The sequence below is a fragment of the Carettochelys insculpta genome, chromosome 1, assembly GCF_033958435.1.
Source record: "Carettochelys insculpta isolate YL-2023 chromosome 1, ASM3395843v1, whole genome shotgun sequence".
NCBI classification, from domain to species: Eukaryota; Metazoa; Chordata; order Testudines; family Carettochelyidae; genus Carettochelys; species Carettochelys insculpta.
Genome location: NC_134137.1, coordinates 339,301,160 through 340,427,411, shown reverse-complemented (window position 1 = coordinate 340,427,411; position 1,126,252 = coordinate 339,301,160). Strand labels below are relative to the sequence as shown.

Genomic DNA, 1,126,252 nt, shown 5'->3' with positions numbered 1-1,126,252 from the left:
TCTACACTATGAGATAAAATCAATTTTATTAAAATCGATTTCTTAACACTGGGTTTTATCCATTCGCTTTTGAGCATCTTCACCTTCCCACATGCTCCCCACAAAATGGACTTGCTGCTGCCACACACAAGTAGCTTAAATCGAGTGCTGCTGCAGTGTATTGTGGGAACCTATCCCGCAGTTCCCTGAGCCGCATTGCATTCTATCCCCACAAGGAGATGTGTGTGTATGAGGCCATCTTCCCACATTTCGTTCCCCTCTTTCCCCTGCTTTATAACGCTCCATGTTTTAAAAGCATTTCCCCCACCATGTTAAATATGTTTAAGTAGACATGGGTGATCCACTGAAACAGTGTGCCTAGGCTTTATTTTGGGCTTGCATATTGTTTTACACCTCCTCAGAAAGAGGACTCTAAGTAGACACGGTTGTTACTGTGAAACTCAAATGAATTATCAGTAATGGCCCAGGGCAGCTAAAAGACAGTACACATCTGACAGCCACGAAAATCGTGACTGTCCATGGAGGCCCTTTCAGGAACTTGAATCTGGATTTAGGCCACCTGGGAAAGAAGACCCTTGTGTTTAGGTGGACATGCTTGTTACACTGAAACTTCAATAAGTCATCAGTAATGGCCCAGCAGAGCTAAAAGACAGCACACTCATCCCTCGTTAAACAAGTACTTCACTTATGAGTACTCACTTAAACAAGGGACACATTTAATTAACGTAGTTCACTCTACGAGTGAACTCCACCCACTAATACGAGGCTAATCCCCTCCCCCTGGTTCCAACCTTCCCTAGTCTAACAATCCACCCCCGGCCAGCCCCGCAGCCCCTACCCATGGCAGCCAGACCCCCCCCACTTCCACCAGCCTGCAGAAGCTTGACCCCCCGCCCCGCTGGTCCTGCAGCAGCCTGACCCCCTGCTGGCCCCACAGTGTCTACCCATGGCAGCCTGACCCTCTCCCTGCTGGCCCCATGGCAGCCTGACTCCCTGTCTCTGCCAGCCCCACAGCAGCCTGACCCCCCTCTCCTGCTGGCCCCGTGGCAGCCTGACCACCCCCACCACTGACCCCTTGGCAGCCTGACCCCCGCCCTCTGCCAACCTCACAGCAACCTGACCCGCCTCCCTTGCTGGCCCTGCACCAGCCTGACCCCCCTCCTCTGCTGGCCCCACAGCAGCCTGACCGCCCCCAACTGCTGGCCCCTCAGCAGCCTGACCCCCGCCCTCTGCCAGCCCTGTGGCAGCCTGACCCCCCTCCCCAGCTGCCAGCCCTGCAGACCAGCCCCGCAGAAGTCTGATCCCTGTGCTGGCCCCACGACCCCAACCCACAACAGTCTTAACCTCCACCCGCCAGCCCCACTGACTGGCCCCATGGCAGCCTGCCCCCTGCCTCCCCACCCCCGCTGGACCACACACCCAACCTTCAGCAGCCTGAATCCCCCACCCACCCCATGAACCCAACCGACCACCAGGTTTTAACCCTCCCTCCCACTCATGGCCCTAAACTGCCCCCAGCCTTTAAACTCCCTTCCCCCTTAAAACCTAAGGTTCACTTATCTTCCAAAAACAGAGCCACATGCTGCCACTCCTTCGCAAACTCTAGGAACCAGTCAGAGACTTGTACATGTATTCTAATGAGAATTTAGTGTCCCTCTTACCAGTTTTTGCCTATGAGCACAAAGTTGGGAACCAATTGTGCTCGTAGAGTGAGGGATGAGTGTGCATTTTTGACAGCCATGAAAATGGTGACCGCCAATGAAGGCCCTGTCAGGAATTTTTATCTGGATTTAGGCCTCCTACCAAAGGAGACCCTTATGTCAAAGCAGGCTTGGTTGCTACACGGAAACTCGAATGATGCAAAAGGCTAAAAGACCACAGACTACAGCCAGGTTTGCACCTGGAAAAGAAGACCCTACGGACAAGAATATTCCCCACTGCAAGCCTTACTTCAACAACTGTGGTAATTTTATAGCTAATACATTGCCTTCATTGAAACATGTATAGCTCAGGGTGGCTAAAGTACCTGGCTACAACCAGCTCCCAAAAATCGTTACTGCTGAAAGAGAAGTCCCCCGGGCTACTAAAAGAACCCAGGCTAAAGCCAGCCCCCAAAAATGGAGACTGCCGAGGGAGACATCCCCTGGCTGGATAAAAGACCCCCTGCTACAGCCAAGCCCCCAAAATCATCACTGCTGAGAGAGACGTCCACAAGGCAGCTAAAAGACCCCCCTGCTAAATCCAGCCCTGAAAATCACGACCGCCCAGGGAGACGTCCATTGGGTGGCTAAAAGACCCCCAGCTACAGCCAAGCCCTGAAGATCGTGACTGCTGAGGGAAACATCCCCTGGGCAGCTAAAAGAACCCTTGCTAAAGCCAGACCCCCAAAAATCGTGACCGCTGAGGGAGATGTCCCCCAGATAGCTAAAAAACCCAGCTACAGCCAGCCCGTGAAAATCATGACCCTTACCATGTGCGAGCTGGCTGGCACCTTGTGCAGCACATCCTTTTATTGGTTTGGAGTCAAGCCATTTGATGAGGCTGAGTGGGAATGTTTCAGACTGTGTGGCACCTCCGGGGAAGAGAAGGAAGGGAATGTGGGGGTTGGAACAACATGTAAATGGCTGAAAAGAAGTTCCTCATACTACAAGCTAAGCACGACCCCACCCCCAGCCTCCCTGACACATGGTACGGGGGGCCAGCAGCTGGGGCCAGGCACTGCAATAAAAAATGCAGCTAGCAGGGGTACACACAGAACCATATACCCCACAGCTGTGCTCCTCACGAAGAAAAAGAGATTTTTTTCAGCCTCTCATGACCCTACAGCTACGGACTGCCAGGTGCTGAATTATAATGGTCTCCCTGTTGCCTAATTCCTCTGCACTTGAGAGCAGTGGAGATGGAAGAAGCCAGAGTGGAGAACTGTGGTGCATTGTGGGGCACATATGAGACATCTGTGGTGGCTAATGAATTCAACGTAAAGACATGCTGCATCCTCACTACCCTTCATTTCAGAATTTTAAATTTGAATTGAACGTTACACCTGTTGGGTTACTTTGATTTTAGGATTTCAATATCATGTCAATTGTAGTGGTCCCTAAATTGAGCTAAATGGTATTTACAGTGAGGACAGGCATTGGGAAAAATTGGGCTAACTGACTTAAAAGGATTTTATCTCGTAGTGTAGATGCAGGCAAAGTGCGTTGTGTGTGGTCTCTACCCACAGCCACTAACGCATTGGTCAGCCTAATCACTGCAAGATGTAGGCACAGGTGATGTTTTAAGAATTGTATATCAATACTGCTATACTCTATATGCTTATGTTGCTTGAGCTTATCTTCATGAATTTAGAATTTTTTACCACTAACTTTCCTTACTGAAAGAGGAAACTTACTGTGTTTACTGTAAAGGTCAACCAAAACATGGGGTCTTATGGACTGTTTCTCTTAGGAAGAGAAGTTGGTGATGGAGTCTGGTTTTCATTTGGCACAATGCTGTTACTTTACAAAGAAAGCACAAAGTCCTATTTCCCTGAACACAGTAGGAACCAAACAACAGGAGATGGTTTCTTTGCTCACATTTCCGAGCCCCTTTGAGCCACCAATCAGTCCAAAAAGGTATTTTTCTCTGGGCTTATCTTCAGTCCTTGTTCAGGCTGTTCCTTTTGCTCTTCTGCCCCTGCTGTCTTCCTTCTAAGCTTTTCCGCAAAACAAAGCAAGCAGTCCTGTAACACCTGTGGCAGGGCCAGGCCAGAGGGCCTCTTCAGAGGGAGTCCAAACAAGCAGAAGGGCTTGCGGAGCACCAGCAGGTCAATCACAGGCAGCTGGGCAGGAGATGGCTCAGACTAACTCGGGCCAACTGACTCCATGACTAGAGTAATAAGAGGCCCTTAAAAGTTTTTCACAGGGGGAAACAGGAGGGAGAAATTGTGAGAGGAGAGAGGTCAGGTGACTGGACTGGACTGGATTGGACTGGAGCAGGAGCAGGTTTGAGAAGAAAGGACCAGGAACACCAGAAACCACAGAGGGAGAGTGAGGTGCTTCAGCAGATCAAGAAGACGGCCTTGCTATTGCTGCAGTCCAGGGAAGGTACTAGGGGGAAGAGTTGCTGTGCCCAGGGCAAAGGGAGTATGCCCTTCCCATTAGTAGCCACATAGGGTCCCTAGGCTGGAACTTGGCATGAGTGGGTGGGGACTTGGGTCCCACCAGACCGCCCCTCACCCCAGTGAGGACAACTGAGCTCTTAAGTGAGACCAGTGGACTGAATCAAGGCCAGAAGCCCAGGAACAAGATTGGCTTTGTCACACCTTAAATAATAACTTTATTTATTAAATAACTTTTGTTAGCCTGTAAGGTGTTACAGGACTGCTTGCTTTGTTTTGTGAAGGCATAGACTAACAGGGCCAACATTTCAGCTTCTCTGGGTCTTTCTACCTCTTTCACAGATGTACAAAAGCGATAGTCAGCAGACGCTCCTGGTCTTACAGGCTTTGTGCATGTGCTCTTGTTTTGGGTGGTGATGTACATATATTAATATATACCAAGTCCTCAACTCAAAAGGAAATTTGTGGGAAGTGTTTCTTAGAGACACCAGAGCTGGGCAAGTACTGAGACTAGGAGAAGGTTGTAAAAATACTAGGAAGGGCTGGGGATAGCATGTGTGTGACTTGTAAGTGTTTCATTCCTCTGGAGTGTTAGCCCTTTACCAGCCTTTCTTCAGAGGGGTTTTCAAATCCCTTTCGATCTGTTAGTACAGAAAAATCACAGAGAGGAGTCCGGCTGCTTCATCTTTATTAATGAAGTACAGATTACATTGCATTAGCAGAATACACATTTCTCTTTTGTAGTCCTGGGCTTTCTTTTAGTATTGCTGTTACCCCTCCCTTTTTCTATGATTTCAGTTGATGGAAAAGTTTAATAAACAACATTACAAATTAAATTGTTTTGCTTTTTATTTTCCTTGGAGAAAAGGTTCCTCTGTGATACTGTGAAGAATACTTTTTTTTTGTCCTCAGTCTGTGCTTTTGTTCTCTTTGTTTCAAGGGTGTCCAGATCCCGGCCCACCACTATATTCAGCAGTACTGTTGAACTATTCTTACAGTGAGCTTTCTGCACACTGGCTACAACGGAGTGTAACAGCTCACTGTGCCACCACTTGCAACCATCTGCCCCTGATCCCACGAGTTAAAAGGGAACAGAGGCAGCAGATGGGCAAGCGCAAACCGGAAAGAGTGGAACATGGGAAATAGCAAGAGAATTGTGAGTGAGAAACAGAGGGCTGTGAAGAGGCAAATAAGGCCTCCTTTCAGAATGCCTGATTGAAATCTTACTGTGCCTCAGACAATGACTGGCATATTATCTAAGATGTGCTATCTGGCCAATTGCAGTGGGTAGTTATCTTTGTCAGCTGTTCAGCTACTTAAAAAAAATAAAATCTACCAATGAGCCCCCTCAGCAAACATCATCCTGAAGCTGAAGAGCAGAATTTGTGCCCTACAGATTCTTCTCACAGAACGGGCTAGTGTAATCTTGGGAGAGATGTCATTGGCTGGAATATTGTGCCCTTTCTTTACTCCTCTGTTGCTTGTCTGTCTCGCGAGCATGTCTGCTCTCCTCCAAAGTGAGCTGTGGCTTGAGTTGTGGTGTGGCATTGCTGTGTTCTGTTCCATGCTGAGTCCTCCCAGTTTCTTTGGCTGATACCTACCTTTTTAAGGTGAGCATTCATAAAACAATTCAAAGTGTGTGGTTGTACTAGATACCTGAATGCCTCTAGCATTTTTTTGATTTCTGATAACCTAGAAGTGTTGGTGTTCTGCATTTCTGCAAATAGTGATTGTCATTAAGAAATTGTCATTTGCCAACCACAGCCATTTCTTTTTCTATGCATAAAAAGAAAAATAACTTAACAAAGGCTGGCTACCTTTTTAGTAGTTGCCACTGTACAGCAATGTGTGCTATTAGTCATCTAGCAATTCTTAACCTTATGGACGACTGGAGCGTGTTTGTCTTTGTTACTCAGTGGCTGCGTCTACACGTGCACGCTACTTCGAAGTAGCGGCACCAACTTCGAAATAGCGCCCGTCGCGTCTACACGCGTCGGGCGCTATTTCTAAGTTAACTTCGACGTTAGGCGGCGAGACGTCGAAGTCGCTAACCTCATGAGGGGATCGGAATAGCGCCCTACTTCGATGTTCAACGTCGAAGTAGGGACCGTGTAGACGATCCGCGTCCCGCAACGTCGAAATTGCTGGGTCCTCCATGGCGGCCATCAGCTGGGGGGTTGAGAGATGCTCTCTCTCCAGCCCCTGCGGGGCTCTATGGTCACCGTGGGCAGCAGCCCTTAGCCCAGGGCTTCTGGCTGCTTCTGCAGCAGCTGGGGATCTATGCTGCAGGCACAGGGTCTGCAACCAGTTGTCAGCTCTGTGTATCTTGTGTTGTTTAGTGCAACTGTGTCTGGGAGGGGCCCTTTAAGGGAGCGGCTGGCTGTTGAGTCCGCCCTGTGACCCTGTCTGCAGCTGTGCCTGGCATCCCTATTTCGATGTGTGCTACTTTGACGTGTAGACGTTCCTTCGCTGCGCCTATTTCGATGTTGGGCTGAGCAACGTCGAAGTTGAACATCGACGTTGCCGGCCCTGGAGGACGTGTAGACGTTATTCATCGAAACAGACTATTTCGATGTTGGCTGCACGTGTAGACGTAGCCAGTGAATCTCAAATACTGCGGGGGTAGGGACTAGTGGAAAGGAGTTTAGGGCTGGATGTGGAATAGTAGGAGGCAGTATCAGCAGATATGAGATTTTGTTATAACTGGGAACTGTAAAGGGTTGCCAGTTTTGGCCTGACATTTTCCTGGAAATGTCATCACATGACAACCTTTAGTAACAGAAAGCTGTGCTAGTCTAGATACTACCAAAACAAAAAAGCAGTCAAGGAGCACTTTAAAGACTAACAAAATAATTTATTAGGTGAGCTTTCGTGGGACAGACCCACTTCTTCAGCCCATAGCCAGACCAGAACAGACTCTCTATTTAAGGCACAGAGAACCAAAAATAGAAATCAAGGCTGACAAATCAGGAAAAAAGAATGATCAAGGTGAGCAAATCAGAGAGTAGAGGGTCGGCGGTGGTGGGGGAGTCAAGAATTAGATTAAGCCAAGTTGGAAAAAGAGTCCCTATAATGACCCAGAAAATTCACATCCCGGTTCAAACCACGTGTTAATGGCTATGTCTACACTGGGACGCCTCATTGAAATAGCTTATTTTGATGTGGAGAAATTGAAATAAGCTATTTTGATGGATAGCGTCCACACATCCTCTAGGGCTGGTGCCATGGACGTTCAGTGTCAATGTAGGAAAGCACGAAATCGAAAGGGGCCCCACAGGGGAGCGTCTACACACAAAAGTAGCCCCTGTTGGAATAAGGGGGCTAGGAAAGCCTATGGACAGGGTGGACTAGACCTGCTGGGGCAACAGCAAGCCGGTCCCTTAAAGGGCCCCTTCCAGGCACCCTCAGCCTGCACAGCACAGGTCTGCAGAGCCGACAACCGCTTGCAGACCCCGTGCATGCAGCATGGACCCCCAGCAGCAGCCAGAAGCCCACACAGCTGCCTCTGAGGCAGTGGCCGCCCCGCACCTCCTAGAAGATGAGCTGTCCTCCTTGGGGGATGAAGGAGCCACCCCAGACCACCATGTAGCCCTCCTGGCCTCCCCCTGCCAGGCGCACCACCAGCTATGGAGGTACCTCAACAGCACAGAGTGGTGGGAGTGGCTGGTGCTTGAGTGGGACGATGACTGCTAGCTCCAGAATGTCTGGATGAGCTGGCAGACATTCCTCGAGCTCTGCCAGTGGCTCACCCCTGCCCTGTGGCACCAGGACACCCCCATGCGGCGTACTCTCACCGACAAGAAAAGGGTCGGCATCGCTGTCTGGAAGCTGGCCACTCCAGACAGCTACTGATCCACAGGACAGCAGTTCGCTGTGGGCAAGGCCTTCACATTGGGGCTGTCGTCATGGAGGTAAGGGGACCCTGGGGGGAGGGCCAGGCACACCCTGCACATCCCTCACGGGTGCTCATGTCCTCCCCCCCGCAGGTGGTCCGCACGCTGGACACTCTACTGCTTCACAGGCTCGTGTGGCTCGGGGACCAGGATGTGGCCATCGCGGGGTTTGCCAGCATGGGGTTCCCTAATTGCTGCGGGGCACTGGATGGAACCCACATCCCTATCAACGCCCCGGAGCACAGCGGAGGACGCTTCCTGAACAGGAAGGGCTACCACTTGGTGGTCCTCCAGGCCATGGTGGACAGCTGGGACTGCTTCCTGGACATATATGTTGGCTGGCCTGGCAGCACTCGTGACGCCTGGGTTTTTAGGAACTCGGGCCTGTGCCGCCATCTGGAGACAGGGACCTACATCCCCCAGAGGGATGTGCCACTCTGCCCCTCTGCCTCATGGCGGATGTGGCCTACCCCCTCCAGCCCTGGCTCATGTGCCCCTACACAGGCCACTTCAGCGCCAGGCAGGTGCGGTTCAACACCTGCCTGAACCATGCCCGCCAGGTGGTCAAGCAGACTTTTGGCTGCCTCAAAGGCCGCTGGAGGTGCCTCCTCACCCGCCTGGACAGGGTGCTCCCCAACATCCACCAGCTTGTGGGTGTGTGCTGCACATTCCACAACCTGGTGGAGAGCAAGGGGCAGGCCTTTGTGTAGGGCTGGGCTATGGAGGCTGGCATGGCCTACCCGCAGCCAGCCGCCCCCCCCAATCTGCCAAGCTGACCACGAGGGGATCCGGGTCCAGGAGGCCCTGTGGCCCATTGCAACCAGGCTGCAGGGTGAGCGCTGGTGGACCTCCCACCCACAACACACTACACTGCCCCCACGCACACACTACCCACCCGGAGAGCACACAACAAATGTTTGCTTTGTTTTAAATAAACTGAACATTCTTGAAACCCAACAAAAACAATGAACTTTTCTAAACATGAATGGGGAACTAATACATTGGGGGGGGCAGCTACTAAACGGGGAGTGGGACAAGGACTATTTACAATAATGGGGGGGACTATGTACAAAGGGGGGCCCTGGGTAGTCCAGTCCTTGGCCCCCTTCCCCCCTACTGTCCAGCGCCCGGCATGGGGCGGGGGGCATGACCCACTTCTGGGCTGGAGGCCCCCTCACGGCTGGGTGGGGGACGGGAGCACTGGCAGGTGTGGCCAGGCTGGCCCCTGAGCCCCATGGTCCTTCTGGGCAGGTGTAGGGTGGCTGGGAGGGACAGCGGCCGGAGGGGCGGGGGGGTGCCATCTGCTCAGTGATGCACTCGAAGGTCCTCATGAAAGACCCTCAGGCCTCTTGGTGCCAGGCCAGCGCTCTCTCCTGCAAGTGGAGCTGGCGCTCCTCCACTTGCAGGTGGCACTCTGGCACCTCCACATGACGTGGGAGGGTGGCGAGGAGCTGGGGGTCAGTGGCCACCCCCGGCTGGCTCCAGCGGTGGTGGGCTCGACTCAGGTCTGGTCCCTGCTCTGCGGCCTGCCTGCCACGGTGTGACATCCCCGCTGGGCTGTCCGGCACGACGGATGTGGAGCCTGTGCTGTCATGGCCCTCAGATGGTGCAGCTGCGGAATAGAGGGGCGAAGAGTGAAGACAGCCGTTAGTGTGGGCCCTCCCCTGTGGCCCTCACCCCTCCACTGCTGGGTCCCCCTCCCCTGTCCCCCAGAGATGATGATGGGTGTGGTGTCCCCCCCATGCGTGACCCCCTTCTGGGGTTCTGCTCCCCACTATTGCCAGGGATGGGGCGTGGTGCCACCCGGGGGGGGCAGGTGCTGACAGGCTCTGAGGGACATGCCACTGCTGTCCCGGGGCCATGGTCTGGCTGGGCCATGGTGGGCCGGGGTCAGCTGGGTGCGTGGAGGGCCTTGGGCATGTCCCTTGCCCCTGCCCCTGCCCCTGAACCCAGGGGTGTGCACCTGGGGTACATACCTGACAGTCCACTCCCATGGTTGGGGGACACCCAGAGGGCGGATGCCCTGCTGGAGCTGTGGGAGGGGAGGTCAATCAGGAGCCCCCTGTCACTGGAGCCCTCCTCCTCCTCCTCCGCTGTCCCAGGGGTGGGCCCCTCTGGGAGCCCGTGGGGTTCAGGGCTGGCCTGCAGGATGGCCTCTGGGGCCTGCTGGGGCTCGTTGGCCAAGGTGTCAAGGGTGGCCAGGGGGAGGAGGCATACTGGGGGCCCAGGATCTCCCTGAGCTCCCTGTAAAAGGGGCAAGCGGCAGGCGTGCCCCCAGACCTACCGGCCCTGTCCTGGGCCCAGGCATAACCCTGCCAAAGCTCCTTGACCTTACTGCTACCATGGTCAGGAGTGTGGACAGGGTGACCCCAGGAAGCCAGGCCCTCGGCCAGCCGGGCGAACGCATCTGCGTTGTGCCGCTTGCTCCCCATTACCTGGAGCACCTCCTCCTCGCCCCAAAGCCCCAGCAGGTCCCGCATCTCGGCGTCCGACCAAGAGGGGCCCTGCCACCTCTTCCCCCCCAGCTGGACTGCTGGGAGTCCTGGGTCCCCTGCAGGGGGGTGCCCTGGGGGTGCTTGGGGGCTGGCTGGCTGCCATGGGTGCTGGGTAGGGGATTGGGGCATCTGGAGGGTGTGCAGGCTACGCATGTGTCTGTGCTGCTGCCTGCACGCTCTCAGCTTCCTGCCACAGGAAATCAGGGAGTGGGGAGCTTTAAGGGGCTGCTGCACATGGCGACCATAGAGCCCAGGGGCTGGACAGAGCATCTGTCAATCCCTCAGCTGATGGCCGCCATGCAGGACCCCGCTATTTTGACGTAGTGGGACGCGGATCGTCTACACATGCCCTACTTCCACGTTGGACGTTGAAATAGGGTGCTATTTCCATCTTCTGATGGGGATAGCGATTTCGACATCTCACTGTCTTACGTCGATTTCAACTTAGAAATAGATCCCGATGTGTATAGACGGGCCAGGCGCTATTTCAAAGTTGGGCTGGCTATTTCGATATAGCCAGCTTGTAGACGTAGCTAATGTGTCGAATTTGAATCCAGACATTATAATCAAACCAGCTGACAAAGGGGGTGCTGTTGTCATCATGAATAAGTCAGACTATGAACAGGAGGCAGCCAGACAACTCTCCAACACCACATTTTACAGACCTCTCTCCTCTGATCCCACTTTGGAATTCCAAAAGAAATAACAACTACTTAAGGAACTCCCTGCTGCTACTTGGGACCTTATTCACTCAGACACACCATCTGAGCCCCAGCCTGGATTATTCTATTTACTTCCCAAAATCCACAAACCTGGGAACCCTGGACAGCCTATCATTTCAGGTATTGGCACCCTTACCACTGGACTATCCAGTTATGTGGACTCTCTCCTCAAACCCTATGCCACCCACACTCCCAGCTATCTGTGAGATACCACCGACTTCCTGAGCAAACTACAAAACATCAGAAAAGTTCCTGACAACACCATCCTTGCCACCATGGATGTAGAGGCTCTGTACACTAGTATTCCACACGAAGACAGATTACAAGCGACCAGGAATATCATCGCTGATGTCACCACAGCCAATCTGGTGTCTGACCTCTGTAACTTTGTTCTCACCCACAATTACTTCCAATTTGGGGACAATTTATACCTCCAGATTAGTGGAGCTGCTATGGGCACCTGCATGGCCCCACAATATGGTAAAATATGGGAATATATTTATGGCCTGGAAATTCCTCAGCTCTTGTCCCCTATTACCCCCTCCTCTACTTAAGACACATTGATGACATCTTTGTGATTTGGACCCATGGTATAGAGACTCTAGAAGAATTCCACAGAGACTTTAACAATCTGCACCCCACCATCAACTTATGACTTGATTATTCCACGTGAGAGATACATTTCCTGGACACTATGGTACAAATCAAGGATGGCCTGATCGGTACCACACTATACCAGAAACCCACTGATCATTATACTTACCCACACCCTTCTAGCTTCCATCCTGCATGCATAACTAGATCCATTATTTACAGTCAAGCCCTTAGGTACAATCACATTTGCTCTGATCCTACTGACAGACCAAAACCTACTGGATCTTTACCAAATATTCATAAACCTGAATTACCCACCAGGAGAAGTAAAAAAACAAATTGACAGGGCCAGACAAATACACAGAGACCAGCTACTCCAAGGTAGGCCCAAACAAGCCAAGAACAGAACGCAACTGGTCATTATCTCCAGCCCGCAACTCAAACCACTGCAACAAATTATTAAAGACCTACAAACTATCCTTAATCAGGATGCTACCCTCCAGAAGGCCCTAAGTGACAGGCCTGTTCTCTGCTACAGACAACCTCCCAACCTTATGAGGATTCTCACCAACAGCCACAGTCTATATCACAGGAACACCAGTCTTGGGACTTTTCCTTGCAACAAAGCCCACTACCAGCTTTGTCCACATATCTATTCTGGGGATACCATCACTGGACCTAACCAGGTTACTCACAGAATCACAGGCACATTCCCATGTTCCTCAACCTACATCATCTATGCCATCATGTGCCAACAATGCCCAGATGCTTTGTATATTGGACAGACTTCAAACTGTCTTAGACAAAGACTTAATGGGCACAAAACAGGCATAAAAACATTCCTGATCCACAAACCTGTCAGTGACATTTTAATGGAGTGGGCCATTCTGTTAATGACTTTAGAGTTTGCGTGTTACTGAAGAGGAATTTTCACGCTACTTTGTAAAGAGAGACTGCTGACCTCTTTTTTGTATTCAAATTCGACACATTAACGTGGTTTGAACTGGGATGTAAATTTTCTGGGTCATTATTGGGGCTCTTTTGCAAACTTGCCTTACTCTAATTCTTGACTCCCCCCTCCCCGCCCCTCTCTGATTTGCTCACCTTGATAATTGTTTTTCTGATTTGTCAACCTTGATTACTATTTTTGGTTCTCTGTGCCTTAAATATTGAGTCTGTTCTGGTATGGCTATGGTCTGAAGAAGTGAGTCTGTCCCATGAAAGCTCACCTAATAAACTATTTTGTTAGTCTTTAAAGTGCTACTTTACTGCTTTTTTTAATTTAGTTCATGGAGACTCCAGGACAATCCTGGAGGGTTGGCAACCCTTGATCTGCATGGTATTTAAAATGGCCACCACTATCTGGTGTAATGATGGATTTTAAGGGTGGAAGACTCAGGTTTAGTATTTCAGAGACTGATTACACAGCATATTTTAAAGGGGTGGGTTTTTTTTAAGTTATAAAATAGTTTCAAGTCCTACACCTGTTCCAGAATATCTTGTCAATTTTTTGTGACTACAATCATACTTTTCTATTTTTTAATTGGTTTTAATCCCTTCTTGCTGTGTGAAAGCCTGTGCCCTTTATGTGGGTCTATCTGCTCCCGAGCCAATTGCACAGGAAAACTGACTTGAAAAAAGTGCTGTCAAATAAAGCACCATAATGAAAAAAATAAAGAAATATTTCTCTGATCATTTAATGTTGCTTTGAGCATTATTTGCAAAATAAAACTTCTCGTTCTTAAAATATTATACTCCTTTATGGATTTATAATTCTTTGACTCAATATTTTGTTCTCTGGCTGGTAACCAAACAGAGTAAGGCCATGGTCTTGAAAACACGTGCTTAACTTTAAATACGTTGTCAGCCTAAATTGGTGTACTCTGTACGTCTGACTATACACATGTGTAAATGTTGGCAGGGTTGGGCCCCATGAGTCTACTTTTGCTACTAGCAGATGGAGTTATTCCTTCAACTCAAGTGATGGAGGCCTGTGCTCTCATTATTAAAGCTTTAATAGTCCCCAGGAGTCAGCAAACCCCGGCACGGGTGCCAAGAGCAGCATACAAGCCGATTTTCATGGGCACACAAGGCAGGCGTTCAGTCACACCTCTCCTCCTCTATGCAGCCAGGAGCTTGCTCAAAGCTATGCCACCTGTAGATTAACAAAAGACCAGCTAATGCTACCAACCACCACCTAAACGAAGATGCAGAGCTTTACCGTTTATTAATGAAGCTGTTGTAATTCGGACTATTAGTGACTTTAAAAAATTTCACCAGCACTTGGATCACACATAGAGGTAAAATTTCGGCACACCCCCCCCGAAAAGGTGGCTGACCCCAGAGCCACATCAACAACTGAGTAGTAAAATTGTTCAACTTCACTGGAATGTGAAGATCCTTTAAATGGCAGACGAATACTTTGCCTTGGCTTTCGTTGCCGAGGATGTGAGGGAGATTCCCACATCTGAGCCATTCTGTTCAGGGGCTAGAGCGGAGGTTCTGTCCCAGCCTGAGGCTGTATCTACACTGTGAGACATTCAAATTTCAGGCAGTTAGCTCGATATTACCAGGTGACCGTCTCCACTGAAAATACCTTTAGCTTGATTTAGGGTGCAGTAATCTTGGGATCACAGAATTGCAGAGACGTGACAGTGGCGCTGAGCTTGAATTCAGAAGTTCAATTAAAGGCCAGCGTGGAAGTGCCATGTCCTAAAATGGACTTTATTACCCTTCAGAGGTGTCCCCTATCGATAGCACACAGTTGCGTGTGCTGCATCTGGCTCCCAGCTCCCTGCTACTAGCGGGAGCTAGGACACTGACCAGGATGCTGCATTCCTGTGGCAGTGGATGGCACCCTGTGGCTGGGCTGCTTGAGCCACATGCAAGGCTAGGCACCCCATGGCTGGGCTCCTTGAGCCAGCTCAGGGCTAGGCACCTTGTGGCTGGGCTGCTGGAGCTGCACGCAGGGCCAGGCACCCTACCGCTGGGCTGCTGGAGATGCATGCAGGACAGGCACCCCGCCGCCTGGCTGCTGGAGGCACAAACAGGGCCAGGCACCCTGCCACTGGGCTGCTCAAGCTGGCACAGGGCCAGGCACCCCAGGGCCGGGCAAGCTTAAGGTGCATGTGGGGCCAGGCACCCTGCTGCCGGGCTGCTGAAGCCACGTGCGGGACCATGCACTCTGCCATGGGGCTGCTGGAGCTGCAAGTGGGGCCAGGAACCCCACCTCCAGCTGCGCGACCAGGTGCCCCCAGCCAGCAGGCTCCAGCAGCTTTTCCACCAGAGTCGGTGAGTGGGAGGGGGTTGGGTTTTTTTTTTTTTTTCGCTTCTGAAGCATTTTTTTGCGGGGGGGGGCGTGTTTTGGGTATTTTTGGAGGGGGTTGTTTTAGGGAGTGTTTTTTTGGGGGGGGAGGTTGGTGTGGGACTGGGGCAGGGGGAGTCTGTGGGGAGGGGGAGTAAATGCTCACTTTTAAGGGGCTATGGGGAAGAATGGACAGTCCTATTAGTCCATTGGAGGGTTTACTGTATTAGTGGGAGCCAGGAAATTGACCAGGGCTGCTGCGCTACCAGTTTCCTGGGTCCCTCAAGCTGCTGGACCCAGGAAACTGACAGTGCTGCTGGTCCTGGCTCAGAAAGTGGGACCGAGGGAACTGGATAGGTTCCCACAATGCACTGCTGCAGCAGTCAATGTTTGGTGATTTCAGTGTGGAAACAATGTGTTGAATTTGTTGGGAGCCTGTGGAAAGCGAAGATACTCAAAATCAAATTTAGAAAAACCAGCATTATAAAAATTTAGTGTTGATAAATGCAAAGTAATGCACATTGGACAATGTAATCCTATCTATACATACAGTATTAGCTGCTGCCTCTCAAGAAAAAGATCATGGAGTCACTGTGGATAGTTTTCTGAGACCATCCCCTCAATATACAGCAAGAGTTGTAAACAACATTAGGAAAGGGATAGATACTAGAGTAGATATCATAAAACTACAACATAAATCAATGGTATATCCACATAGTGAAATTACATGCAGTTCTGGTCACCCTATTTCAGAAAATATATATTATAATTAGACAAAGTATAGAGAAGGACAACAACAAAAACCTCAAAACAGCTTCCATAGGAGGAGAGATTAAAAAGACTGAACTGGGGGGATGAGAGTCTATAAATTCATGTCCAGTATCGAAAGGGTGAAAAAAGAAGTGTTATTTACTCTTTCAAATTACACAACAAGCAAGGGGTCACTGAATTAATAGGCAGCAGGTTTAAAACAAATGGAGGGAAGTACTTTTTTGCACAATGCACAGTCATACTGTAGACCTCAATACCATGGGGTATTGTGAAAACCAGAAGTACAACTGGGTTCACAAACAAATTAGATAAGTTCATGGTGGTCCATGAATAACTATTAGCCAATATGATCACAGATGGAACCTTCTGCACTTAGTGTTCTTAACCTCTGACTCTCTGAAGCTGTGTGTGTACAAGAGGAGATGAATCAGTTGATAGCTGCTCTATTCTGTTAATTCTTTCAGAAAAACCTGATGTGGTCCAGAGAGGATAATGGGCTAGATGCAGCATTGCTCTGAGCCAGTATGCCAGTTCTTATGTTCTTCAGTGTGTAAGGCAGCACGTGACCAGGACTCATTGCCGCGCAAAAATGTCTGATACTAAGTCACATAAAGAAATGCAAAATATGGTGAAAGAAAAACATTTTTAAGCAGTGAAGGCATCCATTACAATATATTTTTCAGAGCTAGCAGTAAATGTTTAGCAACCTCTTATACCCAATCAAAACAAAAAGCGGTCAAGTAGCACTTTAAACACTAGCAAAATAGTTTATTAGGTGAGCTTCCATGGGACAGACCCACTTTTTCAGACCATAGCCATATCAGAACAGACTCAATATTTAAGACACAGAGAACCAAAAACACCTATAGTGACTCAGAAAGTTCCCATCACGATTTAAACCATGTGTTAATGTTCCAAATTTGAATATAACAGTAATCAAGGAGGACAATTCAGAAAAAAATGATCAAGGTGAGCAAATCAGCGAGTGGAGGGGTGTGGGGGGAAGTTCAAGAATTAGATTAAGCCAAGTATGCAGACCAGCCCGTATAGTGACTCAGAAAGTTCCCATCCTGGTTTAAACCACATGTTAATGTGCTGAATTTGAATATAAAAGCCAGCTTGGCTGTTTCTCTTTGAAGAGTGGTGCTAAAGTTTTTTTTCAGTAACACACATACCTTTAGGTCATTGACAGAATGCCCCATTCCATTAAAATGTTGACTAACTGGTTTGTGGATCTGGAGTGTTCTGATGTCTGTTTTGTGCCCATTAACCCTTTGTCTAAGGGAGTTAGAAGTCTGTCCAATATACAAGCTTCTGGGCGTTGCTGGCACATGATGGCATATATGATGTTAGTAGAGGAGCATGAGAAAGTGCCCGTGATTCTGTGAGTAACCTGGTTGGGTCCACTGACGGTATTTCCAGAGGAGATATGTGGACAAAGCTGGCAGTGGGCTTTGTTCCAAGGAAAGGTTCCAGGACTGGTATTCCTGGGGTATAGACTGTGGCTGTTTGTGAGGATTCTCATGAGGTTGGGAGGTTGTCTGTAGGAGAGAACAGGCCTGTCACCCAGGGCCTTCTGGAGTGTGGCATCCTGAATAATGTCCACAGAAAGGGAAAGGATGTTTCTCTCTTCCCAGCAGGAAAATTGCCCCCTCATGTTCCTCTAAGGCAGTGTGGGAAGAATAGAGAGGAAATAAGCGCTGCTTCTTTCACATAATTTTGTTCCTTTCTTCACCCGTGAGCTGGCCAATGAAAGCAGCTGATGATCTTGCTGGCTAGTCTTCGTGCATCAAGCGGAGAGGGATAGCAGCTTGCCGCAAATGAAAGAAGCAGAAATCACTCAAATTTTCTTATCCCAGCCCTAGAGAATCAAGCAAAGGAACAACAGCTGGACACAGTGTGTGACATGCTGGCAATAGACCAGAGCAGAGGTAAAACGATTGAGTGCAGCAGCCTCCATCTGTAATCAATACATGACCCAGATTTGTCTGGCCACCTCATCATTAGTTAAATATTCACACCTGAGGCAAAATAGAAACTCAAGGCTCTAGGTAAACTTTTTTTTTTTTGCTGGCGGGTGCGGGGGACAACCAAAGGGAAAGTATTTTTTCTTTTCTCACTGGGATATCTGTCCATTAGACGAGTCGTTTCACTTCACAAGATTGCTTTTGCATGGTACTCATTAGTAGTCACTTTCAATCTCCGGTAAAATGGTCCGAAATAAAAACATTTGATCACAATTTTATCCCTCTGGTACCAAACTTCTGCATGAAATGGAAACTGGATCAAAAGCATACTTGTGTGTGAGTCTGCAATGTTAAACCATAGCCTTCTCTAGCCTTTAAGGCCTGACTTGTATTGGTTTCACTGGACTTTGGATCAGGCTCTAGCTTTTAGGTTGGATTCAAAGCAGAGACACAGAAGAAAGAAACTATTTATTACCAGTCCCCTGAGGCAGCCATTTAACCACAGTCTGATTATCTACAGAACCAAAATGTAGTTAGACTACTCTGTATTCCCTAACACATACATTAGGAGAAAAATCAATGGTGACAAGAGAATTTAGCTCAGAGGTGAGCTCTGGTATAATAAAAATACTGGGGCAATGCTGCGAGCATCTGCCAGTATTGTCATTCATTAACCAATAATCCTTCCCCTGTCATCCTCAAAGCGCATTCATTTCAGTCCGGATGTTTAAATACTAAAGCCATCAACTGTGCAGAGATATTGGCAGTCCATTTAGTTAACAGTGCTCCCTTCTTAAAAGGCAGCATTGTACAAAAGCTGCAAGAGAAGTCTGTTAAACTCCAGAAGAAAGGTCTCATTCCTGTATGTTTGATTCGGCTCTTCTCAAAAATCGAAAGGCATGGGATTGTGATGGGGGTATAAACCTCACACTGGAACTGAAATGATTTAGAAGCAGTTCTGGGACCAGATGATTCTGTGACATGTGGAAACTGCAGGGAGAGGCCAATTCTTTCTAGGAGGAGCAACGAGGGGCAAGAGGGAATGACTGGGGGAGTGTGACTTGAGTTGTTCCAGAGCGTGCTCCCCTGTACTAGCAGCAGGGATGGGTCATCACTCCTGTAATTATAAATATTCTTGCTCACATGGGTGTCCTAAGGAAAATACTGACTGACCAGGGAACCCGCCTCATTTCAGTAGCCAATGAAGGAATTATGCAGTCTGTTGAAAATCAAAGTCTTAAAGATATTGGTTTACCACCCTCAGACAAACAGGCTGGTGGGTATGATACTGAAAGAGATGCTAAGGAGGTTTGTGGCCTCCAATCCACATCACTGGGACCAGCCGCTCCCACTCCGCCTGCTTGCCATCTGTGAAGTGCTACAGGCATCTACAGCTTTCCCTCCATTCATGCTGTGGTATGGGAGCTAGCCACCTGGAATCCCCAAAACCAATCAGTGTGCTGAAATACACGATCCATTTGTAGGAAAATTTGGAGATGCCAGGGGCTTTTGCAAGGGACAAAGACCCACTGAAGTTGCAACAAAGCCAGGAATGGGCTTACGATACAGGGGCCAGTAGGTGAGAATTCAAGCCCAGGGACAGGGAATTATTGCTATCATTTCCTCATCTGCAGACTGAGGGGGTAACAATACTGCCTCCCCTTATCCACACTGCGTGTGATATAATGGGGACTATAAAAATCCTAGACCGGGGTTGGCAACCACAATAGCAAGAAGAGCCATTTTTTGAATTTGGTTAAAAACTCAATAATTCAAATGCCACCATGCATGTGAATAAGAGATGGTCCTTAATAACTAACATCAGGCCGTACTTTTTTGTAACCCCTATTTTAAGAACAGCTCATGCATAATGATTTATAATGCGATACCTGCTTACTACTTTTTGTAGGTTCTGTTTCCTCATGCTTTACATGTGTGCGCTTGTACAACTATCTTCCTGACTTTCACTCCCAAACCCACTTTAATTATGCCAATTTGACTTCACATTTAATTTCAGTTTTCTTTTTTAAAATGTGTGTTGCCCTTCACAGCAGGGATGCTGCAAGCTTCCTTTTCCTTTTCAAAATCAAGACTTTAATAGCAACATGATCAAAACACAGATACAGTATCATATTCCACAATGCACTACATATATTAAAGGGGGAGTTATCCAACATTTTGAGATCACATATTGTTTGCTATTCAGATATGAGTTGTTCGTTGTTGGGCTTTTAGACATTCACTGTTTACTGAAAATAATAAGGAGGGATTTTTGTTTTTGTTTTTTATTGTTGTTTTTATTTTTTTAATTTTCAATTAGAGTGTTGGGAGCCACAAAAAAGTCCTTAAAAGCCACATGTGGCTCTGGAGTCACAGGTTGCAGACCCCTGCCCCAGACAGAAGATTATTTAATGTTGCCGCGGAAACACGTGGGAACAGAGACTGTGAGTGGTTGGCCCATTAAAAAACAGTTTCTCTGCTCTTGATGTTCACACCCCCACATTAGCAACTGACCATGCGCCACATCCCCTCCCCACCCAATGAACTGACTTGTTTTCTCCTCTCTTGATGTTCGCAGCTCCACATTAACTGCCGATAATGGGACATTTCCACCCTGACTGACTAGACCTTGTCAGCTCTGGCCCTCCCCTTTACTAAACCCCCCTGTTTAAATCCCCCTCTGAAACTCCCCCAATCATGCATCTGATGAAGTGGGTCTTTGCCCATGAAAGCTTATGCTCCAAAATATCTGTTAGTCTATAAGGTGCCACACGACTTCTTGTTGCTGTGGGAACTAGAATCTTTTACACTTCTGATTATTGCAGCCTGTCATGAATGAGTGCAGGGAACGGGTTAATTGCTTCCTGAAGTAACTTGAGCCCAGGTGATCCAATGAGAGTGGAGTGACTTTTTTGAACTGAGAACAATTGCAGTTTTATGAGTCTTTTGTCTGCTGGGGCAGAGACAGGACAAAGGGAGAGGATGTCTCCCAGGCAGATGGAATGAATCCCATAAATATCCTGACAGTCTCCAAATCAGCCCTAGCGAGGTAAGTAGAAGGGAAATGTCTAGTAAGATGCAATCAGATTAGGGCTATTTTAAGTGTGGTTTGGACTGGATCTACTTTTCTCTTAATTATTTTGATTATTGACTTGGTTCTTTTCCACTGCAAGTTTTAAGCTAAATCACAGAGGGGGAAATATCTCTGTGTGGAAAGTCTCAGCTTTAGTCTCCTCTGGCTTTCTAAATAAAGCACACTTTTGGTTTCAGAGACTGTCCTATTCCCTGTGTCATCTGTGAGGCCTGTCTATCTACGGGTCTCCCCCAGATCATTATCAGTTTACAGCTCTTTTTCTCAAAAGCTGGGTTTTTTTTCCTTCCCTCACTCCTCAGGGAGGCATTCCCCAGCGTGTCTCCCTGGGTTAAAGGGGGTCTCCAAGGACTGGGGTGGTGGCAGCATACCTTCCAGGGTCCAGGGAATCTGTGGCCTTTGGCAAGCCCCCACTTTCTGCACTTGAAGTGCCAGTGGGGAAAGAGCCCTGGGGTAGCCTAATAGTCTCAATCTCAGCTTTCACTAACACTGAGAAATAGTCACAGAATTAAAAGCAAGTATAATTGTCAACATCTTCCTCTTTCAATCACCCCCACAACTGGTGCATATCTTCACAGAAACTTCCTCTCTCTGTCTAGACATGAACTGTAGCCCACAGACCATCACAAACACCGGCTATTTTCTCCTCTGTGGCTCAGGAGAAATAATACAAACAATTGGATTTGTGACTATTGATTCCCAATGGTTTGACAACACGGCCATGACATTTCTGTTTTTCATTCCTATAGCTGCCCTATTGGGGCTTAACAGCGAAATCCTGCTGTCTGTATAAAGCCCATGCTCTGAAGAACTGCACTATTCACCTCTTACTTTACAGTGTAAATAAAATGGGAGCTCTTGGCAATTCAAAACAGATTTGTGTATGCTTTGCTCCTTGCCAGCAATGTCGCCTGTAACACAGGAGGGGTGTACGTGGGTCTCTCCAGAAAAGACTGTTGTTCTATTAGTTTATAAATTTTACTAGTGATTGCTTCACCTATAGGCTCCCTTCCCTCAACATCTACAGCCCTATTCTGCAAGGTGCTGTCTCCCATCAAATGTTGAGCCCCTTTAGCTCCCACTGATCTGAGATGTGTCATGTATATTTCACAGAAGGCACCTCACAGAATCCATCCCTCCATGTTTTGCCTCCTCAGTGTTCCCTGTTAATTCAGGACCTGAATCTGACCCTCGACATGGGGTTATTATCCTAGTCTCCCTGCCTAATAGTATCACCATCCCTACAAAGACATTCTGAATGATGTCAGTATATACAGCTCATGATTAGATTTTGTATGCCCCTTTAAAGAAGTTGCCTAGTGATGACTGATATACACATTTCATAATTAAAGTGATTTGCCTTGCCGCATAGCTCTTCCCTAGGATGGAATGAGTCAGATGAATCTCTTAAGTGGAGACTGACTCTTTAGGCTTGGTCTCAAGAGAGGAACTTCAGTAGTGATATAATTGCTTTATATCACTGGAGCTGACATGTAAAGTAAGTAATAATTCTACCACTGCAGACAATTTTTATTTCAAGGATTACCTAATAGAAGCTAGAAATTCAAGGATTACTGAAAATAAACTAAAGAATCTTGAAGTATTTTGTCAGATTAACAAATCAAATATACTGATAATCTGCAAGGGAAAGAATTTTAATTTGCTTATACAGAACATGAAATACTGTAAAATCCAAAATATGCAAACCGCAGTCAGAAAAGTTTCACTTCCTTAGAGTGTCAGTTTTTCTTCATTCTATCAGGGAAAATTTATCTATAATGAGCCGTTATATGCTTCGGACAGAATACTTGAACAAAGGTGGTTATGGGGTTTAAATTTCATGAAATCCTGTCTGCAAAGATAACCAGGCCATAAAATCAAATTGCCAATCATATTTACATTGCATAACAGTGCCAATTTGAAAAAGTAGGTGCACTGTGTGTAAGTTTCGTGTGGAGAAGACAAATCACTAGGGATCGGATACGTAAGGTATTTGGGAACCAGCTGCCATTGGAAGGTCGGTTCCTACATCCTGTTATGAACTGGGTGAAACTTTGCTATGAGATGGGTTAAACCCCACTGAAGGTGATGTAATGTAATCCAACCCGAAGCTTTGGGGCTGAGTGTTGTGGTGGAAAGTGCATGTGGTGTCTGAGAGAACATGCACAGCTTGAGAAAGAAAGGGACAGGCTGAAGGAGGGTAACCCACACTCTATCTGTGGTTAACTGTCCCATGTAGTGGTACCTAGACCATTCACAGAGAAAGAATAAGTGTCCTCTACAGCTGAAGCTGAGGCTATCAGGGCTTTTAGCTCAAGCTGTAGAGGTACCTGCCCTAAACTCTAGGGGTCCCAGGTGTGAGTCTACCTGAGAGTAATTACAGGAGCAGCTTGAAGCCTGTGCCTGACCCTAGAAAAAACCCAGGGAAAAGATTTCTGGGTTGGGGTGGGGTGCAGGATGGAAAGGCTGTGTGAGCAGAAGCTGCTTCTTGTGTTGTGTGTCCTGGGACAGGACTTGCCACAGTTTCTGTAAATAAACAAAACGGCATCAGAGAAATACCTACCATTGATTCCTGCTCCTAACTGGCACACCTATTGGGCTCTTTCAGGTTGGAAAGGGGAAGCAGTTCTGGCATGCTCTGGGTTTCAACCCAGACCACTAAAGGGTTTTGTCACCACTTGCTCCATAACTCTGGTTACTTCAGTTCTGTGTAGCTTTGACACCAACAGCATTCTCACAATCCAACCACCTCCCCATGGCTTCCCACTGCCTGAATACACCTTGCAGGGCGATACCAACACCCTCCCAGTTCTGAGTTCTCCCCAACACTCTTTTCCTCTGCAGTGCTCAGTCTTAGCCCCCTCACTTCAGCAATTACAAAACCCTGTCAAGTTTGCTTTTCCTTTAAGGAGCACCAGCCTGTTATCTGGGCAGAGGACTTTATTCTTCAGTTTGGAATGCTGCACTGAGAGGGTCATGCAGAAAAACAAGTTGAGTTTTGTCGACAAAGACCAGACAGGTAAGTAATACCAGATAGACATAATTGTTGCAAATAAACAGAAGTAAAAAAATACATCTACGACTAAAACCTAATTTCAGAAAGTCATAATTAGGGCCAGAGACAATGTGTGGGGATGCACAGAAGGGTCACATGCACCTCCCCCAGGTGTTGGGACTACCTTGCACTCACCTTCAGCACCATGTCTCCTCTGGTGCATGTGGGGGGCATTCTATCCTCTACCCTGGAGTGGTGCAGCTGAAGGGCAACATGAGATTTCCTGGGCGGGGCCAAAGATGGGGAGAGTGGGGCACTGGCTGAGCGGGGGAAGGAAGAAAGTGGGGGATGGGCAGGGCTGTGGTAGGCAGGGAGCATGTGGCCGATGCCCCTCCCATGAATCTCTTCACTAGGTGTCTTTGATCAGCCCACAGGTGGGGTGCAGAGGCTGGTACAACCCCTCCTCTGCCACAGGCCTTGCCCTTACCCTTCCTCTTCCCCTCCTGCTCTGCCCACGCTGCCCCATTGTACCCCTTCCTTCAAGCCACATGACCCAGGGGATGATGGGGGAGCCTGGAGCCGGCAACCGGGGTTGGTGCCCCCTCACATTCACCTTGGTGTCAGGCAGTAGAGCATCATGGCCCCAGCCCTTTCTGCTCCCCTGAGTCCAGCTCCCAGCTGCACTGCTCTGGAGAGAGGAGCAGGCTGGGGCCAGGCCACGGCCATCCTTATACTTTATGGGGCCCTACACAACTGTGGTGCCTCCTGCCATGTGACTTTTGCCAGGGGCTTAAGACATCCCTTCCCCTAAAACTCCCTGTGCAGCTTCTGCCTGGGGCTCAGGGTTCTCCCTCCCCCAGTCCCACCTCGTGTGGCTTCTGCTGGGGGCCTGGGACTCAGGGCTTCCCCCCACCCAACATGTATTCTGCCTGGGGCTGGGGCTGGGGCTGGGGCTGGGGCTGGGGCTTCCTCTTCCCTCCCCTGCAGGGATTCTACCTGGGCCTGGGGGGCTTCTTGGGGCTGAAACAGAGCAATAGAGGATGAGAGCTGCTTTCCGTCCCCACCTGGCAGCAGGGAGCCCTTAGTAGTGGCTGGAAGCTGCTGAATGGACCATGTGGAGTGGGGGAGGGGGAAGAGAGAAGGCAGCCCTGCTGCTGCTAGCAGGAGAGAGTGGCAGGGGTAGCAGGGAAAAGAACTAGGCAGGCTGCAGTGCAGCAGCAGAGGATGGGCCGCAGAACCTGGTCACACAGGGCCACATGGCCAGAAAGTCCTTCTGGGAGCCCAGCCAGGCCGTAAAGGGACCCCGCTACGCCAACATTCCTTGCCCATGCTGAGGCTTGCCCACCTCGTTGAGGGAGAGCATAGCTACTGCATGGCTCGGATGCTTTCTCTGAGAATTTGTGCTTTCCAGATACCCACAGTGCCAGAGCATCCCCTGGACTTGCGCTGGAACCTCACACAGCTGCTTGAGCTGCTGCTCACCCCGATTATGGCCGTCCTCCACCTCCTCTGGGGATGAGCTCGAGCCCAGTAATAAGGAGAATGCTGTGGCTGCTGCACAGGCCCAGCTGCTCCCCCTCATCAGGTGACCAGGCGGGTGTGGATGTAGGCCACCAGTTCCAGCTGGTGGGACCGGCTGGTCATGGGGCAGTGGGATGACCAGGAGCGGATCTAGAACTTCTGCATGTGGAAGGACACCTTCCTGGAGCTCTGTGTCTGGCTTGCCCCCCACCCCAGAAGAAGCAGTTTGCCATCGCCCTCTGGAAGCTCACCACTGCAGACAGCTACTGCTCCATGTGGAACCAGTTCAGTGTGGGGAAGTTCACTGTCGAGGCCATTGTCATGCAGGTACATCCTGCACAGGGAAGGGAGGGGGTCCCATCCAAGGGGGACCCTCATGGAGTAGGGTGGGAGTGTGAGGGGTGGGGTCAGGGGAGGGAGGCCCCATGCCTGGGGGACCATGCCATCCCACCCTCACACAGACCTGCTGCTGGGGGTCTGGCCTCATGGGGAAGGGTCCCAGAAACTTCAGGAGGGAGCAGGAAAGCAGGGGACAGGGGAGTCCCTTGTGGTTGAAGGACTGAATCCCTCAGTCCCAGATGTGTGCGTTTGGTCCCCTCCCCACCTTTGCAGATCATGAAGGCCATCAACACATTCCTGCCGTGGAGGGTCATCCATCTCACAGACGTGGATGTGGTTGTGGCTGGATTTACTGCCCTGGGTGTTCCCAATTGTTTTGGGGCCATCAATGGGACCAACATCCCCATCTGTATCCCGGACCAGAGTGATGCCCAGTACATAAACCGCAAGGGATATCACTCCATGGTGCTGCAGGCCCTGGTCGATCACCAGGGACAGTTCCTCATTGTGTATATTGGGTGGTTGGCCCAGTCACACAATGCTTGTGTATTCTGCAACTCCAGCCTGAGGATGGAGGTGGGTACCTATGTCCCCTGCTGGGAGCTGGCAGTCAGGGACATGAACATGCCATTGTACATGGTGGGGGGATGCATCCTAACCCCTCACGCTCTGGCTTATGAGGCCCTACACCAGCCACCTGGACCCAAGCCAGGAACTGTTTAATGCCCAGCTCATCTGGGCATGGACCCAGGTCCAGTGTGCGTTCAGCCACCCAAAGGTAAGTTTTAGATGCCTCCTGACCCGGCTGTCGTGGCAGGAGCAAAATGTAAAGGCTAGAAATGTACTTTTCAATGAAAGCTGAGATATATTTTATCAAAAATACAAAAGTAAAATTTAAGAAACATTAATAATTTAAACCCAAAGCTCAATATTTTGATTTTAGCTGAACCAAGTGTTGTGACTGACCCAAAGTGATTTTTGGAGGAAACTTTGTTTTGTGAGAAATGTCAAGTTTGTGCTCGGACTAGGAATGTTCCTTCTCATCACTTGAAGTTATTTTCCTGCAGAATTTCACATCTAGTGAAAAGTGATGGGGATATTTATATCCAGTTCATTTCTTGAGCCTTGAGAAGCGACACAGAAGCAGTGAGCTTCAGGCTGTTCCTTTGATAGAAGTCCCAGTGTGGTATGAAAAGAAAGAAAAACATTTGCAAAGCCTCATTTTATTGCTATTTACAGCACGGACAGCTACTTTTTCATGAGAAATATTGTGACACATTAACAGAGGCAATGGCAAACTATTTCAAGCGCTCATCTCGGGAATGTGAAAAGCATCCCATTAGGCACCCCTTTGTTTCCCAGACCTCCAGCTCCCATTTGCACCACTTGTGAAACTGCCAGTCCATGCTGTGCACTCCAGCATCTGCTGTGAGAAATCATGGATGCCACACTTCTATTCTGTGTTGTGTGCCCCGTTGCCCAGCACAGGAAGCACTGGGTCTCCCCTGTAGAATAGTGGACCCAATATGACGCTCCCTCGAAGGGCACCAAGAAGGACCCATTCAGTGCCACTCCATCACGCGCCGCTGGTGGCACTTGAAGCTGCACCTGCTGGAAGAATGACATCGTGTGATGGAGGGCTGGATCCTGGCTGCCCAGTGGGAGGGGGCTGATGATGGAGATCAGCCTGCCCAGGGTGGAGAGGGCAGGCAACAGGGCAGAGTTGGGAAGGAAGGGTAAGATGGAGGTGAGGACCACCCTCAGCCCCAGATCTTCAAGCAGCTCCAGGGGCCCATAGACCTGCCCCACCAGTATGCCTCTCTCCATCACCTCCAGGGCGGTGGCCTCCCAGGCAAGGAAGAACACTACCTTGCCATACATCTTGGAGGCCACCATGATGGCCGCAGAGCTCACCACCCTCACCAGGTGGGATGGTGGCAGAGCTGGTGAGGGGACAGCAGGGGAAAACTGGGCCATGGATGGGGGAGCCATAACCATGAGGGGCTTGGGCAGTCAGACTGGACCCTTGCCTTTTTTCTTCCTCTGACCCTTTCCCATAACCAAGGGAGGGGCTCCCCCCAAGGTGAACAGGGCAGCAGCCATGGCAGTGGCAGAGTTTGGGCTGGGGGCCAAGAGGTCATCCATGGGTGTCTTGGGAGGGGTGGTGTGGGGGGTGTTGGGGGACCAATGGGGGTGGGAGCAGGGTTGGGGGCAGGAGCGTCCACCATCATGGGAGGGGCAGCGGGGTCCAGGGGTAGAGTTATTCCTCCCTGCCATCAAACAGCTGGCAGAGAAGGAGGGTGTCAAACAGGTAGAAGGGATGGGGTTACAGGGGAAGGGGAGGGGGCTCACCACTCCTCCCTGCCTAGTGGTGTGCAGAGAAGGAGGGCACCAGGAGGAGAGGCAGGAAGGCCAGGGGGTGGGGGGAGGGGAACCACGTCCTCTCAGAGGGGAAGGAGGGCACTCGAGGGGAGGGCAGGGAACTGAAAGTGGGGGAAAGGGGAACCACTTTCCCCTGCTGAAACAGGCCAGAGGGGGCAACCACTCCTCCCTGCTAGGCTGGAGGCGGAGGAGGCGGGTGCTGGTAAGACAAGGGAAGGACTGGGCAACCTCACGGAGGGTGCAGGGCAGGGGGCTGGCTCCTCCGGCTGCATTGGGGTGGAGGAGTCACACAAATGTCGGGGGGGGTACAGTGATTGGGGGGCAACTCAAAGGGGAGGGCAGGAGGCACGAGTGCTTCAGGGACGGACCCGGGACATACAGGACATGGGGCTGGGGAGAAGGGGACAGCAGAAATGGGAGGAAACAAATGGAGTAGGGGGGCTTGGGTGGGATGGCCAACTGCAGGGCAGGGTAACAAACTCAAAACCAGGGGCTGACCAGGTAACCAGGTGGTAGGGCAGGGCAAGGAGCAAACTTGCAGGGTGTGGGCGGGGATGGTCAGAGACAAACTCTGGGACGGGGGATGGCAGAGAGTGTGGGGGGCCCATCCAAGTATAGCCAGGGCACAGGGGCCAAGTCCAGAGGGGTGCGTCCTCAAGTGCTCATGGTATAATCCCTGACACGCTGCTCCCAACACAGTCCCAGATGGAGCCAGCACGGCAGCTGGCCCCCGTGAGGACCGAAGAGGCAGTCCAGATGGTAAGGTGGGTGGTGGTGGAGGGGGTGTTGGGGATGGTGGTGGCTCTGGTGGACAGGTAGGGGGGCAGCAGGGCTGGGGGAAGGTCCCCCTCCCTCTCCCCCACCCCTCAGCAGATGAACTCCCTACCACCTCCCCAGAAGCAGACGCAGTCACTGACCCCCTCCACAGTCTAAGGGCAAGATCCGCTTCGGCCCCTCAGTGGGCGGTGGGGGCGCAGGTGGTGTAGTGCAGCAGCAGTGGGAGGATGGCGGCCGGGCAGCCGGGGGCACCCCAGGGCAGTGCTGATAAGAGTGGAGGTGGTGGGGTCCTCTGTCCTCTTTTCTCTCTCACTCCCTTTGGGGTTGGGCAGCCGGCTAGTCCCCTGCTTTAAGCAGAAGTAGCAGCAGCAGGCAGTGGTGGTTATGGTGGTGCAGCAGTCCAGGGGAAGAGGGTCAGGAGCAGCGCAATAGTCCAGCTAGACAGGCAGCCGGTGGCAGGGGTGAGGGTCTCCTCTGGGGCAGCAGCAGGAGGAGAAGCACATTGTCCTGTAGTGGGGCGTAGCAGCCATGCCACTAACCCAGAAGTGGGAGGAACCCCACCAGGAGCCATTTTGTGACTGAGCCTGACCCCTCCCAGTCACCTGACTGGCAGTCAGGAGACGGGGCCAGGACAATAAAGCCCGGCCAGAGTCATGTTGTACATACAACCCTGAAACACAGATGCTAATAGTTCCTGGTCAATTTCAAAGAGAGAGCATCATAGTCTCTTATTAACACACCCATTTATTGCACAAACGCACTGTATGCTACAGTATAAAATACTGTAAATACTATTGCTATATGATGAATAAAATTTGCCCCTTTTTCCATGTCACAAAACATTCAAATATATTAAAGGGTTTAATGTGACATATTTTATACTTTATCACACTTTTTGCTCTTATTTTCTCTCAGTTTTATAGTGAGTCTGTGTGTCAGAGAGAAGAGAGCGAGAGACACCAAGATACATTAGAGTTTCAGACATGAGAGAATCTCAGTCCTTCCAAGCATGTCAGAACCTTTTCAGCAGGGTCTGGGGATCTCCACAGCTAGCAGCATTCCTACCCAGAGGTTAAGAGGTGACTGAGTTGCTGGCAAAACAGAACAAAGCTGGCACAGCCAGGGATGGGATTAGCATATAAACTGTCAATTCCCTGTATCTTTAAGCAAGCCCCCCACACCAACACTTCGCCTCTTCTGTGGGGAAATATCTTAAAAACCAAGCTAAGACAAACAAGAATTAAAACAAAAAAGCAGTCCAGTAGCACTTTAAAGACTAACAGAATAATTTATTAGGTGATGAGCTTTCGTGGGACAGACCCACTTCTTCAGACCATAGCCATACCAGAACAGACTCAATATTTAAGGTACAGAGAACCAAAAACAGTAATCAAGGTTGATAAATCAGAAAAAATATTACCAAGGTCAGCAAATCAGAAAGTAGAGGGGCAGAAGCAGGGGAGGGGAGTCAAGAATTAGATTAAGCCAAGTATGCAAAAGAGCCCCTATAATGACCTAAAAAATCCCCATCCTGGTTCAAACCACGTGTTAATGCGTTGAATTTGAATATAAAAGAGAGTTCAGCAGCCTCTCTTTCCAAAGTGGTGTGAAAATTCCTCTTCAGTAAGATGCAGACCTTCAGGTCATTAACCGAATTGCCCACTCCATTAAAATGTTGGCTGACCGGTTTGTGGATTAGGAGTGTTTTATGTCTGTTTTATGCCCATTAATTCTTTCTCTAAGAGAGTTTGAAGTTTGTCCAATATACAAAGCATCTGGGCATTGTTGGCACATGATGGCATATATGATGTTTGCTGAGGAACATGGGAATGTGCCCTTGATTCTGTGAATATGCTGGTTAGGTCCAGCGATGGTATCTCCAGAATAGATATGTGAACAAAGCTGGCAGCAGGCTCTGTTGCAAGGAAAAGTTCCAGGACTGGTGTTCCTGCGGCATAAACTGTGGTTGTGCGTGAGAATCCTCATAAGGTTGGGAGGTTGTCTGTAGAAGAGAACAGGCCTGTCACCTAGGGCCTTCTGGAGTGTGGCATCCTGATTAAGGATAGGTTGTAGGTCTTTAATAATGCTTTGCAGTGGTTTGAGTTGGGGGCTGTGGGTAATGACTAGTGGTGTTCTGTTCTTGCCCCTCTACTTTCTGATTTGCTCACCTTGACAATATTTTTCTGATTTGTCAACCTTGATTACTATTTTTAGTTCTCTGTGCCTTAAATATTGAGTCTGTTCTGGTCTGGCTATAGTCTGAAGGAGCGGGTGTGTCCCATGAAAGCTCATCACCTAATAAATTATTTTGTTAGTCGTTAAAGTGCTACTGGACTGCTTTTTTGTTTCGATAGTATATAGACTAGCACGGCTTCCTCTCTGTTACTATTTAAGAATTAAAACCCTCATCTCACTAGGTACTGCCCCATTCTCTCTTTCGCAGGGATGGAATCCCAGCCTGGAGCAGTAAGAAAGATGGCTAATGTTAAGCTGGCTAATCACAGGATCTGCAGCAACTAGACGTGACAAATGTTACCCTTTCTTCTTTTGCCCTGCTCCACAAACCACGCCATAGTGGACCAAATGCAATACTAATAGCAGGCTTCTCTAGTGAGTAAAGTGGAAACAGCACTAACTGTAAATGAAAATGAATAGGGGTTGGGGCCCAACCTGCACAGCAGACACATCTCTTGGTCTTGTGTTGATCAGCTGTTGAGTCCACATTTCTGCGTGAAACATCTGTGTTTATAACCTTCCTCTCTGTATTCTGATGGGCTCAGCTCTCAGAATGTGTCTCGGTGAAGCAGGTTGCCCAGAATGAAAAATTTTACACTGCCTCAGAAACAACTGCTGATAGCTGTCTAGTAAATGCCTCACCCTATTTCTGGAAGTTTCTGTGTCCTTCCAACTGAGCTGTCCTACGCTGCTCTATGCCGATGTGCAAAGACACAGAGTATCCAGCTAAATCTATTTTCCCTTCCCCGGAGAAACAAAGTCAAATGCTGCATTATAAGACACATGAATTACATTTCTACTGAAGGTAATTGGTTAAGGTGTATGTATTAAACCTAATAGATGATTTCTGTTTAATGGCCTACCAGGAGGGACATCATTTGCTATGGACCAAGGAGCCAATCAACCCTTAGGCTTTTCATAGATCGATATACTCCATTAAGTCTTCCATTTTTCCTCCCCACCCTACGCTGATCTTGCAGGATACAATATTATCATTTATAATGTCGTACATTATTACACAACTTCAACCCATTACCTGAATTTTTTGGAATGATGCCTCTGACTACAGAAAATCAAAATTCTCCTAATGTTTCTGACAACAGGCTGCAAGGAAAACATTTATACTTGACTCTAAATTTGATTATTCGATTAACTCAGTCCATGTAAGCAAAAAATGCCATAAAATATTTTATATCATTGGGGTTGTTTCCTAGGTGAACTTTGTCTCTAATCTACTACCCAAAGAAGGGCTGTTATTTAATTATAAAATTTGAAAGAAGAAACCAGTTGCACATCCATGAATCCACGATGAATCCAAGTGATGAATCCATCCCCTGGTCTCCAACACGTGGTGTGTCTGAACTGTTGTCTGTGTTTGCTTTAGACAGCAATGTTGTCTGGGTCCATCTTCTAGGCAATTATGAACATGCAGCCAGTACTCAGCAAGTAATAAATACAAGTAGTATTCAATAGCTGGCCAGTTCTCTCTTGAATTCCAGTGTGATAATTTCCTGTGCTAGATGAGATGTGCCAAAACAGCCTTCCAGGAGATCTTTGGCCTTGTAGGCATGTTGCTGCTTCTGGGCGGCTAGTAACATTCCAAATAAACTCCTTCCTTCAAGCATCACTGGTCAGCTGAATGCAAGGGCTGACCTGCTCAGGTGCCCCACCAGTGGGCTCTTGGTCAAGTCTCTCTGCCTGTTCAGTTTCACATATCACAACAATCCCACTCCTGTAGTCAGGCTGCTTCCACTTAGACGCCAGATTTCTCCCTTTCTGTTCTTTGCTCTGCCTGTTTTCCAACAGAAGGTTATAATCCCCACTTCCTTCCTCTACCTTCTCTAGTTCCTCATCTTATCTCTGCTCCTGGTCCCTCTGTCTTCAATGGATCAATACTCCCATTACACCTTCTTCACACTATTCTCTCCTCCAACCTTCTTTCAGAGGTACTCTGATTAAGAGCCTTCCATCAAATTATTACCCGCCTGGTCATCTTACCTGGTAACCATTCTCATTTGCCTCACAATTTTATTCTTCTTCCTCACAAAATTCCCAGACAAAGAGGAATGAAGGTGTTAATCTGTTTTCCCTCATTCATTTCCAGTTGGGTCCATGGTGTCTTCAGTTGTGTTTTCTAATACAGTAGAGTCTCAATATTTGTGAACCTACAGTTCGCGGATTCAATTATTCGTTAGCGGCTGGCTGTGGCTGTTTCCCCCAGGGCCGTGCTCCCCTGTATTCACGAAATTCAACATTTGTGAGGGGTTCTCAACACGGAGCCCTCACGAATGTTGAGACCCTCCTGTAAATGTTCTTCTAATGCTTATTCTGACCCATCTGCACTCCCATAAAATATTTTCATTTCAGCTGTTAATCACCTGCCAAAAGCTGTCTTGAATAATTTTCAGACATTAATATAATTCCTGAAAAACAACTTTCCGGTCTCTTCCACTTGAGTGGTCTTTTCTCCTATGTGAATAAATTGTGCTGTCAATATAAAAATGATCCATTGGGATGGCATTTTTGGCAAGAAATAGAAGCATGTAATAAGAGAGACACCAGTCTGGGAGAACAGGCAGCCCTTATCTGGGAAATATTGAAGGCAGAAAAAGAGAAGACAAAGAAATTGCTATATTTTGGCTAGTTAAGCAAGAAGTATGGCTGAATTGTATTCTGTATTCAAACAAGTTCATGAAAATGATAATAGCTTTCAAGTATCTAAAAGGATGTTACAAGGAGGAGGGAAAAATATTTTTCTTAATCTCTAATGATAGGATTAGAAGCAATGGGCTTAAATTACAGCAAAGGAGGCTTATGATGGACATTAGGAAAAACTTCTCTCAGGATGGTTAAGGACTGGAATAAATTGCCTAGGGAGGTTGTGGAATCTCTGTCGGTGGAAGTTTTAAAAAGCAAGTAAGCCAAACCTCTGAGAGATGGAGATGGTGCTTGATCCTGCCATGAGTCCAGGGGACTGGATTTGGTGACCTCTAAGGTTCCTTCCAGGTCTACTATTCTATGATTATATGAAATTTAACAGCACCCTCCACAATAGTTATACTCCATGGCTCATTCCATCCTCAAGTATGCATTGCATTTAGTCACTAACATATTTAACTGTAATCAGAAACAAGAGATAAGAACGCACCAGAAAAAGGTAAAATAAAAGAGCAATGTTAGTAAGAGATCTGATTTTGCCAAACATAGAACCATCTGAAAACTTCTGAAAAACTTAGAATGTCTGAGGTTCGAATTCTGTTTGGCTTGGGAAAAAATATGAGTTCTCGGCGCAATTGTAGTTTTTGATTTTTGCTAGGAGTGGAAGAAGAACTTATTTGAAACCAGCTTTGATTTGCTTTGAATTGCAAGGTTTGGTTTTTTTTAAATAATTTGGTACTGTGGTAAGGGGCACTACAGAAAAACCTAAATATTGCCCCCAGGGAAAGTTGTGGTTTAAATTAAGGTGGAATATATATTTATATTGGGAAATACCAAACATAAAAAGCAAACTTTTCACATATTCTAAAATTCTAGCAGATTCACTCATTCATGGGCTCATGTGAGACAGTTATTAAGGTAGAAAAGACAGAAGGAAACATGAATAAATTACATCAAAGTGTATTTCCTATTTTTATTTTTCCACTAACACAATAAGCCATCAATCCTTACCCCAGCCTCAGGTCAGAAAGTTTACATCTTTACTCAGGCAAAATTTCCATTGAAGCCAACAAAAGGCATTGAAAATTTTGCTGGAGTAAGACTCTCTGGCACTGTGTTCTTGAAAGATTTTTCACGTTTTATATCACAATAAAGATTCTCCATTTTCTTGTATGCTAGTGTAAATCCCATTGAAATCAACGACGATGCTGTTGCAAGGGCGAAGAGAAGCAAGACTATTGTATCTTGGAATAGCATAGTAAATAAATCACTATAACATGCCCTTGGTAGGCTTGGATGAGCACAACATTCAGCAACAAGTAAAATGAGATCGTTGATGATGGATTTTAGTATGAGAAAATAAAAGTTCAAATGCAGTATGAGGATTTACTTTTTTTCCCTGCTCTCCATAACCACAGAAAGGCAACGTTTTCTGGTGAGCTGACTTACTGCCCTCATGCACAAGTATCTACATGTGGCTGAGAGATGAAACCTCAGAGCCTTGCACATGAGAAGTGTTTTAGTTGTGTTTATAGCACCTAGATATTATTAGGGGCCTTAGTGTACACCATGGAAACAGAAACACTAACCCAGGAACCAATCCCTGCAACAAACCCATTGTCAGTTCTGTCCAAATCCACCATAGTGACGCCATCATAGGACCTCATCACATCAGGGGCTTGGTCATCTGCACATCTACTAATGGGACGTCTGGCAGCAATGCCCCTCTGCCATGTACATTGGCTAGGGTGACCGTATTGTCCAAAGGGAAATACAGGACACTCGCCTATGGAGATGCTTTCCAATGTTAGGGCTCCTTGGTGAGGGAGGCTGCTGCCCCACTGTCAGGGACTGGGAATGGGGGCTTCACAACCTCCCGATGAGGGGGAGCAGAAGATGGGGAATCAGCAACCTCTTGGTGGCGGCGGGGTGGGGAGTGCTGAGAAAAGGGGCTTTACAGCCTCCCAGTGGGGGAGGTCCAGGGAATAGGGCAGCTACCCCATGGAGGAGCTTCCCCATAGCAGGAGCTGCCTCATGAAGGCACAGGGTGCCAGGGAATTAGGCAGCTGGCCCATGGCAGAACTTGCTGGCAGCAGGAGCTGACACCACGAGGTACCAGGGAATGGGGTAGCTTCCCCATGGAGGAGCTACTCTGCAGCAGGAGCTGCTGCCCCAGGGCACCAGGCACCAGGGCAGCCTCCACACAGAGGAGCTTCCTGGCAATGGGGGTGCTGCCACAAGGCACAGGGTGCCAGGGAATAGATAGTTGCTCTGCAGTGGGGCTCTCTGGCAGCAGAGGCTGCCACCCTGGGACATTGGCGGTCAGGGAACAGAGCCCCACAAAATGGGGAAGAATTTGCCCATTTTCTTAAAAAAGTCGGGACGCCTGTGGGACAGCTTAAATAAGGGACTGTGCTGGAAAAAAGGGGATGGATGGTCACTTTAACATTGTCCAAACTGGACTGTCTCTATGTGCGATGGGGCATACCAGGCCTGCACTTGCACAGAGCAGGTCAAATGCACTCTGTGGCTTGAGAAAGCCATGCCCATAGGGCCCTGCTGGGCATACTCCATCTGGAGAGCACCTATAAAAGGCAGTAACCCAGATCATTTGGGGAGAGGGGCTGGAGAGGAAGGGATCACAGACAGAAGCTGCTGCTGTGAAACTGCAGGCACCAGGTTGGGAGGACCCTGTTGGCCTACAGAACCCAGAGAGGCCTGGAGGCTCTGCTTTATGGACAAATCCAGCGACTCCAGCAGCCCAAAAATGCTGACCTCAGGACCCAGGGTAGAAAGGGGCCTACAGGTAGGGTGGGAGTGGTATCTCTCACCTGGTTTGACTCAGTGAGGTTGGATTCTCTGCTGAACTGGTGGTGGCGGGTGGCACCCCTCTGCCAGTAAGGCTCCAGGGTCAGCAGACATCACTGCCTTGACTAGAGGGGCAGTTTGTATGGGATCCCAGAGATGGGAGTGGGACCATGGGGCACACAAGCCTGTATCCTTATGATGAACACAGATCAGACACCAAGAATGGCAACGTTCAAAAACCAGTAGGAAAACACATCATCCTCCATGGACAATCAGTAACAGACCGGAAAGTTGCCATATTTTAGCAGAAAAAACTTCAAAACCAGACTGCAGCATAAAACTGCAGAGCCAAAGTTCATGTGCAAACTTGACACCATCAGACTTGGCCTAAATAAGGACTGGGAATGGCTAGCTCACGCCAGATATGAAGTAGTGGGTCTGCCCCAGGAAAGCTCATCACCTAATAAATCATTTTGTTAGTCTTTAAGCTGCTACATGACTGCTGGTTTGTTTTGTTAGAATAAAGACTAACACGGCTCCCTCTCTGTGACTATTCACTACATAAAGTAATTTTCACCCGTTTGTACTCTCACCTTCTGATCAAGTGTTGGGAGTGGGCCACATCCACCCTGATTGAATTAGCCTTGTTATTGCTGATCCTCTGCATAGTAATGTAATCCTCCCATTTTTGTATGTATAAATCTCTACCACACTGAAGCTTCTACTTCATACATCTAATGAAGTGGGCTGAAGCCCGTGAAAGGTAATGCCCAAATAAATTTGTTAGTCTTTAAGGTGCCATAGGACTGATCTTGTTTTTGTTGAAACAGATGAATACAGCTTTCTGTTCAAATTCATAAAGTAAAGGAACTGGAAATATACAAAAAAATAAAGAAAGCAAGAAAAAGAACACTCTTCTTTTCCAGTTGTTGCAATCTTGCTGGTAACAACAGTAACTACAACATTGCAAGATAGAGATGTGGCTTTCAAATTGGTGGTGTTCTTGTTGAGCTGTACTTTTTTCTGGTGCCCTTTAAGTTCACTAAAGGGGGCTTTTAAAAAGGTATTTCTCAACTGTGGTGTGCACATTCAGCATTTCTTGAATCTGATGAAGTCAATAAAGTAGATTCTTTACTAGCCTATAGATTCCTTACATTTTTTGTATCCCATGTTTCTGTAAATAAATAGTAAAATGTTATTAATAATACAGTGAAGATCACTGAGGTTCGCACATCATCTAGCAGGGGAATCAGCTCTGACATTCTCTGGCATCAAAGCAAATGTTTTAAAATATGCATGCACTGTGCTAATTATCTGTCTATATAAACTACAAATCAGTATCTGGTGTAATCAAAGCATTTCAGATGCAACAATTAAAAATGATCTTCTTTGCAGGAAAAAGGGTGTAAGAGATGCTCTCAGAAATCTTGGGCTGCATTTACTGCATTGTCAGATAAACATACAGAAATGGGCTCAATGTATTATGATGTTTTGTTTATAAACAAAATATAGTCCAATTTTACACTTTCATCTCACTGGCATCTTTTGCTACAGGGGTAGGGAAAAACAGCTCCCAGGAAAAGAGGTAAAGTCACAGTCAGAAAATATGAAGGCTAAAAGTTTTGGAAAAGTGGCAAGTGTAGTAAGTCCAGATGCAACTAGAAAAGACATTCTGCCTTCCCCAGCCCTCTTGAGACTCTTAAGCTGTTTCTACACGTGCACGCTACTTCAAAGTAGCGGCACTAACTTCGAAATAGCGCCCGTCATGGCTACACGTGTTGGGCGCTATTTCGATGTTAACATCGCCATTAAGCGGCGAGACGTCGAAGCCGCTAACCCCATGAGGGGATAGGAATAGCGCCCTACTTCGACGTTCAACGTCGAAGTAGGGACTGTGTAGTCGTTGCGTGTCCCGCAACATCGAAATTGCGGGGTCCTCCATGGCGGCCATCAGCTGAGGGGTTGAGAGACGCTCTCTCTCCAGCCCCTGCGGGGCTCTATGGTCACCGGGTGCAGCAGCCCTTAGCCCAGGGCTTCTGGCTGCTGCTGCTGCATCTGTGGATCCATGCTGCATGCACAGGGTCTGCAACCAGTTGTCGGCTCTGTGGATCTTGTGTTGTTTAGTGCAACTGTGTCTGGGAGGGGCCCTTTAAGGGAGCGGCTTGCTGTTGAGTCCGCCCTGTGACCCTGTCTGCAGCTGTTCCTGGCACCCTTATTTCGATGTGTGCTACTGTGGCATGTAGACGTTCCCTCGCAGCGCCTATTTCGATGTGGTGCTGCGCAACGTCGATGTTGAACGTCGACGTTGCCAGCCCTGGAGGACGTGTAGACGTTATTCATCGAAATAGCCTATTTCGATGTCACTACATCGAAATAAGCTATTTCGATGTAGCGTTCACGTGTAGACGTAGCCTTACTGAAGGGAATAATTTCCACAACATAACAGGGTCATTAACAGCTCTGCAGCGTCATCTAGGCAGCTTTTGATTATTTCTGCAAAGTCGGGCTTCATGTCATATCAAGTCATGGAAGAGATAACATGTTAGATACTGATCTCGCATGAGCAAGAGTCTAAGTATCCTTATCAATGGATGACCTCGGTTGATGAGAGGAGACAGTGAGCCTATGCTTTACAAAAAAGCTTTGAGCTGTGTTTCCTTGTCCTGCATATCATGACAGGGATTGAAGGACATGACTTTACATATAAACTAACTTGACTTAGCTTCACAAATAGTGAGCAGTCTGCTTGTTATTTCTGAAGCTACAGACTAACACAGCTGCCCCTCTGAGACTATGACTTAGAGCACGTGTGCAAGAGAGGTGGGTTAGTGCTTTTGTGAATATGTGTACAGTCTGTGAAATGGTGTCATTTTAGTAGTAAATGCTTAAGCTATGAATGTGCTCTCATCACTTTGGCTTGGTCTACAGTGAGAGGTAAAATCGATTTTAGACATGTAAATTCACCATAGCTGCTGTTGACTTCCCTTACTTCTTGTGACTGCCTGGAGTACTGGGGTCCACATTGGCCCCATGACAGTTCAATTTTGTGCTTCCCCATTAGGCGCACTAAATCAAATTCCAGAAGTTCAACCACCAGCACATTGATTTTTCCCATAAGTGTAGGCTTACCAAAAGAAAGAGTGAGGTTGGTACTTAGGCCTGGTCTACATGAGGGATCAAAGTTGATCCCCGATATGAAAATCTAGCCACACCACTAGCATAGCTAGAATCAACATGTCAGTATTGACTTTGTACCCTGGTGTAGATCAGGGCCCTTCGGGCTTGCAGCGATATCTCTTACTCCACGCTGTAGTGAGGAGTACTAGGGTCAAGAGCTGAGCCCAGAGAGATCAATTTTGCCATGTCTTCACTGACACGACAAAATCAAACTCTGTTAGATTGGTTGCAGTGCGTCAAACCCTCAATTACTCTCGACATACCCCCAGCAAGTTGCAAGACTGAGTTTTGGGTCAGATGGTGTCTGAGTAATGGGTAATCTGTCTGATGTAATAAGCTGGCCATGAGTGTATCTGGCATTCCCAGCTAATTACCCAACTCGTTGCCATTCTGGAAAATAACAGTTTTGTTCAGCTTCTTTGGCTTTTACAACTGCATTAGTAAACATGGAGAGACAACTTCAAGCTGTTTGCCCAGAATAGCCAAATGGTCGACCTAATGGTGTCTGTCACATTAGCAAGGAAATATTGCATTATCTCATTGAGTTACCATTTCAGATAATGAAATCTACCCTGTGTACAGAAAACAACAGTAACAACAGGAAGAAAATTGGCACCAACACATTTAAAGGAATCACCGTGTGATTATCTAAATAAAGGGAACTGACATTAGAGAACAGTACAAGATATACAGTTAGCCAGGCTCATGAAAATGTGACTAACGTAATCAAATCTAGTTCAAATGTCTAGAAGCAGCCACAGAAGATGAAATGATCAGACCAGCTTTAGCATTCTGAAAAAAGATGATGGTGACCTGAAGCAAAGCTGTCCCCATGAGATGGGCGGTTACAGAATGTGAATGAAAATGTGATCAGTCAATGCCTCCATAAATTCTCCTTTATTACCTGTGAAATGAGACTCCCTCAACCAGTTTGGAAATAGAAGAATCACTGTTATCACTGTCTGGAAATAGAAGAATCAACAAGAAGCAAAATGCAGATTTCTTTCTAACAGGCGATACAAGCGCTTGGAGAGAGTGAAAAGTGTCAAAAGAAAGTGTAACTATGCTTAGAGAGAAAAATAATGAAGAAATTAAGGGAAACATTTGCTTATGAACTTAGGAGGTATGAACTGTGAATAAAAATAATTGACAGAACTCCTTTTTTAGACTCTGTGGCTGAATAACAAAACAGGAACTAAATTTTTTTTTTTGTGAAATGTTTGGTCTGCTTCAGCTCCCAAAGAGTGGAGAAGGGACAAATGTGTGAAATTTAGAATAGAAAGGAGAGCAGATTGCAAATAATAGCATGTCAGGAGTTCAGGTAACAGCAGGAATCTTCAAAATTGTGTTAAAACACAAGATAAATGTTAACTAAGAATACCAGGAGGTAAGATACTTGAGGGGGAGGGTGTTTTATGAGGAATAAAAGTGAAAGCCTGCTCTAGTCTGTAACCACATTGGGGGAAGTCTAATGAAAGGATAGTGGTTTGTAAAGCTTCTAATTTCTTTCCCATTTTTGGTTCTTTCCTTGCTCTTCTGTGAAGTACATCTCCTGCTGTGATGCTTTCTTATTTACATAAACAGGTAAGAAGAAGTGTCCAAAATGCATAGAAGGGATAGCAGTAGAATAGAAGAGTTCCCACTGTTCTTGGGCTACTTATGTAGCCCCATAGCTGTAATACCTTGAGTTCCTCACACCACATTTATCAGTGAGGTGGAAAAGTGCTGTTATTCCCCTTGTGCGGTTGGGGCCCTACAGGACACATACACTACAGACCAGATTTTCAAAGGTGTGTTGGCACTCAGCGGGATTTTTAACGGCAAAAAGCCAAAGCCCTCTCTTCCGATACACAAAACAAGCTGTTGCATGAGATGTCCACTATTATTGTCCATCATCACATTATTTCCAAGCCAATCTCATGATTTTTGGTGAGCCTGCTTGACTTTTGACCTTTTGGGGTTAGCATTATTATGAATGTGACTTGAAAGTGTCACCTTAAATAAAAATACATTATTTTGTTAATTTAAGGTGCCACTGGATTGCTTTTTTGTTTTGTGAAGCTACACACTAACAGCTAACCATGCCCCATGAAAGCTCATTACCAAATAAATCATTTTGTTAGTCTTTAAAGTGCTACATTTCTGCTGTTTTGTTTTGTTACAGCTACCTCTCTGTGGCTGTTTCTACACAGGCCACTTTCTTCGAAAGTGGCATGGTAATACATGGCTGGAAATATGCTAATGAGGCATGGATGCAAATTCCCCACGCCTTATTAGCATACGGTCATGTGATTTGGAGTCTCGAAGACCATTCTTCCGCACTCCAAAATGCCGTTTAGAAGCGTGGCCCCCGGGTTGATCAAAGATATTTCAGGCCATGTATTACCATGTAGAAACAGCCTGTGACTGTTGACAACATCAGTTTCACTCCTCTTTAAAGACAGTGTGACTGGGCCCCCAGGCAGCAGGGTGACTTACAGGTTACGTTCCAGTGTTAATCAAGAGCCTGGAGGGTAGAACCTCTGGCTGCTTACAAAAGAGTGTTCCTTCAGTTTGGGGCATGGGCCCAGGAGTTAGGGTGACCATCTTACACTGTCCCAAATACGAGACAGGGAAATATGGGAGGGAGAAGCGGCTCTTCCAAGCTCCAGGGGAGCCAGGAAGGAGGTGGCAGCTGTCTGGGAGCCTGGGGAAGCAGCAGCTGCTCACGTTCTCCCTGCTTCCCCAAGACTGGGGGTGGGGGCCCAAATATAGGACAATTCATCCCTTTTAAAAAAAAAACAACAACTCAGGATGCCTTTTTGGCATCCCAAATATGGTACCACCCTGCCCAATATGGGACAGATAGTCACCCTACCAGGAGCCCACTTTCCCCCTCCTCAGTGAAGCATTCCTTCTGGTTCTTCCCAGCAGACAGGTCCTACAAACAGCAGAACCAGCTCCTGTCTCCTCACTAATCAGCCCCTAACTAAGCTAGTAACGAAGGGTCCTGTGGCACCTTATAGACTAACAGAAAAGTTTTGAGCATGAGCTTTCATGAGCACAGACTCACTTCATCAGATGCTGGTCTTGGAAATCTGCAGGGCCAGGTATAAATAAGCCAGAGCAAGGCTGGGGATAACAAGGTTAGCTCAGTCAGCAAGGGTGAGGCTTACTACCAGCAGTTGATCTGGAGGTGCGAACACCAAGGGAGGGGAAGCTGCTTTTGTATTTAGCCAGCCATTCACAGGCTTTGTTTAAGACTGAGCTGAGGGCGTCGAATTTGCAGATGAATTGTAGCTCAGAAGTTTCTCTTTGGAGTCTGGTCCTGAAATTTCTTTGCTGTAGGGTAGCTACTTTTAAGTCTGCTACTGTGTGGCCTGGGAGATTGAAGTGCTCTCCTATGGGTTTTTGTATATTGCCATTTTTGATATCTGATTTGTGTGCATTTATTCTTTTACGTAGAGACTGTCCAGTTTGTCCAATGTATACAGCAGAGGGGCATTGCTGGCACATGATGGCATAAATTATATTGGTAGATGTGCAGCTGAATGAACCCACGATGGTGTGGCTGATGTGGTTAGGTCCTGTAATGGTGTTGCTGGTGTAGATATGTGGGCAGAGCTGGCAACGAGGTTTGTTGCTTGGATGGGTCCCTGAGTTAGAGTGACTGTGGTGCGGTGTATAGTTGCTGGTTAGGATTTGCTTCAGGTTGGCAGGTTGTCTGTGGGAAAGGACTGGTCTGCCTCCCAAGGCCTGTGAAAGTGGGGGATCATTGTCCAGGATGGGTTGTAAATCCCTGATGATGCGCTGTAGAGGTTTTAGCTGAGGACTGTAGGTGATGGCTATTGGTGTTCTGTTAGTTTCTCTCTTGGGCTTGTCCTGTACTAAGAAGCTTCGTGGCACACGTCTGGCTCTGTTGATCTATTTTTTCACTTCCTCAGGTGGGTATTGCAGTTTCAAGAATGCTTGGTAGAGATCCTGTAGGTGTTTGTCTCTGTCGGAGGGGTTGGAGCAAATGCGGTTATATCTTAGTGCTTGGCTGTAGACAATGGATCATGTGGTGTGTCTGGGATGGAAGCTGGAGGCATGAAGGTAGGCGTAGCGGTCAGTGGGTTTACGGTAGAGGGTGGTATTGATGTGGCCATCGTGTATTAGCACCGTGGTGTCCAGGAAGTGGATCTCCTGTGTGGACTGTTCCAGGCTGAGGGTGATGTTGGGGTGAAAGTTGTTGAAGTCCTGGTGGAATTCCTCCAGAGTCTCCTTCCCATGGGTCCAGATGATGAAGATGTCATCAATGTAGCGTAAGTAGAGATGGGGTGGTAGTGGACAAGAGCTAAGGAAGCGCTGTTCCAGGTCAGCCTTGAAAATATTGGCATATTGAGGGGCCATCCGGGTACCCATAGCTGTGCCGCTGATTTGCAGGTATATATCGTCACCAAATCTGAAATAGTTGTGTGTGAGGATAAAGTTACAGAGCTCAGCCATCAGATGTGCTGTAGCATTATCAGGGATACTGTTCCGGACCAATACTTAACTGAGCTAGGTTTCCTCCTTTTATTTTCCCTCCAGGCCTGGCATTAGCTGCAGGTGAAATAGGGTGGGGCTAATTGGGCAAGAAGGCCTTGTTTAGCCCTTGAAGTGCCAGGCCCTCCTCTCATTCCCTCAGTCAGTTTCAAGGCTCTTATTTGTATTGGACTTACACCAGTAGCGCCTCAGGCAGGTGCACAATAAATGTACAGGACCTTGCCCTATTGGAATGTTTCCAAAAGTTAAAGGCTCTGTTCCAAGCTTGATGAACTGCAGAAAAGTGATAGAAAGTAATCTAGATTTTTCCACAATTGTCTGAATTTTGTATTCAGGAGTTAGTAACAAGGTAAGAATATACATTGCAATTTGAAATGTAACCAGCGTCCTTTAAGTGAATTGAGACAAGATGTCAGAACATGTATTAGAGCTGAGGGGGTTAAATATTTATTTATTTCTCTTTCTATATGTAAGAATTAGAAAATGTGCCTCTGAGTACAGGTCTCTGTAGGCTGTGAACCTGGCATCTGGGCTTACACTATGACCATTACCTTCACGGCTGAAAGGATTTGTGGGATGGGGATTGGTAGGGGAGTCTCTGCCAGTCCAGACTTTGGCCAAGAACCCTGCAGGAGACAATATCGAATACCAAGGAGCTCTTCAGAGCTGCCTTCCAGGGCCTCTTCCTCTACCATTAATCTAGTCAGTCCAGGGCTTGGTCAGAAATCATCACAGATGATGTAAGAGATAATGGGTCAAAGGGTTCCAGGGCTAAGGAAAGTCTGGTTCCTCCTCTAGGGACTGGGATAGCTGCAGCATTCAGACTTCCAGTGGGGCCCTTACTCAGAAGTTTTCTGTCCTCCAATCCTGACCACCCTTTTGTGAGCCATTTGTCTCTTTCAAGCCCTTCCAACTGAAGTAGGCTCTGCAGATACAGCTGGGTGGAAGCAGAGCTGTACCCTAAACCCTTCTGTCCCAGAGTAGGCTTTATATACTCCATACAGGAAGGAACAGCATGGGCCCACCAACCTCATTTCTAGGGCTGGCCACAAAACAATTCCACTTCGAGGTTTTGACAAAACATCATTTTTTCTCCAATGGAAATATGGTCAAGTTTTTTGACTTCTGTTAATTCTGTTATGGGCTTGCGATACACTGAATCAGAATTTCCTGAGGTATGGCTAGCATGGGGGGAAGTGATTAGGCCACACAGTTCCTTATTTATAGTGGAGCTGAAACTGTGGCTTCTGCTTTGAAAAGTGACTGGAGAAAAACAAGCTTACACAACAGACCCCCTCCTTGTTTGAGCTTAGAGCTAGATCAGCTGACTGCAGTGGAAAAAAAAGCAATTTAAAAAAATTAAAAAAAGTAATTATTTTTAACTGTAAGCAACCCTGCAATGTCTGGGAGAGTGAAACATATTCTTTTCCAGCTCATGCATCAATAGAAGTAAATTCCTGTGGAAGGGCCCACATATGTCCCTCTTGTCTTCCAGTTATACCCTCAGCTATACTCTTACTATCTCACGGAAGGAGTTTGATTACACTGATGCATATGGGAAAAATGATTTGACCTGTAAAATGTCACCACACCTGATGATGGTCAGGCCAGAAGCTATCTAGACATTTATCAGACTTATTACTATAATGTCAGAAGAAGTCAGCTTACCAACACTAAGCCCAGGGACTGAGAACAGAGCTGGAGATTCCCCATGAACTCACTCATCTTTTACTTGCAAACAGACCAAATTTGATATGAAAAAAATCACTAACACAATAAATGTAGGATCTGATACCATTATTTTTACAAAGTGGCTTAAACACCTATGTAAGAATTTAAAACATATCTAAAGTGGATTGCTTTCAGCCATGAAATTTTAAAGACTTCTACATGTGCATAATGTAACAACAGGCCAGCAGACAAAATATTCTGTCAGTGCACAAACTATATCAAATGGAAATTTCCAAGAATCTCTGAACTCTAAAATCTTCCTGATTAAAGCATGGATCTGTCCAGAAGAGTGAGTATGGAAAGATGGTACCTGCTTATGCAATAAATCTGTTTGTGTCAGTGATAAAGCTTTCACAATAACTGTGCTGTACCTCAGAGCCAACTCAGCTACGGAAGAATGACTTAGATTTTATTCTGGGTCCTATTTCATCAGAATTGTTAATTAACCTCCAAATCTGGGGCTATGTGCTGCCCTCAGCTGTTGCTGCTGCCATTTATTTGTACTGTAGTGGCAGCTAGAGGCCTTAAATAAGCATCAGGGCTCTATTGTGCTAGTCCCATGCCTGAAATACTCAAAGTATAAACAGACAGTTGAGAAAAAGAGTGGGAAGTGAAACAGTCACAGCCTGATCAAATGATTTGCCCAGAGTCACACAGCAATTCAATTGCACAGCTAGCACAGTAAGTCAAGTCCCCTGCACTATTCACTGCACACTCTGCCTGATGCTTATGTGTCATAAAAAGTTAGTATTTCTGCCCCAAACTGATTAGTCTGAAGGCTTGTACACGGGAAGTGGGTAAAACAGGCAAAGGAAGGCAATGTCTCTCCTGGGTCTTAGTGCTCAACTGGTCCGCAATTCCTATCCCATTCTGTCCAGGCCTGAAGGCTTCCACAGCAGGAGGTTGCAATTTACAGATTGGTGACTCTTCCCCCCAAAACAGATCTGCTAACTTAAAAGTGAAAAGCCTTCCATCTTGCCAGCCCTGTTAGCATCACAGTGAACCTTTGAAAGAGCCATTTAGTGGTAATGAAACCATTTAACAGGCATGTGCCAACCCTGAATTTACTGACAAACCCAATTGTGCAGTACTATGCGTACAGGACTTAAGTTTCAAATTTGCTTTAAATATTCCATTAGTTTGCTGCTGAAGATCACATCTATAAAAATCCTTGCACTGATAAGGATTGATTTATTCAGCTTTAGCCTTAAATGACTGAATCTTGATACAGTTTATTTAAACAAATTCTTCAAAGGACAACCCCTCTCTAAAATGAACATTTCAATTTTAATTACTACAGTACAAAAACTTGTTTTCAAAGTCTTCTTGTCATTTCTATCCATTCTTTCCCTCCTTTCACCTGCCCTGTTGAAGAGAGTCCTTAAGGGACAACATTCCTTTCCTTCCAGCTACAATAATCCCCCAAAATGTGCAATTTTGAGTTGCGCTTAGCCCGCATTAACACCAGGTAAGTGCAACTCAAAATCTTGCTCTCTGTGATCCTGACTCAACCCCCGCAGGCCCTGCGTGGCCTTGGTTCAAGCCCCCCAATGTGGCCCTGGTTCAAACACTCCCCCGCCCCAGTTCAAACCCCGGCTTCAGCTCACCCCCACCCCCGTGCGGCCCTGCTCACCACCCTCTGTACGCCTGGCTCTGGCTCACCCCTACCATGCCTGGCTCCAGCTCACCACCCCCCGCATGTGGCTTTAGCTCAACCCCCCCATGCCCTGGTTCAACGAGCCCCCCTGCGTGCAGCCCCAGCTCAACTCTGCCCGCCCCCAGCCCTAACCCACCCCAGGTTTAACCCCCTCTGCCTTCCTCCCATGGCCCCAGCCCACCACCAGGCTTAACCTTCCCCAACTGCCCACTCCAAGCCCCAGGACTTACCTTTCCAAAGGAGGTCCAGGTACTCCTGCTGCTTCCCTGGCTGCAGAAAGTGTGTTCCGCCAAGGAAAAAAGCCACCCCCCCCGCACTTATGCACAATTTGAGTTACATGAGGGTGCATGGGAACACAATCCTTGCATAAGTCAAGGGACAAATGAGTTTGCCTTTTATTTCTGGCAATTTGATAAACTAGTTTTAATAAAATCCTCCACCAAAATCAGTACCTCACTAAGGTATTAAATTCTTTGATACACTCAAAAATCTCTGGAAACATATTTTTAACATAAACTTATAGTGACTTTTCATAAACATGTCTTGTTAGGAAAATCACACAAAATAAATTAGTGTTCCCTTTTTTTAAAGGCAGTGACCCTTGTTATGAACACAGTAAGCCTCCCTGACTGATTAATTTAAAATAATGTCTGTTTCAGTGAGCTGAAATAAGTAGTAATCTAGAACGATTCCTTTAGGCAGGCTTAAGAGTCTATTTAAAATATAAAATCAGTTTAAAAATATTGACAAAGAAAATGTAACACAGAGAAGGCTGCATGAAGCATTCCATAATATTTAATGTTGTATTCTGCAGGGCAACTGACTTGCCGTTATTATAAAGCTTTTTTGCAAACAAATCTCTGACAAACTTCAGGGTATATCATAAAACTTGTGACTGGCATTTTTTTTTATTCCCAAATTTAGTGCTTTTAATTAGGTACCTTCTGTGTGCCCAGTCTTCACAACCTGACATGCCGTGGCAAATATTTTCTTTAGAAAAACATTTTAGAAGAGTGGCTCCCCCATCCTCCTGCTAATGTTTGCTCTATAATTGGATTCAGAGATTTAGCTGGAAGAGGTGAGGAGAGATAAGGGGGAGTCCCGCCAGGGCAGAGCTGGAATGGAGTATGGGCAGGGCTGCAGGCTGGGCAGCTTGCCTCCCCGAGCAGCAGTTTCACCTACAGCCCATGGGCTTGTATACACTGGCCTGTTACTGCACCGTAACCCTCAAGGGTGTGAAAAAACAACCCTTTGATTGCAGCAAGTTACAGCCCTGTATAGCACCAGTGTAAACAGGTTCCCAGTGGTGGGAATGTGGCTCCTGGTGCTGTTAACTACTCCCCTTATGGAGGAGGTTTAGTGCTGGGAGACCTCTCTCCTGGCCCTGGTGCCATGACCACATTGGCAACACTTTAAACTTAGAAATGTAGATAACGCCTCAAGGAGAAAAAAGGTGGAGTCAGAGTAGATAAGAGATTAGTGACACAATTGTTTCGGTGGTGGCACACTCATTGCCTAGTCATTGGTATGTAGTGGAGACAATTGGGCTGCAGAAGTGAAAGGCTTCCCTTCACTGTCACAGGACCGCTCCAGATACACCCAGATCCCTTGCACCCTGCAGCCCAGACCTGCCCCCACCCCGCTTCTGCGCACTCTTCCCACCCAGGCCCCTCACCTCCATTTTCACCCCACTCCTGCACCTTCACTTCTGCCCAGACCTTGCACCCCCAATCCCAGCCCACTCCCTAGCAGACAGGGGACCCCCAGTGTCCTGCTCTTCCCACTCGCTGTCAGCACCTTACTGCTTACAGTGAGTGTGAGGGGCAGTCCTGCCCTCCCCTGGAGCAGCGATGCTCTTGGGCTGCATCACTCCAAGGGAGAGGGGGGACAGTTCTCACCCTCACCAGAAGCAGTGCAGCGGTCCTGGGGCTGGAGCTTGAGGGTTGTGAAGTGAGAGTCTTTGTTCCTTCTTCTCATTTGGGAGTTACCTCTGGGAGGATTTATCTTTTTCTCCTTCTGACCTGGTGGCCAGGTCACTGAGGGTTGTTAGGATTTTTGGGTTTTTTTTGTTTGTTTGTTTTGCATTTGTGGGTAGCCCTTGACTGATTTTTCTGTGAGTCAGTGGCCCCTAACCCAGAAAAGATTCCCCACCCTCTGTGGCAAAGCGAGCATGTCGAATCTGGAAGCCACTTTACTGCAACTGGACCTCACAATACCATTTTTACTGTCACTTTTAGGTATTCTGCACACCCCTAAAGATGTGACCAGTGGCTGGTCCAGAGAAATGTCTATATTGCTCTTATCTTCAGGTTTAACATGATGCTTAAAGCCAGAGTATAAATTGGGCAGCTGAGAAAGCAAATGGGATGTTTACTTGAAATGACAAACTATGTGGCAAATGAAGAAATGGTCTTTTTATAAAGAAGGAAAAAAGTGTCAAACCAGAAAGCACCCAATGCTTACAAAAATCTTATAGAATCATAGAATCACAGTATTGAGTGTTGGCAATGAATAAGTCCATCTTGCTTTTGGAAAGCTATTTCCTGATCATTCAAGAGAATGGGAGGTTAAAATAAAATAAAAATTTAACAACAAAAACAATTAAAAAACTAACATGACTGTGGAGAGAGAATTTAGGGGAGAGGGACAAGTTTAAAATTCCGTGTCAGGAAAATCTGCTAACAAAGGAGGAAGGAGTCCATGCATTTTGGCAAATATGCATCTTATGAAGAGTCTGTGGCCACCTAGGAGAATGAAAAAGGTGAAAACCTGGATAATAAACTGGATTTGTTCTTGTTTGCTGTATCATTAGTGGTGAAAACAACATAGCAGCTTTCACAGCATAAGGCACAATTTTTCCGTATGAGGAAGTCACTCTACCTGCTTACACTGTTTCTCTTTCTTCAGTCTTTTGACTGGATATGTTCCTGTATATTTTTCAGAGCATCAGGCTCTGTATTAACTCAATATTGACAGACCCAATAGATCTGTGATGTTCTCATAAACTCTGCGCATTCCCAATGATTCTCAATGATAAAGACATTCCCTATGCACTTCAACACTTCCCTGGGTCTCTTCATCCAGAAGGAAAAAGACTCCATTTATGAGTCAGAAGGGTAGCCTGGTCCCACTAGTAGCCCCTACTAGTAACAGGTAATCTTTTTTTTTCCCCTGAGGAAGTGGGTTTTACCCATGAAAGCTCATGACCTGATAAATTTGTTAGTCTCTTTAGCTGCGTCTACACGTGCACGCTACTTCGAAGTAGCGGCAGTAACTTCGAAATAGCGCCCGTCACGTCTACACGTGTTGGGCGCTATTTCGAAGTTGAAATCGACGTTAGGCGGCGAGACGTCGAAGTCGCTAACCCCATGAGGGGATGGGAATAGCGCCCTACTTCGACGTTCAACATCGAAGTAGGGACATGTAGACGATCCGCGTCCCGCAACATCGAAATAGTGGGGTCCTCCATGGCGGCCATCAGCTGGGGGGTTGAGAGATACTCTCTCTCCAGCCCTTGCGGGGCTCTGTGGTCACCGTGGGCAGCAGCCCTTAGCCCAGGGCTTCTGGCTGCTGCTGCTGCAGCTGGGGGTCCGTGCTGCATATACAGGGTCTGCAACTAGTTGTTGGCTCTGTGTATCTTGCACTGTTTAATGAAAGTGTGTCTGGGAGGGGCCCTTTAAGGGAGCGACTTGCTGTTGAGTCCGCCCCGTGACCCTGTCTGCAGCTGTGCCTGGCTCCCTTATTTCGATGTGTGCTACTTTGGCGTGTAGACGTTCCCTCGCTGTGCCTATTTCGATGTTGGGCTGAGCAACGTCGAAGTTGAACATCGACGTTGCCGGCCCTGGAGGACGTGTAGACGTTATTCATCGAAATAGCCTATTTCGATGTCGCAACATCGAAATAAGCTATTTCGAAGTTGGGTGCACGTGTAGACGTAGCCTTTGGTACTACAGGATTGCTATCTATTTATGCATATTCACATTCCTCAAATAAATTCCCAGTTCTATACACCCTCTGACAAGGTTGGACCCAACAGTTAAGAGTGGTAGAAAGCAGATACAGTAAATGCTTGCTATAATGCCCTTCACAATAACACACTTTGGGCTGTATTGAATACGGTCCCTGGATCCCACCTCCAACCCTGCCCACTGTAATGGGGACCTGAGATTTCCTCCAACCCCAAGACTCTGGCAGAAGGTGAAAGTCCTTCAGCCCTGAGATACAAAGTGGAAGCCCTGACAACTCCTCCAGCCCAGTGATGTGTCAGGGGGCAGAGTGGTTCTCCAGCTCTGGGGTGGTAGCTTCCCAAAAGCTCTGTGAAGTACTTGTTGCTCTTGTGCACAGCCAATTAGAGCAAAAAGCAAAAGAGTAAAGCCTGTCTCTTGCAACCGTCTTGAGCACTGAGTAATTACTGAGCACGACACCTCTGACTGGGGTGGGCTAAGGTTGCATGTTTGTCAGCAATGTCTGACCAGCTGTGAGCAATGATTCATAATTGAATGGAGACTGATTAGTGTTCATTAAATAAAAAAAACACAACTCACCAAAAATGCCCCTTAACTCTAGGCTTTGGCCGGCTTACAGGCCCAGCAGACTGTTTCCCTAAATTCTCTTGTTGCTATGGTGCCTCCTACTGGAGAGTGTGCTACACCAAGTGGGGCACTGTGGCTGTTACACACCAGGATGCTACAACTTCTGCACTGCAACTGCAGCAGCTGTGGTTGGCACACAGGAGCAGAGACATACTTATTACACTTTCACTTTATTCTTCTGTTCCAGTTGGAATAGAAGCCCCCCTGGCCCTAGACCAACAGTAATAAAACTCCTTAACTTTCACCTAGTTAAAATGTAGTCTCATAAAATATAAAGTAAATAGCATATGCTTGAGCCTGGGAAGGACAAAAAGGAGATATTAGTTGGTAGCTAAATGGGGGACTTTTCTGGCAACACACAGGGTAGTCAATACGCTGACTCGAGCATTTACACAGGTTAGATTGTACAATTTGGCTTGAAATGTGAAAAAGCCTGGCGGGGTGGAGAAGAGAAAGAGGGGGTGGAGGATCTATGCAGGGAAGTGGGAGTGAATCAAATGGTGTGAACATGATGGAGCTATAGGAATAGCATAGTGGAATAATCTGTGAAGAGAGAGTATGGACATGTGTCAGAGCTCTCTCTGCTTTGAGAGGAAGAAGGTCAAGGTGGTGTGGCGAGGCACCTCCCTGTCTTTGTCAGCCTCAGTGTTGCTCCCTTTGGTTCTGGGGGATCAGGAGCAAGTCAGTTGTACTCTGGAGGCTGTTTTAATTCTTAGTTTGGTTTTATTTTTCAATATTTGCAAGGTGGGCCCATGAGCCAGGAGTCCTCTTAAGCAAAAACAAACTCACAGTCTTAAGGGATGAGTAGGGGGACAGGCACTGACTTGAGCACCCAAGAAAAAAAATGCAATGTGCTTAGCACCCACCACAACCAGCTTCCTCCCTTTCCTCTTTTTTCTTCTGTTGCTGGCATCCCTGCTGCTCAGCTTCTCCCTTTCCCTCCCAGAGCCTTCTGCCTACAGCAGTCAGCTGTTTTGCAACATGCAGGAAGCTCTGGGCGGGAGGGGCAAGCGCGGGGAAGGGGCACATTCAGGGAGAAGGGATAGGAAGAGGTGGGGAAGCAGTGGGAGATGGAGGGGCAGTGTGGGGACTTAGGAGAAGGGGTGGGGGTGAGGCCTGGGGTGGAGTTGGGGCAGAAAGAGGTGGGATGGAGGTGGAGGCTTGTGGGAAGGGTCTGGGTGGGGGCAGGACCTAGGGTGAAGCAGGGGTTTGAGCACTCCCCTAGCCTGGAGACCACCAGTGCCTATGCACTGAGTGGGAGTGAAGGGGAAGGTTATGCAGGACCAAGCGCCTCACAAGATTTCTGCTTGGCCTGCTTGGAGGGGATGGACATGGGCCTTCCTGAAGTATAGTTGTTCTCTTTCCTCTTCATATACTGGAGCTCACTCCTTGCTACTGTGATGTTTACTGTTCATGGCCTACTACTGCACAGAATGATGTATGGGTTGCTTCTTGCCTCTGCAGCTCTGTACTGACAACTCAAGCCCTCTGGGGAATCAGTGGGAGTCCCTTTTTATCATAACCATGACAGGGATGCAATGGAGGTCTCCATGCTTCTTGTGTAACAGGACATCTCAATTTTCTCTTCTTTACCAAACCTTCTTCCCAAAGGTACCCAGCATCTGTCCCTCTCTCTCTCTCTCTCACCAAGGAATCTGGGCCAGAAAGAGAGCCTAACAGTGAGTGTTAGACTTTGCAGAAAGGTTCCACAGTCAGATTCCTAGATGACTTTGCAAGACATCCCAGATCTGCTTGACTCAAGCCTCCAAGTAAATATTTCATCACACACTTCAAAGGATTTTTATAAAGTCATAGGTACATCAGAAATCTTTTCTAGTTGCAGTCTCAGGCTATTGACCAAAACAAAAAAGTTTTAAACCAGATTGTTTTACTAAGACTTCCTAGCTTCAGGTCTGATGTGATCAATTTAACTTGAAATGTTCTTGCTTAATGTAGCTGGCAGCACATATCTGCAAAGAATCAATAAGCACTAACACAGAGCAGTGCCATCCTGTTGGGTGTTGTGTCAGGCAGATAGGAGCCTATTGTGTTTGCAGATCAGAATCCTGGGGATAAAAGAGAAAAGAAAGAGGAATTAGGGTTATTGACTTTGCTCCTCTGACTCATTCACTGGGCATGAATGCTTCATTTTGCCCTACGCACTAGGCTAACCATGCATGCCTGTGCCACAGTACAAATGCTGCTCAAATTTTCATTCCTGCAGTGTGAACTCATCAACATGCTGTTCTCAGGGACTAGCTACCTAGTCAAAGGCCTATTCGAGAACACGTTTCCTCAGTGAGGACCATTCCCACAACAAATGTAAACTTTTGATTCTCAGCTGCTGCAGGACCAAACCTGTTCTATTATCAGACAGAAGATTTTTTTAAAAATTTCTTTCAGTTCCACTGTTCTGTTTCAAAACCGCTAACTGATTTTTGCTGAAACTTAAAATACATGCATGTATCTTCAGGCAGGTCACTGCTCCCAAGCTGGAAAATGTGAGCCCTAAAAGGTAAGATTTTCAGAATGTTATAAGTATTGAATACAAGGGTTGGAATAGAAACACATAAGCAAACCTCTAAGAGTGGTGGAAGCAGACTTGATATGGTCAAAAGAAAAGGGAAAAAAATTGCCCCATAAAATAATGTTGATATTTTGAAAAAGAGGACAGTTGGGAGAAGAGTGGCACAAAGAAATAGAATCATGATTTGTCTGATCACTGTACAGCAGCAGATCATTAAAATATGCAGACAAAATGCCAAGCTCTTACTTTTTCAAATTGTTCTGGTAAAGCTTTTAGTATTATAAGCAGCACTCACATCTGGATAATAAACCAGAGGTTTTCCAGCTTACTGTGTCATGAGGAGCAATGCTGCAGGAAAAAAATAAAAGTCCATTTCAGGTCACAGAGACACAAAAGAGGATCTTGCCAGCAGCGTGAGGAAGAGACTCAAAGACCCCCAGGTTCTCAGCTGCATCTGAGGAGCACACAGAACATTTTATGGGACGTCTTTAAATGTGGGCAGTGGCGACTAGTCCAGGAGTTCTAGGCGTGTGGGGGTGGGGTGCACTGGAGATTTGGCCATGCCCCTCTCTTCCCTAACCATGGCTTGCCTTCTCCCCACACTTGCTCTGCCACTCCCCCTGCTCTGCCCCCACCCAATTCTTCCTGCAGAAACACAGTGCCATGAGGGGCTGGGCAGTCCCTCCCTCCTCCAGAGTGGTGTGGCCGGAGAGCAGCAAGAGTTAGATAGTTTGTCGAGTTGATGTTGAGTGAGGTGGGGCAATGCTGAGGGGTGCATGTGACCCCTGTGCACCCCCACCTCCACCTGTCACCTCTGAGTGTGGAGCAAGTCACTGGAGCCAATGGCCTTGTCTAGGCTACGATTTCAAGAGTGATGATGGCATAAGTTAGCTGACCTATGGTAACATAGGCCCTGTGAAACTCACCCTTGACTAAAGAAGAATTTGACACTAAAGCTAATATGATGATATGTTTCTGAGTAAGACCATTCAAGACCTTATCAGCTAAATGAAAGGGTATTCCAGTGATCTCGAGACCAGTGTGGCATATGCCCCAGAAATAGGACAACCATATCTTCCTGTCCCAAGTATGGGACAAGGAGTTATGCAGAGGGAGGGGCTAACACCAAGACCTGGGGAGCTGGCAATCCCTGCCCCCCACAGCCCCAGGGAAGTGGCAACTGCGGGAGCTCCCGGCCTGGAGCCCTGGTAAGTGGCAGCTGTGGGCACTCCCGCCCCCACCCCCTGCCCCCAAGGGCCTAAACATGGGACAATTCGTCCCTTTTAAAAAATAAGTCGGGGTGCCTTTTTGGCATCCCAAATATGGGACCATCTCGCCCAATATGGTACGGTTGGTCACCCTACCCATGAAGCACATAACAATGGATTGTTTTCAAATGACATAGGTACCCCTGTATTTTTAGTATTCTCTCAATTAACCCAGTTTTTCTAAGTTTCTGCACAGACAGGGGTTTATCTACCCACATGAGAGCTAAAAAAAAGTTCCATTCCATAATTTTGCAAAGCTGACTCATATCACAGTTATAATTCTAGGTCACTGTTTATTCTCTTCTCTTTTTTATCTTTTGAAGTCTAACCAAGTACCACAACAAGAAAGGCTTCTTTACAGAGTGGTGCTGCTGAATCAGCAGAAAGAAAACAGGATTTTTCTTTTTGTTAAAAGTTAACAGTCATCAGAAACATTTTGACAGAAAACACAGCATTTAGTTCAAATTTAAATCCTCATTTTCCTAGAAAAAGTCTTCCTGTCATATTGGGCAAAGACAGGCTTTTAATTTAGTACAATATTTTTTATTTACTAATTCTATTTATTTTCCTTTCTCCAGCTTGGTAAAAGGTGTTGGAATCTGTCAGAGTACAGGTGAGGTTCATTAAACTCCACTCTTCATATACAGGAAGTGAGAATAGTTTTCTGAAGAGGAAGTTAGGATTTGTGATGCAAAGGTCGTAAGGGACAAACTCCAGAGGAGGTGACTTAGGCTGGAATTTATTATCTGTTTGAGTTACATTTGATCATCCATCCCCACTTTTAACCCTCTAAGTGTATGTATGTTTCTGAAGCAGCAAGATAGGCACACTGAAATGATAAGCATGATCTAAAACCAGTTTAAATCAATGAGAGCTTTTTACGGACTTCAGCAGGTTTTGGATCAGGCTTATGGGGCATTCCATATGAATTACCAGCAGTGAAAGACTTGCAAATTCTTGTGTAAAATATTTTTATTTGTTACGCCATTGTAGTAACCTGTCCCAAAACAACCTTTCAGTTCCATAAGCTCAATGGGATAAAAAAAGCAATTCTTCTAGCTTCCCACTCTTTCTAGTCTTTAATTAGGGAATATATTTCCACATGTACAGAGCAAAGCTTCCCACGCTGAAATCAAATAGTTAAATAGGAGCACAGTTGCATCCACAACCTTTTAAATTCTACTGTTGCAAATCATGTGGTGGATCTATGATATCCCAATGCACTATAGGCAGTGTTGTAGAGGAGGGCTCATGAAATACAGTCCATATTTAGTGCTTTTGGAAGAAAATAAGACTACTACACATTTTTGACAGCTGTGGATGCTGCTCAGAAATGTGGAATGTGCTGTGGTGATCTGGAGATAAGGCTGTCAGTACAGGTTGAACCTCTCTGGTCAGGCACCCTCAGGCCCTGACCAGTGCTGAACAAGAGAATTTGCTGGATCACGGGAGGTCAATATTTGCTGGAGCAAGGGAGGTTTAGGTTGGACATTAAGAAAATGTTCCTAACTGACAGGGTGGTCAAACACCAGAATAAATTGCCAAGGGAGGTTGTGGAATCTCTATCTCTGGAGATACTTAAGAATAGGTTAGATAAATATCCATCAGGGATGGTTTAGACAGTATTTGGTCCTGCCATGAGGGCAGGGGGCTGGACTCGATGACCTCTTGAGGTCCCTTCCAGTCCTAGTATTCTGTGATTCTATGACTATGATTATCTAGCTCATTGCCAACACTTTAACTGCTTACTGGGCTCTCAGAAGACACTTAGGGGTAAATTACAGCTTAACAGTAGCACAGGACGCTGAGGCTGTGGCCACACTACCCCCTCCTTTCAGAGGGGGCATGGTAATGAGGCACTTTGGCTGATGCTAATGAGGCACTGCCATAAATATGCAGCCCCTTATTAGCATAATGGCAGCCATGCGTACTTTCAAAGTGCCAGTTTCAAAATGCACACTGCCTGTGTGGCTGTGGGCCTTTCGAAACAACCCCCCTGATTTTCAAAGTTCCCAAAACCAAATAGTGGAGCTCGTTTCGAAACCAGCACTTTCAAAGCGTTCACAGCCACCATTATGCTAATGAGGTGCTGCATATTCATGGTAGCACCTCATTAGCATCTGCCAAAGTGCCTCATTACCATGTACCCTCGGAAAGGTGCGGGTAGCGTGGACACAGCTTGAGAGCCAGAACCTATGGCTATAAACAAACCTTGAGGGACCACAGGAAACTTGGCCACACCCATGTTGTGTTCATCCAACTAATTAAAATCATGCCAGATTATACATGTTTCTGGATGAGAGAGTGTTGGGCTAGAGAGGTTCAACCTGAAGATAGATTCCATTCTGTTTTAATACAACTTCATCTCAGAAAAAATAAGCCAGTAAAACTTCTGGCTGCAGCTTTGAGAAAAAGTCAAATCTTGTGCTCTCATTGCAGAGTGAGGACAACAACTGTAATCCAACTCCTAGAACTCATTCTTCAAACAAAACATATATCTATTAGCAGCCTATTCTGCTTCCCAAGAGGACTGCCCCAGGCTGTGGGAGAACTCTTACTTATCAATTGTTTTTTTCACTGGTTTATAATCAAGCAAGCATGCTTGTAGCAAAATTGATCAGCTCCAGGCTCTCAGAGCATCTTTGTGGGGTTTCTGAATGCAGCAATCTGATTTTAATTTTAAGATGTTGAGGTCAAATGTCCTCAGTCCCAGCTGGAAGACATTATTTCTGATAGATTTTTGGAAATCCATTTGGTACATTTTTATGTCTGAAATTGTTGCTGGCTCATAAACAGGAGAAGGCTAGGTCTACACATGGCAATTTCCTAGGCCATTCAACTGACTGGCTGGAGATGTGGGCAGTGGCACCACAAATCTTCATATGCATTCAACATAATGTGCAATATACCCACTCCTAAAATTGCTACTTCAGTTCTGGTTACAGTTACCAATCCCCCACAAAAGGAAACCGATTCCAACCCCTCACAGTTGGAGATTTACTCTCCAACTATTTCTGCATTTTGCAGTTGCAGTTATAGCCTAGATTCCTTTGTTTCTGAAAGAAAAACACCAAGCTGTCTGTTGGCAGGAAGCATGTGGCAAGATGAGGAGACAGAACAAAAAGCTGACCACGTCTCCTCTACGTCTGAAGCTCTGGGAGGAGGAATAAGCTTTCTAATACAGATGCTGACTGACAAAGCAAGTGAGACATTACCTCAGCCATCTTGTTTCTCTAATACCCTGGGACACACATGGCTACAACTACACTGCACACAACAGATGCTGACTGTCTTTCAGCAAAAACTGGTGAAGCATAAATAGGGTTACCATATAAAAAAGAGGACACCCCTGAAAGAGAGTCTGTCTGTATCAGTATCTACCAACTCACGTTAAAATAACATGTTATAGTATATCTAGTACATTAATACAATGTCCCTGTGTCTACACGTGCCCCTTCCTTTCGAAAGGGGCATGTTAATGAGCGGGTTCGAAAGATGCTAATGAGGTGCTGCAATGAATATGCAGTGCCTCATTAGCATAATGGTGGCCGCGGCGATTCGAAAGTGCAGCTTTTCGAATCGCCCACCTCCTGTGGAGATGGAACCTTCCAAAAGGACCCCCCCTCAGTTTTTGAAAGCCCTTTTTCCAATCACCAGATAGGAAGAAGGGCTTTCGAAAACTTGGGGGTCCTTTCGGAAGGTCCCATCTCCACAGGAGGCGGGAAATTCAAAAAGCTGCACTTTCGAATCGCTGCGGCCACCATTATGCTAATGAGGCTCTTCATATTCATTGCAGTGCCTCATTAGCATCTTTCAAACCCACTCATTAACATGTCCCTTTTGCAAGAAAGGGGCATATGTAGACCCAGCCTGTGAGTTGGTAGATACTGATACAGATACACTCCTTCTCAGGGGTCTCGTCTTTTTTGAATGGTCAAGAATGGTAACCCGAGTTATAAATAGCTTCTGCTACATATTGTGGGATCTCAAGATTTCAAGCACAGGTATAAGGATTTCTAAAGTGATGGGAAAAGAAAGATCACCCTCTGTAGAGCTGCCATGTTCTTGAGAGCCTGAGAACCACAAAGCACTCTATTCATCATATAGACTAGACCAGCAGTTGGCAACCAAAATAACAAGAGCCATTTTTTTTAATTTAGTAAAAAACTCAATAATTCAAGAGCCACAATGCATGTGAATATGTGATGGTCCTTAAATAATGTCAAATCCTACTTTCTGTAACCCCCATTTTAAGAACAGCGCACACACAATGATTTGTAATACCATATGTTTACTGCAGGACATTCACAAACTTTTTACAGATTCTATTTCCTCACATTTTACATGTGTATGTTTGTACTACTATCTTCCTGATTTTTCACTCTGAAACCTACTTTAATTATGCTAATTTACTTCATTTTTAATTTCAGTTTTCTTTCTTAAAGGTGTGTTGCCCTTCACAGCAGGAATGCCACAAGCTTCCTTTTCCTTTTCAAAATCAAGACTTTATTAGCATCACAATTAAAACACAGATAAGTATCATATCCCACAATGCACTGCGCATATTAAAGGGGAGTTATCCAATGTTATGAGATCACACATGATGCGAGTTGTTCATTGTTTGGCTTTTAGATGTTCACTGTTTATTGAAAATAATCAGGAGGGTTTTTTTTTACTTGGCCGTTATAGTGTTGGGAGCCACAAAGAAGTCCTTATAGAACCTCATGTGGCTTTGGAACTGCAGGTTGCAGACCCCTGGACTAGACTGTAATCTTTGATGAAGGCAAGGCAGAGAGAAAGGACAGGGGCCTTATGTTGACTCTTAACAGTTCTTTAGAATCTTATTTTTGATGCAAATGTGAATCCATGCTGAAAAAATGTGTGTTGGGAACTGAACCTAGTGAGCATGTAGCAATGCTCAGTTCTTAATGACTATGAGGCCTGATCTGAACAGGAATAACTTTCTTTCCTGCCAATTAATGACCTAACAGAAGCAGCAGTAAACACTATTTAAAAACCATTTTGTCATGTACATCTGCTGCCAGCCAAGGAACGTTAACACCAGTAAATAGGTTTTTTCTCTCCTCATGCTAAGTGAAATTCAGTGGTTACACAGCTCAAACTTCATAGCTAGGGTTGCATAGATAAATAGGAGGGGTATCCTAAACAGACTACAAACGTCCACAGTTGGGCCCAGGAGCTCTGCTCCCAACATCAATCTGATCTGCAGCCTGGTGAGATGCCAAAGTTTGTAGCACATACAAGGAAGTGTTAACATAGCAACAGAAATGTAACAAAGACACGCCTATCTGTTCAGCAATGCTTTTTTTTGAGTGGGGGGAAATGGAAAAATAGTAGGCACTATATTAATGGTGACAGAAGAGGAAGATAATACACTGATAGAATTTCAAACGGTGGTCTGGATTTGGTTTGAATAAATATTTAAGCATTATAGATGCTTATCTAAATGTATACCATTAGAGGTTTCCCTCCTCATCCCAAACAGAACCTAAGATTCTAGTTCTTAAACTATTCTAGCTTTTATGGTTGTAAAGAAAACCTGAACATGTGAAACAAAAGCAACTGATTCAGTGATATCAGAATTTGAAGACAGTGTCTGAAAAAATAACAGAGACATAATCTACCTAACGTAACCTAGTTGTGCAGTCATATCACACTTTTCATTGTGGTGTCCATGCATCTTAAAATTTCTAAAAGAAATAAATTGTCCCTAGTATTTTCTTCCCCCATTCACCAGGCCTATGCAGGTTTTTTCTGCTTTCATTTCTTCTTTTGGTTCTGTTGTGGGAAGGTTTACCACAGATCTCAGTATAATTTGAGGTGCTGAGGTTTGTGGTCATCCCAAGAATTGGTTGCTGAGAAAGCTTAGTTGCTTGAGGACACCAGTCTTACTTCTGAAGTTGACATCTCTGGTTTCAGGTGAACATGACTGTTTTACAAGGTCATGATCTTGATGAGAGGGCAGCTCACAGGTAGCCTGAATCAATCTCGGGGAGATCTGAATGGAAGAAGTGAAGCCTAAAACTGGACTTAATTCCCTGAAGAGCCAATACAAGGGCATTACAATAGACTATGTCCTTTTAGCTCTACTTAAATGGCAAAACAGTAGAGAATCAGGCTCAGTGAGTCTCTTTTTTATAGTGTTGGTACCCAAATTCTTACCTGTTTGACTTTGATCAAGTTTCACTCAGCAGCTGAAATATGCCGTTGTACTTCCTTCTACTTTCCACTGAGAATATCTTGAATACTGAAATGCTTCAGGTTAAATAACACAAAGTCTTATAAACTTAAGGCAATAGGCAAGTTTTCCTCTGTCACTGTAAGTGGCCCAAGCTGACAGCATGACTGGAAAAAAATGGGAACAACCAAGGGTCCTTAGTATAATTTTATTTTGTTAAATTAAAAACAAATGCTTTAAAATATTGAAAAAATGTATGGGTGGTGATTGCAATTCAGGACAACTGTATCTATATTCCTCCTCTGTAATCCATGAAGAGCAGCCACTGTAGGTTTCCAGCTCTCTCTCTCTCCTGACTGGGGTAAGGCTGCACTGTTTCATTCCTACCCTGTGATTTTCCCGGCTAGCCAGGCTGCCGAAGCAGGTCAGTGCCTGTGTTTTGCTCTCTTTCAGAAAGTTGTAGCAGCTCTATCAAAGCAAGCACCTTTATTCTGAAGATAAAATAATAACAGAGGAAACATAATATAGACATTAAAAGAGTCTAGACATACTAAAAAGCCTACCAGAGGTCACCCCATCTCCAGCCTCTGGCTCTGATAGGACTGGGTTCCTCCCTTTGACATAGAGTCCTGTCCATTTCTTGGTTGAGAAAGAAAGCCCAGATTCAGTTTAAAGTCAGGATTTTTAAGTTAAAAGTCCTTGGTTTTCTTGTATCTGGAAACCCACTTTTAACCAACGTATGGGAACCTCCATAGGGGGTGATATCTCACAAGAGGTGTTTACAATGTAAGTTATTCACCCTAATTACCAGGCTCCCATCACACCCACACTGTTTTTAGTTCCTGAAGGAGCCGTAGTAACCCTCACCACTGAAACTGCACCAATCCCTGACCTACAGTGATACACAAACCACTGAGAAACTTCATACCACATTGTCCCCAGAGATACTTTATGCAGTTGGACTGCCATATCTCTCCACCCTGAATGTAACTAGGATGCTTGACTATCAAGCAAGAGGAATCCACAGGTTTATTCCTTGAGTGATGTGGCAATAAATCCTTTGTACAGCTTCAGATTATAGCAGTTCACATAATAAAAATTCTTCCTCGCAGCCCAATTCCTTTCTGTCCCACATCCTTGGAGGTCAGTGCCTGAGGATCTCTGTGGCAGAAACCTTGGCATCTCTGAGGGGAGGAGACAGAATACTGAATTCCCTCACCACAGACACAGGTGGTCTTTCCCCACTCACGCACCGTATCAAGGTGAGAAGCAGTTCCTCTCTCATCCTGCTCAGCATGCCTCATGCTTTACATTTTCACAGACCGGTGGGTAGTTATACTGTGGCATAGGGAGAAGTTACCCTTCTTTTTGGACTCTTTCAAGTATTGGTTTTGTTGTTCCCTGCATGGCAGACTCTATTTGCATTGTGGTTGACACCTCCCTCTGCACATCCAGAGTCCACTCATCAGTCTGATTCACCCTTTCCACCTCTCTCTGAGGCGGAAAAAGACCCACCTTCCATTTGGTTGAAAAGCCCCAATTTCGTTTCTATAAATAACACATCACAAAACATAGGGTGCGTCTACATTAGGAACTAACTTCAAAGTTAGGCACTACATAGAAGTAGCCAGCAGAGAGTCTACACACATTTTCCCCTTACTTCGAAGTTAAATTCGAAGTAGGGAGCCCAACTTTGAAGTCCTTACTCCATTCCCGGGAAATAAGTAGTGCTCTACTTTGAAGTTTAACTTTGAAGTAGGGTGTGTGCAGACGCTCTACATCAAAGTTGTTTACTTCGAAGTTGTACTTCAAAGTAAGCAACTTCAAAGTTATTTTTGTAGCATAGGCACAGCCAAAGATCCCCATAATCAGGCTTCCAGAACCTCGTCTGATGTCCATATAGACTCATGCTGGCCACAGGCAGATTGCAGGGGCACATCGCATCCATGCTCAGGCACTGACTCTGTGTGTGTTCTGGCACTCACGCACTCACCAGAAAAATAGGGGGTGCTCAGCTTCCACCAGCCACAGTGGTTCTGCGTCCCTGGGGGCTGGCTGCCAATCAGGGAGTGGCTGGCTGGAGGTGCTTGATGGAATGGTGAGGTGGCAAGGAGTAAGTGGTGGGCAGGGGAGTTTCAGAGCAGAGGGTAGAGCTGTGATGAGAAGAGTCAGAGCAAGGACAAGGTCTCATGATGGAGCATGTGTGAAGCACTTTTTGGTTAAAAGAAACGTCATCACCTGTGTGACCCAGGCCTTTCTGCTTGCGAGTCCTTAATTAGGTACACCTCGCATCTGTTCTCTAGGGTCCATTGGCAACATCTCCTGTTTTAGCCTGCAGCCTTTGTCTTGGATAAGTGAGCTTGTTTTGCTTTAGTGATATTTCCAGCTCCATCTCTCTCTCTTGCATAAGCAGCATTTTCACTCCACATCTCTAGACCTCTAGTTATCACCTCTACCTCTGCTGGACTGCGTGTGGCACTGTTTCCTAGGTTCCTTATACACCCTGGAAAATAGTAACAGAGAGGAAGCCGTGGTAGTCTATACACTATCAAAACAAAAAGCAGTCAAGTAGCACTTTAAAGACTAGCAAAATAGTTTATTAGGTGAGCTTTCGCGGGACAGACCCACTTCTTCAGACCATAGCCAGACCAGAACAGACTCAATATTTAAGGCACAGAGAACCAAAAACAGTAAGCAAGGAGGACAAATCAGAAAAAGATAATCAAGGTGAGCAAATCAGAGAGTGGAGGGATGGGGGGGAAGGTCAAGAATTAGATTGAGCCAAGTATGCAGACGAGCCCCTATAGTGACTCAGAAAGTTCCCGTCACGATTTAAACCATGCGTTAATGTGCCAAATTTGAATATAAAAGCCGGCTCGGCTGTTTCCCTTTCCAGAACGGTGCGATAATTCTTCTTCGGTAACACACGTACCTTCAGGTCATTGACAGAATGCCCCATTCCATTAAAATGTTGACTAACTGCTTTGTGGATCTGGAGTGTTTTGATGTCTGTTTTGTGCCCATTGACTCTTTGTCTAAGGGAGTTAGAAGTCTTCTGTCCAAGACTTCTAACTCCCTCAGACAAAGGGTCAATGGGCACAAAACAGACATCAAAACACTCCAGATCCACAAAGCAGTTAGTCAACATTTTAATGGAATGGGGCATTCTGTCAATGACCTAAAGGTATGTGTGTTACCGAAGAAGAATTATCGCACCGTTCTGGAAAGGGAAACAGCCGAGCCGGCTTTTATATTCAAATTTGGCACATTAAGGCATGGTTTAAATCGTGACGGGAACTTTCTGAGTCACTATAGGGGCTCGTCTGCATACTTGGCTAAATCTAATTCTTGACCTTCCCCCCCACCCCTCCACTCTCTGATTTGCTCACCTTGATTATCTTCTTCTGATTTGTCCTCCTTGCTTACTGTTTTTGGTTCTCTGTGCCTTAAATATTGAGTCTGTTCTGGTCTGGCTATGGTCTGAAGAAGTGGGTCTGTCCCATGAAAGCTCACCTAATAAACTATTTTGCTAGTCTTTAAAGTGCTACTTGACTGCTTTTTGTTTTGACCCTGGAAAATGGAGCTCTCCTGCCACCCTTTTAGGATGGGGTGCTCCATCCTGTCTCAGACCAGGCAGAGCACAACTCACCACCTCCAACCTCTTCAGATTAGCAGTGCTCAGACAAGTTCAACAGCTGCTACTTCTTAGGCTGTTCCTAATTCCTGTTCATGTCTCTTTCCAAGAAAAAAAAAGCCTAACCCTATAAGACACGTTATTTTTCTCAGTGCTTTTTCCTTCTATAGTGCTTGTTTTCACTACTGTTGGCACTTACATCAATTCACTATTGTCACAGGTCCCATCATAAATGTCATGACATGTGTATGGGATTATTTATTTTAAAATAGCTTTCACATATCATCGTAGAGAAGTAACTTTTGTTGACTTAAAGTAAGTTTCTTTCTTTCTTTCTTTCTTTCTTTCTTTCTTCAGATAATAAATGTAAACTCTGGTGCCCAAAGGAGCTTTGCTTTTAACTTGGGAACACAGTGGTTTTACATCATGGTTTTACAGTTGAAAACTAAACTTTTGGGTGGATCTCAATGATTATAGCTTGTCAGAAGTATTGGATAGCCTGCAATTTACTCTTTCATAAAGATACAGCCAGCCTATGCCAAATGCAAAATCCCAGATCCTCTATTACAGCCTGCACTAGTTTCAGGAGGTGATGTGAAGAGCTACCTTCTTCCTGGCATTTTCAGAGGGCGATAAATTAATTCACAGAAGAGTAATAGTGGGAGGGACCAGAGCAGGTCATCTGGTTCAGTTCCCTACATGCAAGGCAGGATCAGCTCCATTATCCTATAATACTTTGGAGGTCTGACTCCCTCCCATCAACATCACCAACCAAACCACTTCTTACCAGGTCAAGAAAAGCCTCCTTTGATTCTTTCAGAGTAGACCTCATTTTCTCTACCTCTTCAGGGGTCAGCCAGCCAGCCTCTTCCTGTTTTTTCTTGCAGCTAGGGCTTTCAGGTCCATTTTGTGCCACATTCAGGTGGCCTGAGCCCCATAATCTAGTCTAGGGAGATTGCTAGAAATACTGCAAGGATGGGCTTTCTTCAAATATGATGGATCTTCTAGGTACAGTCCTGCCTGAAAACCAGAAGCAAAGAGAACTTATCTCTATCTTTCAGGGCCTCTCAGAAAAGTTCCATTGAATATTCAGTTCTTATATTGATTGAAAGCTCAGGGTAGAGGTGGCACCATGGAAGTGGGTTTCCTTATTTTAGCTAAATCAGTTTTCCCAATTCTAGCCTATGCAACTGCAACAGACTCAATACAATTGGCTGTGCCATAGCAGCACTTGTTTGTCTCAGGGATAAAGGCATTCTGAAACTGGAATGAGGCATAGGTGCCAGCTTAGTGGGTGTTCCAGGTTCAAGCACCCACTGAACAAAAATAGAAGGTGCTCAACAGTACACAGAGCCATATTAATCTTTTGTGGGTCCCAATGCCCAGAAGGTTGTCCCACTCTGACAGCACTTAGCTTCTGCAAGGCCTCTTCCTCCTGAGGCCCTGCCCATCACTATGCCTTGAGGCCCCACGTGTTGCTGTGTGGGGGCCACACATTGATAGATTTACTCCCCCAGTAGTCATAGAGATTAGCACACAGGTTGCTAGCAGATCCATCTCTCCCAAGCTTTCACTTTTACATCAGTATCCAAGAAGAAGTGAGAGGAACAGATAGCTCAGGTAAATGGCGTTGTAACATTATCTGCATATTTTCAGTCTGGGCTCCAAAAGGCGCGGTAACATACTGCAGTGTGAGCAAACCTGCAAGAAACCATGGTATGTCTGGGACCATTTCCTGCTCTGGTATAACCTGGCATAGATCCATATACTTCAATGGAGATGGAGGAGCTAGCTTCTCAAACTCCTGCTTAATGGCACTGGATCAGATTGCTGGCATTTACTGCACAGATTGGATGGGAATGAGTCTAAGTCAGAACAACTGTTTTCTTTTTTCTTTTTCTTTTCTTTTCTTTTCTTTTTTAAATTATGCTTTGTTTGTTTGCACATGGTGGAATGCTAGTGGGACCAGTTTGGGGATGAGCTGATTAATGGTGGATCAGTGTGTTTCAGGGCCTTGGATGGTGTTTGCAGCAAGAGATAAGAAAAACAGAAAGGCAGAAAGAGCAGCAGGGGCCCAGGCAAGCTACTCAAAGATGCCACTGATTTTTCTGCCATTATTTTAAGAGCTAACTGCTCCTGAGTGATACTGTCACTGGCACTGGGCTAGCTTTGCTCTGGGCAGCAAGTCTTGTAGCTAGAGGGTGGTGCTTGGAAGTATAAGACTTCCAAACTCTCCTCTGCCAGGGAGCCACAAGGATCCAGAGAAGTCTGAAGAGTGGAGTGTTGCAGCATAGAAATGCATAGCAAGAGAGGGTGGAGAAGGTATTACTTCAGTGCATCCCTTCATAAACTGTCATCGGCATCAGAGACAAAACAAGTATTGCCTTCCCCTGACGGTGGTGGAAGAAGGTCCTCAGCAGTGAGCCCCTCCTCTCCGGATAGTTTGGCCTGTCTCGCTAGTATCACAAGCAGCAGTTCCTAACCCAGCACCAGATGGTATATTTCAGCTTGAGAAATGAATGCCAGGATTAATCTGAACCTCCTGGGTGCAGTTCCTTTGCCCATATGCCTCAGGTTAAATATCAAGGGATACTATTTGGTGAGGACCCTGAGAAGACCACATACAGGGTGCACAGGGCTCCTGTGTTAGGACACAGATTTCTTTCAGGTCCTTTCGTCTGCCCTAGCTCTGGATGCTGAATTTCTGGCTGTGTCAGTTACTTGGAAGTGTGTCACCGTGGCTGATAAGATGCAGATGGTAGCCACATGAGTGTCGTGTTAATCTCTAGAAACACTGAACTACAGCAGAAAGGAGAATTCAAAGTGTTCCTGTCTTTCACATAACTTCTATTAATGCCAGAGGTTACTGCACTGTAGCCCCTTTGAGTGGTAGCAGATTCTCCTTAGAAGAGAAACTCGTGACACAGGGTCTTGGTATTCCATTAGCACAACTTGTTTTCTTACTTTGTATATTGCAGTCTCTGAACAAAGGTGGTTACAAATATCACTCAGGCAAACCATCTCAGGAATCTCAGTTCAATAGCTAGTTTCCACGAAACAACTGTACTTTAAAAACTGACTCCAGTTAGAAAGATTGAATGAAACAGCAAACTTCCTGTTTGCAAGAGCCTTGCTGAAGAAAGTGAATCATAAACCAAACCACAGAACAGCATTATTTCAGACTGTACACTGACCACATGGTAAGAAAAAGAACTTTCAAAGATGATGTGTAATGCCACCATCTGCTTATTCCAGCTATAATAGCATTTTCTGGTGGTGTTTAAGGATAAAACATTGATTCAGTTGAGTGTTCTAGTTGAGAACTTGCAGTCTGGGGAGAATGCATGGGTTTTTTTTCAGTTCCCCAGCTACTACTAAGTCTTCTTACTAGGCAGAAGTTTAGGATCACCTGTGATGGTGGCTCTGTTTCTTCCCTCCCACACACAGCTATAGGTTGCAGTCAGTGGAGAGAAACCATAGTAAAAGCAACAAGAAGTTTGCCCACAAAAGCTTATGCTCCAAAATATCTGTTAGCCTATAAGGTGCCACAGGACTTCTTGTTGTTCTCAAAGATACAGGCTAACACGGCTACCTCTCTGGTACATGGTAAAAGTGGGAGAGTGGAAGGAGAGTGGGGCCAATAGCGCTGAAGCATCCTTGGTCTAGGCCAGGTTTACACTATGGATCTTAGAGTGCCACAGCTGTAGCAGTACAGCTACGCCACTGTAAAGTCTCCGGAGGAGCTGCTCTTTTTTAGCAGGAGAGAGTTCTCCGGCCAGCATAATTAAACCACCCTCAACGAGCAGCATTATTTATGTTGGCCACAGAGCCTCTCCTGCTAAGAGCTCTGTGCACTTCAGCACTTCCATCAGAGAAACTTATTTTTCAGTCAGGGGATCTATTTTTTTCATACCTCTGATCAACAAATGTTTTACCAACAAAAGTGATAGTGCAGACAAAGCCTAATATTTACTACAGTGGGGTTCTTTAGGCATTAAACATTTTCCTGTTCCTAGTGTTGTGGAGTCATCACATATTTGGAATGAGTTCCGTTTCAGGCAATTCCTGACCCTGCATATGGCTCCAGAGTAGATTACATTGTCTTCCCCTTTAAACAATATTTCATAACCTGGGTCAGCATCTACCTCAAATATTCTGGCTTACCTAAATTTTAGATTCCCTATCCCTGAGGTAATGCAAAAGGCAAGAGAATGCCTTTGTACTGATACGTGACATTCAGCATATCCAAGTTTAACTGCACTGCTTCTTGGGAGCATCAGACCATGGTTGCTCTGTGAGTCATAAATGAAACTAGCTGAGCTTTATATACAGGAAACAGGTGTTGCTGAGTTTTGCACATTTGATATACATTAGAGTCATAAGAGTTTACATTGGTTTCTACATATGGACTGGGGATGTGGGAGGCAGTGGGACAGAAGGGAGACAATATGCAGAGAGGGATGTAGATGTAGACTTTTCAGACAGGAGTAGGAATGATTCCCACTTAATGTCCAATTTTTTTTCCATAATATTGTTGTCATTTTAAGGGAAAAGAGGTCATGCAGAATTAAATTCGCTGCATCTAACAGATTTCCTGGGAGTTCAGTAAGGTGTCTTTTAATCCTAATACTTTTCTGATCAGGAAGCTTGAAAATGTACATTTTATTAAACAACCTTTGACAAAGTGTTCATTATTTAATCTTTACACGATTTTTAATATTACATGTTCTAATGATTTTGCCTCCTTTCCAAATTTTTGCCCTCTGGGAATTTTCCTTAGAAACTTATCCTGAATATTAATTTTGATATGATTTTAAATGATAAGATTTATTATTAAAAAAGCAATCAAAGAACAGAGTTCCCATGTAGCACTGGAAAGGCTGTCTGGAATTCTTTTCCTGTTTCCACACTGCCATCTTGTGGAAGTATATTAAATGACACTTACTAAAAATCATGGAATCATAGAATCATAGTACACTAGGACTGGAAGGATCGGAGGGGTAGCCGTGTTAGTCTGGATCTGGAACAGCAACGAAGGGTCCTGTGGCACCTTATAGACTAACAGAAAAGTTTTGAGCATGAGCTTTCGTGAGCACAGACTCACTTCATCAGATGCATCTGAAGAAGTGAGTCTGTGCTCACGAAAGCTCATGCTCAAAACTTTTCTGTTAGTCTATAAGGTGCCACAGGACCCTTCGTTGCTGTTAGGACTGGAAGGGACCTCGAGAGGCCATCGAGTCCAGCCCCCTGCCCCAGTGGCAGGACCAAGTACTATCTAAACCACCCCTGACAGACATCTATCTAACCTGTTCTTATGTCTCCAGCGATGGAGATTCCACAACCTCCCTTGGCAATTTATTCCACTGTTTGACCACCCTGACAGTTAGGAACTTTTTCCTAATGTCCAACCTAAACCTCCCTTGCTGAAGTTTAAGTCCATTGCCACTTATTCTATCCTCAGAGGCCAAGAACAACAAGTTTTCCCCTTCCTCCTTATGACTCCCTTTTAGATACCTGAAAACCGCTATCATGTCTCCCCTCAATCATCTCTTTTCCAAACTAAACAAGCCCAATTCTTTCAGCCTTTCTTCATAGGTCACATTCTCTAGACCTTTAATCATTCTTGTCGCTCCTTTCTGGACCCTCTCCAGTTTCTCCACATCTTTTTTGAACTGCGGTGCCCAGAACTGGACACAATACTCCAGCTGAGGCCTCACCAGCGCAGAGTAGCGCGGAAGAATGACTTCTCATGTCTTGTTCACAACACACCTGTTAATGCATCCCAGAATCATGTTTGTTTTTTTTGCAACAGCATCACACTACTGACTCATATTTAGCTTGTGGTCCACTATAATCCCTAGATCCCTTTCTGCTGTAGTCGTTCCTAGACAGCCTCTCCCCATTCTGTATGTGTGACACTGATTGTTCCTTCCCAAGTGTACCACTTTGCATTTGTCCTTATTAAACTTCATCCTGTTTACCTCAGACCATTTCTCCAATTTATCCAGATCATTTTGAATTATGACCCTATCCTCCAAAGCAGTTGCAATCCCTCCCAACTTGGTATCATCTGCAAACTTAATAAGCGTACTTTCTATGCCAATATCTAAATCATTGATGAAGACATTGAACAGAACCGGTCCTAACACAGACCCTGCGGAACCCCACTTGTTATACTTTTCCAGCAGGATTGAGAACCATTAAGAACTACTCTCTGGGTACGTAACAGCAACGAAGAGTCCTGTGGCACCTTATAGACTAACAGAAAAGTTTTGAGCATGAGCTTTCGTGAGCACAGACTCACTTCATGAGAGTCTGTGCTCACGAAAGCTCATGCTCAAACTTTTCTGTTAGTCTATAAGGTGCCACAGGACCCTTCGTTGCTGTTACAGATCCAGACTAACACGGCTACCCCTCTGATCTCTGGGTGCGGTTATCCAGCCAGTTATGCACCCACCTTATAGTAGCCTCATCTAAATTGTATTTGCCTAGTTTTTTGATAAGAATATCATGAGAGACTGTATCAAAGGCTTTCCTAAAGTCTAGGTATACCACATCTACCGCTTCTCCCCTATGCACAAGGCTCGTTATCCTGTCAAAGAAAGCTATCAGATTAGTTTGACAAGATTTATTCTTTACAAACCCATGCTGGCTGTTTCCTATTACCTTACCACCTTCCAAGTGCTTGCAGATGATTTCTTTAATTACCTGCTCCATTATCTTTCCTGGCACTGAAGTTAAGCTGACTGGCCTGTAGTTTCCTGGGTTATTCTTATTCCCCTTTTTATAGATATGCACTATATTTGCCCTTTTCCAGTCTTCTGGAAACTCTTCTGTCTCCCATAATTTTCCAAAGATGATAACTAAAGGTTCAGATACCTCCTCTATGAGCTCCTTGAGTATTCTAGGGTGCATTTCATCAGGCCCTGGTAACTTGCAGACATCTAATTTTCCTAAGTGATTTTTAACTTGTTCTTTTTTTATTTCAACTTCTAACCCTACCCCTTTCCCACTAGCATTCACTATGTTGGTCATTCCTTCATCAGACTTCTCAGTGAAGACCGAAACAAAGAAGTCATTAAGCATCTCTGCCATTTCCAAGTTCCCTGTTACTGTTTCTCCCTCCTCACTGAGCAATAGCCCTACTCTGTCCCTGGTCTTCCTCTTGTTTCTAATATATTTATAAAAAGCCTTCTTGTTTCCCTTTATGCCTGTAGCTAGTTTAAGCTCATTTTGTGCCTTAGCCTTTCTAATCTTTCTCCTGCATTCTGTTGTTGTTTGCCTATTTACATCCTTTGTAATTATTCCTTGTTTCCATTTTTTATACAATTCCTTTTTTATTTTGAGATCATGCAAGATCTCCTGGTTAAGCCAAGGCAGTCTTTTTCCATATTTTCTATCTTTCCTACACAGAGGGATAGCTTGATTTTGGGCCCTTAATAATGTCCCTTTGAAAAACTTCCAACTCTCCTCAGCTGTTTTTCCCCTCAGTTTTGCTTCCCATGGGACCTTACCTACCAGCTCTCTGATTTTACCAAAATCTGCCCTCCTGAAATCCATTATCTCTATTTTGCTGTTTTCTGTTCTACCCCTCCTTAGGAGTGTGAACTCTGATTTCGTGATCACTTTCACCCACGCTGCCTTCCACCTTCAAATTCTCTAGCAATTCCTCCCTATTTGTTAATATCAAATCTAAAACAGCTTCCCCCCAGTAGCTTTTTCAACCTTTTGGAATAAAAAATTGTCTCCAATACAATCCAAGAACTTACTGGATAGTCTGTGCCCTGCTGTATTAGTTTCCCAACATATATCTGGGTAGTTGAAGTCCCCCATCACCACCAAATCCGGGGCCCTGCATGACTTTGTTAGTTGTTTAAAAAAAGCCTCATCCACCTCTTCCACCTGGCTAGGCGGCCTGTAGTAGACGCATAGCAGGACATCACCCTTGTTTCTTACCCCTCTTAGTCTAACCCAGAGACTCTCAACACATCCATCTCCTACGTCCATCTCCACCTCCGTCCAAGTGTGTACATTTTTAATATATAAGGCAACACCTCCCCACGTTCTTCCCTGTCTATCCTTCCTAAGCAGGCTGTACCCTTCAATACCAACATACCAATCATGTGTATTATCCCACCAAGTTTCTGTGATACCAACGATGTCATAGTTATATTTATTTATTAGCACTGCCAGTTCTTCCTGCTTATTACCCATACTTCTTGCATTTGTATACAGGCATCTAAGATATTGATTTGGTCTTGCCTCCCTGTTTTGCCCTGACCCTCTTTTTATTCTGACATTGTTGCCCATACTGCCTCCCATTTCTGACCCATCACCCAGGTTTCCATGTTCTTTGTCCCCAGTTCTTTAGTGTTGTATGTACCCAGAATAGTTATTTTATATTTGAAAAAAGTAGCACATTTTACGCACAGGTGTAAATGATCACAAAATATATAGGATGCAGGGAATCCATCCATTTATTATTATTTTTCAAATACCGCAGCAAACTGATGCTGAACAGATAGAAATCTGATCTTCAGAGGGTGACTACTCTTAATGCACATGAATAATAATAGCATGTAACGTGCTTTTTGTGGAGACTAGACATCATTGGTTAATTGCTAAGCTGAATTTCAATTGGTTTTGAAGGGCTTATACTGATTTACGCCAGATGATTTGGCTCTATAAGAACTCCTACGTTTTGTCAGACACTTGTAATGAAAATTCTTAAACTATTGGCCTAAAATAAAAAGTTCTAATTGTGACAAATGTTTTTCACCAGACACCAGCAAAATATTTGAGATGAAACCATGACGTGTGACCTTAGGCCCCCCTGTGTTCACACCCTCCTGCAGTTATATTTATACCAAATATTTCTTGTGAGGTACCATGTGAAAGCTAACAATATGCTGGTTATTGATACGATTGTAAAATGCATGTAAACCTTATATGTGAAGTGCTGACTTCACTCTGTGTAATGTTGCTAGGACATGCTTAAAAGAAAGACAGCTTCCAGATAAAAGAAGATACCAAGCCCTACCCTGGACAAAATGTGGGGTAGCCTCAGTTTACATATTAGCCATAAATAAAGCCATCAAGCCAAATCAATGGAGTTCTCCTGAATCTGAATTCCAGCGCCAGAAAATTAACATGGGCTCCTGCATCCCAGGGAGATATAGGAGGCTGAGTCTCCAAGTAGCCTTCCTGACTTACAAGACAAAGATGATCCTTTTGGAAAGTAGGGAAGGAAGAGAGACTCCATCTTTATCTTTCACAGTAGGCAGATTAAAAAACAAAACAAAACAAAACAGAAACCAACAAGAGATCAACCAGTAACCAGCTAGAAGGATGACAATGGGTTAGAAAAGCCATCTTGAACAAAGATTTTCTTTCTTGATTAAGTTCCAGACCTTTTCTTGCAGGGGCTTTCACTTATATTTGTTTGTAACCATTCCTGACTTTATCCTTTATATTTGAACTCATTGAAAAACCTCTCTTTTTAATTAAATAAGCTTGTTTCACTTTTATTCTATGTCAACCTACTACTGTTTTTGACTTGACTATTACTCAGGCTGCCATGCTTTTGTCTCTTTAAAGGAGCAGAGCACCAAAGAGTCTTTGGCTCGGGCCTGTACTCAGGCTATGCAGACAAATAATTAAATAGCCCAGGCTCTTGATTAGGAAAGGGACAGTAGAGAGTTTGCAGACTCAGGCCTGCACTAGGATAAGCAGCAAGTGTCAGGTCTCCTAGCTTTGGCAGTGGGCTGACAAGCACAGGCTTCTTGCCTAAGAGATGGGGAGACTGCCAATCATAAATTGGGGTGGCATGGGGGCACATAGGCTCCCCCACTCTGCTGCATCCTGGTCCCTACCAGGGCAGAGCAGTCTACTGGTGGCCCAGCTGGGATCCTGACAGCAACATGCTGACTTACTCACTGCCTGTATTGCAGCCAGACAGAAGTTGGCTACCCCTGCGCCACTTCCCATCTCTTCCCTGGGGAGTACCTGGCTCTGTAGAGGGCCATTTTGGTCATCAGGGAAGAAAATCTCCCTCAGGGCTTGCAGCTCTTTCAGGCTTGGGTCTGTAAATGGCCCTGGTGGTCCTTATCAGTTCTCAGCTCCTTCAGTTTCTGCAGCAGCCTTTCTGCTCAGGAGCTCAAAGGAGGCACCTGGCCTCTCCAGTGGCTGGCCTCCAAATGAGTTCTCTGACACATCTTTTGTAATTCCCATCCCACCCACTGACTTCCAGCAGAAAGGTAGATTGTGGCATAACTCCACCCAGAAGGGAACAACGAAAGGCTTCTCCTCGCCTAGGTCTGTGGGTGGCCAATCCACCTCACTGCAAGTAATAAAAGCCATTCTGCAGAACCGGTGTGAATTGTGACACAGCACTGGAAAGAAGCATTGTCCTGATGTGGCTGACTGGACTCTTGGGACAGACAAACTCCTCAGGAAGCTTTACAATTTTAACAGTCAGTCGGGGAGAAGATACCTCTCGTATTCCACAATAAAACTCTCTGGGTTCTTTTTAGTCTTGCTTTCGAACTGTACAGTGTCAAATGAGATTAATGTGTATTTAATAAGCATCTAGTCACATCAGGACAGATCTGACTATGACTGCAGAATTAAGTCATGCTTTACCCAAAAAAAAGTTCTGTACCACTCAGATATGAGAACTGTGTTAGGTGATACACATGTGTGCACATGTGTAGAGCTATATTTCAAAGAACTCAGCCTTTACTGGGGCACCTAATGAAGCTGCCAGCTTTTCAAATATGCTGCTCACCCAGTAGCTTCCAGTCCTCCAGTAGATGCAGAGCACTTAGGAAAATCTGGAAGCTTTGTACAAATCCATAATGCAAATTAGTGTGGAGAGAGCACTCTTGAAAAATCTAGCCCCAAATTTCCAGAGATAATCCTCAGTCAGTGACTTTTCCTCATTGATTTACTGAAACCACTGCCTGCCATGCTGGCCGGTATTGTTTCATCATTTCCTTGTACTCACCTGCCAGCCTATCTGAGTCCATCTGCTGTTTCTAGTCTTATACTTAGATTGAAAGCCCTTTGCAGCCGGGACGATATTTTTGTTCTGTGTTTGCATAGCCCATAGCATAATAAGGTCCTCATCCATGCTGAGGTCTCCTACGTGCCACCAGACTACAAAAAATTAATTATCTCACATGTACACTTAAGAAAAAAAGTTTACCAAAGGAAAAAATAAGCAACAGCTAGAACATTGAAACATGTGACACCATGCATATGTAGGGCCTCATTCTCATCTCCCTCTGTCTGGTTTTACACTGCTGTTAACACCAGTGAGTTTTGAAGAGTTGCTCTACATTTATATCAGTGTCATTTAGTTTTCATTCAGCTTCTCATACCACACCCCTCTCCATGTTATCTGAGCATCTGGTCTGCCAAGTTTTAATATTGCTCATTTTGTTGCTGCTCAGCCATAAATGATTCAGTAACTCAATTGGGAGAGAGTCAGGACATATTCCTTCTTCACTGAGTTCACCTGCCAGACTGATTACACAGCAAAGAACATCCTCTCCCTCCCCGCTATCCATGGATTTACACTGGGACTTGGCTGAACTGTTGTATGCAGTGGTCAGACTTACACACAGAAGGAAAACATGGTGGGGAGAGTCTCCGGCCAGATCTCATACATTACAGTGTGTACACAATTCCTTAAAGGTCTAGTTGAGCCAGACAGGAAGAGCAGAAATGTAGCCGTGTGCAGGGTGGTATTCCACAGGGAAGGCAGAACACAGCCATCTTGGAGTCATAGCTGTGATGGTTCTTGAGGTACCAGGACTGACAGTCACCTTGTCACCCCTTTCAGTTAAAGGGAGACCTGCTTGAGCTTAAATGGGTGTCAGCTCCTTGAAACCTCTAGTCTGTTAGCCCATGGGAGACTGTTTGAGTGGCTGTGCCACTCTTACCTATGTCTTGCAGGTTAACAATTGGTATATGCCAGTCCCAGAGTCCCTTTGAAGACCCTTCTCCACTGAAGAGTCACAGAAAAACCCAAGGGAACAGCGTACACACTAGCTTGCATGTGTAAGGCGCTGTGATGTAGGCAGTCTGGCCTACTGGTCACAGCTAGACTGAGGCCTGCTCCCAAGGGCCAAGAATCATGGGACAGGAATTGGTGGAATCACAAGGCCATGTCCTGTAGACCAGAGTCATGGTATGGGTCAGAGTCAAGATGGGGTCAAACACCAGACGTTAGAATTGAAAGAGTGGGAGTCAGGCTGAAGTCAGAGACAACGTTTGGCTCAGCAGCAGACCAAAGTCTGTGTGATTTCTCAGCAGACTTCCAGAGCCCACCCTTGGGATTAAGTAAGGGCACTTGGCCAGTCCTAGGCTGCAGGGTATTGACATGCAGTTTCATGGATGGCACTTTCTAAGGCATCTACTCTCCACAGTGCTCCCTGGCTGAACCTCTGCATGGCCTCCTGGTGGCCCTGTGGGTATATTAGCTGTCCCTCGGCTCTGCAGACGTGGGTTCTTACATTAGAATTCTACTCAGGATCGGCACCTTGCTTAATATCACAAAACTGAGACCTGTGTAGTGAAAACAACAATATGTTTATTATCCAAGATTCAAGAAAAAGCTAGCGAATGGAATGGGAAAAAAAAGGGTTACCTAAACAGCAAAATAGCAACATACTTTCTGGACACCAAACTTAATATTCCAGGCTAAAGAAATTTATCTCGCTCCCATTGTCCTCTGCAGTGTAGCAACCAAGGCTGGTTGCCTGTAGTCTTGAGCCTTCAGTCTTTAGTAACCCCTCCTTTTTGCTTGGGAGACACTTGTTCCCCAAACAGGGGAGATTACCCTGTGTGTTCAGTTGGTCCATCTTGCTAATCCCACTCCTTCCTGCTCCTCCATGTCTATATCCATTCCGTTTCATCCCAACCTGCTCACCTTCCTCTGCTACATGTCCAAACCCACATCCCACCTCAGTTTGGCCCTCAACCCAAACTCCATATGAGAAGTGACTGGCTTCACCAATACCCCATCAGAGGCTCTTCCCTTATCACAGTGCTGCTTGCTGCACCCAGGGCCTCTATCTTTTCTCTGGCACCGCAAACCAGTGTCCTCTGCCACTGCCATGCCTGACACTTCCTCCATCACTCACATCAGCATCTACTGACAGGTCTCATGACTCAATCTCCACTGCCAGTATTGAGAGAAAGGAGGCTGGTTTGTGCCCCGTCCTCCCATACTCCCTAGCTCTACCTGGTCCTCTTGCTTGGGCTCCTCTCATACCACAATGGACTCTGCTACACTCACCATGCTGAATGATGCCTCCCCAGTCCTGCGGCTGTTAGTGCTCTGCAGCTCTTTGCCTTCTCCTGGGTCTTTTCACCCAACCTCCCCAAACTACTGGCAATGTCCTCCCCTTTCTGCTCACTGCTCTCAAAAGTCATCTTCTTTACTGGCCTAAGAACTCCTCCTGGTGGGGCAGGCTCTACAGAGAAGCCATTTTTGCTGCTCCCAGGCTTGGGAGACAGCCCCTTCTCTCCTGCCCCAGCCTTTCTGGACTGTTCCAAACTACTCTTCATTACCTGCTCCACTACTGCAGCCCCTCTGAGTGCCTCCTTCTGTCCTCCGCTTCCTTTCTGTCACCTTCCCTTGAATGAGAGCCTTGAAAAAGAACATAAGAACATAAGAATGGCCATACTGGGTCAGACCAAAGGTCCATCCAGCCCAGCATCCCATCTGCCGACGGTGGCCAATGCCAGGTGCCCCACAGAAGGAGAACAGAAGACAATGATCAAGTGATTTATCTCCTGCCATCCATCTCCTGCCCTTGTTCTGAAGGCTAGGGCACCATACTTTATGCCTGGCTAATAGCCATTTATGGACCTAACCTGCAAAAATTTATCAAGCTCTTTTTTAAACCCTAATAGAGTCCTGGCCTTCACAGCCTCCTCGGGCAAGGAGTTCCACAGGTTGACTGTGCGCTGTGTGAAGAAAAATTTCCTTTTATTAGTTTTGAACCTACTACCCATCAATTTCATTTGGTGTCCCCTAGTTCTTGTATTATGGGAAAAGGTAAATAATTTTTCTATATTCACTTTCTCCACACCATTCATGATTTTATATACCTCTATCATATCGCCCCTCAATCGCCTCTTTTCCAAACTGAAAAGTCCCAGTCTCTCTAGCCTCTCCCCATTTGGGACCCGTTCCAAGCCCCTAATCATCTTAGTCGCCCTTTTCTGAACCTTTTCTAATGCCAATATATCTTTTTTGAGGTGAGGAGACCACATCTGCACGCAGTACTCAAGATGTGGGCGTACCATAGTTTTATATAGGGGAAGTATGATATCTTTTGTCTTATTATCGATCCCTTTTTTAATAATTCCTAACATCCTATTTGCCTTACTAACTGCCGCTGCACACTGCGTGGATGTCTTCAGAGAACTATCCACTATAACTCCAAGATCCCTTTCCTAATCTGTCGTAGCTAAATTTGACCCCATCATGTAGTACGTGTAATTTGGGTTATTTTTTCCAACACGCATTACCTTACACTTACCCACATTAAATTTCATTTGCCATTTTGCTGCCCAATCACTCAGTTTGCTGAGATCTTTTTGTAGTTCTTCACAATCCCTTTTGGTTTTGACTGTCCTGAACAACTTGGTGTCATCTGCAAACTTGGCCACCTCACTGCTTACCTCATTTTCTAGATCATTGATGAACAAGTTGAACAGGATCGGTCCCAGGACTGACCCCTGGGGAACACCACTAGTTACCCTCCTCCACTGTGAAAATTTACCATTTATTCCCACCCTTTGTTTTCTGTCTTTTAACCAATTCCCGATCCATGAAAGGATCTTTCCTCCTATCCCATGACCACCTAATTTACATAAAAGCCTTTGGTGTGGGACCGTGTCAAAGGCTTTCTGGAAATCTAGGTATATTATGTCCACTGGGTGCCCCTTGTCCGCATGTTTATTAACCCCTTCAAAGAATTCTAATAGATTAGTTAGACACGACTTCCCTCTGCAGAAACCATGCTGACTTTTGCCCAACCATTCATGCTCTTCTACATGCCTTGCAATTTTATTCTTTACTAGTGTTTCTACTAATTTGCCTGGTACTGATGTTAAACTTATCGGTCTATAATTGCCAGGGTCTCCTCTAGAGCCTTTTTTAAATATTGGTGTTATATTGGCCGTCTTCCAGTCATTTGGTACCAAAGTGGATTTAAAGGATAGGTTACAAACCACTGTTAATAACTCCGCAATTTCACATTTGAGTTCTTTCAGAACCCTTGGGTGAATGCCGTCTGGTCCTGGAGACTTGTTACTATTCAGCTTATCAATTAACTCCAAAACCTCCTCTAATGTCACTTCAATCTGAGTGAGTTCCTCAGATTTGTCACCTAAAAAGGCTGGCTCAGATTTAGGAACCTCTGTAACATCCTCAGCCGTGAAGACTAAAGCAAAGAAATCATTTAATCGCTCCGCAATGGCACTGTCTTCCTTGATCGCTCCTTTTATATCTTTATCGTCCAAGGGCCCCACTGCTTTTTTAGCGGGCTTCGTGCTTCTAATGTATTTAAAAAACATTTTACTATCGATTTTTGAATTTTTGGCTAGCTGTTCCTCAAAATCTTTTTTGGCTTTTCTTATTACATTATGGCTACGTCTACACATGAAGCCTACATCGAAATAGCTTATTTCGATGTAGCAACATTCGATGAATAACGTCTACACGTCCTCCAGGGCTGGCAATGTCGATGTTCAACTTCGACGTTGTGCGGCACCACATGGAAATAGGCGCTGCGAGGGAACGTCTACATGCCAAAGTAGCACACATCGAAATAAGGGTGCCAGGCACAGCTGCAGACAGGGTCACAGGGCGGACTCAACAGCAAGCCGCTCCCTTAAAGGGCCCCTCCCAGACACAGTTGCACTATACAACACAAGATACACAGAGCCTACAACTGGTTGCAGACCCTGTGCCTGCAGCATGGATCCCCAGCTGCCGCAGCAGCAGTGTTAGCCCGTGGCCAGGTAATGTGCGGTGAGGTACTCCCCTGGGTCCTAAGCAACCCAGTTTTTTACTGTTAGAGCAGGCAGCTCCTAGCACACTCACCCACGGCCAGGCTGTAGTAACCAAACGGTTAAAGTTCTTTTGTTGTGCCGGCTGTGTTGCAGTGACAAAAGGGTTAACAAAATAGTTAGGCTTGGATCTTAACTAGTTACAAGTTTATTAAGCTACAGTTATAAGCGTGCGGTTACAAAAGGCTATTGTTTACTTCTTATATGCTAGCAAAGTACAGGTGTTAACAAGTTACGTTACAATCCAATACAAAGATATCTGTTACCATCTAACACAATGATATCTTGGCACAATGACATCTAGTTACAGAGCTCTAATTCTTTAGCTGTGCACAAAAAAAGTCAGAGACCTAGCATGGGTGTATCTTACCCTCTCTGCGTCTCTCGATACCAGCGTAGCCAAGCCGGATCGGTCACTCAATTCCGCGGAAAGACGAATACGAGGTTGGGCGTCCCCAGCTGTGGACCTCGGGAGGCAATCACCTGACCCGACCAGCAGGAAGTTGGTTGAATGCACTCAAAGTTAGAGTTCTGCTGAACCCATCTTTTATACCCCTTTTGGGTTATGTATTCTCTTTCTTATCTATGGTGCCAGATCATACTGGTCTGTCTTTGTGACACCAGTTTGTTACAAGGGCATTTCTACTTAGTTTGCACTTGTAAGACAAGAGATAAACAATTTAGGAGTACAGGACATTCTTTTGTGCGGGCGGGGCACGTCCCCTTCTGAGTGATTGTGTGTGTGCATCATATTGATCAATGCCAGCTGGGGTGATTTCTGAGGGTCCCCCCCCGCTCTCATGTTGACAGTCTGGCCTGTTAGCCTTCTAGCTGTACTTTCTGCTTCTCAGGGTCACGATAAGCCAGCATATCTGGGCCTCAATGAGGGCATCAAAGACTGTGCTGTCAGCAGCCATTTCCGTGCCCTGTGTGCTCCTCAGTGGGGGGGGGGGGGGCAACGAGCAAGCTGGCTTGTAAGGGGGAGACTTTGTCTGGCTACAAGCAGCCAGAAGCCCTAGGCTAAGGGCTGCTGCCCACGGTGACCATAGAGCCCCGCAGGGGCTGGAGAGAGAGCATCTCTCAACCCCCCAGCTGATGGCCGCCATGGAGGACCCGGCAATTTCGACGTTGCGGGACGCGGATCGTCTACACGGTCCCTACTTCGACGTTGAACGTCGAAGTAGGGCGCTATTTCGATCCCCTCATGAGGTTAGCGACTTCGACGTCTCGCCGCCTAACATCGAAGTTAACTTCGAAATAGCGCCCGATGCGTGTAGCCGTGACGGGCGCTATTTCGAAGTTAGTGCCGCTACTTTGAAGTAGCATGCACGTGTAGACACAGCTTATGACACTTAATTTGGGAGTGTTTATGTTCTTTTCTATTTTCTTCACTAGGATTTGACTTCCACTTTTTAAAAGCTGCCCTTTTCTCTCTCACTGCCTTTTTAACATGGCTGTTTAGCCATGGTGGTTCTTTGTTAGGTCTCTTACTGTGTTTTTTTATTTGGGGTATACATTTAAGTTGGGCCTCTAGTATGGTGTCTTTAAACAGTTTCCATGCAGCTTCCAGGGATTTTAGTTTAATTACTCTACCTTTTAGTTTCTGTTTAACTAGCTTCCTCATTTTAGTGTAATTCCCGTTTTTGAAATTAAATGCCGGAGTGTTTGACCGCTGCGGTGTTCTTCCCAACACAGGAATATTAAAAGTTATTATATTGTGGTCACTATTTCCAAGCGGTCCAGTAACAGTTACCTCTTGGACCAGATCCTGCGTTCCAGTCAAGACTAGATCAAGAATTGACTCTCCCCTTGTGGGTTCCTGTACTAGCTGCTCCAAGAAGCAGTCATTTAAGGCATCAAGAAATTTAATCTCTGAATCCCGTCCTGAGGTGACATGCACCCAATCAATATGAGGATAATTGAAATCTCCTATTATTACTGTGTTTTTTATTTTGATAGCCTCTCTAATCTCCCTTAACATTTCAGCATCACTATCACTGTCCTGGTTAGGTGGTCGGTAATATATTCCTAATGCCATATTCATATTAGAGGAATTAATTGTTATCCATAATGATTCTATGGAACATTTTGATTCCTTTAGGATTTTTGCTTCATTTGATTCTATATTATCCTTCACATATAGTACCACTCTGCCACCCGCAAGACCTGTTCTGTCTTTCCGATATAATTTATATCCCGGTATGATAGTGTCCCACTGATTGTCCTCATTCCACCATGTTTCTGAGATGCCTATTATGTCAACTTCCTCCTTTGATATGAGGTACTCCAGTTCACCCATCTTATTAGACAGACTCCTAGCATTTGTGTAAAAGCACGTTAAAAAACTACCACTATTTATATGTCCGCCTTTCACAGATGCGTTGGATTTTTTTATATGCGATTGTTTCACATCTGATCTTGCCCATATATTATTTACCACGTTCCCTATCTGACTAACTTCTAGGGAATCCCTATCTATGGAGCCTCGTGTAAGAGAAGTCTCCGTCCGATCCAGGTGCTCCCCCGCACCAATCGGCTTTCCCCCATCTCTTAGTTTAAAAACTGCTCTACGACCTTTTTAATGTTTAATGCCAGCAGTCTGGATCCACCTTGATTTAGGTGGAGCCCATCATTCCTGTATAGGCTCCCCCTACCCCAAAAGTGTCCCCAGTTCCTAATAAATCTAAACCCCTCTTCCCTACACCATCGTCTCATCCACGCATTGAGACTCTGAAGTTCTGCCTGTCTATCTGGCCCTGCGTGTGGAACTGGAAGCATTTCAGAGAATGCCACCATGAATGTTCTGGATTTCAGTCTCTTTCCTAGTAACCTAAATTTGGCCTCCAGAACATCTCTTCTACCCTTCCCTATGTCATTGGTACCAACATGTACCACGACGACCGGCTGCTCCCCAGCATTGCCCATAAGTCTGTCTAGATGCCTCGAGAGATCCGCAACCTTCGCACCAGGCAGGCAAGTCACCATACGGTTCTCCCGGTCATCACAAATCCAAATATCTATATTTCTAATGATCGAATCCCCCACTACTAAAACCTGCTTCTTCCTAACAGCTGGTGCTCCCTCCCCCAGAGAAGTATTCTCGGCACGAGAGGATACAATAGCACCCTCTGGAAGGAGGGTCCCAACTATGGGATGGTTTCCCTCTGCTCCCATTGACTGCTCTCCTTCCCTGAGCCTTTCATCCTCCGTAACAGCATCAGGACTGTCAGATTGGAGGTGGGACAGCCCTATTATATCCCGGAAAGTCTCATCAACAAACACCTCTGCCTTCCTTAGCTCCTCCAGTTCAGCCACCCTGGCCTCCAAAGCATGCACTCGGTCTCTGAGGGCCAGGAGCTCCTTGCATCGAGCACACACATACGCCACCCACCCACAGGGTAGGTAGTCATACATACTGCACTCGACACAATAAACAGGATAGCCCCCACTCTGCTGCTGGGCTTCTGCCTCCATTTCCTACTCTAATTATATATGAGGGGTTAATTAAATGTTTCAGAATGAGGTTGTTATAAAGGATTTAAGTTTAAGGGTAATAGAAGTCACTGGCTCCCTCCAAGCTCCCTCTCAAAACTCCCTCCTGTTAGCACGCACCCTGTTCGCGAGCACCCGGTCGCAAAGCTCTCTGGTCGCTTACTATCGGGGTTTAAGTGCTCGGCCTCCCTGATAGCTCCTCCCTCTGCCTACAGCTCAGCCAGTCAGCACACGGTGTTTCAATTCAAACCTAATCAAGACTCACAGCTTCCAACTGCCTGGCTGAGCACACGGCCTTTCAAACAAACACTCAGCTCAGCACTCCAAACTCCAAACAAACAAACAAACAAACAAACAAACACAAGCCCCAAACCCCCAAATATAAGCAGCCACTTACCCCAAGGTGCTTTAGTTTGCTCCTCCTTCTCCTCCTCCAGGAGAGCCTCTCAAAACTCCCTCCTGTTAGCACGCACCCTGTTTGCGAGCACCTGGTCGCAAAGCTCCCTAGAAAATCAGACCTTCCTTACAAATCTCCTATGTCTCTACCCTGGAGCTGCAGTGTACTTGCAGGCTTTCTTATCTCATTAATCATCTTGCTCATCAACCAGCATATCACCTAAGCAGAGCTGCCAACTCTGCCAGATTGGATGGGCTGGATGCTACTTGCCTCAGTAGCATTCAACATGTCAGGTCCAACCTAGTTGGTAGTCTAGCTAGTTTTCTTAGGGTGCCAAGGGCACAACCTACTTCCGATGACTTCACAAGGGAGAATGGTGCAACTCAGGTTCACCTGGGTCTAATTAACTCCATGAGTAACTGGGAGACACTTAATTAGGCAGGGAAGCACCCATGATAAAAGGAAACTGGGCTACAGAAGAAAAGCTTGTGGATGAGAGGGGCTCTGAAATGCAGGAGGTATGAATGGCTATTTTTGATGTAACCCAACCTGAAGGGAAGGACTTCTCCAAGTAGCAGCAGAAGCCCCAGACAACAGGAATTTTATGCTGCCCTGAGGAAGGGTGTTTACAGTTTGTCATCTGGGGAGGGGAGACCTTGAACCAGGAGGAAACACCTTTTTCCAGTTGATGACAAGAGGCTCTGGCTCCAGAAGAGAGTTCTGGGCCTAGAAGGCCTTGCTGGCAAGGTAGCTGGATATATGTGAACATACCTGGGCATGAGGTTAACTCAGACCCCTTCTCCTCCAGTTAGAGATGCTGGAATGGAAGTATATTTGTATGTTTCACATCTGAGCATGCGCTCCAGGTGGCAGGTATCACAGGCCAAGCAAAGTTAAGCTTCCCCAAACAGCCAGTTGCAGGCCAGTCCATGCTCCACCTCAAGGTACCCTCCTTTCTCCTGCTCTTGCTTTGTGGTCCAAGCCCAGGTTGCTCCTCTTTTCTATAATAGTCAGGGGCAGAGGCTGGGGATATGGCAGCCTTGCCTGGTAGCCTGGGACTTGGAGCAGCTTGGCCCAGCACTCAGGCCTCCCAGTGTTCCAGAGCTAAGGGCACTTGGACAGGCTGACCAGGGCAGCCTGCATGGGATGGGATGGGAAGAGACAAGTGATGGTCAGGGTTGGGACTCAGGGTGGCTGGGACAGGGCACCTTTTGCTGCAATGGGGGAGTTTAGGGCTTTAGAGGAGAAGAAGGTTGGGAGGGATCAGAGAGGGGTGGAGTCTCAGAAGAAGGGGCAGGGTTAGGGGTTAGTTTCTAAGAACTGGTGGTTCACATACCACCTATGGATCGGAATTTAATCAGCTAGACCCCCCTAAGGAAGTTGCTCAATACACAATATTGAAGTCCACTAGGGGAAATGGAGGTAGATGTGTAATTCCAAAGCTACTTCTGGCTCCCAGGGGATGCTCCAGAATCCCAGTAATTTAAGAGACCTTAGCACTAGATGACAAGATTGGCTTTGTCCAAATGTGCACAACAGATTAAGCAGCCCTTACAGGAAGAAGCTTCATAAACAGAGAAGAAGGGGGTGATGGAACCGAAGACAAATCCTATTAGGGCTAATTTACCCTTGGGAGATGCTGGCTTCTTGCTTCTGCAAGTTAAAACCAGGGTACCGGGCTCTGTTTGGCAGAAAAACTCCCCTGGGGAGATGGTACTGGGAAGCACAAGTGAACAGAGACCTCTTTCTACCTTGGACCAACAGATTTGGTCCAGCCTGCAAAGAACTACCTTGCGATGCACTAGGCAGGGCTGGACTAATCATATAGTCAAAGGAAGCGGTCACCTAGAGCATCACGCTTTAAGGGGTGCAGATTAGATGGAAGCATTTTTTCTCTATTTAAAAATATATTAATATGAAAGTATCAAATATTGTACTTGTAAAACAGTTCCATCATTGCCATGTCAGAATTGCCATATTATTTATTTCACCTTGTGGTGCACGGCTGTGTATGGAAACACAATTAAATGTGACATGACATAGCTTCAGAAGAGTGCCGCTTGGGTTTGCTGCCCGCAGATGGAGTCTGGTAGTTCAGTCGTTTTCAGTACCTGCGTTGGCCAGTCATACAGTTGAGTCAGTGTTGCTTGCTACTTAGTGAAGGCTGGTCATTGACTCTTCTGCCGTATTATGAGCTGTGATCCCGAAGATGCTGTGCCCACGAAGAATCTGTATTGTGTTGGATCTGAAAAGTTTGGTCAGAGGTTTTAACAAGATTGTAAAAGGAGAATCGTGAGTACAGAAAAGCTGTATTATCCAGCACCCAGGTAACTGTAGGGTGCCCAAGTGCCCTGTATTAGGCGGGATGGTCCTGTATTTGGGATGCCAAAAAGGCGCCCTGACTTATTTTTTAAAAGGGACCTATTGTCTTGTATTTAGGCCCTCGGGGGCTGGGGCTGGGCAGCCACCGCTTCCCTGGGTTTCCAGGCTGGGAGCATCCGTGGACACTCCTTTCCTGGGGCTCCAGGCCAGGAATGCCTGCAGCCGCCGCTTTCCCAGGGCTGAGGGGCTGGGAAGCACTGGCTCCCTGGCATTTGGTGCAGCCGGGAGGAGCCACCCCCTCTCCCCATAGCTCCCTGTCCTGTATTTGTGACAGGGAGATGTGGTCACCCTAGGTAACTGCCACATTCTCTTAACCAGCCTTCAGGGCTGGCTGACCTCTGGGGCCAGCTGCTGAGGGTCTGGCTTCCTTGCTGTCCCCAGCAAGCTGCCCCAGGGCTGGCCTTCCAGCTTGGACTGGCTGCAGCGGGGTGGCCCCCTGGCTGGGACCAGCTCAGTGGGGCCAGCTGCCTTGCGGGTGCTGTCTGAGTGGGTCCAGCTTCCTGGCTGGGTCTGGCAGAGCAGGGCTGGCTGTGCTGCTGGGGCTGGGGGCAGTGTGGCAGCAGGGCTGACACACACCCCACCACCAGTGCAGGCTCAGTGGCCCCACTTGACTAACTGGACAATTTGATTATCCAGAAAACCCTGTTCCTCAAGGGATGGTGGATAATCAAGCCTCTACTGTACCTGAAAGATTAAGATTGTGTCTTTATTGTGGACTATTACTGTTCAAGTCACAGAAAAACCCTGCAAAAGAGTTACAACTCAAAAGCAGATTTCATTCAGAATGAAGGAATAACGATATTCATAGCTTCCCAGAAAACAGTTCCTTTGGAAGGAGGACAGTCATCAAATAAAATGCAACTGTTTATGGCACTGACCGGAAACACTCTTTACAACTCGAGAAGATGAAAGTGTCAGCTACTGGGTGGTTTACCCTATACAGTATAATTGTGTAGAATTAATGAAAAATAGGAAAATCAATAAGACATTTATTATACTTAGCTCATTTTAAATGCCAGGTAAAATAGAGGTAAAATTTCATTTCAGACTTCTCATTTTTCTCTATATTGAATGTGTGTGTGGGGAGATGCCAAAGTCATAGTTTGCCTAGAGCACCAAAAACCCTTGGGTGGGCCTTGGCACTAGGATGTGAACGCCCTTCAGGGACAAGTAGCTGCAGATGAAACACAGATCCTACTGATCTCTGAATCCTGCTGACTAGCCAGGGGCCCACATTGTTTCTCAGATATATCAGAAGAGTCTCCTGACTTCAGAGCAATCCCACCGGGGGGGAAAGAGCAGAGCTAGGGAATTCAGGCTGCTGAACAGCGATTCTGTTACTCCTGTGTTCCACTCAGCATGCTAATGTGATATAACTTGCATGGCATGGTTTAAAGCGTGTGGTATTGCATTGCCTGGCAGCATGCTTTGCAAATGAAAATTGAACAGCAAAACCACAAACCATGAAGTAAGAAGACTAAACATAGAGGCAACTGGCTTAACTCAGTCTTTATATAGAGTGAAAAAGTATGATGGGGAGGTTGGCAAGGCCAGGGTGAAAACAGCCCTGAGAGAGGGTTGTCCTGAAGGCCAATTGGAAGAGGGCTAGTGACAGCAATCCGGGCCCAACTAGACTCTTATAAGAAGGTCTCCAGGACTGCCCTGACCCTGGAAGCACAGGCAAGCTGGCTCAAGTAGTAGGGCTGAAGCAGTGAAGGACAAACGAAGGCTCAAGTCAAAGGAGCATGTTTTGAATGTCATGAAGAGGTCCACATAAAAGGGCACGGTCCCCTCAGGGGAGGGCAGCTGAAGAAGAAGGTGCCTAGGGACCCAGAGGAGTCGAAGACAAGTATGGTGGATTGGATGCTGGGTAATGTCAGAGTACTGGCTCAGGAACCATCAATGGATGATGATAGACATAGGGACTGGGGCAAAGAGAACCCAGCAGGAGGTAGGCACTCATGTCAGCATGGGAAAGGCCATGGTCAGGACCCAGACACTGAAAGCAGATGGCCTGGGGGACTCTGACCTGTGCACATATCTAGTGGCAGCTGAGCAAGGTAGAGGCAGACCTGGCCTGGATGAGAGCAGAGTTTGAGAAGCTCTGCAAGAAGAAGGAAGATCTGCGAGTGTGGTGGGAGGAGATGAAGCAGAGGCAAGCATGCCTGGAGTGGCCCCTCCAGGCTGCACAGGGCAGATGATCTCCACACCCACGGGGAGGGATTTTGTTGGTGAGGGGGCAGTTGCCACACACCAGCAAGGTCAGGGTTAGAACAGCCCTGAGAGAGGGTTGTCCTGAGGACCAGTCATAAGAGAACCAGTGACACCAATTGGGGGCTGGCTAGGCCCTTTTAAGAAGGACTCTGAGACAGGAGGAGCCCTTTTGCTTGCTTTGGAATGAGATGAACCTAGATGTCTGCTTTTAGGGGATTTCTTGGAGTAGCACTAGGGTAACGCAGGGTGAGCCAGGGGAGCTCAGGTTTTCCCATTGCCACAGTGCCTTCTACAGGTCAATCTGGGAATTAGCTCTTCCAGGTTTTGAGCACCCTCTTCTGGTCAGTGTCTCATCTGAGAGCTAATTCCCAGATTGACCTGTAGGAGGCTTGGTAGCAGTGGGAAAACCTGTCACAGTGATGTTCTGCTGCAGCCTCCAACGGATGGGCTACAATGAAGACCCTTATGAGGGCTGCCTCCCCACTCTGACACACCAAGTACAGAAAGTGGGGGCCTGGGGAAAAAAAACCTTCAAAATATCTTGCCTTTAAAGACTCTGCTTAGGAAAGCTCCCCAAGGTCAAAGCTTCTCTGTATCCTGGCGGGTAATCGCCATCACTACCAAAGTGAGAAAAAAACCCTTTACCCCAGGAAGACACGCTTGGAACATCTCCCTGTGGGGTAAACCCAAGCTCTTAACCCTTCCTTAGGAGAAAGCTTGGAAACAAAGAGCTGTAATTTGATAGCTGACCTTTCAGTCTAAGGCATGAATATACACAGACCCTTCTCTGGGACACAGGAATCAAATCATTGCCTGAAAATAGGAATTTATTCACAAAATGAGAGAAAATATTTAAAACATTCCAGATGCAGCAGAGAGAATTACTGCCCTGGGATTCAGCTTAGAAGTTACTGAGTACAGGGGGGAAAAAATCAACCCAGCCCAAGAGTTCACCAGTTCTAAAATAATCATAACCTGATCATGTCTAACTAAACATTTCCTTTCTACTTACATATTCACGTGCTGATTATGAAACAGACAGGAGATTTACTGGATTAATTCAAGCATTTTTGGTCTCTCACTGCTCCAGTTGCAGACCCAGACAGAGACCCCGCTCAGACTGCTGTGGTTCTCAGTTTAAAAGAATCTCTCCTGCTCCCATTGGCTTACCTGGTGGCCCCCTGCAGAGAGCGTTCTATAAAGGTTAATGCTTTACTGGCATTCACTGATGACAATCCTTATAGAAATTAATGCTTCCATTCCCTGCTGGAAGGGGGCAGCATTGGAAACACAGTTTGACCTGGCTCAGGATTGCCCTCCCCATGGATTTAGTTGTGCAATGGGTTTGCAGAAGGCAATACACTAACATCAAGTAAACATTTCTTTCCCGTTTCCATACCTCTGCCTACACATTTCTGCTGTGGTAGAAATGAGAGGTTAGCTGTTTCAGGGCTTTGTATAATATATATCAAAGTGAAATCTGAGAGGAGAGTGCCACAACATTTCTAAAGGCAAATGTTTACTAAATCTCTATGAATATTTAGCAGTTTACTTATAGCCCTCGAGACCATGGTGAATATTGCCAATAACTCTTTTAAAGACAATATCTTCCTTTCTATTACAACTTCAAGCCATATAATTATGCAGGCACACTTACAAACACTCCCCTAGGGCTAGTCAGTTGGCAGATTTATGCTTCTCAGGCTATGAATCGATTGCAGGGTTCTGTTGGGAGACAGATCTCCTGACAGAAGTCTGCCATGTTGGGAGATTTCTGCCGACATCCTGTAGAACGAGGAAGAAGGAATGTGTCAGCAGAGGGTTTTTTCCTGACATTTGGGCCTGTGTGGATGGGCCAAATGTCAGGAAAGCCTCTCAAGACAGAACTGTCCTGTAGGAGATATGCAAATGTGTTGCACAATTTGCGTATCTTTTGCCGACAATTCTCGGCAATCTAGACATAACCTTATTTTCTGTGGAATGGTGTCCAAGTCCTAGATGTAGGGCACATGAGTTTCTTAAAGTCTAGGAAAGAGTGACACTCCTCCAGTCTCTTTCAAAGTGCCTTTGGGTCTCTGCAGTGATTGAAGCCTGCAGTAAGTCTAGTTCTTTTCCAGTGGGGTGAGGGAGCCTGCAGTCAAAGTCAACAACTGGTAACATCCCTGCAACACAATCACTAGAGGAAATCCTTCCAGTCCTTGCACTGGCCTCCCATTAATGGACCTCCTCTAGTATGGTAAGAACATAAGAATGGCCATACTGAGTCAGACCAAAGGTCCATCCAGCCCAGTATCCTGTCTGCCAACAGTGGATAATGCCACATGCCCCAGAGGGAGTGAACTGAATAGATAATGATCAAGCCATCTCTCTTGCCATCCATCTCCAACATCTGACAAGCAGAGGCAAGGGACACCATTGTTACTCATCCTGGGTAGTAGCCATCAATGAACCTAACCTCCATGAATTTATCTAGCTCTTTTTAAAACCCTGTTATAGTCCTAGCCTTCACACTTCTACTTATAAATTCCTCTCGCTCCCCTTCAGTTTCTAATGGTTCTACTGTCAGGTTATGGCTGGACTGCAGGCTTTTCTCGACAGAAACTTTTGTCAGAAGATATCTTCCGACAAAACTTCTGTTGACAGAGCGCATCCAGACACCAAAGGGCATGGGAAGAGTGATCTGTTCTCCTGACAGAGAATGGCCAGACAGCCTGGGTGCTCTCTTGGCAAAACGGCCACACAGAACCACGTCAGCCAGCGTTGCAGGTCATCAGTTCCTTCTGAGAGCCGGTGCCAGAGCTCTGTGGAGAGGTGTGCTTAAAGGGACCCCTCCAGACAGCCATTCCTTGCCCCTGTTGTGGGCTTGCCTACCCCACGAGGGACAGCAAAGCTCTTGCAGTGCTTGCTGTGCTTGCCCTGTGTTAGCAGGCAACATAACTAGTCCCTGGGTCCCATGCAGCTGGAACAGCCCTTGGGATTGCGATGGCCCCGCGCGGACATGCTGCAGCTTGTGCTGAATTTTCTGTGCAGGAGCTACACAACTGCAACTGCACTGCATGGTGGACAGGCAGCTTTGGAAGCATCACACCAGTTTGGACTGGTGGGACCAGCTGGTCATGGAGTGGTGGAATGACCAGCAGTGTTTACAAAACTTCTGCAAGCAGAAGGACACCTTCTTGGAGCTCAGTGCCTGGCTTGCCTCTGTCCTCTGGAGATGTGACACCCCACTGTGGCCCACCATCCCTGTGGAAATGTGGGTCACAATCACCCTCTGGAAGTCACCAGCCCTGATGGGACCTTTGATCTCTGCCCCGGACCACTATGCGGCACGTCTCTTTGAGCCCGGGGAGGATCCTGGGACCCCTGGGGCTGCTCCCTCAAGGGCCCAGGGGAGTCTTGGGGTGCCTGTGACTCTGCCATGTGGGCTCTGGGTGCAGCTGTGAGGTCACTGGAGACAGCTGTGTGCCACACAGCAGCTCTCATGTTCTCAGATTCCTGACATGGGGTTTCCTGAGTTTCCTGCAGTTTTAAGAAGGCCCAGAGACAGAAACCATAGAGCCCTGATTGCTGTGGACAGGGGGGCCCACTGGGGCACCTGCATGGCTTCCTGGAAGCCTCTTCTGTCAACAGATCTCTCTCAACAGAGGCGTTCTTCCTCGTGGTGAGCGGCGTAGGCTGTCGACAAATCGCTATGTTCTGTCTACTTACTGTTGACCGAACACACTTTGCAATCTGGCCACTCCCCAGTTTTGTCAACAAAATGGCCATTTTGTTGATAAAACCCTACAGTCTAGAGCTAGCCTCTGAGACTGACATCCTGCTAGGCTACTTGCGTACAATGGAAGAAGCCTAAATAGCTTCAAACATCTAATAAGCAGGGCTAGGTTTAGGGACAGGTGACCCAGGTAACTGCCTGGAGTGTAGGGTTTTGGGGGCACGAGGCTCAGGGTGCTCTTTTTGTTGTTAGAAACAGAAGGGAAGATAGAATGTTTACAGGACCAGGGGTCAGGCATTCTGTATGTGGATTCATTTTTCACTAATTTCGGAGAATGTTTTTCCCCAAAGAAAATAAAAGATGTCCCCAGAAACCCTTCAGGAGCTTAGTATAGGAAGCAAAAAAACCCAGTTACAATGTAGTTTGCCTGAAAGCTGAAATTTGTTGGAAAAAATATCTGAAACAGAACAACACAGATTACACTTTAGGCAGTAGCTATTTTCCCCATTCAGAAGAAACTGAGGAGTGAAGTGTAAATGAGGAAAGTCCTACTACTGAGATACTAGCAGATTTTCTTGAAGAGAAGGAGTGGAAATGTGAGAAAAGCGATGGTGAATTGTCCAGTTCTCCTGTGGCATAAAGGAGAGTGAAACAGATTAGATCTCTATAGCCTGGACTTCGGCAGTCCAGCAGCATCGGTGGTCCAGCATCTCCATGGGCATGTGCACTGATGGGGGAGAAGTTGTCCCCTAGGCCTGGCCTTTCACAGGTGCTTGGAGGTCCAGCCGCCACTGCTGCCAAATTGCAGCTCCAGCGCCACTTGACTGGGAGGAAGAAGAGGGAGGGCAGCACCATGTTTCTGGCAGGAGTGAGGGCCAACTACCCGACACTCCACCCATTCCTCCATGGGTCCTTTGTCTTCTGGGGTGTGGAACCAGGCCTCCCTCTTCACCCTGGGACCCACAGTGGCTCTCAGCAGCTCTGCCCATGGATACTGCCGGGCTGGAGCACTCACCCCTTGTCCTTCCAGAGTTTCCAGAGAGCTGCAAATTGCTCATTTAGGGCACACAAGCTCAGGGACAGAGTGGGGAGGAGCGGGGAATGGGGACACTTGGGGAAACAGTTAGGGAGGCTGCAGAACTCCAAGGCTGGGGGCCAGGAATGCAGTCCTGCAACCAGTGAAGGGGGCATGGAGTGCAGCCTTGTAGATGTGGGGCTCAGAGCCCACCCATGGGACTGTGATCCTGATCCCCTCCTGTGAGGTTCCACAGCCAACCTGCCTCTTCCCCTGAATGTGCCCCTTCCAGTTCCCACTCCGTTCTGCTCCCTGTGCTAACATTGGAGCAGAGCCCCAGAGCCAGGGGCAGCAGAGGGGTTGGCATTGACCTCATTTGGTCCTGCATATTCCCTGATTTCAGACTGGCCAGTTCCCAAGAGTGTTGGTACAACCTGTAATCAGACATGTGGCTTCCATGAAAAGGAGAGTACCAACAAAGAAAAATCTGGTTTCCATGAAAAGGAGTGAAGCACGGAGGAAGCATCAACCTCACTTGATGACAGCAACAGCAGTGAGACAAACTGCACACCACTAATTCGTACATCAGGTCCTGCTTTATAGCTGCTGATCCTAAACTCAGCTGATATTGATTGCACAGTTTGGAATGGGCCAGGCAAAACTGAGGATAGGACATTTCTCGAAAGTGAGCAGAAGTGACATTTCTCAAAGTCACCCTGTGAAAGACAAAGTGAGTTACTGCTTGCAAAAGTGTATGCTCTCATCAAATTGTTAGTCTTTTAAGGTGCCACTGGACTCCTTGATGGTTTTGCTGAAACAGTCTAACATGGCTAGGTCTTGGAACCTTCGCGTTGGCAAGTTTACTCAAAATCCAATGACAGAGTGTTCTGTTGCAAAATATGTAAAAAGAATGCCAGATAACTGCTTGTGCTTTCTGGATGCAATTATTGGCATAACTTAGTTGATGTTCTGAAGCAGCTTGAAAAGTCACCTGGCGATTTTACAGCCTACTCCAAATGAATGGAGGCTCAACCTGAACAACTGTTTATATAACCTTTTTATTAATGGCAGGTGACTGCCAGAAGGGCCAGGTTCAATTCCTAGGGGATTCCATCAATAATGCAACCAAACCAGCATGAGCCCTCACCAGTAACCTGGGACAATCTCACCCTATCAGCTGGGTGCCTGTAAAGTCAGTTCTTCTCCTCTCACAAGCACAGAATCTGAGATAGACACAGCTTGTTTAATAACAGTAGCCCAACATAAATTTACATGGCAACACATGCAGTATTCCCAAACCAAGGAAAGGAAAACCCCACTAAATGAGGCACTGTCCCCAGAGTCTGCTGAGCCAAGTCCCTTGCTTAGAGCTCTTTCTCTGCACTTATAGAGTGTACCTCTGCCTCAGCTCTCCACTTACAGTGCAGTCTGGTCTGTACCAGCCCAGAGTTCACACGAACCACAGCAGTTAGACTTGTCACACCGGAGCAGGATCACCTGCTGGCTGCCTGCAGCTCCTGCCTGGTGCTCCTGCCAGCCACCACTTGCTGGCTGATTGCCCACTGCTCTCCACTGGCTGCCCCATGCCAACTGCTTGTCTGCTGCTCTCTGCCAGCTGCCCCTTGCCAGCAGCTTGCCCCCAGCTCTCCACCAGCCACCCCTTGCCTGCTGATTCATGGTTTTGGCTCTGGGAAAAACCTTGTGATTTCAGCTCTCCATGGCTTCAACTTCCAGTGATTTCAGCTCTTAGAGGCTTCAGCTCTGGGCCTAGCCACAAGAATCTCAGTATCCACCATGGTGGATTCTCACAGCACAACTACAGATCCCAGCATTGGTCTGGGCTTTAGTTCTGTCTTTGAACTGTGTTCGGGAGGACTAGTCAAACCAGACTTATTGCTACAAGGTCAGAAGGCTCACAGCTGGTTCAACCACTACCCAATCCCTCCTTCCACTCCACTGTGCTCTGCTGAGGGGAGCCTTGTGTGATCCCCATCTTACACCACGATGATGACTACCCTATATCCCCACAACAATTTCAAGCACTGGTGATATTCCACAATTCCTACACTGGGTGATAACATGAGCTGTGACTTTATGACAAGTTGTTTACAACAGGTGAAACACCACTGCTTCATCTGCTACCCAGCAAGTCTTGCAAACAACACAATTGTTTACACAGAAACACCCTGAAACTCTTCCCATTTCCTGCTAAATGATCTGTAAAGAACACATTCATCAGATTCTGCTTCCACGTTCCTTACACGCAGATGCAGAAAACAGAGCAGTATTAACGTAGGAACACAGCATTGGAGGAATGTGCTTGAATGCCTGATCTCAATTACCCTCTTCTTTGCAAAGAATAATTTGGCTTCCTGGGCTCATCAGATAAGTTTTTCACTGAACATAATTGTGATTTCCTTGGTTTGGTGGGGCTCTTTGGCGATATGATGATGTCAGCCATGAACACCTATGCTGAGTAGTTGGTAATGAAGCTATGGACCAGTATTGCAGCAAAGCAATACAGAATGAACTGATTGACCTTATGGCAAAGAAGATGCTTGGTAACATATTGATTCAGCTTGACAAAGCGAAGTATTACAGCATAATAACGGACTGCACTCCTGACTGTAATCGTAGTGCAAACAGGTCTGTATGGGGAGGATGGGTGTAGGAGGGATGCAAATGCAGGCTCTCCAATGGGTCACCTCACCCCTTCCCAGCTCTGCTTCCACCCTGACTCCCAGCCCTCACCATTATAGGCACATGCCTGGGCCTGCTGGCCCTCTGCGTCACAAGGACTCTCCCATGAACTATGGTTTATTTGCTGCCCCACTCTGAACCAGGGCTTGGACCTAGCAATTCTACACTGAACTGTGTTATTTGTTTATCGCCCCACGTAGCACCAGGGTGTGGACCTAGCAAGGCCCACGTGCTGTCCCAAGCCCCAGAACTAAGCCTTTGCTGTGTGACAGCCCCGAGCACTGTCCTGAGCCCCAGGACTAAGCTTTGGTGTCCCACAGACCACATCTGTCACATTTTGCCTCATGGGAATATCTCCAATTTATTCACAATGCAGAGCTGAAGGACACTTTTCCTAATGTGTGGATAGCTCTGAGGCTCCACACTGCCCAACGCAGTCATGAGTGGAGGGTTCAGGTTTCTGAAGTTCAGGCTCATTTAAGTGTATCTTATACCAGCATTGGTTGAGGAGAGACTGACATTGTTTGCTATTTTATTGCTTGAAAATGCCCTAGGCCAATCTTTGGACCTCTCTGATGCTCACAATTTCAGCTCACAAGTGCAAAGGGGAGAAAAGCAGCCTTTTGACTTAAAGGACTAGGGTTAACATTCTAAGGCCGTGTCTACACGTGCATGCTACTTCAAAGTAGCGGCGCCAACTTCGAAATAGCGCCGGTCACGGCTATGTGTGTTGGGCGCTATTTCGAAGTTGAAATTGACGTTAGGCGGCGAGACGTTGAAGTCGCTAACCCCATGAGGGGATGGGAATAGCGCCCTACTTTGAAGTTGAACGTCGAAGTAGGGCAGGTGTAGACGATCCGCGTCCCACAACATCGAAATAGCGGGGTCCACCATGGCAGCCATCAGCTGAGGGGTTGAGAGACGCTCTCTCTCCAGCCCCTGTGGGGCTCTATGGTCACCGTGTGCAGCAGCCCTTAGCCCAGGGCTTCTGGCTGCTGCTGCTGTAGCTGGGGATCCATGCTGCATGCACAGGGTCTGCAACCAGTTGTTGGCTCTGTGGATCTTGTGTTGTTTAGTGCAACTGTGTCTGGGAGGGGCCCTTTAAGGGAGCGACTTGCTGTTGAGTCCGCTCTGTGACCCTGTCTGCAGCTGTTCGTGGCACCCTTATTTCGATGTGCACTACTTTGGCACGTAGACGTTCCCTCGCAGTGCCTATTTCGATGTGGTGCTGCCCAACGTCGAAGTTGAACGTCGACATTGCCAGCCCTGGAGGACGTGTAGACGTTATTCATCGAAATAGACTATTTCAATGTCGCTACATCGAAATAAGCTATTTCGATGTAGCGTGCACATGTAGACGTAGCCTAAGGTTGCCACCTACAGTAGCATTAGTTCATACTGGTCCACCCAGCATGGCTGTACAGTCCAGATTATTGACATTAGTACTTCAGTTATTCTAAAATGAAAGTTTTTATGAGCTTAGGGGAAACGAGGCTCTCTCTATTTTCTTTTATATGTGATGAATAATTTCAGAGTTACAAATCCAAGCATGCACATTTATTTTCTTATACAACAGGGATAAATCATGCATTGAAAGCTTTCCTCAAAGTCATGAAATGGGCCACAAATGCAATAAAAATAAGGTGTTCCAAGTTTAACACATGGAGCAGGTAGCACTGAAGATGCTACTCACCTGAGGCACCATTTGATCTAAGGCCAGCCCACTAGTGAGCATACCTACTACCCAGAAGACCCAATTTGTGGATCATTCTGACACATGTAGCAGAGTCTCACTGCCTGCTCTGACAAGCCCAGAGGCACGCCGAATCCTCCAGTACAAACCCAGGAAATATCTATTCTCCTCTCTTTTTCCCTTCCCTTATGTACACTACTAAATACTGCAGCGGAGGCAGGTGGCTTACACTTGCATTAGGTGCAATTACAGACCTGAAAATGCAGATGGAAGTTAGAAGGCTGTTACAATTACCTATAATTTTTGCCTACCTGGAAACTGACTATGAAAATTAGATTGTTTTCAATAAGTAAACAAGTGCAAGAAGATCAGACAAAGAGGCTGGATTAGTCCAAACAATAAGGACTTTTTGATATAGCTCAAGGGCTTTTGAAGTCATGCTTGGTAAAAACAGAAGATGTGGAACCAGCAGTGTAAAAAAAAATCAATATTGTATTGATGGATATTAGGTCCTGTGAAGTTCAGAAAAGGAAGGAGATAAACTATGCTTCCCATTGCCCCTTCATTAAGTTTCTTAAAAATAAACTGTGGGAGAAAAAGTATCTCTTCTCTCTCATCCTACCTGGCATCTAGACTCCTCTCCTCTTCCCTGACTCCAAGATTGGATCAGGCCAGACCAAAGACTTTCTTTCAGGAGGAAGGTCAGCTGGCCTGGCTTTATTTAAGGAACAACAGATTCACCTGAAGGTGGTGAAAATCACTATGGCATCCAGTCCTGAGAATTGTCAGCCCCACAGAGACATATCAGATCCTCTTTTGTCTCCCTTCGTTGTTGTGTTATTTTCTGCCCATCTGTTTTCTTTTCTCCTCTCTATCATGCAGGACCACTTGGAGAAAGACAAGAAGTCTTGTGGCACCTTATAGACTAACAGATATTTTGGAGCATAAGCTTTCGTGGGCAAAGACCTGCTTCATCAGATGCATGAGTGGGGGGGTGGCTTCAGAGGGGCATTTAAAGAGGGGGGTCCCAGAAAAAGGGAGGTCCAGAGCTGACAAGGTCTATTCAGCAAGGTGGAAATGGCCCACTATCAATAGTACTTATCAAAAGAGGAAAAGACAAGTTAGATCAGACAGGGGAATGTGAGCCTTTGTCAGAGTCTAATGGGAAGATCTTAATAACCAGGGCAGAGAAGCTGCCTTTGTAAAAGTTGCGAGCCACTCCCAGTCTCTGTTTAATTCTTGGTTAATGGAGTCAAATTTGCAAATAAATTGCAGCTCAGAGACTTCTCTCTCCATTTGATTTTTGAAATGTCTTTATTTCAGAACTGTCACCCTTAAATCTGCCACTGTGTGTCCAGGGAGATTGAAGTGTTCCCCCACAGGCCTCTGTACATTACCGTTCCTGATGTCTGATTTATGTCCATTTATTCTTTTATGGAGAGACCGTCCAGTTTGGCCAGTGTAAATTGCAGTGGGGCATTGCTGTCATATGATGGCATATATTATATTAGTAGATGTGCAGGTAAAGGAGCCCCTGATGATATGGTTGATGTTAGGTCCTGTGATGATGTCAGAGAGAAATCTCTGAGCTGCAATTCATTTGCAAATTTGACTCCATTAACCAAGTATTAAACAGAGACTGGAAGTGGTTTGCAGCTTACAAAACCAGCTTCTCTGCCCTAGGCATTATCTCCCCATTAGACTCTGACAAGGCTCACATCCCCCTGTCTGATCTAACTTGTTTTTTCCTCTTTTGATAAGTACTATTGATACTGGGCCATTTCCACCTTGCTGAATAGACCTTGTCAGCTCTGGCCTTCCCTTTTACTGGGATCCCACTCTTTAAATACCCCTCTGAAGCCCCCCCCCACTCATGCATCTGATGAAGTGGGTCTATGCCCACAAAAGCTTATGCTCCAAAATATCTGTGAGTCTACAAGGTCCCACAAGACTTCTTGTTGTTCTCGAAGCTACAGACTAACATGGCTACTTCTCTGATATTTGCAGAAAGGTTCTATTTTAAACAAATATTGGAGAATATTTGTGGAATTTTTTGACTCAAACATAAGAATTTGCAACAAAGCCCTGAGGTATGGCTTATTTTCATCCAGTCTAGTAAAAAAATTATTCATTGTGCTCCCATAACACACACGCCCACTTTGAGAAATGCAATACTTTAGATATTCCATTCTGTATTGTTCATCAGCAACCACAAGGTGGTACTGTTATGCTTCCTTTCTAACCCAGCCAGAGCAAAATACCAGACTAATCCTTCTCAGCCAAGCTATTCCAAGAGTGACCCTCAAGCTAGCTCCAAGATGCAGCCTACTGAATATTTACCTTAGGCTACACAGAGGCTATCTTATTTCGAAATAACATGGCTACACACAAAATGTAGTTCAAAATAGCACCCAGCTATTTTATAATAGCATTCTGGATACATAGAGCCTATTTTGAAATAGTGCCATTGGATGCCAGTATGGTTTATTTTGAAATAGTGCTATTTTGACCTATTTCAAAAAAGCTGTTATTTCTCCTGAAATGAGGTTAACCAATTTTGGAATAATGCACATACTCTTTCAAATTTATGTCAAAATAGCATGAGCGTAGTGTAGTCAACAGCAAAGTTAGTTAGAAATAACAATTGTTGTTCTGAAATAACTCTGTAGTGTAGACATAGCCTATGAGATTAGGTTGAATTTAGGTGTCCTGGCGAAAATTTCTAAGGAATCATGCCACGCTACAGGGACCATTCCATTGACTTTAAGGACTCCTATGGTTGACCTTTATATGCCTGCTTTTCATGAGGAGTAATGCCAAATTCAACCTTGCCTGGTTGACCTTAGGGTAGTGCAGACAGATAATTGTGAAATTCAACATTCTTGGACTCCTAGAAGTGTTCCATGTGCCCCAGTGTGACCACTCTGTCCACCACATTCAGTTCTACTGCTCTCCAGATGTGCAGGAATCAGCCTCGGAAAATTTTGACTAGTGTGGTGAGCAGAAAAGACAGCACACCTCATGTGCACATCTGCACATGAATTCTCAGGGTGCAGATGAGTGCCAGCATGAAGCATGCAGGAGATCCAGGACCTCATTGCTGTGTGTGGGGATGAATTTGTGCTGGGAAAACTATGAAGCAGTAAGAGAAATGCAAACATATACATCAAGATCTCACAGGGCATGGTGGAAAAAGAATACTGGGCATGAAAATAAAAGAGCTCATAAAACAAAAGAAGCCAATGTATATTTTGGGTCATCACCCAACCTGCTGCTTATATGAGCATCTGCATGGAATTCTAGGGAGTGATCCAGCCACTGTCCTCAAACAGTGTGTGGATACCTCCAAAGAGATTGCTCAGGAAGCCTCTGGCAACAGCAAGGAGGACATGGTGGATGAGAAAGAAAAGGAGGATGACAGTGATCAGCAGGAGAATGGTACAGCTGATCTTGCTCACAGCCAGGAACTTTTTTTAACACAGTATCTCATACCCTCTTCCCAGGGCATTTTGTAGCTGGATCCTGCTGGTTGGGAGGGCTCCTCTGGTGAGTTCTCCTTTCTAATCATGCTACAAGTGGACTAAAGCAATTTGGTGTGATCTGTGGTAGCTGCTAGGGGAAGAGAAATTTTCACTGTCCCAGCCAAGGGAGTGAGGGGTTGGGAGACCACGTGGTGATCGAGAGAGACAGGCACATGCAGTGACCACCACTGCCCCATCCCCTATGACTCCCACCCACTTGCAGCATGTACAACTGCAGAAACTGCTTTTGCAAGCTCAGGCTTGAAAGCATGCCCCAAATCTGTGCCTTACTATGGCTGGAAGTGAACCATGTCAAGCATGCCCCTCAAGATCTCTGTGCAGTATCTCTTGTACAGAGGACACTTAAAAGCCAAAATTTGTCCTTGCAGGAAATACATCCATCTTGCCTTTCAAAGAGATTCATTCATGAGATTCCTTTGTGCGTTGTTAAACTTATCCATGGTAAATGTATCTTCTTCGCTTATGTTTTGTTGCAGCGTGCTCAAAAGTGGTCTCTGTCATCTATGCACTCCCCCTGCCCCTCCAGCAGTTAGACTGGCACAGACCACAGGAGCAAACGAACATGGGAGGATATGTTCATAGAGCACATGGAAGCCTCCTGCATGGAGAGGGCACAGTTAAATGCTATCGAGAGCCATGCTGGAGGAAAGATGGACTGATTGGGAAAAAAGGAGAACAGTCCGTGAGGTGAGGAGAGAGCACAGATAGAGGGAATTGGAGCTCCAGAGGGAGGTGTTGCAGCTGATGAGACAGCAAACAGAGCTTCTGCAGTCCCTGCTACAGAAGCACAGAGCCCCACTGCATCCCATGATGAACCACATGATGTCCTCACCATGTTACCTAACCTCACACCCTCAGCACCCCACAATGCAGGGCTGGGGAGAAACTCAAGGTCAGCCTTCCATTCCATTCCCAGGGATGTTACCTACAGCAGAAGGCTGATATTCCCCCATCTGTGATGGCAAAATGTCCTTGCTTGCTCAGCCTTGAAGCCCCTGCCATGAACTCCTTTACTGTCACATGAATAAAAATGATTAAGCTAAAAAGAGCAGTGTTTTTATTGCATGTGTTGCTTGGGGCACAGATTACATGCTTTAAAGGCAAGCATTCGTCATTCAGGGGAGGACCTCATTAAGAGCAACAGACTTGACTGTCATGTCACTGTCTGGTCATTCATGAAACTGTTTTTCAAAGCCTCCATGATTAGCAGTGTTCTCCTTATTACCCTGGTGTCTGGCTGCTCATAATTACTGGCTAGTGATCTGCCTTTGCCCTCCAGCCTGGCACGAAAATTTTTCCCTTGCTCTTACATAAATCATGAAGCACACAGCTGGCTGCCACTACAAGGGGGCCGTTGCTTTCACTGAGTTCTAAGCAAGTCAGGAGGCTCCTGAACCTGGCTTTTAAATGGCCAAATGCACATTCTATTCTCATTTTGTAGTTGCACTGCTTTTACTGTAGTTCAAGCTGCCCATGTATAGCTTCATGAGCCAAGGAAGCAAGGGGGTAAGCTGAGTCACCCAGAATCACTTTTGGCATCTCCATGGCTCCAAAGGTGATTTTCTGGTCTGGGAACAAAGTTCCATTCTGCAGCTTTCTAAACTGAGCAGAGTTCCTGAAGATGTGCATGTCATGTACCTTTCCCAACCATCCCACATTCACAGCATCATAGAATCATAGACTACTAGGACTGGAAGGGACCTTGCGAGGCCATCAAGTCCAGGCCTGTGCCCCAATGGCAGGACCAAGTACTGTCTAAACAATCCCTGATAGACGTCTATCTAACCTGTTCTTAAATATCTCTAGTGATAGGGATTCCACAACCTCCCTTGGCAATTTATTCCACTGTTTGACCACCCTGACAGTTAGGAACTTTTTCCTAATGTCCAACCTAAACCTCCCTTGCTGCAGTTTAAGTCCATTGCCTCTTGTTCTATCCTCAGAGGCCAAAATGAACAAGTTTTCTCCCTCCTCCTTATGACACCCTTTTAGATACCTGAAAACTGCTATCATGTCACCCCTCAGTCTTCTCTTTTCCAAACTAAACAAGCCCAATTCTTTTAGCCTTTCTTCATAGGTCACATTCTCTCGACCTTTAATAATTCTTGTTGCTCTTTTCTGTACCCTCTCTAATTTCACCACATCTTTCTTGAACTGCGATGCCCAGAACTGGACACAATACTCCAGCTGAGGCCTAACCAGTGCAGAGTAGAGAGAGAGAATGACTTTTCATGTCTTGTTCACAGCACACCTGTTAAAGCATCCCAGAATCATGTTTGTTTTTTTTGCAACAGCATCACACTGTTGACTCATATTTAGCTTGTGGTCCACTATAACCACTAGATCCCTTTCTGCTGTAGACATTCCTAGACATTGATGTCAGTGAAATGACCCTTGTGATCTACTAATGCTGGCAACACTGTGGAGAAGTACCCTTTCCAATTTATATACTCTGTAGCAAGCTGGTCCAATGCCAAGACAGAGACGTGCATTCCATCCATCTCCCTGCCACAGCTAAGGAATCCCATTGCAGCAAAACGATCTACTATGTCCCGCACGTTTCCCAGAATACAGTCTTTTGTAGCAGAAGGATATTGATTGCCTTGACTACCTGAATGACAGCAGCCCCCACTGTAGATTTGCCATTTCAAATTGATTGCTGTCTGGTGCAGCAAGCTTCCACAGAGCAACTGCCACATGCTTCTGAACTGTCAGAGCAGGTCTGATTTTGCTAAAGCAATTTGCAAAGTTCCATGAAAGTGACCTTATGCATGCAGAAGTTTTGTAGCCACTGCTGATCATCCCATACCTGCAAAATGATGCGGCTTCACCAGTCTGAGTGGGTTTCATGACACTAGAACTGGCGCGACACTGTGTAGAAAGCATTGAGTGCAGCCGATGTAAGGATGTGCCAGCAGGGTCTCAATACTGCTGAAGAATTTGGGGAATGTGTCCTTTAGAGATCATTTTCATGAAAGTACAAAGGTGTGCATATGTAATACCTTGTATACAAAGCCTGATGGGTAGCAGTTTAAGCAATGAATTTTTGTCTATTGTAAACAACATGTTGTTGTAAAGTCACAATTTATGCTATCACCCAGTGTAAGAATTGTGGAGTCTCACCAATGCTTGAAGTTGTTGTGGGGTGCAGGGCAGTCATCACTGCATGTAAGATATGGATCGCACAGGGCTCCCTCCATCTAAACTTTGTGAGGTGGAAGTGGGGGAGGGATAGAGGTTGAACCAGCTGCCTGGGAGCCTTTTGGACATACAGCTGTAAGACTGGTTTGACTAGCTCCTTCCCTCCCTCCCTCCATACTGTTCAAAGATAGATCTAAATCTGGGTCTATAATTATTTTGCGAGAATCCTTCTTGGTGAATACCGAGATGCTGTAGCTAGGCCCAGAGCTGAAGCTACTACGAGCTGAAATCACTGAGCGCTGAAGCACTAGGAGCTGCAATCACAGGGTTTTGCCTACTGTAAAACCAACAAGAAAGCAGGCAAACGGCTGGCAGAGCAAAGTGGACAGGCAGCTGGCAGGAGCATGCAGTGATTGGTCAATAGGAGAAGCAGCAGGTGGCCAGCAGGGTGGCTGGCAGGTGCAACTGACAGGTGGCCGGTGGGGCAGCTGGCAGAAGCAAGTGGAATGCCAGACCAGCACAAAGGTGGCATTGCCTCAGGCTTAATGAGGGAATGCATCAGGGTGATGTGTCAGGACCCGCATGGACTGGCAGAGCCGTAAGTGGGGCATTTGAAAGGGTGTACGGAGAAAGTTTGGGTATGTCAATGGGACCCTTACAGTATTGGACAGGTGAACCTGAGAGGCAAAGGACACTGCTCAATCCATTTGAGCTAGGATGGTTACTTGGGGGTTAGTTATGAACCCTGGGTGTGGTATTTCCCCAAGCTAATGCCATGTGACTTCTCTGTCTCGTTCATTATAAGTTTCTTTTCTACACTCAGACTCTGCTTGCAAGTGGGGAAGCATTGCCTCTACAAAGTGTGTGAATTTCCCAGGCTACTGGGTGGGAACTTGAGCCAGTTCTAGGTGAGATGGATGAAAAGGAACCTCTAGATATTGAACCCAGCCCTGGTTGCTGGCAACTCTTTCCAGCAGAAGGGTTACACCAACATCTCCCTGTTCCTCCTGTCCACTGTCTCACATTTATATATATCCATGTCCTCCTCAGAGTCTTTATCGCTCTCATGGCAGTTTAGGCTCTATGTACACTGCAGCACAGTGCATGAGGTACTCATAATAGTTGCCACAACAGTGTGAAGCTCTACAGGTTCCATGCTAGGCTTGCAATGTCACCTTCATAGATATGAAAGAGGGGCCCCAAAACACTTTTTGCCATTGCTTTCCAATGGGAGGGGAAGGAGAGAAGTTCACTGTTAGATGCTGACAACACACCCCCACAATCACCCGCTGTGTACTCTCTACCGCCTACCTCAGGTAATATTCTGTGAGTGGCAGAGGGTGTAGTGAAGATATCTGATATGGTTTTTTCATGAACCAGGAATGAATAAGGGCAGAGGTGGCAGGTTTGTATAATTTTTGTGGATGCCCAGAGCAGGTCCAAGTCCTGTCTCTCCTTAAGTTCCTTGCAAGGGTGTGGGGGACTGAGGACTCTGGCTTGGGGTGGAGCTAGGCCTGAGGGGTATGGGGAGTGGAAGGTGCTCAGGGGTGGGGCAGAGATTTGTGGAGCAGGCTGTATGGTGCAAATGAAGGGTTTAGGGTATGGAAGGACTCAGGGCTGGGACAGAGGTTTATGGTCAGGGGTTCAAGCTCTAGGTTGCGAAGGAAGTGTTTGGGGTGTGGGGGGAGGCTCAGGGCTGGGGCAGGGGACTGGGATGTAAGCTCTAAGATGTGGATGAAGGGCTTGGGGTGGGGAGGGGCTGAGGCTAGGGGCTCTATGCCCTCTTCTCTTGTCCTATCCTTTCCTTTCCACCCTCCTCTACCAGCACCACACACTCACCCAAGCCATGGGCAGGAAGGACTCCACTGGCAACTACCTGGGAGGTGGGGGGGAAGGGATGCCATGTGCCTCCTCCCCTTCTTCCTCAGCAGATGCTGCAGTCAGACTGTTGCCAGGGCTGCTCCCTATAGTCAGGCTGCAGCAGAACTGGCCAGCAAGAGAGAGCACTCCCAGCAGAGCTGCTTGCTGCTTGAAGGCCAGGGTACAGAGTGGGTTTCTCAGGTTAGGCAGCCTGTGGTGATGCTGAGGGATGGTATGTGGGGACCAGCAGGAGGGTGAAGGGGAAAGACTCAGCCTGCCATTGGTGGAGCGGGGCTCCCAGGACCCTCACATTGGCCCCATGGGCCCATACCACTCACTAACTATAAATAAGAGCCAGTGAGTGGTGACCATGACTCCACTCCTTCTGTAGCTAGGCCCTTCTGCAGTTTCTCACAACTTCCCCAATTCTCCACTAATTTACATAATTTTGTGCCATCCCTACACTTTGCAACTGTATCTCCATAATGCATTGCCCTTAGAAAGGGTATTTATTTTATCCCACATTAATCCCCATCCATGCTGATGACGGATATAGGAGCTTCCTCTCCTAGCTTGAAGTTTCCATCTTTCCAGGTAGTAGTACCCCAGTTGTGTCCATGCTGTAATGTTACATAAGAAAGGTATACTGAGCTGGCTGCTTGATGTAGCCATACGGCACTCTTGTCAGAGGGCACATCAGCAGACTATCTCTGGACACCCATCCTAATCCAGACGTTTCCAGTCCTTAATGTCAAGGAAGGCTATGTCTGCACTAGAGGGTTTTGTTGACAAAATCCAGGGAGCATGTAGATTCCCAAGGCATTCTGTCGACTGTAAATCAACAGAACACAGCACTTTTATCTACAGCCTTGTCCCACTCCCCATGAGGTGCATGCCTCTGTTGACAGAGATCTGTTGACAGAAAGTCAGTCTGGACATTCTGGGTCTGGGCATTCTGGAAGGCCCTCTGTCGACAGACAAGGCTTCCGGGACACTGGGCAGCCCTGCCTGCTGTGCTTCCAGTTGGATGTTTTGTTGAGGTGGAGTGGCCAGGCAATTCAGATGCTCTCTGTCAACAGAGTGGATCACTCTTATGATCTGCTTGGCAGTTTGGCCCTGAACTGTCAACAGAAGTTTTGTTGGAAGACATCTTCCAACAAAATCTTCTGTCAACAAATCCTTATAATCTAGACTTAGCCTAAGTGTGTACATCTATATTGTGATGTGTGTGTGTGTGTGTGTGTGTGTGTGTGTGTGTGCGTGCGCCTGTTCCACTGCTGAAACATGGCTAATTTTATGCAATGGTGTAATAGAATTACTTTGTCATGGAAAGCCTATCTAGTTGTGGATCTGCCATGAGTTAACGTGGTTTGGTCTTTGTCTCTGGCAGGCCTTAGACTGTGGTGAGTGATCAGCAGTCATCTAGTCAGCGTAAAATACCTTGGCAAGAACATTGGCAAATGGCGATAACTCTGATTTTGCCATCGTATGGTGTCCTCTCTGCTCATGTGCAAATCATTTCACAGCTTGTGTCTATTTTAAGATGAGGTCTGATGTACAGCTGTCAGGTGGTGCCTTGTCACAGAAATGGGAATAAACAAGGACACCATCAATACATTTAAATGACCCCTTTGAAATATTTGCATTAATTTCTTTTAGCTTTATGACTGTCTCTAGGGTGGAGGGTGGGCAATAGTTCTTGATGGGGGGGGAGGGGTCACGCCAAGATTTGGGAAGTGGTCAGAAGCTGCCCACGCCAATGTAGGGTGACCGTATGGCCTGTCTTGAGCAGGAAAGTCCTTTTTTAGGTCCTGTTCTGGCTGCCTGAGTTTTTTGACAAAACTGCTTTTTGCGAACTGACCAAATGGAACAAATGCCTAGTTTTGTCAAGAAAATGGGATTCCCTAGTGGGGTGTGGAGGGATGTGTGGGGATGTGGATGGGGAGAGGCAATGTCAACCCCCGTGTTGGAGAGAGGAGTAGGAAGCCTAGCTCAGGCTGGCTGGCCTGCCCTGTATTCAGGGGGAAGAGGAGGATCTCAGACAGCTTTGTGTGTGTGGTGGGGGGTTTGTAGCACTAGCTTCACATGTGAGCAGGGGGCAGTGGGGTTTGGAGGACCAGCCCAGTGTGTGGGGAGAGGGGAACTATGCTTGGACAGTGTACGTGTATCTTGGACTGACCCTGGACACCAGTGGGGAGGGGGACCTCAGGCTTCTCTGCATGGGCTGGAAGCAGAGAGGGCTCAGGTGGTCAGCCCTGGAGGTGGGGGAGACCTCAGGCTGGCCCTATGCCAGTGGGAGGCAGGGAGGGCTTGACACTCCCTGGGGTGGGGGGTGAGGGAGGGCATCAGGCAAGCACAGGATTATTTCATTTTGTCTGGGAAAATAGTTACCCTTAGGTTAAGGCTACTTAATATTTCAAGATATGAAATTGGCTTTCTTTCTGACCTGAAAAATATAACAACAAACTAAGAGTAAAACAAAATCTCAGGTGGGTGAGACACAACAGTTCAAAGCCCTTTGCTGTACTTCAGGCAGGTGCTGAAGAAAATTAACTCTCATTGGGGCCTAGCCTGAAGTCTGGGCAACATCAGGCCCACAGTCTTAGAAGACCCCCAGCCCTAGCTCCGGACAAGACAACAAACCCAGAGTGTTAGAAAGCCCCTGGCCCTAGCTCAGGGTGGGGTGGCAAACCCACAGTCTCAGAAGGCCCCATCTGAGGGCAGGGCGGCAAACATCCACAAGGGAGCCCAAGCCCTGGAGCAAGGTGGGGCAGCAAACAAACAGTCTTAGGACCCCAGGCCCTAGCTCAGGGTGGGGTGGTAAACATTTGAAAGAGCCCAAGCCCTGGAGCAAGGTGGGGCAGGCCCAGCCCCTGGTGCAGGGTGCGGCAACAAACACAAACAGTTCGGGCAGCCCCCAGCCCTAGCTCAGGGCAGGGCAACACAACAGTCTCACAGAGGCCCAGGTCCTAGTTCAGGGTGGGGTGGCAAACAGCCAAACAAGAGCCCACACGCTGGTGCAAGGCGGGGTAGGCCCAAACCGTGGTGCTGGGTGGGGCAACAAACACAAACAGTCTTTAGGTGGTATCCCGGCCTTAGCTCAGGGTGAGGTGGCACTCATCAAAAAGAGCCCAAGCCCTGGAGCAAGGCAGGGCAGGCCCAGCCCCTGATGCAGTGCGGGGCAACAAACAAACACAAGAGTTCACAGTTCCCACCAGGCACAGACACTTCGCCTGTGCTGGCTGGTGAAGGGGGAGACTGCCACCCATCAAGTGGGTGGTAGGGGGGATGCAGGGCCACCTGCTCCACCGTGTCCCAACCCAGGGGCCCTGGTCGCAGCAGCATGTTCTGCTGCGTGGTTCAGCAGGGAATCCTGTAAGTTCAGCAGACTTGACTCATTTTTGTTGACTGGAGTAATTATCTACTCTCTTGCCAAGTTCCTCATCGTCAGATGGAAAGTAATCCTGGAGTTGCTTTTTAAGCTCAAGCATACGCTCAATTCTCATGTTTTTTAGTTGTTTAATGCTCACATGCTTGACATTGACAATCCGTTCCACGAACGTGGACACTCAGAGGAAATGAAGCTTCCACTCTGATGCCAAGCAGACCAGGCTTCAAGTTATTTCCAAAGACTCTTACTTGTTTCCTACCAAAATTATGTTTTCGTGCCAGCCTTAAATTCAACTCATTTGGAAGACTGAAGACGTCATAATGGGCCACTGAATGATTTAGCAAAAGGAGACCTTTGATCCTATAGGAACATAAGTTCCTCAGCTTGTAATCAAAAAAAAATCTGCTTAACATTTTTCCTTTTGTGAACCACCTCACTTAGGTGTGCAAAACAAGACTTTTCTAAAGTGCTTTCATGTCATCACATCAAACTGCAAACATACAAGACAGGTGAGCTTTTATGAAACTCAAACTTTTACAGACTTCTCAAGTGCCTGAAGTGACTCAGAAGGCATTCCTGTTTAAGAATAAGAAGCAATGGGTCCAAATTTTATGTGGCATAATGGCTTTTAATCTTGCAACAAGTGTTTTTTCTGCCTTGGTACATCACAACATAGAACAGTATCTTTTTGTCAATTGGTTTTAAATTATTCAGTAGCTTCAATGAACGTGCTAGGCAGACATTCACCAGTGGTGTGGCTACGCAGTGTGGTACAGAAGACCATGTTTTCCTCAGTAGAAACATTTGAATTATACTGAAAAAAACTAAGAACTGTGCTGAGTCTGACACACTTTTCTAACTTTTCTTTCAACTGCTTATGAATGTCATCAGTGATTTAATTAATACACCTCGAAAGAGTATCATTTGATAAAGGAATAGTGTTAAGCTTCTTAGCTTCCCCAAAGCCACTCATGCTGTTAACCATGTTTAGTGCCATATGACATATGGGTGTCTCAGCTATTGTATGTGTCTTACATGTTTGGGCAATAAAAAGTGACATGAGATATGAAGCTTCAAGGGCATTCTCACTGAAGTTACTTGTATTCCACATCAGTGTGTGTTGGCTATTCAAACTGTTCAGTTTTCTCTCAAAGCGCTCAAGAGGCTTGTTCTTTAATTGTGGATGTTTGCTTTCCAAATGCTGAATTTGGTCTGCAAGTTTGATGCACTTACCACTTCACCACACACAACTCAACGAGTTTTATTTTCAGTTGCTGCAAAACCACCCATCAAAGAGCTGCAATTGCGTGTTCTGCCCTTCACCTTCTTCACCTCTTCAATCTGTGAAGTACCTAATTGGGCTTTCTTTAAAAATGTATCTACTGCACAAGAAGAGCTTGTTAATAAGTGTGCCTCCCTTTTTACTTGATAACTGCAAAGAACAACAGTGCTGTCTGGACAGAAAGCAGCAGTGAGCTTTGGGGGTTCTGGGAAGTCATGTACCCGCCAGAAGCAGGAGCAGCTTTAGATTCACTGGGACCCCACAGAAGGCGCATCTTTAGAAATGAACCCAGTGCTGGGTGCTAAGGTGTTTTGAGCTGAATGGGCCACTGAGGTGATTCGATGCTGGAGATGGTGCTCCCTCACTGAGCCCACTACTTGTAACTAAAGCCCTGCGACTGGGGCTGAAGCCCAAGCCTGAGCCCCACTGTGGTCGGTGGGTGGGTGAGTGGACGGGGTTGTGCTGCCACAGTGCTTCAAAGGGACCCAGAGCTCCAGGATCTTCCAGAGACCTTCTTTAAGCCAGTAAGCTGGAGTGAGCAATAAGCAGCCCACAGGCCAGGTGTGATTTGCCTGGGTTAGCCACTACCAGGCTGCTGGCACTGTGTTCACTTGCACATCCTTGGGTATGGGTGATTGCAGCTCCTGTTAGCTCTGGATTGCCATTCCCAGTAAATTGGAGTGGTGGGAAGTGATATCTCACTCCAGACAGCTTCCCACAGCTCCCATTGGCTAGGAGTGGTGATCTGCAGCCAATGGGAGCTGCAAGCAGCTGTACCTGTGGATGCACAGGTAAATAAAGTGCCAGCAGCCCATCAAGGGCTAACCCTGGGGAACTGCCTCCTGCTTACCACCCATCCCTCCAGGCAGAAGTGCTCCAGTTAGTTTCTAAGACCGTAGTTTTGCCAAACTTTTTGCACAAGAGGAACTTTACTACAGTTAATAGCCCCAGCAGCAATGTTCACTCTAATCTTTTCCATCCATGTGCAAAATAAATTTTTTTATGTGCACCGAGGCATAGTGCTCTGCTAATGAGCCAGACAGCATTTGAATCTCCCTCGAGTGGTCACACTAGTACGCAGCTGATCGGGAATACTGCCCAGCAGATTGTAATAAGCGTACACATATTAATAAGAGTTTGCAGGACCAGGGCCATCTTCTGTAGGAATTAAACACACCAAAAGGTCCTGAATTTTATATTTCATAGATGTAAACCACTTTTACTGTTGTGTTCTTTAGTGCTCTGGCTCTTCTAGTAATTCATGAACCCTTTGACTGAGGAACAATCCGAACAAATGTTTATTGAAATGATTGTATTTTATACTTACTTTAACCAAAACAGCAGCCTCTAAGGTGAGGGTTTTTTAAAAACTGTATTTTGTAAAAAAATCTGCAGAGATCTGACAGCCATGAGAATGGTAATTGCAGGGTACAGATAGGTCATGTGAAGGGACATACATATTTATTTCAATGAGTCCTTATAGATTTTTTTAAACTCTATAGCCAGCCTACATACATGCACAGTGATGCATCCCTGACTGCAAGTGTGTCTTTTGTTTCTCACAGTAATGACAATAGATCAAAAATGAAAGTGTTTAAATTTTACATGTACTCTTTTCTCTGTCTCCAACATCCCACGCACAAAGTAACTTTGTTATAACTCATACAGAGAAGCCAGGGCCAGCAAGGGTGTTACAAAAATTTATGCATTAAATACGGTTAAATATTCTACATGTAATTTCAAGGCTGTTTTTTATTGTATGAGCTATTTAATAGCAATTCTTCACTGGAAAATGGAATGTAGGGTCTCAAAAGATTAATAAAACACAAAGCACTGATTTTATGAAGTGAAAAATATCGGAGAGTATCACTTAACCTTACTCAGTAATGCTTAAAAAGCCACAGATTGGTTGGGAATGGCTAACTAAAACTTTAGCCACATCTTTGTGACAGCCAATAACTTTAATACTTGCTACAGCTGCTCAGTGTCCAGCAGGTCTCTCCCAGACTGATGTGTCCATTAGGAGACAATTGCACATATTGCTTCATACATTCAGTTCCTCTACCTTTGTGTGGCAGTCCTTCCCTCTGCAAAATGTTCTGGGTGCACAAAAGCAGCTGCTGAAAAAAAAACAAAAACAGCTCTGGAGTGTGAGTAAGAGAACCAAGGGCAGCACCACTGAGCAACCTCCAGTAGAGACAGAGACGGATAACTGTGCTCAGACATCCAAAGGAGCTTCTGTAAGAAACAAAAACACCAGCTTGACTCACCTCAGCTTTATTCCTACTTCCAGATCCCCAGGTGAGACTAGAAAACTACTAGAGCTGATTTGGCTGTAGAAATATGGGCAGACATTGTGCTTGAGAGGGTTCACCTTGATCTTTGAAAAAGGTTATTTTATAAAAATGATGACAGCACCCTTTTTTCCCTTCGTTGTACTGAATATTTCTTTCACTGTGTAGTGGCTAAAATATGCCCAGGTGGAGTGTAGGGGGACTTACACATACTTGAAACATTGTTGAAAATTGCAGTTAATTCAGTAAAAACCCCAGTGCGAAGAGACTTCAGAAATGTCTATAGCTGGCTAGGTAACCCATGCAATGCATCAAACTGCCTCTTGTAAACAGTGGCAGAAAGCCAAATGTGCACACACTGATGCTTGCTACTTAGTTTCTGAGTCTGTTTTTAAATATATTTCATTCTAATCATTTGCAGTAGGTGCTTTAGGCTGGAAGAGCTCCAAAGACTCCATATGAGCCATGCAAAGTTATCTCTGTGCTCAAGCTTCATTTCAGGTTTTGTTTTTTTTTGCACTGCTCTTGCCATGCACAGATCTGTAAAGGGAACCTACTCTGATACAGTTTGAAAAGTGCATTATGTACTTGGCTCTCCCTTTGATCGAATTAATCTGGGCTTTTTTGTAGTCCTAAATGAGGCCTATGGGCTGACAATGTAGCTGTTTAAAGGGGATTTTAGGGGATAATAGCCAATGCAAATAGTGCCATGAGAATGGCAACTTGCTTTTGCACTCTCAATCACATAATAACAGCAAAGAAAGCTTTTAAAATGAATTGAAATTTTGTGGCATGCCATCTGGGATTATTTGGGGAAACAGTTCTGAAGCCTGTGGCTGTGTAAAAGAATGGTACTATGGGCCACTGTTAAGCTGACATGTTTCAGATGGCAACCTTATGCTAACTGTTGCAGAGTTGGCTAGCATTTTTTTTATTATTTTCTTTCTCTTGGATTATCTGCAAAAAATTCTCTTTACTGGTATTTGGGCCTGAAAAACTTTTCTATTGTTAAAGAATTCAATTCAATCCCCTTGCAGCTGCTGATCCTTTTATTGTTCCAATCGTTATGTATACGCGTCTCAGATGAATGTAGCCAAGCCTTTTAGTGCCTTAATAGGTGTCTGTATAAAGGTCATTTATTCTGTAGTACTTGTTTTAACAAAAGTTTATACACAAACAACAACTACAGCTAAAACATTCACATTAATCAATGCTCCTTGCACTGCAAAATGCACAAGGGGGAAAAAAACGCCTAGAGGAAGTAGCTCCGAAACATGAGAAATATATTTTCTTTGAAATATTCTGAAGCAACAAATACTTTTAAGACATCTTCGTCAAAAGGTGTATGAAAATTATTTTCTAGCTGTTTCTAGGGCAGATGATTGCAGAGCTTTCTCAGTGCAAGTGCAACATTGATTGGGTTGCTGGAAGGTTTAATAAACAAAAATGGACAAAAACTATAAATCAATGATTTCTCTAGGTTCTCTTTCTGCCCCCCTTAGTTTTGGACCTGGGTGGTATGGTAGAAAGCACCTTGATTGTTTGGTTGACATAATTGCCTTCTCCCCTTCCTTTTATTCCCAGGTCCACCTGATTCACCATTACAAACACTTGTTGAGAAATTAGAATTTATTGAAGTCAGATTTTGAGTTGTGAGGGCTTGGATAAACCCATCTAGTAAGACAAACTCTACTTTTTAAAAGAAATCTTAATTTTCCCCCAACCCCTACAAAACTAAGCCAATCCATGAAGTATTTAAAAAGAAGCAATAAATTGAAGAACTATGACCTAATTCTAATCTTGGTTCTGTCTGTGTAAAGCTAAAGTAATTCTATTGACACTGGTGGAGTTACCCCTATTTACACACATTACTGAGCTCAGAATTCGGCATTCTAATAATAAATACTAGCTCAGCAGAAAACAAGTCCAAGAGAAGCCAGAGGGGCCCAATGCTACTTATCAGCAATGCGGGGAATGAGGTTTGTCAAGAACAGGGAATGTTATGTGGGAACTACAATGAGGCAATTTGGGGAGGAGTCCCAGGGGACCTGCCACTTGCTCAACTTCTAATAGAAAAGCAAAGACATGCAAAGCAGGCTGTGCTTGTTCATTTGCCGGTTAATATTATTGCCAGTAGCAGCTCCTTCTCTTAGCCCTAAATGTTGTCTAGGTTATAATAATGAAGCTATTACTAATGTTGCTCAGGGCATTTTACCACATTGACTCTTACACCTAAGTTAAGCTGTATACATTGGTGATAACTGCCTTGCATATAAAGTCCAACAATCAATTAGTGTAACAAAGGTCTGAAAAAATTGATGTGCATTCCACTGTGTCCTCATGTTCATCAGACTTGAGCTCCGTTAGATTAGGAGGAAGTTCCACTAAGGAGACCTCCACTGAGAATGCCCTGTCATTGGGTTGTTAGCAGGAGCAATGCAGTTATGTGAGAGTTGGAGAGGCAGTCTTTCTCCAGCAGGCAGGACTTTACAGAGCAATGATAACCCCAGTCACCCATAGAAAATGGAAAAGCAGTCAAGTAGCACTTTAAAGACTAGCAAAATAGTTTATTAGGTGAGCTTTCGTGGGACAGACCCACTTCTTCAGACCATAGCCAGACCAGAACAGACTCAATATTTAAGGCACAGAGAACCAAAAACAGTAAGCAAGGAGGACAAATCAGAAGAAGATAATCAAGGTGAGCAAATCAGAGAGTGGAGGGGTGGGGGGGACTTGGCTCAGTCTAATTCTTGACCTTCCCCCCACAGATTAAATAAAAGAAAAATCCTTATCCACATCTGACAGACAGGAAAATTGAAATGCAGACCTTGCTATGTCAACAAAAAGCTACTGCTTCTTGCAGAGGTAGATTAAGTACACTGAACAGAGATGCTCTCCCATTGGCATAGCAGTGCCGTCTTTGGACAGCTGTGGCATTTTAAGCATAGACCTGCCCTGAGTGAGATTCCCAGACCTGAATAAGAGCTCTCTATGTAAGCTGAAAAACTTGTCTCTAGCACTAACAGAAGTTGATTTGGTAAAAGATATTACCTCACCTACTTTGTCTCTCATTTTATTGCAAGTGAGAAGGATACTTAATCAGCATTGCCAGCTTTACAAATCCAGTTCCTAGATTTTATTGAATATCTAAACAGCTGTTGAGCATCTCCTAACAAATGGCTTTCACAATGCACCTACAGCCAACTATTTTTATAAAACAAATAGTTTTTTAAATATTATTCTTTTTCATATTTTACATCAATGTGAAAATTATTTACAAAAATTAAGTCTTTTTCAAAGTTCTTTTTACCTCTGAATTCATTAGTACTAATTTTTAATATTTTCACAAATGCAAATTAACCTTTTGTGCAAGCACAATATACCTCTTTTTTATAGTGCCCAGGCGTCACCTGCCTGTTATTTGTTTCACTGCCCTGAAAATCAAATTCAGCTGTAGATGGCTGTGCAACAGGCCAAAGAACATTAAACTTAATTATATATTTTGAAACACTGAATCAAAAGTAAATCTAGGCGAACACAATAGTTCAGAACAGACTTGGGACACAAAGATTGGTGAAATGAAAAAAAATTCAAATAAGTAAGGGTAAAAATGCAAATAAACATTCAGCAATGCTATGATTTCCTGATCTGTGACAAATCTTTAATTTCCTGTATTATTGTTTTAAAACATGTTGTATTCTTTTGCATTAACTCATCTAATAAGAATACTTTTTGAGGACATTATTTTTTGATTAGTGTACTGAGGCTGGTAATTATAATATGTAAAAATAGCTAAATAACAAGGTAGATATAATTATTGTGTCACTCATAAATCAATGATTTTTGGTGAGTATGATGTATGCCCCTCACAGAATATATTTACTTTAGGGAAAAGTAGCAACAGAAATATAAGTTGAAAACATTATGTAAAAGACTGAAATTTAATAATCGTAGAATCTGGAGGCAGGAGGATGACTCAGAGGACTAACAATCGATTTTAAATTTATATTACACAAACGCCAAGAGGCTCCAATCAGGACCATAGACACATTGTGCTAGACACTTCTGAAATATGTGGGAATAAGTAGTCCTTACCCTGACGTGCTTCTGAGGCAGCTACAGGTAGCAGAGTTCTTCTTTTGTCCCAGCAGGTTAGCAAGGTAAAAGCAGCACACAGGCAGCCCTGCCAGGCAGATCCTAACTGATTTTTGATGCTTCATTGTGACATGTGAAGATTATGAATGGTGTTCTGAACATAAGGAATGTAGGAGTGCTTCTCTGAACAGAGGGGACGAGGGTCCAGCACAGAGAAAACTTTCCAGGGGATACTTAGATTCAGCCAGGTATGAGACATACCTTGGGTTGAAGTTTACATTGTGTTATTGTTCTGGGTTATGAGTCGTCAGTCCCCCAAAGGAGGTACTTTTGGACTAAACATAATGGACTGATTCTGGCTCCTGCTCTGGACTGTGTATGCCATCACCCTGGTGTAAAAGGGCCATAAAAGCACCTCAAAAGACTAAAGTGAATTCCTTTGGTACTGGAGATACGTGGGGTTGGTGTAAATACCTCTACTCTGTTTCGTTTCAGAAGCCATGGCACATGGAGTGTGTTGGGGCAAAGTGGACCAGTAAGCTGAGGGGTGATGGGAGGAGCCATTCTTATGTCACCGTAGGGACCCCAAGGGGCTGAGCAGTTCATAGTTAGACCTGGCAAGGTGGATATAGTTAGAATGGCTTTAGGTGGCTCTAACTTTGACCAAGTTTACTTCTTCCCCTGTAGTCTTCCAGAATTTTGCCAACTTTGTTCTCTTTTGTCTTGTGCCGACCGCTCAGATAATTGAGCAGAGAATCTATCCCACTGTGTGTAATTTCAATGCAGAGTAAGTTGGGAATGCCACCTCTTTACAGAGCCTTAGGTTTTACTGGATCTAACATCTGGTGATGAGGCTGAGGGCCAAATTTATTGTCCTTCATGATTTAGGCCAGATTTTATGCACTGGCACAAGAAGATATATTAGTTTATTCATCTACTTGGTCATGCAATCTAACAACATTAAATATCAATCTATTGTATACTGTAATTCACAAAACATACTCCACGGCAATAAAAGTGGCCATGGGTACACAGCCTGGGTCCATCAGCTCCGCTGCTGGCTGAGCCATGCTAAGCAGGTTTCTGGAAATTGCAAATGGCTTGCTATTTGCATACTCATGTGGCTAATTAGCATAGGCACAGGAGATTTTGCTCTCGGCAGAGGCGTCTGCCAGCAGGAAAGAGGCCGTGTAAACGTGCCTCTGCCAGCTAAACCCCCCTCTGTCGTCCGTCCCTTCTGCCTGAAAGTTCATCTTCCAGTTCTTTACTTTCGGTGCTCTATCCTCCACCCCGGACAAGCAATGGAAGCAAGACTGATACAACTTCAGTACAGCCATTGGCTCCCACATGCCTGCAGCTTTCTGTGACTCTGTGCAATCCAAATCACAGAGCACAAAATGAAGCACTGCTGCTCTGGTCAATCTCAGTTTATGTGGCAGTTATTAACGTAACCCATTGGCTAAAAGAATTTTGGCCCCTTCTTGGAGGATCGTCTTGAAGTGGGGTTGAACATGGGATCATTAGCTCCAAGATCATAGGTCACTACTCTGTGAGTAATTCTAGTAGTAGTAGTAGTAACAGTGGTAGGGTTTTATCTTTCATCTGTCCTGGACACTGCACAGGGAACATGGCACATTATTATGCCAGGAGAACTTGCTGCACAGAGTGGCATTGGACTTCTGTCTGGTGATGTTCCCCAATTTCTTAAGTTACTCTTAAAGAGTTCACTTGTAGGAACTAGCTGCTGAAGTATATGATGGGAGGAATATCACTGTATGTGTCTTTATTCTTTGTATCGGAGGGGTAGCCGTGTTAGTCTGGATCTGTAACAGAAACGAAGGGTCCTGTGGCACCTTATAGACTAACAGAAAAGTTTTGAGCATGAGCTTTGGTGAGCACAGACTCACTTCATCAGATGCATCTGATGAAGTGAGTCTGTGCTCACCAAAGCTCATGCTCAAAACTTTTCTGTTAGTCTATAAGGTGCCACAGGACCATTTATTCTTTGTGTATCCCAGCTAACCCATTTGTACTCTGCTTCTGCAAGTTTGTCCCTATGCAGGCTGGAAAGTAGAGAAAAAATCACGGCACCAGGTGCATGCCCAGGAATAAACATTTGGCTGTTTTTGGAGGGGCACTTTCTGTGCCCCTCAAGGCCAGAGGTACTGGCTGTCCCTGCCCTGGCCCTTGAGGATTTCTGTGCCTCTCACTGACTGGGGGGCTCATGCTGCTGCTTGACCCTTGACCCTTGTGCACGTCCTGCTGATATTCTGTTAAACAATTGTCACTACTGTTGACCTAAGCAGCAATGTTTTATTTTCACTTTCTACCTTATGGTTATAAAGGAAGTCTAAAGGTATATTTAAGTCACAATGGTCACCCCTGTCATGTAACCAGCGAATTTTGCCATTTATTTCAGCTCTTCTGTGACAGTTGTGACCTTTCATGATTTTGTGAATTTTGCCATTTATAAGGATTCTACTCCTGCACATTAACAGTTTGGACTAGACCAAAGTGAAACATACAGTATTAAAGTGGACAAGATAAAATTGAATTAATCAGTTGTTAATCCATGGCAGAAGAGGTCACACTGGTGCTCTAACCATAGCATGAAATTATTATTTTTTTCTTGTTGAACTATGACTGTGGTATGAATTAGGTATAGTTTTGCTTTGAGAAAAATGTGTCTGTACTGATGGGAATGCTTTCAGAATGTGTGTCAGTGTTTTGCTGGTTAAGGCCCTAGTGCTATCAAATGCTAAATTAAATAACTCTAACAACAAATAGTCACCGTGAGTGACATATGCTCTGATTTGCTTTTGCTGGGTATAGACCTTTGTTACAAAGCTTAGATAAGGATCTAAATCTTCCTGAAAGTTCAGGTGATCCAGTGTCCTGATTTTGGTTTGTATCTTAGCTTTCTCTGAAAATGAAAAATGACTCCAATGTGGAGATCTAGGTATTAATTTTAGGCTGAGGTAGTTGTGTTTTAAATGTTAGAAGCAGAATTTAAAGCAACTGTTACAACTCAGCATACTTCTAACCAACAGGTGTCAGCCTTGCCGTAAATTTTTAATTTTTAGCATTTGATCCTTTTGTGCCTTGCTGTACATTTTTGCTTTATGTTAGTAACTATTACAAAACACACACAAATAAATTAGAATTAAAGCATTCCACTGCTGGAGAATTTCCTGCAACTAGAGAACATTTTTTCTTGTGAGCTTGGAGATGAAATAAATTAGAATCATCATTCAGAACTATAACCCTCTGCAAACTGCAAAATGAAACAAAGCTCATCTCCAGCAGCCGATAAGGAAAGTGGTGCAGAATAGAAAGAAAGAATATAAAGTAATGATGGAAAACTCTTTAGCTACTAACCCTGATACTTTGTGTTTTCATTCTTCTTCTTTTTCTCTCTTTTAAAAGACTAGCCTGTTTTTTTATAGGGCAGGATAGTGGCTATATAACTGCATTCATATTTGTGTTTATTAGATTTTTAAACTAAAATATTTTATTGATAAATGCTTATTTTCAATATATATATATATATATATCAAAGTAGTATGGCATGTAAAACAAATTTTTGGCCAGAATTTTACTAACCACTCCAAAATATCAAGGTCAAAAATTTCGAAACCTAAGTGAATAAAATTAGGCTTTTCAGTCCATAACTTCGGTTCCTACACAAAAATAGCCTATTTTTTTTTAAATACAAATGAGACCCTCCAGCTCTATTTCAACAGGAATTATATTGCTCAACACATCTAAAGGTCAGGCCAATTTAATTAAAATGCTTACATGTGGATTTATTAGCCTAATTTTAGGTGCCCAGGTTTGAAAAGTTTGGCTTAGATCCCTTTTCTTAACTTGACTTTAACACTGACAAATATAAGCTTTGTCTATCTTGACATAATATATTACAGATGGTGCTTGTACCTCTGCCTACAGCTATAGTTGCCCAACACTACTTCTTATAAGACATTGCTTTCAGTTACTTATATATTTATCAAATTTTAATTTTTCCATGACAGATGTCGACCTCAGATGCATTTTTTTTTAGCTTCAGCAAAAGTGGTTGACTTGTTTCCAAGAATGAGTTGAATGAAAAAATATCAGGGCATGTAATCCCACCATTATTACAATGTGCTCTTTGCCATCACTGTGAAAAACCACCCACATTTACCCAGGTTATAAGCCTTTGAAAAATCTCAGTTTGCACATGTTCCATTGAGACTTGTTATCTTCTGGCAACTCAGTTCTCCAAAGATTCTGACTGCACTGAGTATGCTTCAGCCTCTGGCTGCAGAAGCTGACCAAAAGGTTCCCTGAAGATGCTTCTTCCAGTACTTGCATGTCACTGAAGTGTCAGGGATCTGAGCTGAGAGCAACAAGGCTTCTCTTGTATGATCTCAGTGCTTCCTTTGCTGACACCAGCAGTATAGAGGAAGATGCTTGCTGGCTTGAATACAGGTTGGTCAAGATTTGGATCTGGAGGGAGGAGGCAGTGGAAGGAATTCAATAGACTGAGACAAAGAGTCTGGATCAGGATAAGACGTGGACTGGCTGCTAGAGAGATGGGGAGAATTAGACTAGCTAGGTGAGGAGACTGGGACGGGGAGAAGAAACTGGGGAAGAGACAGAATTATAATGGGGAGGTGATAGGAAGGGAAACTTTGGGAGGAACAAAAACAGAAGCACAGAGCTTTGCTCACCAATGCCATTTTCTGGAGGCCTAACTTGGATCAGGAAAGGGCCTAGCTTCTCAAGTCCACCCCAGCTCTTATCTCTCCCCCCACTGCCTTTAAAACAGTTCTGGCAGCTGCTGTCCCACCTCCTGCTTCCTTGGTAGCAGCATAAGTACAGCATGTAGGAACGTGAGGTCCCTAGTTGCTGGTTTAACATGCTGCTAACATTTTCTTCAGGAATGCGAGGGAAAGGGTGAATTTTAATAGCTGCTCTCTAAGCAAAAGTGAATGGCATTTCATGGGAGAAGGAAAAGGAACTTCGCTTGCCCAAGGGCATTCTCGCTGCCAAATATCACTGTTCTGCTACTGACCATGTAGGTGTTAAATGGAGCACATGTCACAAGACTACTTAATAATGGAAACTGTTAGTCAGTCTAACTACAAGGAGAGATATTAGGGGTCCCTGTCACGACTGGCCTTGGGAAAATGGCAACCTGTGTGTACTTGCCCTTTGGTGCCCCGGGCCCTTGTGGGTGTGATGTTCTCATTAACCTGGACCCCTAATCCCTGCAACCCCTAATCCCTGCACCCTTTCACGCCTAACCCTTGCAGCCCCATCCTACAGCCATGTGGGGAAACTGAGCTGGATGCACGAAACACGTTGACATGAATTTAACTCAGTGTAATTTCACTTTTGTTTTTTTAAACAAGAACACTGGAACGTGAATCAACTCTTGCAACAGGTACTACAGTAAAAGCCGTGTTATATGGTGTTCGGATAACCAGGACTTTCAAATAACCGGCATCTGTTCCGCCACTGGCTGCCTGGAGGAGCAGAGCTGGCTGCTGCAAGGCTGGCAGGGCAGGGCCAATAGCCCTGCTCAACTGTCTGGAAATTTGATTAACTAGCAACCCCTGTTCTCCAAGGTTTAATCACATCACATCTTTTAGAGCTGGATGGGACCTCGGGAGGTCATCGAGTCCAGTCCCCTACCCTCTTGGCAGGACCAAGCACCATCCCCATTTTTTTTTAAACTCTTTGTCCCAGATCCCTAAATGGCCCACTCAAGGACTGAGCTCCCAATCCAGGAGTTAGCAGGCTAATGCTCAACCACTGAGCTGTAGGTTGTCAGATAATCAAGGGTCTAATGTATATTAGTTTTTTGGTTTACTGATTGCTTCTGACTGATCCATAAGAATAAATCAAATTCATGTTATGGCCCAGAGTTACACATATACCTCACAGGAACATATAATTTAATTAAACATATTACTCTGAAAAGAGGATTATTCCATCAGAAGTCTATGCTTTTCACAGTTAATATTTCCAGTCCAATTTATATATTAATACTAATAATCATACTAATCTATCTAAATATTTGTATGTCTTTGGCTACAGTAGTGTCTGAATATTATAAATACCATTTCCAAATACAATGTTTTGTAAAAAATGTACATTTCAGCAAAAATATGAATACATATATGCATGTTATTGTTCTAAAGACATCAAATTCAACAAATTACACCAGAGATGAGTCTAATCTATCCTCTTCCTAAAGTGATATATTCTTGGGAACACCGGCAAGGTTGTCAGGCTTAAAATGCAATCTCACCTAGTCTCCAGTTCAGAAAAGCATCTTTAATAAGAAAAATTTTTAACTGTGAGATTTTACAACATGCTTTAAGTTAAGCATGTGTTTGACTGCTTTCCTCAGTGGAGGCCCTAATGCTTTTGTTACACCCCTCCATGCTACAAAATTGTTCTGCTTCAATCATACTTAGCACAGTTTAGAGAAAGTGGTTTACATCTATAGCACTGTCCAAATATTAACAAATGACTCTTATTGAAATAAAGGCTGTAGTACTGTGAAAACCCCATTGCGACCACAACTATAGCACTGTGGAAGCAATGAAAAATGTGTTTTATTGAAGAAATTGAAATTGGATGCCATTGGTGTAACTTTTCTGGCTACATTCTGTGAATATGCTAGAAGGAGAGGTTACTGGCAGGAACCTAGAGAGAGAACTTAAAGTGTGTATTGCAGAATACAGCAGTCCCACATACCCTCACGTAACTTGAATTCCGCATAAGTTGGGGGAGGCTTTTTCCCCAGCGGAACACACGTTCTGCATCCGGAGAAGCAGCAGGAGCACCTGGAGCTCCTTTTGAAAGGTAAGTCCTAGAGTTGGCGGGGGGGTGTGTGCAGTTGGAGAGGATTAAGCCTGGGGGTTGGTTAGGGCTGCGGGCGGGGTCAGGGCAGTGGAGTTGAGCTGGGGTTGCGTGTCCCTATGAGAGGTTGAGCAGGAACTGGGCATGGTGAGGTGGTGAGCCAGAGCCACGCACGGTGGTAGAACTGGGGCACCGGGGGCTGAACCGGGGCTGGGGGTGTTTGAACCAGGACTGCACAGGGCTGGGGGGAGCAGGATTTTAAGTTGCTCTTAAAACTAGTTTTAATGAGAGGTAAGCGCAACTTGAAATCCAGGACTTGGAGAGATTATTATATTAATAGAAAGTGAAAGTCAAATCTGTATTTGCAAGTTACAAGTAGGAAACCTGGTTCTAGGAGTTATTCAGTTAGGAAAGAGAAATGTTCCGTGAGACCTAAGTCTTACAGTGCAAATATCAAAACAAAAAAGCAGTCCAGTGGCACTTTAAAGACTAACAAAATAATTTATTAGGTGATGAGCTTTCGTGGGACAGACCCACTTCTTCAGATCACAGCCACACCAGAACAGACTGAGAGTCACGAAAGCTCATCACCTAATAAATTATTTTGGTAGTCTTTAAAGTGCTACTGGACTGCTTTTTTGTTTTGTTAGTACATAGACTAGCACGGCTCCCTCTCTGTTACTATTCAAATATCAAATGGTCTCCATGCGTAAGTAGAAATTAGTAGAAATAATTCAGCAAGTAATTTTGAACAACAAATCAAAGAACATTGTGAGCTGATCTCCCATGGTTTGTGAACCAAAACAAGAGAAATAATCAAATTATGTGCCCACTTATTTGTGTGGCTCTGTGAAAGTTGTAGTTTTGGAGGAAAAAAAGATACTTTCCCTTTAAGTGACAGAATAATCAAGGAGTCCCTGCCTTGCCTTTAGGCTGAGTGGTATAAACATAAACAGGAAGAGGAAGCAGAGAAGGGGACGGGAGAAGCATTTAGGCAGGCTGTACTAGATGGAAGTTACTCTTTGGCACCTAGGGACAAGCTTGGTCCGATTCAGAGACTTTGCATGTGGCCTCTACATGTTGTGAGCCCTAAACCAGGGTCCTTGTGTGTTGTTACAATGAGGCATGCAATGAAATCTGACTGATGGGGAGAATGGCATGTTGTAATAGTGTGTTAGCTTATCTTAGCTCTGTGTGGTTAAAGTGGTGTCTGCTCCCCTTAGGAAAATTAATGTGCCACATGCGGTTGCTACGGTTTGCTAAAGATCTGACTGCACCTTTGTAGACCCATTCTCACAAACAACTAGATCACTGCATTAGTTGTTCTTTCTGCCTGTTCCATACTGTTGACTCTGCCAGACATTGATTGATGGGGTTATGCAAAGCAGAGGCTTATTGTGGCTGATATTATTGGTTGTATGACTAGTAAACACGGAGATTAGCATGGCTTTGGGAGAGCTTCTAATCCAACATAGCCCTTTGGAGATCAATACAAATTCTGCTCAAACCATATTCTCACATCTGATCCATGTCAATTCATATCATACTTGCTTGTAATAGGGTTCAAGATCTTTGTTTAAAGGGTCTGTAGTTGGGCCAATCAGCCAGGGAGCTGAACTTCAAACTCTGTGGCAGCTCTCATTTTGGAAGGCTGATTGTTCCCTTCCTTTTGGAAACACTTTTCAAAAATCACGGGGAGATACCTTACAGCCTTATCAGTCACAGTGTCTCTTTAACAGGATTTCCATCTTAAATGGTCATCACTGAGCCATCGAGGTGTCTTTCATTCATTGCCCAGTTTTTAGGTATGGCATTTTAAGTGGCACACTGTGGCCGTGTCTACCCGTGCCCCAAACTTCGAAATGGCCACGCAAATGGCCATTTCGAAGTTTACTAATGAAGCACTGAAATGCATATTCAGTGCTTCATTAGCATGCGGGTGGCCGCGGCACTTTGAAATTGACGCACCTCGCCGCCGCGCGTCTCGTCCAGATGGGGCTCCTGTTCGAAAGGACCCCGCCTACTTCGAAGTCCCCTTATTCCCATTTGCATGGCCATTTTTCCCTTACTTCAAAGTTAACTTTGAACTAGGGAGCCCAGCTTCAAAGTCCTTACTCTATTCCCGGGAACGGAGTAGTGCCCTACTTCGAAGTTTAACTTTGAAGCAGGGTGTGTGTAGACTTCGAAGTTATATTTGTAGTGTAGACAAAGTCTCTGTGTAGAAAAGAACGTGTGCCCTCTGAGCAAACATTTATTGAAGTAGAAAAAAAAGCACATTTACTTTTTTATCAATACCCAGTATTAGGGCACAATGTTTCTAAAAGAGATAAAACAGAAGACTAAATGTTTTCACCAAGACTTTTGAAATTCAGTGCACATGTAATTTTCATAAGCTAGGGGCTGTTAATTATTCCAGCATATTTGCAGTTGCCTTTTTATTACTTGCCCTAGAATATGAATGCATTATGAGGAACCTAACTTGTTATTTGTCAAACGTGGTTTTTGTCTGTGTTAAAACTCATTTGCCCCTTAGATTACTCACAGTTTGTACTAAATATTACAACTAGGTTTGCTCTATTAATGCAACATTTCTTCATATTTTTCTAGCGCTACGTTCAAGATTAAATTGTTCAAATGAAAAAGTGAGAAAAAATACAATATGAAAATGAAGTATTAATAGAGCAATTTACCATAATGAATGCCTGCTCTATGAAACAACAGAACACAATCACTATCCCAAGATAAATTACATATTTTGTTTTTTTCAGTGACTGTATTTACATTAATATAAGGAAATATTGTGACACATCTTTATTAAGTTAGTAGATGCTTTTCCTTTGGGTTTTTGTTACTCTTTTTTCTAAAAAAAACAAAAACATAGCTTACAACTAACCACCATCATAAAAATATTTTAATCTGTTATGTTTTCATTTTGATACACTTAAATTATTTAGAAATAGAAGGAATTGAATAAACCATTATTATTGTTAATTGGGATTTATTACACACTTCCATCCAGAGATTAAAAATATTATGCAAGTTGTGTTCATGTACACACACAAATCTACAGGAATGATCACTTTATTTATCATAGAATGGATTATTTCTAGGATGAAGGCATAGAAGCCCTGTACACTAACCCTCTCTTGAATAGAAAAGAATGCTTATCTATGTGAAACAACAGCATTTCACTGAGTGGCCATAAGTGCAATTGTTCATCTGCAACTTTGCAAAAATACTATTACTATTCTTGGGAACTGTATTGTAGACCTCTTCCAAGAGAACTGTTTTATGACAGTTTGATGTGCTGGGCTTCAGCCTACTCTCCTTGAAATTGGTGGAAGATTTAGCACTGAATCCAACCAGAGGTGAAACAGACTCCCTGTCTGCAAGTGAGCTTCTTAACACCCTCCCATGCTAGTGTACAGTGTTGCTTGCTGAACCACAGAGACCGCTTTCTGTAGTGTCTTTTTTTCTTGCTCGCCTATCCAGGAAGTGATCATCCTGGTGCTGCTTTGGTTAAGAGTTTTAACAAGATCACTGCTTGAAGGTGATATATTTGCAGGCTCTCAGATGCCAGAAATGATTTACATGCTTGTCATTTATCTCCAAATGGTAATGCAGCACAGCTCTTTTTTGCCTCTTGAACCAACACAGAATTCATGGATTTATATTTTGAACTGAAATAGAATGTAAAACAACAGTTTCTCCAGTCTGCATTGATGGGCTAGTATTTATAACATACAACACAACTATGTTAAAAACATTATGAAGTTTGCTAAGTCAAGCACTCAAAGTTGGTAGATGTGAGATTAAGGGTTTCCCAGGTAACCTTAGTTCTCACTCCTGTGTCCATCCTCCTTGCTGACTGATGCAGAAATCGCATGGAAGAAATGAGCTATTGGACTATCTAACAGTAGGAGAACCAAGGAGAGAGCACATTGGAGCAATTTTTAAAGCGTGGTGTTGAGGTAGGCATCCTTCAGTCTGCATAGACTATGGATCGTGCCCTTTATAGTTTCAATTGAGGACTTCATTTACAGCGTCTACTGTGACTATGAAGACCCACACGAGAGTGACAGTCCTTGCTGCATCTCTTGCAGATGTGGTGGGTGTCTGGCAAGTCCTTAGTGTGCTTTCTGTGCGCTCGCTTCTCCTCTGCTAGCTGTCTGATCCTCATCCCGCCCTTCTGAAGGCCCTTGTGTAACCCCTGCCTCCATCTGCTGCAGTCGTCTGCTAGTTCTTCCCAGTTGTCCAGCTCGATGTCTACCTCTCTGAGGTCTCTCTTGCAGACATCTTTGTAGCGCAACTGGGGGCGTCCGGGAGGTCTTTTGCCAGAGGCTAGCTCACCACACAGGATGTCTTTTGGAATCCTCCCATCATTCATCCTGTGGACGTGGCCAAGCCAGCGGAGCCGACGCTGTCTGAGGAGGGTGTGCATGGTTGGGATTCCAGCTTGCTCAAGGATGGCGGTGTTGGTCACTCTGTCCTTCCATGATATTCCAAGGATGCACCTGAGGCAGCGCAAGTGGAAGACATTCAGCCTCTTTTCCTGGCAGGCATACAGGGTCCAAGTCTCGCTGCCATAAAGGAGGGTGCTGAGGATGCAGGCTCTGTAGACTTGCATTTTGGTGTGAGCGTACATCTTGTTGTTATTCCACACTCTCTTGCTGAGTCTGGACAGAGTTGTGGATGCTTTTCCAATCCTCCTATTTAGCTCGGTGTCCAATGACAGGGTGTCAGTGATGGTGGACCCGAGGTACACGAACTTGTGGACGACCTCTAATGTATAGTTGTCAGTGCTGATTGATGGGGATTCAGCAACATCCTGACCGAGTACGTTTGTCTTCTTTAGGCTGATGGTAAGCCCAAAGTCTTTGCACGCTTTGGAGAACTGATCCAGCAGTTTTTGAAGCTGGTCTTCTGTGTGAGACACTAAGCAGCATCGTCTGCGAACAGCATGTCTCTGATGAGGACTTCCCGCACCTTAGACTTAGCTTTCAGCCTTGCAAGGTTAAACAGTTTCCCATCAGATCTTGTGTGTGGCAAGATGCCCTCTGTTGAAGATTCAAAGGCGTGCTTCAGGAGGAGTGTGAAGAAGATCCCGAACAATGTCGGAGCAAGCACACATCCTTGTTTGACGCCACTCCTGATTCTGAAAGCATCTGATAATGCGCCATGTAAGAGTCCTGAGACGCCCAGCCCTTGGCCTAAGGCGGGCGGCACCCGCAAAGGGGTCAGAACACCAGCCCCGCACTCAGTTCGGGGCGGTCAGCAGTTCACAGTCACAACACACGTCCGGCCCAGCCCTCAGTCCAGGGCGGGGCAGCAGTTCACGATAGCAATATAGTATAGGCCCAGCCCTCAGTTCAGGGCGGGACAGCAGTTCTCAGTTGCAACAAAATCCCGGCCTGGCCCTCTGTCCAGGGTGGGGCAGCAACACAAGGGTTTAGCACAGGCCCAGCCCTCAGTTTGGGGCAAGGCAACAGCACAAGGGTTTAGCACAGGCCCAGCGCAGGCTGGCGCTGTCAAGGAGGGGGTAGGGGGTCGCAGGCCCTCCCACTCCACTGCGACCCGGCCCGGGGCCCTGGGGGTCGCTCACACACAACCACGGCAGTTGGGATCCAGGCCGCAACACACTGCCATGGGTTCGGGAGCATCGTTCCCCGGGCCACTTCCTACCTCTACCTCCACTGGCAGAAGGTCCCAGTCCATCTGGTCAGGGGGTCCCTCTGGGTTGGTCTCCTCCAGATTGTCCACCTTCGGGGGCTCCGGCCAGTCGCTCATCTCAATGTCATTGGGATAGTCGGGCGGCAGTAGCACGGGGGACCCGAGGCGATCCTGGGCCTGAGGGCTGTAGGGATCCGCCGGGACTCTGGGGCAGACTGCTCCTGGGGCTTCTTCCATGGCGGGGGGTCTCCACCAGCATGAGGGTCCTGGCAGGTCTGGGAAGTCCGGGTAGTCCCCCTGGCGCATCTGGCTCTAGGGTTGTTCAGAGCTGCTGGGGGCTTGCTCCTCCGGCCCGGCCGGGCAGCGAGAGGCCCTCTGCCCTTGGCGCTGGGGAGCTCATGGAGGCGCGTCCTCCCTGCCCAGAGGCCCAGGCTTTAATGGGTCCCGAGCCCTGCCCTTGGCCTTTCTAGCCCTGGGCCCTGCCCTCTGAGGGGTGGGCCTCTGGTGTTCTGGCTCCGGACCCGCCCACCAGGGCCTCTGTGCAGCCTCCTCTGCCTCTGAGTCAGCAGGAGGCCATACTGACTCACTACATGGCGTCATATTGGATGGTTCTTTTCATGTCTTCGTGGAACGACTGGATCATCTTCAGTAACCGTGGAGGACAGCCTATCTTGTGGAGCAGTTTGAACGGACCATCCCTGCTGACCAAGTCAAAGGCCTTGGTCAGGTCGATGAAGGAAAGTGTGGTGTTAAACGCCATTGAACAAAATTGTACATCCTGTCTATGATGGAAAGTACTTGAAGCCAGAGAGTGCTGCTCACGTGCAGCTCCTGGAGTTCCAGCCTACCTTCAAGGAGAATGTGTTGCCAGCCCCAGTGTCTGGTTTCAAACAGGTGGATGGAAGCACTTCACCCAGCCTGGCTCTCCCTCTTCCCCCACTGCTGCCCTGCAAGTGGGAGAAGGAGGACTCCAGCCTAGGTGCTGTTCTAGATGGGCTGTTGGGGCAATGTTCTGCATCCTGGGGGTGGGGTGAGTGTAGCCCGGGATGGATTTGCCCTGGATCTTTCTCATCTCATGCCTGCCACTACAGCTTCCGGGCCTTTCTGGTGTAGCATGTGCTGCTGTTCTTTGGCAGTGGCTGTTGGCCAAGCTATTTAGAAAGTTCATGTTCAGTTACTAAGTTGGCATGCTGCACGTTTGGCTGAGGTATGTGAGTAAAACAAGGGAAGTGGCAATTTTCAGGAGTTGATATCTTTGCTAAATCTGAGTGGAATTTTATGGCACTAAGAAAAGGCACTTTTCTGCATCCCGGCTGAATTTTCAATGCCTCCTGCAGGCAAGAATATTTTACAAGGGAAAGTGATAGGGAAATTAAATGCATGGTTGCTATCAAGTTCCCCAATAATATAACACTGACCACCTGGGAATCTGAGTACAACATTATCAGCATTAAACAATCAAGCCAAAGGACTGCAGTCCTTCCACTTGACTCACACGGTAGACCTGGTCCATAGCCCACTGAAATCAAAGAGAGATTTTAATTTACTTCACCTGGTATTGGACTGGGCTTTGAGTTTGTAGTTAAGGTTGTCAGTATTTGGAGAGGTGTTAAATTCCTCTTAACAACCAGAGATATTATTGTAGGAAAAGTAACATAAATAGGTAGCTCATTCTTGTACTGTGTAGAAGAGGTCTGTAATCATGTTCCAAAGAGCTCGTTTCATGCACTTGTGAGCAGAGCTGTTTCTGACAGGGATATTTGCAGGCTGCACAGTTCCCTGCCTTCACTGTGTATTTTCCAGCACAGGTTGCCCAAGGATACCTGCTTGTTTTTGCCTCAGAGGCAGTTAACAGGTGTAATTGCGACAGTTACGAGCATTGCACAGGACTTTCTGTACAAGCCCATTGTACTGTTAAAGTAAAAAGTATTACAGAAAAGAAAACATATTAAATTAACAAATGAAGCTACATGCATGCTAATAAGTTGGACTAATCCAAGCCTAAAATGGATTCCGGCTGGTCCAGTCCTTCAGTCTCTTCACCTAAGGGAAATCTTTGTAGTTACCAGTTCATCACAGCTTCAGCTCAAAACAATCACCTGTTCTTAGCAGGCCCCAGTACACCCAGTCCTACCAACCATACACTAAGGACTTATGGGCCCTATCCATTTGCTGGATCAGGAGAAAAGCTCAGAGCCAGTTTTAAATCCGGGTAGTTATCCTCAATCCCTCGCTTTGTCTGTCAGCCATGGAGAATCCAGCTGAAGTTAATCTATGTGGACCTCAACAGCAGTATTCCCTGTAAACTGCATGCTTGCTCGGTGCCTCAGGAGAGATTCAAATGTCGCCTAGCTGATTAGCAGAGTGCCCACAGCTAGGTTTGTGATTCTGTTGGTGGTGCACATCAGCAAATGCCTCAGTGCACATAAAAATGTGTTACATCCCTGGATGGAATAAATTCACGTATAGGTGTGTAAGGTCAGACCTAGGCCATTGACAGGAGGGAATGAACCTGTGGGTTTAGTGGTTACAGCCATGTGCTCTACCGTGTGAGCTAAAAGCCAGCTGGTGCCCAGCCGAGGCTCTGCCTTCGTAGGGGCCTCAGTGGATTTACATATGTCCCTGAGCTGAGGAAGCACATCCCAAGCTTTGGAGACCTTCCAGCTGTTCATCTCAAACAAGCTTCCCACTGTTAATCTCGTGGACCTGGGACATGGCAGGAGGGAATGAAGCCATGTACTCTACTGCAGGAGCTAAAAGCCTGGCTCTCAGGCTAGGCTGTAGAGCAGAGGCTTCACACTCCCTTGTTAGTGGTCTCCGTGCCTGTGGGGCTACAGATGGAAATGATAGAGTGAGCATTTCACAACAGGGAGTGGCTTCCACAACTTAAATGAACTGACCTAACTGCCCTCTGCCATCGTCTCATTTACCTTTCCCATGGAAGTTCCTGTAATTCCACAGTAACATGCACAATTGTCATTTTAACACATTGGAACCCAAAAATGTTAAAACTTTTTAATCAGGTTTAACTGAATTCAAAAATGTTCAAGATTCAAGTGCAGTGACCCAAAGGTTGGTACTAGGGCTGGATTTGTTCACCATCTGTATTAATCACCGGGGTGGGGGGATGGATTGCACCTCAGCAAGTTTGCAGCTGACGCTAAGATACGGGAAGATATAGATACATTGGAGGGTGGGGATAGGGTCCAGAGTGACCTAAATAAATCAGAGCATTGGGCCAAAAGAAATCTGATGAGGTTCATCAAGGACAAGTGCATAGATGGAAGAATCCCAAGCATTGTTACAAGCTGGGAAGTGATGGATAAGTAGCAGTTCTGCAGAAAAGGGCCTGGGGATTACAGAGGATGGGAAACTGGATATGAGTCAACAGCGTGTCCTTGTAGCCAAGCAGGCTAGTAGCATATTGGGATACATTTGGAGGAGCATTCCAGCAGATCTAGAAAAGTTATTATTCCCCTCTATTCGGCACTGGTGAGGCTACATTTGGAGTGTGTCCAGTTCTGGGCCCCCTACTACAGAAAGGATTTGGATGAATTAGAGAGGGTCCAGTGGTGGGCAGTGAAAGTTATTGGGGAGGTGAAGTACAAGACCTACAAGGAAAGGCTGAGGGATTTGGGCTTGTTTAATCTAGGGAAGAGACAAACGAGGGGGGATTTGATAGCGGCCTTTAATTACCTGAAGGCAGGTTTGGAGAGAGGCTGTTCTCAATAGTAACAGATGGCAGAACAAGGAGTGATGTTCTCAAGTTTCAGTGTGGGAAGTCTAGGTTGGATATTAGGAAGAACTATTTCATTAGGAGCGTGGTGAAGCTCTGGAATGGGTTACCTAGGGAACTGGTGGAATCTCTGTCCCTAGAGGTTTTTAAGTCTCAGCTGGACAAGTCCTGGCTGGGTGATTTAGTTAGGGCTGGTCCTGCTTTGCATGGGGGCTGGACTTGATCACCTCCTGAGGTCTCTTCCAGCCCTAGGTTTCTATGAAATCTGATCATTCAAATTTTTAATGTTAGATATTCTTTTATACTCAGCTCTGAGTGCTCAGTATCTTCATTAACCTATTAAAAGGGTCATGTAGAACTTCCATTAAAGTAATACATTTTCTGTTACACCCATTTTTCTGAAATCAGTTTCTATAACGAGCAAGCAGTTTATACTATCTTCAGAACAAAAATTGTTCTTCTGAATTCTCCAGTGAGTATCTCTGAATGACCAATGCACTCAAGTAAACAGCCACAATTCTTGAAAAGAAAGAAAGAAAGAAAGAAAGAAAGAAAGAAACCTATTATAAAGTAGCCATTCTTCTACAAAAGAATTTTACCACAGGATTGCAGAGAGAGGCCTTTGAATTGGAATTCATTTACAAATTTGGCACATTTAACCTTGGCCTGAACAAGAGATCTTAGCATTACAAGGGCAATTCCCCCACCTTTGATATTCACATCCTACTTAATTTGTTTCATTAACTGGTCCTACTAGTGACAAGTAATCTCTTTTTTCCCTTTCTTCCCCACCACTCCCTGCTATAGAAACCCTGGATTCTGATTTTCACCTCCATTCTTTCATCTTAGGAATTGGGTTTGTCAGAGCTGCCTCCCCACTCTGACACACTGAGTGCAGAAAGTGGGGGCCCACCAAACCTTAAAAATTACCTTACCTATAAAAGGCTTTGCTTAAAAACCTTGCCAAAGTCACAGATTCCCTGACCCTGTGGGGTAGCTGCCACCATGCAAGTGAAAAAAAACCCCTCTACCTCAGGAAGACACACTTGGGTATGCCTCCCTGTGGGATAAGCCTCCAGGTCTGATCCTTTTGTTAGGAGAGAGCTTGGGAACAAAGAGCTGTAATTTGATAGCTGACCTTTCAGTCTAAGGCATGAATATATACAGACCTTCTCAGGACACAGGAATGAGGTAATTTGTTAAAGAAAAAAGTGATTAATTCACAAAACAAGATAAAATAACTCAATCGTGCCGATTGCAGCACAGAGAATTACTTCTCTGGAATTCAGCTTAGACGTAACAGAATACAGGGGAAAGAATCAAGTCATTAACCAGAGCCCCCAAAGAAAAAAAAATGCATGCCAAGTTCAAAATAACCATACCTGATTGCATCTGACTACACATTTCCCTTCTACTTACCTATCTATGGCTGATTTTGAGATGGCCAGGATATTTACTGGATTCATTCCAGCTACTCAGGAGAAACTATCTTTCTCTGTCCTCCTCTGCAGCCACACAGACAAAAACCCCTCAGACTGCAGTTGTTCTCTGTTCAAAAAAGTTTCTCTTCCTCTCATTGGCTTGCCTGACCATACCTTGCTGACAGCCCTCCGTTAGGGTTAACCCTTTCCCTGCATTCATTCATGACAGCATTTTACCCACGAAACCTCATAACCTAATAAGTTTGTTAGTCTCTTAGATACCACAGAACTGCTAGTTATTCTTGGTGTGTTATTAAGAAATAAAACAAGGTGAGGGCCATTTAGCTCCCAGAAGTTGATCTGCATGGCCTCTTCCCTGCAGCCAGACAGATCCACTAGAAGATGTTAGCACTTATGATGCCTGGATTATGCTCCTGCTTTGTCATAGCTTTCTTCTCAATCCCTTTAAAACTCCTAGTCCTACAGGTTCCCCTTCTGAACCGTTCCACTATTCGTAAGTCAGCATTCTGGCATGAGGGTATTCACTCTTACATATATTCTTCCCCTTGTGGCACACATCCTGGCCCACAGGGAATGAAGTCCCTTACCTATTTACTTTCTTCAAGACATCATACATCAGTCACTTCTCATCCATTTTCTCGGTTATCATGGTACCAAGCATGGTATCCCCAAACTGTATACATTTCAATTTTGTGAGGGTAATCGCTTTAACTGTTCCCACTGTATTGTGGCCTGTGCATAAAAGCACAAGGTACTTGACGAGATAGAGAACCTCTTCATATTAAGAAGCCAAAAGAAGTTAATTTTATGCAGAATATTCTGTCAAATATACCAATTAGATTTATAATTAGATGCCCTGTGTTGGCAAAAGTGATTCTTTAACTAGCTAAAGGTCAATAACATTTAAAAAGATGTATAATAGTATAAGAAAAGCAACATATACTTTTATTTAGCTGGCATTTTTCTCTGGCTTTGTCTACATTAGCCTCCTTCTTCACAGGGGGCATGGTAATCAGCCAGATTGCATAATACTAATGAGGTGCTGTGATAAATAGGTAGCACCTCATTAGGCTTATTCTCACTGCGGCAACTTCAAAGTTGCCAACTTCGAAGTGCTGGCGTGAGAGGGCACTTCAAAGTTGCACAGGTACTTTGAAGTGCCTGCAGCTATATGGCATGCTGGCGCTTTGAAGTTGGCAACTTAGAAGTTGCTGCGGCAAGAATTAGGCTAACGAGGTGCTGCCTATCATTGCAGCACCTCATTAGCCTCCTTTGATTGGGCTGATTACCAAACCCCCTTCGAAGAAGGGGTTAATGTGGACGCAGCCTCTAAGTAATATAAAATGCAGGGCTCCCGATGGGAGGAGGGAAAGAAGGAAGGTCCCCAGGGCCCAGCAATATAAAAGGGCCCAAGGCTCTGGGCTGGTGAAGCCACTATTGTGACAACAGATAGAGTTCCTGGCTCTCTAAATTACTGCCAGAACCCCACGTGTCATGGTCTGGGTGGCACTAAAGGCTGGCTGGGGGGGTGCACAGGACAGACCAAGGGGTGCTGAGGGCTGTCTGGCGCTAGACCTGCCCTGTAGGCCTGAGGACCCGCCCCTTCCTGGGTCCCAGAGCCAAGGCTTCTCCCACATTGCCCAGGGCCTGGCCATGTCTTTCGCTGGCCCCAACAAAATGGAAATACATTACAAATCTCTAAGAATAAATTTGCATTGAGTTACATAGTTGGGTGACAGACTGATTTGTGCAGCTCTTCCGTTTGTCTCCTCAAGTAGAGTGTGGTCTGTAGCATTCTTTCCCTTTGGTTGGTTAGTTGGAAAGTAATGGTATTTGTAGGGATGTGAGTAGTAAAAGCCCAGGAAATTTGAACAATGGTAATGCTGAGGATTCCCCTTTGCTTGGCCGTGTAAGGTAAGCATTTGAAATATTTCTTCAGTGATATAAATACACAAGAAACAAGGAAATGTCATTCCACTATATAATCCATATATCCTCTCCCTCTTGGAAGTCACAGCATGGGGTTTAGTATGTGCCACTGAGGAGAAGCTTCCACATTGAAAACGTATGGGCGATGTCAACAATATCAAGGAGTGTGAAGAAATCCCTTGCTTTCACGATGAACAGGAAGAAGCAGGAAACGAGGGTCCAGGTCCAAATCCTTTAACCCTGAGTACTGATTCTAGACTGTTTTGAGACCTGCTGACATAGGGCTGAATCCTGAGGTAGGTGATCTTTTTTATCTGTACAAATTTTTAGTTTTGATCTTTGTAATTCTTGATCTCTATTTCTACTTCTGTTTCAGAACTACTATAAAACAAAGAAGATGCACGGTGAACAAGCAACCCAGGCAGTGTCCAGGACGTAGTCTGACGAGAAGTAGGCACATTAAGGAGGAGAGGCAGAAAAGACTTTTTAGACCAAGAAATGTTAAACTGAGACAATCTTACACAGCAAACTCATGTGAAAATTTACTGTAATAAAATCTTTTAAAAGAACACCTTTCTTATATACTGCGTTATTGTGGAGAGAATAGTAGGTTTGTGTGCGGTGGATAAATTACTCCCACCAAAACAGATATTCTTTACAATGTGGTTATTCTTTAGTATAAGAACTAGGAGTCACCAAAGGAAATTAATGAGTAGCAGATTTAAAACTAACAAAAGGAAATTTTTCTTCACACAGGCCATGTCTACACGAGTGACTTTTCCCAGCAAAACCTGGCTTTTGTTGGAAAAAAACAGCAGAGCATCTACACAGTAAATGAACTTTGTTGACAGTTTGTTGACAAAACCGGCACATCCTGTACATATATATTTGCCACTGTGGTGATCTGAGAACATCTTGTGGGAGAGTCTCAGCCTTATTTTGAGGTCTTTGCTTTTTTTTGTTTAAATTATTCCTAGTAGATCAGCCTGAGAGCAACCAACTTTCCCTGGAAGTGAAGGCTATCAAAATGACATTGGATGGAAAAGTTCAGTCCTTTTTAATGTCAGCAAAACTAGTAACTTTCCACTCTCAGAAACAAAACTGTGAAGACTACTTAAAAGCTTTCCAATAAAGCATTCAATTTTTTGTTCCTGATATCAAATAAAGATTAGACACCAGCTCCGTTATTGCTACTGGAATTGCCATATAACAAAGGTCACAGGTGAAAAAATAAATTAGCTACACTGAAGCTTCAGTCACTTTGGTGATAGGTTTGTGCATTAATTCACTAGACATCTCTTACCTATTTTAAAGTACCTAGCTGCTGTAATTTACATTGTAAGTACAGATTTTGTTGGAAGATTTACAGTTTACAACAGTTTCTATCAGTGTTCTCTCTAATTTTTCCATCCATGGGCAGAATAAATTTTCTTATATGCACCAAGGGGTGTGTGGATGTGCACCATCAACAGAAACACATGCTGCCAGCTGTGAGCTGCTGTGGATGCTCTGCTAATCATCTGGGAAGCACCTGAATCTCTCCTGGGCAGCCCCCAAGTGCTCAGCTTACAGGGAACACTGATTTTGGGGCATATAATGAAGAAGTGATGGTTTTATTTTATGGTTTTGATGATTATGGGTGCCGTTCAAGGAAGGTACTTCAGCATATATGTAAACTTGAGTGCATAAATAGTCTTGCTTAACTCAGAGGGACTGCTCATATAAATATTAATACTTAAGCGCCTTTTCCTGAACTAGGGCCTTCTTCAGCTCATTTGTGTTTGACTTGTGACTTTCTGGCTGTTTCCGGCTGTGACTTATTATTATATTTGAGTTGCAGCAGCAAAGCTTTGAGTAAAATAGTGCTTTCCTTCCGAGCCTTTGTTTTCAGTAGTTTAACTCTGCCTTCCAAAAGGACTAGTTAAGAGGAAATGTCTCTTATTTGTTCCCTCCAATGTGAACCTTTTTGAAACATTTAAAGGAAATCAATTCAGGCATTCTTGAATTACCTGAATATCACAGGAACCTTTTCATTCTTTCAGAGAATTGTTTAAATTTTATTTGACTACGGTAACTCAAAACTGGTTTCGTTTTGGCAATTCAGACTCAGCATGTACATAATTATTGAGTAGATAGATAGGTTTTATTAAGTTTAAATAAGAATGGCAAATAACTAAAGCTGTGAATAAGAGGAAGTCACATACTGCACATTCCCAGTATGCAATTTTTGAGCAATTTCAGGATTTAATCACACATTGACTTAAGTAAGTTAGCTGTCTAAGTCTTTGCAGGATTGGGTCATAATTGTGCATGAAAAGGCACATAGGATCTGGCCCGGGGAAAATCACAGGCAGGAGGATCTGCCATTCACAAGTCACAGGCTATGTCTACTCTAGAGAGTTTTGTCGACAGAAGTGGGGTTTTGCCGACAAAACTTGCAGAGCGTCTATGCACAAAATGCGAGTTGTCAACAGGCTATCGACAAAACTCGGCATTTCCGCTGACAGCATTCTGCCTCTCCACAATGAGGGTAATGAGAAAAATTCTGTAGACCAAAAAGCTGTGTAGATGCTCCGGGGGGCCCTCTGTTGACAGACAAGGCTTCCAGTTCAGCAAACAGCCCTGTTTGCTGAGTTTCCGGTTGGCCATTTTGCTGGGAGAGCAGCTGGGCAGTCTGGCTGCTCTCTGTTGACCGAACGAATTGGTCTTTGAATCCACTTTTGTGTGTGGCTATGATCTGTCACCAGAAGTTTTGCTGCAAGATCTCTTCTGATGGTAACTTCCGTCAACGGATTGCTGTAATATAGATGTAGCCACAGTGTTCTGCAAAATTCTCCCTCAGACAGTTCTTAAGTCTCCCAGTCACAATCGACTCTGCTGGTTTGTTATCTGGCTTCTAAGTGGCATGAACATATAAACCTCTCAGTGTTATATGAACTAGGGAGGAAAGTTTTAGCTGATTTAAGCTATAAGAAAGCTGTCAGATACGTTTCCAAAATTCAACTCAGATTCTTTTAATGGAATAACAGACACTGCATGCACTGAAAGTTCCGTTCTCCTTTGTATCTTCCCCCTTATTTTGACCATTTGTAGAAAAACGTGAACTCTCCAAATATTGTTACCCAGAAAATGAAAAGAGCTTGTATATACCTAGATATACATTTCCTGTGACCTACAAAAGAAAGTTTTCTGGTGTGTTTAAGGGGCTGGGGGGAGAGACAAACCATCATCTCAGAAAATTTGGAAAGTAATTTCCTTACATGAGTCATATGTGGGATGCGATTTTTTTGTAACTGAGTTGATTACAGGATATTAGAGAGACAAGTTGGTCCAATAAATGATATTACCTCACCCATCTTGTCTCACATCTGGAAACATATCTGAAATTGACACAGAGGACTTGCTCCAGAGAAACTGTATCCACAGTAACAACAAGTCTTGTGACACCTTATAGACTAACAGATATTTTGGAGCATAAGCTTTCGTGGGCAAAGACCCGCTTCATCAGATGCATGAGTGGGAGGGTGGTTTCAGAGGAGTATTTAAAGAGTGGGGTCCCAGTAAGAGGGAGGTCCAGAACTGACAAGGTTTATTCAGCAAGGTGGAAATGGCCCATTATCAACAGTACTTATCGAAAGAGGAAGAAACAAGTCAGATCAGACAGGGGGATGTGAGCCTTATGCATCTGATGAAGCACGAAAGCTTGTGCTCCAAAATATCTGTTAGTCTATAAGGTGCCACAAGACTTCTTGTTGTTCTCGAAGCTACAGACTAACACAACTACCTCTCCGATACGTTATGAACAAAAATTTGTTTCTGTTGCTGAATAGTTGGCCATCTGATCTTGTTTTCTGTTAATGTATCCAGGGCTGCTGCAAGGGGGAAACAAAGGGGGCAACTGCCCTAGGGTCTGACAATTTCAAAAGAACCAGGGCTCTGGGCTGCCACTGCTGTGGCACCTGAGACCTTTTAAGTTCCTGCCACATGATGAGGTCTGGGCAGTGCTCAAGGCTGGGTGGGGGAGGCTATCTTACCCCACCCGGTCTACCTGAGGCCACCCGCCTTTCCAGTGGGCCCCGAGTAGAGTCTTTCCACCACCTTGCCCAGTGCCTGGTGAAGTCTGTCACCAGCCCTGAATGTATCTATTTGCAAAATAGCGAATGGAGCTATTTTTTAGGCTATGGCCTATTTATAATCAGAGAGACAAACCATCCTCTCAGAAAATTCATAAAGTAATTTCCTTACATGAGTCATATGTAGAATACAACTCTGAACGCTCGCTTAACTTACATTCTTGTGTCTGTGCCATGACTTCAGCATCTTCATTACTCTAGGAGAGCGAATACCAAATACCCATGGTGGTGTACGACTCCAGTAAACTTATGAAGAACAGTTTCGTCCCAAACACTGGTGTCATGCAAATCGATTTGTGTGGAAGCTTACGAATAATGAATAATAGGGGGCATTGAATGGTAAATCCCTCCCCCTCAAAATGTTTGACATTCCAATGACGGCTCATGAACTCAGTGTGGTGTCACACAAGTGACTCAGGCCAAGGAACAACAGACACTGGGTTCATGCTCATTAGTGCTAATTACAGTTTTATGGTACTAATGGGCTCTAATCTCTTGACATGAGCATGTAATCCATTTAATACAAATAAACTGCACGCTCCAATCTAACACCCCTGTAACTTAATTCATATTATGTTCCTCTGCCATCTCCTTGTGGATGTAGGTTTGCCAACTTTCAAACTGCAAAAGTCTGAACACTCTTGTCCCGCCCTGCCCATGTCTTGAGGCCTCACCCCTGTCCTGCCCCTTCTCTGAGGCCCCCTTCCCCAACTCACTCCAGCCCCCTTCCTCTGTAGCTCTCTCTTCCACCTTCATTCACTTTCATTGGGCTGGGACAGAGTGTTGGGATGAACGAGAGTGTGAGAATTCCATCTGCAGGTGCAGCCTGAGGGGTGCGGCCAGAAAGGAGGGGTTCAGGAGGTGGGAGGGGGCTTTGGACTAAGCAGGGGTGGGGAGGGGTGAGGGTTATGTCTGGGAGTGTGTGCTTTGGGGTGGGTCTGGGGATGAGCAATTTGAGTGCAGAATGGGGCTCTGGGCTGGGGCTAAGGGGTTTAGTGCAGCAGGGGGTGCGGGCTCTGGGAGCTCCAATGAGAGCTGTGGAGATGGAACCTCCTGGCAAGGGCAGTGCAGTGACAGACCTTCCCAGTACTCACTGAGGTGGGGACCTAGCTGGGAGGAGGGACAGTAGTGCATGGAGTTGCCATGGCTGGAGGAGCGGCGCACTCCTTCAGCTCCAGCAGAGAGCTGCCCCAGCTGGGGAAAAGGGCCTCGCCTCCTGCCACGGCAGCTCTGTGCACAGCAACCCTGAGCTTCTGTACAGAGCTCCTAAGGCAGGGGCATGGCTGCACACTTTAGTGGAAACCCTGACACTGACTAATACTTGAACCATTCTACTGATCTGGCCTCTCCTTTCCTGGAAGCCTCTGACAAATTTTTGGTGCAATTTTTAATGTTCACAAAACAGTGGCTCAAAATTCTTCTAAAACTGAGGCCAAAAGCAGAGCTGTGAAGAGTGCCAACCAAGAACTGGAAAACATTCACCATCTGTCGCTGGCAAGGCTTCCAACAAAATGAAAAATATTCCTAAGCCAAGATTTGCCCACGGAGCTATTAGCAAAAATAAAACACAAACAAATCCTTAAAAATAAAAACGTAAATTCAGGATGACTTCTTCCAATTTATGATGAAATGCCTCCACTAAGGAGGAAGTCAATGGAGTACAATGGGACTAGCTGAATGCCAGGACCCGATAGCTACTAGAGCTGCCCTTTGCCTGATTTCAAACTCAAAGATCTGCGTCCTTTTGTGATTTTTGGTTCTTCAGTCTTCACTGTGTGTGAGCAGAACTGAGTTCCTTTATTATGACTACTATTACTTGGCTTGTCCATACATGGCTCTCCTTCTAGCCAAGGATCTCAGAGCACTTTACAAACATTAATAAATTAACAACATGTATAGCTAGCCAAGGCCATCCTTAAGACTTTTGGTGCCCTATACAAGCCTGAGCACCAGCCCCCTCCCTCCTCTGCAGGGAAGGGGCAGCCAATTCATGAGGTGGGCTGTGCTCTGGGCTGTGGGAGCTGGAGATGTCAGAGGCTGGGAGGGAGGAGCCCTGGAAGGCTCATGGGAGAGCAGGCAGACTGAGCAGCACAGCCAGCTGGAACTATAGGCTGACAGGTAGGGGGGTAGTGGAGGATTGGGACAGAGTGACTGGGGGCTGGAGGATTGAAGCCAACAGTACTGGGAGGTGAAGCAGGAGGTGGGGGTGGACGATCGGGGCTGGGAGGCAAAGTGGGGGCAGACGGTTGGGTCTGACAGAACTGGGAGGTGGAGCAAGGGGCGGGGTCCAGAGGATTGGGCTTGACCGAGCTGGTGCTGCCCATGTCCGGTGGTGGCCTTGTGCATATGCAGCCTAGGGCACTACTAAATTTAGTGTTGCCCTATGCAGGACGGCACTATGTATAGGTGGTATATAGGTGGTATTATTATCCCTTCCCACCCCTAGGGGAACTAAATTGACTTGCCTAAGGTGATGCAGGAAATCTGCACCAGAACCAAGACTAGAATCCATCACTTGTTATAACTAGAAGACCATTTTCCCTTTCTTTCTCTGAGAATGCAAATTCCTTTAGCAAATGGCTTGCAAAAAAGAGGAGAAAAATAAATGAATTCAAAGGAACATCTCTTTACTTCCAACATGGCTTGACAACAATTATCTCCATTGTGATGAATGCAGGGCAGTCTTTACCCAGACACAGAATATGTGGATGCATAGGGAACCCAAAATTTGGGGCACCACTGGGTCTTAATGTCCATCTATCTACCTCTTTCTGTCCCTGTTCTGTGGCTCTGCTTCCTCTGAAAAAGATCTGGTTAAGCTGGAGGTGGAAAAGCTGCCAGACCTATGAGCAGAACACTGAACTTAGGAAAGAAACGTTGAAGTGGTCACAAAACCATTTAATAGGCATTAATTTGCCAAATCCAAGAATACAGTTTCAGTTTTTGAATTTAGCGTGTTAGTCTGTAGGACCTTCGTTTAAAAATGTCATTAGTGTGTTGCTGAAGATGATAAAAACCACATCTCTAAAAATCTCATCCTCCCCCTCAACTGGGCTGCTGTCGGTCAGAGGGGCACCAGTTTAATAGCACTGAGTAAGGCTCCATAAATCCTAAGAACATCCCTGCATGAGGAGAAAAATAAAAAAAAAAAACTAACCTTACTACTTGTGTATCCCTGACTATCCGAAGACCTGATCCATTGGTCCTAATTTAGAAAAAAACTTCACTCGTGAAATGATTGTTGCTGCAGCATCTGCTCACGCCGTATCTGGTCAATAGGCTAAATGAGTCAACAGTGTGAATGAGAAAACAATACAAATTCCAGTAAAACGATGGCCATCCACAGTACAAGAAGCAGTCCCTTAATCTGAAGTTTTTATTAATAAACTATTTCTTCTCTTTGGGTTCTTAAAATATCAAGAACGTTTCAACTGATACAAACCCCGCCCCTCAAGTGACCTACTTAGGCATTTCCCTGTGTGTACATGGTAATATTCCTAGACGAGGATGGTTTTGAGGATTTGTTTTTCAGAAAATCAGGCTACTCTTAAAATTTGGAGTTAGAGTTGGAAAGTTCAAACACACTTAAGTGACTTAGGAACACAAGGACCATTTTAACTGGGGAGACTTGTGCCCCTAAGTAAGCAGAGCAGTGGTGAGATTCAGAAATCTTGGATTCTATTGCAAATTAAATAGAGTTTGCAGAGCAGTCAATACTATAATGATGTCCTTAGGTGGAAATAAGCAATTTTGTCATCAGATCAACATCTGAATACAGTAGTGTGCAAAAAATAAGGGAAAAACAAAATATAGAAGCTCTGTGCATAAAATATCCATCCTGTGCACTGAATGAGCTCTTGACTTTGCATCTGGAATAATGTTCTTTACATACACTATGGCTATGTCTACACTAGCCCCAAACTTTGAAATGGCCATGTAAATGGCCATTTCGAAGTTTACTAATGAAGCGCTGAAATACATATTCAGCTCCTCATTAGCATGCGGGTGGCTGCGGCACTTAGAAATTGATGCGGCTCGCTGCCGCGCGGCTCGTCTTCAAAACGACCCTGCTTACTTCAAAGTCCCCTTATTCCCATCTGCTCATAGGAATAAGGGGACTTCGAAGTAGACGGGGTCCTTTCAAAAACGAGCCCCGTTGGGACGAGCTGCGTGGCGGCGAGCCGCGTCAATTTCGAAGTACCGCGGCCGCCCGCATGCTAATGAGGTTCTGAATATCTATTTCTGCGCTTCATTAGTAAACTTCGAAATGGCCATTTACATGGCCATTTCGAAGTTTGGGTCTAGTGTACACACGGCCTATGTGTGCATGATAGCATCTAATACCCTTTTGAGGGAGTTACAACAGGATGAATCATGCTAAATTTTAGTCATGTTTCTGGAATAATGATATGATGATAATGTTTTGACACAACATTTTTTAAAATGGTAGAATAGAAAAGAATAATCTGCCAACATTATAAAAGTTAATTCCATAATGTGGACGACAGTGTAAAGCCTGATGACTTCTTTACCGACACTACTGCAAGGACCTGCTTAACTAAAGTTTGTGAATTCCCACAGCTATCACCCCCACCACTTCTCTTTTACTATTGCATCACTAGTTACAATTAATTCAGAGCAATTGTTTTGGAGAGAACAGGACACTCTCAAACCCTCAAACTCAACTGGGGAATAATTAATAATTCAGGGTAATCATAGACATTTTTAGCATAAGCAATTAACATTGGGGGATACGATCAGATTTCAGGCTACAGGAACTTCTGGATAATTGAGGTCCTGCTGGCAGAGAATGGCATATATATCACGTGTTTACCAGAGTAAATTCAAAGCAGGTGAGGTAATATTTTTCATTGGACCAACTTCTGTTCGTGAGAGACCAGCTTTTGAGCTCACAGAAGAAGAGCTTGAAAGCTTGTCTCTCTCAACAGCAGAAGTTGATTCAACAAAAAGTTACCTCACCTACTTTGTCTCTTTAATATACTGGCTACATGGCTACCACAATACCACACATAGGAAATTCAAAGTCAAAATTGAGGGGGAATATTTCCTCTCTTTTCTGGTACCTGATAGTGAATGGAGATCAAAAAACTCTTTTTGTAAATGTACTTGTGTAGGGTAGTATGATTTCAGCTGTTCAGGGAATGTGGACAAGAGCTGGCTAATATTTATGTGTACATTATAGTGTATTTGGTGAAGCCAGTGGATTATCTTAGAACATTCAGAACACATATTTTTAGGCTGGCTAGTCTAATTGTTAGAGTTGTCCAGGAATCCAGAACTGCACCTTTAAGACCACAGAAGGCTCATTTCTTTGGTTTTAATTGCAAATTATCCCCATCATAACCTGTCCTAGAGATGACAGAGCTGACACCTGAAGACAGAAAGGTGTAACAGGCTATCATGGCTGTAGGTCTATTATGTTTCAGGTTTCAAGCCCAATACTGAATTTGATGGTACTAGAAATGCCTCTCTAATTTGAATTAAATCCCAAACCTTAGAGTTTTAATTATTAAGGGCATGTCTATACTTATGGGAAGATCGTTGCCCTGCAATTGATCTTGTGGAGTTTGATTTGCCATGTGTGTGAAGACGTGGCAAAATTAACAGCCATTGACCCTGGTTCTCCATGCTATTGCATGGAGCAAGAGATTTTGGTGCAAGTCCAAAAAGCCCCGATCTACACAAGGGCAGAAAGCCTATTCTGATAAGCTGATTCTGGCTACGTTAATGGCGTGGCTAGAATTGCGTATCTGGGATCAACTTTGTTCCATACTGTAGACCAGGCCTAAGATGTGCATGTATTTATCTTAAGACTGTCTACACTTAGATTTTCTTCTACTTATCCAATGGATTTTAAAACATGAAAAGCTCCTCACGTGCTATTAAATAAACAAAATAACTCAGCTTTCTTGGTGCGGTGGCACCCAAGCAAAGTGACACCATCCCAATCCCTATCTAGCATAGGGAACACTCTGACACAGTTCCTGGCTACAGGTGACTACAAATTTTACTTTCCTTGTGCAGGTAGGGAGCTCTTGTGCTGTAACCCTAGGGACTCATTCCCAAGGTGTGGAAGGGAACGTTTTCACTAACTTCCTTCCCTAAAAATGTTCAGCTGGGAGGAAGCAGCTTGAATGTAGCCCAGGGTTCCATATACGATTTGTTGCCTATCAGATGCACTAGGATGTCTATGTCACATCTCTTGCCATATACCACCACCCACTTTTGAAGCTGACAGCAGCAGGCCTCCCAACAGATTGGGTGCTGTCATCACTGGAATTAGCCAAAGCCTAGTTGCTAATGTTGGCCCCTTATCCTCCTGCAAATTATTTAGAGAGAGGCTGGCAATATCCAAGGTGAGTCAAACCCCTGCTAGCACCCACAAGCTCTGTCCCGAGTTCCACTGGCATTCCTCATGGCCTTTAATTTACCATCCTTTTTCTGTGTCCTCTCTACAAAACTCCAGTGTCCCTGATTTTAACCGTTTTCTTTAAAAAAGGGACTTCAGTTGAAGAAACTAATAAATGGCCCACTACAAGGCATCTACCAAGCCTGTTTTTAACTAAGCTAATAGATCAGGCTAACATGTCTTAACACTGAGCTACAGGCCAGGCTCAGGTTTTGTGCTGGTGAGTGTATCTTTTACCCGTTGCACATGTGAAACTGTTCAGCTGCATGTAAAAGTGACCAATATAGGGATGCATCAGTGGAAGTGATTGCAAAATGTAGCTCAGCACAAACAAAAGGATTATACAAAAGGTATAAATACATTGCAAGATACTAAAAGCATAAGCAGACGTTTTAAGCTCACGATGCAGAATAAGGAAGAGTTCTACAATGGAGTCATCCTGCTCACAGCAATAAGTCCCTGATTTTTTTTTTTAACCGCAGCATCCAGACCTCTATTTTGCAAAGGAGCAATGGGACTCATTTCTAATCTTGCTTTCTTGCTGTCTCACTTGTTTTCTTTCACACTCGCTTTCTTGCTTTCAGGTTTCTTTTGTGCTTTCTTTATTGCTTTCATACTTTCACAGACAGAGCAAAAGACCATGGAGCAGAATTTACACATATAAAAATGTAGATCAGGAGGGTCTGTGTCTAGACATGGCCTCTCGTTTCGGAGGAGGCATGTTAATGAGGCAGTTTGGAAGATGCTAATGAGGCACTGACATGAATATGCAGCACCTTATTAGCATAATAGCAGTCACTTGTGATTCAAAAGTGCTGCTTTCAGAATGCATGCTGCCCATGTAGATGGGGGCCTTTTGAAAGGAACCCTCTGATTTCAAAAGCCCCTTCTTCCTAAAACCAAATAGGAATAAATTTTGAAGTTAGGGCTTATTTCGAAATTCAGCGCAGAGCATCTACACATGCTATATGTTATTTTGAAATCGCTATCGAGCTAAGGGGACCCACCTTTAAAGTCCTTATTCCATTCCCGGGACAGTAATAGCACCTATTTTGATGTGCAGCTTTAAAATAGGAAGTGCGTAGATGCTCTGCAACCTGCTATTTCTAAATATCAGGTCCACTATGGCGGTGTCCCTCTATGGGGGCTCCATGGTCACTGGCGGCCACACATAAAGATGTAGCTACCCAGCAACAGCAGGCCAGAAGCTGAGAGCATGCTAGAAGCAGGGGATCACGAACTCCCTGCAGCACACTTGCCTCCTGATGACACCACGGTGACAGCCAACCCCAGACAGCCATATGGGCCAGCCAGGATCCCTGTGCCCCACCAGAGCTCACTGGTGAGCCCAGACAAGGATTCCAGCAGCCCAGCCAGTGCTGGCACAAAAGAGGCACCTATTGGATGGAGGATGAAGTGAAGGACCTCCTCCCACTGTGGAGGGAAGAGGAGGTCCTGCTACAGACCAGGCTGCAGTGTTGCAATGTGGATGCGTTTGACTGGCTGGCCAAGGGCCTCGCTGCCTGGGACCACCCCAGCAGGAGTGGGCAGCATGTGTGCTCCAAAGTCAAGGAGCTCCAGCAGGCCTATTGCCAAGCCAGGGATGCCACCAGCCATTCAGAGGCATGACTCACCCAGTGCCCCCAGTACAAGGAGCTCCACTGCCTCCTGGGGGCCGCAGGAGGTGCAATCCCTGGCAGCTCCTGGACACTGCTGCCCACCCCATGGAGACTGAGGAGGATCCAGAGGCTGGCACGGAGGAGGAGCTAGGACCCTCAGGTGCCACCAGCACCCCCCCGACAGGGCACAGGGGACCTGGGGACCAGGGCCAGGAGCAAGAACGAGGGTTCCAGCCATGGCACCCTCATCATTGCCATGCCCTCTGGGACATCAAGCCGGGACACCTCCAGCCGTGCGTCTCCTGAGTTCATGGAGGTACCAGCCGGAAGGTACAGGACATTCAGGATGCCTCAGGGCCTGGGGAGGGGGCCCCTGGCCCCTGCCATGGGTGACAGGGGGCTACATGCTCACAAGACACTCAGCACCTGCCCCTGCATAGCTCCACAATCCACACACTCAGGGAAGGGGGGGCACCAAAACTGGGCTGACCCTCACTATGCAGGAACCCCTCTGGACCCAGGATCCTATGGGGCACCCTGGGACATCGGACAACAGAGGGGCAGCAGGGCCAGCAGAGCAGCAGCCCCAGCTCCCAGGGTCAGGACACAGGAGTCATGGGCTGTTCCCCTGTCCCCTTCTGTCTCCACAAGTCTGCCATCCAGGAGCCGCTCCAGCCCCGTCCAGGACCAGCCTGCAGCCATGGAGGGTCAGGAGTCTGCCACACCATGTGACTCTGCTTTGCTGCAGGATTGCCAACAGGCTGGGTGCCACGAGTAGGGGGATGAGGAAGCGGACACTAACAGGGTTGTCATGTGGGAGGTGACCGCTGTGCTCTGGGACTGGCTGGTGACACAGCAGAAGCTGTGGGTGCAGGTGGCAGACAGCTTGGAAACCCTCACCCAGGCTGTGGCCACCTGCCTTGCTCAACCTCCTGCTCCCTCACCAGCCCACTCTGCAGCACCCACCACTGCTCCTGGTGCAGCCACCAACCTTGGGGTCCTGCTTCTGCCAGCCCTCCCACCCTCCACCTACTTGGCACTTGGGCAGTGGATTGTGGCCATTGCTACTCTGGGCAAGCAGACCCCTCTTCCCCACCAGCTCCCCTGTCCCCCATGCTTCCTGTCGACCCCAGTGCCACCATACCTTCCCAACGCCTCTACCTGCCCATTGTCCCGGCCCCAACCCAGCCCTGACGGGGTCCCTAGACCCGGGGTGACAGGGGCTCCCACAGACATTGCAGCTCCTGGCCCTCCACCCTGGTGGATGAATGAGTCCTCACCCACCCTACCCCCCTCCCCCAAGTTGGCTCCCTCTCCCAAAGCCACCGCTCAATCCCTCTTGTATATAGTTCTCCCTCTTGTACATAGTTGTCGGCACTCATTTTGTTTTGAGGTTTATAAACATGCAACCTTTATTTACAACAGTAAAGTTCAAGTTCCACCCCTACTCCCATATCCTTATTGTGTGGTGGGGGTTGGTGAGAGATGGGGGTGTGGGGGTGTGTGTGGTTGGGAGTTGGCTGGAGGATGGTCACTGAGGGCCCCAGGTGAAGGCCTCTTGCAGGGGACATGCACCCCATCCTTGTGCTCCTGGCAGCATGGGGCTGTGGGTGGTTGCTCATACTGGCAGTGGGCTTGGCGGCACAGCCCCGGGAGAAGGACTCCCCTTTGCTCTTCAAAATATTGTGGAGTGCACAGCAGGCCGCAACCACTATGGGCACGTTCAGGAGGCTGATCTCCAATCTCATGAGGCATCTAAATCGCCCTTTCATCCATCCAAATGCCTGCTCCACAGCGTTCCTGGCATGGTTGAGGCACATATTGAAACAGTCCTGGGATGCGTCAGTGCATTTGGTGAAGGGCCAAATGAGACACAGGTGCAGGGGGGCGTGGTGATGTCTCCCACCAGAGGTCCCACAGCAGAGAGTTAGGTCCCCTCCTGCATCCTGTGGCCAAGCCATGAGTTCCATCACACCCAGGCATCATAGGTCCTGCCTACCCATTGCACACACACGTCCATGAACTGGCCGTTAGCATCCACGAGCGCCTGGAGGACCATGGAGTGGTTCTCCTTTCTGTTTACAAAGACACCAGCGCTGTGATCTGGGGCCCGGATGGCAATGTGCATGCCATCCAGTGCACCAAAACAGTTGGGGAAGCCGAGGTCTGTAAAGGCAGCAAGAGCAATGTCCAGGCCCCCGATAGTGATGACCCGGCAGAGGAGAAGGGTGTTGATTACCCAGATGACCTGCATGGGTTGCAAGACACGTGTCCATGACTGCCTGGCTGGGTGGTGCCCATCTCCATGCAGGGCTCCCCTCCCTACCCTATGCAGGGCCACGCCTTGCTTGGGTGCCTCTTCAAGTGGGTGCATGGCCCTGGCCTAGCTTACCTCCATCAGGACTGCCCCAACATCTGTCCGATGGAGTGGTGGCTGTCTGGGGTGGCCAGTTTCCATAAGGCAATGGCTACCCTGTTGCAGAGGGGGAGTGCGGGCTATGTCCTGGTGTCCTGGTGGTGGAGGGCTGGGGCGAGCCAGTGGCAGAGCTCCTCGAAGGTCTGCCTGGCCATATGGAAATTGCGCAGCCCCCAGTTGCCATCCCAGTCTCCCAGCACAAGGCAGTCCCACCAGTCAGTGCTGGTGGGAAGGCGCCAGCATCACCAGTTCACCAGTGTGGGGCGCAGCCACTGCCTTTGGCAGAGGACCTGCAGGAGGAGGCCTATGTGGCTGGCCCTGTGGTGCTGCTGGAGGATGGCTTGTCAGCCATGAGACCTCAGTCCGTAACATTTACTGGCCTCTGATTTCGAAATAGGGGCCGTGGGTGTGTAGATGCTTCCTTTCAAAGTGTCGAGCCGCTACTTTGAAATAGTGAATGGTGATTTTGATTGGTTTTGTCTGTGTGGAAGTGAAATTTCAAAGGCCATTATTTCAAGGGCGGCTTTCAAAATAAGCTGTTTCAAAATGGTGTAGTGGAGACACTGCCGGAGTGTCACCTTCATATTAGTGGACCTCTGCCAACTTATATTATGAAGAACTGGCTCAGAATAGTTGAGATAAAAGAATCTTTTACCTGTTCTACATGTTCCTTAAAGCTAATCTGCAAAGGGAAAAATTGGACCAGGTTCATATTCATTTCTTTATGATTGCTAAAGAAAGCCTGAAATGTCTTTCCAGCATTGTCTTTGTTAATTTTTTTTTTAACATTTCTGCTTACACCATCTGTAGCTGGTAAGCCCTCTAGAACCTAGTGATCAAGCAAAGTTATACTGAGCAGCTGAGGCTGAAAACTGAGCAGCTGAGGTTGCGGGGAAAGGATTTTTAATTAGACTATTTAAATCTCTGTTTTTAATTACCACATAGTGACTTATCTCCACCGATGTATGATCATTTTGGATAAAGCTGTAGGACAGCCAACCCTTCAAGTAGAGTTTGACAATCTGAAATGCACAGGAGACTCCTTGGACATAACCAAGCAACTTGAACAGTCTGTTCAAGTTGCATAATAGGACTGACAGCCACTGCAGGCACCTGGGGAACGTGTGTGTAGGGCGGAGCTGGGGGCAGATGTGGGCTGTTGGGTTCCCCCTCCCAGGATCTCAGAGATGCACAGAGCACCGAGTGCCATGTTCCAGCTGTGATTTAAAGTTGCCAGAGGCTCTGGCCTGCAGTAGTTGGGGGTCCTGGTCCTCTTTGACTCGATGGGCCCTGGGGCAATTGTAGGGCGTCCATACCTCCCTGTCCCAAATACAGGACAGGGCGATATGGGGGGAGGGGTGACTCCTCCCAACTCTGTCAAGCCCCAGGGAGCTGGGAAGGCTGCAGCAGCTGCTGTTGCTCCCCGGGAAAGTGGCAATCCCCAGCCCTGCCCCAGAGCCTCGGAGAAGCTGCAGCTGCCAGTGCTTCCCAGGAGCCTAGGGAAGCAGCAGCCACCCATGCTCTCCCTGTTACCCTGAGGCTTGGGGAAGTGACTTCTGCCAGCAGCTGTGCCTGTGCAGCTGCTGGCAGAAAATGTGGTGGTGGGGAGGGCCCAAATACGGGACAATTCGTCCCTTTTAAAAAACAAGTAGGGATGCCTTTTTGGGGTTGCAAATATGGGACCGTCCTGCCCAGTATGGAACGGAGGGTCACCCTCGGCAATTGCCCCCTTTCTCTCTCTCCCCCTCTCAATCAGCGGGCCTGTATTTGCATGTTAAAAGCAAGCTTCATTTAAAAAACAAAATACCTCTCAAGACTACTTTAACACGCTGTAGTAAAAGAATTAGGGAACCAAACACAATTTAAAAAACATTTTTGTATGTCACCTTTTAGGTTGCGATGTCAAGCTATGAAATCATTTGAAGAGAAGCAGAGTAAATCACTATTATTTGCTAGCTATTTGATTTATTTTTGGCTAGCTGAGTATAGTTCTCGTTTACATGAACATAGAATAAGGTCATTACAGACAGTTGCAAAGGGTCAATTCTTCAAGAAAACTATCTTCTGAAATCAGTGAAATGGTCTAGTACAGCATGTCAAGAAGAGATGCCATTAAATGCCAAGAGACATCTAAAGGAAACTTTTTTGTTTTTGAAGGATGAAAACAATAGTGCTAAATAAACCACATTTACCAGAATCAAAGAGAAGAGAATCAAAGACCTTGATCTTAGCTGGCTGCAACAAGGAGTGAATTACTAAAACATTAAACCTTTTTTGGCACAACAATATCACTGCCAATCATCAAAATGGAGTAACAGCACATGCAATCAAGGACCATTAAGCATAGCAAAGGATTAGTTATATTGAGAGGTAGGATTAAAAAGCAGTCCATCTGATTCTCAAGTGTATTTTTCACTAGAGCGTTAAAAGATTCAAACTTGGCCTGTTCATTTACGATTCTGATAAAGTCAGCCTTGACTTGTCTCAGTCTATTCCATCAGCCATGAATGATTCTCCCCCGATCTATTCTGCACTTCTCTGACATGTTGGCTTACTTTAAAAAGGAGGAAAGAACTGGCACACTCCCTTGTCCAATCCTATTTTGATTTAACATGGTTGCTGCAGATGTCGCTGCTCTCCTTCCTTGGTGAAAGAAGAGCTTGCCCACAACCCCTTTGTCCGTTGGACTGAGGATGGGTGCAAAATGTGAAGTAAGCCAAGAGGCATTGCATAAGGAGGTGCTGAAGCACCTTGAAACCTTTCTCTGGTTAAGAAAACTGGAATGTGTGATATTAGAATGAATCTACTCAGAGTGGAATGCCAATTTGTAATGCCAACGTTAATTATTTAGTCGTCCGATGCTGCAAAGCACTCTGTGTCTACATTGGCACAAATCTTTGAAATAGCCATGCTAATGGCCATTTTGAAGATTACTAATGAGGCGCTGAATCGAATATTCAGCATCTCATTAGCATTAGGATGCTTCTGGCTGGGCGCTTTGAAAGCACCGCTTTTGAATGCCCACAGCTTGGCGTGGCTACATAGAATCATAGAACACTAGGACTGGAAGGGACCTCGAGAGGCCATCGAGTCCAGCCCTCTGCCCCAATGGCAGGACCAAGTACTATCTAAACCATCCCTGACAGACATCTATCTAACCTGTTCTTAAATATCTCCAGCGATGGAGATTCCACAACCTCCCTTGGCAATTTATTCCACTGTTTGACCGCCCTGACAGTTAGGAAATTTTTCCTAATGTCCAATCCTAATATACATGGGGCTCCTTTTCGAAAGGACCCCGCCAACTTCGAAGTCCCCTTATTCCTATGAGCAGGTGGGAATAAGGGGACTTCGAAGTAGGCAGGGTCCTTTCGAAAAGGAGCCCCATCTGGACGAGCCATGCGGCGGCGAGCCGCGTCAATTTTGAAGTGCCAAGGCCGCCCTCATGCTAATGGGTTGCTGAATATTTATTTCAGAGCTTCATTAGTAAACTTTGAAATGGCCATTTGCATGGCCATTGCGAAGTTTTGGGCTAGTGTAGACATGGCCTAAGAGGGCTGGGGTGTGGAGCCTGTTCTCATATGTTTTAAAAGAGCAGCACTCCAATGCAGAAACTATAGAACGCAAACCACGAAGAAAGAAAATCAATCTTCCACTGGTGGCATCTGACTCAGATGATGAAAATGAACAAGCATTGGTCTGCTCTGCTTGGATCATTGTTGAGCAGAATTTGTCATCAGCCTGGATGCATGTCCTCTGGAATGGTGGTTGAAGCATAAAGGAACACATGTAGAGTGACATATTTTCTTAAGCACAGTACAGGACACCTGGTAAAATTACTCACATTCAAACAAGTTCAACAGGAGTCAATCAAAACTATGCAGTATAAACATTCAAATAAAAAAAGTTGATTGAACCCATTAAAAATACTGTGGAGTAAGATCTTTCTCTTTAAGAGTTTATGGTTCACATGCGGAGGGTGACACCCATCACCTTCATCCTCCCCTACATACACACAGGAAGAGGTGACACACACTCCCATCCTCTTGTACACCAATCTAACACAGAGGGAGAGGGGTGCTGAGGTAAACAAATGACCCAACCTTACCTGCCTGGCACTGTCTACTAGCTATTCCTATCTGGCCCCTGGGGAAAGACCAATCTCTCTTGGTACCTGGTGCTGCAGGTTCCTAAGGCAACATTGGGAGGAGGACATATAGGATCACATCTTCACTGGTTCTGGGGCTGGTTTGTTCAACATCTTTATTAATGTAATGGGTTACCTAGGAAGGCGGTAGAATCTCCTTCCCTAGCTCCTGGCTGAATCACTTTTTTATGAAGCAAACATTTCAATTTGCTTCCTCAGGGAAGGGTGGTGGGACATCTTCTGTCCCTGCAGTATTGTAGAGAACACCTTTGAAGTGCACCTCAAGATAAGGTTCTCTTTCTCCACTACACTGTTTTCTTCTTCCTGTTATTTTTCTCCTTTTGGGACTTTACAGTCCTTCACTGATACTCAGTTGAGGCTGGTGATAGGAGACCCAGTATGAACTGTACAATACTTAATTTACATGTAAAAACCCAGCTAGATAAACACTCAGGCTATGTCTACACAGCAGCGTTATTCCTGAACAAGCTATTCCAGAAACGGTATTCTGGAATATCTTATTCTGAAATGGTGCAACTACACACAAAATCGTAGAATCATAGGGCTGGAAGGGACCTCAGGAGGTCATCCAGTCCAGCCCCCTGCTTCAAGCAGGATCAACCCCCACTAAGTCATCCCAGCCAGGAACTTGTCAAGCCGGGACTTAAAAACCTCTAGAGACGGAGAATCCACATCCTCTCTAGGCAATGCATTCCAGTGCTTCAACACCCTCCTGGTGAAGTAGTTTTTCCTAATATCCAACCTACTCCTCTCTTTCTGTAACTTCGGACCATTACTCCTTGTTCTGCTATCTTTCACCACTGAACTGAGCCTTGTGGCACCAGAACCGAGCCTTGCGGCACTAGAACCGAGCCTTGCGGCACTCCGCTTGAAAACAACCGCCAAACAAATAATGAGCCATTGATCACTACCCATTTGGCCTGGACACCAAGCCAGACTTTTATATATCTTATAGTCCATGGATCCAATACTTCCTTAATAATACTTCCTTAACTTATGGGCAAGAATGTTGTGGGAGACTGTATCAAAAGCTTTGCTAAAGTCAAGGTATATCACATCCACTGACTTCCCCATGTCCACAGAGCCTGTTACCTCATCATAGAAGCTAATCAGATTGGTCAGGCACGACTTGCCCTTGGTGAATCCATGTTGACTACTATAGATCACCTTCCCCTCTTCCAAGTGCTCCAAAATGGATTCCTGGAAGATCCCCTCCATTATTTTCCCAGGAATTGAGGTAAAACGGACCAGTCTATAGCTCCCCGAATTGTCCTTCTCTCCTTTTTTGAAGATGGGCACTACATTTGCCTTTTTCCAGTCATCCAGGATCTCTCCCAATCTCTAAGAGTTTTCAAAGATAATGGCCAAAGGCTCAGCAATGACATCTGCCAATTCCCTCAGTACCCTTGGGTGCATTAAATCCAGACCCATGGATTTGTGTACATCTAGTTTCTCTAGTTAGCTCTTAACTCGTTCCTTCCCCACTGATGGCTGCCCTCCACCTTCCCATACTGTAGTGTAGGAGCTGTCCTTGTCTGTGAAGACTGATGCAATAAAAACACTGAGTACTTCAACTTTTCTCACATCATCTGTCACTAAGTTACCTTTTTCATCCAGTAACAGCCTCACATCTTCCCTGATAACCCTTTTATTGTTAAAATGCCTGTAGAAACTTTTCTTGTTAAGCTTCACATCCCTTGCCAGCTGCAGTTCCAATTGTGCTTTCACTTTCCTGATTACTACCTGGCATTCTCCAGCTATATATTTATACTTCTCCTTAGTCAACTGTCCATATTTCCATTTTTTATACACATCCTTTTTGAGTTGAAGCTGATCAAGGATTTTCCTGTTAAGCCAAGCTGGTGGCCTGCCATATTTGCATTTCTTACTATGCAGTGGGATGGTTTGTTCCTGTGCCTTCAGTAAGACTTCTTTAAAATACTGCCGTTTCTCCCAAACTCTTTTTCCCTTCATCTTCATTTCCCAAGGGATCCTGCCCAGCAGTTGTCTCAGGGAGTCAAAGTCTGCTCTTTTGAAATCAAGGGTCTGTATATTACTGCGCACCTTTCTTCCTTTTGTCAGGATCTACCATCTCCTGGTCGCTGCAGCCCAGGTTGCCACCCACTTCTATTTCTCCTACGAATTCTTCCCTGTTTGTGAGCAGCAGGTCAAGTTGAACAGGGCCCCTGGTTGGTTCCTTCAGCACTTGTATCAAGAAGCTATCTTCAACATTCTCCAAAAACTTCCTGGATTGTCTGTGTGCTGCTGTATTGGTCTCCCAACAAATGTCCGGATGATTAAAGTCTCCCATGAGAACCAGGGTCTGTGATTTGGAAGCGTCTCTTAGTTGTCTGAAGAAGTCCTCATCCACCTCATCTCCCTGATCTGGCAGTCAATAGCAGACACCAGCTACAACATCACTCTGTTGTTTCAGCCTCTAAGCTTAACCCCAAGACAATCAAGTGTTTTTTCTCTGTCCTTATACTGGAGCTCTGAGCTATCATACTGTTCCCTTACATAGAGCACAACTCCTCCTCCTTTTCTACCCTGTCTGTCCTTCCTAAACAATTTATAACCTTCCATGACCGTGCTCCAGTTATGTGAATCATTCCACCAAGTCTCCGTTATTCCAACCAACTCATACTTCTTTGACTGTGCCAGGGCCTCTAATTCTTCCTGTTTGTTCCCCAGGCTTCTTGCATGTGTGTTCAAACAACTTAGAGAAGTGACTGACTGGCCCACTTTCTCTTCTTCACCCGGGAAACCTGCTTTATTTATCCTTACTCCTTTCCCAGTTATCTCAGGGCTTGTGTCACCTTCCCCGATGAACCTAGTTTAAAGCCCTCCTCACTAGGTTGCAGGCCTGCTTGCAAAGATGCTCTTTCCTCTCTTCGTTAGGTGGATCCCATCTCTTCCCAGCAATCCCTGTTCACAAAATAGAATTCCATGGTCAAAGAAACCAAATCCTTTCCTGTGACACCACCTATGCAACCATGCATTTAGCTCTGCGATTCAACAATCCCTGCCCGGACCTCTTCCTACCACAGGGAAGATGGATGAGAGCAGCACGTGTGCTCCATATTCCTTGATGCTATTGCAAAATAGAGCCATTGGATGGACTATGGCTGATTTCGAAACAAGCTCTATTACCTGTCTGCACAGCCCCTATTTTGAAATACCTATTTCAAAATAGGTGCTATTCCCTGTACTACAAGGTTTACCAATTTCAAAATAAGGTAGCTGCTATTTTGAAATTATTTCAAAGTTGTGTAGATGCTTGAATAGTTATTTTGAAAAAGCAGCTGCTATTTCAAAATAGCTTTGCTGTGTAGACATATCCTTACTGTCTGAAACAAAACTTGTTTTCACCTTTGCTGGTGATGACTCCCTCGCCACAGCTGTTAAGTAGATATTTTCAGTATACATGCTGTTCCTTATTTAATGCCTGCACATGCATTCCACAATGAGAATGGTGACCAGTGTGGCATAAACTTTTACTAAGCACCTCATAGGACATACCACACTCTGGAGATTTCTGTAACCCTGGAGCAGTCCACTCCCCCCTGCACTCCTTGCCAGTTGTCACTACAAGATTCCTTGGTCACAATCATAAAATGTGATAGGTGAAAAAAAAAAAACTATTAAGTGCAAGTTTGTGACGTGACCACTGTCGTGAGATAATCTGCTAGTCTGTATCAAACATGCCATGTACCACAGTATACTGCGTTCCAGAGGCAAATCTAATTTTTCATCACAGTTTTAACCAATTTGCTTGATGCCTGATCACCTCTGCAGCCTTTTTTATTAAATAGAGATTATATTAGCTGCACTTCTATTACCTGGTACAGAAGCTGATTTGAGTGATAAGTTCCGTACTGCAGTAGTAGTTCTTTAGTTTTGTAGGGAAAATCTTTTAACACTCTTGAGTGAATACCGTCTGGTCTTGGTGACTTTTTACAGTTTAATTTATCATTTTGTTCCAAATCACACTTCAAACTGGGACAATTCCTTTGATGCGTCACCTAAAACAGATGATATAGGTGTGGAGGTCTTCCCCACATCCTCTGCAGTGAAAAGTGAGACAAAGAATTAAATTAGCTTTGCTTCATCAGCATTATCTCTCCCAAGTGTACCTGGATCATTCAGTGGTCCCACTGAGCATTTGCCAGGCTTTGTGCTTCTGATGGACTTAATGTTTTGGTTTTTTTGGTTAGTATTTTTGTCCTTAGCAAATTCCTCTTTCTTGGGCTGACTTATACTTCCACACTTGACTTGCCAGTGTTAAGCTCCTTTTATTTTCCTCTCTCACATTTGCCTTTTACTACCTCTTTTATTCTGTTGGTTAGGCACCCTAGCTTTTTTTTTAAATTTTTAACCCCCCCCATTTGGCACATGTATTTAATTTTAGCCTCTCTGATGGAGTTTTAAAATAGTTTGTGTGTTTTCTAGATTCCTCCTATTTGTGTAGTTCTTTTAGAAGTTAAATACTATGGTGGTGGGTTTCACTGGCATTTTTCTCTCTATAAGGATCTTAAATTTAATTACATTATGGTCAGCATCACACTGGGAGGGGATGACCTAGAAGATGTGGAGCCGTTCACCTACTTGGGAAGTATTATGGGCAGAAAAGGAGGAGCAGACAAGAATATCAATGCCAGGGTAGGGGAAGCAACAGTTGCATTCAAGACTCCTCATCCCATATGGAGTTCACAAATAATATCTGCGAAGACAAAACTGCAGCTCTTCAACATAAATGTGAAGAGTGCACTCTTGCATGGATGTGAGACCTGGTGTACTAAAAAGTCTTCCAATCACAAGCTACAGATATTCATAAACAGATGCTTGAGGTACATCCTTAGCATCAAACGGCAAGACTTTGTCATAGCTGAGAAGCTTAGGGACAGAGCAGTATAAGAACCACTTGACGTTCAAATCAAGAGAAGAAATGGGGATGGCTAGGGCACACTCTCAGAAAACCATCATCCAGCAAAGTCCATCAAGCTCTCACAGGGAACCTGCAAGGAAAACGTGAAAGAGGAAGACCTCAGACAACATTGGAGAAGGTCTACTGAGACTGAAGGACAACAACTGGGCTATTCCTGGAGTCAGCTAGAAGTTTTGTCCCAAGACAGAGTGAAGTGAAGGAGACTTACAGATAACTTATGCTGTACTTGGAGTACAAGGATTTAAGACAAGTCAAATCACTATTGCCAAGAGATTCAGCTACATTCACTACTTGGAGCAGATCCTGTGTCCCACTGAGGACTAAATCAATAAATACTTCTCACTTTTAAGTTCTAGGACAAGATTTCACAAGAAACGGTTCTTGATGGTATCTAGACATTCTATTTCTGTATCCCTGCCTTGGACTCAATCAATATGGTGGCTGTTGAAATAGTCCCATATTATTGCATTTTCTGCCATTGTACCTTTCTAATTTCTCTGAATATTTCATGGTCACTGTTATCGTCTTGATCAGTATTATAGTCCTATTGCCACATTCTTATTGTTCTTCATGGAATTTCTATCCACAGAGATTCTGTGATAAAATTTGATTCATTTAAGATTTTTACTTTATTTGCCTCTATGCTTCTTCCACATAGACACACTCCTGCATCCGCACATCCTACTCTGTCATTCCTATATATTTTGCAACCTAGTATTACCTTATCTCATTGATTATCCTCATTCCACCAAGTTTCTACAATGCCTATTATATAAATATCCTCATTTATTGTCAGTCTATTTTACCCAGTCATTCCATGCCTCGCTTGCCCCATCTGTAAAATGGGGATAAGGATACTGCTATCCTTTGTAAAGCAATCTAAATCCACTGACAAAAAGTGCTATAGATGAGTTAGACATTATTATGGTGTCTTTTTGGTCACTATTTTATATCAAATATATAATAAAAATCAGTTTTGAGAACCTGAATTCAAACAGTATTTTTCTATATTCACTGTGACAGGCTAGATCACAGAGGTACTGTGGAGGCTTCACCCCCATAGGTTGATCAAATGACTGAGCCTCTCTGAGTACCTGCCTTCAGGGGCTCCCCATCCCCTTTTCATACTGGGCCAGAAGGTGTGATCTCCATTAGCAAAGGCACAGAGTTGGTGTAACAGCCCTGCAGCAGAGTAATACAGCCACTGATAACAGCTCATCTTTGTGTGGGTTTAGTTACAGGGACTTGCCAACACCAAGAAGCCCAGCCCTAAAAGGGACTAAACCCCCAGATAAATTTGTCTTACTCTGTAAGAAAGTTTTAGAGAGCAAAAGCTCCTCTACTTTGTTCTCTTAATCAGCTGTTGTCCCCATCCTCCCTGGTAACCATTATGGACACTGGGCTTAATAATCAAAGTGATTTTATTAAGTATAAAAAGTAGGATTAATTGGTAGCAAGTTAGGACAAAACACACCAGCTAAGCCCAATATATGAAGAGGAATTGTTACAAATTGTAATTTTTCACCCTCCTCCTTATTTCCCATGAAGTTCTTCAGCCAGTACTGATCTTATTTTTCTGGCGTGGATCTAACAGCTTTTCTCTTCATTGCAGTTCTTTTCTTTCCAGGTCCTTTCATGTGACCTTTTGAGGTGGGGAGCAGTCTATGAAGCCAGATGAAGACAATCATTGTTTGCTTCCCAGTCCTTAAATAGAATTTCCCCAGAACGGGAATGCTTTGTTCCATTCTCCCCATCCCAGTGGAAAAATACCAAATTCAAGATGGATTCCAGCACCAGGTGGCATAGTCACATGACTTTGTAGTCCCAATCATAGTTTAGACTTACAGGAGAAACAAGACCATTCACAGATCAGTGACTTGAGCACCAGGTTATTACATTCCTTAAGTAACTTGAATGTCTTTTAGTAGAAAAACTAGATTAATAAATAGGTTTATATTATATATTTCTAACTTCAAAGGCAAGAATGATAACTTCATACAAATAGAATATACACATGCTGGAGGTTACAAGCTCTTGAATAATAGGTTACTTGCCTCCACTTTGCATAAAGCATATTTAAGGTACGCATATTTGCATTCAAAAATATTTTCAGAAAAATATAGAGGCATAGTGTCAAATTCATTTTGTAGGTGGAATATACAGGAAGAAAAAACTCTCTGAATACTGAACTGAACAACACCTGAATGCTGTAAAAAGATGATTTACAATGTTGTAAGTATCTTTAATTGTTACTCAAAGCATTTTGATTTTCCACGCAGATATTGTAGGCAGTTTGACTGTAAATAATATATCTGTACAAATTAATCCTGATAAGTCTTTTTGTTAAACCAAGGCGGGCAATGGGGGAATATAGTCAAAAGAGAAAAATATTTATGTGGAAGATTGTTTTTTTAAGAGGAAATTATGTAAAAGAAGATTATTTTAAGTGGCAAGTTATGATCTGTATGGTAGGCATTCAATAAGAAATAGCGCAAATGTTTCACTATGTAAAGTTTGAGATGAACATATTCTTCCAATTGATGCATGGCTGAGACCTGACGGCAGCCTTTGGAGCCAAGACTCTAATTACAAGCTGAAATTTAGGATTATCAGTTGATGTCCAGAATTCAACTGCAGGGCTGAAATGGAGAACCAGCAGCTGAAGCCACTGATTTTCATCCATAATCATCCTCCCCTCTCAGACTGAGGAACATCAGGAGTAGCTCCACTAAATCAAAGGAGCCAAACTACTGTGAAACGCACGTGAAAAAATGTGTACAATTATTATTATTGTATTGATGGGGTAGTGGAAAGCAACAGAAGGCTTAATTACATGGGGATAGGGAAACAAGACAATCCTGGCTCCCATTACATGGTTTATGTGGAGATAACAAACAGCTAAATTCTGGGGTGCAATCATATGGTTTATTGGGTAAGAAGAAGCTGAAGATTTGGTTCTTCTTTCAGATAGTCACCTGTATAGTAAAGAACATTGTGATCACCTCATAGGAACAAGCTAGTGCAGTGGGAAGTTTCTCTAAGCATATGGTGATGCTTGCTATTATATCTGAAATTAAATGAACCTAAAAAACCAAAGAATTAAATATGCAGGGTATTAGAGGGATAAGGTACACAACCTCTTGTCTTTTATTAGATCAAGTTCTGTTAGAGAGAGACAAGCTATCCAGTTTACACAGAGCTCATCTTGTCATTCTCACCAACAGAAGGCAGCCTAATTAATGATACCATATCAGCCATGCTCAGTTAAAAAAAAAAGTCAGAAAAAGAACTGGAACTAATGCTGACACTGTGCACAAAATTATCCTAAAATGAAGTTCATTTATCCTAAATTTGTCTAACACTTAACTCTGCAGCATCTGAGGGTTTGTCAGGGTAATTATGTCAGCACAATGAGATCTTAGTCTTATTTTCAGCTCTTCACTGGTTAAGGAATACTCTGCTTAGGTTCTATTTCTTCTCATGTGTAAATCTCATTCTAGTTATTGTTGAAAAAGAAGTTCTTGCAGCACGTCTTGAGCTTCTTAGCAAGCTGCATTTTTTCCCATAGGCATTTTGTAAACAGCGTGGCACTGCCCATTTTGCTGTGTAGTGGTCAGACAGGATTTTCTAGCTCTTCCCTCCTGAATAGAGGTACAAGGGCTTGGACTGTGAATAATCAAGATCCACTCCTGCAGGCCTCTTACTTCAGAGGAAGACCTCCATCACTATGTTATGCTATCTGTTGGTGGGACAGGGGAGCCCACACCCACCCTCTCCGATTGCCAGACCAGGATCCAGCAGCAGGCAGCTATAATTGTCCCTCAGGGAGGCCTCCATCCTTCCTGGACCATGTCCTAACCCAGCCCCTGCCAACTCCATCAGCACAAAGCCATGCTTTTGACTATCTGACCTACACACCCTATCACTGGTGCCTTCCGTACATTTTTGTTGGGCCTCTGCAGTGGGACCTCAAACAATGTGCCCCTAAGTTAATGCTGGGCCCTCAAAACCACCATCTGTTCCCTTCCATTGCTTACCCATCTTGTGAGCTGCTCTTCTCCCTTTTTAAAGCCCTGCTTGCAGGTGTGGCTGATTGGAGATGAATGACCTAAGAGCTGCTCTGTAATTTCCTCCTCTCGCACATGTAATTTGTAAACCCCATCACACATTTACTTACTGTCACATGTCAGTGATGGAGTTAAACAGGACTGCTTAGGCTCCTGCACTTTAACAAACTGGGTAGTGGAGGAGGGTTGATGCCTTTGATGGAAGACAAGTACCAGAGGGGCTGCTATGTAAGTCTGTATCCACAAAAACAACAGGAAGTCCTGTGGCACCTTATAGACTAACAGATGTTTTGGAAAAATAAACCAGCAATCATGTAGTACTTTAAAGACTTTTTAAAGATTTTTTGGAGTGTACGATGCATCTGACAAAGTGGGTCTTTGCCCACGAAAGCTTATGCTCCAAAAATCTGTTAGTCTATAAGTGACACAAGACTTCTCATTGTTTTTGATGGAAGGGCAGGACAGTATCCCAGATAGTTCTCAAAAGCATTTTTTCCCTTCTAATGAGTACCACTTTAGTTAGGTTGTATTGAATTTAAATCATCTGCTCTTCATCACGGATCTGATCTTCTGCATGCAACTGGACATCTTAGCAGTAATGTTGCATCTATGGAAAATGAGAGAGAGCTTGTAATAATGCTGTATCATTATCTTGCCAAATAGGAATTCACTGGTTCTGGTTGGAAAGGAATTGTGAGTGATGTGCTACCAAATACCGCTATATTTATGTCCCAAAGTGGATTTACTTCCTTCTTGAGTATCATTAGTTTGTAACATCAGTATTAATTTGTTTGAAGTTATTTCAGAACTTCAGCAGAGAGGCACTGGTACAATAAGGTATTTAATAGTATAATCCTCTGGTGTGGGGATTGAAAATTGGCTGACTATAAAAAAGGTTTATTTAAACTGATTGAAATATCATAAACCAGGGATTATAATAAATTGGCAACTGGAATGTAATCAGAAGTTTTGTTAAAAGGCAAAATATCAGATTGAGTGACTATCGGAAGGCAGAATATCTGCATTCATGAGGTAGGAAAGAGAGTAAACAGAACATTAATAAAACTCAGAGAGTCTATAAATTAGGAGGAGTTGCAAATATCCGTGAAGACAGAGAAATAATATTTCCCCACTCCAGATACATTAGGAATAGAGGCCTAAAATTCATTTTGTATAGTTATTCTAGAGCAACCACTGGATGGGAAGAAAGTGGTTTTGCCTGCACTGCAGATTGTGGCTTCAAAGCAAAACTGAATCTGTTAGCTTTAATTATAATTATAAGGTATTAATATCCATATAGGGTATAGTTAATGATGTCTAACAGTGTCCATTATAAACCCTTTCAGGCACTTATCACTTTGCCAAAACTTGAACTGTTGGGACCAAATTTTTTCCTGCTTGCTGTTTGCTTCAGGCTGAAATCATAAGGAATGTTTCATTTATTACAATTAAGCCATTTCAGAAACCAGGGAAAGATGCATAATTTTGTCAATCTTAAATTTTATCCTAAACATTTCAGGTGAGAGCTCTAATGTTACTGGGTTTTTGAACAGAAGAGTCATATAGCTTAAGGGATCTGATCTGACCTCCTATATGTCACAGACCACAACATGTCACCCAATAACCCCGTACTGAGCCTAGTAACTTCTATTGGTTTTTGGCTCATGCATATCTTCCAGAAAGGCATGCAGGCTGTGTCTACACTATGAGATAAACTGGACTTTAATTCAGTTAGCTCGAATTTACCATGTGACTGTCTTCACTGTAAAGACCATTAGCTCAATTTTGGGTGCACTAATTGCAAAATTGCAGCTACCTGATGGGTGTAGTGTCAAGCTCGAATTCAGAAGTTCGATTAAAGCCCGGTATGGAAAACGCCATGTCTTAAAACCAATGTCCTGTATGTAACCCATAATGCCCCTCTCAGTGCTCCGCTTTGGCTGTGGCTCTCCAGTAACAGGAAGAGCCTGGATTTCCAAGCAGAAGCAGTGAGCCTTTAGCTGTGGGCTAATTTTAGTATGAAAGCCTGAGAAATGGCTTCTTTCGTTCTGTGCTATTAGTTGTGTGAGTGCATCTACCCATTCAAATAGCCCCTGCAGGGAGTTCGCGGCTCTGTCTGTACACTTGGTATTTTTTTCTGTGCTGTGTGGTGCCAGCCCATGCCCCGCTGTACCACACATCAACAAGGCTGTGCTGGGGTCGTGCTTGCAACACACCGAGAAACTTCTTCTCAGCGTTGACATTTGTATGCGAACCCCCTTCTTCCCCACAGGTGCCACACAGTCTGGGTCTTTCCCGCACTCAGCCACATCACCTGGAAGTCCCAACCCAACCCAACCCAATAAAAGAGTGTGCCTGTCACTCTGGACGCTACTCCTACCCTCCATTGTATCTACCTCATCCCCTCGCTTAATGTCATCTGCAAATTTGCTGAGGTTGCAATCCATCTTTATTAATGACCTGTAGGAGTGGATGGATTGCAACCTCAGCAAATTTGCAGATGACATTAAGCGAGGGGGTCAGGTAGATACAATGGAGGGTAGGAATAGGGTCCAGAGTGACCTAGACAAATTGGAGGATTGGGCCAAAAGAATTTGAGGTTCAACAAGGAGAAGTGCAGGGTCCTGGACCTGGGATGGAAGAATCCCAAGCACTGTTACAGGCTGGAGACTGACTGGCTAAGTAGCAGTGCAGCAGAAAAGGACCTGGGGATAACAGTGGATGAGAGTCTGGATATGGGTCAACAGTGTTCCCTTGTGGCCAAGACAGCTAATGGCATATTTGGGGTGCACTAGGAGAAGCATTTCCAGCAGATCTAGAGAAATTATTATTCCCCTCTACTGGGCATTGGTGAGACCACCTCTAGAGTATTGTGTCCAGTTCTGGGACCCCCACTATAGAAAGGATGTGGATGTATCAGAGAGGGCTCAGCAGAGGGCAACAAAAATGATTAGGGGTCTGGAGCACATAACCTATGAAGAGAGGCTGAGATATTTGGGCTTATTTAGTTTGCAGAAGAGAAGACTGAGTGGCAATTTGATAGCAGCCTTCAACTTCCTGAAAGGGGGCTCTAAAGAGGATGGAGAGAGACTGTTTTCAATGGTGACAGATGGCAGAACAAGGAGAAATGGTCTGAAGTTACAGAGGAAGAGGTGTAGGTTGGATATTAGGAAAAACCATTTCACCAGGAGGGTGATGAAGCACTGGAATGTGTTACCCAGAGAGGCGGTGGAATCTCCATCCCTAGAGGTTTTTAAGTCCCAGCTTGACAAAGTCCTGGCTGGGATGATTTAGTTTGGGTTGATCCTGCATTAGGCAGGGGGCTGGACCAGATGATCTCCTGAGGTCCCTTCCAGCTCTAGAATTCTATGATTCTATGACATCCCCTATGTAGACCAGTGTTTCTGGCATAGGGTTACAAACACAGACTGATAGGCCCACGTTGTCTTGCAGACTTGGGATGACGAGCAATGAGTCCAGAACATTTGCATGAAGGAAGCAACATTTTTGGTGCTTTGTGAGTTGACAGTGAGGGGTCTGGGTGGGAGGGGGTACAGGAGTGAGCTGTGGGTGGCAGATCTGAGCAAGAGGAGGGTGCAGGAGCAAGCTGCGGGTGTGGGTCTAAGTGGGAGGAAGAGTACAGGAGGGATCGGGGTGTGTGGTCTGTAAGGGAGGGATCAGAGTAGGGGTGAGGGGTCTGGGAGGGAGAGGGCAGGAGCAGGGGGTGGGTAGGGGAGCTGGGTGGGAAAGAGGTAGAGGGCTTTGGGTGCATGATCTTGGATGCAGGGGTCTGTGAGGGAGGAAGAGGATGGGAATGGGTGGTCTGGATGGGAGGGGGTGCAGGAGCAGTTAAGCAGAACAGGGTCTGGGTGATAGGGGTGCACTTACTTGCTTATCCCCCAGACACACATGGCTCTGTGCTCCCTCCTTCCCTTCCCAGGCAGTGCCCTCTGCTGATCTGATTGGCCAGAATTCTGGTATGAAGTCTCCAGGCATTACTGCTGAGGCCTCTTCTGCCCCTACTTTTCCCCTCAGCTGGGAGAATAGCTGTGAATGGCAGCAGCACTGAATGGTGCCACTTCCTGCTCTCCCACTCCCTGGCAAAGCTTGTGAACTGGCTCAGACCCTGGCTTGCCTGATTCATCCCACAAGGTTTGGGGCTCCAAACCTTCTACCCCACCGCAGGCTGGATGCTATAGAGGGGAGCCGCAAGCCTGATCTAGACAAGTTGCAGTTCGGATCTGGACTCTGGGCTGGGGGTCTCCCACCCCTAGTATAATGAACTGGGGGGAGGAAGGGAGAAGGATGGACGAATCATAGTGTGGGTTCTTACAAAGAAGTGTAGATTTCTGTACCTACTTGCATAGAGCAATAGTGTTTGTTTACTTATGTATAATTCCTGATCATATTTTTGGCTTCATGCTTTCAGGTCATGATTGTATGATTTGATACTCAGATAGCAATAAACTTTCTTGATGACATAAAAGACTTTATTTGTAAACTTGTTCAAGCAGTACTACAGTCACCCATTGCTAAGCAGACAAGCAGCCATTATGAGACCTCAAAAGATTTCCAAAACCAACCAACCAATAAATAAATACATAAATAAAAGTGCAGGAACTAGTATAAATGTGACACAGCCCCCCTACCACTGCATCCCCCCTGGCCCTCACATTCTCCTTTCCCTTCTTTCACCATTTTCCATACACTTGGGCTGTGTCTACACTTGCATTCCTCTTTCAAAAGAGGCATGCAAATGAGAGAAATAGAAAATGCAAATGAGGTGCAGATTTGTGTATCTGGCACCTTATTTGCATATTCATCTTTCAAAAGAGCACCTTTTGGAAGAAGAAAAGCGGTGTAGATTCAGTTCTTTCAAAAGTAGTCCCCATCGTCGAAAGAACCCTTCTTCCATTTTTTTTTTAGAAAGAAGGGTTCTTTCAAAGATGAAGGATTACTTTCAAAAGAGCTGCACCTACATTCCTTTTCTTCTTTCGAAAGGATATGCAAATGAGGTGCCAGATATGTAAATTTGTGCCTCACTTGCATTTTCAATTTCCTTCATTTGCATGCCTTTGCATGCCTTCATTTGACCTATCCCACAGTTACCTCATTGCTGTAGCATTCTGGGTATTTTTGCAGGCACAGCATAGGACAAAATGCCCCACAAGTGGTTGTGGGTATGTGATGTCACCTTCTCACATTGCATTGCTCTTATTCCCCTCCCATGGAAAGCAAATGACCATTTTTTCAGGAAGAAGGAAGGAAAAGTAGGGTATCAACAAAGATTGCCAAATTAACTGAAATCTCTTGCTTCTACAACTGAATTGTTTTTTATAACTGTAGCTGTAACTGAATTGTCAAAGATTTTACAAAAAGCAGCAGGTGTCTGAGTCTTCTCAACTGGCCCTCCACCCACTGTCTCCCCTCGCTTTATTACATATGATCCCTAAAAATAACTCAGGAACAATGCAAAGCTTGAAGAAGAGTAGGATAGTAAAGGTTTTGAAAAAAGAGATTTTGTCTGTGTCTACACTAGCCCAAAACTTCGAAAGGGCCATGTAACTTCGAAATCCCCTTATTCCTATCTACTGTTAGGAATAAGGGGATTTCAAAGTTGGTGGGGTCCTTTTGAAAAGGAGCCCCATCTGGATGAGCCATGTGGCTGTAAGCCGCGTCAATTTCAAAGTGCCGCAGCTGCCGGCATTCTAATGAGGCGCTGAATATGTATTTCAGCACTTCATTAATAAACTTCGAAATGGCCATTTGCATGGCTATTTCAAAGTTTTGGGTTAGTGTAGAAATAGCCTTTGTGAGGCAGGGTTTTTGGCTTCCCAGTCCATTACATAGCTTCTGTGACCCGGGAGCACCCAGCAGTCTGTGTCTTCTCAACTGGTCCTCCACTCACTCTTCCTTGTGGTAAGGGGACCAAAGCTTGAAGAAAGAGGATAGGAAAGGTTAGGAAAAAAATGTTGGGCTTCCCACTACACTACACAGAGCTGTATAACACAGGGGATAAGGCTCACCAAATTCCAACAAGCAGCGGTGCTCAGGTGCAGGGGCCAGCACTGATTGACTGTCAGGGTGCCAGACCCCCTCATCTGATTTGGTGGGGGGAGTGGGGGACATTGGGTGGATCAGAGCATGAAGGGCCAGTTGATGTGGACCCTGAAAATCTTTTTGAGTGGGGGGTGTGAGGTCTGTGGCTCGAGAGCCAGTTGAAATGTCCCCCTACTGGCTGCAAGCCCCTGAAAATCTTAGCTAACAGGGGAGACTTTCCCCCAGGGGCAGCAAGCCCCCAAAAATCTTAGCCACTGGGGGAGACTTCCCCTGGTAGCAGCAAGCCTTCAAAAATCTTAGCAACTGGGGGAGACTTCCCCCAAGTGGCAGCAAGACCCCGAAAATCTTAGCCACCGGTGCCAAATTCAAATTTGTGGGCTTCTTGTTGGCTAATTCCTGCACATCTGGGCTACGTCTACACGTGCAGCCAACATCGAAATAGTCTATTTCGATGAATAACGTCTACACGTCCTCCAGGGCCGGCAACGTCGATGTTCAACTTCGACGTTGCTCAGCCCAACATCGAAATAGGCGCAGCGAGGGAACGTCTACACGTCAAAGTAGCACACATCGAAATAGGGATGCCAGGCACAGCTGCAGACAGGGTCACAGGGCGGACTCAACAGCCAGCCGCTCCCTTAAAGGGCCCCTCCCATACACAGTTGCACTAAACAACACAAGATACACAGAGCTGACAACTGGTTGCAGACCCTGTGCCTGCAGCATAGATCCCCAGCTGCCGCAGAAGCAGCCAGAAGCCCTGGGCTAAGGGCTGCTGCCCACGGTGACCATAGAGCCCCGCAGGGGCTGGAGAGAGAGCATCTCTCAACCCCCCAGCTGATGGCCGCCATGGAGGACCCAGCAATTTCGACGTTGCGGGACGCGGATCGTCTACACGGTCCCCACTTTGACGTTGAACGTCGAAGTAGGGCGCTATTCCTATCTCCTCATGAGGTTAGCGACTTCGACGTCTCGCCGCCTAACGTCGAAGTTAACTTCGAAATAGCGCCCGACGCGTGTAGACGCGACGGGCGCTATTTCGAAGTTGGTGCCGCTACTTCGAAGTAGCGTGCACGTGTAGACGCAGCTCTGGAGAGCAGTGGAGATAAAAGTGGCCAGAGTGGAGGACTGTGGGCATTGTGGGATGCATACGTGACACCTCTGGAGGCTAAAGAATTCGATTCAAAGACACGGCACTTCCACACTAGCCTTCATTTGAACTTCTAAATTCAAACTTGATGTTACACCCACATGCTTTTGACAATGTTAGATCGGTACTAGTGCTCCCTAAAATCTAGCTAGTGGTATTTACAGTGAAGACGGTGAGAATGTAAAAGCAAAATAACTGCCTTAAATTTGACTTTATCATGTACTGTAGACATAACCTTAGTTTCTACTAGGCAAAGTAAGTTGACCACAGACACGTAGTTCTAGATATGGCAATTGCATAGCTGAAATTGACCTATCTGCAAGCAGCTAACTTGGCTGTCTATACCAGGGAAGGTGGATGGGAAAGTTTCTAAGCAGGTTAATAAGGCACTAACGTGCATATTCAGCACCTCATTAGCATAACGGCAACCATGCAAACAGACTTCGACTGACAGAGAAGATGGGAGCAGCTTCAAAAAAAGTGCTCCACTTCGACATTCCCTTACTCCCATAAAACTAGATTGGAGTAAGGGAATGTCAAAGTGGGGCACTTATTTCAAAGCTGCCCTCATCTTCACTGTCAATCTGCAGTCAAAGTCTGTTTGCATGGCTGCCATTATGCTAACGAGGAGCTGAATATGCACGTTAGTAGCTCATTAGCCTGCTTCAAATTGCCTCATGACCATAGCATGTCTGATGGAAGAATGGTAGTGTAGCAGCAGCCTTAGTGAAATGTGAGGGCCTGGAGCTGTAAAGAATGGGATCTTGGACATGTGAAAAGCAGAAAGAAGGCCAAGGTAGAATACACATGGAACATACAAGTCCAGATTCCCAGTCACTTTTGCAAATCCTAATAAAATTTGTTGAAATAATAATTTGGAGAAAAAGCAATATTAGATTTCTAAAAGCAGAATGTAGTTGTATAAAATATATTGTCCAGAGATGGATATGAGCTGTTTACTATTCCATCCATTTCCTTCTGACTGCAGCGGGGGCCATCTTTCCTGTAGCGCAGATGGGCCCCAGCAGAAGCCTCAAACTCTGTAAGGGGAGTCATTTTCTTATCAGTGCTTGCCCCACTGAATAGTAGTAGTATCAGCCTGACAATGGTGCATTTACCATTTCCTTACTCGTGTGGACGCAGGATTAGAAATACCAGCTGTCAGACAACTTTCACTCTCCCCACGTTTCTTGCACAGATGGGATTGCTTCTGGTCGTCACATAAGAATGGGAGAATTTCAGCCAATAGTCAACAAGGCAAGGCTCAGAACTGGAGAGATTTGGGATATGGTAGAAGAAGGGCTCTTCTTGGCTCTCTTACAGGAGAGGCTGGTCCACCATTTTTTCTGCTTATGGAATGCAGACCACTGTGAGGCAGGTGTAAGGTGACTATCTATCCCATTTTTCCTGGAACAGTCCCTTACTTAAGTTGTCTTACAGGTGTTCCAATTTTTTAAAGAAAATGGGTAAATTATCCCATATTTTGTGGGGCTCCTGTTTCCTGGCACTTGGTGGCCAGAGACGACAGCCCCCACTGCCAGGGGCTCCACTTGGAGGCTGCCCCATTCCCCAACCCACATGAAGGAAGCACCCACAGCTGCTGAGCTCTTCCCTGGGGCAGATACCTCATGCCCTGGTGCTCCCTTGCTGTGAGGTTGTGGAGCCCCCAGCCTCCACTCCCCCCCATTAGGAGGCTGCAAGTTTCCACCCCTCGTGCCTCACTGTGGGGCTGCTGCCCCATCACTGTGGAGCTCTGACGTGGAATAGCAGCCCCCCTCCCCCACCTCCAGAGGCTGGTGTGCCATATTTGCCATAGGGCAATGTGGTCACCCTCGGCAGATGGCAACGGAAGAAGCGGGGCTGCCACAGCTGCTACATCGGATTTTGCAGAGGACACCTCGGGAACTCCTCAGTCTCGTTGCTGCTGTCCACAGTCAACGAGGCTCTGTGCCACAGCCTGTGTGTAGGTTGCATTGCAACAGCGCAGGAGGCTGTGGGACAGGCGTGCGGCGTGTCCCACGCGTGCACATGGTCGTGCTCTGGGCGGCTTGCCCCGTTGCGACTGTGCACTTGGTGCCTCCAGCCAGCGCTGCGCCCAGCGCGGTCTTTACTCACATTGCGCAGGCAGCGGGCTGCGCTCGGGCTCGGCCACGGCGCGAGAAGCTGCGATGATGCAGCCGTGCCAGTGGCGCGCGCGGGACGGCGAGGAGGCCGCTCGCGCCTTGCCACACGTGGGCGGCTACCCAGCTACCCGCCCGGCCGCCTTCCTCCTACCAGCTCCAGCTCCAGCGCTGCCCGCGCGCCCTGCAAGCACCTGTGCGTGTGGGCGGGGCAAGGGGAAGCCGGGTGCGGCGCCTGCGCAGTGCGCTGCCGCGAGCCGCCGCGGCCGCAGTCACTTCCTGCCCCTGTGCCCATCCGGCTCCGGGGTCAGTGGCCGTCGCTCCCGCTGCGCCGGCGGGACACGGGACAGTGAAGTTCAGTTCGGAGCGGGACGGGGAGAGCGAAGGAGAGTCCGGTCAGCGGCAACTCCGCGCGCGGGCGCTGCGTCCCGCCCCGCCCCCTGCTTCCGGCCACCGCGCCGCTTTGGCGCCCGCTGTCACCTGCCGGCTCTGCGCGGGACCCGCTCGGCTCAGCCCCGGCCGCCGCCCGCTCCCTGCGGGGCTCGTGGTGCGCCGCGCCGCCCGGGACTGGAGCTGGCGGCTGCCGCGCATCCAGTCCCCGGGAGCCTCCGTAAGTGCAGCCCGGCTGGCCGGAGCCCTACCCCCGCGGGGCTGCTGCCGCTGCCGCCGCAGCCCGGAGCGCGGGGAAGCGCCGCAGCCCCTGTGCCGGGCGGGCTCTGCCAGCTCAGGCGCCCGGCTGGCCCGCTCTCCCGCGGGCTGGGCGCTGCTGTAGTCCTGGCGGCGGGGCAGGGCCGGGTTCCTGGGGGCAGCGCCGCGGGGACAGGGGGCGCTGCGGGGCGGGGAGCTCAGGGCACGGTTCCTGTTGTTGTTGGGTCGGGGGGTGGGGCAGGTTCTGGGGGCTGATTCAGGGCAGGTTTCTCTGTCCCTAGTATGGAAGTGAAGAGTCCGTGATGGGGCCGTTCCTGAAGTAACACGCAGCATATGGGGCCTCAGTCCCCCTTCAGCACCCAGCGCAGAGCCGCCAGGCAGTTTCACTTTGGTTTTCACAGCTGTGTCTGTGCTTGGTAATATTGGAGGAGTCAGAAGATTCTAGGTGGGTTTTAACAGCGGTAGAGGCTATGGCAGGACAAACCGTAGTAAGTGAAATACGGGTTAAATCACTACAGCCAAGCAAGGGGGTGTTGAAACGCAGAAGGACTGTCGAAAACTTGGATCTGTGCGCTTTCTGCCTTCTGTTTAACGCATGCCTATAACATTCGTTCTTGTAGGAGACAGGGATTGAAATGTTAATTATTTAATAATTTACTGTAGGGATATGAGTGGGTTTTGGTAGGAAGGAGGGTTTCCTTGATTCCGTAACTGTTGAAGCTTTTGACCTTCATTGAAACGCACTGAAGTAAACATTTATTTATTTATTTATTTATTTATTTTAAGATTTGAAAATGCTTGTTAAACTGTATAGGCTTTCCATCCTAAAAAAGACACAGTTGATCTCTCAGTGTGTTTGGTGCTCTTTTAATCTTTAGGAAATGGGGGTAGGTTGTTAATATTGTTTAAGTCTTTAGTGTAGGAGGTGACAGAGAATTTGCTTATTTTAGCAGAAACAAGCTGCTGGATGTAGAAGGAAAGTAGGTGGTGCACACAGAAAATGCCTCTAAGGGATAAGTGTTGTCAGACTGACCATCATCACCATGGATGCTGTGAACCAGGTATAGTGCAATGTGATGTGTTTTTTTTTTTTTAATTGATTCTCTCCTCTGAGAAGCTTTCAGAAACTGGTTGTGACATCAGAAATGTGAAGTAATAATGAAGCTGTTACACTGGCAAATACAAAGTTCCCCAATTTCAGTTTTTTAAAATATAATTATATATCCTAAAACTGTCACAATAAATTACTTCAAGAAGATCAGTTTCTCAGATCTTGAAGGGTGCATATTAACCTCCAAGCTCACATGGACATTTTGTGGACTGAGCTGAGGGGAAGGCAAGATAATAAGAGTAGTCACACTGTGTCTGCATTTTTTTTTTAAAAAATCGTGTTCTGATTTTTTCCCTAGTCTGTAAGTTTTCGTTGAGACTTTGTATTATTGTTGTACTTAATAGCTATAGTTGGAAGTCTCTATCAGAATATTGTTTTGTTGTGATAGGAATATGTATAAGGAGGTGTCCTCTTTCTTTTCTCCCCTACCACACCCCTTTTTAAAAGTGTCAATATGGCATGAATTTTTGGGACTCGTAAAGGGAAATTGTCTACCAACTTTGAGTGTGCACCCATAGCTTAGCTGAAGGTAGTTTGAGAAATAAATTGAATAGTTTCAAATATAAACCTTTCCATCTAAATAGAAACGTGAATTACTGTCATTTTTAAAAATAGTGAATATACAATGCTTCCCTTGCAGCCAATGCATTTTGTCCACTTCATGTTGCTGTCAAGTGGACATCAGAGGCAGTACATAGCCCAAAAGTGTGTGTGGTGTTTTTTTTTTGAGGAAAGCAAGTAAATTAGTAGGGTGTGTGTTTCAACAATGTTTAGGGTATGAGCATAGTTGGATAGAATAAGAAGTCTGCCATTCTTAGGCTATTTTCCTAAAGTAATCTTTGCAGTTTCAATTTGTTTGTAACTGCTTTTGTTCTGAGCAGTATTTCCCTTTATCTTTAAAATTTCTCTAATTTTTCAGCTATTCAAAAATAACATTATCCTATGCATTGACACATGGGTGGCAGGTGAAGCTGCTGCTCAGAAAGGCAAGTTTTCCAGCCTATGGTATCGCCCATAATGCACCCCTACTCTGACCAGGCCCTGCTACCTTCCCACTTCTCCTTTTTCTCTTCCCTCCCTCTCTCTCCTTATTGCTTCCAGCTAAATCTCAGAATCTAGATGTATCAAGTGACACTTGGAAAAAAAATTCTCCTTCTTGTTCTTTCTAAAGAAAACGGAACATGTTTTCAACTACATGCCAGATTATGAAGACCGGACATGTGGAAGATACTCAATTAAAAGCACTAAATTTGGGAATAAAAATGTTAGTCACAGTTTTTTTTCAGTATACCCTGAAGTTTGTCAGAGATTTATTTGCAAAAAACTTGTACTAAGGGAACATCAGCTGTCCTGCTGAATACAACATTAAACATTATGGAATACGTGATGCAGCTCTTCCATTTTTTACATTTTCATGAATATTTCTAAGCTGACATTATAGTTTAAACATTCTCTTAAGCCTTCATAATGTAACCATTCCTGATTAATACACTGAAACAGAGATGTTTAGTTTGTTCATAACAAAGTTAATTGCTTTTTAGAAAAAGAGAACACTAATATATTTTGTGATCGTCATAAAAATAGACAGGTTTATGAAATTTCACCAGGTTTGTTCAAAATATTTTTCCAAGGATTTTAAATATAACAAAGGATTTTATATCTTAGTGAAGTACTGATTTTGCTGGAGGGTTCTCTTAAAAACTAGTTAATCAAATTGTCAGAAGTAAAGAAAGAGAGACTCATTTGTTCAGGTATCTGGAAGAGAGGGAATATTTTCCCTTTAAGGGTGCTTTTCCACAGGATGAAATGAGTGTAGGGGTGGGCAGAAAGACTTTAGAAGTAAGTTTTTGTACTACAGTAATTTAAAATAAAAAAAAAAAAAATTGATAATTGTTGTCTTTGAAGTACTTACGTTAAAAAACTCGAAATCCAAGCATTTACTTCAAATTGTGCTGTAAAAATCTATAAGAGTTTTTTAGAGATGTGCCTTCATAATTTTTGGCAACAGACTAACGAAATATTTAAAGCTAGTTTTAAGCTCAGGTCCTGTAGATATAGTACTGCCCGACGGTTTTTGCCAGTAAATTCAGAAACTGACAGTTTATATTCTTCCTGTCAGCACATGCCTATTAAATGGTTTTATTACCACTTAATGTCTTTTTCACAAGTTTGATGCTATGCGAATAAGTCTGGCAAACTGGAAGGCTTTTAACTTTTAAGTTAACAGATCCCCTGCATAGAGGAGTTCCCCAGTCTCTCACAGCAACAACCTTCTATGGGAACCTACAGGTGCAGTCAGGAAAGGGACAGGAATATGTGAGGGGTTGAGTACTAAGACTCACTGGAGGCATCACCTCCCCTTGCCTCTTACACCTGCCGTCCATACCTTGATCTCTTGAATAAAAATATATGTGGTTTAATTGCAGTGTAGATCTTTCGGGACCCTTCCACCTCACTGGGTTCTAGAGCTCAGCTGCAACCCTGAGCCCAGACAATATTTCATTTAATCTGCCTGAGCACTGCAGGTTTTCAGTCTGCTAGCATACACCAGGTACGAGTGTACAATTGCAGTGTATACCAATGGCTCCCAACCTTGTCAGTAACATGACATGCTCCAGTGAGACAAACAATTCCATGGCACACCCACTTCTTCCAGCTGAATCAATTGTTCATAAATGCAGAGCCACAGGAGAGAGGATTGATGACACTGTGTCAGGTGGGGGATCAAGCAGCAAGACTGCTTGATCCAGCTGGTAGGGGTTTGGCAGCCTTGTAAAGCCTCTGCAAAGGGAAATTGACCAGCCAGCCCAGGGTTGGTCAATTTCCCCTCCCCTCAGCTCTTTGTAGAGCCATGGGGGCCAGGGGAGGGGGATGATGGGGAATTGACAACCCCAAGCCAGCGGGGGCTCAAACAGCAAGGCTGCCTGATTACCAGATGGCATGGGTTGGGTCAATTTTCCCTCACAGAGCCTTTGCAAGGTGGCTTTGGGAGGGAAATTGACAACCCCATGCCAGCTGGGACTCAGGCAGCCTTGTGCTTGAGCCCCCAGGTGGCTTGGGGTTGTCAGTTCCTTGCCATCCCCCTCCACTGCCCCCATGGCTCTACAAAGAGCTGAGGGGAGGGGAAATTGATGAAATTTCTACCGCACATCTAGTTCTCGCAGTACACTGGTGCGCTGTGGCATGTGATTGGAAACCACTGGTGTAGACATAGAGTTGTAGAAGTGGAAGGAACCTTGAGAGGTCATCAAGTCCAGTCCCCTGCACTCATATGTGGACCAAGCACCATCTAGACCATGTGTCACAGGTGTTTAGAGATTTTTAAGAGCAGGTTAGACAATGATGGCAATTCCACAGCCTCCCTAGGAAATTTATTTTAGCACTTCACTATCCTAACAGAACAGACTTTAGGAGATCCGAGCCCTGTGTTTGTAGGCACTTACCTGTTTAAAGTTATGAATTTGAGTAGCCTCATTCAGTTAAATGGGGCTATTCCTGTGTATAAAATGAATTCTGGCCAATAAAATGATTTATCTGTGTGTTTATATATATGGGATATAGTGATGTATATCTTGATCACTAGGTATACCTGAGTTTTCTAGTTACATGTCACTAAAGTTTATACATATATTTTTTATTCACAAAAAATGGGAGATGAATTTTAATCAAATTTAGAAAGTGTCTTTTTGGATACAATATTTCTAAAGTTGGCTTGATTTTAAAAATGCTTGACTATTATTGCAGTGTATAGCTTGCAGTAAACATTAACTAGATATGTTCATGCTTTTTACTACATCGGTGCAACAACAGAGTCAGTTCCTGATTATAAATCTGCACTTTTGATAAAAATCACTGGGATCTGCCCATAAGCTGCAGATGCTAAATTTGGTACTTTAGATTTTTTTTTTTCTTTTTGTTTTCACATACCTATAATTTTTTTGCTTGTTCCAAAAAATGAGATGGAAAATTTTATGAAAGCACAATGTGTTTTGAGTAATGCCAATCTAACAGGCAATTCTGTGTTGGCAGAGACCACTGGGTTATCTATGGTTCTTTTCTGTTTTAGAGTATGTACATATTCATATCCATTTATGAAAAGCACACAGGACTGTTATCTGAGGGGTAGCCATGTTAGTCTGTATCTGCAAAAACAATGAGAAGTCCTATTGCACCTTTATAGACTAACAGATTTTTTTTTTTTTTGGAGATTAAGCTTGTGTGGGCCAAGACCCACTTTGTCAGATGCATGTTTAGGCTCCAAAAAATCTGTTAGTAAGGTGACACAGGACTATATAAACAAACAGTTTAAAAAAACTAATCTGAATAATAACATATTGCCTGAAGTAAGCAGCTTTGATAAGGAAAAAAAAACTCTCATTCTTTAAATTTAGTTTTAATTGCAAAGAGGGGAAGAGTGCAAAATTCTGAATGCCTTGCCTAAGCCATCCTTTTTTATAAAGAATAGAGCTAGCCACCTTTATTAGCTCTCAAATTCAATGAAAAGGGATCACATTTCTTGCTTACTTTGTCCTGTATTTGAGTCAGCTTCAATTATTTGGGTGTCTCTCTCTCTCTCTCTCCTCCCCCCTCCTCTAACTGTCATCCTTGATGCTTTGCAGTTTATTTGTTGGAACCTGGTGATCCTCCTTTGCTGCAGCAACCTCTGCAGATGTCAAAGTCTGGTATTCAACAGATTATTGAGTGTTTTCGATCAGGTAAGAGTATTTGTTTTCTTTTTGATTATTTCTTGCCTTTAAATGCGTGAGAGTAAGTGTGTGTCAGTAAGGTTACTTATACCATAGAACCTTCTACACATAACTGCAAATTGTTTGGCTGAGATTTAAAATCTTTTCTTGTGAGATCACCAGATCCTCTAGCAGTATTTTCATGCAAGATGATGAGGGGACAGTCCCAACTACATTATGCTATCTTCTTAAAACATCTGTATTTTTAAAGTTGCAAGGAGTTTTGATTTTGTGGCACAGTTGTCATAATGCCAGTTATAATTTCTGTTAAGGATCTATGTCTATCACCTTTTTTTGATGTTTTCCCTCAAAATTTGAAAATAGAATAAAAATACCTGGTGTCTGTCTTGTGGTGATATATAGATAGCAGAACTTTCTTCTCCTGTGCTGTTGTGGCTTGGCTGTATATTTTGGGCCAGCAACATCTCCTAATGATGACATGCTGAAGAATAACACCTAGCAGCAAGATTCCAAGGGTTGATTTCCCTAAAAGTTATGGTTTAGGGTAGTGTCACCCACTGGTGAGAATGCAAAGGCTCATTGCTTAGTTGAATAGCTCAGGATAGTGTCACCTAATGGTGAGAGCTCAAAGGCTACTTTGTCTAGTGCAGTGATTGTCACCCTGTGGCCTATGGGCAGGTGTGGTGCAATTAACACGCAGATATGGGCCAGTTGTGTGCTAAAATAATTGAAAGTTTGCCTCTTGCATCTTGACTGGGATGGGGCAGCGGCATGGCTGGCTGAGGGGGAAGATGGTGTTGCAAACTCTGCTGGCGTGCTCCTTGTCAACAGGGAAGGCAAAGCAAGCCTCAAGGACACACTGTAGGATTGCCAGGGTAATGAGAAGTGTTGGGTCATCAACACATGGGTGTAGTTTTGGGAGGGGTGGCATTTCACCTCCATGGCCCCCACCCTGATTTCTACAAGTGCTGAGAAGGGCTTGCCTTGCTAGATGGAGGGGGCAGGGTGATGGGGTAGAGGAAGAAGAGAAAAGGACAGGAAATAAGGAGTGGAATGCAGCAGAAGAGAGTGGGAAGGAAAGGATATGGGGCAGTGGAGCAGGGAAAGGAAAAGTGCCACTACCAGGAGAGTGCTGCCTCCTTGCTTTCGATCATCCATGTCCGAGGCATCCTTAGAAAGTGGGGTGAGGGGTACATGTCTGCTCCACTAGCTACAGCTGTGTGTCATGGCTGGGTGGGAGGAGCAGGAATGTGCAGGCTGTAGTGCTCCCTGGACTGCCTGCAGCAGATAGTGCCCATCTGCCTGTCCTCTGCTGGACATGTTCATACCTGAAGCTCACAGAGCAGGAGACTGTCCTGTACGTTGCATCTCCATGGGGGAGAGCTGGTGCAGGGTGGAATTGTGTCCCATGGGCAGCTTTTCAGCTAGGGTCATCCATGGCTGGGTGGGTGGGGTCACCCTTGTCCCTGACGGTCTGGAGTATGTGCCTGGCTGGGTAGTCGCAGCAAACAGTGTGGTGTGTATATATATATATATATTGCATGGATGTGGCACACTTAAACGAATTGTGGGCTGTGTATGTAGCTCTGTGTGGTAAATAAGTTGAGAACTGCTGGTGTGGTGGCTATTTTTCAGGGTCATGTTGCCCACTGATCGAGACTGGGTAGGGGAGCCTGGGTCAACCTTATTCCACTGGGTTCTGATCTTCAAAACATTGGCCCTTGCTCAAGGCCTGATCCCTCTAAGTGTACTCCCTCAGTCACTTCCTAGTCTTGTTTCAGTCCTGCTGACATTATCACTGCTTTCAGTAGTCTTCCAGTGGCTTGGCTATCAGACTCAGTCCTGGCAGTGTAGAGCTCCAGTGGCTTTTCAGCACGAGGCTGCTGCACCTGACTGCTCTTCTCCTCAGTCACCCCAGACTAAGCTGAGTCATCCCTCCCTCCACTGTGATTATGCCCAGTGGAGGGAACTGGGTGTAGTCTCTTGGACCTAGAGCAACTCTTCAACCCTCCCCTCACCAGTATGGGGTTGGTACACTCCATCACAAGTGCCAATACATGACAATGAATGTATGTATCTGACAGTAAATGCTGAATTTTGGTTGAGAATGCTCAAGGTAAGTAATGTTAGAAGACTTTAACCCATTACAAGGGCAGACCCCTTTGAAATATACTAAAACATATTTTTATTTCCACAGTTCACAGGATAAAAACACAGAGATTCAATGCCAGTGTTAGAGCATTAAGAGTTTTCTTTAATCCTAAAATCTAAATTTATGTAAAGATTTTTCTTTTAGATTTGTAGCAACACATCTTGGTGTGTGAAGGACTTGTGAATCATGTCTGTTACTATGTAATTACCAAGAAATATGGCTGTCCTAGCTCCTGTAGATCTATGTGATCATTGTTGGCAATCCTCGTTATGAGAAGGATGTTTGCCAGGGGATAGAACTCTTTGATCAGACTTCCATTATTCTCTCTTCATTTCCATTTAAGAAACATATAATAGTGACCAGGGGGAAAATAGGATGTGAAATGGATCATCTGTGGTCTTTTATAAGAAGATGGAACATTTGGATGGAATTGCCTAAGGCCTCAAATTTGTGTGTGCTCCTCTCTCACCTGAAGCGGATTAGGTGGAGTCTCCTTGGGTAGCAGAGTGACCTAATTTCAAGTAATTTGTCCCTAGGCCATTCCAGAATATCTGTATTTGGACATGGCATAAATTCATGGTTTACTTCCCTCTCTTTTCTCATTTGCATCAAGAGAGTTGGTCAGAAGAAAAAACAGCTTTTGACTGGGATTTTAATATTACCACTTTCAGATAAATGACATTTCATTGTGAAAGAAACCTTTGTTTCAGTAAGTTTTTAAGTGAGGAGAATGTGTTTACCCTCAATAAGAAGTTCTAATAGAGGTTTTTTCCAATCTGGTTATGTTACCCATGAAAAATACACATGGCTTTAATCCTCATTGTTTAGGGGGTATGCATGCTATTATACCACAAGAAAACAAATTGCTGCAGTTTTGAAAAACAAAATTACATACGTGACACAGTAGTATTGTGATTCGTATGACAACTGAATGCTTCCTTTCAGTGGGTATCTACAGTAGTTGAAGTCCTGCACGAGTCTTCTGTTGCCTTCATGATGAGCTAATTACAGAGTCGTGAAAATTACTGGGACTTGAGAAGCTGTCAGCTGCCTCTTAGCCAGAAATAAGTATAAAAGATGGAGAAGCTTCAGTGGATTTAAGAGGCTGCATCCTCTTGAAGTTCACTGAATTCATCCACATTTCCTATAAACCTGAATGAAATCTTTTGTTGTCCTCTTTCCCTGCAGTGTACACATAACAGTAAGGAAGGTTGCCTCTCTTCTGCTGACAGTCAATTTGAAAATAACTGTAAAGTTTTGGGACTCTTACATGGGCAGCAGATTAGTTCCTTGTAAATTTCATTCCACTGCTGCTACTGTTAGAGAGGCCTGCTGTCTGGTAAGAAGATCTTTTGTCAGGTGCTATTAGCAAATTGGAGACCTTCCTCCGACACTAATTAGTGCTCTTACTGGAATTTTGTCTGTAGGATATCATCAAATGAGCTTAAGTGTGTGTTCCTCAGTAGTTTCCCCTTGGGTAAGACAAACTGTTTCTGGAGGAGATGCCCTCAGAAGGCATTCTTTGCACATTTTTCTCAATATGAAGTTGCTATACCACTCTCCCTTACCTTCCACACCCCTCCCCAAAATGCTAAAGTGATGACAGAAAAAAATCATTGCTATTATTAATATAGGTATACCAAAAATATACATTCTTCTCAAGTGTATAAGGTCTTTCTTCATGTCATAGTCCGTTGGATTAAGAAGAACCTTGGAATGCACAAAAGTAGAGGAGAAGCTAGTTTTAGCTCAGGATATTTGAGGATTGGTCACTTCCACTTATTTCAGCAGCTCTTTGAAAAATGCAAGGAATGCAATGAACCAAAGTGTCTTGCATTTTTTGGCTACAAAAAAAACATTCAACTTGGTGACGATTAATGTCGTACTCAACAAAATCTGGATCGACCCAAGGCACATTGACCTTCTGGAAGAAATCAACAGGAATCATTTGACAGAGATATTATTCAATGTCCCATTCCCTGTTATACGTACAGGAGCCAGACAAGGTGACATAATTTTCACTGAAGCTATTTGCAGCAGTGCTCGATACTCTGTTCAAGCAGTTGAACTGGGAGAAAGGATCAGAGATTGATGGAGAACAGTTAACGTGTTTTTTCTTTGCTGTGTAATACTAGTAAAGGACTAAATAGAACTGGAGAACAAATTGCAGCATTTTCAACCCTTCACAGGATATCAGGTGGGAAGGGAAAATGTCAAAGACAATGTTGTGGGCTGAGCATTGTGGAACAAGAATAATTAATGTAAATGGGAAAGTAATCAAGGAGTTTGACAAATATATGTACTATGGTCAGCAGCTGAACAGAGACAGCTCATTCGAAGGGGACTGCAGTAGGAAGAGAAAGGAAGGTTGGGCATGTTTCTTTAAAATAAAGATGTCTCTAACGGATGATGAATTGCCTGTGAAGAAAAGCAAAGGATGGTTTAACTCCACTATTTTGCCAGTGGTGCCACATGGACCAGAACGCTGGTCAACAATGAAAGCAGAGGAAATAAAATTTGCTGTCACCCAGAGAGCCATGGAAAGGTGAATGTGTAAGATACTGCTCCATGATTACCTATAGACTGATGAGATTAGAAGGCATAGAGAGGTGACCGATGTCATGCAAGGGATGTATGACAGACAGTGAAGAGGGCTCGGTCATGTAGTCTGCAGGCAAGCCAATAGGTGGACAACCCATATTAGTGACTGGATCCCCAGAGACCACAAACAACTTGCTGGGCAGAGGCAGACTGAAAATGTGCTGGGCACATGACAAAACTCTTTGGCCAGAAATGGAAAGAATGTGCTGGTAACAATGCCAAACTATTTCATTTTGTCTTGTATTCATGGTGGGATGGATGAGGATAAGCCAAGAACAAAGGTCATTTCAAAAATAAATACATGAAAAAAATGTGATTCGAGGGGTTCTAAATTAGAATTTTTATTTAAAGGGAATCCTTCGGCAAAGTGTTGCAGTGGACCCTGACTCTTTTGGCATACGATCTCTACTTGGAAAATATTTTGATGTTAACCAATATGGTGGCAACACGGGTCTGATCACAGTAATATTTTAGACTCAGGAGTCTGAAATTTTCTTTAGCATATAAATTTTAATATATTGCATAATATGATGAATGACCCTGAAGAATGCTGCTTTTCTACACCAACAGTTAGAGTAAACTTGTGTCCCATCCCTCCCCACACTAGGCATTTAATATGAGCTGTTTACTTGTCGGTAAAGTGTGGCATCTTAGGTGATTGTTTGGCCTTGGTACCAGAGTCTTGGGGAGGTAAATGTATTTTTAAAAGTGTGAAATGCTCCAGCAACTGTGCAAGATAAGAAATGGATCACTTAAATTTTACTTTGTTCCATTCATTCCCTCTGGGGCACCTGCCATTGAGCTACAGATGGACCTCTCATCTGACTCATGCTTATGTATTGTGGGGAACTCTGTCACAGAGAAATTAACTGATTTGCTCAGCAGCATGCAAGTTCTGGTGAGGCAGAGAATTGAACTCTGGTCTTCTGCATCGCAGGCTAGTGCACTAATTCGTGGGCCAGCGTTGCCTACTGTCAAAGATCAAAAAAACCCTCCAGATAATTCACTATGGAGCTAATATAGTAATTAGTGCTGTGAAGTAATTAAAATGATGAATTGGGTAATCAATCTCACTGTTAAACAACAAAATACCATTTATTTAAATAGTAAGGATGTTTTCCAGATTTTCAAATATTTTAACTTCAGTTACAACAAAGAATACAAAGTACACAGTGGTCACTTTGTGTTTACTGTTTATTACAATATTTGGGCTGGAAAGAGCAAAAGTATTATTTTTTCAATTCACCTAATTCAAGTTTTGTAGTATTGAAGTTGAACTAACAAATGTAGAAGTATATACCACAAAATTCATTCATTCAAATATAAAACAGCGTAAAACTTCAGAGTCTATATGTGCCCTCAGTCTTACCTCTTGTTTACATTTCCAGGAAATAATATTACTTGCTTCTTGTTTACAGTGTCACTTGAAAATGAAAACAGGTGTTTGCATGGCACTGTTGTAGCCAGCAACACAAAATATTTATCAGTACTTGAATGAGCTACACTGAAAAATACTATTTATTTTATCGTTTTTACAGTTCAAATATATGTAATAAAATAAAGTGAGCACTAGATACTTGGTATCTTGTGGTGTTATTGAAAGTGTAGGAAAACAGCCAAACTATTTAATAAATTTGAATTTTATTCTGTTGTTTAGCAATAGGATTAAATCTGTGATTAATTGCAGTTATTTCTCTAGAGTTAATTATGTGAGTTAACAGTGATTAATCTATAGCTCTACTACAGATATTTAATAAAGAGTCTCTGGTTGGGTGGAGGTTTTTTTAAAAAATTGTATTTTTAAAAGTATCTGAGTAGGTTACCGGAATAGGTAGATCTGAATTTCTTCAATTTCTGTAAAGTTGTTAATACTTTATAAAAATGTCTAAAATCACTTGCACAGTCTTGAAAGATTCTGTTCATTTGACAACTGTCTATTTAAAAGAAAACATCACGATTGATAGTTTGTCTTATACTCTCAAAGCTAATATATCTTGAAATAATGCTGCCATTTATAATTTGCCCTGTGTTAACTAGTTGAGGTGTTATTCAGAAGCCTGCAGCATGGCATCGTTAGCCAGTTTCTACAAATAGCATTGCTACCTGCTTGATATGTTTCAAAGTCAGACGGGGACAAAACGTTTGAAAGACCAATGAAGAAAAAATGGCAGAACTGCAAACAGTGCATACCTGAAACAGAAAAAGACTTCCAGCTTTTCACTGCAGATGAAATGGAAGGTATTACTGAAACACTTAAAATGCATTCTGAAGCCCCCAGGTTTTACATCCCCCCCTGAATTTTTGAAGAACTTTGGGTCAAAAAACTAGCAGGTAGTGGCTTAGCTGCGTGTCTCTGTAGTCATCCAGGAGAATAAAACATCTCATCTCTCACAGAGCAAAAGTAATAGCCTTGCTAAAACATGAGACTATTGCAACAGGTTAGCTTCCCATCTCTTTGCTAAGACTGTGCAAATCACTTGAAAGGATTATCCTTCAGAGAATTTCCCTAACTATTGATGAAGCTCCTGTGTAGCTCAGGCAAGTTTTCAGACCAAACACAGTACTTGTGATTAAGAGAAATAAAAAAACCAATCCAGTAGCACAAAGACTAACAAAATAATTTATTAGGTGGTGAGCTTTCCTGGGACAGGCCCACTTCTTCAGACCGTAGCCATACCAGAAGAGACTCAATATTTAAGGCACAGAGAACCAAAAAAGTAATCAAGGTTGACAAATGAGAAAAATATTATCAAGGTGAGCAATCAGAGCATAGCGGGGCGGGGGGGCGGAGTCAAGAATTAGAGTAAGACAAGTACGCAGAAGAGCTTAAAAGTATGAATACTTGGCTCAGTCTAATTCTTGACTCCCCTCCCCCTGCCCCTCTACTCTCTGATTGCTCACCTTGATAATTTTTTTTCTGATTTGTCAACCTTGATTACTTTTTTGGTTCTCTGTGCCTTAAATATTGAGTCTCTTCTGGTATGGCTATGGTCTGAAGAAGTGGGCCTGTCCCATGAAAGCTCACGACCTAATAAATTATTTTGTTAGTCTTTGAAGTGCTACTGGACTGCTTTGTTTTGTTTTGATAGTATATAGACTAGCACAGCTTTCTTTCTGTTACGGTGATTAAGAACTGGCTCTTGCTACCTACATTGAGAGTGGTTCCTAGGCTAGGCAGAAGACAGACACAAGTACAGTACAGCCCTGGTTATCCAACCCTCCATTATGCAGATCTCCTCATTAGCTGACCAACAAGTGGACACAGTCCAGAAATTGGTGATCTCTTCTGTGGCCGCTAGATGGTGCTGCGACCTCTCTCGTTCCTGTTCTCCAGATTGTCCAAATCTTTGGTTGTTCGTACTGGTCTGTGCCCTTGTTAGTTTGAATAAATAGGGTTCTGCTTTATTCCTATTTTCATGCTTCATATGTTGCTAACGCTTACGACAAATTCAACTGGACGGCATCTTGCTCTTGCTCTTTTACGCCATCTAGGGTAAAGCTCAATTGTCTCAGTAATGGAAAGGTCAAATGTGCTGCTGGTAATTATAATTAGGTGCCTTTGACTCCCTGCTTTGAAATCAGCAGTTAAAAAATTTAAACAGCATACTTGCAAGTTGAACCGCTGGATAAGAACTGTTTCTTTTTGCTCCATGCCCTTCCGTTGTATGTTAATGCATATAGGTTAACTTGAGCAATTTAGCAGTCTACATAGATGCAGCTGCATTGTATATGTATAATGTTGACTGGGGATGTCAGCAATGAGTGACACATGCATTTCATGTGAACTGCAATGTGTGGGCAGAAGTGATTTCCAGATAAAATGTTGACCTTGATGATGTTTACATAGTTTAACGTTGAAAACAAAAGTTTAATGTCAATACTAAGTAACTCAAATTCCTAGTGTAAAATTAATAATTTATGTAGATAGTGCCAGGTCCAGAAGCTCTGAGGGTCAATGAGAGCCTTTCCTTTCAGTTTGAGCTCTGAGTTAGGATCATGTAGTTTTTCATTTGAATTCTCAAAAGCACTGTCTCATAATATCTATCTACTTTTGACTTCTGGTAAGAATATCTTAAAAATCTAGGGTCAGAATACTGACAGGATACAGTTTGCCTTTTTAAAAATAAACACTTGCTATTTTTATTAAATATGGTAAAATTTAAAAATCAACAACTATAAATATCCCACTTCACCATTTAAATGATTTGTTTTCTGTGTTTGACTCAAGTTGGATATTTTGGATTTACAGTGTTGCAAAAGAATCTTTCAGTAAAAGTACTTTGGGATATTTTCTGTCCGTTAATTTGTATTTCTGAGAAATTGTGGGATTATAGCAAGTTTTGTTTCTAGTTCCATAATTGTGTAAAAAGACATGCAAGTCACATAAAACTTTGTATATTGTCTTATGAACTGTTTTTAATTTTATAGATAGCAGAAATAATTTGAGTTTAATACATCTGGAGGAAATACTGTTAAGCTTTTGACTTCCACTGTGGAAAGGAAGGTTTAAATTTGATTTTAAATATGTGTAGAAAAATTAGTCTTTCAGTGACACTTATAGGTTTCATTTTTTGTGCTTATGGCAGCTATCTTATTTTAGCTCAGCTTCTCAAGGCTGCTATAGATACTAATTTGTCTGTATCTGATCTCTGTATCTTCTGTATAAATTAATGCTAAATTGTATTGTCAGATGAGATGGTTATAGCTACACCTCTATTTGTTTTTAACAGAAGGACTCCTGCATAAGTGAGGTAAAATATTAATGTGCAATCCAACATTTCAAAATACATTAAAAATGGGCAGGCATATTTATGTTGGACTAGATGGCTCAAATGTTCAATAAGTTACATACTTTTAATTTCTTCAAATCTAATTTTAAAATCTGCATTTTTCTTCAGTGAGGAAGACAATTGTTATAAATATATGTCCACATTCTGTTCTGTAATAAAAGTGAAGGTTTATTGATCTTGGCAACCCTCATGTAACAGTCTATAATTTATCTACAATTCTCTTTTCATTTTATAGTATTCTATGCATTTCCCCCCCCTGCTTCCCCCTATGTTTGACAATCTTTTTGAATGAGAGTTTTGTTGTACATCCTGAGGATCTTGGAAAGGTGCTAAATTCTGATTTAAATGGGTAGGTGGCTGTTCTTTCCTTCCACCTGCTAATCAATTATAACTCATTAACCAAAAACTCCCTTTCTGAATTTAGCTATTGATTTTAATATTTAAACTTGTACTCCTTTTGCTTTTCATACGATATGTAATCTTGATTTTTTTTTTTTTTCAGCCTACTCTTTTTGTAGTAATCCAGAATGTTTACAGTTGATTTACAAGTGAAATGGATAATGACATTTTGTTTTGCATAATTTCCTGTTTTAGCAGGGAAATTTGTTTTGAAAATGTTTGTTTTAATAGCGGGAGTTTTAAATAAGTGCCTTGTTTTAAGTGAATACTTCTTTTGTTCCAGGAACTAAACAACTTAAACATATCTTGTTAAAAGACGTGGACACCATTTTTGAATGTAAAATATGCCGCAGTCTCTTCAGAGGATTACCAAATTTAATTACTCATAAAAAGTTCTATTGTCCTCCAAGTCTCCAGATGGATGACAGTAAGTTTTATTCACTGAAATATTTAATCAAATGAGTGCGTTTACCCTTCCATACTGTACGTCAAAACACCATCAGAAATCAGATGAAACTAAAGTAACAGCTAAATTGGAGGTACAGTGAAACAATGAAGCACTTCACTTTTATTAGTTTATCACTTCAGCTCATTCTTTCGCATTCTCTGAAACTTCTTTTGTGTCAAATAGACGGTTTCTATGCAGAACATGAAGGTGAATGATGCACCAAAGACATTAATTTAGTCTTTCTTCTGCAAAGGATGTGTGTAAGTTTACATGAGTTTTTTTTTTTTTTTTTTTTTTTTTTGCAGAATCAGGATCCAAGCTATTCAATTCAGTATGGTTGAAAAGTAACCGTTTCTTCCTGTGGAAACATAGGAATGAGAAAATATAAATGAAGTTAGGTCTTGCAAGAGATGATTTTTTGAAGATTTTTCTGTTAGAGATTTAGTGGCTGGGCATTGTGATGTGCCATACATTAGGTAATTTTTAGCCAATACCAAGCTAAGATCTAGCTCTAATATCTGGACACAGCATTTCTGAGTAAAAGTAAGCTTTAAATCACTGTAAGTGCCTTGCAGGGGAAGGAAAATTATCAATATTTTAAAAAAAAAACCTTCTAGATAGAAATAGCAATAATGTGTACAGTAAAATTCCTTTAATTTAGCCTCTGATGGTTAGGAAATCCTAATGGTCCAGCATACAGTAGTCCCCCGACATATACGTGGGTTGTGTTGCATGCAACTCTTCATACCTCTAAATTCGCATAAGTCAGGGGGCTTGGGTGGTGGGTTAAGGCTGTGGGAGGGGGGCAGCTGGGTTACACCTGGGGTAGGTTAGGGCTGCAGGGAGACGTGGGGGTGGAGTTGAGCCAGGACGTGTGGGGGTTGGAGCTGGGACATGCAGCGATGGTGAAACGGGAGACACGTGGGGGTGAAGAAGTGGGAAGAGCACAGGGGTGGTGAAGCAATAGGGCGACCAAATCTCCCTTTCCCAAATACGAGACAGGGAGGTATGGATGGGAGGGTCGGCTGCTCCTGACTTCACCAAGCTCCAGGGAACTGGTGCTCCCCCTTCTCCCCAGGAGCCCTGGGAAAATGGCAGCCACGGGCGCTCCCGGCCCTGAGTGCCTAAGTACAGGACAATTCATCCCTTTTAAAAAAAAAACAAGTAGGGATGCCTTTTTGGCGTTCCAAAAATGGGATCATCTTTCCCAATATGGGACGGTTGGTCACCTTATGAAGCTGGAGGAGCACGGGGGTGGTGAGCTGCATCTGGGCACAGGGGTGGTGAAGAAGCTGGGGGTGAACGGGGTGGTGACGTCCAGTAGTCTAGAAAATTTGCTAATCCGGTCCCGGGTGTGCTGGATTGAAGGAATTTTACTATATGGAAGTAGCAACTGAGGTCTGAGCTGAGCTCAGAGCATTGTTTTGTAGCACCTGGAACACCTGAATCCAAGAGATATTGATCTAAATAGCCCAGACAGACAAAGCATGGAGGGAGCAATGAAGGCACAGAGAAATAAATTGCCAGGCCTGGTGTTATACCACAGGTCAGTGATAGATGGGATTAGAACCCAGGTTTTATAACAATAGGTCTTACACGTAACATGTTGCTGCGAAGCAGCTGTAGTGCTTCAGTGTAGATGCTATCTGTACAAGTGAGGGCTTCTCCCCTTGTTGTACATAATCTACTTCCCTAAAAAGCATAGCTAGGTTGATGGAAGAATTTTTCCACTGAGCTAAGGCTGGTCTACACCAAGACTTAGGTCAGCATAGCTTCATCTCTCAGTATGTGGATTTATTGATTTTTTTTTTTTTTTTTTTCTTTTCCCATTTCTGAGAGAAGTAATTATACCTAAGTAAGTTCCTAGTGTAAGCAAGGCCTAAGTCTTTGTCTTATGCCCTACCCATTGACTTATGGAGCATTTTTGACTGACTAATGGTATAGTTCCTCATTCTCATCTTACTTTAAAGCTATGCTCCTGCACAGAAGTTTGACTTATGCCTGCTGCTCCATTAAAGTAACAAAAATTCTAATAAATTTCATTTAGCAGTTGAAGATGGTGGGTAAAGTAGCTCTGTTATTACTGAGCAAGAGTATGGCCGTGACTTTTTCTCTTGCACTTTCTATACTGAACTGGAAAAAAATAGAAAAAAGTAGAGAGAAGAGTGAAAAGTATAGGAAATAATACATTTTGGGCTCTCCTGTAAATTTTGTACTCGGTGAAATTTTTACCCATTTATATGAAAATGAGCTATTAAATTTTTGCAGCTCACATGTCTAAAAGTTTTTATTAAGAGCTTCTATTAAAATCTTTTTGGGAAAGGAACACATCTATGCTATTTACAGCAATGAACATGTTGGTAAAAACATTTTATAAACTGTCAATCATGTTTTTAAACCATATTATCAAGGGTTTATGATTTCAAATTGAAAACATATTGAGCAAATGCCATTGACAGCATTCCTGAATTAAAATATTCTTTCTTTGCACTTGTGCTTTTTGATGAATTAGTAATAGGCACATATTTTGTAGATATTTAAATTTTAGAGTATAACATTAGATGTACTCAGATTTGAGCATTCTTGAGCCATGAAACTGACCAGAAAGGCAGTCACCTACAGCCCATCTGTCTTCTGCCCCAGCTGAGCTGAGTGTGCCCTGCTCCCTGTGCAGGGAGATGAAAAGCTGCTCTCCACTCCTGAAGATGAGAGCCCAGGAGGCAGCTGAGCTGGTAGAGAGCTGGGTGTAACTCTGACCCACCTCACCCCTCACACACGGAGTCTCTACTTAGCAGTGACTCCTCTTACTCAAATGAGGATTCACATCAGTGACCAAAGGTAATCCTTCACTTTTGGAATTAGTGTGATGGTGATAAGCTGACCTGACAAGGTTGACTTAAGGGCATGATAATACTCCAGACTGAAGGATTGCTTTTCTGTTGCTCTTCAGTATTTTCCTGTGCAAGGTTGGATGCTTCAAAAATGTTGATATTTGAAAATATTATTCAAAACTTAGAATCCTCTGCCAGTAGCCAATGGTCTCTTTTATGCTAGTTTGTCACAACCCGTACTTGACTGTATGAGACAGTGAGAAGTTGGGTCTCCCTTACAAGTTTCTGTTCAGATTGGGGCTGAGTGTGTTAGAGAGTTTGTAGTGACTATTTATCCAGTACTCCCCCCCACAAGGAGAGGTGAGACACGTGAACACTCTTAGCTCCTACTCTTAAATTATTGGGCAAGGTAGCTGTTCAATCATATGGGATGAATAAGCTTTTCCATGACAAAAGGATGAAGTAACTTCCTTCCTACTCTGAGCTGGAGAGAAATTGTGACCCTGAGTCACTATTAATTTTCGGGTCTGTTCTGAGATGCAGCTCTTGACCACCCTTTATTCAGGGTAGATTGTAAAGCTGTAGTCTAGCTTTTGGTATCTTGTCCGCTATTTAACTGGAAGGTGTAGAGGCAGTTAGTTGTGACATCTATTCTGTTCTGTGAACAAAGGCATATTAAAGATCCGTATTGTACACCAACTAAAAATATTTTGTCATAATGCAGAAAATAATTTCGCAATGTTTGGACAGCGTCTACAGTGTTAAATTCTTATCAACAGATCTTCATAAATGGACTATTTTCTTCATGCATTCTTGCACGCAAGTAAAAATATGTGAGAAAATATGGGGGAAAAAAGTATACAGAAGTAAGTGAGATTATTTTGAATTGACTCTTGGCTCACCCTTACAGAAGAAGTCAGCCCATAAGATTTTTGTGATTGCATTGAGTTTAGCATTAGAAAAGTATAAATCAGTCAAACTAACTTAAATTTTATCCCTGCTATATTATCTACAACTGTCATTCCACTAAAACAAAACCAGCTGCTCAAGCAAAAGACTTCAACATTTCCTGTCCAAAGGAAAGCAGGCTTTTTTTGTTGAGTGCATTTAACTATATTAAATGGATTGAGTCCCTGTTTCATTTTATAGGTATACATACGAACAGCCTCCGTTTTTAAACAAACTTTAAAAAGCTACTATCATGGGAAATAATGAAGGTATAATACAAATAGAAAGCATCTGTGATCCTTCAACCAGCTACTTTTTAAAAACTATTCATTTACAAAGTTTTAACAAGTTTATAAATCCTTGTCATGTAAATATCTGAAACAAACAAAAAAATTACAATGGTTAGCTTTAGCTTAAAGATCATTTGATAATTTTATTTACCAGGGTGTTACGATATTACAGAGGTAGCATCGTTCCAGCACCTAAACGATGATTGTGACTTGATTGAACTGACTGAAATCTATGTACATGTATAACAGACTAGGCTTATCTAACAAATATTAAAAAAATTGTGCAGGAGTGCTATTTCTTTTTTCTTTTGGTAGGTGAATGTACTATGAATGTTCAATAAAATGTAAGGAAATATCCATCTGTCTTCTCTTTTGATGAGTGCATAATTGGTGTGTTAACTTTTTGGTAAACACAACATCACTTTTTTTTTTTTTAAAACCCTTCCTCTGTGGTTGAACTACTTTTATTTTTTCCAATAAGAGACTAGAAATAGCTAAGCAGTCTTCATCATCTTTGTGACTATTTTCACTAGAAAGCCCTAGGAGGATTACCAAAGGATTATTTCCTAATAAGTATCTAATTCTTCATGATATTTAGTTATGCATAGGGTCTACCAAATTTGCAGCTGTGAAAATTGTGTCACAGACTCTGAAATCTGGTCTCCTCCTTAATCTCATTTCTGGCAGCCCAGCTCTGAGGGAAGGGCAACCTGCCAGCAACAGGGGAAGAAGTAAGGTTGGTAATAATATGACCAGTGCTGCTAGCTTGAAAAATGTTGCACATAAGTCACATGTTTTTCATGTGTGGGTCTGGCGTAAATAGTAAATTTTACAGGTGTGTTTTATTTAGGCCATGTCAGACATATGGAAATTGTGTGATTTCCCTGATTTAAGTAGACCCTAGTTATGGCTTACATCCCAATACTTGCTATTTGTTCCCTGGGTAAAAAGGAGAATGTGTTAAGTGTAAGCAGTGCAAGAGGATGATGTACAGCCTGGTGCAAAAATGAAACATCATAAGGAAAACTGCTTATTGGAAGAAAATAATGTGGATGAAGATGTGGATATGGCTGAGTGGATCAACTGGTTAAGATGCATCATAAGATGCCTTATTCTTGCAAAAGGTCTGGTAGTGAATCCACATTAATGTTGAATTGATTTTGCACCAGTGTCTAAGCAGGATGATCTAAGGTGGCACCTGGAAAATGGTGTATGAAATCCTCAGCAAGGCAGTCCAGAAGAGACATAATTTTGTTCTTTTGATCCAGGTAATGCTGATCAAGATCTTCCTTTTCAGCTAGGTGTTGGAGGTGAGGAAGTGATGAAAAGTTTCCAGCTTTAAGTTGACATTTCTAAAGCTGATTTTTTTTTTTTTTTTTTTCTCCATGAAGCTTCTTATAGTGTTGTAGCGGGCAATGTTTGCATTTCTTCCTTGCAGCTTCAAGTTGAGGTTGTTGATAGCCTCAAAAATATCCAACAGATATGCCAGTGAAAGCTGAAAGCACCATATAATTTTTTTTGTTTGACTTTGGAGAAAAAATTCCACTTCATTCTTGAGTTCATAGAGTCGGCTTAGCATATTTCCTTTCAAGAGCCAGCAGACTCAGGAGAGCTTTATGATCAGCTCCCAAATCTGCACAAAGAGCTGCAAAAAGCCTAATATTTCATATGCTCCTCTTCACAAAATTGACATCTTTGACTGCCAAATTCAGCGAAATATGCAGGTCATCTGGAAGGGTCTTAGCAGCCAAGGTTTGGCTGTGGTGATGCAATGAGTCTCAGTTACAGCTGGATTCTTTTCTTCGATCGAGGTTATGAATTCAAAGCGAGAGCAGACGCCAACTATCTTTTGCCTTGAAAGACCATTTTCTTGGCTGGGCGGGGGGTGTGGCTGGCAGAAAGTGAAATTACTGCCAAAACGTTGGAAGCCTTTGTGGTCTCCATTGCTTTTGAGAAAAAAGTTTTTCTTTTTTCACAGATCCATCATCCACAAATTGAGAATGGAGAAGCAACTGACAGTATAGAGCTTCATCAGCGGTAGTGTCTCACTGAATTGCAAAAAAAAAACCAAAACCCAATGCTTTTATGTTTTTTTCCAAAACTTGTCTTTTTATATCCTCTATAAGTCCACCAATGTGATGCTTCACTGTGTTATCAGAAAATTCTCTCTTAACTTTTTTGGCTTTTGGAGCCAAGCACAATATTTACAGTGTTCAACAAGAACACTTTCACAAGTCTCTCTCCAATCATGTGAGCTTTCTTTGCTTTGGCAATGCGTAGTGACAGCTTGTAAGACGCTTTCACCAGTTTGGCCTTTTCCTGATGAAAAGCTCCAGTAGTGTCCAGCTTCCTACATTTCCAGCATTGAAATTTGGCAACAAAAAAACTTTTTTTGCCTATCTTTCAATGCCTTATGGTATGTCTCAGGGCATTGTTGCTGAAGAAGCACAGCATGTGATCCACTGAAAGAGGTCAGTCCCACTTTTTCAGTGATGGTGAAGCCAGACTTGCTATACTTTTCATCATACTGCCTTTTTGTCATTGACGTTTCTACAAAAAAATAAGATGATTTCTTTCGGCCTTTAATATATCAGAAAAATTTCAGCCCCTCAACTAACAAATTGAATAAAATACTATTAAAATGGCTTTAAAAATTCTGTAATTAACAAGACCTCTCTCTCCCCATATATAATATAAAGAATTAATAGTCATTTTTTTTGTAATATAAACTTGGATGCCAAATGTAATGAATATCTGATTAACTAAAAGTTATAAATGATCTGAAAAGCTTTATACACATATGGATATAGGTAACTATTATAAGCTTACAATCACTATTTAAAAGAGTAGAATTTACCTTCTGCTAGAAGAAATAACAAATAACACAGATGCTATCCTGACAATGAATATTGGCAAACTTAGCAGAACATGTGGCTTTAAGAGGATGTGAATGATTTTCCGAGAGAGCAATTGAAAAGTGGAGAACATTGGCGTTTGTAGAAATACATACGATAAAAAGAAGATAGCTTTACATGCTTTGCCCCCCGCCCCTATGTTAAACATAATTCATCTGTTAAGTTCCCCCACAGATGTTGCACTGTGCTTTTTATTTGGTGATGAATAATGCCAACAGATGTTAAAATGTAACCATTCTAATTTTTTAATAATTGGAACAGATTAACAATTCTGAAGGATGCTTACAGAAGAGATGATTAAATGCAGCTATAAAAATTATTTCAAATGAATTAGACTTTAAAAATAGATTTTTTTTTTTTTGGCTCATGGCCCCTCCTCCCTCTTTGGAAACATTGTGCTAGGTCAGTAAGACACACTCGTGCCAACATAGCTTCCACATCTTATTTGAGGCTTAAAAAAAGTAATTACTTTGATGGGAGAATGGTCCCGTCGACGTAGCATGTTTTCGCAGCCATGGTGCACTGGCATCATGCCGGCAGGGTGGAGAAGACGAGCCCTCACATCAGAGAATTTTAACAGTGCTTATCTGGGTTGTGCATACGCTCACCTGTTTCACAGTGTTGTTAGTTGTGTGTGACTAAATCTTCTTCAGGTCCTTTTCAACCATCCTCCACCTCACAGTGACCTGTCAGCAGATGAAAAACCTATAGCTTTATCTAGTGTTTCCAATAGTTTTTATGATAGTCTTATTATACTAGTTAGATCTACATACCCTTTTACTTTCCCTATTTATTTTTTTCATTAAAAATACATTTTCTGCCCCTTTAGAATAGTTCATGTTCACCCTTGAAGCTGAAACTAAGGCAGTTCAGCCATGCCTGATTCACTGGGTTTCAAGTACTCTCTTTGCTGCTGGGAGGCAATCCCATTTCAGATGGGTACTCTGAATGCATTCAATGCTAAGGGGAGACCTGTATCCCACACAAATACTTTCCCTACAGCAACTTAAAGGTTTGTGCCAGGCATCCATCTACACAGAGGAAGGCTCACTCTTATGTAAAGATAGCTAGGAAAAGAACTTCATCCCACACCTGTAAAGAGCTACCAAAAAAGAAAGGTTCTTTGGTCTATTCTGTATCCTCAGTACTAACCGCAATTAAATACATACAGGGCACTGGGTGAAAGTCAGTGACCCAAGTGAGTGGGCTTAGAGTCAAGAGGCAAACAGAAGCCCATCTCCTTCGCTATGAACCAGTGGAGCCATCTGAATATGCAGGGTCAGATGTTGGCAGTGATGCCCGCAACTTCAACAGTGTTGGCACCACTTTGGCACTGAAGCCTTTGGCACTGAAACCATTGGCACTGCCCCATTTCCTCCAATATGGAGATATTCTTATTTCATTGATGTTGGAATCACCGCACTTTGGTAACTGATGCACCTCCAGTATGCGTGGGTGTTTTGCCAACCTGCTTCACCTCTGGCCACTCTGCTTTCTAATGAGGAGAGTGTTTTTTTTTTTTTAATCTCATTTCTCCTTTGCTGTCCAAACTACTGCAACTTGTATTAATTCTCCTCAACATCTCCAGTACCTTCCCCTTTCCCTTACCCTAAATCAACAAGTAAACTAGCCCCACATGTAAACTGAGCTGCATTTTCCCTGTGAACACTTGGGCTGCTTCTCTGGAACCAGCAAGCTGAGAACTGCAGCCAAGGAAAGACACTACAGCATAGAGCTGGGAGCAGCTGAGAATGGCCGCTGCTTTTGATGCTGCTTCTCTTCACAGAGCTAAAGCAGCAGCTCTCAGCTGTTTGCTTCGCTTTTCTAAGCGGAGTGAACACTTGAGAGCTATAGGGAGAGGATGTAGAGGGTAAGGGTGTGTTTGCCTGGAGGAAGAGAGGCCCTGACTCAAGCTGTTAAGTTTATGTGTTGGGGTTGAGGGGACATTTAAGTCGCAGTTGGCAACTCTCAGCAGACGTGGCATCTCAAGCAGAAGCCTCATGCTCTACCCTTGGTCTGTTAGCTGAAGAATAGGTATGTGTGAGGGGGAACTCTAAGTTGCACTTGAACTATAAAAAAAGCCACATGTGGCACATGAGCTGTGGTTTGTGCTTTAAAAACGTAGAATATGGCTATTTCTGATTATCCCAATTAAAACATATTTCAGATATTTTCTTTGAAATGTTAACATGGTTCAATTGGTATTCTTGGTAACTCCCAAGAAACCTCTTTTGGTTAGTGTTTAGGTTACTAATATTTATATTTTCCTTCCAGTTTCACTTCTGCCTTTGTCAGTATGATCTTTAGAGTCTGTTACATGTTTTTGTTTTTTTGTTCCCCCCTGTGTTTTACTGTTTGCCAAGAGGTTTTCAGTGGCTTATTTGTAGTTACTACTTCTGGATAGTTGTGTTGTACAGCTGGGATATGGATTTTTATCCCAAGCATCTTGAATGTACTTTCTCCTTGTTTATAGTCTTTCTGCGTAATACTGATTTTGAAAGCTAACTAGGAATCACCTTTTGCACTGGATCTTTGCCTTCTTGAGTGCTGCTATAATTTCCCTAGTGCTTTTTGGTTGTGTGTGGTTTGTTTGTTTTTTTTTTAAGAGCAGAGAGGTTATAGCCGTTTGAGTTTGGAATGCTTTGATTTTTTTTCATAATTATTTTTTCTGCTGATTGCTCTTTTTATATACTCTTGGCGGCGGGGAGATAGCGTCTTGTGTGCTTTCTCCAACTTTTTCTTACAGACAGATCAGCTATAATGCTATAATTAAACTTTACTTACAGATTGGGTTTCCTCCTTCAGCATTTTCAAGCAGTTCCTTAATTTTGCTGATGTTTCTTCTCGCTCTCTTTTCTATGTAATCCAGTGTAAGTAGAATCACACTCTGCTCAACCAGTGCTATGCAGCTCTGCATGTCTGTTTTTCTCGGTATGTCTACTGCATTTAGACATGGGTGGCTGGCCTACAACAGCTGATTTGTGCTTGTGGGGCTCTGGGACCTTCCCACCTTGCAGGGTCCTAGAGCCCAAGGTCTGGAAATCTACACTGCAATTAAACAGCCCCTCAATTTGAGTGAGCTTGCACAGGCCAGCCATGTCTGTTTAATTGAAGTGTTGACATACCTTACTTGCTTCTCTTAGGCCAGTCTCTAGCATACAACTCACTATTCCAAGTCAACAACTTTCTTCTTGATGGCAAGAAGAAGCTTTTCTCTCCTGGAATGTTAGGCAGAGATCCCCTCCAGCATGCCTGCTTTGGAAACCATTTGATTTTCTTCAGCCCTGATATTTTTGTCTGATTTGGCTACCATGTGTTCACTTGGAATCAGAGAAGTCCTTCCACACTGCCAGCCTGTAACACTCTTCTGAACGAGGTTTGTCTAAAAATTATCAGATTCTCTTGGACAATCCATCCTGTGCAGCTTTGTGCTTGGTTTTTGTGGGGAGCTTAGTAGGTTTTGCATTGTAATCTTGTCATGGTGGGTGGGGCGCGGCGCGGCTTGTGTGTTTCAATGAACCCGAGAGCGATCCTGCTGTGAGCACTAGACTCCCTGCAGTGTCACTCATGGTGGTGAGATCAAGGGGGGAGAGTCCAGACAAAGAATGATCTTAAAATGATCTCAACGCAGAACGGGCAGAGGATAGCAAGGGTTATGCTACAATGGCTGTGAAGACAGATGAAGGCTGCAGTGGACAGGAGGCTCCCAGTTGTCATGGATTCCAGGCTATTGGACCTGAGTTTTCTATCCATCAAGAACTACGTGATGGCTGCAGTGCAACAGTCCCCCAACACTAAAAGGAGTCACTCACAGGCATCTTCCTCTGTGTAATACTCTCCGGGACCACTATCCCAAGGAGAAGCTCCTTGCATACCATGCAGTGTTTGTTCCAGCGCTGCTATGTGCGTGTGAAACCTGGACAACATACAAACGTCTTTTGAAGGCACTTGAACAGTATCATCAATGCTGCCTCAGGAAAATCCTAAATATCTCTTGGGAGGTTAGGTGCATGAGCACTGTGTCCTGGAAGAGTCGAACATGACCATCATTGAAGCCATTATCTTTCATCAACAACTTTGTTGGACTGGTCATGTGCTTTGGATGTTTGATCAGTGCCTCCCAAAACAGATTGTTTTCCAAACTGGAGGAAGGACAGAGGAGCATTGGGGGCCAGTGGAAGCAATATAAGGACATGCTGAAAGCACACATGAAACAGTGCAGCGTTGGTGTTGACACTTGGGAGGGGAGAACCTTGCCTAAGACTGTCCCCATTGGAGAAGGGTAATCTCTGAGAGGGTAGAGCAATTTGAGAGGTCCTGCCACAGTGTAGATGATGAGAATTGGAGAAGAAGAAAAGAGTGGTAAAAACTGCCACGCACCCCTCCAACAGCTATTAACACCTGCCTCTGCTGTGATAAGATCTGCGGTTCCAGAATTGGGCTGATCAGCCATCAATGGACTCACAAATAGGAGGGTGACATGAAGACGTCCTAATCATTGAGTGACTGCCAAGAGAGTAGGTTTTGGGAATTGAGGGAGAAAGGTTGTTTAGATATTACGTCAGAGCATGAGTTTCAGACAGCCATTTTATTTTGGTCTCCTAAACCAGCTATTTTAGTAAACTTGATTGACTGATCTAATGATTGCTTTTAGGGAAAAGTGTTAGCTAGTCATTGGAGTTGAGAGAGACTGAGAAACCTAATATTGGTTTAATGTTCACATTCTGAATCATACACAGTAACTTGCATCTTGCATGGGTGACCTAATGGGGCCAATTAACTGTAAGTTTAGTCTGATACTGTCACATGCAGGTATTAATATATTCTGGAAATAAGGGCATTGCATGGAAATTGTGCCCCATTCATATATTTGATTTAGTGATTCAGTAAGCCTCTCAGGATAGGGCATCCTGAGTGTTGTATTAAGGAATAGTTTGAGTGACTGTTTCAGGACTCATTATAAATTGAATGCATTTGCACTTGGAGAAGAGGATCAGTAAGTATCCTTTTTAGTCCATGTTAGAGATATGTGCAAGCAAAATCTCATCTGAGTTTAAACACCTTACTTTGCCTTGACCTTTCTGTTGCGAGTTATTTTAATATTAATATCACTGTTCAAAATGGAAACTTACAAAATAGATTTGTTTACACAGATTTAGATGTTCTGAATTCTAAGGTTATTTTGAAAAATACTGATTGAGTGTTTTATGTATATCTGTTTTAATTTACCAAGCACTCTAGGCACTTCCCATTTTATAAAAACCTCTTTCTGCCAGTGAAACGTCTAATCTGCTGCAAATGAAATTCTTCTTTTGTCCTTTCATCCTATTTATGATGTTCCCTATGGAAATCTTGCAATTGTATAGGTCTTGTAGGCTGTGGCTACGCTGCCCTTCCCTTTTGGAAGGGGTATGTAAATACAGCCATTCAAAAATGCCAATGAGGCACAGTTTTAAATTTCTCATGCCTCATTAGCATACTCCCACGGGATCTCGCTTTTGAAGGGCAAATAACCATGTAGTTGGAGTTCCCTCGAAGGAAACTCTGATTTCAAAAGCATTCTTCTTCCCAATTTTTAGGAGCCCCATCCATAGTGTTTTCTAACAGTCAGTAATTCTGGGATCTGATAGACAAAGTTGGGAGGTGGAGGGATGCGGGGAGAAGTAACCTGTAGAGTTGCAAGTCCTTCATTGAGACTGCTCTGCCTCTAGCCCCAGGACAATCTCCCCCCTCATGGTTGTACATTAGGTAATACTCATGAAGGTCAGGTGTTACATCTCGATAATTTTGTCTTTAGCCAGTAGAAATTAATTTCCTACACGAAGGACATGTTAAACTGAGGGCTACCAGTCCAGATGTGCCAGAAAATGTTCATCTCTGAAGTAAACCCAGGTCTCTAAGAACATTGATAATAATGTAATTAAAATATTTGTTGTTTATCCAGAGAAACTCCTCTACTGGAAATAAGAACTAGTTCAGTTTACAGATTAATCAAGATTTTTCCTTTTTAGCTTGGCTGAAGTTATAAGAAAGTATTTAAAAAAAAACTGAGTTAACAACAAAATTTGTGGGCACCATAAATCAGTGTTTAGGCAAATCTGAAATAAACTGAGATTTCTAGATTAAACAATATATTTTTATTTTTACAGACCTCCCAGATGTAAATGATAAACAAAGCCAAGCCGTAAATAATCTTCTGGAAGCTATTTATCCACGAGTGGACAAACAAGAATATATAATTAAGCTAGAACCTATAGAAACAAATCAGAATGCTGTGTTTCAGTACGTCTCAAGAACTGACAACCCAGAAGAAAACAATGAGATCAACAGCACTCCTGTTCAAGCTCCATTACAAATACAGGAACCTACCACTGAGCAGCCCAAAATTGTTTCAACTCCAGCTGCAGAAACTTTAGAGTCACCACCTGCTAATGCTGTAATAAATGTAATACCTACTCCTGAGGAACAACCTCCAGCATTAAATCCTGAATTGGACTCTTCCGATAATTCTGATTTTGGCCATCAGTTGATTTGTTGTTTGTGTCGAAAAGAATTTCACTCCAGACGTAGTGTACGTCGGCACATTAGAAAAGTACACAAAAAAAAGATGGAAGAACTAAAGAAGTACATAGAAACAAAAAAGAAACCAAATCAGCGCTCTGCAAAAGGACGAAATAAGAATGTGCTTATAACATTAGGTAGAAGTTGTCCTGTATGTTATAAATCATTTGCTACAAAAGCCAACGTAAGGAGGCATTTTGATGAAGTTCATAGGGGGTTAAGAAGGGATTCCATTACTCCTGATATAGCTACAAAGCCTGGGCAACCTTTGTTCCTGGATACAGTTTCTGCCAAAAAATCTTTTAAGACCCGAAAACAAAGGTCTTCCTCAAAGCCTGAATACAACTTAACTGCGTGCAAATGCCTTCTGTGCAAGAGAAAATACAGTTCACAAATAATGCTTAAAAAGCACATGCAAATTGTTCACAAGATAACGCTTTCCATAAAGAACTCTAAAAGAGAGAAAGGACCCAATAATACTGCCAATGGCACAGAAATAAAAGTAAAAGTTGAACCAGCAGATTCTGTAGAATCTTCAATCCCTTCCATCACGCTTTCTCCACAGAATGAATTAAAAGGAACAAGTCATTCAAGTGAGAAAAAGAACACACCGGCAGCACAGAAAAATAAAGTTAAACGAGACCATGAAACCCCTAAATCAACAAATCCATCTGCTGCAGGTGGCCAGCAAAAAACAAGAAAGCCAAAACTTTCAGCTGGCTTTGACTTCAAGCAGCTTTACTGTAAACTGTGTAAACGCCAATTTACTTCTAAGCAGAACTTGACAAAACACATTGAGTTGCACACAGATGGAAATAACATTTATGTAAAATTTTACAGGTGTCCTCTCTGCACTTATGAAACACGTCGCAAACGTGATGTGATAAGGCATATAACAGTAGTTCATAAAAAGTCATCACGCTACCTTGGTAAAATAACTGCAAGTTTAGAAATCAGAGCAATAAAAAAGCCTATTGATTTTGTTTTAAATAAGGTGGCAAAAAGAGGCCCTCAGAGGGATGAAGCAAGACAGATTGGTTCAAAACAGGATGTCGCCTCTAACTCACCCAGTAAAAAGTTTGAAGGAGCTGATGTTGGCATTGAAGTAAAAGTCACAAAAAACTTTTCTCTTCACAGATGCAATAAATGTGGAAAGGCATTTGCCAAAAAGACTTTTTTAGAACACCACAAGAAAACTCACAAGGCAAATGCATCTCATTCACCAGAAGAAACCAAAACCAAAGGCAGAAGTACAAGATCAAAAGCTCTTGTCTGGTGAGAAACTAGTGTTTTGCCTCTATTTAAAAACAAACAAGCCACACCCCTTCTAAATCTGCTATGATTTTTATTGTCTGAAGAGATACTTTCCGATAGACTTGTTGGTGTGGGAAGTGCAAAAATAATACAGTTATCACATTTGCTTCTCCAGTAAAATGTTTTCAGTGGCTCAAGTCAATTTCTAAACTTTTTTCCTTCTGCAGGAAGTTGCAACATAATACATTCAGGCTGTACAGGTCTTCTAAACTGTTTTAATATTATAAAAATCAATTTATATTGGCTTATGTTTACAGTAGATATTTTAAAATTTAGTTTTGCACTTGTTCCTTGTTCACATGGTTTATCCTGCTAATGTATACTATTTGTAGGATAGTTACAAAAATATTGTGGTACTTCTATAATGAATTACAGCAGAGAAAATAAATCTCTACTTCTAACTTGGAATGATCAACCAGCTTTAAACTTGATTATCATTCTTTTAACTTATTCTATGAAGGTTCCCTCACTTTCCCAGCATAATAGCATATTCCTCAAAAAATATCTCTTTTCATGACAGAATTTCCAGGATAGGGCCTTAAATGTGGGTATTTTTTTCTTTATCATAATTACTGTTTTTCCACAGTCATGTTTGACAGGCAAAATTATGGCACAGGTAGTTTTCTAAATATAAAATATTATTTTCTTGTTAAACAGAAATAACTTATAAATGGCCATTTTCAGTTTCAGAATTATTACAGTTTGTACTTGAATGGTTTTTGGATATTGCAGACATCTGTAATAAAAGCAGGTGCATGTGAGGGAGGGCTCGGGTGGGGAGGGACAGCAGTGAATATTTAAATTATTACATTGGCACGCTCTTGATAATAAATACTTGTTAAGTGAAAATATGGCTGAATACGTATGCCCTGTCCTGTAGCTACTGACTTCAACTCAGAAGTGCTCTCTTCCTGAAGGCAACTCTGTCTTGGTTTACCTTCAGTGGAATACCAGTTGGGTATACGTGGGTGGGTTTTTAGTGGTTTGGTAACCACTCACTGCAAAGAAAATGCAACTTAAACATGAGTTGGGTTATCTTAAAATTATGGTAATCTTGTCTGACAGGAAGAGAGGGATTTTAAGATTTTTGTTGTAAATCTTAGTACCACCTTACATTTAAAAATGATTTAACTGTTGTATTACTTATAAACAAATTGTACTGGTAAACTCAAAATATTAATTTATTCCCATTTCTCCTCAGATAACTTCAAGTGATCGGAAAGTTTGGAGTTCATTTGAGTGGAAAGACTTTAATTTGGTGTTAGAACCACTAATATCTTGAAAATGGTACCATAAGAAAAATGAGAATATTTTCATAAATTATAGATTTCTTACTAAATTAATAGCCATTCTGATGGCTTGATATAGGACAATGCCTCTTCTGAACACTGTCAAGTGACTGACTTGCAATGCACAACACGCATCTAAAGCAGTTAACTACCCTTGTGTCTATGCAGTTCAGCAAAGTTGTTATAATAGAAAATGAACTTTCTGTGATTTAAAAACATAAAAACCTACTTTTACAAAACACATTTTTAGAAAGGAAAGTTATTTTCACTGAAGAAATCAGCTTGAGCAGTTACTGTAGGTACTGGCCTTAGTACTGCTAATGCACCAATTCTGCGATTCCTTGTGGTATTCTATTTGACTGTCAAACTTTTGCTTTATGTACTGTTTTAAATTTATTACAAATGAATGTATAAGAGCAAACAGCATATTAATGTTTGTTGGCTGAATTGTTCTAATTTTTAGTATTTGCTGTAAGTTCAGTTCAGTTTGATTTATTTTCCAACTTTTGGATATCATGAATTTCACTGAACTGAAGTTGCTTTTGAGATACTGCCGATACTTCCCATGCAAGGTTCAAAGGACAGCCTTTCATTTGTAAACATTTAGGAAGTTTACAAAAACACACATTCCCTTATTCTTTAATTTTGTGTTTAAATATTATACACAAGCACTTTAATGATAGTTGCAGTTAATTTTTCAGTTACTGTTTTAAAAGAACACCACACTAATGTTAATATGAAGGTAGTGAATATTTTCTGTTATTTTATAGACAGACAATCCATGCACAACCACTTCTTATTATGCTAGTTTTATTTCTTTAACTGTTAAGAAAAGGGAGGCTAGTGTGAAAGAAACTCAGAATATTTTTTTCTTGCAAGGTTTTAAATGACCACTTTAGTTAGCACTTGATGTTATTGTAGGATTTGTAAAATGCTTTTACTGATCCTTTTGTTTATTTTATAATCAAGATTTTAGCAAAACAGCAGCACACCTACCATTATGAAAATCTTGGCAGGTTTCTGTGCATCAACTTTTTTTTTTAACTTTTTAGAAGATATTTTGTTTAGTGATTTGTGTCAAATTGCCAAAATTTGAAAGGTACTTTACATCAGAAGAAATACCATGTTTTATAGAGGTTCGCTCTCTTTCTTAGGGAGGTGCCTTGTGTCATATATACTTTTTGTATTAAAAAAAAAATCTAAAAATGTTGATCACAAGGTCATGAGTAAAAAAAAAATATATGCTTTTATGGATAGAAAAATGTTTGGCCTTTTAGTGCATAGCACTAAAAATAAAATACACTGTGAATGGGAACTGAACTGTAACTGTTGCTGGAAATGTTCTGTATTGAATGTACATGCTCTTGTTTGGATAAATGTACTGTATTTGACGGAAATAAATCAGACTGGAAGTTACTTTTAAAAAAGTGTGTTCAGACAAAAAGGTGTATTGTAGTGAAACTAGAATACCTTTCCCCAGTCATAAACCAACTCAATTTCTATCAGCTGCTACACTTTAACATTTGCATTTCTATAAACTTTATTTCTCTATCATTGGGTCTAGTTTGTATTATTCCATTATCATTAAAAATGCTTTTTGCCTGATGAGAAAGTCAGCAGATGGAGCAAACCCCTTTCTTCTACTTACGACCTCCATTATGTAATTAAAAAATCATTGGCTACATCTACCCTGGAGAGTTTTATAGACAAAACTGGTGTTTTGTTGACAAAACGTGCAGAGCATCTACACATGAAATGCATTTTGTTGACAGAAACTGTTGACAAAAAAGCTGTGTACGTGCTCCAGGGGCCCTTCTGTTGACAGAGCAGGTCAAAAGCGGATCTGCTTTTATGTGTAGACATGAACTGTCGACAGAAGTTTTGTTGGAATATCTCTTCCGACAGTAACTTCTGTAGACAGATGCTTCTAATGTAGACATAGGCATAGTTAATTTTAAGTTTTTACACTTGGCAAACAGGTGTCTTTATTGAGTTGTACAAAGGTTAATTTTTTGGTCCTTGTTAATAGTGTTGTGAATCAAACATTGGATGCATAGGAAGATTGAATATAGATTTTTATAAGAAAGGTGGGAACCTTATTTTTACATTAAAGAAGCAGAGGGTTTTGTTACACATTTTCGTGTGGCTAGAATATGCACAGAGAACCCCTAGTGTTTTGCTTATGATTTTAATAGGCTGCCTTTACATGTCCAGTTCTGTAACACTATTTCTGAAAGTCTTTGGGTGGAGATTAGAAAAATAAAATGTAGGGGTGGTGGCAGAGTGACTGCAAATTACTCAACTCGTTTTAGGTTTTTTGTTGACTCCATCTTGAGTAACGTTAAAATCTGTTGCTGAGATACTTGAAGGTGTAATTAAGCTTTTGCTAAAGGTAATCTTCATGTAACAGAACTCCACTTTTGGGTCCATGTGTATAGTTGGTTAAAATGGGCCTACGTCATTGGTGATGCTACTTACTGCTGAAGTATAATAGCCCATTACTGCATTAACGGTTGGTTTTTATCTTGTGAAGGGGTGAGATCTCTTTGGCTCTTTCAGAAGCTCAAGTCTCCTTTTCCTTCTGATACCATAGAGGGATTTCTGTGGTTTTCTTTGTTTCCCCCTCCTTTATTTCAAACAAAATAAACAAGTATGCATAGGTGTATGTTGTTGCACTTACTGAATCTTGGATTTTATAATGCCACTCAAGCTTTGGTGACATATGGATTTCTATTTGTCAACCCTTAGCATATGGCGTTTCTTATAATAACACTAGCAAAATTAACTGGTATTGTTCAGGAGAGTGAGGAGGCCAGGGCTTAGATGTGTTCCTGCATTCCAGTTGGAGCTTGGCATGGAGCAGGGTGCCTTCCTTGGTGTGGGGTATGGGTGTCTGGGGTAAGATGCCTTCCCTGGCCCCAGTCTGAACTTTTGTGGGGTAAGGGATAGCTGGAGCTGGGACTCATTCTCTGGCCCCAGCCTGAGCTCCAGGAGAGGGGTGGGATCAGGATGCCTTCACTGGCCTTACCTGTGGGAGTGGGACTAGGCTAGGATTGTGGCCCTGGTGTGTGTGCGCACGTGTGTGTGTGTTGTGGATGATTAGCCCCAGGGCACACTTTGGTCACCCACTAGGGCACCCCTTGTCCAGCACTGCAGCGGTGGGCAAGGGTGGAGGGCTTGGCGCAGGGGGCTCTTACCCTGTCCACTGACCAGCAGGGTTGAGAGCCCTCTGCCCAGGTGGCCATTGTTTTCCAGATAGAGCTGATCCTAGTAGTCACTCTGCAGTATCGCTGTCGCCTGCACTTACTGCCCGCAGTGGTCCATCTAAAGTATATCGCCCCTCCTCTCCATGTTCTGGAAAACCATCAGATTCCAGGCACTTCCTGTTTTCCTGGCACAACCAGACTCTGACCTTGCTTTAAGTTAGGGTAAGAGGAAGCTTCATACCAAATTAGCTCTTAGGTTTTAGAAGGAGTTCTTGAACAAATGGACTCGACACTCTAAAAATATGTATAGACTAGGCTTATTGCAGTGTAACAAATGAATACTGTATGCATGTGTATAAAACAGCATTACAACATAACATTAAAGACATATTAAGATTACCGTTACATGAGTGGTGGCCATATGGTGACAAAACAGGTAGGGTGAATCACACTCAAACCAGACATTTACAGTAAACTCTTTTTTTATATCCTTCAGCCCTGGGACTAGGAGGTTGGTGGATATTCACATATTCTGGGTAATAGATATGCCTAGCCATGCATAACACTAAAGAAAAGCAAGATTAGATATTAAGAAACAAACAAATGTATGCAGAGTACATTATTTACAAACAGCAGTAGTATTGTACACTGTAAACTTGCACTGTATTTACTTGTGTTTACTTTCACTGCATTGTACTTAGTTATGTTTTCCCTAAAATATGTTTATGGTTAAAATGCTGGTTATTTGAGAGTTCCAGGTAATAGAATGCTGGATATGAAAGAGTTTTATTTATGGGCATACTCAGTTTTTTTTCCAAGAATTATCTTAAAAAATCACTTGCACACTTTAGACAATTCCTGTGAATCATCTAGCAATCTTCTGGTTTGTCAAGTATATTACTGCTTGTGATCTTTTTCCTTCTGTTGCTTCTGCTTTTCTTTTCTGGCCTTCTTCATTCTCTCACACCCACAGCAAATATACTTCTGGTCAGACTTGTATTCAGATTCCGGCCTTCTCTGAATGGTAGACTTTTCAAGATGAGCTATCCCTGCATGAGTGGCAACTAACTGTTCAGTCAAACAGCCATACCCTGAAACTTCCTGACTCCTGCCTGCAGACACTTTGGAGTGAGTTGAGTACTCACTTCCTAAATTTTGTTCAATCTTTGTTTCTTGCTTGTAATTGTCAAAACAAAAAGCAGTCAAGTAGCACTTTAAAGACTAGCAAAATAGTTTATTAGGTGAGCTTTTGTGGGACAGACCCACTTCTTCAGACCATAGCCAGACCAGAACAGACTCAATATTTAAGACACAGAGAACCAAAAACAGTAAGCAAGGAGGACAAATCAGAAAAAGATGATCAAGGTGAGCAAATCAGAGAGTGGAGGGGTGTGGGGGAAGATCAAGAATTAGATTGAGCCAAGTATGCAGACGAGCCCCTATAGTGAGTCAGAAAGTTCCCATCACGATTTAAACCATGTGTTACTGTGCCGAATTTGAATATAAAAGTCAGCTCGTCCACTTCTCTTTCCAAAACAGTGCGATAATTCCTTTTCAGTAACACACATACCTTTAGGTCATTGACAGAATGCCCCATTCCATTAAAATGTTGACTAACTGGTTTGTGGATCTGGAGTGTTTTGATGTCTGTTTTGTGCCCATTGACCCTTTGTCTAAGGGAGTTAGAAGTCTGTCTACCGCTTCTCCCCTATCCACAAGGCTCGTTATCCTATCAAAGAAAGCTATCAGATTAATTTGACATGATTTGTCCTTTACAAATTCATGCTGGATGTTTCTATCACCTGATCACCTGATCACCTTCCAAGTGCTTGCAGATGATTTCTTTAATTACCTGCTCCATTATCTTTCCTGGCACTGAAGTTAAGCTGACTGGCCTGTAGTTTCCTGAGTTATTCTTATTCTCCTTTTTATAGATGGGCACTATATTTGCCCTTTTCCAGTCTTCTGGAATCTCTCCTGTCTCTCATGATTTTCCAGTGATGATAGATAAAGGCTCAGATACCTCCTTGATCAGCTCCTTGAGTATACTAGGATGCATTTCATCAGGCCCCGGTGACTTGCAGACATCTAATTTTCCTACTAGAGTCAAATTCATAGCTATTTGACAGTACTACTTAATTTTAGCTTTTGAAAAAAGTATTCATACATGTATACTCAGAATATTACTTTTGATCATCAGTTTCTTGCCAGGTGCAATTGTATTGAAGAGTGTAATTGCTCTTCCCCCAATTCCCTTGTCCTCTATTGAGCTTTGGATTTCATTGAGAGAGATCTGGAAAGTTGCAACAACATGGTGTCACAAATTTGTGTCGCTTTTAAAAGAAATAAGGGAGTTAACTCAGGATTTTCCAGTGTATATTTCTTTGAAACTATTTTAAGTATGCACGTATAAAGGCTATGGATTTAAACATTACAGGAACTGGCCAGCATGCAATGCAGAACTTAGCATCATTGACATTAAAATAACTTAAAACTCAAACATAGAGAAACAAAACAAAAAAGCAGTCATGTAGCACTTGAAAGACTAACAAAAATAATTCATTAGGTGATGAACTTTCATGGAACAGACGGACTTCAGATCTGGAGATAGTGCTGTACTGGAAATGTACATTTCATCACCTAATAAATTGTTTTTTTCGTCTTCAAAGTGCTACATGACTGCTTTTTTGGTTTTATGAAGATACAGACTAACACGGCTATCTCTCGATTACTATTCAATAGAGAAACAAATTTGGTTTTATATTTTGGAGCCAATTTTATAATCTCAGAATATAAGAGAATGAAATACGAAGTTGGAGTTTGGGCCAGGTTCAGAAAATGGCAACAAAAATGATTAGGTGTGTGAAATGGATTCCATATGAGGAGAGGTTGAGACGGAAAGTATTGAGCTTGAAAAATAGACCAAAGGGTGTGATGGGGAATGGGCCCCGACGCCTCCTGCTGGAGGCTCTTGGCCTTGCCACACTCTGTGCCATGATCACAGAGAAGTCCTCCAAGGGAGGCTAGGTGATAGCTGGAGGAACTGGTCATTTGGGGCTATGAAGACCGTATATGAAGAGTGGAAGGACCAGAGCCAGCTCAGTGTGGCACGAATTCTCCAGGAGAGAGGACCTCCAACTGCACTGGCTACTGGAAGTTAAGCAGCACCATGGAGAGCTCCGTGGTAAAAGGTTGCAAGAGAGAGGACTATCAATATACTACCAGACGGTGTTAGGGCCAGAGGTAAGAACAAAGGCAAGATAGGCCCATGGGGATGTGGCCCAGGGAAGCAGAAGCTGTAAAATTGGACTTAGCATGCAGCTGCTATCTATAGGGTTGCTGGAACTAGAAGGGCTTGAGATGAGCCAAATACTGTCTCCAGGAAGGGAGTCCTGGGGACATCACTTCAGTAGAGTGGGGAACGAACTGAAAACTGGCGAACAGAGTTATGGCACTGAACTAGAGGCCAGGATCTGCAATCAGAGAGTCTATGGAGTGGGTTCTGAGGCCCTGTTAAATATGTACCCTGGAAGGGGTTTGATGGCTCCTGAAATGACTCTTCTAGGCTACGTCTACACGTGCCCCAAACTTCGAAATGGCCATGCAAATGGCCATTTCGAAGTTTACTAATGAAGCGCTGAAATGCATATTCAGCGCTTCATTAGCATGCGGGCGGTAGCGGCGCTTCGAAATTGACGCGCCTTGCCGCCGCGCAGCGCGTCCAGACGGGGCTCCTTTTCGAAAGGACGCCACCTTCTTTGAAGTCCCCTTATTCCTATGAGCTCATGGGAATAAGGGGACTTCGAAGTAGGCGGGGCCCTTTCGAAAAGGAGCCCCGTCTGGACGCGCTACGCGGCGGCAAGGCGCGTCAATTTCGAAGCGCCGCTGCCGCCCGCATGCTAATGAAGCGCTGAATATGCATTTCAGCGCTTCATTAGTAAACTTCGAAATGGCCATTTGCATGGCCATTTCGAAGTTTGGGGCACGTGTAGACACGGCGAGCTGGAGTGCCTAAAAGGGCAGAAAACTGAGCGAGTGCAGGCAAACGCACTTGACTGGCCAGGGGCACTTGTGGGAGGTGAGTGCCACTCCATTACAGGAGGAGATGACTGAGGGCTAGAAAATCATGGCTGGTGTAGAGAAAGTAGATAAGTGCTGTTTACTCCTCATGACACAAAAGCTAGGGGACACCAAATGAAATGAATAGAATGCAGATTTAAAACAAAAGAAAACATTCCTTCACAAAATTGACAGTCAGCCTCTGGAATTCCTCACCCGAGGATCCTGTGAAGGACAATATTTTAACAGAGTTCAAAAAAGAGCTAGATAAGTTCATGGAGGATAGGCTCATCAATGGCAAATAGCTAGGATAGGCAGGGAGGGTGTGCCTAGCCTGTGTCTATCAGAAGCTGGGAATGAGTGACAGGGAATGGATTGTTTGATGGTTATCTGTTCTGTTCATTCAATCTGGGGCACGTGGCCAGTCTTAAAAGACAAGATACTGGGCTAAATGGAACTTTAGAATGAGCCAGTATAGCCATTCTTATGTTCTTACCTTCTAAGTGGAAGCCATGTTTCAGCATTGGGTGACCTATGGATAAGTTACAAACCCCGAGAAATATGAAGCTATAATAGAAGTACTCACTGTCCTTTACTATAATGTAGCTATATTAAACCACTGATCTGTATTCCTCATTTCAGTTGAAAGTATCTTTCAAAAACTTCTAGTTAAGATTTTTCAAAAAAGTTTCGTTTGCCAAGTTTTTATGGTTTTCAGTTTTAAATTAGTTATGAATTTAAATGTGAGCTATTAGTGCATAATAACAAAAAAGCTATAATAAGCTCTAAAAGTAAAAATCTTGTTTTGCTGTGAGATTAAACACACAGCTTTCAGCTGGCGAATGAGCTTTTTGAAAAATTGAAATATTTTTGGGCATAATTTCCACTAAAGTATTGCAATTGTACAGAGCAAATGTACAATTTTTGTGTTTTTTTCACAATTCCCAAGAGTTGAGTTATTTAACAATATTACTGTGACAGATTTTGAGTTATTCTGTAATTTATAAATACTGTATGTTGGCCTGTCCATTAGGGTGTTTTCTGTATGGCTATAGCAGGCTAACTCATCAAGACTGAGTCTGGGAAAAACAGAAAGGTAGAGAGTGCTGAAAGATGATGTCTTCAAACACTTAAGCTTTGGGATAATGCTGCAACTACATTCTGTCAAATCAGCTTACAAATTGGTTTGGACTGGAACATGAAAAGACATGGAAACACAGAAGAAAAGAACTCCCATGAGCTTAAAAGGGACCCCGAGAGTAGTTGTCCCCTGAACTCCACGGGTGTTCCTGGAGAAATTAGGCCTGCGTAAGCCATCATCAAAGATGGGTAGCGTAAGGTAGACAGATCTATAAACTTTTCAGCAGTAGAAACAAAGGTTTTTGAGAAATAATGTTATATTTTATCTTATCCTTCTACATGACTCTGTAAAGAAATACCTTTAAAAAGATACCTTAGGTATTTTTAATTGCCAAAAGCTGGGTGGATAACTTAATGGTACCAGTAAAAACTCAGGTACAGTGTGCTTAATGCACAGTAATTTATTTGAGAGAGAATCATGCAAGCAGTAAAAGTTACATAACACATGCTTCTTAATAAGCCTCGATTCCCCAAGCATAAGCTCTCAGTAACTGTGACAGTCTTACCCAGCATCCTCATTGGGAAACAAAGCATGCATAGCTACCCATTCTAGATGGAGACTTCTTTTCACTCTCACATATTTGGTCTGTCAAATGTCCCTCGGAGTAGGGTCTTGGTTAACCTTAGACCTACTTTTTCACAGTGTAAGGGACCTGTTAAACTGTTAATGGGGAAATTAGCTAATTTACTTTGCTTTGTGTGTGTGTGTATCTATCTATCTATCTATCTATCTATCTATCTATCTATAAAAAGGAGTCATAGATCCCAGAAATATGTCTTGTGGGTATTCATAGCTGTTTTCCCCTCATTAATAAAAAGGAAGGTGGGGTGGAGGCATTGTGGCAGAACAGACACAGACCAAAACCCAGTGTTTACCCTCATTCACTTAGACTATGATTACACCAGCAAGTTTTGCTGACAAAACCCTGGTTTTGTCAACAAAATCGGTGGAATGTCCACACGCAAAATGCTTTTTGGTGACTATATCGACAAAAGTTGGCACTTCTGCTGACAACCTTCCGCCTCTCCCTAATGAGGAAAAGCGTCTTTTGTCGACAGGATCTGTCAACAAAAAAGCTGTCTGGATGCTCTGGGGGACCTTCTCGTAAAATGGAGTTCTGGCAAGGGGTAGCACTGTCTGCTGTACTTCTGGGCGCCTCTTTTACTAATGTTTTGTCAAGAACGTGGCCAGGCAGTCTGGCCACTCTGTCAACAGAACAGAGCACTCTTCTGAATGGCTTTTGTATGTGGCTGCACGCTGAACAGAAGTTCTGTTGGGAAATCTCTTCCAACAGTGACTTCTGTTGACAGATTGCTGTTGTGTAACTAGCCTTAAACTCTTAGCGTGCTTCCATTCAGAAAGCTTAGTTTTGCCTAGATTAGCCTGTACCAAGCCCACTGATTGCATGGTTCTGCAACTTCTTTCCTGTGGCGAGCTGGTTCCCCCAGCTGCTATGTTCTCAAGCTTAAGCCTTTATTAACCAAATCAAGTCTTTATTAACCAATCAAGTGTACTTTCAGCGCGTCCAGTAATTTCCACATAAGAGGTGTAATGCTAGTGGAATCCCACTCTCAGAATCCTCTAGCAGATTAGGACCTACCATGCTGTACCAAACTCATGCTTACCACATTCATTCATATCACTCTCAACAATTCATAATTTGCCCAATCTGGGACCTGCAGTATAAGAACTACAGTGTAAGTAATGCAATAGGAGAATTTTAAAGTGAGATAATCTGAACACCAAGAAGACATTAGATCTTGGAGCTAGTGTGCAGGAAAAGTGTCAAGATTTAGAAGTGGTCTGGATGTGGAATTGAAAGAGGCCTGAGTCAAAGATGAAGCCAATAGCATGGGCTTGAGTGACAATGAGACATGGCCGAGAGAACCTCCGAAGATAGCTATGCCGTAAATTTCTATAGTAGTCTTCTATACAAATTAACATGTCACACTTTTACACATCCAAAAGATGGCAACTCTCTTCATTTTTATCACATATATGTAATTCCTATAGATTTTTTTCCTAATCTGTGTTTTTAACATAGCTGGCCTTACCTTAAACATGTTCTTAAAAGTAAGGTTAGCAACCTAAAATGGAAGAGAACTTACTCTAGAAGGTCAATGGTGCTTGAGTCTGACGAATAGCATAGTGTATTAATAAGCTTATAGAAAACATTTTCTAGTTTTTTGGCATTTAAAATTTATGACTAACATCACTCCAAAAATCAAGAATTTTGGTATGGGATGTTTGGCCACTTTAGCAACATTCATTCTGTCGTAAGTGCTGTCAGATATTCAGGAGTAATGCAGTATTACGCTGTTAGGTGTCATCTTCTTGGATGCCTACTTGAAATTGGCACGTCATGTACCTTTGTTGTTCAGCTTAAGAGAGATGCTGTGTAATTCCTTAGTGAAAAACAGCATTTGAACTGCATGGTATGAATGTCTGCTAGCACCTCCAAGCTTCATTCAGCTTTTTTCTCTGCATTTTAAAATAGCAAAATATTTAGGGTAGAGTTACATGCAAAGTTATTTAGAAATAAGTCATTATTTCAAAATAACTATCCTAGCTTCTACATAATGCAACTGCTATTTTGAAATAGCAGTTGGCTTATTTTGAAATTAGTAAACCTCATTCTCCAAGAAATGCCAACTATTTTGAAATAAGTGCTGTTAAGACACAGAGTAGAACCTATTTTGCAATACTCCATATGCATCCAATGGCTCTATTTTGAAATAGGCTGTATCTGTGTAGATACTGAATTTTGAAATAGCTGAGTGCTATTTCCAAATGCATTTTTGTGTGTAGCAGACTTCTTTCGAAATAAGCTATTTTGGAATAGCTTATTTCAAAATAAGGCTGCTGTGGAGACATGCCCTTTGTGACAGCAAAATTATACCCCTCTTTAAAAATGCAAAAGTTTTTCCTTTTGGTGACAGAAAAAAAATGATCTCAATTAAGAAATTACCATTTTGCTGCCCTAATACACAGCCTGAGGTGTTCTACACATAAGTATGTCTGTTTCCCAGCCACATGCAGTAGAGGAACTAGTGCTTCCTTTCACCCCTTCTGCCTGTGACTAGCTAGTACCCATCTGCCCCAGAGACCTAGGTCAGATCTAGAACCTCCTCTTCTCTTCCAGTCCAGTTGTTCATTTTCAGTAGTCAAATGCAGGGTTCTGCTCAGTTGCAGTTAGATGCGTCTCACAGTAAGAAGCAGTGCTTATTTTGTAATGAAAGAGGTGCGGGAGCTCAAGCAATTGTTTTGTTTTTTGTTACTTTCATAACTGATGAGGCAAGCCCAGAGGCACTGAGGCTATGAACTGCCAAGCCTAGAAGTGCTGGGTCTCAGCCTTGGCACAAATTAAGCACTGATAAGGAGTATATAGATGTATGCAAACAGCAATTTACCTCTTTGGGGGCTACGTCTACACTACAGTGCTCTTCCAAAAGAAGATCTTCTGGAAGATGGATCCACTCTTTCGAAAGATCACTCCACTCTTTCAAAAGAGACTGGCCACACAGCCCTGGCCACTCTTTTGAAAGAACCAGGCAGGAAGCCCCACAGATGAGGTCACAAGGCTGCCAAACCCTTCTGGGACCCTTGACCAGCTGCTCCCAACTATCCCCTCCCTGAACATGCTTCTGAAGCCTGTTGAGCTGATCACAGCAGGTCAGACAGGTGCATGGACCACAAGCCCCCTGGAGAGGCTAATGGATCCCTAGCAGCTCCCTGACATGGACCTCCTCAATGCTGTGCTTGGCCTGCTGGCCATCGTGGTCATGGCTGCCTACCACCTCCTCTGAGAGGTGATCCCTCTGCCCCCAGGTTGTGCAGGCCTCCCTGGAGCCCCAGTCTCACACTTCCCCAGTGCTCCAGCACCTATAGAGCCATCCCAGCAGCTTCAAGTGGTGGGACTGACTTGTCACGGGCGAGTGGATGATGCCTGCTGGCTTCAGAAATTCAGGATGGCCAAGCAGACATTCTTGGAGCTCTGCAACTGGCTCGCCCCCAGCCTCCAATGCCAGAACACCTGCATGCGACTCGTTCTCCCACTCAAGAAGTGGGTCACCATCATGGTGTGGAAACTGGCCACCCCAGACAACTACTGGTCCATGAGACATCAGTGTGGGGTGGGCAAGGCAACCACTGGGGCTGTCCTCATGGAGATAAGGCATGCTTGAGTCATACACCTATCATGGGGAGGAGACAGGAGCTCCCAGACAAGCGAGACCCTCGGGCGGCAGGGGAAGAGGGGGCTGAGCACACCCCATCACACACTCATGAGTGTGTGGGCTCTCCATTCCATGCAGGTTGTCAAGAACATAAATGCCATGCTGCTTCAGAGGGTCATCCATGTTGGGGAAGTGCACACAGCTGTGCAGGATTCACTGTGCTCAGACTCCCCAACTATGGTGTCCTGGATGGAACCCATAGTGCCATCCATGATCTGGCCCACATTGGGGCCAGGTCATAAATCAGTAGGGCTACCACTGTGTAGTGCTGCAGGTTCCAGTGGACCATAATGGACAATTTATGAAAGATTTATGGACATCTGCTTGGGCTGGTCAGGTCAGGCCCATGACGTGTGGGTGTCCAGACCTCCAGCCTTTGCTGAAGGATGGAGGAGGAGACCTATATTCCCCAGTGGGAGCTCCAGGTTGGGGATGTCACCATGTCCTGTGTATGGTGGTGGCTGCGGCCTACCCCCCTGCAGCCCTGGCTCATGTGGCCTTACACCAGCCACCTGGACCCCACATATGAGCTGTTTAACAGCTGGCTCAAATGGGCCTGCAATGCAGTGAAGTGTTCATTTAGGTGCCTGAAGGGCTGTTTCAGGTGCGTCCTTGTGTTCCTGGAGGTTGGCCTGCACAATGTGGTGGTGGAGGTGTGCTGTGTCCTTCACAATGTGGTGGAGAGAAAGAGCAAGACCTTGGTCTGGGGGTAGGCGACTGAGGCCAGCTTTGGCTATGAACATCTGGCTGCTGTCCCCAGTTGCCAGGCCCACCATCATGGGGTACAAATCAGGGAGGCCCTTCAGGAGAGGTTCACCCATGGGCCCCAGTGATCCTCTCCCATGTACTCCTATAGACTCCTCCCGCCCATTCACTCATCACCGCTCCCCCACCATGACCCCTCCTGCCCATCCACTCCTCACTGCTCCACCAACAATGAAGGACATGGCGGGGGGGTGGAAAAATTTTTTACTTAATCTGAGAAATCTTGTGGCAATTGAAAATGTTGCAAACAAGTAGATACAGTGTGGAATGCGGGGGATAACTATATACATTGGGGGGCTCAGAACAGGAGATGGGAGCATCTCAACCTGGAGGGGAGGCTCAAGACAGGGGTGGGGGACCTTAATCCTCTGAAGGGGTGGAAGGTAGCAAGCAGCGGCTACTGTGGCTGTGGGAGCCCCTACTGCCCTGGGTCCAGGGTCTCCACTGGGTCTGGAACCACGGGTAGGTAGAGGCATAGAAGGGGTGCAGCAGGCTCAGGCTCAGCAGGGAGGTTAAGACAGCGGGAGGAGCAGATGGGGGGCAGGAAGCTGGGCCAGCCGGTTCGTGATGGCCCAGCTGATGTGGTGTAGCACTACCGCCACCTTGTCCCAGTCCCCCTCCTGCCAGGCCGGGTTGGCCTGCTGTAGTACCAGCCACTCCTTTAGGAGGGCATTTTGCCAGCAGAGGGCAGCTGTGTAGGCAGTGGCCTCATCATCTCACCCATGGTAACGTGCCCTTTGGCCACAGGCCCACTCTGGCGTCAGTGGTGGGAGCTCCCCAGCCCTCTCCACTGCCACAGCTGGACTTCCTGGCTCCTGGACAGGACTTACCTGGCCCTCAGATGTTGCAGCTGTAAGGATGGAAGGGGAGAGAGAGAGATGACACATCAGTCCCGGGGCCATGTTCCCTCTACCCCCTGTGGCCAGCAGACCCACCACCCCCTGTCTGATGACCCAGTGACCCTGGGGGATCCTGGGCACGAAGGGAGCCCCTGCATGGGTGGAGCACATGTGGGGTGCAGTCTGCCCCCCCACCCCATGCATGCAGCTTGTGGTGCTGTCCATGGGAGCAGGTGCAGAGAGTTGCCTGTGGCTGTTGCCTGTGGCTTCCACAGGCTGGAAGACACGGCGCTCCAGGCTTTGTCCAGCCTGTGGCTGGTGGCCATGTGGCTTGCCCACTGCCAGCTGTGGTGGAGGCAGGCACCACCTCCCCATTCCCCAGAGTGTGTGATGCATCAGGTACTTACCGGAGGGTCCCTTGGGAAGATCTGGGGAAGCCCTGGTTGAGGGTGCCTGGCTGGAGGAACCCGATTGGATGGCAATGACCAGTGCCCTGTCACTGGATCCCTTCCTGTCCAAGGATGGCAATGGGCTCCAGCTCCATGAGGGGGATCCTGGTGGAGGGTCTGGGCTGCTCCTCCGCCTCCAGCTTGGGTGCCGTGGTGTCCAGTACCAATGGGCAGGGTGATGTGTACTTGGCCACAAGGAGATTGTTGAGTGGGGGCAGCTGGCACATCCTGCCCCTGAATTGTGTCCTTGGCCCAGGTGTAGGCCTGTTGCATCTTCTTTGCTTTGGAGCTTGCCTGCTCCTGGTTGTGGGAGGGTGCCCCTAGGCAGGCAAGCCAGTCAGACAAAGGCAGGGGCATTCTGGCGCTTGCCAGTGGTCTCACGCAGGACCTCCTCATCCCACCAGAGCCCAAGGAGGTCCCAGAGCCCCAGCTCCATCCAGGGTAGGACCCTCTTCTTGGAGGCCTGGCCAGGCTCCTGTGAGCCCTTAGCTGGCTTACTGGAGGGGGTCCTGACAGTCATGGAGCTGCTGGCCATTGATCATGCTGAGTCAGGCTGTCAGCTCCAGGGATGGCTCCGAGGGCGTGGTGCTGATCAGCTCGTGTGCTTGCTCCAGCCATGCTCTCAGCTTCCTGTCATGGGATTTCTGTATCCCTGTAGCTTTAAATGCAGCTCAATTAACGCTGACCAACTGGCCAGCACCACAGTGGACCCCTCCTTTGAAAGAGCAGCCAGCGGAGCATCTACACACGTTTTCTTTCAAAAGGAGGTGCTCTTCCTGATCCGAGACCAGAAAAGTGCCTCTGAAAAAAGTGCCGCATTCTTCCGATTTCCTTTTGAAGGTGTGCATTTTGTGTGTAGATGCTCCGTGGCAGCTTTCGAAAGAGCCCTGGCTTTTGGGACCCCAGAAGCTTTCTGGCTGTCAACGTTAACAACTTTTTTCTAAGAGCACTTGAAGTGGATGGCATTGAGGAAGCCAGCTGACTTTCTCCACCCCAATAGCTGTCTTGTAGAAGGGAGATTAGTCTCAGAGGGGTAAGTAGTCATATTAGGCTGTACCTTCACAAAAAACAAGAAGTCCCTTAAAAAGCACCTTAAAATTAGCAAATTTAGCTTTCATGGGCAAGATCTACTTCTTCATATTGGAGCAGATAATAAGAATCCAGGGTTTATATAGCAGGGACAGGGAGAAGGAAGGAAGGAGGACGAGGAGAAGAAAAGAAAGGGGGAGGGGAAGTCACCTATCATTAATAGGATCAGTGGAGAAAGTAAGTTATGTGGGATGTGTGCCATTCCTGTGAATAGCAAAGGTGGGGAAATTGCCCTAGTAATGCAACCGGTAATTGAGATCCCTGTTAAGTCTAAGGTTAAATGTATCAAACTTGCAAATGAATTCCAATTCAAGTGTCTCCCTCCCTCATATAGCCTGGGTATCGTTTTCACCTATCTTTTTGTTTCATTTTTGTGATAAAATCCGGACATAGTTCTGAAGCACAAATAGAAATGTAAGCAGAAAATTCACAAAAACAGATTCAGCTGCATGATTGTGAGAGGCCTTGAGATACTGGAACAACCAAAGCCTCATTGCCATCTGTTGTACACCTCTAGGTTAAGTGGAGATGTATTTATGGTGGTAGTCATTGAGAAAATGATACTTGCCAAAAATACTAGGCACTTATAACAGCTGTTTGCTGTTTTAAGGATGTGGTATCTAGGCTATTGGGAAATGCTTGCATTTTTATGGTGAGCACTTTAACTGCAGTGTAGAAAAGCTGTGTTCAGAGCTAGCCATGTGATTATCTCCTACCCTCTAAGCCAGCAATTGTCAAACGGTGTAACAACCCCCTTTTAATGGGGTCAATATGGCTGGTGATAAACTGGCTGGAGGCTGGGACCAAAGTTTAAGGACCACTGTCCAGGATTGAAACCCAAACCTCACTGCCCAGGGCCAAGGCCTGAGCCTTATCACCCTGGGCTCAGGCTTTGGCTTCAGCCCTGGTTGGTGGGACTCAGGTTGCAGTCTCCTTGTCTGAGGATGAATACTTCAGGTGCTGGTCCCTTCCCTCTCCCCATGATGGTGGAGCTGAGGTTTGGTTTTGGCCCCTTGCCTGGGGCAGCCGGACTCAGGCAAGTTCAGGCTTTGATTCCCTCTCTGGGGCTGTTAGTAATAGTCAGAAGCGGGGTCAAAGTGCAATGAAGTTTGAGAATCCCTGTGCTAACCTATCAAAAATATAGTTCACCTTTTAACATATACTGAAGTACAGATTTCATATAGCCTGGGTATCGTTTTCACCTACCTTTTTGTTTCATTTTGTCTACCTTCTATTTTGAGTACACCTTCTAAGGTTTAATTGAAGTGGGAAGATACGTTTAAAAACTGAAGTAAACAATTTATATATTACAAGTTGGTGATATTCAGTGGGAAAATGTTGAAACCACATGGTCTTTTCCTCATATTTTGACTGGCTTTCTGTCTGCTCTGTTTTTTCCACCTCATTCTCTTCCTACTCTGTCTGCCAAGGCTCTGACTCAACTTGCCCCTGGGGCAGCTATATCAGTCCACAGCTCAGGTGAAGTACCAGTACAACTGACTGTCTAATAATTTACTGGGAAATTAGGCCAGTGGAAACCTAGTTATTTATTGCTGTGGTTGTGGTTAATTTAGGGGCTTTCATTAGTGTACATTTATGCTTCCCTAATGTAATCAAGCCCTCTTTTTCTTCCTGTACACTGGCTTCATGCTTTCAAATCTTCTGGGCTTGTCCGCATGTGAGATGCTGCAGTGATACATCTGCTGCAGTGCTTTACTGTAGACACTATCTATGCTGCTGAGTGGGCTTCTCCCATAGGTGTAGGTAATCCACCTCCCCAAGTGGTAGCGGCTAGGTTGACAGAAGAATTTTAGTGCTGTGTTTTTGGAGTTTTCATACCTCTGAGCAACTTAGTTAAGCCAACCTAATTTTCTAGTGTGGACCAGGCCTGAGTTTTTCGCTTTATACTGCATACAGGTATTTACTTCCTTCTCTCTGCGCTTAGCAGCAGTCCTCTTTCCAATTACCAGCTCTGTTTTATTACCCAAGCAAGCTGCTTCTGAGTTCATGGTGATGGAACTTCTTTGCTGTTTGGTTGTAACATGACAACTTTTGAATGCTGCAACCAGTCACTGCCCAAAATTGAGGCAATGTTCTTGGCATGCCTCGTCAACACCTATAGCCATAAAAATAACCCCATCTAAGCCCTGCTCATCACTCCCCTGGAGTTTACCACATTGATGCAGTGAATGATAATCTCCCAGACAGAAAGAGAAGAAATACTGGGGGAAAAATGAACGGAACTGGAGGGCAATACAGAGCCCTTGGCAGGAAGGGGAAAGGGAGTTGGTTGTACAGACCTTGGAAGGGAAACAAGGGGGCTCTCAGTCTGGGTAAAGGCTGGAGTGGAGGATACAGCTCCTGGCATGGGGGTAAGATGAGGAAAGGGGTACACTGACTCCCTTGGGTATAGGTGGAGGAGAGGATGGAGAAGGGTACATGAAGCCCCTGGTATATTTGTCAATTGAGGGGAAGGAAATAGCTTTGAATGGGAGAGTTCTACAGGATCCTGGAAATAAAGTGAGATGGGAGTTCAGCCCACAGAGAGCTTGTGGGGTAGAAAGGCGGCACACGTATGCAAAGTGCTCAGCTGACAGATGCTACAAAATGTCTGACCCCCTAGGTCTATCATGGTAACATAACTCTTTTGCTTTTCATAGCGTTATCACCATGTCTTGCTGTATGCCTTTCTTTGATGTTAACTTCTGGTGTCCCCTCCCATAGTCCAGAAAGGACCTTTATGATTATCCTAGTCCTCCATAACAAAGGCAAATAATTTCACCAAGTGATTCCTGCTTGAAATCCATAGATTTTGGTTGAAACAGAAACATGTTTTTCAGAAAGATATCTGACCTGGGTTAAGAGACTAATCTTTCCATTCTTCGAATTTTCCAGCTCTATAACATTCTTTTCTCCTCTCTCCTGCCTCTTTGATCACTTTCTATCATCCGCTATCCTTTAATTCATTTAATCTTCAGTTAATTACTTTGCCGTCCTTATAAGCGCTGAAGCTTTTTTTTAAGTGTGGAAAAAAGACTGTGTGTTTGGCTCAGTGTATTTTTTAGAGAGAAAACATCCATTATTTTCTGTATTGGGACTTTAAGAATCCTGCATTTAAGATATATTATATGTCAAGCTCACAGGAAGTTGTTATAAACCACTGTTAGCCGGTGGCCGGGTAATGTGCGGTGAGGTACCAACTATGCCCTTGTTACCATCCAACTCTTTAACTGCGAGAGCACGGAGCTCATTGCTGTGGGCAGCTGGGCCAGGCTGATGGATTCCCCTGGGTCCTAAACAACCCAGTTTTTTATTGCTAGAGCAGGAAGCTCCTAGCACTCTCACCTATGGCCAGGCTGTGGTAAGCAAATGGTTAAGGTTCTTTTTATTGTGCCGGCTGTTTTGCAGTGACAAAGAGTAACAGCAATCAGGCTCAGATCTTAACTAGTTGCAAGTTTATTAAGCTACAGTTATAAGCGTGCGGTTACCAAAGGCTATTGTCTACTTCTTATATGCTAGCAGAGTACAGGCGTTAACAGGTTACGGTACAATCCAATACAAAGATATCTGTTACCATCTAACACAATGATATCTTAATACAACAACATCTAGTTACAGAGCTCTAATTCTTTATCTGTGTACACCAAAAAGGAGACCTTAATGTGGGTGTATCTTACCCTCCTTGCATCTCTTGATACCCGCATAGCCAAGCCAGGATCGGTCACTCAATTCCACGGAAAGACGAATATGAGGTTGGGCGTACCCAGTTGCGGACCTCGGGAGGCAATCACTTGACCCAACCAGCAGGTAGTTGGTGGGAATGCACTCAGAGTCAGAGTGCTGCTGGGCCCATCTTTATACCCCTTGGGTCACGCATTCTCTTTCTTATCTGTGGTGCCAGATCGTACTGGTCTGTCTTTTGTGACACCAGTTTTTACAAGGGCAATTCTTACTTAATTTGCACTTGTAAGACGGGAGATAAGCAATTTGGGAGTACAGGACATTCTTTAACAAGGGCAGAGATTTCCCTTCTGGGATGGCTGTGTGGGTGCATCAAATCCATCAATGTCAGCTGGGGTAATTTCCTGAGGCCCCCCTGTTAACAGTTAGCCTGCTACCCTCTATCTGTGTTTTCTGTTTCTCAGGGTCACGATGAGCCAGCACATCTGGGCCCCTTTAGGAAGGCATCAAAGACTGTGCTGTTTAACTGCTGTTCAGTGCCCTGTGTGCTCTGAGGCACCTTAGAGGGGAGGCAAAAGCCGGTCTGCAGTGGGGACATTTTGTCTGGCTACAACCACAATCCCATGAAAATTATTTTCCATATCAGGCAGTAGCCCTCCATTAGAAGTGGAAAAATAAAGGCTGGTGGCCTAGTATGAAGACTGTTCTTTGCAAGAAACATGACTTTGATTTCCTGCTACTCTAATAGTACCTATTGTCCCTACCCACTCAAAATTTAAAATAAATGCAAGTAGAATTGTTGAAGTGGTTGGAATTTGTTAAATTATTTAGTGGTGTGGTATGTACATTTTGAATTATATGTGCTGCTTCTAAAATATTTTAAAGGTTTGTAAGTAATAGATCACCTAGGGTTCCATGCTTTATGGATGCTAAGTGGACCAAAGGGGGTTAGAAAACAAAACAAAACTAATCCTGTAAATGATAATTGGTGACAGATCTTGTAAGTAAACTATTTTCAGATATTGAAAAGGTGATGTTAGCTCATGCTTTCCCATACCAAGCTGATTAATTTCTGTCAGGCAGACTGGTTCTTTTGAAGTTTATATCATCACTCTTGAGCAGCAGCATGAAAAACATCTGTTGTCTGTCACCCACAGAACAGTAAGCTATCATGGTAGAACACGACTCACCACATGGGTTTCTTTATAGCATTAAAGCAGTTGTGGGCAAACTTACTGGCCTGAAGGCCAAATCAGTGTGTGGAAATAGTATGGAGGGCCATGAATGCTCACAAAATTGGAGCTGGAGTGTGGGAGGGGGTGAGGGCTCAGGTGGGAGCATAGGCTCAGAGATAGGGCCAGAAATGTGGAGTTCAGGTGTGGGCGAGGGCTCTAGACCAGGGCAGGGGGATGGAGTGTGGAGTGTGTGGTGATGGCTGAGGTATGGGCTCTTGGGGGGCCTGAGGTAAGGGGCTTAGAGTGCAGGAGGGGCCCCAGATCTGTGGCAGAGGATTGGAGTATGGGGGACGGGTAAGGGCTCTGGCTGGAGGTACAGGCTCTGGGATGGGGATGAGGGGATTGAGATGCAACATGGGGTACTCAGGGCTGGGACTGAGAGGTTCAGAGGGTCGGAGTGGGATCAAGATGGGGGCAGGGGGTTCTAGTGAAGGGGAGATCGGGGTGCAGACTCTGGGATGCACTTATTTCTTCAAGTAGCTCCTGGAAGCAGCAGCCATCTGGCCAGCTCCTATATGGAGGCACAGCCAGGCAGCTCTGTGCATTACTCCCATCCTTGTCTGCAGGTGCTGCCCCTGAAGTTCCCACTGGCTGTGGTTCCCAGCCAATGGGAGTTGTGGGGGTGGTGCTTGGGGAAGGAGCAGTACAGAGCCATTTAGCTGCCCTATGCATTGGAGCTGGAGCCTGGGACATGCTGTTGCTTCCAAGACCCACGTGCAGGAAACAGGGCCATCTCCATAGCCTGCTGCCCAGTGGGAGTTTGAGGGCCAGATTAAAATGGCTGATGGGCCAGATATGGCTCGTGGGCCACAGTTTGCCCACCCTGTATAAGTGTCTTGCAACTGTAACTGTACGGAGGGTGGTGAAGGACTGGAATGCATTACCTAGACAGGTGGTGGCACAAAAGCCAATCCCTGAGTTTCCACATGATGGTGGGCAAGAGGTTCGCTGGGAGGAGGGTGTTGAGGGCCTCAGTGGTATCGTGGAGGGTGGGAGCAGCTGGGAGGCCAGGTGCAGGAGGCTGGAGGAGCAGCTCAGCAAGTGCCCTGCACTCTGTGTGGAGCATGCCCACTGCCGCCCCTCATTTCCTGCCGCCAGACCAGGTCTGCCTTGTCCAGGGACAGCTGCCTCTCTGCAAGGGTGTTTTGGTGCCAGAGGGCGGCTGAATAGGCTGTGGCCTCCTCACTGTGGCCCCAGTGCTGGGCCCTCCAGGTGCAGGCTCGCACTGCTGTGGCTGCTCCAGGCCTGGCTCTGGGACTCAGAGGCCCTCTGGCCTGGATGAGGCTGGCGGGCCCTGGGCTCATCCTGAGGCTCTTCCAGCCCTCACATGGTGCTGCTGTAAGACGTATGGCAGGGGGAGAGAGGGCCAGGTGTTCAGTCCCCCATTCTGGCCCTGGTTGCCATGACCCCCGCCCCCCCATGGGCAGCTGCCCCCACCCCTGATCTGAGCGACAGGCATGTCCTGGGGCTGTCCCTGTAGCAGTGGCCCATGTTCCCTGCATGGTGGCCCATGCTACTCATAGCTTCTGTGACACCTTCTGGATAGTGCTGGCCATGGTGGGGCCCCCTGTCCCCCCCACCCTGGAGGAGGGGCTAGCAGATGGCAGGGCATTTGTGCATGTAGGAATCCTTGCTCAATGGTTGGGAGGGCTGGGTGTGGCCTGGCACTCCGAGGTCCTCCAGCACATGCTTGCGGCTTGCAGGGCTCTCCGCAGGGGAAAGTGCTGAGTATCAACTGTGGGCATACCCATGGCCCTGGGCATGCTGCAGGGTGGGATATCTGGGGTTGGCCCATTGTGTGTGTGCCCAGGTGAGCCCCTCCCCAGGGTCTGAGCTACTGTGTGTGCTTACTGGAGGGGCCCTTGAAGAGGTCAGGGGACGCATGGCTGCAGATGGCCTGACTGGAGGAGGCAGAGGGCACCTCTATAATGAGGGAGTCCTCTGAGAACTTGTCCCTGGATGTGAACTCTGGCACTGGAGGGCTGGCCTGGCTGAATGGTCTAGGCTGTTCCTTGCTGGGACCTACCTCCCCCTCTGGGGCGGCAGGGGGCTCCGGCACTGCCTTCTCTATGGTGGTGCGGGGTGGGGAGATGTCATCACCTGCCAGGAGGTTGTGGAGCTCCCTGAAGAAGGGGCATGTTGCTGGAGCCCTCCCCGACCATCTGGTGCTGTCCCGGGCCCTCATGTACCACTGCCTCAGCTCCTTGACCTTCACCAGACCTGTTCAGGTTTCCGGGCAGGGTGACGGGTGGACAGGCCAGTGGTAAGGCTAGTGAAGGCAGGGGCATTCCTCCAGTGGCCGGTCATGTCCCTCAGCACCTCCTCATCTTTCCAGAGCTCCAGAAGGTCCTGGAGCTCTGGTTCCATCCAGGCTGGGGCCCTCCTTTTTGTGGCCTGGTCGGGGTCTTGGCTGCCCTTGGCTGGCTCCCTGGAGGTATCCTTGGGAGTGCAGGGTGCCTGGCTGCTGGCCATCGTGGGGTCAGTGGTTGCTGCAGAGGTGTCGGAGAGATGTGTGTGCTGCAGCACTGCACATGCTGCCTGCCTCCACCCTCTCACTTCCTGCTGTGGGATATCTGGGTCTTCACAGCTTTAAAAGTGGCTAGAGACAGAGACCACAGAGCCCTGCTGGTGCTGGCAAGGGTGTCTCTGCACTCCAATTGGCCACTGCCATGGTGGACTGTTCTTTCAGAAGAAGGGGTCGTGGAGCGCCTACACATCTTTTCTTCCAGAAGACGCTTCTGGAAGAAGGTGCTCTTCCTTGTTTGGGAGCAGAGTACAGAATCTGAAAGAAGTGTCACATTCCTCTGGATCCCTTCCAGAAGAGTGCCTTTTACATGTAGACGCTCTCAGGATCTTCCAGAAGAATGCTGGCCTCTTCTGAAACAGCTTGAATGTGCAGACTCAGCCTGAGGGTATATCTTCACTACATTGGGGATTATCCTATCAGGGATTGATCCATCAGGTGTCGATTTATTTCATCATTGAAGACACAGTAAATCGATCTCCGAACATGTTCCCATCGATGCTGGTACTCCAAGAAAGCGAGTAGCTGGCATTGATGTGAGAACAGCTGCTGTTGACCTTACTGTGTAGAAGACACCACAGTAAATATGTTAAATTCAGCTATGCAATTCGCGTAGCTGAAGTTGACCAACAGTAAAGGTAAGTGTAAACAAGGCCTCAATGAGCTCAAGAAACAATTCGTCTAAATCCATGAGGAAGCCCAAATTGTTCTCACAGCTTTTGTTATGAGATGCTGAGAAACCCTTTGAACTGAGAAACGCAGTTCAGAAATGTGGTTCAGTAAAACTTTCCTAAGGACATGGGAGCTTTAAAATTAGTTGACTATAATTTGAAGAAATGGATTAGACTAATACTTCTAACTTCCTGAAGTGATCTTGGAAAGACTGTCCACTATCATTTTATGGTGCTTGAGCAACTGGCAGGTATAGGGGGAAAAAAAAGGCTACATAAGGGAGGCAGCACGGATGAATTCTTAGAGCATGGACCAAAGCCAGGACACCTGCACTCAAATTCCAATAATTTTACAGGCTTGTGTGACCTTTCTGTTTCTCTACCTGAATAACAAAGCATAACGCTTCTGTCTTAGGAAAGATGCTACTCCTCAGAGGGCCCTGTAGCAGAATACTATATTAAAAGTATGCCTATGCCCTTAAAAGAGGGTTCTCACCTTTAACAGCTTGGGTATCCCTGATCTGAAGTAAAAATTGTCTCCTCCACAATTTACTACACATGGTAATTGTATAATCTGTGTCTACTTTGAGAAATTGACAAAGAATACTAGATCTTGAAGGGCAGAGGAGTGAGGCTGATACAAAGGATTTTGACCTGCTCTATTTTGTTTCTTATGCACAGTCATGAAAAAATATTGCTCTGTCACCATTAACTGAACAGAGGGGAAAAATGAAGTAAAGTTAATTTAGTGGATAGGAAATGAAGTGGCAGCAGTACATTATAACACTAAGGTGCACAAGTTAACAATTAAGCATATGCAAAAGAAATAAGATGATGATTTATAGTTTAAAAGTCATGTGTGCACACTTACATTACTGTTGGCACACAGCTAAGCATGGTGAGATGGTAGTTTTAAGCAGTTTAATGTGTGGCCAGTGTGTTGGTACGCAGAATGTAAACTGAGGTTAGGAAAAGGTCGCTCCAAAAGCTGCAGGAGGGGCCAGGCAAGCATATTCAGTCCACAGCTAGGTGAGGTCAACATCGTGTAATAGTAAACACCCCAGAATACTAAAACTTTTGTGCAACAGCCTTGATTGACAGATTTAGCAGTTGCGATTGTTCCATAAGAGACCAATCAGCTTAGGACAAAAAGTGAATGGAGGATAGCAATGCTAATGCTAGGGATATAAAATAAGTCAATCAGAACAGACCAAAAACTGTACAGTAGACCCCCCAACTTATGTGGAGGTTGCATTCTTGGCAGCCCTGCATACGTTGAATTTTTGGGTAACTTGCGGAGTTATCCTTGAGCTGGGAACCAGGCGGCAGCCTGGCTCCTAGTTCCCCTCCACTTGCAGGACCCAGGAAACTGACCAGTGATGTGCTGGTCATTTTCCTGACTCCCACAGTGAGGTGGAGATCTGGGACCTGGGAAACTGACCAATGACGTGCTGGTCAGTTTCCCAGATCCCACCAGCGACAGAAGCCAGAAGCCAGGCTGCCGCTTGGTTCCTAGCTCCCTGCCACTTCTGGGGAGAGGGAAACCATTCCTGTCAGGGGCGGCAGTCAAGAGTCAATCTGCCACCACTGTCCGAGCCAGTAGTCATGTTAACCCAAGACATGCACAACTCAGTTGCGCTCATCTCAGGGGTTTACTGGATATAAGGTAGAGAACAAACAGATAAAAGTCAGTCAAGTTAGGAGCAGGAGAAGAAGGAGCTGCTGCTATGTAGCTGGACGGGGTTCATTCAGTTATGTGAGACTTACAGCTTTCATTTCTTTAAAGTAAGTCTATAGCCTTCATGTTTTCAGAGAAAAGCTTGTAAAAGTACTCTGTTTATCTAAAAGACTCAGCAAACAGTTGGCAAACAAAATTAACTCAGTTTTTTTTTTCAAATCTTCATAATTCTAAAGCCTATCATGATTTTTGACTAACCATGGCTGGCAATTCTGAAACTGACCCACGCATGGAAAATTTTACTGGGTACTGGATGTGGAAAATGATGGTCTAAACAAATCATGCCAGTTTCAGTTTAGTTCTTCAGCCTTCTGAGATATCCCACCCAACTTGAGTACTATAACATTTGTGGGTGTTTTAACTAAAATGTTACAAATAAGTAAGATCCTTTCTTCTCTGTGGGAACATTCTGATAATTTTCAGAACAAGTGGTCCTCAGACCAAGTTTTCCCTTTCCCTACGTTTTTGTACACCATGCTGGGTTAATACCTCCATATGCCCCAAAGCCACCTATATTATGCATAGGTGTTTTGACATGAAAGATAATGTGGTGTCTAGGAATAGGATTAGTTGCCTGGCGTTTTGACAATAGCTGCTGATTGTAACTACATTTTTATTGCTAAAAAGATCAGTAACATTCCTGTAGCCGTTATCACAGCAAGCATTGCCATCAGATGAAAACATGGTATTCTCCCAAAGTGGTCTCTAAAAGAAGGCATTAATAAATGTGAATATAAGACAGAACTTATTTTGCAGTTTTAATTAGTTGCATATAGTCTAAATATTAATTCAAGACATTACTATATGGGATTTTTATGAAAAGTCTTTAAGCAAACATGATCTGCATGAGGAAAAAAGTCTGGCTATATTAGCCATAGATTGAATCAAAAAATTAAAATGGGCTCCACCAAATACAGATTTTCCAAAATTATTCAAATTAACCCAAGCAGCTTATTTTTAGTAACTTTAATATGAGTTATAATGGGCATATTTTTAAGACAACAGTCAAATTCAATTAATGGCTGTTTAGAAATATTTTTTAAAATATCAAATTTGCTTTCATTTAATCATTGTGTTTCATGGTCCACGTGACATGATTATAAGTAGTACTTCTTGGAAATACAAGTGTATCAGAGTCCCTATTTTAATATTCTGATGAAAAATTTTACTGTAATGTTAGAGATTAAAACCCTGTCTACCCAAGTAGTGATTCATGGGACATACCGGAGAAAGCCCATGCTTTGTGTCTGAAAAAATGGGCTTGTTTAAGCAGGAGAAAAATCTTCCCTCATAAGTCATGTTTTCTAGAGCTTTAATTATTTTTGTTGCTCTTCTTTAAACTTTTTCCAATTTGTCCACATCTTTCCTGAAATGTGGCACCCAGAACTGGACACAATATTCCAAATGAAGCCTAATCAGTGCAAAATACAGTGGAAGAATTACTTCTCGTGTCTTGATTAGAACACTCCTGCTAATACATCCTGTCATGTAATACACCAGCAGGCCTCAGAGAGCAAAAGTGGAAACTTCCAGTCCTGTAGTACAAAGAAGTTCCCATCCCTATGTTACAGCCTGTTACCAGCCTTAAGCCCTGCAAACATACACACCAGATAGTCATATGAGCCCTGATACCTGCATTTGAGCTGGGAACCTAGGAAACCAGTAAACAGGGCAATCTTGGCTTCAGCCTCGTGAGAATGCCAGAAGTGGCATTAAGCCAGCCAGTGTGTGCACACCCAGTAAGCAGCTAAGGGATAAAAACTCAGGAAACCTTCCCCCTAGCTGAGTTCCACCAGGGACTTCTAGCCTCAGAGGTGCCTCAGAGTCCTCCAACTGGACCACATCTGCTGCAGCCCTGATGTGAGGCGCTTTGGCACCAGGATGCACTGTAGCAGAAAAGGATGTAAGTATTCCAAAGAGCCTCTTATCCTGTTGAGTACATTGTCCTGTTGTGCTTTTTGCTTGCAGATGTGTACCTTGTGCGACTGTAGTAGCTTGAAGTAGTTAAGTTAAATAAAGTACATTATCCCTAATCAGCTCTGTGCTGAAGCGAATTCCATAATCCTCTCCATCCTTAGCCTTGTGAATTGACACATCCCAAAATAATGCTCACTTTTTTGCAAGTCTTACACTCTTTACTCTAGTAACATAGAGGCAGCCATAGTAACAGAGAGGTATCCATGTTAGTCTGTACTCCAACAAAACAAAGCAGCAGAAATATAGCACTTTAAAGACTAACAAAATGATTTATTCAGTGATGAGCTTTTGTGGAACAGACTCACAAAGCATCTGTCATGTAGCACTTTAACGACTAACAAAATAATTTATTAGGTGATGAGCTTTCAAATTTATCACCTAATAAATTATTTTGTTAGTCTTTAAAGTGCTACATGACTGCTGGTTTGTTTTGTTACTCTTTGTCGCTTGTGATCCACAATGACCACCCAATCCCTTTCCACAGTACTCCTTCGTTGGTAGTCATGATCCATATAACATCCAGACCAATTAGATTCAAGGAATATAGATGTGAGTAGCCAACGATGTGGATGAGAGGGGCAAAAGGGGGCAGTTGCCCTAGGGCTTGGTGATTTAAAAGGAGGCGGGGCTCCCATCTGCCACTTTTCCTACCATGGCAGAGGCCATAGAATCACTGAAGGGCTGAAGTTTACTGCGTAAATTGCTGTCAGGGTCCAAAGAGGCAATGGCCAGGGAGCCTTAGCCCTACCTAAGAACCAACCTCCACCTTGTCCAGGGGGCCAGCAGTTCTGTTGGCAGCCCTGTCAGTAGCTAAGAAAAATGTATACACTCTGGGCTTGTCTACACTGGCTCCCTACTTCGAAGGGATCATGGTAAGTAATGTGTCGGGCGATTATTAATGAAGTACTGCGCTGCATTTGCAGCACTTCATTAAGCTAATTCTCACCTACGGCAACTTCGAAGTGTTAAACTTCGATGTTCTGGCTCGCGTGTAGCCATGGCTAACCCGCTGGTACTTCAAAGTGCCTGGGCAACTTTGAAGTCCCTTTACTCTTCAAAATAGGAATAAAGGGACTTCGAAGATGCCCAGGCACATCAAAGTACCAGCGAGTTGGCAGTGGCTACATGCGAGCTAGAACGTTGAAGTTGCAGCGGGGTAGAATTAGCTTAAGGAAGTGCTGCATATACAGTGCGACGCTTCATTACTAATCTGCCAACACTTTACTTACCATGCTCCCTTCGAAGTAGGGAGCTAGTGTAGACAAGCCCTCTGTGTAGCATGTGATGTGATGTGAAATTGTGGTATCAGCCTGTACCTTAATGCCCTGTATTTGAGCCAGCCCAGCTTAGGTATAGTGTGGCTGTTTGCCAAATAAAGGTACCCCAGTGAAAAATTACAGACTGAAACCATGTAAGTGGGAGGAGGAAGAGATAAGCCCTTTAGTAAACAGGATTCAAGGTGGCATTTTAGTGTAAGTGCAGCAAACCGTTGATATAGCGGACCCCATTTTACCGGATATCGATAATAATGGACATGCACTATCCTGCCCCCAAAGAAAATAGGGTCACCGCAGCTGCAGGGTCCCTGGCCATGGCTGGGACTGCCACAGCTCTGGGGTCTCTGGCTACAGCTGGGAGAGCTGCCACTGCCTCCCACCCCCTGTTCCTGGGATTGCCACAGCCCTGGGATCCCTGGCCATAGCTGGGAGAGCTGGTGGCAGGTCCCCTTCTCCCTGGCAGCTGGGACTGACGCAGCTGTGGGATCTCTGGCCATGACTGGGAGAGCTGCTACTGTCTGGTTTTTCCCCCAACCCCCTGTGGCTGGGATTGCCATAGCCACGGGATCCCTGGATGCAGCTGGGAAAGCTGCCACTGGGTCCCCTGCCCCCCCACATCTGGGATCACTGCAGCTGCAAGGTCCCTGGCTGCAGCTGGGGGAACTGCTGCTGGCGGGTCTCCTGGGTCTCCCCACCCCCATGCCTGGGATCGGAGCCCAACGAGCTCCCATGTTTCACCCTGAGCGCGGGTGGCTCAGAGCCTGCAGGAGCAGCCGCTTTCAGAGCAAATCCTCGGCTGTAACAGACTTACTGGTTTAACGGACACCCCTCCCCGCATTAGTCCGTTATATCGAGGGTTTACTGTATGTGTTTGTTTTGAAGGGGACTTCTAGCTGCACCCTAAATGTCAACAATAGTGAATGCTGCTCTGCCTTCTGCTTCAGTGGGACTCTTGTCTATTCAGACACTGATTAACGTGTCGGTGAGTCTTTCAGCCAAATGAACGACGCTGATGGGCTGATTGGATACACATCACTAGAACATGAATATTCATTGTATCATATGCCTTAGACATTTGTATGGGTTCCCTTACCATAGTGGAGTGTCTCACAACAACCCTGTGAGCCAGGAAACTGCAGCTAGCTTCATTGTGGCTGGGTCTATACAGATCTGTAGTGCCAGCAGCTTCATGGAAATGCAGTCTGGCAATTGCAAATGTCTGCTCATTAGCATAATCCCACAGCTAATTAGCATAGCAGTGCGACATCTCCCTGCTGGCAGAGGCTGCTGCCGGCAGTAAACTGGCTGTGTAGGTGTGCCTCTGCTGGCAAAGTCCCCCCCATGTCACCAGACCCTTATACCTGAAAAATAAAGTGCACACAAATCAAAAATTCAGGCAGGGACCCATTTTGACAATTCAGGAAGACTTGGTGACCCAAGGCAATTCAAAAATGGGGGTGGTGGGGGAGAACAGTGCTGTAACTAGCTACTTTTGCACCTGAGGCAAGCATATAAAATTGCACCCCCTCGTGTTTATATATTCATAGTAGTTATTTCATAGAAAAAAGGAGAATACATTAATAACAATAAAATAACACAACATATATTATAGTTAATTATTATTCTATTATTATAGTTGATCAGAGTTGTGGTGGGGGAAAGACCCTCATCCCCAAATCATTTCCCTCCCCCACTTTTCCCAGCTTAAACCCCACACTGAGAGGTTGGAGGAGCAGCAGGAGTCACACTCAGGGTCGGGGGGTCACACTCAAGGCCTTAGGTTGCTGGGGTTTGCGGGGCTGAGGGAGTCACACTCAAGGGCAGAGGGATTGTGGGGAGTCACACTCGGGCTGGGGTAGTCACACCTGAGGGCTGGGGTCACACTAAGAGCCTGAGGGAGTCACATTCAGGGTTGTAGGGCAGGGAGGTCACACTCAGAGGCTGTGGGAGATACAAACAAACAAATGAAAACTGACAAATCAGCTACATAGGACAAAAGAGGGGGCGAAAGGGGGGAAGGAGGAGTGGGAGCAAAAATTGCTTGCTGCAAGAGTCTATTAAGCAGCTTACCTACAAATATCAAAGGTCTTTTAATGCATAATTGCTTCTCTATTGATAAAGATAGGACTGGATGTGGCAGCGTGAAGGAGCTGCAAATGGCTCCTCTAAGAGCCACATGCACCTGCTGCTGGTGGGCCTTAACAAATCTGATGGGGACAAATCTAATTGTTGGGAATCCCTGCTGTAGACCCAGCCCTTATATTTATCTTTCCTGAGGTCACAGAGCACAGGAACAGAAGCCTAGTTTTCCAGTCTCATGCTTTGCATTCCTACCCCTGAACCATTCTTCAGTGTCACCTTGAAACCACTTTAGACATTTCTGACCATTCTTGGAGACTTCAATCTGCTTGCTAACTCAAAGAAATAAGTTAATGTCTTACCAATAAATTTATTTCTGACCAGCAATCTGATAACGTTCTTGTGAATTGCTCTTTCAGTATCATTATAATGTTCGCTGTCATTTGTACAGGAAATAAGCAGATTAAATAACATGCCAAGCAGAATATGAACATGGAACCAGTCATTTCCATGCAGCCATACTACTGATCCGGTAGTGAGCAGCATGTGAGTGCACAGGGCTGCCCATACAAAGCTCCTTACTGGCTCAGGCTGGTAATTCCTCTTTCCCCCATTTATGCTCTAGTGTATAATTGGTTAGTTGCATGTTTTCATTATCACCTTTTAGGTACAGATGGTTCAGCACCTTTGAGTCCTACTCTTATGGCATATCAGCTATGTCTACACGTGAATGCGACATCGAAATAAGCTATTTTGATGAATAACGTCTACACGTCCTCCAGGGCTGGCGCCGTCGACATTCAACGTCGACGGTGGGCAGCACTACATCGAAGTAGGCGCTGCAGGGGAGCGTCTCACACCAAAGCGTCCCACATCGAAATAAGCGTGCCAGGCACAGCTGCAGACAGGGTCACAGGGCGGACTCAACAGCAAGCCGCTCCCTTAAAGGGCCCCTCCCAGACACACTTGCACTAAACAGCACAAGATCTACAGAGTCGACAACTGGTTGCAGACCCTGTGCATGCAGCATGGATCCCCAGCTGCAGCAGCAGCAGCAGCCAGAAGCCCTGGGCTAAGGGCTGCTGCACACGGTGACCATAGAGCCCCGCAGGGGCTGGAGAGAGCGTCTCTCAACCCCTCAGCTGATGGCCTCCATGGCGGACCCCGCTATTTCGATGTTGTGGGACGCAGATCGGCTACACGTGCCCTACTTCGACGTTCAACTTCGAAGTAGGGCGCTATTCCCATCCCCTCATGAGGATAGCAACTTCGACGTCTCGCCGCCTTGTGTCGATTTCAACTTCGAAATAGTGCTCGGCGCATGTAGACGTGGCGGGCGCTATTTCGAAGTTGGTGCGGCTACTTCTAAGTAGCCGGCACGTGTAGATGCGGCTATCAGCTCCTGCAAACCAGGGTTTTAGAACACTTTCTTGGAAGAGATGGGATCTGATTGAGCGAGAGCCTGTGGCTGGACATCAGCATACAGCCTGCTGGGGAAGCTCTCTGTGCTCTCAGAGTGTGTGTGGGGAGGGGGAGTGGCTTTGGAAGGGGAATGCTGGAAGATACCAGTGCACATGGGGCATGAGAGCTCAGTGGCCTGAGCACTGGTTTTATAAACCCAGGGTTGTGAGCTCAGTCCTTGGGGGGGATCTTCAAGAGTCTGGAGCAGATTAGGTTTAAAATAAAAAAAAGTCTCCCAGAGATGATAATAGGTACTGCTGTGAGTGCAGGTGACTGGACTTGATGACCTAGCAAGGTCCCTTCCAGTTCTATGAGACAGGTGTATATAGCTCCATTATCGCAGGAGGCAGAGATTGAGGAGGACCAGAGCTAGGCAAGAGGTTGAGAGGAAGCTGTGGGGAAAAAGGGTTTTGTGAGAGAACTAGGGGAGGAATCATTCCTGAAATGAAGTAGGAGAGAGAAGCAAAGATGACTGCTCCCATGGGTGAAGCCTGGAGTCAAGGGAAAGATTGGGTTACCTATTTGCAATCATGAACCTTGTCCTGGGAAGAGGGAAACTTATTTTCCCACTATCCTGGAGTCTATTGGTTGAGTGGCAGCCGTGTAAGTACTGGTCAAACCTTTAATTGTAAAATGTTGACCCCCGACAAAAAATTAAAAGGAAGAAAATGCGGACTTCTTCCTTTCTCATGCACCCCTTGATTAGCTGAGCAAGTGTACTGAGCAGGAAGTAGGAACATCAGGAGTGTTATTACATGCTCTTGCTGGCCTCCAGCACTGCCTCTAGAAGTTCTATGTTCCTCCGGTATGAGCACCCATAAGCCAGTTCTGGAAAAAGCATTAAGAGGCATTCCCATGGTTATGCTTCAGTCTCTTCTTCCTCTTCAGCTGGAGTCAAACTAGGCTGGCTGATGGCACTCCAGTAAATTGTTTTTAGGGATGGATGTGGGGGAGCAGGAAGAGGCTACCCATTTGTGCTCTAGAGTCTTAGCACTTGCATTTCAAACAAGTCTGTTGCTCTATTTGCTAGTCCTTAGTATAGCATTGATAACCTTCAGAATGTATGTGAAGTGGAAACTGATGCAGGGTTGCCTTTCACCCATGAGTTGGACAGTTGCCTTTCATCCATGAGTTGGATAGATACAAATGGGGATTTTGAGGGAGGTCCTGCTAAAATTATTCCTCATGGTGAGATAATATTGTGATAAATATGTTTTCTGATGGGCAAGAATAAAGAGCACACAAATCAATTCTTTACTCAATGGATTGATCACTGATTCCTGCTCTCAGTTAGCTGCATTAGTTGTAAGGCAGGTCTAATTTTCTGCATGGTATTTGGTTCTCTTCTCATTTCACGAAGAGTAAAAAATTAATGAACTATTTCAATCCAAACTTCATTAAAAATGTCAATGCTGGAAAATACAAAGCATTCAATAAAATATTTGTTCAAAAATGTAATTCCCCTCTAATCATCTACTCCAGATATGACTGCTCAAGTAGAGTTGCTGGTTAATGTTACGACCCATTTGATTAAATTCAGTGTTCTTTGGCTTCGGATATACCTATATGAATTAGAAGTCTGCATATTTTTGAGCATTTCAAAGATCTTTCAGCCATTTCAAAAGAACTTTTTAAGGGAGGAAACCTTTCAGATGAGTACAAAATTGTTCATTTTTCTAAGGATCCTCCACCTTGCTTCTTGGGTCCGAGTGGATGGTCTACTACTTGGAATTATTTCTGTTATCATGTTAATGAACACTTCACCCAAGGGGTTTTCCTTGTTTCCTAAATATTATTTTGAACACTAAAGTACAAAGAAAATATATAAATCTAACGTACTGCCGCATCTGATACAGTTCATATCAAACAGTAACATACGAACCTTCAGCTGTAAAGTGTCCCATTAAGATGACAGATGAAGTAGTAGTTAATAATTATTAATGTTTCCACCACAGAAGAGTTCCTATTCAGTAAATAGCTGGTGCTGTCTTTAATTATACTATTGGTGATTACCATTTTTAGCCCAGACTTAAGCAATGAAACACAATAAGGCAAGAATCATTAGTCCTAATACCAACCACAAGACTGAGTGGCTTTTAAATGTCCTCAATGACTTTGTTAGAAGAAAAAACTGCCTGCATTGGAGCAATTTATTACAATTGGTCATTGATTGTTTTGTATTTAAAACAAAGTTTAAGTACAAAACAACCAACTTAATGAATTCACAATATCGTTACAAGTGAGAGTAATTGAAGTGTTTGGATTCAGAGCATAAACTGAATGGGGAACAGTTTTGTGACTCTGTAATAAGCCTTGCCTCATTATGGATCTGCTCCTACTTCCACCAAGTCCTAGATAAAACTTCTATTTATTTCAATAGCGCAAGAGCAAATCACTCAGGGGAGTGTGTGTATAAGCATTTTCAAATCAACAGTAAATGTTGAGTGTGACAATAAACAAGTGAAGTGAATGTCTCACATGACTGGAACAAAGAAGGATTAAGCTAGGATGGGGTCATGCTATCCCTTCAGTAGTAATAATATGTAGCTCTCTTATCACATCCTTCATTCATAGATCTCAAAGTGATTTGGAAAAGACAGAGGCATCATTATTCCCATTCTTCAGATGGGAAACAGAAGTACAGAGGGGTAAAGTGACTTGCCCAAGGTCACCCAGCAGATAGTCAGTGGCAGAGCAGGGAGTAGAAAGCAGGACTTGAGTCCCAGTCCTGTGCTCCACTAGGCTCTGTAGCTTCTCTTTATGTAGATGTTACACAGGAAAAACTACACTCTTTGTTTGAAGAAAAGAGGTTTCAATTGACACATGACTCTCCTTTTCTCCTGAAGGTAGAACAAGAATAATTATCACTGAGGATCCGTGTTCCAGTAAGCTGTGTGCTTGTGTGGCCACTCAGGAGAGATTCAAATAACACCCAGCTGATTAGCACAGCACCCAGAGTTAGGTTTTTTTGTTTCTGCTAGTGGTGCACATTTGCACATACCTTAGTGCACATAAAAGTTTATTCCACACATGGATGGAAAAAAAATCTACACATGGATGGAAACGATTAGAAGGAACATTGGTGAGGATGCTTTATATAGACCTTTCTAGGTCATTGGAAAAGACTTTAAAAGGTTATCCCTGAGCAGGTGCCTCTGAACGGAGAAAAAAATGTTAGCCTAAAATTGTTTGCTCTCTTTGTAGAGACTGTGGAGACTGGAAATGGGACTGACTTGAGGTTGAGATGATTCCCAGTTAAGTAGGGGAATTCTGAGTTTAGGAGAGAGATGGTGAAAGTCAGTGTTCTGGAGTTTCAAGGAACAGGGAACAAACGGTTGAAACTCACACGCCTCAAAGAGCCATTTGTTTTTCAGAGAGACAAGTAGATGAGGTAACCTGCCATAAATTCTGACGTACTGAGGGACAATTGCCACTCACTGATATATTTGCTTTCCACAAGCAACTTTTCACAAAATTACCTCCGAGTGATGTGCCCAAAGATTTAAATTCGCATACCTAAATTTGGGTTGCTGATTGTGTACTATGTGTACCATATGACTTTTAAACCAAACTTTTATCTGTAGACAATCCAAGCATGACTCCCAAATGTACAGAATCTCTGGTTCTTTACCCAGTGTACTATGTAACTATTTTTAATATTAGTTTAAAATGAAAACTTTTCAATCTGTTCTCTGGACCAATTTTGGTTAGTGAGAGACAAACTTTTGAGCTTACACAGAGCTCCTACTCAGGTCTGGGAAATAAACTCAGAGTGTCCCAGCTAATACATGATCAACCAGATTGTTTAGCATAGTAGTTAATATGGCTTGTTAACATCTCTCCAGTCACAGTGGGAAATGAGGAGGGAAAAAAACTTGAGGAAGGGGTGTGTGTGTATGTGAGGATTAGTAGGTTACTGAGGCTATATCTAGATTGAAGAGATCTTCTGGCAAAGGATACACAAATTGCACAATGCATTTGCATATTTCCTGCTGCCAGTTCTGTTGGGAGAGGCTTTCTTAACATTTGGCCCATCCACATGAGGCCAAATGTTGGGAACACCCCCTCAGCCAACACATCCCTTCTTCCTTGTGTTACGAGGATGACCAGGATATCGGCAGAAAGCTCCTGGAGTGGCAGACTGCAGTATATACACAGCCAGAATGTTGTAGCAAACCAAAAACTTACTGTCCCTATTCAGTCCATGCTTTTTATTGTCTAGCAAAGATTTTTATTTCGCAAGTAATTTGGACCATAGGAAGACTAGTTTTTGCTGTAGCTGCAGGTCATTGTGGACTGGTCAGTTCCAATTGGAGTCTGTCTGTACATTTACACAAATGTTTTTTCAAAGATTTTTCTTTTTCAATACCTAACACTATTACCCCAGATAAAATGTTCTGATGTTGAGTTTAGACACAAATATTATAAAGTTTAATGTGGGGTGGGACTAAACGAAACAAGATGATATGAAAAGAAAAGAGGACAACGTGGTGAACTCTGCTTCTTGGAGAATGTCTTCCAGTGGCCTCCTATGATGACACCCAGTTGAGTAGGAAGTCTGGAGGGGTCTCAACTGTCCTCAGTCACTGAAGCTCTCCATCATCCATCTGGAGGCATGTCTTTCCTTTTGTGGCAGGATACGTGTCGTCTCCTTGGATTTGTGGCATTGCTGCAAGAAATAACTTTCCCTTCTTAAAAAAAAAAAAAAAAAAGAACAAAACACCTCTACCTTCAACATATACAGCTGCCCAAGCACTAACTGTATTTAGTCAAATTACAATAATGCCTGTTCTCCCACTTCTGGTCAGCTGTTTTTACAGATCCTCTGCATGAAAGATGAAGAGTCAGTGACCGAAACGTGCCTTGGGTGTGACCCAAATATGATGTCCTGCCACCTCTCCTACTATGGATTGGCTATGGAAGACCTTGCTAAGTTATAAAGAAAAGGTATTGAACTTCAAGAGACTAAAGCTAAAAAGATAGCAAGACTCTATTACTTACAGCTGGAGAATTTTAGAAACAACCAAAGATTTGAGATTCTTCTAGCCTATGCCAGGATCTAGGCTGGTTTCTGGTTAGCCTCACAGTCCCAAGATGTAAAGAAGGTGTAAATATAGCAATTCAGCAATAGTCCAGGATCAGGGCCAATGTCGCAAATCAACCTAAATTTTTCCACCTATGCACATTCCCAGTTAAGCAATATGTGTAGCTGTGAAAAAGTATCTAAGTTGTAAATATATATATCTCCCCGCTAAGGGATTGGGTACACATGACATGTTCCTGCCACACAGCTGCAGTGCTTCAGTGAAGACATTAATTACTCCAATGAGAGGGATTCTCCCATCCGCATAGGTACTCTACTTTCTTGAGAGTTGGTAGTTGAGTAGACAGGATAATTCTCCTGCTTACCTAGTGCTGTGTCTACACCAGGGTTAACTGTGTTGCTAAGATATGTGGATTTTTTCATACCCCTCAGCAACGTAGTTATAGTGACCTAATATCCTACTGCAGGCCAGGCCTAAGGCTTGGTCTACACTAGGAGATTAGGTCAAACTTAGCTGATTCCACACTACTGGGTCCATTCCGCCAACTTAAAGGGCTCCTAAGGTCGACTTATATACTACCGCTTTTCACAAGAAGCAACAAAATCAACCTTGCATGGTCGATTTTAGGGTAGTGCAGACAGAGTGCTGGGAAATTCAACATTCTTTGCATCCGACAGTGCCCCAAGGTGACCATTCTGGCCACCACTTTCAGCTCCACTCCTCTCCAAATGTGCAGGAAATGGACCAGGATAGTTTGAATTTCATTTCAAGTGTGGTGAATGGAGCAGTCATCACACCTCACCAAAACATCTGGCCATGAATTCCAAGGGTCACAGATGAGCTCCAACGTGAAGCCTGCAGGAGATACAGGACCTCATTGCTGTTGGGGAGAGGGCTGAAGCTGAGCTGACAGAACTATGAAGCATCAAAAGAAACAAACATCTATGCCGAGATCTCACAGGGAATGGTGGAAAAAGGATACACTAGGGATGCCCAGAAGTGCTGTATGAAAATAAAGGAGCTCAGGCAGGCGTACCATAAAACAAAGGAAGCAAACAGACGTTGTGGGTCATTGCTGCAAATACGCCACTTCTATGTCCCACCTGCTGTCCCCAAAAAGTCTATGGATACCTCCCAAAAGATTCCTCAGGAGCCTCTGGCAACAGCAGAAAAGACATGGAGGACAAGGAAGAGGATGAGGGCGATAATAGTGAATAGAGCAGTTGATATCCATGACAGCCAGAAACTTTTTTTAAACTTTGGATCTCGTGTCTCGATGTTTTGCAGCTGGACTCTGATGGTGGAGAGGGCGTATCAGGTGAGTTCTCATTTTTAATCATGCTACAAGTGGATTAAGCTAATTGGGTGTGATCTGCGGCAGGTGCTGTACACAGCCCTGGAACAACTTCTTAACGTGTCTGGGGATGGAACAATGATCCTCATGGTACCTCTCCCTAACACTCTCAGACAAGCGCTCTTTAATCTTTCTGATCAGGTTTTTGGGGAGCCCTGTCTTGTTCCAACCTCCGTGATAGGAGACCTTTCCTCATCAAGCCACCATTAAGTAATCTGGCGTCACTGCATCAGAGCAGTGCAGCATACTGTGATGGAGTTGGGGGAGTGCATGTGTGAGTCAGGCTGGATGTGAGAGGCAAGCAGAACAGCTCCCAGTGGCTAAGGATGACCCTGGGGCTACAACTGGCAGGTAACACCTCTGCCCTGAACAAAGAGGAGAGAGGAGCTGAGCTGGGTTTTTGAATCCGGGAACGGCAGTTAGAGGCTAGGGGAAGAGAGAGCTGGAAGGCAGCCAGCCTGAGCAGGGGGAAAGCTACACCCCTGAGGGGCACCCCTCGGGGTCTTCTCCCCAGGACGGGTTGGAAGGACTGCCTCTGGCTGCTGTAGTGTCGCTTCTGTGAGAAACTGGGCATCTGTTGCCTAATAAACCTCCTGTTGTACCTGCTGAGTGAGAGTCACTCCTGCCAGCGGACGGGGTGCAGTGCAGGGGGACCCCTGAACCCCATCACACATACCGACCAGCCATATGCCCACACTGGCTGTGTTTACACATGGTCCTCCCTTTCAGAAGAGGCATTTAAATGAGGCGCTTTGGAAAAGGTTAATGAGACGCTGACATGCATAATCAGCACCTCATTAGCATAATGGTGGCCAATCGTGCTTAGAAAGTGTTGCTTTCAAAACGCAGACCAGTTGTATAGACATGGGCACTTCAAAATAAACTCCCGACTTCAAAAATTCCCACACAAACTGGGAATAAAGGAATTTTGAAGTGTGGGGTTTATTTCAAAGCACCTGTGTCTATACAGCCAGTCTTCATTTTGAAGGCAGCATTTCTGAAGTGTGACTGGCCACCATTATGCTAACGAGATGCTGATTATGCATGTCAGTGTATCATTAATCTGTTCCGAGATGCCTCATTAACATGCCCCTTCCAAAAGGGAGGGGCATGTGTAGACACGGCCATTCAATCTGAAACCGTTCCTTATCACTGTTTGTTATTCTAAGCAGGCTGGTATCTTGCATTGCAACCTAGAGGAAGTAGGAGAAGGAGCATTAAGCTATGATGCCACCAGCTGCTCCAACATGCTTGGACCTCCTCACTCCTCTCCCTCCTGCTGGCCTCCTGGGGGAAGAGAAACTTTCACTGTCCCACAGAGTGGGGAAGAGAAGCATGCAGAGAACACAAGAGGAACGCAGCCCTGATAGCAAAAGCTACACTGCCACGCCCTGCCCCCACTCCACCCACAAAGGTCCAGGGGGAAGGGAAAACTCAATGCTCCCGCAAAATGGGGAGGGGAAGCATGTGATGACAGCCCATGCCACAGCCCTGAAAGCCATTGTGTCCCCTCCCACACTTGCAACATGAAAGCTGAAGAAACTGCTTTTGCAAGCACATAACTGGAAGCAAACCGAGTCAAACAGGTCCCTTAAGACCTCTGTGTACTACCTGCTCAGAGGATGCTTAAAAGGCAAAAATTGCCCTTATGCATAACACATGCTTGTTAGCCACAGAGAACTCGTGCATGAAATTCCTTTGTGTTGTGTCCACCTCGGAGTCTTTTTTGCTCTGAAGGCCACCCAGTCTCTGCACATACCTCAGCATAACCTATGAGGTGCTCATAATACAACAGTTTGAAGCTGGAGGGGTACCATGCTGGCCTTGCAGTGGTGTCTGCATGGATATGAAAAAAGGATGTGAAAACACTTTTTGGTGTTGCTTTCCAAAGGGAGGTGAAGGAGAGACATGCACTATGAGAGGCTGACAACACACATCCAGAAACACCTGTGGCTCATTTTTGTCCTATCAGACACTGCGACCTTCACCCACAATGCAAGGCGTCAGCAGGAACCTTGAGATAGGTGCCCACAGTGCATTACTGGAAAAGTAGAAGCTGCCCACCCTAATGGCGACATGCTCCAGCAACGTCATGTGCTAGTGTAGATATGCACCCTGGACTTTACAAAGCCAGGTGCTTAAATTTGACTTAATTTTCTAGTGTAGATGTATCTTAAGAAGCCAAGAGACGTTCACACCTGAATACAGTTGTGATCTGACTGGGACCTACACTGTTTAAGTAAAAAAAAATCACTTAATCTACAGGATTTTATTGCTCTAAGTGTAGTCTGAATTCCTAAATTTGAATGATACCTGAAGTTACAGTTCTACTGCTTCTGTGAAAATCCTTGAAGACCCAGTGGTTTTGTAGCTTTGTTGGTCCCAGGATATTAGAGAGGCAAGGTGGGTGAGGTAATATCTTTTTATTGGACCACCTTCTGCTGGTGAGAGAGACAAGCTTTTGAGCTTACTGTAAGCTGGTCCAATAAAAGATATTACCTCACCCACCTAAGCCATGAAAAGTAATGTTTGGTTTTGCAGTGTAGTGCATCGAACTGTACTTGACAGATTTATGTTAGATTTCTTGCCATTGAATAGGCAGCAATAAAAGTAGAACCTAGTTTATCTCACACTGAGATAAGTACACTTTCCATTTTGAAAGAACATGGTATTTTGTGCAGTTAAGGTAGCAAACAATCTTTTGATAAATTCGGCTATGTGCATGACTTACAAGAATGTTAGGTGGTTTCATGCCCTCACAGGCCAAATCCTGCTCCTAGCCTCAGTGGGCATACTAAGGCAAATGAGCCAAGCCGAGGTCATAGCCTAAGTGGCAGCTGGAGCCACTCAAGGTCAGTAACTTACAGGCAGCATTTGGTGGGAGGGGGGAGTCTCATGAGCTCAGCTGAAGCATGTTAGGTGAAAAAATCAGTGAAGGGTGACAGTGTACAGTAGCTTTCCATTGGGCCCGTAATAGAGTGCTGCTCACCTAATGCCATTTGATAGGGAAGGTTAAACTCCATGTGGGAAAAATAAAGTGCCTTTATTCTCTGATTTATAAACTGTTGTTGTGTCTAACCTCAGAGATAGCTACATTTCAATGTGAAGTGAAAGCCTCTCTAGTTTTATATCATTTTGTGATGTGCTCAGGGTGAAAATGAGTATATCAGCATGATTTCCTTTTTTCAATTGCATAAAACAACATTGGAGACTGTTTTCGGAGCTACAGAAGTTGGTATAGGTTGAACTGCTCTAATCCGGAACTCTCTCATCCTGCAGCGTCTGTAATCTGGCATGATTTTAGTTAGCCCGATGACCACTTATTATGGGTGTGATCAAGTTTCCTTGGTCCCATAAAGTTTGTTTGCAGCCACCAGTCCTGACTCACAGTGTTCTGTGCTGTTATTCAGCTGTACTTTACCCCCTAAATGTTTTCTAAGAACCCAGTAAGCAGTGGAAGTGCTGAAAATATTGCTAGAAAATATTGACTTCCTGTTGTCTGGCAAATACTCTCGCCTGGCACTGGTCAGGTCCCAAGGGTACTGGATGGGAGAGGTTCAACCAGTACATACATGGAAAAGTTACCAAATGCATATAAAGCCTCACTGGCAGCAGCCTAGAGGGAGCTGGACTAGAGAGTCATTGTGAAATAGGTATAATATGTGTGACCATACATGGGTTTTGTGATGCTAAATTAACAAGGACTGGTTTCCGATCTTCTCACTGAACACCACCCTACACTACAGGTGTTTAAGACCTCTTGCTTTCTGATTCCCCACATCCAGCAATGTACGATAAAAATTCAATGGTTCACCTGTATAACAACAGTTGTTTTTCTGCATATGCAGTAAATAAATTAAAAAAAATAACAGGGCTGGAAGTAGAGGGTTGCAAGTAGGACACCTGTGCAGGTCCCCACACCACATGGTGGCCCCATGAGACTAAGTGGCTCTGACATTGGCTTCAACTCCAGGAGGGAGTGTAGCCAGACAGAATCCCCCTGCTCTACTCCACCTTGCCCCTCTTAGGTGCCTCAGAGCACAAAGGAAACAGCACAGTCTTTGATGCCTGAGAACACAGATGTGCTGATCTCAGGCACGGTCTTTGATGCCTCTGAGCACAGATGTGCTGGCCCATCATGACTCTGGATAATGGAAGAACACAGATCAGAGGGCTAACAAGCCAGCTGATGACCACAGGGCCTTAAATTGTCCTTGGCTTGTACTGATAATTGAAGTGCCTATACATCGTCCCAGGAGAGGAATCTCGCACCCCTATGAAAAGAATATCCTGCCTTAATGATTTAGTTACCTCTATCTTACAAGTGTAAATTAAGTTGCAACTCCCTTGTAAGAACTGGCGTCACAAAGGTGAACCAACATAATTGGCATCTAACAGATAAGGAAGAGTGTGCGTGACCCGAGGGGTATAAAGATGGGCCCGGCAGCCTACTCTAACTGAGCTCCAATTACCTACACCTGCCGGTCGGGTAAAATCTTTGCCTCCCGAGGTCCCAGGGGATGCCCTCCTCGCACTTCTTCTTCCTGAGGGATTGAGTGATAGACACTGGCTACACCGGAGTCGAAGGACGCAGGGGTGAGAATTATACCTGTAATGTACTTTGTGCACATTTAATAGCAAGAGCTCTGTAAACTGAGGCGCTTTGTCCTCAAATGTGTAACTTTCATTTGTAATCTAAGTGGTATACCATATGTATCATCCTACTAGTAGTTAAGAAGATAGAGCAATAACCTTGTAACCACTAAGATTCTTATTTCTGCCTTTTAATAAATAGTAACCATTTAAGCTTTCAGCCTGACTCCTTCCAGTTACTGTAACTCGGCCGAACACAAAACAAAGAACCTTAGCCGTTTGACTATATCAGCCTGGTCAGTGGTAAGGTGCAGTAAAAGCTGAGCACTGAGTTGTGTCGCCTCCACGGGACAGACTCCTGGAGCCCCCGTCAGCCTCCCTGGCTGCCCTCTGTGAAGGGACAGTCTGTCCTAGCAGTTAAAGACCCGGGTGAAAAAAGCTCTCTGCACGAACATTTGGGGCACCTGTCAGCCACACTGGCTGCCTGCTGCGAAGAGACTGTCAGTCCTAGCAGTTAAAGACTCGAGTGAATCTCTGGGGCATCCGTCAGCCATTCTGGCTGCCTGCTGCGAAGGGACTGTCGGTCCTAGCAGTCAAAGACTCGGATGTAACTAGGCTCACAGACCACTCATTACCCAGCCATCAGCTAACAGGGAGTCTGGGGCTTTGGTAGGGGAATTAGCTCAAACAGAAGCATGCTTGCTTTGCATGCAAGAGGCAGGGGGATCAATGCCCCCATTCTCCAGTAGAAGTGGTGCCTTTATTGTGAAGGGTAGGACTATAACAGGTGTAAAAAGAAGTAGGTAAATTCATGGAAGTGAGGTCCATTAATGGCTACTGGTAAGGAAGGGTTTGCCAGATATTGGAGATAGGTGGCAAAAGAGAGATCATTCAATTGTCACCTGTTCAGTTCACTCCCTTTGGGGCAGCTGGTATTGACTACCATCAGCAGACAGGATACTGGGCTGGACAGACCTTTGGTTTCACCCAGTGTGACCATTATTATGGGCCACAGCTCTCTAGTTTATTTTCTTAGAGACCCTGAAACCTGCTTGTGGTCCCTAAGAAGGCCACAGACCGCAGCCCTCACCCACATGACCACTTACAGAGGAAGATAGTAGTTAAGAAAAATAACAGCAAAAATTTTCGCTGTTATTTATCCTTATTTTAACCCCTATAATTATCAATGAAATGACAGTGCAGAGTTCTGGCTTTTGTTGGAGAGGCTTAACTGGTTCATGACAGTCCCATTTTTGGGAAGGACCAGATTTAATCCATAAACTTCACGTGTTTTTCTATTGAATTCATATGAGCCCACTGTATTCTACTTCTGGAGGGGTCGCTCCTTCAGCTTTAAGCCATATGAAGAAGCATATGTTTTAAATCCTCACTTTTGTAGAAAGAAAATGCACCAAGTTCTGTCACAATGCTCAAGATGGCAAGTCTGACTCTAACGATGTACATTTGAAACAAACAAACCAAAGCCCAGAGATGTGGGCATACAGCTATGCCAGTATACATCAGAGTGTTTACTGAATGGTGGTCCTGAGAATATTTTTGCTTTTTTTTTCCCTAATAGATGAAACCTTTAAAAAGCTGTGGATTATAGGCAGTTCAAGTTTGAGAGTTAGGTACTAAAACTATTCTGTTTCATTAAAGTATCTTGATTCAGCTAGGATCTCAATCACTTTTGAAAAGAATATCTGCCATAGAAGCCATGATCAAGGTTTTCTAAACATAGAATCTATCCTAGTCGTGCTTCCTTTGTTTCTAGGTATCAGACTCTGGATACCATTCATTTTCCTCTTCTTTTTCACTTTAAAATTCTTAAACATTTTTAATGTTATGCTTCATTCCATAGAAAAATTTAATTGGATACAACACGTAGTATACAAGTGTTGATCTTGCAAATGTTGAGATCTCACTACTCGCATAATGATGTCTAGTTGAAAAAATCAGTCTCATGAAAGATACTCAAGGGGAGGTTAATATCAGTGAGCACAATTTAGTTTGTAAAAATCAGCCATAATAATAAGGCTTGAGTTCCTTATAATAATGGTTTATAAATATGACTAGATCAACCTTATCAGTACCACTAGTATGTAAGTAGGCAAACTACCTATTTTACAGAAGGGGAAAGTAAGGCACAAAGTAACTAAGGACATTCTTGGAGCTAAATGTGCTCAAAAGGAATGCTTAAGTGGAACATAAGCCTCATGCTGCTCATTAATTCAGGAATGGAGTTCACCAAGCTATGCAGACAACTTACCCTGGATAGAATAGTTTAATTCCCTGTGCTAATAATTAAAACTGGGCATATACTTGATTCTTCAGTTTAACCAACAATGTGAAAAATCAGTCTAAATATTGTTTCAGTTCTGAAAGCATTTGGAATATCATCAAATCAGAAAGTTCAGCCGTTAAAAGGTTTAGAATGGGTCTCTGTCTATTGGAATATATATTTCAGGCTTCAGAAAACCATGTCTCCAGTCTTCTGTTTATTACAGCCTTTGTTAGTGCGGTTAGGGCTCCAGCCTGAGGTGTAAAAAACCCAGGTTTGAATACCTACTGTTGCGTGCGGATACAAATTCAGATCTACCCAATTCCAGATGAATAGTTTATAAAACAGACCTTTATAGGCTAGTCTGAGGTGGTTTGCTGTTAGAGTAGTGTGATGCTATTTGGATTTTTCAAATAATTAAGAAACCATTTCTGTGATCAGTGTACTACATTTGCACCAAAACTTGTGCCAGGTGGGCCAAGTGAGGTGTCTAATGAAAGCTGGTAATGCCCTGAATCTGGTTATGCTACTTATACATCCGTGCCTTATTTGTCTGTAAAGTTATAGCTATTGGCTTTATACCTGTATTAGAAATGTTTTAGTACTGAGATACAAAATAGGAGGTGTGATCACTTCCCCGGTTAGGTGACATGGGCTAAACAAAAGGGACAGATGCTCAGACATGGATTCCACATTTCATGGAAATGGACTGGGATGTGCTGGCTGACCCAGTGACCAATTGCAGAATGCCACAACAGCTCACCTGGTCAGGTGACCCTCTTCTGCCTATGGAAGAAGAAAGGAATTTTTTCCTCCACATGGTAAGCTATAAGATGTCCCTGTCAGTGACCATCTTTATCTCCAGTCCTCGTGAACTAAGCCTATGTGGACTGGGGTCCCACCCCCCATGATGTGTATTTTGAGAGACTTTCAAGAAATCAGCATATAACATCACTGTATCTTGCATCAATAGCTTTAATTGATGTATGTAAGGTACCACTTTAACAATTTTTCTTATTCACTATTATTTCTCTCCCAATAAACCTTTAGAATTTAGATTCTAAAGGATTGGCACAGTGTGCTGTTTTGGGTAAGATCTAAGTATATATATTGACCAGGGAATGTGGCTGGTCCCTTTGGGGGCTGGTAGACTCTGTGGATTTGGTGAAATAGATTTTCATAGTCTCTCACATGAGCAAGGAGGGTTGCTGGTTTGGGCATTAAGCGCAGCTGGAGAATCTGTGGGTGTGCTTGTACAGTTTCTGGCTGGCCAGTGGGGCTGGCAGAAGTATTGCTGTGGCTGGCTTGGTTTCCCTTACTGAGAAGGAAATCCCAGCCTGCACTGTAAGTGGCCTGGTTTTAAGCAACTTGCCCAGGACTGGTTCTCTGAGCTCGGCCCAGAAATCCTCGTAATATTACAGGTATGTCTACACTATATGCACTTCAGTGGCAATGCTGCAGCTATGATGCTGCAGTGTGGTTACTTGCTATTGCAATGGAAAGGTGTTTTCCATTAATTTAGTAAATCTATCCCCTTGATAAGTGATAGATAATGTAATTCTTCTGACCACCTACTAGTTGCTATTCCAGAGGGTCGTTCAGTTTAACTGTCTCAGGCATGTGATTTTTTCACACTCCTGCACAATTTAGCTAGGTTGACTGTGTTTTAAGTTTAGATGAGGTCTTAGTCTCTCCTGCTGAAACTGCTGAAACTGGAGGGAAGTCAACAAGAATGTGGACAAGGGGGGAATCCAATGAATATAGTGTGCTTAAATTTTCAGAAAGTTGTGGACATGGTCCCTCATCAAAGGCTCTTAAGCAAAGTAAGCCACCACAGGATAAGAGGGGACATCCTCTCATAGACAAGCAACTGATTAAAACATAGGAAACACAGGTTATGAATAGTATCAGAGAGATAGCCTTGTTAATATGTATCTTCGAGAACAACAAGAAGTCCTGTGGCACCTTATAGACTACCAGATATTTTGGAGCATAAGCTTTCATGGGTGAAGACCCACTTCATCAGATGCATGAGTTTGGAGGGTGAGTTTCCAGAGACGTATTTAAAGAGTGGGGTCCCAGTAAAAGGGAGGGCCAGAGCTGACAAGGTCCATTCAGCAAGGTGGAAATGGCCCATTATCAGTAGTATGTATCAAAAGAGGAAAAAACAAGTCAGATCAGACAGGGGGATGTGGGCCCATTGTTAGAGTCTAATGGGGAGATATTAACACCTAGGGCAGAGAAGCTGCTTTTGTAAGGGGTGAGCCACCCCCAGTCTCTGTTGCATAACAGACCAGTTTTCAGAATAGAGAGAAGTAAATAGTGGCACTCCCACAGTGAGATATAATGAGACCCTTACTGTTCAACATAGTCATAACCTGATGTAGAAAAAGAGATAAACAGTGACATGGCAAAATTTTCCAATGATACAAAACTACTCAAGATAGTTAATTTCAAAACAGACTGCAAAGAGTTAAGAAGTTGCAATACTGGGTGACTGGACAACAAAACAGCAGATGAAATTCAGTGGTGGTAAGTGTAAAGTCATGCACACTGGAAAATATAACCCCAGGTATACATATAAAATGATGCGGTCTAAATTAGCTGTTAACACTCAATAAAGAGATTTTGAAATCTCTGAAAATATCCATTCAATGTACAGTGGCAGTCGAAAATACTAACAAAATTTTGGGACTCATTAGGTCAAGAATAGATAATGAGACAGAAAATATCATATTGCCTCTATATAAACCCATGATACACTCACTTCTTGAATATTTTGTGCAGAGCTGGTTGCCCCATCTCAAAAAAAAAAAAAGTACAGGAACTGGAACAGATATGGAAAAGGGGAAAATGTTTAGACCTCTGGGACCAGCTTACATATGAGGAGAGAATAATAAGACTTGGACTTTTCTGTCACTTTGTGGATTTGGGCCAGAGTGTCGATGAGTTCAGATACAGGTCAGACCTGTATTAGAGACAGGTAATTCATGTATGGATTACAGCTGGGACTCAGGCAAAACCAGCATTGATTGCAAGGGAAATTCTACACATATAAAAGACAGGACTGCAGTGATTAGCCAGCCTGCAACATTGCACCCCCTACCCCCAAAAAAGTGCTGACCCCTCCATACCATGCCACCCCTTTCCTCTACGCTGCTTCTGCTGGTGGCAGCTCTGCCTGAAGAGCAGGACTCCTGGTCAACAGCTCTAAGAGCAGTCCTGCTACCAGCAGTAGCACAGAATTAAGGGTGGCAATACTACAACCCTTATATAATAGCCTCCGTGACTCTTTTGGGACAAGACCACCAGTTTGGGAAAGACTTGTTTAATGTCCCATATTTCTCACATCTGGCATCACGAATAGAAGCTAACCCAGGTTCCTGATTGTCTTATGATTAGCAAAGGATGAACACCCTCCCCAAAACCCAAACCTCAACAGCCTGGCACACGGCAGGTTCACAGTATGTGAAGTTTCATAGAAATAGTTCTTCCTAATATCCAACCTTCACCTCCCCCACTGTAACTTGAGACCATTGCTCCTTGTTGTGCCACCCGTCACTACGGAGAACAGCCTCTCTCCATCCCCTTTACAGCCCCCCTCAGAAAGTTGAAATCTGTTATCAAATCACCCGGCAGTCTTCTCTTCTGCAAACTAAATATGCCCAAATCCCTCCATGGTCTCCAGCCCCCTAATCGTTTTGGTTCCCTTCCCCTGGCTCCTCTCCAATTCAGCCACATCCTTTCTATACTGGGAGGCCCAGTGCTGACAGTCGTGAACCAGTTCAGGATAGCAATAACAGGCCCACAAGACCCAGCAAGGGCTGGTAGTGCATTCCAGCTTGCCTAGGGCAGGCAAGTACTGCACAAAGCCCAGCAACAACCGACAACTAAACCCACGCCAGTACAGCCCATCACATCTCCCCCTCTCCCCAGCACCAGGAGGCACGGAGCGCATGACCATGCAGGCACTGAGCCCGGCCCCTTTCCCCGGCAAAGATTTCCTGCTCCTCCCGTGAGCCCGGACGCCTGAGAAAGATCCCTCTGAGGGGGCGGGACTAAGCCCACCAGCCACCCGCGGCCCTGTGTCCTCCTGTCCCCTCGCCACACCTCCCCATCTGCCCCCCCTTCGCGGGAATTTCCCCGCTGCTGCCTTCCCGCTCGGAACCCGCCTCTGCCCCAGCGCCTGGCGCGGCCCCTCGGGCTCGGCTGCGGGGGCTGGAGTGGGGGCGGGCAGGGCTGTTCCGCGCGTTCTCATTCGGCCAGCTGGCCCCGGGGCGCGCAGTTACCAGCAGCTGCCTCCAGATGGAGCCTGTTCACCAAGGCAGGCTCGCGCGCTCCGCGGGAGAACCCCGGGCGGCCCGCCGCCGTACGGGGGCCGGCGGACGCGGGCCTGCCAGCGGGCACCTCCGTGTAGCCCGACAGGCGGGGGCGGGAGCGGTTTTTATAGCGCGACTGCCGGGGGTTGCAAACCCTGCGTCCGGCGGAAACCACTTCAAGGCAAGCGGTGCTGCAGCGCCCCCGCCCCCTCCTTCCAGCACCTGTGCGGACCACCCCCCGGCCCAGGCAGCCCCGAAATCCCATCGGCGGACGAAAGCACAGCTCGGGGGGTCCCGCTACTGTCCCTCCCCACCCCCAGGGCATAAGCCGCTGGGGCGGCGATGCAAGCTGCAGACCTCCTTGCCCCCGCACTGCCCTGCCTGTCCACCTGGGGCCGCCCCCCCCGCTGGCTAAGGCGGTGCCGCGGGGAAGCCCCCGAGCCTCTGGGTGCGCCCTGAGGAGGGCCCCACGGCCTCTGCAAACTTCGCCGAGCAACTGGCGCCGCTCGGCCGGTTGCGGTTAATTTCCACGTGCTCCCCGCTGGCCGAGTGATCATTCAGTATTGATCCCCGACCGGCGCCCGCCCCGCCCAGAGGGTTCCCCGGCTCGCTCGCTCGCGCGGGGCATGACTTCACAGCGGGAGCTGACCTCCACGCTCCCGGGGAGCCCCGATGGCCTCGCGCCTTATCTCCCGCCGACCCTTGGCAGCCCTTGTTTACCTGCACGTTGCGGTCTCGGACCGCCGCCCCGGGGCAGGGGGATTAACTGCAGTGTGTGCAAAAGGAGGCGTAAGCTTGTAAAACACGGGAGGCGGGGTACCCGACTCTGAGCCTTCGCAGCCACAGCCAGGGGGCTTCCTACCAGCGGCTTTGGCTCGTTCTGCATCCAGCTGCGATTTGTTTGGCGCTGAACGGCGGGAGGGGGGGATTAGCCCGCGAGTTCCCGAGGAGGGGAAGCTCCCTGTGCCCCCGGCCAGGCTGAGTGCCTGATAAGAGGTGGATTAGGAGGCGAGCTAGACAGACCAATAGCTGCTGCCGGTGGGTGGATTTGTTATTCGCATGGAAGAGACTTCGCGTCGGGCTCTGGAATCGCTGCCTCTTTCAGCACCAAGAGCAGCTACAAGTGCTGCTCCCCGCCAGCCCCGCGCATCGGGATGCACTGAGATGGGGCTGCGAGCCCCCGAGCCGACACCTCCCCGGCAGCGTCTTCCGGAGCCAGGGTAAGAGCGGGCGGCGTGTGCGCGGCCCGAGAGCCAGAGCCGCCGGTGTGCTGAGAGCGCGGGGGCTGCAGCTAAGTCGAAGCGCTGGGTGCATCAAGTTGGCCCGTTCTTAGAGTTTGGTGCTTTGATTTAGTGTGGGGGGGAGGTATTGGTGCATCCAGTGTGTGTGGGCGGCAGGGGGGAAGAGCCATGTTCCTTGGCTGAGGTTTATTTTCAGATGCCGAGAGGTGGCAACCCAGAGCTCTGCCCTTGCCGGGCGAAAGGCAGAGCAGGGGGCTAAGAGCTCAGCACCGAGGGCTGAGCTCTAAGCGCCTCCCAAAAGTTTTTCCCCGTGGATGTTTTGGTGGGCGAGGAGACAATCGGGCGGGCTTAGCCTTGTGCAGCAGCTCTCCTTGCTACCTGTCTGGGGCTGAGCTCCCGCCCCCGCCCCCCAGCTGACGTTCCCGGGGAAGAGCTCAAAGACGCAGAGTAGAGAGAAATTACTGACGGCTATTTCCGAAGGGGAGGGTAGGATAGGGCAGCTTTGATCCAGTCCCGGGACTTCAGCCACCCTTTGTCGACAATACGGATGTGCGACTGTTTTTGATCGATTGGCGGCTCAAGGTATTTTCATCATTTTTAGGGTGGTGGGAGGGGAGAGCTGGTGGAGAGAGGCGAGTCAACAAACAAGTGCAAGTTTTGCACTAGTTAATATCTTCTGCTGGAGAGCCTATCTGCCCGATTCCTGCGGCTTGGAACAGCCGGGGCTTGCCTGGCCAATTTCCCCCTGCAACCAGCTCGAATTAAACGGCACGTGAAGAAGACAACGAGCAGAGAGCCATCAAAACAAGGACATTTGGCAACCCCCCTTTAAATGGTTCCTGTTATAAGGGAGGGGCAATTTCCCCCGAGCAGCACCCGAGTTTTCTCACGCCTTATTTGCTTTGGGCTCTGCGCACTGGGCGAACACAAGCGCATTATGTATTTAACCTAATTATTAAATGCGCAGTAATGAGCCCGGGGGGAGTGTGGGAAGCTGCCGCCACAAACTTTTACGGTAGCAGCTCGGGAATAGCCAGGACCGGGTCAGGGCACCAAGGCTTTGATTTTCAGTGGCATTTTTAAATCAGGCTGATTTCCCCCCACCCCTTTCTCGAGGGTTAGGTAATAGGGACGCCAAGGAAGGGCCGGGCGCACGGCTCGGTAAACTCCCGAAAGCCCTCTTAGCCACACCGAGCTTCAATCCCTCTGCTCCGCCAAGCAGCGCCGGGCTCCCGCGCAGCGGGGCCGGAGCGGGTGAAAATCCCGACTAGAATCCGGGGAGCAGCTGGCTGGCTGCCACGTGCCGGCTCGTGTCAATGGAAGGGAGCGGGGCTCACCAGCCACCAAGATGCGCAAGACCCCCCCCTCCCGCAGTTTCCCCCAGAGCCAGTTTAGTTCAATCCGGGTTTGCTGGGTGCGGGAGGGTAGATGGATTGAAGGCTGGGCGGGAGGGGGGAGGGGGAGGGAATCCCTCTGCTTCCTTGAGCTTCTTTACAATGATCAACCCCAAACAAGGCTGTGAACGAGAGGAGTCCGTGCCTCCCCGAAGTAATCTCACCTCGGTGCGGGAGGTGTTAGCTTGCCCACGGGCTGATGCGTCTTTTCACAGCATCGGGCATGTGGTTCAGGAGAGAGTCACAAGGGCTGCGTGGATAACACATTAACACCCGCCCCAGCAAAATCTATTACAGACCCCGGTTGCATGCAGCCCCAGCACGCACGGATACTTGCTTTGGAAACCTTCTGACCTTCGGGACTTCGGGGGGAGGGGTCCTTCAAAGAAGATTTATTTCCCCTTCTATAAGAGCTCATTACAAGTGACCACTTCAGGAGGAAAGGAAATCAGTCGCCTGCAGCTGGGCACATGTCTAACCATATGGCGGAACCTTTGCTTATTTCACCTGAGGTCTTTTGTTTTTTAAATGACCTGCAATGAACAACGGCAGCATTGGGTTCCAGTCTGGTTATCTGCATAACTACCTTGCCCAGGACTAGTAACAGAGAGGTAGCGGTGCTAGTCTGTACAGTATTCTACTCTTTAGGTTGAGGGAGATTGCTTGGTAGTAAAACAGTTAAAACTGTACAGCTGCTAATGATAATGAAAGACGCCTGGAGCAGTGGGGATAGCTCAGCTTAGTGTTTTAATAGAATTCCTCAATAACAGAAGCAAATCCGTGTGAGGATGCAAAGCTAAAAATGGCTTAGTTAAGTAAAAGTAGAGAACAGTAGAGGGCTCCCTGCTAGGAAGGCTCACACCCTAGATTATGGTTGGGTTTTGTGTGGTTTAGCAGCAGGAAGAAAGATGGTGAAAAGCAGGTTATCCCGTTTCACTGATGAAATGATTAGTGGAGCTTACCACTCTGCTGTAGAGGAGCTTTCCAAGTGGAACACGTCTAAAAGACCGACAATGTTAGAGCACTTGGAGGCACTGGGATGAGAAAGGCTATAGAAGTACAGGGCATCTTTATTAATTTAAAGACATCCAGGAAAGACGAAGGAAAGGAAAGATCTGCCACAAAGGAGGCAAATGAGAAAGCTGAATGTTTCTCCTGAGATGGTGTATGTGAGAGTTAAAACTGCCGAGAATCAGCTTTGACGGTGCATTGGCACTTACACAGCCAGTAACCCAATCTGACAATGACCTTGGCAGTATTAGGATGATAATCTTTAGGTTGGGATGAAATTACTCCTGAGCAATTATGACAGTGTATTAGGTGCAAGCATATTTTTCTTTAAATATTAATTTTCCTGTGCCACCTAATTATTTCACTCTAGAACTTTTTTTTTTAAAATTAACTGTAATGAATAACAGGAGCACTGGGTTCTAATCTGGGCATTTGCATAACTGCCTTGCACAGGACTATTTCCATTGGGTAAGATTGGTTGATAGTAAAATAATTAAAATAACAGAGGTGCTAATGACAATTAACCATTGCAAAGAGAATCCTATTCTGCACTTTACCTTTGAGTTCCCCACTGTCCCAATAAAGGTGTGCCAGGTCCTGAATGAATCAGAGAATCTGGCTCCTAAATACAGCTACAGAAGGTGGCCAGAGATTTGAACTCTCATTTGAAGCATCACCTCTAGTCTGACCTGGAAAATTCTCTCTGCTCTTCTTCCCTGTTAGACCACAGGTAAAAAATCAAGTCTGAAACATTTGCATATTGATAGAATTTATTCAGTTACAAGATGAGTCAGGGACATATAGAAGTGCTTCATATACTTTTCCTCTGCAAGATTTATCTACGAGCATTAAGCCTTTATTAGGTCAACAATTGGAGAGGGTTTGTTTTGCCTTTTAAAGATAGCTTGTTTAAAATAGGGAGGTTCACAGGGTAGGATGTTTAGGCAGAAGCTCTTAAAGTTGATACTTGACGTTGTCTTGAAAATAGTCTGAACAGGCAGGCCTGACACTTTTCTCTCATGTTGTATAATGAAGAAATAGCTGATGAGGACTGGATGTTGATGGAGACTTGCCTTGTTTTTTTATTGTGTTAAGGATTCACTCAGGAGGAAAAATGTGGTAGAATCCTGACCATAGAATTGAAGTTCCTGGGACTACTTCTGTAGACAAGGGGTACTCCTCATAGAGGTGCTGCGTCAATTTTTATGGGCTGAGAACCCTTGAACTGAACTATCAACCCTATGTGTGGTGGAAACCATTTGAAATCAGGGTCTATAGCTGCACACCTAATTCTAGCATCAGTATTCTTTCAAGTTAAGGTTTTCAGAGACAGGTTTTAAGACTTCCACAGTCTGCTATATTTGATTCTTTGTAACAATATAGTTTGCTTCCATATGAAATTCAAATTACGTTCAACTGGCAATACAAGAATATGAGCTATAATCCTCTTCACGTATTTTCTCATCACTGAATATAGCACAGACAAAAAGAAAATATTTCCCAGGAAAATAGGAATGTCAGGAAGCTACTAATCTGTTACTCTGAATATCTTACTTTCATACTATAAAGAGGAATGTCCAAAATATTGGGAGTATCCTCTTCCCAATTTTGAAATAGAATTTTTTTTACGTTTTTACTTGAGAAAACCAAGTAATTTTATTGGGTTGCCATTTGAAAAGAAGAAAAGTTTGAATAAATATAGTATCTTTTTCTCAAAAAAATATAATTCTTTAAAACCCACAATTTTTATATTTAAATTTTAATCTGAAATAGATCAAGCTTCCTATTAAGCTATGCAAAATTCTATATCATTTAGTGAAAACCTCAACAATTCTTCAAAACGCAGAGAAAAGTGAAATTGTAGAAATATGCAATGGCCTCAAATATAATTGCTTAGATTTTTTAATAGAAAGAATTTGCTCTTTTCACACAGCCCCAGTAAAGAGTCCTGCCTGTTAAACTGTCAAACAGGACATTGAGATAGAGCTGGATGAAACTAGAGGAAACACATTTCTGTGTTTTGTAAAGCAAAGAGTGCCACTTGAAATCCCAGTGTCTGTGAGCAGATATTATTTTAAGACTATTTTAATGGGAGGGTTTCATCAGACTTGTATTCCTTTTAGCTGACAATACTGTAAATAAAGGGTCACTCTTTTAGTAGTTCTGTTAAGCAAATAAATGCACTGCCTAACTCCTTTAATTATTTATCATTTCATCTCATTATGTAGAGCTCATTCATATAAAGAACTCCAGTAATGAGATTGACTGCTGTAGAAATAGTGAGTTTGTGATCAGAACAGTGAACGCTCCTGTTACTGGGATGCATATGTGTGCACACGGTCATTGCTGTATTCATGAGACAGAACTCCAACATTGAGCCTCAAACTTCTCTAAGCATGTTGCCAAACAATAAATAGTAATTGTCTTGAAGATGTGGGTGACTGCTGAAGGAAATACTTTAAGAAGCTAAAAATTATCCTAGTTCCATTATAAAAGCTTCCATGTCCCTCTCTGACCGAAAACCAGCCATTCATGAATGTATATGATAATCAATGGAAATTTGTAGTGTCAACTTTGCTTTAAAAAGGACTTACATTCAACTACTGCCAGATACAATTTAAAGGAATTAAGAATGAGCAACCTGCAGTCTTTTATGTTGACTCGCAGTAAAGCTCTGTGATGTGCTTTTTCTTGAGTCTGTATGCTCAGTGCTGAGGAGATGTGTACATTTCTTTTCTGAAGTTATTTCCCAGTCAGTACAGACTACCACTATAGAAAACCTAGCAAATTGGGAACCCATATGGATTAATCCAGACTTATGATCAGACAGAAAGGGATTATATTGTACTTTGAATGGAAATTCTGAACATGAAACACAGTTGTCTGGATTCATAATACTATAGGTCAATGTTTTTCATTTAACTAAAACTCATTGATAAAAATGAAATGAATTTAGATAAAACTTTCTACTCAGCTACGTGGTGTAACAAAAACACAGTGGTACATGTGATGTAGCAAACGTGATGTGACACAAATATTTAGGCAGTATAATAAAAGTTTTGATTTTGCAGATGACCTAAAATGAGACTAAATTTATTAAAATTTAAAATTTTTGTTGATAAACAATTTCCCATCCACTTTATAGGCAAATATAGCCATTCATATCACTAAACACACAAATTTTCTGTTTGAAAATTAAACAAGAAGTCCTGCGGCATCTTACAGACTAACAGATATTTTGGAGCATGAGCTTTCACAGGCAAAGATATGTGTCATCAGATGCATCTGACAAAGTGGGTCTTTGCCCACGAAATCTTATGCTCCAAAATATCTGTTAGTCTACAAGGTGCCACAGGACTTCTTGTTTTTGAAAATACGGACTAACTCAGCTGCCCCTCTGATTACAAAATGCTTATATGAGATATTTTTAACCTTACAATCATTCTCAATTTACTCATCCTAGATAAGCTTGGACTTACTTGTACTCCCAAAGTCCCTGAGAAGTCAACCCACTATGTTTGACTTACCACTGTATGGGTGTGTTAGGATAGATATCTATTTTCCAGACTTCAATTTCTGAGAATAGTCTTCTTCACTAGAAACAGACTTTAGTCTAAGCATGCAGTCAAATGGCAAATGGAAGAGAAATGTGTTTTTTCATCAGTAGTCTGAGACAATTTAAATTATCTAAACTTGTCTCCAAAATCTCAGCATATTGTTAAATATGAGCGGTTTTAAATTTTGTTAATTAAAAGAACTGATTCTGAAATCCTTGAAAAGTGTTGCTAATATGTATTGCCGAAGGACTTGACTGCTCATAATGAACAAAGGATCAGGAAAGAAGTGTTTCTGTTGATTACTTTAGATGTAGATAAGCTTTTTCGCCATTGAATGGTAAAGATGGTGTTCAGTTCTGATTGATTAATGGTGCGTTGGTACTCATTAATGTATTTTGGGCCAAATTCTGCTCTCAGTTACTCTAACAAATTATGATTAACTCAGCAGATGAGAGTGGAGTTAATATAGATTTGTACTCAGGGCATCTCAGAACAAACTTTGCTCCACTGTCTTTAAAGTTGGAAGTAAACTTGTTGGGCTGGAAAACCTGCACTCACTTATGCCCTGTATGTTTACAGAGAGGCCTGTGAAATTGTATCAACCATCACAGATTTTGTTCCATTTAGATTCAATCCCCCAACTAAATATTTAGAGGCATTGGAAGTCTTGTGCTTCATACACTCTGACGCTTCTGTATGCCCAAGAGCAGGGCTGTTATTTGACCAGTGCTACATGGTTTAATTTAAAATCTTTGTTTTTTTACCAGATAGATCACAGTGAGATACTTATGCAGAGATTACATACAGGGCTGCCCTTAGGATTTATGGGGCCCTATGTGGTACTATTAAACTGGTAACCCTATGCTCAATGGCAGCTCCTGGGGAGAATGATGATTTTTAGAGATGTGGTTTTATACTCTTCAGCAACACACTAATGAAATATTTTTAAAACAAATGTTAAACTAAGGTCATGCAGACTAACACAGTAAATTCAGAAACTGACAGGAGGCGACAAATTCCTGTTAAATGGTTCCATTACTGCTTGAATGGCTCTTTCAAAGATTTTGGAATAGTTCTGTCAGACTTTTCTCTTCTAGGTTAACTAGATTCTCCCTCCAGAGGAAGCAGAGCCACAGAACAGGGACGGGAAGAGTCAGGTGGCTGGACATTAAGACCCAGCAGTGCCCCAAATTTTCAGTTGCCCTATACAACTGCACATGATTCGTATGGGTAACAACCCCTCTAATCACATGCCATAACAAATCCTTGTCACAGGTCTTCAAGTAGCAACTATTTTAGAATTCTTAAGTAGCTTCTGTCATTTGAGTTAAACTTGTTTTCAGAAAACTGGGGAACAAAATAATATTTAGTGGAAGATGATCAGGTAAAGGATTATTGAATCACATGAATTGTAACTTAATAGGTCAAATGAAAACAAAAGGGGCTTAATTTTCCCTTAATTTCCCCCCATCATAGAATACTAGAACTGAAAGAGACCTTGAGAGGTCAGCAAGTCTAGTCCCCTGCACTTATGGCAGAAGTAGGCACCATCAAAATCATCCCTGACGTATGTTTGTCAGACCTTCTCTTAAATATCTCCAATGATGGAGATTCCACAGCGTTCCTGGACAATTTATTCCAGTGCTTAAGCACCCTGACATTTAGGGAGATTTTTCCAAATGTCCAACCTAAATCTTTCATGCTGCAATTTAACATCCTTGTATCCTTGGTACTTGTAACAGAAAGCATTTGGAGCTAAATGTTTTAAAATACGGGTTCAAATTAGATAATTTAAATGTCTAAATGCATGCCTTTTAATGTAACAGTTATTGTTGCTGAGATACCAAGATGATAGGTGTCTTAGAAATATTTAAGATAGTTTCACTCCCATTTTTAGCTGGAGGGTGAATTCCTAGCCAAATTCAAATCAACTAGAGTTTTTCCAATGATGTTAGCAAAGGAAGACTTTCACCCTGATTTTTGCATTCTCAAGCGCAAAGCAGAGGAGCTGCTAATGTTGTGCCTCAGGTAAAATAAAATATAAGTGAAAATGTATACCTTATCTGGTGAAACTTTTACTTGGCAATGCTCTTTTCCCCATTAAATGACTCCAAAAATTGAAATTACTATTATTTCTGGAGCATTATAGCTGTATGTGGAACAGAACAGAAAGTAAGTTGTTCAGGAGAAGTAACACCTTTATTATCAAGTGATGCAAAACTCAAGTGTATGTTTAACTTTATTCACATTAGTAGTCCCTCTGAAGTCAAAGAGATTAGTAAGTGTAAATCTTTGCAGGGCAAGAGCCATAGACAGTAATAGGATGAATGGTCCAATACAATATATTATGAGATTTAATGTATTGCAGAACAGAACCGAAAGTGGTATATGTAGCTGAATGTTTCATGCAGAGCAATCATAAATAAAAACTACTCATCTGACTCTGAGCACTAGGCTAGGTTTTGTTACCTCAGTGTTGCTTCTGCTTTGCTGGTATCATCAATCTCTCACTTTTCAGTACAATGCAGCCAGGTGTTCAAATTCACAGAGGGCCAAGAATTAGTCCCTTACAGAATGTGAAAAGTAAAAGCTAGGCAATGTAACTCCTATTCTAAAGTAAATACTCTATTGCCGAGTACAAACCTGCTGAACTAAATATTTTTCACTGATTTTTCAGGAGTACCTCAGCTACAAGGAACAATACAAGGACATGAGTTGTTGACTTCTTCCCAGCATCAGAACCACAGAAACTAATCAATCAACACCAGTCTACAATAGCCGAAAACACTCACCACGAAACAAATAACTCATGGTACTGATGGACATTTTTTGTAAAACGTATTTTAAGAACTTTTATTGAGATCTATTTTGTACTTGTGGCACAATTCTATATTGTTACTTACTGGGCACTGATGCTAGCTTTCAGAAGGTGCTGCTTCAAATGGTCCATCTACTCTTTTAGCAAAAAGGAACTTCAGGTCTTGAATAGCAACCACATCTTCAGGAAAAATGGTATACGAAAGAAAGCGACTTGTCTCCTGCCATTGTTTCTTCCTATTAACAGCCAAATTCTACTGGATACTCACTATGATGGAAAGAACTCATGGCCAGGAATATGCCCACTCTATTCGACTGGATGGGGACATCATCTTGGGAGGACTCTTCCCTGTCCATGCAAAAGGGGATAGAGGGGTGCCTTGTGGGGAGCTGAAGAAGGAGAAGGGGATCCACAGACTAGAGGCAATGCTATATGCAATAGATCAGATCAATAAGGACCCTGATCTTCTTGCCAATATCACTTTAGGTGTCCGGATCCTAGATACTTGTTCTAGGGACACTTATGCATTGGAGCAGTCTTTAACATTTGTTCAAGCTTTGATAGAGAAAGATGGTTCAGATGTGAAATGTGCTAATGGAGACCCACCTATTTTTACCAAGCCAGACAAGATATCAGGTGTAATAGGTGCTGCTGCAAGTTCTGTATCCATCATGGTTGCTAATATTTTAAGACTTTTTAAGGTAGGTGAAGTTTTCTACTCTTCATTTAAATACCAATTAGGAAAATAACTAATAGGGCTATGGTATTTTCATTTTCATAAATAAAAGGCCAAGTTCTTGCTTAGCTCTTTCTCAAACAAAATATTGAGCAGTGATGGAAGGCACTATTCTCTCAGATGCTCAGTGCCTCTTCGGAAGTACTGAGACCCCTCAGCTCTCACTGGCTGTGCTAGGCTTTGTGAATTCTCAGCATCTTGCAGGGTTCATTCAGTACATCAGCCCTCTGAGATTTCACCCCAGCTATGTAATTGTTAATGTAATGACTGCCTTACTCTGTAGTCCAGGGGACAGATCACATGTTTAGCACAACTGATGGCAATAGAGTGAAAGGAGCTGTTTGTGTCTGAGATGCCCAGGATTTGACTCCAGGTTGTCAATGTTTCCTTTATAAGATAGCATTTTCAAGGGTTTAGAACTCAGTAGCGAACTTTCATGTCAGGGAAACTGTTTTCTTAGAAGGGAAAATTCTGCCATGAGTTACACCCATACGTAGAGTCTCATGTAATTAACACATTTAGGTCATATATTTAAGAACATTCCTTTCTAGAAGAAAACAGAGCGGTCCATTTAAGAATATTTTCTGTCCATGGGTAAGTATCTGGCAAGGAACTAGATCTTAATTTAGGCTAATCATCAGAGAACTTAAAGGTGTAACAAGGAGTCCCTGGGATATTCTCACATTTTAGTGTTTTGTATTGGTTATGTACCTGTTCCACCTCGGGACTGATGGAGCCTCATTTACAAAGGGCATTGACAAAATAGGGGACAAATGTATGTTGCCCAGGTAGTTGAGAATCCACCATTAAAAGCTTGGGATAAATGCTAGGCCAGTTCATTTGAAGCTCTGATCACCCAGATCCTTACAATAAATGTTGCATGTCTTCTATCTGCAAATACGTACTTGTTAAAGTAAAGGTCCTAATGGAAACACAAGTAGCTTCAGTCAAAAATGTGAGACACACTTGGCATATACTCTTGAATACTTAAGTTCCACATAGTGTTTTGGCAAGCAGTCTGTGAGAACTATATTCACATCTCATGCTATGATATTTAAAGTGATGTGGTACTGTTTATTAAAATCTTCTGTGACCAAAATTCCAAATGGAAGAAGCATCTCTTCTCATATCTATATCTATATCTCTATCTCTATCTCTATCTATCTATCTATCTATCTATCTATCTATATATATATATATATATAACAATGAGGTATGCACTAAGGGCTGATTCAGAAAAACACTGGAAATGATTAAGGACTGAAGTTTTATTAACATTAATGGTACTTAAGCATATGCTTAAAGTATTAGTGAATACATAGAAGAGTATTTACACTTTAGCATGTGCCTCTTAGCTTCAATGACATACCGAATGTCAGGGATAAAGTGACCCCTTCTCACATGAAGCCTGTTCCAAAGCCTACTGATGTCATCAACTTGTGAAATTTCACAGCTGTTGCATGGACATAAAAGTTGAACTCATTAACTAGTTTAAAAACGCTACTGTTCAGATTCTGTCTTTCTTTAACTTCCTTGACTTTAATGGAATTATATCATGGATGATATCAACTCACAATGTCTGAAAGTATAATGGAGGTTATATAGTGTTCATGCAAAATGATCTGCTTCCATGGATTTCAGGGCATTTGGGTCAGGCCAAATATGCAAAAAGAGCATATATCTTCACTTAATGGGATACGTTAGCCTTTGTAAAAATATTTTCAGTTTGGGCTTAGTGAAAAAAGGAGGTTAAACATAAAATAACATTCAGTTTATCCTTGTGTCATTATGCATGTATGTGCAAAGTTGTTTAAAATGCTACTATTCTGATGTGGTGCCTCATTGCATTCACTCTGCATATGTATACATGTCATATATCACAGAAGTAGCCGTGTTAGTCTGTAGCTTCGAGAACACCAAGAAGTCTTGTGGCACCTTATAGACTAACAGATATTTTGGAGCATAAGCTTTCATGGGCAAAGACCTGCTTCATCAGATGCATGAGTGAGGGGGTGGCTGTTTCCCTTTCCAGAACGGTGCGATAATTGTTCTTTAGTAACACACATACCTTTAGGTCATTGACAGAATGCCCCATTCCATTAAAATGTTGACTAACTGGTTTGTGGATCTGGAGAGGAATGATGGAAAGGGGCATTCTGTCAATGACCTCAAGGTATGTGTGTTACTGAAGAGAAATTATCGCACCGTTTTAGAAAGAGAAGTGGATGAGCTGACTTTTATATTCAAATTTGGCACATTAACACATGGTTTAAATCGTGATGGGAACTTTCTGAGTCACTATAGGGGCTCGTCTGCATACTTGGCTCAATCTAATTCTTGATCTCCTCCCCCCACCTCTCCACTCTCTGATTTGCTCACCTTGATTATCTTTTTCTGATTTGTCTTCCTTGCTTACTGTTTTTGGTTCTCTGTGTCTTAAATATTGAGTCTGTTCTGGTCTGGCTATGGTCTGAAGAAGTGGGTCTGTCCCACGAAAGCTCACCTAATAAACTATTTTGCTAGTCTTTAAAGTGCTACTTGACTGCTTTTTGTTTTGATAGTGTATAGACTAGCACGGCTTACTCTCTGTTACTATTCAGATGGGGGATGTGAGCCTTTGTCAGAGTCTAATGGGGAGATATTAGCACCCAGAGCAGAGAAACTGCCTTTGTAAGCTGCAAGCCACTCCAGTCTCTGTTTAATCCGTGGTTAATGGAGTCAAATTTGCAAATAAATTGCAGTTCAGAGATTTCTCTCTCCATATGATTTTTGAAATTTTTTTGTTTCAGAACTGTCACCCTTAAATCTGCCACTGAGCGTCCAGGGAGATTAACGTGTTCACCCACAGGCTTCTGTACATTACCATTCCTGATGTCTGATTTATGTCCATTAATTCTTTTACGGAGAGACTGTCCAGTTTGGCCAATGTAAATTGCAGTGGGGCATTGCTGGCACATGGTGGCATATATAATATTAGTAGATGTGCAGGTAAAGGAGCCCCGATTGCATAGTTGGTGTTAGGTCTTGTGATGATATCATTGGTGTAGATATGTAAGCAGAGTTGGCAGTGAGGACTGTTGCAGGGGCTGGTTCAAGGTCTAGAGTCACTGGTTTGTGATTTGTAGTGGATGGTGAGGATTTGTTTAAGGTTGGCAGGCTGTCTATAGGCAAGGACATAGGACATTTATACATATATGTATAAATGAGTACACAGAGTTGCAAGGCAACAGACATAAGGCTCCTGATGTCATAATGTGATGAGCACACTCAAAACATTACAAGTAGTACTTTGCCAATAGATTGATTTTGGTTGAAAAATAGACTGCCAGAATGAGGAGATCATGGGATGTTGACCATACATTTTATTTTATTATTTTTGTAGTCATTGTTAACCTTTTTCTATATTTTAATTGTACTTTTTTCATTACTGGGTTGGACCCACTATGCATATTTCCAAGATAGGCAAATGAAAGGGTTAAATATGAATCCATTTGAAGGAGGACCAGATGATTTGTCTAAATGGGAAAATATGCTTGTAATAAACATTGATTTGCATGTGTAGTCAAATGAAGTGTAGCATACCTTCATCTATTCCTGTGAAATCTGAACCAGCTCCATTGCTGATATTTTTTCCATACAGACTAGTTACCACTTTTGGCAGATCACTTCAGTGCAAGAGTTATTGACATACTATTCTTTGTGTTCATTGTGCCTTTATTAAATTCTGCATTATGAATAGTTGAAAGGTTTGCCTGCCATGTCTACGCTTGTCATTTTGGATCTACAGATGAATGAATTCTAATCCATAAACTCAGATGGAACTGCTTGGGCAGCTAACATTTAATTTTGAATCCTGCTTGATGGTAAATAAATAGTAGTAACTTGCATACTAAATGCTTTCAGTACACAAAATGGCTGTAGCTTCTCCTTGAAACTGTTACCATTCCATTTCCTTTTAAAATTAATGCTGACTCTAATTCTATTAAAAAGTTTTCATTTCCATACAACTTGTTTAGGTTTCAAAGGGTAACACGCTAGATTCAGTAGTGAAGGAATGGGCACTTGACTATTATCAGAATTACTGATCTCAAATGACCACACTGCAAATATAGAGCCCTGCAGCCAGCTGACCTGGGCCTGTATGGATGTCCTGCTGGTCTTTTGTTGCACCACAGGCATGCTCAGAGTGTCATAGGACTATAAAATTGCAGTGTAAACATTCAGGAGCTGGAGCCTGGGCTCTAGGGCTCTCCCCATGTTGAATACCTTTCCCAGACCCAAAGAACTCTATATAGGGCGTCTCTCTCTCTCACAAACAGAAGTTGGTCCAATAAAAATGTGACCTCACCCACTTGTCTCTCTAATATCCTTGGGCCAATGTGGCTACAACAGCTTGATTAGTATAACAGTTTTGAAAATTATCCTTTTCCTTGTTATTAGTTCTGGTGCAAGCTTGACAGTTGAGGAAAAAAATAAGAAAGGAGGGAATTTGAGTAGAACTTAAGGTGACCAGTTAGCAAGTGTGAAAAATCAGGTCACGGACTGGGGGGGGGAGGGGGGCTGCAGGGGGTGCGGTTATAGGCACCTGTATAAGAGAGAGCTCCAAATATTGGGAGTGTCCCTCAAAGATTGGGATATCTGATCGTCCTAGTACAAATTGGTTGTGTTTGTGAGGTGCTGTCAAGTTGGAGTGGAAATATGTTTTCAATTATTGAAAGGAGGATTTATTTTGGTCCTTTTTGTGGCTTTATACTTCTTGTAGCTCATGCATTGGAGACTTAACATCTTGAGCTATAGCCAACAGGTTGATCTCGGGCCAGTTACTGTGAAAACTTGAAAGCGGGAGTCTTGTAGCAGTCAAATTATTTGCTAGCAATGAACGTCAAGGTACACAAAAAGCAAATGAGATTTTAAATGTTCTACATTGATAGCAGTCATTTATTCTTATGTGTTATGCCTGGTTGAATCCTTGTCTTTACTTATCCTAATCACACTGGTGGCTGAATGTATCTCATTTTAATTGATGCCCTTTTTGAAGCTGTTAACCTATTAAATAATGCATAGCTCTGAAATAATGGTCACTTCAATGCCGTTCTTAATGCAGAGTCACCTAGATTACCACTTCCACTCTTTTTGTTGCTGTAAGACAGTGCAGGAGACTTAAGGTTTGTAAGACATGCATTAGCTGTGAATTGAGAAAAGCAAGCAAGAAGAAAGCCTATGCATTGTCTCAGATGCCAGTAATTTGTCTTCTGAAGCCATGACAGCTGACTCCTGATTTTCATTATGCAATAAGATTGCAAATAACGTTCCGCTGCAGTCTTAATCAATATAGCGTCACATTGCACCCCTCTGGGGAAAGCTCCTGTTTACCCATTTAATTGCTGTAACACAGTTGCTGGTGAAAGAAGGAGACATCTCTCTTACATTTAATTATAGACCCTGCACAAGTGCCCTTAATGTACAAATTACATATGAGGCTTTTTAATGTTTGTGTGTGTTGGACTGGACTAAAAGATCTAATTCTGCAAGCCTTATATGAGTATAGCTCCATTGAAATGAATACAACAACTTGCTTGATTAAAAGTTTCAGGATCAGATCCTATTTAAGTGCTATTTTAGGAACTATTACCAGTAATTTTATGGAAGTAGAATAGAAAAAATAGTAATAATTAGCATTTATCATTAATATAACTCCATAGAGGTTCACAAGACTTTACAGGAAGTCACGAGGTTAGATCCAGCTAGCTCTAGAGCCGACGATAAGGTCTATAGTTCTTGCCTCAAGATGTTTTCAGCTTCCTGAATTCAGAAGACTAAATTTGTAGAGACAACATAGAAAGGATTTTAGTTAGGATGTAAAACAATTCTGAGAGCTGAACACACAACAACCATAAAAAGGTTAATATTTATTAACATGCTCTTTGGATCTTATTATACATTCATTTTGTAGTTTAAAGTCTATTATCAAATATTTTTTTCCACAGGTAGGTGCTTACAGAATATGATCAAGTCATCCCATTACCTCCTCTTTGTTATGCTAAGTAGATTGTGCTTCTTGGGTCTATCATTATAAGGCACATGTCCTAATCCTTTAGTCATTCTCTTAGTTCTTGTCTGAAACTCCTCCAATATATCATCAGCTTTCTTAGCCCACAGTTAATTATCTATTTATTATTTTTCAATTCCTGAAAATGACTGGTGATTTCACAGTACAAATATGTAAGAGGGTGAGATTCTAAATTGCACCTTGGAGTGGTACAACACAAAATTCACATCCAAGGAGGAGGTTACATAAGCCACCTTTATACTCTGCATGTTGTAGATTGTTCTGGTTCTTTTTTATTCCATATAAAGTGTCTGGAGTTGTGATGAATTTCTCACCATGGTTCCTGCCCCAAAGAGCTTGCAATCTTATTCTGGACATGATATAACAAAGTGGGATAACCAGCATTAAGTAGGATTTTTTGATGGGGGAGAGGAAGGGTGGATTATAACTCAGCTGAAGCTGCCACCAGAACGCCTGCATCCCTAGAAGAACTGTTTTGCCGCTCCCATGGGTAGTGGCTATGGAAACTGAGGAAAAGAGATGAGATCAGAGTCCATCCATCGTTCTGATGGGTCAGCAGTTCCCTATGGCTCCTGAGTGAAGGCTGGGACACAGCATACATTTGTTCTATTTTTTTATTCCAAAGTTTATGGTTTTTTGTTGTAAGGGGGAGGCAGTTATTACTGTCTACAGGTATAAGGCAGGCACTTCTAGAATCCCCTATGCCTCCAACACAGAGAGAGTGGGTTCTGCATTTCTGATTGAGTGTCTGAGGATTTTGGATGTGCGGTCTCTGGGTGTCAGCTCAGTTTTTATATTGAGGATGAGAATGTTCTCCTTATGAACACAATGGTGAAAGAAGATAACTTGTTAGGGAAAATAGCATACATAAGCTCTGCAGTTACCTTCTGCTACATGGCTCCCATTGCAGGTGTTCCCCAGCTGTGGCTGCCACCAGAGCTCCTGCAGTCCTAGGAGAACTGCTTTGCCTCTCCCATGGAGCCTGGCTATGGAAACTGCAGAAAAGAGATGAGACCAGGGTCCCTCCATTGTTCTGATGGATCAGATTTTCCCCAGATTAATGGGAGGAGATATCTTTGGGACCATTGTTTCTTCTAGGGCAAACTCTCAATTTCTCAGCTGTCTGCCATAGAGGCTTTTGTTCATTCTGTAAAGATCATTTAGCATCTACCTCTCTCCTGAGCTGACTGCCAGTTAGTTGGGGGTACTCTGCTTTTGTTGGAACATCTGGAAGAAACAGCTTATGTTCAATGCCTCTCCTGACTTTGTATGTCTTAGAGCTTGGCTGCACAAACGGCGCTCAGGCTGTGCAGAGTCAAGGCCTCTGACTCTGTAAGCATAACATGGAAACAGCTTTTGTTCCTTAAGCTACACTCACTCTCCTAGGACTGGGTTCAGAGGAAGCAATAGGCTTAATCTTTCAGTTCAGCTCACCTCCTTGTGCTCTCATGCATTTAAGACTTGTACACTAGACCACCCAAACTACACAAAGGTTGTGTTCCTGGGCAACCTTGCGTAACTCAAATTTCTTGTAAGTTGGAGGAGTCAGGAACCAGCTGGCAGCCTGGCTCACAGATCCTCTGAACTTGCAGGAGCCGGGAATCTGACTAATGTTGGTGTGCTGGTCAGCTTCCAGGCTCTCAGAGTGGTGGGGAGCCAGGAACCAGTGGCAGCCTGGCTCCCAGCTCTTCTCCACTTATGGGAGCTGCGAAACAGACCAACGATGTGCTGGTTTTCCCGCTCCTGTCAGGGATAGCAGCTGCTCCTGTCAGGGGCGGCAGCCGAGAGTTGTACTCTCAGCTGCTGCCTTGATAGGAGCTGGGAAACTGACCAGCGCAGCAGCTGGTTAGTTTCCCTGCTCCTCTGAGTGGCTGGGAGCTGGCGCCTGGCAGCCCAGAGCCAGGCAGCAGCTCCCCACCATTCAAAGTCACATTAACCTGGGACAGTGCAGGATGAGTGTGTGTATCTCAGGTTTCTACTGTATTCTTTAAAATGTCCAACTCCATATCAAATGGTTAAGACCTGTCAGAAAATAGACATTTGCCTACAGTGGTTTTTCTCCTATCTAAAAATCTCAGGCTATCCGTTGTCTCCCCAGCACCACTCCACCTGTCATTTTCACGTGTCCTAGTCACAGTCACCATGTTTGCACGTGAATCAAGATGGGTGGACGGTATGGCTAAAGAGCTGAGGTGATAAGCATTCTGGTTTTGCCAGACTGTATCTTTAAATATTTTTATGTAAACATTGGAAGCTTTATTTACTCTAGCCAGATTTTCCTTATTACACCAATGCAAATTGGCTTTGGCTGCCTCCTGTATGAGGAAAATTTGGCTCATAATACTTACCTTGTTCATGTTCACTTTATGTGGATTTATATGTATAAATAAAATGCAGGTGATCTTCAGAAGCTTTTGTTTTGATTTTACATCTAATTGCCCTGAAATTCAGGGATTTCTTTTCTTTTCTTTTCTTTTCTTTTCTTTTCAGATAAACACAAAGCTTGGAATTATAGTTCTTCAAGCATGTTCTGGCAATTTTTTTGCCTTGTATTTTATATGGCTACCCTCAGCTGTCAGCCATGTGCTGCTCAGACAGTGACATTGATTAAGACATGCATGATACATCAGTGTGTGTGTATTTAAAGGACTCATTTGTGATATTTTGCCACTTTCCTGCATGGGCACATAGCTGCAGTGGGAACAATAATCAGGTCAGTGTCTCAATCCCTCCCAGATCTCTCAGCCAGGCAGCCCAATGAATGATAGGAAGGGGCTGTCACAGAACTAAATGGAGCACAGAAATTACACGTGCGTAGAGCCTTGCTCAATATTGCCCCCATATCAATACTTGCAAACATATCTTGTGTGTATGATCTCCATGATCAAAAGTTAGTTTGAGGAAAATGTGTGCTCTTTGGTGGAAATTTGAATTACTCGGGCTCTCCTGATGAATCATGTGGAAGTTATGTGTCCTTGTGCAGTCTCATTTATAGAATCCATATACGTGGCAAGCCCATCCAAACCTGACAGCAAGATGAAGGCCATGGTTTCTGAAATTTTGTAAAGTCCTACTCCTCTTTTCAGTGCATGTTTGGCCATAAATTTGTTGAGGGTAAGAGCATGCTCTAGAAATGTAGCCACGATGTTGGCATACTCACCAAAATGTAGTGACGAAATCATGCTAGTGTTCAGTTTACAGTATCATCTTGTATTTGTCAGTAATAATTTTCTGCATTGGGATGGCTCAAATAATTAGATATTTAAAATTAATTAGTACAATATTATTTTTCCTGCCTGCAGTTGAAACCAAGATGAAAAAATCTCATCTTAGATATGAGAAAAACTATCCTTATTTCCTCCATTAAAAAAAAAAATTAAAATTAAACTTTTTAAGATGAGCAGATTTGCTTTTCGTTTTCTGGATATTTTCAGCTCCTGAAACTATTTAATCATAAAAGGAAGCCATTGCCAACGCTTCTTGTTTATTTTTACTGTATTTTTGTTATTTTATTAGAAGTCTGTATCTATGTAGTGCCCAAACATATTGGCTATTATTGGTTAGAACATGCCATTGAAAACTATTTGACTATTTTCCCCAATCATGTCTACGTGGCCCTTTAGCCCAGCACTGCTGCTGGCAGCATTATGCTAATGACAGTTCTAAAAATTGCAAATGGAGGTCAATTTGTAAACTTGTGCAGCTAATAAGCATAGCTGTGCCAGATTTCGCTGTAGGCAGAGGGGTGTGCTGGTGGCACAGAGGCTGTGTGGACATGCCTCGGCTGGCTAACTCCCCTTCTGTTGCCAGTCCCTTATGCCTGAATCAGTGCTGTGCTAAAGGGCTGTGTAGACATGGCTCCCTTGTTTTTGACAGTTTTGTTGCCATTAGATAAAACAACTTTTATATCTTTGTTTCTGTGATCATAAATACTTGTGTTACCTTAAAAAACTCCAGGATTTAACTGTGATTATGCTGTCAGTCATAGGCTTCTAATTTGCTGCAGGGATACTCCACTGCCACTCAGACCCAGGCATTGCTGCCACTTCACCCCTTCTCCTAAGCTTCCACCCCTGCTCCCCTCTTTCTGTCCATGCTCCACTCTTTTCCTGCCTCTTCTCCACCTCTTTCCTCCCACCTTCCAAAGTGTGCCTTGTCCCCAGTCCTCCACCTCCTTCCTAATGCCTCCTGCATCTTTTGGAATTGCTGTTGTGCAGTATTCAGGAGTGCTGTGAGGGAGCAGGAGGAGTTGATGGCTGGGGGTTGCTGTCAGATGGGAGTTGAGTGGGAGGGAAGGAGGGAAGGGAGCTTGGCTGCTGGTGGATGTAAAACACCTGCTAATTTTTCCGGAGCCCCTATGATGTCAGTGACAAGTTAAGTGTCATGGGTGAAAAAGCAATCACAATACGAATAACTGTACAAACAATGTACAGCAAATACTTGACAACTATCAATACAATGAAGTAGTTTTGGAAATATTTTAACTGCAGCCAGAGGAAGTAGTGGATTTCCAGATTCCATGACAACTGTTCAGAGTGATTAGCATCAATTTTGATTTTCCACTTACTTGCCCTGAGCATTGTAGTACAAATTAATCTGATACATCAAATGTTTTGCAGTATATTAGTAATTTAAGTTTGTTCCCAAAATTCCAATGCTGACTACCTGTAGCTGAAGCTGGTAATGATTAGTGGTGAGAGGAAAGGCCTAGCAGTCAGGAATTGTGTGTTCTTTTACCACTCTTATGTGACCTTGAGAAAATTAATCTATTCCTTTGTCTCTCACTTTCCTGATTTTTGTAATAGTTAATAATACAGAAAGGTCATGGATGTCTCAATTAATTTTTGTAGCAAGGTTTTATTGTTGTAAATAACTCTAAGCTGTTCAGGTTTGTATATCACTTAATAACCTTTGTATTTGAGCATCTTACAAAGAGGTTGTAAGGAAAGGCTGATAGATTAATTTCTTTCCAGCTCCCATTGGGCAAATGGGACAATATAGTTTTGTTTTTTCTTTTCTCAGATGAAGGGAACTCCATGGGTTGAAAGCATTCTTTTACCCTGTGACAGGGTGGACTATGCCCAAAGCCCCGCCCCCCTGCTGGTGGCCTCAAGGTCCTTCCACATCCAGCCAGGAAGGGAACAGTGGAGAGGTCCTCCAAAGGGAATAGAGTGACTGTAGGGGGGAAACAGCCAATCAGAGAGAGTCTCATAGGCTCAGATGAAAAAAGCTGCAGGGCCGGAGTGAGTTCAGTCTGTTTGCAGGGACTTGGGAAGCAAGAGGTGCTCCTGGCTGGCTGTGGGAGTTGAACAGGCTGGGTAGATCAGTTTGCTAGCAGGGACTGAGGGAGCAAGATGTGCTTCTGGCTGGCTGCATAGCCCAAGTCAGGTGATTGCCAGCAGGGACCAATGAATTGAGGGAATAGTTTCTGATGCGATCCTAGGACTGAATTAAGATGGGCTACAGGTTAGTGGCCAAGGGAAAATCAGTGAGTTAAAGGGACATGGAATGTGCCTGCTACTTAGAGTGTTCCTTGACTGGAACCCAGAGTAGTGAGTGACCCTTCACCACCAACAGTCTTTAGGGAAATAGCTGTGTCTGAGAGAAGGGAGTTTAGACAGGCCCAGGGAAGGGACTGTACGTGGACCTCTTACCTCCCTGGAAGGGGGCTGAACCAAGACTCACCTACATGGGGTTAGAAGATTAGAGAATAGGTAAGAAAACTCCAGAGAGGAAGCCCTGTGGGCTGCTGTTCCACCCCAGAGCAGGAACCTTGACATATCCTAATGGTCAGCTTTAGGATCACAGTCTGAGGAGAGCTAGAGACATGATCAACAGAGGCATCCCAGTATGGGCCCAGTTGGACTGTGAAAGGATTGAGCCCAGGAAGGGATGAGACGTTTTGGACGGTGTACTCTAGGAGGGGTTTGTTTAATTTGTGTGCACATGGACTGTGAGTGCCTTGGCTGCAGTCACAAAAGACCAGCTGACAAGTGCAGTGACCAACAAGGAGCATGGTGAGCCAAGAAACTTAGAAAACTGTGGCCATTCATATGGCTGACTGGGGGCAGGGCAGTTGTAAGAGGTGAGCGCTACTCCATTTGGTATCCTTTCAAAGCAGATTTCTCCTCTGAGGTCCTGTCTAAGATAATACAAATACATAGGTAAAGCATAAGCCACTGAATTATTTCCCTGGGCACTTGTATTTGCTTTAGCAGTATGAATAAATGTGAGTTTCACAAAGAGTTCCAAAAACAAGGCCTAAAGGCTAAGGTGCAGAGTCCACTAAGGGCCATCTTCTGAGCTGGAACACAAATCTCATGGTGGAAGCTTCTAAAGAGACTTTGTCAATAGAATACTCAGTTTTTTAGGATAGAGGTCTCCTGCTGCTATATAAATGTGAGGTGAAGCCAATACATTTATTTTCCAAGGAGACATTGATCCTGTGACAGTGTTTTTAGTGCAATGATTTTATTTTTATTAGCTCAAATGATAGATATAGATGAAGCCTTATTTTTCTGAAGAATGTCTGCTGTAATAGAGTGACAGTTGTACAATATTATTACTGACCTCCTGCGTTCTTGCAGTCACTGGAGAACAAGCAGTACTGTGTGCTATAGCCAACTAGCAAAATAACTGAAGATTTTGTTTGTTCAAGTATATCATGCTTTTAGATAGGAATAATTAAAAAGGCATAGAGAATAAGACAGAGAATATCTGATTCCCTCTATATAAATCCATAGTATGCCCATATATTGAATACTGCTTACAGGTGTGGTCACCTTATCTTGGTATTGGAAGAAGTTTAGAAAAGGGCAATGAAAATGATTAGGGTGTTGGAATGGGCACCATGCGAAGACAGATTAAAAAGACTGGGACTTTTTGTCTTAGAAAAGAGGAGACTAAGTGGGGCGGGATGTGATAGAGGTCTGTAAAATCATGAGAGGTATGGAGAAACTGAATGAGGAAAATTATTCACTTGTTCCTATAACATAAGAATTAGGGAGTGTCAAATGAAAGTAGCAGGTTTAAAACAAACAGAGGGAAGTATTTCTTCATGCAGCACAGAATCAGCCTCCAGAGCTACTTGTCAGCGGATGTTTTGAAGAACAGGACTTAAATAGGTAAAAAAGAACTAGATAAATTCATGGAGGATAGGTTCATCAATACTTAGTATCCAGGATGGGTAGGTATGGTGTCCCTCGCCTGTTTGTCAGAGGCTGGAAATAGTTGGCAGGAGACCTCATTTGATGATTATCTTTTCTGTTTACTCCCTCTGAGGCATTGGCCACTGTCAGAAGACAGCATACTGGGCTAGAGGGACCTTTGATCTGACTCAGCTTGGCTGTTATGTTGTTAGGAATAAACTGGCTTCCAACTAGCTAAACATTTCTTCTTTTTGTAACATTTGTCAAAGAACAATAGTTCATTGTACAAAAGTCTTATTGAAAGGCACAATTTCTACTTGGTTTTATTAAACAATGAACCTTAAAATGCTTCTTTGGGCTGTGATCTGTGTAGGGCAAGGTTACCATATAAAAAAGAGGACACCCCTGAGAGGGAGTGAATCTGTATCAGTATCTACCATCTCACATTATATTAAAGTGTTATAGTGCATCTAGTACATTAATACAAAGTGACTTGATGGATAGTAATACAGATACACTCCTTCTCAGGAGCGTCCTCTTTTTTGAGAGGTCAAACCTGGTAACCCTAGTGTCTGGACTCTGACCAGAAAAACTTGGTACTGTGTCTGAGAGAATTGATGTTTCTTCTGTTTACTCCCATCAGGAAAGGCAAAGGTCTTAGGTCCGGAAGGTTTTGTATTGATATGGGGTGTTGGTGCCTCTTTCTTCATCCAGCCTCCATTTCCTCCACCAGAAGATTCCTGTTGGTCCTTCTTCTATCATCTTCCTATTCTTTTTTTTAAAACAAAATTATACTTTATCAACACCATTTGTAGCCCCTCCATGACAGAATACTCCAGTCAATGGCCCTGCTCTAATAAATTTGTGAGGCTCTACCTGGGCTCATCTTGCAGAGGTAATCAGGTGCTAATCTCAGAAGGAGGCACTGGCATTGCCATTGGGGACTGGCAGCAGAGTGTACTGGGAAGGCAGTCTCATGGTGGGTCAGGGAAAATGGTAATGCTTGTTGAGGGGATAAACTATTTGCACTGAGGCCTGCCTTGAACAGTTGGGTCAGAATGATACTGCTAATAGGCAGATAAAGCCACTTTAGGTGTGTACTTTATAGTGATGCTTACCAGAAGAGAATTACTTTTTAGTTGGGACTTCTGAGATAGGTTAATAGCCCTTAATTCCACTGTCTCATGAACTATCTCTTACTTCTTAATCCAGAATGGTGGAATAGAAGCATGCGGCTATGTCTACACTGTAGGGTTTTTCAGAAATAACTTATTTCTAATGTTAAAATAAGTTATTTCTCAAAAGAATGTTCACAATGAAAAAGCATTTCAAAATTGAGCATTCACACTAGACAGCTCAGTTTTGAAATAAGAGCAATGATGGGGGACGTCTCGGGAGGCCGATTGAATTGTAAATACCTCTGCCTAGTACACACTGAGTCAATTTTGAAATTGAAAAGGGGGTGGGGCGGTGAAAGTCATTCATTTTGGTGGAGTTACTATTTTGAGTTAAATGCCCTGTTATTCCAGAATAGCAAACTTTGCAGTGTGGACACAACTTTTTCTTTCTTTTGTTTTCTGGAAAAAAGGAGTATTTCCACCAAAAAAAAATTCCCAAAAAATCGAATGTAGACAAGCCTGCAGAACAGACTTCATTTTACAGGAGGAGCAGTCAGCCAGGGGGTAGGGGTAATAAGTCTTTCTTCTTCCTGTCTGCTGTCAAACTTCTCTCCTGAGCTGCCAATCCAGACTTCCACCACAAGAGAGGCACTTCAACAGAGTAGCTGGATTGCAGCAGCAGGGCAGCTGGCACAAAAATCTCAGCTCCTCCTTGGCTGGATAGAACAGTAATTTCATAAACTCTAGTCTCCTGTCAATCAGGAGTAACCCCAAGGAAGCCAATGGAATTATACTGATGTAAAATTGGATTTGAGAAAGAAGTCAGGGTAACTGAGTCAATTTGTATAACTCTGAGAAATTGCACTCATCTTCTCCTGCTTTCAGTGGGACTTCTAGCATAGTCAGGATCTGCTCTGTGTGAGGAAGTGTAGTAATAGCAGAAATAGGTCCTTAGTCATTTCCTCATGCTATGATCTAATAATCCATCTTTTATCTTAGGCTGAAAGAGAAACTAATGTCTCCGTTGGGACCAAATGACGATTGATTCCTGAAGGTCCTGTAACAGTACTATGTGACTAGTATATACTTCAAGGACATATCACCTCAGAAATGCTTTTGTACTACTGGCTAGATAGAAGATGTGTGGCCTGTATTCTGACCTCATTTATTTCACAGGGAGCTCCATCTGTGTTTGAGAGAGAAAATTGAGCTCTCATCGTTCTAATTGTGTGTGAGGTCTCAGTCTCTCTTTCTCCAGCTATGTCTAGACTTGAGAGTTTTGTCCACAAAACTCATGGAGAGTCCACAAGAAAAATGCATTCTGTCCACATAACTCGGCACTTCTGTTCACATTCTTTCACCTCTCCCCCATGAGGCAGAATGCCTTTCTTGACAGAATCTGTCAACAAATAAACCATGTGGGCATGCCGGGGGGCCCTTTGTCAACAGACAGGGCTTACATGTCACCGGGCAGCCCTCTTTGCTGTGCTGTTGATGGAGTGATCCACTTCAATGAGGTTGCAGAAGTGTGGCTGCAATCTGTGTACAGAAGTTTTGTTGGAAGAGATCTTCCAATAGTAACTTCTGTTGACAGATAGCTGTAGTGTAGACATAGCCAGTGTATGTTTGCATATTTGAATGGAATAATCCCCAAAAGGAAGAAGAATTAGCATAGAATATAGGAGGGACTAGGAGTAAACTGCACGAGTTAAGAAAGAAGAATTTGGGGCTGAATATCAGGAAAAAGTATCAGGATGTTTGATATTGTACATTGCCATGTGCTTTGCTCTTTTGCAATAGGTTGTTGGGAGGTCTCAACTCTACTGTTGTGAAGAGACAGTAATCAATTTGCTTAGAATCTTTAAATTTAGACTAGGAAGAAGCACCAAAGTGCCAAATAGGGAACATTTTTGCATTGACAGGAAAATGGAGTAGGTGAGTTCCTAGTTGTCTCAGCTCCTAGCTTGGATTCTGAAAGAGATTGTTTGTTTGCATAAGAAAGCCCAGGACTTAAAAGTTACCAGCTGCAATATTTACTTGCCTAAGTCTGAAGGCAATACATATTGTCTGGAGGATTAAAGGACTGATTCTACTTGTTGTCTGTTGAGGCAGAACTGAAATGTTTATAATGAAAGTAAAAGCTATTATAAAACTTGAAAGAAGAAACCAATCTGCAAATTCTTTTTGCTGGATGAAATGCGATAGTGGCTTTTGAACATTTAAGTGTAGATATTGTTAATCAGATCAATGATTTTTATTTTTCTACATTTTACTAACAAGAGCTATAGTCTTCTTTCAGTTACACCTCTGCAACCTCATTGAAGCTAATGGTGTTGGATCAGCCTACTGGGAATAATTGGTCAACTAGATATAGAAATATCTGATATGGACACTGTAGTTAGCATTAACTGGACAACAGATGAAAAACAGATAAGATGCAAGACAAATTGAATAATAACCTAGGGGGAAATGTGATTCAGAATGTGTGTGTAATGGGAAGATTTTTCAGTATTTTGTGCTGGAAGTTACACCTGGGGCTGCTCTTGGTAAATGTCCGAATATAACTAGAACTGTCATTAGAGTACAGAGGGGATGGCTAATCGTAGACCTTGGGGGTGGGGAGAGGTAGAATCACAAAAGACTTGCCTATCTGGAATGTGTCATAAAAATGGCCTGAAATCAAGGCATTATTCTGTGAGCATATAACCAATTGTAAAGGGTGATATAACATTTACTGTCAGTAACAGACATACTCTTTGACTATAAGCATCTGAAACCACAGTTTGAGCTTTCTTATTTCCTCATAATTTTGTTGCTGAAAACCATTGTATCTGGCAATGCAGAAATGATTGGGAAGGGGGTGGGAAGCCCATAAGGAAACATAAGGCTGTCCTGCTGGTGTTGTGCTTGGAGCAGAAAGGGGACACGGGTGGTAGTCTAGGACTCAAAACTCAGTTTCAATTCCTTCTTTCACCACACAGTCACCCACTCTCTCTCTCCTCCTCTGCTTCAGTTTCCCATCTGTAAAAGAGGTAATATTTCCCAGCCTGACAATGGAGTTGTGAACATGAGTACATTGAAGAACGTTGGGTGCTCAGATAACTACAGTGATGGATGCCATATAAGCACCTAGGATAGAAAGAGATTGATAAGAGACTTCTAACTGAGATTCCTACTCCACAGCCCACTGGCATGGGCTTTCCTGTGGGAAGGGATGATCTGACTCACCATAGGGGTTTAATGTGAAAATTATCAGTTGCAAAAAGCAAATTTTGAAATCCTGCCTGAGCTGTAATTACAGATTGTATATCCCCATGAGAAAAGCATGATAGTCAAAAAGAGCTCAACTGTCAGGAAAAAATATTCAGATTACTGTCCCTGTAAAATTAAACCTGTAAAGACTCAGTGCTGAAATCTGTGTTAAAGTCACTGGAAGAACAAATGGCTGTCATTACTACAACAAAGCATTATATTAAATACCATGTGATAAAAAAAGATTAAGATAGGTGTATTAGAATTCACATTAGTTCTACCTAACCAAGTGGATTATTTTTTTTTTCTTAAATGCTTGGGGAAAAAATTGACAGCTAAATCGGATTTGAAAATGACTTGCATGACAATTATTCAGGTTTGCTCTTGTGCCTTAGGAGACATATTAAAAACAGATATTTTGTTTTCTGAAAAGTTCGTTTGCTTTTGTCTGCCTGGGAAATGAATTCCTGTAGGGCATAGTGCCTGGATGTTCAATGACTGACTGATCTGTTCAGAATGGAATTCGTCAGTAACTAAGGCCTGGTCTACATGAGGAAATTAGGTCAATAAAACTACGTTGCTTGGCAGTGAAAAATCTACCTCCCTCACTGACACGGGTAACCTGACCTAATTTCTAGTGTAGATAACACTAGGTTGTCAGGGCAATTCTCCAGCAACCTAGCTACCATCTGTTGGGAAGGTGGAATATCTATGCCAATGCAGGCTCACAATGGGGGAGGTGGGGAAATAGCCCTGAGACCAGGTTATTCAAAGGGACCCAGAGCTCCAGGCCACCACTGCTGCTGCTGCAGCAGCCATAGCCCTGGGCCTTCTAAATTGCTGCTGGAGTGCCACTCTGCACGCTCCATGCAGTGCTGAGGGTGTGAGGAGTTCAGTGACACGGTTCAAGTGTCTCTGAAGGCTTCCTGTACCTGGCCCTGCCCCTTCTGCCTGAGGCCCCACCTCTTCTGGGGGCATGAAGCAGACTGCCCCCACACGTTGCCTGCAGGCCAGCAGAAGATGTTGGCCCTGCTGCTGTTGGCATAAGCCACATCTTCACTTAAGAGCAATAGCAGCACAGATGCCCCATGGCAGTGTTTTAAGTGTAGACCAAACCCTGACACCAGCTCTGGTACATTCTAGACACTGTAGTTTCATATATATGCTTTTCTGCTAGTTCTATTTTTACCAGTAATTAAAAAACCATGAATGCAATGTTATGAGGAGATCTGAGGTACAGTTCTTTCTTGTCACTTACTCGAGTGTGATGCGCCAGTGGTAGAGCACAATCGACCTCAAGCTATTCAACATAAATATGTTTCCACTGAAATGGTGAGTGGAGAGTCTTCCAAAAATAACTGTTAACACTGTGTGGCAAAAGACATAATAATCCAAAACTGCTGTATGCTCAATGCCAGATTCACTATATCGATCTTTCAGCAATTAATTATATGTTTGGGAAAGTATTGTACAGCAATGAAGGAACAGTTCAGAGCTTGTTTAAAATTGGGTTTCATGTTAGTGTCTAGAGCAGAGCCTTGTGCCTATTCTTACAGCTAATTATATGGTGAACTGGTAGAACTGAAGGGCAGTTACACAGTATGGTGGATGACAAGAAAATCTGTTTTAGGGTCCGATTAGAAGCTCAGTGAGGCTATCAGAGGCTAGTCTATATCTGCAAAAACAAAACGTGACAAAGTGGGTCTTTGCCCATGAAAGCTTATGCTCCAAAATATCTATTAGGCTATAAGGTGTCACAGGACTTCAGTGAGGCTTTTCATTTGATTTGGCTTAATGCCTTTGGATGAGGCCTGCAGAAGTCTAGTGAGTTCAGAGTAAAGCCAGCTCCTCCACCATTGCAAAAGCCAGAGTTCAGATTGTTTCACAATTTCCCTCCCTCTTCTGAACTGTTGAATGTCTGTAGCTTTTGGAAAAATGTGGGTGGAAATTAATGGGACAGTAGTTTGAAAAAGTTCTGAATTAAACAAATTTCAGCAAAATTTCAAAATTCAGGAAGTGTTCACGTGCTCTGATCAGGCCACTCAGTGGGAATCCTTAAACATTACCAGAACCATGGGAAACTTTTGCATCCACAAAACTAGATTAGAAGAACCCTGAGAATAATCTTTCTTCATTTTTGTTCCTTGGTTTGACAGACCTGAGGCCAGTAATGATATAAAGTGATGGAGAACACCGTTGCAAAATTTGTCAGAAATCTCAAAGAAAAAAAATCCACTTAGGAACTGAATTTTGTACAAAGGTTTTGCTCAGCTGTTGAACATGATTATTCAACCTACCTCCAAAGTGGAATGTTTAAAAGCAGCTGGTGCAGTTCAGAAGAGCTAGTGTCAGCCTTTCCTTCAATTTCAATTGATGGAATTTGCACCTCATGCATTTTGTTTAGAGTTTGAGGTTTAAATGCAACCAGAAACTCAAAATGAAACTCTCTTGAAAATGCAGAGTTTCCTTCATATTTAGGTGGTAAATATTAGTTGGCCTAATTTCACTCAAAAGATTGGAGGTCCATTTTAAACATTTGAGACCAAACCCTAAATGGAAATTGCCATCCTATGCCCATTTATACCATCAGAAAATGTGGTTCTTAGATTAAAATAGGTGTTTTAGGGAAATCTTTAAGGAAATGTGAAATCAGGTAAGTGTAGCCAGGTTTCAAGCCTCATAACAAAATTCCAGCATGTTAATTCTTTTTTCCCTACATATGATCTCATTATCACACAAGTCTTCTGCGTGGAGAATGTTCATTGAAACAGATGGGAGTTCTGCAATTGGAGCATCTCAAGATCAGGCCCTTAATCATAAACTATTCAGAGAAAGAAAACTGGGAAACAGCTTTCAAAAGAGCAGGTGCACAACTTTAAAGCTGCTGTATGTGTTGCTATTGACAGGTGAGGGGGCTCTTTACAATGATGAATGCTGATTGTCAGTATGCTTTCAGGATCTGAACGATATACTCTCTCCATTCGGTAGAACAATATGAATGCTTTCCTTAGAAAAATAAACGCCTCATGATTATTTTTTCTTGTTTTCACCATTTATAAATATCTTACTGGATCTGTCCCATGCCAATTAAACTTTAACTAGAAAATCTAATAACTGACACAAGGAACCATTGGCTGTCACAAATGTTTTAAGTAGGGCTACTGGGGTGAATTGAGATCTGGAATAAGTGTGTTCAATTCCATTGACTTCAGTTACCCAAGATTTCCTCCTTAGGGCTCCAGATAAGTATTTTAGCAGAATCATTGTGCATATACCATGATCCACCATATCCTGACTCACTTGAGGAGGCCAGAGACGTTGTCAGAATTATTTATGTCCAGTACCTGCATTCCCCAGATTCACTATAATTTGTTTCTGAGTGTGACCCTAAAGAGGAGGAAGACTTTCACATGATCAACCAGAATCTGTTCCTAGGATCATAGCCATCTCATGGTTTCAGCATAACTGAACCTGTATTCATCATTTGTGGTCCCTTAAGGGCACCCACTTATGATTCCTGGCTCCAAGCTATCACCTTTTGTGGAGGGAGATCTGCTTGTGCCTCAGATTGGTCAGGCAAGACTTGCCCTGGTTAATCCATGTTGGCTACTTTTGGTCACTCTCACCTTTTCCAAGTGCTCCTAAATGGATCCCTTGAAGATCCCCTCCATTATTTTCCTGGAGATTGAGGTAAGGCTGACTGGTCTATAGTTCCTTGGATGTCCTTCTTTCCTTTTTTCAAGATGGGCACTAAGTTTGCCTTTTTGTTGTCATCTGGGGTCTCTCCCAATCTCCAAGAGTCTTTAAAGATAATGGCCAAAGGTTCAGCAATGACGTCTGCCAGTTCCCTCAGGACCCTTGGGTGCATTAAATCCAGACCCATGGATTTGTGTACATCTAATTTTTCTAGATAACTCAGAACATTTTCCTTCCCTACAGATGGCTGCCCGCCACCTTCACATACTGCATAGTCTAGGACCGTTGTGTGGGAGTTGACTTTGTCCATGAGGACTGAGGCAAAAAAAAAATTAAGTACTTCAGCTTTTCCTACATCATCTGTCACTAGGTTACTTCTCTCATCCGGTAATGGTCCCACACTTTCTCCCATAACCCGTTTATTGTTAACATGTGTGTAAAAACATAAGAATGGCCATACTGGGTCAGACCAAAGGTCCATCCAGCCCAGCATCCCATCTGCCGACGGTGGCCAATGCCAGGTGCCCCAGAGAAGGAGAACAGAAGACAATGATCAAGTGATTTATCTCCTGCCATCCATCTCTTGCCCTTGTTCTGAAGGCTAGGGGCACCATACTTTATCCCTGGCTAATAGCCATTTATGGACCTAACCTGCAAAAATTTATCAAGCTCTTTTTTAAACCCTAATAGAGTCCTGGCCTTCACAGCCTCCTCGGGCAAGGAGTTCCACAGGTTGACTGTGCGCTGTGTGAAGAAAAATTTCCTTTTATTAGTTTTGAACCTACTACCCATCAATTTCATTTGGTGTCCCCTAGTTCTTGTATTATGGGAAAAGGTAAATAATTTTTCTATATTCACTTTCTCCACACCATTCATGATTTTATATACCTCTATCATATCGCCCCTCAATCGCCTCTTTTCCAAACTGAAAAGTCCCAGTCTCTCTAGCCTCTCCCCATATGGGACCCGTTCCAAGCCCCTAATCATCTTAGTCGCCCTTTTCTGAACCTTTTCTAATGCCAATATATCTTTTTTGAGGTGAGGAGACCACATCTGCACGCAGTACTCAAGATGTGGGCGTACCATAGTTTTATATAGGGGAAGTATGATATCTTTTGTCTTATTATCGATCCCTTTTTTAATAATTCCTAACATCCTATTTGCCTTACTAACTGCCGCTGCACACTGCGTGGATGTCTTCAGAGAACTATCCACTATAACTCCAAGATCCCTTTCCTGATCTGTCGTAGCTAAATTTGACCCCATCATGTAGTACGTGTAATTTGGGTTATTTTTTCCAACATGCATTACCTTACACTTACCCACATTAAATTTCATTTGCCATTTTGCTGCCCAATCACTCAGTTTGCTGAGATCTTTTTGTAGTTCTTCACAATCCCTTTTGCTTTTGACTGTCCTGAACAACTTGGTGTCATCTGCAAACTTTGCCACCTCACTGCTTACCTCATTTTCTAGATCATTGATGAACAAGTTGAACAGGATCGGTCCCAGGACTGACCCCTGGGGAACACCACTAGTTACCCTCCTCCATTGTGAAAATTTACCATTTATTCCCACCCTTTGTCTTCTGTCTTTTAACCAATTCCCGATCCATGAAAGGATCTTTCCTCCTATCCCATGACCACCTAATTTACATAAAAGCCTTTGGTGTGGGACCGTGTCAAAGGCTTTCTGGAAATCTAGGTATATTATGTCCACTGGGTGCCCCTTGTCCGCATGTTTATTAACCCCTTCAAAGAATTCTAATAGATTAGTTAGACACGACTTCCCTCTGCAGAAACCATGCTGACTTTTGCCCAACAATTCGTGCTCTTCTACGTGCCTTGCAATTTTATTCTTTACTAGTGTTTCTACTAATTTGCCTGGTACTGATGTTAAACTTATCGGTCTATAATTGCCAGGGTCTCCTCTAGAGCCTTTTTTAAATATTGGTGTTATATTGGCCGTCTTCCAGTCATTTGGTACCAAAGTGGATTTAAAGGATAGGTTACAAACCACTGTTAATAACTCCGCAATTTCACATTTGAGTTCTTTCAGAACCCTTGGGTGAATGCCGTCCGGTCCTGGAGACTTGTTACTATTCAGCTTATCAATTAACTCCAAAACCTCCTCTAATGTCACTTCAATCTGAGTGAGTTCCTCAGATTTGTCACCTAAAAAGACTGGCTCAAATTTAGGAACCTCTGTAACATCCTCAGCCGTGAAGACTGAAGCAAAGAAATCATTTAATCGCTCCGCAATGGCACTGTCTTCCTTGATCGCTCCTTTTATATCTTTATCGTCCAAGGGCCCCACTGCTTTTTTAGCGGGCTTCCTGCTTCTAATGTATTTAAAAAACATTTTACTATCGTTTTTTGAATTTTTGGCTAGCTGTTCCTCAAAATCTTTTTTGGCTTTTCTTACTACATTATGGCTACGTCTACACGTGCAGCCAACATCGAAATAGCTTATTTCGATGTTGCGACATCGAAATAGTCTATTTCGATGAATAACGTCTACACGTCCTCCAGGGCCGGCAACGTCGATGTTCAACTTCGACGTTGCTCAGCCCAACATCGAAATAGGCGCAGCGAGGGAACGTCTACACATCAAAGTAGCACACATCGAAATAGGGATGCCAGGCACAGCTGCAGACAGGGTCACAGGGCGGAGTCAACAGCCAGCCGCTCCCTTAAAGGGCCCCTCCCAGACACAGTTGCACTAAACAACACAAGATACACAGAGCTGACAACTGGTTGCAGACCCTGTGCCTGCAGCATAGATCCCCAGCTGCCGCAGAAGCAGCCAGAAGCCCTGGGCTAAGGGCTGCTGCCCACGGTGACCATAGAGCCCCGCAGGGGCTGGAGAGAGAGCATCTCTCAACCCCCCAGCTGATGGCCGCCATGGAGGACCCGGCAATTTCGACGTTGCGGGACGCGGATCGTCTACACGGTCCCTACTTCGACGTTGAACGTCGAAGTAGGGCGCTATTCCTATCTCCCCATGAGGTTAGCGACTTCGACGTCTCGCCGCCTAACGTCGAAGTTAACTTCGAAATAGCGCCCGACGCGTGTAGATGCGATGGGCGCTATTTCGAAGTTGGTGCCGCTACTTCGAAGTAGCGTGCACGTGTAGACGCAGCTTATGACACTTAATTTGGGAGTGTTTATGTTCCTTTCTATTTTCCTCACTAGGATTTGACTTCAACTTTTTAAAAGCTGCCCTTTTCTCTCTCACTGCCTTTTTAACATGGCTGTTTAGCCATGGTGGTTCTTTGTTAGGTCTCTTACTGTGTTTTTTTATTTGGGGTATACATTTAAGTTGGGCCTCTAGTATGGTGTCTTTAAACAGTTTCCATGCAGCTTCCAGGGATTTTAGTTTAATTACTCTACCTTTTAGTTTCTGTTTAACTAGCTTCCTCATTTTAGTGTAATTCCCCTTTTTGAAATTAAATGCCAGAGTGTTTGACCGCTGCAGTGTTCTTCCCAACACAGGAATATTAAAAGTTATTATATTGTGGTCACTATTTCCAAGCGGTCCAGTAACAGTTACCTCTTGGACCAGATCCTGCGTTCCAGTCAAGACTAGATTGAGAATTGACTCTCCCCTTGTGGGTTCCTGTACTAGCTGCTCCAAGAAGCAGTTATTTAAGGCATCAAGAAATTTAATCTCTGAATCCCGTCCTGAGGTGACATGCACCCAATCAATATGGGGATAATTGAAATCTCCTATTATTACTGTGTTTTTTATTTTGATAGCCTCTCTAAGCTCCCTTAACATTTCAGCATCACTATCACTGTCCTGGTTAGGTGGTCGGTAATATATTCCTAATGCCATATTCATATTAGAGGAACCCTTCTTGTTACTCTTCACATCCCTTGCCAGCTGCAGTTACAATTGTGCTTTCGCTTTCTAATTAGTCTCTGGCATTCTCCAGTATGTTTATATTCTTCCTCAGTCAACTGTCCACGTTTCCATTTCTTGTACGCATCCTTTTTGAGTTTAAGCTGACTAAGGATTTCCCTGTTAAGCCAAGCTGGTTGCCTACCATGTCTGCATTTCTTACTATGCAGTGGGATGGTTTGTTCTTGTGCCTTCAGTAAGACCTTTAAAATACTGCCAGTTCTCTTGAACTCTTTTCTCCTTCATCTTCATTTCCCAAGGGATCCTGTTTATCAGTTTTCTCAGGGAATTGGTCTGCTCTTTTGAAATCAAGGGTCTGTATGTTACTGCTCACCCTCCTTCCTTTTGAAAGGATCCTGAAATCTACAGTCTCATGATCACTGCAGCCCAGGTTTCCACCCACTTCTATTTCTCCTACTAGTTCTTTCCTGTTTGTGAGCAGCAGGTTAAGTTGCACATGGCCTCTGGTTGGTTCCTTCAGCACTTGTACCAAGAAGTTATCCCCAACATTCTCCAGAAACTTCCTGGATTGTCTGTGTGCTGCTGTATTGGTCTCCCAACAAATGTCTGAATGATTAAAATCCCCCATGAGAACCATGACCTGTGATTTGGAAGCTTCTGTTAGTTGTTTGGAGGAAGTCCTCATCTACCTCATCTCCCTGATCTGGTGGTCTATAGCAGACACGAACTACAACATCACCTCTGTTACTTCCACCTCTAAGCTTAACCCAAAGACACTCAAGTGGATTTTCTCCCTCCTTATACTGGCGCTCTGACCAATCATAGTGGTCCCTCACATAGAGCACAACTCTTCCTCCTTTTTTTCCCATCTGTCCTTCCTAAACAGCTTATAACCTTCCATGATTGTGCTCCAGTTATGCGAATCGTCCCACCAAGTCTCCGTTATTCCAACCACCTCATACTTGGACTGTGCCAGGGCCTCTAATTCTTCTTGTTTGTTCCCTAGGCTTTGGCATTTGTGTACAAGCATCTTAGAGAAATGGCTGATTGGCCCACTTTCTTCTCTTTGCCCAGGAAACCTTCTTGAATTTTCCCTCCTCCTTCCCCACTTACCTCAGGGCTTGTGTCACTGTCCCATGAGGAACCTAGTTTAAAGCCCTCCTCACTAGGTTTGCAAGCCTGTCTGCAAAATTGCTCTTTCCTCTCTTTGTTAGGTGGATCCCATCTCTTCCCAGCAATCCCTGTACACGAAAGAGAATCCCATGGTCAAGTAAACCAAATCCTTCCCTGCTACACCACCGACGCAACCACACATTTACCTGTGTGATTTGACGATCCCACCCTGGACCCCTTCCTTCCACAGGGAGAATAGACGAGAACACCACTCGTCCTCTGCATTCCTTGATCTTCCTTCCTAGGGTTTCTAGAGATGTTTGGATGGGTCCTGTGGTGCACTATCCACGCTGGTCAGAAAGAAAATGAATTCAAATTCCTGGTTGACAGAATGCAGCACTTTTGTTGATAACTGTACTCTGCTTGCCATGAGGAAGAAGGCCTCTGTTAACAGAGATCTGTTGACAAAAAGCCAGTCTAGACGTTCCAGGGGCCCTTTTGTCAACAGAAAGGGCTTCCAGGACACTGTGCAACCCCGTCTGCTGTGCTTCCCATTGGCCGTTTTGCCAATAGAGTGGCTGGGCAGTCTGTCCACTCTCTGTTGATAGAGTGGATCGCTCTTTTGATCCACTTTGGCAGTCTGGCTGTGATCTGTTGACAGAACTTTTGTCATAAGATATCTTCCGACACAAACGTCTGCTGACAAATCCCTCTAGTCTAGACATAGCCTAAGTGGTTGCAGTGCCGCCTGGGGGGACTGAGCACCACATCCTGGGGTGGCATGGGTTACAAAGGCCCCTTCCACACAAGACTTTGCCCCTTCCAGGAGTGCGGAGTTGTCCTCCCTGCCTTGCTCAGGGGCTTGGCAATTATTGGACACCTCTAGTCATGAAATTCTCTTGCGAGTAAAGAGTTGAAAAGTAGACAGTAACAATAGCTCCATACATCTCTGACCACTTTACCAAGCAACATATGTTTGTCCCTTATCTGAAAGCATTATACTAAATGATCATTGAATTGTAGCCATCTATCATGGAGTTCACTCCGTAGAATGCACAAGTTTAATACTCAGAATGATGAGGGTAATTACTTGTTCCTGAAACATATGCCATAATTTATGAATATTAAGCAACATAAGCAAGAGATCAGATCCTGGTGTGAACAGACATCCAAGCAATCATCTTGACGTTTATTCTGTTAGAACCTTTCGTTCATGAAGACAGTGAGAATATACTTATGTAACCATATAAATCAATGCTGCAAGAGACATATGTTGATAGAGATCAGTTATTATACATTTGCAAAGCAAAGAAATAGGTATGTACATGCAATTTGTGCACTTGGATTTCAATTACATTTTGCAAATGTAATGAGGCAGGGAGGGGTGTATCATGCTCTTTTATTACTCACCAGAGAGGAATACTTGGAACATAAATAACAAGGCTCCTTTTCCCCTATCATTTATGCCCTCACATTTCAATGTTCAGTGTAATTTAGTTGAGAAAACTCTGTCCTGTGACTTAAACTTCAGAAAGCTGGTGTTCTGTCACCCTGCAATATTTTGACCCAGTTTCTTTCTAATACTAGCATCCAGTCAGTGCAGGAACAGAGGGGAGGGTAGTGTCTGTTGTGGTTCCCTGAGCTTGTGGATTGATCTCTGCTAGCCATTCAGCTCTAACTCAGGCAAATTGGTTGTAATCTCCAAAATAACCATGCACTAGTGGGAAATTTCCAGAGTATAGCCTGTCCAGGTTGTACCACTTTTGTGCCTCTCCTCATGCTGCCTACATGTGGGGTGGAGGAGAAGGGAGCAGGCTGCACTGGCTCTATTGTCATTTAAGAGTCCTTCATGTGTAATGCCAACAGACCCTGGTCATCTATGGGCTGAATGGAACCTAGGACCCCTGACGCTCAGATCACACCCCCCTAGTGCATGAGCCAAAAGCCAACTGTCTGTTAGCTGAGGCTGTACAACAGATTCATTAGTCTCTCTGTACGTGGTCTCAGTGCCACTGGCTGGGACAGTGAGCCGCAGCCAGAGGACGTGCGGGTTCCACTAGCTGAAAGACTTTCTAATGGGGAGTTTGAGGAGCTTTCCCTCTTTTTACGATGCAGGTGTGGTGAAGAGGGTCAGAGTCAGGCACTACTCAGTAATTCTGTGTAGTTTATGGAATTTTTTTGACTCCTCATTGTCTATTACCCACCAAGGACCTGAAACAGCCTCTTTTACTCTGGCTGAGTATTAGCTTACTTTGGAAATGATTCAGCTGAAGTCAGACATCTGGAAGAAAGCCAGTATATAGGCATTGTAAAAGGAATGACTTAGATACAGATAAGCTTGTTAGCTTGACATGAATTCTGGACAAAATAATGGAATGGATGACATAAGATGCTCTCAATAGAGAGGTAAAAGATGGGAATTTAATGAATGCTGGCCAAAGTGGATGTATGGAATGTAGTTCTTGTTAAATTAACTTAGTGTTGGTTTTTTGAGGAAATTATATTTCTGGTTGTAAAAGTGTTGATGTGAAACACTTAGACTTCTCTAAGGCATTGTTAGACCCACATAGCATTCTGTGAAGTGCTGAGCTAATCTTAACCCTTGCTGCCTTAAGGACTCTCAGCACCTGGCTGAAAACCCGTAATGACTGGTATTTTATACAGTTTTTAGCAATGGCATCAGTAATGGCTTTAGGATTTAGCTGAATAAACTTCTGCTTCTGGGGCCACACTGCAAAATGCCCTGCTCTGAATTTCTGCTGTTATTGCTCTTATATTAATATCCACGTGAACGTTAACAGGAAGATACCTCCCCGATCTGAAAGACTCACAGGGTTGATTTTTGGCCTGTCTGGATGTCATTCCCCAATATTGATGACAGCTGGTGTTTGGGGTTTGAGATTGTCAGAGTTCTTTGCAATTGTCTAACTTACCTAGTGTAGATTTTTCAGAGTTACTTATCACCTTGCTACATGAACCAGGGAGATTACAGGAAAAAAATTGCAGGGGCAGGCAGTGGGGCCTGTGTGTAGCTGTCTGCTGCAAGGAGCCCTTTCCATGGATGTGAGCCTGCAGTAAATGATCTACTTTAGCCAAACTATCCTCTAAACTCTCCTGGAATGTGTCCTTGGGAGACTGAAACAAGGGAGGCAACTGGTGTGGGACTGAGTGCTGAAAGAGACTGATACCTAGCTTGAAAATGCAATGTGTGTTCTGAGAGCAAGAGCGAGAGAGAGAGAGAGAATGAATATGTTTTGGGAGAGACAGAGGAAACTAGGGGAGACTAGAGAAAATAAGAGAGAGAAGATATGTGGGGGAAAAAATCTCTCATTACTGTAGACAAGTTACAAGCAGTTTTTAATTACATAAGCTGTAAAATGCAGGAAAAAGAGTAGCAGTGGCTCTAACAAAACCAATCCAGTTCTGCTGAAGATGGTGAGGAGCAAAACGAATTTTGAAAAAACATAAAAAATTAATAATAAGTCAAATATTCCAGTTCCCCCACTGTGAACAGGAGGAATAAATTAGTGGTATCTTTTTGGTGATCTGCACTATTATAATTTGTGGAACACATAGCTAACCTATGAATGCTCCAGAGTCATGCATTTCATTTCAAATATAAGCATGACAATTCGTTAAAAAGTGCTCATTTTCTTTCTCATGCAATCTATGCAACCAGCTCTGAAAAGTGCATATTAGCTAAGGGCATCATCTGTCAGTGTCACTGTCTGCCTAAACTTTAATGAAGAAATTACACACATGGCAAATTTGGAACTGATAGAATATTATTTTTTTAACATATTGTCATTATAAGTTTTTAAAATCTATCTATCTATCTATCTATCATTTTTTTCTCCTCTGTCCCTGAAGTCAGGTATTGTTTTTTACCCTTTTATTTCATGTTGAGTCTTTCTTTTGGGTTTGTTATAAAACCCATACACAATATTTTCTTCAATCTGAAACGCTTCTTCTTGGCGGAACCCTTAGGCACTTGCGTTGGCATTCTGCTGTTGCTTGAGGTTGGACCATGTGGTTAAGCTGTAGACTTACTGTCTGAACTGCCTCATCCTCTATTCAACTCGCTGTTAATGGAAAAATGTGTTCTGCTGCTTATTTTTTATATGCTTATGTCTGATACTTGGTATCATCATTGGAAGCTGTTCCCCAATATTTATGAATTTATTGTCTCCGAAGCTCAAGTCCAGTGGACCGAGTTTTCTGAATTTAAAAAGTGAAACACCCCTGCCTATATGAGCTAACGGGATTTATAAGCAGAGAATATCAATGCTATGCCATTGTGGGGATGTATATGCAGCAGAATGTAGTACTGTATAAAGACCTAACTATCTTACTTATATTTAAATAAATTGATCAAGCTAAAACAGGCTTTATGGGAAGGATAGTTCTCAAATTGTCCTCTAGTGAGTTCATCCAAAAACCGTGATTGGCTATCAAGAGATTAGGAGATTATCCACTACTTAGTTAATGCTTTGACCCTAAAGGTCAATAGAAAATACAAGGTTGGGGAAGAATAATCAGACAGTAGATCTGGTACTTGTGTTTCAAGAACATTTTCTATGGAGGAAGGGAGCAGAGAGAGAAGGTTGGCATGGTGAAAGTTGCTATTAGCACTGTTTGAAGAGGAGGGTGAAATTACAATTTTAAATGTCCTATTAAAGACAAATCTGTTTTCAATCAGGATACATAACATGACCTTATCGAACCTCAGTATCATAATAATTGTGTCATGCAGGTTTCCAATCCATAGCTCCTCTTAGAGGATTACTTGGCCATAATACGTTTGTTACCTGAAATCCTACCTCTGCTGTCTTGACTCTTGGACTGATAAAACTTGTCTTTCTTGACTCTTGAAATGTCTCAGAAAAGGCTTTTCAGAATGGGAGAACTGAATTTCCAGACCTGCACTGAGGCCTTGCTTATTTATTGAGAAACAATAATATTATGAAAAACCACATAGAATGGATAGATATGAGCATATACACTTAATGTTTCCAGTAAACACTGTGCATGTTCCATTTCTGACAGATGTATTACTTCACTGAAAATTAGTTGCCTTGAATTTATGCATTACTGGAAGAATCAATAATATCTTCTGAGGTGTTATTTTTATTGCTATACACTTGGGAGATTTTGGGGACATACATTACAAACTAACAATGGGGATTAAATCACTTCTGGTTAATAGAGCCCCCCATGGGATATTTTACAAGGATTGGGGTATTATTAATGGCACTGTTCTAGCCCATTTTCAGACCAGGTAATTATTTAGAGTCCAATCTAGCACCCAGTGGAGTCAAACAACCCTTACAAATTTATAGCCATAGCTTTAATGGAAAGTATTTAATGGAAAGTATTTATCCTTCTTAATTTACTCTCCTAAACGCTGTTGTGTTGTAAAGCACCATGGACCACTCCAGAGGCAGTTGCATATCGCAGGAGGCTGAAGCAACCAGCAGGCACATTCATTACTTTCTAAAGCACTTTGGGATCCTGCTGGAAGACAGATACAATGTGCATACAATATTTGTTAAGATTATTTATTATTTTTAGTATAAGCACAAGGCAAACCCTAGACTCATTTAGACATACCAATAACACCTATGGAGAAGGAGCTCATGACATAGTGATCTTATTTAGAAAGTCTCTGAGGGGTAGCTGTGTTAATCTGCACTTTGTAAATAACAAGACCTGGTACATTTATTAGGTCATGTGCTTTCATAGTTAAAATCCTATTAAATTTATTAGTCTCTAAGGATCCACAGGACTGCTTGTTATTTGTTCAAAAAGCGACCTTACGTTTCAGCAGCTCCACTGGCCCTTGTTCTTGATAAAGTCTGAAATTTCCCCTGGCTCACTGGCAACAATTTTGACATTGTTTTATATTGCACTTCATTGTGAGCCTTAATGGACTCAGTGACACTCATGATACATAGTGAACCTGCCAAGTGAAAAGCTGATAGGTCACAGATGAAAGCTCATGAGCTCTTAGGGCCCAGTTTTGCTGCAGTTAGTATCAGCTCTGGAATCAGAGAAGAAGAAAAAATGAACACATAAAACTCTAAGACACCTAACTTGTTATATCAGCTTTGCAAGGTAGGAGAGTTAGGGGTGAGATTTAAATGAAACTCCAGTTCTCTAAATGCACTTTGTCAACCATTCAAAATAATGTTCCATAATTTTCCTCTTTTGTGTTTTGGTGCTATGTAACTCTATTTAGGATGCAGAAAATGACACTTCACAGGTATGTATTGTGTGGTCCAGGTAGCATTTCCAAATCTGGGTCAGCTGTACAGCTTTCTACATTGCTTAATGTGTGTGGTAATGCCAAGAGTACTGGGTAAATAGTCATTGCTTTAAAGTTTGTCTTAAAATAATCCAAATTAACTATTTATTTCATCAGTTTGTTGAAAATTTTAACATGGATGAAAAAGTAGAAATTTTAGTATATGTGACACTAATAAATCAGCAGCTTGAAGTCCGTAGAGAAATGGAAAATTACAGCCTTAAATCAATTTTACATGAGGACAAACCAAAACAACAAATTGTTGGGGGTTCTGAAGGAAACCACCTTTCACTAGTAATACATGGTTGTCAGTATCACTTAACAACACATTCTTTGTCAAGTTTATAGCGAGAATACCTGACAGAGGCAAGGGAGGAATGAGTTTTAAGAATGATGTCTTTTCAGTAGCTCATGCTTAGAATTATATTATTTATATTAACTGGAAGATAGCTGGGAAGCACACACACAATTACCTCAGTTTTGAGTTTAGTGCTCTGCTCATAAATCTGTGTAATGATGGCATCTCTATTATGTGACTATATTAACTTATTGGTTGTGGTAATTGTATTGAGACAAGTAAATATCCACCATGACATTAAGGTTCCTGGGTTATGATATTTGCAGTACGTTATTGGTTAAAGTATAAAAAGGGAGAAAGGTGATTCTTCAATTGATTGTGCAGCTAGCTACAGTTTCATCCTTTTTATTACATATGTTTATGTTTTCTCAGAGTACATGGTCTCAAGAAGACTAAGGGGATAGGAAATTTAAATTCTCCATTTGATCACATGTTTATTCCCCTCTTTACCCCACAGTAAAATCCCTGTTTAAAGTAATCAAATGAGATGAAACTAGATGTGGAGAGGTCTCCCGTTTTGTTTGGTCAGAAGAGATTTGTTTTTTCCTGGATACCTTAATCTGAACTTTCCTCCTAAATAAATCTAAATGTATGATTATCTTTCTGGGGGCTAGGGTTTGGTAATTTCCAACACTATATATTCACAGCTTAAGGCTAGACTTAAATTACAGCCCCTGCTCAAATACATAGTGCTTCATCCAAAAAGACAATGTAGTATTTTCACAGAAAACAGTTAAAAATGGGCTTTCAATTCCCATTTACTCGAGTGATATAAGAAAACCTAATATAATTTCAAATATTCTTTTATCCATCAAGAAGGATTAAATGTAGCCTGCACTATATTAAGAGTTCATTAAAACAAGTTGCAAATATATTTTCCCCTTTAGCAAGCCCCAAAGTTGATTTTAATGTGTTACTCTTGGCCTGGCACATTTGAAACAGATGCAGTGAAAGAAAAATAGCTTCTAAGATGGACACTTGTTAGAAGAAATTACTGATTTGGAGAGTTTACTTGACCTCCTCAGCCCCTGTAAAAATTCACTTCACTGTTGTCTGTCCAAAGTGGTTTACTATCTGACAGCAACTGTGTGTGCAGGGCTGTCAGCAGGAGTTAAAAGAACATAGTAGGACAATTAGAAAAACATCCATTGTAGGGCATTTGACACACTATTCATGTACACAAATCACTGCAGAATGAAGCAACAGAATCAGACTTGCCAGAAGAAGGAGACAAGACAGACTGTCATAGACCTTCCTTATTGATTTGAAAATAATGATGCCCCCCCCACCTCTGGGCTGGTTCTAAATGGAGCAATTTTGGTGCAATGAGAGGAATCGTCATGTGCACAGATCTGGCACTGAGAATTACTGTTGTTTATGGAGCAGATCACCAGCTGCTAGGGTTTGGAGTCCCTTGCAGTTAATAAACTAACCAGTCTGAAGGGATGAGTCAGCCAGAATATATCCCCTACTTGCTGATGTTTGTAGGTACCTTTAAAATGCCGTTGCTGAAGCCCCTGTTTTGGGATGTTGCAAGAAAGTATTACTTTCAAGTATGATGCCATAAAGGCAACTAGCATTCCTGGAAGTGCCATGTCATTCCCAAGTCTGATGCTACAGACATTGGCAATTTGGGAAATGAGATAGGAATGTGGTGATTCAGCTCATGTAAAAGGAGTTAAAAAGTGCTTGCTTTCAGCCACTTTCAACCTTAACGGATGATTTAAGAAATGGCACAAGTCAAAGACAGCTTGCCTCTTTAGAGACATGGGAATACTTAGGGCTTTTAGTTGTTGGAGGAATAGAGTGTTGAAATCCTAGCTGTTACAGATTTACTTGCTGAGTAGCACCTGGCAGGGAAGGGCGACTGTCACAAGACCTGCCCTTAGGGTTTTGATGGGTACTTTCTTGGCATGGTAGATAGAAATAAATAGGATGAGGTGGGGAGTGGGGGTGAGAAGATGGAAAATGGTGAGATAAGATGCTGGAGTAAAAAAAAGAGAGTGATTTCCAGTCTACAAAATAAGAAAAATAAGGTTAATTCTGGTTTACTTCTTTCTGATAATAATAATAATAATAATAGTAATAATAATAATAATAATAAAAAGGATAATTTTAGCATTCTGAAATCAAAGGTAGGAGAGTTGCTTTGATCCTTCAGCTAGATATGGAACACAAGTTAGAAATTAAAATTACTGACTGCTGTGACACAAATATATTTTTCCCTTAAAAATATCTTTCTGAAAATAGATTTGTCTCTGCTAAGCAGAAAGCAGATGAAATGTACCAAAGCATTCAGGAGAGACTGTGCTATAATAATAGCATGTATCATTTCATCATGAAATGTTATTCACTGAACTGTCTGAGCCTCTTTTTGTCAAAAGACTTTCTCTAGGAACTGTGTTACTCCACACTCTTTGCTATACATAATGGCTGGTTCACTCTCTGATTTCTGTCTCTCTCAGATAAAGCAGTTATATTTATCTCTCTAATTATTTAAAAAAGGTCTTCGTGAACTTTTCTAACAGATCCCTGCCCATAAAACTCTCATGGTAGCCCCAAAACTACATATTACTCAGATGTCTGGGTTTGGGGCCACGTTACTGCATACTTTTCCAGTACTTCTGACATTACCTGATCTGTCTGGAGTCTGCAGATCTGATGTACTTTCTTCATTTGTGATTCTCTTTGGGTTTTTCCTTAAACATGTATATTTAGCATTAATTTATGTGTATAAGGTCTGGCCAAAGCTGACTGAAAATAATGGAAGAACTCCCATAGACTCCAGTGGAATTTGGATCAGGTTAATATGCTGTATATATAGGGGAATACCTATTGTGTATTTTATTTGATGCTGCTGATGTATCATCATTAAACATCACCCAACAAGCATTTGATCAGATAAAATATATGCTTTTTTTTTCCCCAGCAACAGTTGCACTTTTGTAGTGTGACTCACACGGGGGAGAAGGGAGAGAAAGAATGTTGTAACAAGACCTGAACCCCTCATCACCCTGATCGTGATGCTCATATATGACCCCCTTTCCCTGGACCATCATCGAGCCAAGGCAATTCTGCAGCTCCTTCACTTGTAGAAATAACTAATAGACCCCAGATTGTTAACTTTCTCACCTTAGGCTCACTGAGTGCCTGGAAGGATCAAGTGTCTGCAGCCACATCTGCTCAGTCTTCAGGCAGCCAAAAAGCAGCTGTGTCACAGCAGAACCACTTAAATGGCTAAGGCACACAAGTGGCTTGCTCCCCCAGAGGGCCATTGGTTACTCAATGTGCACACCTGTGGATTGTGCATCTTGCTGTGTTTGCTTCACTCCAAACCCTGCCCCCAGTCTTGTTCCTGCCCCACGTCCAGTTTAGATCCTGCTTCTAGGTCATTTGTTTCTGATCCTCAGCTCTGATTCCTGGCTATGGCTTTTGGACTCTGATTTCAGCTCTGATCTTTGACTCTGAGCCTCTGCTCTGGCTCTACTTCAACCTTGGGCTCTGGCATTTGGATTCAAGTGCCTAGACTGGGCTCCTGCTTTACCCAAGTCTCTTGACAATGGGGGAGAGAATGTATGCCACTCATCCCCTCAGCTGACCCAGTTTGCACTGTTCTCATCTGGCATGCTCTGTGGGGTTGTGGAGGGGTAGGTGCGAACCACTGGTTTGGATCCATACTACAAAAACTGCACATTTTCAACAGTTTTCCTGGCATTTCCTGACCCACCATATTTTAGAGCTTCGTATTACAGAACCACAGCCCCATTTTTCCATATGCTGTACAGGGTTCTCAGAAGTAATGCTGTCACGGGTGACAACGCACATTGGCTGTTTGTGCTAAGGGAGCTCCTGAGCTGATGAGAATTGCATGTGCGAAAATTCCATCAGTAATGTTAAAGCAGGCATTCTTTTTACATTGATTTGGCTGGGCTTAATTAGCAAGATCCAGATCTCTCTTCCCAGCTCCCTCCTCACCAAGATCACGCCACAGACACATGGTCTGCACCTACCCCCCCAGTCTTTACAGTTCTACCACTTTAGATTGTCAGATAAGCGTGGCCTTTTTTTCTTAGTTACCAAGTCACCTAGGGCATGAGGTGGACAGGAAGTGGAAAACTCTTCTTAGCATAAGAGGCATCATGAATGACATGAAACCAAGACACAGGAACTGAGATAGGACACAGTATGGAGAAAGCATTGGCGCTTGTCAAATGGCTGAAGGGTGGAAAGTGTAAAGGAAACCATTGAAACAGTGATTGGGCTGAAGGAAAAGAAAGTAGGACTGAAGGCATGAGAGGTGTGGGGAAGAGGGGGGAAGAAAATGTTTGCTGGATAGTATTGATGTCTTTGGACTTTGCTGGAGAAAAGGGCGGATGTGAGAGAGGAGACTGAGAGGGATTGTGAGAGACTTAGAGGTGGAGAAGACAGTGCAAGAATCAACCATTGGAACTGATAGAGTCATAAAGGTATTCAAGGAAAAGAAGGTAATTAGAAAACATAATATTAGCTAAATGCGGTAGCACAGATCAGGTGGGGAGAAAGGAGGCCTAATGATAAAGTTAGGCTATTAATACATGAGGATGCAATTAATGATGACTCAAAAATAACCAAGACATGTAACCCTTCTTCTAAATCTGCCATAAAGAAAGATAAAGAAAAGAGGTTTAGATCAGTGTTCCCAGTAAGCTGAGTGCTTGGACGGCCACCCAGGAGAGACTCAGGTGCCACCCAGCTGATTACCAGAGCACCCACAATAGTAGCATGTGTTTCTGTGGAGGTGCGCATTTTCACATTTTCCAGGGATGGAAAAAATTAGAGGGAACACTGGTTTAGTTTAGAAATAATGAAGACATTGTGAAATAGCTATTGTTAAAAGGCAGGGAAACAAATACATATAAATTTAAACATGCAAACCAGTCACTCCTGGTTACATGACTGTAGTGAATTTGCAAATAGACTTGCTGAACTCCTGACCTTTTTGAAAAGTCACCCAGAATGGGGTCAGCTTAGAGATGGAAAAACATTACCCGCCTTTAAGACCAAGAAGAATGACAATGGTAATTATTGCCCAAGAAGAACAGCTAATTATACAGAAGTTCGCATTCTGATAAAACAGCTGAAAAAGACTCATGTGATTCTTTCCTGCATGCAAAATCTTTATACTACACAGCAAGAAGATAACCATTCTTGTGTCTGTACGTGTCTATAATTATTCGTACATCTCTTGTTCAGCATATCAGAGATATTGAAAAAAACCGGAGGGGAATAAAGAACAACACAAATGCTCAAAGGTTTAGAGGGACGGACTTCCAAGGAAAGATTTAAAAGAGCTAAACATGTATACTTTGTTTAAGCAATGACTAAGTGAGATATATGCAATATGTGACCATGTATTTTAAAGATATGAAAACAAAAGAGAAAGAGGACATGCATAGAATGAAATACTGGCTGAGATGTCATTTCCAAGGGGAAGTGAAGAAATCTCCATTGTTTGGTACTCATTAGGCTAGAGAAAGCACCAAAAATAAATGTGTTCTTTTAACTTTCTGCACTGATATGGAGACGGACAGGATAATCCCAAAGGTCTTTTCCAATTCTAATTTCTATGGTCTTGATTCACTTCTCAGTTACTCCAGTTTTACAAGCATGCAACATAATTGATTTCAGAAGAGTCACAAGTGGATAAGAAAATGGTGGACAAGACTCCTTTGACTCTGTCTCATGGAAAATATTGGAACATATTAGCTGTGTCTACACGTGCACGCTACTTCGAAGTAGCGGCACTAACTTCGAAATAGCGCCCGTCGCGGCTACACACGTCGGGCGCTATTTTGAAGTTAACTTCGACGTTAGGCGGCGAGACGTCGAAGTCGCTAACCTCATGAGGGGATCGGAATAGCGCCCTACTTCGACGTTCAACGTCGAAGTAGGGACCGTGTAGACGATCCGCGTCCCGCAACGTCGAAATTGCCGGGTCCTCCATGGTGGCCATCAGCTGGGGGGTTGAGAGATGCTCTCTCTCCAGCCCCTGCGGGGCTCTATGGTCACCGTGGGCAGCAGCCCTTAGCCCAGGGCTTCTGGCTGCTGCTGCGCCAACTGGGGATCCATGCTGCAGGCACAGGGTCTGCAACCAGTTGTCAGCTCTGTGTATCTTGTGTTGTTTAGTGCAACTGTGTCTGGGAGGGGCCCTTTAAGGGAGCGGCTTGCTGTTGAGTCCGCCCTGTGACCCTGTCTGCAGCTGTGCCTGGCACCCTTATTTCGATGTGTGCTACTTTGGCGTGTAGACGTACCCTCGCAGCGCCTATTTCGATGTGGTGCCGCGCAACGTCGAAGTTGAACATCGACGTTGCCAGCCCTGGAGGACGTGTAGACGTTATTCATCGAAATAGCCTATTTCGATGTTGGCGCGTGTAGACGTAGCCATTAAGAGACTAAATTTCTAAAGCCCAAATCCTGTTTCCAGTTTTGGAGCCTAAGAAGGTCCTAGACTAGCAGAACCATCAGGGCTATTGTGGTACTAATCCAAAGGAATTGTATTCAGTCACACACACAACATGGATGCTGATTTCAACACTCATTCAAATCTTACTTCCAAAGCAAATTCAGGTTGGTTTGAAGTCATCATGTGAACTGGCATGTAGACTTGTATGCTGTACCATAAGCAAGAGGCAACAATAACTGGCAATGGAATGAGTTAAGGTGAATTGTCTACCAAAATGCCACAGGGAATGATATTAAACCCAGTTTTTGTAACATTTACATCAACGTCTAGAAGAGTGGATGAAAAGCAAGCTAACATTTTCAGATGATGCTTATAAAGTACCCTGTTTAAAAAAAATTATAAGTACCCCCAGTCTTCTTTCACATACCCTTAAGTGCACACATATCACCAGCTGAGAAACATGGTCTTAAAGTAATCCAAGGTCTTGAAACAAGTGTTATTCAACCTTTCCAGATTACTGTACCCTTTTCAGGAGTAAGATTTGTTTTGCATACTGAGTTACAACTCACTTAAAAACTACTTACTAACAAAAACATGCAAAAATATCACAGAAGACTACCACTGAAAACTTGCTGACTTTCTAATTATCAAATAAATGAATTGAAATAGAAATACTGTACATACATTTAAGCATAAGGCATATGAAGCAGTAGAAACAAGTCATTGTTTGAATTAACTTTTAGATTGTACCTACTTTGCTAGTGTTTTTATGTAACTTGTTGTACAACTAGGCAAATAGCTAGATGAGTTGATGTACCCGCTGGAAGATGTACCCGCTGGAAGACCTACATATACCCCTGTTTGAGAAACACTGATGTAAGGGACAAGAGGACAGAGAAAGAGGTGCAGAAATAGGAAAATGTAGAGAAGAGAGTATTTCACAGCTGGGTTGTGGGCAGGCAGACTGGTATTCAGAGTCTGAGTCCTCAGTCACAACTCAGGAGTCAGTGGGTCAGGGCCAGGGTCAGGGCCAGAGTCAGGAGACAAACAGTATGTCAGAAACATAATTCAGATGTCAAGTATCATACAGGGCCTGGATGCCAGAAAATCAAGGATGGGGAGCATGATTCAGAAGCACACAGTCCATAAATGGGTAGATCTCAGTTTTCCAGGCAGCTTCCTGTTCCTGCTGGCATAAATATGTCTCTGCCAGTAGGATTGCAGAGTGGAACCTCAAATGAGTTGGGTTTCATGGGTTCCAGGTGAGCAAGCTGCCAGATAGAGGATTAAAGGAAGATTGTTCTTACAGACCTATGTTTGAGTCCTGTGGGGCATGCCACAAAGATGGAAATAAAAACTTAAAAACAAAACAAGAAATCCAACTGGAACTAGGTAGGAGAATTATGCCACAGACAAGTCTGGAACTGGGAAGCATGAAGATATCACAATAATTTTCACACTAATGAATTCCAACATCCAGATAAGAATTAAAAATGGCTGACAAATACTATTTTTCCAATAAAAGAGTGGACAAAACCTTGACTTTTTTTTTACAATGAAAACAGACATTTTTTCATGAATGTTCCTATTTAATCAGAAAATCCATTTTCTGTCAAAGTGATAAACAAGTTTTGATTGGAACTTCTTAACAAACACTAAAGGTAGTTTTCCAAACATCACTGGTGATCGAGAAATAAGGCAAACGGACCTAAAAAGTCTAGATTTAATTGATGAAAATGAAGTATGAGTCATTTGTTTAAAAGAACGAATTAGCCTATTTCAGAGAATGTGCTCAAATGCAGAATATTCTACAGAATCATAGAATCATAGACTCATAGGGCTGGGAGGGACCTCCAGAGGTCTTCTAGTCCAGCCCCCTGCTTCAAGCAGGATCAACCCCAACTAAGTCATCCCAGCCAGGACCTTGTCAAGCCGGGACTTAAAAACCTCTAGGGATGGAGAATCCACCACCTCTGTAGGCAACACATTCCAGTGCTTCACCACCCTCCTGCTGAAGTAGTTTTTCCTAATATCCAGCCTACACCTCTCCTTCTGTAACTTCAGACCATTGCTCCTTGTTCTGCTATCTGACACCACTGAGAACAGTTTGTCATCATCCTCTTTAGAGCTCCCCTTCAAGAAGTTGAAGGCTGCTATTAAATCACCCCTCAGTCTTCTCTTCTGCAAACTGAACAAGCCAAATCCCTCAGCCTCTCCTCATAAGACATGTGCTCCAGCCCCCTAATAATTTTGTTGCCTTCTGCTGAACCTGTTCCAGCACCTCCACATCCTTTTTATACTGGGGGCCCCAAAACGACGCAATATTCCAGATTTGGCCTCACCAGTACTGACTAGAGGGGAACAACCACTTGTCTAGATCTGCTTGAAATGCTCCTCATAATGTACCCTAATATGCTGTTAGCCTTCTTGGCTGCAAGGGAACACTGGTTACTCATATCCAGCCTTTCCTCCACCATAACCCCTAGGTCCCTTTCCATCATACTGCTGCTGAGCCAGTTGGTCCCTAGCCTATAACAATGCTTGGGATTCTTCCGTCCCAAGTGCAGGGCTCTACACTTGTCCTTGTTGAACCACATCAGATTTCTTTTAGCTCAATTCTCCAATTTATCTAGGTCATTCTGGATCCTATCTCTACCTTCCAACTTATCTATCTCTCCCCCTAGTTTTGTGTCATCTGCAAACTTGCTGAGGGTGCAATCCAGTCCCTCATCTGGGTCATTAATAAAGATGTTGAACAACACTCATCCCAGAACTGAGCCTTGCTGCAGTCCCTTTGAAACCGATCGCCATCCAGATATTGAGCCATTGACCACTACTCATTGGGCCCAACCATTAAGTCAGCTTTTTATCCACCTTATAGTCGAAGGATCCAATCCATACTTCCTTAACTTATGGGCAAGAGTGTTGTGGGAGACTGTATCAAAAGCTTTACTGAAGTCAAGGTATATCACATCCACTGACTTCCCCATGTTCACAGAACCTGTTACCTCACCATAGAAGCTAATCAGATTAGTCAGGCACAACTTAGCCTTGGTGAAATCTAAAATATTTTAAAGGGGAAAAGACCCATGATGACAGTGGAAAGCAAATTTGAAGTTAATTTGTGATGAGGTAAAGAAGGAAAAAAAGGCCAGTGTAGTTTGAGGGCTTAATTTGCAGAGACGCCAAGCCAGACAGCAGGGAATAAAAATTTCATTTCTATACTGTGTTGCTACTGTAAATGCATTTTGGGGCACCTCAGACCCAAAAGATATTTACAGATAAGGAACAATTCAGAAAAGAGTGGCAGAATTTTTTTAAAAAAAAGATTAGAACTTAATGGCCCCACTTCACTCCTGGTATGTGCTATTCAACTGCACAGAAGAAAAGTGTGGTATGCCAATGCAGAACTTAGCTCATTATCCATAGTTTGCCACAGTGATAACTGGAGAAATCTAAGAGTGGATGGCAGTCTAATATTTGAAAGGTATAAACAAAGGGGTGAGGGGGAAAAGAAAAGCTTTGTTTAAAGTTAATTAGCGAATGAGATATTGGATAAAATCCTGGCCTCACTGAGGGCAATGGTAATGGCCTTATAATGAAATGACATTCAGAAAGGGAATATTAACCTAGAACTTCTAATAAAATATTTTAATACTATGATGTTATTGGGGGAAAACTAGTTTCCCAAAGAGCATGGAAATCCCATCTCTCTTGAGACATCTACAGCTACACTGTATGAAGCATTAGAAGTTGTACTATGGGGAATAATCCTATGTTGGCAAGGGGGGTGCACTGAATAGTTATAACACAGGTTAAACCTCTATTGTCCAGCACCTTTGGGATGTGACCTGTGCCAAACAAGAGAATTTGCTGGACCATGGGAGGTCAATATAGTCTATCACATTAGCAACACTTTCACTGCTTACTGGGCTCTTGGAAGACATTTAGATATAAATTACAGCTAAATAAGAGCACAGAACACTGAGAACCAGTCCTGGTGGCTATAAACAAACTTCATGGTACTGCAGGAAACTTGACCACACCCATGTTAAAATCATGCCAATTACAGAGTTTGCTGGATGAGAAAGTAGAGAGGTTCTATCTGTGCTACTTATTATTTTATTATTAATAATGCCTGATCTGCTTATTAGAGAGGACCTGCTGAATCTTTCTCATCTTTAATTTCTATGTCCTGGATTTTACAATTCAAGATGACAATTCTGTTGAAGTCACAGGGGACTGTTCCCGCAGATGAGGATGGAATCAGCTCCTTGGATTCTGTGTTGCTTCCCTCATTCAGTTCAGGCACGTTTCCTCAGTATTCAGGGTGTTTACACTCAATCATGCTTAAGCACATCCTTTTCATCTTGTATGTAAACAATTTCAAGTCTTGAGGGTTAGACTCAAAAGGGAAAAGCTTGTGAATCAGCTCCCAGCATGGAAAATGTCTCTACAGGAAATGAAAATGAGCTAAACTTTCAGATTTTCAATGGAAATAAACCACTTCTTTTTAAAATGCTTTTTGCTGACTGCCTCCGCATCGGAAAACAGCACAAGGGCTAATTTATTTGTAATTTGAGATCCTTCAGATTTGTCGTGGACTCTTGTTCATGCTATAGGCTCCCAGCATGCATGCAGTAGTTTGTTATAGAAGGTATATGCATGTGAGTAATAGATTAGAAAAGAGACTGTTGACACTGCACTTCTGTTTATTTCATGAGCCAGCGTACAGAGCTGTGGATGGAACATAAAGAATGGAAGACTACTATTGTTGATCAGCTTTGCTGTAAGTTTGTTCACCTTCCTAACAAAACAGAGATTTTATCAGAGATTAATTATATAGCATCATATATTTATTAAATAAAATCTCTATTTAATGAAGAGATAAAATCTGATAAAGTCTCTATTTAATGAAGGAGACAAGAAGGTATTGCTGGATAGATTGCTGGATAATTCACATTTTGATTTGTGCTGATTTTTTTAAACAGAGGATGCACTGATTTGAGTTGTTGGGGTAGTATTACAGCAGAGAGGCTCTAAATTTATATGGTCTTAAGAAGTTAAACCTTAAGAAGTTAATACCTGAGCCTTTTAAGTTTCCTAATCTGAGCGGCTTGAGGCTCTACATACAAGACAGAAGCTAATGAAAAAAAAGGGATATGACTAGAAGCATTTCTGTTCATCATAACAGTTTCCAAAAAAAAGAGAAAGGGAAGGAATTCCAACTTTGTTGTTCAGACAGTCTTACTCTACAACTTTCTGAATGCTGGCCTCTAAGTAGGAGTATCCCCTCTGAGAATTAAGACAGACTGTAGTCATGTATAAAAGCAGGGTATATATTTCCTTCTAAAAGAAAACATATTCCACATCCAATACGGGTTTGTTTTTGTGTGGAGCTGCAAACCTAGGCAAAAGTTGAATTTTCTTCCTGTTCAAGTCACTGAGTTCAGATACAAACCATCGCATTGCTCAGTGGCTGTAACTGAAGGCCTAGAAAACCTTCAGCTTAGGGAGTGGAAACGTCACCTCATTTGACCTCTTCTGTACTAAGTGATATAACAGTACTCTGTTTCCTCGACTCAGGAGTGGGGGCATTTGGTCAGACTGCAGGAAGAATGTATTGTCCCTGGAAATGCTATGTGCATGAGGGAGGAGAAAAATGCTTTCCCTCTGCCACATCAGATCAGGAGCTTGTGGTGGGTTGGCCCAAGAAAAGGGATCTGCTGTTTCCGCAAGGGAGATATGGGGAAGTAGATAGTACTTGCAGAAGTCACCCTGCTCCTTAGATAGCAGTGCACCTCATTGACCAGACAAGAGTGAAGGATGGTAGATGACTGGCTCCCATGGTCTTTCTCCCCCACTTCCACCAGTAATTTTTTTCTTGTGCTGTTCCAGCCTTTTTAGCTGCCCTGTTGTCCCTCCCCTAGTGAGGCAGCGAGCTGTGTTTCCAGGAATCTGTGGGCTTGACAGATCAGCAGTTTTGCAAGATCAGGAAGGATATTCCCATTGGGTCAATTTGACTGAAGTCTGCTGGGTTTTTGTGACTTCCTTGGAGCATAGCAGAGGTGCCACTTTGATAAAGAAGAATAGGATTTAGAAATGTAATATGAGAAAATACAGGAATATTTAGTTTGTCACAACCTGCCACCAGTGCTGAGTGTAGATAATGGCTAAAAGAACCAACTTGCAGAGATAAACCAGACCTGGGATTTTCATTGGTGAATTTTGTGCACATAAGGGGAGCCCTGAAGTCTTTGTGAATCAGAGCCTCCCTAGGTACTCTCTGCTCACCTGGTGTGAGGGGCAGAACTAGAGGGCTCAGAAGTGAGCTAAATTCTGGGGAGGTAAACTGGTGAGAGTCTAGTCTGAGATATTGATTATAGGGTAACGGTCCAGTAAACCTTTACTGGAACCAGTGGAATGCCTGTTAAGTGAGAGGGGTGAGCCTGTACCCCATTTGCCCAGCAGTAAGTTAGTAAAGTTGTTGCTTGCTGCTTTAAATCTGTGCCAGTGCCTGACTGTCTTTTACCTGCATGTTCTGAGAAAGTACTTCTATGAACCATGTTCCTTCAGTGACATCAGATGTAGCTGGTCCATCCCTATGAAATGCACTTAAAACCTCAGAGCTGCTGCTGCAGAGACACGTGACAATTTATGCAGCTAAAAGGCTCTGGATTGCTTGCATTGGCTAAATTCACAGCTTGTTGGCTGAAAAACAGTCTTACTGGGAAGTCCATAAGTTAAGGAAATATGGATTGGATCCTTGGACTATAAGATGGATTGAAAGCTGGCTTGACGGTAGGGCCCAATGGGTAGTGGTCAATGGCTTAATATCTGGATGGTGGTTGGTTTCAAGTGGAGTGCCGCAAGGCTCAGTTCTGGGGCTGGTGTCATTGAACATCTTTATTAATGACCTGGATGAGGGACTTGATTGCACCCTCAGCAAGTTTGCAGATGACACAAAAGTAGGGGGAAAGGTAGATATGTTGAAGGGTAGGGAGAGAATCCAGAGTGACCTGGATAAATTGGAGGATTGGGCCAAAAGAAATCTGATGCTGTTCAACAAGGAGAAATGTAGAGTCCTGCACCTGGGGTGGAAGAATCCCAAACATTGTTATAGGCTGGGGACTGACTGGCTCAGCAGCAGTACGATGGAAAGGGACCTATGGGTTATGGTGGATGAAAGGCTGAATAGCTGCGTCTACACGTGCACGCTACTTCGAAGTAGCGGCACCAACTTCGAAATAGCGCCCGTCGCGTCTACACGCGTCGGGCGCTATTTCAAAGTTAACTTCGACGTTAGGCGGCGAGACGTCGAAGTCACTAACCTCATGAGGAGATAGGAATAGCGCCCTACTTCGACGTTCAACGTCGAAGTAGGGACCGTGTAGACGATCCGCGTCCCGCAACGTCGAAATTGGTGGGTCCTCCATGGCAGCCATCAGCTGGGGGGTTGAGAGATGCTCTCTCTCCAGCCCCTGCGGGGCTCTATGGTCACCGTGGGCAGCAGCCCTTAGCCCAGGGCTTCTGGCTGCTTCTGCGGCAGCTGGGGATCTATGCTGCAGGCACAGGGTCTGCAACCAGTTGTCAGCTCTGTGTATCTTGTGTTGTTTAGTGCAACTGTGTATGGGAGGGGCCCTTTAAGGGAGCGGCTGGCTGTTGAGTCCACCCTGTGACCCTGTCTGCAGCTGTGCTTGGCATCCCTATTTCGATGTGTGCTACTTTGACGTGTAGACGTTCCCTCGCTGCGCCTATTTCGATGTTGGGCTGAGCAACGTCGAAGTTGAACATCGACGTTGCTGGCCCTGGAGGACGTGTAGACGTTATTCATCGAAATAGACTATTTCGATGTCGCAACATCGAAATATGCTATTTCGATATTGGCTGCACGTGTAGACGTAGCCAATATGAATAACCAGTGTGCCCTTGTAGTCAAGAAGGCTAATGGCATATTAGGGTGCATTAGGAGGGGCATTTCAAGCAGATCTAGAGAAGTGGTGGTTCCCCTCTATTTGGCACTGGTGAGGCCACATCTGTCCAGTTTTGGGCCCCCTGGTATAAAAAGGATGTGGATGTGCTGGAACAGGTTCAGCAGAGGGCAACAAAAATGATTAAGGGGCTGGAGCACAAGACCTATGAGGATAGGCTGAGGGATTTGGGCTTGTTTAGTTTACCGAGGAGAAGACTTAGGTATGGTTTAATAGCAGCCTTCAACTTCCTGAAGGGGAGCTCTAAAGAGGAGCATGAGAAACAGTTCTCAGTGGTGTCAGATGGTACAACAAGGAATAATGGTCTGAAATTGAAGAGGGAGAGGTGTAGGCTGGATATTAGGAAAAACTACTTAAAGGGGAGGGTGGTGAAGCATTGTAATGCGTTGCCTAAAGAGGTGGTGGATTCTCCATCCCTAGAGGTTTTTAAATCGTGTCTTGACAACGTCCTGGCTGGGATGACTTAATGGGGGTTGATCCTGCTTGAAGCAGGGGGCTGCACTAGATGACCTCCTGAGGTCCCTTCTAGCCCTATGATTCTATGATTCTAAGTCCTTGTTTGACATTTTGAACAAAACTTCTTTTAAAAGAAGAACATGTTACAATTGGGAGTAACCTAAATACCTGTTTGTAATGAAGGCTCTATCTATACTACAATGATCTGTCAACAGAAGTTTTTTTGGAAGATACCTTCCAACAGATTGTGGCTACATAGGAAAGCGGATCACTCTGTTGATCTGCTCTGTTGACAGAGACTGGCCAGATTGCCCACCCGCTCTCTTGACAGAATGGCCAACTTGAAGCACAACAGACAGGGCTGCCTGGTGACCCTGTCGACAGAGGGTTCCCCCGACCATCCACATGGCTTTTTTGTCAACAGATTCTGGCGAGAAAGGTGTTCTTCCTCATGAGGGAGAGGCAGAAGGCTGCTGACAAAAGTGCCGAGTGCTGTTGTCAGTATGTCGACAGAACGCATTCTTAGTGTGGATGCTCCATGGGTTTGGTCGACAAAATACGATTTTTGTCAACAAAACCTTCTTGTGTTGATGTAGTCAAAGGGTATCTAAGAAAACACGTCCAAACTGTGGTGTCAGCGTTATGCACCTGCTAAACCACACAACTGCAGTACAACATGCAAAGGGCAACTACCTATTAGCATAACTCTTAAGGACTTAGTCAAAGTGCCACCCCTGTGTTATCTGCAAGTGCCATCTGATGTGGCCTGCACAGATCCCAGCTGGAGTCTCAGCTACAGTAGTGCACCAGACCCTTGTTTAAAAGCCTAATGTTGCCCTTGCTATTCCAGTGAAGTTTCATTTTAATGGGAGGTTTGTCTGAGGAAGGGCTTAGTGTGTTTGGTCACTGAATGCTATAGTTCAAGTTCCCTGTACCACATCATTGTGTTGCTTTTCAAGAAGGATGCATCTTCATTCAAAGCAGGTGAGAGTAGGTAACTCCAGCAATAATTTCAGAGGAAGCTCTCAGACCACAACTTCAAGAGATTCTACTGGAGACTGCAAGCTTTTCAGGGCAGAAAGTGGCTCTTTTCTGTATTTGTACAGTACCAAGAACAGTGAGCTTCTGACTCTGATTGGAGCCTTGGGTGGGGCTACCATAATATATTAAGATTTGCATGGGTGGGCTCATTAGGTAAGTCCTCTTAATCAAAGAAAGGGAGATATGCACAATGGTCGCCCTCCCCAGCTAGTAACTGTTTACACTAGACTTGATTATGAACAAAATAGGTTTTATTTATTACTTCTGCAACCTACTCATGCAAGGGTCTGGTACAAAGCAGAGTGAAGTCAATTTGAGTGTTTTTCAAAGTGAAGATGCTTTGGATCAAGCCAGAAATGAGGAAAGCTTTTATACGGGGATGTAAAAAATATTTGAGGGTGACTGTGTGCAGGTATCTTTCAGAAGGGCAATCTCCCAAAAGTGACTTCTGGGTACACCTGCTGTGTTTAAGGAAAATGTCATCTCCACTTTGTCAGGAAGAGTACAGATTTAAGGTTTTTTTTTTGTATCTGCTACTCCCCCTTTTTCTAAATTTGAGGGAAAATTATTTATTGCAGGGGGGAGATACTGATTTAAAATCTACACCAGAGCTCAGTAAAGACACTTTTTGGACATTTTGGCTACGTCTACACGGCTACGTCTACACGTGCACCCAACTTCGAAATAGCTTATTTCGATGTTGCGACATCGAAATAGGCTATTTCGATGAATAACGTCTACACGTCCTCCAGGGCTGGCAACGTCGATGTTCAACTTCGACGTTGCACGGCACCACATCGAAATAGGCGCTGCGAGGGAACGTCTACACGCCAAAGTAGCACACATCGAAATAAGGGTGCCAGGCACAGCTGCAGACAGGGTCACAGGGCGAACTCAACAGCAAGCCACTCCCTTAAAGGGCCCCTCCCAGACACAGTTGCACTAAACAACACAAGATACACAGAGCTGACAACTGGTTGCAGACCCTGTGCCTGCAGCATGGATCCCCAGCTGCCGCAGAAGCAGCCAGAAGCCCTGGGCTAAGGGCTGCTGCCCACGGTGACCATAGAGGCCCGCAGGGGCTGGAGAGAGAGCATCTGTCAACCCCCCCAGCTGATGGCCGCCATGGAGGACCCAGCAATTTCGACGTTGCAGGACGCGGATCGTCTACACGGTCCCTACTTTGACGTTGAACGTCGAAGTAGGGCGCTATTCCGATCCCCTCATGAGGTTAGCGACTTCGACGTCTCGCCGCCTAACGTCGAAGTTAACTTCGAAATAGCGCCCGATGCGTGTAGCCGCGACGGGCGCTATTTCGAAGTTAGTGCCGCTACTTCGAAGTAGCGTGCATGTGTAGACACAGCTTTTGAGAGCCATTAATATTAATACAGACATTTAAAAAATTTCTATTAATTGAGCCAAATCCTAATGTCCTTTCTATATTTTTTTAACCCATTGGAGTTTCATCTGAACAGACTGAACAAATACAAAGAGCCTCATTGGAATCATAGAATCCAAGGGCTGGAAGAGACCTCAGAACGTCAAGTCCAGACCCAATTGTATTGTATCGTATTACCATTGTATTACCACATAGCAGTACCCTCGCTCCCAACAAGTAGTACCTTACATCCCATGTGGTCTCACTGAGGTCCCTGGAGCAGCTTATGAAATAAGATACTTAATGTAACTAGGGTAGCTGTATCTGGCCCAGAGTAAAGACTTTAGGATTTGATTTAAAAATTTAAATTAAAAACAGAATATTTATACTTTTTTCTGCAAAGGATATATTGAAACTACAATAGGGGTCTCTATTCCTAAAGTGAAATGTAAAAATAAAGAACCCTTCTAAACAAAGGAAGATTTATTAGTATCAAGTGAAACAAAATTACTTGTGAATAAATACAAAGTCTTCTGGTTTTGAATTCATAGAATGTGATAACAAATTTCTGCAAGATTCAAGACATGACTGCTACAAAGAGCTCCTGAATTCAGCAGACTCAAAGTTCTCAAAATATATTCAATGTTTCCATGGGTTTAATTCTGCCTCCACTGAACTCAATGGAAAATTTGGCTTTGTCTTTGGGTTGATCCCAAGAAAGTATTATAAAATACCCAAGTTTCTATGCCTTGACTGTGGAATCATCTCTTATACACCAGAATAAAGAGAGGACCATTTGAAGTAACTAGTATTGAATTGTTCCATCATATGGGAACCAGTTTTTAGCCACAAAAATGATCTATATACTTTATTATATCTACTATTTATTTAGGTTATCAGTCTGTCTATTCCATTTGTATTAATTCAGGGTTTCTGCTTTGGTTAATAGAACAGTAGAAGCAGGATGGCAGAGTTTAATTTCTAGAATACAAGAATGAGTTACGTACATGAATGTTTATTTTTATTGTCACAGCTCATGCTTTCAGTCTGCTGTGTGGTATTAAGTGCTTTGCAGGCATAGTTACAGTATATCCTTTTTGCTGGAATGACAGAAGAAAATAATTTAGGTCATACAGTGGTAAGATACTAACTGCATTTCAAAGTGAAATGAAGTTATTCCTCTAACCTAATGAATGTCACAGAAAGATGACAATTACAATATTTTACCCAATGCTCAGCTGATTGCAAAATCATTCATTTATTATGGACGCTGAAAGATCACAAAATATTCCTACTCTCACTGTCATTCTGCTTTTACTCTTCTGCTATTCGTGGCTCTTTTAAATAGTTATTACATCCAGAGTTACACAATGCTGATTTCAAATATTTTTCATGCACAGAAATTCATGGGCTAGATCTCTATCTGGTATAACTTATGTATTAGTTATTGATCTATACCAGCTGAGGATCTTGGATCCAAGTGAAATAAAAACAAACAGTTCATCTATTTAGTGAAAAATCAGTCATGTTTAAAAAGTTTAGTGATTCAAATGGAAATAAAATAAAAAAAACAGTAGGGATCAACATGCAATTCATTCCTGCAAACCTTTATTAAAACAACATTCCCACAGAGCCATTCAGCTACTTTGGAGAATAAGCACCGAGGTTGGAGGATAGACATTTAGGCTTGTTCTATACTAGGCAAGTAAGTCAACTGCATATACACAATTCTAGCTACGGTAATTGCATAGCTAGAATTGACTTATCTGCAGTTGACTTACCTGATCCACACAGAAGGAGATGGATAGGAGAAACTCTCCCATTGACCTCCCTTATGCCTCATAATAATAAGGAGTACAGGGTCAATTGCTAATACCACACATAGTTTGATTTCATGATGCTCAAAATCAAAGTTTGATTCCAGATTCCAGACACTCAAGATCAAACTTCGGAAGGGTGACCCTGAATATGTCCATCTTCCCTCTAGTATAGACAAGCCCTTAGTTTCTCATGGAAAAGGGAGGTTCTATATCAGTCAAAGTAGACTGCTGCAGTTGGTAGCTTGGAACAGAGCCCTAATTTTCTCTTGCTTAATTTAAGCTTTGAAATAGCTAACCGTGTTTGAACACAGGCCCTTTTCTAGCTGTCCCCATTTTTCCATGTCCGAATTATAGTTTGTTTGAATAGGATTTTTTATCTTACAAAATGTTTCTGTCATTTATATTATTTGTTTAAAATAAAGGTAAGGATCTGTGATTGCAAGGATGGGGAAAAAGTAAGAGAATGCAATAAAATGACAACATCCAAAGTGTCAGAGTTGTATGTCTAAAATCAGGCTCCAGGTAAATCCTATTTAGGTCCACGAATAAAGTGAATAAAACTAAATACTGGCCACAGAGTTCATTGAGCTAGAGTTTAGCTAACTCTTCAAGCACAGCCCTGTAACATGGAAGAACAGAGGTCCACTGACCCAGCAGGAACTATTGGAGGCTCTGCATCTGAATTAAACACAGTGGACCTGATCCAAAGTCCAGTGGAAACACTTCCAAAGACTTAAGCTGGCTTTTGGTTAACCCTAGGCCTGCCTCTGTGAGCTCTGGGGAACACATGATGGACAGTGGCTGCCGTTTTCACAAGAGCACTGTCTGTTTCTTGCCTACGAATAGCAAGGAGAAACTCCGTTTTCCAGTATGGGGATGGGAGGTGGGGATGGTTCCACACCCAGTCCCTATGGAAAGACGAATCCCTCTTTTCTACAGCAGTTTGCTGAAGACAGAGATAACTTGTTTGTACAAAGGCCTGCGCACAGAACAATACAGAACACCACCACCCATCAGCCAGCCTGAAGACACCATTTCTCTCAAGAGGCACAGCCTTTCTTGGAGCTTCTCAGTACAGCTGTGTGAATAATTATTATTGTTTTGCAACTAATGGAGATCCAAAAATAAAGTTACACACATGGGCCATGTCTTCACTAGCAAGTTCTTTCAAAAGATTTTTTGAAAAAAGGGGGCTTTTTTGAAAGATCCTGCAGAGTGGCTATGCGCAAAAAGTGCTCTTTCAAAAGTAAATTGAAAGAACGTGGTGTAACTTTCAAAAATTCTCTTCCACTCCCATTTCAGGAAGAGCTCCTTCTTTGAAAAGAAAGCATATGCAGATGCTCCGTGGGGCCCTTCTTTCAAAAGAGGAGTCCTCATGGTGCAGGATTTTCGATTCCTGGCTCATTATTTCGAAAGAGCAGGGGCTGCGTGGATGCTCTCTATCGAAAGAGTGGATCAATCTTTCACTCCGCTTTTTTGTGTGTGAGCACACTGTTTTGAAAGGAGTTTTTTCAGAAGTTCTGGAAGAACTTCTTTCAAAGGATCTATGCATGCGCTTGCGTAACATGCGCTGTTCAGCTGGATTTGAACTATAGAGCCCTCCATCTGTCTCAGTCACATGGGTGCCACCCCTATATTGTACTAATGAGAGCTGCATGCATGTAATTGATGGCAAAATTAGGGCAAATATCTTTGAAATATAATAAGCTTAGCCATTGGTGGGTTGCCAGACAGTTTATTTACCTGTGCGTCTGCAGGCATAATGCCCCACAGCTCCCATTGGGCAGAAATGGTGAACCATGGCCCATGGAAGCTGTGGAACTCTTTGCCTGTGGATGCTCAGCTAAACAGTCCGGCAGCCCACTGGTGGCTAATTCTGATGAACTGCATGCAGCTGCTGAACCAGAGGTTCATCCCCACCCTGCCGTTTTAGGGCTTTTTAATGGAAGATAGACACTTTCACCTCTGAGTTCAAATTCAGCTCATTTCAGTTGTGAATTAAAGTTCTCAGCCTTTAGCCATTTGGTGGCATATATGAGACAAGTGTGATGATCTCATTCCAATTTTCAATGGACGGATGTCCACACCACAAAACTACCCACAACTGGCACCCTTGTTGACTGTCTCAGCAGCAGTGAAATTCACATTAAAACATTTGGGGGTGGAGAAAAGAAAATACAACTTTTAAATAAAAACATAGAAGGATTAGGACACATATTCCCTAGATAACTAGATTATACAAGGAGAATTAGGCACTATTCACAAAATACAGTGGAATACCCAATACCCCAGTGGATAGTGCACTTCCTGGGATGGAACTAAAAGGAAAGTTTAGAAAAGAATTATTAATCTACTATATATTTGAGAGAGTTTGTGTGTTTGATCAAAAGATCCTCCTAAACAGTAAAAGCTAGGACCAGCAAATTTGAAAGTTTCCTCTTAACATAATTCATAGCAATGTAGGAAGGGTTTAATTATGCCAGGAAAATGGGATGTCCCCAGAATAGAATTGCTTCTCCATAAACCTTACATAAAGGTCATAAAGTGGAGAAATTTGGAGTAGTGCTCTGTTTTGCCACAGCTAAATCAAAGCTTAAGGTATGAAAACTAGAAAAAATATTATTGGAAACCAAATGGACAGTAGCCATATTTTGTTAAAACATAGCCAATGACAAGAATTTATAGGCAGGAAGGAAAATACACTTGATATAATTCCCTTTTAAAAAAATTACTGAAAAATTAAAATGGAAAAATTTAACAATCCCATTTTTAAAAAATCTGAAAGAAAAATAACTTCATAAATATAAAACTGTATTTTTGAAAAATACAATAATTTAAATAAAGCATGTGTATTTTCCTTTTATTTAAAAACGAGTTAAGGACTTGAGCAACACGCGGTAAGTTTGCTTGTTTACTTACAAATAGAGCACACAAAATGATTCTTATGTGTGATATCTGAATCAATGTGTACTAAGTTTCAGTGGCTATAGTATTCAGTGTAATGTACCAGATGACCTATTTCAGTAAACTTTTTGATATCTGGCATTCTATCATCTGGAACTCTCAGATAACCGGCATTTTAACCATGAGTAAATTTCGGTAAGTTTTTTATAAGTATAGTGAAAATAAATATACAAATACAGCAAATACAGAATGGCTTTGGCCACACTTGGCCAAAACTTCAAAATGGCCATGCTAATGGCCAAATCGATGAATACTAATGAGGCACCAAACTGAATATTCAATACCTTATTAGCATTAGGACGCTTCTGGCTGTGGCGCTTCAAAAGCGCCGCTTTCAAATGCGTGCGGCTCAGGGCGGCTGCACAGAGGTCCTTTTTGAAAGGACCCTGCACATTTCAAAATCCCCCTCAGCTGAGGGGAATAAGGGGATTTCGAAATGCATGGTGTCCTTTCAAAAAGAACCCCATGTAGCCACGCTGAGCCACAAGCGTTCAAAAGAGGCACTTTCAAAGTGCTGCGTCTGGAAGCGTCCTAGTGCTGATGAGGCGCTGAATATTCAGTTCAGCGCCTCATTAGTATTCTTGGATTTGGCTATTAGCACGGCCATTTCAAAGTTTTGGCCAAGTGTAGCCACAGCCTATAAGTTTACAGTGTACAGTGCTACTGTTGTTGGAAAATAAAGTACTCTGCCTACATTTTTGTTTGTTTCTTAATATCTAAACTTGTTTTTCTTTAGTGTTATGCATTGCTTGGTATACCTCTCTATTATCCAGAATATCTGAATATCTGGTAACCTCCCGGTTCCAGGGCTTCCAGATATTAAAGTGTTTATTGTACTTCATTTTTCAAACTTAAGTTTGAAGGGCTACTATGTCTCAGTTGAAACTCTATCAGGAGTGCATTAGGAATTATACAAGAAAACAAAACAAAGATAAGATCTGTCTTGTAAGCAAATCACACTCTGGCATTAAGATTTAGGAGACAAGCTGGCACAGAAAAGTATCTCACAAATGCACTCTTAGAAATAGCAGTGAAAAACTATGGTCAGCAGATTTGTAACCTTCCCAGAGATTTTAAAGTATTTTGAACAAAATCTAGATCAAAGAAAAACATACTCAGAAAACATACTTGACCCATGGTTTTATCCTGTCTTATGCATCCTGGTCTGATTTGTCAGAGGCACTGAGAGCACACAGCTCCTATTGAAGAGTTAGGTGCTCAGCATCCATGAAAATCAGGTCAAGTTGTCATAAATGAAATGCACATACTGATGTCACCATGCAACAGCATCAGGAAGACTCATGAATGGACAGTCACATGGCCCTTCTTGCCTTCTGCCTATGGGCTTAAGGTTAATGTGTTTCATTTATGATATGCTGCTATTTCAGCTGGACCTATGCTAAGCCTGCCACTGAAAAACATTTTGGAGTGAAGGAAGTTCATCAGCTAAACATAAGCTCCTACTGCACTGCATGACCAAAAAAATGTAATGTGATCTTTGCAAGGGACTCTTGACAAGTAGAAGAGAAGTTATTTTACCTCTATTTTTGGCACTTTGGTGACTGTGGCTGGAATACTGTGTTCAGTTTTGGTGTTCAAATTGAAGAAGGTTTTGATAAATTGGAGAGGATTCAGAAAAGAACCACAAGAATGATTAAAGGCTTAGAAAACCTTCCTTACAGGGATAGATTCTAGGAGCTCAATCTGTTTAATTTAACAAAGATAGGGTTAAGATATGGCCATCAGAGTTCATAGAGGCTTAAATGGGGAAGAACTATTTGATAATGATCTTTTCTGACTTAATGAAGAAAGATATAACATATTCCAATAGCTAGAAGCTATAGCTAGACTGATCCAGACTGGAAATGAGATGTTACTTTTTCACAGTGAGAGTAATTAATCAAGGGTGGTGGTGATTCTCCAGTGATTCTCCGTCACTGGTATTTCTAAATCAAGACTGGCTGTATATCTAAAGTAAACGCTCTAGGAATTATTTTGGGGAGGTTCAATGTGCTTTAGAGGGGGTCAGACTACGTCATAGAATACTAGAACTGGAAGGAACCTTGAAGATCATGATGTCCATTTCCCTGCACTTGTGGTAGGACCAACAAAAGCTACACTATCTCTGACAGGTATTTATTTAATCTGTTCTTCAAAATCTTCAAACATGGAGATTCCACAACTTCCCTAGGCAATTTATTCCAGCGCTTAACGCCTCTGAGAGTTAAGAAGTTTTTCCTAATGTCCAACCTAAACCTCCCTTGCTGCAATTTAAGATCATTGCTTCTTATTTTGTGATCAGAGATTAAAGAGAATAATTTTTCTCCTTCCTTCTTGCAACATCTTATAAGTACTTGAAAGCTGCTGCCATGTCCCCTCTCAGTCTTCTCTTTTCCAGACTGAATCTGGACTCTGAACTTTCTCCAATTTGTCTACATTTTTCCTGAAATGTGGCACCCAGAACTGGACTCTATTCCAGCTGAGATTAATCAGTGCAGAGGTGAATGGAAGAATTACTTCTCATGTCTTGCTTACAACATTCCTGTTAATACATCCCAGAGTGATACAGGTTGCACCTCCCTCATCTGGCACTCTCAGTACCTGACTGGTTCTGGATGAGGGAGTTTGCAGGATGAAGGGAGGTCCCTTGCCTCCAGCCACCCAGTCTGCTGCTCCTCTCTACTGCTGCTTTCATTTTTGACCTCCCTTTCCCATCTCCAGTGCTGTGGTCCCCTTAACTCATGCTCAGACCTCAGGCTGACACCGGCCACCCATGCCTGTAGAGGTGGGCTCCAGTCCTCGCCAAGCTGGTGAACATGGCATGCAGGTGCTGCTGCTAGCTCCAGCCCTGATCGCATGACTGCCTGATGCAGATGTAGCCACGGCTCTGGCTCTGGCTCTGGCCTTACAGGTTCTGGCTATGGCTGGGCTCCAGCCCTAACCAGTCTGCTGGTACAGCCCCAGTCCCACGGCTGCCATCTGTGTAGCCCCAGCCATAGTCCTGTGAAAGCTGGCTCCAGCCTTTCCCGGGGCACTGGAAGCTGGCTGTGACCTTCGCTGTACTTCCAACACAAGGCACAACCCCAGCCCAATGGGCACCAGGGTCAGCTCTGGACAAGCAGCTGGTGTGGCCCCAGTCCTCCAGAAACAGGTTCCCGCTGGAGACAAAAACCCTGCTGGGCTCTTCTGCACAGGGTGACCAGGCTTCCTTATCATTGGGCTCCAGCTGGCCCTCCCTCTAAGGCCTCCCAACCTGGGTCTTTGGTCCAGTAACATCCATGGTCATGTGGGATAACTGATATTGCCGTATGAGAGAATTCCAGTTTTGGGACATTGAACCTATATTAGCTTTTTGCAGCAATGTCACATTTTTGACTCATATTTAGTTTACTTCCACTATGACCCCAAGATCATGTTCTGCAGTACTTCTTCCTAGATGGTCATTTCCCATTTTTTTATGTATGCAACTCATTATTCTTCCCTAGTGGTCTCTTCTGGCCTTAGAATCTATGAATTTACTTGACTGGGGTTACAATATAACATCACGTTTGAAATATTTAGCCTCTCTGGTGCCAAAAGTTGAAATGTTTGCAACTTTGGTTCATTCTTTCATCTGGGGGAGAGAGAGAGAGAGAGAGCGAGCGAGCATGAGGCCTGTGGAAGTGCCGCAAGCCCTGCAGACACAGTGCCTGCACGAATGGACATGGAGCAGCAGTAGCTCGACACCCTGCTGGCTGCTACAAGTGGAGCGACACCCTAGTGGCCACAGCATGGTTGGCTGCCCTGCAGCTCCTGGCAGGGCCCCCCCAAGGGGCAGAAGGGGATGTCCCAGGCCATGGGGTCCTCCACCCCACTCCTGGGCACTCTGCTGGCTCTGGAGCTACCCCACCAGCTCCAAGTGATGGGAGTAACTGGTCATGGGGGAGTGGGACGACAACCAGTGTCTCCAGACTTTCCGGATGCAGCGGCAGACCTTCCTGGAGCTGTGCCAGTGGCTGTCCCTGGCCCTGAGACACCAGGACACTGGGATGCAGAGCACCCACCCCGTGGAGAAGAGGGTTGCTATAGCTGTCTGGAAACTGTCCACTCCAGACAGCTACCGCTCTGTGGGACACCAATTTGTTGTGGGCACGGCCACAGTTGGAGCCACCATAATGGAGGTAAGGAGGGCCGGACATGCAACTACTGGGAGGTGGGGGGCCCAGAGGGGTTTGGTGTGGGTCCAGAGTGGGGTATGGGGGGCTGGGCACACCCTGCACACTCTTAGGGGTGCCTGTGTCCCTCCCCCCACAGGTGGTCTGCACTCTAAATGCTATGCTCCTCCAGAGGGTCCTCTGCATCAGGGATATGGACACAACCATTGCAGGCTTCACCACACTAGGGTTACCAAATTGCTTTGGAGCCCTTTACAGGACCCACTTATCTATCCACACGCTGGAGCACAGCAGACAACAATTCATAAATAGGAAGGGCTACCATTTTGTGGTTCTGCAGGCCATGGTGGACAGCTGGGGCTGGTTACAGGACATATACTGGACTTATAGCTGGTCTGGCTGCACCCGCAATGCACAGGTCTTCCAGAACTCGGGCCTATGGTGCCAGCTGGAGGCACAGATCTACATCCGTCAGAGGGAGATCCTGCTGGGGGACACCACTATGCCCCTCTCCCTGGTGGCAGAGGCGGCATACCCACTCCAGCCAGGGCTCATGCGGCCCTATATGGGCCACCCCATCCCCAGCCAGAAGCACTTCAAGAGCCAGCTCAACCGTGCCTGCCAGGTGGTTGAGTGCACCTTCGGCCACTTAAAGGGGCAGTGGCGCTGCCTCCTTGCCCACCTGGATGTGGCCATCATCAATGTCCCCCAGGTCGTGGGCTCCTGCCGCACACTCCACTATATTGTGGAGAGTAATGGGGAGGCCTTTGTGCAGGGGTGGGCACCCACGGCTGGCATGGGCTACCTCCAGCCAGCCACTGCCCCTAGCCACCAGGCCCACCAGGATGGGATCCACGTTGCGGAGGCCCTGCACCAGTATTTTGACTAGGGGACCCAGTGAGTGGTGTCCTGTCCACTCCTGGCGGGCCTCCCACACACTCCTGCCCAACTCCTGTGCACAATCCCCCACTGAGCACACAGCATACAGGGGTTTTTGAAAAAAAAAGAGTATATTGGTAACTGCAAAAACTGTGTGTGTAATACTTATAGATAAACATAATGGTACATCTAACTATTTACAGGAGCGGGGGCTAACTATTTACAGAAGGAGGGGGACCTAGGTGGCCCTCCCAGTAGGCCATCATACTGGGGCAGGGGTAGAGAGGCATGACCTGCACCGGCCCCAGGTCTCATGCTACCCTCTTGTGTGGGGTCCCCACTGGGGCTGCAAGGGGGTGGGAAGGACAGGGAGGTAGGGCTGGGGATCAGCCTCGTGCTGGTGGTCCGGGCCAGCTGGGTCCTCTCCCGGGACACTGGCAGGTGGGGCCATGGTGGGAGGGGGAGCGGGAGGGGGCAGCCAGGCCAGGAGTTCCCGGTAGGAGGCCATAACATCTTAGAACATGGCCAGGAACTCCTCCCAGGCTGCCAACTGCCAGGTGGTCCCCCCCCACCAAAATGGAGCCACTGCTTGGCCAGCTCCACCTGGCAGTGGATGGAGGCGGTGAGGTGGGGATCCTCCACCGGCCGTCTCTGGCTCCACTGCAACCAGGCCCATCCTGGCACTGATGGTGGCTCCAGCTGGTCGCCGTCCCTCACCTCCAGGGGGCTGTCCAGTGCCACAGACAGAGTGAGGTTCTCCCAGCCCTCAGATGGCACAGCTGCAGAAAGGGGGGAAGAGAGGAACAGGCTATGAGTACCGACCCCTGCCCTGTGGCCTATGCCCTCCCTCCTCCTGTGGGCAGACGCTTTGTGTGGTCCATCCGCCCCCCCAGGGGCAGGGCATGGTGCTGTCACTGGGAGCAGGTGCTGATGGGCATTGGCGGTCGTGCCACCATCCCAGGGCCATGTCCAGCTGGGCCCTGGGAAGCCAAGGTCTTCTGGGGTCTGGGGGGCCCCCAGTCTTGTATAGTGCCCCCATCTCATGATCTGGGGTGTGTGCCTGTTGGGTACATACCTGAGGATCCACCGCCAAGGTCGGGGGATGTCCGTCTGGCCGATGCCTGGCTGGACGTGTGAGAGGGGAGGTCTATGACCAGCTCTCCCTCCTCAATGGACCAGTCCCTGGCCAGCTGGCTCCGTCTCCGGCAGTGGTGGTGTGGGGCTGGCCGCTTGGTCCCACTTCCTGCTCGTATCCTGGCTGGGGCTCCTCAGCTGAAGTGTCCAGGAGGGCTGGTGGGGAGGAGGTGTCCTGGTGGCCCGGGATGCTCCTGAGCTCCCTGTAATAGGGGCAGGAAGTGGGGTTGGTGCCCAACTGGCTGGCCGAGTCCTGAGCCTGGGTGTAACACTGCCACAGCTCCTTCAACTTACTCCTGACCTAGTCAGGAGTGCAGGCAGGGTGACCCTGGGTGGTCAGGCCCTCAGCCAGCTGGATGAAGGTGACCATGTTGCAGCGCTTGCTCCTCATGACCCAGAGCACCTCCTCCTCCTGCCAGTGCCCCAGCAGATTCTGATAGCTCATGCTTGCTCCAGGAGGGGGTGTGCTTTTTGCCCCCCTGGCTGGACCCTTGGGAGCCCTGGGTGCACTCGGAGAGGGGGGCCCTGGGGCTCCTTGCATGTCTGGTTTGTGGGCATCACTCTTTGGGGGCTGCTGGGGGTTGCTCTGAGGCATTCAGGGGCACCATGTGTGAAGGCTGCTGCCTGCATGTTCTCAGCTTCCTGCCACAGGGTTTCCTGGTCCCTGTAGCTTTAAGAGCTGCTGCTTGCCTAAATCATAGAGCCCTGCAGGGACTGGGCAGCATATCTCTGCCTAACAGCTGATCGCTGCCAGGGTGGACCCCGCTCTTTCGAAAAAGCAGGACGTGGAGCGTCTGCACACATCCTTTTTCAAAAAAAGACATAGAAAGAGTGGCCTCTTCCTATTTTCTGTTTGGAAGAATGGTTTTGATTCCTGCAGCACCTAACGTCGATTTCATCTTCGAAAGAGCGCATGGCATGTGTAGACGTGCCATGTGCTACTTTGAAGTGGGACCTGCTGTTTCGAAAGAACGGGTTGGTGTAGATGTGGCTTTTATGTTTAGTCTCTTTTACAAGCCAGGATAAATGGACAGATTTAATTGACATCTGTTTGCAGTACTCAGCAATTTTCTATTACCTATGGACATGAATATTATTCTTGCTCTGATTTTGGCATATCAGTCACATTGCACATAATTTTGTGCCAGTGGCTTGCATGAAAGATCTTTGATGTTATTGCAGACAAACCTTTTGCTATGATTGTAAATAAAGCATTAGATTAATGCTATACTTAATAAATGAATGAAATGGGAAACCCGTGACTGATTTTTGAAATATTGTCCTAATATTAGCCTAAGTGCACAGTTTTTTCTATTCAGGTCTAATCTGTTGTCTTTATGTAAAACACATTTTAATAAGTTACTTTTGATCTTGTGATTATTGTAGTTTGATGGGCACAGTGGGAAAATGCTTTCTCAAGTGAACTAATCCCCATGCCTTTTTTAACAAAAATTATAAGGGGAGAGTTTATTAGTTTGTGAGCTATTAAATTGACTGTCTGATTAGTTAGTTATAACAAGCTGGTATTCTAGAGTGAAATTGCCTGCATTTTAATTTTGATTGACAAACGATCCCTTTGCATTAGCAATATTTTAAAAAAGAATATCATGTCAACAGTAGGCTATCAGCAACTGATGTAGAGATATTTATATGCACATGTCTGAAAGTCTTCAATGTCAGGAATTTTCCTAAAGGGTCTTTTAGTTGTGCTCAGCTGTCATCACTGTATTTCTAACTGAACAGATTTCTGTGCTTATAATTTGTGCCTCTGTAACCCTAGACCCACAACAGAACTGCACAGCATAAAACAACAAACAAAGAGTCAAACTCCCTAATTCCATCTGTCATTTGTAGGAGCAATGCTCTTTGTAATTGTACCGGAAATATAATTGTTCAAAACTCGATGCATAAAAATATTAAAGGGTATTGCACCAGGAAAGTAAGAATGTTTTCAAAGATATAAACCTTTGGAAGGAAGAAAGAAGCATCTGAATGAGATCTGGTTGCATTTTTTTTTTATTAGAAAAAAATGAACTCTTCAAACCACTGAACATTTCTGTGGGAAGAACTTTCCATTTTACTACCAGCTCTAATTTGAATATAGAAGCCTCTATTAAGTATAATATGGAGGTAAATCCGATATATTACTCAACTGAAATTGAGTCTCTTTATCTAAGTAGAATGTCAGGGTACTTAATTGTTACTATCCCACTTATTTCAAATTTCTGCAATGTCTGAAAATCTGACTGGCTGAGGAGGTTTGATTTTCGGAAGTAATGACTAAATGGTATTTTCTGAACAGCTATAGAGTGCATATACTCCTGTACTCAGAACTCCTTGCTCACCTGCCCATGATAAACATGGCTCTTTCCAGCTTCAGACTTCCTCTCCACTCTAGCTATGTCTACCATACAGCACCCTTCTGAAAGAAGAGCTTCCAGAAGATATCCACTGGAAGATTGTCTTTTGAAAGAGTACATCCACGCAGCTACAGCTGCTCTTTTGAAAGAATGGAGCAGGAAACACTGCAGATGGGGTTGTGTGGCTGACAAGCCTTTCTGGAAGCTGCAGACAGCTGCTCCCTTAAAGGACCCCTCCCAAATACCCCTGCTCTACACACACTGAGGCCTGATGTGGTCCCCCAAGCAAAACAGAGCCTGTGCAGGCACCAGACAGCCAGTGCAATGTGCGATGGAGCCCCAGGCAGCTACTTGCACTCCTAGGCCTGTCCATCCTGGACATCGTGGTTGGCCTACTGGCCACAGTAGTCGCAGCTGCCCTCTGCCTCCTCTGGTGGGCATGCCCTGACTGGTGGGATAGGCTGGTGATGGAGGACTGGGATGGCTCCAGAATTTCTGTATGAGCACTCAGACCATACTGCAGCTCTGCCACTGGCTCACCCCCACCTTCAGACATCAGAACACCTGCATGTGGCCCGCCCTGCCCCTTGAGAAACGGGTCACCATTGCCATAGGAGGGCATGAGGCTTGTGGCTTGAGCCTTTGCCACCAGCACACATTGAGCTTCCTGCCGTAGGGTTTCTGTGAAGTTTTAAAGGCGTCCGGATGCAGGGAGCATAGAGCTCTTCAGCTATTGGCCAGAGCGTCTCCGTGCCACAGTTGGCTGGTGCCATGGAGGACTTGTCTTTTGAAAGAGTGGCCCAAGGATAATCTACACACCTTTTCTTTCGAAAGAGGGCGCTTTTCCTACTATGGGACCAGAGGAGCACTTTTGAAAGCAGCACCACATTCTTCTGATTTCCTTTCAAAAGAGCACATTTTGCATCTAGACACTCCGCACTGTCTTTTGAAAGAGGGCCACATTTTCCGAATGCACTTGCTAGTGTAGATGTGACATTTGTGTTCTTATCTAACCCCAGATATTATGTATTGCTTGAATTTAGAAAGAAATTATTCTTAGGCTTGTGTTGTTTTGTTTTTGCAAGAGACATAGTAGGGCAGGAGGGAAGCAGTGCGAGAAGACTGACTGGTGGAGACTGAACTGAGGTAAACACGTTTGTTGTGGGGCATCTCAATTGTAATTCTGAGGCTCGTACAGAGATTAGTAGGCATATTTATGATAACATGAATGCATTTCAGTGCAAGAGTAACTAGGATTTATCCAGTCTACTTAACTTTACAGTGTAATAGTAGTGTCTCAACCAGTCAGTGCCCAAGGTTAATTTATACTTACTGGAGCATAATGATATTTTTTGTCACCTATGCAAATCCCTGCAGGCAGATTGGAGGAAATGATTTGATTTGCGTAATTATTGCATGATTATTTCTCAATAACTCTACGGTATGTAAATCCCTTAATTCTGATAGTTTTCCACCATTATTAGCCAATCAGAGCCCAGTATTTGCATAATCACTTTAGGGTTATTTCTGAATAACTGTAGTAAGACTATGGAAATGGCTTGATTGGCTTCTGTAATCATAGCATCAGGCTAGTCACCAATGATTATAGTAGTTGTCTGAGTCTGTTTTTGATTTGTTGGGCCCCTGTGAGATGGTGTAATAGGACGACATTGTTCAATGATGGGCTGTTGGGATTTGCTTGCAATGATGAAAGGCTTACCCCAAGAGGTCACGGAAAGCTAGCACAGGTTTTCCCTCAGAAGCATTTTACTAAGAGTGTTTAGCTAGAGGCATTTTGCTTAGCAGGAGATTTGTCTAGGGAGGCATTCCATAGAAGCATCTTCTCTTCCAGGGGGTTGTCTGTATTCTCCTGAGGCTTTCTTTCCTAGCAGGGACTTATTTATTACATAATATTTTTGATATTTTCAAAATATATTCTGTTTTTGTATGATTTGTGTCATGCTTTTCTGCCAGAAAAATGCTGCAGCACAGAAGTTTTATCCTGAAAGGCTTTGTCTACACTTGCACTCCTCTTTTGAAAGAGGAATGCAAATGAGGGAAATTGAAAATGCAAGTGAGACACTGATTTACATATCTCATGCTTCATTTGCATAATCTCTTTGGCCGTGGCCACACTATCCCCTCCTTTCAGAAGGGCTATGGTAATGTGGCACTTCAGAATATTCTAATGAAGCACTACCAGGAGTATGCAGTACCTCGTTAGCATAATGGTGGCTGTCTGTGCTCTGAAACCGCTGGTTTTGAAATGCATCTGGTTTTGGGAAGAAGCGGTTTTGAAATCAGGGGGGTTGTTTTGAAAGGCCCCTGGCTACAAGGGCAGTGTGCGTTTCAAAACTGGCAGTTCCAAAATATGCGTGGTGGCCATTATGCTCACAAGGCACTGCATATTCATGGCAGCGCCTCATTAGCATATTCTGAAGTGCCACATTACCATAGCCCTTCTGAAAGGAGGGGCTAGTGTGGTCATGGCATTTTTGGAAGAGAATCTTTTGAAAGAAAAAAAGCAGTGTAGACACAGCTCTTTCGAAAAATAAACCCCGTCTTCGAAAGAACTCTTTCCTATTTTGTTTCCGATCTGAAATCATTTTTTTTTCACCTGCATAGTTGTTGTTGGGAGCATTTAGTGCACTGGAGGAGGTACTCCATGCATTGTGATAAGCATATGTAGGACCCAGAGATCTTGGAAGGTGCATGGTGGGAGGAGTGTTGATCATTGTAGCAGTGGAGGTATGTCTGCAGGTTTTTCATCTGGCAGGGTCTGGTGCAGCTTTGATTGCTGTGTCCTTGTCAGTGGGGGCGCTTGATTCTAGTGTTGTGCTCAGAGAAGTTAGGGGATTGGTTGAAGGCCAAGACGATAGGGCTCAGGGAAGATGTATTTCTGGAAATGGTCTCTGTTGAGTATGGGTTGTTGTTTGACTTTCTGTATGGGCTCCAGTGTGGGGCAGTAGGTGTGTAGTGAAACAAGAAGAGCCCATGTATAAGCCCAACAGCTTGTTTCTGTCACCACAGAAGTTGGTCCAATAAAAGATATTATCTCATCTACTTTGTCTCCTCTACGTAGGATTTTTTAGGATGTACCACAAACAAAAATGGTCATGTCAGTTCATCAGTTCCTTCAACTGAAGCAGAAAAGCCCCTTCCAAGCAGCATAGATTTTATGTGTGCAGTATTTAATCACTTCCCCCCCGAGCATATATGTATCATTCTCATTACCGCTAATGGGAGTTGCACATATAATCAAGGGAGTAGTATAGCACCATATATTTGGCTCTTTCATCCAGGGGAACACAAACAAGATGAATGTTCCCCCTTCTTGGCTTCATATTTCTTCAGTGCTAGCTAGGAAAACGCTCAATTACATTTTAAAGTGTTTCTAAATTTAAGTTAGTAATTGTTTAGTGTTCTGCTTTGCTTCTAGCTTTCGGTACTGTCCAGAAAAATTGCACCATTTATTGACAACTCTTATTAACCAAACCACGTGAGTGAACGGGTTCCTGCTGCTCTTCCTCCCATATTGGGCTTACCTCCCTTAGCTTCAGTAGAGCACTTTGGCTGTGCCACACTAGCAAGTGACGTCGAAAGGGGTAATCCTGATCTGTCACTTTGAAGTGAGTCTCTTGGAAATGAAGCGAGTACACACAAGATATGGATCGATGTTGTGATCCACAACATTGAAGAGACCCTCTGTCCTTTCGAAAGAGAGCGGCTACACAGCCCAGAGCCTCCTTTCGAAATAACAGGGCAGGAAATGGTGAGGGAAGAGTCAAATGGCCAGCAAGCCCTTCCTTGAGCATGGACCAGCTGCCCCCTTAAGAGGCCCTTCCCAAATACTCCCCCCGTTCATAGGCTGATAGCTTAGGCTACTTGCGGCACGTGAACTATAGTTCAGCACTGGTGGAGCCTTGCTCAGCCCCAGCACCTCAGCCCAGCATGGACCCACAGCACTTCCTGGACGTGGAAGTCCTGGACATCATGTTCAGCCTGATGGCCATCCTGGCAGCATGCCTGTTCAGGCTCTGTGCTGCCCACCATGTGGCCAGCCTCCTGCAGGCTCCCCTTATGGTGCATCCGGAGCACCCCCTTTCCTGGGCCTGCCATCACCTCTGATGGTACCCCACCAGCGGGGAATGGTGGGACACCATTGTCCTGGAGGACTGAGATGACGAGTGGTGGCTCCACAATTTTAGGATGACCCAGGCCCCTTCATGGAGCTGTGCCAATGGCTGGCACCAGCATTACACCACCAGGACACCTGCACTCCTCCTGGAGAAAAGGGTGGCCATTGCTGTGTGGAAACTAGCCACCCCAGACAGCAACCACTTGGTTGGTCACCAATTTGGGGTGGGGAAGGCCACCATTGGGGTTGTTCTTCTAGAGGTAAGGCAGCTGGAGTCATGCACCCGTGACAGGGCCCAGGAAGGGGCTTCTGGGGAGGGGGTTGCAGGGAGGGGGTCCCCCTGCATGTAGCCACACACTCATGGGCACCCGTGACTTCCACCCCGTGCAGATTGTGGACACCATCAACCGGATCCTCCTGCGCTGGCTCATCCACTTGGGGAACATGGACGCTGCCATGGTCAGGTTCAAGTGGCTGGGTTTCCCCAACTGCATTGGTGCATTGGACAGCAGCCAAGTCACCATCCAGTCCCCAACACACAGACATGGACAGTACATAAATTGGAAGAACTACCATTCTGTCATCCTCCAGGCCTTTGTGGATGCCCGAGGACAGTTTACAGGCATTTGCGTGAGGTCAGGCACAGGATGGCTGAGGTCACCTATGAGCCCCATGGGAGCTCCCAGTGGGGGACCTGACCATGCCCCCATGCATTGTTGCCAATGCAGCCTACCCTGTCCTGGCCTGACTAATGTGCCCCTACATGGGCTGCACCAACAAGAGCCAAGACCGCTACGAGGCCTGGCTCAACCAAGCTAGGAATACAATGGAGAGGGCGTTTGGGTGTCTGAAGGTGCACTTCAGGTGCCTGCTGACATTCCTGGAGGTGGGACTCCCAAGCGTGTCTGCTGTCGTGGGCATGTGCTGTGCTCTCCACAACCTCGTGGAGAGCAAGCATGAGCTGTTTATATTATGCTGGGCAGCCGAGTCTGTGCTGTGGTATGACCAGCCAGGTGTGATCCCATGCTGCCAGTCACACTGGGACAGGGTGCATGTGTGGGAGGCCCTCCAGGAGGTTTTTGCCTGGGTGCCCCCATGACCTGGCCTTGGCCTGCCCCACACAATTACCCCTGCACTCCCGCCCCACCTCCACCCCACCAGCACCTCTGCTCACATGCATATCCCTCACCAACCCCCTCCAGTTCACAACATGGACACTGTCCAATAAAGTTAACAGTTAATTGTTCAAAACCAAACGAGTCTCCAACTATTTACAAAGGGGGTGAAGCCATGGCCAGGCCAGGCGTGCCCACCCACAGTCACTGTGCAAGCTCCTCCCTCTCATCCATCAGCATGCTGGGTGAGAGCAGGGAGATGAGTGCAGGGGATATGGGAGGGGTGGTGGGAGGGGCAGGAGGCAGGGGCAGGGCCCACGGGAAAAGCCATCTATGGAGTGGGTGGCTGGGCCAGGTGGTTGGTGATGGCCTGGGTCAGGCTACTGAGGTACCCTGAGACCTGGTCCCAGGCTGCCTGCTCCATGGAGAGCCATTCCCGCAGCAGGCAGTTTTGCTCCCACCACACAGCTGTGTGGGTTGCTGCTAAGTCATTGGCGTGGCTGTGGCAGTGGGCCCACCTGGCATGGTGCCTGATCCTGGGGGGGCATTGCTCCCTGGTACATCAAGGGGCTGGGGTGGCCCATGGATCTCGAGGCTGTGAAGAGATAAGGGGAGAGGGTGGCGCTCTGTCAGTCGTGCGACTGGCTGGGTACCATGGGCCAGTGGCCATGTCCCCCGTGCCATCCCTCCCTGCCTGTTGGGGAGTGGGCCCTGGGGCAGCCTGGTTGCTCTGGGGTCTGTCCACACTGGGCTGTTGGTGGGGTTGGTTTGGCTCCCCCTGCCTTCCCCAGGCACGTGCCCCATGTGGCTTTCCATGGCTCTGTTTGGGATCCCCTCCCTGATGGCAATCATGGCAGTCCCTGGGGCCACTGGCTATGTGCCCAGGCCTGGGCCAACAGCATCAGGGACCACCCCCCGCGCATGCCTGCGGTGCCCAGGAGGTTTGGGGGAGGTCTGGGTATGGGTGGCCCAGCTTGTGCCCCCCGATGGCATGGCGATGTGTAAGGTCCCCTCACTCCTGCCCACTCCATCGGTGTCACCGTTGCTGGCCGGTGGCTCCGGGCCTGGGGTCGGTCGTGCAGTAGAGGGTCCCAGCTCTGGCTCCTTTTTCTGCCCCTCTGGCTCAGCTGTGTTGAGGGTCTCCTCTGAAGGTCCAGCCTCCTGGGGCTGAGGATCTGGTGCAGATCTGGTGCAGATCTCCCGACCACCTGGATGGGTCCTTCATCTTCGCATACCCTTGGCGCAGCTCCTTGACTTTTGATTGCACCTGATCAATGGTCTGGGGGCTGGAGGGGGTGGCCCTTTGTGGCCAGGGCCTCGGCCAGCCAGGTTAAGGCGGCTGCATTCTGCTTCCAGCTCTCCATCCTCAGCAGGATGTCCTCATCCCCCCAGAGGGCCAGAAGGTCCTGTACCTCAGCCCCCAGCCACAGGGTGCCTCTCCTCTTCGCGGGCTGCCCGGAGTCTTGGGAGCCCTGCCGCCCAGTGCCTTGGGATCCCTGGGGCACCTGGGGGTCTTGTCTGCTGGCCATGGCCCCAGCTGGATCCCTTTCTGCCCTTCTGGGGGGAGCTGGAGAGTATGCTGCTGAGAGCACATGTTCCTGTGGCTGCCAGCACGCTCTCAGCTTCCTGCATGGGGTTTCTGCGTCTCAGCAGCTTTAAGGCAGTCAGAGCTGACAGCCATAGAGCCCTGGCTGCTGGCCAGGGCATCTCTATGCTCTGGGAAGGGGCCGACTCCGAGGAGGACTTGCGATTCCGAAACGGCGGCCAGGGGAGCAGCTACACGTTTCCTTTCGAAATCGACATTGAACTGGGGCGTTGTTCCCGAGACGGGGGTGGAACAGCACTTTTGAAAAGGTTGCCTTTTTATCCCCATGTTGATTCCAAAACCAGCAATTTGTTTATAGTCGCTCTGCTCCTTGTTTCAAAATCGTCCCTCCTTTCAAAATGGCTTTTGAAAGTATTTGCTAGTGCGGCCACAGCCTGTGTGATTTAAAGCAGTATGAACGGAGAATCAAGCGAAAGCCTGTAGAACTACAAAACTGGTGCAGCCACACACGTTTGCTGGCTAACTCAAGTGTCTTTTAAGCCTTGCCTCAGGAAAGGATTTAGGCATGGGAAGTCAAGGGCATTACTTATGTGCTTTACAGAAATGGGACCTTAGGGAATGTCTACACAGCAAAGTTATCTCAGAATAACACATGTTATTTAGAAATAACTTTGCTAGTGTCTACACAAAGCAACCGCTATTTTGAAATAGTTTTGAAGCAGAGGTTGGCTTGTTTCAAAATAGGTAAACCTCATTCCGCAAGGAACAGTACCTATTTTGAAATAGGGTTTGTGTAGATAGGGAATAGAGCCTATTTTGAAATAAGCCATAGTGAGTCCAATGGCTCTATTTCAAAATAGGCTCCATTGTGCGTAGCTACTGTATTTTGAAATGCATTTTAGCTGTGTCTACACATGCTCCCCCTTTCTGAGGGGAGATATTAATAAGGCACTTCAGAAGATGCTAATGAGGCACTGACAGATCACACAGAATCACAGAATCACAGGGCTGGAAGGGACCTCAGGAGGTCATCTAGTCCAGCCCCCTGCTTCAAGCAGGATCAACCCCTACTAAGTCATCCCAGCCAGGACCTTGTCCAGCCGGGACTTAAAAACCTCAAGGGATGGAGAATCCACCACCTCTCTAAGCAACGCATGATTCGAAAGTGCCATGTTCCGAACACTGCCGTCCATGGAGTCAGGGGCCTTTTCAAAGGACCCCCCTGACTTTGAAAGCTCCTTCTTCCTATTTGGTTTTAGCTATTGTGTGTAACAGTGTTATTTCGAAATAAGTCATTTTGAAATAGCTCTTCTGGAATAGCTTATTCCACAACAACCCTGCCATGTAGATATACCCTTAAAGAGCATATTTGCTGCTCTTAAGACGCCACCTGGAAGTAACGCTTTTATTAAGGGATAGAGTAAAATCAAAACCAGGGAATTTAACAAATATGTTCAATGAGTGTTGAGTTTCAGACAGCTGCATGCTTCATTACTGCTATCACACTTACTACAGTCTCTTTTAGGATTCACTTGGCCTATTTTCTGAATTTGGCCTTGAAGTACTACTGATTTTCTGAGGCCTCAAATACTGTGTGATATGAATATAATTGCCTAGATGTTTGCATTGTCCTGTTAGTATGACCGTACAGCTGTTCACCAATTACTTACTATGGAGACAAACAGAAACGACAGACCTGAGAAGCAGCTCATAGAAAGTTTGGTAATTCGTAAAACCTGATCTAAAATGCAACTCAAATGCTACAAATATGGAAATATTATCTGTGAAGGTTGTGCTGGTTTTAAATGTCATTGTTCTTGAAAGTAATATCTACATGGCTAGCATTGAAGTCAGCAGTGTTTTTTCCAGTAGAGAAAATTAATTTAAAGTGTCAGTGGTTTAATTATTGTTTGTTATGCCTAATTACAAATGGTAATTTATTAGCTTTATTCGTAACGTACTTAATATGTTGATTTATGGAAAAAATACCGGAAATTTGTTTTCTAATGTCAAAGTTTTAGGAGTTCTTTAACCATCTCTTACAAAGTATCTGTACTGTGGGTCAAATTGGAGCCTTTGGGGCAACATGTGTGATGGCAGGACAGACCTATTGTTCCTAAGGGATGTGCAAAGGGGGATGAGGTATTATGTCTGCACAGTAAGGGCTGCTGGCATGCAGAATGGTGAGTATTAGCTCTAGTGCACCTTTAAGGAGACATAGTGGCCTGTGCCACACAGGGCAGACCTGCCAGTGCCTGCTAGTGTTCAGGGTGGAGGGATCACAGTAGAGCCTCTGTTGCAGCAAGATATTCTTATTGAGCTAGTAAGTGCTGGTGGCAGAGGTAACTCAACTCCCTTTGCACTACTCAGAGTATATGGCCAAGTCATGGGGCCCACTCCAGAGCACCTGGGCAAAATCAGTCATCATGTACTCCCTTAAGTGTCCATTAGAATGAACACATTTCTAACTAGAGAGGATTTGGAAGGCTTTAGATGCACATCTAGAGTATCTGTCGATGGCTCTGACATGTGGCTTGAATGCCTCGATGGATGGAAATGGACCAATATTTGTTATAGAACAGTAACAACAGATGCTGCTATTAGGAAGCAGAATAAACCTTAAAAATAAATATTTAGTCTTCATTAGGAGCAGAATGCTAATGAAAGTTAATCAAATGCAAAAAGTTCTCCGAAAGCTGTTTAATGTTGCTGTATTCAGAAAAGAAATTGATGAGAAGAGATGGACTTTGTGAAAAGCAGCTGTCTTCAGAAAAGCTGGAGGAAAGGGCAGAAATGCAGATAAGGTGTTTCATCATTCTCTGCTGAAGTGACATTGACCTTTTTAGCTATTTAATAGAACTGATGTGTACTTTAGATACTTCACCTGGTGCTTTCTGAGGCTGGAGTAATGAGAATAGAATGAATAAATTCATTATATATAGACAAAACTGATGATATCTTTGTAGATTTTGACACTTTTTTATTTATTTACTTATTTATTTAGGCATCTTAGATTTCACTCCAGTTATAGGTACGAACAAGAAGTGAGATGAGATGGGAGAATAGATGCAATTTTGTGTTTTGATTCATTGTGGCTTTGTTTCCTGTGAACCTGAGAGACTGTTATTCAAAGTAAAAATAAGTAAACAAAACAAAGAAAATACTTGCAAATTCAGCTTTTACACCTATTGTGACTGAATTAGAAGATCAAATTTCTCAAGGATCTGTTGGATTCTGAGCCTTCCAGTGTTCTATGAAGGTGAAGACTTCAGGGAGCCCGTTGACTTCACTCGTGCTTTTCACTTTTGTCTGTCCTCATATAATATCTTACAGGATGCGGGTCTTGGACCTTCTGTTTTTTAAATGTTCAGGCAATGTGATGAGAATTTACGTGACATAAGGAAGATGATGCTTAAACTCAATGAAGTGACTGTAGAATCATAGAAGATTAGGGTTTGAAGAGACCTCAGAAGGTCATCTAGTCCAATCCTGTGCTCAAAGCAGGACCAACCCCCAACTAAATCATCTCAGCCAGGTCTTTATCGAAACCTGTTTTAAAGATCTCTGAGGATGGAGGTTCCCAATGTAACCCATTCTAATGCTTTATCATCTCCCTAATAAAATAGTTTTTTTCCTAATATACAACCTAAACTTCCCCCACTGCAACTTGAGACCATTGCTCTTTCTTCTGTCATCTGCCACCATTGAGAACAGCCTGGCTGTAACCTCTTTGGAATGTACGTTCAGGTAGTTGAAAGTTAATTAAATTTGCTCTAATTTTTCACTTCCGTGGACATAGTAAGCCCAGTTCCCTCAGCTTCTCTTCATAAGTCATGTGCCTTAGTCCCATAATCATTTTCATTGCTCTCTGATGGACTCCAATTTGTCCACATCCTTTCGGTAGTGAGAGGCCCAAAACTAGATGCCGTACTCCAGGTATGGCCAAATAGAGGGGAATAATCACTTCTCTCGATATGCTGGCAGTGCTCCTACTAATGGAGCTCAATATGCCATTAGCCTTCTTGAAAACAAAGATGCACTATTGACACATATCCAGCTTCTCATCTACTGTCATTCTCAAGTTCTTTTCTACATAACTGCCACTTAACCAGTCAGTATCCAGCCTATATCAGTACATGGTACTCTTCAATTGTAAGACCAGGATATTGCATTATACTTGTTAAAGCTCAACAGATTTCTTGTGGCCCAATCCTTCAGTTAGTCTATTTCACTCTGGACCCTATCACTTCCATCCATCATACCTACCTCTCCCCACCGAGCTTAGGGGGGAACTTGCTGAGGGTGCAATCCATTTAATCATCCAGACCATTAATGAAGATATTGAGCAAAACCAGCCCCAAGACCAGACCCTGCAGCACGTCACTGAATACCAGCTGCCAACTAGGCATCAAGTCATTGATCACTACCCTTTGATCCCAATGATCTCTATCAAACCTATAGCCCATTAATCCAGGCCATATGTCTTAAACTTGCTGGCAAGAATAATGTGGGAAAGTGTATCAAAAGCTTTGCTTAAGTCAAGATAGATTAAATCCATCACTTTCCCCATATCCACAGAGCCAGTTATGTCATTATAGAAGGCAATTAGGTTGGTCAGCCATGCCCTGGGTGAATCTATGAGGACTGTTTCTGGTCACCTTCCTCATCTCCAGTTGTTTCATAATGGATTTCTTGAGCACTTTCTCCATGATTTTCCCAGGCAGCGTGGGGAGGTTGGCCAGTTCCGTGGTTTCTCCTTCTTCCCTGTTTAAAAAGATGGGAACTATATTTGCCTTTTTGCTGATCAGTCTGAGACCTTCCCCAATCACCATGCATTTTCAAAGATAATGGCCAATGGCTCTGCAATCACATCAGCCAACTCTCTCATCTCCTTCAGATGTGTTAGATTTGGACATATGGGCTTGTGCATGTCCAGCTTCTTTAAATAGTCCATAACCTGATTTTTCACCAGTGAGGTCTGCTCATCTTCTTTTCATACTGTGCAGCCCAGTGCAGTAATATGGGACCTGAGCTTGTTTGTGAAGACCAAGGCAAAAAAAAAGCATTGAGTACTTCAGCTTTTTTCCACATCTGTCAGTGGGTTGCCTTCCACATTCATTAAGGGCCCCACACTTTCCCTGACCGCCTTCTTGTTGTTCACACACCTGTAGAAACCCTTCTTGTTATCTTTCACCTCCCCTGCTAGCTCAAATTCCAACTGCATTTTGGCTTTCCTGATTACTCTTCTGCATGTTCAAGTAATATTTTTATATTCCTTTCTAGTCATCTGTCCAAGTTTCCACTTCTTGTAAACTTATTTTTGTGCTTAAAATTACCAAAGATTTCACTGTTGAACAAAGCTGGTTACCTGCCATATTTGCTATTTTTCTTCACATTAAGACATTTTGTTCCTGAGCTGTCAGTCAGGCTTCTTTAAAATACAGTCAGATTTCCTGGACTCCTTTCTCCCTCATATTAGCTTCCCAGGCAACCCTGCCTATCAATTTGATAAGGGATTCATAGTTTGCTTTTCTAAAGTTCAGGGTCCATATTCTGCTGCTCTCCTTTTTTTCCTCTTTGTCAGGATCCTGAACTCATGGTTGTCTACCTACTTCTACTTCCCCTATCAATTGTCCCCTATTTGCAAGCAGCAGCTCAAGAGGAAATGGCCCCTAACTGGTCCCACTAGCATTTGCACCAGGAAGTTGTCCTCAAAAATCTCAAATAGCTTCCTGGATTGTCTGTGCATTGCTTTGTTGCTCCCCAAGCAGACATCAGGAAGAGTGAAGTCCCCCATGGGAACCAGGGCCTGTGATCTGGAAACTTCTGTTAGTTGTCCAAAGAAAGCCTTGACTGCTTCATTTTCCTTGTCTGGTGTGCTATAGCAGATGCCCACCATGATATCATGATTGTTGCTCTCACTTCTAATCTTAACCCAAAGACTCTTGAAAGGCTTTTATTCCTTTTCATACTGGAGCTCTGAGCAATGGTACTGCTCTCTTACCTACAGTGCAACTCCTCTACCGTTTCTTCACACTGCTCCTTTCTAAACAGTTTATACCCATCCACGACAGAGCTACAGTCATGAGAGTTATCCCCACCAAGTCTCTGCTATTCAATCACATCATGGTTCCTTGACTGTCAGGACTTTCAATTCTTCTTGTGATGATGGCATATAACCCAAATATTAGCCAAGAATTTCCTTTTTATCCATCTCTCTTCCACCTGTTGCCTGATCTTGCAATTGTGTGTATGTGTAAACTACTTTAATATAAATCTACTATAACCTATTATAAGAAACATATAATCAAAAGCACAAAGAAATAGATCTGTAAGACTGTGTGTGTGTGTTGGTGAAGATGATGATGATGATGATGATGATGATGTTTACCTTGAGATCCTTCTGCCTTTTGGTGAAATCCTGCCCCTCCGGAAATCATTGCAAAACTTTGGTTGGTTTCAGTGGAGCCAGGATTAATCACCCTTTATGATCTGCTCAGAGGAGGATTATTGTTTCAAAGATTGAGCAGAATATAGTCAAGGAGTATAAGATGAGTGTGGTGGGGGAACAGTCCCATGTCACTATAAAATCATTTTTTTGACAGTCGAGTGCTGAAATTGCTATAGTTAAAATTTAGCATTGAAACAGCTTCGGTTGATGGGGAGGGATCTCAAGGGTTCCTGCTTTCTTTTGATTTAGTTAAGATCTGTAGAAGAGAATATTGTATTCTGTGTACATATCCAAGAAGAGCCACATTGCACATGCGCTGTGGCTACCTTAGATGCACAGGGAAAAGTTCAGTGAATGTAGCCCTGCATGGATACAAATTTATGTCTGCGGCTGCAGATATCCACAGATATATGATATTATCCACAGAACTGCAGGGCTCTCCTGAGAGCTGCAGCAGCCAAAGGTGCAGAATGTGGGGCCATTACTCCAGTGCAGCTGTACTGTCCCCAGCCCTGCCCATTGGGATGGGAACGAGGCTGTGGCAGCTGTCCCTGGTCATGCTCTTGGGGTCAACCTGCATACACAGCCCCAGACAGGAGATGCAGAAAGCTGCTTCATGGGAGGTTGGGAGCAGGGCTTGGGGAGGTACAGCTACACTGGAGGAGCTGCTGATGTAGGGGGCTAGCTGCTGGGAACAGCAACTCCATATTTTGCTCCTTTCACTGCTGCAGTTCCCAGGAGAGCCCTGTGGTTGTGCGGATATTGATTTATGTTATATATATTATATAAATAAACGAACAGATCTTTAGCTAGACTTTTCTGACAGTATGGGTCTGTATCTGCAAGAGAAAATTGAGAGCTATGTTAAAATATATGTCAGTGCAAAGAGAGTGTGTCATAATCATAATGCCAACACATTCAAAAACCTGGAAGGGATAAGTTAGGATCTTAAACCCACAATTATGTGACTAAATACAAGTGATTTGATTTTCAAACCTTCTCACTGCTTGCAGCTCTCAATGATTTATGTGAGATTTATGGAGATTTTAAAATTTGGCCTAGGTCAATAAAGATACTTTGCACCAGTAAAAATAACATAAATACAAAAGAATGAAAAAAGATGCTAAACATATGACTCTAAGGTAGTAGAAAAGAATTATATGAAGCTCTATTGTAGTATATGACAAATGTGGTCAGGTAATTAAAAACGATGACACAACATTTATAAACTTGCTCAGTGTGCAATTCACCTATCCACAGCGCTAACAAGAGAGCTGTGTAGAATCAAGATTGCATTGGCAACTTAAACTTGGTAAATTTCTGATACTTAAAGTGCACAGATATGTAGTCTTTACATTCTTTTGTCATAATTGTTTTCATATAGAATTAAATACCAATTTTTTGGGGAAAAGTATATATTTTGTATTCTTAATAAATGCTTATGAATACAGTAGAACCCCGAGATATGCACACTTGAGTTCCACATGTCTCGGGTTAATGCAACTCTGAGTGGCGTGAAGGTGAGGCCTGGCTCTGGGCTGCCCTCCACTCCAGGAAGTCAGGAAACTGATCAGCATTGCTGCACTGGTCAGTTTCCTCACTCCCCTGAGTTATGTGAAATTTGACTTCTGTGGAGTTGCGCAAGGATGCAACCTCCATGTAAGTCAGGGGTCTACTGTACATGTAGATGTTAAAGTAAAAAACAAAACAAAACAAAGCAAACACTCAAATTTCCTCTACCAAAAAAAAGAAGAAAAGAAACCCCCCCCCCACAAAACCAAACCAAACCCCTGTGACAGAAATCTAGTTAAAGAGCTTTTTCAAGAGCTGGGGGGAAATTGGAATCACAATGCTATGTGGAGACAATTAAATATAGGGAAATGTATTTTAAATATGTATATCACAGAGTAGCATTCATATTTTGGAGACAATTTAGTGTAGCAAGCAATTGACTGAATGAAATGAGATTATTGCTTCACAGCCTTGATTTTATACTCATAACTGGCACACAGCCTTCATCTTTTAAACTCAATTCTAAGAGTATGTCTGAGGCAAGCTAGTTTTTTTGTTCGTATCCAACTGTTTTGACATCTGCCTCTATAAAGCCAACATTTTCATCTTTCCTGAGTAATTTTATTGTTAATAGTTGTTTCAGTATACTGCAGCCAAATTAAGTAATTTGAAGAATATGTATTATGGAACGTGAAAAGGCTTCCATCAGCAGTATCATGCGTTCATAAGGACTGAAAGAAGCAGCAGAGTATGGAAAACAACTTTATTTGTGAATGGCCATGCTTGCTAATATATGTTGATAACTAGCGTTGATTGACTGGAGCTAGAATTCCTTTCTGAAATAAATTCTGATCTTTTGAAGTTTCCTTTGGTCCTGAGTCGGAACAAAAGCAACAACAAAAAATAACATTTTGAAACTTCCTGTGAAATGAAAATTCAAACGTGTTTCATTTCAAATATACTAAAGAGACCTTATTGAACTGTTTGGTTTTCATAAGGTTGAAGTGCATTACTGAGATTTTTCTCTTATAATTTACAAAATAAAAATCAAACAAAGTCAAAATGAAGCACACCATTTTTTAAACTAAATCCGTATATTCCTGCAAACAATTTTGATCTTTTCTGATGGAAAACTTTCTTCAGAAAATTTTGAAACAGCTTTGTGGTGACCACTGTGAAATTGACATGCAAATGCAGTCAGGCTAATTTACATTAACAAGTGAAAATCAAATTGTTTGTGCATCAACACAGGTTGTCTTGGTATCACTAACTTGACTTGTGCCTCAGAAGCTACCACTTGGGTTTTTGATGATTCCAATATTTATTCAATGTACTTGGCATTTTAAAATTTAGTTTAGCGTAATCTTGTTTATTATGAGTTAGCATATGTAGCCACAGACTGAAGGAAATGCAATTCAAAATAAAAGATGTTCATTCATTAAAATCTGCTGTGGTATTCGGAAATGATACGATATGGAGTCCTCTAATACAAATCAAATATGCACTGTGTACAGAAATACTTCTTTAGTGAAATGCAGATTGTTGGCACAGTGTATCTACTAGCAAAGTCAGATATAAACTGCCCTGTGTGAGAATGCTGATAAACTTGTTTTTAGAAATGTAAATGCTCTTCATACATGAAAATCTTTAGTAGGTTATTAAAGCATGTTGTAGCCTCCTACATGTTTAAATTGTGACAGGGCTAGAGCAACTCTTGATTCCACTAAGAGGAAAGGAATTCCATGCAGTTTAGTGTGGATATTCTGAGCCCAGTCTCAAACAACGAGGTTCCGTCTGCTCTGAGGCTGAGTCTACAATGTAGCCATAGCTCAAAATAATTGTTTCAAGCTACTTCATTTTGAGATTTCCACAAGGAGGGGTAGCAGAAACAGCATACCGTGCTCAGCCCTGAAGTTGCAATTTCGGGATACATTTGTATCCCGAAATAACAACGATTGTCTAGACATAGCCTGAGTGATCAGGAAAATTCTAATGATACCTTTTTATTGGGTTGGGAGTTTGTGTGGAGGTCCCTAACCAGCATTCCTCTGGCTCCTCCAATATTCTGTACTACATGTTCTTATCACATGCTATGAATTTCATTCCTAAAAATGGGTTGCGTTTCAGAGACACAATTTCCTTTTATATGTGGTTTACAGCACTCTTGGGATCCCCTTGGATGAAAGATAAAATGGGACATATGTCTCTATCTTGTCTAAGAAGACTGGAGGGAGGTAAGACATGCCAACTTCTATGCTCAAAAGCAGGCAGAGAAGATTGGACTAACTATTCCTTCACAGTGAAGGACATTCAGGTTATCACAATGAGTAGTGCCCATGGCTACTGGAACACACTTGCATACAAGCTTCAGAAGTACTGCTTTGTGCTTTCCAGCAAAGCCAGACCGGCAGGATCAGGCTAACCCGGCAAAATCTTTAAAGACGCTCTCAAAATTCATTGGAATCAATAACCCGACAGCTACTTTTGGTGTATGTGCATTCACACTCATAGGTATATGGTAGTCACAGCTAAAGAGGAAACCTTCAGCTCACTGCTCAGGCTGGGCCTCGCCTTCAAGCAGATTTCTGTTTCAAGGGTCAGAAGTGTAAGTTGACTTTGGTTTAAGCTGGTTGGGAATTCTTTGAATGAAATTAGGGGAAAGGAGAAATTTACAGGTATGCCATCAGTTGGTTCTGAACATGTGGTGCTACTTACTTTCAGCACTGTGTATTGCTCTTTCTGGGATCGTGAAGGCACTCCCAATTTAGGTCAGCAGCAAGAGCATGTGTGCAGGGCAGAGCTGCTTTAGCCAGAAGTCCATTGTAGGGTGGCCCTGTCCAGGCTTATTTGGAGCAGCAGCACAGCAGTATTCCTCTGATTTTTCTTGCTGGTCCCAGTGAAAACACTAAGCAATAGTGAATGGGGAGATGGAAGCAGAGAAGCACACACCAGGCCTCCAGCACCTCAGCACTATCACTATGCTTAATTACTTCAACCTTTTGTGACTGAGAAAGAAGGAACTGAGGAGAGCGATGAAGGGTTGGGAGACCAAGGCTATGTCTACACCAGCCAAAAACTTCAAAATTGCCATGCAAATGGCCATTTCGAAGTTTACTAATGAAGCGCTGAAATACATATTCAGCGCTTCATTAGCATGCGGGCGGCCGCAGCACTTTGAAATTGACGCGGCTCGCTGCCGTGTGGCTCGTCCAGGTGAGGCTCCTTTTCGAAAGGACCCCGGCTACTTCGAAGTCCCCTTATTCCTATGAGCGGATGGGAATAAGGGAATTTCGAAGTAGGTGGGGTCCTTTCAAAAAGGAGCCCCATCTGGATGAGCTGCATCAATTTTGAAGTGCCGCGGCCGCCCGCATGCTAATGAAGCACTGAATATGTATTTCAGCACTTCATTAGTAAACTTCGAAATGGCCATTTGCATGGCCATTTTGAAGTTTTTGGCTAGTGTAGACGTGGCCCAAGTGTCAGAAATGGAGGAAAAAGTTAAGAGAGATAGAAAATAGAGGGTAGGATGGAAGAAAAAGTATATATCTCATAACAGTTTGCAAAGTTGAATTCAGATCTTGGCACAGGTGGATACTAAGCCTGTCAGAGACAAGGTACATTCATTCTACATCCAACATTCTGGTACAAACAGGCAATGGCTTCTCCGACTGTGATAAGAAAGCAACAAACTGTTACAGGAAAACCTGAGACAAAACTGATTGGTGGGCTTATCTTTGAGTGACATATAGCATGTTTTCTAACTTGTAATCACAACCAAGCTTTATATACAGCTAGTTCTGAATACATAAGTGAGGAGACTCTGCTATCCTCCCTCTTTCCTTTAGGGCACAGTGAATTCAAATTGTGTGTGAAGTGCTGCTGGTCTTATTTGGTGGTAGTTTTGTGTTTTGTTTTTATTTGCTGCTTACTTCTTGCTGGTAAAATGTAGGGATTTTTCAAAGGGGAAAAAGCTTTGTAAAAGTTTTGAATAACACACAAGAAACAAAACTTTTCAATTTTTGTGTGTGATATATTAACTTGTTTGGCTCTGCTACCGTGTGCTACAGCTCCCAGTTAAAGGACTTGAAGGTAGAGTTACATAGACATCTAGGAACCTGAAAATAGGCATGTGTGAAAAATTCACCTATGCATTTGATAGTCGCAGAGAGGTAGCTGAGTTAGTCTGTACCTTCACAAAACAAAATAAGGAGTCCTGTAGCACCTTAAAGACTAACAATATTATATATTAGGTGGTGAGTTTTTGTGGGGCAGACCCACTTCTTCAGATCTGGAGAATAACTGATAACTGAGAGAAAAAGAACTGATAGAAAACAATTATAGAAAATAATGAAAGGAAAAAGGCTGACAAATCAGCTAGATTTGGGAGGGGGTGGGGAAGAATGGGGGAGGGGAGAAAAAAAACTCTCTGTAAGTGTCTATTAAGTTAAAGCTGCTATCACTGTGAATATCAAAGTTGGGGAAATTGTCCTTACACCCTGTGTCTACACGAGCCCCTTCCTTTCAAAAGGGGCATGTTAGTGAGCACGTTCGAAAGATGTTCATGAGGCGCTGCAATGAATATGCAGTGCCTCATTAGCATAAAGGTTGCCGTGGCAATTCAAAAGTGTGGCTTTTTGAATTGCGTGCCACCATAGAGACGGGACCTTCCGAAAAGACCCCCCCCCAGTTTTTGAAAGCCCTTCTTCCAATCACCAGATAGAAAGAAGGGCTTTCGAAAACTGGGGGGGTTGTGTCGGAAGGTCCCGTCTCCATGGCAGCACACAATTCAAAAAGCTGCACTTTTGAATTGCCGCAGCCGCCATTATGCTAGTGCAGAACCTCATTAGCATCTTTCGAACCCGCTCATTAACGTGCCCCTTTTGAAAGGAAGGGGCAGGTGTAGACCCAGCCATAATGTGTAAGATAACTGAGATCTTTGTTGAGTCCATGGTGATACGTATCAAACTTGAAAATAAGTTCCAATTCAGATGTCTCCCTTTGTAGTCTCATGTTAAAATCATTGTGTTTTAAAACACACTATAAAGTCATCAGTAGTGTATCCTGCCAAGTTGAAATGCCCATTTACCCGCTTATGTGTATTCAGATTCCTAACATCTGATCTGGGTCCATTCATTCTCTGGAGAAGTGATTGTCCAGTTTGTCCAATGTACATGGCACAGTGGCATTGCTGGCCAATGATGGTATATATCACATTAGTGGAACCGCAGGACTATGAGCCCCTGATAGTGTGACTGTCGTGTTTAGGTTCTGTGAAGGTGTCTTCTGTGTAAATATGTGGAGAGAGTTGACAGCAGAGTTAGTTGCAAGGAAAGATTCCAAGAGTAGTATTTCTGTGGTATGGCATGTGGTTGCTAGTGAGAATTTTCTTGTGGTTGGGTGGCTGTCTGTAGGAAAGAACAGGCCTGTCACCTAGGGCCTGTGAGAGTGATGCATCATGTTCCGGTATAGGTTGTATATTGTCAATAACGTGTTGGAGTGGTTTGAGTTGAGACCTATAGGTGATGACAAGTGGTGCTCTGTTATTAACCCTCTTGGGCCTACCTAGATGGCTTCTGGGTATTCATCTGGCCCAGTCAATCTGTTTCTTTACTTCTTCCCATGCGTAATTAAGTTTTATGAATTCCTGGTAGGGATCTTGACATTTTTTTCTTTGTCAGTAGGATTGGAGCAAATGTGGTTGTGTCTCACGGCTTGTCTACAAACGATATATTGTATGATATGCCCTGGATGGAAGCTGGAGGCATGTAAATAAGAGTAGCGGTCAGTGGGTTTCCAGTATAGAGTTGGATCCTACCATTAATCTCAGCTTTGACCATTCCACACGAGAGATCTATTTCCTGGATGCCACAGTACAGTCACTGATGATCAAATCAATAGCACTCTATACCAAAAACCCACTGACTGCTACTCTTACCTACATGATTGGGGAAGAAAAAGGACAAACTTCCTAATGGTTAACTCCAGAAATCTTTCATTCTCTGGGGACGTGGTAGTAGCAAGAGGGGCCATGCAAAAACTCACTGGTGTAAGAGGGTACAACTTCTGCTGACTTCAGTGGAGAGTCTTACTTGCTACATCAGAGCTGAATTTGGCCCCTAGTGAGCAGAACCACTGAAGCAGCTAATTTTCTTGGGCTATTCCATTATTTCAGAATAAGGTATTCTGGAAGGCTGTTTCTACACATGCAACTCGTTCCAAAAGCAGCATGCTAATGAGCAGCCTGGAAAATGCAGATGTAAATTTCCAGTGCCTCATATGGTCACATGATTTGGAGTCTGACAGAAGCTCTCCCGAACTCCAAAACAGCGTGTAGAAGCATGGCCTCCAGGGGAATCTCCCAGAAGGAAATCCTCCTTCCAGAAGCCCCTTACAGAAGTGCAGTGTAGACACTTCTATTGACAGAGAGGACTTCTGGTTGCTGGGCAGCCCTCTTTGCAGAGCTGCCATTCCGCTTTCTGGCACCAGAAGGCAGTGCAGTCTGGCAGTTCTCTGTCGACAGGGTAAGTTGTGTGTAGATACAATCTGTCGACAGAGGGTCTGTTGAGATTTCTCTGTTGACGGTAACGTCTGTCAACATATGCTTCTAGTGTAGACAGCCAAAAGATTTTCCGGAATAGCTTCTTTTGAAATATCATGTCTACACACAAAACGCGTATCTAAATAGTGCTGATCTATTTTGAAATAGGGTGGCCACACTGATTGGCCAGCAGCACACCCTGGGTGGGGCTGGAGGCCCCCATTTAAAAAATAGCCGCTATTCCCTGTCTATACAGCCCCTCTTCTGAATGAGCTTTATAGAAATCAAAATAAGCCATCCGGTATTTTCAAATTATTTCAAAGTAGCTATTTTGCTGTGTAGAGGCTTGCAAGGTTATTTTGGAATAGCGGCCGTTATTCAGAAATAACTTTGCTATGTACATACACCTCTATGGACTAAAAGAAACAGAACTTCCTGTAAAGCAAGGGATTTCCTGCTTCCTCATGATGCTGTCTCAAGGCAATAGGTTAACTGCTGATATGAGATCCTAAATCCCTTAAATTATCAGCTGTATCATGCAAGGGGGAGGGATAGCTCATTGGCTTGAGCAGTAGCTTGCCAAGCCCAGGGTTATGAGCTCAGTCCTTGAGACAGCGCTTTAGAGATCGAGCGCAAATAGATTAGAAACGGGATAGTACTTGGTCCTGCTAAGAGGACTGGACTCGATGAGCTTCCAACTCTATGAAGTTTGTATCTCCATATTTTTTTTATATCTATATAGTATCAATTAATTTGAAAAGGGAGATCCAACTGGAGCAGAATCCAGTTTTCCAGCTACCACGTAACTTTATTGTCATTAAATTAAAAAAGCAGCTGTGGTAGTTCAGCCTGAGACTGATCTCTCTTTGGATATTCTCATAATTCATCACACGCAATTACACTTCTCAAAAAAGTGGGTAACTTGACAGCCCTTAATGAAGTAAATGCAGCTGAGGGCTTTGAAATATCAGAACTCTTGCTGAGCTCAAAGTTCTGAGCAAGATGAACAAACTGATACACATAATTAAGTCTGCCTTTCCCCCCCGATAAGTAGGAAAGGAATTTTAATAGGTTAAGAAGTCCCTAAGGCCATCTGGCCATTCTTAGTTTCCTGTTTGATCTATTGATTGGAGAATGTGTGAAATGGCAACAGAACTAAGTCATTCCCAAGCTGAAATCTTCCCATGTGCCCCAACTTCTGCATGAATATTATCCATTTGATCTACAGCTTCTTCATATCAGCATACAGAGTCTGGGTTTAAACCTCAGCTGGGTTTAAAACACTTAGAAAGTTGCTTACAGATGGTGGGATAATTTAATGTAGCCAGTTTTCTAAGATGCAAGAGACATGGTGTAAATTGATGTGAATATATTGAAGTGGAGCTCCCTTACTGGGAAAATGCCACTATTAAACATTATCAATAGATTTTGTTGCATAGGAAACTGACAGTTCAAGCTGTCCTTAGATAGATTTTTATCCTCATGGAGTTCCCTAGCAGAGCACAGAGTGACAAGATTTGCTTCAGATGTAAAAATGTGCATAATGCATAAGTACCTCTTTAATATTTCCCCCTTAAGTGCATCACAGTGCACAGAGACATCTATTTTTCAGGCCTGGTTGATTTGTTTTGTGGATGCTGTATCTTACAAGATTCTGGTATCAAATTATGCTCTGTGGTAGTATCCCTTGTGTGCGGTTGCAAATAATGACTTCTAATGAGTCCCTGACCTACTTCAGATTACTAGAAACAAGCTATTTCCTAAAATTTTAACACTTCATATTTTGCAAGACAACCTACTGGGTTATATCCTGTTATACCATTTTGGCATATGCTTTGCCATACAATTATTTATTATAATTTCCTACTAAAAGGTATTTTCTGGCTAATAGAACTCAGATGGTGCTAGGTATCTTAGATGTTTCTGCCACCCACAGTTGGCAAAACAATTGCCCATATTAAATTCAGTAAGTTTATCTTCATTTTATTAAGAGCCTGGTGCTGAAGACTCTTACTCATTTGAGTAAACCAAATGATGTGAGTAAGGATTTGGATGACTGGCCTGATGCAGTGTCCCTTTTTCCTGTGGTGTGCCATTGACAACTATAGAAATAATCAGTGTTTTTTTTTGTAAAGAAAAACAAATGAGGAGCTAGTACTGAGCAGGCTCCCCATCCACTTCCTGGCCAATCCCACGGATGGAGCTGCCAAGGTAATCGTACTCAGTACTGGCAAGTGCCAGCACAAAAAACACACTGGAAATAATATTGTTACCAGCAAACAACTCTTAAGTATGGTAAGTCTACTCTGTGCTCATGAAAACAGCAATGTTGCATCTAGAAGCTGACTCCTGCTGAGGGTCAGGAACAGTTGAGGTTAGCCACTAGTCAAGGCTGACAGAGAGAGTAGATAATGGAAAGGAGTATAGTAATAATATAATGTCCCACATAAAAATATATAAGATGTAAGAGAACATGGTGTACCTCTTTGTGGTGCCATTACAAATGATGTCAGTAAAGATATCTCTATCTATATACATGCTCAGAAAAATCTGTCCCACCACACTATCCAGGAACACTTGTTCTTTTTTTTTTTTTTTTTTTGTGTCACCTATGTCCTGATGCTCAGGGGGCTAACACAGTAGGAAAGCACAATTCAACATGGTAAGGGTACAGAAACAGGAGCTTATAGGACATGATAAAGGAGGATGGCAACAGAGCCATAAGAAGAGGCTAATGTATAATTAATGACACTGAGAGCAAGGTATAATATACGAGTCAGGAAAGAGGGTGAGGTCCTTCCATGGAAATTTTTCAGGCAGGAACCTCATTGCCTTCTGTGAACTGTTAGGTACCTACCACATATTTTAAATTGTTTTTCTTTTTAAATTGTTCTTCTCTTATGAAGGTGTCCAAGCACAAACTGACAAGTTTTGTTGGTGTTTATAAACAAACTGCTATGAATCATATCCTCATTTTTTCATAAAAATATTTGTGTTCTACTGAGAAAGGGCAAAGGCTTTGTTGCCTGACATTCTGTGGTAGTGTAAATGTTATCTTTACATAGCAATATGCATAGAGACCTTCCAGAAGACTTGATCATATCTAGCCCAGGGGTCTTCAGACTTCATTGCACCACAGTTTGCTTCTGGAAACAAAAATTACCACATGACCCCAGGGTGGACTGAAGGCTGAGCTCACCTGAGCCGCACACTGGGGGAAGAGGGAGGCCAAAACTTAAGCCTTCAGCACAAGGGAGGGGCCTGTTACCTGAGCCCCACTGACCAGGGATGGAGCCTTTGGGCTTTGGCCTTAGATGGTGTGGCTTGGGCTTTGGCTTCAGTATAGGTCCCAAAAAGTCTAAGCCAGCCCTGATATTCCCATTAAAAAAGGGCTGTGTGACCCACTTTAGGGTCCTGACCCATACTTTGAGAAGTGCTGATCTAACCGTTACCTGCTGACCGTTAGCCCACTCTAGACTACGGTAAGCAAGACATAGATGATCTCTGTGACAGGAGGTAGTTCTCAGGATTACACACACAGTATTCTAGCAGCAGAATTTTATTATAGTGGTGGGAGTTTACAAGTTAAACACATGAGCTACTCTTTGCACACGGGTGAGATTGCTCTGATCGATTACATAAGTGTGACTTGCATGTAAGATTACATCTGTGGTTTACATCTATGCTTTATCTATGCCTAGTAAACACCATGCTCCCTCCTGGGAACTCGAGGAGTTGAAAAGCTGCTCCACTCTGCTGGTGGTGAGAAGGGGAGGAGAGTGGTGTAATAGTTGAGGGAACTCTAAAGATTTAAAGAAAATGAGACTAGTTCTAGTTGATGAGATAAAGGATTTTGGAGAGCTTTTTAGAGAATCTCTTAGAAAACGCTTGGAGAACTGCCCCCTTCAGTACTTGCCATGGGGTGTTATAGGCCTCCTTGCCTCACTTTGGCCCAGCCTCCCAATTCCAAATTAGGCATGTGTACTCTAGGATTTTTCAGGGTACACATGTTTGGTGGAATTAAGCTAAGACACCTTTCTGAATATGCATGAGGTGTGATGTTGCAGCCTCATGGACAAATTCCAAGAATGGGCACCAGCAGTAATACCTAGAAATACCACTTAATATCCTTTGTCGCTACGTTTGTGTAAACAGGGTAATCAATGCACCTGGGCTGTGATATTTTTTGGCACCTGTTGATGCGCCACAAGATAACTGTCACCTTTTATGTTAGCATGCGGTTAGAAAAGCGAAGCTGGAACATCAGACATGGATATTGTAAGCCCTTCTTGCAGAATATTTATATACTTACTTTGACAACATATTCATAAACATTTACCTATAATACTAACACTTACCTAAAATGGAAAAAAGAACTGCTAAAGCCAGCCTCTTACAGAGTGTGGGCTCTGTAGGTTCTTTGCATTACTGCTAAATAAGACAAAGAAAAAAACACAATAAAACAGAAAAAACTGGGGCAACTAGGAAAAGAGGCCAACTATGTATAGGCTTACAAGCTAGAAAGCCAATAAATGTACCCTTTTAGGTTACAGATCGTCATTGATCAGAGCACTAACTCCACACTTTGGCTGCTGTAAAAGGTATGAGATCCCCACCCCCTAAAATAGACTTCACATATATCTGTCATTCATAGGTGGGTGGTCTGGTTGAATGGTTCAACCAGACTGTGAAGACTTTGTAGCTGAGGACCTTGTCATTGAGCTCAACTGATCACTCCCCTGTGGGCTATTTAACAAGTCCCCTGGCCAATCATCTACTGGATGCTCCCTGTTTGATCTCTTATATTGGTGACAACCCTGTGTTATTTCTGGCTTGGTCTGTGAGATGTGGGAGGGACACTTTCTATAATGAAGAATAGTTTACAATATGCAGTGAAAAACTGGGAGAGACCTGAAAAACCTAGGGGCCTTTGTCAAAGAAAACATTCTCACTGTTCAATGGACTTAGGAGGGACCCTATAACAAAGGGGTGAGAATGCTCAATTTAAACCAGGCAAATGTACTTGGGAGCAAAAGAAGTGCTTGAGTACATATTAATCACTAAAGCTGTGTCTACACTACAGACTTCTGTTGACAGAAGTCACTGTCAACAGATACTTCCCAAGAGAACCTCTGTCTGCAGAACACATTCACACCTGATAGGGGCTCCCCCTGTCGACTACCTCTGTCAAGACAGAATGGCCAAACTGCCCAGCCTTCTAATGAGAGAATAGCTAACTGGATGCTCTGCAAACAGGGCTTCCTGGTGAACCAGAAGCTCTTTATGTTGACGGAGGCTCCCTGGCACATCTACACTATTTTTCTATTGATAGGATCTATCTACAAAGGCACTATGCATCAAACTTTCAAGAGAGAATTCTGCCAGGAAAAAGGTTGTGTTCTGTCGATAGATTCTGGGCAGAACACATTTGTAGTGTGGATGCTCCCTAGTTTTGCCAACAGAAGACCTCTTCTGTTGACAAAACTTTGTAGCATAGACACAGCTTTAAAGACAAGCACCATATGTAGTAACAAGCCAAATCTGGCCAGTTAGCTATGAAATCAGGCAGCCTGCCAAGCAGCAACTTACCCTGGTCTACCATGGTACCCTCCTGAGCCTAAAAAGAGATGCCCCAAATGCCCATCTCATTGCACCTAAACCCTATGCATATGAGGGAGGCACCTTCATCGAGGACTGAGGTGCACATGAGAAACATAGTAGGAGCCTTCTTGACAGTGTTTTGTCTCCCAGTCTTGGCAAGCTCCTCTTGTGCACTACCATATTCACATGAAAAGTGGACAACTAATCCTGCAGAATCCCAGCCACTCGCCCCTTCTCCCCGCCCCAGAATCAATAAGCAGTATCCAGGCAAGAAGTCCAGGTGATACTGCAGTGAGGAGGAATCTTGCAACAAATGGTGAAGCCCAATTTTATTGATCCCAATTTCAATCATGCTCTCCATTTTTTCTTGGTCTTCAAACAGATCAGTGCTTTTTCCTGATTTGAAGTTTACCCCATACCCTGAGTTACATATACAGTCATCCCTCGTTTAATGAGTACTTTACTTAAGACTACTCGCTAAAACGAGGGGGACACACACTTATCATTGTTCACTATGCGAGTGAACTTCCCCTGCTTATATGAGCCAGCTTGCGGGTCCCTGGCTGGGGTCAGGGAGACCCACAGCCCCGTGGCTGAGCTGAGCCAGTCATGGGGTCCCTGTTCAGGGTGCGGGGAGACCTACAGCCACGTGGCTGGCTCAGCTCCAGCTGTGGGGCCCCTGGCCAGGGTGCGGGGAGACCTGCAGCCCTGCGGCTGGAACAGACCCAGCCATGGGGTCTCTGGCTGGGGGGGTTGGGGAGATCCGCAGGCCCAACCAGCCCGCTCCCAAGACTCCCCCTGTGGCAACTCCCTGTGCATCTCCCCACCCCGCCCGGCCCCGCCCCACCCAATCTCAACATTCCCCCAGCCCACAGCTCCCCGCACAACTCCCCACAGCCCTCTCCCAACACCCACCCCCTCCTGTTCTGAACCCCCCAGCCCCCCGCACCTACACTCCCGGTACCTCTGCTGCAGCCAGGAGGAACAAGCTGCCACTTCCTCCACCGGAGCTGCCTGCATATTTTAACCCTCCCTCCCGCTCATGGCCCCAAACTGCCCCCAGCCTTTAATGCCCCCCAACGCAAGGTTCACTTACCATTCAAAAGCAGCACCACCTGCTGCCACTCCTTCCCCAACTTAGGAGCACTAGGAACCAATCAGAGACTTTTACATGTATTTTAATGGTAATTTAATGTCCCTCTTAAGAGTTTTTGCCTGTGAGCAGAAAATTGGGAACCAATTGTGCTCGTATAGCGAGGGATGAGTGTGCTCCTGTACAAGCTGGTAAGATTTGGTATATCATCATGTTAAACCTAAGAAAGGGATAGTAGCATATCCTGCACTGTCACTGGAATCACAGGATAAAAACCACCTTTGGTATGTCATCTGGGCTTTCACAGTTTAGACATATGCCCTTTGGGGTTCATAGTGCCCAAGCCACGTTCCAATAGTTCCTGGATCAAGTTCTTCAACTTCATGATGCATACAGTAGCCTATTTAGATGATGCAGTCATCCACAGTCGACATTGGGAAAGAAAACTAGCAGAATTCGCTGCTGTACCTTGATATCTAAAAGGGACTGGGCTAACCGCGCACCCAGTCAAGTGCAAGACTGGGAAAAAGACCACCTCTCTTGGCTATATTTGGAGGGAAGAGCCACATCTTCCCTCTGTGGACAAAATCAAGGCTCTCAAGGCGTGTCCACCCGCAGTCATGAAAAAAGCTAGTCTGAAGGTCTTGGAGGCTCATGAGCTGATACTGCTGATTTGTGCCTGGGTTTTCAACAAGAGAGGTCCCTTTCACAGACCTAATTAAGGATGGAGCCTTGAAAGGAGGCACTGGTCATAGCCTGTGGAAAGGCCTTTCAGATGTTGAAAAACTTCTTACATAAAGAGTCTGTCCTATTCAGGTTTGATTCCTGAAGAGTTCATTTTACGAGCTGATGACTCACAAGTGCTCAGCTGACCCCTTCACTAGTGGGTAAGGATTGCCTTCTTGTCCTTTCACCAAGGTACAGCAGCGAGTGAGAGGACCATGTTGCAGCTGGGCATGGATACTGGGTTTAGTACAGAGCAGGTAGGCTGTCCTCTGTTGAATCACTAATAAACTTACTACATCTCCAAAACTTTGATTTGAGATCATTAATCAAAGTAATAAAACAATACACAACCATGTTTACTCTGTTTGGTCACAGCATGAGGTGGTATTAAGGCAGATCAAACACTCGAGTCTTGTTTATCCAGACCAAGTGAATTTAACACTATCATGGACACAAACTTTTATTCAGTGATGGCAGACTAACATGATGCTCTGACAGATGGCAATTTGCAGATATGAGTAATAGCTTGAAGACAGTGACCTTGACTCTCATCCAGGTCATTTTTTTGGCCCTAAGGACCTATTTCACTTTTGTGAGCCTTTTGTGCTCACAAAGAACTCTTTACTACAGAAGAGGGGATGATACTTTTGAGAAGACAAGGCTTCTAATGATTAAGGATAGACATAAGGCAAGAGAAATCACCAACATGAAAATGAATATTCAAACTTCTTTCTAAGCATTTATACTCCTTAGCAAAATGGGTCTGTTTATTAGTAGATGGCAAAATACCAGTTGAAATTGAACCATTGCCAACTACATTAGTTGTAATAAACCCTTCTGTGAATGTAGGGGGCTGGACTTGATGACCTCTTGAGGTTCCTTCCAGCTCTATGAGATATGTATGGCTCCATGTTTCAACATGTTTAATATCACTGTTTATATATGGGGGACAGGATGGAAGTCATCTGCATCAGTGTAACCTCTCATCCACAACATTTAAGATTCTTGGCTGGCTGGCTGTTTATAGGATCATTCTATCTCAACTCACATCCTTGTATCTGGTGAAGTCTCTTTGTCTGAAAGGATATAGTCAGATTTCACATGAACCTCTGGCTAATATTTGAAATTGACAAAGGTAGGAGGTGATAACCCACTGAATATTTGTTCAGCTTGAACTGAACAGGGGCAGAAGGGAAGGACTTTTAGGAGCAGTGTGCCCATTGGACACTTGAGCTGCGTCTACACGTGCACGCTACTTCGAAGTAGCGGCACCAACTTTGAAATAGCGCCTGTCGCGTCTACACGCGTCAGGCGCTATTTCGAAGTTAACTTCGACGTTAGGCGGCGAGACGTCGAAGTCGCTAACCTCATGAGGAGATAGGAATAGCGCCCTACTTCGACGTTCAACGTCGAAGTAGGGACCGTGTAGACGATCCGCGTCCCGCAACGTCGAAATTGCTGGGTCCTCCATGGCGGCCATCAGCTGGGGGGTTGAGAGATGCTCTCTCTCCAGCCCCTGCGGGGCTCTATGGTCACCGTGGGCAGCAGCCCTTAGCCCAGGGCTTCTGGCTGCTTCTGCGGCAGCTGGGGATCTATGCTGCAGGCACAGGGTCTGCAACCAGTTGTCAGCTCTGTGTATCTTGTGTTGTTTAGTGCAACTGTGTCTTGGAGGGGCCCTTTAAGGGAGCGGCTGGCTGTTGAGTCCGCCCTGTGACCCTGTCTGCAGCTGTGCCTGGCATCCCTATTTCGATGTGTGCTACTTTGACGTGTAGACGTTCCCTCGCTGCGCCTATTTCGATGTTGGGCTGAGCAACGTCAAAGTTGAACATCGACGTTGCCGGCCCTGGAGGACGTGTAGACGTTATTCATCGAAATAGACTATTTCGATGTTGGCTGCACGTGTAGACGTAGCCTTGCATTGGGGAATTAAGGGCCATGCCGTTTTTCCTACTATTCTTCTGTAGTCTAGACATCCCTTAGGTTTGTCTAGACCATGGTTTCCTAAACTGGGTGGTGTGACCCCCTGGGAGGGGCATGAAGAAATTCGGGGGGGGGCACAATGTGACCCCCCTATTCTTTCCCCCACCCCAAGAAAGAGCCAGCCCTTGCTTCCAGCTCTCAGCTCCTGCCATTTCATGTGGGTGACCCAGCACAACCGCGTTATAAAGCAGGCAGCCAGTGAAGGCCCATGTGGAGCTATCTGCCTCCAGCAAAGGTGAGTGAGTGTGGGTTGGGGTGGGAAGGAGGAGGATGGGGTTAGATGGGGGCTGGGGGTGCCTAGATTTGGGGAGGGGAGGGAAGGGGAGGGGCTTGGGCTGGTGGCTCACAGGCAGCTGTCCCGTGGCTTGGGCAGGCAGCTTTTGGGCAGCTTGGTCGGCTGGCCCCAGCAGTGCCAGGACTTGGGCAGCTGGCCCCAGAAGCACTGGGGCTTGGGGAGGTGGCTTGGGTGGCTGGCTCTGGGAGCGCAGGGGCTCGAGTGGCCAGTTTGCCATGACAGTGCAGGGGCTCGGGCGGGGCTCTCCATCAGTGCAGGGCTCGGGTGGGGGACTCCGGCAGCACAGGGCTTGGGCAGGGGTCCCGGCAGCACAGGGCTTGGGCGAGGGTCCCCAGCAGCACAGGGCTCAGGCAGGCAGGCGCCTGGCACAGGGCTCAGGCAGATGACCAGCTTGGGCTGTGCCAGGCACCCACAAGGTGTGGCCTGTGCTGTTAGCCTGGATGGTCCATAGTTGGTCTCCTAGGATTTCCCAACTTACGAAGAAAATGCATCATGTTTCATATTAATTTCATTTGTTTCTGACGTTTCTACTCTTACATTTTTGGGCCAAGAAAAACTATTTGTGATTATTTTAAATTTTAAATAACTTTTTATATCAAGATTTTGTGTTTATTTTAAAATAAGAATTGATTTGTTTGTTAACTGGGGGGTTGGATGATGGTAAAGAAGAGGTCGGGGGATGTGAAGGTTTCTCAAAAATCAATAGGGGAGTGTGATGCCTAAAAATTTGGGAACCCATGGTCTAGACCCTGTTCTGGGAATACCAGCATAAATCTATTAGAAAAATCTCTTACAGTATGGTCCCTGGATCAGAAAGTGGTGAATAGTCTTTCTAAGGAGGCCATGAAGCATGGATCAGCACTGGTCTAATGCTCCTGCCACTGAGAACAGGCTTCTTTTTTACACCTGCTTTTTTTGTCTAATTGGATAATACTTTCCACCGGTATCTCTTATAGCTGCCTGAGGCAGATGTGGTTTCCAGTGCTGGAGTAGTCAATTGCGTCTTGCGGACAGTTAATTCTAAAATTAGATGTTGCTCCATCACCACCCAAGAACTAGCTATCAGAAAGGGGAGTTCTCCAGAAGCAGCTTTTAAATCATCCGAGCTTGTCTAGAGGGGTCTTACCAGAAGGGTGCATCCTTTTAAGTAGGCAGATCTGCTGATGTGTGCAAAAAGTGTCCTGCTACTCCTCACTTGAAAAAAATGATACCCCACTTGACTGCTGATTTGTTGACATGAGTCTAGCTTGATGATGAACTTCATCAATCTTTATTTAGCAACAATTATGGTCAGTCTCCCAGCAGCTGAAGGTAGATAGCTGCAGCTCCTTGTCTTTAGATTAATACATATTTGAACCTTCTTCTTGTTAAACAGCTACCTGTCCTGTAGACATTACTGATGTGCTGTCTATGCTGATGTGTGGGAAGTTGGTACTTTCAGGAAGAGAAGCTCATAATCTTGCAGGATAAAGACCTAAGACCGTACATATTAAAACCGGTGGGTCTTTCAAACTTGCATGCCATAGATTTATGTGACTAAGTACAAAAGAATGAACACAGAAATATATATAGTTAAACAACTTTTAGGTTGTGGCTTAAAACACCCCAAGCTAACTTTTTGTAATCCTGCCCCGTGTGTGTCTCCTTCTTTCAGAGGGCTCAGTCCTGCCACTATGAAGCGCATTGAACATTTCCTCGTTCCTCAAGTAAAAGCAGTGGTTTTTGTGCTGGTACTTGCCGGTACTTAGTACCGGCACTTCGGCAGCCCCAGCCATGGGATTGGCTCAAGGGAGGGGGTGTGGAGCTGGCTGAGTACCTGCACCTCTTTTTTTTGCAAAAAAGTCACTGAGTAAAAGCAATCGTGTCTGACTCATTGTGAATTGGATGGGGCAGGAAGATATTGGGTATGTGTGGGAGAAATCACATGAATTAGGATGGCAGCATGAAACTTCATGTTAAAATGTGTAGCTTTTGGCAGTTTGTTTAACAGCTTACAGTTGACTTCAACAAAATTAGGCAGTCCTTTTATTAATTTTTTTCTTGAGAGCAACGGAAAAACAAACCACAGCCTCACAATCATCAGGGCTACATATTGTATGAATAGCATATGGATATTATTACTTGTATTTGTGTATAAGTTTAAAGAATAATAAAGGAAAAATATAAGAAAAAGTAGCCATAGGACTCTTTCAAAACCCAGTTTTTCCCCAGTTGTCAGTAGGATCTATAGTATAGATCAGCAGTTCCAAGACTGTAGATTGGGACCTCACAGTGTGTCACACTCTCCTTTAATGGGGTCACTGGTGCTAAACTGACTGGAGCCTGGAGCCAAAGTTTGAGCCTCACAGCCCAGGGCCAAAGCCTGAGCCCTACCACTTGAGCCCAGGCTTTGGCCCTAGACCTGGATGGTGGGGCTCAGGTTACAGGCCCCCTACCTGGGGATGAAGATTTGGGCTTTGCCCCCACCCCTCTGCCCAGGTTGGTGGGGCTTGGACTTTAGTTTTGGTACTACACCTGGGGCAGCAGGAATTGGGTGGGCTCAGGCTTCGGGTCATCCACCAGGGGTCGTGTAGTAACTTTTGCAATCAGAAGGAGGTCATGGTACAATGAAGTCTGAGAACCCTGGTGTAGATACAGACCATATTTAGGGAGTTTTGAAAATACACATTACTGAACTGATAGACCATAGTAACTCCTTCGCATTGGAAGCATTATATTCTGTTATGTAAAAAATGTACTCAGGAACAAGTAAAATATGGTTTATTAAATCTACAGTCCATAACCAAAGTTGCTACCATTAAAATATAAATTCTTAGTTCATGCTTTATTGATCCAGTGCATTATAATAACTTGCCTGTGTGCCAAACATTCTTTTGAATTTTACTGAAAAAGAGCTAGTATGTCGCTTTTGCTACACTTTTTCTCTTTTAACATCCCCTAAACCTCAGACCGTTTAACCCTGTGTTTGAGAGCATACCAGATGACTAGCCCACATTCATGGATCTCCTACATCTAAAAGTTCAGGTTACAAGAAACAATGAATTTGTTTCCTTTGGAAAATAGAAGTGTGAAACTACACATTTAATATTTCTTCCTGGCAATGTCAAAATAGATTTTTATAAAGGAAAATCTACATTGTACTTCTGGATAGACATAAACTTGTAGAGGGAAAAATTGACTAAGAACTTTCTTCAGGAACTCCATTCTGAGAGGTTCATAGAAAAAGAAAGAGGGGAAACACTGAAAGTTTAAAGAAAAGGGGTTTAAGAGTATTATTTAAGTATTCTTGACTTCTAAGGCTGGTTTTCGTCTGCATGGGTAAGTGGCTAGCATGGGCCTACTTCTCCCCTGGCTTTGAGCTCTCATAAATCACTTACATCTGTGGAAAACTGGCATTAAAACACTGCCAAATCAAAATGGTGGCATTTTACATTCACTTTGCACCGAACAAAATGGGCACACCCAACGTGAGTGCAGTAAGCCTTTCTGTTGTTACAACTATGCCCTTCTGTATCAGTTAGCTGATGAACACAAGGCCCAATTACATGGAATGGTTTCTGTTGACTTCAGCAAATATTCAGTCAGGCTCGTCATGGCCAGAGTATATTCATTTCAGTTCATTATTCATCTATGTTTTCTCTACGGTCTCATTGTTTTCAGAATCTAGTCCCTTTTCTAAAATACATTCTGTTTGGTGTTGAAAAAATGGTTTGTTCTTTTGGCTCTTCCAGAAACTCAACATGGCTTTCACAAAGCATACCTCTCTTGTCCTGGCAGAAATGGCATGTCATTGTGTGGAACCATCCATCAACTGCCAAATAAATATGTTGTTAGGAGTTGTCACTGGCCTTGTATCAGAAGACAAACAACTAATAATTAATGGTAGTCCATCGATCCGACGATGACAAATCTGTGCAGATCATCTATTATTGGTCTCATGGTGTGCTCTCTGGTGACTGTATAAGCCAATTCTAGAGGTGCACATTTTGCCGCAGGTAGTGCATGGGAAGTTTGCAATCTGTTGTGCATTGCTGATGCTCTGTGATGTTGTTCGCATGCCTCTTGTAGATGTCGGCAGCAGTCTTCCTCAAAGGCAATGCAGGTATTTCTGACTGTTGCACGCCACTGTGTTCTGTCACTGGCGGCGTCCTCAAGGTCCCTAGGTTTGATACTGCTGTACTGCAGATTGGCTTTGATGGTATCCTTGTAGCGTTTCCGTGGATGACCTATACGCTGGATGTCCTGGGAGAGTTCACCATACAGAAGCTGGCGAGGGATTCTGTTGGCATCCGTGCGGTTGACATGACCGGTCCAACGTAGTTATGACTTCATGATCATCATTTCGATGCTTGTCATCTGGGCTCTCTCGAGGACTTCAAGGTTGGGCCCTTTGTCTTGCCAGCAGATCTTCATGATGTTACGGAGGCAGTGCATGTGGAATGCTTTGAGCTGCTTGATGTGATGCCTATATAGTGTCCATGTTTCGCACCCATGCAAAAGAGATGAGAGAACAACAGCTCTGTACACAAGCAGTTTTGTTGACATCCAGATGTTATGGTGGTTTAGAACTTTGACATGCAGACAGCCAAGTGCCTGGCTTGCTTTGGATATTTGTGCGTTGATCCCATTTTCCAGTGATCCTTCACTGGATATGACACTACCCAGGTATTTAAAGTTCTCCACTACTTTAAGCTGAGTGCCGTCAATGGAGATACTCGGGACAGGAGCATTTGATCCAGGTGCAGGTTGATGGAGAACTTCAGTCTTTCCGAGGCTGATAGTCCGAAAAGTTGCGAGGCCTCAGCAAATTTGTTGACAATGTGCTGAAGATCGTTTTCAGTGTGAGCCACAAGGGCACAGTTGTCGGCAAAGAGTACCTCAGAAAGGAGTTTCTGCACTGTCTTCGTTTTTGCATTCAGGTAACGGAGGTCAAAAAGTGAACCATCATGCTGGTATTTCAAGTATATACCTCAGTCCAGATCTTTCATTGCATGGTTAAGGACGCATGCAAAGAACAGGTTAAATAGGAGAGGAGCGAGAACACATCCTTGTTTCATGCCGTTGGTGATGTTGAAGGGGGCTGATGTGGCTCCATCAGACAGTACTTCACCTGTCATGTCGTCATGGAAAAGGCGTATAATCTGGACAAATTTTCTTGAGCAGCCAAGTCATATTAGAATGGTTCAAAGGGCTTCCCTGTTGACAGTATCAAATGCCTTTGTCAGATCTATGAAGACAGCATACAGGTGCATGTTCTATTCAATGCACTTCTCTTGTATTTGTCTGACAGCAAACACCACATCGGCTGTGCTCCGGTCAGGTCAAAAACCGCATTGACTTTCAGGTAGATTTGCCATGGAAATACTGGCTATTAGGCGGTTCAAGATGATGCGGGCAATGATCTTCCCTCCAACAGAGAGGAGGGATATACCTCTGTTGTTTCCACATTCTGCTTTGCTGCCTTTATTCTTGAAAAGGGAGACAATAATAGCATTGCGGAGGTCCTGTGGTATATTTTCATCCTCCCAGATACTGATGATCATGCTATGGAACGCTGCTAGTGCTGCTGGACTTGCCGCTTTACATATCTCTGCTGGTATCCCATCTTTTCCAGGAGCTTTTCCTGAACTCATCTGACTAACAGCTCTCTTAATCTCACCTATAGTGGGCGGAAAGTCAAGATCTGTCAGGATGGGTTGTTGAGGATGTTATTATTCACGGTCGATGGTCTGTTAAGGAGGTTGCTAAAGTGTTCTCGCCATCTTTCATTGATGCCCTCTTTGTCTTTGATCAGCATTGTGTTGTCTGATGACAGCAGTGGGGTAGTCCTTGGTTGAGAAGGTCCATAGACAGTCTTAATAGCACTAAAGAACATCTTTGAGTTGTGGGTCTCAGCATAGTGCTCAATTTCTTTGGCTTTGCTCTCCCACCAGCTGTCTTGTATCTGACAGAGGTCTTTCTGTGTTTTGCACTGAAGGTGCTTGAAATGGTCCCGTTTGGAGGCTGAGGAGGGGTCATTCTGCCATTCAGTAAAGGCTTTTCTCTTTACTTCCAGTGCTGAACATATTTCTTCTTGGTTCTCATCGAACCAATCCTGACATATTCTTTTCTTTGGTCCAAGCGATGTTATTGCTGTCAGTCACTATCTGCTTGAACTGATCCCACTTTTCGGTTACAGTACCAATCAGTTGACTGTGGGATGTTAATTTGTCATCGAGACTCTTCTGAAAATTGTTGAAACATTGGGCATCGTTCAGTTTGGCTATGTTAAAAGCAGGTTGCACGTGCTTAAGGGAGCGATGTAAAGTTGAAGAGACATCCTGACTAATCTGTGATCTATCCAGCACTCTGCGCCTTGCATTACTCTGGTGATCAGTATGTCTCAGATGTCTCACCTTTTGACAATGGTATGATCTATCAGATGCCACTGTTTAGACCTAGGGTGCATCCATGTCGTTTTGTATTTATCCGCTTGTCAGAACAGAGTGTTGGTAATAGTCAGGTCATTTTCAGAACAAAGGCTCAAAAGGAGTAGTCCATTGCTGTTCATCTTGCCTACGCCATGTGGCCCGGTTACTCCTTTCCAGTTCTCGTTGTCAGCCCTGACTCGGGCATTGAAATCTCCAAGTAGGAGTAGTTTGTCTGTTGCAGGTGTGGCCTTGATCAGTCTTTCAAGATCTTCATAGAATTGTTCCTTTGAGTTGTCAGGGCATGTTAGATTGGGTGCATATGCACTGATAATGGTGGCATGACGTTTGGCATTTAGTGGGAAGTGTAGTTTCAGCAATCTTTCATTGATACCCACTGGAAGGTCTGGGAGTTGACGCATCAATGAGGTTTCTGTTGCCAGACTGACTCCATGTATTCTATCCTCTGTCTCAGTCTTACCCTTCCAAAGAAGGTATAACCACTTCCTGGTTCACTCAAGAAACCTTCCTCAGCCAATCTTGTTTCACTTAATGCTGCTATATCGATGTTATAGCGGGCTAGTTCATGAGCAATGAGAGCTGTCCTTCTCTCAGGTCTTGCAACAGCTTCTCGATCCATGAGAGTGCGAACATTCCATACACCAACGGTAAGTTTTCTCAAATTTTTCTTTTGGTTTTGACTGCAAGTAGGGTTGAACTGCCAGCCGCGGCTTGCTGGCCAGTTGTTGTAGGGTAGGCAATTTTTAGGTCCCCTTTTCTAGGCCCCTCCCTTACTAGGGTGAGCAGTGCTGTCCTAAAGAGGACTGCTCAGATGCCTGGGATGCTGCCGGGCATCTCTGCTGCCCCAGGTACAGAGCTGGACGACCACTTGTCCACAGGCCACCTACGTGCGGGATTGGGACTATGACTCCCAGTGGTAACCTCAACCTGTTGCTTTGCCTCTCCCCCATCACCGCAGGACTTGGGTGATGTGATGATATGATGATTTGCACAGGACCTGTGCGTGAAAGCTTTTTAAGTGGCAGAGCTGTTGCACGGGAGCAATCCCACTCTCTCGACCTTGGAAGCCAGACACCGGTGGTATGTAGAATCGTCACGACTGGTAACTTCTTTGGTTGCAGTGGATGGGGTGTACAGGGAGGGGTAGTACCTCTGTTGGAGGGACTTGTCGTACCCCTTCAGGGGTAGTCCGTCCACTTAGGTCCCCACCTGTCACTCAGCTCTCACTTGTGGCTCCAAGTAGCTGCAGCATGCACAGCGGCCACACCCCGGGCAACGGCTTCGACAGGCTGGCCAAACCAGGTGAGTGTAACCGATGGGGCTCAAACCTTCGGTGAATTTTCAGATGTGCCTACCCAGCATGTGATGTCAGTTCTGGCGGAGTGGGCGGAAGAGATCTTTTAGATCCTACGGCCAAGAATGCGGTTCTGCAATGCTTTGTGGAAAGTGAAGGGCTGTAAATGGTAAGGGTCCTGCTCCCAGGATCTGTCACAACAAAGCCACCACTAGGTTAAATTGTTAGTTGTTACTGTTGTTGATGCCATGGTGACTACCACTGAGTAACTGTTCAATGAAGAAACTTCACCTTAGGATTTGCAAAGGTGACATTCTGAGAACCAATATGAGAAAACCAGTCATAAAGACTGTATGCCCCCTTCCCCTCCATGGATAAATCCAGCTTCTCACAGAGCAAAATGATGAATACATGTTTATAAGCTCGCATCTGCCTATTGCTTTTTTAAGTGCTAAAAATATTTCAGAACATCGCATAAAGGAATTTGTATTTCTTTTTAGCTGATGGAGATTTACTTTATTGATAGCCTCATTTTCTTTGGGAGTTCATTCATATCAGATTTCTGAGATTTTTGTCCTTATTCCCTTCTTCTAAATTAATTTGTTCTCCCTCAGCCAACTAATACTTGTAACCCTGTCTTTGAGATTAGACTAAAAGTAGCAGAAAGAAGGGATGGTGACCTTATGAAGTTATTTACAACTTGCTCAAAAGTTACATAAAGTCTTCAACAGAGCTGGGATAAGAAACCAGATTTCCTAAATTCCATTCCTTTTGCTTTGTCATAAATCATCCTTCCTTCCATATGTTAATGACACAATATTTCATTGGTCACCAGACAATAATTTTGGGATACTTAGCTGGCATTCCATATTCCCAATCTAAGTAATATGACTAGTTAGTGACTATATAAAGGATGTCCCATACCTTTTATGAACCAGGGTGGACAAATACCATCCCTGGTGGGGCCCCACCTCTGTAGTTACCTGTGCATCTCGGGAGGCATCAGGTAATCATAGCTGTCATTGGCAGTGGATTGCTATTTGCAGCCAATGGGCGCAGCAGGAAGTGATGCAGACCACAACAGCACTTCCTGCCACTCCTGTTGGCTGCAAGTGGCAATCCGTGGCCGAGGTGCAGGTAAATATAGCCACAAGGCCCACCACTTTTTTATTGCCTACCATTGTTATAAACTGTCATCAACATTGCATAAAGTCTTTCAATGAGAAGTATTTATCCAAAAGCATTGGCAATAAATATTACTTCTAGGCAATAACTTCTTTAACCCTTACAAGCTTTATATTTTTAGAAAGCAAAATTATGACTGACCCCTATTGAGTTACTTATTTTTAGGCTTTTCTAGATGCATAAAAGCAATGCAGATGATTTTTAAATATTTTATTTACTCCTCAGAAATAACATAACCATATTGTTTTGCAATTATTTAAAATCACTTCTGTCTGCATGCAAAATAATTGTGATGACAAGCTGTATAAAATCACTAAAGTACTAATTTTTCATATATAGGTATACTGCTAATATCTTTTTAAAAGATCTTCCTGCACAACCCAATTGCTTAGGTTTTATATTCACAGAATCAGAGAATCATAGGGCTGGAAGGGACCTCAGGAGATCATCTAGTCCAGCCCCCTGCTTCAAGCAGGATCAACCCCCACAAAGTCATCCCAGCCAGGACCTTGTCCAGCCAGGACTTAAAAACCTCAAGGGATGGAGAATCCACCAGCTCTCCAGGCAATGCATTCCAATGCTTCACCACCCTTCTGGTGAAGTAGTTTTTCCTAATATTTAACCTTCACCTCTGCCTCTTCAACTTCAGACCATTACTCCTTCTTCTGCCATCCGACACCACTGAGACAGTGTCTCACTCTCCTCTTTAGAGTTCCCCTTCAGTAAGTTGAAGGCTGCTATTAAATCACCCCTAAGCCTTCTCTTCTGTAAACTAAACAAGCTCAAATCCCTCAGCCTATCCTCATAGGTCTTGTGCTCCAGACCCTTAATCATTTTTGTTGCCCTTCGCTGAACCTGCTCCACCAAATCCACACCTGGACACAATATTCAAGATGTGGGCTCACCAGTGCCGAATAGAGGGGAATAACTGTGTGTTGCTGTGCATGATATTCCTGTATTCCTGTGTGTTGCAATGCATGATACGCTATTAAACCGTAAAAAATCAAAACAAACTGTGAACCAGAAAAATCTTATGAAATAGGAAAACAATCTGAATTTTCTTCCAACTACTGTGCAAAAGTAACATCGAAACATTTAGCTCCTGAAAGATCTGACCTTTTTGTCTTTATTTGTGAGTGGTACAAGCCCTCCTTTCTGTCTTCACATTTGCATCAGTTCTGAGTCTGGCTAGAGTGGGGAAAAAATGTTGTTCTGGGATGTCATGACTCAGAACAACACCTGGGGAACAGCAGAAGTCATTATACGCTGATGGGGGAGGGGGAAATTGTGCAATGAAACTTAACTGAGATTTTACAATATATGAAATGGTTTCTGATTAGTTGGTGTAATTATAACAAGATATTCGGTTCTGTGCTACTCCTGTGCATAATCTATTTTAAACTGAAAATTATTTTAGATTGGCTTGAATTGCTTGTCATTTTGTTTGCAGATACCTCAAATCAGCTATGCATCTACAGCTCCAGAGCTAAGTGACAACACCAGATATGACTTTTTCTCTCGAGTGGTTCCACCTGATTCATATCAAGCCCAAGCCATGGTCGATATTGTGACAGCACTTGGATGGAATTATGTGTCAACACTGGCTTCTGAGGGAAACTATGGAGAGAGTGGTGTGGAAGCATTTACTCAGATCTCAAGGGAAATTGGTAAGTGTCTCTTTGTCAGATTTTGTATTTTAGCTGACAGGTTACCAAAGTCTGAGCTTCACTAAACACTGTCTGTTTAGGGTTAGCGGCAATTAGAGCTCCTACAGATGCATGACCTCGACGATAATTTGGAGACAACTGGAGTATATTCTGAATAACTTTGCTGTTCATGAGTCTATCAAGGTGACACTTTGGTGCTTATTTAGAAAAGAGAGTGCCTCCCAAAGTCAAGAAGTTCAAAAAGATCCCACCCATTTTAGAAAGGAACAGCTCTTTGACAAATTGGAGACTTTATGGATTTGATAAAAGCCATAAAATATGGTCATTTAGATTGAAACTTAACACTAGCCAATTGTCATCCATTTTTAAAAAAAGGTGGTTGGACTGTAGCCAGAGTGCTTATGATCAAGTTGTTTTAAGAAAACCCTTATCTTGTGACTCCAAAGTCCTGGAAAATCTTTCTCACTCTAGTTCATGGAGTTTTTAATCTCGCTGCTCTAAAAATTCTATAAAGTGCAAAGACATACCCCGATTGTTTTTATTTCAGCGTGAAATGTGTTATGTAAACATTGGCTTATTATGCAGAGTATTTTTAAGCTCTGTTTCATCTTTTCTCAGTGCGGTAGTATTTCTGGCCTGAAAAATTGGCTGTTTTTCAGGAACAATGGATTTTAGATTTCAATGAGGGGAGTAACAAGTAATATGTAATATTAACAAGTAACAAGTAATAAGTAATATGAAGGAGAGAGGAATAAATGTCAGATATTAATATTTCACCAACTAAATCAGTGTTAACCAACACCAGTAACATCCCCACTGTACAAAAACCTCAAACAGGCTTTACTATTGATCTCCATATACCATGGAATATTTTATCGGACTTGCAGCATGGCCTCGAAGGTCAACAAATGGATTTTGTTAGGACAAGTTGTGAGGGAAAGGAAGAAGAAAGAAGGAAGAATAATTGTAAATGCAGGAACTACAGTTTATCTCCAACTTCCACATATAGCTCTAGAGCCCATCAGCTTGACTGTCTGAGCTCCCTAGAGAAGGCACAAAGGAGGAAGCATTTCCTAAACACCGAGAGCTAAAACTATAGAGGGCCTTATGGACCAACAACCTGAAACATGCTGGGTCCATGCATTCTATGCACTACATAATTTTTCATGTGAGAATCCTCAGTAAATAACTATACTGCTTTCACTCAGTATACTCTGTAGTTTCCAAGTGTTCCTCATATATAAGCCCAAATAATGTACCTTCCAATTATTTGATCAAGAAGGGACCAAGGTATGTCTGACTTTGGTGACGTCTGTTTTCAAAAGACAGTATAGCGGCTAAACAACAATATTTGAACTTCCTTTGCAACCACTGTAAGGTGGACTTCCATTAGCAGCTGTAAACGCAGAAGGATTCCCACGTGAGAGCCCTTGCAGCTCATAATCACTAAATATTTCCTATTGTAAAGAATAGTACAGTGACTCAAGCATTATTGTGTATCTGTCCACCCCAAATGTAACTCTACCACCACAGAGGCTAACAAATCATTCCTTGTCCAGAATATCATGTTTGCACAGTATGCAGAAATCTATTGCTGATGAACATGTCTTTATGCTCAAGTGACGATAACTCAGATTCACCAACCTGTTTGCTATTTATTACATTTCTGGTTGATCAAGACTTCCAGGATGCTGTGATGGACAAGGAATCATTCTTGGTTTCCAGCATAGCCACAGGACAATAAATCAAAAATTGTCAAAATGTTTTCAACTTGAAATAGAAAAATTTCCTGGAGCTAATAAAAAATTTTTCCAGTGGAACTTTTTTCTGTCAGAAAATGCTGATTGTACAAAATCTAAACACTTCATGGAAATGTGTTAATTTTTGTCAGAATTTTCAATGAGAAATCATGGAAATGTTTTCATTTTATAAACTTGACACATTTTGTTTTGATTTGTTATAGTTCGAATTACAGTATTCAAAATGATCTGTGTCATCATGAAATGTTTAAATAGGGTCAGTGAAATGTATCAAATATTTTATTTTCTGACTAGTCATATGATTTAAAAAAGTTTAAATGTTGTAATTCCAATAGGGTAGAAATACCCTCTCCCTTTGACACCTTTCCTTCTGCTACTACATTGACTTTTCTCCATAACCATAAAACTCTTTTGTCTAAATGAAAGCACAGCTCCTCACTTAATCACTGGGCTCCAGGACCTTGGGCCAGAAGAAAATTACTAAGTATGAGAATTTCCATGTAACAATGAGGGTTGGCAACACCAGTGCTTTTTTTGTGCTGGTATTGCTGGTACTGAGCACCAGCACCTTGGCAGCCCCAGCCATGGGACTGGCTGGGGGTGAGGGGTGGGAAATCATTGGACCAGTCATCAGAGGTGGAAGAAGTACCCCAAAAACTGAGTAAAAGTACAGCTCTGTGTGTATGTGTGGAGGGGGGTTTATGTACTTAACTACAAGTTAATGGCATCCCTCCGAAAAACTACTTGAGTAAAAGTACATATACCCATATCATGTTTTGACTGTGCTCAAGTATCCAGAAGTGAAAGCAGTTGCACTTTTGCACAAGTAACTTTTTGGATACTTTTTCCACCTCTGCCAGTCAGCACTGTTAAATTAGCCCTGCACAAATACCCCTGTGCAGAATGTGGGACTTAAGAGAAAGAAAGCCCACCAGCTAAGAGCTGTATAGAAGCAGGTAAAGGATTTCTTAAGTAAAAGAACTATGCAGGTCAGAACAGGGATATCCGACTCTAGTATATAAACATTCACAAATGTCACTTCGCTGCAGAGTGCCATCAGCCCTACTTTATTCAATGTACTGATAAATGATTCTCCAAAAAGGATCAGTGCAGAAATAGGCTTTTCCTTGTCTGCAGAAGAATGTGATGTAGGGACTAAAACAGGAACCAGAAGTAACCAAAAAGTAAATTAATGAAGCACTTAGGGAAAGGGAGGAACGGGGAAACAGGAGGACATTTACATTTTCAGTACACAAAACAAATGATATCCAGTAAAAAGAAAATTAAAAGGGATTGGAAACTTTGTCTCTATGGATAACAATTAGGTATAGTTAAAAGCTACAAAATTCCTGGGTGTGACATATGATAGCAACTCACACGAAAGGATCACACTGAAAATATTGTAGATAAATGTAGAAGTAAACTCAGTCTGCTTAACAGTGTTTCTGAAATTACCTGGGGCACTGATCAGAAAGCAGTGGTAGTGCTTTATAAGCATCAATAAGACCAATGTTGAGTGTAGATGGCACCTGTTTGGGGCTATCAAATTTTGTAACCAGCAGGGTGGCCAAAGAGGCAAGAATAATGTTGACATTATACGGGATACTAGATGTGCCACCTGATCCCAGCTCTCATAGGTTCACTATTAGGACTACTGGCTATGAAGAATGGGATTCAGATACTAGAAATGATGTTACTAATAGGGCTTTTCAAAAGGAGACCTTCTTTCAAAGTTATATTTGAAATAAATTGCCAGTGTAGACACAGTCTAAGAGATCTTGCACAGATAGGCATAAATATTTAAGAAGCATGGAGCCTATCACATGTTGGGATAGCAGTAGAGAACCTGGCTGAAAAAGTAGCAACAATGCTGTAAAATGCAAAATTTGACAGATGTTATTCTAAGTAAACACACAACTAAAATATCTAACTAAAAGGAGCAAAGTGAGGAGTGACAGAGAACATGGCTAAAGGAAACAAGGTGGGGAAAGATGTCATGAAGTATGCCTTAAAGTTAATGCCCTGACATATCTAAGAGGAAGAATGAGACAGCTTTACTCTGAGTCATTACCGGACACTGACTTAAACGTAACTTGGACTTAATTAACAGATACAGTGGTAGGTTATATGAAACATATAAGGACAAAGAAGTAGACATACAAGGCCTCTGGGGTTATAATGAGTGCAGTAGTGATGGAGGAACTTGTATGGGAAATTCAAATACAGCATGAGAGGAGAGAGATTGCAACAAAATATCATGAAATCCAGCACTGGAGGGCCATGGAATGTGAGTCTGCTACACCATTAATTTTAAGAAGTAGTATTAGAGGAAGAAGCTGAACTCTGGCTGGGGAGAATAAACATGCTACTCATGCTTTGGGGCAAAAAGCCTGGTTGAGGGCCAGGAACTGTCTGAGGACTGTGGCTGTCCAGAGCCCTAAAGTAGGAGAGTAAGCCTAGACTGGATTGGTTGACTAGATCACAGATACCTGTAATGGGCATTATAAAAGGCAATTGCCTCTGGGGGCTGGATGCGGAGCCTGACTGGACTGAAGAATGTTTTGGCTTTGAGCTTTTGTTGGATTTCATTTAGAGGACTACATTGATCCTGAAGGAATGGCACTCCTTTAGTTGGCTTGTCCGGAGGGGTGAAGTCATCTTTAGGGATGGAGTTGGCTGAAAACTGTGCAGAGGATGTTGATGCAGAGCAGCAGCAATGCCAAACTGTGCTGCAAGAGGACATTCTGGGATAGTGGCTCTTGTACAGAACATTTGTTTTGGGTGATGTATGAATTCAGAAAGCTATGTCTACACAGCAGCACTATTCCTGAATAAATGATTCTGGAAGAGGTATTCCGGAATAGCCTATTCTGAAATAGTGCAGCTACAACAAAACACATTTTGAAATAGTGCTCAGCTCTTTTGAAATAGCGTGTCTATGCACAATAGGGCCTATTTTGAAATAGGGCCTATGGCTTATTTCAAAATAGGCTCTATTCCCTGTCTACACAGCCCCTGTTTTGAAATAGCTATAGTATGAGGGTACAATGAGGTTGATCAGTTTCAGAAGAAGGCATCCGCTATTTTGAAACCATTTCAAAATAGTGGTTGTGTTGTGTAGATGGTTGCATGGTTATTTCGAAATCGCAGCTGCCAAAGACAAAGACAGATGCCAAAAGCAGGTAAGGGTTACTGACAGCCGGAGGCAAAGTGGACATAAGAACAAGAAGAATAATAATAGCAATGAAACTACTAGGCAGTAGTGCAAAATTATTAATTTGTGGAAAGAATATGAGACAAATTGTTGTTTCCATTACTGCGCTGGTCAGTTTCCTGGCTCCCCCAAGTAATGCGAAATTTGACTTACACGGGGTTGTGCAGGAACACAACCTCTGCATAAGTCAGGGGTCTACTGTACTCCCCATAGTCACTCATTTTCCCTTGCTCATCCAGTCTATTAGCCATGCTGAAATCTCAAAAATGGCCTGTCTAGCTGTTTTAGCAATGAACATAACAATTCATATTCCAGTTGCTGGCAGTGATGTGGGCATGTTGCTGAGCTCCAGGCTACCAAAAATCTTGCCCTCCTACACCTAGTTTATTTTTTTAATTTTCTAATTTGATTGGCTGTCCATTCTGCTCCATATTTAACAACTTGCACAGACAGGGAGTAATGGCCTCTCAGTTGAAATTAAGAATACTAAAAATGTCACAGTGGTACCACATTAATATACTACAGAATATAGTAAGCATCAAATGCGCTCTCATTTTAATGAGAAATATCATATCTGGTACAAAACATAGCTGAAAATTAAATATTTTACATGACAATGAGTGGAATGGGAAATGGTAGTAATTCCAACTCTCGTAGTGTACTTTGACATCTGAAAGCAATATATTAGATTTTTATTATTTGGTTCTTTTATTACAAAATTTCACAACAATATTACCTTTTAGGAATTGAGTTCAGTTCACGTTAGTATATTTTCCCCAAGAATAAACTGATATAAAATGTAATGCTTAAGAAATCACTGACAAGCTCAAGGCAACTTCACAAAAGCAAACATATTTCACCAAATTCCCTTTCAGCTGTCAGGCACAGTGCTTCTTTATGTATTTCTTTTCCCATCAGAATGGATGGCTTCCTTCTCTCTGGTAAAGCTTCCTCTCTCTGTTGCATTCAGTCAGGCATCGTGTACTCCTTGTCAGATCACAAATTCACCACCAGGGAGGCAACTGGGAGTGAGGCCCACTTTCATTTTCCAGGGTGTGGCGGCACACTATGGAGATGGATTAAAGAAAATCTCTTTAAGTCAGGCTTCCTGCTTGGTTTAGCTATTACTCTGTTCATATGACAAAACCTCCTCACATGCCTTAATGGGATGTGCAATGTTGGAGGGCATATTTGTCCCCACTAGTGGCCACTGAAGCATCAGTATGCATCCTGATAGGGAATGGCTGTCTCTTAAAGGAGATGATAAAAATGATGAAAGACAAACACTGTTGCTTATTAGGGAAAGATGAGAATATTTAGCATTTTCCCCCCTTTGCTCGGAAGTCAGCGAAATAGCATGTAAGCCTTGCCAGGAGGTGAGGGTAGAGAAGAAGATTGCATAGAGAAGAGGGAAAAAGAGACAGAGAAGTATAGGGCTAAACATGACAATGTGTGACTCTTCTGTTTGGGGAAGCTGGGCATGCCCTGACTGTGGCCCCCTGAGGGGTCTACCTCCACTCAACCTCCTTCTGCTGAAGCGCTGCACATGCTTCAACCCCTGCCCTGCTCAGTCCTATCCCACAGTGTCTGCCTCTCTACCTCACGCTTCTTCCCTTGTAGAACACCCCTCCCCCACTGCTCATCCCTCTGCTCCATCACCCACCTGCTAGTCATTCAACTGGCCACTCACCACTCACACCTCTTCACTTCCTCCCTCAGGCTAACACTACTTGACTGCTGGCTAGACAGCTGCACATCGGTTGTGTTATGGGAAGGAGTAATTAACTTTTCTTTGCTCACTTTCTCCAAGCCAGTCATGACTTTCTATACCACTATCATATCCCCTCTTGAGCATGGATGAGACCACAGATGGGGTGCTCTTTTGATGGTGACACTTTCCAATGCCAGTGGGCCAGCTGTCTGGGGAGGGCTTAGCCTCCCTCGGCATCTCACACCCACCATCCATGGGACCAAATCCTCTGCTGGGGTAAATAGATGTAGCTCCACTCAACGGATTGCAACTATTTTGTTGTGTTCAGTTGAGTGAAGCTACGTCTATTGGTAATACTGAATTTCAATGCAAACCATAATACTAACACAATGTAATTTTCAACAAAAGCTTGTAATATTCAGAAAACTGGAAAATTAGGCTGTAAGTGCATTAATATTGCAGAATCTTTAAATTTTTAATAATTTTTAATAATTTCACATAATTTTTACAGAACTTGATAAAATAAAGCATAATTTTCAAGGTCTTATGATCCAAGTCTCATTTTAATTGCTCACCTTTGCCAGCACTAATCAATACAATGTGTTTTTTTTCTCTTAAATCACATTTCTGGGCATATAATGTCTCTATTAAAATGATATACAGGGCATTTTTCTGTTCAATTCTATTGGATTTCTGTCTATATTATATGACTATTATGTTACACCTAAGATTTTAGAAGTTACCTAAGGGATTTCGAAACCCATGTACCATTAATGTGGGAAGCACTGATTCTTATGCTAAGTGTGTTTTCCTTATGATCCAGTTCCAGGAAAAATTGTGTATACTGTCCAGTCAAAATATATATTTTTTGCTCATGTGATGAGTTTTGGTGTGATAAATGCAGACAAGAAGAATCTATGCTGAAAGCAGTTGATGTAGTGCTCTCATTAATTACAGTTGAAGTTGCTAGACTGTTTTATACCTCCCCCACAAAAAAATGTGCATTGTTTTGTACTGATATATGCAACATAAGCAGCCCTGCACATCTCCGTTCCCCAGCCCCGGGTAAACAAAAAGCACAAAATGAAAGCTCTGGGACATAGTCACAAGACTGAGAGAATTATGTTTGGTTTAAAGTGCTTAATTGTTTCCAACCAATGTAATACATTTCCATTTAAGCAGCAATACCTGTTTTGTGGAGATTTCAGAAGAAGAAGATAGATGATTCGCCTGGAACAAAACTCCAAAGATCCTGGTTTTACAAGTTAATTGATTACAGGGTTTCTCCTGGGCTCTTTACCTAAGGAAAACATAGTATCATGACATATTTTAAAACTGGTATATAAATTTTTTTCCATTGTTTGGTGTTATCCTCCGTCTTCTCCTTGGTACAACACCATAAGGATGTTCTTCCAAGTGGCACTCTAAATATAATACTGTTAGAGTGAATTCAGTGGTGATAAAAGTTGCCAGAATGGGCACCTTGGAGAATGTAGTCCTCACAGAATATGTACAGCAGAGGAATCAGCAGTACAATGTTCCTGGCTTCCTATCACCGGCTTTCATTCCTATTCATTTGAGGGGAAAAATGGTAATTGAGACTCTGCTTCAGGAAGCCATCTCTGTTCAAGAAAGCACTTAAACACGTTTACAATAGGATTTCAGCATGTACTTAAGACCTTTTCTGAATTTTGTCCCCTTGTCATATGTATTTAATCATTGGCCTGCCCTGCCCACATGGGCTACGTCTACACGTGCAGCCAACATCGAAATAGCTTATTTCGATGTTGCGACATCGAAATAGTCTATTTCGATGAATAACGTCTACACGTCCTCCAGGGCCGGCAACGTCGATGTTCAACTTCGACGTTGCTCAGCCCAACATCGAAATAGGCGCAGCGAGGGAACGTCTACACGTCAAAGCAGCACACATCGAAATAGGGATGCCAGGCACAGCTGCAGACAGGGTCACAGGGCGGACTCAACAGCAAGCCGCTCCCTTAAAGGGCCCCCTCCCAGACACAGTTGCACTAAACAACACAAGATACACAGAGCTGACAACTGGTTGCAGACCCTGTGCCTGCAGCATAGATCCGCAGCTGCCGCAGAAGCAGCCAGAAGCCCTGGGCTAAGGGCTGCTGCCCACGGTGACCATAGAGCCCCGCAGGGGCTGGAGAGAGAGCATCTCTCAACCCCCCAGCTGATGGCCGCCATGGAGGACCCAGCAATTTCGACGTTGCAGGACGCGGATCGTCTACACGGTCCCTACTTCGACGTTGAACGTCGAAGTAGGGCGCTATTCCTATCTCCTCATGAGGTTAGTGACTTCGACGTCTCGCCACCTAACGTCGAAGTTAACTTCGAAATAGCACCCGACGCGTGTAGACGTGACGGGCGCTATTTCGAAGTTGGTGCCGCTACTTCGAAGTAGCGTGCACGTGTAGACGCAGCTATGGATAACAGCTGTGATGTGGATAGTAGTCAAATCTGAGACCACAAACTAATTTCACATTGGCCCTCTGAATAGGTTACCATATTTGACCTTTCAAAAACAGGACACCGTATCTACCAGCTCACATCATATTAATCCACTGTATGTACTTTTACAACTCCTCCATGAAGCCACTGAGAGCTCCATGCCAGTCCCAAGCCTGGATGAAGGAGGAGGGTTGGTCAGAAGTGTGTCGATGTGCTGACTGTCAAACAACAATACGAATGAAGTCTGATGCCAGTACAACCAAATGTTAAATAATGCTGGATCGGACATCGCCTGGATAAACAAGGTCCGCGATACCAATCGAGCGATTAGGGTTTGGTCAATAAGTTGTTTACCAAAAGAAAATTACACCTAACACATATGCTATCCATTGGAACATGGAACATCCAAACACTGTGGGCAACTGGAAAATTAGAGCTGTTTTGGAAGGAAATGGAGAGATATTGATGTGATATACTTGGACTGGCAGAGCTGCGTTGGACGGGATTAGGAGAGATATGCGGTTGCAAAGTCATTTGGTCAGGAAACGAAATGAAGCATGAAGCAGGAGTTGGATTCCTTCTTAGCAAAACAGCTAGAAGAGCATTATTAGGATACAAACTGGTGAGTACAAGAGTGATGGTTGTGCAATTTGAAGCAAAACCGTTCAACATCTGAGTCATTCAGGTGAATTCACCCATGCTGGACAGTATGGAGGAAGAGATTAAGCTATTTTATAAAGACTTGACAAAGACAGTAGAGGATATACCAAAGGAAGATGTGTTGATCATTGGAGGAGATTGGAATGCAAAGGTTGGAACAGAATAATGAAGGTTGGGAGAGAGTCATAGGAAGGTTTGGATATGGAGAAAGAAACGAACGAGGTGAGAAATTGTTAGAGTTTGCTGCAGAGCATGAGATGGTGATTTGCAACACAAGATTCCAACAAAAGGACTGTAGGAAGTTGACATAGCGATCAAATGATGGGAAGTCCAAGAACATGATATATATGATTTTGATAAGAAGAAGATGGATAACATCAATACAGCAGTGCTGAACTTTCCAAGGAGCGGATATAGACTCAGACCACAGTCTAGTGACTGCAAACATCAAGATAAAACTCAAAAGAAAATGGAAAACACAGTTTAAGAAAAGAAGAGATGTGGCAAGGCTATGTGAGGAAGAAACAGGGAATGCATACAGAACAGCGCTCAAAGAGAAGATTAAGAGTATCACCACAGAGAAAGACCTAGATAAGAGAGTAGCAGGGATAGTCATTGCTATAGAAGACGCAATTGAGCAGACTGTTCCACAAGAAGAAAAGATCAATAAGAAGTGGATTACCCAGAAGACACTGAAGTTGGTTCAAGAGAAAAGAATGTTGAAGATCAGAAGAGATGTTTCTGAGATGGCAGAACAGCAATATAGGATGAAATGCAATGAGGTAAGGAAAGCAGCCAGAAAGGATAAGGAGAAATGGTTAGAGGAGCAATGTGAAGATATTGAGAGGTATTACAGCGAATGTAACACTAGGGAGGTGTATAAGACAATTAGGAATTTTAATAGGAAATGGCAACCGAAGCAGATGGCGATCAAAGATAAGAACAAAGAAGTGCTCATGAGCAGGGAGAAGACTGTGCAGCAATGAACGAGATATTGCACTGATCTATACAAAGCACAGTTGGACCCGAGTGTCTCAGAGAGACTGATTGAAGAATTGAAAGAGATATATCCACCGAGCATCGAGAGTGAGAACAATATTTCAAAGGAAGAAGTAGAAAAAGCAGTGAAACGACTAAAGAACAACAAGAGCCCTGGAAATGATAAGATCATGGGAGAGATAATCAAATATGGTGGAGAAAGCATGATTCAGGAAATACACCGATTATGTAATATAGCATGGAAAGAAGGGAAGACAGCTAAGTAATGGACAAGATCTGTGCTAGTGACAATACCCAAGAAAGGAAGTACATTGGAGTGCAAGAACTACAGAACAATTGCCCTAACAAGTCATCTAGGTAAGGCGATGATGATGATACTGACTGAAAGATTAAGATTACAGATAGAAGAACATATAGCAGATGAGCAAGCAGGGTTCAGAAAAGATAGAAGTACCATACAGCAGATATTGGCACTAACACTGATAGCGGAGAAGGCTCGACGAAAGAACAAAACCGTATACACTTGCTTTGTCGATTTTCAAAAGGCATGTGACAGTATAGATCAGAAAGTGACTTGGGCGGTGTTGGAATCATACGGAGTGGATAGCAGACTAATACGGTTGTTGAAAGGTATCAATGATAATGCGGAGGCAGCGGTGAGAACATGCGGGGAGTTGGGAAGTTGGTGTAAAACAAGTAGAGGTACTAGACAAGAAGATCCAATATTGCCAAGTATCTTCATCGCACATCTGGAGAGAGCACTGGACAAAATCAAGGAAGAGGTAGAAGGGATATCTGTGCACGGGAAAAGAATTAACAACTTGAGGTTCCCGTATGATATAGTTATCATTGAGGAAGATGAGGAGAAGCCAGTGAAAACAGTGTGGGTGTTATGGACTGATTATGAACATCGATAAAACAAAAACAATGGTATTTGAAGATAAGGAAATAGGAAGGAAGATCAGTGTGGATGGTATTGAACAAGAAAATGTAGGGAAGTTCACATATTTGAGGAGCAGCATAATGTATGATCTAGACTGTAAGAAGGAAATAGCGACTAGAATAGTGAAAGCAAGAGCGAGTTTGAAGGCAAAGGATAAGGTCTGGAAAAGCAAAGCAATTAGCTTAAGAACGAAGCTGGGTGTCTTGAAAATGTGTGTATTCAGCAGCATGTTCTACGGATGTGAGACATGGGTGATAATGAAAGATTTGAAAAGAAAAATATTGGCGTTCGAAAGGAGTTGTTATAGAAAGCTTCTGAGAATAGGATGGGTGCAGAAGGTCACCAATGAGGAATTATATCAGAAGATACAGCCAAAAGAGAACCTGCTGCAGAAGGTTATAAAACGGAAGCTACAACTATTTGGACATGTTTTCAGAATGAACAAGGAACAAAAAATCAAAACCTTAGTATTCAGCCTAATGGACAGTTCGAATAGGAGAGGCAGACCCCACAGAGAATGGATAGAAGATATAGTAGATCGGTGTGGAGCTAGTCTACAGAAACTAAGCCAGCATGCACTGGACAGGGAAAGATGGAAGGAAATAGTGAGAGAGGCATCAGACACCAACAGGCGCTGAGCCCATGGTAATTGATGATGATGATGATGATGATGATGACGATGTACTATAACACATTAATACAACGTGAGTTGGTAGATCCTGATACGATACACTTTCTCTCAAGGGTGTCCTTTTTTTTATTTGGCTACCTCAGTGCTTTTTTTCTAGAAAAAAGGGTGCTGGAACTCAAATCCTGCTGGCAGCCTCAGCCATGGGATCCCCAGCTTAGGGAGGGAGTGGTGGGGAGAAAGTGCCAAAACTCCATTCCGGTGCATTCCACCAGAAATAAAGCCCTGGGTAACCTTAACCCTGAACAACCAGCAGATGGAACTGACTTCCCATTTCTTCTGTATTTGTATTTGCACAATGAAGTCCAACTTAGTTGTGCCCTTTTTGTAGCTCCCACAATATAAATATTAAATAGTCTCAGAGGGTAGCTGTATTTGTCTCTGTCTTCGCAAAACAAAGCAAGCAGGTCTTACCTATGAAAGCTAGTCACCTAATAAATAAAATCATTAGTCCTTAAGGTGCTAGGGGATTGCTTGCTTTGTTTTGTGAATTTAAATGTTAGATGGTGATGATGATGCAATATAGGTCCCCACTCCTGCAAAAATTTATGCATGTGTTTTTTAATTTGACTAATCTGAGTAGACCTGTGGCTGCAGCCATTCATAGGAGTAACTTAAGCATGTAGGTGTTTTTACAGGATAGTGGCAATAGTTTTTCTTTTTAATTCACTTGAACATCAGATGGTCCAATGCCAACTTAACAGACAGGTCAAGCAGAAAGAAAGCAAATATCTGTTTTAGCAGTACATTAACTGCAATATCTTGTTGGTACAGCATTACAATTTATCTGTTAAATAGTTCAAAATCCTTAATCTTAACTTCACTAAATTAACCGTGTATTAATGCTAATTCTAAGCAAACCGTGCCATTAGATTAAAAGTGTGGTTTAGTTGAAATACAGTGTGTGGGTATTTATTACTTAATATGTTCGTAGACTGTTTTTTAAAATGAAGGGCTCTTTTATCTAATAGACAGAGAACTGAGATTACAAGATATAATGCCTGTAGGTTGAAGTCAACATTCAAACTGGAAGGAAGATATACATTTATAACATTTAGGGTAACTGCCTCTGGAACAAATTATTAAGATGTGTGATTTATCAGTTGCTTGCAGTCTTTAAATCAAGATATGAGCTCTTTCCAAAATATATGCTCTGGTTTAGTAGAAAATGTTGGGCAAAATGCAGGACTCATTGGCGAAATTCTGTAGCATGTGTTACACGTGAGATCACATTCGATGATCAGAATGGTTCCTCCTGTTTTAAAATATCTTATAATGTCAGGTCTTAATCATAATAGAAATTAAAATTCCTACAACGTTGTTTTTTTAGTTTGGAGTAGATTTGGGTAAATAACTGATTTTGTTTTAGGTTAATTGTCAGTTACAAACAATTAAAGAAAAGAGAAATTAAAAAAAAGTGATTCTAAAGTAAAAGATAAATTTCATTTTGAGTTGAGTGAAAATGCCTTTTCCTGCAAATAAATTATTTGTGCAAACGTGTTTGCCCCACTCTCGGTAGACGCCCCTAAGTGATTGAGTAAATGTCATTCTTATAGGTGACTATGGACAAACTACATCTTAAAAATGAAAGCCAGTCAGGTCTCTGGATAGCCACGTTGATCTCAGGGTATACTCCCATCACAAGTCAAGAGACTCACAGGGATAACACTGCAGAGCAAAGTGTCAAGGGATATTAATATTATACAGGTTGAAGCTCTCTGGTTCAGCACTCTCATGATCTGGATGTTGCTGGACCAGAAAGCCCCTGGACCAGAGAGGCCCAGGGATGGCGAGTGGGCTGGGAGTGGAGCCCAGCTGGTGGCCTTGTAGTAGGGAGGCCCTCTAAGGGAAAGAAGCTTCACAGCTGAGAGCCAATGGGCTGAGAACAGGAAGCCCCACTAGGCAGGTGGGCATGGAGCTCTGCCGGCAGTCCCACAGTGGGGACCCCAGCTGGTGGGCAGGGAGTGAAGCTCCCTCCACTGGCAGCACTGCAGTGGAGAGCAGAACTGTCAGGCAAAGAGTGGAGTGCCCCTGCCGGCAGGCCCCGCAGGGGAAAGCTCTGCCAGGAGCGGATCCTCCTCTCCCCTTCCAGCAGCCTAGGGGCAAGGAGCCTCCACAATGATGGTGGGTTGTTCAGAAGTTCCAGATATGACTAGTTCCAACAGCTCCACAGACCTGTATTACTTCCTAAGTGAGATTTGTTTGTTTCCCTTCATTAAGGGCTTGCAAAGAACTCCTTTGATTTTTTCCCAACAAGTTTCAACATGGTACTCTTTGTATTGTACAAGTATGACTGATCGCTGAAGTGGTACATCTTAAAGGAGGGATCAGATATGCAACCCAATGCCACCTTATTCAGACTCAGTGTGATTGAACTTTTCCAATATAGTCTCTAATGTGTTAGTTTTCATAGCATGTAAGTCTTTGTCAGGTGCGCCTGTGGTTAAGTGCATTGTCAGAGCATAGACAACAAGAAGGACCATAAGGGCCATGTCTACACTAGCTCCAAACTTCGAAATGGCCATGCAAATGGCCATTTCGAAGTTTACTAATGAAGTGCTGAAATGCATATTCAGCACCTCATTAGCATGCGGGCGGCCGCGGTGCTTCGAAATTGACGCGCCTCGCCGCCGCGTGGCTCGTCCCAACGGGGCTCCTTTTCAAAAGGACCCCGCCTACTTTGAAGTCCCCTTATTCCTATGAGCAGATGGGAATAAGGGGACTTCGAAGTAGGTGGGGTCCTTTCGAAAAGGAGCCCCATCGGGATGAGCCGTGCGGCGGCGAGCCGTGTCAATTTGGAAATGCTGCAGCCACCCCGCATGCTAATGAAGCGCTGAATATGCATTTCAGCGCTTCATTAGTAAACTTCAAAATGGCCATTTGCGTGGCCATTTCAAAGTTTGGGGCTAGTGTAGACATGGCCTAAGACGCTCATTTGGTCTGCACTTACATTGTATCTTTTGTTAACTCCTCAGAGGGTTCCAAATATTACAATATCAACTAGATTCCATGAGTCCTGTGCCTGCGGGTTGGTAACAAAAAAAAACCTCATCTGTGGATAAACTTATGAAATGTCACACCTTTTGATCCATGCGGGACGCTTATGCTCTTGGTTAAAAAGAGAAAAGAAAAGGAAGAGAGAACAAAAAATAGAAGGCCAGTGTTGTGCTTAGTAGTTTTAGAATTCTGCTTTTTATACTATGTCATTATCAAATCAGGTAAACACCTGCTTTCATACACTATAATCAAGACAAGATTTCTTGGATAGAGTATAACTATGAAATAATGTGTTGCTGCTCATTCCATTGTTGTTATCAATAGGTACATTCCACAGCTATATCCTTGGGGTGTGGGAATTAACAGACTGAACTACATCAGCTAGATGAGTGTCTTGTCTCCAGTGATGGCCACAATCTAAATGCAAAGAGGAAAGTGCAAATCTCAATAATGGACAAGTAAAGAATGACCTGTCCATAGTGCTTGATTAATATATTTCCTGAAGCATAAGAGTTTATAGCCCTGACATATTTTTATCTACTCTAGCAAAAGTGTGGAAGTTCATTTTAATCACATATTTGTCTAGCATCTCTGAAATCTTCAGCAATGATACCATAGGTTAATTATGCAGTATCCACCAAAGTATTTCCTCTAATTAGTTTCAGATATAATCATCTTTCTGTTTCATTGACTGTCTCTTTGTTCTGGTATTAGAAAAGGTTACTTTGGAATGCCCATTTATCTTCGCTGTAATATTTCTTCCTATATGCTTCCATTCCAGAGTAAAGACTCCCAACATTTTCAGTCTCTCCACAGACAATATGTTTTCCCAGACCTCTAACACCCCATCTGTTTTTCAGCTCTCTTTTTTAAGATGAAGTAACTGGACATGTACACAGTACTCAAATTGAGGCCGTGCCATTGATTTATGTAATGCTATTGTAATCTCACTTTTATTTTTCCATTCTCTTTTTTATATATGTTAAGACTTTGCTAGCTTTTTGCTGACTGCTGAGCACTGGGCAAAGAGTTTCACTGAGCTGTTTGCAATGGCACTCATATTTTTGCTGAATGCCTACAGATAATTTTGTAACTAGTGGTGAGCATGAATAGTTCTGTTTTCCTTCAGATGTGTACCACAACATATTTATCAGTGGTGAGTTTTATCTGACACTGTGTGCCTATTCACCTAGTCTGTGAATGCCCTTTAGAGTTCTCATTCTGCTCTAATCAGAAGTCCTAGATAATCTTGTACACTCTGTAGCGAGGTGGTCGAATCTGCACTGTTCTTGATCATCAGTGAATTAAACAGCACTGGTCACAGCGTGGATCTCTGGGACATTGTTAACCACCTTCCATGTTAAAAATGCACCATTTCTTCCTATGCTCTGTTTTCCAACTTCTACATTTGGCGGGTGCGGAAGTGGAAGGACGGGAAATTCCATTTCTTAAGGACAACCTCACTTACTTGTATCTTCTGCGGAAATGCTGATTACATAATTTACAGCTGAATTTAATTCATTTCTATTCTAATTCAAAAGAACTTGCATCATGTATCTTCCTTTTAAGATTATATGGCACCATAACCACAGTATCTGAGCACTTTACAGATTTAAGCACTTGTCACTATTCCCCCATGAGGCGGGAAGTGCTGTTAATTTATCCCCCCAAAACTGTGACTAACCCTAACTACTGGACCATCCTTCTTGTCTGAGTGGTCCTAAACAAAGGAGTTTACTAGAGCAGGGGAAATCAGGCCTCCAGGGCCAGCAGCCTACTGGCCAAGCTGCTGTCCTGGCCACTAGCCTACTTCCTGCCCCCATGCTGCCAGAGGGGTTGGGCTCTGCTCCTGCCCAGGCTTTACACCGTGGGGTTACTGGGGAGTAGCTCCATTCCCTGCCCACCATCCTGGCTCCCTGACACAGGAATGCCAGTGGGGGTGGGGGAGAGGGGCTCCATTTCCTGCTCCCAGCCTACCAGCTCCCAGCTGTGAGGCTCCATGCTGCCAATGGGGCTCCCTACCACAAGCCCATCTGCTGAGCTACACTCCCAGCCTGCTCAGTGTCCCCGGGGTTCTCTGCTCCAGTAGCTTTCTGGTCCAGCAACATCCATGGTCCTGCTGAACCTGCTGGACCACAGCTATGGCCACACCAGAGAGTGCTGGACCAGAGACCTTCCACCTGTATTTGTAGAATGATGAATAAATCTGGTGTATGGCTCTAGCAGGTCATTCCCTCTTCAATACAAAACTATTAGTCTTAAGAGCTCGGAAGCCATTAATTCAGATAATTATTTATCCTCAAGAGGCAATTGGAACAAAAAAAAATGTACCCCGGTAGGTTAGTTGCATAATAACATGACGTGGCACATGCTGTGCTGTGACATATGGTGATGCCTTCTTTAGCAGACTGTACCATAGCCAAACTGCTGCAGCAGACAGTGTCTGAGTTGCTTGGCAGCTGCGTCAAGATTCACTGATTCTACTGGCACATGCCCAACTTCGTGTCCTGATTAGTTCATTAGTGTTCTTTAATCCAACAGATAAGGACTGATAGTGTAAATAAAAACAAAACAAAACTACCCTGTGACCTAGCAAAAGGACATAACAGTCTCTGCTTTGCTTTAATGTACTGATAAAGGCTTATAATGTTGTGAGCCTTCTCACTGGCATCTTCACTTCTAGTTTTACAGAACTTAATTTGTCTCTTTGTGGCTTTCTGTACCCCTTGGACATGCTCTCTCTCTCTCGCGCACACACACACGCACACAGAAGAGATGAGAATCTAGGGTCTGTAGAAATTAACACACATTTATCATTAAGTATTATTTTTAATATTTCATGTGAATAAAACACACTTCAGTTTTGCTCATCTGCTTGATACAGAACAGCTGACTGAGTTGAACACTGCCACTAATGCTGTGAAATTACAAGATTAGAGTGTTTGATTTGAAATGTCAAAACAACATTGTTTCCTCTTTCATTTGGTGTATTTTCTTATGGTGCAAGAGGCCAACTTCTCCTTTGGGTCAGACTCGGCGCAAATCTGCCATTGAAGACTATGGGAGCTACTCCCTTCCATTAATAGAGGTGCTGTTTTTATGCCAGTACCTGCTGGTATTGAGTACCGGCACCTTGGCAGCCACAGCCACAGGATTGGCTGGGAAGTGGGGCCAGGGAACCAACTGTATATGGTCTTCTCTTTTTTTTTTTTACAAAAAAAAACAAACCCCAAAAGCAGTGAATAGAAGTATTCAGTTGTGTGTATGGTTGTGGGGCAGGACTGTCTGACTAGCAAGTCCAAGTGGCTGGGGCCTGCTGCCACAGTTCTGTGTGGCTGGACTCTTCTGAACAGGGTTCAGCTGGAACAGTTTACTTGTTGACAACTCACTCTTCTTCTCCATCCCAGGGATCTGTGTATGGCAGTCTGGGGTAGGTATGGGAATCTGGGCATGGGCACCATTGGGGGAGGGCCCAGGGGCTCCACGGCACCCCTCCAATGAATTTTGTACCAGAGTTCTACTCACCCTAGCTTCAGCTGCAATGCAGAGTGAGTGTTTAATTAGGAAGCTGGGAGAAGCACAGCCTTTGTGGCAGGGAGTGTGTTTACAAACAGAGGCAGGGTGACTAAGATAATGAACGGCTTGTTGTTAAATAAACTGAGGCTGAACCTGAAAGTATTGTCAGGCACTACAGCAAAAGACTGGAAATAAAAGGTGGGCCAAAGTGAATTTTTGAGGGGGTTTAGAGGCAGAGTTTGGAGGCACAGGGGTTAGATACACTTAACATTCTTCAAACTTCTTTCAACTAAATCCAACGCCAGCTGGTTTAAAAAAAAATCACAAAGGGACTAAGCTCTAAGAATAAAAAAAGAATGCAGGCTGAAGCCCAGCAACAGAGTTGGCGATATCCAGTTCGTTGCACCCAACGTAGCATGTAGATTACCTGCCCTTTGGGCAAGATGTGTATGAGCTCATTTGTTTTAAGGCACTTCTGTCTGTCAGAGACCATGTACAAGTTTTGGAGACCAGGGCGGCTGAAATGGAGAAGCTAAGAGATGTAGAGAAGTATACAGTTGAGACTTTCCAGGACACTGTAGAATGCTCCCACCTCCAATGAGTTAGCCTCTATGGTGTTGAAGAGGGTGAAAGTACCAGGGAAGGAGAACATCCAACTAGAGCAGAAGGAAATGATTCTATAGTTGGGATCCCCCTTCCAAATAATGTCGTGGTATCCTTTAACCCTGGAGATACTTCTTGAGGCAAGGGAAGTCCAGTTATTAGGAGGAGACAGGTATTAGTAACTGAGGATTCGATCATTAGAGAAACTTGCCGATCTCTTGAGACATCTATATAGTCTTCTGTGTAGTGCTGGGGAGGAGCCAGTGGTCATTGTACATGTAGGTACCAATGACATAAGGAAGGATAGATTGGTGAGAGGTCCTGGAGGTCATATTTAGGCTGCTAGGTAAGAGACTGAAATCCAGGACCTCCATGGTAACATTCTCTGAAATGTGTCTAGTTCTATGCACAGGGCCAGGTATACAGACAGAACTGCAGGGTTTCAATACATGGATGAAATGATGTTGTAGGGGTTTACATTTATTAGGAGCTGGGGATACTTTTGGGAAAGGGGAGCCTATACAGGAAGAATGGGCTTCACCAAAACCAAAGTAGAATCAGATAGCTGGCACTTAAAATTAGAAGGGTTATAGAGCAGTTATAAAACTAAGGGCTGGGAAAAAGCTGACTGGTGAGGAGGAGACATGGCTCAGGTAGAGCTATCCCTTAGGGGAGGCTCTATTAACGAAGATTCTCTAAGTCCTAGTAAAGAGGAGAGCATGGAAAATAAGATCTGATGAGAAACAGTCAAATGTAAGAGTCCCATTCAATCACATCGTGTAATGGCAGACAGCTAAAAAGTGACAAGTTTTTAAAGTGCTTACATTCGAACGCTAGAAATCTAAATAATAAGATGGGTGAACTAGAGTGCCTTTTCTATTATTAAAAGAGGATATTAATATAATAGACATCACAGCAATTTGGCAGAATGAGGATAATCAAAGAGACACTGTAATAACAGGCTATAAAATAGAATAAATTGTACTGCTGGGGGAGTGGCCCTACATGTGAAAGAAAGCATAGAATAAAAAGGAAGTAAAATCTTAAATAAACCAAATTGTACCGTAGAATCTATGTAGATTGTAGTTCCATATTCGAAAAATGAGAATATTGCAGTACAGATATATGACCAACCCCTGACCAGAATGATGATAGTGATTGTGACATGCTAAGGGAGATGAGAGCAGCTTTAAAAATATCAATAAAAAACTTGGGGATTTCAACTGTCCTCATATTGACTTTGTACATATCACCTCAGGACGGGATGCAGAGATAATGTTTCTTGACACTTTAAATGACTGCTTCTTGGGGGTAGCTGGTTCTGGAAGAGGAGAGGCAATTCTTGAATTAGGGTCAAGCGGAGCAGAAGAGGTCCAAGAGGTGAATATAGTTGGACTTCTTGGAAATAGTGACCATAATATAAGTAAATTTAATATCCTTGTGGCAGGCTAAACACCACAACAGCTCAACACTGTGACATTTTATTTCAGAAAGGGGAGCTATACAAAAATGAAGAGGTAAATTAAATAGAAATTTAATAGTGTTGTGCCAAAAGTGAAATTCCTGAAAGTTGCATGGAAACTTTTCAGACACCATAATAGAAATTCAACTTAAATGTGCACTCCCAAATAAAATAAAAAAGGAGAGAACCAAAAAAGTGCCACCGTAGCTTTACAGCCAAGTAGAAAAAAGCACTGTGAGATATAAAGGGATCATATTAAAATGGAAGTTAAATCTTAGTAAGAAAAATAGAAAGGAGCACAAACCAGTCAGTCTCTGTGCCAAAGGATGAAATGGACATAAATCCAACATCAGGAACATCCAACACACACAAACCTGTAGGGGAACACTTTAATCTCCCTGGACAATAATGGATTTAAAAGTAGCCATTCTCTACAAAAGAATGTGACCACAAGATTACAGAAGAAGGCATCTGAACTGGAATTAATTTACAAATTTGACATGTTTAACTTTGGCCTGAACAGAGACTTTAACTATCTTATGCTTTACAAGAGTTCCCCACCTATGATATTTCCAGGAATGGGACACACCATACTTAATTTGCTTCATTAACTGGTCCTACTAGTGACAGGCAACTCTTTTTTAACCCTTTCTTCCTCTCCCAACCCACCCACTCAGTAATACCTGGACTCTGTTTCTCCACTCCATTCATCGAAGGCAGGGGGTTTTACCCACAAAAGCACTAACTAACTTACTTACTAACTAAAACAAAAGCACTAACTTAAGCACTAGCTTACCCACTAACAAATTTATTAGTTTCTAAGGTGCCACAGGACTGCTTGCTAACTATGATATGTAACTTATCCTTTAAATCAACTTTAGAACAAAGAAAGAGGGTACTTCACACAACACGTAGTTAACTCATGGAACTCCTTGTCAGAGGATGTTGTGAAGGCCAAGATTAGAACAGGATTCAAAAGAGAATTAGATACATTCACGGACAATAAGTTCATCAATGGCTGTTAGTCAGGATGGGCAGGCATAATGTCCCAAGTCTCTGTCAGAACCTGGGAAGGGGCATCAGGAGGTGGGTCATTTCCTCTGGGGCACCTGGCACTGGCTGCTCTCAGAAGACAGAATGCTGTGCTAGATGGACTTTTTATCTGGCCCAGTATGGCCATTCATATATAATAAATGTTGAGACCAGAGAGAAGTAAATAGTAATTCCCCCAAGGGTGTGTGCTGAGACCCATGCTGTTCAACACATTCGTAAACGATCTGGAAAAAACAGTAAGCATTGAGCTGGCAAAATGTGCATATGATACAAAATTTATTCAAGATGGTTAATCCCAGAGAAGACTGCAAAGAGTTACAAAGCGATTTCTCAAAACTGTGTGACTGGGTAACACAATGGCAAAGGAAACTCAATGTCGATAAATTCAGAGTAATGCACATGACAAAATATCGTCCTAAATATACATATAAAATGATAAGGGGATCTAAATTACCTGAACACATAAAGAGATTTTGAAGTCATTGTGGATAGCTGTCTGAAAAATATCTGTTCCATGTCTAATGACAATTAAAAAACCCAAAACCGTAACACAATATTGGGACTCATTAGGAGAGGGATAGATAACACAGAAACTATCATATTGGTTTTATATAAATTCATAGCATGCCCAACTTTTGAACACTGTAACCACCCTATCACAAAAAAAAAAGATATATTGGATTTGGAAAAGATTCAGAGAAAGGCAACAGAAATTATTAGGCACACTGAACACATTGCATATGAGAAGAGATCCATATGAGAAGAGATTAAAAAAGCTGGACTTTTCAGTTTAGAAAAGAGATGGTTAAGGGGAGATATGATAGAAGTTTATAAAATCATGAATGATGTGGAAAAATTGAATAAGGAAGTATTATTTACTCCTTCAGATAACAGAAGAACTAGGAGTCATCCGGTGACATTAATAGGCAGCAGATTTAACACAAATAAAATAAAGTATATCTTCACAGTCAGCCTGTGGATATTGCGAAAGTCAAGACCATAATAGCAAGGAGTCCAGTGGCACCTTATAGACTAACAGATATTTTGGAGCATAACCTTTTGTGGGCAAAGACCTGCTCCATCCCTAAGGATGTCTTGTTGTTTTTGGAGATACAGACTAACATGGCCACCCCTCCGATACAAGACCACAACAGAATTCAGAAGAGAGCTAGATAAGTTCCTGTATAATAAGTCCCTCAGTGGCTATTAGCCAATATGGACAAATGTCCAACACCATGTTCTGTACGTCCCTCACCTCTGTTTGCCAGAAGCTGGGAATGGGTGATGGGATGAATCACTCCATGATTGCCTGTTGTGTTCATTACCTTTGATGCATTTGGCATTTGCTACTGTCAGAAGATGGGATACTGGGCTAGATGGATGTTTGGTCTGACCCAGTCTGGCCATTCTGATGTTTTTACATGGAACCCAGATGTATCTGCCTCTTCTGAAACACATAAGACCCCACTCCTCTCCCAGAGCTGAGTTACAAACCAGAACTTCTGATAAGGTCTCTCTCTCTCTGCAGAGTTAGTAACAAAGTAAGAACATATATTAAAATTTTAAACCTGATGGGCTGTGTCTACACTACAAAACTAACTTTGAAGATGCTTGCAACTTATAAGTAAGCAACTTCAAAGTAGAGCATCTACACATATCCTACTAAGAAGTTAAACTTCGAAGTAGGGGACGACTCCATTCCTGGGAATGGAGAAAAGACTTTGAAGTTGGGCTTCCTATGGGAAAATGTGTGTAGATCCTCTGCTGGCTATTTCGATGTGGTGCCTAACTTTGAAGTTAACTTGGAAGTTAGTTCCTAGTGTAGATGCACCAATGGTGTCCCTTATTTAACTTTCCACAAGATGTCAGAACATGTTATTATTAGAGCTGGGTGGGACGAATATTTGTTTTTCTTTTATATAGGAATTAGATACAGGGCTTCTGCCTGCTAACAGCTAAATTATCCAGTAGAAAAGAGTTTTCCAGTGCCCTAATAGCCCCAGGAATTATGGTTAAAGTTGCCCACCCAGACCAAAAACTGAAATTATGCCACTGGATTGGGCCCTCCACCTCCACCGGATCCTGAAAGAGTAACAGCATAGAATGGCCTATCTCTGAGGTCAGCAACCTTTCCGAGGCAGAGTGCCACAGTTTGACCTTTTCACCTCTATGTACGGTCTGAGTGCCTGTGATACTTTTTAAAGTCACTAATAGTCCTATTTACAACAGCTTCATTAATAAATAAATTAAGATGCAGAGCTTTACTGGTTAGGTGGTCGTTGCTAGAATTACCTGGACTTCTGTTAGTTCAGAGGAGGCATGGCTTTGAGAAAGCTCTTAGCTGCAGGGGGGGAAGAAGGGTGGGGCTTAGCTCCTGCCTCATGTGCCGATGAAAATTGCCTCATGTGCCACTTTGGGCACCCTTGCTGGAGGTTGCTAACCCCTGGCCTATCTCTTGCTCATCTTCCCCTACATCATTTCCTACCCAATCCAGGCCTCAGTTTAAAAGTTGCTGCTGTTCAAATAGGGTCCTTGGCTCCAAATGCCCACAGTCTCAGGACTGAAGCAGGTGGTACTCTCGTGCCCCAGACATAGTTCTTCTCACCCTTGGATGGTATCTCCAAGAGGGAGGAGAGGTAATCAAAGCCAAGCCTTCTCCTGGAATGGCTTCTTTCCTTCCTCCGCTTGATCTGGTGGAGCTGTCCTTAGACTGCTCCTTTCCCCAGGAGCATGGTCACTAGTGCCTGAAGAGCAGAGCTTCTTGGATTTAGTACTGCTCCAGCCTTTCCCCTGCCTTGGCCTTATTGTGGGGCTTATAAACACTGCTGCTTGCTCTCTAGGTCTCTTTGAGGGTGTTATTCATGAGAGAGAGAATTGACATAACCTATTTATTTACCCACAAGATGTCCCTTAAATTTCCATTAGTTAGTGAATTGTACATGTCATGTCAGAGAATTATGGCTAATTCTAAAATAATTGCATCACTTATCATTACGCATTCAAGAAAAATGGGCCATTGCGTGTGCTTCAGTAATATTTGGAAACACTGCTACACCTATTTTTTTAAAGATGCCTGATTTAAATGCAAATTACAAGCTGTGATACCATCACTATAAATTGGGATGGCAGCAGTATGCATATTTTGTAAGACTTAAAAAAAAGAGCAAGGGAGCTTTTATCCCTTGCTAGGACACAAATTAGTTAAAAATCCTCTCTCTTTTAGTCTTCCTGCTCTGGTCATTCTATTTGTTCGTTCTCTTTAGTTTCTCATTTATATGGAATAATTAGTGACTTCTGATTTCTATTTAAAAGAAACTCAATTGGAACAGAAATTCTACCAAAAATATTGCCCTCTGTCTTTTACATTCAATAACCCAAACATGGCCTTTGGGCTGTAGAATTAATTAATCAAGAAGTGGAATTACAAAATAATAACCATGAAGAGCAGTGGTTGTTATCCAGCGAAGTCTCTGTGCATTACTGGAGCATGTGCATGTTGAAAACATCCTAGTATACATTAATTTTCTATAACAAATAGAGTATGCTTCAGTGATTTTGTATTACTGCAGCTCCATGGCTCCCTTACAAAAATAAGATGTGTCCCGTGAGGCTGAGCAAATTTTAAGTACATAAATGATGGAATTGAGGAAATTGCTTATTTCTAAAGTGAGACAGTTCACTGAATTTCCCATGAAGAGGCAGACTATGTAATGAAAGCAAATAGAAAAACAGATGCCCAGTCACTTCCAGAAATGAAGACTAAGGCCCTCACCTTCAAAAACTTGTGTTTGCTTTCACATGTGAACATTTTCATTTAGGTCAATGTGCTTAAAGTTAAGCACATGCATATGTGTTTGTAGGACCAAATTCTAAGTAAGATCAGACCCAACTTAAAGACAATGAGCTAATTACTTTCCACAGAAACCTGTGGTATCATTAGGATTAGAAAAACAGCCCTTTATTGCCCACCCACCAAAACAATAGAACATGAGCCTGCCATTATAAAGAGCCCATATTTAACACTATGGCTGTGTCTATACTTGGCCAAAATTTCAAAAGGGCCATGCTCATGGCCAAATGGGAGAATACTAATGAGGGACTGAAATGAATATTCATTGCCTCATTAGCATGCTGCTGGTCACGGCACTTCAAAAGTGCTGCATTTTGATCATGCACAGCTCATCTACACGGGGTCTTTTTTGAAAGGACCCTGCAAATGTCGAAACCCCTTATTCCTATCCGCTGATGATGTTTGTGGAGTCCTTTTGAAAAGGGCCCCATGTAGATGAGCTGCGCGCAATCAGAATGCGGCACTTTTGAAGTGCCACAGCCGGCAGCAAGCTAATTAGGTGCTGAATATTCGTTTAAGCACCTCATTGGTATTCTCCAATTTGGCCATTAGGATGGCCCTTTCAAAAATTTGGCCAAGTGTAGACACAGCCATATATCTGTTTAAATAGCTGTGTTATCCCTGCTAGTTGGCATTATATTTTTTCTGCTCAGGTATTTCTGTCACCCTGTCTTTCTACCCTTTATTCACTATCTTAATATTGCTCTATCAAAACAAAAAAGCAGTCATGCAGTACTTTAAAGACTAATTAAATAATTTCTTAGGTGAAGAGCTTTCATGGGACATACCCGCTTCTTCAGAAAGATTCACTATATTAATATTGCTCTTTCAAAACAAACCAACATTCATGTAGCACTTTAAAGACTAACAAAATAATTTATTAGGTGATGAGCTGAAGAAGTGGGTTTGTCCCACAAAAACTCATCATCTATTAAATTATTTTGTTAGTCTTATAAAGTGCTACATGGCTGCTTCTTTGTTTAGACAAATACAGACTAGCACAGCTATCTCTCTGTTAATATTTCTCTGGCGCTCTGCTTGCTCCCTTCATCATTTTCTCTTTAATTCATCACTGATTTTGTAAGTCTCCTATAAGCAACATGTGAACCCACTAACCTCTGAAATAGTCAAACTTCCATATATGTGATGTTTATGAAAACTAAATTCAAACTCTGTTCCTTCTGAGGTTCACCCATCACTACTTGAGTTGCTGAGAAACGTACAATGGTAATCTTCCTGCAAAGATCCCTGAAGCACAAAAGAGGAGGATATTTTGAGGTCCAAAGCCATGAAAAGCCTCAGTTTTATTAAACTCAGAACTTAGATGTCACATGGATACTGTGAACCAAGAAAACCTTGCTGTGCAATATGGGATTCTAGATAAAGTAACAGCTTCACAGCTTCTAGGTCTTCAGAGTCTTTGCTCTTGCAAGTGATGGCTATTAGGTCTACCCAGAAATATCAGGGATAGAATATGAATCTCTGTCATTCAAAACCACAAGAGCCTAGCAATTGAGAAGTTCTGATTCTAGCCATTAAAGGAAAAAACTTTCTAATGAGCAGATTCTAGCAGGGTTATTTTAATAACTTTTTCTTGGCATAGGCAATCTCTAATCAGATGCATTTCAGCACTTGTTAAATCATGTATGTTGATATGGTATTAAGAGTTTTTACCCGGCATGTTAATGCACTCCATGAGGTGCAAGTATTTCTAGAGCTCAACTGGCTGGGTTTGCCAAACCTATAATTTTACTTCCATTGTGGTTTGAACCATTTGTTGCATTAATTCAGTTTTGCTCCCACCTAAGGGAATGGTGGTGGGGAATATAACAACTTTAAGTGTGTTTCTTTCATCCATTTAATTTTGTTGGTTTCCTGAGTGTATTTCATTTCGCATCTCTTTCACAGTGCTGGGAGCTTAGTAGCAGAAGCCTTGAGCTGTAGCAGGATCACTTTGTATAAGGGGCTGTACAGACAGCTAGCAAAGACAATCCCTGCCCCATGCCAGATGTGGATGAAAAATAAAAACCAAGAAGGCAAAGATGAGTTGACAATAAAACAGACAGCTTGCCAGATTACCAGAATTCACTGCTCGACCAGCCAGTGCCAGATGACATGGAATAGTAGGCATACTAGTAGAAGGTTTGAGGAGGAAGGATAAGGTAGTGACATGAATGTAAAAAGAAGTTTTTCCCATGTTTTGAGGGCTGTTTGGGAGAAAGTGTGGAAGTGCTGAAGAAGTGAACAGGTAGAAGGCTAAGGCACAGAAGAATAAGAGAATCCACATCTCAGTAAGCCAATAGATATGGTGGGGTTTGTTACTCTGAATTGTTCAAAAGGCATCATTTCCTACAATAAAAATATATTAACAGAAAGTGTTTCAAGTGTTCAGTTAAAAAATGCAAACAGCAAATCTGTACATCATTATGATCTGACTTCCGATATCAGCAACTTGTGCAGAGAGAAAGGAGGAGATTTTCAGAGTCTTAACCAGGATACTTATCCATATATGTGCTATTGAAAGTAATGAGAGTTGCCTCATGGTGTATCCAGTAGACAGATCACAGGACTGGGATCAGGAGACCTTTTTTCTATTTCCAGGTCTGCCAATGGCCTGTTGAGTCACCTTAGGCAAGTTTCTTCACCTCAGTGTTTCCATTTCCCTGTTTGTAACATAATGGCTACGTCTGCACTAGCCAAAAACTTCAAAATGGCCATGGAAATGGCCATTTCAAAGTTTACCAATGAAGCGCTGAAATACACATTCAGCGCCTTATTAGCATGCGGACAGCTGCGGCACTTCGAAATTGAGGCGGCTTGCTGCCGCACGGCTCATCCAGATGGGGCTCCTTTTCGAAAGGACCCCGCCTACTTCAAAGTCCTAGGAATAAAGGGACTTCGAAGTAGGCAGGGTCCTTTCGAAAAGGAGCCCTGTCTGGACGAGCCGCGTGGTGGCAAGCCGTGTCAATTTCGAAGTGCTGCGGCCGCCCACATGCTAATGAGGTGCTGAATATGTATTTCTGCGCTTCATTGGTAAACTTCGAAATGGCCATTTGCATGTCCATTTCGAAGGTTTTGGCTAGAGTAGACATGCCCAATGATAATGATCCCTCCTTTGTAAGGGGTTTGAAATCTATTGATGAAAAATGCTATATAGGAGGTAGTTCAAACTTTTCTATAATCCATTCCTTTCTTAACGATTCCCAACATTTTGTTAGCTTTTTTGACTGCCACTGCACATTGAGTGGATGTTTTCAGAGAACTATCTACAATGACTCCAAGATCTCTTCTTTGAGTGGTAACAGCTAATTCAGACCCCATCATTTTCTATGTATAGTTGGTATTATTTTTTCCAATGTGCATTATTTTGCATTTATCAACATTGAATTTCATCTGCCATTTTGTTTCCCAACCACTCAATTTATTAAGATCCTTTTGTAGCTCTTCACAATCTGCTTGGGACTTAACTATTTTAAGTAGTTTTGTGTCATCTGCAAATTTTGCCACCTCACTGTTTATCGCTTTTTCCAGATCATTTATAAAGCTGTTGAATAGGAGTTGTCCCAGTAGAGACCCCTGAGGGACACCACTATTTACCTCTCTCCATTCTGAAAACTGTCAGTTTATTCCTACCCTTTGTTTCTGATCTTTTAACCAGTTACCAGTCCAAGAGAAGATGTTCCCTCTTATCCCATGACAGTTAAATTTGCTGAAGAGCCTTTGGTGAGGGACCTTGCCAAAGGCTTTCAAAAAATCTAAGTACACCATATCCACAGGATCCCCCTTGTCCACATGCTTGTTGATCCTTTCAAAAAAATTCTAATAGATTGGTGAGGCACGACTTCCCTTTACAAAAGCAGTGTTCACTCTTCCCCAACAAATTATGTTCACCAATGTGTCTGACAGTTCTGTTCTTTACTAGAGTTTCAACCAGTTTGTCCAGTACTGAAGTCAGACTGACTGACCTGTAGTTTCCAGGATCACCTCTGGAGCCCTTTTTAAAGATTGGCGTCACATTAGCTATCCTATCCAGTCATCTGGAACAGAAGCCGATTTAAATGACAGGTTACAAAGTACAGTTAATAGTTCTGCAGTTTCACATTTGAGTTCCTTCAGAACTCTTGGGTGAATGCCATCTTGTACTGGTGACTTATTACTATTTAGTTTGTCAGTTTGTTCCAAAACCTCTTCTAATGACACCTCAATTTGAGACAGTTCATCAGATTTGTTACTTGAAAAGAATTTCTCAGGTTTGGGAATCTCTCTCACATCCTCAGCTATGAACACCGATGCAAAGAAATCATTTAGTTTCTCTGCAATGGCCTTTTCATCCTTGAGTGCTCCTTTAGCATCTCCATCATCCAGTGCTCCCAACACTTGTTTAGCAGGCTTTCTGCTTCTGATGTACTTAGATAATTTTTCTGCTATTGCTTTTTGACTCTTTGGCTAGCTGTTCTTCAAATTCTTTTCTGGCCTTTCTAATTATATTTTTACACTTCACTTGGCAGAGTTTATGTTCCTTTCTATTTTCCTCACTAGGATTTAACTTCCATTTTTTAAAGGATGCCTTTTTGTCTCTCACTGCCTCTTTTACTTCATTGTTTAAGCATGGTGACCCTTTTTTGGTTCTCCTAAATTGGAGTATACATTTGAGCTTTTATTATTATTTATCTTTAAAAAGTTTCCGTACAGCTGGCAGGGATTTTACTTTAAGTACTGTACCTTTTAATTTGTATTTAACTGACTTTGTCATTTTTGTGTAGTCCTTCTTTCTGAAATTAAATATCACAGTCTTGGGCCACCGTAGTATTTTCCCAGCCACAGGGATTTTAAATTTAATTATATTATGGTCACTATTATCCAGAGGTCCAGACACATTCATTTCTTGGACCAGATCCTGTGCTCCATTTAGGAATAAATCAAGAATTGCCTCTCCTCTTGTGGGTTCCAGGACTAGCTGCTCCAAGAAGTAGTCATTTAAGGTGTCAAGAAATTTTATCTCAGCTTCCCGTCCAGAGGTGACGTGTACCCAGTCTATTTGGGGAGAGTTGAAATCTCCCATTATTATTATTTTTCTTATTTTGATAGCCTCTCTAATTTCCCTGAGCATTCCACGTTACTATCACCATCCTGGTCAGGTGGTCAGTAATATATCCTTACCATTCTATTATTATTATTCAAGCACGGTATTACTATCCAGAGAGATTCTATGGTACAGTTTGGTTCATTTATGATTTTGACTTCATTTGATTCTACACTTTCTTTAATGTATAGTGCCACCCCTCACTCCAGCATGACCTGTTCTGTCCTTCCAGTAAATTTTGTACCTTGGTGTTACTGTGTCCCATTGATTATCCTCATTTCAGCAAGTTTCTGTGATGCCTATTATATCAATATCTTCATTTAATATGAGGCACTCTAGCTCACCCACCTTATTATTTAGACTTCTAGTGTTTGTATATAGCCACTTATAAAACTTGTCACTCTTTAGCTGCCTGTCATTACGTGATGTAATTGAAAGGGACTCTGTTCCTCATCAGATACTACCTGTGTTTTACCATATTTATCATGTTTCATCCTCTCCTCCTTACTAGCACATAGAGAATCTCCCATGAGATACTGCCCGAAGGGATGCCGCCGTCCGAACCACGTGCGCCTCCACACCTGTCGGTTTTCCCCCAGCCCTTAGTTTAAAAACTGCTCTACGACCTTTTTAATTTTATGTGCCAGCAATCTGGTTTTGGTTTAGGTGGAGCCCATCCTTCCTGTATAGGCTCCCCCTTTCCCAAAAGTTTCCCCAATTCCTTATAAATCTAAACCCCTCCCTCCTATACCATCATCTCATCCACTCATTGAGACCCTGCAGTTCTGCCTGTCAAACTGGCCCTGCACGTAGAAGTGGAAGCATTTCAGAGAATGCTACCACATAGATCCTGGACTCCAGTCTCCTACCTAACAGCCTAAATATGGCCTCCAGGACCTCCTTCCTGTCCTTCCCTATGTCGTTGGTACCAACACGTACCACAACCACCAGCTCCTCACCAGCACTACACATAGGTATAAACTGACAAAACAGCTACATAGAACAGAAGTGGGGGGCAACGGGTGGGGAAGAGACGGAAGAAAATTACTTACTGCATGTGTCTATTAAGTTAAGGGAGTTGGCTGAGGTCACTATGCATATCAGGTGAGTTGGCTGAGGTCCCTACACATGTCCTTGTACAGTGTAAGGTAAATGCTATCTCTGTTGGGCTGTAGGCACAGAGTGTCAAGCTTAAGAATAAACTCCAGTTCAGATATCTCTTTGTAATCTGGTGTTAAAGTCTCTTTGTTTTAGGATTCAGATTTTCGAAAAAAATTAGGAAGAAGGGTGGTTTCGAAAGCGGGGCTTCCTTTTGAAGGAACCTCACCTACACAGGTAGGTTGTATTTCAAAAGCAGCACTTCTGACATGGCGAGGGGCTTCCATTATGCAAATGAGGCACTGAATATTCATAGAAGTGCCTCATTAACATTTTCACTGTGCAGCATTTACATGCCCCTTCCAAAAGGGAGGGGCAGTGTAGATGCAGCCCTAGTGTCTTATAAAATAAAGAGGAAGCATTAAACTATACGAACTTCTGAAAGGTAAAGCATAAAGCTGACATATTGTACTCATGCATCAAGGCAGTCTTCTGAAAGGAGACTGGAAAAGAACAGTTCAGACTGCAGAATTTTTATATAGCAAGCTAATTGTTGAATGGGCTTCTCCAGCATTCAGAACTACTGTAATGTTTTATTATAGCATCCTCTGCTACGTATTCTAAGCACCAAGTAACTCGATTTTTTATAGTTTAAGACACTTTCAATTAATGATGTAGGTGCATTATCACTATTGAAGAAATCATTCAAATAAGTGTGGGCAGAGGTGGGGAATGGCACCTCTTGAGATGAAATGCACTGCTCATAATGCCATGAATGATGAAAAAACACCTGGTGAAATTGCAGTGCCATTGATGGTGTGTAATACTGCCTACCATTAGGTTCTTGTGAGAAATTAAAGCTTTTGTTGCTGAGAGCTGCATTTATTGAATTATTTCAGGGAAAATGAAGAGGGGTGTGATGGTCACAGCAAGGAGAGAGGAATAAAGACAAAAGAGAAAAAAATAGATGATTTAGGATAAGAAGCCATATAACCCCCAGGCTAGAATTAGAAATTTTGATGATAGTCCTTCCTTACAAAACAAACCAGCAGTCATGTAACACAGCTATCTCCAGGTCTGAAGTAGTGGGTCTGCCCCACAAAAGCTCATCACCTAATAAATTATTTTGTTAGTCTTTGAAGTGCTACATGACAACTCTTTTGTTTTGTTAGAATACAGATTAACATGGCTACCTCTCTGTTACTAGTCCTTCCTTAGGAACTATAGCTGAATCCACTGAAAAAAAAGATAATTTAATATCATAAATAATATTGTTTTAAAAGTAAAGTGATGCTAAATACCTAAGCTATTGTTGGATACAATTATAGAATATGTTTGAAAGAGATGTAAGTGAAAGATCATTCTGATTAGAACAATCGTCAGGTGTTTTCACTGGCTCCTGACACAGAGCAGATAAATGGCTTGGGGTCTACTAAATGTCTGATTTCTATGTTTAAACATTAAAGAAAAGCCAATTAATGTAATCAATGTGTGCAAAGGACAGTGTCAAAATCCAATTTGCCATGCTAAATGAACAGCCCTTTTATAATCTGTTTTCTCCCCCCAAGTCAAAACTATTTGGTAGAATATGAAAGATTGATTTGAAATTGTCACTGCTTTTTTCCCCCTTGTAAGTCAAGCTTGAAATGGGGAAGAAAGAGAGACTAATTTCTCTTCCTTAACAGATGAAGGACAGAGGAACCTAATTTAGGACTTGACAATAATGAATTATGCACCATGTATACCCTGAGCTGCATTACAATCATATTTAGAACACTGTAATATTTTCCTTTCCCTTGGTATTTGTGGTGTTTCCTACAATCAGAATGGGGCATATTGTTAAGTACCACAGTAACTTAATCTACTGCGTGTGGCAAATGTCAAGTTTTAATTGCATCCCAAATATCATGGATTTTCTATAGCTCCTCTGAAAAAGGCAACTCCTCAAGTAGTTACAGGATGAGGGGATTCATCGACATAGTTTGCCTGATGCTAATCAATGAATGAAGCAGTTAGTATGTAGCATTGGGATCTGCAACAAGGAATATAGGATAGAGAACAAGGGAAAAAAACAATGATAAATGGTTTTGTGTGGTAACATCAGTCTTGTATGTAGAGAGATACAATAACAATATAATTGAATAGATTGTCGTTGCTGCAGAATAATTTGAAATATGATTTCTCCTTGATTATGCTAAAGTCCTCAGGATACAAGTATAATGTTTTTATAAAAGTGTTTTTCAAAGAATGCAAAAGAGTGGAATTTGGACCAGGACAGACTTGACTGACTCTTCCAGTACCAGTTCTAATTTAAGCAGCATCATTTATATGGAAGCTAGAGGTAGCACATCTTAGAGAAATGGGACACATTGTTCATGTGGAGGACACAGCCCTGGGACAATTGCAGCAATGTGTTAAGCACAACTTGGGTGCCCTTCCCCACTGAGAAACTGGGATTCACTTTTGTTTGTATTAGTGTTTACTTCCTTCCTATTGCTGAGCAGGGTGTTGTTGAAAAATCAGAATTGTCTTCCTTTTAGATCATTTTTGTAGGGCTGCTTTCCCACTTCCATTTAATTCTTCAGTGTCACTGGGAAAAACTGTGTTTCCACAGCACTGATAAGCCCATTTCCAAAACTGCACTTCATATCTTCTTCACTTCCCTTCTCTGTTCCTGAGTTCAGGGGTACACACTGCATAATCTCGCCCTTTTCCCCTCTGCTTACCATCTGCCTGTTCAATGTAAATCCCAAAGGCAAGATGTAGCCAAATTGTTTTATTTACTTCTGTTTCACCACATGAGATAGTATAATGAGCTGCTGCTATTTTTGCAACTGTCTGACCCTTATACTTTCACAAGATATGGCATTGCACAAGCCAATAAACACAATTGAGTAGTATTGCCTTCCACATGCCATGAAGACACATACTGGCCTTAGTGAAGTAGCAGCAATTTTCCTGGGCAAGCATGACAGATTTGGTCAGCTATTCCAGCTTCATTAGAATTTCTCAAGAGAAGTCTGTTTGTTTCAGGTGAGTCAAAGAAATATTGATTACCTCAATCAGTTTTCTCAAACAAACATTTTAAAGAGGTTTTTGTCCCTGTTTTAAATTATGTTATTACTACTTTTGCACATTAGCTAATTGTATTATTTGTTATCTAACCACATTTGGGAAAATATACTGAGATTTAAAAATAGATAAAAATAACCAGCTCCACCAGGTGTTATAGATTAATAATATGTTTTGTGGTATAATGAGGAAGATGTGTGTTTCCTTTTAAGTTATATCAGAACGTGGCCAGCCTCTGTTCCTGGTTGAAGAGGGTGTTTGTGTCTTTGGCCAGTTAAATGTAAGCCTCAGAGCTAGAAGGTTTTAAAGGAAGAGAAACTTTACACTCTATGTAGGAAGAAAGAAAGCGGGTAGGTTTCATTTATATGAATTAAAATTGTGCTGTAATGCATTTTTGAACTGTGTCTTGCTGCATAGTTAGTGGAGCTGGTTGAAATTTGGAATTTAAAATTTTCAGGAAATTCTGAAGCTTTGAAAAGATTTTTTCATTCTGATTTGGAAAAAAAACTTGAAAATGTGAAATAGGCTTCAGGAAGGAAATGCTGGAAAAAACATTTTGGAAGAGTCAAAAGGTTTTCAATTTTTTTTTCCAAAATGAAAAGGAGCAGGAGGCTGTCCCCACTCCCAGGGAGTATCCAGGACCCAGAGAGAGTCCTTCACTGCAGATCAGGGAGCATCAAAGTCCGAAGAATCCCAGGTTCAGCTGGGGTTCACAAGGCTTTCTATCTTCTGAGAACCCGGTACTGGTCCTTAAAGCCCTGGGGTCCCAAGCCCCAGGACAATCTGCATACCATGACTTCCCCAGTGCCATTGACCTGGAAACCTGGGTTCCTCAGTAGCCAGCCAAGTGAGCTGCTAGGGAACTTGGCCAGTGTTTCGGTGGAAGTCCCTTAAAACCAAAAGGTCACCACAAGACATAGCAGTTTCAACGAATGTGTATTTTCTACCTAAAACCCCATTTTGTCAGAACTTTGCCATCCAGTTCTAATGGCTAGGAGTGATGTTGTCTGATTTTGGAGATCAGTGATATGTGGCAAGTATGAGGTTGCTTTTAGCTGACAGGCAGTGAACTCAGATTGGCTGGGAAATTCATACTGAACAGCAAGGCCTCTCTGTTGCAAAAACTAGTGCTTCTGTTCAGGGTCTGGTGCTGCTCTGGATTTTCCATCCAGAGACTGAGTACTGTGTACAGCTGCCTCAGAAGGACCAGACTAGGCCAATGGCAGAGCTGATTTTGCAAGACCAGACCAGTGGTGGCAAAAATGACACCATGGAACCAAAGTAAATTGGGCAGCAGGTGACCTGGAGGACATGGGCCAAGTAGCCATGGATTTCCAAGAGGATCTGGAGGAGTGGGCTTCCCTGATGTGGAGTAGACATACAGTGGGACCTGCCCACTTGACTACCACTGTGTTAGATTCTTCAATGAGATTTTAGAGGAGTGGGGATTGTCTTGTGAATAAGAATTCTGTGCCTCAAACAAGCCAGGTGGTTAATAATCAGGACCATGATGTGAGCCATCCCCTAGACACCCTTTTGCAGTTTCTGACCTCTGGTTCTATGTAGAAGTGCTGTTCATAAGTGTGCTCTGCCCGGTACATCTGCCAGCATTGTGCTTGTAGGCCATAGCCAATGTTGCTCCTATTCTTTCCTTCCATGGCTCAGACTCACCAGGCTTGGTTATCCACTGAGGCCACATCTATATGAGTGGCTTTTCCTGGCAAAACTAGACTTTTGCCGGAAAAAAACATGGAACATCTACATGGGGAATGCGCTTTGTCAACAGTTTGTCGACAAAATCTGACACATCTTCTGGCAGCATTATACCTCTCCCTGTTCAGGTGTAATGCCTCTCTCAACAGTGTTGTGTCAACAAAACAGCCATGTAGAGGCTCTGGGGCCCTTTTGTCAACAGACAGGGCTTCCACGTCACTGGGCAGCCCTGTTTGTAGTGCTTCCGATCAGCTGTTCTGCTGAGAGAGGGCCAGGCACTCTGGCTGCTCTCAGTCAACAGAGCAGATTGCTCTTTTGATCTGCTTTTATGTGTAGATGTGATCTGTCTACAGTAGTTTTGCCAGGAAGTCCTTTCTGACAGTGACTTCTGTTGACAGAGGCTTCTTGTGTAGATGTGGCCTTACTGTGTAGTGTGGAGGAAGATGGTGGTAACTCTTGAAATAGTTTGTGAGCCTGGTAATGGTGTTTATTGTGTTCTGTGCTTTAGCAGCTGCGAAAAACAGTTATAGCAGCAGTATATAGGAAGTTAGGCCTTGCATGATTGGGACTCAGCTGTGCCAATGTAGTGTCTTCATATCTGCACCAAAATGAAGAGTTCTACCGAGAAGGCAGGAGAGGTCATTCTGAACCAGCTAGTGAGAATAAAAATCCCAAGAAGTTTTGGAATATAGGTTGAACCTCTCTCGTCCGGCACTCTTGGGACCTGACTGGTGCTGGATGACAGAATTTGCTGGACTACAGGAGATCAATATTGTCTAGCAGCATTACCAACGCTTCCACTGCTTACTGAGCTCTTAGAAGACTTTTAGGGATAAATTACAGCTAAATAACAGCACAGAACACTGAGAGCCAGGACTGGTGGCTGTAAATAATCTTTATGGAACCACGGGAAATTTGGCCACACCCATGATAAATGGTTATCTGGTTAAATAAAATCATGCTGGATTATGGATGTTGCTGGATGAAAGAGTGCCAAATTAGAGAGGTTCCACCTGTACTTCATGACTAGTGCCATGCATACCTTTAAGGTAAGACAGTCCCATCACAGCTTCTCAGATGCAATGGAAAAGAAGCGAGCAAGGACATAATTTAACTTGGCCAAAAAGCGGGGTTATGATATTAATTTTCTCTACCTTTGATATGCATATCCAAATGCAAATTGGAGAATTGCTTTATTTTCGAATACAGTGTCTTGATGACAGGAAGAATGACATGAAAGATTGTTCACTAAAGGGAAGGAGTTATCACATATTTAAAATGGGCCATTTTGGAAATATTTGATCTCAAAGAGCATTGAACAATCTGCCCATTCTGTCTGCATGTTGAAATCCTGGTGTTCTGCAACTTGCAGTGAATGGCGGAGGAGCAAGTCATCCCTTGAGAATTATTCACAGAGAACAACTGGGTACCTAATTTTGAACAATAAGTCAGTGAATTGCAATGGTGTCGTTATTCAAACGTAAAAAAGACAAAATTCAGTGAATAAATGACTCCTTATAATTATTTAGATTGTGGTAGCATTCACAATGCAGTTGGGATTTTCTAAACACAGAAGAAGATACAGTCTCTGTCCTCAAGAGTATTGTAGTGAGGTGCAGTGGCCTTCCCCAGACTCTGAGGCAGAAGAAGCCTCTCAGAAACCCTGGTGGGCAGGCCCAGAGCACCTGTGCCCCTCCCCACAGTGAGCAGCACCTGGGGCCCGAAGTGCTGAAGGCGGAGCCTAGGACTCATTAAAAGGCTGGCCTCTGAGGCGAGCAGAGGCTTCTGGCTGGGCTCCTGTCAGCAGGAGTCAAAATGTGTCTGCCAGCTGGCCAGACTTGTGAGACCAACTGGCCAGCCACCCTAGCCAAGCTCTGGAACCACTGCTGAGCCTGCCTATGGCCCAGTATCCAAAATTCTTGGGCCTACGTGGACCTGCTGGCCCACGGCGAGTGCTGCATCCTGAGGACCAACCCGAGCAGGTGAACCTGCCTGCTGCCGGCTACCCCGAGGGCCCAAACGTACCCATGCCAGTGAGTCTCCATGCTGGTGGCTACCCCGAGGACCAAGGCTGGCCCAAACCTGGGAGCTGACCAGCACCAGCAATTCTGAGCCCTCAGACTTGCCAGAGCCCATTGTCCTGCCTCCAGTTGACTACCCTAATGACGTAGAGATGCCTGAATGGCTGGACCTGGCCAAGGCCACCTACCCTGAGGATGCCTGCTGTCCTTAGGCCTCCGAGTGGAGACCGACCCTCATAGAAGTAGAGGGAAGGAAGCGGCTCAGGGAACACTCCACCTTAGCCCATGTCCGCGTGTGACTGTCTGGATCCCAATGGACCCTCTCCTGGTGGGAACAGTTGTTAGGGCCCTGTGCCAAAGTGTAGTGGAGTGGGAGGGCCTGTCCCCCCCACCCCCCCATAGAGGCCACCCCTCATCTTTCCCCAATTCACACTGCTCTGGTTGTATGGCTATTGCCCTGCTCCTTGCTAGGGTAAACCCCTGTGGTACTGTTCGAACTTCCAAGCCCTGCAAAGGGGAGCTGGGCCTCCTTGACTGCTGCCCTGTCCTGTCCCAGGGCCAGGGCTTATAAACTGTGGGCCCAGGTTTGCAAACTACAGTGCTCATCCCTGTTGAAAAGTGGTGAGCTCCTTGACTGCTGCCTCACCCTGTCCCTGGGCCAGGGCTTCTAAATGGAGCTGATTAACTGTTGCCATGCCCTGCCCCAGGGCCAGGGCTTACCACGTACATTACTCAGCCCTGCTGAAAGGGGTTGTGCTCATCAACAGTTGCCCTGCCCTACCCCAGGGCCAGGGCTGATAAACTGAGTTTGTTAACTGTTGCCCTGCCCTGCTCCAGGGCCAGAGCTGGTAAGCTATGAGGCAGCCCTGCCAGAAGGAACTGGGCTTGCCAGCCCACGGGACTCTAGCGGGGTGTTGTGACTGTTCCCACTCAAATGGGGCAGACACCTAGGCATTGAACTCTACAAGCATCCAGTGTAAAAACTGAAAAAGATAGGGGTATAATCCACAGGCAACAAAAGCAGGATGATAGGCATGTGCTTTATTTGCTACACACTTGCTGTTAGGTAGCTTTTACAGCTGAATTCACTCAGTTCTCCTTCCACGCACTTCCTGACCTTCTTACTTTGTTTCCTTACATCAGTGCCCAGCATTGGTCACCTCTGGTGTTCTTGCACTCCTCCTTCCCACATTCACAGACATGGGCAGTTCATCTACAGGATAAATAAATGCACAGTGTAAGCTAGCTTCTTGTTGGTGTGGCAGAAGAAAATCAATTTTCAGGAATTAAGTTATTCAAGAGTTATCTGTCCAGCTCTGCTGATGGACATAATGTTAGGATGCAGTTATCACAACATGCTGTCAGAATACTGATTTGATTATTTTGTGGCTTCTTGAGGATTAATTCAATGACACGTACTGTGACTATTACAGTTTCAGTACCATTTCTACAGCTCCTGCTGTGGGGGCACACCAAATTAGTTAAATTCTAGGTTTTGTGAGACAATATTATTCCAAAACAGAGAGCTGCAGAGCTGCAGAACTAAATAAATTGCAAAATCCAGCCATTTCATTGCATTTAATGCTTCTGTCACTCATACAAATGGCCAATTATAGAAATTGCAAATTTGTGCCATTTCTTAGCATTTATTCTTTTTGTGGGCAATTACAGCAGTCAGCATACATTTTGCCTTCGTGTGTAGCAGCTGTCATATGGAGTCACGGAGGACAAATTCTCTTTCAACTGTAGAGCATGAACTGGGGCTAAATTTATATGTGGAGCTGAAACAGAATCTGGAATAGTAAAAACTCTGATAAATTGACACTTCTTGGCATTCAGACGAATAGCACATCTCTCAATACCCGGTGTTGATGATGTAAGCACAAACACGAAAGCTTTGGGCAGGTGCGATGTTCACTTTTATTGCTGTGATTATAGAGATGCCTAGAACAGTGTTTCTTAAACTTTTTTTGTCAAAAGAAAAAGAAACAACAACAGCAACAAATACAACAACAAATACAGCAAAACCAAAATGAAGTAATTTACTCAAGTGTCGTAGCAATGAAGAAAGAACATTGTATCTGGCTTAAATAAAGTAAAATATCTACCATCAGTGTATGGTATCAAAAAAGTGTCTGACACTCGCAGCACACCTGTGAGTTGTTCACGAAACATCAGTGTTCTGCAGAACATAGTTCAAGAAACACTGCCCTAAAAACACCTGTCAGGGATTAAGACTGCAGTTGTGCTAACTATTAGAGAAACAGCCTCCTGCCCCAAAAACCTATAATGCTGATCCTGAGTTAAAACGATGCAGTTTAGATGCAAAGAAGAAAGTGGAGGTGATGATTAGAAAGTCTTGATTGGGACTAACTTATAACTGAGCCGTAAAAAATTTGTGTATAAGATTGTGTGATCAAGAACTATGTGTTCTGTTGAGTATTAAAGATCCAATTAAATCTTTGTCTGAGCCTATTCTTATATTGAGCTGTTGATTCTTGTGGAAGTGGGTCAATTCCAAGTGCAAGCTGTTAGAATGGAACTAAAGGGACTACTTTAAAGCACACTAGAGTAGAGTCTCGACATTGCTGGGTGCCACATTCATAAATTCAGTAATTCGTGAGTGGTCTTGCTTCCCTGGGGCTCCAGGGCAGATAGCACTGGTGGCTGCCAAAGCTTCCCCAGGGCTCTGGTGCTGGGAACGCTGGCAGCTGCCATGGCTTCCCCAGGGCCCTAGGCAGGAGCGCCGGCAACTGCCTCTTCCCTGAGGCTCCAGGGCCAGAGTGCCAGTGGCTGCCGCTTTGCCGGGACACCAGGCAGGGAGTGCCGGTGGCTGCCACTTCCCCGGGGCTCTGAGCAGGGAGCGCTGGCAGCTGCCACTTCCTGGGGCTCCGAGGCAGGGAGAACCCACTCTGTCACTTTCCCAGGCTCAGAGCCGCCCCCCATTCACAAAAATCAACATTTGTGAGGGTTCTGAACACAGAATGCTCACGAATTTTGAGACCTTACTTCATTATTGTAGAAATTGGCCTGATCTGAGCTCAACTGAGATCCAGGTTTGCGCCTGCAACTTAGATATTGAGTCAAACCCTCACACAGAATCTGAACTCACAGAAATATAAGAGAGTTAAAATTCAGGTCTTGATTTGAAAAAACCAAGCTCATATTTAGGGGCTGTGATTCTGCCCACTATCAACAGTTCTGAGGCATCTGTATGTGCAGTATCTATATGCTGTTACATGACAAGAACCAGATTCTGACTAACGTGGAACCAAAATTCTCTACCTATCCATTGTTTGGTTTACTAGTTACCGTGATGAGCTCTTTAGTCTCTATGTTATTGGGGAATGTTGTTGAAAAGCAACCAGAATAGCAATTCATGCATCCAAGGCAGATATTACGTTGCAGGCATTAACACTCTGTTATTGGTGTAACTTACCCTTAGTTTTGTGGCAAGATGTGGCTCTTCTGTGCAAATAAAGTTATTCCTCTCTTGAGCGGTAGAGAAATATTCTGCACGACTGCTTGTATTGGCTGATGGTTAGAGAAGTGATAGAGGAAAAATTCCTTTGTTCCCATCTAGTACATCTGGCAGGGTGGCAGGGTATCATATGATTTCTGTGACTGCTTTTTTGTGCCCCTGTACTGCCCTGGATCGGCTATTGAGCAAAATAAGGGCACATTGAAATTGTTGGGAGTTTTTCCTTTGTCTTCCATGGAAGCCGGGGTTTCATACTTTGGGATTACATAGTTCCCAAAGTTTCTAGAAGCATAAGTGGATGTATTTTTTGTCATGATAAATTACAAATAATTCCATTTGTTGAATGGAGATTTCTAAGAGAAAAATGGTGGTGAGGAAGTCTCTTGCATTTGAAAAAGATGCTTTCTCCATTTCCTTGAAAAGTCTCTGGAGGACAGACTGCCTGTTTGTTATTACTCTATCCCCCCGATGGGGTGAGATCTGAAGAAAGCAACACAAAAATAAATGGTCTGGACCGGCAATCTGCAGTGCTTTGAAACTTAATGCAATTAATAATTAACTGAGATTGCTTCCCTAAACAAGGCCTAACTTACGCAACAATGCTCTTGTTTAAACCTAACATAACTTTTGCTGTTTGACAATCTCCACTAACTTTATTTATGCACTTTTTCTAAAAATATATTTGAGAACACAAACCATATAATTCCCATTCTCATGATGTATTATTAGTTCCCTTCACTATCACCAACACCACTGTAAACAAGAAAGCTATTAAAGTAGACAGCCAGACAATGAATAAGGGCTAGAAAGACTGTATCAGATGTGTACAGAAAACCCAGGGTGACAAAGCAATTTCTTGTTTTGCATGTAAGTAATATTATATTAAAGTCACATGGGGGTTAAAAGTGAGTAACAAAGTTGTACCGTTTTTGGTGGGTGATATGACATAGTTTTAATTAAAAATGGACTTGGCATATCAAAATATTTGGACATCCCTAAAAGTAACTTTGCCTGTGTTGATAAAGTGGGGTGGGGAAACCTTTTTTGGTTGAGGGCCATTAACCACAGAGATATCAGTCAGGGGCTACATACATGTGAAAAAAAAGTATCACTGACCTGGCCCCCAAGTAACAAGGGCTGTTTCTACACATGCCACTTTCCTTTGAAAGTGGCATGCTAATGAACAGCCGGAAATATACTAATGAGTTATGGATGCAAATTCCTGGTACCTCATTAGCATAAACTCATGTGATGTTCTTCTGGACTCCAAAACAATGTGTAGAAGTGTGGCCCCTGGGGGGGCCTTCCAGAAGGAAGTCCTTTTTCTGGAGGCCCCTTCTTCTTGAAAATTTGCAGGAAGAAGGAGCCTCTGGAAGAAGGACTTCCTTCCGGAAGAACCCCCCCACCCCCCGGGGGCTGTGCTTCTACACGTCATTTTGGAGTCCGGAAGAGCGTCTTCTGGACTCCAAATCACATGACCTTATGCTAATGAGGCACGGGGAATTTGCATCCGCACCTCATTAGCATATTTTGTGCTGTTTATTTATGTGTAGAAACAGCCCCTTTGTTTCTACTCAGAAGTAAGAAAAGCCAAGTAACAAGCTTTTTAAAGGGTTTCTTTCTTGTTGGTCATGAATACGTGGTGGTTCTCTAGCTGTCTTAGATGACTATTGTTACAAACAGTGACAGCATACGGAAGCACTACCAACATGTGACTGATACATTGAACACTTACCGACTTAGTAAACTGCCGTGCAATGTGAGTGGAAGATGATGGTCCAAGGGGCTTTTTGGATGCTGATATTTTAGATATGCAGGTTATTCCAAATGCCACTGAACTGGATCCAAAAAAAAAGAAGCAACATAATATACAACCCTTCTGTGCATGGGGTTTCTACATGCTACAATAGTACAAATAAATAATAATTCCTTTCCGTGCCATATATAACTACCACTCTCTTCCCTGGTTACTTAGAGGGACACTTGACCACGAGCATTTGCAGAAGTAAAGCTCACATCTGTTGCATATACAAATAGGCTACACCAGATGTGTGCCGCTGATGGCAGGGTCATGCAAATGAGGGCACTCAACAATGCAAATGAGGCACTTGTTTACAAATTGTGTACTTCATTTGCATATTCTCACATGATTGCTGTCCTGGTGGAGGCTTCAGTCACCACAAAACAAGCTTTGTAGATGGGGGTCTGTCAACCAAAACCCCCCACGTCAACAGCCCCTTAGCCCTCATTTTTTTCAGAGATAAGGGGCTGTCGACAAGGGGGAGGGGTTTGGTCAACAGAATCCCATCTACACATCTTGTTTTTGGCAACAGAAGGTCTGGGTGTACCAGGGAACCCTCTGTCAGCAGACAGGGCTTCCAGGATGCTGGACAGCCTTGTCTGCTGTGCTTGCAGTTTGCCATTTTGCTGATAGAGCAGCCAGGCAGTCCTTCCGCTCTCTGTTGACAGAGCAGATCACTCTTGCAATCCGCTTGAAAGTCCGGCCATGATCTGTCACCAGAAGTTTTGTCGGAAGATACCTTCTGACAAAAACTTCTGTTGACAAATCTTGTAATCTAGACCTAGCCCATGACTCTACAGCTATGTCTACAGTAGATGACTGGGGCATGGTTCCCCACTCAAGTACACATACTAAGCGAGAGCTAGTTTGTGTATAGCATGGGCTGCAGTAGCATGGCTTAGCTTGGCCAAATACACACCCAGCAGAACCACATGGATATGCACAGAGCGTGCCTTCACAGCCCATGTTTCCAGCAGCTGTGCTACTCTTCAGGCCGCTGCTAGTTTGAGAACGTATACGTGAGCTTGGAATCACTCCTCTTGCTCATAGTTTAGAGGTAGCTTTGAGCTCTCACTCCTGAGTTAGTGTGACATGGGAACTGACTTAGGCTCATCATCCAGATAAAGCTTCTTTGAATGATGCATCCTCCAGGCAATAGACCTCTGTTACTATGTAATGAAAAACATATTTCTTCCTGTAGTGGAGTCTAGAGAGCAAAACTGTAAGCACTTTTTAAAAAAGAAATAGACCTTTTAAAACATACTTAGAAACAATGAATTACAGGTGAAATAGTTTTTGCCTAGTGGTCTCTGTTGTGAAATTTTAAAAGTAATCATTTTTATGGACAGTATTGCCTGGTGGATGGAAAAGAGTGGATGAGAGGCTACATATACCTCTGTAGTTTAAAATACATATTTTCAAAAGATGTTGCCAGACCTGGCTGCAGCTGTAGATTCTGCGAAAGGATACAGGGATAAAACTCCCGACCTATAACATTTTGTCACTTGAGTTATGTCAGTGGAAGTTGCAGGTGCCCACCAGGCTGCAATTCAGGTCCTGTGTGTACCATAATTGTCAGCCATATTTTTGTATGACCACCTTCTTTGAACAGCTACTGTGACAGGGGTCTGTGTAAGGTACAGCAGTGGCTCAGTTGCAGCAAGAGTCAGTTATTTAAAACTCCAAGACATTGATGTGGCCTTGCACATTCCCAGAATAGTGGCTGTTATTCCTAGCTTATGCTAGACAATCAAGGCCATCTGGTAGCCTTGTTACTCCAGAACATTCAGTGAATGTTCTGCAACATCTGATTTTGTATGGTCATATAAGATCATGTCTCCATTGACATTTTGACAAACACCCCTAATTGACAGGGGTTGTTGTGTTTAGGAGGTCACAACTGAAGATCTGATTGTCCGTTGTCTTTCATGTCTATCATGCTATGATACACCTACAATAATTCCTATGATTTTAACATAATTACTTGAAGAACAAGGATCATTTGCTGAGAGTAAGGATGGCACAATACGCCCCCAAATCAGTCAGTTACCTCAATTATTCCTGTTGCAAGAGCTAATCATCTTTATTTTTTATGCAAAGAACTCAATAATAATATTTGTAAACAGCAGTAGCTTGGGCAATGAGAATGTGGAGTGGTCATGTAGAACAATGCATACAGTGTTTCACATTATTTTATGCACTCTGAGAGAGTCTTTGAAATACGGGCAGGAGATAAAATTAGATTGATCGTAACGGGAGAAAAATAATCCAAAATACACATATTTAACTGGAAGAAGATGGATGGAAATGAATAATGTGGAAGAAAGACCTGTAGGCAATAACAGAAAATTAGATATAAGTTTGCTATGTAATATAGCAGCAAAAAAGCCAAGGCTGGATATAGAAGCAGCATATTTAGAAGACTACATTTTAGAAAAAGGAGATGTTAATGCCCTTTCTGTGTGTTAGTGCTAAAACTATTCATAATAAAACATGTTGAATCTTGGGTATCTTTATACCAAACATATGACGCCAAAATAGGTTCAAAGGGGAGAGGGAGAAAAAAGGAGGTACTTAAGGGAACGGCTGAGGAAGGAAAAATAAATAACCAAATTCACCTATAGTTAGAGCTGGTCCAAATGTTTTTCACAGAATGGGTTTCCATCGCACAATGTAGCTGTGTTGAAAAATGAAATATTTCATGGAAATGTGCCAATATTGGTGAAAAAGTCTCAAGACTGAAATAGAGTATCTTCCTACTTTCTGGTTTCATTTTTTTGGCTTCCTTATTTAGTATTTTGTTTAGATTGTTATATTACTGTATTAATTTTAAAATATATGCATATATTCTGTTATAATGTTTAAACACTCTCTAGAGTAGATGTTTTGACAAGATTATTTCCCACACAGACTTTTTTTTCAGAATTTACATTCCTTGAGACATTGGAATTTACTGTGGGATGGAAATTCCATTTTTCAGCCATTTCTATCTATGAGGCCAAAATTCTAAGTATTTTAAAACAAGGGTGGGGGGCCTGTGAGAAATGTAATGATATGCCCTAAAAGGGTAAACTAAAAAGCACTCAGGTGACACAACAAAGGAGAATCTAGGTTGACTGTTAGGGAAACATTTCATAGAGTCGGGCCTCTTATATTAGATAATCAAATTTAGTCTTAATGGAACTTGTAGAAGAAGCCATCATTTGAATCTTTTAAATTTATCCACAATACACAGTGCTAAAAGGAAAAAAAATAATACTCACAGGTAAAATAGCTAAGATCACAACTTTTTTCTGTTTGGTATGATTTGAGAGGTTGGTATAAAAGATGACATGCTCAAATGTGATAGCCTTCCTTCTTTAGAGACCCACATTTAATACCTATATAGATCACATGTGCAAATGAATTTGTATTCCCATTCTGGTGTCGTTAGCCTGATATTGTGCATAATTTGAAGTGGTTGCTGAAAACTGATTGAAATTGGGGTTGACCTACCAAGGGTTAGGGGTGTAATTTGGATTAGGATTTGTGCACACTGAAAAAAAATTTAGGGGTATTTTGAATAACATCTATCAACATTTTTTCTGTATCTTTATTCCTGTGAGTTGCTACTAGTCTTCATTGGCATGAACAAAAATTGCAAACATAAATAACAAAATATCTTGGAAGCATTTGAAATGTGAAATTTCATAAAACGTTTGTCAAAAATGACATTGAAGAGTCTTTAGATTGTACAACTGAGCACTAAAAACTCAGGACATATCTTCTTAAAGTAGCATGTGAAGCCTTAACTCAGTGCTCTTGTTTATATGCATTACTATAAAGTCTCCAATTACACAATCACATGCTGTTCCTGAAATAGTGAAAAAACAACTTACTTTTTAAAGCTTTAGATACCAAAGTGCAGCATTTTTTGCTATTTCACCCCCCTCCTCCATGTGAGCCAAACAGTATTTTTCTACAGAAGATGGACTGTCAGTGTGGTAGAGTTCATGTATACAATGTAAACCATACAACATGTATATTCAACAGGGTAGGGCTCCACAGGAATATGCAGAGTGAACTATATTAAAGTGCAGTTTAAAACTTCATCTCAGGGGGTGCGTCTATGCTAGCCAGCTATTGCAAAGTAGCTGGCACAACGTCGAAATAGCACTCATCACGTCTACACGAGCCGTGCTCTATTTTGAGGTTGAAATTGACGTTAGGCGGCGAGACGTCAAACTTGCTATTCCTATCCAAAGATGGGAATAGCGCCCTACTTCGACATTCAGTGTTGAAGTAGGGTGTGTGTAAACAATCCGCGTCCCACTACATCGAAATAGCGGGGTCCTCCATGGTGGCCATCAGCTGAGGGATTGAGAGATGCTCTGTCCAGCCCCTACAGGGCTCTATGGTTGCCACGTGCAGCAGCCCTTCGCCCAGGGCTTCTGGCTGCTGCTGCTGCAGCTGGGGGTCCATGCTGTGTGCACGGAGTCTGCAAGTGGTTGTCGGCTCTGTGGACCTCGTGCTGTGCAGTCCGAGTGTGTCTGGGAGGGGCCCTTTAAGGGAGCGGCTTGCTGTTGCCCCAGAAGGGCTAGTCCAGCCTGTGACCCCATCCGCAGGCTTTGCTGGCCCCTTATTTCGATGGAGAGTGCTTGTGTGTGTGGATGCTCCGCATTTCCTTCTGGGGCAGCTGCTTTCGACATTCCCCATCGCTACTGCGACGTTGAACGTTGACGGCACCAGCCCTGGAGGACGTGTAGACAATATGCGTTGAAGTAACCTATTTCAATGTTCTTACGTCAAAATAGGCTACTTCGACGTAGTGTGCTAGTGTAGATGTAGCCAGGAAGTTATTCCATCTTGCATTGTACTGTTGCCAAGCTTAAATATAAATACACGATCTGATACATACTTACATGTGCAGAGGGGGCTTGATCCAAAACTGAATTACTAATGCATGCGGTCTGATTTTGATTTCTGACCAATCACAGACCATTTTTGCTGGAACAGTATTAACATGGCACCCATCTTTCAAAAGGGGAAAAAGGAGGTATTGGGGAACTATAGACCAGTCAGCCTGGCTTTGAATGTTTTATACATTGCTCTACTTGCTGCTCAGGTATCAATTTGTGAAAATCTGGAAGATGAGGGAGGTTATCAATAGAAGCTGGTATGGATTTATCAAAAACAAATCATGCCAAACCAGGGCTGATTTTTTTTCTTTGTCAGGGTAACAGGTTTGGTGGATAGAGGGAATGCTGTAGATATAATATACCTGGACTTCACCAAGGCTTTTGTCACAGTCCCACGTGATATTCTGATACATAAACTGGAGAAATATGAGCTTGACAGAACTACCATTAAATTGACACATAATTGGTTAAACAACCACAAAGAGTAACTATTAGTGGAGTGATGTCAGATGAGAGGGAGGTTGCAAGTGAGGTTCCACAAGAATCTTTTCTGGATCTAGTGTTTAATATATTTGTTAATCATTTACATCTAGGAATAAGGAGCACATACTGATCACAAAGTAGGGGGCTGGGGCAGTTCCCAACATGTTTGAGGGTAGAACTAACATTCAGAAGGATCTTAACAAGTTGGAGGACTATAGACAAGAGAATGAAATTCAGGAAAGACAAATGTAAGCTGCTATATTTAGAAAATGCACAAATAGAGAATGGGGTAAAACTGGCTCGAGAGCAGCATGATGAGAAGAATCTGGGTGTTGTGGTGGACCACATTTTGAGCCTGAATCAGCAATGCAGTGCCGTTGGAAAAAAAGGCAAAAGCAAGTTTAGGTTGGATTAATAAAGGAATACTGGAGGTGATAGTACCTTTCCACAAGGTGCTGGTTAGGCCTCAGCTGGTACTGTGTCCAGTTTTGGTCATCAGTGTATAGAAGAATGTAGTAGGGTGTACAGGAGCCAGAGGTGAGTGACAAAAAGGGAGCAGCGTGCAGGTATGCGAGGCATATGAGAATAGGCTGATGGAACTGGGCATTACAGTTTGGAAAAGAGGAGAGGAAGTTGGGGTGGCGGGGTGATAGCAGTTTTCAAGTACTTGAAAGGCTGTCATAAAAAGATGGAAAAAAGTTGCTCTCGTTTCCTACAGAAGTGGAATAAGGGAAAATAAGTTCACATTACAGGACAGCAAATTTTGTTTAAAACTTCCTGACTGTAAGAACAGTGGGACAATGGAACAGAATGCCCAAGGTGGTTGTGTGGAAGTGCCCTTTTTACTATAAGAGCCTCTGAGCTTTACTGGGAGGATCATGTGTGCTTCACCATAGCCCTCAAGACTACAACTCCCACAATGCTTTGGAATAAAACCAGTGCATCTGTTCTCATCCAGGAATGCCAGGTGGTGGGCTCCATTTTGGAGAGGATCCAGATTGCTCTTGTGGAGCTGTGTCCTGACCGGGAGTTAATCCTGGAAACTAGAGCCTGTTGGGGCTTTCATCAAGCAGGGAGCTTCACTGTTGGTGATTTTCCCTGAAGGGGAGAGAATCTTGCTCTGCCTGGTGCTGACTGAGAAAGGTCTGAAGGGAATGAATAGTGACTAACTGTGACTCTTGTTTGGGAAAGTGCTTGGAAAGCAGGGGCACAGCAGAGGGATTGACTCTAAGTCTCAAGAAAGGAAAACTGATTTGTCCAGTGAGTCTGGACCAAAAAGTGCTGGCAATTGGTGGAACCAGCTCCTATTTCAGAGGGGTTGTACAGTTTGCTGCCTTTTTTCAACTGATTCACAGAACCAGAGGCTGCTGCCAGCAGGAAACAAGCAGTGTAGATGTGGTTCTGGCAGTGGAAACCCACTTTGTTAGTAGCCCCTTGTCCCTGATTTTTGACATTTGCAATTTCGTGAGCCCTCCTTTGCATCAAGCTGCCAGGAGCAGCTTGTAGTCTAGACACAGCCACAATGTTTAGCAGAAATCAAACTTTGAAAAACTGAGCTCCGTTGATCAATCTTTTGGCAGTTACGTAGTGAACCTTTATCATAATGCACATGAACAAGAGACCAGAGTTAAGTGCTCAGTTGAGCAATCTGAAGAATCTTTCATGTCACTTTTTGATGAATCAGTAAGCCTGATGACTGATTCACAGCATAAAAGCCAGTATTTCTGTCTAGATAGAAGTCAAAACACACACCTCATGGTCTTAACATATTTCTAACATCCTAACAATGCCAGAAGATTGTACCTTCCTTTTCAAAATACTGTATTAAGTTATCCCAGGCATCAGTAAAGGGGTTTTCAATTCTCTGAGATTATATAATGTATCCAGATTAGTTGAGAGTTGTTTGGAGTTATTGTTTTTCAGCAAAACAACTGAGTACTTTCTCTCACTATGAATCACAGCTCAGAAATGTGTAGAATTGCCTACATTGCAAACTTGTCAATTAAAAAGACTAGCTTCATTGAAAAAACCTGGACAACCTCAAAGGAAAACATATATTGAAAATGGAGTAAGATATAGTGAGCCAAATTGTCTTTATATATTTGCTTAAATTTCTTAGGTTCATACATACTTAAAGACCTGGGCCACTTATCTGTAATGGGAATTAAGATTGTTATTGATTTTCTTAAGTACCCAAAATTAAAGTACTAAATGAACATTAACAGCATATAAGGGTTAATTGTCTTTAAAGTACTAAAATAGCCAGATTATAAAAGTGGCTTTAGCCCACGTAATGTATATGCAATGCGTTATTTGTATGCCAAATGACTCACACACCTGGTGGAGCGTTTGGTGAAAGTGGGACAGTCCCAGAAGCAAGAGAGGGAGATGTGGGCTAAGGACAATAGATAACTTCTTCCTGTAGGAATCTCTGGCACTTATTGACCAGATGGGGGAGAATAGCGTTGATTGGTCAGCATTCTCCTGTTTCAAGGATTTAGTCCAATGTGAGGGCTATGAGGAGCCTCTTTTGGCTCTGTTCTAGCACACCATTTGAATTAGGAATAGGAATCCCGACTGAAAATGATGGGGGTCTAGCTGATTAGTGGGTTAGGAAGGAATTTTTCATCTCATTCTCCAGCTGGCAGAAGACAAGGTACTTTTTTTACTTTCCTCTCAATATCTTCAACCTACTAAGGGTTAAGTAGGAACAAGCTTAGTACCTAACTGAGGTCTTGGGATGGTAGTGTTTATTTGTTGTTATTTGTGGCCAGTTTCAAGTGTGTTTAAGATAACAAAAGGAAAGTGTCTTTAAATACAGGGCTTTTGCAAATCCTCGTAGTTGGGGGCAAAAGTTTAAATTGATTAAGAAAGCAGCAAGATTAGGGATGAAGCATTTTAGTCCATTCCTCCTCATGGGCTATTCCTTGTCTGGTGAGGTGGCTTGTGTGTCTCAAGAACCGAGAGGGCTATGCCAGCAGGAGCTACAGCTCTTGGCAGGGTCACCCAACCTGGACAGGTCAAAGGGTAGAGACCAGACAAATTTGGATAACGTCTCCCCATGGTAAAAGGGGTTGGCTTAGGGTTAACAGCCTTATCCATAAAAAAAAAAATCACAGAAAGATCTACAAAGAAACCTATTGCTGCACAAGTCTTGGGAGGAGTTGGCAATCTACTCAGATTGAGTATGAAGTGTAGCAGGGAAAGTGAAAAAGAAGTTGCACCTTCTCTCACTGGACAACCGTCCACTTTGGTGTGTGGGATGTTCAGACCATGCATCAAGCAGGGAAGACAGCACATATTGCAGCAGAGATGAAAGAGTACAAGTGTGCAGTTTTGGGCTTGTATGAGACAAGATGGACAGAATCTGGGCAGCTACACCTGGCAACGGGTGAAACCTTCATCTGCTCAAGACATGAAGAAGAGGGCACACAGAAGGTGTGGCATTAATGTTATCAAGAGAGGCGTCTGGTGGTTTAATGGAGTGGCTTTCAGTAGCATCACGGATCATCACAGCCAGATTCTACACCAAAGTGTGGAAGGTACTAATTGTGCAATGTTGTACACCAACCAACAAAGCAGCTAAGGAATGTACAAGAGACTTATATGAGAAGCTACAAAGTGTTGTAAATTGAAAACAAAGAAGGATATCTTGATTTTGATGGACAACTTTAGTTCCAAAATTGGAAGCATAAATACAAGCAGAGAACAGACCATGAGAAAAGAAGGGGTTGGCAACATGAACGAAAGTGGAGAGCTTCAGTGACTTTTGTTTCTTCAATAGTTTGATGATAGGTGGTAGTGTTTTTCCACACGAAAGGAACCATAAGGCCTCTTGGGTTTCACAGGACCACCAGTCAGAAAACCAGATCGATCACCTTTGTATCAGCAGTTCTTTTGGAAGATTGATGCAGAATGTCCACACTAGAGGAGGAGCAGATGCAGGTTCAGACAACCATTTTGTCATGATAAAACTCAAGTTCAAGTTCAAGTTCAAGAGATGTGCCACAAAAGCAACCAAACCAGGACCGAGATTTGACATGGAGCAGCTCAATGATATAGAAACATGAGCTGGTTTCCAAGTGGAGCTGTCCAACAGATAAACACTTCTGGCAAACCTCATCCTGAAAGATTCTACCATGGAACAAATTTGGGATCACACCAAAACAGCCTGGAAAGAGACCTGCAATAAAACAATGGGGGCAAAAACAAGATGTCACAAAGAATGGATCACTGCAGAAACTCTGAGGCTATGTCTACACGGTGCTCGACCCAGTGCTGCTGATGGCAGAGCTATGCAAATTGAGCTTCTCGGGAGTGCAAATGCTCCTGAAGCTCATTACCATAGTCCTGTGAGTGTTGGGGGTTGGCAGAAGAGGGTAGCAGCACTGCAGAGGCCATGTGGACATGCCCCTGCCAGCAAAAAGCCCCTCTGTTGCCAGACCCTTATGCCTGAAAAAATTCAGGCATAAGAGTCCAGCAACAGACGGGCTTTTTGCTGGCAGGGGCACATCCACATGGCCTCTTTGCTGCCAGCACACCCCTTTGCCGAGACCGAGCTCTCATGTGTCTATGCTGATGAGCTGTGGGACCATGCTAATGAGCAGCCATTTGCAATTTCAAGGCTACTCGTGAGCATGGACCTGCCAGGAAAGCCACGCTGTGCAGACCCAGACTGAGAAAAGTGAAGGAACAAAATGACAGAAAAGCAGCAGTCAACAACAGCAAACCAAGAGCAGCCAACGTGGAAACTCAGACACTGTATTCAGAAGCCAATAAAGAAGTTAAAAGGGCTGTAAAATGGGACAAGAAGAACTTGGTGGAAAACCTTGCACAGCAAGTGGAACAAGCTGCAGGATAGAGAAACTTGAAAGAGCTGTATGACATCATCACACAGAAGCTAGCTGGGTCACAGCCTACAGTGGATCGGCCAGTACAGGATAAGGAGGGGCATGTGCTAAAAAACCCAAGTGAGCAACTCCTAGTAGACAGAAGGAACACTTTGAAGAGCTACTAAACTGCTCTGCCTACATGGACCCCCACCATCCCCCTGGAGTTACCTCCTGCAAATACACCTCTGCAAGCTAATAGCAACAGACCTTCAGAAGAAGAAATCAGTAAAGCCGTTGCCCATCTGAGAAGCAGAAAAGTACCTGGTCCAGAAAATATCCCCACAGAAGCAATCAAGACAGGTAGTGAGATATCAGTCAACATGATGTATAATCTATTTGGGACACTGAGGAGATCCCACAAGACTGGAAACATGGCTACCTTATCAAGCTTCCAAAGAAAGGCAACCTGAAAGAATACAAGAACTGGAGGGGTATCACGTTACTGTCTATTCCAGGAAAAGCATTTAATAGGATTCTCTTGGAGAGAATGAAGACAGAAATTGATAGACAGCTCAGGGGAAAAAAAGACAGCTTCTGAAGCAAGAGATCTTGTGCTGATCAAGTGGCAACTCTTAGTCTTCATAGAACAGTTGCTTGAGTGGATCTTCCTGCTGTACATAACCTTCATAGACTTTGAAAAAGCCTTTGGCAGTGTGGAAACTGCTGCAACACCATGACATCCAATCCAAAATTATTAACCTGATCCATTCAATGTACGAACTCTCGACATTCCAAGTTGTTCACTATGATGACTTGACACAGTCCTTAAGCCTGCTCTCAGGAGTGTGACCAAGGTGTCTGTTGTCACTTTTCCTGTTTTTGATCACAGTGGACTAGATTATGAGCAGGACAAGAGATGACCATCAATGGGGCATTCAGTGGACCCTTTTCAAACAGCTAGAGGACATCGATTTTGCTGACAGTGTCACCCTTCTTTCATGCCGACATGAAAGCATGGAAGAAAAGGTTGCAACACTAGACAAAAGTGCCTCAGTGACTGGACTGAGCATTAACAAGGGAAAGACCAAGACAATGAGGATCAACCAATCCAACAAAAACACTGTCACACTGGGGCGGGGGATGACATGGAAGATGTGGAGCAGTTCACCTACTTGGGGAATATTATGGGCAGAGATGGCGGAACAAATAGGGATATCAATGCCAGAATAGTGAAAGCAGTAGCTGCATTCAAAACTCTTCTTCTCATGTGGAGTTCACAAATAATATCTGTGAACACAAAACTGCAGATCTTCAATACAAATGTCAAGACTGTGCCTTTGTTTGGATGCCAGACCTGGCATACTCAAATGTCCTCAAATCACAAGCTACAGACATTCATGAACAAATGCCTGAGGTACATCCTTCACATCAAATGACAAGCCTTTGTCACAAATGAGGAGCTTTGGAAAAGAGCAGGACAAGAACCATTTGATACTGAAATCAAGAGAAGAAAGTAGTGATGGCTAGGCCACACTCTCAGAACCATCATCCAGCATAGTCCATCAAGCTCTCAAATGGAACCCATAAGGAAAAAGTAAAAGACCTTGGACAAGGTGGAGAAGATCTACTGAGACTGAAGGACAACAACTGAGGTACTGCTGGAGTCAGCTAGAAGTTTTGTCCCAGGACAGAGTGAAGTGGAGGAGACTTGGAGATGACCTATGCTCCACTTGGAATACAAGAGTTTATGTCCTTGAATGTACTGGTGTTTTATTTTTTTAGAAGTGGTACTTAGAAGAATGTGTAAGTGAATAAAACTTAGATTTTTTGTGTCAAGCAAAGTTAGTTTTTATATATTCAGAAGTTTTACCCCAGAAAAGTATCATTTCCACCTTTTCTGATTATTTTTGGTTCTATATTTCTATTTACAGTTGTGTTCAGTTTGTTAGTTTTGTATATCCATACTAGAAGCTGTCTGGGAGACAGGGCCCAATCCTAAAAGATGCTGAGTGCTTCTGTCAAAGTGATGAACGTCGTCAACTCCTATTGACTTCAGTGAGGGTTGAGGATGTTTATCAGCTTACAGGAGGTGTTTGGCCCCTTGCAGGATTGAGCTTTCATACTGCAATTGCTCTCTAGAACCTGAATTGCTTTGATGAGGGAAGCTGGCAGGCTGTTTAAATTCACAGGTGTTTTCAGAAATGCCTTTATTTTAGAAAACTACATAAATGTTTAATAAATGCAGTGCTCCATTTTCAACCCTTTCACACTTAGCTCTGAATCAGCTCTTGTTTTGAAAAACAATTTCCAGTGTTCTGCTAGGGCCTACAAAAATAAAATCTTCCCTGGGTTTACTCTGCTGCCTGTTCAGCAACACATAAGCAATACACACAGAGCTGGAAAAAAATAGTGCGAGTAATGAGTAGTAGATATGGAATCAGTTGATGGCCAGCACGAGTAATAGATATGGAATCATTTGATGGCCAACCAGATTATCTGATCTCTCTCTTCCTCAATTCAATTTAAGTTTTTCACTTGATGAAATAATCAGAGCTGGTGGCTGCTGAGCTGAAATTGCTTTGAAATGATAAATTAATAATTTGAAACTTAAAGGGTTCAAGGATTTGGCTTTAGACTGCAGATATGGCCACTTGTCTGATGTGCCTGATGGTAAAAGTCCCTTGATACCAAATAGCTAGAGGAGTTTTTTGTTTTTTGTTTTGTTTTGTTTTTTTAAATCTACCACGCTAGTGCAAAGCTTTTCTTTTAGAATAGCAGTTGAAGACTGAACTTGCACTTGTCAGTCAGATGACATGCACACTGGATTCAAAGAATGTTTTGGCTCAGGAGTGAGCACAAAAATGTGTCCAGGTTTACACAAACTCTACAGATCATATGTGGGATGTAGCCACCTGCCAGTGTTGGGCTGGGCAGTGGAGGATTGCACAGACCCAGGGAGTCCTAGCTCCTCAGAAAGCACACAAAGAGCACAGAGCCTGCATTTCCCTTGGAATGGAGACTGCAGCTGCGGCAGCCCTATGTAAAAGCCCTACAAGAGGAGGGATGTTGGTTTCAAGCTTCTCTCCTTCCTCCCTCCAACCCCGTTGCCCTTCCATTTCCTTGGAGGGGAACTTCTTGCTTCTAGTGCTGTGCATAAAACCAGCCCATCATTGCAATGCTCAGCTCATAAACAGCCTAGCTGTTAGGTTTCTTCCTTTCCCCATGGCCTCTGGCTGGGCCGGCACCTTGGGAAAGTGCAGCATCCTGTGGCCCAGGGCACTGTCCTGGAGGAGCCAAGCCCTGCATCTGCCAAAGCTTGGCACAGGACAAGCATAACTAAAATGAATATATGAAGATGCACATTTCATGGGACTGGAAGGTCATGAAGTCCAATTGCCTGCCCAGGACCAAGCACCATCCTTAACAGTTTTTTTTAAAACCAATTTGCCCTAGGATCCTACATGGCCCCTTTAAAGGTCAGACTCACAACCCTGCATTTAGTTGGCTAATGTGCAAACCACGGCGCTGTCCCTGCCCTTCTAGGGAAGGCCTAATCCTCACTTAAGCTCTGGAGTGAGAGGAGTGATGCACTTCCCGGTCTGTTCATACCTCCAACCTGCAGACTCCACAGCAGCCCCTCTAGCAGGCGTTTAGCACCATCTTTCACCTGCACCTCCGCTCTCCCCACCCTGGGGTCTGCCTCCAAGGAGTGAGGGACTGCTCCATCCACTAGGCACCCTCCGCTGCTGAGCCACCCCTCTGGCTGGGTTCACTGAAGCCCCTGCAATGACATTCCTTGGGCCCTGGTGGGCTTAACCCCTGGGCCTTGGGGCTTAACCCCTTCCTGCTTGTGCTGCTACAATGGGACAGGAGATGAGTGAATTATTTAGTGCCCAGAAACAGCCTGGAGATATTAGCTGCTTTCAGCCACATCAGAGTGTCGAATGGGAGAGGAGCTCTGCAAAGACATGGGGAAGGTCATCCCTCCCCTACAGCTGGAAGCAGCTCCTATCCCTTCCCTTCCACACAGTGTTAAAAGGCTGCTGCTGGCCACATTCTGATGTGAGCCTGGCAGAAGTTGGTGGGAGGAGCATGTAATGCTGCATCCCCCCTTCCCCATGTTTTGTCTTGGAAAGATGCAGTGCCAGGTCCCACGAGAAGTGGGTCTGTCTCAGGGCCAAAGCCAGCATGCAGGGTGGAGAGTGCTGAGAAGGAGGATTGGGTCAGTCAGTCACCCCACCTTCCCACCTTAGAGAGATGTACGGGAGATGTGTGTCACCTGTCCTCCTGTGTGTATGGGGAGGTAGTGGAGTGTATATCATCCCTCTCTATGTGAACCCTTATGTCTTAAATATAAGAAAGTAAATAAAAGAATCCAAGTACAGAGCCTTTCTTTCCAATGGGGCTCAGTCATCATGATGTTAATTTGAATGATTGATTGCTGTTGAATTTGCTTGAATACAAGTAATTTTACCACATGTCCTATATTCACTATATGGAAATACAGTCACCCCATACATGTGTGACCTTGCATTTAGCTAATTAAAATGCACATCACACTTGTGGGATGAAGGGCTGTATCAAATAAATCAGTAACTCTGAAAAGGACTTTGTAGTCGTGGTAAGTGATCGACTGAATGTGAGCTGTGAATGAGCTGCTGAGGTTAAAGGGGCTAATGTGATCTTTGTATGTATACACAATGTAACACTAGGTAGGAACAACAAGGTGGTATTAATTCTACATACAGCACTGATGAGACAATGCCAGAAATTTTGTGTTCAGATTTTGTGTCCGCAGTTTAAAAACACATATTGAAAAACTGAGGTGAATTCAGAGGGGAGAAAGATTTAAGGCAGAGGTGGACAATAAGTGGACCATGAGCTGGATGTGCTTTGCCAGTGTTAGCCCCTGAAAGGCCACCAGGTGCTTTATTTACCTGCTTGTCCGCAGGTGTGTCTGCTTGCAGCTCCCTCTGGCCACGGTTTACTGTTCCCAGTCACTGGGAAGCTCCGTGAAGCATCAAGGGCTGGGTCATCATTTGATGGACAAATAATCTAATCTGGTTGACCGGGACAGAAAAAAATAAAGTACTAGAACTAATCCTCAGATGCTATTCATTCTCATAGCTCCATAGAAATAAATGGAGCTGTGACAACTTATATCAGCTCAAGATCTGCTCCATACTCTCTTCAATTAGTACTGTGTGGGACCACTTTACATATGAAACAAAGGTGGGAGATTCTGTCTTCTTGCCACATTTTCAAGAAGCCTGAATAAAATTCACTTTTTACTGATGGAGTTTCGCTTGTCTTCACTGGCAGTTTTTGCAAACACTGTGTCTGCAGTTGCTATCTGCATCACTTTGTAATTGATCCAGTCTCTTCATCTTGGCTCCTACCTGACACTTATCTTCTCTTTCATTATGATGAACAGGGTTCTGCTTAAATATTTATGCAGTTTTGGAGCATGCTGGATGCTAGAAAGTTCTTCTCTTCTGTGGTATCGAACGCCCAAGAACAACGCTGATAATACTAAATTATTGTAAGGATGGGGAAATTTTCCATCATGCCTTTCTGCTTCCTATGCTCACATTGTGCATGTACAAACTTGCACTAGCTATAAGTTCTAACTCTATGCTTGCCATCCTAACTGACGTTACACCTGTATCAGAGAAACTATTAGAACTTGCACCTGCAAAACCACTTAGGTCCGTAATAGGTATAGCAATGGGAATGATGTCACTGAACAAAAACAGGCAAGTTTAATAGTAGCATACCAATGTTAGTGTATGCAGGTGTTTGCAACATGCATGTGCATGTTTGCATATATGTAATGCACTGAAAAAGCTGGCCCTCCATATTTTACCTTATGAAGTGAAATGGTAAAACTGAGAAAATTTTGGGTAAGTCTGCACCACAGACTGAAACCCACTTTTCACCTGCACCAGCTTAATGGGCTTGTGGAGCTTGGGCTGTGGGCTTGCTTCACTACAGTGTAGACTTCTGGGTTTGGGCTAGAGTCTGAGCTCTAAGACCTGTGGCTGTTCTGAGCCTATATGACTGAACAGCTCTGATTCCACCATGAATCAGCTGGTACGGGCCGACAGTAACTAAGGTTTAGTGCCCTAATAGGAATGCTGGAGGCGCTATTACAGAAATGTATGAAGACAGTGAGTAGAATGCTGGGAAATATCGTGAGGTGGTAAAAGGATACAGTAAGTGTCCCAATTATCTCTTTTTAGTTACCTCCTTTTTCCCCCTAAATATACTAAAGAAGTTCATATAATCTTCATGGAGAGAATTGTATTTTTGTGGCTAAGGCACAAGACTAACAGTCAGGTGACTTGGGTTATAGTCATTCCAAGCTATGCACAGACTTCTTGTGTGACCCTATATTAAGTCATTAAATTATGACATAAGCAGGTTCTGAATGAAGTCCTCTGACAGCTAGCTGTGAGTGGGAGAGATTTCAGGCACAAACTGTATTTATATGAACACACATAGTCTGCGTAGATATCCAGCAGATAGGCCTGTGTTGCTCAAAGTGACTTATGTTGGGACAATCACTGTGAGTGGGGCATAGTGAAGGAGCAGAGAGTGACACAGTAAAGGAACATTTGGTTGTAAAATTCAAGAACATGAGGCAGTATCCTCTGTTATTCATGCATCACTAGTCCAGTCTTCAATGTTGTAATAGTCTATGGTGTTATAAATGATCAGTTAGGGAAGATGAAGACAATGAGTAAGTCATCTGATCCGCTAAGGTGAACATAAGAATGGGTTCAGACCAAAGGTCCTTATAGCCAAGTATTCTGTCTTTTGAGAGTGGCCAATGGCAGGTGCCCCAGAGGGAATGATCAGAACAGGTAATCTTCAAGTGACCCATCCCCTGTCACCCATTCTCAGCTTCTTACAAACAGAGGCTAGGGATACCATGCCTGACCATCCTGGCGAAGAGCCATTGATGGAATTATCCTCCATGAAGTCATCTTGATCTTTTTTGAACCCTGGTATAGTCTTGGCCTTCACAACAAGGACTCCTCTGGCAAGGAGTTCCACAGGCTGACTGTGTTGTGTGGGGAAGTACTTCCCTTTGTTTATTTTAAACCTAATACCCATTAATTTCATTTGGTGAGCCCTACTTCTTGTTTTCTGGGAAGGAATAAATATCTCATCTTTATTTACTTTCTCCACATCAGGCATGATCTTATATTCATCTATTATTTTCCCACTTGACTGTCTCTTGTCCAGGCTGACAAGTCCTAGTCTTATTAATCTCTCAACACATGGCAGCCATTCCACACCTACCATTTTTGTTGCTTGTTTCTGAACTTTTTCCAATGCCAATATATCTTTTTTTGAGACGAGGCAACTGCATCTGCACACAGTATTCAAGATGTGGCAGTACCACAGATTTATATAGAAGCAATAAGGTATTCTCTATCTTACCCTCTAGCTCTTTCTTAATGATTTGCAACACTCTGTTTAATTTTTTGACTGCCACTGCACATGGAGTGGATGTTTTCAGAGAACTAGCCACAACAACTCCAAGATCTCTCCCGAGGGCTGAATGCGTCTTGGAATATAGTGAGTGTCTTCATCTTCTGTGGAAACTAATGAGAACTGGGATACATTTCTAGAATGTTCTTAGCACAATCAGACCCTCCAACAGCAAACCACTCTGCAAAGCCCCCAGTACAATTTGACAATAAATTAATGCTGTACTTGGGTTTTAGTCATTTATTTCCTAGTCAGGAAAAAAATCAGTACCATTAAGTGCTGCTTTAATATGCTGCCAAGTACTAATTGCTCAAACAGCAGTGCATAGAATTTGACCATATATTGTGTCATCAGCATTCATTCCTACTACAGTAAACTGAAGGGAAAAAAACAGACACTAAGAAAGGAGACGCATGGAACAAGAGAACAATGAATAAATACATGCTGAATATGCTACTGGTCTTGATCCTATTTTCACTTATGCCTGTAGGTGGTTGAAATATTTTGCATGTATTGTTTATTTGCTAAAAATGCAGTCTTGTCCAGCCAAAACTAGTTATAAATTTGCCAATTACATGAGATATTCATGGTTACAGTGGGGGAGGTCTAGGTTGGATATAAGGAAAAACCATTTCACTAGGAGGGTGATGAAGCACTGGAATGTATTACCCGGAGAGGTGGTAGAATCTCCATCCCTAGAGATTTTTAAGTCCCAGCTTGACAAAGTCCTGGCTGGGATGATTTAGTTATGGTTGGTCCTGCTTTGAGCCAGGGACTGGACTCTATGACCTCCTGAGATCTCTTCCAGCCCTAGGACGCTATGATCTAATGGAGGAGGCTGCTTTGTTTGATAATACGAGAGACTTTGAACTTGGGTCCCCTACATTGTAAGTGAGTGCCCTAGCTCAGTCTCTCTTATTAAATCTATTCCATTTTATAGAAATACTTGAATAGTCACTCAGACTCAGAGAAGGGCAGTTACCTAAGATGTGGCAGGGTCTAGTCCCCATTCTTGATGAATAGTTTATTATCTTCATAAAGTGAAACAGCTTTAACAGAAGAAATTTGCCCCAGACTATTTTATAGCCTACTGTTTAGGGTGCACTTCTGCTAGGGCAGTTTAGCAGCACCCTTGTCTTTAGCAGACAGAAGAGAGAACTGAACCTAGGTTTCCCACAATGCAGCTGAATGCCCTACTCCTGGGCTAAGGATCATCAAGGCAGAACTAGCTCCTTTTCCAAACATTCTGTGAATCTAGGCTTTTAAAAATGCCAAGAACAAAATGTTTTCGGTAGAATGATGTGTTTCATTTGGTTTGCAATGGGCTTTTTTGGTTTGCAGACAGATTTTTGATTATTCAGAGCTATAAGAGAATAAAAAAATTCAGTGGCATTACACTTTATGAGAACTTAAGTGAAAGGAGAATCCAAGCTTCTCTAGTCTCTAGTGAATCTCTATCACAGCATCTGAAATGGGAATCAGCAGTGACACAAACAGGATCCCTGTGCATAAATGGGACATGGATGATTGGTATTAGTTTTGCCATCTTTCCAGCAGTCATATATTTAGTTGTCAGTGGCAGGCTGGGGAAAATCAGCTCTAAATGTTGCCTAAAGAGTATCTGTAACAGAACTCACAGCATAGATAATCATGTGCTCCGTATTTCCATGTGTAACACTTGCTATATATTTTAGTGCTTTTTTAATCTTAACATATCTTTATCATTCACTCATTTTTGCTTAGCTGAGGAAAAGGGTTGAGGACCAATAAGCTCTTGGTTATCTCAGATTATCAATGGGCCATGCATTTTTATGGGCTGTTATATCTCTAGATGTCGTGCTCATAGATGGCACTTCTAGATGCATGCACAAGGATTGCAGATCTTCTTTTCTTTTTCAAAAATTGCCTGTTTCGAATGTTTTCAAAAGTCAGAGGCTGCTATGAATAATACAGGCACTTTTACTGATGTGTGTAACACAGCTGCATGCATCCTTCTCTTTGATGCTAAGGAACATGCTTTGTAATTTTCTTCACATGCAGCTCTGCATGGTGACCTCACTTGGAAGGCTTAGTATTCAAGTTGTCAGTCTTCTCTGACTAGGACCTGACAGCAATTATGGCAATTGTTATTGCGATCACTTAGGGTGGTCACCAAATTGGGTAACAGGAATTTCAGAAGGATTGAAAGACTAGTGATGAAAAGGCCTCTAAATAATAGAACAAATTAGGCATAAGGTTGTAACTTCCCCTAGGTGCCCACACAAGGGAGCAAGGGAATGTCTCATGTGTAGCCACAGAAAGCAAAGAACCTCTACAGGTCTGCTGTATCCCATCATGTGGAAGTGACCAGGACTGGGGTGAGTAGGGATAAGGAATGGGTAGAGCCTTGGCTTACTCCCATCCTCACCATTCAAAGCACAGGCCACATCAACCGTGCAAGGGTAGAAGGAAAGATCATTTGCCCCAGTGTAGAAGTAATAAAGTTATCACCACCAATTCCCAAGAGCAAGGGGGGGTGTCTATGGAATAATTCATAACTCTGTGTCACGGACTGGATCCTAGTCTATTTCAGGTGCGGAGTAGCAACCTGTCTCACCTTACTTCATAGTAATAGCAAATTGAGCCTTAAGGGTGTTAAGAAATAGTTTGACATTCAAATACAGGCTGATGGGATATAAACTGTATCACACTCATCAGGAAAGGCAGTTATAGATCAGGGTAAATAGCTCCCTGAATATTACTCCGCACCAGTTAGGCATGGCTGGTGAGAATGGGATGCTCCAGCAGTAGAGCTGGTTGCATAAAAATTGTCGCACTGTAAAATTATTTGAAAAAATATTGAGATAGTCATTAAACAATTGGACACATTTGTATCATGGCTTGCCTGGTTTAAAGAGCTGTCTGAGTAATTGATGAATATTTATGAGCATGTAGGGGGTTTAAGAAATGTTTTCCATAAAACATTTGTGAATAACATTTTTAGTATTTGTCCAGAGATACTGATGGTTGGACATTGCAGAATATAGCAGGGGATGCTGCCAGTTGCCACTGGCAATACCTGCTGGAGCTGGAACTGCTCCAGAATCCACAGGCTGCAGGGAAGGGAGAGGTTGGTGTTTTGACTCTCAAAATGGCCAGTTCTAGAATCCCCCTCTCAGAGTCAGAGCAAGGCTTCTTGCCCCGAGTCTCATGCTGCCCGAGCAAGTGAGACAGTGCAGATGAGTCTCATTTAGACTAAAGCCTCTTTTACTTTGTGCTGGAAATGCCTTCAGTGCACCGTTAAACCAGGCTCTTACCCAAGTTTTAGTCCAAGCTTACCTGCCCTCCCAAAACCTCTGTCTCAGTTTGGGAGGTGCTTTAAACCCAGGCTAGATTACTAGCTAGGCTTATAGATTAGAGCCCATGCTCCAGTTTAATTCGGGCTGCAACATGCCCACTTTAGCTGTAAAGATATAAACTAAATCACTTGAATGTTGGCAGTCCTCCAATGGTTTTCTCACAATTCCCCTTAAGGGACAGACACGTTTTTCCATGACTGTCGCAGTTGGCTCTAACCCTTGAGCGTTTTAGCAGCCAGAGCCATAGAATATGCACTCAGACATCCACAGCTGAGTGCAGAAACAGTGAAGACATGGTAAGGTAGGAAGGGATTTGCTGAGGCATGCCCACACCCATGCTAGTTTCCCCTAGTGTTCAGACCTGGGTTCTGATCACCCTGGTTAGCTGCATAGTGAGTACATAGCCAAAATGACTCTATGGTAGGTAGAGTATAGACTACATTTATATCTAAAGACAGCGTTGTCAGCCTTACTGAAAATGAAAATAAAGCCTTCTCATTGCACAAAGGGCACTTCAGAAAGTTCAGAGGCCAAGAATGATGGTTAAATTTCAGGTCAGGTTTATATAGGAGGACAGACTGAAAAGATTTAGGTCATTTAGTTTTGAAAGGGTAATAAAAGGTGACATGATAAAAATAGTTTAAGAACTTAGTAAAGACTGATTACTTATTCTTTTTCATTCAGTCTTATACTGGTGGACATTCTTTGTCATTGATTTGTAGCAAATTTAGCACAGACAAACTTAGAAAAGATACTTTACACAACATAATTAATGGGTGGAATTCACTTCCCTGTGTAAATAGAATCAAATATTTTAATAGGAGCCAGATGGATGTGTGAATTACTACAGCATAAGCAGTTAAACCAAGACCCTGGGTTAGTTCACCATGATAATGGAGCACAACCATTGTGCTTTAGGGCTTCAGATGATGACATGAAGGTGATGGGAAAGACTTTCTCCTCCAGATAATATCAGTTGATTAAGTTCAGTCATGGCATTTTCTTCCTTCTAGAAATCAAAGAAAGGACACTGTGGCTAGGTCTACACTAGCCAAAAACTTCGAAATGGCCATGCAAATGGCCATTTCGAAGTTCACTAATGAAGCGCTGAAATACATATTCAGCACCTCATTAGCATGCAGGCAGCCGCAGCACTTCGAAATTGACGCGGCTCGTCGCCACGCGGCTCGTCCAGACGGGGCTCCTTTTCGAAAGGACCCCGGCTACTTCAAAGTCCTCTTATTCCTATGAGCAGATCTGTGCAGATCTGTGAAGATCTGCTCATAGGAATAAGGAGATTTTGAAGTAGCCGGGGTCCTTTCGAAAAGGAGCCCCGTCTGGACGAGCCGCGGGGCGGCGAGGCGCGTCAATTTCGAAGTGCCGCGGCCGCCCACATGCTAATGAGGTGCTGAATATGTATTTCAGCGCTTCATTAGTGAACTTCGAAATGGTCATTTGCATGGCCATTTCGAAGTTTTTGGCTAGTGTAGACACGGCCTGTAGGTAGCATATTTAGCTAGAAGTGCCATAGATTCCTAAGGGTCAAATATACAACATAAGAATGGCCATTCTGGGTCAGACCAAAGGTCCATCTAGCCCAGTAGCCTGTCTTCGGAAACTGTATCTGCACTGCACAGTTGTGTTCACAGAAGAGGCTTTTTGTCAACAAAACTAGGGAGCATCCACACTACAAATGGTAGGATGGTAATTCCAAAGAATTCCACCTGGTCTCAATAGGCCATTTAGTCTGTAATGGGGTCCAGTAATGGAGTTGCACTCTCCTTTCTGGCAAATGTGCACTGCTGATGAAGGTTGGCAGTATCTTGGACCACTCAGCCACAGGCCATGTCATGTAGGTACACAGCAAAAATCCCCTCCCGGGTGGCCATTTGACAGGAACCCATTGCAGGGCCCTCACTAAAGTCACACCACCGCTCATTCCCCACGTGAGCAGGGAGTGCTGCCTCCAGAGCTTCCCCTCCAGGAGGCAGAGTCCTCACCCTCAGATTAGGGTTCTACCATCAGTCCATCAAAATTTATCAGTTGCACTGTAGTTTCTCAACATCTGTCCACAGTGAACTCTCTGAGGTACTACTTCGGCTCAACCAGTCCTCTAGGTCCTCTCCTCTGAAGGACTTCCACCATACTGAGCTGGCTTTTGTGCTTCAGCTCTTCTTATAGGGCCTTCCTATTCCGTGATTGACCGCTTCCTTCAGCTGACTCTCTAGCCTCCCTTGGAGGACTCCTCTATGACTACTGGGATGGGGTGTGGTAAAGCCTGAGCCCCCACAAATCATGTCTACCCAGATGGAGAGGCCAAAGCCAAAACTTAAACCCCAGGACCATGGATGAAAAGGGCCAAAGTCAAAGTCCAAGGGCTTCAGCCGCAGGCAGGGGGCCTAAAGCCTGGGTCCTGTCACCCAGGTCTTTAGGCTTCAGGCATTGATTTTGGCTCTGGGCAGTGTGCCTTGTGCTTCAGTGTTGGCTCCAACTGTCAGGGTTCAGATCTCAGCCCTGCTTTCCTGCCAGACTAATTTGGGCTCTGGAAACCCCATCAAAAGGGGGTTGCAACCCACTTTGGGGTCCCAAACACAGTTTGAGAACCTCTGCAAAAGGATATTTGCAATAGTAGAAACTATATACAAGTGTCCCTTCCTGGTTATTAATTAAAATAAAAAACCAGAAAACATAACCCAGTAATTGTCAGAACATGGTTTACACAACACACTTCCAGGATGGTTGCATAGTGCTTCTTTCACATATCAGTCTTCAAGCTGTGATGCTGCCTGTCAGTTCAAAACTAACGTAGGTTTTTCAGTCTCCCCCAGATCAGTTCAACCTGCATGACTGATGCATGTCTATCTTTGTTTCTAACTGTTCATTCAGCTGGGTTAACCCCTCTATTTTTGTTCTTATCACACACACTTACCAGCACGGAGGAGATAATGGTGAAACATTCCATGTGCTTTCTGTATGTAGCAGAGCACATAAAAGAAACACAAGATGCATATGCATACACAGACATCAGCAATACTAAATCATTCAAACGTGTCCCAATTAAGCTGGGTTACTGTCCCCATTAAGAAGCAGTCATTGCCAATAAGTATCATTGATCTTAAATTGTTTGCTGAGAGACATCCTGAGTTAAGCAGATTTCCTAATTAAGTGCATCTTGATCAAATGGTGTGTCAAATACCAGACAGATGTTTATAGCAGGTCACTAACTTAATTGCAATATAGTCTACATTCCCACTCAGTTATAATCTTGAAATTTGATATACTAATCCCTCGAAATGCACAATTTTGAGTTGCGCTTGTCTGGTATTAACACAAGTTAAGTGCAACTCAAAATCCTACTCCTGCCCCCAGCCCTGCTTAATCCTCCCAGCCCTGCTTAATTCTTCAAGCCCTGCATGGCCTTGGTTCAAACACCCCCTCACACGTGGCTCAAGTTCAACACTCCCCACCCCAGCTCAACCCCCCACCACATGTGACTCCAGTTCAACCTCCCCCCACCCCGTGCAGTCCTGGTTCAAACACCCCCTGCCCTGGTTCAACCCTCTGCAGTCCTGGCTCACCCCCCAGGCCCCCACTGTGCAGCTCCTCCAACCCCCCCCCCAGCCCTAACCCACCCCAGGCTTAGCCCCTCTGCCGCCTCCAACAGTCCCAATCCACCACCAGGCTTAACCCTCCCCAACTGCCACCCCTCCCCAGTCCCAGGACTTACTTTTCAAAAGGAGCTCCAGGGGCTCCTGCTGTTTCCCTGGCTGCAGAACGTGCTTTCTGCCAGGGAAAAAAGCCACCCTCCCCCAGCTTATACGAAATTCAGGTTACACGGGGGCGTGTGAGAACGCAACCGTTGCATAACTCGGGGGACTATTGTGCATGGAGTATTTCTACTGTCCAGATACTGTACTGGCAGAGTTAGGGAACAGTAGCTATGCTGGCATACCCTCATGGAAGAAAGTCTGCACCAATGGAATGTGGTTTTGGTCACTCTAGGAACACCATACCCTTAAATCACTCTGTCTAGATTGATGGAAGCATCCTATCAACCTAGCTGCATTTACACTGGGGAGCCGGGGGTAGGTCACTATACAATCGAAGCACAGACCTTGTAGTTTTTTTCATTCCAGATTTAAAAGTTTGACATTTCAAGTGGATGTCATGATGTTTTATTAGTTTTAAGCCATTCAAGTACCTTTGTATGGGAATTAGGAAGCAGGAGATCTCCAGACTGAAGACAAAAAGTTGAACAGAGGCCACTTTCTCTGTTTCCTGGACGCATGTCAAATAAAATTGCTGATGTGCTGCTGGTATCTAGTTTGCCCAAGGGGTGGGACTCCTCTTACTTTCAGTGGTGCTGGAACAATTTTTAAGATGGGGGTCCTGAGTTGAACTGCTGCTTTAACCTGTTTTATGCCCCTCCAATGGTTGCCATTTCTCCCAGACCAGACACCTTTCATGATAATGGCATCCAGTCCATATGATGTGGGAAAGTTAGCAACTCTAGCTCCTCACCACTCACAGAGGAGCCGTGCTAGGGAGCAACTGCTGAGCCTCAGGATGAGGCCAGCAACTGAGCCCAGAGCCAGCAGTTGGACCCCTGGAGGGAACAGAACTTCTATGGTAGGTGACCATCATGGCTGGTGGACTGTGGGTTCCATGGGTGTGAGGTCATTGGGCAATGGAACCCTGAGGGCTGGGGAAGCCAGTGGGGCCAGTTGGACCATAGAGGCCTGGTGGGACCCCACAGAGGCCATCCAGAGGCCAGGATCTGAGGCTAACAAAGCTGCTGGTGGGTCAACAGTGTGGCTGGTCCCTTGGGGTGCAGGGAAGCTGGATGAAAAATGTGAGGTTGCTGCAGCACCCCCACTCCCCTACTTCCAGTGCCCATGAGTGCTACATATTGCTGCAGCATTTATGTATTAAACACACCAAGTAAGGCAATTGTTTCAATTATTTAGGTTATAGCAAATAGTATAACTGTAAAATCTCACAAAAGAGGCAGATTAATGAACAATAGTCTTGAAAAACTAGGGGATTATACTGTAATATTCAGTATTTATATCAACTGTCTTTTTCCAGCAGTTATTTTCAACACTTTTTAGCTGTCTTCTCTCTATGACATGGGGTTGGTACTTTGGATAATCCTGGATGAGAAGAAAAGGAGAACACAGCATTGTAGGAAAAAGGAGATGGGACTGCAAGAGAAGACAGCAGTTCCAACTCGATTCTTTTATCCCTTTTTTATTTTGCAACAATGACATATTCTGGGTTTTAAGCATCTCCCAGCTGGAAACAGTGGGTTTTGGGTGTGGGTTTTGTGGAATGAACTTGACTTTGAATTAAAGAGGAATGTTTAAGTAAGGAAACGAACAAAAGTTGAACTGACGTGGTGGTGGTGGGGGTAAAAAAGAGACAAAGGTGGGGAAGGAAAGAGTCAAAGAATACAAGAGTGTATGCATTCTGAGCCTCTGTACTAAGTCCAATTTATAGGTTTTTTTTCCTCTGTGGTAACTGGGGTGTGTGTGCTGAAATGGATAAAATCCTCACCTCATAACCTGTACATTATACTCACGCAACTAACTACTACAGGGTATGGGGGGGAATACGGGGCATGGCTGGCTGCACTTTTGTTGGCATTGGTCTCTGCATGAAAGAACCCATGGGCCATGACCCCTTCCACAATCTCATGTCTAAATTTTTTTCCTGCTTTATGGCAAGCTGCATATATCTCCATTGTGTACAAAAGAGTGAAGGCTCCACTGCATGGGATCTTAGTTGTTTCAACACCACCACCCCATCCACCCGTCACACAGTTTTTCAAGCTTCCACAAGCTTGACAAGCCCCTCAGGATTTGATATTCCAATAGCAATAATGCAAGTAAATGTTTATTTTTAATAGGCATAACTCTGTAGGCTTCTGGATGTTGAATAAAATTCATAATGACACGGGAAATTTCTAAAAGGCAAGAATGCTCAATACCCAATGATGAATTTAAGAGACAGATGGGAAGGTAAAGAGGAAAAGAAAATGCACTGTATGGTATATGATTTCAGCGCACAACAAGCTGCTGCCACATAATAGAGGCTTTTACCATTTAATTTTTACCATTTGAACATCTGCCGCATAGCTGTTTTTACCTCCCAAGATTCACAATTCTCAGTTTCAGTGGGGATTTATGGTCTACTGTTACTTTAACATTTTTCCTTGAAAGAACCATAAAAAAATGTTTGAGAACGCAAGTTGTGCCATTTTGTAGAACGTAGTAGCCACTACTATGGTCCAGCAGATTATTTTTGATTACTCATGTACCAGGTATTTCTGAAAACAGTCTTTTCAGCATTTGCCTGCACATACAGACACACATTTCCCTTTTAAGAAACAATATCTGACAAATTAGAGCTGGAAAACTTAAAACAAATATGGTCTCCATAACTTCTTGTACATCTTTGCCTGAACAACACTTTTGGGTGCATTTTCAATATACTCACTACGTATATGACAAAGGGGAAGTATTTGCATTACACAAATGGAGACTAAGTCAAGATCACTTGAATACTTTTACAGGATCATGTCCATTTCTCACCCATTTCAAGTCTCCTTTATTTCATGCAGTGTCCAACAGCTCAAGACATGCTGCTTCTGGTAATTCTCTCAGGAGACCATTCCACATTGTATTATCTCCCTGTGTTATGAAATATTTCCTGACATTTCTTTGAATGTTAACCAATTACTCCATGTTTAGACCATCTAGAATAATGTCTGTTGGTATTTCTCCATTAACTTGCTACTAGATGGTTATATCCCTTCCTGCTAAATTTTTCTAAATTCTATGTAGTTATACCGCACCCTGAATTCCTTAGTAATGTTTGGGAAAACTTTGTTTTTTTTTTTAAAGTAAATTCCCTCAAAATTCACTAAAAAAGTGGGGCTGGCTTATGTATTAGGTTTCATATATTAAACTAATTAATAGCTTTTGGGGTTGGAATTTGATGCCTAACGTACATCTATCATTCAGGTTTAAGTTCTATTTCTTTTGGATCAGATCCTCAATTCATAGACAAAGTGGATTCAGATCCAAGGATGTGTTTCTGAGCTTTCCAAACTTTGATGCCACTAAGATCTGGTGTTCCTGTTTTACCTCATCCCTAATTAAAGTCTGAAAGGTAAATTCTGCAACTCTTACGTACATTCAGTTTGTTTATTCAAAGAAATAATTCCATTAAACTTCAATTGAACCCTAACATCAGGTCCAAAGTGAATCAAATGAACAGCTTTTTGTGGTGCCATTTCAAACAAAACAAAACAAAACAAAACAAAACACCGGAGGAAAACTGGAATAGGTGTGAATTGATTTCTCTCAGTTGCTCTTGACTGGGTTAAGAATATGAGCAAGCAAATTATTTAGCTTTTGGTCAAATCTATCATATAACGGTGATAGAAAAATATTTTTCAAAGGTATACCAGTTACTCAGTTAAGCTAAGAATGTCGATGTGGTATTTGAAAAAATGCTGTACAGACAATGCCTGTTCCAATTCCCACCAATTAGGTAAGATACATATTTAGTTCTTTTGTGGAGCTAAAGTTCTGTCAACATTGAATATGTTTTCAAATAAAGAGCATTCCTCATAACCTACTCTGTACAACGTATTATTGTACAGATGCTTAGATAAATCAAAACAGGAATGCTGTCGTATTCTGAGCATGTCCTTTTAAAAACAATCCTGCATTACCCCTGCATATATTAGTGGGAAGACATTGCACACCATTGGCAATGAATTTGTTGACACACAAGGATGACATAAGCCACTGAGCAGAGACACAGCACAAACCCAATGCTCCACATAGGCACTGTTTTGATAACTTAAGTGGGGCTTGATTGTACCTAGACTTTGCACTAATTCTCTGCACAGGAATAAATGTCATCCCCAAATATTTAAGTAAATACATTGGTAAAGGTATGGGTTAAACCATAGGCCCCAGGCGCATATATATGGGCATATAATTTGATCCTGCCATGAGTGTTTGGACCTGCTCTGAGTGCAGGGGACCAGGCTTGACGATCTCTTGAGGTTCCTCCCAGTGCTAGTATTCTATGAGTCTGTGAATTAGACTGGTGAAAATTCAAAGGACACTATTTGACTTTTACTGCTCTTATACCTTGCAGACATCAGCAGAACACTTTTGCTATGTTCTTTGCAGTTGTAAAGCAGATGAAATGGCCCTGAGCAATCTTCACAGAAGAAAATTAGTAGCCCCAATCTTTCATAAACTTTGTAACATTTTCCAGATTATGTCCAGTCTGAAAACAGAATGAGAATTCCCCCATGACAAAGCAGAGTTTTTAAGATGGCAGAAGTTAAGCATAAGTTGGAGGACTAAAAGAATAGAATCAAATAGAATCAAAAACAGAAGAAGGTAGGATGGAAATATAAAGATGACTCATTTCAGTGGGGATGAAAGTTGATATTAGTAAAAAGGGAAAAAGTTGCAAGAAACAAAGTATAAAACAATCAAAAGTATTATGTTAAGGTGTATTTTATAGGAGTGTTTCCTCTACAGGGAATGAAAAAGGCAGCCTTCCCATGTTAGTAGAGACAGTGCAAGATAAAATATTCCTGGCGTAGAAAGTTACTTCAGTACAGTAGCCTCATATCTACGGGCATGAAATATAGAAAGTTTCTTCTTACTTTGTTTATTTCATGTTTTTTTGATAACAAAGCTCTTAGCTAAAAGTATGAAGAAGATTACCAGAGCGGATCAAACTGAATGCAGAAGAAAAAGATGAATTTAGTGTCAGTTGTAGCACATGATTTATCTTTTCTCCTCCTTATAGAGGTATTAATTCCTTGGTGCGTGCTTTTGACTAAAAGGCATTCAGAGAATTAAACCAGGAACATGCAAGTGATGGAATTCAAATAATACATCAGATAATAGAATAATCCATTTTCTATCCCACAGGTTGAACATGACACTGTTCTTGCCACCTTGACATAAATGTGCATATAAGATCTTTGTGACTGCGTTAATTTCCCTTATGTTACTCATTTTTGTGGATAAGTAGAGATATACACACTTTTTAAGTATGTCTAATTAGAAACAAGACAATTATTGACTTAAAAGTAAAACAAACAAATGAAACCGGTAGGGAAAGTGCTTGCTAAAATCGATCTTATAAGGGCCATTTCATTTTTGGGGAAGTCAGTGGAAGTGAAAACTTCAGTTTCTGTCTTTCAGAAGTCTGGCTGGTAATGCAGATGATCAAAAACACCTTACAATGGGCTGATTTTTTCCCACATTTTACTGGTATAAATCTGTGTAGGTGCACCGAAGTCAAGAACATCATAATGTGGTCTGTTACTACAACAGAGAAATAAATGAATGCTGAAAAACCGCAGTCGACACTCGATTATATGTGTATAAGTAGATATGAAGTAATAATCCTCTTTTAAAGTTAGATATAAAAAATCAAAATAAAAAAAAACTTAGAATATGGTAAATTATAAGTGAAAGAAATTTTGAATTTTCTCTATCTGGAAGATTTTGAGAATATTCTTATAGCTCCCTTAGCACCACTGAGTCATTTCAATTCAGTTTCTTTTGGAGCAGAACTAGTTATCGCGTCACATTTCCTTCACTTTTTAGCAGACATCGCAGGTTGTATTTATACTGTCAATTATTTTAACAATATATTCCAGAGAAAATCACCTAAATTAAAAATAATTTTTCTCCCAGACCTCATTTTGTTTGTTTTTAAAGCTGCATGGAATATTGGGAATGGTGCTGAGAAAATGTTTCTAGAAGCTACAATTCTGTCGTATTGGTATGAGCAGTACAGCTTGGGCCTTAACAGAGTAAGGGCCATAATAGAGTAAACTCCCCCACCTTGGAGACGCCCTTTCTAGAGAAGAAAGTAGGATTTCAGGCTATGTTTACACTGCGTGCAGGGGTGATGCAGGGGAGCGAATTGCTGTGTGTGCTATATGGACGCTGCTGGTGGGAACTGAAAGGTACCTAGCTCACATTAATATAGTCCTATTCATGTGAATGAGCTACTTTTAAGTTTTCACTTCAGTCTACATGAGGCACAGCACTGTGGTGCATGTCGCAGTTCATGCCCCTGTAGACAGAACTGCAGGGCCATGTTGACGAGCCATGGCTATTTATACCCATTTGGCAGTTATTCTGCCCAGTGAGAAAACTAGCAAGGATGCTATAATGTCCAAAACAGGACAGGAAACAGGATCGAGGTTCATGAGTGAAAAGAAAGCACCCGATGCTAAGGCTAGTTGAAAAACATTTATTTCAGGCAATCAGCACTCAGCAGCCCAATGTAAATTTCCCAAGTCTATATGGCAAGAAGCATTGATCTTAGGCCCCTTCAGCAGTTGGGGACCCTGGAATGACTACATACAGCCCCAAGGAAGTTGCTTGGCACCGGCACCTTGTCCAACGGAGAAGTCCAATTTGCTGCTGAGCAGTGTGGTTTTTATAGGTTCCCTAACTTGTTGAGTCATGACTATATAACTGTTCAATTAGTAGGCTGGATTTTTCCCTTATCTGTTCATGTGCTGCTTAAGTTACCTATCAGGCATTGTTCACATGCACAGGGCAGCTAGGCTACTCTCCCTGGGTCACAACATCATAAGGGAACAGAGAGACAGCTGTGCTGGTCTATATTCTGTCAAAACAAAAAGGCAGTCCAGTAGCACTTTAACTACTAACAAAATAATTTATTAGGTGGTGAGCTTTGTCGCATGAAAGCTCACCACCTAATAAATTATTTTGCTAGTCTTTAAAATGCTACTGCACTGCTTTTTTGTTTTAACATCGTAAGGGGACTCTGCTTCCACCCCTAGATCAGTGCGTACAATATTCTTCCACTTTGGTCCCTTACAGTTGCTTCTCTTCCCACTTAGTCAATCCCTTCCTGACTAAAGCTACCCCAGCCAAACACATAATTATTGAACTGTTCAAGACATTTGCCATCATCCTATCATTCACCCTGCTTGCATTCTATCTCACCCTATGGCTATGTTTACACTAGCCAAAAACTTCAAAATGACCATGCAAATGACCATTTCGAAGTTTACTAATGAAGTGCTGAAATACATATTCAGCGCTTCATTAGCAAGCAGGAGGCCACGGCACTTTGAAATTGACGTGGCTCGCCGCCACGCGGCTCGTCCAGACAGGTCTCTTTTTCAAAAGGACCCCGCCTACTTCGAAGTCCCCTTATTCCTATGAGCAGATAGGAATAAGGAGACTTCGAAGTAGGTGGGGTCCTTTCGAAAAGGAGCCTTGTCTGGATGAGCAGCGCGGTGGCGAGCTGCATCAATTTCAAAGTGCCGTGGCCTTCCACATGCTAATGAGGTGCTGAATATGTATTTCAGTGCTTCATTAGTAAACTTCAAAATGGCCATTTGCATGGCCATTTCGAAGTTTTTGGCTAGTGTAAACATGGCCTCTGTCTGTATTGTTTATTTAAACTGCAAGCTCTTTGGAGTATGAATTGTCCCTTATCCTGTGTTTGTATGATGGCTAACACAATAGGGTCTGTTCTTGGTTGACCCCTAGACACAGCCATAAATATAATTAATAATAGTGATGGTGGGGGTTTTGCATGGAGTGATGTGTTCAAGAAGCCCTAAATTGGAATACCAACTCATTTTACACAGTCATCAAATGGCAATTGCTTTCAGACACTACAAATCAGGACTGGATCTGAGACAGTGATCGAAAGCTGAGTGGTCCCTTTTTCTCAGTTATACTCTCATTATCTGCTTCTTGATGGCAACACTGCTTACTGTCATCTAGATCAGCTTTACCTAAATCTGTCAGTTCCTTACTCCTCCATCACAGTAGTTGGTCTTCTTGGAAAAAAGACTGTTGTTTCTCTTATCTGTAAGGAATGAAACTAATGAAATTAGGTCAACAGGAGCAAGTTGGAAAGGGAAAAGTTTGTCACTTTTGCTCTGGGTGCAAGACAGGATTTAAGGAAATATCATGAGCCACTTAAGGGAAAAAGTATAGAAAAATTCAGTGATGGAGTAATCTCATTAGTCATACCCATTGGTTGAGGTATAATAGAGATTCTGAGACCCTCTTCTGTTCTGTTAAACTGTTGTGCAGCTCAAGGTTGAAAGGCTGTTCATTAAATAGCACTATTCCATTATTGCCTCAGGATTGGTAGGTTGCAAGCTGCTGTATTTGTGATCTCTCTCATACGCTTTCACAGCAATTTCCTGTGAAGGCTGAAAATAGTCTGTGAAAGTTTTTTTTTTCCTTTTGCACAGTTTCTGAATTTTCTGCTGACGTGACATACTGCTTTTGACGTCCCTCGCTACATAAATAACATCCTAATGTCATGGGCATTGACTTCACGTTGCAGACAAAATGTGGAAGTTTGCAATTGTTTCCTTGCTGTGGGTATTGGATGGAAAATCTAGGCTGGGGTAATTCACTCCGTGAGCTGTGGCTCACTTTAATCTGAAATGCTATATGTAGCTCTGCTGGCAGCACTTCAGTCCAGAGAGAGTCAGGCTTCCCTAGTTTGAAATTAAGTTAATTTATGAAAAGATAAGATGAGGAACTGAAGTAACCTTCAGGAACAGGGTTTTGATAAGCATTTTCTAGGGTGGTGGACAGGAAACCCTCAACCAAATTGTTGAAGCCTCACTTTATAAAATCGACGTGGGAGCTCTCACCTTAAGAAAGGTGCTGAAATCAGTATCTGTGAACATTGTGGGAATTTTTCTGCTGTGCAGCCCTGTTCTAATACAGTGCTGACAAATGTGTTCATATTTCCATACTGTCCTATATTTAGTGATTCTCCATAGTATTTGCAGCCAATTGAGCTGCTGTACAGAAAAGAAAGGAAACTATGTAAGTCATAAACCTTGAGAGAAAAAGAAACCTCATTATTTCAAAGCGGAATTTGTTAATTATGGAACATTCCAATTTTATACCATCACTGAAGCAAATAAGGCTGTAGTACAGTAAGATACTCCTATCCTTAGTGATTCCCTCTTCCCCCACCTTGCCTTACCACTGAGCTAAACCCTCCTTCTAGATATGTTTTCCATTTTAATTAATAAAGCTAGTAACTGAATACTATTTAAAGATCTCTTACTGTGCCCCTTGGGTTTCAGTTCCCTGCCCTGGTGGATCAGCATGTGTAGAAACATTTCTGACTCTGATAAGCATTGTCATTTGAGATAATGCTGATTCAGCAGGATCCAAGGTAGGAAGCCTCGCAGCCTCAGCAGGGAGTCATTCACATCCAAATCCAATATTTCCAGATGCACTGAGTTACTGTAATGACTTGGATATTTGGCAAAACTGCTTCCCATCTAAAATGCAAAGGCTAAATGTGAATTCCGTACATCCATCCGTCCAAACCCAGACATTGATACGGCTTGTGGCATCCAAATGTGTGTGATGACTCTGTCTTCAAAGTAAAGGTATACGCTCTAAGTATTTTAAAAATCAATATGTTTTGTTAGTGTATTAAGAAGAGAAAAGTGGATGCTCTGAAAAAATCACAAGGGTGTTGCTGATATTGACCAGGACTTTGTTAATGTAAAAATCAATGGGTATAAAAGAGCAGATTAATAAAAACATGAAAAATGTATCGACATGTTGATAACAGTGATAATTAAGATTATTCTTCAGCACTGAAAGGACTCCTCACATTCCTGTAGCTCAATGAATCCACTCTAGGCTTCTGATGTACAAGTTCAAAAGAGTGCAAGCTGCTAAAAATAAGACGATTGTATTTCCTAGGAGCAGAGAATCATAGAAATCTAGGCCTGAAAGGGACCTCAAGAAGTTATCTAGTCCCATCTGCCTGTCGTCTTCTCAGTCGGGGTGAGCAAACTTTTTACGTTGGGCCCCACTTTTCATCCCTGCGATTAACAGGGCCTTCCCCCGCCCATCTAATGGAATCCAACACAGTGGGAATTTTGGTTGTGCTCACATGAAAAAAAACCAAAAGCCTTTAGGCACGTGTAAGAAACTAAGTCTGTAGGAAGTAAAAACTATTAGTTGGTATATAAGTGTGAACACACATCCATAAAAACAGTAACATATTTCAGCATTCTAATGAGATGGATGAGCCTAAGACCCAGCAGCCGATTGTGCTGTGTCCTCATACAAAATTTCATGCTCCCCCGCCACTTTGTGGACCCATGTAAAATGATAAATCGACCTGATGACTCTGTTATGTGGCATGTACTAAAGCCAGCCCTCATTGCTACAGACTCAGCTTGGCAGAAGGATGACAACTGATTTAAATGTGAATGGAAATAATCAGCAACACTTGCTGTTTCAGTAGAGAGATTGTGATTTACATGGGAAGTAGAATGGCCTTGGTGGGTGGGAATCAGAAGAAAAACACACGATTAGTCAAGCTACAACTAAACTTGTTTGTGAGTTTTCTGCTTTTGTTCATGAGCAGAGTAATTTAGCAGAAAAAGCCCTTTGTTTATATTCATGCAGGAGAGAGAAGGTGGAAGAGGCACTGGAGAGACAGGGAAATTTATTGCAAAAGATTCCAAAAAGTGTGTTATCAGCTGTAGGAGCTAAAATTAGTGTAGCCATATTCCCCATTTACATTATTATCCCGTCTGTTTCCAACAACTGTGTACCAGCCCAAAGATGAGATACAATAGGTGACAACCTATTCATGGATGAAATTCCGCCAGCTATGTTTTGAGTAATGCTGAACAAGAGACCTATACAGGCTTCAAATGATCTTCTGCAATGATACAGAATAATGAAGAAGAGGTACTTTTTTCTGACATCCACAGTAGGAATCTTGCAGAAAACCTAGGTAGTATCCTGACACCTTATCAGGATGCCACAGAAAGTGCAAAATGACAAACCTGGTTTTGTACGAAACACCTCTCATTTTGCTGAAAAGATGACACATCACCATGCAGCTTTACGTTGTCTGCTGCATTTGGTTGGCGGTGGGGTTTTACCTGACCATTTAATTTTCAGCCTGTTAGTTTGCAGACCTCCTGGCATGTGAATGGGTGAGAAAGATTAATTTTATTATCTTGTATTTCTGTGTGATTTGTTATTTCCGTCACTTCTCAAAATATTTTACTTTCTTTAAAAAACAAAACCACCCTATTGGTGAGTATGATTTTCCAGGGTACTTGAGGTGTGTGTATATGAACTCAGCAGGTGGAACTCTGCACGTGTATATTCACTTGGTCTAGCTCTAATGAAGGTCAGTGAAAATAGCATAGTCACAGTGGCACAAGAGTGGCATGGGATACAAACCTGAGCACAGTCCTTCTTGGGTATATACTTGGGTGGCCAACTCCTGCTGTTATGGCATAGTTGCTATATTTAGTGAGCTGGTTTGATCAAAGTTAGCTTGGGTACACCTATCCTGAATCAATCACACCTCCTGATTACAGTGTGAACTTATCTTTAGTCTTACCCTAACTGCTTCCAGTGAAGTCCATGGGAATTTTACCTTGCACTGCAGTGGGAGTAGAATATGGGTATTTGTGAAAATCCCTTCTGAGACCTTTCTTTGCTGTTCTTTAACTTCTCTTCTATCATTTTGCCCAATCTGTTTCATCTCCTGCCTCTCTGTTGCATCCACACAATAGTGTCTGATCACCAAAACAAATAATTGACTTGTCTATGTGGATAAAAGGCTCTGCTCCCTAGTGTGAGGAACTGGGGATGGGCAGTCAGTTCCAGTGAGTAAAGCTGATCAGGCCTGAGGGCTTGAGCCAGAATTAGTGACTGGTGGCAAGAATCAATATCCAGAAGCCAGAGGGCAGGGCAAGGAGGCAGTGGGGGTCCATGCAGGTGACCTGCCCGCTTAGTTTTCATTGAAGTGTTGAGGTCACAACATTTAGTTAAGCTTTCAAATGAACTTGAGGTAGGTGCTTTGAGAGCCAGTTAAAATATGATCTAGATCACAGATGGGTAAGATATGGCCCACAGTCCAGATCCAGCCTGCAGAACTTTTTAATCCATGCCACGGGCCACTGCAGCTGCACAGCAGAAGAGCTGTGCATGCTGCTGATGTCAGCAAAATCTCTCAGCTTCTACTGTCCAGAAATTACCTAAAGGGAGCTAAGAGATTTTGCTGGGAGCAGAGAGGGTGTGCGAAGCCCTGCCCCCAGAGGAGAGAGCCACATGGAACAGCCGGTGGGCTGAGGCTGCTGGCAGGCAGGGAAGCGTGCCAGAGAGTTCTGCTGGCCAGGAGATGCTTTGGTAAGAACCTGCCATTCAGAGCCTGCCTGTGGCACTGCACACCAACTCCTTCCCAGACCTTGCACCCCCTCCTCCTTGACTCCCTCAGGCCAGAATCCTCTCCTGCACTCATATCCTTTCCCAGGCCTTGCACCCAGATCACAACCCCCTCCTTCTTCCAACTCCCTCTCAGACCCCACACCCTGTCCTGAGCCCAGTCCCATACGCTGAGCTCCCTTCTGCACCCAACCTCCATCCCAGACAAATGTGGCTCTGAACCACTTACCAAAATCATGGAGTGGCCCCCCAGCAAAATTATTGCCCACTCGTTATCTAGATACTCTCAGTGGGTGAATGGGAACTTGAGATGTGATGGAAGCTTTGGAAGGATGGTGCTGATACTGTAGGACAGATCTTATGGTCCAGTCTTTTGCACCTAGAGAGGCTTGGGATAAGGCAAATGCAAGCCACCTTTGCTCTGTCCTGATGTTCAGGTTTTTGGACATTTCTTCTTTAGCATAATATAAAGCCTGAAAGACCTGTTTGGTCACCACAGAGCAACAGTCACATTCCTTTTCCTCTAGCCATGCTTTCTCCAGCATTCACACCGTCTGAGTCCTTAAACACTTTGACTTAAGGCTTCTTTATATGAGTGGAACCACATAAAGCAACTTAGCAGTGCTGAGGACCTGGCTCTCGGAATCTGGAGTTGGGTCAGAACTAACTCCCAGATACAAATCACCCTAAACTCTGAGTCAGTTCTGACATAGATGTGGAACCCCACAGTGGTCTCCTCTGTCTACAATAGACTGGCTCAGAATTCTGTACACAGATACTTATGTTCTGGGGATGTTTGAATCTGAAGCTCTGTGGGCTGATTTTCCACTGCCTTGACCTGGTGCAGTCCTGCACTCCTGTGCAAAGTGTAAACTGCAAAATGCTGCCATTCTGATTCGTACTCATTTTGCACAGGCACAACTAGGCGATGCGCAAGGCCGTAGAGAGACAGGCCACAGTGATGCAGCTGTGTAAAGCCTTGCGTGCTTTACGAGCTTTACGTGATTGTTTCGCTTAAAGGAAGACAACAAGGACCAATTTTTTATATGGGTACTTTAATAGGCCCTGAGTATTCTACATTTGGAAACTCAGCCTGGCACGTCAGTTCTGGAAGCTATAAGTATCAGTTGTAACACTGAAATATCAGCTTTGAATGTTCTGTTAAGGGTTCATCTCTGACAACTGAGCTGATTATGAGTAACATAATAATATTCTCAGTGGCAAAGGGCACTGGAAGTTACAACACCAGGCTGAGAAGAACTTGAGAGCAATCCTTATGGTAACTCTGCACTTTGATGAATTCTTTGAATTCAAAATCTGCCTTTGGATGCATGTCTGACTCATCTGCTGACTTCAGTGGCAGACAATATCTGATGAAAAAAAGAGATGAGTGGTGATTATGGAAAGACTCCAGCCCAGTCCCCATCTTTTAGTCCACCTTATCAAAATGGTCAGGCCATCTCATTGTTCATCACCCAAACATTGGCAGATTAAATGTACACCTGAGACCTTGGTTTAAGGTTTCTTTAAACCAAACAGACTATGCAATGCAGTTCTAGCAGGCCTGAGGCTCTATCTCTGTGAATGTGGAGTTAGGCTGGTGCTGAAATCCCTAACATAAATACCCGTGAACTCTAAGGAAGTTTTGACAAAGATCAAGAACATCACCAGGGTCTCCTGTGTCTATAATGGACTGGATCATCTCTGTAAGACCCCTTGAGCATGCACAAATTCCCATTCAGAAAACATTGTGGCCGCCTCTACACTACAGCCCCCTTTCAAAAGGATGGCTTTTGAAGCAGAACGTCGAAAGCCGTCCCTTCGAAAGAGAGAATCCACACAGACAAACAGAGACCGAAGGTGCGATCCGCTCTTTCGAAAGTCCCGGAGTGCAATTTTGAAAATGAGCGTCCACACTATGCAGGGTGCTCTTTTGAAAGTATAGGCGCAGGAAGTCTCGCAGGCAGGGTCGCATGGCGGACGAGCCCTTCCAGGACTGTGGTCTGCCATCCCCTTAAAGGGCCCCCCATCCCATACCTTGGCCTGCACACATTGAGGGCCAGCCACCTGACCCTGGGCTTGCATGCTGAGGAGATCAGAGGAGGCACCCCAGGCCCCCATTGGAACCTGAGCAGTCCACCGTCCCCATCGAGGCCATGGCCAGTGCACAGGCCGTGGTCCTGGCTGTCGCGCAGCAGCGGCTGTGGGCAGCCAGCTGACTAGCCACCCTCCTGGAATTCATCCTGAGGGCATGACATCCCCAGCCGGTCTCCCCAGGCGTCCGCCACCTGTGGAGCTTCCCCAAAAGCAGCGACTTGTGGGACCGGCTGGTGCTGGAGGACTGGGGTGATGACCGGTGGCTACAGAACTTCCAGATGACCAAGGGAACATTCCTAGAGCTGTGCCACTGGCTCACCCCAGCTCTCCAGCACCAGGACACCCGCATGAGGCAAGTGCTCCTGCTTCAGAAAAGGGTAGCCATCGCCCTCTGGAAACTGGCCACCCTGGACAGTCACCGATCCAATGGCCATCAGTTCGGGGTGGGCAGGGCCTCCATTGGGCCTGTCCTCAAGGAAGTAAGCCATATGCATGTGCGGGGCCAAGGGATGGGGGCACTGCAGCATGGGGCATCATCGAGGACCACAGGGCAGCCCTCACCGGGGACGGGACAGTGACGGGTTCAGGGGCACCAGGGAGGCCTGCTCTGCAGGGGACAGGAATGGTCGGACACACTACACCCCACCCCATGCTCATGAGTGCATCCTCCTCCTGCTCCCTGCAGGTCATCCAGGCCACCAACAGCGTCCTCCTACTCCAGCTGGTCTGTGTCAGGGACCTGGACAATGCCATCCAGGGCTTCGAGGAGTTGGGCTTCCCGAACTGCTTCAGGGCCCTGGATGGCACACACATTGCCATCCGGGCCCCAGAGCACAGTGGCAAGGCTTTCATAAACTGTAAGGGCTACCACTCTGTGGTCCTGCCAGCACTCATTGATGCCAATGGTCAGTTCCAGGACATCTGTGTGGGCTGGTCTGGCTGTGCCCATGATGCCAAGGTGTTCCGGAACTCAGGGCTGGGCCACTACATGGCCGAGGGGACCTTCATACCCCAGCGGGCACTCCCCACTGGGGACACCACAATGCCACCCTGCATCATGGTGGACACGGCCTATCCCCTGCGAGCCTGGCCATGAGACCATACACAGGACATGCACAGCCCAGCCAGGATGTTTTTAATGAGTGGCTGACATGGGCCCGCAACACGGTGGCGCAGGCATTTGGCTGCTTGAAAGGGCCTTTAGATGCCTCCTCACGAGGCTGGAGGTGGGCCTCCCCAGTGTTCCGGCAGTGGCTGGGGCCTGCTGTGCCCTGCACAACCTCATGGAGGCAAAGCACAAGCCATTCATGCACGCGTGGGCTGTAGAAGTAGGGCACGGATACGAGCAGCCCTTTGCTGCCCCATGCCACCAGGCCCAGTGGACGGGGTGTGGGTACGGGAGGCCCTGCACCAGGCCTTTGAGCGGGGACCGCAGTAACCACCCCACCCCACACACGCACACACACCCCACCCCCACCCCCATGCACACACACCCCACCACCCCCACACATGCACAGGGGACCCAGATGGATCCACAAAATAAACACTTTACTTAACCACTATTGCTGCTTTGTCTAAGTACAGGGAGGGGTATCACAGAAAAGGGGGGCTGGGGGGAACTATATACAGGGAGTATCACAAAAAGGGGCACTGGGGGGACGATATACAGGGGTATCAGAAAAAGGGGCACTGGGGGGACTCTATACAGGGGCGTTGTGGCCCTAGGTGGTCACCCTCTGGGCCCCGGGAGGGCTGAGGGTAAGGGCAGAAGGCCCTAATCATTTATGGGGGGTCGAGGGATGGGATCCCTGTTGCCCACGTCCGCCCCTTCCCCCTGGGGTCTGGGTGGTCCATTGTGGCTGGGCTTGGGCGGGTGGCACGGGGAGGTAGGGGCACTGCTGGGGTGGGGCCCTTGTGGGCTCCCTGGGGGATGGCCTCACCCTGGCCAGCCCTGGCCATCAACTTATGGGCCAGCTGCCTGAGGGCGGCCAGGGGCAGGTGGGTTGGGACAAGGGCAGAGGGGTCGGGCTTGTGGGGGGGGGTTGCTGCAGGGGGTGGGGTGGGGAGGAGACCAAGGGGGTGGGGGACATTGGGGGTGGGGAGGCTGACCAGGGGACTGGGGAGGTAGTCGAAGTTGAGGGTGGGGAGGCTGACTGGGGGACCGGGGAGGTGGGGGAGGTCAGAGAGGGGGAGGTGGGGGGACAGCTGGGTGATGGGGAGATAAGGGATGGTGGGGTGGGGGCAGGGGGGCGGGTGCAGGAGTGGCTTGCGATGGGGTGGTGGCTGGGTCTAGGTGGCTGACCACGGCCTGGGTCAGGGCATCCATGTTTGCTGCGACCTGGTCTTAGGCCTGCCACTCCATAGCAAGCCACTCCCACAGCACGCCAGTAAGGTCTCGCAAAGCTGCATGGTGGGCAGCATCCCCTGCCTCCTTGTTGCCGCTCTGGTGGCATTGGCAGATGGCCTGACGGCGGCCCCGTGCAGTCTCTGCTCGGGATGTGGGCCACTCCCCCTCGCCCTTTGTGGTGGAGCTGGTCTGGCTGCAGGCTGCAGGAGCTGTGGAGACAGAAGGGGAGGGGAGAATGGGCCATTAGTCCCAGGTGCAGAGCCCTGTGTCCTGCTCACTCCCCCTCACAGGGCCCATGTCCCTGGGTGCCCCGCAGGGGTACCGAGGATGCCCCCCCACACACACCCGCTGTTCTCTGGTCCCTCTAAGTCTGACCAGCCCGTGGTGCTGTCACATCTATGTGGTGCTGAGTACCAGCCGTTGTCCCCCTGAGCCCAGGGAGCATAGCCATCCAGGGTCCACATGCACCTGGACTGTGGCCGTGTGGGATGCCTGTGGCCACCCCACGTGAGACCTGACACTCCCTCCCCAAGCACTAGGGAGGCTGGTGTGCACACCACCTACCTACGGGTCCCTCCAGGAAGGCAGACGAGGCACGGTTGGACGGGGCCTGGCTGGATGGCCTGACCGGGATGTCGATGATGAGGGCCCCCTTGCTTAAGCCCTCATCATTGCTAGTGGGGTCGAGTTGCCATGCTGTCCACAGTCTCCTGGAGCTGGCTGATGGTCCCGGGTGCTCCTTGCCCTCTGTGGCCATCTCCGGCTCAGTGTCAGCCACGGATGTGTCGAGGAGGATGGTGGGGGCCCCATCTCCTTCAGCCCCAGGAGACAGTGGAGCTCCTTGTGTTAGGGGCAGCTTGTGGGAACTGCCCCTGACACCTGGCTGCATCCCAGGCCCTGAAATACCCCTGCCGCAGTTTTTTGACCTTTGACCAGACCTGGTCTGGTGTGCTGGTGGGGTGGCTGGAGCTGAGCAGCCCCTTTGCCGGCCACTTGAAGGGCTACTGTATTGCAGCGACGGACCCCCATTTGTTGGAGGACCTCCTCATCCTCCCAGAGGGAGAGGAAGTCCTGGATCTCGACCTCTATCCAGGAGGGGGCTCGACACTTCGGGGCCTGGCCTGCCTCCTGGGGTGACTCCCCATTGTCTTTGGAGGGTCCCTGGGGTGGGCAGAGGTCTGGGCGGCTGGCCATGGGTCCGGATGGTGTAAGGGACTGGCTGGCTGTTGCAGTGGCTGGTGAGCTGGAGAGCAGTGTGGCCTCATTGCTGCCTGCATGCTCTCACCTTCCTGCCTGAGGGTTTCTGGGAGCCTGTGTCCTTAAGTGCGGCTGGACGCTGGGGCCATAGAGCTCCATCTGTGCTGCGAGTGGCGCCGCTGCCTGCCAGCTGATCGCCACCATGGAGGACTCCCTCTTTCGAAAGAGTGGGCCACAGAGCGTCTACACTTGCTCTCTTTCGAAATTTTCTTTCGAAGAAGGGCGTTCTTCCCAGCCTGGGAATGGAGGACTGACTTTGAAAGAATGTGGGAGTTCTTTCAAAGTTACTTTTGAAAGAGCGCAGTGTGTGCGGACGCTCCGCGGGCTCTTTTGAAAGAGCTCAGTCTTCCGATCTGGATTTCGAATGTGTTTGCAAGTGTAGATGTAGCCTATGACATTATGGAAGCGAAAAGAAGCTTTTACTTGATAAGGCTTGGCATTGCTCTGATTCATGGTCCCTAGTCCAGTCTTAGAGGTGAGGGCCATAATTGTAGGTGCTGAGCATAAAATTGTATTGCAATTTTTAAGTAAACACTACAAGGCAGTGTTCTCGGTGGGGAGCTGGATCAGCCGGCCGTGTGCAGTGTGAGCGGGGCACGCAGCAGGGCAGGGGGTAATGAGAGCCACCGGGGCTGCAGGGAGCAGGTGGGGGTTAACTCTTCGGGGGTGTAGAAGGGCAGGTTCTCTTCCCCCCAAAAGGCCATGCAAGGCCCGGCCAATGTGCAGTGGGAGATCCGCTCAGGGGCGGCGGGGAAGGGGCAGTAGCAGACACCGGGCAGCAGGAGCCTGCCTGTGGCTCCCAAAGCCCCCGGGCCCTGCTCACAGCCGTGGCTCTCCCACAGCCCCTCCCGTGCTGAAATTGCAGCAACTGGAGGCCAGGCCTGCCTGAGGGGTGAGCCAGCTCCTAGCCACATGGGTAGAGCAAGCCGGTGGCGCCCTGCTGCCTGGGAGTCAGGGCACTTTGCGTTCACACGGGTCTTTCCCTGCTTGTCCCGCCCTGCTAGGGAGTGCTCCTGGGAGTGGGAGGGCAGGGGATCAGGCACGGGATGTCAGTGCCTGAATCCCAGTGTCGGAGGCTGGGGGACGCTGCCCTTGGTGTGCTGCACTGGAGGGCCCTGCACCTGCAGGGGTCTCTCAACCTTGTCTCGCAGGGGTCCAGCCGATGGTTTCCTCCTTAGTCCTGGTGTCCGCGCCTGGGATGCTAGAAGAGCTTGGAGTTCACAACCCCTGGAGAGGCACGGGGGAATTCTCTCCCTTACTTTCTAATGCTGGCTGTACACTCAGGCATGCCCCACTGCATTGGATTACAGATACGTGGCTACACCTCCATATTTAAGAACAAGTTAGATAGATGTCTATCAGGGGCGGTTTAGACAGTACTTGGTCCTGCCATTGGGGCAGGGGGCTGGACACGATGGCCTCTCGAGGTCCCTTCCAGTGCTAGTGTTCTATGATTCTATGATTAAATTCTTCTCTTCAAAACATACATGGCTCCCAAAGGTTCCAGTAGTAGCCTAGTGATCCTATGATAGCTGAATTTAGCCTCTCTCTCTCTGTAAATAAAACACCCTGCTCATGCAGGCCCTGATTTTCAAAAGGATATGTGTACAAGTTTGTTAATGTGCTTTTTTACCCACAGACATCTTAGATCCATGTACATCACCCTGGGTTGGGCAGACACATTGTCATGCTATCCGGAGTGGCTCACAATTGTGAGTGCCAATCGATCAGAAAAAAATAGGACAGGCACCTCAAACTGGTGGTATAGTCTACAATTAGATTTCAGTTGCAAAGGTGAGCTCCTGGATCACTATACTAGTCTTGCCATTGATTCACAGACAGTCCCTTAAGATTTCCCAGTTTATTTTGCTAATTGGATGTTTTGGGTTTAGTGGTAAAGGGTTATATAAATAAATAAATAAATAAATCTCACCATGTCACACTCCAAATCCCAAAGAAACAGTCACTCACCCCAGATCAATTTGGTACTCTCGATCTCACATCAAAGACAATGCTGGCAGCCAAACCTCTAGTAAATTAAGTATAGGTTTCTTTGCTAATGAAAAAGAATGAGAGTTATTGTGAGGTTAAGGTAGGTAGAATATAACAACAGGTGAGTCAGAGTTTGTAAATCTAAAATGACAGCATTTGATATTGTACAGTGATAGATTTCCCAAAAGTCTTTTCAGGGAAACCACACATTTCTGGGGATCTCCATTTTGCTCTTAGTATTTTCCCTGCAAGTGTCCCAACAGTCAGAGATGAAGGATCTTCCTTTGAATCAGTACTTACAGCTCCTCCAGACAACAATCTGAAAGTGTTTTACTCACACAGTGGTCAATTGGTTGGAAGTTAGCACTCTTCTTCATTTGCATTTCAATGTTTGTAATTGATGGATAATTTTAATTACAGGAATACACAATCCATGCTTATTAGGCTTCTGCTGGAGAATTTTGTACAGTTCTGGGTTCTACATTTCAGGGAAGACATGGAAAAAGTTGAGACAAGTGCAACAAAAATTATTTAAAATTCTTGAAAACGTGGTCTATGAGGGAAGATTGAAAGAACTGGGTTTGTTTAGCTGTGGAAAGAGAAGGCGGAGAAGGGACATGATAACAGCTTTCAAGTACCTAAAAAGGCTGTTACAAGGAAGAGGGAGAAAAATTATTTTCCTTAACCTCTGATAAGAAAAGATGCAATGGGCTTTAATTTCAGTAAGGGAAATTTAGGTTGGATATTTGGAAAAAATTCCTAATTGCCAGCGTGATTAAGCTCTGTAATACATTACCTAGAGAGGTTGTGGGATCTTCATCACTGGAAATTTTCAAGAGCAAGTTAGGCAAACACCCAGATGGTCTAGATGGTGCTTGTCCCTGCCATGAGTGGAGGGTACTAGACTTGATGATATCTCAAGGTTCCTTCCAAATCTACGATTGTGTGATTCTAATGGAAAAGGAAATGTAATAGCAAACAAGAATCCTTCATTTGTTTTCACGAAAGTCTAACATCTTGTATATTCTTATCTTAACACTAATGCACACTTTTGATCTAGGGTTAACTAGTTACAGGGATACAGATAATGTAATGTGATACAAATCAACAGATTCACAAGTGAAGACAATACCATTAACATTTTCAACTAAAAAAAACCCCATAACTGAATTGACCTTGAATTCTGTTAACAGACAAATAAATTAGTCTGAATGCCCTCTAATACATTTAACACTACTTTGATATTTATATACAAGTGAACTGGCCTATGTCTTTGGCTTGAGCTGGTCTGTTAGGCTGCTGCTACACCACCATTTTCCTGTTGGAGGTGCCATGCTAACAAGGCAATTCAAAGCAGGCTAATAAGGTGCTGACATGTATAGTCAGTGCCTCATTAGTATAATGGTGGCCGCACGAACGGTCTTAGAATTGCAGATTGACAGTGATGATGGGGCAGCTTTGAAATAAGCACCCCACTTCACCATACCCTTAGATCCACAGAACTAGGTTGAACTAAGGGAATGTCAAAGTGGGGCACTTATTTCGAAGCTGCCCCCATCTTCACTGTCAATCTACAATTTGAAGTCTGTTTGCGCGGCCGCCATTACGCTAATGAAGTGTTGAGTATGTATGTCAGTGTCTCATTAGCCTGCTTTCGATTGCCTCATTACCATGGTACCTCTGGTGGGACAATGGTAGTGTGGCAGCAGCCTCAGTGTCTTAACATCTTAATAAGTCCGGTTTGAATGTGCACTAAGAAACATGCAATGAAGTCAGGTTGACGTTGTATCACAGGCCAATGCCAACAAAAACACTAGAATAACAAGGAAAAAAAGTGTGTGTCTGACCACGAAAGCTTATGTGCCAAAATATCTGTTAGTCTATAAGGTGCCACAGAACTTCTTGTTGCTAAGTCAAAAATACATTCTCAGAATAATAAACATGACCTCTAAAGTATGTTTGCTGGCCTGGTTAGATGTTGATGATGGAATCTCAAGATTTTCAAGTTTGGGCTGAGTTTAGGTGACCTCAGAAACAGTGGGTGATCATCTTATCTATTAAACTTTTAGACCCTCTATGATTGGGCTGAATACCCTATGAAGAGCGACTTTCTCATGATGTTTTCAGCATGTCTGCTCTAGTCATGGGCAAAACTACAATGATAATAAGTTGTTCATGTAGTATTTCATTTCCTCTGGCTCTGTCCTTGGCAGGCAGTCAGAACTGGAAGGAAAAAATAACACAAACTCTTAACTAAATATTTCAGACTCTTATAAAAAGTTTAGTTTGATTTTGCTTCTACAAATAACAGAAGTTCAGTGTGGGTGACTTGATTTTTTAAAAAAATGATTCTCCTACCTGTACGTAAATGCAGCTCACTCAGGCGGAGCATGATAATTGCAAATGTGTCAGAGTGAAGGGCAAAACTTTAACAGAGTAAGGAATTGTTGGTGCTCAATTTCTCCCCAGCTTCGAGCTTGCTTATGATAAGTTTCAGTTAGAAAGTAGAGTCTTTTACAAACACGTTTGTCTTTCTTGCTTGGACTTTTGTATGCCAAGGAGGTCTGTTCTAACTTTCATTCAGTTTCATCAGAACAAAGAGATTCAAGCAAGTGCCTGTTTAGTCTGGTATATGAAATTGGAATAAGGCAAAAAACCTGTCAAAACAAAAAATGTTGATACATATCTCCGAAGAATGAAGAAATTCAGAGAGCAAAAAAGCTGTTGTAAAGAGTTATAATGAATATCTGATGCATAATGTGCTTATTCTTCTGCTTAATTTAAAATACAACAATTGTCCATTAGAGCTACAAAATAAGATTTTAGATATATAGATTTAAAATATTTGCCTGAAGTTTTATGCAAAATAATGGAGGCTATTTATCTGCATAATGAACTGAATTTTACACATTAGCTGCTAAGTGCACTTAAAAGTTAGATAATCTTGACTATATTTTTACATTTCTTTCACTGATGCATGGAACTGCTTTTGTAAACCACTCAGGCATTATATATTAGTAATAGCTAATAAGAGGTATAAGATGGAACCTATGAAGGTTTTTCGATAGCTGTCTTACATGTTGTCATACTCAGGTGACAGTACATTTGCTAGGTTGACTGTACTTTTGGTTGCTTAATAATGACTAAAATTGCAGTTGCTCAAAATGTGTTTTAATTATGGTTCCCAGCAGGTCAAACTTCAGTATCAAAATATAGCAGGCTTTCATGTTTTTGTATAATGAGCAGAGGCAAAGTCTTTAGCACAAATGGATTACAATTCCCAATACTGGCTTAGAATGCTTTAGAACTGCAGTATGCTTTCTTTTGTTTGACAACCTCTTGACCTTAGTGTTTTTCTAATCCTTTTAATTCCCTTTCTTCAGAAGTACAGACTACAGTATCTGTATCCCTGAGAGGACAGGACCAACTGACAAGATCACTGGCTGCATTATGCTGTGTTGAGGGATTGTTTCAATCCTACATTTTAATGCAGATGGCAATAAACAGTTTCTGAACAAAAGCTGATTAAAGAATTTAGTCAGAATTTTAGAGCACAAAGAAATTGCTTATTTAAGCAGAATAAAAAAGTTGATAGAGTTCACATGATTATGGGAAAAAGTTACAAATTCTTCAGTGTATTCTACTTGTTAGCAAGGAGGTTTTGCATGCTCTGCACAGGCACCTCTCAGGAGGCGAGCGGCACTTAACAAAACTGGGCCCAGGGTAAATGACTTTTGATTCCAATGTGGTAGCAAAGTCTTATTGTGAGAATGACTCTAGCAAACTACAAAGGGGCACACTTTTCCAAAATAACCATCACACAAGTGATTATGGAAATATTTGTTGCCTGTATTGACCACTATGTACACTCTTAAATTCTGATGCTAATTGGAAATGGGCTCAAACCAAAGCCCTCTAGATCCTTGAAATTTTGTGAACAGGGAGGGGAGTTTGGAATTCAGATCTAGGAATTTTCAACTGACTTCGGTTTCTTTGATTGATCTATGAAATCCAGATCCAGCTATGGATCGGGAACCTTTCTAATCTGAATAATTACCTATTGTATATAGCATTGTATAAGTGCACATTCTTCCATTCTGTTCTGCAGACTATTGAAACACATTATATTCTTCCTTCCTTCCCCATGGCCTTTCCTCGCTTGCCAGTCACCACAATCTATAACCTCCCTTAAAAAAAAGAACTTGGCCTTTAAAATTGCACTTGTGTAATTTAGAGCTAGCCTTTGAACTATCCCCATGCTTCTTCCACAATAAACCAAAAATTGAGCCTACTGTTAAAAGAGTAAGTTTAACACGGGAGGCATTCCATAAATTTAAGCTAACAAGCTAGATATACAATATTCTCAATGAAATATAAAAATAAAGAAAAATGACCTATAGAAAAAAAGAGAGGGATAGGAACTACTAAACATGGAAATAAAACTACTATTTAAACCTTACTTGTTGGTCAATATTTATTTTATACCCAAGAAGTAAAACAAAATCCACTAACAGTTTTCTTCAATAAGCCTTGTATTGATCACAATTTTATTGTTTTAGTTATGGTGCCATTCATCCCAAACCACCCACTGCTAGGTAACACGACTGACATTTAACAACATACAGTAGAATTAGCTAATGTTTTGGAAGGAAGTCAAGAAGAATATAGCACCTAACCATGAAGCTACAAAAGGACTGGAGGTGAAGTAGAGTATTAACTATCAAAATAGGAATTTGGTCAGGATAGTTGAGAATTAGAAAAGGCCATCAGAGCTTTAATGACGTTAGGACTTTAGCTTTGTAGCTACTCGGCTGATGCAATATGGGACTTGTATCTAAGGTATTTATATGCCTCCCCACTGCCCCAGTGTCTGAATACCTCACAATCTTCAATACATTTATCCTCACAACACCTCATGAGGTAGGGAGGTCTATTTACTATTTTACAGAGGAACTGAGGTACAGAGACACATTGGTTGCAAAGGAAGCATCTTGTAGAGTTTCTCAAGTCTCAAGCTAGCCCCTTTTAAGCACCTCGTCAGCATTCCTCGCATACCTCCACATGCAACATCAAACAGCTTCCTCTGTCTAAGGGAGGTGGTGGGTATCACTGATTCTTAGTATTACATTGATCAAATTCTGGCACTCCAAGAAGTTCTGGTGACCTTAATGGAATTGATTTCATGATGTTCAGTTTGGTGAGAATTAGAGCCTGAGCATTTTTGGAGATATATTCTCTTCAAAGCACTCTGCAAGCATTCATTAATCTTCACCACACCCCTGGGCTACCTACTCCAGGACATAGCTCTTCCTCACCCCACACTTCCCACCTTCAGCATTCACAAGTTCCAGAAAGATTCTCTCCAAAGTTGACCCCTATGGATCCTCCTTCTTTCTGAGATGTAACACAATTGTGGCAGGAGGTGACTTGGATGCAAGATTTGAAGACAGTTTGGCCATGGCCACACTAGCCCCTCCTTTCAGAAGGGTCATGGTAATATGGCACTTCGGAATATGCTAATAAGGCACTACCATGAATATGCAGCACTCCATTGGCATAATTGCAGCTGTGTGCGCTTCAAAACTGCCAATTTCAAAACGGTCACCACCTGTGTAGACAGAGGCCTTTCAAAATGACCTCTCTGATTTTGAAAGCCCCTTCTTCCCAAAACCAGATGGGAAGAAGGGGCTTTGAAAATTGGGGGCCATTAGTGATAGCCCCACACTAATACTCTGAAGAGACTGTAAAGCCAATGTCTAAGACTGTAAGAAGATGCTAGTGATACTGGATGCCTCAGTTTTCAAGTCTTATTTGAGGTACCTCAAGATAAAGCAAGAAAGGTACTACAGAATGTTAGTCGCTTCTGAAAATCATGACCAATACAAGCCGCTCAGTAGCTTTAAAAAAATCCTGAGACAGAGCCTCCTGAAGTAATATAGCTGTGTTACCTTAAGGACAACTATGCTGATTTATACAAGCTGAGGTTCTGGCCTTTCAGCTTCTAAGAAAATAAAATCTCATCAAGGGGAATTTTGCTTGATGTTTACATCCTTTTTATGCTTGGAGTCAGAGAATTCCATCACAGTACCCTTTCTGTGCAGCTGATCTGCAGAAAGCACTGTTATCAAAGGGTTAACAGGAGACATTGAATATTTTGCAGCCATCTTTTTCTTGGCTCTGATACCAGCGTCAAATCTTTAGATCTTTTTTAGCCACCCATTAATAACTAAAATGTGTTTATCCTGACACAAAATGTTTGACTGTCAAAAAACAAATATGGTAGGGAAAAGGGGAGCATAACACAAAGATTTCTAATCTGCTTTGGGCAATGAACATATTCAATGGTGCTGAGATCTTATACCTTGCACCACCTGCTGCTGGAAGGGGTGATTTTCAATTTAATAAGTACTGCTGGAAAAAATAAAGATGATAAAAATGATTTTTATAGACACAGCTATAATAGCTGTACTGTCCAGAAGATTTATTGTGAATACATGATACAAAACTATAAAGCCAGAATAATTTACAAGGTATTTTCCCTGAGAACTATGTTCCCCTGATTATAATTTATTCGTTTAACTCTCTGGATGTTGGCATCGAGATAATTTAATTCAGAAGAGAGTGATATAATGCAAGCAGTACTGTTAGATCCCACATATGCCTTGCGGTGCCTAAGAAGCTGAAGCGGTTGATCTGATGAGGCAGTGTAATGACTGCCTATCTTAAATTATGCAGTGCTAGTATTCACTCTCTGAGGATTTTGTGTGCTTTTCAAGTAACCTGCAAACTGTGCAAAAGGAGAATGGGGGATTGAGGCAGGGTGAGTGGGAATAAAACACATTCAAAAGGTGCTGAAGAAAAGGTGGAGAGAAGAGGAAAGTGGGCGGTAAAAATAAATCTGAAATACTGAGAAAAACCGATGTGCAAATTGACCATTGTGGAGACTTTTGCAGGTGCGCAGCCACCACTGAGTGAGGTGATGACCGCACTCCAAATTCTGTCACAAAAGAGAGAGCTTTGCATTCATAGGATGAGTGATAGTTCCCTAAACCTTATCATTTTGGCCCTCAACAGTCATTTCTTATGGCAAGGCTGGTTTTGACTAAGTCTCTGGTTAATCAGGAAACCAATATTTCTATTTAGCTCTGATCACATGTCTTTCTGACCTTTTTAACACAATTAAGGATAATGTAAGCAAAAAAACTATTGGCCTGGTTGTGTTTCCTTCCCTCTCAAAGCATCCAAGAGCTGTAATAATGGAGAGCATAATCTGACTTGTCATTTCTGTCTTCTTTTGGGATTATTGCCCTTTGTGATTACTGGAGTGGTTGTGGACGTTGTCTAGGGTAAGTTCTTTTCTTTTGGTGGAAGGAAGGCGGATTATCCTCCAGGCGGGAGTATCCTATTTCCCAAGAATATTGACTATGACTGCAGCACAGCATATAAAGCCAACAGCTTGTCAGAATCAGAAGTGGCTGCTTCAGGAGCATTGGAATCTGCAGGCTGTGCTAAGACACATCTCCTGTGAATCCCACAGGTTCGCGAATGCTTTTTCATGTGTCACAGATCGCAGTGGGTGTCCCTCCCTGGCTGCTCACTAGGACTGCTCTGAGAGGAGCCTTTATACTTGGATCCCTGGAGTTTCAAGCTCCTGGAATCCAAATGGAGTCCAGACGTTGCCCCGGTGTCAGGCTCCTTCGGCACATTTCCAGAGTGCAGACCTTTCATCTGGTACCCCGCTCTGAGCGTTGGACACTGCTATTCAGCTGCTCAGCCTCTTCGGTCAAAGCACTGAGCCTTCGGATTCACCAGTACTTAAACACACCCCTCTTCCAGAACTCTGCCAGAGGCGTGAAGCTTCTGGTTTGCAGCTTTCTTTCTCAAGGATACACAGCATTTGTGAAGCAGACAACACATTCTCTCTTGCTTTGCATAATCTAACAACTTTATGCTCTTTATTGAGCACATAAAGCACAACAGAGTACAGGTGCTATGTGGCCAGGTCCCAGGTGGCTGGGCAGCTTAGTGGTTAGATCACTGAGTAGGTGGGTCAACTGGGGGTGGGTTTGCTGGCTCCCTGCCCTCTGTGGTCCTGGCCCAGGGACCCTGAACCACTCTCTTTCTGCTCCTTAATTATGAGGCATGTCCCCAACAGACCAAATTCCCCCTTAGTTGTGGTCTCTAAGGGGGTTCCCCCCTTTTCCCAGAGAGGGAGGGTGGAGCTTATGTGCTCTGGTGGCTGCTAAGCCAACAGACTGTGGTTCCTCCACTGAACCTCCTCCTGTCTCCCTGTAAATCAGCCCCAAATGGAGCCATTCTCCTTGCTTTTCTCCTCCCTCCAGCCCTGGCATTGGTTGCAAGTAAAGTGGGATGGAGCTAGCTGGTCCCAGACACTTTCTTTAATCCCTTGGATGCCAGGCCCTCCTTTCTGCACTCTCCCACATCATACAAAATGGTTAGGTGTCTTATGAGCAACATACCTCACTAACTCCCTCTTCCCTTGAGAGTCTTTGTGAACCATCTGGATCCAGGAAATAGCAGGCAAGGTCTCCATGCTTCATGCAGGCTGTTGCATGCTAATTGGTCTCTGTCCCTCATGGACACCCTTAGCTAGCTTTGTAATGGTGATGCGTCCTGCCTCACACATCCTGTCCCCATCCCTGTGTGTTCCTTTAAGTCCCTCATAATCACCTCTTTTGTTCTTCACTTGGTGGATTTCCATTATTCCTGAAAAAAACCCCTCCTCCAGGCAAGGAGAGGGAAGGTTTTCTCCTAGCTAAAGCAAACCTATAATCCCAAGGATAGACAATCATTGAGTTCTGATCACCCACTGTTGTCTCTGACCTGGCAGAGACATGACATAAGCCTGTAAAGTCACAGCGCTATAGACTTTCCATGACATTAATTTCATTAGATAAATCAGTTCAGAAGTGATGCAGACAACCTCGAGTTCATCACAGTCTGGCATCCCCATAAAATGCTCCTTCCTATGGCACAAGCATTATATGATCTAAAAGGTGTCACCAGTATTCCTATACAAAATAGCAGTTTGGAACAGTTCCCTCAAAACTAACATAGAGCATGAGGATGCCATCCTGCTCCCTTTGAAATCCTTGGCAAAGCTTGTACAGGTTGAACCTACCTGGTCTGGCACCCTTGGGATCTGACCAGTCCCAAACCAAGGAATTTGCTATATTGGGGTGGTCTGCAGCAGAGGAGCCAGCATTGGCAGAGCAGGGACAAGGAGGGGAGCTTGGAGGAAGAGGCAGGATGGCTGCAGAGCCCTGCAGCTAGGGGTCAGGAGTGCAGTCTGGGGGCTGGGAGCACAGACTTTCAGGTGCACTGCAGTCTCTCTGCCTTCTCCCTTGAGTGCTCCTCTCTCCCAGCTCCTCCATTCTGCTCTTTGAGCTTGAATGCTGTCAATGAGTTATTTGTAGTGCTCAGAGGGGAGCTCTGGGAGGCTGAAGGAAGTGTTGCTGAGCGCTCCCCCATACCATTTTTTCCTTGTCCATGCTCCAGCCCTGGAGCACACACAGATGCCATAAGCTGGATGTTCCTGGATGGAAGAAGTCCAGATTATAGAGGCCCAACCTGGACTGAGCCCTGCTGGGAGCTGATCAGGTCTGTGTGATGTCAATTTCTCCTCAGTGTGGCTCTTTGCAGAGCCACTGTGTATGGAAGGGAAATTAACAGACCCTGAACCAGCTGGGGCTCAAGCAGCAGTACTGCCTGAGTCCCAGCTGGCCCGGGGTTTGTCAATTTTCCTTCCGCTGTAGCTCCTTGCAGAGCCATGGTGAGGGGAAATGCTGACCCACAGGACCCTTTCATGCTGGGAGGCAGCTGAAATGTTGCTTCCTAGCCCAAATGAGCTGGCAGGCAGCCTGCCCCCACTCCTTGCTGTGGCAAAGGGGAGGGGGATAGGGCAGAACCTGTTGGAGCTGGGACATGGTTTAAATGCTGCATGCTGGCTGACGAGGAGGGGATCCCGCTTTTAGTGGTTACTTGTTTACTCAGCATCCCAGGATTGTGCTGAGATGATTTTGAAAATGTGTCTGTGCTTGCTGTCTAAAACAGAGTGTTCTGTGGTGGAGTAGAAACATTTATGCATTTGATCCTTGTTTAGCTTGTTGTATGCACTACTGTGTTGCAAATCTCTCTAGCAAGACTGTAACCGTAGTAAATGTAAATAAATACGATATTTATGAGCAATCAGTTCAGCTGAAAAAAAGTGGGTGTGCCTTGGAAATGTTTGTCTCATTGAAGCGTGCCGTGTAACTGAAAAGGTTGGGAACCACTCAGATACAGGGTCTTTACTCTGCATTTTGCAGTGCAGTTTATATGAGCGTTACATGCTGCAAACTAAAAAGTTAAAAGAAATAAAGCAGAGAGTCACAGAGGAAATTGAAATTTGAGAAGAGACAGCAAGTTAACGTGGTTTGGCGACAAGACAGCTGTTAAACCTGGCAGAAATATGAGAAGCACTTATTCCCCAAAGTATGAAGACTGTGTGAAGGGGCAGAGAGAAGGCCTGTGCTTGCCAAGCAGAGGAACTGTCAGGGAATTAGTGATACTTTGGCTAAATTCTCTCTGGGGTTATGCAAGCACAGCTCCATTGAAATCAAGGGTCCGGATTCGCTGGTAGGCTTTGCACTGTTCAGGTGACACAAACAGCCATCAACCTGGTTCATCCAATCGATTTATTTAGTGACTCAAAGCAGCTGCAACATAGTGGTTGGCCTAGGCAAAAATCTGCAGAGCAGACTGGAGAAAACATGTGAAGGATTTTAAAAAACATTGCAGCCAGTTTGAAACTGAATCCTTATATTCATTTTTCTGTTTTAGATCTTCATACCTATAGCATCAAAATTGATACATATTTTAAGGCATCACCTTCCATATTACTTCTGTGAGGTCATAAATACATATGATATAAATGCATTTGATATATTTAGGAGGATGTGTAAAGAGGGGCCGAATTCAAGTTCTATAATCATGCCAGCATTATGGACAATAGAAGTCAATATGAATCTGAGCAGCTAAGGGTGAAAAAGTCAATGGAGAATGCCTTTATTGTGTGTTTTGGACATTCTTCATGTAGAATACTTTATAACCACTTGTGTAAAGAACACAACTGCCTTTCCTTGCCTGCCAAATCCATGAGGAGGGATAGAGGAGCTACACATGGTTTACATAAGGATATGTACTGTAGGGCTGAGCTCAGCAGTTTACAGTAGATGACAAGATTTCTCCTAATGACATGCATTCAAAAATAAGAGTTCTGAGAAATCACTTACTAAAGTAGACTTGGTTGCATTAGAATTTTTTGAGTTATTAAACACCATGGCTATGTCAACACAGCGTGGTGCTGCTGGCTGGGTCATGCAAATGAGGCCACTCTACAATGCAAATGGCTGCTCATTTGCATAGGCATGTGCCCCATTTGCATACTTTTACAAGATCACCGTCCTGGCAGAGGCTTCTGTCGTCACAAACAACCCATGTAGAAGGGGCTCTGTTGACCAAAACCCTCTTTGTCGACAGCCCGTTATTCCTCATTTTTTTTCAGGAATAAGGGGCTGCCAACAAGGGGCAGTTTGGTCCACAGAACCCTGTCTACATGGCTGATTTTGTGATGATGGAAGCATCTGATGAAGTGGGTCTTTGCCCACAAAAGCTTATGCTCCAAAATATCTGGTAGTCTATAAGGTGCCACAGGACTTCTTCTTGTTCTTGAAGATACAGACTAACACGGCTACTTCTGTGATACACTTCATGTATTATGACACTGTAAAACTTAACAATTAAATCTAGGGGTTGGTCTACTCAGCAAAGTTATTTCCAAATAACTATCTTAGCATCTACAAAATGCAATATCTATTTTGACATAATTTCAAAACAGCAGTTGGCGTAATTTCAAACTTGGTAAACCTCATTCTACAAGAAATAGTACTTTGAAATAGCCATTTTGAAATGGGTGCTGTTAAGACAGGGAATAGGGTCTATTTCGAAATATGTCATAGTGCATCCAATGGCTCTATTTTAAAATAGTCTCTATGGCTCTGTCTACACTTGCATTCCTCTTTTGAAAGAAACAAAATAGGGAGAAGGGTTCTTTTGAGGATGGGGTTTATTTTCGAAAGAGCCCCGTCTACACTGCTTTTTTGTTTCAAAAGAATCATTTCTGAAAACATATTATGCAAATGAAACACAAGATATGTAAATCAGTGCCTCATTTGCACTTTTGATTTTCCTCATTTGCATTCCTCTTTTGAAAGGGGAATACAAGTGTAGGCACAGCCCAAGTATGTAGACACTCTGTTTTGAAATAGCTAAATGCTATTTGGAAATGCATTTATATGTGTAGCAGTGCTATTTTGAACTAGGCTAGTCTGGAATAGCTTTCATTATTTCAAAATAAGGCTGCTTATACCCTGGGTTATATTTGGTTCCAAAAATTATATTATTTGCCATGGAACAAATTTTGAGATACATGGATTGTGAATCAATATCCTTTTTGAACTGAAGTCTAAATTTATTTATTAAGATCTTTCTCTGTTTGCACTGTACGTTTCCTAGAATTGTGACTATTGGGGAATAAAATGAGTTTGCAAACTTGCATAATTTTTCTTGCTGTGATTTGTAAGATGAATCAAAGTTAACTTTGATTCAAATGGCATGTCTGTACCCGCCTACGTGTGTCTGGGAGGAATAGAGAAATCATCTTGTTTCTGCCTGCAAAACACAGCACAAGTAATATAATCTTTAATAAAATAAAGGTGGTTGTGGTAATTATATACAATGACTGTTTTTGGGATAGTGGTACATTGGATTTAAGGGTTTAATACCAGTGCTGTTGGTATGTTAAAGAAAATACAGGGGGGAAGGACTTCAATGAGCCCTTCCTTACACCAAGAAAGGGATAAAAAATAATTTAATTTACTACCATCTTTCTCATTCACATAACTTAATTAGGACTGCATAGCCTTCTCTAGTTTTAAAAACCTTAATTTTTATCATCTTCAAATTTTGCTTGCACGCTGTAGCTACGTCTACACGTGAACCCTACATCGAAGTAGCTTATTTCAATGCAGCGACATTGAAATAGTCTATTTCGATGAATAACGTCTACACGTCCTCCAGGGCTGGCAACGTCGACGTTCAACGTCAACGTTGCGCAGCACCACATCGAAGTAGGCGCTGCGAGGGAACGTCAACACACCAAAGTAGCACACATCGAAATAAGGGTGCCAGGCACAGCTGCAGACAGTGTCACAGGGCGGACTAGCGCTTCCGGGGCAACAGCTAGCCGCTCCCTTAAAGGTCCCCTCCCAGACACACTCAGCCTGCACAGCACGGGGTCTGCAGAGCCATAGGCATGCACACGTCGAGTGACGCAGTCATGATGGACCCCCAGCAGCAGCAGCAGCAGCAGCAGCAGCAGCAGCCAGAGGTCCACCCAGCCACCCCTGCAGGAGCAGTGCTCGCCCTGCTCCATTCCATGCAGGAGGCAGCTGAGCACCTCCTTGCCACAGAGGAGGAGCTGCCCGTAGGGGAGGAGGACGCAACCCCCAACCCTGCAGCATCCCCCCTCCCGCCTCATACGCCACTGGCTGTGGAGCTACCCCACGAGCACCGACTGGTGGGAGCGGCTGGTGCTCGGAGAGTGGGACGATGACCACTGGCTCCAGAACTTTCGCATGAGCCGGCAGACATTTCTGGAGCTATGCCAGTGGCTCACCCCTGCACTCAGGCACCAGGACACTGCCATGCGGCGTGCCCTCAGTGTGGAGAAACGGGTCGGCATCGCTGTCTGGAAGCTGGCCACTCCAGACAGCTACCGATCCGTGGGCCAGCAGTTTGGCGTCGGCAAGGCCACCGTCGGGGCTGTCCTCATGGAGGTAAGAGGACCCACGGGGGGAGGCGGGGAGGCAACCCTGGCAGGGGAGGGCAGGGGAGGGGAGGGGGGCCCTCGTAGGGGAGGGGAGGGAGGCCCTGGCAGGGGAGGGCCACACACACCCTGCTCACCCCTCATTGGTGCTCTCCCATGTGCTTCCCCTGCAGGTCGTCCGCGCCATCAACGCCGTGCTCCTCCACAGGCTCATGAGGCTTGGGGACCTGGATGCTGCCATCGCGGGCTTTGCCACCCTGGACTTCCCCAATTGCTTCGGGGCTCTGGATGGGACTCACATCCCCATCTGCGCCCCGGAGCACAGTGGAGGACGCTACATAAACAGGAAGGGCTACCACTCAGTGGTCCTCCAGGCCTTGGTGGACAGCCGGGGCCGTTTCCTGGACATTTATGTGGGCTGGCCTGGCAGCACCCACGACGCTCGGGTATTCTGGAACTCGGGCCTGTGCCGCCGGCTGGAGGCGGGGACCTACATACCCCAGCGGGAGATCCCTGTGGGGGACACCACCATGCCCCTCTGCGTCATCGCAGATGCGGCATACCCCCTCCGGCCCTGGCTCATGCACCTGTACACGGGCCATCTCTCTGCCAGCCAGGAGCGCTTCAACCAGCGCCTGAACCACGCGCGCCAGGTGGTGGAGCGCTCATTTGGCCGCCTCAAAGGGCGCTGGAGGTGTCTCCTCACCCACCTGGATGCGGGCCCCACCAACATCCCCCAGATTGTGGGTGTGTGCAGCGCCCTACACAACTTGGTGGAGAGCAAGGGGGAGGCCTTCTTTCACAGCTGGGCTGTGGAGGCTGGCAGGGCCGATGTGCAGCCACCCGCTGCCCCCAGTCGCCAGTTGGACCCCAAAGGGACCCGGGTCTGGGAGGCACTGCGGGCCCAGTTCGACGAGGCCTCAGGGTGAACGCTGGCAGGCCCCCCACTGCCCCCCACATCCTCCACAACACTCCCTGCCCCTACGCCCACACCACAGAGCACCCAAGAGCACACCCCTCCCCACTTTTCTTGTAAAAATATAAGCAGACAGTTGTTTGTCAAATCAAACATCTTTTGAACTGTTATTAATTATGGAAATTCTAACATATATATGTATATATTATAAAAACAGGGATAACAAGGAAGGGAAGAACTATTTACATGGGGGGGTAAGGATCAGCGATGGAAAACGGGGGTCACAAATAAATACAAACTATTTACAGCAAAAAAACAATGTAAAAGTGGGGGGAATATATACAAAGGGGGGGGCCACGTCCTGGGCCCCACGCCCCTACAGTCCAGCACTGGGGGTGGGCGTCCGGGATCCCCGCCTTGGCCGCAGCCGTGGCCGGGGCTGGCTGGGGGCCGGGCGGACCAGGAGATACGGCTGGCGAGTGTCAGCTGGCCCCAGGTCCCCCTCGGTGGAATGGTCCTCGGTGGCGGGTGGCGGTGTGACGGCAGACGGCGTGGCGGCTGGAGCAGCGGGTGGCACAGCGGGTGGAGCAGGCAGGGTGGGCGCAGCGGCGTCCAGTGCAGCATGGGGGGGCCATGTAGTCCGCTATGCGGTTAAAGGTCTCCATGTAGGCCCCCCATGCCTCCTGGCGCCAGGCCAGCACCCGCTCCTGCAGGTGGAGGCGGCGTTGCTCCACCCGCAGCCGCTGCTCAGCGACCTCCACCTGCCAGCGGTGGAGGGCCAGCAGCTGGGGGTCCATCGCCGGCGGCGGCTGCTGCTGCTGGGTCCGCCGTCTTGCCCGCTGTGGGGCCGGTCGGTCCTCCGCCGAGGGGCTGGCCTGGAGTGATGGCCCTGGAGGGCTTTCCGGGACCACTGACGCCTCGCCGGCGCTCTCCGGTCCTTCCGATGGTGCAGCTGTGAACACAGGAAGGGGGGAAGAAGAGTGGAGACAGCCGTTAGTGTGGGCCCTGAGCCGTGGCCCTTGTCCCCCCACCCCTCTGCTGCAGGTTCCCCATCCCCGTCCCCAGGAGATGCTGCTGTGATGGGGTTCTGGGGTCCCCTTGCACTGCACCCCATCCGCTGGCAGGAGTGACTCTCACTCAGCAGGTAGAACAGGAGGTTTCTTAGGCAACAGATGCCCAGTTTCTCCCAGAAGCGACAGTACAGCAGTCAGAGACGGTCCTTCCAACCCGTCCTGGGGAGAAGACCCCGAGGGGTGCCCCTCTGGGGTGTAGCTTTCCCCCTCCTCAGGCTGGCTGCCTTCTAGCTCTCCCTTCCCTTAGCCTCTAACTGCTGCCCCCGATTCAAACCCAGCTCGGCTCCTCCCTCCTCTTTGTTCAGGGCAGAGGTGTAACCTGCCAGTTGTAGCCCCAGGATCATCCTTTGCCCCTGGGAGCTATTCAGCTTGTTTCTCATATGTAGCCTGAGTCTCGCATTTGCACTCCCCCCACTCCATCACATGCTGCTGCTGGGTGTCCGACCCCCTCCCCCCGGGGGACCCTAGAGGTTCCGCTACCCCCTGCCCCGGGGATGGGGCATGGCACTGTCATGCTCGGGGGGGCAGGGGTTGATGGACTCTTCTGAGGGACATGCCACTGCTGTCCTTGGGGCCATGGTCATCTGGGCATGTGGAGGGCCCTGGTCATATCTATTACACCTGCCCCTCAAGCCCAGGGGTCTGCACTGGGGGGGTACATACCTGACGGTCCACTCCCACGCTCGGGGGACACTCGGGGGGCGGATGCCCAGCTGGAGGTCCGGGACGGCATCAGTATTTGGAGCCCGATGTCACTGGAGGAGGAGTCCCCCTCCCCCACCTCCTGCTCCGGTGCCCCGGGGGTGGGCTCCTGGGGGGGCCCCCGGGGTGCAGGGTTTGCCTCCGGGGCGGACTCCACCTCCGGGGCCTGCTGGGTCTCCTCAGCCGAGGTGTCAAGAGTGGCCAGAGGGGAGGAGGTGTGCCTGGGGCCCAGGATGTCCCTGAGCTCCTTGTAAAAGGGGCAAATGACGGGGGCAGCCCCAGATTGGCCGGCCGCATCCCGGGCCTGGGCGTAACCCTGCCGCAGCTCCTTCACTTTACTGCGGACATGATCCGGAGTGCAGGCAGGGTGACCACGGGCGGCCAGGCCCTCGGCCAGCTGAGCGAAAGCATCTGCGTTCCGCCTCTTGCTCCCCATTACCTAGAGCACCTCCTACTCCCTCCAGAGCCCCAGCAGGTCCCGAAGCTCGGCCTCCGTTCAGGAGGGGCCCCACTGCCGCTTCGCCACCTGGCTCCCCTTAGGGGGGGTCCCCTGGGGACGCTGGGGGGGCTGCTGGGCGGCCATCGCATCAGGTGGGGGTGTGGGTGGCTGCGGAGGAGTGTGCAGGCTAGCCGCGTGTTACTGCTGGTGCCTGCACGCTCTCTCAGCTTCCTGCACAGGAAGGGAGGGGGCGGGGACCTTTAAGGGGCCGCTCCACGCGGCCACCATTGAGCTCAGGGGCTGGAGAGAGCGTCTCTCAACCCCTCAGCTGATGGACGCCTTGGAGGACCCCGCAATTTCGATGTTGCTGGACGCACAACAACTACACGTTCCCTACTTCGACGTTCAACGTCGAAGTAGGGCGCTATTCCCATCCCCTCATGGGGTTAGCGGCTTTGACGTCTTGCTGCCTAACGTCGATGTTAACTTTAAAATAGCGCCCAACACGTGTAGCTGTGACGGGCGCTATTTTGAAGTTAGTGCCGCTACTTTGAAGTAGCGTGCACGTGTAGACGCGGCTTGTGTGTCCCCATTCCCTCATATCTCCATTCCCTCTTATCTGACTGATCTTAGTGAAGATCTTTGGGATAACTTGCTAAAAAGCTCTGATATACCTCTCTGTAACTATGGACTGGTCAAGGACAAGGTACTTCTCCGTGCAAAGAAAAGTGGTAGAATGAAGCCTTAAATAACCAGACCTATGGCTGTGGGTTGTATATGCTGTGACTGTGGGTAGGTACTCACAAATACAGTGAAGATCCACATCAGGGTCACTGGGCTGTCAGAACTAACGTATTTCCAGAACTGGAACATGTTGGTCAGCACCACAGGCACAGACTGCTCCTGTCGCCAAAGGAATTAAATCCAAGTTCTATCTGAGCAATTTTTTTTTCTCTCTCAGGCTACGTCTACACGTGAAGCCAACATCGAAATAGGCTATTTCGATGAGTAACGTCTACACATCCTCCAGGGCTGGCAACGTCGATGTTCAACTTCGATGTTGCGCGGCACCACATCGAAATAGGCGCTGCGAGGGAACGTCTACACGCCAAAGTAGCACACATCGAAATAAGGGTGCCAGGCACAGCTGCAGACAGGGTCACAGGGCGGACTCAACAGCAAGCCGCTCCCTTAAAGGGCTCCTCCCAGACACAGTTGCACTAAACAACACAAGATACACAGAGCCTACAACTGGTTGCAGACCCTGTGCCTGCAGCATGGATCCCCAGCTGCCGCAGCAGCAGCCAGAAGCCCTGGGCTAAGGGCTGCTGCCCACGGTGACCATAGAGCCCCGCAGGGGCTGGAGAGAGAGCATCTCTCAACCCCTCAGCTGATGGCCGCCATGGCGGACCCCGCTATTTCGAAGTTGCGGGACGCGCAACGACTACACGGTCCCTACTTCGACGTTGAACGTTGAAGTAGGGTGCTATTCCTATCCCCTCATGGGGTTAGCGACTTCGACGTCTCGCCGCCTAACGTCGAAGTTAACTTCGAAATAGCGCCCGGCGCGTGTAGCCGTGACGGGCGCTATTTCGAAGTTAGTGCCGCTACTTCGAAGTAGCGTGCACGTGTAGACACGGCTTCAGCAAGACAGGCAGAACGTCCATGAATGGCACAGCCATCTCTGTATTTAAGCATTAGTGAGCAGTTTATGCTTTGGGCCCCTTAAAGTTGTCTCCTCGCTTTTTCTTTTCCCATCCCAGTGGAGAGAGAGCATTGGTTGAAGGGGCGGTAGGATGAAGCAGGAGGCTGAAAAAAGCTATCAACCCTGCTCTCTCTGCTTCCTCCAGAGTGTTCTGCTGTATTGTTCTTTTACTCATGGCCTCTTCCCCAATCTCTCACTTAGCGTGGTTTGTCTGGGAGAAATGGGAGGAACAACAGGCTCCAATAGCAAATGGTGCCACTTTTCAGCGAGTACAGAGGACTTCCCTTCAACTCAGGATCTGAATGGTGCCGGTGAAGAGCTCTCATCTTACTGTTGTGTGCAGTCAGCAAAGATTCATGTTAATGTCTGAGGGCTGCTCTCTATCTAGGGGTCTATTCAGTTCTTATTCCATGCTCATCACCGGAGCAGGAGTGCTCCCATCTGTGTGGTGTCTCTCCCCCAGAAGTGAGACACATTCAAAGGGAATTGACTTAGGAAATTAATAAGGCAGCAGTGGATCATGGCCTCATTTTAATGGGGTCACCAGAATGGGCATTAGAGGTGTTGGGGCCTGAGATTGATTCTGAAGCCTGGGTCCCACTGCCCAGGACCAAAGCCAAAACCCAAGGGCTTCAGCTGTGAATGGCAGAGCTCAGGTTACAGGCTCCCCAGTTGGGGCTGATACCCTTGGGGTCTATCTGTCCCAAATCCTGCCGAAGACACTGGGGGTCATGCTTGGCTTTGGCCACCCTACCTGGCGTGGCAGAGCTTGGGCAGGTTCAGTCTTCATTCTGCCTTGTGGGGTCATGCGGCAAGTTTGTGGTCAGCAGGAGGTCACAGTGTAAGGAAGTTTGAGAACTCCTGCAACAGAGAATCTTCCAGTCTCCTGCAGCAGAGGGCCCAAGCAGTCATCCTGACCCTGCAGAATTGGGAGCTAGAGAGTCAGAGACCCTGGATATTCACATACTTTGCCTCTCCCTCCCCTGCAACTGGAAGGTTGAGGGCTTTGGCTGTTGGCTTCACCACTCCTAAAGCCAGACATCCAGGAAGGCTTTTATTTTTTTTTTGTCAGTTTTACTGGCAGAAAGTGAAATGCCCAAGAGTATTCCAAGCAAGCAGCCACTGAGTCACCAGTATGATTTTTTTTGCAACGGAAAATTGGTGGGTTTTTTCAGCAGAAGTTTGACATGGAAAACTTTGATTTTGCAAATTGGGCATTTTTGTTAGACTATCATGTTTATGGAAAGAATTGCAATCAGCTCTAGTTACTAGCTCAATAAATTTGGTAATTTACCTGTATAATTACCTGGTACTTACATAGGAAACCAGTTTCTCTTTTTTGTAGTTGATGGTTACGGAGGAGGTCTCCTCCAGTGGAGAAGAATACCAAAAACGTGTCCTCTGACAATTGTCTGTTTAAACAGCACAGTTGTTGCAGATATATAAAGAAAAGTTGATCTTTTCAGGAACTAGATAAATGTTTGTAAAGTTAATAGTAATCAAAGGAAATAGAAAAAGGCTTGTGTCTCTGTCATTAGCATTACTGACCCTGAGATGGGTTACCCTTAATAAATTAGTAACAGAGAGGGAGCCGTGCTAGTCTATATACTTTTTGCTTTGTTAATAAATTAGGTAGAATAGCTCTGAATCCATTCTAAGATTGCTATTTTCAAGCATCTGTATAAACACAGTTCTTCTATAGTGCTTTGCTTATGCTCCAAACTCCCCAATTTCCACGTTAGATCACTCCCTTTGTGCTGTCCAAAAGACTGCAAAGGCCGGTGTTCTAAAAGGACTTCTATTCAGCCTTTAAACCTTAATCATACCATTGTGCTTAAATTTTTCCTTGTGCTATTTTTCATGGCCAGGTTTTTTGGATTTTTTTTTGTGGGGGGGGCATGAAAAGCTGTGCATAAACACACATCACAACATTGCCAACAATATGGGTAGGCAGTGAAGGTCTATAGTGCTGATGGTCTATGGCCACAGGTTAATCGTGTGCAACCTCCCCTAGTCCTGACCGGGCAATGTCCGCTCCTGACTTCAAGTCTGATCATCAGGGCTCAATGCATGGGGATTTTGTTTCTGAGTTGTGCAGCGTGAATGAAAAGGGCCAGCCCATGGCAGCCAATGATGGCTCCAGTCCTGTCAGAGCCTGTTCTTAATGATAGATTCCTCCCCCTGCATTACTGATAGTCAAACTGTCCAGTACTTGCTGCTGAAAATGTGTATATAATACCTGCAGCCTCCCGATATCTTGTTTAAGCTGTGTCTGTGTTTCAGAGAGACATAAAGATTGGATGTACAACCATTTGACAAATCTGTACTTTTGCTTATAGTTCTTTTGGCATCAGATCCTACACAGGTCCTTCATGGCTGAAGCGCCTAAGCCAGTTCCCTCCTGGATGCTCCAATCTGATGACCATTTAAGGCTTAGTAGATAAAGTCATTCACTATTTTGACAGTTTGTTTGGAACCACAGACATTTTGTATCACAACTTTTGTGCCAAAACATTGAACTTTTGTGTTTTGTACAATAAACTATAAATCCAAGGGCAGCTTCTTCACACTGGAAACTCTCAAGCCACCTTTGAGATCATTTGCATGCTGACCAAAGAAGACACTATTATCTATATAATCCATCTTGGTAAAAGAGGCTGAACAGACAATTATAACAATGTTTGCAGAGACATGCTCAAAGACACAAGCCATTGTACAGGAGAACAGGGATGAGGCCAGGATAGATTTATGCTTCAACGCAGATCTGGTGGGAAACCAGTCAGACCTATGTGTCTCCCAATGTACCCATGACCCTGAATCATTCTGTAGATCTTGAATTTATCCCAAGAAGACCTTGGGCATGCTGATACTTCACAGAACATTCCGCAAGGCAGCTTTATCAAGAGAATCAAAAGCTGCCTGTAAATCTACTTATGTTGCTATCAAAGGCTGGTTAAATTCACAGTGGATCTCACATACAAGCCAAAGAGAGCAAGCAGGATATGTTAGAAGACTTTCAAGCAACAGAAAGGAGTTATTGGCCTATAGCTACTGCAGTTCAGTGCCTGGACCTTTCCCTTTAGAGCAGGATTATGGTTGCTTCCTTCAACTCCGTTGCCACCTTCTGAGTAGTCCACACCTGGACAAAAAGTTGGGAGTAACACCACAGTTACAGGCTCTGTGGAGCAATTCAGCAGTTTGGATATTGTGCCGTTGGGCATGGCTGCACCCTCAGTTCACAGATGCTTTATGACAGTGAACCTTTTCCACTGTAGGTTCATCTGTACAATTTTGGATCATGTATTGCATCTAATTCTAAAGCCTCCAGACCTAGATGTGGAGTCGCTTCAGACTGGTTAAGTGTGGACTCATAATATTCTTTCGATCTTTGCAGGAATTCTTGGTCAAGCCTATTTTACCATCAGCCTCATTTTTTTGACATAGACATTATGCAAAATCCAGTTTTGGATCAAAGTGATTGAAGAGTGTTAAATCCAAGTACAGGAATAATTTATTCGATTTTCTGCCAACTACCCAATGTTCTTAAAAATGGGTGCACAAAATTGTGCTTTACTTTTGAGACCTACTCGGTTACGTTGATGAGGCAATCCATAGAAATGCTTCAAAATATGTACCCGTTGCAGATATAATCTGTATAGAAATATATGTAATATGTATACACAGGGTGCATGGGTTACCTTCTTTGTTACAAGAGAGCTGAAAGCTGTCTGCCAAAATTGACAGACCTGATCACTGACTGAGCAGAGTTAAACAGTGACTGACAGCTGCGGAGCAAAAAACTGTAATGAGCCAGTAGAAAATATATCTTTTAAACCTGTCTGATTTAGCATTTTTGTGATGTGGAAAGAAAACTGGAGTGTTTTGAAACATTCAAGTCTGGAGCTTCCCTGTCAGACTGGAGTGGAGTTTTGTCAGGAAGATTGAACCAAACTGACATCAGACACAGAACTGTTGGACTCAAATGTGTTACAACAACCAATCCGAGTGGAAACACGTTGCCAAATCCCTATGATGGGCCTCAACAAGTAAACAGACATTGATTACACAGAAAAGCTGCCAACTTCTGAAAGACGCCGCATGTGAAGAGAGTCGCTAGTGAGGGAACAGAAATCTGTCCTCGGTGGTCTTAGTCGTGGACTTTTAACAGAAGGGAAAAATTTTCAGTGTTCAGGCTTTTACCAAGAATGACTTAGAAGCTGTGGTTCCATGCCATAGGAGGGCAAACAATTTGCTACAAATAACATATTGAGTGAATTTATCCTTATTTTTCTGTGCTCGAATAGATATTGCTGTTTCAAACAGGTATGCCTGCCAGGCCACCTGCAGTGGGGAGTGGTTGAGTTTCATTAGAATGAATGGCTCTTTGAAGTAGCTGAATGCCAAATCATATGTTTAGCAGTGACAGAAGAGGGGTCAAAGGAGGAGTTGAACATAGTTGGACTGATAACTTTGTAGGCCAAAATGTGAATCTTGGTGGAAACCTGCCAGCAGTTATTTAATTTACACTGGGTTACATCTCTCCTGTGCAGAGGCCATCACAAGCTTTAATGCATTTATGCCTTCAGAAAAAGGAATTGAATGGGAGTAAAGTTGTGTGTAGGCCTGATGTTCACTCTTTGCACAAGGGTGAAATCACCCAAAGAGGATCTAAGCTGCTTTTCTTCTAGAAACCATATTTTTGTGTTTAGTTGCACAGTAATTAGATCCCTCTCTGTGTATGATCTTAAAAAAGAAATGCGGGTGAGAATAATCTGATCTCCCCACTGCTTTTGTTCATTTTTACCCTGGGAAAAAATGCTATGGCGTAGTCCTCTGGGACAGCCTCATTCTTCCTTTGCCCATCCATCTTCCAACCCACAAGGAGCTCTCCAAATGGCTACAAGAACACTTCAGAAGAGACATTATTATAATATTATTTCACTAGAGTACTTGTAAATGTTCCAGTGTTGGTGAGTACCCTGGCACGTTGAGCTGATTTGAAAACTGGCTGGGTTTCAAGGAAAATTTTCTATAGTCCAAACACTTCCAACACTACTTTGATCTGAGAACACAAGACATTTCTAATTCAAATGTTCCTGAGTAAGGATGCAAACAAAAATAGGCACAAATATCTACCAAATGATAAGGTAAATTTTAGCTGCCAGTATATTGGTGAATAACCTTGGCAAGTACTCACTTTTCTCTGTTCTGCATTAAAGAAATTTGTTGGCGTTATGATAATAAACTAGTGAAACCAGCAGTGGGAGAAAGTTGTGTAGAATTTTTTGAGAACAATATGACTCAGTCCAACTAATACTTTTTTCAGTTCAAAATCTTACCGTAAAGGTTAATGAATTGCAAACAAATGCAAAGTCTTTCAAATAGTAATATTTTAATTTGGAATGCTAAGCATTTGGTGAAGGTTTTATTTTAGCGCCCGTGCTTTATGTGTGCATTATTCAGAACATTGAAAGCTCTAGTTGTTTTTATTTCTTTTATCTTTATTTTTTTCTATCTCCGTACCCTAACTTCACCTAATAAAGTTGGATAGACTTTTATTATTGTTTGCAGCGTGGATCTTCTTTCTTATGAATCCACTATGTTAACCATATTTCTTTATTCTATGTATTATCCATGGCAAATTGAACTGTTTTATTTTTATTCCATTGCTCTATGCCAAGTTTGAATGGATAATATTTTTGTAGCATTAATAGTGCTGAAAACATGCACATGTCTGCAGGGTTCTGGAATAACTCACATAGTGGGAGTGCTGAGAGCCATTGAATCAGACTGTAAACCCTGGAGGCGGTAAAAATCACTTTAAGCCAGGGCTGCGATAGCACCAGAAACACCCATAGTTCGAGCACCTATGTACAACTGCAGTTTTTTGCCTTGATAATAAATAGAATGTGACTGTTTCATGTACAATATACTTCTTTGTGGTATAATTTTGACAGATTTTCTTTTAAATTAGATTGCTTAGCAAATGTTACATATAATAGAAAAGAAGATGTCAAATACGTCAAATTATTGTACACAGCTAAGTAGCCTGACGTGGATGGAGAATAGTCTAGCCATCAGATGATGAGTATAAAAGAAGTGAGTAGCTGGTTAAAGATCTACATGGAGATTAGATTTCACAGTAAAATAGGCTTTTCTTTCAGCCTGAGTTACAGGAAAAATTATGTTCTCTAATTCACAGTGTTTGCATTCTCTTCTTAAAGTTATTGTATAGATAGTGATTGAAGGCATTTCAGGGCCTTCATTCTTCTCACGCTTTATTGTCCACAGAGGAGGCTGGGTCTGGCTAGCAGTTTGATAAATGCAGTAGAACTACAGAAGTCTTCGGCCAATCACTGATCACACCAAGATTCTTTGCTGTCATACTACTGATGCTTCTCCAGCCCACAGCTTACCCAAACCAGCCACACAAACTGCTGTCTTGCTCTCTTCCTGCTGATAGATGTGCCTTCTAGCATAACCATCATTTGCATGGAGGGAACAGGGCATCTGCAACTCTCTTGCCTGTCTCTAAGTCTAACAAATTAAAATCCATCCAAAAATAAAAATGGGAGACAATTTCAGACTATAGGACAAGCAGCCATGGGCTTAAACTGCAGCAAAGGAGGCTTAGGTTGAACATTAGGAAAAGCTTCCTAACTGTCAGGTTGGTTAAACACTGGAATAAACTACCTAGGGAGGCTGTGGAATCTCCATCACTGGAGAGATTTACGAGCAGGTTTAATAGACATCTATCGGGGATGGTCTAGATGGTGCTTGGTCCTGTTGTGAGGGCAGGGGACTGAACTTGATGACCTCTTGAGGTCCTTTCCAGTTCTAGTGTTCTATGATTCTGTGATTCAATCACACCTCTCCTGTATTAGCAAAATGTTCTCATGCATTTAAAAGCCTCATCAATTATATTTTCACAATTAAAATAATACCACTGAGCTAAATTCTGCTTGCAGTTCCTCAGAGCTTGTCTACACTAGCTTTACTTTTTCTGGAAAAAAAAAACCCCAAAGCCCCAAAGCATTCACACAGCCAAGCAAGATAATATGAGATAAGCTGGCTTTTACCTTGAAATAATTGCTGCAGTTCTGCAAATGACTTTTGCTGATCCCCTACCCCTATTTCAGGGTTGTAAAAGAATGTGTGTGAACAAAACACACTAACTCAGCCAGCAATATAATTCAACTGTCTAGCTACACACTCAGCTCAGCAGAAGAGTCTGCTCTTTCTCGGGGACTCTCTTTTTGCCCCACCACCCGCACAAACACAATACAGTTCTGCGGTGATCTAGAAGCCTAATTTCACCGTCTCAGACTCAAAGAATATTTCAACACAACACTGACCAGCACACCATTCCACAGACACCCTCCCAGCAGCACAAGAGGAATAACTCCACGTGGACTCCTCTTGAGGGTAGAAATAACAGTCTGGACCTATATATAGAATGCTTCCGCTGACGCGCACAGGCAGAAATTGTGGAGAGACAACATCGTTTGCCTCACAACCTTAGTCGAGCGGAACGCAATGCCATCCACAGCCTCAGAAACAACCCTGACATTATAATCAAAGAGGCAGATAAAGGAGGAGCTACTGTCATCATGAACAGGTCTGACTACCAGAAGGAGGCTTCCAGACAACTCTCCAACACCAAAGTTTACAGGCTACTTTCCTCAGATCCCACCAAGGAATACACTAAGAAACTACACCATCTGCTCAGGACACTCCCTACACAAGCACAAGAACAGATTTATACCAACACACCTCTAGAGCCCCGTCCAGGGCTATTCTACCTACCACCCAAGATCCACAAACCTGGAAATCCTGGATGCCCCATCATCTCGGGCATTGGCACTCTCACTGAAGCACTGTCTGGTTATGTGGACCCTCTCCTCAGACCCTATGCCACCAGCACTCCCAGCTATCTCCAAGACATCACCGACTTCCTGAGAAAACTACAATACATTGATGACCCACCAGAAAACACTATCCTAGCCACCATGGATGTAGAGGCTCTCTATACCAAGATCCCAAACAAAGATGGAATAAATGCTGTCCGGAACAGTATCCCTGATGATGCTACAGCACGTCTGATGGCTGAGCTCCGTAACTTTATCCTCACACACAACTATTTCAGATTTGGTGATGATATATACCTTCAAATCAGCGGCACAGCTATGGGTACCCTCATGGCCCCTCAATATGCCAATATTTTCATGGCTGACCTGGACCAGCACTTCCTTAGCTCTCATCCACTAACACCCCGTTTCTACTTACGCTACATTGATGACATCTTCGTCATCTGGACCCATGGGAAGGAGACTCTGGAGGACCGCCACCGGGACTTCAACAACTTTCACCCCAACATCAACCTCAGCCTGGAACAGTCCACACAGGAGATCCACTTTCTGGACACCACGGTGCTAATACACGATGGCCACATCAATACCTCCCTGTACCGTAAACCCACTGACCGCTATGCCTACCTTCATGCCTCCAGCTTCCATCCCAGACACACCACACGATCCATTGTCTACAGCCAAGCACTAAGATATAACTGCATTTGCTCCAACCCCTCCGACAGAGACAAACACCTACAGGATCTCTACCAAGCATTCTTGAAACTGCAATACCCACCTGAGGAAGTGAAAAAACAGATCAACAGAGCCAGATGTGTGCCACGAAGCCTCTTACTACAGGACAAGCCCAAGAGAGAAACCAACAGAACACCAATAGCCATCACCTACAGTCCTCAGCTAAAACCTCTACAGTGCATCATCAGGGATTTACAGCCCATCCTGGACAATGATCCTCCACTTTCACAGGCCTTGGGAAGCAGACCAGTCCTTGCCCACAGACAACCTGCCAACCTGAAGCAAATCCTACCCAGCAACTATACACCGCACCACAGTCACTCTAACTCAGGGACCCATCCATGCAACAAACCTCGTTGCCAGCTCTGCCCACATATCTACACCAGCAACACCATTACAGGACCTAACCACATCAGCCACACCATCGTGGGTTCATTCAGCTGCACATCTACCAATATAATTTATGCCATCATGTGCCAGCAATGCCCCTCTGCTATATACATTGGACAAACTGGACAGTCTCTACGTAAAAGAATAAATGCACACAAATCAGATATCAGAAATGGCAATATACAAAAAGCTGTAGGAGAGCACTTCAATCTCCCAGGCCACGCAGTAGCAGACTTAAAAGTAGCTATCCTACAGCAAAGGAATTTCAGGACCAGACTCCAAAGAGAAATTTCTGAGCTACAATTCATCTGCAAATTCGACGCCCTCAGCTCAGGCTTAAACAAAGACTGTGAATGGCTGGCTAAATACAAAAGCAGATTCCCCTCCCTTGGTGTTCACACTTCCAGATCAACTGCTGGTAGTAAGCCCCACCCTTGCTGACTGAACTAACCTTGTTATCCCCACCCTCGCTCTGGCTTATTTATACCTGGCCCTCCAGATTTCCAAGACCAGCATCTGATGAAGTGAGTCTGTGCTCATGAAAGCTCATGCTCAAAACTTTTCTGTTAGTCTATAAGGTGCCACAGGACCCTTCGTTGCGGCTATTATCAGGTCATCCTAAGGCTCCTTTTGCTGTGCTGTGGCTGTGAGCTGTGGCTGTACATGAGAACGCTCCCTTTCACAATGCCGTGGCTGTGTGAATGCAATTTTCCAACAATATTTATTTAGATATTAGAACATCAAAATAAGTAACGTTGAAAAAACCTGCAGTGTAGCCATAGCCTCACGTTCAGTTGAGGCACTGAACTGGTTTGACAGGATTCCCCTGAGATCAGGGCATTCCTGCTAAACCGACCACTGTCCGCGTAGGTTCATAACCAGCAGTTTGGCCTAGCTGGGTAGAAACTTGTCTTTCCTCCTTCCCTCTAGCTATACTTGCAGGTCACCCCCCCTTTACCTTCATTATCTTCTCAGGGAGAAAGTGTGAGTCCACTCCTGTAATCTTGTGGGTCTAGGTTGTTGCCTTCTCAATGTCTTCCTAGGTGGCAAGTGGCAAATTCTCCCCACACCCTCATTCCTTGGGGTTGGAGTTTGTACCATGTAGAGATGCTGCTGCCTGTAGCATTTAATTACCTAGACACACTGGTATATTTAAGAACAGAAGCTGAAGAACAGTTTTACCTGAGTAAGCACTGTTATATTTTCACCATTTTGTTTGCACGTTTAGAGGTTGGCCCAGATTCACAAAAGTATTCAGGCTACTATCTTCCCTTGATTTTGGATCTGGGCCTCACAGTGCTTTTCATCCAGGGACAGGGATGATTAAAAAGACTTCATGAGAAAACTTGATCTAAACCTTTATTTTTTTAAAATGGCACTTCATGGCTTAAAGCACATTGCACACGTGACCACGAGACTGCCAGCTCTCTCTCAGATACCATGCTTAGAGCCCCTGAACACTTCTCTCTTCATGCATTTGCCTCTAAATCACAGTGGTCTTCCAAAACACATTTCCACATTCACCATATTTCAACTAATGCATCCAACCCTGAGGGCTTTATTAATTAAGCTAATCATTCATCCCAACAAGACACCATTAAGTCTTATTAGTGGATCTGCTCACTTCTAAACTTCTCTAGGGATATTTTAGCACCTCATTTTAAACATATAGAGCTTTTCTACTCTACCCTGCAGTTTGGACTACCAGGGTTTGAATAGCAGCGCATAACAAAAGTCTGCACTGTCACTGCTGTGGGCAGGAATGAAAAGGTTCCTAGTTCACGTTAATGTATTACTCTTCAGGCAGGACTACATTCATGCAAAGTAGGAACCTATTAGTTTGCAGTCCCAGTGTCTACACAGGGAAGCTACAATCATCATCAATAACTGTGGTCTCAGTGCCCATTGGTGTCTGATGCCTTTCTCACTATTTCCTTCCATCTTTCCCTGTCCAGTGCAGAGTGGCTTTGTTTCTGCAGACTAGCTCCTCACCAATATACTATGTCATCTATCCATTCTCTGTGGGGTCTGCCTCTCCTATTCGAATAGTCCATTATGCCTAATACCAGGGTTTTGATTTTTCGTTCCTCTTTCATTCTGCAAATTTGCCCAAATAGTTGTAGCTTCTGTTTTATAACCTTCTGCAACAGGTTCTCTTTTGGCTGTATCTTTCTATATAATTCTTAATTGGTGACCTTCTGCATCCATCCTATTCTTGGAATCTTTCCATAGCACCTCCTTTCAAATGCCAATATTCTTCTTTTCGAATCTTCCGTTATCACCCATGTCTCACATCCGTACAACATACTGCTGAATACACACATTTTCAAGATGCTCAGCTTAGTTCTTAAGCTAATTGCTTTGCTTTTCCAGATCTTATCCATCACCTTCAAACTCGCTCTTGCTTTAGCTATTCTAGTTGCTATTTCCTTCTTACAATCTAGATCATACATTATTTTGCTCCCCAGATATGTGAACTTCTCTACATTTTCTAGTTCAGTACCATTGACAATGATCTTTCTTCCTATTTCCTTATTTCCAAATACCATTGTTTTTGTTTTATCGATGTTCATAATCAGTTTGTACTACTTCCCTTCTTTGTTTAACACCTGCACCATTTTCACTAGCTTCTCCTCATCTTCCTCAGGGATAACTATATCATCCACGAACCTCAAACTGTTAATTCTTTTCCTGTGCAGATATCCCTTCTACCTCTTCCTTGATCTTGTCCATCGCTCTCTCCAGATGTGCGATGAAGATACTTGGTGATATTGGATCTCCTTGTCTCATACCTCTGCTTGTTTTAAACCAACTTCCCAACTCCCTGCATGTTCTCACTGCTCTCTCCGCACTATCAATGATATCCTTTAACAACTGTATCAGTCTGCTATCCACTCCGTATGATTCCAACACCGCCCAAGTCACTTTCTGATCTATACTGTCAAATGCCTTTTGAAAATCGATGAAGCAAGTGTATACATTCTTGTTCTTTTGTCAAGCTTTCTCCGCTATCAGTCTTAGTGCCAATATCTGCTGTATGGTACTTCTATCTTTTCTGAACACCCATTGCTCATCTCCTATATGTTCTTCTATCTGTGATCTTAGTCTCTCAGTATCATCATCAGCACCTTACCTAGATGATTCGTTAGGGCAATTGTTCTGTAGTTCTTGCACTCCAATGTACTTTCTTTCTTGGGTATTGTCACTAGCACAGATCTTATCTATTCCTTAGGCGCCTTCCCTTCTTTCCATGCTATATTACATAGTTGGTGTATTTTCTGAATCATGCTTTCTCCACCATATTTGATCATCTCTCCCATGATCTTATCATTTCCAGGGCTCCTGTTGTTTAGTTGTTTCACTGCTTTTTCTACTTCTTCCTTTGAAATATCGGTCTCACGCTCAATGTTCAGTGAAGATCTCTCTTTCAGTTCTTCAGTCAGTCTCTCTGAGACACTCAGGTCCAACTGTGCTTTTCATAGATTGTTGCAATATCTCCTCCATTGCTGCACAATCTTCTCCCTGTTCATGAGCTCTCTTCTCTTGAACCAACTTCAGTGTCTCCTGCGTAATCCACTTCTTATTGATCTTTTCTTCTTGTGGAACAGTCTGCTCAGTTGCTTCTTCTATACCGACGGCTATCCCTGCTACTCTCTTTTCTAGGTCTTTCTCTGTGGGGATATTCTTAATCTTCTCTTGGAGCACTGTTCTGTATGCATTCCCTGTTTCTTCCTCACATAGCCTCACCATGTCTCTTCTTTTCTTAAACTGTGTCTTACATTTTCTTTTGAGTTTTATCTTGATGTTTGAGATCACTAGGCTGTGGTCCGAGTCTATATCCGCTCCTTGGAAAGTTTGGCACTGCTGTACTGATGTTATCCATCTTCTTCTTATCAAAATTGTATCTATCATGTTCTTGGACTTCCCGTCATTCGATTGTCACATCCACTCCCTACAGTCTTTTTGTTGGAATCTCATGTTGCAGATCACCATCTCATGCTCTTTAGCAAACTCTAGCAGTTCCTCACCTCGTTTGTTTCTTTCTCCATATCCAAACCTTCCCATGACTCTCTCCCAACCTTTGTTATCTGCTCCAACCTTCGCAATCCAATCTCCTCCAATGATTAACACATCTTTCTTCGGTATCTCCTCCACCATCTTTGTCAAGTCTTTGTAAAATAGCCCATACTCTTCCTCCGTACTGTCCAACGTGGGTGCATATACCTGAATGACTGATATGCTGAATGGTTTTGCTTCAAATCTCACTACCATCATTCTTGCACTCACTGGTTTGGCTTTTCACACCTCTGTGATCTGAGCTGCAGGGCAGTGTAGAGATAGCTTAGAGAAACAAAACCCCGTGCCCAAACTTCATTCTCTCAGTCAAATACATAACGGCTACGTCTACACGTGAAGCCTACATCGAAATAGCTTATTTCGATGTAGCAACATCAAAATAGGCTATTTCGATGAATAACGTCTACACGTCCTCCAGGGCTGGCAATGTCGATGTTCAACTTCGACGTTGCGCGTCACCACATCGAAATAGGCGCTGCGAGGGAACATCTACACGCCAAAGTAGCACACATCGAAATAAGGGTGCTAGGCACAGCTGCAGACAGGGTCACAGGGCGGACTCAACAGCAAGCCGCTCCCTTAAAGGGCCCCTCCCAGACACAGTTGCACTATACAACACAAGATACACAGAGCCTACAACTGGTTGCAGACCCTGTGCCTGCAGCATGGATCCCCAGCTGCCGCAGCAGCAGCCAGAAGCCCTGGGCTAACGGCTGCTGCCCACTGTGACCATAGAGCCCCGCAGGGGCTGGAGAGAGAGCATCTCTCAACCCCCCAGCTGATGGCCGCCATGGAGGACCCGGCAATTTCGACGTTGCGGGACGCGGATCGTCTACACAGTCCCTACTTCGACGTTGAACGTCGAAGTAGGGCGCTATTCCGATCCCCTCATGAGGTTAGCGACTTCGACGTCTCGCCGCCTAACGTCGAAGTTAACTTCGAAGTAGCGTGCACGTGTAGACACAGCTAACAAAGTCCTGCAGGTAGCTCTTAAAACGGCAATTTTGATGAAGTCTGCTCCAATTTGATAATGGGTTTTTTTTTTTTTTGGAAATTATGTTAGCTTCGATAGTATTATTTAGGTGAAAGGGTACTGAATCCTCTCTTACCCACTCAGTTACTCATTCCTCTCTTGTTATGGAAGAAGAATTTCTCTTTCTTAATGTCATTAAATTCTCAGCTGATTCCTAGAAATATGAAGGAATGAAGCAATACCCAAGATTTAGTTTTATTCTCTTCACATTTTATAACTGACGAAGGGAAGAAGTGGGCCAATAAAAATGCACCAACCCATTTAGATCTGGGTTATTCTTTACCCAATTTTTCAGCTCCCATAGCCCAGTGCTCATACATCAAAAATTGAAAGGAATTCAGAGAAGACCTTAAAGAATGAGTTGAAGGCTGGAAAGCCTGCTTTACATCGAGCAAAGAAATAAACGTAATCCATTGCGTTTATCCAAGAAAAAGCAAAGAAGTGACAGTGGCAAGTAACTACCTGCGTAACAGCTTTCTGTAATCTAGAACTGAAAGGTATAATGAGATCCAGTGGTGGAACCTGAAGGTAGAAAAAAAAATCAAGCTAGAAATAAGGACAATTTTTAACAGCATAGGTTATTTACCATTGTAATGTTTTAGGTAGGAATGTGGTGGACTTTCTGTCGCTTGAAATTTTTATCATGCCAGGTGTTTTTTCAAACTATATGCTTATGAATCAAATCACAGTTATGGGTTTAAAAACGGAAGTTTTTGGGTGACATTTTTACTTTGTGCTGTTTTATCGGGCCAGTTGGAAAACAGCATTTCCAGTGTACAGAGAATTCTGATGTTACAGAATAGAATTGGTCCAAATCACGATGAAAAACTATTTAAAAAAATTGGTGAAATGAACATTTTTGCAAAATGTCACCTGGGACATTTGAAATATTTTGTTTAAAAAATCACCCAATCATTTAATGTTGCTAATATCAAAATAAGAACATAATAATGGACATTCTGGGTCCACCTAGCCTAGAATCCTTTCTTCCAACAGTAGCCAGTGCCAGGTGCTGCAGAGGGAATGAACAGAACAGGTTAATCACTAAGTGATCCGTTCCTTGTTGCACATTCTCAGTTTCAGACAAACAGAGGCTAGGGATACCATCCCTGCCCACACTTCCTAATAGCCACTGATGGATCTATCCTCCATGAATTTATCTAGTTCTTTTCCGAACCCTGCTATAGTCTTGGCCTTTCCAACACACTCTTCTGTCAAAGAATTCCACAGTTGACTGAGTTGTGTGAAGAAATACTTCCCTTTCTTTGTTTTAAACCTGCTGCTTATTAATTTCATTTGATGCCCGCTAGTTCTTGTATTATGAAAGGAATAAACAACGTTCCTTTTCTCCTCTTTCTGAACCAGTCATGATTTTATAGACCTCAATCATATCCCCCTTTGGTCTCTTTTCCAAGCTGAAAAGACTCAGTCGTGGTTTCCTACCCGTGTTTATTTTGTTGCCCTTTTCTGAACCTTTTCCAATTCCAAAAAGTGCTTTTTTTTTTAAAAAATGAGCAAAAAAATCTGTATTCAGTATTCAAGATGTGGGCATACCATGGATTTATGTAGAGACAAAATGAAATGTCTATTTTTGATAATTTTGAAAAATAATATAATACAAAATATATTGATATTTAATTTAATATAAAAGTCTAAACAAAATCAGTCAAAATAATGAAGACAAAGTGAAACATTTTTACCTCAGAAAAGCATTTCAGCATTGTTGAAATAAAACAAGAAACTAAAAATATGTTTTTGCCTTTTGCCTGTGGCTTTTCTAAATATCCAGACTTTTTCATTATATATTTAATTAACAGTTAAACTGCATTTATGGGGAAAAATTTATGTTGAAAACTCTTCAGCCAGCTCTAGTTGTGCAAGGGGTTAGGTTATGCGATCACAGTACTCCCTTCTGGTCTTAAAATATGTGAATTTATTAATCTAATAAGTGAACAGAGCACTACGCTTATGGCTTAAAGGTCAGCACTGCTGGAGATAAATATGGCATGGAAAAGCAGTTATGGTTTGATCGTGTCTGACAATAACACCAGTGGAAGCAGATTGGATCCTTTGGGTACAAGCTTGTAAGTGAGTGTACTAGGAATGTTACTTGGAGAAAGAATATGCTGGCAGCAGTGAGCCCTAAGTGAAGTATGTCACAGCAGACTTTGCAACTATGGGAACTTTGTCTCACTGGTAACAGGTTTTGTTAGAAATCCAAATCAAATCCAGGATTGTGAAAGGATTTTATAATCACTTGTGGGCCTTCTTGATGATTAAGTCTGATGAGTTGGAGTCAAAATCATGTGAAGTTGTGTTTTTGTATGATTTTGACAGGAAACCAGATGAAACTCAATAGTTTTCACCAAGTTTTACTTTGAATTTTGGAATGTGACTTGAACTGCAAATATAACTCAGCAGTGCGAATACAAACCTCTACTTACTAAAATGAAAGGAAGGAAATGTTTATGTGCCCAAAACAAAACGATCTATTTTAAGCAAATTCAAATACTGACGACACAAGAAGCATCTTAGACAGAATCAGTCCTTGCTTGGACCATTTTTTAAATGACTTGCTGAGATTGAACTGCTTGGATAAGAACAGACATAAAGAAAATCCTTGCCAGTAAGTAGCCGGGAAGGTGATAAAGGGTGGAAGAGATATTTTGAAATATTCCAATATATCAATGTTTTCTTTTAATATTTCACTGCTAGTGACTTCAGTAATGCACGCTCTGAAACCAGAGAGAGACAAATGGTCTGATCTTGGTTTTTTGCATGCCTGAAATGACTAATTGGGAACTGGACACGGTAAGTGAGAGATGGGCCATTTTGCTATACTTTAAATCCACTATAAGCAATGCACCTGTTAGAATCCTAGTACTGTAGTCCCACAGGATACTTGAGGGGTGTGATGCATGCAACCTTCACATATCCTGAATTTTGGGTAAGTCAGTGGGGGGGCTTGGGTGGTGGGTTGAGGCCGAGGAGCTAAGCGTGGGGTGGGTTAGGGCTGCAGGGAGGGCAGGAGGGTGGAGCTGAGCTGAGGCATGCGGGGGTTGGAGCTGGGTCTGTGGAGGTTGGAGCAGGGTCCGTGGGGGTGGTGGGGCAGGGGGCTGGAGCCTGAGCCCTGTGTGCTGTGCTGCAGACTGGAGCCTGAGCCCCAGGTGAGGCTGTAGTGTGCCAGTGGCAGGTAGCCCCATGTGCAGGTTGGGGCTGGGAGCCCCCAGCATGGTGAGGTGAGTTGAGGCTGTGGGGGAGGTCTGATCCTGGGGGGAGCAAGTGGATTTTAGCCCCCACCAGCTGCCTGAAGCAGTGAGCAGCTTGGTGGGGCTAAAACCTGTCTGCCTATCTTCCCAGAGTGGGGCTACTGTCAGCTCGACAGCAGCGCTGCTCTGGGAAGGGGGTTTTAGCCTGCCTGGCTGCCCGTAGTAACAGGCAGCTAGGCAGGCTAAAAGCCTTCCCCCTACCTTCCCAGAGTGGTGCCTCCGGGAAGCTAGGCAGGCTGACAGCCATGTATCCTCAAGTTTTGTGAAACTTGTGTTGAAGATGTGTGAAGCAAGGCTTTACTGTATTTTGGTAAGGGGAGAAGCAAGGCCACAAGGTCTGAATGCTCAGTACTTAGAGTCCCTAGTGGTTGTTTCCCGAAGGAAGTCCCAAGCTGAGAAAAACAAGCCAAACCGACCCAAATAACAAGGAAGTCCTTTTTATTAAAAGAGTTAGAAATAAAATAGGCCCGGGTGATTGAAAAAAATACAGCTTGGAGGGAAAAATGGGTCACCAAAGAACCATTGATAGCATATCGTCCGGTAATTTTAGAAAGCAACAAATCCCTTAGCTGTAAATGTGTGGGTGTGATGTCACCTGAGGTGCTTAGGTACCATTGAGTCCCTCTTCTCTGCTAGCTTGGGATCCCTTTAGCTTGGTCTTGCTGAGCCAGGCTCTCCAGCCTCCCCTAGCAAAACTTACAGGCAAAGCCGCATTCACCTGCAGTTACAGACATTGAGATCAGCTCTGGGAGGACTCATCTTCTGGGATTTATTCCAGCACTCAGATTTCCCTAGGATGACCATCTGTCCCGTTTTGAGTGGGTCAGCCCCACATTTCGGGCGCCATCTTGGTGTCCTGATTTATTTTGCCAAAGGGGCTAATTGCCATGTATTCCACTTCTTTACTAATGCAGGTGGCTGCCACCCGACTTCCCCAAGCTCGGGGGACCCGGGAGCCAGACCCACATGGCAGCACAGCTGCCCCCAGACTTCCCCCATCTGAGGGGGTGCTGTAAGCTGAAACCGTGTGTCGGCATGGCTGCCACCCAACTTCACCCAGCTGAGGGGAGCCAGGAGCATTGCTGGCAGGGCGGCAGCCTAGTTCCCGGTGCCCTAAATCATGGGGCAGCCATGAGCTGCAGCTGCTCCCTGCACCCTCCCTCCAAGGGAGCAGTCCCCACAGGGCAGCCACTACCTGACTCCCAGGTAGGGTGCCATCTGTCCCATTTTGGTTGGCATGGCATCATGCCCCTGTGTCCCATATTTTGTCGAAGGAGATATGGTCACTCTAGATGTACCTCCCCTGCCCGCAACTGCTTGGAGTACAAACCCAAAGTTATATGAAGGTCCCTTCCTCAATGTAAAGGAAGTTATACACAGCTTCTCACAGCTCGTGGGCAGGGGGCGGGGTGGGGAGGTGAAGGGAGGGTGACAGATTCCTTAGGCTCCTGGACAAGGTGTATATGTGTACGGGAACCTTGTTCTGTGCCCCCAGAAGGGGTGGGCTGAGGGTGGAAGGCGCGAGACTGAGGGCAGCCACCTCTCAGAGCTGCATGGAGTGATGCCGTGGCAGCCCCAGGCCCCTTTGAATTGCTGAGCCTCAGGGTAATTGCCCCTTTTGTCCCCCTGTTTGTGGGCCTGGTCACAGCCCCCCTCCCCACAGTTAGAAATTACGTAAACTGTGCTATAAACAAGGTAAGTTTATTAACTAAAACAAGAATGTAGGTTTTAAGGGGTTATAAGAGGTAACAAACTGAAGAAAGATCAATTCAGTAAGCAAACAGAACACACTTGCTATCCTCAGTACAGTATAGAAATTGGCTACAACTAACATTTTTCACCCTAAATATTGTTCCAGGCAGATACTTTCACTAGCGTGACAAATATTTGCAGCTTAAGGCAGCAATGGTTCCCTCCCTTAGTCCAGTCTTTGGTTTTCAACTATCTGTTTGAAGACAGTTCGGTATTCTGCCTTATATAAAATGCTGTAAGGTGGGAAGTTTTGTGTGATTCTCTGCCCCTCTGTGGAAAAGTGTAGAATTCAAGATGGATTTCAGTATCAGGTAACATGGCCAGAGATCTGCTGCACAGCAGTAGTAGTAGTAGTAGGCATCCTTCAGTCTGCATAGACTATGGATCGCATCCTTTATAGTTTCAATTGAGGACTTCATTTACAGCGTCTACTGTGGCTGTGAAGACCCACACGAGAGTGACAGTCCTTGCTGCATCTCTTGCAGATGTGGTGGGTGTCTGGCAAGTCCTTATTGTGCTTTCTGTGCACTCGCTTCTCCTCTGCTAGCTGTCTGATCCTCATCTCGCCCTTCTGAAGGCCCTTGTGTAACCTCTGCCTCAATCTGCTGTGGTTGTCTGCTAGTTCTTCCCAGTTGTCCCGCTCGATTTCTACCTCTCTGAGGTCTCTCCACCTGTAGCCATTTTTCACAGACTGACCCAAGGCTTTGCAGGAAGACTAACTCTTACAGTCCATTGTTTCTTGCTAATGGGCCATCAGCACTGTTCAGCTTTCTTATTGTTGTACTTGAAGGGCAGGTAGTAGGCTTCACCCAGCGTGAAGACCTTGGTAATAAAAATCAACAGACTTGATTCCTAACTCCAGAAGCAGAAGTGATATGTGCATACAAATGGGATAGTTAAATTCCGTAATCTATAACCTTTCCAATGTTATCTCAAATGAGCTATCTTACATAAAATATACCTCAATTCTGATATTTGTATCAGAAACATATTTTCATAAAGTGTATGGAATGCCATGTCACTATGGCTGCGTCCACACTACTGAGTTCTTTCAGAAGCTTTGTTGAAAGGAGGGGCTCTTCCGAAAGATCCCGCAGAGCTTCTACACCCAAAATGTGCTCTTTCAATCTGAAATCGAAAAAAAGCAGCTCTTCTTCTGGAAGCCGTATTCCCTTCCCGGAGCAATAAGAGTGTTTTTTCCAAAAGATTCTTTTAGAAAAAAGCATGTGTACGTGCTCCCCGGTCCCTTTTTTGAAAAAGCTATCCTGATGGTGCCAGATTTTTCGATCCCTGGCCTGTTCTTTCAAAAGAGCGGGGGCTGTGTGGATGCCTTCTATTGAAAGAGCAGATGGATCTTTTGATCTGCTTCTTTGTGTGTGGGTGTGCTTTTTTGAAAGAAGATCTTCCGGAAGAGCTCTTTCAGAAGATCATCTTTTGAAAGTTCACTGCAGCGTAGACATGGCAAATGGGAATTCACTTTTACAAAATGTTAATCCAAAGATTCCTGCAGGGGATGGATTAGCCTAGAGGAGGGAAGAGGTACATTTTTATAACTAAAGGCTTTGGGCAAAATCCAGCCATGTGCAGAGAGCTCTAACAACCAAAACCACACGCAAATTGCTCTAGGAATGCTAGAAGCCCCTTTTTTCAGGCCTGTGATACAAATGTGTATATCTATTAACCTGAGGCCTGTCAAGCCCCACTCGTCAGTTAATTTGTATGCTTAGGAATATACCATAGCCCAAGAAGTTGATAGAATACTGACCCCATGTGACAGGAGTATATTCACCTAGTACAACCTAGTCCCATGTCATGTGACTAGGCCCAGATAATAAATAAACATATCAGACATAGATGAAATTTTTGAGAAAATGGAGCATGTGGAGCCACCTGCTCTGATTGCCACATATACTTGGAGGTGATTTGTTTTCGAACAGCCTTGGAAATGAGTTTTCCCCTCTCCTTTACCGTATTCTTTGTAACCAGTTAAATTCAAGCTCTGGATCTGACTTCCCTGAAACACTGGGGAAGTTTGGTTCCAGAACTGATTTTTATAACTTATCTACATCTCTTCTACTACTCTTCAGGGTAAGGGTAGGGGAGGGGAGTGAAAGCAGCCTGACCTGATTTTTACACAGGTGAACAATGATTGAAATAAAGAGGCTTTGTAGATTTCAAAAGGCCTTATTTTGCTCTGATTTGATTATACCAGCTTTGAGCCCAATATGTTTTGCAAAACAAATTTAGGGGAATTAAAATTCCCAACTGCCCAGAACTTCCCTACCCCTAAAACAAATGAAATAAATTACATTCTCCCTTCTTCACTAAAAAAGTTACCGATGTCTATGTAGAAAGTGGGACCACAAATAGTAGTATTGTCCCTTTATTTACACACTTTATTCAAGTACAACACATTCACCAATTTCCAAATCTACTACAGGTTGGACCTCTCTAGTGCAGCATCCTTGGGACCTGACCGGTGTAAAATGAGAGAATTTGCTGAGTCATGGGAGGTCTATATTGTCTAGCAGCATTCCCAACACTTCCACTGCTTACTGGGCTCTTAGAAGACATTTAGGGGTAAATAACAGCACGGAACACTGAGAACCAGGACTGGTGGCTAAAAACAAACCTTATCCACCATGGGAAGCTTGGTCACACCCACAATAAGTGGTTATTTGGCTAACTAAAATCATGCTGGATTACGGATGTTGTCAGATAAGAGTGTGCTGAACTAGACAGGTTCACTCCACAGCAGTAGAAGGTGCCTCATAGATTTATATCATCTATGGTGTCTACAAAAAACAACATGACTCATAAAGATTGCAACCAAAGAATAGCAATTGTAATTGAAAATAAGTTGCAATTAGAAACTATTGGGCACAGACAATTCCTGAGTTTGGCATAGCAGCCTGTGTCCACTGTAGTCCAGCTGTGTAGGTGTTGCAGACCCAGACTCATAGCTATTGGAGAATTCCATATCCACAAGCTTACAACTCTTTGAAAAACCCATTAATTTAATCTTTTGGTATGTTATGTGATATTCACCCATTCATAAATATTCCTACTACAGATGAGGTCTTTTCTCAGCCTCTCACTTCCAGGACTGCAAAAGCTGGCTTTCATCTTCACAAATAGCAGTGAATACTCAAAGCAAGAATGAAAAACGTGTTGCTTTTTTTGCTAACCTGCAAAAATGAGATTTTTCATTACTTTCACTTGGAGTGATAAAATCCCTTGAAGATATTTCTCTTCTGATACAGGGGTGGCTGATGCTGCTGGTCACACTTTTCGATACTGCTGCTGCAGAAACTTTTGCTATTCTAAATATATATATGAAGTAAAAGATTTCCCGTTTTCCCATGTTATCTTGGAGCTTGATTCTGTTAATTCAAGTCAATGGTAAATTTTATTCTATGGGAGCAAGGTTGAGCCTTTATTTTTTCCCCTTCTTTCTTTAAATTGTACATTTGAAACTGGTTCTGCTTATTATTTTATTACTATATAGAAAATAGATATAGATAGATAGCTACAGCTATAGTCATCTGGGTTTCTGGTTTCTTATTCACTGCTATTTTGATGACCACATGCAATTTAAGCAAATACATTTTGAAACATTTTCCAATACTTGAAATCAGTGTTTCTCAACCTTTTTTTAAAAAAGTAAAGTACCCCTTTATCAAAAAAAAAAGTGCCCCCTTGTACCTAAAATTTTCAGACACTCACATATTTTTTTCTATCATTGCAATACATTTGTTTAAACAACTTAATTGCAACTGGTTGGTTGGAAGAAATTGCCTATAGGCAATACACTTGTTCAAAAAGGACAAAAAAAATTAACATAAAATAAGTCCAATTTTTAGTTTGTAGAAAAGGTTAAGAAACAGTAAGTTAGTGTACTCTCTAGAAGACTTCTTCATAACCCCAGGGGTATACATACCCCTGACTGAGAACGATTTCCATAAATTGTACAATAGTATGGAAAAGCCGATAAGTCATGTACTGAAACAGAGAGCAACTGACCCCAGCTTTGACCTCTGTGGTGTTGTTAGCCATGAGTAGGGGAGCTAATGGCAACATACATATTGAACACACTAGCAGTCAGCAACCAAAACTTCTGCAAAAGAATACGTGTTTTTACTAAATCCCAGCAATGTGATGTTGATCAAAACGTGCCCCCCTTTCTGGCTTCTGATAGATCTCACCAAAATCTCATCCATCAAAACACAATGTGTTTTAGTATATTTGACACTGAGTGCTGCTTGAAGCTTTCAAAGCAATGTATTATAAATTATTAAATGCTTTTCTTTCTTTTACCTACATCAAAGAACTTTGCCATGATCAACTGCAGAATCAGCAAATGGCATAGCTGTCTGCTGCATCGTGTGCAGCATTTTGTGGGAATGATAAACCACAAAATTTATTAGAAAAACAAGCCTGTGAATTTTAATCTTTAGTTTGTAAATTCACTAAGCTAGACTTCAAAATCTCCATATTTAAATTACAATAGCAAATGGTTGTGGTTTGTGAAGCTAGATACAAACAACTCATTTTTAACCAGGAGATTGCAACTTAAATGACCATAAGAAGGTAGTCTGCCCTGTCAGCAGTAAAAATAGGGTAAGAGGTGTTATCCTGAAATGTCAGTTGCCTGCTCTCTTTCCAGTATTCAGATTACAAGCATTCTCACCATTCAAGGTCTGAAAGTCCTGGTTAAACTGAAGGCCTTAAAGGTGCCATGAAATTCAAGATCATTTCATAGGCTAACACTGAGCCTTGCCATAACAGGTTCGGTGTTCCTGCAGGTCTGACCTGCTTGACTAAAATATAGGAACACATGTAATTTTGAAGGGAAGTGGATTGAGTCCATTTCTCTGCACCAAAAGGGCTGTATTAGAAGTTGTTAAAATGAAAAATAACCACATATGTTAAAATTATGTTTTTTTAAATAGAAATTAAGTCAACACCCTGCCCAGTAGTTTAAATCCCAAGAGCAATGTGGTCTCTACTGTGAAGGGAAACCACCACGGCAGCAGTTAAGCACTGATCCACCTTTCATACCCCTCCTGCAAATCAGTTCTCAATCCAGCTTGTACTCCTCAGAACTGAGAAGATCTTGGTTAAGTTGTAGGCTCTGCTGTGGACTTCTCATCTGACTGCGGGAGAATCATCAATTTCTGTGTCATCATTCATCTTTTGGATAGGAGATATGATAATCCTCTTCTCCCACCCTTTTTTGCCTCTGTAAGTCATCATCTTGTTACCTCTCTGTGGCCATACTCTGTGCCTGTGTGCAATCCTGTTGACTTCATTTTGCCCCAAATATTTACCAATCAATGAAGTCTAGTGAAAAAAATCCAGTCTGGGGGACCAATTGTCTCAGAAAAAGGTGCCTGGCTGAGGCCTATTCTAAGTTTCTTCTGCCAGTTCCCGAGATTGGAAGAAAGGACTTTTGAAATTTGACTTCATATATTATGAACAGATCCCTGGAAACTATCCATAAATATGTATTTAGAATGTATTGCCTTCTTTTGCCTACTCTGTGATCTATAAATTATTTTGGTAAGAAAAAGGAGAAAGAGAGCAACCAGGATGACCATACAAGGTCAGCATCACCCTTAATCATGCTTTTGGTATTTTCTAGTGAGTCTCAAAGAAACAATATGTATTACTACCAAGCTGTTGTGAAAAAAAAAAAGATAAAAAGACTGTGAGCCCTTAGTGGTGATTGAGGGATGAGAAAATGCCTCAATTTTCTGATAAAAGAGGTTATGTCAAAGCTAGTCCAGACATTGATCTATGCTTTTTCATTTGTACAGTGTTACTGCTGACTCTCTAAATGGGAAAGTAAAATAGTTTAAAATGCATAATATTTCTGAGCTGTATGGTTGCGATCCCCAAAATGAATAAGCTTGCACTTCAGGACTACAGTTACACTGACCCGAACTGCCGGCAGCAGTATGCAAACTAGAGGTTTAAAAAATGCAAATAGCTGTTAATTTGCATATTTGCTTGCCCACAGAGGCTGATGCTGGCAGGAAAAAAGCAGTGTAAATGTGGTTCTGTCAGCAGCACCCCACCTTTGTCAGCAGCCTCTTATGCTTGATTTTTTCAGGCATAAGAGGCTACCAACAAAAATTGGGGGGGGTTCATTGGCAGAACTATATTTAGACTGCTTTTTTCCTGCCAGCAGCAGCTTCTGCCGGTGAGTGAATATGCAAAAGGCTGTTCATTTGCATTTTTGAGACCGCCCATTTGCATACTGCTGCTGGCAATTAGGGTCAGTGTAATCCTAGCCTGGGGCTTTATCCTACCACCCTCACCTGGCGCAATAGCTTACTCCTATGGGACCCAAGGATGTTGGTCTAAAATGTACAGTGCTTAGGTAGCAGATTGTGGTTGTAGTTTAGATAGTAGATCATGGCTTAAATAGCAGATAATCGTTCAGCTTGTGGCCTGTTCATTATGGGGGCCATTTACTGTGATAAGTTTACAACAGTGTATACTATTATTTTCTAAATATCCATTTAGTATCATTTCACTTATTTCTTCTTGAATATTTGTTTACAGCAAAAATTCCACCTTGTAAAATATCCATGAGAGGTAAATGCGCATTTACTGTTCTAACATGTCATAAGATTAACCTCCAAAATGACAGAGGTGCTGTATTATTATTTTATTAGAGTTTTGCTCTTGTTTTGTCAGTATTGTAGAATCACAAAAGAAGGCAAAAGCTATTGAACCTATGTACTAGTGTTATCTTCTTAAATCTCCCATACTCAAAATATCACATAAACATGCATTGTCGGTTTGATATCCTCTTTCCCAGAGCTGTTATACATAGTGCTTGTAAGCCGGCCAAGTGTGGCACTGAACAATTTGTTTTGGACATAATTTTTAATTACAACAAGCAAAAAACAAAATGCATTGTCTGTAAACCCAGGTCTAACTGTATCCTTTGTTTAAAAGCACACAGATTATTAGGTGTTAAGTGGAAGACAAAATGAGACAGTAATTATCACTTACATAGCACAGGTCAAACATTAACCAGCTATAATCTTCACAACTAGAGTTGGTGGGAAATTGTCCAACACAACTGTTTATAGAACTTAAAATGTTTTATGAACAATTTGGGCTAAACAGTCCCTGAGAGGAACAGTAGAGAGGCGATGTGGCCTCCTTCTGACTCAGACGGGGAGAAACCACTTTCTCTGGAAGTCAGGCATACTGGAATTATGCAACCAGGATGGAAGTTATAAAGGGTGGTGCCTCCCCTTCCCTTGGAGCAGGGACCACGAGGAAGGCAGACACATCCTGTTCACTTCTGGCTGCTGAACTTGCAGCTGAGTCTAGCAACACCCTGCCCGTAGGAGAACTTTTTTTTGCCATCCATCCAAAAAAGCTGGAAGATGCCCCACTGACTTAGGTAAACTCTTGAGATGTAGGGAGGAAGTGGCTTGGAGTAGCTGATCTTAGTCTGACTACAGCCATTCCTGAGGCATGGTCAGTATGTTGTGATTGGGGGTGCCTGCTGATTCAGTGCAGAACATCTTCGCCGCTATTAGGATCCTAGGTTGGGGTCTGGTGGAGTAGGGTGTGCTCAATAGTGGCCTGTAACCCCCCTGGGGTGGCAGCCTCCCCTGGCCAGGTGCAGTGGAATTTGCTCTGGTTCTGCAACCAGAGTCCAGAGCCGATTGATTGTGCTCTGCTTCTGCAACTAGAGGCAAGAGCTAACTGCCTTTTGGCTTTGCCCCACCCCATCATGAAGAAACAAGAGCTGATTGCCTACTGCCTTTGCCTGTCCACACATTAAGGGGTCAGGGCTTCCCTGTGTTCATGTCAAGAGACCAGATTCAATTAAGCATGGTGTTTGCACAGGCCATGCTTAAAGAGCCTAAAGGCTATAGACTTTTGCCTGTTTTACCTCCCACAGCCTTGGGGTGAGACATTGGCTCCTGTCTCAGGGCCAAAGTTAATTTCTTATTGGGGAATTCAACACCATTATATCAGTCAGAATATTAACCTCTTAATACTAATTCCCTGATGGCATAGTGAGGTGGCGTGGCCCCTCTCTGACCTGGAGAAGAGATGACCACTACCCAACTACAGCATCCCTGCTGGGTTTCCTGGCACGTCATTCGGCAGACTAATGAACTGCCTAGGCTTCTAGAGTCATTGGCTCCAGGGCAGTCCTGTCTTACCATGTCAGTTTCATTCTTCCCCCACTTCTCAGGAGCAGTGGTGCATCTTCCCCCAGAAATCCAGGGGAATATTTTCTGTTTCTGAAAACTCACATTTTGGTGTTTCTGAAATGAACCGTTTTGGAATATCCATTTTGCAGGAAATTTCAATTTTGAAAAAATATTGCTGAAAGTAAAAAATCAAAATTTCCCATGAACTGAAAATTCTGAGTTTCACCCAGCTTTAATGGCAACAATCTCCCCGGGTAGTTAAGTATTATCCCCATTTTACAGGTGGGACTACTGAGAAAGAGGGAGTACATGGATGGATAGAGGAATATCTTCCCTTTCTTTAAGGGAGCACATAATGCACCAAGGATGAGTCACAGTTTCTCCTGTAGAAACTGTATGCAGCTGTACATCAGGTCAACCCTACATAAAGCTTTCTTGTATAGCATCTTAACTGATGATTTTTAACAACACTGGTATTACAACCAGAAGATGATTAGAAGATGAGAAATGTTCAATTATTAAATGTAAAATTTTAGTGCTCATTATTTAGAAATGGAATATTCTGACCATAATATATATTGTTTGTCTGTTATGTATTAATATTATGAAAGTCAAGAAGGACTTTAACAGGTGTGTTGTGAACAAGACATGAGAAGTCATTCTCCCGCTCTACTCTGCGCTGGTTAGGCCTCAGCTGAAGTATTGTGTCCAGTTCTGGGCACCACAGTTCAGGAAGGATGTGAAGAAATTGGAGAGGGTCCAGAGGAGAGCAACGAGAATGATCAAAGGTCTAGAGAACATGACCTATAAAGAAAGGCTGAAAGAATTGGGCTTATTTAGTTTGGAAAAGAGAAGATTGAGGGGGGAACATGATAGCAGTTTTCAGGTATCTAAAAGGGTGTCATAAGGCAGAGGGAGGGAACTTGTTCTTCCTTGCCTCTGAGGATAGAACAAGAGGCAATGGACTGAAATTGCAGCAGAGGAGGTTCAGGTTGGACATTAGGAAAAAGTTCCTAACTGTCAGGGTGATCAAACACTGGAACGAATTGCCGAGGGAAGTGGTAGAATCTCCATCACTGGAGATATTTAAGAAGAGGTTAGATAGATGGCTTTCAGGGATGGTCTAGAAAGTGCTTGGTCCTGCCATGAGGGCAGGGGGCTGGACTCGATGGCCTCTTGAGGTCCCTTCCAGTCCTACTCTTCTATGATTCTATGATTCTAAGGAGATCTCACTGGTATTGTTTTAGAAAATTTTATGCTCTAGCTGAACTGTGACTTGTATCCAGGGCCCTGGTTGTGCAAACACTTGCACAGTTACTTAATTTCAAACACTCAAGAAACCCTATGGACTTGAATTTAATGTACACTGGAGTGCAGTCAAGCATATGTGCCAGTGGTTGCAGGATGGAGGAGTACATTTGTGTGAACAAGTTTACTGATAGAATTGAGTAAAAATTACTGCTTGCGATTTTTTTGTCAGCATAAATATGTGTGCAGTGATGCCAACATTTTTTTCAGATTTGAGTTGCTTTGCTGAATTGTCATTTTGGGGGGAAAAGGCAAATTCTGAAAAAGCATATGTTTCAGCATATTTGAAATGAAAGCTTTCTATTTTTCAGTTCAGAAAACTTTTCATTTCTAAATTTTCTAAAATTGATAAATATAAATATATGCGTACCATATGTTAAAACATGTTCAAAATTCAAATAAGAAGATCCAAAATAATATTTTTAACATTTTAAGTCACAAAACATTTTGAAAAAAATTGTTTTTGATTTAACCTTGAACATTTTTTCCAGAATTACCAACAAACCAAAATCTGTTATGCACCTAGCAGTATTTTCAACCAACTACAGTATATCACGAGGCATCACAGTTTTGTTCTAAGAAAACCATTATCAGGGACATATTGTAAATCATGTTTGTCATAGTATGTTGTAAATTTAATTAAAATACAGCTCCATCTCTTCCTAGAGAGGAGAGAATTTCTGTGCAGGAGGAATTCTTGAGGAAAGGCAGTGCCTTTAACATTAAGATGTATAAGTAATTAATCAGCCTATGTCATGAAAGGAAGCTTATTTGTATGCCTTGTGTAAAGGCCTTGTCCTTGTGTTCCAGGCAGTAATTGTAACTGTTCAATGTTTCTTTACAAATGATAATTCTCATAGGCTGTAGTTTAGCATTTATTAACTTATCAATACTGCACTGAGAACCATTAGGGTGATTTCATTGACTTCATTGGAGTGCTGCTTGGATCCCCCTGTGTGGTTCTCATTCCAAGATTTAAGCTTAAACATGTATATCTGAAATGACTCCTTGTTTTAGATAATTAGTTCCTTCAGCTTTTTCCACAATAATAGCAGGGTGTTGTTTCTGCCTGGCAACTATTAGTTCGGAAAAAGTGAGACTTGTGAGTTTTAAAAATTATAGTTAGAATTCTTGTCCAGGGCACATGCAGGCCTCAGTGCATTCTTTTGCCATTGTGAGCAGGTGCTCATTTAAGACGAAGGCTATATCTACACTACATGATAAACTCAACGTTAGGGCAGTTAGCTCAATTTTACAGCGTCACTGTCTTCACTGTAAATAACATTAGGTCAATTTTAAAACAAAAAGCAGTCAAGTAGCACTTTAAAGACTAGCAAAATAGTTTATTAGGTGAGCTTTCGTGGGACAGACCCACTTCTTCAGACCATAGCCAGACCAGAACAGACTCAATATTTAAGACACAGAGAACCAAAAACAGTAAGCAAGGAGGACAAATCAGAAAAAGATAATCAAGGTGAGCAAATCAGAGAGTGGAGGGGTGTGGGGGAAGATCAAGAATTAGATTGAGTCAAGTATGCAGACAAGCCCCTATAGTGACTCAGAAAGTTTCCATCACGATTTAAACCATGTGTTAATGTTCCAAATTTGAATATAAATGTCAGTTCATCCACTTCTCTTTCTGAAACGGAGCGATAATGTCTCTTCAGTAACACACATACCTTGAGGTCATTGACAGAATGCCCCATTCCATTAAAATGTTGACTAACTGGTTTGTGGATCTGGAGTGTTCTCTGTTACTAGGTCAACTTTAGGGAGTGCTAAGGTCGATATTATAACACTGTTGAATGCAACTGGGCATAGCATCAAGTTAGAATTTAAATGTTTGAATTAAAAACTAGTATGGAAGCGCCATGTCTTTAAATCGATTTCATTAGCCTCCGGAGGTGTTCCGTATGTATCCCACAATGCCCCATGGTTGTCCACTCTGGCTGCTTCCATCTCCACTGCTCTCCAGGTGTGAAGGAATTAGGTGACAGGAAGCCAGTGAATTTGAATTCTGCCCCAGAAAGCTCATGGCGGCTCAGCTGTGGGGTCAGGTTTGTATGAGAGGCTGAGGAACTTCCTTCTTTATTACCTACGCTTTACAAACAGCCCCAACACGGACTGTTGGCTTCTTCTCTGCACAGGCTATAGAGGAGAGGCCAAGATTTTTTTTTTCAGAGTTGGCACCAGCCGCTGCCCCACCGCACCATGTGGTGGCTAGGCTATGGGGAGGGGGGTCATGCTTGTATGACAGGCCCAAAACTTTATTTTCTGCAGTTCACATTTGTACAGGGTCAGCCTCCACCTCTTCCCCACAGGCACCATGCAGTCGGCATCTTTCCCGCACCTAACCACATCACAGGGCTAGCCCCTGACTCGGTAAAAGCATGTGCTTGCAGCACAGTGCAGCCTATGCTGCCAGACAGCACCATATCCTGGCTTGCACATGGTGAGGGGTACCAAAAGTGGGAAAGACTTTTAGGGGCTTGTTGTCGCCAGGGAGGAAGAGACCATTTCAACTGGACCTTCAACTGATTACCCCCCATTCCACAACACCCCTAATAGAATGTGGGGGAGCTGGCCCACACAGTCACAGTCAATTGGTGCTGGCCCTCCCCACCCGAGCAACACACTGAAAGGACCTTCTCAACTGCCCTTCAACCGATAACCTCCTACCCCTCAATACCCCTTATAGGATGTTAGGGGGCTGGATATGGCAGTCCCATGCATGGAGTGCAAGTTGGCTTATCAGGTAGGTGCCATGCCTGTCTGCCCAGGCTGCTGTGTTTTCAAGGGGGGTGCAAGTGCCTGGAGGGCCGGATGAGGTGACACAGGCACCTGGTTGATCTCAGGGCACAGAGTCATTCTGGTACATGGACATTTGGTGAGCTCCATGCCCCGTGTTGGACACATCTGTGTAATGAAGTGGGAAGCCAAAAATACTGCACCACAAATTGCCATCTTTGCCTGAGGGAGTTGGCTTTAGTTGTTATGGTTTGCACTTTCCTCAGCTTTACTGTCCTTCCCTTTCTTCAAGCTCTGCTCTGTTCCTGTAATATTTTCTGGGAGGGAGTTTTTGTATTCAAGATGGGGAAAAGTGGCTGGAGGGCCAGTAGAGATGATACAGACACATGGCTGATTCCAGGGCAGTATTCCCTAGTTTTCCTTCTTTCACTCTGAAAAAAAATGGTTGTTTGCTTTCTATGGTAGGGGAATGAGGGCAATGCAATGTGGGAAGATGACATCACAAATCCACAACCACTTCCAGGGCATTTTTTCCCCATATTGCACCAGCAAAAATACCAGAATGCTATGGGGCTGAGGGAACTGTGGGATCGGTTCCCACAATGCACTGCTGTAACAGTTGATCTTTGGCGATTTAGTGTTGCAGCAATAAGTCGACTTTGTGGGGAGGTGAGGATAGTCAAATTCAAATTAACAATACCCAGCATTACAAAATTGATTTTAATAAAATTGAATTTACATTGTAGTGTAAATGCAATGTAGAGTAATCAGATTTTCATTTGATGTCAGTGGAACTTGTGAGAACTCAATGCAGAAATCACCCCAAGATTCTGGCAATTTACCCATTATGAGTTTGATATTTTCATAATTAAAATATATTAAAAATAATAAAATATAAGAAATATATTTAAAATACTGCTAGATCCAATATTGTTTTGGAGCTAAATCTATGAAGTGTGAATTTTAGGATGAAATCTGCAATGCCCATACATGACTGGATGTCTCCTTAACGTCATTCTGTTATTCTTTAGGAATTGGAAATTTGATCATTAATTGTAAATTTATATGCTGTTTCTTTTTTGTTACAATAGTATAAGTAAAATATAAAATATGGATCTACACAAAATGTTTATGTCAGAAGAGAGCTTGCTGAAATCATTATGAACGTAACAATAAGGCTGAAGTGCATTTTGTTTTGTTCCTAATAAAGCTTCAATATAGAGTTGTTAAGTTGCACAGTGCAGTCAAGATTGAATTTAATGTTATAATGATGGAAAGGTGTTTCTACTACACCATTTGGACTCTCAGAAAATAACTTTTCAGCTGCTGTAGTTTTTCATTTGTTGATAACCATTCCAGGTAGATGGCAATATATAGTCGATAATATATATGCATTTATATATTTGAAGTTGCATTTTATATAGAGAGAATGTTATTTTTGTAAGAGTCACTGCATGAGTAGAAATGGTTCAAAATTATACTTAAGAAAAGTATGAAGTAATAAATTATTGTTGTATGACATTTTTCATTCCCATTCCTCGGTGACATCAGTTACTTTTGAGAGCTTAATGTTCTTTTTAAGCCTTTTTTTAAAATCAGAGCACTGTTATTATGTAAATGACAAAATGTACAGTATATCTGTTAAATATTTCTTTCAGTAATCATTGCCATGTGTACAGCCCTATTAACTCAGAAGTAGCTTTGAATGAAGGACTATTTTCTGACTGTATGTCAGTATACGTTGAGTAATTTTTAGGAATATTTCCAAATATTTTCATAGCATCTAGTCATTTATATAACCATTAGATCGTCATAAATACCTGACAGATATCAGGTTTACCTAATATTTGATTGCACTTGTTGTTACTGACAAAATACAAGTCTTTTTTGGACAATCGGGTGCTTGATACAGTTATGAGACAAACAAAACAAAACAAAACAAAACAAAACAAAACAATTTTGCCAGCAAAAATGGTAACATCACACTGGAAACAAATAGAATAAATTATAAATTATTACATCTTTACTCTCCTTATAGAAGGAAAACAAAACCAACCCCTCTAAACCTATATCCGACACATTGTTTTTGCAGCAAAATTGTCACTTGCAAAGATATTTTTTGTTTTCACATGAAATCAAGAGAAATTGAAGGTAAAATATGGTGTCTACTTTCAACAAACTGAGGAAATTATAATTGTTGTCATAAAAATGTCCATGACCAGTGACTTTTTTTTTCTGGACCAAATTCCTTGATTACCATGACAGCTTTAATAAGACTATAATATTTAATGATAATTGATATTTTCATGTTGTTTCACACTGGGTTAGCTACTAGTGACTTGCTTAAATCCTGATCTGGCACCATGATATGCATGAGTGGAAAGCAATTGAGGTCACTGGATTGTGCCCAGTATCGTGGTATGTGGTCCAAATACAAACCTGGATCCTATATTTCAGCAAAAAAATCAGATCAGATGCTATTTTTAAAGTTCAAAAATTATTCTTTAAAAATCCCAAACACGAGAAAACTGGTGTAACTGTTGGGATCCTGGACCTCTTTAGGTTCCATTACTACTGGACTGTATCATCTTCACATTAAAGATCTTGAGAAGATCTAATTTTAGACTGATGGCTGTTAGGGAGCTAGTTCTTCAGGAGAAAATAATTATGGTAAATAATATTTACCTGAACAAAACTCGAAAGTCTAAAAACACTGAGGTACAATATTTTGCTTCCCTAAGGTTGTGTCTAAACTACAAAAATAACTTCGAGGTTGAGCATCTACACACATCCTACTTCAAAGTTTAACTTTGAAGTAGGGCACTATTCCATTCCTGGGAGTGGAGTAAGGACTACAAAGTTGGGCTCCCAAGTAACTTTGAAGTAAGGAAAACGTATGTAGACTCTCTGCTGGCTACTTCTATATAGTGCCTAACTTTGAAGTTAACTTTGAAGTTAGTTCCTAGTGTAGACGCACCCTAATGCTGTGTCTACACTAGCTCCCAACTTCAAAGGCAACATGGTAAATAGGGTCTTGGGAGATTACTAATGAAGTGCTGAAGTGCATATGCAGCACTTCATTAGGCTGATTCTCCCCCATGGCAATTTCGAAGTGGCAAACTTCGACGTGCTGGCTTGCGTATATCTGTGACTGAACTGCAGGAACGTCAAAGTGCCCGGGCTACTCTGAAGCCTCTTTACTTCTCAAAATTTTCAGGAGTAAAGGGACTTCGAAGTAGTCTGGGCACTTCAAAGTACCCGCGGGTTAGCCGCGGCTACACCCAAGCCAGCACTTCAAAGTTTGCCACTTCGAAGTTTCTGTAGGGGAGAATTAGCTTAATGAAGTGCTGCATATGCACCGCAGCACTTCATTAGTAATCTCCTGACACCATGCTCTACTTACCATGCTCCGTTCAAAGTTGGGCGCTAGTGTAGACACGGCCTAAGCATGCTACAAGACCAATTCTCAATTTCTTGCCCAGTAGTCTCAACATTTATATAACCACGGTATCTTAAAGTTCCATCTGTGCTGCAGAGAGTTTCCAAAATGGCAGGATTTATTGAACTGGATAACACTGAGTTTAAGGATCCTTTCCTGAAGAAGAGTTAAAATATTAAGGTTCTAATTAACAGCAATTCCTGCTTCTGTGAGGAAAAGACCATAAATATTGCCTCTGAGTGTGTGTTCATTCAGTGATTAGTAATTTAGATTTTTTATTGACAACACAGATGGTTAAATAATTAAGTCAACTTAATTAAAATGCTTTAATAGCAATGAGAAAAATTCAGTATCTGCTTTCCATGATCACAAGTTTGCTATCTCGTTCCTCTAACCTTAATATTTACTGTAAATCTTTGTCCCGCTTAATAAGCAGAGATATGTTGCAGCACCCACCCTTAGAAAAGAAGTTCTCAATGCAAGATAATTGTCAACTCACAGGTATTTTCCTAGATTAAATGCAATCTTGTGACAAAATGCTGAGTCAGATTCTCAACAGGCATAAGCCACTGCTATGCCAATTTGCCCAAATTGAGGATCTGGCCCAATTTTTTCTTTCCGGTTTTGCGTCTATCGAATGACAAACACATTGGAAACTTGTACCAGATGTCATCATGTTTAAGCTTTCAGTTGAGTGTAATCATTGGCGATTTTTGCAAGAGGTTAGAGGAGTTAGACTCTCCCAGTGGGCAAGATAGTTTTTTTGGTTGAGCTGTCTCCTCCAATCAAACTAATGTCTTGCTTTCCTTGTCTATTTTGCCCTGGGTTTATGAAGTCAAGTTCAGAGTTTCCCCTCAATTAATTAGCTTTGCTTTTTTTATATGTGTGTGTGTGAGCAGGTGGCGTTTGCATCGCTCAGTCGCTAAAAATCCCCCGTGAACCAAGACCGGGAGAATTTGACAAGATCATCAAGCGCTTGTTGGAAACTCCTAATGCTCGAGCGGTGATCATGTTTGCAAACGAGGATGATATTAGGTGCTTGTTTTCTTAAGTTTTATGTTGAAGAAGTTGCCCCTTTGCAGAAAGTCCCTTTCCAATATCTTGTCTTTGATTTCCTGACAGATTTCAGGTTTCAATCCTAAATGTTCTGGGCAACCAGGTTGCCATTATAGAGTTCACAAGGCCACTGCTCCACAGATCCCCCAAAACTTCCTCGTTCTTAATAATTATAACACTACATATTGCAACATGAGGCCTGAAAGAAATGAAACAAACAGGAAGGATAGACAGAATATGCTGTTTAAGGGTAAGGATGAGGCAAATTAATATTTATAGTACTGTTGCCTTAGTCCTGAACTCTGTGTTTTTTGAGAAATATGCTTTAGACTGTCAGAACAATTGACTAATTGGTTAAAGACCCGCCTATTTATTAGGTTGACCATCTGTCACCTTTTTCCCGGCACAGTCCCTTATTAAGCTGTCTCACAGGTGTCCTGTCTTTTTAAGGAAAATGGGCAAATTGTCAAATATTTTGCGTGTCTCCTGTTCCCTGGCACCCCTTGTCAGGGCAGCTGCCAGAGAGCTCCTCTGCAGGGTGGTTGCCCTGCTCCTGGGTGCCCTATGCTTTGGGGCAGCAGCTCCTGCTGCAGTGAAGCTCATCTGCAAGGTAGCTTCCCCGTTGCCTGGCATGCCAGGGACTCCTGCCACAGTGTGGCTGCCACATTCTCCAGCTCCACCCCCTTCCCCCTTTGGGAGGCTGCAAAGCAACTATTCTCATGCACCCCCATCAGGAGGTTGTGGAACTCCCATTCTCCACTCCCCCTCATCAGGAGGCTGCAGAGCCCTCATTCTCAGTACCTCACCGTGGGGCAGAAGCCCCCATCACTGAGGAGCCCAAACACAGGACAACAACCCCCCCCCCAGCTCCAGAGGCTAATGTCCCATATTTACCATGGGGCAATGTGGTCACCGTACTTTTTATGTATAGCCATTACCAACACTGCTGGAAGATTTCTTGGTAATGTTTCTTAGTAAATACATTATATCTAATTGACTGTTTTTTTCTTTACAGACGAATATTAGAAGCAGCCAGAAAAACTAATCAAACTGGACATTTTCTGTGGATTGGCTCAGACAGTTGGGGGTCAAAAATTTCACCTGTTTACCAACAGGAGGAGATTGCAGAAGGAGCAGTCACCATTCTGCCCAAAAGAGCTTCCATTGATGGTAAGCACATAAGACACATTGCAAGGCTTATATTTAGTTGATGATAGTCTCACATCTATTTCAGTAGGTATTGAATGCAATGCAGACCTCCAGGGGAATTGAGGGTACCTGGCAACTTTTGAGATTGGATTTTGAATTGGAGAGTTTACTGACTACCTGCACTGCATTTTCTTCAGTTATAGTATTTCGTGGAATCATTATCAAATAGGTTTCATCAAATAATTGTTACAGCCATTTCAAGAACATTTTTTCTAAAACAATTATTAGTAGATATTAAGAGCAAATGTAGCTATTTTTATTTTTCAAATACCAATTTATTCTTTAAAAAATCTGCATTCAGGAAGTTTATATCTCTGCACAATGGAGAAATGTATTGAATTCTTCTTATACAACCCACACAGATCTGCCAAAGATGGCTAAATATATTCTTCTGCCCCCAGTGTCATATTTTTATGTTTTTTTTTCTTCTTTGTTAAATTTAGGATTTGATAGATATTTTCGGAGCCGTACTCTTGCTAATAATCGAAGAAATGTGTGGTTTGCAGAATTTTGGGAGGAGAATTTTGGATGCAAGTTAGGATCACATGGAAAAAGAAACAGCAATATCAAGAAATGCACAGGTAACATCCTAGCATAAACTTTTTTTTTTTTTTTGAAACAAGACAGATTGGTGAGGAACTGGCTTGGTCCATTGAGTGGTTGCTTACAACATATTTAATTGTGTTCTTATACAAAGCTCTTTCCACCTCAAAATATAAATGTTGATATTTTTAACACTAATATCTTCTTGTCTATTTTGGAGAGTGCAAACCTTACCAGCGAGTTGCATTGATTACATGTTTGTTAGCCAGCCTTAGGCTATGTCTACACGAGAGAGTTTTGTTGACAAAACTCGTGGAGCAGCTACACACAAATGTATTTTGTTGACAGTCTGTCAACAAAACTTGGCACTTCCGCCAACAGCATTTTGCCTGTCTGCGATTAGGAATAGCACGTTTGTTGACAGTTTCTTTTGACAAGAAAGCCATGTACATGCTCCAGGGGGCCCTCTGTTGACAGACAGGGCTTCCCGTTCATCAGGCAGTCCTGTTTGCTGAGCTTTCAGTTGGCCGGTCTTTTGAGATAGCAGTCGGGCAGTCTGGCTGCTCTGTGTTGACAGAGTGGATTGCTCTTTTGATCTGCTTTTGTGTGAGGACATGATCTGTCAGCAGAAGTTTTGCCAGGAGATATCTTCCGACAGTAATGTCTGTCAACAGATCGCTGTAGTGTAGACGTAGCCTTACAGTTTATCTCACTTTAGGAGGACACCATATCTTTTAACCCTGTGGGACTTAGAAGATTTGAAGACTGAGCCTTTAGAGACTGCTCTACCTGCAAAGAAAAGGTGATGAATGTCAGAAAAAAAAGGAAGCTTGTTGAGAACAATGGGGTATTTACTTTATCACATCTAAATTCGATATTGGGTAAATGGCTAAATATTTGGACTGTAGTTCAGGATGGTTCTTATTTTTCACTGAACTTCTGTTCTTATATATGTGTGTGTGTATATATATGTATATATATATATGCTCATAACGAAAATGAAGACAACAGTGATGTTCTTTTTACTCTTCAAAAAGAATGAGAAGTCCTGTGGCACCTTATAGACTAACAGATTTTTTGGAGCATAAGTTTTCGTGGTCAAAGACCTGCTTTGTTAGATGCATATAGTGGAGATTCACGTAGTGGAGGCAGATCTAAATATACAGGCTCTTGAAAGCGAGGAAATAGTAATAAAGAAGAAGGCCAGAGTTGATGAGGTTAGTTCAGTCAGGGAGGATGTAGCCCTCTTCGAGCAGCTGATGTGAAGGTCTGAACACCAAGAGAGGAGAAACTGCTTTTGTAGTTGGCCAGCCATTCCCAGTCTTTGTTCAGTCCTTGATTGATGGTGTCAAGTTTGCAAATGAATTGTAGCTCTGCAGTTTCTCTTTGGAGTCTTTTTACTCTTGACACCTAAAAGCGATGAGTGAGATTACTTTTTTTTTGCTCTTGGTCTGATGCTGAAATTTTTACTCCGTTTGTATACATATATATATATGTCTGGTCTGGCTATGGTCTGAAGAAGTGGGTCTGTCCCATGAAAGCTCACCTAATAAACTATTTTGCTAGTCTTTAAAGTGCTACTTGACTGCTTTTTGTTTTGATGGTTTATATACAGTGTTTAAGAACTGAGTAAAAGGCTCTGTGGGTGAAGAAAATACTCATTCTCTGATATACTGTTTGTTAAAACTGAAAAAAAGCTTGGTGCAGTTAGTGCGTAAGTCTAATTTTAACCAGGGACTCATCTAAGGTGTCAGCTCATCACCTCTATGAATTTGAAGCACTGCAATTTGGTCTCTGAGGTGCACAGGTTACAAGCTATACATGTTTTTATAAATCCCAATCAACGCTTTGAATTGTAAATGGAGACAAACTGGGAGGCCATATAATCTCTGGAGTACAAATATAATATGCACTATCTGTAAGTTATTGCTACAGAACCTCACACTAGGAATGCTGAATGACCAGTTCATCTGGATCTGATGAATCACAGAACAGCTTTGTGATGTCTTGGAAGCCCACACTATTTCATTCTCTCTCGGTCTCCCTTGCACAATGCAAAAGAAGCATGACAGAGCAGAATCTTTTGTTACGCCCTGTAAGAGAGCCCTTGAGGCAGACAAGGCATTGCATGTTACTGTATTTTAGGTCCTCTTGGAAACTGAAAAACAGCGTCCCTGAAGCATGACTTCATCCAGGTCTTTTTAGGCCCAAAGATGTATTAACAATACCTCATGGTCAAGTGTGTTCTGATACAATGGTGGTAAACTTTAAAGTGGGTAAAAGCAGCTATTGTCCTAAACCAAGTTTTATTACAGAATCAGAATATCAAAGGAAAATGTATGTACGCAGCTTTTTTTAAAAAAATCAAACTTCAACTTTAACAATTTTAGGAGAGCTTTCACCTAGACCCCTTGTCCCTGCCTCCCCCAAATTAGGTTTTCATTTTCTTCCTTTTGAACTAATTGTGTTGATTGGTTGGGCCCCCCAGCGGTGGGAGGCACTGGTGAGAGGGAGAGGAGATGATTGGAGGGGGGCTATCAATGATGCTGAGCACACAGCTTGTATTTCTATGAGTGATCCTGCCCTGGAGCACCCACAGAGCTAGCACCTGTACCTCTAGAGTGAGTGAAACTGGATGGATTTCAAATGAGGCTTCAGATTTATAGCAGATTGGCAGAGGCTTTAGTAGCTGACCCATTACAAATCCAAGTTGTTTGATTCATGATGTTAACAGAAATGACTTCAGAGTAAAAAAGCTCAAAGAAAATCCTGACAAAGACAAACTGAATTGACTAGGTTCCTGCAGCTGGAACACTTCTGCTATTTAGGATTTTCCCTTTGCCACAATTGTGGCATGTAGAGCTGGGTGACATTTTTCAGACAAATAGTTTATTCACAAAAATACAGTTTGGGCTGATTTCAGTGCAACAAGTTTGCACACATGCACTGTATAGTCTCAGCCAAATTGTTTTGGGAGGCATCAATTCACAAAGCGAGTTAGGTACCATTCATAAAATGCAATGAAGAGGGGGAGAAGGAGATAAAATGCCCTGCACCTATAAAGTTTAGCTCCCTGGTTCAGGTACTCCATTGGACATGAGACACAGGTTTGAATCACTGCTCCAGTAACTTTAATTATTAATACGAAATAGAGCCACTGCAGCAGGAGAGATTAAGAAACCTGTTCTAGAATAGTTAATTGCTGAATGGTTCAGGCACTTCCCCCTCCCACAGAAAAGGAGGATACTGTAGAGTAGGGATTTGGAGCTGGGTGTCTTATTTCCTAGGTGAGCATCCCAATTACTGTGTTACACATACGTGACTTGTGATAGTAGCATGCCCCTGCTAGAATGTTAATTGTTAAATGGGGTGCTCCCACATAGTCCCTCCCTGTTCCTCTGAGAGGTCCTCCCTTCACCTATAGTGCTGCAGGTTGAAAGAAGGTGAATGTGTCAGCACCTTCTCCACCACCAGTTCTCCTATTTTGTGAATTAAATGCCTGGGAACAAAACCTGTTTTGTTTGACCTCAAATTAACTTTTTAAACTTTTTCCAGTGGCTGAATAGTCTCCAAAATTGTATTCACGTCAGTTTGGAAACAGTTAATCTGGATTTTTTCAGAACTGTCAGCAAACTGAAAAATCACATGTCCAGTCACAGTTAGAGAGACTAAATACTACTCAAGTGCTTCCTGCTTCCCTCAGGCCTCTAACAATATTAATGATCCATATTAATAATTGTTATCGTTTATTATAGTTTACTGTTTAATTACAATGCATTTTTATAAGTTATCTTCGTTTTCAAGGACACTTCACTGTTTTACATTTTATTATTCCTTTCTTACCTTTTAAACATTTTGGCTGCATCTGCACTACCCTTCCCTTTCAGAAGAAGCATGTAAATGCATCCAATCAAAAATGCAAATGAGGTACAGATTAAATACCTTGTGCCTCATTTGCATACTCCCATGGGATCTTGCTTCCGAAAGGGGCTGCTTTCAAAACACAAACAGCCGTGTAGACACGGTTCCTTTAAAAGTAAATCCTGCTTTTGAAAGCACCCTTCTTCCCCCCATGTTGTTCATGTTTGTCTGAAAATGATCTTCTACAAGATAATGGAGAGGCTGATACTTAAGTCAATTAATAGAGATTTAAAGCAGGGTAATAATTAACAGCCACCAGCATAGATTTAGAGAAAACACATTCTATCAAACTAACTTGATATCTTTTTTTTTATATGTACATTTTTGAAAGGCATTTGACTTGGTACCAAATGACATTTTGATTATAAACCTGGAAAGATAGAAAGTTAACATGTGACACATTAAATGGATTAAAATCTGGCTAACTGATAGATCTTAAAATGTAACTGTAAATGGGTTATCTTTGTTTAGGGCAGAGAGGTTTTGGATCCTCCTCTCAATCACGTTCTTCAAAAGGACACCTTTGTGTCTGTACACAACAATTATAGGAAGTGGAAGAGGTAATAGACCCCACATTTGAATCCTACAGTCTGGAGCTTTTCTAATTGAAATAGCTGGAAGGCTACCATTTTACAGAGAAGTCCCCAGTATTTCAAGTCTTAGAACAGACTGTGAGCAATGTGTATTGTGAGGTATCTGTTGTTGCCAGAATAATGGTAAGTGTCAGAACATTGGCAATATTGCTTAAAATCCCACCTCCTAGAGTCACATTATCACTTGAAAATCTCAGCTTTCATGTTTTAAGTAAGTTTCAAACAGCATGGTGGATAATGAATTTCAATGACCCGAATCCAGATGGCAATAAAAAGACCAAAATTTTATTATTTTTAATCTTACCATTTTAAATCCCATTCTATGATATCGGAGGACCCCGCCTTATTGCTTCTGTCTGCTGAGGCTTGGCTATAGCTCAGTGTTTGAGTGTTGGCCTCCTAAACTGATAGTTGTGAGCTCAGTTCTTGAGGGGGCCATTTAAGGATCTAGGGCAAAGAGTTAAAAAAAAAGGGGGGAGGAGGGTGCTTGGTCCTGCCAAGAGTAGAGGGGACTGGACTTGATGACCTCCTGAGGTCCCTTCCAGTTCTATGAGATGTGATGTGGTGTTTGCTCTGGTATATGATGTTGACAAGTTATAATAGCTATCCTGGGAATCATTAATGTGGACAATGCAAAGTGCAACAGCAGAGGGTAAAATCCAACCATGAAAAGTACAAAGGGCTGAGATAAAGGTTTTTGGTTAACTTACACTGATAGTTAGGCTTGATTCAGTAGTAGGGTTGGATAAAAGTTTACAAGGTTATTTCTTTAGCTGAAACCATTAGTACAAAATATTCAGAAATTTAATGTAGGTTAATGTAAAGGGCAGTATATAATGTTTCAATGGGCAGACATATAAAGCCAAATTAATACATGCCATAAAATGTTGCAATTCCGTTGAGACTGGGTCTGAATTTTTCCCTGCATATAACATAGTACTTTATCTTCGTAAACAGGTAAATTTTGTTCTTTAACACAAAACTCAACAGTAGTGTTTATTAAAAGGGTTCTTTCATGAATAACTTCTGCTGTTAGAGGAGAAGTTTCTTTCTATTTCTCTATGGTTTGCATTTTGTTTAACTGTTCCACAAACCTAATCAACCTTTAAATGCCTATAATAACTGAATGCACTGCTAAAAATAGAGATGGGAGAGAAGATTCCAGAAGCACATAGAAACCTGTGCAAATTAGGCAAATCTGAGTTTGTTCTATCAAACTGGGTTATTTGTTTCACTGAAAATTCAAAGTGCAGTAGAAGAAATTTTAAATCTATTTAGTGCACAGTTGTCAACTTTAGACATGCATTAGTTAAATCCTCCTTGCTCTTAACGAATTTCTTTTTGAATGAAATTGTGACCTGAAAATATTAATGGAAAGGAAATGGATTTTCTCATTGGTATCACAGTCCTGACCTGTGATCTGAGAAATTTATAAGGACAAATTAGAAAGTTCACAAACAGGATGTAAACCTTCTTACGACACAGTTGCTGCCTATTGAACTTGGGTAATAGTCCCAATCCTATTTAATGTACCTTTCTTAAATATGCTTTGTGATGGAATGCAAAGCACCCAGAACGTGAAAAGCACTATATAGTTGCTCAATGAGGACTAAATTGTGTGTAACTTGTGCAATGGCCTTGCTCAAGAGTCATTGTGGCTCAGGAGGTTCTTCCTCTCAGCTCTCTGGCCTACAGAAGGATGAAACACAGGCTTCCCTGCTTTGCCTGACTCAGCCTGATGTGCCTGATATAATTATTTTTTGTATCTGCCCATACTTCTCCTCCTCCTCTGTCATTCTCTTGGGGATTATGTTTGACGTTCAGATTAGGAGTTCTTTGTAGAGAGGATCTCCCTTTCTGTATTCCTCTGCAAGATGGCTATTGCACTTCTGTGTGCTGTGATGTAATACTAAATAATAGTTGTCGTATCTCTAACAAGTGCTTTTTTGTACCAGTAACTCGGCAGCTCCAGCCATGGGATTGGCTTGGGGAGGGGAGGGGGAGGAGGGAGGTCTGGCCAAGTACTGGATCCTCAGAAAAGGCACTGGCTATAACAGTGTTACAATCAGCAGGATTTTGGGGAGGGGGGGGCGTTATGTGGGCTATCTGTCAGATATATCTGAACTGCCTACTACTATTGTGATATTATCTCAGACTTTTTTAAAAAATAGGTGTTAGACAGAGGCACTTAAAGTGCAGAGGTCCCAGGCTGCCTAATGAAACACTAAATTGAACAACTAATATAAAATGTGTGATTAAGTAATGTATAGAGCTGGAGAGCATTTAGCTTTGCCTTTTCAACAACAGATTATGTCCCTGGTGCCCTTGCCAACCCTTCTGATAGTCTAATTACAGTCTAAACTGTTCGGTGCATTATATTTTGGGTCATAAATTCACCAGGTTGGCAGATGTTGCCTGGCTTCCAATTTGAAAAGCCTGATCAGTAAACTCTAGATGAAAAGTTGCTGTCCAGCAGTGGAGACTGACATTTAAGAGCATGGTGTTCTTTAAAATACAAAAAAAAAAAAAAAAAAAGGATTGAATTTCGGATTCCCCTCTGCCCCATTTCAGATCAAACTGTTTTTAACTCACATTCTTTTGTCAGAGTGGGAGTTCAACAGTGAAATTCAGATGCATAAGTTTTTGCTCTCCATCTTCTGTAAAAGCCTGAGTAGAACAAAATATGTCGAAATATGTCACATTAAATGAGAACATACTTGTTCCACAGTAAGGCATACTTGACACCAGTCACAAACAGTACACCATCAAATCCTCTGCTCTGGGTACCAAATCCTGAGCATGACTGAGCAAACCTTACACATGTTCAGTAGTATTAAATACCAGGGACAGCTGGCGTGATTTAAGCACCACATGCTGCCCTGAGAAAGATTGAACATTTACAGCTTCCAGTGACATCACCTCTCAGTATTCAGCCAACACTTTACTGACCTCCTTTTCTGGCACTCTAGTGCACGGGGCTATTTGGAAAAAGGTGGCTTAGTCTGAATCCTATATATATTAATTGTAAGGCAGTACAATTGTAAGGCAGTACAGTGTTCAAGCCTGAGGTTTAGCTGCAAATGATAATGTTTAAAAAAGGTGCTTATTCTAATATGTTAAAACAAAGTGTTGCTGTTTGTCCCTGGGCAATCTGTGTTAAGGACCTGAGAAGTGTTGTAATTTAGACACATCTCACAGTGACTCCCTTAGTTATCCTGGTTCTAGGGTGCAAGTAGTAAATTGCTCCCTCACTTCTAGCATACTGTCAGGTGCTCTAATTGAAGGGAAGGGCCCTCTGCCCCAAACCATTCCCAACCATCTTCATGCGCTTTCTACTCTCCTCACTGAAATAACTGCAATTTACTCCTGCGTGCCTGGACCCAAGGTTCAAATAGTCCACACAGGGTATGTCTAGACTGCAGTAAAGCACCTTTGACTGGCCTGTCAGATGACTCAGGTTCATGGGTCTGGGGCTGAGGGGCCATAAAATTTCAGTGTAGGTCTTGAGGCCCGGATTCTAGTATGAACCTGGACATCTGTGCTGCAATATTATCTCCCTACAACCTGAGCCTCTGTGAGCCGGAATCAGCTGCCCTGGGCTAGCCAAGGTGTGTTTTTGCAGAGCAGACATACTGTTATCCCAGAATTTGACATTTTTGCATATACCTCAGAATTTGAAAGTACTGTAGTCTGCCATTTTGTATGTTCAGCCATTGCCAGCTGAAAACCCAAACATCACGTAACTAGGGAAATCTTAGGACTTTGAGAGACAAGATGACATGAGGGCTTAAGGATTGCCAGGCTTTTAGCCATATAGGGGCTCCACCTCTGCTCTCCCAGAAAGGGTAGAGTCTTGAGTGGAAGGGACAAGACTGCTGCTAGTCTGTCTGCCACCAGTCCTTCCATGATAACCCTGGCTCTGGAGCATGGTGTGCAGGGCTCTGGCAGTGATTTAAGGGGCCCAGAGCTCTTGCCATCAATGCTGCTGCAGTGGTGACTGGAAGCCCCAGTTCCTTTTGACTCATTAGCTTCCTTTCCCCCCTCAACTTGCAACTGTTGGCAGGCCCAGAGAGTTGCATACTTGCAGTTTATAAATTAGAATAGAAGGATGGGTCAGAAAGTTAGCAAGTATTAAAGACAGTGTGTGAAGAGATGACTTGATTTTAAGTGTCCCTGACATGTTATGACTAGAAAGCTTTGATGTTTAGCCATAAGTAGTTTTGCTAAAATCAGGAGAATCAGGGATCCAATTGGTGGCTAAATTATAGGTTGTGTTCTTAGTTTCAATTTATCTATAAAAGGTTAGGTGAGAGAATATCCTTTGGACCAGCCTGAGAAAACTGTCTTTGGACAAGAATTTGACAGCTAATTCCCCAGTGACTAGTCAGAAAACAGGACCTCCAGAAACCTTCATGCCGATCCCAAAGAACCATTTCTTAACTTTGGGAAACTATAAAAATTTTGAAATTCTCTAACACAACTGTAATAGCAGGTGTGTGCATGTGCACTTGAGCTCTAATAAGAACACACTTTTTGATGAAAGCACGTCTGTTTATCAATTATTTATGAGGCAGAAGAGCTATGTCCCCTATTGATTTGCTCCTGATGCTGTCTGGAAAAAAAAAAGAAAAAACAACAACCTAAATTACCACTGCTTTGGGTTCTGAGAAACCCAAGGCAACAACATATGTACATCTAAGGAGACTTCTTACTTTTTATTTGTCATATGTGGAGATATGTAGTTACGTGAGCAGAACTGGTAAAGTGTTATAATATTTAGTTATATATTTATATGCAGTTGGCTGAACAGCCTGCATTGACCCAGGGCTAAGGTGGGGTGGGGGGCAGCTTTGTGACCTGAAAGGGGTGGGGGTAAGGGCAGTCAGCCCTCACTACCGCTCAGACTACAGTGCTGGGACCTCCAGCTTCCTTAGAGATGCGTGGAGCAGCAGAACAGCACTGCTGTGGCATTTCAAAGGGGCCCAGAGCTCCGGCCAGCACCATGGCTGAATCTCTGGCCCCATTAAAACATGTATGAGAGGAAGGGACCTTATTCATCTGGTCCCATCCCCTGCACTGAGGAGGAATAAGTATTATCTAGACCGTTCATTAGAGGTGTTTATCAAACCTGTTCGTAAAACACACAGTGATGGCAATTCAAAAACCTCCCTAGATAATTTGTTCCAGTGCTTAACCACTCTTAGAGTTAGGAAGTTTTTCCTGATGTCTAATCTAAACCTCCCTACCTGCAATTGAATCCCATTCCATCTTGTCCTGTTGTCAGTGGTTAAAGAGGATAATGTGTCACCCTCCTCTTTGTAGCAAGCTTTTATGTACATGAAGACACCATTTCCTCAGTTTTCTCGTCACCACACTAACTCATTTTTTCAAACTCTCTTCATGGATCATGTTTGTAAGACCTTTAATAATTTTTGTTCTCCTCCTTTGGACTTTCTATGATTTATCTACATGTGCCCTGAGGTGTGGTGCTCAGAACTGCACACAGTATTTCAGCAGAGTCCTTATTGTTGGAGAATAGTGTAAAACAATTATTTCTCATGTCTTTCTTACAAAACTCCCACTATTACACCCCAGAGGGATGTTTTTTTGCTACTGTCAAATTATTGACTGATATTTAATTTGTGATCCATTATGACTCCCAGATCCTTTTCTGCCGTACTCATTCTTAAGCAGTTATTTCCCATTTTGTATTTGTGCAGAAGACTCTTCCTCCATATAGAGCTTTGCATTTGTCCTTATTGAATTTATTAGTATTTATTTTAGGTAATTTATCCAGTTTGTCCAGTTCATTTTGAATTCTAATTCTGCCTTCCAAAGTGTTTGCAACCCCTCCAAGCTTGTTATTATCCACAGACCTTATCAGTGTCATTATCCAAATCACTTATGAAATTATATAAAAAAAAATAAGTAGACCCCGGACATATCCCTTTGGGATCTCACTCAATACACTCTTCCAACTTGAATGGGAACTGATTTTCAGACCAGTTGTTCACCCACCTTTTAGTAGATCCATCTAAACTATTTTCCCTATTTTTTGTTTCTGATATAGTCATGTGAAACGGTATCACAACTCTAAAAGTAAGACATGCTACCATGCTGCGGAACATGAGACGGTGTTGGAATTTGGCCCTTAATGGTTCACCAGTAAATTATTCTTCAATATTTCAAAAATTGTTCAGAATACTATCTGAATCAAATACTTGGAACAGGCAAAATATTAAGCTCTTAAATTACTTAGCAACTGAGACATGATAGAAGAGTGTCAGTAGAAAAGCTCACATTGGAAGTTTCTGCATGCCCTCAAGTCAGAGTCCACGGAAAATAAAAAGACATTCCAGTAGCACTTTAAAGAATAATAAAATAATTCATTAGGTGGTGAGCTTTCGTGGGACAGACCCACTCCTTGGGTCTGTCCCACGAAAGCTCACCACCTAATGAATTATTTTGTTATTCTTTAAAGTGGTACTGGACTGCCTTTTTGTTTTGATAGAATATAGACTAACACGGCTATTTCTCTGTTACTATTCCATGGAAGAGGTGTGAGATGTCAACTCATTACACAAATTCTATGTAAAACAAACAGTCCTGTAGCATGCTTAAAACTAACAAAACTTTATTGACTAGCTTTCATCGGTAAGACTCACTTCATCAGATTTTTCAGGTCTTATTCATGAAAGCTCATTACCTAATAAATAAATTGGTTAGTTTTTAAGGTGCTACAGGATGGTTTGTTTTTTGTGAAGCTTCAGACTAACACAGTGACCCCTCTGAAATTCTATGGACTTAGATTTAGGGTGTCCACAGTGGAACTTGCAACCCCATGGCTACGTCTACACGTGAACACTACATCGAAATAGGCTATTTCGATGAATAAAGTCTACACGTCCTCCAGGGCTGGCAATGTCCATGTTCAACATCGACGTTGCGCAGCACCACATCGAAATAGGCGCTGCGAGGGAACGTCTACACGCCACAGTAGCACACATCGAAATAAGGGTGCCAGGCACAGCTGCAGACAGGGTCACAGGGCGGACTCAACAGCAAGCCGCTCCCTTAAAGGGCCCCTCCCAGACACAGTTGCACTAAACAACACAAGATCCACAGAGCCAACAACTGGTTGCAGACCCTGTGCATGCGGCATGGATCCCCAGCTGCAGCAGCAGCAGCCAGAAGCCCTGGGCTAAGGGCTGCTGCACACAGTGACCATAGAGCCCCGCCGGGGCTGGAGAGACAGCGTCTCTCAACCCCTCAGCTGATGGCCGCCATGGAGGACCCCGCAATTTCGATGTTGTGGAACGCGCAAAGACTACATGGTCCCTTCTTCGACGTTGAACGTCGAAGTAGGGCGCTATTCCCATCCCCTCATGGGGTTAGCGGCTTCGATGTCTCGCCGCTTAACGTCGATGTTAACATCGAAATAGCGCCCAACACGTGTAGCCGTGACGGGCGCTATTTCGAAGTTAGTGCCGCTACTTTGAAGTAGCGTGCACGTGTAGACACGGCTCATGTGTAGCAATGCAATTATAGCAGTTCAAGACCTGATTCACCAACTTCTTTTCAACTTATGAGTTAGGATATAATTCATTTCCCAACCTAAGTTTTGTATGAAGATGTGTTTAGCCAAAATACTTTTTTACTTCATTAGCTATGTGGTCACTATTTTCCAACAAATCATTAAGATTTATAATATTACTAACTTTGCCAAACTTTTTCATAATATGGGCTGCAATTTCCTGTAGAGATTGTCTTAACACCATCCCCTGCCATTCATGGTTATATGTAGCGGGCTCTCTCCTGATCCTCTTGTGATCATATAACGTCCCCATGAGAACTACAATAATTGCCTCAGTGGAAAAGTAATGTCAGTAAAAATACTTTAGCTTCTTTTAATGCAATTGAACAGCTGACAACAAGGAGAAGAATCAGCAACATGTGACACTAGAGAGTTTGAGAATATTGGATTTAGATAATGCCAAAAATGGTTTGGTATGTAATATTTTGGAGGAATACCCCCAAACTCTGTTCCCTGTGGAAGTAAATTTTCAAATGTTAATTTGGACTCCTGCATTTATTATAATATTGACAGATTTTAAAAGGATGGATTTTTGTATTCCCAGCAGTGGTCACTTTTTCCAGTGGTGACATAAACCCAGGAGGCAAACAAAATAAGACTTTTAAGATGTTGATATGCCTGTGTAATGTATGCAGTCTGGCACTTAGATAAGGACAGCTTATGTTCTGACCTCATATGGTTCATATCTTGCAAAGACTAACCCACTTGCAGATTTATTAAAGTGCCATTGTAAGATGGTAATGTGCTTACATCATTAATAACTTCAGCAGCGCTCTAATAAACAATAGCTGGCTTATGTCATTCAGTTTTACAACTGCAGCTTCTCTTAAAGTGGAGGTAAGTCAAGCAAAGTGTAACTGGGTTTGTTCCTTTCCCAGGGTGAAATTCCCCACTTCATGTGGAAAGGCCTGTGCAGACCTACACACTGGTTAAGTCCCACTGAGCCCTCAAAACAGGTTTTAAATGGGATGTCAGCATTCCATAGGTTACTGGCCTATAAAAACTTGACAGCGAGTGTGCTGAGACCATTGCTTGTCATGCTGATTCGTATTGCCTCATATTCCCTTTTACTTCCATGTATGTTGTGTGTAGCCAGCTGTTGTGTCTTGTCTTACACCTCAGACTGTAGGTAAGCCCACTGGGAAAGGGACCCTGTGTTTGTACTATGCCTAGCACAATGGGGTCCATGACTGGAGCTCTGAGGTGCTACCGCAGTTCAAATAAATGACAATAATGGGTTGACCATCTATAAAGGTGCCTTTAAAATCTATTTTAGAGGTCAAATGGGAGTTTAGTGATGCATAGAGAGGCCATGAGAGAGTGGTGTGTTTCACTCTCACAGGCCTGCCAACAGTGGAGGGGAGGGGACACTTTTCCCAGGGCCAGGTGATTTAATGGGGCTCAAGACTCTGGCTACTTTTGTAGCAGCAGCAGCACCCATAACCCTGAGCCCTTTAAATTGCCACCAGAGCACTGTGCCTCTTAGGACTGCATAGGAAGGTAGGGTGCCATGAGGCATAGTGCAGACAGCCCAGGGGTGGGCCATCACAGTCCAGAAGCTGGTGAGGGCTGGCTGCTATTGGCCCCCACCCTTCTTCTGTAAGCATGGGACCACCCCACCACACACACCTTTCCCAGGAGCCCAGAGTGGCTGTCAGCTCCCCCCACTCTCATTGCTCAATTTTGGCTCTTGATTATTATCCAGCTAGGTCACTCTGCATTCACCCCTTTGTGAGAATGGGGTGGGTCTCACTGTCCAACAGTCCGATCACTTCCTCATTGGCAAGTGGTGGTGTTGGTGTTGTAACAGGGTGCGGTCACAGAACGCCCCTTCAGATGTTCCCTGGTGTGCTGATCATGCCACTGATGCCCATCTTCTTGCTCTCTGAGGCTCCTCATTGCCCTGTCTTGCTGAGCCAGACCTGGTCTTCCCCAGCCAAATCACAAAGTTACTGTCACCTGCAGAGCAATGTTTAACCACAGCTCTGAGCTGTGCAGTTCTAGGGCACAGCACCCAGGAAATCCACCCCCAGAAGGGATCAAACCCCCAAATAAATCCATATCTCTGTGCAAATGATTTTTACAGGGAGAACTCTTCAGGTGAGCCCCCTTTATCAATGAAAGGGAGTTTTGCACAGTGGTAGCCATCCCCAGGTGATAGCAATTTACACTGGGCTTGATTCCAAACAAGAGATTTTATTAACCAAAACAGTAGGATTTAAGTGGTTATAGATAAGAACAGGCAAATCAAAGTGAATTACCAAATCAAACAAAAGAGAAAATACATAGCTAATTCTGTTCCCCTAAGAATCTATGTACTTGTGAGTTCTTGCCCTAAACAATTGCCTTTCTATCACATGAAATGTTCAAGTCAGGAATGATCTGACCCTGATTTGGGGTTCTCTAGTAAACTGTATACCCTTTCTGTTTCTCCATAGTGTGTGACAGGCAATTTCCAAGGCAGGCTGAAGACAAAAGATGGAGGAACCTCAGGGCCCTCTTTATACCTTTTCTCTTTGGAGGGAATTCATGTGTTCTCTTTGGCTATGGTTACACTAGCGAGTTTTGATGACAAAACCCCAATTTTGTTGACAAAACTGGTGGAACATCAAGACACAAAGTGTGTTTTGTCTACAGTATGTCGACTAAAGTTGGCACTTCCACTAACAACCTTCTGCCTGTCCCAGATGAGGATGAATGCCTTTTGTCAACAGGTTTTGTCGACAAAAGAGTTGTGTGGATGTTCTGGGGGGCCGGGGGGGGGGAGGTTGCATCTTTTGACAGACAGGGCTTTCAGTTCACTGGGCAGCCCTGTTTTCTAAGCTTCCCATGTGCCATTCTGTCAAGAGAGGGCCGGGCAGTCAGGCCACTCTCTGCTGACAGAGTGCATCACTCTTCCAATCCGCTTTTGTGTGTGGCTGCACTCTGTTCAAGCGTTCTATGATTCTATGATCTGTTGGTAAAAGAACTCAGCATGGCACAGATTATTCAACAGATTCTTGGAATGCACTGGAAACAATTTTTGTGTTTCAGAAGGTGGAGAAAGCTACTGGAGGGGCAAGCTATTTTAGACTGGATTTTAACAAATAGGGAAGAACTGGCTAAGAATTTGAAAGTGGCAGGCAGCTTGGGTGAAAGTCGTCACAAAATGATGTTAGGAACAAAATGAGTTCCTGATTCTAAGGAGTAGTAGAAGGCAGAACAGTAAAAGACAATGGATTTCAAAAAGCAGATTTTAGTAAGCTCACAGAGTATATTTTGGGCCTGCACCCTTCTCTGAGTCTCAGCCTAGGACCTTTTGTATAGCAGCGTCTTGCTGTGACTCTTTAACTTCTCCCAGTGCTGCTTTATCTCCCTAGGCTAACCCATCCCCATCCCAGCTCCTTCCTTGCCCTTACCTCAGTCCCAGCAACCAGGCAGGAGCTGCCTCTTGTTTCCAGCAGTTGCTCTGTCTAAGGTACAGCAGGTCTCCAAGCTTGCTATAGACACAGTCCTTACTCCTTAAGCTCTCCCTGCCTCTGTTCTGCAGTACAACTCTTCTTAAATGGGTCTGCTGACACTGCCTTGTCTAATTTTCCTTCTCTGGTAGGCTGCGCTCCATGCAGCTTACCTATACCACTTGGAGGACTCATATCTACTGCACCTTTCTGGGGAAGAATACGATGGGACCCTTGGACCTTCCTTAACCCTTCCATTAGGTTAGGAGGTGAACACCCCATCATACCCTTAAGCTAGCCATGAAGCTGTGTGTGACTGCACTGCTCTTTATTTGGGCTAATAGTCACATGTCACAACTGGGCCTTCTACCACCAAAAAAAAAAATACCCTGTGAATTTTGTATGATGGTTCAGATTACCTTTCATTTTATCTGAACTGGTTAATCAATATCTAAATGAAATCTTTGTTATAGTTATGTATTTAATGGTTGCTGATGCTGTGGACATAACTCTAGCCCAAGGAATTTATAATCTACTTCGTGCCTATTGATGGCCAGATCCTTAGATGGTTTTAATTTGATTTGTCTCTATGACATCACTGAATCATTGGCCATTTTTTTATAGGAACATAGCTGTTTAATTTAGTCAGTGAGGTCTTCCAAATAAGGAAGTGAGTGTATTGAGGAGAATCATGTCAGGGAAGTGACAGCAATACACATAAATTAATACATGAATGGTTATTTAGATCCAGTTATTTCTGTAACAAAAGGAGGCTAGGATACTCTGGGCACGTTTTTATTTATTACCAAAAATTGCTGCATCAGTGCCTTTCTTCTTATCTCAGTTCTATTAACCCCAGGAAAAAATAGCACAGGAAAACTATGATTAATTGTGGCTGAATCACAAAGATGACTTACATCATCAGAGAGGGACTGTATTGTCACTTCAGTGCGTCCCTTTACATAAAAATGGTATTTTCTGAATCTACTGTAGCTTTTACTGAGACTTGTATTAGAGAAACATGATTTTCTAGATTTATTTTTAATTCTTAGTGCAACCTAAGGTATAATTGTATAGGAGATCCCTCTGTCTTCTCTCTTCATTTTGTAAACACACAAAATTGGGTTTTTGGTATTAGCCAAACCCAGCTCTTCACACCGAAGGAGAGCCAGTTGCAACATACCCTGTGGAAAATAAGAGATCACTCTTGAGTAGTTAAGTGAACAATGAAGTTTTCATGCTGTTCAACAGACAAGGTCACACAATTCGAATAATTGTTCCCATGCCATGCAATGGATATATTTATGCAATTCACATAATCCATCTGTTACCCAATGTAAGAATTTATTCAGTTGAATGGGCAATTTTCATTACATCTGGCTTTTCAGTGGAAGTAGAGTATCCAGTGTTTGACAGGGCTGAGTTCTGCCTTCAAAGTTTTAAGTAGAGAGAAAATCATTGTCAGACCGATGTGGGCTTTGCTACTTTAAGAAAGGATGGTTTGGAAGTAAGCACATGTGAAATTTATGCACCATAGTCATACATTTGTTCCACTGTAACTTCAGTTATTGGATTATTAAGAGGCAGGCATTCCCTCAAGATTACAAAGTGACAACAGATTTATGGAGTGCTACTAAAAGAGATGTCCAGAATGGAAATATTTTAGGGCATGATATTTATTAAAGTAATTACTTGTACCAGTGGAGTTTGATAGATTCATGGGACCATGCATTATGGAGTGCTGCTCATTACTTTTTTGTGTTTGCATGTCAGAAAGAGGATATTTCACTTTCAAAGTAAGGTGTGTCTAGTTCCCTCCAGAGGCTATCTTCCTTATCACTTCTTCCCCACTGAGTGTAGGGGTTGATTAAAATATATGTAATCTATGCCTGCTCAGTGTGGTGCTCTGTCTCCCTCTTGTGACACTTAGAGAATGGTAAGTCTGCTACAACATCGGCTAAGGACATGGCTTTTATTTCATGCGATAGAGACTCACACACAAGCTTCAGCGGCCCCAGGTTCAATTCTACAAAAACTGAAGGTGGTCAGTGTTACAAATACACAGACTCAATCCCTATCTCTTGTGCTTCCAGATGGAGAGTAATGAACAGTTTTCATGTTGAGTCAGACTCTTATAATGTCCTTTGTCTCTTCCCTTAGGCCATGTTAGTTAGATTTGTTAATTTTCTGAAGTGGTTTGAAAGTGCATAGCATCAGATAAATGCTATTTCTTATTAAGACATGAGGTGGCCTGAGAGAGCACCATTGACTTACCAGCACATGCCTGGTCAATTTTGTCATGCTACCTCTTGCACACTGCAGTGACAAGCCTCTTCAACCTCAGGGGCTGGGTCTTTCCTGGACTGAGAAGTGTTATATCCCTAGCCACACTGAATTACCATTAGTCTAAGATGAAGGAGTTGATGTTAAAAATTGAGTTCTACAGTGACAAAGCTGATAGGATAGTTTAATGTGTGCCAGAATTTAACTGAGAATCTGAAGTTACCTGTGTGAACATATCCTTTTGGAGATATTGGCTAAGTTTTGGAAAGGTTTGTCATGTTGTCACATCTTGAAATTCCTACTGTTGAGCAGTGTTGGAATAGAAATAGCCAAATTCTCTGAGGAAAATTCTTCTTGTGCTGTTCAGCCCAGTGAGCAGCTGGGACAGTTAACCTCCTAGAGGCTGATAAGGGGATAGAATCTGTGAAAACAGGTTGTGGGAAGAAGAGACGCATGACCTGGGATTAAAGATGAGGGATGCTGCTTACTCCTCTTCCCCTGACTATCAAGGAGTAAAGGGAAAGTACACAGCTTGTGTGCATGCCTCTCATTCCTGGCTGGTGAGGGAGGAGACAGAGGAGTAATTCATGCAAGCCATATACTGTCCTCTCACTCCATGATAGTCAGGGTAAGAAGAGACAGCCGTGTCCTGGTACACACAGATGCTGCCCGCTTAGCCCTCCGAAAATGGCGCCTTTGCCCTCCCCCTCCCCATAACTTCCTTTTCTTCTCCTTTTCTCCATCACTACCTTTTTCTTTAGAGCTGATTGAGATGTTGCTCTTTAGTGCCCCTCTGACAGGCACTTTGGCCCTTGGGCTACATCTGCTCTAGCACATTCCATATAAATTATATACCTTGGTCACAATGTAATTCCAAGTGCAATAATGCACGGTTGAAATTAAAATATTGCGCCAATTTTATTTGTATCTATTATCTGAGGAATCAGCCTCCTAGATGGATCTAGAAAGCTGCATATTTTTGCCTATTTCCACTTACAGATGTGCAGCTAATGTATGGGGTGTGTTTGATCAGCTGAGACTCATTCTCCTTTGCAGCTTGACTGTGTGACTACTTCCTATTAACTCTGCCAGCATATTTAGAATTGCAAATTTGATTTTTTGTACAACAGCTCAATATTAAAATTTATTAATAAATACTTTTAACAATAATACTAGTGTTTATGCAGGCTGTCGCAAACATTCAGGGTGTAGGGTAATAGTCCCATGGACTTGGCAAGAACTCACATAGGAATATGCTTAATTGTTATGCTGTGCTAAATTCCTTGTGGAATGCTGAGTGCATTAGAATCCATGGTGACAGTGCTTGCGTACAATACCTTATTATTGAGATGCTGACAACAGGAGTCCATTTAAAAAGAACCAAATGTCAGGGTTCTAAGAGTAGCAGGTGGCACCATTGGTGCCTGAAGTAAACCCAAAAACAGCATTTCTGTTTAAAAACATAGACAAAATGAAGCTTTTAGTAGTGTTTGTTGTAGTTGGGGTTTTTCTTTTTCTCTTTCTTTCTTTCTTTCTTTCTTTCTGTACAGGCTCCAAAAATGAGTAGATAATTGTTTATCATTCCATCCAACAGAAATATAATTTTTAACTTCAGATGAATATTAACACCAAAACTTCTTGCTTACAGTATCAAATTTTGTGTGTTTGAGTCCAGCTAGGGCAGAAAAAATACATTCAATTCTATGGTCCTTGGAGTAGGGATGGTGTGACCAGACATCCAGGTATGATCGAGACCATCATGTTATTATGGGCTTTGTCTAATATATGTGAATATACACCCCTTCCCCTTAAAAAGTTGTCATGATTTTCACACTTGCTATCTGATTACTCTAACTAGGAACGTGTTTCCCTGTGTTTGGAAGGCACCTTCCTTTGACTTCAATAGGAGTTAAGCATCTAACTGGCTTAGGTACTTTGGAAAATCCTACTAGATCCTACCTTTATTTTATGTGTCTAAACACCTGTAAAAATCTGGCCTAAAGTCACTTCTGAAAATGGAATTTAGGCTCTTTTGAAAATTTTATCTATCAATTGGTTCTTGGACTAAAACAAAATAACAGGATACCATCTCTCTCAGTATGTATAGTGCAGGTGCTTACATATTTTCAGTGTAGCCAAATTTCATATTTTAAACAGATCCATGAATTAATAGTAAATAATAATTATGATTCCTAATCTCCCACTCCCATGTCTTATTAAGACAATGTTTACTATGGGTGATATTTTAGGGGGTGGGATTTTATCCCTAGTTTTGCCCTGGTTATTTTCCTTAAAATTTGGAGGGATGACTTAAAGAGACTGACCTCATGATTTAGCATGAAATTAAACAATTCTTTCCTAACATTGAACTCTGTTGCTTCCCATCAGGATTTTATAGATTTGATACTTACATTTTCTGTAGTTCAGGCCATAAAATGTTCTGTGTCAAAGATCTTTTACACAGAAAGATTGTAAATGAACAAAGGAAGTTCCCACCTAAAAATTTCTGTCCTTTTTTCATTTGGAAATATTTCATGATTATCTTGTTTTGTTACACAACTGCTCATAGTCCCCTCAGAAGCATCTCTGCATATGCTGTCTCATCCATCACCATTATATCTGGCACAGGGAAAGCAGAAGAGATCAGTAAGAAGTTTGAGGCCTAAGGAGAAGCACTAACTGGAAGAGAAATGGAAGATTCTTTGACAATGTGTACATGTTTCTTAGACATACCTGGGAGTTGTTTTAGTTTAATGTACTCTATCTCATGAAATGAAAGACAGAGCTGGTGGCCACCTTGTTCTTTATGTACTCATATTTGCTGGGTTTGGAAAAAATTGGTATCTTCCAATAGTAACTCTATTAATAAAGGAGGATGGTACATTAGTACTCACTACTGACCACATAGTTAATTTGAGAGTCTCAAGTAAGGAAAGGCCCACGACTGAGTGATGTAAAAGCTGAGTCAATTTTCAGGCTAGAGTGTGGTCACTAGGACACAGACTAGAAGGCTGTAGTACACAACATAGATTAGATACACTATGCATCCAGTAAAGCCTGGGTAATCAGACTTTGTGGGGCAAATTGCACCAGGGCCAGGGCATGGAGCTGCAGCTGGTTTTTCATCTCATTCCCACAGCTAGGTAAGCAGGCACCTCATTCACTGGCCTTGAGTGTAAGGGCAATTGGAACTATATAGTTGCAGAAGCAGTGGTCTTGCTCTCCTCAGCTTATTCTCCACATAATGGCTATGTCTACACTGCAGAGATCTTTCCAAAGAAGCTCTCCCAGAAGATCTCTTCTGAAAGAATTTCTTTTGAAAGAGTGTGTCCACACACAGAAAAGGGGATCAAAAGAGTGATCTGCTTTTTCATAAGATTGAGCCAGGGATCAAAGATGAAGATTGTGCTTTCAAATGAAGGGCCCTGCGGAGCGTCTACACACATTTTCTTTAAAAAGAAGCTTTCAAAAGGGGTCGCTCTTCCTGAAATGGGAAAAGAAGAGTGATTTCAAAAGGAGCACCACATTCTTTCAATTTACTTTCCAAAGAATGCTTTTTGTATGTAGATGTTCCAAGGGCTCTTTCAAAAGAGCCCTGTTCTTTTGAAAAATCTTTTGAAAGAACCTGCTAGTGTAGATGCAGCCATAGGCATATATGTGACTAGCATGGAGGGGTTCAGAGGGCTCCCCCTTGTGTGCTGCCATCCCACAGATCTGCGCCTTGGAGATTTATTGTCACTTGGACACTGTACCGCTCGGTCCCTTAGAAAACTGAGAGATAGATAGGTAGACAGAGAGAGAAGCAGTGTAGAGGACTTTAAATGTGATATCACACCTCTATAAACCTCACCAGTATGACTGCATAAATAATTACTGCAAACCAAAGTTTCATTTTCGTGCACTGTAGTCTTCTTAATCTTCTTACACATGAATATTCATCAAAAAGGATATATACCCTCTATATTAACTTTCGAAGCTCAGTCTCTGAAATTGCTCAGATAAGCTGGTGTCTAGTACATAAATAAGACTTGTAATTCCATTGGTAATATAAAATTAATGAGCTTTCTTACATTATGAAAATTTAAAGAAAAATTGTAAAACACCTATTAGATCAACTTTTATTCCCTTTCATTTGTAATATAAAAATAGAGTGTTTTTTTAAGACAAATTGCTTATGGGAGAGAGTCTGTGAACAGGAATTTTTGAAGTATTTCCTAAAGGAAACCAGTTTTTTCAGAAATTAATTGCAAAAAAAAGCAGAAAAGGGCATTTAGTAAAATTAATGTATACCAGATGAGAACATATTGTACATTTGGAAAACACACAGTGAACAGCGGATGCACCCAACCCTCCTCCAAAAAAAGATTAAGTCACTAAACTAAGCAAGAAGAAAATATATTAAAAACAGCTTTTCCAAAAATAATAAGTTACTCATCTCTATAATCATAGAGAAGCACAAGGAACAACTAGTTTAAGCAATAAATTATCAAGATAGACTAAAAAAGCAAAGCTACTAGATGTTTGAGAGAGTTTACCTGTCTGTTTGTTCAAGAAATCCCCCTAAACTGTAAGAGCTAGGACCACCAAATTTGATGGACAGCTTCCTCTTACCATACCTTAATGCAGAGTTGGGGCATGAAGATGGGCGTAGGGAAGGGTGTTTGGTTGTAACAGGAAGATTGGATGTGCCTGGAAGATAATTGCTTCTCACAAAACCACATAGAAAAGAGACTGAAAAGTTAAATGGGCTGACCGGGGGCCCTTCCACACCCAGGACTGCCCCAGCCCTGAACTTTCCACCCCCTCAGACATCTTTTGGGAAGTAGGGGGAAGGAGCAGAGTTTGCTTCATTCCTCAGTCTGGGGGTGGGTAGGCAGGGGTCAGACAAACTGTGTGCTTTGCTGTTGCTCCCTGTCAGAGACAGGAAGGGGAAGCACAAGCAATGCTGGTACAAATTTTTGGCCACTCTGTCTACCCTGCACCCCATCTACACACACAAAACACAGGCATAGGCCCCTGCCCTGAGCCCCTCCTCACTCCCCAACCCTGACTCGTGACCCCCTCCTACTTCCTGCCATGAGCCCTTCCTCACCCTGCAACCCTGACTCCTGCACTCCACCACAGGTAAGAGATAAAATGGAGAAATTTGGAGTAGGGCTTTGTTTGTCACAGCTAAATGTCAGCGCTTAACGTTTGAAAACTGGTAGAAAATATTATTGGGAACCAAACTGAAGACAGACCTTTTTTGTTAAAGCATAGTGGAAACTAGCATATTTAGGGATGCAGAAAAAATATGCTTGCTGGCATTCCCATTAAAAATAAGGACTAAAAAATTATGGAAAAAAAAAATAGCACTACCTTTATAAGAAATCCAAAATAAAAGTTATCTTCATAAAAGCAACACTGTATTTTTGAAAAAAAAATACAATAATTTAAATAATGTACATTTTCCTGTTATTTAAAAAGACATAAAAACTTCCTTAATTAGTTGCGGACCTGAGCAATGTCGGGTAAGTCTGCTAATATGGAACAATTTAGAAACGTTATGTAAAATAATATTCAAGAATACAGCCATCAGTGCAGAATAGAAATTGATTTCATAAGGAAAAAAGTCACTGTTTTTTGTGTTTGCTTACTATGCTGGAATAGCAAAGTTCCCTTGCTTTTGTTGAGTGAATTAATTAGTGTGTGATCTAGTCCCTCGAAAGGGACAGTGGATTATTGTTCTGTTGTTCCACGATATGGAAAACCACAATCTCATTTTCCATTTCCCTTTGCTTTGGGGAGATTGTAAAGTGCAACAAACATGTATTTGGCCCAGCATAGGATCCTTGAGGTGCTTATGTAATGCTGACAGACCACAGTTGCTGTTGGCCAGCTTCAACCCTGGCACCACTGGAGCTTAATGCATGATCATTTACTATACGAGCTAAAAGATCTCTGTTAACTGAAGGTGTATTATGCTCATCAATCTCTGGAGGCCAGGTGCCATGAGAGCAGGGACAGAGTGCCATGCCAAACAGACCCGAGTTACACTTATGGAACTCCCAACCCACGTCTTGTCCCTTCTGCTAGGCATAAGCACAGGAATCAGCAGTTTGTTACACTCATATGAGCAAATGAGGGGACACTTTGTGTCCTTGTGGTTGCCTGCAGGATGAGATGTATTTTTGCCCACTCACTATCTTAGGGCCAGTTTCTTGTGCCTCTGCTCACATTAAATATTCTGCCAACTGTCCCACTGAAGTCCAGGGGATTATTCATAGAATCATAGAATACTAGAACTATAAGGGACTTCAAGACTTATTACATCCAGTCTCCTGCCCTCGTGGCAGGACCAAACACCATCTATATCACTGTTTCTCTACATTTTTTTAAATAAAATAACTCCTTTTCAAAGCAAACAAACAAAAAACTTATAAGTACCCCAGTACCTACAATTTTCAAACATGTTTATTTGCTACCATTGCAACACATTTTCTTAATTGTAAGTGGCTGGTTGGAAGAAATCACCTATAGGCAATAAATTTGCCATAGTACTTATGATTGTGCAGAAAGGATAAATAAAAACAAATTAGATGAACATAGAAAAAGTCCAATTTTTTTATTTATAAAAAGGTTGAGAAATGCTGAGTTAATGTACCCACTGGAAGAGCCCTGCATGCCCCTCAGGTCTACGTCTACATGAGAAGCCTCTGTCACTGTTGGAAGAGATTTTCTGGTAAAACTCCTCTCGATAGATTACATTTACACATAAAAGTGGATCGATATTCCGATCCCCTCTGTCAACAGAGAACATCCACATGCTCTGGGTGGTCTGTTGACAGAACCAGCCCTGTAACTCTGGAAGCACGACTTGCATGGTGGGCAAGCCCTTCTGGGACTGCTGACCCTGAGTGCCCTTAAAGAGTCCTGCCGACACATGCTCCTTGCCCATGCTGGAGGCTTGCGTACTTCCTGCATAGCTGTTTGCCTGAGAACCTGTTCTTACCAGACCACTATCATGCCAGAGCATCCCCCTGGCTTGCCTGGGACCGAGGGCCATCTGCTTCTGGCCCTGCCTCTTATCCTGATCAGTCTGTTCTATCGCATCTGGGGAGATGACCCTGAGAGGCAGCCCGCAGAGCATGCCTGTGTGCCCTGGTGCCCATCCCACCCTCACTCCCTCAGGTGATCAGGTGGGTTTGGCAGTACCCCACCAACTCTGATTGGTGAGACCTCCTGGTCATAGCGCAATGGGGAGACCAGCAGTGGACATTGAACTTCCCAATAAGGGAGGCGATCTTCCTTGAGCTATGCACCTGGTTTGCCCTTGCCTCCAATGACAGGTCACCAATATACAGCCCACTCTCCCCCTCAAGGGGTGCACATCCAGGAGGCCCTGTGGGAGAACTGTGCCTGCAGTCCCCAATGACCCTCCCCATGGCATCCCGAGGGGTGCCCCAGGCTCATATCCTTGCTACTTCCCCCTCCCACCTATCCCTTCGACCCCCCCGATCCCCACCAAAAATGGAGGGCTGCAGGGGCAGTGCTTCAAAGTAAACTTTAATGAAGCACATAGAACTTGTGAAAAAATAAACTTGTGTAAAACAACTATTTACAAATGGCAACATACAAACTCAACTGGGATGGGGGTATGTCAATGAGGGGGCATCTCAGCTCAGGGGGAGGCCTTAATCCACAGTGGGGTAGAGGGCTGCAAGTCATATTCACTGCCAGATCCCCTCCCTTCCTGGATTTGGGCTCCCCCTTGGGGCTGGGTTGGGGCTAGTATCACAGGGGGCTACTGAGGGGTCAGGCTAGGTGGGGGGAGCAGGAAGGTAGGGTGGAAGGGGAGATAGGGGGACTGGGGGGAGGGAGGGCCTGGTGGGCATGGATGCTGACAATGTCCATTTCCCAGCACAGGGCATAGAGGAGGAAAGGGGGCATTGGGTCAGGGGAAGTACCGGCTTCGGTCGGGAAGGGAGTGGCAGGGGCTGTGGGTGCAGTGGTCTGGGCCAGCCAGGCCTCCACAAGGTCTAGTAGGTGGTCGACCTGGGCCAGCCATTGGCCAGAGGCTCGTGCCCACTCATGCTGCCACTCCTCTTCCCGCCGCAGCCAATTCTCTGCTGTGTTATTTTGCCACAGGTGGGCAGCCATGTAAGCCCCAGTCCTCCAGGTGGCGACGTCCTCACTGGTGCAGACACACCTCTCTGGTGGTGGGCTGATGTCTCTTGGGGGCACCACTCCAGGTTCCTCCAGCTCCAGCTCCTCTCTCGGGTTGGCAGTCTGTGTTGGGGATGGACTGGCAGTGGGCTGGCAGCCATGACCGGGGTCTGCCTGCTGGGTGCGGGTGGGATGCACTGCCCTGTACTTGGGCACACGTGCTAGGCCCCTGGCATGAGTTCCCACCTGAGCCATCCTGGTGAGCCCTGTGGCATGTCCCATCTGCCCCCCGAACCCGGAGGTGTGCGACCTGTGGGGTACTCACCGGACAGTCCCATGAAGATGTCCATAGACGCCTCTGCTGAGGTGGTGGCACTGGAGGGACCAGAGTCCAGGGCTATGATGAGAGTTGCCTGACTGGACTCGGGGTCAAAGGGCAGGTCCTGGGCAGGCTCCAGCAGGGTTCCCAGGTCCAGGGGCACTGTCTCCATTGAGGGGGTCTCCTTCCCAGTGTCCACAGTGGCACTGCTGGGTGTGCCATTGATGCCCTGAGCAGGTGGCCCCTGCCCCAGACCTCTGCTCTGCCTCCTGAGCCCACATGTAGCCCAGGCAGAGCCCTTTCATCTTTGCCCACACCTGCCTGAGTGTGCAGGCAGGGTGGCAGTGTTCTGCCAGGGCTCCAGTGATGCAAGCATAGCCAAGGGCATTGCGGTGCTTGGCACTCGAGTCCAACAGGATCGGTTCATCGGCCCACAGGGCCAGCAAGCTGCAGAGCTCAGGACCAGACCAAGGCAGGGCCTGCTTCCTGCTGCACCAGAGTGCATCCTGGGAGACGTCCCCTGCATCCTGGAAGGGTCAGAGGTGTCTCAGGAAGTCTGTGCCATCTTTAAATGATGGAGGGAGTGGCAGCCAGGGCGTGGTGCTGGCTGTGTGCTGCAAGCCTGGGACCATGCCTCCAGCTTCCTGTGAGGGGCTCCCAGGGCTGTCTGTCCCTTTAAATGCAGATGGAGGCACAGATGATAGAGCTGTGCTAGCAGGGGTGAGAGCACCTCCCAGCTTCAGCAGGCCAGTACCATGGAGGACCCCTCTTTCAACAAAAGGGGCCCAGAGCATCTACAATCTGTTTTGTCAACAGAATACTGTCAAGAGAGGTTTTATACCTCACCAGGGAGAGGAAAATACTGCTGGAGAATGTGCCGGGTTTTGTCGACATAGTTCATTTTGTGTGTAGACACTCCACGGTTTTTCCCAACAAAAGCCCAGTTTTGCCAGGAAAAGCCTCTAGTGTAGATGTAGCCCAGACTCTGATCTACATCATCCCTGTTAGATATTTACCTAACCTGTTCATAAATATATCCCATAACAGATATTTTACAACCTCCCTAGGCATTTATTCCAGTAATTAACCACCCTGAAAGTTAAAAAGTTTTTCTTAACGTCCAACCTAAACCTCCCTTGCTGCAATTTAAGCCCATTGCTTCTTGTTCTGTCAGAGGCTAGGGAGAATAATTTTTGTCTTTCCTCCTAACACCCTTATAGGTACTTGAAAGTTGTGATCATGTCCTCTCTCAGCCATCATTGTTCCAAGCTAAACAAACCCAATTTTATTCTTCTCTCATAGGTCATATTTCCTAGACCTTTAATCATTTTTGTTGCTCTCCTCTGGACCCTCTCCAATTTCTCCTCATCTTTCCTGAAATGTGGCATCTGGAACTGGACACAATACTCCAGCTGAGACCTAGCCACCACAGAACAGAGCAGAAGAATTACTTGTGTCATGCTCACAACTCTTATTATTGTAATTTGACTTTACGTAGTGTTAATAAGGTCTGAATGCTGGAGTGCTGAGGAAAGCAAGGTATAAAACTTTATCAAAGGCATCTTTTTGCCTAATTCAAGGGGATAAATATCATTTTTATCCTGCATACAGGACTTTCCATTAGTCTGAACTAGAGGAGAAAAAAACCTTCTTAATATAGAAATAAGAGCCTTAGCGCTTTGATGTTGTGTAGGCAGCCCACCGGGAAGAGTGAACAGTAATCATTTCCTTCACTTATCGTCTGATAATAATCTCTAAGAATGACGCCATGCCAGAGTTTTAAGTTGATGAGGAATAATCTTTTTGATTTTTCTGTTGCAAGAAGCTATCTATAAAGTGTCATCGTACCTATCATATCCAAGGATATATCCCCATAATAAGACATTGAAAAGGCACCATAGCACAATACCAGAATAAGAAAAAGATCTTTGATGAGATTCACTGTGTTTGCATTTACTTGGTTGGTTATTTTCTGCAGTCACATGAACAAAGATATTTCTGTCATGATATCTACCTGGTAACAGTTAACTTTTACAACCATTAGAGATAGCGTTTACCATAGGTGCAGGAACTAGAGATACCCCCTGTATTGTAGAGGTTTCTATTATATATATAGGACATATAGTTGGATTCACTCACTCACAGCACCCCCATTATAAAAGCCAGTCTTGCACCACTGCCCTTCACAGCTCCTTTTCTTTGCGAGATGGCTCCCTTTGCAGGTTTTTAAGTGTGGCCCTGTGGGTTTTCTGCGGTACTGCTTGAAAGATGGAGATGTCAAGCTGGCTGACAGCTAATGAACTGAACGTTCAATAGTTCATCACCTAGGTTTTAGCAGAAACCATTCAGGAACAGGTTTGCAATAATTGTCCTCTGGCAGAATGAGATTGCTCGACTTTTTAAAGCAACACCTAGTATTAGTTAGAACATGTAGGGTACGAGTACACTGCAATGGAAATATCCACAGCAGGGCCATGGCTGGCTGGGTCAGCCTCACTTGAACTTGCAAGTCTCAGATTTTAGGGCTATAAAATTGCAGTGGTGACATGTGGGGTTGGGCAGGAGACACCTTGAGAGGGGAGAGCCTTAGAGCTTGGGTTTCAGCCTGAGCCTGAACATCTACACACTGAAGTTTTTAGCCCCACAGTCCAAGCTCCACAAACCCAAAGCAGGTGATGACTTCATTTCTGACATTCGGTGTGGCAGAGTATGTTTTTCCAGTGGATATGTCTGCATTGCAAAATGAGCAAAGTGATAGTAGAACCTGAGGCAGCATACCTTAGGGTTGTTAACTGAGGGCTTGACCTCAAACTTGACAGTCCAGAGCACAAAGAAAGTAGGTTCATAGGGTCGTGGAATACTTCTGACAGACTCCCAGGGCATGAGTGCAGTGGTGCTGCTTCTACACTGCAAAGCAATGTGGCTTGACTCCTGCATCCCAGTTTGTCTGGTACACAGACCCTCCTTGAATCTGGGGATGATGGTAAGTAGGGTATTGGGAGTTTACTAATGAAGTGCTGTGCTGCATATGCAGCACTTCATAAAGCAAATTCACTCCCACAGCAAAATGTTGAAGAGTAAAGGGATTTCAAAGTTTCGCCGGCACTTTGAAGTACCGGCAGGTGAGCTGTGGCTAGATGCGAGCCGGTACTTTGAAGGTTAAAACTTCGAAGTTGCCGTGGGGGGGAATTTGCTTAATGAAGTGCTGCATATGCAGCACAGCGCTTCATTAGTAAACTCCCAACACCCTACTTACCACCTCCCTTTGAAGGAGGGTGGTAGTGTTGACAAGCCCTATTTGTACACACATGGAAGGAGGAGTTAAGCTTGAGCCTGTGTTCCAAAGTTGATCATACATTGCAGTGTAAACATACCCTAAATGTCCAGAAATGGGCCACTATATTTTTTGTGTCACAAAGCTTTCCACTAAAAAAGCAGTTCCATAGTTAGAAGAGGCATTTGCAAATGTCATGTGTGAAGCTCTGTGGCTGCTGAAAATGGCTTGTCAGGGTTGAAGAAATGAATGTATTTCAAAGAAGTTTCCTTGTCAAGCATGTTTTCAGTAAGAAGGGAGGTCAACATTTGTAATTTGATTATATGTAATCTTCAAAATGTGGCTAACCAAAAGTCCTGTTCTCCAATTACTACCTAAAAAGTGTAACTAACTACTGAGTTACTAGTGTTTTGCAAATAAATTCTTTCTGTATCAACATTCCATTTAAAAAAAGGTACATACGTGGGTGAGGGGTCCTGTTGGCTTCAGCTGACTACTAACATGTTTAATGTTTGGCACACGCTTAAGCCCTTTGCTGAATCTATGAGAACCTGAATGATAATTCTGTATTGTTCCATCTAACACAGGTCAGTGGAATTACAGTTAGGACAGAATTTGACACAAAGCTCACTAATTATTGGTGGAGTTTTACAACTTCATACTGGGCTTGTGAGCACGTGCTTTCTTCCATCTTTCTCTCACACTGTGTAGAGTCCAAGTCAACTTGTTCTTAAGGAGTTTGTTTATTAAAATTGGAATTAACAATAAGATACAATTCTTCTCAAGCCTTTTATCAAGTTTGGTCTGCTCCTGTGACTGCTTGGGCCACCGCTGATTTTCTTAGTGCAGACGACTACTGTCACATCCACTGTATCAAAATGTGGTAACAAATGGCCAGCCTTGGTGTGACAGCAGACTGCAGCTAAAATTCTCCTCTCAGTCAACATCTGCTAAAACAATGTATTCTTTCACCCCAGAAGAAAATGTATTGCTGACATTAGAACCTAACATAAAATGTTGTTTTTCTCATGAAAAAAGTTGAGTTATTGGTGAAAATTGAAAATAGAAATATTTCATCTAATAACAGAAATATATTGAAGAGACACGCCACCTTGGTGCCTCACAGGAATTGTAGTTTGGGTGTCTCATGTTCCCATTATCCTCTGTGTATTGAGCTCCATTGTTGGACTACCACATGGTCTCTCCTCTTGGCCAGGAGAAGGAGTGTAGTCTTGGATTTGAAAGGCCATGGTGGTGCATCATGGAAGATGACATCTAGGTGGTTAGCCCTCTCCATAGAGGAGAAGAGGAACATGAGGCAACTGAATTACAGCTCCCAGGAGGCACCAATGGAGTACAACAAAATACAATTTTTTTTTGGCAATTGCATTTAGAATTTTTGATTAAATGGAAGTTAAAGCGGACACTTTCAACAAAAAATTCTATCCAATGAAAAACCCAATTTTCCACCAAAACAACTTTGATGGAAAATTTTTGATCACACCTTGTTTATGTGGAAAATATTCCAAAAGGATATTGTTACTGTAAAAAGTACTGTTCTAGAGAATGCTAATGAATTTAAGTATTGATTTATAATGCCTGATGCTTTTACAAATGCTACCCCCTTTTGGAATATTTTCCACATAAATAAAGTGAATTGTTTTTCCCAGTGACCAGTCCGTTGCCTGTGCTTGTCCCATAGATCTCCTTGAAACAGTTTAGGAAGGCAATAAGCCAGTATCTGGTTGAGAAACAGTGATCAGAAGGAAAATAACAAAAATGATAAGTGGTTTAGGAAACCTTATCTTCACAGGTGGCTTTTAAAAAACTCCAACTGTGTGTGTTTAATGTTGAGGAAAGAAGGTCAAGAGGGGCGTCTGACAACTTTCTTCAAGTGGAGAGGGTGCTCAATTGTTCTGTATATTCATTGATTGTAGGTGAAGAAGTAATTCTCTGAGTCTGTGCCAAGGGAAACGTAGGTTAGATATTAGAAAAAAAAAACATTATGAGGATAGTAAAGAACTGGAATAAGCTTTCAAGAGAGGTTGTGAAATCCCTGCCACTGGTGTCTTTTAAGAACAAGTTGGTCAAACACCTAACAAGGTCTGGTAATATGAGCACCTGCATGAGCATGATGGACCTGCTAACCTTGCAAGATCCCTTCTAGCCTTACATTGCTATGATTCTAGGACATTTTGAGTGAAATCCTGGCTGTACTGAAGTCAATGGCAAAATTTCTACTGAAGTCAGTGGATTAAGAGTTATACCCTCCAGCTCCTATAGCAAATAACTTATCATTTGTATTTGCCACATATGCCAGGTTAATATTATATGAACATCTTTTTCTGTAACTATAACCATCAGTCTACTTGTTTGATGTTCCCTGGATGAAATTGAGAAGTGAAGCTCTTCCTCTCTATACCAAAATGGCTGTGGATTGCATTCCTCATTTGGACTGTGCCTACACTAGCACCCCCCCTTTTGAAAGGAGGATGGTAATGAGACATATCGGGATATGCTAATGAGGCACTGCAATGAATATGCAGTGCCTCATTAGCATAACGACAGCTGAAACACTTCGAAAGCACTGCTTTCGATTGCACGCAGCTCAACTACACGGGATCCTTTTTGAGGGACCCCACACGCTTTGTAAAGGACACTGTGTAGACAAGCCACACATGGGCCGTGTCTACATGACCACCTTCCTTGGAAGGAAGGATGGTAATTAGGGTGTTGGGAGTTTACTAATGAAGTGCTGCCATGCATAGGCAGCACTTCATTAAGCAAATTCCACCCCCCGTGGCAATCTCAAAGTTTCAAACTTAGAAGTACCGACAAGTGTCTAGCCACAGCGCACCCGCTGGTACTTCAGAGTGCCGGGGCAACTTCAAAGTACCGGCGGGTGCGCCGCGGCTAGATGTGTGCCGGTACTTCGAAGTTTAAAACTTCAAAGTTGCTATAGGGGGGAATTTGCTTAATGAAGTGCTGTGTATGCACGGCAGCACTTCATTAGTAAACTCCCAACACCCTAATTACCATCCTTCTTTCAAAGGAAGGTGGTAGTGTAGCCAAGACCCTGATCAAAAGCGGTATTTTCAAAGTGTTGTGGCTACCATTATGCTAATGAGGTACTGCATATTCATTGCAACACCTTATTAGCATATCCCAAAGGGTCTCATTAGCATCCCCCTTTTGAAAGGGGGGTGCTAGTGTAGACATAGCCATGGTTCTGAAACCAAAAGTAGTGTTACCTCCCAACGTACTCTATTATTTTGTTTTTTCCTTTGAGTCAGGTTTGATTATGAACTGATAACACAAGGACCATATATTTTTATCTGTGGTTGCCAGTACATTTTTGATGGCTGTAAAATAATTAATGATTCACGCAAGTTAAGCCTATCTTTCCTCCAAAACCCCATTTAGAAAACAGTACATCTTCTTATGTGAGCAGATAAATGAAAAATCGAATTAATGCCCCTTGTCCTGAGCAGGCAGCAAGCTTCATTTGGTATGTCTCATTGCTTCACAATGAATGCTAACACAAAGCTAATATTGCTTTCCCTTGGAAGTAATTTTGTGTTACTTGAATAAATAGCTGCTGGAGAAAATCAGCCTGTTCGGAGAGCTTTTCCATTAGTTTATAATGAAAAGAACTCTGACATCCAGACCATCCAAGAGCTCATGAGTAAACAGCTGCCTGGCTTTAGGAAAGAGGGAAGGGAAACAATGCACATTGTCCATTGCAGGGGTTTCTTTGGTATTATTCCCTTGAATTTGCTTATTATTGATTTTATATTCTCAAGTGAGTCATGCAGTAATAAGGAATGTAGTAGTAGTAGGCATCCTTCAGTCTACATAGACTGTGGATTGTGCCGTTGGTAGTTCCATTTGGGATCATCATTTGCAGCATTGAATGTGACTGTGAAGGCCCACATGAGAGTGATAGTCTTTTCTACATCTGTTGCATGGGTAATGGGTGTCTGGCAGGTCCTTACTGTGCTTTCTGTGGGCTCGCTTCTCCTCTGCCAGCTGTCTGATCCTCATCTCACCCTTCTGAAGGCCCTTGTATAGTTCCTGCCTCCATCTGCTGCGATCATCTGCCAGCTCCTCTCAGCTGTCCGGCTCGATGTCTACCTCCCTGAGGTCCCTTTTGCAAACATCTTTGTAGTGCAACTGGGGGCGTCTGGGAGGTCTTTTGCCGGAGGCTAGCTCACCATACAGGATGTCTTTTGGGATCCGTCCAACATTCATCCTGTGGATGTGGCCAAGTCAGCAGAACTGTCACTGCCTGAGGAGGGCGTGCATGGTTGGGATTCCAGCTTGCTCAAGGACAGCGGTGTTGGACACTCTGTCCTTCCACAATATTCCAAGGATGCGCCTGAGGCAGCGCAAGTGGAAGATGTTCAGCCTCTTTTACTGGTGGGTGTACAGGGTCCAAGACTCACTGCCGTAAAGGAGGGTGCTGAGGATGCAGGCTCTATAGACTTGCATTTTGGTGTGGGTGTACAACTTGATGTTATTCCACACTCTCTTGCTGAGTCTGGACAGAGTTGTGGCTGCTTTTCCAATCCTCCTATTTAGCTCAGTCTCCAATGACAGGTTGTCAGTGATGACAGACCCGGGGTAAACAAACTCATGGATGACACCTAACATATAGTTGTCAGTGCTGATTGATGGAGGTTCAGCAATGTCCTGACCAAGTACGTGTGTCTTCTTTAGGCTGATAGAAAGCCCGAAGTCCTTGCATGCTTTGGAGAACTGATCCAGCAGTTTCTGAAGCTGGTCTTCTATGTGTGACACTACAGCAACATCATCTGCGAACAGCATATCTCTGATGAGGACTTCCTGCACCTTAGATTTAGCTTTCAGCCTTGCAAGATTAAACAGTTTCCCATCAGATCTTGTGTGCAAAAAGATGCCCTCTGTTGAAGATCCAAAGGCGTGCTTCAGGAGGAGTGCAAAGAAGATCCCGAACAATGTCAGAGCAAGGATGCATCCTCATTTGATGCCGCTCCTGATGCTGAAAACATCCGATAATGTGCCATCATATTGGATGGTTCCTCTGATGTCTTTGTGGAAAGACTGGATCATCTTGAGTAACTGTGGTGGACAGCCTATCTCGCGGAGCAGTTTGAACAGTCCACCCTGCTGACCAAGTCGAAGGCCTTGGTCAGGTCGATGAAGGCAATATAGAGTGGCTTCCTCTGCTCCCTGCACTTCTCCTGCAGCTGCCTTAGACAGAAGACCATGTCAACTGTAGATCTTTCTGCGTGGAATCCACACTGTGATTTCGGATACACCCTCTCAGCAATCTTCTGGAGTCTGCCGAAGATGACGTGAGCGAACAGTTTACCAGTGATGTTTAGGAGGGAGATTCCACGGTAATTGTTGCAGTCGCTTCTGTCTCCTTTGTTCTTATACAAGGTTACGATGTTAGCATCGCGCATATCCTGTGGAACCTCTCCCTCTGTCCAGCACAGGCACAGTAGCTTATGTAGGGGTTCCAGGAGGGTGTCCGTGGCACACTTGATTATCTCTGGTGGTATACCATCCTGGCCTGGGGCCTTTCCTACTGCAATGCTGTCAATGGCTTTCTTCAGTTTGTCCACAGTTGGTTCCTGATCCAGTTCATCCATTACTGGTAGGAGCTCGATGGCATCAAGGGCTGTATCAACCACAACGTTCTCATGTGAGTACAGCTTGGAGTAGTGCTCGACCCAGCGCTCCATCTGTTTGGCTTTGTCAGTGATGACTTCACCAGATTTGGATTTCAGAGGTGCCATCTTGTTCTGGGTGGGTCCTAATGCCTTCTTGATGCCCTCGTACATTCCTCTGAGATTACCAGAGTCAGCACTGGTCTGGATGCTGCTGCATAGCTCGAGCCAGTAGTTTTTGGCACAGCAGCCTGGCTGTCTGCTGCACTGTTTTTCTGGCTGCTCTGAGTGCTGCAGGGTACTGTGGCTCGGTGAGCGTTTGTACTCCAGGAGTGCAGCGTGCTTCTTTTCGATGGCTGGAATCATCTCATCGGAGTTAGCTTCGAACCAGTCATTTGTGTTTCTAGCTCTTCTTCCAAACACCGACAAGGCCGTGTTGTAAATTGTATCCCTCAGCTGCTGCCATCTGGATGTCACATTGGCACCCCCAGGGCTGCTGCACAGATTCTCCTCAAGGTTCACTCTGAACTTTTCAGCTCTCTCTGAGTTTGCTGTCTTTCTGGCATCAATGCGGGGCCGTCCAGTTGGTTTAGAGTGGTACAGCTTCTTGGGTCTCACCTCGAGTTTGGAGCAAACTAGCGAGTGATCTGTATCGCAGTTGGCACTATGATAGGTGCGTGTCAGAAGGACGTTTCTGAGGTTATCACGTCTAGCGATGACCACACCTAGTTGATGCCAGTGTTTTGAGCATGGGTGTCTCCATGACACTCTGTGTCGTGGCTTGGTTTGGAAAAATGTGTTTGTGATGCACAGATTGTGGTACGTGCAAAGTTCAAGAAGACGCTGTCCGTTTTCATTCATTTTTCCCACACTGAAGCGGCCTAAGCAGGAAGGCCATGAGTCACGATCGGCTCCAACTATTGCATTGAAGTCACCCAAAATGTACAGTTGTTTGCGAGCAGGTATTTGTGCTATGGCAGCACTAAGCATGTAATAGAACTTGTCTTTTACTTCTAGTGTGGCGCACAGGGTTGGAGTGTAAGTGCTCATCAGGTGGACAGGACCGGCACAAGTTTGAAGTATGACCTGAAGGAGTCTTTCTGATCCACCCATGACTAATCCCACCATTTGTAGAAGGGTGTTTCTGATGGCAAAGCCAACACCATGCTCCCTGGGTTCATCTTGGGCTTTACCCTGCCAGAAAAAGGTGTAGTACCTTTCCTTTAGAGATCCCGAATCTGCGAGTCACGTCTCTTGCAGAGCAGCAATGTCAACTTGGAGCCTCTTCAGTTCCTCATTGATGACAGCGGTCTTTGAGTGTCGCTGATGTCCTGAAGATCTTCAGTCAAACCGGTCAGCATGGTCTGCACATTCCCGCAAGCAAGCTTAAAACTTTGATGTTTTCCTTTTCTTGTTGATTTTCTTATTGGTTTGCCTGGTGCTCAAATTTCAGTCACTTGTCAGGTTTGGGAAACTTAAGCCTCATGCACCCAACGAGGCAGGTGAACTGTGGTGGGACAGTACCCTTCTGGCTGGGGGCTGCCCAGCTTGAGGTGGGTGGTGACTGTCCAGTGAGATGTGATGATCTCTCCCACCGTCGAAGGCAACCCCTGGCGCTTGTTCTCTACGCCAATCAAACAAGAGCTTATAACCTGTATCTGTTACCTCCCGTGTTGGTTCAACACTGTTAAGCGATGCTGGAGTACTTCTCCAGGCACAAGCCTGGGCAATTTTTTGGGACCCTGGGCTGCCCAGATGCTAGTGTCTCCCTCTCGGCTTTACTGATATAGTCCAAAGGAGAGGATAACCTCTACGTCTGGTACCAGCTCAGCTGCAGGAGTTGCCGGGTCAATGCCAGAAGTTGGCACAGAACTGCCTTAGGACTCCCCTCTGGATTTTCTGTCAGGGTTTACTCCCTTAGACTTCCGCCTCCCAGGATGACCCACAAGGCAGTGGGGCTATAAGGAATGGCAGTTGAGTTAAATCTTCATGGATGGATTCCAGTCTATCTGCATAAATGCTAAGTACATGCAGTTCTTGGTCTTACAACACAGTTGGTTCCTGAACTTCACAGAGGGACTGAGCATCATAAAGTTGAGTCAGAAAGTCAGTTTAGAAATGTGGCAAGTATTATTAACTGTAAAGCAAATGTTGTAAAGTCAAGGACTGCCAGTAGTCTGGCAGTCCGCAGTTAGGATATGGTGGGGCTGGAGAGGTGTCCCCATACAAAGGGGATTAAATGAGGTGTTGGAACCTTTAGGTGCATATAAATATGGATCTCATTGACTGTCCCTTGGTCAGTCTTTTTCTATGGCCTTTTACTGTGGCTCATACGGGTTTACTCCAGGAACTAGGCAGGGATAGCTCAGTGGTTTGTGCTTTGGCCTGCTAAACACAGGGTTATGAGCTCACCCCTTGTGGAGTCATTTAGGGGTTTGAGGCAAATAGATTAAAAAAAATCTATGAGGGATGGTGCTTGGTCCTGCCAAGAGAGCCGGGGACTGGAATCAATGAATTCCCAAAGTCCCTTCTAGCTCTATGAGATGTGTATTTCCATATATTAACTTTGTGATGCATAGAAAGTGAGCTGACACCCCTAGGTGCCGTGCTTATTTGGGGCTAAAATTTCATCATGTAGAACTCCCACCTATGTCAGTAATATTTTTGTGATAAGCCAGGCACTAATCAGTTTAGAAATATAATAATTAGTCACTACTTAATAAATCAAACTAACCTTGTCTCTGTTTCTGTCTCAGCGTAAGACACTTTCTTCTTCGACTCAATGCCTTCTCTTTCCTATGAATTAAAAAAGCATGTCTAAGGGCTTATCTACACTTAATCAGAGACTGACCCTCTGGAAATTGATCTCCTGAGGATCAAGTTAGTGGGTCTAGTAGGGACACATTAAATCAACCACTTATCTCTCTCTCATCAATCATGGCACTCCCCAGGATTGCAAGGAGTAAGAGAAGTCAATGGGAGTTTCTCCCACTGACCTGCTGCTGTGGGTACACTGCAGAAATTTGGCTTAAGTTATATCAACTCCAGCTACTCTATTCACATAGCTGGAGTTGTATATCTGAAGTCTCGCTTAGCTCTAAGGGTAGTTTCCCTCAGACCATCTGAGGTGAATGGGTACACCTACCAGAGGGCTCGAAAAAGTTCATTATCAATGAATTCTGAAATTCAATGTCATACGTTGCCAGTACTCAGGCTCCTCTGCAGGGCCAGCTTGGAAGCAGGGTCTGCAGCTGCCTTGTAGTAGGCTGCCTGATTGGCTTTGCCGCCTGATTGGTTGGAAGGGTCAGTAGGAGAACAGCTCTTCAGCCCAGCAGCAGCTGCACTAATTCATTGGGAATCAAAGCATTTGCATACGAGTGTGATAGCAGCTGTTTCAGCTTTTTTTGCAGCTCTGCTCTCACCATGGACCCAGCCTTTCCCTTGCCTTGCACACCCAGTACTTACCCTTGGCTCTGATTTCTGACTTCAGCTTTGACCCTTTGCTCAGGCATTTGGCTTCTGACTGATTTTGACCCTGGGCTCCCATTCCTGTCTGATAACTCCTGTTCAAAGCACTAGGCACAGCCAGTCATGTTCTGGTCACTGATGTTCATCATGCTCAAATATCAAACTTTTTTGTGTAGGTGAGACAGGCCTGTAGACCCAATGATGCTTAGACATTTTCTCCTACGCCCTGTGTTCGTTAGTGCTGTACTGTCTCCCTGCTGCATTAATGAACACGTTTTATTAGAACCAATCTTCATTTCCAAAAATTCCATCGCATTTAGCTACACAAGGGGCATACTTAGATCTCACCCTGTACCCACCCATGCACATTCTTAACTTCTGCTCTTTAAATAGTTCCATTGGCTTCAATGGGTCCACTCACAGCATGGAAAGTCAAGCAAACCTACAAGTCCGTGAAAGACTGAGATCTGATTTGTGTGCTTAAATCTCATAAAATTCTGACTGTCTTCATCACCACTGCTAAGTTGCTATTAAAAGTGTAATATCCCTTGAGCTAGCTCACTAAAATAATTTTTACAACTTCTGGGTAGACAGTATTTTTGACACTGGAGGAAAATTCAAGTGAAAATTGTGAAATTGCAGTACCAGATAAAGTGATGACAGCCAGCCCCATTCAGTTTGAGGATGTGTCGCAGTGCCACTGTCTCTTTCAGATACAGATAAATGTCATTAGGTGGGTCAGTTCAATGAATTTCACCATGCTGTGATTCAGAATAAGGATAGATGTTACTGCTGACTACATTTACACCTGCTGCTTGTTCTTATTGATCAGGGGCACTTTGAGAGACACAGTGAGTAGAGAGGTAAGAATGGACTGAATTCAGAATGACTCATTTGGTAGGCAGGACCAAATTAAAGCACTCCAAGGCTCTATGCACCCTTTACAGTGGATTACCACAGCTCTACCTCACCTTTGCATGAACTGATTCTCCTGGGCATCCCCACTTTCTCTTTGGGGCAGGAGCTGATTTCACTGTTAAAATGAATGAGTTAATTCACACATGCTGGAGCTATTATTCCAGGCTATGTGCAGTCTCAATCACTTGAGTCATTGTTTCCAAGCTTTTCTTTGCATCTGTGAGGACTAAAAAAGAAATGTTTAATGAAAGATGGGATTCTGATCTCATTATGTAATTCCAGCATAGGGAGTGCTAGGCACAGACCTATAGTTCCTATGTTGTCACTGCTCAATTAACTCTTTTTTCCCTTCGGTGGTTGTTTTCCTCTGAAAGAACCAGATCCTGCAAGATGTTCAGCACCTGCACATCCCAATGACCTTAATTGTATTCACAGCTGTAACTGCCCATTTAAAAATTCTAGATAATGTTTTGTAACAGTCTCAACCCCACAAATAAGCTTATTGTGACATGCCAGTGGTTTGTGAGCCTTAGAAAAGCTTTCATTAGATTTTACTTTATTTGTGGTAAATTAATTTTAATGATCATTCCTGCAGCTCAGAAATTTGGGGGCTTTTAAAAATAAGTTCCTCCAGCAAGAGTTTTTTTTTTTTCCTTTGGCCGTGGCTCCATAACAAAGAGAGATTTTGCAAGTTTACACAGCTCTGCAGCTTTTTCATTTTAAAGTTTCCTGATTCTTTGCCTGATTTTCATTAGCTTGCACCACTTTTTTATATTTGAATTTAATGTTTCCTCAGCTATAATGTCTATCTGATAAAATCATATACAATAAATCAAAGAAACTGTCTTTCTCCCTGACTGTATTTCCCCCTGAAATGTGTGTCTTCTCAAGCACTAGAAAATCATATAATTTGCCTTCTCCGAGGTGATTCTGAATCCTTGTTTATAAACGAACAGACAAACAGAGTGAAAGCTATGGAGACCTACCTTTGTTCATATCTAGGATCCTGTCCTTACCTAAATGAGTAATTTGACTGGCCTGGCTCCCTTGAAATAAGAAGACTAGCCAGATCAGTAAAATCCTTCTCACTGATACATCTCATAGAGCTGGAAGGGACCTCAGGAGGTAATCAAGTCCAGTCCTCTACCCTCATGGCAGGATCAAGCATCATCCCTCTTCCTGCCTTCTTCTGGTTGTCACAGATCCCGAAATCACCCCCTCAAGGATTGACATTCCAACCTTGGATTTAGCAGGATAATGTGCAAACCCCCAAGCTATTGTGAGAAACAGCAGGGCTAATGGATAGGACTCTGGGCTGAAAGTCAAGATAGTTGGCCTCTTTCTGCTTTTGACACCACTGTGTGGCTTTGGCCAAGTCATTGCCTTTCTGTTTCCTCTCCAATGTTGTGTCTGTCTTGTCTCTTTACCCTGTTTGCTCTGTAGCACAAGGACTGTCTCTCATCCAGTATTTGAACATTGCTTTGCACAATGAGGTTTTGCGATAAAATTTTCCAGAGGAGTTTTTGCAGTAGAAATTTTCTAGGGGGTTTTCATGAGCCACACATTGGGAATTAGACACCTAGACATTTTGAGGATCCCTGTGGGCACCTCTTTGCATCAGTAGGTATCTGAGTACTTTTAAACCTCTGGTCTTAACTGTGTAAATGTCTTTTGAGAATGAGACTTAGGCTCCCTTGGGAAATGTAAGTCTTGATATTGTTTGTGTTCTCCTGGTACAGTATTATTGTATTACAAATAATAAATAAATAACTAATAAAGAACAAAGGCCTTAACCACGGGCAATTATTCCTTGTTGATGCCATTCTATTATTTTCCTGTTTTAGCACTGTTTAAATCACAAGAGTGAAACACCAGTGCTTGATTTAATCACTCAAACACTTACATGGAATTGCAACACAATACAAATGTTTCTCTTGTTTATTTTATATAATACAAAGATTGAAGTAAACCCCTGGATTCATGTTCTTCAAAAACTTGCAACCTTTGCCCTTTTTGCTACTTCATTCACCCTTCATCCATTCATTACTGCAGCTGCTAGCTCTCTCAGCCCCATGCCCATGCCCTTCCCTTCTGTCCCCTGGTGTCTTGTACCCCAAAACTGAGCCTCTTCTCCTCACATGCTGCTGCCCCTGTCTAGATTTTCCTCTCTTCAACCCTGCATCAGCCCTTCCCTTTCTTTCTGACAGGTCTTACAATGTGACTGATATAGTTTCTGAATACTTCAGAAGCCACATTCAGAATGTCACTTAGATTCTCTGGTAGTGTTTATTGCTACTTTATTGTAATTCATAGGCAAGATAAATAATTCATGGGTTATCAGGGATTTTATATCTATATATATCTATATATATCTATATCTATGTATGGTAGTGTGGACAAACATAGGGGATGATCAGTGTCAGTTACATGGAGACACACAAAGGGATTAACAAACTGCTCCCTTGGCCAGACAGTTTCCAACATGATGATCTTTGGTTTAATTTTCCTTTTTCTGGAAGCAGATTTTGAACTTTATCCCATTTCCTTTGTACCTACTGCCTAAATCATCATATGCAGTGAAAGCAGAGAAGGTTACAACAACAATCATGCTCAGTGATGCAGAGACAGCTAGCCCAATGATTTTTAAAAAATGTTGTCACATTGAGTTCCTACATGTAAAGTATTTGGGTGGTAGTACTGATATTACCAGGTGCCAAGGGGATCAGCATTTCTTGTTTGACCTTCAGATATTGTAACACTCAGGATTTCACTATTGCTATTTCTTTTGGGAACAGTTATCAGCAAATTATTATTGTTTTCGGGACCTCATTTTTCCATTTTATCTTTGTTCCTTTTTTTCCTGTAATGATTGAAATTATGATCTTACATAATAATGTAAAGGTGACCCAATGAATTGCTTCAGGGCTTATATCACTGAATTGCCAGAGACTGAGGCTCTTAGGAGCAGTGCAGTTTCATTTAGTCTGTTTCTATTCCCTTTATAATGTTTATTAAAAATACACCCCCTCATTCAGCACTTTCATTGAAATTCAGGTTGTTAAACATTCAGCTCCATTTGTTTGTGCTGACACTGCAGTAAAGCCCACTACAACACCAGAATGGGCATGGTGGAAATAACATGCACTACAACTGTTTGTGGTCTATGGCTGAGATTGTAAAAGCTATTTTGGAGATTTAAATATCCAATCCCCATTAAAATGTAAGGGAATGTGGCATCCATATTCCATAGATTGCTTTGCAAATCTCAGCCTTACTTCTTTTTTTAGTTGAGATGCATAGTGACATTGCAGTCAAATGCATTACATTAACAGTGCAATATACATGTCTGGAACTATATAAAAAATGAAGGACAATGTTTACCCTCCAAACAGCTTACATCTAAGGTCTTGATCTTAGTCATATTAAAGTCAGTCTTAGTTTTTTCACTAGCTTTATAGTGGAGTATGAGCTAGAGCTAAGTTAAGAAAACATGACACAAAAAGAGTTACTTAGAAACACTTAAAAGGGGAAAAGGAGGGCAAGGTAACAAGAACATGTTGATTGGTTACTAATGCATACATCCGGGAGGTTGTAGGAAAAGCTGAAGTACTCAATGCTTCTTTTGCCTCAGTCTTCACAGACAAAGTCAACTTCCACACGATGGTCCTAGACAATGCAGTATGGGAAGGTGGAGGGCAGCCATCTGTGGGGAAGGAACAAGTTCTGAGCTATCTAGAAAAATTGGATGTGCACAAGTCCCTGGATCTGGATTTTATGCACCTGAGGGTACTGAGGGAATTGGCAGAGGTCGTTGCTGAACCTTTGGCCATTATCCTTGAAGACTCTTGGAGATCGGGGGGAGATACTGGATGACTGGAAGAAGGCAAACGTAGTGCCCATCTTTAAAAAAGGAAAGAAGGACAATCCAGGGAACTCTAGACCTGTCAGCCTTACCTCAATCCCTAGGAAAATAATGAAGTGGATCCTCAAGGAATCCATTTTGGAGCACTTGAAAGAGGGGAAAGTGATCAAAAGTAGCCAACATGGATTCACCATGGTCAAGTCCTGCCTGAGCAATCTGATTAGCTTCTATGACAAGGAAACAAGCTCTGTGGACATGGAGAGGTCAGTGGATGTGATATACCTTGACTTCAGCAAGGCTTTTGATACGGTTTCCCACAACATTCTTGTCCATAAGTTAAGGAAATATGGATTGGATCCTTGGACTATGAGATGGATAGAAAGCTGGCTTGATGGTTGGGCCAAATGGGTAGTGGTCAATGTCTCAATATCTAGATGGTGGTCAGTTTCAAGCAGAGTGCTGCAAGGCTCGGTTCTGGGAGCGGTGTTATTCGACATCTTTATTAGTGACCTGGATGAGGGACTGGATTGCACCCTCAGCAAGTTTGCAGGTGACACTAAACTAGGGGGAGAGGTAGATATGTTGGAGGGTAGAGAGAGAATCCAGAGTGACCTGGATAAATTGGAGGACTGGGCCAAAAGAAATCTGATGCGGTTCAACAAGGAGAAGCGTAGAGTCCTGCACCGGGGGTGGAAGAATCCCAAGCATTGTTACAGGCTTGAGACTGACTGGCTCAGCAGCAGTATGATGGAAAGGGATCTAGGGGTTATGGTGGATGAAAGGCTGGATATGAGTAAACAGTGTGCCCTTGTAGCCAAGAAGGCTAATGGCATACTAGGGTGCATTAGGAGGAGCATTTTGAGCAGATCTAGAAAAGTAGTTATTCCCCTCTATTTGGCACATCTTGAATATTGTGTCCAGTTTTGGGCTCCCCAGTATAAAAAGGATGTGGATTTGCTGGAGCAGGTTCAGCGGAGGGCAATAAAAATGATTAAGGGTCTGGAGCACAAAACATATGAGGATAGGCTGAGGGATTTGGGCTTGTTTAGTTTACAGAAGAGAAGACTTAGAGGTGATTTAATAGCAGCCTTCAACTTCCTGAAGGGGAGCTCTAAAGAGGAGGGTGAGAAACTGTTCTCAGTCGTGTCAGATGGCAGAACAAGGAGTAATGGTCTGAAGTTGAAGAGGGAGAGGTGTAGGTTAGATATTAGGAAAAACTACTTTACCAGGCGGGTGGTGAAGCATTGGAATGCATTGCCTACAGAGGTGGTGGATTCTCCGTCCCTCGAGGTTTTTAAGTCCCAGCTGGACAAGGTCCTGGCTGGGATGACTTAGTGGGGGTTGATCCAGCTTGAAGCAGGAGTCTGGACTAGATGACCTTCTGAGGTCCCTTCCAGCCATGTGATTTTGTGATTCTGTGAGGTTATTTCTTTACGTATGCATGCATGCTAAAGTGCTGTCTGAGGAGAACTGAGGAAACTCGGGCTTGTGGGTCTTTTAGGGAGAATCAATTAGGAGGAATCTTGTGTGATTAGATCTAAACGGGAGTTCCAACCTTGGTAGAGAAAGGGGATCAAATAGAAGATGGAGCGATAATGAAACTGGATGAGAGCCAAAAGGGTGATTAGGTCATGGTTTGGGCAGAATGGAGGGGATGAAGAGCATGAAAAAAGACAAAATCGTTATATGCAAGTGGAGACACTTGGAACATTCCTGCCATTTTGAAATATTGTCTCAGAGATGCTATATGCTTCCAATGGCAATATCTCTGTAACTGGGGGATAATTATCAAGGAGGGAGAGACTTTTCAGTGTGATCAATATGTGCCTGTGTTTAAAAGAACAAATTCCAGTTGGTGGAGCACATCATACATTCTCCATAGTGTGTCGTCAAGATGATGTCATCTCAGTGGGAATTCTTTTTGAGGATGAAGTGTAGAATGCACAATATGGTAGATACTGGAGCTGAAAGATACTCAGGTCAGGTCCAAAGAAATAAGCTTGTCCTTGTCCACCCATCGTATCCATCAATGGAAGCAGGATTGGGTCTTTAAAAAGCAAACAAAAAGGAAAAAAAGAAGGAAGAAAAGTCTGCAGCACTTAATGAGTGAAGGAAAAATGCCTTATTAGGATCTAATAGACTGGGTTATTACACAAAAAAGGTTGAGACTAGAAAACAGAGAGTATGTAGTGACTGGATGATTAAGTTGATAGAACTTTTTACATATGAAAAGACCTGGTCCTTCATGTACAATGCACTCTTTGTAGCAAAAGCGATTTAAACATTTGCATCAGCTTAACAGGAATGTGAGACATTTTACAATAATAAATAATTAAATAAATAAATAATACAATTGAAAAGTGAATCCTCCCTACAGGATTATAACTAAGTAATTTAATAAGCCCTCCCTGAGAAATGACTGTAAGGTACAATCTTGCACTGGGAATCTAAATTAGACTGTAATTGTTTTTAATGGTTTTCCAAAATGATACATTTCAGATACGAAGGTAGAAGCAGACTTGGCTGAGTTGACAACAAGATTAGCAGGAGTCCATAATTCACACATCTAAGACGATTCCTTTTTCTGAAGCACCTCCTAGCCAATGCAACAATTTACAACTACTGAAAATATGACTGAAGTTAGGGTCACATAGAAGAACTTCTTTGAGTCGGAGAGATAAAGTAGGTGAGGTAATATCTTCTACTGGATCAATTCTGTTAGTGAGAGAGATTTTTTTATGAATCTGGACACTTTTGTGTGCCTGTCAAAATTTCTAGAATGTGCATTACAGTACCAGAGGGTGTATATTAATTTAGCATATTTTATGTGAAAAAGCAACAATAATGATTTGAGATAATTCACATGTTAAATTAGGAATTCTTGTGGGAGTGTTGGTGTTAGAGGTGTGATTCTTGGCTCAAGAAGACATGCTCAGGCTCACTCTTTTTAAGCTAGCGCACTAAAGGCAGTAGCATAGCCCGGGGGTGCATGGCCAGTTTTGAGCTGTGTCGTAGACTTGTTGCCTTACATACAAATCTTTCAGGACCCTGCGGTTTTGTATTCTGGGAGGCTAACCTGCATCACAGCAAATATTACTATTTTGTAGGACATTAGCTGAATGAAAGCTAGTTCAAATACGTCTACATGAGCTGGGAATCACCCTGTAGATTTGAGAGTAGACAAAAGCTTATGTATCTTTCTCAAACTGGAATTGCTATTTTGAATGTTAAGGCTGGTTGAAATTTCTGTGATTCTGCCTTCAACTAAAGTTCTGAAGGTAGTGGGCAAAGGGCTAACCAAAGAGGTTCATTGACTTAAATGATTGACTGCTGACATGTAAACTGTAGATAAAAGGTCAGCTTCTGCTCACCAGAAATTATTTGAAAGGGGAGAGGTTGCCTAGAAATGTGTTCAGCTGTTGAGACTGACCAGGCAGCCACCTGGCAGAGGGTCTGGAAAGTTATGAAAGGAGAGAAGTTGATCTCTTTGGCCATTTTCACCAACTCACGTTGAGAGGAGCTGCGTGTAAGAGCTTGATGAGTTAGAAGGAACTCTGCCTTCTGGAACACAGATGGTCTCCCAGAGATTCCCAAGGGAAGAGTAAACTTTGGTGACGGGTGTTGTATTCAAGATATTCCATGTTTTCGACATGATCTATATTCTACATGTTGTGCTTTGTCTGTTAAGTAAGGAACAAAGGTTTTAGAATTCAGTGCGGAGTGTCTTTATGGTGTATAATGCACTTAACACTTGACCAGCTAGATACAGCAGAAGCTTGTTTAGGTAAGGTTCATGAAGAGGGTGTATTTAACCTACTAGGCTATCTTGGAGGTCAACGCTAGTTCTGGGGAAGGTGGCTGAGGGAATAGACTGTGAATTGGTTTGCAGAAAATATGGCCAAGGGAGAAACCAGTGTGTCACCTAGATGAAATCTAGGAGATCCTCTTACCACAATCTAGTGTGCTGCCAACAGGGAGAGCCAGCCCAGATCCCCTCATCCCCATGCCCCAAAATATCCTTACATTTGTCACGCTGAGAAGAATAGCATATGAGTTAGAAGTTTATTAAAAGAATCACAAATTATTATATTTCATTGAAACAAAGAGCATAAAACGTGATTGAGTGAAAACAACAGTGCATGCATTGTCCTTTCTATGCCATTTATAGTCCTGTGGTCCCAATAAATCTTTCAAATAGCCACTGTTATCAACTTTACAAAGAAAATTGAGCACATAGGCTATATCATATAGCAAATTTATATAGGTATAATTGGTTTGATGACTTGACATTGCTCTAAGGACATGGAATTATGCTTTCCAAGATGTAATGGAGGAAAAGGTTGACGTAAGGCAAAGCCTTGGAAGTTCATAGTAGAAGCTGAGAAATCCCTATTAATCTTACTTTTGACTAATGTTATGCACCAAGCTGTTAATAATCAATTCTCTCTTTTCTTAGAAGAATGTCTCTCTTCTGCTTTTTTTTTCATTCTCTCTTTTTCTTTTTGGACCAACAAGTTGACTTATTCTGTGGTTTTGTCAGCAGATGTGGAGGGTTGGAAGCTGAAGGCACCTGAGCAGTAATTCAGGACCATCTGAATTAGACCTATTGATTGGAAGGATTAGTAGCTATAAGGCATACAGAGGACTGAATTTGATGTTTAGTATACTGTAGACAATGAAAGGGAACTGTGTCAAAAGGAAAGAGAAACTAATGAGCCAAGGAAAGTGAATAATTCCAATACAATAGCCCTATCTTTTTTGTCTAAGGGACTTTGCTTACCTCAGTAAAATGAAATATTTCATTATGAGGAGAAATACAAAGAAGGATAGTGAGCAACACCCTTGAACATGAATTTTAAAAGTCCAGTTTCTCTTGATTGAGTTCTCAGGAGGTGGCAGACATGGAACACAGAGCAGGAAGGGACCATTAATATTATGCCATCTACACAATATATTCTGATTTACCAGAATATAGGTAGAAAGGGGCAGCTTCTTGCCATAGCTATGCCAGTGGAAATCCATTTAGTTCAATAGGATTTCTTTGGATTTATATTTGTATCTTAAGTCAGCATCTGAGCCCTGAATTTGACACAGACAAAGTACAATATGTTGTTTAGACATGAAAAAGAACACAGCCTTCAATTCTTTTATTCTTTTCTTCACAGAGATATTTTGGAGGGCAGTTATTCATTGGGATAGTTAAGCAGAAAGTAGATTGAATTCACTTTTCATAAACAGTCACTCTGAGGTCTTTCAGACTATCAGTTCAGAATGATTTTTGTTGCATGACAGTTTAATGCTTTCAAATGTATTAGCTTAAATAATATCCTACTTTTAGTATTGCAACTCTAATCTGTTACTTGATGTGGCAACTCATAAACATTCTAATCTCCATCTGCTGTAGTGGGAGTCTTACCTGTCTGTCCAAACTTGCTGCCTAGAGCATCAAGAAATTACAGTTATAAAGTATAAACGTTCCTGAACCAAGATCTACTTCTGTTTTTGGCTTGGCCAACCTTTTGATATTGCCTTCAAGCCAAAGCAAAGGAAAACAGAACAACCCCCACCCCCAACAAAAGCTTAATTGAATTAAGTTTCGTAAAACTTGGAAATATTATTTTGAGTATCAGCACAAAGGTGAGCAGAAAGCTCAGGATGAGTGAGAATGATGAGTATTCTAAGAGATATATAATTGGATTGTAGTGTTCATTAAATGATAAAAACTCTTACATGTTACACCTACTGGTTAAGATGGTAGAAGTGGCTAGTGAGTAGAGGCTTTTATTTCCATGTCGCTGTGATTTTTGCTGCTGTGTTGCCTAATCCATGACAGAAAAAAATACACCAGCTTGGCTGTGATCTTGTTAGGTTCCATACAGCTTCACAGCAGGGCCTGGGCTGCTCTTTGATGTGTCTGAGACCAGCAAAGAAAATGACAGGTGGTGCAAGGCTTCACAATTTCTCCCTTGTATAATTTGTGAAGCTAAGATTGTGCTTGTTCCAAAAGCTGAGTAGTAGGATATAAAATTTCTCAGCTAGCCTAAGGAGGTAATTCTGCCATGTGTGGGTGTTCATGCCCAAATTATTTCATTAATATGGGTGAGAAATTTTAATTTTCTTGCAAAGTATATCAGTTTTCTTTCATTCTCCAGAAACTAAGTTGAGGTGTGTTTAGGGGGAGAAGGGCATGACAGCTTCTTAAGATTGCAAAGGCATCTTCATTCACTTGGGCATTGTGAAGACTGTTATGCATATTTTTCAGTATTTGCATCACTTTTTCCTAAGGTTGGAGGTCTTGAATTAATCCCCCGTAACAAGTTCATAAATATGATGGAGTTTGTCTTGTGACAACATTCTGTAGATTGATTTTTTAAGGAGAGTTTCAGATCTAATATTGGCATGTTTTCAATGAGTTCTCATGCACATATCAAGGGATATGTTCGTAAACTTTATAAAAGTGAAAAATCTATAGTTCAGCTGAATCCAAGGTATAGAGCTTCTGCTTAAAAAGATGCTGCCAAGTTCAACCCAAAAATTAGGTCCTGTATATTTTTAAAAAGTTTATAAAAATATGAAAGACATAATTATTAAAAAATAAGTGCAGAAGTTTTTAGAACATTTGAACATTACATGGCAGAATTGCAAACATATTCATAAAGGGTGAAATACTGGCCCCACTGAAGTCACCAACAAAAGGTCCCAATGAGTTCAGTAGCACAAGGTTTCATTCAGTGGTGATATGGTACCAAGAACCAGAATGTAAAACTGATTAATTCAGTTTCACTATCCAAGTTTAGTGACATGCAAAGGGAAACAGAATAAATGAAGATATTGAATAATTAGTTTGCAAAGTGTTTCTACTTTTACTATAACATTAAAATAGGTAAAATATTATTGTAATGTTTCTGGTTGGTTTTTATCTTGCCTAGTCATTAATCCATTCATATCTGTTAATCTATTAACATTAATAAGATGATGGATTGAGGGGAAATCATAAAGATAGCTCAGTGGTTTGAGCATTAGTCTGCTAAAACTGGGGTTGTGAGCTCAGTCCTTGAGGAGACCATTTAGCAATTGGGGCAAATAGATGTCAGGGATGATGCTTTGTCCTGCCAAGAGGACAGGTGACTGGACTAGATGACCTCCCAAGGTCCCTGCCAGTTCTAGGAGATGTGTGTATGAATCAGCTTAATTCCAGCTTGCACAAGCTGAAATGCCTATGCCACCTTGGAGTGAAATGTTACAATTACTATGAAGCATTAGTGCAGAACTATAGTTTATTCAATTCTGAGAGGCGCTGGATTCCTGAAACTTCTCTTGGCGGTAGTAGGAACCCAAGTCATATACACTTTGTGAGGTCACGCCCTAAGGCTTGAGTTACAGAATTCATTTTCTTTTGTAACTGTTCACTGTTTTCCATTCAAATGCAGAATTGTATGTACCAAACTGTTGTTGTCAGTTGCCACCAGGACTCTGCAATGCAGTATACTGCATCTGTACATACTAAATCCAAGTGCCAGAGAATACAAATAGTTGGAGATTTTTGTTCAAAAGTAATGTTTGGTAGTGTTTTACTATAACAGGTACTGTTCCATTGTTTATTGGGAACCTGGTATCACTTTTAGAATAAGCATCGTCAGTTAAATCATAGTGTATGTTAACTTAAACTTACCTTGTCCTTGTGAGGGAAGTTATCTTCATTATCGAGGAGAATTGTCCTGGAGTGCAGGAAAACTGACACTGACCAGTTGGGACTAGAAGTAATCTCATGCTGGACAGAAGGTCTAAGAGAAGACAGTCTGCAAGGTTGAAGTGATGATACTTAAAGGACACCGGTGTCCTAGGGAAAAAAGGTTGATAATTAACTCAGCTGGTGCCACAGGGTGTTTTATGTATCTAGTGTCAGTATGATGACAAAAAGACACTAAACAAAATTTCTCTTTTAAGACTCCTTGCTCTTCTGAACTACTGGAGTTCAAATAAAAAAATGCAATAAATTTTAATCCAATAAAATATCAGCAGAGCAGGAACAATTAGCTGCTCCTGTTTGGTCAAATGTCTTTGTTTTCTGACACCATCTGAGATGGCAGGTTGTCCTCAGCTTCTTTGATCACAGATGCAAAATCACTGAAGTAGCAGCAGAAGCTGAAGTAGAACAAATGGTCACAAAGAGGTTGAATATTTCCTTTAAGATTAACTCCCCCACCTTGCAACCCAATGGGACAGATCCTTCATGTTGTTACTGTTGTAGACTGGTTTAAACCTTGTCATTGTGAATTGAGTATAACCATTGTCTTTTATTCAGGATAAATATAATGAATGTATCATAGTGCTTGAAACAGTGCACCCAAAACACAGGCACATGCAGAAGCTTGAGTTAGAAGCTGAACTCTCTGTCCCAAGAGGTTTCTAATGCAGGAGCTGTCCCTTTGATTGGTAGAACTGTTTGACTCTATGGGTCTGTCTATGTTGCATCTGGATTCACGCTTTCCAACTGTGTTAGTTAGTGCACTAAAAATAGCAGAGTAGCTGGAAGTCACATGGACAGCAGTTTGGTCTAAGCACCTGAGTATAAAACCCAGATATCCTGGGAGGCTAACCTGAGCTATCACTTGGCTACCTTATTATTTTTAGTGCAGTGGCTTGAGCAGAACTGGTCCGGGTCTGTCTGCCTCAGCTGGGAAGCATGCTTCCACCGCCGTGCATATGTAGCCTATCTATATGTAAGACAGAAACAGAAAGAAAGTCAAGCACAGGCACTACTGCAAGTTACTTTCGCTGCTTTAACACCCTGCTCCTCAGCTGCATCCTGCAGCATGAAGATTTTGTTCATTTCATCATGTCCAGAAACTCCTTTATTAGATACTGATATCTCACCAGGGCCCATAGTATTGCACTGTCAGCTGTCTTCAATACCATCACAGTCCTCCAGTGATGAAGATGATGAGGTTGAAGGGGTATTTCCCCCCACCCAATCAGTATCCCAATTACCACTGGATAAACACTATCTTGGTCCTCATATCTCATGATGTACCACCTAGATGTAGCCACCCATGGATGGGACACCTAATTGCTCTTCCTGGTCACTGGCCATACTAGAGTCCCTAGGGGTCCTATAGACAAGTGCCCCAGCCCACGTAGAGAAGACATGTGACCTTCACCTTCAGAGGCTGTAGGAGGATTCTGTGATATAGCAGGAAGAGAACACGGCTCCTGACACCTCACCAACCAATAATAATTCATCTCCATCACCAGACAAGACTGTAATGCCTCCACCACCAATATGTGCAGGTGACTTTACCCTCTTTCAGGACCTGTTTAAAAGAGTGACTAAGAAGCTTAAGGTTGCTCTTGAGGAAGTGTTGGAAACCCAGCATGAGTTAATTGATATCTTGCAGATATCACCCTCCTCTAAGACAGCTTTGCCAATTACTATGGCCAATATTGACCTCACCACAATGGTGTGGCAAACCCCAGCCCCAATACCTCCAATCTATAAGAGGGTGAACCTGAAGTAATAGGTTCACTCTCAGGGATCTGAATTCCTCTTTATATACCCAGCACACAATTTGCTGGCAGGGGAAGTGGCCAATCAAAGGAGCAAGCAATGATATGTTTGGTCCACTCCTTCAGATAAGAACCGTAAAAGGCTGGATCTCAAAGGCTGAAAAGTATACTCTTCTACGCTACAATTTAGGATGATTGATTATACAATATTATTCGCCAAACATGACCAAAGGAATTATGGAAAATTTATGAAATTTGTTAATGACATTCCATAGGAAAAGAGAAAATAATTCAAATTGTTGGTCTTTGAAGAGCAGATGTTTTCACACACGGCTGTGTAGTGAGTCAGTATGGCCTGCTGCAGACTCAGAGGCAGAGGAGGCTGCGCAGAGGCCTTGGTGGGCGGGGCCGGAGCCAGAGTACCAGAGGCCCGCCCCTCAGAGGGCGGGGCCCAGGGCTGGAAGAGCCAAGGGCAGGTCTTGGGACCCATTAAAGCCTGGGCCTCCGGGCAGGGAGGAGGCACCTGCACGAGCTCCCTGGTGCCAAGGGCAGAGGGCCTGTCGCCGCCCGGCTGGGCCGGAGGAGCAAGCCGCCAGCGGCTCCGAACACCCCCAGATCCAGATGCCCCAGGGGGACTACCCGGACTTTCTGGACCTGCCAGGACCTTCACGCCGGCGGAAACCCCCCGCCTTGGAAGAAGCCCCGGGGCGGTCTGCCCCAGAGTCCCAGCGGATCCCTACAGCCCTCAGGCCCAGGATTGCCTCGGGTCCCCTGTGCTACTGTCACCCGACTATCCCAATGACATTGAGATGGGCGACTGGCCGGAGCCCCCGAAGGTGGATGACCTGGAGGAGACCGACCTAGAGGGACCCCCTGACCAGATGGACTGGGACCTTCCGCCAGCGGAGGTAGAGGTAGGAAGTGGCCCGGGGAATGACGCTCCCGAACCCATGGCAGTGTGTTGCGGCCTGGATCGCCACTTCCGTGGTCGTGTGTGTGCGACCCCCAGGGCCCCGGGCCGGGTCGCAGTGGAGTGGGAGGGCCTGCGACCCCCTACCCCCTCCTTGACAGGGCCAGCCTGCGCTGGGCCTGTGCTCAAACCCTTGTGCTGTTGCCCCGCCCCAAACTGAGGGCTGGGCCTGTGCTTAAACCCTTGTGCTGGTGCCCCGCCCCAAACTGAGGGCTGGGCCTGTGCTTAGACCCTTGTGCTGTTGCCCCGCCCCAAACTGAGGGCTGGGCCTGGGCTAACCCCTTGTGAACTGCTGCCCGCCCTGGACTGAGGGCTGGGCCGGAATTGTATTACTATCATGAACTGCTGCCCCGCCCTGGACTGAGGGCTGGGCTGGTACTGTATTGCAACTGCGAACGGCTACCCCGCCCTGAACTGAGGGCTGGGCCGGCCGGCCCTACCATATTGCTATTGAGAACTGCTGCCCCGCCCTAGACTGAGGGCTGGGCCTGTATTGTATTGTGGCAGTGAACTGCTGACTGCCCCGAACTGAGTGCGGGGCTGGTGTTCTAACCGCTTTTTTGGTTGCCGCCCGCCCTAGACCAAGGGCTGGGCATCTCAGGACCCTTTACAGGCTGTACAGGCTACATCAGATATTGCTGACACAGCTGTCAGGTCCACTGCTATAGCCATAGTCATGTGACAAGACTCATGGTTCAATTCTTTCTCATTCCCCATGGGAGAGGCAAAATATAAGCAAAGGTTTTCCCTTTGATGAAGAAAAACTATTTCTAGCCAAAAACAATTAAGTGCTGCACACCAGGCAGGATTCATGGGCCACCCTCCAGTCCTAGGTGTCTATATACCTGCCACGAGAAAGAGCAATAAAGCTATCAATCATGTCAATGACCTAGATTTTAACAATCCTGAAATAAAAATTATCTTCATAAAAATAACAGGCTTCTTTCCCCAAAACACAACCATTTTAATAAAGCATGCACATTTTCCCTTTTATTAAGTAAAACACCTTAAATAAGATAATGCCAGGTAAATCTGCTAATAAGAAATAAAGAGAAATATTAGAATAATTTGAAGGGCATTAGGGGCTGCTTCAGACAGAGGCAGTTGCCATATTTTGCTTCTTAAAATCACAGTAATTTTTGCAGACTTCTCGCGTATGGAGTCTGCCGAGGTTGAGTCTTCTCTCTCCTATTTACTGTATATGTGAGACAACTGAAGGAGATTATGAGATGCGCTGGATTCCAGTGCTGCCAGTGTTCCAGTGATATTCAGTGGGTCACTGTCTACATTCTAGTGCAGATAGTGCTGAGCTAATGTCTTAGAAAAACTGCATGAAAAATAGATTAAATTCTAGCTCGCAAGGCAGAATCAGTCAATGGAAGCTGTAAAAGAATTAACAGGAATTGTGACAAATTAAGAAGCACTTTTAGCAGTCACATTTCAACCCTCCCATGTATTTTCTGTTTAGATCCTATCCCAGTGCTATATCAAAATTCTGTGTTTCAGAACAGGCCTCCACAGCCTCAGCTCTCCCCTCATTGAAAGTTACTCAGATTTGGGAGCTGGACTCGACAACCTCCAGAGATCCCTTTCAGCCCTATGATTCTATGATTTTATGAACTTATGCCTTATTTTGTAATAGAATTGAAGCAGGGTCTCTTCAGATTAATCCCTAACAAAGTGTTTTGTTTCCCCTGTTACCCATCTTTCCAAGGAATCACCCTGAACTGAACATGTCACTGTGGTTACTGGATATCATGAAACCCAGACTGTACTCCTCTATTAGCTTCCCAGATCTGTTGCTCACTTCACAGATGTCCAGTACTTACACATGACTTACAGATAGATCCAAGCTCCTGGCTACGATCTCTGTTTGAAACCAGCTCAGTATTAGAACCTCTCCACAATTTTTTGCAGATCTGGTGTGTTTATATGTTATATTTCAGCCACAGTCCGTACTGGGTGCACATTTTAAATATCACACTTTAAAGGGAAATACTCCCACTGTCTCTGTTTATGGATCCTCCTTTTTTGCCATTATCCTTATTTAACCATCTAGTCTTAAGCAAAAAATTGTGGGGTAACCCTGAAGTGTTGCTCTTTAATTTTGATGTCAGCCTGTTTCCTGAACTGAGAGAAAAGCTTTGCCCATAATGTGGTTACAATACTCTTTTGTTTCTTTCTCAATCCATTCATTTGAAATATAATAAAAGTGGTTCAAATAAACCTCCCAAAATGATTTTCCTTCAAATATAGTAAGCTTCTGCATTACATGAATAGGGACAGTCATCTCTCCCTACTGAGAACCTTGCTTCAAATGACTTTGAGAATGTTATGTAGACTTGTGAATGTCCTGCACAGGCATTTTTCCCAGGCCTTAAATCCTATTATTAGCAAAGTTCAAGTTGCTTTGGATCTTGTTCATAACATGGCAAACTCTATTGTCTATGTATCTGAGGGGTAGCCATGTTAGTCTGTATCTGCAAAAACAACAAGAAGTCCTGTCGCACCTTATAGACTAAGAGATATTTTGGAGCATAAGCTTTTGTGGGCAAAGACCGTGGTCCTCTGAATCATAGAATCTTAGTCCACTCGACCTGGAAGGGACCTCAAGAGGTCATCGAGTCCAGTCCCCTGCCCTCATAGCAGGACCAAGCACTGTCTAGACCATCTGTAATAGATGTCTATGTAATCTGCTCTTACATATCTCCAATGATGGAAATTACACAACTTCTCTAGGCAATTTATTCCCACGTTTAACCACCCTGACAGGTAGTTTTTCCTAATGTCCAGTCTAAACCTCCCATGCTGCCATCTTTCCTCATAGTTCATGTTGACCTTCTCTTGACATTCTCCAATTTCTCAGCATCTTTTTTGAAATGTGGTGCCCAGACTGGACACAATACTACAACTGAGACTTAATCAGCACAGATTAAAGCAGAATGACTTCTTGTGTCTGGCTCACAATGCTCCTGTTAATGCATCCCAGAATAGTATTTGCTTTTTTGCAACAGCGTCAAACTGTTGGCTCATATTTAGTTTGTGGTCCACTATGACTTCTGGGTCCCTTTCTGCAGTACTCTTTCCCAGACAGTCACTTCCCATTCTGTATGTGTGAAGTTCACCTTTTCAGTTCATTTTACCAGATCAGCCAGGGCAAAGGTAACTATCTCATTCTGTCTTATCCAGTTTGATTCTGGCTGGTTCTTTCATGGTTCTGCTAACTCTGCTTTGTTGTTGTAATGAACAGCTCATGCATAAATAACAGATCCAGAATTATTTTCTGAACGCTGAGAAGATTTCTGTTGGTTCCCAGGCAGTTTGTGAAGAGAAATAAAAAAAAATCTTCAAATACTGTATTCATCATGTATTTTTTTATCCAGCTTTGGAAGACCAGACATATTTAACCTTTACACTCTACTTCATATTTTCACAATGCTAATAATAGGATTTATGACTTCCTTTTCAGTGCAATGCATAAATATGTAATAAAAAATTGTTTGTAACTGATCATCCATGTACACACATTTAACATCCTTCCTGTCAAATATATTTGCCTTTTTTATGTGTTGTAAGCAATGGTAATATAAATTCAACAACTTTAGAGAGCAGTGAGTTGGTCTACCAATCAATAAAACATGGCTTGATTTTGCAGTTGCTATGAGGTAATTCTCCCACTAAGATATGTAGGAGGATACCAGTTAGGTTTCACTGAGCTTGATTCCTACAGAGTTTAGTCATTTAACATTTATAGACAGTAGTCTGGCAAATGGCTTTGCAAATATATTTCATTCACCTGATAGATCAGATGAAAATATTACTAACTCTGAATGACATACCTCTCTCAGGCTGTGTCTAGACTGTGAGGGACTGTTGATAAAAGACTGTCTTTTGCCAAAAGTTCTGCCAGGACAGGCTTTTCTGACATTTAGCTCATCTGCGTGGAACGAGGCATACAGGGATGTTGACAGAATGCTCCCTACCAGCTAATGTCTTCCAAGAGATCTGCAGACAGAAGTTTTGTCGACAGAAGCCTGCAGTCTAGACCTAGCCCTCAGACTCATGACATTGAAAGACTAAGGCTGGGTCTGCACTATGAGATAAATTCGAATTTAATTCAGTTAGCTCAATTTTACCATGTGACTGTCTTCACCATAAAGACCACTAGCTTGATTTTGGGAGCACTAATCTTGAGATTACAAAATCACAATTACCTGATGGGGGTAGCATCAAGCTCGAATTCAGAAGTTCAATTAAAGGGCAGTGTGGAAAATGCCATGTCTTAAAATCAAATTTGTTAGCATCCAAAGGTGTCCCGTCTGTAACCCACAATGACCCTCTCACTGCTATGCACTGGCTGCTGCTCTCCAGTAACAGAGAGTGTGAATTTCCAAGCAGGAGCAGTAAGCCTTTAGCTGTGGGCTCATGTTACTTTATGACAGCCTGAGAAATGGCTTCTTTCTTTCTATGCTGTTAGCAGGGTGCACGCATCTACCCATTCAAATAGCCCCTGCAGGAAGTTCACAACTCTGTCTGTATGCTTGCTGTTTTTTTCTGTGCTGCCTGGTGCTAGGCCCTGCCCCGCTGTACCACACGTCAACAAGGCTGTGCTGGGGGTCGTGCTTGTATAACACACTGAGAAACTTCTTCTCAGTGGTTTACATTTGTTTACATTTATGTGTGAGCCCCCTTGCCTCGGCCACAGGCGCCACATGTTCTGGGTCTTTCTTGCGCTCAGGCATATCACGTGGGTAGCTCCCACCCAACCCAACAAAAGGATGTGCCTGCCTTTTGTTGCTGGCAATGCTGCCGGTCCCATGGGAAAAAGGTCTTTGCTGCCACCATGGTGAAGTCTTCTCCAGCGGTTAAGATACTGGTGGCTTGGGGGAATTTCAACTGGTCATCCAGTGACAACCCCCCACACCTTAGCCCATATGTGGGCTTGCTGCTGCCGCTGGGGAAAGGTCTCCCCTGGCAGGTAAGGGGCTTGCTGCCACTGGGGGGAGAATACTTCAACTGGTCATCCAGCGACATCCTTTCCAATGGCCCATATCTGGACTTGCTGCTGCTGCTGGGGAACACCAAGAATTCTATTTTATGCGGTGATGGGAGGTAGGATGGATGGCCAGTTGCGAATACAGTCACTGAACCCGTGTTGTTAGTATAGTGTAGGGGGAAAACAAAAATTCTTTCCTTCTACATTCTTCTGAATCTGTCATTCCAGGCCCCCACATGATTTTCAGGGATCACATTTCAGCAACAGTGGGAGGTGGGATGGATGGCCAGTTGAGAATACAGTTGCTGCACACATGTTGGCAATGTCATGTGTGGGGAAACCAAAAATTCTTTCTTGTAATTTTGAGTGTATTCTGCATTATTTCCAATGGATTGACATATTTTCAGGGATTGGGAGGGGAAGGATGAAAATGCAATGGGGGAAGATGACATCAAGACCAGCGATCATACCCAAAATGCTATGGGGATGAGGGAACCGTGGGATAGCTTCCCACAATACACTACTGCAGCAGTCGATGTTAGCCAATATGTATGTGGCAACAATGACTCAACTTTGTGGGGAGCAAGGTGTAAAGTGAGGATGGTCAAAATCAAACTTATACATTCCAAAATTAGAAAATCAATGTAAATAAATTTGAATTTATCTTGTAGTGCAAATGCAGCCTTAATAACATTGACAGAAAATGGCAGTATTTCATTTCCATTTTAACTTTAGTGAATCAGTTACAATATTTGATTGTTGCTGTTAATAGCTGCAGGTTATAAAAAACATTTTTCATTTTATTCAGTTTGTTAGATGTCACATATTGAATAGGAAAGCTCTTTTTTCTACATGCTTTGCTAGATACATGTTTTAAAAAGTGTGTGTTGTTTTATGCCATGTAGTTTTTTACAAATTAGCTTCTTCAGAACATGAACCTGTACATCTGGATGCTATTACTAATGAAGGGAGTGCTAGTCCCAGAACTGCAGATTTCCAGTTGTCTGTCAGGGCATTGAAGATAAAGAGACTAAAGAGGCTATAAATTTATAGCATGGATGCAGGCTGGTACTTTCAATCCATTTCTTTGTGTTGCCTAGTTTGCAGGACTGTAATTATAAACTGATTACAACTAGGAAAAATGTATCATGGAGAATAGTAATTACTTTGATATTGTGTTTCACTCCCATCCATTTCTGTTTTTCTTTCCAAACATTATGAGACCTATTTCAGGCTTTACTGGAGCTTTCTGGAAGCTGTCACACTCCCAGTGAAGCTTCTGGTTTCCACCATCACGGGGGCCACTGTGCTGCCACTCTGGCTCCTGGTTCTCCCAGTCGAGGGAAGCTGGGAGGGGAGGCAGCCATGGCACAGGTCCAGCTCCCAACTCCCGCAGCTGGGGGAAGTTGGGGGGCAGCCGTGGTGCCACAGGGGAGCCAGGGAAGCTGGGGAGAGCCGTGCTACCACACAGTCCAGCTCCTGGCTCCCCCAGCTGAAGGAAGCTGGGAGAGGGGCAGCCATGGAGCAGGTCCAGCTCCCAACTCCCCCAGCTGGGGGAAGTTAGGGGACATCCGTGGCTGCATCTGCCTCCCGGCTCCCCCAGCTGGAGGAAGTAGGCAACAGCTGCATGATAATAACGGGCAATTAGCCCCTCTGACAAAATAAATCTGGTGTCCCAAATACTGGACTGTCCCGCTGAAACTGGGATGGATGGTCTCCCTATGAAAATTAGAGTCTTAACTATGACGGACGTGGTCACAATAATGTAGTCTGAGAGGTATAAGGACAGAGTTTCAGCTGGCCTGAATTGGCACAGGACAACTCTTGCTACCTGTATTGCTGAGCCTGTGTCTGTTTTCAAAGCTGGATTAGCTATTGCGGCTGTGAATACTTTGCCTCTTTCTAGCACAGCGAGTGTGCAACTTAAAGCCAGCATACTCCTGATGAGGCAGACAGGAACCAAGAGTTCTGGAGCATAGTCACGGGAGCTAGCCACCAGAAGAAAACAAGCTCAGGGCTTCTCTGTTTGCTAGAGACACCTGGAACAGGTGATCTTGCAGGGAGCGTTCAGGGAGCAGGACCAAATGGGGCAAAAGGCTAAACTAGTGGGAAGTAAAGTGACAGGTGAAGAGAGGTTGGAAATGAAGCAAAGTTCCACTTACTAAATTGGAACGTGAACTGTACAAGGTTACATTGCAGAACTCTTCAGAACAACCAAAGACTGTTAGAAATAATACAGTGCAGCACATAACAGAGGCAAGCAAAATTTCAAGGTAAGATCAAGAACGAGCCAAAAGTTGAGTTTTAACTAGCTTCTACTTTGTGTATATTTATCAGACTGACTATAACAAGCTGCCTTTCTATCAGACTTAAGCATCGGGAAATTTAAAGTGACATTCTTTTTCAGTTGATTTCTCCATGTATCAGAAGAACCTAGCAGATTGAAGCTGTCCATAAGCTAAGATTGTATGTTTGCCTCAAGTTTTTTGTTATATATCCACTATATATATCCCCAAAAGCGTAGTCTGTTTGGTTCTGATGAGCTCTAGAAATCATTGATAAAAATCCGTTCTACCCCAGGAATGCACTGCATAGCGGTATAGCAGTGTGTAATGATGCCGTCAGCTATAACTCATTCTCCAAATGTTGGTATCAATATGCAAAATGAATTCCTGTGGCACCTTATAGACTAACAGATATTTTGGAGCACAAGCTTTTGTGGGCAAAGACTTGCACGCATCTGATGAAACGGGTCTTTACCCACGAAAGCTTACGCTCCAAAATATCTGTTAGTCTATAAGGTGCCACAGGACTTCTTGCTGTTCTCGAAGATACAGACTAACATGGCTACCTCTCTGATAATATGCAAAATTATGTGGGTACTTTGCCTCAAATGAATGATCATACCTCATGTAACAGTATTGTGTGTATTGCACTCATTATTACTTAGTAATGATAATCTATTTGTTATGTTTGGCATTATACAAACCCAGAACTAAAAGACCATCTCTGCTATGTGTGGGTAATGTAACTGGATAACAGGTATCAACAGCTGGAAATAATCCAGACTTCTCCCTCTGCCAACCTTGCCTCCCTCCATTCACACTAAGGGAAAGTAAGGTTAAAGAGAAGCCTCTTGTGTCACACCCCAAACATCACCAAACATCCTCTGGTATACTGCTTAGAGTAATTGATCCCAGACCATACAGCCCCCTCACAAGAATGCAGATTGAGCTAGCCCTAAGGAGTATACCAGTGAGAAGCAACACCGTTTAATTTTAATAGCAACAAGTATACCAGTGAGAAGCAACACCGTTTAATTTTAATAGCAATGCACATGAGGTGATAATGCAATAGTGTGAGGTACAGTTTTAAGTGTTCAAATCGTGTTATTTGAGGACTTGCAGATTAGGCCTGATCTTCTTCTTCAGTGCTGCCTAATTCACTGAGTATCAGACAAATCATTCTCAAATTTGCTGCACGTCTACACTAGTATATCACCACCAGGCTGGAGAAACACTAACGTGCGCTGCCTGTGGTAGACTACATTATTTTTAGATAATGAGCCTGACTCATCGTCCTGGGAAAAGAGGGCACCAACTGAACCTCTGGAAAGGAATTCTGTACAGAGGTAGGACAGGCAGCAGTACTAAGGGAGGACAGCTTAAATTTATAGCCAGGGCTCCATAAGAATTCTGCCAGTGAACACTTCAGGAGATACACCGAATCAGCACCTTTCATGCTTGCTCTTTCCCTAAACCCTTCCCAGGCAGCTTTAGTCACTTTCTGAGCAGTGTCAGCCAGCTCCAGGCCCTTTGGCAGAGCAACATTTGCCAATAGGTTGCACCAATATGCACCATCTGAGCAACATTTTCTCCACCAGAAGCATGCAGTTGGTGGCACTGAATTAAGTGCATTATATTTAAGCCAGAAATAAAACTTTAAACATAGATGAAAAAAAAAAAACTTTATAATTACAGCTGCAGAGAAATCACAGATTTTCACTTGGTGCCTATTCACATGTGAAAAGCTGCCTATTTCAAATATTTTCTTTTTCTGTTAAAAATTGTTAAATCCAATTGCAGGTGGGTCATATTTCTCCATTTCCAGAAAAACAGATGCATTTATTTTTGCTGCAATAAATGATGCAAGCATATACTGGAATCTTTCACAGCTCTTATTACAAAGTTTCCCATTTTAGTCACCAGAAGTTGCCTTCCTGTTTAGTGAAAGCTGCAAAATAAAGCTGAGGTAAAAGCATAGAATATTTATATTTTCATAAACTGTCAGGCTTTTTATTTTTATTTTTTACTAGTTGCACCAATACTGCTGATTATTTTTCTCTGTGCTCAAGTTTTTATGAAATACTAAGGTCCTAGAATTGGCATGAGAGGATTCTGGTACATAAAAAAGTTATCTTATAATTGTGTTTATCGTGTTTCTAATATTTTGTGAATAAATAATTGTAACATAGTATTTTTACAATTAAGTTACCAGCACCAAATGCTGTTATTTACCTCTTGCCAAGCACCCATCCTACTCCAATTTTCAGCTAGAGACACCCTGAAAGGGAGAAGGGGGACCAAATGGGGCCATTACCTCCAAATTCCCCATTTGGGAAGGCCTCCAAGTATAAGGAATTTGCATAAATGGCTTTACTCTCTCCATCCCTTCCAGTAATTCAAGCACCCAACTGGGATGTGGGAGTCTCAAGTTTTATGTCCCACTTCCACCTGATGGGGGTGAGGGAGGGTAGAGGGCTCTGCTACACTAGCCATTGCGGGTACATGATATTCTGACGTGATGGGACTTCCTCACTGCTACTGGTTGAGGCTTTGGCACTGTGTGACTTGGGAGCACTGAGCTGGGAAGTGGGAGAAGTGGCATCTAGCCCCTGTTCTCAACTGAAAGGAGGATTTATGAATCCCAAGGGAGCCTGGTCTGGGGACTTAGGGGCCTATAGCAGCAGTTGGGCACCTAAGTCCTTTTGTGACTGTAGCTTATAAGTATCTGAGCTGGCTTCCATAAAGGGGATCTATGTAAAGCTTTGCCATTTATGTTCAAGGAGAGCAATAGTACAGTTTGTGCCTGAAATAGGGAGAAAAAGCATCTGGCATAATTTATTTCACTCACAGTGAGAAATGGAACCAAAATTACTGAGTACTTGGTGGAAGGGTACCAGTGCTATAGGGAAGCCCTGTTAGTCCAGGTGGGACTTAGTGTTAAAACCCACCTGAATCGTCTGCCTATTGTCTCTGCAAAACAGCCAGGTGGAGTTTATTTCTCTAGGGTTTACCAGTCAGTCTAAAGAATATGGCTAACCCAAGCAGTCCCCTGATTAGCAACCAGTGCTGTTACTGTAGCCAAATGTTGAAATGTTCTTTGGTGAAATCTCTTTAAATTTAACCCTTTCTCCGGAGCAGTTGGTATCACATGCTCATATGTGAATATACTTCAGCAATACACCATCTAGACCCTGGGTGTCCAACCTTTTGGCTTGCCTGGGCCGCACTGAGTGAAGATAGTCTTGGGCCGTGTACAAAATATATAATATAGTTAATGTATATAAATCACATAATAATGTTAAAAGTTTACGATCTTGTGGGGCTGCATTACTAGCTGTCCAGGGCCGCATGCGGCCTGTGGGCCACAGGTTGGGCACGCCTGATCTAGCCCATCCCTAGTAGGTGTCTAGCTAACCTGCTCTTAAATATCTCCAGTAATGGAGATTCCACAGCCTCCCTAGATAACTTATTCCAGTGTTTAACCACCCTGACAGCTAGGAAGTTTTTCCTAATGTCTAATTTAAACCTCCCCTGCTGCAGTTTAAGCCCATTGCTTCTTGTCCTGTCCTTGGAGGCCAAGGAGAACAATTTTTCTCCCTCCTCCTTGTAACCCTCTTTAAAGTATTTGAAAACTGCTATCATGTCATCTCTAAGTCTTTTCATTTCTAAACTAAACAAGCCCAGCAAAACAAAACAGCAGAAATGTAGCACTTTGAAGACTAACAAAATGATTTATTCAGTGATGAGCTTTCATGGGACAGACCCACTTCATTGGCTCTGATTAAATGGGTCTGTCTCACAAAAGCTCATCACCAAATAATTCATTTTGTTAGTCTGTAAAGTTTCTGCTGCTTTGTTTTGTTGGAGTATAGACTAACATGGCTACCTCTCCGTTACTAAACAAGCCCAGTTCTTTATAAAACTAAATTAATATTATTTTTTGTATTAGTCTTATAATTATGTTAGAATCATATTTCAAGAATTTCTTGATCATTTCTCTTCATATTTGTTTAAAAATACCGCAGTCTGATGCCAAACCTACCACGTTTGATACCAATAGTCCTAGTTTTTGTAAGTATTTTGGAAGAGAGAGTCAACTTGAGGCTTATTATAGAAACTCAGTTCCAGTCATCTACGTATAGAGTGACTTCTGCTACTTCATAGTATTCTTCATTATGACAGTTGTGAAACTTGATTAGTTTTTATTGAAAGTTATAACCATGGGTTGTACTTTTATGTTCATAGAAGTTGCAGCAGTGGTAACTGGAGGGCTAAAGAACGGTAGCACAGTGATAAAATAGATCTAAATCTGTCATATTAATGTAATGTGCATTAAGCCCTGGAACAAAGAAAAAAAATGAAAGAGGCCATGAATCATTAACATTCTTTGAAATGTTCTGGGCTGTAAAATCTGGAAGAGTAAAGTCCTTAATCATACTGTAGATACAAACCTCTGACTTAAGTGTCTTTTTGTAGCTCAAGAATGGTGGAAGGCAGGTGGGGTTCATTGGCATTTAAGTGATTATGTAAATAGTTATGAAAGCTGCAAAGTGCCTGGATTGAATTATAAATACAATTTCATTACATTTGATGATAGTTAGCTCCCCAGATTGATAACCGCATAAAAATTGTAAATGCCCTCTATGCTGTCACATTTATTTTAGAGCTATGACTCCCTCCTGTGTAACCCAGCTTCTTCTCTACTGTATTCCCATTCATGCAGCATCTTCTATGGCGTCTGTACAAATTTTTGGAGTGAATAATGCTGTTTCAGGCCCAAAGTGTAGTATTTCCTACCTAAGAAGTGAACAGTATGTTGATAAATTCCAGTGGCTCGTTCCTTTCATGAGGAATCTATTGGAGGTATATTTAGTGCTATGCCTCTAGTTACAATTTATGGATGACAAGGGCATTCCCTTAATTACAGTTTTATGCATAGGAAGAGATTCTTCTGTTTTTACTCTCAGTGAGTAAGTAGTGCTTTACTCCACGGGTAGTTTCCTTAAAAAATGGACTACAGATTCCTAGTCAATGTGAATAAGCAGGCATAGTCTGACCCACTGAAGTTGCGGCAACAATTTAAGTGTAATGTGCTTAACTGATTGATTTATAATTGGTCACACTCAAGACGTATCAATCAGATACTGGGATGACAGATTATTGTTTGGACGCATTTATTATTACTAGAAAGAGTAGATTCATCCCAGTGAATTTCCAATTTACAGAGCACTATTCTTCACAGCATTTAAACAGGTAGTAGGACATGATAGATGTAATATTAAAAAAATTGGAAGCTTTGAATACACTAAGTGAAATATATTAATTTATTATCATCAATCTAATCAGTTGTTTAGTGTTTTGGTGGCTACAATTAACAATTAATACAGACAACTGGAAAAGGTGAATTCTGAATTCCACACTACAAAATGCATTCTGTCTTCGGAGAATAAATGAGGAGAACCTAAAAAAAAATCATATATCAGTGATGGGACTTGAATTCCTGTGGGTTCTTACATGATTACAAAATGTGAAACTGTTCATAATATAATGCATACATAGTATAAAACAATAAAAGCTATGTGTCTAGAAGTATGCTATGTTACCTCAACTTCTATGTATACTGCCAGTAAGGACTGATCAAGATTTTTTCAACAAAACATTTTCAATGGAAAATGCTGGTTTATCAAAATGAAAGCTTTTTGAAGGAAAGGTTGGTTCTGATGAATTTTGCAGCTTGAAAAAATTTTGGAAAGAACTTTTGAAATGGTTGAACATTTCATTCAGTCTGACATTTTTAAAATGAGAAATTCTGTTTTCTGATTGAAAAGCTGTTTTGTTCTGAAGTTCCAGATATCTTGCTTGACTTAATTGATTTTAATTTCTGTCCTGATTCAGGACAGGGAAAATGTCTGAAATGTGAAAATCATTTTCTGTCGAACTCTACTGTAAAGTAGCGCGAAGAGGTACAGTCATAGAAAAGAAAAGAAAAGAAAAAAGAAAATCTACCGCAGACACTATTTCATTGCATCAAATAAATACACCTATTTTGATAGGTGACAGTTGACTGATGCAAGATATTTAGTCCTTTTACCTCCTTCTCCTTGCTTTGCTGTTACTTCCACAATTTTCCCTCTCAATGGGTCACAAAAAACAAATTCAACTCTTCACTTTGTCTAGGAACTGCTTCTTATTTGGCATCCTGCCTGTGTGAAGGCACCAGCACTTTTATAGCCTCTTTTGTGAACATAGTCCCCCCTGGCAGCCAACATGCTAACTCTGCTATGATATATTTCCTTAGAAAAAAACCAAACATACTTATTATCATCTTAATAGCTGAACAACTTAATATGTTAGCCGGCATTACATTTTTTGGTCTAAGATATATTTCTTTTGCTGTCTGTATAAAGTTCTACCGTCCTCTTGAGTTCTATGGGAATTTTGCCTGAATATACAGTGCAATATCATAAACTGTGGAGCTTGTTAATGAAATCATTAAAAAACTTCTACTGAAAGATTTATAGCCTTGTACTCTTTCATTAAGGCTCCACTGAATGTAGAAAGATTCCCTGTAGAATATGTTACAGTCTGATAGCCATGATTAAATAAAAACAATGCTTGATAATAATGACTACTAAAGGTGTGACATTTTTGTGGGTGGTTTCCATATTTATGGCATTGACCATATGCACCATATTGCAGCTATACATTAACATTTACATAGGAAAGTATGGCATAATTAAATTTTATAGCCAATTAAGTTGATGAGTCACTGTCATCTTTTTAAATTACTGTTTGAGATGTTTGAAAATACTGCAAAGAGAAAACTGGTGAAAATCTCAAGAAGAATGAGCCTCACATAAACCTGATTTGCAAATTTCCTCTTGCACTTAGTTATGAAAAAGCTTGATGTAAAATATTTGCTTTAATTACTCCTTGCTAAAGGTCTTTAGCAACTTTGAAGCACAGTGATCCTGTTATCTCATTCTGCCACCTGTTATTAAGAAAACATATATTGCTACTAAAGAACTGTATAAGGAGGATAGATAGTGAGTCTTTCATGTACTGCAGCCCCTGAGGCCCTGCCCTCCAATGTAAACAGCAACCAGCAACCTCCGGGCCCGGAGACGGGAATGTCCTGGGAGTAGAGCCGTGTGTGGCTTGCACAACAGGTCCTGCTGCATGGGGACTCAGCGATGTCTCCGGGAACGGACCGACCATAGCACTTTCCCCACTCAACAGACTAGTGGTCAAGGGGAGTGTCTGGCCACAGAAGGGTCCCTTCATGGGTGGCGGGTGCACCAGAGGCAGCCTGGACCTCCTTGGCACCTGCCCCCCCTCCCCCCCACACCAGGTGCTGCCTCTCACCTGTGGGCATGCCCGTGTGCTGGGTGCTGCACTCTTCGGTGTGTTTGGGGTCAGGTCATCACCCTCATGGCTAGCCCACTTCCAGCCATGGCAGATGCTGGCAGCCCCCTACTCCCTGGGGCCCGGGACTCATCTGGCTTCCCATGAGGCTGGCAGCAGGCTGGTACCCATACCTGGGGGCTGTATGCTGTGTCTGGGTGGTGTACAATACTTGCACATACTTCCTGTGTTTGCTTACCTCACCTTGGCATGTGTGACACATGAGGTAGTCACTGGACAGACCCTTGTTCAGCTCCAAGGGAGCCCACGAGGTGGCCTGGCTGGCAGAGACCAGCTCCAGGTTAATGACCAGGGTGCTGCTACAACCAAGGCTGTGTCTGCCTCCAGCTTCAGCGAGATTTGGGGCTCAAAGGCCTGCTCCTCCTGCTTGTGGTGTTCTGACTGCGGTGGAGGGGCCTCCCATGCCATGTCAGTGGTACAGGCTGGAGGCGATGTGTCCGACCCCCAGGATGCCATGGAGATCTGTGTAATAGGGGTAGGTCCTGCCCTGGAGCATCAGGTAGCCCTGGCTGAGCTCTTTGACTTTGGCCCACACCTGCTCCATGGATCAGGGGGCAGGTGCTGGCCTCTTTCAGTGAAAGCTGTGGCCATGCAGCTGTATATCGGCACATTATGCTGCTTGGTTTTGGGGTCCTGCAGAGTCTCCTCCTCCCCTTACTTCCAACAGGGCCTGGTCCTTGGTCCTGGTCTAGGAGGGGGCCCACCTCTTGGTGTCCTGTGGTGGATCCTGGGAGCCTTTGGTCTGCTCCCTTGAGAGCTCAGGGTAGTCTCAGTGTGGCTGGCTTTTTACCATCGGGAACACTCTCAGGAAAGGAGTGACGGTGAGGGCATGGGGGACTGCACATGGTAGCTCTGCTGCTTCCATGCACTCTGCTTCCTGCCACAGGGCTGACTGGGCTCCCTGTGACTTCAAGAATGACCAGAGGCAGGAACCATAGAGTGCTGCTTGCTGTGGATAGGGTGTCCCCTGGGACACCAGCACGGCACTCTGGTGGCCTTTTCTGTCAACAGAAGGTCCTCTTGAACATCCAGACCCTCTTTTGTCAATGAATCTGTCTCAACAGAGGTGTTCTACTTTGTAGGGAGCAGGGTATGGCTGTCGAGAAAAGTGCTGCTCTCTGTGGAGTTACTATCAACAGAACATGCTTGGTAAACTAGATGCTCCCCAGATTTTGTTGTCAAAATGCCAGTGTAGATATAGCCTGAAAGAAGCTGGGGTATATCACAGCTGCTGCTTTCCATCTTTCACCCCTGTGCCCCGTGCCCCATCCACAAAGCTTGTTACTTTGTCAAAGAAGGATATTAGATTGGGTTGACTTGTGTTGTTCTTGAAAATATATGTTACTTATTCCTTATTACTTTTTACTTTACTTTACTTATTACTTTATTTTTTCTAGGTGCTTAGATATTGTTTCTACACCCATGGTGGCTAGGATAGTGTTTTCTGGTCAGTCATCAATGTATTGCAGTTTTCTCAGAAAGTTAGTGGTGTCTCAGAGATAGCTGGGAGTGCTGGTGGCATAGGGTCTGATGTGAGAGTCCACATAACCAGACAGTCCTTCAGTGAGAGTGCCAAAGCCCGAGATGATGGGGCGTCCAGGATTTCCAGGTTTGTGGATCTTGGGTAGTAAGTAGAATAGCCCTGGATGGGGCTCTAGAGGTGTGTTGGTGTAAATCTGTTCTTGTGCTTGTGTAGGGAGTGTCCTGAGCAGATGGTGTAGTTTCTTAGTGTATTCCTTGGTGGGATCTGAGGAAAGTAGCCTGTAAAATCTAGTATTGGAGAGTTGTGTGGAAGCCTCCTTCTGGTAGTCAGACCTGTTCATGATGACAGTAGCTCCTCCTTTATCTGCCTCTTTGATTATAATGTCAGAGTTGCTTCTGAGGCTGTGGATGGCATTGTGTTCTGCAAGACTGAAGTTTGAGGCAAACAATGCTGTTTCTCCACAATTTCTGCCTGTGCGTGTCGGCGGAAGCATTCTATATATAGGTCCAGACTGTTATTTCTACCCTCAGGAGGAATCCACGTGGAGTTATTCTTCTTGTGCTGCTGGGAGAGTGTCTGTGGAACAGTGTGCTGGTCAGTGTTGTGTTGAAAGTATTCTTTGAGTCTGGGACGGCGAAAGTAGGCTTCCAGATCACCACAGAACTGTATTATGTTTGTGTGGGTGATGGGGCAAAAAGAGAGTCCCTGAGAAAGAGCAGACTCTTCTGCTGAGCTGAGTGTATAGCTGGACAGATTGACGATGTTGCTGGCTGAGTTAGTGGTATCACTGCTGTGGCTCTGTGTGGCAGGCAGGAGTTTAGACAGCTTGCAGTCCTTTTTTCTCTGTAGAGTAGTGAAATGTCTAATGTAAATCTCCTGTCTTATTTTAGTAAAGTTCAGCAGTGTGGAAGTTTGTGTTGAAGGTTGGTATTTTATGAAAGACTCCAGATTTGAGAGCTCTTTTTTGATGTTCTCCTGTTTGTTCTACAGGATGCTGATTAGGTGGTTCCTCAGTTTCTTCGAGAGTCTATGGCATAATCTCTCACTGTAGTCTGTGCCGTATGTAGATTGCAAAGGATTTTTCACTTTTAGTCCAGTTGGTATGATGTCCATTCGTTTGCATTTGGAGAGAAAGATGATGTCTGTCTGAGTTTGTGCAAGCTTCCTTGTGAGGTTGATAGATTTCCACTCCATACGGCTAAATGCAGTGCCTTGCATGGTGTCAAGTATTGGAGGGGTAGCTGTGTTAGTCTGGATCTGTAACAGCAATGAAGGGTCCTGTGGCACCTTATAGACTAACAGAAAAGTTTTGAGCACGAGCTTTCGTGAGCACAGACTCACTTCATCAGATGCTGGACCAGCATCAGCATCTGATGAAGTGAGTCTGTGTTCAAGAAAGCTCATGCTCAAAACTTTTCTCTTAGTCTATAAGGCGCCACAGGACCCTTCATTGCTGTTACGGATCCAGACTAACACGGCTACCTCTCCGATAATAGATATTGTTTGTTTGTTTGCTCCATCATCTTTCTGGGTACCCTGGGTACCAAAGTTAAGGTGACCGTTTTACAATTCTGTGGATTATCCTTATTCACCATTTTATGGATAGCTACTATATTTGCACTATTCCAGTCCTCTGAGATCTTTCACATCCTCCATGAGTTCTCAAAGGTTGTCACAAATGGCTAAGAGATCTCCTCAACCGGTTCCTAAAGTATTCTAGGATGCACTTCATCAGCCCTTGCTGATGTTGACATGTAACTTGTCTAATTCTTAATTTGTTTTTTTTACCATTTTAGCCTTAGATGCTGTCTCATTTACATTGATATTCATTATGTTGGTCATCCAATCACTGATAATTTTCCTGCAAAAAATTAAAACAAAAAAAAACACTTAACACTTTGGCCATTGCTGTGATTTTCTATTATGTCTTTCCCTACTCCCTGAAAAATGGGCCTAGCCTGTGGTTGGTTGTCTTCTTTAATAAAACTTTTTCATGTTATCCTTTATATTCCTAGTTAGTTTAATCTTGTTTTGTACCTTGATCTTTCTAACATTATTCTTAATTGCTAGGTTTGTTTTCAACATATAATCATCCTTTGTACTTTGACCTAGTTTCCACTTTTTGTCTGACTTTTTTGAGTTGCAGATCATTGAAGATTTTTTGGTTAAGTTAGGGTGGTTTCTGACTATACTTCCTACCTTTCCTGCTCAGTAATAGTTTGTCCTTGTGCAGTTAATAATACTTCTTTACAACACAACCAGTTCTCTCGAGTTTTTTTCCTTAAACCTGCTTTCCGTGTGTTTTACCTACTAATGCTCTGAGTTTACCAAAGTTGGCCTTTATGAAGTCCACTGTCTTTCCTATGCTGTTTTCCCTCCTCTGTCGCTTCATAATTGCTTTCTCCCAAGCTATCTTCCACTTTTAAATTCTCAGCCAGTTTCTTTCTGTTTGTCAGAATCAAATCTAGACTAGCCTTTCCCATAGATGCTTTCTCAACCTTCTGTAATAAAAAATTGACTCTGGTGCATTCCAAGAATTTGTCAGATAGACTATGCTCAGCTGTGTTATTTTCCTAAGAGATGTCTTGGTAGCTACAGTTCCCCATCACCACCAGCTTCTGTGTTTTGGATGATTTTGTTAGTTGTTTAAAAACAGCATCACGTGCCACTTGTTCTTAGTTAGCTGCATTTTGCCCATCTCAACCACCCATATTTCAGCTACATCATATGATCCATATGTGGCACTCATTTCGTTTGCATTTTTCCTATTGAAAATGGAGTATCTATGGAAAAAAGAATCAAATAAAATAAGATACATGATTCTCAATTGAATGAATAACTCAGTGCTAAATATAGGGGAAAAGACCTCAAAATAGGCATTCTTAAGCACAGAGACAGATGGAAGCAGAACTTGGCAAAAATTCACCTTCTTTTTAACATGTTTAAATAATGTTGATCAAACAATAGATACAGATAAAAATCAAGGTGCTTGCTAAATTTTGTTTAAACCAGAATGGCAGCTGCTGCAAAACTGCCCTATAAATAACAGTAACCAGCTGTTCAATGGGAGTAAGCCAGAAAAAGAGATTTTGGAAATACAAATCTATATCTTTTTTCTGCTCTTCTTGTAATCAAATCTTTTCTCCCACTTCTCAGCCCAGAACTCAAGGTATAGTTTATAAATCTGACCGAGTGCATAATGAATATTAGAGGTAAAACCAGACAACCCTATTTTATTTTCCTTAATTTGTTCCACTGATGGATATCTGGTCCCTAATTTGATCTATCAGTTGACTCTACTTATTCCTGATGTACTCTAGGAAAGTGTATGTGATTTTGCTCTAACTTATGTGCCCTCTCTTTTCTATAGGCTTAGAAAGAATTGCAAGAGATTCACCCTATGAACAAGAAGGAAAGGTCCAGTTTGTAATTGATGCTGTATATTCCATGGCCTATGCACTACACAGCATGCATAAAGATCTCTGTCATGGATATATTGGTCTGTGTCCAAGGATGAGCACAATTGATGGTAAAGAGTTACTTGGTTATATCCGGGCAGTAAACTTCAATGGTAAGTTATAACCATTTTTTTCTTCTTCTCTAAATGTTTCAAAAGTGACAGGGTGTCTTCTATATATAGGATACTTTTCAGGCACAGTGGAAAACACAGGATTAGAAGCAGTTCTCTTTTTAATCAGAAGTGTGAGTTTTTCCACCTGCTTTGAAACCTCATCGTAACATTAAGCTGCCTCTAAAAGAGGCAGAAGTTTAAAAATAAGAGTCTGTCAATCAAACTATTCTGGTGGAAAACAGCTATTATTGAAAGAACTAGGGGACTCATGCAGTCCTACTGACAGCTTAAAGTCCTGTGATGATGTTTGTTCATGCATTCGCTAGGGAATGAATTGTAGAAAATGTCTTTTTGCAAATTATTTTCTTTTAAAATCAGTTACAATAGTGAATAATTTGGAGGCTGCTTAGTATTTACATATTTAACACTTGATTAAATAATTGCTATCTATTCTGGGTCCTGTTCTATTTCATTGTTTTTGATCCAGTGATTTAGCCAATATTAAGCCATGTGTGCTGTTAAAACATCAAAAAAACCAAAAAACAACCACACACACAACAAAAACCCACCACAACAGCATCCTACACTGCATAAAATTGGCTTGCTGGGGATATACTGTTACCATCATTTATGTCATTGTCGGAAGAGATTGATAAAGCATATATTTAATTCACAGGTATGAAATTGAAAAGGGCAGAATGTACTTATGGCAAAACAAAGCAGTCCTGTAGCACCTTAAAGATCAACAATTTTGCTTATTAGCTTTTGTGGGTAAGACCCACTTCATAAGATCTGGAGCAAAAAAGATAATACGTGGCATACATGTCCGCTTTGTCCAATGTACATAGCAGAGGGGCATTGCTGACACATGATGGCATATATCACATTAGTGGAAGTGCAGGTGTATGAGTCCCTGATGGTGTGGCTGATGCAGGTAGGTCCAGTGACCGTGTCTCTAGTATAGATCTGCAGACAGAGCTGGGAAGGGGGTTTGTTGCTGGGTTAGGGTCCAGTGTTAGTATTTCTGTGGTGTGGTGTTTGCCTGGTAGTGAATATTTTCTTAAGATTGGGTAGTTGTCTGTAGGAAAGAACAGGCCTGTCACCCAGGGCATGAGAGAGTGAGGGATCATGTTCCTGTATAGGTTGTAAATTGTCAATAATGCACTGGAGGGGGTTGAGTTGAGGACTATAGGTGATGATAAGTCATTTTCTGTAGTTATTGAAAATGTACATTCTTTCACTAAAGTCATAATTGTTACACATTGCATCTGCCATTGCTGTCAGATGAATTGATACAATGTTCTGTACTGGATTCCCCATCCTCCACTGCACATCGCCATTTGGCTGTAATCCACATACTAGATATGCCTCCTAACCATGCACAGAGTAGCACTGTCTATCACAATATATACCAATGACCTCAGCTGCCAGCCTTTTATAAAACAGCAGAAGGTCATTTTCAATTTAGTTTCCAAGTGGAAGCTGTTTTTGCTTCAGGTAATAAACCAGACCATTAGGTTCATAGGAACTTCGTACATTGTTTGCAACATATTTATTCATTCCTAAAAGGTTTTTCTTTTTCATCCTATGAAATTGTCGAGGAGGGGGAATCCCCATCTCATTCAAGTGAGTTTGAATGATTCTTTAATGATTTCAAAGAAAACCTTGAGCAAAATAGGTAACTGACAAATGGGGAATGTTATGAGGACAAATAATATGTGGTGCATTGTAAGGTTTGCAATGATGTTCCCTGTGTTTCTAATAAATAGTCTTTTGAGTTGGAGTTGTTAAGGCATAAAGAAAGTGATCCATTTTTATGTGACTAGTGTAGAGGTTTAGAATAAAATTATAAACTGTTCATCTTATTTCAAATCACTCTTACCCTAAAGATTAATGGGTATGATTATCTATTCTCCTGATGGTCACTCAATAATGAGTAGGACGTCTTCATGTCACCCTCCTAGTTGTAAGTCCATTTATGGCTGATCAGCCCAATTCTGGAGCCACAGAGCTTATTACAGAAGAGGCAGGTGTTGGTAGCTGTTGGAGGGGTGTGCGGCAGTTTTTGATGCTCCTGTCTTCTTCTCTGCCTGTTCTCATCAGCGCTATGGCAGGACCTCTCAAATTGCACCATCCCTTCACAAATTATTGTTCTCCACTGGGGATGGTCTTGGGCAAGGTTCTCCCAAATGTCAACGCCGATGCTGCACTTTTTCATGTGTGCCCTTCCCCCAACTCGGAAAACGGAATCTGTTTTGGGAGGCACTGATCAAATGTCCAAACCACATGACCAGTCCAACGAAGTCGTTGATGAATGATGATGGCTTTAATGCTGGTCATGTTCAACTCTTTCAGGAGGCTAACGTTCATGCACCTATCCTCCCAAGAGATATTTAGGATTCTCCTGAAGCAGCGTTGATGACACTGTTCAAGTGCCTTCAAATGACACTTGTATGTTGTCCAGGTTTTACATGTGTACAGTAGTGTTGAAACAACCACTGCACAATGTACTAGGAGCTTTATCTTGGGATAGATGCCTCTGTTCTTGAAGACCCTCTGTCTCAGGCGGGCAAAAGCAGAGCTTGCATAGCTCAAACGATGCTGGATTTCCGCATCAATGTCACCTTTAGTAGAAAGATGACTTCCAAGGTATGGGAAGTGCTTCCCATTTTCCAGCAGTTCTCCATTGACTTCAATAGAAGGTACATGAGATTGTACCTTGATCTTTTTGATGCTCAGTGTGAGGCCGAGATTCTTATACGCTTCAGCAAAAGCACTTGAGATGATCTGAAGGGCTGTAGGAGAAAAAGCAACAACCATGTTGTCATCCTCATACTGGAGCTCCATGATCAAGATTGTGGAGGTCTTGCTTTTAGATTTCAGTCTCCTGAAATTTGAAAAGCTTTCCATTCTATAGTCAATCTCCATGCTGTCTGGAAGCTTGCCATCAATGAGGTGAGGGTCATGGTTATGAAGATGCAGCACTGTGATGGGGCAATGATGCAGCCTTGTTTGACTCCCATTTTGACCTGAAAGGGGTTGCTTTGGGCTCTGTTGTTTCTCAATACTGCAGCAGTCATGTTGTCATGAAGCAGTCTCAAGATACTAATGAATTTTTTGGGGCAGCTGATTTTTGAAAGGATAGTCCACAGGGTGCTACGGTGGACTGACTTGAATCCTTTGATCAGGTTGATGAGACTCATGTGTAAGGCTTGGTTTTGTTTGCAACATTTTTCTTGCGGTTACTGGGCAGTAAAGATCATGTCTGCTCAGAATGGTTGGAAGCCACACTGGGAATCTGTGAGAATTTCTTCTGAGAGTATCAGGGGTTGGTTTGCAAGTATTCAAGCTAAGATTTTCCCTGCCGTTGCCAGGAGGGACATGCCATAATAGTTTCCACAGCCCTAACTGTTACTCTGATTGAAGAGACTGAGGACTTCTGTCTACTTCGTTGTCTTGTTGATCTTCGTTGCTTTGATGGCAGCTTGGATCTCACTCAGGGTAGGATATGTTGCAAGATCATCCCTAGGATCTTATACTGGTTTAGTCTATATACTATATTCTGCAAACATTTGGTCTGTGGAATTCACATTGAAGTCAGACAAATATTAGTGTGTAGCAGGATTTGACGACCAAATTTAGCTTTTTCCCTAGTTGTTGAATTCCTCTAGGAGTTGGAACTGATATAGTTCTGAGAAAACTGTGTAGGGAGAAGGTGGACACAAGACTGTGTGGGCCAGTGACAGAAGATATGTTTTTGTATGATTCCTTTCGTCACTTAACTGTTGTAGCCTTAGCAGCAGAGGAAGGTGCCTAAGGGCCTGAAGCAGCTACAAAATTGGTCTGGAGAGGTCTCAATCACTGGAAAAGATCTACAGCTTCTGAAGAAGGTAGCTGGCCTCTTCCTGCCTTGCGTGCAGCACTCACTTTGGTCAGTATCACATCTCAGACAGCTTCATGGTCCTTTTCCTGCGTCTGAGAGTAATGTGCACGAGAAACATTAGTGTGTGACCTGCAGGAATTTAAAAGTAACAAAGTTCCCATCCTAGTAAGCTGAAAATGAAGCTTCATGTGCACTCCCATTGGAATTGTTAGCTTCCATGTACCATTGCCTGGCAGTCTTTGATTCTAGAAAGCTTAAAAATAAATGTTGGAGCTGGTCATAGGGAACACAGTCTGTCATAAAAAATTGGTTAAATACATTAATAAGGAGATAGGTAGACAAGGAAAAGCAGGGATGGCACTTATCTCTAAGTAATTTTGCTAGCCTTTTATTTGTGAGGAGGTCACCATGACGTCACTATTGGGAGGTATCTTCTCATTCAGACAAAATACAGTGACCTCCTCATGGAGGAGTCTTGTAGTTCCTATGGGGAGCCAAATGTACAAAAGATGGTATTTTAGTTGAGTTCTAAAAATCGCCAAATTCCATTTGGTAAATAATGTATAAACACACAAAAAAATTAGAAAAAAAAAGGCAGAAAGTTAGAGCCTTATCTTGAAGGATCTCCCATGCAGAGCTCCCACTGATTTCAGGTGACCCTTCCTACTGGTAAGGCCAACTGAATCAGGCCCTGTTTTGCAATAATGCAGCAATTAGCAATCTCCAGGGACAATGAGAATTTGACCAGCCAGGTAGATAATTTTTTTAGTTTGGCTTTAGAGTATCCCTGCTTTGTTCTGTTCAGCCTGTTCATCCAGATCTTGGGTCAATTTCTCCTCTCTAGTACTCTCATGAAATCATATTGATCTCAGGGAAAGTTCCTGGATGTAACTGCCATGAGTAGATTGCCACACCATGTCTTATAGGCATGGCTTTATTAAAACTGATTAACCATAATGAATGATATGAAGAACACGTCCATAGCTTCCAGAAAGCTTTGATGGACATAGAAGAATATAACTTTCTGTTAGCTGGTGATAATTGTTTACCTTTTGAATGAAGGTAATCAGTTTTAAAAGTGCTTGTTTTTATGCCTCTTCATTTACTTATTTTTACTTGCAAAGAATTTTTCCCCAGGAGGATCCAATCCATGCAATAGCCTGTGACACTTTCATGACAACAAGATCATCATAATCTCCAAAGCAAAGCGTATTGATGTAATTGATATGACATTAGTTTCTGCTTAGTTGAACTTCCACAAGCTACATTTTTAACCCTGAATATCACATAGTAGAATGTGATCTTAATGGGGACAGCACTTTTACACCTGTAATGGGAATGAGGAAATTTGACAGATGGATCACCTTCTGCATATGATTCCTTTTAATGACTCATTCAACATTTTCTGGGGTGCATGTGTGGATTGTTGTTATTTCTATTATTATATGTTGTTCTTTGAACACCTAGTAGTCAAAGCAAGCAAGCTATATTGAAAGTAAAATCAATTAATTTTCATATATACTTTCCAGAGTGGTAGCCATGATAGTCTGTTTCAGCAAAAACAAGGAGTGCTATGACACCTTAAAGACTAATAAATTTATTCTGCATCAGTTTTCATGGGCTGGAGCCCACTCCATCAGATGAATTTGATGAATTAGGCTCCTGCCCTCTTAATTCTCCCTGAGCTGGATCATCCATGTTGTTATTTTTAACACACTAGGCCAAGCCCTGCAAGTGCGAGTCTGTCTGTCTGGGTTGGAAGTGTTGTTCCCAGCTGCAGTGTAGACATGCCCTCAGTGGCTATCTAAAATGGTGAAAAACGGTGCTTGCTGGGCTCTTTAACCACTCTTCTCTTCACAGCCCCCAGTTCCTGTACACAAACTTGAGAGGGAACTAACAGCTCCAATACAATATATCCCTGGGTCCTTCCTGGGTTACTGCTGACCCAGCCACTAGCAGTATGTGTCCTGCAAAAGCCACGCTGCTCAGAAAGGTGGAACCAATCAAGACGCATAGAGGCAGACACAACCTGTTCCTGTAGCTTGTGTCTTCATAAAATGATGGGTTCTTCACAATGGATCCTCAAGGAACAAAAGTTGGAAGTTCTCACTATCAGTGATTATTCAAGTCTTCATGTCAAATACCCACAAAGAACTGATTAACAGAAAAGTCCATAAGGAGAACCTCTTCCTGCCTTCTTCACTATTTCCCTCTTATAGTTTTTTTTCCTGTCCAGAGTAAATATTCCAGTCCAGTCTTTTGATATAAAATTTCTTATGCTGTTCTCGCCAGTGTTTCTGCTCCAACATAAAGAATATCTTTGTTCTGATATGTTGTTTTCTTTATTTTTTTAAAGCAAAGACTTGATCTTTATTTGAATATATTCTACTCTTTGGCTATGGTCCCACTATCCCCTCCTTTCGGAGGGGGCATGGTATTGAGCCTCTTCGGCAGATGCTAATGAAGTGCTGCTATGAATATGCAGTGCCTCATTAGCATAATGGCAACCACACACGCTTTGAAAGTGCCGGTTTTGAAATGCATGCCGCCCGTGTAGCCAGGGGCCTTTTGAAATGACCCCCTGATTTCAAAAGCCCCTCATTCCCATCAGACTCCCCCTGATCCTAGAATACATCATGCCGGGAGAGCAGCTCAGACCTTATAGAGGAGTAGGGCTCTCCCAGACTACAGCATGTGCATGGAAGGGATTCAGGGTTCTGAGGCCCCTTTACTCCTAAACTTCCAACTTCCTCTGCTCACTTGCACATTTTTCAGTTTCTCCTTTCTTCTCCCCTTCTGCCCATGTGAGTGACATAATTAAACCTACCTCCTTTGCCAATGTTGAGCAGGTTTTAGAAAAGCTATTTATTTCAGGAGGCTGTATCTCATAGGACCCCATATTTTGATTACCTCTCCACTATAATACAGTAAAGTGGGAACAGGAGGTTGCTGGATATTCAAATTTTCTGGATAATAGAGAGGTAAACCTAGAAATGCATAACACTAAAGAAAAACAAGACTAGAAATTAAGAAACAAACAAAAATGTATGCAGAATACTATATTTACCAACAAGAGTAGTACAGTACATTGAAAACTTATACTGTATTTGCTGTATTTATTTGTATTTACTTTCACTATACTGTACTTACAGAAAATGAAAAATTTACTTATGGTTAAAATACCAGTTATTTGAGAGTCCTGGAAGACAGAATACCAAATATGAGTTTACTGTAACATGCACAATGATATAACTGTAATATGACATAAAATCATCTTACATAACACTTCTTTAGTATCATCATTTCAAAACAATTTTGCTAGTTGGTATTGCACAAAATAAACAAAGAGGGCAAGGAAGTATCTTTATTGAAGCAACGTCTTATGCCGAGACAGAAGTTGTTCCAATAAGAAACATTATCTCACCCACCTTGTCTCGCTAATGTCCTGGGACTGACATGGCTAATGCAACATTGTTATACACACAATTAGCAGGGGAATTTGAAGGGCGCAGTTCTGGAAGGTGCTAGATCTTTGAAGTGATGAGGAGGCAATCATAACCTTGGAACATAAACATTTTTGAGGACATTTTGAAATATTATTCATCAGTGATTAATTTGTGAACCTCCAGCCACACACATAGGAGAAGCAAAAGGTGGCTGCAATGCATGTTTCTTTTGGGCAATGATAGTTGGAGCGAAGTGCATGAACAGACATATACTGACGTATAAGTGAACATGAACAGTTGAAGCTGGGTTTGAAATCAGACTCTAATGTGCAAAGAACACCACTTTGAAAAAGAAATATTGAGGAAATCATAGTTGTAAAGCAAGAAGGTTCTTAACTTGCTTTTTTTAAAGAAGAAAACCTAGCACAATAGAAGAATTAATCCACATGATACATGAGGCCTATTGTTGCAAGATTCCAGGTGCCTTCTGGAGGTGCTGAATAACCTCAGCTCCCAATTAAATTAATAGCAGAAGATATTTAGCATTTCACGTGACTGGGCTCTGTGGTGAGATTTTCCAATCCATGTGCATATTTAGGAGTACATGTTCCATTGAAAATCAGTGTGCTCCCATTTCACTGAGACTCTTTGGAAAATCCAGCTCTGGAGGAGTTACTGTTACAGAGATAAATGTTTGGTGTGGTAGTTCTGGGCACCGAGAGCCTATGTTTTTAAAGGGTCTTATTGATATTGATGGTATTGAGTTGTAGTTCTTTATTCCTGGTGCCCACAGCCCTATTATGTTAGATACTGAAGAGTTTATAATCTAAATCTAAAATGAGGGACCGTATTTGGGTACAAGAGGCAGATGGGAGACCACAAGGAAACAGGGAAAAGGATCATCCTTATTGTGCTTGCTGGCTTGTGCCAAACATCAGTTGAATCAGCCAGTACTGCGGACACTGAACAAGTAAAGGCAAACCCGAGGACCACAGAATGATAAAGAAGCAGGGAGGAGGAAAGTCTATTAGCGACAGTGCTGACACCTGTGATGTTATCACCAATCCATAGGTGATGGGTGGTAGGGTTTTTTTTAAATTTTTTTAGCCCCAGCTTTGGACTCAGTTGCTTACACAAGAATCTTAGCTGTAATTGGTGGGATTGTTTGTTTGTTTTCCTTTGCTTTTTAAGTCTCTAGTGTTTATGGTTACAGAGAAGTTGAAAAGTATGACTTGTGTGTAAACTGAAAACACAAATACCACAGGGGAAATAAAAAGAGCTCCATATTTAATATTTTAAATCTCATTTGTGTTATTTTGGGGTGGGTTTGACTTGATTTTGGAGTGTTTGAGACAGGCAATTCTGTATCAGGCTTTTCTTTTCACTAGATAAGAGCGAGGTGGTATTATTATAATTTCTAGCTTGTAACAGAAGACTGACATCCAGCTTTTTTGTCCTTCTGTGCTAAGTTGGAAAAAGGAACAATTAGAGTTTTGATAATCTTATTGGAAATATGAAAGCAGGTGATTTCAAATATCATTAAATTCTGACATGCAAACTATTATAATGGGATTAATCCAGCTGATTATGCAAGAGGTAATACTGCTCAGTGGTCTGTGTGTGTGTGTTGCTAGTTTTATGTAACCTATGGCTGTAAACTCATATGGTGGACATAGTTTGGAAATACTATGATTCTTAGCTATCTAATGGTCTTAGATGGGTGTACAATAAGTTGCTAGAGAGCCATACATTATAAAACATGCTAACTCTTAAGATAGATATGAAAAGCAGCATTAATTATATGCAAAATAATCTATCTAGCTATCCAGCTATCTATGGTATATTTCATATCATGGAGGAGCAGTGTCTAACTCTCTCAGCAGCTGTTTAATACTTGATGTATAGAGAAGAAGCAAGAGAGAATAGTCCTTACAGGTTCCGGTGAGCATGTAAAACCTGAAATGTCTACCTTAGTCATCACTGGAGATGCAGCCAGGTGAAAATACACTTTCCCTATGTAATCACTAAATCCTCACATCTTTAAAGAGCAGTGAACATTAATCCCACCTAATCTGTAGAGAAGATTTCTGAGAATGAAATGGATGCATCCTTAATGACATCTTTTTCTATCTTTGTTTCTTAGGCAAATTTAAGAAGTGTCTTATTCAGGCTGGGCACAATTCTCTGAGGTTCTCAGTTCTTTACAGATGCTGAGCATTCTTCATTCTGAAATGAGGGATCTCAAGATGTTTCAGGACAAAATTTATTGTTAGCAAAGTGCCTAAGTGATAGTTTAATTTGGAAGAATCCTCTCAAACAATTCTAATCCCATTAATCGAGCAAGCAGGGATCATACAGTATGTTATTTTTCCCATGTACTTATCTAAATCCTAACATAAGAACTGCCATATTGGGTTAGAGACCAATGGTTCATATAGCTCATTATCCAATCTCCTAACAGTAACTAATGCTGGGTGATTTAGAGGGAATGACCTGAACAGGTGATCCTGATCTTGGCCTTCTTTGCTTGGGGTTGACTAAGTGTTATGTGAAGAAATATTTCCTTTTTATTTTAACTTGATGCCAGTTACTTTCATCTGGTGACTGCTAGTTCTTGTGTTGAGAAGGTGTAAATAACATTTCCTTAGGTACTTTCTCAGCACCACTCATGATATTATAAACCTCTATCATATCCCCCAGCTGTCATATCCCTGTTACAGAGAAAAGAAATCACAATGAAAAAATGAATGAAAATCAATGAGATTTTGGCTAAGGACATAAAGTAATGTAAATAAACCTTCATTTATGGGTCATTTAATAAAATGCTAATGATTAACGGATAGGTGACCATTTCAACAAAAATGAATAGCCATCCTTTAAGGGGGTAACCAACAGTGAAATAAACTTGACAGCTCTTCTCAGATTCCTTTCCTAAGAGGAAAATTGCAGCTTCTCAGTCTGAAAGCAAATGGCAGAGAAATCAGGCAGACTTAATTCTCTTGAGCAACAATTACAAAGGGAAGTAGAAAAAATGATAATAAATGGAACAAACAAAAACATGGGCCAGTTGTGGGTTATTCTTTGCTGTATAGACATACTCCATCTCCTAAGGCAGTTTGAGGTTGTGCTCAGTCTCACTCTGGCAGCTCCTGCGACGACATTGGTGCCAAGCTGTACTGGCTTTTGCCTTTCCCTTGGATTAAATCAGTGGTGTGGAGAGGGGGAACCTGCTGCTGGGCATCAGCTGGTTCTTCAAACTTACTTGCCCAGGCCTGTGCCCTGGAGAGGACACTCCGGCATCACTTTCTGAGCGGTGACAGAACACAGGAAGCAGCAGTTACTGGTATTAAGCCACTGCACTTGACTGGCGTAGAGTGAGGCACCAGGGGTTGCTTCCGACGGTGGGAGAGGTCTTCGGATCTCATTGGGCAGCTACGGCCCACCTCAAGCTGGGCAGCCCCCAGCCAAGGAGGTGCTGCCTCACCATGGTCCACTTGCTCCACTGGGTGTGTGGGGCTTCGGGAATCACCGACAGGTGGATCGTTAACCTTACACCAGGTAAAACAAACAAGCAACAAAATAATCCAGCCTTCAGGCTGGGCACATGGAATGTAAGGACCGTGACTCCAAGCCTTACGAAAGACCTACAGAGCATTAGTAACTCCCGGAAAACAGCAATCATTAACAACGAGCTGAGAAGACTGCGGATGGACATCGTGGCTGTCCAGGAAACAAGGCTATCATCCTCTGGATGTGTCAGGGAGAAGGACTTTTCCTTTCTTTGGCACGGGAAGCCTCCAGAAGAGACCAGGGAACAAGGTGTTGGCTTCACAATCAGAAACAGCCTAGTTGGCTCAGTCATACCACCAAATGTGGGAACTGAGACAATGCTGAAAATCCAACTTCAAACACCAGTGGGCATGGTCAACATCTTCAGCGTCTATGCGCCTACTTTAACTTCTGCTCAGGAAGTTAAGGACAAGTTCTATGATGAACTTAGCATTGCCATCAGTGAGGTACCTTCCCATGAGCCGCTATTCATCCTTGGTGACTTCAACACCAGAGTTGGCAGCGACCACCACAGCTGGCCATCCTGTCTGGGACAGTTTGTAACAGGGAAGATGAATGAAAATGGACAGCGCCTCCTTGAACTCTGCTCCCAACATGACCTCTGTGTAACCAATACCCTCTTCAACGTCAAACCCCAGCACAAAGTTTCGTGGCGACACCCAAGATTGAAACATTGGCACCAGCTTTACCTCGTCCTCACAAAATGCAGCCATTTAGGTAATGTCAGGGTGACATGTAACTACCACAGCGCAGACTGTGACACTGACCGCTTGCTCGTGTGTAGTAAGGTGCACATCCAGCCGCAAAGATTCTTTCACTCCAAAAAGGAAGGGAGGCCGCGCATTGACACTGGCAAGACTTGTGATCCTTCAAAAGTATGTGAGTTTGTCCAAGCACTTGAAAAGGCCTTGCCCCGCCCAGATGACACTGATATCAGCAAGAGATGGGAACAACTACGGAACACTATCTATAATACTGCGATATCTACCTTTGGGAAGAAGACAGTCAAGTCTGCTGATTGGTTTGAAGCCCACACAGAAGTGCTGACGCCCCTGATTGAGAAGAAGAGACAGGCACTGGCTGCATACAGGTCCTCTCCCAGTAAGGTGAACCTGCAGGGGCTCCGGTCTGCTTGGAGTCAAATGCAGCAGGTTGCCTGGCGGTGTGCCAATGATTACTGGCTCCATCTCTGCTCCAAGATTCAGCAGGCTGCGGACACTGGTAACATGTGAGCAATGTATGATGGGATCAAGTAGGCCATTGGTCCATCACAAAGAAAGACTGCCCCACTTAAGTCAGCCACAGGCGAGGTCTGGAAGGACTAAGCAGATGGAACGCTGGGTGGAACACTACTCACAGTTGTACGCCAGAGAGACCATAGTTACAGAGGGAGCCCTGAATGCCATCGAGCCTCTGCCCACCATGACTGAACTCGATGCTGAGCCCACCTTGGAGGAACTCAGTGACGCGCTAAAAGCACTCTCTTCTGGAAAAGCCCCAGGGAAAGACAGTATTCCCTCAGAGATCCTCAAATGCGCCAGCGGTACCCTAGTTTCAGAGCTGCATGGAATACTTTGCCAATGCTGGAGAGAAGGTAGCATACTGCAAGATATGAGGGATACCAACATTGTTACTGTCTACAAGAACAAGGGTGACAAAAGTGATTGTAACAATTATCACGGCATCTCCCTTCTCAGTACCGTGGGGAAGCTATTTGCACGTGTTGTTCTGAAGAGGCTCAATGTTCTTGCGGAGAGAGTTTACCCTGAGTCTCAGTGTGAGTTCAGAGCTGAACGGTCCACCATAGACATGGCTTTCTCTGTTAGGCAACTACAAGAAAAGTGCAGGGAGCAGAACAAACCTCTGTATGTTGCCTTCATCGACCTGACCAAGGCATTTGACCTTGTCAGCAGAAAAGGTCTGTTCGCGATTCTGGTTAAGATCGGCTGTCCCCCAACTCTGCTCAGCATTATTAGGGCCTTCCATGAAGGCATGAAGGGGACCATCGTATATGATGGATCCACATCCGAACCCTTTTAGATTCTGAGCGGAGTGAAGCAGGGGTGTGTGCTGGCTCCAACACTGTTTGGTATCTTCTTTGCAGTTTTGCTCAAATATGCTTTCGGAACTGCTACAGAGGGCATCTCTCTCTGCACGAGAACGGACGGCAACCTCTTCAAACTGTTGAGGCTTAGGGTGAAGACCAGGGTGCTTACGAAGCATCTAAGGGAGTTCCTTTTTGCTGCTGATGCAGCTATTGCTGCTCACACTCAGCAGGAACTGCAGTCACTCATAACTCGCTTTGCGGATGCATGCATGGAATTTGGCCTCAGAATCAGCTTAAAGAAGACCCAGGTGATGGGCCAAAACGTGGGTCAGGAGCCATCTATCAGCATGCTAGACTACGAACTGGAAGTCGTCCATGAGTTCGTGTACATAGGCTTGACGATCTCGGACAACTTGTTACTTGATAGCGAGATCAACAAGCATATTGGAAAAGCCACCACAATGTTCTCCAGGCTGACGAAGAGAGTATGGGCTAACAATAAGCTCACTGTACACACCAAGGTGCAGGTCTACACAGCCTGTGTTTTGAGCACACTGTTGTACACCAGTGAAACATGGACTTTGCGCTCAAAACAAGAGCAGCAGCTCAACACATTCCACATGCACTGCCTTAGGCGCATACTTGGTATCTCATGGCAGGACAAGGTCCCCAATAGCGCAGTGCTTGAGAGGGCAGGTACCACCTCCATATTCACCCTTCTCAAACAGAGGTGTATGCGCTGGCTGGGCCATGTCTCACGCATGACGGATGGCCGAATACCGAAGGACCTCCTCTTCAGCAAACTGGCGTCTGGAAAGAGGCCAAAAGGGCAATGTAAATTGCACCACAAGGACGTGTTCAAGCATGACCTCAGCGCTCTCTCTATCAGTGTGAACACCTGGCATTCGCTCACCTCAGACAGGCATGCCTGGAAACAGGGAGTGAAGGAAGCTCTTGCTATGTATGAAACTACCTTGGTGAAGGAAGCAGAAGACACGAGAGCCCTCAGGAAGATCTGTGCCCGTGACACCAGAGCGACATCTGCCTACTGCTGCTCACAGTGCGGAAAGGACTGCCACTCCCGCATTGGATTGCACAGCCACAGAAGACGCTGTTTGAATCAGTCCAACTGGGGCGCAAACCCATGATCCCTTGGGATCGAGGGATGCCTACTGTAGACATACTACTATGATGAAGCACTTATACTTTGTGTTAAATGCCTGAATAGTGCTAGTGGGGAACCAGGGAGAATGACTATACGGACTGTTGGCTGAAGCATCAATGTGTGATGTTCACGTCCCTGAGCTAATGAATATTATGTTATTGATACAAAATGAAACAGCTTCCACAGAAGACAGTAACATTTTGTTCGACCTGAAAATGATGATTTTTAATTAACTGAAAACTCTGAAAAAATATTACAATCGGTTCAGATTGAATGGATTTTTTTTTCATTTTTTGGAACTGCCAGTGAACTGAACAATCATCCAGCTATCAGCTGTGATCTCAAGTGAGACCAAGTGAAAAGGACCTAACCAAACAATATGACCCATCCAGGAAACAAAGGCAACATTTACAAAAGCTCCTAAGTGACTCAGGGGCTTTTCACAACAATTTTCCCAAGGGTCTAATTCCTGCTCTAATGACAGAAAGGAGTCTGCAAGCTGGATTCTTGGCTCTCTTGAGGATTCCTTTAGGGTAAAAGAATGACTCTAGTGTAAGATATTCTACATGGTGTTGAATTAATATAGCTGGCCCAATGCTATTGCCACCTTCTTTAAATCAGCTTCCAGTGGTGTTGGACAGAGTTTTGCTTTGTCCTGCCTGTCCTACTTGTTGAAGTAGCTACGTGGGGATTTCATAAGGTGAATTTGTTTCTTGAATTTGCTCTAATTTACCTTATGGGAGAAGGCAACCTTGTGATTCACCATGATTGAGGGCTCATAAAAGTAGCATCTGGCCATTTTTGCCATTCCTGCAGCTCGGGAACTGCACTGGGAATAGCTTGACCGGATCAGAAAATTGGGCACTATAGATTTAAGCTCGCCTGATCATATTAACCATGAGGTAAAAAGGATGTGCCCCAGAAAGCCCTGGAAATTTCTTGTTCAGTTAGTGAGAAGATTCCTCTCTGATTTCTTCTATTACTGCCTTAGTCAAATATTACACATGATTAAAAGTGAAATCATCCTGAACCAAGGATTTGGTTGTAATTCTATCATGTCCTTTGGTAGCACATGCTCAGGATGATTACGCACTAGTGAGTTTCACTTTAGCATGACGTGATCTATGCTAATTTCTTAAGGTTATTAACTTGTATAATTATATTAAAGTTTAATTATAAATTAGTTTGACATGTGGGAAATAGAGTCCTCTTCAGTACGAGTTACAGTTGCAGGCCAAAAGTCTATCAAACTTTGCCAGAGAAGCCTGTATCTCTGGGTGAATCTGAAAAGGGTATTGCTCCTCATTAGTTACAGCTCTGCTAATAAGTGGCAATATTATCAATTTGATTGTTACAATACTTCGGGTACTTTGATTTGCTGGCAGCTGGAATTTTACTATGAATATCTATGATTGTTAGAGGAGTAAAACAGGTTCAGTAGTGCTGACTTGTATGCTGGGCTGACAGAATTGCTAGGCACCCAGGCAAGGTTGGGGTGGGCTGAGCTCCATGATCCTGGAAGGGATGGAACCTTGGGCAGAAGAGGCAGGGCTGGTGGCAGCCAGCCTTTAGCACTGCACCCGCTATGCCATGTCCCTGACAAAGGGAATCTTGCCAGGATCTGGCAGTGATTTAAAGAGCCAGGAACTCCAGCTGCCCATGCTGCCACAGTGTCAGCAGCTGTGAGCTCCAGGCTCTTGTGAATCACTGGGCCCCTTCCACATCAGTAGGCCTTCATGTGTGACTCTGCTTTCTAAACCTCAAGGATACCATTCCATTTGTTTGGGTTGCAAAACTTTGAGAGCCTTTAAACTATCATGTCAAACTCTAGAAATTCATAAGTACTCCTCTTCCCCATGCACTAATTACAATAGCTTCAGGTTCAGAAATGGACAAAAGGAAAACTGCCATTTCAGAAGTAATGGGTATTCTTCAAGCACTTGGCCTTATGTGTGGGGCTCTTCAGCAGGTGTACGCAATTCCTAATCAAAGAATTCTTCCTTCCAGTGTCTGCTCAATCTACATCCGGGTCCCTGCTCACCTGCTGCATCACACCAAAGTGTACAGGAAGCTGCCAGATTACAACCGTCTCACTTCCTCCTTCCTGCTCATGGGTGTGTGTGCCAGGGGGTGGGTCAAACCTCAGTGTTCACTGTGCCTGTTTTGATCTTGACTTGTAAATTGTTAGAGGGATCCCAAAGGAGGTACAACCGATAGTGGAGGACCAACCATTTTGAGTCCAATGAAGTATTTAGTACAAGGACAGATGAGTTCCTTTATTCATTGAAAGATTCCGAGGACACATTGCAATTGCTCTGAATGTACGCTTGTGCTACAAAGTGCAAGTCAAGCAAGTTGCAGTTCAGACAGAGACCAGCACTGGCTGTCTTTTGTCATCATTAGCGGTATGAACTGCCCCATAAATATTGGAGAATGCAGAGGAGGAGCTATCCTTCATGCCCTAGTCAATGGCAGTGCCCAAATTGGTATTTTGATTGGTCTCTTGAGAGACAAGCATTAAGCAGCCTGATGGATCTTGACTTCTCTCTTGCTTCTTTTCCATCTTTCAGAGAGTGATTTTCCCAGTACCTGCCATTTGCAAAAGGAAAATGGGTTCTGTTCAATGTATTTCCTCATCCCCACCAAGATGTGGGGAATGGAGATCTTAGGAGCTGAACAAATCCACTGCCTTGCTCGCCCCGTCTTTGATTATCACAGAATCCTAAGACTGGAAGAGAAAGTTCTTCTAGCCCAGCTGTTTTCAATTGAACCAGGACTAAGTATATATAGACCATCCCTAGGTTTCTAGCCTCACCATATCCAGAGATTAGTTCATGTCTCTCAATCTCAAGGGCCCCTATTTCTACATAGATATCCATCCAGCACAAAGGAGATTCCTGATTCTTGTCCCTAGCTGGCAGTACTTACCAGTATCTGTTACTTCCCTCTCCTCTGTGCTGAGGGTATTCAGCAATGTGCTGTTGGTGGTAGCAGTGGACCTTCGCTGACAGGACACAGTCTTCAACCCCCAGCTTGGAGGACTGGCTTCTGAAAGGATGAACTTGCCAGAAGACTTGGAGGCAATGGCCATGCTTCTAGGCCCTTTTGAAATACTGAGCCTTGGGTAAACATGAGCGAGTTCATTCTAGAACTCCTAGAACTGACTCTAGTATAGAGTTCATTGGATGTAGTCTTGGCCAAGGGACATTTGATAGGCAACCTCTTTCTAGCCATCATCAGACTAACAAAAGTTCTAAGGAACCTTAGGATTTCTAGACAGTCATTCCTGGCTCTTTTGGGTTATGTGGGCACAAATACTTATGTGACACTGTTCATGAGGGTCCGTTTCAAATACCTACAAATATGTTATGGCCTTTGTATTCCCCTGGTTAGGAGTCCACACTATGTGGTGCTGTTGATCTATTTTAGCTACACAATCAGCATGGATGAAATTGACATATATACTGCAGGGTCTTGTATTTAGGAAGGGTATCAAGAGCAGCTATCCTGTCAACACCAGCTATTCTTATCTTCTCACTTTGATGGAGTACTGGTATCTCCAGGAATACCCTTGCGTCCAAGCACATGTGATAAATTGACATCTGGGGGCTTGATCACTTCAGCGTAGATCCACCGCATAGTATGGACAGGGCCTTAGATGTCTGACTATGAATGTGCATTGTATGGGAGTCCATGCACTGAACTCATAGCTGAGGATGCCATTAGGTGGCAAAGCAGCTAAAAGTTTGGCATTACAATACCTAAGTTCCATTATAGATTTCATTGTTTAGTGACCAAAGCCATGATTTCAATTGGTTAACCTTATTTCAGAATATGGGAGCAGATGGAGGTGCAGAATAATGTGGCTGTGTGTTAGGAAGATGTTTGGGGACTATACAGCCAACACAAGGCATTTGAAACTCTGAAAGGAGACTCATAGCTGAGGTTATCATCCCAATTCCATCCCTTCCTTTCTACCCTTCTCCCCTCCCTGTCAACCTTGGAATAACATGTATAAGGTCACAGACATCTGGTGAAAAAGATCTTTCACTTGCCAGGCAAGGAAGGGTGACCTAGTTGCTATTTGTGCATTAGATTGACTGCAACGCAGACTGAATTTTATTACACTAGTTTAATGCATGTTCACTGTAAACAATGGGCAATCATAGAATCATAGAACACTACGACTGGAAGGAACCTCGAGAGGCCATCTAGTGCAGCCCCCTGCCCCAATGGCAGGACCAAGTACTATCTAAACCATCCCTGAGAGACATCTATCTAACCTGTTCTTAAATATCTCCAGCGATGGAGATTCCACAACCTCCCTTGTCAATTTATTCCACTGTTTGACCGCCCTGACAGTTAGGAACTTTTTCCTAATGTCAGACCTAAACCTCCCTTGCTGCAGTTTAAGCCCGTTGCCTCTTGTTCTATCCTCAGAGGCCAAGAAGAACAAGTTCTCTCCTTCTTCCTTATGACTCCCTTTTAGATACCTGAAAACCGCTATCATGTCTCCCCTCAATCTTCTCTTTTCCAAACTAAACAAGCCCAATTCTTTCAACCTTTTTTCATAGGTCACATTCTCTAGACCTTTAATCATTCTTGTCGCTCTTTTCTGGACCCTCTCTAGTTTCTCCATATCTTTTTTGAACTGAGGTGCCCAGAACTGGATGCAATACTCCAGCTGAGGCCTAACCAGCGCAGAGTAGAGCAGAAGAATGACTTCTCGTGTCTTTTTCACAACATACCTGTTAATGCATCCCAGAATCATGTTTGCTTTTTTTGCAACAGCATCACACTGTTGACTCATATTTAGCTTGTGGCCCACTATAACCCCTAGATCCCTTTCTGCTGTAAAATGTACTTTTAAATTTCAATATATGAAAATAAAAGAAAGATAATAATGAGGCCTGGAATATTTTTGATTTACAGTAAAACTTAAAATAATAATTTACACTCTACAGCAGTGGAATTCCATTAGGACATCCTACAGCAGGGATCAGCATCATCTGGGCATGGGTACCAAGAGTGGTATGAGAGATGATTTTCATCGGCACTTGAGGTGGGGAGCTCAGCCCCTCATCACCTTCCCATGCAACCAGGAGCCTGCTTAAAGCCATGCAGCCTGTGGATTAGCAAAAGACCAGTTAGTGCTACCAACCCCCACCTTAATGGTAAAGCTCTGCATCTTAATTTATTTATCAATGAAGTTGTTGTAAGTGGGACTATTACTGAGTTTAAAAATGATCACTGGCAGTCTGGCCAGACATAGAGGTCAAAAGGTCAAATTTCAGCACTCTGCCTCAGAAAGGTTGCTAACCCCGTCTTTCGGCATGCAAAGGGGTCAGGGGTATGTTTAAATGATTTGTGGATGTAATATATAGTATAGTATTTTCCCCTGTCCCATAGGAAAGTTTAATTCAGTAAAGGTGAAATAATGATTGGAAGTTGAACCTAAAGGAGAAAATTAAAACTTGCAATTAAAAAAATAAGAAAGAATCAAACCAGTGCATTTAGAGAGTTCTTTCATAATAATGAGAGCTAATTATTCCCTCAACTTCTGTTATTTTGTTTAAATGAATAATAAAATGTTTGATGTGCTAACACAAATTCATCATGTTTCAAAGTTATTATAACACCCCTCCTCGGTGTGCAGAATGCAGTTTGATCAGTCAGCACTGTGATTAAAAAATTTTCACAGTTTTCTGGTGAATATGTAGTCAGAAATAGAAGTCATTAGTTAAGTCCATTTTTGTGACAATCACTTTGAAACGTGAATTAATAGGAGCTATGTTCCCTTTGCACTGTTTATGAAACAGCACTTGCAGTACTTTGTTCTTGCAAGTGAAACTTGCTCTATGTTTTCTTTAGCTCTTAATTGTAGCAAGTTATTCAATTATTTTAAATACTGGAGGGTATTTAAGTTCTTATTTTTAAAAAATTTCATTCTGCATTCCTCAGTCCTGTTAGATATGAACCACTTAAAAGGAAATCTGATTTATTTTATTTTTGTTAAGGGAAGGAAATTTTTAAATGATTAGTTCAAGAAACAGAGAGGTAGCCATGTTAGTCTGTATTCTAACAAAACAAAAAAGCAGTCATGTAGCTCTTGAAAGACAAAATTTTTGTTAGTCTTTAAAGTGCTGCATGACTGCTGTTTTGTTCAATTCAAGAAAGTTCTTTATCTTCAATCTACCCTTTTTGTTCTAAACTTATAGATAAACTGCATTTATCATACTGGGTACTGGCTGATGTTCTTCGGTGCTGGCCAAATTTGATATTGTTCCAGAACCATTCCAAACCAATGGGGCATGGAATCTTTTTGTCATTTTGAAAAGAAAATTCCACTGAGATGATGTTTTTTAAAGATTTTCTGTAAATTAATCAAGTCATAGTTCCCATTGCTGCTTATTAGAGCTTGTTAAATTAGAAAATATTTTCTGAAATGAAAGCATCAAGTCTAGTTTTTATAATTTGAGGAGTCTTGATACTCATAGTTCTGACAACCACTGATTATTTGTCAAAATGTTAACAAGTCCTTTGAGTGTCACAGATTTTAATAAACATGCTTATTTGTCTGAAAATCATATCCAAACTGTGATATTTATTGTTTGATTAAAAAGTTTCCTTCATCCAGTCAGGGAAATGACATAATACCAGTTAATTTACTTGACCATTGACACTCCAGGTGAAATCTTGGCTGCAGCAAGATCAGTGGAAGATTTGCTATTAATTTTCTTGGTTCAAAATATCACCCGCTATGAATAAATTGCAAAGTAAACAAACCATAGTCTGAAGGTAATTTGTTCCAGCTATTTGGTCAAATATTGCTAATGAATTAATTTAAAGAAAATCAAGGTCATTGGCTAACCAAACAAGGGAACATGTATAATTAATATTGCTCATAATTAATAGTTCACCTGCCTTTAGTCTTCCAGCTCTGGCAGTAATTTCACTATTAGAATGAATGCTTAGACAAATCAGAACAAGAATACAATTTACTCTGGTTTGGAAATGATTGCAGAAGTGTAATAATTACATGACCTTTCTGTGGGCTTCAGAACATGCCTGTGTTCAGAGATATGTTCTATGTCACACATTAGTGGTATTTGTTATTTGCGATCCAATCATGCATAGTTGATACAATCAGTACCTGGGCCCCATTGAGCTAGTTGTTGTTGAAGGCATAGCGGCCCTGGCTAAACTAGCCCCTGCCTTTTGGAAGAGGTATAGTAACGAGCCACTTTGGCAGATGGTAATGAGATGCTGCCATGATTATGCAGCGCCTCATTAGCATAATGGCAGCTGTGCACAAGTTGAAAGTGGTGATTTCGGAATGCATGCCACTCATGTAGATGGAGGCCTTTTGAAAGGACCCCCAGACTTCGAAAGCCCCTTCTTCCTATTTGGTTTTAGGAATTCATGGCATATTCATGTCAGAGTCTCATTAGCATCTTCTGAACTCCCTCATTACCATGCCCCTTCTGAAAAGTAGGTGCTAGTATAGATGTAGCTGTAGCAAACAGGACCTGAAGGGTTAATAGCCAGATTTCCCCCTTGCTGTGGGCATAGCAACAAGAGGTGATATCTAGTCTCCAGTACTGGAGGAAAATCCCACACCAGGAAAATGTCCGTTTAATCTGCTTTGCATCTCTTACAACTATATTCCAGAGGGCCAGACTAAGGGCTTGTCTGCATAAGTTTAATTTGACAAGTTTGATAATTAATGCACTGCTTCAACTGAATCAATTTTAAATCAGTCCCCTAATATGGATAGATTTTAAGCCTTTAACCTTTCCTTAAACTGATGTAGTTAATTACTGAATTGCATTAAACTTATTCAAGCTTGGGTTAAATCAGTTTAAGTGCATCTATATAAGGAATTTTCATTAGTCTAAATAGGCTCCTAACAAAAGTGGTCAACATTCCTTCGTAGCACATAAATACCCAGTTTAACTTCAATTCCAGAAGAGAAGTAGAAGTAATATTTTCAGACAGGCATAAAGAAAATACTGTAAAAGAAATAACATTTGTATTGATATGCAGACTCCCTACTTATGACTTCTGTCTCTCATGGCAAGGGTCTGAGAAACATATGATTGGCCATCATGCCATGTGAACTGATGGTTACAAGTTTGTGAAGCAAAGTGATTTCATATATGCTTATATCCATCTAATATATTTTGTTGATGTCAGATTTGATAGCAGAGAATATCCAAAAAGCTACCTTTCCTGAGCTTTTATGCCCATTGCTTATGGGATTTTCCATTAGTAATACACATATGAATTCCATTAGGTTTCGATATTAAAACTGTTTCTATTACCATGTCAGAAATTATTATGGGATTCAAATCTTAAAAAAAAAAAAATCAGTCAAAGCATAGAAAGTCATTGTAATGAAAGCCCATACCCATTTTATCACTTTTTAATATACCAATAAATATATACTATTTTCACATCTGGAATGAAAATCAAATGTACGTGTCTAAATAGTATTGCATTCATCTCCATAACAGGTTGATTACTATGCTTGAGACACCTGTGACCATATGGAAAAAAAGTATATACAATTTAAAATTGGACTTGTTTTTGCATGCAAGTTGTATTTGAATTTGCAAATTGCCAGTGAAATGACTAACTGGCAATTTGCACATGTAATTATGTAATTTCACATTTAGATTAGACATGCAGATCCATGTGTGATTTTCTGAATGATGCTGGGATTTTGAGGTTTTAAAAACAAACCCCTAAGTATCTTGGACTATCCATTTTTATTATAAGGATTGCTGCTAGAAAATAAATTACCGCACACAATAATCCTTTACAATGACAAAAATCATAATGCATTGTAATGGTTGATCTCACAACACTCATATTTGTTTGTCTACCGAAAAGAAAATTCTTCAGATGTAGCTATCACCTATTTTGCTGCAGATAAGCTCCCTGCCAGTGGAATTATATTGGCATAATGGCAATGTGTACATGCACTGATGTCTCAGCTTTAAACTGGTCTTCTTATTGATCTGATTATAATCTGTAAACTTCATTACTAGTCAGTAGCTAGTGTAATATTGACCTCTGCCATCTTTATAAAAACAGGCTTAATTTTCATCTGCTGTCTAGCATAGGTTAAAATTGAGAAACACCTCTTTTTTTTTCTGGGGGAAAATATTCACGGTGAATATAGTATTCATGTTCAGCAAAAGAGCAGAGCAGAGATGGTCCCATAGTTAAGACACTGGATGGGGACTTGGAAGGCTTGGTTTCATGTCTTATTTTTGCCCCTTGATCTTTGGCAAGTTACTCAGCTTCCCTCGCACATTTGTTAAAATGAGGATAATAGTATTATCTCCCGCATCTCCCAGGATTACTGTGGAGATTAGTACATTAAAGTTTGTGAGTGTAGTGAGTCAGTATGGCCTCCTGCAGGCCCGGAGGCAGGGGAGACTATGCAGAGGCCCTGGTGGGCAGGGCCGGAGCCAGGAGACCAGAGGCCCGCCCCTCAGAGGGCGGGGCCAAGGGCTAGAAGAGCCAAAGGCGGGACTCAGGACCCATTCGGGCCTGGGCCTCCGGGCAGGGAGAACGTGCCTGCACGAGCTCCTCGGCACCAAAGGGAGAGGGCCTGCTGCCGCCCAGCCAGGCTGGAGGAGCAAGCCCCCAGAGGCTCCAAGCAATCCCGGGTCCATATGCCCCAAGGGGACTACCCGGACTTCCCAGACCTACCAGGACCTTCACGCCGGCGGAGACCCCCCGCCTTGGAAGAGGCCCCAGGAGCGGGCTGCCCCAGAGTCCCGGCGGATCCTTACAGCACTCAGACCCAGGATCGCCTCGGGTCTCCTGTATTACCGCCACCCGACTTCCCTAATGACATTGTTATGGATGACTGGCCGGAGCCCCCGAAGGTGGATGACCTGGAGGAGACCGACCTAGGGGGACCCCTTGACCAGATGGACTGGGACCTTCCGCCAGCAGAGGGTGAGGTAGGAAGTGGCCCGGGGAACGACGCTCACGAACCAATGACAGTGTGTTGCGGTCTGGATCCCTACTGCTGGGGTTGTGTGTGAGCGACCCCCAGGGCCCCGGGCCGGGTCGCAGTGGAGTGGGAGGGCCTGCGACCCCCTACCCCCCTCCTTGACAGGGCCAGCCTGTGCTGGGCCTGCGCTTAAACCCTTGGGTTGCTGCCCCACCCCAAACTGAGGGCTGGGCCTGCGCTTAAACCCTTGGGTTGCTGCCCCGCCCCAAACTGAGGGCTGGGCCTGCGCTTAAACCCTTGGGTTGCTGCCCCGCCCCAAACTGAGGGCTGGGCCCAGAACTGTGCTGGTACTTGGGACTGCTACCCTACCCTGGACTGAGGGCCGGGCCTAGAGTTGTACTATTACCTGTGAACTGCTGCCCTGCCCTGCCCTGGACTGAGGGCTGGGCCCAGAACTATACAACTCTTGTGAACTGCTGCCCGCCCTAGATTGAGGGCTGGGGCCTGTATGGGGTTGTAGAGGTGAGCCGCTGACCACCCGAACTGCGTACGAGCTGGTACCCTGAACCCCCTTTGTTGCTGCCGCCCGCCCTAGACCAAGGGGCTGGGCGTCTCTGGACTTGTTACAGTGAGGCACTCAGATAGAGGGAAAAATAAAAATCTTGAGGATAGATAGATTGTGCCTAATGGGGTAGCCATGTGAGGGAATAGTTATTGTGAGGTGCACTGCCTTCTGGGGCTACCCTTAGGGTGATGCATCAATGCAGTATTCCTTACTGAGGGCTGGTGAGAAAAGAACATCCAGCCTGTTTATATTAGCTCTACACTTAAAATTGTTCCTGTTTGCCTTCATGCATATGCTGCTTCCTCCTCATGTATTTTAAGGCTGTAAAAATCATGTATGTTTTTTAGGTACAGCCATAATTATTTCTTTATCATCTAGTGCCCCTTGGAGAGCATGCTGGGACAACCCATAATATCTACATCAATGACAGGATTTGTTTAAAAATATGATGCCTTGCATGGTGACAAGTATCAGAGGCGTAGCCGTGTTAATTTGTATCCACAAAAACAATGAGAAGTCCTGTGGCACTTTATAGATTCGCAGATTTTTTGGAGCATAAACTTTTGCAGGCAAAGCAGGTCTTTGCCCACAAAAGCTTATGCTCCAAAAAATCTGTTAGTCTGTGAGGTGCCACAGGACTTCTTGCTGCTTTTTGAAAATATGAGATATTTTGCACTGGTGGGTCACGGCTTACTAGTGACTTGTAATGGACTGTTTTTATAGAAATGATCAGAGGCCTTGGCCTGAATTGCCAGGTTGATATTTAATAATTGGATACCAGACAAGCAGTTGTAGTAAGATAATGAAACTTGATGATAATACAAAAATGTGGGCAGAGCAAATGAACATGACTTGCATAGAGCAGGGTCAGACTCTTGTACCTGACTTACATGATTCATCATAAGGAAGTGTAAAGTGAAAAGGCTCTGCACAAACAGCAAAGGGAGGGATTATGCCCTTAACAAGTGACATGCTGCAGATATTGAACACTAGATAGAATTGGGGTAAATCCTGGTTGTAACTGTAAAGCTTTTCTCACAATGCTTAACAGAATGCAAAAGAGCAAACAACATTCAGATGCTAAAGAAAGATAGAGGCTGTAAGGCTTAGTTTACTTTAACATTGTGAAACAGCTTATCTGGAGTACTCAGAAATTCTGTTCACCTTATTATAAAAAAGGATATTACAGAAAGGATAAGGATCAGCAGAGGGCAACCAGATTGATACAGGGACATGCGGACCTTACTTATTCAAAAAGATTAGAAAAAAAAACATATTTTTTGGGGGGAAAAGAAGATTAAGCATGGAGCATTAAGTTCATGTCATTGAGGTACACAACACACATAAGAGAATACAAAATATGATATTCTATGACACCTGAAAAAACAACAAGACCTGTGGCACCTTATAGACTAACAGCTTTATTGGAACAAAACAAAAAAAAATCATGTAGCACTTTAAAGACTAACAAAATAATTTATGAGGTGATGAGCTTCGTGGGACAGACCCACTTCATCAGATCTGGAGGTAGTGCAGCTTTTGTGGGCAAAGACCCACTGTGTCAGATGACACAGGTGTGTCTAAGGTGCCAGAGGACTTCTTGTCATTTTTGATGATACAGACTAAAACGGCTAGCCCTCTGATACTAAGATACCTGAGTTAACTGCTACATAAAGGCCAAAGGGTCATGAACTTAAGGTGTGGAATAAACAGATACAAGAATAGAGGATAGGTTAATATAAGAATCAAATTATTGGGAGAAATAACTAGCATAATTTATTAAACATTGAGTTTGTCTAGTATTTGGTGAGGGAAATATTTGACAATAGAAGTTGCTGCTTTAAGGTAAGTGAAAAAGAGTGTCTCTCTTAATGAATTTCCTCTTGTTCTCATATTTTCCTAAAAATTCACCTGTTCTTACAACGTTTATTTTAGATAAAATATATTAGAGCAATATAATATCATGAGGTAAATTTCTGACTCTGCAATGACATCAAAACTGGTTAAAATATAAAGGTTTCTTTAAAATATTTTAAATTGAAGCAGTGTGAAAAAATATTTTAAATTGTAGCAGTGCAAACATTTTTTTAGAGCCTCTAACAAGTTAGATGTAGTTTTTAAAGGTTAAGGACAAGAAAAGTACCAAGGAGGAGGTGAGAGAGGACCTATCTTAAAAGGTTCATATAAAAATTATACCATTGAAAAGACAACGTAAAAGATTAAGGTAGAGCAGTATGTGAGGAGGGGAAACCTGGTGGCTGTGTCTACACTACAGCAATCTGATGACAGACAATCTCTCTGTCAATCTGCTCTGTCAACACAGAGTGGCTAGACTGCCCAGCTGTTCTCTCAACAGATTGGGCAACTGGAAGCAGACTACAGAGGGCTGCCCAGTGACCTGGAAGCCTTGTCTGTGGAGATACGGCTGCCCAGAGCACCGCCCCCCCCACCCCCCCGCAGCTTTTTTGTCGACAGATTCTGTCAAGAAAGTCATTCTGCCTTGTGGAAGAGAGGCAGAATTCTGTCGACAAAAGTGCTGTGTTCCCTCAATTTACTGTCAATGGAATGCATTTTTAGTGTGGACACGCCGCGAGTTTTGTTGACAAAACTCTCTAGTGTAGATGTAGCCTGTAAATGTAATGGGTCTATACAGAAAAGATACAGGGAATAAGTCGAGCACTAAATAGTAGCTATTGATGAGACTGGACAAATTAAGGCAAGAAAAAGGGAGGTAGATTAAGGAATCTAGGGATAGTTCTTGTCAGGTTATTTGTAACTCAGAAACTTCATATGTTTAAGCATATTATCTGAGAAAAAGAATGAGAAGATGGTAGAAATGCTTTACATTTAATTCTCAAGGCTATTCAGAAGCCAAAGGCATGAGACATTAATTTATTAGTTGTCAACATCTTGACAGTTGTCAACTTATTGCTGAGGAAGAGAGAAATCCTGACAACTTTGGCTATTGAAGTGAGATGAAAAAATTAGTTATATAATTCATAGTTCTGCAGTGGTGTCACACTCCATCATAATTGTATCTGTCTGTCCACTCTAAATGATTGGGCATTTTCCAAGGAGAACAAAATATATTATGAGAAAAATATGTAAAATGCCTTGATATGGAATGTGTGTGTAAGTCTGGAAGATAGTTTTAGGAGAGAAGAATTTACTACTTTGGTGAGAAGTCTGACTTGATTTAATTCAGTGGCCTGGTTAAGAAATTGAGGAAGAGCTCAATTAACATGCTTTTAAGACTTTGTGCTCTAGCAGAAGGAAGAGAGTTTGTAAAGTAAATTTATATATGCCGATGAATAAGGAAGTCTTGAGTAATTACCAAATACGGAGACAAGTGTAAACAAAAAAAGACTTTGACATAATTGTTCAAAAGAGTAAGAAGTTATTAATGTGCTTGAATGAAAGAGCCTGTGAAGGGATGTTTCTGTGAAAGATGTTTCTGTGAAGGGATACTTCGAGTGTCCAAAAATGGTGGGATTACATGTTATTGCAGGTTGAACCTCTCTTGTTTGGCACCATCAGGACCTGACTGGTGCTGGACAAGAGAATTTGCCAGATAATGGAAGGTTAATATTTGCTAGCACATTACAAAGATTTTCACTGCTTACTGGGCTTTTAGAAGACATTTAGGGATAAATTACAGCTAAATAACAGCCCAGAACACTGAGAACCAGGACTGTTGGCTGTAAACAAACTTTATGAGACCATGGGAAACTTGGGCACACCCATGATAAGCGGACACTCAGCTAACTAAATCATTCTGGATTACAGAGTTTGCTGGATGAGAGAGTTCTGTTTTCACAGAATCACAGAATCATCGGGGTGGAAGGGACCTCAGGCGGTCATCTAGTCCAGCCCCCTGCTTCAAGCAGGATCAACTCCTACTAAGGCATCCCAGCCAAGACCTTGTCCAGCTGGGACTTAAAAACCTCAAGGGATGGAGAATCCACCACCTCTCTAGGCAACGCATTCTAGTGCTTCACCACCTGCCTGGTGAAGTAGTTTTTCCTAATATCTAACCTACACTTCTCCCTCTTCAACTTCTGACCGTTACTCCTTGTTCTGCCATCTGACACCATTGAGAACAGTTTTTCACCCTCCTTTTTAGAGCTCCCCTTCAGGAAGTTGAAGGCTGCTATTAAATCACCTCTAAGTCTTCTCTTCTGTAAACTAAACAAGCCCAAATCCCTCAGCCTATCCTCATAGGTCTTCTGCTCCAGCCCCTTAATCATTTTTGTTGCCGTTTGCTGAACCTTCTCCAGCAAATCCACATCCTTTTTATACTGGGGGGGGCCCCAAAACTGGACACAATATTCCAGATGTGGCCTCACCAGTGCCAAATAAAGACGAATAACTACTTCTCTAGATCTGCTCGAAATGCTCCTCCTAATGCACCCCAGTATGCCGTTAGCTTTCTTGGCTACAAGGGCACACTGTTTACTCATATCCAGCCTTTCATACACCATAACCCCTAGGTCCCTTTCCATAGTACTGCTGCTGAGCCAGTTGGTCCCCAGTCTGTAATAATGTTTGGGATTCTTCCGCCCCAAGAGTTTTTACAGAGGTTCAATCTGCATATACATTTCGCTATGCTAATACTTACCAGCAATGTATTATTTTTCAAATTATACCTAAGAAGGCATATTATAAAGATATTTATAGTGGTGTGGACGATATGACTATGACATACTTTCAATCACATAGGGCAGCTGCCAAAATTTGTTAAAAAACCCCTAATTTTAGAGTTGGCATTGACTGTTGGCAAATGTAACTTGAATTATCTAGCGACATCTTAATGAATTTTCTATTAACACGAGAGCCTAAGTTGGTACTGTAACTAAAAAAAAATACTGTCAATGAGTCTTTGTTGTGCAGTGGCAAACTTAATCTGAGATTTCAATTTCTGTTGCAATGAGACTATCTAGTGGGGGGCTGTAATTAAATTCTGAATTATTTCTGAAAGCACAGTTTAGAACAAACAAGAGAAGGTGCTTTTACTTGGTAGCCATCAGCACTCGACAGTCCCCAAAGAGGTACAATTGAACTTGCAATAGCATTCTGCTGTCAGTGGCGTTACAACAGCTTTTGTGGTGGGGTTGCCGAAAGCCAATGAACAAAACTGTAAACCTATGTATGATGGACACCGCTTCAAGTCAAAGGGTGCTGCTGCACCTGCAGCAACCCTAGTTCTGGGGTCTACTGTACTGAACTGTGCCATTGCTCCCGAAGCATTGGCTTCTAACAGATAGCAACTTCAGAAAATATGTCACTTTCTATTACTGTTTCTGACAGTTACTAATATTCCCTGAAGTACCATGTGGTAAATGGGGGCAGCGCTTCAAGGAATGAGAAGGAAGATATAGCTCTCTCTCTATTTTTATAATAGATACAATGTTGGGAGTGGCAGTGAAGATTTCTCACCCTCTGCGTATAATATGGCTCAAACCTTACTTTCAACAATCAGGTCTATAAAGCTACGTCTACACGTGAAGCCTACTTCGAAGTAGCCTATTTCGATGTGGAGACATCAAAATAGGCTATTTTGATGAATAACGTCTACACGTCCTCCACGGCTGGCAACGTCGATGTTCAACATCGACGTTGCGCAGCACCACATCGAAATAGGAGATGCGAGGGAACGTCTACACGCCAAAGTAGCACACATTGAAATAGGGATGCCAGGCACAGGTGCAGACAGGGTCACAGGGCGGACTAGCGCTTCCAGGGCAACAGCTAGCCGCTCCCTAAAAGGGCCCCTCCCAGACACACGCAGCCTGCACAGCACGCGGTCTGAAGAGCCATTGGCACGCAGACTTCGGGCAACGCAGTCATGGACCCCCAGCAGCAGCAGCAGCAGCAGCAGCAGCAGCAGCAGCCAGAGGTCCACCCAGCCCTCCCTGCAGGAGCAGGGCTTGCCCTGATCCATGCCATGTGGGAGGCAGCTGAGCACCTCCTTGCCACACTGGAGGAGGAGCAGCCGGCAGGGGAGCAGGACTCAACCCCCAACCGTGCAGCACCCCGACACCACCCCCGCCTCACAAGCCGCCGCCTGTGGAGCTACCCCACCAGCACCGACTTGTGCGAGTGGCTGGTGCTTGAGGAGTGGGACAACGACCGCTGGCTCAGGAACTTTAGGATGAGCCGGCAGACATTTATGGAGCTGTGCCAGTGGCTCACCCCCGCACTCAGGCACCAGGACACCACCATGCGGCGTGCCCTCCCAGTGGAGAAACAGGTCGGCATCGCTGTCTGGAAGCTGGCCACTCCAGACAGCTACTGATTTGTGGGCCAGCAGTTTGGCATCGGCAAGGCCACTGTCGGGGCTGTCCTCATGGAGGTAAAAGGACCCATGGGGGGGCGGGGCGGGCAGAGGGGCCCTGGCAGGGCAGGGCAGGGGAGGGGGGCCCGGGCAGGGCAGGGCAGGGCAGGACAGGGCAGGGGAGGGGGGCCCAGGCAGGGCAGGGCCACGCACACCCTGCTCACTCCTCATTGGTGCTCTCCCATGTGCTTCCCCTGCAGGTCATGCGCCCCATGAATGCCATGCTCCTCCACAGGCTTGTGAGGCTGGGGGACCCAGATGCCACCATCGCGGGCTTTGCCACGCTGGGCTTCCCCAATTGTTTCGGGGCTCTGGATGGGACTCACATCCCCATCTGCGCCCCGCAACACAGTGGAGGAAGCTACGTAAACCGCAAGGGCTACTACTCAGTGGTCCTCCAGGCCTTGGTGAACAGCCGGGGCCATTTCCAGGACGTTTATGTGGGCTGGCCTGGCAGCACCCACGAAGCCTGGGTATTCTGGAATTCGGGCCTGTGCCGCTGTCTGGAGGCAGGGACCTACATCCCCCAGTGGGAGATCCCTGTGGGGGACACCACCATGCCCCTCTGCGTCATCGCAGATGCGGCATACCCCCTCCGGCCCTGGCTCATGCACCCGTACACGGGCCATCTCTCTGCCAGCCAGGAGCGCTTCAACCAGCGCCTGAACCACGCGCGCCAGGTGGTGGAGCGCTCATTTGGCCGCCTCAAAGGGCGCTGGAGATGTCTCCTGACCCGCTTGGATGCGGGCCCCAACAACATCCCCCAAATTGTGGGTGCCTGCTGCGCCCTACACAATCTGGTGGAGAGCAAGGGGGAGGCCTTTTTTCAGGGCTGGGCTGTGGAGGCCGGCAGGGCTGATGTCCAGCCACCCACTGCCCCCAGTCGCCAGGTGGACCCCAAAGGGATCCGGATCCGGGAGGCCCTGAGGGCCCACTTCGATGAGGCCGCAGGGTGAACTCTGCCAGGCCCCCCACTGTCCCCCGACTTCCTCCACAACACTCCCTGCCCCTACGCCCACACCACGGAGCACCCAACAGCACACCCCCCCACACTTTTCCTGGACAAATAAAAGCACGCACTTGGTGGTGAAATGAAACTGCTTTTCTTTGAACTGTTTTTTTAACTAATAACAACAAACTATATACAAGATCTTCTAACTAAACTATTATATAAGTGAATAATAAAAAATTTTGCATATATTATATGTACAAAAAACAGAAAACCAGGGATTACAAGGAAGGGGAGAACTATTTACATGGGGGGGGATGGGGCAAATGGGGGGCACAAATAAATAAGTCCCAAAACTATATACAAGGGGGGGGGAACTGTCCTGGGCCCCACGCCCCTATAGTCTGGCACTGGGGGTGGGCGGCTGGGAGCCCCGCCTCGGCCGCAGCCCTGTCCAGGGCTGGCTGGGGGCTGGGCGGACCGGAAGATACGTCCGGCGAGTCTCAGCTGGCTCCAGGTGTCCCTCGGTGGTCCGGCCCTCGGTGGCAGGTGGCGGGGCGACGGCGGACAGCGCGGCGACGAGCGGAGCAGCGGGTGGCGCGGCGGATGAAGCACTCAGGGCGGGCGCAGCGGCAGCCGGCGTGGCATGGGGGGCCAGGTAGTCCACGAGGCAGTTGAAGGTCTCCATGTAGGCCCCCCATGCCTCTTGGCGCCAGGCCAGCACCCGCTCCTGGAGGTGGAGGCGGCGTTGCTCCACCCTCAGAGGCTGCTCCGCGACCTCCAGCTGCCGACGATGGATGGGCAGCAGCTGGGGGTCCATTGCCGGCGTGTGGTGTTGCTGGGTCCGCCGTCTTGCCCGCCGTGGGGCCAGTCAGTCCTCCGCCGAGGGGCTTGCCTGGAGCGATGGCCCCGGAGGGGTTTCCGGGACCACTGAAGCCTCGCTGGAGCTCTCTGGTCCTTCCGATTGGTGCAGCTGCGGAACACAGGAGGGGGGGGAAGAAGAGTGGAGACAGGCGTTAGTGTGGGCCCCGAGCCGTGGCCCTTGTCCTCCCACCCCTCTGCTGCAGGTTCCCCATCCCCGTCCCTGGGAGATGCTGCTGTGATGGGGTTCACGGGTCCCCCTGCACTGCACCCCGTCCCCTGGCAAGAGTGACTCTCACTTCACTCAGCAGGGTCTGACAGGAGAGGTTTCTTAGGCCACAGATGCCCAGTTTCTCCCAGGAGTGACAGTACAGCAGTCAGAGACAGTCCTTCCAACCCGTCCTGGGGAGAAGACCCCAAGGGGTGCCCCTCTGGGGTGTAGCTTTCCCCCTCCTCAGGCTGGCTGCCTTCCAGCTCTCCCTTGCCCTAGCCTCTACCTGCGGCCCCCCCGATTCAAAGCCAGCTCGGCTCCTCCCTCCTCTTTGTTCAGGGCAGAGATGTCACCTGCCAGTTGTAGCCCCAGGATCATCCTTTGCCCCTGGGAGCTATTCAGCTTGTTGCTCATATCTAGCCTGAGTCTCTCATTTGCACTCCCCCCACTCCATCACATGCTGCTGCGGCTGCTCCTGCTGCTGCTGCTGTGGGGTGTCCCACCCCCTCCTCCCAGGGGGCCCTAGAGGTTCCGCTCCCCCCTGCCCCGGGGATGGGGCATGGCACTGTTGTGCTGGAGGGGGGCAGGGGCTGATGCACTCCTGTGAGGGACATGGCACTGCTGTCCTTGGGGCCATGGCCATGTGAGCATGTGGAGGGCCCTGGCCACATATCTATTACCCCCGCCCCTCAACCCCGGGGGTGTACACCAGGGGGGGTACATACCTGTAGGTCCACTCCCACGGTCCAGGGACACCCGGGGGGCGGACGCCCGGCTGCTGCTCCGGGATGGGAGGAGGATGTGCAGCCCCATCTCAGCAGAGGAGGAGTCCCCCTCCTCCTCCTCCTCCTCCTTCTGCGATGCCCCGGGTTGTGCTCCAGGGGGCCCCCCGGGGTGCAGGGCTTACCTCCGGGGCAGACTCCGGCTCCGGGGCCTGCTGGGGCTCCTCAGCCGAGGTGTCAAGAGTGGCCGGAGGGGAGGAGGTGTGCCGGGGGCCCAGGATGTCCCTGAGCTCCCTGTAAAAGGGGCAAGTGACAGGGGCGGCCCCAGATCGATCGACCGCATCCCGGGCCCGGGCGTAACCCTGCCGCAGCTCTTTGACTTTACTCCGGACATGGTCCGGAGTGCGGGCAGGGTGACCCCGGGCAGCCAGGCCCTCAGCCAGCCAAGCGAACGCATCCGCGTTCTGCCTCTTGCTCCCCATTACCTGGAGCACCTCCTCCGTGCTCCAGAGCCCCAGCAGGTCCCGAAGCTCGGCCTCCATCCAGGAGGGGCCCCGCTGCCCCTTGCCGGCCTGGCTTCCAGCCTGGCTGCCCTGGCTCCCCTTGGGGGGGGTCCCCTGGGGGCGCTGGGGGGGCTGCCGGGCGGCCATCGGTGCACTGGGGGGTTCTTGGGGCTGCTGAAGAGCATGCAGACTGGCCGCATGTTATTGCTGCTGCCTGCACGCTCTCTCAGCTTCCTGCTGAGAAAGGGAGGGGGCGGGGACCTTTAAGGGGCCGCTCCACGCGGCCACCATTGAGCTAAGGGGCTGTAGAGAGCGTCTCTCAACCCCTCAGCTGATGGCCACCATGGAGGACCCCGCAATTTCGATGTTGCGGGACACGCAACGACTTACACGGTCCCTACTTCGAAGTTGAACGTCGAAGTAGGGCGCTATTCCTATCCCCTCATGGGGTTAGTGGCTTCGACGTCTCGCCGCCTAACGTTGATGTTAACATCAAAATAGCGCCCTACACGTGTAGCCGTGACAGGCACTATTTTGAAGTTAGTGCCGCTACTTCGAAGTAGCGTGCACGTGTAGGCACGGCTCAAGTGAGTTGTTAGCTCAGCCATTTTACTCATTCCTTGACTTTTGCTGAAACTGCCACTGAGCATGCCGATTAGTTCCAGTTGTGGTAGAAGTATTTCTGATGTCCAGGGACAGAGATCACCTGCTCATTTTGCATGGATTGATACACCATCAGATTCTGAGGATTTTTGATCGCTGCCAGCTCAATCTAGACAAAATTGTTAAAGAGATGAAAGGGCTTGTGTTTTCCACCAGTCCTCTGAGCTAGCCAGTCCTCTATACTAATTATACTTGTTTTTAAAGTAGAAACATCACTTGAAATTATTCCAGTAAAGCTGCAAAAGATCATGTGTGAATAGTCAAAGGTCCTTAAGTAGCTTTGGTACTTGTTATACCTTGAATAATTGATATGTGTTAAGATTTCAAATAGGAAGCAGGTTAGAGCTGGTTCATAAAGTTTTCTACAGGACAGGTAATATATTCTCCAAGTATGTTTCATAGGGTGGTTCCTTTCCCATCTGTGATTGTGTAAATCACAATGAATTGCCATTTGTAATTACATAGCATCCTCATAGAAACTATGCCAGTGATTCATCTGTAAAAGTTCAAATGGCTAAATCCGCAGATGCCCTTAGTTTAGGATTTAGCTGTTGCTCTAAGATGCTTCCTCTACCTTCTCTACTTCTGGGGCTTCAGTTCTGATATGTGTTCAAGTGGGCACAATGTTGCACTGGGATGGACATCTCAGGACTGTTCCAGAAGCCCAGGATCACTGAAGCTTATCATGCTTTGGCCCCACATCTCTCACCTTCCCTGAATTGTTTCTTCTTAACCCCTTCCCACTGCGAATCATAGAATACTAGACCTCAAGAGGTTATCAAGTCCAGTCCCATGCCCTGACAGTAGGATTATGCACCATCTATATCATCCCTGATAGATATTTATCTAATCTGTTCTTAAATGTCTCCAGTGATGGAGATCCTACATCTAACCTACATAATTTATTCCAGTACTTAACCAGCCTGACAGGAGTTTTTTTTCTACTGTCCAACCTAAATTTCCCTTGCCGTAATTTAAACGCATTTCTTCTTTTTCTATTATCAGAGGCTAAGAAGAATAATTTTTCTCCCTCTTCCTTGTAACTCACTTTTATGTACTTGAAAGCTGCTATCGTATGCCCTCTTAGCGTTCTTCTTTCCAAACTAAACAAACCAAATTCTTTCAATCTTCTCTCATAGGTCATATTTTCTAGTTGCTCTTTTCTGGACCTTTTCCAATTTGTAAATATCCTCCCTGAAATGAGGTGCCCAGATCTGGACACAGTACTCCAGTTGAGGCCTAATCAATGCAGAGTAGTGTAAGAAGTACGAATGTCTTGCTTATGACACTTCTATTAATTCATCCCAGAATCATGTTTACTTTTTCTGCTATAGTGTCACACTGACTCATATTCAGCTTGTGGTCCACTATGACTCCTAGATACTTATATGCCCATTTAGGGCTGTTCAGAGAGTTCATTGTATTACTGCCACTACTTTTAAAATATTTCATTTATTGAAATAATAATCTTATTGTTGTACCCCGAGGCACTGAGATCTCGTCTGGGATGAGTGAAGTCTCTGCTCTACAGCCTTGGCTGAGAGCCAGCTGGCCTTTAGCTCACGTGGTAGAGTGCAGGCTTTTAGACCCTATGCTTGGAGGTTCCATCCCTAGGCTAGCAACCCAGGTCTGTCAGTGTTATAACTGGTGCATTGGCCAGAAAGAACTGCTGGAAGGTCTCAGAAGCTCAGAACATGCTTCCTCAGCCCAGGGAAGTATGTAGCACCCAGAGGCACTGAGACCTCATCTGGGGTGAGTTAAGTCTCTGCTCTAGGCCTTTAGCTCATGTGGTAGAGTGCAGGGCTTTAGACCCTATGCTTGCAGGTTCTATCCCTGGTGCCAGCAACCTAGGTCCATCAGCATTTCATAATCACATCAATATGTCACAGGAAGAAATGTGGCTTTTGTATTTATACATGACCAGAGTAGACCACCTTTATGCATGGTGAACAGTACTGAACTTACTGATTTCAACAGTACTGGTAGCTAAGTAAAACGCCACTCAGAATTAGAGTTACAAAATCTGGCCTGTATTTTTCTTTGCAAAATACAGGTTGGACCTCTTTAGTTTTGCACCCTCATTTCCTGACTGATATTGAACACGAGAATTTGCCAGACCTCAGAAGGTTAATATTGCCTACCAGCATTACCAGTGCTCCCACCCTTTACTGGGCTCTTGGAAGACATTTAGGTGTAAATTACAGCTAAATAACAGCACAGAACACTCAGAGTCAGGACTTCTGGCTGTTAACAAACTTTATGGGACCATGGGAAACTTGGCTACAACCATGATAGGTGGACATCCAGCTAACTAAAAGCATGCTGGACAACAGATGTTGCCAGATGAGCGCCAGACTAGAGAGGTTCGATCTGTAATTATATTTCAGTCTAAATGGTGAGGGAATTGAGTTTTGCTAAAGGAATGTGTTGATATTAAATTGGCTACATTGATAAAATGCTTTATCTGCCCAATCCTGGATTTACACAAGTGAAACCTCATTGCTCCAGATGATAGATTGTCTATGGAGAAACTGGAGGAAGGGTCCTGTGTATAATATTTTTTATTTTATTTTCAATTTGAAAAGAAAAGAGAAAATACACTCACCTGATATGCAGCACTCACTAGCACTTCCTAGGCAATCCTTGAGTCTGATGCCATTATCTCTAAAATCATTTGTACAAGAGCATTTCTAAATAGCTTTACTGTTCAATGATAGTGCAAAATGAACTGAGAGGTAATATTAACAAAGATTGAAAAGCCAAATTCATAGACCTTGATCTAGCAAAGCACTTAAACACCTGCATAGAGTATAATCATCTGTGTACTTCCATTGACCCATTGAACATAATTAATGTTATATACGTGCTCAAGTGCTTTTTTGAATTCAGTCCTTGTTGCTACTGTAAGGTAGCATTCAAGTTGTGAGCTTGTTAGCAAGTGCTGAAAAATCCACCTAACTATTATAGTATGTGATACTATAGGATATGAGGGAAAAATTTTGGGAATATTTAAGGATTTCTAGGTGGTTCCAGAAACAGATTTACCTGAAACATTTAAATAACAAAACATATGTGAATCAGTAGCAATGGCTGAAGTTTACGTGTGTGCATGCAAACACCCACAGAGTCATGGGAATAAGTGGAGATTGATAATACATTCAAATGATTGTCACTAATAATTATATTTAAAAAGACAAGCTAGCAAACAAAACTGTATTTGGAGTCACACAAGAAGATCCACATTACTGGGAGTTCACATAAAGGTAGATCTGTAATGATCCATCTGCCCTATTGAGGCCTCAAACCAGTGGTGGGCAACTTGTGGCTCACAGGCTGCCTGCAGTCTACTGAGGCACCACGTGCAACCTATGGATCCCTGGTTGCCCCTCCTCTCCTGTGTGCTTCTAGTGCTTTGGGTCACTAGATTCCCCCTGCATCCACACACACATCCTAACCCTGTCCCTCCCTCCCAGCAATTCTGGACATGCAAATCACCTGATTCATCCTCCATCCCCATTCTTTCCCACTCCCTCCCAGAGCTGGAATGCCTCAGATCAGCTGTTCTTGGCTGTTCCAGCTGTGGGAGAGAGTGAGAGGAGTAAGAAGTGCAGATTTCTGGTACCCTGCTACATGAGAGGCACATAGGGGAGGGGTGCAACCAGGGGGCTGCAGGTGGCGCTGCAGTGGTCCATGTGCTGCAGCAGCCCACTGGGGTGAAGGAGAGCCACTCATATGGCCTACTCACCTTCCATGTTTGTCCATCCCTGCCTTAACCTCTAAGATCCTGATCTTTCAAAGAGGATTGCATGAGCAGGCCAATGTACCTCTGCAGAATCCCACTGAAGTTGACAGGAGTCTGGGTGCTTCTGTAATATAAATAGTTTGACATATTTTACTATTAATGGAAAAGCAGCTTGAAGCCCCTTGCAAAATCTGGATCCATAAAGCCGGGGACCTGAATTAATCGAATAATTTTGAAAAGTCGCAAATGTGCAGATTTTAGCCTTCAATCTTATCACATAGGAAAGCCTAAACTTGGGCAAAGTAACATATTTCTCCTGGGCTCACCTCACACATTGAAGCATTTGGGTTTTCAATGTGATTATGGTTGAAGCCTAATCCAAGATCATTTTTAAAACTTGTCAGATAAACGTCTGTTGGGTATGATGTGAAAAGTGGAACGTTTTAATAGCACATGCATTGCAAATCAATCTCCATTTTGGGCATATTACATTGTGAGTTGCCAAATATTTAAAACTGAAAGTAGATGAGTTTTTTTTTTCATTGCAAGAGAATTACAGCACATTAAGCTGTAATATATGACCCTACCTTTAAGGGAAAAAGACTTTTATAACTGCCAAGTTATATCCTTAAGCAGAAATACCTGCTGTAAATGGTTATCCAAGAGTCTATTTTTATATTAAAAATTGAGATACTCGTTAGGTAGATTTTATGGTTCATACTGTCAGCAAATACTCTTGTTGTCAAATATCAGCAGATAATTGGGAATAGCAAAGGGACCAAATAGTTGTTAGAGGAAGATTCAGAAATAGGTTGCCTGGCTCTCTGTACTTTGTGATCTGCTAGAGCTGATGTTCATGTTGTGATATATAGTCAGTGGATCATTCTGAATGATGTTTTTTCACAATGTGAAGAACTTTTAGCAAAATAATTGTGAAGCATTATCAACATCATTTCAAAAATCTGTGCATTGGTTTGTGTCATGTGTTTTGCGTGGAATATGTATGATTTGCAATTGCCTGTTTAGGAATGTTTCAGTTCAAGTAAATGTACCTTGTGTATATATTCTTCTGGGTAATGTTTGGGTTGTTTTTAGAAATGTTCTATAGTTGCCAACTAATAAGTTATTTCATTAAGCTAATTCAGAATAATTGACGCACACGAGGAATGGTTTGAAAAATGCTTAAAATATATGTTGAAATTAATTTTCTTTTGAACTTCTTTAAGGACTCTAAAAGAAGCAATGGGAGGAATGACTTGGTAGACATAGGGTGACCATCTGTCCTATTTTGGCCGGGACAGTTCTGTATTTCAGCAGCCAGGAAGGTGTCCAAATTTATTTGAACAAAGGGGCTAATTGCCCTGTATATGTTGGGGAGAGTGGCTGCTGTCTGGTTCTCAGCCCCCCATGGCTTGGGGAAGCTGGAGCTGGACTGGCACGGCTGCTGCCTGGCTACCACCTTCCTGCAGCTCAAGGGAGCTGGGTTCAAGGAGCCAGACTGGCATGGTGACACCTGGGTCATTGCTACCTGCAGCTCAGGGGAGGTGGAGCTGGAAGGTGTAGCTGCCACCTGGCTCCTTGCAGCTTGGGGGAACCGGGAGCTGGACCAGCTCAGCTGCCGCCTAGCTCCTGGCTCCACACAGCTGGCGGGACTAGGAGCTGGACCAGCACAGCTGCCTTCCCTTTACCGGCTCCCTGCGGCTCAGGGGAGCCAGGAGGAACACCGGAATGGGGAGATCCTCAACAGAGCTGCAGCCCCATTCCCAATGTCCCACAGCATGGAGCTGCCGGGATCAGCAGCTGCCCCCTGCAGCCAGGGAGCAGCCCCCTACCCCCAGCATGGTGGCAGCCCGCACAAGACAGCCACTGGCTGAGTAGGGTGACCATCCATTCCATTTTATCCGGGACTGTCCCCTATTTCAGGTGCCAGGAAATCATCATCCCTCAACCCCAGGGAGTCCAATACTTAGCCTAGGGAAATATGGTCACCTTAGGTGGACATGTTCAGTGCTGAGATGGTATGGTTAGAGTCTGATTGCCTGGCATGCAGAACTCTTGTTGCTCCTAACTGGCTTCAGACAGAATTGTGGGTGTTATGCAGTGGCAAAACTTAGATTTCTGTTGTAGTGAGACTACCTAGTGGGAGCTGTACAAAAATACACTCTTAAAGGAGATGGCATTATAAATGTGAGTCGTTGAAAATAAGTAGGTCAAGCCAAAAGTAAGATTTTTCTCTGAGACCATAACTCTAAGCTTCTGGGAGATCTTTATACAATTCAAACTGTTAGCAGAGTCAATAGAAAACACTTCTGTGTTAATTCAGCAAGATCAAACTCCACGTCTTAAGGCTGGTTAAAATAATTTCACCTCAAAAGAGAACATAAAAGATATTGACAAATAGCCTAAATGCTCTCAGTATTCAAAGTCTGTTCAATTTAAATGTGAAACCAAATCCATACAAGCCCACACTACTGTGGGCTACACAGAATCAGCTGTCCTTAACTGGAATTCTCCAGCTAGAAGTTACCAGCCACAAAAATGGAATCCTCATGTTTCCTAAAACCAACTTGCTATGTTGCAGTTTGATAGTGACACAAAATAGTACTTCATTACCAAGTAGTGTGGCTCATATACATTTATGCCAGGTTTGTAAATTTCCCTAATGGGGAAAAGGTCCCATATTGGTGACCACTAGTGGTGGTCCACTAGTGAAAGGTGGTCTCTTGGTGACTTCTTGTACTTTTCATTTCTCATTTAGTGTATAAGTAATGAAAGATTATAATTGGGTTGAAGTGGAAAGAGAAGGCTGAAATGAAAAACAATGTTTTCAGTCATTTTAGTAGCTATCAGGTTTACAATCATTAAAGCCAACCCTCCTGTCAAAAGCACTTCATGTTGAATATTGACAGTCTCTGTGACAGGAGAATTTTAATGCAGTTGACAAAGGTGTGAATATGGACATGTCTAAGCAAAGGGAAGAGAAAGAGAAATGTGAAGCGACACTCATCCATCTAACAAAATTCACGGTGACCAGACAGAGAGGTAAGTGCTTGTGTCCATAATAGCATTTCTGTTTGTCTAGATTATGCTTGATCTGCACTTTCTCTAAGTACAGGCCATCAGAAAATGTTGAGAGTTTGCAACAAGGTGATGACAAGTGATTTAGAATGAATTTTCTGTGAAATCACCCATATGAAACAGTCCTTTGGACCTCATCCTGCTAATCCTGATACGCTGCAAAATATAATTGTGCACTGTTTCCCTTCTATACAGTGCAACAGATTGTCTTTATATATTGTACTTATATTACATCATTAAAAGAGAACTTGAATCTTGATAACATGTTAACCCAATGTTAATTCAAAGAAGATAGCATTAAAATGAACAAAACAAGCAATAAGGTCTTAATGGCAATGAAATTATTTCAGATATTAATGAAACATCAAATTGTTCTTAGGTGGACAGTTTTGCTTTTATTTTGTACAGCTAGAGACAGGCATTCTTAAATAACATATTGCATTTCTGTAGGAAGTGCATTCCAACAGATGTACTTTTACTGCTAAATTGCCATCACTATTAATACTCCTCTTTATTGCCTTTTTTGTGCACTATAGTTTTTAAGGGATTTATTCCATTATCTAGTGTACTGAGCATATATGTGGATAAGATTTTGAAGATGTTTGTTTTTCAAGGAAAATAAAAAATGCAGGCCCAGTATATGTCCTTACCCTTTGTGTAAGTGGTTGAAGTACAGGTTGAGCATCTCTAATTTGGATTCTCTCATCAGGCAAACTCTGTAATCCAGCATGATTTTAGTTAGTATACGACCACTTATTATGCTTCTGGTCAAGTTTCCCATGGTTCCATAAAGTTTCTTTACAGCCAGCAGTCCTGGCTCTCAGTGTTTTGTGCTGTTATTTAGCTGTAATTTACCCCAAAATGTCTTCTAAGAGCCCAACTAAACAAAACAGTAGAAATGTAGCACTTTAAAGAGTAACAAAATGATTTATTTGGTGATGAGCTTTCATGGGACAGACCCACTTCATCAGATCAATCTCATTTCCGGTACAGACTGATATTTATAAGTACAGACGACCAAAAAAATTGCAATAAAAACTGACAAATCACATACATAGGAGGGGGATGAGGTGTGGGGGGGGGGGTGTTAATTGTCCTGCCTGAAATAATTACAAGTACCAAAGGAAAGGAAGCAGTCCTTTTAATGCATGAGGTAACTGATGTCTCCGTTCATACCATGTGTTAATGTGTCAAATTTGAATATGAGTTCCAACTCACAAATGTCTTACTCTTTAATAGAATGGCCCACTCTATTGAAGCGTTCACTGACTGGCCTATGTGTATTGAGTTTCCTGGTGTCTGCTCTGTGTCCATTTATTCTTTGGTGAAGGTTTTGCCCAATGTGTCCAATGAACATAATTGCAAGGCATTGTTGACACATAATGGCATATATAATGTTGCTGGAAGTGCGTAAGAATGTGCCTTTGATTTTGTAACTAACATGGTTATGTCCAGTGATGGTATTGCCATAATAAGTACGTGGACAAAGTTGGCAATCAGGGTTGTTGCCAGGGAAGGTTCCAGGATTAGTATTACTATGGTGAAACCTGTGATTGCTGGAGAGAATTTTTCTTAAGTTAGGAGGTTGTCTATAGGAAAGGACAGGCCTGTCAGCTATGGCCTTCTGGGGTGTAGCATCATGATCCAGAATAGGCTGTAGGTTTTTAATGATGTGCTTCAGGGTTTTGAGTTGGGGACTATATGTGATGACAAGAGGAGTTCTGTTATTGATCTTCTGGGGACTTTCTTGAAGTCACTGGTTTCTGGGTAATCATCTGGCCCTGTCAATTTGTTTTTTGTTTTGTTTTGTTGGAGTACAGACTAACACCGGTACCTCTCCTTCATTATTCAACATTCTAAGAGCCAGTAAGCAGAGGAAGTGTTGGTAATGTGCAAGAAAATATTGACCACCTGTCGTCCAGCAACTTATCTCCTCCAGCACTGGTTAGGTTCCAACGGTGCCAGATGATGGAGGTTCAACCTGTATATCTAAAGAATTGATCTCCATTTTCTCTAAGTACATCCACATTATAATGATGGATAATCATACAATCATAGAATCACAGAATACTAGAACTGGAAGGGACCTCAAGAGTTCATTAAGTCCAGTCCCCTGCACTCATGGCAGGACCAAGCACCATCTATATTATTCCTATTAGATATTTATCCAAAATTTTCTTTAATATCTCCAATTATGGAGATTCTACAATTATTCTAAGTAATTTATTCCAGTGCATAACCATGCTGACAGTTACGAAACTTTTTTCCTCATGTCCCACCTAAACCTCCCTCACTACAATTTAAGCCCATTGCTTCCTGTCCTATTATCAGAGGCTAAGGGGAATAATTTTTCTCCCTCCTTCTTATAACCCCCTTTTGGTACTTGGAAGCTACTGTCATGTACCCTCTCAGCCTTCTCTTTTCCAAACTAAACAATCCCAATTCTTTTAATCATCTCTCTTAGGTCATATTTTCTAGCCTTTAATCATTTTAGTTGTTTTTCTCTGCACCCTCTCCAATTTCTCCACATCTTTCTTGACATGTGGTTTCCAGAACTGGACACAGTACTCCAACTGAGGCCTAATCAGTGCAGAGCTGAGTGGAAGAATTAGTTCTCGTATCTCACAACTCTTCTATTATTCCAGAATCATGTTTGCATTTTTTTTTATTTGCAACACAATCCCACTGTTGACTGGTACTTAGCTGTGGTCCACTATGACCCCCTAGATCCCTTTTCTTCAGTACTCCATCCTGGACAGTCACTTCCCCTTTTTTATGTGAAACTGATTGTTCCTCCCTCAGTGGGGTACTTTGTATTTATCCTCATTGAACTTCATCCTATTTTCCCCAGAACATTTCTCTGGTTTGTGCAGATCATTTTGAATTCTGTCCCTGTCTTCCAAAACACTCACCACCTGTTCATCAGCAAACTAGATAAATATATTCTCTATGCAATTAACTAAATCATTTAAAATTTATTGAACCAGAACTGCCACGAAAACTGACTCCTCTGTATCCCACTTGTTATCCGCTTCCAGAATGATTGTGAACCATAAATAACTACTCTCTGTGAATGATTATGCAACCAGTTATGCATCCACCTGATAGTAGCCCCATCAATGTTGCATTTCCCTAGTTTACTGATGAGAAGGTCATACTGATGAGAAGTTTGACATCCTTTACTAAAGTCTAGGCATACATCTACTGCTTCCCCTTTATTGTCAAGACTTGATAGCTTATCAAAGAAAGCTATCAGGCTGGTTTGACATGATTTGTTCTTGACAGATCCATGCTGACTGTAAGCTATCACCTTATTATTTTCCAGATATTTTCAGATGAATTCCTTCATTATTTGCTCCATTATCTTTCCTGGCACTAGAGCTACACTGACCGGCTTGTAATTTTCTGGGTTATCCTTATTTCCAAATTTCAGAAGGGATAGCCGTATTAGTCTGTTTTAACAAAAACAACAAAAATTTCTGTGGCACTTTAAGGACTAATGAGTTGATTTGGGCATAAGCTTTCATGGGCTGGAACCCAGATGCATATGACAAAGTGGGTTCAAGCCACAAAAGATTACACCCAAATACATTTGTTAGTCTTTAAGGGTATGTCTACAGAGCACAGATATTTCAGTATAATGGCTGCTATTCCAAAATAACTTTCAGAGCATCTACAGAGCAAAACCTCTATTTTGAAATACATTTGAAGTAGCGGACCGCTTAGTTCGATTTCTGTAAACCACATTCTACGAGGAATAGCACCTATTCCAAAATTCATATTTCAGAACAGGAGCAGTATAGACAGGGATGGGGGCTATTTCAAAATAGGGAGCATCCAGGCCTACCTAGGGTGCCCTATCAGTGTGGATGCTCTATTTTGAAATAGCTGAGTGGTATTTTGATATGCATTGTGGCTACGGTTACACTACAGAGATCTGTCGACAAAAGTAACTGTTGGAAGAGATTTCCCAACAAAACTTCTGTTGACAGAGTGCAGCCACGCACAAAAGCCAAGTGTTGACAAAGAGGCTGGACTGCCTGGCTGCTCTCTCGACACAACAGGCACCCACAAACACAGTAGACACCACTGCCCACTGTTCTGGATGTTCTGTCTGTGGAGAGAAGGTCCCCCATAGTGTCCACACAGATTTTCTGTTGACAGAATCTGTCAACAGTAGCATTATGCCTCGTGGCTGAGAGGCAGAGCTTGCAAAAGTGCTGAGTTTTCTCAACAAACTCTCAATAAAATGCATTTAGTGTGTGGATGTTCCACCAGTTTTTTTGATAAAACTGGGGTTTTGTTGGCAAAACTCGCTAGTGCAACCATCGCCTTTGTGTCTAGACAATGCTATTTTGAAATAAGGTATTCTGAAAAATCTGTTTAGCCGCATCTACACTACAGCTCCATTTCAAAAGGACGGCTTTCAAAACTAAATGTCGAAAGACGGCCTCCCAAAAGAGAACGTTCACACAGGCAAACAGGAAGTGAAGGTCCAACCCTCCCTTTCAAGTGGCCCCCACTGCATTTTGGAAGGAGAGCATCCACAGGTCCCAGGGTGCTCTTTCAAAAGTACAGGGTCAGGAAACGCTGCAGGCTGGGTTGCTTGGTGGACAAGCCCTTCCCAGGCCACTGCCTGCCATCCCTTTACATGACCCTCCACCCTGAGCCTCGGCCTGCACACATTGAAGGCCAGCTATCTGTCCCTGGACAAGTAGAAGGAGAGCAAGTGGAGGAGGCACCCTGGGGCCCTGTGGACCCTGAGCAGCTCCCCCACCCTCCATCGAGGCCATGGCCAGCACACTGGCCATGGTCCTGGCCACTGTGCATCAGTAACTCTGGGTGGCCATCCTGCTAGCCACTCTCCTGGTGGCTTCCTCAGGGCGCAATGCCCCCACCTGGTCCCCAGGGTCACCCGCCACCTGTGGGGCTTCCCCACAAACAGTGACTGGTGGGACTGGCTAGTACTGGAGGACTGGGACAATGACCGGTGGCTACAGAACTTCAGGATGACCAAGGGGAAATTCCTGGAGCTCTGCCACTGGTTCACCCCAGCCCTCCAGCACCACAGCACCCATATGAGACCAGCATTCCTTCTGCAGAAAAGGGTAGCCATCACCTTGTGGAAACTGGCCACCCCAGACAGTCACCGCTCTGTCGGCCACCAGTTCGGGGTGTGCTGGGCCACTGTTGGGGCTGTCCTCAATGAGGTAAGCCATGCCCAGGTCACAGCTAGACTGCATGTAGGGGACAGGGGGCACCCTGGCAAGGGGCACAGTTGGGAACTTGTGGGGGGGCAGCGGGGATAGGGATGGATGGACATGCAAGGGGCAGAGGGTGAGTGCCCCAGGGTGGCCTGCCCTTCAGGGGATGGGGACAGGAACAGGCAGGCACACTGCACCCCATCCCACACTCATGAGTGCATCTCCTGCCCATGCCCTGCAGATTGGCCCTCTGAGGCTGCAGGAGTGGGGCCATCTGGCCTGATGGCCATGTGGGTAGGCACAGGGGACAGGAGGTCAACCACAACAATAGACAGTTTACTAGCATGTCATAATGCCTGCCTCTGCATACTTGGCGGAAATATGTAAAAGTAGGTGGGGGAACAGCTAACGGGGGTGCTGGGGGAACTATTTACAGGCCCACAGAGGTCCCGGACAGGCACCCTGCAAGCCCCGGGGGGGGCTGTGGGTAGAGGAAGGGGACTTTACCGTTCAAAGGGGGTTGGTGATCTGGATCCCCATCACCCACACCCATCCCTTCTGCCCTGTGTCTGGGGACCCCGTCGGGGCTGGGCCAGGGCCGGTGGCATGAGGAGGTAGGGACACGGTTGGGGTGAAGCCCCCTGCAGCCGCACTCTTGGGTGGGAGTGGAGGGCAGGGGGCATGGCCTCCTCATGGGCAGACCTGGCCAGCGTCATGTGGGCCAGCTACATGAGGCCAGCTGCGGTGAGGTGGGTTGGGACCAGGGAAGTGATGTCAGGATTGGAAGGGGGAGGGCACTTTCAAGGGTGGGGTGGGAGGAGGCGTTGGGGCAGAGGGGAGGTTGAAAGTGGGCAGGCAGGAGGGTTGATGGGGGACAGAGCAGGGTGGGGTGAGGACGGGAGGAGTGGGTTCAGGAGCAGCTCACGATGGGGTGGTGGCTGGGCCCAGGTGGCTGACCACAGCCTGGGTCAGGGTGTCCAGGCTGGCATCCACCCAGTCCCAGGCCTGCTGCTCCATGGCAAGCCACACCCACAGCACACCTGTGAGGTCCTTCAGGGCTGCGGTATGGGCTTCATACCCCACTTCCCTCCCCTGCCCTGGTGGCATCATTGGACAGCTTGGCAGTGGGCCTGCACTGCCTCCAGTCAGGGTTCGGGATGCTCTCCCTTGCCGTTGGTGGTCAGGTTCCCTGGCCCCATGACAGGGCTGGTCCAGCTGCTGGCTGCTGAAGCAGTGGAGACAGAAGAGGGGAGAGGAACGGGTCATTAGTCCCGAGTGATGGCCCCTGTGAAACTCTCCCTCCACTCCGGCTGTGTCTACACGTGCCCCAAACTTCGAAATGGCCATGCAAATGGCCATTTCGAAGTTTACTAATGAAGCGCTGAAATGCATATTCAGCGCTTCATTAACATGCGGGCGGCAGCCGTGCTTCGAAATTGACGCTCCTTGCCGCCGCGCGGCGCGTCCAGACGGGGCTCCTTTTCGAAAGGATGCTGCCTACTTCGAAGTCCCCTTATTCCCATGAGCTCGAAAAGGAGCCCCGTCTGGACGCGCCGCGCGGCGGCAAGGAGCATCAATTTCGAAGCGCGGCTGCCACCCGCATGCTAATGAAGCGCTGAATATGCATTTCAGCGCTTCATTAGTAAACTTCGAAATGGCCATTTGCATGGCCATTTCGAAGTTTGGGGCACGTGTAGACACAGCCTCCCTGTCCCGGAGGCCCTATGGGGACCACATCCCAGGGCTTCCCATGTGAGTGCCATGAGCATGAGATTCCCTCCACCCACCCCCCAGTCACTTCAAAGCCAGGTGGCCCATGGTGCTGTCCCAGCCTTGTAGTGCTGAGTTCTGCATGTTGGCCCTGTGAGGCCACAGGAGTGGGGCCATCTGGCCCAATGGCCATATGGGTGGGCTACGGACACCCCAGGCGGAACTGAGTGCCCCCCTTCCTGAGCCTTGCAGCAACCGGCATGCATGGAACATACCTCTGGGTCCCTCCAGGAACTCGGGCGAGGCACAGTCAGAGAGGGCCTGGCTGGACAGACCAGGTGGGACATAAATGATGAGGGCCCCTCACTTGCGCCCTCGTCCTCACTGATGCTCTGTAGCCACCTGACCATCCGTGGGTGCCTGGCGCTGTCTGCTGATCCCAGGCAGTTCTCTCCCTCTGTCCCCATCTGGGGCTCCAGCTCAGTGTCAGGGTCCACTGTGTCGAGGACCACAGCCAGGGGTCCCGCCTCCTTGGGCCCAAGGAGTTGATCCAGTTCTTTAAAGTAGGGTCAGCTAGTGGGTGCTGCCCGGCTGTGTCCCGGGCCCTGCAATAGCCCTGCCAGACCTCCTTCACCTTGGCCCTCACCTGCTCTGGGGTGTGGGTGGGGTGACCCCAGCCAGTGATACCTTTGGAGAAGTGCTCGAACACCTCAGTGTTCCAGCACCAGACCCCCATCTGGTGCAGGACCTCCTTGTCTTCCCAGAGGGCGAAGAGGTCTTGCAGCTCAGCTTCTGTCCAGAAGGGGGCCTGGCACTTCAGTGCCTGGCTCCCCTCCTGGGAAGACTCCCTGGCCTCCTTGCGGGGCACTTGGCATGGGCAGGGGTCCCAGGCAGGGTGGCTGGGGCCTTGTAATTGGCAGAATGCTGGAGAGCAGCGTGGGATCCTTGCTGCCTGCACGCTCTCATTTTCCTCCCTGGGGGTTTGTGGGAGCCTGCTTCCCTAAACATGGCTGGATGCCAAAGCCATAGAGCTCCGCTTGTGCTGTGAGCGGTGCTGCCGCCTGCCAACTGATCGGCGCCATGGAGGATTCCCTCTTTCAAAATAGCTGGCTGTGGAGCATCTACACGCGCTCTCTTTTGAAATAATCTTTCAGAAGGGGGTGCTCTTCCCACCACAGGAATGGAGGATCAACTTCGATGGAATGGCCCTGTTCTTTCAAAGTTACTTACGAAAGATCATGGTATGTGCGTTGACATTCTGCTGGTTATTGTCAAAGAAAGGTGTTTTTCGATTTCAATTTCAAATATACTTGCTAATGTAGATGCACCCTCCCAGAATAGCCTATTCTGAAATAACACGGCTGTGGAGATATAGCCAAAGATGCCACGGGACTCCTCATTGTATTTACAAATTAAAAAATAAGACCGGGCAGAGACTGGTGAGTGAAAGGTAAAAAAGAGAAAGTCTGAGTTTATTTTGCTAAAAGATTTGTGTATGTTTTGTATCAAACATGTATAATTTATGCCTGTTTTACACTGAATTCACGAATATTTCACTTTGAGAAAATGAGGCCCAGCTGGCCTGATCCAAATCTCCCTCACTTTGGTATAAGTCTAGAGTAACTGCTCAACTGAGGAATGCAATCTGGACCTCCACAATGCCAAAGATATTTTATCTGACCATGTTTCCTCCAGAAACACATTAAATTAGATCATTTTTCTGATTTTTCTGGTTGCTGTTGCCTGCCTCCTCAATGCCTATTGCCGAAGTTTTGCTCATTGACAAAAATTAAGTGTGTGCTGAAGACTTATGGCTATTGAATGTCTTCAGTTCACGGCATTGAAAGTAAAGTCCCTCCTTCTCTGACATTCCAGGTGATGTCACTGCAGTATTGCTAAGCATTTTGAAAAGAGTGGCTGCTGTAATAGCTATTGATTGCACATGATGTATATGAAATGAAGTTGGTGATATTATGACAAATTGATGTTGAGATAGCAGTGAAGATAATTTTAACAACGAAGCATCATCTGGGTAATGAAGTTTAAAGTACCTAGAATTAAAGTTTAAAGTACCTAGAATTAGAGCACCCAGAAGGAAGAAGAAAACTCATGATTTTACCTGAATTTTTTTCTTAGGCAGGAGATTGCCTTTTATCTTTGCAGCTGCTATTGGAAAAGCTACATCCGCTCCCTAGATATTTGCTTATCTGCTTTCAAGTTCCATACTGCCTGGTGGTCTAGTAAGATTGGGGCATCCTTCCAGCACTGAGCTGCCCAGGACAGTGCGATAGCACAGCTGTCAGTATTGACTGATGCAACAGTAAGCTTTGTTTAAAGTAAGGTGACAGAGAAAATAAAGGTGGGCCCACTTCTGATCTTGGACCACTATAAACCAGGAGTAATGCAGGTGAACTCAACGCAGTTACATTGCTTAAGAGCACAGGTTTCTGCCTGCGGAAAAATTGTGGTTCTGCACCTGCAGAACTTTCATATATGATTTTAGTGGGAATTGTGTGGACATACAGTAGAATCTTGCTAATTAAGCAGCTTTCTGCCTACTTCCTCTCCTGTATTTTACATTGTATTCTACCATTCAAGGAATTGCCAAGGTCCCCCAAGGTAGGTCCTCACAGCAAAGTTATTTCAAAATAACAGCTGTTGTTTTGAAATAACTATCCTCACATCTACACAATGCAACCCCTCTTTTGAAATATTTGAGAAATCGTGGTTTATTTTGAAATTGGTAAACCTCATTTGAAATAGGCGCTGTTAAGAGAGGAAGTAGAGCCTGCTTTTAACTAAGCCACAGGGCATCCAATGGCTGTATGGTGAAATAGGGTCTGTGTGTCAAGACTCTATGTTTCAAAATAGCTAAGTGCATTTTTGGGCATGTCTATGCATACCCCTTCCTCTTGGAAGGGGCACGTTACTAAGGCACTTTGAAACAGGTTAATGTGGCACTGACATGCATATTCTGCAACTTATTATCATAATGGTGGCCAGTTGCAGTTTCAAAGTTCTGCTTTTGAATCGCGGACAGGCTGTATAGACACAGGCACTTTGAAATAAGCACCACAATTCGGAATTCCCTTATTCCCAAACTGAACTGGGAGCAATGCCACTGGCTCACCCCCACACTGAGGCATCAGAACACCATCATATGACCTGCTCTCCCCCTCGAGAAGTAGGTTGCAATCGTTATATGGAAACTGGTCATCCCAAACAGCTACCGCACTCTGGGGCAACAGTTCAGGTGGGTAAGGCCACCACTGGGGCTGTCCTCATGGAGATAAGCCAGGCCCAGGTCATACCCCCTCCACAGGGAGATGGCTCCTGGGCATGGGATGCTCCACAGCAAGGGACCAGGAGGGATGGGGATACTGGGGCTGCTGGCTGGGAGGAGGTGGGGCTGCAGGGTCTGGGAACTCCTGCCACACCCTCAAGAGAGCACATCCTCCATCCCGTGCAGGTCATCTACGCAATAAATGCAATGCTCCTCCACAGAGTCATCCACTTTGGGAACCTGGACACTGCCATTAGGAGATTCGCAGTGCTTGGGTTCCCATACTGCTTCGGTGCTCTGGATGGGATGCACATTCCCATCCGTGCCCTGGCACACACCGCTGGCCACTATGGCTATGTCTACACGTGAAGCCTACATCGAAATAGGCTATTTCGATGAATAACGTCTACACGTCCTCCACGGCTGGCAACGTCGATGTTCAACTTCGACGTTGCGCAGCCCGACATCGAAATAGGCGCAGCGAGGGAACGTCTACACGCCAAAGTAGCACACAACGAAATAGGGATGCCAGCCACAGGTGCAGACAGGGTCACAGGGCGGACTAGCGCTTCCGGGGCAACAGCTAGCCACTCCCTTAAAGGGCCCCTCCCAGACACACTCAACCTGCACAGCACGCGGTCTGAGGAGCCATAGGCACACAGACCCCGGGCGCCGCAGTCATGGACCCCCAGCAGCAGCAGCAGCAGCAGCAGCAGCAGCAGCAGCAGCAGCAGCCAGAGGTCCACCCAGCCCTCCCGGCAGGAGCAGGGCTTGCCCTGCTCCATGCCATGCGGGAGGCAGCTGAGCACCTCCTTGCTACACCAGAGGAGGAGCTGCCCCCAGGGCAGCAGGGCTCAACCCCCAACCCTGCAGCACCCCGCCCCCACCCCCGACTCACATGCCAGCAGCTGTGGAGCTACCCCACCAGCACCGACTGGTGGGAGTGGCTGGTGCTTGGGGAGTGGGACGACGACCGCTGGCTCAGGAACTTTAGGATGAGCCGGCAGACATTTCTGGAGCTGTGCCAGTGGCTCACCCCGCACTCAGGCACCAGGACACCGCCATGCGGCGTGCCCTCCCAGTGGAGAAACGGGTCGGCATCGCTGTCTGGAAGCTGGCCACTCCAGACACCTACCGATCCGTGGGGCAGCAGTTTGGTGTCGGCAAGGCCACCGTCGGGGCTGTCCTCATGGAGGTAAGAGAACCCACGGGGGGAGGGCAGGGCAGGGGAGGGGGGCCCGGGCAGAGGAGGGCAGGGGAGGGGAGGGGAGGCCAGGGCAGGGCAGAGGAGGGCAGGACAGGGCAGGGCAGGGCAGGGGAGGGCAGGGCAGGGCCACGCACACCCTGCTCACCCCTCATTGGTGCTGTCCCATGTGCTTTCCCTGCAGGTTGTGTGTGCCATCAACGCCATGCTCCTGCACAGGCTCGTGAAGCTGGGGGACCCAGATGCCACCATCTCGGCCTTTGCCACCCTGGGCTTCCCCAACTGCTTCAGGTCTCTGGATGGGACTCACATCCCCATCCGCGCCCCGAATCACAGTGGAGGACAATACCTGAATCGCAAGGGCTACCATTCTGTGGTCCTCCAGGCCTTGGTGGACAGCCGGGGCTGTTTCCAGGACATTTATGTGGGCTGGCCTGGCAGCACCCATGACGCCCGGGTTTTCTGGAACTCGGGCCTGTGCCGCCGGCTGGAGGCGGGGACCTTCCTCCCCCAGCGGGAGATCCCTCTGGGGGACACCACCATGCCCCTCTGCGTCATCGCAGATGCGGCATACCCCCTCCGGCCCTGGCTCATGCACCCGTACACGGGCCATCTCTCCGCTAGCCAGGAGCACTTCAACGAGCGCCTGAACCACGCGCGCCAGGTGGTGGAGCGCTCATTTGGCCGCCTGAAAGGACGCTGGAGATGTCTCCTGACCCTCCTGGATGCGGGCCCCAACAACATCCCCCTGATTGTGGGTGCCCGCTGCGCCCAGCACAATTTGGTGGAGAGCAAGGGGGAGGCCTTTTTCAGGGCTGGGCTGTGGAGGCTGGCAGGGCCGACGTGCAGCCACTCGCTGCCCCCAGTCGGCAGGTGGACCCCGAAGGGACCCGGGTCCGGGAGGCCCTGCGGGCCCACTTCGATGATGAGGCCGCGGGATGAACTCTGCCAGGCCCCCCACTGCCCGCCCCTTCCTCCACCACACTCCTGCCCCAACGCCCACACCATGGAGCACCCAACTGCACCCCCCTCCCACTTTTCCTGGACAAATGACATCACGAACTTGTGGCTGAACTTAAACTGCTTTTTCTTTGAGAACTTTTTTTTTTAACTATAAATATATAAAACAAGAACAAACTATATACAACGTGTGGAACCAAAGTAATATGTACAAATAAAACAATAGTAAGAAAAAAGTGTGCTCATTAATAAAAAGAAAACCAGGGAGGATAAAGGGGAGAACTATTTACATGGGGGGGACGGGGCAAACGGGGGGCACAAAATAATAAGTTCAAACTATATACAAGGGGGGGGCCATGTCCCGGGCCCCTCGCCCCTATAGTCCGGCACTGGGCGTGGGCGGGCAGGAGCCCTGCCGCGGCCGCAGCCCTGTCTGGGGCTGGCTGGGGGCGGGCTGGACCGGAAGATATGCCCGGCGACTCTCAGCTGGCTCCAGGGGTCCCTCAGCGCTCCGGCCCTCGGCGGTGGGTGGCGGGGCGATGGCGGACGGGACGGCGACGGGCGGAGCAGATGGTGGTGCGGCGGGTGGAGCAGGCATGTTGGGCGCTGCGGCAGCCGGTGCGGCATGGGGGGCCAGGTAGTCCACCAGGCGGTTGAAAGTCTCCATGTAGGCCCCCCATGCCTCTTGGCGCCAGGCCAGCGCCCGCTCCTGCAGCTGCAGGTGCTGCTCCGTGACCTCCAGCTGCCGACGGTGGATGGCCAGCAGCTGGGGGTCCGTCGCCGTCAGCTGGTGGTGGCGCGGGGTCCACCGTCTAGCCTGCCGTGGGGCCGGTTGGTCCTCAGCCGAGGGGCTGGCCTGGAGCGATGGCCCCGGAGAGCTCTCCGGGACCACTGATGCCTCGCCGGCGCTCTCTTCCGGTCCTTCTGATGGTGCAGGTGCGGGACACAGCGGGGGGGGGGGGAATAAGAATGGAGACAGGCGTTAGTGTGGGCCCCGAGCCGTGGCCTTTGTCCCCCCATCCCTGTGCTGCAGGTTCCCCATCCCCGTCCCCGGGAGATGCTGCTGTGATGGATGGGGTTCAGGGGTCCCCCTGCCCTGCACCCCGTCCCCTGGTGGGAGCGACTCTCACTTCACTCCGCAGGGTCTGACAGGAGAGGTTTCTTAGGCCACAGATGCCCAGTTTCTCCCAGGAGTGACAGCACCAGCTGTCGGAAGAGACAGTCCTTCCAACCCGTCGTGGGGAGAAGACCCCAAGGGGTGCCCCTCTGGGATGCAGCTTTCCCCCTCCTCAGGCTGGCTTCCTTCCAGCTCTCCCTTCCCCTAGCCTCTACCAGTGGCCCCCGCCCTCCCCCCCCCAATTCCAAGCCAGCTCGGATCCTCCCTCCTTTTTGTTCAGGGCAGAGGTGTCACCTGCCAGCTGTAGCCCCAGGATCATCCTTTGCCCCTGGGAGCTACTCGGCTCTTGTTGCTCATATCTAGCCTGAGTTTCCCTTTTGCACTCCCCCCACTCCATCACATGCTGCTGCTGCTGCTGTTGCTGCTGCTGCTGCTGCGGGGTGTCCCACCCCCTCCTCCCGGGGGCCCCTCGAGGTTCCGCTCCCCCCTGGCCCGGGGATGGGGCATGGCACTGTCGTGCGGGGTGGGGGGGGCGCAGGGGCTGATGCACTGCTGTGAGGGACATCGCCCTGCTGTCCTTGGGGCCATGGCCATGTGAGCATGTGGGGGGCCCTGGACACATATCTATTACCCCCCGCCCCTCAAGCCCAGGGGTGTACACCAGAGGGGGGTACATACCTGTCGGTCCACTCCCATGGTCTGGAGATCCCCGGGGGGCGGAGGCCCGGCTGCTGCTCCGGGATGGCAGGAGGAGGATCTGCAGCCCGGATTCTGCGGAGGAGGAGCGACCCCCCGCTCCTCCTCCTCCTCCTCCTGCCGCGATGTCCAGGGGGTGGGCTCCGGGGGGGGGCCCCCGGGGTGCAGGGCTTACCTCCGGGGCGGACTCCAGCTGCAGGGCCTGCTGGGGCTCGTCGGCCGAAGTATCAAGGGTGGCCAGAGGGGAGGAGATGCGCCAGGGGCCTAGGATGTCCCTGAGCTCCCTGTAAAAGGGGCAAGTGACGGGGGCGGCCCCAGATCGGCTGGCTGCATCCCGGGCCCGGGAGTAACCCTGCCGCAGCTCCTTCACCTTACTCCTGACGTGATCAGGAGTGCGGGCAGGGTGACCCCGGGCAGCCAGGCCGTCGGCCAGCCGAGCGAATGCATCCGCCTTCTGCCTCTTGGTCCCCATTACCTGGAGCACCTCCTCCTCACTCCAGAGCCCCAGCAGGTCCCTCAGCTCGGCCTCCGTCCAGGAGGGGCCCTGCTGCTGCTTGCCAGCCTGGCTGCCCGCCTGGCTGGGCTGGCTGACCTGGCTCCCCTTGGGGGGGGTCCCCTGGGGGTGCTGGGGGGGGCTGCCGGGCAGCCATCACAGGTGGGGTGGCTGGTTTGGATGGCTGAGGGACGTGCAGGCTGGCCGCGTGTCTGTGCTGCCGCCTGCACGTTCCCTCAGCTTCCTGCACAGGAAGGGAGGGGGAGGGGACCTTTAAGGGGCTGCTCCATGCGGCCACCATTGAGCTGAGGGGCTGGAGAGAGCATCTCTCAACCCCTCAGCTGATGGCCGCCATGGAGGACCCCGCAATTTCGACGTTGCAGGACGCGCAACGACTACACGGTCCCTACTTTGACTTTGAACGTCGAAGTAGGGTGCTATTCCTGTCCCCTCATGGGGTTAGCGACTTCGACGTCTCGCCGCCTAACGTCGAAGTTAACTTCGAAATAGCACCCGACGCGTGTAGCCGTGACGGGCGCTATTTGGAAGTTAGTGCCGCTACTTCGAAGTCGCGTGCACGTGTAGACACGGCTTATATCAACCGCAAGGGCTACCACCCTGTAGTCCTCCAGTCGCTGGTGGATCCCAAAGGCCAGTTCATGGACGTGTTCGTGGGCTGGGTGGGCCTAACATATGAAGCCTGAGTGTTCCATAATTCTGGCCTGTGCCAATGTATGGAGGCCGGGACCTATGTGCCCCAGCAGGAGTTCCCAGTTGGGGACACCACCATGCCACTTTGTATGGTGGAGGATGTTGCCTACCTCCTATAGCCATGTCTCATGAAGCCCTATACTGGCCACCTCAACCCCACCCAGGAGACCTTCAACACCCACCTCAACCAGGTCTGCAGCATTGTGGGGCAGGCCTTTGGGCACCAGAAGGGGCAAGAGTGATGCCTCCTCTCATGCCTGAAGGTTGGGATGCAGAAAGTCCCACAGGTGGTGGGTACCTGCTGCAGTGTCCTCAACATTGTGGAGGGAAAGGGGACCGCCTTCATCCGGGATGGGCAGCTGAGTCTGGCCCCAGGTAGGAACAGCCGGCTGCTGCCACCAGTCGCAAGGCCAACTGGGATGGGGTCCACATCAGAGAGGCCCTCCATGAGAGCTTTGCTTTTGGGGTCCAGTGACTCCCACCCAGAGTCATCCCCCTCACCATACCACCACACACCTACCCCTCACCACACACACCACCACCACTACACCCAGATACCCACCCCCAGCAAGAACACGGGACATGGAGATCTTTGGAAAATAAAACTTTTACTCTTAAATCTCAAACTTGAACTAAAAAATCTTTCAACCACAAACTATGTACAATGGGGAGGGGGGCAACCTGCGAACGTTGGGGGGTGGGGAGGGATCTGAACCATGAAGAGTCACTCAGTGGCAGGGGTTGAAGGCCAAGAGCCCCCTCAATCATTGGATCTGCCCTTCAGGTTCAGGCTCCATGGCTAGGGTGGGGTTTGGTGGGGGCCATGGGGGGGCTTGGGTGGGAGGGCTCAGCAGGGAGTGAAACATGGTGGGCCAGGAGGCAGGCCACATTGACCACATGCTCCTGGAGGGTCCCATGTATGCCCTCCAGGCAGGACAGTAGGTGGTCCCAGGCCACCCTCCTTCAGGCGAGGTTGGCCTCCTCTAGCCAGCGGCATTGCTCTACCACCTCAGCCTGGCAGAGGCTGGCAGTGTCCTTCCCCAAATGCTGCTGTGGTGTCTGGCTGTGGGCCCGGTGTGGTGGGGCTGATGGAGATGTCTGGGTCCTGTCCACCACCTCTGGGGGGGCTCTCCGGGACCATGGAGGGCATGCGACTCCACTGGCCCTTGAAAGATGCAGCTGAAAGGAGAGAAGGACAGCATTTCAGTCCCTGACCAGGTACCTCGGGGCCACGCCCCTAGGGACAACAATCCTTGGGGACAGCAACCCCTGGGGGACAACATGGCATCCATGGGGTATTGGAAGTGTGTAGGGGTTCCCTGCCCATGTGGGACTGTCCCTGGCTGTGGTCCAGCCCCACCAGCTCTCGCCGCACATGCAGCACATGGAGCTGTCCATGGGGTCAGGTGCTGGCTGTCTTCAGCGGATATCATGGCATGCTGGGGGACATGGCCAGCTGGGATGTGTCCAGGCCTGGGCCACCAGGCCTGTGCATGGTCTGCTGGCAGCTCTGCAGTTCCTCGCCCTCCTAGCTGGGGTGCACGCCCTTCTTGGTACTTACCAGAGGGTACCCTGATGAACTCCATTGACACCCAGCTCCCAGTCACCTGACTGGATGATTGTGAGGTCACATCAATGATGAGTTCACTCTTATCACTGGACAACTCCATGGTGGCATCTGGCCCCTGGTTCTGGCTCCTCCTGGGTCTCTGGCTTGGGCTGGTCTACACCATGTCCAGTATGGCAGGTGGCAAGGAGCTGTCCTGGGGCCCCAGGATGGAGTGGAGCTACCAGTAGTAGAGGCAGGTGGAGGGACCTGCCCCTTAGTGCCCAGCCTCATCCCAGGCCTACACATAGCCCTGCCAGAGCTCTTTAACTTTACTCCATATTTGGTCTGGGATTTGCTTGGGGTGTCCTCAGGTTGTCAGTCCCTGGGCAAGGTGGGTGAAGGCTACAGCATTCTGGTACTTCACCCTTATCTCCTGGAGGACCTCCTCCTCTTTACACAGTTTGAGGGGGTCTTGGAGCTTGGGCTTTGTCCAGGAGGGGCTGTCCTCATGGAGCTAAGCCAGGACCTGTGGCTTATGGGAGCCCTGTGAGGGCTCAGGGGTGGGGCTGGGACTCCTGCGGCAGACAGGTGCTGGCCATGCCATTTTTTTCAGTGTTTGGAGGTGGGTAATGGGGCATGCTGAGAGTAGCTCATGTCTGTGCTGCCAGCATGCTCTCAGATTCCTGCCACAGGACTTCCGGGTCTGTGCAGCTTTAAGAGCAGCCAGACACAGGGATCATAGAGCCCCTCTGCTGTGGGCCAGGGCATCTCCATGCTCCAGCTGGCTGGCGGAATGGCGGACTCCTCTTTTGAAAGAGTGGGTTTTGGAGCATCTACTCATACCTTCTTTCGAAAGAGAATTTCTAAAGGGGGCACTCCTCCTGATATGAGATCAGGGTTTGGATTTTGAATTCTGAGTCATGTTCTTCCGATTTCCTGTTAAAAGAACACATTGTAAGCGTAGATGCTGCCTGTGTTCTTTTGAAAGAGGACCTGTAATTTCAAAATTACGTGCACGTGTAGACACAGCTCTCGTATGTAAACTTAACGAGATATTTAGCACACAAAAGCAGAACTGGGCCAGTACATTTCCTGGTTATCAGTAATTTAGAGATGGAAATATCTGATTTGTTGCATAAGAGCAACAACTTGGCTGTTGCCCTGGATATTCAAATTACTACCTAGATGCTGTTTTATTGATACAGATAGCCATTTTAATGACCCAAGACCATGTGTTGGCTACGGAGTAGGGGAATTTAGAGCAGTTAAAATTCTGGTTCTCTCCAAAGAAAAAATAGTTCCCATGATTCACTTTTCATAATATTTGGTAGGTTCAGTAATACAACAGCAAAGTATATATGAGTCACATTTAGTTTTTGCTATCTTCAAATTATGATATTCTCTAAATATGAAGTTTATTATACTCTTCTTCGTATCACGGGGAGTTTCAAACAAAAGGGATAAGAGGCCAAAATCATCAGCTGTTTCCTGCAAGCTGTTGCCTCCCACAAAGAATTCTTTAAATGGCATTAAAATGAGGATCAGTTCTATGTTTTCTTCCTCTGTTTTAAATAATGGTCTTTTTTATCTGCATTTTATCTTCCAGTGATAAAATCAATGGTTACTTTAGGCTATTCCACTTGCCTCAGATTTAAGAGACAGACATCTCAATAAATCTTAAAGTGTTTCAGATTAATACATAGGAAATTTATGTTGGTAATCGTGATTTGGCTTCTTAATACATTGACATTTCTTTTACACTGGTATAGTTAAAGCAAGCTGAATAGAGTAAGATTGAACAGGTGTAATGCATGGGACCAGTTTACAGATTTTTGTGCAAAAGTTCACCTGGATCATTTGTGTGAGTAATCATCACGATTGTGGATTAATTCATTGCAAACATATATTTAATGATGAATTGGTTGTGGATTTAAACATGCTTTTGGGATGGGGTGTTGTGGTTTCATACAAACACACCATCCCCAAAACCCTCTCCCTTTCCACTCACCCCTGCGCATCCCTGAGAGTTCAATGGCTCTTTTTCCAGAACATTCTCACTTCCTACAACCACCTGCCCATCTATAACTGCAGGACCCTTCTCTCCATGCAGGTTCAAACCAGCCATTGCTTACCCTTGGATATATTGCCTTCCCCTCCCTCCACACATTGGAGATATTCACTTTTACCCACTTTCCCAATCAGGCTCTGGGGGTGGCTTCCTGTTATGTCCACTGTTATGCTAATAAGTTCTGTGTGAGATCTGTCTACAAAGCACCAATAGCGCAACCCTCTTGCTACATTGCGTGTATGTATATAGTCATGCTCACCACAGCTGTGTCAACACGTGCCACTTCTTCCGGAAGTGGCGTGGTAATGAGCTGTCAAGAAGATGCTAATGAGGCATGGAGGTAAATTTCCTGCACCTCATTAGCATATGGGCACATAGTTCAGAGTCCAGAAGAAGCTCTTCTGGACTCCAAAATACATGTACAGATGCACGGCCCATGGGGATTTTCTGGAAAAAAACCCTCCTTCCGGAAGCCCCTTCTTCCTGAAAATTTTCTCAAAATCTTCCTTCTAACCATGTGCCCGTATGCTAATGAGGTGTGGGAAGTTTACATCCATGCCTCATTAACACCTTTGGGATGGCTCAGTACCATGCTGCTTTCAGAAGAAGTGGCATGTACAGATAGACACAGTCCACATGTCAAGAAAAACTCTCAGCGTAAATCGCTGGATAATATCTGCCCTGGTATTTATATTGGTGTTCCCATGATGTCATAAAACTGCTTATATACCAGCTTTTCTTTCCCCAAATAACCCAATCCACTTCCTCCCACTAGTCAGCTCAGATGATTTGATTCATGAAAACCATCTTTCTTTCTGTCTGTGGGCAGAATTGGATCAAGTGTATGTAAAAAGCATATTTTTCCATTACTTCTCTTGGGTAGTCTACTGTGGCCTTACATTTATAGTACTGCTTATAAAGCAGAACATAAACACTGAAAAAGGTGCAGTCTCTGGTTATCCATCCCCTTACAGGCTTACTGCCATTGGCATGGCAGATTCACTTTTCCTCTCAAGCCTGGAGAAGCACGTTAGTTAAACTCGTAGTGAAGACAGAGCCTAAAGAGACAGTGAAAATTGTTCCTTGGAGCCAGCAGGAAATTCATACTGTTCCAAGTAAGGAACCAACCAAGATGGTGAACTATAAAAGTAATAGAATGACATATATACATCAGAAAAGGATGAGATAGGTCTAAAAGGAAGGCAAAAGCTGCCCATCGAAATAACAATTTGATAAACTTTGGGAGTTACATTTACTTTGTTGAATAGCTGACCCAAGGTAAGGAGAAGAAAAAGACACATGCAGCATTATTTCAAAACACTTTAATAATTTGTTCTTATACATTTATTTAGGCATAGTTAATGGAGGACATTTATGTAAGCTTCACATAAAAAAATCCCCCTGCACTGTTCATTATTCGTTGGATTTGGTATGCACTGCATAATAGTAACATAATCACAATTAATGTGGCATATGGACTACAAAATGAAAAAAAAAGGTAAAGCTCTGTGATTATAAACAAATACCTTCACTGAAGGCAGGAGAAAATGAGACATACAGGATAAAAGAAGGAGGTGAGCAAACCCAAAGTTTACATCAGAAATTCCCCATCAGGTTTGCATTTGTAAACGAATTTATACAGGATCATGGGTGCTAATCAGTGAGAAAGAAGAAGAAAGAGAGAGAGAGAGATAAAAAGCATATGCAAATTCATCCTTAGAAAAATTCAACATATGGTCCTAGATGAGAAAAAAATAGTTAAAAGCAAATACACTTTCTGATAGATTAACCAAGAAAGAAAAAAGAAAACAAAACAAGACAAGTAAAACCTCATAGCATTTTTATTTCTCAAGGCTGGTCTGGATTAATCCCCAACAATTTATGGCAAAGCTAGTCCATCTATCTGGGGGGCTTCTTTGCTAGTGGCCTAAATCTGAAGCCCATCTCAGTATTGTTGTCTTCATTTAACTTTTCAGGATTGGATGAAGCACAAAAGAACAACAGAGAACTTTGGTTGTGTACAAATGGAACAAAACAGCTGTAATAGTCATTGGGTGACAGTATTTCACCCACAGTTATACCTACAGGGCAATAAAACACTTGTGGCTGTTCTGTGTCATCTGGCTCAGGGTTTTAGGGTTCAGGTTGCAGGGCTGCAAAATTGCAGTACAGATCTTCTGTCTCAGGCTAGAGCCCAGAATTGAGACCCTATCCTTTGTGAGGTCCCAGAGCTTGGGCACCACCCTGAGCCTAAACATGTACACTGTAGTTTTATAGCCCTGCGGGTGGAGCCCTGTGAACCCAAGTCTTCCGGCACAGTCCAGCTGCAGAGATTAATTGCACACCCTGTAAAAACATGTTGGGGTCTGTTATATATTCAGTGCACATTCTGAGTCAGGTAATATTCCTTCCCACTTCCTGTTCTGGACTGCAAGTTATAACTGGAAATGCTGGTACCCGAAAGGTTTTGGTTAGGGTTGCTTTTATGCCTAATGTTTCCAGAGATGATGTTACAATCACAGGCTATGTCTACACTATCAGATAAATTCAAATTTATTAAAATTGATTTTATAATACCTTTTTTTTAAATTGGATTTTGAGTATCCTCGCTTCCCACAGGCTCCCAACAAATTCGACACATTGCTTCCACAATGATATCACCAAACATCCACGGTTGCAGCAGTGCATTGTGGGAACCTATCCCACAGTTCCCTCAGCCCCACATTTTGAGCCAGGAGCCAGGTGCAGCAGTGCTGTCAGTTTCCCGGTCGGCAGCCTGGGGGACCTGGGAAACTGACAGCGTAGCAGCCCTGGTCAGTTTCCAGACTCCTGCTAATACAGTAAACCGCCATTTAATGGACTAATGGGGGGAAGGGCTGTCTGTTCTTCCCAATAGTCCATTAAATGTGAGGGTTTACTCCCCCTCCCTGCAGACTCCTCCAGCCCCAGTCCCACCCTAACTTCCCCCCAAAAAATAAGCTCCCCAAAACATTCCCCCTCCCACCAAAAAAAACCTCTCCAAAAAAACCCAAACCCCTGCCACTCATCAGCTCCTGTGGAAGAGCTGCTGGAGCCTGCTGCCTGGGAAAGCCTGCTCTCAGGTGGCCAAGAGTACCTGTGAGGTAGGCACCTGTCGATGGGTGTCTGGCCTCCTGCAGCAGGAGCCACCTGGCCACAGGGTGCCTGGCCCCGTGCAGCTGGACCCAGCTGGCCGGGGGGTGCTTGGTCCAGTGCCACATGAGTGCAGCAGTCCTGGTCAGTTTCCCAACTCCTGCTAGTAGGAGGGAGCTGCGAGCCAGGTGCAACTCACATAGCTTGTAGCTTACACATAGGATATTTGTGGAGGCTAATAAATTTGATTTTAAGACATGGTGCTTCTACACTGGCCTTTAATCGAACTTCTGAATTCGAGCTTGATGCTACACAAGTCAGGTAACTGCGATATTGTAATCTCGATATTAGTGCTTCCAAAATCGAGCTTATGGTATTTACAGTGAGGACAGTCAAGTGGTTATCCATAGAATCATTATGGATAACAATTCATTCCTCTAATATGAATATGGCATTAGGAATATATTACCGACCACCTAACCAGGACAGTGATAGTGATGCTGAAATGTTAAGGGAGATTAGAGAGGCTATCAAAATAAAAAACACAGTAATAATAGGAGATTTCAATTATCCCCATATTGATTGGGTGCATGTCACCTCAGGACGGGATTCAGAGATTAAATTTCTTGATGCCTTAAATGACTGCTTCTTGGAGCAGCTAGTACAGGAACCCACAAGGGGAGAGTCAATTCTCGATCTAGTCTTGACTGGAACGCAGGATCTGGTCCAAGAGGTAACTGTTACTGGACCGCTTGGAAATAGTGACCACAATATAATAACTTTTAATATTCCTGTGTTGGGAAGAACACCGCAGCGGTCAAACACTCCGGCATTTAATTTCAAAAAGGGGAATTACACTAAAATGAGGAAGCTAGTTAAATAGAAACTAAAAGGTAGAGTAACTAAACTAAAATCCCTGGAAGCTGCATGGAAACTGTTTAAAGACACCATACTAGAGGCCCAACTTAAATGTATACCCCAAATAAAAAAACACAGTAAGAGACCTAACAAAGAACCACCATGGCTAAACAGCCATGTTAAAAAGGCAGTGAGAGAGAAAAGGGCAGCTTTTAAAAAGTGGAAGTCAAATCCTAGTGAGGAAAATAGAAAGGAACATAAACACTCCCAAATTAAGTGTCATAGGCTACGTCTACACGTGCACCCAACTTCGAAATAGCTTATTTCGATGTTGCGACATCGAAATAGGCTATTTCGATGAATAACGTCTACACGTCCTCCAGGGCTGGCAACGTCGATGTTCAACTTCGACGTTGCTCAGCCCAACATCGAAATAGGCACAGCGAGGGAACGTCTACACGCCAAAGTAGCACACATCGAAATAAGGGAGCCAGGCACAGCTGCAGACAGGGTCACGGGGCGGACTCAACAGCAAGTCGCTCCCTTAAAGGGCCCCTCCCAGACACACTTTCATTAAACAGTGCAAGATACACAGAGCCAACAACTAGTTGCAGACCCTGTATATGCAGCACGGACCCCCAGCTGCAGCAGCAGCAGCCAGAAGCCCTGGGCTAAGGGCTGCTGCCCACGGTGACCACAGAGCCCCGCAAGGGCTGGAGAGAGAGTATCTCTCAACCCCCCAGCTGATGGCCGCCATGGAGGACCCCGCTATTTCGAAGTTGCGGGACGCGGATCGTCTACACGTCCCTACTTCGATGTTGAACGTCGAAGTAGGGCGCTATTCCCATCCCCTCATGGGGTTAGCGACTTCGACGTCTCGCCACCTAACGTCGATATCAACTTCGAAATAGCGCCCAACACGTGTAGACGTGACGGGCGCTATTTCGAAGTTACTGCCGCTACTTCGAAGTAGCGTGCACGTGTAGACACAGCTATTATGTAGTAAGAAAAGCCAAAAAAGATTTTGAGGAACAGCTAGCCAAAAATTCAAAAAACGATAGTAAAATGTTTTTTAAATACATTAGAAGCAGGAAGCCCGCTAAAAAAGCAGTGGGGCCCTTGGACGATAAAGATATAAAAGGAGCGATCAAGGAAGACAGTGCCATTGTGGAGCGATTAAATGATTTCTTTGCTTCAGTCTTCACGGCTGAGGATGTTACAGAGGTTCCTAAATCTGAGCCAGCCTTTTTAGGTGACAAATCTGAGGAACTCTCTCAGATTGAAGTGACATTAGAGGAGGTTTTGGAGTTAACTGATAAGCTGAATAGTAACAAGTTTCCGGGACCAGACGGTATTCACCCAAGGGTTCTGAAAGAACTCAAATGTGAAATTGCGGAGTTATTAACAGTGGTTTGTAACCTATCCTTTAAATCCACTTTGGTACCAAATGACTGGAAGACGGCCAATATAACGCCAATATTTAAAAAAGGCTCTAGAGGAGACCCTGGCAATTATAGACCAATAAGTTTAACATCAGTACCAGGCAAATTAGTAGAAACACTAGTAAAGAATAAAATTGCAAGGCACGTAGAAGAGCACGAGTTGTTGGGCAAAAGTCAGCATGGTTTCTGCAGAGGGAAGTCGTGTCTAACTAATCTATTAGATTTCTTTGAAGGGGTTAATAAACATGCGGACAAGGGGCACCCAGTGGACATAATATACCTAGATTTCCAGAAAGCCTTTGACACGGTCCCACACCAAAGGCTTTTATGTAAATTAGGTGGTCATGGGATAGGAGGAAAGATCCTTTCATGGATCGGGAATTGGTTAAAAGACAGAAAACAAAGGGTGGGAATAAATGGTAAATTTTCACAATGGAGGAGGGTAACTAGTGGTGTTCCCCAGGGGTCAGTCCTGGGACCGATTCTGTTCAACTTGTTCATCAATGATCTAGAAAATGAGGTACGCAGTGAGGTGGCAAAGTTTGCAGATGACACCAAGTTGTTCAGGACAGTCAAAACCAAAACAGATTGTGAAGATCTACAAAAAGATCTCAGCAAACTGAGTGATTGGGCAGCAAAATGGCAAATGAAATTTAATGAGACTAAGTGTAAGGTAATGCACATTGGAAAAAATAACCCAAATTACACGTACTATATGATGGGGTCAAATTTAGCTACGACAGATCAGGAAAGGGATCTTGGAGTTATAGTGGATAGTTCTCTGAAGACATCCACGCAGTGTGCAGCGGCAGTTAGTAAAGCAAATAGGATGTTAGGAATTATTAAAAAAGGGATCGATAATAAGACAAAAGATATCATACTTCCCCTATATAAAACTATGGTACGCTCACATCTTGAGTACTGCGTGCAGATGTGGTCTCCTCACCTCAAAAAAGATATATTGGCATTAGAAAAGGTTCAGAAAAGGGCGACTAAGATGATTAGGGGCTTGGAACGGGTCACATATGGGGAGAGGCTAGGGAGACTGGGACTTTTCAGTTTGGAAAAGAGGCGATTGAGGGGCGATATGATAGAGGTATATAAAATCATGAATGGTGTGGAGAAAGTGAATATAGAAAAATTATTTACCTTTTCCCATAATACAAGAACTAGGGGACACCAAATGAAATTGATGGGTAGTAGGTTCAAAACTAATAAAAGGAAATTTTTCTTCACACAGCGCACAGTCAACCTGTGGAACTCCTTGCCGGAGGAGGCTGTGAAGGCCAGGACTCTATTAGGGTTTAAAAAAGAGCTCGATAAATTTTTGCAGGTTAGGTCCATAAATGGCTATTAGCCAGGGATAAAGTATGGTGCCCTGGCCTTCAGAACAAGGGCAGGAGATGGATGGCAGGAGATAAATCACTTGATCATTGTCTTCTGTTCTCCTTCTCTGGGGCACCTGGCATTGGCCACCATCGGCAGATGGGATGCTGGGCTGGATGGACCTTTGGTCTGACCCAGTATGGCCATTCTTATGTTCTTATGTTCTTATGTAATATCGAGCTAAGTGCCTTAAATTCGAATTTATCTCATAATGTAGACACAGCCACAGTTTAGCTATGTGATCATTTCCTTTGATAAGAAGAGACAAAGTATCACATGCTTTGATGCATGAATAATATAAGAAAGAGTTTTGGACAATTCCAATCCACAGCCATAGAGCAGACTGATACCTATCTTGTCTGGATGGTGCTGCTTTTGTTATTGTTGACCTAGCCACTGGGATGTATTTGCCACAGTCTATATCGGTGGTTCTCCGATTTTCCAGATTTCTGAACCCCTTTCAGGAGTCTGGGTTTTATTGCAGCTCATTGAAAAACTACTTGCTTAGAAAATCAGACATAAAAATACAAAAGTGCCACAGAACACTATTACTGAAAAAATGCTTAATTTCTCATTTTACCATGTAATAAAATTAATTAATTAGAATATGAATACTATACTCACGTTTCAGTGTATAGTATTTTGGCTACGTCTACACGTGCAGCCAACATCGAAATAGTCTATTTCGATGAATAACGTCTACACGTCCTCCAGGGCCGGCAACGTCGATGTTCAACTTCGACGTTGCTCAGCCCAACATCGAAATAGGCGCAGCAAGGGAACATCTACACGTCAAAGTAGCACACATCGAAATAGGGATGCCAGGCACAGCTGCAGACAGGGTCACAGGGCGGACTCAACAGCAAGCCGCTCCCTTAAAGGGCCCCTCCCAGACACAGTTGCACTAAACAACACAAGATCCACAGAGCTGACAACTGGTTGCAGACCCTGTGCCTGCAGCATAGATCCCCAGCTGCCGCAGAAGCAGCCAGAAGCCCTGGGCTAAGGGCTGCTGCCCACGGTGACCATAGAGCCCCGCAGGGGCTGGAGAGAGAGCATCTCTCAACCCCCCAGGTGATGGCCGCCATGGAGGACCCAGCAATTTCGACGTTGCGGGACGCGGATTGTCTACACGGTCCCTACTTCGACGTTGAACTTCGAAGTAGGGCGCTATTCCTATCTCCTCATGAGGTTAGCGACTTCGACGTCTCGCCACCTAACGTCGAAGTTGGTGCCGCTACTTCGAAGTAGCGTGCATGTGTAGATGCAGCCATAGAGATGTATAAGCAAGTTATTGTATGAAATTTTAGTTCATACTGACTTCGATAGTCCTTTTTAATGCAGCCTGTTGTAAAACTAGGCAAATATCTAGATGAGCTAACATACCTGCTGCAAGAGCTCTGTGTACCCCTGGTTGAGAGCACTTAGTAAAGAGAGTCAGATGCTTTCAGTTTACCCTGTATATCTAACCCTGAATTTATTCTTCTTTTCGGGCTTTCATCTATTTTTAGTGAGGAAATTTCACAAGTATCTTGGGGATTCGGATGTCCAGGTCTCATTGGTTTCTATTAGGGACTGAACAGCCAATCTTACAAGGTATCTTTGAAATTCCCAAAGGCAGAACAAAACAAAAACTAACCAATCAACTTAAAAGGAAAAAAATGTAAAAATATGCTTGTCTTGATATTTTTTATGACTAGTGAAAAAAAACAGACAGACAATCTGTTGAGATGCAACTGCTCAAAACAAAGAGATTGCTGTTAGTCATTAAAGCATATGAGAAAACATGCACAATTGAAACACTGTGGTGGAACTGGGAGGTGAAAGATAACTTTGAAACAGCATGAAGCTTAACCTTTGCCTGGATCCTAAAAGAATAGGATATTTTTCCTCGATAGTAAATTATTGTTGCTGTTGAAATTAATGCCTTCTTAGGGAGGAGATTTTCATCACATCTGGGACTGCTAATAAAGAAAGACCAGGCTTTCATAGACTAGATCTGACATCTGTATTTATTAGCATTTCTTTATTCAGGAAGCAAGGGTTTAAAATAGTATAACATTCATTAAAAAGACCATAATACAACATGACATTTTAATTAATGTTGGGCTAAGAGAGGGATTAAAGAATGTAAATTATCAATGGCTGAATCAAAGCTGAGCCTGGGTTTAGTCCACTGATGAGTGCAGTGTAGCAAAAATAATCAAAATGCTTAGAAAGCAGAAAAAGCACACTCCCCGCAAACCAACAGGCAAAATAACAGCGATACAGACAAGAGAAATGGCTGATGTTTGAAATACATGGCTTGGCCACTGCTATGAGCAAGAACAGCTGATTGCTAATTTTTTGGTTGTACTGTTTTGACAGTCCATTCAATAGACAGCTCATACAAAATAAAATGAATACAGGAACTGATGGAAATGTACCATTAAGACCACCTGACCATGCTTCCCCTTTGTCTTTGTAAAACCACTATCTCCACATGAAAAAGAAGCAGTATTAAATGTTTCTGAGAGTTATCGGCTTTATCATTAAGAAAATTTGTCTTTTTATAATCTGGTCTTGTGAACAAAATGAACTTCTCTTTTCATTGGTGACAAATACCATTGATTTTATCCAAGGCAGTGCAAATATTTGAGGAGAAACTGCAAAATTGAATGATAAAACCATTTGGAGAAACCATGAGAATGGGATTTTCCACCAGTTTTTACAGAGGTTAGAATATTTTCACATAACTATTTACTTACACAGTCACAGGTTGTGAAACAGATTCTCATACTGATGAAGGAGGAGAGAGTATGTTACTTCAGTTCAAAATAAACACACAAAGATGAAATCCTCTGAAAAGGAGGCCAAAGATGTGAGAACAGGATTAAAAAACTCTACCCTACCACAGCAGGATATTTCAGAATATTGGGACTAGATAATAGTATAAACAAACTTTGTTTTAACCAAAGGTCCTTTTGTTTGTTTTTTCCACCATCTGGAGGGCTTTTATTTCATAAAAAGTTGGTCATGAGTAGACGAAGGGAAACAGTGAGAAATCACAAGAAACTCACAAGATTGTGAAATATTTTTGGTGTTTCTTCCCATGGTGTCAAGCATCAGATATTTACATATAAGATTTCTTATCAAATCCATTCTATGCACTTTTTTCCACTGCCTCCCCCTCTCCCCGCTCCCCGCAACCCCAATACACGTTCCAGAGCCTGGTATTCTCAGAATAGTTTCCATTGGCTTTAACATATTCCACCCTTTTAATCAATGATCATTAACATCTGATCCTTTTGACTTCTCTTGGACAAGTTTAAAATGCCTTAGTAGACATTTTCCTCCATTTCTTACTACCTTAATTTCCTTCTCACTTTGAAATCCTTCACTGACTGTAATTAAACTTGCCTTAGGCTTGGAAACCTATGAAAATTTTCCAGTGAGCTGACTTCCCAACTTGCCCTGGTATAAAAATAGCACAGTTATATGGATATACTCTGTATAGTACATGCAATGAATCTATAGTAGATGGTTAAGTGATATTAAATATTGAGTAATATGATTATGTAAAATATTTATTGTACTGAATGTTTTATTGCATTCTAATCTGTTTCATGTTAGCTGTAGATTACAGTAAAAGTGCGCAAAGCAGTTATATTACATAAGATGCTTCAATGTCAGCTAAATCAATTATATTTCCATATGTGTAATGCAGGACCTTATTACTGTTGCTGTTTTTTGCAGTAAACCTAACAGAATTATCACCATCAATAGCTGTTCGTAGTATTATTCTTGGGTCTATTTTTTGTATATAATACTTATTGTGCTTGATTCAGAGACACGAGTTGCCGACATACACCAGAAAACTTATTTAAAAAATTTCCATACTTTGATTTGAAGGCTTTAGAAAACATTTTTAAAGGGAAAGTAACTGATTTAAAACCCATTGTGTATGAGCTTTGAGATAGGCCTTATGTGAATAAATAACCAGCCCTGCACTCTTAGGGGAAAAATACTTTGAAGGATGTGGGGTTTCATCCTTAAAAGAAGTGACTCAGGAAAGGACTTAGAGGTCATGGTGGATAACCAACTGTGCCTGAGCTCCCCATGCAATATGGTGGCTAAGAGAACAAAACTTATCCTCCAGTGTATAAACAGGAGGTTATCAAGTAAAAGTAGAGAGGTGTTAATACCTCTATGTACAGCATTAGTGAGCCCATTCCTGGAGTACAGCATTCAGTTCTGTTTAAAATAATGATAATATATTGGAAAGGGTTCAGGAAACAGCCACAAGTATAATTTGAGGTCTGGAAAATCTTCCTTACAGTGAAAGGCTTGAGAAACTCAGCTATGTAGTTTATCTAAGAGAAAATTAAGAGGTTATGTGATCATTGTGTGTAATTACCTATATGGGAGAAGATTTCTGCTATGGAGAGCTCCTTAATTTTGTAAGCAAAGGCATGGTAAGGCTCATGGGTGAAAGCTGAAGCTAGGCACATTCAGACTTGAAATCAGGTGTACATTTTTAAGTGAGTGCAATTAAACATTAAATTGCCTTGGGAGCTGGTAGATTCTCCATCACTTGAAGTCTTTAAATCAAGATTGATTGGTTTCTGAAAGGTATGCTCTAGCTCTGCCAGTAGTTATGGACTTGATAAAGGAATCACTTGGTAAAATTCCCTGGCCATGTTATGCAGAATATCAGACTGTCTGTCTATATTGGGTACCTTCATCACTATGCCATCTCAGCTCCTCCAGGTGTACTTACTTAGATTAGATGGTTACAGTTGTCTTTTTTTCCTTAAAATCATTGCATCTGTAAAACATGCAGTATGACATGCCTACTACTATCTTTCTGCCTATCTAGCCATGTAGGTTCATGTACCACATGCGTCACTCAGATATCTGAGTGATGTGCCAGATTCAAAGAAAAAATAACAGTATCTTTGTCATGGACTGGGGCATCTTACATCTTTGTTCTCTTTTCTGTGGTCTGTCTGAATGCCCGATCTCAGATGCTAGCCATTATGACTCTCTCTGACTTGGAGTGTAATTTCACAACTGTCTCACTCATAGACCAGGATCTGGGCACAATAAGCAATCTACTCCAATTACTGACACTGTGTGCATCTGACCAACTAAAGTCATAGTCTTACAATTTAAGGCCAGTAGAGACCATCAGATCATCTGACTTGACATCCTATATATGGCAGGCCACCAACACCACCCAGAACCCCCACACGAAATCCGAGACCAAAATTAAATCAAAGTATCTCAGCTAACAAGAGACAAAACTATTCTGTGCCAGGAGGAAAGAATTGGAAGAACCGAGGGGCCTGCAATGGCAGGGAATGATTAAGTGAGATATACCCCAATAACCAAGGCAAGTGATACCCACCCACACATGGCAGAGGCATGTGAAAACTCATCAAGGTCACTACCAATCTGACCTGGAGAAAAATTCCTTCCTGACACCACATATGCCAGTCTGTCAGACTCTGAGCATATGAGCAAGAACCATACAGCTGAGCACCTGAAAGAGGCATTTCTTGGTGCCACTTCAGAGCCATGTTCCTTGCTGTCCCATGTCCCATCTACAATTATAGTTACCACTGATATTTCAGAGGAAGGAAGCAAAAATCCATCCAATAATATACCCTGCCCTGTAGGTGGCCAGCTGAAACCCTGAAGCAAGAGATTCTAGGAACATAGGGCACAAATTAAAAATGAGCCCTTCCTCCTCACTAACACTATCCACAGTTTTATCATACAAATGCACTCATAAATTAGTCCAGCTGCCTCTTAAAATTAATTAAGCTGTCAGCCCTCGTATCTCCTACTGGGAAGTTGTGCTATGATCTCGTCCCTCAGATGGATAGAAACCTTTCTTTTAATTTCTAATTTGTTCATGGCCAGTTTATATCCATTTGTTTTTGTGCCAACATTGTCCTTTATCTTAAATAGCTCTTCTCCCTCCCTGCTGTTTACCCCTCTGCTGTTTTTACAGACACTTGTATCCCCTCTCAGTCTTCCAGCTCTTCCAGTCTCCTCTAATAACCCAAACCCTCCATTCTCCACTCCTCTCTGCTCCTGTTCCAGTGTGAATTCATCTTTCTTCAGCGTAAGTGACAAAATTATGCACATTGTCCCAAATGAGATTTTACCAGTTCCACACACAGTGATTTTAAATCTTCTCTATTGCTAATGGAAGTGTTTTAGGATTTATCGGAGACACATTAGATTGGTGGTTTATTCTTATCCTGTGATCCACCCGTACAACTAGGTCTTTCTTCTCCTCTGGCACTTCCAAATGATGAGCCCATAGCAGAAGTTCTTATTATTAGTCACAAAAGTGCATGACCTTGCACTTTGTACTATTGAATTTCATTCCATTTCTCATTCCAGTCGTCACAGTCATGCAGATTTTTCTGTATACTATTCTGAGCCCCTTGCATTGATTTTGCTTCCCAACTTTCTATCGTCAGCAAATTTCATTTTGGCAAATGTATCCTACTTTTGCAGCAAAGATCAAGAAAAACAAAGATCACATGTTTAAACGTATAAATACCTGTGTACTGACATAGATAATAAACATGGAAATTGACTTTGGAAACCAACAATGTGTTATTCAAACATACAAGGCAAACATTTAGGCTGTGTCTACACTAGCCAGTTTTTTCAAAAGGACCCGTTTCCTTCTGAAGGATCCCCATTTACATGGCAGCTTTTACTTCCAGAAGGGATCTTCCAAAAGTGAGATCTTGTGGGAATATGCAAATGAGACATGAGATATTTTAATCTGTGCCTCATTTATGTCTTCTGCTCCACTCATTACCATGCCCCTTCCGTAAGGGGCAAGGGCAAGTGTGGACACGGCCCTGGAGATAAGGATTGTATTTATCTGATCTGCAGTTGCAAGATAGACCAGGGCAAACTAGAAGTTTGGTTTAGGACAACAGTAGCCACAAATGTGCAGACTCTTTTTTATATCTGTCTTACAGATAGGATCCTTCAGTATGAAATTTTCTGGCTGACATCTCTATGGCTGCGTCTACGCAGTGTGGCTTTCCTGGCAGGTCCATGCTAATGAGCAGCCTCAAAATTGCAAATGGCTGCTCGTTAGCATGGACCCGCAGCTCATTAATATAGCCATGCGAGAGCTCGGTCTCGGCGGTGGAGTGGGGTGGGTGCTAGCAGTATAGAGGCCGTGTGGGATGTGCCCCTGCTGGCAAAAAGCCCCTCTGTCACCAGACTCTTATGCCACTTCACTTCTGGCACCCTCCTCTGCAAAGACCAAGCTCTTGAGTGGCTATGTTAATGAGCCGTGGGACCATGCTAATAAGAAGTAGTCAGCTGAAATTAAGAGGCTGCTCATTAGCATGGACCTGCCGGGAAAGCCACACTGTATAGACCCAGCCTATACGTTTGATAGCAATGGTATTTCTCTTTATCACATACGAATTTGCAGTAATTTTGGATTCGCTTGTAAGACATGAATACATGATGTTTCTGTGAGTCAAACTTCTTTCTGAATCACCAGTGAAGCTGAGTTTTCAGACTGGAGATTTCAGATTCTCAGTCCAAGACTATGAATGGAATCATCTATGAATGGAATCATCAAGCTTTATTTTATTAAGCACACAGATATGCTTTTTATCTGCAATATGACCAAAGGAGAGCATTTCGAAAAGGAAACTCACCACCTTATTTCCAATCTGAATTCATTTAGCTTCAAATTCCAAACCCCCATGGTGTTTATAGTATTGCATGTACCTCCAGCTATACTGGAAATTACTGGGTAGACATAATAAAATAGCTCACTGTACACCCCACCTGCACCAGTCTCCCATGCCCTGGGGGATGTGACACATGGGCTACTCACCAGAGGGACCCTCTCCCAGCTCTGAGGATGCCTGGGATGTGACCTGGCTGCTGGAGACTGGGTCCAGCGTGAGGACAAAGCAGCTGGCCTCCAAATCTGCCTCTGGCAGGGGTTGGGCCTCAGCTGTCTCCTCTCTGCCGCCTCCTCCAAGGGCTCCTGCTGTGCTGGGGGGGCCTCAAGCCCCATGTCAAGGTTCAGGCGAGGGGGTGAGGTGTCCTCCCTTCAGAATATTCTGCAGCTCCCTATAGTAGAGGCAGGAGGGTGGAGGCAGGAGGGCAGGAGCATCAGGCACTGTCCTGGGCCCGGACGTACCCCTGCCACGACCCCTTTGCTTTAGCCCTCATTTGTTCAAGGGTGCAGAGGGGGTGGCCCCCTTCAGCCAGGGTAGCAGCCACATGGCCATAGATTTTCTCATTTTGCCACCTGGCCTGGGGTTCTTGTAGTGTTTCAGCCTTGGCCCACACATACAGGAGGGCCTCGATCTCTGGGCTGGACCAGGAGGAGGTGCACCCCTTTGAGCCCCATGGAGGGTCCTGCAAGCCCTGAGGCTGCTCCTTCAAGCGTTCAGGGGGGTCTCATGCTCCCTGATGGACTGCCATGGTGGCAACACTGTGTAGGAAGGTGTGGCTGTGAGGACATTTTCACAGCAGCCTATAGCTCTGCTGCTTGCACGCTCACAGCTTCCTGCCATGGGTCTTAGGGGTCCCGGGGCTCCCTGCAGCTTTAAGAAGGGCCGGAGGCAGGAACCATAGAGCGCTGATTGCTGTGGACAGGGAGTCTGTGGGGCACCAGCACAGGGTCCTAGAGGCCTTCTCTGTCGACAGAAGGCCCCTGGAACTTTCAGACCAGTGTTCTGTAGACAGATCTCTCTCAACAGAGGTGTTCTTTCTCACGGCAAGCAGGCTACGGCTGTTGAGAAAAGTGCTGCGCTCTGTTGACTTACTGTCAGCAGAACGCTCTTTGCAATCTGGATGCTCTGTGGGTTTTGTTGACAAAACAACCATTTTGTTGACAAAACCCTGCAGTCTAGACATAGCTTACTAGTGCAAACACTGCAATGTCTTTCACTACAACATTCTCCCACACCAGGTGTAGGACTCAACACCTGATTACAACTCTAGTAATCACTGAATGAACAAGGACTCTCAGCTGACTATAATCACCTCCATGTATACAGTGGAGAGAGTTGGTTTGGTCCAAACAGCATGTTAAACACTTGGGTAAAACCATCAGCACCAGATAGGAACACCTGGCCCTACTGTCTCGCTCCTTTAGTGAAAGTTGGCAACCCTTTCCCCTCCATAGTGAGTGAGGTCTGTTTGGGGTGACTTCTTCAATCAGGGCATGCGAGGTAAAGTTCAGTTGCCCTTTATTCATATAAGGATAACACACATTTCATTACCTTGCAATCAATATTAAATTTATTTTTAACCCAACACCAGCCTAAAGTGGCCTTTTTGGCAAAGCAGCCCCGTCATGTTGCACTCGTGGCAGAACTGGTGAGTCTATGCAAATATGATCAGGTTCTGAAATCTCCCCTCCCCACCCAGCTCATCACTAGATGTCAGGGGAGAGCTCATTCAGACCCTGCATTGAGTACTATTAAATAGCTTTTGCAAAATGTTTATATGACTCATCTCATTTTTTTCTGTAATAAACAACTTAATGAATGTTATGTCATGAAAATGTAAAATATTACCTTTATATTTTTTGCTATGTCAAATACATAGATGTATTTTCCTATTCAGAAGAATGATTAAAAGATGGGAAAACGTGTAGTTGAGCGATAGACTCAAGCAACTTAATCTATTTAGCTTAACTTAGAGAAGGTTACAGTGAACTACATGGGGAAGAAATATTTAACCACAGTTTTTCAGTCCAGTAGAAAAAAAGTATAACGTGCTCCAATGTGTAGCCCGTAGTGCTAGCATGCTTTTGTTTTGCACTCACTGCCTTTTGTCCATTGTATTCTGCTTTTATTACATTCACCAGTAATGCAAGGAACCTATAGGCCTGTACCCTGTAAGATACTAACTTCAGGAAGTTAGCAAAAGGCTTAGGATTTGTGAATTTGAATAGTTTTATGGCACAGTGGGGACCCCAAGTACTGAGGAGCTGAAAATGGAGTATTTCAGGAGAATATTTTGCCACAGGAACATGAGATCCACCACAAATGTCGTGGCAATGAACAGGGGTAAATAAGCACCTGAGAGATTCAGCTGCCATCCAGAAAACGAGAAGAGTGCCCACAGCTGGCAGGAGGCGTTTCTATAGGTGGTGCACATCCACATGTGCTTTGGTGCACTTAACATTTATTCTGCCTGGGGATAGAAAACAATTAGAGGGAACCCTGCCCCTCGGCACCAGTGACCTTCATTCTGGCTCCTTCCCAGGGCTGCATCTCTCTCTCCTACTGCCCCTAGGCTGAGAGGCAATTTTTCTATATATTGCTGACACTGCTGTCGGATGCATATTCAATAGGGTGTCTTCCTTGTTTTCCTGTTTTTATTTTCTCACCTTACCGACATTGGAGTCCCCCTTTCCTATAGATTAGTATGTTAGTGATCTCACCTTATTATGATCTATGTCACTTGTTGCCATGACCCTCTACTGTTCAGGTACCTGTGGATGTAATCCATATATCTGTTATTTACCCCTGGGCTTGGTTTTGGGACAAGAACCTGTCAGCTCTCAAAATGATGAGTGGAATTCTGAAGTAATCAATATAATCATCATGTAGTTTATAGGTCAGTCTACAAATGGATGCATGTTGAAGCATGACAAATTCAGGATGGAAAAATGACTTAATTTTTTTAACAGTTAATTTAATTACCATTGAAACCGTTCACCAAATGGCATGGTGTATTCTCCAGCCTGGATCATTTTAAAATCAAGATTGTATGTTTTTCTAAAATATATGTTCTAGGAATTATTTTGAGAGGGCTCACTGGCTTGGGTTATCCATGAAATCAGACTAGATTATTACAGTTGTCCCTTCTGGCATTAGAATCTATTAATCTACCTACAACATTTGTTTATTTATTTATTTTTGCTATGACAAAAATCCATCTTAATGATATTGATATGGTTAATATGCCACTCATTCTACAATAACTTAGATTTTAGGCAAAGATGCATGATGAGAAGCACAAGGAAAAGCAACAGTACAGGAAGCTTAAAACGGTATGGGAATAATTTCTTTTGGTATCAGAAGAACTTTTCTTAAACCTCAGTTCCATGATTCATCACTTGTAATATAAATAACTAGTAGATTTTTCCAGTGTTGCTCAGTTCCTAAGCTCAAGCAAGTATTTTTTTGATAAAAAGAAAATGTGCATGCCTTATTTAAAATGATTGTATGTTTAAAAATATAGTGCTATTTTTATGAAGTTAATTTTTTTTTCGATTTCTTAAAAAGGGCATTGTTGAAATGTATCCATTTAATTGATTTTTGTAGGTAATTTTTAAAATGGGAATTCTATTAAGTAAGTTTTTTCATCATACCTATAAACTCTTATCATTTGGGAGAAGCAGCTCTATTCCAGGTACATCCCATTTTCCTGGCACAACCAATCCCTTACACTGTTTCAAATTATTATAGGAGGAAGCTGTATACTGAATTTTATGTTCCTAGCTCTCACCGTTTAGGAGTTCTGGATCAAACAGACAAACTGTCTAAAATATATAGTCGATTTCATTGAAGATATTAGATCTTCCTATCCATTTCCCTGTCAATTTACCTTTATTGAATGGAGATAACCATGGGTTTGCATGGGACAAAAGTAATTGCGGCTCTAATGACCTGTAGAAGCAGTTAAAAGCTATTGAGACATACAATAAACTCCAAAATACTTTTTGTAATTTATTTTTCTCTTCAGTGCTTTAATATCACTTTAATCACATAGTATTCTTTCCTTTCCTTTTTGTCTTTTCTTATACAGCAATTTAAAATTGTATATTGTAGCAAACTATGTAGGTTAACATTTTGTCTGGCTACACCAAAAGAAGAACAGGAGACATTAGACATGGGTTTAATCAGGTTGCAATTTTATTATTAGATTTTTGGGACTACAAGGCAGGTAATGGTCTATAGTTCAGGTAACCCCAGGCTTATTTTATAACTACCACAGGCACCTTAACAGCTCTTCCTGTTTTCCATCCAGGTCCCTCCAGCAAATCCATTGGCAGGATCTTATGACCCACTCTGTCCCCTTCCCTTGTAGGAAGGTTAAGGCAGGCTATCACAATGGAGGTTAATTCCCTCCAATATCTATTCCCTACTGTCCTCCATTTTCTCCTGTAATGAACACCTCTTCTGTGTCCTTTTACAAGCCATTTATTCAGTTACTGTATACCTTACCTAGGGAGTATCTGCACTGGGCATCTGCCCTACTTCTAAATGCATTATGACATAATACCTACCACCCTTCAGGCTGTGCATAAACACAGCCCATCTAAACCCACTTCGAAGAAGACAAAAAATTCCAACTCCAGCCACACCAATACGGGGGCAAGCGAAAAATTCCTTTTCAGCCCCACACCTCAACAAATGGCTAGAGCAAAACTAGAATTTTTCTACCCAACATGAGGGAGGAAGGGTGTTGGCTTAGCCCACTCCATGCAAAAGGGACGCGTAAGGCACAGGGCTGCCCATACTGACCCTTTTGCATCAGTTTTCATTTCTGTCCCCCAACACACCATAAATTACAGTTCCAGTTATTTAGCCAGCCAGCCAACCAAATCCAAACACCCTTGCTTAAAGGGTGGTCAGTACCATTAAGGCTTATAAAGTTTGTACAGTCTTGTTATTACTATTTTTCCCATATTCAGTTTAGCTCAAACCTGAAGCAGTGTTTTATGTCCCAGAAGACCTGTGGGTCAATCACAGTGGGGTTGCTCAGGCATGACGTAGAATGTGTTTCAGAGCCAACAGTTTTCTCCTGAAAATTCATCGTGATTTATTGTGCCCTTCTTATTCTGACTGAACGACATCTTAGTCTCAGAGTCAGGGTCTCTCTTACCAAGCCCCAAGCATGCTTCTTTGTTCCTTTCCCAGCTACTGGTGTGCCTACAGTTGTCCTCCGTATTATATTGTATGCTACAGAGAGTCTAATCTAGAGGATGCCAGTATGTTCCTTACTGCACCCAAAGATAAATTCCCGAGGTATTTTTTGAATTGTGTGCTCATTATTGAGGAGATGTCTCTGTCATCATGCAAGGAAGAATCCACGTGATAACCTTAAAACAAGCCTCCAATTCTGAATGAAGTAGGTATATTCCACACTCAAACTTACTAGAATTTATTTGATTGGTATCTGTAAAAATTGTGCATAGATTTTCATAGGTCTTGCAATGCAATTTATTTTTAAAGATGAGCTTAATGACATCAGAATAAAGAAAGTGTCAAGGACATTATTGTTTGTTTATATTTATGTAATTCACAGGGTGAATATTGATAAATAATGTCTATAATTAGCTGATCACTTGAAATATATATATCAATATAAAATATTTAAAATTATGCCACACATATAATAAAGGTGCTAAAGATTCTTTCTTAAATGAGATTGCTCAATTTAAATTCTCTGCAGTAGCTATTACTGCAAATTATGATTGTACTAGTTCCGTATGCTGAAACAGAATGATTTGTTTGAGCCACTTCTAAAATCATTTCACACATTTCCCATATTATTTCTATCAATACAATGCTAGAATAATACATGAACTTGATTTTTGAACTGCAGGATTACTATACGTACGACATCCTTGTTAATATAAAGTGAGTTAATGTAACGAGTCATGAGAGACATACTGTTATGGTTCGTTAATACATATCTTGGAGGCATTTATGAACCTGATAAATACGGCTTCATGCCTTCAACCATCTGAGGTGTGTATTAATAGGCTGGGAAAATCATACCCTAAAGCATCTTAATGCTATTAGAATTACTAATACATAAACCTCTAAAAGTATTATATCATATTTAGTTTCAATAAGTTTCTAAAGGTACAGCAGCTCCACTAGCATTTCTGCAAACTTCTGTGTTTTGAAAAACTGGGATGGAAATCTTGAGAGAAAAGGCTTTTAAAAAAGGTTGCTAAAAATTTCTCTTCTTTTTATAGCCACAATGTGGAAGTGAAATATCCAGTTTTAGAATTTTATAAGGGCTTATGTACTATTGCCGCACCTACACTCGAAGCAGCTGTCGACAGTAACTGGGGAAAGAAGCTTAGGAGACTGAGAGTTAAAAATGTTGCCATTATTTGATGATTCCTCTTTGAGAAGAAAGTAAGATTCCAGCACAGATTTGGATGAGCATTTTCTGATAAAATACTTCAGTGATGTAACTATAAACTACTTCCCTGGCTTTCCATTCTACCTCTCTTAAGGAGATGATCATTCGGTAATAATTGTGTAATATGACCCCATCAATAAATGCCTTCTGAAGTACCATCTAAAGTGCCTTGAAGGTCCATCACGTTTGTAAAGGTGTGGCACGCCATCTTCATTTACTCTCTGACTTCAGTTTAGCTAAGTAAAATTGAAGACTTGGCACTTGTGTCAAGTGCACTCACCCCACACTGGGTGTGAAGGGACTAATCCTGCACCGAGTGCTGAGGAAGCTGCACCATTGCCACCTTACTGGGCATGCACAGCTGAACATGTATAAAAGCAAGCGGCTCAGCTCAGTTGGGGCTGACAGCCAGAAAAGCCACAGTGAAAATCCAGATACAGAGACACAACACCTGAGGCTGATGGCAAGAAGCTCCCAAAGACCTCAGGACCCAGAGACAACCAGAAGTGGACAAACTCCACACCAGGGACAGAGACCTACACTGTCACTGCAGAGCCAGTGGCAGAAAGTAGCCCGGGGAAGACAAGCTAAGTGGGGAGCAAGCCAGTGCTGGGAGGCAGTGTATTTTGGTTGGAACTTTTCCCGCCAACTCAGGGGCTGGAGTTGCAACCACTATCAGGGCCCTGAGCTGGGGTCCAGTGGAGAGGTTAGGGCTTGCATCCCCCTGCAAGGGAATGTAGCCCTCCCCCTCATCTCTTGCCTGTGACCAGGAGATTCCTATGAACTGAGGAGAATTTATGGACTCTGGCCAGGAGGTCACACTGCCCTGCTAATGGGAGTAAGTTTACTAACTTTGGCCAGGGGCCCCACTGCCTTGCTGATTGGGGTGAGTTTACTGACTTTGGCCAATGTGTCACCCTGCCACGTCTGTGGGTGAACCTATAGACATAGGTGGGGAGAACAAACCAAGGGAGAATTACATGTGTGTGCCATAAGGGAGATGGTTACATCCTCTCCACAGAGGGTTTGATCTTCCACAGCCATGGTCTACACTAGGAAATTAGTCTGTTATAATGATGTCACTCAGAGATGTTGCAAATGGGCACCCTGAACCATGTAGTTAAACCCATCTATTCCCAGTGTAGACAAAGCTAGACTGACAAGCAAATTCTCTAGCTTGTGTTGCCTTACTTGCACCCCAGGATTATACTCATAAGTATTTTGTTAAGTGCTACTGTTGGATTAAAGGAAAAAAGGGGAACTAGCTTTCAAGCAAACACTGACACACACTCATACTCTCCTGCACACATACACTTCAAGTGGTGAACTCATGCAGGTGAAGAGTTGCACAGAGACACCCCAGGAAGCCAAGGCATAGTGAGTTGGGTGTGTCTGCCTGCAGTCACAAGTCAGGTGGTGAGCTGATCACACAACGGTCTTGTCAGCTTGTTCCCTTGTCAGCTTGTGCTCTCTTACCAGCATAGTACTTAGGGGCTGTCTGTATCATCCATCCTGGGGAGAAAGGGTGGGGAGCCAGTTCCTGCACCTTCTCCTGCCTCCCCAGCCAGCCAAGATTACTGCAGAATGGTGGTGGCGAGAAGAACCCCTTCATAGCTTTGCATCCATCTTATTATATGTTTCAGTCCATAGCTCTTGTCCTGTCTCACTGCCCCAGGATACTGTATGACCATGAGCTATTAGCTAACAGCAGATGGGACTTTCATCTTCTCTTGATGGGGCCTCTTTCTCTTTATTGGGTGGGTCTTTTTCAGGGCTTAGCTCCTATTATTCTCTGGCCATCAAGGTACTTCTGGCAGTTGGCTGTCCAGACAGGCTGGCTTCAGGGACTGATTCCATTACACTCCCTCCCCAACTTTCACACTTTCCTCACTCACACAAAGGAGAGCTCAATTTAGAGAACACAATTTCTTTTACAAAAGAGCAGCCATGGTTTCTTACAGACTTATGCCATCAGTAAATAGTTTCTTACTAACTTACAGTACAGTAACCCCTCAATTTAACAGACTAATGGGGGAAGGGGTGTCCATTAATACCAAAAGTCCATTATATCCAAATGGTTACACTGTATGATGATGCACTGACCTTCCCAGCCCATCATTCACTCCTGTCCTCTGCACCCCTCTTCCCTTGCCCCATTTTTCCTCTCGCACCTCCGTCTCCCTCTCCGAATTACCAGGAGAGGAGCTGAATTCTGGCCTGGCTCATTCCTCCTCCTGCAGCTCTCACCACTGTGTCTCCTCCAGCCCCCGACTCTGAGCCGCCCATGCAAAAGTAGAGCATGGCTGCCCCCAGCCAGCAGCCTCCAACACCTTGGCTGCTGCTCAGCACCACTGCAGACAGCAGCAGCCAAGCACTGACATGCTTCATGCATATGGGGCTGGGGGAGGAGAACTCTTGCACCCCACCACAGCCACCGGCCCCCTCGCTCAGCTCCTCTGGCCACAGAAGCCCCAGCCACTGCAGTGGCCTCTCCAGCCCCAGCAGCCCCAGCTGCTCTCACAGCTCCTCTGCCCCCTGCAGTGGCTGTAGTGAATCTCCATCATTTATTAGTGGGGAGCAGGGGGGCTGGCAGCCAGTGTCCATTATTTCCGAAGCCTGTTATATCAGGGTCCATTAAATCGAGGGTTTTCTGTACTTAATATAGGCCTAGCAGCTGCTACAAAACAGAGTTTACAGAACGTTACAGGACTTAAAACCAGCAATGGCCAAACATTACAGAACTTACACGTGTGCCATACTAGACCTTAAAGCAGAGTGTTTATACAACAGCTTTTGCACCTCAGGGAGATGGGTTACCTGCACAATGGGAAAGGATTTCCAGGTAGCATCTCCACTGAAGCACTTCCATGGCACAGAAACTGGTATTTTAAGCAGAGACAATCCCCTAATCTAAAGGTAAGACAGAGGCAGAAAGGCGGCTCATACTTTATAATCAGTCTAGCCACAGAGGAGGCAGAAGCCTGCTTTTAAAGGGCATAAATCTTAATCAGTGGTCATAAAGAAGTTATGAAAATAGCAGCTCTGAGACTAGATCACAAATTCAAGTAAACCTTGAGCAGGAATGTGAAGTCTAATAGTTTAATGTCAACACCATAGTGTGGAGCAGAGGTCAGCCAAGTCAATATTATGCTTGGAAAAATGCAACTTTACTGGGGTTGTGCTCATGTACAAGTGAAGAGGTGTAAGTGAAAAGAGCACTGTAAGTAACCAGAAAGGATTCATCCCCCAACTCTACTGAGAGTAATTGCTGTCCAAAGAAACAGGACGGGTTTGGGGCTCCTCTGATTGACAAGGCAGGGAGTCAAAGTCTGCTTCCTTTATAGGTTTCTTAATCCCCGTTTAAGAAGATATGATGAGATCCCAGCGGCATGTTGGCTGGGGTCCAGGATGAGCAAAGGGGGAGGGCTGACAACAGGCCTCCACACAAGTGTCTATAGCTACGTCTACACGTGAACCCTACATCGAAGTAGCTTATTTCGATGTAGTGACATCGAAATAGGCTATTTCGATGAATAACGTCTACATGTCCTCCAGGGCTGGCAATGTCGACGTTCAACGTCGACGTTGGGCAGCACCACATCAAAATAGGCGCTGCGAGGGAACGTCTACACGTCAAAGTAGCACACATCGAAATAAGGGTGCCAGGCACAGCTGCAGACAGGGTCACAGGGCGGACTCGCACTTCCGGGGCAACAGCTAGCCGCTCCCTTAAAGGGCCCCTCCCAGACACACTCAGCCTGCACAGCACGCGGTCTGCAGAGCCATAGGCACGCACACCTCGAGCGACGCAGTCATGATGGACCCCCAGCAGCAGCAGCAGCAGCAGCAGCAGCCAGAGGTCCACCCAGCCGCCCCTGCAGGAGCAGTGCTCGCCCTGCTCGATGCCATGCAGGAGGCAGCTGAGCACCTCCTTGCCACAGAGGAGGAGCTGCCCGCAGGGGAGGAGGATGCAACCTGCAACCCTGCAGCACCCTGACCCCCCCCCCGCCTCATACGCCGCCGGCTGTGGAGCTACCCCACCAGCACCGACTGGTGGGAGAGGCTGGTGCTTGGAGAGTGGGACAACAACCGCTGGCTCAGGAACTTTCGCATGAGCCGGCAGACATTTCTGGAGCTATGCCAGTGGCTCACCCCCGCACTGAGGCACCAGGACACCGCCGTGCGGCGTGCCCTCACTGTGGAGAAACGGGTCGGCATCGCTGTCTGGAAGCTGGCCACTCCAGACAGCTACCGATCCGTGGGCCAGCAGTTTGGCATTGGCAAGGCCACTTTCGGGACTGTCCTCATGGAGGTAAGAGGACCCATGGGGGGACGGGGGGGGAGGCAGCCCTGGCAGGGGAGGGCAGGGGAGGGGAGGGGGGCCCTGGCAGGGGAGGGCCACACACACCCTGCTCACCCCTCATTGGTGCTCTCCCATGTGCTTCCCCTGCAGGTCATCCGCGCCATCAACGCCATGCTCCTCCACAGGCTCGTGAGGCTTGGGGACCCAGATGCCGCCATCACGGGCTTTGCCACCCTGGGCTTCCCCAATTGCTTCGGGGCTCTGGATGGGACTCACATCCCCATCCATGCCCTGGAGCACAGCGGAGGATGTTACATCAACTGGAAGGGCTACCACTCAGTGGTCCTCCAGGCCTTGGTGGACAGCTGGGGCCGTTTCCAGGACATTTATGTGGGCTGGCCTGGCAGCACCCACGACACCCGGCTATTCCGGAACTCGGGCCTGTGCCGCCGGCTGGAGGCGGGGACCTACATCCCCCAGCAGGAGATCCCTGTGGGGGACACCACCATGCCCCTCTGCGTCATCGCAGATGCGGCATACCCCCTCCGGCCCTGGCTCATGCACCCATACACGGGCCATCTGTCTGCCAGCCAGGAATGCTTCAACCAGCACCTGAACCACGTGCACCAGGTGTTGGAGCGCTCATTTGGCCTCCTCAAAGGGTGCTGGAGGTGTCTCCTCACCCACCTGGATGCGGGCCCCACCAACATCCCCCAGATTGTGGGTGCATGCAGCGCCTTACACAATCTGTTGGAGAGCAAGGGGGAGGCCTTCTTTCAGGGCTGGGCTGTGGAGGCCATCAGGGCCGATGTGCAGCCACCCGCTGCCCCCAGTCGCCAGGTGGACCCCGAAGGGACCTGGGTCCGGGAGGCCCTGCGGGCCCAGTTCAATGAGGCCGTGGGGTGAACACTGGCAGGGCCCCCACTGCCCCCCCATCCTCCACAACACTCCCTGCACCTACACCCACACCACAGAGCACCCAACAGCACCCCCCCCACTTTTCTTGTACAAATAAAAGCAGACACTTGTTTGTCAAATCAAACGTTTACTGGAACTCTTCTTATTAACTATAGAAATTCTAACATATATATGTATGTATATTATTATAAAAACAGGGATAACAAGGAAGGGGAGAACTATTTACATGGGGGGGGGAAGGATCAGAAATTGAAAATGGGGGTCACAAATAAATACAAACTATATACAGCCCAAAAAACCCATAAAAGTTGGGGGGAATATATACAAAGTGGAGGGGGACCACGTCCTGGGCCCCACGCCCCTACAGTCCAGCACTGGGGGTGGGCGGCTGGGATTCCTGCCTCGGCCACAGCCCTGGCTGGGGCTGGCTGGGGGCTGGGCGGACTGGAAGATACGGCCGGCGAGTGTCAGCTGGCCCCAGGTCCCCCTTGGCGGAATGGCCCTCGGTGGTGGGTGGCGGTGCGACGGCGGACGGCGCGGTGGCTGGAGCAGTGGGTGGCGCACGCAGGGTGGGCACAGCGGCGGCCGGCGTGGCATGGGGGGCCAGGTAGTCTGCTATGTGGTTGAATGTCTGCATGTAGGCCCCCCATGCCTCCTGGCGCCAGGCCAGCACCCGCTCCTGCAGGTGGAGGCGGCATTGCTCCACCCGCAGCCGCTGCTCAGCGACCTCCACCTGCCGGCGGTGGAGGGCCAGCAGCTGGGGGTCCGTCGCCAGCGGCTGCTGCTGCTGGGTCCGCCGTCTTGCCCGCCATGGGTCTGGTCGGTCCTCCGCCGAGGGGCTGGCCTGGAGCAATGGCCCCGGAGGGCCTTCTGGGACCACTGAAGCCTCGCCGGCGCTCTCCGGTCCTTCCGATGGTGCAGCTGCGGAACACAAGATGTGGGGAAGAAGAGTGGAGACAGGCATTAGTGTGGGCCCCGAGCCGTGGCCTTGTCCCCCCACCCCTGTGCTGCAGGTTCCCCATCCCCGTCCCCAGGAAATGCTGCTGTGATGGGGTTCAGGGGTCCCCCTGCACAGCACCTTGTCCGCTGGCCGGAGTGACTCTCACTCACTCAGCAGGTATGACAGGAGAGGTTTCTGAGGCAACAGATGCCCAGTTTCTCCAAGAAGTGGCAGTATAGCAGTCAGAGAAGGTCCTTCCAACCCGTCCTGGGGAGAAGACCCCGAGGGGTGCCCTTCTGGGGTGTAGCTTTCCCCCTCCTCAGGCAGGCAGCCTTCTAGCTCTCTCTTGCCCTAGCCTCTAACTGTGGCCCCCGATTCAAAGCCAGCTCGGCTCCTCCCTCCTCTTTGTTCAGAGCAGAGGTGTAACCTGCCAGTTGTAGCCCCAGGATCATCCTTAGCCACTGGGAGCTATTCAGCTTGTTGCTCATATCTAGCCTGAGTCTCGCATTTGCACTCCCCCCACTCCATCACATGCTGCTGCTGCTGGGTGTCCCACCCCCTCCCTCCGGGGGACCCTAGAGGTTCTGCTCCCCCTGCCCCGGGGATGGGGCATGGCACTGTCGTGCTGGGGGTGGCAGGGGCTGATATACTCCTGTGAGGGACATGGCACTGCTGTCCTTGGGGCCATGGTCATCTGGGCATGTGGAGGGCCCTGGCCATATCTATTACCCCCGCCCCTCAACCCCGGGGGTGTGCACCGGGGGGGTACATACCTGATGGTCCACTCCCACGGTCGGGGGACACCCAGGGGGTGGACACCTGGCTGCTGCTCCGGGATGGGAGGAGGATCTGGAGGCCGGTGTCGCTGGAGGAGGAGTCCCCCTCCTCCTCCTCCTCCTGCTCCGGTGCCCCGGGGGTGGGCTCCTGGGGGACCCCTGGGGTGCGGGGCTTGCCTCCGGGGCGGACTCCACCTCCGGGGCCTGCTGGGTCTCCTCAGCTGAGGTGTCAAGCATGGCTGGAGGGGAGGAGGTGTGCCGGGGGCCCAGGATGTCCCTGAGCTCCCTGTAAAAGGGGCAAGTGACAGGGGCGGCCCCAGATCGGCCGGCCGCATCCCGGGCCCAGGCGTAACCCTGCCGCAGCTCCTTCACTTTACTCCGGACATGGTCCAGAGTGCAGGCAGGGTGTCCCCTGGCGCCCAGGCCCTCGGCCAGCCGAGCGAACGCATCCGCATTCCGCCTCTTGCTCCCCATTACCTGGAGCACCTCCTCCTCACTCCAGAGCCCCAGCAGGTCCCGAAGCTCAGCCTCCATCCAAGAGGAGCCCTGCTGCCGCTTCCTGGCCTGGCTCCTGCTCTGGGAACCCTGGCTCCCCTTGGGGAGGATTCCCTGAGGGCACTGGGGGGGGGCTGCTGGGCGGCCATCAGGTCGGTTGGGGGTGTGGGTGGCTGCAGAAGAGTGTGCAGGCTAGCCGCGTGTTACTGCTGGTGCCTGCACGCTCTCTCAGCTTCCTGCACAGGAAGGGAGGGGGTGGGGACCTTTAAGGGGCCGCTCCACGCGGCCACCATTAAGCTCAGGGGCTAGAGAGAGCGTCTCTCAACCCCTCAGCTGATGGCCGCCATGGAGAACCCTGCAATTTCGATGTTGTGGGACACGCAACGACTACACGTTCCCTACTTCGAAGTAGGGCGCTAATCCCATCTCATCATGGGGTTAGCGGCTTCGACGTCTTGCCGCCTAACGTCGATGTTAACATCGAAATAGCGCCCAACACGTGTAGCCGTGACGGGTGCTATTTCGAAGTTAGTGCCGCTACTTCAAAGTAGTGTGCACGTGTAGACATGGCTTATCAGTGATTATGGAATTACCTGCATGGCACATTTTTACTGGCCGGGTGCTCCCTGATACTTAAGAATGAGGTTGTAGCCAAATTAAACAGCAGCCAGTATCTCCTGTCATCCCTTCCAGCATAGTTAGACAATGGAGCCTTTTGTGCCCTGTGTCAACTACTGGAAAATCATATTAGGAGATTCCCTAATGTATTGTTAGCCTGTTAATTATTGCACAGCTGATTGCACAGCAGGAAACAAGGAAAAAGAGCTTAGTGTGTCAAATGTGATCTCGCTGAACTGAAAGCAGTTGGTGCATGGATTAACGGTACCACATTGTTCTCATTTGGGATCTGGCTGCACTGTGTGAGCAGCAGTTCTTGGCTGGAGCTGGTGGTCCTACAGAAAAAATTGCATGTTTATTACAGTGGGCTAAATTGCTGTGTTGTTCTGATTTCACAGTAGCATTTCGAAGGGGGAGGAATTTAGGCTATATCAGTGTGTTGTTTTGAGAAGAATAAAACTCTCTCTTCATTTTGAGTTGTATTTTCAAAAAACCAGAAATCTCTTTAATATTATACAGGATTGGCATAAAGGAATTCAATTAAGTATTTCCTGATTTTTCCTAACATTCAAGGATTTAAGGCCCCTAAATTCAACTTCATTGCAACACAGTTCCGTGGGACTGGCATTTCCCTAGTGGTTATTTATTTAATCCTGACAGTGTAATTTTTGAGAGGAGTGACAGAATCAAGAGAATAAATAGGCCATCAAGCACATTCTTCCTTGCATGTAAGTGCTAACAAAATTATTAAATAAAATTAAATTAAATAAATTAAAGTTAAAATAATTTCAGAGGATGCGGTCATGTCTTAGGAGAGCCTAATGTGGCTGACAGAGTTTCATTTCCTAGATTGTCCATTTACTAGTTTCTATATTCTGAGGCACACCTTCATGGCCCTTGTTTTGATTGGAGAGGGTAGAGGAGAAGAGGAGCCTGAAGCTTTGGCAAGACCCCAGCTGCCACCAGCTGTCCATAGGAGGGCAGATAAAAGTAGAAATTTGCTGAAGAGCTGGTTCATCAGTTTGGATTGTTCAGCAGAGGGGTTGAAGACCTGGACTCAGGTAGTGGGATAGAGGCAGGTTAGGAGACATTTAGGTTCCCCTTTAGTGGTACCTTAACTGTCCGTCTGACTCCAGTGGTGCTTACTGCTTCTCACATAGGTTAGCAGCTTCCTTTAAGAAACCACCATGACAATCATAGTGCATCTATGTTTTTTTAAGCATGCAGTGTCCGTGGGCCTGGCAGTGCTACCCAGGAGTTTGAATCCAATTTCTGGGCACCAACCATGTTGGCAATAGATAGCTCAGAGGACTCCATCTCATCTATAACTTTCCCACTCCCTTCGGCTCCCTGTTGTGCCTTTTGCTCTCTTCTATACCCTTTCCCATGATCCGGCTCCCTTCTTGTGCTCCCTCCACTGCCCCACTGAGTCCTTCATGTGCTTCCACATCTGTGCTCCCCTCCCACTTCCTAACAACACACACTGCCCTTTCCCTGGCTCCCCATGACCATGCTACCTGGTATCAGGAGATGAAATCTCTTCTTCTAGTGATTGTACAATAATTTCCTGTTTGCTAACATTTCCCAAGGTTGTCCCCCAAAATAATCTGATCTTTCTGCTCTATTGGTCTGATACTACCAGTAGCGTGCGCCCAAAGGAAGAGCTCCAATAGGTGTGGGTCAAGGCTGCACCACCTGTAATATTGGAATTTTGAGCGAGCAAAAAAAGAGAGAATTTTCCAACTGTGGTCACCCCCTGTATTTGAAGACACAGTAATTGAAGAACCTCTTCTTCCCATTTTCAGTATCTCCATAAATTTGCATGAAAAGTTCTATTTTGGCCCAACATGCATTTTACCAATTTTCAGCTCAGTAAGCCTTTATTTGCAACATTAAGGGTACGCACGCACGTCAGAAATAGTTTGTGGCATGGACACTGCATAGCAAGCATACCGTGAAGTACAAGCCACAAGAGCTCAGTTCAGAAGAAACAATTCCGCTACTAATGGAAGAATAAGTCTTATAAAACCATGAGTTGCACATTTAACCTCATATAGGGCCATTTATAAGGTTCCATGCTTAAGTCCCCTCCTTTTTTCATTTTCATTTATCTATTTATTTTACAATGAGACCACTCCTCCAGAATGGCGTGACTATAAATTAAGTCATAAGGGTAGCATGTTCATCTCCTGATTAGTACCAGTGTTCTAGGAGGAACTTACCCTCTGTGCTGCTAAATATGACAGGAATGTCCTAATGTAATGACAACATCGTTTATGTAATGAAGGGCCAGCAGTGAAGAAGGTAATCATGGTATAAGTCTATCTTTCTAGATAAGCTGGCGAATCTGCATGAAAGAGAAGACTGCTAACAGTGCTGGAGGTTGGTATGGCCTGGGAGGAGGAAAGCGACTCAGGGACAATGAGGCTACATCTACACTAGCACACTACATCGAAGTAGCCTATTTTGACATAAGAACATCAAAATAGGCTACTTGGACATGTATTGTCTACACATCCTCCAGGGCTGGTGCCATCGACGTTCAACGTTGAAGTAGCAACGGAGAACATCGAAAGGAGCTGCCCCAGAAGGAAATGCGGAGCGTCCACACACACAAGCGCTCCCTGTCAAAATAGGGGGACAGCAAAGCCCCAATCCGCTCCCTTAAAGGGCCCCTCCCAGACACACTCGCCCTGCACAGCACGAGATCCACAGAGCTGACCGCCAGTTGCAGACCCCATGCATGCAGCATGGACCCCCAGCTGCAGCAGCAACAGTAGCAGCAGCAGCAGTAGCAGCAGCCAGAAGCCCTGGGCTAAGGGCTGCTGCACACAGCGACCATAGAGCCCTGCAGGGGCTGGACAGAGCGTCTCTCAACCCCTCAGCTGATGGCCGCCATGGAGGATCCCGCTATTTCAAAGTAGCGGGACGCGGATTGTCTACACACGCCCTATTTCGACATTGAACATCGAAGCAGGGCACTATTCCCATCTTCGGATAGGAATAGCGATTTCGAAGTCTCGCGGCCTAACGTCGATTTCAACATCGAAATAGCTCATGGCACATGTAGACGTGACATGTACTATTTCAATGGTGTGCCAGATACTTCAAAGTTGCTGGCTGTTGTAGACGCACCCTGAGTATAGAGGGATGAAAGAGGAGCAAGAGCTAAGGGAGGTTATGTGGCTTCTGACGGAAGGGAATCGGTCATAACTATACTGTTCTCTTGAGCTTTATGTAGAATTTGGTGAAACAACTGCAAATGAAGTTCAGTTCTATCTGTGACAGTGGCTCCCTAACATTTTTCTACCTACTTGGTTCCCAGCATGCCTTTAAAGCAAAAGAGCTCTTATTTTCCCTGAGCAGAAAATCAGGACCAGAAGATGTTTGGAGATGGACTCTGGGAAATGCACCAACTACTTCTGAGGACACATTGGATATTTGTTTATATTTTAAAAAGTGAATATTATCTGCCTCTTGTCATTTTGACGGACTCTAGCCTCTTCTATCACACAAGTGTAACTTTGTGCCTGATGCATCCTCAGTATATGGTTGCTGCACAAAAATTGAATATCTTCTGTTGTCTCAGTGTGTCCATTTTATTTACAACAGTCACATGGTAGCTGACATTCCCACAGGTTTTCGGTATAAATTGGAGTTATGTGGAGGGGGAAACATTGACTTTTTAATGGATTCTTCTTCATGTTTCCATTTCATAGGGATACTGTGATGTATGTGATGTGTGACTCTAGTAGCTCTCTTTTAAGTGTGCTGAGCAGTCCAGCTGTAAGCTAGATAAGCTTCTCTGATGTGCTTCAAGAGGAGCCATAGGATTTTTGGCAAAGTTATACGCATAAAGTGGATGAAAAGGAACACGGTGTTCACTAGACACAGTCTGGTTATGGAGAGAACAGGCAAAATGGCTCAAGGTTTGCTGAGGGGAAGGAAGTGCATGTGGCTCAGTTACTGTGTGTGCACATACTGCAGAGTGCTTTCCCCAGTATTAGTTCTGAAGCAGCTGACAGTCCATGGAGCAGTGAAGCCATAGCTCTAGTCCACTCCCTTCTGGATGGGTAGTACCACTCCTGGCACTGACACTTTCCTTTTGTGCACAAGAATACAAGCTGTGGGATTCTAGGCTGTCTCCTGTGCAGCAGTATAATGGGCTGCAGGTTTCTAATGAATCCATAGTCTGAAGGCAATGGACACCTGATCAATTACACTCACCCCTGTGGAATCGTGACTAGAATCATCCAGCAAGTCTTTAAAAAGGCTTCTATAATATGACCTATAGTACCCACCCCTTATCTTCTCTGTTAGTTGGTCAGTTGGCAACAGTATCATTTCACAAATACACACTCAATACATTGCATCCCCTTGCACCCTCTCAATCCCCCTCTAACTCTGTTTGGTGCTCTCACATAAAAGCAGCCAGAACTTGGTCCATGATAAGGGAAAATCTTTCACTGTCTTCAGCTCATAATCAGCAATTCTAGAGTGCTGTTGGGAAGGATCTTTATTTGAGGACACAGACTTTAATAGGTGTAGGGCAATAATTGTTTGCTATTTGAGAGACCATATTGTTCATTGTTTGAAAATGATATTTTGTATGGAGATTGCATAGATAATAGCTGCATTTATCACTGAACCGTACATAACTGGATACAGTGCATTTTGCTCTTTTGTCTGCCAACCTAACATTTGCAAATTAGACTCCCTCAGTTCTACTTAATTGTTGATAATTCTTTGGCGTTTCTGTCCCCTAACCAAGTATAAAGTAGAAAATGTTTTAACAGCTCCTCTCTCCTCTGTGAGTTGCTTTCATTTAAACCTTCCATTTTCATCTTTCTCATTAAAATAAGTATCAGTGACAAATACTTCCTTCTAAATGTTGAAGATACTTCCTTCTCTTTTGGGATTTCTAAGTACTGTAATTTCAGATATAAGCTTTTCCTTTGGTGCTTCCCCAATCACATTTTAATTAATGGGCATTAGACATTTTCTTTGTTGTTTTAACAGTTAATTAAAAAAGAAGCTATACAAAAATCCTTAGTACTCAAAATTTGATTATATTACTAATTCTAATGACTGATGATCTTATAAAGTGCCACATTGTTCCAATATAGCTTAATTTTTAACACTTTTGTAAAGACTACAGTACATTATGAGATTTTTTTCTATAGATTATTCTATTGTCTATATTTCAATGCATCAGAAGAACTCAGTTTTGTGGGCTGATCTACCTGGGCAGGGCTCCACAATGGGTTTCCATTTTCAATGGGAATTCCAATGGGGGGAAAAAAATTCCGCTCACATGAATCAGCTTCCAGGATCAGGGTTTCAATAATGAGACTTTTCTGCATGAACACCTACTTTAAGAAAATAGCTACAGTTTGATATGTTGGCATATTGAGAACAGGAAGGTGTTGAGATTTGATGAAATATTATGGAAATCGCTGCACTGAATCTACTACAGGAGAATTTGGAATGGTGGATACATGGCATTGATTCAGCCTGTCACCACAATCATTCTTATAGAGCATTCACACAAAGCCCCTGATGCATGGAGTGTTCTTATAGGAGGACTTCTAGAACTGTTGATACAAATTAGCACTTTTCCTCTTTCAAAAAGCCAGTTACATTTCTAAAAGGCTTATCACTGCACTAATTTTAGGGTCCTTTACTGGCGAATCAATGCTTGTCTATGAGAGTCAATCGCTATCCCAATATCTGCTTTTCTAGCTATTCATCTTCCTCCACACACAGACACACACATTCTTTCACTTACGGACTCTTTCATTCCTTTCAGACTCAGTAATATTAACACTGAATACATTACAGAACACATTATCATATATTATATTTAGCTGGCTAGATCATGCATTTAATCTGTGATATTTTACACCTTCACTAACCTTACCTTCCATGTCTACAGAATCTTTTGTAAAATTCAGTAAACTCACCAGGGCTGGTCAATTTCCTGGCTGCTTCTCCCTGCCTTCCCCTAGCCCGCTGCTGTCAGGCTGACTGTGGCATGGCTGTGGGGAAGCAGGGAGAAGGGGCTCTTTGCCTGCCCAGCTGCCTGCAGGCAGGCTGACAGCCACAGAACAGCTTCAATTTTGCTTAACTCGTGTTAAAGTGAGTTACGCGCAACTTGAAGCAGTGTATTTTGAGGGTTTACTGTAATTATTCACTGCAAAGAATCCTTCTTGCAAAAAAGAATAAAAAAAAACCACCTTTATTATATTAGCTTCCGTTTGCCCCCCTCTCTCATACACGTCTCATTATGGTTTTTTTTTCCTTGTTTCTTTTCTGACTCACAGTGTTATTTTATTTGAGCTGACCTCCATTTTGGAGAGTTCACATATGACTGGGGTCAGACGGCCATTATTTTAATACTCTTTAATTAATATGCTTGTTTACCTCAAAGAGTTATCCGCTAAAATACTGCCGAAAGCTAGCCAGGATACGAGGGATTTTTCAGTACAAGTTGATTACTTCCTATTAGGATAAGAAAATAGGACTTTAGCCTTAACAAATGGTAATCTTTCCTTTTATTTTGTGTTGAACTGATGTGCATTGCCTTCAAGTAGATGGAATCAAAATTAATGAGCTATGTGTCATGCTGAGAAAGATGCTGCTTTTGTTCAAGTGGGGAGGAGAGGGAGTTCCAACTTGTTGCCTTAGACTGCGTCTACACTACAGTCCCCTTTCTGAAGGGGAATGCAAATGAGGCAAATTGTCAATGAGAATGAAGCACTGATTTACATATCTCACACTTAATTTGCATAATCACAATTTCAAAAGAGAGTCTTTCAAAAGAAAAACAGCAGTATAGATGGGGTTCTTTCGAAATAAAACCCCGTTTTCGAAAGCATCCTTTTTCCTGAAAAAAGTTAGGAAGGAGGTGCATTTGAAAACATTTTACTTTGAAAGAACCCTATTTACATTGTTGTTTTGAAAGACTCTCTTTTGAAAATGTGATTATGCAAATTAAGTGTGAGATATGTAAATCAGTGCTTAATTTGCATTTCCAATTTGCCTCATGTGCATTCCCCTTTTGAAAGGGGACTGTAGTGTAGACGCAGCCTTACTGTGTCTGTAGAACTTTGTGGGACTTGTTATGAAGAGTTTAGGAGGCTACAAAATTCTTCCACTATGTATTTTCATTCACAGAAACTCCCTTTAAAGGGTTGATAAAAACTGGACAAATGCACACCAAAAAAACCAGACCATCACAGTGATGTGCAAAGCTCAGCAGACTGGTTCAGACATCCATCCCATCTGGTTGTCTTGCTCTATCACGCTTTAGAACTATATCATGACATTTAAATACTAGGCCTACAGAAGGGATGGTGCTGCACCTCCAGCAGGAGTATCAGAAAGCCTGGAGGTTGCACAAAGAAGAACATAATCTGCTGCATTTCTCTGAGGGTGCAGCAGAGGCATCCCATTCTCTTTTTGGTTGGCATGTGGAGGAGAGTGGTTGGAGCTATATTTCTCCAAACTTTCCAGTTGGGCTTTTAAAATGGTCTGGAGCCCTTAGTGACTAGAAATTGCAGCAGGTCCTCATGCCAGGCAGGCCAGAAACACTGCAAGAAAAGACTTGCTTGAAATGTTTTGACACTTTTGGTTTTGAAGGCAAATAAGAAATAAGCAACACGACACATACATGTATTTGAGCCCCTGACATAGTTTGGCTGGAACAGAGGTGAAGGTTCAGCTAAATGTATCCAAACCAGTTGTCACATTCCTAAGATTCTACTACATATCTTCTGTTATGAAGCGTTCAATGTAATTATGATGGTGATATGTTGTATAGAGGTATTTGAGTCAATCATAGTTTAAAATAATACATTGCTGCATAACTACATTGTAAAAGGATAAAATGGGGAAATTACACATTTACTTACTTTTAAAATACAACGTTAAGTTATATTGATGACAAACGATCACATAATGATTTTTTGCAGATTGAACACATTGGAGATTTATGGTGTGAGCTTTGCAATATTGCCAAATTTTCACAAAACCCACCTAAAGCATTTCAGGCAGCTATGTCCAGTAAAAGGCAACTCCCAGATGTGCACCTCCTGCCTCAGTCTCTGCTGAAGATATTATAGCTAAGACATGATTTGATACTGTCCCTCAAAGTCTTAACACTATGCCATAGCAAGTAGCTACCCACTTCCACAAGTGGTGTCCTGCCTAGCTTTCTTCCCTCAGCACTTTGACGTGTCTCCCTTTTTCTAATTGCAGAGTGGAGGAGGTAGGAATTTGCCACACTTCCAGTACAATGTTCTGAACAACTGTAATTGCTGAGAAACTCAAGGCTTAATTTGTCACTGAGTTACACGTTCTCTATCTTGGTTTAACTATGTTGACTTAATTATGTTTTTTTAACTTATGCCCATTGGCAATAGTCCCAAGGAACTGTTCAGTAGGTGAGACCAGCCACAGGCCAGTAACACTCCAGCAAATCCCTTTGCTGTTGTTAGCAGGCCCTGTATGCTAGGCCTTGAGGTGTGTGGTGCAAGATTGGGCTGCATCTGTGTTATCTGAGAACTCCCCCAATGTCTGAAGAACTCTCAGAAGAACAAACACAGCCTGAATTTGCTTGTGTTGTTGTTACTGCACCCAAATCCTGAGGTGAAGTTTTGATTCCCATTGAAGTCAGCAGCCGCGTCTACACGTGCACGCTACTTCGAAGTAGCGGCACCAATTTCGAAATAGCGCCCGTTACGGCTACACGTGTTGGGCGCTATTTCGAAGTTGAAATCAACGTTAGGCGGCGAGACGTCGAAGTCGCTAACCCCATGAGGGGATGGGAATAGTGCCCTACTTCGAAGCTGAACGTCGAAGTAGGGCACGTGTAGACGATCCGCGTCCCGCAACATCGAAATAGCAGGGTCCGCCATGGCGGCCATCAGCTGAGGGGTTGAGAGACGCTGTCTCTCCAGCCCCTGCGGGGCTCTATGGTCACCGTGTGCAGCAGCCCTTAGCCCAGGGCTTCTGGCTGCTGCTGCCGCAGCTGGGGATCCGTGCTGCATGCACAGGGTCTGCAACCAGTTGTCGGCTCTGTGGATCTTGTGTTGTTTAGTGCAACTGTGTCTGGGAGGGGCCCTTTAAGGGAGCGGCTTGCTGTTGAGTCCACCCTGTGACCCTGTCTGCAGCTGTTCCTGGCACCCTTATTTCGATGTGTGCTACTTTGGCGTGTAGACGTTCCCTTGCAGCGCCTATTTTGATGTGGTGCTGCCCAACGTCGAAGTTGAACGGCGACGTTGCCAGCCCTGGAGGACGTGTAGACGTTATTCATCGAAATAGCCTATTTTGATGTCGCTACATTGAAATAAGCTATTTCGATGTAGCGCGCACGTGTAGACGTAGCCAGCATGAGTTTTGCCTTTCACTTCAATAGGGTCAGGATTTCACCCCTCCTTCTTATGATGTCCTTACAGTATTAAACAGTGTTAGGCCTCTGACTGAACTCCGGTTTGTTTTGTTTTACATAGGTTAGCTGAAGCTTATTGACAGTTTATTTTGTGATGCAAGTCATAACTTACACAGTGGCCTTTTCTTTACAAGCTTTTTAAGTTTATTATATAGCAATGCTGACAACATTGTATGAAAACTTGTGTGATGATCTCACATAATTTTGTCACATTTTTTCCAGAACACGTTAAAGAAAAAAAACAAGTGGAAACTAAAATAGATTCATGAGAATATTTCAATTATCATTCAACTTTTTTATAGGGAGTGCTGGAACGCCTGTTGTTTTCAATGAAAATGGAGATGCACCTGGACGCTATGATATTTTTCAGTATCAAATAACCAACAAAAGTGCAGAATACAAAATAATTGGTCACTGGACAAATCAACTTCATTTAAATGTAAGTAAACTATTGATTCATAGTGGTCATTAATGAGAAGTTAGAGCATCTGAGCTTTTGTTTCTAAAGGTACCTTATTTTTGACATTAGACCCACAAGGCAATTCCCATTTTTCTCCTAAGCAAGGAAGCTCAAAAAAAATCACATTTATAGCACAGATATTTCCTGTGTTCCTCTGTTCCTTTAAACTGTATTTTAGCACTTTCTCTGTAGCCAGGTGTGGGTAATGGAAGTAGGCTATTATACCCAAAATAATTGGATGTGTGCCACTCCTGTTCTCAAGATATGATGCAAACAGGTGCAGCTTTCTTGAAGGCGAAAGTCAAATTTGTCCAACAATCACTCCTGACCTCAGATCACACACGTGAAAGTCAATGCAGGACTGCTGTGCTGCCATACTGATAAACTGTTAATTTCTGAACATAAAAAAGGGAGTCTGGAATGAAGTTCTGGCTATATGTTTATACTGTTAATTTGGTTAACACCTCAACATCAACAAGAACAATAAATAGCCCCAAATGATGCATTAAGATGCCATAAAATGAAAATATACTTTTGATAAGTGATAGCTGTTATATGTAATATTCATTTGGGCTGCAGGTACTTTTCACATCAAAACCTGAAAGCAAGTGATTTTACCAGTTCCTGGGTTATAGTGTCAGTCCAAACCACTGTCCAAGCTTTAGGAACACCAAAAAAAGACTTGAGCTCTCTGATGATCCTCCTTCCCCTTCACAGAATGCTGGTCTCCTAATTATATCCATCCTCCTGACTGATACCCAGCCCCTTCATATCCTTCATGCAGTCTGCTAAATCCATGCAGTCCTACCTGGTGGTGTTTGCTTATGAACAAAAGGCCAACCGTCTTTTCTGTGCTCCATCAAATTTTCAGGATATGCATGACTGGCTGGCCTGCTCCCCTTCTGGAACACTTTTGTATGGATATCTAAATCTAAGCTATAAAATTCACATGAACTGGCAGCCAATTCCATTCCTTCACTCACCACCAGCAATTAAACTAGGAATTTCTTCTCAGGTCCACTGTGCCTCATGGAAGAACTCACTCTGGAATATATTTTCAGCAGAAAACACCATGCCTAATGGGGAATCTCTGCAACAAGGGATAAGGTTAGCTATCCATATCACAAGCTTGGAGATAGTTATAATCTAAATGAAAGAGGCTGCTTGTCATGGAACTTCACTCTTCTCTTAGAAAATAGCACCATGCAAGAGGGCAAATTAGGGTCATAGATAGAGGAAATTCACCAGTTTCCATGTAAACCAAGCAAATGTTCTAGGGTTTGGTGTGAGGTTGGTTTGTAGTTTCTGCGATGAATAATTTGTGCTGGGGCTGAACACCAGCCCATGTTGGCTTGACTGGATCTCTGAAAACCAGAAGCACAAAGTGCACGTCAGGAAGTGTGAGCCGTCATGATTGGGTCTACCAGCTGGTGTTTCCTGTCATGCAAACCTCAAAGAGTGGGCTTCACACAACTCTGGTTTTCAGTATAAGAGGCACATAATAAATAATAACCAAAACAAAGTGATAGGTATTTACAAATTGTTATTCATTTGAGAGAACTTTGCAGTAATTAACAGAGTGATACCAATAGTGATGCACATAATAGCTTCCCCTTTTCAGCCACTGCTCTGATAAATCACCTTATCTTATCTACCATTTAGTTTCTGTTCTTGCTTGGTGAGATGACATTGCTTTATTTTTGGGGACCAAAGGGAAGCCTAAAAATATGCAGCCTTTGATAGCAGGTTATGTGCCTGTGTTATTTCTTTCCAATAGCCTTGTATGAAAGGGAGAGTGCCTTTTTGTATTGGTGTGCCGAGTAGTGTAAGAGAAATAGGAAAGGTGAAAGAAGTGTTTAACAGAATGAGGAGAAATTTACTAGTCAGTTTCTGAAAACATGAAAACAAGAACTTGAAAGTAATTTGTCTTCATACGAGTTTGGGGGGGTGTAGATTCCATGTTCCATAAAATGGTACAGTTTTGGTAGGATGTGAAATAACTTTACCTTGAAGATAAATATTTATATTTAAATATTTACACTTTCAGAATTATTTGCACTTCCTTCTGTTCAATTTAGTTGCAACGGAAATAATTAGTTCTTCCAAAAAAGATGACTAAAGCTCTTGTTCAGAACTTAGCATTTTAGTCCTTTGTTGACAGATTGTTCTTTTCTATACAATACCTGTTTGTCATGTGATCGTTATAATGTCATGTGAAAAATAGAGTTAGTCTGGTGAGTACCAGGACCACTGAAAACACTGTTACAAATGAATAGTCACAGAGAGGTAGCCATATTAGTCTGTATCTCCACAAAACATGTACTACTTTAAAGACCAACAAAATAATTTATTAAGTGACTATGTTAAAGTGCTACATGGCTGCATTTTTGTTTTGTGAAGATAGAGACGAACACGGCTACCTCTCCCAGTTCACTTTCAGCACTATTTCCAGATCTGAAGAAGTGGGTCTGCCCCACAAAAGTTCATCACCTAATAAATTATTATGCTAGTCTTTTGTTTCGTTACAAGCACACCTGTGTCTGCTACAGTGTTATCCTCCCATCTCTTTCTTTCCTATGTCCCTCCCCATTCATTTTCTTTGTCATCTGCCACAAATTGTATACATTTTTAGATTATAAACTCTCTGGGGGAGGGCCTATTGCAGTGTAATCTGTTTGCACAATGCCTAATCCAATGAATCCTTATCCTTATTTGGGTCCTGAGCCACTTGCACAATAGAAATAAATAAATTAACAATGATAGTAATGATTGTGTTTAGGTTCAGTTGCTATATTCACCAAGCTTAGTACATGTCTAGGTGTTATTTTAGCTCCTGATTACCTATTGTAGCAATCTAATGTATTTATTTTAGTAGAGAACATTAAAAGGGCACTGCAAAATCTTTACTGATCATTACCAGCACTGTTGATCATCACACTGAAGTGATATTATGCTCTTTGATCCACAGGAGAATTTCCATTGATGGCAAAGGGTGTCTCAAGTATAGATCAAAGACAATACACTAGTCTAAGATTACGGACCAGCTTTTAAAATCACTGACTTGCAAAGGACAGGCTGGTTTATATCAATATCTCTCTCACACTCCAGAGTAGATATTTTCCTTCTAATAAAGCTACGTAACAGACCCTGTTGTTAAATGACTGTGATTTCTAATGATTAACCAAATATAATCTATAATACCTGACTTTTTTCATCAGTAGATTTAAAGTGTTGTATGAAGGAGGTCAGTACAGTTTCATCATCCTCATTTTACTGAGGGAATACTGCCCAAGCAGGCCAGCAACAGGAACTCTAACACTTGAGGCATGATTCTATACTCCTGTGCATATGGTCAGTTCTGCTGACATTTTCATTTCAAACTGTTTGTAAGCTAACACACTTTCTCAGAAAGCTACTTTAGTCAGTAAATGCCATACTTCAGTTAACTATATATAGATCTAGATCTAGATCTAGATATAGGATAGTGAAACTTCATAAAAGTATTGTGTATTCTTGAAGGCTACATTAACACTAGAGAGTTTTGTCAAGAAAACTGGGGTTTTATCAACAAAATTTGCAGAGCATACGCACACAAGATGTGTTTTGTCCACAGTACGTCAACAAACCTCAGCATATCTGCCAACAGGTTTCTGCCTCTCTGCGATGAGGCACGACACCTTTGTTGACAGTTTCTGTTGATAAAAAATCCACGTAGACACTCTGGGGGTCCCTATGTCAACAGACAGGGCTTCCAGTGCACTGGGCACCCCTGTTTGCTTAGCTTCCGGTTGGCCATTGTGTTGACAGTGGCTGGGCTGTCTGCTCTCTGTTAACAGAGTGGATTGCTCTTTTGATCCGCTTTTGTGTGTGGATGGCTACGTCTACACGTGCACGCTACATCAAAATAGCTAATTTCGAAGTAGCGACATCGAAATAGCCTATTTCGATGAATAACGTCTACACGTCCTCCAGGGCCGGCAACGTCGATGTTCAACTTCGACGTTGCTGAACCCAACATCGAAATAGGCGCTGTGAGGGAACGTCTACACGCCAAAGTAGCACACATCGAAATAAGGGAGCCAGGCACAGCTGCAGACAGGGTCACGGGGCGGACTCAACAGCAAGTCGCTCCCTTAAAGGGCCCCTCCCAGACACACTTTCATTAAACAGTGCAAGATACACAGAGCCAACAACTAGTTGCAGACCCTGTATATGCAGCACGGACCCCCAGCTGCAGCAGCAGCAGCCAGAAGCCCTGGGCTAAGGGCTGCTGCACACGGTGACCACAGAGCCCCGCAAGGGCTGGAGAGAGAGTATCTCTCAACCCCCCAGCTGATGGCTGCCATGGAGGACCCCTCTATTTCGATGTTGCGGGACGCGGATTGTCTACACGTCCCTACTTCGATGTTGAACGTCGAAGTAGGGCGCTATTCCCATCCCCTCATGGGGTTAGCGACTTCGACGTCTCGCCGCCTAACGTCGATTTCAACTTCGAAATAGCGCCCAACACGTGTAGCCGCGACGGGCGCTATTTCGAAGTTACTGCCGCTACTTCGAAGTAGCGTGCACGTGTAGACGCAGCTGATGTGTTCTGTCTACAGAAGTTTTGCTGGAAGATCTCTTCTGACAGTAACTTCTGTTCACAGATTGCACTAGTTTATACACAGCTAAAGGGTTTTCTCCAAGATAATCAATGGCCATTGCTATGTTTAGCTATGGATTTATATATTTCCTCTGTTACAAGGTATTGAACTTGAAAATTTTTCAGGATTGTCCAAGATATGTTTTCTGACAGATTTTGGCTGCTAGTCTTCTCTGCTATACAGGCTACAGTGTGTCATACCACCCTCTCCTCCGGTCCTGACTCTAAGAACAAGCGTCAGGATTTGTGTGCTGGGGACTTTGATTCTTCAGAAATTTCTAGTGGATCCTCAGGGGTCTTGTGGTCAACATGTCCCTCACCTGGAGAGACACTGTCTTTCCTTTTGGGGAGCAAATACTAACACTAGTGATATAAAGACTCTGTATCTGAATACTTAAAGATTTTCTTGTCAGCAGATTTGGCTTGCTTCGGAGTTCCTTCAAGCTATGATATGGGTTCTTCCTTTAATCCTCAATAATGTTAGTGCATTTCTTCAGGCAGACTGACCTTTCACATTCCCTCTGCAGCAGCTGTGACTTCCAGAATCTTTTTATGAATACTGCTCAACACTGAACCAACAAGAATAAACACTATAAGTTGACAAGGCTAATATGGAAGCAAAGCATCTGGCAAACACAATTCTGAAGTCAAAATAATAAAGAAAAAGACGTAGCCCCCATATATACACTTTAGCACAGGAGTAGAATTTTATTTGGCTTAGAGACATCAGACACTTGACCTTTACCAGACTGATCTGAATGCAGATGCTTAAAGCTGTCAAATGAATATCACAAACCACAAGGGCCTGATTCTTATTCACAAAAAGACTACATTTTACTACTCAGGCAGTGTATATTTACACCCACTTTAAAATCCCTTTACACTTCCAGACTGGTGTAACTGGCCTTCCGTGTAAATAGTACTCAGCCCCAAGACGTTTGATTTTTATATAATAGTTACAGAAACTTAGGGCTAGTAGAAAGAATAATCCTTGACAATTAGTTAAGTGCCTGTTTCTGATTTCCCTTTATTTATTACTAGTAGCTTTCAAGGTGTTTCAGGGCAAACATTGAAGGAAATAAAACTTACCACAAAAAGTGGTGATACTCATAACAAATAAGAAACATAATACATGGTAGTTTTATTTCCACCAAAAACTCATGTTTTATTCATTTAACTACAGTACTCTGCATATCAGGGGACATATAGTACTTCCCAATGAATGTGTGGGCTTAGTAAATTTGACCCTCAGCCATGTAATCTCCACAGGAGGAAAGCTGTTAAAAACAAGCTTGTAGTCCTTGGCATTTATGAATTGGCAAATGTACTTCCTTTTATGATTAATAATGAATCCCCTTTTAGAGCCTGGGTCACTGAGAAGTGTGTTATAACATGAATGCTAGCTAGAAATGACTACTGACAGCTACTTCCAACTGCGGTAACTAGACAAAGCCCTAAGCCAGGAAGATCAAATCCAAATCTGAACTTCTCCCAAGCAGGTCATGTTGAGCTCTGGAGCTTTGGTTTGACCAGAATTTAGATCAGAAAATATCTGGGACTTGGTTGAGGCAATGAAAAGGTGAAGCAAAGGCTCACTGGAGTTATCACAGTCTTCGAAAAGCAAGGCAAGCTATCTAAACACAGTACAACTTTTCAGTGAAGTCTCAGGGAGATTTATGGAACATTGTACTTATCAGATTTCTATCCTTCTACACTGAATAGAAGTCGGGGAAGAAAAATAAAAGCATCACAGAGTTACAAGATTATTTTAGTAGTAAGAAGCAGCCTAGATAACAGAGACGCTATACAAGAATGCTAATTAACATTTATTGTTTTTAATTCCCTGGCAGCATCTTAATTTGCACTGTTTTTCAGCTAAGAAGAGATTAAATTAGATCTTTGTGCGTAGGAAGATCTAGCAGAGATGGCCATGCTCATAAAAAGACCATTCTGGCCTTAAGCACAGACTTTGGTGAAATGGTGAGGACTAGAAACCGTACAGAGCACATGGAATTTACTTTCTAGCAAACATGGTGCAGGAGAAGTGTCAGTGCTCAGTCTGGCAGAATAACTCTTTCAAAATAGGCACTATTTCCTGTGGCTGTGGCTACACTGCTTCCCCCTTTTGCAAGCAGAATGCAAATGAGCGAGATCAAAAATACAAACGAGGTGCCGATTTACATATCTCATGCCTCATTTTCATATTCTCACATGGTCTCCCTTCTGGAAACACCTTTCTCAGAAGCAAAAACGGCCATATCACTCGGGTTCCTTCAAATACAAGCCCTGTTTTCAAAAGAGCTCTTCTTCCTATTTTGTTTCAGGAAGGAGGGTTCTTTCAAACACAGGGTTTTTCGAAGGAACCCCATCTACATGCCTGTTTTTGCTTCAGGAAAAGGGTCTTTTGGTGCAAGATCACGTGAGAGTATGCAAAAGAGACATGATATATGTAAATCTGCACCTCATGTGCATTTTCAGTGTTGCTCATTTGCATTCTGCTTCTGAAAACAGAATGTAGTGTAGCTGTAGACTGTCTTAACAGCACCTATTTTGGAATATCTTATTTCAAAATAAGACTGTTATGTAGATGCAGCCTGTCTCTGGCATTAGTCTTAGCAGCTTCACAAATTATGAACCTAACCTTGTAGGATAGGATCAGAATTGAGATCTCTCATCTGTTATGAGTCAGAATTAAAACTGTGCTGACTTCCTATCTACCTAAGAGCAGAAAAGTAAATGATATAAGGAGCTCCTGACGTGTGCTCTAACTTTAGTAAACAAGATTCAGGGCTTGCCCTACGCCATTACATTTCATTAAAAGACCCAGAGAATCTATTTTCAGCTGAAGGCTAATGAATGTGATTTTAAAAAAAAATTACAGAACGAACCCAAGCTCGAAGGCTGTGTCTGTACGTGCTGCTTCTTCTGGAAGCGGCACAGTAATGAGCTATCCAGAAGATGCTCATGAGGCACAGATGCAAATTTCCTGCGACTCATTAGCCTATAAGCACATGGTTCAGAGTCCAGAAGAACTTCCAGGCTCCAAAGTAACTGTGCAGATGTGCAGCCTGTGGGGATCTTTTGGAAGGAAGCCCTCCTTCTGTAAGCCCCTTCTTCCTCAAAATTTTGGGGAAGAGGAAGGAGGGTTTTCTTCTGGAAAATCCCTGCAGGCCGCATGTCTGCACATGTGCTTTGGAGTCTGGAAGAGCTTTTTCTGGACTCCAAACCACGTGCTGATATACTAATGAGGCACGGAAAATTTGCATCCGCACCTCATTAGCATCTTCCGGATAGCTCATTACTGTACCGCTTCTTCTGGAAGAAGCAGCACGTGTAGACACAGCCAAAGAGTGGAAAAATTAAACAAAAACTCCAGAGGAGCACTTACATAGAAGATAAAAATTCAGAGGCGTCCTTGTCGTCTTAATGTATTTTGTAAGCAGCATGATTTGTGGGTGTGTTTTTACATGCAAATGAACTCATAGAAGGACTATTTTGCCTTGTTTTCCAACAAGGCAAGTGATCATGGCATTGCTCAGTTATCTTATGAATAATAATAATAATAATAATAACAACAACAACAACAACAACAATGGATGGACAAAGAAGTGGATTTTCTCTACTGATCTGAAAAATTTCCACTGGCTTTCTCGGTAGTGTATGGTAACTCAAAGCCAGGCAGGAAAAGACCATTAGACAATGTAGGGGAGAGTTGCTAGGCTCCGCTAAAATAGACCTTGGTGTTCAATAGAATTGACGGATGAGTGTGACTCATGTTCTCCTTCACTAATAGAGTCTGAATACATCAGGGAGCCTCTTTGCAGGAAGTGCAGATCCCAGACTTAACAGCCCAATCAATAACAGCAGACAATGAATGCAGTCTGTGGGTCAGTCTGCAAAATACACAGGTAGGGCCAAAATGAGATTATTTTAAAAAGCAGCACTTCAGTGAGTGTCTAATTAGAGAAGTAGCAAAAGGAGAACATTTGTGGCCATGGGAGACTGCACATCCCAATGTTCTTAAATAGTGTACCTTCAAATAGAAGAGCAAAGTTAATACAAATGTAGAAAAGGATTAAAAGAAGTACACCTGGTAGATTAGGAAGTATATGGTACATTACTGAACTTTCTGAGCAGATGTTTGATTCCAGGTTCAATTAATTGAAAGATATATAAAAGGAACACCATGCCTTTTTCTCCAAGTTTACTGTATGGCAAAATTAATAATAATATTTTTTAATTAAATTGAAGTCAGGGCTTCTAGGTAATACAATGTGGAGGGGAAATAAGATGATATGCACTGCAAATGCCCTAACCCATTTGTTCATCTTTAGAAAGATGTCAGATTGCCAATAAAACTGCCTCTGCTCAAGAGCAAAGACAAAGAGATTTTTCCCACCTTGTCTGAGTTAGTGAAAGTCAGGTTTCTCAAGTGAAGTATGGGGTTGTACATCACTGGGAAGTGTGATGGAAAACTTGATTATGAATTTGTCAACAAGCGCCTTGCCTCAGCAGTAAGTAGTCTGTCATTTTTGTGATCCTTACATAAAAGAACAATTATGCTTTGAAAGAACTATGTTTTAAATAGCCATGACATGAGGGACTGCAGATTATTTTTATGTATTTCTGATCATTTCAAGAAATATTAGGAGCACTATGACATATAATAAATGAAATTATTCTGTTCAGTTTTAAAATAGCCATTTCCTTTTTCACACACAAGGCCGCTCCACAATGGTAGAGCAACTAATAGCCATCAAGTGCTGAATAAGTTGCTCTCTGGAATTTTTCAGTGTTACATCTGGCACAGAGAAACATCTATTTTCATAAAACAAGGAGCTCAGGGAACATGTTTCCAACAGTATGTATGTAGCAAATTGTTTTTTGATGAAGCGGTGTGGAACAAGGGGCAAAAAGGGCCACCTTGATGGGTTGGGTTGTTTTTTTGTCACTGAATCTTAAACTGTACTTTCAGTCTGGAGGTATAATGTTTACCGTTAACAGATACGGTAGTTGATTACATTACCTTTAATTGTAGTGCCTTTGCTTTAAATAACTGAACTCCCCAGGTAAATTAAATATCATTAAATTGAATACAACATTTTTGAATGGGATTTTCTTGTAAAAGAGAGCGACTATCACTGGGCAGCTCTTTGCTAATTCATGGATTTGCTGTTTCTGTTTCCTTTGTCACATTGTCTGTCCTGGCTTTTTATTTCCCTTATAATAGTAGTAGCTATTTTGTAGCACAACATATTGTTAATGTATGTTTATATAGAGTTTTTCATCCATATCTCCAAGCAAATTTGATTAAATAATGTGCAAAGGATCCCTTTTGCACATTTCCAGAAAACCCCCAACAAGGGAAAAAACAGAGCTGCTAATTAATGGTTTGCAAATCCGTGATGCCTGTGGCCTATGGGCTGTTTCAGCTCATCAGGCTAAGCTACTGGCAGGCTGCCGAACAGGTTGTTTACTTCACAGTGCATGTATCTGCAATTCCCATTGGCCACAGTTAACCATTCCTTGTGGATGCAAGGGAAAAAACCTGTCTGGGGGTGCACTGGTGGCCTACCCTGATGAGCTGCATGGGGCTCATGGATGACAGGTTGACCAGTAATGTTGTAAACCATCCCATTTGGGAGTAGAAAGCAAAGATAGAATATGAAATTTCATTGAAACTTCAGCTGAAATGTGGAAAGCAGGATGTGTTCTGAGGTCACTGGGGTTCAGGAAAATAGGGGATGATATAGAACTCTGGGGCAATTTGGGGTGTGGTTGCATCGATGTGTGGATGACAGTTGGTTCTGCCATGCTGAAGTCCACACGGGGGAATTCTATATTTAATTGGCCCCTAACAGATAAAAAGAAATTGATCACATACGTAAAAAAAATAATAGTGGCTTGTATACAAGTGATCACAATTTAAGCAATTTATGAAGTGCAAGCAGAATAAAGACTAGACTAGTTCTACAAATATGTGGTGCTTTGACAGGGACAGTTTAAAAAAAGGTGAAGGCGATTTTGAGAAAAATCAGCTGTGAGGAAGAATTTAATCTGAAAAAATCCAAATGACCTTATTAGACTCCCCAAAAGCCAAAGTCTCACAATAGTGGAAGAGCCCTTGTCAGTGGCACTGGAATTATTTTGGGGATAGGGGTGCTACGCTGCACTGCCCCCTCTTCCTTTAGATCCGTTGAGATTGGTTTCCAACTCTTCTGGGACAGATGGAGCAGATTCCATTGCTGCAAATGGCCTATAATCTGTCCAGTCTGGAAGAGCTGGCAATCCTCTCTGCCAATGTTGGTGTAGTGGAGCTCATGACAGGACCAGCAGGACCCCAGCTGGGGAGCTGGTGGAGCTTGTGGCAGGGCCAGCAGACGCCATGACAGGGCTGGCAGATCCCAAGGGCCTGGTGGAGCCCAAGCAGGGCTGATGAAATGCATGGGGATGGCAGAGCTCACAGCAGGACCTGTAGGAACTGGGGGCGGAGGGGAGTAGCAGAGATCACAGCAGGAGTGGCAGGACCCAGGTGATGGCACAAAAGTTATTTGTGATTGAGAGGGAGTGAAGGAAGTTTGTAAAAAATACACATGACAACTAACAGAAAAAAGGGGAAGTAATGATAGTAAGGACTATAAATAAGAAGTTAGGAAATGTAGCTGTTGATAAGGAAGCCAAGGACACAAGGAGAAATCTATGACCAGAAGACTTAAGGAACGTATGAAAGAGTGTTTTTTCTTTTTTTCTTTTGTTTTAAATACATTGGGCACAAAATGAATCCTGACAATGATATTTATTATATTTGCAGGACTTCTAGATAGATAGGGTCAAATTATTAATAATAATACAAAAAGGGCAAAAGTGTTCAATTAATATTTCTATTCTGTACTGGGGGAAAAACAGATATCATCTCAGCATATGCTGGTGATAACACTCTTTGGGCTTGTCTACACTTGCACGCAGCACTTCATTAGGCTAATTCTCCCCTGTGGCAACTTTGAAGTGCCAGCATGCCTGTAGCCGTGGGCACTTCAAAATGCCTGCACTACTTCGAAGTGCCTATACGCCCCAAAATTTGACACTTCGACACTTCGAAGTTGCCGCGGGGGAGAATTAGCCTAATGAAGTGCTGCGTATTCACAGCACTTTATTAGTAATCTCCCATCGCCCTGATTGACATGCCCCCTTCGAAGTTGGGGGCAGGTGTAGCCCCAACCTTTGTGTTCCATTGATATTTCTAGAGAGGTTAAAGAAGAGCTACTAAAGTTATATATTTTATTAAATCAGCAATCCCAGATATTTTGCATTCAAAAATTTTAAAATAGTTGTTTGAGGAGTTTCAAGGATTAGTAATAAATAAATCTCGGTTTTCAATAAATCTTGGAGCAGTAGGGAATTTCCAGAAGATGAACAAAGTTATTATTCTCTTAATTTTTAGAAACCCTAAATGGGATGATCAGGGTAATTATAGTCCTGTCAGCTTAACATTGATCCAAGGCAAGAATAATGGAGTGGCTGATATAGAACTTGATTAGTAACAAGCTAAAGAAGGTTTATGTAGTAAATGCAAATCTATTTGAGTTTCTGGAATACAGATTCAGTCAAATTAACTTGATATCTTTTTTTTTGAGAAGATTACAAATTTTGTTGAGAAAGGTAATAGTTTTGTCACAATATACTCAGACTCTTGTAAGGCATTTGGCTGGTACCACACAATGTTTCCTTAAAAAAACCCAGAACAATATAAAATTAACATGCCATACATTCAATAGATTAAAAACTGTCTAACTGACTGGTCTCAAAATTTAACTGTGATTGGGGAATCATCATCAATCTCTCAGGGACTTGTTTGTGCACCTTTTAGCGTTTGTTTCTATAATGTGGAAGAAAGCATAAAATCATCACCGGTGCAGTTTGCAGATGACACAAAAGCTGAGAGAGTTATACATAATAAAGAGGCCAGGTCACAGATTCAGAGCAATGTGGATTGCTTAGTAAGTTGAGAGAACCAAACATGCATGTTAATTTGGCTTATTGTAAATGCACACATTTTCTCTCTATATATATAAAAAAATTTCCTCCCAGGTGACTGAATGATGTCGTCACTTAAGTGCATTGGTCTGCTGCCTGGGGATGGAGGCAGGGAGAGGGGTGAGGGAATAGAATGGAGGGGGTAGTCCCAGGAAGACTGGGGCTGACTGCACAGCTCCCTGACCCCCTGAGATGGCTGAGGCTGGCTGTATGGTTCCCTAACTGGGTCAGGGCTGGCTGCACAGCTTCCTGATCACTTGGGAAAGCTGGGCTGGGCCATGGCTCCCTGACTTGCTGGGGAAGGCTGGACACCCTGGACTCTCTCCCTGCCTCCAACACCCCCCTACTGACCTTTTCCCCTCCTCTACCATCCCTGCCCTGGCTGTGCAGCTCTCCCACCCCCCAGGAAGAAAGTGGGCTTGGCGAGCATAGCAAGGAGGTGGGGCGAAGCCTCCTAGAATCATTAAATGTCTATATCTCAGAATAAAAATCATATTTACATGTTGGGCACCTCTATCGTGGGCAGCAGAAACTCTGAGAAAATATTTGATAATCAGCTGAATGTGACATCTCAATATGACACTATGGCTAAAAGAAGGGGACTCTAGAGTAAGCAGAGAGAGAGAGAGATTACTTTACTGCTGTGTTTGGCTTTAGTGTGATAGTTGATGGAATACAGTATTTGCTTTCTGTGCCCACATTGCAAGGAGGATGATGACAAACTTGAAATGATTCGGAGAAGAGACATGTGAATGATTAAAGGATTAGAAAACATGCCTTTTAGTGATAAAAGGCAACCAGTTCTGTGGCACCGTCGAAACTAACACATTTATTAGCTTTTGTGGGTAAAAGCCACTTCCTCAGATGAATAATGAAAAGCATTCAATTGGTTTATTATTTCGGGGAGAAGGTTAAGGGATGACTTGGTTATAGTCAATAAGTACAAACTGGATCAACAAATATTTAATAGCATTTTCTTCATTCTACCACAGAAAGGTACAGGTTAAAACTCCGAAATCCAGCATTCTCTTATCCGGCAACATCCGTCATCTGACGGGATCATGGATCTCACAGGACCAGAGTCCAAGGGCTGGGAGGAGGAGGAGTCAGCCAGACCAGTGGCAGGAACTCAGGGCAGGGCAGCCACAGCTGGTTTAGTGGCAAAGGCAGGGACAGCAGCCAGGGAGCCCAGGCAAGGAGCAGCAGCAGGGAGCTGTGGCTCAGGGTGGAAAGATGGCGGCTCATTGCCAGGGCCAGGCAGGAAGCTGTGGCCCTGGGAAGCCACAGCCAGGGCTACGCAAGAAGCCATGGCCCTGGGAAGCTGTGGCTGGGGAGGGGTGGCTGGGGCCAGGAGCTGGCAGCTGCAGAGCCTGCGTGAGAGGAGAGGCTGTTGGGAAGCCATGGGCAGGGAGCCCAGGAGCAGGGACTGAGGCCATCAGGGGGCAGAAGTAACCACTCCAGTCCGGTGAAATCCCTGGTCCAGGACCACTCAGATCCTGATGTTCCCAGACCAGGGAGATTGAATTTCTATACCACGATCCAATAACTGGCAGTTCAAACTAGACTAATTCAGACAGGAAAAAAATGCATAATTTCTAATGGTGAGAGCAACTAAACATTTGAACAACTTACTAAGGGTTGTGGTAGATTCTTCATTGCTGACAATTTTGAAATCAAGATTGGATGTTTTACTAAAAAGCTCCAGGAGTTATTTTAGGTCAATGCTATGGCCTGTGTCATATAAAAAGTCAGACTAGATATAGCTCACATTGGTCCTTTCTGCCCTTCTAATTTGTGGATCTCTCTAGATTAGGATTTAAGTGCTAGTGAAGTTGAAGCTCCGTCTGGATATGAGGCAGGTGATATTAGTAGAATGGAGGGAGCATTTGTTATAGCTGTAACAGTAGACCAGATTAATGCCTTCAGCATCAAGGACCTTTTTCTGTTTTTTCTCCAATATATTCACTAACTTGCAGTACATCTTCTGCCATTTCAGAGGGCTTCAGTAGTCTGATATGCCTATAGATCTGTCCCTTTCCAGATGTATGAGATCTCTGCATTCAGGCACAGAATCTGGTATGCCTTTGTTACCTTCAGATTGGATTTTGCACTTTCTTGTGGAACAATATATGAATCCCACTTAATTATTTCCCAGACTGAAATGTGTCCAAGACACACATGTGCATGGATTTTCCCTCCTTTTGGGGTGGGATGTATGTACACAGGTTATCTCATTAGGAGAAAAGACATCCCTAGCATCTAGGACCCATTTATTTTGACCCCCCCTTTGCTGTCCCTCAGAGTAGCATTTTCTCTCTGGCCAACCGGGATGAGTGCAGCGTCTCTGCTTTTGTTATCTCCAGTGCTTTATAAGCAGGTGGCTGGAGAAGGATGTGATCATCATCTATCCCCTCATATTTTTTCCTTGTAAACAACATTTGCAACCTCTGTGAGCTATCCAGACTCTAGTGTCCCAGGAGACAGAGCTTAAACCCTTTTAACCTGGGGTCTCCAATGTGAAATCAGAATGTGTTATTTTTATACCTCTTTCTCCAGCCTAGCTGTGCTATTTAATTTTTATTCCAGCTCAACGTGTTTTATGCTTTGCATCTTCTCTACTTTTTTTGTTTGACTTTTATCAAAAGCAAAAAGGTATTTCTTCCAAGAAGTCTTCTTGACAGTATATCTCTGGCTTAAATTTGTTTCTCTTGCTTGTTTTGTGTGTTGCCAGCTCACTAAGTCCCAGAGCAGAATTTCCAATTTACGTATTGACTCTTCACTATAATGGCAACATAGCTCTGGAAACAAGTTCTTCCTCTTCTGCTAGAAGTCTTAAAATACAAGCAAACATTTGCATGGCAGTTCAGAGACAGTTCATACTTTCAGATGTTTGAATCCAGTTTGTTCACCTTGCCATGGAACCATATTTAAAAGATCAATGTGATTTTCTTTCTCTATGTAAAACTGACATATCAGGAGCTAAATTAGAGTGGGAAGAACTGACTTTTCACTAAAAAGTACTGGCATGTAGTTAACAAAAAGATAAGACTTTTATTATAGTGACAGTTGACAGCACTTTAAAGTAATATCAGTGTACACATCTCTGGATTTAGCATTTTGAAATGTTTCAAGTTGAAATTATAGTAACAAACAGATCAGTTTCATCCTTTGCCCCCCCCCCACTTAAAAATATAGAGCAAGAAAGATGGTGTAGCAGCTGGTTATTTCAGTTGGGGAAATTTAAGTATTAATGTGCTGTAGTCTTCTGTTTTAAACATTGGAAAATGATCAGTGTCTCCTTGGTCCTTTTAAGTTCTACCAGGTCGTCACTGTGATAGATAGTGGGAATGTGATGAACACTTAATCCACTAACGTCTGACAAGTATCTTAAGACACTTACGTAGATGGCACAGTAGCAATGCAAAAAATACTTAAAATTACAGTTATCTGCGTTATTCCAATACAAATCTACCACCGATTTTAATATGAATTACAAGAAATTAATTCAATATGAATTTTCAAGGAAGTCCAAGAAGAATAGGTGCTGGAATTAAGTGTGGGGTGTGTGTGTGTGTGGGGGGGTTGCTGTCACACCACCTGGTTTGAAGTAATCACCATCACATACCGGGTTAACAGTTTGGTTCAATGGCTCTTAGCACCCCTATATAAAAATTGTCCCAGCAACTATACCTAAAGGTTTTATCAGAAAAGATGTTGTCATTCAATTGGTCTTTCTGATTCATTTGTGATAGTATATTTTTTCTTCAGAATACTACACAGAAAATATGTTATGTACTGAGTTAAAGTCTTCTGACAGCAATTTATGTATGATATTTCTGTGGAAGAGGGTAATTTTTTGTATTTCTCTTGAAAGTGAAGAGCTCTCTCTCCAGCTTCAGGTGTTTTTGGCAATTAAAATTTACAACTGTAAAACTATAAATCTCTCTCTCACACACAAAAATTCATCCTGAATGCCATAGAAATTCAGGTTACGTCTGCATAAGAGGCTTTCCCCAGCAAATTGAGCTTTTGTTGGGAAAAACCATGGAATGGCTGCACACTAAATTTGTTGACAAAACCCACCACATCCGCCTGCAGCATTATACCGCTTCTCATTCATATGTAACGCTTCTCTCAACAGTGTTTTGTCAACGGTACAACCATATAGATGCTCTGGGGCCCTTTTGTTGGCTGGCAGGGCTTCCAGTTCACCAGGCAGCCCTGTTTGCAGAGCTTACGGTTAGCTGTTCTCTCGAGAGAGGGCCAGGCAGTCTGGCTGCTTGCTGTCAATAGAATGGATTGTTCTTAGGATCTGCTTCTATGTGTAGACGTAATCTGTCGACAGAAGTTTTTCCAGCTTCTGTCAACAGAGGCTTCTCATGTATATGTAGCCTCACAGTAATAACTATCTGCAACAATACCACTAACCCCTTCTCTGACATCCCAACAGCCTTCACTGCACTCTGCCTTTTCTCCATAAACCTGTGGGGGAAATATGATCATCACAGACTGCTTTGGTGGTTTACAAATCTGGCCTCTGGCTTCTGGAAGACTAAAGAAGGGAATGCTGTCCAAAAGTGAGGATAAGTCCCAGAATATGGCCTGTTTGAGGCCCCTATTTTTAAGACCAAAGAGTGTTAATTCCAGTGCTTCTGCTGCTTGCTTAACTGTTTCCCTCTCACATGAGGAGAGAAGCAGTCTCTTGTATACTCAGGTCCCAAACCATTCAGTTTAAAACCAACAATTTGAACTGTACCTGGGAGCTAATAAGCCTCCAGTGCAGATTGTGGTGCAGTGAAGTGATGCACCCCGTGTAAGATGTCTAAGGTGTGTCCCACTTCATAAGTGTGCAGCTGCTACGGCTTTCATGAGTTAGGGCTGCAGGACTGGGCTTTGGAGGGTAGGGGTGCATGAAATTCTGCCTGACAGTGGTGAATGGCAAAATGCCATTGACTTTAGTAGGGCCAGAATTCTACACGAAGTAATTTAGGGTGTGGGAGGCTAACGTCCGCCATTAATTCCTTTCTGTTCACCACATTTGCTTTCTCCACTCTAGTCTCACTTTTAACTGCAGCTTATTCCTTGATCAGAATCTTTTCTGAGCATAAGATAAGCAACTCTCAACACAGCTTCATTAGCTTCTAGACAATACTGAAGGCAAGGGAAGTAGAGAGGCTAATAGTCTTCCTGGTGTGAACAGAAGCTAATATGCCGTGTAAGGTGTTTTATAGTTTCTGGGGTTTATTTCCTGAGAAATCATTGCTCATGTTTAAGAGTAAGCATTGGTTTAAATCAGTGTATAAATGTAATTGTTTTCTTTGATTTATGAAAGCTGCATCTCACCAGCAATGCATTCCCAGTGAGCCCTGTAAATTTTTAGCACTTGGATCTGAGGCTCACCTGTCTGCCACACACATATTTTTCAAACCTTCAAATACTTGACATTTTTGGGTTTCAGTGTCTGTTTTACAAAGTCTCATTCTCAAATGCTTGCTTAAGAGAATCATAGAATATTAGGATTGGAAGAGACTTCAGGAAGTCATTGAGTCCAACCCCCTGCTCAAAGCAGGATCAACCCCAACTAAATCATCCTAGCCAGAGCTTTGTCAAGCCTGGCCTTAAAAATCTCCAAAGGTGGAGGTGCCACCACCTCCCTAGTTAACCCATTCCAGAGCTTCCCCATCTTCCTAGTGAAAAAGCTTTTTTCCTAATTATCCAGCCTAGACCTCCCACATTGCAACTTGAGACCACTGCTCTTTGTTCTGCCATTTGCCACCAGTGAAAAAAGCCTAGCTCCATCTGCTTTGGATACCTCCCCTTGGGTAGTTGACGGTTGCTATCAAATCTCCTCTCCATCTTATGCAGACAAGATACCATTTCTCTCAGCCATGCCCCATAAATCAGTGTGAAGTTATCCAGTTAATCAGGTTTCGCTACATGTGCAAGCCGTAAATCTGGAAATGTTCACTCCAAAAATGGCCAATATTTGCCAGAAGTTACGGAGAGAGGTAGGTAATATAATTCCTTGCTCTCTTTTTGAAGAGTCTTCCTTCCAGTTTATGCTGGAGCCATGGGGAAATTACTTTAGATCACCAAAAACTGTGACTACTAAGAAGTAGGAAAAAGCAAGCTTCAAAGCAACATGTTAATTCTCAGGGAGTCAAAATATGAAATACAATAAAATCTAATAAAAATGTAATATGTCTCATTTATCTGGGGTCTTATTCTGGTGATTCTCTAGATAGGCACTTCACCCCAACTCCAAATTTCTTTGATGGATAACGTCTCTTACTTGTTCACTCCCCTTAGTAGTTTCTTACCCATTTTGTCTTCTTAATGGCTATTCTCATGTATGGCAACACCAGTCTTTATGATAGCAGTTTTGATTTCCTTTTTCCTTCCCTTGCCGCTCCTCTTTCCTTCTCTGCTTTCTTTTCTATGCCATGGCTATTTTGAAGATTTGTGCCCATGTAGACACAGCCTTACTGAATGTGGAAGGCAACCTAGTGACAGTTGGTGTGAAAGAAGCTGCAATACTCAATGTTTTCTTTTTATCTGTCTCCACAGACAAGGTCATCTCCCAGACTACTGCACTAATCAGGACAGTATGGGAAGGAGCTGGGTAACCCCCTCAGTATGAAAAAAACAGATTAAGAGCTCTTTAGAAAAGCTGGATGAGCACAAGTCCATGGGGCTGAATCTAATGCATCTGAGGATGTTGAGAGTTGCAGCTGATGAGTTTGTAGAGCTATTGGCCATCGCCTTTGAAAACTTGAGGCAACTGGGGGAGGTCCAAGATGACTGGAAGAAGGCAAATGTAGTGCCAATTTTTAAAAAGGGAAGGAGGAGCACAGACCACTCAGTCTCACCTCAGTCCCTGGAAAAATCATGGAGTAGGTCCTCATCTATTTCATTTTGAAACATTTGGATGAGAGGAAGATGATTAGGAGCAGTGAATGTGTATTCATCAAGGGCAAGTCATGGCTAACCAATGTAATTGCCTTCTATGATGGCATAATTGGCTCTGTGGATATGGAGAAAGCAGGGGGTTTGCTATATCTTAACTTTAGCAAAGCTTCTGATACAGTATCCCACAGTATACTTGTCAGTGAGCTAAAAGTATTGATTGGATGAATGGACTTCAAGATGGATAGAATGCTGGTTAGGTGGTCAGGCTCAATAGATAGTAATCAATCGCTTGATGTCTGTATCAAGTGGAGCGTCCCAGAGGTTGGTGCTGGAGCTCGTTTTGTTCAACATCTTCATAAATGATTTAGATGATAGGATGGATTGCACCCTCAGCAAGTCTAGAGACAACGGTAAGCTATAGTGACAGGTAGATATGCTGGAGGATGGAGATAAAGTCCAGAATGACCTTAATAATATGGAGGACTGGACCAAAAGAAATCTGGTGAGGTTCAACAAGGACAAGTGCAGAGTCCTGAACTGAGGACTGAAAAATCCCATGCACTACTACAGGCTATGCACTTAATGGAGAAGTGGTAGTTCTGCAGAAAAGGACATGGGGATTATAGTAGAGGAGAAGCTGGATGTGAGCCAATATTGTTCTCCTGTTGCCAAGAAGTCTAATGGCATATTGGGCTCATTAGTAAGAGCATTGACAGCAAATTGAGGGAAGCGATTATTCCCTTCTCTTCGGCACTGGTGAGACAACATCTGGAGCATTGTGTCCAGTTTTGTGGTACCCACTACAGAAAGGATGCAGACAAATTGCAGAGAGTCTAGAGGAGAGCAATAAAAATGAGTAAGGGGCTGTGGCATGTGACTTGTGCAGAGAGAATGAGGGGGGGACTTGAGATCAGTCTTTCATTACCTGAAGGGGTGGTTCCAAAGAGAATGGAGCCAGTATATTTTCAGTGGTGGCAAGATGGAAGGACAAGAAAATGGTCTCAAGTTGCAGTGGAGGAGTTCTAGGTTGGATATTAGGAAAAACTATTTGACTAAGAGGAACGTAAAGCTCTGGAATGGGTTGTCTAGGGAGATTGTGGAATCTCCACCCCTAGAAGTTTTTAAGGGTAGGCTTTGACAAAGCTCTAGCTGGAATGATTTAGTTGGGTCAGTCCGGCTTTTAGCAGGGAGGGGGTTGTTGGGCTAGATGACCTCTTGAGGTCTCTTCTGACCCAAATCTTCTGCGATTTTATGATTCTATCACTTAGCTTCTCCGTGTCTCTGTTTTCTCAGGTTTAAAATGGAGATAATGACCTTTCTCGCAATATTCCAAGCTGTTGTGTTAATGATAATTGTATTTGAATTTGTCATTCAGGATCTTCATCAAGTCTACTTGGTTTAGGATTAGATTATTTTATAACTGAGTGCAATAAAGCAAAATACCAGCTAGCAACTCATATTTTTGTGAAGATTAAGGCAGAAATCTAAACCTGTGCTTCCAGGAAATGACACCCAATATCCAATGTGCAGAAAAGCATCAGGCAGTGCGGTCAGGGGCTGACATTTCACAGCAAACATGAGAACATTAGTAATGAAAATGACATGACACTGCCATTGGCAATCTGGATTCCTGACAGTTTTTATCTCTAACTGTGCATTCTGATGGATTGGTTGCCCTTGACTTGTTTCCTGTCTGAACATCAATAGTTAAATATTTGTAATTTTAGCCTGTAAATATAACCAACTTGTCTTGGGAGCTATGAAGATTGGCTGGCAGGACAAATCAAATGATTGTCATATTTAGGCTCATAATAAATTAAAATAATTTTTAGTGATCCAGTTTTAGTTTAATTTCTGAGTATAATGGTTCATGCTACTTGATTGAACAAGGTACATGAAACATACAGATTTATTAGGTCATGAGTTTTTGTGGGTAAAATCTACTTCCTCAGATGAAAAAAAATAGTCTGTAAGGTGCTTGTTATTTGTTTAGCTACAGACTAACATGGCTAGCCATCTAAGACTGAGGTACATAAGAGAGTTTAATTTGTTCTTTGGGAGATATAGATGCATTATAGAATGTAAAAGGCCAAATACTAGACTAAATCGCATTATATAATACAGCTGTTGAGCTTCAGTGATGGACTTTAAGCTAGAAAAGAAATATTTGTAAGAGTCTAACAAAACTCTGCAAACTCTGAGAAAGAGCTGTGGCTAACATTTTAATTTTTGGTCATTGCTATAAATCAGGATTACGTGTTTAAAAAGAAAGTACCCAGAAGTCTTGATCTTTCTGAAGAACTGAGTTTCCTGCCTCAAAATGAAAATATTAGCCTCTTTGCTCAATGAATGCCATCACAATACACCATTTATGCCTTCAATCTTATATCTACTGCTGGTGTATGACCTCTGTTTATAACTAGTATTATTCAGCTTATTAGAGCATTATCCTTAAAGGTATACCTGTTATTGAATTAGCATTGTGTAAATATCAAACTGTGAACTGTTTTGGAAAGTTGAAACACAAAGTACTTTTCTAATTATTAATGATAGTCAGTGACATTTTTGTGAAAAAAGATGAGCCAGTACTCAGCCAGCTCCCTGCCCCAGCCCCCAGCTCCCCACCCCCACCCCCTGCCCAAGCCAATCTGCAACTGGAGCTGCCGAGGTGCCAGTACTCAGTACCAGCACGTACTAACACAAAAAGGCACTGATTATAATATTAAATATCTTGAAGCAATTTTTTTGGGCCTTGCAATAATAGAGACCTGCTGAACACCCTATAAATCTGTGACTGATTCCTCAGATTCTTTCCTTCCCATGAAAGTCAGTTGGGCTACCTTAGCTATGAAATCACTCTCTCCCTCTCTTGCTTTCTCTCTCCAGGTTCTGATCTTGTCAGGGTCATTGTAGTAGCTGAGGAAGGGTGGAATTTGGTCTGCTGTTGTTAACTATGGAAATTCTACTTCAAAAATCTGTTATGCAAACTATTAATAATGTTACTGGTTGGTCTCGTTTAGTTTTTGAGAGCACTGTTAATTAAAATAATTGCTGAATAGCTACAGGAATATAGGTGTCAGACCTGTAAATATACCTGCTGTGTGCTATACTGTGCCTTCTATTAACCCAGCTCTCACAGCATTATTTTTTTTACCTTTGTTATGAAAGATTAAAGGACAAATGTAATTGTTTATAAAAACCTGGCACTGTTTACTTAGTATTGTCAGGAAACTGCAGTGACTCTGTGTTTTCACTAGTTAGCTGATATAATGAGTTTTAAAGCTGTAAATCTAAAGAAAATTACACCTCCATCAGGAACTCATCTCATACATAGTTGATTTTTATAATGGTTATGTCTATTTAAATAGCAGGGAAGCTGCATTTTCTGTGTCCTGACAAATTAGTTCTAAAATGAGCAAATATTGTAATTTAAGGAAATTATTATATACACTGTTTTGGGTTATGTGGAGAATAGAAAACGGCAGCTGATCATCTAATGCCTTTTTGCTAAGGGAAGTTTGGACACATCAAAGGAGAACATAAGTCTATCAAGGACTTTGGTTTGAAAATTCAGAAGCTGAACTTGAATTAATAATGAGATTTAAGCTATTACCAATAATAAAATCTGAGCTAGCCTGTTCTGTACTCAACATGTTCAACAGATGAGGATGGATTTAAAACAGTAATGTGCTGTGTCTTGTGATGAAACTGTGGTTGAGAGCACTAAGCAGCTGACACACAAATATACCTATACTGAGCTACCCTTACCAAAGATTATCACATAATGGCTACGTCTACACGTGAAGCCAACATCGAAATAGCTTATTTCGATGAATAACGTCTACACATCCTCCAGGGCTGGCAACGTCGATGTTCAACTTCGACGTTGCGCGGCACCACATCGAAATAGGCACTGCGAGGGAACGTCTACACGCCAAAGCAGCACACATTGAAATAAGGGTGCCAGGCACGGCTGCAGACAGGGTCACAGGGCGGACTCAACAGCAAGCCGCTCCCTTAAAGGGCCCCTCCCAGACACAGTTGCACTAAACAACACAAGATACACAGAGCCGACAACTGGTTGCAGACCCTGTGCCTGCAGCATGGATCCCCAGCTGCGGCAGCAGCAGCCAGAAGCCCTGGTCTAAGGGCTGCTGCCCATGGTGACCATAGAGCCCCGCAGGGGCTGGAGAGAGAGCATCTCTCAACCCCTCAGCTGATGGCCGCCATGGAGGACCCGGCAATTTCGACGTTGCGGGACGCGGATCGTCTACACGGTCCCTACTTCGACGTTAAACGTCGAAGTAGGGCGCTATTCAGATCCCCTCATGAGGTTAGCGACTTCGACGTCTCGCCGCCTAACGTCGAAGTTAACTTCGAAATAGCGCCCGACGCGTGTAGCTGCGACGGGCGCTATTTCGAAGTTAGTGCCGCTACTTCGAAGTAGCGTGCACGTGTAGACGCAGCTAATGTGAATGAGTCACATCCAGTTTTAGCAGAGTCTGAGCAACCGCTACTCCTTGTTCAGGGTGAGTAAAATAGTCTCAGAACTGATATGATAATATTATTGTTTCTTACTGACACTTTCTCTTCTTTCTCCTTTTTTCTATCTATTTGCCTTGTTTTTATTTTTATTTTTATTTTTATAGGCAAGTTTTTTTTTAAAAAAATGGGTGTGAAAAGTTAAGCTTCTAAATCATTTTGTGTGAGATTTTTCAAAGGCGTTTAGGCATCTAAAAAGCCACATAGGAGCTACAAGAGAATTTCTAAACCACATAAGCATGTAAAGGGACTAAACTGCATTTTAGGCACTTTTGAGCATTCTTCCCCTAATGCATAGCTAGACATCAACATAAATGTCCTTATTACCAAAACCGCTAAGCGCCCAGAGACGGCCTTTGACTTTAGTGGAAGTAATGGGCATTTAACACTTTTGAAAATTGCACCATTTATCTATATGCTTCATTATAGATTTAGGAATCTAGCTTTAGACAAACAATTGAGAAAATCTTGTCCCACACCTTCAACCCCTCTCCTTTTCACATTTTACTCTCCTTTGTCATAGACAGTGGATCTAGAGTTAAGTTTGGAGAAACATGCCAATACTGTTAATTTATGAATTGAAAAAGTCTTGAGATTTGGGACACTAAATCTGTTCTTACGTTGTTCACTTGATGATAGGAAAACTGCAAGGGCTTTTGAGAAAGATTCTGGCCATTATGAAATGTACTGAGTTACGTCAATGAATTTGCACTAAGTAAAATGAAGGTTTTAAAATAAATGAAGTGCATAGCATACAGTAAGTTTATAAGTATCTGGGGGATTGGCTAAGTGACCTACAGCAACATGCCTTTTCAGTCTTTAATTTACATGAGCTGGATTTCCTCTACTCTTTTTGTCAAAAAAAGGGACTTCTAGCAGATATCTGGGGTCACCAAAGTAAGGCTTGCTGTATGGTATCACCCCATCTCACATACCTTCATGGGAGTGGTTTCTGAGTGATCTCTGTGGTTGCCAGGAGCTACTGGTGTACTGTTTTGACAAATCTTTTGCTTTATTAAGATAATTCTTTGGTTGTACATTTGGGCCCTCTGTTTGTTGTATTGACTTGTGAAAGTAACCCACACAGCAGACTTTGACAAAGCCACCCCAAATACCACCATATCAGATAAGGAGTGAAGGCACCAAGCCAGGTTTGTTTTCAAAAGAAATACAGTAATATTTGTTAGCAGACTCTACTGAACCACTATGCATATGTGCCCCGGCCAATGGTCTCAGCTCAGTCAACAACAGGATTACTTGTTGCCCCCTAGACTGCACAAAGACAACTTTCTTGGGGTGCATTTTATACATAGGTACAAACAAGCTGCGTGTTACAGCTAACATAGAAGGTTGCTACCCATTGACATTACCTAGTTACTCCCCATTACTTTGTATATGAAAGTTTGGTTGCTATTCATTATGCTGTTAGTTTAGGCCTGATAGTGAAGCTAGGTTTACATGTTTGTTATTTGTGGGGTTTGTGTTGATACCAAAATGTTTCTTAAGGAGGTGTTCTGTTACCATCCCCCTGAAATGTGCTAACCGCCTATGCCTAGTACTAGTCAGGTGTAAGTCTTTCTGCAACATCAACCATGCTTGTGCCAAGTGCTGTGAGCAGGGCCTGCCCTTTTCCAATAATTATAGAATACTAGAACTGGAAGAAACCTTGTGACTCATCAGTTCCAGTCCCCTACCCTCACAGCAGAACCAGACTCCATCTAGATCATCCCTGGTAGATGTTTATCTAATCTGCTTTTAAGTATCTCCAATGATGGAAATTCCACTACCTCCGTAAGCAAGTTATTCCAGTGTTTAACCACCCTGACATTTAGGAAGATTTTCCTAATATCCAACCTAAACCTCCCTGGCTGAAATTTAAACCCATCAATTCTTGTCCTACTTCTTATCCTATGGTCAGAGACAAGAAGAACATTTTTCCCCCTCCTCCCTGTAACACCTTTTAGGTACTTGACAACTCCTATCGTATACCCCCTCTATCTTCCTTTTCCAAACTAAACAAACCCAATTCTTTAAGTCATTCTTCATCGGTGATGTTTTTGAGACCATTAACCATTTTTGTTGCTCTTCTGTGGACCCTCTCCAATTTCTACATATGTTCAATCTTTCAGGAGACCATTTAGAGGTGTGGGGCAGATAGATTAAAAAAAATTCTGTCAAGGATGGTGCTTGTTCCTGCCAAGAGGGCAGAGGACTGGGTTCAATTACCTCCCAAGGTCCCTTCCATTTCTGAGATATGGATCTCCATATATTCATTCATGTGCATATTCATCCTTCCAAAGCCATGGATGAATGCATGAACTGGACACAGTATTCCAATTGAGGCCTAATCAGTGCAGACTAGAGCAGAAGAATGACTTTTCGTGTCTTGCTCACAACACTTTTGTTGATGCATCCCAGAATCACGTTTGCTATTTCTTGCACCTGTGACACAACTATTGACTCATATTTAGCATGTGGACACTATGACCCCTTTGATCCCCTTTTTCAGGCCTGCTTCCTAGATGGTCACTTTCCATTTTGTATACATGGAGCTTATTGTTCCTCCCTAGTGGAGTACTTTGCATTTTTCCTTATGAAACTTCATCCTATTTAACTCAGACCATTTCTTCAATTTGTCCAGAACTTTTTGAGTTATGACTCTATCACTCCAAATCACTTGCAACCCCTCCCAGCTTGTTATCATCTGCAAACTTTATAAGTGCACTGTATATTCTATTGTCTAAATCATTGATGACGACATTGAACAGAAGTGGTCCCAAAAATGAAACATGCGGAACCCCAATTGTTATGTCCTTCCGGCATGAGAGTGGACCATTAATAACCCCTCGCTGAGAATGGTTATCTAGCCAGTTATGCACTGACATTATAGTAGCCCAATCTATACTGAATGTCCCTATTTTATTGATAAGAAGGTCATGCAGGAGCTTTACTTTTTATTAGCACAGTTTTAGCCATTGCTGTCTAGGCCATAGGCCTTATACCAGTCTTGTGATACATGGGTTTATGTTTCAGGCCCTCATCTTACTACATTCTGCAGAGTCCATAGCAGTGAAGGAGGAAGAAGTGGGTGGTAGAGAGGGATGGCAGAAAGCTGGGGGAAGAGTTGTTTTCAGCAGCATTGTACCCTTCCCCAGACCCACAACAAAACCCAAGTAAGATCATGGTTCACCCTGCTAGAATTATGTATCTAAGGTATTTCTAAAGCATCTCACATTTCAATTATCAGCTACATATGTGTATGTCCCTCTGTGTTAAGTGTTCCCCTATCTGAAGCATATATACACTGAAGGGAGTTTTTGGAGAAATGGCTAGCCAGGCAAATATATGGGATCAGTGCTTCTATAGAAGCAGTGCTACATGTGAAACCCAGTAAAGGGAAAAGGATTTTGATGATTATGGGGTATCCTTGGATTTAGAAGGCTCAATTGTTTACTATTTCTTCTTCTTGAGAAGCAATCTCCTCTTTCTCGTAAGGTTTAAAGATTCAAGGAAAATCCCATAAGCAGGGACTCAAAGAATTTCCTGTCTGTCAGGGACCCTTTTTCTATGTTTGGAGCAATCTATATCCATGGATTTTATCATGGGCTCAGCCTTAAAAATCAGACAGGAAAACTGGGGAGAAATAAAGTAAGATGGAGGATAAAACATTCCCACCCACTCCTGCATCATGTATTTCCTATTTCCTATTTTTCTGTACATTTATTAAGCCTTGAAAAATCAAACTCCTTTTGATAATTCTAGGCTTAAAAGCCTAGACTGATGAAATTTTATTTCTTTAAAGAAGAAAGTTTGCCCTACTGGCGAGCTTTTCCAATATTTGTAGCATTATATTGTTATAACATGAATTATGTGGTACATAGTTTATGTGCCAGATCTACTGGAATGAAAACTATAATATGAATCATTACTAGTGACCTTCTGAAGATGGGCATTTATTACCGCTGTTGTCACTAGATCATGTAATTTGTGAGACATTCTAATAAATTAACAACTTCAAGAGTTTTGAGGGACACTCAAGAATGGTGACAAGGGTGAATGAAATTTTGTAAAATACAGCATAGCTGTAGATTAAAAGAAAGAATACACATTTTGCTCAACAAGGACCAATACCGCACTTATAGTTATCACTCAGAATTCATAGCAATATTTTTCCTTATAAACCATATGATTGCTGGTCTTCAGAATCAGGAGGATTGTATAATAGCCTTAGACTGATGGTATGTCTGCATTCTCATAAAACACCTGTGGCTGGCTTGTGTCAGCCAGCTTGTGTCAACTGATACAGGCTCAAGAGGCTCGGGCTGTGTGGCTTTAAAACTGCAGTGTAGACATTTGGACATGGCCTGGAAACCAGGCTCTGGGACCCTCCCCAGTTAGGGGGTCCCAGAACGTGGGCTCCAAGCTGAGCCCCAAAGTCTACATTGCAGTTTTATAACCCTGCAGCCTGAGCCTCATGATCCTCAGTCAGTGACACAGTCTAGCCACAAGTATCGGAGGGGTAGCTATGTTAGTCTGGATCTGTAACGGCAACGAAGGGTCCTGTGGCACCTTATAGACTAACAGAAAAGTTTTGAGCATGAGCTTTTGTGAGCAAAGACTCACTTCATCAGATGCTGGTCATGGAAATCTGCAGGGCCAGGTATAAATAAGCCAGAGCAAGGGTGGGGATAACAAGGTTAGCTCAGTCAGGAAGGATGAGGCTTACTACCAGCAGTTGATCTGGATGTGTGAACACCAAGGGAGGGGAAGCTGCTTTTGTATTTAGCCAGCCATTCACAGTCTTTGCTTAATCTTGAGTTGAGGGTGTCGAATTTGCAGATGAATTGTAGCTCAGCAATTTCTCTTTGGAGTCTGGTCTTGAAATTTTTTTGCTGTGGGATAGCTACTTTTAAGTCTGCTACTGTGTGGCCCGGGAGATTTAAGTGCTTTCCTACAGGTTTTTGTATAATGCCATTTCTGATATCTGATTTGTGTGCATTCATTCTTTTACATAGAAACTGTCCAGTTTGTCCGATCAAGTGTTTTATTGCAGTGTAGACATACTCCTGCAGACTTGAATGAGCTTTGCCTCAGGCCCTTCTATCCAAATCATCAAAGATATTTAGGCACCTAAACTCCCATCGATTGTAATGGGCGTTAAGTGCACACATCTCTTTGAAGATTTAGGCCCTAGTAACTTAGTTTTATGAGCATGTTTGTGTTTGATAAATCATTGTAGTCGGGCACTTTTCCTATGAGGAATAAAGTAAACCAGAAGGTCCCAAGTGGTACAGAGAAGGGCAGAGGCACTGATAGCCACTGCAGGCCTAGGGGCAAGGTGGTAGGGAGTCCTGACTCCCTGTCCCTGTGGGTGGAAGGATCAGAGCTTAGGGCAGTTGTACCTGCCCCACTCCCCTCTCACACACAAAGCGGTGACAAAGCATTCCAAAGTGTTTTAAAGGGGCCCAGAGCTCCTGCTGCTGCTGCTACTGTGGCTGCATCTGGAGTTCTGGGCCCGTTTAAAATGCTGGGCCTGGGCACAACTTCCCCCATTACTCTCCTCCCCTCCACACACCCTTCACTGGATCTGTAAGAGAGGAAAAGAGGCTCCACTGTCAAGTCAACATGTAGAAACACTGCTGGAACAGCTACGGCCAAAATACATCACCATTTCCCTGCTGTCCTTACTCTGTCCTCTGCCACTGGAAGGTGGACGCACCCATGCCACATGAAGCATTATTATCGCTGTTATAAATTATAAATCCAAAACTATGCTAGGCACTTCACAGGCAAGTAGGCAGACACAGTCCCTGCATGGAAGAGCGTACAATCTAATTATATAATGCACTCATGAAGGATGGGGCATGGATGCAGTGCAAAGGAAAGGACCAGATTCTGCCATCGTTGCCGTAATACCAGACCCTGTAAGTAGCTCTGTTTGAATCAGTAGGGCCTCTTGCAGAGCAAAATGCTACTCAACCTGAGAAGAGATGGCAAAATCTGGTCCAAGGTGCAGAAGTTAAGCAAGAGTCTTCTTACATCTGTGAGTTTTCCTTACAGATTTTATTCTATTTTTTGTGGGGGAGACTTCCTCTTTTGTTATATTTCATCGTGGAGAGTTCCAGGATTGATTGATGGGCCTTTTGAAATAAGGTTGCACTGTGTGTATGCATTTGAAACTATAAAATAATATATTGGAATTTTTAAAGCAGGAGGACTGAAGTGCTGCTGTGACATCTCTTTAAACTGTTAATCATATTGAGGGATATACATGTTTTACCTAGCAGAAGTGGAAGAAAAAAGATATTTTTGTGCATTTTCAGTACAAGTTATAGTGTGAAAACATATAACAGGTTCTGCCTGGGAGTGATGGCCTTATGTAAAAAGGAAGTGGAATCTTCCCTGGTCTTTTTCTTCTGTCAGCATTGATGCACGGGGATTTTAATCTGTCCTTTGCTGTACCTGAAATTAATTCCAAACCTGCATACTTCACATTTCCTCCTTAAACATTTGAAAACTACCTGTATATATACTTGCATGGGTTTCATTTTATAAATTTCTTTATGTGGGACTTTTTTGCTTTTAAAGTAGCCTAGTGTTATCTCTTTACAATTTGGCCTGCAGTAAGAGGTAAATAGAAACAAATGACATTCATCAAACCCATGGCATGAATGATTTATTGGACACAATCATTTAACACTTTCATAAAGTCAATATATGGGAAAGAAACAGGTTTCTTATTATGGTAAACTGTATTTGTACTGTCAGCACACTGTGATTTATGACAAACCTGTGGCCAGGATTAGGATATTATAAATGAAGGAAAATGGGAGGCTCATTAATTTTTTATACCCATAGGTAGAAGACATGCAGTGGGCTAACAGAGAACATACGCAGCCAGCATCTGTTTGCAGCCTGCCCTGTAAGCCTGGGGAAAGAAAGAAAACAGTAAAGGGAGTGCCTTGCTGTTGGCACTGTGAACGCTGTGAAGGGTACCATTACCAAGTGGATGAGCTCACCTGTGAACTGTGCCCATTTAATAAGCGACCAAATGCCAACCGCACAGATTGCCATCTTATCCCAGTAATCAAGCTGGAATGGCATTCTCCCTGGGCCATTGTGCCTGTGTTCATAGCTATTCTTGGAATTATTGCAACCACCTTTGTCATCGTGACGTTTGTCCGCTACAATGACACGCCCATCGTCAGGGCTTCTGGCCGTGAACTCAGCTACGTGCTCTTGACTGGGATTTTTCTCTGTTACTCTATCACTTTTTTAATGATTGCAGCTCCAGACACAGTGGTCTGCTCATTTCGACGACTCTTTTTAGGACTTGGCATGTGCTTCAGTTACGCGGCCTTGCTCACAAAAACAAATAGAATCCACAGAATATTTGAGCAAGGTAAAAAATCTGTCACTGCTCCAAAGTTTATTAGTCCGGCTTCCCAGTTGGTGATCACTTTCAGCCTCATATCCATGCAGCTTCTTGGAGTCTTCGTCTGGTTTGCTGTTGATCCACCACATATCGTAGTCGACTATGGAGAGCAGAGGACACTTGATCCAGAAAATGCCAGGGGAGTTCTCAAATGTGACATTTCTGATCTTTCTCTCATTTGTTCCCTTGGATACAGTATTCTTTTGATGGTCACATGCACTGTATATGCTATTAAAACAAGAGGGGTTCCAGAGACCTTCAATGAAGCAAAACCCATTGGATTTACTATGTATACCACCTGCATAATTTGGTTAGCTTTTATTCCAATCTTCTTCGGTACTGCACAGTCAGCAGAAAAGGTAAGTGGCAATAAAATTAAGAATCAAATATTAATCTGCCTTTTTTATTTATAATATATGTAATATTACATTAATTCAGCTTCGTAAACTACTCATTCTGAATGTGAATACTAATACCTAAAATATTAGGAGCTGGAAGCTAATGGCATGTGTCGTTGGAAGGGTATGTTTCCCAGGCTTCAGGCTTTGTAACAGGATCTGGGACATGATTATGACATGACTGCTTGACTAACGTGTATTGTTACCATTTCATGCTCCAATATGTTATATGAAATACTGTAAATGTTTGCTGCCTATCACAGGCCTAATGCAAATGGATCTATTTCAAAATGCCTTGGAGATCCGCTTACGCTTGCCAAAAATAATGAACGCTAACATTTGGCTAGAATGAAAGTCATTACCTTTACCTGTCATACTAATAAATAAATAAGTAAATATTTAAAATATGGGGAGAAATGCCAAGTAAATAGACTATTTTTCTCTTTAAAGAAACTTTATATAAGGGCTCAATTAATTAATTAATAGTGCCTTCAGGGAAATTCAGCTCTTGAAAATAGCTCTTTTGATGAGCGATCCAGTTTAATATGTTCAGAGATCAGCTTTTCCTTGTTCAGTTGACAAGATCCTTTTTGAGGTATCAGTCAGGGAGAATCATATAAAATGTCTCAAATATTTAATAATATCTCTTTGCTTCGAATGGGAAGACAGAGACACATGCCAGCTGTGTCGGTTTATCTCCAGCTGACATTAGGTAAGATGGTAGATCTTCTAGGAAAGAGCAATACAACACAGCTCAATCGCTGACACAATATGGAAAATCTTGCAAGGTAGGACATGAATTCCTGAACAATACCTTCCCTCTCCTACCATTCTGAATAAGTGATCTTTTAAAAATTCATTTTTTAAAATACTGCAAGTATTTTTCAGGTAATGAACTACAGTGTCTATCCTCATGAACATATATGCAAAGAAGCTTCATGCTTTGGTTGGGTAACCCCCTTGGCCACAAAATTCAAAAAGTGGTATTGTCTGACAAAATAAAACATCTGCTGATTCAGGCATAAAAGTTTCCAGGGGTAGCAGAGCTTATTAGTATGATCTTTTTCACTTCATAGATCAATATGGCTTTCAACCAGGTTTCTTAAAAAAGAAAGGAAAGGAAAAGAAAATCGTTAAGCAAGCTTACTGCTGAATAGGTCAGGCTGTCATAAAGTCAAGATTTGGGATCTTCCATGTCATGCATGGCCTTGTTCAGAATAAAAGGCTATTAGTATTTTATGGAGAATTAAGCCCTAAGGCAGTGGCACAGCGTAGGTGTAGTAAGAAAAGCTGAAGAATTCTGACACTTATAATTGGAACAGGGAAACACTTTCAGCTGATAAACGTATGTATGAACAGAGTTTAAATGCTGGTGCTGATGTATGAGTTTAAGTGAGAAAAGACTGGATAGAGGTACAATACTTAATATTTGAAAAAAGAATGTTTTACCTGAGTTTATCGAAGGATGGCATTTGTGACTAAACAAATGTATTTCTGGATAATGGAAAATACTACTTCACTGGTAGTTCCACAATGACTTTTAATTTACACAATAGATTCAAATTTATTTGACACAAGAGATAACACACTCTTCTCTTCTACAGAAGAGAATAATAACCTATCTTTTTTTTTCCTAATGTGAACTACCAAAATGGACATTTGAACATAACTAAAATCTCCTGGGTTTTGGCACTAAACTTCGTTAGTTAGTTGTTACATTTAGAAAAAAAAATGATAGGTTACTCTTGTACTTCATATAATGACTTTCAGGAGGTGAAAAACAAATTAAAATGCTAATACAGTAGTTTTGCAATTCAAATAATTCTTTTTCAGGACTTCTGCTTTTTGTTGTAAATAAAAACATGTTTTTACACTGAACCTTATGGACATCATTACAATAGCTCAAGCATGCATGCAATTAAATTGTTTATCTAAATGCCACACAAATGTAATGACTCGTGCTTACGTATATAGTAAGTGCCTGAATGTACTCAGACAAAATTACTCAGTTTATATAGAACTTCTGAAGATGCATGTTCTAAAAAAAGTTAATACATGATAAAAATATGTTAATTGGAATTTTGATAATTGGAATTGCTTTTCTATATACTTATTTTTGTCTGATAAGTTCAAGGAGGTAGTGGTTTCTGAGATGCTCATCACCTTGGACTTCATTTGCTGTTGATTTTAGAGCCCTTATATTATTTGGCTGTATGAACTGAGTATTTAAAAGTCAGGGAATTAAAGCACTGAGTCAGAGCAGGGATTGCATTCTTGAAATGCTTAAGATAATAAAATTGAGCAAGGCAGTCTCTACATCTCAAGCGTCTGCAACTCTAGAAATAATCATAGTCATAAATTTATAATAAAATAGCTAAAACATCTCTGAAAGTGTTCTGCGGGAAGAGTCAGGATTGAGGTGTAAGCAGCAATCAGGGCTCTAGTTAACCTGGAATGAGGCAAGATGGAAGCAAGCCTTAATCCAAGACTGAAACAAGCCTATTGCAGGGCTGGCGTCAAGAAGGCACAGGAGCTATTGCAACCATGGTGTATGCTTTGACCAGACACTGTGCTCATGACGATGGTGGTACTGTTTTTAAGAGCCAGGCTGCTGATTCTTCCAGCCAATCAGGTGGCGTGATCTCTTAGGCAGCTTACTATAGGCCAGATGTACTGATTAGGTTACCTGGTGATTGGCTCTGTATTGGGTGCTCCTGCCTGATGGGCACTTCGTTGTCCCCTAAATGTTACTGATGCCCACAACAAGCAGCAGAAACAAATGTATTTTCTGGAAAGATTGTATACTTATATGTAATTGCCCACGTCAAGAATTAATGAGCACACAAAGGAGGCAGAAAATGTTTTGGCATCTCCTATAATTCTTTCACTCCCATGATATTTACACATATAAAACAGAAATAAAAGGTAATTTAAACATCTTGCCAGTTGAAATGAACAGAAGGCCTGATCCAAAATCCATTAAGCCAAAGGAAAGATGCACATTGACTCTAATGGTATCTGAAGCAATCCTAGAATATGCAAGAGTCCTGTGAGTTTTTGGACAGGATGAAGTTGAGTGTGAGTGTACAATCATAGAGAATTTGGACCGTGATCCATTAATTAAACAATTAAGTAAACAACTCAAACACATGCTGATAGTTAGGTGCTTTCATGCTTAAGAATGTGTTTTACTGAATAGGGATAGAGTGATGAATCAACTTCTCAATGAACAAGATACTAGACTGAATTTCAGATACATGTCAGGGCACTGGAGACTGAGGAAAGAAAAGGTTTATGTGCGTATTCAAATTATACTTTGAAGGCCATATATTCAGCTGGTGGAAATTAGTGTAACTTCCTTGAAGTTACTGGGGCAGACTGAAGTATCCCATCTTAAGTTTTGGATCAATGTATGCAATATGTTTTTAAGAGTTCCACTGTTATAAATGATTTTCTACTTACCTTCTGGTTATCTGCAGGGCTATGTCTACATGGCAGAGTTACAGCAAAATAACAGTAATTATTTCAAAATAACTTTGGCATCATCTAAATGACACCCACACCCACACATTGTTTTGAGATAAATTCAAAATAACAGCTGCATTGTTTCGATTGTGGTAACCCTAATTTCTCGAGGAATAACGTCTATTTTGAAATAGACCAAAATGGGCTTCAATGTCATTGTTTCAAAATAGCACTCTGGACCCCAAAATTCTGTTTCAAAATAGCTATGTGCTATTGTGAAATACACTTTGCGTGTAGGTGCGTTATTTCAAAATACGATATTTGAACTAGAGCTGTCATGTAGATGTGGCCTAAGGGTGTAGTTGCAAAATAACGTATAGTAGGGAGGTTTTATGTACACAAGAAAACAAAAGTAAAGTTTTAAAGTACGCAAGCCATTTTAGCAAGTAAGTAAAGGCAGGAAAAAAAAAAAACTCCCATGATCCTAGTCAGATGGATTATATAAATTTCCAGATACTTCAGTTATCTCGAATCTCAACCAGCAGATCATCAAATCCCCATACATGCCGAAGGAAGCCATTCTTAAGATTGCAAGTCTGCTCATTTGCAAGCCTGCAGCATTCAAAGATTCAGATGAGAATGGTGTGTAGGTTTTGTTCATCAGTTTCCATTATCTGCCTAAGTGTAGGAGGAAAAGAGGGCAGTGACTTTGCTGAGTATGAGTATTGCTGGACTGCTTTTTTCTTTCATTATTCTGTCACTTCATGATTATGCTGTCTTCCACTGTAAAAACAAAGGAACCTACTAAGATCACTGAAAGCTATTTAAGGCTGTATGGGGATAATGGGAAAAATTGACCTCAAGACATAAAACACTGTATCCTTAACACAAAAGTAAATGTCAGTTAGGTGCTTGAAGTGGAAAGTGGCAAAACTGCACAAGATATCATTCCAGCCGGCATATTGTTTGACCTCGCATTTGTCTGGCAGAGTGTTAACGTATTGGGATCTTCTGATATATCCTGATCTCTTAAAATGTCGTGCTGGTTGGAGTGATGCAAAATAAAGAGTGAAATTGCATGAATGATTAAAACAGATGTTTTATGAACCATTGGGTAAAATTAAGTTTCAGCGGCAGACTGCACAAGAATCAGCAGAGGATAAATGACTGTCTAAAACACATCTCTATTCAATGAAAAGATCTACTTTAATTTCCTTGCATTACTTGTTTTACAAGTTTTGACAGGTGGATGAATCATGTTCATTCAGATAATAAAGATATAATTTATTTTATTAGCCTGGCAGTGTTCTGTTTTGGGTGAATATACGAATACTTGTTTTCCATTTTGCAAAAGAAAGGAGTCTGAATTTTTTATACAGAAGAAGGATCCACAGAATACACTGTCATTCTCCATTCTGTTCATGTCACTTGTCCACCTCCTCCTTTGCCCCACTCCATAATCAGTGAAATAACTAAAAGGATCATTTAAAGAGACAGGAATATTTAAGCATATTTTCAAACTGTGCCAAGAACTTTGATCTTTTCTTTAACAAGTAAAGAGTAAAAACACATTAAAAGTATGGCATAAATGTGTCATGTGAGTGTTCCCATATATCATTATTCTTAGTGCATTACTAGTCTGCAGTTGCTAATATGTTTTATATAGATTCAAGGAGATTGATGGAGCAATAGATGGTAGTGTGCAAAGAGCTTGCTGGTTACATAACATGGCTCTTCTACTCATTACATAAATACATCCAATCATTTCATAATACTAATTGTCCATGCCAACTGTTGCTGTACTTGTACGAAGGATGTTATTATTATTATTATTATCAGGATACTATCTATTAAATTGTGGCTCAGAAAATGGAAGAGCCTGAGAACTCTGGTGCAAGTAAATTCCCTCTGCCCACCCTACATTTCTGGAGACACTACTCAAATCTTTTTCTTCTCTTTTGTATTTCCCTTAAGATATGATTTGAAGGTGACATTAAGAAAACACAATGTCTAATGACACTTCAAATTTTGCTAATGAACCAGCCTGCTCTGAGAGTTTTCTTCATCTCAAAGTATCATCCTCTTAGATCTTCTGATACTCAGAGATGTGTCTCTTTAGGTTATAAGTTGTTCACACATGACAGCACCAAAGAAAGAAAACAGGTCTTGACAAAGGGAACTAGCCATATTAAACATTGCTTTCATCTTGTTGATAATGCCTGCAGGGAATTTAGTTGAATCCTTTGCTCCAGTATTAGTAAACTGCGTTAGAATTCACCTAGTGGAGATGAACACTTTTTGGTAAACCCTTCAGTGTATAATGCTAATGTGGGGCTAATATTGCTCTCACTGTCACCATTTGTGCTCCAGTTGAACCCAACAGATTTTAGTGGCATTATTTTTGAATTGCACTCGTATAAGTGAGAAGAGAATCACGCCATAAGCTTTTGATTGTTCCAAAAATGTATTTCATTCGTTTTTAAGTTTTAAACTTTTTCTCCTCATCTGCTATATATTATAGAGAGTTGCCTGTTTGATGAAGAACTGCTTCTAAATGGTAAGAGCTAGGACCTCCAAATTTGGTATATATAGTCCTCTTACCATAACTCAATGTAAGGGTTTGGTTGTGCCAGCAAAATGGGAGGTGCCCAGAATAGGATTGCTTCTCATAATACCAAACAGAAAAGAGACAGAATCACCAAATGAAGCACAGTCCTCAAAAATGGTATAACTGAATGTTGAAAGAGACTGAACCAAGATGGGCCAGAAAAATATTTTGAACCTGAAATAGGATTGCTTGTCAATAACTCTTACACGGAAGTGATAAAACAGAGCAATTTGGTATAGGGTTCAGTTTTGGCATAGCCTAAATCAATGCTGAAGGTTTGAAAACTGAAAGAAATGTTATTGGAAACCAAATTGACTATAGTTCTTTTTCGTTGCAACATAGTGAATGATAACAGTTTATACGGCTGAAGGAAAAAAATATACCCAATGGAAGCTTTAGGGAAGTGATAAGCAAAGTCAAAAGCTTTTGAAAGTATAGATCAACATTTAATGGCAACACACGAATGACATTTTTTATGGTAACTACTAAGTCACTGCTTAGTCTGGAATTGTTTGTAAAAACTTTAACCATTGTAATAATGGTGTGTCTAGCTGTACAACCATCTTAGCAGAGACAGGTGTTTCCTTACCTTGTGTTTATTCCGAGCAGAATGGTCAATAAAACCACTGATAATTTTGCATAAAAAGCAAGAGCAGGCTATGGCCCAGAGTACACTTCACTTTTCATATTCATACACTTTGTGCTCCAGTGGTCAAGGTATGACAAACACACCCTTGCAGACTGCATTTAAGGTGGGCATAAGCAATTTTCACATTTTAGTAAATGTGTGTTACCCCTGCTCGTTTGCTAAGCCTGGCTTCAGTGTGTGCCCTGAGATTGACTCAAGGTGATCCTAGCAAAGTGTGCATCATAGGGTCTATATCAAGAAAATGGATTAAAGGGCAGATCCAGACAAGCAAGGCAAGCCCTGCATGTGTGTGGAGGTGTGAGTTTGTGTCCACCAACATAGCACAGAGCTCATCCCGACAGAGGCTCCCTGTTCGGCAGTGCACATATTCATGTAAAATCTTCCACCTGTGCCTTAGAAGAAGTTTCTTGGGACCAAAGCAGGCTGCTGCCCTTCATCTGCTGTTTCATGAAGGCTGTGTAGCATGTTCTGCAAAGCTGCTGTATTGCCTGAAAGAAGAATGCTATTTTTTTCACTCATCCTTTGGGCTAGTCTTAAGATTTGGCCTATATGCACTGTGTTCCTTCAAATTCTTCTTCGTCTTGATAACAATGTTTATTTTGTGCCACTTTTAATCCTATTAAGAAATATTTCACCTGAAAAATGGCATTAATAATAGTAATTGGCAAACCTAAAAGAAACTATTGTATAGAAATCTGGGTGGAAATCTTGCAGGACTACCCTTTGTTGAGATATTTCTAGAACTTTTTAGTTCCTGCTGAGCTGGAAATGGAACAGAAATATTCTTTCCTATAGCACCTTGATATTTTTACTTTGGTCATATCTAGATGAGTGCATGTAAACCAATGCAAAATAGAAAAAAAATACAAACATGAAGGAATTTTTTTTTTCAAATATTCATGGAAATTCAGGTTATTTTTATCTATCCCTAGTAAAATGCTAACAATATGTAGGATTTTTAACACTGAGCTAACCTACTTACTTTTGTCATTTTGATTGAGAATTTCCTTTCATCGCTGTTTATATGCACAAGAACCTATAAAAGCTAAAAGAGGAAGTCCATTAAAATGCAAGTTATATCCGTTGAGTTTTCTTGGGTGTCAGTGATGCTGTATTTTAGTTCAGATTTTACAAATCAAGTCAAATCTTACAGTTTGTTATGAAGGATGTTAGGCATTAAAATTACATCTCATACTCATTACAAAGATGGTAATATTGAAAGTCAAATAATCATCTGATTTAAACTCACACAGTGGGCTTCATATTTATTATTAAAATACAAAATTCTTTACAGGAATATAGTTATTAAATTTCTATCACTTAATGCATTTTCATTCTATTTCACCCTGCCCATTACCCTACTGTGGTCAAAATACACACACCCTCTCTTTTTTGTTACCAGAGAAAAAAGCATCTATTCCTTTCAAATGGCTAAGAAAGTGACTATAGTTCCAATTCATATTTGGCAATTTTCCAAGAACAAAAAGTATGATTAGGATAAATGAAGCTTATTATGCCATAATTTTCTTGGAACCCTTTTCTGAAGAGAAAAAAATGAGGGTGGAAATGTCCACGGGGTCAGAGTTTCACTTTATTAAGACACTATGAAATTTAAAGTTATCTAGCTAGTAGATGGATTAATCTTGAGAAATCATTTTAATCTAGATATGAACACTCAGTATGAACAAACATTTGGAATTTCTCTCCCCAGGTTCAAGTGCTTGTGATTCATAGTTGAATTATACAGTTGATCGATTATTTACCTGTAATACCCATCTGCTGGAATGGAATGATGACAGTTTTCTTCATAACCAAAATCAATGTTCACTTGACATATTTGAAGTATATAGATGGGGTGATGTGACAGACATTCTGATGCAGACAGTTACATAGCAGTTACATAATACAGTTTTTGCAGACATGTCCTTCTGTATAAAACTGAAGCTGTTGAAAGATGCTTCATAATAAAAATAGCTGAACAATAAAAGAAAAGAAGACTTGGAACTTTATCCTCCTTGATGTAATTCCATAACATTGTCATGTTTGCCAGATAATCTACCTAACAGCAAGTTTTCCATGTATTTAATATCTATTAGGATGACTTGGAGTGATAGATAATATATAACAAGAAGTACAAATCACAATCACTCAGTCTGAAGACAACCCTGTATCAGGGAATCTGTGTCGAGAAAGAAAATGAGCTACAAAAGCACAATTTGGTAAAGCTTGACACTCCATGAGAAGTGGGGAACTACCCAGGAGTAGCTGTGCAACAAGATGTAAGGTGATGTCCCTCCATATGCAACGTAAGACACTTTTGCAAATGTCTTTTTCTACAAGCAAAGCACTTGTAATTGTGTGCGGCACAGCAAAAGAAGAGTTCATACTAAGAAAAGCATGCATCTCCTGACCAAGTAATCAAAGAGACAGATGCGAAAGAGCAAGCTACAAAAATCAATCTCAGAGCCTGAAATTACTTTTTAGACAGTCTCTGTAAAGGACTTGCTTTTACCATACATTTTCCTTTAAAGTTGAATTGCTGAAATGATGATGTAGAAATAGAAATCTTACCTGTGCAATGTAAGGTACAATATGATCAGAAAAAAATGCATTATAATGTGCTTACATCTTCCAAAATGTGCTGTCTTATGCCTTTGGCTGGGTCTACACTACAGGAGTTTTGTTGACAGAAGTTACTGCTGTAATGTATTTCCTGACAAAATCTCTGTCGACAGAATGCATCCACATCTAATAGAAGCTCTCCCTTTCAATGCTCTCTTTTGACAGAGAGAGGCCAGACTGCCCAGCCCTCTGTCAGCAGAATAGCCAACCAGAAGCTCTGCAAACAGGGGTGCCTGGTGAACCGGAAGCCCTCTCTGTCCACAGAGGGTCACCAGAGCAGCTACACTATTTTTTTGTCAACAGATTCTGTTGACAGAAGCATTATGTCTCATACGGGAGCGACTTAGCTCTCCTGAGAATACTGCTGCATTCTGTCAACAGTTTCTTGACAGAATGCATTTGTAGTGTGTATGCTCTAGGAGTTTCTTTCACTCTGGCTACGTCTACACTAGCACACTATGTCGAAGTAGCCTATTTCGACATAAGAACATCGAAATAGGCTACTTCGACGCGTATCGTGTACACGTCCTCCAGGGCTGGTGCCATCGACGTTCAACGTCGAAGTAGGGACGGAGAACATCAAAAGGAGCCACCCCGGAAGGAAATGAGGAGCGTTCACATACACAAGTGCTCCCCATCGAAATAAGGGGCCAGCAAAGCCCCAAGCCACTCCCTTAAAGGGCCCCTCCCAGACACACTTGGCCTGCACAGCATGAGATCCACAGAGCCGACCACTGTTTGCAGACCCTGTGAATGCAGCAGCAGCCAGAAGCCCTGGGATAAGAGCTGCTGCGCGTGGTGACCATTGAGCCCCAGAGGGGCTGGACAGAGCATCTCTCAACCCCTCAGCTGATGGCTGCCATGGAGGACCCCACTATTTCGAAGTAGCAGGATGTGGATCATCTACACATGCCCTACTTCCCTTCCAGTCCTAGCATTCTATAATTCTGTGATTCAAAAATGGAGGGCAGCCAAAACCCATGTTTGAGATGGGAGACACCCAAAAGTAGGAAAGCCAGCTCATGGTCTGCTCCCTGTTCCTTGACTTAGATCCTGTGGCATCCCCTTCATAAGAGGTTTGAGGGAAAAACATATCAGCAGCTGGCAAGAGGCATGATACAAAAACCAGATAATGTCTGGCAAGAGACAAGTCATGGGGAATGACTGTTTTTCAAGCTATGCTTTTCCTTTACACCCATGCTGCCAAGAAACATTCACTCTTGTTGTGCTTATATGGGTGTCCTCTGGAACACCTTCTCTTTTGAGTTAAAGAGCAGCACAGTTAGGTAAGTCACCAGTGGCCTGGTTCCTGATGGAGCTGATGTATCTAGCCAGTGTTGGAAGCCAGGGACTCTTTGTAATGTTGCAGGCTCTAAGGGCAGTGTGGCTAGTTCCTACCATCAGTGGAGCTCACAAGAGCACCACGGTTTACAAGGAACTGCGTGCTAGGGGGCTGGAGTAGCTTCTGCTGTATGATAGAAGATAGTGGAGGAAAACCAGGTAGTTTCCATTCCAGTCTCTGGGAATCACCAGTACTGAAGAGCATGGGGATGGGGGGATTCTACTTTCCATGCTTTAAGGAACTGCAGTAATTAGAGGTTAGTGACGTTCAAAGATTCAGATAGCTCGGCTACTGCAGCATGTAAGACAAAAGCTAATACATGCAGAGTTTTATGTAGATTTCATCCCACAACATAGACTAATACTGTATGGAAAATGCTACTCTTACTTTTTAACTCTGAGCCTAATTAACAATTTCTATCTACTGTGTATGACTAAAATAAATGCTTTTATAAAATTGCAGTAGACTTTTTATCTATACAGTGGAAATTATAAATTATGCCTCATTAATTATGTCACCTGAATAGAATGTGAGCTCTTTGAGGTCTCTTCACCCATAGATACACTCACACACATTTTATATGAATGTTAAGGGGAGCTGCGCATACCCATTGACCAGAGAATAGATCCCTACAGCTGCAAAATGAAACACTGGGCACCCCTCCAATGCCTGTAGTGCCTCAAAGTCAATGCCAAAACCTATTTTTGCAGTAGTTAGCACTAGCATGCTGTTTAAAATGACAGTGTGTAAGCAAGTATGTTAGATCTAACCTGTCAAGTTAGCCAGCAGCTATAGAATCATAGAATCATAGAACACTAGGACCGGAAGGGGCCTCGAGAGGCCATCGAGTCCAGTCCCCTGCCCCGACGGCAGGACCGACCACTATCTACACCATCCCTGATAGACGTCTATCTAATCTGTTCTTAAATATCTCCAGCGAGGGAGATTCCACAACCTCCCTTGGCAACTTATTCCAGTACTTGACCACCCTGACAGTTAGGAACTTTTTCCTATTGTCCAACCTAAACTTCCCTTGCTGCAGTTTAAGTCCATTGCCTCTTGTTCTCTCCTCAGAGGCCAAGAAGAGCAAGTTTTCTCCCTCCTCTTTATGACACCCTTTAAGATATCTGAAAACCGCTATCATGGCCCCCCTCAATCTTCTTTTTTCCAAGCTAAACAAGCCCAATTCTTTCAGCCTTTCTTCATAAGTCATGTTCTCCAGACCTATGCATTTCAGTGCACCAATGTTCTTCTTTTTCCTTGAGGATTTTCCCCTTTTTCCTCCTCGTCCCCTCGTTTATCAGCCCTATGAAACAGTACCCCCTTTTCTCCTACAAAACCGTCCATGTAGATGAAGAATATTTTCACAGAGGTCCAATGGTCAATGCCTTATTGCCTTCATGTTGAAATTGCTTTTCATCCGTTTTTCAATTTATATGCAATTCTTTTGTTCCTCAGAGTCTTTATTTTGGAGAATCTTTGCTTTTTTTTTCCTTCAGGGATTTAAACTGTTACAATTTGTTTTTGTATTCATGTTAACAGTACTATTCATTCTGCACTTAGCAGTTCTTGAAGAAAAATACATGAATGAGGCTGAAATAAGTTTAAAACAAGATTTCGCTTCCAAAAATAATATAAAATACTTATTTTTGGTGTAGACTATTGAAGGATGCAAAGATGTCTCGAAGCCAAATCTTGACACTCTTAGTTTTTCCCTCAGGCAAAGCACCCATAGAGTTATTCTATTAAAATAATGCAGTTGTCTGCAGCTCTCTGTTCATGGCTGGTTATTTTCAGGTGAAAATGCATATGGCTACTAGGTAGTGCAGTTCCTTCAGAAAGCAAGAGGGAGTGGAGATGACAGGCTTAGTTAGCCACATCAGCAGACTGGAGGTGTATATGGGGCAGGTCTCAAGCAGATGGTTTTGTGGGATGAAAACAGGAACAGAAGGCATGGAAAAGAGCTAGTGGCTTCAGCTTTGTTAAGGCCCAGAAGGGTAGCCATTCACAATGCTAATTTTCACTTTAAAAACCCATGATGTGAGTGAAACTGGATGAAATCATTTCTCAGGTCATAGGGCCTCTGTGGATCTAGCACATCGTTATGGAAACCTGTTAGTCAATTGAATACAACAGGTAACTAAAACAGATAATTTCCCAACCTTTCACTAGAGTGGGCCCCCCAATCGCCCCCTAAACTGTTCACAGACCCCCAACCGCCCCCCCCAAATGATTCACAGACCCCCATCAAAGCCAATTCCAGCTGATAGAGCGCTTCATTAAATGAAAAATGAAACCACAGCATAGATTTTCAGAAAGTGATTAATAACATTATTAGAAGACTTTAATTTATAAATAAAAATTGTAACTATTCAATGTATTTATAATTCATTTACAATTCTTTGAATTTTTTTTCACAGACCCTCTGCAATGCTGTCACATACCCCCAGGGGTCTGCAGACCCCAGCTTGGGACTGTTAAGGTGATTTGAACTCTCCTGGGGGATTTAATACAGGACACCAGCCCTGCTATGGGACAGGTTATAGCATCTTTGGAAAGGATCTCTTTCCCTGTAAAGTTGAGTAGGATTGTACAGCAATTTCTATACAGCACTTTTAATTTATCTAGAATAGCAGTTGGCAACCCCCAGGACACGGGCCACTGTTAGTGTATGAGCTGATTTACAGTGGCATGTGGCAGGAGCTCAGCCCCACCTCTCCTCCCCCCATGCAGCATGGGGTCGAGGCAGTAGCCCCCATGGCAGCGCAGGGCTGGAGTGAAGGGCCTTCATTGTAATGTGCGGCTGCCAGCTGGGCCCCCGCTGGAGTACGGAGCTGCAGCTGGCCCCCATGGTGCGGAGCCAGAGAGCAGAGTCCCTGCCAGAGTGCAGGGCCATAACACAGGCTCCCTACTGGAACATGGGGCTGCAGCCAGCTCCTGCTGTGGCACGGGGCTGGAGGAAAGGCCCCTGTTGGAGTGTGGGGCTTGGATACGGGGCTAGAACCAGAACCCCAGCAGCATAGGGGTGAGAGTAGAGTCCCCACCACGGACCCTCTGCCAGAGTATGGGGCTGAGACCCAAGGCCCTGCCACAGGTTTCCCTCATCTCCCACAGCATACAGTTGGGACCAGAACCCTCACCAGAGCCCCCACTGCACACTCTTACCTCATGCTGTTTTAAGTCACTGTTATAGATACTTAAGGATATTTTGATGGCAAAAGGGAATTCCATCTGCATCATGCGGGTAGGACAGACCTCATTCACCCTTGCCCTGTAATTGGTTTCAGGGGCATAATACAAGCATATGTTAGGGGTCCTCTTCCTGATTCCAAAAGCTAAAATTTTGCTTCCTTTTACCATCTTGGAAAATCAGAACATCCATCTTATGAATACCTACACGAACATGATGTGGAGGCTTACTCTATACCTTTTTTGAAGGCTATCTAAAATTTAGCACTGTATGTCTATAGTGCTGGAACTGTGGGCCTCCTCAACCCTAGCAAGCTTTTCTGGGAAATCAGGCCTTAGGAGTATCCACAAACAGACTGCGCTCTTTTGATCTGAAATGAAAAGAATGTGGCTGGTCCTCCAGAACGCCTCTTCTGCTCCTGGATCAGGAGGAGCAGCACCTTTCAAAAGCTTCTTTTGAAAAAGAAGCGAGTGTAGATGCTGCACGGGCCCTTTTTTCGAAACAGCAATCCTCATAGCAATGGATTTTTTCAATCCCTGGCCCATTCTTTCGAAAGAGCAGGGGCAATGTGGATGCTCTCTGTCGAAAGAGCGGATCGATCTTTTGATCCTCTTTTTTGTGTGGTCGCACACGCTTTCGGAAGAAGTTCATCTGGAAGAGATCTTCTGGAGGAACATCTTTCGAAAGATCACTGTAGCGTAAACGTGGCCCTGCAGAACTGATCTCAAGTGGGCCATTACATAGATTGACATGATTTTGTCGTAAGATAATATACCCATATTCAGAATGTAACTAACATTTTTCCAGCAACTATTAGCTAATTGAAAATCTTTAGCAGCAGGGCTGGCAGCTGCAATGGGCCACAGGGAAGGGTGAGTGGAAAGCCTGGATCCATGACCTGGAAGGGGTGGGGCCCTGGGTAGAAGCGGTGGGGCCTGGGGCTTTCAGCCCTTGGCGCCACCCAGACCACAGTACTGGGCTCCTCCCCACTCATCACAGCCACGTGCAGCCCGAGCAGCACAGCTGCAACACTTCAGATGGGCCTGAAGCTCTGGCCACTGCCAAAGTAGAAGCAGCAGCAGACAGACCTCCAAGCCCTTTGAAATACCAGGCCTGGGGGCAACTGTTCCCTTTGCCCCCACATCACAGGGCCTGCTTATTAGCAATAAATTCACATATTGTACATGGGGGAAGCCCTGAGCTTACCTCCCCCATGCTGTCACCCCCGCCCCCAGGATAGAGCTATGAATGCCAGCTCACAGCTTCCCGGAAGGATGCACAAGCTATCTTCCTCTGCAGGCACTGCTTCCACAGCTCCCACTGGTGCCTAAGATAGAGCAGACTCTACTGGCTGGGTCTCCATGACACCTCGCCAGAGTCCTTCACTGTTGCTTTGCATGGGCCCCCCTGCATTTCACTGCATAGCAAAAATTAAGTAGTAGTGAAAATCTGCATTTTGACAGAATAAAGTCTGTGCAAAAAAGGCTCCGAAAATTGTAACTGTTTCAAAGAGTGATCTTTGCACGTGCAGCTGTGACTCTGTCCCAGGGAACAGTGCATTATTGTACACTCTCCAAGCGTGTGCCTATGCCCTGTTGCCCATACTACAGCTGGCCTTTGCACAGATGCACAAAAGAAGGAGAGGGCCCCAAAAAGCTTCCCCAGTTGGTGCCTATTTGGGCAAAACCAACTCCAAAATGGCACACAGAGCCACAGGGATGACGCGCAGTTATCCAGTGCTACACGACTTTAGTCACCATTGTGTTACTCCCATTTCAAGTGCACCTTTACTAGGACTAAACGAATGTACCACTCCCTGGTGGGATAGAGTAAGGGGACGTGCTCCTTGTGTACCTGAAAACTCTGGGAGACACTGATGACAGAGAAACACCTGTAATCAGCGCTGGGTTTTCTATGGCTCTTTTTCCCTCTTTTCTGTCAGAGGTTACGATTTTGCCATGGCCCCACACACTTAAAGTACAGCTACCATCAGAGCAGTTGGCTTAGTAAAATGTGGCCGTACTTTAAAACAAACAACCTTAGCATGTGAATTTGATTATTTTTGATTTCCAGAATGACCAGCTTTCACTTCTGTCAGTTCTGTGGCAGGGGAGAGTGCAGCAATCAAATGGGTTTGTATTTTAACTAGGATTTCATTTAGGCCCACTCTTTTTTTCCTTCTCTTATAATCCTCCTCTGAGACAGTGTATACGATGCCCCAGATGACCTAAAAGAGAGCCAGCCAGCCTCTGGCTACAGTCAGCAGTGAGTGGTGACTGATGACTAAAATGTAGCAAACACATAAGATCAGCATAGGTCCTCCCACTGGAGAGAGAGGCTGTCAGCAGTGCAATTATCCCCGCCTTTGCATCCTGGAGACACTTTAGCAAGTGTTATGATACTACTGTTTGTCTCGTTCATTTCACACCATGTTTCACTAATCATCTTTGCAACGGGCTTGTGGACATGCTGCAGGATCATTAGCGACATTTTTCTTTGTATCATGGAGAGACAGCATCCCTCTGTTGTTAGAGAATGAAACCAGCTCTCTGTTACAATCCGGACATTGATAGAGTCCTGCAAAACTGGGGATATCTGCCGCTGTCCACATCTGCAGATGTTGCTGTAGATATCTCTAGCTCATGTTTGGGGATACAGATGCAGGGGCAAATACAAATTTTGTATCCATGTAGGGCTCTAGACATTGACTTCCTGCTCCCCCTTTTCACCAAAGGGTGTCTGAAAATTGCAAGGTGTGTTCCTTTAATAGAGGTGATTTTATGAAAATCAATGGGATAATAGGATAAGCTCTTTGTGAGAAAAGACCAATTAAACAAGCTAAAGAATGAATGTTATCTCTTCTAAGATTATACCACTTTGCATCTAAGAAGGATTTAAACCTTCTTTAGAGCGTCTATGAAATGGGGGCAGCTCCAATATTCACTGCTGGCTCCGTAAGACAGTGTGCTGCAACTAGTGTGCCATGGCATACTGGTGTGCCACAAAGCACTGCTTAGTGCGCCTCAGAGCCGTGCTCCACGAGTGCTGTCTGACACTGCGCACACGCCCCACTGCTTGGTGGGAGAAGCATGTGGCGGCAGCGCTGGTGACTCTGGGGTGGCAGCTGTGGTAGTGGCGTCAGCTCTGGGTGGTGGCAGTAGTGGTGGTGGTTCTGGTGAGGTAGGAGCTGGGGGTGATGCCTGGTTCTGGAGGAGGGGAGGGGAGTTAGGTTAGAACAGGGGAGGTGCTGAGGATGCCTGGCTCTGGGGGAGGAGGAGGGGATTGGGTTATATATGTTGGGTGTTCTGTGAAATTATGAGTGCTGAAGTGTGCCATGAGATGATAAAGGTTGCTGAGCACTGCCATAAGAGACCTGCACAGTAGAGGCTATTGAGATGATACACAGAGGAACTGCAGCCCTTGACATCCACCAACACCTATTTTTTGGGTTATCCTCACCTCTCTGGCAATGCAGATTTAATACCTCTATTGCCAAGGAGCTAAGGTTTTATCAGCCAGAGTGCAGATCTACAGAAAGATAAAAAAACACAGGGCCAGATTCTTAGCTAGAATAAGCTGTACTAGCTGAGGAGCTGGCCTTCCTTGCTATTGAGTGATTTTTGTTATTGAGTAATATATATATTTGGTACACTCAGGATGTGGGCAATCTGCTGCTGCAATAAACTTTGATACTGACAGTCAAGGAGCGAGGGACTAAGGTCAAATTATTAATTCTAATGCCCATCATTGCAGCATTTTATATGGCTGCTGAAAAACACTGAGTAGGCCTCCAAAACAGAGTTCTGTCATTTAAGAATTATACAACTCCTTGCCCCTCATGAGGATCAGAATTTAGCATAATTCAAAGAAGGCCTGGATCTAAGCGAATATCAAAAATATAAGTTCACATTTTTAATGTTCGTGAAAATTTTGGAAGGGGTATAAAACATCATGCTTTGGACATTAATACAATATTAAATTATTAGTGGGTGAGATGAAAAGTTCCCCAATTGATTATGGGGTTTCTTGCATCTTCCTCTGAAGAATCAGAGATAGTAGACTAGATGTGTCTGATCCAGTTTGACATTTCCTGTAATGATTCATTCTTAAACATTTAAGAACAAAATAATTAATATTATTTTTAAGATGGAACAGCAGCTGTTAAAAATAAATTGGTCCAGATACTGTAATATTTTTTTCTTATGTCTCTGGCCTTTCCCTTTTCATAATAATGTGATAATTCTAGGACCTACCTCCAAGGCAGTTTTCTTACAGTTCTTGAGCTTCTGAGATTGCCTTTTGATGTGCAACCTTGTAAATTTGTGCACCATCTGTTTTTCCCCCTTACTTTTAATGTGAGAAATCTGGTCATTTATTCTGCGTGAAAGAGAAGGTGCTGCAAAAATCTTCTGTCAAGTTTTCTCTGGTTATGACAAGAAAGGTGTTTCTCCATGTATAGGGTTGTCCCTGAAGGTTTTAAATACATTTGTATTCACACAGCCAAGTAAATCTGCATCTGTAATCCTGCTGTGATATTTTACTTGCATATCAACAGTGTAAGTCTTAAACAGAAATACTGAAGGTTAGTGTCTTGATTTCTCCTAATTACCAAGTTATTTTCATCTGATAATGCAAGTCACAATGTTTAATTCCTTCTAAGTGCAGAATGTCTGACTTTTCATCCTGTTACAGGTTTTTGACTTTCACAATTCCACATTCCCTAATTTGACATAATTGTTAAGGCATCGGCTATTTACCTTTTCAATACCCGTGCAGGGCTTTGTTCTGAGCTATTCTTTTTTTCTTCCTCCTTTCTTTCTCAATGAGGAGAAAGCACTGCTCTGTTTACTAATGAATTCTCTAGTTTCTAGTTTTGAAGTAAAGACAATAGAAAGAAAAGATTGTTTCTCCTCTTCCCTTCTCTTTCTTCTGCACACATATAGGAGTTTGTAGTTCAAAGTGCTGACTGCTAAGCACCCCCAGGAAATGTCATGACCCTCAACACCTGGTAGGACTGAATTTATATTTGGACCATTAGTGGAAACATAATGGTACTGCACCAAAAATTACACTGATTTCCACAACATGGCTAACAGAGTAATCTGGGAGTGGTTTTGAAATCTAATTTGTGAGCAGTATAATTGTGTGTGCCCAAATTATATTTACACCTTTACCAAAATGCAATGCAGTTTGCATTGCGATTTTTTCATGTTTAAAATTGAAGCACCTTTAACTTGAGTTTATGGGGCATGTTTCAATTTTGTTTTTAATAAATTGTTAATGTCCTCAAAAAAATCCATAGAATAAAGAGGTGGTGGTTTCCTCAAAAAACAACAAAGCCCTTGTAAACTACTTAGAATCATAGAATCCTAGAACAATAGAGCTGGAAGAGACCTAAAAAAACCCATCAAGTCCAGCTCCCTGCTCTAACCAAGACCAAACCCATCAGCTCAACCCCGCCAGGGCTTTGTCAAGCCGAGACTTAAACACCTCCAGGGATGGAGACTCCATTACTTCCCTTGGTAGACCATTCCAATGCTTCACCACCCTCCTAATGAAAAAGTTTTTCCTAATGTTCAACCTGGACCTTTCCAGCCACAACTTGAGACCATTGTTCCGTGTTCTGCCATCCGTGACCACTGTGAACAGCCTCTCTCCAGCCTCTCTGCAGCCTCCCTTCAGTAATTTGAAGGCTGTTATCAAGTCTCCCCTCAGTCTTCTCCCAATTCCCTCAACCTTTCTTCATAAGTCATATGCTCCAGCCCCCTAATTATTTTGGTCGCCCTCCGCTGGACCCTCTCCAGTGTATCCACATCCTTCCTAAAAATGGGGGCCCAGAACTGGACACAGTACTCCAGATGCGGCCTCACCAAAGCTGAATAAAGAGGAATAATCACTTCTCTGGATCTACTGGAAATGCTTCTCTTGATGCAACCTAATATACCATTAGCTTTCTTGGCTACAACAGCACACTGTTGACTCATGTCCATCTTCTCATCCTCTACAACTCCCAGGTCCTTTTCTGCAAAACTACTACTGAGCCAGTTGCACCCCAGCCTGTAACAATGCTTGGGATTCTTCTGGCCCAAGTGCAGGACTCTGCACTTGTCCTTATTGAACCTCATCAGATTTCTTGCAGCCCAGTCTTCCAATTTGTCTAAGTCAGTCTGGACCCTGTCCTTACCCTCCAGCATATTTACCTCTCCCCCTAGCTTAGTGTCATCCGCAAACTTGCTGAGGATGCACTCCAACCCCTCATCCAGGTCATTGATAAATACGTTGAACAGAACAGGACCCAGAACCGAACCTTGGGACACTCCACTAGAAACCAACCGCCATCCCAACACTGAGCTGTTGATCACTACCCTCTGGGCCCAACCTTCTAACCAGCTTTCTATCCATCTTACCATCTATTAATCCAATCCACATTCCTTTAACTTGCCGACAAGAATATTGTGGTAGACTGTATCAAAAGCTTTGCTAAAGTCAAGATAAATCACATCCATTGATTTTCCCCTATCCACAGAGCCAGTTATCTCACCATAGAAACTAATCAGATTGGTCAGGCATGACTTGCCCTTCATGAATCCATGCTGACTATTCCTGATCACTCTCCCCTTGTCCAAGTGCCTCAAAATGACTTCATTGAGGAGCCCCTCCTTGATTTTTCCAGGGACTGATGTAAGACTGACCAGCCTATGATTCCCTGGATCATCCTTCTTCCCTTTTTTTAAAGATAGGCACTACATTTGCCTTTTTCCAATCATCCAGGATCTCTCCCGATCTCCACGACTTTTCAAAGATAATGGCCAAGGGCTCGTCAACAACATATGCCAACTCCTCAGATCCCTAGGATGAATTAGGTCCGGGCCCATTGATTTACGTACATTTAGCTTTTTTAGATAGCTTCTCACCTATTCTTTCCCCACCAAAGGCTGTCCACCTTCATCCCACAATGCATCACTTATCACATTAGTCTGGGAGCTGTCTTTGTCCGTGAAGACAGAGGCAAAGAAAGCATGAAGTACTTCAGCTTTCCCTACATCATCTGTCACTGGATTATCTCCCTCATCCAGTAGGGGCCCCACGCCCTCTCTGATCACCTTCCTCTTGGTAACATGCCTGTAGAAACTTTTTTGGTTATCCTTCAAATTCCTCATGAATTGCAATTCCAGTTGCACTTTCGCCTCCTTGATAACTGCCCTACATTCTCAAGCTATACGTTTATACCCCTCCCTAGACATCTGTCCCAGTTTCCACTTTTTGTAAGCTCCCTTTTTGTGCCTAAGTTTTCCAAGAATTTCCCCATTAAGCCATTCTGGTCTCCTACCACACTTACTTCTCTTGCTGCGCATCGGGACAGTTTCTTCCTGCGCCTTCAATAGGGCTTCCTTAAAATACTTCCAGTTTTCCTGGACTCCTTTTCCCTTCATGGTAGCATCCCAGGGGATTCTGCCCATCAGGTGCCTGAAGGAGTCAAAGCTTGCTTTTCTGAAGTCCAAGGTGTGTAATTTGCTGCTCTTTCCTTCCTTTGGTCAGGATCCTGAAGTCTACTTTTTCATCTGTACTTTGTGGGTGTGTCTACACTTGCATTCCTCTTTTGAAAGACATATGCAAATGAGGGAAATTGAAAACGCAAATGAGGTGCATATTTGCATATTTGGCGACTCATTTGCATATTCTTATTTTGAAAGGCTTCTTTTGAAAGAAGAAAAAAAGTGTAGATCCTGCTCTTTTGAAAGTAAACCCCATCTACAAAAGAATCCTTCTTCCCATAAAATAAAGGGAAGAAGGATTCTTTCGAAGATGGGGTTTACTTTCGAAAGAGCAGCGTCTACACTGGTTTTCTTCTTTCAAAAGAAGCCCTTTCGAAATATGAATATGCAAATGAAGTTCCAAATATGCAACTATGCACCTCATTTGCATGTTTCAATTCCCCTCATTTGCATACCTCTTTCCAAAGAGGAATGCAAGTTTAGACACACCCTATCTGAAAAGCTAATAAGGGAACATTTTAAGTGTGCAGGGGACTGGGTGTTGTGAGCCTAATTATGAATTAGTCCATGTTTGTATTACCATAGGCCCTTTAGGCTACAACCAAACTGGTGCCCAGTTGTGCTAGGCACTGGGCAAATACATAGTAAGACATGGTCCTTGCTGCAAAGAATTTCCAATCTAAATAGAAAAGACAGACGAAGGATGGGAAGAGAAAAAAAGGCAGAAAGAGGAGAAAGGATTTCTTTCTTCTAGTCTACAAAGTGGAACAGCTTCAGCAGAAGAGACTGAGAATACCCTCCTGCAGAACACCTAGTAGCCTAATGACCTTTCAAAAAAGGAGATTCCCCTGAGAGGGTGTCTGTCTGTATCACTATCTACCAACTCACATTGTATTAATGTACGAGTTATACTATAACACATTAATACCATATGAATAACAGTTACAGATACATTCCCTTGAGGAGTGCCCTTTTTTTTATACGGTAACCCTCCCAAGTGATCAAGGTACTCCTGGGGTACGTGGGAGATGTATATAGAAGTTCATGATCCCCATCAGGCATATAAGAAGATTGAATTTGGATCTCTCACACTCTCTGGGCACTGCCATATCTCCCCGTTTGTGTGGCACTCAGCCAGCTAGACAGCATCTGAGAATGCAAATGGATGGGGTCCTTAAGTTGAGGTAAGAGGTTGAGGCCTAGTCTCAGGACAGTGTTATATTTTAGGCATGGGAGGGCTGTGCACCTGACCACTAGCAGATTTTCAGGCATGTGAGGAGCTTTATCAATGGACTTTAGGCACCTAAGGGCAGCTGCTGAGTGGGGATTTTGAGGTTCTACATTTTTGATTTAGACTCTAAAATGGCACATAGGCACCTAAATCCACATGGATGCAACAGTTCAAATGTGTTATTACTATAATCACAAAATTAATGTGGAAAGATTTTCCAACATAACAGTTTGATTTTTATTAGAATTCTTGCCCATTTAACTTGCCATGAAACATACATGTCCTGATGTGTTTCAATATGAATATTGCTGTATGTTACTGATGCAACGCCAAACAACAATTTTTGTGTTGGCCAATTTAAACACAAAACAGTTCCAGCCACAGAGTGAGAAATAAAAGAACACAGATCAATAGCACGATAAAATGTTCACTTTAAAAAATGATAGCTGACTAGATTCATCGCTGGTATAGTATCAGCATAATGTAACTAATTAGCACAATCCCTCAAAATACCACATTCAGACACCAGCAATGGAAGAGAACCCATAACCAAATGAGAGAGGAAAAGAGCCCCGTTATGAGTATAACACCCAGGACACAAATGTTGATACTTGGCACCAAAACATTAGGTTCAACACTTTCCTCCACTTTCAATTTTTCCTCCCTCACTACGCTACACACTCCACTTGAGCACAAATGTTCCATCTGAACCTTTCCCTCACTCTTGTCCAGTGTCTGGAATGATACAGCAGAGCAGTAGGGCAGCGACCTAAGTATCTGGTGAGCTATTCGAACATAAGAACTTATGTATGCTGGCCACTTTTCTTTCAGTATACGTCAGTGTCTTTGTCTTAAGGAGAGGGAACTGGCCCAGCCACTGGACACAATATTCTCACAGCAGTCACACCAATGTCATTTATACTGGTAAAATACCCTCTCTCGTCTTACTCAACATTCCCTTGTTTATGGATCCCTGGATTGCATTGACGCTTTTGTGCCACAGCATCCCACTGGGAGCTCACGTTCAACTGATTATCTATTGCGATTCTCACATGTTTTTCAGCCCTTTCTTCCCAGGATAGATTCTTGCATCCTGTAGCTATGGCCTACATTCTTTGCTGCTAGATGTGTACATTTACATTTAGCTAAATTAAAAATGCACATTCTTTGTTTGCGTCAAGTTTATCAAGCAATCCCGAGTGATCGGTGGCCTGTCCTGTTCATTATTTACCGCCCCCCACCAATGTTCATATCATATGAAAACTTAATGAGGAATTATTTTGTTTTCTTCTTTGATAAAAATATTAAATAGCATAGGCCAGGGGTTGGCAAGCTGTGGCTCCAGAGCCACGTGCAGCTCTTCAAGGAACCACTTGCGGCTCTGACCGCTGCCACTGCTCACTCCTCTTATGCCTCCGGAGGCTGCTGTTGCTTAAACAAATATCTAAATTCAGTTGTCCACCATTGAACCAAATTAATTTAGTTTGTTTAAATGGTGGTGGTTGGCGCCACCCAGCAGCCAGCTGTGACAGGGAGCCTGGAAGAGAAGGCCAGCTCGGCAGGGAGCTGCCCCACATGGGTGGAAGTCTAAGCCAGCAGGAGACCTGCGGGGAGGCGGCTGAGCCTGCCCTTGCTGGAGCTGCACAACCACACTGAGAAGGAGGAGGAGACGGCAGGGAGCAGAGGGGGGAGGTGGCTCTGGGCTGCTGTAAAAGTGCGCATGCTGAGGTGAGGGAGGAAGTTGGGGCTCAGCAGGTTTAATCATGGGGTCAGGGCACAAGGTTGGGCTCAGAGCAGTTAAGCCTGGGTGCGGAGGAGAGAGGTTGGAGTTCAGGGAGTCTAATCCTGGTGATGAGAGGGGCAGGTTTGCAGGATCAGGGGATAAAGCCTAGGGATAGGGGGCAGATTTGGAGGCTGAGGCAGGTAAAGCCTGGACATGCGGGTAATTTAACTTCTAACTGGTAAAAATTATTTTGTGTGTACTGTTCTTAAAACGGGTGATAAACGGCACAGTTTGACATTATTTATTAAGGACTGTCTCATATTCACATGCATTGCATCTCTTGAAGGATTGATTTTGTAACTGAATTTGAAAATATTGTTCTTCTTGCTATTTCACTTGCAGATCCCTGGCATAGTCCAGGAACCAATTCCTGTTGGGTCCAACTGGAAATACACCCACTCAGTCATTCCAGTTTACAAGTAGATGTTAAGACCTATTAATTTACCATCTTTTAATACTTTTAGTGTGTGGCACGATCAATAATAGAATAATAGAATCATAGGATTCTTGGGCTGGCAGGAACCTCAGACAGTTATCTAGTCCAGCCCCCACATCTAGTCCATTCCATATTTTATTTGAAGTTCAGAGTGGGTAAAATAATATATTTTATTGTCCAAACAGCTCTCAGTGGAAGAGATTATGTTAGCTGCAGTATTTTAAGAAATGAAAAGTAATTCTTCTGCTCTACTCCATGCTGATTTGTGTCCAGTTCTTGGTGCCACATTTCAGGAAAGGTGTGGACAAATTGGAAAAATTCCAAAGAAAAGCAATAAAAATCATAAAAAGCCTATAAAACATGATATAATGGAATAATGAAAGGGCTGGATTTGTTTAGTCTAGACAAGAGAAGTCTGAGAGGGGACATGATACCAGTTTTCAGCTACATGGTATTGTTAAAAGGAGGAGGGAGAACTTTTCTCCTGTACCTCTGACAGTAGGACAAGAAGCAGTGGGCTTAAATTGCAGCAAGGGAGGTTTAGGTTGGACATTAGGAACAACTTCCTGTAAGGGTGGTTGAGCATTGGAATAAATTACTGAGGGAATTTGTAGAATCTCCATCATTGGAGATTTTTAAGGCCAGGTTAGACAAACACGTTTCAGGGATGGTCTATATCAGTGGTCACCAAACAGTCAATTTTAATCAGCTGTTCGATCCTGGTGTGTCTCCCAGTTGATTGCAATTGGCAGGGTCCCCACCTGCCCTGACCCCAGCATGCTGGCCCATTCCCAGAAGCAGCCAACATGGCCCCACAACCCCATGTGTTTGGAAGGGGCAGCAAAAGATGTGGAGTTTAGGAGTCTCAGCATGCTGCTGCTGTCTGCAAGCATTGCTCCTTCAGCTCCCATTGGCTAGGAATGGGGATCTCTGGCCAATAGGAGATGAGTGGGTGGTGCTAGCTGAGAGGGACAACATGCAGAGCCAGGCACCTCCAGCCATCCACCTCTGGGACCATGGTGGCACATCAGCCCCTTCCAGGAGTGGGTTGGGACCAGGGTAGGTATACAGCCTTCCTCTACTTCACTGAGCTGCCAACTGGGAGATACCCCATGGTAAGTGCCACCCGGTGCATAGTAACCCCCAATCTCCTTCCATAGCCAGCATCCTGAACTTGCTTTTGCACCTCTAGCCCATGACCTGAGCCCCCTCCCAGAGCCAGCACCTCAGACCTGCTCTTGAATTTCAACTCCCCTCTGTGCTAGCCCTGATCTCCCTTCCAACACCTGGATCCTGTGCCCCCCCTGAACCTCTACTGCACACCAACACTCTGCCCCACACTCAGTCAAGAGCCCCCTCCCAGACTGAGAATCCCTCAATCCCGGTCCAGAGTCAGCACCCTCTCCCATACCCCAACCACCTGGCATGTGAAAGTGAGTGAGGATAGGGCGATGAAGTGATTGGGAGATGGGGTGAGCTAGGTGGGACTTCAGGAAAGTGGTATAGTCTCAGGTAAGGTGCAGGGTACATCTTAGATTGCCCTTAAATTGAGAAAGTGATCTTGGAGATAAAAAAAAGTTTGAGATCTCTGGGTTTGATGGTGCTTGGTCCTGCCATGAGTGCCGTGGACTTGACTTGACCTCTAGGGGTCGTTTCCAGTTCTATGAGTCTATGGCAGGAAAGAATTTGAGGAACAGGTACCTCTTCTTCAGGTCTGGGAAAGGCAATCCAAGCATTACAGCTAACTCAGCATGGAGTGTGAATCATTTGTGTGTTTACAGTAGTGTAAATGGTTGCCTTTGTATAATGTGATGTGTTTAAATCATGATTTGAGGACTTCAGTAACTCAATCGGAGCCTATGGGGCTAAAACAAGAGATTGGGGTTCTGTGGCCTACAATGAGCAGGTCAGATTAGATGATCATGATTGTTCTTGCTGATTTTAAAGTCTATAAATACATACATACATACATAGAAGTTAACACATTGTAAGGCAGAATACAAATTTAAATGGGCAATTAACATGTCTGTAATCACAGGACAAAGGAGGTTTAGTGAGTTACAGATCATTGTAAGGAGATATAAAACCATTATCTCTTTTGGGTCCATGAGCAAAATCAAACAAAGTTATGAATTTAAGCTCCAAGGCTCATCATTTGAAGGTATTCTTCAAGTTTCCCTTGAAAGTGAAGCTTGAGAGGTCAGATATGAAGTGATTGTTTGTGAAACATATTCACCCCAATGTGTTAGGGTGATTTTGTCCTTCATCATTTTCCTCTGTGAGTTCTTTCAAGAGCAAAGAGATTGTTCTCACAGTACTTTATGCATTGGATGAGCTACACAACATGTTATGATAAGCAGATGTAAGACCCATGGATCTTGAAAGGTTTGCTGTTGACAATGTTGATCATTGCAGTAGAAGAGATATATCGGTAGTCAGATAAAAAAATATTATCTCACCCACCTTGTCTCTCTTATATGCTGGGACCAACATGGCTACAACAATATTGAAAACAAAGCTGTTAATTTTATGTCATTCTAGGTTTTCAGTAAAGTGTGAGGTACCAAATCAAATGATTTACAGAAGTCTAAGTTTACCATCAACACTATGACTGTTATCAACCAAACTTGTAATATCATCGAAAAAAAGATATCAAGTTGTTCTGAAGGCATCTATTTTCCATAAACACAGGTTTATTTGCATTAATTCTTTACTGTTTGTGACACCTATAAGCTACTCTATTATCTTCCTGGGATTGATGGTAGTCTGACAGACCTAGAAATAACCTGGTCATTCCCTTTACCCTTTTAAAAAGCTGGCACACCATTGACTTTCTTCCAGTCTTTCATTGCTCTAAGGCCTATTGAAAGGCAATATTAATTGTCCAGCAAGACCTTCAGACAGCACTCTTAAAAAACTTGAATGCAAGTTATTTGAATCTTCTGATTTTAAAAGATCTGTCTTTAGTAGCTTATGTTTAACAACCTTCAGCAATACCACTGGAAGGGAAAGAATATTATTGCGAGCGTATGAGACAGTACAATCTGGTTTTCCCAGATACAATACTCTATCTTTCTGCATTATAATTGATTTTATAAAATTTCCATCTTGTAGTGGATTGATACCAACACCAACCTAGTTCCTGTCAGAAAGGATCCCCCAGTAAGCAGAGTCCTGAAAGTCAGGTTACTAATTTATGAGTAACTGAAAAGGCCAACATTGGAGACATGGTGTACAGGCTACCAAAAGTGTTTTCTAGAAAAGCCAAGTGAGCTATCTCTAATGGTGAGAAAATCCCCAAAAACTCATCTTTTGGAGATTTTAATAACTATGGTGACAGTGACTCTAATACACATACCCCTCTCCAATTTCCATGCAAACCTCGATGAGACTTTTCCTTGTGTTTTCTGTACCCAGGCAGAGTACCCACACATTAGACTGAATCTTCACACTAAATGTGAGTATGTGATCACGAAAATGACATAGCTTTTCTGTCTAGAAACTACCTCCTCAAAGCAAAAATGAGGACTTGGATCAACGTGTTACTATGTGGAGTCCCATATTTGACCAGCTTTCACATTTACAAATGTCATGAATGTGGATTTTGCCATGTATTTGCAGCACATGGAAACTTTTGAACCACAATTATTAACTTTTGTCTGCACCACAGCAGATTTCTCTGTTATGTATGAATAAATACATAATAGTTTTTGTTGCAGAAGGAAATGTAGAAAATAAAATGTGTTGTAATTGCACATATGAAGCATTTCAGTGCTGTTTAAATAGTGAACTCTTCAGTAAGTGAAATCTCACTGCTCACTCCTTTGCCAGTCAGAGGGTTTCTCCTGTGGGCATAAGTAATTAGTAACCCTCAGAGGTGGTAACTAGATTGATGGAAGAATTGTTCTGATGCTCTCTAGTGTATCTGTAGTGGGGATTAGGACAACTTAACTTAGATGCTCAAGGGTGTTGATTTCTCAGACCCAGAGCAACATATTTAAACTTATTTAAATTTCTAATGTAGACCAGGCCTCAGAATTAGAGTACCATGCAATCTTTCCCTAAACACATCCAATGTCAAACCAGTTCTGTTCATGTATGTGAGTCTTAAATTTTAAATCTGAAGGCCATGTTAGTATGATTTCCTGCTAAGAAAAAATAACTTCCTCTTAAACACTATACTTTCACTTTCTTGCTCTATGGACATCATGATTTCCTTGTAGGACTATGGTCTGCTATGTTACTTTGGCAAGATACAGAGGTTTTTTTATTTTTTCCAAATTAGTTTGTTACTGTTACTTTTCATTAAGTTCAATTACTTTACTACAAAAGAAAGAATTTACAGCAAGACTTCACAGGACATCTTTCTCAGGGAAAAAAATCTTCAGATGTATTTTAACTTAAGTTTTGGTTAAGTAGTCAAGAGACAAGTGTGAAATTAAAATATATTGCCACCCATGATTTGACTTTAAAAACTATGAAAGCATAAATACGCTCTCCAATAGTGATGCTAAGATTTGAAGATACATAGATAAAATAAATGAAAATATGGGATATTTTGGGAGAATGTGAATCAAGAATTTCAGAAAGTTCACAGGAGATTTTATGCTATTGCAACAAAAAGGGGTTTAGAAGCTTTTTATTTTGTTTTGTTTTGTTTTGTTTAGGTTTATTTTGGAGGGGCAGTTGCTGCACTTTTGTAAAAGGCGTTTTTTATGATGATTTATATTTTTGATTAGCAGTAGAAAGAGGAGTAAATTTAGGCAGAGCCATGATTTGGATGAGGCTCTCTGATCTCTGAGCTAGTGTTAGTGGCCACGAAGCCAAATGCTGCAATTGCCACAGTTATTCACAATGTCTAAAGTTGTGTCTTAAGTCTTAATATGACTGGCCCATATATGAAAAAGCACATGATAGGAATTCATCCAGGGCCTGAACTGGATTTCTGTAGAGGGGTCTAAAGGTAGCAGGCAAGTTGTAAGGTTAGAAACCGAGCAATTTCCAGGTTCTTCCATACTGTAATAATGGGTGTCAGTATAAAAATGTAGAAAGAAGGGCTTCCTTCCCCTATACAGTGCATTTAAAGCATGTTGAAGGTAGTGTGAAGTTGAAATGGTGGGTGGTGTTTTAGAAGAAGGCCTCTCATAGTAGCTTTGTGTACAAACTAAGTGTATCTGCTTAAATGGCTGCAAAGACTGGTCATTGTGCTGCCCATACTGAGGTGTTCAGTGGCTCCCCATTGCTGACCACAGTATTGATAGGTAAGTGTTCCCTGGGTCCGGTGTCTCCCCGTGCCACTGTTTTTGGTAACAGCAGCAGTGGTACATACCCTCTTGCTCAGGCTCTTGTGATCTGCTTGGTAATTTGGGTGCAATCTGTCAGCAGTTTTGTTGGAAAACATCTTCCAACAAGAACATCTGTCAACAAATTGGTGTAATCCAGACATAGCCCTAATCTGTTCTTCTATCCAATTTCTGCATGATTCCTGCTCATTCACCAGTCACCCCTCCTGGTTCCAGGAAGTCTGCAGGTACACAAAGTCCCCCAAAACAGAAAACTAAGAACTATATACACTTCAAGCAATAGCCTGTGGCTTTGAGTTTAAATGTTTAGGCACTCCCCCCTTCCTATTGCAAAGCCTCACTATTGCGTTACTTTCAGTTCTGATGCCTGAACAATACAGCTAACATCACAGTATAGAGTTGGGTCTCTGTCATCTCCTTCTGCGTCAGTACCTATCTGCTTCTCTGCTGGATCCAAACGTAACACTTCCTACTCTTCTGTCACATATTTACACAATTAAACACTGCAATGCCAGTTTTGTTGACAAAACCTTGCAGTGGAGACATGGCCTAGCTGTTTAGGCTGCTTAGTTGATTGCTGTTGTGGGTAAGCCGACTGATCGGACATATCTGGAGACACTCACTGGCCGTTTCTACAGAGGCCACTCCCTTTGGAAGTGGCATGCTAATACAGGGAGCGAAAGATACTAATGAGGCGCGGATGCAAATTCCCCACACCTCATTAGCATAGCGTCACGTGATTTGGAGTCCAGAAGACCATTCGTCTGGACTCCAAAACGCCGTGTAGAAGCACAGCCCCGGGGGGTGCTTCTGGAAGGAAGTCCTCCTTCCGGAGGCCCCTTCTTCCCAAAAATTTTCAAGAAGAAGGGGCCTCCGGACGAAGGACTTCCTTCCGGAAGCCCCCCTGGTGGCCGCTCTTCTACGTGGCGTTTTGGAGTCCGGAAGAATGGTCTTCTGGACTCCAAATCATGTGACACTATGCTAATCAGGCATGGAGAATTTGCATCTGTGCCTCATTAGCATCTTTCGCTCCCTGTATTAGCATGCCACTTCCTTTGGAAGTGGCCTGTGTAGAAACGGCCACTTAGAATGGAACCAACGGGAACTCAAGAGGAGATGGAGGAGCTTATAAGTTGGAATAGGAACCAGAGTAGAATGCTCTACAGTTGAGCAGGGCAAGGAAGTTCTGCTGTCAGGATTGTGTTTCAGGGACTTCGTTAGTTTGCTGAGTTAGACTATAGGCTCCTCCGCCCCATGATAGAAGAAGAGAGCTAGAGTTGTTTCAGGCTGTGGTTGCAAAGATTCGGAAGTAGCTTGAAGGAGTCAGTGAAAATATAATTTGTTTCACAGGTTTTAAGGAACATGTGCACTCTGCAGAGGGTTTGGACACCATTCCACAGAGGCTGAGCACTGTAAACCCTCCCAGAGAAGAGCCCTGGGAGGGTGTGCCCATGCATGATTATAGTTTGCATTTAAATTTGTGGTAACAAGTACTACAAATTGGAAGGACTGCCCCTAAGCATTCTCTGATAAAGACTTGTTACTGACAATATTCACAGGTGTTTCGAGGTTATAAATAAACTCTTTTGTATTCAGAAAGCGAGAGACGGCAAGTGAGTGATTTAGTAAACAGTTTCCTTAGACAGCTTTGGTCACTCTCTTCTAACAGAAGCTTAATTCTGTATAATGTCAAAGTCCCAAAAAGACTAAACTCTGGCCTGTACTTCAGCAGAAAGGTAATCTGAGGTACAAAAAGGGGGGAAACTACTACATCTGATCAGAACGTCACCTCCCTCAAACCTATTACAAAAAGACTGCAGTTCTATCTGTATAACTGATGCAATATGGAAAGAATGTTCCTTATACACCCCACCTTCTTCCTTCATGGACCCATGAAGGCACTGGCTATAATCCAGTCTTATAAACACCTGGGTGGAACAGAACATCAATTGTATAAATCACTGTTTTTCAACCAGGAGTATGAGGTCTTCTAGGGGGTACATCAACTGGTCAAGCTATTTGCCTAGTTTTACAGTAGGCTATGTTTAAAAAAAGCCTAGTAAAGTCAGTGCAGTCTAAAAGTTCATTGAGACAGTGGCTTGTTTCTACTGCTTCAAATGCCTTATGCTGAAATGTAAGTACAGTATTTCTATGCCAATACTTTTATTTGACAATAAGAAAGTAAAAAGTCAGCAAGTTTTCAGCAGTAGTTTTCTGTGATATTTTTTGCATGTTTTTGTAAGTAAATAGTTTTTAAGTAAGGTGTTCCTTGGGGGTATGCAAAACACATCTGACTCTTGAAAAGGGTACAGTAATTTGGAAAGGTTGAATGGCAATTATTTGAAGACCTCACGTTACTTTCGAACCATGTTTCTCAACCAGTGGTATGCCAATCCTTAGGGGTACACAACAGAAGTCTGGCACACTTATAATTTATTTTTAGAAAAGGGGTACTTTATAAAAAAAAGGTTGAAAAACACTGGTATAAACCAACACATTTAAATTCTATGCCTCAAATTCCATTTTTGTCATGTACTAAAGTACCTCTAGGAAAGGTTTTTAATGTTGCGCTTATAAATTGGGTGGCTTGTCAGCCACAAACATGTAGTTTGGGGCCAAGATGAGGATAATTCAGTTTTGTCTTTGTATCAGGTTGCAGTTCAGTAAGGTCTCAGATTACATGAACCTAGAGTATGCAACCCTGCTTTTATGCAGCTGACCCCCGATTCTTACAGTAAACACGGGAAATGCACGATTTCCAGTTGCAATTAACTCTCTTTCCACCAGCCCTGGCTCAACCTCCTGGCTTCGCATGGCCCCAGCTCAGCCCTCCCTCCAGCTCTGTTCAGCAGCCATGTGCAGCTCTGGCTCACCCCCCACATCCGGCTCTGGCTCCAGCTCACCACCCCTTACAAGTGGCTCCAGCTCAACCTGGTTCAAACACCCTGCGCTCTGGTTCAAATCCCCTGCGTGTGGCCCAGATTCAAACCCACTGCAGCCTGGCTCACCAACCCCATGAACATCTCTGGCTCAACTCCACCCCTTGCCCCCCTGCCATGCCAGACTTAACCCCGCCTGTCTCCCGTTGCTCCAACCCGCCACCAGGCTTAACCGTCCCCAGCTGTCCCTGTATTCCAGGACTTACTTTCCTGCTGCAGAACATGTGTTCTGCTGGGGAGAAAGCTGGCCCCCTACTTACATGAAATCCAGGTTACGTGAGGGTGTGTGGAATGGAACCTTCACATAACTCAAGGGTCTGCTGTATTTACAGTGAAAGGAAAGACACAGCAAATCACTGCAATCAATAGTTGTATAACAAAGATTTTAAAATTGTGAGCTGTGTTCTCTGGTTATGCTGGGAGGAGGCAAAGAAGCACATATGCTGAGGAAAACTACTTGCTGTTGGGAGACCCCTGCAATCCCTGAGCACAGGGAGGAGCAAGGTAGCATTTACTGTTGCTTTCCTCTTTTGGTTCAGTGTAAATCAAATACAAGAGACAGCAGGAGTGTAGATTTAGAGAGAAGATGGAATTTCCAATCTTATGTGACAAAATGTTGTTTGCTAAGAGGCTTAAGGCTCAGTGAATAGTAGAAAAATGTATTTCTAATTGTATTCACTTAATCTGACTTTTGATTTAGTCCTAACACCCTTATACTCTTTTTTTTTTAATTCACATTTTCCCATACATTTGGGCTTTTCTTTAAGTACATTTATGATGGAGTATTTAGTCCTGTAAATATGGGTTTTTTAACTCCATGTCCTACCGCACCTGCTCCTGTGTACACTGGCTTTGCATATTTATGAATGAGGGCACAAGGGAAAGAAATGAAACCACAAGTCTATTATAAAATCACTGGTGTCCTCAAAGAAAATTAATGCACCATCAACCTCGGTGCTAATAAGTAGGAGAGGGAAAAAAAGGGCAAAGAGAATGAACATATGAGCAGCAGAAAGGTCCCTTGCCTAGGTACACTTTGCACAGTGTCCAGCATCAGGACAGTATGGCCAGAAATGGATCAACACTCAAGGGTCCACCATGGGATAAGGCAAAGTATATCAGCTTACAGCCAGATGGTCACCCATCACCACAGTGTCAAAGGGGAGGACCGTCAGTCCCACTGCTGTTGCCTGTGTGAGACAGGCAGGTGGCAGAAAGTGGCAGAAGACTACGGGATGGCACGGCAACAGTGTTTCCTGTAAGCTGTGTACTTGTGCAGACGCTCAGTAGAGATTCAAATGCTGCCAGCCGATTAGCAGAGCTCCCACAACTAGGCTTCTCATTTCTGCTGGTGGTGAACATTCGCGCAAGCCTCTGTGCATGTAAAACAATTTATTCTGCACAGGGATGGGAAAAAAATCCCCACCTGGATGGAAAAGATCGGCAAGAGCATTGCATGTCAAAAGTAATGAATTGGTAAGAAAGTGACAGGAGGAAACTGAATGTACAGTCTGTCAGAAAGACATTTAATCTGTTTCAGATGTTGCTCGCTTTTTCCCTCAGAGAGGAAAGATCTCAGCTATTTTTAAATCTAGGGTTCTCATATGTAGTCAAATAGGCTCTTTCTTTTGCCTACTTATCTCCTTTTATCTGTCTCAAAAGTATTCCTCACCCTGTCATTAAGAAGCAATGCACTAATGATTTCTTCACTCAGTGCTTATGCTTCTATAAATCAAGTTATCCAACCAGAGAAAGACAATACTGTTGCATGTGACTTAGATACCCAGTCTCTTGGCTTGACTGTCAAATTACAAGTATAAAATACTCTAGAAGAGTTGAGGAAGGAGATAAAGTGAGGAGATAAAGAGAGAGGCATGCAAGAGAAGGGAAGTGGTGTGGCTACTGCAGGATTTAATGGAGGAATTTTAACACAGGAAGGCTACGTCTACATGAGCCCCAAACTTCGAAATGACCATGCAAATAGCCATTTCGAAGTTTACTAATGAAGCGCTGAAATGCATATTCAGCACTTCATTAGCATGCGGGCAGCCGCGGCACTTTGAAATTGACATGCCTCGCCGCCGCGTGTCTCATCCCGACAGGGCTCCTTTTCGAAAGGACCCCGCCTACTTTGAAGTCCCCTTATTCCCATGAGCTGATGGGAATAAGGGGACTTCAAAGTAGCTGGGGTCCTTTCAAAAAGGAGCCCCGTCGGGAGGAGACGCGCGGTGGCGAGGAGCGTCAATTTCAAAGTGCCGCGGCTGCCCGCATGCTAATGAAGCACTGAATATGCATTTCAGCACTTCATTAGTAAACTTAAAAATGGCCATTTGCGTGGCCATTTCGAAGTTTGGGGCTCATGTAGACACGGCCGAAGAGTCAAGAGAACATAGGATGTGTAAGGTGAACGTGATTTTCTGAATAGTAACAAAGAGAAAGCCGTGCTAGTCTTTATACTATCAGAACAAAAAAGCAGTCCAGTAGCACTTCAAACACTAACAGAATAATTTATTAGGTGATGAGCTTTTGTGGGACAGACCCACTTTTTCAGATCGTAGCCATACCAGAACAGACTCAATATTTAAGGCACAGAGAACCAAAAATAGTAATCAAGATTGACAAATCAGAAAAATATTATCAAGGTGAGCAAATCAAAGAGTAGAGGGGCAGATGGGGTGGGAGGGTTAAGAATTAGATAAAGCCAAGTATGCATATTCCGGGATGGGAATTTTCTAGGTCATTATAGGGGCTCTTCTGCATATTTGGCTTTAACTAATTCTTGACTCCTCCCCCCGCCCCTTCTTCTCCTCTGCTCTCTGATTTGCTAACCTTGATAAAGTTTTTCTGATTTGTCAATCTTGATTACTATTTTTGGTTCTCTGTGCCTTAAGTATTGAGTCTGTTCTGGTGTGGCTATGGTCTGAAGAAGTGGGTCTGTCCCACAAAAGCTCATCACCTAATAAATTATTCTGTTAGTCTTTAAACTGCTACTGGACTGCTTTTTTGTTGTGATTTTCTGCGTGAGGAGAGAGAGTGGCTGTTGGAAGCTGCTGAATGAAGAGGCTCTACGTTTTGATTATCATTATGCCTCTCAATAGCTACGTCTACACTGGGATGCTACATCGAAATAGCTTATTTCGATGTAGCGAAATCGAAATAAGCTATTTCGACAAATAGCTTCTACACATCCTCCAAGGCTGGTGCCGTTGACGTTCAACGTCGACATTGGACAGCACTACATTGAAGTAGGCGCTGCAGGGGAGCGTCTACACACCAAAGCAGCCCAAATCGAAATAAGGGTGCCAGGAACATCTGCAGACAGGGTCACAGGGCGGACTAGCACTTCCGGGGCAACAGCTAGCCGCTCCCTTAAAGGGCCCCTCCCAGACACACTAAGCCTGCACAGCATGCGGTCTGCAGAGCCACAAGCACGCACACCCCGTGTAAGCAGCATGGACCCCCAGCAGCAGCAGCAGCAGCAGCCAGAGGCCCACACACCCGCCCCTGGAGGAGCAGTGGTTGCCCTGCTCAGTGCTATGCAGGAGGCAGCTGACCATCTTTTATTTGAGGAAGATGAGCTGTCCTCGGGGGATGAGGAAGCAGCCCCAGACCTTGCTGCCCTCCCAGCCCCCCCCCGCAGCACACGCTGCCGGCTGTGGAGATACCCCACGAGCATGGACTGGTGGCAGCAGCTCGTGCTCGGTGAGTGGGACAATGACCGCTGGCTCCGGAACTTCCGAAAGAGCCGGGAGACATTCCTGGAGCTTTGCCAGTGGCTCAACCCTGCCTTACGGCACCAGGACACCGCCATGCAACGTGCCCTCACCGTAGAGAAACGGGTCGGCATCGCTGTCTGGCAGCTGGCCACTCCAGACAGCTACTGATCCGTAGGGCAGCAGTTAGGCATGGGCAAGGCCACCGTCGGGGCTGTCCTCATGGAGGTAAGAGGACCCAGGGGGAGGGGGGGGAGCCCGGGGGGGAGGGCCAGACACACCCTGCACACCCCTCACCAGTGCTCTCTCATGTCCTTCCCCTGCAGGTCATCCGCGAAATCAATGCCCTGTTCCTCCACAGGCTCGTGCGGCTTGGGGACCCGGATGCTGCCATCGCGGGGTTTGCCAGCCTGGGCTTCCCAAATTGCTTTGGGGCTCTGGATGGGACCCATATCCCCATCCGTGTCCCGGAGCACAGCGGAGGACGCTTCCTCAATAGGAAGGGATACCATTCTGGGGTCCTCCAGGCCCTGGTGGACAGCCGGGGCCGCCTCTTGTACATTTATGTTGGCTGGCCTGGCAGCACCCACGACACCTGGGTGTTCAGAAATTCGGGCCTATGCCGCCGGCTGGAGGCGGGGACCTACATCCCCCAGCGGGAGATCCCTGTGGGGGACACCACCATGCCCCTCTGCCTCGTCGCAGATGCAGCCTACCCCCTCCGGCCCTGGCTCGTGCACCCTTACACGGGCCATGTCACAGTCAGCCAGGAGCGGTTCAACAAGCGCTTGAACCATGCACGCCAGTCGGTCGAGCGCACTTTCGGCCGCCTCAAAGGGCACTGGAGCTGTCTCCTCACCCACCTGGATGCAGGCTTCACCAACATCCCCCAGGTTGTGGGTGCGTGCAGCGCACTCCACAACCTGGTGGAGAGCAAGGGAGAGGCCTTCCAGGGCTGGGCTGTGGAGGCTGGCAGGGCCGACGTCCAGCCACCCGCTGCCCCCAGTCTCCAGGTCAACCCTGAGGGGATCTGGGTCCAGGAGGCCCTTCGGCCCATTTTGACCAGGCTGCGGGGTGAACGCTGGCAGGGCCAGCTGCCGGTGAGCCACCCACTGCACCCCCCCATCCTCCACAACACTCGCTGCCCCCACGCCCACACCACAGAGAACCCAAGAACACCCCCCACACACACTTCTGTGCAATAAAATGGAATTTGTTTTAAACAAAACCCTTACACCTTGTTATAATTATTAAAACAGAAGAAGAAGGGGGGAACTATGTACATGGGGGGGCAGGTACAAAACAGGGGTAGAACAAAAACTATTTACAAAGATGGTGGGAATAAGTCCAAAGGAGGGAGCCTTGGGCGGCAACATCCTCGGCCACGCACCCCATTGTCCTGCGCCTGGTGTTGGGGGGGCGCGACCCCCGTCTCGGCCGGAGGCCCGGTCAAGGCTGCTTGGGGGCCAGGAGAACCGGCAGATAGGGCCAGGCGGAGTCCGGAGGCCTATGGTCCCCCTTGGTGGCAGGCCTCAGGACGGCTGATGGTGGAGGAACGGCAGGCGGAGCGGCGGGCAGAGCGGCGGGGGGGCCAAGTGCCACGCGATGGCATCGAAGGTGCTCATGAAGGCCCCCCCCCAAGCATCCGGGCACCAGGCCAGCGCTCGCTCCTGGAGATGGAGCCGCCGATCCTCCACCTGCAGGCGCCGCTCGGACACCTCCAGCTGACGCCGGAGGGTGGCGAGCAGCTGGGGGGTCCGTGGATGCCCGCAGATGGCTCCACCGCTGTCGGGCTCGTCCTGGGGCTGGTCCATGCTCTGCCAAGGGGCTGGCCTGTTGGGATGGCCCCAGTGGGCTCTCCGGGACCACAGACGGTGCGCCAGTGCTCTCCGGGCCCTCCGATGGTGCAGCTGCGGAACAGAGGGGGGAAGAAGAGTGGAGACAGCCGTTAGTCTGGGCCCTGACCCGTGGCCCTTGTCCCCCCACCTCTCTGCTGCTGGTTCCCCATCCCCGTCCCTCGGAGATGCTGCTGCTGCTGCTGATGGGTGTCCAACCCCCCCGCCGGGGGACCCTAGGTTCCGCTCCCCCCATCCCCAGGGATGGGGCATGGAGCTGTCCTGCTGGGGGGCAGGGGCTGATGGACTCTTCTGAGGGACATGCCACTGCTGTCCTCAGGGCCATGGTCATCTGGGTGTGTGGAGGGCCCTGGTCATGTCTCTTGTCCCCGCCCCTCAACCCTGGGGGTGTGCACCAGGGAGGTACATACCTGACGCTCCGCTGCCATGGTCAGGGGACACCCATTGGGCGGATGCCCTGCTGGAGCTGCGGGAGGGGAGGTCAATCTGGAGCCCCCCGTTGCTGGAGACCCCCTCCTCCTCCTCCTCCGGTGTCCCAGAGGTGGGCTCCTGGAGGGCCCCTGGGGTGCAGGGCTGGCCTCCGGGGTGGACTCCATCTCCGGGGCCTGCTGGGGCTCATCAGCCAATGTGTCAAGGGTGGCTGAGGGAGAGGAGGTGTACCGGGGTCCCAGGATGGCCCTGAGCTCCCTGTAAAAGGGGCAAGCGGTGGGGGCGGCCCCAGATCAGCTGGCTGTATCCCGGGTGTAACCCTGCCACTGCTCCTTTACCTTACTCCTGACGTGGTCAGGAGTGCGGGCAGGGTGACCCTGGGCAGCCAGGCCCTCGGCCAGCCGAGCGACACACATCCGCGTTCCACCTCTTGCTCCCCATTACCTGGAGCACCTCCTCCTCGCCCCAGAGCCCCAGCGGGTTCCGGATCTTGGCCTCCGTCCAGGAGGGGACCCGCTGCCTCTTCCACTGCTGGCTGGCAGGCTGGGAGCCCTGGGTCCCCTTGGGGGGGGTGCCCTGTGGGCGCTTGGGGGGCTGGCTGGATGCCATGGGGTGCAGGGTGGTGGGTTGGGGCTGCAGAGGGATGTGCAGGCTGGGCACGTGGCTGTGCTGCTGCCTGCACAAGCTCTCAGCTTCCTGCACAGGAAATAAGGGGGCAGGGAGCTTTAAGGGGCTGCTGCACGTGGCGACCATAGAGCTCAGGGGCTGGAGAGAGCGTCTCTCAACCCCTCAGCTGATGGCTGTCATGGAGGACCCCGCTATTTCGATGTTGCGGGACACGGATCATCTATACGTGCCCTACTTCGACGTTCAATGTCGAAGTAGGGCGCTATTCCCATCTCCTCATGAGGATAGCGACTTCGATGTCTCGCCGCCTTATGTTGATTTCAACTTCGAAATAGCGCTCGGCTCATGTAGACGTGGCGGGCGCTATTTCAAAGTTGGCACGGCTACTTTGAAATAGCCAGCTAGTGTAGACGCGGCTAATGAAACACAGTAGACTGAACACTGTATGCTTGTTAGCTCTGTTACACCACTGATATATTTTACCTAAAATAATCAGTCTTGTATCTGAAATATTGTCTCACAGTAATGAAGCCTGCCACAGTGCACAATTTACTCAAACCATCACTGTTTGCTAACAGTAATGTTCTCAATTCCAAGTTGGACTGATACAGCTTCAAGCCAGATTATCTCTACTGTTATAAAATTGAAGTATAATAAAATAAGAGTTTACATCTGATTTGTGCCCTGACTATTTAGTTTGGTGTTTGTGCTGGTTGCAGAGCATGAACCAAAACCCATCTTCTCCTTATGGCCGTGTCTACATATGCCCCAAACTTCGAAATGGCCACGCAAATGGCCATTTTGAAGTTTGGGGCACGTGTAGATGTAGCCTGTAAGACTAATGATGGGGTACTCAGCTGCACAGTCCAAATTTATTAGCCATTGATTAAAAAAGTCCACTTGGCTTGAATAAGAATGAGAGGAGGAAATGCTGTAAAATTTGAACTAGAGTCTAATGGATGTTCTGTGAGATTATGCTGGAGACTATTCAGTACAAACTATCAGCTATTTTTGGCACCTTTGTGGCCCTTAGTATCTTAGTATCTGAGCATCTCAGAATCTCTTGTCTACAACCCTATGAGATTCTGGGAAGTACTACTGCCCTTATTTTACAGGTGGCAGACTGTGCCACAGAGAGACTAAGGGACAGATTTTGAAGGTATTTAGGCATGAGAAGACGCATATAGCTATCTAAGTGCTCTTAAAAATTTCACTAGGCACCTAGCTTCCATTGGGCATTAGGAGACTTGCTTAAGGTCATAAAAGGGAGCAGAGAATTGATTCCAGGTATTGGGTTAGCAGCCTAATCATTGCACTTTGCTTCCTTTCTGATATGTGCTCAACATCCTCCATCTGGAACAAACTTACAGTGGTATCTACCACCAGGGAGACGTTCTTTTATTCCTCACCTAATCAAGCCACAGAAAGTCTGAAAGTCCAAATTTAAGCTTGGGCTACAGTAATAGGCAAATCCATCACATGGGATTGCATTTCTGTCATGTATTGTAGGCGTTATTTGTAATATTCTCAGTATTTCACTTACAAATTGTGGTCTGTCAGCTAAGAAAAATGTGTTTGGGTGAGTCCTGTGACTGGCTGGTGGAACTGGATAATTGCCTAGTTTGGGTATTGTCTGGCCACTGTGCATTCCAACTCTTTGAGTGAAATTCACTAACAGGGAAATTAACTAGATTTTCTCAGTAGTTCAAAGAAAAGGTTGCTCTTCTGTTTGTTATTTAGCTGCTTTGGAACTGTAAGTAATAATTCTAAAGATGATTAATAGTCTATAATGAGAGAAAATCATTATTTAGTAAACAGTAATTGGCGTATTATATAACTGGTAGCATGCAACAGTTCCCTATACATTTTGTAATATAATTAGCAGTGTTAATTAAAGTTTTAAAACAGTCAAATAGGCAGAATAAATGTCAGTTATTTCTTAAAATTAGCGTGTGGGGGGGATGGGGGAGAAATCTTCTCGCAAGCCTGCTAGCACATCTAAACCAGGGTTCCCTTGAGAGGTGGCTTGTCTACTTATTTACTACAGATTTGTAGAGGCGCTCTGAGTATTCTGAAAAAAATCATCTTCAGGAGGTTTGTCTGTCAGGTTTAAAGCATTGGCACCACTTTGAAAATGAGCAATCTTTTGTGTGCTAGGTTTGAATCAAGCATAGGAACCATAGCACCATAGAAAATGCTTTGTCCAAGATAAATTATTAACATTTGTAGAGTGCCTTGTGGGATAGGACCCTGTGCCTGTACAAAGGTCTCAAATAAAACGTGCCACGTAAATACAAAATAATACATTACCCAGGTCTAAATCATATATCTATTATACGGGTGTAAATAGGGTTACCAGGTGTCCATTTTTAACTGGAATGTCTGGTCAAAAAGGGATCTTGGTGGACCCAATCAACACTGCTGACTGGGCCATTGAAAGTATGGTGAGCAGTGCAGCAGGGCTAAAGCAAGCTCCCATCTTCCCTCACTCTGCGTAGCTCCCAGAAGTGGGCGTCATGTCCCTGCAGTCTCTGGGTGGAGAGGCAACTAGAGAAGTTCGATGCACTGACCCTGCTCTGAGCACCAGCTCCGTAGCTCCCATTGGCTGGGAAGTGGGGCCAGATGAGGCTGTGGGGGAGAGTGCCACTGGCAGAACCCCCTGGACCCTTTTACCTACAATATGGTTGTGCTGAATCATTCTGGGAGCTGCAGAACCACGGAAAGCAGGGAGCTTCCTAAGCCCTACTGTGCTGCTGATTGGGAGCTGCCTGAGGTAGGTCCCCCCTGGGTGGAGCCTGCGCTCTGATACCCATACTACATCTCATGTCTCTGCCCCAACCTTGAGCTTCCTCCCACAGCCGGCATCCCACACAGAGCCCCACTACCCCACCTCTGAGTCCCCTCCCCAAGCCTCCACCTCATACCTTCTCCTGCATCCGAACTCACTGTCACAGCCTGGGTCTCTCTCCTGCTTCCTGAATCCCTCATTTCTGGCCCCCACCATGGAGCCTACATTCCCTCACCCCAATTCTAGCCCAGTGAAGGTGAGCATGTGGGAAAGTAAGCAACAGCCAGAAAAGGGAATGAAATAGGTGGGTACGGGGCCCTGGAGAAGGGGTGGGACCTCTCGGATGGGGCAGGGCAAGGTATTCAGTTTTGTGAGAACAGAAGCTTAACATCCCTAGATGTAACCAAAATTTAACACTTGAGGGCAAATAATAATTTTTATTATTGCCTCTAATTATTGCATATTTGAACACTCAAAAATGTGCTAGGTGTTTCAAAAAATTAAAATATTCTCCCTACTTCAAAGTGCTTATATTGTCAATTCAAGAAAACACAACAAAGGGCATTCAAAGGCTTGAGTGCAGGAAAAGGAAAAAGAAAGTCAAAGCTGACAATAATAAGACCATGTGATAACTCAGTAGCCAATCTTAATAGTTACAGTCAATGATCATGACTTATTTTTATACCTTTCCTTCTCCACTAACTTGTTGTAGGTGACAGAATAACTGTGGTTTTATAAGGATTGTATACAAACACATGAAGCTGGCTCAGTGAAGGGGTTTGAGTTGAAAGGCCCTAAAAGAAGGAGAAATGTGGAAGAACCCACAGATGTATTAGTGAGAGAAGGAGATTAAAGAGAGGTCAGATAGAAGTGATCAGGAATTTTTGAACTATTTTTTGTCAGAAAGTACCAACTTTCAAAATTGAAACTGTTCATGGAATTTCCCATTTCAAACATGTTGGAAAAAAGTTTCAAACTTGTCAAACTGTCCCACTGTGCCCTATCAATTTGCAGCAGCTGAGGTCTGTTGTCACTCAACTTCAGCTGATATAAGAAATGGATTCTACTAACATCTCCAGATAAGAGTAGCACTCTGTAAGCATTTCATGTATTAATTTAAATTGAAATGCAGCCTGAGGTCTAAAGGGACTTGTTTGATTGTTTACTTTTCTTTTTGTCTTTCCAATTTTGCTGTTTCCTTGCTCATTACATTGTGCCCATTTGCATAGTACATTGTTTGCGTTTGCACAGATTTCCTTGCCAAAGGCTGCCCTGCAGTTGTACAGCCATTGGGGTAGCCAGATGTTACTTACGTAAGTTTCAATCATTTTATATGACAGAGTAACTTAATTATGTCCTGCTTGAAGATGCTAAATAAAATTATCTTCTGAACAAATGTACTTCGTTTGTGCTTTTTCTTTCAAATATTTGAGCTCTGTCACTTGTGCTACATGTGTTAAAATAAATTGAACGCTTTATAACCAAGCTTACTAGCAGGTTAATCATTATAGAATCAAAAGCTGTTTTATGGTATTTGTAGTGTTTTCTGTTATTTCTTTAGTCAATTTATATGGTAGGTTAGGACATGACATGTAGCTAACAGCATTATGGATTGACAGTCAGGATTAACAGTTCTTTTCTGTGTCTTTTGGTCATGGAAATGAAAATGCAATATCATTGGGTAGGTTAGTTAGCAAATACATGCAGAAGAGGAACTTTTTTGTGAGTTTCATAATTGGGCAAGAAATTATATTCTTTGCTGGTTATCTAGAACACCACAGTTCAAAGTTCCTGCCAGTCAATGGAAGGGTCCATTTAGGCTGTTGGAAACAACTCATTTTTAAAATCCTAAAACAAGAGAACTCAAATTCAATCCTAACTTGTTCACTCATTGCATCTCATGGTTTTTTCTTTTCCATTACTGGACAATCATGCACATGAAAGTGACAATTTTGGTATTGCCAGCTGGCTTTGTGAGTTTTAAATGTTCCAAAATGCCAGCTCCCATATTTTCAAATGGATTATAATTGAAGGTGTGCCAGTGTACATGAATTTATCTTGAATAGTTGCCCATCTGTCACATTTGCTAGTTGATTTAGCTTTTGGGCAGCTATTACAGTTTGCATTTAGAGAAGATACCTGCAAACTAATTTAATTACACATCTTCTCTGAAAGGATGTTTTGCTGTAACATTCCAAAAGAGCACATATAAACTGTTACTGGCTTGTAGCAGTTTTCATTATGTAGAGGTTTTCAGTTTGGTTCAGTAACTCTCAACCCCAACCATACAAATTGTTCCAGCTCTGTCCTCCATCAGGGAATGCAGGTAAATATGTGCTCCTGTCATGCTATATGTTTCATAGCTCTTGTTTCAAAGCTCTTTCTGAGCTTTATGTCATTTCATTTACCTGTAATTTCAAATCAACTCTCATATCTTTCCTTCCCCTTAAAATCTGAAAGCTACTGGAATATATGGATAAGAAGACCAGAACTGATTTCCTCACTCTTCTGTGCAATACACAGAATCAAACCTACATTTATGGTTGAAGATGGTACCTAAATGAACACCGAGGGAGAGATTTTAATTTTCTGTCACAGCCTCATTTTAACTGATAGATTTAGTAAAGAACATCTAATCAGGATAAAAAATGATAGTTCTCCGTATCTTTTAACCTACAAAAAGTTTGAGACAAAATCTTGACCACAAACTCTGGTTTTGCATACTGCAAATCCATTTGCATGTGTCTTTGGGAAAAATAATGAAAATCATGGTATCTATAAATTGAATGGTTATATCTGTCATGCTTGCTTTTAAGCAAAGCTGGATCTTGCTTTCACGATGCCATGAACAGAAACAACAAAAATCTGCAGATCCAAATTTTAGGGATTTCTACACAGAAGGTGAAATATTTTTTATTAACTGTCCTATTTGACTTCAGTTAGAGCTGCTCCCTCCCTTGTTTCAAGCTCTGGCCTCTTGGGTTATAAAACCTTTACCTGCAGTTTGACTGGTTTCTTCTGCATCTATGCTTTCTTTATGAAATTGATAGTATGGTACTGCTTTCTGAGTCACCAGTCCAAATGTGTCATCCTAGATATTATGATTGAATTGAGCAAGCAACAAGCAGTGCCACACAAAACAAAGGACAGCCTCAAAGAAAAGATCGTGTTCATCTCAATGAAGTACTCGTCGGAGTTTAGAAGGAGGAGATTGGATTGGTTGTTCTTTCCCTTCCCCGTCTGTTTTGTGTTGTTGGGAATGCCTGATTTCTCTGTATTAAAAGACTTATACTCTGTGCACCATAGACTTGTGCATGCATTCTTTGCCCATCAAAGTGCTAGTGTGCAGTGGGAGACAGAATGCAGAGTATTCCTCCAGCTATGATATAGTCAGTTAGAGACTCACAGCAGCCATGGACTTGGATAAGAGCATAAAGCCAGTGTATGAGAAAAGAGGAGAAAGGGGAAAAAAGCTTCTTCACAGTCTCAGACAGTAAAGGAATGCTAGCAGGAGGTCCTGTGGCAGTGGCAGAGGGCAGCTAGGAGTTAGAATCATAGAACTAAGAACCAGGAAGATGGAAACAGCAAACTAACCTTTGTCCCAATCCCAGTCATGTACTCTCCTAGCAGCAATTAGGAGGTGATAGGAAAAATCTACCACCTCATGGAATCTATAGTAGACAGTTCAACATGTGCCAAGGATACAACAAGGTAGGATAGAGACTCACCCCATAGATTCCTTAAATGCCAGGCAGGATTACACTTGGAAAGCTAGCATTCAGCCAAGATGGTGGTGGGCACCGCCTTCACAGCACCCAAGTGTGAGAATAGAACAGTCACCGCTGTTTATGGGCTTTGCTAGACAAAAAAAGGTGCAGTTTGGGAGAGTTTCAAAGGACCAGGCTACCCTAGAAGGTCTTCACTGGTGCAGATGTGCTTCTGTAGTGTGTCTGGTGAAGACATGTTATGACCAGAGGAGGGAGCTCTTTCACTGGCATAACAAATCTACCTCTGCAAGGGGCTGTAGCTAAGTCAGCAGGAGAGCTCCTTCTACAAGGTGCTGTCCACACTGGTGTTTAGGTCAGTGTAACTTACGCCTCTCAAAAGAGTGGCTTATTCACACCCCTGAGGGGTGTAAGGTATACTGAAGTAAGTGGTAGTATAGACCAGGCATATGTGTATGTGTGAGTCTTTTAAGTTTACCCCAGCGACGGTGGCCTACCCCTAGACTCCAATATCTTAAAGTTAGGTACCACTGTGAGTCACAGAAGGGATCATTTAGTATTTGCCAGCTTATTACACTGAAGTGTCTTTGCTGCTGTTCATTTATTTTATTGATTTTTAGAGCAGTTCTTGCTGGAGCAGCCAGCCATTTATTTACACAGAAGGATAAAGCTACCCACAATGCATAGGGAAAACCCAGTGTGCTTTTTATCAGGAATAAAATCAAACAGAAGATAAAAAAGTCAAACCAAATGTGTAATGTTCTGCGGCTCACTGGACTTGGGCTCTGGCAGGGTGCCAGGAGAGTGAATTCTAAAGACTGAAAAAAAACAAAACAAAACACCCACATCATAAGAGAAGGTTCTGGCACGAGACACGGAGAGCCTCTTTTCCCATTGCCCTTCATGTTGTGTAGTCATTTGCACTTGCTGTGCACTAGTGTAAATGATAGTACAAGGCACAGAAAAGCAGCGAATCAGGCCTGGAGTGTTTCAAGCACAGGGGCTGTCAGACAGGCTCCTAGCTGGGCTTAATGTTGCACCAGGGAAGTGATGTAAAGTGATCAAGACAGTCCCTTTACAAGCCTATCAAGCTGTTCAGTGCATGCAGGTTCCATCGGCTTCAGCAGGAGTTGTGCTTATCACCTTGCAGGGTTGAACCTGCACAGAGGACAACATCTCAGCCGTATCTTTCTTGAAGTCAGATACTAACTGAAAGCCAACACAGTGATCAAATCACAGGTGCGACATACTTGTTCTCAGTGAATTTCACCACTCAAGGTTCTAGTCAGTTTTCTCTGTTAGTGGAGCACATTTTAGATGGTGTGAGACACCACCTTTACACTGACATTAGCAAAATAATCAAATGATGTCATTAAAGATAATTTGTCATTTCCATAATCAAAATCTGAAGTCTTGTTATTAACGGAACATGAGAATTTGATAGGTATGTCCTGCAGTGCTGTATTAATCACAGCATCTCAATGTTCCCGGGAAAATAATTAGCAGCAAAATGTCTGACAATCAGCATTTAAGCAGCCATAATTAGGTTTCAGAAGTTGTACACCATTGAGAACAATAGGCTATGGACTGTGGTCACACCAGTTTTCATGATCATGTTTTAGGATGTCTGGCGCATGATTCAGAAATACAATAGTCATTATAAATACTTTATTGTTTAAACTTACCTTTGCAACCTGAAAGGGAAACACTTTTTCCCCCCAGCTGAAGCTTAGATTAATAAAGTCCAGAGAAAAATTGCAGCTAGGCACAATTTTTGCAAGAGATAAATCTTACAGAAGGGGCTGATCCATAGGATTCACAGGGCAAGATTAACCATGTGTAGGCCTGGGGCCAAAAGTAGTTGTGGGCCTCCCCATGTAGCTGTTATTGGCCCCTTCCAAGTGTAAGCCTGGTGTGGTGGTGCCATTGGTGCCCTATCAGACCCGGTACTCAATCTCAGACAGTTTTCATTTTGCTTGCACACCTTTGCATGACTGTATATACTGACATTCCTCAGCCACCAGTTTTTCTCATTTCACTAGTCACGTTATGTGGTCTTAGTCTCAGCTCAGTAAAGTTCCACAGCCAGCAAATACCTGGTTAGTTCTGACAAATCCTCCCCCTAGCAGCCCTCCTGCTATATCAGCAAGCCACTTGCAAACACCTTTCCCCAAAGTGACCACATAGCCCTTATGAACCTGAACTCATCGGGCTTTCTCTCACTGCTTCCAACTACATGATAGTCTACAATGTAGTCACCACCACCTCTCCCCAGGCTTGTTTCCCCTCCACCTAATATGTGCTCTGCAGCCAGCTGGGGTTATTCTCCTTGTGCTAGCCTGAGCTGCTTCCTCTTTCCCTGCTCAACCCTTGATATTTCTTTCTACTGGTGACCACTGTTCCCTGAGGTTAACTCCAGTTTCTTTATCTGCTCCTAGCAATAGTCAGAGAACCATCTGTCGCTTTGCTGGCTGCAGCCATAAAGCCAATTGCCAGAGGTCAGCCTTAGACAGCTGGAACTATTAGCCAAGGGAGGAGTGGCATTTCCAAGATAAAGCATGCTTGAACCTTGCACCAGCAGCACTAGGGACTCTCAGTCCTCAGCCCTGGCCTTGGACAGCTGCAGACTCTGCATTTTGGTGCTTCCCTGTAGGTTTTAATTACCTGAGATGGTCATCATTTGCAGCAGGAGCCCCCCAGTTCCTACCGCTCCCATAGCTAGCACACATTTGTGCAAAAAGTGCAGCTTGAATTATCTTGGAGGCTGGGGTACCAGGAAGTTCCCATCCTGGAGCAGCTGCTCTGCAACAGGTTCACATGCCCCCCTTCTGCTGTGGGAATGGGACCCTATAAAGACAGTAGAGTTGCCCCATGTATAACAAGTTCTGCCCAAAGTCTGTTGAAATGAGTGGAGGTCTTTTTCATTGTCTTTAGGGGGTGGTGCGTAGAAGCAAAGAACTCCATTTGAGCCTCTAGGAGAAAAGTGTGCTGCATTGGTTTACTATGTAACAGGAGCATCTCATGTTACCCAGTGAATATTCAACACTTACTATAGCACTGAGCTTTTTCTGAGAGGCTTCCTGCCCAAATACTAAATGTAAGTCTGCCCAGCTTACAAAGGCTGTAAATATCAAGCATTATGATTATGAAAGGAAGAGCTTCTGAATTCAGTAAGAATTTTTTATGTGCACAGAACACACGACTGGTTCCTCCATGCCCAGAGAACTGCACTAAAGTGGAACAATTTTCAGTATGTGGTGGAATCAGAGGGTATCTAGAACCATACTGTAAGTTTCTGCCAAACAATGATGTGCCTTTGTTGTTGAGGTGCCTTTGTTGTTCTTTTGTTCCGCTCTTCGTTTCTGTGGGGAATTTGCAAATGCAAGACAGATTGAACCTCTGTAGTGCTGAATGAGAGAACATGCCAAACCACAGGAGGTCAATATTGTCTAGCAGCATTACCGACTCTTCCACTGCTTAGTGATCTCTTAAAAGACATTTGGAGGTAAATTAACAGCTAAAAAACAGCAGAGAACCAGCACTGGTGGCTGTAAACAAACTTTAGGGTACCACAGAATGCTTGGCCACACCCCGATAAGTGATGATCTGGCTAAATAAATTGTGATAGATTATGGCTATCATGAGGCAAGAGAGTGCTGGACTAGAGAGGCTTAATCTATATTACTGTTTTCTTTTTAAACAAAGAAAACTGAAAAACAAAACAAAACAAAAAAGCAATGACTATTGAAAATAGCAACTCAAATCCTTGTAAGCTCTGGCAAGATGCCAGCATTTGTTGCTCGATTTTATCTTTCTTTTTGCGCAGCAAATTATAGTGGATCAGAATTTGATTTGGAAGAAGGAAGTCACAGTAAGCCCAACTGAACCCTGAGCACTCCTGAATTTTGAGGGTGCTGAAATCTGGAAGGCAGGTGCTAGATTCCCTTTCTCAATATTAAATGAATCTGGAAAGGAAAAGCCAAATTTGGCTTCCATAGCTCAGAAGTAGAAACTGAGTCAAGTCCTCATGATTGAGGCCACCAACATCACTAATCCAGTCTCAGAATAGCTTGTGAGAGTGAGATCTTAGCCAAAGCCTTCTACTGCCTTATACATACATGTTCCCCATTCACAACGCCACCCATTCTAGTAGCCAGCTCTCCATTCACACCAAGTAGCTCACGTCTCAAAGCATCCCGACTCTCTCTCCGTTTTCTGTTGCTAGTGGCCAAGAGAATGCTGGGAATGTAGTCCCTTCTCTTCTCCAGGGCCAGCTGTCTTAGCAGAGAGGTGGTCAAGGAACTACAGCTCCCAGGGTACCTCAGGCTCTAGGCTACCATGCTGGAACTGGGTGCTGTCCAGCTGCCAGCTTCCACAGCTCTGTGAGAGAGGAAGAACTGAGTGAAACGGGCCCTTCTGAGCTTGGGCCTGGCTCCAGAGAGCCACTGGCATCATGGCAAATGTGCTCCTGTCCTTTGAAGGCACCGGAGTCTACATTAAGTTCAAAATGTGGGATTAAGGCTTGTTTCTTTTAGAACAGAGAAGAGCAGCAGTGAGACAGCAGAAAGCAAGTACAGCCAAATCAGTGATAGCTATTCCCAGCAGCACCGCTCTTTGCGAGACAAACAGAATGTAGCAGAATAGAAATTTTCTTTTTGTGACAAGGAAGGTAATAGGAATGGGAACTGCTGCAAGCACCGTCCATTCTCATTACATGCATAAAAAAGCTTTCTAAGGGTCTTTGATTGCACTATCAAAGACCTATTTTTTCTGTCCTTCTTTTCCCATGGCTCTATGTTCTTTACTGTTCATAGAAATAGGCTAATTGGGTTAGGAAGTACTGTGAAGATATATATGAGTACAGACAGGCCCCACTTACAAAGTTTCGCTTCACACATCTCCCAATCTAGGTAGTGTTTCTATTTTTGCATCTTGGTTTGGCCCACTCTAAATATAAACAGAACTGTATATAACTAGATGGCTCTGTTTTTGTAGGTTCATGTCTTGCACTGCTCTGTGCACATTTTCATCCCCGATGTTTCACTTTGAGTGTCAGGCTGGACTAATCCTAGAATTTTAAAGTAAAAATCAGTGGGAAGAGCCAACTTTCACCTTCTTACAGATGGAAACCATGTGAAACCACAAACTGAATGATTTCAATCCACAGGCCAGGCCCAGTTTTGAGCAAACCTTCTCACAGTTACTTTAGTTAAGATTTGGAGCAAATTTCAGTTTCTCTGAATGGGAAATCAAGTTTAACATGTTTTGAGTTTTACTGTCAGTGTTTTCTAAAACTGAAATTGTAAGTAATGATGTGCAGGTTCAATCTGGCCTTCACGCTAGCATTCAAGAAAAGGCAAATGGGACCCTGGAAGTAAAAGCTTCCCTCCAGAAGTTGTGGAGGAAAGTGAAGGTGATAGGTATAGCTTTGAAGGTGCAGCTCAGCACCCACATTGGATAGTTGGAAACTCAGGGAAGAAATTGGCTCCCTGAAAACACAATTCATCCTGAACTTTTCCATTTACATTTCAGGGTTATGTCTATGTGGTGTGATATAACCCAGAGTAGTAACATCATCACCATTTATATTTAAATTATTCCCACAATGGGTCGAAACTTACTCCAACAGTTAATGCAATTCCTTGCCTCTTTCTCTGTCGGTAAAACACTGGGCATGTTAATTTCACCAAATAAATGGCACCTGACGGGACTTAAAAAATATAAGCGGCTGAATGGTCCTATTGGCAGGAAAGGTGTCTGCTGTGCCCTTTGTCTTCACATTACATTCATTATTTAAAGAGGCTAACAGGTATTGATGCCATTTGTATGTAAGATACACATTTCATATATACGCATGCATCCTTTCACATGAGGCTGGGAAAACCTTCAGCATTTTAGCCATACCAAGTTTTGTGGGCAAATCGGAAAGCACTCTGTGGACCAAACTCTGCTCTTATTTACACCAGAAAATCCAGAGCAACTGGATTGAAATCAGTGGGATTACTCTAAATTTGTTTAAGTATTAGCATACAATTTGTTTTTGTGTTTTTTCTGTTTTGGAGCTATTAGAGTGATATATTGTTTAAATGAAGGAAGTGCATTGTGCTAGTGCCAGTAAGAAAACATCACATCTTCTGGATCTGATTATCCTGACAGTTGCATGCGGACAATGCCAAGGAGAGTGACACCTTTAAATGTAATGTCCTTAGTCTTGTCTGGTTTAAAAGTGTTGGGTCTCTGCCTAGAAGGTAAACATCACAGGGCACTTTTGGCCTGTTGGCGAGATTGGGCACATTACCAAGAGAATTACCCAGATGGATTTTGGAGTGTCCCCATGGTATTAGCTGGCAATGGACAAGCTAGGCTAGTGAGTGAGCCACACAACAGGCCCTCCTTCATCTCAGTGAGCCACAAGATTGTCCTGACCAAGATAATCTCCCAGGATAGGATCATTTTTCTAACTGCGCTTGCATATCGAGAATTTGTGGGGTGTGCTGCTTGACCTGTAGTGTCACTCTGAGGGATGCAGAGACAGCGTACGGCTCTCATGCTTAATGTGGTGTGCAATCAGCACACAGCTCACTTCCGATGCATTTGCTTTACATGTGTGTCACTTTAGTACTACCAGTAAGGAAGAAACTACAGAAATAGAAAACAGCAGACTCTGGTAACCCTGCTCAAGGGCAATGGTGAACAAACTGTCTCATGGGTCATGCATAAAACCTTGATGTGCCTCAAGTTGCCCAACAGTGGTGTGAGTTCTTAAGCACTTAAGCAAATCTGTTACACTTTTCATCTAATGTTCCTTTAAGTGATGGCACTATTTGTGATCTCTAAGGGCAAAGTAGCTAATGGCAAAACCTTGTTCATGAGCAGAAAAACATACTGTTTGGGCTACTCTAGGCCAGTTTATTACATGTTTAATTTTCTTCTAAGGGCTGTTTTACTATGAGGGCATTGGCTATAGTGAAAACATTTGATCTGGAGTTTGACATTATTGACAGATTCTGTATACTGTATCTCCTGATGGTATTTGCTATGGCATAAAAACACACCTCACACTGAGCTTGACTGTTGGTGAAGTGCCATCAGGAGGTGAAATAGGTTTTATGTTGTTAATTGGCGTGGTCTCAGTGTCCCTTCTACTAAAGTCATACTATTGCCAAAGTAGAAAGGGAAATTGGAGGAAACCACACAGATGTGTTGATAATATTCTTGAACGATAATAATATAGTATTCTCTTATAAGAAGTAAATGTTGGATGAAACAATAGTTAGTATTCCTAATGTGCAATTTTAAATACATTTTTGCATTCTGTGCTTACTACCATGGAGCCATCATCTGCTTTTCTTCCAGGGAAGAGGGGAAAGATAAGAATTGCTTGATTTTTATAGTAATAAGCGACAGAACATTCCCTTTGAGATGGCAATTCTCCCTCTTTATCCAGAGGGGATAGAAATCTATGAAATACTTCCCTGGCGACATTATATTCCAATTTTCTATGTACAAAGTCTGTAGCACATAAGAGTATTTGTTATGTGCCACATAACAGTTTGATTAAAATTCAATGGTACCATACAAATATTAAAAGAAACGATATTCAAGCTTCACTGTGGAGAAACTCATTTTCTTCTGGGCGCAGGAGTCAAACAGTAAATCAAATGCCTCTCAGTAGATTTTGTGTTAAGCATGTTGCCAGTTGAGCAGTATTGCATGCACTGGTGCATTAGTGAATGGCATATTATTTCAGAAGCTTCTGTTTATCAGACTAGGGCTACGTCTACACGTGAAGCCTACATCGAAGTAGCTTATTTCGATGTTGCGACATCGAAATAGCCTATTTCGATGAATAGCATCTACACGTCCTCCAGGGCTGGCAACGTCGATGTTCAGCTTCGACGTTGCTCAGCCCAACATCGAAATAGGCGCAGTGAGGGAACGTCTACAAGCCCAAGTAGCACACATCGAAATAGGGATGCCAGGCACAGCTGCAGACAGGGTCAACGGGCGGACTAGCGCTTCCGGGGCAACAGCTAGCCGCTCCCTTAAGGAGCCCCTCCCACATACACTCAGCCTGCACAGCACGCAGTCTGAGGAGCCATAGGCACACAGACCCCGGGCGCCGCAGTCATGGACCCCCAGCAGCAGCAGCAGCAGCAGCAGCAGCTAGAGGTCCACCCAGCCCTCCCGGCAGGAGCAGGGCTTGCCCTGGCCCATGCCATGTGGGAGGCAGCTGAGTACCTCCTTGCCCCAGGGGAGGAGATGCCCCCAGGGCAGCAGGGCTCAACCCCTACCCCTGCAGCACCCCGCTCCACCCCCCGCCTCAAACGCCGGCGGCTGTGGAGCTACCCCACCAGCACCGACTGGTGGGAGCGGCTGGTGCTTGGGGAGTGGGACGACGACCACTGGCTCAGGAACTTCAGGATGAGCTGGCAGACATTCCTGGAGCTGTGCCAGTGGCTCACCCCCGCACTCAGGCACCGGGACACTGCCATGCGGCGTGCCCTCCCTGTGGAGAAACGGGTCGGCATCGCTGTCTGGAAGCTGGCCACTCCGGACAGCTACCGATCCGTGGGGCAGCAGTTTGGTGTCGGAAAGGCCACCATCGGGGCTGTCTTCATGGAGGTAAGAGAACCCACAGGGGGAGGCCAGGGCAGGGCAGGGGGGCCAGGGCAGGGCAGGGGCGCCAGGGCAGGGGTGCCAGGGCAGGGCAGGGCAGGGCAGGGGGGCCAGGGCAGAGCAGGGGGGACAGAGCAGGGCAGGGCAGGGCAGGGCAGGGCATGGGGCCAGAGCAGGGCAGGGCCACGCATACCCTGCTCACCCCTCATTGGGGCTGTCCCATGTGCTTTCTCTGCAGGTCGTGCGTGCCATCAACGCCATGCTCCTGCACAGGCTTGTGAGGCTGGGGGACCTACATGCCACCGTCGCCGCCTTTGCCACCCTGGGCTTCCCCAACTGCTTCGGGGCTCTGGATGGGACTCACATCCCCATCCGCGCCCCGCATCACAGTGGAGGACGATACCTCAATCGGAAGGGCTACCATTCTGTCATCCTGCAGGCCTTGGTGGACAGCCGGGGACGTTTCCAGGACATTTACGTGGGCTGGCCTGGCAGCACCCACGACGCCCGGGTTTTCCGGAACTCGGGCCTGTGCCGCCGGCTGGAGGCGGGGACCTACATCCCCCAGCGGGAGATCCCTCTGGGGGACACCACCATGCCCTTCTGCGCCATCGCAGATGCGGCCTACCCCCTCCGGCCGTGGCTCATGCACCCCTACACGGGCCATCTCTCCGCTAGCCAGGAGCACTTCAACGAGCACCTGAACAGTGTGCGCCAGGTGGTGGAGCGCTCATTTGGCCGCCTCAAGGGATGCTGGAGATGTCTCCTGACCCGCCTGGATGCGGGCCCCAACAACATCCCCCAGATTGTGGGTGCCTGCTGCGCCCTGCACAACCTCGTGGAGAGCAAGGGGGAGACCTTTCTGCAGGGCTGGGCCGCGGAGGCCAGCAGGGCACACGTGCAGCCACCTGCTGCCCCCAGTCAGCAGGTGGACCCCGAGGGGACCCGGGTCCGGGAGGCCCTGCGGGCCCACTTCGACCAACAGACCGCGGGGTGAACTCTGCCCAGGCCCCCTACTGCCCGCCCCTTCCTCCCCCACACTCCTGCCCCAACGCCCACACCATGGATCACCCCACCGCCCCACCCCCCACTTGTCCTGGACAAATGACAGCACGAACTTGTGGCTGAACGTAAATTTTTTTTTTTCTGGCCGAACCTTTTTTTTGGGGTGTAAATAAATATGTCAACCACAAACAGAAAACTAGGTACAAACGTTCAACCAAAGCAATATGTACAAAAATAAAACAATCCAAAGAAACAACTGTGTGGCATACATAATAAAAAGAAAACCAGGGAGGAGAAAGGGGAGAACTATTTACATGGGGGGGACGGGGCAAACGGGGGCACCAAAAAAACAGGGTCCAACTATATACAAGGGGGGGCCACGTCCCGGGCCCGTCGCCCCTATAGCCCGGCACTGGGCGTGCCCGGCCGGGAGCCCCGCCGCACCTGCCGTCTGGTCCGCGGCTGGGTGGGAGCGGGCTGGACCAGAAGGTATCGGGGCCGGCGAGTCTCAGGTGGCTCCAGGGGTCCCTTGGCGCTCTGGCCCTCGCGGGTGGGTGGTGGGGCGACGGCGGACGGGCCGGCGACGGGCGAAGCAGCTGGTGGTGGGGCTGCAGGAGCGGGCAGGGCGGGCGATGGCTCGGCTGGCGCGGCATGGGGGGCCAGGTAGTCCACGAGCCGGTTAAATGTCTGCATATAGGCCCCCCATGCCTCCTGGCACCAGGCCAGCGCCCGCTCCTGCAGCTGGAGGTGCTGCTCCGCGACCTCCAGCTGCCAACGGTGGATGGCCAGCAGCTGCGGGTCCGTCGCCGTCGGTGGTAGTAGGCGCGGGGTCCGCCGTCTAGCCCTCCGCGGGGCCGGTCGTTCCTCGGCCGAGGGGCTGCCCTGGAGCGATGGTCCTGGAGGGCTCTCCGGGACAACTGAGGCCTCGCCGGCGCTCTCTTCCGGTCCTTCTGATGGTGCAGGTGCAGGTGCAGGACACAGGAGAGGAGGGGGGAAAGAAGAATGGAGACAGGCGTTAGTGTGGGCCCTGAGCCGTGGCCTCTGTCCCCCCCGCCCTGTGCTGCAGGTTCCCCATCCCCGTCCCCGGGAGATGCTGCTGTGATGGATGGGGTTCAGGGGTCCCCCTGCCCTGCACCCCGTCCCCTGGTGGGAGCGACTCTCACTTCACCCCGCAGGGTCTGAGAGCAGGAGAGGTTTCTGAGGCCACAGATGGCCAGTTTCTGCCAGGAGTGACAGCACCAGCTGTCGGAAGAGACAGTCCTTCCAACCCGTCGTGGGGAGAAGACCCCAAGGGGGGCCCCTCTGGGATACAGCTTTCCCCCTCCTCAGGCTGGCTGCCTACCAGCTCTCCCTTCCCCTAGCCTCTACCTGTGGCCCCCGCCCTCGCCCCCCAATTCCAAGCCAGCTCGGCTCCTCCCTCCTGTTTGTTCAGGGCAGAGGTGTCACCTGCCAGCTGTAGCGCCAGGATCTTCCTTTGGCCCTGGGAGCTCTTCGGCTCTTGTGGCTCATATGTAGCCTGAGTCTCCCTTTGGCACTCCCCCCACTCCATCACATGCTGCTGCTGCGGGGTGTCCCACCCCCTCTGCCCGGGGTCCCCTCGAGGTTCCGCTCCCCCCTGGCCCGGGGATGGGGCATGGCACTGTCATGCAGGGTGCGGGGGGCAGGGGCTGATGGCTGCAGTGCTGTGAGGGCCATGGCCCTGGTGTCCTTGGGGCCATGGCCATGTGAGCGTGTGGGGGGCCCTGGACACATCTCTGTTACCCCCGCCCCTCAAGCCCAGGGGTGTCCACCAGAGAGGGGTACCTACCTGTGGGTCCTCTCCCACGGTCTGGAGATCCCCGGGGGTCGGAGGCCCTGCTGCTGCTCCAGGATGGCAGGAGGAGGATCTGCAGGCTGGAGTCTGCGGAGGAGGAGCCCCCCACCTCCTCCTCCTCCTCCTCCTGCCGTGATGTCCCGGGGATGGCCTCTGGGGGGGGCCCCCGGGGTGCGGGGCTTGCCTCTGGGGCGGACTCTGTCTGCAGGGCCTGCTGGGGCTCGTCAGCCGAGGTGTCAAGGGTGGCCGGAGGGGAGGAGGTGTGCCGGGAGCCCAGGATGTCCCTGGGCTCCCTGTAAAAGGGGCAAGTGACGGGGGCGGCCCCAGATCGTCTGGCCGCATCCCGGGCCCGGGCATAACCCTGCCGCAGCTCCTTCACCTTACTCCTCACATGATCAGGAGTGCGGGCAGGGTGACCCCGGGCAGCCAGGCCATCGGCCAGCTGAGCGAACACATCTGCGTTCCGCCTCTTGCTCCCCATTACCTGGAGCACCTCCTCCTCGCTCCAGAGCCCCAGCAGGTCCCGCATCTCGGCCTCCGTCCAGGATGGGCCCCGCTGCCGCTTCCCAGACTGGCTGGCCCTCTGGCTGGGCTGGCTGCCCTGGCTCCCCTTGGGGGGGTCCCCTGGGGGCGCTGGGGGGGCTGCCGGGCAGCCATCGCAGGTCTGTGGGGCTGAGGGTGGTGCAGGCTGCAGCCTGCACATTGCCTCAGCTTCCTGCAGAGTCAGGGAGGGGGAGGGGACCTTTAAGGGGCCGCTCCACGCGGCCACCAGTGAGCTGAGGGGCTGGAGAGAGCGTCTCTCAACCCCCCAACTGATGGCCGCCATGGAGGACCTGGCAATTTCGACGTTGCGGGACACGGATCGTCTACACTGTCCCTACTTCGACGTTGAACGTCGATGTAGGGCGCTATTCCTATCTCCTCATGGGGTTAGCGACTTCGACGTCTCACCGCCTAACGTCGAAGTTAACTTCGAAATAGCGCCCGACGCGTGTAGCCGCGACGGGCGCTATTTCGAAGTTAGTGCCGCTACTTCGAAGTAGCGTGCACGTGTAGACACAGCTTAGATGATACAGAACTAACCTTGGTGTCAGCCTTTTTGTATATTATTCCTGCACAGACACATTTGTTCTTCATTTGAAAATGTAGGTGGTACAGAGGTCTAAGGATTTGTAGGGAAATAGAGTTTAATAAGTGTATCAGCTGCTTCCCTCACCCACTCTTTAGGGGAAGAAAAAAAAAAACAGACTCGACTGTGATTGAAGACAATCTGAATGAAGCATCCTTCTAATGTACACAGTCAAGGGATTGCCTGGTACCATTTCCATGTTCAGTTAATATGTTAAAAATAATTACTGCACTTGCCTATGTATTTTCTATCAGTTTTACAAACATTGATTTTATGCTGTTTTTCCTCCCCCAGATGTACATCCAGACAACAACGCTCACTGTCTCCATGAGTTTAAGTGCTTCAGTATCTCTGGGCATGCTCTACATGCCCAAGGTTTATATTATCATTTTTCATCCAGAGCAGAATGTACAAAAACGGAAGCGGAGCTTCAAGGCTGTTGTGACAGCTGCCACAATGCAAAGCAAACTGATCCAAAAAGGAAATGACAGACCAAATGGCGAGGTCAAAACTGAATTGTGTGAAAGTCTTGACACCAACAGTAAGTCATCTGTAGACTTTCCCATGGTCAAGAGTGGGAGCACTTCGTAATAGATGTACGTTGGCAAGAATGCAATCACTTTTAATTGTAAATGTCATTCTTTTCTTTGCTTGTGCTGCATGAATACAGAGACGTGTCAGAATTCAAGTACCTTTGCGAGCAGGCATGCCTACTGTTTGTCTCCATGCAAATCCTTTTTTATGAGTGAAAAGTCCTGATTTAAAAAAATAAACATGTTTGGGCAAACCCACATCTTTTAAAATGATCTGACTGAACTAGCACTAATTTGCTGCATTGTGTTGTACTATGGCAGTCTCATTATGTGCTGACACTTCTTGGGATATATTTAGGTGTGCCATTGTTACCGAAAGCCAGTGTTTAAAAGACATGAAAAATATGGCTTCACATTCTATATTACCTTTTCAGAAATACAGTTGTAAATGGGTGAAAATATTCTTTCCTTAACCTTCTAACCTGCACTAGAAATTTTTGTATAGTTTGTTCATTTCTTCTGATTTAATCTACAGTTCTAATAGAAGTGCTTCCAGCTGGTTAGGACTGTTGGGATAAAAGTACCACATGATGCCATTGTTCAAGCCTATGTCATAGTTCCTAATTTTGTACAAACAGTAGTGGGTCCCTTTTAAGTTTACAAAAAATCTAACATGAGTATATCTATATATCTATATATCTATATATATATATGGCATTTGTTCATGTACTCAGAAATTCAACCCCATATTTTTAATGTGACTAAGGCTAGAAGTGGGAAAAGGATATTTTCCACGAGGAAGGTCTTTGAATCTGGCACCTCACTGGAATTGATAAATGATTATAACTTCTACACAACAGTGTGTCACAAATAGAGCTGAGTACATATTTTCTGTAGTAGGCCTAGTGCAGTGACAATCGTAGATTCTGCAGCTTCTAAAAATTCAGTGAATTAATAATGGTTTTGCCAAAATAGTTTTGGAAGTTCAAAAAACTCCAAAACTCTAAAACTACTTTATTTTGACATTTTCTAAATGAAACATTTTGATTTTTTAGTTTGTGGTGACTTTTCAGTTGAGTGTTTCCTTTAATTGTATTGTAAAATAAAGAAATATATCGAAAATGAGCAAAACAGAAATGAAGCACTTCAGTTTATCAAAACAAAATGTTTCATTCAACCCAAAACACATTTCATTTTATGCTTTGGTTCACCATAATTTTTGAAATGTTTTGTTTGTTGGTTCAACCTAACATATTGGGTTTCTTTGTTTGTTTGTTTGTTTGTTTGTTTCATTTGGAATTGCCAGCAAACTGTTTAAATGAACCAATGCTGGTAGGATGGTGAATCCTGCGGTTTGTACTTCTTTCGCACAGCACTTCTACAGAATTCAGTCAGTACCACAGTGAGGTACAACATAAAAGGTGCAAAAGGATTTAGATTTATTCCATAGCTCATTTGTTGGAAGAGGGTGGGGAGAAACTGTCTTTTAAAAATTCCATAATTCACCTGTCAAACTTATCACCATTCAAAAATCTGTAATTATTCGATGAAGCAATGCAGCCACTGTAGTATGGATTCATACTACTACATATAACAGAGAATAGAGCTGGAAATACTGATGAAATTCCAAGGCAGTGTGTAAATATGAAAAAAAACATACATATTTTACCATTCCTGAGAAGTCTCCAAAAGAAAATAAAGAGGGATGGGTGAGAAAGAGAGTTTCCTTGCTGAGTTGGCAAAATGATCAATATCAGAGAAAAAGGTCAGCTATAGTACCACAATGGGATGCAGAGAAAAAAGCTTGTGTACCTGAGATTTATCAACTGTACCTAATTAAGAGATGCTGTGCCTGGTATTTTTTTAAATATGATTATACATAATTCATTAAAACAGCTGCCACTGGAAGCAAGTCTGCTTTCTCCAGCAGTGTGACGCACACAGGGAAGTATCTATTTACCTGATTTAACACTAGCACACATATATAATTTTCAAGGGCCTCTGTGGTACATCTCTTCAAGGCTTTGATCCATGTCCTGTTATGTTCCATAGGCAAGTATTAAAAAAAATTAACAAATCTCAATTCTAGAGCCCTAGATTCATGTAATGGAGCTGGCTTAGCTAAAAGATGGGGCTATTAGGTTTTCTAAAATCTCACCATACACATTAGATTTTATTAGCTTTGCTCTTTTCACCCAAAATAATTACAGTAAAAGCTTTCTTATCCAGCATATTAATATCCACAAAACTCACTAAACCGACATTTGCCATAGATGGCAATAAAATTCTGTCTTTGGTTAATGGGAAATTCTGATAACTCTACGGCATCGTTTTCCAACATTTAGACTTGTTTGATGGTCCTGAGGCAGTAGAGAAGCAGTAAATTACAATTCTGTATACAGTAATAGTGTTAAAAGCTGTAGTCTGATTTAAGTTAATTTCATTTTTTAAACGTTTGCATTTGATGAAAAAGCTTGAATAACCAGCACATTTGATTAACTGACAACCGGCACTAGCCATACATGCTGGAAAACAAAGCTTGTACTGTATTGTCAAAAAGTCTTTTAGGCTGTCATGAAAGACACATATAACTAAATCCTTTCCCCTTGGTCACGTGGAATAACCCTGGGATGACCATATTTCCCTATCCCAAATACAAAGCGACAAGGTATGGGGCTCCCTGGCTGTGGCTGGCAAACAAGTGCAGCTCCCTGGCTGCCCCATGTCATGGGGCACTGGAGCAGGGATGTCACCCCAAGGGGGAGCTTCCCAGTGGCAGGGTGGTTGCCATGTGGAAGGTGGATGCTGTTCGCAGGCTGCCCCACACTGCTGGGCTCTGGGAATGCTCCCTGACTCCAGTGGGGGTTGCCCAGTGGGGGGGCTGCCACCCTGTGAGGTTGCGGGGCGTGGAGGGAGAGGTGCTCCCTGGCTGCAGCTGGCTCCTAGCTGCCCCACACTTCCAGGCACTGGGAATGGGGCTGCTGCCTTGCAGGGGACTGCCCCGGCTGCCCTGCACCTTGGGGCACCAGCAATGGGGCTGTCACCCTGTTAGGGATGGGGGCTACCCCAGCTGCAGTGGGTGGATTCCCCACATCTTGGGGCACTGGCAGTGGGGTTGCTGCCCTGCAGGAGATCTCAGTGGCTGCCCCATGCCTTGAGGTGCTGGCAACAGTGCTGCTTCCCCACAGGAGAGCTCCCTGGCTGCGGGGGTTCCCTAGCTGTGGAGGCAGCTGCCCCATGGCTGGGCGTGTGGGAAGGGAGATGGCTACATGGGAGGCTGTCCTGTGGGGGGGATTGGGTTACCTCCCCACAGTGGTCTCCCCAGCTGCAGGGGCAGCTGCCACACAGAGGGGCTGCCCAGCATTGCTGGGGCATCAGGTCCCCCTTAAAATATTAGAGTAGGGCACAAAACACACTCCTCTACCCCCAAAAGTACCCTGCCTGACCTCTATGGCAGGGCGCCTGGCTCCCTCTCCTGCTGCTGCCTCTATTAGACAGTCATTATGTGCTGCACGCGCTGTCCAGCCAGCTCATGATTGATTTCACCTGGGGAAAGGGCAGCTCAGCAGAGGAAGTGAATATACGGGACAATTGGCTTTTCTGTTAAAAAAAAAAAAAGTGGGATGCTTGCCTAATATACAGGACTGTCCCAGTGAAAATGGGACAGATGTCACCTTAAATAAAACCCCAGACTACAGAAAGATGTTCCTTTGAACTGTTGCCCAGGCTCATATTGTGGCATTAGGTGATCACCGTTCCAGCATGTCAGTCTTAGCCAGAGAAAGCAGGGTGTCACTCAACGCCAAAAATGCAGAGCTACAGAATGTACAAAACTGGAGTGTAACGAGAATTCTAAACATGGGGAGAGACCTTTCCTTCCCCTTGCCTATGTGACATTGACGATGCAGATGACAAGCACCACCACAACTACTACTACTAAAGCACAAACAGAAAGAAGTGACTTTGCTGATTTTGGCGAGACACCACTGGTACATTCTGAGATTAGTAAAGGGGACTGTGTACATGTGCTTGAGGACAAGATTTACCTTTTGCAGAGGCAGTGGGTCAACGGGTAGTAATCAGTAGATGTGATGCATCAGGATAGCTACTAAAGGATTGTATATTCAGCTGCTGTAGAGCATGGATTTTTATGGAGCTATAACAATATACACCAGTTCAGGATCTCACCCAGAGAGCTTCATCCAACATCCTATATGCAGAAGACATTCCTGTTGAAGTCAAACAAAGATTTTCTTTCAGGCTACATCTACACGTGCCCCAAACTTCGAAATGGCCATGCAAATGGCCATTTCGAAGTTTACTAATGAAGCGCTGAAATGTATTTTCAGCACTTCATTAGCATGCGGGCTGCCGCGGCGCTTCAAAATTGACACACCTTGCTGCTGCGTGGTGCATCCAGACGGGGCTCCTTTTCGAAAGGACCCCGCCTACTTCGAAGTCCCCATATTCCCCTTAGGCTACGTCTACACGTGCCCACTACATCGAAATAGCTTATTTTGATGTAGCGACATCGAAATAATCTATTTCGATGAATAACGTCTACACGTCCTCCAGGGCTGGCAACGTCGATGTTCAACTTCGACGTTGGGCAGCACCACATCGAAATAGGCGCTGCGAGGGAACGTCTACACGCCAAAGTAGCACACATCGAAATAAGGGTGCCAGGAACAGCTGCAGACAGGGTCACAGGGCGGACTCAACAGCAAGCCGCTCCCTTAAAGGGCCCCTCCCAGACACAGTTGCACTAAACAACACAAGATCCACAGAGCCGACAACTGGTTGCAGGCCCTGTGCAATGCAGCATGGATCCCCAGCTGCCGCAGCAGCAGCCAGAAGCCCTGGGCTAAGGGCTGCTGCACACGGTGACCATAGAGCCCCGCCAGGGCTGGAGAGAGAGCGTCTCTCAACCCCTCAGCTGATGGCTGCCATGGCGGACCCCGCTATTTCGATGTTGTGGGATGCGGATCATCTACACGTGCCCTACTTCGACGTTCAACTTTGAAGTAGGGCGCTATTCCCATCCCCTCATGGGGTTAGCGACTTCGACGTCTCGCTGCCTAACGTCGATTTCAACTTCGAAATAGTGCCCAACACATGTAGCCGTGACGGGCGCTATTTCGAAGTTGGCGCCACTACTTCGAAGTAGCGTGCACGTGTAGACGCGGCCATAGTCCCATAATAAGGGGACTTCAAAGTAGGCGGGGTCCTTTCAAAAAGGAGCCCCGTCTGGATGTGCCGCGCGGCAGCAAGGCGCGTCAATTTCGAAGCGCCGCGGCAGCCTGCATGCTAATGAAGCACTGAATATGCATTTCAGCGCTTCATTAGTAAACTTCGAAATGGCCATTTGCGTGGCCATTTCGAAGTTTGGGGCACGTGTAGACACAGCCTCAGTGTTTGCAGGATCTGGTCCAAAGCAGGGATCAGGTGTGCCTGATCGGTCACAGACAGTGAATGAGCAGACAGGGCAGCGTGAAAAATCAGCATGGCATCAAGAGAACAGTAGGCACTATACAGCTGGACAAGGAGGTTAATACCAGACAGTCATCACATTTGGCTTTCTTTTTTCCTACCTGTCTCATTTTGATGATTCCTCTGACATGATTTGTATTAATCTTCCTGTTTTTCTCAGGTGCCTTTTTGGCTTCGTCATTGTCCTGTATGTTTGATTTTTCCATAGTCCGCTTTTGTACTGTTCTGTTCTCCATCATTGCTTGCTCTCTTCCTCTGTCTTTTTCTGAGTGTCTTTGTTTCAACTGCATTTTCTTTTCTCCTCCTTTTTGGTGCTTTGGAATTCCTTCCTCCTCCCCCCTCCCCTGCCCCACACAGTTTTTCACTCTTTAAATTCTTCTTCCTATGGTTTTTGTAAACTGACTGTTGTTTTATTTTTATTTGCCCTTTGTAATCATTTTCTTCTGTCCCAGTTCTTTAGATCTGTCTATCTAGATATAGATATAGATGTAGATATAGATATAGATATAGATTTTTTTATTTACTACAGCCATTTAACTTGTCTGTTATTTTTCCTTTCAGGGTATCTTTATTCTCTCTCTAGCTCTCTTCAGCCCATTGTGTGTATACATACACACACACTATATATATATATACACGAACACACACACACACATATATATATACATATATAAAACTCTTCTAGTCACATGGGCTAATATCTGTTGAGTTCTGTGGGACAATTCACAGATTTCCCTGGGGGCCCAGATTTCACCATACACTGTACCAAAGACATTTGTTTCACACAGAAGAGAAAAAAATAATGCAAAATAAATTCCACACAGCTCTGGAGAGCTTGGATTTACAACCCTTATCCTTCAGTTCTTGAAAGGAGAAACCACTGCTACCTGAGCTGAATGAGTTCTCTCTGTTCACAGTCATGTACAAAGCTAATATATTCCAGCATCGTTTGCTGGAATTTAGTTGTTATTGTCTAAAAGGAGCTCCCTGAGTGGCTTGATTAAATAGAAATTCTAAGTCTTCATTTCGCCTCTGTTCAACTAAATGCACTAGACGTTTACAGAGAGCAAGGTAGGACCTACAGGCTTAAATTACCTTTGTTGTAGCTCCATGCTACTTCCACTCAGGGCATGCAAAGCAACGTTCTACTTCAGCTTCTTTTGAGTTGGGATCAAACACACTCTGCCTAACAAGAACTCAACTTGGCTCATATCAGAGGCTGCTGCTACACTACCCTTCTCCCGTCGGGGGATGGTTAATGAGGCATGGTTAATGAGGCAATTGGAAGCAGGCTAATGAGGCGCTAATGTGCATATTCAGCACCTCATTAGCATAATAGAGGCTGCACAAACCGACTTCGAATTGCAGATTGCAAGTGAAGATGGGGCAGCTTTGAAATAAATGCCCCGCTTGAAATTATACTCCCTTGAAGTGGAGCATTTTCGAAGCTGCCTCCATCTTCACTGTCAATCTGCAATATGAAGTCTGTTTGTGTGGCCACCATTAGGCTAACGAGGTGCTGAATATGCATGTTAGCACCTCATTAGACTGCTTTGAACTGCCTCATTACCATGGCACCTCTAACAGGAGAATGGTAGTGTAGCAGCAGCCAGAATCTTCTTCTACCACAACTGACAGTAGTGAATCTCCTTTGCCCCTCACCTCCAGTCCACTTTGCCTGGCACCAAGGAGCAAGGTTTTCCAGGCCTTCCCTTTCTTCCTGTTTTCATGTTTGTTTACTTCTCTGTTTGATGTTTGTGTTTTTATTCTGTTTTTTTTTGTTCTATGACCATTCTGTGCTCCATTTTGTGCTTTATTTTTCTTTCCAGCCAGCTCTTTCTGTCCTAGAAACTTACACTGAGATGAACCAAGCTGTGGAAATCAAGATGGGCAAATCTTTAACTTGGTATTCTGTAGAGAACCACTGAGCCAAAACTACTGATAATGTTCCCAGTCTAGTTTCACAAAACTATTCTTGAATATTAATAGCTCATTTCCATCATTGGCATTGCCTGCTAAAACTTGAATTATAAAAACCTACTCATATAAGTATGGAGAAGTTCTTTGCCCTTATTTTATCCTAATGATGCCATTGGTAAACATCTAACGAGAAGAAGAAATGTGGAGGCTTTGTAATACAATATGAATATAAAATACATGATAGTACTGTCTCTCTATGTAGTCATTTTCACTGAAGGAAATGTTAACACATATGCTTTATATGCTAAATCATAGGCACTGGTGATTAAAATTAAAAACCCAGCTAAATATTTCTGACAAATTTTCAATGAATTTATTTTTACAAACTTGCATAATGCACTCAATTTTTGGAGAATGTTGGCTACCTGTTATGATTGGACTTACTTTCCTTTGGTTTTAATTACAGTATAGGTTTTAAATTGCCTTCCAAATAATACTGTAGTTCTCATTGCTAACCACATTTATTAATTTATTTCTCTGTACCATGAAACTCATGAAAAATATGTCCCCAGGGATAGTTTTATAGTTGTCATTAAGATTTAGGCACATTTCAATGGTTTGACTATATTCTACCTTTAGAAAGATTTAAAACATTCCAAATCTGAGAAATGAAGATGTGATGCATTTCTCGAAAAAGGCACATTGACTTCCATGTCTCTGAATTCATCATTGGTCCTTAGTTGCATGCAGAGGATGGAAAATGTGTACCACTGGATGCAGGTTTTGCAATTTGTTCCATATGTAGATGTCATTACACCAGTGGTATCCAACCTTTTTACCTCCAAGGTCACTGTTTAAATTTAAGGGCTACCTCGGATCGACTGCACCATTTCTCTGAGGTCCCACCTCTTCTCTCAAACCCCCACTCATTCAACTATACCCCACGCTCCCTCACTTCCATCTGGCTGGGTCATGGGGTTGGGTACAGGAGAAAGAAAGGGCTGCAGATTCTGGGAGGGAGTTTGGGTGGAGGAGGGGGTTCCAGGCTGGGACAAACTGTTGGGGTGCAGGAGGGGTGCAGCCTCTGGGAGGGGTTTGGATGTACCAATCGAGATTGACAGATTGATGACCATTGCTCTACTGTAAGGCACTGATGTCACAAGGTGCTTCATGTGGGCACATCTCTGCGCCCATGGGATTCCACAGCAGAACAGGGACTGACTGACATGGGGAAGTATTCAGGATCAAGGCTTTGATACGCTGATTTGTAATCCCTAAAGTTATGCTTTAATCATGGATTTGTTAAGTAAAAGTCTGATGCAAGAAATAAAAAGTCATAGCCTGTGACATGTCCATGACTTATACCATAAATATGCCTGACTGTATCTTAAGGAGGGCCCCATGGAGGACTGAGGGGGGAATCCATCACATGAGCTGCTGGGTGAAGCTCCAGGGGGCCTTTTGGCACTTTTTACATAGGGAAACCCAGCCAGGCCTGCTGCTGGAGACCTGGGGGGACAGCAACTTCTCTGGCCACCCTGGAACTGCTCTCAGGAGCAACCAAGCTCGGGCTGCTCCTGCTGCTGCCAATACTGCTCAGGCATTCAGCCAGCCAGCTGCCCAGCAATGCCAGAACAGCAACTGGTGTAGCCAGGGCTGGGTCTACCAGAGTGACTGGCTGAACAGCCACCAAAATGGCTGGCTGCAGAGCCGCTGCCAAAATCATGGAGATCGCAAAATTTCATGGTACCTGCCACCTCTGTTACCAATGTGGAGCCGTAGCCATCGCCCCATTCCTTTGCTGTGAACGTAGAGATTTTCTGCACTGAGATATGCTAGCTCTGCTTAGTGTCTGCCACAGGGAATCAGAGGGTCAAATCCTGCCAGCTAGTGAGCACTGCCTCAGAGGTACTCTATATCTCAGCATCTTGCAGGATTGTGCCCTGAATGAAGAGTTGGGAATGATGGCCTTCACCGTGGTATTAGCCTGGAATGAGGAAAGTGTGGAAGCTGTAAAATTATTTTATATTTACAGCATATGGTCATACAGAAAGCCCAAAGTAGCACAATGGCTATTCAGTGTAGAATAGTTTGAGCACTTCAGCCTGGAACAGTGAGACAGGCTAGCCACTATGAGACACTGTATATTTACCTTCTAGGGATATGTCTCGGTGCTGAGCGGGGAGTGTAATTTCTAGTCCGAAGAGGCATAACTCACTAGCACTGATAGAGCTAGCAGTCTAACATAAGAGTATATTCACAGCATCACAACCAGTGAAGGGACTAGCTGCCCAAGCCTGGGTCTTGGGTGTCAGATGGGTACATACCTGGCAGGCCTAGTCCCACGCACCACTTGTGTCACCATGCCTACGCAATACTTTCAGATTGCTAGGTCCGCCACAGCCAGTATGTGTCCCCCAGATGGGACTCAGATCCCCAGGTGTAAGAGAAGGCAGACCATTGGAGTAGGCAAGCTGGTTTTGTAGACTTCTAATGACCAGCTTGGCTCCTGAGCCCCAAATGCACCCCGAGCAGTTTGTAATTCCTCTGCTAGGGATGGACCCAAACCATGCTTGGCAGGGATAAGATAAGCCCTTTGAGGGCTTGGGATTGGTCCTAATGAAGCATTTACATTTCAGTGGTAGTGTATTGCAGCTTGGTATTTAGGCAACTCATATCAAACACTCTGTGACTCACAAGGAATGGGTGAGGGCATGCTGAAGAGTCACTGGGGGATTTCCTCCAAGCATACTTGGATACATGTACAGGAAGTGGAGGTTAGTGGGTTACAAGTCCCTTAGTCTTCTCTACCCAGCTCCTGTTTTCTCAGTCTCCACTTCCCAACTCCATTTCATGCCCACCCCCGTAAAACACAGATCCCTCCAGGGGTCAGTATGGCCACATTTACCATTGTCAAACAAATTATACAGATGTCAAAGACAGGAAGTGAAAAGAAAAAAAAAACATGCAGGTGGGTCTGTAGAAAAAACAATTCTGTTGCTTACTTTAAATATGCACAGCACATTCTATGATAATGTGTTTCTGTAAGCCTATATCCTTTTGTTTTGGTTTACTTCTGTTGTCTCATTCCAAGAGCAGAGTAGTAAATGGGCCTTGAAAAGGCCAATTCCAGGAGCATACTGAGTCAAATTCGTTTTCCTCCCTGGCCACATAAGCTCGCTGAGTGTGGTTTGTGTTACAACTCTGAAATGTTCACAGAGTTAAGACCAAGAAACTTGCTATGGGGGCTCTTAGATCCCAAACAGAAGCTTTAGGATCATTAGCATAAACTGTATAGGTATAAAAGGTATTTATCAAATAAAAGGAGAAAAGCTGATCTGGTATGATTTTTCCAGTCTGGCTGCAGGATTAGTGTTAGCAAACTGTGAACTACTACATAAACCTTCCCTGGAAATACTTTGAAATATATCTGATTTTATTTTTAAAGTTATACTGTAAGGAAATCACCTGCTTATTGATTTTTACTTTCCACTTCTGCTTCTTCTGGGTGCATCAAAGCAATGTACTCAGCATGGCAAATAATTCAACATTAATTTGTTTCCCACACACAAAAAAAGGAACCTGTCCAATTTGCATTTGTTGTTTTGTTTATTCGTGCTTTGCTAGCAACAAATTCCCTTTGGCCATGTCTACACTAGCCAAAAATTTCCAAATGGCCATGCAAATGGCCATTTCAAAGTTTACTATTGAAACGCTGAAATACATATTCAGCGCCTCATTAGTATGCGGGCGGCTGCGGCACTTCAAAATTGATGTGGCTCGCCCCCGCGCGGCTCGTCCAGATGGGGCTCCTTTTCGAAAGGACCCTGCCTACTTCGAAGTCCCCTTATTCCCATCTGCTCATAGGAATAAGGGGACATCGAAGTAGGTGGGTCCTTTCGAAAAGGAGCCCTGTCTGGACGAGCCGCGCGGGGGCGAGCTGCTTCAATTTCGAAGTGCCACGGCCGCCTGCATGCTAATGAGGCGCTGAATATGTATTTCAGCACTTCATTAGTAAACTTTGAAATGGCCATTTGCATGGCCATTTTGAAGTTTTTGGCTAGTGTAGACATAGCCTTTATGTTCTAAAGAAATTGGTCCAGGTTCAGCAATCCTGTTGTATTCCCAGATGGGAAAGTGCAAGGCAGAGTGATGCAATCTTCCTCAACAATCCTGCTGTAGGAGCTTGAGAAAGAACGCACAAAGGAGTCTCACATCCCATGCAAAATTTCTGAAAAACATGAATTTGGCTATACTCACTTAGGCTGTGGCCACACTTGGCCAGAACTTCAAAATGGAGATGCTAATGGCCAAATCAGAGAATACTAATGAGGTGCTGAAATGAATATTCAGCACCTCATTGGCATGCTGCCAGCTGTGGCACTTTGAAAGTGTTGCGTTTCGCTCATGTGCAGCTCATCTACACAGGGGTCCTTTTTGAAAGGACCCTGCAGATAGGAATATGGGGATTTCAAAGTCTGCAGGGTCCTTTTGAAAAGGACCCCCATGTAGCTGAGCCATGCGTGAGAGAGACCGGCTGGCAGCATGCTAATGAGGCACTGAATATTCATTTCAGCATCTCATTAATATTCTCTGATTTGGCCATTAGAATGTCGATTTTAAAGTTTTGGCCAAGTGTGGCCACAGCCTTAGAGTGCTGGGTATTCCTGGAGCACGACTATGTCCTGTGAGGAATAGGTATTCTGACCCTTCAGCAAAGTCCCCTGAAGGCCTTGCTAAGTATTTGCTCAAAGTAATCGTCCCTTGAAGAGGGACTGCTACCAGTCTCTTAGTCTTGGTCTACACTAGACCTTACAGTCAACTGCAAATACACAATTCTAGCTGCAGTAATTGCGTAGCTAGAATTAATGTATCTACAGTTGCCTGTAAGGTCTGACCTCATTATGAGAGGGTGACAGGAGTGTTTCTCCGATTGACCTCCTTTATGCCTCATGATAGCAAGAAATCCAGGGGGTTCACTGCCAACCTCAGAAACATCAATTTTGTGCATCTTTACCAGACACATGAAATCGAATGCTGGATGATCGACCCTGACCAGATTGATCTTCAAGGAAGTGAAGACAAGTCCTTATTTTTGTAAGCAACACAATTTGCCAGTTTTCACTGAGCTGAGAATTCACATTCACTTTCTCAGATCCAAAATGTCCCAGAGGTCACACTGTTCAAACTCCAAAACTGAAGGTATCGGTAGGCATGATTGTAAACAACTGACTCTTTGACAGTTTCTTTGGTGTGTGTATTCTCATGATTATGTGTTCCCATAGCCTAATGGAAAAAAAGTCAAATCAGATTTAAATTTCAGTGGACTGGTTCCCTGATGTCTTCCACAGCTGAAACTGCAGGACTAGAGTCACAGTCCCTAGAAATCCATACACAAACATAAACTTTACCTGGCATATTTCATTATTTATATCTACCTAGTGATCTTACAAAAATGCAGTTCAGTACATGATGCAGTAGACCTTCAAGGTGAGCCAGAGAAGATTATATTTCTCTGTGTCTGGGTTTCTTTTTTTTCAGTATCACCATCGGATTTCTAGGCCAGGTTTAGAAAGCGTGAGGATTTATTTCCCTAATTCAGCTACATTAAAACATCAGTGGATTCTGATCCAGTACTGTCTCGCAAAGGATTGCACTGAGAGCAAGCCAAAAAAAGCTTGAATGATGCTGCTTTAGCCTGGATTCTGGTCTCACGCCAGCTTTATACTGGTTGTAGATTTACACCTGATCCTGCACTGTTTTTTGGAGTAGTGACATTAGGGCCATTACTCATGATTTAAATTGGTGTGTGTACAGAATTATATGGGCCAGATTCTCTAAGCCACTAAATTCATTTGGTGTTGCCAGCTGCCTCCATCACGGGTGTAAATGGGGTATGTTAGAGGCAAGCTAGGGAGAGAAAGGGGTGTAGTGGAGCTGAGCTCCTCTGCACCTGACACCTTACAGACTTTTCAACAGTCATGGAAGATAGCATCAACACCCTAGTGTTCTGTGGGGTCCATGCAACTGGGGTCAGGAAGCTGCCTGTGGCTCTTTCAAGTCACGGTGTCCACTCTGTCCGAGCACTGTAATGGAGAACAATAAGGGACAGTGGCTGCTATGCAGTGTTGAAGCAAAAGACTTCTTTGTGTTTAGGCAGCTAATATTCTGCCTTATTGAATTCCATAAGGCAACAGATGAGCCAAACTCGATACCAGTAAAACCAGGTCCAGCAAGGATGCTTGATGCAGCTAACTCTAGTATTTTATACCCTTACACAAACAAGTCCAGAGCCAGAAGCAAGTAGTTAGAGAAACAACTATTTTCAGAGAGAAAACTGTTATCAGCAAGGAGGAATAGGTACTAGGGAGTAAGAGCCCCAAATCCAAACAGTTCATTAACACGTTCCACTTAGCTCATCCTCCCTGCAATTCCCAAAGAGGTGAGGAAAAGTGCAAGCTCTTGTGTACATGCAGAAATAAGAAACAAGAAATGGCTTCTATATAAGATGGCTTCCACAGCAGAAATGCCAATATTGATTTTAGGTTCAGTAACTGTTGCCATTTTACCTTAACTGTAGTCCAAAAGCTGGCTCATCTCACATATTGCACCTTTCTGAAGAAGCAGGAGAATTTCTGCCTTAAGGGGAAATTCACTTGTAAGAAAAGGTTGCGTTGATGCCGCTAATGTGGCTGAGGAATACCACAACTTTATTCAGCTTTATTCAGGGCGACAGTTTTAAAGTACATTCTGGGCTTTCTAATAGGCATGCCTGTGGGTACTTGGGTACTTCCTGAAGGACAGGTTTTCTATGTTGGCGTGTCTCTCGATCATCCTGGTCACATACTTTCATTAGCCAGCTTTGCCCAATTTCAGGGTTGCATCAACCATCTTTATTTCACCTCATGTAAAAGTGCCTTGCATGTTGAATAGAAACAGAGAGGGAGCCATGCTAGTCTATACACTATCAAAACAAAAAGCAGTCAAGTAACACTTTAAAGACTAGCAAAATAATTTATTAGGTGAGCTTTCGTGGGACAGACCCACTTCTTCAGACCATAGCCAGACCAGAAGAGACTCAATATTTAAGGCACAGGCCCTGGGTGACATGCCTGTTTGGTTGTCTGTAGGAGAGAACAGGCATGTCACCCAGGGCCTGTGCCTTAAATATTGAATCTGTTCGGGTCTGGCTATGGTCTGAAGAAGTGGGTCTGTCTCACAAAAGCTCATCACCTAATAAATTATTTTGCTAGTCTTTAAAGTGCTACTTGACTGCTTTTTGTTTTGATCATATAAAAGGAGTTCTGGGTGTCTTGTATTCCTGTAACTCACTCCACCAGTGGATGCTCAGCCGGCCTCAGTCAGCTGCAGTTGGAGAGTGACTCAAACCCAACCCAAAATTTGAAAGTAATTTTTGCTGTTTTTTAAACTTAGCCAAATAAAACATTGAAACCAAGGTACAGCATATTATATTTAGAAAAAAAACCACACAAATAGTCAGCAACAGAAATTAAATAGGTTGAACAGAGGTGTATGCCTTTTTCTCAACGAACTAGTCATCATATTACCCTCTAAACAACGCAGAAATAAAATGTCACCCAAGTATGGCATTTGGGTCCTGTTTCCAGCAAGTTATTCTGAAAAGCACTTAGGCATATGCTTAAAGTTAAGAATATGCTTACCTGGTTTCTTCAGGTAGGACTTAGGCGACGCTGAAAGTTTAGTAAATACTAAATGAATTTCTTTGATACACAAAGTGCTTTTTGTTGATTCCAAAACCTGAAATGCAACTTTTTTTTGCTTTTCAGCTTCCTCTACCAAGACAACATATGTCAGCTACAGCAATCATGCAAACTGAGCAAGGAAATGAAATGCATCTGAAGACCTGAAGTATGTGAAAATAAAAAATTAATTTAGTACTACCAAAACCTTGGTCTTGGAAAGAGCTGTAGACTACAGTCAAATCAACAGTCAGTCTCTTAATGGACAAAGATTAACCACAAGCCAAAAGCAGGATGGTGGGAAGGGAAAAAACTCAGTTTTATACAATTCACAAGGACAAATTTCTGAACTGTTTATTCACAACAGGAAGTAAATCACAAAAAGAAAACAAATGTTAGCTTGTGAAAAAAATGCTGTTGAAATAAACCATGTCTGATGTTATACTTGTAAGTACTTTTTTGTGATTGTGAGAATTTCCATTCCTGTCCCACATTGTTCAACTTGTATAAGGCGATAAGTTTGTTTCTTGTGATGACTGACTGAACTGAAGCCCTGAGTTGTGCTAAAAGAAATGCAATGATTGCCGCATGCAAATTTTTATACAAAATAATTTATTTCTAATAATAAAGGAATGTTTTGCAAATGTTCAGACTTGTTTCGTTGCAGTTTTAAGGAAGAAGAAGATATTTTAAGTCCTGACAGTACTGTGTCTTATTTGTTTAGAATGTGCAGTACAGGATGTGTGTGTTTATAAATAAAAATAATAATGGTGTTGGAGGAATGCCATGTAACGTATAAGCATGTTGATGGAGGTGTCTGTATGTGCGTGTGTGTGGGGATGAGTGTACTCTCCGAGTTGGGTAAATTTATTTGTTTAAAAAATTGTGACTGTTTTAAAAGTTCTGGTGGAAGTTTTTTCCCAAAGTAAATATATTTTATAGAATTTTGTCAAATGAAAAATTCCTGCTGTTGTGCTCACCACTTATCACTAAGTCACTGTGTTGTTTTTTTTTTTAAATAGCATTCAGAGTTTTCAAACCATTTAGCAAAGGTGGTACAACTAAAAACTCAGATTTCTTATACTAATCAGAACCATCCAATTGAAATAAAACATTAATTTTATTATCCTGTACAGTACTTTTATGCTACTGATACTCCATCATCAGCGAGGGTGGCCTACTGTTGCTGGCCACCGTACCTTATCGGTAGATTCCTTCGAAACAGAAAGATATAAGTTAACTAGTTGAATAGTAGTAAAGTGGATAGATGAGCTAACGTATCAAACCTTTCAAAAGCAAAGAAAATGACCACATGGGTACAATTCTGATGTCTGCTAATTTTCAAATTAATCTATTCAGTAGACACCATGCTATTAGAAATGCTAGTACCAAAGACAGAGAGAAAAAGAGAGAGAGATTGGAACCAGTTTAGAGATCTATCATGTTAATAAGCCATTCTAGACAATTTAAAAGCAGACTGCTAGAGGCTTTCAGCTCTGTCACCAATGTCTATGATGCGCTTTAAGACTTTTTCAACTCTTTACAATATCTACCATTCATCAAGTCAATGGGTCTTTACAATCAGTTTGTTATTAAATGTTCTTTCTGCTGATTTAGCCTGGATGGCTCATTCTTCTTCTTTCCGATAGGTGCTATCTCTTTGTAACATATCTTTGCCAAGGAGGCTGCAGTGAACCCTGTGTTGCATTACTGAATAAGTGAAGGTAAAACCATTTGAAACTGAATCACCCTCATGTTACAGTGCCACAATTTAATCACCTGTGCAGCCAGCAAACGACTTTCAGTCCACTATCCCCTTAGTGAATTTCCATGTTCCAAAACACTTTAATAAAGATCTGTTAGGAAGGATCTATCCCAGTATTTGGACACTTGAGTTACTGATGATGTATTATTCAATACAATGCAACTGAAATGTTGCTGACTGACCACTCACCAAACTATAAAATAAGTGAAAAAATAAAGAAGCAGGCATTAATTACTTTTTCTGTTGACTCTGCTTGAGAACCATCAAGCAGATAATGGACCCTACCCTGCAAACATACACACACGTAATACATGTTGAACCCCTCTAATCTGGAACTCTTTTGTCTAGCAACATCCATAGTCCAGCATCATTTTAGTTAGCTGGACAACCACTTATCATGGATGTGGCCAAGATTCACGTGGTCCCAAAAAGTTTGTTTTCGGGCACGAGTCCTGGTTCTTAGTGATCTGTGCTATTATGTAGTTGTAATTTACCCCTAAATGTCTTCTCAGAACCCAGTAAGCAGTGGAAGTGTTGGGAATGCTGCTAGAAAATATTGACCTCCCATGGTCCAGAACATTCGCTTATCCAGCATCTGTCACATCCTGAGAGTGCTGGATTAGAGAGGCTCAACCTGTATTATGCACATCAGTAACGGCACTTGCATCAGTGGGCAGTACTCCCATGTTTAAAGTTCACTAAAGCTGCTTGGAAACGTTTTGATAATATGGTTATTTACAGAGACTGCCACTGTGTCAAAACCAAAGTATATCAGTTTTGACTAAGGTTTCAACAAGGCAGTTTCTCCAATTCAGAGGGATGTGAGAGAGAAGGCACAATAGAGACCTGACCTTTTCTAGCTGAAACAGGCATTTCAACACAATTCCAGTTGGCACAAACCTTCAGAAGTTTTGCTTTCCTTCCAGTGGAGAATGAAAACAAACTTTGAAAACCATTGTGAAATGGAATTGTTGTCTTGCAGCCTGTTCAAGAGACGTGCACAAGCGTTGTCTGGGTCCAGCCCTTAATCAGCAATCAGCCTGATCTCAAGGGTGTTCTGTGAATGCTATGTTGATTGGAGCTAGTGAATTTGCAAATTAAGTAAGAAATAGCCCATTGAGCCATTGCAAAGGAGAACACTAAATGGTGGTGGTGTTATGACTGCTGATTTTGCAGTCTATTGTCCACAGTGGCATTATTTTGCTGAGGAAGGGTTTGCAGGACCAGGCCCAAACATGTTACTCTAAAAGATGTGGAAAAAAAAAGCAATCTCCCCCCCCCCCCACCCCGCGTAGTAGATTTGCCAAAAGTTTTTGTTTAGAGGAGAACATTAAAAACAAAAGAGTGAAGGTGCAAAATATTTTCTTCATTTCACATGTCATTCAGTGTAGTAACACAAGGTTACTTCACATCTTTGTAAATCCCATTGACTTCAGCGAGGTTATACAGCAGCAATGAGTAACCAGAATAGAGACTGTGCTGCATGAGTGGCCATCCTTCATCTCAGTAGGCCATAGCCACCTGTGGCCCACAGGGGCTCCATCTGCAGCCCACAGACTCAATGCCCACACACCTCTCACACAATGGGGCTCCAGACATCCTACTCTTCCCTGTCCCTTCCAGCACTTTTGGAGAATGATGAGAATGATAAATCCACTGATTCACACTCCATTCCTGCTTCTCCCCTTTCCTCCTTCTCTCGCTCCCTCCCAGACTTGGAATAGCAGCGAACAGCTGACTCTCGCAGTCCCGCTCTTGGAGGGAGTGGGACGAAATGTGAATCAATGGGATCGTGGTGTTCTGAAAGTGCTGGGAACATGGTGGAGAAGTAGTAATAAAGGGGTCCTAATGCACCAGAGGAGCATGAAGGAGAGGAGAAGACAAGGAGTCCGTGGGCCGCAAGTTGCCCACTACTGTTATGCAGTATAGTGTAGACTAGAATTTGGCCCATAGTTTAAAAGACATACTCACAGATTCCAAGGCCATGGTGATTGTGTAAATTGACCACCACTACAGCATAGGGCTTCCCCAGAATAATTCCTGTTTGAGTGTAGCTGTTGGAAAAACAGTCAGTCTTGGGTTAAAAATTGCCACTGATGAAAAATCCACCAGAATCCTTGCTGAATTGTTTTAATAGTTAAAACAAAAAAGCAGTCCAGTAGCCCAATGGCCTGGTCTGAAGAAGTGGGTCTGTCCCACAAAAGCTCATCACCTAATAAATTATTTTGTTAGTCTTTAAAGTGCTCTTGGACTGCTTTTTTGTTTTGATAGAATATAGACAAACATGGCTGCCTCTCTGTTACTATTTTTAATGGTCAACTACCCCGTATACGGAACTAAATGAGTAAATACTAATGTTCAGAAAAATGGGCTAAATTCTCACAGAAACCTTGGCTCCTAACAGCCACCTTAGGTGAACGCTGGCATTCACATACCCTCTGCTCAGCTTCTGACTCACCTCAGAGGCACTGAAATTCCCAAGGCACCAAAATTTCCAGTGTTAAAGTCATGAGGAACCAAAATTTCAGCAGCTGCATATGTGCACAGATGTCTTAAGTATAATGCCATCCAGCAATTTGGTGCCTTAGCACCCAGAGGAGCTGGGGACTCCCTGCCTAGTTTGTCTTTGGGTCCTGCTGCAGGAGACATGTTCAGAGGATGACTGAATCCACACACAATGGCTGGGATGTGCCCTGAAGGCTGTTTGTGCAGTGGTGGGGCGGTCTGGAGTTGGCTGTTTTATTAGGGTTAGGCCAGTGGTTAGGGTACACTCCTGCAACGTAGAAGAGCCACTTCTAAATTGCTCCTCCATATGTGAGAAGTGAAGAATTGCACTAGCATTGGCCACACCCTGGGTAAATGCCCGATCCTCTGGGCTAAAGGATATAAAAACAGAGAGGGAAGAAGGGGTACCACTAGCATAATTCTTGCAAAAATGGCTTAGGTGCTTGATCCCAGGAGTAGATTCATGGCAGCATATCCCAAGTAGAGCTAGGCACCTCCCTCCAGCCCTTGGAGGGGCAGGACTCATACCCTTCTCCTTGCCGTTTCTTACTGGCTACCTTAGGCAGCTCTCTCAGAGCTTTTGTGAATCTCAGTCTTAGGATAGGTCTACACTGCAAAGTTATTTCAAGATAACAGCTGTTATTTTTGAAATAACTGTCTTAGTGCCTACACAATGCAACTGCTATTTTGAAATACTTTCAAAATAGCACATGGCTTATTTCAAAATTTGTAATCCTCATTGCACGAGGAATAGTCCCTATTTCAAAATAGCTATTTTGAAATCAGGGCTGTTAAGACAGGGAACACAGCTGATTTTGAAATCAGCCATAGTGCATCCAACGGCTGTAATTAGAAATAGGCTGTACTTGTGTAGACACTGTATTTCAAAATAGCTAAGTGCTATTTTGAACTACATCTTGTGTGTAGCAGCATTATTTTGAAATAAGATCTTTCAGAATACCTCATTTCAAAATAAGGCTGCTGTGTAGACATATCCTTAGGCCATGTCTACACTAAGAGGAATCTTTGAAATAGCCATGCTAGTGGGCATTTCAAAGAATACTAATGAGGCTCTGAAATGCATACCTTGAAATTGCTGCTTTTCGCTCCTGCACAGCTCATCCAGATAGGAATAAGGGGATTTTGAAGTTGGCGGGTCCTTTCGAAAAGGACCCCTGTCTGGATGAGCTGCGTGGAAGCATTTCAGCACCACATTAGTATTCTTCAAAATGCCCATTAGCGTGGCTATTTCGAAGATTTCTCTTAGTGTAGACATAGCCTTAGATAGCTAACTGTCTCCATGCATTGTATAGTGAGTCTGAGCACCTCACTCAGGCTAAGGCTACACTATTGTTTCTATTTTGGGAGACATTCGGGACACAAATAGCAGGGCTATTCTGAGTGCAGCATTTCTCGGTTACCTTTGTATGATGGTTATTTTGGCCCTGCTATTTTGAGCATGACGTTTGGTTGCACTGCAAGGTGTGTCCTACGAGGGTTACCAGGAAGATCAAAATAAGCACTTATTTCAAACTCTGGTGCAGTGTAGTTCGAAATAAGATTCCCCAAAATAAATTAGGCAATTTGCACAATGCGAATTTCATAACTTATTTCAAGGTAGGGCTACAGTGTAGCCCTAGCCTCAGGGTTGTGACTACCATCAGCTATTAGTTCACCTAAAAATAAGTTCCTTGACCAATCTAGCCAGCAGTGGTTAACAAACACTACTGGGGTGTATTGGTTTCACTTCCACTGGCTACCTTGACACATTCCTAGCTTTAAGAAGATGAGGTGTCCAACTGACTTCATGAATGTTTATGTTATGAATGTTGTGTATGTACCTTGTTGAATTGGAAGACACAGCAATAAAGAAGGAACTTCTCCATTGGCTCATAGCCCTATGTCAATCAAAACTCAGGATTTCAAACATTATTAAAATATATTGAATCATAGAATTGGTCTAGATCATAGAATATTGGTCCAGATACTGCTTGCGCTAGCATGCAGAACACACAATGAAGTTACTGGAGTTTTTGATGAGAAGCATAGCACTCATACAAGACTTTTCTTCTTATAGATTTGCCAACATCACAAAAGAACTGACTCAAGACATAAGAAATTGGGGCTTTTGAGCAATGGTTGTGGTTGTTAGGTTAGAAATTATTTTGTTCTCACCTTCTTGATTTCTTTCTCTAAATTAAAGCACTGTAAAAATTCTGTTCCTGAAAAAGAGTCTAAATAATAAAGAGAGCAATGCCATGATGGGGCTGGAGAAAAAAGCGATACTATTTAAAATATGGGACTGGAATGGAACAAGCTATAGAAAAAATGACTGCTGCTGTACTTTTTACTTTACATTACCAGGTTCCTTTTATCTGAAGTTTGGGGGAAGATAGACAACAATAAGATAATACCCCCTAGTGTCTCTGGTTATTCTGGCTTTGAATACACATGCAGCTTCTTCATTTCATATCTCTCTCTTGCTTCCTTTCTCTCTCTCTCTAGGAATTAAGCATCACTTGTTCCTTTTACACCGCAAACACATTGCATGTTTAACAATGTTCTTCTCTTGGTCTATTTCATTCTTCTCCTTATTGCATAGCCTCACCATTCATGAAACTGTAGTTAAACCTGTCAGAACTTTTATTATAAATTATTATAAATCTTATAAAGATGCTATTGGCTGAAACTTGGCCTGTATAGTCTCAGAATTGGTGTGAAATATTTTGAATTTATAAACCTAATTGTTTTTTCAATTTACTTTTCGTATAGGTTGAAATGAAATATGTATCTTCAGATGCAGGCAAGCCATTGAACCTGTGCCCCATACACGATATTGAAGAGTGGTAGCAATGTAGAACCTAAATGTTAGCCAATGATTATAACATAATGTGTTCCAATTCCTCAGGATACAGTTTTAAGTATTAGATTTATACCATCATTTTCTGTGTGTGTGTGTGTGTGTGTGTGTGTGTGTGTGTGTGTGAGAGAGAGAGAGAGAGAGAGAGAGAGAGAGAGAGAGAGAGAGAAGGGTCCATGAAGGCATCTTCAATGATTTCAATAGCTTTTGGATCAGACTCCAAGGTTGGATCACTATTTTCTCATCTCATAGCACTGTGTAAATCAGTGTAATGATGGTTGCATAAAGTTTACTACATTACATATTGGCACATCCATACTTCATGTATGCATTCTCAGGAACTAATCCCACCATCACTTATGCACAGGAGTAATTCAGGTGTATAAATTACTCGTGTGTCTACAAGACCTTTGCTCACATTAGTGAATTAGTGTTTAATGACTGCTAAGTTAGCACCTTAGATTGGCCTGATTTTCAGAAGCACGGTATTGTTTCATAGCCCATTGGCTATACTGGGTTCTGCACATGATTCATGTCTCTAAAAGCAGACACTTGGAGATTGTTTTAGCTGACCCAATGTGGGGGAAGGGAGACAAAGGCCCACTCCTCCGAAGTACTTAGGCCTTGCTGCATTGCAGCAATGCAATGCCTAACTCTCAGTCATGGGCTGGCTAGTGAAATTCTCAGCTCCAAGCTAGGTGACAAGGGTCCCTGTACAATGTATGGATAGCATTAGGAACCCAAGGAAAGTCTCCTCAGATGCCAGCAAACCAAGCAGGCAACTGTCTAACTAGGCAGGATGGAAGATACTGAGGAGAGGGCAAGAAGCATAGGCACCCAAGTGGCTGACCAGCTGTGCCAGGCTGATGGGCAAGAAATAGACACCTGCTTCCATTCAAGATCCTCATCCTTGGAACACCTCCTGGCGTTAGCCACGCTGCTTAAGTACTCCTGTTGGATCGGGCAAACCCACCCCCGCTCCTGCTTACATTTGCTACCGCACTCTCGCATACCCAATATTTCACTGTGTTCTTGACTATCTTTTGTATGGATGCTGTGTTGAACATCCCCAACGCTACCATCACTGGCCTGCTTTCATCCTTTCTGCTGCAGAGTCGGACAGGTATCAGCTCTTGATTGTTCCTAGAGCATGGCTACAGGATTGGGCTCCACTGCTGAGCTTCATGTTATTATGTGTGGTGCCTTTCTTGACACAGGGTGGGAGAGTGAGCCTACCCTGTGCTACCCAAACAAAACACACACGCCTGTACAAGTCAATCTCCTCATCCAGGGCCGTGGCTGATTCCCGCTCTGGTTGTTATGCCAGGTGTGCACAGCCACGTGGCTCTGCAACCCTTGTACCATGTCATAATGCCATTGCTCAGGTGTGTCCTCTGTCATACTGGAAACGTGGCCAGACCAAACCTGAGCACTGATGCAAATCCTATGGTTCAGGTTGCAATGCCCAGAATAGGGAGTCCAGCTCAATGGCATGGGACAGGAGCCACCAATGCCTGCTGAGTGCAAGGCCGTCTTACTTTTCAAACTGATGCCCCTCGTACTCTGGGGCCTGTCTTCTGCACTAGCCCAAGAGTATGGTTGCAGTTCCATGGCAGAAAAGGCTGCTGATATCCTCTTCATGGGACATGAAAGAATGCTCCTATTGCCTAGAGTGTCACCAGTAATGAAACCCCATCCCACCCTGTTATATAAACTGACTACTAGTGGTTTGGGCCAAGCAGGGCTTGAACTGGTGTTGCGAGCTACTCAGTAGCTATTGGGTATCATCAGGGCTTACACTGTGTGGCAAAGACACCTAGGGAACATAGGCACCTGCACAGCTAGGTACCAGCTGGACATCAGTTCTGAGAACGTCAATGGTATCTAACGTGATTCCCAGAGCTGCAGATAAGTTCCTAAATGCATTTGAGAAGCTGGGACAGATAGCCTGCCACATCAGCCAAAATCTAAATAGACAGTGCCCACACTAAACCTGGGCCCCACTCCCACAAATGCCTCACTCCCAGCCCAGGCCATGGGCTTAATACCACTGTGAGCAGTTCTCACCTGGGCCCAGGTGGCCTAGTGGCTAGGCCCCCTGGCCAGGACCTGTTGGGCAGGTCCACAGCCCCACCTGAGCATCTATGGCTTGAGTTTGGGGCATAGCCCCGAGGATCTAGTCCTCTCTTTTGACAGGAGAGGGGTTCCTGGGGCGGGGGAGCTCCCTGCTCCCCTCAGGACCTGGGGAGGCTCCTGGGCTGTGCCCTCCAGCAGCTACCCAGCTGGCAGCTCTGACCTGGGGCCACCTGCCTGAGAGCCAGCTCCTGCCTCTTCACTGGTCAGCCCCAAACTGAGCTGGCTTCCCTCCTTTGTACCCCTCCAGGCCTGACACTGGCTGCAGGTGAACTGGGGTGGGGCTGATTGGGCTAACAGGCCTTGTTTAACCCCTGCCTTGCCTGGACTCCCTCTCACACTCTTACAACCACAATATGGCCTTTATGACTGACACATGTCTCCATGTCCATTTACATTCCACTCTTAATCTCTAATTTCTGAAACCATCACAGCTATCATAATTGGTCCCCTTGAAAGCTGTCTCAGCAGAGAGGACAAAGGCTGTATAAATGCTGACCTGAAGTCATCTCTCACACCAGAGATAGTTCTGCAGCTCAGAGCTCAAGCCCATTAGCAAGGCAGCGTGTGAACTGTGGCTGTCCATGCTTCACTTGGGCTTTTTTTAAACAAAGCCTGTCAGTCTTGAGCGATTTCAATCCAGTCTAAAAGTTTAACCACCTCATCTGAGTGCTTAATGCGTAAAAGATAAATTCTTGCAGAGGTACAGTAACTTTTTCAGACCAAAAAAAATAAATAAATACAAAAATCCATAAGTGTTCTTTATCACAGAGATTTAAAGCTTAAGTCTGATCACAAAAAAGAGAGAGGCCATAGCTTAAAAACTGAATTACTGTGCATGCATGTGTGCACACAGAAGCTAATTTATCTGGACACATGACTTACACTATTATACACTGAGAATCAGATACGGATCCTTAATGTGGTTTTGTGACTGCAGGATATATACAATGGACTCTAATGGTGCTATGTATCAGGCCAATGAACCAGAAAGTAAGCAAGCTTTATAAGAGAGAGACTTTAAATATTCTGGAGATGCTCGAATGCACGGCTGTTTAAAAATGGGCTTTTCAAGAAATGCCCAAGCACTAATATACAGAGTATAGTCTTTAAAGAACAGCATCAGCTGTCTCCCAAATCAGAGATTATTTTTATCACTACGCAAGGGAAGAAATGATAGAAGATATTTCTAACAGCTTAAATTTGTAAATATGTTGTATTAAAATACAATTACTTTAAGTACCTCATTTTTGCAAACCGATCAGGGAAGTAGTGGGCATAGTACAATGTATAAAGAGAAAATGTTTCTTTTATCACATTCATTTATTGTGCTCCAATTTTAACATTCACCTGTCTGATGCCACATACTGAAACATTGTCAGCCATTAAGTTAGAAAGATGGCTTAATACGATAGCACATTTGCAGATACGCTACTCACCATATGGTGAGCTTCAGACGAACAAATCTGTCTGAAAATCAGTGGCTGTTTAAAATTGTGCTGGGCAGTGCTTAAGCTTGGGATGAAGAACCAGTTTCAGCTGGCTTGAGTCTGAGTTCTCATGTAGCAGTTTTACACTGAGATCTCTTACACAAGTGTATTACAGTGGTGTAAAAGTTTTCAGGATCAGGTCCAAAAATTCAATCATAAGCATGATCACAACTCCTGGGGGTATATATCTAGGTGCAATTAAAGACCTGTGGCTGACTTGCGCCAGCTGGGTCCAGCTCACCGGTCTCAAGCTAAAGGCAGGTTAAGCGGGGTGTGGAAAATTGGGCTCAGGCTGGTGCTTGGATTGTAGGACTCTCTAAACTGGGAGGGTTCCAGCCTGAGCCTGACCATCTACACCATAAGGTGTAGCATGATGGCCATCTACAGCATAAGGTGTAGTGTAAGGGGGCAGCAAAATTTGACAGGTCCCGCTGCAGTGCAAAAGAGGAGAGGCAGAGAGGAAAAGAGTGGCAAAAACTGCCCCACGCTCCTCCAACAGCTACCAACCCTGTCCCTTGTGTGATAAAACCTGCAGCTCCAGACGCAAGCTGATCAGCCGTCAATGGACTCACAAATGGGAGGGTGACATGAAGACATCCTACTCATTATCAAGTGACCACCAAGACACCACAGTTAAACACACCATTCACCCAAGCCCCTTAACCCAAACCAGTTGGCACAGTGTTTAACTGGAGTCTAGACATAGCCCTGCTGGCTCCAATGCCAGCTTCAACTTAATGCTAATTTACCTATTGTCACTGAGAAAGCAAAGACTACAAAGTGAGGATGCTTTTTCGGGGCTGGGAGGGGCAGAATAGGATTGTTTCCTGCTTTCCATTATAATAGTGTCTTCTTCCTTTTTTATAGTCAGGTAAGCTTCAGAGGGGAGCCAGACTGAAGGAACTGGCAGAAGGCTAATGTCTGATTTCACTATACACTTTCCTGATTACTAAGAATAGAAAGTGAAATGCACTAACTGCTGTTCTGACTAACCGGATACAGGAAATACCATGTTTAAAAAGAAAAAATCTTCATTTGTGAATTGTTTTTTGTATGTTTGGCCCATTTTACTATTTTTTCTTGTTCCAAATATCGGTGTCATGTCATGGAATTTGAAAAGTACATTGCTGGTAGAATTAAATTGCAGCACTTATGCCATGAAAGCATAGGGCATGTGCTTGAAATGAATAAAAAACAAAAAAATTTTCTGAGTAATGCTTCTGCTTAATAATGTAAAGAACTCAGAATCTGTACCTAATCAGACACAATCTTGTGCTAGATATACCAGAAGAATTCTGCAAAGTTAGGTGTATACTACCTTGGTTTCAGAAATAATCTGATGAAATCTGCAGAAGGGTCACCTACAAAGTTGCAGTGGAAAAAATTCTCACACATTCCATGAATGTTGATACCTGTGCCCATCATACTGCAATGAATAATTTTCTTGCTTGGCCTTGTAGTGTGACAGCAGGTGGTAAGCTCCAGGAACTTTGTTTTCAACAGTGAGGCAGCAGGAAGAAAAAGGCAAGCAACATTTTCCCCAAAGCCAACTCAATGTTAAGATGCAGGTGGGCTCCTGGAAGTCAAGCCACCTTTTTGTTTATATTACACAAATGACAAGTACCTCTGAGGAAAGAGAACAGCATCAGATATTCAGAGGTGTGTGAAAAGAAGAAGAAAAGGACTAGTGACAGTGTTGTGGCAAACAAAGTCCAACCAAAAACAGAACAAATTATTGCAAACCACTTGCTTTGAAAGCTCCCTGCTAACCTTAAAAGGTCCATAATGACTTCCATCAAGGGCACACAAACCTCCCTGGAGTGCGAGTGTCCATTCATATATGCTACCTAGAACTTTTCATAATTTAAAGGAGAAGCAGAAGAGACTGAAGGGAGAATGCTGATAGTGGATGGGGTTCTAGGATGAATGTACATTCTGATTATCTCTGGGAGAGAGTAAACAAGGAAAAGTTACTGGTGTGGTCAACCAGTGTGCCCAGGGTCCACAGTGCTATCCAGACCCTAGTCACATATTCTCACTTTTTACTCTCCACATTTAACCTTTAGATCAAAAGTTGCAACATGATCCTAGGGTTACAACTCTTTCTTTTCTGATGGCCACCACTGAAGTTCATGCCGCTATTTAGTTTGCTGCCTTCCCATCCATATATGACCTGGCATATAGCTACAGTCTTAATGTTAGATTGGCCTACACTGCTGCAGGACTACATTTATTCAACCTGGAAAATGTTTCAGGCTTTTTAAGTGACCTGTGTACTGAAAGTGACCACAGAGCCTAAAGTATGTCCCATCTAGAAGATTTCAGACTTGGTATTCAACTTTGGCAGATTATTAAGGTAGCTGTCTGTAATAACAATTGAACAAGGGACCCCTGAATCTCGTAGTGTAGACGAGTGGCTTTCAACCAGTATGCCATGACACACTGGTATGCTGTTGGAAGCGTCTAAGTGTGCTGTGAAATTTTGTCAATTTTCCCTTGCCATGGCTGTTTGCAGAGGCTCTCCTACTCTCTGGAGCTGTGTCCTTCCCCTCTTCCTTCCACAAGCAATTGAGTAACCACTGAAATTTTCAGCAATTACTCAACATCTCTAGAAAAGCACACGCTTACTTACCCACCTATGATTTTGACCTGTTGAAGACATTGGATGTATCTACATGCAGCTGCTCTCCCAGCAGCTACATGCTAATGAACAGTCTCACAACTGCAAATGGCTACTCATTAACATACTCATTCAGCTAATTATCATAGCTGTGTGAGATTTTGCTTGCATGAGCGGGTGGTGCTGGCAGTAAACATGCCATGTAGATGTGCCTTGAAGGAGTTTTGCCTTCTCCCTCCTACATGTTTCCCAGGCCTGGCTGGGCTCTTGGCATCTAGACGGAACACCTGCTCTCGTGTAGGCAAGCCGCCGGGAGCTGTGTTGTTTTGATTAGGTGTTTTTGAGAGTCCATGTTCAAGGACTGGGAGGATTGATGTGGCTTTTTTAGAGATAGAAGTGCTGAGCCAGTTATATTGTAGCTGACTGCTTTTCTCATAATAATGTGCTCTCACTTGGTTATAAAAGCTGTGAGAATAATAAACTCAGGGCCTTCAGACTATAGAACTGTTGGCCCCCTGCTGTCTATGTTCGTCTTTGTCTTTCATCCTTCGTGGTATCGCACCTCTGGGACCTGTCACTAAAAAGAAATACAACAGTGCCTCTGCCAGCTAAACCCTCCTCTGTCACCAGTTCCTTATGCCTGAAGTTTTTCAGAGATAAGGGACGGGTAACAGAAGGGGGTTTAGCTGGCACAAGGCACATCCACATGGCATGTTTACTGTCAGCACCACCCGCTCATGCAAGCAAAATCTCACATGGCTATGATAATTTGCTGCATGAGTATGCTGATGAGTAGCCATTTGCAATTGTGAGACTGTTCATTAGCATGGAGCTTCCAGTAGAGAAGCTCCATGTAGACATGGCTGTTGTGTCCTGTGGTGGATTTGAAATATTAACACATTTGATCCCTTTTGAGCTTGTTGTGTGCACTACGATGTTACAAACCTCTCTAGGAAGACCACAACCATAGTAAACGTAAGTAAATTATGTTATGAGCAATTGGTTCAGCTGAAAAAAGTGGGTGTGCCGAGGAATTATTTGTCTCATTGAAGTGTGCCATGTTACTGAAAATGTTGGGAACCACTGGCGTAAACTACTATTTTACAATTAGTAAATCACACTCTTTAGAACTGAACGAGTTAAATACAAATTCTAGACCTATGTGATTCCACCTCTCAGAACTTGTTGAGCAGGAGCAGGCAAGATACAGCCCACAGGCTCAATATAGTCCATGTACAATTTATATCCTCTGCTGGGATAGTGGCAGGGGCCAAGAGCCATGGGCTTTTTAAATAGCCGCAGAAAGCCCAGGCTGTTGCTAACTCTTGCTACAGAGCATACTCCATTTGAAAAGAGCGAGACACTTCAGGTTGCGGGGGAAGGGCAGCTCTACCCTGAGAGTTCCTGACCAAAGATGCCACAGCAGCCTCTAGTGGGGACTACAGCTGAGCTCAGCCATAATGAAAGCTCCATTACACTCCCCCTTTGCTATCTTAACTTGGACTTTGAGGCTGCTGCCAGTGGAAGATAGTAGGAAGTAGTCCAGGGAGGCAGTCTTGAGGCACACTCTGGCACCTGTGTTAACCTTCCAGATGGCCAGAGCCTTGTGCAGTGGGAGCGTCCAGGATCCCCTACCAAACTTCCTGCCATACAAGGATGTACACCTCATCTCCAGCTCTCTCCTGAGTGGCAGGAGACATTGAAAGCTTCACTGCAAGGAAAAGACAACATCAGGGGCAAAGAAACAGATTGAAGGGCTGCCCCTGTCTCAAGGCCACAGAACTACTTTATTGGACACTGCTATCCTGAAAAGTAGGGTCGACCCGAAGGCTGTGTCTACACTATGAGCTAAAACTGAATTTGGTAAAACTGATTTATTAACGCTAGGTTTTATCATTTTGATTTTGAGCGTCCTCACCTTCCCACATGCTCTCCACAAAATCAACATTGCTGCCATACACAAGTAGATTAAATCAAGTGCTGCTGCCATGTATTGTGGGAAACTATCCCACAGTTCCCTGAGCCACGTGGCATTCTGGCTATTTTCACTGGTGCAGCATGGGAAAAAATGCCCCACAAGGAGATATGGGTATCTGATTACATCTTCCTACATTTCATTCCCTTCTTTCTCCTGCTATGTTAAACAAACGTCCCTTCTTCCAGACAGGGGTCTGGCTTGCCCTTGTAAGAGAGGTGCTTTTTAAAATTGAGGGAAGGGGAGGGGTAGTAAAGCACTTAGGAATGGTTAGAAAAAAAGATTTTGAGTGTCCTAACCAACAGGTTTTTGAAATCAGGATGCAAAAGCACTGGATCTTTGCAGGCTTGGATCTGGATTTAGACCTCCTGGCAAAGAAGACCCTCAGAACAAGAATTTGTTTAAGTAGACATGGATGCTACACTGAAACTGTAATGAATCATTGAAACAGTTATGGCTCGGGGTGGCTAAAAGACCCCCGGCTATAGCCAGCCCTAAAAATCATGACTGCCCCAGGGAGATGCACCACCTGCCCCTATTAATAGGGTGCCTAGCCCTGAAAGTGGTGATCGCCAAGGGAAATTCCCCCTGGGCAGATAAAAAAACCCTGACTACAGCCAGCATCGGAAAATCATGACCCCTGAGAGAGACTTAGATCCCTGGCTACAGCCAGCCATTTGGCCATTGGTTAAAGCCCATCCAAAAATTTCCTCTTAGAGGACAGCCACACTACTAACAAAGTATTTTCTTCTATTACCCCAAAATCATGTCTGACCAGGGAGACTTTCCCTGGCTGGCTACAGGACCCTCACCATGTGCAAGCTGCCTGGCACATTGCACAGCACGTCCTTTTATTGATTCAGGGTCAAGCCACGTGATGTGGCTGGGCGTGGGAACATTCCAGACTGTGTGGCAGCTCCAGCAGGAGGCAAAGTTGTGAATGAGGGAGTCAGTACAAAATGTAAGTGGCTGAAAAGAAGGTTCTTGTCCAAGCACCACCCACACCCACGAATTAGCTGCCACATGACGCATGCAAGGGAAAGTTCCAGAATGCATGGTGCCTCTCAGGGAGGGAAGGGCCGCGATGTAGGAGGCAGGACAACATGTAAACAGCTGAAAAGAAGTTTCTCATCCTATCAGACAAGCATGACCCCCACTCACAGCCTAGCTGCCACATGGTGGAGGGGGAGGGGGCACGGCTGGCAGTAGGCAGTGTAGTAAGAAAAGGCAGCTAGCAGGCGTATACACAGAACCACAGACTCCACAGCCACACTACTTGCAGACAAAAATAAATAAAATTTTTCAACCTCTCATGGCCCTACAGCCATGGGCTTCCAGGTGCTGAATTGAAACAGCCTTCCTGTTGCTTAATTCCTCTGCACCTGAGAGCACTGGAGACGGAGGAGACCAGAGCGGGGAATTTTGAGGCATTGTGGGGCACATACGGGACATGTCTGGAGGCTAATGAATTCGATTTAAAGACATGGCACTTCCTCACTATCCTTCTTTCAGAATTTTAAATTCAAACTGAGTGCTACACCTATCAGGTTACTACGATATTATGATATCAATATTATGTTGAATTTAGTGCTCCAAAAATGTGTTAATAGAATTTACAGTGAAGACAGGCACTTGGAAAAATCCAGCTAAATGATGTTAAGGTTGATATTATCTCATACTGTAGACATAGCCAAAGATGGTGCTGGAGAGCCAAGGGTTCACCTGTCTAAAGATAGGCCATCCAAGTACTGGAGCAGTTGATGGGAGGCAACAAAGGCTGAGTGAATCTGAGGGCCCAAATGACCTAAGCACTAGGTGATGCCACTGGTAAACATGCTCTTCTAATACACAAATATTTTGGAATCTTTCTCATCACTATTGGGTTGATACTGCTGACTGTCAGAATAATACCTGAACACCTTCCAGATGAAAGAGATTAGTGGTTATGAAGGACTTCCTGGTGTCTTTTTCTTTTCTTCTTTTTTCAGGCCATATAAAGTCTGCTCTGTATAGGTTTCTATTTTTGGTTTTTTGTTGCATGCCTTGTTTAGGAGGTACATCACCATCTACTGAAGTATAGTCATTTATGAAGAGAAAATTTGCAGTTGTTTAATAGCTGTAAGTGCTACAAAACACTTGAGAAAAGGAAGCAATTTCTTAGAGCTGGCCAGAAAGAACATTATTTATTTTCTATGTAAAAATAAATATTTTGTTTTCCTGTAGCATGTTGGAGCATTTTGTATTCCAATATACTGGTGGCAATATATCAACTACTCACCTAGATAATCACAACATAACATTTATTTAGCACGCATGTGTTGCTTCTCGGCATCTTTCATCCAAATACAGCCCTATTCTGACATCAGTAGGAAGTCAGCATTATAAAAGCAAATGCATTTTTGGGCATGCTAGCTAAACAGGAACAGTAATTGGACTAGGCCCTGGAAATTGTTTTTTTATAAATCACACAACACTCTTGGACATAGAAGTGAGAAATTGCCTTATTGTTGTGAGTGACTGAAGTTAACATTAAAGGCAAACATTGTTATCAAACAACAAACTTAAAAATAGCACCCAGAAACTGCTGATGTGATAAATCTCTGTGACAGATGGGCCTGCTTCAGCCTCTTTGGGTTTTCTCAATGAGTCTTAATAACTTCAGAGTTAGCTGTTGAACCCCAGCGCAGATGTTGTATATGTTTATTTTAAAGGAAGCATTCTATCATACAAAGAGGAGAGAGGGAGTGAGGAAGGGATAAAATAAGTTTTGGATCTCAATAAAAATGTTTGCTTATAATGATCTACTTTGTATTTGCAAGCATTGGGTTTCTCAATGTTCACAGACATGATTTATGTCCATAAAAATCTGCTATCATTAACAACCAGTCGATATGGCTTCAGGGAAACTCTCATGCAAATTCTTAAAACCAAGGAAACTTTCAGTCAAAGTATTGTCCTTTAACAGGCTTTAAGCACATCATATTTGCTCCATTTATTGTCAGCTTCTTCCCATCACTGAATGAATCCCATAGGCTGCCAGTGTGGAGAGCAATAAAATATGCACACCATACACTGTAACATAAAACCTTATTTCCAGACTTAACAACATCAGCATGTCTTTTAGATATCCATACATCAAGAAATAGTATGACATATTATCCACTGGATAAGTCTGAGGTTAGACTTCAGAGTCATATTGGTTATACCTTTTCTGTATATGTAGATAATATATAAAATCATATTGTGTGTGTAATGTATATATTATACACATTGAAACACAGGAATTTATGGGTATTTCTCCTACATTGCTGTTTACTTATCACTGGAGAAAAATCAAGTGATGGACTTTTCTCGTGATGCCTCAAATTTGATTTCATCATTGCTACAGTTGGTGTGGTTGTCTGACAATACAAAATAAGTTGCTGTTGCTTTGCAGTGCAAACGTTATCTATCCTTGTGAGACTTTTCATGTGTCACCATCATCTCCATTGTGACAATGAACATGGAATGACAGAATGATTAGTTTTATCTGGAATTTAGAGTATTTTTCTCTGAATGACAGCAATGAAATGTGCAATTTGCAAGCTAAAGTAACAAAATGGGATTATTTCAAATGCCAGACTGATGATCATTTGTAAGTTATTGCCTAAAGCATTGAATATTTTGGACAGCTGCCTTGAATGTGTGTTCAGGAGATAGTTTAGAAAGATGGTGTTTCAGAACCTATTTTTTCAATTAGGAAAATGAACTGTGATTCTTTGAAATAGGAAGAATGTAAAGCAAAAAGAGAAAAAAAAAACAGCCTCTGCATGACAGCACAAATATTATGGGGGAAAACAAAGAAGCCATTTGTTTATTCAGCAAGTAAGATTAATTTGATTCATTTACTACTTATGCTTATTGCTTTGCCAAGAAAATATAAATGAGATGATGCAAATAACACATTTAAAAAACAACAAAACCTATGCTTTCTGAATGCTTTACGTGCAAAATGTATACCATGCACTGCTTCTCATTCTAAATGCTGTTACTTTCTTACTGCTGATTTACAGCTACTGTATTTGAAATTCATTTAAAGGTCATGTGAAAATCTCCCCTACTAATAAGTCTAATTAAAACACACTATTCAAGAATAGAAGAGGGGAAAATATATGCAGAAATATCTTTTCATAATTAATCTCATTTCCCCACTTAAGCAAAGTGATGCTGTCCTAGATAGAAATGTGCAATTATTTTCTTACTGGATCCTCTTGACTGCCTGCAGGTATTCCTCTGAATACCAAGGTGCCTTCTGAAGCTCCTGACCTACTCTCATCCTCAAAGGCTAGCGAAGTGGTGTGGCAACATCACTGGTGGAACTATTTCCATCTGGGTATATTAATTTCAGCTGTGGTGTCAAGAACAGGTTATTGCCTTTGCTGGTACCTATATGTATGATGACCATCCTCCTGGCTGTAGTGCTATGCATCCTCTGTGGATTTGCATAGGGTATGGGGGAAAGAGTCTGTAACACATGCTCAACAGTGAGGTATATAAGCCTGGATACTAAACAGTAAGTCTTGCACATTGTTTGGTGACCAATTGATGCTATGTATTTGTTTGATAGAATAGTTGTGAATTTCTGTTCTGTCACTCATGCATCTGACGAAGCAGGTCTTTGCCCACGAAAGCTTATGCTCCAAAATATCTGTAGGTCTGTAAGGTGCCACAGGACTTCTTGTTCTCAAAGATACAGATTAATATGGCTACCTTTCTGGTACTTGTTCTGACAAAGTCTTTCCAGCATCTGACCTTACTAACATACCTTTATAGAGACTTGATACCAACCAAGATTCCTCTGAAGCTGAAGCTAGGCCATTTTCAATCTTCCGAAGTTTCTCTACACAAATTTCTTTTCCATGGCATCATCCTTTTCCACATAACATAACCTCAGGTGACCACGTAAATAATAATATATAGTTTAGTGAGAGTTGACACTTTCTAAATTATTGCAAAAAACTATGATGTAAGTAGGAATATGTAAAGAAACTTAAACATTCATTTTTAAATGGGCTTTGGAGTAAGTCTGACACCTTGTATTTACCTGGAGGCCTACTGATAGTAATAGTTATGATAAGGCCACATTAGGTCTAATAAAAGTTAGCGTTAATAAGTGACTTTAGGTTAGGAGAATTAAAAATCTATATCTTGTGATAAACTGTGTAGATAATTTTCCAGCCTTCCTTAACTATATTGGTTAGAGAATTTTTTTACCCAAACAGGGGCTTATGACAGTGCAAATGGATAGCAAGCATGACAAGTATGGACAAGAGGCCTGGATTTAATTGAGTGAGGAGTTATAAATAGGTGTGAACTGGAGTGTATGGTATTAAATGTGGCTATTGATATAATAGACATCACAGAAACATGGTGGAATGATGTCACAATGAGATACAAGTGTTGAAAATGAAAGGCTCATGGACCAGAAGCAACCGGTATTCTGAAATAATTTTGAAATAGTCATCTTATTTCGAAATTGGTAAATCTCATTGTTGTTGTGGCTACATTAGTCCCTGCCTTTTGGAAGGGGTATGCTAATAAGTGACTTTGGAAGATGCTAATGAGGCACTGTCATGAATATGCAGCACCGCATTAGCATAATGGTGGCTGCCCGCGTTTCCAAAGTGTGGCTTTCAAAATGCACACCCCCTGTGTAGACAGGGGCCTTTCAAAAGGACCCCCTGGACTTTGAAAGCCCCTTCTTCCCATTTTGTTCTGAGAAGAAGGGGCTTTTGAAGTCTGGGGGGGTTCTCTTGAATGGCCCCTGTCTATACTGGTAGCGTGCATTTTGAAAGCAGCACTTTTGAAACGTGCACGGCTGCTATGATGCTAATGAGGCATTACATATTCATGGGAGTGAGTCATTAGCATCTGCCAGTTTGGCTCATTAGCATACCCCTTCCGAAAGGCGGGAGGTCGTGTAGCTCCAGCCTGTATGAGAATAGTGCCTATTGTGAAATAGATGGGACTGTGTAGACAGGGAATGGAGGATATTTCAAAATAAGCCATAGTGCAGCCAATGGCTCTATTTCAAAATAGGCTTTATTGTACTGTTATGAAATGCATTCCCTTCTGGAATAGCTTATTTTGAAATAATGCTGCTATCGAGACATAGCCAAAGGGACATCAAAAAACCATTTGATTGAGCAAAATGACAGATTAAATTCATCGCTAAGAAATGCAAAGCAATGCTCACTGGAAAACAAATCCTAACTATGCATACAAAGTGAGGGAGTCTAAAGTACTGTTTGAGAAGGAAATCTTGAAGTCACAGTCTACATCTCTACTACACAGTTATTTCAGAATAAGATGCATTTTATTTTGAAATAATGCAGCTACACATAAAATGCATTTTGAAATAGCTGAAATAGTATTCCAGACACACAGGCCATGGCCACTCTATGCCCTCCTTTTGGAAGGGCTATGGTAATGTGGCACTTTGGAATATATTAATGAGACATTGCTATGAATATGCAGCACCTCATTAGCATAATGGCAGCTGTGCACACTTTGAAACCGTCAGTTTCTAAATGCATGCTGCCCATGCAGCTGGGGCCTTTCAAAACAACCCCCTCACTTCAAAAGCCCCTTCTTCCCAAAACCGGATGGCAAGAAAGGGCTTTCGAAATCAGGGACAATGGGCGGTGTGTGTGTTAAAACTGGTAGTTTCAAAGTATGTGCATCTGCCATTATGCTAATAAGGCACTGCATATTCACGGCAGTACCTCATTAGTATATTCCAAAGCGCCACATTACCATAGCCCTTCTGAAAGGATGGGTTACTATGGCCATGGCCACAGTGCCTATTTTGAAATAGTGCCATTGGATGCCATTATGGTTTGCTTGAAATCATTATTCTTCCTGCAATGAGGTTTACCGATTTTGAAATACCGCACTCACTATTTCATAGTTATTTCAAAATAGTGTGTGCGTAGTGTAGATGCTCACAACACTATTTCAAAACAACATCTGTTATTTTGAAATAACTCCATAGTGTACCCATAGCCATTGTGGACAGCCTCGGAAAACATCCACTGTTTGTACAGCAGCAGTCAAAAAGCCAACAATGTTAGAAACCATTAGGAAACAGATGGATAAGATAATAATATCATAACGCCACTATAAAAATCCACGGTACACCCACAACTTGGCCGTGTCTACACTACAAAAATAACTTCGAAGTTGCTTATTTTGGAGTACAACTTTGCTGTAACGTACTTTGAAGCTGAGCCTCTATACACACCCAACTTCGAAGTTAAACTTCAAAGTAGGGCATTATTCCATTCCCGGGAATGGAGTAAGGACTTTGAAGTTGGGTTCCCTCAACTTCGAAGTAAGGGCAAATGTGTGCAGACTCTCTGCTGGCTCCTTTGAAGTAGTGCCTAACTTCAAACTTAACTTCAAAGTTAGTTCCTAGTGTAGACACCTGCCTTGACTATTTAATGCAATGCTGCTCACTCCACCTCAAAAATATTGGAAATAAAAAAGATACAGAGAGGGACAAAACAAAATATAAATCATATGGAATATTTAAAATACTGGGACTGTTCTTGGAAAATAGATGACCAAGGGGGTGGGTGAGGGTACAATAAAAGTCCATAAATCACAAATGGTTTGGAGAAACTGAATATGGAGATGTTATTTATCTCTTCAGAACAAAAGGAACCAGGGGACACCAAATGAAATTTATTAGCAGCACATTTAAAGTAGAAAAAAGGAAGTATTTCTTCACAAACTTCACAGACAACTTCATTGCCAGGATTAAAAAAAAAGAATTGGATACATTCATGGAGGACAGGTCCATCAAGGGTTTGTTGTTCAGATTGCCAGTTAACACAGTGCTGTGCTTTGGGTGTTCATGAGGGTCTGACTGCCAGATACTGGAACTGGATGACAGAGGATGGATTGCTTGATGATTGCCCAGTTCTGTTCATTCCCTTTGAAACACTTAGCTTCATTCAATGTTGGAAAACAGGTTCCCGGGGTAGATGCACTGTTGGTTCCACACAATGTGGCCGTCTTTATGGTCTTATGTTAGGATTAGGTTCATAAAAAAGAATCAAACCAGTTCTTAGCAAGACTTCAAGATAGCAAGTCTATGCTTAATATGACCTTAAGAGGAAGTCAGAGCCCCACCGAATGCTGAGTACATGATGCAAATTCGGTTGTTATTTTTATCTTGTTTTTCTAGGTCTGTGACTTTACTTATGTAGATCCTGGTATTAATAAAACATAAAGCCCCTGAGTGTCAGACCAATCATCTTAATTTATCCATAAGAAGCCAATAAAGAAAGACCCTCTTATTAGTGGCAAGTGAGTTTTGCACCCCAAATTAAATTTAAAGCTAGTAGTGAAGCCTGATTTAGATATAGGTAATATATCCGATGCATGTGAATAAGGAATCTGCAATTCAGACTTTCACTGCACTTGCAAATTTTACATCACATTTTGTATGATAAAAGTCAGATTCTGTATTTAGAAAGGCCTTCCTGCTATGCTATTGCTGTTTTCTGCTTAGATGTACTATGTAAATAACTATGTGTTGACATATATAAAGAGATCAAAGCACTCTTACAGTCAGCCAGGTACTTACTGAACAATTAGATGAGTCTATAAAGATATTCCTGCATTACAAGAAAGCCAAAAGTCTCTTATGTTAAGATAAAACAAAATATCCATCATTTTCTGGAAATAAATAATTAGCCTTTCCCACACAGAATTGTTGTGGGAAAACAGTTGATGTTTTGTGTTTGATGATTTTTGTATTTTGAAAAAAAAACCCACTGAACCTCATCAATAGTCTAGAGAAAACCACAAGTTTATTCATTTAAGTTCTAGCCATCGCTTATAAACTTTTCCGTACAGGATAGACAAGTTACTTAAGTGACCTTATTGGTCAACATGAAGGAGCTAATGTTATGTCCCAACACCTTGTGACATTAAAGTTAAGGAGCAAGAGCAAGAGCTACTGTAGACATAAGGGATTAAGTTATTATACTTCCTTTCCAGAGGGTTCTGAAGGTGCCCTAGAAACATGGATCAAGAAATTAGATCTTATGCTTGGGGGGAAGCCCTTCAGCAGTATCAGAGATTGAGCAGCTCTGTCCACCCCAGCAGAGGAAAGAAAATCTTTAATGATCACAACTCCCCTCTTCTCCTTGTGGACGCAGCTTCCTTGTGATCTAAAAGATGGACTTTGTGTGACTGATTGGCTGGAGAAAAAGGTGCTACATAAGCCTATTGGCTCTGGCATAACAAAGGAAAAGATTACTAAATCTGTCCTCCTGCTTGGAGGCTGCTATTCTGTGCTGGGAAAAGCACTTCCACCTCCACCCCATTAGCATTAGAGCTGGAATGGGCTTTGTGAGCTTGCATGGACAACATCAGTTCCCTTTTGGGAGCTGTAAGGAATTGCTCTGTCTCTGCCAGATAAGCCTGGACTTTGTAAGGTTTATTCATATTATTCTTAGTGTCTCAGAGGTCTAGTGGGTAGGTGAGGTTGGATTAGGAGAAGGCATCTTCTAAAGATGGGGCATAGAGCTGAGACTCCGAATGTGTGGTACATTAAGGGTTCAGCCTCCTTTCCCCTCCCCTTGACCTTCAAATAAGTGCAGAATTGTTAGGTCCCAGTAACATTGCTGATGACAGGTGGAGTGGAAGGGTGAGGGGCTGATGTCAGCCTCCACACCAGATGATGTAGATTACAGGAAGAATGGCAGCACTACATGAGTGACAGCTAGATCATTCTCAGATGTGTTACTTAATAAGATTGTTGCTTATTTAAACCAGATTTCTTGTGCCTTTTCCCATCTTCCTCCAGAACAGTGTAAGATGAAACCAGGCCTGCAGAACTGAGGATTCACTTGGGGGAAAGTTAACAACCCCAAAATGTAAGTATTTTAGGGGAGGAGAAAATGTATGTTTCTTCCTTTCAGTGATTTCTGCTCCTTTCTCTGCCAATATCTCATGAATGGAAAAGCAGGCCCAGGCGACATTCTACCTCCAAGTGCATGCACGTTGGGGCTTAGAAGGGAAAGATAAGGGTGAGAATAGAACCTGGAGTGGCTTCTGTGGCATGTGAAATCAGGGTGGCTGACAGAGAGCAGGTAGGAATAGCTTTCCTCTGCCTGCTTTCCAGTCACCACAGGCCACTGGGACGGGGTGGGATGGGGAATGGGACAAGTCACTGCACCAGTGCGCAGGAGTGAGGTAGGAACATCAATGAACAGGGCGCCAATATTTGAAGGGGGAGCCCTGGGTACCAGCTACCAAGGGGCTGGCTTTGCCACATGGCCCATTTTCAGAAATTTCCCTCACGCCCCTTCCCTCATCTCTAACCCCTGCTTTTAGTGACTACTCCTCACCCCCTCCCTGCAGTGTGTAGCAGTTACTAACCAGGCAAGCTGTGGCTTACAGCAATAGCATGGGTGTGTAGGGAAATAACAATCTCCGGATACTGCCTTGGATGTTGCAGTGGGGAGTCCAGACCCCAGATTAAAGCAGCCTGCACAGAAAGGAGTTTGTATTGCTCTGCACAGGCATGTCATAATCTAGGCCTTCTTTGTCAATATTAATGCCGGTTCACTTGCCCAAATAATTAGAAATTTTACAGTGTTTTTGAATTATGTGTAACATTTTTATTTCACAAAATCCCATTATATTGGTACGTACGAAATATATGCTCTGGGAGCCCAAATGATTTCTGTTGGCTTTGTCATTACACATCTTTTGACTTCATCAGTTAAAGTCAGTATTTAGACTGGAAGCAGTATAGTTTTATGAGGGTAAAGGCGTTTACAAAATTGTCCAGAGTTTGGATATTGCATCAAAGTGGCAGCCTTTATTATAAACCACAGTGTTTATACCTTTCAGTAGTCTCATTGCTCTTTCCGAACATGCTATTTGTGGAGGAGTGCTGAAGCAAAGCCCATATATTTTGATCCTCAGCATTTAGGAGTTTGTAAATGTATATAAACCTGTATTTCTGTGCGGCTTCTGGATAAAATGGCACATTAGTGGCACTGCCTCAGCGTGGGCTGTCAGGGACACTTAGGCTCCAAAGCCATGTCTACACTAGAATGGTCTGTCACAGAAGTTACTCTCAGAAGATCTCTTCCCACAAAGCTTCTGTCGACAGCGTGGGTCTGCACAAGGAAGCAAATCGAAAAAGCGACCCACTCCAGCAACAGAGAGCAGCCACACAGCCCAGCCACTCTCTCAACAGAACGGACCCCGGGACCATGCCAGGCAGGGTCACGTGTCTGGCAGTTTCTTCGGGGAGCCCCAGTCAGGTGCGTCCTTAAAGTGATTCCCCCCACCCATGTTCCCTGCCCATGCTGAGGCTTGCTGACCTTTCTGTGACAGAGCTTGCACCATCCAGATAGCCATGGTGCCAGACCAACCCCAGGGCTTTCAGTGGACACAGTCACAGATGCTGTGCTGCTGCCACACTTCCACCTTCCTGCCACAGGCTTTCTGGGGATCCCTGCAGCTTTAAGAATGGCTAGAGGCAGAGAGCATAGAGCTGTGATTGTGGTGGACAGGGTGTCTGCCTTGGCCAGGTGGCAGGTGCCATGGAGGACTGTTCTGTTAACAAAAGCCCCACCCCTCTGCCCCAGGAGTGTCCACACTTGTTTTCTCTCAACAGGATCTGTAGACACAGGCGTTCTGCCTCATGGGGGAGAGGCAGAAGGCTGTCAACAGAAGTGATGAGTTCTGTCGACAGTAAGTCAAAAGAACACACTTGTAGTGCGGATGCTCCATGAGTTTTGTTGACAAAAGGCCAGTTTTGTCGAGAAAACTCTCTCATGTAGACATAGCATGGAGGCCTAATGCCTTCCAAAGTACAGCTGTTAGGCTGCCTTTCTATAGGTTTATAGTACATAGAGTTGGTTGGACCATTTGGTATTTTGTTGAAGCATTTTGCAGATATGTCCTGGCTTTTATTAAAGTTTTTTTTTTAAGCCCAAGGCTCTATGGTCTGCTTCTGATAAGGAGGAAAAAAAAAACAAAACAAAACAACTCACTCCATTGGATGGTGCTTAGGGCACCAACAAAGATATTTGCAACTCAGATTCGAGTTCTTCCTTTGCTTTATTCACAGTGGTCTGGGATAAGAAAAAAATCTGCTCTGACTCCAGAGGCCCTGTGGTTCCTTGCTCTGGGGCAGTCTGTATGGCTGAGCTACAGGCCTTGGCAGCTGCTGCCTGAAACTGACTTGCATAATTATTTTAGGTAGGGCTGTGATTTTGAAAACCGTCTTTACAATACTTATTAATAGCTCCATACCAGTGTTGTATTGACTAGGCCACATTGCTTCAGTTATAAAGGAACTGTATACTACTATAGCTTGCTTCACTTTCTTAATTGGAACAGCTACAGTGGTTTAAGCTCCTTGATACCAGCATAAGTTTGTCAACAGTAGGTTTTTCATTTTTTCCATGCTTGAGTTGTATATATTTGAAAGAGTACCCCATTTGTTTGTAGACAAGCACAGTGCTCTTTTGTGCTGGTACTTGCTGGTACTGAGTACTGGCACCTCAGCAGCCCTGCACATGGGATGGGCTGGCGGGGAAGAAACGGGGAGCCCGCTAGCGCCTTTTTTTTTTTTTTTTACAGAAAAGGTACTGGGTAAGCCCATACATGAAAAATATTATCCTATGTCATATTTATCTACCCAGAAGATACATTTTTATTACATTTCACTTGCCAGAGAATAACTAAAACTAATCCAAACTAGCTCAAAAATAAGCTTACTGAGGATTCTGACTTCTGATCGTGACAGAACTCCAGGATCTATAAATACTTTCCGTACAGTTTTTGCCTCTTTAATTAGAAGGATTATAAAAACAAATAAAACCATCCTCTTGCTCCCCAAACAATCTATATGTAATTTTTATTTAGGCAGTAGACTGTAATGGAGTATAAGACAGCTGTTATTTCAAGGGAGCAAGTGTAGTCTGAGGAAATTTGGCAACTTTCCAAAAATGGGATAATTTTGTAGTGTGGAGTTCCCTGATGAAAGTTAATTCCTTTCATGATGGTGATATTAAGAAATTGAGCTACCCTTCAGTAGACCCCTGTAGGAAAGTATGATACCAAAAAAAATTGTGTGGTCTACCCTTGTGTGGCTTCTGCATCTGTAAAACTGCCATGGGTAAAATACATGATCATATACTTGTCTCATAGAGCTGGAAGGGACCTTCAGAGGTTATCAAGTCCGGTCCCCTGTGCCCACTTATCACCACTCCTGACAGATATTTTCTTTTTTCAAATTTAGCATGGCCCAGACTTTTGAAAGGCCCTCTCAAGGGTTGAGCTCACAGCCCTAGCTTTTTAAGGCCAATGTGCTAACCACTGAGCTAACCCTCTCCATGTACTTTGCTACTTATTTACAGGGTATCATGTATGCCTGGCAATTTACACATGAATAATAGGAAAGAAAAATGCATTCCATGTTGCCTAAAAAAAACAAAACAAAACAAAAGCAAAATGACAAAAGGCCATTGCAAGGAAGGAAGTAAAATTACAAAGATTCAGATATGGCGGAGACGGGTAGTATTTTGTGACGCTTTTTCCTATTCATAAATAATATTCCTGTCACTGATACATTACTATTTTTTCCCTGTGCATTCCAGAAAGAACTGTCTCTTCCATCAATCAACAATCATCAGCAGTGTTTGAAGTGGCAAAGGAAATGGGGGAAGGGAGGGAATTAGCACATTTTTATTAAGGATAGATAGCTCTATACCAGGCTCAGCAGGCCTTTAAGTCTCCATTTGTCAAGATGATTCCAAATTTCTCCAGGCCAGGTTAATCCATCTAGCACTGGCATTTATTGATAGACTTTGCTACAGTTGCCTATGATTCTGTTGTCAAAAATGACCTTTAGGTTAATTCGGTATGCCTCTCAGATCTTCACACCAACTTAACACAATCCAAGTTTTATTGGAATGAAGTTTAAAACTTGTATCTTCTTCAGCTTCTCACAACATATTTCTCCTTTAGAGTTCCTGTCCCCTCAGGAGGCCATTGAATGCAATTGTTTTTTTGGATTGCTCTGGTGGTTTTGCTTTAACAACACTGCCTGGTAGGCTGTTCCCCCATTTCTGATGGTTTTTATGCAAAAGTGTTGCCTGGCATTTGCTTGGAGTTACTTTTACTTTAATTTCCAACTATGTCCTTGTTCTATTATTATGGGGGTCGGGGAGGGAAGTGAGGAGACAGCAGGGCTAAAATCAAAAGCTTTGAAGTGGCAGATGTCATTACAGACTTCATGTGCTTCATTTAAACACAGAGTAAAAAGGCAGCTAACACCTCCAACCTGCTGCTGGCCATGGACATAACCCAGCCACTTCCTTACCCTGGCCCTCCGGCTACAGTATGGTCAGGAAGGTGTTAAGCCCTGAGAATGCATTGTGCATCAGGGCCCAGGGAACCTGACTGCAGCTTAACCTGGCTTCAGCTAACCTTGTCAGAGATGGGGCTCAGCTCCCTCCTGGACACTGATCACCTCATTTTGGCACCACCCCAGAGTCCAGGGGGAGGCACAAAATCAACTAGCCCTGAGCACCCAGAAGAGTTAATCCAGCTCGGGGGCGTAATTCCTGTGGAGTGGTGGAGCTGTGGTGCTGCGGTTGTTCGAAGTGGTCCAGAGCTCTGGCGGCCACAGCTGGTACTTTGGCAGCAGCAATGGCTGGAGCTCTGGGTCCCTTTGAAATGTTGCCCCCTGTGTAACTGCCCTCTTGGTGGGCCTGCTCATTGCAACAGTCCTGATATCTGGGTCATTCCAGAATCAGTAGTGTCCTGGTATCAGTGGCCTCTTCTCTGCTACTGCAAGTTGAGCTCTGCAGGCTGAGGCTCTGGCAGCTTCCTGATATACCTGTCCTCTTCCTCTGTCAGCCCTGACTGAGCTGAGATGTTCCATTTTATACTCTGCCTCCAGTGGGAACATGCCTAGCAAAGGCATGGGGGTGTGGCATTTTCAGGCCACAGGGTGTGGTAGTTGGGCCAGTGTGGGGTTGATATACCTGTCATAGGCTGTGTCTACACGTGCACGCTACTTCGAAGTAGCGGCACTAACTTCGAAATAGCACCCATCGCGGCTACACGCGTCGGGCGCTATTTCGAAGTTAACTTCGATGTTAGGCGGCGAGACGTCGAAGTCGCTAACCTCATGAGGGGATCGGAATAGCACCCTACTTCAACGTTCAACGTCGAAGTAGGGACCATGTAGACGATCTGCGTCCCGCAACGTCGAAATTGCTGGGTCCTCCATGGCAGCCATCAGCTGGGGGGTTGAGAGACGCTGTCTCTCCAGCCCGTGCGGGGCTCTATGGTCACTGTGTGCAGCAGCCTTTAGCCCAGGGCTTCTGGCTGCTGCTGCTGCAGCGGGGGATTCATGCTGCATGCACAGGGTCTGCAACTCGTTGTCGGCTCTGTGGATCTTGTGCTGTTTAGTGCAAGTGTGTCTGGGAGGGGCCCTTTAAGGGAGCGGCTGGCTGTTGAGTCCGCCCTGTGACCCTGTCTGCAGCTGTGCCTGGCACCCTTATTTCGATGTGTGCTACTGTGGCGTGTAGACGTTCCCTCGCAGCGCCTATTTTGATGTGGTTCTGCGCAACGTCGATGTTGAACATCGACGTTGCCAGCCCTGGAGGACGTGTAGACGTTATTCATCGAAATAGCCTATTTCAATGTCGCCACATCGAAATAGGCTACTTCGATGTAGGCTTCACGTGTAGACGTAGCCATAGAGACATAGAGTAAAATGGGGAAGTGTGCAAGGCACTGAAAAGGGATGTGAAGCTTTTCAAAAAGGATTCAATTTTAGTGGAATTTATATAACAAGCTGAATTAAAACTTCGCTGCTTATTAAAAAAAATTGGAACATTTCTTAAGCAAAATACTTAATAGGAAAGAGTTATGCTTCATGGCTTCATTCATCAGAGTTAACATCCCCGAGGGCATATTACACAACACTATTGTTTTAAGAAGCAGCTAAAGTATTAGAAAGTCTGGGAATGGCTCTATGACTCCTGCTAGTTCCTCACTGCTTTACAATCCTTCATCATCCATTGTTACCACCTCCAGTTACCTAACCAACCCAGCCGTAACTTAAAGTTGTATTTTTCCACAGATTGGGTACGAACTAGGTTTAGAACGTTTTTGTTTTGGAAAGTGCTGTTGATTTTGTACACTGTTTATGAGAAATGTTAAAAGATTTCAGAAAGAAGTTAGCTCCGAGGTACATTATGTCGGATGCCTATGAATGCACTGTCATCTTGCACTGTGACGACTTGTTAGACGGCGCAAGTATTTTTAGAATAGAATTGGAATGATTGATCTGGTTTGTTGTGTGATGTATATTGAATATATGGTTCTTTACATTTAAGAATATATGGACCCTGTATTTCAATTTCACTGCGCATCAAGTAACACAGTTTTTTATTTTTCAGTTTGTAGTAGGTAATGCTGCAATATTTGCTAGTCTGATCACACAGTGTATTGAAACATAAACCCTTTAATAAATAAATGATGGGCTTTTAGTGGTCTAAATTCTGCTGGTGGCTTCATTGTGATACTTCACACTGCTAGCATAAAGTTGTGCGATATAGCTGACCATGTGCGGGAAGACCACAGAGACCTTGTATCTGTTACTGTGTTATCATCTTCTGTTTTTAGCATAGCAGGCATGCTTGGGGAAAAGAAGGTTGGCAGGGATTATCTGTACCAAAGCAGTATCAGATATTTGAAGATAATGTCAGCTGGGGCAAATCAGAGCAGTCTCCAGGCTGCTGTATTGTTCCTTGAAGATCACAATAAATACAGCTGGTGCAGAGTCAGATTCAAGCCTGATCCTTCTTCTCAAAAAGCACCTTCTCCATTCTCAGTGCTTCTTGTGCTCATTACTTCCCTACTCAGAGCATCAACAATAGTGCCAGAAAAGGGAGATGAGAAGAAGGCGGACCAAAGAATAGGGATGTGAATGAAGTGGATTCTATTGTTACAAATCCTTAGCCCTCAGTATGACACTGCACCTCAGATTCTTCACAGTTGCACAACAAGTGTATAATTATGATGTAATTGTGATGCCATTTTGCACAAGGTATGTCTTACCAGGTGTCAGTGTAAAACTATGATATGCTACATATGATTATCTTATTTGTGTGCATGTATCATTTTGGTATCTGAAGTTATGAATATTGACTATGTATCTTCATTTCAAATGTGGTTACACCTGGGTCACACCCACTAGGCAAAGACTTCCACTGTAGATAGCTGGTTATGAGGGGTCTATTCAGGGTAGTGCCGCAAGGCTCGGTTCTAGGGCCGGTGTTATTCAACATCTTTATTAATGACCTGGATGAGGGACTGGGTTGCACCCTCAGCAAGTTTGCAGATGACACAAAACTAGGGGGAGAGGTAGATACATTGGAGGGTAGAGAGAGAATCCAGAGGGACCTGGATAAATTGGAGGACTGGGCCAAAAGAAATCTGATGCGGTTCAATAAGGAGAAGTGTACAGTCCTGCACCTGGGGCGGAAGAATCCCAAACATTTTTACAGGCTCGGGACCGACTGGCTCAGCAGCAGTATGATGGAAAGGGACCTAGGGGTTACGGTGGATGAAAGGCTGGATATGAATAAATAGTGTGCCCTTGTAGCCAAGAAAGCTAACGACATACTGGAGTGCATTAGGAGGAGAATTTCGAGCAGATCTAGGGAAGTAGTTATTCGTCTTTATTTGGCACTGGTGAGGCCACATCTGGAATACTGTGTCCAGTTTTGGGCCCCCCAGTATAAAAAGGATGTGGATTTGCTGGAGAAGGTTCAGCAAAGGGCAACAAAAATGATTAAGGGTCTGGAGCACAAGACCTATGAGGATAGGCTGAGGGATTTGGGCTTGCTTAGTTTACAGAAGAGAAGACTTAGAGGTGATTTAACAGCAGCCTTCAACTTCCTGAAGGGGAGCTCAAAAGAGGAGGGTGAGAAATTGTTCTCAGTGGTGTCAGATGGCAGAACAAGGAGTAATGGTCAGAAGTTGAAGAGGGAAAGGTGTAAGTTAGATATTAGGAAAAACTTCTTCACCAGGCGGGTGGTGAAGCATTGGAATGCGTTGTCTAGAGAGGTGGTGGATTCTCCATCCCGTGAGGTTTTCAAGTCCCGGCTTGACAAGGTCCTGGCTGGGATGACTTAGTAGGGGTTGATCCTGCTTGAAGCAGGGGGCTGGACTAGATGACCTCCTGAGGTCCCTTCTAGCCCTATGATTCTGTGATTCTGTGGAGTGGGCCACTAGGAAAAAAACAATAGGCCTTAGGAGAAGCTTATCCCCGCCTTGATGAGCCTTCCTAAGAATGCTCCCGACTTCCTGTAAGTAATGGCTGCCATGGAAACATACAGGTTTCAGCTGGAGTTCAGTGTCATGTGATCTGGTCACACATGACACTGAATTCCAGCTGAAACCTGTATTTTTCCACAACTTGGTTAGCAACAAGGTTTAAAACAAAGGATTTCTGTCATATATTAATGCTGTAGAGGTGGGATGTGACATCGTCTAAGAGCCTCACTTCCCATACAAGGGCATTCCTGGAAACACCTGTGGTGCATTGATACTGCCCCTCCCTTTCAAACAGCACCTGCCAACATGGTGGATTGAAATTGCAAATCAGTCAGTGATTTGCATATTTAGGGTCTCATTTGCATAATGATGGCTACTTGCCATTCTGTAAGGGCTGTTTTTGAAATGCAAAAAGCCAGGGTTCCATTAAAAGAAAGCCCCCCCCCCTTGCAAAAGCACCCTTCTGCCTAACTTTTTTCAGGAAAAACAGTTAATGACTTTGGGGAGTAAAAAATGCAGGTTCTGTTTTGTGGTCATAAACAGGACATTTGACTGGAACAGAAAACACTTCAGAACTGGTCCTTCTCCCTATCCTCCACACCCTTGCACACACAGTATGAGATTCACTGACTAAATTAATACTGACTGAAACATCGTTGCTTTGGTTATGCTTCCCCTCCATAATATACTTAACTGGTGAGTGGCTGTCTGGGAAGATTCTGACAGCATGACTTTCAGGAAACTGCAGGAGATACAGCCTGCAAGTTGATGGCCTGTTGCCTAAGCCATGTATGAAGCCACACAGATGTACAGGATGCTGAAGCCAACGCCCCAGGCCATTCTCAGAGAAGCACATTCCTCTCTCTTTCCCTAAGCCAGGAAATAGCACAGAGGTTGTTCTATACTTCGTAGGTTTTCTCCACATGGCAGATGCTCTGACCCTAAGCTGACAGTTCTGATGGTGAGTTGCAATAAGAATAAAAGCCACTTTACCACAGCTGTATTGTCTCTGCAGTGCTAAAAACTTCATATAGGTTAAATAAAGTAAGTCGTATAAGCTGGAATACTCCAAGGCCAGTGCCGTATCCCTGAAGATTTTCCCTGGTGACAGAGGGGGGCTGGCAAAGGCAGAGGCACATCCACAAGGCATGTGTATTGCCGGCACCACCCTCTGCTGAAAGCAAAATCTCGTGCGGCTATGCTAATTAACCACGGGAATATGCTAATGAGCATCCGTTTGCCATTGCAAGGCTGCTTATTGGCATGGACCTGCTGGGAGAGGAGCTCCATGTAGACCCAGATCAAGAGTCCAGATCTGTTGAGGAAGAAGACACTGTACTTAGAGAGTAAATATTCTGACTTCAGAAAAAAAAAAGTACAAAAATAAACTTGGCTGGAAATGACAACTCATCTTTGAATGAATAACTTATTAGTAGTAGTAGTATTAATGATAATAAAACTTTTCTAATGGAGTTCCTTAAGAATAATGAAATATCAAAAATAAGTCTCATATTGAAGCGATGGGGAAGAATACATAGTTTGGAAGATTTCCACAAAGAACCATTGTATATTGACAAATGTCAAATTCTATGCAACAAAATTCAAAGACCAGCTATAGCATCTCTATCAAATTATAAGTATCAAGATCATATTTATAATTGTTAATTATTTCCATTATAAATTAAAATATTTGTGTGTGTGTGTGTGTGTGTGTATATATATATATATATATCTCAGGAGACAAAAATTGAATTCAAATGACACAAGAATCTCAAAATCTATGGCACATAAGCTGTGTCTCAGTCACTGTTGACAGATATTTTCTGACAGAATCGCTGTCTACAGAACATGTCCACAGATAATACAGGCTCCCTCTCCTGACTCCTGTCAACAGAGGGCATCCACACACCCTGACTGCTGTCAACTGAATGGGCTTCAATGACTTGCAAGTCAGGGTGGCATGGATGATGAGCCTCTCCTGGAGCAAAAACCCAGCCTACCCTTAAAGGGCCTCTCCCAGGCCACATTCCCTGCCCTTACTGAGGCTTACATACCTCCTGGAGGGATAGCAAAGCTAGTGCAGGGCTCCCTGGCTTCCTGAGAGAGATTTTGGCCTTTCCAGTTAGCTATGCTGCCAGAGCAGCCCCTGGGCTTGCTCTGGCCACACCCATGACTGCTGCAGCTTCTGCAGCACATCATCCCTGCCGTCCTTCTCCTCCTCCTCTGAAGGAGGGACAAGCCTGACCCCTCCCTGAGTCAGCAGGTGTGTCTGGTGCTTAGACTTAGACTGGTGGGACTGGCTGGCTGGTGATGGGCGAGTGGGACAACCAGCGTTGCCTCCAGAATTTCTGCATGCAGAAGGACACCTTTCTGGAGCTATGCTCCTGGCTTGCTCCCCTGTCCTCTACATGGAGGACACCCACCTCTGGCAGAGAGGGTAGTCACTGGAAACTGGCTACTCCTGACAGCTACTGATCTGAAATCATGATGGGAACTTTCTGAGTCACTATAGGGGCTCGTCTGCATACTTGACTCAATCTAATTCTTGATCTTCCCCCCCAACCCTCCACTCTCTGATTTGCTCACCTTGATTATCTTTTTCTGATTTGTCCTCCTTGCTTACTGGTTTTGGTTCTCTGTGTCTTAAATATTGAGTCTGTTCTGGTCTGGCTATAGTCTGAAGAAGTGGGTCTGTCCCACGAAAGCTCACCTAATAAACTATTTTGCTAGTCTTTAAAGTGCTACTTGACTGCTTTTTGTTTGGATTTTGTTGGGAACCAGATTGTCATGGGGAGGTCCACCCTCAGCATCGTCCTCATGCAGGTAAGGCGATCCCAGGCTGCAGCCTCTGCCCAGTGGGCAAGGGGTCCTGGCCCAGAGGGACCATCAGGGAGCAGGCAGAGGTGTGAGGGGGAGACTGAGAAGGTGGGAAGTCCCATCCGAAGGGCACGGTGCCATCCCACTTACTCACATCCCTGATGCATGGGGAGCATCATGAGGCCCATCCTGGAAGGGGGCCTGAAGGGCGGATGAGCTGAAGGTGATGGGGAACAACCTGGGATCAAGGGCCTGACCACCTCTGTCCCTCACCTGTGTGCCCCATCTCCTCTCTCCAGAGGTCGTGAGGGTCATCAGCTCACTACTGCTGCGGAGTCTCATCTGCCTGGATGATGTAGATGCTGCAGTGGCTGTATTTGCGGTCCCGGGGTTCCCCAGCTGCTTCGGGGCCATTGACAGGACCCACATTCCCATCCATGCCCCAGACCACAGTGAAGCATGGTTCATCAATAGGAAGGGGTACCACTCAATCGTGCTGCAGGACCTGGTGGACCAACGCAGGCATTTCATTGATGTGTATGTCAGCTGGGCCTGCCAGGCACACAATGTGAGGGTGTTCTGGAACTCTGGCCTCTTCCAGGAGATGGAAGAGGTCACCTTCATCCTGCAGTGGGAGCTGGCCTTTGGGGATGTGGACGTGACTCTGTGCATGATGGGGGATACCACCTACCCTCTAATACTATGGCTCATGTGGCCCTATACTTGACACCTGGAGCCCACCCAGGAACTCTTTAACTTGCACCTGAACTGGGCCCACTTGGACATGGGGGATAGCAACATATCCCAAGTTGTGGGGGTCTGCTGTACCCTACACAACCTGCTGGAGGGCAAAGGGAAGGCCTTGCTCCCATTGCAGGCCTGCCTGCCAGCCATGCCTATGAGGAGCCTGGTGCAGCCCCCATCCACCAGGCCTACCAAGATGGGCTGAACATCTGGCAGGTTCTGCGGGAGCAGTTCTCCCAGGGATCCCAATCACCCTCCCACCATTCCAGGGCACCCCCTGTGGGGGTTTCCGGCCTCCTGCCCCACCCTGCCACCACCCTGGCCCCTCCCTTTGCCCCCACAGCCCCTCTCTAATAATGAGAGACACAGGGTTGTAAGCAAATAAACTTTGACTTTTAACAGAGGAATGTGTGTGCAAAAATAAAAAAACTCAGATAATTTACAAAGTGTAGTTTTATAGTGAGGTTGGCACTTGGAATGGGCGTGCAAACCTCACTCTAGGCAGCAGGTGGTGGGCTGTGACGTTACAGGAGAGTGGGACACCTAGCAGCCCCAGCCATGGGATCCCCTTCTGCCACGGGTTAGGGGGTCCCTGCTGGGCTGGGTAGGGGCTGGTGGCACAGGGTGGTGTGGACAGGGAGCAGCCATGGAAGGGTCAGGCTCCACTGTGAGGGCCTGGGAAGGAGGGGTTCAGGTGTGGCTGGGGGAGTTGGGGAACCTGGGGGCAGGGGGTTCCAGTGTTTCTGGGGAAATGGGGGGGACGTGGTGGGCAGGGGGTTTGGCTGAGGACAGGGTCCATTTGGTAAGGGCCAGGAGAGCTGGGGGAGGTTTGGGGGGCAAAGGCAGCGGGAGCAGGGACTGCAGGGGGACGGGGAGCTGTAGGAGGGTGTGGGTGGCAGGCACAGATGGCTGGGCCAGCTGGTCCCACCAGACTGCAGTGGTGCTGTCTAGGTGGGACATCAGCTGGTCCCATGCCTGCGCCTGCCACTCCTGGTCCCTTGCCCACCACACCTCGTGAGCCTGCTCCATAATATTGGTGCTTCATAATATTGGCAACCTGACCAAGGGCCCTCCATCCATGGGGCCGACTGCATCGCTTTGGAGCCGTGCTGTGGCCTGATGGCAGTGGTCCTGAGGCTATGCCCAGCTCTGGCTTTGTCTCCAGGCCCGGCTCTGGCTCCTCCTGGGGGTTGGCTGGCCCTGGAGAAGAGGTGGGACCAGCCTGGCCTGCTGATGGTGCAGTTGGATGGGGGAGAAGAAGGTGAGATGGTAAATCCTTCCCTCTGCAGGGCCCTCCCACCCTCCTCTGCTCCCGCATGTGTGCAGCTTGGGGCATTGTCCATGGATGTGGGTGCTGCCCGTGTCCTGCAGGCATGCCTGTGAGCAGAGGGTTGTGGTCCCTGATGGTGTGTCTGGGGTTGGGCCCTTGCCCATGTGGTTTTCCCACCCGCAGCAGTGTTGGGGCAGGCAGCGCCACCACAACCCACCCCCCCGCACTGGGGCCTGTAGCCCTGTCAGCCTCCCTGGGGCTGGCAGCGTGTCAGTGCCTGTGTTCTGGAGTTGCATGGTCAGACCGGGTGGACCACAGTGCCATGAGCACATGTACAGGTGCTGGGTTTGCAGGGTGGGATCCCACCTGAGCTGGCCCGGTGGGGATCATGGCATGCCCCCTCTTGCCCGCCTTCCCGGGGTCCCAGGATGTGTGCCCCATGGGGTACTCACCAGCAGGGATCTTAAAAACATCCAGCGAGACCCTGGAGATGTCCTGGCTGGAGAAGGGGTTTCTACTCCATGCTGATGGCCTGGGTCCCCTTGTTGGCCAGACAGGCAGTGTCACCCTCTCCCTTGGGCTGCTGCTCCCCCAGGTGGTACTCCAGCTCCATGGGGTGAGGGTGTGGGAGCTTCCCCAGAGGTGTCCAGGAAGCTGGTGAGGGAGGAAGTGTCTTCTACCTGAAGGAGCATGTAGAGCTCCTTGTAATAGGGCCAGCTGGGCTGTCTTGACCTTGAGCTGCGGGCATTGTCCCAAGCCTGGGTATAGTCCTGCCACAGCTCTTTAATTTTGGCCCAGACTTGCTCCATGGTCCTGGTGGGGTGTCCCCAGTCTGTCAGGGCTCTTGTAAACTGGCTGCAGCCCGGGGCATTCTGCCTCTTGGGTGCCAGGTCCGGGAACACTGTTTCCTCTGCCCAGATGCTTTTCAGATCTCAGACCTTGGGGTTTGCCCAGGACAGAGCATGCTTCCTCCTGGCTTCGAGTGAGTCCTGGAGATCCTTTCCTTGCTCCCTGGTTGGCCGGGCTGCTGTCATCCCCACGGAGCGGCTGCAGGGCATGGCTGTGGGCAGGCTGCAGGCACACATGCTGCCTGGGCTGCTTGCACGCTTCCTACTTTGTGGTATGGGGTTTCCATGGCTGGGGTCTCTTTAAGGCTGGCTGGAAGAACGGAGCATAGAGCTCTTCTTGTGGTGGACAGAGCGTCTCCCGTCACCCCGGTAGCCGATGCCATGGAGGACCCCTCTGTCGATAGAAGAATGTCTATGCTGCTATTCTGTTGACAGAATCTGTCTACAGAGGCGTTATGACTCAAACTTTCAAGACAGACCTCTGCTGGCAAAACTGGTGCCTTCTGTCAACAGATTCTAGATAGAACACATTTGTAGTGTAGACACTTCCTAGTTTTGTTGACAGAAGGCCTCTTCTGTCAACAAAACTTTGTAGTGTAGACACAGCTATAGAAAGTTTCTTACTTATGGAAATCATCTCCAACCACAATTTGAATTGAAATCTGTCATTCCGCAATTGAGTTATCATTTTTTGCCTTTCCCTCTACAAAAGTGACTTGTTTAGATTCAGGTAATATTGTTTAAACATTGTTCAGAAGTTTCTAGTCAGATGATCTTTCCACTAAAGTAGGAAATGTAAGACCTTAGGCAAAAAATGGGAGATCTAATTTCAGAACGCAAAGAAAGTGGTATTTAGGTATCAAAAGATATTTGTCCAACAGAAAGTATCATATTACATTTCAGCTATGCATAGTTTTAATGTAATTGTTTATTGTTTTGTTGTCATGCCTCTCATATGAAAGGGATAAGTAACATATATTTTATTTATTTTCTAGATTTTTATGGCCAACACATAAGAGGAATCCTTTAAATGGCCTGTACAACAGTTGTACAAACCTATATTCACACACTCAAATAACCATTTGGAAGACAAAATAAGTGGTTGTTTGCAAAAAATGTCTGCCTGGATGAACACTTGTAGTTTTTTAAATGCAAATGTGAGGTTTTTGTTCAAGCACAGAGGAATGCTTATAAGTCTTTCATGCATGATTTTGAAATTATAACTCATTTTCAAATTGCAATCTAAACCTCAAGGTTGTTCATTTTTCTAGAATAGGCATAAACATGCAGCATGAAATCCTGGTTCCACTGAAGCCTTTGACTTTAGTAGGGCTAGAATTCAGTATACAGTGTTTATTAAAAGATTTCCATGGTAAAAATTGTGAATGGCAGAAGACAGAAGTTTATTAGAAATATTAGTTCCAATGAAGAATATGACTTGTTTCTTGTACATTTTTAAAAGAGCTTACTTTTAGGGAAAAAATACTTAATACCTATTCCAGAGAAAAAATAATAGGAGCATTTTAGGGTGAACATAAAAAGGACATGATTAGATAGACTAAATGTTAATAACAGGCAAATGTCAAAAGGTTGTTAGACATCTAGATGTTCGGAATATGATGGCCCTATATCCCTTGGGATTTTAAAAGAAATTGGATGAAGTGGCATAATTTGATTTGCGTAATTCCCCTACAGGCACCAGCTGGATTTGTTAAGTGGCTAGCGCATATTCTGACAACCTCTACAACCATCATCAGTATGCAAGAGGTTAATTCCATCCCTTGACTTCAAATAACTCTGTTTGAGACCTTTGGAATTTTGAACTACACTTGAGGCTCTTTACTTGCAATCCCTTTATTTAGTCAAAGGTGTGGCTGGATCATCAAGCTGGTGAAGAAACCAATTTTATAGACTCAGGATAACTAAGATTTGTATAATGATAAATACCTTTTCAAAACTGAAATGGATTGGCACTAAAAGGTGCTGAATAATTCGAGCTTGATTCACAAAGGACTTGGGCAACTAACGCTTCCATTTATGTGCCATGGACATTCTCAAAACCATTGCTTTGCTGCTGTCTAAAGTTTCTACCATTGGGCACGCACAAAAGTTCCTAAGTCCTCATGCAATCCAGCAGCTAATAAGCGGCTTGAAACCTTTTGCTCACACCGAGCTCTATCAGGTTTCTCAAACTATTACACCAACTACAGGACCTGATTCATTAAGTAAACTCACAGCAAGGGAAGAGAGGATCACGAATTGCTTGTGTGCTTGCTGCTTATCCCAGAATACATCATAGCCCAGGTCACTCCACTACCCTGGAGAGGGGGCTGAAACCTAGGTGTTGCCCACGCTGCTGGCGTAGATATCTCTCTTTCCTGTTGGAGCAGTTTCACTTGTTATACATGATTAAAGGTGTGTTGAACCTGTCTCCCATGTCCCCACAGGGCCTGTCTCCCACAGGACTTGAACCCATCTCTTACATCCCAGCTAAGTGAGCCAAATGCAAGGCTATAGAGACAACCACACTTGTGCTCTCTCTGGCCTCTTGAATGTTTAATTATTAATACACAGTGGAGTGATTAAGGAAACTGAATTAACCTCAGACTTAAATGCCCACTACATTCAGACAGCTCAACTAAAACATGTGACCACTGCTCCAAATCAGGCAGAGCAGTTATTTGAAACTAGGTCTCTAGTATTCCAAAGGAGTGTCCTGAGCACAGGATCAATTATGATAGTTAGAGGGGGTCCTCCCAGTGTTTTTTTTTTTCTCAAGAAAGGTCTGACCAGGCCATAAGCAAGGGCCATAAGCAAGGGCCTTTCTCCTACCTTTCACTCCTGGCTGGCTTAGATGTCCTCATAATCAGCTAGCTAACTTATGAAAATCCCATTCCTATTTCCTTCAGGCATTGTACAGGAATTTCTGGCATCTACCTTGTGGCTCTAAATCCCACAGAGCAGCAGGACATGTAAGAGTTAGACACCATAATTCTGAATTGTGGATGTCCCCTTTGTGAATCTAGCCCTGCAGCTGCAGACCACAAAAGTATTTAAGCAGATGCACAACTTCAAGCGAATGACATCATTAACAGTTTTATAGTATAATGGTTACAGTGCTCAGAAGCTTACAATGACTGAACGCTATGGTTCAAACTTGTTTTTAGCATGTCTTCTGCATCATTGAGAAAAAGCTTGAGAAGCCCCTTTGACTTGAGTGTACTGCAGTAAGGGGAGAAGGAGAGTTCAAGCTGCTAGCCCAGAACACAGAGCTTTTCAGTCTGAGCTGTTGCTTTACCACAAACTCCCCACCTGACTCTGTGCAAGTCACCTCACCTGTCTTCATAGTGTCCCATTGCCCCATCTGTAAAATGGGGACAAAAGCCATTCCTAAACTCACAGGAACATGAAGTGAAGTGCCCAGATGTTCACAGCTAGACCTAATGCGAGGTGTAGGTAGTCTGTGCAGGGGCTGAGTTATTCTCCTTCACTCTTGCTGCTCTGTGTGGGTATGAATCCCATGTCACAAGGTCATCCCAAATGTGAGAAATGACATTCCTCTCTCTCTTCTACAGCATTCATACTCTATTTGAAACTTTGAAGTTGACTAATATATTCTGTTGTATACTCTTTATTGTATTGGTTTGATCGATAATACCCATATCTATCTTTTTATGATACAGATCTCCCGTTTTTCTGGGAGGACATGTATTTGTGAATCATCCTTAGTAGTGAGTAAAGGAATTTTTTAATTTATAAGCCTTTCAACATTTCTTGCACATACCATTAAAGGACCCTCCCCACTTACACACACCAGTGCAATAACACTATCTTCATGCTGCTGAAATTTAATTGGAAAGGCCTATCTTATACTTAAAATATTTTGACTAATACACATTTATGGGATTACACAAAAAGTTAATTGCTTGCCTAACTGGGCAGAAATTGCATTTACACAGGCTTCAATGTTTTGAGCAGGTGCTACTTAAAAGTATTCAAACTATTGGAATTCCAAATCAGAAATAACATTGTGTGTGCCTGGGGACATGGCCATGTTTGTAAGTTCAAAACTCACCTGACTAAATTGTTGATCTTGATTACTGTATTTTCTTGGACACCAGATTCCCAAATCAATGGAACCTAAACACCTTTTGGGATCCGGGCCCATATTTACTGTCTTATTCTAACACTTAATAGCTGCCTTGTAGCATGGTCTGTACCCTGCTGATCTTGGGTCATTCAGTGCTTGAGTCTGAACTCATTCTACAAGGTGAATTGAACTCCTGGGAATTCAGGCCAACCTTACATTGTAAATTTAACAGTTTGTCATTTAGAATATAACAAGACTATAAAGAGTAGTAGTTGAGATACCATATAAGCAACAATCGACTAGAAATTCAGGGTAAATTTAATTCCGTGGATAAAATACTGCACATGGAGACTGGGACAGTTGATCACTGTGACAAGTACCAAAGGAAAGAGAAAAGAAACAGTTCAACATATGTATAAGATCATAGAATCAATCATAGACTCATAGGGCTGGAAGGGACCACAGGAGGTCACCTAGTCCAGCCCCCTGCTTCAAGCAGAATCAACCCCAACTAAATCATCCCAGCCAGGACCTTGTCAAGCCGGGACTTGAAAACCCCTTGGGATGAAGAATTCACCACCTCTCTAGGCAACACATTCCCGTGTTTCACCACCCTCCTGCTGAAGTAGTTTTTCCTAATATCCAGCCTACTCCTCTCATTCTGTAACTTCAGACAATTTCTCTTTGTTCTGCCATCTGCCATCTGTCACCACTGAACAATTTCTCTCCATCCTCTTTAGAGCACCCCTTCAGGAAGTTAAAGGCTGCTATTAAATCACCCCTCAGTCTTCTCTTCTATAAACTAAATAAGCCCAATCCCTCAGCCTCTCCTCATAGGTCATGTGCTCCAGCCCCTTAATCATTTTTATTGCCCTCCGCTGAACCTGCTCCAGCACATCCACATCCTTTTTATAGTGGGGGGACCAAAACTGGACACAATATTTTCAGATGGGGCCACACCAGTGCCTAATAGAGGGGAATAACTACTCCTCTAGATCTGCTCACAATGCTTGCCCTAATGCACCCGAATATGCCATTATCCTTCTTGGTTAAAAGGGCACACTGCTTACCCATATCCAGCCTTTCATCCACCATAACCCCTAGGTCCCTTTCCTCTATACTGCTACTTAGCCAGTCAGTCCCCAGCCTATAACATTGCTTGGGATTCTTCTGTCCCATTTTCAGGACTCTACACTTCTCCTTGTTGAATCACATCAAACTTCTTTTGGCCCAATCCTCTAATTTATTCAGGTCACTCTGGATCCTATCTCTACAGATCAGTATTCACTTGGCTGCATTAGCATTAGCTAATAGAGAAGTTGAATCAAACAGGATTTAGGATACTTTTAATAAAAATGCTTTCACAAAAAGTTATGTGAAATTAAAGTCTAATGGATTATCAGGGCAGATTCTACACTTCCATTAGATGAAGTTTAGATGAGAACAATTTGAATAAACAGATTATTGGAAATAAAAGCAACATGGCATTGACCCAACATTCACCCACCAACAAGTACACTTAGGCAATGTCTAGATTAGAGCAATTTGTTGACAAAACTTCTGTCAACAGATCACATCCAGACTGCAGAGCGGATCGCTCTTTTGATCCGCTCTGTGGACAGAGAGTGGCCAAACTGACCAGCCGCTCTCTTGACCAAATGGCCACTCAGAACTACAGCAGACAGAGTCACAGGTTGTCATTTCCTTCTGGGGACAGGACACCTAGCTGCAGCCCACCATGGAGAAGTGTGTTGGAGTCGCCCTGTGGAAGCTTGCCATCCCTGACTGCTACTGCTCAATAGGAAACCAGTTTCATGTGGGGAAATCCACCATTGGGGCCCTACTCATGGAGGTAAAGCACTCTCGGGCTGCAGTCCCTGCACAGGGTGTGTGTCTGCCACTGAAGGGGGAACCCCTGGGAAGTGTGGTCAAGAATGTAAGGGATTGCGTTGGGGTGGGGAGGGAAGCCTTTTCCTGGTGGACTCCTCCCACCTTCACACAGCCCTGCTGGTGGGAGGCAGTTTCAGGTGGGCTCCTGGTGAGCCTGGGGCCATAAGAGGAGGCTGTGGAGTCCCCAGGGCCCAGGGACTCCCTCCCTCAGTCCCTGACGTGTGTATTTGGTCTCCCCCCAGACAGATCATGACAACCATCAATGCCATCCTGCTGCAGAGGGTCATCCATATGGGAGATGTGGGGGCAGTCGTGCCTGGATTCTACACCCTGGGGTTCCCAAACTGCACTGGGGCTATTGATGGGACCCACATCCCAATCCATGCCCCAGAGCATAGTGCAGCCAAGTACATAAACTGAAAGGGATACTTCTTGGTGATGCTGCAGGCCCTGGTCAACTGTCATGGCCAGTTCACAGACATTTATGCTGGTTGGTTGGGCCAGCCACACAACATCCATGTATTCCACAACTTCAGCCTGTACTGGAGAAGGGAGGTGGGCACAAATATTTCCTGCCATGAGCTGGCAGCTGGGGATGTTCAGATGCTACTGTGCATTGTGGGGGGATAAGGCCAACTCCTCGTGGCCTGCCTCATGAAGCCTTACACTGGCCAGCTCGACTCAGGCCAGGATTCCTTCAATGTCGGCCTCAACCAGGCCAGAATGCAAACCAAACGTGCCTTTGGTCACCTCAAGGCATGCTTCAGGTGCCTGCTCACCTGCCTAAATGTGAGGGAGCACAAAGTCCCCCAGATTGTGGCCATGTGTTGTGCCCTGCACAACATAGTGGGGGAGAAGGAGAAGGTCTTCCTCCTGGGATGGAGAGTGGATGCCGGCAGTGAGTCTGAGCAGCCGGGCATAGCTCCGATCTACCAGGCCCATTGGGATGTGCTGCAGATCCAGGAAGCCTTGACAAAGAGCTTCTTTCACAGTACCCAGTAACCCTCCCCACAGCAGCCCCAGTGGGGGACTCTGGCCCACAGCCCTTCCCCACCCCATCATGACCCCTCCCTTCACTCCCTCACCCCTCCCCAACCCCTGCCTAGTAAAGAGGGATGCTGGTGTGGTGCCTGAAGGTGGGGGGGTGATACCCTGAGCACCTTTGGACTCAGGATCCCCTCCTGTCATGGGTTTGGGGCCTCCATCGGGAGTGAGTTGGGGCTGGGAGCAGGGAGAGGTAAAGAGGCAGTGGGGCTGTGGTAAGGTCTGTGTGGGCCTGGGAAGCAGGGACGCAGGTGTGGCCCTCAGCCACTGCAGGAGGTCCAGGGTCTCCTGTGGAATGGATGGCAGGGTCAAGGAAAGGGGAGGTGGCAGGGGCAACAGGGATGAAGGGAGCAGCGGGAGTAGGTGGCTGGGCCATCATGTCCCGCCAGATGCCGGTGGTGGTGTCGAAATGGGACATATCTTAGTTCCAGGCCCATGACCACCACTGGCTGTCATCCCTCACTCACTGCTCCATGGTCTCAGTCATCCTCCAGAAGGCAGCATTGTGGTCCCTTGGGAAGTCCTCCCAGTCATGGTAATGGCTCCTCCAGCTGTTGGCTCATCCTGGTGCTGGGGAGGGGCTGGCTCACCCTGGTGGTGAGGTGGGGCTGCCCTGGCCCTCAGACAGTGTAAGTGGTGCTATAAGGAAGACAAGAATGAGAGATGTTGAGTCATTCATGCAATGCAGCCTTTGAGGTCCTGCCCCCACCATGAGCAGCAATCAATACCCCCCTAGGCCAAGGGACGTGAATGTCCAGGGAGAAGAGCCATGTGTGGCCTGCACAACAGGCCCTGCCACACGGGGACTTTGCTTTGCCTCTGGGCCCTGAATGATCACAGCCTCCCCCGGCTCCTCATTTGACAGAGGCATGTCCGCCTACAGAGGGGTGGGTGGGCTGAGAGGTATTATTTCAAAATAGTGGTTGTGCTGTGTAGATGCTCACATAGTTATTTTCAAATAACAGTTGTTATTTTGAAATAATTATGCTATGTAGACATACGCAAAGGGAAATCAGGCCGTAGGACTTCCCTGAGTATATTCTTGTTTTAACTAGAGTGTATCTTTTTGAAAAAGCATCCAAAGCTTGTGTTGGAGAATCCACTGCAACTCTTAGTAAATTGTTCCAATAGTTTATTACCATTCAAGCTGAATAAGATTTAAATGAATTTGTTTAGCTTCAACAACCAGCTATTGGATCTCTTTGCATTCTCTCCTAGACTGAAAAATCCTCTGTTATCAAATTTCTGTTCCCCATGTAGGTACTTACAGATTGCGATAAAGTCACCATTTTAACCTTCCCTTTAAACTAACCAGATTTAGCTATTTGAATCTTGCACTAACTGCATATTTCCAATTCTATAATGCTTTGCGCAGCTGTCCTCTGAACCCTCTTCAATTTATCAATATCCTTCTTGAATTCCAGAATACCAGTAGAGGTTGAACTCATGTTAAATATAGAGGCAACATAACCTCCCTACTCCTATTTGATATTCTCCCTTTCATACATTCACAGAATGCATTATCACTTCTGCTGCAGCGTTGCACTGGGAGCTTATGTTCAGCAGACTATGCAACAGGACCTTCAAATACATTTCAGAAGCACTGCTTCCCAGGATAGTGTCCCCTATCCTGTAAGTACAACCTATAAGATTGTTTAAAATGTACAGATAAAAGATTACGGTTTTCTATTGAATTCTTTCCTTATGGGGGAAAAAAACATACATGACGAAAGTATCCAGTTCTCCTCAATATGACATGACCAAAAGCGAGGGTTTGATCTTCCTGTGTGTCATAGTACAATAAAAGCAGCAGAGTTGTTTCCTATATCTTTGATAACCCTTTCTGTCAATTAACCAAGCAAGTGTGGTTCTGGGTCTTGAAGCCAACAACTTCATACAGATTTAATGCATTGGATCTTTCCTGCTCAAAGGTACAAGATACACAAAGTTAAAGGAAGTCCTTGGGTCAGATTTACAGTGATATAAATCCAGAATAACTCCACTAAAGTCACCAGAGTGACAGAGCATAATTTAGCCGGTTGTATTTATTACTCAAGGTCTGTATCTACTCAGATCGTCATTCAGCAGCCAAAGTATTTTCAGTCTCTTAAATAATTTAGGTAAATTACTGAGCTTCTGGGTAACTCTTCAAGTGTTTGGGCTGTGAATGCCTACTGGAGCATAGCAGTAATATGGGAATCAAATGGCTAGGTTTTAAAATTATATATTGAAATAGTATTAAAATGATGCTTACCCATTCAGTAAGGAAATTGACCAGATTGAATCAGTCATCCCCTTAGGTATACTAATGATACAAATACAACAGCTTCAATATTTCCCTTTTAGCATAGCTATGGAAGTACAGAAGCAGCTATAGTTCAACCGATGAATGTTTTGGGTTTCAGTAGATCAGAAAATCTGAGCTTTATCTAGTTTTACTATGAAGGCCCAGGAGAAATGAAAGCAGTAAGCAGAGAAGATATTTCTAAGACATGAAGCCAGATTATCTCCCCAGGTTCCATCTACTATTGTTACTCCAGCAGAGCAAAAGGCAAACTCTGACATTCACCCACCAGCTAGTGTGGGGAAATTTCCAGCAGGCATAAAACAGAATGACCAGCTTCTGTAGCAACTTCTCCCCTGCACTGCAATGTAGAGAGCAGGAGAAGCAAGGGTGCAGATCCATTCTTGATTCTTTCTCCTCTGGCATATGGTCTCACAGGAACCATGGATGGATGATGCAAATGTAACCCTTCTGCCAGAAGGAGTTGGCAGCAAGCAGGGCCAGGTTCAACATCTAGGGGTTCCTGTTCATCCATCTCACACAGAACCGGCTCAAGCCCCCATCCCATAGCCTGGGAAATTTATACACCCCTGGGCACCTTGGAGAGGCAATGCTTCCCCACTCGCAAGCACACAGTCTGAGTGTAGAAAAGAAACTTTTGATGAAAGAGGCAGAAAAGTCAATTGGCATAAGCTTGGGAAAACACCACACCCAGAATTCATACCCAACCCTCTAGTAACTGTCCTAGCTCAAATGGATTGAGCAGTGTCCTTGGCCTCTGAGGCTCACCAGTCCAATACTGTAAGCAGCCAATGCACACACCCAAACTTTCTTCATACCCCCACTTCAAATGCCCCACTTACAACTTGGTCCAGTCTGTGCAGGCCCTGATACATTACCCTGATGCATTCCCTCATTGAATCTAAGGCAATGCCCACCTTACACTTGTCCAGTGTTCTGCTTGCTCCCTGACAGCTGCCGGTCATGCCCTCCATCTGTCTGCTGTTGGTCCTACCATCCATCCACCAGTCGTGCCATCCTTTGCTCCTCTTACTGGCTAGCTGCCAGTCATGCCATCTGTCTGTCTGCTGCTGTCCTGTGGGTTGCTATAGGCAAAACCCTCTGATTTCATCTAACAGTGACATACAGCTCTGGGCCTAGCCACAGAACCTCAATATCCACCAAGGTGGATTCTCCCAAAACAACAATAGACCCATCTTAAGTTCTACCCACAAGCAGTGGGGGGAGAACTAGTCAAACCAGTCTTACAGCTAAAAGGCTTCCAGCTACCTAGTTCAACCACTATACCTAACCCCTTTTTCACTCACACAATAGTTTGGCAGGAGGAACCCTCTGTAATCCATATCTTACACAGTAATGATGACTGCCCTGTACCCCACAAAACTTCAAGCATTTCTACAATTCTTACACTGGGTGACAGCACAAATTGTGACTTTACAACAACATGTTGTTTACAAGAGACAAAAAACCTCCTTTCTTTGCCTGCTCCCAGCAGGCTTTGTTTACAAGGCATTACATATGCACATCTTTGTATTTTCATGCAAATGATCTCTGCAGAACACATGCCCCAACTCCTTCAGCAGTAAAAGAGCAGTCCAGTAGCACTTTAAAGACTAACAAACTAATTCATTAGGTGATGAGCTTTCGTGGGACAGACCCACTTCTTCAGATCACAGCCACACCAGAACAGACTCAATATCTAAGGCACAGAGAACCAAAAATAGTAATCAAGGTTGACAAATCAGAAAAATTTATCTAAGTAAGCAAATCAGAGAGTAAAGGGGCAGAAGGGCGGGGGGGGGGGAGTCAAGAATTAGATTAAGCCAAGTATTGAGCTCCTGCTGGCACATTCCTTACATCAACAAGGGCAATCCCTTATATGTGCTAGATCGGGGTGCACAATGTAGGGAACATGAAATTTCTTAGGGAGGTCACAGAGTGATCCCAACGCCCCACTGCAGCCTTTCCAGCAGCCACAGGGGCTCAGGCAGCACCATAGTGGTTGAAGGAAGGAAGCACTTTCAAAGAGAGGGTTTCAGAGCTAAAGCCCCTGGAAATACCACAGTACCACCAGATGGATTCAAGTAACATAAACAAGAAAAGTGCCCTGAGTACTTGTGCTTAGGGTTTCCTCTTGCTACAGAGAAAGAAGACAGATCCTAGCATGACAAGTCCCAGAATTTTACAAAAAAGGCACAAATTCCAATGCCACCTTTTCCTGTGTTCTGTCCCTACAGTCCTGGCACAGTGTGGAACATGTCTTACAAATTTCACAGCATTTACCTCATGCACTGTGGCAGCTTGACAAGAATAAACAATGGGTAACTCAACTGCTCTAAGCTGACCTACCAGCCAGCCAGCTATTCAGTCAACAAAATGAGCAAAAGAAATTATTCCAAGGAATAACTGTCTGGCAAAGGGAGAAAGGAGGAAGAATAATTAGAAGGAGTTAGAGACAATCACTTCCGCATCACTTGTGGGAGACTGCCACTCGCTTCTGGGGTTTCCCAGGAGTTTGCGGGGAGGGGGCGCTGATAATTACAGGGATGAAAATTGGTGCTCAATGTAAAAAGTTTTCTCACCCCTGCTCTAATTTAAACTGATGAGCTAGGATGATCAAATTTGCATTATGGTAATCCCAGTTCCCCCTCTCCGCTGGGTTTTGACTAGCTATTGATCATTTTTGCAAATATCAAGATAAGTTCTTCTGAAATATTTGGAAGATTTTCCTAGGAGGGAAAGGCACCTCTTTTCATGGGATGTAGTTTTTTCTGCTTGTATTTTTGAGTGTGTACATTTATGTATGTACCAGAAAAGCACATTTTAAATGGAGTAAAGAGCAACGTTTTCAGATTTGTTGTAATGTACATTTTAGCTACTTCAGTTCCTCTCTGGGATCAAGTCGGGAGGTGACTTGCAACAGAGGGTGCATCTATACTAGGAACTTCCTTTGAAGTTAATTTCAAAGTTAGGGGCTACTTCTAAGTAGCCTGCAGAGCGTCTACACACATTTTCCCTTACTTCAAAGTTAACTGTCAAGTAAGGGAGCCCAAATTCAAAGTCATTACTCCATTCCCAGAAATGGAGTAGTGCCTACTTTGAAGTTTAACTTCAAAGTAGGGTTTATGTAGATGCTCAATTTTGAAGTTATTTTGTACAGTAGACATGGCCAGAGAGGGACTTATGGAAAGTCAAGAGTACTGGGCATGTAGTAAGCATGTGCTCTCTAGGGACTAATATATCACAGTGAGAAATTTAGGGATTTCACTTTGTTCAGCAGAGGTATTACAATACCTCAGCTCATCAGACACAGTTTCATTTAGAAAATAGTTTTAATTCTCAGAGGCACCACTGCCCCTTCCTACAGCATTGCTTAGTCCCTACATGGACAGCCCAAATCCAACATGCACAAAGCTCAGAAGTAAAGCTCCTCCTTTCTTTCCCATTTTCCTGGGACCATTGTAACTGGAGGGGTCAGAGAGTGAGTTCTGCAGGTTACTGGGGCTTCCTAACAGGAGAAACCAGAAACTATACTGCCGAGTGAAAACAGTATCTACTCTGCCAGAGAACTTTCTTTGCATCCCCGGTCCTGTGTAGGTATTTTTAAAGGGCAAATCCATTGTCACCCTAAGGCTGCTTTTTAAACCTCCCAAAACTTCCTGCTCCAGTTGAACTCACTTGGTGCTTGAGGAAGGTGGTGTGACTGATGCAACTTGATGTGACACATCCCAGAATGACTCAACACTCAGAAAATGTAAAATGACAAGGTTTCAGAGAAATGAGGGGAAGGAAATGCATTTTCAAATGCAAATGAAAGGCTTGTACTAGTCTTTTTGCTTTCCTCCACCCCCCACCCAATACATAAATAAACAAGCTAACCATGGAAGACTGAGTGCCAGTTTACTATTTTTATGGTGGTAAAATACATCAGTCCACTCTTCTTCAACTCACATAATTCCAACTAGTGTGTACATCAAGGAGGCTGTCCCCTTCTCACTGGCAATGAATTGGAAGGCTACTTTCTCCCAGTCTGTTAGAGGAGGAGATTGCCAATTGCACGATGAATCTTCCATCTCATCAAAGCATTTCAAAACCAAAGAGTTCTGATGACTCCTGAGAATCAAGTCCTGTCTCCGACGTAGAAGGACTGTGAACCAGTCACCCAGCTCTCCCTATTAGCCCTGTCTTTTGCATCTCTGGTTAAATACAGGATCCACCTAGAATGTAATATCATAGATGGAAAATCCCAAAAGCTGTCTGGGAAACAAAATGGGATTATGTTTGTAAGGGAGCAGAGTGGAGTTAACTCTTGCATTCAGCTAGCAGCTCCTGACAGGACCAGAAGCAGCCAGGCAGAGACTGCTGCTGTGGAGGGAGAGGTAAATGGGGCCCAACTAGGGTCATCTCTCTACCTGTCAAGCTTTGGACCCAGAAAAATGCAAAGACCCCCTTGTACTCTGGTGCTACATGGAATCAGGTAGTGTCTCCTCTACCCCTCTACCTTGTGGTATTGAGGAACAATGGCAAAGAGAAGCCACTCAGTGACTCCTGCAAGTAAGAAAAGGAACAGCTAAACTGGAGACCTTTGGCCCTTTGGCCATTCCAGTCAAAAACTATTGAATGTTCTTTCTCTTTACTGTGCTGATTGGATATTTGTGCCACCTCTACCTGCCCCCCCCCAACAGTCTCGTCACCTGAGATTCACTCCACACCTTTCCCTGCCATGTTCCACCCCCCATCATTGTCCTTCCTTCCCCTTCCATTTCCTGGGTCTCTTCCGAGATCCCCACCCTCCAAATCTCAAAACTAACATGCTGTATGTGCTAGCTTGTCCCCATTCCCTGCATCTGTCTTGTCTCTTTGAACAGCACTGTGTTATTGTTTCCTTGTATTCTCCTGTTTCTTGGTATCCATTTGTAGTCTTTTCTCTTACATTGCAAACCCTTTGGAACAGGGACTGTCTTTTTGTTCTCTGTGTGTTCAGCACCAAGTACAATAGGCTGTTAATCCAAGTCAGTGATTAGTAGGTACTACAATAATACAGGAAAAAAAAAAACAAAAAAACAACAGCATGGTTGCCCTTGGGAGAAAGATTTTGCCTTCTCTGGATGTTTCTGTTCATCCCGTTTCTTAACCAATCCAACTTCGGCTCATGTACGTGAGTTTATTTTGGCTTTGGACACATTACGGTCTGTTTGCTAAACGTACCTATTTATGTGCAAGCCCAGTATTCATTTCTGTGTTTTGAAAGCATTTGGTAAGATTTGCTGCATTGGCTTGTTTACAAAACCTTTTGAATTTGACTCACTGCAATATTCATGCGCTCTCAGCTCCCCTCATTTCTGCATTATTAGCAAATTTGATTTGTCTCCCTTCTGTGCCAGGCTATAGGTCATTTCTATTGTTTGCAAACCGCAGAGGATCAAGCAGTGACCCTGGGCAAGTTGAATTACTATTAAACCAAGTGAGATATAGTTTTTTGGGTGGCACATTGTGTGCATTGTCTAGCTTGTCTGTGGTACCCTTCTCTTCATTTAAAATTTACCTGTGCCATGCTGTGGATAAGTAGTGGAATGATGATGTTGCTGACCCCTCGTACAATGAATGAGCTGTCGGAAGAATTTTGAGGGCACACCAGTGTAATCAAAGAGCATATTCTGTTACAGTGCAGAGATCTATTTTCTCTGTTGTGACAACTGTAGAATTTTGCCATCTGAAACATTTATTACACTCATCTCTCATTAAACGAGTAATTTACTTACGAGTACTCACTTAAATGAGGGACACGTCTACCACCTCTGTTCACTGGAAAAGTGACTACCCCCGCTAATATGAGCCTTCCCCATGGCTCCCACCCACTGAAGCCTGAACCCCTCCCCCCGGCCGGTTCTGCAGACCTAACCAGCCACAACCTGAAGCCCCTGCTGGCCTGCAGCATGACCTAGCACGCTCCCAACACCCAATCGTCCTGGTCCCCTAACTCATTCCGCCAGGTAAGTTAAGGGCTTACTTACCGCTGGTGCAGCCCAGAGGAGCTGCTGGTACCTCCAGCTGCACACGTCAAAGTGGTTCCCTCCGCATGGCGGGGCAGCTGGGGCTGCATGCTGAGGAGTGGCTTCAGCTTCATGGTGGTGTGTCTGCAGCCATGTGGTCGGGTGCCTCCAGCCATGCTCTGCGGCTCCCCCAACACCCTCCGGCCCGGGTTGGCCCACTCCCAACGCCCCTCTCCCTGGCTTGGCTCTGCCCTCTCTCAATGCTCTCCCCGCAACCTGCAGCACCCCCTGCACCCTCCGGCCCCGCCCGCTCGGCCTGGCCTGGCCTGCTCCTAACACTCCCCTGGCCTGCAGCACACCCGGATTGGCCCTCTCTGAACACCTTCCCCCCAGCTTACAGCTCCCCCACACCTTCCAGCCCAGCCTGTCCGGCCTGGCTTGCTCCCATCACTCCCCCGGCTCCACATGTCGGGCCTGGCTCATTCCCAACACTCACCCGACTCAGCACGTCCAGCCTGGCTTGCTCCCAACACTCACCCAACTCAGCATGTCTGGCCCAGCTTGCTCCCAACACTCACCAAGCCCTGTCTGCTCCCAATACCCACCCCCACCCCACCAGGTACCACTGGTGCAGCCCAGAGGAATGAACTGTCACCTTATCCACCACAGCTGCCACCATGTTTTAACCCTTCCTCCCACTCATGGCACCAAACTGCCCCCAGCCTTTAACCCTCTCCAACGCCCCCTCCTCCCCGCACCCAAGGTTCACTTACCTTTCAAAAGCAGCGTCACCTGCTGCCGCTCCTTCCCCGAGTTTGGAGCCCTAGGAGCCAATCAGACACTTTTACCTGTATTTTGGACACACTAAAGTAAATGTTTTGAAGCACTAACAACGTTTCATTCTCTCTTTGTGTCTGGTTTAGGCATATTTCTGTATATCTCACTAGTGCTTCATTTAAGTGCATAGATGGTCTCCTTTTGATTAGGAAGGACCCACTTTTGAAGGCCTTTGATTAGAAGGACCCAGTTATCAGACAAATAGCCGTCTGTCCCCCTTTTTTACACCAGAGCTACGTCTACACGTGAACGCTACATCGAAGTAGCTTATTTCGATGTAGCAACATCGAAATAGGCTATTTCGATGAATAACATCTACACGTCCTCCAGGGCTGGCAATGTCGATGTTCAACTTCGACGTTGCGCGGCACCACATCGAAATAGGCGCTGCGAGGGAACGTCTACACGCCAAAGTAGCACACATCGAAATAAGGGTGCCAGGCACAGCTGCAGACAGGGTCACAGGGCGGACTAGCGCTTCCGGGGCAACAGCTAGCCGCTCCTTAAAAGGGCCCCTCCCAGACACATGCAGCCTGCACAGCACGCGGTCTGCAGAGCCATAGGCACATAGACTTCGGGCAACGCAGTCATGGACCCCCAGCAGCAGCAGCAGCAGCAGCAGCAGCAGCAGCAGCAGCAGCAGCAGCTGCAGCCAGAGGTCCATCTAGCCCTCCTGGCAGGAGCAGGGCTCGCCCTGCTCCATGCCATGCGTGAGGCAGCTGAGCACCTCCTTGCCACAGAGGAGGAGGAACAGCCTGCAAGGGAGCAGGACTCAAGCCCCAACCGTTGAGCACCCCGAACCCCCCCCCGCCTCACACGTCGCCGCCTCTGGAGCTACCCCACCAGCACCGACTTGTGCGAGTGGCTGGTGCTTGGGGAGTGGGACGACGACCGCTGGCTCAGGAACTTCAGGATGAGCCAGCAGACATTTATGGAGCTGTGCCAGTGGCTCACCCCCGCACTCAGGCACCAGGACACCACCATGCGGCGTGCCCTCCCTGTGGAGAAACGGGTCGGCATCGCTGTCTGGAAGCTGGCCACTCCAGACACCTACCGATCCGTGGGCCAGCAGTTTGGTGTCGGCAAGGCCACCGTCAGGGCTGTCCTCATGGAGGTAAGAGATCCCACGGGGGGAGGTGGGGAGGGCAGAGGAGGAAAGGGGAGGGGAGGGGAGGGGAGGGAGGCCCGGGCAGGGGAGGGCAGGGCAGGGCAGGGCAGGGCCCCGCACACCCAGCTCACCCCTCATTGGTGCTCTCCCATGTTCTTTCCCTGCAGGTTGTGCGTGCCATCAACGCCCTGCTCCTGCACAGGCTCGTGAGGCTGGGGGACCCAGATGCCACCATCGCCGGCTTTGCCACGCTGGGCTTCCCCAATTGCTTCGGGGTTCTGGATGGGACTCACATCCCCATCCGCGCCCCGCAACACAGTGGAGGATGCTACATAAACCGCAAGGGCTACCACTCAGTGGTCCTGCAGGCCTTGGTGGACAGCCGGGGCCAGTTCCAGGACATTTATGTGGGCTGGCCTGGCAGCACCCACGACGCCTGGGTTTTCCAGAACTCGGGCCTGTGCCGCCGGCTGGAGGCGGGGACTTACATCCCCCAGCGGGAGATCCCTCTCGGGGACACCACCATGCCCCTCTGCGTCATCGCAGATGCGGCATACCCCCTCCGGCCCTGGCTCATGCACCCGTACATGGGCCATCTCTCCACCAGCCAGGAGCGCTTCAACCAGCGCCTGAACCACGTGCTCCAGGTGGTGGAGCGCTCATTTGGCCGCCTCAAAGGGCGCTGGAGATGTCTCCTCACCCGCCTGGATGTGGGGCCCACCAACATCCCCCAGATTGTGGGTGCCTGCTGCGCCCTACACAATCTGGTGGAAAGCAAGGGGGAGGCCTTTTTTCAGGGCTGGGCTGTGGAGGCCGTCAGGGCTGACGTCCAGCCACCCTCTGCCCCCAGTCTCCAGGTGGAGCCCGAAGGGACCTGGGTCTGGGAGGCCCTGTGGGCCCACTTTGATGATGAGGCCGCGGCGTGAACTCTGCAACGCCCCCCACCGCCCCCCCCCTTCCTCCACCACACTCCCTGCCCCTACGCCCACACCACGGAGCACCCAACCGCACCCCCCGCCCCACTTTTCCTGGACAAAAGACAGCACGCACTTGTGGCTAAAATTTAACTGGTTTTTCTTTGAGAACTTTGTTTTTTTGGAACTATAATTAAAACAAGAACAAACTATATACAAGATGTGTGTAACAAAAGTAACGTGTACAAATAAAACAATAGTAATAAAAAAGTTTGTTCACTAAAAAGAAAACCAGGGATGATAAAGGGGAGAACTATTTACATGGGGGGGGATGGGGCAAAGGGGGGCACAAAAAAAGAGAACTAAAACTGTCCCTCACTGTCCTTTTTTAAAAATCAACTATATACGGTGGGGGGCACGTCCCGGGCCCCACGCCCCTAAAGTCCGGCACTGGGGGTGGGCGGCCGGGAGCCCCGCTGTGGCCGCAGCCCTGTTCGGGGCTGGCTGGGGGCGGGGCGGACCGGAAGATATGCCCGGCAAGTCTCAGCTGGCTCCAGGGGTCCCTTGGCGGTCCGGCCCTTGCTGGTGGACGGCGGGGCGATGGCGGACAGGACGGCGACGAGCAGAGCAGCAGGTGGTGCGGCGGGTGGAGCAGTCAGGGCGGGCGCTGCGGCGGCCGGCGCGGCATGGGGGGCCAGGTAGTCCACAAGGCAGTTGAAAGTGTCCATGTAGGCCCCCCATGCCTCTTGGCGCCAGGCCAGAGCCCACTCCTGCAGTTCGAGGTGGCGTTGCTCCACCCGCAGGCGCTGCTCCGCCACCTCCAGCTGCCAACGGTGGATGGCCAGCAGCTGGGGGTCCGTTGCCGTCGGCTGGTGGTGGTGCGGGGTCCGCCGTCTAGCCCGCCGTGCGGCCGGTCGGTCCTCGGCCGAGGGGCTTGCCTGGAGCGATGGCCCCGGAGGGGTCTCCAGGACTACTGATGCCTCGCCAGCGCTCTCTTCCGGTCCTTCCGATGGTGCAGCTGCGGGACACAGGAGAGGAGCGGGGGAAGAAGAATGGAGACAGGCGTTAGTGTGGGCCCCGAGCCGTGGCCTTTGTCCCCCCATCCCTGTGCTGCAGGTTCCCCATCCCCATCCCTGGGAGATGCTGCTGTGATGGATGAGGTTCAGGGGTCCCCCTGCACTGCACCCCGTCCCCTGGTGGGAGCGACTCTCACTTCACTCCGCAGGGTCTGACAGGAGAGGTTTCTTAGGCCACAGATGCCCAGTTTCTCCCAGGAGTGACAGCACCAGCTGTCAGAAGAGACAGTCCTTCCAACCCATCCTGGGGAGAAGACCCCAAGGGTTGCCCCTCTGGGATGTAGCTTTCCCCCTCCTCAGGCTGGCTGCCTTCAAGCTCTCCCTTCCCCTAGCCTCTACCTGCGGCCCCCGCCCCCCCCCAATTCAAAGCCAGCTGGGCTCCTCCTTCCTCTTTGTTCAGGGCAGAGGTGTCACCTGCCAGTTGTAGCCCCAGGATCATCCTTTGCCCCAGGAGCTATTCGGCTCTTGTTGCTCATATCTAGCCTGAGTCTCCCTTTTGCACTCCCCCCGACTCCATCACATGCTGCTGCTGCTGCGGGGTGTTCCACCCCCTCCTCCCGGGGGCCCCTCAAGGTTCTGCTCCCCCCTGCCCCAGGGATGGGGCATGGCACTGTCGTGTGGGGTGGGGGGGGCAGGGGCTGATGCACTGCTGTGAGGGACATGGCCCTGCTGTCCTTGGGGCCATGGCCATGTGAGCATGTGGGGGGCCCTGGACACATATCTATTACCCCCACCCCTCAAGCCCAGGGGTGTACACCAGAGAGGGGTACCTACCTGTCGGTCCGCTCCCACGGTCCGGAGATCCCCGGGGGGCGGAGGCCCGGCTGCTGCTCCAGGACAGCAGGAGGAGGATCTGCAGCCCAGATTCTGCGGAGGAGGAGCCCCCCTCTGCCTCCTCCTTCTGCCGCGATGTCCCGGGGGTGGGCTCCAGGGGGGGCCCCCGGGGTGCGGGGCTTACCTCCGGAGCGGACTCAGGCTGAAGGGCCTGCTGGGGGTCGTCGGCCAAAGTATTAAGGGTGGCGGAGTGGAGGAGGTGTGCCAGGGGCCCAGGATGTCCCTGAGCTCCCTGTAAAAGGGGCAAGTGACAGGGGCGGCCCCAGATCGGCTGGCCGCATCCCGGGCCCGGGCGTAACCCTGCCGCAGCTCCTTCACCTTACTCCTGATGTGATCAGGAGTGTGGGCAGGGTGACCCCAGGCGTCCAGGCCCTCGGCCAGCCGAGCGAATGCATCCACGTTCTGCCTCTTGCTCCCCATTACCTGGAGCACCTCCTCCTCGCTCCAGAGCCCCAGCAGGTCCTGCAGCTCGGCCTCCGTCCAGGAGGGGCCCCGCTGCCACTTGCCAGCCCGGCTGCCCGCCTGGCTGGGCTGGCTGCCCTTGGGGGGTGTCCCCTGGGGGTGCTGGGGGGGCTGCCGGGCGGCCATTGAGGGTCCTGTGCCTCCTGTGGCTGATGAGGGACGTGCAGGCTGGTCGCGTGTCTGAGCTGCTGCCTGCACGTTCCCTCAGCTTCCTGCACAGGAAGGGAGGGGGAGGGGACCTTTAAGGGGCCGCTCCACGCGGCCACCATTGAGCTGAGGGGTTGGAGAGAGCGTCTCTCAACCCCTCAGCTGATGGCCGCCATGGAGGACCCCGCAATTTCAAAGTTGTGGGACGCGCAACGACTACACGGTCCCTACTTCGACGTTGAACGTCGAAGTAGGGCACTATCCCCATCTCCTGATGAGCATAGCGACTTTGACGTCTCGCCGCCTAACGTCAAAGTTAACTTCGAAATAGCACCCGACACATGTAGCCGTGACGGGCACTATTTCGAAGTTAGTACCGCTACTTCGAAGTAGCGTGCACGTGTAGACACGGCTCAGATGCCAGACAGCTCCAGTCCTTCTGAGTTAGTGATGGAATATTTCCATCCATCCTCTTTTTCTTGTGTTTCTCTTTTCTGTATAGTTTTGCTATACATATGCTAGCTGGTACCCATGCTGTGCATAAATTGTTTTGCTGGGACACACTACTGCTGATCACTGAAGTATGTGAGTGCCTCTCAAGCACCGTTATTATTATAGTGCCTCAGAGCGCTAGTCATGGACCTGACACCAGTGCCTGTCCACCAGTGCTGTACAAACACAAAAAAAAAATAGATTACCAATAGCAAAACAAAAAAGTTAATGGGCGAGATGCAATTGCCTCTGCCAACTGTTATCTAGAACTACCTGTTTTATTCATTGACTGATTTTATGTTTAATATGCTGTACATGCCCATTTAAGACAAATTACTGCACATATTTATTTGAGAGCATGAAATGCATGTTTTCATCCTCACTGTCGACAATATTTCTGGTATGATATGCATAAATATCCTGTCTTCTGCAGTCTATTCCATTTTATATACTAAAATAAATGTAATCATTGAGAAAAGACATTTTATTTCCCAGCATCTTAGTTTGATAATATCTTTGTAGAAAATTAGCCATTTAAATGACCAAACCCTCTGGCATGTGATAGAGCTGAGACTCATAATTAACCCTAATTGAATCCTAATGATACAAGTGTGGAGGATGAATAGATCAGGCTCTGCTTTACCTGATAGCCTGGGGACAAGCACTTAACATTTCAGGTTCTTTCCTTGAGGAGGATTTCTGCAGCATTTGAACGCTACCAATTACTTCACATTTTGTTAGGAAGGGTCACTGAAAGAAGACTTCATTTTAAAGAACATCTAGTTAGAGGGCAAAGAAAAAACAAGATTCCTTTGACCTTTGCCCTGATGTCTGGGAGTACAAAATTATTTTCTGCATCAATCTTAAAACAGAAACAACAAATTTTGAAACAAAGTTTGTCTGCATTGTGAATCACTCCCTGGATCTAGGTAAACCCCAACTGAAGCATGAAGAGGTACCATAGACGTGGGACACACAGACCTTGCAATTCAAGATCAAGGAGAATGTGCACCTTATAACCCATTCTCTCCACTGACAGGATTTGTCTGCTTGGGTAACTTGAAGCAGACCTGTGGCAGGCCTTTCTCTTTCTTCTGAAGGCTCAGACTCCTATTATTAAGGTAAATTTGACATGACTTCCTCCTCTAGGCAAATCTAGCTGAACTCCTTCTCTTCAGCATGCCTGGTTTTCACCTACCTAGAGAAATGTCAGATTTAGTCTGGCTCAGCTTCCCTGTTAACAGCGAGTTCCCTCTGAGCATGTTATACAATCAGACATCAATTCTCCTTGTATGTCAGCTTCATTCGGCGCCATTCACTCGGAAGTCTCCACGCTTCTCCTCCACAGTTCTTCACAAGCAATGCTAGTCCATGCAGGCAACATCCCATTTCGCCAACATACACAAGCCTGATCCAAACAATAAGACAATGAAATAAACTGTGCCTACTGCAGTAGAAACTGAAAAGAATGATCTAATGCTACCAAAATACCAGCTTGTTGAGAACCCCAACAGTTAACTTTGTTGTTCCTGGCCTCTAATAAGAAATGCATATATTTGTAATATGTAATGTCTTCCTTACAGTCCAGTTCTCAGTAACTAGTCTGAGACTTCTTTATTAGACTGGAAACTCTATGAGGTACTCACCTTTTACTCTGTGTTTGTACTATATTTAATACAATTCTATTGGGGCACCTAAATGCTCTGTATTACAAATGATAAATAACGCTGATATTAATTCAGCTCTTCTCTAATGAGGCACCTGCTGACGGGGAACAGATTGAGAGGCAGAATCTTGAGCCATGCCCTCCCCCTTGGCAGTCCATCCCCACCCCATTTGGGAAGCAGCAGCAGCCCCCTCTATGCAGCTTCCAGCTGTTTCTCTGTCTCTCCTAGCAGAGTTAAAGCAGAGGCCTCTCCTGCAGCTCTGTCTTTCCCTGTTGGGTGCAGCTCCCTGGCTCAGCCATTCTGCAGGGATGCAGCACAGCTATGCCATGTGAATGAACAATCTGGAGAGGCATGTAACCACACATAGCCCTGTGTTTGCTAGGCAATTCAGCAGGAGGAAGAATTAAAAGCTTTTCATTTATTTTCTTCTGGCTAATCTAATCAATATTTGTGTCAATAAAGTTTACTTTAAGAAAAACCATCATCCTAGATGATCATAATGGTCCCTTCTGGCTGCATAAGCTATGATCAATATCTGCTTATGCTTTTTTCAAATTTTGAGTATAACCTTGTTAAGTCTCTTTCATAGGGCAACAAAATGTTGACAACATGAAGGATGTGTTGATGCCAGAAGGTACAGAACACAACACATTCTTAAGCTTTTTCATAGTTCATAATTTGAATGATGGTTTTATAGGTACTTTTGTTTTGAAAATGAAAAATGAAGTGCTTAAAAGCCAACTACACACAAGCAATAAATAGCATCCAATGGATGGGCGGTGTCAACATTTCAAGATGCCTGCGAAAAGCTTCTGGTGATTTCAGTAGAACCAAATATTTAATACCATTCAGTGAGCACAGGATCCCCCACTGCTTACAAATGTGTGTGATATAATTTTTGTAGTTTTGTTTATTGATTACACCAGAGCAGACTCTTGGATAATGTCATGTACAACATGCTACAGATAATAACCTTATAGTAAATCAAATATATTTAATATCTTTAAATGGATAATGGAATATCTGATTGCCAGAGTAGATTGTGCCAGATTGTGCATTTTGTATCTGCTGGCAAGGGAAAGCTTCCCAGATTCTTAGCTATGCCATCAAAAGAAACCAATCATGATTCCATTGTTAGGGCCCCACCAAACTCTATTTTGGTCAATTTTATGGCCATAAGGTTTAAAAAATCACCAGTATCCACTATTTATAGCTGAAATGTCACGGTGTTATCACCATGGGGTCCTAACTCAAAAGAGGCTTGGGGGGGTCACAAGGCTATTGTAGTGGGGATGCAGTATTGCCACCTTGCCTTCTGTGCTGCTGGAGAGCAGAAGGCAGAACAGACCTGAAGGTACATGCTAGGTGGTCATCACTTTTGGGGGGCTCAGGGCTGGCCTTATGAGTAGGTGCAATGGTCAGGTGGTCTTCTCCCTTGTCTGCACACAGACCAAAGCCCCTTTAGCCCATGATCACTGGGCCTAGAGCTGAGAAGGGTCTGGGCTGGGAGTGAGGGTACCAGAACCTCTGTCAAAGGTGTGTGGGGGGGGTACCAGCAAGAACTATTTCCCCACTATTTAAAATCAGCGTCGTGTGGGGGGCAGGGATAGCATTGCTCCTATAAACTGCAAGCATCAGACCAACACAGATGACAATGGTGATCAGCTCCTCTGCCATGAAGCACAGCCCCTGACTGCCCCAAAGCATCCACAGCAATGCTGCCTCCTGCTACCTCAAATGAACCCAAGTAAAATAGTGAAGAGGTCTGCAGTCCCCTGCCCCAATTCCAGCACCGTTGGCTGGGGATGCCCCAGGGAGGCACTCCTGCCATTGATACACCAGGATCCAGCTTCTAGTCCTGGCCAGTCTGGGGAAGAACTGGACTTCTTCTCCTCCAGGGGCCTCTCCCAGGCCTGGGTCAGAGCCACCTCCAGAAGTTTCTCCCAGCTGCAGGAAGCTCCATGGCTACTCCAGGTACAGAGATCCCTCCTCCAGTGGGTAGGGAGCAATGGAGCAGGACGTGAGGTGGGGATGCAGTGCTTTTTGCAGCCTGGTGAGGTTCCTGGAGGTGGGCCTGATCTGGCCCTGGGAACAGCCCCTGCCATGGAAACAATAGTCCTGTCTCCTTCCAGCCTAGCTAAGACTAGTAGCTGAAGCATGGGGTATGGCAGGAATCTTGGCTAGGGAACCCCCAGCCCTGTCCCTCCCCAAAAAAATTCTCCAGGGACACCAGATTTCATGACTCATGATGCATTTTACACAACTGATAGGGCCTTACCCATAGTGAAAATCCTCCTCATAGCTATGAAATGCCTAATGAGCCCAACTGATGACTGAAGGAAACTATGGGAAGAGCCCACAGCTTGAAGGCATTTCACTCTTCAGTGATCGGTTCTTGTCGGGTGGCTAACAACAAAGTGGGAGTATGGTAGGAAGATTTTTCTTTTCTTTTTTTTTTTAAAGGAGGAACACAAACAACTATGTAAAGGGGCACATTGCACAGAGAACTCCTAAACACACAAACAACACATCTGGACAAGAGGTGGGCCTGTAGCACCTCATCTATATCATGGCAGGAGAACTAGTAGTACAAGAAACTGGATGAATTCCTGCTTGCTGCATTTTTGTGGTTTGGAGCTTATGGGTCAGGAATATCACTGACCAGAATGTGGGAACACTCATGAAACTAGCTCCCAGTTCTTCAGCAGCTCCACAGCTTTTCCTGAAAGCTGGACTCCTTTGACAAACTGACATTTCTATTTGGCCTACCATAGAGACAAAATTCACAGTCTTTGGGGCTTGTAGGACCAAAGGTATTTTGTGTTGATTTAGGCACTTTAAGTCAAAACTTCCATTTTACCTTTTTCTACTCTTTTGTGCTCTTCCTTTCTCTTGGATACTTTTCCTTGCTTATCCAGCCTCTGCTATCCCTTATTTGCTATCTTATGCATTCTCAGGCTAAGTTCCAGAAAAGAGCCTGGATCAGCTATGGAAGAGTGCAATACCATCAGGCATAAGTGCCTTTATATTTCTTTTTGAAGTTAACTGACAGCCAGTCGAGATGCAAAAGTTCACCCCTCACATCGGGATATTTAATAGACACCATAGTTTAATTCCAAAGAGATTAATCCACTCATCTAGCTTTTAGAGCAAGAACTTACATACAGAAGAATTATTGTGCCATTTCCCATTGGCTTTACTGTATATTTTGCCATCAGTTACATAACATGAAAACAAATGTGCTTTAAAGCACTGTGGAAAGGTTAGAGTACAGGTTGCACTGATGAAAGCTGGTAATTTCTGGTCTGGCAACATCTGTGGTCCAGCAGGACCAAGGATGTTTGTTGCCAGATCATGGAACCCGGCAGCTGGAGCAGGACTTGACAGCATCTGGCGAGCTGCAGTTGGGAGTGGCAGCATGGCAGCAGCAGGAAGAGCTACTCCAGCTGCTGGGGCTGTGGAGCAGTGGCTCAGGAGTGGCAGCGAAGCCGTGCTGCTGGGTTGCTGGAAAGCTGCACAGTCGGTGAACCAGTGAGCTGCAGCTGGGGACCGACGGCTCAGCTCCCAGCTCTGCCATGGCAGCTGTGTCAGGGCTGGGATCTGGAAGCCAGGGCTGTCATGTAACGGCTGTGAGGTGGGGCCATGTCAGGGCTGTGAGCTGAGGCCAAGGCATCTGTAGCATGACTGGCAGCCAGGGCCATGGCAGCTGTGGGAGGGCTGGAAGTGGGGGCCCCCTGAGGCACCTGGGGGGGCAGTCTGCAGCAGGGGCCAGCAGCAGGATGCCAGCTGGCCAGATGTGTTAAGGACCAGCAGCAGAGGATCACCCCAGTCTGGCAAATTTCCTTGTTCAAGACTGGTCTGGTCCCAAGGTTGCTGGGCTGGGAAGGTCCCAACTGCATAGATTTTAGTGCTGGATAGTACTGTTTCTCTGTAGGTTCACCACGGATGAAAGCATATTACTTAAAGTGTGATGTTGTGTACATGTGGCAGTTTTCTACTCTTAAGGCCTAAATTCTCTGTGTGTGCTTAGTCATAGCTTCTCTTTGCATTTGTGGAAACACTTTTTTCCCCTAACTTTCCTCAGGACTGTGAACTGGATTCTGTTCCCTCTTATGAAATCAGCAACAGAATTGCTTAGTCAATTCTCGTTTCTGAGCTACTCAGTGTTGTGTGCAATCTCATTTAAGTTAATCAGGTTGTGCAGGTATCATCTAGGGCTCAATGTGAGGATAATGAATAGGTGTAATTGAGGGCTTAATTTGGCCAATATAATTTTTAATCTTAGTGATTTGAATGGATTAGAATTTGGAAGTACTTTTCCAAAGTGACTGGGATACAAGTGAGTTCTCAGATACAAGGGTGTAAATTTGGAGTAATTCTACATGTTGACACATACTTTTCTGCTAATTTTTATATAGGAATATTTTAATTCTTAGAACATAGATATTTTCCACACTGCAAAAACCCTGTAGCAAAAAGGTACTCAACTGGTGGTGCACAGGCCATATCTGGAGTAGTAGATGTTTTTGAATAGATCCAAAATAATAGTAAGAAGAAGAAGAAGAAGACGACGAAATAATTTTCTCTGGAGTTTAGACTATGACTATAGATTGAGTAAGAAATGTGGACGCTGATACAAATAATTAGCTGTCCCTGAAATAAGAGTTATACTCTGCACAAGAATCTAAATCCCATGAATCAGTAGAACATGTGCAGTTGTGGATCACTGGTGGCAACAGAAATACAGATTGAACCTCTCTAATCTGTAACTCTCTCATCCAGCAATATCCATAATCTGGCATGATTTTGGTTAGCTGGATGACCACTTATGGCTGTGGACAAATTTCCCGTGGTCTCATAAAGTTCTGCTATTTTTGTTGATAATTTTCATTTTCATCCACCATTTAAAACCTAATGTAATTCAGTAAGGACCTTGCAGATTATAAAATGAAATGGGTTCTCCAATTCTATAATAAAACAAATATTCTTGAAGAGAGATTAATATAAAGTTGGAGTTATATCCCAGCTGAGTTATGTATAATAGAAATCACCATGCTATACCACACTAATTCTCGGTAGCCTGAATCCTAGGAATAGTTTCCATTGTTAAATTTTGTCTTGTTCTCCTTGAGGATATTTAAAAGTGAATAACACAGGTTAACGCTCAGTATATGACTGTTCTGAATAACCTTATGTCTGTGTCTACACTAGCCAAAAACTTCGAAATGGCCATGCAAATGGCCATTTCGAAGTTTACCAATGAAGTGCTGAAATGCATATTCAGCGTCTCGATAGCATGCGGGCGGCTGTGGCACTTGAAAATTCATGTGGCTCGCCGCCGCACAGCTTGTCCAGATGGGGCTCCTTTTCGAAAGGACCCCGGCTACTTTGAAGTCTCCTTATTCCTATGAGCAAATGGGAATAAGGGGACTTCAAAGTAGCTGGGGTCCTTTCAAAAAGGAGCCCCATCTGGACGTGCTGCGGGGTGGCGAGCCGTGTCAATTTTGAAGTGCTGCGGCCATCCACATGCTAATGAGGTGCTAAATATGTATTTCAGCGTTTCATTAGTAAACTTCAAAATGGCTATTTGCATGGCCATTTCGAAGTTTTTGGCTAGTGTAGATGTAGCCCATATGTGTAAGCTTGCATAAATACAGGAGACTGGACTAGATGACCTCTTGAGAGCCACTCCAGTCCTATGATTTGGAAGTACTAGATTTAGTACCATTTCCTTGATTTTCTACTTTGTTTCCTTATCAGCGTGAAAGAGGAACAGGGCAAGTTTTGTAAGGGTATTTACGTACCTTTGGATGCCGATTGGCTCCTGGATGGATTTTCAAAAGTGCGTAGATGCTTAAATCCTTCTGAGAGTTAGGCTCCTATGTGCCTTTGAAAATTCCACACGACAACTATTTGCATCTTTAGCTTCCTAAATACACCCAAAATCTGGCCCATACTTCTCCAGAGTGATCCTCCTTTGCGTTGCTGTGCACTTACTAGGTCTCATGCTTTTCGTAGATCTAGCTAGCTAGTACATTCATAAGGTTCATGTAAGCTACAGAAGCTGATTTTGAAGTTTTGGGATGCATTTTCTGTGATGCCTCTGGTTGCATGGTGTGTTTCATTATAGTTTTGATCAGCTGGAATAGCAAGAAACAAAAAGAGGTCATCAGAAGAGGACAAGGAGGGTTATTTCCTCAGCGTGATAATGCAGCTGAGCTGCGTACGCATCTAATAACTTTGAAATGGATCAAAATTACTGCCTGGAAAGCATGCTGAAAAAAATACAAAGTTAGATGTCTGATAGTTTGCCTTTTTATGACTTTACTCACAGAGCAAGTGCAGCCAGTCATGATAGAGGATATAATGCAGATCTCCCAGGAGAGAAAAAGGTACACATTATAAGGAGTGAACACTAAAGGGAAAAAAAGAGAAGAAGAAAAAGAAACCAGGTAAGACACTAAAGGAGAAGAGAGATGATCATAACAAGTGCGTTTTTTTGTAGGAAAAAAAATGCCAGAACTCAATCCCCAACCCCCTTGCACCTCTAGGCTACGTCTGCACGTGCACACTACATCGAAATAGTCTATTTCGATGTAGCGACATCGAAATAGTCTATTTCGATGAATAGCGTCTACACGTCCTCCAGGGCTGGCAACGTCGACGTTGGGCAGCACCACATCGAAATAGGCGCTGCGAGGGAACGTCTACACGCCAAAGTAGCACACGTCGAAATAAGGGTGCCAGGAACAGCTGCAGACAGGGTCACAGGGTGGACTCAACAGCAAGCCACTCTCTTAAAGGGCCCCTCCCAGACACAGTTGCACTAAACAACACAAGATCCACAGAGCTGACAACTGGTTGCAGACCCTGTGCATGCAGCATGGATCCCCAGCTGCAGCAGCAGCAGCCAGAAGCCCTGGGCTAAGGGCTGCTGCACACAGTGACCATAGAGCCCTGCAGGAGCTGGAGAGAGAGCGTCTCTCAACCCCTCAGCTGATGGCCACCATTGCGGACCCCTCTATTTCGATGTTGTGGGACGTGGATTGTCTACACGTGCCCTACTTCGACGTTCAACTTTGAAGTAGGGCGCTATTCCCATCCCCTCATGGGGTTAGCGACTTCGACGTCTCTCCGCCTAACGTCGATTTCAACTTCGAAATAGCGCCCAACACGTGTAGCCGTGACAGGCGCTATTTCGAAGTTGGCGCCGCTACTTCGAAGTAGCGTGCACGTGTAGATGCGGCCCTACAATCCCAAACTGCTGCCAGGCTACACATACTCAGAGAAAGAGCAACACCCAACCTAAATACTAGCACAACACAACATACACATGGGCAAAACCCCAACTCACAAAATAGCCATAATGCCTGCCACAGACACACATAATCCCAATAAACAAAATGTCCATAATGACCAACACAACACACACTATCCCAATACACAAAATACCCACAAGCCTTACACAAAACACACACTTCTCCAACCCAAGCACGCACAGCACAGCCCCAAATACACCCTGGAACACAAACACACCACCTCCTCACCCACAGTCCCAGACTAGTGTTCCTGCCCCACACCTCCTGCAACACTGCATCAAGTCTCCAGCTCCTCCAGGCCCATGGGGTGCCTGGGCAGTGACTCCCTGCAGCAGCTGGGTGTGCTGGAGAAGGGGGGATGCCCAGCCAGGGACCTGCTCCCAGGAAGAAGGAGGCGAGCCCCGGGAGTGGTGGCTGGAGGACGGGGGCACCAGACACAGGAGAGATGGGTGGGGAACTGACGTGGAGTGGCAGGGCAGTATGGACTGTGGGCATGGAGCAGAGGGTAAGTGGGTAGGAGAGGAAGTAGGGTGGGCTGTGGGCGCCAAAGGGGCCTGAGGCAGGAAAGTGGGGGGTGGGGGTTAGAGAGCAGAGGACAGGTGTGGGGCAGGGTGGGCTGTGAACAGGGAGAACCAGGCGTAGGGCCCCAGACAGGGGGCTGGGCAGGCTGTGGGCTGGGAGAAAAGGGTGGAGGGCACTAGGCAGGGGGCTAGAGACAGGCAGTACCAGGGACAGGCAGGGAGCTGTGGCCAGGGACAGTGGGGGGTTACGGTGCTGCTGGGTGCGAAAGGTATGGAGCCACCAGCCGCTAGGCACAGGTGGTCCCCGAGTGCAGGGTGTGGATGGTGGCCCTGATGCAGCTGCCTTCCCAGGGGACTGGTTCTCCCTACCCTCCACCTCTGGGTGGGTTGCTCCCCAGCTCCTGCCACAGCCAGCAGTCCCTGGGGAGCCCCATGCCTCTCACCCACCACCAGGCCCAACCTGCTGCAGCCTTAATCCCCTCCCAGTCCCCCATGTCCCCAACCCGCTACCAGGCTTAACCAACCCCACCCTCCACGGCCCCAAACTGCTCCCCACCTACCTCACAGGAGCAGATGGCGGGTCCTCCTCTCTCCCACCCTCAGAAACTCCCAGCATGGCTCAACCATGCACAAGCTGCCCGGAGCATCTCCCAGTGTGGAGTGGCCCAGCCATACACAAGCCGCCCAGAGTGGGTTCTGGCATGGTGCAGCCATGTGCAAGCTGCCCAGAGTGGCTTCTTGTGCTGCATGGCCATGCTCAACCTGCCTGAAGCGACTCCCATCATGACAGGGCCCTGCCATGTGTGAGCTGCCCAGAGTGGCTCATCACACAGTACCCCACCCCATCCAGGGAGAAAACGTGCTGGAAAGCCATAAAAAAGTAAGAAATCAGTTTACTAAATGCCAGCCTGTTACAACACTGCTTTATTCACATTCACAGTCTTGAAGTATTTCAGTAAAATCTGAATGTTTTTTTTGAAATATGTATTAGTTCAACCAGACATGACTAGACTCCTTGTGGAAACTACTAGATGAAGTTCTATGGCCTGTATTTATCAGTAGCTTTGAGTCAATTAATGTCCGAGTATATTTTATGCTTAAAATGTATGACTCTCTAAGTCACCCTCTGGACAAGTGACCTGACACATATAGCAACTGATTCAATTAACTGGCAAAGGAATCAGTGGGGGAACTGGCAACTTGTATTTTGGGAGAGTGATCTGTACCAAAGCTAGAGCTGTAATTCTACTAGGCTATGGCTACACTAGTGTGATCTGTCAACAGAATTTACTGTCAGAAGATATCTTCCAACAAAACTTCTGTCAACAGATTGTGGCTAGACCACAAAGTGGATTGCAAAAGCGATCCACACTGTCAACAGAGAGTGGTCAAACTGTTTGGCCACTCTCTTGACAAAATGGCCAGCTAGAAGCACAGCAGACAGGGCTGCTCAGTGCCCTGGAAACCCTGTCTGTCGACAGAGGGTCCCCTGGAACATGCACACTGGCATTCTGTCAATAGATGTCTCTCAACTGAGGCGTTCTGCCTCATGGGGAGTGGCAAAATGCTGTTGAAAACAGTGCTGCTTTCTGTCAATTTAATGGCAACAGAACACCTTGGGACTATGGATGCTCCACGGGTTTTGTCAACAAAACTCTCTAGTGTAGACATAACCCTAGTGCTTAATAAGAGAGAGATTTTTATATTTTACCCCCAACTTTTTACAGAAGTCTGCTAATAAAATAAAATAAAATAAAATAACAACAGAGATATACACTAGTTGGATTAAGCAAGGAGAACAGGAAAAAAGAAACTGTACATCTATGTGGGTTTTCTTGCTTTTCTTGAGTAAAGGAAAAATGGGACATGGGAGGAGTAAAATTCATCCCCAGCCAACAGTTCAACAGAAATACGGACAACTTCAAAGTATGTGAGACAGAATATGTCAAGTCAACACAGAAATCAGCTGGCCGTAACAATCTGAGCATGATTCAGCCTTCTGCACCATAGGCATCAATTTGGAATAAGGAGGGAGAACTGAATGAATAGTTATGCAGACTGCCAAAGATAAGAAGAATCTGTTTGGACTTTTTCACAGTGCTGGATGAAGCAAAAAAGACCCAAGCAAAATGTCTTTTGAGAATGTAAAATTGAAAGAGAAGACTAATCATTTGAATGAGTTCTTCAGGTTTCTTTGACTCTTAACTGTTGTTGTAGAAAAAAGAATTAGCAGGCCTAAAATCAAAGGCTACATCTACACTATAGTGATATGTCGACAGAAGTGACTTCTGTCGACTGATTGCAGCCACACACAAAAGCAGCCAGATTGCCCAGCTACTCTCTCGACAGAACGGCCATCTAGTAGCACAGCAGGTAGTGCTGCCCAGTGTCCCGGAAGCACTGTCTGTCAACAGAGGGCCTCCTGGAATGTCCAGACTGGCTTTCTGTCGACAGATCTCTGTTGATAGAGGTGTTCTGCCTCCTGAGGGAACGCAGAATGCTGTTGGCAGAGCTGCTGCATTCTGTCAATTTACTGTTGACATAACACATTTGTAATGTGGATGCACCACAATTTTGTCAACAAAATGCCAGTTTTGTTGACAAAATTCTCTAGTGTTCATACAGCCAAAGTGAAGCGACGAATAAAATCTTGTATTCATTGTAAGTGCTCAAGTGTTTGATTGCTTTACAAATGCTGAGATAGGCATATACATACCTAACCAATAGTTGTCAGTTGTGCTTGCTAATAATACAGGATACCTGGCCCCACTATGGGTTGCAGTATAGTAATATAGTAATCAAGTTTTGAGGACATAGGTCATAAGACATCACCAGCATAGCTCATGCACACTTCCAAGAAAAAAAGACCCCATTAACTAATTTTTAGAGAACAATCCCTTCAAACTATCAAATAATAGATTTTTAAAAAAATCATATTTACTTCCAGGACAACCTTCCCAGGAGAACACTGAATATTTGAGTAGGGTTATTGAATAACACTTCCAAATATTTCTACCTATGGTTGCCAAAGGACTTGCAGAATGTGTCCTCTGGCTAGCCTGAAATGGTGGCATTCATCTGATCCAAATATTAGATACTTTATCATTTTTAACTCTATTTGGTTAAATAACAGGAAAAAATTCATAGAATCTTAGAATACTAGGACTGGAAGGGACCTCGAGAGGCCATCAAGTCCAACCCCCGGCCCTCATGGCAGGACCAAGTACTGTCTAAACCATCCCTGATAGACATCTATCTAACCTGTTCTTAAATATCTCCAGTGATGGGGATTCCACAACTTCCCCTGGCAATTTATTCCACTGTTTGACCACTCTGACAGTTAGGAACTTTTTCCTAATGTCCAACCTAAACCTCCCTTGCTGAAGTTTAAGCCCATTGCCTCTTGTTCTATCCTCAGAGGCCAAGAGAACAAGTTTTCTCCCTCCTCCTTATGACACCCTTTTAGATACTTGAAAACCGCTATCATGTCCCCCCTCAATCTTCTCTTTTCCAAACTGAACAAGCCCAGTTCTTTCAGCCTTTCTTCATAGGTCACATTGTCTAGACCTTTAATCATTCTTGTCGCTCTTTTCTGGATCCTCTCTAATTTGTCCACAACTTCCTGAACTGCAGTGCCTAGAACTGGACAGAATACTCCAGCTGAGGCCTCACCAGTGCAGAGTAGAGCGGAAGAATGACTTCTCATGTCTTGTTCACAGCACACCTGTTAATGCAGCCCAGAATCATGTTTGCTTTTTTTGCAACAGCATCACACTACTGACTCATATTTAGCTTGTGGTCCACTATAACCCCTAGATCCCTTTCTGCTGTACTCATTCCTAGACAGTCTCTTCCCATTCTGTATGTGTGACATTGATTGTTCCTTCCCAAGTGGAGCACTTTGCATTTGTCCTCACTAAACTTCATCCTGTTTACCTCAGTCTATTTCTCCAATTTATCCAGAACATTTTGAATTATGACCCTTTCTTCTGAAACAGTTGCAACCCTTCCCAGCTTGGTATCATCTGCAAACTTAATAAGTGTACTTTCTATGCCAATATCTAAATCGTTGATGAAGATAGTGAACAGAACCGGTCCTAAAACAGACCCCTTTGGAATCCACTTGTTATAGTTTTCCAGAAGGATTTCAAACCATTAAGAACTACTCTCTGAGTACGGTTATCCAGCCAGTTATGCACCCACCTTAGAGTAGCCTCATCTAAGTTGTATTTGCCTAGTTTATTGATAAGAATATCATGCGAGACCCTATCAAATGCTTTACTAAAATCTAGGTATACCACATCCACCGCTTCTCCCCAGTGCTTCAATGAGAGATATTCTTAGGCTAATGTAGCTGTATAAATCTCTCTTTTGCCAGAACCTCCTATCCACTACATGGCATCCCTCCCGCCCCCAGTCCTGTTCTGAAAAATCATTAGTACCATCATACCATTTGTACACTCTTTCATGAACTAACTCTCCTTAAAAATCCAACTTGTAATGCTGCATTGGGTCTCTTCCATGTGTCAATAGAGATCACAAAGCTGCACAAAAAGGCAGGGGAAATAGTATAGATCTAAGGGAAGAGCATCCCCACAGTCCTCTACAGGTTGAACCTCTCTAGTTTGGCATTCTCTCAACCAGCAACATCCATTATCCAGCATGATTTTAGTTAGCTGGATGTCCATTTATCTTGGGTGTGGCCAAATATCCTGTGATCCCATCAAGTTTGTTTACAGACACCAGTCCTGGATCTCAGCATTCTGTGTTGTTATTTACCCCTAAATATCTTTTAAGACCCAGTAAGCAGTGGGAGTCCAGGTAATGCTGCTAGACAATATTGACCTCCTATGGTTCGGCAAATTTTCTTGTTTGGTACCAATCAGGTCCCAAGGGCTCTGGACTAGAGAGGTTCAGCCTGTACCTGGTTGCCACAGTGATTGCAAGTATAGAAAAGGTAAAAAGTGAAGGCTGGGGCTGTGCCCGCTACACTGTGCTTTACAAAAACACATACAAAACCTAGCACAGGATCTGTTTGCAAAACAAATTTCTGCAACTAGGTTTATAGTAAATGGAGTCAGTTATGCAGGACCATAGTGTAGTTCGAGGGCCAGCAATCTTTCTGAGGCGGAGTGCTGAAATTTGACCTTTTGATCTCTTGTATGTTCTGAGTGCCGGTGATACTTTTTAGAGTCACTAATAGCCCTAGTTACAACAGCTTCATTAATAAATAAATAAAGACGCAGAGCTTTACCGTGTAGGTGGTGGTCAGTAGCATTAGCTGGTCTTTTGTTAATCCACAGGCGGCATGGCTTTGAGCAAGCTCCCGGCTGCCTGGAGGAGGGGGGAGGGGCTGAGCTCCCACCTCATGTGCTGATGAAAATCGGCTCTTGTGCCACTCTTCACGCCTGTGCTGGGGGTTGCTGACCCCTGGTGCAGTTTATTAGTGACATACTCTCAAAAGAAAAGGTGTTGACCAGACAACTCTAAAGGTACATGATGAGCATTGTAGCTTAGCATAAAAGTTGGTATGCATCACAAAATCAGAGAACAGCAAAATAGATCAGTTTGGCTGTGCTGAAGTCATACCCAGATAGGATTTACAACAGAGTAATAGGAAAAAAATAAAACAAAATCAAAATTATGGCTTTGTTTCTGAAGAAAGTGTTTCCCCAGGCACGTGGAGAGTTGGGACATGGATATCTTTTGGATTTGAAGGATGTTTCACCCACATCATTTACTCAGCTTCTGGGACTGCTAATATTGTTACTATAGCTATGTAGCATTTCTACAAATAGCATTTTAAAAAATAGTACATCATCTCTTGTATGAAGGAAGTGCTTAAAGGTGTGGGCTTAGTGAATGCCTGGTAAAATTAATCACTATGGGCAAAATCCCAAATATTGATTGACCTTACTGAGAGTGAGCCCTCATCACCCCTAAACAAGTGGCTTTCAACAATTTCTGCCAGCTAGTTTTCTAGCTAACTCACGCTTTATTTAGTATGTTTTCCGCATGCATGTTTGCTGCTAACTGGTACTGGCAGGTCAATCTATTTGGTTTCGATCTGGGGAGAGGGACAGAAGAAGCACTTTTGGGAGGCCAGGTTAAAGAGCTTGATTTTGTGAGCATTTATGGCCAATAAAGAAGAAAAGGACAGTACATTTTACTAAAGGACAGGATGCATTCGTTGTGATGGAGGGCTATTGCCATGCATTTTTAAGGGTAGTGAGGCTTCTGACAAGAAGGAAGGATCCCACACAGGTCAGCGGGAGATACACAGCCACCCAGCAGCAGAGCTTGAGCTGGTGTTGTTGGCAGTTAAGAGTATCAAGAGATGGTGAAGGAGTTAGATTTAGCTCTTGGAAGATGAATTTAAAAATGGAGTGGAGCAATCTAAATGTGATCCAAGATAACAATGGAACTTTTAGGGATAGACCTTCAACACATCCCTTTGATACTTCCCCTGGCAATGCAACACAAAAGTGGAAGAAGTGGAACACGCGTGAAGAGTACTAGCCTTAATCTCTGCACAGTTGTTAGTGTTGTGACACTCTACTGTGTTTACTAGAGAGTGATTTTTTCATCTGATAAATCAAAAGACTAAATTTTATATGGGCTGGTCTGAGAGGTTTTAAAGTTACTTTTTAACATAGCCTTTTGAATAGGCTGTTACAGGCGGGGGAGCTAACAGACTCTGTGGACCCATGGGCAAAGGTTGGGGGCTGTTCCACACTCACAAAGGGGTATGGGTTCAGGTGAAAGTGGTATGGTGAGGGACACCCAACCCTCAGGCTGCCTGCAGTGAACCACGCCGGCCCCAGGGAAACACTGAACTCCTCCAGGGCATGGCACATCCTCTCCGGCTATCAGAGCCATCCAGAGTGAATGCTATGGCACTCCGGTTTCAGTTTAGAGGATTCTGGCCACCACCACTATCATAGGAACATTGGTGGTGGATGGCAACCCTGGGCCCCTTTGGGTTACTGGGTCCTGGGTTGGGTCCTGGGTTCACTGCCCATTTTGCCCTCCTCATTGGGCACAGTCACAGGGCCTGAACTAATGCACATATATAGCACTAAGTCTGTATGCATTTCCACTAATTTCAAGCAAAAAACTGGCAAAGACAAATCTGGACAAGTGGCTAAAACTATGCGCTTACTGTTACTCTTTCCCTTCCATGTTTCTTCATCTAATGCTGACTCACTTGGCACTCACACACACATGACTGGGCCTCATCTTTTATGAGTTGAAGAGTCCAACTCATCCAATGAAATCTGCAGCAAATTGACTGCTGGCTTTTCATAAACTGTGTGTTGTTGCTGGAACCAAGAGAAACAGAGAAATTTAGAATCTGGGGCAGATATATATCTCATTTATCCTTGCTAGTGGTTAAGAAAGATACCCTGGGTTTGGAAAAATAAGACACACTATTTTCGTCCTAATTTTCACAGAGAATGTGTACAGAATGCGTACATTGTCCCTCTTAGAAAATTATTCAGAATAGCTAATGTTGGTGCCTTGGGTGAGGCCAACTGAACATAGAGGATATAAAAAAAAAGTTATGTGAACTATATCCTGCAATTGTAACCATGTAATTGTAACTATATCCTGTAAATGTAACCATCCTCTAAATACCCTACATTGATTCTTAAAGTTCATGGTGAAAAGCACTTTCCAGATTATTTTGAAGATGCAGGAAGTAAAATCAATCAATCAATCAGTCAGTCCAGATCTTCATTGAAGTTCAGGTCACCCTTTGTCATCTAAATAAAGAACTGAAAATTTTTTTGAAACCATTTGGTCCTATTCATGAACCATTTAGATTAACATTTCACTCTTATGGGATATTTCGGCTACGTCTACACGTGCCCCAAACTTCGAAATGGCCATGCAAATGGCCTTTTAGAAGTTTACTAATGAAGCGCTGAAATGCATATTCAGCGCTTCATTAGCATGCGGGCGGCAGCGGTGCTTCAAAATTGACATGCCTTGCTGCCGTGCGGCGCGTCCAGACGGGGTTCCTTTTCGAAAGGACGCCACCTTCTTCGAAGTCCCCTTATTCCCATGAGCTCATGGGAATAAGGGGACTTCGAAGTAGGCGGGGCCCTTTCGAAAAGTAGTCCCGTCTGGACGTGCCGCGCGGCGGCAAGGCATGTCAATTTCGAAGCGCCGCTGCCGCCCGCATGCTAATGAAGCGCTGAATATGCATTTCAGCGCTTCATTAGTAAACTTCGAAAAGGCCATTTGCATGGCCATTTCGAAGTTTGGGGCACGTGTAGACATGGCCTTCATGTGCACATCTCAAGGCCTGTGGCTGCCCATAAAACCACCCTTTCTTTCTTTCTTTCTTTCTTAACAATTCTCTTTGTCTTCTTATGAAGGGAAGGGAGGAAGGATAATCTTATAGCTTAGTCATAGATCTGTATGAGACATTAAAGTTTGTATTAATGTCTGGCATCTACTATAACTTTGAGGAAGTCACTTCAGTCTTTCCATCTATAAAATGTGGCTCCTAAAACCTATCTCAGAGGATGTGCTGAAGCTAAATATATTAATATTGTGTTTAAGTTTGTGATCCTCAAAGGTGCTGTAAAAGTGAAAATTATTACTGTACTGCAATAGCTTCTCTTTTCGTAGGTAAGATACAGCTGTGCAAGGAGTACACAATCCAGACTTGTATTGATCCTAAAAAATACAAAGTGGCTGACCATTTGAATATCAACAAATACTGTCCTTTGGCAGCTGCAGTTTGAGAAAATGTATAAATTCCTCTACATGATGAAAAAAGGATGGAAGCAGTCACCAAAATATAATGTGTCTCAGGCTGTTGACATGATTGATCAGTTTGGAATTAACACAAGTATGGAATTAAACGGGATGGCTAAAGGTGTTTTTCCCCTTTCCATCTCCCAAACACAGGTCCTATCTCTCTGTTATTTCACCACGGATCATTAGCTAACCCAGATGAGGTGGGGAAGATCAGAGAGGTGGAGGGACTTGACCCCAACCACTTTCTGTACTGATTTCCAAAGTTGGTTGGAGGCACAGAAACAATCATGCTACCCCTTCTTAAAGGATGGTGCATCTAATATGTTCCATCAGCATGCTCTGAAGTTCCAGAAAGCATCACACCTGCTGGAGTTAAGGGTTCTGGAAATACTGTTACACCCCTCACTAAAAGGGTCTTCCATTATACACAACATTACAATATGGTTCAATTACTCACATCAAGCCCACTATATAAATTGTTCCAGCACCCTTCTGCTGCTCAGATTTCCCTCGAGATGGTGCAGTATGCACCTAGGCCTATTGGGCACCATCTACCGCTATACAGATGTGTCTACACTAGCTCCCAACTTCAAAGGGAGGGTGGTAAGTAGGGTGTTGGGAGATTATTAATGAAGTGCTGCGGTGCATATGCAGCACTTCATTAAGCTAAATTTTGAGGAGTAAAGGGACTTCAAAGTTGCCCAGGCACTTCGAAATACCGGCAGGTGAGCCGCGGCTACACACGAGTTGGCACTTCAAAGTTTAACAGTTCAACGTTGCCGGGGGGCGGGGGGGAGAATTAGCCTAATGAAGTGCTGCATATGCACTGCAGTACTTCATTAATAATCTCCCGACACCCTGCTTACCCTGCTCCCTTTGAAGTAGGGAGCCAGTGTAGACACACCGAATAACTAACACATTCAGATAATATCTGGGAGTAGAGTTTACACCTACAGCTCAGTTTAACACCAATTTTATCAGCTAGTAAAACCTTCACTCTCTGAAATTTATTAATTTTTCTACCACAAATAGTAATCATTTCACTATTCAATGAGCTAAAATAAGTTCTTATTTGATGTTACTTCTGCATGAAAACCCATATCCATTTTAAGTTACTTTCCCTCCACCCTCTCGCCCTTCTTAATTCTGTATTGAGCTGTGCAGAATTGTTTAGACTGATCACTGCAAATCATAACAACATCTCATGGTATAATTACAGTAAACAAACAAGTCTGTTTAATGATTTCTGTCAGAGCTTACTCTCAGACTGGAAAAAAGGCTCAGGCACAGGTCTTTTATTAATGGTAGTCTTCTGTTTCACTGACTACACTGAAAGGTTTGCTAATTAAATTATTTGCATTCATATGTTCGTAAGTTCCTCCTGAGCTCACAACATCCAGTTATTCATGCTCATAACAGGTTTGTGGATTTCTTCAGGCTTCTAGTATGCTAATTTTACTGAGCACTCTGTTTGTGGTTTATTTACGGGAAAAGAAAACAGCATATGAAACTGTTAGTGTAATGTAACTCTAAGCACTTGCCTTCTTTAGAAATGTAATGAAATAGCTATTCCTATAGTTAGTTGATATAAGCCACCGTATGCATTGTTCAGTGCTGGGGCAAAGCTGCAAATGAACACTATATAAAGACAATGGATTTTTTTTTTTTTGGATCTGTAGTGTAGAATACATCCAGCAAACAGGGATTTGGCGCAAGGATACTGCTGCCACCGAGTGTTACCATCTGAGCCACACACTTCCTACACTTCCATTCCGATCATCTGGTGAGCATAAACCATGACTTAGTAAGTTTTTTTTAATCTGTATGTGCCAGTGAGGTGAGAGGGATTTGTACAGAACTGGACAGCTGGGCATTCTTTCTTCTCCCTGTGCTTTCTCACACAGCTTCAGGTGAAATTAGTTTCAGCTCATTTTTAGTTCTTAATTAAATGAGTTGGCTTTCTAATTTACCTGTAAATTCCTCATGAATTACCACTCTGAGCACAGCATTCCCCTTTCTCCCTCCTACACCTGTTTTTCCTCCAGGAATAAAAGTTGATGTTTGAGAGATGAAGAGTCCAGTGTCATGGGCTGTGGTAATCACTGGGCGGTCTAGGTCTGCTCTGAGCTAAAGGTTGGTTCTCAAAGGGAAGAATGGTCATTTAGCTAGGGCACTAGCCAGAGAATTAAGATGTCTGATTGTGAATCTCTGTTAATGACTTTCAGGGTGAGGCTCTATGCCTCAGTTGCCTTTCTGTAATTTGGGGTTAATAGTACTCTCATACCTAACACAGCTGTTGTGACAGTAAATACATTAATAAATGGAGGTTCTCAGGTAGTATGGTAACCGCTCAGACCCCATTCCACAAAAGGGGAGTATAAAACATGCCAGGACTGAATATATGTAGGGGTCTACTACAAACCACTGAAACAGAAGGGGTGGACAAGGCTATTTTAAACAACTAAAAAGAATCATTCAGAGCATAGGACGTCACAGTGGCGGTGGACTTCAACTACTTAGACATCTGTTGGGAAAATAACCCTTCAGAGCACAGATTATCCAGCAAGTTCTTGAGATGTACTGCAGACAATTTTTTATTTCAGAAGATGGACAAATCTACTATGGGAGACGCTGTTCTAGATTTGATTTTGACACATAGGGAAGCCTTGGTTGATAATTTGAAAATGGAAGACAGCTTGTGTGAAAGTGATCATCAGATGACAGAGTTCATGATCCCAAGGAATGGTAGGAGGGAGAACAGCAAAATGTAGACAATGGATTTCAAAAAGATAGACTTTAGCAAATGTAGGGATCCAGTGGGATGCATGTCTAAAAGGAAAAAACAGCTGAAGACAGATGGCAGTTTTTCAAATGGATATTACTAAGGGCACCAGAGCAAACTATTCTACTGCTTAGGAAAGATGAGAAGAATGGCAAGAGACCAGCCTAGCTTAACAAGGAGCTCTTCAGTGATGTAATAATAACAATAAAAAGAAGAGTCCCACAAAAAGTGGAAACTAGATAAAGTTACAAAGGACGAATATAAATAAAAACGCAAGTAGGTAAAAGCAAAATTAGAAAGGTCAAGTTACAAAACAAGCACAAACTATCTAGAGCCATAAAGGACAACAAGAAAACATTCTACAAATGTATTAGAAGCAAGAAGACCGATGATGAGGTAGGCCCATTATTCAATGAAGATGGAAAAGCAGTGACAGAAAATGTGGAAAGAAGTTTGGTGGGGATAGGATGCCTAACATAGTGAATGCCTGTGAAAATGTGGTAGGGTCAGAAGCTAACATAGGAAAAAACCAAATTGAATATTAGTAAAAGAGAGGGAGCTGTGCTGGTTTATATACTATCAAAACAAAAAAGCAGTCAAGTAGCACTTTAAAGACTAACAAAATAATTATTTTTAAAGTGAATTATTTAAATTAATTAAAAATAATTAATTAATTTAAATTATTTTTAAAGTCTTTAAAGTGCTACTTGACTGCTTTTTTTGTTTAGATCGAATATTACTTACGTCAGTTAAACATCTTCGGGTCCCTAATGCCTGATGAAATGCATCTTAGAACTCTCAAGGGAGCAAATGAAGAGATATCTAAGGCATTATCTAGTAGCATGGAAAAGTGATGAAAGATGGGAGAGACTGAAGAAGACTGGAAAAGGACAAATATAGTGCCCATCTATAAAAAAGGAAATAAGGTTAACCCAGGGAATTACAGATCAGTCTGCATAACTTCTGTACTAGGAAAGATAATGAAGTGAATAATTAAGGAATCAATCTGCAAAAGATAATAAGGAGATAGGAGAAAGTCAGCATGAATTTGTCAAGAGCAAATTATGTGAAACCAGCCCGATGGCTTTCTTTGACAGAGTAACAATCCTTGTTAATGGGGGTGGGGGTAGAAGTGATAATTCATAGAAATCATAATTGCAGATCTACCATTTAGCAAGATTTTGATCCAGTGTTACGTGACCTTCTCATAAAGAAACTAAGGAAATACAACCTAGATGGAGCTACTATAAGATAGATGCATACCTGCTTGGATAACTATTCACAAGGGCTGTGTCTACACTAGCTCCCTACTTCGAAGGGAGGATGGTAAGTAGGGTGTTGGCAGTTTATTAATGAAGTGCTGTGGAGCATATGAAGCACTTCATCAAGCAAATTCCCCCCCATGGCAACTTCGAAGTGTTTAATTTCGAAGTGCTAGCTTGCATCTAGCCTCTGCGCACCCGCTGGTACTTCAAAATAGGGAGGTAGTGTAGACAAGCCCAAGAGTAGTTATCAGTGGTTCACAGTCATGCTGAAATTACACAACAAGAGGGATTACACAAGGACCATTTCTAGAACCAGTTCTTTTCAATGCATTCAATGATGATTTAGATCAGTGTTCCTCAAGCATTTTTTTTATTACATACCCGCTTTTCAGACAAAAAGTGATAAGTACCCCTAGACTTCTCTCACGTACTTCTAAGAGTATCCATACAACTGGCTGAGAAACATGATCCTAAATTAATCTGATATCTTGCAAAACGTGCCATTCAACCTTTTCAGATTACTGTACCTTTTCAGGCGTCAGATTTGTTTTGCACACCACCAAGTTAAACCTCACTTAAAAACTACTTATTTACAAAACACATGCCAAAATATCATAAAAGACTACTGAAAATTGCTAACTTTCTACCATCTTATTGTCACTGAATTGGAATTGAAATGTACTTATATTTCAGCATAAAACATATGAAGCAGTAGAAGCAAGTCATTGTCTGAATGAAATTTTAGATTGTGGACTTTACTAGTGGTTTTGATGTAGCCTGTTGTAAAACTAGGCAGATATCTAGATGAGTTCATGTGCCCTGCCCCCCAAAAGATCTCGATGTACCCCCAAAGGTTCAGCTAGCCCTGGTTGAGAAACACTGATTTAGATAATGACATCGAAAAGTATACTTATCAATTTTTGAGATGATACCAAGATAAGAATGGTTGCAAGTACTTTGGAAGATAGGTAGTAGTAGTAGTAGTAGGCATCCTTTGATCCCAAGGGATCATGGGTTTGCACCCCAGTTGGACTGATTCAAGCAGCGTCTTCTGTGGCTGTGCAATCCAGTCCTGGAGTGGCAGTCCTTTCCGCACTGTGAGCAGCAGTAGGCAGATGTCACTCTGGTATCATGGGCATGGATCTTCCTGAGGGCTCTCGTGTCTTCCGCTTCCTTCACCAAGGTAGTTTCATACACAACAAGAACTTCCTTCACTCCCTGTTTCCAGGCATGCCTGTCTGAGGTGAGCAAATGCCAGGTGTTCACACTGATAGAGAGAGCTCTGAGGTCACACTTGCACGTGTCCTTGTAGTGCAATTTAGGTCGCCCTTTTGGCCTCTTTCCAGATGCCAGTTCGCCGAAGAGGAGGTCCTTCAGTATTCAGCCATCCGTCATGCGTGAGACATGGCCCAGCCAGAGCATATGCCTCTTTTTGAGAAGGGTGAACATGGAGGTGGTGCCTGCCCTCTCAAGCACTGCGCTATTGGGGACCTTGTCCTGCGACGAGATACCGAGTATGCGCCTCAGGTAGCACTTGTGGAATATGTTGAGCCACTGCTCTTGTTTTGAGCGCAAAGTCCATGTTTCACTGGCATACAGCAATGTGCTCAAAACACAGGCTGTGTAGACCTGCACCTTGGTGTGTACAGTGAGCTGATTGTTAGCCCATACTCTCTTCATCAGCCTGGAGAATGTTGTGGAGGCTTTTTCAATGCGCTTGTTGATCTCGCTATCAAGTGACAAGTTGTCCGAGATCGTCGAGCCTAGGTACACGAACTCATGGATTACTTCCAGTTTGTAGTCTAGCACGTTGATAGATGGCTCATTACCCACGTTTTGGCCCATCACCTGGGTCTTCTTTAAGCTGAGGAAGATAGGATTATAATTCAAAATGACTTGGACAAACCAGAGGTAAATCTGAGGTAAAGTTGATGAAAGTCGATAAGGACAAATGAAAAGTACTCTACTTAGAAACCAACAGTCAGTTGTACGCATACAGAATGGGAAATGACAGCTTAGGAAGGAGAGCTGGGGAAAATGACTGGGGTCATAATGGACCAGAAGCTAAATATGAGTCAACAGTGTGACTGTTGCAAAATCAACAGTGTGACTGTTGCAAAAAAGGCAAACATCATTCTGGCTTCTATTAGCAGGAGTGTTGTAAGTAAGAAACAAGACGTAATTTTTCCAAGCTTCTCTACACTGATTAGGCCTCAACTGGAGTACTTTGTATTCTGTTCCAGGCACCACATTTCAGTAAACAAGTGGACAAATTTGAGAATGTCCAGAGCAGAGCAACAAAAATGGTTAAATGTGAAAACACGGCCTATGAAGGAAGATTGAAAAAAACTGTGTTTTTCTGTTTTTTTGTTTTGTTTTGTCCGGAAGAGAAAGGACTGAGAGGGAAAATGAGAACATGGTCCCAAAAAGTTTGTTTCCGGCCACCAGTCCTGGCTATCAGTGTTCTGTGCTGTTATTTAGCTGTAATTTACCCTGAAATGTCTTCTAAGAGCCCAGAAAATGGTGCAAGCTTTGGTAAGGAGACTAGATAATATTGACCTCTCATGGTCTGGCGAATTGTCTCAGTTAGAGCTGATCAGGTCCCAAAGGTGCTGGACTAGAGAGGTTCATCTTGTACCTAAAAGGTTGTACAAGGAGGAGGGAGAAAAAATATTCTTAATGTCTGGTGACCTCTTGAGGTGTCTTCCAGTCAAATGAATTTATGACATTTTGATTGCATCCCATAAGCAGTGCTGTCCTGTTGCGAAGCGACCCTCCCTTAAAACAGAGAGAAGGCTGAAGGAAGGGAGTTAAGACATGAGGCCCAGATGGCCCGAAAGAGAGGACCTCTGAATGGTTCAGTATCTCACAGAACAGAAGCCTGTTACAGAGGATCTAGACTCTCCCTCTGTGATGTCAATCGATAGGGAAAAGAAAGAGAGAAGAGCAGAGAGACAGGTGAGCGGACAGCTACCCTTACAAAGAGTGTTTGTTTCATCAGCTTTCCCAGTCTTCAGCTGAAAAAGTCTGTTGAGGCAGGTTCCCACAGCACCTGACACAACACTGTGAAGGGAATGACTGAAAAGGAGCTAAAAAGTATTTCTGAGACAGGCTGCTCTACAGATCAGACTCCTCTAGCCGGACATACACCGGATAAAAGTGTCTTCAACATTTACAAATGCACCACTGACGGTGACCAGGAGATGGAACATACTTGTTAGAGGTTTGACATAGTAATGAGAGTCAGGGAGACTTTGAGTGGTTGTGTTAAGTGTCCCAGAATAAAGGTTTATGGAACCCCACCTGGATGGCTGTGTATAAGTGGTTTAAAAATCCAGCCATAGTCATATATATTTATTTAGTATGACTTGTTCTTTGCATTTTTAGGTTTTCAATTTCATTTGTACAATTTATTTCATTTATTGGAGTGGTTTGGTAATATGAGAATTATAAGCATGTTTGTGACAGTCTCCACTGTTGGGGTGGGTTACCCATTATTTCCCAGGAGATACCACCACTAAAGTAGCAGATCGAATAGTCATCCTGATCTGCCCCGAGAAGAGTCGTGGTTTCATCAGGGACTCCCAGTTGGCAGAATGACACAGGAGCTAAAACTTACCCTAGACCTCGTGAATGTGTAGCCTTAGAAGTGCCAGAGGCATTACAATATGATAATGAGGGGCATACTTACGGTATGTCTACACTGCATTCTGAGGTGTGGTAGCAATACAGATAGACACATCCATGTTTGATTTACCTGTTCAAGCATGACTTAAAATATCAGTATAGACATTGAGACATCAACATCAAGGAAGACTAAAACTATGTCTACACAGGAGCATAAAGTCAATTTTAAGGCACTTAGCTCAATTTTATAAAGTCATTGTCTTCACTGCAAATAACATTAGGTCAGTTTTAATGGACACTAATCGACCTTTTCTCTTTGACCCCCTGATGTGGCATAATACCAAGTATGAATTTAAAAGGTTGAATTAATGCTAGTGTGGAAACAGTGTTACTTTAAATAGATTTTATTGGACTCCAGGGGTACCCCACAGTGCCGAGAAAGTGTATATTCTGTCCATTTCACTTCTGCTACTCTGCAGGTGTTCAGGAAGTAGGAAACAGGACGCCCAGCAATTTGAATTCATTTGCTTTCTGATCAGGGTGGCAATCACACCTTGCCAAGAAAGAGATCCCCAGCATGGAGCCACCAGAAGAGCTGGGATCTCATTTTGCTTGGCAGGCTAGACCCCACCCCACCACACCATGTAGCAGCTTGGCCATGGGGACCAGACAGCAGCACAGCAGACAGCAGTATGTCTGCCCTGCACAGGGTGAAGGCTTCTTCCCTGCACAAGATGTAGCAGGAGAGGCTGAGAAACTTCTTTTTTGCATTTCACATTTGTACGGGGCAGTCCCACCCCAGGCACCATGCTGTCGGTGGTCTAGCCCCCACCGGACTATGTGGCTAGCTCCTGTCGGGTGCCATGCCCACCCCACCACACCTGGTGGTGGCTAGGCTGTGGGGATTGTGCTTGTAGACCGCAGCATGTCCTGCCCTGCGTGGGGTGAAGGCTTCCTCCCTGCACAGGATTTAGTAGGAGAGGCCAAGAAACTTCTTTTCTGCACTTCACATTTGTACAGGGCAGTCCCCCTCCCCCACAGGCACCATGCAGTTGGTGGGCAAGACCTCGCCGCACCACATAGTCCCTGCCTTGCCTCACGCCACCATGTGGCTAGTCCCTGCCCCACCATACCACATACCAGCTATGCAGTGTGGACCACGCTTCCAGATGGCAGCATATCGTGTCCTGCATGTAGTGAAGGCTTCCAAGCTTCACATTTTCCGGAGCTCACCAGCTGATTTTTCCTGGGGGCTGACCCCCTATCTAGGCACACAACTGATCAAAGAATGTCAACAGGTAACTCAGGGGCTGGCCCCTGGCAACTGATATTAACACACTCCAGTACTCTCCCTTTCCAAAGTGTGTGGCTTGGGGAAGCCACAGTCACAACAGTGACCTGTTTGGTGTGTTTTCACCACGGGAAAAGTTGGTGAGTGACCGGTTGACACGGCACAGTGAGCTGGGTGCTCCCTTGTTTTTACAGGTCACTGTTTTTCTTTCCCCTGGGTTTCTGTATTTTTCCTTCTTTCCTGCTTCACTTGTTTTTCCTCCCACAACTCACTTGGGTGCTTTGCCTTGTGAAGCACACTTGTTTCCTGTATTTTCATGTGGGGGAAGATTAGTTGAGCAGCATGTTGACAAGGTACGGTCACATTATTTTTTTAAGTCACGGTTCTTTAAGAAGGGACAGAATGAAGCACAGTCCCCGCAGTGGATGCTTAGAAATTTATTGGGCAGGGAGGGCATAATATGGATTACTCAAAGAATATCTCTCAGAAAAATGGCCGCTTGTTTTCAATGGGAGGGGAGTGAAGGCATTGAATTCTGGAAAGATGACACCACACACCCACAACCAACTGTGGGGCATTTTTTTTCCCACACTGTACCAGCAAGAAAACCCAGAACGACACAGGTCTGAGTGAACTATGGGATAGGTTCACACAATGAACTTCTGCACAGTCAAACTTTGGTGATTTAGTGAGGACGCAGTAAGTCGACTTTGTGGGCAGGTGCAGAAACTCAACTTTGACTTTATAAAACCCAGTTTTACAATGTCAACTTTAATAAATTCAACTTTATTTCATAGTACAGTATAGACATAGCCTAAGAATGAGATCATGCAGCCAGCCTACCTGTGCTTGTACAGTCCTTGGTGAAGACTGTGATGCAGCATCTAAACTACTGGTTTTAAAGCAGTTAGTGAAATTAAATGGGTATGCCTATCCATACTGCAAGCATACATCAGCTTGTGGTGTAGAAGTACCCATAGAAAAATACACCTGTGGTAGATGAACACTGGAATTCCCCCTATTTCTACCAAGAATAGAAGGAGGGAGGAAATGTGAAGTAAGATACTAGAGTGAATGTGGCTCCAGAATCTGATCCTGCAGTCATTTCTCATATATTCCTGTAAATCAATGGTAATGCTGCATGTGGGAAGTGTACGGATCTTGGTGAGTCTTAGCATGTAAAATAAATGCTATTTCCACACTGATTTATCTTGAAACATTCATAGTACATGTTATTTTCTCTCCAGAAATCAAATGTGTTTCATAGATTATAATAAAGGACTATAGGATGCTTACTTTGAACCCAAATAAAATGTTCTGTCTGATACTTTGAAATACTATTTATATGTGAACCACTAGAATATAACATGGATCACAACAAGGCTGTCTTTGACAGAACATAATTACCAGCTTCAAAACAGCAAGCCAACTACCCTTTCCAAGTTGCTGTATTTGTGATTACAGATATCATGAGTATTCACATAAACAAAGACAGGGGATTGGAGTCTAGGTGGTAAATAACAACTGGTTCCGACTACTTCTGCTGAAAAGAAATTGCCCTTTTTATTCCCAGATATATATTTTATTAATACTATAGAGCTGGTCTTTCTTCATCTACACGTAATCAGTCACCTACTGCTTCTGCACTTCCCTTCTAACTAAAAATGTGCCTGGAATAAAAGGCATGTTATTTACTTTCACCAGAGGATAGCAGAAAAATATTTAGGGCCAGACCATGCCAGAAATGAACCCAAAGGCACAATGCATGCACTTCACCATCTGTTTAATCCCTGTGGCTTTTTTCACCTGTGTATTGGACCAGCTGTGTGGGTGTGTGGGTTCAGCAGGGTCTTGCCCCTGCTCTTTCCATTGCTACTCTTCTGCTGAGCTGCTTTGTTCTCCCAAGAGATTTTGTCACTGACATTGGGTAAACCTGTAACATGGGCACCAGATGGAAAACTCTGCAAGGTCTCTTCATGCAGTTTTCCCCAAACCATTGCAATTTTGATGTTTTTGTAGCATCTTTAAAATTTCTTGGGAAGCAGTGTGTGAAAGTGGTATGTCTGTGTTGAGGTAAATGTGTGACGGTTATACCCAGAGCCAGATGGCTGAGAAAGGAGGGGTGAAGTGTGGGTGAAGTCAGACTCCATAGCGTCAGAGAAGGACCATCAGTGCATACCCCAGTCAAGAAGTGATCGGATTGGCAGATTGATGACTCTGAAGTGTGGAGCAGGCACCCCTAAGGACAATTGATTCCAGGATGAGCCTTTTGGAAATGTTTTGAGAATGATTGGTATCAGAAGGATAACACACTAATCACAGACTGACACAGAAAACCTCAATGGAGGAAAGGGTTATAGAAGCAGGGTGTTTTGCCATGGGACTTTGGATTTGTCTTACCACCAACTCCAGGAGAGCATTGGATCACGATCTACAAGGCCCTGCTCCCACTCTGTGATCAGTCTAGCCAAACACTGGATTGATCCAGGCTCTGGGTTGGTAACTATAACACCAGTTGACAGGACTCTGTGTGCGTGTGTGTGTGTGTGTGTGTGAGAGAGAGAGAGAGAGAGAGAGAGAGAGAGAAAAGCATATGCTACTGTCATATTCTCAATAAATGTGGCATACTGCCTTTTCCCCTATAAAAGATCTTGTGTGCTTCGTTAAAACATAACACTGGCTCCCCTGGGCTTGCAGGAACCAGGCAACAGACCAGCCCAACAGGGCTGATCAGTTTCCTGGCTACTAGTGTGGTGGGGAGCTGGGAACCAGGGAACAGCCTGATTCCCATCTCCCCACTGCTTACAGGACCCAGGAAACTGTCCAGCTGGTCAACTTCCCAGTTCCACCAGTGCAGGAAAGCCAAGAACCAGGCTGTTGCTTGGTTCCCAGCTTCCCTCCACTTGAGGGACTGGGAAATGGACTAGTCCAACAGGGCTGGTCAGTTTCCTGGATACTTCTCCCTGGCTTCCTCCAGAGATGCTGCTGTCAGCTGTGGTGCAGGAGGAAGGCAGCGTGAAGGCTTTTAGTATGCCTAACTGCTTGCAGCTGCAGGCAGCTAGGCACACTAAAAGCCCCTTTGCCCTGTCTTTCCCCAGTGGTCAGCCTGACAGCCATGTCACTGGGGGAACGTGTGGGAGTAGATTTCAATCTTTCCTAGATGTTTGCAGGAGAGGGAAGCTAGGTAAGCTGAAAGGCTTGCCCCTGGTTTCCTCCAGTGGCGTGCCTGCGAGCACTTAGGCAAACTAAACACCTTCACCCTGTCTTCTTTTTACGGGGCAGCTGTCAGACTGATAGCTGAGCAGCTTGGGGAAGGCAGGGGAAGGGATAACAGAGGAGCTTCAAGTTGTGCTTAACTCACGTTGAAGCAAGTTAGGCGTAACTTGAAACCACATATTTTGAGGGTTTACTGTGTTAGTTTTATAGATGAGAAGTTGTACCATGCTGACCATAGCTGGTGTTAGTTACTGGAGGCTTGTGAAATAAACCCAGTGGGTGATGGTAAGAAGGAAGTGAAATCTTCTTCTGTGTGAAATCATCTTCCGTTTTGCTCTCATTAGCCGTGTCTTCACGTGCACGCTACTTCGAAGTAGCGGCACTAACTTCGAAATAGCGCCCATCACAGCTACACGTGTTGGGCGCTATTTCGATGTTAACATCGACGTTAGGCGGCGAGACGTCGAAGCCGCTAACCCCATGAGGGGATGGGAATAGCGCCCTACTTTGATATTCAACGTTGAAGTAGGGACCGTGTAGTCGTTGCGCGTCCCGCAACTTCGAAATAGCGGGGTCCGCCATGGCGGCCATCAGCTGAGGGGTTGAGAGACGCTCTCTCTCCAGCCCCTGCGGGGCTCTATGGTCACCGTGTGCAGCAGCCCTTAGCCCAGGGCTTCTGGCTGCTGCTGCGGCAGCTGGGGATCCATGCTGCATGCACAGGGTCTGCAACCAGTTGTCGGCTCTCTGTATCTTGTGTTGTTTAGTGCAACCGTGTCTGGGAGGGGCCCTTTAAGGGAGCGGCTTGCTGTTGAGTCCGCCCTGTGACCCTGTCTGCAGCTGTGCCTGGCACCCTTCTTTCGATGTGTGCTACTTTGGCGTGTAGACATTCCCTCGCAGCGCCTATTTCGATGTGGTGCTGCGCAACGTCGATGTTGAACATCGACGTTGCCAGCTCTGGAGGACGTGTAGACGTTATCCATCAAAATAGCCTATTTCGATGTCGCCACATCGAAATAGGCTACTTTGATGTAGGCTTCACGTGTAGACGTAGCCATTGAGTTGGTATCTGCTAAGGGAATATCATTTCACTTTAAGAATCCCATAGGGTACCTTTAAAAGTGTAAATGAATATATCCCTCCTCGGAAGATGGGGAAAATCTTTAATGCCCATGTGAGCATAGTTATCCTCTTGATATGCAGACCATGCACTTTGTGATCTAAGACCCTGGTTTTTCAATTTTATAGGCTGTTCAACTGCTTGAAACAAACATCATTGGCAAGGTTTCCGTGAGAATTTCTCTAGAGGAAATGTCACTGCAGGTATATAAACTGAAATACTAAAACCTGTGATGAGCACATGGAGAGCCCCAGGTATTTAAAATGACCTTTGTTTAATAAGCTATACCTCACTATGGTGAAATCTACACTAGACCTTAAAGTTGATTGTAGATATGCAATTCCAGCAACTGTGTAGCTGGAATCAGCTTATTTACAATTGAGTTACATGGTCATCCTCACAGACTGAAGTCGAGGGGAGAAACTCTCCCATTGACCTCCCTTACTCCTCATGATGTTGAGGAGTACAGGGGTCGACTGTCAACGCCTGATAGTTAGATTTTGCACATCCCAACTAGACCCATGAAATTTAACCCCAGAAGATCAACTTGGTTAAGCTTCTAGGTAATCATAGAATCATAGAAGAGTAGGACTGGAAGGGACCTCAAGAGGCCATCGAGTCCAGCCCCCTGCCCTCATGGCAGGACCAAGCACTTTCTAGACCATCCCTGAAAGCCATCTATCTAACCTCTTCTTAAATATCTCCAGTGATGGAGATTCTACCATCTTCCTTGGCAATTCGTTCCAGTGTTTGATCACCCTGACAGTTAGGAACTTTTTCCTAATGTCCAACCTGAACCTCCCCTGCTGCAATTTAAGTCCATTGCCTCTTGTTCTATCCTCAGAGGCAAGGAAGAACAAGTTCCCTCCCTCTGCCTTATGACACCCTTTTAGATGCCTGAAGACTGCTATCATGTCCCCCCTCAATCTTCTCTTTTCCAAACTAAACAAGCCCAATTCTCTCAGCCTTCCTTCATAGGTCATGTTCTATAGACCTTTGATCATTCTCGTTGCTCTCCTCTGGACCCTCTCCAATTTCTCCACATCCTTCCTGAACTGCGGTGCCCAGAACTGGACACAAAACTCCAGCTGAGGCCTAACCAGCACAGAGTAGAGCGGGAGAATGACTTCTCGTGTCTTGTTCACAACACACCTGTTAATGCATCCTTGAATCATGTTTCCTTTTTTTGCAACAGCATCACACTGTTGACTCATATTTAGCTTGTGGTCCACTATAATCCCTAGATCCCTTTCTGCTGTACTCATTCCTAGGCAGTCCTTTCCCATTCTGTATGTGTGACATTGATTGTTCCTTCCTAAGTGGAGCACTTTGCATTTGTCCTTATTAAACTTCATCCTGTTTGCCTCAGCCCATTTCTCCAGTTTATCCAGATCCTTTTGAATTATGACCCTATCCTCCAAAGAAGTTGCAACCCCTCCCAGCTTAGTAAAATCTGCAAACTTAATAAGTGTACTTTCTATGTCAATATCTAAATTGTTAATGAAGATATTGAACAGAACCGGTCCTAAAACAGACCCCTGTTGAACCCCACTAGTTATACTTTTCCAGCAAGATTGAAAACCATTAATAACTACTCTCTAAGTACGGTTATCCAGCCAGTAGTTCACCCACCTTATAGTAGCCCCATCTAAGTTGTGTTTGCGTAGTTTATTGATGAGTATATTATGTGAGACCATGTCAAATGCTTTACTGAAGTCTAGGTATACCACATCCACCGCTTCTCCCTTATCCACAAGGCTCGTTATTCTATCAAAGAAAGCTATTAGATTGGTTTGCCATGATCTGTTTTTAACAAAACCATGCTGGCTGTTCCCTATCACCTTACCACCTTCCAAATGCTTGCAGATGATTTCTTTAATTACCTGCTCCATTATCTTCCCTGGCACAGAAGTTAAGCTGACTGGCCTGTAGTTTCCCAGGTTATTCTTGTTCCCCTTTTTATAAATGGGTACTATATTTGCCCTTTTCCAGTCTTCTGAAATCTCTGCTGTCTCTCATGATTTTCCAAAAATGATTGCTAAAGGCTCAGATACCTCTTCTATCAGCTCCTTGAGGATTCTAGGATGCATTTCATCAGGCCCTGGTGATTTGCAGACATCTAATTTTTCTAAGTAAATTTTAATTTGTTCTTTTCTTATTTCAACTTCTAAACCTACCCCTTTTTCACTAGCATTCTCTATGTCAGGCATTCCTTCAGATTTCTCAGTGAAGACCGAAACAAAGAAATCATTAAACATCTCTGACATTTCCAAATTCCCTGTTACTGTTTCTCCCTCCTCACTGACCAATGGCCCTACCCTCTCCTTCGTCTTCCTCTTGTTACCAATGTATTTGTAAAAAGCCTTCTTGTTTCCCTTTATGCTTGTAGCTAGTTTGAGCTCATTTTGTGCCTTACCTTTCTAATCTTGCTCCTGCATGCTCGTGTTGTTTGCCTATATTCGTCCTTTGTAATTTGTCCTAGTTTCCATTTATTATATGATTCCTTTTTCATTTTGAGATCATGCAAGATCTCCTGGTTAAGCCAAGGCAGTCTTTTGCCATGTTTTCTATCTTTCCTACACAGCAGGATAGCTTGCTTTTGGGCCCTTAATAATGTCCCTTTGAAAAACTGCCAACTCTCCTCAGCCGTTTTTCCCCTCAGTTTAGCTTCCCATGGGACCTTACCTACCAGCTGGCTGAGTTTACCAAAATCTGCCTTCCTGAAATCCATTATCTCTGTTGTACTGTTTTCCCTTCTACCCTTTCTTAGAATTGTGAACTCTATGATTTCATGATCACTTTCACCCAAGCATCCTTCCACTTTCAAATTCTCAATAATTTCCCCCCTATTTGTTAAAATTAAATCTAGAACAGCTTCCCCCCGGTAGCTTTTTCAACCTTTTGGAATAAAAAGTTGTCTGCAATGCAATCCAAGAATTTATTGGACAGCCTGTCCCCTGCTGTATTAGTTTCCCAACATATACCCGAATAGTTGAAGTCCCCCATCACCACCAAATTCTGGGCCCTGGATGATTTTGTTAGCTGTTTAAAGAAAGCCTCATCTACCTCTTTCACCTGGCTAGGGGGCCTGTAGTAGACTCCTAGTAGGACCTCATCCTTGTTTTTTACTCCTCTGAGTCTAACCCAGAGACTTTCAACCCGTCCATCTCCTACATCCATCTCCATCTCTGTCCAAGTGTGTACATTTTTAATATACAAGGCAACACCTCCTCCTTTCTTTCCCTGGCTGTCCTTCCTAAGCAGGCTGTACCCTTCAATACCAACATTCCAATCATGAGTATTATCCCACCAAGTTTCTGTGATGCCAACGATATCATAGTTTTATTCATTTATTAGTACCTCCAATTCTTCTTGTTTATTTTCCATACTTCTTGCATTTGTATATAGGCATCTCAGACATTGATTTGGTCTTGCCTCCCAGTTTTGCCCTGGCCCTCCTTTTACTCTCCCAGTGTAGCCCATAATCCCTCCCATTTCAAGTTCATCTCCCAGATATCCATGCTCTCCACTTACCTGCAGGCTTTGCTCCCCTGCCCCCGTCGAACCTAGTTTAAAGCCCTCCTCACAGGTTAGCCAGCCTGTGTCCGAATATGGTCTTCCTGCTCCTCGAAAGGTGGACACCATCTCTGCCTAGCAGTCCTTCCCGGGAAAGGATCCTGTGGTCAAAGAAACCAAAGCCTTCCTGGTGACACCATCTACGCAACCAAGCATTCACCTCTAGGATACACCTGTCTCTGCCTGGGACCCTACCTCTGACAGGCAGGATTGAAGAGAATACCACCTGCACCCCAAACTCCCTGACCCATGCCCCCAGAGCCCTGAAGTTGCTCTTGACCTGCTCAGCATCACACCTCGCAGTATCATTAGTGCCCATGTGGATGAAAAGCATGGGATAGTAGTCAGAGGGCCAGATAATCCTCGACAATGCCTGCATAACATCTCGGATACGGGCCCCCGGCAGGCAGCACGCCTCCCGAGATGAAATGTCATTGCAACAGATGGGCGCCTCTGTCCCCCTCAGAAGAGAGTCTCCAACCACCACTACTCTATGTTTCCTTCTCGCAGGGGTGGCAGTAGACTTCCCAGCCTTGGGAGTACAAGGCTTCTCCTCTTCTGTACGGGGTAATTCTTGGTCTCCTGTATCGAGTACAGCATAACAGTTTTCCAGTACCACGGTGGGAGGGTTCTGAACAGGGTGGGACACTGCCTGCTGCGAGAAGTAACCAGCTGCCAGTGTCCACCCGGTCCACCTCCTCCAGTGGTTTATCAGCCGTCCCATGCACTGGGACAGTTACCTCTGCAGGCACCACCTGAATATTATCCAGGAACTGCTCATGGACTTGGATACTCCTCAACCTGGCCACCTCCTTCTGTAGCTCCCCCACCTGCCACCTGAGAGATTCCACCAGCAGGCACCCTTCACACTGAATATTCCCCTCAGCCTGGGTTTCAGTAAGTGGGAACGGCAAGCCACAGTCCTTGCAGAACCACACCAGGATCTGGGTAGAAACATCCATGGTCAGGCAGTCTGTTTGGCTACAGGCACAGGTGGAGGAGACACCAGTAGTGCTGGCACAGGTGTTGCGGGTCTTCCTAACCATTATAGTCCTCTCTGTCACACTCCCTCCCAAACTCCCTCTTAAACTCCCCTGTTTGCAGCTCCCCTGGTAGCTCCTGCCTCTGGCTTTTAAGCCTGCTGGCCTCTCTCAGGCCCTCCCCCTATGAGTCACACAGGGGAAGGCTGATCAAGGGAGCAAAAGGTCAGGCAGGCAGTCCCAGCTGCCACTGAAACTGAAACTCCCCCCCACCTGGAATCAAAATGGCAGTTCAAATGCCAGCAGTTAAAGCACACGCTTACTCACCCAGAGATCAGCACTCTCACCTGGTAGCTTCTTCAGCGGCAGGCCCACTTGCTCTCCTCCCTCTTAAACTCCCGTCTGCAGCTCCCGGTCCGCTTTGTAATGAGGACATGCCCTATATTTTGATAAATATCAGCCACCAGGGAAGTTTCTATCTATCTGTCCAATTTGCCATCAAAAGGATAATGTGGTTTAGGATTATATGATCTACATGATAAAATATAGATTTTTTTCAGCACTGGGGAATCTATTCCAACTGTTTTATGGTAGGGAGTTAATTATAAGATGTATATTACAGAGAGGAATTAATTGGATTAATTTTCTTGGATGCTGAGAAATTTGACAAGATTGATATTTGACGTATTGAGCAGGATAATAGTTAAGGTTTAAAAATGTAAAAAATACAGAACAAGAAAGTTGCAGCTAATGATAGGAATGCATGTGAAAATTAACTCAAAAATCTATTGTGAATACAATACTTTATTCTTTTGGTTTGAAATGAAGAATTCGTTTCCAAAGTATATACACGCACACAGTACAATAGAAAGTGATGGATATGTGAAATCTCATGTCACAAAGCAGGTTTACGACAGCTTGATTTATGAAAAGCAAGGAGATTGGTTATTTCATTCATTATTTTAAATCCTGAACATATTACACTGAGAGTATAAAATAGGTCAATTTACAACTCTCTGGTCTACCAGGGTATGACCAATATCAAAGTGCTGATATGCCAAAAATAGTTTAAATAATCTGATAAACAGATTTGCCATGGTTACTGTTCTTCAGCATGAGGTTCATACAATCACAGAAATACATATAGGCTACATCTACACTACAGCGATCTGTTGGCAGAAGTTACTGTCAGAAGACATCTCCGGCAAAACTTCTTTTGACTGATCACATCCACACACAAAAGCAGATCAAAAGACCAATCTGCTCTGTCAACAGAGAAAGGCCAGACTCTGGCTGCTTTCTCAATGGAATGGCCAACTAGAAGCTCAGCAAACAGGGCTGCTTGGTGAATCAGAAGCCCTGTCTATCAACAGAGGGCCCCTCCCCTCCCAGAACATCTACATGGCTTTTTTTGTCAAAAGAGACATTGCCAAGAGGGGGAACACAGTTGATGGAAGTACAGAGTTTTGTCAACAGACTCCGAAAAAATGCATTTTTTGTGTGGATGTTCCACAAGTTTTGTCCATAAAACACTCTAGCGTAAATACAGACATAATGATTATATTTGAGATGCCAGAAGAACATCCCATAAAATCCTTCCACATACTGGAACAGTTACTTAAAATGAGCAGTAGCAAGTGGTTACTACACATGAGACACTGCAGTTTCTGTTTATATTTGGAACAGGAAAATTGGGAACTGTAGCATGTAAAGATAAAAGTAGACTTATAAAGTGTCATCCACTTCTATTTTTATCTAGAAAAGACAATCCAGAAGCAAAGTATTGGATCTATTGTATTACATTCTAGAGCTCAGACTTAATAAATATGGCATTGTGAATCTCTTCTGTTTTTCTTGCTTGCACTTAGACAAGACTCAAATTCAGACATATGAAGCAGAAATATGATAAATAGTATTACAAGATGACTATGGGAAGACTTAAAGGAAACCTGAGCAGAAGAGCAGACTTTGACTCCTCGAGGGAACTGATGGGTAGGATCTCTTGGGAAGCAAATAAGCAGGGGAAAGGAGTTCAGGAAAAATGGTAATACTTTTAAAGAAGTCCTACTGGAGGCACAGGAACAAACCATCCCAATGTGCAGTAAGAAAAGCCAATATGGTAGGCAGCCAGCTTGGCTTGCCAAGGAAATCCTTGGTGAGCTTAAACTCAAAGGGTGCATATAAGGAGTAGGAACTTGGACAGATGACTAAGGAGTAGAAATATATGGCTAGAACTGCAGCTAACAAGGAAAGTGAAGGACAACAAGAAGGGTTTCTACAGGCATATTAACAATTAGAGGGTTATCAGGGTGTGTGTGGGGCCATTACTGGATGAGGGAAGTAACCTGGTGACAGATGGTATGGGAAAAGCTAAAGTATTCAGTGTTTTTTTTTTTTTCGCCTCAGTCTTAACAGACAAGGCCAGCTCCCAGACCATGGCAGTAGGTAATGCAGTATGGGAAGGAGGTGGGCAGCCCACAGTGGGTAAAGAGCAGGTTAAGAGCTATTTAGAAAAGATAGATGTACATAAATCCCTGGGTTTGGATTTAATGAACCCAAGGGTACTGAGGGAATTGGCAGATGTCATTGCAGAGCATTTTGCTATTGTCTTTGAAAATTCAAGTAGATTGGGGGAGGTCCCAGATGACTGGAAAAGGGCAAATATAGTGCCCATCTTTAAAAAAGGAGAAAAGGACAATCTAGGGATCAATAGGTCAGTCAGTCTTACCTCAGTCCCTGGAAAAAATCATGGAGGGGGTCCTCAAGGAATCCATTTTGAAGCACTTGGAAGAGCGGAAAGTGATCAAGAGTAGTCAATTTGGATTCACTAAGGACAAGTCACACCTGACCAATCTAATTAGCTTCTATGCTGAGGTAACTGGCTCTGTGGATGTGAGGAAGTCAATGAATGTGATATACCTTGATTTTAGCAAAGCTTTTGATGTAGTCTCCCTCCATATTCTTGCCCATAAGTTAAGGAAGTATGGATTGGACACATGGACTGTAAGATGGATAGAAAGCTAGCTAGATGGTCAGGCCCAATGGGTAGTGATCAATGGCTCAGTATCTGGTTAGCAGTCAGTTTCAAGTGGAATGCTCCAAGGATTGGTTCTAGGGCCATTATTGTTCAACATCTTTATTAATGACCTGGATGAGGGCATGGATTGCACCCTCAGTGAATTTGCGGATGACACTAAGCTAGGGGGAGAGGTAGATAAGTTGGAGAGTAGGGATAGGGTCCAGAGTGCCTAGATAAATTGGAGGATTGGGTCAAAATAAATGGTTCAATAAGGACAAGTGCAGAGTCCTACACTTGGGATGGAAGAATCCCAAACATTGTTACATGCTGGATGCCAGCTGGCTAAGTGGCAGTGCAGCAGAAAGGGACTTGGGGATTATGGTGGATGAGAGGTTGGATATGAGTCACTAGTGTGCCCCTGTAGATAAAAAGTCTCATGGCCTATTGGGGTGCATTAGGAGAAGCATTTCCAACAGATCTAGAGAAGTTATTCCCTTCTATTGGGCATTGGTGGGACCTCATCTGGAGTATTGCATCTAGTTATGGGCCTCCCAGTATAGAAAGGATATAGATGAATTGGAGTGGGTCCAGCGGAGGGCACTGAAAATGATTAAAAGGGCTGGAGCATCTGACCTATGAAAAGAGGTGAGGTACTTGGGTTTATTTAGTTTGAAGAAGAGAAGACGGAGGGGAGATTTGATAGTTGCCTTCACCTTCCTGAAGGGGGGCTCTAAAGAGGATGGAGAGAAGCTGTTTTCAGTAGCGATGGATGGCAGAACAAGGAACAATGGTCTGAAGTTATAGAAGGAGAGATGTAGGTTGGATATTAGGAAAAGTTATTTCACCAGGAGGGTGGTGAAGCACTGTAATGCTCTACCTAGGGAGATGGTGCAATCTCCATCCCTAGAGATTTTTAAGTCCCAGCTTGACAAAGTGCTTGCTGGTATGATTTAGTTAGGGTTGATCCTGCTTCAGGCAGGGGGCTGGACTATATCACCTCCTAAATTCCCTTCCAGCCCTAGGATTATACGAGTCTATGATCCCATTGTGACAAACAGAAAGTTATAAAATAACACACTGTAACAGCAGATACCAAAACCTAAGTATCCCATAAAAAACCCCACTCATTGCCGTGCATCTTCATTTCATTTTAAGTAAGTTAAAAAACTGTTGCACATAGAAATATTTCAGTGGGAAACGATACATCACAGCTAGAGGATGAAAATGGAACTGAGGTGTGCATTTTGTTCACTGGTTGGTATACAGATATTTATCTTCACCTTTGTTCCTCAGCTGTCAGATCTGTTTCCTTACTTAGGATGCAGTGAATATACATGGAGTATGCCAATGTTTTCAGATCTTGTAATGTGGTATTGAAAACAGCACTTGCTGTGCCAGAGAAATCTTGAATATAGGCAGGGGAGGGAAAAAAACAACAACATTGGATATGACAAATCAATATTTTATTTGCAATGCTGGCAGTTGTTAGGTGACTCAGTAGGGTCAGGCTGAAAAACATCTCCAGCATCACTTCAAACATACTTTTTTTCTTTGTAAATTCTTTTTCGCTTTTTTTTTTTTTTTTTTAAAAAAAGGTTCTTTTATCGAAACTACAAGCAAGGGCATGGTTACGTGCCACCACATGGTCTATTATTTCTGACAATTAGAATAGCAATTTTAAGAATAAAAGAAATCTCAATGTACCACAATTTGAGGTCAATTGTAGAATATCAGCCATTTGCTGATTACTTGAAAAATTTAGACAATTTGCTATAATTCATTGCAATTAAGAGGATATTCTATGATATAAACTTTAATTAAGGCTTTTTATCTCAATAAATATGGAGAAAAATATATTTAAGTGCCATCTATCATTGTCATCTATCACTGACAAACTCATTTCTGCCTAATGTTGAAAGTTTTTTAAGGGTGGGATCTGATGGATGATCATCAAGGTTTAACAGTTCTCCATTGTTAAGTCTAGGTCACTGTCCTTTGGAGCGTCAGTCCAAAATGGAAGTAAAAGTGTAGGAGTGAAAGCAGACTAGAATTACAATGGAAGTATAATTTGTAATTCGAGACATGGCTAGGCCACATTCTCAGAAAACTATCATCCAGCATAGTTTGTCGAGCTCACAAATGGAACCCGCAAGGCAAACGCAAAAGAGGAAGACCTCGGACAATGTGAAGAAGATATACTGAGACTGAAGGACCAAAACTGGGGTACTCCTGGAGTTAGCTAGAAGTTTTTTCCTGAGACAGAGTGAAGTGAAAGAGACTTGTAGATGACCTATGCTCCACTCAGAATACGAGTTTAAGGCAAATCAAGTCACATACGGAGAATCCAAATCTTTAACAGGCATTTATAAATTATACATAAATTCCCCAAGGTGTACACAGGCCCACTATGAGTTTTCTGGCCATTTTCAGTGTGGTCTGGCAAGTTAATGGGCTGTGAGATAATTGATTTAACCATCTACTTATGAAGAAAATGCCTTTAGTATTTCACACATTTATAAAATAATTGCACACCTAGTATGACATATGCTTCCTGAGGTAGCTCTCACTGAAAATGCCAAGGTCAGGACAGACTGCAAAAAAGAGAACAGATTCTCCCAAACTTGGAGGCTCACACTACACCACATTGGTTACCAAGAATCCAAAAAAAAAAACAAAAACAAAGAAGACATCACACAGCCCTCTTCATTGAATTCTAGTTCTCTAGCTCCCCATCAACACACAGGTCCAAAACACTAAGAATTTATTTTAAAACTCTGCTAATTACACAATATGTTCTTATAAAGGGCCAGCCACATGTTCGTTATTAGTTTGGTTCTTACCCAAAATTCCAGGCTATCAATCAACCCTTTAGTATCTAAAACAAATGGCATTTTATAAAGAAAAAAGAACAAAATAAAGTTGTTAAATGATAAAGCCTCAGATGCATGCAGAGGCTTCAAAGTCCATATATCAGGTTCTTAGCTGTGCCGGCAAGTTTGTTGGCTTGAAATTCCCTCTAAAACACATCCACAGTTTGGATGGGTCATTCAGTCCTTAGTTAAGAGCTTCTGTTCATGGAAAAGTTCTAAATACTACTGAGGGTACTGGGCCAGGAAGTCCAACCTCATCATCATCAATAAACGTGGGCTCAGCACCCATTGGTGTCTGATGCCTCTCTCACTATTTCCTTCCATCATTCCCTGTTGAATGTGGAGTGGCTTAGTTTCTGTAGATGAGCTCTGAACCAATCTACTATACCATCTATCCATTCCTTGTGGGGTCTGCCTCTCCTATTCGAACTATCCATTATGCCATATACCAGGGCCTTGATTTTTCATTCGTTGTTCATTCTGCAAATATACCCAAATAGTTGTAGCTTCCGTTTTATAACCTTCTGCAGCAGGTTCTCTTTCGGCTGTATCTTTCTATATAATTCCTCATTGGTGACCTTCTGCATCCATCCTGTTCTCAGAATCTTTCTATAACAATGCCTTTCAAATGCCAATATTCTTCTTTTCGAATCTTTCGTTATCACACGTCTCACATCTGTACAACATGCTGCTGAATACACAAGTTTTCAAGATGCTCAGCTTTGTTCTTAAGCTAATTGCTTTGCTTTTGCAGATTTTATCCATTGCGTTCAAACTCGCTCTTGCTTTCGCTATTCTAGTTGCTATTTCCTTCTTGCAGACTAGATCATACCTTATGTTGCTCCCCAGATACGTGAACTTCTCTACATATTCTAGTTCAATACAATCAACACTGATGTTCCTTCCTATTTCTTTACCTCCAGATGCCATTTTTTTTTATTATCGATGTTCATAATCAGGCCGTACCACTTCACATCTTCGTTTAACACCTTCACCGTTTTCGCCAGCTTCTCCTCATCTTCCTCAATAATAACTATATCATCTGCGAACCTTAAGTTGTTAATTCTTTTCCTGTGGACAGATACCCCGTCTGCTTTTTCCTTGATCTTGCCTATTGCTTTCTCCATATGTGCAATGAAGACACTTGGCGATACTGGATCTCCTTGTCTCGTACCTCTCCTTGTTTTATATCAACTTTCCAACTCCCCGCATGCTCTTACCACTGCCTCCGCATTGTCATTGATATCCTTCAACAACCGTATCAGTCTGCTATCCACTCTGTGTGACTCCAACACTACCCAAGTCACTTTCTGATCTATACTGTCAAATGCCTTTTGAAAATCGATGAAGCAAGTTTATATGTTCTTGTTCTTTTGTTGAGCTTTTTCTGCTATCAGTCTTAGTGCCAATATCTGCTGTATGGGGTACTTCTATCTTTTCTGAACCCTGCTTGCTTGTCTGCCATATGTTCTTCTATGTGCAACCTTAGTCTCTCAGTCAGTATCGTCATTAGCACCTTGCCTAGATGACTCGTTAGGGCAATCGTTCTGTACTTCTTGCATTCCAATGTACTTCCTTTCTTGGGTATTGTCACTAGCACAGATCTTGTCCATTCCTTAGGTGCCTTCCCTTCTTTCCATGCTATATTACATAGTTGGTGTATTTCATAAATCATGCTTTCTCCACCATATTTGATCATCTCTCCTGTGATCTTATCATTTCTAGGGCTTTTGTTGTTCTTTAGTCGTTTCACTGCTTTTCTACTTCATCCTTCAAAATATCGGTCTCATTCTCAATGGTCAGTGGAGATATCTCTTTCAGTTCTTCAGTCAGTCTCTCTGAGACACTCAGGTCCAATTGTCCTCTGTATAGGTCGGTGCAATATCTCGTCCATTGCTGCACAATCTTCTCCTTGTTCATGAGCGCTTCTTAGTTCTCATCTTTGATAACCATCTGCTTTGTTTGCCATTTCCTATTAATATTCCTACGTGTCTTATACACCTCCCTGGTCTTACATTAGCTGTAATACTGCTCTATATTTTCACATTGCTCCTCTAACCATTTCCCCTTATCCTTTCTGGCTGCTTTCCTTACCTTATTGCATTTACCTTATATTGCTGTTCTGCCATCTCAGAGACATTTCCTCTGTTCTTCAATGCTCTCTTCTCTTGAACCAACTTCAGTGACTCCTGGGTAGTCCATTTCTTATTGATCTTTTCTTCTTCTGGAACAGTCTGCTCAATTGCCTCTTCTATAGCGAGGTCTATCCCTGTGACTCTCTTATCTAGGTCTTTCTCTGTGGTGATATTCTTAATCTTCTCTTCAAGCACTGCTTTGTATGCATTCCCTATTTCTTCCTCACATAGCCTCGTCACATCTCTTCTTTTCTTAAACTGTGTCTTACATTTTCTTTTGAGTTTTGTCTTGATGTTTGCGATCACTAGACTGTGGTCTGAGTCTATATCTGCTCCTTGGAAAGTTCGCCATTGCTGTACTGATGTTATCCATCTTCTTCTTATCAAAGTCATATCTATCATGTTCTTGGACTTCCCGTCGTTTGATCGCCATGTCCACTTCCTACAGTCCTTTTGTTGGACTCTCGTGTTGCAGATCACCATCTCGTGCTCTGTAGCAAACTCTAGTAGTTTCTTACCTAGTTCATTTCTTTCTCCATATCCAGACCTTCCCATGGCTCTTTCCCAACCTTTGTTATCTGTTCCAACCTTCGCATTCCAATCTGTGATTATCAACACATCTTTCTTCAGTATCTCTTCCACTGTCTTTTCCAAGTCTTTATAGAATAACCCAATCTTTTCTTCTGTACTGTCCGACGTGGTTGCATACACCTGAATGACTGAGATGTGGAATGGTTTTGCTTCAAATCTTGCTACCATCATTCTTGCACTCATCGGTTTGTATCCTAATAATGCTCTTCTAGCTGTTTTGCTAATAAGGAATCCGACTCCTGCTTTATGCTTTGTTTCATTTCCTGACTAAATGACTTTGCAACCACATATCTCTTCTGATCCTGTCCAACACATCCCTGCCAGTCCAAGTATATTGCATCGGTATCTCTCCATCTCCTTCTGAAGCAGGTCTAATTTTCCAGTTGACCACAGTGTTCAGATGTCCCATGTTCCAATGGATAGCATATGTGTTAGATGTAATTTTCTTTCAGTAGCCAATTTATCGACCCAACCGCAATCGCTCAATTGGTATTACAGACCTTGTTTATCTGGCAACATCTGAGCCAGCATCTTTTATCATTTAATTGTACTAGCATCAGATTTCATTCATATTGTTGTTTGATGGTCAGTGCATCGACACGCATCTGACCAACCCTCCTCCTTCATCCAGGCTTGGGACTGGCATGGAGCTCATAGAGGCTTCATGGCAGAGTTAAGTCCAAACTGATCCACTATATTTGATTTAGAGCAGATACTTGAGCTGGAATCATCCACCCCTTAGCTACCTGACCTAAACCTTTCCTTGTTGGGTATTTTATAGTTTTCACATCCTTTCAAGCCATTACACTCTGTTTGATGTACTTAAGTAGTCATTAGAGCAAAGCCTGAAACCTGAGTCTCCTAGGGAGTGTGTTACATATTAAGCTGTAGAGCCACTCTCTCTCTCTCTGGCTCAATGAATGCCTGAAAATGAGAGTGGTCATTGTCATAGTCTTTCACATATTGTCCAGGGTAACTAAATAATTTTATCTCAGTATTAGCAGTAATTCACTGAGGTAAAACCAGACATTTTTATTTTGTGTGATTGTTGTATATATACCACAAATTTATGTGTCCAGTTAGAGGGGTAAGGTAAGGATAGAACTCAGAATACCAGAACAGTTATAATTGTTAATAATGGTCAGTATCTTGAATTATGGGTGTGAGCACACACGCACAATATTGGAACTGCAAAATCATGTTAAATAATTTGGCCAAAAACACCTCAAAACCCTAAAAAACCGAAAAACAGCTTTCTTCTCTGGATTACTCTGGAGCAGGCATCCCAGATGTGATGTTGAGTAGGTGGAAATCCTCTATCCACCCTTTTACTGCAGTCCCTTACTTCTAAAGTAATTACGATTTGGCAGTGTTTCTACCTGGCTGGCTCCCATATTCACTCAATGGCATGCTTTGGAAACCTCCAGGAGTAAAGCCATTCTAATAGTAAACTGTGTGATGGATCTAACTCAAAAATAATTATAAGTGATATACATCTAATGTGCTTAACTTAGACTTAAAACACCTTTATTTAACAACTTAAAGAAACCAAGTTTAACAGACTAAGATTAAATATCATACCTAATTAAATCCATAGTGTGGAGTTAAGTAAAATCAATTAGTGTAATAAATGAAACTTAATTGGCATGAACCCTGTCACCTTTTAGTCCACCCCAGAGTATACTCTCCTCTGGATTTCACAGTTCCAGAAACTGACTTGTGTAGATGCAACTGAAAATCTGCAGCTGTTGACAGCACCGTGCAAGTTTTATGTACCAGTCCAGCCAAGGCCACCAACCACACAACTCCTCTGAAGACTGGAACTGGCAGCATTAAGTGCCAGAAACTCTGGGTCCTGGATCACTGGTAAGATCACTCTGCCTCTCTTCAGACTCAGATGCAGTCTCTTCTGCTCTGCTCTTTCTCTTGCAAGTATTTTCCCAGACACCAGTCACTTGCCCACAGTTCCTTCACTGCAGGCCTTTCTCAGTCAACGCCTGCCACAGCAAGAGCTCCTCTCTTTCAGGGCAAACCACCAAGAATTTTTGAAGCTCCCCTCTTGATCTAAACCCCAACAAGCTCTAGCTCCCAGCAATAGCTCCCGGTCTGGAAAGAGCTTCAACCAGCAATCTGGCTCCTCTCTGCCAAAATGGAGCCCACCACCTGCCCTCTCTGTGCATTGAGCATTCTTGAAGAGAACAGTTCCCCTCCCCATTTTTCCCCAAGGACTCATGGGAGTAGCAGTCTCTAAGTCTGGATTGAAGCACACAGGATCTTCCCAATAAAGGTCAGCAGCTTCTATAGCAAAGGGGGCTTACTAACGATCTACATGCATACTGACATAGATAGGGAAATTCTTCTGTATTCCCCTCTATGGTACAGCAGGGGCCATTACTCTCAGGCTTCCAGCTCCCTAGCTGTGGCCTTTCTTGTGTGTAAAGACACATCCCTGGTCTTTCCAACCAGAGTATGTCCAGAGGAACCAGTTGTTTTGTCTTCATGGGTATTCTCAGCAAAAGACTCTGCCCAAGCAGGCCTGCTAGCTATCCACTTTCTGTGCAAATCTATTTTATTCTTAAGACAAGAGTTCCACAGAGAAAACAAACTGAAACAGTAAAAGAGCTTTACATGTATGTTAATCAGTTTAGCAGAAATCATCCCAAAGCTAACTTGGACTTTGGAGGGAGTACTCCTTCAAAACCCTACCTAAGAGGTTTCCTTCTGGTTTCAAGTTCATCACACCTTCAGTTCAGAACAAGCACACTTATGAAATGTTTAGTCCACCAATCAGGGATCTTTGATTTGGTGCTTCCAGAAGTAAATAGCCATCAATTATTTTCTCTCCCCAGGGTTTAACTTCAAAAGTATGGATTTGAAGTGGGTCATTTGGATTTCCCTTCCCTCCCCTGGTATTTCCTGGGAAATTCACCTTAGGCTCCATCTACACTACAAGATAAATTCAAATTTATTTATATTGATTTTCTAATTCTGGAATTCATGAGTTCAGTTTTGACCATCCTCACTTCCATTTTGCTCCCCACGAAGTTGAGTCAATGCTGACACACACAAATTGGCTAACATTGACTATTGCAGTAGTGCACTGTGAGAAGCTATCCCACAATCCCCTCATCCCCATAGCACTCTGGGTATGCTCACTGGTCTTAATGTCATCTTCCCCCATTGCATTTTCCTCATTCTCCTCCCGATCCCTGAAAATATATTGATCGCTGGAAATAATGCAGGGACCCTCAAAATTAGAAGAAATAATTTTTGGTTTCCCCACACATTACATTGCCAACATGGGTGCAGTGATTGTATTCTCAACTGGCCATCCACTTGTCCCACTTCCCATAGTTGTGTGAATGTGATCTCTGAAATTAATGCTGGGGCATGGACTGTTTTTTTTAAAGTGAGAAGGAAGAGGATATTAAAGTTCAGGAAGAAAGAATTTTTGGTTTCCCCCTTCACTATATTGGTGTTGGGGAGAGTCTTTGGCTTTCTCGTGCATTATAAGGCTTCCGTGCAACAACTGTGTTCTCAGTTGGCCATCCACTAAGTATCCCACCTCCCATCATTGCATGCATGTGATTCCTGGAAATAATGCAGGGTTCTGGACTGTTTTTTAAAGTAAGAAGAAAGACAATAGAAAAGTGCAGGAAAAAAGAAGTTTTGGTTTCCCCCCGGCAGCAGCAAGCCCCAGTCTGGGCAAAAGGGGGAGTGCAGTGGGGGACCAGTTGAAATAGTTCTTCCCCATGACAGCAGCCAAACCCCAAATTTCTTAGCCAATAGTGGAGAACTTTTCCTTGGCAGCAGCAAGCCTCAATATGGGCCAAGGGGGGGTGGTTCAGTGGAGGACCAGTTGAGGTGGTCCTTCCCTGGAGGCAGCAAGACCCTTAGCCGCTAGGGGAGACTTCCCTATGGTAGCAGCAAAGCCCCCCAGTATCTTAACCACTGGGGGAGACTTCCCCACAGCAGCAGCAAAGCCCATAATGTCTTTCCTACCCTTGGATCCCTGAACACGCAACTGGCAACATTGTTGGCAATGAACGGCAGGTACATCCTTCCATTGGATTGGGTTGGGGGCTACTCACGTGATGTGGCTGAGCGTGGGAAAGACCCCAACTGTGTGGCACCTGTGGTGGAGGGAAGGGGTTCACACACAAATGTAAACTGCTGAGGTGAAGTTTCTCGGTGTGTTATGCAAGCATGACCCCCAGCACAGCCTTGTTGGCATGTGGTGTGGTGAGGCATGGCCTGGCTCCCGGCAGTGCAGAAACAAATAGCAAATGTACAGACAGTGCCACGAACTTCCTGCAGGGGCTATTAGAATGAGTAGATGCACTAACAGCACTAATAGCAGAGAAAGAAAGAAGCCTTTTCTCAGGCTGTCATACTAACACGAGCCCACAGCTAAAGGCTCACTGCTCCTGCTTGGAAATTCATGCTCTTCCTGTTACTGGAGAGCACTGGCCAGAACAGAGCACTGAGATGGGTATTATGGGTTACATACGGGACACCTCTGGAGGCTAATAAATTTGCTTTTAAGACATGGCGCTTCCGCACTTGCCTTTAATCGAACTTCGGAATTCGCGCTTGATGCTATACCCATCAGTTAACTGTGATTTTGTAATCTTGAGACTAGTGCACCCAAAATCGAGTTTAACATCTTTACAGTAAAGATAGTCAGGTGGTAAAATCAAGCTAACTGAATTAAATTTGAATTTGTCTCGTAGTGTAGATGCAGCCTTAGATGCATTGTCCCCAACAGTTCATTGAAGTTGCTAACTCTTTACATTATTCAAGTTTCTATAAAACTTACATACAATCACACAAATCACATTAACAATTCAATTATTCATATATTGGCCCCAAAGGCATTAAATCAAATTCTGTATGATTTAACTTAATTCAGTAGCATACATTTTAATTCCATATTTTTTTCCAGGATATTGCACATTGTTGTCAGTCTGTCACAAGTATTTTATAATAGAATTTTCTGTTTCTACAAGACTTGCATATTTCCCACATATTTTATGCCATCTGTTGTATACAGTATGATGTTCCTGCATGAATCTTCTTCTGTATTTATTATTTGCAATTACCCTTTATGAGTGTGTAAACTTTATTAACTGAAACCAGGAACATTGCACAAAATGTGTGTGGAATAGTAAAGAGGAGTGGGTTAGTAAATAGTACATCATTTTTGTTAGGTGGCAATCAGAGCAGAAGATAAAAATGAGAACTAAATCTGGACAAAAAGTAGTGCATGTGTCTTCATTTGGCAATGTGTGAATGAATATTAGACTTAGCAGCTTATTGCCATCATCTCTGCCTTTGTTGCTTTGGAAAGAGAATGATACATAAAAAGAGTATACTGAACTTGTTGTTGACCTCTTAGTGGCAGGAATCATGTCTGTGTCTACTTTTATATGTCACTGAATGAACACTACATAATAATTATTCTGACACTGCTGAACTTTTATTGGTTTTGCTCTGTCTCTAGACAGCAATATTGTTGGTTCTTATGTGTGGGATTTATTGTTCTCTCAGGTTTTGTTGTTTTTACCAAGTTTTTTCTAATAATTGAGTTTTAAATTTGAGACAGCGAAACTTAGCAAACTACATAACAACTCATAACGCATAACCTTTTCATAATATAGTAACCATTTGTATCTAATCTTACCTAGACTTGAAACATTTAATTTATATATGTATGTGTAATAAATGAATGCTTATAAAGGATTGTACCCAGAGAGAGTAGATTTTCTGTTGTGAAGCTGCCAGGTGAGCCAATGGGAAGACAGAGGAATCATTTGAATTGAAGCAGTGACCTGATGAGGGATTTTTAGTTTTGTCTGGCTTCAGGAGCGAGACAGACATGTTATATTCATAGAGGCTGTGTCTACACGTGCACGCTACTTCGAAGTAGCGGCACTAACTTCGAAATAGCACCCGTCGCGGCTACACGCGTCGGGCGCTATTTCGAAGTTAACTTCGATGTTAGGCGGTGAGACGTCGAAGTCGCTAACCTCATGAGGGGATCGGAATAGCGCCCTACTTCGACGTTCAACATCGAAGTAGGGACCGTGTAGACGATCCGCGTCCCGCAACGTCGAAATTGTGGGGTCCTCCATGGCAGCCATCAGCTGGGGGGTTGAGAGACGCTGTCTCTCCAGCCCGTGCGGGGCTCTATGGTCACCGTGTACAGCAGCCTTTAGCCCAGGGCTTCTGGCTGCTGCTGCTGCAGCGGGGGATTCATGCTGCATGCACAGGGTCTGCAACTCGTTGTCGGCTCTGTGGATCTTGTGCTGTTTAGTGCAAGTGTGTCTGGGAGGGGCCCTTTAAGGGAGCGGCTTGCTGTTGAGTCCGCCCTGTGACCCTGTCTGCAGCTGTGCCTGGCACCCTTATTTCGATGTGTGCTACTGTGGCGTGTAGACGTTCCCTCGCAGCGCCTATTTTGATGTGGTGCTGCACAACGTCGATGTTGAACATCGACGTTGCCAGCCCTGGAGGACGTGTAGACGTTATTCATCGAAATAGCCTATTTCGATGTCGCCACATCGAAATAGGCTACTTCGATGTAGGCTTTACGTGTAGACGTAGCCAGTATGGCTCAATGAATCCAGTAAACGTTCAGGTCACAACATGACCTGGGCATACAGATATGTAAGTAGAGAGGAAATATTTAGTTAGCTCTGATCAGGTTTTTTTTTTTTTTTGGGATGGTGGTTGATGCAGGACATCTTAGGCTGGCTGATGTACTAACCCCATACACTGTAACTTCTAACCTGAATCCAAATGAAGTAATTCTCTGTGCTTTTATCTACCTTTTTAAGTTGCTCTGTAACACCTAGTAATCAAATATGCTTTACCACTTTCTTTCTATACTCTGTCCTTTGTTTTGCTAATGAATCCCCCTTTTTTGTGTTTGTTTTTTGTTTAAAGGCAATTATTTGATTCCTGCATTCTCGAGAAGGGTCTGTGTATATCCATGCATGAGACTAAAAGATTGCAGCTTAATTTCTTCTTTTTTTTTCAAGCTGTCTCCTAAGGGAGGGTTAAGAGCTTGGGTTTACCCCAGTGAGCGACATCTCGAGTATGTCTTTCTGGGTATTTAAGGAATTTTTCCTCACTTGGGTTGTGGTAGTTACCTCCCAGGCTCAGGGAATCGATGACCTTGGGAAGCTTATAAGCAGAAGCCCATTGACATAAGGTATTTTTAAGGTCTTTTGCAGTCCCCCACCTTCTGCACTTTGGGTGTTAGAGTTGGGATCAGCCTTGACAATATGAAAAGTTAAAATATAAACCATTTATTTGTATTACTCACATCACTCAATATAATAGGGCTACAGTTACACTAAAGTTTTGCCGGCAAAACCCCGGTTTGGTCAAAAAACTCGTGGAGTGTGCACACACAAAATGGGATTTGTCAATAGTGTCGTGACAAAACACAATACTTTTCCCTGCAGCATTCTGGTGCAATGCTTTGAGGCATAATGTTGCTGTTGACAGATTCTGTCAACAACAAAGCTGTGTGGACTCTGTGTGAGGGTGTCCTCTCGACAGAGGGCATCCACAGCAATGGGCAGCTCTGTCTGCTGTGCTTCTGGGTGCCTGTTTTGTGGAAAGAGCGGCCGGGAAGTCTGGCTGCTCTGTCAACAGAGTGGAGCACTCTTCCGATTGGCTTTAGTGTGTGGCTGCACCCTGTCAACAGAAGTTTTGTCGGGAAGTCTCTTCCAACAGTGAAAAAAAAATCCCACAAGTTTAGATAAAGAACAGATGCAAATATCAGAGGCAGTGGAAAGTGATGTGGAAGGAAGAAGTGGATAGAGAAGAGGGGACAGTTGGGGGAAGCCCCTTACATTTCATGGAATAATTCAGATGCTTCCAGGAAAACAACCCAACTATCAGAGAATGTTTCTTGGGCATTTCTGTAATGTCACAAAGTTGTTTTCCATGATGGCCATGCTTAGGATGTCTGTACTCCAGTTGCCAGTAGCTGGTTTCTTTCTGGATTTCAATTTTTGTAGTACTAATATTTTACAAATATGTAGTGCTTTGCTTAGGCAAAGTTTTTCAGATATATCCAGCTTCCAAATGACATCCATCAAATTTACAATATTTTGCTTCGCTAGCAACACAATATTATTTGACAGGAAAAATAATTTTTAGTCAAGTTCTGCCCAAAACATACATATAGGGGAACTTTCCCAGAAGATATAGGTTAACTTAGCACCTGCTGAAGCACAGCGGCAAGGTTGGTCTGATTTAGTAGCACCTTTTTTGAGCAGTTGGAGAGGGGTCCAATTAATCTTCCATAGGACCATCTGCTGGATTGTTCTTGAATCAAGGTTCCAAGAACACTTCAGAGCACTGGCTAAAATTTTTGTTAGCAGAGAATAGTTGGCTTGTGCAGAACTCAGTCAATTGATGATTAATTTTTAAGATTTCCTCGAGAGTGTCACTTGGCATATTCTAAATGCAAGGCTTTAAGTTGTTTGGTTAATTCCAAGAGCAGAACATGACTAGCCCTCTTTTTATCTACTGGGTAGGAAATGATGCTGATAAAAGCTGTACTGTATGCCATCGGAGGGAATGGGATATCTGTGTTGTATTGTTTGATTTGAAGAAGTATTTCTCAGACATAGTTTTGGAAATGTTTGTATTTCCAAAGACAATAGGTGAGTCTCCATCTTTTAGAAGTCCAATTTGTCTCAGGAGTCGGAAAATTGTAATATTACTTATGCAAAATCAGAAGTTACGATAGACTTTATTTCATTATTAAGCACCAAGTCAACTAAATTAATAAAAATCATGAAGTAATCTACTTGTGCATATGTGGAATATAGCAACAAGGGAAAAAAGGTAAAATCATTCATGGTAAGATTCTGCACCTGCCCTACTTCTTTCAAACCTAGGTCTTCCACATAATCTTTTATAGCATTTCTAGAATGTGATTGTGTTTGCTGGAGCCAGCCAGGCTCACCTAAAGAAGAGTCCAGTACCTAATTTCTTGTTATGATGATTTATTCCAGTGGAATATTAAATAATTTGGAGGAAGAGTACTTGTTTAAAAATTTGGATCATGTTTATTGGGTCCATATATATTAAGTATATAGAATGACTCAGAGATCTTGGTATCCACCAGGAAAAATCTACCTTACTCATCTTAACTGACATCTATAATTTGTGAAAGGAGTCTTTTGTGAAACAGTATTGTGACACCTCTGACTACAGAGGAGAAACTGTTATTAAACAACTCTTTCTCTATCCCCCCATGCCTAAGTTTCTCTGCAGCTATGTCATTGTGATGTTACTGGATTTTTTAACTGAATATGGAAGCCATGTATGTTACCCTTGTAATATGACAGAGTCTCTGGACATACCTAAGGGAATTAATCCAGGGTAAAATTGCTTATATCTGGGCCACTTACTGCTCAAACTGTGATTTTCTTCTCACTAAAACAAATCCAACCAGCCACCAAAGTACCTCTGCCAGCCCCAGTGGCCAGCCAGAAGCTACATAAGCAAACCCATAGATTCTCTAGCTGCTACAGAAGCCCAGACCAATAGCCCCTACTCAGCTGAGAGGTTCTTAAAACCTATTTCACTAACGCCATACAGATTCTTGCAGGCCCCAAAGGGTGCATGTTTGTTCTTTCAGTCTTCATAAGCAAAGCCTGCCTGGACTGAGGAGCCCCTTCCTCAACAGGAAGTTTTCAGAGACTTTCAAGAAATCAGCATATAACATCTCTGGCCTGCATCAATAGATGCAATTGACATATGTAAAGTATCACTTTAACATTTTTTCTCTCTCACACCCAATTCTTTCTTTCTTAATAAACCTTTAGATTTTAGATTCTGAAGAGTTAGCCTAGCATGCTTTTTTCAGTGAGACTCAAGTGTATATTGACCTGGGACTGTGGCTGGACCCTTTGGGGCCTGGAAGAATCTGTATGGATTGGTGAAATGGGTTTTAATAAACTCTCACTTGACTAAAGGGAGCTGTTGATTTGGGCATTCAAATCAGCTGCAGAATCTTTAGGTTTGCTTTTGTACCTTCTGGCTGGCCAGTGGAGCTGGCAGAGGCACTTTGGTGGCTGGTTTGATTTACCTTAGTGAGAAGGAAATCACAGCCTGAGCTGTAAGTGGCCCAGTTTTAAGCAAGTTTACCCATGACTGGGTTTCTCAGCTGCTCTCAGAACCCTATTCATGGTTTGAGATGGGTGAGAATAAAGGTGACCAAGCGTCCCATTTTGGCTGGGACAGCCCTGTATTTTGGGTTCCAGGAAGGCATCTGGATTCATTTTAACAAATTCTCAGTAATTTGAGGAGCCATAACCACTTAGCAATCAATAATAATTGCTCTTGGATAGGATTAGAAAATCTGATTTCTTCCTGGATGGAGAACTGAAAAAGATTCAACATTAAAATGAAATCTTCATTATATTGTTTGGATCTGAAATCTCTTAAAGTTTATGTTTCTTTTATCCAGTCTACAATTTAATCTAGTCTCAGAGGGGCAGGCTGTTTCTTGTCAGCCATCCTGGCTGTAAAAGGACTGTCCAATAGCTTCTGATTTTTAGGATTTTGTTGAAAGTCAAGAAATGAAGCAGAATCCACAATGTTTTTAAATTAAATGAAAGAAGTTGCAGGACTATAGCTGGTGAAAATTAGATGGAAAAAGTGATTCAGTTTCTGATGGTGTTAGCACAGGGGTGGGCAAGACACAGTCTGTGGACCAGATCTGGGCCACCAAGGCTTCTGATCTAGTCTGCCTCGCCAAGATGCTGAGGCATGTTCTCTGTCTGCTGTACTAAGGCTGCTCAAAGAGCTGGCAGCTCCCTTCAGGTACTACATACCCCTTGTCAGAGGCTATGCACACTGTTCCTGGCCCCAGCCCAATCATCACAATTCCTATGGACCAGAAAATGGGCAATGGAAACTGTATTGGTTGGATTGGGGGAGGGGCAGTGCACAATGTCTCCTCTCCCTCACTCCTGCTAAAGGCACGTGGAGGGAGCCTTGGCCATTTTGAGCAGCCTGGTGCTCCAGAAGGCAGTGAGCCTGCCTCAGGGTTCCACTGAGCTGCTAACCAGTACCACCTTCATAAACCCCTTCTGGCCAGAGCTGCTTCTGGCACCCCAGTGCCTCCCTTCTCCCAAGTCCCTTCCCCAGGTCACCATTCAAACCTTCTGCACCCCCATTTTCTCTCTGTCCCAGTTCACAATTCCCTCCCACACCCTGCACACCCTCTTAAACTCCTCCCCCAAGCCAGAATCCTCTCTTTCACCCATAACCCCTCCTTAACCATGAACGCCAATCCCCTGCCTCACGTCACACCCCTTTCCTGAACTCATCCTCCCTCTCAGACCCCACGTCCTCTCCTGAATCGCAATCTCCTCTGCTGAGCTCCTTTCTGCACTTGTACCACCTACATCAAAAAGTGCTGCCCTTGACCACTTACCAAAATCTTGGAGTTCCCCTCTCACATCAAAACTTACTGCCCACCCCTGCTTTAGGAGCTGGGGAAGGAAGCTGTAAATCTATGCAGTCACCATTTCCGCCGATATCTCCAAGTCCCACTTCTGTTTAGTTTTTAAGAAACTAAGAGTTTGTCCAAACTGGCTATTCTATTCTAAGTGGATTACTGGTCTTCCTCCCTACAGAATAATTCTCCCCAGCAGACAACAGCACTATGAAAGAAAGATCATAGTCACATCAAGAGTGGCACAGTGACATAGCTGTCATTGCAGCTAACCCAGCATTACACTCTAAGTACTATGAAGTCAGCCTTAGCTGATTGTTACAGTCTGATGTTCCCCTGATTTTAAAAAACACAACTGATGAGAACTGATACTCTCCCAAGGTGAAAAAGCAGTCATGTAGTGCTTTAAAGACTAACAAAAAATGTATTAAGTGATGAGCTTTTGTGGGACAGACCCACTTCTTCAGCTCATTCTTGAACTCTCTCTTCAAAGTTCTTTTCAACTTTCTCTTACAGTATTTGTTGACTATCGGTCTTGTGCCAGTATTTAGCCTTAGATGGAGTTTACCACCTGCTTTGGGCTGCATTCCCAAGCAACCTGATTCCAAGAAGACCTGGTCCCAGTGCATCGGGGGCCACTACTGGCTTCACACTGTCCATGGGCTGTGTCTCGATCAGAAGGACTTGGGCCCCTGAGAGAGGCACCGGGGTGTGGGTCTTGTCTACGCCACATTTCCCACGCCCCACCTCAGGACAGGGATTCGTTGCTGGGTTCTGCCCTGTTCACTCGCCATTACTGAGGGAATCCTGGTTAGCTGCTTTTCCTCCTCTGACTAATATGCTTAAATTCAGCGGGTCGGCACATCTGATCTGAGGTCGCATTCAGATCATTCTTGGTCTGAAGAAGTTGGTCTGTCCCATGAAACCTCATCACCTAATAAATTATTTTGTTAGTCTTTAAAGTGCTACATGACTGCTTTTGTATTTTGATACAATACAGACTAACACGGCTGTCTCTCTGTCACTCTCTCAAGGTACGATGTAACTCTGTAGGGGAGACATTACAAGGGTTTGCAATGTTCTACAGGGGCAAAAAGGAGACATAGCTAATAAAAATTGTAACCTACTACTCAAAATAAATTGTGCTGGTAGCTCTGAAAAACTCTGGAGGCAGGTATTAACACACAGGAGCTTTAATCTCTTGGCTTCCACGTTAGTCTGTAGGGCCTGAAGGATCCATAGTTGCATGTTTGTGGTGATTGTCCTACAGAAAAACATATTTTAATGTTTATAAAGGCAGAGTAGAGTCTAGGATCCTTCAGTTCTATTTCTAGTATCTTCTTATTTCCAATAATAATTTAATATATAACATAAATTCCCTAAACATATATTTTGGTTTCTTACAAACCATTCTTCATGCATTCTACACACGCCATTTACACTCTGTGCCAGCAACCCTGCACTGCACACTCAGATATACTTATCCAGCTATTATTCATAATTCCTGGCAGCTAAAAGCTGATATATGAAAGGTATCTAAGGTATGGGTTTTCTGTTGAAAGGTGATGGGTATGCTGCTGCAGAAAGTGATCCTCTTTTAGTTTTAGAAAATGGGCTTCATGGATCTTCTTTCTTTCCAGCTTTAATTTCAGTTCATATGTGGCCATTTCTTCCATTTATGTAAATATCCATTGTTAGAAAGTTGCTGATCATCTTTATACTACAATCATCAGATATATTTATTACTCCTTTAGTCTTAAAAGTTATTCACTGGGTTATACATCTTCAAGCTAAATATGAGTCAACAGCGTAATGCTGTTGCAAAAAAAGCAAACATGATTCTGGGATGCATTAACAGGTATGTTGTGAACAAAACACAAGAAGTCATTCTTTCGCTTTACTCTGCACTGGTTAGGCCTCAGCTGGAGTATTGTGTCCAGTTCTGGGCACTGCAGTTCAAGAAAGATGTGGAGAAATTAGAGAGGGTCCAGAAAAGAGCGACAAGAATGATTAAAGGTCTAGAGAAAGTGACCTATGACGAAAGGCTGAAAGAATTGGGCTTGTTTAGTTTGTAAAAGAGAAGATTGGGGGAGACAAGATAGCGGTTTTCAGGTATCTAAAATGTGTCATAAGGAGGAGGGAGAAAACTTGTTCTTTTTGGCCTCTGAGGATAGAGCAAGAGGCAATGGACGTAAACTGCAGCAAGGGAGGTTTAGATTGGACATTAGGAAAAAGTTCCTAACAGTCAGGGTGGTCAAACAATGGAATAAATTGCCAAGGGAGGTTGTGGAATCTCCATCACTGGAGATATTTAAGAACAGGCTAGATAGATGTCTATCAGGGATGGTTTAGACAGTACTTGGCCCTGACATGAGGGCTGGGGGCTGGACTCGATGGCCTCTCGAAGTCCCTTCCTGTCCTAGTGTTCTATGATTCTATGAAAAGTATTTTGGCACCTAATTTCCATTGAAATCAAGCTAGGTACCTAAATACCTTTGGGGTGCTGAGCTAAAGTTAAGATTCTAATACCCTTTGTATCAATGAGACTTTCTGGGAAAGAAAGTACTGTCCAACTTGAATAAAAATACCACATTTATCCCTAATTCTTACTGTCATAAAAATGTTCTAAAACTGAAGATGAGAAAAAGCTGTAGAAAATACATACTTTTGTAATCTTCACTGTGATAGATAGATACTATATTTATAGGTAATTAATAATACAAATATAATGGTGACTACACTTATTATTTTTTTATCTGCAACGGCTTGTAGGGATCATGATCACAAACCGGAACCCTGTTATGCCAGTCATTGTACAAACACTTAACAAAAAGACAGTATAGGGCAAGAGAACAATAAACATGTACAACTGACAGGGGACCACCAGCTAACAATGAGATGAAGCAGAAGAGTGTGAAAACCGGTGGGCACAGCATGCCAGGTTTATGAGGCAGGTGAAAGGGCTGAGAAATAATTCAAATTTATTACAAAGATGCACATGTGTATATGTATTAGGTCAAATTTAGTCCTTGCATATGTCCCCTGAAGCCAGTGAAATTATATCACTTTACTCCAGAGCTTAATCTGGTTCTTTATTAAGTGTTTCCCTATGACAATATAGTACTAAAAATGTGTTATTGGTATAATAGTCACATATAACTGTACTAGCAAGTGACAAAATGCTGTGCTTGTTGTTTTCTCTTAATTATTCCCTCTAGTTTCTGAAAGCATTGTTAGGGATTATGTGTTTTGTGAATTGCAAGAGGTTATAGCAAGTTATCCTGTTGCTTGAGTCAACCCATAGTATCCTGCTCTCTTCAGAGCAATTTCACTCTTCCATCAATACCAATTGTGATGGACAGGCTGCTTCCAATGCCATGTCCCTATACAGCTTGGAAAGGTGATGAAATGTGATGGAAGCAAAGCACCAGATATAAAAATGACAGCTCATTAAGATTTTTGTCAGTAACTATTTAGTAGTAATTTGTCCAACCTGCAACATCAAAAGGGAGACGGGAGTAGAAAACTTTTTCATCCAGAGCTTTTATTTAATGTAAAGCATGTTAGTTCCATAACTGTAATTAGAAGTTGTTAGATCATTAATACATTATTCCTAATTTAACCTATCTGGCACAGACAGTTATGTTCCATAATTCTTTAGTAAGAAGCGTAAAGGGTTCTGCTTTCATGTGAAAAGACTTCTTAATGGTTAAGAAGACTAATGGCCAGATTCTGTGCGTTCCCAGTTATGTAAGGTGAGGTGGCGATGCAAAGAGGGGTTGTCAGGGCGTCAGTTGTGGCTTCCTAATTCTCCAACCAGTTCAACGGTTCCCTGAAGGTTAAAGCAGCTTTGGTGTTGATCTAGTTGTGCCTTCTGGATGCCTCTTCCCAACAAAGACAAACACCCCCCAGAAATGAGACTGCAAGGTGGATGGCATGCAACAATTACACAAGCTATAAGTCTGTTATGGATTTCATCCACACCATAGAAATCCCAAGTGTGAGACGCAGGGATGTATCATCACACTGGCGAAAAAGGAGCAGAGAAGATCTGCAAATCTTCACTTCCGAGTTTAATACTGAGAGCCTTTCACACATGAATAGTGTGTTTACCTTTGCAACCGTGCAAAGATGCATGTGTGTTGTGTCATAACCCATTGTTGTTCAAACGTAAAACATCTTCCTCTAGTGCATGAAAGCATGAGGGACCTCATTATGTACATCTCTTAGGTGTAGAATGGCCCCTACCTGTTCTGTAGCACAGTGTGTTCTGGAGCAAGAGGCCATCACCAGGCGACAGGTATTGATAGTTCTCTAAGGCCATTTTGACAATGCGTTGATCCTTGTGCTGCCTGAGCCTTACCCCAATATGTAAAAGTTCCAGACTCTCAATTGCCAGTATTAGTAGTGACTTTGTTGACTTCTGAGCAATTTGCTGCTGAAGAAATGGGTCAGTGCAGCTGATCACAGATCATGGTCTGCAAGCAGCCATCCAGTCTCTAGAGAATACATGGGTGCTGATCAATCCATGATCAGATCACTCTGTTCCCAATGACTTTTCCTGGGTTGGCAGGAATGTACCAGAAGATTTCACGGATGCTGCAGGATGCTTTGCCAGGAGTACACAAAGCACCCCCAGGGTCCTTTATTGGAGGCTGAATAATTCCATCCATTACTCTGGAAGGGATGTAGCATATGAGCATGCTCTCTTGGGATGGATGAGATGCTTTGTAGGGCTGCAGGCAGAGTAGCCAACAGACTCACAGGGACCCTGGGCAAGGTGTGTATTTGTGTGTGGATGGGCAGGGGGGTGGCAGGGCAGCTCCTCATTACTCCTGGAATGGGTGGAGTCTAGGGCCAAAAAGGGTAAGGTTTGGATCAGCCAGAACTCAGCACCATCCAGAGAGTTCTGTGCTGTGGCTCCCTAGCTGCCTGGATCATGTAGCACAGAGTCCCAGGGCCTATTAAAATCCCCTGGGGTGCTGGCCACAGACACTCCTGGAGCAGCAGCAGTGGCAGCCAGGAGCCAGTGGATCTTTTGAATAATTGGGCTGGAGCAACTACTTTCTTTGCTCCACTCTTCGCACAGATAGAAGAAGTTGAGAGATGTTCAACTTTCTTAGGGAGGATCAGGCCCTTATGCAGGATAAGCCATTCCTGCAAATGGAGAGACAGCACAGACAATGGAAGTGCACCCAGAGGAAACAGATGAGGGACTGTATAAATTCACTGGTGACAGGATGTTTTTGGACCCCCACTTTCTCTCAACTTCAGCCTAAGATGCTGCTAAGGTGATGAATCCCCCCACCCCCATACCAGATGGAAAGAAACAGGCATGGTCAGCACAAAACCTTGAACCCCTCACAGGAAAATCTCCTAAAATATTTGTGAGCAGAATGATGCGCTGGATCCATTCTCTGTAGCCCAGTGTGTGTTTATCTCCTAAAATCCATGCAGGAGATGTCCCTGTTTGACCTTTTCCCCACACGCACAGTGATGACAATGGCGATCACTCATTGCTGAGTATGATCATCTTCCATAGGAGTAGTGGCTCATAAGGCCTATCCTTGAACCATGAATTCTATCACAGTGAGGAAACATGTTTCCTGGTACAACAGGAGGCTGTTGACCAGGACTGAAAGCCAGTCTCTCCTCCCTTCTGCATCCCTTGTCCTCCTCAGCTTGTCACAATGCAGGGGGGCATCATTCTCTCTTCATTTTTCTCTCCATTTTGAGCAATCCCGGGCAAGTGTCTCCCCAGTGTCAGTGTCAATACTGCACTTCTGTAAGTTATCCATGAGCAAGTGCTTTTAATGCTTCCCTTATCCTCCTGTGTTACAACGCTCTTCTTTCAGCTGAGAGACTAGGACCTGTGTTAGGAGGTGACAGTGTTCTTCAATGAATGGATTGGCTTTTTACAGCTCCTGGTTGGACAGAAACTTTTTCTCAAACTAGGCCTTGTTTGTACTTCTTTTACAGAGACAGAGATGTGATTAAGATCATGAATTATTTATTTCTCCATACTTTATTTTAATTAGTTCATGAATTAATAGATGTTGCTCTGCTCATGACATTACTGACCACATCAGTCATGCTGAATCCTTACAAATCTGACCATGATTTGACACACGCATCACTTCTTTCTTTTTAATTATATTTATCTTGTCATATGCCATCTGTGTCACTTCGCTGTTTTTTTTTCCTATTCCCCTCACAGTTTTTTTTTCTGATGTCCTCCATAAACTTTCATGAGTTTGCCATTGTTAAGTGCTGTGGAGTGCTGTTACAGCCTTGTTCTTGCAGTTCTGATGCCAGCTCCACCAGTAGACAGTGCAAGGTCTTAATTTAGTAGGTCTCAATATTGTTCATAAGAAAGACTGAAGGCTTGGTTCAATGGTGAAGGTGCTTGGCTAGAATGATTGGTGAAAAACCACAGTATTATCGCCCTGATGGAACACATAAGCCTGGAACAGCGGCGTCAACTCAGTACATCAGGAAGCTGTCCCACTGGCCAGCTAAAGATGCCCTTCCTAGGACATCTTCTTTCATACACTGATACAAGTTATGCATTACTCAGAAGAAGTTGTCAGCTATCATCCTTCTCTTTTTACCTGCTAGTTCAAAGGAAATACCCTTACGTATTGTCCGCCTACTCTTACAAGGAGTCTTTCGTACCTATCTCATAAGAATGTAATTATGCAGTCACTTGAGAAACCTCTTCATTGTGCTTACTGGGTGCTAGCTAATACCTAGTTTGTTATTTGTCAGGGATAGCCCTTGATTTACAACCTTAGGTTCACACTGTGAGATATTCCTAGGGCTCCAGTGAGGCCTACATCTGTTAGTATACAATGTGTGAATTCTTTCTTTGAGTGAATTTATACTGTTTCACCCAAACAGATCAGTTTATTTGAAGATTTTTTTAACTGCTCCTCCACTTACCACGTCACGAAGTTTTCATGAGGACATAGAAGGTTGCCCAATAAATATTAACATTGCTTTCCCCTATGCCAAATGAAACTGGTTTGTTCTTTCTACTTTCATAGATATAATATACATTCATCACCTATTGTCAAGCATGTTGGTGTTTTTGATTGATTCAGACTTCACCTTTTGACTGCAATGGTGAAATCAGCTTTCTAACAGCTAAATAAACCTCTCCTGAATTCACCTCCCCCTCCCCTTTTCGAATGTAGAGACTTTGATCTATGTTTCTCAAGTTCTCCAAATCAATTATGATAATACTTGATTTCCTTGATTTATTGGCAGTCCAATGCACTTGATTAAGAAGCAGCAAGCAGTGCAAAACATGGCTGCCAGAATTTTGCTTGGTACTATGTTACCTTCATCTTGTGACTTTAATTTTCAGCCAGTTGCTCTGGTTGCCAACCAAGTTTAAAATTAGTCATAACATGGGTATGGGATTTAAAAATATTTTGTAAAAAATGTACTTAATGGAAATTGTTCTCAATCTGAAGGACTCAGAATCATCTGTGAAGATGACTCTGACAGAGACCCTGACACTATATTTATCAGCATGAGGACCTCCTTTTAAGAATAATGAGATTCACAGCCAGTGGGCTATCAGTTTGGGGCCCTAATTCATGCATGAGTCCTTCAAACCATATTGCATATTGATGGAGCCTGTTCTGAATGCCTCTGCATTTCTCTTCATCTTAACAGATGTTGAGCCCTCTTATGCTAGTATCAATCTGGACATACTCTAGATTTTCATAGAAAATTCCAGATTTACCCAGACATAAATAGTGTCAGTGTTACCCAGCAAAGCTTCTCTATTGCTTCAATATAGAATACAGCTGGGCACAAATGGTAAATATCTTGAAAAAAATGTTTACTTTAAAATGTGTTTGTGGAAAAAATTTCTCTCTTTATTATGATGAAAACCAGACATATTTTGTGTGGACTTCCTTACTCTTCAAGTAGTGTATTTTTTCCTGCTATTATTATTATATTAGGGTATTTTTGACATTCCATTCCTTTCCCTCCGAATGGCTTTCCTGTTCCAAATAGTTCTACTACTAGATAAAGGTATTACTGTTAAGCTGTGTCTCCATGTGCACAAAACATTGAAATAAGTGTCCCTTTTTCGAAAGAGTGGGAGGAGCATCCACATGCATAACGCCGTCTTTTGAAAGGAAATCGAAAGGCCGGGGCACAAATGTCAAAATCCACACCCCAATCCCAGATCAGGAAGATTGGCCCCTTTTGAAATACTAAATCGAAAGAATACATGTGTAGATACTCCACAGTCTGCTTCTCGAAATACGGGTACACCATGGTGCCGGTCAGCTGGAGCACGGGGCTGCTCCAGCCAGCAGCAGCGGGGTTCTATGGTCCCTGCATCCAGCTGCCTTAAAGCTGCATGCACACAAGAAACCTGTGGCAGGAAGCTGAGCATGTGCTAGGAGCAGCCTCTGCACATGCTCCAGCCCCACACTCCAGAGCCACAGCACGGCCAGCAGCCAGGCCCCCCACCCCCCTGCGAGCCCCACGGCCCCCTCTCCGAGCCCCCTCAGGGATCCCAGGGTTCCCAGGGAGAGAAAAAAAAGGGGCCCCCTCCTGGATGCAGTGGGAGCTGCAGAACCTCCTCAGCCTGAGGAAGGAGGAGGAGGTCCTGCACGAGATGGGGGTGAAGCGGCAAAATGCTGCTGCCTTCGGCTGCCTGGCTCAGGGCCTCCTGACCGGGGGCCATCCAGAGTGTACCTCAGAGCAGGTACTCTCCAAGGTCAAGGAGCTGTGGCAGGGCTATGCCCAGGACAAGTACCAGGCTGGCTGGTCTGGGGCTGCTCCAGCCACATTCCCCTTCTTTCTGGAGCTCCAGGGCATCCTGGGGCCCCAGGACAGCTCCCCACCGCCATTGTTCCTGGACACCTCAGCTGAGGAGCTGCAGCTGGAGGAGGAGGGGCAGCCTGGACTGGGGACCCAGGAGGGCGAGGGGACCACCGAGTGGTCGAGTGAGGAGGGGGACCTCACCATCATCTTCCCCTCCCGCTCCTCCAGCTGGGCAACAGAGAGCCGGACATCCCCGGACGTTGCCAAGAGATCCGGCCCAGTCCATGGAGGGTGGGTCAGTGCCCCTTGGGGAGTCAGTGTTCTTTGGGGGATCGGGGTCCCCAAGGGGTGGGCTCAGGCACACCTGCCCCACAGGGTGGGGGTGACACAACAGCTAGTCACCTGCACAAAGGACCAGTGGTCCTGCGCCACACATAGGCCACCCACCACATAGGAAGTGGCACCTCCTGGTGGCCCACGAGGGATGACCAGCACCCGCCTTCAGTGAACAGCACCACAAGCCAAACAGGGACAGTGGCCAGTCACTGCTGGACAGCACCTGGGGTCTGCACCCCGCAGGCTGGGAAGAGCCACCTGCATGAGAGACCCCTGGATGCACTCAGAGGCCAGGAGGCCCAGTCCATGGAGGGTGGGTCAGTGCTCCTTGGGGGGGTCAGTGTCGTTTGGGGAGGTGGGGGCCCCAAGGGGTGGGCTCAGGCAGGTCAGCCACATCTGGGTCCTCTCCGTCCGGGGAACATTACTGACATGCTGTCCTCCTTTCCACACAGCTGCACCATCTGTGGGCCAGGAGAAACCTCCACTGTCCCTCGTCCCCAAGGCCCCCTGCCACAGCCCGTGGAGGTACCCAGACCCCACCCCACTTGGCGCGCCGGTGGGGCTGTGGCTGGATGGCACCCCGCCGGGCCAAGAAGGACCCAGCCAGCTAGTGCCAGGCCGAGGTGGCCGAACAGCACCTGCAGCTTGCCCAGGCTGAGATGGAGTGGCGGAGGGCAGCCTGTGAGAGGCTGCTGACCGCCCTTGAGGGCATTGGCCACACCCTCCGGGACCATGTGGCCAACATTGACTGCCTCCTGGCCCCCCTGGCAGCTCCCACTGCTGAGCCTGCCCTCCCTGCCCCCACTGAGCCTGCCCCCTCCACCCCCTCTAAGCCTGCACCCTCTGCCCCGACCAGGCCCACATGTTGGCATTACCTGCTGGTGCTCCCTGTACCCTCTCTGCTCCACGGGGGACTCTGTATCCTGGGAGGCAGGGGCTCCAGGGGCCAATGGGGCTTGCGGCCCACCACCCCTGCCCTGGAATGAGCCACTCCCCACCCTCCAAGTTAGGTACCCCCACCCCACTCCAAGTTAGGTTCCCACCCCCTGTACATAGTTAACACGAATAGTGTAGATAAATGTTTATTTTAATGTTCACCACTCCCTGCTGTGCTCCTCAGGGGGATGGTGGGTGGTGGATGTGTGGGTGCAGCGCCGGTGGGGGCGAGATGGTGGGTGGCAGATATACTTGGAATGTGGGTCTGCTGGCAGGTCAGAGGTGGCCATCGGCAAAGGCCTGCCTGAGGACCTCCCTCATGTGGTGGCCATCCTGGTGGGCCTGGCGGATGGGGGCTGTGCCCAGCTGCTCGTAGACAGCTCCAGCCAGAGGGGCCCCCCTCTGGGGACATAGACATCTCCCTTTCCCTCCATAACATTGTGGAGGATGCAACAGGTGCCCACCACCTGGGGCAGGCTGAGGACCCCGACCTCCAGCCACATGTGGAGGCACCTCCACAACCCCTTTATGCGCCCAAAGGCCTGCTCCACAACATTGTGGGCATGGTTGAGGTGCTGATTGAATGCCTCCTGGGTGGGGTCGAGGTGTCCCCTGTACAGTCTCATGAGCCACAGCTGCAGGGGGCGGGGTATGCCACATCTGCCACCATGCAAAGTGGCATGGTGATGGCCTCTGCCCCTGGGATCTCCTGCTGGGGGAAGAAGGTGCCGGCCCCCATGCGCCAGCAGAGGCTGGAGTTCCAGAAGACCCAGGCATTGTGGGAGCGGCCGGCCCAGTCCACATAGATGTCGGTGAACCAGTCCCTCACATCCACCAGGTCCTGGAGCACCACTGAACGCTAGCCCTTCCTGTTCACGTACTGGCCAGCGCTGTGTGGTGGGACACGGATGGGGATGTGCACTGATGCAGTTTGGAAAGCCCAACTTCTGGAAGCTGGCAATGGTGTTGTCAGGATCCCCCAGGAAGACAGCCCTATGGAGCAGTATTGTGTTTATGGCTCTGATGAGCTGCTGCTCGGGAGGGGACACGTGGTCTAATGTGGGTGTGGTGGCCCTTTCCCCCTGCCTCGGGCCCATTCTGTGCCCTCCCACCCAGCCCCCACCCCATACAGCCCTCTGCCCCCATCACATCTGGCCCCTTACAGCGGTGGGTTCCCCTCGCCCCACCCCCCAACCAACCCATGGGGGACACATGACCCAGCACCACTTTACCTCCATAAATACAGCCCCGATGGAGGCCTTGACCACCCTGAACTGTTGTCCCATGGAGCAGTAGGAGTCCGGCGTGGCCAGCTTCCAGATGGCAATTGAGACCCGTTTCTCCAGGGTGAGGGCTGGCCACATGCAGGTGTCCTGGTAGTGGTGGAGTGCCGGGGGGGCAAGCCTGTGGCAGATGTCCTCGAAGCTCTGCCTCGACATGTGGAAGTTCCACAGCCACCTTTACTCACCCCCTTCCCCCAGCACCAGGCGCTCCCACCAGTCAGTGCTGCTGGGGTGGGTCCAGAGGCATTGGGGCAGCTGGGGGGGTGCCCGGCAGTGACCTGAGTGGGGGAGCCCCATGGCCCCAGGGAGACCACCCAGCCACCTGATGAAATTGGGTGCAGCTGCAGCAATGGTGCACAACACTGCCAGTGGGGTAAACATAATGAGGGTGTCCTCCTGCAGAAGCTGTCACTGTGCCTCCATCGTGGGCACGGGTGAGCTCTGCTGGGCTGGGAAAGGCTGGGCAGCACTCGGCTCATGAGGAGTGGAGGGTGGAGGGAGGGGCCCTTTAAAGGGGGCATCTGGCTGCAGCCTCGGAAGGGCTTGTCAGCCATGGGACCCCGTCCGTGGTGTTTCCTGCCTCCCTTCTTTTGAAAGAGGGCTTGGAGCCATGCGGACGCTCTCTTCCGAAAAACTTGCGGTGGTACTTTGAAAGAGTGGATCGAAATGCTGATCCGATAATGGTGGTGGGTGCTCCCTTTCAACGGCTGCTATTTGGACTGCCAAAGTTTGATTTTTTGCACTTTTGAAAGGGCACTCAAGTGTAGACCAACCTATAATGTATTTCAAAGGAAAAACAGAACAGGTGATTGTCAGTTGGGCTATGCCTACACTACAGAGATCCTTCAAAAGAAGCCTCTGGAAGATCTCTTTCAAAAGAACCTCTTTTGAAAAGGTGTGTCCACGTGCTCAAAGGAGAGATCTGCTCTTATGAAAGAGGGCATCCACACAGCGCCCCCTCTTTTGAAACAATGGTCTAGGCATCAAAAAATCAGGTGACATGAGGACTGCTTTTTTGGAATAAGGGCCCTGAGGAGTGTCTACACACATTTTCTTTCTAAAGAAGCTTCCTGAAACAGGAGTGGAAGAGCACTTTTGAAAGGAGCATCACATTTGTTTGATTTATTTTTGAAAGAACACTTTTTGTGTGCATATGCTCCATGGGATCTTTAGAAAGAGCCCCCTTTTTTCGAAAACTCTTTAGAAAGAACTTGCTAGTGTAGATGCAGCCATGGAGAAGATGTGTACTTCCAAATAATGTGACGGCTGATCCACATGATACTTTCATAAAACCCTGATTACTGCCATGAGCCCTAAAACTGCTTCTCCTCCCTTCTGTACACACCACATGCATCTCTTACCCACATAAGAGAGTTTCTGTTTCCCTTAAAGTGCCTGAGAAATCTGCTATCGTGTCACCCTAATTTTTTAGCTCAAGCAGTCCAGGCTCATACAGTGAAGATGTATTTAAATGTTTAAATGTCACTTTCAGTTCAAAGCAGAGCTGTTAAACATCCTCAGCAGCAGCAGGGTAGGATTCCAAGCTAGTGTGCAAGGAGTGAGGTGTAACCCTCTGATCCCTAGTGCCTCGCTGCCCTAAGGGACTGACTACAAAGCCAGCTCCTCTCCTCGTCCCATTAAATTACCCTTCTAGCAACTAAGGTTCTATAAATCAGGAAAGCTCAGTAAAGATAATGATATTGGATTCACCTGGGGCAAGCACAGTCAGTGCAATAACAGAATGGGAAATGTACTTCAAATGGTATCTTGGGATTGTTCTCCATAGCAGCCTGGGCAAGCAAAACAAAACCTAGACCCAAACAAACAGACAGACAAAAAACCTACTGGCATGTAATCCCAGAGTCAAAGAGTTGATAACATGAGGAAGAAACTACTGCAAAGTTGTCTCTGTATAGAAAAGTTCATCATAAAATGGCTCCAAAACCATATTTTCTACTGAGACTACAAGCGTCTTTCAAGTATATTTGTTTTGCTCAGACGCTGTGGTGAATCCACTGAATTGTAATACTGAACATTGTAGTTTATGGGATGCTGTGCAAACTCTGATAGGGTCCAGTGAAAGATAAATAGGGAATATGCAAAGCCAACAGTCTTCTCCAGTTAATGCCAAGGGAGGTAATTCTACAAAGGAGCTCAGGTAATTTTTATCTCCCTGGAACTGCTCTTCCTGATGTTGACAAAAAACGTCTGTAATTTCATGGGAATGATGTTGCCCTGTTATTTCACAGATAGGAATTATTTCAGTGAGTAAGGCTGGCATGAACTAAACCAAAGCAAGACCTTTGAAACATATATTAACTCCCATTCTCTCTAGCTGCTTTTGTAATATACAAGAAGCACTTTCCTCCCCGTTGGAGTCAAGAAGGGGTCCTCCTAAGGTCATTGCTTGTATGTTTCCAAATCAGGATGTAAAAGGGTTTCTTCAGCTCTCATTTTGTGATGTGCAGAACATACTCTCTCACTCCTCAAATTGATCTGAAAGTTATTTCATCCACAGTCCATAAATTGCTACCAATCCACCCCTCAGCCCTTCTTGTTCCCCTCTCTGTCAGTGGCACTGACATGTTATACTCTTGAACCTCACATAAAAACTGAAAAAAGAGATAACTTTCAGACTACTGCACAGACTACTTTAAAGGAGACACAGGTAGGATACAGATGTGCTTCTCTGGATAAAGGAGATAAGTTTAGTTTTCTTTAATTGAAATAAACCTGAATGACACCAGAACCCTCCTGATAAGTGTTCTGGATTTGGCAGATATCTCTGACCATGAGCCTCAGAAATGTCACTGCTTCATTCTTTGTAAACCCACTGTCACTACATCCATGTCTAATCATATTACAATATGAATTTAAATAGAGTTTAATTAACCTATTTATTTCAAACCAGAAGTAAGTCTTCTCCTAAGCATGTTCGTTATAATCATGTATCCTAAGATGAGGGGGAATAGGAGAGCAGAAGAGGCCATTGGTTACAGGACAGGATAAACATGGAGGCTGCGACTAGACTTGCATTCCTCTTTCAGAAGAGTCATGCAAATGAGGGCAATCAAAATGCAAATGAGGTGCATATTTACATATCTGGCACCTCATTTGCATATCCTTCTTTCGAAAGAAGAAAAACAGTGAAGGCACAGCTCTTCCAAAAGTAAACCCCATCTTCGAAAGAACCCTTCTTCCCTTTTTTTTATGCAAAGAAGGGCTCTTTTGAAGATGGGGTTTACTTTTGAAAGAGCCATGTCTGCCATGCTTTTCTTCCTTCCACAGAAGCTCTTTCAAAAGAAGAATATGCAAATGAGGTGCCAGAGATGTTAATCTGCACCTCATTTGCATTTTTTATTTCCTTCATTTGCATGCTTCTATTGAAAGGGAAATGCAAGTACAGACGCAGCTGAAGCGTTCAGGTTTCACTTTTTCTCTGTGGACCCAGAAACTGGAGGAGGGGCTATGCTATATGCAAAGGGAACAATACCAGCTTGCCAATGCCAAAATGTGTAGCACTTCCTGAATGTGTAGAATACAGCACATTAGTTAAACTACATATTGCATTCTAGCTGTGATGCTTTACTACCAACAGTCTACTGTCCACAGCTATTCTGCCATTCAGTCCAGGTCTCTAACTGCTTCCTTACAAGTAGTAAGGAATATACGCCCTGATCCTGCACACCTTGCCTGGGTGGCAAGGTTCTCTCTAAGTTGCATAGCTATTGCCTAAGTCCCATGAAGAGGTTCAAAGCTGTCTCTCATGGAGCTGCTGCAGCCAGCGGAAAAACATGCTCCTCTAGCTCAGTAGGGAGCTTCTGCACCAGGAGGCAGAGGCACACTCTTCCAGCCCCAGCAACTGAGTTGGATTGAGGGGCTAAGCCTAGCAACCTGGGTTGCAACCACTACACCCCTTAGCCATGTCTACACGTGCACGCTACTTCGAAGTAGCGGCACTAACTTCGAAATAGCGCCTGTCACGGCTACATGCGTCGGGCGCTATTTCGAAGTTAACTTCGACGTTAGGCGGCGAGACGTCGAAGTCGCTATCCTCATCAGGAGATGGGGATAGCGCCCTACTTCGACGTTCAACGTCGAAGTAGGGACCGTGTAGTCATTGCGCGTCCCACAACTTTGAAATAGCAGGGTCCGCCATGGCGGCCATCAGCTGAGGGGTTGAGACACACTCTCTCTCGAGCCCCTGCGGGGCTCTATGGTCACCGTGGGCAGCAGCCCTTAGCCCAGGGCTTCTGGCGCCTGCTGCAGCAGCTGGGGATCCATGCTGCAGGCACAGAGTCTGCAAACAGTTGTCGGCTCTGTGTATCTTGTGTTGTTTAGTGCAACTGTGTCTGGGAGGGGCCCTTTAAGGGAGTGGCTTGCTGTTGAGTCCGCCCTGTGACCCTGTCTGCAGCTGTGCCTGGCACCCTTATTTCGATGTGTGCTACTTTGGCGTGTAGATGTTCCCTCGCAGCACCTATTTCGATGTGGTGCCGCGCAACGTCGAAGTTGAACATCGACGTTGCCAGCCCTGGAGGACGTGTAGACGTTACCCATAGAAATAAGCTATTTTAATGTAGGCTTCACGTGTAGACGTAGGCCTTGTGTTCTGGCTCAGCCCTTCCTGATGGGTAGGGATGGGGGGAATGGCTCCATGCTGCTTTCCCTCCTGCTTGGCTGCAGCTACATCACTGCTAACTTGGGGAAACTCCATTCCCACAGCTCCAGCTGGCTGGAAATTGTGGCCTAATGGGAGGTGTGGGGGATGGGAGGTGCCTGCAGGTGAACATGGGGTAGCAGAAAGACACCCTGCACCAGCCCTGAATCACCTCACCACCATAGCTCCCTCCTAGACCCAGCACCTCCAACCCACTCTCCCACCCCAAGTCCTCTCCCACAATCCAAATCCCTTGGCCCCAACCTGGAGCTCCATCATCATCACCATCAATAACCGTGGGCTCAGCACCCATTGGTGTCTGATGCATCTCTCACTATTCCTTTCCATCATTCCCTGTCCAGTGTGGAGTGACTTAGGTTCTGTAGACGAGCTCCTCACCAATCTACTGTATCGTCTGTCCATTCTCTGTGGGGTCTGCCTCTCCTGTTCAAACTGTCCATTTTGCCGAATACCAGGGTCTTGATTTTTGTTCATTGTTCATTCTGCAAATATGCCCAAATAGTTGTAGCTTCTGTTTTATACCCTTATGCAGCAGGTTCTCTTTCAGCTGTATCTTCCTATATAATTCCTCATTGGTGACCTTCTGCATCCATCCTATTCCCAGGATCTCCCTATAACAACTCCTTTCAAATGCCTTTATTCTTCTTTTCAAATCTTTTGTTGTCACCCATGTCTCACATCTGTACAACATGCTGCTGAAAACACACGTTTTCAAGACACTCAGCTTTGTTCTTAATCTAATTGTTTTGCTTTTCCAGATCTTATCCATTGCTTTCAAACTTGCTCTTGCTTCCGCTATTCTAGTCGCTATTTCCTTCTTACAGGCTAGATCATACCTTATATTGCTGCCCAGATACGTGAACTTCTCTACATTTTCTAGTTCAATACCACCAACACTGAACTTTCTTCCTATTTCCGTATCTGCAAATATCCTGCAGTTCCCTCCCACACCCCAAATGCCTCCTTCCCAGCCCCACCCCTGAGCCTGCACCCCCTGCCAGAGCCCTCATCCCCACCAACCCTGAGCTTCTTCCCACACTGTGAAACCCTCAGCCCCACCCACACCACAGATCTTCCATGTGCAGAATCACTTTTGTTATGTGCACCAATGTGGAGGTGATGTGTCGCCCATCATCTCCATATTGGTACATGTAAGAAAGTTAATTCCTCAAACAGACATAAACATTTAGAGCACACACTGCTAGGCAGTAGTGTCAATGCAAAATTTATCCTGGTAAGGAGTACAAAACTGAACCCATAAATCCCGCTATCGCTTTTCGCTCTTCACTTGGAAAAGATTAAAAAAAACAAACAAACAAACGCTATTTTGAAAGTGCTACATCTGTTTTAAATAAAGTCAAATAAGGCAAGTGCTTTTGAAAACCATAGCTAACAGCAGGGAAGTACTTCACAGAATAGGATGCAGCTCCTCATTTCCAAAAGTGACGCAGATAATGAAGAATTAAGCTGTTTAAGATTAAACAAGCAACTAAGTGTAAAGATACTAAATGAAGTATTTTTACAAGTTAGATACATTTCCTTCAGAAGACCTCTTAAGGATCCCTTGTGATCATAGTTGCAGCTGTGATTTTAATCACTTAAAATGACTGATGCGAACTTGCAAAATGAGCTGTGCTGAGCTCAAAGGCATTTCAAGTATATTTTATGGGACAGTAATCAAATCTATCTTAGCAGTTTACTTTATCATCATATAACTGAAATCCCTTTGACCGTGTCTACACAAGCCCAAATCTTTGAAATGGCCATGCAAATGGTCATTTCGAAGATTACTAATGAGGCTCTGAAATGCATCGTCAGTGCCTCATTAGCATGCCTCCAGCCGCAGCTCTTCAAAATCGCCACTTGTCGCTGCCGCACGGCTCGTGAAGATGGGGGTCCTTTTCAGAAAGACCCCGGGAACTTCGAAATCCCCTTATTCCTGTCAGCAGATAGGAATAGGGATTTTGAAGCACCCAGGTCCTTTCAAAAAGGATCCCCATCTGGTCAAGCAGCACAGCAGCAAAAAGCAGCAATTTCAAAGAGCTGCGGCCGGCAGCATGCTAATGAGGCGCTGAATATGCATTTGGTCTTATGTAGACTTAGCCTTTCTGTGACATTTCATAAGTGTCAAAATCCATTCACACTTTGGCTACGTTGACACCTGTGCTCATCCCTAAGTATTTATGCATATACTGCTAGCGCACATGCCCAGTGCCTGCTAAGTGGACAATGGGTACATGTAATGCACCTGTGTTCCTCCTACCCCATTCCAGGATGTATGTGATAAAAGCTGGAACTGCACAAGGATTAAAAGAGGAATTAACACTGCATTTGGCACTGTAAATGTGGAATTATTTCACTGACAAATTGCTGGAGAATCTTAGAAGGCAAGGATCAAATGAATAGAAATTAGGCCTAGATTTCAGAAGTTACTCTACAGCTGGCTATCCAGTCATATTATCTTTGTGAGTGCATTACAAGGAGCAGACCTCAACCATGCATCCATGCTGCCTTGTTTCCCTCTCCTGTCCCCAACTCCATAAACCAGGGGTAACATCAGGTGATAGCTCTACGTTTCCTGGAATAGAGGGTCTACTTTGTGATTCTTGGATGTATAGTTGTGAGCACCAATATGGCACCTAAATGGACAGATGTGCACCCATGGGGGCACAATGCAATTGAGTAGTGGTGAGAAAAGATGGTACCATTGGTTCTCTCTACCAGGGGAACATCATAGTCATATCCCTGCCTGAGCACCATTTCTTCCCAGCCTTCTTACCTGGAGTCTCTCAGACCCCTCCAGTTCTTTTTCACATTTAATTTCAGACAGCATGTGTTGAGGGCCTGTCACTCCTTTTAACTGACCCTGTGGAACTCGGATTGTCTGTTTCCCTGCATCCTTTCTAGGCAGGTCTGGAGGATGCATCTTCACTAGCCCATTTCTTGGGATGTGATAACATAGGTCAACAAGGCCTCCAGCAGGGCCTGGTGCAGACGGTCACAGGCCTAAAGGGTCAGATATATGAACGTGACCTAGTTATTGTCCAGCATTAGACAGTATTACACAAATGTTGATGTACAGAGCACATAGGATGCCTAGTATCATGGCAAACACATCATAAAAGATCTTTTACAACTTTTCTTAAGCACAAAGAAGAGGATGAAAAAAAGTTATGGGACTGGCCATGTAAAAGTGGAAGCTATTTTTAATATTTTACATCCCTTGTACACTTTTCCTTAAGCTGGAGTTTTTAAGAAAGCACCTTTCCCTCATTTGTTTGCCTTACAGATGGTATTAAATAAGATAAGAACTGTCCTTATTGGGGAAAAAAAGAAGTTAGTTGAGGTGGGCTGGATCTGTTGTTATTAAAGAGTGATCCTGCTTTGTAAAAGCAAAAGAAAGCAAACACATGAGAAAGAAAAGAAAATGCAGTTCTGTCTCTTGTCTTAAGTGTAACTTGCAATCTCATGTCTGGTAAAACAAGGGCACAGCACACATTTTATCAGTCACTTCACAATGTTGGCCACACCCATAAGTGGTTGTCTGGTTAACTAAAATTATGCCAAATTTAGGGTTGCCAGCTTCCTACCATCTGTGGGATAGTCCTGCAATTCAATTGGCAGTCCCACATCCTGCATTTACACAAAAATATCTTGCAGGGCTACTGATTGAAATCCAGTAATCCAGCAGCTGGGGCTGCCAGTTCAGCTGGGTGCTCCAGTCAGCTCCCATCTGTGGACTTTTGGGGACCCCATAGCCCTCAGTGGGGTTCTCATAGCTGGGAATGCTGTGGCACTCCATGACCCAGCCAGATCCCTGCTGTGGGGATCATGGGGTCTCCCAGTTTCAACAGCTTGGACTGCCAGTGAGGCTTCCCATCCCACAGAACCTTTCTAAAAATCTGGCAAACGTAGCCAGATTACAGACATTGCCAGACAAGAGAAGTTCAACAGGATTTACATTCCAATTGATTTCTTTTAGAATTATATGTTCAAATGAGGAAGCAGGCACATTTTCAGTAAGAGAGTGTAACTCTTTTGTATTTTATGTTTGATTTTGTAAGCAAGTAGTTTTTAAATAAGGTACAACTCGGGGGTACACAAGACAAATCAGAGTCCAGAAGAGGGGTACAGAAACCTGGAAAGGTTGAGAGCCACCGGCTTACACAGCAAAGACAAACCTGAGTCTGGCCCGTCCCCACCATGTTGGGTTCATGGGATTTGGGCTGCAAGGCTGTTTCATGGCAATGGTAACACCTGAGCTCTGGCTAGAGCTCAAACTCTGGGGCCTTTCCACCTCGTAGGATCCTAGAGCTTTAGCTCCAGCCTGAGGTTAGCAGTGCAGATAGCAGCGAAACAGCCAGCTAGTCTGAGCCCTGCATGCCTTAGCTGGCTAGCACAGGCAAGCTGTGGGTTTGCCTTTGTTGTGTAGACATTCCCTCAGGGTAAATTAAAGGCAAAGATACATTAATACTAGCAATAAAAATATGATCTGAGATGGTAATGTTCTTACTGTGTAAATTTCAGTCCTTTAATACCCATGGGATTAAAAGCTCCAAAGCATTTCCCAGGCTCATGATGAGGAAAAAAATAATTGCTTTTAAAAACCTCAGTCTAAGAGAGTTTGTAAAGAATTCAGCAGCCATGAAAAATGAACATTCACAATGAAAATGATGCCTGTGCCAAAGTATGCAATCGACAGATAATTAGAAAATTCAGTAGAAAAATCTAAATTAATGTTAGGAAATAAATAAGAGAAACGATAAAACAGAAAGTTACAAATGTCATGGTGCAGGATGCTTTTAAAAGGGAAAATAAATCTCCTGGATCATAATTTTGTTTTGTTTGTAAAGTGTTTTATGTACTTTACAAACAAAACAATATATATATATATATATATGACTTTACAAACAAAGTACGTGTGTGTATATATATATATATGTATATATATGTACTCACACATAAACTTATAGTACTTTGCCTTTTCTTGTGGAAATGAACTGTCCTTTTTTGTTTTGTTTTGTTTGCCAGATCTCAGCATTGCTTAAAAGAATCTGCTTCAGAGGAAGGAAATCCATTGCAGCACAGGTGGAACTTTAAGGTTCAATAATTTTATTTTATGAGTAGAACTGACTTCAATGGGGCCATGACTTCATCCTGTCAGTGCAAGCATCTATTTGTGTTCTCTTGTTCTATTATCCTTAAAACAACTAAATGAAGTCTACTATATATTTGGCACAGTTTGTCTGTTTGATCAAGAGCTCTTCCTAAATGGTAAGAACCAGGACCACTGAATTCTGTTTACAGCTTCCTCTTATCACAGCTTACAGCAATATAAGGATTTGGTTGTGCCAGGAAAATGGGATGCACCTGGAATGGGATTGTTTCTCATAAAACCAAATATACAAGAGACAGAATCACCAGATTAAATACTATGCACAATATTGACATAACTGAGCAAATGGTGAAAGAAACTGGATCAAGATGAGCCAACAAAATAGGATGAACCTGGCATAGGATTTCTTCTCAGTAAACCGTACTGAAAAGAAGTAAAACAGAGAAATTTGGAGAAGTGCTCTGTTTTGACACAGCTGAACCAATGTTTAAGGTTTGAAAATTAGACAACAATGTTATTAGAAACCAAATTGATTATAGCCCATTTTTGTTCTCATTCACATTTTACATAGTTACTAGAAATTAAATCAAATAAAATTAAACAGACAAATTTTAACACTTCCTTTTTTAGGAAATAAAAATTAACATCATAAATATAACACTGTATTTTTTAAAAATACAATCCTTTCAAGAAAACAGATACTTTTCCCTTTTATTTTCTGAAAAAGTCCTTAATTGAGTTAAGTACCTGTACAATGAAGGGTAAATCTGCTAATAATTTCATAAAAAAGTTAAGTATAGAAATAAATTCTGTGATCTTTTTAAAAATGGTAGCAAGTTTTCATTTGTAATTGTCAATGTACGCAGCAACTAGAATATATTCATTTCTCTTTTTCCCTTCCCCATGTTACAAGGCATAAAATATGTATTTAATTTACGTATGAAATATGGATTTCTGTAGTCCATAGTGCTTACCCACTTTTGAAGTCATTACACAGCTAAATATGTTGTTCTAATGTTTTAGTTCATTGGTGTTTATGATTTTCCAAGCTGCAGCACGTTATTGCTCATAATTAATCTTCTTTATAGTTACCTAACTGCTAAAATTATCATTATACTACAATGATATCTGAGCTATCAAAGGTGTTGTGGTACTAAATTAAACACTGGAATTGCAAATATGCAAGTCGTTCACATTAGCAATCATTGCAATCTAACAGTCATCATATCATTGCTATTTTGGGTTCTTTTCAAGTGGCCCAGACATCATTGAGCATCTGCTGGGATCCATTTAGACATTAACTTTTACTTCAGAGTTACCTCATGTTAAGATTTACCCAATGAATATTCTTTGCATTTGGATTATAATACTACATCTGGCATGCATGACTCAGGCTGTTGGTGCATAATAGGGTGTTGCTATAGAAATCAAACAGCTCATTTCCCCTTGTTTGCTTTGCCTTCCCTCCCCTTATAAATATACACACTTTCTGCATTTTTATAATACATCGTCCCTCTGACATTGTCTCCTTTTACATTACCCAGAGCTGTTGAGCCAGGAACCATGCCCTTAGCAACCCTTTCATTTTCTTCTCCAGCTTCCTTTTCATTATCTTCCTCTACATCAGAGATTCTCAGCCAAGGTATGTGTATCCTTGAGGATAAGCTGAGGTGTTCCAAGGGGTATGTCAATTCATATAGATATTTGCCTAGTTTTATGATAGGCTACATGAAAAGCACTAGTGAAGTTAGTATAAACTACAATGCCATACAATGGCTTATTTATACGCCCCTGTATACTATACACTAAATTGTAGGCACGATATTTATATTCCAACTGATTTATTTCATAATTATACTGTAACAATTGGAAAATAAGTATTTTTCAGTTAATGTTGTGATATTTTCGTATTTTTATGTCTGATTTGTTTTGGGTACCCCATGTTTCACCTCACTTAAAACCTATCTGCTTTCAAAATCAGATTTCTGAAAGGGGTACAGTAGTCTGGAAACATTATCAGCTATTGTGCTATATTGACTCCTGGGCTTGGTTGAAACTCCCAGTCAAAAGTTGTTCATCAAGCCACCTTCCTCTCTTGCTTCAAATCCATCCTAAAAATGTATTTATATTATGTTGCTTGAGGAAAGGAAGGTAAAAATTAGTTTAATTATACTGATTTTTTTAGGCATTTTACAGAAGGTGTCTTTTTTACAGCACATACCGTAACGGTGTCCTGATCCTTGACCAGGGTTCCTAGGTGTTACCATAGTACAAATAATGGTAATAAAACTATTTTGCAAATCAAATAATTCAGTGTATACAGTAAGATTTGCATGAGTTATTCCATAACGATGTGCCCAATCCACAAATATATTGTAAACTGTTGGTGTTTGGAAGAAGAGCTAGAAACACGAACGACTGGTTCGAAGCTAACTCCGATAAGATGATTCCAGTCATTGAAAAGAAGCACGCTGCGCTCCTGGAGTACATACGCTCACCGAGCCAGAGTACCCAGGAAGCACTTAGAGAGGCCAGAAGAACAGTACAGCAGACAGCCAGGCGCTGTGCCAACAACCACTGGCTCCAGCTATGCAGCAACATCCAGACCTGTGCAGACTTTGGTAATCTCAGAGGAATGTACGAGGATATGAAGAAGGCATTAGGACCCACCCAGAACAAGATGGCACCTCTGAAATCCAAATCTGGTGAAGTCATTGCTGACAAAGCCAAACAGATGGAGCGCTGGGTTGAGCACTACTCTGAGCTGTATTCACACGAGAACGTTGTGGTTGACGCAGCCCTCGATGCCGTCGAGCTCCTACCAGTAATGGACGAACTGGATCAAGAACTGACTGTGGATGAACTGAAGAAAGCCATCGACAGCATTGCAGCAGGAAAGGCCCCTGGTCAGGATGGTACACCACCAGAGGTAATCAAGTGTGCCGTGGACACACTCCTGGAACACCTACATGAGCTACTGTGCCTGTGCTGGAAAGAGGGTGAGGTTCCACAGAATATGCACAACGCTAACATTGTAACATTGTATAAGAACAAAGGAGACAGAAGCGACTGCAACAACTACCGTGGAATCTCCCTCCTAAGCGTTACTGGTAAACTGTTCGCTCGCGTCACCCTTGGCAGACTCCAGAAGATTGCTGAGAGGGTGTACCCCGAATCGCAGTGTGGATTCCGTGCAGAGAGGTCTATCGTTGACATCATCTTCTCTCTAAGGCAGCTGCAGGAGAAGTGCAGGGAGCAGAGGAAGCCACTCTACATAGCCTTCATCGACCTGACCAAGGCCTTTGACTTGGTCAGCAGGGATGGTCTGTTCAAACTGCTCCACAAGATAGGCTGTCCTCCACGGTTACTCAAGATGATCCAGTCGTTCCACAAAGACATGAGAGGAACCATCCAATATCATGGCACTTTATCGGATGCTTTCAGAATCAGGAGCAGCGTCAAACAAGGATGAGTGCTTGCTCTGACATTGTTCGGGATCTTCTTCACACTCCTCCTGAAGCATGCCTTTGGATCTTCAACAGAGGGCATCTTGCTGCACACAAGATCTGATGGAAAACTTTAATGTTGCAAGGCTGAAAGCAAAGTCTAAGTTGCGGGAAGTCCTCATCAGAGACATGCTGTTTGCAGACGATGCTGCTGTAGTGTCTCACACAGAGGACCAGCTTCAAAAACTGCTGGATCGGTTCTCCAAAGCGTGCAAGGACTTTGGGCTTACCATCAGCCTAAAGAAGAGAAACGTACTCGGTCAGGATGTTGCTGAATCCCTATCAATCAGCACTGACAACTATATGTTGGAGGTCATCCATGAGTTCGTTTACCTTGGGTCCACCACCACTGACACCCTGTCGTTGGACACTGAGCTAAATAGGAGGATCAGAAAAGCGTCCACAACTCTGTCCGCACTCAGCAAGAGAGTGTGGCATAACAACAAGCTGTACACTCACACCAAAATGCAAGTCTACAGAGCCTGCATCCTCAGCACCCTCCTTTATGGCAGCGAGACTTGGACCCTGCATGCCCGCCAGGAAAAGAGACTGAACGTCTTCCACTTGCACTGCCTCAGGCGCATCCTTGGAATATCATGGAAGGACAGAGCAACCAACACTGCCGTCCTCGAGCAAGCTGGAATCCCAGCCATGCACACCCTCCTCAGGCAGCGTCAACTCCGCTGGCTTGGCCACGTCCACAGGATGAATGATGGAAGGATTCCAAAAGACATCCTGTAAGGTGAGTTAGCCTCTGGCAAAAGACCTCCCGGTTGCCCCCACTTGCACTACAATGATGTCTGCAAGAGAGACCTCAGAGAGGTAGACATTGAGCTGGACAACTGGGAAGAACTAGCAGATGACCACGGCAGATGGAGGCAGAGGTTACACAAGGGCCTTCAGGAGGGCGAGATGAGGATCAGACAGCTAGCAGAGGAGAAGTGAGCGCACAGAAAGCACAATAAGGACTTGCCAGACACCCACCACATCTGCAAGAGATGCAGCAAGGACTGTCACCCTCGTGTGGGTCTTCATAGTCACAGTAGACGCTGTAAATGAAGTCCTCAATTGAAACTATAAAGGTCGCGATCCATCGTCCATGCAGACTGAAGGATGCCTACTATTATGTGACCATCACTTATTTGCACTGTTGTGTCTAGGAGATGGATTTCTTGTGTGGAATGGCCCACACTGAGGTTGATGGTGGCATGAAAACTGTTGAAATCAGGGTGGAATTCTTCAAGAGCCTCCTTCCCATGGGTCCAGATGATGAAGATGTCATCGATGTTGTGCAAGTAGAGGAGGGGTGCTAGGGCACAAGAGCTGAGGAAGTGGTGTTCCAGGCCAGCTGTAGAAATGTTGGCGTACTGTTGGGCCATGAGGGTGCCTATAGCAGTGCTACTGGTTTGAAGGTATAAATTGTCCCCAAATCTGAAATAGTTGTGGGTGAGGATAAAGTTGCAAAGCTCCACCACTAGTTGTGCCATGGCATCTTCAGGGGTACTGTTTCTGACAGTTTGTAGTCCATCTTCGTGTGGGATATTGGTGTAGAGAGCCTTTACATCCAAGGTGTCCAGGATGGTGTTTTCAGGAAGATCACCAATACATTGTGATTTCCCCAGGAAAAAAAAGGAAAACAAATAAAGCAACAAAAGAAAACTTAAAAAAAATCTTCAAAGAGAAGCTGCAGAGCTATAATTAATTTGCAAATATGACAGCATCAACTTAGGATTGAACAAAGACTGAGAATGTCTAGCCAACTACAAAAGCAGTTTGTCCTCTCTTGGAATATGTCTACACTACAGCGATCCTTTGAAATAAGTTCTTCCAGAAGATCTCTTCCAAAAAAAAGAAAAAGCTTCTTTCAAAAGAGTGCATCTGCACACAAAAAAAGCAGATAGAAAAATTTCAATCCATTCCTTCAGCAGAGCATGTCCACATAGCCCCTGCTCTTTCAAAGGAACTGGCCAGGGATCAAAATATCCAGCACCATGAAGACTGCTCTTTCAAACAAAAAAAAACCAAAAAAAAAAGGCGGGGGGGGGCAGGCATCTACACACTTTTTATTTTCCTAAAGAATCTTTCGGAAAAAGATGCTCTTCCTCATCTGGGAGAGGAAGAGGGCCACCAGAAAAAGTGCTGCGTTCTTCGGCTTTAATATTGAAAAAACACATTTTGGCTGCATCTACACTAGCAAGTACCTTTGAAATTAAGATTGGAAGACTGAGCTCTTTCGAAAGAACCCACGGAGCGTCCACACACACACACACACACACACACACACACACACACACAGTGCTGTTTCGAAAGTAACTTTGAAAGAACTCCCACATTCTTTCAAAGTCGGTCCTCCGTTCCCGGGATGGGAAGAACGCCCTCCTTCAAAAGATAATTTCAAAAGAAAGCAAGTGTAGACACTCCATGGCCCACTCATTTGATGGAGGCAGTCCTCCATGGTGGCGATCAGCTGGCAGGCAGCGGCGCCACTCACAGCACAGACAGAGCTCTATGGCTCCAGCGTCCAGCTGCGCTTAAGAATGCAGGCTCCCAGAAACCCTCAGGCAGGAAGCTGAGACCATGCAGCCAGCAGTGAGGCCACGCTGCTCTCCAGCTCACCAGCCATCGCAATAGCCAGCCAGTCCCTCACACCACCCGGACCCATGACCAGCCACCCGAACCCCTGCCCACCCCAGGGGCCCTCCAAAGATGGCGGGGAGTTGTGCCAGGAGGCAGGCCAGGCCCCGAAGCCTTGAGCCTCCCGCCTGGAGAGAGGCCAAGATCCAGGACCTCCTCTCCCTCTGGGAGGATGAGGAGGTCCCCCAACAAATGGGGGTCCGTCACCGCAATGCAGTCACCTTCGAGTGGCTGGCAAAGGGGGTGCTCAGCCATAGCCACCCCACCCACACACCGGACCAGGTCCGGTCAAAGGTGAAAACTGTGGCAGGGGTATTGCAGGGCCCAGGATGCAGCCGGGCAGTTGGGAGCACCCTCCACAAGCTGCCCCTACTACAAGGAGCTTCACTGCCTCCTGGGGCCAAAGAAGGCTGGACACCCCCACCATCCTCCTTGACACATCCATGGGTGACACCGAGCCAGAGACGGTGACTGTGGGCAAGGAGCACCCGGGACCATCAGCCAGCTCCAGGCGACCGCAGACAGCACGGAAACTCGACCCCACTAGCAATGATGAGTGCTCAAGCAAGGGGGTCCTCGTCATCGACCTCCCATCTGAGCTGTCCAGCCAGGCCCCATCTGACCATGCCTCGCCTGCCTTCCCAGAGGGAGCCATAGGTGGGTGGCATGCACACCAGCCTCCCTAGTCCCCAGGGAGGAAGTGTCCTGGGGTGGCCACAGGCATCCCACACACCCAACAGCCCAGGTGCATGACGACCCTGGACAGCTATGCTCCCCAGGCTGTCAGAGGGATGATGCGCAGCACTCAGCACCACAAAGATGGGACAGCACCACGGGCTGGCCAGACTTGGAGGGACCGGGAAACAGCATGAGGGGGGGCGTGTCCTCAGTACCCCTGCACCTAGGGACATGGACCCTCGTATAGGGGGTGGGCAGGACACGGGGACCTGCATCTGGGACTAATGGCCCATTCTCCCCTCCCCGTCTGTCTCCACAGCCCCTGCAACCAGCAGCCGGACTAGCCCCACCATGGAGGGCGAGGGGGAGTGGCTTGGATCCCATGCAGGGACAGTGCGGGGCTGCCACTGGGCCATCTTCCGGCACCACCTGGGCGGTGATGAGAAGGCGGGGGAATGTTGCCCATACTGCAGCTCTGCGGGACCTTACTGGCATGCTGCAGGAGTGGCTTGTCATGGATCGGCAGGCCCGGGACCAGGTCGCTGCAAACATGGAAGTCCTGACCCAGGCCGTGGTGGGCCATTTAGACCCAGCTGCCACCCCATCGCAACCCACTCCTGCACCCACCCCCCTGCCCTCCTGCCCACACACCACCATCCTTCATCCCCCTGTCACCCAGCCACCCCCGCACCTCCCCAGTCCTCCGGTCAGCCTCCCCACCCCTCTGTCTCCCCTCACCCCTCCCCCAGCAGCGACCTCCTCCCTGCACGAGCCCGACCACTATGCCTTTGTCCCAACCCACCTGCTCCTGGTTGCCCTGATGCAGCTGGCCCAGGGTGAGGCTATCCCTCCTGCCCCCCCACTCCCTCCATTCTGACTACAGGGAGCCCACAGGGGCCCCACCCCAGCAGCACCCTTACCTCCCCATGCCACCCGCCCCAGTCCAGTCGCGATGGACCACCCAGACCCCGGGGAGAAGGGGCAGACGTGGGTGATGGGGATCCCATCCCTCAACCCCCATAAATGAATAGGGCCTTCCGCCCTTACCCTTGGCCCTCCCAGGGCCCAGAAGGTGACCACCTGGGGCCGCAATGCCCCTTATATAGTCCTCCCAAGTGCCCCATTTTGTGATACCCCCTGTATATAGTTCTCCCCAGCCCCCCCGCCCCCCTTCTGTGATACCCCCGGTATATAGGCAAAGCAATAACTGCGGTTAAGTAAAGTGTTTATTTTGTGGTTACATCTGGGTCCCCTGTGCATGTGCTGGGGTGGTTTGGGGGTGGGGTGTGTGTGCATGGGGGTGCGGGTAGTGTGTGTGTGCTCATTGGGGTAGGGGTGGGGTGTGTGTGCATGGGGGTGCGGGTAGTGTGTGTGTGCTCATTGGGGTAGGGGTGGGGTGTGTGTGCATGGGGGTGCGGGTAGTGTGTGTGCTCATTGGGGTAGGGGTGGGGTGTGCGTGCATGGGGGTGAGGTGGTTACTGTGGTTCCCCACTCAAACGCCTGGCACAGTGCCTCCTGTACCTGCACCCCATCCCACTAGGCCTGGCGGCATGGGGCAGCAGGAGGCTTCTCATACCTGTGCCCTGCCTCAACAGCCCACCCACGCATGAATAACTTGTGCTTTGCCTCCATGAGGTGTGCAGGGCACAGAAGGCCCCAGCCACTTCTGGAACACTGTGGAATCCCACCTCCAGCCTCGTGAGGAGGCATCTGAAGCGCCCTTTCAAGTGGCCAAATGCCCACTCCGCTGTGTTGCAGGCCCAGTTCAGCCGCTGATTAAAAACATTCTGGCTGGGCTGTGTGTGTCACGTGCACAGCCTCATGAGCCAGGCCTGCAGGGGGTAGGCCAGATATGCCATGATGCATGGTGGCATTGTGGTGTCCCCAATGGGGAGCTCCCGCTGGCAGATGAAGGTCCCCTCAGACATGTGGCGGCCCAGCCCCGAGTTCTGAAACACCCTGGCATCATGGTCATGGCTGGACCAGCCCACACAGATGTCCTGGAACCAACTGCTGGCATCAATGAGTGCCTGCAGGACCACAGAGTGGTAGCCCTTATGGTTTATGAAAGCCCCGCCGCTGTGCTCTGGAGCCCAAATGGTGATGTGCATGCCATCCAGGGTCCCGAAGCAGTCTGGGAAGCCCAACTCCTCGAAGCCTTGGATGGCATTGTCCAGGTCCCTGACACAGACCAGCTGCCACAGGAGGACCCTGTTGATGGCTCAGATGACCTGCAGGGAGAGGGAGGAGGATGCATTCATGAGCATGGGGTGGGGTGCAGTGTGCCCGACCATCCCTGTCCCCTGCAGGGCAGGACTCCCTGGGGCCCCTGTCCCCATCCCTCTTCCATCCCCAGTGAGGGTTTCCCTGTGATCCTCAATGGTGCCCCATGCTGGAGTGACCCACCCTCCCCTGGCCGCCGCATGTGCACGGCTTACCTTATTGAGGACAGCCCCAACAGTGGCTCTGCCCATGCTGAACTGATGGCCGGACACAGATCGGTGACTGTCTGGAGAGGCCAGTTTCCAGAGGGCGATGGCCACCCTTTTCTGTGGGAGTGCTGGCCTCATGTGGGTGTCCTGGTGCTGGAGGGCTGGGGCGAGCCAGTGGCACAGCTCTAGGAATGTCCCCTTGGTCATCCAGAAGTTCTGTAGGCACAAGTTGTTGCCCCAGTCCTCCAGCACCAGCCAGTCCCACCAGTCACAGCTTGTGGGGAAGCTCCATCAGTGGTGTGTGCAACCCATCTCTATACTGACACCTCATAGAGAATGGATGAGAAAGCGACTCCATGATTTCTAAGGCATGGGATGTGCAGTCCTAGGGATGTGGGTTCTACAGCCAACACCCCTAGGAGACGAAAACATGTGGTGGTGGTCTGGGACTGCCTTCTAAGAGGGATGGAGTCATCCATCTGCCATCCAGACCTAGAATCCTGGCAAGTTTGCTGCTTGCCGGGAGCTAAAATCTAGGATGTTACTGAGTCTCTGCCAAAAATCGTCAAACCTGTTGACTATTATCCCTTCCTACTTCTCCATATAAGAACTAATGATACATCCAAGAGCAATCTTGACAAGATCATGGCAGAATATGTAAGCTTCGGAAGAAAGATCATGGACTATGGAGCACAAGTGGTGTTCTTGTCCATCCTCCCTGTGGAAGGAAGAGGTCTGGGTAGGGATCGTCAAATCACAGAGGTAAATGGATGGTTGCATAGAAGGTATTGCAGTGAAGGATTTGGTTTCTTTGACCATGGGATTCTCTTTCTTGAACAAGGACTGCTGGGAAGAGATGGGATCCACCTAACAAAGAGAGGAAAGAGCATCTTTGCAAGCAGGCTTGCAAACCTAGTGAGGACAGCTTTCAACTAGGTTCATCGGAGGACAGTGACACAATCCCTGAGGTAAGTGGGAAAGGAGTAGGGAACAATAAAGTAGGTTTCCTGAGTGAAGAGGATAAAATGGGCCAATTAGTCACTTCTCTAAGGTGCTTGTGAACTAATGCAAGAAGCCTGTGAACAAACAGAAAGAATGAGAGGCCTTGGCACAGTCAAAGTATGATGTGGTTGGATAACGGAGGTTTGGTGGAATGATTCACATAACTGGAGCACGGTAATGGAAGGGTATAAACTGTTTAGGAAGGAGAGACAAGGGAGAAAAGGAGGAGGAGTTGTGCTCTGTGGCCTTTTCTACACGTCACTTTCTCTGAAAGTGGCATGCTAATAAATGGCCCAAAATATGATAACGAGGTGTGGATGTAAATTCCCAGTGCCTCATTAGCATAGGGCCACATGATTTGGAGTCCAGAAGAAGCTCTTCCGGACTCCAAAACAATGTGTAGAAGAGCGGCCACCAGGGGGTCTTCTGGAAGAAAGTCCTCCTTCCAGAGGCCCCTGCTCTCCAGAGTGGTGCAGCCTGAGAGTAGCATGAGCTAGGAAACATAGACAGAGCAGAGGCATGGATGGGGAAGGAGTGGGGCATTGACAGAATAGGGGCAGAAAGTGGAGGGGGAAGGACAGAGCAGTGGCAGGAGGTGAATGGGCTGGACAGAGGACTGGGGTCAGAGGCAAGTGCCTGGCATCCCACCTTGGACTCCCTGCACCTGTTACCTCTGTAAATAGATGGGTTGTATGTTTTGTTGCCAAAGTCACAAAATCCTTGGTCATTCTGTTGTATCCCAGGAGTTAATGTTTGGCAGTGACTATGTTAGCCACTGAAATGAAGGGAAAGACAACAGTACCTTAACCCTTCCCCAGGTAGCCCAGGAGCGCAAAGCGGAAAAAAACCTGACAGATGCTGATGAGTGCCTTTACCTCTCACTGATGACTCCATCTAATGGGAGGGGGCACTTAGCACCTACCAAAAGGTGCTTAATGCTTTGCAGGATCAAGCAAAAAGACAGGACTTCATCCATCACATACACTGCCTGTAGCAGCAAGCACCAGCCAGGAGTTTAAATAGAGCATGTTGTTCCAAGATCAGAACATTAAACACAGATTATGAGCCCTGAAGCTACATAGATCTTTCATTGACAGAAATAAAGATGTCAGGCCCACTTTTCTTCTCACTCATGCCAATTTTAATGACTGCTGTGGAATTGTCCCTCTTTTATAGCAGTGTGAAGAGAATCAGGACCGTTGTATTTGTGCATTACAATACAGTTATCTTAATGTTGTGGAAGATAGTACTTAAGTTGGATGGCTAATGATTGTGTTAGTAGCTTGAGGGTCTATCAGCATAGCAGCCTTATTTTGAAGAAAAAGCTATTCTGGAAGAGTTATTCAGGAATAGTTTATTTCAAGATAATGCTGCTACACACAAAGCGCATTTTGAAATGGCCCCCAGCTGTTTCAAAATATAACATCTACATAAAATAGAACCTGTTTCAAAATAAAACCATTTCGCACACTTCTTCTTCCCCTTGGCAACCACTTGATAACGAGTAGGACTTCTTCATGTCACCTTCCTATTTGTGCACTGATGGCTGATGAGCCTGATTCTGGAGCCGCAGATCTTACCACAGAAGGGCCAGGTGTTCGTAGCTGTTGAAGGGGCGTGAGGCAGTTTTTGACACTCTTTTCTTCTTTGCTGCCTCTCCTGATCTGTACTGCAGCAGGACCTCTCAAATTGTGCCACCGTATCATGGATTACCATTCTCTACTGGGGATGGTCTTCAGCAAGGCTTTCCCAAGTGTCAACACCGATGCTGCACTTTTCATGCATGCCTTCAGCATATCCTTATACTGCTTCTGCTGGCCCCAAATGCTCCTCTGTCCTTCCTTCAACTTGGAAAACAGAATCTGTTTTGGGAGGCACTGATCAGGCAGCTGAACTATGTGACCAGTCCAACAAAGTTATTGCTGAATGATAATGGCTTCAATGCTGGTCATACACATAATAATGATAATATGAAAATGCACATCACATAGAGCTGGAAGGACTTCAGAAGGTCATCAAGTTCTGTCTTCTCCCATCTTGGCAGCACCAAGCACAATCCCCCTTCCCCCCGCCGATCCCTAAATGGCCCCCTCAAAGATTAAGTTCACAACCTTGGGTCCAGCAGGCCAATGCTCAAACCACTGTCAATTACCACACTTCCACAATGCTAGCTTTCATGTGCCTATCCTTCCAAAAGATATTTAGGATTCTCCTGAGGCAGTGTTGATATTTTTCAAGTGCCTTCAAATGATACTTGTATGTTGTCCAGGTTTCACATGCATACAGTAGGAACAACTGCTTCACAATATACAAGCAGATTTGTCTTCAGACAGAAGTCCCAGTTCTCAAAGACCCTTTTTCTCAGGTGGGCAAAAACAGAGCTTGCAGAGCTCAGACAATGCTGGATTTCCGAATCATTGTTGACTTTAGTGAAAAGATAACTTCCAAGGTGTGGGAAGTGCTCCTCATTTTCCAGCAATTCTCTATTGACTTCAATAGAAGGTACATGAGATTGTCTCATAGACAAGGGTTGGGGGAGCACGTTGATCTTATTGATGTTCAGTGTGAGGATGAGATTTTTGTATGGTTCATGGAGGCCACTAAAGATGGTCTGAAGGGTTGCAGTAGAAAGAGCAGTAACTAAGTTGTCATCCACGTACTGCAGCTCCATGGTCAAGGCTGTGGCAGTTTTGCTCTTAGCTTTCAGTCTCCTGAGATTGGAAAGCTTCCCATTCATTCTACAGACAATCACTACACCATCAGGAAGCTTGCCATCAATGAGGTGAAGGGTCATGATGATGGAGATGCAGAACTGTGATGGGCAATGATACAGCCTTGTTTGACTCTTATTTTGACATCAAAGACATCGCTTTGGCATGTGTTGTTGCCCAATACTGTGGCACTTATGTAGTCATGAAGCAGTCTCAAGATGCAAATGGATTTTTGGGGCAGCCAATCTTTGAGATGATGGTCCACAGGATGCTATGATTGGCTGAGTCAAATGCTTTGGTCAGGTTGATTGAAACTCATGTATAAGGCTTTATTTTATTCACTACATTTTTCTTGTAGTTGCCTGCAGTGAATATCATTTCTGCTGTTCCTCAGAATGGTCAGAAGCCACACTGGGATTGTAGTAAAATTTCTTCTGAGAGTGGCAGGAGCTGGTCTGCAAGGAATTCGAGCTAGAATTTTCCCTGTTGTTGCCAGGAGAGAGCTGCCGTGATACTTTCCACAGTCCAACTTGTTGCCCTTCTTGAAGAGACTGACGATCAGTGTGTCTCTGAAATCTTGTGACATCTGCTCCCTATCCCAGACCTTGACAATCAGGAAGTGCAGTTGTTTGTGGAGCTCTAGCCCACTTTCTTTGAGGACTTCAGTGGGGATCCCATCTAGTCCAGTTGCCTTTTGCACTTCATTGCTTTGATGGCTGCTTGGACCTCACTCTGGGTAGGATCATATCTGGCAAGATTGCCCTAGGTGGTTGCTGAGGGATTTGGTCAAAGGAATTCTAGAACCATGGTGGAAGGGCAGTTAAAAGCTCATTATGATGCTCCCTCCAACAAGAAACAATAGATTCATTGTCTTAAGAGTTGGGCAGCATCCTTTGATCTCAGGGGACTGATTCCATGGTTTCGCAGTCCATAAACAGCTTTGGTAACATTGGAGAAATCTCATGTATCATTGATGTCTGTGAGATGCTAGTGGTCTCGTGGTCTCTCAGTTCACCACTGGTTTTCCTTGTTATATGCTGGAGTTCTGCCTTGGCCTTGGCATGTGCTTCTCTGTTTGTTGTGCAGCTGATGTCACCTTTGCCAGGCCCTAACGTTTTACTTTTTGCTTCAATGAGGCATTCAATTTCCACATTGTTCTCATCAAATTGGGTCTGATTTTTCCTGGACTGGTAGCCAATTGTTTTACCACAAGCTCCAGTGATGACATTTTTCAATTGACACTAGTGTTTTTCCACATCTGAAGGGTGTGCTGTCAGCAACTTCCTTTGAAGCACTATCGGGAACTCACTTTATCTGATGGGGGCCTTCAAGTCTTGTACCTTGATCTTTCCTTGGATCTGTTTCCTCTGACTTCTCCATTTGGTGACAATCCTAACTGCCATTGTGGACCAAATAAGGCAGTGATAGGTCCGGTAGTCATTGGCACTAATCATTGCACATGTGAGAACGACATGGTGACAATCCCAAGTGCAGATGATGACAAAATCTGAGGTCCCAGTGCTTCAATCGAAGATGTTGCCATGAGGTCTTAAATTTGTTTTTTCTGTTGGAAGAGAGTGTTTGTGATGACAAGCTCGTGTTCCACACATTTCATAAGTAGGAGCACTCCCTTCAGGTTGCTCTTGCCAACTCCTACTTTGCCAATGGTAGTCTGTCAGAGATTCTCTTCTGATCCTGGCACTGAAATCCCTCAATAACCTTATCCTCTTTGGGGATGTCTTTCAGGACTGTGTCCAGTTGGGTGTAGGCATCTTCACATCATCTTCAGCATCTAGAATTGGTATATAGGCACTTATGACAATTGACTGTTGGTTTTTGGCAAGCTTCAAGTAGAGTCATGAGATGCTTATTGATGCTGACAGAGACTTCAGATAGGATCTTTGTCAGTTTGGTTTTGATGGGAAATGCTACTTCATGAATTTGTTTTTCTTCCTGTGGAATTCCTTTCCAGAAAAAATGTATACCCTCTACCTTCTTCTCTTAGCTGTGATTCTTCTGGTCTACATGTTTCTGGATGGGCAGCCATATCGATATTAAATCATTGCAGCTCATGGGAAATAATTGCTATGCATCTTTTGGGTCACTCACTGTCTGTGTTGTCTATTAAAGTGTGAATATTCTATGTTCCAAAGTTTACTGTTTGATTTTGACCGCATAGAGGTGAACACACAGAACGTAGTTATCCAGCTGCGGGAGAATGAGGTGGACTAAGTTTAGGGCATCCTTTATAGCCCCATCCCCATGTGGAGTGATCAGAGAGGATCTGAAATAGAACTCCTCAGTCATGGACACAGCAGCTGGACTGTTCTATCACCTCAGTCCTTAAAACAGTCCAGCTGGTCCATGACTAAAAGCTTCCAGATTACACAATCCTGCCCCCATCTCCATTTGCCAGTTACCATAGGGTTTAAGATTAGGGGAGTAACACATAGAGAAAGATGCCTGTGTGTGACATCTTTTAATGTGGGGGGACTGTTGCGCTGCAGCCACCACACAGTCCTTGACCAGGTCAAGGCTCAGATCCGATGGCATGGACTACACAATGACTGTGAGTCTTATGTCTGTTGCAGCCTTCATCTGCCTTCACAGCCATTGTAGCATTACCTTTGCTATCCTCCTACTGTTCTGCTGTTGAGGACTTTTAGGATTGTTCTTCATCTGGACCCTCCAACTTGACCTATGGCATCACTCCTGGGTTCATTGGGTCACATAAACCCACTCACCATGACACAATGATGATCCAGAGAGTGAGAGGAGGCACTATGGCTCATTTTGAAATAGGCTCTACTCCCTGTCTACACAGACCCTATTTCAACATAGGGTGCTATTCCTCGTGGAATAAGGTTTACCTATTTTAAAATAAGCCAACGGCTATTTCAAAATTATTTCAAACTAGTGGTTGCATTGTGTAGACGCTAGCAAAATTATTTCGAAATAACTATGCTGTGTAAACATACCTAAGAAGGACATGATGTTTCTGTTTTGGAGTACAGAGAACTGTGGATAACTGAGATTTGGAGAACTAGAATAATTTCTTATCATATTAAAGACTTCTTTAGGCCTCAGTTCAGCAAGATAAAATTAAAACTGTCTAAATTTGAGCATGTGTGCTGTTTCACTGAAATCAGTGTAATTACTTATTGGCTTAAAAGTAGACATTTGCCTAAATTTGTGATATTCCCCAATTTGACAATATAAATGTGTAATTTTTGTGGGACACAGATTCACAGATTCATTATCTCACGTGCGGGAGCAGGGCATCATTCATGGTAAATTTCTCTTCTTTTTCTCTGTCTTCTGGATTTCTTTCACTACATTTGGGAAGGTGGAGGATTGAATTGTCTAAGTGATGACTGAGAAAGGTTTGGTATGGAACGAGATAAATTAATAGTCTAGTTCTATCTGCCTAAGACTACGTCTACACTTCAAGATAAATTCAAATTCATTAAAAATTGATTTTATAATACTTTTTTTAAAATTTGATTTTGAATATCTTCACTTTCCACAGGTTCCCAACAAACTCGACACATTGCTTCCACAATGAAATCACCAAATATCAACTGCTGCAGCAGTGCATTGTGGGAATCTATCCCACTGTTTCCTCAGCCCCACATTCTGAGCCAGCAGCCAGGTGCAGCAGTGTTGTGAGTTTCCTGGGTCCGGCAGCTTGGGGGACCTGGGAAACTGACAGTGCAGCATCCTTTGTCAGTTTTCCAGCTCCCCCTGGGAGCTGGGAGTTGGGAGCTGGAAGCCAGGTGCAGCACATATGGACACTTGTGGAGGCTAATAAATTTGAATGAAAGATATGCTGCTTCCACAGTAGCCTTTATTCAGCGTTTTAAACTCAAGATTGATGCTATACCTATCTGTTAATATCAACATTTTGTTATCAATATTAGGGCAGACTAAATTGAGCTAATGACATTTACAGTGAAGACAGGGATGTTTTAATGTGGTGTTTGAATTCAGTTTTATCTCATAGTGTAGACACAGCCTGTTACTTTTCTATGGTCCAGTCACTACAGTAGTGGAGCACCTTACAATCTTTAGTGTATTTATTTTAACAACATCCCTCTGAGGTAGGGAAGTGCAATTATCCCCATTTCACAGATTTAGGGACCAGGGACAAAGGGTTAGATAAACAATAGAATTTAGACATGGTGTGTCACCATGCCTAACTTTTAGATTCCTAGAAAATCATTGGGATTCACAAAGCCTGAGTTAGCTGCTGAGATGAGTAGCTCACAATAGGATTCACAGAATTGCTGGGCAGTCCTCACCTAAACTAACTGAGGACAAGCTAATGGATGATGCTGAGGAGGGGAGTGTATTCCAGTCTCCACCCCTCAAAGAATATGGCACATATGATCAGGCTAAGGGCGAGGGGAAGTCCTTCTCTCTACTTGGGATTCTCAGCAGCAAACCTTCTCTTGGTGTAAGGTAGCGGCAGCAGCAGGAGGATCTCCTTCATATGTTTTGGCCCATTTTCTGCTCACTTGAGATATGGGATGTCAGGTATCTCTTGTACATGGGGGTTGAATGGCTGCTACTTACAGGTTGGGCTTCTGTACCTAATATGGATTGGATACAGATCAGGCTCTCCAGAGAGATACAGTGGTTGTGTTTACTGTGAGATCCAGTAATGCACTGCCAAGAAGGGATGTTATGAGCTTAAATGAGAAATGTTATACACTGTGCCAACTAATGTAGCTTGCTATTTTATCTTCCCCATTAAATTTCACATTCCAGTCATTTATACAATGTAAGTCCCTTTCACTTGAGGGGGAAAACTGATTTAGACTGGGATCTATCACCTCTCAGATAAATACCCCAACTAGTAGGCCAGAAGATAGTCCAATGTGGGATTTTATAGTTCCTGCTGTTGACACTCTTCCATGTGGATAATAATTTATGGAGATTTAGGAGCAGAACTGGATCCTGGGTCTCACCACCCAGGTGAATGCTCTAACCCACAAGTTATAGAGTCAGTCTCATGCTTGCGCTTTCTCCCATTGTGGCCCAACGACTTTCACTAATAATCTCACGCCAGAAAAGCTCCAACAGGAGAGGCTGAGGGAGTACCATTTCAGAATAGTCTGTAGTCCAGGGGTTAGAGCAATTGCCTGAGATAAGGCAGAGCTGTGTTCAAATTCCTTTTACTCATAAAGTGAAGGGGAAAGGTCTTCCACATCCCACTACAGCATCCTAACTAGTGGACTACAACTTAAAGGGAGATCTTCCTCTTCCCCTAGCCACCCTTTGTGAGCTTTCATCTCATATCTAACACAGTGAACACTTTGAATTATTATTTGCCGACCACATGGGGCTCCACAGGTGAGTTAGGTTTAAAAATATGTTTATTGATTTCTAAATATATAGCCAGATGCAGACCTTGCATCAAACCACCGCAAGATGCCAAGCACAGTATGAGGGGTTCAGGAAAGTGGAGAAACAGTAATTGCATAAAAGATGAAAAAAGTAGCATTAAACATTCTGATTGGCTCACTAACATTAGCAGTCAGCAATTTCTTCTTGGCACTGTGATAAAAATGGACTTTGAATAGGGATTGAAAGGAAAGGAAAGTGTCATTCTGTGCTAGTTCAGTGAAGGCATTCCATATTTCAGGGGAAGTATGAAAGCAAATGCACAGAGAGGTGGATTGAGACTCAAAGAGGAGAGACAAATGACCATGATTAGTGTGTCAATTATGCAACAGCAAGGTAGAGAAATGATTCTATGCGGAGATGGCTGGGGCAAGTGGAAATGGACATTAAAATGGCTACAAAGAACAGATGCCTGGACCAGGAAGCCATCAGTAAAATGGCAGGGAGTCACAGATGGCTTCATTTATTTGAAGAAATTAACTAAAAGTCTAGGAACTTGCATTCAGGTAGATCAATTAGAAACAGTCACTTGACCAGCTAGGTAGTCATGGACAGTTGGTTAAAATAAAAGCAGCTAATAGAACGGCTAAGAAATCACAGATGGGAGAATTCATTAATAAGGAAAACAAAACAAAATAATTATGTGAATCAGACAAGCACAAAAAGCTGGGCTGGTGATCAGGGCAAGTGTCGATGCAGAAAGCAAGCTGGTGACTTTAGGATGGAGTCTGGCTAGTTTGAAGACTAGGGAGGATGAAATAATCAATGGGAGTAAGGGAAAAGGTATTCTCCTGACTCCTCTGGACCCCTGATGTGGCTTGTGACACATCTAGGAAGTGTGCCAGTTTCTCTTCCACTTGTTCAATGAAATCAGCCTGGCAGCGTATGGACTGATAAATGCTAAACAAAGGCTGTAGGAATGAGGAGCAAGTCTCTGTGCATCTGACCATTAGGATGTCTGGTAAAAAGGCAATATACAATTAGCCTTCTGTATGCAAAGCATGAATGAATTTTTTCACTCCAGCATCTGCTGTGATCTTTTCTAATTAAAGGTCTACATGCATATTCAGAAGAAAAATAGCACTGCTTCATTCTTCATCAAATAAAAGACCCATCACACATTGTACTAGCTCAACAGGAGACATTATGCTCAGAAATAGCAGGAAGCTTACGTTGCCAGATGTGTGATTGAGTACCACTGCAATGGCTGTTTTTACACAAACAGACAAATACTTTGGTGACATACATTTTCCCTCATCCTCACTGGCCTCAGTTGACCATTAACCTCAGCTGACCAACTGAGTATCTGGCCCTAAAAGTGAGAGCAATAAACAAAATGTGAAAGAAAAGTAAGGGTTACAGGAAGGTACTGAGGCTGTTATCTTCTACAGTAGAATTTAGTAAAACCAATAAATTTAGTAGTAGTAGTAGTAGGCATCCTTCAGTCTGCATAGACTATGGATCACGACCTTTAAAGTTTCAACTGAGGACTTCATTTACAGCATCTATTGTGACTATGAAGACCCACACGAGAATGACAGTCCTTGCTGCATCTCTTGCAGATGTGGTGGGTGTCTGGCAAGTCCTTATTGTGCTTTTTGTGCACTCGCTTCTCCTCTGCTAGCTGTCTGATCTTCATCTCACCCTTCTGAAGGCCCTTGTGTAACCCCTGCCTCCATCTGCTGCAGTCATCTGCTAGTTCTTCCCAGTTGTCCAGCTCAATGTCTACCTCTCTGAGGTCTCTCTTGCAGACATCATTGTAGTGCAAGTGGGGGCAACCGGGAGGTCTTTTGCCAGAAGCTAGCTCACCTTACAGGATGTCTTTTGGAATCCTTCCATCATTCATCCTGTGGACGTGGCCAAGCCAGCAGAGTCGACGCTGCCTGAGGAGGGTGTGCATGGTTGGGATTCCAGCTTGCTCGAGGACAGCAGTGTTGGTCACTCTGTCCTTCCATGATATTCCAAGGATGCGCCTGAGGAAGCACAAGTGGAAGACGTTCAGCCTCTTTTCCTGGTGGGCATACAGGGTCCAAGTCTCGCTGCCATAAAGGAGGGTGCTGAGGATGCAGGCTCTGTAGACTTGCATTTTGGTGTGAGTGTACAGCTTGTTGTTATGCCACACTCTCTTGCTGAGTCTGGACAGAGTTGTGGATGCTTTTCCGATCCTCCTATTAAGCTCAGTGTCCAACGACAGGGTGTCGGTGATGGTGGACCCGAGGTAAACGAACTCATGGACGACCTCCAACGTATAGTTGTCAATGCTGATTGATGGGGATTCAGCAACATCCTGACCGAGTATGTTTCTCTCCTTTAGGCTGATGGTAAGCCCAAAGTCCTTGCACGCTTTGGAGAACTGATCCAGCAGTTTTTGAAGCTGGTCCTCTGTGTGAGACACTACAGCAGCATCGTCTGCGAATAGCATCTCTCTGATGAGGACTTCCCGCAACTTAGACTTAGCTTTCAGGCTTGCAAGATTAAACAGTTTCCCATCAGATCTTGTGTGCAGCAGGATGCCCTCTGTTGAAGATCCAAAGGCATGCTTCAGGAGGAGTGCGAAGAAGATCCCGAACAATGTTGACGCTGCCTGAGGAGGGTGTGCATGGTTGGGATTCCAGCTTGCTCGAGGACGGCGGTGTTGGTCGCTCTGTCCTTCCATAATATTCCAAGGATGCGCCTGAGGCAGTGCAAGTGGAAGATGTTCAGTCTCTTTTCCTGGCGGGCATACAGGGTCCAAGTCTCGCTGCCATAAAGGAGGGTGCTGAGGATGCAGGCTCTGTAGACTTGCATTTTGGTGTGAGTGTACAGCTTGTTGTTATGCCACACTCTCTTGCTGAGTCTGGACAGAGTTGTGGCTGCTTTTCTGATCCTCCTATTTAGCTCAGTGTCCAACGACAGGGTGTCAGTGATGGTGGACCCGAGGTAAACGAACTCATGGATGACCTCCAACGTATAGTTGTCAATGCTGATTGATGGGGATTCAGCAACATCCTGACCGAGTATGTTTCTCTTCTTTAGGCTGATGGTAAGCCCAAAGTCCTTGCACGCTTTGGAGAACTGATCCAGCAGTTTTTGAAGCTGGTCCTCTGTGTGAGACACTACAGCAGCATCGTCTGCGAATAGCATCTCTCTGATGAGGACTTCCCGCAACTTAGACTTAGCTTTCAGGCTTGCAAGATTAAACAGTTTCCCATCAGATCTTGTGTGCAGCAGGATGCCCTCTGTTGAAGATCCAAAGGCATGCTTCAGGAGGAGTGCGAAGAAGATCCCGAACAATGTCGGAGCAAGCACGCATCCTTGTTTGACACCGCTCCTGATTCTGAAAGCATCCGATAATGCGCCGTCATATTGGATAGTTCCTCTCATGTCTTCGTGGAACAACTGGATCATCTTGAGTAACCATGGAGGACAGCCTATCTTGTGGAGCAGTTTGAACAGACCATCCCTGCTGACCAAGTCAAAGGCCTTGGTCAGGCGGATGAAGGCATCACTGAACAGCGTTGCATGAACACGGGAGGCAACAGATACTGGTTATAAGCTCTTGATCGATTGGCATAGAGAACGAGCACCACTGGTTGCCTTCGACGGTGGGAGAGGTCGTCGCATCTCACTGGACAGTCACCGCCCGCCTCAAGCTGGGCAGCCCCCAGCCAATAGGGTACTGTCCCACCACAGTTCACCTGCCTCGCTGGGTGCGTGAGGCTTGAGGTTCCTGAACCTGACAAGTGACTGAAATTTGGGCCCCAGGCAAACCAATAAGAAAATCAACAAGAAATGAGAAACATCAACAATTTAAGCTTGGTTGCTAGAATGTGCGGACCATGCTGACCGGCTTGACTGAAGATCTTCAGGCCATTGGTGACACCCGAAAGACTGCTGTCATCAACGAGGAACTGAAGAGGCTCCGAGTTGATATCACTGCACTGCAAAGACACGACTCGCAGATTCGGGATCTCTAAAGAAAAAGGACTACACCTTTTTCTGGCAGGTTAGGCCCAAGAAGAACCCAGAGAGCATGGTGTTGGCTTTGCTGTCAGAAACACCCTTCTACAAATGGTGGAATTAGTCATCGGCGGATCAGAAAGACTTCTTTGGATCACCCTTCAAACTTGCGCCGGTGCGATCCACCTGATCAGCGCTTATGCTCCAACCCTGTACGCCACACCTGAAGTAAAAGACAAGTTCTATGATGTGCTTAATGCTGCTGTAGCGCAAATACCTGCTCGTGAACAACTGTACATCTTGGGTGACTTCAATGCAAGAGTTGGAGCTGATTGGGCCTCATGGCCTTCCTGCTTAGGACACTTCGGTGTGGGAAAAATGAATGACAATGGACAGCGTCTCCTTGAACTGTGCACGTACCACAATCTGTGCATCACAAACACATTGTTCCAAACAAAGCCACAGCACAGAGTGTCGTGGAGACACCCATGCTCGAAGCACTGGCATCAACTAGACGTGGTCATCACTAGGCATAATAACCTCAAAAACGTACTTTGTGCTATTTACTTAGACTCATAGTAAATGACAAAAGCATGAAGTTGTTGCTTCCTGGAAAAGGGTCAATAGAATTGAAATGCAGAAGTGAAGTCACAGAACAAGTAGTGTTTTATTTGTCCCTTAGATGTTTGTTCAATGCAGATGGCTCCATCAAGGATAAGGTTGAAAGAAGAGTGCCTGAGCTACTAGTACATCACCAAAAAAAAAAAAAAGAAAGAAATTATTGATGATGAAATATTATATTTTGTAGAAAGTGGAAATTTATCAAACCAGTGTATTACTGTATTATTCTATTTCCAGGAAACAGATGCATTAAATAAGACATCAAAAAGCTGGAGGCAATAAAGATGAGAGCTCTTTGAAAGAAAGCAGGTGTAAAATGGAATGATTTTAAAACAAGTGAAGGTGAGTAAGCAACAGAATCAGGTACAAGATAGTCTACAATCAAAGACATCACAATGGTGGGAACACTACAGAAGAGAAATAAATGGTAGGATGTCAAAAAAATAATGCAAACATAAGCATGGTCATTCTGACCTAGAGGCCAATTACTGATTATATGGCAAAGCAAAGTACACAGGGACAGGAACTGGCTGGGTTTAGTGGAAGAACAAACCATAGGATGGTGCAAATGCTGTTTTGTTACCTGAGGTTTCTCAGAACCCAAAGCAGTGGAAACTTAACTGTTTCTCTCCAGACTTTATCAAGACTAGAAAAACAGGGGGCACAACTCAACCATTTGATGAATGATAGAGATGAGCATGATCTTATCTAAAACTTCTATTTATTAAATGTTAAGCACACATATAAATACACAATTGGTTTACAACACCCCACATATAATTCCCTGCAATCTGAGATGGTTGTGAGTGATCACCAGTGAAGCATCCTGAGGTCCTTTTTCCTCCAACCTGATGTGGAATTTAGATTTCAGCTTCATGCCTGAGCAGGAGCTCCCATGCACATTGGTCATAGACTCATGATCTGACAGTTGACAATTGAGAAAACATATTCCTTCCGCTAGTCTTTTAGAGCTGACTTCAAACAAAGCACATGGTAGGTCATCAAATCTCCTAATTTCAACAAACTACTCATTAATTCCAAACTTTTCTGGTATTTCTAACAAAAGAAACGATATTTCTAGTCATAACAATGTATCAGGGGCAGTGTGCCCTGTAAGTTGTGTGCTTGTGCAGCTGCTCAGGAGAGATTCAAATGCCACCCAGCTGACTAGTGGAGTGCTCACAGCTAGGCTTTGTTTCTAATGATAGTGCACATTCATGCATGCCTCAGGACACAAAGGAATTTATTCTACACATGGATGGAAAAGATTAGAAGAAACGCTGATCAGGGGAACTTAAAACACAGATTGCTGTTCATTCACTCCTTTTCATAACTTTCTATCCCATCTTCCCTTCTGATTAACAAGCAGCAAGTATGCAATGGTGTGACCTTGCCTCAGAAAGGTCTAACATTTTCCTCACTATCCTAGCCTAAGATTTTCCTAGCTAGCCAGTTATAGCAGCTGACGGTTGTTGAATATACAAAATGGCTGACTTCAGTCCTGCAAAGTTCACATATATGCAGGAATATCAATTTTTGTGGTACTGCTCAAAGATGCTCTGTGGTGAATGAGATAACATTTTATTTGTATTATCATAACGTGTGGACTAAATCTCCAGTGGGCTGTGTGGTGTACAAATACAGAACAAAAAGGCATTCCTGGTCAGTTCTGATCTCTCCATCTCAAATAAGATATATTAGAAATGGAAAATGTACAGAGAAGGATAAAGATAAGAATTTAGGGCATGGAACAACTTCCATGTGAGGGGAGAATAGAAAGACATTTGCTTCTTTTCCAAACTGTAAAGTTCCAAAGACATGCTGTGGTAGAAGTTGATAAAATGATGACTGGGGTGGAGAAAATGAACAGGGAAGTGTAATTTACTACTTCCCCAAACAGAAGAGCCACAGAAAATAATAGGTAGCAGGTTTAAATAAATAAAAGGAAGTACTTCTTCAGACACTGCACGGTCAAGCTGTGAAATTTGTTGCTGAGGATATTGTAAAGGCTAAATCTATAATGGTGTTAACAAGATTTAGAGAAGTTCATGGAGGATAGCTTATTCACTGGCTTTAGCCAACTTGGTCAGTAATGCAACCCATATGTTTGAGTATTTCTAGCCTCAGATTGCCAGAAGATGGGTCGGATGACAGCAAATGGATCACTGAACCCTGTTCTGTTCATTTCCTCTGAAGCACCTGGCATTTGATCACTGCCAGAAAACAGGATACTGGGGTAGATGGACGTTTGGTCTTAGTTAGTAAGGCTATTTTTTGTTCTAATATTCCCTTCCCCAAAACTGCTTGCAATTTAATATCAGAGGGGTAGCCATGTTAGTCTGGATCTGTAGCAGCAACGAAGGGTCCTGTGGCACCTTATAGACTAACAGAAAAGTTTAGAGCATGAGCTTTCGTGAGTTAACTCACTTCTTCAGATGCTGGTCCTGGAAATCTGCAAGGCCAGGTATAAATAGGCCAGAGCAAGGCTGGGGATAAGGAGGTTAGCTCAGTCAGGCAGGCTGAGTTGTATTGTCATCAGTAGATCTGGAGGTGTGAACTCCAAGAGAGGGGAAGCTGCTTTTGTATTTAGCCAGCCATTCACAGTCTTTGTTTAATCCTGAGCTGAGGGTATTGAATTTGCAGATGAATTGTAGCTCAGCAATTTCTCTTTGGAGTCTGTTCTTGAAATTTCTTTGCTGCAGGATAGCTACTTTTAAATCTGCTACTGTGTGTCCTGGGAGACTGAAGTGCTCTCCTATGGGTTTTTGTATATTGCCATTTCTGATGTCTGATTTGTGTGCATTTATTCTTTTACGTAGAGACTGTCCAGTTTGTCCGATGTATATGGCAGAGGGGCATTGCTGGCACATGATGGCATAAATTACATTGGTAGATGTGCAGCTGAATGAGCCCACGATGGTGTGGCTGATCCGGTTAGGTCCTGTAATGATGTTGCTGGTGTGTATATGTGGGCAGAGCTGGCAACGAGGTTTGTTGCATGGATGGGTCCCTGAGATAGAGTGACTGTGGTGCGGTGTATAGTTGCTTGTTAGGATTTGTTTTAGGTTGGCAGGTTGTCTGTGAGCAATGATAGGTCTGCCTCCCAAGGCCTGTGAAAGTGTGGGATCATTGTCCAGGATGAGTTGTAGATCCCTGATGATGCACTGTAGAGGTTTTAGCTGAGGACTGTAGGTGATGGCTAGTGGTGTTCTGTTGGCTTCTCTCTTGGGCTTGTCCTGTAGTAGGAGGCTTCGTGGCACACGTCTGGCTCTGTTGATTTGTTTTCTCACTTCCTCAGGTGGGTATTGCAGTCTCAAGAATGCTTGGTGCAGATCCTGTAGGTGTTTGTCTCTGTCGGAGGGGTTGGAACAAATGCGGTTATATCTAAGTGCTTGGCTGTAAACGATGGATCGTGTGGTGTGTCTGGGATGGAAGCTGGAGGCATGAAGGTAGGCGTAGCGGTCAATGGGTTTACGGTACAGGGTGGTACTGATGTGTCCATTGTGTATAAGCACGATAGTGTCAAGGAAGTGGATCTCCTGTGTAGATTGGTCCAGGCTGAGCTTGATGTTGGGGTGGAAGTCGTTGAAGTCCCGGTGGAATTCCTCCAGAGTCTCCTTCCCATGGGTCCAGATGATGAAGATGTCGTCAATGTAGCATAAATAGAGCCGGGGTGTTAGTGGACGAGAGTTGAGGAAGCGTTGTTCTAGGTCAGCCATGAAAATATTGGCATATTGAGGGGCCATGTGGGTACCCATAGCTGTGCCGCTGATTTGAAGGTATATATTGTCACCGAATCTGAAATAGTTGTGTGTGAGTATAAAGTTGCAGAGCTCAGCCACCAGATGTGCTGTAGCATCATCAGGGATACTGTTCCGGACAGCATTTATTCCATCTTTGTGTGGGATGTTGGTATACAGAGCCTCTACATCCATGGTTGCTAGGATAGTGTTTTCTGGTAGGTCACCAACATATTGCAGTCTTCTCAGGAAGTCAGTGGTGTCGTGGAGGTAGCTGGGGGTGTTGGTGACATAGGGTCTGAGGAGAGAGTGCACATAACCAGACAGTCCTTCAGCGAGAGTGCCAATACCGGAGATGATGGGGCGTCCAGGATTTCCAGACTTGTGGATCTTGGGTAGTAAGTAGAGTAACCCTGGACGGGGCTCTAGAGGTGTGTTGGTGTAGATCTGTTCTTGTGCTTGTGTAGGGAGTGTCCTGAGCAGACGGTGTAGTTTTTTAGTGTATTCCTTGGTGGGGTCTGAGGAAAGCAGCCTGTAAAATCTGGTATTGCAGAGTTGTCTGGAAGCCTCCTTCTGGTAGTCAGACCTGTCCATGATGTCAGTAGCTCCTCCTTTATCTGCCTCTTTGATTATAATGTCAGGGTTGCTTCTGAGGCTGTGGATGGCATTGCGTTCCGCACGACTGAGGTTGTGAGGCAAACGATGTTGTTTTTCCACAATTTCTGTCTGTGCGCGTCAGCGGAAGCATTCTATGTATAGGTCCAGACTGTTATTTCTGCCCTCGGGAGGAGTCCACGTGGAGTTACTCTTCTTCTGCTGCTGGGAGGTTGTCTGTGTAATGGTGTGTTGGTCAGTGTTGTGTTGAAAGTATTCTTTGAGTCTGAGACGGTGAAAGTAGGCTTCCAGATCACCGCAGAACTGTATCATGTTTGTGCATGTGGTGGGGCAAAAAGATAGTCCCCGAAAAAGGGCAGACTCTTCTGCTGAGCTGAGTGTGTAGCTGGACAGATTGATGATATTGCTGGCTGAGTTAGTGTCATTGCTCACAGACAACCTAAAACAAATCCTAACAAGCAACTATACACCACACCACAGTCACTCTATCTCAGGGACCCATCCATGCAACAAACCTCGTTGCCAGCTCTGCCCACATATACACACCAGCAACATCATTACAGGACCTAACCGGATCAGCCACACCATCGTGGGCTCATTCAGCTGCACATCTACCAATGTAATTTATGCCATCATGTGCCAGCAATGCCCCTCTGCCATATACATCGGACAAACTGGACAGTCTCTACGTAAAAGAATAAATGCACACAAATCAGACATCAGAAATGGCAATATACAAAAACCCATAGGAGAGCACTTCAATCTCCCAGGACACACAGTAGCAGATTTAAAAGTAGCTATCCTGCAGCAAAGAAATTTCAAGAACAGACTCCAAAGAGAAATTGCTGAGCTACAATTCATCTGCAAATTCAATACCCTCAGCTCAGGATTAAACAAAGACTGTGAATGGCTGGCTAAATACAAAAGCAGCTTCCCCTCTCTTGGAGTTCACACCTCCAGATCTACTGATGACAATACAACTCAGTCTGCCTGACTGAGCTAACCTCCTTATCCCCAGCCTTGCTCTGGCCTATTTATACCTGGCCTTGCAGATTTCCAGGACCAGCATCTGAAGAAGTGAGTTAACTCACGAAAGCTCATGCTCTAAACTTTTCTGTTAGTCTATAAGGTGCCACAGGACCCTTAGTTGCTGCTGCAATTTAATAGTATCCACCACATGTTGATACTATCAGGTCTTCCACTATTTTAATTACAACTATACTGTTAAAAAAAAAACCCTATATATATGTAGTATATGGATGGATGCAGTCTGCTGGATGGGGAGGAAAATAGGTGGATTCCGAGGGAAAATAGATGCCAATGGATGTGAGGTGCATGGACATGTGTGGAGACAAGAAGGCTGATGTGCGAGAAAAGGCCCCTGCTGGGTGGGGGAGGGAAAGAAACGGCCCCCTGTGGATGAAGGTGATAGAAAAAAACCCTGTCAAATGGGGGGAGAAAGCAGACGGAGAGAGAGAAAAGTCAGGTGTTGGATGCTGAGGGTAGAAAATATGGGGGTAGACTGGACGGTAGAAAAGACTCATGCTAGACAGGGGCAGGAGAAAAATTACTGCTGGATGGGGTGGTGAGTGGTGGGGGCAAGAGAAAAGGCACTGTCAAATGTGGGGGTAAGATGGAAACCACGCTAGACGAGGGGTGGGGAGAAGTCAGACAGGGACATAAAAGGCCTCTGCCAGATGTGCGGGAAAGAAATGGCACTAGCTTGAGAGAAGACGAATAGATCCCCCTCCCCCTGAGCCCACCAGCACCCTGCCTTGAGGAGCCAGGCAATTCCAGGTAGATCTTCTAGTACAGTATAAATGTGAGCACCGTAAGCAAAACCACTGTGGAGACTGGATGCTGATGCTTTAATAATAACTACTTCAATAAGTAATTTAGTGCAACATAACATCCTTGAGATATAACTTAACACATCTCTTCCAGTGTTGTAGTTGCATTTGACCCTATAAAAATGCCTGTAATGGTTGCTTACTCAAATTTATTGCTGTGAGAGATGTAGAGCTACAGTACTGAGCAGGCAAGAAGTGGGTAACAATATATAGCTTCCCGTCACATAAGATGACACATCTGTATAATTAAAAATGCAGATGATGATTAAATTAAGGATTGATTTTAAAAATTGATTGTTATGAAGACTCTTAAAATAACTTCAGTATTATTTAATATTCATATTTTGCTTCATAGATGCATTCAACAAGGCACAGAGATAAATGAATACTTTCTAGTTATTAAAGATTTGTAGAACTATATAGTTATAAAATATACAACATGATCTCTGTTCCAATCCCTCTTCCTTTTTAACTGCTGCAATTTAGAGCATATATCTATTTCTATCACATATAAACCCCTACCCTGAGACTTGCAGTAATATTCAAATGGTTACTAAAACAACAACAACAACAACAACAAATAAATGGCCTTAAAAATGTTAGATTCCTGGTTCATACGTCACTGTAGTTAGCCTAAACCTTGGATCAGCCATAATCTCCCTGAGTATCATAGAATCATGAATACTGGGCCTGGAAGGGACCTCGAGAGGTCATTGAGTCCAGGGTCCTGCCCTCATTGCAGGACCAAGCACCATCTAGACCCATCCCCAATAGATGTCTATCTAACCTACTCTTAAATATCTCCAGTGATGGAGATTCCACAACATCCCTAGGTAGTTTATTCCAGTGTTTAACCACCCTGACAGTTAGGAAGCTTTTCCTAATGTCCAACCTAAACCTCTCTTGCTGCAGATTTAGCCCATTGCTCCTTATCCTGTCCTCAGAGGCCAAGGAGATCAAGTTTTCTTTTAGGTACTTGAAACCCGCTATCATATCCCCTCTAAGTCTTCTCTTTTCTAAACTAAACAAGCCCAGTGCTTTCAGTCTTCATCAATAGCTCATGTTCTGGAGACCTATAATTCCTATGGGATCTCCCACTCTTGGGAAATCTCTCAATTCTTCAACTCTGTCTGGGGATCCCTTCTGAGTCCAATTACTTCTAGTTCCTGGTGGTGATCCCCAGGTCCCACCCCAGGTTGCTGGCTGGAAGCAACTCTCCAGAGTTCCTCAGCTGCATCAGGTTTGTTGTGTCAGTCTTTCCCCAAATGAGCAGGGGAAAGAAAGGGCTAATCAGTGCTCCAGGTTGGGCATCCCTTGCTTCTGGAGCTAACTAGCAGTTCCTAGATGCTTCTCCTTCTGAGCAAATGTCTCCCAATCTTTGTGGTGTGTTTTACCTTTTAAGATCCCCTTCTCTAGGTGGTGTGTGTTCTGCAGGGACATCTAATTTGCGCTGCTTAAGCACAAGAATATTTGTTTGCCTATCAGTGGGATGGGGCATGTCCCATCACAGACACTAGTGTTGACTGATTTTTTTGTTTTCTTTTTAAGTCTCTGGTATGCTATTCTAAATCAGCATTAAGTATGTATAATGGCAAACACAGTGTTAGATAACAGCCTTGTGGGTAACCTTTCCTGTTAACAATACTGTAAGCTTCTGTGGCCAGTGGAATTCTGTTGTCTTTGCTGCCACTAAAACAGGTCTTGGTTGTTGCTAAAGGCACTTTACAACGTTTAATTGGAAATATATAGTAGAACAAGATTCCAAACCGGGAACAATCTTTTAAAGAGACTTTACAGTATGTAATATGCTCCAAAGAGTTTTGCATGCTATGGGATCCTACACCACCCCTCTCATATTTCTCTTTCCTTTCTGTCACTGTTATTTAATAAAAAATGGGGTTCCACAATTCATCCTTACATAGGATTGTTGTCTGCAGTGTGGTCTGTTAAAGGTAATTTAAATTAAAAAGTAAAATACATGTAAAGCTTTTATCAAATCAGTCTGCGAGATTAAATTTCTTAGGTTTCTCGGTGGCCTACAGTACACAGTAATCCCTCAAGAAGTGCGATTTTGATTTGCACTTAAACCACATTAATTTGAGGTAAGTGCAAATCAAAACCATGTTCCTCAGCCCCTGGGTCCATCAGCTGAGAGAAGCCACACCACAAGAAGCTGTATGCCCCCCAGCTGGGAGAAGCCGGGAGCCATGTGGCTGCCCCAACCCCCTGCCAATTTCTCACAGTTGGGGGAAGCCAGTATTTGGAGCCGGCAGCTGCATTGCTTGTCCCCGCCAAAGGAAACGGGCGGCTGGAACAGCAGCAGAGCTCTGCAGAGGCTCCAGTTGCCTACTCCCCCAGCCAGGGGATTTCTGGGGATCCCCCAGCCCCCTGCCCCAATCTACACAAAATTTGATTTATGTGGAGGTTGTCCAGCATACAACCTCCACGTAAATCAAAGATTTACTATATATGGCTGTTTTCTAAGAAGAACATTTCTTCCACATTGTTTACTGTGGCTTAACTTTTCTTTGAATAAAAATGTGTGCTAATTACCATAATGTAAAAAGAAAACAAAACTAAAGCCTATATGCATTGTACACAAAAAAGCCAATCAGTCAGTATACTCTCCGCATACTGAATTGCACAGCATTTCTTAATTTAATGACATTGTCATATATAGGGTGACCATATGTCCTCTATTAGGTAGGACGGTCCCATATTTGGGACACCAAAATGGTGTCCCCACTTATTTTTTAAAAGGGATTCATTGTCCCGTATTTGGGCCATCCCCCCACTGACCTCTTCTGCCAGCAGCTGTGCAGGCGCAGCAGCTGACAGGGGTCACTTCCCTGAGCCTTGGGGAAGCTGGGGGAGCGTAGGCAGCTGCCAAGTTCCCCCTGCTTCCCCAGAGCTCTGGGGCAGGTCTGGCAGCTGCCACTTCCCTGGGGTTCCAGGGGAGTGCAGGGGTCTGCTGCTTCCCCAGGCTCCTGGGGAGCACCGGCGGCTGCTGCCTCCTTCCCAGCTCCCAAGGGTTTGGTGGAGCCAGGAGGAGCCGCCTCTCCCTTCATATCTCCCTATCCCAAATGGTCACCCTAGTCATATAGTACTTTTCTTTCCTCTATATTCAATGGCCAAGTATGTACGACTAAAGTGTTTAGGACCCCCTCAGCAGCCTTAATCTCATTTAATACTGGGTTTGTGAAAGAGCCACTGAATATCACTATATGACGTTTACTTAACTGAATTTTATATGTTTGGTACAAAAAGAATAGGCTGATGCATATCAGATGATTCTGAACAACCAAACCAAAATGTTGTCATTCAGTGGGCACAATTATTAACACACAAATAAAAAAGTAACAATCATGGGAAAATAGACAAAGGATTTTCTGCAAATATTCATGTGATATTTTCGAAGACTCCTGTTGTGCCATGTATGCATTCTATTTCTATTCCATTTCACACACATTAAAGCAGAGGAAGGCAAGATACAGCCCACAGAGAGGATCTGGCCTACCAAACCTTTCAATCCAGCCTGCAACCACCCTGCTGGAATTCTCAGGCATCATCTGCATCTCTCTGCGGGGGCCTGGAGGGAAGCTTTGTGTGTTGCCCTCACTTCCCACACAAACTTTCATCTCCTATTGTCTGGCTCCCATTGGCTGTCCCCACCCTCAGAACAATCCCTCAGCCAATGAGAGATGAGGGACTGTGATGGGGGCAGGGACAGTGAATGGGAACCATGCAATGGGTGCTGAGACATTGTGATGGGTGTGGAGGTAGCTAATGGGAACTGGTTAATGGGAGCTCAGAGATTGTGCTGGGAGTGGGGGCAGTGCACAAAGCCTCCTTCCCTCCCCCTTGGTGCAGAAAGGCACATGGAGCAAGCATCTGCTCTAAGATCTGGGGCTATGGCAGGCAGCGAGCCTACCTGAGGGTCCTACTGGAATGCTGGCCAGGAGGTGCTTAGATAGGTACCTCCTGGATAGAGACTCCACCTGACACCTCATCCCCTCTTACTCCTCAGCTCCTTGCCCCAGGTCACCATGCAAGCCCTTTGTGCCTTCTTTACTCCAAGTCACAACTTTCTGGCAGACACTACACCCCTTCTTACATCCCTCCTGCAGGTCAGAATCCTCTCCTGCACCCACACCCCATTCCAGACCCTGCACCCCAGTCCCCTGCCCCCAAGTCTGTGCTGCCAGAAGGGGTGGGGCCAAGGGCAGGAGGGGTGAGACCAAAGGCAGTTGCCCTTATCGCCTCCACAACCATGGCACTGGGCCCCTGGCAGCTGCATGAATCAGAGCACTGCTAACAGCACTTCAGAGGGGCCCAGAGCTCCTGCCAAAGCAGCAGTAGCAGTGGTAGTGGACAGAGCTGCAGGCCCCCTTGAGAGGCCAGGCCCCAAGTCAACTTTCCCTTTTGTCCAACCTATCGGCAGGTCTGGACACAACCCCCTCCTTCACCCAAACTCCCTCTCTGACCTCCATACCTTCTCCAGTACCCCAGTCCCTGACCCTGAATCCCTTTTGCACCCTACCTTTATCCCAGACCCCTCACTGTGCACAGAAAAGTTGGGCCATTGACCACATACCAAACTCTTGGAGTGGCCTCCTATCCAAAAGTATTGTCCAGTGCTTCATGACACTGATGTGTTCTGCTGAAAATGTTTAAGTTTCAAAAGCAGATTTCAAAGTATCATGAGCATTTGTGGAAACTGTATTTCAAATGTAAAACTATTTGCTCAAGAAATGCTTTCACACTTACCCATCCAATCCGGATAAGGCATTTTAGTTATATGACAAATCACAGCTAAGCCAAAACACCTTACAAACATACCACAATGTGAAAAATTAAAATATTTAATATATTCACCAAATAAATGCAAATAATGTTCTGCTCACTGTTATTCATGAAAAGTAAGGAAGAGGCTAAAATTAGTTAAAAAGTGATTAACCAGGAATAAGTTTTTGTCTTTGAAAACCTAACTGTAGATTGTTGGGTTTAACAGCTGTTACTTTTAGCATATTTATCTGATTGCACAGATAGTAGTTCATGAGAATATAGCAAGTATTACCTTAAGTGGATGCAGAGAAAAAAGAAAATTTCTCAGGCTCATTTTCACTTGTGTTGCTTGCTTTCTTTCTTTCTTCTTCTTCTCACTTTTAACATTTTCCAAGAGGCTAATAAATTATATTGTCTGAAAACTTATATGATTTGTCTTTATACCTCACCTGTTATTTGGTTGAGAAAAACAGCAATGGTTTCTTCTCAAAAAGTTTTTATAAATGTCTTAAGATCTTTTTTGTTGTTATTCTTTATTTTGGCACAATAAGAGTGAAATTGGTATGAACCCATCACTTGAGATCTTCTAAATATTTCTCTTTCTTTGTTTCCTTTGATTTTTCTCCCAGTCCTGAAGATCATAGAAATCTGGAATGGTGGGAAAGTATGTCACATTTTCAAACAAAGATTCTTCGATAGTATTCACTTCCTTATATTGAGAAGTTCCAGGCAAAGTTCCTAAGGACTGGATGAAAGCTAATGTGTCGTCACTTAGGTATGTCTAAACTGTGGGGTTTTGTTGACAAAATAGACATTTTGTCAATAAACCCCAGGGGAAGGCCACATTACAAAGCATGTTCTGTCAATGGAGCAATCCAATGTCCCAGGCCCTCCATCTTTAAGTTTTGAGGCCCTCCACTACTCCACATTCCCAGCCACCCTCCCCTGCACATTGCAAATAGTTCCATACACCAGTTTTTCATTTGACACCCAAACAAGTGGCTTTATTACTAAGGAGTCGGGGAGGAGTGAAGGGGTGAAGATAAAGGTTAGTGTTATCTTAATTCATATTAAGGGTTATCTTAATTCATATTTGGAGGTTTTTCAGAAGTCTATGAAATAGGAATTATTTTGGGTGGTCCCATGGCCTGTATCATACAGGAAGTCAGTCTAGATGATAACTGTGTTTTCTTGTCCCCTTGAAAGCTGCGAATCTATAAAAATCAACAGAAAGTCTTGCTTTCTTTTACTCACATTTACTTCAGAAACAGATCTTTACATTGAATATACCCTAATGGAAAGATTTATAGAAAAGTCGTTATTTACTTAAGTGTCTTAATTATGTGTGTCATGGAGCACCAATGAGTTGTTATTTTAAACTTTGAATTGCTAAATTCAAGACTGGCACTAATGACATACTTATTTTTAGGCACTTCACCTGGAAGAATTCATTACCTTAGTAATTCTTAGAAATGTCATTTTCTTGCTTGCACAGAAGCAAATTCCCCCTGAATCCTTTTTATCTCATTTCTAGATATTGTAACTGGATACATTTCTCCAAATTTCTCTCTCCCATCTGCGAACTGCTATTGACTTGAAATTCTTTTGGCTTCATCCACAGCCCCTTGAAGCCTGCAGAAAGACTTCTATTAACTCCAGTGTGATTGGACCAGGTGTACTTCAATTAGAAGGGCGGAATGCAGCTGGGACTTGAATTCACTCCTGTAAAGTATATTGTTAATTACTATAAAGATGTTTATTTTACCCAGGTGACTGTATAGTATTCTAAATTCATTGTATGGTACTGTGGAGTCAAGTGTTTTTCAACCTTAGTAATTATGCACGTTAAGATAATGGCTTTATATGATGTTTGCTTTGGTGTTTATATGAACTTCCCAGACAGATTTTATCTTTATGACTTTGAATCATAACTTCAGGTAATTAGTCATGTAATTTAAAGACTTCAATAATTCATCCAGAGTTTATGTGTCTGTTACACTAGTGTGAATTGTTCTGCTGTGCAGGAAGTCAGACTAGATGATTGGGTGGCCCCTTCTGGCTTTGAAGTCCACAAGTCTCTGACATTAAACTAGTTGCCCATCACAGTTTTCGTAGCTTGAGTACCCACTTGATTTTCTTCATTATTACTCAATTTATGTAACCATCAGACTCACACAATATAATTTCACAAAGCTTAATCTCTCTAGCACCTGACACTTTCAGTCTACTGGTATAAAAGAAACTCAATCAACCCAACTAAAGATATATTTCTCTTTTATGAAAGATGGGACAAAACCAAAGCACTGGATCCTAACATTCTAGAAATGTATGGCAATTCAAAATCCAGCTCCCCTGTCCACATATTCTGGCTGATGCTCATACTTTCTTTTCAGTAGTACTCACCAGTGTTTATCTGGCTTTCCTCGTTATGAATTGATGTCATACAAGACTCCTTTTTAAATACATCACCTGCCATTGATGTATCCCACTTGAATTTATGATACTCTTGTCTGGACCACCCACATCAGAAAATAATCTCTGTCCAGAACATTAGCCTTCTCACAATTATCTCTCTGCCTTCAAATAAATCCTTTTTCCAGACTACCAGCTTAACTTTTTCTCCACCAAACTCTTTTGCAACAAAATGAAGAACTCATTAATAACAAAACGTTATGTGGGATAAAAAAACATTATTACTAAAATGTCATGTCGTTATTTTCTTATTGTGAAAGGTTTTCTGTTATAACTAATGAGTCTTTTTTACCCATAACATTTTTTTTGTAATGGCTGTTTTACTTGAATTTGCTTTCTGCCTCTCCCCTTTTAACCAAACTTTCTACTTATAGAATTCACTTATGGAGATTGTCTCTCCAAGATGGGAATCAGGTTTTCATATCAAGTAGAATAACTGGCAGCAGTGTTAGCAAATGTATTAATTTTGGGTGCAAGCACTAACTCGGAAGGCAGGTGGGGGAGAAGCTAGAACTCTAAAAGGTCAGAAACTTCTCTTGGTAAAATAATAATCAAAGATGTAGAAAGGTCAGATTAATGGTCTACAGGTAGCATCCTCCAGTACCACCTGGGAGACCTTGATTTAATCCCACCAAATTACTTTTCTGCTTGGCAGGAATGGCGAGTGTTACCTAGGTTAATCAAGGAGCTTTGGAATTTAGGCCAACCCTCCCAGCAGAAAGGATATAGATTGTACATGGATCCTCCACAGTGCTATTCAAATCAGGGGAATGGAGGAGATCTTTCTGTCAATGTGAAGGAGCTTTCAGGTGGAAATCAAATAATGCATTTGGATATTTTAATTAAAAAAATGAGATCCGGCTGCAGCAGCTAAAGATTACCTCAGTGCACCCCTCTGCCTTTTTGCAGGATCTAAGAAGGAATAAAGGTACAAATGAGACAGAAATTGAAGTATGACATTTCCAGTTGCCAGCGGGTTTGCTGTTGTGATTTTTACTAACCACATGCCTGTATCCAACAAACATGTACATATTAATTTCATCATCAGATCTGATGCATTTATTCCAACTTTACCTAGTTAAGTCAGTTCTACCAATCTGTCAAAGACCATTCTCTATGAAACCATTACTGTTAAGTATAGGCAAATGCCTTTGCATTTTATAATAATCTGCAGGCATACTAATACCCGGATTTACTCTTAAGTACAATTTATCAATGCTACATCAGTTTTTCCAATTGTTAAATGAGCAAATCTTCATTCTGTATTGCTGCTAAAATTATAGACACTGCCCTACCTATTTCCATTATTAATATTTATTATCTCATTATGGAGGTGTGTCAAAGTTATACGGGAGTATAAACCATTCTGAGAAGTGTTATAAATATCAGGCCACCTTGCTATGGATAGATAGCTTTTGTATATTCATGTGGTTGCTCTGGTGCTTCAGACTCTCTGGCAAGGATGACTCTCATTTGTTGAGTTCTTTTCTCTGATGCAGTAAACACAAGCATGAATGTGTCCTTGTGGCCAGAGAGATTCTTCTAATCTCTCTTGCCTTCATGTGCTACTCTATTAAACAGTATCTATCTCACTGTATATTCCCAAAGTTTTTAAATCAAGGTCCCAGTGACATAATGGTCATAGGAGCTGCTACAAAATTTCCCCCGTGCCAAATACCTCAAATTGCAAGATAGAAGCAGTGGCTTCAAGATAATTAGTACTTCAGATATTAAATCACAATGTCTCCTGATGGAGACCGAAGTAGGAATTCAAAGGGTGAGGCAGTGGTGTAGAAGTTTCTGGGACAACTTTATTCCTCCTGGAATTAAGTTCAGTGCAACTGATGTCGGAAATTAATTTAGCCTACCAGATGAGGAAAGTGATTACTAATCTGTCCCATCAAAATCAGGAGAACTGCATGCTGCTGTATGGAAGGAGATGATGGGAAAGGAAAAAGTGAGGAAATTATATGTGCCTTTCTCTCATCACGGGATGTGACAGGAAATGAATATATATTTTAAACTCCCATCAAAGGTATAGTACTAATCCAAAACATAAATACTATGGGGTACTTTTTCCATATCTAAAAGTGAAAACTGATCTCACATTCTGAATTCTTTACATTGTCCAAAAGTTACAAGATGATTCTCAGTAACCATTTTCAGACATTAGGGGCTTGTCTACACTTGCCCCCAGCTTTGAAGGGGGCATAGTCATCAGGGCCACAGGAGATTACTAACGAAGTGCTGCGGTGAATACACAGCACTTCATTAGGCTAATTTTCCTCTGCAGAAACTTCAAAGTGTCAAACTTTGAAGCGCCGGCATGCGAGTAGCCGTGGGCACTTCAAATTGCCTGTGCTACTTCAAAATTCCTTTACTCCTCAAAAGGGACTTTAAAGTACTGCAGGACTTTGAAGTGCCCACAGCTACACGCATGCTGGCACTTTGAAAGTTGATGCTTCAAAATTGCAGCAGGAGAAAATTAGCCGAATGAAGTGCTGTGTATTCACTGCAGCACTTCATCGGTAATCTCCTGTGGCCCTGATTAACATGCACCCTTTGAAGTTGGGGGCAAGTGTAGACATAGCCTACAAGTATTAAGTTAATTTTCAGTCATATCCTGGATCATGATGTCCACATAGGCAGATGCTTCTTTTTGTAAAATTAATGTAACTCTTTGACTGGAACTCTGACAAAAGCAAGATTACTTTCTTTACTTCTTCTGTCCCTTGCAATATATTTATAGAAATGTTTTCCAGTATGTCTTGCTGCTCTGTGATTGAATGTTTGACTTTTGCAAAGAAGTGATATGGAATATCCTACTATCAAGGGAGCAAGTGTACGTAGAATAAAATGACACTTGTATGTGGAATATAAACAAGGTGCAGGCTATGTAAAAAGTTTACATTGGTAGCTAGTATAAGAGAAACATTTTGTAGCTGGTATGAATTTTATAAGATAATACTATTTCATTTTTAGCAGCAAGTATTGAAAGAAAAATCTCTGATCCTGCCTCCTTACTCAGGCAAAATTCGCACCAAAGTCAGTCTTAAACATGTAATTCTTCAAATGCAGTAGACTTTATGGAAATTAAAAAAAAATAGAACTGAATCCATATTATAAAATTGTTCATTATGTGTCCCAACAGAATGATATCTATCTGAACAAAGAACAGAACAATGGTTTATGAAAAATAGTAGTTGCTTATGACTCCAGCAATGACCTCTCCTTTTTTATTTATTAGATCTTTAGTGATCCCAGTTCATACCCTTGATTCATGCCCTAAAGGGAATGGAGATAAAGGAAAATCATGGTTAAAAATGTAACTGGGGGGTATGACTCTAATCTACTCAATAGTATATCAGTTTAACTTCATTGATTTGAATAAAGTTACTCCTAGTTTAAACCAGTGTGAATGGAATTCATTTTTTGTACCTTTTTGTGCAATAAAGTTCCTGATGCTTTTTTGAATTAGCAATGTTTCTCATTTATTCTGGTAAAATAAAAATCTTTTCTGTTGGGGAACCAGTGAGCCAGTTTTAGTAGTAGATTTCCCCATATTATTTTGTATATTATTAGAATAAATTGCTAAATACTGAAATAATTTTGCAATAATGTTGTAAATCCATCTTGCAAGTTCAATGCAAGAGTGGACACGAGCATCAGTCCTGGCCCATCTGCCTTGCTCATCTTGGTACTGGGAAAATGAATGAAAATGGTCAAAGCCTTCTCAAATTTAGCTCTCAGAATCAGCTCTGCATCACTAGTATTTTCTTTAACTTCAAAGAGTGTCACAAGATGTGTCACACATGTCACAAGATCTGGTCACTGGCATCAACTTGACCTTGTACTGGTACACAGGAAACATCTAAATGCCATCAAACTTACACGCACGTACCATGGTACAGATTGTGACACTGATCCCTGCTTGATCAGCAGCAGAGTGAAAATTGTCCCAAAGAAACTTTTATGACAAAGGAATGCAGTACACCAAAGATCAATACCCTCAATTCCAGAGATGCACTGAAATGCTCTGCCTTGGCAGATGATCTCACTTGCAAAATGGAACACACACTGGACCAACAAACCGTTGATAAAACACAGTCCATGTTGAGAGATGCAATATACGACTGTGCCAAATCTGTCTTTGGAAAATGTAAATTTTCCAACAGAGACTGGTTCGATGAAAATGTTGACATTCTTACGCTTCTTCTCAAAGAAAAACACAAGACACATCTGAATAACATAAAGAACGCATCTCAAAGCACAAGAGATCAACTTGAACATGCAGACTTACAAAAGGTGCATGGAACCATCCTAAGATGACAGTGAAAACTAAGATACTAATCCACCAGGCATATGTATTGAGTATCCTGCTATATGGTTCTGAGGCATGGACCACCTACTCGAACCAGGAGAAAAAAACTGAACAGCCTCTATCTTTGCTGCCTCTGCAGAATTATGAATATCAACTGGCGAGATAAAGTTTCAATGCAGATGTCCTGTCAAGATCTGGCATACCCAGCCTCTTAGTGATCCTCAACAGCAGAAGACTATGTTGGCTTGGTCATGTGAGAAGAATGGGTGACGAATGCCTCACAAAGAAATTCTCTTCAGTGAACTGTTGTGTGGGTTGAGAACAAGAGGAAGACCAAAGCTAAGATTCAAGGATGCATGCAAAAACACCATGAAAAAATTCAACGTCAATCCAAAATCCTGGGAAATCTACATCATCAGATCGAAATACCTGGTGACGACTGCTATGACAGGACACATCATTCTTTGATAGTATATGTGCAAGCCACGCAAAAGAATTTTGTCATAGAAGGAAAAGCTCTCAGACTCACGAATTCTGAAATAGGCTGACATGCAGTTACTACAGTCGACCTTGCAAATCCAATATTAGATGGATAAGCCCTGACACAAGCTGCAGACTAACCCACTGCTGCTATCTACCATCTCTAGAGATGAAAAAGGGCCCTCCTAGTAGCGTTGTAAATATATTTAAATACTTAAAAGTCTTGCTAATGTGGAAGCCACTATGACATTTATTTAGAATTATCTCCAGTTTTCATGAAGCTGTTATTTCATTTTATGAAATGTGTTTTTCTTTTTTGACTTACAACAATCTTGTGTTTTTTGGCAGATGATTTCCCTCATAGGCTCATGTTCTTTAGTTTGACAGACAGAAGTTCATTCATGGTGTCCCTCTGCTCCCTAACCAGACCCCACTCACGGTAGTTATCGTTGATCAGTGAGGACCCTGGAGGCAGGAATGCATCTCTGTGAGGTCACCTCTCATCTGGGGAAGCAGGCACCTGACTTGCTCCAACTTCTAAATATTTGCTCTGCATGAATGCCTAGCCAGCCACTGTTTCTCTGTTGACTGTTTCCCCAACTACTCTTCCTTGCCACCTGGTCACACCCCTGCCAGCTGACTACACTCTGCCTGGCTGTCCGGCTGGGTGACTGGTCGCAGCTTGCCACTGGCTTCTTCTGCTAATCACCATCTGCTGCAACATGCCTCTCTGCTGTGATCTTGGTAGGTCAGTCCATTGGTGATTTTCAGCTGCTGGTAAGCTAGGCAGAAACATCCATTATCCACCTCTGTTTTCTCACCACAAGCTGGCTTTCTGGCTCCACTTCACTGCTTCTGGAGGGACGTGGCAAACGCACTCCAAACTCTCTCCCCACACCAGTGACACTAGTTTAGGCTTTTCAAACAAAGGAAACTTCTTTTGCCAAAAGAAATATTTTCTGATGTTATTTCTATGCATTCTGGCCGTTTCTACACAGGCCACTTTCCTCGGAAGTGGCATGTTAATACACGGAGCGAAAGATGCTAATGAAGCGTGGATGCAAATTCCCTGTGCTTCATTAGCATAACATCACTTGATTTGGAGTCCGGAAGACTGTTCTCCAAAACGCCGTGTAGAAACGTGGCCAGGGGGGAGCTTCCGGAAGGACTCTTCTTACCCACCCCAGAATGTGGCGGGGGGGACTGTCTGGGAAGAAGGGGCCTCCAGAAGAAGGAATTCCTTTTAGAAGGCCCCCTGGGGCCACGCTTCTACACAGCGTTTTGGAGTCCAGAAGAGCGTCCTTCCAGACTCCAAATCACGTGAGGTTATGCTAATGAGGCATGGGGAATTTGAATCCATGCCTCATTAGCATCTTTCGCTCTGTGTATTAGCATGCCACTTCCAAAGGAAGTGGCCTATGTAGAAACGGCCTCTGTCTGTGTCTACGCTAGCAAGTATCACAGAGGTAGCTGTGTTCGTCTGTATCTTTGAGAACAACAAGAAGTCCTATGGCTCCTTATAGAGTAACACACCTCGCTGACAATGCTGCTCACATATCTACACCAGTGATATGATCACAGGACCTAACATCAACCATGCCATCAGGGGCTCCTTTACTTACACATCTACTAATATAATATATGCCATCATGTGCCAGCAATGCCCCACTGCAATTTACACTGGCCAAACTGGACAGTTTCTACATAAAAGAATTAATGGACATAAATCAGACATCAGGAACTGTGATGTACAGAAACCTGTGGGAGAACGCTTCAATCTCCATGGACACACAGTAACAGATTTAAAAGTAGCAGTCCTACAACAAAAAATTTTCAAAAATCAAATGGAAAGAGAAATCTCTGAGCTGCAATTCATTTGCAAATTTGACTCCATCAACCAAGGATTAAACAGAGACTGGGAGTGGTTAGCCCATTACAAAAACAGTTTCTCTGTGATGGAAGTTCACACCTCCACATTAGAATCTGACAATGGGCCACATGCCCCTTGACTGATCCGACTTGTTTTTTCTCCTCTCTTGAGCAATACTACCGATAATGGGCCATTTCCACCCTGAATGAATAGACCTTGTCTGCTCTGGCCCTCCCTTTTACTGGGACCACACTCTGTAAATACTCCTCTGAACCCCCGCTGCGTCATGCATCTGATGAAACAGGTCTTTGCCCATGAAAGCTTATGCTCCAAAATATCTGTTACACTAGCAAGTTCTTTCAAAAGAAGGGGACTCTTTCGAAAGATCCTGTGGAGAATCTACACACAAAAAGCAGTCTTCCAAAAGTAAATTGAAAGAAAGCAGCACTCCTTTCTAAAGCACTCTTCCTTTCCCCGTTTCAGAAAGAGCAGCCCCTTTCAAAAGAAGATGTGCATAGATGCTCCACAGACCCTTTTTCGCAAAAGAGCAATCCTCCTGGGGCCTCATTTTTCAGTCTCTGGCCTGTTCTTTCAAAAGAGTGGAGGCTGTGTGGACGCTCTTGTCAAAAGGGCAGCTCATTCTTTTGATCCACTTTTGTGTGCGTGGATATTTGCAAACCGATATTGCTAGTTGGTAGGACTGGGCTATATTTTCCAGGCTGACATGAGATAGATTTTAAGAAAATTTACAGTGTTCAGAAGACATCCAGGCAGCAAAGTTATTTATTGTGTAATTATGCAAGAAAAAATTGTGTAAAATGTATCAGCACTTTAAGGGAATCTACTAATTCATGTAGTAAAACAAGTTCTAATTAAAATCTGTTCCATGAGTTGTCCGTATCTAATTATAGTGTTTTAAAAACTTTGTCTCAACAATTTTAGGGGTTGAGGGGAGCAGGTAAACATCTGGATCTCACGTTACAAACAGTTAGCATGTATATGTGAAGCATAACTCATGGGAGTCTTCCTCATGAACAATCCAGGGATCAGATTCTTTATTTCCCTGTACTGTGTATCATTATTTATACTGGTGAAAGGTGACTGAAAACCATTACATTGAAAGTCCAGGGAGCATTACACCAACACTGTATTGCACGTTGTTCAGGGAAATGGAGAATTAGGGGAGCTGGAAGCGACCCACCCATTTGGTGAGGCTGTGTCTGACCCGTATCACTTGGTTGTGTAGTGAGTGGTAGCGCAGCTGCAGTAACTATTCTCCAGAGTGTCATATAGGGATGCTGACACTACAAACACAGAGGGATAAAATTAAGAGGCTAAGGCATAAAATTGTTAGACCTGGCCAGGGACATAAAAGGCAATAAGAAAAGAATCTATAAATATATTAGGAGGGAGAGAAAGATAAGTGTGTGTCTACTACTTGGCAGGAAAGGGGAATTGATAACAGATTATATCAAGGAAGCTGAAGTGTTTCATGTTTACTTTAGTGTTCACTAAAAATGTTAATTGTGACCAGATACTTAACACAAATATATTAACAAGAAGGAAGAGGAACATATGACAATATAGGGTAAGAACAGGTTAAAATATTTAAATAAGTTGATGAAGGTGGTGAAAATAACTTACGTTTCTTACAGGTAGTACAGTATTGCAATCCTGCCCCAGGTGGGAGCTCAGGGCATGGGGCTGAGGGTTGTGAGTATAACGATACCTGTAAGACATTTAAATGTGGGATGGAGTGCAGATGCTCACGGCAGGGGAAGATGTGGGGCAGTGCAGGAGTCAGGACAGGGAGTTTTCTGTATGGGGGTCTCAGGCCAGGTGACTGAGAATGTGGGGGGTACAGCAACCACTTTGGGGGTATGAGGAAGGGCTCAGAAAAGAGGGTTGGTGTGTGTGTAGGGGTGTAGGTTCAGGGCAGCAAGGTGGGTGGCTTTGGGAAGTGGGTGTTCAGGAGTCAGGGCAGGGGGATGTTGGAGATGTTTAGGGCTGGAGCCTGGCTGCTGGGGTGTGAGGGAGAACTCAGGGCAGGGCTTGGTGTGTGTGTACAGGAGAAAGAGGGGAGAAAGGGCACCATGTAGGGAATCCCATTCCCCTACCACTGTGTAGTGAAAATTTAGCATGTGTATATTTAAGATTAGAATGGAATTTAATTATATTAATGTTCTTATGTTTAGTCCATCCATCCAGCCTTTCTGATTAGCAGAAGGGAACAGACAGGTGGCGTCGATAAAGAAGCACTGGAGAGGCTGTTTGTGCCTGTTCCCGATGTTGAGGCAGAAATAGACCAGACCAGTCCTTGTGACCCATCATAGTCACCTTTATGCTTTTGGATAAGTATTGTGGAAGAGGCAAAAGATGTTTTAGGAGTACATAATGCTTAAATCCTTTCGTCAGATGTAATTACTGTGTCTTTTCTGTACTACAAAAAAAAACCTTTGAATTCTGTTGTAATAATGTTTTGGTGTCTGAGGTAAGAATATATATATATGCTAACTTGAGAAACATGAAGACCATGACTAAGCCCCTATGTAGTAGGGAGGAACTGGGCTCTCAGAGACAATAGAAGAATACTTGAATATACCTGTTGTGACCAGAGCTGATTGATGACCCTACATATATTTAGGCAATAACCCCCTCAGAGACAAGATAAGCTGATCTTACTGAAACCAGTATGATGTAACTAAGTTGGGAGTGGTCAAAAGCACTTTGGATGGTACGATTAGAATTCAAACTGTTTTTGATAAATTGGGGAATTTGTCTGAAATGAACATGATGAAATTAAATAAAGACAGTTGCAAAGGGCGTGACTTAGGAAGAATAAATCTAATACACACATAAAACTGGGGAATATTAGTACTGCTGAAAGTTGAATATGAGTTAAAATGTGAACATAAGAACATAAGAATGGCCATTATGGGGTCAGACCAAAGGTCCACTAGACCAGCATCCCATCTGCTGACAGTGGTCTGTGCCATGTGCCCCAGAGGGGGTGGACCAAAGACAATGATCAAACAACTTGTCTCCCGCCACCCATCTCCAGTCTTTGACAAACAGAGGCCAGGGATACCATTCCTACTCCCAGGCTAATAGCCTTTTATGGACCTAATCTCCATGAATTATATAGATCTTCTTTGAATGCTTTTATAGTCCTAGCCTTCACAGCCTCCTCTGACAAGGAATTCCACAGGTTGACAGTGAGCTGTGTGAAAAAGAACTGTCTTTTATTGGTTTTAAACCTGCTACCCATTAATTTTATTAGGTGTCCTCTAGTTCTTATATTATGGGAACCAGTAAATAACTTGTCTTTATTCACCCTCTCCACACCTCTCATGATTTTATATACCTCTATCTTACCCCGACTCAGTCCCCTCTTCTCTAAACTGAAAAGTCCCAGTCTCCTCAACCTCTCCTCATATGGGACCCATTCCAAACCCGTAATATTTTAGTTGCCCTTTTCTGAACCTTTTCCAGTGCCCAAATACCTTTTCTGAGGTGAGGAGACCACATCTGTACACAATATTCAAGATGTGGGTGTACCAGCGTTTTATAAAGGGGCAGTAAAATATTCTATGTCTTATTTTCTATCCCTTTTAAAATAATTCCTTACATCCTGTTTGCTTTTCTGAGTGCTGCTGCACACTGCGTGGATGTATTGAGAGAACTATCCACAATAACTCCAAGATCTCTTTCCTGATTAGTTGTACCTAAATTAGTCCCCATCATACTGAATGTATACTTGGGATTATTTTTTCCAATGTGCATTACTTTACACTTATCCACATTAAATGTCATTTGCAATTTTGTTTCCCAGTCACTCATTTTGGTGAGATCTTTCTGAAGTTCTTCACAGTCTGCTTTTGTCTTGACTATTTTGAACAGTTTAGTGTTGTCCACAAAATTTACCACCTCACTACTTACCCCTTTATCTAGATCATTTAGAAATAGGTTGAATAGGATTGGTCCTAGGACTGACCTTTGGGGAACACCACTCGTTACCCTTCTCCATTCAGAAAATTTACCATTTATTCCTATCCTTTGTTTCCTGTCTTTTAACCAGTTCTCAGTCCATGAAAGGATTTTCCCTCTTATCCCATGACAACCCAATTTACAGAAGCCCCTTTGCTAAGGGACTTTGTCAAAGGCTTTCTGGAAATCTAAGTATACTATATCTACTGGATCCCTCTTGTCTGCATGTTTGTTAACCCCTTCAAAGAATTCTAATAGATTAGTAAGATATGATTTCCCTTTATGGCCTCATCAAGTAAGTGGTTAGAGTAGCCTTCTGACCTGTTTAAATGCGTCTATAGCTGGGAAGGGCTGAGCAGTCAGAGGTAGGCAGCTTAGCCTGACTAGATCTTTTAATTTGGAGTCATACTCTAGGGGGTAAGTTTAATTTTATTCTTATACTGTGTTTTTTGTACTGTCTTGACCCGATGAGACAAGGTAAGGCTCAGCTGATGAATCCCCCAGGTGGGTGGTTTCACACTGATGGGGATGGAAGTCTGACAGAGGGAGCAGGCTGGGTGAGGGGTGGGATAAAGGCCCCTAGAGCTCTGAAGACAAGGCAAGCATTTCAAGGAGACAGCAGAGAAAAGAAGGAAGGAAGGAGGGATAGAAGGAAGGAAGGGGGGACTGGAGTGTGCATTCAGGGGCTGGCTGAGAGAAGGGAGGCCCAGGGCACAAGAACAAGTTGGGGTGAACTGGTAAAACACTTGGCTGCAGAGAACATGGCATGAATGCAGAGCTGCTGGGAGGTTGGGGAAGGCTGAGGGTGCATAGAAAGAAGGGCAAAAGGAGAAAGCAGCCACGAGGGGCATGTTTTGAGGCAGGGGGCTGCCTTCAGGAGCAAGGGGCACAGTCCCAAGTGCCTTGCCAAAGCAAGTCGGGTGGAACAGCTGACTGGTATGAGTGTGTCACTAGGCAGCTCAGAGAAACAGCATCTGTCTGTCACCAGCCAAGTGGATCAGTTAATTTGTACAGCTGCCTCCCATCTCTCTCACTTTCTTTCATCCCTGCTAGACCCATGATAATGTGCCTTTCATTCTTTTATGTCTCTCTTTTTAGCCCCTTCTGCCAGCAAAGCAGCACAGATGATACTGTTGCGAGAAACAATAATACCACCTTTTTGGTGCATCAACAGAAGTGTCATATGTAAGACAAGGGAGGTAACTGTTGCGCTCTATTCAGTGGTGAGGTCTCATCTGGAGTATTTTGTTTAGTTCTGAATGCCACATTTTAAAAAAGAGGTGGACAAATGGGAGAAAGATCAGAGGAGAACCACAAAAATAAGATAAATTTACAAAACTGACTTACGAAGAAAGGTTACAAAACGATGCAGTTTTAGTCTTGAGAAAAGAAGACCTGATAGCAGTGTTCAAAGATGCTAAGATCTGATATTGGTGGTCAATTTTTCTTCATGTCCACTGACAGTAGGAGAAGAAGAAATGGGCTTAATCTGCTGCAAGGAAGATTTAGTTCAGACACTAGGAGAAGCTTCTAACTATAAGAATGGTTAACCACTAGAATAGACTTCCAACGGACATATTAGCAAAAAAAGGTTGGTCAAACACCTGTCAGGAATGGTCTAAGTACAATAGCCCTTCCTCAGCTCAGCACATTGGGTTGTTAATCTTCCAAGGTCCTTTTCAGCCCCACATTTCAATAAGCAGTGGAACTGTCTAGTTGCCCCGTATGTATATGAGAGTTGTCCAGTCAGGTTTTTACATGGGTGACTAACTTGATGCAGGCTGTGCCACCATGGCTACATTATTATTTTTAGCATGTCGGTTCAATAAGAGCTATCGCAAATATGTGCATAAATTGGGAATCACACCCCTAGCTCCAAGTGTAGACATGGCCTTAGATTATGTTTCATGGTGAAAGTGTGGGGTTTAGATTAGTGAAATAAGTCCTTATCAGAGCTACAGATATGAGTGAATGTGTATTAGATGATTATAAAATATGAATTATAAATAAAATGATTTGAAACTGTTTCCTATATTTGCATATGCCTATTGGTACCACAAGCAGGATTGCGAAACAAGGGAAGGATTTGCAAGGGGAAATTCTACACCACATTTGGAAGCCTGTTTCCCTAGCACACAAAATTTGGCACCAATAAAAGCAGGGAAAAAGAAAACACAGATGTTGGGAGAAAAGCCAGATATTCTCCCTCACACACACCATACGTCTGGTCTCACGCCTCAGTATTCCTGCAGTAGTTTCTCCACCTGTGGTAGAAGTCTCTGAAGCCCTAATAAGGGAGACAGTGACACAAATTTAAGTAGGATATGACCATGTGCTAGCAAAATTGGAGGTTTAAGGACAGGTATGATATTTGTCATCTGTCAGCAAATAGCTTGAAATAATGTTTGTTTTATTTTACTAACTTATTGAAATATGGAACAAATCTTGTTCTCCTTGCACTCAGAGGAACTAGTCACCTAAGGGCCGCGTCTACACGTGCACGCTACTTTGAAGTAGCGGCGCCAACTTCGAAATAGCTCCCATCACGGGCTACACATGTTGGGTGCTATTTCGAAGTTGAAATCGACGCTAGGCGGCGAGATTTTGAAGTCGCTAACCTCATGAGGGGATGGGAATAGCGCCCTACTTCGAAGTTGAACGTCGAAGTAGGGCACGTGTAGCCGATCCGGGTCCCGCAACATCAAAATAGCGGGGTCCACCATGGCGGCCATCAGCTGAGGGGTTGAGAGACGCTCTCTCTTCAGCCCCTGTGGGTCTCTATGGTCACCGTGTGCAGCAGCCCTTAGCCCAGGGCTTCTGGCTGCTGCTGCGGCAGCTGGGGATCCATGCCGCATGCACAGGGTCTGCAACCAGTTGTCGGTTCTGTGGATCTTGTGTTGTTTAGTGCAACTGTGTCTGGGAGGGGCTCTTTAAGGGAGCGGCTTGCTGTTGAGTCCGCCCTGTGACCCTGTCTGCAGCTGTTCCTGGCACCCTTATTTCGATCTGTGCTACTTTGGTGTGTAGACATTCCCTCGCAGCACCTATTTCGATGTGGTGCTGCCCAACGTCAAAGTTGAATGTCGACGTTACCAGCCCCGGAGGACATGTAGATGTTATTCATTGAAATAGCTTATTTCGATGTCGCTACATTGAAATAAGGTATTTCGATGTAGCATACACGTGTAGACGTAGCCGGGGTGAGTAAGGTATCGAGGACTTAGTCCCATTTTTATCTATCTATAAGACCTCAGCTTTTTTTCAAAATGTTAACAAAAGTCCAATTGTCTGCTCATCTGTGTAATGATTTCCAATATTTCATCCAAATGTCCAGGATCAATTCATGCAACTCTCATTATAGCCTATGAGAACTGTTAATATGAGTCAATGGGAATGTATATGGGTCTCATATCACCTTATGAGTGCATCTACACTAGCTGGCTACTTCAAAGTAGCTGGCACAACATCGAAATAGTATGTGTCACGTCTACTAGTGCCTTGAGCTCTTTCGATGTTGGAATCGACGTTAGGCGGCTAGACGTTGAAATCACTATTCCTATCCGAAGATGGGAATAGCACCCTACTTCGACATGCAACGTCAAAATAGAGAGTGTGTTGACGATCCACGTCCTGCTACTTTGAAATAGCGGGGTCCTCCATAGCGGCCATCAGCTGAGGGGTTGAGAGATGCTCTGTCCAGCTCCTGCGGGGGTCTATGGTCGCTGAGTGCTGCAGCCCTTAGCCCAGGGCTTCTGGCTGCTGCTGCTGCTGCTGCTGCTGCAGCTGGGGGTCCATGCTGCGTGCACGGGGTCTGCAACCGGTTGTTGGCTCTGTGGATCTCGTGCTGTGCAGGGCGAGTGTGTCTGGGAGGGGCCCTTTAAGGGAGCAGCTTGGGGCTTTGCTGGACCCTTATTTTGACAGGGAGTGCTTGTGTGTGTGGACGTTCTGCATTTCCTTCCAGGGCGGCTCCTTTTGATGTTCTCCATCGCTACTTCGATGTTGAATGTTGATGGCACCAGCCCTGGAGGATGTGTAGACAATACACATTAAAGTAGCCTATTTTGATGTTCTTACGTCAAAATAGGCTACTTCAACCTAGGCTGTGTCTACACGTGCCCCAAACTTCGAAATGAGCTAATAGGAATAAGGGGACTTCGAAGTAGGCGGGGCCCTTTCGAAAAGGAGCCCCGTCTGGACGCGCCGCGCGGCTGCAAGGCTCGTCAATTTCGAAGCGCCGCTGCCGCCCGCATGCTAATGAAGCGCTGAATATGCATTTCAGCGCTTCATTAGTAAACTTCGAAATGGCCTTTTGTATGGCCATTTCGAAGTTTGGGGCACGTGTAGACACAGCCCTAGTGTGCTAGTGTAGACGCAGCCTATATGTTTCTGGTTCATGGTGAAACTCTAATGACAACAGGAGCTGAAAGCAAAGACTCGAGACAGTATACAGGGTTAGACTAAGTGATCCTTAAGTTCCTATCTAGTCCTGTGATTCTGTCATGACATGATGTAGTCCAAATAATTTTATTTACCCTATTAATTGCCATGTGAGAAACTACTACTTATCCCACTAAGACCAACAGCTCATAAAATATGCCAGTGACATTTCTTAACTTTATTACTGTACCTGAGGGGATATTTCTATTTTGGTATTTTGCTGTTAATTTTAAAAACTTCAATAAAACATAAAACTACATCTGCAAGGATGGCAAACAATTCAAATTTAATTTCTGTTAAAGGTAAATAGTACTCTAAAATTTATTAAAAATAATATAAAATTATAGCTTAAAAGAGCATGAAGAAGAGTTTTCCTATTTAACATAAGATACATTTATATATCTGAAGTTTCTTTGCTAACTGCAGACTTGGGCAAACTTCAATTTCAGTTACAACTGCTACACTAAATTAGATAGTGTTTGTTTTCCATATTCTTATATTCTAAGTTCTATGCCTGGGTTTGTAAGATTCTGAACTCTTACACTAATAAATATTCCTGGGTTCTAGAGTTACCAGCTTTGTAGAACTTTCTGAGTTCTGTTGCTTCCGGATAAATTAGACGAGTTAATTTCCTTGTTAATACTGACTTCCAAAAATATTCTTCTGGCTTTGTGCAACAAGGTAAGTTCTCTGGATCACTAACATTCACTGACTTTCGTTCTAAAACTCTGCACATTCCTTTGTGTATTTTTTATATTGGTAACTTATAGGCAGAAGCGTGAAAAAAGAGAGGTGGGTTGCTTTCTGCATCTTAGAGACACAAGGGAAAAATAAATCAATGTTAACTAAATGGAGTACAAAAACCACTAAACGAAAATGCATCCTGAAGTTTTTTACTGGGTGTTACTAAATTGAAAAACTGTATAAGTAGATGCCAATTTAAGTGCAGCCTTCTGTGTAAGTTAAAGGCTGGGTCTACATGTGCCCCTTCCTTTCAAACTTTTTGGCAGAAGTTGAAAGCTGCATTAGTTTGTTCCAGGCATTAGGAATGCTTTGACAGTCCAAAAGAAAATATATTCCTGGGGATCCCATGTTCCCCAACCATCCATTCAGGAGTGTTGTGGGGAGCCTGGAAACCTTTACTTCCAAGTTCTTTAGCAGGTGACCTGTTGGGCAGCTAGAGAAATAGCCAAGACAGAAGGAAACCTGTTGAGTTTCCATCAGACAGCTGCCCTGTTTCTACCCCAAAGAACAGGTCACTTTTCATGAACCAGCATTTTCCAAAGGACAAAAATGTCCAGATGGAAAATTTCTGAACAGCTCTAGGTTTGTTTTTTGTTTTAGTTTCTCTGAAGCATTTGCTAAGCTTGCCTAGAAATTATACTAAGATTTCTTTGGGATGACTGAGATGAATTAACTGAGGCCTTTAATTTATCACAATCTTGATCACTACATTTGGAATGAATGAGTCTAGGATCTGTAGTAAAGTCTGAAATGAAAAACGTTAGGGTTAAGTAAATGTGATACATTGACAATATCTTGTGATATTCTGAATTAAGATTAGGTACTTAAGATAAAATTCACTGAATTAAGTTTAACTGTAATACAATTGTGTACTTATTGTGGTGGTATCATATGTGCCTTCTCTCTTAGGCAGAGGGCTGCTGATATATTTCCTTTGTTCACAGCCGTTTGAAGCCACCCCCTGCAGAGGTTCACATATGCTATGTGAAACTGGATTTCCACAGAGGAAAGGACAAAGAAAGGAGAGTTTGGATAAATAGCCTGGTTTTAATTTGGCTCATGGCCTCCTTTCTTATCCAGCAAATGGACAGTACCACAGAGAGCCCCAAGTCTTTGGGAAGGACAGGAAGGACTGGGTCTAGTGAGGCCCCATGTGTCTGTTGTGAGTTGATGCTGTGATGAGCTTGTGTTTACAAGAAAATCCCTGGGTAGGATTTTCAAGGAAAGCTTCAGAAACTATATTAGGGTTGGGGAGAATGCTGGTAAGCTTATTAGCATGTGCGTAGTTTCTTTTTATTGTTTGTAATAGCTTCTCTGTATTACTTTTATCTTAAGAAAGAAGTAGGCTTGTTAAAAATTTTGGACTCACCCTCATGAGTGACTAGCTGGGACCAGCTCTCTTAGGGACTGGAGCACCCTCCTCTGGCCATGTCTCTTCCATTGTTTTGTGCTTTTTACGTCTCCAACACCTGCCACCCTGTCAGGATCCATGTCCCTGCTGGCCTACGTTGCCCTTCCCCTTCATACTGCTCCACGGCAGTGCTCCGGCTCTGAGGCCCTCCCCTTCAAGGAAACCCAATCACCACTCAGCCCATGTTGCCTCAGTGACCCACTGCCATTAGTCATCTAGCCCCTTCTCTTAAGGACAAATTGCAGTCTAAAGTTGTATTGGCAAGAGTGGTTGGACATGCTACCATACCTGCCCTTGCTGCAGCCCTAGTACCTCCTTGAGCCCCTGTCAATGGGCCTCAGCCTGGGGTTTACCCAGGCTACGACTCCTCTGGCTCACCCTGCCTTTCCCCAGCACTGCTCCATCCACGATACCCTCTTATTAGCAGACAGATAGGTCCTCCAGAGCAGGAGTGAATCTGACTTCCCTTTCTCTGCAGCTCTTCTTTTATTGGGTTTAGCCAGGGCCTGATTGGCTATTATTGGCATTCTTCAGAGTAACTGCCAGCCCAATCCCAGGGCTGTTTTAACCTCTTATGAGCCAGTGAGGGGCAACTGCTCCATCAGTGTGCATAACTGGAATTGTATGGTAACTATAGGACAGTCACACGGTTAACTGTATTTGAAAAGAAATCAAACAGGCCTCCTGGCTGTTCCTGGAATAACACAGTGAAGGCAGGGAATTGCTCAGCTTGGAGGTACCCCAGTGAGAAGAACACACAGTGCACATTTCTACCCAAGAAAGGTAATGGCTGGGGAGCTAGAAACTTGAGATTTGGTGCACTTACTGAATCTCCGAGGGGAAATTCATGTGCAGTTGACCAGAACTGTGGCAGGAATCATTGACATTTTGAATGTCTTCAGTCAGTGTCTTAATTCTTCTTTTGAGCACGTGGCTCAGGGAAGGATTTCAGTCTGAGACTAATCCTGATAGCAGGGGAAGAGGGATAGATGGCCCTGTGTAGCCTTTCCTACACCTAGGGCTTGTCTACACTACCTCCCTACTTCAAAGGGAGGATGGTAAGTAGGGGGTTGGGTGTTTATTAATGAAGTGCTGCAGCACTTCATTAAGCAAATTCTCCCCTCCAGCAACTTTGAAGTGTTAATCTTCAAAGAGCCGGCTCGTTTCTAGCTGCGGCTCACCCACTGGTACTTCAAAGTGCCTGGGGTGAGCCATGGCTAGAGGAATAAAGGGACTTTAAAAGTTCCCCAGGCACTTCAAAGTACTGGTGGGTGGGCCGGGCTAGACACGAGCTGGCACTTCAAAGTTTAACACTTCGAAGTTGCCGTGGGGGAGAATTTGCTTAATGAAGTGCTGCAAATGCACCACAGCACTTCATTAGTAAACTCCCAACATCCTACTTGCCATCCTCCCTTCGAAGTAGGGAGGTAGTTTAGACAAGCCCCTAGAGTCTTTAGAGTCAGCCTGTATTGGATGGGTTGGTCAACAGAGCTGTAAACCATTACAGGGCTCTCAGTGTTGAAGTATGATGAATTAATAAAGTTCAGCAGCAATTTTAAGCCAAAGCCATTTGTGTGGTGTCCTATTTCTGTACCTGCTACGTCCATGCCAATAACAGGCCTTTGCCTAATGAAGTCAGTGGGCAAGTCTATATTATGTGAACAATCTATCTCTCACTGAAGCGAGTGGGAAATTTCCACTGCCTTCAGAGAGAGATAAATTGTGCAGATAACACAGACTTACTTGTAATGGAAATATATTGTGTTGTCTCATTTAAAATTGCCCATTTTTAATACAGACATTTTATTTTAGGATTCTGATAAGAAACTATGTGAGCTAAATTTTTCTAGTTGAGGTTAGAATCTGAATCAATCTCTTACTGGAATTACCTCCTTTAAATACACCTGTCACCATTTTAAAAAGTTACAGTTTTCTTGCCATTATCACACTTACAGTTAAGATACTACATAGACTTCTTTTTCTAATCCTAGTGGGAAAAGCAGGGGAATCACCATATCTAGTAACTGGTAGATGGGCGAGTCTTTTAATATTGACTTTAAACAATATTTTCCAGCACATAAGAAAAATATCTACAATGTCTCCAAAAATAGTTCTACCCAGATTCAAAATTGCCATACAAAAAAGATCCATAAAAGGAGATATCAAGATAGCCTCTGCTGAAGAAAACATTTTGAAGTGGTATTGTATTTTCTTTAGACAATAAGTAAGATCTTCCTCAGTTCAAAACCAAGTTTGTATTTCTTCACGGTCTCTTTACTGAAGAATTTCAAATCGATTCATATTTGGGGTCCAGATACTGAGCTGCTACAAATCAGTGAATCTACAGAAGCTCTGGAACTGGCTCATGATATCTCTGTGGATGCTTAATAAAGTTGAACAAGAGACACTTTTCTCATACTGGAATTTCTACAGCAGTGGTGGGGAAGCTGCAGCCTGTGGGCTGCATGCAACCTGCTCAAGCCCCACCAGCAGCCCATAACTCCCCTAGCTCCTCCCCTCCCCCCATGCACATCACATGAATCAGGGCATGGAGCCTCGCACTTCCTACACCTCCCCCTCCCTACCAGGGCTTTTGGAGCTGCAAATTGCCTTATTTGTGCTCCATCCCCATTCCTTCCTCTCCCTCCCAGAGCTGGAATCCAGCGAATCATCTGTTCCTGGCATTCCAGCTCTGGGAAGGAGGTGGAAGAGTGGGGACAGAGGGCAAATCAAGCAATTGTGCCCTCCAAAGGTACTGAAAGGGATGGGGAGGAGAGGTAAGTGTGAGGCCCCAATCCACAAGAGACATGAGGGACAGGAGCAGCTGGGGGAGGCCCTCAGGTCTGCAGGTGGAGCCCTAGGGGGCTGCAAGCTTCTGTGGCCCACTGAAGTGAAGGAGGAACACTCATGCGACCCACTCACTATTCAGGGTTACCCATTCCTGCTGTACAGGGCATCCTTAAACAGAGGTAACCTATATTTGACAGGGATGAAAGAAATTTTTCTTAACTCCTCTTTTCTTGCCTTCAAACACCCCTCCCTCGACCTTGCTAAAATCCTTATCAGAAGCAAGCTCCCCAGACACCAGGACACACCAACTCAAAGCAGCACTAGACACTGCAGATGTAAGAATATGCAGAGGTTTCCTAATTGCCAGGATAATCAGTGCTCTCCTCAACACACCTTTCAAGATCCATTAGTCCTACACACCTTTCAAGATCCATTAGTCCTACACCAGATGCCCCTATAACAACTATGCAGATGAAATGAAACAGCCACTATGCTGTTGAATTAATTTGCACCCTGTAATACTATGATGGGTTCTGGGGCACAGCTCAGAGAACCAATCTTCAGCAGACTGCTTAAAACCAGGCTGCTTACAGCCCAGGCTTTGATTGCCTTCTCATTAAGGCAAATCAAGCCAGCCGCAAAATACCTCTGTGAACCCCACTGGCCAGCCAGAAGCTACACTAGCAAACCCACAGATTCTCCAGCTGTTCCAGATGCCCAAACCAGCAATCCAGCTTACTCAGGTGAGAAGCCATGAAAATGTATTTAATCAAATCCACACAGATTCTTCCAGCCCCCAAAGGGATCAGCCACATTCCCGGGTCAATATATACTTAGCTCCTACCTAAAACAACACACTGTTCCAGTCCTTTAGAATCTAGAGTCTAAAGGTTTATTAATAAAGAAAGAAAGAATCAGGTGAGAGAAAAAATTGTTAAAGTGGTACATTACATACATCAATTAAAGCTATTGATGAAGGATAAAGCAATGTTGTATGATGATGTTTTGAAAGTCTCTGAAAATACTTCTCTTGGAGGGCTGGGCTCTAATCCAGATAGGTTTAGCTCATGAGGTTGAAGAACAAAGCTGGTCACTGTCAGGGCCATCTTATAGTTTGCTATGTGGAGGGAAAATTCCTTTCTTCTTCCACAGGCACTGGAGTATCCCCTCACCAGGCTGTTTGTTGTGGCATTCTTCCCTTGGTCTCTGGGTCAGCCAGCACATGCCCAGTCCATTTCCATAAAGTGTGGAATCAGTGCCTGGGTATCTGGTTTCTGTGTCTTCAGCCCATGCCACCTAACTGTGGAGGTGATTATACCTCCCATTGTGAATCTCAACACTACAACATTTCTAGTTCAGTCACAAAGCCAAATCTATAACTTTATATACAACCATGGCAGAGATATATAACTGACATAAACAGATTCAGAGCATTATCAGCTTTCATTAGACATCTCAACTGGCCCACCTACACAAGATTTGGTTCCAACTTAAAACAATGGTCACAGAAATGGCTTCATAATTATTTTAAAACTTCAGTAACATCACACACCCAAAAAGACAAAAACACCATATCATCCATGGCTGAGCATTTTTCATAAACCCATCACTCCGTAGCTGGTCTCACTCTGCGTCTTTGAAAGAAACCTACACATTACTTTCAAAAGATGAGCCTGGGAGCTTAAATTCATAACTGTGGCTGATACTAAAAGTGATGGACTCAATAAAGACACTATTTATGGCTTATTGCAAAAATGTGTAACCCTTTACCTTTCCCTGTGGCTGTAAATGCATTAACTGGCTACTTTGCTTTGACTAATTCCTTACAATATGTGCTAACTACTTATGCTAAATAATCTATTTCACTTTATATGTAGCAGTGATACTCTGAGTATCCTTCCAGACCTGAAGAACAGCTTGAAACTTTCTGTTTTTCACCAACAGCTATTACTCCAATAAAAATATCACCTCACACATTGTCTCTCTAACATTTATAATTTTAGAAAGGTACTCTCTCCCTACAATTAATTGACAATGCATCTGTTTTTGTCTGATTATGGCTATGGCTACACTAGAGAGTTTTGTTGACTAAATCATGGTTTTGTCGACAAAACTGATGGCACATCCACACACAAAATGAGTTTTGTCAACAGTCTGTTGACAAAAGTAGGCACTTTCACTGACAACTTTCTGCCTCTGTCAACAGAGTCTGTTGACAAAAATCCTGTGGCCATTTATACACTACAAAGTTTTGTTGACACAACTGGGGTTTTATTGACAAAACTCATGGAACATCTACACTACAAATGTGTTCTGTCAAGAAACTGTTGACAGAATGCAGGGGTTTTCTTGGGAAAGTCAAGTCACTCCCGCACAAGGCATAATGCCTCTATCAACAGATTCTGTCAACGCAAGAATAGTGTAGACACGGCAGAAGGCTCTCTGTTGACAGAGAAGGCTTCTGGTTCAATGGGAAGCCCTGTTTGCTGAATTTCCAGTCTGCTGTTTTGTCAAATGAGGGCCAGGCAGTCGGGACTCTCTCTGTCGACAAAACAAAGCGCTCTTTTCATCCTCTTTAGTGTATGGCTGCACTCTATCGACAGGTGTTTTGTTAGAAGATCTCTTCAGACAGAAACTTCTGTTGACAGATGCTTCTAGTGTAAGCATAGCCTACGAGAGTGATTCAATTTCTTAGGTTAGGACAAAAATTCCAATCATATGCTGTCATTTGAAGGGGAAAAGATTGTGCCTGCAAGTGTAGCAATAGCAAACTAGTTCTATAAATCCTAGGAGATTATTAGACTAAAAGATTTTATTATTTCTCTTCCCCACTTGTTTCTAGCAGCCTTAAAATAATAAGCCAAGGGGCACCCTAAGCTAGACAGTTCTCCTCAGAACTTGACATAGAGAGGTACTGAAGATTTGATAAATAAGGTGACTTTATAGGCTTAGTATGGTGAGAGAAAGAAACCTGTTTTTCCCCCTTTACTGTGCTGAAGAAAGACTAAGGTCACATGAAATAGGAGGTATTGGAGCTAAATGGATTTCAGTTTTAATGACTGCCACTGTTCGGAATTGTACTTTCAAATAGCTATCCTTAAAACAAAACTGTCTGTTTCTGGATAACTGTAATACACTTCGAAATACTGTCTTTCCTCAAGTAATTCCTTCTAATTATACTCATAAAAAATCTGGAAAGAAGCATGAGTTGACAAGCTCAAACAATTAAAAAATTTGGAATAGATAAACAGAAATTTAATATAGAGATTCTCAGTTTGAATTACTGTTAAAAAAAACATCATAGATCTTTCTCTGTACCTATTTAGGGTAAATCCACAGAAGCTTATGTTTGTTGATAGACACAGGGAGGAAATAAATATTTAATATGATGAAAGAGAAGAATATTCCTAAAAGAAAACTCTAGAATAGAAGTCAGTCAGGATTATATATGGGATAACTTAAAAATAAAATATATTTCCCCTTTGTTCACTTCATTAGTGCATGTGGAATTTATCATATATCTTAAAGAAAGTTGCCAAAGGAAGAAGATACACAAATTTTGTTGTTGAACCTCTGCCTGAGCAGGTTTTCTTTTGTTATTTCTTTCTCTATTGTCCTTTTTCTTTTACACCCATTTTCATTAACTACTGTTCACTTCTTATCAGTTTGCTCTATTCTCAACAGCACTTCCTTTGTTTCCTGCTGGGTCAGATTTGATTTTTACATTGACAGATCACAGTCATTCTCAAGGCATGAAACATATGTCACGAACCTCAACTGCACACAGAGAGGCTACATCCACATGAGATGGTTTGCCTGGCAAAACTGGGCTTCTGTCAGGAAAATCCAGGGAATGGCTATACACAAAATGCACTTTGTCAACTGTTTGTCTACAAACCCTGGCACATCCCCTGCCAGCATTATACCTCTCCCCATTCACATATAACACCTCTCTTGCAAATTTGACTCCATTAACTAAGGATTAAACAGAGACTGGGAGTGGCTCACAGCTTACAAAAACAGCTTCTCTGCTGTGGGTGTTAATATCTCCCCATTAGACTCTGACAAAGGCTCACATCCCCCTGTCTGATCTAACTTGTTTTTTCACTCTTTTGATAAGTACTGTTGATACTGGGCCATTTCCACCTTGCTGAATAGACCTTGTCAGCTCTGGCCTTCCCTTTTACTGGGACCTCACTCTTTAAACACCCCTCTGAAACCACCCCCCACTCATGCAGCTGATGAAGTGGGTATTTGCCCACGAAAGCTTATTTTGCTAGTCTTTAAAGTGCTACGTGACTGCTTTTTGTTTCCAAAATATATGTTAGTCTCTAAGGTGCCACAAGACTTCTTTCAGAAATTTCAGGACCAGACTCCAAAGAGAAATTTCTGAGCTACAATTCATCTGCAAATTCAACGCCCTCAGCTCAGGCTTAAACAAAGCCTGTGAATGGCTGGCTAAATACAAAAGCAGCTTCCCCTCCCTTGGTGTTCACACCTCCAGATCAACTGCTGGTAGTAAGCCTCACCCTTGCTGACTGAGCTAACCTTGTTATCCCCAGCCTTGCTCTGGCTTATTTATACCTGGCCCTGCAGATTTCCAAGACCAGCACCTGATGAAGTGAGTCTGTGCTCACGAAAGCTCATGCTCAGAACTTTTCTGTTAGTCTATAAGGTGCCACAGGACCCTTCGTTGCTGTTACAAGACTTCTTGTTGATCTCTCCTGACAGTGTTCTGTCAACAGCCGTATAGACTCTCCAGGGCCCTTTTGTCAACAGAAACCACTTCCAGTTCATCAGACATCACTGTCTGCAGAGCTTCTAGGTGGTGGTTCTGTCAAGAGGCGGCTGGGCAGTCTAGCTGCTCTCTGTTGACAGAGAGGATTGCTCTGTTCATCTGCTTTTATGTGTAAATGCAACCTGTGGACTGAAGTTTTTCAGGGAAATCCCTTCCAACAGTGACTTCTGTCGACAGAGTCATCTCGTGTACACCTAGCAAGAAGAAAGAAAGAAAGAAAGAAAGAAAGAGAGAAACTTCCTGACCCCTATTTTTACAGCTTTCTATCCATTACAGTCACTCCTAGTATCCCTACCCAATCAAGGTGAGCAAATATGCCGTGGAACATTGTGGATTTAGAACTGCACATAAAATTAAAACCGAAAACATAATTCATATTTGATAGAGTGAATTTTCAAATAAAATATATCTCCATTTTCAAAATTGTCAGCAGAGCATTTTGAGCCTTGAACAACGTCCTGATTAAAACATCTATGCAATTATTTATAATCAGTGACCAAGAACATACATTCATGGAGGACAGTGGGCACAGAGCACTGGAGTTGGAATCAGAAGATCTGGTTTCTATTTCTGATCTGCATTAGCTTGCTCCGTGCCCCTGGGCAAGCCACACTGGCACTCTGTGCGTGTTTCCCCATCTGTCAAACGGGGATACAGTAAACCCTAGATATAGTGGACCCCATTTTACTGGACACCAATAATAATGGATGCTCTCTAGCCTCCCCCAAAGAAAGTAATGTCCTGTATTCTACAGTACTGTAAATGGTGACTCACTAGAGATGCCTCTGGTCCTTCACACAGCTGAGACTGCCTCAGCCGTGGTGTCCCTGGCTGTGGCTAGGATCACCAGAGCCGCAGGGTCGCTGGCTGCGGCTTGGAAAGCTGCTGCTGCCGTGTCCCCTCCCTGCCCCCGCATGGCTGAGATCTGCGGTGTTGATCCCAGCTGCAGCCAGAAACCAGAGGAGCCACCATGTTCTCATGGAGCTGTGAGGAGCTGGGAAGGTCAGTGAGTAAACCCTTGGGTATAGTGGACTTTCAGTGTTAACAGAGACCTCACCCCAGCTTTAGTCCATTATACTGTGGATTTACTGTAGTGACACTAGGTGCCCTTATAAAACAGTTTGCAACCTATGGATAAAAGATGCTGGTTAAGAGCTAAATATAAAATTTGATGTAGTTTTAAAGATCCAAACAGTGTTCGCCTTATACCCACAAATATCAATGTTGACTTCACAGAAACTACTGATGAAACTAAGGCAAACAGGTAATGTGAATTTGTTTCTTCTGACAAGAACAATTGTTAGAGCTGTTGTGTGGTAAATCTGGTAATTCCTCTGACTGTGCAATAATTTCATTATGATAACATATGGCCTCTTGATGCACTAAGAAGTAACTCTGAGGAATACATTCTAGTCAAGATTACTAAGATAACATGAATGATTGTGGCAGCTGCATCTCTTCTACTCCTCTCCAGATACAAGAAAGGACAGTCAGTACACTGATCTGTATTTTAGTGGGTAAACAACTGAAATATTTACAAAGTTTAAAAAGAAATCTGAAATCAATATTTAAATTAGAGTCCTCGCTAACTCCCTGTAGGTTGTGTGTGTTAAACAATTGCTGTTTCCTCAGTTTTGAGATCCATAATCAATGAGCAATAAATCCTTAAAGTGAACAAAAAAATCACTTCATTATCTTTCTGCTGCATTTCTACTAACTATCTGTTTAAGAATTGAGTGCCTAAGGCAACACTTTGTTAGATAAATGCACATACTAATAGCTCCAATATATACATATCAATTGCTGCAAATTATTGGCTCAATGGGTACCATTGTACATTATCACATTTCTGGAAGCCTTATATTTTCTCTAAGTGCAATAGGTTGGGATGACATGAACTTCAGATATTGTCATGATATTTGTCACATATTTTTGCCTCCATATCTGAGATGTGTAACAAGGATATCCATAAATCACATACTTGCTGCTTTTTAAAATTATGAATATGATTATATGATTATGACTCAACGATTATATTTTGTTTAATCATTAGTTTTCATTCCTATGTTCTCCAAGAATGGAGTCAGTTCATGAAATTCTCCCAGCCTTTGACATTCACATCTGGGAAACATTTCCTGTAATCATACATTTGGCCACATTAATAGATGTATGTTGTCATACCTCCCAAATGTGTCTTCTTTCACGGGTCATTAATCATTTTAGACCCTAGGTAAGTACATCCCACACACATTTGTGATCTCACTCATGCCCCCAAGTCTTATTGCTGAAAATCATTTACATGAGAAATGCAAAATCATTAAACTGTGATTATAGAAAGAGACAAGGTGGGTGAGGTAATCTTTTATTTGGCTCTAGTTCTGTTGTTATTATGGAAATAGGCACTTCCACTAAAGAAGTAAATCCCACAACATTTTCTTATTCCTAGATGAAAGACACCTTTGCATCCTTTTTGATTCCTTACCGTGCTATTTTCCCCCCACATTTAGGCTCTGCAGGTTGGGCGCGATGGTTATAATCATAATTAATACAAATCAGTGAATGTGAGAATGATGAAAAAATATAATATAAGGAGAACTATCTTTTACATTAATTGAAGTGAAATATCTGCTGTGCATCAGGACTGCAGGCATATTAAATGAGCTGAATTGATTGTTCCATATGGCAACTGTAGAAATGCATTGCAGTGTTCACAAGCTATAAAGTATGTTTTCATTTGTGAAGCTATGATTCTGATTTTTGAGTAGTTAAAACCATTCTTCTTTCAATCACTTTTGTACTAGAAATGTTCCTGAATCAAATTATTCTCTTATAAATGTTCCACATAGCCTGCATTTTATACTGTTTACTGCTTTTCTTAAAGCTCCACCCTCCTTGAGTGACATGACTATGTCTCAGGCTTCATATAAAAGGGATAAGTAAGTTACTATTCATCCTGGATCCATCAAACAGCCTGAGGTTTGGCTTGAGTGAAACCTAGATGTTCAAAAACTAAATAAAACTCCCACAAATATGTGTTTTAAGACACGATTCTCATGATTTTTAAGCCACCTGTAAGATAAGTGCTTGGATAACTCCCCTGGGGAGATTCAGGTGTTGCCCAGCAGATCAGCAGCGTGCTCACAGTCACCCACAGTGGGCATCATGTGTTTCTGTTGGTGGTGCACATCCACCTATGCATTGGTGCACATAACAAAACTTATTCCACTCTAAATGGAAAAAAAAATAATCAAGGAAACACTGCTCCAAAACCAGAGACTCAGGCCCATCGTTATAAGAATCATGTTAAAAATGTGCACAACTTACCACTTTCACTCTGCAAAATTATTTCTTTGCAAATGATATATTTTTTCATGTCATTTCCTATGTATTTTTGATTGGTGGAGTTTTTCAATAGCTACTGTGATCAGGATCTGCAGAATTATGAAGAAATGTTGAACAGATATGTGTTTATGCAATTGATCCTTAGCTCTCAATTGATAGTAACTGTGCTGGACAAATCAGACTTTGAAATAGGTGCTTTACATATGAAATCAGGACCATACTGAAGTCAATGGGAGTTCTGCCATGGGGGCCAAGATTCTGTGCACAAGATCAATTTGTGTGCAACCTCACAGTGTCGAGAAGTGCTTATCTCTCTGGTGACAAGTTCAGCATAAAAACCTCAGATCCATAAACACAGTGAGAGTAAAAGGTTTTTCTCAGAAGGTCTCTTTTGCAACAATATGCTTTGAAGACTTCACAAATCAAGAGACTGAAGTGATCACCAATGAGCAGCTTGTCGCCACCAAAATCAGACGGAAACACTAAACATATTTGCACCTATTTCTCCTTGATCATAGATTCATCATTGTAATGGAGTCTCACCCTTCCAGCTCAAATCACGTCTACATTTCAGTTTTCACATATTTCATAGCCTCCGCCTTATAAGAAGACACTTCATACCTCAGTTTCTTGGCTGTTGGAGTATTTGGTCTTCTAACCAAACTGTAAAATACTTCCTTCCCTAGGAAAATAAAACAGTTCAAATACAGACCGTTCCTTTGCACATGCACAGGTTTAATGGTCTGTCAGCTTTGTTGACAAAGGGTTGCTCCATTGTTAGTACTTGAGCTATAGCTGTTACTAGCTACTGCTAGTACTATGCACTATTCCTGTAGACATAGAGTTGCTTAATAGTATAAGTAGTTTGTTTTCTCCATACCACCTAATTCCAGCATCCTTTCTCCACTAGAGTCAACACTGGCCTTTTCTGTCATGACGCAGGAGTTGAAGGGAGTGTCTCTTTCACACTCACCAGAAATGCTGGAACAACTTTTATAGTGGAGCCACGTCTACACGTGCCGGCTACTTCGAAGTAGCTGTGCCAACTTCGAAATAGCACCTGCCACGTCTACACGTGGCGAGTGCTATTTCGAAGTTAAAATCGACGTAAGGCGGCGAGACGTCGAAGTCGCTATCCCCATCAGGAGATGGGAATAGTGCCCTACTTCGATGTTGAACATCGAAGTAGGGCACGTGTAGCCGATCTGTGTCCTGCAACATCGAAATAGCAGGGTCCACCATGGCAGCCATCAGCTGAGGAGTTGAGAGACGCTCTCTCCAGCCCCTGAGCTCTATGGTCGCCGCATGCAGTGGCCCTTTAAAACTCCCTGCCCCCCTGCGTTCCTGTGCAGGAAGCTGAGAGCTCGTGCAGGCAGCAGCACTGACACGCGGCCTGCCTGCACGCCTCTCTGCAGCCCCAAGCCACCCACCCACTGCGATGGCCACCCGCCAGCCCCCCAAGCGCCCCCAGGGCACCCACCCAAGGGGAGTCAGGGCTCCCAGACAGCCAGCCAGTCTGGGAAAAGGCAGCGGGGCCCCTTCTGGACGGAGGCCGAGCTTCGGGACCTGCTGGGGCTCTGGAGTGAGGAGGAGGTGCTCCAGGTAATGGGGAGCAAGAGGTGGAACGCGGATATGTTCGCTCAGCTGGCCGAGGGCCTGGCTGCCCGGGGTCACCCTGCCCGCACTCCTGACCATGTCAGGAGTAAGGTGAAGGAGCTGCAGCAGGGTTACGCCTGGGCCCGGATGCGGCCAGCTGATCTTGGGCCGCCCCCACCACTTGCCCCTTTTACAGGGAGCTCAGGTCCATCCTGGGCCCCCGACACACCTCCTCCCCACCGGCCACTCTTGACACCTCAGCCAACGAGCCCCAGCAGGCCCCGGAGGCAGAGTCCACCCTTGAGGCAAGCCCTGCACTCCAGGGCCCCCACCAGGAGCCCACCCCTGGGACACCAGAGGAGGAGGAGGGGGAATCCTCCTCCAGCAATGGGGGGCTGCAGATCATCCTGCCGTCCTGGAGCTCCAGCAGGGCATCCACCCAGAGGGTGTCCCCCGACCGTGGGAGCGGACCGTCAGGTATGTACCCCCCTGGTGCACACTCCCGGGGTTAAGGGGCGGAGACAACAGACATGACCAGGGCCCTCCACATGCCCAGATGACCATGGCCCCAAGCACAGCAGTGGCATGTCCCTCAGAAGAGTGCATCAGCCCCTGCCCCCCCAGCACGACAGTGCCATGCCTCATCCCTGGGGATGGAGGGAGCGGAACCTAGGGTGGGGAGGGGGTGGGACACTCATCATCATCATCAGCATCTCCCGGGGATGGGGATGGGGAACCAGCAGCAGAGGGGTGGGGGCTCAAGGGCCACGGCTTGGGGGCCAAGCTAATGGCTGTCTCCACTCTTCTTTCCCCCCCCCCACGTTCTGCAGCTGCACCATCGGAGGGCCCAGAGAGTGCCGGCGAGGTCTCTGTGGTCCCGGAGAGCCCACCTGGGCCATCTCAGCAGGCCAGCCCCTTGGCAGAGCACCAACCAGCCCCAGGACAGGGCTGACGGCGGAGCCACCACCACCCAAGGATGGCCACGGACCCCCAGCTGCTCGCGACCCTCCGGCGTCAGCTGGAGGTGTCGGAGTGGCGCCTGCGGTGGACGAGCGGCGGCTGGAGCTCCAGGAGCAGGCGCTGGCCTGGCGCCAGGAGGCATGGGGGGCCTTTATGCGCACATTCGAGCGCATAGCGGAATACCTGGCCCCCCCATGCCACGCCGCCCACCACTCTGCTCACCCTGCCCGCTGCTCCACCCGCCGATCCACCTGCTGCTCTGACCGCCGTCCCACCGCCGTCTGCCACCCTGGGGCCTTCTGCTGAGGGGGACCTGGGGCCTGCTGACACCCGCGGCCATACCTGCCAGTTCGCCCAGCTCCCAGCCAGCCTCGGCCAGGGCTCAGGCTGAGGCGAGGGTCAAGCCCGCCAACCCTGGGTGCCAGACAGTACAGGGGTGCAGGGCCCAGGACGTGGCCCCCCGTCCCCCTTTGTACATATCCCCCATCATATATTTGTATATAGTTTGTGTTACACCCCTGTTCTGTTATATGGTACCGGCCCCCCCATGTAAATAGTTCCCCCCTTTTGCTCTGCTCTCTCTATATATATATATATTTGTTGTTTGAATAATAAGACAAATCACTGGTTTTTGGTTTCAAAAACAACAGCTCCATTTTTATTTGCAAGAAAGGCGGGGTGTGCTCTTGGGTGCTCTGTGGTGTGGGCGTGGCGGCAGGGAGTGTTGTGGAGGATGTGGGGGGTGCAGTGGGGGGCCTGCCAGCATTTACCCTGCGGCCTGGTCAAAATGAGCCCGCAGGGCCTCCTGGACCCGGATACCCTCGGGGTCCACCTGGTGATGGGGCAGCAGGTGGCTGCACGTCAGCCCTGCCAGCCTCCACAGCCCAGCCCTAAAATAATGCCTCCCCCTTGCTCTCGACCAGGTTGTGGAGTGCGCTGCATGCACCCACAACCTGGGGGATGTTGGTGAGGCCTGCATCAAGGCGGGTGAGGAGACACCTCCAGCACCCTTTGAGGTGGCCAAAAGTGCGCTCAACCACCTGGCGCGCATGGTTCAGGCGCATGTTGAAGCGCTCCTGGCTGGCTGAGAGATGGCCCATGTAAGGGTGCATGAGCCAGGGCCGGAGGGGGTATGTCGTGTCTGTGACGACATAGAGGGGCATGGTGGTGTCCCCCACAGGGATCTCCCACTGGGGGATGTAGGTCCCCGCCTCCAGCCGGCAGCACAGGCCCGAATTCCTGAACACCCGTGCGTTGTGGGTGTTGCCAAGCCACCCAACATAAATGTCTAGGAAGCAGCCCCAGCTGTCCACCAAGGCCTGGAGGACCACAGAATGGTTGCCCTTCCTGTTCAGGAAGCATCCTCCACTGTGCTCCGGGGCACGGCTGGGGATATGGGTCCCATCCAGAGCCCCAAAGCAATTTGGGAAGCCCAGGCTGCAAACCCCGCGATTGCGGTGTCCAGGTCCCCAAGCCGCACGAGCCTGTGGAGGAGCAGGGCATTGATGGCACGGACGACCTGCAGGGGAAGGACATGGGAGAGCACCAGTTAGGGGTGTGCAGGGTGTGTCTGGCCAGCCCCCCCTAGGCTGCCCGCCCCCCCTGGCTGCCCGCCCCCGGGTCCTCTTACCTCCATGAGGACAGCCCCAACAGTGGCCTTGCCCATGCCAAACTGTTGCCTCACGGATCGGTAGCTGTCTGGAGTGGCCAGCTTCCAGACAGCGATGCTGACCCGTTTTTCCACCGTGAGGGCACGCCGCATGGCGGTGTCCTGGTGCCTCAGTTTGGGGGTGAGCCACTGGCAGAGCTCCAGGAATGTCTGCTGGCTCATGCAAAAGTTCTGGAGCCAGCGGTCGTTTTCCCACTCGCCGAGCACCAGCCGCTCCCACCACTTGGTGCTTGTGGGGTAGCTCCACAGCCGGCGGCATGTGCAGCGGAGGGGGGGGGGGTGGAGGGCAGCAAGGTCTGGAGTTGCTTCCTCCTCCCCTGGGGGCAGCTCCTCTTCTGTGAATAAAAGGTGGTCAGCTGCCTCTTGCATAGCATTGAGCAGGGCAAGCACTGTTCCTGCAGGGGCGGCTGTGTGGACCTCTGGCTGCTGCTGCTGGGGGTCCATACTGCTTCGATGGGTGTGCGTGCCTGTGGCTCTGCAGTCTGCGTGCTGTGCAGGCTGAGTGTGTCTGAGAGGGGCCCTTTAAGGGAGCGGCTAGCTGTTGCCCCAGAAGTGCTCGTCCACCCTGTGACCCTGTCTGCAGCTGTTTCTGGCACCCTTATTTCGATGTGTGCTACTTTGGCGTGTAGACGCTCCCCTGCAGCGCCTACTTCAATGTGGTGCTGCCCAATGTCGACGTTGAATGTCGACGGCACCAGCCCTGGAGGACGTGTAGACGCTATTCATTGAAATAGCTTATTTCAATGTCGCTACATCGAAATAAGTTGTTTCGATGTAGCATCCCCGTGTAGATGTAGCTTGGGGGTGCTAAAAGCCACTGCAGTAAGCTGTAAAGCTTTCTTGTAAGGGAAAACACTTCAAGTCAATGGCTACAGCAGCACCACCAGCACCTCTAGTTCCAGCACCTGTAACATTGACTGCAAGAGCCAGCCACGAACCACAGAACTGGAAGTTTGTGGCTGGTTCCCATCTCAAATTCAGTCTTTTCTTCTTTGCCCACAGACTCCTTATTGCTCTGTTCCCTGGGCCTTTTGAAAAGTGCATGGAGAATCCACTTGCAGTACACAGCAGCAAACATCTTTTACTGACCTTTCAAAATCTAGTAGAAATGTTGCGTATTCTCAAACACCACTTAGTGACACCTATTTATCAACTGATTAGTTTTACAGTCATAACTCACTGTCCCTCCCCAGACTCTCTTGTCTGATTACTTCATTCAAACTATTATTTTACCACTGCATTCTCCAGACTGAGCCAGAAATTTCTCATGCAGTCTGAGCTCATAATCACATGGTTATTCGATGGTGGGTCCCAGAATATCCAGAGATCAGCAGAGCCGGGGTCCACACTTGATCTGTTGCTTCCCAGAAAGGATCAATGTGTAATAACATGTTATTCTTATGATATGCCTTTTGTAATTTTTGCACTATGAAAAATAAAGTCTATGACATACATGAAGTTTGAAAATGGTGTGTTAGGATATTATTTTTCAAGGGAGGACATTACACATGTCTTTCATGACGTAACCAAGACAACACACACAAGAGGAAATAAAAGAGCAGTGTTTGCCTTGTAAACAAATGCTGTCATTTTCTTTATGGTTGTTAAGGGAGAAAATATGTTTTATGTCAAAGAAGGTACAATATTTTTTCCTGGAACAAGCTGAGAAAAATGAAGATGTGAATAAAAAATATGAATTAAAATAAAAACATGATTTGTGTGCTGATAAATTAGAAAACAATTCTCCTGGATTTTAAGTAATGCTAGTATTTTCATGGATGATAATAACTTTGACAGCTCTATCTAACTGACCTTTTTCAATTGTGGGTTTTATATATTATATATTGGGGAGTAGAATTCAAAGTAATCATGATGAAATCCTTTTCAGTTTTCATTAATTCTATTATTATTATTATTATTATTATTATTATTATTTATCTCTAGATCTACTTCTCAAGGGTCCCATTGGATCTTTCTTTTGTGAATCTCATCTTGGGTTAGAAACAGAGCTGGCCAACCAAAGGGATACCTTATTCACACCCATTTTTGTGAAGCCTTAGCCATTGCTGGATCTGATCATGTACATTCTATTTTATTCACTTTTTCTAAAATGTTAATATAAAAGGGTTTTTGTTCACACAACTGTTTGAGGAGTTTTGTTTGTGCCTAAATAGAGCTTTGTGTGTGAATTCATGAATTCACGTTTGAGTTATGAACTGTCAACTGACTGATTTTATATCTATGTGTAGATATAGATATAGATATGCATTTCTTGACATTAGAACAGTAAATGTCTGCTAGTCAACCTGATAGCCTTTATTTTTTGATCTCCGTCAGTCAGGCTGAAACACAGGTCTTTTAGAATCTGGAATATGGTCCACCTAGGGCAAGTAGCTATGTATGTACTCTTTTCTGAGCTAAAGTAGCGGGGAGATATTTAAAATGCCCTTGTATTTGTGAGACTTCCTTACCTCTGGTTTTATTTCGCATAGCTAAGCTCTTCCTGCCCTCTCCCTGAGAGAATCAGTGCCCAGATGATTCTTTCAGGCATGTTTCCTGCTTATACGGGGTTAGGTAATCCAAAAACTGAGCGGAAAGTATAGCATGTGACTCTGGTGACTAAATGTACAACTAGAAGATCATCTTATGAATACAGACTTTTTTAATAGATTCCTTGTTTGGTGCAGTTTATGAAAAATCCATGCCTTTAATGTATTCATTAAAAGAATTACAGGTTGCACATCTTCAGTCCAACAAACTCAGGATCTAACTAGTGCCAAATGAGATAACTTGCCAGACCACAGGATGTCAATATTTTCTAGCACATTTCCAACACTTCCACTGCTTATTGGGCTCTTAGAAGACATTTGGGGGTAAATTACAGCTACAAAACAGCACAGAACACTGAGGCTACAGCTACACTACCAGATGAATTGGATTTTATTAAATTCAGTTTCATCACTCTGGGTTTTATAAATTTGATTTTGAGTATCTTCACTTCCCACAAAGTCCACGCAAAGTGGAGTTAGTGATGCCACACTTGAGTGGCCAAACATTGACTGTTGCAGCAGTGCACTGTGGGAACCTATCCCACAATTCCCTGAGCCCTGCATTCTGCGCCCTCCCCCAAGGCCCTGCTGCACCACCACCTCTGGCAACGTTCACCCTGCTGCTTGGTTTCCAGGTCCCCACAGCTTGGAGGACCTGGGAAACTGACCAGCACTGCTGTGCCTGGGTTGCAGGAGCTGGGATTCAGGTGCAGCAGGTAACCAGGTGCTGTGCTCATCAGTTTCGTGGCTCCTGCAAGTGGTAGGGAGCTGGGATCCAGGTGCAACAGTGCCAGTCAGTCTCTGGAGGCTAATAAATTTGATTCAAAGACATGGCACTTCCACACTAGCCTTCATTAAAACTGTTAAATTAGAACTTGACATTATAACCACCTGGTTCCGACAATATTATGCTATAGATATTAGTGCTCCCTAAATTGAGCTAATGGTATTTACAATGCAGACAGTCACTAGGCACAATCAAGCTAACTGTCTTAAATTCAAATTTATCTTGTAGTGTTGATGTAGTTTCTGAGAGCAAGGACTGATGGCTGGAAACAACGTTTTTGGGACCATGGGAAACTTGGCCTCACTGATGATAAGTGATCATCTGGCTAACTAAAATCATGCTGGATTACAGATGTTGCCAGATGAGAGAGTGCTGGATTACAGAGTTTCAGCCAGTTTTAACAAAAAAACAAGTTTATAAAAGCTGTGAGATGTTCATGAGTAATTTGTGCACAGGGACAAAAAACCCCATATCCAAGTGATAAGTAATTTGCCACAAGGAAAGTACCCAGCTCTGATTAATAAATTATTTTATGGTAGAGTTTTTTTTAAACAAATTATTTTTCTTTTCTCTTGTTTTGTTGTTCTTAATTTGTTAGTTGCTCTAAGCAGTTAATGTTACAATAGCAGACTGACGCTGTATCTAATGTATTTTACAGTATGATTTGAACACCAGATAATTGTGAGTCATAGGAATCTAGATGTCTTTTCCATTCTCTTAGTTATCACTTATTATTAAGTAATTTAATGCGATTTGACATTAAAAAAAAGAATTAAAGAAAATGTTTTCCCCTGCTAGGTCCAACCACAATCTAATCTGGATTGGAACTCATCTTGAGTAGCATTATTTCGGCAACGCCACAGCTGTACATTGTGTTTTTGGAAAAATAAGAGTTTGTTGTGCTTTAAAAATCCTGCAATTTGTTCCAAAGGCAGACTCATATGTCCACCCAGATCCTTAAGGAACTCAGTGGAAGTCTGTCTCCATGACACCACTCGAAAGACCAGGGACTAAGGTTGTGTCTACACTACGAAATAAAGTCAAATTAATTAAAGTTGTCATTTTACCACTAGATTTTATAAAGTCCATGGTGAGTGTCCACACATGTCCAGAAAGTTGACATAGTGTGGTTACATTGCCTTTACTAGGTTCAACTGGGTCAGCAGTGCATTGTGGGTACTTATCTCCTGTTGCATTCTGGGTTTTTGTGCTAGAGTGTTATCAGAAAAAAATATGCTGCAAGTGGTTGTGGGTGTGTGATGTCATCATTCCAGAGTGCATTGCCCTCACTCCCCACTGCCATTGAAAACAAATAGCCAAAGGGATTTTCGTGCCATTCTCCAAAACCTACTCCTGACTCAGGCCACTTCCTGGAGTGCAGCCCAGGCTGCATCCACACTATGAGCTAAAATAGACTTCATTAAAATTGACTTTTTAACTCTGGGGTTTGTAAATTTGATTTTGAGCATCCTCACCTTCCCACAGGATCCCCACAAAATTGATTTATTGCTGCCACATACAAGTTACCAAAATCGACTTTTGCAGCAGTGTATTGTAACCACCTATCCCATAGTTCCCTAAGCCCTGTTTCATTCTGGCTATTTTCACTGGTGCAGCATGGGATAAAAATGCTCTGCAAGTGGCTGTAGGTATCTGATGACATCCTCCTACGTTTCATTTCCTACATTTCATTTCTCTCATTCCCCTGCTGTGTTAACCAAATGTCACTTTTTCCAGGAGGAATATGGCTTGCCTATATAAGAGATGTCTTTTTTACAAGTGAGGGGAACAAAGGGGTAGTAAAGTGGTTAGGAAAGGCTAGAAAAAAGATTTCAGGCTTCACAACCCCCAGGTTTTCAAAAACAGGATGCAAAAGTGCTGGAGCACATGCTTGATTTTAAGTGGGGAGGAGGGGGTCGCATAAATCGAGGGGACTGCTAGCATCATCAGAGCCAAAAGTCATTGTGGGACTAGGGGAAGGCTTGGATCTGAATTTAGACTTCCTGGCAAAGAAGATTCTCAGATCAAGAGTTTTGTCTCAAAGGCCAGCCGCTCTAGTGACAAATTTCTGAGTGTGAACAAACAGCAGAGTTACAAGCTTCTGTGCACACACCCTTGCACCCACTCCTTTCCAGCCAGCGTTCTACATGGCACAACAGGAAGGAGCCCAAGACTCCTTGTGACCTCAAGGAATCAGCCGGAAGGGTCCCAGGAGCCAGCCTGAGGCACCAAAAGGCAGGTCACTCCTGGACTGGGCCCAAGGTGCAGACTCTCCTGGACCTGTGGGCGAGGAGGAGCTACTCCAAGGCCCCAAGGTGAAGCGCTGTAATGCCCAAGCCTACACAGGATGGCCACAACTCTGGTGGAATGAGGCCACCCCCTTCTGCACATGGGGGAAAAAATACAGAGACACACCTACCTGTTAGAACTGGAAGGGACCTTCAGAGGTCATTGAGTCCAGTTCTTAGCTTCCACAGCAGGACCTACCATCATCCCTGACAGATTTTTTTTTTTTTAAGAATTTGTCCCAGATCCCTACATGGACTCCTTAAGGACTGGGTTCACAACCTTGGGTTTAGCAGGCCAATGTGCAAACCACGGAGCGATCCCGCCTCCCCAAATGAAGGTGAAGGAGCTCCAGCAGGGCTATCTCCAGGCCCAGGATGCTGGCCAAGACCCCGAGGCAGCACCCACCACTTGGGTCTGGATTTAGACCTCCTGACAAAGAAGATCCTCAGAACAAGTATTTACACCTGAAATGTATATGTAAGTAGACATGGGTGTTACACTGAAAATGCATTAAATCAGTTATGGCTCCTTTGGTCTCAAAGAACAGCCACACCAATGACAAAGTTTTTTCTTCAATTGAGCGAAAAGACCTCCAGGTGTCTAACTAGGCACGAGCATTACAATGAAAATGCAATGGATCATCAAATCAGTTATGGCTTGTTTGGTCACTCCAAGCATTACTTGGAGAACTGTAGGAATCGTAGAGCTACTATTTTGCCTTCAATGTCCTTTGGATCAAGTCCATACAAAAATTTGGTCTCACAGGACAGTCACTCTAGCGACAAAGTTTTTTCTTCTGTTGACCAAAAAGACATCCAAGTGCCCCAGGGGACCCCCTGATCCCCATAATCAGTGCTCTATAATGCTTGCCTATGGCCCTTCTTAAAACTTCTGGGAACCCAGGAAACCCTGTGGCAGGACCCACCACCTGCCCCTATGGTCAGTGGGCCTGGAGGAAAGTCTTGGCTCTGTATTTAGACATCCTGGCAAAGAAGATCCTCAAAGCAATAATTTGCACCACTTGCATCCAATCCGTGATCTAGAAATGTATATATAAGCACACAGAGGCATTACAATGAATGTGCGTTACACAGACTGTCCACCCTATCAACTTTTGATGGCACTTCAAAGTGCCTACAGGTACTGGGGAGCCAGGGGTTAATTACAGAGAGGGAGAAGTGACTGCCACATTGGACTGATTACACTTTAAATCCTTTAATAAGGATCCATTGGAGGGCAAGTCTGATCCCAGCTGCTGCCTCTGGATACCTGATGGTCTTAAGTCAGCCTCTGAATATTAAGCACCAAGGGAGACTTCCCCCTAGTGACTGCTAGCACCCAAATATATCAGCCACTGGAAACTTTCCCCAACAGCTGCCAGTCCCTAAAATCTTAGTCACCAAGGGAAACTTCTCCCAGGAGACTGCAAGACCTCTGACTATCAGAATATCTCAGCTGCCAGAGCCTTTCCATGGGTAGCTGTCAGCCACTGGAAATCTTAGCTGCCATGGGAAACTTCCCCCAGGTGTCCTTCAGGCCCCTGAATAGCTGCCAGGACCTGAATATATTTAGCTTCCAAGGGAGACTTTCCTCAGGTGGCTCCAGGACCCTCACCACACACAAGCTGCCTGGCAGCATGTTCAGCACATCCTTTTCTTGCTTTGGGTTCAAGCCACATGATGCGGCTGGCCACAGAAAAGTTCCAGACTGCGTGTCACCTTTCAGGGAGGGAAGGGGTGGGATGTTGAGGACAGGACAAAATACAAATGGCTGAAAACAAGTTTCTCGTCCTTGTCCTTTTATACAACCATGACCCCCATCCACAGCCTAGTTGCCACGTGGTGTGTGTTCGGGGGGAGTGGCTGGCACCAGGTGGTGCAGAAAAAAATAGACATTGAGCAGAGGCAGACACAGACCCCACAGCCGCACTAATAGTAAAGAAAGAAAGGAGATTTTTCAGCCTCTCATACAAGCATAACATTACAGCCATGGGCTTCCAGGTGCCACATTGAAATGGTCTTCCTGTGGCCTAATTCCTGCACATCTGAGAGCAGTGCAGATGGAAGAGGCCAGAGCGGAGAACTGTGGGGCACATACAGGACATCTCTGGAGGCCAATGGATTCAATTTAAAGACATGGTGCTTCCTCTCTACCCTTCATTTGGAATTTTAGATTCAACATGAATGCCAAGCCTGTCAGGCTATGACGATATTATGATAGCAATATTATATCAATTGCAGTGCTACATAAACTGAGCTAATTGAATTTACAGTGAAGACAGGAACTTGAAAAAATCAGGCTAAATTACTTAAAATCGATATTATCTCATAATGTAGACATAGGCCCAATGATGATTGATGCCATCGGAGAGTGCTATTTATGGGCCAGTCTGCCTGGAGCACATTAGAATGGCAAATTTGAGGAAAGAGTTGGATAGCAAATAGGAAGAAAGTGCAACCCATAACAGCTAAAGCCAACTCCCTCAGGCAGAGAAAAAGCCTGTACCTCTCTATGCTTGTGAATGGGAAAGAAGACAATTTGTCGTGCACTGAGTTTTTGGATTTTTGGCTGCCCATTTTGCTACACAAACATTTCCAGCATGGGGGATGGAGCTCGACAGAAGCTACTTGGGAGATAGTGGAGCATCATGGTCAGTCAGAACCTGTTTGCCCCACTCAGGGATTATTTCCCCTGCCTCTTCTAGTAAAGATGCACTAGCTCAACCCCGACCCTCACTGATGTGTGCTCAACCTTTATGAAAGCACCTCCAACTGCACCCACCCCATGTTAACCAATAAATTACACTGTGGTTTTCACAATGGGATTTTTTTATTTCAGGATGAGGCTGTCCTTGGCCTCCCTCCCCCGCTGCCCCTCCCCCCCGCATTCTGGGCCCCTGATGAGGGGAAACCAGGGAACATCCTGATGAGGCCATATGATTGAGCATTCTGTGGAGCAGGACCATCTGCAGTTCCAGCAGGGACTGCTTTAACATGTAAAAGGTGCATGTTGGCGGGGAGGGGAAAGGTCCACCAGCCACGTGGCAGGTCAGGAGGGGCAGCCCTGTAAATTGTAAAGTGCAGAAAATAACTTTCTCAGCCTCTTCTCCTAAATCCTGTGCAGGGAAAAAGCCTTTTAAAGCCATGAAACCCCACACAGGACATGACATGCCGGTGTCTGGAAGCAGCATCTACACAGTCTGGCAGCCATGTGGTGTGGGGGAGGGGGCAAGCCCACCAGCGACATAGCAGAGGGCAGCCCTGTAAAAGGTAAAGCACAGAAAAAATCCTTTCTCAGCCTTTCCTCTTAAGTCCTTTGCAGCTGTGTGGTTGTGGGTGAGGGGGTGGGAGAAATCTAGAAGAATTCATTGTTGAAATTAAACAAACAAGAAATGTCTGGTGGAAGCAGAGTTCATGTCAGTTAGTATGAACTACGATCAATGTTATCTTCCATGACAGATATGTTGCAGTATTCTACTTGTTTGAAAGATTTTCTCTGTTTAAGAGGCTCCCTTAGTTTATATGTTCATTTTTTGCTATTTTATGTGTAGTACCCAGAGGTACTGAGACCTCATCTGGGGTGAGTGAAATATCTGCTTTACAGCCTTGGCTGAGAGCCAGCTGGCCTTTCTCCAGTGGTTGATGACACATGTTTTGGGGTATCTAAACTTCTCAGAAGTATTGATATACCTCAATGATATCATAGTGTTCTCCCGTACATTTGAGGAACATCTACAGTGCCTGGAGATTGTTTTTGATCAACTCCATCAACACAAGCTCAAGCTAAAACCCAGAAAGTGTCATTTGCTACAAGAAGACATATGTTACCTTGGGCACACGGTATCTTCCCAAGGCATTGCAACAGATCCAGATAAGATTCAGCAAATGAGACATTGGAGGGTCCCTTCTCACAGGAAGGAAGTGTTACAGTTTCTTGGATTCACTGGCTATTACAGAAGATACATCAAAGGCTACTCTAAATTGACAGCCCCATTATTTAGACTAACTGCAACAGGGAGCCAGACCAGAAGGAGAAATTGGAGGGGTCCCGCTAAGACTCCCAGTTTTGTCTGGACGGAGGAGTGCAACCAGGCTTTTGCAGAACTGAAGACAAAGCTGACAACTGCACAAATATTAGGCTATGCTGACCACAACTTACCATTCATGCTCCAGACAGATGCATCTACAGAGGGGCTAGGAGCTGTACTGGCACAGGGTGAGTTATGGAAGGAGATGGTCATCACTTATGCCAGCAAGTGTTTAGCCCCCTCAGAAAAAAATTATCCTGCCCATAAACTGGATTTTTTGGCATTAAAGTGGGTGGCCATACATAAATGTAGAGGCTATCTTCTAGGACACCAATTCACAGTACTGACTGACAACAATCTGTTGACCTATGTTACCATTACTGCTAAATTGTATGCAACTAGTCAACGGCGGATGGCAAAACTAGCAGAGTGCAACTTTGACATCAAGCACCGGCCTGGGAGAAGTAATGCCAATGCTGATGGTCTGTCTCGGCTACCCAGGGAGCAAGTGGCCACCGTTTTGAATGCCGGATGCAATGTGTCCTCCCTAGCAACCCAAGGTGAAAGTCAAAGGACTGCAACAGACAGAGCTGAGGCACTACATTGGCTGGGTCTCGTGTTAATCCCAGGCCTCCCTAAAGAAGAACTAAAAGATTATTTATTTATTAGGTAATAAGCTTTTGTGAGTAAGAGAAGAGGGTCTAACCCATGAAAGCTCATTACCTAACAAATACATTTGTCAGTCTTTAAGGGGCTACAGGACTGCTTATTATTTGTGAAGCTACAGACTAACAGGACTGCCCCTTGGAATTCTAGGTGTTAGATTCAGAAGGATTTCTGGGATCTCAACCTCTGCCTCAAGCAGAAAGGATCTCACAGTACTATTACAAACTTATCTCACTTTGGGCCTGTTTTTCAGACCAGTTCTGTATGCTTCATGACATTTAAGCAGCTGCCAGAAGATTCCTTGGTGTAATAGAAATCTCCAAGGGTTACAGGGCATTATGCCTCTGCAGTGATCACTGGCACAGGGAACATTCCAGGGAAAATAACCTGGGCATCAGTCCTTCCAACCTTTCTTTACTAGACCAGCTCCTTTGGACTGTGGGCAGTTGACCGTAACTTGCACTTCTGAGGTTGATTAAGGTTCTGGAGAGACAGAACCTTCCTCCAAGGAGGACAAAGACTGGAGTAATGAAAAGTCTGTGCTCTCCTCTCACCTCTGTCAGTGTCAAGAATATCTCAGCTAAAGCTAAAGATCCAGCCCTTTGACATGAACTTCTCTGTGTGCCGTGATTAACTTATAAAGTAATTGAAATAGTTGTTCATAGCTTCCTTATTGCATGCATGTTCATGCAATGGGGTAAGTATGAGGTCTGCATTGTAATGATAAAAACCATAATGCTCATAGCAATGCATCACTTTGGCTGACATCTTTAAGTTTCCAATAAAGATGAATTACCCAACAGAATCTACTCACATGATAATTAGCAATGTATGCCTCAAGCTTTATTTGAGTGTAGGTTGAGCTGACTGGCTCATTTTGAGTCCCTAAACTATGCCAAGTATAAGAAGATCCACCTAAAAATGAATTTATTATTTTCACAGAAAGGACATTGAATAGATAAACATGAAAGCTTTATATTGTCACAGGAAAACAGCAGAGAATATAAACAGTGGATATGGAAAATTATCATTCTTTTAATATGACTAAATGGAAAAAAAATAGTTTAATTTTCTTAGTGAAATACAAAGTTTATCGACACTAGATATAAATCGTATAGTGCCTTCTCTCCTGTTTGTCTTCATTTTCTTAAGTGTTCGTGTGTTCTTTCTTCTATTGATTGGTACTCAAGTCCAATCATGTATTTTAATGTGTATGCTGTATTCTGCTTCATGTGCTATCCAAGCTGCACATGATTGTGTTTGCAGGGCATTGTCTTATGGCCTTGGATTAAGTAGAACCTGAAAAGGATAAATTGATGTTGGTTTCCTTCTGTCTGTTTTGGGAACCTTCATGTTATTTTTATAGTATGGAAAAAGAGAAATCTCAACTATTCATTGTTAAACAGTGCAAATTAAATTAGAGTAAGCATTGGTAAGTTTATTTTATATCTAGTCTAGATAAACTTTGTATTTTACTAAGAAAATTAACCATTTTTGCCACTTGACATATCTTAGGACCTCAAAATGAAATAATCCAACTCATGGTACATGCTATCTGTCAAAGCCTATTAATATGTATTTGTCATCACTACCATGATGAAGATGATGATGACTACCATCAGTCCTGTAGCATCTTAAAGACTAACACATTTTAGGTCATAAGCTTTTGTGGGTAAGACCCACTTCTTCAGATTATGCGGTGAAGTATGGAGTGCTGAATGAGAAGGTAAAAACAATAAAGAGAGAGACAGAGGGGAAATGGAGAATCAATCCATGATGAAAGTATAAAAATGCTAATTTCTGAGAATAAATGCAACACTTTCAAAGAAAAAAATATGAAATAATGGCCCAAACAAGGAAAACATGCATTTCAAAATAAACAGCTCGAATTAAATGTGTTGTCATCAGGAGATTCACACGGCTCGTTATTATTGAATATTTTGGCTTTTGCTGATCCACATGAAACTTACTACAATTGCTGTATGTTATTCAACTTGATACAAGAAGTGAATTTTTTCCATCTTCTACTCATTATTTGCTATTCATGGTTATCAAATTTTAAAAGTTCATCTATATAGCTAGGGATCAAGAACAATATCACAAAAGCAAGAACAATATAACAAATAATGAACAGTGGCCTATTTGCAAACAGGTCACAAAACAATCCATTGTCTGAAAAATATTCAAACAAACAATTTGCTCACTACTTATAACTAATGAATGCATTCACACTGAATAGGACTGAGTCACAAACCAAGTGTGAGGAAAGAATCAGTGCTTCTAAACTCGTAATTTCAAAGAATGTCATCAGGCTACCTCTAATTTTTAAAAAGTAGCATATAAACAATGCAGTTTGTACCATCAAAATTAATCCAACCTATGCCTCATTGACTTAAGTAGCATTATGGACACTAGGCAAAGCCCACTGAGGTAAAAGGAAAGATGATGAACTTGTAGATATTACCAGGCAAATGGGATGCTATACATAACATCACTTCTTAGACAAGTCCCATCTGAGTATGAGATTGGGAGGATTGCTTCACAACATGGCCCTCTCTGACCTCATAGAATTTGAACTTCTGTCATTTGTCACCCTCGGGACCTGACTGGTGCCAGACAAGACAATTTGCTGAATGATGGGAGGTCAATATTTTCTAGCATGTTACGAACACTTCCACTGCTTTATGAGTTCTTAGAAGATATTTAGGGGTAAATTACAGCTAAATAACAGCACAGAACATGGAGAGACAGGATTGATGGCTGTAAACAAACAAATCTTGAGATAAGTGGGGAAGGAGGACAGAACAATCAAGTAGGTTTCCTGGGTGAAGAGGAAAAAGTGGGCCAATCAGCCACTTCTCTAAGATGCTTGTACACAACTGCCAGAAACCTAGGGAACATGCAGGAAGAATTAGAGGCCCTGGCACAGTCAAACAAGTATGAGGTGGTTGGAATAACGGATACTTGGTGGGACGATTCGCATAACTGGAGCATGGTCAGGGAAGGTTATAAGCTGTTCAGGAAGGCCAGACAGTGGAGAGAAGGAGGAGGAGTTGTGCCCTATGTGAGGGAGCAGTATGATTGCTCAGAGCTCCAGTATCAGGAGGGAGAAAGTCTGGTTAAGTATCTTTGGGTTGAACTTAGAGATGGAAGTAACACTGATGGGCTACGTCTACACGTGAAGCCTACATCGAAGTAGTCTATTTCGATGTGGCGACATCGAAATAGGCTATTTCGATGAATAACGTCTATACGTCCTCCAGGGCTGGCAACGTCGATGTTCAACATCGACATTGCGCAGCACCACATCGAAATAGGCGCTGCGAGGGAATGTCTACACGCCACAGTAGCACACATCGAAATAAAGGTGCCAGGCACAGCTGCGGACAGAGTCACAGGGCGGACTCAACAGCAAGCCGCTCCCTTAAAGGGCCCCTCCCAGACACAGTTGCACTAAACAACACAAGATACACAGAGCCGACAACTGGTTGCAGACCCTGTGCATGCAGCATGGATCCCCAGCTGCAGCCTCAGCAGCCAGAAGCCCTGGGCTAAGGGCTGCTGCACATAGTGACCATAGAGCCCTGCAGGGGCTGGAGAGAGAGCGTCTCTCAACCCCTCAGCTGATGGCCACCATGGCGGACCCCGCAATTTCGAAGTTGCGGGATGCGCAACGACTACATGGTCCCTACTTCGACGTTGAACGTTGAAGTAGGGCGCTATTCCCATCCCCTCATGGGGTTAGCGGCTTCAGCATCTCGCCGCCTAATGTCGATGTTAACATCGAAATAGCGCCCAACACGTGTAGCCGTGACAGACGCTATTTTGAAGTTAGTGCCACTACTTCGAAGTAGCGTGCACGTGTAGACACGGCTATGATGTTGTAGTTGGTGTCTGCTATAGACAGACAGATAAGGGAGATAAGGTAGATCAGGATTTCTTCAGATAGGTAAGTGAAGCTTCCAAATCACAGGCCCTGATTCTCATGGGAGACTTCAATCATCCAGACATTAGTTGGGAATCCAATACATCAGCACACAGACAACCCAAGAAGTTTTCGGAGAATTTTGGGGGTAACTTCTTCGTGCAAATGCTGAAGGAACTGACCGGGGGCTATGCACAACTTGACCTGCTGCTCACAAACAGGGGAGAACTAGTAGGAGAAATAGAAGTGGGTGGAAATGTGGGCTGCAGCGACCATGAGATGGTAGATGTCAGGATCTGGACAAAAGGAAGAAGGGTGAGCAGTAACATACAGACCCTTGATTTTGAAGGAGCAGACTTCAACTCCCTGAGAGAACTGATGAGCATAAGAACATAAGAACATAAGAATGGCCATACTGGGTCAGACCAAAGGTCCATCCAGCCCAGCATCCCATCTGCCCACGGTGGCCAATGCCAGGTGCCCCAGAGAAGGAGAACAGAAGACAATGATCAAGTGATTTATCTCCTGCCATCCATCTCCTGCCCTTGTTCTGATGGCTAGGGCACCATACTTTATCGCTGGCTAATAGCCATTTATGGACCTAACCTGCAAAAATTTATCAAGCTCTTTTTTAAACCCTAATAGAGTCCTGGCCTTCACAGCCTCCTTGGGCAAGGAGTTCCACAGGTTGACTGTGCGCTGTGTGAAGAAAAATTTCCTTTTATTAGTTTTGAACCTACTACCCATCAATTTCATTTGGTGTCCCCTAGTTCTTGTATTATGGGAAAAGGTAAATAATTTTTCTATATTCACTTTCTCCACACCATTCATGATTTTATATACCTCTATCACATCACCCCTCAATCGCCTCTTTTCCAAACTGAAAAGTCCCAGTCTCTCTAGCCTCTCCCCATATGGGACCCGTTCCAAGCCCCTAATCATCTTAGTCGTCCTTTTCTGAACCTTTTCTAATGCCAATATATCTTTTTTGAGGTGAGGAGACCACATCTGCACGCAGTACTCAAGATGTGGGCGTACCATAGTTTTATATAGGGGAAGTATGATATCTTTTGTCTTATTATCGATCCCTTTTTTAATAATTCCTAACATCCTATTTGCCTCACTAACTGCCGCTGCACACTGCGTGGATGTCTTCAGAGAACTATCCACTATAACTCCAAGATCCCTTTCCTGATCTGTCGTAGCTAAATTTGACCCCATCATGTAGTACGTGTAATTTGGGTTATTTTTTCCAACATGCATTACCTTACACTTACCCACATTAAATTTCATTTGCCATTTTGCTGCCCAATCACTCAGTTTGCTGAGATCTTTTTGTAGTTCTTCACAATCCCTTTTGCTTTTGACTGTCCTGAACAACTTGGTGTCATCTGCAAACTTTGCCACCTCACTGCTTACCTCATTTTCTAGATCATTGATGAACAAGTTGAACAGGATCGGTCCCAGGACTGACCCCTGGGGAACACCACTAGTTACCCTCCTCCATTGTGAAAATTTACCATTTATTCCCACCCTTTGTTTTCTGTCTTTTAACCAATTCCCGATCCATGAAAGGATCTTTCCTCCTATCCCATGACCGCCTAATTTACATAAAAGCCTTTGGTGTGGGACCGTGTCAAAGGCTTTCTGGAAATCTAGGTATATTATGTCCACTGGGTGCCCCTTGTCTGCATGTTTATTAACCCCTTCAAAGAATTCTAATAGATTAGTTAGACACGACTTCCCTCTGCAGAAACCATGCTGACTTTTGCCCAACAATTCGTGCTCTTCTACGTGCCTTGCAATTTTATTCTTTACTAGTGTTTCTACTAATTTGCCTGGTACTGATGTTAAACTTATCGGTCTATAATTGCCAGGGTCTCCTCTAGAGCCTTTTTTAAATATTTATTAAAATAAAAATTTTTTAAAGCATGATCCCTTTGGAAATGAAGATGAAGGATAAAAGAGTTCAAGAGAACTGTCAGTATTTTAAAGATGTCTTACTAAAGGCACAGGAACAAACCATCCCGCTGCATAGTAAGTAATGCAAACATGGGAGGCAACCAGCTTGGCTTAACAGGGAAATCCTGAGTTAGCTTAAACTCAGAAAGGATGGATACAAGAAATGGAAATGTGGACATTTGACTAAGGAGGAGTATAAACATATGGCCGGAGAATGCTGGGGAGTAATCAAGAAAGCAAAAGCACAATTGAAATTACAGCTGGCAAGGGATGTGCAGAGTAACAAGTAGGGTTTCTAAAAGCATGTTAACAATAAGAAGGTTATCAGAGAAGCTGTGGGGCCATTACTGGATGAGAAAGGTAACCTAATGACAGATGATGTATGAAAAGATGAAGTACTCAATCTTTTTTGCCTCGGTCTTCACGGAGAAAGTCCACTACCACACTATGGTTCTGGACAATGCAGTATGGGAAGGTGGAGGGCAGCCATCTGTGGGGAAAGAACAAGTTCTGAGATATCTAGAAAATCTAGATGTACACATATCCATGGGTCTGGATTTAATGCACCCAAGGGTACTGAGGGAATTGGCACATGTCTTTGCCAAGCCTTTGGCCATTCTCTTTGAAGAATCTTGGAGATTGGGAGAGATCCTGGGTGACTGGAAAAAAGGCAAATGTAGTGACCATTTTAAAAAGGGAAAGAAGGACAATCCAGGTTTATATAGACCAGTCAGGCTTACCTCAATCCCTGAGAAAATAATGGAGGGGATTCTCAAGGAATACATTTTGGAGCACTTGGAAAAGGGAAAGTGGTCAAAAGTAGCGAACATGGAATCACCAAGGGCAAGTCCTGTTTGACCAACCTGATTAGCTTCTATGAGGAGATAACAGGCTCTGTGGACATGGGGAGGCCAGTGGATGTGATATACGTTGACTTCAGCAATGCTTTTGATACAGTCTCCCACAACATTTTGCCCATAAGTTAATGAAATATGGATTGGATCCTTGGAATATAAGATGGATAGAAAGCTTGCTTAACGGATGGGCCCAACAGGTAGTGGTCAATGGCTCAATATCTGGATGGTGGTCAGTTTCAAGCAGAGTGCCATAAGGCTCAGTTCTTGGGCTGGTGTTGTTCAACATCATTGTTAATGACCTGGATGAAGGAATGGATTGCACCCTCAGCAAGTTTGCACATCACACAAAACTAGGGAAAGAGGTAGATATGTTGGAGGGTAGAGAGAGAATCCAGAGTGACCTGGATAAATTGGAGGATTGGGCCAAAAGAAATCTGATGCTGTTCTGTGAGGAGACGTGTAGAGTCCTGCACCTGGGATGGAAGAATCCCAGGCATTGTTATAGGCTGGGGACCGACTGGCTATGCAACAGTGGGATGGAAAGGGGCCGAGGGGTAATGGTACATGAAAGGCTGGATATGAGTAAACAGTGTGCCCTTGTAACCAAGAAGGCTAACGACATACTAGGGTGCAATAAGAGGAGCATTTCGAGCAGCTCTAGAGAAGTGTTTGTTCCCCTCTGTTCGGCACTGGTGAGGCCTCATCTGGAATATTGTGTCTAGTTTGGGGGCCCCAGTATAAAAAGGATGTGGATGTGTGAGAGCTGGTTCAGTGGAGGGCAACAGAAATGATTAAGGGGCTGGAGTGCAAGACATATGAGGATAGGCTGAGGGATTTAGGCTTGTTTAATTTACAGAAGAGAAGACAGGTGATTTAATAGCAGTCTTCAATTTCCTGAATGGGCGCTCCAAAGAGGAGGGTGGGAAACTGTGTAGGTGGTGTCAGATGACAGAGCAAGGAGTAGTGGTTTGAAGTTAAAGAGGGAGACGAATAGGTTGCATATTAGGAAAAACTACTTCACCAGGAGAGTGGTGAAGCATTGGAATGCATTGCCTAGAAAGGTGGTATATTCTCCATCCCTTGAGGTTTTTAAGTCCCGTCTTGACAAGGTCCTGGCTGGGATAATTTAGTAGGGGTTGATGCTGTTGAAGCAGGGGGCTGGACTAGATGACCTCCTGAGGTCCCTTCCAGCCCTATAATTCTATGATTCTAGATCATGGGATCATGGGAAACTTGGCTATTCAGTTAATAAGTGCGCATCTGCTAATTAAAATCATGTCAGAATACAGAGTTTGCTGGGCAACAGAGTTCTGGATTAAAGAGGTTCAACTTGTATTTTTCCTGATTTTTATCAGATGTGAGGTTATTTGTTTATTTAAATGAGCTGTGAAGACATGGACAGAACTTTACCAGTAGCAGCTGGACAACAAAGTTCTCCTTTACGTTCTATGACAACAAACCCAACCATAGAAGTAGTAAGTTTGGGAGTGCAGTTACTGGGGTTATTTTCTCTCTCAGCTCTGACTTCCTGACTGTTAATAACAAACATCACTGACATGTTAGGGTAGAATATGGTATGTGTATTTGTGTGGCCAGATGTGAATATTTTTGTCATATTTGAACAATAATGTCTATATTTAGATATAGTCTTATTTTACCTATATCTCCTTTATTTATCAACCAATTTTGATAAAATTTTAAATGGAGTCATTTTTTCCCCTTCTTTTTTAGACGTTCCTCATACTGCAAGGCTCCAAATTGTAGCTTATTTAGGTAATGCCTTAATTCAGCACTTTATGGCTACGTCTACACGTGAAGCCAACATCGAAATAGCTTATTTCGATGTAGCAACATCGAAATAGGCTATTTCGATGAATAACGTCTACACGTCCTCCAGGGCTGGCAACGTCGATGTTCAACTTCGACGTTGCGCGGCACCACATCGAAATAGGCGCTGCGAGGGTACGTCTACACGCCAAAGTAGCACACATCGAAATAAGGGTGCCAGGCACAGCTGCAGACAGGGTCACAGGGCGGACTCAACAGCAAGCCGCTCCCTTAAAGGGCCCCTCCCAGACACAGTTGCACTAAACAACACAAGATACACAGAGCCGACAACTGGTTGCAGACCCTGTGCCTGCAGCATGGATCCCCAGCTGCCGCAGCAGCAGCCAGAAGCCCTGGGCTAAGGGCTGCTGCCCACGGTGACCATAGAGCCCTGCAGGGGCTGGAGAGAGAGCATCTCTCAACCCCCCAGCTGATGGCCGCCATGGAGGACTCAGCAATTTCGATGTTGCGGGACGCAGATCGTCTACACGGTCCCTACTTCGACGTTGAACGTCGAAGTAGGGCGCTATTCCGATCCCCTCATGAGGTTAGTGACTTCGACGTCTCGCTGCCTAACGTCAAAGTTAACTTCGAAATAGCGCCCGACGCGTGTAGCCGCGACGGGCGCTATTTCGAAGTTAGTGCCGCTACTTCGAAGTAGCGTGCACATGTAGACACAGCTTATGTTACCTGTGTGATTTTGTTGGGTGCAATTTTGCCTTCAGTTAAACCCACACATCTCCTATAAGTATCAGCTGTAATTGGCCATTTTCTTGCATAGTTCAAAATCTCTCTAACTCTGTGGAGGAGATTAATGCCCTGATTGTCGACAAGGGGAAGAAACTATTACAGCAGATTTCCTATTTGATTAATGCATCCCTACTCTCTTTCACAAGGATCTTGCAAGTCAGCAGCAAATGTTGTTGATGCTATAACTCTTGGTTTATTTAATTGAGCAAACAATAAAATATGTGTGTGGTTTCTAGCCACCAGCATAAAACCAAGGCTGATGGGGAAAATGTACTTCAGTGACCTGTATGTCCAAGGAAAAACTGAAAGAAACAGAAAGCACTAGGGGATCAGTACATTCTGAATGAATAAATGTTATCCTTCACAATCAAGATCTAAAGATACAGGTGATCTTCCAAAAAGATTTTGTGCCAAAACACTCTGGAAATTACAGAGAAAAGCTAAATAAACACAATCTCATGGTACCAAGCGAGCTTCAAACTTTCATTGCAAGGTTCATTTTTCTGCGTATCGGTTCATATGTCACTGCCTTATATTCAACATGAGCTCTGTGAACTCAGCCAATCCATTCTGATAAATGGCCATGCACAGAAGAGATTCACTATGTATTGGTGTCATCATATGATTCATCTGTGTCATCTCACCCAGCATTTTACTTCTATTTTATTTCCTATCAGCTAGTTTGTTGCGTTTGCTGATCAGCTGAAGTGTGATGCCAGGATGTCAGAATTTCTTTTTTTCCTCCTTTTTCAGTTTAGCACTCAGGTTGCTTATATGTTTACAGAGTGTGCAAGTAGCTGAAATAAGAGATTTTAGCACAATTCATTGATAGAAAACAAAGGTAAATATTTGGGAATCAGGAAGTTTTTTTTCCAATGTAATAAATATTTTCATCTAATTAGAAACTGAACTGAACTCATTAATAAAGAATGGTTCTCTTTCCAAAACTGGAGTATCCCTGTAAAGCTGTGTCTACACGTGCACGCTACTTCGAAGTAGCGGCACTAACTTCGAAATAGCGCCCGTCGCGGGTACACGCGTCGGGCACTATTTCGAAGTTAACCTCGACGTTAGGCGGCGAGACGTCGAAGTCGCTAACCCCATGAGGGGATAGGAATAGCGCCCTACTTCGACGTTCAACGTCGAAGTAGGGACAGTGTAGACGATCCGCGTCCCGCAACGTCGAAATTGGCGGGTCCTCTATGGCAGCCATCAGCTGGGGGGTTGAGAGACGCTCTCTCCAGCCCCTCAGCTCACTGGTGGCCGCGTGGAGCGGCCCCTTAAAGGTCCCCTCCCCCTCTCTGCCTCTGCAGGAAGCTGAGGCAACGTGCAGGCTGCAGCCTGCACACGCGGGCAGCCTGCAGCACCCTCAGCCGCCCCACAGAACGGCGATGGCTGGCCGGCAGCCCCCCCAGCGCCCCCAGGGGACCCCCCCCAAGGGGAGCCAGGGCAGCCAGTCTGGGAAGCGGCAGCGGGGCCCCTCCTGGACGGAGGCCGAGCTGTGGGACCTGCTGGGGCTCTGGAGCGAGAAGGAGGTGCTCCAGGTAATGGGGAGCAAGAGGCGGAACGCAGATGCGTTCGCTCAGCTGGCCGATGGCCTGGCTGCCCGGGGCCACCCTGCCCGCACTCCTGACCACGTCAGGAGTAAGGTCAAGGAGCTGTGGCAGGGTTACTCCTGGGCTCGGGATGCGGCCAGCCGATCTGGGGACACCCCCGTCACTTGCCCCTTTTACAGGGAGCTCAGGGACATCCTGGGCTCCCGGCATACCTCCTCCCCTCTGGCCACCCTTGACACCTCGGCTGATGAGCCCCAGCAGGCCCTGTAGACGGAGTCCACCCGGGAGGCAAGCCCTGCACCCCAGGGCCCCCCCCGGAGGCCACCCCCAGGACATCGCGGCAGGAGGAGGAGAAGGAGGTGGATGGGGGCTCCTCCTCTGCAGAATCCAGCCTGCAGATCCTCCTCCTGCCATCCCGGAGCAGCAGCAGGGCCTCTGACACCCGGGGATCTCCGGACCGTGGGAGCGGACCCACAGGTAGGTACCCCTCTGTGGTGGACACCCCTGGGCTTGAGAGGCGGGGGTAAGAGATATGTGTCCTGGGCCCCCCACATGCTCACATGGCCATGGCCCCAAGGACACCAGGGCCATGGCCCTCACAGCACTGCAGCCATCAGCCCCTGCCCCCCCCCCCCCGCATGACAGTGCCATGTCCCATCCACAGGCCGGGGGGAGCGGAACCTCGAGGGGCCCCCGGGAGGAGGGGGTGGGACACCCCGCAGCTGCAGCATGTGATGGAGTCGGGGGAGTGCAAAAGGGAGACTCAGGCTACATATGAGCCACAAGAGCCGAATACCTCCCAGGGCCAAAGGAGGATCCTGGCGCTACAGCTGGCAGGTGACACCTCTGCCCTGAACCAACAGGAGGGAGGAGCCGAGCTGGCTTGGAATTGGGGGGCGAGGGCGAGGGCCACAGGTAGAGGCTAGGGGAAGGGAGAGCTGCTAGGCAGCCAGCCTGAGGAGGGGGAAAGCTGCATCCCCGAGGGGCCCCCTTGGGGTCTTCTCCCCACGATGGGTTGGAAGGACTGTCTCTTCCGACAGCTGGTGCTGTCACTCCTGCCAGAAACTGGGTATCTGTGGCCTAAGAAACCTCTCCTGCTGTCAGACCCTGCGGGGTGAAGTGAGAGTCGCTCCCACCAGGGGACGGGGTGCAGGGCTGGGGGACCCCTGAACCCCATCCATCACAGCAGCATCTCCTGGGGACGGGGATGGGGAACCAGCAGCACAGGGCTGGGGGGACAAAGGCCACGGCTCGGGGCCCACACTAACGCCTGTCTCCATTCTTCTTCCCCCACTCCTCTCCTGTGTCCTGCACCTGCACCAGCACAAGGACTGGAAGAGAGCGCCGGCGAGGCATCAGTCGTCCCGGACAGCCCTCCAGGACCCTCGCTCCAGGGCAGCCCCTCGGCCGAGGACCGACCAGCCCCATGGAGGGCTAGACGGCAGACCCCGCGCCACCAACCGCCGGTGGCGACGGACCCCCAGCTGCTGGCCATCCTCCGTCGGCAGCTGGAGGTCGCGGAGCAGCACCTCCAGCTGCAGGAGCGGGCGCTGGCCTGGCGCCAGGAGGCATGGGGGGCCTACATGCAGACATTTAACCGGCTTGTGGACTACCTGGCCCCCCATGCTGCGCTGGCCGAAAGATCGCCCGCCCTGCCCGCTCCTGAAGCCCCACCACCAGCTGCTCCGCCCGTCGCCGGCCCGTCCGCCATCGCCTCACCACCCACTCGCGAGGGCCAGAGCGCCGAGGGACCCCTGGAGCCACCTGACACTCGCCGGCCCCGATACCTTCCCGTCCAGCCCGCTCCCACCCAGCCGCGGACCAGGCTGCAGGTGCGGCGGGGCTCCCGGCCAGCGACGCCCAGTGCCAGGCTATAGGGGCGAGGGGCCCGGGACGTGGCCCCCCCCCTTTGTATATAGTTGCACCCTGTTTGTTTGGCCCCCCCGTTTGCCCCGTCCTCCCCATGTAAATAGTTCTCCCCTTTATCCTCCCTGGTTTCCTTTTTATTATTTATTGCACACTGTTGTTTATTTGCATTGTTTTATTGTTCTACATATTGCTTTGGTTGGATGTTTGTCCCTAGTTTTCTGTTTGTGGTTCACATATTTCTTTTTACATCCCCAAAAAAACAGTTTCAGAAAGACCAAAAAAAAGTTTACATTCAGCCACAAGTGCGTGCTGTCATTTGTCCAGGACAAGTGGGGGCGGGGGGCGGTGGGGTGCTCCATGGTGTGGGCGTTGGGGCAGGAGTGTGGGGGAGGAAGGGGCGGGCAGTAGGGGGCCTGGGCAGAGTTCACCCCGCGACCTGGTCGTCGAAGTGGGCCCGCAGGGCCTCCCGGACCCGGGTCCCCTCGGGGTCCACCTGCCGACTGGGGGCAGCAAGTGGCTGGACGTGTGCCCTGCTGGCCTCCGCGGCCCAGCCCTGCAGAAAGGTCTCCCCCTTGCTCTCGACCAAATTGTGCAGGGCGCAGCAGGCACCCACAATCTGGGAGATGTTGTTGGGGCCCGCATCCAGGCGGGTCAGGAGACATCTCCAGCGTCCCTTCAGGCAGTCAAATGAGCGCTCCACCACCTGGCGCGCACGGTTCAGGCGCTCGTTGAAACGCTCCTGGCTAGTGGAGAGATGGCCCGTGTAGGGGTGCATGAGCCACGGCCGGAGGGGGTAGGCCGCATCTGCGATGACGCAGAAGGGCATGGTGGTGTCCCCCAGAGGGATCTCCCGCTGGGGGATGTAGGTCCCCGCTTCCAGCCGGCGGCACAGGCCCGAGTTCCGGAAAACCTGGGCGTTGTGCATGCTGCCAGGCCAGCCCACGTAAATGTCCTGGAAACGTCCCCGGCTGTCCACCAAGGCCTGGAGGACGACAGAATGGTAGCCCTTGCGATTGAGGTATCGTCCGCCACTGTGATGCGGGGCGCGGATGGGGATGTGAGTCCCATCCAGAGCCCCGAAGCAGTTGGGGAAGCCCAGGGTGGCAAAGGCGGCGATGGTGGCATGTGGTTCCCCCAGCCTCACGAGCCTGTGCAGGAGCATGGCGTTGATGGCACGCACAACCTGCAGAGAAAGCACATGGGACGGCACCAATGAGGGGTGAGCAGGGTGTGCGTGGCCCTGCCCTGCCCTGCCCTGGCCCCCCTGCCGTGGCCTGCCCTGCTCTGGCCCCCCTGCCCTGCCCTGGCCCCCCTGCCCTGGCCTCCCCCCATGGGTTCGCTTACCTCCATGAAGACAGCCCCGACGGTGGCCTTTCCGACACCAAACTGCTGTCCCACGGATCGGTAGCTGTCCAGAGTGGCCAGCTTCCAGACAGCGATGCCGACCCGTTTCTCCACAGGGAGGGCACGCCGCATGGCAGTGTGATGGTGCCTGAGTGCGGGGAAGAACCACTGGCACAGCTCCAGGAATGTCTGCTGGCTCATCCTGAAGCTCCTGAGCCAGTGGTCGTCGTCCCACTCCCCAAGCACCAGCCGCTCCCACCAGTCGATGCTGGTGGGGTAGCTCCACAGCTGCCGGCGTGTGAGGCGGGGGGTGGAGCGGGGTGCTGCAGGGGTAGGGGTTGAGCCCTGCTGCCCTGGGGGCATCTCCTCCCCTGGGGCAAGGAGGTGCTCAGCTGCCTCCCACATGGCATGGGTCAGGGCAAGCCCTGCTCCTGCCGGGAGGACTGGGTGTACCTCTAGCTGCTGCTGCTGCTGCTGCTGGGGGTCCATGACTGCGGCGCCCGGGGTCTGTGTGCCTATGGCTCCTCAGACCGCATGCTGTGCAGGCTGAGTGTGTCTGGGAGGGGCCCTTTAAGGGAGAGGCTAGCTGTTGCCCCGGAAGCGCTAGTCCGCCCGTTGACCCTGTCTGCAGCTGTGCCTGGCATCCCTATTTCGATGTGTGCTACTTGGGCGTGTAGACGTTCCCTCGCTGCGCCTATTTCGATGTTGGGCTGAGCAACGTCGAAGTTGAACATCGACGTTGCCGGCCCTGGAGAACGTGTAGACGCTATTCATTGAAATAGCCTATTTCGATGTCGCAACATCGAAATAGGCTACTTCGATGTAGGCCTCACGTGTAGACGTAGCCTAAATGTGACAAGCAGAATTACTTTATTACTGATATCCACTGCTGATCTATTTTTGTCAGTAAATAAGCAAAATCTGAACACTTACACTACCAAATTATACAAACGTCATCTAAAGTTGTGAAAGTATTATTTCATGCCTGTAGGTGTTACATCAACTTTTTGCCTGTCCAAAACCTTTTATGCACAATCTGCATTTGTTCATTCAAACTGTGTTGTTGCATTTTGTGTGAGCAAATGTAGTTTACATACTTACATCAACATTTTTTCCATATGCAGTTTCCTGAATCCGAAAAGGTATGCAAGCCTCTCTGTAATGCTGGGTATGTTTTTCATGAGTTGGTATTTAATAGACATAAATACAGCAATGCAGCTTTAAAAGTAATATCAGTATGACTCTTTAATTTGGATGGCTGTATTTTAGAAATCAGAATAACTTCATGCTGTAATGTTCTGGTCTAGCTATGGTCTTTAGAAGTGGGTCTGTCCCATGAAAGCTCACCTAATAAACTATTTTACTAGTCTTTAAAGTGCTACTTGACTACTTTTTGTTTTGATAGTGTATAGACTAGCACGGCTTCCTCTCTGTTACTATTTAATATGAAACGATGAGAGAAAAAGTAATGTAGTAGGAGAGAATGTATCTGTCTGGAATCAAAATTCAGAATTCTGTCAAATATGAATCTGGAACCTAGAATTATCCAGTATTCTATTTCTGGCTCTGCTATATACTAATTGGTAAACACTGGGGAAGTCAATTACGATTTCTGTACCTCAGCATATCCATTCTTAATATGGATGTAATGATAGCTACATCACAGGACAACACAGAACTTAATATTTGTAAAATCTCTTTGGGATGGAAGATTATATATGATTACAAAGGATTATTACTATCTAGTATCAGTGAAAACAAATGATGGTATCTAAGGCCGTGTCTACACATGCCCCAAACTTCGAAATGGCCACGCAAATGGCCATTTCGAAGTTTACTAATGAAGCGCTGAAATGCATATTCAGCACCTCATTAGCATGCGGGCGGCAGCGGCACTTCGAAATTGACGCAGCTTGCCGCCGCGCGGCTTGTCCAGAGGGGCCTCCTTTTCGAAAGGACCCCGCCTACTTCAAAGTCCCCTTATTCCTATTAGCTCATGGGAATAAGGGGACTTCGAAGTAGGTGGGGTCCTTTCGAAAAGGAGCCCCATCTGGACGAGCCGCGTGGCGGCAATCAGCGTCAATTTCGAAGTGCCGCTGCCGCCCTCATGCTAATGAAGCGCTGAATATACAATGCCAAGGTCTTCCACTGGCTGGCCAGCAGGCTATCTGCCTGAGGCCATGGGAACCACAATGGCAGTGGCAATGCAGGTAAAGGTGAAGGAGCTGAGGCAGACATATATGAAAGCCTGGGATGCAGCCAGCTGGTCAGGGGCACAGCCTGTGCACGGTCACCTCTACAGGAAGCTTCACAGACTCCTGGGGCCGAGTGAGTTGGCCGCCCTGGAGCAGCTTGTGGACACCACTGGCCCTCTCCACGGACTGTGATAAGGAAGTGGGCCCCTCCAGCACCACCAGCCCCCTGTATGGGGACCAGCTCACTGAGACCAAGGGCAATGACAATGGCTCCAGTGATGGGACCTTCGTCATTGCCTTCCCCTCCAGGATACCCAGCCAAGCCTTATCCACCTGTGCCTCACCCGAGCCCTGGGAAGTAGCAGCTGGTACGTATGGGGCAAGTGGGATGTCACAAGGGCTGGACATGAGCCCCCCTGCCCCCCCCCGGAACAGCCCCACAGCCCACGTGACTTGTGACAGGGGAAGGGGAGGGAACACGGCTCAACCCTCGCCAGGTGGGAACCTCTGGGCACCTGGGATCCCATGGGACTCACAGGCCATTGGTCAGCAGAACAGCAGGCTGGGGGCCAGCACAGCAGGTGCCCCAGCCCCACCCATGTTGAGACCCAGCACTCACAGCAGACTTCAACTCCCTGAGAGAACTGATGGGAAATGAAGATGAAGGGGAAAAGAGCTCAGGGGAACTGGAAATATTTTAAAGAAGTCTTTCTGAAGGCACAGGAACAAACAATCCTGATGCGTAGTAAGAAACGTAAACATGGTAGGCAACCAGCTTGGCTTAACAGGGAAATCTCTGGTCAGCTTAAACTCAAAAAGGATGCATATAATAAATGGAAACTTGGACAGATGACTAAGGAGGAGTATAAATATATGGCTGGAAAATGCCGGACAGTAATCAGGACAGCAAAAGCACAATTGGAACTGCAGCTGGCAAGGGATGTGAAGAGTAACAAGAAGGTTTTCTAGAGGCATGTTAATGATAACAGGGTTAACAGGGAGAACGTGGGGCCATTACTGGATGAGAGAGGTTACATAGTGACAGATGATGTAAGAAAAGATGAAGTACTTAATGCTGTTTTTGCCTCAGTCTTCACAGACAAGGACTGCTCCCACACTATGGTGCTAGACAATACAATATGGAAAGGTGGATGGCAGCCCTCAGTGGGGAAGGAACAGGTTAAGAGCTACTTAGAAAAACTAGATGTACACAAATCCATGGATCTGGATTTAATGCACCCAAGGGTACTGAGGGAATTGGCAGACGTCATTGCTGAGCCTTTGGGCATTATCTTTGAAAACTCTTGGAGATTAGGAGAGATTCCAGATGATTGGAAAAAGGCAAATGTAGTGCCCATCTTTCAAAAAGGAAACAAGAACAATCCAGGGAAACATAGACCAGTCAGCCTTACCTCAGTACCTGAGAAAACAATGGAAGGGATCCTCAAGAAATTCATTCTGGAGCACTTGGAAAAGGGAAAGTGATCAAAAATAGTCAACATGGATTCACGAATGGCAAATCCTGCCTGACCAATATGATTAGCTTCTGTGATGAGGTAACAGTCTCTGTGGACATGGGGAAGTCAGTGGATGTGATATATCATGACTTCAGTAAAGTTTTTGATACAATCTTCCACAACATTATTGCCCATAACTTAAGGAAGTATGGAATGTATACGTGGACTATAAGATGGATAGAAAGCTGGCTTGACAGTTAGGCCCAACACGTAGTGGTCAATGGCTCAATATCTGGATGGCGGTCAGTTTCAAGTGGAGTGCCTAAAGGCTTAGTTTTGGGGCCAGTGTTGCCCAACATCTTTATTCATGACCTGGATGAAGGACTGGATTGTACAGATGACACCACGCTAGGGTAAGAGATAGATACATTGGAGGGTAGAGGTAGGATCCAGAGTGACCTGGATCAATTAGAGGATTGGGCCAAAATAAATCTGATGTGGTTCAACAAGGAGAAATGCAGAGTCCTGCACCTGGTATGGAAGGATCCCAAGCATCGTTATAGGCTGGGGAGTGACTGGCTAAGCAGCAGTACAGAGGAAAGGAACCTAGGGGTAATGGTGGATGAAAGGCTGGATATGAGTAAACAGTGTGCCTTGTAGCTAAGAAGGTCAATGACATATTGGGGTTCATTAGGAGGAGCATTTTGAGCAGATCTACAGAGATTGTTGTTCCCCTCTGTTCAGCACTGGTGAGGCCACATCTAGAGTATTGCATCCAATTTTGCCTGTCTCTGCCCCACAGTATAGAAAGGATGTAGGTGTACTGGAGCAGGTTCAAGTGAAGGGCAATGAAAGTGATTAAGGGCCCTGAGCACATGACCTATGAGGACATGCTGAGGGATTTGGCTTATTTAGTTTGCAGAAGAGAAGACTGAGGGGTGATTTAATAGCAGCCCCCAGCTTCCTGAAGGAGTGTGCTAAAAAGGATGGAGAGACACTGCTTTGAGTGCTGACAGACAGAAGAACAAGGAGTAATGGTCTGAAGTTGCGGAAGGAAAGGAGTAGATTGAATATTGGGAAAAACGACTTCATCAGGAGGGTGGTGAAGCACTGGAATGTGTTGCCTAAAGAAGTGGTGGAATCTCCAACCCTAGAGGTTTTTAAGTCCCAGCTTGGCGTAGTCATGGCTGGGATGACTTAGTTGGGGTTGATCCTGCTTGGGGCAGGAGGCTGGACTCAATGAGCTCTTGAGGTCCCTTCCAGTCCTCTGATTCTATGATATCATTGGTTGATGAGCAATGCCAGTGTGGTAAATTGTCTATTCCCTTCTGGTAGCTCAGGACCCACTCAAGGACTAATTTCACCATCCTGTATTTGTGTTTCTCTTTTGGAAGCTCTAAGTGTCTTGTGCTGTTCTGTGCCCCAGATGTGCTCCTCACCCTAATATTCTGACATCTGTCATGAATATGTGGAGGTCTGAAAGGTACATAGGAAGTCCCCTGTATATGTTATGCTTATAAAAATAACATGGAATCTTTTTGAAGGGGATACAGCAATGTGCCACTTTTATGAAGAATACAATTTAGACCCTGAAATGTTCTGTAGTTGGGTCTTACAATTACCAGTCCTTGTAGTTTCTCAGTTAGTTTCAGTGGCCAGCTGAAACTACACAAGGGAGGGGAAGCTGGGGCCTCTGTCAGACACATGTAAAACTCCAGTGTTGATGCAGAACGAACCCAAAATCCCATAGCAACACCTCCTTCTCCTATGGCAGTAAGTTCCACTACAGGGATATGGGCCTCACTGTGTCACATTGTAGTCATTAATCACAACGTAACCAGTACAACAAGGTTATTTCCAATAAGCATTCTTTTGGGTTGTTACTGGGAGTTCCTATAGCTGATCTAGTAGTGGGACCTCCTACCTTTTCTCTGATAACATACATACATTCCTCCACTCACACAAAAATGGTAAATAAGCAATTCTTAATAAAATAATTCTACTTTTACTAAAAATAAAATAACCCAAACACTATGTCTTTTTGGTAACTCAAAACAAACCATGCTAATAACATTAATACAAATATTACTACTTAAAGTAATCATAATTTAAAACAACATTCTCTGTTATGCTTTGGGGCTTACATAGATTTTTCTGAGAACTATTCAGCACCAGAAGGACTCCTGTACCTGGTTTGAAGTCAGCATACTTTCTTATTTATATAAGTTCTACATGTTCAGAAGAAACTTCAGGGGATATCCAAAATGGAATCTCCACCAGGGAGATACACCTACCTTGTAGAACTGGAATGGCCCTTCAGAGGTCATTGAATCCAGTCACCTGCACTCAAAGCAGGATCTGGCACCACCCTTCAGTGGTTTTTCCTTAATTGATTTGCCCCAGTTCCCTACATGGCCCCTTCAGTGATTGAACTCAGAGCCCTAGGTTTAGCAAGTTAATGTTCAAACCACTAAACAATCCTTCCCTAAATTTAACTTGTCCCAGATCTGTGGAAGGTTCCCTGAACGACTGAGCTCAGAAGCCTGGGTTTTTAAGGCTGGCGCGTTAACCACTGACCTATCCCCACAGCCGGGGCTTTTGCAGAACTTAACTCTCTGAATTGGCCTGATGGTATCCTTCTCTTCCATAAACTATCTTTCCGAAATGTTCATGAAAGCCATCTCGCTCAGCCTTTTTGCCTAATCTGAAGTATGCAAAGACGAGATATTCTTACCTGGCTTTGTTTTATTACTCATTTATCATTCTTAATTTTCTTTGGAAAAATGATGTTTCAAATGTAATATTATACACGTTGCAGATAGCAATAGCTACTATTACACCTGCTACCAAACTGTCTCATTTTTAGTAACTTTCTTCTAATTTTTCATAGCATTATATAATCACTTAATAATAATACATGGAGATATACATCTCATAGAGCTGGAAGGGACCTGAAGGAATCATCAAGTCTAGCTCTCCGAGCAGGACCAAGCACCATCTCCCCCACCTTTTTTTTAAAAAAAGAATCTATTTGCCCCAGATCTCCCCTCAAAGCTTGAGCTCACAACCCTCAGTTTAAGCAGGTCTAGACTCAAACCACTGAGCTATTGCTCCCCTAGCTTAGCAGCTTGCACATGGGCCTGTTAAGGCCCAGGGTTTTGAGTTCAATCCTTGAGAGGACAGTTTAGGGATCTTTCAGTTCTATGAGATGTGTATCTCCACTTGGGCTGGATCTACACTTGCCTCCAACTTCAAAAGGGTGTGTTAATCAGAGCAAAGGGAGATTACTAATGAAGTGCTGCAGTGAATATGCAGCACTTCATTCGGCTAATTCTCCCCTGCAGGAACTTTGAACTGTCAAACTTTAGAGTGCCAGCATGTATGTAGCCACAGGCACTTCAAAGTACCTTTACGCCTCAAAATTTGGGGGAGTAAAGGCACTTCTAAGTTGCCGCAGGGGAGAATTAGCCTAACGAAGTGCTGCATATTCACTGAAGCACTTCACTAGTCATCTCCCATTGCCCTGATTAACATGCCCCTTTTGAAGAAGGGGGCAAGTGTAGACCAAGCCAAGAAGGGGCTCTTTCAAAGATGGGGTTTACTTTCAAAAGACCTCTGTCTACACTGCTTATTTTTCTTTCAAAAGAAGTTGTTTTGAAATGAGAATATGCAAATGAGGTACCAGATATGTAAATCAGTTCCTCATTTGCATTTTCAATTCCTTCATTTGCATGCCTCTTTTGAAAGAGAACTGCAAATATAGGCACAGCTTACATGATAAGGGAATTGAAGGTACTGACTAATGCTGCCTTCTTTGCCCTGGTGTATTTCAGCATTTAATCCATTCCTCCTAGATAACTAGAGGTTTACTCATGGTATGTTCCACCTTTTCTCAATTAAAATGTTATGAGCCAAATTTTCTAAAGAACTATGCACTTGGCTTTTCCTGTGACTTCTGTAAGACACACTAGTGCTCAAAACTATTTAAAAGCCAGCCAGGATATTAATCAAGCTTGTACAATTTGAGATGCACCATCTGCTTCCTGTTTCCAAAGAAGCTCTAAGAGTGGGATGGCCTGGAGGTACACTCTGCCAGCACATAGGCTCCTCTCACGAAAGCCTTTCAAAACAACCCATTTAATTAAAGTTCCCAGTTGAAAAGTGATGTTACTTTATACTGTTAGATGGGAGTTGGCTTTTCATTACTGAGGGGTTATCCAGGGTAATGGTGATGGACAGAGCAGAATGACTAAGAAATGGTTCCAAATTAAGGTTTGTTGTAAGATAGACCTTACATATTTTGCCTCTGGCAATTCCTGTGAATGGTTAAGTGCCTGTAATGTCCTTTGAATGGCATGACAAAACAACATTTACCTGATTCCAGTGCAAATTTGCTACATGCCCCTAACAATGTGAAAAATGTATGCCCTGTGTATGTACAACACACCATATGCCCTGTGTAACATTGAAGGTTTCCCCAGGCACGGCTGAGAGAGCCAAATAAGGGCAAATTGCTTAAAACAGGGCTACTTACAGATGAAGACTGGAGGGTCCTCCACTATCATGCACACCAAATCAGTCACAAAGAGCACTTCTGTAGAAAAGTTGGCCAGCAAGAAGTCACACAAACAATTCCCCTGCATTTTCCAGCTTCCATTGTGCTACAACTAGTACCCTTCCTTACACAGATGAGAGGTTATGTAAACCACTCTCACCAAATCTGAACAGGTTCTTCCAGTCCCAAAGGTCCAGCCACATTCCCAGGTCAATATATACCTTAGATCTTACCAAAAGAGCACACTGTGTTAATTCTTTAGAATCTAAAATCTAAGGCTGTGGCCACATTTGGCCAAAACTTCAAAATGGCCATGCTAATGGCCATTTCAAGATCACTAATGAGGCACTGAGTTGAATATTCAGCGCCTCATGAACGTTAGGACCCTTTCAGCCACAGCCCTTTGAAAGTGCTGCTTTTGAACCTGCACGGCTTGGTCCTGCTACATGGGGATGCTTTTCAAAAGGACCCCCACACATTTCAAAATCTCCTTATTCCTCTCAGCTGAGGGGAATAATGGGATTTTGAAATGTGTGGGTCCTTTTGAAAAGGATCCCATGTAGCCACGCCAAGCGCACACGTTCAAAAGCGGTGCTTTCAAAGTGCCACGGCTGGAAGCATCCTAATGCTAATGAAGAGCTGAATATTCAATTCAGTGCCTCATTAGTAATCTTCAAAATGGTCATTAGCGTGGCCATTTTGAAGTTTTGGCCAAGTGTGGTCCACAGGCTAAAGGTTTATTAGTAAAAATAAAGAATAGGTTGAGAGTGAAATAGTTAAAGGAATCAAACTACACACAACAAATCGCAAAGTTCTCGATGAAGTCTGACAGCAGTGGTGGAGTAAGCTGCCATCTTAAAAGTCTCTGGAGTACATCCTTTGTTGGGACGGGTCAGCAATCCTTCCATGCTCACTTCAGCTGCGTCTACACGTGCACGCTACTTCGAAGTAGCGGCAGTAACTTCGAAATAGCGCCCGTCGCGTCTACACGTGTTGGGCGCTATTTCGAAGTTGAAATCGACGTTAGGCGGCGAGACGTCGAAGTCGCTAACCCCATGAGGGGATGGGAATAGCGCCCTACTTCGACGTTCAACATCGAAGTAGGGACGTGTAGACGATCCGCGTCCCGCAACATCGAAATAGCGGGGTCCTCCATGGCGGCCATCAGCTGGGGGGTTGAGAGATACTCTCTCTCCAGCCCTTGCGGGGCTCTGTGGTCACCGTGTGCAGCAGCCCTTAGCCCAGGGCTTCTGGCTGCTGCTGCTGCAGCTGGGGGTCCGTGCTGCATATACAGGGTCTGCAACTAGTTGTTGGCTCTGTGTATCTTGCACTGTTTAATGAAAGTGTGTCTGGGAGGGGCCCTTTAAGGGAGCGACTTGCTGTTGAGTCCGCCCCGTGACCCTGTCTGCAGCTGTGCCTGGCTCCCTTATTTCGATGTGTGCTACTTTGGCGTGTAGACGTTCCCTCGCTGTGCCTATTTCGATGTTGGGCTGAGCAACGTCGAAGTTGAACATCGACGTTGCCAGCCCTGGAGAACGTGTAGACGTTATTCATCGAAATAGCCTATTTCGATGTCGCAACATCGAAATAAGCTATTTCGAAGTTGGGTGCACGTGTAGACGTAGCCTTCATGTCAGACGTTACTGAAGTGATGACCTATATTGAAGACCAAGATGGAGAAACCTTAGTGCTTTCTTTATACTTTCATCTATGTAGTCTTTGGGTATGTCTACACAGCACACATAAGATAAGAGATAAGAAAATAGGAAGTAAGATCAGTGTAGATGGTATTGAGCTAGAAAATGTAGACAAGTTCACTTATATGGGGAGCAACATAACGTATGATCTAGACTGTAAGAAGGAAATAGCGACTAGAATAGTGAAAGCAAGAGTGAGTTTGAAAGTGGTGGATAAGATCTGGAAAAGCAAAGCAATTTACTTGGGGGGGTGTCTGTTAAATAAAACATTTACTACTCACTACTGAAACTGTTACTATGGATGAACAAAAACCTATGAAAAGAGTGAGGGGGTTAACAATCTACTTTGGAAGGATGGGATGGACCTCAGCCTGGAGGGGGATGGAAGGGATCAGTGCAGGGCTGAGGTGGAAGGCTGTGAGCCCCGTCATCCCTGGGATCCCCCTCCATCCCCAGATGTGGGGTCCACGGTGGGGCTGAGAAGGGATGGGGAGCACTGGGAGGTATGGCCATGGGAGGGGCTCAGCAGGGGGCTCAGCAGGGGGCTTGGTGTGGGACGGCTGGGGAGGTGGCATAGAGCGCAGCAGGGGACTTGGTGTGGGGGTGGCAGGGAAGCAAGGAGGTGGGCCACATTGGCCTCATGCTCCTGCAGGATGCTGCTAATGTCCTGCAGGTTGTCCACGAGCCTGTCCCAGGCCAAACTCCACCATGTCATGTTGGCCTTGGTGAGGGAAAGAGGTCACTCGGCCACCTCAGCCTGGTGGTGGCTGGCTGTGACAACTTCCGTCTGCCGAGAGGGGTCTCTGGCTGTGGGCCCAATGTTGTACTGCGTGAGGGGGTGCCTGGGTATGCTCCACCACTGGTGGGGGCTCTCCGGGATGACAGAAGGTATGGGGCTGTCCCGGCCCTCAGAGAGTGCAGCTGTATGGAGAGAAGGATGGCATGTTGGTAATGTATTATGGCCCTTGGGTCGTGACCATGGGGCTGGACACCTCCCCCTGCCCTGGGGCCATATGCCTCCCCCTCAGGGAACTGTCATACTTCCTGGGCACCACATCCCAACCACCGGGGCACTTTCCCCACTCCTGGGGGCAACATGTCTCATCGGAAGGCATGGCAGCCATGGGGCATCTTGGATAGGTAGTAGCTCCCAGCCCATGTGGAACCATCCCTCAATGCTGTTCAGCCCCAGCTACCTTTTGCCATGTGTGTGGGTCACAGCGCTATGCAGGGGTCAGGTGCTGGCCATTGCCAGTGGCCATCATGGGGCACCAGGTGCCACACAATACTGGAAAGTGTCAATCCCAGGACCACTGGTCATGTGCATGGCCAGCTGGCAGGTACGTTGCCCCATCCCATAGGCCAGGGTGTGTGCCCAGCCATGTACTTACCATAGGGTCCCTGGACAATGTCTGGCAATGCCCAGCTTCCAGTCACGCAACTGGATGACCAGGAGGGCATGTTGATTGTGAGGTCCCCCTCCTCACTAAACCACTCAGCAATGGGGTCCAACTCCTGGCTCCCTAGTCCTGGTTGCTCCTCCACCTCCAGCTGTGAATTGTCTGGAGATGTACTGAGGACAGAAGATGGTGAGGAGCTCTTCAGGGCCTCAGGATTGCCCATAGCTCCCCGTAGTAGGGGCAGGTGGACAGACTTGTCCCAGAGCGGCTGGCCTTGTCTCGGTCCCAGGCATAACCCTGCCAGAGCTCCTTCTTACTGTGGACTTAGTCCACAGTATGCTCTGGGTGCCCATAGGTGAAGAGGTCCTGTGCCAGGCAGGCGAATGCTGTGGCATTGCACCGCTTGACCCCCCATTTCCCTGAGGACCTCCTCTTCCTTCCAGAGTCCAAGGAGGTGTCTCAGCTCCTTCTCCGTCCGGGAGGGTGCTGTTTTTTTCTTCTCTGTTCCGGTCCCCTGTGAGCCCTGTGAGGGCCCAGGGGCTTCTGTGGCAGAAGGCTGCTGGCCTTTCTTGTGTTATTTTTTTTTTTTTATTTTGGAGGGTAGATGAGAGGGCGGTCTGTATTCAGCTCATGGCTCTGCTGCTATCACGCTCCCAGTTTCCTGCCATGGAGTTTCTGGGTCCATATCACTTCAAGGGTGGCCAGACACAGGGATCATAGGACCTCACTTGTGTGGGCGAGAGTGTCCTCACACTCTAGCTGGCCAGCACCATGGCAGACTCCTCTTTCGAAAGAGCTGGCCATAGAATGTCTACATCTGTATTCTTTTGAAAGTGTATTTCAAAAGGGGATGCTCTTCCTGATACAGGATCAGGGTTGAGATTTTGAAGTCTGCACTGCATTCCTTTGATTTTCTTTCAAAAGCATGGGTTTCATGTGTAGATGCTCCTTGCATTGTTTTGAAAGAAGGCCAGATATTTTGAAGTTTCTTGCACATGTAGACCCAACTACGAGGTTTACCAATTTCAGAATAAGTCAGCCACTATTTTGAATTTATTTTGAAATAGCAGTTCCATCGTGTAGACGCTAGGATAGTTATTTCAGAATAATGGCTGTTATTTCAAAATAACTTTTGAAGATGGGATTTACTTTCAAAAGAGCAGTGTCTACACTGGTTTTCTTCTTTCGTAAGAAGCTCTTTCAAAATAAGAATATGCAAATGAGGTGCCGGATATGCAAACCTGCACCTCATTTGAATTTTGATTTCCCTCATTTTCATACCTCTTTCAAAAGAGGAATGCAGGTGTAGACACTGCCTTAGTGGTATGTCTTTGGATTCTAAGCTCCCTGCAGCAGGGCTTGTTTCTTTTCTCCATTTTGTGGAGCACTTACCACACTCTTGAGTTTGGAGTAAATGAGTGCTTGTATAAAATAATAGTGTAAAATATCTTAAATCTTAAAAATATCTTAAATCAATATCAACAAATATCTTAAAATATCTTAAATCAAATTCATCCCTCTTATAACTCCACTGAAGTTAGCAGAATGACACTAGGGCTGTGTCTACACTACACCTCTCTTTCAGAAAGGGATGTAAATGCCATGGATTGAAAATGCTAAAGAGGTGCTGATATGAATATTCAGCACCTCATTTGCATAATGGCAGTCACCCCATTTACACAGCTAGTTTTCAATTTGAAAGCAGCACTTTTGATGCTCAGGGGCCACCATTATGCAAATTAGTTGACGAACATTCATAACAGTGCCTAATTAGCATTTCTGATCCATGGTATTTACATACTCCTTCCAAAAGGATGGGTAGTATAAGATGCAGCCTTTGTGTTGATTAAGCTGAATACATAAGTAAAGAATAAAATTGCAAGGCACGTAGAAGAGCACGAATTGTTTGGCAAAAGTCAGCATGGTTTCTGCAGAGGGAAGTCGTGTCTAACTAATCTATTAGAATTCTTTGAAGGGGTTAATAAACATGCGGACAAGGGGCACCCAGTGGACATAATATACCTAGATTTCCAGAAAGCCTTTGACATGGTCCCACACCAAAGGCTTTTATGTAAATTAGGCGGTCATGGGATAGGAGGAAAGATCCTTTCATGGATCGGGAATTGGTTAAAAGACAGAAAACAAAGGGTGGGAATAAATGGTAAATTTTCACAATGGAGGAGGGTAACTAGTGGTGTTCCCCAGGGGTCAGTCCTGGGACCGATCCTGTTCAACTTGTTCATCAATGATCTAGAAAATGAGGTAAGCAGTGAGGTGGCAAAGTTTGCAGATGACACCAAGTTGTTCAGGACAGTCAAAAGCAAAAGGGATTGTGAAGAACTACAAAAAGATCTCAGCAAACTGAGTGATTGGGCAGCAAAATGGCAAATGAAATTTAATGTGGGTAAGTGTAAGGTAATGCATGTTGGAAAAAAATAACCCAAATTACACGTACAACATGATGGGGTCAAATTTAGCTACGACAGATCAGGAAAGGGATCTTGGAGTTATAGTGGATAGTTCTCTGAAGACATCCACGCAGTGTGCAGCGGCAGTTAGTAAGGCAAATAGGATGTTAGGAATTATCAAAAAAGGGATCGATAATAAGACAAAAGATATCATACTTCCCCTATATAAAACTATGGTACGCCCACATCTTGAGTACTGCGTGCAGATGTGGTCTCCTCACCTCAAAAAAGATATATTGGCATTAGAAAAGGTTCAGAAAAGGGTGACTAAGATGATTAGGGGCTTGGAACGGGTCCCATATGGGGAGAGGCTAGAGAGACTGGGACTTTTCAGTTTGGAAAAGAGGCGATTGAGGGGCGATATGATAGAGGTATATAAAATCATGAATGGTGTGGAGAAAGTGAACATAGAAAAATTATTTACCTTTTCCCATAATACAAGAACTAGGGGACACCAAATGAAATTGAAGGGTAGTAGGTTCAAAACTAATAAAAGGAAATTTTTCTTCACACAGCGCACAGTCAACCTGTGGAACTCCTTGCCCGAGGAGGCTGTGAAGGCCAGGACTCTATTAGGGTTTAAAAAAGAGCTTGATAAATTTTTGCAGGTTAGGTCCATAAATGGCTATTAGCCAGGGGTAAAGTATGGTGCCCTAGCCTTCTGAACAAGGGCAGGAGATGGATGGCAGGAGATAAATCACTTGATCATTGTCTTCTGTTCTCCTTCTCTGGGGCACCTGGCATTGTCCACCGTCGGCAGATGGGATGCTGGGCTGGATGGACCTTTGGTCTGACCCAGTATGGCCGTTCTTATGTTCTTATGTTCATCTATGAATGAACGTGAAAAGAATATGATTGTATGTAATACAACACTTCATTTCCTCAGAACAGGATGAATTTAATTTCTTGATTTCAGGAAGGGCCCAAAACTCTATTCAATTCACCTTTGCTTGCACAAATATTTTCAAACAATGGGCAAAAAAAAGAGGACAAAATGGCTCAATTGAATTAGAAATTTGTACAGGAACAGAAACTTTATTGATTATGGAAATGCCTTAAAGGATTACTGTGAGAAATTAGTCTCCGACTCTCAGAAATGGATAAGAAAAGGCTGCAAAACAGGTATTTTAGGTGTTCAGTGCATCTCCCAGCACTTCTAGAAATGATCCCTCCCTACGGTCTTTGGGAGCAAGTATTAAACAGAGACTGAGAGTGTCTCTAGACTCTAACAACGGCTCACATCCCCCTGCCTGATCTGACTTGTTTTTTCCTTTTTTGATAAGTACGGTTAAGAACATAAGAACAGCCATACTGGGTCAGACCAAAGGTCAATGTAGCCCAGTATCCTGTCTGCTGACAGTAGCCAATGCCAGGTGCCCCAGAGGAGGTGAGCCAAAGACAATGATCAAGTGATTTGTCTCCTGCCATCCATCTCCCGCCTTCGACAAAAGGCTAGTCACCATATCTTACCCCTTACTGGGCCATTTCCACCTTGCTGAATAGCCCTTGTCAGCTCTGGCCCTCCCTCTAACTGGGACCCCATTTTTTAAATAACCTTCTGAAACCCTCCCCCACTCACGCATCTGATGAAGTGGGTCTTTGCTCACGAAAGCTTATGCTCCAAAACATCCGTTAGTCTATAAAGTGCCACAAGACTTCTTGTTGTTATTGTTTCTTTGTGATTAGTGCCCGCCTAATGCAAACAGGTCCTAATCTATGAATGGGTACTGCTGCAATACAAATAAATAAATTAGGATCATTATTATTAATGCTTGTGGCCGTGTCTACACTAGCCCCAAACTTCGAAATGGCCATGTAAATGGCCATTTCGAAGTTTACTAATGAAGCGCTGAAATACATATTCAGCACCTCATTAGCATTCAGGCACCCGTGGCACTTCGAAATTGACGCAGCTCGCCGCCGCACGGCTCGTCCCGATGGGGCTCCTTTTTGAAAGGACCCCACCTACTTCAAAGTCCCCTTATTCCCATCTGCTCACAGGAATTTACACGGCCATTTCGAAGTTTGGGGCTAGTGTAGACACAGCCTGTGAGAGTTATTTCTTCCATTTTTTTTTTAAGAAAATAAGGATCCATTCTTTGATGAACCATTTTACTCCCTTTTAAGCCAGAAATTGCTGTGTTTTTCCAGACAGTAGTCCAGATGCCAGTCATGAGCAGGTTTGATACTTTTCCTTTACATATGTAGAGCCGCGTCTACACGTGCCGGCTACTTTGAAGTAGCCGCGCCAACTTCGAAATAGCGCCCGTCACAGCTACACGTGGTGGGCGCTATTTCGAAGTTGACATTGACTTAAGGCGGTAAGACATCGAAGTCGCTATCCCCGTCAGGAGATGGGAATAGCGCCCTTCTTCGACGTTGAACATTGAAGTAGGAAACGTGTAGCCATTGCGCGTCCCGCAACATCGAAATAGCGGGGTCCGCCATGGCGGCCATCAGCTGAGGGGTTGAGAGACGCTCTCTCCAGCCCCTGAGCTCGATGGTTGCCGCATGCAGCGGCCCCTTAAAGGTCCCCGCTCCCTGCCTTCCTGTGCAGGAAGCTGAGAAAGCGTGCAGGCTGCAGCCCAGCCATGCGGCCAGCCTGCACATCTCTGAGCAGCCACACCAACCCCCCACCGCTGCGATGGCCACCCCCCAGCTCCCTAAGCACCCCCAGGGCACCCCCCCAAGGGGAGCCAGGGCTCCCAGACTGGCAGCCAGGCTGGGAAGTGGCAGTGGGGCCTCTCCTGGACGGAGGCCAAGCTTCGGGACCTGTTGGGGCTCTGGAGTGAGGAGGAGGTGCTCCAGGTAATGGGGAGCAAGAAGCGGAACGTGGATGCGTTCGCTCGGCTGGCCGAGGGCCTGGCTGCCCGGGGTCACCCTGCCCACACTCCTGACCACGTCAGGAGTAAGGTGAAGGAGCTGCGGCAGGGTTACGCCTGGGCCCAGGATGTGGCCGGCCGATCTGGGGCTGCCCCCGTCACTTGCCCCTTTTACAGGGAGCTCAGGGCCATCCTGGGCCCCTGGCACACCTGCTCCCCTCCAGCCACTCTTGATACCTCGGCTGACGAGCCCCAGCAAGCCCCGGAGGCAGAGTCCGCCCTGGAGGTAAGCCCTGCACCCCAGGGGCCCCCCCAGGAGCCCACCCCGGGACACCGGAGGAGGAGGAGGAGGGGGAGTCCTCCTCCAGCGATGTGGGGCTCCAGATCCACATCCCATCCCGGAGCTCCAGCAGGGCGTCCGCCCACCGGGTGTCCCCCAACCATGGGAGTGGACCATCAGGTATGTACCCCCCCCGGCGCTCACCCCCGGGGTTGAGGGGGTAACAGATATGACCAGGGCCCTCCACATGCCCAGATGACCATGGCCCCAAGGACAGCAGTGGCATGTCCCTCAGAAGAGTGCATCAGCCCCTGCCCACAATCTGGGGGATGTTGGTGGGGCCCGCATCAAGGCAGGTGAGGAGACACCTCCAGCGCCCCTTGAGGTGGCCAAATGTGCGCTCCACCACCTGGCGCATGTGGTTCAGGCGCATGTTGAAGCGCTCCTGGCTGGCTGACAGGTGGCCCGTGGCCCGTGTAAGGGTGCATGAGCCAGGGCCGGAGGAGGTATGCCGCGTCTGCGATGATGCAGAGGGGCATGGTGGTGTCCCCCACAGGGATCTCCCGCTGGGGGATGTAGGTCCCCGCCTCCAGCCAGCGGCACAGGCCCGAATTCCGGAATACCTGGGCATTGTGGATGCTGCCAGGCCAGCCCACGTATATGTCCAGGAAGCGGCCCCAGCTGTCCACCAAGACCTGGAGGACTACTGAGTGGTAGCCCTTCCTGTCTAGGTAGCATCCTCCACTGTGCTCCAGGGTGTGGATGGGGATGTGGGTCCCATCCAGAGCCCCAAAGCAATTGGGGAAGCCCAGGGTGGCAAAGCCCACCATGGCAGCATCTGGGTCCCCAAGCCACATGAGCCTGTGGAGGAGCAGGGCGTTAATGGCGCGGACGACCTGCAGGGGAAGCACATAGGAGAGCACCACTGAGGGGTGTGCAGGGTGTGTGTGGCCCTCCCCTGCCAGGGCTGCCTCTCCCTCCCCTCGTGGGTCCTCTTACCTCCATGAGGACAGCCCCAACGGTGGCCTTGCTGACGCCAAACTGCTGGCCCACGGATTGGTAGCTGTCTGGAGTGGCCAGCTTCCAGACAGTGATGCCGACCCGTTTCTCCACACTGAGGGCACGCCGCATGAAGGTGTCCTGGTGCCTCAGTGCGGGGGTGAGCCACTGGCATAGCTCCAGAAATGTCTGCCGGCTCATGTGAAAATTCTGGAGCCAGCGGTCATCATCCCACTCTCCGAGCACCAGCCACTCCCACCAGTCAGTGCTCGTGGGGTAGCTCCACAGCCGGTGGCATGTGAGGTGGCGGGGGGGTGCTGCAGGGTTGGCGGTTGCTTCCCCCTCCCCTGCGGGCAGCTCCTCCTCTGTGGCTAGGATGTGATCAGCTGCCTCCTGCATGGCATTGAGCAGGGTGAGCACTGCTCCTACAAGGGTGGGTGGGTGGACCTCTGGCTGCTGCTGCTGCTGCTGCTGGGGGTCCATGACTGCGTCGCTCATGGTGTGTGTGCCTATTGCTCTGCAGACCGCTTGCTGTGCAGGCTGCATGTGTCTGGGAGGGGGCCTTTAAGGAAACGGCTAGCTGTTGCCCCGGAAGCACTAGTCCGCCCTGTGACCCTGTCTGCAGCTGTTCCTGGAACCCTTATTTCGATGTGTGCTACTTTGGTGTGTAGACGTTCCCTCGCAGCGCCTACTTCAATGTGGTGCTGCCCAATGTCAACGTTGAATGTCGACGGCACCAGCCCTGGAGGACGTGTAGACGTGATTCATCGAAATAGGCTATTTCGATGTAGCGTTCCTGTGAAGACGTAGCCTAGGAAATTAAAAATAAGTTCTTTAAAAATACCTAAAAGGCATGACTATGATAGATACAGGCAATTACTATTGTGCATTTATTACTACTCTTATGAAAAAATGGCCTATAAAATATACACAAAGACAAAGAAGTTTACCAAATTTTCATATAAATGCAGAAGTGAAGTAGAAACTTTTTATTCATGCCTCATTCAGTGCCTACCAATATATTTCAGGCCTCAGCCTGTACTATCTTTCTTTTTGGTCAGTCTTCCAATAGTCAGATGTGAGTACTTATAATGACAGTAAGCCACAACTGGAGTCAGTATAATGCAGAAGCAAGATACAGTATTTTAATGGTACAGACAGGTTTGTACAAAGTTCCTGAATTAAAAAGCTAGTTCATAAATATATTCCCAAAGAAAGCATGGTCCATGAAAGTAAAATCCTTACTTTCTCTTTAAGAAAAGGATTTGTGTTACTAACAGATAAAAGACACTTTCACAGGGAACACTCAGGTATGTCTGCAATGCATATCCTACCATATGCTAGTTGACAATTCAAGAAGGATGAACACATAATACTTGATCAGAATGAATTCTTTCAGAGCAGCTCATCTGGAACCGAAGTTAGAATGTGCAATTAGTAGTCCAATTAACTGTTCTCTCACTTTAGAGGAGAAAAAAACACCTCACTAGTTAAAGTAACAATAGGATTTTTCTCAATATTATTTAGAAAACAGTCCTCAAACCAGTTAATCTATTGAATTAAGTAAAATAAAATGGAAATCTATAGCAGGGTTGTAGGAACATTTTAATTATCTTAACAAAATATTTAAAAACTCTAAAATTACATAAGTACACAGCTGTGTTCTTTACAATAATGAATTTTTCTGTTTGATATGTGGGAAGTAAAGCAATGCTTTTGTTGAAAAAAAGAGAACTATGCTTTTGTTTAACTGAGTGTTCAATAAAAGCTTTGTCCAAACCTTTAGGAATCTAGAATTCAAAGTTTCTCTCTTAGCAAAGCACAGAAAAATAGCTTCACTTTTAAAAATAGTCCATATCTTTTTCTTTTGACTATTTTATATCATACTAGTAGCTTTAGCTGGCATTGCTCGTCTTTTTTTTTAAATAATAGGAAAATGTGCATGCTTTATTTAAATGACTGTATTTTTTCAAAAATATAGTGTTAATTTTATAAAGTTAAATTTTATTTTGGATTTCTTAAAAAAGGATTACTAACATTTTTCCATGTTTATGTTTTTAAAATTGGAATTCCAAGAAGTGTATTCCGGGTTCATCCTATTTTCCCGGTACATCTAAGTTGATCTCGTTCAACATTTGCTCCCTTAATTCAATTTTTAGGACTGTGTTTGATCCGGTGATCCTGTTGCTTTTCTGTTTGTTTTTAGGAGACACAAACCCATTCCAAGCACATCCCATTTTCCTGGGACAATTAAACCCTTATGTTGCTTTAAATCAGTGATTGGCAACCCCCAGCACACATGCCAGGAATGGCATGTGAGCCAATTTACCCCAGCACGCAGAGCTTAGCCCCCCTGACTCCACTCCCCATGCAGACAGTCTCAGGACTGAGGCCAGACCCACATCCACAGGGCAGGGCTTGGGCCACAGTGAGAACTCCTGCTAGCCCCTCTGCAGCATGGGAGGAGGCAAGAGCTCCTGTCACAGAGTGGAGCTGGGTCCAGAGCACCTTAGGGTCAGAGGCCCTGCATCAGCATGGGGCTGAGGCAGGAGCTCCTGCTATGGGGCTCCAGCCAGTAATAGCGGGTGCAGGGCAGAGGAGAGGGGAGACCTAGGCAGGTGTTTGGTGGGTACAGGAGTCAAAGCATGGAGGGTGTAGAGTGTGTGGGGACCTTGCGACCCAGCTGCCTGAGAACTGGGGCTGGCTGGGAACCACACTGCCCAGCTGCCCAAGCACTAGAGCTGGCTGGGGACAACAGCTGCCCAACTGTTTGAGCACCAGGACTGGAGCCTGGATGTGCTGTGGCCATGCACCACAGGGTGCCGGCAACATCCAGAGTCCCACCCCTAGCTTGCCAGTCAACTATCAGTGTGCTGTACCAGGACACACTACCTTTTTTTTTTCACCTTTGAGGAAGAGGGAGACCTGTGCGTAAAAAAATCCACTAAATCCACAAGTATTTACCAGGTCTCCTTGTGCAAATTAAGAAAGCACATCTGCAAACAGCTGTTTAGGTGCCTAACTAACTACCTGCTAACAGAACTATACAATTTATTTCTCAAATTATGGCAAATGTGAATGTGAATATTGGTACAACTTTTACTATAACTTTCATACACAAATCTGGTCTCCACTTTGGAAAGTCTGGCATTTGCCTATGGCGAACCAGAAAAAAAATATGCATTCTGTAGTAATGGTGAGCCTAAATGTTGAAAGGTAAAGCTCTGCATCTTAATTAATGTATTTATTTATGAAGATGTTGTAAGTAGGACTATTAGGCTATGTCCACATGGCAAAGTTATTTCAAAATCAGAGCAGTTTAAATGACACATACGCTATTTTGAAAACAATTTGAAATAGCAGGTGCATTATTTTGATTCCAATAAATCTCATTCTATGAGGAATAATGCATATTTTGAAATAAGCTATTTCGAAATAGGTTGCAATAAGTTTAAATAAGCACTGTTTTGATATAAGCCATAATGGCGTCTTATAGCAGTATATCGAAAAAGGCATAAGTGTCCAGAAATGCTATTTCAAAACAGTTGAGTGCTATTCTGAAATGCTTTTTTGTATGTGGCTCTATTATTTTGAAATATCTTATTTCAAAATAGGGATGCTGCTTAGACATAGCCTTAGGCTGTGGCCACACTAGCCCCTCCTTTTGGAGGGGGCATGGTAATGTGGCACTTTGGCAGATGCTAATGAGGTGCTTCTATGAATAAGCAGGACCTCATTAGTGGCGGCCACACGTGCTTCGAAAGTGCCAATTTTGAAACACACGCCACCCCCGTAGCCGGGAGTTTTTTGAAACAACCCCTGATTTCGAAAGCCCTTCTTCTCAAAACCAAAGCGGCACTTTTGAAGTGTGCCTGGCTGCCGTTATGCTAATGAGGTGCTGCACATTTGTAGCAGCACCTCATTAGCATCTGCTGAAGTGCCACTTCACCATGCCCCCACCAAAAGGAGGAGCTAGTGTGGCCAGAGCCTTAATGTGTTTAAAAAGTATCACCAGCACTCCTACCATATATAGAAGTCAAAAGGTAAAATTTCGGCACTCTGACTCAGAATGGTTGTTGACCCCTGCATTAAATTATGATAAGAGGAAGTTGTTTGCTGAATTTGGTGGTCCTAACTACTGTTTAGGAGGAATTCTTGATCAAACAAGCAAATAGATAAACTGTCTAGATATATAGCATATTTTAAAGACAATAAAAAGAAACCTGAAAAAGAAATTCAGAGCTGTACTATGTGGTTTGTGTCTATCTTTTTGTTTTGTAAATATATTTAACTGTATTGTACAAAAGGCTTTATTTCTTACTACCTCAATAATAGTAGCATATTTGATCTTCTGCTCTTTTTAGCTACATTCTACTCATTTTGCTGTGTAGGCTCCATTATTTAGGCTGTGTCTACACCAGCCCCAAATTTCGAAATGGCCACGCAAATGGCCATTTCGAAGTTTACTAATGAAATGCTGAAATGCATATTCAGCACCTCATTAGCATGCGGGCGGCCGCAGCACTTCAAAATTCATGCGCCTCGCCGCCGCACGGCTCGTCCCGACGGGGCTCCTTTTTGAAAGGACCCCGCCTACTTCGAAGTCCCCTTATTCCCATGAGCTGATGGGAATAAGGGGACTTCGAAGTAGGTGGGGTCCTTTCGAAAAGGAGCCCCATCTGGACGCGCCACGCGGCGGCAAGGAGCGTCAATTTCGAAGTGCCGCGGCCGCCCGCATGCTGATGATGCGCTGAATACGCATTTCAGCGCTTCATTAGTAAACTTCAAAATGGCCATTTGCGTGGCCATTTCAAAGTTTGGGGCTCGTGTAGACGTAGCCTTAGTGTTACAGCTTTCAGTGAATGTAGTTCTAATAACTCTAATCAGCATTTATTCACCTATATATTAGTAAATTGAGTCATGAAGAAGCATTCTTTGCATTTTTTCCTGCTTCTAATGCCATTTTTCTACCCTAAAAGTCAGTCACCAATTCTCTTTTTGATTCAGAACTAATTCTCCTGAAGTTCTCATGGTTAGAATAGCATCATTCCATAAACAACAAGAAGTCCTGTGACATCTTATAGACTAACAGATAGTTTGGAGCATAAACTTTCATGGCCAAAGACCCTTTGTCCACAAATGCTTATAAGGTGCCACAGGACTTCTTGTTGTTTTTGAAGATACTGACTAACTTGGCTACCTCTGATACATTATTCCATAAGCAGAACCTTACACAGTAACACCGTTTTACAAAACTTGTCAGTTGTGGTACTGCAGAGAGCACCTACTTTCATACTCTCTTTGTGCTGTCCTTCTAAAATATAGTTAACCAGTGAAATTTCTGTAGGCTGTGAAGTGGTTCTGGAAGATGCTAGCCAGTGGTTCTAGAAGGTGATAGTTTTGGCAAATCATGATGGCCCATGAAGCACTGTTGATATGAAAGTAAAATATTTGCTGCAGTTAAAACATTTCAAGCATTATGCTCATCTCCAGTCTAGATTAATTTTGCAGCTCATGCTAAAGGTTAATTCACTGCTGTCATATAAAGGCATCATAACTTTCAGGTTAGAGCATTGTTAGCCTTCTAGTTGGAATATATATGATCTAGACTTGATGCTATTTGTGTGACATATTTCTTCCAAAGTCTGTGAGGGACTGGCACCTGCAGAGATAAATGTTTTTTAAGATTGGCTGAGACAATTTTATACAAATTTCCTGACTATAAAAAATGTCAGCTTTCAATTCCTGAATGAGTTCTAAAAACTATGGATTTTAAAACAAAATGATTGATATTTGCAGAAATGAATCTTAGCAAGAGATGATGAGAGTTTTTTGAATCTGAGGCTTTGCTGTTTCTTTTTAACTTTCTCTGAAATCTCAGTCTTATACACAAGGTATGGTATCAAAGTGCCTGTATCATTGCACTTTTGGAGGAAAGTGTAAATAAAGCCAGATATTAAAAGAGGTCAGTTATAAAAAGACAGACCTTGATAAGAAAACAAAAGAAAACAAAAGAAAAGGCATATAATTCAATTTTTGATTATGGGCCAGATTTTAGCACTTAACCACCAGCTGCATTGATGTACAAAGAGCAGAAAGATTGGGAATACATCTGATCAGCTTACCCAGGGTCTCAGGAGTAGTTCAAACTGGATTGGCATGGATGCTGTTTGTGCTCTGAACTAAGGGTATGAGTCAGGAGAAATGAACTGAAGAACCCGCCAATAAGAGAAATAATCTACTTCTTTGTGGATGTTTCTGAATTACTTCTTTTGAACTGCATTGGATTGCTGATCATGAGTTCACTTCTTGTCTCCCAAACAGCTCTGTCATTAAAAAATTAGCTCCAGAAGGCCCTAGGTGACAGGCTTGTTCTCTCCTACAGACCACCTCCCAACCTTATGAGAATTCTCACCAACAGCCACAGTCTATACCGCAGCAACAGCAGTCCTGGGACTTTTCCATGCAACAAAGCCCGCTGGCAAATTTGTCCACTTATCTATTCTGAGGATACCATCACTGGACCTAAGCAGGTTAGTCACTGAATCATGGCCATGTTCTCATGTTCCTCAACTAACATCATATATGCCAACATGTGCCAACAAAGCCCAGATGCATTGTATAGTTGACAGACCTCAAACTCTCTTACACAAAGAGTTAATGGGCACAAAACAGATGTAAAAACACTCCTGATCCACAAACTGGTCAGCCGACATTTTAATGGAGCGGGCCATTCTGTTAATGATTTAAGAGTTTGCATCTTACTGAAGAGGAATTTTCACACTACTTTGGAAAGAGAGGCTGCTGAACTCTCTTTTATATTCAAATTCAACACATTAACATGTACTTTGAACCGGGATGCGAATTTTCTGGGTCATTATAGGGGCTTTTTTGCATACATGGCTTAATCTAATTCTTGACTCCCCCCCCCCCCGCCCCTCTACTCTCTGATTTGCTCACCTTGATCATTTTTTTTCTGATTTGTCAACCTTGATTACTATTTTTGGTTCTCTATGCCTTAAATATTGAGTCTGTTCTGGTATAGCTATGGTCTGAAGAAGTGGGTCTGTCCCACGAAAGCTCACCTAATCAATTATTTTGTTAGTCTTTAGAGTGCTACTTTACTGTTTTTTGATAGTGTATAGACTAGCACGGCTATCTGTCTGTTACCAAACTCCTTCATTGAGCGGCTTCACCTGCTATTATGATTGTCAGCCTCTTGGGGGGAGGGGGAGATCTGCTGTTCTTTCCTACTTAGTTTTAAGAGACATAATCTGAGATCTTTCAGTATTTTGTTACAATGACCAGTTCACATACATACTGGAAGAGGGACCAAACTTCATTGCCAGCACATAGTAAACTTCTTGACCAAAACCAAAACAACCATCAAGTAGCACTTTAAAGACTAACAAAAATATTTATTAGGTGATGAACTTTCATGGGACAGACCCACTTCTTCAGATCTGAGGAAGTAAGTCTGTCCCATGAAAGCTCATCACCTAATGAATCATTTTGTTAGTCTTGAAGTGCAACATGACAGCTGTTTTGTTTTGTTAGAATACAGACTAACACTGAGTCAACAGTGTGATGCTGTTGCAAAAAAAGCAAACATGATTCTGGGATGCATTAACAGGTGTGTTGCGAGCAAGACACGAGAAGTCATTCTTCCACTCTACTCTGTGCTGGTTAGGCCTCAGCTGCAGTATTGTGTCCAATTCTGGGCACTGCAGTTCAAGAAAGATGTGGAGAAATTAGAGAGGGTCTAGAAAAGAGCAACAAGAACAATTAAAGGTCTAGAGAATGTGACCTACAAAGAAAGGCTGAAAGAACTGGGCCTGTTTAGTTTGGAAAAGAGAAGATTGAGGGAAGACATGATAGCGGTTTTCATGTATCTAAAAGGGTGTCATAAAGAGGAGGGAGAAAACTTGTTCTTCTTGGCCTCTGAAGATAGAACAAAAGGCAATGGACTTACACTGCAGCAAGGGAGGTTTAGGTTGGACATTAGGAAAAAGTTCCTAACTGTCAGGGTGGTCAAACAATGGAATAAATTGCCAAGGGATGTTGTGGAATCTCCATCACTGGAGATATTTAAGAACAGGTTAGATAGATGTCTATCAGGGATGGTTTAGACAGTACTTGGTCCTGCCATTAGGGCAGGGGGCTGGACTTGATGGCCTCTCGAGGTCCCTTCCAGTCCTAGTGTTCTGTGATTTTACGGATACTTCTCTGTTACCATTCCTTACCCAAAGTCATTCAACCTAGAAATTGTTATAAAAATGCTACAATGCCAGAAACAGGAACAGAAGAAAAACTATTAATAGAATGCAAGGTGAAAGGGCCAGAGCATAGATTCAGGATGTGACCTTGACATTTATTTTCTGGCCTCAGTCACCTGACATTGATGAGGGTTTCAATAGATTTATCCCTCTGTACCATGACAGGATCCACAGCCATATACCACAATTGCTTCTGTTATCACCTTTCCTCCAGACCCATTGCCAACTTATGGGAAACCCTATAGCATGAAGGGGGGCAAACAACTGGCTATGTGGCTGGAACAGGAGTTGGCACGGGCTGGGGTGGGGCAGACGAATGGGAAGGTCGGTAGTAGTCTGTCAGAACTACCAGGTATCAGGGAGTATCCTCAACAAGTTAGTGATGTTGAGCAGACTACAGTGGCTGTTTTTATTAGGAGCCTATACCCTTGCCTTGGGATCACCTGGTTAGACCTATGCTTGTAGATTGCTGGTATCTTTAAGGACTTATGGGCAATTTCTTTCTTAAATGACTCAATAGCTCAGAATGTTCAGGCTAAGGGATGACTCATCAAGCTCAGCTCCTCACACATAGGAAGTAATACAGATGAACCCAGTAGCACCTGATTCAATGGACTAAAGCCATACAGAAATTACTCTAAAAGCTGTAGAATTTAACAGAAACATTGCCTTTCAATTTTTGAAGCCATCCAATGGAATTCTATAATAAGAATGTCAAATTAATCATTTAAAAAGGTTTTCAAAGATTTCCCAAGATTTATCTTCTCCAGTCTTGGCAAATCTAAATCATTTTTGTCATCTCCAAATATTGCCAGCTGTCTAATCCTCATCCAGACTGTTCACAAATATATGAAGCTCTAGTCCCAGTGTGGAACCCAGGCTGTTTATTCTTTGTCACAATGGAAACTGCAGTTAGTCTTAGTCATTGTTTCCTGGTACTTAGCAATTTTCTGATCCTTTATTTCACATGGCCACTCACACTGAGATAATTTAGGATTTTATTTGCAGAAGTCTTATGGGATGGACTTAGTCAAAGGGCTTTAAAAAGTACAGATTAAAGTTGGAATCATATTGCTTTCATCAAATTGTTTTTTGATCAGAAGGGCATAGGGACCCTAAAATACAAAAAATTAAAATGATCTGAAAAGGTCAAAGTGACATTTTTAAGCAGTTTCTCTAATGTCTTTCATCCCTGTGTACACACGTTTTGACACTTTCTCTGAGCGGACCATGACAGAAGTTTGAGTGGGTCTGGAAAATAGAAGACTTTGCCTGAAATACTGGAGGATGTATTGACTCTTTTTCCCCATTGTCGCTGTGTTTCCGACTCTCACCAGACTAACAGTGGTTAGCTACTAGAGAGAAGCCAAAAAGAGATGAAAAGTTGCTGTCTTTTTCTCCATCAGTTGTGTGTCATGCAGAGACAGTCGCAATCTGGCTATTTGTATTTATTCATAGAGACGCATACTGAATCTATATTGTAGATTGAAACATAGATTCATAAACTATGAAGTAATTTTCCCATAGACTTACGCATTTAAGTAGAAAACCTATCACTTATCACTAATTGTAATGTTCATAAAATTTAAGTGGCAATTCCCAATAATTTACAGTAAATAAACTGCCCATATTGACTGCTATAAGGGGTGATGGGCTCCTTTTTGGGGTGTGGGAGTGGGAGTGGGAGTGGGAGTGGCGGGCATTGTTTGTCTGTTTTCTGTGAGTTGCTACAATACCATAATACATACAGGCAATTTAGAGCACTCTTAAAACAAAACAAAACAAACAAATCCTTGTATTGTCCATGTAGCATGATGGTGCTGGACAGAAAACACTATCTAGATAAGTAGTGGACTAATTCCCAGTCTTTTAACATTTAGGCTAATTAGATATATCCATCAAACTGAGCCAAATTGAGCTCCACAGTAAGCAGGCGCACGTCTGTTGGCACTTAGAACCACTGCATTTTATTCTTACATACAGTATCATTTTCATTTTTTTCTGTTATGTTAAAATTCCTGTAAGAGAAACAAGTACTCTCTTCAGAGCATTGTGATGATGAAGGTCAATATGAAAGTCAATCTGATTTCTCCAAGTCTGTGATTTAGTCTTACTACATCATGGAGTCTGATGAGGTTTTCAACCCCTCTGTTACTCTGGAACACCATTTTTTCCCTCCATCATAATAATCTCTTCCCAAAATGTTACTCTTAATTCTGTAAAAATGGAAATTATAATACAGATTTCTCTTGTAAAACACTCTGGAATCTACTGAAGAAAAGCACGGGAATCATGTTAGAGCTAAGTGGTATTGTTATTACTTTACGCCTACTTTTCTTACCAGCTGGAACATTTAGCCCTTTTGGCACAGTATGCAAAACTTAATTCAGATTGGCTACGTCTACATGTGAAGCCTACATTGAAGTAGCTTATTTCGATGTTGCGACATCGAAATAGCCTATTTCGATGAATAGCGTTTACACGTCCTCCAGGGCCGGCAACATCGATGTTCAACTTCGACGTTGCTCAGCCCAACATCGAAATAGGCGCAGCAAGGGAACGTCTACACGTCAAAGTAGCACACATCGAAATAGGGATGCCAGGCACAGCTGCAGACAGGGTCAACGGGCGGACTAGCGCTTCCGGGGCAACAGCTCCCTTAAAGGGCCCCTCCCACATACACTCAGCCTGCACAGCACGCGGTCTGAGGAGCCATATAGGCACACAGACCCCGGGCGCCACAGTCATGGACCCCCAGCAGCAGCAGCAGCAGCAGCAGCAGCAGCAGCTAGAGGTCCACCCAGCCCTCCCGGCAGGAGCAGGGCTTGCCCTGGCCCATGCCATGTGGGACGCAGCTGAATACCTCCTTGCCCCAGGGGAGGAGATGCCCCCAGGGCAGCAGGGCTCAACCCCTACCCCTGGAGCACCCCGCTCCACCCCCCACCTCACATGCTGGCGGCTGTGGAGCTACCCCACCAGCACCGACTGGTGGGAGCGGCTGGTGCTTGGGGAGTGGGACGATGACCGCTGGCTCAGGAACTTCAGGATGAGCCGGCAGACATTCCTGGACCTGTGCCAGTGGCTCACCCCCGCACTCAGGCACCGGGACACTGCCATGCGGTGTGCCCTCCCTGTGGAGAAACGGGTCGGCATCACTGTCTGGAGGCTGGCCACTCCGGACAGCTACCGATCCGTGGGGCAGCAGTTTGGTGTCGGAAAGGCCACTGTCGGGGCTGTCTTCATGGAGGTAAGAGAACCCACAGGGGGAGGCCAGGGCAGGGCAGGGGGCCCAGAGCAGGCCAGGGTAGGGCAGGGCAGGGCAGGGGGGCCAGGGCAGGGGGGCCAGAGCAGGGCAGGGCAGAGCAGGGCAGGGCAGGGCAGGGCAGGGGGGCCAGGGCAGGGCAGGGCCACGCACACCCTGCTCACCCCTAACTGGGGCTGTCCCATGTGCTTTCTCTGCAGGTCGTGCGTGCAATCAACGCCATTCTCCTGCACAGGCTCGTGAGGCTGGGGGACCCACATGCCACTGTCACCGCCTTTGCCACCCTGGGCTTCCCCAAATGCTTTGGGGCTCTGGATGGGACTCACATCCCCATCTGCGCCCCGCATCACAGTGGAGGACGATACCTCAGTCGGAAGGGCTACCATTCTGTCGTCCTGCAGGCCTTGGTGGACAGCCGGGGACGTTTCCAGGACATTTACGTGGGCTGGCCTGGCAGCACCCACGACGCCCGGGTTTTTCGGAACTCGGGCCTGTGCCGCTGGCTGGAGGCGGGGACCTACATCCCCCAGCAGGAGATCCCTCTGGGGGACACCACCATGCCCTTCTGCGTCATCGCAGATGCGGCCTGCCCCCTCCGGCCGTGGCTCATGCACCCCTACACGGGCCATCTCTCCGCTACCCAGGAGCGCTTCAACGAGCACCTGAACCGTGCGCGCCAGGTGGTGGAGCGCTCATTTGGCCGCCTGAAGGGACGCTGGAGATGTCTCCTGACCCGCCTGGATGCGGGCCCCAACAACATCCCCCAGATTGTGGGTGCCTGCTGCACCCTGCACAACCTCGTGGAGAGCAAGGGGGAGACCTTTCTGCAGGGCTGAGCCGCGGAGGCCAGCAGGGCACACGTGCAGCCACCTGCTGCCCCCAGTCGGCAGGTGGACCCCAAGGGGACCCGGGTCCGGGAGGCCCTGCGGGCCTACTTCGACCAACAGGCCGCGGGGTGAACTCTGCCCAGGCCCCCTACTGCCCGCCCCTTCCTCCCCCACACTCCTGCCCCAACGCCCACACCATGGAGCACCCCACCGCACCCCCCCCCCACTTGTCCTGGACAAATGACAGCACGAACTTGTGGGTGAACGTAAATTTTTTTTTTCTGGCCGAACCTTTTTTTTGGGGTGTAAATAAATATGTGAAGCACAAACAGAAAACTAAGTACAAACGTTCAACCAAAGCAATATGTACACAAATAAAACAAACCAAAGAAACAACTGTGTGGCATACGTAATAAAAAGAAAACCAGGGAGGAGAAAGGGGAGAACTATTTACATGGGGGGGACGGGGCAAACGGGGGCACCAAAAAAACAGGGTCCAACTATATACAACAAGGCGGGGGCCACGTCCCGGGCCCCTCGCCCCTATAGCCCGGCACTGGGCGTGCCTGGCCGGTAGCCCCGCCGCGCCTGCAGTCTGGTCCGCGGCTGGGTGGGAGCGGGCTGGACCGTAAGGTATCGGTGCCGGCAAGTCTCAGGTGGCTCCAGGGGTCCCTCGGCGCTCTGGACCTCGCGGGAGGGTGGTGGTGCGACGGCGGACGGGCCGGCGATGGCCGGAGCAGCTGGTGGTGGGGCTGCAGGAGCGGGCAGGGCGGGCGATGGCTCGGCCGGCACGGCATGGGGGGCCAGGTAGTCCACCAGCCGGTTAAATGTCTGCATATAGGCCCCCCATGCCTCCTGGCGCCAGGCCAGCGCCCGCTCCTGCAGCTGGAGGTACTGCTCCGATACCTCCATATGCCGACGGAGGATGGCCAGCAGCTGGGGGTCCGTCGCCGGTAGTAGGCGCGGGGTCCGCTGTCTAGCCCTCCGCGGGGCCGGTCGTTCCTCGGCCGAGGGGCTGCTCTGGAGCGATGGTCCTGGAGGGCTCTCCGGGAGAACTGAGGCCTCGCCGGCGCTCTCTTCCGGTCCTTCTGATGGTGCAGGTGCAGGTGCAGGACACAGGAGAGGAGGGGGGAAAGAAGAATGGAGACAGGCGTTAGTGTGGGCCCCGAGCCGTAGCCTCTGTCCCCCCCGCCCTGTGCTGCAGGTTCCCCATCCCCGTCCCCGGGAGATGCTGCTGTGATGGATGGGGTTCAGGGGTCCCCCTGCCCTGCACCCCGTCCCCTGGTGGGAGCGACTCTCACTTCACCCCACAGGGTCTGACAGCAGGAGAGGTTTCTTAGGCCACAGATGGCCAGTTTCTGGCAGGAGTGACAGCACCAGCTGTCGGAAGAGACAGTCCTTCCAACCCGTCGTGGGGAGAAGACCCCAAGGGGGGGCCCCTCTGGGATGCAGCTTTCCCCCTCCTCAGGCTGGCTGCCTACCAGCTCTCCCTTTCCATAGCCTCTACCTGTGGCCCCCGCCCTCGCCCCCCAATTCCAAGCCAGCTCGGCTCCTCCCTCCTGTTGGTTCAGGGCAGAGGTGTCACCTGCCAGCTGTAGCGCCAGGATCCTCCTTTGGCCCTGGGAGCTCTTCGGCTCTTGTGGCTCATATGTAGCCTGAGTCTCCCTTTGGCACTCCCCACACTCCATCACATGCTGCTGCTGCGGGGTGTCCCACCCCTTCCGCCCGGGGGCCCCTCGAGGTTCCGCTCCCCCCTGGCCCGGGGATGGGGCATGGCACTGTCATGCAGGGTGGGGGGGGCAAGGGCTGATGGCTGCAGTGCTGTGAGGGCCATGGCCCTGGTGTCCTTGGGGCCATGGCCATGTGAGCGTGTGAGGGGCCCTGGACACATCTCTGTTACCCCCGCCCCTCCAGCCCCGGGGTGTCCACCAGAGAGAGGTACCTACCTGTGGGTCCGATCCCACGGTCCGGAGATCCCCGGGGGTCGGAGGCCCTGCTGCTGCTCCGAGATGGCAGGAGGAGGATATGCAGGCTGGATTCTGCAGAGGAGGAGCCCCCCTCCTCCTCCTCCTCCTCCTCCTGACGCGATGTCCCAGGGATGGCCTCCGGGGGGGGCCCCCGGGGTGCGGGGCTTGCCTCCGGGGCGGACTCCGGCTGGAGGGCCTGCTGGTGCTCGTCAGCCGAGGTGTCAAGGGTGGCCGGAGGGGAGGAGGTGTGCCGGGAGCCCAGGATGTCCCTGAGCTCCCTGTAAAAGGGGCAAGTGACAGGGGCGGCCCCAGATCGGCTGGCCGCATCCTGGGCCCAGGTATAACCCTGCCGCAGCTCCTTCACCTTACTCCTCACATGATCCGGAGTGCGGGCAGGGTGACCCCGGGCAGCCAGGCCATCGGCCAGCCGAGCGAACGCATCCGCGTTCCGCCTCTTGCTCCCCCTTACCTGGAGCACCTCCTCCTCACTCCAGAGCCCCAGCAGGTCCCGCAGCTCGGCCTCCGTCCAGGAGGGGCCCCGCTGCCACTTCCCAGACTGGGTGGCCCTCTGGCTGGGCTGGCTGCCCTGGCTCCCCTTGGGGGGGGGTCCCCTGGGGGCGCTGGGGGGGCTGCTGGCTTGCCATCGCCGCTGGCTGGGTGGCTGATGGCTGTGCAGGCTGCCCGCGTGTGCAGGCTGCAGCCTGCACGTTGCCTTAGCTTCCTGCAGAGTCAGGACGGGGGAGGGGACCTTTAAGGGGCCGCTCCACACGGCCACCAGTGAGCTGAGGGGCTGGAGAGAGCATCTCTCAACCCCCCAGCTGATGGCCACCATGGAGGACCCGGCAATTTCGACGTTGCGGGACGCGGATTGTCTACACTGTCCCTACTTCGACGTTGAACGTTGAAGTAGGGCGCTATTCCTATCTCCTCATGGGGTTAGCGACTTCGACGTCTCGCCGCCTAACATCGAAGTTAACTTCGAAATAGTGCCCGACGCGTGTAGCCGCGACGGGTGCTATTTCGAAGTTAGTGCCGCTACTTCGAAGTAGCGTGCACGTGTAGACACAGCTATTCTCAACTTGATCTTGGTCCAATGAAACATCTAAGTAAGACTCAGACTGGATAGTTATAGTGCATAATGTAAAATAATAAACAATGCAAAGTTCTTAGTTTTGCATTTTTTGGGCAACTCTTATGAAGCATGAGGACCCTTAGTCAGCAAATCTTTTAAGTATATGCTTAACTATAAGCATGTTAAAAACCTCACCACTATTCAGTAAAGTACATGTTTAACTCTAAAAAAGTGGTTAATTCCCATTAAAATTGAGACTTATGGGCAGAGTTAAGTACATGCTTAGTACATGATTTGCTGTACATGATTTGCTGAACTGGGGCCTAGAAGACTATCATCTGATTAGAATCATAAGTCTGGTTATTAGTTATATGCAGTGGTTGTGCCAGTACTGAGTACTGACACCTTGGTAGCCCCAGCCACAGAATTGGCTGGGGATGGGGGCAGAGCCAGGAGCCAGCTGAGTATTGGTTCCTCTTTTGTTTACAAAAAAAAAGCACTGGTTATAGGGCCATATGTGCTTGCAGTATTCAATAAATCCACTAACATTATGCCAGGAAAATCATATGTAGTAGGCCAAAAGGAGGAATTGAAGCAACAGAAATAAAAATCTGTGTAAATAATGCTTCAAATATATTGGAAGATAAATCAATTAAATCAATTTCCACCAAATATTTTTGAGCACTTATATGGCAGGAAGGTTACTAAAACAAATAGTTTTCAAATAATTGATAGGATACAAAAGAATACCAGCTTTTGTCAGATAAAGTATTCTCAGCTAAATATTCAACCAGATTTAGCAGAAAATAATGATTTCCCTATACTATTATAATCGTTGTCAAAAGAATAATACATCTAAATTGTGATGCCCTTTAATAGCACTGACAAAGGTATAATACTTAATAGACTTACGAACAGGGACTTTAAACTTTTCGGTATTCTCTACTATGATCACTAGCCCATTTTACCCTTCCACACAGGTTATTGATGCTGCAAAGCTAGAGGATAGGAAATGCCCGGTGAATGAAATCATTCAATGCTAACACAGTCAGAGCAGTGCAGTTAGAATAACTGAGCAGATGCATTGATGCTCTTATACTGCACTCCTCTGACAAATTACTGTGAGAACATGAAACAGAGCATGAGGTTATTGCCATGATAATTAGTGTAATGAAAATAGGAAATACTACAAATGCAACCGACTCCCATTGTAATTTTAAGGTTGACTTTATAATTTGTAATCTTGTTGTCCTCATTCAACATAGTAAAGTCTCTAGGGAGAGAAAAAAATAACCTATTGCTGTATCTTCCAGCGCTTCAGTAGATTGGCATGCTATACAGAAACTATTATCTCAATTTGGCAGTGAGAAGTTACATTTGAAAGCTTGTTGTTAATACTAAATACTGGTATTAAATGGTGTGTAACTAAATTAATCTACAATCATAGGGAGTGTCCTTGGTAAAGCTGCTGTAATCATTGAGCAGAATAATAATTCTGGAGATAATATTTCAATACTAGAAAGTCAGATGGTCTGAAGCTAGATCTTACTCCTATAGCTCTGCAAATACCACCTGTGGAATTAATATGATCTTTCTTTATATAGCTAGGAAAGGAGTCTTGGGTCTCACTCTGAAGGATAAAATAATCAGTTTCCTAGATGCTTGTGGCATAGACCTAGATCAAAAAAGGCAAATTATTTACATTGTTGATAACCCATCTTTTTTTTGTAAAAAAAGAGAAGCCAGTATTCAGCCAGCTTCCTACTCCCCCTCCCCAGCAAATCCCATGGCTGGGATTGCTGAGGTGCTGGTACTCAGTACCTGCAAGTACCAGCACAAAAAAACCACTGCTGGTAATGCTTGGCTGTGATCCTTTCTTAGTTCAGATCTGTACTACACCTTTTTATCATCTTTTTATAATGCAATGTGTGTGTGTGTGTATACACACATACAAACACAGAGCTGTTTTTGTAAAAAAAAAAAAAAAGAGGAGCTGTTACTCAGCTCATTCCCCCCAGTCCTGCAGCCAGTGTTCCCACAGTTAGGACTGCCACGGCGCTGGTATGTGATCTTTTTCCATTCTCCTCCTTGTCTGGGAACTGATATTTTCAACATAAAAGCAGAGCTTCCTGCCGTCTTCCTTGAACCATATTATGACACTGGGGAGTTCATCACTTACTCCCCTTTGGGGAGTTCAGTGACCTTTCAGTTTCAGTTACACTTTGACTCCAAGGCCATCTGGCAGAGATCCTAGTATGAGTTGAGACTTTGCTTTGGAAATGATTAGTGGTATCTGTTGGTTTTAACACTGGGCCGGATGCCAACTATGATCATGAGAGACCTGAGTAGCTTTTCATATACCTCGGTGCCCCAGGGATTAGTAGCCAGTATATAGACAAATAGACAAAAAGATGAAAAATAGTGTTCACATTCCTTAAAATTTAAAACACCTGTTCAGTTCTATTTATTTGTCTCAATTTTTATTTGCTATGCTCTAATGTCCAAGCAACTTGGGAAATGGGAATGTTTGGGGTGCTTTATAAGCAGGGCGAAGTATTATTACAACTAATAACACAACTAGAATTATTTATTAGTTAAGGACATAATGTTTTGACCTAGATTTTGATTATATTTATGTTTGGTTATAGTTAAAATATGGGTCAAACATGGGATTCATTTTTATACAAAAGTCCTACCAAATTTAATAATGATAAGCGTTCCATAAAATTATTAAGCAATCAGAATAATTAGATACATGGATTATATAATTCTTTAAAAATCAGTTTATGGAATTAAAGAAATCTTTGGAAAATGCATCTTTAACTGCTGATTTCAATGAGTAGCTACCTTACTTACGATAACATTGTATTTTTTTTGTCATTAATTTTTTTTTCCAAGAGGACAGTATTACTTTTGATTATTTCTCACTACCTGGTCTAATGATAATTGTACAACCTTGAAGGATAAAAATATTGTAAAATCTGCCATGACTTTCACCTTTATGGCCTCAAATTTTGTCTGCATTTTAACCAGAACTAGAAAATAGGCCTCTTCTGGTATGGATACGACTCATGGTAAGTAGGGATTTAAGCCCCTGTCTCTCAAACCTCTAAGTCATATATTTGCATTCAATTTTGGCCCACTTCTCAAAGTGAGGCTCAGAAGAATCATAGAAGGGTAATGTAACTTTTGGAATAGCTGCTTATTTCAAACTTTGGTGCTATTTGGACGGCACTAAGTTCAAAGTAAGTACTTTTGAATAATTTATGCAGTTTGTGTTGCGCAAATTGTGTAAATTATTTTGAAAAAAAATGCATTCTGAATTGAGCCCTGAAGAAAGAGTTTTGAATGAAAAAACACTGAATTGATTAGGAAATGGCAGGGCATCACAACCATACCAAATCTCAAAGGTCATTAAAGCTAAAATAGCTGCTATTGGCTACATCTGCACTAAGAGAAATTTTCAAAATAGCCATGCTGATGGCCATTTTGAAGAATACTAATAAGGCACTGAAATGCATATTCATCACCTCATTAGCATGCTGTCGGCCATGGCACTTCAAACTTGCCACTTTTTGCTCCCCCACAGCTCGTCTGATCTAGTTCTGTGGGAGTAAGGGAATGTCGAAGTGGGGCGCTTATTTCAAAGCTGCCCCCATCTACACCGTCAGTGGGCAATTCGAAATCTGCACTTTGAAATTCATTCGGCCACCATTATGCTAATGAAGTGCTGAATATGCAAATTAGTGACTCATTTGCCTGCTTCGAATTGCCTTATTATCATACCACCTCTGATGGGAGGGGGCGAATGTAGAAGAGGTCCTCATCTCTTAAACAAAAACACAGTGACAGAAGAAGTAACTCAAAGCAGCCACTATAAACACAATGAACAATGCCCAACAATGTAACCAATGTCACAATTAAGCTCTTCAAACCCGTATAAAGTGCTCCACATGGCAGATGTAGCAGCTTATTCCTCGGGGCTTGCATGTGATTGTCACCTGATTAATTGAGATTCCACTGCAATGCTGGTTGCTGTTAGGCTACAGTGGAGCCTGCCATCATGTGTTTTATCAATCTTGGAGACACTGTATAGGTCAGTCAAAATGCAACTGAAATAAGTTAGCATGAGACACATCCCGATCATACCTGAAGGGTTCAGTGCACTGAAGTCGCAAAGGATATCAATCTTTTTTTCATTAGGGATTGCCTGTTTCACATCATGCTGTATGTCTCCTGCGTGGTTCAGCTGTCATTGTGTTGCCTTTTTCTTAGCAGAAAATGCCTTATCTTGCATATCCAAAGATGAATACTGCCAGTAATAATCTTTTATTTAAAAGGTCCCTGCCTATTTAGTTATAAATCTCTCACAGCCCAGAGAACTTGAGAAGACCACCATGGAGAATAAAGTAAAAAACTTGAAACAGGTGTTGAAAAATGAGGCCCCTGTCACAGACTAGGCATTTGCCTTGTGTGTAGTTTGATTTGGATTCTTTTATTTTTAATGCCTGCAATCTGCAGTATGACATGCTGTAATGAAACCAGGCACATATTTCACCTGTTGCGAGATTTTGTTTGATTGAACACTCCTTAGATGTTATGGCTCAGTGCTTTATAAACTCTAGGGCTGCGTCTACACGTGCACGCTACTTCGAAGTAGCGGCACCAACTTCGAAATAGCGCCCGTTACGTCTACACGCGTCGGGCGCTATTTCGAAGTTAACTTCGACGTTAGGCAGCGAGACGTCGAAGTCGCTAACCTCATGAGGAGATAGGAATAGCGCCCTACTTCGACGTTCAACGTCGAAGTAGGGACAGTGTAGACGATCCGCGTCCCGCAACGTCGAAATTGCTGGGTCCTCCATGGCGGCCATCAGCTGGGGGGTTGAGAGATGCTCTCTCTCCAGCCCCTGCGGGGCTCTATGGTCACCGTGGGCAGCAGCCCTTAGCCCAGGGCTTCTGGCTGCTTCTGCGGCAGCTGGGGATCCATGCTGCAGGCACAGGGTCTGCAACCAGTTGTAGGCTCTGTGTATCTTGTGTTGTTTAGTGCAAGTGTGTCTGGGAGGGGCCCTTTAAGGGAGCGGCTTGCTGTTGAGTCCGCCCTGTGACCCTGTCTGCAGCTGTGCCTGGCACCCTTATTTCGATGTGTGCTACTTTGGTGTGTAGACGTACCCTCGCAGCGCCTAGTTCGATGTGGTGCCACGCAACGTCGAAGTTGAACATCGACGTTGCAGGCCTGGAGGACATGTAGACGTTATTCATCGAAATAGCCTATTTCGATGTTGCTACATTGAAATAAGCTATTTCGATGTTGGCTTCACGTGTAGACGTAGCCTAGGTGGTAAAAGATTGGCAATGTTGTTTACCCATTTTACAGATGAGAAAACAGAGAGAGAGAAGTGAAGGCCCAGCATCTACCACCCCTACTCATGCTGAGTTGCATCCTTTAGACATGTGAAAGGTTGAAAAACAAACACAAAATGTGAAAGTGTGCTTGCTTCTCATGGATTAGTGCCAGTCTAATGCAATAATGGTGAATCACCAATACAGACTGGGTCACATGTTCATACCTCCTTCACTTCAGTGGGCTTCAGCAACCTGCAGCCCACTGGGATCCTGTTCTATCTCATGTACTTCTCATGAACCAGGGATCCGGAGCCCACACTTCTTTTCTCTCTTCCCTTCCACCCAGCACTTTCAGAATTGCAAATTTCCTCATATGCACTCCAGCCCTGTTCCTCCCCCTGTCCCACAGAGCTGGAATGCTGGAAACAGCTGATTTATTGCATTCCAGCTCTGGGAGGAAGGGGAAAGAGTGGAGACGGAGCGTGACTCAGGCAATTTGCACACTCTGAAAGTGCTGGGAGGGAGGAGAAGGAGAAAGGAAGTGCCGGGGTCCAGTGCCCCACTGCGTAAGAAGCATGTGGGAGAGGGGGCATCTGGGAGCCTGTAGGATTCAGGTGGAGCCCCAACAGGCTACAGGTTGCACACCACTGGTCTAATCCCATAACCACAACAGCAACTATCCTGCTCTGAGAACTATTATATTCCACCCTTCATAAGCTCCAAATATAGACCAGCATCTCACCTGTCACAACCCAACCCTTTCTGAGTACCTGTGCATATTGGGTGTCAGGGTAGATTAGGAGATGATGGTGCTCATAGATGGTCCCTTGTGCCTCCTCAAAATCAAATGTCTACACAACATCCTTTCTCAAAGGATATGGCATACTTGTGTTAGGAGAGGGCATAGTATTGTGGAAGAAGTGGGTCTGTCCCAAGAAAGCTCATCACCTAATGAAGTATATTGGTAACCTTTAAACTGCTACAGGATTTTTTTTTTTTTTTGGTCCCTCAAAGAAGCTGAGAGAGAAGATTTTCGTAATTACTATAGAAACTGATGAGGGAAAAATGTATTTAAATAAAAATAGATACATATCTCCTAGAGCTGGAAGGGACCTAAGAAGGTCATTAAGTCCAGTCCCCTACTTCACTGGCAGGACCAACAACTATAACCCTTTAGAAAGTGGGTGCTGTGTGTGTGTAGGTTCTCCATGGTCTCTTTCAAAAAAGGGCCTGAAATTTCAAAAGTACTCTCTTGTGTAGACACAGCGGTAGTTAGGCCTCACCCACCTAGTCAAGATTTGAGTCTAGCTCAGCAGCCTAGTCAGAAGTATTAGTCAGGCCACCACAGCTTCCTCAGGAGTAGCAGGTTGTGCTCCCCTTTCCTTGGTCTATGTCTATAGCACTGTGGAAGATCAGCCCACTCAGGGCTGATCTTCTGGAGTTTTGTTTCATGCATGAGTGAAATGGCACTTTCTGGAGTCAAAGTCAACCCCAAAACTCCTCATGTCCAGAGAGGATTAAGAACGTCAACAGGAGAAATGCTCCCATCGATCTTCCTCTCTATAGACAGGCATTGAAGCTGACTGCTGATAAGTCGATTTTAGTTACTCAATTGGCATAGCAAAAATTACGTATCAGCGGTCGACTTCCATGTCTAGTACAGAAGAGAATGTGACTGGGGAGAGGGGTCACAGGGGTGGGGGTAGGGAAGCCTGGGCCCTTCCTCTCCACCCAGCCCCAGCCCATGGCCCTGTTGGTGGTGAGCATGCCCCTAACTCCCAGCTCAGAGGGGACTCCTTCTGCAACACGCCAAGCTCACTGGTCAACCTCCTGGCTCCCTGCCCTAGGCTACTTCCTACCCTATTTCAGATGTGATGCACCACTCAGGCTCTGGCTGCTCCTCCTCAGGCTACTGCTCCTCCTCTGGCCACCCCCACTGCTGTGGCTGTTGCCTCTTCTCAAACAGCTGTCACTCCCAAATTAGAGGAGGAGCTCCTTCTCCTCAGGTGGGCAGTCCCAACTGACTGGCCTCCTTTGCCTTTACGCATGGGCTGCAGTTGGAGCATATCCAGCACAGCTATAGGGGAGGGGCCTGGCCCCACCCTCGCTGGCCAGTGCAGCATCGGTACACCTTCTCTTAGTCCCTCACCCAGTGATAAAGCTGCAGGGCAGTGACTTTAATTTACTTGTGCCAGTCCCAAGATTCAGGCAGTCAGAACTGCCTCTCAGACGTCTCCCCTCTCTCCAGCCACATTCTCTTCAGCTTTGTAGTTATTTTAGCACAATATTATGAGGAAAAATGATTAATAAACCACGTCAATGTGTCTCTGTTGCAGTGTGGGACAGCTGATTTAAAGATGACAATTCTGTTTTGCTTTTATTTTCTTTCTTGCTTCCATTTCTCCCTTCATCTGTGTCAGGAACTGTATATTCTGTCAGACTATCGTTTCAGTAATATTCTTTGCCTTTTAAATCAATTGTTTATTTTGCCTCTCTGAGGAGACACTCAATTTTATCAGGCTCTCCCGTTTCTTCAGGATAACTTATTCATCTTTGGGTCTGCTGATTTCCTTTGCTTTTTATTTTTTTCCTCCATTCTACTTGCTCCTCTTCTATTTTTGCCTTAATAGTTCCCCCCCCCTGCCCCCGCTCTCTTTCTCAGCAGTATGATATTCCAGGTTAATTAGCACTATCTGTACACTGCTTTCATACACTACCACTTCCCCATGGGGTACAAGCTGCAGAGTGATAGGATTATGCTATCTGTTTTCATTTTGCTTCTTGTAATGCCTGTCAGAAGGGCTGCTTGGTAAGAACTCTTTCCAGATGGTGTTAATTGTATTTTGTAGGATTTTTTCTCTTTGGGTGAAAAAATACCGTTCAGTCCTGCTGAGTGCCTCCTGACAGATGTCAAATTCCTTCAACTCCTGTGGACTCCAGTGGAATCTGAGGCTGTTTAGCACCTCAAAGAATGAGGTCTTTGACACTTATGTATTTACATCTCAATGCAGCACCAGTGAGTGTCATATTCAGACCACTCATTTTCTAAATACTTTTAGGCTGCATCTACCCACCCAAGTTGTTTCAGAAGAAGGCAGTATTCTTTTGAAAGATCCCAGGAGCATCTACGCGCAAAAGGCTTTCTTCCAGAAGGAATCTGGAAGAACACAGCACCTCATCTGGAGTCCTTACCCCACTCCCAAACCTGGAAGAGTGCTATCTTTCAGAAGAATCTTTCCTGTGAGAAAATGTGTGCAGACACTCTGTGACCCCTTCTTCTGGAAGAGCGGTCCTCCATGGTGGTGGCTAGCTGGAGCAAGGAGACGCCCCTGTCATCACCAGTGGGGTTGTATGGTCTCTGCCTCCAGCTGTTTTTAAAAGCTGCAAGGACCCAGAAACCCTGTGGCAGGGAGCTGAGAATGTGGAAGCAGCAAGCGCATGCACCTCTGCTAAACACACTGCTCAGGCTTCCCTGCAGTGAGCACCAAGACAGCAATAGCCAGCAGCCAGCTACCCTATGGCCCCCAGAGCACCTCCAGGGAACTGGATGAAGGCAGCCAGGACCCCACCAAGGCCACAAAATGGAGTACCCCTTCATGGACAAAAGAAGAGCTCCAGGACCTCCTAGGGCTCTGGAGGGATGAAGGTATGCTGTGGGACACGACAGGGTACCAGAGAAATACACCAGCCCCTGTGGGTCTTCCCACTAGACTGGCTTCCCAAGACCACCCTGCTCTGACCTCTGAGTAGGTCTAATGCAAAGTGGAGGAACTAAGGCAGGGCTACAAGAGTGCCCAGGACATTGCCTGATGGTCAGGGCAGGTCCCTGCAATGTGTCACTATTAGAGGGAGCTCTGGGACCTCCTGGCAGGCAATGACACCTCCCCACCACACAGCACCCTGGACATGGTAGAGCTGGAGCCCTCTGCCACACCAGAGTGGAGAGCCAGGTCTGGGCACGGACCATACTGGACCCTCCAACTAGGCCAGCACCATGCAGCCAGAGATCCTTTCTGAGGCTGAGTCCTCTGAGGGCTCCTTTGTGATGGAGGTGCCCTCAGACTCCTCCCGCTGGACTACCTCCAACCGGGCATCCCCTGACCTCTTTGATGAACTATCTGGTAAGTGTGTTATATGGTGTATAACCTGTGGGGGGGTGCACCTGGGCAGACACTCAATGGCCCGACCCCTGATGTCCCACCCCGGAGTGTGTCCTGGCCTATGGACATGACCACAGGTGACACCCAACACCCACCCTTTTGTACAGTGCCACAAACCACATGTGTGATCTGGGAGGCCTGGGGAGGAGGGGGGATGGGCAGGCTGTGCCCAGCTGAACCACCACTTGAGCAAAGACTCCCCCATGTCTCAGCGCAGTCCCATCTCCCTCTAGCCCATTTCCAGTGGGTTATGTGGGGGGGCCCTGCCATGGCCAGCACTATCCCCAATGCATCGCGGAGGCCATGCCTAGCATGGGCTGCCATGCAGGGAACATGGGCCACCACTCTGGGGACATCCCCAGGACCTATCTATTCCTTGTGACAATGGTGGGGGCAACTGCCCATGGGTGGGGGATGGCAACCAGGTCCAGGATGAGGGACTGACTCCCCCTCTCTTTGCCTCCTTCTTCTCTTATGTTTGTGCCCATTCAGGCTTGAGGCCTTCTGAGTCCTTCAGTCAGGGCCAGACCAGCCCCAACAGCCACTTCCCCATGGGCCCACTCATAGAGGGTCCAATGCTGGGGTCACAATAGGAAGGCTGCAGCCTACACTGCCATCCTCTGCCACCAGAATACCCTAGTTGAGAGGTGGCTGGCACTGGACGAGGCTGACCTGGTGTGGCAGTGGGACACATGGGGGTGAAATTGTTGGGCATGCTCTTCACCTTGTGGGGAGCACTTGCGGAGCTGCTCCCCAGTCATCCCACTTCCCCCAACTGCCCCACAGCCCAGCCACATCTGTACTCCCAACATCTGCTCTCCCCGGTGCCCCTGAGGCCCTCACCTCCCACCTCCTGGCGGGCATCTCACCTACCACCCTCCAGGGCCTCAAGGTCTGGCTTGTGGCCAGGGTGGACCCCATCGAGGCACCTCCACCTGTAAGGCAGCTCCTCTGCCCCTTCCACTGAGGCTGAACCTGTGGCCCCAACCCCTACCTCCCCATGATCCTGGTCTCTTCCATTCTCCAAAGGGGACCAGGCAACTGGGGTGGGAGGGTCTCCTGTGGCTGCCAGAGCTCACAGCCCTCCAACCCCTCCCTGGAGTAGTGACCCCCCATCCCTGTCCCCATCCCCCCACCCATGTTGGAATGTTCACCCCATTTAATTATCCTCCTATGTACATGGTTATCTCCCACACATCTGTAAATAGTTAAACCAGTCTTATTGTCAATATTTTGTTCATTTGTAGTAAAATTCAATAGTTTCTAACCCCCTGTGTTCCTGATTATTGTGAGGGGACAAGGATGGCTGGATGGACCTAGTAAGGGGTAAATGAGCCTTGTGGGGGGTGCCTGGGTGACAGTCACTCCACCCCATGGGCAAAAGCCGCCCAGAGGACTTCCAGGATGCATACCTTGTCACGGTTGACCTCATGGTCAGGGGCCTTGGTGTGCTGCTCACATCTGGGGTGTCTTTAGCTATCCAGCCTTGGGCAAAGCTCTACTCTCTGGCCCCAATGAGGTTGTGCAGAGTACAGTAGGATCCCACAACCTGGGGAACTTTCTCCACCCCAACATCAAGCCTCGTGAGGATGCACCTAAATTTTGCCTTCAAATGACCAATAGCCAACTGTATGGGCTAGTGTGCCCATGTGAGCCATTGATCTCCTGAGAGGAGTTGAGGTGGCCTGTGTATGACTGCATAAGCCAGGAGTGCAGGGGGTATGCTGCGTCACCCACCATGCAGAAAGGCATGGCAATGTCCCCTACAGCCTGCTTCCACTGGGAGGATGTAGATGCCAGCCTCCATCCTGTAGTACAGGGCAGAGTTCCTGAAGAGTTCCAGGCCTGGCCAGCCCACATAAATGTCCACGAACTGGCCTCGACAGTCCACCAATGCCTGGATCACGATCAAATGGTATCCCTTGTGGCTCACATAGTGTCCAGCACTGTGATCTGGGGCCCTGATGGTGATATGCCATGCCATCAATTGCTCCAAAGAACTGGGGGAAGCCAAGGGTGGTGAACTTGCAACAGCTGCATCCAGGTCCCCAGTGTGAATGAGCCTCTGGAGCAGCACCTGGTTGATGGCTCTTATGCCCTGAAGGGAATGGAGAGCAGGCACACTCATGGGTGTGCACAGGGGTACCCTTCCAGTGGCCCCCTTCCCCCTTCTCCGTCCCCACCAGGGCCCCCATCCCTCCCTGCTCGGCCGTTTGCCACCACCCCCCCACGGGGCTGCCTGTATAGCAGCAAGCCTGTGTATGGGTGGGGCTTTATGTTCCCCATAGGATTAGGCCTCCCTGCCCCCCACCCCACTCCCAACACTCCTGCTCCTTGCCCTCAAGGATCCCCCCTGACTGACAGCTGTCTCCCCACTCTCATGTTAGGCCAGGGCACAGAGTGTGCCTTACTTTGGATACAATGGACCCAACAATGGACTTGCCCACCCTTAACTGCTGCCCGATGGAGTGGTAGTTGTCTGGGGTGGCCAGCCTCCATAAGGAGATGGCCATGTGCTTCTCCATGGGGAAAACTGGCAGCATCTGGGTGTCCTGGTGTTGGAGGATGGGGGCAAGCCAGCTGCAGATGTATATGAAGGTTCTGCAGCCAGCACACATCATCCCAGTTGGCCAGGACCACTGTGTCCCATTAACTGGTGCTTGCAGCATGGGTCTACGGGTGCTGGATGACTCAGGGTGAGCATGCGGAGGGGGCCTTGGTGTGTCAGGAACCCCACTGCTGGGTGTCCTGTTCTGTAGGAGGAAGAACATAAGAACATAAGAACATAATAATGGCCATATTGGGTCAGACCAAAGGTCCATCCAGCCCAGTATCCCATCTGCCGACAGTGGCCAATGCCAGGTGCCCCAGAGAAGAACAGAAGACAATGATCAAGTGATTTATCTCCTGCCACCCATCTCCTGCCCCTGTACTGAAGGCTAGGGCACCATACTTTACCCCTGGCTAATAGCCATTTATGGACCTAACCTGCAAAAATTTATCGAGCTCTTTTTTAAACCCTAATAGAGTCCTGGCCTTCACAGCCTCCTCGAGCAAGGAGTTCCACAGGTTGACTGTGCGCTGTGTGAAGAAAAGTTTCCTTTTATTAGTTTTGAACCTACTACCCATCAATTTCATTTGGTGTCCCCTAGTTCTTGTATTATGGAAAAGGTAAATAATTTTTCTATGTTCACTTTCTCCACACCATTCAGGATTTTATATACCTCTATCATATCGCCCCTCAATCGCCTCTTTTCCAGACTGAAAAGTCCCAGTCTCTCTAGCCTCTCCCCATATGGGACCCGTTCCAAACCCCTAATCATCTCAGTCACCCTTTTCTGAACCTTTTCTAATGCCAATATATCTTTTTTGAGGTGAGGAGACCACATCTGCACTCAGTACTCAAGATGTGGGCGTACCATAGTTTTATATAGGGGAAGTATGATATCTTTTGTCTTATTATCTATCCCTTTTTTAATAATTCCTAACATCCTATTTGCTTTACTAACTGCCGCTGCACACTGCGTGGATGTCTTCAGAGAACTATCCACTATAACTCCAAGATCCCTTTCCTGATCTGTCGTAGCTAAATTTGACCCCATCATGTTGTACGTGTAATTTGGGTTATTTTTTCCAACATGCATTACCTTACACTTACCCACATTAAATTTCATTTGCCATTTTGCTGCCCAATCACTCAGTTTGCTGAGATCTTTTTGTAGTTCTTCACAATCCCTTTTGGTTTTGACTGTCCTAAACAACTTGGTGTCATCTGCAAACTTTGTCACCTCACTGCTAACCTCATTTTCTAGATCATTGATGAACAAGTTGAACAGGATCGGTCCCAGGACTGACCCCTGGGGAACACCACTAGTTACCCCCCTCCAATGTGAACATTTACCATTTATTCCAACCCTTTGTTTTCTGTCTTTTAACCAATTCCCGATCCATGAAAGGATCTTTCCTCCTATCCCATGACCGCCTAATTTACATAAAAGCCTTTGGTGTGGGACCGTGTCAAAGGCTTTCTGGAAATCTAGGTATATTATGTCCACTGGGTGCCCCTTGTCCGCATGTTTATTAACCCCTTCAAAGAATTCTAACAGATTAGTTAGACACGACTTCCCTCTGCAGAAACCATGCTGACTTTTGCCAAACAATTCGTGCTCTTCTACGTGCCTTGCAATTTTATTCTTTACTATTGTTTCTACTAATTTGCCTGGTACTGATGTTAGACTTATCGGTCTATAATTGCCAGGATCTCCTCTAGAGCCTTTTTTAAATATTGACGTTATATTGGCCGTCTTCCAGTCATTGGGTACTGAAGCAGATTTAAAGGATAGGTTACAAACCACTGTTAATAACTCAGCAATTTCAGATTTGAGTTCTTTCAGAACCGTTGGGTGAATACCGTCTGGTCCTGGAGACTTGTTACTATTCAGCTTATCAATTAACTCCAAAACCTCCTCTAATGTCACTTCAATCTGGGAGAGTTCCTCAGATTTGTCACCTAAAAAGCCTGGCTCAGATTTAGGAACCTCTGTAACATCCTCAGCCGTGAAGACTGAAGCAAAGAAATCGTTTAATTGCTCCGCAATGGCACTGTCTTCTTTCATCGCTCCTTTTATATCTCTATCGTCCAAGGGCCCCACTGCTTTTTCAGCGGACTTCCTGCTTCTAATGTATTTAAAAAACATTTTACTATCATTTGTTTGAATTTTTGGCTAGCTGTTCCTCAAAATCTTTTTTGGCCTTTCTTACTACATTATAACACTTAATTTGGGAGTGTTTGTGTTCCTTTCTATTTTCCTCACTAGGATTTGACTTCCACTTTTTAAAAGCTGCCCTTTTCTCTCTCACTGCCTTTTTAACATTGCTGTTAAGCCATGGTGGTTCTTTGTTAGGTCTCTTATTGTGTTTTTTTATTTGGGGTATACATTTAAGTTGGGCCTCTAGTATGGTGTCTTTAAACAGTTTACATGCAGCTTCCAGGGATTTTAGTTTAGTTACTCTACCTTTTAGTTTCTGTTTAACTAGCTTCCTCATTTTAGTGTAATTCCTCTTTTTGAAATTAAATGCCAGAGTGTTGGACTGCTGCGATGTTCTTCCCAACACAGGAATATTAAAAGTTATTATATTGTGGTCACTATTTCCAAGCGGTCCAGGAACAGTTACCTCTTGGACCAGATCCTGCGTTCCAGTCAGGACTAGATCGAGAATTGACTCTCCCCTTGTGGGTTCCTGTACTAGCTGCTCCAAGAAGCAGTCATTTAAGGCATCAAGAAATTTAATCTCTGAATCCCGTCCTGAGGTGACATGTACCCAATCAATACGGGTATAATTGAAATCTCCTATTGTTACTGTGTTTTTTATTTTGATAGCCTCTCTAATCTCCCTTAACATTTCAGCATCACTATCACTGTCCTGGTTAGGAAGAGGACGGCAGAAAACAGAAGGGCCAGCAGAGGTGTCATGGTGTTCCTGAGAGTCTGCAGCTGCTGTGGGTCCATGTCTCTCACAAGCAAGGGTCAGGACTGAGCACAGGCACAGCTTCACTGTAAACAGCTTGGCAGGACTAAGCAGCATGTGTGGGGAGGGGCTGCTTGGGAAGGGCCCTTTAAGGCAGCGCGCGGCCGGCACTCTGCGAAGGGCCTTCCAGCCTTGTGGCCCCATCCATGGTGTTTTCTGGACAGTCCTTCTGGAAGAGGGTCCATGGCTGTGTGAACGCATTATTTCAGAAGAAGAGGTAGCTCTTTTGGACTGCATTTTGTATGTGGACATGATGTTCTGGAAGATGATCTTCCTGAAGGGATCATTCAGAAGATCGTCTTCCAAAAGATCAGTGTAGTGTAGGTGCAGCCTTTCAGAATGAACCCAAAATCTACTAGGTCAGGTGATAAAAGTTGCATCATACTCCAGCAGGGGTCACTAGTATTCCTATTTATGCTTTCAAGAAAGCACAATCCGATAAATTGACACCAGACCAGAACATTCATCTATGATGCTATAATAATGCAAAGATCAAAACTTAATTTATTAAATGAGACATTTTCAAAAGTGATATTTAGGTGCATGCAAATTTCATGCTTCCTCCCCCCTCCCAAAAGAGTGTGGAATTAAATTGACAGTATATTTCAAAGTTATAAGCAAAAAATGTAATGTGATTTCCAAAATATATTTCTCTATTTAAATTTAAAAAGAATACATTTTATGCCACGAAAGAATGCAGCTGCAGATAAACGATGTATAGTAAAATCCCCATTTCAGCAGAGCTACTACAGAGACACAACGTTCAATACCTATCACATCACAACTGTTAGTCTTTTCCTCCTTTTTTTTAAATAAAAGCATTTCACCCCATGGTGAAATAGATTTTCATCTAACCACCAAGAGACATCATCTAGAGCTGGGAAAGAACTTCATACTGTGCTCCTAAATGAAGAGTATGACTTGATCAAATTTTCCAAGATTCAAACTATTTTTTCATCAAAAAATCAGTTTTTATTAAAAAGAAAAACCTAAACATTTGTGAGGAGTTTGTCACCTAGGCTGTGTCTACACTTAGTAAAAACTTCAAAATGGCCATGCTAATGGCCAGGTTGAAGAATACTAATGAAAAGCTGAAATGCATATTCGGTGTCCCATTAGTATGCCAGTGGCTCATCCAGACGGGGGTCCTTTTCGAAAGGACCCTGCCAACTTCAGAATCCCCTTATTCCTATCTGCTGATAGGAATAAGGGGATTTCAAAGTTGGTGGGGTCCTTTGGAAAAGGACCCTTGTGTAGGCAAGTCACATGGCAGCAAAAAACGGCAAAGTCAAAGTGCCATGGCTACCAGCATGCTAATGAGGGGCTGAATATGCATTTCAGTCCCTCATTAGTATTCTTCGATCTGGCCGTTAGCATGGCTATTTCGAAGTTTTTACTAAGTGTAGATGTAGCCTTAGAGTGACAAATAATGACTTAGACAAATTTCACACTTTTTTTAAAATTCGGGAATAGAAGCAGAATAGATCATGATTTTATCATATGTTTTTCTATTTCAAAGTTATTCCCTGAACAATTTCTGTGCATAATTCTTGATTTGTGGGCTTTTTACAAACAGTTAGAAATGAGTATTTAAAATCTGTGCTGTTTTGATTGGATATATATAGCACAGAGAGGCAGCGTCAACACTTGCATTCCTCTTTCGTAAGAGGCATGCAAATGAGGGATATCAAAAATGCAAGTGAGGTGCAGATTTACACCTCATTTGTAGACACAGCTTTTTCAAAAGTAAACCCTATCATCGAAAGAACCCTTCTTCCCTTTTTTTATGGATGCAGCCAGAGTGTTTCTTCTCCCTGATTGGGTGAGTGTAACTCTTCCAATCAAATTTCTCAAGTAAAAATTTACATTTATAAAACTGAAACTTTATTTAGTTAATAGTATGCACTATACTCACGAAATCACTGGCTATTTAAACATTCTTTTAAGAAATGTAATATGTTAAAATATTAGTGGAATGAAAACACAGAACAGAGACAATACTTCTAATTTTTAAATCGTGATTTTTATTCATTTTCAAGAGGCCAGAAATGTTCTCGAAAGCTCACAACAAAAAACAAAGTAATGGGACCATATTCTGCTGTCACTTATGTCCATTAATGGAATTACTTATTACACTGACCGTGTCTACAGTAGCCCCAAACTTCGAAATGGCCATGCATATGGCCATTTCGAAGTTTACTAATGAAGCGCTGAAATACATATTCAGCGCTTCATTAGCATGCGGGCGGCCGCAGCACTTCAAAATTGACGCGCCTCACCACCGCGCGGCTAGTCCCAACAGAGCTCCTTTTCGAATGGACCCCGCCTACTTTGAAGTCCCCTTATTCCCATATGCTCATAGGAATAAGGGGACTTCGAAGTAGGTGGGATCCTTTTGAAAAGGAGCCCCGTCGGGACGAGCCGTGCGGCGGTGAGGTGCGTCAATTTTGAAGTGCTGCAGTGGCCCGCATGCTAATGAAGCGCTGAATATGTATTTCAGTGCTTCATTAGTAAACTTCCAAATGGCCATTTGCATGGTCATTTCGAAGTTTGGTGCTAGTGTAGACACGGCCACTCTGTAACGCATTTTAGCTTTCTCATAACATCAAGAACATGAAGAAATGACAGTGACACAGCTAGGTCCCAACTAATTGCTTGCTAATTATAGACAAAAATGGAAGGCCAAGTTACATGCATACCATTGGCTGACTTCTATCACTGTCTGGAACACAGAATACTCTGAATACCATTGAAGGACTTCCAACAATTTAAAGAGATACCATACTGTTTCTACAGGCTACACTCTAATTTTACAATGTTGTAACTAAGAGAATATATACCACAGTCTGCAAGTGAAAAATAGTGCAATCTAAGGTCTGAATTCTGCAAACACACAATGGCACAACTATTTAAACATGAACATTTCTATTGAATTAAAAAGGACTCGGGTATGTACAGTACAATTAAGCACATGAGTAAGTGTTCAGGTCTGATGCTTATGTTCATGTGAAGTTCATGAACAAAGAAAAAGCTATAAAGGTAAGACAAAGGTCAACTCATAATAATAACAGGCAGTCATTCTGTTTATTAAATCACAGATAAATTTTGGTGACACAGTTAATTGCATGTGTGCATGAGTGTCATTGTGGCCTTCTTTGAACATTCACTTGAATATCCTCAGATCATTTTTGAAACATTCAGCCAGCTCTGTTGTTATGTGACATGAAAGATTTAAAAAAAAAAAAAACTCAGTAAATTGTAGTCCTCTGATGTCTGTGTTTTACCTTCGGCCAGTCACTGGGGTGAAGGCTCAGCAAAAGACAGGAATCACAGTCACAGGAATTGGAACGGAAAATCCAAGTGACTTTATGCCTTGTATATACAGCCGATGAAAAATGGTATACTCTTTAAACCATATGTTATCAACCATCATCTTAATCTTCTTATAGCAGGTTCAAAAGAACATCTTCCTGTGCAAAGGAAATGATTTTATGACAAGTCAAATGATGTTTTTATCTGGCGCCCCTAACATTTTGCTAAACCAGCTTCAGTCTTTTCAGTGAGGTGTATAAGCAGTTCCAGAACGGGGTGCAATTTTATAGTTCATGTTATAGACATTGGTTAATTCCACTTTTTTACTGTTGTTTTAGTACAGAAGTCAGTCTATTTTGATTTTAAACCAATGATGTACTAGCATTCTTCTTGGACTAATTTATTAAAGTACACACAATGGGACGAATAAAGAATGTACACCTATCCCTCAATTTATGAATGTAATTTGTTCCATGAAAACTCTTTGTAAGGAGAAAATTCATAAATCAAAAATGAAATTCACATTAATTTTAATGTAAAATTCTGTCTGGTTCCTGACTCCCAAAAAAATTACACACTATTTTCCACATGTTACAATACTATACAATCATAAAAATAAGAACAGTGTTACTTTATTGCTTTTTATGACATTTATTACCACTAGTCAATTCTTACATAGTGGTGAAGAAGGTAGTGTTGATGCAGGTTATATGGTATCGTCTATCTCATCATTGGAAACAGCTCCATAGTGACTTCAACCTCCTTAATTGGGGTTTTATCTTCAGCATTGAAGTTGAAGGCTGAGGATCAGCTGACAGTGATGAGGGTTTAGGAGGAAGTGATGAGGTTGAGGGTTCAAAAAATAATGGAACTGAAGTTTGTACTGCAGCCTTCTTTTGCCGGTGGTACTCCTAATAGCATTGAATGGCTTCATGAATTCGTTGGTTGTATGCTGAACTCCATACTAAGTTGGGTCATTGTAATTGAGAATTTGTGTAGCTACTTCCAAAGCACTGAAGAATTTTGACAGAGTTTTAGTGTCCATTGTTTTTTGGTTTTTTTTGTGGTTCATCCAGTTCTTCCTCCTCCTTTTCTGATCACCTTTCTGCATCCAGCCAAATTAGCTTTTCATTAGTCAATTCTTCACCATGTGATAATAACTGATCTTGAACATCATCTGTGTCTACCTCACTGAATCCTGCTGGAGTTGCCACTTGCACCATAAAGTCTGAATGTCTTTCACTTCACCCTCAAAACCATGGAAATCATGAACATATTTTGGCAATAGCTTTTTCCAAACACCATTCACTATACTTTGAATAATTTATTCCATGCAGTTGTGATATTTTCTATAGCCATCTTAACACTGTAGTTCTTCCACAACTGCTTAATTGTTGGTTTGTCTTCTTTGTTTGATGCCGACATGAGATACCTTGTCACCAGTTGCAGACAGTAAACTTTAAATGTAGCAATGATGCCTTGATCCATTGGATGAAGGATAGAAGAAGTATTTGGGTGCAAAAAAACCACTGAAATGTTATTGCCATAGTCTTTGACATTGATAGGGTGATCGGGAGCATTATTGAGGATCAGCAGACATTTATTACCCGGATAATTTTCAACACAATACTTAGAGATGAATGATGAACAGTAGCGTGTTATGTAATTAGCAAAATCCTGCTTCATCACCCATGCCTTTCAATTAGAACTCCAGACTACAGGTAATGATTGCTTCAGTTTCACATCTTCCAAATTTCCACCAAGTAAGGTCAGTCTATCCATCAAGGCCTTGAAAAATGTCGCTTTTGTTTCATCCCTTGAAATAAAGGTTTGAGAAGGCATTCTTTTCCAGAATAGCCCCATTTAATCAACATTAAAGACTTGTTTTGGAGAATATCCACCTACATGAATTACACGTTGCAATGTGGCTGGGAAAATGTTAGCTGCCTGAATATCAGCAGATGTTGCTTCTCCTGTAACACACTGACTATGATAATGTGACCACACTTTAAAGAACTCAAATCAATGGTGACTTGCTTTGAACACTACTTTGGAGGCCCCAACTTGTCTATCTTTCTCAGCTTTCTTCTTCAGGTCCTCAAACAAAGACAGGGCTTTCTCCCTTACTGGCTATGTCTACACGTGCCCCAAACTTCGAAATGGCCATGCAAATGGCCATTTCGAAGTTTACTAATGAAGTGCTGAAATGCATATTCAGCGCTTCATTAGCATGCGGGCGGCAGCCGCGCTTTGAAATTGACGCTCCTTGCCGCCGCGTGGCGCGTCCAGACGGGGCTCCTTTTCGAAAGGATGCCACCTACTTCGAAGTCCCCTTATTCCCATGAGCTCATTTGCATGGCCATTTCGAAGTTTGGGGCACGTGTAGACATGGCCACTATGTGGAAGATGAGAGGCATGTTGTGTTCATTATGGCTGTCAATCCAATGTACTATCCAATCCAGCAGTCCAGCAGTGGGTGACCAAAATAATTAGGGGCCTGGAGCATATGACTTATGAAGAAAGGTTGAGGGAACTGGGACTGTTTAGTCTGCAGAAGAGAAGACTGAGGGTGGACTGGATAACAGCCTTCAACTTACTGAAGGGAGGTTGCAAAGAGGCTGGAGAGAGACTGTTCACAGTGGTCACAGATGGCAGAACATGGAAAAATGGTCTCAAGTTGCGGTTGGGAAGGTCCAGGTTGAACATTAGAAAAAACTTTTTCACTAGGAGGGTGGTGAAGCATTGGAATGGTCTACCCAGGGAAGTAGTGGAGTCTCCATCCCTGGAGGTGTTTAAGTCTGACCTCAACAAAGCCCTGGCTGGGCTCATCTGGTGGGTTTGGTCCTGCTTAGGGCAGGGGGCTGGACTTGATGGCTCTTTTAGGTCTCTTCCAGCTCTATGATTCTACAATTCTATGATACTAAAAGTCTTTCAAGTTTACCTGTTATTGCATCCCTGGCCTTTGTTATCTGATGTAACTTTTATCTCCATCAACATACGTTTCTGCCATTTCTTTTATCTATTATTTCTGAATGCAGATCATACACACTGTCGATGTTGCCAAGTTCATTGCCAAACATATGTCTTTCAATTGCTGGCCCTCTTCAATTCTTTTAATAACTTCAAGTTTGGTAGCCAAGGATATTGCTTTCCTGGGTTTCTTGGCCTTAGTGACAGCTCCTGAAGAAACTTTTTCAGGTCTAGGACCTATGATGATCACAAATAACAAAGATATTTGAAGATTAATATCACTCACAGTCAAGATGACACAAACACAATGAAGGATGTGAATCAACTGGGAAGAGCTGGGCAGCTAAAGGAAATGAGGCAGACTCGCACTGCATTCTGCTCTGTTCCTCCACATTTGTTACTTGTGAAATGGATGCTTGGATGAAGGTTGGTTCTTCTTTGTAGCAAAAATATGGTTGTAAATTGAAAAACAGGCATACATTTACATTGTTGTAGCAAAAATTCATAAATGAAACGTTAGCAAATTGAAGGGTAGGTGTAATGGTGCATCTCATAACAACACAAAAAATTATCAAAACAAAAAGCAGTCAAGTTGCAGTTTAAAGATTAGCAAAATAGTTTAGTAGGTGAGCTTTCATGGGACAGACCCACTTCTTCAGACCATAGCCAGACCGACCAGACTCAATATTTAAGGCACAGAGAACCAAACACAGTAAGCTGTCCTCCTTACTTACTGTTTTTGGTTCTCTGTGCCTTAAATATTGAGTCTGGTCGGTCTGGCTATGGTCTGAAGAAGTGGGTCTGTCCCATGAAAGCTCACCTAATAAACTATTTTGCTAGTCTTTAAAGTGCTACTTGACTGCTTTTTGTTTTGATAGTGTATAGACTAACACGGCTTCCTCTCTGTTACTAATAATAAATTAGCGATTTCACAGACTGAAGAAATATCATAAGACTTTATGAAATGTATAAGAAGAAAAAAACCAATAATGATTCATGACCTCTTCAGTGTCTTCTCAGTACATCCACTTTATAAATGCTGGAGAGGTACTACAGGTATACTTAGGACTTGGATACTTGCAGGGTTATTTAGCGTGGGAAGACTATCTAGGGGATAATTAAGCAGGCTTTGCAATGGTTCAAGAGCTGTTGCCAGATATGTATCTTTGGCAATAAACTATATCACTGACATTTTATTAATTAGACTCATAGACAGATTTTGATTTAGAAAAGAAGGTAGGGGCTCAGAATAATATGAAAATTGGTAAAACAGGGAATGAGGATTGTATAACAAAGCATACTGTATAACAGTCAATTACCTACCTAACTATTGTTCAGTCTCTCCTGTTCAGGTAGCATTAATGTCTTTTCTTCTTTCAAAGGATCCACTAGCACTATTTAATACTATTTAATACATATTATATAAGATTTCCCAGGTCTATAATTTTTAGCATTATATCCCAACTTCATGACTAAGCTGCCAGAGTGATACAAAGTATCACAAACTGAAGCTGAATAGTTCTTGAAATTGGCCAAATAATGAATAGCCTGCCCGGATCCAAATGTGGGGCATAATCTGTGACAAAAAGGAGACTATAACTTTCACTATTCAAGGCTGAAATTTTCCAAGCTGGAGGCCTGACTCATTCTGAATTATTTAAAAAATGTCAGTTAAGTCAGTTAAGCCATTTCTGAGAATGAGGTTAGCAAAAAATATCTTGTTCTGCCCATAAAAAAATACTGGCAAGCATTTGGTTTTAGGAACAAGGGCTTTTGGAGACTGGGGTTCCTTTTGAAAGGCCCCCGTTTACATGGGTGGTGCACAATTCAAAAGCGGCACTTTCGAATCGCCACAGCCTCTATTATGCAAATAAGGTGCTGCATATTAATGGTGGTGCCTCATTAGCATATTTCAAAGTGTCTCATCAGCATCCCCCTTTCAAAAGGCAGGGGCTACTGTAGACACAGCCAGAGTAAAAATCACACTGGGAGCTAGGTCAATGAAAACTGAGATGTTTGGCCAAGGAGACTGGTATTGGGACTCTGGGAGTCAAATGCAGGAAGGAGGGACTGGGAGCTAGTGGTTAGAAAAGGAGAGACAGAGTGGATGAAGATCTACAAAAAGACTGGAATTGGCTGGGCAAGGAGACAGGGGGTAGGTCTACCAAGCAAAGTTATTTCAAAATAACAAACGTTACTTTGAAATAACTATCCTAGGCGACGTCTACACTAGCATTCCTCCTTTGTAAGAGGCATGCAAAGGGAGGAAACTGAAAATACAAAGGAGGTACAGATTTACATATCTGGCACCTCAGTTGCATATTCTCTCAAAAAAGCTTCTTTTGAAAGAAGAAAAGCAGTATAGAGGCAGCTCTTTTGAAAGTAAACCCCATCTTTAAAAGAAACCTTCTTCCTTAAAAAAAACAGGAAGGTTTCTTTTGAATAAGGGGATTACTTTTGAAAAAGCTGCATCTGCACTGCTTTTATTCTTTTGAAAGACGTTCTTTTGAAAGAATATGCAAATGATGTGTCAGATATGTAAATTTGTGCCTCATTTGCATTTTCAGTTTGCCTCATTTGCATGCCTCTTTTGAAAGGAATGCTAGTGTAGACGTAGCCTTAGTGTCTATGTAAGGCAACTGAAATATTGAAATGATTTTGAAGCAGTGGTTGGCTTACTTCAAAACTGGCAAATATCATTGTGGCTATGTATACAAAAGCCCCTTCTTTTCAAAAGGGGCATGGTAATGAGCAAGGTCAGAAGATGCTAATGAGGCACTACTATGAATATGTAGTGCCTCATTAGCATATTGGCAGTGGCAGCAATTCGAAAGTGCCACTTCGAAGTCACGTGCCGCCTGTGTAGGTGGAGGCCTTTTGAAAGGACTCCCCAGACTTTGAAAGCCCCTTATGCCTATTTGGTTTTAGGAATGTTAGCAATGTTATTTCTAAATAAGCTTTTCCAGAATATCTCTTTTGGAATAGGTTATTTCAAAATAAGACTGCTGTGTAGTTATACCCTGGGATTATGGCTGCACTATAGTTGCTATTTTGGGATACATTTGTATCCCAAAATAGCAACTGTGCAGCTAAACATTGTGTTCGAAATTGCAGCACTATTTTGAAAGCGGTATTCCTGTTCCGGTAACCCTCGTCACACAAGGGGTAACAGAAACTTCAAAATAGCTGCTTATTTCAAACTTTGGTGCCATGGGGACAGCACCAAGTTTGAAGTAAGTTAACTGGAAATAAATTAAGCAATTTGTGTTGCCCTAATTGCATGAGTTACTTCAAGTTACAACTACAGTGTAGCTGGATCCTGGGACTGGAAACTATTGGAATGTGGGGAAGGGAGACAGACTCAATGATGACTCAAGTTGCAATGGGAGGACTGGGACTAATTGGGCAAAGAGACTGACAGGGTTTGAGAGGGGAGGAGAAAACACTGAGTGGATGAGAATCTCAGGGGGGCACACTGGAACTTGACTCAAGTGGAGACAGAGAATGTAGGCAGGCAACAATAACTGTGAGTTGGAGGGAAAAACGGATTGGATGAGAAGCCAACATATGTGGGGCCTGGAAATGTTGGCCAAGCAGACTGGGACTAGGACTGGGAGCAGGGTATGACAGGGAACAATGGAATAGATGGGTGAAGAGACTGGGAATGGGAACAGGACATGCAGTGGAGGGAACAGAGAGAAGGGGTGTCTGGAGAATAATAGAGTTCACTGGGCCAGGTAATGGAGCCCAGGAGGAAGAGTTTGAGGAATGGAGACAGGAGTTGGCTAGATGAAACACAAAGAGATAGCAGTGAAGAAGAGTCAGGACTGGGATAAGCTAGAACAGGTTTATAGCACAATTGGCCTGGGTATGCTGTGCCCCCCCACACTCCAAACACACACACTGGCTGAGTCTGCACTACTACCCTCCTTCGAATGGAGGATGGTAAGTAGGGTGTTGGGAGTTTATTAATGAAGTCCCTTTACTCCTCACAATTTTTAAAAATTTAAAATTTTAATCACTAAAGCCACTGTGATTGAACGAAAGTCACCAAAAAGCCTGCACATTTAACAAAACAGTAGGGCTTTTTAGACACACTATGTTCTATCCACTGATGTTTCCCATATCAATGTATTGCAAAATTTTGAGGAGTAAAGGGACTTCGAAGTTGCCCCAGCACTTCGAAGTACCGGTGAGTGAGCCGTGGCTAGATGCGAGCCAGTACTTTGAGGTTTAAAACTTCGAAGTTTCTGCAGGGGAGGTTGTAAGGGGCAGAACTGCTCAATGAAGTGCTGCATATGCAGTGCAGCACTTCATAAGTAAACTCCCAACACCCTACTTACCATCCTCCCTTCGAAGGAGGGTGGTAGTGTAGACAAGCCCACTTAGTATTAGGGCTCACCAAAATATTGCATTTAAATGTGAAGATCAATTGGGATTTTTTTAAAATGATGGATCCTACTGGGCAAAAAGACAATTTTAGAAATTACTTTAGCCAATCAAAAGCAAAGAAGTGTCAATGAAAGAAAATGTGTAAGTGGGCTCTTTGCCTATACAGTGATTTATAGGGAAGAAATGCTTCATTGACAGAGATATATGAGACCAGGAATACTTCAAAGAAAGTGTTTTAATATTCATCTCTATTACACTGCACACCCACATGTGATGTTTGAACTGTATCAAAATGTCGAAACAAATGAATCTCTTCAATTTCTTAAAAAGACAACAGACTGAAAGCAAATCCAAAATACGCAAATGACTAAATTTGCAAATTCTCCATCTTCATGTGTTTCAGCAAAGGAAGCACTAACATATAAAACTAAAAATGAACCTGGGACTGTAACATCAGCAACTAATGCTGTTTCTTCTACAAAATGGCCTTCCAATTAGCAAAGTATCAATGAATGTCCAAGACAACCAAAACATCAGTCTTCCCAAATTCTCTTATCAGTGGTAAAACATGAAGCTTTGCAATGCATTGATATGAAAACCATCAGTGGATAGAATATAGTGTGTCTAAAAAGCCCCACTGTTTTGTTAAATGTGCAGGCTTTTTGGTGACTTTCGTTCAATCACGGTGGCTTTAGTGATTAAAAGCATATGTGCCAAGCCAGCTTCAGACACGAGACTAGCAAAGCACATGCAATGGCATTCATTACACGTCAGCTATAAAATGCCAGTTATTAGGCCATAGAAACATTTTGAACCAGTCAAACAAAGAAGCAATGTACATGCACAAAATAGATGCAAATCGGGAGCATATTAAGGTGGTGCTTAGGATTGTACTGTTCTGTGCTAAACTGCACGTATCTTTACACTGGGACAGAGAAGATTAGGAAGCTTTAACCAGGGGAACTTTCTGAAGGTTTTCAAATTTCTTAGAGGATATGATGAAGAAATTCGAAGTAGACTTGAAATGCTTCTGAAAAATTCTCTAATGATGAGCCCAGACATACAAACTGAACTTTTAGAAGCTGCAGCTTCATTACTTCTGTAGAGAATCAGACAGGAGGTATGCAGGGCACTGACACTTGCTATGCAATTCTGGCAGACAAATGTAAAGACTTCAAAACAGGAGCTTGTTGAAGTGTGTGTCAGACACTTGCCCAGCGAAGTAGTTAAAGGGAGAATAGCAGGATTTGTAAACACGGTGGACATATCTGCAAATGGAATTTCAGAAAAAAATGCTTTGAATTTAGGAAATGCTAGAGCTTGATCCCAATTTCTGTGTTGGCTTTAGTAGTGGGGGAGCATCTGTCATTTCTGGGAAGAAAGGGAGAGTACATATGATTTTGAAACACAAATTTCAGTGACCAATTTATGTCAATTGTATTTCCTACCATCTTTCTACAGTGCCAAAAACATCCACTGGTGTTGCTAGACTACAAACTCCTTGCACAGCTTTATGAATGAGACTGACAGACATGTTCAGTTTCTGCACATTCAAAAAGAACTATGTGTGGAGCAGCAGTGCACTGAGATTGAACAGGCAGTGGATATTGACTGGAGTTCAAAGGCTGGCATGGTGGGAAAAGTAATAATACTTAAAGATGTAGATCTTGAAGTGTTACTGTAACCACCCATAGGCCGCCTCAAACGTCAAACTCTTGGAGGTTAGTGCAGGAGCTGCTAAAATTGGTGGGGAAAACTGTTTGACTTGCAGCTAAGGCTGTAAATGAGACTTTTTCCTCCTCTCTGTAAGCGGTCTAGGTGTCACTACATGTGACAGTGAAGCACCCTCTAGAGCTGCGTCTACACCAGGCAATTCTTTTGAAGCAGCAGGCCCCAGTTCAAAGTAGCGCACAGCACTTCTACCCACACTGCATACTCTTTTGAACATGAAATCGATGGTAGGTGCCACAGGAATCAAAACTGCTCTTTCAAACAAGAATAGACAGAGGCCTTCCTTTTGATGTCTTTTTCCGAAAAAGGACATGTGGAGATGCTCCGCATCCAACTTTTTAGAAAGAGTGGGATCCACCATGGTGGCAATCAGCTGTTGGGTGGACTCATGCTGCCCAGCTCCTATGGGGCTCTATGGTCTGTGCATGCAGCAGCTCTTAAAGCTGTATAGACCTGGGAACCCCATTGCAGGAAGTGGAGAGCATGCAGGCAGCAGCCATAGTCTCTGGTGCTCCTGCATGCCTCAGCCAGACTCCCAGTGGCTACCAAATCGGCATGGCTACCAGTCAGCCATGTGAGGAGGCTCAGGGCTCCCCCTATGAGCACACCCATGTCTACCAAGAGACCAGCCATGGCGGGAAAAAGCGTGCCCTCTCCTGGATGGACTATGATTTCTAGGACCTGCTGGGGCTCTGGCAAGAGGAAGAGGTGTTCTGGGTCATTGCCAGGAAGCAGTGGAAACCATCTGCCTTCGCCCGGCTGGTGGGGGGCCTGCATATCCAGGGTCATCCTGCCTGCAGTCCTGACCAAGTCAGGAGGAAGGTCAAGGAGCTGCAGCAGGGTTATGCCCATGTTCGGGACTTGGCCAGCTAGTCGACGGCTGCCCCCACTTTAGGCCCCTACTAACAGAAGCTTAGGACCATCCTGGGCCCCCAGGACACCTCCTCCCCACCAGCCCTTGTGGACACCTCAGCCAAGGAGCTCCAGCCAGTAGAGGAGCAAGAGTCAGGACCTTCAGCCAGCCCTGCACCACCAGGACTAGAGACAGAGCCAGGTGCAGCAGCAGACTGGTCCAGTGAGGAGGGGGACCTGGTCATAGATCTCCCCTCCCATGTCTCCAGATAGGCATCAGCCAGACGGCCTTCCCCTGACCCTGAGATATGTACCCAACAGGGCGCACACCCCAGATCATGGGATGTGGGCACCATACATAACCAGGAGCCCCCACACACTTTCAGGACACCCCAGAGTGCCAGGGCCCAGCCAGACCATGGCCCTGGGATGGTGGCTTGACTGCCAGCACCCATCATCACACACTTCTGTGGACAACACTGCTCCCTGCCCCGAGGCAGAGGTGCGCGGGGACAGACCATGCAAAGGGGCTGCCCGCATAGCCACCGCACCCATGGATGGGGAACAGAAGACAGAGACCCACCACCCATGGGGGGACAGAGGGCTTGGGCCACTGGCCAGACGTCAGTACTTATGGCCTATTCCTCTCTTCCCTGCTGTTTCTACAGCTGCATCATCTGAGGGCTGGGAGAGCCTTGCCCCATCAGTGGTCTTGGACAGCACCCTGGAGGTGAGGGCAGTGACTGGCTGGAGCCACCCACAGCACCAGAAAGTGTCTGGTCACGGTGGAACCAAAGGTGACTGGTGGAGGACCACCTCGCAGCCTCCATCTGGTACCAGGTGGAGTTGGCAGAGTGCTGGCTCCATTTCAAGGAGGGGGAGGCTGCTTAATGCCCTGTGGCCTGGGGGAAGTTCCTCCCCACGTCCGGGGACATAGCAGCCACATACTGGGAGCTGCTGGACTGGCTGCCCTCTCCCACTGCCCCCCCCACTGCCCCTCCTGCTGCCCCCCTCTGGCCCCCAACAGCTGCCCCTCCTGCTGTGGCTCCACCTGCCAGTCACCCAGGAGAGGGCCTTGCTTGCCTAAACCACTGGCCCTAGGCCAATCCCTGGCCCTACCTTCGTGTACTCCCCACTCCCTCCCAGCCCCACTGGGGACCCTGGATGTGTTGGGGCATGGGACCCAAGGCCAACACGGACTGGGCCCCTGCACCCCTGACCTGAAGTGATGGCCCACCAGGATGGCCACCTAGGTCCCCCTCCTCCTGTAATTAGTTAGCCCCCTAACCTCCTGTAAATAGTTTTCTCACCCTGTAAATGGTTGGATGTTCTGTTTTGCTTAACACACAGTACTATCCACAAATTTGTTGTAGTGCGAAACATACCTGTTTATTTTTTCAACCCCCCTGTGTGCTGTGTGCTCGGTGGCGGGTGGTGATATGCGAGAAGTGGGGGCAGTGTGGAAGTGGGGTGTGCAGGTGGGGAGGAGTGTGCAGGAGGCCCACTGGGGGTGGCAAGGGTGGTGCTCACTGGTGCCCCTGCTCGAAGTACCAGCCCAGGTGCAGGGCCTTCCGATCACGGATCCTGTCCTGGTGAGCCTGGTGGCTACGGATGGTGGGTGGTTGAAGGTAACACGTGCTAGCCTTGGGAACCCACTCTGGCACAAAGGCCTCCCCCTTACTATCCACAATATTGTGGAGTGTGCAGCCAGCACCCACCATCTGCAGAACATTCAGGACACCCACCTCCAGGCAGGCCAGGAGGCAGCGCCACCACCCCTTCAAGTGGCCGTACATGCACTCAACCACCGGCAGGCATGGTTCAGCTGGCCATTGAAGTGCTCCTGGCTCGGGGTGGGGTGGCTCATGTAGGGCCATATGAGCCAGGGCTGAACTGACTATGCTGCATTGCCCACCGGGCAGAGAAGGGAATGGTGGTGTCCCCCAGAGGGATTTCCCTCTGAGAGATGTAGGTCCCTGCCTCCAGCTGGCGGTGCAGGCCCAAATTCCAGAAGGCCTGCGTGTCAGGGGTGCCGCTGAGCCAGCACATGTACATGTCCTGGAACCAACCCTGGTTTTCCACCACGGCCTGCAGGACCACTGAATGGTAGCCCTTCCTGTTTATGAATTGTCCTTTGCTGTGCTCTGGGGTGCGGATGGGTATGTCGGTCCTGTTGAGAGCCTCGAAGCAATTCAGGAACCCCGGTGCAGTGAAACCTGTGATGGCCACGTCCAGATCCCCAATGTGGATGACACTCTGGAGGTGCATGGCATTGAGGGTGCACGCCACCTGCAATGGGGAGAACATGGGCACCCGTGAGAGTGTGCGTGGTGTGTCTGGCCTCCCTCAGCCCCGTGGCCCCTCCCCAGCCCCGTGGCCCCTCACTTACCTCAGCCCCACCCATTCCCACTCTGAGCCCCACCCCCCTGGTGGGTGCATGCCCAGGTCTCCTTACCTCTGTCATGACAGCCCCATCTCTGGCCTTGCCCACACCAAACTGGTGTCCCACAGAGCGGTAGCTGTCTGGAGTGGCCAGCTTCCAGAGAACTATTGTGACCCTCTTCGCCACAGGGATGGTGCACTGCATCTGGGTATTCTGGTGTCTCAGGGCTGAGGACACCCACCGGCACAGCTCCAGGAAGGTCTGCCACTGCATCTGGAAATGCCAGAGCCACCAGTCATTGTCCCACTCCCCCATGACCTGTTGCTGCAACCACTCAGAGCTGGTGGGGTAGCTCCAGAGCCAGCAGAGCACCTGGCAGGAGCAGAAAACCCCATGGTCTGGGGCGTCCCCTTCTGCCTCTGGTGGAGGGTCCTCTGCAGGGTGGCCACCACTGCTGCTGTCATCAGGGTGCCCTCTCCACTGGTGGTAGCCAGCAGGGTGTTGAGCTGTTGCTGCTGCTTCTGCATCATTGTCCCTTCAGGCACTCTGTCTGTGGGGCTTGTGGCAGCCCCACAGGCTTAGTGCTGTGCAGGGCAAGGGTGTGATGGAGGGGCCTTTAAAGGGAGTGGTTTGCTGTGGCCCGGGAAGTGCTTGGCCACCCTGCAACTCCATCCACGGCAATTCCTGCCCCGTTCTTTTGAAAGAGGGCGTGGATGCATTGTGGACACTATCTTTTGATGGTCTGGATGGCTCTTTCGATGTGGCGCATGGACCTTTCGATGGTGCTCGTCGATGGTGTCAGCTCCAGCCTATGTGTAGACACTCCCCTTTGAAAGGGTGTCTTTCGACTACTCTCTTTTGAAAGATGCCCTTTCAAAAGAGTGCTCTAGTATAGACGTAGCTCAGGTGTGTGGGTTACATTTGTGGAGTTAGAAGACTGCAGTGGACAAACAAAAACGGAGGATCAGTCTCTTTTCAAAAATTCAAATGAAAAAGTCTTGTTTTTATTAACAACTTTTGGGAAATTTTTTGAAATGAGTGATTTACCTGCTAAAGGATTACAAAGCACAATTCTGTCATTGACTGACTTCATTGATGTGACAGAGGGTCTTAAGGAGATTTTCTGTAATTGACAAAGCAAAGAAATTGATGGCTTTAATGAGGTGCTGAAGTTAATTAATGAACTAATGGAGAAATGGGGGATTGAGAATTGGGGCGTAGCCTTTTCTCAAAATAGAAAATTACGAAGCCATCTGGAAGATTCTGTTGTGAATTCATCTTTGGGAAAATCTATCAGGGTGTGTTCTTATGAACATGCAAGAGCAATGTGGAACGAAATTCTGGATTGTTAATATCATGAATTAAACTGCCACTTTCAAAAATGATGTCTGTCATCATGAAAGTGTCAGCTGCATGCTTGCTGAAATCAGACACATTCAGCAGCACAGAAAACCTCAGCAGAGTTTGTACTTTGTTCACTGTTAATGTATATGATACTGAACTTTCTGTATTCAGTCAGCTAATTAAGTGAAAATCAACTTTGGGAAAAACATAACCAACACAAATTGAACTGTAACACACACACACACATTATGAGATATGCACACTTCTAAGGATTCTGATCATGCTCCTCAAAGACTACCAGCATTATAGAAAGGTTCTATTCAAGTCTGAAGAGGATTAAAAGCCCTGCTTGAGCCTTGATGTTGACACCTAACCTGAATATGCTCTCTCTCCTGTCCTTTGAAAGAGGCCTATGTGATTCCTTGGATTGTGAATCTGTGATTACCATTTTTAATAGTAAACCCTGAGGCCTTATAATGTAAAACTTTAAGAGATTTTAGCTATATGACTAATATGTGAAAGTGTCTATATGTTATTTTCAATTTCAGAAGTAGACCTGTTAGTCCTTTTCAGAAATAAAAACAAAACAAAACAAAACAAAAGAAGAAAACAAGGAATCCGGTGACACCTTAAAGACTTACAATTTTGTTTGGGCATAAGCTGTCATGATTTGCAACTGAATTCATCAGATGGATGAAGTGAAAGAAAATGAAACAGCCAGTAGGTATATAGAGATGGGAGTGTTACATCAGAACTAATTTATTCAGGGAAGGTGTAGATAAGAAAGTATATATATAGGTAGTCCATCGTGTCCGATGATGACATCTTGAGCTTGCACAAGGTCATCAGTTGTGGATTCTCATGTGGCTAAGGAGTCCAAGCTTTGAACGGCATTGGCAGTCACAGTGGGGGCAAGGAAATTGTCCTGGCTCTGTTAGTGTGGCTGCTGCTGTTGCTTTCTTCCTCTCACGAGCATCAATAAGGCATACGTGTTGCTGCTCTTCAAAGTTGTCATATGCATGTCGTAGAGAGCACACCAGCCTGTTCAATCTTTTGCATGCTGTTCTAGCTGATCTGGTTTTAAACCAGCATGAGCAATCTTGGCCTTCATGCAGTCTTTATACCTCTTGCAAGGCCTACCTTGATTCCTTTTGCCCTGGGAGAGTTCACCACAGAGGAGTTGCTTAGGGATTCTTGACTCCTCCATTTGTATGATGTGTCCTGTCCAGTGAAGCTGGGCTTTCAGAATCATGGCTTCGATGCTCAAGGTTCCTGCTCTGTCCAGGACTTCCAGGTTCATAATTCTGTCCTGCCATTGAATGTGCAGTATTGACCTCAGGCTGCGTGTGTGAAAGCGCTCCATCAGTTTTATGTGTTTTCTGTATAAGGTCCAGGTTTCACAGCCATGCAGGAGACTGGTTGGGACTACAGCCTTGTACACTTTCAGTTTAGTGAACTGCTGGATATTGTGCTGATTCAACACTCGTGCTCTCAGATGTCCTATTGCCCATCTGGCCTGGCAGATTCTGGCATTGATTTCTTTGTCAAGGGAGCCATCATTGGCTACCACACTGCCAAGGTGCTTGAACTCCTCTACTGTTTTTAATTCTGTTCCTTCAATAAAGATTGAAGCAGGGAGAACAGCAGATCCTGGAGCAGGTTGAAACAGTACCTTGGTCTTTCCTAGGCTGATGGTCAAACCAAAGAGGTGAGTGGCATCAGCAAACTTGTTGATGATGAGCTGGAGATCAGATTCCTTGTGTGCCATAAGTGCACAGTCATGAGCAAAAAGGGCTTCAAGGATGAGCCTCTCAAGCATCTTGGTTTTAGCATTCAGATGCAAAGGTCAAAAAGTGACCCATCAAGTCTGTATTTTATGTAGACTCCATGGTTCAGGCCCTAAACTGCATGGCAAGGATGAACGTGAAAAAGAGGTTGAATAACACTGGGGCCAGCATGCACCCCTGCTTCACATAATTGGATATCTTAAATGGATCTGAGGACTTGCCATGTGAAAGAACAAAGCCAGTCAAGTCATCGTGGAACAGATGTATGAGGTTAACGAATCTTCTCGGGCAGCCAAGTTTTGACAGGATAATCCACAGGGCTGCTCTGTTGATGGTGTCAAACACCTTGGTCAGGTCTGTAAAGAAAGCGTACGGATCCAAGCTGTACTTTATTCACTTTTCCTGTACCTGAAGAACAGCAAAGATCAAGTGAATGGTGCTGCCACCTGCATGAAATCCACACTATGCCTCTGGTAGATTCTCCTCTGAGATGCTGGTGATCATATGGTTGAGGATGACTTGAGCCAAGATCTTCCCAGCAGTACAGAGAAGGGAGATGCCCTCGTAGTTTCCACAGTCAGCTTTGTTGCCCTTGTTCTTGAAGGCTACGTCTACATGTGAAGCCTACTTCGAAGTAGCCTATTTCGATGTGGAGACATCGAAAAATAACATCTACACGTCCTCCAGGGCTGGCAACGTCGATGTTCAACATCGACGTTGCGCAGCACCACATCGAAATAGGTGCAGCGAGGGAACGTCTACACGCCACAGTAGCAAACATCGAAATAAGGGTGCCAGGCACAGCTGCAGACAGGGTCACAGGGCGGACTCAACAGCCAGCCGCTCCCTTAAAGGGCCCCTCCCAGACACACTTGCACTAAACAGCACAAGATCCACAGAGCTGACAACTGGTTGCAGACCCTGTGCCTGCAGTATAGATCCCCAGCTGCCGCAGAAGCAGCCAGAAGCCCTGGGCTAAGGGCTGCTGCCCACGGTGACCATAGAGCCCCGCAGGGGCTGGAGAGAGAGCATCTCTCAACCCCGCAGCTGATGGCCGCCATGGAGGACCCAGCAATTTCGACGTTGCGGGACGCGGATCGTCTACACGGTCCCTACTTCAACGTTGAACGTCGAAGTAGGGCGCTATTCCTATATCCTCATGAGGTTAGCGACTTCGACGTCTCGCCGCCTAACGTCGAAGTTAACTTCGAAATAGCGCCCGACGCGTGTAGACGCGACGGGCGCTATTTCAAAGTTGGTGCCGCTACTTCGAAGTAGCGTGCACGTGTAGACGCAGCTGAAGAGTGAGATGATTGTGGCATTAAAGTCTTTGGGTATGTCTTCTTCTTCCCAGATGCTTATCAAGATGTTGTGAAAAACTTCAAGTGACACTGGTGCTGCCACTTTGAAAATTTCAGCAGGAATACCACCCACCCCAGGGGCTTTGCCAGAGCTGGTCTGGCTGATTGCCTTTTTGCTCCAAACCTGCACATATATGGCTTGTGGACTTTGGTTGCTCGTCTCTGACCCTGGGACAACAGAGGAGTTTGTCAGCATCCGAGGTGACTGAGCAGACCTGTTTAGGAACAGTACTGCTCACCCTCAAAATGAGGAAGGGGACTAGAAAAGGTGTCAGGTGGCATGACCCTTATGAGGGAGAAGAACAGCATCAACAATAGGTGGAGAGAGCACTTCCGCAACCTTCTCAACAGACCGTCCATTGTCGACCCTGTGGCCCTAGACCAGATCCCTCAGAAACCCAAAATAGACAGTCTTGACCTGCTCCCTACAATGGATGAGGTCAAAAAGGCAATCAGCCAGATAAGAAGGTAAGAATACCTAAAATGGAAAATTATGTTTCATGTCGCAGCCTGTTTTTGTCTGTTTGTGGCTTGAGGATGAAACTTGAAATGAAAGATTATAATATTCTCCTAATGGTTTTTATATGCCATTATTCTTTATGTTTAATTTCTGTCCATTTATTCTGTTGCATAGACACAGTCCAGTTTGTCCAATGTACATGGCAGAGGGGCATTGCTGGTACATGATGGCATATGTCACTTTAATGGATGAGCAGATGAATGAGCCTTTGATGCTATGGCTGATGTGCTTAGGTCCTATTATGGTGTCACTAGGGTAGATGTGTTGAAAGAGATGGCAACAGGATTGGTTCCTGAACTAGTATTTCTGCTGTGGGGTGTGTGGTTGGTTGTGAGGATGTTGGGGGGTTGTGTGTAAGCGAGGAGTGGCCTGCCTTCCAAGGTCTGTGAGAGCAAGGGATTGTCATCTAGAATGGGTTGTAGATCAGAGGTCAGCAATTCCCTGCATTTGTGCCAAGAGTTGCACATGAGCCTATTTTCATCAGCACATGAGGCAGGAGCTCAGTCCTGCCTCTCCTCACCCTTGCAGCCAGGAGCTTGCTCAAGCTATGATGCCTAACGTTTAACAAAAGACCAGCTAATACTACCAACCACCACCTAAATGGTAAAACTCTGCACCTTAATTTATATATTAATGCAGCTATTCTAAATAGGACTATGAGTGACTTTAAAAAAAGTATCAGTGGCACTTGGACTGTGCATAGAGGCCAAAAGGTCAAATTTTGGCACTCTGCCTCGGAAGGGTTGCTGACACCAGTTGTAGATCCTTGATGGTGTGTTGGAGAGGTTTTAGATGGGACTGCAGATAATGACCAGTAGAATATCTGGAGGGGAGTTATTCTGATTTTCTTAAAAACAAACAAACAAAAAAAAACCTAGAAAATTACATACAAATCCTATATTAAAATAACATTTTAAGGTTGCAAAGTCAAATATATACTCCGTGGGAAATGCTAGAGTTAAGGTTACAGGTATAATTTTAATTTGGCCCTCTTGGGTGTATGCATTCAAATGCATTTTTGAATTACATGATAACATTATATTTTTCCAAATGTCTCCTGCAAAATGGCCTTAACCCTGAGGATAAATCAGAGTAATGAAGTGGAAAGTAATCTACTTGTTTCAGAAAGTGTTATGTATGTAGTGAATGAAGCAGGAGGTTAAAGGAATATATAGGATACTGTCATGGTTGGGACAATCAAATGCTGCTCTGGAGAATTAGATTCTATTCTTATCACCGACAAAAATATTTACTAGAAGGCAGACACATAACTTAAATTAAACTTTTGAAAGGTTGATTGTGCACTCCTCATTCACTGAATTAGAGACCATGAAATATGCTTTACATAAGTCCTGGGTACTCATTGTTATCATAGAATAATATCTATGTAGGACTGGAAGAGACCTTGAGAAGTCTTCTAGTACTGTCCCCTGGACTCAAGTCAGGGCTAAGTATTATCTAGACCATACTGGACAGGTGTTTGTCTAATCTGCTCTTAGAATTTTCCATGATGGAAATTCCACAGCCTCTCTAGGTAACTTATTCCAGTGCTTAAGTAATCCAGGCTACATCTACACTAGCCAAAAACTTTGAAATGGCCATGAAAATGGCCATTTTGAAGTTTACTAATGAAGTGCTGAAATACATATTCAGCACCTCATGAGCATGCGGGCGGCTGCGGCACTTCGAAATTGATGTGGCTCGCCGCCGCGTGGCTCGTCCAGACGGGGCTCCTTTTCAAAAGGACCCCACCTACTTCGAAGTCCCCTTATTCCTATCTGCTCATAGGAATAAGGGACTTCGAAGTAGCCAAGGTCCTTTAAAAAAGGAGCCCTGTCTGAACAAGCCGTGCGGCAGCGAGCTGCCTCAATTTCGAAGTGTCGCGGCTGCCCGCATGCTAATGAGGCACTGAATATGTATTTCAGCTCCTCATTAGTAAACTCCGAAATGGCCATTTGCATGGCCATTTCGAAGTTTTTGGCTAGTGTAGACACGACCCCAATGTCCAACTTAAATAACCTTTTATATTCTTGAAAACTGTCAATATATCCCCTCTCAGTCTTCTCTTCTGCAGATTAAACAAACTTATTTTTTCTCAGTCTTTTCACACAGTTCATGTTTTCTACAGCATTAATCATTTTTGTTTCTCTTCTCTGGATCTTCTTCAGTTTTTTCTGAAACTGAAATGGGCATAAAATATAGTTGACACCTAATTCACATGCAGTAGAGCAGATGGGTTACTGGAAGGTCTTATCATTCAGGGCAGGGATGGAGTGGGGTGGAGAGGGGTGAGGGGGTGGGCTATGTTCCAGATAAAACCATGAATGATGAAAACTGTGAATACTGAGAGACATAAAGAGTACTTGCAACACAGAAACAATGCATTGCCTGCAAAGAACACGTTATTGCCTGCTCTTCAACAGTCAACAAGCAAGTTTAACTTAAAAGCAGTGAATTAACAGCCAAACTGGAGCGTAAAGATTATGTTATCAACTTCACTTTTAATCACTCAAAACAGTTCTTTGATCTTCCTGCCTTGGAATTTTATTGTTCCTCTGGGAGGTGAAGATTAACAGGGGTGGAATATTGTGAGGGGAAGCTCTTTAATCTTGCTAAAGTATGGTATGGAAGCATGGCAGCAACCCTGTCCCTTATGCTTTGTTCCTTTTTATTTTATTATAACACACAGTAGACTCATTAATGCCATAGGCTGGGTATGCATGGAGCTGCTCTCCTGGCAGCTCCATGGTAATGGGCAGCCTCACAATTGAATTTTTTCAGGCATAAGGGGCTGGCTTCAGAGGGGCTTTTTGCCAGCAGCGGCACATCCACACGGCCTCTTTCCTGCCAGCACCTGGCTCTGCCAAGAGCGAGGTCTTGCACGGCTATGCTAATGAGCCATGGGATCATGCTAATGAGCAGCCATTTGCAATTGTGAGGCCGCTCGTTAGCATGGGGCTGCAGGGAGAGTGGCTCCATGTAGACCCAGCCATCCAGTCTAGCTCCTGTGGCTGCAGTGTGACCGTTTGCCAGCTTAACCAGCAATTGGACTTTCCGGCTTAATGTCGTCATATTTTTTCCCCTCTTAACTTGATGACCACCATCTGCATCACTCACTTTTGTTTGTGATGCCATAATTGAGGCTGGGTGTTCCTTTAGCAGCCTTAATGTGATTGTGAGGGACAGCTGACAAAGCGTGATCACACTGACTCCTGTGCTCGGGACGGTGTGGCACAACATGGAGCAGCGCAGCAGGGACCAACAAACTGCAGCGCAGCCAACCGCAAAACATGAATCTGCACAGGGCGAGGGCTTCCTGCTTTTCCTGTGATTTGCTTATGACACTCCTGCTAATACAGCCCAGAACAACGGAGGTTCTTCGTGACTGTGTTACCCAGTTAACTCACGCTGGGTCACACTTTATATGCTGTTCCAGGTTGACTGTGAACCACTGATAACTACTCTCTTTGGGAAAGGTTTTCCACCTGGTTTTTGCACCCACGTGATAGTGCTTCATCTAATTTGCATTTCCCTAGTTTCTTTATCAGAAGGTCATGAGAGAGAGTCTTAAAAGCCTACTAAAGTAAGGCCATATCCACCACTTGCCTCATCCATGAGGCTCGGTACCCTGTCAAAGAAAGCTATTATGTCAGTTTGACATAATTTGCTCTTGACAAATATATGCTGACTGTTACTTATTACTTTATTATCTTCTAGGTGTCTTCAACTGATGGCTCAACTGTTTGTCCCATTATCTTTCTGGGTACTGAAGTTAAGCTGACTAGTCTATAAGGGCTGGGGTGTCCCCATTCTGCTTTTGACAGACTGGCATTATAATTTTCATTTTTCACTCCTCTGTAATGTCACCAGTCTTCCACAATTTTCCAAGACAATTGTTAATGGCTCAGATATCTCTTCAGTCAGCTCCTGGAATGTTCTATGATATATATCATCAGGCTCTGGAGACCTGAAAACATCTAACTTCTCTGAGGATGTGTCTACACTTGTCCTGGACTTTGAAGGGGGCATGGTAATCAGGGCCATGGAAGATTATTAATGAAGTGCTGTGGTGAATACACAGCACTTCATTAGGCTAATTTTTGCCCGCAGGAACTTTAAAGCTTCATACTTCAAAGTACCAGCATGCACGTAGCCTCAAGCACTTTGAAGTGTCTGTGCTACTCTAAAATCCCTTTACTGCTCAAAATTTTGAGGATTAAAGAGGCTTCAAAGTGGCACAGGCACTTCAAAGTGCCCACGGCTACACGCATGCTGGCACTTTGAAGTTTGAAGCTTTGAAGTTGCTGCAGGCCAAAATTAGCCTAATGAAGTGCTGCGTATTCACCGCAGCACTTCATTAGTAATTTCCCGTGGCCTTGATTACAATGCCCCCTTCCAAATTGGGGGCAAGTTTAGACGAACCCTAAGTAATTTTTAAGTTGTTCTTTCCCTTTCAGCCTCTGATCCTAGCTCATTTTTATTGGGATTCATTAAGTTAGACATCCAATTGATACTCAACATGCTCGTGCTAAATGAACCAAGAAAGACATTTGACACTTCTGTTATGTCCACATTTTCTGTTATCTCTCCAGCATCCACACACCTTTGATAAGTCTATCCTGTCCTTGGTCTTACTCTTGTTTCTAATGTAATTCTAGAATATTTGCTTCTTACCCTTTATGTCTTGGACTAGTTTAATCTAATTTTATGTTTTACCCTTTCCATTTTTGTCCTTACACACTCACGATATTTGGTTATACTCATCCTTTGTAATTTGACCTCGTTTCAACTTTTTGTAGGACTCTTTTTGCATTTCATATTATTGAAGATCTTCTGGTCAACCCAGGCTGGTCTCCTTCCATACTTTCTCTCTTGCATAGTGGTATGCTCTTCCCTTGTGCCCTTAATAATTTCGCTTTGAAATACTGCCAACTCTCTGGAATTATTTTAGGCTTATACTTGCTTCCTATGGAACCTTACCTACCAATTTTCTGAATTTGTTAAATTCTGACTTCTGGAAATACATGACTTTACAGTAATCCTTTTCATATCTGGCAGCCCCAGGACTGGGAGGTTGCCAAATGTTCACATATTCCAGATAAGAGAGGGGTATGCCTAGCAGTACATAACTCTAAAGAAAAACAAGATTAGATGTTAAGAAGCAAACAAAAATGTATGCAGAATACTTTATTTATCAACAGCAGCACTATTGTACACTGTAAACTTACAGGCTGAGTCTACAGTGAGCCCTCATGCCAGCAGTTTGATGCAAATAAGCAACCTCGAAAATGAAAAATGATGGACATTTGCATATTTACGTGGTTAATGTACATATGCATGAAACTAATTTGCATATCACTGGAGAAAAATGTGGATGTGGTTCTGCCATCAAAAAAACCCTTAGTTGGGAGCCCCTTATTCCTGATTTTTTCCAGGCATAAGGGGCTCCTGGTAAATGGATATTTTGCTGGCAGAACCACACCTACATGGCTCAAGTTCTTCCATGATGTGCAAATTAGCCTCATGAATATGCACATTTGCAGTGATAATATGCAAAATAGTTGCCATTTTGCAATTTCAAGACTGCTTATTTGCATCAAACTTTCAGCACTAGGGCTCAGTGACAACACAGCCTTTCTGTATTTGCAGTATTTATTTGTATTTACTTTTACTATACTGTACTTATGGGAAATGTAACTGGAATTTATTACGGTTAAAATGATTCTTATTTGAGAGTTCCAGATGATAGAATGCTGGATATGAAAAAGTTTAATGTATTGTGCTGCTTTGTCTCCTGTCATTCTGTAGATTCATGAATTCTATTCATGATTGCGTTAACCCAAGTTTCCTCCCACTTTCAAATTCTCAGGCACTTCCTCCCTATTTGTCAAAATCAAATTTGGACAGTCTTTGCTCTAGTGACTTTTTCCTCTTTCTGGAAAAAAAAACAACAAAACAACCACAACAATGACTCCAATACATTCCAAGAACTTGTTGAGTAATCTTTCCCCTGCTGTGTTATTTACTCAACAATTGTCTAGGTAATTGAAATCCTTTCATCACCATCAACTTGTGTGCTTGGTATTTTTAATTATTAAACAACTAACAAGTCTTATTGATCTCTTGTTTCTGATTAAGTCACCTGTAGTAGACCCCTACCATACTATCATCAATTTTTAACCCTTTTTTCCCTTACTTAGAAGCTGTCAACGACTGCGTCTTGAATTTCCATCTCAATTTCAGTCCAAGCGTATACATTTATGATCTATCAAGCAACGCTTCCTCCTTTTTTTCCCTGCCAGTCCTTCCTGAACAAGGTGTACCCTTCTATACCAATATTCTAGCCATAGATAATCACAGAAACATAACTGGACACAATACTCCAACTGAGGCCTAACCAGTGCAGAGTAGAGCGGAAGAATGACTTCTCGTGTCTTGCTCACAACACACCTGTTAATGCATCCCAGAATTACGTTTTCTTTTTTGCAACAGCATCACACTGTTGACTCATATTTAGCTTGTGGTGCACTATAAGCCCTAGACCCCTTTCTGCCATACTCCTTGGTAGACAGTAACTTCCCACTCTGTATGTGTGAAACTGATTGTTCCTTCCTAAGTGGAGCACTTTGCATTTGTATTTATTAAATTTCCTCCTGTTTACCTCAGACCATTTCTCCAATTTGTCCAGATCATTTTGAATTTTAACCGTACCCTCCAAAGCAGTTACAACCCCTCCTAGCTTGGTATCATCTGCAAACTTAATTAGCATACTTTCTATGCCAATATCTAAATTGTTGATGAAGATATTGAAGAGCACCAGTCCCAGTACAGACCCCTGTGGAACACCACTTGTTACACCTTTCCAGCAGGATTGGGAACCATTGGTAACTACTGTCTGAGTATGTTTATCCAGCCAGGTTTGCACCCACCTTACAGTAGCCCCATCTAAGTTGTATTTGCCTAGTTTATTGATAAGAATGTCATGTGAGACCATAACAAATGCCTCACTAATTCAATGCATTTGTCCCAGATCCCTAAATGGCACCTATAATATTCCTCCAACTCTCTGTGCCATCTAAATCAATGTGAACTTTGCTCTAAGTACACAACATAATACATAAAAATAAGTACTCAGAAAAATCAGACCATAGGTGCCTAAACTTGAGCATCCCAAAGTAATAAATAATTCTCTCTATCTAAAGTAGGGATAATACAATGCCTTCTAATCTAACAGGGCTGTTGTGAAAATAAATAAATTAATGTCTTTGAAACACTCAGATGTTATAGTGATGACAACCACAGAAAATCCCAGGAGGAAATTAATCATTCTTGATTCAGAGCTGAGTTTGCACAGTGTGTAGTAAATAAGGCCTGGGGGTGGCCACACATTGAAAAATGAGGAGCAAACAAAATATTGAACAGCTGCTTTAGCATTCCATAATATTTGAGTGCTTGATTTCGCAACCTTAAAAATAGTCTTTTAATATGGTTCTTTCAAGTATACAGGCACACACACAGAGTCAGGCTCGCATTTTTGTAGTAGCACTTAAGCAGTTAACCTTACATAACTTTTAAGTAGGATAGGTTAAGAAGTAATTCACACTTATCATGAATCACAGTAGTGGCTATCTGAAGAAGATACATTCGCATACAGATTAACATCTTTTCTGAGATATATATTTCTCAATTTCTTATTCCTCACTGAAATCATTCATGAGTTACTGGTACACAAGCTCATGCTTAATAACTGTAATAATCATTCCTTTGCAGCTACATATCCAGTGGCTTAATACATCTAGATAGCATTCAACATTCCCTCCGTGTAGAGTTCACATATTCAATATACCTACTGTGCATTCTGGGATTTGTAATAAACACAGCAAGTCATAGACTCCCTAAAAGTCTATTGGGTTATTAGATTGGAAATGCTGCATGAAAGTTTTAACTTTGGCCTGTCTATATGTAACAGGAAAACAAAGTCTGGTATATTGGCTCTTCCTCCTGCTTTTCCAGTTTGGTATTTTGTATTGCAGAAACATTTAAGGGATTTTTTCAAGTCTTACAGGAACTCTCACTGGCATGGAATAATGTCTCAGTTAAATAGGTCATAATTCTACACCCTCTCTTCTTATCTTGTTTTATTTTGTTTCAGAGGGAACAGAGTTTCTTCCTTTTCACTAAGCACAAAAAGAGAGGTCTGAATGAACAGACCCTTAAAATATTTTTGACTGAGTACTCTCTGGAGATCTGCACTATAACTGCCTTTTGAGTTTTCCTAGGATTAATATTCTTCCATGGCCTTTAAAGGGTAAAGCTGCTTTGGCTCTCTGAACATCTGAAAATTACATCAGAAAAACACAAAATAACTACAGTACAAGCTTTATGATCTGGCATCCCCCCGGGATAATAAAATATGCTGGTGATTAGAGCGGGGATTGGTAACCAACCCCACTCTGCCTTCATCCCCCAGCCAAGGCAACAGGAAGCCAGCTCCACTCTATTTCCACTCCCTTCTGGGCAGTGGGAAGTTGGACCCATGGCAGCAGAATACTGGCCTGCAGAAGACAGACCCATGGCAGCTGGCCCCACCCCTGTGGCAACTGGCCCCAGCTGGGACTTCAGCCCCGAGGCATTTTGCCCCAGCTGGGCACACTGCTTAACAAAAACAAAAAAAGCAGTCAAGTAGCACTTTAGAGACTAACAAAATAATTTATTAGGTGGTGAGCTTTCGTGGGACAGGCCCACTTCTTCAGATCATAGCCATACCAGAACAGACTCAATATTTAAGGCACAGAGAACCAAAAATAGTTATCTAGGTCAACAAATCAGAAAAATAGTAATCAAGGTGGGCAAATCAGAAGAGCAGAGGGGTGGTAGGAGGTGAGGAAGTCAAGAGTCAGATAAAACAATGTATGTAAAAGCATCCTTATAGTAGGCCAGGTAATTGCCATCCCAGTTCAAACCACATGTTAATGTGTCCAATTTGAATATAAAAGAGATTTCCCCACTCTCTCTCTGTAGGTGATCCTTAGAGTTCCTTTTCAGAACAATACAGGCTTTCAGGTCTTTGACAGAATGTGCCAGTTTTCTGAATGCTGGATAACAGGGCTTTTACTGTACTAAAGGAAACAATGAAGCAGTTTTAATTTCAGGGTAAATATTGAGCCCATATGCTATAAACATATTCAAGAAAACTAAGGATCACTGTTACAAGGTTAGCAATTAGTAGCAGTTATCACAGAATGGAATCTGAGATACCTGAGTAATTACCTATTTTAAATATGACTTGTAGTGCTGACCACTGGACACTAATAGCTGCCATTTGATAAACACTTTGCCAACTACCTGCTGTGGCAATATCTCTGGACACAGCAGCAAGCTGTGCACAGTGTGTAGAGAAAAGCACAGAAAATAAAGCAATGCAAACGTTCAGCTTGATTCTGATCTTATACTATTTCTTGCTGGTTTAAATGTCATTTATTTCCTTCAACTTATTGATGGTGGAATAAGTGAGGTCAAAATCAGGCACAAGGGCTGTAGCATTTGAAGCTGAGCTAAAATAAGTGCTCTATATCTTTCCTAAAAAGAAAGCAAATATTTGTTTGTTTCCATTTTTAGTGGCTGGTTCTGCTTTGCTCTAAATCATGACATATTTATCCTAATATTCTGAGTAAGAAAAAATGTGACATTCAGAACTTCCTACAGTGTGGTCATAAGCACAGCTTTAGTGAATTATGCTCAGCTAGCTGAGCATCGGGATGGGATTCAATGCATTAAAAATATGCTTTTCTTCTACTGCACGTTCTCCTCCCACTGAAATGCATCACTGACTTGTGTGAGTGTCTGTCAAAGCATTTGCCCCTTGTTGCGCAAGAGAAACAGATAAAATGGAGAACACATCAGACTCAATGTCCTTGGACATTTTTTGGTTGACTTTGAATCATATCCAGCTCTTCATGATAGAAAATCACTCCTATTTCAAAGCTTTAATCACGAAAATAATGTAATGATCAGTAGCTCACTACTTATTCATTAGATACAAGTTCATTAGGCACTCTTCGGAGCAAGTCATTGGCCAAAGTCTGGCCAACAGCATTTAATAAGGTCAGAGAATTCATCAGAACACAATACATTGAAGATAATGCCTCTGGTTATTCTCCAGTGCAAAGAAATTTGATGATCACAACTAGCTATGGACTTAATGTTTAGCCATGCTGTACTGTTTCAGATGTACCTGGATGTGTATAGATATTGGAAGGAATAAAGGAGGTTATTATTATATTATGTTATATTATATTATAATTTACCCAAGACTCAGTTTGCACCAGTGTAACCACCTATGTCTATTTATATATGAGGAACACAGTCATCCAGGTGAATGGAACATGGTGTGTCCAATGTTATGTCCTTTATGCAGCAAAGTGCTTACACCCAGGCTTAACTGTTTTGCTGAAAGAGGGCCCATACTCCAGCTCTTTCTTGCATTGTCCGCCAGTAAGTATGAGAATGCAGGACAGCCGGGGCGCCATAGGCATGAGAACTAGAGGTGTGTGTGTGGAGGGGGAGAGAATTGCTGCAGCACTTCCTGTGTTCCCAGCCTAGCACCCAGCTCCCATCCCACATGCCACAGAGTCTGGTGCCAGCCTGCACCCAGGGATCCAGATGCTGCTCTGCCCCAGGCCCCACCTCTCCCAGTCCCTCCTCTTCCCCAGCTGAGGCAGCCAGGGAACTAGGAGGACAGGGGGGCTGGTGCTGACAGTAGAGGTGTACTTCCCCCTCACAGTCACTGGCTGCAGCAGGGGGGGAAAGATGAGCAAGAGGGCCCCTCTGCTTTGCTCCAGCCACTGCATCTCATTCCTGCCACCTCCACTGGATCTTCTCAGCTGGGGGAGAAAAGCCATCTTGCTCTGGTACTTCACCTTACCACTTCTGGTGAGTGCAGGGATGGGGTTGGACCCTTCCTACTGGCTCTGCACCCAGGGTACCAGCTACTGCTGGCTTGGGGTCCAAGACTCCCAGCTCATGGCCGTGCATGCTGGAGTCGGGGGTAGGGGTGGAGGCTCTGCTGCCAGCCCTGTGCCCCAGATCCCAACAGCTGGCCCCACAAGCCAGGCCTTTGTTAATGGCTCCAGCTTGGGAGATGGGGAAAGAACACAGATAAGGGGCAGCATCAGCACGCCCACTCTTAAAAATGTTTCCTTGCCACTGACGGGCACCAGATATTAAAGATACAAGATTATTTTCTTGAAATAAGGCAAGTCACTTGAGGCCTCTGTGCTATGCGTAGATCCAGACATGGTGTAGTCTCAGTAAATAAGGGAAACAAAGCCAGAACATGAATGTGGAAGCCTGTCTGCAGCTTGCAGTTGTTTTCTTTCATAGGTGCCTACTCTTTCAGTATCAGAGAGGTAGCTGTATTAGCCTGTATCTTCAAAAACAATAAGTCCTGTGGCACCTTATAGACCAACAGATATTTTGGAACATAAGTTTTCATGAGCAAAGACCCGCTTCATTAGATGCAGATACTCTTTTGGTGTTTGTTATTCCACATATCAGGACATAGTAACCACTTGTGATTGAGTTTTCATCCAGTGAATGCTCACAGGTAGAGCATTTGAAGCATGAAGGCTTGAAGACTCATGCAGAGTGAATTTGTAAATATCTTCCCTGAGTAAGAGTTGCATTCAAACCATCATGGAGCAGAAAATATGCCATATAACCCAGTTTAAATAACAAGCCGTAGATCAAGCAAAGCTTGTGAATTCTGTCTGATGCTGCTTGACAAAATGCTTAGAAAAATAACAGTGTCACATAGGCCATGTCTACACGAGCCCCAAACTTCGAAGTGGCCACACAAATGGCCATTTTGAAGTTTACTAATGAAGCACTGAAATGCATATTCAGTGCCTAATTAGTATGCGGGCAGCCGCGGCACTTCGAAATTGACGCGCCTCGCCGCCGCGCGCCTCGTCCCCACGGGGCTCCTTTTCGAAAGGACTCCACCTACTTCGAAGTCCCCTTATTCCCATGAGCTGATGGGAATAAGGGGACTTCGAAGTAGGCGGGGTACTTTCGAAAAGGAGCTCGGTCGGGACGAGACGCGAGGCGCGTCAATTTCGAAGTGCCGCGGCTGCCCGCATGCTAATGAAGCGCTGAATATGCATTTCAGCACTTCATTAGTAAACTTCGAAATGGCCATTTGCGTGGCCATTTTGAAGTTTGGGGCTCGTGTAGACAGAGCCATACTCTCCATAAATAGAGGAAAAACAAAGTTAAGCAAATAAACTATTTCTTTGACTCAGTTCTCTCTCGGTGGAATTCAGGAAAACAGTGACACGTTTAAATTAAACAAAGGACATCAGTACAATTCTTACTTTAGTTATTGTTTAGTTCTCACTGAAGTTAATGAGGAGTAATGATGAGCCTAAAGCAGCTCCAGGCAAAAATACAGCCAATGGGCTGGATCTGGCTCACAAAATCATTGGATCCAGGCTCCCTGCCTGCCCTGCCTCCACATGCCACTCAGAAAAGCTGGTTATGGGGCACTGTTTGCCTATGAAGAGCTGTGAGCCTCAGGGAGGCGGGGTAGGGAGGGGGAAGAGATGTCACATGCTGCCCTGTCCTATCTCAATCTCGCCGCTCCCATTGGCCAGTTTCCAGCCAATGGGAACTGCCTGCTTGAATAACAGGCAGCACTTCAAGTACCCCTCCTTTTAAGCTCGCAGCTGTTCACAGACACACATGCTCCTGCAGCCGGCTGCTCTAAACAGCCTGCCAGGGCATGGAAGGCAGGGACTTGCAAGGCTGCTGGCTGGAATTCACCAAGGTAAGCATCTCCCAGGAAAATTATGCCTCTGGAACTGTAGCTTCTCCCCCTCCCAACCCTCTGGCCTGCTCTCCTGCTCCCCTGGCCCACATAATCCAAAAACTCTGCCCCCATCCTGCACCCATACCCTCTTCCAGACCCTGCACCCCAATCCCCTCCCCAGGTCACAACCCCTTCCTGCCCTAGGCTACAACGCAACCCTCTGCATCCCCTACTGCATCTCAGTCCACTGCCTGAGGACTCAATGCCTTCTTTTACCCAAACTACCTCCCAGACCTCACACCCCCTTCTGCATCCTAATTACTTACCCAATGCTCCTTTCTGCTTCCAACCTCCACCCCACACCCTGCACCTCCTTCTTTAATATCATGGAAGAATGCAGCCTTTGACCACCTACAAAATTCTTGGAGAGCCCCCACATAAAATTTATTGCCCACCCTGGTCTAAAGTCAACCCCTTCTGTATGTGTCCTATTGAATAGGGATGATCCCCTGATAGGGCCCTAAATGAATGGACTGAAAAAACCTGAACAGCAGATACTCTAATAGAGAGATAAAAAATGATCACTTTTTTGTTTAGGGTCCTAGTAAAGGTAGGTGATAAGAGTTTATTTTAAGTTAGTATAGCCCCCAGAGAATGTGTTACTGAAAATTAATTGCTAGAAATATAAGGTTACAGAAGTTCCTGCTTCCAAACATGCCTTTTTCCATATCTGAAAACCAAGACTTCTAAAACTGAACCTGGTAGAAGCAGCACCAGTAGAAAATGGTGAGAAACTTGGAAAGGGATGTCTAGCAGAATCTCTATTTTATAAATTTCATAACCATTTTTACTTTACATGATATCACATGACAAAGCATTTCAAAATGTGTCACTGTTGCGTAAGTTATTTACCACTGAAATGAACCTACCTCTATGACAACCTTTTACCTCTCCCAGATGAGGAAGAACACCTTTTGTCAACAGATTCCATTGACAAAAAAGCTGTATGAATGCTCTGGGGGGACCTTCTGTTGACAGACAAGACTTCCAGGACACTGTGCAGCCCTGTCTGCTGTGCTTCTGGAGGGCTCTTTCAGCCAGCTTTTAGAGTATGGCCACACTCTGTCCACAGACGTTTTGCCAGAAAATCTTTTCCTACAGAAATGTCTGTCAACAGATGCTTGTAGTGTAACTGTAGCCATCAAGTACACTGAACACTACATAACTGTAAATGGGAACAGTTGTCCAAATACACAGGGGTAATTTTCTATTCATACAAAATATGCCATGAGAACTTCAATCCCTAAATATCTTGTCTTTTTGAAGGTCTCATCTAAAAGACCCTCAAGCTATTAGACAGTGTTTTCACAGCCAAAAGGCTGAGTACTACGCCTGTCATAGACTAAACACCACTGGCACCCACATCTTTGGAGATCAGCGAGGATCTCTATTCTGAGTGATTTTGGTGTGATAGACATGTTGTACACTGTCTTTTGGGAATCTATGATTTAAATTTTCTTATACGAGATAAAAAAACCAAAATTCTATCATTAAAAAAATAAAAACTAAGGAACTTCCAGCGTGTTCTCATTTCAGTAATTTGAACTCATTTTTCCCTCACATGTACCAAGAAAAGATGTCAGAAAAAGAAGTCTGCAGTGCCCTTGTGATGGTATCACAATGACTGATTAAATAATTAATGTGTGCTTTCATGGTGGGCCCTGTAGGAAGAAATTCATTAATGTCAGGATGATTTGGATTTGATCAGATCAAAGATGAAATCCTACATTTTAGCTATTGTTTTTTCATTATTTTCAGTGTGTATTTGTTTTGGTCATGAATCGCACCTGTTACATGCATGTTTCTTTTCATAATGAAGCTATTTCTGAAAGATAGCATAAAATTGTTTTTGGTTACATCTAATTGTTCTGTGTTTCCAACCATGCTCATAAAGAGAAATAGATAAATGAGGAATTCACTAGGAATAGAAAATAAACATACCCCAATAAGCACACCCCAAGTCTTTAACCCTAATTTGAAAAAGGGGCTAAACCAAAGCACAGGTCTCAATAACCAGGCCCAGATGTGATATTGGAAGGTTGAGCTCATCTTTATCCAAAATTCAGATAACTTTTCTCCAAGTCTGCTGATGGCCTTTATATAATCCTATAAATTTATCTGATTACAGTTTGTAATGTTGGGGGAAAAGTTTATACATATCCTTTGACAGTCCAGTTGCCTCTTAATGGGAAAAGGAAGTTATAGAGGCAGGAGCGATAGAAATAGCCACTGAGATACCCTGTTACTCAGACCATCGCTCCTGGTTCATCCATCTATCACTACTAAGAACAGCTTCTCCCCATCTTTTTTAAAGCCCCCCTTTGGGAAGTTGAAGGCTTCTATCAGATCACCCCTCACTCTTCTCTCCTTCAAACTAAACAACCCCAAATCCCTCAGCCTCTCCTCATAAGTCATGTGCTGCAGCCCATTAGTCATCTTGGTTGCCCTCCACCAAACCCTCTCCCATGCATCCACATCCTTTCTATACTGGGGGGCCCAGAACTAGAACTAGATGCAGTACTCCAGATGTGGCCTCACCAGTGCCGAATAGATGGGAATAATAACTTATCTAGATCTGCCGGAAGTGATTCTCTTTATGCACTCCAATATGTCGTTAGCCTTCTTGACTGCAAGGGCACACTGTCGTCTCATTTCCAGCCTTTCATCCACTGTAATCGCCAGGTCCTTTACTGCCGCACTCCTACATAGCCAATCAGTCCCCAGCCGGTAACAATGGTTGGGATTCTTCCATCCCAAGTGCAGGACTCTGCACTTGTCCTCATTGAACCTCATCAGATTCCTTCTGGCCCAATCCTCCAATTTATCTAGGTCACTGTGGATCCTAACCCTACCTTCCTATGTATCTACCTGACCCCCAGCTTACTGTCATCTGCAAATTTGCAGAGGGTGCAATCCATCCCCTCATCCAGCTCATTAATGAAGATGTTGAACAATACGGGCCCTAGAACAAACTTGGGGCACCTCATTTTAAACGGACTTCCAACTAGTCATTGAGCCATTGATCACTGCCCTTTGGGCCCAACCATCTAGCCAGCTTTCTCCCACCTTACAGTTCATGTATCCCATCCATGCTTCCTTAAGTTATGGGCAAGAATGTTGTGGGAGACTGTATAAAAAGCTTTGCTAAAGTCAAAGGTGTATCACATCCATTGACTTCCCCATGTCCACAGATCCAGTTAGTTACCTCATCATAGAAGCTAATCAGATTGGTAAGGCATGACTTGCCCTTTGTGAATCCATGTTGACTACTCTCAATTACTTTCCCCTCTTCCAAGTGCTTCAAAATGGATTCCTTGAGGATCCCCTCCATGATTTTTCCAGGGACTGACATAAAGCTGACTGGTCTATAGTTTCTTGTATTGTTCTTCTTTCCATTTTTAATAATGGGCACTACAGTTGCCTTTTTCCAGTCATTCAGGACCTGTCTGATAGCTGAACTTATCTGTGAAGAAGAAAAGAAGAAATGTTTATGGACCTCTTTAGCACTACGTAAAATAAGTCCTTCCAAGGGCAAAATGTACAGAGTCAAATGTAAAAGGTAAGTTGTCCCAACATATCCAGCCGAAAGCCTTTTCTCTGGGATTTCCAAAAGGCCTTGCCACAGTTGAGGGCAACTGCATCTGTATTTTCCTGAAATTATCCTTTGAGTGTGTGCATTGTAGGCTCCTCAGCTGTCATTCCTCCTTGCAGGTTTTTCTCTTCCTTATTAGTGTGTCTTTTTTAAATCAGCCTAGACATTTCCCTGCCTAAACTATGATTTCCAGGTATCCCAGGTGACTTAAACAGGCCAGAGTCCTTCCAACCCAAACACAAGGTTTATTCTGTGGTAACAAATTCTGAATAGCCATGGGACAGAACTAGCACAGCCATGAATAGTTCAGGGCTTTTGTATATTTAAAGCTCTTCAGAGGCACAGCAGCACCAACAGATTGGATTCTTCCATTGGAATAGATAATCTACCTCCCCAAAAGCTAAATAGACGGGAGTTTGATTAGCTTAAGCATTCAGCTTAGTCATGTGGACTTTTCACACCCTGAGGAAATGTAGTTATGACTACCTGATTTTCTACTGTACATCTTCCCTTCACAAAGCTTAGCCCATGATCTCAAGACTCCAGAACCAGGTGATCAGTGGACAATGGTCCTCTCCTCGAGTCGGGTTTTTGCATTTGCATAGGTAGAGGGTTTTCGCTCACCTTCCCCTAATAATTCACCAGGAAAACCACACAACCCTCTCCTAAAACTCAACTCTTGTCTGGCACATTGTTCAGAAGTGTTCTTTGAGCTTCATAATGTTTCCCAGGGCTCACATTACTGCTCTCCACCTGGAGAGATTGACTGTAGTCCTAGCCCACAATCATAAATAATGTTTGTGTTTTGTGCAATTGACTACAAAGATACTTACCCTTAATTCAGTAAAGATTTTCCAGACTGTCATAGGAAATTGCTATTTCTGCCACAGGTACCTTGGACATTTGTGGTATAATCATTAAACCGATATGAGGCTGTAGGAATGATATAAACAGAGCTTTTTTGTACTGGTACAGGCTGGTACTCCATACTGGCACCTATGCAGCCCCAGCCTTGGGATCCCCAGCCAGGTGGTGGGAAACTCCCCCAGCCCCACAGCTGGGAGGGGGCTGGGGCACAGAGCCCCACCAGCAGCCCAGCGATGAGGCGGGGGACTCCGCCAGCCCCACAGATGAGAGATGGCTGGGTTGCAGAGCTCCACCATCAGCTCCAGCCCTGGGGACTCATCCAGGGCCAGAGGAACCCTGGCAGCCCTGAAGCTGAGAGTCAGCTGGGGTGCAGAGCCCTGCTGGCAGCTTCAGACCCAGGTACCCAGTTGGGGGAATCCTGGCAGCCCCGGGGCTGGAAGCTGGCAGCTCCAGGGGACCTGGACAGGGAGCAGGAGTCCCCTGCAGTCCTGTGGCTGAAACTGGCTGGGGCATTGAGCCCTGCCAGCAGCCCCAGCTGCAGGAACCCGGAGAAGAGTGAGGGGATGGGGATTCGGCTGAGTACTGGCTCCTCCTTTTTCACACAAAAGTAAAACAAAAACAAAAACAAAACACTGGATATAAATAATTAGTATGGTTTCCAGTTTTTAAAGAAGTGCTTCTAAAAATCTAACATTTTGTGATTATTAAGGATATTGGATAACTTCCCTGTTAAAGTGGAGGTTTATCTAACTTGTATGTTACTGAGCTCAAGATGAGTTACTAAACATGAATAAAAGAAGACAGGAAAGACTGAATTATTGGGAGCAGTGTGAAGGTTGCCTTTTTCTTATGTAAACAAAAATCCAGTTATAGAAGCTCTTCCCAGTTTTTATACCTCAGCCTCTTTTTTCATCTTTATCACATGATCTGTGAAATCACTGAATGACGCTAGACACAGCTACTGTAAAAAATCAGGCCCTGTAGCATGATGGATACATGTAGTGTCTGAAAGTAGCTAAAGGTATGGGGGAGATGCCCATCAGCACTGTGCAATGACATTCTTTGCACTATTGAACTGTCTACACTCCCCAGCTGACTGGCTCAGGCACTGAAATTCCTGTTTAAATGCTGTACCAGTGCCAAGGCAACTAGAAAGGACTTCATCTGGAACCAAACTTCCTGCCTGATAGACAAAAATCTTTTTTTAAAGAGTCATTTTTTGTCTATATTCAGGTTGCGTGCAGTTGAGCAAGGTCTGGAACAATGGAGGCAAATGAGAGAAGAGTGTCAATGCCTTCGTTTTATACATGGCCATTTTCCCTGAATCTATTGTGTTTTCCTTACTCTAAGATAGCTCAAAGTTTCAAAAGTACAGTTTGTAGCTTGCTCAGTTTTAATTTAAAATCTGCCTCAGAAAGATATAACGTTCAACCTAAACTCAACCTTAAACTAAAGCTAGAGCCTCTGGGGAGATATTCTCAGAAAAGTGACCAATATTTCTGAAAACCAAGGAAGAGACTGCTTCAAGAGCCCTTCCCAAGATATAAATTGAGCCAAGGACATCCTGGACAAGGATTTGGGTATTTAGTACATGTGTGAAAAATAAAAAAAAAAAAGATTCTAATTATGTACACAAGTCTCTATGAAATTCCTGTGCCATGAGTTAAGTTCAAAGTAACCAGAGCCATAAGGAACTTTTTAAACTTCTTAAATGCCTCTTGATCTCCATGTAGGAAATTACCTAAATCAATAAGCACATAATTCCTCAACTTTATATTAGCTTTATTACATCAGAAGCTCTTTGAAAAGGAGCAGATTCAAGGTCATGTCCTGTGACAAACTGACAATATCTTGCAATATCCTGGAGAAAGCTTGTGGAATTAAGATAAACTTTATTGAATTAAGTTGACTTATTGAATTAGATTTAATACATTTGGGGGCCATTTTATTAAAATAGCAGTTGTGTATGAGTAATTGTGAAACTGTATGTAACTTCTCTAGCAGACTGGAAGGATACTAATGTATTTCCTTCAGTTATCAGCCCTGTGAAGCCATCCTCCGGAAAGGTTCATAGATGCTGGTTCAGGTGATGTTCTCTAGGGATTAACCAACACAGAAAGGATTTTTTGATAAATACTCAGTGTTCAACAGGAGTGGGGCCTGGTTCTGATCCAGCAAATGGGCAGGACCTCTGGTCCATGGAAGGCCCCAGTCTTTAGGGAATGCTTGGAAGGATTGGATCTACTGAGGCCCCATAAGGCTGAGGGCTTCTTCTCAGCTGAAGCTTTGATGGACTGGAAACCACAAAGGACCCCCTTCAGTGGCGTGTTTAAGGATCGATACTATTACAGCCCATCTTAAATTGGAGTGATCTTTGCTCAGTTTAATAGCATTCATGCAGATTCTTTTATTATTTTAATGCTTTTTCTGTAGTGCTTCTACTTTAAGAATGTAACAGACTTGCACAGGAATTCAATTACTCTGTTATTAGTTTCAGAAAAGAAAATAGAAAGCTGCTCTGCTTAGGTAAGGTCTATAGGAGTGTGAACAGGGCATGGTAATCAGCCTGATGGGAGCATAGTAAGGAAGTGCTGTGATGAATACGCAGGACTTCATTAGGCTAATTCTCCCCACGGCAACTTCGAAGTGTCAAACTTCGAAGTGCTGGCATGTCATGGAGCCCCGGGCACTTCAAAGTGCCCATGCTACTTTGAAGTGCCTTTACCCTCCAAAATTTTTGGGAGTAAAGGCACTTCAAAGTAGCATGGGCACTTTGAAGTGCCTCCAGCTACATGGCATGTATCAAACTTTGAAGTTGCTGCAGGGAGAATTAACCTAATGAAATGCTGTATATTCATCCTGGATTTCATTAGTATTCTCCGATCAGGCTGCTTACCATGCCTCCTTTGCAGAAGGAGACTAGCGTAGACACCGCCTAGCTGGGTTATCACAGTATAGTCGGGGCTGTGCAGCCTAAAATACCCTGGCCAGAAGGGAGGGAGACATATGTCTCAACTCAAGAGAGATGACAGCCAGGTGAGACAGAAGCTTGGAGAGAGTAGCCTTGTTGGACTCTGGGGATTGGAGTGGAGGGGAAGGTACAGTTGCCCTGAACTGTGACACAGCTTGGCTTTTTCTAATGGTAATAAAAGTAGGGATACAGTCAACATACCTATGCTTGTGTGATTGTAAAATGTTACCCACACAAAGCTAAATGGGAAAATATGTGACACCAATGGGCGTGTGGGCAGCTTTAAACTGGTATTTCAGCAATAAATCCTGATTAGGGTTTGAAATATGACACATACGACCATGGTGCATGGAATTTGTTTCTAGATTGAAATCCACCTATGTATTGAAACTGAATAGGAACTGTCAGAAGCTCAAAGCACTTTGGAACTCCTCATACTAAGACAGCAGAGAGAATAGAAATAGAGCTAGACGAGAAGACAAGCATTAAGAATTATTACATTGTGCCTTATCAGCATAAGTGACTCCACATCCACCAGCCTGTAACTTGAATGCTAAATTAAAAATTCACAGCAGAATTGTCTCTTTTCCTTGTTCTGCTGTACTTGATATGACACAGAGCTGTCTACTTATGTCTGCCTATGGGTTGGAATTTTAATACTCAACCTCTAGCAAAAATCAAAATTAAATCCAATCCCCACATGGGTATTCTGACTCACTTCAGATTGACATCATACCTAGAAGCACTATGTCTAGATGGGAATGCTACTATGCAGATCGTACCTTCAGGAAATCAACATCTCCGATATTGCAATACACATTCTGGAAAAAACAAGAACAGTGCATGCCTGGAAACATCTTTTATTGTTTTGAGAGATATTATGGTTGTGATTATTAAAACCTGTTATAACTTTAGGAAATAGATCTCTGGCAGTATAGATGAGAAAGACTTGTAAGTGTGATTATTGTACTATGTGGTAGCTAACAGTTCCAAGACTGATACAAAAACATGTTTATGCCAATGTTTTTAGAAGAGTCAATGAGAAATCTGGTATTTACCCTTTTACTATAGCTGTATCACATGCTCAGTGAGAATAAATGCCCCATTATGATATGTGCTGAACAAAAACACAGTCAAGTGTCAGAGGGGTAGCTGTGTTAGTCTGGATCTGCAAAAGCAACGAGGGGTCCTCTGGCACCTTAAAGAGTAACAAAAATGTATGAGCATAAGCTTTCGTGGGCAAAGACCCCCTTCGTCAGATGTAGGACCTGCATCTGACGAAGGGGGTCTTTGTGCATGAAAACTTAAAAACATAGTGAGATACAATCCCTGCCTCAAATTGCTTACAACCCATTTTTAAAACTAAATGCAGCCGTGAGTAATTAAGAAAAGAGGAGGAAAAAGAGTAAAGCAAAGAGGATGAGGAAGATGATGATGGACTCAAATATAGGCTGTGTCTATACTGCATGTTTTTTTTGACTATACTTTTTTTAATGCCCCAAGGTTGAAACAAGTAAAGTTGAAAAATCCCATTCACACAACCACTGCTTTGTGAAACAGACGGTTCACGTTTACAGCTAAAGCACTGCAAAAGGAGCCTTCATGTGAGCTGATAATAACCGTGCTTTGTTCGCAGCCATTCATTTACAACCTTCAAAGTGGAGAGGGGGTCAATGAAAGTCATTCACAGATCTGGAGTTATTATTTCAAGGGAAAAGCCCTCTTATTTTGACTTTTTGTGCATAGGCAGTGAAAACTCTGTATTTTTTTCTCTAAAAAACCTCCTGTTAGTGTAGACAAGCCCATACATAGGCTAATTATTGCTAACCAGTTTGAAATCATCTGAAAACTTTATTAAAAAAAATCAGTTAATTAGTCATCCCCCACTTGCAGCACAAGCACTAATGAGGACAAAAAGTCAACTGTGGTCCAGAAGAAAATACCCACTTTGGGCTTTTATTTCCCCTCTACCCATTTCTTTGGATCAGAGACCTTTGACTCTCTCTTCATAACCAAGGTTTTCTTTAGGTCACATGGTTCCCTGCCTACCCTGGTTATTCTGAGCTAGCAAGACAGCATAAACAGGCCAGCAGCTGCACTTTGCTGTCTCTTTTTGGGGGTGATAAGCTACCACACGTCTTACTAAGTAAGCACGTTTATTCTTTGGATGAAAACACTATAAAGAAAACATTAAAAACCATAAGATAATTCACATACACATTCATACATATACTAAGGGCCACCAACAGTCTTCTGAGGCCTTTGAAGTCCAAAGACCTTCCAACCTCACCAGAAAACTTTGGGGAGCTCCTCTGCCACACCTTGCACAGAAGACCCTGTCTGTTTGCTGAAGGCCCTGAGTCAGTTTAAATTAGGATATTTATTTAAAAGTTCCTTTTCTGTTGGTTTCTGGATAATCTAATTTGAAATGATTTAAACTATCCTCTCCACATTGTGATACCTGTCTGTAGGGGCTACAACCTGGTATAATTTGCCTAATGAGCTTCACTAAGTGGAATGGCTGTGTGGTCACCCTTGGAATGACATACAATCCCTGGGTCTCAATGATATGCAAACTAAATACTGTCTGATCTCCCAGAGATCTTGCAGGAAATTGCCATATCCATCTCACTGGGATCTGTGGTTAATGATAGGATTGGGAATGAAAAACAATCATCAGCGGATTAGTGTTTTTCAGTTATACAGAAGGTATTTACTATATAGTCATATGCAACATATAGTAGTAGTAGCATCCTTCAGTCTACGTAGACTATGGATCGCACCCTTCGTAGTTCCATTTGGGATCATCATTTGCAGCATTGACTGTGACTGTGAGGGCCCAAACGAGAGTGACAGTCCTTGCTGCATCTGTTGCATGTGTAATCGGTGTCTGGAAGGTCCTTACTGTGCTTTCCGTGGGCTCGCTTCTCCTCTGCTAGCTGTCTGATCCTCATCTCACCCTTCTGAAGGCCTTTGTGTAGTTCCTGCCTCCATCTGCTGTGATCATCTGCCAGCTCCTCCCGGCTGTCTGGCTCGATGTCTGCCTCTCTGAGGACCCTTGTGCAGACATCTTTGTAGCACAACTGGGGGTGTCCAGGAGGTCTTTTGCCAGAGGTTAGCTCACCATACAGGATGTCTTTTGGGATCCTTCCATCATTCATTCTGTGGATGTGGCCAAGCCAGCGGAGCCACCGCTGCCTGAGGAGGGTGTGCATGGTTGGGATTCCAGCTTGCTCAAGGACGGTGGTGTCGGATACTCTGTCCTTCCCTGATATTCCAAGGGTGTGCCTGAGGCAGCGCAAGTGAAAGACGTTCAGCCTATTTTCCTGGTGGACGTACGGGGTCCAAGACTCACTGCCGTAAAGGAGGGTGCTGAGGATGCAGGCTCTGTAGACTTGCATTTTGGTGTGAGTGTACAGCTTGTTGTTATTCCACACTCTCTCGCTAAGTCTGGACAGAGTTGTGGCTGCTTTTCCGATCCTCCTATTTAGCTCAGACTCCAATGACAAGGTGTCAGTGATGGTGGACCCAAGGTAAATGAATTCATGGACAACCTCTAACATATAGTTGTCAATGCTGATAGATGGAGGTTCAGCAACGTCCTGAGCAAGTACATTTGTCTTCTTTAGGCTGATGGAAAGCCCGAAGTCCTTGCATGCTTTGGAGAACCGATCCAGCAGTTTCTGAAGCTGGTCTTATGTGTGTGACACTACAGCAGTGTCATCTGCGAACAGCATATCTCTGATGAGGACTTCCCGCACCTTAGATTTAGCTTTCAGCCTTGCAAGATTTAACAGTTTCCCATCAGATCTTGTGTGCAAAAAGATTCCCTCTGTTGAAGATCCAAAGGCATGCTTCAGGAAGAGCGTGAAGAAGATCCCGAACAATGTCGGAGCAAGGACGCATCCTTGTTTGACACCGCTCCTGATGCTGAAAACATCTGATAAAGTGCCGTCATATTGGATGGTTCCTCTTATGTCTTCCTGGAAAGACTGGATCATCTTAAGTAACCATGGTGGACAGCCTATCTTGTGAAGCAGTTTGAACAGTCCATCCCTGCTGACCAAGTTGAAGGCCTTGGTCAGGTTGATGAAGGCTATGTAGAGTGGCTTCCTCTGCTCCCTGCACTTCTCCTGCAGCTGCCTTAGAGAGAGGCCAATAAAGCAAGAGCTTATAACCGGTATCTGTTACCTCCCGTGTTGGTTCAACGCTGTTAGCGATGCTGTAGTACCTCTCCAGGCATGAGCTTGAGCAATTACTGGGACCCTGGGCTGCCCAGACGCCAGTGTCCCCCTCTCGGCTTTACTGATATAGTCCAAAGGAGAGGATAACCTCTACGTTTGGTACCAGCTCAGCTGCAGGAGTTGCCAGGTCAATGCCAGAAGTTGGCACAGAACCTCCTTAGGACTCCCCTCCAGATTTTCTGTCAGGGTTTACTCCCTTAGCCTTGCTCCTTCCCAGGATAACCCACAAGGCAGTGGGGCGACATGATAAGGGCATTTACTTCACATTTTTGCAGTTGTATATTTCCTTTTAAATTCCTTAATTAAAATGTTTGTTGTAGTGTGGTAGGAATCTGTTTAAATAAAAAAAAAGCAAGCAAACAAATAAAAACAATAAATGCCATATCTGGTCAAACAGGATTGCTATTTGATTATGAGGAATACATATTATGTTCATAAAAATAATAAATAAAAAGCCCTATGCTGATGTTAACTTTCACACCTAAAATAAATAGCTTTTTATTATTATATAAAAGTAACACAATATACTGGCATCAAATTTCACAGCTCGAAATGGATCATTCCCATGTAAAATCTGTGAAAGAGTAAGAGATGCTCTCCTGTCCCAAGATTTTGAAGGTTCATCATTATATTGTTGTTATTATTATTATTTGTATTGCTATAGCACCTGGAGGCTGCAGCAGGGCTCGGTGTGTTATTCAGCCTAGCAAACTGATGAATCTAACAGGTGAAAGTGATATGCAACTCTTTTCTTCTCAAAGTGTTGCTATCAGGTCAGACAATGACTTTCCCTGTTGAAATAACATAGTAGACTGTAGCTCCAGCAAATAATGTACAGTTAGGTGTTGCCATAATAATATCTGTAGACCAGTAAACAGGGAGGTACTTGCTCTGAATTACTGGTGACACAAGAGACCCATTTTTACATATGCCTGATAATGAGATATCCATAACATCAGTTTCAGTCCATTTAGTCTCCCCCATTATTGTCATCCATCATCTCATTCTTCTAGCAACAACTTGTTGAAGGGAACTCTTTTAAATTGATATTTACATAACCAAAAAAAATCACTCACCTTGTTAACATGACTGGATTTTTAGAATAGGTCTTGCTAAATAATGTCAGTAGCAATTCATGGCACAGAAAATACGCTGTAGGATTCATGCAAGTGAGTAGTTGGTAAAGATGACCAGAAAGAACTGCTATGGAGCCTAGAATCTCATTGACTTTAATAGGCATTAAATCATTAAAGGTAGCTAATGAACTGTTTCATGTAATATTACTACTCTATAAATAAGTAATTTGAAAGTATTTCCATACAGGTGTGCAGACAAGAACCCTGAACTTTGCTACCAATTGAAAGATGTCTTCCTATATCCCTACATCT

General features: G+C 44.3%; 2 protein-coding genes across 5 annotated transcripts; both read left to right on the top strand.

Annotated features, from left to right (window-relative positions):
• The first annotated feature begins 176,285 nt into the window (after positions 1-176,285).
• ZNF800 (zinc finger protein 800) lies at positions 176,286-211,214 on the top strand. Of its 4 annotated transcripts, XM_074984125.1 has the most exons (6): positions 176,311-176,597; positions 177,586-177,696; positions 182,366-182,461; positions 192,678-192,821; positions 205,976-207,662; positions 208,903-211,214. In XM_074984125.1, coding segments are annotated over exons 2-6 (1,989 nt in total). In that variant the 5' UTR covers positions 176,311-176,597; positions 177,586-177,635; the 3' UTR covers positions 208,904-211,214. The 4 variants fall into 4 exon arrangements, with proteins under 4 accessions (XP_074840225.1, XP_074840226.1, XP_074840224.1 ...); XM_074984124.1 differs by lacking the exon at positions 208,903-211,214 and having other exon boundaries at positions 176,286-176,382; positions 205,976-207,666; XM_074984123.1 differs by lacking the exon at positions 208,903-211,214 and having other exon boundaries at positions 205,976-207,666.
• A 58,006-nt stretch (positions 211,215-269,220) lies between these two features.
• On the top strand, positions 269,221-800,371 carry GRM8 (glutamate metabotropic receptor 8). The gene is made up of 10 exons (XM_074984122.1): positions 269,221-269,730; positions 374,660-374,876; positions 518,546-518,681; positions 519,718-519,872; positions 520,355-520,492; positions 593,959-594,159; positions 693,636-693,772; positions 724,779-725,714; positions 784,816-785,062; positions 800,273-800,371. Exons 1-10 carry the CDS (start codon positions 269,221-269,223, stop codon positions 800,320-800,322), a joined length of 2,727 nt encoding a protein of 908 aa, XP_074840223.1. The 3' UTR covers positions 800,323-800,371.
• The last annotated feature ends 325,881 nt before the right edge of the window (positions 800,372-1,126,252 follow it).

Bases quoted from the DNA above. Each gene is read 5' to 3' on its own strand.
- ZNF800 (XM_074984124.1), top strand. From the start codon at position 177,636: ATGCCTCTAAGGGATAAGTGTTGTCAGACTGACCATCATCACCATGGA. The intron at 182,462-192,677 runs GTAAGAGTATTT...CTTTTGTTCCAG, and splicing joins TATTGAGTGTTTTCGATCAG to GAACTAAACAACTTAAACAT. The intron at 192,822-205,975 runs GTAAGTTTTATT...TTATTTTTACAG, and splicing joins AAGTCTCCAGATGGATGACA to ACCTCCCAGATGTAAATGAT.
- GRM8 (XM_074984122.1), top strand. From the start codon at position 269,221: ATGGTATACGAAAGAAAGCGACTTGTCTCCTGCCATTGTTTCTTCCTA. The intron at 518,682-519,717 runs GTGCTTGTTTTC...TTTTCTTTACAG, and splicing joins GCAAACGAGGATGATATTAG to ACGAATATTAGAAGCAGCCA. The intron at 594,160-693,635 runs GTAAGTTATAAC...ACTTTTTTATAG, and splicing joins CCGGGCAGTAAACTTCAATG to GGAGTGCTGGAACGCCTGTT.